This window comes from Ursus arctos, unplaced genomic scaffold, assembly GCF_023065955.2.
Source record: "Ursus arctos isolate Adak ecotype North America unplaced genomic scaffold, UrsArc2.0 scaffold_21, whole genome shotgun sequence".
NCBI lineage: Eukaryota > Metazoa > Chordata > Mammalia > Carnivora > Ursidae > Ursus > Ursus arctos.
In genome coordinates, this window is record NW_026622886.1 from 27,977,353 (window position 1) to 29,013,201 (window position 1,035,849).

The window sequence follows — 1,035,849 nt, forward strand, 5'->3', positions numbered from 1 at the left end:
TTTGTTTAAGCAAAAAGAAAGGTGATTAGGCTGTTTTACATGAAGGAACTAGACCTGCAACAATACTTGCTTTCACCTCTGTTTCCTAGCCCAGATTGAAACACATAATAAATAAGAAAAAAAGGAGGTCTTTAAAATTCTGCTGCAGTGTGCATTTCTAATTACCAATAATGAAATAAAAAAGTTTTTCACTTTGTTACTAGATATATGAATTATGTTGTGTCATAAACGAAATGGAAAATACTACACAATAGTAACATTATTCTCTTCTTTTACCTCCTAAACACACACCCATACACAAAAACATATCACCCAGGAAAAGAATAGAAGCTTGCTGTGTCCTTTTGTAAATTAAGTTGTTTTCTTCAAAAATAAATTGGCCCATTAATTCATCTCTGCAACATTAAATTTAAAATATTGCAATCCTCTTTAGGCAAGTAGCCTCCTTTAGAAATTCTTTAAAGAATATCTTAAGTCTACTCGAGGCGTTTTATTTCCACTGAAGTTGGACCAGCTTTATTTTTCCTGGTATACTCCCACTTGTAGTAGATACTGTTAAGCTCTCCCTTATCCCCCCAGGATCCATTCTCACCTTTCTCCTTTTAGGAGTGAACTCTCCCCTTTCTCTTCCCTTCCCACACTCCCAGCCTCTCTTGCAGTCAGGTGTCTTTGTAACTAAGTTTTTGCCAGCAGGATATAAACAGAAGTTATTTGTGCAATCTCGTTCATTTTCAACTTAAAGACAAGTCATGTGTCCTGACTCCACTTTTTCCTCTTCTGGCCCAAGAACCACAAATGCAAATGCAACCTTGATGCAGAATGAAAATAATTTTTTTTGTGCAGAGCTGGCTAGCCCAGAAGCAAGAGCCTGACTGCCTACATTTAGATTCTAAAGTGAGGGAGACACACACTTCAGGTTTATTTATACCACTGTATTTTGGGGCCTCTCATAGTAGCTGCCTCTATATCCCAACTTCCAACACACAAACGTATAAACTTAGAATAATAGTGCTCTTGAGCACTAAGTTACTGATGTATAAAACCAGCGTGCAAACAGAGAAAACAAGATTTTTTTAAAAGAGGAGTGCAAAAGCAAAACCATCATTTGCTTTTTCTCCCCCCAGAAATCTCAGCAGCTTATAAATTGGTTCCTATTTTACAAGGAATGTTGTATAGTGAAAGTAAACTGTACTTTTTGAAAATATTTATATGTACAACTTTTATATATATATATAAAGTAAACCATACTTCTTAAAATAAATTACATATATAATATACATAAATATATGTAAATATATATGCAGTGCTGTTGAGAGGAATAGGCAACATACACGATATCGGTGTCTAAGAGTACAGTGGATATATACTGAGCTTTGGTCTGAGATTTTTCATAGCATTCAATAGCCATTCCTTTGTGCTTTGCTCCATCATTGTAGATCCATGAGCCTTCATATCAGTGGTCCTCAAAGTGTAGTTCCCAAACCAACAGCACCAGCAGTAGCACCTGGGAGCTTGTTAACAATTCAACACAGATGTATTAAATCAGATATGCCCAGTAGGGCCCACAGATGTAGCTCAAAAATCCCTCTAGATGATTCCATTGCATGATAAAGCTTGAGGGAAAAAATGGCTCTTTATCAACAAGCTGGTGGGTAAAGTAGAATCAGCCTTCAGTAGAAGAAATTTGTTGAAATTATATGGATTTAAAAACAATGATCTGAAAAAAAAATTTTAATTCAAAAGCAAATAAAAACAATGATCTCAATGTATGTTTTTAAAATATCCTAACCTAGTTATTTTGCCTTCTGACATTCAATAAATCTTATTTAATTCTATAAGGATTATAAATATTTTAAAATTATGAAATCTTGCAGATAGTAAAATACTATTTATTTTTTGCAGGTAAGACTAGGCATCACTACTCAAATGTGATTATTATTGTCATTCATATATTATGCCAAGAGTTTCTTTTTTCTGTTTTATATGTAAACAGTATTCTTAAAATTCCATTAAGCTCAACCCTACTTTAGAAAATACATTGATAAATATGAAAGTATGTCTCTATACTTTCATATTTAAAGTGTAGAGCCATACTTTCATATTTATGTGATTGCCCTTGCATTGCTTGCTATATTATATTCAGAAATAATTACAAAATATTCATTATTTTACCTTACACACATTTTCATATTATTATCTAATTTGTGAGTCCTGTTACATTACCACTGTCTTCACATGAGAGTAAACAGAAAGTTTCAAGGAATTATGAGATTTATCAAAAATTACACACCTAGCAAGTGAGACATCCTGGATTAAAATTAAGAAATTTTGAATCCAAATATAATCACTGCATTTGCAAGAAAATAAAAATAATAAGATATAACTCCAGCCTCAAAATTCATACTGTCCCTGTAAGTAGTGTTGCAAAGCAGATTGTTCAAAAGGAAAACAGGTGGGCATTGCGTGATCTCTTCTGTGAGCTACAAACCAGGTGAATGGTTTTGGGTAATTAACTTCAGTGAATATATGATTCAGGGGGAGAGAAGAGGATTCTGGGGACGGCTACGGAAAGTGAGAGAACTTAGTTCAGCCGATCTGTTTACGTGACATGGCTGGGATATTTATTCGGCATTCTGAGAGAGATCAATAAATACTTGTTTTTCCGTTACATTGACTGACAGGAGGGCACGTCTTTGGATACAACACCGTTTCAAGATGGATGCTCTCAGGTAAGAGCAAACTTTTCTATCTTTTCCTGTGTAACTTCATGTTAAGTAAAAATAAAACTATAAGGCAGAATGCTAAATTACTATGAAAATCTAGGAAATACAGTGGCATTTTAAAGGAATATCATGCTTGCTGCTACCCTCAGAACTTCTGCAAGAGTACATTCTCTCCTTCCCCGAGAAACCCTGGTGGACACAGGTAAAAGACACCTGGCCAGAGACCTATAATGGGGCTTTTTTAAAACATTTGAAGAGTTTCTAAAAGATTAAATTTTTTTCAGTAGTTAAGTGAAATTGCTGTAAACATAATTGGAATCAACCTCCAAATGCACCTACACATTCATAAATTAGAATAAAAATGCTATTTTACTTAAGAGATGAGATTATGGTTTGTTTCCATCTAATTTTCAGGTGTGACCTTTTCTCATTTCCTGCAAGTGCAATGCCGCCAATCTGAGGGAGCACGTCTCCTCCAGCGTCGTACTGTATTTGTACATGTAACCTTCACTACCCAGCCTTCAGTTTAGTGGCAAATTGTTCATCTTCTTTTGTAGGTTACCCTTCCCTTGGCTCATTCGTATTCAGGATTGACTTTGCACGTTTTTCTTTCTGTCCCCTTTTTATGAATATGTTGTTGCTAATGAATCCCATAGTGACCTAGTTGAATCAAGTCTGCTACCTGCTTGTGCCACCACTGTAATAACTGTCAAAAAAAATACATTTCTTTCTGGGAGTTGTGTAGCCAAGGAAAGAAGAAGCAGGTATTAGTTTTCTATTGTCTTAGCCATTAATTGTAAAAGTTGCATTCCAACTGAAGATGAACGAATCTGATCTCTTCATCTGTGTATAGAAAAGTGAAAAATGTTAAAATAGCTGGTATCAACATTTTTTATGAGGCTTTTCCTCCTCGCTCCAAATAGCTTGAAAGACCGTTTTGAATGGGGAGTTTGGATCCCCATAATGATGGTTTATAAAGAGATTGCTAAACAATGTTAAAGCGCTCTATATAAAAAGTTAAGAATTTTGGTGCTGGCTGAAAAACAAGAGGAAAGGAGGAGAAGAAAACGTTAGCAAGATACGGTGGGAGAAACTGTAGCCCATGGAGAATATAGGCTAGTGAAAAATTCATTATAATGTGACCAAAAGATCCATCAGAATCCAAAAAGTTAATAGGATATCCATTCTGATACAACATGAACTCCTTTTGGTCTAATTTTTAATGGAGCATGCTAAACAAAATTTTGTGTTAATGATTTGGGGGAAATCAAAGAAAAGGGTTTATATTTCAGTGATTCTCAACACCTGTGTCTGAAACAGCAGCAGCATCACCCGGGAACTTGTTAGAAATGCAAATTACTAGGTCCTAATCAGACCCCCTGAATCAGAAGCTCTGTTGATAGTTTAGCCTTCTGTTAAAAACACAAACCAAACAAAAAACACTTCAGGTGATTCTGATGCAAGTTAAAGTGCGAGAACTATTGTGTTATTACACATATAGGTTTATGTGGAGCAGAGTGAAGGCAACAGTTATAGGAGATGAGGTGTGGCAGAAATTAAGAAATCTGCTGAGTACGAATTTGGTGTTAAATCAATTAGAATACATATAAGTGAAATAAGAATTTTCTGGTTTGTGGGAAAGACAGGGTATATCCTATGTAGTACTTTTAAATCTTTATTTAAATTTTAAGAAGGTGGTATTGGCTTATACTTGGCTTATAATTTTAAATATGAAATTATGGCTATTCAGTGCTATTTCACTGTGTATACTACATTGGTAGGAATTTGTCAATAGGCTTTTTCACTAGGATTTTGTCAATAAGCTGTTTCACATGTCTCAGTTTTTCTATTTTTCTAACTGAAGTATAATTAACATACAATGTTATATTAGTTTCAGTGTACAATGTAATAATTCAACAATTTTATACAATACTCCCTGCTTACTACTTTAAGTGTCGTCACCATCTGTCACTACTACACAACATTGTACCAATATTATTGACTATATTCCCTATGCTGACTACTTTTCATCTCTGTGATTTATTTATTTTATAACTGGAAGTTTGTACCTCTTAATACCCTTCACCTATTTCACGCATCCCTCTATGGACCTCCCCTCTGGCAACAACCAGTTTTCTGGATTTAGGAGTCTGGCTTGTTTGTGGTTTTTTTGTTTTGTTTTGTTTTGTTTTTAAGATTCCACATAGAAGTGAAATCATATGGTATTTGTCTTTCTCTGCCTGACTCCTTTCACTTAGCCTTGCACCCTCTATGTCCATCCATGTTGTCACAAATGACAAGAGTTAATCCTTTTTTTTATAACTTCAGTAATATCCCAGTGTGTATGCATACACACACACACACACACACACACACACACACACACATAACCTCTTCTCTATCTAGTCATCTAACAGTAGACGCTTAGGTTACTTCCATATCTTGGCTGTTAATAAAGAGGGGTATGTTATTATAATCTATCTTTTTTAGTTTTTTGTTTTGTTTTCTTTGGGCAAATATCTAATAGTGGAGTTACTGAATCATGTTGTATTTCTATTTTTAATTTTTTGAGGAACCTCCATACTGTTTTCCAAAGTGACTACACCAATTTGCATCACCACCAACAATGCCTGAACATTCCCTTTCTCCACATGTTCCCCAACACTTATGTCTTGTGTTTTTGATACAAGGCATTCTGGCTGATGTGAGGTGATACCTCCTTGTGGTTTTGATTTCCATTTCCCTGATAATTATTGATGTTGAACACCTTTTCATTCTGTTAGCCATCCGTATCTCTTTGGGTAAAAGTCTATTCAGATTCTCTGCCCATTTTTTTATTTTATTTTATTTTTTTTTTAAATGATTTTTTATTATATTATGTTAGTCACCATACAGTACATCCCCGGTTTCCGATGTAAGGCTCGATGATTCCTTAGTTGTGTATAACACCCAGTGCACCATGCAATACGTGCCCTCCTTACTACCCATCACCGGTCTATCCCATTCCCCCACCCCCCTCCCCTCTGAAGTCCTCAGTTTGTTTCTCATAGTCCATAGTCTCACATGTTTCATTCCCCCTTCTGATTTCCCCCCCTTTCTTTATCCCTTTCTTCCCCTACCGATCATCCTAGTTCTTATGTTCCATAGATGAGAGAAATCATATGATAGTTGTCTTTCTCTGCTTGACTTATTTCACTTAGCATTATCTCCTCCAGTGCTGTCCATGTTGTAGCAAATGTTGAGAACTCGTTCTTTCTGATAGCTGAGTAATATTCCATTGTATATATGGACCACAACTTCTTAATCCAGTCATCTGTTGAAGGGCATCTCGGCTCCTTCCACAATTTAGCTATTGTGGACATTGCTGCTATGAACATTGGGGTGCATATGGCCCTTCTCTTCACTACGTCTGTATCTTTGGGGTAAATACCCAGTAGTGCAATGGCTGGATCATAGGGTAGCTCAATTTTTAACTTTTTAAGGGACCTCCACACTGTTTTCCAGAGTGGCTGTACCAACTTGCATTCCCACCAACAATGTAGGAGGGATCCCCTTTCTCCACATCCTCTCCAACAATTGTTGTTTCTTGCCTTGTCTATTTTTGCCATTCTAACTGGCGTAAGGTGGTATCTCAGTGTGGTTTTGATTTGAATTTCCTTGATGGCTAATGATTTTGAACATTTTTTCATGTGTCTGTTAGCCATTTGTATGTCTTCATTGGAAAAGTGTCTGTTCATATCTTCTGCCCATTTTTTGATTTGTTTATTTGTTTCTCGTGTATTGAGTTTGAGAAGTTCTTTGTAGATCTTGGATACCAGTCCTTTATCTGTAGTGTCATTTGCAAATATATTCTCCCATTCCGTGGGCTGCCTCTTAGTTTTTCTGACTGTTTCCTTGGCTGTGCAGAAACTTTTAATCTTGATGAAGTCCCATAAATTCATTTTATCTTTTGTTTCTCTTGCCTTTGGGGATGTGTCATGAAAAAGGTTGCTTTGGCCGATGTCGTAGAGGTTGTTGCCTATGTTCTCCTCTAGAATTTTGATGGATTCCTGTCTCACATCGAGGTCTTTCATCCATTTGGAGTTTATTTTTGTGTATGGTGTGAGATAGTGGTCAAGTTTCATTCTCTTGCATGTAGCTGTCCAATTTTCCCAGCACCATTTATTGAAGAGACTGTCTTTTTCCCACCGGATGTTTTTTCCTGCTTTATCAAATATTAGTTGCCCAAAGAGCCGAGGGTCCATTTCTGGGCTCTCTATTCTGTTCCATTGGTCTATGTGTCTGTTTTTGTGCCAGTACCATGCTGTCTTTGCGATCACAGCTTTGTAGTACAGCTCGAAATCCGGCATTGTGATGCCCCCAGCTTTGTTTTTCCTTTTCAACAGTTCCTTGGAGATTCGGGGCCTTTTCTGTTTCCATACAAATTTAAGGACTGTTTGTTCCAGTTCTTTGAAAAATGTCCTTGGTATTTTGATCGGGATAGCATTGAAAGTGTAGATGCTCTGGGTAGCATGGACATTTTAACTATGTTAATTCTTCCGATCCATGAGCATGGAATATCTTTCCACCTTTTTATGTCTTCCTCAATGTCTTTTAAGAGTGATTTATAGAGTCTAGAATATAGGTCCTTTATGTCTCTGGTTAAGTTAATTCCAAGGTAACGTATGGTTTTTGGTGCTATTGTAAATGGGATGGATTCCCTAATTTCTCTTTCTTCGGTCTCGTTATTCGTGTATAGAAATGCAACTGATTTCTGAGCATTTATTTTGTATCCTGCCACGTTACTGAATTGCTCTATAACTTCTAATAGTTTGGGAGTGGCTTCTTTTGGGTTTTCCATATAGAGTATCATGTCATCTGCAAAGAGAGACATTTTGACTTCTTCTTTGCCGATTTGAATACCTTTGATCCCTTTTTGTCGTCTGATTGCTGTTGCAAGGACTTCTAGTACTATGTTGAATAATAGTGGCGAGAGTGGGCATCCTTGTCGTGTTCCTGATCTTAAGGGAAAGGCTTCCAGCTTTTCCCCATTGAGAATAATATTTGCAGTAGGCTTTTCATAGATGGCTTTTATGAGACTGAGAAATGTACCTTCTATTCCTACACTCTGAAGGGTTTTAATCAGGAAAGGATGCTGTATTTTGTCAAATGCTTTTTCGGCATCGATTGAGAGGATCATATGGTTCCTGAGTCTTTTCTTGTTGATATGATGTATCACGCTGATTGATTTGCGAATATTGAACCACGCTTGCATCCCAGGTATGAATCCCACTTGATCGTGATGGATAATCCTTTTAATGTACTGTTGGATTCTATTAGCAAGTATCTTGTTGAGGATTTTGGCGTCCATATTCATTAGGGAAATCGGTCTGTAATTCTCCTTTTTGAGGGGGTCTTTGCCTGGTTTGGGGATCAAGGTAATATTGGCCTCATAGAATGAGTTTGGTAGCTTTCCTTCTGTTTCTATTTTTTGAAATAGCTTTAGGAGAATAGGTATTATTTCTTCTTTGAATGTTTGGTAGAATTCCCCAGGAAAACCATCCGGGCCTGGAGTTTTGTTATTTGGAAGGTTGTTTATCACTGACTCAATTTCTTCATAATTAATTGGCCTGTTTAAGGAATCAATTTCTTCCGGTTTCAATCTTGGTAGTTTATAGGTTTCCAGGAAGGATTCCATCTCTTCCAGATTGCTTAGTTTATTGGCATATAGCTGTTGATAAAAATTTCTAATAATCCTTCCAATTTCAATGGTGCTCGTCGTGACCTCTCCTTTTTCATTCATAATTTTAATAATCTGGGTCCTTTCTCTTTTCTTTTGGTCTGCCCATTTTTTTAAATCAGATTGTTCGTTTGGTGTTGAGTTACAGAAGTTCTTATGTATTTTCAATGTTACCCCCTTATGAGATCTATCATTTACAAATATCTTCTCCCATTCATTAGGTTGCCATTTTGTTTTGGTGATGGTTTCCTTTGCTGTGCAAAAACTTTTATTTTGGTGTAGTCCCAATAGTTTATGTTTTTGTTTTTCTTACCTGAGGAGACCTATCTAGAGAAATGTTACTAAGGCCTGTCAAAGTTTTCTTCGAGGAGTTTTATGGCTTCAGGTCTCAAATTTAAGTCTAAACCATTTTGAGGTTTTTTTGTGTTTATGATATAAGAAAATGGTCCAGTTTCATTTTTCTGCATGTAGCTGTCCAGTTTTCCTAGCACCATAACTGAAAGGCTAGCTTTTTACCCATTGTATATTTTTGCCTTCTTTGTAATAGATTAATTGGCCATATAAGCACAGGTTCATTTCTGAGCTCTCTGTCCTGTTCCATTGATCTATGTGTCTATTTTCATGCCAGTATCCTGTTTTGATTACTATGGCTTTGTAGTATATCTTGAAAGCTGGGATTGTCATACGTCCAGCTTTGTTCTTTTCCAAGATTGCTTTGGCTATCCAAGGTCTTTTGTGGTTCCATATAAATTTTAGGATTATTTGTTCTAGTTCTGTGAAAAATGCTGTTGGTATTGATAGGGACTGCATTGACTCTACATTCCTTTTGAGTAGTGTGAGCATTTTAATAATATTCCAGTCCATGAGCATGGCCTAGCTTTCCATTTGTCTTCGATTCCTTTCATCAGTGTTTTATAGTATTCAGAGTATAGGACCTCACCTCCCTAGTTAAATCTATTCCTAGGTATTTTATTCATTTTGGAACAATTGTAAATGGGACTCTTATTTCTCTTGCTTCTACTTCATTACTCAAACATAGAAACAAAGATTTCTGTATATGTTGTATTCTGTAACTTTACTGAACTCATTAATCAATTCTTTCAGTTTTTTGGTTGAGTCTTTAGGATAGATATAGATAGATGGATAGATAGATAGTCACGTTATCTGCAAATAGTGATACTTCTTTCTTACAAATTTGGATGCCTTATTTATTGACTTTCTTGCCTGATTGCTGTGGCTGGGACTTCTAGTACTATGTTGAATAAAAGTGATAATGGGCATTTTTGTCTTGTTTTTGGTCTTAGAGAAAAAATTCTCAGTTTTTCAGCATGTAATATGATATTAGCTGTGGGTTTTTCATAAGTGACCTTTATTACGTTGAGGTATGTTCCCTCTCCACCCACTTGGAGAATTTTTATCATGAATGAATGTATTTTATCAACTGCTTTTTCTGCACCAACTGAAACGATCATATGATATTTATCTTTGTTAACATGATCTATCACATTGATTTGCAAATATTGAACCACCCTTGTGCCCTTTGAATACATCCCATTTGATTGTGGTGAATTAGTATTTTTTAATGTATTGTCGAATATGGTTTGCTAATATTTTGAGGATTTCTGCATCAGTGTTCATGAGAGCTATTGGCCTGTAGTATTTTTGTAATGTCTTTGTCTGGTTTTTGGTATCATAGTAATATTGGCTTCATAGAATGAATTTGGAAGTTTTCCTTCTATTTTTTTTTTTTTTTTTTAATAACCTGAGGACAGTAGGTATTAACTCTTCAAATATTTGGTAGAATTTACCTGTGAAGACCTCTGGTCCTGGACTTAAGGAGTTTAGTTACTGACTCAATATCATTACTAGTAATTGGTCCATTCAAATTTTCTGTTCCCGATTCAGTTTTAGAAGATGTTTTGGGGCACCTGGGTGGCTTAGTCCATTAAGTGTCTGCCTTCAGCTCAGGTCATGATCCCAGGATCCTGGGATTGAACCCCATGTTGGGCTCCCTGCTCAGTGGGGAGCCTGCTTCTCCTTCTGCCCCTGCTCATGCTCTCACTCACTCTCTTTCTCTCTCTCTCTTTCTCTCTCTCAAATAAAATCTTTAAAAAAATTGTTTCTGGAAATTTATCCATTTCTTCTAGGTTTTCCCATTTGTTGCCATATAATTTCTTATTATCTCTTACAATCCTTTGTATTTCTGTGGTATTGGTGGTTATTTTTCCTCCATTGCTGATTTTATATATTTGATTATTTTTCTTGTAAAAGTGGGTAAATGTTTATCAATTTTACCTTTTCAAGGAATCAACCCTTGGTTTTATTGATCTTTGTTTTTTGTTTGGTTTTGTGTTGTTGTTGTTGTTGTTGTTTTGTCTCTTACTTCTGGTCTAATCTTTCTTATCTCCCTCCTTCTAGCTTTGGATTTTTTTTTTTTTTTTTCTAGCTCCTTTAGGTGTAAAGTTTAGTTGATTGAGACTCTTCTTCTTGAGGTAGGCTTATATCGCTATAAACTTCCCTATTAGAAATGCTTTTGCTATGTCCAAGGATTTTGGACTATTTTCCTTTTCATTTGTCTCCATATATTTTTTTTAATTTCCTCTTTAATTTTAGTTGACCCTTCATTCAATAGCATTTTGTTTACATCCATGTGTTTTTCCAGATTTTTTTCCTGTAATTCTAAGTTTATTCCATTATGATTGGAAAAGATAGTTATGATTGCAGTTCTATTAAAGTTATTGAGACTTCTTGTGGCCTCTATATGATCTGTTCTGGAGACTGTTGCATGTGCACTTAGAGTGCATATTCTGCTGTATTTGGATGGAATGTTCTCTGTTAGGTTTTTCTGGTGTAATGTGTTATTAAAATCCACTGTTTCCTCATGGATTTTTTTTTTTTTAAAGATTTTATTTATTTATTCAACAGTGATAGAGACAGCCAGTGAGAGAGGGAACACAAGCAGGGGGAGTGGGAGAGGAAGAAGCAGGCTCATGGAGGAGGAGCCTGATGTGGGGCTCGATCCCATAATGCCAGGATCACGCCCTGAGCCGAAGGCAGACGCCCAACCGCTGTGCCACCCAGGCGCCCCATCTCATGGATTTTTTTTTTTTTTTTCTTTTCCTGTCTGGATGATCTGTCCATTCATGTCAATGGGGTGTCAAAGTCTGCTACTGTTGTATTATTATTAAGTTCTCCCTTTAGGTCTGTTACACTTGTTTTATGTGTTTAGGTGCTCCTGTGTTGAGTGCATTCATATTTACAATGATCTATTCTTATTGGATTGATCCCTTCATCACTATATAGTGCCCTTTTTGTCTCTTGCTACAGTCTTTGTTTAAAGTCTAGCTTGTCTGCTAGAAGTATTGCAACTCCAGCTTGCTTGCTTGCTTTTTTTTTTTTCCTTCCATTTGCATGGTAGGTTTTTCCACACTTTCACTTTCAGTCTGTATGTGTCTTTAGGCCTGAAGTGAGTCTCTTGTAGGCAGCATGTAGATGGATCTTTTGTGAATATGTGTGCGTGTGCGTGTGCCTGTATTTTAATCCTTTCAGTCACTCTGTGGCTTTTGATTGGAGCATTTACTCCACTTCCATTTAAGAAATTATTGGTAGTATGTACTTATTGCCATTTTGTTTCTTGTTTCCTGGTTATTTTTGTAATTCTGATCCTTTCTTTTTCTTGCTCTCTTCCGTTGGTGGCTTTCTTTAGTGTGATGCTTGGATTCCTTTCTCTTAATGTTTTGTGTACCTATTATAGGTTTTTTATTTGTGGTTACTGCTGGGTTCATATATACATGGTTGCTTAGGTTCAAACATGTAAAAACACAATTTTTATTCCTCTTCCACATTTTATGTATGTAATGTCATATTGTACATCTGTTTTGTGTATGCCTTGGCCTTTTTCTTTTTTTGTAGATATAATTTATATTTCTACTTTTGTGTGTTAATCTCCATACTGGCTTTTAAGTGACTAATCTACTACCTTTACTATATGCTTGCTTTTATCTGTGAGAATTTTTCTTTGCATCATTCTGTATATGGCCTTTTCTTTCCACACAAATTCCCTTTAACATTTCTTGTAAGGCTGGATTAGTGGTAATAAAGTCCTTTAATTTTTGTCTGGGGAACTCTGTCTCTCCTATTCTGAAAGATAACCTTACTGTGTATTCTTGGTTGTAGGTGTTTTTGTTCGGTGGTGGTGGTGGTTGTGGTGGTGGTGGTTTGTTTGTTTTTCCTTTCAGCAGTTTGAATATATCCTGTCACTCCCTTCTGACCTGCAAGGTTTCTACTGAAAAATATACTGACAGCCTTATGGGGTTTTCCTTATGTGTAAGTGTTCTTTTCTCTTGCTGCTTTTAATATTTTATCATCACTTTTGGCATTTGAATTATTATGTGTCTTGGTGTGTACCTCCTTGGTTTCATCTTGTTAGGGGCTCTCTCTGTTTCTTGTCTTGGATATTTGTTTCCTTCCCCAGGTTAAGGAAGTTTTCAGCTATTTCTTAAATAAGTTTTCTGATGCCTCCTCCTTCTCTTCTCCCGCTGGGATCCTTATAATGCAAATGTTATTACACTTGATAGTGTCCCGGAGTTTCCTTAACCTATTCTCATTTTTTACTATATTTTTGTTGTTCAGCTTGGTAGTTTTCCATTACCTTGTCTTCCAGATTGCTGACCGTTCTTTTGCAACCCCTAAGCTGCTGTTGATTCCAAGATATTTTTATTCCAGTTATTCTTCATCTCCAACTGGTTATATATATATATATATATATATATATATATATATATATATATATATATATATATATAATGTTATATATGTGTGCGTTGTGTTATATATGTATGTGTGTCGTGTATGTGTGTCATATGTTGTATATATATATATGTTATATATAATCTTTGAAGTCCTAGATGAGTTTATTTACTCTTAAGTCCAATGGGTCTCTTTAGGACTGCTACTTTGAATTCTTTAGCAGGTATATTGTTTATCTCTGTTTTGTTTGGCCCTGATTTTTGTCCTGTTCTTTCATTGGGGCGTATTCCTCTTTTTCCTTTTTTTTTTTTTCCCCCTAACCATTTGTTTCTATGTATTAGGTAGGGCAGACATATCTCCTGGTATTGAAAGTAGTGGCCTTGTGTGGAAGAGGTCCTATGGTGTCCTTTAGCACAGAACCAGGCACTCCAGGGATGTCCCCTGTATAGACTGCATGCACCCTACTGTTGTGGTTCAGTCCTAATTGCCTTCAGCTTAGCTGGCTTTGATAACTCACTTTGCCTGCTGTGGGCATATTGGAAAGGGCTTGGTTCCTGAGCTGTTGAGAGACCTTTTTGAGGCCACCTTGGGCTACTTGATGGACAGGGCCAGCAGTCAGCCTAGCTACCTGCAATTAACCTCTCTGCCGTAGTTATAGGCACCAAAGGGCAGGGGATTCTGTATGGCCAACTGAAAGGCTGGGCTGCTAGAACTGCAGGCACACCAATGTGAAGGGTTCTCTTCCTCCACCCTTTGGAGTGGCACTGGTCCCAGCCACGGCTGACTGCAGGTTGTGCTGGGGCAGAAGCTGCTTTAAATGGATGCTTGGCCAGGTGGGCAGGTTAGATGGCGCAGGTTCATAGGGGAATGTAGGGTGGGGCTTGTGTTGCTCTCAAGATGGAGAGTGGTTGTTCTGGCACTCACAAGCATCTGACTATCTAGGCTAGGGGAGGGAAGGAGAAATGCACCCACCCAGTCTTTTAAAATATAGTGTGTTCTCCTTTTAATATTTCATCCTTTTACATATAAGTCTAGAGCTAAATTATTTCTATTACAATACACTCTTTCATGCTATTAGAATGAAAAATGATTAATTTAGAAAAGATTAAAATAGATAAAGGATTCATCATCAAAATTTTTAATCTTAAATGTGCATTTTATATTTTATCAATTGTTTCTTAAAGGTCAAAGCTTGTTTTTCTCATTTTTTATAGTAGTCTGTCATCTTTGTAATCAAGAAAATTGTCATCTCTGTCATGTGAACTATACCCACAATACACTCTTTGATTTCTTCACAGTGGACTCAGGAACTTATAAAACAACTTGCACAAAGAATTACATTTTTTAATGGGATACTTCATAAATTTGTGTGTCATCCTTGTACAGGGGCCAGGCTGTTCTTTGAATTGTTCCAGTTTTAGCCTATGTGCTTCTGCTAAAGAAAGCACATGTGGAATTATTTAAATATTTTTTTTCAAACTTTTACTGTTACCTCACCCACACTTAATTAGATAGCATTTTTTACATTAGCTCATTTTTTTATTAAACCTTTCCAAAACATTCACTTCTGTTACCATAGAAATAACACATTTTTCTTTTCAGTTTAAGTAGAACTTGATTACATTATGTAATTAAAATAACAAGTTCAACTAATATAAAAGTTTAGGGAACACACACAACAGTCTCTTGATGACATTTAAGTCAACTTAGAGGCAGCAGAATTTGTGGATAGGTTGGTGGACCACTTCTATGGGTCTGCTCAAGGCCCTGAAGGAACATCAGTATATCAGAAAGAGCATGAAGAGGGTTCTTTAGTGAGTCAGCGAAATGGATTAAAAGTGGTTCTTGTTTATTGAGATTCCCATTTGAGATTTTAATATTTATATTTTTTAGAAGCCTTTTTGAGTAAAGATCATTGCTTTTATATTTTAATAATTTAGATGACCCATTTTTAAATTAATGCATTTTACTTAATTCTCAATTGTAGATTCCTTTGAAGTCCTACTGAATCTGCTGGTTATGTGGAGAACTGTTCGTTGGAATGGATTGACAACTGAGAGATTTGTGCTCTGCATAAGGTATGTTACAGTTCAAGATGTGCTACAAGACCTGTCACACAATCTTCTGACCAGACCGGAAGCCTCGCAGGTAGGATCAATATTTTATTTGTGCTTATTTCATAAGCGCCTATTCCAAAGAGAAACAGTGTAGGAACTGAATAATTGTGGAATAAGCAAAAAAAAAAAAAAAAAAACAAATCTAGAAATCCTGTGATATTTTTTATTACCCTTTCTTATATTATTTTTCCTCCTAATTTCTTCCCTTTTTTTTTTCTTACATATCCTCTTATCCTAAATGTAATATTCTTCTCTTTAAATTTCAACCACACAATAGTCATTCTACTTTGTTCTGCTCTGAAAAGAACTAGTATACCTTGGCTTATGGAATAAGAATAAAGGACATTTTCTATGAACATAAATTTATAAAACATCCTACATATGTTGTACCTTTCTTCATGGTCCATAATCTAGGAAGCAATTGTTCCTTAGAAAAATGGTTTTGTGTGTGTGGGGGGGGGAAGCATTCTATAATGTAACTCTCAATGATTATGAACTTAAAGGTGATTATGAATAATTACATGTTTAGTGAAAACTGTTTTTATCTTTAGATTGGGTACCCAAAAGAAACTTATAAAAGATATTAAATATTAATTTATAAGAGATACCAGAATTTCTGGTTTCTTAATCCTAGAAATGCCTTTCTTATCCTTATCTTCTGGAAAGTACTGACATTCACACAAAGATATCTGCCAAATAGACCTGGTATTCAAATATTCACCTTGAAACTCTTTGCAGATAGAGTCCTAAGTTAAAGCACTATCATGTTTTAGTTTTTACCTTCATCTCTCTGGCCCCTTCGTATGTTTATAAAATTTATAATGGGTTGTGGACATGTGGCGTCTATTTCCATATTATAAACTATAGTCTCTTAAAAAATGTTTTCTTAATCCTAAAATTCAGCTGTATCCAATTTGAGTAACATACATATTTTATAAAAAATGGTAATTGAAATATCTTTGGGAATTTTGAGAATAATTGAGAATTATTCAAATGACCACATCAGCTGAAATACAGGTGCATATGTAATCACGTGTTCTAGAACTAGCAAGGCCCTGACTTAATGGTCTTCTTAACATATATATGCTCTACAAGGCAGCAGCCCAAGTTGGGGGAAATTTAAAGATTCTGACTTTCTACTGGAAAGATGCATCGAGACTGCTCGGGTATTTTTCCTGCCTCTACCCTTGTATTCATCTAATTCATTCTCTTCATAGCTCAGGAGTCCGGGCTGGTTATGTAAATTGCAGAGGGGTGCAAGATGAAAATATGGGCACCTTGCTTAAAACAGCAGGAAAAAAAGTGCGGTTCACAGGTACTAAAATGTGAAACTTTTTCCTTTAAAAACATGTAATTTGTAAAATAATAGAGGTAATAGGGGTACCTGAGTAACGACCTAAGCCTACAAATTTCCACCCTGACCTTCGGTATGTTTATCTGCTACACCGTCTGCCTCCCTTCTTGGGGTCTGCTGGGCTGCTTTATATTCCGCTCTCTCCATTTGGTTAGTATCAACTTGTCCTCCACATTACACTTTAAAAATCCCTTGCTCGGGGTGCTTCTTATGTAATTTTCATTTAGACAGATTATAATCAGTAACTGCTTATATAAATTAATATCCTAATCCTCACTGGGTTGTAATCTTCAGTGTTTTGTTCTTTGCCCCCTCTCAGAGCCTGGTCTGATGCCTGTTAACCTACCTTTGTTATGCCTCTGCGTGATGTGTATTGAATCAATACTTGAATGAATGCGTGAATGATTGGAGGCCCCAATATACTTGGTGAAGAGTGTTACTCTTCATGATGCTGCCAATTCAGGGAGCAAATAGCTACCTCTACCACTTTTGTATAGCTCCACTTCCACTGCTGAGGCCAGAATTTGACAGCGTGGAATGAAGAGTTTTAAAAAGTATGATCTGAGATTGCTCGTTTTCAACTTGATGATGTAGGAATTAGAGCTGAAGAGATTCCTATATGCACTCGCCAATTTTAGTTTTTTGTCGAAACAGAAATGTTGATTAGTAGCAGGTCTCCCATTTCTAAAAGACAAAGACCAAATGACTGGCATTAGGTTAATTAAGGCATGGAGAAGAGAGTAATGTCATGACCGTGATATCGGTTATTATGTGGGTAAAGGTGTATCATTAGTGAATTCTGTAATCATTGCTCCGGAGAACATACAGTGAGAATTTGCAGTTCATCTTATAAGCCAAAGCCTAATGTCCTCAGCCGAGGTTAAGATGTGAGAAAATCAAGCAGTCAGGAGAGATGTCAGAGATGTAAAATGAAATTGGGAAGTTTATGAAAAATGACAAGAATTTATTGAATAAGAAGTATAGAATTCCCCTTTGCTTATAGAAGTAAATTAGAAGTAAGAAAATATGATTATTTGGTTGATACCAACCTTTTATAAAATATTACAAATATACAGCCTTATATAAAATATTACCAGTATTTTGTATAACCACTGAGTTGTTGCAAAAGCTTCTGATAAATACTATGTGTTTTCAGATCCTGTAATTTCAAAAGAAATAATTAGTGTATATATTTTTTTGTTACTGTTATTAACATTTTTCATGGAAGCAAATAAACATTTTTTCAAAATGGACAATTTTGAAACGTTTAAATTTAGAACCTTTAAGAATAAAAAGGTTAAACCTTCTCTCGGCTGCTACTCAGGACTAAAATACTAAAGCCTAGATTTTTGATCCTACCGTCTTATGATTAAAATGAAAAGGATAGCTATATAAAAGATTCCTGTTTTATGTATCCTTCTTTTTTGATATCTTTCCATTTCTGCCTCTGCTCTGCCCTTAGGTATTTTAGAATAGCTTCAATAGGGTATGCATTCCTGTTAGGTGTTTCCTTGAATGCAGCACAACTCTGGGACTGGGCTAAATGAATCTCTGCTTCATAAACCTGCATCTCCTTAACAAGTAAGGAGAACAATAAGTAGGATTACTTCCGGAGGCCAATTAAGAAGAAATTGGGTAGCCTGTAGCTCTTTTTAGCTGACAGTCCAAAGTAAAAATTTATCTTAAGTGGTTAGAACCTTCTGATTCTGGGCATTTTTTTTTCTATTTTCTTAGTTCCTCTATTTTCTACTGTATATAAATTATACATGTGTTAGAAGGTGGAGGACAGACAGGAAAGTATCCAAACTGAGAAAGCACTTTGAGACTAAAAAAATGAAGCAAACCAGTCCATACCATTTACTGAGTTTTATTTAGGGAAAATTACAGTGGGGGTTGGATGAACAGATGATCCTGGCACTACACAGCTATTCTCTACTCCTGTCTGGGCCTTAACCACAGCTTTTATAGAGCAAGGGGACATTGTGGTGAGGTGCCATCTGTGTACTACTCATCTCTACGAGTTACCTGAAGTGGCATTTTCCGTGTGCCAATTTATCAAAAACAAGCGTTCCTGCATTCTAGCAAGGGCATATCTTAACTTTGAAGGGATCTGGAACACGTACCTCCAAGGGAGGTCATTGAGCAGGCAAAACAAAATGGAGGGCCAAAGATGGACTCAGTTGTCAACACTCCTACATACTCGTTTCTTAGTTACAGAGATTTGATACCCCCCCCCCCATATTTAGAAGGATCATCTACAACTATGCTAATTTTACCCTTTAATTCTGGATATGCTTTGCAATTTTAGTGATACATCATTTGAGCTAGGTTGTTTTTCAATAGTGCTATATTTCTAATCTAAGCATGTTACTTTGCAGTACTGGTTTTTCAGTCTTATGTAATGACATCAAATATCAGTCCAGAGTTTGTCTTCGGGTTTACTTTATCTCACCTGATCTTTGAACTTAAATTTTTGTGGCCAAAGCCATGACTTGTCTGTCCATTGGAGGGGGGGGGAATGCATGTTATATCTAGTTTCTGTAAAAGCTAACTAAAACTTTCTGAAAATGTTGCTATGTATTGTCATGTCTTAATCTCTAAATCCTAGAAGGGACTTGTTTGGGTATCTATACATCCAGGTTATTATTGTGCTCCCATTCACTCTCTCTCACTTTTCCCACTTTGAAAGATAAATTATTCGGTCACTCTATGTGAAGGTCATGTCTTCCCTTCTCTCACATGCCAGAAATAACTCCATGTTGGTGATCCCATGGAAGATAACTTCTGCTTAAGAAATTCTAGACCTAAACCATTACTTACATAGACTAGCCTGCCTGCCTTATAGCTGCATTTGCAGTTCCTTTCTAAAATCTTTCTTCCCCTCTCCCCCTCCTTCCCCAGTCCCTGGTATTGGATGTGTATAGGACAGCATACAGACCTGCTTGCCATGGGTAGCTATCCTGACACCAAGGGGTGCCAGACTTTGATTAAAGCTCACATTGAGGATGGGAGATAGAAACAAACTCTTGTCCTTGAGGATATCTTTGAGATGCTGATCTTTTATTTTAAAATATATTTTATCTCATGGCCTTTACAAATGTGTACCTCTAAAAATATGCTCCCTTAACCCAGTGCATGTGTGTGTGCACACGCCAAGAGAGCAGATCTTAAAAGTTCTCAGCACACAACTTTTCACATATCCTTTCTTGTGACATTTTGTCTTTATTGATAAGACTCCTGGCTACCTATTGAGGTAAATATTAATGTTATCCTCACATTAGATGGGGCAATGGAGGCATGAATCGGCAAGAGGATCTGTTCATGGTTCCATGGGTTGAGAGTAAAATCTAAGTCCTCTGATTTAGGGGGTATATCTCAGTGGTAGAGCATTTGACTATAGCTATTTCTCATATTGAGCTTGCATTAAGCCAACTTTTCTTAGCTTGGGTATTAAAATAAGATAACTACTTGAAAATGTAATAAGAACTTCTGATTTAGGTTTCTGTATGTAAGGAGCTTGGAAATTGCCACTCTGTTTGAATAGATAAAAGGCAGATTGAAAAAATCAAATCTTCTTAGACCCATAACGGAAGTGAGGTCACAGGTCAAACCATTGCTCCCAGGATTGTATAGAGAATCTGGCTTACCAAAACAGACTCATGATTGGAAATGGCCCAGGGAACCAGTACTGGGGTAGGAAAACCTGAGCTGTTGTTGATGAATTGCTGGAGGCTCGGTGCAGACAAGAGTGAATGTTAAAAACTCCAAGGGGACCCAGTCATAGAGGGCTCACAGTATTGTGAGATTTACTTCTAGGGGTTCAACCAGATTTCCATAATAAAAGAAAAATACCCTCAGGTTCTAGTAGGAAGGAAGGATGTGGGAAGAAAATTTTGAAATATACCGAAACACTGTGGCTTCTTAACAAAGCCTGCCTTAAGAGTTTAACTAGTTTAACTAGAACCTAACACACTGGGGTATAAGCAGAGCCTAACTGACCTGGGGAAGAGAAATACCAACTCTAGACCATTCTAGCCATCGAACCTACCTAAGGGAGGGGAAGAAAAAGACCACTTTAAGTTCATAGTACAGAGGCATAGGTTCCATAAAAGACTAAGACCTAATCATAGGACATATGATCATAGGACACCTCACCACCACATTATTAAAGGCTTATTTACAACTGTTCCTTTTGCCCAGTCCATCATGTCTGGTTATCAAGAAAAAATTACAAAGCATTCCTAAAACCAAAACCACAAAGAGAAAGAAGCATCAGAACCAAGCATGGTAGTGATTTGGGATTTTTCAGACTAGATTTTTAAAACAATAATGACTAATATCCTAAGGGCCCTCTGGATAAATTAGATAGCATGTAGGTATAGATGGGCAATGTAAGCAGAGAGCTGGAAATCCTAAGAAATAAATGCTAGAGTTATTGTAACAGGAATGAAGAATGCCTTTAATAGGTTCATCAGTAGACTGAACACTGGCTGAAGAAAGAAGCTATGGTATAAAGGATATACAACAAATTTTCAAACTAAAAAGTTAAAAGCAAAGACTGAAGTAAGAAAACAAAACAGTATCCAAGGGCAGTGGGACAACTATAAAAGGTGTAACATACGTGTAATGGGAATACCAGAAAAAGAAGAAAAGAAACGAAGAAATACTTGAAACAATACCTGAGAATTTTCCCAAATTTTGGTCAGATACCAATCACAGATCCAAGAAAGTCTACACCAAGCAAGAGAAATCCCAAACAAACTACCTGGGCATATCATCTTCAAATTACAAAAAAATCCAACATCAAAAATCTTAAAAGAAGTCAAAAGCTAAAAAATCTTACCTGTAGAGGAATAAAGGTAAGAATTACAATCAACCTCTCTTCCCAAACCATGCAGGCATGAAGAGAGTGTAATGAAATATTTAAAATGTTGAGGAAAAAAACTTCACCAACTTAGAAATCTGTATGCAGCAAAATTATTCTTCGAAGTTAAAAAAAAAATTTTTTTTCACAGCAAACCTTTCACAGTGAACCAAAATTGAGGGACTTCACTGTTAGCAGAAATGTCTTACCAGAAATTTAAAGGTATTTTAGACTAATAAAAAATATATATATCAGAAAGTTGGATCTATATAAAGGATGTAGGACATCAAAGATGGAATAAGTGAAGGTGAAATAACTTTGTTTTCTTACTCTTAATTGACCTAATAGAAAAGGAAAACTGTTCCTTCAAAATAACAGCAACGATGTATTTGATTATATGTATGTTTATATCTTACGTGTGTGTGCACATGACATATGCTTATATTTAAAGTAAATGGCGGCAATGATGCAAGGAGTGGAGGGAAGGAATTAAGATTATTTTGTTAGAAGGTACTCACACCACCCATGAAGTGGTATAGTGTTATTTAAAAGTGTATGTAAATTAGTTATAAATGTATATTGTAAATTTTCAGGTGATTGCTAAAAGTAAAATATATATACACACACGCATATATATACACACACACATACACATATACACACATACAGATATGCTGAGAAAGACAAAATGGAATCATAAAAAAAATGCTCAGTTAAAACCACAAAAGGCAGGGGGCGCCTGGGTGGCACAGCGGTTGGGCGTCTGCCTTCGGCTCAGGCGTGACCCCAGCATTCTGGGATCGAGCCCCACATCAGGCTCTTCTGCTATGAGCCTGCTTCTTCCTCTCCCACTCCCCCTGCTTGTGTTCCCTCTCTCGCTAGCTATCTTTATCTCTGTCAAATAAATAAATAAAATCTTTAAAAAAGAAACAAACCACAAAAGGCAGAAAGAGTAGAAGACAAAAATGAAAAGAACAAGGGCAGAGCATGGAAAATGGTAATAAATATGGTAGATATTAATCCAACTATATCAACCACTTTTAATTGGTACACTAGACCATTGCATTAAAAGACAAAGATTGTCAGAGTAGATAAAAAACAAAACACAATTATGTGTTGTCTACCAGAAATCTATAAACCTAGATTAAAAGTATGTTTTTCTCCATAAGTTTTGTAACACTAAAAAAAAAAAAATGGATATTATTTTTACACAGAACTGACTTGAAAGTAAGAAAATCTCTCAAAGAGAGGTAGTACGTGATGACAAAGGGTTCAATTCTCCAAAAGACATAATTCTTAACTCTGTTTCTAGCAGCAAAACATCGAACTATATGAAAGAAATACTGATGGAATCTTCTATTTCTTCTTAGAATTCTATTTTCACAGTTGGAGACTCTAACACGCCTTTCTCAGAAATTAATAGATGAGCAGAAAATCAGGAAGAACGTAGTTGAACTCAACATCATTAACCAACTACATATAATTGATATCTCTAGAATCTACTTCACCTGACAACACAGAAAGCACACGCTTCTCAAGCTTTCATGGAACATTCAACAAGATAGAGCACATTCTAGTTCATGAAACATGAGCACATTTAAAGAACTAGAAATCATAGTGTCTGCTCTTAGACCACAGTAGGATTAAACTAGGAACCAATATAAATAAGTAGAAAAATCCCCAAATGCATGGAGATTAAAAATGCTTCTAAATAATACATGGATCAAAGAAGTTTCAAGAGAAATTTTTTGAAATAAAATGAAAACATAATTTATCAATTTGTAGGATGTAGTGAAAACAATGCTTAGAGAAATTTATAGCATCTAGTGCTTATTAGAAAAGAAAGGAAAAATGTAAAATTTATTTAAGTTTTCACATTAGGAAATTAGTAAAAGAAAAGCAAACTAAATCCAAAGTAAGCAGAAGAAATTAGAGCAGAAATCAGTGAAATTAAAGATAAATACAGGAGGGGCACCTGGTGGCTCAGTCAGTTTAGCGTCTGCCTTCAGCTCAGGTCATGATCTCTAGGTCCTGAGCGCTGGGCTCTCTGCTTAGTGGGGAGTCTGCTGCTCACTCCACTTCTGTACCTCCCACTCCCCCCCCCAGCTTGTGCTTATTCTCTCTCTCTCTCTCTCTCTCTCTCTCAAATAAATCTTTAAAAAAATAAGCTTTTTGCCTCATTTCCTGTATTTATTCGAGATCAGTAAAATCAATGAGCCTCTAGCCAGGCTAAAAAAAAAAAAAAAAAAAAGTTTAAAAAGATATGAATTAATATCAGAAATGAAAGAGGGGACAGATTTTCCATAGATCTTATGGAAATTAAAAGGATAATGAACATTATGAACAACTTTATGAACACAAATTTGGTAACTTAGATGAAATAGACCTTGAAAGACACAATTTGCTGAAATTCACAAGAGATGATCTGTACAGTCCTATATCAAAGAAATTGAATCAATAATTAATAATCTTCCCAAATATAAAGCACCAAGCCCATATGGGTTCACTGGTGAATTCAACCAAAGAGAAATTAAAGCTATTCTCTACAATCTCTTTCAGAAGACAGAAGCAGAGGGAATATCTAACTCATTCTGTGAAGCTAGTATTACCCTAAACACCAAAAGCAGACAAAGACATTACGAGAAAACTACAGACCAGTAGTTCTCATGACCATAAGTGCAAAAAATCCTCAGTAAGATATTAGCAAATCAAATCCAACAATTTATATAAAGTATTATATGACCATGACCAAGTAGATTTATTCCAGGTTCATGTGGCCAGTTCAGCATTTGAAAATCAATATTATCCATCACATTAACAGACTAAAAAATTTACATGATTATATTAATAGATGCAGAAAAATAATTTGATAAAATCCAACACCCACTCAAAAAAAATTTTCATTAAACTAGGAATAGAGGGGACCCACTCATCTTGATAAGGCTGTCTACAAAAACCCTACAGCTAACATCATACTTAATGTGGGGGCAAACTCAAAACTCTCCCACTAAGTTTATGCACAATATAAAGATGTCACTTCTAACTATTCCTTTTGGGACATGGTTATTATACACAAAGAATACATTAATGGGATTTTTAAGGAAATAATAGAGTAATTTGGGCTTCAGCACTGATGGGATACCAGAATGGTTTTGGGAAATTAGCAGAAGAGAGAAAAAAGTTCAAGTAAGGAAGTAACAAGCATGTGAACTTTCAGGATGTATTCAAAAGAAATAATTGGGGGATCCTGGGTGGCGCAGTCGTTAAGCGTCTGCCTTCGGCTCAGGGCGTGATCCCGGCGTTCTGGGATCGAGCCCCATATCAGGCTTCTCTGCTCAGAGCCTGCTTCTTCCTCTCCCACTCCCCCTGCTGTGTTCCCTCTCTCGCTGGCTGTCTCTCTGTCACATAAATAAAATCTTTAAAAAAAAAAAAAAAAAGAAATAATTGACTTTTCACATTATTTCCTTTAATCCTTATTTCCTTTTGTCAATTGTTTTTAATTCTGTCTTGTTTAACCACTTTTTCTATTTTTAATGTAGCAATTCTTAATTTTTCATCAATGTTTTGAATATTTTCCCCTCCCATTCCCATTTCTTAGGTATCATTTTAAATAACATCTATGTTTTTTCTGCAGTGTTTATTAATGTTCATGTGTGTACATAACGTAGTTTTGTTTAAATGTAGACATGTAAAGGCAAATATTTTGTCTTTTTATTGTTTTAAAAGATTTTATTAGAGATCACACAAGCGAGCATAAGCAGGGGGGTGGAAAAAAGGGAGAGAGAGAAGCAGACTCCTTGCTGAGTGGGGAGCTCAATGTGGGGCTCATACCAGGACTCTGAGATCATGACCTGAGCTGAAGGCAGATGCTTAACTGACTGAACTACCCAGGCACCGCCCCCCCCCCCTTTTTAAGATTTGTTTATTTTAGAGAATGAGCACTTGAGTGGGGGGAAGGGCAGGAAGAGAGGGAGAAAAAGAATCTCAGACTCCTCCCTGAGTACAGAACCCAACAGGGTGCTTGATCCCAGGATCCTGAAATCATGTCCTGAGCTGAAATCAAGAGTTGGACACAACTGACTGAGCCACCCAGGCGCCCCTGTTTTTTGTCTTTTTCTTTATTGCTGTATCCCCAGCATCAATAACTATTTCTGGTACATAGAAAATGCTCCAAGACTTTTTAAAAATAATTTTTAAATCAAAATTTGCATTTGATAAAAAAAAAAACATAGCACTTTCTACCAGCATTTATCTAGAAATAAGCACTTATATTGGCTAAGCTTGTGTGTGTACGTATACTCAAATGTGTGTATATATTGCAAGTGTGTATGTGTGTATATGCAAACATATGTTTATATCACATATGGAAATATTCTGGCAAGATGAATAGTCCTACCTGATTAATTCTCTCCTTATTCTACCCTCACAATCATGTAGCAATATATGGTTGAGTAGGGTAGGGTTTGGGGGAGGAGTATACTGCTTTCATGGATTTCTCCAAAAGCAGAGTCTAAAACTCTGGAATTAGTGTAGTTTGTAGTAATCCTCAACTGAATGAAACTCTTCTACCCAATGTTTATTGCAGTCACCTCTGTCACCTTATTTCCTCCCTGTCTTCTTTCATTGCTCCCAGCCATGCTGACTGCCTTGATGTTCTTCAGAAACAGTAAACTCTTTCCCATGTTGGTTTCTTCCACTTGCATCAGTAAGCACAGAGTGCTTTTTCTCTAGATAGGTATCTGGCTTCCTCCCTCACTTCATTCAGGCTCCTGCTCCAATGTCTCCTTTCATAAGAGCCTTCCCTGACCACCCAGTCTAAAAGAGTATCTTCTCTCTCATTATTTTTTAGCCTTGTGGCTTTATATTTTCCTTCTTGGTGCTTATCATTACCTGGCATTTCATTATCTGTTAATCTCCTACTAGAGTATAAACATCATCAGGCAAGGGTTTGTTTTGTCTTTTTCTTTCACCACTGTATACCCAGCATAGGTTTATAATGCTGTCTGTAACATCGGAAGCACTCAATGATTGTTGACTATATGAAAAAATCTAATACTCCTATATCACGCCAATCTTTTTTTCACCTTTAAACAGATTTCATGTATAACTTTATATTTACAACATCAAAAGCAAACTGGGTCTTTGACATTGATGAAGTAGAAATGATAATGAAAAGTAGGAGTATGATCTCTGAAAATAATTGTAAAGATGATGAAACAAACTCATTATAAGCTGAGAATTCCCTTCAATGTGATCATTTTATTCCAGGTGTCATTCCTTAACTTGAGCTCAAATGAAGTCCAAACAGTCCACAAGTGATAGTCAATCAATAATATCCTCTGGGAATGGAAGTAAGACAAGCCTAATTAAATGAGACAAATTCAGTTTATTAGTCCTTGTCTCTCAGAGATTACCAAGCAAATCTTGCTACAAGTAATTATCAGGTGATTATACTACAGATTTTGATTCTTAAAAATGGAAAGGAAAAAATTAGGACACGTGTTTTATCATAAACCTGGTCTTTTGTTTTGTCTTTCCTGTTCCCCTCCTTTCCTCTCTTCTCTAGCTCTCCTCTGCCTCCTCCCCTTTGTTCTCTCTTCCAAGGTCCCTCTCTCACTTTCTCTTTCCCTCCCTTTCCCTTACCCATGTGAATATACATTTGGATACTTTGCCTTAATTAACTGTCAGACAGTATAGGGTTGGGATGAAAAGTGTGGGAGCCTAAAGATGGATACACATTACACTCCTTGCCAACTTTTTATTTTATTTAACTTTTTTCCTCCCTCTGGGAAAATTGCTTAAACTGTTTGGCTTGAAGGTCCTGTAAGATGGAAATGTTAATTGTATCTATGCTGAGGGATACTGGGAGGACTAAATGTTTTAGTACTTTCCTGTTCTAACAGTCCTCAGACCACAGCACTGGGAGCTTGTTAGCATGATCTCTCTATAGACCTGTTGAATCAGAATCTGTAATTTTACAAAATCCCCAGGTGATATGTATGTACATTAAATTTCGAGAAGTACTGGTAATATATATAAAACATCACTATATTTACATAAAATATAACCTCACTAAATGCTGTTCTAATTATACTAAAAGATATATGAATAGAGAAAAAGTGTGGTATTAAATGAATTTGTTCAAAGACATGCTTATCTATCCATTATCTTTATTTACGTTATGGTTATACAGCTTAGGGTTTTGGTCTCTGGTGTGTAAGAGGGAGGAAGAGAAAAGGGAAGGAAGAAAAGAGGTGGAGAAAGAGAAAATATTCGGAGACTTCGTATTGGTAAAGAAAAAGAATTGTTTTATTCTAATTGTTCCCTTTAGAAAAAGGGTTAGTGAATAAGATTGTTTTAAATTGCCCTTTAAAATTTCATTTATAGAACTTGAAAAAGAATCATCATTTCAATATTTTGCTAGATGTGTGAAATCAAGTTTTCTCCTGATGACTCAGGTATGGATGAATTATTTGAAAAGTATCCACACTTTGTTTAGACTTGTATAGATTTACAAAAAATTAAAAATCCACATGTACAGTTGTATTTCTGAAAACTTAAGATTGAAAATAGTCTCAAGGCTGTGTAGATCTTAACAGAAAACACATTGACTCCTTTCACCATAAAAACATTTATTTTTATTGAAAATATACAAATAAAAACAGGATTTAAGGCATTTCCTTAATTATATAGTGTGCTTGTGTAACCTGTACTGCAGAAAATGAAAAGAACCATCCATTTTTTACATGAAACTTTTCAGAAATACTTCTCACACAGGTTATCACATTGGTTAACAGCCTTTAAAATTAAGGCAAGGAAGGAATGATAAATATTCATTTTCTACTGTCCCACTGGCACCAAGATGTAAATATAGCTAATCGTGGCCTCCTAAGTACAATTATTAATCAATTTTGTAGCAACATGTTATTCATGCCCAGATGTATGCAAATATTCAGGTTTCTCTTCCTCCAGATGGTGTTCATTAAGTTAAAGTCATCATATAAACTGAAACAAGCGCTCTACCGTGTTGTCCCTCTGTTCACAGGATAGGGTTGGGAGAAAACTAGCACCCAACAGCCCTGAAACGCTTAATGTTCTTGATGCACTAGAATTTTTTTCAAAATCCAGAGAGATGTATGAAATATCAAAAGAGAGGTTGTAAAGTGAAATAACTATACTGCAATAATACTCGTGCAATAAAATTTCATTCTTAATAAATCATACAAGTTGTAATAAGTAGCCATTCTTTTGTATCTTTAGCATAAAATAACATATTTATAAAAACTTTTAGTTTGAATATTCTCCAGATTCAAACTATTTAAAAATTTTATTACCATTCATATTTGGAAGATGAATAAATTAATCCTGTCTTATATATTTCAGACGAAATATAAAACAAAGATCTGGAAGACCTATGGTAATAAAATAACTCCTGTTTTTATAATAAAAGAACGTTAACTTCAGTAGACAAGAAAATTTCCCATGGAGATAATTATATTTTATATTTCTAGTATTAATCTCTTTTCCTTTTTTTAAACTTGAACCAAAAATATTTGGAAATTTTGTAAAGGACAAATAATAGTGTATTTTGAAGTGTGTGATGTAGGAAAGATGTTAGGCTTCAAGGCCGACAGCCAAAAAAGAATTCTTGAGACATCTTTGGTGCAAAAAGTGTTTTGTTTTTTTTTTTTTTAATTAAAGATTTTATTTATTTGAGAGAGACCTCGAGCACAAGCTAGGGGGAGAGGCAGAGGAAAAGGGAGAAGCAGACTCCCCACTGAGCAGGGATTCCCCTACAGCACAGGGCTGAATCCTAGGACCCTGGGGTCATGACCTGAGCAGAAGACAGACGCTTAACCAGTTGAGCCACCCAGGTGCGCCCAGAAAGGTAGTTTTATTAAAGCATGGGGCCAGGACCTATGGGCAGAAATAGCTGCACTGAGGTCATGAGGAGTGGCCCATTATATACTTTCACATTGGGAGGGGGTTAGGGATAGCATAAGTCTCTAAGGAATTTTGGAAGCAAGGTTTCCACAACCTTGAGGGGGATAGCTATTGTTGGAAAAAAGTCATTTACTACTATCTAATAAAACCTTAGTCATGAGACCTTTCAGATGTATAGCGGTGGGTCATATGCTTGGGGGATGATTGCCAACTTGGATCTCGGGAGATAGAGATAAAGGGAGTTTCCAAAGGAAGTTTTGTCTGCTAAGGTAGACTTACAGGGTCCTGGGAGTTGGGTTAACATTGCCTTTTGCCTTTAGCAAAGTATTAACATCAAAGCAGTTGTGTCCCTAGAGGAATGCCACTCTGCCTGTTTCAGGGACTTGTCAATGGGCTGTAGGTAGCAAGGAAATTTAATAATGTTAATAATGTGTGTGTGTTCATTGTATAGTTCACAACTCTAATAAGAGTTTTGTATCTGAATCCTACTAAAAATTGTATGCACTTTGCCTGAATTCTATAGGTTTAACTATTTTATTCATGAGAGGAAAAAAGCCACACCTTTTTTATAATGCTTTTGTAAGCTCCATGAGGATGGTGATTATTTCTGTCACTGATTCTTTTAACCTTTCAATAACAATGAACAAAGGTAATATTTACTCAGTGATAATTAATTTGAATTCTCTCAACTCCCACAATAACTTCATAAGCAAGGTACTATTATTTCCCTTACTTTCAGTATTTTTGTAATTGTTGCAAAAACTTGATTTCAGAGAAGTCAAATAATTTAAAGTTAAAAGACTAACAAAAGACAGAGACAAATTTTTAACCAAAGCTTTTTGACAATAGATCTCATACTCTTAACAATGTATTAAATCAACTCACTTCCTTGGTCCTGAATACATAATTGATATATAAATCGATTTGTATTAACTGTAGGATGTTCTTCTAAGTAAACACTATTTTTCTGTGTCAGATGAAGAAACTCCATGCTTGTGGTTTAAAGAAATAGATACCTGGATGAAGTTAATGACCTACCATTAGGTTAAGATTTATGGCCACGTTTGCCTTCTACCTGATCAATAATATTGGTTTTACTATATACATTCTGTATCAAAAGACTTTAAAGTTTGTTTTTTTTTTTTTTAGCTTGGTTATGAATCTAATATACTTGCTACTTGATATTTAAACATTAGATATCCATTTTTAAATACCCAGACTGTGACCAGGTGACCAAAATGAAATTAATTTGGAAGCATGAAGTAATTAGCTTAATCAAAAGTAAAGTTTTCATGTTCATGTATGCTATCCTGGTATCACTTTTAGCATAATTTTTTGAAGCTGATAATAAATCAGGCTTTGATCTTTGTCCTTTATTATAGAGCATCATTTACTTAGGAATTTCAAAAATAATAAAAGTTAATACTTCTACAGATTTCTTTGGTGCCAGGCACTGTTCTAAAGTTTCTGTATATTATTTCATTTAATTTTCACAGTAATGTTTTGTGTTACATTATATTATCGTTCCCATTTTATAGATGAATGCAGAAATAGTGTTTTTAGGCTGAGAATTAGCCTGCATACAATTTGAATATTTAGGGTCTAGAAGCTATCACAACAGCATTAGCTTTAATAGCCTTCTCAGACACTTCCATCTACTGATAATAGGAAGGAAATAGCCACTTAAATTTTCATTATAACAGAAAACATAGAATTCTAAGGAATATGGCATAGCACATTTAGTTTACCTAACTGGCAATACTTCCTGTTCTCGCCTTTAGTTTGTAGGAGTTTTTTGGCTTATCTAAGGGGATTACTGGTTTAATGTATTTTCTTGATGAATTTGTCCAAAGAAATTGCTTCTCCTATGTAAGTGATGAAATTGGTCACATATCATCTGGGAAAGATGTACCCTGTGTAAACTTTAAATGCTTTGTAAATTGCTATTCCTAATCAAGGCTAGATGCCTTTGTGGACGGTTGGTTAAGTAAATTATTTAAATGATCCATAAACTGTCAGACTTAGCAACAGGCTGTGCACACACAGGTATCTTAGTTCGCTACCATCACCGCCAACAAGTACAGGTAGGTCATCTGTAGACGTTGGGTCTCCAGCAACTGAAGGAGTCTTTTCTACTTACTTTGGCTTGAAATTTTTTCATATTCCTTAGAGAGGGAAACTAAGTAAGATTTATTGTTTTAGCAACTTTTTCCTAGGTTTTTCGAAACCCTTTGTTCATAGTGTCAGCACTAGACTGTAAACATTTGAAGGAAGGAACTCTGTTCTTACTGATATACTTTGTATATCAGCACTTATTACAGTAACTGACACATAATCAACTCTCCATAAGGAAAAACTATCTACATTAGTTAATGAAGAGTAAATGACTCAGAAATATAAAATATATGTGAGTATAACCGATTACGATAAGCTGAACTAAATATAGAATTTTAACTATTACATGGATCCTTCTGTGAGCTCATTATAAATGACACAAATGACTTCATAATTTTTATAGCTATTAAAACTGTTCTGAGACAATTCATTCTTTTGCACTCTTCTAGGTTTGTATGGTACATTCTGATTTTCTCTATATTTTTTCAGAGTCCAGATATTAAAGTACCATATTTTTTGGCCCTTGCTATGAAAGTTTCTATTTCATTTAAATTTTCTCTTGGTCATTGCATATCTTTATCAAATACCTTATTAGTTCTCTCTGGTTTCATTTTGTGAGTTGGTTAGACATCTCTGCTCAAACTTAAACTTTCCCTTAACAATTTGCTTCCCTAAATGGTTAAGTCTTGGTTTACTGAGTTTTCTATGGAGTTCCACTATGGTCCCTTGGCTAAGAGGTAGTGATTTCACTCTCACACCTGATGTGGGAAAGATGTTAGGGTCCAAAGCGGACAGACAAGAAAGAATTCTTGAGATGCCTCTGGTGCAAATAAGGTGGTTTTATTAAAAGCACAGGAACAGGACCCATGGGGCAGAAAGAGCTGCACTGGGTCACGATGAGTGGCCCATTATATACTTTCAAGTTGGGAGGGGGTTAGGGATAGCATAAGTCTCTGGAGGGTTGGGCTGAGACTGCCTGATTACCTTTTGCCCTTAGCAAAGTATTAACATCGAGACAGTTGAGTCCCTAGAGTAATGTCACTCTGCCTGCCTCAAGGACCTGTCAATGGGCTATACGGAGTAAGGAAATTTATTAACTTTTTCTTCTATCTTTGTTTCCACATCAACATCTTTCTCATGTGTGCTTGTTAAACAATATAGTTGCATCGTCCAGCTCCCTTTCTCTGGCCTAACAGATGACGGTAATGCTTGTGTTCACGTTGTGTTCAACTCTTGTAGTCTGGGCTGGACACTTGTCTGAGTCCCACTTCTCATTTTTTTTCTTTTCTGGTCACTATCTCACTACACTGTATTTTCTCCAAGTACATCATCCTTGTGATTTCTAATTGCCAGCATGAAGACTACAAGTGGGAAAATAGAGTTTATAAAATATTTTTTAATACTTTTTCATTTCTTCTGCTATCTTATATCATGATTCTATCATTGTTCTGACTGAAGCTCTGCCAGTGTGATAGGTTGAATCATGCCCCCCCCAATTCTATGTTAAAGTTACATTTTAAGGTACTGAGGGTTAAGAATTTATTTGGAAACAGGGTCTTTGCGGATGTAGCTCATTAAAAAGAGGTCACATAAGAGTAGGATGCATCCCTAATCCAACATGACCAGTGTCCTCAGGAACAAAGAAATTTGGACACACACATGCACACAGAGAAAATGCCATGTGAAGATGAAAGCGGAGATCAAGGTGATGCAGCAGAACCCCCCCCCCCCCGGCCCCCCGTCAAGAAAAAGGCCAAAGATTGAGAGCAAACCACCAGAAACTAGAAGAAAGGTATTGGACGGATTTCTCCTTCACAGCTCTCAGAAGAAACCAACCCTTTTGATCCCTTGATCTCAGACTTCATCCTCCAGAACTGCGAGAAATTAGATTTTTGTATTTTAAGCCACCCAGTCATGGTACTATGTTATGGCAGCCCTAGCAAAGCAACACAACCCTGAGTACATAGGAAAACGTCTATTCCTTTAAAAAAAAAAAAAAAAAAGACTCACCAACTTTTAATATATGTTCCACCCAGTTTTTCACTTCACTGTATGTAACAAGATTTTATTGTGAGGATAAATAAGAAATCCTCACTATGCCTGGTATTTCATCAGTTATTTGATAGATTATTACCTTGTTTCAAGTAAGAAATAGAATCCTAAAAAAAGAATATATAACTTATGACCTTAAAATTTTGAAATTCTGTTACATGCTTAAGAAATGCATTTTTTCACTTCATATAAATTTAGATGTTATTTTGTGGCCTATGTAATCATTGCTTTCTCTTAAATTGTGTAACTCCGATATTGTACCACTGTATTTTATAGTCATTTTTCTTTGAATACAACTTAATTATGTTTTCAATTTAATTACATGAAACATTAAAGAATAATTTTTGGACACAGAATACACAAAATTGTAAATTCCCTGCTACATTATTTTAAGAAATTCTGTTTGGTGAATTTTATTCAATCCTTCTCTATCGCTATCTATGCAACTAATTTTTGCATTCAAAATTAGGCATGGATCCTATTACAAAGTGAAGTATTACATATTCTAAAACTTGTTGTATTGCTTGATTCCTGCTTTTATTGTCTTTATTCTAAATATGCCAGATTGTATTCTTATTAGGCATTACTTAATGATGGTTAATTACAGAATTTTGTGTAAAGGGCAATATTATGGAAGCAGAAATGAGGGCTTTGCATGCTAGATTACTAAAAAATATTTGTTCCCCTCCGCATTTGCATAATAGGTTAAGTTTTATTTTATCTGCATTGATAATATATTTCCTAGTTCCAGTAGTCTATGATATTACATATTTGAAGAAGTAAAAACATGTTTGAAAATGTGATTTGTTGACGTTAATTAAGATGAAATCTAATTCAGGCATCCCATTTCTGAAATTATTAGAGAGGGTTGCTTAATATATGATGGCTAATTGTGGTCAATGATAAGAACAAGAAAGGCATATATTTTTCTCAAGAAATTATAAAGTGGAAAATAGGTAATAGCATATCATAGTCCCAGTTTCCACACCACAAACCTAGAGTCCAAAGCATATATTATTAGAGATTGGTACAGCGATCTTTAGGAGTCAAAAGCTCAACCGGAGACCGGCAGTTCCCCAAGACCCTTAATAGGAGCAGTTCATCTTTTATCCCTTTCATTTCTTTGGTGTATTCTAAGATTTCATTTGAAAGATGGTATATGATGCTAAGACATTTGAAAACTAATGATTTGGTTATTTATAATATACCAGCATAAAGGATAAGTTTTTAAACAATGCAGAAAAGCTCACTTTTCTTGAATTTTCATATTAATTTGTGGAATTTTAGAGACACATATGATCAAGGGGATAATTAACATCAAACGCAGATGTGCACCAGAGGAGGAAAGGGAAAACCCAAAATTTTAGCTGTCTTGTTCAAGGTCACAGAATTAATGATAAGGATAAGGACCCAAGTTTTCAATGATATTCTTTCCCAAATACAGTACTTCCAGAAATCATGAACTGGTCTTTGGTCAGTGCCAGTTTTATTATTTTCCGTGTTTACTTCTACAGAGAAATCTTTTGTAAGCAAAACACTTGTAATTGAGTTTCTTTACTTTGAATCTGCAGGAGAAAATGTTGTTTGGGATGGTTTGCTGTGATACACCTTGAGTAATAATAAACACTCTAGTCTTGTACTGACTATTCCATTTGTATGTGTTAGCAGTTACCAAAGTCTTTATAAATCATCAGTTTCCTTTGGCTAGGAAATAGGAGAACTTTAAATTGCATTCTTCCTTAAGTTTAAAAATTAACTCATCATTTTTATTTGGCAGAACAAAAAACTGGCTTTACAGAGATTCCAGAAAATTTTGATATTTTTCAGTTGTCAAATTCCTTAACAAAATATACTTAAATTTAATGAAATACTTTCTAGACCCACTTGAAATAAAAAGGTAGATATAAAATGATCCAAGCCTCACTCTGTATTTCAGCATTTATGTCCGGGGCAAGAGATGAAATCAGTGATTATATGGTAATCACAGTAAATTAAAAGGGAAACAACTTGGGGAATTAGAAAAAAGTGACTGCATGTATAAAAATTTATATACTATAAAAAGTCATGATATTTCTTAAGTTCTTGTCTGGGCTTTACATCCTACTTAATATTTAAATAATCTAGGCCAAATATAACAATGTCTTATTGAACAAACCCCTCAACTTTTTTTTTTTTTTTAATATTATTCCTTGGGTGCATACACACCCTTTTTGCCATCTGGCATTTCATTTGGGATCATAGCCTTTGCACGAAGAGAAGAAATATCACAAGCTAAAATTATACTTAATATAGAGTAAACTGTAGTAACATCTGTGCACATGACAACTTATATTTAGTTGCATCAAAACTCCTTTGGAATTCCAATGACCATTTTGAAATTTTCCTAGTTTACAGGCTAAAATAACATTCATTTTCCAAGCAAATTGGTTTTCTCATTCATATTCTCCAATTTCAAGAAGTATATGAGCAATCGGTTACAGATCGATTTTGAAATTTTTCTTTGAATATTGCCAGTTCTTTTTAACCTTGAATTTGTGATTTTTAAAAAAATAAGTGGCTATCTGCACTCATATTACCGAATACCTTGAGTATTTTCATATCAAGCTGGCACAAACATCTCTTACCTCCTTGCTACTTATAAATTTAAGTATTATCCTCCTTCATGTAACTTTTAAAAATTTATGTAGCAAATATATAAAGTATACAAATCCTCAGTCTAATCCGTGACAAATTTCATGTGAATATACTCATGTCATTACCACCCATATTAAGAAAGAAAACTGGAGCTGCTTCATGGAAGTCTTCTTTTTTTTTTTTTAATTTATTTTTTTTTAATGATTTTTTATTATATTATGTTAGTCACCATACAGTACATCCCCGGTTTCCGATGTAAGGCTCGATGATTCATTAGTTGTGTATAACACCCAGTGCACCATGCAATACGTGCCCTCCTTACTACCCATCACCGGTCTATCCCATTCCCCCACCCCCCTCCCCTCTGAAGTCCTCAGTTTGTTTCTCATAGTCCGTAGTCTCTCATGTTTCATTCCCCCTTCTGATTACCCCCCCTTTCTTTATCCCTTTCTTCTCCTACCGATCATCCTAGTTCTTATGTTCCATAGATGAGAGAAATCATATGATAGTTGTCTTTCTCTGCTTGACTTATTTCACTTAGCATTATCTCCTCCAGTGCCGTCCATGTTGCAGCAAATGTTGAGAACTCGTTCTTTCTGATAGCTGAGTAATATTCCATTGTATATATGGACCACAACTTCTTAATCCAGTCATCTGTTGAAGGGCATCTTGGCTCCTTCCACGATTTAGCTATTGTGGACATTGCTGCTATGAACATTGGGGTGCATATGGCCCTTCTCTTCACTACGTCTGTATCTTTGGGGTAAATACCCAGTAGTGCAATGGCTGGATCATAGGGTAGCTCAATTTTTAACTTTTTAAGGGACCTCCACACTGTTTTCCAGAGTGGCTGTACCAAATTGCATTCCCACCAACAATGTAGGAGGGATCCCCTTTCTCCACCTCCTCTCCAACAATTGTTGTTTCTTGCCTTGTCTATTTTTGCCATTCTAACTGGCGTAAGGTGGTATCTCAGTGTGGTTTTGATTTGAATTTCCTTGATGGCTAATGATTTTGAACATTTTTTCATGTGTCTGTTAGCCATTTGTATGTCTTCATTGGAAAAGTGTCTGTTCATATCTTCTGCCCATTTTTTGATTTGTTTATTTGTTTCTCGTGTATTGAGTTTGAGACGTTCTTTGTAGATCTTGGATACCAGTCCTTTATCTGTAGTGTCATTTGCAAATATATTCTCCCATTCCGTGGGCTGCCTCTTAGTTTTTCTGACTGTTTCCTTGACTGTGCAGAAACTTTTAATCTTGATGAAGTCCCATAAATTCATTTTATCTTTTGTTTCTCTTGCCTTTGGGGATGTGTCATGAAAAAGGTTGCTTTGGCCGATGTCGTAGAGGTTGTTGCCTATGTTCTCCTCTAGAATTTTGATGGATTCCTGTCTCACATCGAGGTCTTTCATCCATTTGGAGTTTATTTTTGTGGATGGTGTGAGAGAGTGGTCAAGTTTCATTCTCTTGCATGTAGCTGTCCAATTTTCCCAGCACCATTTATTGAAGAGACTGTCTTTTTCCCACCGGATGTTTTTTCCTGCTTTATCAAATATTAGTTGCCCAAAGAGCCGAGGGTCCATTTCTGGGCTCTCTATTCTGTTCCATTGGTCTATGTGTCTATTTTTGTGCCAGTACCATGCTGTCTTTGCGATCACAGCTTTGTAGTACAGCTCGAAATCCGGCATTGTGATGCCCCCAGCTTTGTTTTTCCTTTTCAACAGTTCCTTGGAGATTCGGGGCCTTTTCTGTTTCCATACAAATTTAAGGACTGTTTGTTCCAGTTCTTTGAAAAATGTCCTTGGTATTTTGATCGGGATAGCATTGAAAGTGTAGATGCTCTGGGTAGCATGGACATTTTAACTATGTTAATTCTTCCGATCCATGAGCATGAAATATCTTTCCACCTTTTTATGTCTTCCTCAATGTCTTTCAAGAGTGATTTATAGTTTCTAGAATATAGGTCCTTTACATCTCTGGTTAAGTTAATTCCAAGGTAACGTATGGTTTTTGGTGCTATTGTAAATGGGATGGATTCCTTAATTTCTCTTTCTTTGGTCTTGTTATTCGTGTATAGAAATGCAACTGATTTCTGAGCATTGATTTTGTATCCCGCCACGTTACTGAATTGCTCTATAACTTCTAATAGTTTGGGAGTGGCTTCTTTTGGGTTTTCCATATAGAGTATCATGTCATCTGCAAAGAGAGACATTTTGACTTCTTCTTTGCCGATTTGAATACCTTTGATCCCTTTTTGTCGTCTGATTGCTGTTGCAAGGACTTCTAGTACTATGTTGAATAATAGTGGCGAGAGTGGGCATCCTTGTCGTGTTCCTGATCTTAAGGCTTCCAGCTTTTCCCCATTGAGAATAATATTTGCAGTAGGCTTTTCATAGATGGCTTTTATGAGATTGAGAAATGTACCTTCTATTCCTACACTCTGAAGGGTTTTAATCAGGAAAGGATGCTGTATTTTGTCAAATGCTTTTTCAGCATCGATTGAGAGGATCATATGGTTCCTGAGTCTTTTCTTGTTGATATGATGTATCACGCTGATTGATTTGCGAATATTGAACCACGCTTGCATCCCAGGTATGAATCCCACTTGATCGTGATGGATAATCCTTTTAATGTACTGTTGGATTCTATTAGCAAGTATCTTGTTGAGGATTTTGGCGTCCATATTCATTGGGGAAATCGGTCTGTAATTCTCCTTTTTGATGGGGTCTTTGCCTGGTTTGGGGATCAAGGTAATATTGGCCTCATAGAATGAGTTTGGTAGCTTTCCTTCTGTTTCTATTTTTTGAAATAGCTTTAGGAGACTAGGTATTATTTCTTCTTTGAATGTTTGGTAGAATTCCCCAGGAAAACCATCCGGGCCTGGAGTTTTGTTATTTGGAAGGTTGTTTATCACTGACTCAATTTCTTCATAATTAATTGGCCTGTTTAAGGAATCAATTTCTTCCGGTTTCAATCTTGGTAGTTTATAGGTTTCCAGGAAGGATTCCATCTCTTCCAGATTGCTTAGTTTATTGGCATATAGCTGTTGATAAAAATTTCTAATAATCCTTCCAATTTCAATGGTGCTCGTCGTGACCTCTCCTTTTTCATTCATAATTTTAGTAATCTGGGTCCTTTCTCTTTTCTTTTGGATAAGTCTTGCCAGTGGTCTGTCAATTTTATTGATTCTCTCCAAGAACCAGCTTCTAGTCCTGTTGATCTGCTCTACTGTACTTCTGGTTTCTGCTTGATTGATTTCAGCTCTAATTTTGGTCAACTGCTTCCTCGTGCGTGGATTAGGCCTGTCCCTCTGTTGCTGTTCCAGCTTCTTGAGGTGAGAATATAAAAACTGCATTTTAGATTTTTCTATTCTTTTGAGTGAGGCTTGGATGGCTATGTATTTACCCCTTAGGACTGCCTTTGCAGTATCCCATAGGTTTTGGACTGTTGTATTTTCATTCTCATTGGTCTCCATAAATTGTTTAATTTGATTTTTGATTTCCTGGTTTATCAAGTCATTCCTGAGCAGGATGGTTCTTAGTCTCCAAGTGTTTGAGTTTCTTCCAAATTTTTCCTTGTGGTTGAGTTCCAATTTCAGAGCGTTGTGGTCTGAGAATATGCAGGGGATAATTTCAATCTTTTGGTATCGGTTGAGACCTGTTTTGTGTCCCAGAACATGGTCTATTCTTGAGAATGTTCCATGGGCATTAGAATAGAATGAGTATTCTTTGGTTCTGGGGTGTAGTGTTCTATATATATCTATGAGGTCCAACTCGTCGAGTATGGCATTCAAAGCCTTTGATTCTTTGCTTAGTTTTTGCCAGGGTGTTCTGTCTTTCTGAGACTGGAGTGTTGAGGTCCCCTACTATTAATGTATTTTTATTTATATGTCTCTTTATTCTGGTTAAGAGTTGGCTTGTGTATCTTGCTGCTCCCCTGTTGGGGGCATATATATTATAATTGTCATATCCACTTGTTGAATACTTCCCTTAAGAATAATATAGTGCCCTTCTGCGTCTCTAACTATAGTCTGTAGTTTAAAATCCAATTTATCTGATATGAGGATTGCTACCCCAGCTTTCTTTTGAGGTCCATTTGCGTGAAAGATGGTACTCCATCCCCTTACTCTCAGTCTGAATGCATCTTTGGGTTCGAAATGAGTCTCTTGTAGACAGCAAATGGATGGGTCATTTCTTTTTATCCAATCTGCAGCCCTGTGGCGTTTATGGGATGGTTCAAACCATTTACATTAAGACTGATTACTGAGAGATATGATTTTAATGATGCCATGTTGCCAGTAAAGTCTTTGTATTGGCTGTGACTTTCTGTTCTGTATCACTCTTGGGGCCTTTTTACTTTTATAGAACCCCCTGTAATATCTCCTGTAGGGCTGGTTTCATGGTTACAAAATTGGTTAGTGACTGGCGATTCTGAAATGTCTTTATTTCTCCATAGGTGCTACATCTGTTCAGCAAACTGATCTATATACATAGATATAGATATGTATCTCTCTATATAGAGATTTACATCAGTTATATACCTAAGAGTGGAGCTCTTCATAGGTGCTACATTTGTTCAGCAAACTGATCTTTCAAATCTTTGAGAGAGTTCAAACTTGTTATCAAATATGGTTGCATTGATTTGCTGTCCCATCAGTAGTGTGTGCGAGTTCACATTTGCACAACACTTAGTAATGTCCAGTTTTAAAAAATATTCTTGTGAATGTTGTGATATCACTTTAGAAAAAATCTTATCAAAGAGACTATTCTCTTAACTGCTGTACTATGATATTTTCTTATTTTCAACATGTTATCAGGATGTTATGTCTTTACCACTTTCAATTCGAATCCACAGAAGCAAAGAAACCTGATTAAAATAATGGCAAGGAAGCTCGCTGATACGCTATACAGTACATATATTCTTGTTATCATTTTCAAATAATTCAATCTCTTTGTTAAAATTTTGCATGTCATTCATATTCACAAGACTTCTGCAAACCACTATGCCAGCCTATGAACATGTTGAAGTATCACTCATCTTAATAATCAACAAAAAGGAACTTAGTTTTCTTTTTTTCCATTTTTGTTTTTATTTGCTATTAACCACATTTCTTATAAGTAAAGTTGTCTTTCCTTCCTTGAACATCCATTCATTCTCAACACAATGTAATCTGCTTTTGTCACTATCACATTCCTAGAACTACATCCAATTATGCAATGAATGATGTGGTAGGTAGGGCAATGGCCCCCAAAGACGTTCACATCCTAACCCTTAGAACTTGTCAATATGTTACGTGGCAAGAAGGAATTAAATTTGCAGATGAAATTAAGGCTACTATTCAGCCGACCTGAAAATAGATTATCCTTGAATATCTGGCTGAGGCCAGTGTAATCACAAGACTCCTCAAAGGGGAAAAGGAGAAAAGGATTAAGACCAGAGAGATGGCATCATGAGCAAACTTGAGTAGCCATTGAGATTTAAAGATGAAAGAGGAAGCCACAAGTCACAGAATTCAGGCAATCACTGTAAGTTGGTTAAAGGCAAGAAAATGAGATTTCCTCTGTAATCTCCAGAAAGGAATGCAGCCCCAGCAACACCTTGATTTTAGTCCAATAAAACTCATTTTGGACTTCTCATCTACAGAAGTGTAGATAATAAATTTGTGCTTTAAGTGACTGTATTTGTGAGGAATTGTTATTGCAGCAAAGGAAACTAAAATAAATCTTGGATTATGAAAGTGAGGAGCTGCCATGACAAATACCTAAAAATGTGGAAGTGACTCTTGGATTGAGCAATTTGTTCTCAAATTTTGAGGAGCATGATAGAGAAAGCCTAGATTGCTTTCAGCAGACCATTAGGAGAGATGTGGATGTTAATGACTCTGCTAGTGACGACTCAGAAAGATTTGAGGCAATTTTATATTCTTGTCCTATTTGCTATATCAGCATTTTGTAATTTTGAACACTTTTGAAAATCTGTATTCCCTTAGTATCTTTACCTGTTTCCTATTTTTTTCAAACCTGACTATGCCTTCTCACATTTCTTTTTTGTTCATTCTGTATATGCTAGGTGCACCTTTCTTTTGTAAATCTACATAGTTTCCCTAGGTAATAGCATCTACAATAAATGACTTCATCTGCTCCCACACAGAAATGATCCACAAATATTTATCTTCAATACAGAATTCCTCATTGAAGTCCTGATTAAAAATGCAGTTGTTTAATGAGCAAACTTAATAAGATGCCCCTTAGGTAATTCAAAATCAACATGTTTAACATTGAACTTATTATCTTTCAGATCTGCTTCCCCTTTTAATCCCTCTCCAAATTGCTGCTAATATCATCAGTATAATTAATGGAATGAGAAATTTGAGGTCATCTTCAATGCATTTTTCTCCCTATATATCCCCCAAACAGGCATATTCTGCTTTTTAATTTCCTTTCCTAATATTTATGGATCACTTATATGATACTATTACTAGGTACTATTCAAAGCAAAACACATGTATTAATTCAATACTAATAACAATCATTAGTTATGTTCTATTATTATCCTCATTTTACAAATAATTTGAGACAAAGGAAGACATTACCCAAGGTCACACAGGAATGAGTAGACAAGATACGATTAGGAGGCAGGGAGGCTGGATGTAGGGGCTATGATTCAATAATTATGCTGTATTCTTATCTCTTGAATTCACGCTTTATTTCCTTTACGAAATACTTTTTTTTTTACTTTTTGCTTTTTCATCTGAATTTTTTTATGTTTCCTCCTTTCTGCCCTTCTCTCTGCCTTTCTTTCTCTCACTTCCATCTCCTTCTTTCCTTTTTATTCTCTTCCTTTTTTTCTACATAAAATGCTATCTTAATTTTAGTCTCTACTGTAATTCAAACATTGTAAAGCAATCATTTTAAAATAAGTCTAAGTTATACCCTTGTTTGATACCCTTCAGTAGTTTCACAAAGCCTTCAGAATAAAACTCACTTTTCATACAACATTCAAAAGGTTTATGACTTTACACTGTCTTTAATCTTATTTCCCTTCCCTTCTTGGCTCCTTTGCCTTTTCAGCTTTGTGTGAGAGTTTGTAACTTCTTTATAATATCTGTCTCTAGATGATATAATTTGGCTATTCATTATGCCTCTCCACTACTGGAAAGTAAGCCGCTTCAGGAAAAGGATGATGTCTATCTCATTCACTATTCTATCCCTGGCATGTAAAAACAGTATCTAGTATGTAACTGGTGCTCAATAAATATTGTTGGATGGATAAATTAGTCAGAAATCTGAGAAAGGCATGGTGCTTGCCTTCTTGTGTTAAGCCTCTGAAATATGTAGTTGCCTCAAGAAAGAGTAACTTTGTTACAACTTGGTAACTTTGTTACAACTACCATCACTAAGCACTGTGTTTTGTATCTATTTATTTTGTGATATTCACAATGATTGTTACAATTTATTTCAAGGTATATCTTCCCTGCTTGACAGAAAACATCCTAAAGATAATATGTTCACCTTTTATTTCTTTCCTAATCATAACTTTTGAAATCTCCAATCCTATTCTAATAATAGATATATTGTATATATAACAGGTGATGCCAGGTCCATTTAATCTTAGCAACATGTGTCCTCTCTTTTTAACATCCTGAAAATTGTTTTACACTTAGATAATAGCACAACCTTATTGTTCTAGATACTTATTTAGCTCAATTTAAGGAATTGTTCAAAGGGTCTCTCTAGCTTCCAATTAGAAGCTAATTTTAAGAATTAAACATTTCTGGGACTCAGTTGGTTAAGCGTCTGCCTTTGGCTCAGGTTGTGATCCCAGGGTCCTGGGATGGAGCCCTGGCTGGGGCCCGCATTGCATTGAGCTCTGCACTCAGTGGGGTGGGGGGGTCTGCTTCTCCCTCTCCCTCTGCCCCTTCCCCCCACCTTGTGCGCGCACTCTCAAATAAATAGATAAAAATCTTTTTAAAAAATTCGACACTTCTAAATTGATAACTTTTTATAAACAAGGACAGTGCCTTTTTAAATCTCTAAAAATTACCTAACATTGTTTGAATTTACACAGTAATGGTAAAGAAAGCCATGTTATGGAGCATCACTGCTACTGTCTCTTCTCCTCTTTCCAAGGTGACTATCGAACCCTCTCTTCTCTCCTGATACTTCTTTTACTCTCATTACATCATTTATTCTCTTAAATCACTGGTAAAGCAAACATATAAACTTCCTGGTCCTCGTTGTACTAAATCTATCATACCAGCATCTATGCTGAAACTCCTTGCCTACCCATCTGCTGCCATGGAAGTACTGTTCACTAAGGCTCTGCTTCCCTTCTCTCACATTCTATTGTCCCTATAATGGTGCTCTTTCCTTGCTTTATGGATTTTTCCTTCATTGTGTATTCTCACCTGCTTATGAACGTGCTGCAGAACTTTCTTGACCTCTATTTTTTAAATCTTCCCCTTTCATGGTAAAACATTTTGAAAAAAAAACTAACTATAATTAATATTTCTACTTCCTAAATTTACATTCTCTTTTTCATCAAATGCTGTGGGGTTTTGTGTCCATCACTCTATAGACACCAGTCAGAATGCTAAAATCAAAACTACAAGAAATGAGTGTTGGCAAGGATGTGGAGAAAGAGGAACCCTCGTGCACTGTTGTTGGGAATGCAAACTGATGCAGCCACTGTGGAAAACAATATGGCGGTTCTTCAAAAAGTTAAAAATAGAGTTACCATACAATCCAGTAATTCTATTACTGGGTATTTAGTAAAAGCGTACTGGGAAAGTGAAATCATCAGTTCAAAAAGATATAAGAACCCTAAGTTTATTGCTGCATTATTTACAATGGCCAAGATACGGGAGTAGTCCCAGTGCTTGTTGGTAGGTGAATGGATAAAGAAGAGATGGCATATATATACAATGGAGTAACAGCCACAAAAGGGAATGAAATCCAGCCATTTTCAACAAAATGGGTGGATCTAGAGAGTATAATGCTAAGTGAAACAAGATAATAAAAGACAAATACTGTATGATTTCACTCATATATGGAATTAAAAATATAAAACAAATGAACAATGAAAAAAAGGACAGAAAACCCCAGGCTGTTAAATACAGAGAACAGATGGTTGCCAGAGGGGTAGGGGGTAGGGGATGCATGAAATAGGTGAAGGAGATTAAGAATACATTTATCATCATGAGCACTGAGTAATGTATAGGATTGTTGAGTCACTACATCATACACTGCAAAGTAATATGACAATGTTTGTTATCAATGCCGGAATTAAAATTTTTAAATTGATTCATGTTTTTGGAAGGTGGACTAGTGACTTCAGAAGGAAATAAGGTTTAGTGATGGGGCATAAGAGGAATTCTGCATTGCTGATTATATTTTACCTCTTTATTTGGGTGAAAACATGAGTGTATTAAGTTTTTGCTTTTGATTTGCATTTCCTTAATGATTAGTGTTGTTGAAGATCTTTTCACTGTATGTCTTCTTTGGAGAAATACCTGTTCACGTCTTCTGCCCGTTTTTAATTGGATCTTTTTTTATGTTGAATTCTATAATTCCTTTATATATTCTGAATGTTATCACCTTGTTGGATATATCATTTGCAAACATCTCCCATTCAGTAGGTTGTCCCTTTGTTGATTGTTTGCATTGCTGTGCAAAAGCTTCTTATTTTGGTGTAGTTCCAATAGTTTATTTTTGCTTTTATTTCCCTGGCCAAAGGAGACCTATCTAGAAAAAATGTGCTACAGATGATGTCAAGAAACTACTGCTGTGCTCTCCTATGGTATTTGTAGAGTTTCGGGTTTCACATTTAGGTCGTTCATCCATTTCGAGTTTATGTTTTTATGTGGTGTAAGAGTAGTCCAGTTTTTTACTTTTGCATGGAACTGTCCAGTTTTCCCAGCACCATTTCTTGAAGAGACTATTTTCCCCATTGCATATTCTTGCCTCCTTTTTGAAGATTGACTATATTGTGGGTTTATTTTGGGGCTCTCTCTTCTGTTTCATTGATTTATGTGTCACTTTTTTGGTGCCAGTACCATTCTGTTTCGGTTTCTATAGCTTTGTAGTATGTCTTGGAAGCTGGGATTGTGATACCTCCAATTTTGTTCTTTTTTAAGGTTCATTTGGCTATTTGAGGTCTTTTGTAGTTCCATCCATACAAATTTCAGGATTATTTTCTCTGGTTCTGTAAAAAATGCTTTTGGTATTTTGAGAGGGATTACAATAAATCCATAGATTGCCTTGGGTAGTACTTTAACAGTATTTGTTTTCCCAATCCATAAGCGTGAAATATCTTTCCATTTATTTGTGACATATTTAATCTCTTCTACCAGTGTTTTATGGTTTTCAGAGTATAGGTCTTTCATCTCTTTGGTTAAGTGTATTCCTAGGTATTTATTTTTGTGGAGTTGTAAATGGGATTATTTTCTGCCATTGTTGTTTTTGTTTTGTTATTTTAATTCCAGTATAGTTAATGGGACCATTAACTTACTTTTCTGTTACTTCATTATTAGTGTATAGAAATGTAACAGATTTCTGCATATTGATTTTGTATCCTGTGAATGTACTGAATTCATTTATCAGTTCTAATAGTTTTTTGGTGGAGTCTTTAGGGTTTTCTATATATAGTATCGTGGCATCTGCAGAGAGTGAAAGTTTTACTTCTTCCACACCAATTTGGAGGCCTTTTATTTTTGTTTCTTTTCTGATTGCTGTGACTAGGTCTTCCAATACTGTATTGAATAAAAGTGGTGAGAGTGTACATTCTTCTTATTCCCGATCTTAGGGGAAAAGCTCTCAGTTTTTCACCAATGAGTATGTTACCTCTGGGTTCTTCACATGCAGCTTTCTTTACAAAGTGATATGTTTCAGCTGAGCCTATTGTGCTGAGGGTTTTTATCATGAATGGATAATATATTTTGTCAAATGCTTTTTCTACTTCTATTGAAACGATCCTCTGGTTTTTATCCTTTCTCTTGTTGATGTGATATATCACATTTATTGATTTGTAAATACTGAACCACATTTGCATCCCAGGAATAAATCCCACTTGGTTGTGGTGAATGATTTTTTAAATGTATTGTTGAATTCAGTCTGCTAGTATTTTGTTGAGAACTTTTATATCTATATTCATCAGAGGTATTGGCCTATAACTTCCTCTTTTTTTTTTTTTTTTTTTTTTTTGTAGTGTCTTTATCTGGTCTTGGTATCAGGGTAATGCTGGCCTCATAGAATGAATTTGTAAGCTTTCCTTCTATTTTTTGGAATAGTTTGAGAAGAATAGGTATTAACTTCTTTTTTTTTTTGTTGGGAGTTTTTGATTACTGATTCAATATCATTGCTGGTGATTGGTCTGTTCAAATTTTCTAATCCAGATTTAGTTTTGGTATATCTTTCTATGAATTTATCCATTTCTTTTAGATTGTCCAATTTGTTGGCATATAATTTTTCATAATATCTTTTAATCCTCTGTATTTCTGTGGCATTGGTTGTAATTTCTCCACTATCATTTCTGATCTTTGAGTACTCTCTCTCTCTCCTTTCTCTCTCTCTTTACATGTCAGGCTAACGGTTTATCGATTTTATTGATCTTTTCAGAGAACCAGCTCCTGGTTTCATAGATCTGTTCTATTGATTTTTTTAGTATCTATTTTATTCATTTCTGCTCTTTGTCATTTCCTCACTGCTTCTGATTTTGGGGTTTTATTCTCTTTTCTAGCTCTGTTAGGTCTAAGGTTAGCTTATATAGTTGAGATTTTTCTTGCTTCCTGAGGTAAACTTTTCTTTTAGAACTGCTTTTGCTGCAACCCAAATGATTTGGACCATTGTGTTCTCATTTTCATTTGTTTCCATGTGTTTTTTTATTTCCTCTTTGATTTCTTGGTTGACCCATTCATTGTTTACTAGCACATTATTTATTCATTTATTTTTTTAAAGCAACCCTTTTATTTCATTTTTTTTTTTAAGATTTTATTTATTTGACAGAGATAGAGACTGCCAGTGAGAGAGGGAACACAAGCACGGGGAGCAGGAGAGGAAGAAGCAGGCTTCCAGAGGAGGAGCCTGACATGGGGCTGAATCCCAGAATGCCGGGATCATGCCCTGAGCCGAAGGCAGATGCTTAATGACTGAGCCACCCAGGCGCCCCTACTAGCACATTATTTAACCTCCACATATTTGTGCTCTTTCCAGATTTTTTCTTGTAATTGATATCTAGTTTTATAGTGTTGTGGTTGGAAAAGACTGATTGTGTGACTTCAATCTTTTTTAACTCATTAAGAATTTTTTTTGCGGCTTAATACGTGATATATTCTGGAGAATGTACCATGTACATTTGAAAAGAATGTGTATTCTGTTTTAGGATGGAATGTTCTGAACATACCTTTTAGATCCATCTGGTCTAATAGTTGTCATTGTTAATTTTCTTGTTGGATTGTTCCCTTTTGGGTTATATAGCATCCTGCTTTGTCTTTTGTTATAGTCTTTCTTTTAAAGTCGATTTTGTCTGATATAGGCTTTGCTACCCTGGCTTTCTTTTCATTTTCATTTGCATGATAAATGCTTCTCCATCCCTCACTTCCAGTCTGCATGTGTCCTTGTGTCTGAAATGAGTCTCTTTTTTTTTTTTTTTTTAAGATTTTATTTATTTATTGGACAGAGATAGAGACAGCCAGCCAGAGAGGGAACACAAGCAGGGGGAGTGGGAGAGGAAGAAGCAGGCTCATAGTGGAGGAGCCTGATGTGGGGCTCGATCCCATAACGCCAGGATCACGCCCTGAGCCGAAGGCAGACGCTTAACCATTGTGCCACCCAGGCGCCCCTGAAATGAGTCTCTTATAGGCTTTTTATCCAGTCTGTCACCTTATGTCTTTTGATTGGAGTATTGAATCCATTTACATTCAAAGTAATTATTGATAGGTAGTTACTTATTGCCATTTTGTTACTTGTATGCTTGTTTTCATAGTTCTTGTTTCTTTTCTTGTTCTCTTCTCCTATAGTTTGCTGGCTTTTATGATATACTTAGATTCCTTTCTCTTTAGTTTTTGCATATCTCTTACTGGTTTTTGATTCGTGGTTACTGTTAGGTCTATACATAATATCTTATGCAAAGGAAGGCTATGTTAAGTTGATGGTTGCTTCAGTTTGAATCTTTTTTTTTTTTAATTCCCCCACTGCATTTTAGGTATATGGTGTCATACTTTGCATCTTTTATTTTGTGAATCCCTGAACTGATTTTTATAAATATACTTAATTTCATTGGTTTAGTGCTTCCTACTTTTCTTACTTATGGTCTTTTCTTTCCACTCAGAGTTCCCTTTAACATTTCTTGTAGGGCTGGTTTAGTGGTCATGAATTCCTTTAACTTTTGTTTGTCCGGGAAACTCTTTATCTCTCCTATTTTGAATGAATGCCTTGCTGAATAGAGTATACTTGACTGTAGATTTTTCCCTCAGCATTTTGCAGGTCAGTAGGGAGTGGCATTATATATTTAAAGTTTCTGCTGAAAAATCAACTGATAACCTTATGGGGTTTCCCCTGCATGTAACTGTTTTCTCTTCTCTTCTCTTGTTTTTTTTTTTTTTTTTTTTTTTTTTTTGGTTTGTTTGTTTGTTTGTTTTGTTTTGTTTTTGTTTTTTTTTCTCTCTTTGTCACTACTTTTTGCCATTTTAATTACTATGTGTCTTGGTATGGACCCCCTTGGGTTAATATTTTGGGGGGCTGTCTTTGCCTCCTGGATCTGGATTTGTTTCCTTCTTCAATTCAGGAAGTTTTAGCTATTATTTCTTCAAATTTTCAGCACCCTTTTCTCTCTTCTTTTTTTGGAATTCCTATATAGCAAATGTTATTATGCTTGATACCATTCCTGAGTTCTCTTACTCTATTTTCAATTTTTAATTTTTTTCTCTCTTCTCTTTGCAACTTGATTGCTGTCCTCCAGGTCATTAATCTATTCTTCTGATTCCTCTAGTCTACTATTTATTCCATTGGAGTGTGTGTATGTGTGTGTGTGTGTGTATAATATTTTTAGACAGAGACAGAGAACATGGAGGGGAAGGGAGGGAAGAGGTAGAGAATCTTAAGTAGGCTCCATGCCCAGTTCAGAGCCAAGTGTGGGGCTCAGTCTCACAACCCTGAGATCATGACCTGAGCCAAAACTAAGAGTTGGACACTTAACCAACTGAACCACCCAGGTGCCCCAATATGGTTATTTTTAATTTCAGTTGAGTTCTTCATCTCTGAATGGTTCTTTTTCTCATATTTTTCTATCCCTTTGTTGAGGGTTTTACTAAGGTCCTCTACTCTTTTCCCAGCTCCACTGAGTATCTTTTTGACCATTACTTTAAATTCTCTATCAGGCATATTACTTCTTTCCATTTCATTTAGTTCTTTTGCTGTGAATTTATCCTCTTCTTTCATTTGGGACATATTCCTCTGTTTCCTCATTTGTGTGTCTGTTTCTATGTGTTAAGAAAGTCAGCTACATCTCCTGCTCTTGAAAGTAGGGACCTTATGAAGAAGAGGTCCTATCATGCCCTGCAGTGCAATGTCCATGTTCACCAGAACCTAGAACTTCAGGGGTATCTCCTATGTGTGTTGTGGGCATCCTACTGTTGTACCTGGGGCTGCATTTGCCTTTAGTCCAGTCATCTACAGTGCCTTTCTTTGCCCGTTGTGGGCAAGGTTCATTCCCTGTGTTGTTAGTGGACTAGTCTGGGGCCACCTTGATCTTGAGTGGAGTCTGATCAGGCATTTGCCCCAGATGTAGTAGCAATGAACCTCAGGGTGCTTTACGTCTGTTGTCTCCTGAGAATCTTACATTGGTAGGTGGGGCTGGCTGTCAGACCAGGTATCTTCCCTCAGTGAACTACTAGGGCTGCTGTTGGTCTGGTGTGTGTGGTTACCTTCCCATCTCCCCGGGGCCATAGTCATTTTGGAGTAGTGCTGACCCCTGTTGTGGCTGCTTACACACTTCCAGGTTTGTGGCACCACTTTGGGTGGGCTCAGGCCAAGGCTGAATTGGAGGGGAGAAGTCTGCAGGAGAACATAGGGGTGGGAGCCTAGTGCCAGCAAGGGTAGTGCTGGCATGCTATGAGAGGAGACCTGCACTGCCTGGGAAAACTGACAAGGCCTGCTGGGTCTGAGAGGGCAGATTCACAGAAGCACACAGGCAGGGCATGCAGTTAGTAATCTAAGGGGAGAGTGCTGGTACTGTACTGGTTCTCATAGCTGTTCATGTATCTAGGTTGGGGGATGGGGGAAGAAAATAGTGCCAACCAGGTCTGTTTTTAGAGAAGTCTCCCAAAGATTCCTGCCCTGCCATCACATGCTCTGAGATTAGTAAATAAATCTTGCCATATACCCCAGGTGTTTTTCAACAGCTGCATATATGCTGCATCCCAGCAGGCTATTTGTTGTGTTGTTTCTTTAAGGGTGGGGCTTCTGCCCTCCAGCTCTCTCAGAGCCAAGTCCATTGTTTTTAAAGTTCCAGGTGTTAAGTCCCACTGATTATCAAAGCCAGATATTACAGGCATTCCCTTCCTCAAGTGTGCTTCCCATTGCTGGAGCATCTGGTCCTCTCCCCTTTCCACACCACTGTGCCCTTCTCACAGATATTACCTATTTGGCTCCTGCCCTTGTCTTCTCCCTTTCTATCTTCATTGATGTGGCCTCTTCTCTACGTTTACCTGTGGGGGGTCTGTTATGCCTGTCTTCGGGTCATTTTCTGGGTCATTTATACTGATGTGGATGTTATCTAGTTGTATGCATGGGATGAGGTGACCTTAGGATCCTCTTACTCTGCCTTCTTCCCTATAAGTCCATAAATGAATTTTGTTTTGAACTTCATATAAATGTTATTAAACAGTATCTTTTGAGTGTCTGACTTCTTTTAGCCAATATTGTACTTGAGATTAATACATGCTGTACAATGTGGTTGATTCATTTTCATTATGTGTCATAGTCTCTTATATAAAATACACCTCATTTTATCCATTCAGCTATTGATGGAAGTTGATTGTTTCAAGGTGAGAGCAATGATGAATAACAGCATTATGAACATTCTTGTAAATATCTTATGTGCATATAGGGACACATTTGTGATAAATACAAATAAGGATAACATTTCTGGGTCATAGAATATGCATAAGTTCAGAATTAGTGGAGGGATTAAACCATTTTCCATAGGGTTTGTATAAATACACACTTTCACAAACAATATATGAATGAATTCCAGTTTCTCCAAACCCTGGCCCAAACTTGGTATTTTTTAAAATGTTTTGTCAATCTAGCATGTGTGTTTTATAGCACAACTTAACTTTCTCTAGGTTCCTTATACCATGTTGGCCCAGTCTCTGGTTTATTTGCTTCATTTCTGCCATTATATCTTATGTCTAATACTCCTAATGGACTTATAAGTTTTTACAAATTCTTTACTGTTATTTATTAGGGTTGCAGCAAGGAATGGAATTATATGTGTGTGTACAATCCACCAATTTTTCACTGGATATCCATGTGATCCATTTTCCATTTTAAAAAGCAATAAAATGCACTTACCTAAAAAAAAGAAAAAAATTAAGTATTCTCAAAATGAATACTTCTTGTATTCAAATGAAGTACTTATCTGTAAATATATCTTTCCTTCCTTGCTCTAGTAAAGTCCATTATATTAAGTAGGAGTAGCTAAACTTACTATACTTTAGGTACTCTAAAATATACCCCCATAGGTCATTAAAATTATAACAATATTTTAAATTCAGGAACTCAAGAACTTGATAATGTCATGTTTCTTGTTGCTAATTTTATGATATCTATGGTTTATTCTTAAATGCAACAAAGTCCTTCAGGTTTAATTCTCTAACCATACAAATATAGTATATTGAGTAAATAAATAAAAAACAATTTCTTGGTCTCTGGAAATTCCAGTATAATCATCTGTAATTTTAGAGCCTACTTTTGAGGACCATACCAGATAATTTATGACTTAGTTTTTAAAAGTATGGTCCTTAGTTTGACAATAAAATTTTCTTGTAAATAAATAAAACAATCAGGTAACTGGCCATACTAAAAAATCATCTCGACATTTCTATAAAACCCAATTTTAAGCACTTCTCAGTTATATGTTTTAAAGATACCCCAAGTTCTATCTAGCCATGCAGTTTTCCTTATGCATGAGTACCTGGAAAATAGATGCTGTATCTTTACAGTAAGCCTTCTTTAGAAGATAGCATTAATAAGAAATAGGATATTTCTTTTTAGAGTGTTTAGGTAAATTAGTGAAGCCAAGACCCTACTTCTTATTCCTCTTCCTCCAAATTTGAGTCAATAAGCAAATAAGATAATACTTTTATGAATCACCAAGCAAATTCCCAATACCCAATATTCCAAGTGCAGAGTTTCCTGATACCTGCTGGTATCTGGGAAAACAGTTCAGGTAAGAGGCCCAAATGAGAAAGAATAAATGTATATGGAAGACAGGCTTGAGTCGTTTTTATGAGCAGCTGCATGAAACAAGTATGACGAAACTTCTTTAAGGGATAAGTATTTTTATGGGGGGTGGGGGGAAGGAGGAGAGAGAACACAGAATGCATGAACATGGCTTTGACTAGTGATATGGCCTGCTAGTAATACACAGAATGATGAGTATACAGAAAGCGAGGACAAACAAATTCATCAATTTATTTCCTGGGGGGAAGGGGTGCTTGCTTTGGCAGCACATATACTAACATTGGAAAGATACAGAGATTAACATAGCCCCTGTGCAAGGATGACACACAAATTTGTGAAGCGTTCCATATTTTTGTTCTGGGTCTGTCTCCTTGCTCAGCAGGGAGCCCGCTTCTCCCTCTACCTGCTACTCCCCCTTCCTGCTGCTCCCCCTGCTTGTGTATGCTCACTCTTTCTCTCTCTGATAAATAAATAAAATCTTTAAAAAATATATTTCCTGGGGGGTAGTGACGGATAGAACATCAAAAGTGTTTTTTCAATTATTTCCTCCAAATAAGAAGAGCGGTATCACTTTGCTAGGGCTGCCATAGCAGAATACCACAGAGCAGGTTGCTTAAACACAGTTCTGGATACTGGAAGCTCAAGATCAAGGTGTTGGCAGGTTTAGTTTCTTCTGAGGCCACTCTGTTTGGCTTGCAGATAATTGCCTTCTCCACCTTTATATGGCCTTTTCCCTGTGTGAGGATATCCCTACTATCTCTTTTAACTTTTTATAAGGACACAAGTCAGATTAAATTAAAGCTCATCCATCTGACCTCATTTAACCCTAATTATCTCTTTAAAAGGTGTATGCTTAAATGAAATCATTGTCTAAGATACTGTGGGTTAGAACCTAAGCGTATGAATTTGGTGGAGGTGATGGGGAACACAACATAGTCCATAACAAAGAGGTAGAATTTTGGATAGATGCTTTCTATTTATGAGGCACCTTGCCACCTAATGCAATACTTTTGAATACATGCTTCAGTTGCATGTATCCAACAGTTACATGCAATTTTATGCAACTGCTTGTATTCCTTTTATCGAGAAATCACTCTGAAAGAGAAAGTATAGTACAATTTATGGCTAATTAAATTTTTTCTAATGTTAAACTGTGGTGGTAGAGAAGAGATTAGGGACACAATTCCCGTAGGGCAAAAATTAGTGTATAACATTTTTTTAATATTTATATTATATTTATTTTTATTTTTAATATTTTTTATTATGTTAGTCACCATACAGTACATCCCTGGTTTCTGATGTAAAGTTCGATGATTCATTAGTTGCGTATAACACCCAGTGCACCATGCAATACGTGCCCTCCTTACTACCCATCACCAGCCTATCCCATTCCCCCACCCCCTCCCCTCTGAAGCCCTCAGTTTGTTTCCCAGAGTCCACAGTCTCTCATGGTTCATTCCGCCTTCTGTTTACCCCCCCTTCCTTCTTCCCTTTCTTCTCCTACGGATCTATAATATTTTTAACCCAAACAGAACACTTCAACTGATATATAGTAAATGCTAATTTTTTTAATAATGAAATGAAAAAGGGTCAAAAAATCAAGGAAAATAGGAATCTTATTTATTCTATTTAAAATCTCTACCAGATATCCCACAGGCACTTCAAACTCATCAATTTCCATTTATACTGTGGTTGCTTCTAAATTTGATTTCTTGAGAATGCCTGGAAAACTTAGCAGACCTTGTTAACTTCTCACTCACAGTTCCGGTCACCAAGCCCTTCGTATTCTATCTCCCAAAACCTGTCACACATATGTTCCTTTATTTGCATGCCCAACGTCACTGTTTAGGTTTAAATATATGTGTATCTTAACCTGCTTTACTGCATTATTTCCTTAGCCGTTATACCAACCCCCATCTTTACTACCATTATACCAATTTCCTAATTTGTTTTCCGTGAGATCTTTGTAAGATAGAAACCTGATAACACCAATAATTAAAATTTTTCCTGTCCTCATCACCTGCAAGATGCAGTTGAAACTCTTCCCGAGGAAATACATATCTTGTCACCTTGCCCCATTTATATTTCTGACTCTTGTCATGGCCGAATATCCACCATGCATATATTCAAGCATACTTAAATTTTTCATAGATTGGATCATTAAGTTTTATATGTTAATTATTCTGTCAGGAAATATACGTATTCTCATTTTCCCTCCTGGCTATCTCTTCCTTGACCTTCAGACTAAACCAGTTTCCTCTTCATAGGAAGTGATTCCTATTACTACCCCTTCCTTTAGGACTTCAGCACTCACCTACTTTACTGCTACAGCAACCCCATGTATAGAGCTCAATAGGACTAATACTACCACAATCATTAATTCACTTGTCTGCATCCTTGCATAGAATATGTATTCTTTGGACTCAGCGTTAATATTTGCTGTTTTTATTTGTTTACATTACTTTGTCTTTTTTATAAATAAAAAAAGCAATAAATATTTGGCAAGAGAAGACTTGGAAAACTTGCTTCCTTTAACAAAACCAATCTTAGTTCTGCATGATACAAGTTTAAAATCTAGGTTTCAAGATTCTAAGGCAAAGAGATTAGAAAACATTCTTTTTATTCTAAATGTAAAATAAACAGATGTTTGGAAATGGAAAAGTGTAAGATAAGCAGATGTTGAGGGGTGGAATTTTGAATGAAGTGAGAACTACTCATGAATTAGAAGCCTGCTTGGATTGAACATAAATGCATTATATATAAATGCATAGCTAATGAAACCTTTGTGGATTAACTATTTTAGTAATCTATTTATTGGTGTGTCACTTAACAACTTCATTTATTTTTGTCAATTCTCTGAGGTTGACTGGGTGGGCTTAGCTGCACTAGTCTTGTTAGCTCCATGTGATACTCCCTGCACTGCTCTCATCTGGTGGCCTGACCAGGGCTGGGGTGTTCAAAATCACTTACTCATGTAAGCTGCAATTGGTGCTGGCTTTTGGCTAGAGATTCAGGTTAGGGGTTCTTTGAGAGAGTTTTGACTTGCATAATAGGAGTAAGATAGGTAGATGAGATATCTGATTTGAAAAGTTTGATGGCAGAGAGTTTGTCATGTTCAGGAATTTGACTTTTCATAAAAATCATTGGAGAGAGATAACTATACTAAGCAAGAGACCGACTTTTAAAATGTCTTTTCATTTTTTTATGAAGATAATTTTTGTAAGTGCATAAAAGATTGTTGGGGGTAGAAAGGAACCACTTGGGATGTGGGAGTTTATCAAAATGCAAATATAAAACAATAACATTAGCTGGAAAAAAATATTTGAAAGACAATTATATAAAATTAATAGTACTCGATTGATTGTGTGGGGAGAAATGGGAGAGACCATGTTTATGGTTAACATTGAAGCTTTAAGCTTGGAGAAATAGACTGTTTTGACCTCATTCATGGAGATAGAAAACGGGAAAAAGCACAAATTTTGGGGAAGGTAATGAGTTCAGTTTAGGTTTTTTTCTAAATCTGAGGGGCTTTGAGATATCCTGATACTTTGAAATATGACTCTCAGTGTGAAAGAGAAAGAAGGGCTAGAAGTATAATATGCAGTTACCAAGAACACACTTTGGAACATAGCATTACTCAGGATGAGATTGGCGCTGTTACCTGTTATTGTAGGACTATAAATTGGTTCAACAATACTTTCAAAGAAACCAAATAGCATGAAAAATGCTCCTTTCAGAATAAGTAGGAGGAAAAGATCTCATGCTGAATATATAACATGTATTCAATAAACTTCTTTTAGTGATCAGATTCAGAGGTTCTATCTTGTCTTCCTCATCCTGCTTCCTCTTTGAGCTAAGTCTTACTCTGGACAGTGCGGATAATGAGAATTTGCTTATATGACTAAATTGTACAGTCCTTAAGGCCTACTTTTCAGTTACTCTTTTTGTTAAACAAAATGAAGATTTTTTTTGAAGATCTAATGAAGGTGTAACAACAGGCTTTTTTTATTTCAAGTATCAAAGTAACCACTGAAGGGAAAAATCAGCTTTGATTCCTTCTTTTGTAACTAGACATTTGATGATCAATTGAAGGGTTAGTAATAAGAGACCCAGAGACCATTTGCAGAAAAATTTTAAACCGTGCTTCCTCAAAAATGTCAATATAATAGCCTGGAGAGTTTATAGCGGAGTGCAGAAAACCTTTTCCAATATTCCACATAATACCTACCTTGAAGCCAGATTTTGATTATAACACCAGGATGAAACTTCAGGATGGAAACCACAGAGCTGGGACTCATTAATAATATGTATATTGAGAAAATCTAATAAATATATAATAATAAAAATTTATAAAAACTTTCAAAAAATTTTTATACCAGAAATATTCTAATACATCTAAAGTCTGACAAGTATATTTTTAATGTTTTTACCAATCCTGCACCTATTTTTTATCATTATATAACTAGTATTTTTTCCAGAAAACTTCAAAATTATTTAAAAAAAAAGGAAATCTCTACATTGTTTATAAATATATATATCAATATAACATATGTATTATATCTGTGTATGATTTACATTTTGTAATTTAAAAGATTACCAATGAACTATGAGCATTTTCTTATTAAATAATCCATTTATCTTCATAGAAGTAAACTTTATGGCTGCATCATTTATTTCTTAATCTTGAAAGTATAATTTAAAATTATTAGATGGCAAACAGTGATATTGTAGTATATAGAGCAGTTATGAAAGAAATAGTCTCCAGAACTGAACAAAGATGATGAAACCAAAAGGAAAATAAAATGACTATAGAATATTTGTGTGCAACAATGATTAGATAAGGTGGTGGGAGGAGTGGGGATGGTGGGGAGAATTTGAGGAGGGAAAGACTTTGAAAGCCACATTTGAGAGATCAAATTTTATCCTGAGGGCATGTTTGTATATAGAGGCATACTTCAATAAAATCAGTATTTTTGAAAGACAATCAAGTGGCCATATGTTACAGAAGTGGAGTAAGAAGAGACTGAAGACAAGCAGATCTGTAAAGAGGTTACTGTTTTAATCCCAGTGAGATGAAAGTGATTGTTACAGGGAATGGAAAGAAAGAGGCAGATAAAGGGAAACCTATTTAATAACAAAGTCACATAATCCAGTCACTCTAATCAGAAAAAAACAAATATTACATTGATATTGAACAGGAAATTGGAAGCTATGACAACACCCCCAACTCAAAATTGTAGTGCGTATTTGGAGTATAAAACAAGATTCATTGTTGCAGTTCTGAATAAGTCAGTAACAAGTGAATTTAACTATACAGAATTCACCTGCAATGTTGGAGCCTTGAGCAGAGAATAAACTCTCTCAGGATGAAAGAACAGGAATGAATTGAAAATGTTCCAGAAGGGACATCAAGGGAATGTCCACAGGTAGGAAGACAAGAAGAGGATGATAACCAGCTGAGAAGAGAAGCAAAAGCGGTTGGGTTTGAGCAATGGTATCACATCATAGAAAGGAATACAATAATGAGTATTGGAAAGACTGTTGTACTTGACAAAGTTCCCTTCAAGAAGGGAATTTATGGGAGATTGGAGTGAGACTGCAGATTGAGAATAATGAAATACAGTAAACGTGTTCACTCAGCCTGTAAGAGGACTACTTGAAGGAGGGAAAGAGGAGAGCTGCTGTATAAATTAGTAGGAGGGAGGTGTCTTGATTTGTTGTGTTTTTTTTTAAAGGAAACCATAAGTTTGAAAACAGAAATTAGCCAAGAGAAAACCTTCCCATCATCGCACTTTTTTAGGAATTTATCTTGAAATCGGGGGCTCAATTTTTTACCCTTCTGCCATCTCCCTAATAAATGGAAGACTGAATGTGGCATTTGTGTGATGGTTAGAAGAAAGAAGTAAACAGGCATGTCATCCTGTCTATATGGATCTTTACATTTGTGTATCACACTTTCCAGGAAGTTTCCTAGACTCTTTTTTTCAGTCCCTATAATGTCTTCAGCTTCTGAAGTTTATTGTAGCAGTTGATTATTGAGTATCGTGACATTTAGATAGCATCCTTTATCATAATATATACAAATCAATATGTACTTGCATTTGAAGACAGTTTGTTAACAAAGGGAATATTTACAAAATTGTACATGTAGTAGAGCCATGAGGGTTACTTCTGGGCTTAGTAGCATCAAACCTCTTAACACTCCTAGTTGCGATGAAAAATGGGTGAGGTGGTGGTTACAGGAACCCAAAAAGAAATAATTCTATAGAATTAGTGTGTACCTTCAGCCAAAGGAAATCAGCTCAAGTCTCCTTGCAGGAAAGGATACAGGGGAAAATAACCTGGCTACTTTGTTCTGTCTTCCTTTGTTCTCCTATTAGGGTTTCCTATTGGCTAAATCCAACCTGAATTTAAAACACATGGGAACTTGCTAATTTGGTTCTTACAAATCTGCCTCATAGAGTAGAGTTTAATAGAGTGCAGAGCAGACATGAAGGGTAAAATACCCCATATACTACCAATTTAGATGACTTCTTGGAATTTATGCATTTCTCTGGTTAAGAAACCTATATAGGAGTGCCTGCATGGCTCAGTCAGTTAAGTGGCTACCTTCAGCTCAGGTCATTATCTCTCAGGGTCTTGGGATCAAGCCCTGTGTTTTGGGGGGAGGGGTCCCTGCTCAGTGGGGAGTCTTCTTCTCCCTCTACCCCTACCCCCACTTGTGTGCTCTCTCTCTCAAAATCTTTTAAAAAACATACTTTTATTACAGAAAAGAGTTGTCCCTATTGTAATAGTAAAATTATTTTCAAAGACCTTTTAATCAAGCTTTTACTCCTTAAAATTTACATAAGTTATACGTTATATTGAGTGTATCCTATATGTCAAGCACATTCCAAATTTATTTATTGCCTAATTTGGTTGCCATACAATTCTATTGCTATGTATCCATCGTTAGGTACTAATTGTGACAATTTTGTGTCTCTGGAACTGATACTTGAAGAGATTAACTTGTTTTTAGTTAGATAGATTTTAAGTAGGAATTTAGGATATGACGCCTGCTCTGTTTGACTTCAAAGCCAACCACTACACCAATAGGTGTAATATTGAAGAAATTTTTCAGCAATTATCTCTTCCTATGTACATTTTAAAATTATTCACTGATTATCTTTAAAGAGGAAGACAATTTGGGGCGCCTGGGTGGCACAGTGGTTAAGCGTCTGCCTTCGGCTCAGGGCGTGATCCCGGCGTTATGGGATCGAGCCCAGCATCAGCCTCCTCTGCTATGAGCCTGCTTCTTCCTCTCCCACTCCCCCTGCTTGTGTTCCCTCTCTCGCTGGCTGTCTCTATCTCTGTCAAATAAATAAATAAAATCTTTAAAAAAAAAAAAAAGAGGAAGACAGTTTAACAAGGATCATGATAGATACGAAGAAATATATTACACCGATCTTGTTCTTGAGATGAGATATAGTGCATTAGAGTCAGTGTGCCTAGAAGCATTGAAGAAACAGATACACAAGAGGCATGGGTAGCAGTCAAGGCAAGGGTGTGATTATTTCAGCATTATATAAGAAAAGCTTTCAGTGACCAAGGAAATAATTTAACTTTCAATAGTGAGGACAGCAAGCCTCAGAAAATCAGGTAGGGTTTAAATATAGACTCCTTTCTTAGTAGGACAAAAGGAATATAATCAAGAACACAATATGCTCTTGAAGGTATAAATAACACTTGAGCTTGCCAACAGACATTTGTAATTTAAAAAAGGAACAGTGCAAAATCATCTGGCATTTGAATAAAACTTCAGAGAGGGTACTGACATCATTGATAAAGAGTATCCAGCCCACCCTTGGTCATCATGTTTTCTCCTCTCTCACTTTAATGACTTTGAGGTCACGCCTTCCAAACCTAGATCAACAGAAATATAAAATGCACCCATACTTTTATGTACTCCTTCATTTAGTCATTTTATCTTTACAAAGAGAGATCTATAACTGCCCTAAATAACACTGCTTTTGGGAAATATCTGAAAGGCTAAATCTCGAATACGGAATGTGAAAAACTGTTTTCTCTCCTACCACATGGTAATTGGTTGTATACTTAGATACTGAAGAAAAATGCAGTTCTTTTGCAATATCCATTTTCTTAATCATTTAGAAAAACAAAACATAGGTCCCACAATAAACATTCAATGATAAGTAACACCTAGAAGCATTATTTATAATTGCCAAGATATGGAAGCAGCCCAGGTGTCCATCAATGGATGAATGGATGAAGAAGGTGTGCCACACACACACACACACACACACACACACACTGGAATATTATTCAGCCATAAAAATAATGAAATCTGCCATTTACAATAACATGGATAGAGCTAGAGCATATAATGCTAAGCCAAATAAGTCAGACAAAGACAAATTCCATGATTTCACTCATATGTGGAATTTAAGAAACAAAACAAATGAGCAAATGGAAAAAAAGAGAGAGACCAAGAAATGGACTCTTAACTGATGGGTACCAGAGGAGAGGTTGGGGGGGGGGATGGGTTAAATAGGTCATAGGGATTAAGGAGTACCTTCGTCCTGATGAGCACAGGGTGATGTATGGAAGTGTTGAATTACTACTATATTGTATACCTGAAACTAATATAATTATCTATGTTAACTAACTGGAATTTCAATAAAAATTAAAAATAAAAATAAATTTAAAAAATTATAAGCAACAAAGGCAAACTCCTTGCCTTTGAAGTCTATTCTCCTAAACTGACTCACAGAATTACTAAATGTATGTCAATATACCATGTTTTTGCTTAATTTCCTAATATCCATTTTATCCCCAGTGATTGGTCTAAGCCCATCCTGTCATGACTATTTTATTATCAATGATTGACACCTGACCTAACCAAGTTGGACACATGATACACTGACTAATGAGAACCAAGGAGACATTTAGAAGCTTCTGAGAAAGGTTTACATGCTTCTGAAATGGAGAGGTGAAAAAGATGCATACGTTTTCCTCAGATTGACACTGGAAAAGATGTTAAGCTTGGAAGTTCTGTGGCCACCTCACTTCCAACCAGATAAAATGACAACACACAAGGTACAGGACCAGGAGGAGCGCTGAGTAGTGGAAACAGTGTAACAAAAGACCCTGCCTAGAGCTCCATCAACTGTCCTCTTTTATCTTTTATATTTGAGTTTATACATTTCCTTATTGCTTAAGCCAATTTTAAACAGAATTTTCTGCTACCAGCAAATGTAGCCACAAACCAAGGGTGTCTGTCTTTTTTTTTTTTTTAATTAGAGAGAGAGAGAGTGTGTGTGTGTGTGTGTGTGTGTGTGTGTGTGTGTACAAGTAGGAGGAGCAGCGGAGGGAGAGGAAGAAGCAGGTTCAGGGAGCCTGATGCAGGGCTTGAACCAGGGACCCTGGGATCATGACCTGAGCTAACAGCAGACGCTTAACCAGCTGAGACACCCAGGCACCCTGAACCAAGTGTGTCTTGCGTGAGATTGTTTTACAGAGATATATGACAGCAAATAATTCCAACACTTACTGACTGTGCTCAAATATCGTATGGGGTGCCTGTACTTCACCTTTGCAACTCTTCTGACCACACACATTCTGTAATTCTTATCACTACTCAAGAATAGTATGTTGCTTTTTGTATGGACTGTATCGACTACACAGGGTGTGCTGCAAAATCTCCAACAAAAATGCTTCTTCATCATGTGAAGTTATTTGACTTTTGACAACTTCTTTATTTGGAGAATGCACCAATTCCCCCACATGGCATTTCCCATAATCACTTAAGAAAATGGAGGTACGCAGGAGAAATTAGAAGACAAGGACATGGTATTCTATGACAGAGTGGGGCATATAGTTGAGATATGAGAGGAAGAGTAAAAGTATGTGAATGGCAATTAAAAAATCTCTCTCTATATATATGTAAATGGGTTAATAACCTTTCCTAAAAATAAATTGCTAGGAATTATAAAGTCTGCACTGGGAAAAAAAATAAAATTCCAAGTTCAGAGTTACAGTCTGTATGTTAATCACAATAAATTAATTTCTATTGAAATATCTCCTAAGACTGTGAATGGAAGTTACTTTAATGATAGAGAAAGCTGTTATTATTTTATAGGCACTACTATTTTATATTTCAGTACCATCTGTGTTTACGGCTTTCTAAAGTGATTAAAAGTTGAGTGGCTATCGTTTGCCCTTAGTCTATGATTGAATTACTCTGGAAATCATTGTAATGTTATATGGTTTAAGGCTATGATTCAATTCATAATATTCTAACATAAGTAGTAAACAGAAATGAGTTTTATAATGTCAAATATATAATAAAAGTAGCTATTTTACTTCTTTTATGGTTTCATTTTATTTCTATCACATTCAAATGGCTAATCATGCCTTTTCTATTAATAAAGTTCATTTTTAAGACATTTTGGCAATCTGTTAAATAGACAGCATAAGCTTGTTCAAGACACTTTGGTTTTAGTCTTGTTTATAGTGAAGGTAAAAAAATACCAAGCCCTAAAAATAATACTCATTACTTAAACAGTAGAAGGATAATTTTCTAGTAAAGACAGACATATTGAACAACTCTCTAAATGATTCTTTATAAAACACAACTGAGAACACACTCTGAATAGATAATGTAGACATTACTAAAGTTGTTGTTGCAGTAGATGGGATTTTACTAGATGAATTTGGGTTTCCTCCAACTTCTTGATTCTGTCACTTTACTAAACTCAGAATTATGTTGCATTCCCTTAGAACCATCCATTTTTTAATTTTTTTTTTTTTTATTTGAGAAAGAGCAAAAGAGCATGAGCAGAGGTGGGGAGGAAGGACAGAGGGAGAGTGAGAAGAAGGCTCTCCGCTGAGCAGGGAACCCAGACTTGGGGCTTGATCCCAGGAACCTGAGATCATGACCTGAGCTGAAGGCAGATGCTTAACTGACTGAACTACCCAGGTGCCCCAGAACCATCCATTTTTTAGTTTCTAGACTTTGGAAGCTGAATATTCTTAGAATAACATTTAATTAAGATATTTACGATTGAATTTTTGAGAGTAAAATACAGGATAAGGGACATCTTGGATTCTGTCTATGGCTTCTCTTGGGTAACTGACAACCGTTTTATAAATATTTATTAAAACCACACACACACCAAGAATAGTATGTTGCCCAAACACAAGAAACATTTCCTCAAACAATATATAGTCATTTTGTGACTGGGAGAGCCATATAGGGTAGTAAGTAACACGAGAGACATACAAGCAGAAGACCTATCCTAATGTAGACTGAGTTAAGGAAAGGTTCTTTGAAGAAGTGACTCTGAAGACGAAACCAGGAGGATATATTATAATTAATTAGATAAAAAAGCAGAGGTTATTTGCAGCATAGGGAATGCTGGATATATGTATAAAATTCTACAAATTTTAAAGATCTATAAGGTTTTAAATCCAGAAGAAGAATAGAGAGAAAGCAGAAAGAAGTGAAATAATAGAAGTAGACTGAGACAGAAATCCATCAAAATCCTGGAGGAGAACCCAGGCAGCAACCTCTTCAACTTCAGCTGCAGTAACTTCTTGCAAGACCCATCTCTAAAGGCAAGGGAAACAAAAGCAAAAATGAACTCTTGGGACTTCATCAAGATAAAAAGCTTTTGCACAGCAAAGGAAACAGTAGACAAAAACAAAAGACAAGGGACAGAATGGGAGAAGATATTTGCAAAAGTCTTATCAGATAAAGGACTGGTATCCAGGATCTATAAAGAACGTCTCAAGCTCAACACCCAAAAAACAAATAATCCAGTCAAGGAATGGACAGAAGACATGAACAGACATTTCTCCAAAGAAGACATACAAATGGCCAACAGACACATGAGAAAATGTTCCACATCACTTGTCATCAGGGAAAAACAAATCAAAATCATAATGAGATACCACCCCACACCAGTTAGAATGGCTAAAATTAACAATACAGGAAACAACAAATGTTGGTGAGGATGAGTAGAAAGGGGAGCCCTCTTACACTGTTGGTGGGAATGCAAGCTGGCACAGCCACTCTGGAAAACAGTATGAAGGTTCCTCAAGATGTTAAAGATAGATCTACCCTATGACTCAGCAATTGCATTACTGGATATTTACGCCAAAATTACAGAAGGGGCACCTGCACCCCAATGTTCATAGTAGCAATGTCCACAATAGCCAAACTGTGGAAGGAGCTGAGATGTCCTTCAACAGACAAAAGGATAACGAAGATGTGGTTTATACACACGATGGAATATTAATCAGCCATTAGAAAGGATGAATACCTACTATTTACATAGATATGGATGGAACTGGAGGGTATTATGTTAAGTGAAATAAGTCAGAGAAAGACAATTATCATGGTTTCACTCATGTGGAATATAAAAATAGCGAAGAGGATCATAGGGGAAGGGAGGGAAAATGGAATGGGAAGAAATCAGAGAGGGAGAAAAACCATGAGAGCCTCTTGACTCTGGGAAACAAACTGAGGGTTGTGGAAGGGGAGGTGGGTGGGGGATGGTGATGGGCATTAAGGAGGGCACGTGATGTGATAAGCACTGGGTGTTATATACAACTGACGAATTATTGAACACTACATCTGAAACTAATGATGTACTATATGTTGGCTAATTGAATTTAAATTTTAAAAAAGGTAGAATGAAATATGCTATATAAGATTTTGGTATCTTCATAATGATATCATTACTTTTCCTAGTGCTTTTTGGGAGTCTTGAAGAATGCAAAATAGTGAAATGACCTACTCAGATTTGTGTTTTAGAACACTCACGTGGATAACATTATGCAGGTAAACTGAAAAGGATTAAATATAAATCCTATTTTAGGCAATATGCTGAGAAATAAAATGTGATTGTATTGTGGGTTGTGACATTTGCAATGAGATAGAGGATGGATTAGAGCAAAATTAAAGAAATAATTATACAGGACGCAAAGATTGATTCTATGAGAAAGTGGGAACTAGGGTAGGTTGAGGGAGATAAAAATGGTACCAAGGTTTGAGAGTAGGGATAATAGATATATGATAATGGCATTCTTTCAGGTAAATTTTAAGTAAATTTCAAAACAATTTAAAAACCAGTGTAAGCAAACTTCCATAATTCTTACAGTCTTAGTAAATAAATGATATCTTGAAATGTTAGGAAGATATTTGACTCAATTATTCACAGATAACATACTCAATGAAATATATGTTAACATTCAAAGAATCTCTCAAAATTGAACATTCAATATTGTCTAATTAAACAAAGCTTGATGTGGAATCTGCATCTCTGAAACCTGGTATTTCCCTGTCCATCAGGTAATACTGTCTAAAATAAAGTCATACGTGCTAAGATTGTGTACCCAAAAAAGGATACATTATTTTCTGTATTTGAAGCCAGTCTTGTAATGATGAAGACTTAGATTTCTGAAGTCCTCCTGAGGCCATGTCCTGGAACTCTCTTTGTCATGGGATGCTTTCTGCCCTGGGCAATGTGCCACTATTACAGCTTCAGCACATAGGAAGCAGCTTTTCATAACTATTCTACCAGTGTTCTCTATTTCTCGTTGATGTTGCAATAGCTTTTAGCTAAAGCTTTTCTCATTTGGCTTTTGGAGCTATAGTAGAAGGCACCAATTTTAAGAGGAATAAGAGGGGGAAAGTGTGTGCATTTCATGTGTGTGTGGGCAATGGACCTATGTAAGGTGCTTATCAATTGGATTTCCTCTTTTAAACAAAATTCAAAGGTCTTCTATGTCCATTATCTCTGCTGGATGTCTTTAGGTGGACTGATTACAACAGTGGTACAAATGTTCCAACCCTGCCCTGTAGTTACACATTTTGCCTTAAGACTTTGTGATTCCTTCCATTATGGGCTGGAGCTTATTTCCCTAGTCCTTGAATGTGGGCTGTGACTTGTTCTGGCCAGCAGATTGTGGCAGAAGTGACTGTGTATCAGTTCAGGGACTAAGACTTAATCTTTGCACACTTTTATTCTCCCTCTTATTCTTCGGTCTTTGCTATAAGGATAAACCTGCTGGAGGATAAGAGATGAGTGAGGACAACAGGGGAGCTGGTTTGCCACAGTCAACGGAAGACAAATTCCAAATATGTGAATGAGTCTAGGCAAAATTAGCACAGTTGCATGTCTGTCCCACAGCTAACTACAGACACGTGAGGAAGCTCAGATAAGACCAGAAGAATGTCCAGCCATTGTGCTGACTCGTAAGCAATAAAGTACAGATATCCTTTTAAGCTACCAAGTTTTGAGGTGGTCTGTAATGTAGCAATAGCTGACTGATAAATATTCTTTATGGACCATAAGTGTAGAGGTATGATCCTAGCACCTTCACAATAGAGGTTATTACTGTGACTTTATAGGTTGTATCCTAAACAGTATTTTAGATTCCATGAATCATAACTTCTTGGTTTACTTGGTTGTTCCTAATTATAGCCCTCATAATAGACTCAAATTTTTCTGCTGGTGGGTTATGTCTAGCAATCCAAGCCAATTTATAATTCTGTAATGATAACATCCTTTGCTTTTACTCAATGGGACAATATTAAATGATTTACATTTATTTTAATTATCTTTTATACTATTGAGAAAAAGAGAGTCATATGCTTTTGCCAAATTATTCTTTGAGTAATAGGCTTATGTATCCCTTTTATCCATTATTAATGTTCTTTAACCAAATAAACTCAGACTTTTTTCTCCTGAAAAAACAATTTCCAAACTCTCTCCTAGTCTTCCTTTCTGTTTTATGATATTTAAGAAGGTCAAGTATCCAACAGAATATCAACATATCCATGCCCTGTTGGAACTTCATCTATTTTCTGCAACAAAGCAATTTCCTTTATGGACTAAATAAAACTTAATTTAATGCAATGCTTTCTTATTTCAAAAGCTATGATCTCTGTGTGTGTGTGTGTGTGTTTGTGTCTTCCAAAATATGCCTGAAAACATAATAAAATTAATACTTTTCACCTAAATTACCTTTTAAGGTGTTTTCTGTGTATTTAGCAACACATCTCTAATGTTTAAAAATACTTGTTTTTGTTAATTTGATCGAAAGGACTAGAAATTAATAGTCATTAGCTGATATAAACCATGAGTGTATCTTTTCCTTATAGCATGAAAAAACTTACCTTACAATTTTTTGTATTTAAATTCACTAGCTAAGTTAGAGTTTTTTTCTAACTACCAAGTAGACATGGTCAAGCTGACTTCAAAGAGGGTAGAGGCAATGTTTTGATATGGGGGGTGGGGGAAAGAGAAGGAGAGAATGATCTAAAAAAACTAAAAGATCATACTGAGAAGAAAAAAAAAAAAATCATACTGAGGTAATTACCATGAGGGAAATGTTCCAAACTGCTGACTCCAAAGATGAATCTTATCTGAAGAAATGTTTTGTTTGGCACACACAGTCTTTAAAACAAACTTGAGTTAATTGCCACATTTAAGAATTGGGGAATTTCTCCAAAATAATTTAAAAAATCTATCTTCTCTTGAAAAATTAGAAAATACATCCGCACTGGGCCCGTGTGCTTGAATAGCAAAAAAAAAAAAAAAAAAAAAAAAAAAAAAATGTAATGACCTAATGATGGCTTCCTGTTCTGATGGGGGATGAACCTTCCAAATCCATCAATGTCAAGTGTTCTATTGTTTATAGCATTTGGCTAAGACAAAAATAAACCCAGAAAACCCCCAAAAACTTTACAAATTCTTTTTTTAAAAGGGTGATGTTTTTATTCTTTTGGGAAGCAAGAGAGTAAGAAAGTGGTAACTATTTATCTGGCTTGCTTAACCCATTTGCTTGCCTGTCTCCTTTAGGCCTCTAAGTTTCAATCCCTAATTAAAGGTTTTTGTAAAGATTGACATAGTCAACATTTTTAGGTCACAAGTAGCAGAAACCAACTCAAATTTCCATAAGCAAACAAGAAGTAGGCAGTTGTTGGCTCAAATTACTTTCTTCAGGGAGACAAAGTAATGTCATCAGAAATCTATTTCTTCTCTTTTCCATTTTCTGATGCCATTGTGCTCTCTGTGGGCCACATTCTCAGTCTGATTTTAGCAGTGAGATGACAAAAGCCACTGGTCCCTCTATGCTTACATAGTCTCCAATGCTCATGATTCTAGATAAAGGGATAATATCCCAACAATTCTAGTGTAACACCCTGGTGGGCTTTTATTGGCCTGTGTAAGATCACATACCTAGCCTAAGCAATCACTCTTCCTAGGGGAAGAGTGGTAGTCTCATTAACCAGGTCCAGGTTATAGGTCTGCTCATCTCTGGCAGGAATAAGAAGAGTTAACTTGATCTAAAACTCCTGGAATAATATGCCAATGGTACAGAAGAATTCTGTGAAGGGAAAAGAGATTTAGGTCAGGCAAAATGACAGTTGTTCAAGACAATTACAAATTAAGATCTAAGACTACGGAACTACATAGTTAGGAATGAATATCTGAGCTACTAAATGAGTTGATAAAATAAAAATGTTACATATGTTTCCCCTCAAATCTATTAAGTATGTCTTAACATATCCTAGATCTTGATACACATAGACCACTGAAGAATATAGAGAATCAAAGATGTTATTAAGGATGTTAAGTAAGACATATTGTACAAGAAAAAAAAATAACAGGAAGCAGAGATTATAGCTATCATTATTAGCTGTGTTACCTTAAATATGTCATTTATCCTCTTTCACAATTTTAAAAGATATGAAACTTAAGACAGAAATATAAAATATACAGAGAAAAATATACAAATACACATACATACTTTAAAGAAAAATAATACAGCAAGCACCTCTGTTACCACACTCAATTTAATAATGAAAATATTGCCATCCAATTAGGACTTCCTGAGACAACCTTCTTTTATTGCATATCCTTCCCTTTCCTCCCAGTAAAAGCACTACCCTGTGTTTTGTGTTACTTCATTTTCTGATTTTTTTTTTCCACATATATTTATCCCTAAAAAAGTCATTTACTTTTGCCTGTTTTTAGAATTTATAAATGGAATCACAGTGTAGATTTATTTCACTGACTTATTTTGCTCAGCCATATATACATATATACATATATATACGTATATATATACATATATATATATACGTATATATATACGTATATATATATATATATACGTATATATATACGTATATATATATATATAAATAAGAGTAATTAATGTTGATACACATAGCTGTTATTAGGATGGATAGAAATTTCATACTGCAATATCTTCCTCAAGAATTGAATTTTTATCTATTATAAATTAAAAGTCTTCATTTTTGTTAATGCCTTCACTTACATCTTATTCTCAGTAAATTGTATTACAACTTCAATTATTTTAGTATTTTATTGAATTATCTCCATTCTTTTACTTTCTATATTGACTTTTAGATTGAATCTAAAATGTCTTTGGTCTTCAGCTAGAGAATTTAGGCTATTTAGGCTATCACTATTTACAGTGATTTCTGATATATGATTTGATTTATTTTTACATATTGTTATCCTGATTCTAGTACTCATTTTCTTCTTTTTGGCCTTTTTCTGCAATTAATTTTGTCTTATATTTTTTCCTGCTACTAATTGTGAAATATTTACTAATCTAATGCTGTAGGGATTACCTTGGAAATTATGTATACTTTCAATATTGTGAATTTAATCAGTATCATTTCTTTCAAGACAGTGTAAGACCCACAGATTATTTTAATTTACCCTTCTCTTGACAAGTTATTCCTGTACTGTATCATAATTCTACATATTTAATCTCATTAAACATTATATTATCTGTTTCAGTATTTATTTAAATTTTCCCACGTATTTATCACTTCCTGTGCTTTTATTTCTTTCATTCATTCCAACCCCTTCGGGACTTCTTTTTTTTTTTTTTTGCATAGAGTGTATCTGTCAACTTCAGTACAATTTTGCCTGTGATGAATCCTCATAGTTTTGTCTGAAAGTGTCTTTGTTTTGCCTTCATTCTTGAAAATAAGTTTTCTCTTGATAGAATTTCTAAGTCTGTCCTTTATTTCTTTTCAGTCTAAGTTATAATTCCACTGCATTCTGGCTTCTATCAAGAAGGGAGCTATCCATCAAACTACCAATATTTTGAAGCATATATTTTTCCCCTCTTTTTTATTTTTTCTGTTTGCCATTGGTTTTCCACAGTTTCACTATGATGTATCTGGTTGTGAAAGTCTTTTGTGTTTATCCTACACTGGATTGTTTGGACTTGCTATATTTTTTCAATTTTAGAATGTTCTCAGACTTTCTATCTTTATATATGTATCTAACTCATTCTCTTTCTCCCCTCCTTCTGGAGCTCTGATTAGACATATTTTATTTGATTTCATCTTTTTCTTAAATTTATTATACTTTCAGAAATTTCTGTTGTTTTTACAGATTTAGATAATTATTTTTGTAGTTTTCTATTCCCTACAGATAATTGTTAATCTTTCATTTCTTTAAACATTTTAATATCATTGTTAATTTATAATCTGGACTTGAAAATTTCAACTCATTGTGGGTCAATTTCTGCATTCTGTTGTATAAGTTGGTTCTTGAACATGCTGGTTTGTTTCTTTTTATGGTCAGTTTATTTTGACTGGGAGCTTTTTCTTTGGAAAATGGTGGGAATTCTCTGTGATGCAGATGAAGTTAGAAATGTTCAGAGAAAATGTATCTTTTGCTTTTGTTAAGTTACTAGGGGCAATTGAAACTCATTACTTAATATTTTTTTGACTACTTAGGTAATGTGAATTTGAGAAGGCTTAAATGTGGTTTCAATTTCTAAGGGATGGTTTTTGTCACTGCTTGTTAAAGTTACGGCGGGAGCAAGGGGGAGGAGTGTATAAGATCTGCAATAAACTGTACCACATCCACTCCACTATCTTTAATAAAATATTGTGTGACCAAACAGAGGTAGTTTTTTCTAGTTATTTATATTTATTATGGAATTACTCTATATAACAAAAGATTATCCAATATAAGCATATCTCATTCATTTAAATTAGGCCTTCCTATCAGTGCACATATATATTTCATTGGGGTAAGGATAAAATACCCTATCCAGATGGGTATCTCTAATGGTCCAGTAGTTAACTAGCAGATATAAATTCTTCCTTGCTTTCACTTGCATGCATGCACTCTCTCTCCCAACTTTCTTTCTCTAACTCTCTTAATACTCTCTCTAAATCTGTCTCCCCCACTCCAGAGCCTTGCCCAAAACCCAACACTGTGGTATGGGCTTCTTAGCAAGTTCTCTTCTCAGAGGGAGATTCAGATTCTGGTGAAGATGTGAACGTCCTTTTTTTTTTTTTTTTAAGATTTTATTTATTTATTTGACAGAGAGACAGTCAGTGAGAGAGGGAACACAGCAGGGGGAGTGTGAGAGGAAGAAGCAGGCTCTTAGCAGGGGAGCCTGATGTGGGGCTCGATCACAGAATCCAGGATCACGCCCTGAGCTGAAGGCAGATGCTTAACGACTGCGCCACCCAGGCGCCCGAAGATGTGAACTTCCACTCTTGAGAAAGTGAAGAAATCCTTGTGATGGGAACAGGTATCATTGAGCTATGAAGGTTTGGGGTTTATATACTTAGCGAACCATACTAACATGGTCATAACTATGATAAGTGCACATGCTTGTTATTCCCACCCAACTGGCTCTGAAATTCACCTGTACTTAAATCAGGCAATTCTAAAATATTGATCCTTCATATGATTTAAGTACATTTGGCTCTGGTACCCCAGCCATCTGGCTCCAGTTTTATGTATATGCAAATTAGACAACCATAGTAGGATGATGATGATTAGATGAGATGTCTTTCCCTAGTGGTAGTCAGCACTTTTGTGTTTGTATTGATAGAGTATTGTAGTCACAACGGAGACAGCTTTATTACACATACTACATACTTGCAAATCTACTATTGCCAAATCACTTTTATTAAAGTCTTTTGGAAGTGGGGAGTGGAGGGAAGGTTTACTCTTGATTCACCCTTCCATTAAGGGTAGCTTTTGAAGTTTTGTCTTTCTTGATAGAGGGATGAAGATGGTCTCCTATTAGACTCTGCATCATGGGAAAGCATAGGGCTTTGGGTTGTTTCTATGCCATATAAGATCAGAAAATATTGGTATAATAACATCATTATTGGCAAATATCTTTAGGGAAGAAGTGAGCTTATGAGCTCTGCTTGACTTTTTGGGCAATTCCATACTAGGATTTTGGTCCCTTAATTACTATTACCTTAATTCTTTGATGCTTTTAAAATAATTTCTTAAAAATATCTTACTTACTGAGTGCCTGGGTGGCTCAGTCAGTTAAGTGTCTGCCTTTGGCTCAGGCCATGATCCCGGAGTCCTGCAGAGTCCTAGTATATCAGTGTAGGGATTGATACCAGGGCTCCCTACTCAGCAGGGAGTCTGCTTCTCCCTCTCCCTTTCCCTCTGCTCCTCCCCCTCTCCCCCATTCGTGCTCATGTGCCCTCTCTCTCTCTCTCTTTTAAATAAATGAGTAAAACCTTTAAAAAATTTTTACTTAGCATTTTAATTGCTTTCAGAGGAAGGATTACTCTGAATAGGAAATCTGATGATTACTAAGGACAGGGTGACAATTTTCACATTGTCAGTATCTGGGGATAGAACAGACTGGTAGGTCTCCAGCTCTGCAGTTTTGTGACTCAGTGATTGGGTATAGTCCACACTTTTGCTACTTCTTCCCTGCTCTTAGCTCCACTAGAGAGAATTCAAAATTTCTTCTTTTGTTCTAGGTATAACAAGCAAAAACTATATGTTGACACTTTTGCTTGATAGCTTAGAAATTTACTATAATCACTTACTGTAAGAATTCTTATAAATTCAAGGACAATTTTCTCTACAAATAAACTTACATGACAGAATATGAGTGGCATTTGGCTGATGAAAATTAGCCTCAAAAGTTTGTTCCGAAAATGAGAAAATTCTTACAGTACTAACTTCAAAATCATATTCTATTTTTTCCTGTTTTTTTATTTTAAATATGCATTATAGCTTATAATATTTAAACCACATTCACTTCTTCCTTAGAATGAATTACACATGTTAACTATAGGATTAATTTTTGCAGATTATTAATTGTAGAAGTTTGCATAGTGCATGCGTTCATGTTATAAATTGGGTTGAACCAACTTCAAATCAAGGTCACTTGGTATATTTTATGAACATGCCTCTGATATTGAATACATCAGGCAGTTTTATGTACCAATATGCAATTTTATGATGTTTTGCATTAATATTCTATACTTTAATAATATTGGACTCTGTTTGACAGCTCTTGCTGTAAAAAGGCTTGGTAACCAATAACTTCTGACTTTCAGTGGCTTACGTAACTGTGGATTTATTTCTCACTCACATTTTATGTCAGTGCCTGTGGGTTAGATGCTGACTCTTATCCAAGTACAATGTCAGATGTAGGTCTGCTCCAATGTGTCCTCTCATTCCAAGACCAGCATGATGCAGCAGCCCATCTGGGATGTGATGTTTTCATGGGAAAGTACAGGAACACAAAAGGGGCACAGAAACTTGCCATACATCTCACAACCTTTATTCAAGATTGTCACCTTGCCACTTCTGTCCATATTCCATGGGCCAAAGCAAATCTAATGACCAAGTGGCACATCATTGGATCAGGAGGATATTCTTTCCATGAAGAATAGGAGAGTAAAGATTGGCAAACAATAAAATCTACCTCAAGGGCACTTTGGTTATTGTTTGTTTTTTAATTGTTTAATATTTTAAAGATAAATGAAATAGACAATAACATTAAAACCAATATGTTTTAAACATTAAAACCAACCGTTTTACTAAAACAATATTTTGTTTTAGAAAAACAATATTTTAGCAAAACAATATTTTTCCATCTGCCACAGAAATTATTTAATAAATCAAACATTCCAGACAGTGGAAACTGTTTAATTCTTTATAATTCATTCCATTGTCAGCTCTTCTTTCCCAGAGTTAATTGCTATCTTGAAATTAATGTTTCACTTTTTCATGCATGTGTCCTCATTGATCAGATACGAGTATGCACTTAAGCAAGAAAAGTAGAGATGTATTTTATCTTCATAGAAATATTATATTTTTAATATTCTATAAATGTCTTTTATCCTAAAATATTTTTCTGTATTGATATTATTCTCATTTCATTCATTTTAGCTGCTATATACTATTGTATGAATAAGTGGCAATTATTTAATCCATTTATACATTGAACATTTTTAAAATTTCCATTAAAAAGGATTTTGGTTGATTTGCTTTATTTTTGCCTTATAAATGTGATAAACATTTTTGTGCATGTCTCCTGGAATAACTATGCATTATTAAAATATTATTCCTCAAATGGATTTTAGTCAAAGAATATGTACGTTTTAACTTTATTCATTATTGCTAAATTATTAATGGCTTTATCAATTTATGTTTCCACCAATAGTTCATTAGTCCATTTTTGTCACATTCTTAACAAATGATTTTTTATAAATAGAATTTTAATATTTTTAAAAGTGGTTATTTAATACTGTCACATTATTTTAATTATTTTCTTTGATTAAAAGATTGAGCGTTTTTCAGTATGTATCAGAATTTTAGACTTCCTTATCTATGAACTGTTTGTTAAATCATTTGAGTATTTTGAGATTGTGTATGTGTGTGAGCACATGCATACACACAGATATTTGTGTGTGATTTTTGTTATAAGTGAGATAGATTGTTTAATTAGTTTTTACTCTGTTATAGGACATCTTTTTTCTTGTCCCTGTATTCAACAATCTTGCTGAACTAAAATTTTCACTCTGTTTTTCTTAGATTCTCTTGTTTTATGTATATTTACACTATTCCAAATAATGATAGCTTTTTCTTTTCCTTTCTAATTCTTATGTATTTTTTTCTTTTTTTATCAACTTGTCTAGAATTTCTATTACAAAGTTAGATAAAAGGGGTGCTTTATCTTGAAATTAAATAGCTGGCTTCTAAAATTTTATCATTAAGATGGAAATAATCTTATTTTTAAGCCCAGACATGTCCTATTGGCTTTCCATTTTTACAGTTTATTCCTCATTACTATGTGTCTGGAGCAGATTATTTCTTTTTTTTTTTTTTTTTTTTAAGATTTTATTTATTTATTTGACAGAGAGAGAGACAGCCAGTGAGAGAGGGAACACAGGCAGGGGGAGTGGGAGAAGAAGAAGCAGGCTCGCAGCGGAGGAGCCTGATGTGGGGCTCGATCCCAGGACTCTGGGATCATGCCCTGAGCCTAAGGCAGACACTTAACGACTGAGCCACCCAGGTGCCCCTGGAGCAGAGTATTTCTGATTAAGTATTAATTCACTGTACAATCTTGAGAAAAATGCAATTTTATGAAACACACCCTGCTTTGACGTTACATAATTAGTGCCAAACATAAACCAGTCACCTCTTCAGTAATATTTTTGAACATTTATTTTTGAATACTTACCATGACTCAAACATGGTTCTCTCCTCAATGAACTTAGGCTGTTATTGAAAAAGAGAATTGAAAAGAATTGAAGGAGTATGTCACAAAAATTAGAGGTGGAGTTAACATCCTTAAATAACAGAAGATTCACCTAGTCTTCCAAGGTTGGGGAGAAAAAAAAGCAGTGAGGGCAGGTACAGCTCTAAGTACAGTTGTAGAGGACTGCAATTTAAATGCAATCAAATAAGATGATTGTTTCAGTGATGTAGAAGGTAACCAGTAATGAGAGGTGAAGCCCAATAGAGAATTTGTGGAGATAAGAAAAGTTTTATCTAGAGACATAAAATTTATGTGTTTAAAATGATTTTTTGAAAGGTGAGTGCCCACTGGCTAATAATACTTGAAATCAAGTGTTTGAGAGGTGCTTGGGTTTAGCAAATATCAGAGAATCGGTGATTGGGGTGCCTCCAATCTGAAGGATTGTAATGCAGTTCTATAACACCATTCAGAAGCCCATGTTTAGGAGTGAAGGAAATAAAATCCTCTAAATTAGAAAATGTAGAGTCTTGTGTCTTACAAGACCAGGATATAGAATGTTAAGAAAAGAGTGGCTATAGTGTTACATTTTTTGTCTAGGAAAGAAAATGAAGCTATGGGATGGGTGAAAAAGAAGAAATTGTTATTCACTCCCATTTCTATTTTCTATGCTTGATTTTGAGTGTTTTGATATCAGACTTTATATTTATTTTTGCTATGTATCCATCCATAGTACTTTCTCTGCCAGGATTCAGTAAGTGATTGTTGAGTTGAATTTAATTTGTACAAGGATAATTTGATTGAAAAAACTGGCAAAAGAGGCACCTGGGTGGCTCAGTCAGTTAAGTGTTTGACTCTTGGTTTTGGCTCAGGTCATGATCTCATGGGTTGTGAAATCGAGGCCAGTGTCAGGCTAGGAGCTCAGCAGGGAGTCTGCTTGAGGATTCTCTCCCTCTGCCCCTCCCCCCACTTGGGTGCTTTCCCTCCCTCTCTCTCTCTCTCTCTCAAATGAATTTTTTTTAAATGTCTCTTTGAATGCTGAAAATGGGTTTAACTATAGTATCCAGATTATTTTTTATAACCAGATATTTATGAGGCAGTGAAAACTGCTTTTTAAAATGAGTCACAGTGATTTCTATTTCTGGGCAGAAGTCCACTAACAGCCTAGAATTTCTCACCTTCATTTCTCCAAAACCATGTATTTTAACTGTTTTTGATTTTTGAATAAAGGCATCAAAAGTAGAAACATACAAAAGTAGCTAACATACAGAGTGTTATGGTACATTTGTGTTAATCTTTTTCATGTGTAAAATGTAATAAAGGTAGGAAGAAAGAACGGTCTCTGATAATATTTAAAGAAAAGCTAGTGAGAAACTTTAGTGGGGATACATTTAAAATTCCTAAATATAAAAGCAAAAATAATAACCCATCATGAAGTTTAGTTCTTCTTTGTTCTCTTTCTCCTTTCACATACAGCATGTGACATTATGTTCTGCAGTAACATGAGGCTTAAAAGAAATACAGTGCTCAAAGAAAAGCTTTAAACTTTGCCAATTGAAGAAATCGGTGTTTGCTATGATTTTTTTTGGGGGGTGGCATATTTTAGTGACATTTTACAATATGTCTAAAATTAATGTTTTCCAAGGTCCTAAAAAATAAATGGATCAAAGGCAACTCATAGCATTAATAAGGAATTTTGCAATTAAAAAAACTGAACTATATTGTTCCATTCCATTCTAGTGATTATAATATTGAATACAAGCTTCTTTTTTATCTGATGTGCTTTGTAAAAACTTTGAGAAATAAGTAAACATATTCATTATATATTCGTGTGTGTGTATATATATATGTACACTTTATTTAGAGATAAATTTTATAGAATCATTAGGTATTAAATATAAAAGAGTTCTTAGAGGTCATCTGAAACAACCCTTTTATAACTAAAGAAAAGCTCAGAAAGAGAAAATATCCCATATAAACTGATTTACCTTAAAATATTTAAATCTTCTGCATATACATCCAAATACTAGTTGATATAAATGATTTTCTGAAATTAAAAGAACAAAACATATAAATTGAAAATGAATGAATACAAAATTAACTCCTATCACTGTAACAGAACAAATAATATTGCACTGATTCTGACCAATTTGGTGTTCTTTCATGTGTCCAGTGAGTTAAGTTGGCTTCAAAATGTTGATTTGAATCCCAAATAATTCTATCAGGCATTATTGGATTAGCACTCATCATTTTGTAAGCATTCTTTCTAATTTAATTGAGGAAGGTGGTATTGACCATAACTAGACTTGGTTTTAAGCACTGTTTTATCCCTTAGCTGAGGTTTCATTTTCAGGATATCACTTAAATGTATCTAAGTTTCAATCTTCAGTTCTGCAAAGGAATGTATCTCATGACTTTTGGGAGGTTGCCAGTTGTGTCAATACCACTTCCTCCCCTGCCTTCCCTTGTTTCCCAGTCCATTTATATTTGTGTGATTTTTTTATTTGAATTTTAGAGAGGTGTTATCAAGAGAGGGATTGATATGGTCAGAAGAAGAGAAGGACACAATTTGTATAATAGTGTACCTACCCACCACCAGGTTTTTTATGCTGATTTTTGAACTAGGGGAAATAGGGATTAAATATGTTTAGAGGCAGAATTTAATAGAGCGTTCAAAACTTTGTTAGATCTAGGCGCAGAGAAGCTTGCGGCCCATGGTGAGCAAGGACCCAGAGGAGACCCTCCCTACTCTACTTTTGCGTGTACATCAGCACTAATTTGGTACCTTGAAGAATAGAAATCTGGAGACTGCTGACCCCAACAACCATAGTCTAGATGTTGAATTCTCCTAATATACTCTTACAGTAATGAAGCTTCTTTAGCAAGCATCTCAGGTAGCAGATATGAATAAGTGAGACCAGAGAAGGATGAACCACATCAGGGCAAAGTCTGAGTTGTGATATTAGGCACTACGGAGGTTTGTGGGTTCATGTGTGGCATCCATTAGGGACTTCCAAAAGTAGATTTGGGTACTCTAATCCGTAGGAATCTCACTCTGCTTCAAGTCCTGGTTGCATGTATGGGCAGAAGCCTGCTTTTCAGCACATCATATATGCTAATCTTCTCCATTCAACAAGAATGTTAGCATCTGGAAAGCAGATTAATTTCTTAAACTTTTATGTCCCTCAATATTTAGGAAAAGAAGAGACAAACGTTAGGTAATTTATATAAAAGTATGGGTATATTTTAAGGTGACAATAAAATAATGTATTTTCACAGAAGTGATGCAGTGACAAAGCCATTCCATATGCATTAGGTACTGATTATTTTATTAACTGAGGAGGAAAGTTCAAAAAGGGGAATATAAGGAAGGTGTTTGTAAAGAGAACAAAGCTTTTGTGCCTTAATCAAAAAATAATTACATGCCTGGATCAGTCTGTCTGAGAATATCTGCTTTTCCTAAATTTATCTTGGCAATAGTGTGAGAAAAAGAAAGACCCTAAAAGACAGATGTTTGAGATAGAAGTAGAAATGATTCTGGACCAACAGAGATGATTTAGTCACAATTTTAGCTCTGCACTTACTGTTCTTAGATCCTTGACAGTTTGCTTTCTCTTTTCATGTAAGATTTTGTTTGCATTTATAATTCATTCTTAATTTGAATAATCATTAGCTGTGGCATGGATTGTGGATGGTGGTTGATAGATTAATGAGGCTTTAGGGCTTTGATTTTGGCTGTGGCCTGAACTTTCTGCTTAATATTAGACTAACTGCAATTGCAAAGTGACCAAACTATATGTGGGGGAAGTGATTGTACCATATGGCAAGAAATCATAAACAATTTTGAAAATGCTTGTATTCTTCTAGATAACAAAGATACATTCTTTACTTTCAAAGTTTTTCTGAACTGAAGGTTTGAACAAGCAAAATGGATTTATATGATATAAATTCCTCCACGCTACTCCTTGTCAGATACTTGGGATTATATTTATTATCTTTCTACATTTCCAATTTTTGAAAATATAAATGTGAAGCATACTTGCATATGTAGATCAGTTTAGATGCACTTATTTTTTTCCTCATCCCAATATTTTTTAGAAATATTGTGGCCCAGTACAATCTTTCTATCGCTTAAGTTATGTCTGTGACCCAATATGTTTAGAAAAAATAATTATCATTAGCTAACTTTTATGAAAAATTTTGAGACTATTTTAATGCTGAGGTAAACAATAAGACGATTCTATTTGAAAGTTGGGAGAAACCTAGGGACATCTAGTCTCGATCCATCATTTGCAACTAAAGCTGGAGGCCAGCACCATTATGCAACTTACCTGCAATCATACAGTTAGTAGCAGTACAGAGAATGAAAACTCTTGTCCTCCTCCCTAGTCTGTTATTCCTTTCCTTAACCAACACCGTAGACAAAGTTAGAAAGCTGTCATTTTGCTCTGATTCGAGCTTATTTTCTGTTGCCCTATTCATTTTCTCATGTAAGTCAGAATCACTGAAATAATTTTTTTAAATGGTCTTCAACTAATGGGCATCTAACTAAAGGCAATTTAGCTAAAGTAGTTATTGTAGGTAATCTGAAGTCAAACACACATAACTCATTTTTATTATTGAACACTTACTGTATGCCGCCCTACTTCATAAAGACTTATAACTTTACCCTTACTTTTTCACTTATTCCTTATTCCAGCCCTATGAAATTAGTTTTACATTATCACCTTTTTTAGACTAAAAGAAAATAAGAGTGGCTGGGAGAAGTTAGGTGGCTTGTCCAAAGTTACAGTTAGTAAATGGGTAGACGAGAGGGGGTGAGTAGAGCCAGCCACTTCCACAAGATTTGGAGACGTTTCCTTTCTGTAGTTTTCTCATCAACCCATGGACCAGTTCTTTTACACCCTGGATTGATCTCAACTGGCTCCCTCAACTCTGTTCCAGCCCAGCCCTATACAAGGTATACTTGGGTGGCAGCTAATGACATATTATTGAGACATATTTGGGAATAATATGTAACTTTTACAGTTTGAGTATTATTGTTATATAATATTACATTTTAAAATTCATGAATTTTTATTATTTTAAACAAAATTTGCTCACCTGGTTCAATGTACAGGAAATTTAAAACACTTTATAAACTGGTTATTGACTTCTTGGACCTCACAGAGCTCTTACAAAACACCATTTAAATAAACTAAGTGTAAATATACTGGAAACATATGAATTAAATTTCCCTTGAAAGGCACGGGGCTTAGAAATTGGGAAAAAGAGTGCTTTGCCAAGGCATTCTATGTTTTGCCAAACCCCAAATGTTTGAAAAAATAGTTTTAAAACATTGTATTGAATCAAAATGCTACTGAGTATACACATTCCTTAAAAATCTGTGTTTACTTATTGAATCATAAGCCATGTTGTATTGGTACAAATTAAGTGATTATGGGGCAATGTGTCAAACTCTTCAGAATATTAATGTAAATTGTTTGATAATTTAGCAGTGGTCAGGAATTGACAAAGCTAAACTGTGTGTTCTCTGCTGAAGCTAATAGCCATAGAACAGCACAGCCCTAGAATTATTTTTTTCCGGATAAATATCATAGATAATTATTTCAGAAAACAAAAACTTGTTCTTAAATTTAATGATTTACTGGGTATTGAAATGACTTAATAGCTTGAATTGACCGAAGGCTAAAGGAAACAACTTTGCAAATGTGACCTGGTCACAGTAGAACATTGATCTGTGTGTGTGTGTGTGTGTGTGTGTGTGTGTGTGTGTAATTTACTTAAATTAGAACCAAACACATTTCTTAATATAAATAATAAGTAGCTCTCTACTTCCTTTGGTGTATAAGTCTCAATTTATATGAACCCTAATAGGAAAAGATTTATGAAATTAGCTTCTGTAACAGTGGGTGGGTATTACCCACTAACTCACTCTTCTGCCAGGTGATCCATTAGAGATTTACTTCTTTGCATCTGAATAGGTTTATTGTTTTCTTGTGTCCACTTCTAAAACAGAAATACCCCAGAGTGTTAGGTCAATGCTGTCTAGTTTCTTAGCAAGAATTGTTAGAAAAAATTGGTAGATTGACAGCTGGCTGAAAACAAGGCTTTGGAGAAATAGGCTTTACCCTAAAAGTCAGATGGGAAACGTCTGAGACATCGAAAGACTCCCGGTGTAAATGATCTGCAGTATAAAAAAAAAAAACAAAAACAACTTACTTGGCTCTTTTAGTCAGAAATCCATCAAAATGTTCTCCATGTATGACCCTTGGCTCTTTTTGGAACATAGTACTTTCCCATGACTACATCAAGGTACACGCTAAAATGCTCTGTTCCCAATTCTGCTCTTAGTCAGCAATTTCATTCTTCTTTCACTTCTCATACTAAATGTTACCTCTCAAGGAAATAGTTGGGACTATTCTATCTAAAGTAGGTCCTCAAGGTTTCAGTTATCTTCTATTTTATCCTACTTTTTTGTTTCCTTCATAACATTTACTAGAATTTTGAAATATTTATTACTTAAGAATTTTAAATTTACCTCCTCCAGCAGAGGAATTTTGGAGAGGAGTAATGTCTGTCAAATTCACACATGTCTCCCTAGTGCTTAGTATTGTGCTTGGCATTGAACCAAAATACTTTTGAATGAATGAGTAAAGGTTTGGTGGCAGAAAGATGACAAGGCTCATATGTGGTGTATCTCCATTGTATCTAGCAATAGCAGGCATCTTGCTGAAATTGAAACAAATTATGGTGTTCCTACCAAATGGAAAGTTAGCAAATTAACTTTTGATGAAATGAGCCAGTGGTTACTGACAGGATTCTATATTTCTTCACTCAGGGCATAAGGTTGAATAAATCTATCTCCTGGAGAGAGTTTCAAGAAGGCTGAGAGATTTCCCATTAAATTTTTGATTCAAAGACTTAACAGACCTGATCATCTAATGTCTGGAGAAAGGAGCAGGTAGAGGCAGAGGCTCCTCCTGTACTAAAGGTCTGAGACCCTGTACTTAGGAAAAGCATCTCTAGCTTTCCATGTGACTAAGCAGGTGAAAGCAGAAGGGACTGAGTAGGGCAGTAGTGGGGTATGGAGGATATGCTTCATGTAAAATTTCCTGCATGTTGATCTACTTTTGAAAAGGCTAATGTGTATCTGCTGACCTGTAATCAGCTTACTTTCCAAGCAAAGACTTCATAGACGGTGTCAGCCAAAAATCAGTGAGCCTTGATGGAGCCTTCTCACCATGAAAACAATCTCTGATTTTTCTCCATATACATAAGGTCTACTTAGAGATTCAAGCTACTAGAAAATAAATTCTCAGAGTTTTTCTCTTTAACTGCTATAAATAAGCTTTGTCTTCTACCTCTCCCTTCTTCTGTATTTTACCACAGTTTTATACCAGTGTCTTATTCCCTCTCTTCCTAGCTCACAAATATCATTTTAGCAACCACCATGTGCCCAGGCAATGGGAATATAGTAGTACGTGAGACAAGTTCCCTTTTCTCATAGTTTATACAGTCTTCTGTGGACCCTCGCAACCTGCCAACATATTCATGGGTGGGGAAATTAAAGTCAGCCAGGCTATTATATAATTTCACTGGCTTTGAGGTTGTTCCTGTATTTGTTACAGTGAGAGGGATAGATGCAAAAAAAAAAAAAAAAAAAAGATCTGGGAAACTGGTGAACTTCTGCACGGTGTTCCGTGTCATTTTTCTGTTGCCATAAAAGAAACAAGTAGCCCCATTGGATGATAAAGTGAGAATGTGGCAGGGGTCATGCCAGTGACTGCCTGAGGCGGGAGGAGGTGGCTCTAAGTTGGCAAGGAAGCCAGAATCCTCTCAGACTTGGCTATTATATTGATAAAGTGGCCTTGAGATTTTTACTAACATTTATTTGTCTCTCACATGTTTCTACCCTCATTTTTTTTTCTAGTTTCTGATATTTGGAGTCTATCATAGTAAGTTAGAAATTTAAATTTTGATTGTTTTCATTCAAAGTGTAAACATTTCTGGTTGGGCTGAAACTGTCCCATAGATTCTCCATAGAGCATTAATAGAGTACCCCAGTTCATATTTTGAGATGCCTGAAATCACACTGGCAAGGAAAGGGAGAGATCAAAATTGTAAAGAAAACGTAAAAAACTCTTGAGTGGCTTCTTTTTGTAGAAGATGCCATACTGAAAAGTAAAACCAGTTAAGATGGAAATTGTTTTGCCATTAAGAGTGCCTTTCTATTAGAGGAATTTGCTAGATACTGGATAATTTTGATTGAGATGCAATTTATAGGCCATATTAACATTATTATTAACTTGTCAACATTAAAGTTAGCAAATATCATCAAAACGACAAATCACCATTGTCGTTTTGATGATATTTAACTTAATTTTGATATTTGTTAACGATATGTGTATATATATTGAGAAGACATAAAAATGGAAATTATTTTACATATAAAATATAACTATTTAATAAAAATAAAATCTAACATATATATCCACATATGTGTGTATATGTATATATATGTATCCATATATGTATATATGTATATATGTATATATATGTATCCATATATACATATCTATCAGGTCTTCCTGATATACACACATGCTTTTTTTGGTATATGTGAGATGGATGTGTTAAAAAATACTTGCCAACAGTTCTCCCTATTTTCTCATATAATCATTCTTTGTGTTGCAAATGTATTATTTTTTTGGCCACTTTTTTTTCATTAGCCACATGAACTTGCTAAAATTTAAGTTCATTTTATCAGTAAAAGTCTTTACTTATTAGTCTTTGTTACTAGTTAAATTATTTTTTCCCCTAGGATGGAAGAATTTCATCTTTTTAAATAATAAAATGTAAGGAACTAATGAAGTAGAAATGCTATGATATATTTGATAGATCTGCATATAAATTTTTATTCAAATTAATTTGTGTATTTTATCAATGCATACTGTTGAGTGGTGGAACCATCTTTCTCCTTTGCTCAGATTTCCAAGCAAAAGGACTTTCTGGCTTAGAGTGATACTTGGCCTCTTTCTTCATTATTTGCATGCTGATCTCCATAGACAAAGGACTGAATTGTTAGATTTTGTAGAAGAAATTATGTGCATTCAATTCATCTCCCTTTTCCCCTCTCTATTTTGGTGCCAGCCTCAACAATTACAATTTTTTGTGCCTTTAGTCTGAAGCTTGCCAGGGGAAGCTTTGAATTCTTACGTCTATTTATGTATGTTTAATTCTAGTTTGAAGTATTAGCAAGCCCTCTATGATGAAGATTTAAAGCAAATTCTCTAAACAGTCTTTCTGTCGTAAAGCTGTTATTTTCACCTCTTCGCCTTTGTTTCTTATGCCTTACGTCTCAATTAATTCCCAACTCAGGAAAGGAAGAAAAGTGGTGTTACTCTTTCAAACTTAAAAACCCAAACACAAAAACAGAGATTTTAGTTTTAATTTTTATTGATAATAGTATGGTAAATATTTTATATACTCACCTTATCCACACGTGGACACCCTAAAATGTATATTGTGAGTGTATATGTACACATACCCACACACTTAGGAATTCTCAAAAAGCTTTCTGTGAAAAAAAAAATTTTTTTTGCCATATTGAAGCAACTCTTAGTTGAACAATAAAGTGTAACTTTCAATTCTGATTGAAACATGATTTCCATAGACTTCAGTAATATATGACTTAAAGGTAACTTTATTTTTCTTTTTCATATCAGTTTGAGATACTTTCAGAGCAAAGATTCTGTGTACTTCAATTGTACGTAGGTCAAGAAGATGAGATAAAAGTAACTCAAAATATACTGGAAGGGACTTCAAAAAGAAAGTTTATTCCTCAATGCAATCTTCATCCTGTGCAAATGTTATAATTAAATTTATTTAAATTATTTTACTTAATCTGATGTCTCAGTGTTCAAGAGGTAACATCATATTAAACCTATTATACTTATTTGCAAATATTTTTCAAAGATAAATCTGGGTCTACATAAAGCAATTGTTTTAAAATTATGAAGCTTTAGAGACCTGTATCCTTAATTTCTCCATTACATTTTTCTCATTGAATTAAATTTTTAATGTTTACAAGCTGAAGGGTTGATGGAATCTATCAACTAACTGCCCAGCAGAACACTTCTCTATGAATACAAGAGCCAAAAAACATACATTAATAGGTTGAATTGGAAACAAATATAAATATGAAAGCTTCTATATAATAAATAAGATGGACATTTCAGGCTTTGATTCATTTTTTTTTAGCAGCATTTGACTTAATGACAATTCTCTGTCATTTTGGATTCCTTTTCACCTACATTGGAATTATATAGGTTTTCCTCCTACATCTCTGATATCTTCTAGGTCATCTACTTTGTAGGTGCGTTCTCTGCTGTCTGGTTATTCAACGTTGGAATTTTTAAAGGTTTGGTTGTAAGTCGTGTTCCTCCTCACTTTATATTACCTTTCTTAGCCATGTGCATGTATTCCTCACTTTACCTGAGGAAGTTCTTTTTATATTTCTACCCCTAATCTTTCTTCTCAGCATGGATGGATATAGTCACCTCACACCTCACCCTCTTTCAGTTTTCTTCTGAGGTTTCCCTACTGGTCCTGCAGTTTCACCTGTCAGAAATTTAGGAGTTACCACTGACAATTTCCTCTTCCTCATTCTCTGTATCCAGTCCTTTATCACAGCTCATCAAATGTGTATTCTGTATTTCTTTCATCTATTCGCTTTTCCATTGTGACCATCCTAGACCAAATTACCATCATTTCAGACATTAACAACAGTGATTTAGTGCAGATATTATTGATTTCTGACTCATATTGATGTTAATTTTAGCAAAATGAGAGAAAGGTTTCTAGGAGATAGACAGTTTTGGTTGTGTACTATTATATCATTACCAGGAGTTCAGTCAGGAAACAAGGGAGTACTAATTGATTCATTTCTGTAGAGTAAGGGTTACTATTGACCATAAGTAACAACAAACTTCTTATTCTTCTGGTAACTTACTTAGACCAATATCCTGTAATAAGTTTATCTAGATAAAGTTCTTTTGGTTATATTTGAAAATACAATAGATATTCCACTAAAGACCTTATTTATTGTATTTTAGGTATCCTTAGACTTTCTTCTCTTTTTTTGTATGTGTGGTATTACTTACAGGACTTGGTGACTTGTGAGCGATGTGTTCCAGTAGAGATCCTAGAAGGACATTGATAAATAGTGGAAAGGGTTTTGCGTTTTTATTAGATCAGTGTTTAAATCCTAATTTTGGCTATGTGCTTTTATAAAAACTTGTATGGCTTTCATTGTTTCCCACCTTAATTTCCTCACCTATAAAAGGGTAATGATTAATACTTCTCTTGGGTTATAAGGATTATCAACTAACATACAATTCATGAATCCAAGTCTAGAGCGTTGTGAGCAACATTAATACTATATGTTACAGGAAACATTATTTCAATTTTTAATTTTCTTTACAGAAAGATTAGGATCTAAATTTAATCCAAAATTGGTGGAATTCCATTAACCAAAGTATTTGGTGTATGGTTTGCTTCATTAATATATGCTTTAAAACCTGAATATGTTTCTTCTAAGTGGCTTTAAATTCATTATGGGAGCTATTTGGTGCATACATTACAAACTAATGAATTAGATAAAAATCTTCTGTTTTTGCATGATTCTTAATTTGTCATAGCTGTGATATAAATTACCTTAGAAAGTGCACCTCTAGTAATTCATGCTTATCTTTATAAACCAGTAGTAAAAGACCAATTATGTAATTGTTTACTAAATTTTAAATCGTCTGAATTTTGAATCTGGAAATTTAAAGCCAAAGGACCAATTAAATATAATTTGCCTCTTCTGATGAAAAAATCATGCAACTGTTCTATTTTTTTTTTCTAAGTAGACCATTTTGTGTCCAATTTTCTCCAATGTATTTTACACAAAGCATATGGAATAGTTGTTTTTTTTGTTTTTTTTTTTTTTTTACATCTTCCACCAGGCATGTGGAGATTGGTGAGAAAATAGATCATAAGAAAACATTTTTTAAAATATATGAAATACATTCAAGATGTGTAAGGGAAACCAAACACAGATTTTACATGGCTTAGCCTATTTAAAAGGGGTGAGAAAAGCACTGGATTCAAAACCTTGATCTCACTTTCGTTCAAATTCTAAGTATGAATAAATGGTCAAGTAATATTTTTTGTTTTCTATCATTTTCATGATGCAAAAAAAATTCAATTAATACTTGATTAAGTTAGTGACTACATTTTAAGACTCTGCTAATATTTAAATCAAACAGAAGAAGTAAATACAGTTCCTCTGGAGCAACAGCTATATAACAATCACATATTATATATTAGAAATGGACATTCTCATAGTCATTGACATCCACACAAATAAAACTTTAAGAAGTAGAGGAAACTCAGGGCAAATTTTTTAAAAAGATTTTATTTATTTATTTATTTATTTATTTATTTATTTATTTATTTTAGAAAGTGCATGAGGGGGAGACACAGAAGGGGAGAGGGAGAGAGAATCTGAAGCAGACTCTGCTGAGCACAGAGTCTGACACGAGGCTCGACCTCACAACTGGGAGATCATGACCTGAGCTGAAAACCAAGAATCAGACGCCTAACCAACTGAGCCACCCAGGAGCCCCAGGGGAAATTTTTTAGTCTCTTTCATGTTCTTTTAGCATGGCATCAGAACATGTGTAAAATGTAATTGTATACCTTTGTAAAAATGAGATTTTGGACTATTTATGGTTTCTTAATTTCAAAGCACGATGCTAATAACTTTATGTACATTTCCATTATCATAACAACATTCTACATAGTGAGGTACAAGGAATAAAATTTTCTTTTTTTAAATTGAGGAAACTGAGGCTTAAGGGTATTAAAAAATATGTCTAAGTTACATTTCTATGACGTACAAGAGTTGGATTTTAATTTCAGACTTTGGATTTGAGAACTTAGTTTCTAAATCACTAAAGTATACTACTTTTTATAAGAGTATTGATAACCCAAGAGAAGGTATTATTATATCTTGCTACATTCACATACAGTGACATATCTGTAATTATACATACATTGTCTCATTTTAGTTTTAAGACTAATCTCATGAGTTCTATAGATAACAAATTTTAGGCTTAGGTTAAATTAGTCTCAGATCAAATAGAAAGTGTCAGAGTTGAAATTTTAAGCTAAAGCCCTCTGACTATTCATGTCTTAGAAGGGATTGTTATTCTAGTTGTGCGAGTTCAATTTACTGATTTATAAACGTGCTTTGTATATTCTTTTTGAGGATGCCACGCACTTATAAGATTACTAGGTAATATATTTTCTTCCTTCATTCAACAGCAATGTGTTTACTTTTTTAAAAAAAGATTTGTTTATTTTAGAGAGAGTATACAAGCGGGGGAAGGGGCAAAGGGAGAGGGAGAGAGAGAATCTTAAGCAGATTGCACACTGGACATGGAGCCTGATATGGGGCTCCATTTCACAACCCTGACCTGAGCCAAAACCAAGAATTGGCTGCTCAACCAACTGAAGTCACCCAGGCACCCCAGAAATTTGTTTACTTTCTGCTATTAGCCAGATATATATTACCATGAATATAATTTTTTTTTAAATTGAAGCTAGCCCTTTAAAACACTACAGTCTTGATTTAAAAAAAAAGACAAACAACTGATTGTAATGTAGTGAGATAAGTACTTTCCTTAGTAATATGAGAAACTCTTTAGGAAGTCCTGTGGTGTTCACTCTACTTTGCATTGGGACAATCTGGAAAAAGATTATTCTCAAGCCCTGGGATAGAGTAAAACTAATTACTAAATTGCCCTAAATAATGTGCTCTTATCCTTAGAGTTAATGTACTACAAGTTTATTCAGTTAAGTATGCTTGGGGTACCTGGGTGGCTCAGTCGGTTAAGTGTCCTACTTTTGGTTTTGGCTCAGGTCATCATCTCAGGGTTGTGAGATTGAGCCTAGTGTTGGGCTCCTTGCTGGGTTTGGAGCCTGCTTAAGATTCTCTCTGTCCCTCTTCCTCTGCCCCTCTCCCTCCCTCCCTCCCTTTCTCTCTCTCTCTCTAAAAAATAAAAAAGTATGCTTTAAGCAGCTCTGCTTGACAAATCTTGCAACTGACTCTGTTGGTCTATCCTTGGCTGCTGCCAACAGGAACACACGATGAAGACAAAGAATGAGAGACCACATTCCAAAACAATGTTAACTGCATAAAGGCAGGGAACTTTCTGCTTTGTGCATGAGTGTATTTGAAGCTTTTGGTAAAGCCTGGTTTAGTGTAAGTGCTCAAATAACTTTGGAATAAATTTATGTTTGGGGCACCTGGGTGGCTCAGTTGGTTAAGTGTCTGACTTCAGCTCAGGTCATGATCCTCTGATGATGATGGAGCCCCAGATCAGGTCCCTGCTCAAGAGGGTGTCTGCTTGTTCCTTTGCCCCTCCCCCTGCTTGTGTCCACTCTCCCTCTCTCTCTCTAAATATATAAAATCTTTAAAAAAAAATGAATGATTGAAAGAGAAAGTAAACTTTGACACCAGATACATCTAAAACGTATCCTCTAGCTTCTACCTTCTTGACTTCAGGGCTCTGGGGAATAAATGCATCCAACTTATATAGTAGTTCTGAGGATTGAAAATAATGTATGTGAATTATAGATTCCTTTATAAAATGTAATAATTCTTAAAATTGATACATACATATAAAAATCATCCAGTAATATCACAAGACAATTGTAAAACCCAATGAGTCGTAGAAAGGGTAAAATGCTGAATGAGTCGAAGAGATAGTATAGTGAACTGAACTTGAGCTTCATTGATAGAATTTCATTATGTTTCTGGGTTCTGAATTTCATACCTCTTCTTTAAGCACATTGTTTGTGCTTAAAACACATGTCTCTCCTATAAAGCTTAGATAGTAATACTTATGGGGTTTACAGGCCTGGAGATTGACTAACATGGTGCCTGACAAGTGGCAGGGATTCCTTAAATGGTATCTAGCTAGTGATTATTGTGGATTGGAACTGTCAAGGAAAGTTTTACATAAGAGAAAAACGATAAATAAAAGAAAAAACAGTTCAAAACTACAAAAAAAAAAAAGGTAAGTACTTTAATCATTAGAGAATGGGGTGACATAATAAATTTTGCAAATTTATATGTAAAAGCTAAAAGGTTTGTTGCTTCAAAATTTATGTAAGAAGCAGTATTTCACATAAAACTCTATAGCCATAGCTAACTTTGCTTACAAATAAGAACTAATATATATTAATTGTTCCACTATGAGCACTTTTAGTGGTAATTTGTTTGGTCCTTTAAAAGTTAATGATATTAGTATTATTATATCTTTTGTGGATGAGGAAAGTGAGGTTTTAAAAAGATTAAGTTATTTGGCCAAGGTCATACCTTCATTAAATGGACTTTGAAAGTATTTATCTACTGACCTGGTATTTTTCCAAATGTGGGTCATGGAGACACTTGTATTAGTACCTGTGATATTTTGAAAATACAGATTTCTGGGCTTTACCATGGATACACTAAATTGAAATAGCTTGGTATGGACCAGGAATCCATATTTTTAATAAACAATCCAGAAGAATCTTATATATAATTGAAAACCATTCACTTATCTTTACCATAAGAATTCAGATGCTAGCCCAGGTTTTTTTTAAGTGGTGTTATGTGAGTTAACTAGGTTGCCTTCAGTTTCCTCATCTACAGAGTGGGGAAAATAATAGTTTCTGTTCATATAATTATTTTGAGGATTGCATAAGCATGTATAAAGCCTTCAGTACAGAATCCAGTAAATTGTTAGAATTCAGTAAAGTTAGCTACCATTTAGTCCTTTCCTTCGATACTGCCTTGTGCTGGAATGAGCCTCAGAGGTCAGCTTACTCATTTTAATCACTACTAGCCTCACATTCCTTTTCTCAAACTGAAGAGTCCTAATCTTCTGCTTTTTTGTGGAGACATTCCATCATCTTAGCCATTTAAATTACCTCTTCCTGAGCTTTTTCCATCTACATTTTATCTTTCATTTCTCTATCAATCACACTACAGAATATTGCAGATGGGGCCTTGCAATAATTTCACAGGAGGATAAGCTTATGTTTTGTGTTAGTTTCGTACCCTTCCTAATGCTGCCCAGCCGTTTTAGTCTTTTTGTGCACATTTAGGGGGAAAAAAGCCGAATCATTTAGTTTCCTTTTCCCAGATTGGAACTAAGAGCTCAGAGACCATCATCTTAAAAAATAGTGCTTAAATTTGTTTTCTTTAAATGTATTATCTTAATTAAAATAAAAACTTTATATCCTCATAGTGCTTTATGATTCAGAAAATCCATTTGATCAGAAGCCGTAAAGGTACCATCTCATTATATATTTTTACTGTTCTATAGCATTTCTTTTTTTTTCTTTTTTTTTTTTTTTACAGATTTTATTTATTTATTTGACAGAGAGAGAGACAGCCAGCGAGAGAGGGAACACAGGCAGGGGGAGTGGAAGAGGAAGAAGCAGGCTCCCAGCGGAGGAGCCTGATATGGGGCTCGATCCCAGCACTCTGGGATCACACCCTGAGCCGAAGGCAGACGCTTAATGACTGAGCCACCCAGGCGCCCCATCTACAGCATTTCTTAAAACACATATACACACCCACACAGGCATAATGCCAAACCAGATATTTTTCACCCCTCATTTCAAACCTTATTCTACAACCAATATGAGATTGGATTTAAGAATTAATCCTGTAGCACATATATCCTGTAAGAAAATAAATTTTTGATATATTTTTGTAAGAATAAGAAATATTTAAGAATAAAGAAAGTATATGTATTGTCAATTATTAGATGTGATTAAACCAAAGTCTCCTGACTTCTGACTCATTTAAACTGTGTTCAACTGAGTTTTGGTGGAGCCACAGAGATGCCCCTAGATAGCTTAGCTCATGGATGGACCAGTGGACCCTGAACAATCAAGCTCTTCAGCCTTTTCACCACAATAGCCAAATTTCAAGTGTTATTACCTGGCATATATTTGAAGAAAAGATGTCATGGTTAAAACAGGATTGAAAGCTACCATACTGGTTTATAGATAATTTTTTAAAATCCCCATCATCAAGTAAAAGACAAGTTTTCTTTTTTGACAGATAACCCCAAAATCTCAGGGACTTAAAACCATGCTAAATATTCAAGAAAGGACTGTGTTTCATTTTGTCCTCCTTTAGGGACCATGTACAGTGTCTCTGTTTACTCTGAAAAAGAAAAATTTAGATGTCCCAGGGATGATACTGTTGGGTATATCTGCTGACTTATCATCATCCAAGCAAATCACAGTCATGCTTAACCTCAAGAAGTAGCTTGCTCCTACTCTGTACCATTATGGAGGAAATCTGAAAATATCAGAAAATTGAATGACCACTACAAATTGCTAATGTTATATAAGAAAGGATGGTGAATAAAATGGAAGATAAAAACACCTAATCTCAGGGCGCCTGGGTGGCGCAGTCGTTAAGCGTCTGCCTTCGGCTCAGGCTGTGATCCCAGCGTTCTGGGATTGAGCCCCACATCAGGCTCTTCTGCTGGGAGCCTGCTTCTTCTTCTCCCACTCCCCCTGCTTGTGTTCCCTCTCTCGCTGGTTGTCTCTCTCTGTCAAATAAATAATCTAAAAAAACCCCACACATTCTTAGATTAATAGTTTGTGTCATAAGCAAGAAACTAGCTGGTACTTTTTTTTTTTTGCATATACTTTCTGCAAGCCTATGATTAATGCCATTTATCAACTCCACAGATTTGAACCAAATGAATACATTTTTATATCTAATCCAAGAAGAGTTATAAGAGTCATTATTTTATCAGTATTTCTTCCAACATTCCTCTAATTGGTAGTCTTGAAGCAACAAATGGTGTAGAATTGAGCATGATAGGTATTTTTTTTTTTAAACAAATATCTCAGGTGACCTCATTGCAAAGTTTAAAAAGAAAGGCTGGTCTCAGAAAGTGGAGGAGGGTATTTCTGCTGGTGAGCAAGGTTGGGCACATTTGAAGGTTTGACTTTCTTCAGATTCATCTCTTCTCTCAGTTTTTCTCCCCTAACATAAAAAACATGGCAATGTTATGCATTTGATTTATGTTTTAATTCTACAGTCAGCCTAATTAGATTTTGGGTGAGACTTTTAGCCATGCCTCCTTTATATCTATTACAAAATAAGATACTCATTTAAGGCACAATGGGAACTCTATCATTCTCTGACTTCTTGAGATGACAGTTTAAAAATCTGAGCCTATCTTTGACATTTATGAAGCTCTTCACAGTTGTTAGAAGTAGCCAGCCAATACTGGAGATCTCAAAGTTTTCCCCTCAATTGGCATTCTATCTCAAAAGTGATGCACAGTGATATAAAAATCCTGATGCATTTGCATGTCCTAGATTACTAGCATTACATTTCCTTTAGGAAAAAAAAAAAAAGACTGTTATGATCAAGCTCCAAGAGGATAGCAAAACAACACAGAATTCCACACTGAGAGTCTCTTTTGTGGAACCACCCCTGGTACTAAGACTATAAATGTAAGGGTTGAATTAGCAAAAAATTAGGTAGTTCAATAGAGTGAATTAATTACAGGGAACTAGAAGAGCTAGGAAGTCAAACAAAGGATGGTGAGGCAATCAAAAGTTACTAACAGCAGATGACCATGATCGCCTTTGGATTTGAGAAAAACAGGGGGGATGATGGTATTGTTATGGTTGAGAGAGTCTGAATTGTGTGAATGGAGGTCTGGGGCCTTGGATTCCTCAGGAGATTTATGTAGATCCATGCTCAGAATAAAGACAGCCAGAAGAAAAGTAGCAAGCACAAAGTAGTTTATTAAAGCAAAAGTACAAACTCCAGGTGGGAGAGTGGGCAAGTTTCTGAGGTGGAACTGGCCCCTAGGTTGTTTTGGAAGTGGATATTATTGGGTCTCTCTGGGCTGGGAGGAGTGGTGACCTACAGTAAGGTGATCTCTAGTGGAGACTGTTTGTAATCTTTTGGGAAACTCATCCCACAGGTTGGGGGGCGGGGGGTGTTGACCCTACAAGGTTTGTACTGGAATCCTCAAGGCAGCATTTCTCCATCAGCTGGGGCTGTTCCCACAATGCAAATGCACTGTAATGAGTCTAAGGGTTATGCTGGGCAGAGGTAGAAGAGGACACATGTTCTGCATGTGTGGCTCTTGATTTGTCAGGTCCAAGGTCTTGGAAGCCGCAGGGTCAGGATGTTGAGCTCTCAGGCTTATAATGTGTAGCTTTTTTTGTTTTGTTTTTTGAAATCACTGTTCTTGCCTCCAGTTCATTCATGCCTCTCTTATTCCCCTTCAAAGACTTGGGACTCTACCTCTGGGCATTCTTTCCACTGCTCCAGTCTAGCTTCTACCCAATAGTATGACCAGTGTCTGTCAGGTCCAATCAGTGGAAATTGGAACTATGTTGGAGGCTGTCTAATGGGAGTTGGAAAAATGGAGTAGAAACAAAGTCTTGGTTGTTTCCTTTCCTTGAATTCTCCAGACTCATTATTGTATTTCTGTTGGCTGAATCCAACTAGAATCCTCTTGGGAAATGATCCTTGGAAAGATAATTTAAGGGATTCAGTATCCATCAATGCAAATTAGGTTAGAAGAAGTTCAGGGAATGAATGGATTAAGAGCAAATGGAGAAGTGATGAGCACACTCATTTTCATGACCACTCTTTGGAGGGTAGTAAGGTATTTGAATTCCTAAGAAATCATCATAACATTTTAAATTTTTATTATTTTTTAAAACTCATCTTGTTCCTGAAAGATTGCCTTAAAACTTTCTTTGGTAATCAGTTATAATTGGGTCTAATCGTTGCCCCTTGAGGAATTTCTTTATTCCTTTTCTGATCACTGATTTAACACCAATAGCTATTCTTGTTCATTAAGGAAAGTGGTTATAAAACACAACCATATTCACTTTTATCCTTGACTTCTTAATGTTAGTATAATCGTACTTGGCATTCTTTCTGATGTATGTGTTACATCTTAAAATCATCAATGAATATTATGGAGGCTCCCATTTCCTCTTTAATGCTTTCCCCAAAACATCTTTGATTTCCTGTAGTCTATAGTATCTTTTATTATGAAACAGACACCACATGCATGATATTGATCAACTGGTAGTTTCAATTGTCACGGCAACTTTGAAACACAGTATAGCAGATTTACTGAAGCTGAACGTAAGTGTACCCTATGACCAATAATTCTGCTCCTTGATGGTGCTCTTTAAGACATTTAAAGACATTAAAGTTCATAGCAATGTTATTTGCAATAGCTCCAAAATGGAAACAATCCAAACTCTCATTAGTAGTAAAATAAATAAATTGATTTACCAATATAATCAATTATTATAAATAATTTGAATTATCTACAGCCATACAAGTCATTATGGGTGAAGCTATTTGAAAGAAGCTAAACACAAGAGCATATATGATTCCATTAATATAAGACACAAGAGAAAAAATATTTAACCTATGCAAACAGAAGTCAGCATAGATTTCCCTTGGTGGTGTGGGGATAGTGACTAGAAGGGAACAAAAGAGGGGCTTCTGTGGTGCCAGCCATGGTGTATGTCTGTGCATGTGAAAATTTTACCAAACAGTACACGTTATGGGCTGAAAAGTGTGTCCCCTCAAAATGTATATGTTGAAGCCCTGTCACCTAGTACCTAAGAATGTTAATGTTTTTTGGAGGTAAGTTCTTTAAAGAGGTGGTTAAGTTAAAATTAGGCCCCTAGGATGGGCCCTAATTCAATCTGACTGATATCCTTATAAGAAGAGGAGGTTAGGTAATACAGAAAACAGGCAAATATGTCCAGAAGAAAGACCATGTGAGGGTCTAGTCAGAGGGTAGTCATCTGCTGGCCAAGGAGAGCAATCTCAGAAGAAACCAAACCTGCCAACCCCCTGGTCTCAGGCTTCTAGCCTCCACAGCTGTGAGAAAATAAGCTTCTGTTATTTAAGCCACCCAGTCTATGCTATTTTGTTAAGATAGCCATAGCAAACTAATACACAGGTGTATTATTCTTTATGCATACTATACTACACTAATTTTTAAACTTATAACGTGATACTACTTTCTATGTAATAATACTTGGCAAAGTCCTGGACAATACTCTATTTTAATGTATCTATAGCAAAACATATGAACATTCACACTAAGTGGGATAAATAAATTAAAAAAAAAACTATACTAGCCCCTCTTCCATTTGTGTCAGATTTAGCTGGTAAATGAATTTTGGCATCAAACTAACAAAAAAATTGAAAAGTAAAAGGAAGTCCTTTAGTTTTTAGAGCTTTATGGATTTGGAAATGTGGATAAGTCATTGTGGAACTGGTCTAAAATAATTTTTAGGGGTGCCTGCGTGGCTGAGTTGATTAAGTGTTTGCCTTCCACTTGGCTCATGATCTCCGAGTCCTGGGATCAAGCCCCACATCAGGCTCCATGCTCAGTGGGGAGTCTGCTTCTTCCTCTCCCTCTGCTCCTCCCCCTTCTTGTGTTCTCTCTCTCTCTCTCTCAAAAAAATGAATAAAATCTTTTAAAAATAACAAAAAATAAAATAATTTTAAAATAAATGCATAATAATGTGTATCTGCAACTGCTATTTTTCACTGTAGTACCATCAATTGCCTTCTCAAATAACCTTGGAATTTTCACATTGTCATTTGAACCACCAGGACCCTTAAAATGTTGTAGGCACCTTGAGTTAGAGCACAGTAAATAATAAACACAGGGTCTTTGTGAGAAGACTTTGGATCTACTGTGAGTCTTGTAGTATAATACAGCCAATATATTAAAAAAGCTAATAAAGTGAGACTGTACGAATAAAAGAACTTATGGAGTACTACGAAATATGCCCCTGGAAATTATACTCCTTTGAGCCCAACTTCAATTCCTAGTAAAACTATGTCATTAACAAAGAATAGTATTGGGACTATTAAATAGGTTTAAAAATACCATGAGTAAAACTTGATAGTCTTTTACTGGAATTATAAAATAGAGCTGATAGAAAAATAACACTTTCATCCTTATTCAGAAAGTCACTTGATCACATCTCAGGGGAAATGCATGATCTCATTTCAGGCCAAAGGAGGCATGCACCATCCTAAGCCCCGTTATTTTCAATTTACGTGGTCAAATCCATGTGATACTGAAAACAGTTCCTACTTTCATTTGCTGAACTGTATGGTTCTTGCATAAATGAAAAAGTTTCACAAATCGGTATTTAAGTAAATTGCCAAATGCCAGTGTGTGTCGCTCACAAACTCTATAGTTTGCTGTTTTTCTGGGAGGTAAGAAGGTGCTGAAAACACCTGTGACGACTCCTATAAAATTGAACTTCTGTTTAATACAGGAGGAGAATGGTAGAAATCTATGTCAAAGAAAGGTTAAAGAGAGGAAATGACCTTTTGAGGAAGAGACATGATATTGTGAATATTTATCTAATATCCCTGGTCTTCTTCAATTCATGCATGAGACCCACGAGGCTACCATTTTCTTAACAGCCTTTTTTTTTTTTTTTAATGGCAAAACCAAAGAGTATTTGACCATGGTGATAAATTTGTGACTTTTAATTTCAGAAGTTGAGTTCTAGATGTAATAATTAAAAAATGTTATTTGCTGATCTGTATGGTTCCTGCATAAATGAAGAAGTTTCACAAATCTGTATTTAAATAAATTGTCAAATCCAGTGTATGTCACTCACAAACTGTAGTTTGCTCTGCATATTCTTCGCCTGTCTTTCAGTTTGGGACAGTGAAAACCTGGCAGGAATTTACCTCAACCACATTAGATTACCAATGACTGAGAGTTGAGGGGCAGAGCGTATTGTCTAACTTGTATTGGTATAAGAGAGCAGGGAACTTTCACATCACATCTAGAGAATTTATCTAGTTATTGTTATGTCTACTGTGAACAATGTATTGTGCTGGAAATTTACATACAATATCTATAATTCATAAGGCAATGAATGTTCAGAATAACTGAGCATCTTGCCCATGTTTCTCTAGGATGCAGCTGACAAATCTGGAATTTGAACCTGGCTATTCAGTCTTTAAAACGTACCTAGAGAAAATATGTAAGATGGGTGGGGGTAGTGTTTAAAAATAAACAGCAGTTTGTGGGAGTTTGGAAAAGAACTTTGATGTCAAGTCTAACAAAGTGAGCAAGAGAGAAAATTCTAGTTGAGGAAACAAAATGCCAAGCACATTAACTCACTAGAAGAAATGTTAGATCTGTAAGAGTAAGGTGTCTGAAAAATAGAAAATTGAGATCTTTTTTAAGATAAAGATATGCTTTGCTATACTTTTTTCAATATTCTTTGGATACTTCATGTAATTGTAGAATGAATCACCAGGCTATCAATATTTGGTTGGAATATTAGGCACATATATAGAGCTCTATTTGGAGAAGCTAGATATTGGGAAAAGAATTTTAATATTTCTCTTCCTCAGGATAAAATATTATTTTCTTATTATTAGAAATCAGGATATATCCTTTAGTGGTTTGGTCCTCTGAGAAACCCCATAAACCCCTGGTAATAAGCTTTACTTATTTTTGTATAATACTTCTGATAACATTTATCTTAGCCTGTTCTGTTAAGCACTTTTTTCTTCTATGCTACACTTTTGCTATCTCCTTGTTAACTGCTTGCTATATCCTTTGTAGGTATCCCCAGTATGTAGTAGAATGCCTACCCTACAGTAAATACTAAATATTTCCAGAATATGTCCTCTATTTGACCACCCTTTTCTATATTTCTGGATAGTGTGGGGGTTGGGGAAGGGTTACAGAGCATAAATCTCTCCAGTACTCCTGATTTGAGATGCAAACATAACTAGAAGAGGAAATGCATTAATTTGCTGAGGCCCTCACTTAAAGGGCTCCGAGAGAATGAGGTACAAAAGAAGGGAAATTTAGATAGTACTGCCAAGAGAGGGAACCCCACTTAGAACCACAGACAGGGTTGTGTTGGGTATTATAAAATCATAGCACATTGCTAATTTTACAAATAAAGCAACCAGAGTTTAAAAAACTGAAATGTCTAGCTCCAGGTTATTAATTCAAGAAGCCCTCTCAAACATACGTGGAATATTATTAATAATATGTTAGACCACAAGACAATATTAATAAATTTAATATTAACATTGTATTAAACATCTTTTCTGATCACATCATTTTACATTCTTGCAAATCTCTGAATATTAATAGAAAATGGACACTCCTCTCTGCTTCTGCAATCTCTTGCAATGTCATACATCACATAGTCTCTCAAAAACTCCATTATACTGGGGGCACCTGAGTGGCTCAGTCAGTTAAGTGACTGCCTTTGGCTTAGGTCATGATCCCAGGGTCCTAGGATCAAGCCCTCATTGGGCTCCCTGCTCAGCAGGGAATCTGCTTCTCCCTCTCCTCCTGGCTTGTGCTCTCTATTGCTATCTCTGTCTCTGTCTGTCTGTCTGTCTCTCTCAAATAAACTCTTTTGGGGGAAAAAGTATAAAAAAAACCAAAAAACAAAAACCCGCAACTCCATTACACTGATATCTTAGTATTCCTGGGAATACAGTTGTCTAATAAGCCACCTGAAAGTTTTTAGAGCCCTCTAAGAAACACAGACCTCACTCTGATAACTACTTCTGTAGCAGATATTTAATAACTTTCTGGCACTTCTCATTGCTTTAGGAGAACACTGTGGCCAAAATATTTTTTCTTCTTCCTATAGCTGAATTCTTATAACCAAATGTTTATAAGACTCTGTACTTGAATTTTAGTAACTTCAAGATACGCTTTGCTGCTTTGTGTTCTTTATAGTTTATCATTGATTAATCTCTGCTCTTTTAGGTAATAAGTGAAGGCCTACTTTCATTCAACACAGCTATTTCTTTGACACACTGTTACATAGTTTCAGGTGTACAAAATAGATTCATCAAGTCTGTACATTACGGTATGCTCACCACAAGTATAGCTACCATCCATCTCTATACAATTCTATTAAAATACCATTAACTATATTCCCTATGCTGCACCTTTTATGCCCATGACATATTCATTTCATAACTAGAAGCCTGTATCTCCTACTCTTTTTCACCCATTAGGCCTATATCCTACATCATCCCCCCAGGCAACTATCAGTTCTCTGTATTGGTGTTTTTCTGTTTGTTTTTTAGATTCCACATATAAATGAAATCATATGGTATGTGTCTTTCTCTGACTTATTTTCCTTAGCATAATACCCTCTAGGTTCATCCATGTTGTCACAAAATGGCACAATCTCATCCCGTTTTTATAGCTGAGCAATACTTCATTGTATGTGTACATGTATCTGTGTATGTGGGTACACACCACCTTTATCCATTCATCCATCAATGGACACTTGGGTCACTTCCATATCTTGGCTATTGTAAATAATACTGCAATAAACATAGGGGTACCTGTACCTTCTTGATTTAGTGTTTTTATTTTCTTTAGATAAATACCCAGTAGTGGAATTAAAGGATCATATGGTATTTCTTTATTTAATTTTTTGAGGATCCTCCATATTGTTTTCCACCGTGGCCACACCGATTTACATTCCCAGCAACAGGGTACGAGGTTCCATTTTCTCCACATCCTAGCCAACTCTTGTAATTTCCTGTCTTCTTGATTCCACCCATTCTGATTGGTATAAGGTGATATCTCATTGTGCTTTTGATTTGCATTTCTCTGATGATTAATAGTTTTGAACATCTTTTCATATATATGTTGGACTTCTGAATTAATATATTTTGAACATCTTTTCATATATATGTTGAAAAAATGTCCAGATCCTCTGCTCCTTTTTAAATTAGATTATTTTTTTTATGTTGATGTTTTTCTGATGTTATATAAGTTCTTTATATGTTTTAGATATTGACCCCTTATCAGATATATCATTTGGAAATATCTTCTCCCATTCAGTAGGTTACCTTTTCACTTTGTTGGTTTCCTTCTGTGCAAAACCTTTTTATTTTTGTATAGTCCCAATAGTTTATTTTTGTTTTTGTTGCCCTTGCCTGAGGAGACATGTCTACAAAAGGCTGATGTCAAAGAGGTTACTGTTTGTTTTTTTCCAAGAGTTTTAGTTTCATGTTTCACAGGTTTTTATTCCATTCTGAGTTTATTTTTGTTTATGGTGTAAGAAAGTAGCTGAGATTCATTCTTTTGCATTTAGCTGTCCAGTTTTCCCAGCATCATTTGTTGAAGAGACTGTCTTTTCCCCATTGTATGTTTTTGCCTCCTTTGTCATAGACTAATTGACCACATAAGCATGGCTTTATTTCTGGGCTCTCTCTTCTGTTGATCTATGTGTCAATTTTTGTGCCATACTGTTCCGATTACTACAGCTTTGTAGTATATCTTGAAATTTTGGATTTGAGTACCTCCAGCTTTGTTCTTTCTTAAGATTACTTTGGCAATTTGGGGTCCTTTGTAGTTCCATACAAATTTTAGGATTATTTCTTGTAGTTTTGTGAAAAATGCCATTGGAATTTTGATAGAAATTGCATTGAATCTACACAATGCTTTGGATAGTATGGATATTCTAACAATATCGATTCTTCCAATTCATGAGCATGGACTATCTTTTCATTTGTGTTGCTTTAAGTCTCTTTCGTAAGTATTTTATAGTTTTCAGATACAGATTTTTCACCTCCTTGGTTAAGTTTTTTTCCTAGGCCTATTGTTCTTTTTGGTTCAATTATAAATGGCATTCTTTTCTTAATATCCTTTCCTACAATTTTATTATTACACAACCAATTTCTGTGTATTTATTTTGTATCTGAATTCATTCATCCATTCTAATAGATTTTTGGTGACATTTTCAGGGTTTTCTATATGTAGTATCATGTCATCTGCAAATACTAACACTTTAACTTCTTCCTTACCAATTTGGATATCTTTTATTTTTCTTATCTGTTTGCTGTGGCTACAACTTCCAATACTGTGTTAAATAAAAGTGGTGAGAGTGGATTTCTTTGTCTTGTTCCTGATCTTACAGAAAAAGTTCTTAGGTTTTCATCGTTGAGTATGATGTTGGCTGTGGGGTTTTCATACATGGCCTTTATTATATTGAGGTATGTTCCCTCCAAATATTATGAACAGTGTTGAATTTTGTCAAATGCTTTTTCTGCATCTATTGAGATATTTTTTCCCTTCTTCTTGTTAAAATGTGATTCATCACACTGATTTGTGAGTATTTAACCACCTCTCATCCCTGGAAAAAATCCTACTTGGTCATGGTGAATGATTTCTTTATTATTGAGTTCTGTTTGCTAGTATTTTGTGGAGAGTTTTTTGCACCTACATTCATTAGAGATATTAGCCTATAGTGTTTTTTTTTGTAGTTCCTTTTGGTTTTGGTATCAGAGAAATGCTGGCCTCAGAATGAATTTTCAATTTTTCCTTCCTCCTCTATTTTCTGGAATAGTTTGAGAATAAGATATATTAACTCTTCTTTAAATGTTTGATGGAATTCAAGAGAAAAGTGTTCCTGAACTTTTGTTTGTTGGGAATTTTTGGATTACCAATTTTAATTTCATTACTAGTAATCTGTTCAGATTTTCTACATCACCTTGATTCAGTTTGGAAATTGTATATTTCTAGGAATGTATCCATTTTTTGGTTGTCCAATTTGTTGGCATACGATTTTTATAATATTTTCTTATAATCCTTCGTTCTTTTGTGGTGTTTATTTCTCATTCTTCATTTCTGATTTCATTTATTTGAGTCTATTCTTATTTCTCTGGTTTATTTACTAATTTTGTCAAAGAATCAGCTCCTAGTTTCTTTGCATTTTTCTATTGTCTGTTTTTTTGTTATTTTTTTAAACATCTCTATTTTATTTACTTCTCTAATCTTTATCTTTCCTTCCTTCCTTCTAGCTTTGAGCTCTGTTCTTTTTCTAGCTCTTTCAGGTAAAAGGTAGGTTATTGGAGATTTTTCTTATTTTTCTTAATTTCTTATTGAGGTAGGCCTGTATTGCTATAAACTTCCCTCTTAGAACTCATTTTCTGCATCCCAAAGATTTTGAGTGCTGTGTTTTTATTTTCATTTGTGTGTGTGTGTGTGTGTGTGTGTGTGTGTATGTATGTATATATATATATACACACATTTCCTTTTTTATTTCTTGGTTGACCCATTCATTGTTTAGAGGCATGTGTTTAGCTTCTATGTACATGTATATTTTCCAGATTCTTTCTTGTAATTGATTTCTAGTTTTATACTATTTTGGGTCAGAAAAGATACTTAATATGATTTCAGTCTTCTTAAATTTATTGAGTCTTGTTTTGTGGCCTAGCATGTAATATATCCTGGAGAATGTTCCATTTGCACTTGAAAAGAGTGAGTTTCCTGCTGTTTTGAGATATATCTGTTAGGTTCATCTGGTCTAATGTGTCACTCAAATCATCTATTTCCTTGTGTTTTGTCTTTATTGATATAAGTGGGGTCTTAAATTCTCCTGCTGTTATTCTATTGCTGTCATTTTCTTCCTGTGTCTGTTAATAATTGTTTTATATATTTTGGTGCTCCTGTTTTGGGTGCATAGATACTTAAAATTGTTTTATCTACTTGTTCGATCCTTCCTTTTCATTATGTATTGTCCTTCTTTGTCTCTTTTTACAGTCTTCGTTTTAAAGTCTATTTGGTCTGATATAAGTATTAATACCCCAACTTTCTTTCAATCCCATTTGCATGGTGTATTTTTTTCTAGCCCTTCACTTTCAGTTTGCATGTATCTTTAGGTCTGAAGTGTCTATTGTAGTAAGCAAACAGATGAGTCTTTTTTTTATACCTTTAGTCACCCATGTCTTTTGATTTGAGCACTTGGTACATTTACATTTAAAGTGATTATTGATAGGTATGTACTTACTGCCATTTAGTTACTTGTTTTCCAGTTGTTTGTGTAGTTCTCTGTTCCTTTCTCCTCCTCTTGGTCTCTTTCATTGTGGTTTGACAGCTGTCTTTAGTCTTATGCTTGGTTTTCTCCTCCCCCTCTCTTTTTATGTATCTGTTACAGGTTTCTAATTTGTGGTTACCATTAGATTCATATATCATATGTGTATAGCAGTCTATATTAAGTTAATTGTTGCTTAAGTTTGAACACATTCAAAAAGAACTAAATTTTTACTCTCCCCCCTCCACATTTTATATATAGGATGTCATATTTTGCATTTGTTTATTTTGTGTATGTCTTAACTGTTTTATGTGGACATGTGGTTTTCCTACTTTTGTGTTTTAATCTCCATACAGGCTTTGTATATGATTAATATATTTCCTTTATTATATGTTTGTACTTATCTGTGAAATTTTTTCCTTTCATAATTTTTTTTTTTTTACTTTTATGGCCTTTGTACTCAAAGAGTACCCTTTAACATTTCTCATAAGACCAGTTTAGTGGTGATGAACACTTTTTTTTTTTTTAAAGATTTATTTATTTCTTTATTAGACAGAGACAGCCAGCGAGAGAGGGAACACAAGGAGGAGTGGGAGAGGAAGAAGCAGGCTCCTAGCGGAGGAGTCTGATGTGGGGCTCGATCCCGGAACGCCAGGATCACGCCCTGAGCCAAAGGTGGACGCTTAACCGCTGTGCCACCCAGGCGCCCCGATGAACACTTTTAACTTTTGTTTTTCTGAGAAACTTTTTTTTTTTTTTTAAGATTTTATTTATTTATGTGACAGAGAGACAGCCAGCGAGAGAGGGAACACAAGCAGGGGGAGTGGGAGAGGAAGAAGCAGGCTCCCAGCGGAGGAGCCTGATGTGGGGCTCGATCCCGGAACGCCAGGATCATGCCCTGAGCCGAAGGCAGACGCTTAACGACTGCGCTACCCAGGCACCCCTTCTGAGAAACTCTTTCTCTCTCTCTCTCTATTCTGAATGATAACCTTGTGGGATAGAGTATTCTCGGTTGCAGGGTTTTTTGTGGTTTTTCCCCTTTCTTAGCACTTTGAATATATCATGCCACTCACTTATGGCCTGCGAAGTCTCTGTTGAAAAATCAGCTGAATGGGGTTTCCCGTGTATGTAACTGTTTTCTTTTCTCTTGCTGCTTTTAAAATTTTCTCTTCATTACTTTTTGCCATTGGAACCATCTATCTTGGTGTAGACCTACTTGGGTTCCTCTTGTTAGGGGCTTTCTCTGCTTCCTGGATCTGGATGTCTGTTATCTTCCTTAGATTATGGAAGTTTTCAGCTATTATTTCCTCAAATAAGTTTTCTGCCCCCTTTTCTTCTGGGATGGTTGGAATACAAATATTATTCTTTTTTTTTTTTTAAAGATTTTATTTAGAGACAGCCAGCGAGAGAGAAAACACAAGCAGGGGGAGTGGGAGAGGAAGAAACAGGCTCATAGTGGAGGAGCCTAATGTGGGGCTCGATCCCATAACACCGGGATCACGCCCTGAGCCGAAGGCAGACGCTTTAACCGCTGTGCCACCCAGGCGCCCCTACAAATATTATTCTTGATGTTGTTGCAGAGTCCCCCAAACCTCTTCTCATTGTTTTATTCTTTTTTTTCTTTTGGCTCTTCAATTTGGTTACATTCCATTTGTCTTCTAGATTGTTGATCTATTCTGCATCCTCTAATCTGCTGATTTCCTTTAATATAGTTTTAGTTGTTGAATTTTTTCATTTCTGATGAGTTCTTTTTCATATTTTCTTTGTTGAAATCCTCACTGAAATTACCCACTCTTTTTCTCAAGTCTGGTGAGTATCTTTGTGACCATTATTTTGAATTCTTTATCAGGCTTATTGCTTATCTTTATTTCATTCAGCTTGTTTTTCATTTCATTTATATCTTGCTCTTTCATTTGGGATACATTGTTCTGTCTCTTTATTTTGTCTAAGTGTTTATGTTTCTTTATCTGTATTAGGCAGGTCCCCTATGTCTCCTGGTCCTGAAAGTAGTGGCCTTGGGTAGAAGAGGTCCTATGGGGCCCTGTGACACCATGTGCCTTGTTCATCAGAACCAGGCATTCCAGGGCTATCTCCTATGTGGGCTGAATGCACCCTACTGTTGGGACTAAACTGTGTTGGCCTTCAGCCCAGTAGGTGACAAGTATAAATTCTTCCTTTTTTAGTGGATGATTATTGACAAATACTCTAAGCATCCTAGGTGGAGACACATTTGTGTTGGCATTTTATTTGAAAGTATTATGTATAAAAAGTATGAATTAAAAAATTGAAATATGCAAATGTATCTGAGGTCAAAATGAATTAATGAGCTCTGAAACATCAATCATAAAATAATTGTTTAAAAAATAAAAATAGCTAAATAAAAGGCACTGCATCTCACAATTTCAATGTTGTATCTCAGATTTTTCTTAAGTTGCCAGCGTTTTTAAAAAAGTAAATCCTATTTCAGATGGAATACATCATTTCCCTAAAACAAATGATAGAATAGGATTGTTTACAACAAAAAAGGAATTCAATGAAAAATGACAAAATAAGCTTGCTGTTTAAGGAAGTGGAACATCTATTTTTGTTCTCTTCGGAGACTGTTTATAATTTAATTTTCTGCATGTAGTAAACAGAAGTAATAAAGTAAAATCCACACATACTTCATTACTAGACACTCGTACTATATGTGTAGCTGACAAGAACAAAACAAGAACATCTTTTTAAAAAAATCCCAATATATGAGTATCAGAGTTAAATGTTAAAAACAGAAGGCAAATTCAAGTATATTGGAGGGCTTTTAAGTGGCTGAGATAAAAACTCTGAAAAACTTAGATCGCAAATGTATAGTTGAGCATGTTTAGCATAATTGACAATGCTATTATCAAAGGTTGCAATTACAATAAACTATTCAAATTACATATATGAAAATAATAACCATTTGCTTATGTGTTAGGATACCTCATTCTGTTGTATATTACAGAATTCCAACTCAAACTGTCTTAAGAAAAGAAAAAGAAATTCATTGACATATAAATAAAATAATCTGGGATACTGCTTGAAGTAATATGAAATACTAGAATTCAGGTGATGTCCTTTTTTCTTCTGTTTTAGCTTTATTTTGTTCCCCATGGGGTGCTGACCACTACAGGCTTATAGCCTTCCAATTCCACAGCATAAGAAAGAGAGCTTCTTTTTTTCCAGGAGTTTCAGAAAAGGTCACTGGATTACTATAATGTTATTAAATTCCTAAAGCTTAAACAATTAAGATACTGATATTAGCCAAAGCCAAATGGCATTGTTTATGGGAGTATATAAAATTAGTAGAACCAGTATAAGAGCAACTTATCCATATTTGAGAGGGAAATAGTATATTACATGGAACATGACCAAACCTTTTGAAATCATATGGTGTCTCTAAATTTAAGAATCCAATTTCTGCAATATGATCTGAGGAAATAATCAGAATAGAAATATTTTAATCATTAAAAAATAATCAAAACTATATCATCAGATGAAAGTGCTTTAAGGGTGCAATTACTATTGTACAGAATCATACATACAAAAGGTTATAGACATCCAAAAACATCCAAAATATTCTTTAACTTCATAAAGAAAATGATCATCTAAAATAAAAGTTAAAATCCTCAAAAATGAAAACCTTTATAATTTCAAAATTTGGAAATCACATAAATATTCAAAGATAGGAATACTGTAAATTGTGACATGTTTCCAAAAGATATTATCCTAGCATTAAATGTCATTTTTCCTAATTTTGCCAAATGTGTATGTATGTGTGTGTGTGTGTGTGTGTGTGTGTGTGTGTATAGATATAGACAGATAATCTTGTTACCTTTTTCAGTTCTTTAGTCTTATTTTGTAAATAACTCTTCCTTTTTGTGAATTTCTTCTTTTCCTATTCTTTCTGTATTATTTTATACTATTGAATTCACCAAATAGTTTCATAGAATTTTTTTTGTATTTAGCAGTATATTCTAGTCAGAGGATTTCTTCTTTTTGGTTTACTGAGTGCTTTTTCCAAAACCTTTCCTCATACACACAGCACTATTTGTTCATGAGCTCTGTTTTTTTGTATTATTTTTCTCCTTATCCATCATCAGTCAAGAAAACAGTATTGCCTGTTGCTTATCATCAGTCAAGACTCAGTGTGTGCCAACAGAAAGAATTAAGACATTTTTCTTGATCTCAATCTCTCTTCATATATGTGGTGATCTTTTTTTCAGGTCTATAGCTGGAATGTACATTGATGTCCCCAACCCATTTAAATCTTTATCTTTAATAAGATTTCATCAGCTTTGTTTCTACTTAGGTGGCATTTTACTCCTGTCTTATTATTTTCTCCTCTTACAGACAGATAGTGTATGACAAACTATTACTTGCACACTCCACTAGCAGAGTCCTCATGGGACAGCACTTATCTAAGTTATGTTCACCTGGTACTTGAAGTTTGTAGAATACCTTGAGCTACTCAACACTCTATTGTACCATTTCACAATCGCCCATTCAAACCAAGAAGTCTTTTTTCTTTTTTTAATCCTCCGCCTGTATGTAGCAACCCTTGCAATTGAGCTGAAAATAAGAGTATACCTCTTTTCCAAACAGAAGTTGAGGGGCAGGAGGAAATACTTTGCGTCCCTAGGTTAGAAATTGGTTCTGAACATTGTGCATTATTTCCAGGTAATCTCTGTGCATTAACCTGTTTTTGCGATGAAATAAACCACCTCAGTATCTCAGTGGCTTATTTTGCAGCATTGCGGTCTATTGGTCATCTGAATAGCTCTATTTCAGGTCTGTGCCAAGTATATCCCTCTGTCCTTATGCCTACGGAATGCCCTCCTCATGGTGACTGGTAGTGTGAGACGAGCAAATGGAAACAGTGTACTTAAAATCTTTGCTTGGAAGTGGTGCACTGTCAACATCTGTCCACAATCTATTGGCCAAAGCAAGGTACACAAAGTTAAAATAAATGGGACACGGAAATTATACCTACTGCCCATTCTAGTGAGAGCTATCTATTATAAGTCTATCAATTCTTCTTCTTCTTTTTTTTTTTTTTTTTTTAAGATTTTATTTATTTATTTGAGAGAGAGAGACAGCCAGTGAAAGAGGGAACACAAGCAGGGAGAGTGGGAGAGGAAGAAGCAGGCTCCCAGCAGAGGAGCCTGATGCAGGTCTTGATCCCATAACGCTGGGATCACACCCTGAGCTGAAGGCAGATGCTTAATGACTAAGCCACCCAGGTGCCCCTATCAATTATTTCTATTATAGAAAGGGAGTGAAGATTTGATAATAAATTGGCAACATCTATGACACTCTATTTCATGAAGCAAACCCAAGGTTCATCTTGTGTTGTAGCATAAGAAAATTTAATTGTTAATAAACTCAATCTGTTTTATAATTTATGTCCATTCCTTCTGGATTCTCTCATTATCTGTCAGCCTGGGCTTTTGTCCTGCAGTTTTTGATCTTTTACTATGTGCCCAGTGATACGTTAATGAGAAATTGAATGAGATTTTGTTGGAGCTTCTTAGACAGTCATGAGGTTGAACTGATGACCTGAATAGGTTTTGTTTTGTTTTGTTTTTTAAACTGGAGCTGAACTAGACCTCTGTTTAAGAAGGGTCTTTAAAACAATTCAGGTTGTGTGTGGAAATCCATAATGTTTAATCCTATTGACAGTATAAAGCCACTTTGTAAACTGATATAATTCTAGATCCTCTCAGCTTCTTCTCTGTAAAGAAAGAAAATTTGATTTATTGAAGTCAAAACTTGTGTAATGGCATTTTCTTCAGTAACGCAGCACACAAAATACTTTTATATTTTCCAATCACTTATTTTAATCATGTATTAGTAAACAAATGAACAAAAACATTTCTCTCTAGAGTAAATCTTGGAAATTTTTCATAATTTATCAGTCATGTTAGTTATTAAAATGAAATTCAGTATGCTTTAAAATCATTTCTGATTTACCTCTTCTGACAGAAAGGGGCTAGAGGAGTTTCTGGGTTATAGGAAATAGTCTATGTCTTGATAAGATGTGGGTTATTTAGGTGTATGCATTTGACAAGAATTAAAGAAATGTACATTTAAATTTGAACATGATACTGTATGTATATTTTACTTAAACTACAAGCAATTACTAATTTTAATTAGTAACTTTGATATTCATAATGGCATGGATTATCAATTCTCAAAGTACTTTGCATATTATTTAGGTTTGAACAAGTTAGTAAATTCATTAAAAATAGGAGTTAGGGGGAACATTGTTGAAGAATATTCCTCAGCTTTGTCCACTGAGAAAGTATAAAAGCAATGATGTACCAGTATGAGCCCAGATACTGGTTTCTAAATGTCATTCTCTATAAAAGGGAAACTGGACTCTTGGGGGGGGGGGGGAGCTGAATCTAAATACAGGAAAAGTGAATCTTTCCTGGAACATCTTGTTATGCCATAAAAGAAGAAAATAAAAAAAATGGTGGGAACATTTAAAAAGTACATAGATCCCAGCTTGAAGGCACTCAAACTGGACAATCTAGGATATTTTGAACATGAAAAATAAGCAGTAATGATAAGGCACTAAAATCATTCAATAAAATAGGAATCCATGAAGCATAGCAGATAGGAAGGACTGTTTCTTGAAGTACAATGTCAACTAATAATTATAGAAGATATGATAGCATTAGAAAATCATCAGTAAAATGCTAAAATGATAGCAAAGTGTGATAAGAAACCTAATATTTACATAGCTTCAAAGTATCTCCTCACAAGTTATTTATTAATTGTAAAGGTAAATATACTGATTTCACAACAGATAAATTTGCAGACAACATTTAACCACAGGATCAAATTAATATTGTTATAATAAACTGACAATGATATGCCTCTTAGATGATGCCTTGAACAGGACGTGATATCCCTTCTGTGATGTTTCTGCCAAAAATGAAATAGTTGAAACTAATCATTAGTAAACAGACAAATCCACACTGAGGAATATTCCACAAGACAGTTGACCTATATTATAATATATGGATATTTATCCTATATGCATACATACGGTATACATTTACATGTATATATATAATATGGTAAAGATAATAAAGGAAGAAAAACTTTTGGCACAATTGATGAAAATTTGTGGAGTGTGGATTAGATAATGTACAATTGTTAAATATTCTGATTTTAATAATTATGCAGTCATTATGTAATATTTTTGTTTTTAAGGCATATAGACTGAAGGATTTAATGGTAAAAGAGCAAGTCTCCGATTTAGACACATATAAAAATAGATACAATATATTCCCTTTTCCATTTTAGGCAAGACCCATGGTTTCAGAAATTTGAAATAACAAGCAAGAAGATGATCTATACGTTTATTCTTTCCTCTCCAGCCCGTTAAGGATGATGGGATTGAGAAAGGGGATGGTGCTTAATGGTGGAGTGTGGTAGAGCTTATTGTAAAATAAGTTATGAAAAATAGTTATGTCTACAATTGGTTGTTGCTATCTTTAGAACACCTCTATTTTTCAGCTGGGGCCTTACTCCTCTATTAAGATGGAACAAGAAATATCTCATTTTCCATTTTGTGATATTAGCTTAGATCTCTAACATTCAAAGTCTGGGTGAAGTTGTTATATCCTTACATAGTGTGGGTAAAATACAGAATCTTTACAAGCTTGAACTTACTATATACACTGACCCCAATTCAAACATCGTTACACCCCCCCATATGTGAATGATCAAATTGTTATCTTTGGAACTAAATTTTTTTTCACAATCTAAGTTATATAAACATTAAATCACATGAAAATTATTTAAACTCTCTCTAAATATATACTTAGGCTTTATTCTAAAAATATACAACCCTGGTCTAATATCTCTGAGCCAATTAACTTTGCTGCTAGAAATCTTTATTCAGATGGGTATAGAGCCAAATTTGTGCTACTTCACAGACCAGTTATGTTTCCCAGATATTCTCATGGTCCTTGGAGAGCCACTAGCAACAAGTACTGCCAAGTAGGAAGAAAACTAAAGAATTCACTGAAGTGTGGTGTCCGAGAACTCTAGATAAACAGGAAAAACAAAGATTTATAAAGTAACCGTGAAAAGAGAATGTGTGGGCGTGAAAAATAAAATTGGCGTCTGAGGTTTCACTGCAAATATATCGCCATCAATTTTTCTTGCGAAGAGGCAGAAAATTGCCTGATGACATTAAAATGAGTGCAGACTGAAAACAGCACACATGTAGGAGATCAAACTGACCCCAAATAAAACTTTACGCCCGTCGCAATGTTTATATCTATATAGCTGTGGACCAGCAACACACTTGCCAGCTGCATTTTCCTTTGGTAACCAGATAATGTGTGTTATACGGACATCAAATTCAGATATGTGACTTTACAATCAAATGTTTAATGTTATGGAACAGAAAGGTCATGTTTGTCCTGTGTACAAAAAATATAGTGTTTCTCTGAATACTCATGCAGTCATCCGGGATAAAATATACAACGGCTGCTATGACGAAAATGGGTGCTAGAGTAAACACCACAAACCCGGTGAAATATTCCACTTTGGAGTCTATCGTTCATAATCCAAGACCATAAACAAAACTTTGTGTCTTAGTAAATAAACTTATATGTAAAATAAGACAAATATCAGGGTCATTTCTGTAACTTGTAACAACTGAAATTCGGACTCTAAATACTTGGAGAAAATATCTTTTAGAGCCCTTACTCCAGAAAGAAAAATAATTCATTTTAAACCCTTTATATCATTATGAACCACAGCTTTTATCCTTTAGCCTATTGCAATGAAGAAACGGATTTGTCCAAAACCAAGAATCCCATGCAAAGTCCTCAAATCAGGCAAACACCTTGAAAGATGAAGCTTGCCCTTCTTAACCATCCCACCATTCCTCATTATTTCTAGAGCAGTAACAGGGGGAAAGTCTCAGCATAGCCTCCCTAATGAAATGCCACGCCTATGGAAAGGGGGTGATACTTGTTTTTTTCCTTGCTCAGTCTGTTGAGAAGATCTATAAGCAATTACACAACAAGAGCAATGCAAACAACTGTAAGTCAAATGCTGGTTCCTGAATACCATTCTCCAATAAAAGGAACCTAGGCTATCTGGAGAAAAGACTGATTTTTAGAGCCGAGGAAGGGAAGGTACTGCTATGCTAGAAAAAAAAATGCTCTAAGAATTACAGTACATGTGACAAGGACACAGGAATCATCACCTTGAGGGGTCACAATGGTTAATCTAGGACCATCAACAAAATAATGAGAACAATGGATTTTAACTCATTCAAGAAATAATATTCTGTAAGTGTATACTGATTTACACATAAGCATTGGTATATTTTTTATTGAAGCTGAATGCCAAATTTAAAAAATAAATACTGTTAGAAAATCATCAGTAGATACTAAAACAGGAGGATGAAAATTAAATGAATAAGACAATTGCATAAAATCAAAGTATATATCTCCCTACACATTACTTAAGAACAAAGGAGGAAAGTGGAATTTTATAATGGAGAAGTCTCCACAGGCAGATACCATCACCACCTTAACCACATAATAGAAGTTAGTATTACCGCTAATTGGGGTAAATTGATACAATGTTTTTCCTGATACAATGTCATTGGAAACATTTCACTTCACCTTTCTTTTGCCATATCCCTGCCCCCCAAATGCATAATTTAAGTCTAATCATGAAGAAATATCAGAAAACTTCCAACTGAGAGACATTCTACAAATTATTTGCCCTCTACTCTTCACAACCCCTACCCCCGCCAAAAAGAAAAAAAAAAAAAAAAGCCTGTGGAACTCTTGCAGAGTAATGGGGACTAAATGAGACTGAATGCCTAAATGCAATGTGTGTTCTTAGATTAGATCCTGAACTCGAAAATATAACAGCTATGAAAAACATTACCGAGACCACTGATAAAATCTGAATATGGATTCTGGATTAAATAACAGGATTATATTACTAACAATTTTTATTTTGGTAGTTGTGCTATAAAGAGAATATTCTTAAGAAATCAGAAATAAAATATTTAGGGTTAAAGGGGCCATGTTATCTCCAACTTACTGTCAAATGATTCGGAAAAACAAATATTCACACAAGGGGAGAGAAAGTAGAAAAGCAGAGGGCAAAATATAAACAATTGGTAAATCTGAGTAGGGTAAACAGAAACTTGTACTATCCTTGCAACTTTTTCTAAGTTTAAAAGTACAAGAAAAAACCCACAAAAACACAAAAATGGAGAAGCAGAGAGATGATAGTCTTCATTACAATGGCAAATAATCAACCCCCCCCGCCCCGAGTCTTTTTAGTTCTCAATCTAAAAGCCAACCAATTAAAGGGGTAGCTAGGTCTTGAGGAAGGACCCTGAAATACCCAGCAAGTCTAGTTGGTACTGATTAACACACTTCTCCAAAGGGACCTATGGCAATTTACCAGAGTAACTATCTCTGTGGAAAGAAAAATGATCAGATCTTTCAATGGCTATTTCGTATAGGAAGAAAGCTGACACTGACATAGATACATAGTTTTGTGGGTTATTTTGGTTTTGTTTTTTTAAGTTCTTGTTTTCACCCCTAGTAAGGGGCACAGAGGCCTTCCCAGTTAGTAACTCCCTGTCATTCAAAGAGGCAAAGAAAGAGAATGGGTAGTGGTATGCTGGCAAGCCAGTTCTCAGGCAGCAGGAAAAAAATACTAATTTATAATGTTTGCTGATTTCTGTGGTGTAAATCCTCCCACCATGGCCAATTTCAAGCTACCAGTTTAATAACTGGCATGCAAATTCTTTAGTTTTTTAAATTTTTATTAAAGTATAATTAATATATAACATATTAGTTTCAAGTGATTCAATATTTGTATATATTGCAAAATGATCACCAAAATAGTCTAGTTAACATCTGTCCCCAAACATAGTTACAACAAATTTTTTTTTTTCTTGTGATGCAAACTTTTAAGATCTACTTAGCAACTTTCAAATAGGCAGTATGGTATCATTGTAGTCACCATGGCGTACATCCCATGACTTATAATTGAAAGTCTGTACCTTTTGATCTCCTTCATCCATTTCACCCAACCCCAATCTCTGTCACCTTCTGATCCCTTTTCTGTATCTATGAGCTTGAGTTTTCTGTTTTGTTTTTTAGATTCTACTATAAGTGAGAGCATAGATATTTATCATTCTCTGACTTACTTCAGTTAACATAATGCCCTCAAAATCTATCCATGTTGTCACAAATGGCAAGACATCCTTCTTTTTTATGGCTGAACAGTATTCCATTGCATATGTATATATACCACATCTTTTTTTTTTTATTAAAAGATTTTATTTATTTGACAGAGATAGAGACAGCCAGCGAGAGAGGGAACACAAGCAGGGGGAGTGGGAGAGGAAGAAGCAGGCTCACAGCGGAGGAGCCTGACGTGGGGCTCGATCCCATAACGCTGGGATCACTCCCTGAGCTGAAGGCAGACGCTTAACCGCTGTGCCACCCAGGCGCCCCTATACCACATCTTCTTTATCCGTTCATTCCTCAACGGACACTTAGTTGTTTCCATTGCTTGCTATTTAAATAATGTTGCAATGAACATGGGGATAACTTTTTGGTTAGTATTTTTGTTTCCTTTAGATAAATGACAGAAATGAAACTGCTAGATCATATAGTAGTTCTAGTTTTAACTTTTTGAGGAACCTCCATACTGTTTTCCAATGTGGCTGCACAATTTACATTCCTGCAGCAGTGCACAAGGGTTCTCTTTTCTCCTCACCCTCTCCAACTCTTGTCATCTCTTGTCTTTCTGATATTAGATATTCTAACAGCTATCAAGTTATATCTGATTATGGTTTTGATTTGTACTCTGCTGATGATTAGTGATATTGGGCATTTCTTCATGTATCTGTTGGTCATCTGTTTGTCTTTGGAAAAAATGTATTTATGTCTTCTGCCCATTTTTAAATCAGGCTTTTGTTTGTCTTGCTATTGAGTTGTATGAGTTCCTTATAAATTTTTGATATTAACCTTTTTTCAGACCTATGATTTGCAAATATGTTCTCCCATTTGGTAGGTTGCCTTTTCATTTTGTTGATGATTTTTGTTTGTTTTAAGATTTATTCATTTATTTTTAGAGAGGGGGGGAAGGACAGAGAGAGAGGGAAAGAGTCCCAAGCAGACTCCATGAGGAGCAGAGAGTTCGACATAGGGCTTGATCCCACAACCCTGAGATGATGACCTGAGCTGAAACCAAGAGTGAGACACTCAACCAACTGCTCCACCCAGGCGCCCCAATTTTGTTGATGATTTTCTTTGATGTAATCCCACTTGTTTATTTTTGCTTTTGTTGTCATTGTTTTTGGAGTCAGACCCAGAAAATCATCACCAAGCCAATGCCAAGGAGCTTAACATCTGTTTTCTTCTGGGTTTTATGGTTGCAGGTATTATATTCAAATTTTTAGTCCATTTTGAATTAGTTTTTGCATATGGTGTAAGATAGTAGTACAATTTTATTCTTTTGTATGTGGCTGTCTAGTTTTCCCAACACCATTTATTGAAAAGACTGCCCTTTCCCCAGTGCATATTACTGGCACATTAGTCATAAATTAAGTGGCTGTATATGTACGGGTTTACTTCTGGGCCCCTGTTTCTGTTCTATTGATCTATGTATTTTTATGTCAATATCATACTGCTTTGATTACTATAGTTTTGAAGTGTCTTGAAATCTGGAAAAGTGATACCTTTGTTATTCTTTCTCAAGATTGCTTTGGTTATTCAGAATCTTTTGTGGTTCTATACAAATTTTAGGATTGCTTGTTAAAGTTCTGGGAAAAATACCATTGGAATTTTGATAGGGTTTGCACTGAGTGTGTAGATTGCTTTTAGTATGGACATCTTAATAGTATTAATTCTTCCAATCCATGAGTATGGAATAACTTTCCATTTATTTGTATCTTCTTTAGTTTCTTTCATCAATGTCTTATAGTTTTCAGTTTCTTTGGTTTACATTTTTGATTAAATTATTCCTAGGTATTCTTTTTGATGCAAATATAAATGGGATTTTTAAAAATTTCTATTTCTGATAGTTCATTAATAGTGTATAGATATGCAATAGTTATTTTTACATTGACTTCTTTGTATCCTGTAACTTTACTGAGCTGGTTTATTATTTCTAAGAGGTTTTCTATTTTATGGAGTCTTCAGGGTTTTCTATATATATCATCTACAAATCAATGACAGTTTTACTACATCCTTTCCAATTTGGATTTCATTTATTTCTTTTTCTTGAGTAATTGCTCTAAGACTGCCAATACCATGTTGAATAAAAGCAGGCCTACTTGTCTGTTCCTGTTCTTAGAGGAAATGCTTTTAGTTTTTCACCATCAAGTATGATGTTAGCTGTGGGCTTATCATTTATAGCTTTTAATATTGAGATACATTCCCTCTATATCCACCTTGCTGAGAGTTTTTATCATAAATGGATGCTGAATTTCATCAAATGCTTTCTCTGCATCTATTAAGATCATAATTTGCATTCTTTGTTAATGTGGTATATCACACTGATTTGCAGATATCGAACCTGGAATAATCCCACTTTATCATGGTGTAATATCCTTCTGATGTATTGTTGAATTAAGTTTGCTAATATTTTGTTGAGGATTTTTGTGTCTATGTTCATTAGAGATCTTTGCCTATAGCTTTCTTTTTTTGTAATGTCTTTGGTTTTGATTGTTTTGTGGACTTATATATACTCTATCCTAAAGAATGTTCCATGTTTGCTTGAAAAAAAAATGTATACTCTTGTTATTTTTGAATAGAACATTCTACATATGACTGTTAAGTCTATCTGACCTAACATGTCATTTAAGGCCAATATTTCCTTGTTGTTTTCTCTCTGAATATTCTATCAATTAATTAAATGAGGGTACTGAAGCCCCTTACTATTATTATATTGTGGTCTATTTCTATCTTCAGATCTGTTTGTATTTATATATTCAGGTGCTCCTGTTTTGGGTGCATAAATATTTACAAATATTATATTCTCTTGTTAGATTGACCCCTTATTATATAATGTTCTTCTGTGTCTTATTACAGTCTTTGTCTTAAAGCCTATTTGTCCGATATTAATATAGTAGCTCCAGCTTTCTTTTGGTTTTCATTAACAGGGAATATCGTTTTCCATCCCTTCACTTTCATTCTGTGTGTATCATTACATCTGAAATCAGTCTCTTAGGCAGCATATATATGGGTTGTGTTTTTTTAATCTATTCAGCTACTCTGTGCCTTTTGATTGGAGAATTTAATCCATTTGAAGTAATTACTGGTAGGTATGGACTTAATGCCATTTTATTAATTGTTTTCTGGCTCTTCTGTAGTTCCTCTGTTCCTTCTACTGGGGCTCTCTTCCTTTGTGATGATGATTTTCTGTAGTGGTATGCTTAGACTCCTTTATCTTTTGTGTATCTACTATAAGTTTTTGCTTTGTGCTCACCATGAGGCTTACATAAACAACTTAGAACAGTCTATGTTTTGTTTCTAACAAGTTAAGATTGATTATATGCTAATGTTTAAGTTTTTGATGACATAACTTTTTTACTACTCTTTTGTTCTTCATATTAGCTTTATAAGTGATTAATGTACCATGTTTACAACATTAAATTATTCTGAATTTTACCCTATATTTTTCCTTTACCAGTGAGTTACACTTTCATATGTTTTCTGTTACATTTCTTGCAAAGCCAGTCTAGTGGTAAAGAATAATTTGAGCTTATGTTTTCTAGAAAACTATTTATCTCTCCAATTCTGATGGACAATTTTGCTGATTAGAATATTTTGTTTGGCAAAGGTTTTGTTTGGTTTTTCAGTATTTCAATATATTTTGTCACTCCCTTCTGGCCTGCAGAGTTTCTGCTGAATAATCTGGTAGTTTTATGGGGGTTCCCTTGTTCATAAAAATAACAAGAGAAAAAATTTATTATGCTTCTCTTTGTTTTTAAGTATAATGGGTGTTTTGGGGTTCATTTCAGCCATTATTTCTTCAAGTAAATTTTCTCCCTGATTTCGCTTTTCTCCATATAATGTTAATGGGGGTCTGCTTGATGTGGTCTCATAAATGCCTTATGCTATCTTCACTTCTTCATTCCTTTTTCTTTTTGCTGCTCTTATTGGGTGAATTCCACTGTCCTGTCTTTGAGTTCACTGATTTCTTCTTCTTCATTGTCTGCTCTTGAATTCCTCTACTGTATTTTTCAGTTAAGTTGTATTCTTCAACTCTGTGACTTCTATTTCATCCTTTAAAATTTTCTCTTTGTTAAAGTTTCCACTTATTCTTCCATTATTTTCCCAAGCTGAGTGATCATCTGTACGACCACTGTTTCGAACACTTATCTTCATTTCATTAAGTTCTTTTTCTGAGGTTTTATCTTGTTTTTTCATCTGAAACATATTCCTCTTTTTCTTCACTTTCTTTGACTATGTTAATTTCTAGCCATTAGAAAAAAACAGCCACACCTCCCAGTCTTGAAAGACGGCCCTCATGTAGGAGATGAAATATATTGCTCTTGGTTGTCTCTTAAACTTTTGTGATTGTCAAGCAGCCTACTGTATTTTTATTGCCTTTCTATAGTTGAAAGTGTGCCAAGAGGGAGGATGATCTCAGTCAGCACCTAGATTATCTTTCTATATTTTCAAACTACTTATTATAAATAGGTATTTTCTCAAAAGTATTCATTATTTTAAAAATATTCTTCCAATGCACCAAATAATCATCTTTTGCTACAATTCTAAAGATGTTCACATGTGTTGTCTGCCAAGTTAATCTCAGAGTGCAAATATTTATCTGTTTATGTAGAATTTATTGACTAAAATGCAAGTCTCTTATGAATGACTGCATAGCACCTAACCTCTTTAAATAATATACTTTTGTCTATGGCACAAAATTAACAAAAAAAGTATGAGCTAGGTCATACTAGATGGCATTAAACAGATCTAATGTTGTATAATAAGAATGCAAACACCAAATTAATGTGAAACAGCAAGCTTTTTAAACACTTTTTGTATTTTTAAAATTTTAATTCCAGTATGGTCAACATACAGTGTTGTTAGTTTCAGGTGTACAATATAATGTTTCAACAATTCCATACATCCTTCAGTGCTTCTCATGACAAGTGTGCTCCTGAATCCCCATTGTCTATTTCACTCATCCTCCCACCCACCTCCCCACTGGTAAACACCAGTTCTCAAAAGTTAAAGAGTCAAAACAACAAGCTTTTTTTTTTTTTTTTTCCTAACTTGAAATGAGAAGGTTACATTTATAAAAGACCTCACTGCCCAGTTAATAATCTTTCTGCTCAAGATATATCCATTATCTTCAATGGATTATTTTTAAGGATTTTTATTAGACTACCTAATCTATCTACTGGTATAGTTACTATCTTTAGTGTTAGAAAATTAGTGTAAGCTACTGAATTTCATTTCTAATATAAAATTGTCAAGTCAGCAGGAGTAAATTTACGTCAGCTAGGATGTGTCTTAACACTTCTTCAGACAACAGGAATAAAGACCTCAAGAGTTAGCATTATCTTCTCCTTCACATATCTTAAATAGCTATTAGAATGGAATTCCCTCTGACTCACTGACGTGTTGCTTACAGAAATCAGATCTGATACCTTTAGCTGCTCTAAAACTAAACGAATTACCCATGTCTGTCTCTTGTTTCAGACACCTCACACATAAAGATATGATATCGGTAATAACTTAGTTAATTCATTTACAAAATAGTCAAAGGAACACTCTGTAGTTTCTGTACTTCAAGAAATATTACTTCTTGGATCAGACCTACCAGTCAAAGTAATAATATTGATAGTAGATAATATCTGAATGCCTAATATCTCAGGCATTTTCATGTCTCACTATATATCACCTATTTCATTCTTACAAATTAAAAAAAAAAAAAATGAAAGAAATCAAGGAACAAGGAAACCCTAGTTCCTTGTTCAAGGTCACAGAGATTGAAATCTGGGCAGAGTCACTTCAGACCTAGGATTAAAAATGGGATCCCTATTAGCAAAGATATGAAGATAAAAGTTGGTTGTACAATAAAATACGTTGATCCCTTTCTTTTTATCAATTTTGTAAAAGGGAGTAGAATTAATAGGGATAAAAAGTCAGTTGGGCCCATATTATGATAAACAATTGTGGGTTTTGGAAGATAATAGGGACCTTGGATGGCTTTCTAGCAAAGGAGTAGCAAAATCAAAATGGTACCTTAAGGAGAAAGATTAATAGTTCATGTTAATTTTAAACTGCTGTTAAACTATAATCTTGGCACTACTTTAGAAATGGGAGCACTAAGTTTGCCTTTGAGAAATGACATTACGCCATGGTTCCACTCGCAGATTTATAGTGAGTAAAGGGATCACTTCCTGGCATCTGTTAGGTGTTTTATGGATAATCTGGGACTGTATAATTACTTGGATGGACTTCTTGGTAACAGAGAATGTAAATCCAAACTAAAATTAACAATACACTGATAATATTTTAATATTTAATTTAAAAATATCCTAAAACTCTCATCATTTTCCATTTTTATTGTCACCAACCTAATTCAGGCTCCTATAACCTCATGCACCAGAAGAGTATGCGTCAGCCTTCCAAATGGTCTCTAAACTTTACTACATTCTAAGTTACATAATCACATGATTCACCTCGAATTATTTCCAGTGACTCTTAATAACTAATCAACATAATTTCAGACTTAATCTGGTGTTTAAGACTTTCCAAAATATACACCTGAAACTAATAAAATTCCTTATATTAGCTAAATGGAATTAAAATAAAAACTTTAAAAAAAAAAAAAAGACTTGCCAAAATGTCCCTCAACCTGTTTAGTTTATCCCCAATTACATTGTAATTGCTGGGTTATTTAGCAAGATGATTATCTTACCTCCTTTCTCTGTGGAGACAAAGCCTGGCATAGAGAAGAGGGATAAAAATTGGGAACAGACATGGATTTAATTCTAAGTCACAACTTATGAAACCACAGTTTGCCATTTTGTTAAAAGAGAGTTTTCATCTAGAAAGCTATTATAAGGATTAAAATAATTAAATTGTAGTGAAATAAATGCATCATTCCAAGAAACATTACTGTATTCCAGGTTCTGCACTAGGCACTGTGGCTGCAATGACAAATATTCTAGAGACCAGGTTTTAAAAAAATACATGTGGGTAAATGTTGGATTTGAGAGGGTATAGTAAGTATGTCCATTTTCCCCTTCTAAACTCAAAACCAACTCAGATAAAGATATAGAAAGAGGGCAGAATATCAATTTTGTTTATAACTGAGAGAAGATAGCTTAAAGGTCTATCCAAAGGCCTTTTCTATAACATCCTCTGCGTCTAAAGAAATAAACATCAGGATGTCTACCTCAGCTGAGGGATATTTTGGTTCTGAAAAGCATATACACTTGCCCAAGAAAGCTGCCTTCCATTATTCTACAACAGACTGTCCAGTCTTAGTATCATATATAACCTGGATCTTTAGGCAGAGTAATTTCATTGTGTTGTGTTTAAATTCCTCACAGAATCTAGTAAAAACAGAAATAGTGGTAGATATTTCACTGCTGGCTTATGCAGTGACTTAATTAACGGGGCCTTGTCCTGAACGTTTTTCCTCCAGGACAGTTAAGTCCCAGGTAGCCCTTGCCTCATTCCCATTTACTTCCAAAAGAACCATCTTTAAGTCCCTAAGATAGTTGTTCATTTTTATCTTTATCCTTTGATGTGGACATTTATAATTTTATCCTTGATGGTCTTCTCAGATATCTGTTGAAATTTCCTGACATGCATAAGAAAATTTGGAGAATATCAAGTGCATCTACTGTATAACTTGCCCCAAAATGCAATTTTGTACTGCCATATCTCTTTCAAGGGTATATGCCAAATTTTATTTTCTAATTCTAAATCCTTTTCCCATTTATAAAAGTCAAACGTTTTTATGAAGTTCCTTCATAAAAGTGTACAGCTACCATGCAAGCAATTGGGTTTGATATTTGCTTTATATCCTCTATAATAATGTGATAATTATATGATCTATTTTCCAGAGAGGGACCCTTCTGAAAGTAAAACATGGCTATATTTATAGTCATACAGAAACAATACAAATAAAACAAGATAGTCCCAGGCAAACTGGGATTAATGATTACCTACCTAAAATTGACCATAAGTCTCTACTGTTCCATCTAGCTTTTGTACACACAGATTGGGTCGATATATAGTACAGAAGCAAGGCAGAGCAGTCTTTTTTTTTTTTTTAATATCTAATTATTCATTCTTAGGGTGTACTACACTATTTATGGGGACTTCCTAGGAGTTCCACCTATATGGGTGTTTACCAACTACCTAAATACTGGGCCCAGACCCAACATTTTTTCAGATGGTATTCATCTCACATCTCTCCTAACTTCCCAGAGATAATAATTGTGGATGCACAGAGAATGGGTATGACATAACTCAATATGTCTCTTGCTCAAATCTATGATAATTCTTAATTCAGACTCCTAACACTTATTAGGCTAAGAGGATCTCACAAACCTACTTACTCCACATTCGGATTTAAAGTGGCTTCTTTGAAGTGGATAGTCCCAGAATTCACAACCTCTCAGATTTTTCAGTCTTAAAAAGGAAGGATTTCATGGAAAATAAAACCCCCGTATCAATAATGAAGTCCTATGGACTCTATTTTTTCCCCATCCTCTGAATATGAAGTAGATACCCCTGACCTAGCAAAGCTCTAGAACCGTAGGACCTTTCTGTTTTTTGTTTTTTTTTTTTTTTTTAAGATTTATTTTAGGGAGAGAAACAGAAGGAGGGAATGTGTGGGGGAGGGGCAGAGGAAAAGGGAGAGAGAAACTCAAGCAGACTCCCTGTTGAGTATGGAGCCCAATGTGGGGCCCAGTCTTACAACCCTGAGATCATGACCTCTGCCAAAATCAAGAGTCAGGCACTGAACTTAGCCATCCAGCTACCCCATACTCTGCTCTCTCTTGAATCAAGTTTATCTGTTATATAATTAGTCTTAATTTGTGATTTCTGCTGAGAGTGGAGTAGTTTACATTTAAAACAGATAATTCTGTTGGCAATGGTCATAGCTTTATAATGTGAATAACCCCAGTCATTTACTCCCACTAAATGGTGTTCTGAACCATCCAATCGTTCATGGCTATCTTCAGTTTCCTAAGGCCCCTGAATTCCATCAAATTTATTCTACTTATTTCTGTCCCTTTGAAAGAGAGTTTACCTTTTGGGTTTCTCTTATTTATATTCTTGCTCTCTATTTAGAAACTTAAACATGCTGGTATTCTTCGCACTCCAGTATATGTCTCCAAATTTAACCATATAGAATTGGCAAAAATAAAGGACTTCAAACATATGAGTCATGCATTAGCTGAGAGTATTCATTTTGAGCAAAGTTAGAAGACCGATAACTCAGATTTGGTTTATCTTTGGTTAACTACTGAAGCATTAGCAAGCAATGCGCATCACATATAAAATGTGAACGCAGCTCTCCAGTGATTCCCCAGGTCTTTACAGATGTGTGCTTAAAATTCAGTAATAAATGCCATCTGCTCCGAGTGAACAGATCAGAAATACAAACAACAACACAGGCCACTACCTTTTATGCCATTAAGGTGGGTGATAGGCACTTCAGTGTTTAAGGGTTCTTTTATCATATTTGTTACATTTTATTTCTTATGCATTTGTCACACAGCTGGCCTGGCTGTGAACTACCACTTATTGTTCAAAAACATCTTACCTCTCCTAGGTAGAGTTATTCCATCGAGAGGAAATTCCCTCATTCCAATATCTAGCCTGGGATTTGTTTCTAATTGTGGCCTTGCCTATTTCTCTTTAGTTTTATATCATACTCCTTTAATTTCTCTTAGATTACTAATTCCATAAATTTCTTAAGTACTTTCCCCAGGGCACAAGCAACATCTGCATTTTAATAACTGAATCACCTTGAAATTTGTTCAATAATTATTTCAGTATTTAAGCTGTCCAAATTGTATGTAATCTTATTGTACAGTTGTCCCAATCTTTAAACAGTGGTTTCCCAGTTGGCTTTCTTGTTAATCTTCTATGTGCAACTGGACAGAGTAAATGACGCTTTTTTTAAATCTTGGTCCTCTGGGTTACTTATTCCAGGCCTCCCCTGAGACCTCCTTTTTCTGATTGTGTTGGATCTCTTTGAGTTACCATTAACTTTTCTAGTCTAGTAGTCATTAAAACTTATGTCTTTCTAGAACTCTTTTAAAAAGAAATGACATCTAGGTATATGCTTTTAAAACATGTACCTTTTGTTATTTAAAAAAATAGGATATATTGGCTTTAAAATACAAAGTTTCCTATGAAGTTCATCTATTTTTTCCTATATTCTTCAATTTTTCTAAAACATATTCTTCACTATTTTCAGAACAAGAGTTTTCTGTTTACTATCCTTATAACCATCCTCTTTCATTAAAAGGAGTGGTCCTAAACTAGGGAGGTCACTATTGCAAGGTTTTTTGATTGTCACAATATTTGCTGGTTTGTTGTAGAATGTCAAATAGTATCATAAATAGGATTATCCCCTACAATGAAACTCTGTCCTGGCTAAAGTACCAGTACCAAGAACCCATCCATGGAAAAAAAACAAAAAATAATCAGCTTTATCTTTTTAGATGAGATATAATTGACATAAAACATTATATTAATTACAGTCATACAACATGATTTGATATTTATACTGCAAATGAGTACAGTAAGTCCAGTGAACACCCATCATCAACATACTTGTAAGTTTTTTCTTATGATGAGAACTTTCAGAATCTATTCTCCTAGCAACTTTAAAATATGCAAAAGTTAATATTAACTACACAGCATGCTATATGTTATATTCCCATGACATTTATTTTATAACTGGAAGTTTATACCCTTTGAATTCTACATCCTCCACCCACAATTCTGTTTTCTCTACCTTTTTGTTTTTGCTGTTAGATTTCACATATGAGTGGAGGTCTTTCTTTGTCTGAATTATTTCACTTAGTCTAATGCCCTCAAGGTCCATCCTTGTGGTCACAACTGGCAAGATTTCCTTCTTTTTCAGGGCTAAATATAGTCTATTTTGTATATGTGTGTATGTATGTATATGTACATATACATGTGTATATGTATATAACGTGTTTTGTTTAGCCAATCAATGGATATTTAGATTGCTTCCATATCTTGGGCGTTGTAAATAATACTGCAATGAACATGGATGTGCATCTATTTTTGGAGTTAGTGTTTTCATTGTCTTCAGAGAAATACTAAGAAGTGGAATTGCTGGATCATCTGGTAGTTCCATTTTTTAATTTTTTGTGGAACCTCATATTGTTGTCATTGTGGCTGTAACTATTTACATTCCCACCAGCAGTTTATAAGTGTTTCCCTTTCTCCACATCCTTGCCAATACTTGCTATTTCTTGTCTTTTTGATACTAGTCACTCAGACTGGTCATATCTCACTGTGGTTTTGATTTGCATTTCCCTAATGATTGGTGGTATTGAACATATTTTCATGTACTTGTTAGACATCTTATGTCTTTGGAAAAATGTTCAGATCCTTTGTCCATTTTTTAAAAAACCATATTGTTAGACCTTTGCTATTGAATTATGAGTTCTTTGTATATTTTTCATATTAATATTTTAGATATATCATTTGCAAATATTTTCTCCCATTCCATAGGTTGTCTTTTTAATTTATGGGTATTTTCCCTTGCTGTGCAGAAGCTTTTTAAACTGATGTAGTCTCATTTGTTTATTTTTGCTTTTGCTGCCTTTGCTTTTATGATGTCAAAAATTCAATACTAAGACCCATGTAAGAAGTCTTACTGCTTATGTTTTCTTTTAGGAGTTTTGTGGTTTCAGGTATTGCGTTCAAGTCTTTATACATTTGAATTGGTTTTTGTGTATGGTGTAAGATAATGGTTCCCATTTCATTCTTTTGCATGTGGCTGTCCAGATTTCCAACACTGTTGTATTGAATACACTATCCTTTTCCATTTTATATTCTTTATTTTTGTCATAAATTAATTGACCATATAAGTGTTGATTTCTAGTCTATCAGGTTTTGTGCTAATACCATACTGTTTTAAAAGCTATAGCTTTGTAATATAATTTGAATTCAGAAAGTGTGATGTCTCTAGTTTTGTTCTTTCTCAAGATTTCTTTGGCTATTCATTGTCTTTCGTAGTTCAAATTTTAGGATTGTTCTATTTATGTGAAAAATGCCACTTTGGAATTTTGATAGGGATTGTCTGGATTCTTCAGATTGCTTTGAGTTGTATGGACATTTTAACAATATTTTTTTCTAATCCAAGAACATCAGGTATCTTTCCATTGGTGTCTTCAATTTTTTTCCTTCAGTGTCTCATAGTTTTCAGTGTGCAGATCTTAAGTTTATTCTTAGGTATTTTATTCCTTTTAATGCAGTTGAAAATGGGATTATTTTTTAAATTTATTTTTGATAGTTATTAGTGGATAGAAATGCAACAAATTTTTATATTGATTTTGTATCCTGCCGCTTTAATGAATTCCAACAGTGTTGTCTTTTTTAATGGAGTCTTTAGGATTTTCTATATATATCATTTGAAAATAGTGACAATTTTTACTTTATGATTTGGGTGCTTTTATTCCTTTTACTTGCCTATGTTGAGTAAAATATCAAGCATTTTTGTTTTGTTCCTGATCTCAGAGGAAACACTTTCAGCTTTTTACCAGTGAGTATGATGGTAGCTGTGGGCTTGGCATATATGGCATTTATTATGTTGAGACATGTTACCCACTTTGAGTTTTTATCATAAATGGATGCTAAATTTTGTCAATTGTCTTTTGTACCTATTGAGATGATCATATATTTTCTTATTCTACACTTTGTTAATAGATCATGTTGCTTGATTTGTAGATGATGAATCATCCCTGCATTCCTGAAATAAATCACACTTGGTCATATTCCATTATTGATTTCAGTTTGTACCTATGTTCATGAGGGTATTGGCCCATAATTCTCTTTTCTTATGGCACCCTTGTTTGGTTGGTGTCAAGGGTTGCCACTTGAGGGTATGACATACAATCAATCAATCAGCCTGAATCTAGGTACTAACTGAAATCCTCCCTTTTGGGACACTGTCAAGTCGTAGCATACGCTTATCTACAAGGAGCCAATAAAAATAGGCTCCTTGGACAATCATAAATATTTGGAAGATGACCAAAAGCTAGGGAAGGGTTGAACAGTAAAATCTGTCCTTCACACAAGATCAAACTGAGAAAGGTAGCTTGTTTTATGTATTGCATAAAAACAGAGAGTTAAGCAATATGAAGAAGATTCAGGAATATGACGACAATACAAGAAAGGCCGTAAGAAAAAACCTTAATAAAACAGATAAAAGATTGGTGATAAATTCAAAATAACAGGCACAAAGATGCTCACTGATCTTGGAAGAAGAATGGAGGAACAAAGTAAGAACTTCAACAAAGAGATAAAATATACTAAAGGGGTTTAACAGGAGACTGCTGCAGAAAAAAAGGATCAGTGAACTTATTTAAAGACAGGATAGTGGAACTTACCCAATAGGAGCAGCAAAAAGAAAAAAAAAAAAAAAAGCGAAGATGGTCTAAGGGATTTATGGGACATCAAATGACCCAACATTTGCATTACAGGGGTCCCAGAGAGGGGAAAAGGTGCTGAAAACTTCCCTAATATGGAAAGGGGAACAGACACCCAGATCCAGGAAACCAAGAGAGTTCCAAATTAGATGGACCCAGAGATACCCACACTGAGACACAATATATTTAAAAAAAAAAAATCCTTCTCTTTAACTTTTGACACTTTATTTGAGAGAGAGAGAGTGGAAGAGAGCACAAGCAGGGAGCCTGACATGGGGCTTGATCCCCTGGGATCATGACCTGAGCTGAAGGCAGATACTTAACCGACAGAGCCACCAAGTTAAAAGGAAACCTCCAAAGGAGTGCCTGGGTGGCTCAGTTGGTTAAGCATCCAATTCTTGGTTTCAGCTCAGGTCACGATCTGAAGGTCGTGAGATCAAGCCCTACCCTGGGCTGCACTCAGCATGGAGTCTGCTTGAGATTCTCTCCCTCTCCCCAAAAATAAAATCTTTCAAAAAGAAGGAAAAAGGAAACATCCATAGAGCTCTCAGCAGAAACCTTACAGGCCAAAAGGGAGTTCCATGGTATTTTCAGAAGATGTAGGAAAAAAAAATTCTTACCAAATCAGGAAAGGAGAAAAAAGTTTCCACCCAAGCACATTTATCATCACTAGATCAGCCTTAGAAAAGGGTGCTAAGTAGTAATAGAAAAACATGAAATTATATATCTCACTGGTAAAGGTAAATGTATAGTAAAATTTAGAATGATGTAATATTGTAAAGGTGGTATGTTACTTATAAAACTACTTAAAAGTTTAAAAGACAAACAGTGGAAAAAAACTAAATGCACAAGATGAAACAGGACAGGAAGTAAAATATATAAAGCTTTAGAAAGTGTTCAAATTTTAGTTGCTTTCTACTCAAAATAGACTGTGTTTATATATCCGCCTCATGGTAAGTACAAAACAAAAACCTAAAATAGATACACAAAGGAATCTAAACTTACCACTATAAAAAATCATCACGATGAAGAGAAGAAACAGAGGAACTACAAAAAAAGCCAGAAATCAATTAACAACATGGCAGTAAGTCCATATGTATATATAATTACTTTAAATGAAAATAGACTAATTTTTAAAATCAGAATACAGAGTGGCTGAATGAACTTCAAAAAAAAAATCTGTATGCTGTCTGAAAGAGACTTACTTCAGATGTAAGGACACATACAAAATGAAAGTGAAGGGATAGAATAAGATCTCCCAAGCAAATGGAAAAAGTAGACTTTACAACAATGACTGTAATAAGAGACAAGTACATTACATAATGGTCAATCCAAGAAGAGGATATAACATTTGTAAATATTTATGCACCCAACAAAAAAGCACCAAAATATATAAAGCAAATATTAGCAGACCTAAAGGTAGAAATAGCGGAAGAGTTTATACTCCACTTTCTCCAATGATTAGATAATCCACAGATAATAACAAAATACTGGATTTAAACTACATATTAGAGTGATGTACTTAAAAATACAAAGAATATTTCATACAAAATTATCAGAATATACATTCAGGGAACATTCTCCAGGGCAGATCATGTATTAGACTACAAAACAAACAGATACTGAAATCATATAATGTGTCTTTTCAGACCACAATGGTAGGAAAATAGAAAACTGGAAAATTCACAAAAATGTCACAATGAAACAATATGGTATTGAACAGCCAATGGGCTGATGAATAAATCAAAGGAGAAATTAAAAAAAAAAAAAAAACCTGGCAACAAAGAAAAATTCCATGGGTTGCAGTAAAAGATTCCTTCTAAGGGGAAATTCATATGGATGTAGGCCTACAACGAGAAAGATCTCAGACAACATAATTTTGCAGCTCCAGGTGCTAGGAAAAAAAAAAGTGAAAACGAAGTCCAACCTTAGGATAGAAAAGGAAACAACCAAAATCAGAGCATAAATAAAATAGAAACTAAAAAAGTAATCAATGAAACTAAGATCTGGTTCTTGGAAAAGATTAAGAAACTAAGAAAAAAAGGTAGAGGGCTCAAATAAATGAAATAGTGTTGGGGTTAATGTAGAGCATGAAATCAGCCATAATACCTGGCTCGCTACAATGTAACACAGAGGCCGCTGAGGGCAGGGAAGGTTTCGGAGAAGGGCGTAGGCTTTTGGAACGCTGCAGCCTGGGTGACCACTCTGCTGCTGGAATGCTGCAGGGAGTTGCCTTCCCGAAGCTTTCCTAGCCCACACAGTAGCCCTGTGAGCTGAGATACAGGCATTGTCCCTTAGGCTATGCGTATACCCCCGAGTTAGCATCTCCTATCTTCCCTGTAAACAGATCCTCCCAGTTTCAGTAAGACCCTTGTCACACATCAGGTGCTTGAGGAACAGTGATAAGGATTTGTGATTATCCTGAAGGACCAACAAAAGCGGGAGCAAAGAAGAAAAGGGTCTTTGTTTCTGAGTGTTGATCCTCTTTCCCTTCTCCAGTCTTTCACGGCAAAGTTTGGAATAGTCTTTCATCTGTTGGTACAGGGATTGCTGGCCATTCCCGGCAAGTGGTGACCCCCATGTGAGATCCCCCGAAAATGAAAAGTCTGCGCGCAGTAAGTTGGCATCGGCTCAAGGCCGAGTTCCGGGAAGCTTCAGGTCTGGGTATTTTTACGGAATTAAAAGGTCTTTAGAAACTCCAAAACTCCAGATAATGGGCAAAGCAAAGCCTCTCTCTCTCAGAAACAATATATTAAGGTCTTAGGGCAACTCTTAAGGCTGATGGGACTGCCATAAATGAGGAACAGCTCGGACATACGTTACACGTAGTTTGGTTTGTAAATCCTTGGTTCCCCGAGAACGGTACCTTAGATGCAGAACTCCGGGAAAGAGCAGGTACTGATATGAAAACATGACCAAGGCTGGCTGTGAGATTCCTCTTTCCGCTTTAGCTACCTGGGGTTTAGTTCGAGCTACTTTGGCTCCTTTATATACAGAAGCTCCCCCTAATGCCCCTCTTATTAAGAATACAGACGAAACAAAGTTAATTACCCCCCCCCCCCAAGGAGGAGGACTCACAGATCCTTCATAATGCCGAGTGTCTTCCTCCGCCTGCATGGGAGTCTTCACAGGACTCTTCCCGCGCCTCCATCACCTGAAAACCCCCCTTCAGGGGCTGAATTTGCCTCTAGGGCCAACTCCTTCCATCTTAGGGCTGTGATGGGCCCTTGTATTAGAGAGGCTATTTTTAAAGGAGAATTACATGTATTCCTAGTGTTATTGGACCAGCAACAACAGCGAATTCGTGAACCTCTGCCTTTCAGTTTCTTGGAGGAAATTCGGAGAAGTATTAGGGAAAATGGGGCCGCATCCCCTTTCTCGAAAGGACTTACTGACTCTCCTCTGATTAATAATTATATCACCCTTGGGACTGGCAGCGTCTATGTCACACGGTACTTGAGGCCCCAGCGTTTGGTCTGGCGTCCTGATACGACGAATTACGTGAACTAACAGCTGCTCAAAATCACTTAGCGGGAGTTCCCCTAGCGGCTAACGTGCTTCAGCGGAGAGGTCCGTACGTAGATGTAGGACAACTTCTTATGGACACTGAGTCTTTGACCAATGTTCTCTTTGTGCGAAACGAGCTTGGGAACAGATCCCTGATCAGAGCACTCCTCAAGGCTCTTTCGTCTCTATTAATCAGGGCCCCCAGGAACCCTTTATCAATAAATTACAGCAAGCTAGTTGGAGACAAATCAGTCATAATCAGGCTGCAGACATTTTGCTGTTACAATTTGCATACGGAAACGCCAACAAAGATTGTCAAGATGCCATGAAAGGCATACTTACCTTCTCGCAAAGCACTAGCCAAGCATGGTATGTTAATAGTCCCAGATAAAATGCAACTCATTTCACCCTGGAAATAATCTAGGTTATGTTCTCTCTGAAAGAACTATTAACCACAAAGATTAACTATAGATAAAGCACAATGAAGAACTCTTAATGATTTCCAAAAACTCCTAGGAGACATTAACTGGCTCCACCCTATGTTGGGGATTCCAACACATTCCTTGTCCAACTTGCAACCTTGCAAGGGGACCCTTCTCTAAGATCCCCCTGAGAATTAACCCCCTTGGCTATACAGGAACTTTTGGTGGTTGAAGGGGCCGTATCTTCCCAATATCTCCCTAGAATTGACCTGATTCCGATATTCCTTTATTTTCCCTCACACAAAAAAATGCCTTCTGGACTCCTTGGTCAACTCACCCCAGACCTCCAATATTTAGAATGGATATTCTTGCCAATACCCCCCTCAGTCTATTTCCTTATATCCAGATACAGTATCCACTACTATAAGTAAAGGCCGAAAGAGATGCCTACACCTGGCAGTCCTGTTCCTCAGGAACAATTTTCCTTTATACCTACACAAATTGCTTTTGTGGATTTTATTGGCATTGTTATATCTCATCAGAAGGTAATGAATAGCTTTCACTTTGCTGATCGCCACCCTTTCACAATGCCCCTAATTTTAACCCCATCTCCCATTCCTAATGCACTAACTGTATTTACGAATGGGTCCAGAAAAACAGGAAAAGCTAGTGTAATATGGGGAAATAAGTCAGCCCTTGTTCACTCAGGATTCCAAACTACCCACAGAGCAGAACTTGGAGCCTTGATATTGGCTTTGGAATCTTTTTCAAATGAACGCTTAAACATTCTTAGTGATTCGGTTTACACGGTCTTTGCCGACATACTGAAACTGCCTACATCAAACCCTCTTTGCCACCAGCTGTTTATATGCTTTTCGACTCTACAACATTTGCTAAGGCAACGTTCTCAACGCAGTTTTCATAGGTCACAGACGCTCTCACTCGGGCCTCCCAGGCCCCCTTGTGGTCACACGGTAATGACTTCGTTATTAGAAAAAGCCCGTCTTTCACATTCCTTTTTTCGTCAAAATTGGAGATCTCTTAATAAGGAGTTCTCCCTATCCCAGACTCTAGCCAAACAAGTTACTGCTCAATGTTCTGGTTGTCAATGTACAGGTACCTCTCTGCCTCCATCCGCAGTTAACCCCCGTGGGCTCACTCCTAATGAAATCTGGCAAATGGAGGTGACTCATATCCCCTCTGGCCAGTCACGATAGGTTCATGTCACTATTGATACCTTTTCCAATTACATTACAGCCTCAGCCCTAGCTGGAGAAACCACAAAGCACGTTATTAAACATTTACTACACATCTTTTCCATTCTAGGCTTTCCTACAACTATAAAAACAGTTAACGGATCAGCCTATACTAGTCAATCCTTTGCTAATTTTTGTATGCTCTGGGGCATTAAACATATTACTGGAGTCCCACACAGCCTCCAATGTCAGGCTATTATCGAAAGAGCGCGTTCTACCCTTAAACGCATGATACAAAAACAAAAAAGGGGGAGACAGGGTCCTATAGCACAATTACAGAAAGCATTGCTTACTCTGAATCTTCTTAATTCAAATTCTGATTTTGAAACTCCAGCTGAAAAACATTTTAAACCTCATTCCCCATCAAAAACACATGCCCAAGGACCCTGGAAGGACCCAAACATGGGCATTTGGCAGGGACCAGTAGAACTCATAACATGGGGGTGAGGTTATGCTTGTGTTTCCACTCAGGACGGACCAGTGTGGATCCCTGATAGAAAACTGAACATTAGTAGTCTCCCAGATGAGTCACTTGAATCTAGAAGAAAGAGAGCTGCACATCCTTCGCCTCCCCAGTACCCACAAGGCCAAATTCATGACCTGGGGAGACCTCAAGATGACCCAGAAAGCCGAGGAGATTCTACAACAGACCGGTAGCCCCTCTACTCCTGAAAACATGTTCTTGGCTGTGGTACCTGCACTTAACACCAGTTCTGTCATGGTATGTATTCATGTTTGTCTAATGCTGTTGCCTAGGTGCTTCTTATCCTTTTATTGGTCCTATGTTATAAATCCCCCCTCTGGAAACATGTTACTTGGGTGGATGGCCCTTTTCCTATTTTTAGCAATGCCATTAATCTGGTGGGAGGAATTCCCATGCCCTTTGACACTCCTCATGTCAATGGCACTTTTTGGACCTCAGTCTCACCGAACTTTACTTTTCTACCCTTATGTGTCTCCACTACTCATATCCTCTGTACTAGACCTATGATTCAGATGTTTTTACATTACATTCCTCCTCAAAGGGCTAATTTAACCTACCTCTCTATGGGAAGTATATCTCCTGGTGATATTACCACCGATTTGAGGAGTCATTCCAACCTGCCCTCCTGTAAACAAAATAGCAAATGGACCCCATCCAGTGGTCAGATTATATGGGAGTCTTGTAGGGGGCAGGTTCCCCATGTTTCATGGTTAGGACCATGCCGCATCACCAACTGGGGACCTGTCGGGTCCTTTACTTGACATGTGTCTTCTAATACCTCTCTTTGCAACTGGTACTCTGACCATTCTTGGACCTTCTATAGTTTTTATCCCATAAAATAGCAAGTAGAAAAATACAAAGGATCATGAGTCAACTGTGACTGACTATATGCCAACACATTTGACAACCTGAAGAAAGAAATTCCTAGAAACCTACAACCTACCATGGGGAGCTTTTTCATTACAGGTACAATGTCTAGGATCAGATGTTTTCACTGGTGAATTCTTTCCAACATTCAGAGAAAAATACCAATCCTTCTCACACTCCAAAAAGTGGAAGAGGAGGGATCACTTCCAAACTCACTTTATGAGGCCAGCATTACCAAAAGTTGGCAGAATTTGTAGCACCAGTAATCTGTCTTCCAATCTTGACAATAATCCCCTGGCCAGAATATGTTTCATATAACAATTTTGGAACTCTGAAATCTGTCAAAAGATCGCAAATTGCAAATGAAGACCTGGATGGTAAATTGTGATTAATTTTGGTCAATTTAATCTCTTAGCACAGTATCAGCTACTGAGCTACATGGCAGGCAGCTGAGCAGCTTGTAGACAGCATTCAGCAGCCCGTCTGGGCAAAAAAGGACCTGTCCTCCAAAGACTGGTGATCTATGCTCTGATTACTGGTCGTGTGCACCTCTGTGCTGAGATGCAGCAGGAGGTGGCAGCCATTGTTGCTGCACCACAATGCGTTAATCCAAGACCCTCCTCTGGCAGAAGGAACCTCGGGATTTTCTCCTGTCTTCATTTTATGCTTTTTCCACTTTAGGGAGCCAGGCAATAAAGAATAGAACATTAAAAAAAAAAAAAACAACAACTGTGTATACAGGGAAAATGAGAAAGTAACTCTGTATACCCCAAGAAAGGCTCAGAGAAAACATGAAAAGATGGTACGTTTACCCCTCCACTGGATCCTTGGTACAGAGATAGCCAACAAAACAAAACCTGAGAAACAGAATCTTGTATTTAGTATTACCATGTTACTATATTCAAAGATCCAGAGGTCAAAAAAAATCACAATGCATACAAAGAAACAGGAGTGTATGGATGGTTCAAATGGAAAAAAATTGCCTTGTATATTTGCCTCTACTGTTTCACAAGGTCTTTTTTTTTTTAAAGTATTTGTCAGAGTGCGGAAGCAGGGTCAGCAGCCAGGGAGCCCAATGTGGGACTCAATCCCAGGCTCCTGGGATCATGACCTGAGCCAAAGGCAGATGCTTAACCAACTAAACTGCACAGGCGTCCCCACAAAGTCTTTAAAACAACCATCTTAGATGTGGTCAAGAGAACCATATATGAACAAAACGATAATAACAATAAACAGAAAACCTAAAAAAACTGGATGTGAAAAGGTAAGATGAAAATTTCACTGGAGTGATTCCAAAGTAGGTTTCAGTAGGCAGAATAAAGAATCAACAAATTTGCAGATAGAATAAAGGAATTTTTTGAGTCTGAGGAATAGAAAGGGAAAGTGAGCAACATCTACGGGGCCTATGGACAGCACAAGCACAGCACATGCGCATCACGACAGTCCCAAAAGGGGAGAAGCTTTGTAATCACTTTTTGTCTTCTAGAGGACTTGAGATTAACACACTTAAAGAAAATTATTACTAATGTGAAGTTAGTAACTCCAAATCTGTGTTCATATAATTTAAGAGACATGAATTTAAAAGAAATACTAGTTTCAGGGTGCATAGTGTACAAAAACCTGATTTTGTGATATTAACCAAGAGTGGACTCAAAGAGCAGTTTTTATGTGTTACGGAAGTTAAAGTAATATAAGTTATTAAGCTGTTAGGTGTAATCTCCATGGTAACCACAAAGGAAATAGCTATACATATAAAAAAATGAAAAAGGAATTTATTACAAAAAATCAAACAGAACAGAAGACAGTAATGTAGGAAATTGGGGACAGTAGACACTTAGAAACCAAACTGCACAATGACAGAAATCCTTTTTTTTTTTTTTTGTCAGTAAATGTAAAATGGATTAAACTCTCCAATCGGAAGACAGATTGGTGGAATGGATTTTAAAAACATGACCTAAATATGTGTCTTTAGATCTCAAGCAGACAGCAAACAGGTTAAAAGTGAAAGGATGGAGGAAAGAAGCCATAAAATAGTAATAACTACCCCACTCCTTTTTTTTAAAAAACATCAGACAAAAGAGACTTTAAATCAAAGTTTACAAAAGGTACTATATATTGAAGTTCAGTACCACAAGAAGATGTAATGTAAACATTTACATACCTAATGAAAGATCATTAAAGTATATGAAACGGTTCTACAATAATAATTGGAGACCAATATCCCCCTCAAAATAATGAACAGGACAACCAGAAGATAAAGAGAGGACTTAATAAACCAAATAAATAGACGTAACAGGTTTTAGAGAACAAAATACACATTTTTCTGAACTGCACATGGATCATTTTCCAGGATAGACATCACATTAGGTCGCAGATTATCATGGTAGATTAGAAATGCTATATATCAAAGTATCTTCTCTGACCACAAAGGGATGAAGTTAGAAATAATAGAAGGAAAACTAGTGGAAATAAGGGGAATTAGAAAATACCTACAAAAACACAACATACCAACACAGCAAAAGCAGTGCTAAGGGAGAAATTTATAGCTATATTTAAAAGAAGATCTCAAATTAACAACTTAACCTTATGACTTGAACAAAATAAGGCAAAAAGAAGATTAGAGCAGAAATGAAATGGAGAAAATTAGTGAAATCAAAAGTTGCTTTGAAAAAAATCAAGATTGACAACCCTAAAGACTTAAATTATTAAAATACATAAGAGTTTATGAGAGTATTATGAATATTATATGTCAACAAAACAGATCCTGTTAAGATTAAATCATAAAGAATTAGAATATCTGAATAGACATATAACTAGTAAGGACATTGAATCAGTAATCAAAAACCTCCCAACAAAAGCCCTGGACCTGATGGCTTCACTAGTGAATTCTACCACACATTTATAAAGAACTAGTACCAATCCTTCTCAAACTTTTCCAACAAAAGAGAACACTTTCTAACGCATTCTATGAGACCAGAATTAACCTGATGGAAAACCCAGGCAAAGATACAAGAAGAAAACACTACAGACCAATATCCTTTATAAACATAGATGCAAAAATATTCAAAAATACTAGCAAGCAGACTTCTGCATCATATTAATAGGATTAAAGACCATGACAAAATGGGATTTATTCCTGGAATATATTTCAGCATATGAAACTTGACCATATAATGTGCCATAATAACAGAATAAAGGGAAAAAATCAGCCAAAAAAGTGAAAATCCAACAGCTTTCACAAAACACCCAGTAAACCAGGAACAAAAGGAAAATGTCTCAATATAAAAATCATACGTAAAACTCACTCATGGTGAACACCATACTTAGAGGAAACACTTTCCTTTCACCATTATTTTTTCTAAAGATTTCATTTATTTATTTGACAGAGACAGCCAGCAAGAGAGGGAACACAAGCAGGGGGAGTGGGAGAGGAAGAAGCAGGCTTCCAGCAGAGGAGCCTGATGTGGGGCTCGATCCCAGACCGCTGGGATCACGCCCTGAGCCTAAGGCAGACGCTTAACGACTGCGCCACCCAGGCGCCCCTTCCTTTCACCATTAAGTTAGGAACAAAGTGAGAGTGCCCACTTTTGCCACTTTAATTCAACATAGTACTGGAACTTCTAGTTGGGGCAATTAGACAAGAGAAGACATTCAAATTAGGAAGAGGTAAACTCACCTCTGCAAGTATATGATCTTCTATGTAGAAAGTCCTAAAGAGTAAAAAAAAATGTCAGAATGAGTTTCGAAAACTAGCAGGATACAAAGTCAAAATGCAAAAATCAGTTACATTTCTAGACAACAATCTGAGAAGGAAATTACAAAAACAATATCAAAAAGAAAATATTCAGGAATAAACTTAATGAAGTCAAAGACTTAGACAATGATAATTACAAGACATTGCTGAAAGAAAAAGGTATAAATCAAAAACATACTCCATGTTAATGGATTAGAAGACAATATTTTTTAATCAAAATCCCAATAACATTTTTTGCATTTACAGAAAAACCCATCCTACAGTGCGTAAGAAATCTTAAAAGATCCCAGATTGCCAAAATAATCTTGATAAAACCAGAAGACTCACACTTCCTGATTTCAAATCCTACTACAATGCTACAGTAATCAAAACACTTTGGTATTGGCATAAAGACAGATATACAGGGCATTGGAATAGAAGAGAGGCCAGAAATGAACCTTCATATATATGGTCAAATAATTTTTTTCAAGGGTACCCAAAGCACTCAGTGGGGAAAAGACAGTCTTTTCAACAAACGGTACCAGAAAAAAACTGGACATTGAGGCAAAAGAATAAAGTTGGACCCTTACCGGATATCATATAAAAATTAAATCAAAATTGAGGACTTAAATTTAACTACACAACTCTTAGAAGAAAACAAGGACAAAGGCTTTACAATATTGGATTTGGCAATGCTTTCTTGAATATAACACAAATTAGACTTTGTGAAAAAAATTTTAAGTGGCATAAAAACATGCAAAGAGTAAAAAAGTAACACATACAATGGGAGAAAATGTTTGCAAATCAGAGATTAATGTGTAGAGAACTAATAACAAAATCACTTCAAAAATAGGCAAAGTACTTGAACAGACATATCTCTAAAGCAGATACACAAATTGACAATAAGCCTATAAAATGCTTAATATCACTAATCATTAGAGAAAAACCACATTTTTAAAACCACATTTTAAAAAATTTATATCTTTATGAGATGATAGATGTTAACTAAGCCTATTGTGGTGATCATTTCACAACATCTATGATCAAACCATGATGCTGTGTGGCCTTCAACTTACATAGTAATGTATATGAGTTATTTCTCAATAAAACCAGAAAAACATTTTAAAACAACAATGTACAATGAGTTACCACCACACAACTATCAGGATAACTACTATCAAGAACGCACAAAAAAACCCCAGCAAGCGTTGTAGAGTTGGAACCTTTGTGTACTGTTGATGGAGATGAAAAATTCCATTGTGGAAATGGAAAGAGTAGAAAACTCTGGAAAACACTATGGTAGTTCCTCAAAAAAATTAACGATAGAATTATCATATATTCTTATCAATCCCACCTCTGGGTCAAAAGAATTGAAAGTAGGGTCTCAATTATTGCACAGCCATGTTCACAGCAGTATTATTCATAATTGCTAAAACATGGAAGCAACCCAAATTTCCATTGACAGATGAATGGATAAGCAAAATTTGGTATATACTTAGAATATTATGTAGCCTTAAAAGGAAATTTTGCAATATGCTACAACATGAATGAACCTTGAGGATACCATGCTAAGTCAAGTAAGTCAGTCACAAAAAGACAAACACTCTATTATTCCACTTGTATGAGGTATTTAAAGGCAAAGCATGATGGTACTTGCCAGAGTCTGGTGGGAGAGGATAATGGAGAGTTACTGCTGAATGGGTATAGTGTTTCAGTTTTACAAGATGAATGGTGGTAATGGTTGCACAATGAAAATATATTTAACACCACTGAACTATGCATTTTAAAATGGTTAAGATATGTTCAGTGTATTTTACCACAAAACAAAACAAAAAGCATGTCCATGTGCTGGAAGGGTGGCATACCCAAAGTCTACAGGGACAGAAGCTCTTGTGTTCAGGATCTATTCAGGCCTCTTGTATTTATCTAGCTGTTCGTTTATCCTTAAAAAAAACCATTATTTTGTAACAAACTCTCAATCTAGTAAGTAGAAAAAAAAGCATAAATGCAAAATAATATATCCAAACATACCCATTCTTGTAAATTTACTGTCTATAGTTCTAAAGAAAGCATTTATCTCCAGGGGTTATTTGGACTCCAGATTTTATCTCTTCTATTTCACAAATGTTACAGTGAATGCACCAAATGTTAGAGATAACAAATGTCCCTTTTCAGAATGAATTGAGAGAAATATGATAATAGTCATATTTTCTTTTTTAGACAAATATGTTGAAGAACACAGATAACATGAGCCTGCTATGGGTTAACTGGCTCTTTGTGCAACTCTCATCTATCTTAAAACAGCCACAGGAAATTTTGGCTCTGTTGAGCAGACACAGAGACTTAGAAGTGATGAGTAAAATAGAGAACTAAGAAAAAGTCCTGCTCCAGAAGGCTACTAAAGATTGATATGTGAGTGCAATGCAAAACTGTGTAACAGGAAAAGAATAAGGAGGTAAAATAAATTGAAAATAATTACAAAACTGTGACTCTCGGGCGGTAAGCAGCTGGAGGAAAGGGAGAGCAATGGAACTAGAAAGGATGTGAGAAACACTGTGAGAAGCAAATTACAACTTGAAGTGGGATTTGATTTTGAATACGATGAGAATGAGGAATAAATTATGCCTTAGTTGCCTTTACGTGTCCTTGCACCCAGCATTCTGTTTTGGTCATTCTGGATTACGCAGTGAATACTTGCTGACTCTCTCTTCAAACAGCTCCACCTTTAATTTACCTGTTTTGGTCAATATTTTTTTATTACAAAATCCTCATTAACCCAAATGGGAAAATTGGATGTGAAGCTGTTTAAAAGGGAGATTCGACAAGTATTAATCACGTACTCAGGATAGCCGTAACAGAATGCTAAGTGTGAGGCCACAATTAAGGCACAACTTTTCTTTTCATGAAGATCATATCAAATCAAAAGTACATACTTATATATTTGTTAAAGCAAACGACATAACCAGAGACTAATTCAAAGACTGTGTTGAACACAATTTATAAATATTTTATATCTTTAGGATACCTAGATGAATAAGATACAGCCAGTTATTAACAGAATTTCAACTCGCTCAGAAAAGAGAGAACACATATTTCAGATGGTGACCACCTCATGTGTAGCAATAGCCATTTCCTTTACAAAGTACATAGTCTGTCTCTCTTATCACAATATAAAATACAGAAAGTTTGTCCCCATTTAGTGGACAAACGAAGAGGCCTAGAAGTTAAGTAACTACCTAAGATGTGAAGTAATGCAATAAAGATTTGGAGCCACATCTCTCTGATCTCCACTTATGTTCTTTACTGTGTCATATCCCTCTTTAATCAGAATATGAATCTGTACATTGACAAGAAGAAGAGATGTCAATCAGATGACTGTATCAGGAAGGAGTCATGAATTAATAAAGTGTGAATTACCACAGACATATTTCTACTTTTTGGTCTATTAAAAATACTTAAAACAAATTATGTACTAAATGTTAAAAAAAAAAAAAAAAACACCTGGGAGATTTCCCTCAAAACACTGAGATATCAAAGGATAGTAAGAAGGTAAACCCAGGATCTACAAGTACCAAACTTTTTCAAATTGATGTTTGATCTTAAAAATGAATGTGGGTTTTCATTTTAGTTCATAATATGTCTATTTCTATTAGCATACAATTTTATTTTCAAAAAGTGTGCAGATACCTCCAGTAAGATGTATTATGCTTCAACTTAGTGTCTCAGGCCCTGTATGTTCCCTCCTAATGCAAGTTACGTTTTCTATAGTTTGAAAAAAACCCAGTTAGGGTGGCAGTCAGGAGCCTTGCAAAGTTAAAGCTGTTGGAGTTTGATTACAATTCAAATGTGCTTATCAGATAGGAGCCATGAGTCCCCTGTTGCCCTCTGAGTATGACCTATATTGTAATTGTAATTGGGAAGCAAACTAAGATTTCTCTGAAAATTATCCATGCCATTTTGATAACATGAATTATAAAAACTGAGTTGAAGTTTGAATGAAACATTTATCTGCAATATTTTGATCTCTTTCTGTATGATGCTGAGAGTTCCACATACTTATCTTGTATCCCCTTTTATACTCCTAACAAAAGAATTTCTCAACTAAAAAGTTTATTTGGTTTCGGAGTTTGGAGGAAGATGTCTACTTGTGTTTATTGTTCCTAAAATTTTTGGCAAGCCAAAAGCATTTTTTTTCTTATAAAAACCACAGGAGAAAATTTAAATTAATAAAAAGAGAATGAGAGCAAGTTCAGAGCATTTCTGTGAAGTTAGCTAGGCAATTCAAAGTCACAAGGCCGGGCATCAAAGAACTATTACCTAGGAAGGCCTCCCTCCACCAAATCAAGCCTAAACAAAATTGTAATAAATCATATATTTAGTCCAACAGACTTAAAACGTTCTATTTCAAATTAAATGGGGTTGGAGTTATTCTCCTTTTCATTACTTCATTTTTCTTTGTCTTTTTCCTTCTCAGTTGCCCAAGTTGGTTAGACAAATTTGTTAGACAAAAACATATCCTTGCCCAAATATGAGAGGGAAGATATCTGTGTCATATTTTTCTGCCACTGACTTGACACATAAGACAATATAATGAAATCTGAATGCATTATCTTTAAACATAAATATGCATACATAATTATACACATAAACTCTTCCCCCCTCACACCTTTGTGTTAGTAAATTTGGTACAAAATTCCATCCTAAAAGAGCAGGCAGACTTAGTAGAAAACCAATACATTTTTTTTTTAGCTTTAAACAATCATATGTTCAAGAAAACTTGATCTGTAAATGTAATCCATTGACATTTTATATTAATTTGCCAGTTGGACAACTAAAATTGTAACAGATAAAGACCTCTAAGGCTCTTAATAGAGGGATCTGACATAGAGTAGAGAAAAATTTCTAGAGGAAGTGATATGTGACATTCAAAGCTATAGTTAAGAGTGCTCCAACCAAAAGGAATAATATTTGCAGATAGTGAATATGAACGACCTGATGACAGTCTGTGAGACTGGATGAGAGAAAGTAGAGGAATGCTGGTGCAAGATGAAGTTAGAGTAGGAAGTAGAGGTTGCATGATGCAGGGTCCTGAGGGCCATGGTAAGAGTTACAGCCATTATCTTAAGAGTGATATGCATCATAAAAGGGTATTAAACATAGGAGGAACATGATCAGAAATGTACTTTGACAGATCACCTTCCAATGTTGTATGGAGAATGGATTAAAGAAAAGTTTAGGGAAGACGGGGGAGACCAGTTCGTAAGCTGTTCAGAATCACATGATAGCATTAAGTACAGCAGAGAGTATTGTGTTTCATGAATATGAAAAAAAAAATGATCTGAGAAATATTTAGGAGGTGCAACTGACAGGACGTGGTGATGCTTTAGATGACTGCTAAATTCTTATAAAACTAAATGGATTATAGTGCTATTAATAGACATCAGGAAAGCTGAGAAAAAAATATAATGGAGGGAGAATATCGATTTTTTTTGTTTGCTTGACTCCTAAATTTGAGGTTGCTTTTGAGATTGCCAAGAAGGCATATTGAAGAAGGGACTTGGCTAAGTGCATGTTATCTCTAAATAGGTACTAAGAATTGAAGTCCTAAAAGTGAAAGAAAACACAAGAAATTAGAAAACAAGAGATACTATCACTAAGCTTAACCAATTCCAGTATTTAATGGCCCACCATGATGAGCTCGACAAAGATTCAGTGAAGTAAGGAGAAATCAAAGTCACTGTTGTGAGAAATTCAAACCTGAGAATGTGTCAGTGTAAGAAATTAGAAAATGGAGATGGATGTTACTGAGAAGCAGGCTAAGAAGAGCATTGAAAGCATTCTTTGGATTTGGAGACTGGAAGATGATTGCTGATCTGAAACCAGATGAGGTGCCTGATGCCATATCAGAGTTTGAGGAGTAAGAGATAGTAAATGCAGCAGTTAGAAATCCTTTTGAGAAAATTGTATTAGAATTTCTTTTTTTCACATTTCGGTGAAATGATGCCAAAATTCACAGCAATACCAGAAGCATGAGTGTTAATATAGATTCAGACTTCAAATTTACCACTGTACTACCCGTTTACTTAGAAATCTGCGGTTTTGTCCTTAAAGATTGATGGCAACTAACATCATAGACTAGAAAGAATGTAAGCCATGGATTTAAATCCCAAATCTATCACTGACTAGCTTTAAACCTTGAGTAAGCTATTTAACGTCTCTAAGCCCTTATTACCTCAATGTAAAACATCACTAATAAAATCTGTCTCATAGAACTGCTTAGGAATTAGATGACACAGGTAAAGTGATAAGTAAAATGTCCAGCACACAAAAATGCTTATTAAATGACAGCCATTTAAAATACTAAAAATAGACATCCTTTGTCTTCTTTTTCTTCCACTGTCAATACTTAACACTTTTGTTTTCACCAACTTTTTCATGGTTTACTTTGGCCCCTTCATCTACTTCACGGTTGTCAGGACGAACTTCCTAAAAGGCAATTATTATCATATTGTCTTGCTTCCTGCCCTTAAAATATTTCAGTACCAACCCCTAGCTTCTAGAATAAAGTTCAAATTTTCCTTATTATCATTCTAGATCCATCGAGTCCTGATGCTTTTCCTAAAATCCTAGCTCTGTTTCCTTCCTTTTTCTACATGAATGAACACGTCCACATAAATGCACAAACTTTATTCCTCACGCTATCACACAGATGGTCCCTACTGTTCAGGGAGTTCTTCCTATCCTTTATCAAAACTAAACTTAAACTCTACTGTAAAGATTTTCTTGAACCTGAGGATTTTTTCTATGCTCCAACATCATCCTGTGCATTTTTCTTATGTAGTGGATTAAAGCCCAGGCACTGGAGCTAACCTACCTGGTTTCGAATATCAGCTCTGATATTGATTAGTTGTGTGCCTTTAAGCTAATCACTTTGCTTCTGTGACTCACTTTCCCCCTCTGCAAAGTGAAGATCACATTTAAAAGGGTCTCTATTTTGAATTGTTATAAGGAATAAGTTAATGCATATAAAGTCTTTAACACTAACTATTAGCTGTTAACACAGCGATCGTGATAATGCACTCCACTATACTCCAAACTCCTTGGAACCAAAGGCCTTCTCTTATTTGTTTTTATAGCATCAGTATGTTATAATTTCTCCAATGCTTATTGCTACTCAACAAACACTGAATAATGAAATAAATGGATGTACTAAAGAATAAATTTCACCACATTGCATTTGAGATCTGAAAGCACCACTATGATACCAGGATTAGTTTGGGCACTAAGGAAAACATCTTCCTATGAATTAAAAAATTAATGAAAAGTATCTTTCTGGGTTGCTATGTGCTTACATCTCATTATTTACAATTTGCTGAAGAACGAACTTTATTGTAAATACCAGTAATGAGCATTTCATGAAGAAATATAAATTACATTTTATGGGAATTTGAATATATATTAACCAAAAATTTACTTTTATTAATAGGGCAAATAATCATAAAATGTTGGCTAATCATATAAATTAGAATTATGTTTTCAATAAAAAGTCCAGTTTTCATTTTTAAAAGAGATACTATTAAATTTTCTAGCTGTGTTTGCATGAAATACTTGTGTGTTAAACACACTATGAATATCCCAAAATATATAATTAGTGGGCTTACTGAATAAAGAATAAATGGAATAAAAAATACATTGCTGTCCTTATTTTATGTAATCTCCATTGGGCTCAGCAGTTCAGAGCATATTTTCTAATGGTCTCCAGTAACCTAATTCTTGGCAATCTTCTAATTGAACAGCTTAGAAGATTTTGCTTTTCCAAAACAAAACAAACTGATTAGTGACCATGAGCTAACTTTCTCAGTTTCAAATAGCTGGGCATATAATAATCAGGCCAGCACATTATAACTTACCTATGTGAAATGCACTAAATATTCCCCACTTCCTATATTATAGCTTTTTGTCATTCTAGACGATTTTGCAAAGGAAAATACAGAATTAAAGTTTTTAACTTGAGAAAACAGAAGCATGATCCACAAAGACAAAATAGTACCATGAACATTTTTAAATAATCATCATTACTGTATAGAATCTAAGGCTATGTATATAGTCTTTTGAAGATTCCTTTCCCAATATTTCTTCTATCCAAAACTTGCCTATCACCTGGTTGACATGGACCCTTGCTTCAAAATAGAATGGTCTGATGTTTTCCCTTTCCCTTTGAACTCTTGAAACATTACTACACTAGTACTGACTTTATTTTTTTTCAAATTTGACTCCCTGTACTTGCTGCGGCCCCTCACTCCAGCCTGATGAATAAAGATCAGACAATTTTTAAAGACAGGGAATAAAGAGTTTTAAATATGAGTACATTTCTAGATATAAAGAATGTCTATTAAATTACTCTTCTCTCAGTTTTTGAACATACTGATTTAAGCCTTAATACCGAAAATCAAAGTTAGATATTTACCTCAATCAGCAAAATGCATGTTTTAAAAAATAACTTTGCAAGAGTTTGAAAACTTGAGAATTATTCTAATAGCTCTGATCTAAGACTATGTAACTATGACAAAGGTATTCCACATATTTATTCATTAATGCAAAACTTGAGCAAAAAAACACATTAACACTGAAAAATAGGTACAAAAAAGTTTCAAAAAGAGCATTCAAATCAATTTTTAGTGCTGAGCAGAGCAAGCTAAACCTATACCCTCTTATGGATACTTTTCAAAATATTTTGTATTGTTACCACCAAATTTCTCATATTCCTGAACAGAAAGAAATAATCACATAAGTCATTTCAGAATTTCCTTAATGTAAAATAAGAGTTTTATACCAAGCAGAAACAGAAGCAGTTTAAAGTAAAATCATGAATATCAACAATATAAATGCTATGGACACATAACTGGGCCTACAGTCAAAGAAACAGGAAACAGTTTAGGGAATGTTATATTTCAGCCATCTTTGTAATTAGTACTAATAGACTTAGTTTGAGCTAATCACACGACTATTCATATTAAGCATGTTCGTTATGTCTAACTCAAAATCAGTGATTTTGACAGAGTCATCAAAACCTTATGGCTGGCCAAAGCAATCTTGAGAAAGAACAAAGATGAGGTATCACAATCCCAGAATTCAAGATAAACTAGTAATAAAAACAGTTGGTAGTGGAACAAAAACAGACACAGATTATTGAAACGTGACTATAACAGAGGAGACAAGAATATACAATGGGGAAAAGATAGATAGTCTTTTCAATAAATGGTGCTGGGAAAAGTGGACAGGTAATGCAAAAGAATAAAACTGGATCACTTTCTCATACCATACACAAAAATAAGCTGAAAATGGATTAAAGACCTAATGTGAGTCCTGAAACCATAAAAGTCCTAAAAGAAAACAGAGGCAGTAACATATTTGTATGTCTCCTGAGGCAAGGAAAACAAAAGCAAAAATAAACTACTGGGACTAGTCTAAGAACCTTTGCACAGCAAAGGAAACCATCAACACAAAAAGGCAATCTACTGAATGGGAGAAGATATTTACAAATGATATATCCATAAAATGTTAAAATCCAAAATATAGAAAGAACTTATACAACTCAATACCAAGAAAAGAAAATCCAATTAAAAATGGGCAGAGGATGTGAATGGACATTTTTTCCAGAGAAGACATACAGATGGCCAACAGATTTGCATGTCACTAATCATCAGGGAAATGCAAATCTAAACCACAATGAGATATCACCTCACACCTGTCAGAATGGCTAGAGTCAAAAGACAAGAAATAACAAGTGTGGGTGAGGATGTGGAGTAAAGGAACCCTCGTGCATGTTAGTGAGAATGGAAATTGGTACAGCCACTGTGGAAAACAGTATGGAAGTTCCCCCAATTAAAAATAGAAATATTATATAATCCAGTAATTCCACTATTGGGTATTTATCCAAAGAAAATGAAAACAGTAATTCTAAAAAGATATATGCACCTCTATGTTTATTGAGCATTATGTATAATAGCCAAGATATGAAAGTGACCCCTATGCCCATGGATAGATGAACGAATAAGAAAAGGTGGTGTATACACACACACACACACAATGGAATATTATTCAACCATAAAAAAGTGAAAAATGCCATTTGTGAAAAATGGATGGATCCAGAAAGTATTATGTGAAATAAATCAGAGAAAAAAACCATTGATTTCACTTAAATGCAAAATCTAAAACACAAAACAAACAAAAAGCAGAAACAGACCCATAAAAACTGTTTGTTGCCAGAGGGGAGGGGAATGGAGGGTGGGCAAAATGGGTGAAGGAGAATGAGAGACACAGGCTCATAGTTATGGAATGAATAAGTCATGAAGATAAGAGGTACAGCACAGGGAATATAATCAGTGGTATAGTAATGGCATTGAATGATGACAGATGGTCTGTAAATTGTGTGCATAGCATAACATACAGACCTATGGAATCACTATGTTCTATACCTGAAACTAATGTAACATTGTGTATCAACTATACTTAAGTAAAAATTTTCTGAAGAGTATAAAAGGTTAATATGAAATTATTCATATTAATGGCAGAAACATGGTATTTCATAAATGTGACTCTTTATCAGGACATAGGGCAAATTATCATTTATTGCATCCCCATGTCTCAATTTCTTTCAGTAGATACAGACTATATAGTGAAAACAGTCCACAAAATCAGTCCATAAAATATAACTTTGTTTGTAACTGCAATTACTATTCTTGAGATCCCAATTCTATGGATGTCAAAAATGCTCAACTCTACCATTTCATGGTAAATAAATTACTTCTGTTTTAAAATAAGTCTCTTAGAATTCCACCTCCCACACATACCATCACCAGGCACACACAAATATACACAGATATGGTTCTCCTTAATTTCTCTGAGTTATCTAAATCCTAGGGTGGAGTTATATACCATCCCAGCATTAGAAGGGAGACATCTGGTCTTCTTGCCACTTTCTGAGTACTCTGGTCTGCATCAAAGTGTAGTTCATCTCCATCTGGCCCTCACTATTTCCATTGCCTTTACTGACCCAGTTCATGTCCCCATACCAGGTTTTAATTGTCAGAATTAAACAGTCTGCATCCTCTTTGTCCCAACTCTAATTCCTTTTATAGTACCCTGATGCTCCCAACAATTCAGAAACTTTGGGTACTCAGGAACATTGGTTATTTTTCCACACTAGTCTGGGAGTTCATGACTTTGTACGGTTGACCTCATACTCATCTGAGAATCTCCTGGATGCCATTTTGGATAATGTGTTTTCCCATAAGGTTTGCCACTTTTTATATTACACTGTGGGAAGCCAAGCAAATAGTCTTTTCTCCTCATATCTAGGGGTTTACTTCATCTCCTCGAGTCTTTGGGCTTAGTCCAAAAAATGGGATGGGCACTTCCCAAAGAACCACTGATTCTAAGGTCTAATCATATTCCTTTGTGATCTCTCTTCCCATATGCTAATCAGTCTAAACCTGTTTTCTACTCTAAAATATCAACTTTTGGCTTAAATTCTAACAGGCTCGGGCTATTCATATTTGAATGAAAGCTTCCAGCAGTGAAAAGAAATAAATATATTTTCTGTCTCAAGCATGAGTTTCTTGAAAGTACAGCTCCATAAGTTTACAGATATTCAGGGTGTGGTGAAGTATTTGACTCCTTGTTTTGTTATTTCTTTTGTTTTACTCCTAACGTTGTCTGTCCTGAGTCAGATACAGTTTGTAGAAACCCCTCCTTGTTGCTTCAGAGGCTGAGTCCATTAGAAAGGAGTGGAAAAATATGGTTTCAATGTCAGAACTTTGCCCAGTGCACTTGCCACTGCTGAAGAATTTTAGCATAGACAAGAGTGTGGGTCTTTGATACCCCACCCTAATGTGCTTTTTGTCTCTGTGGTTCTGTCCACATGGTTATCTATGCAAGTCCTTCCCTTTAAGTTTGTATTTCCAACTATTGAATTCAAACTATCCTAAGCTCATGCCTCTTCCCTGAAGTGTTTCCAATCAAATACAGCTGCTTCTTCACTAGAAATTATTAGAGCATCATATCTGTACGAGTGTCACAAACTGGAAAACTCCTTGTATATTGGACTTTTTTGGAGGCGTGGGGATGGGGGGGTATATGTCTTCCTTTCTTAGTAATATTTTAAATTCCTTAAATGTCTGAGTCTTGTATCACTAGTAAATAAAGTGTCTTACTTTAGTAATACTTATAATCACGTTTTAAATATATTAAGTATATACACATATCTGAATGAGATGCTGCATCAGTTTACTGCACAAATTGATCAAATCATTTAGCTCTTCCAAGAGCCTATTAAAATATATAACCTATATTTCAATATTAAAATACATAATTCTGTATTAGTTTTCTAAGGCTGCTATATCTAAGTACCACAAATTGGATGGCTTCAAAGAACAGAAGTTTATTCTCTCACACTTCTGGAAAGAAGAATTCCAAAGTCAAGGGGTCAGTAGGGCCATGCTTTCTTTGGAATGTGTAAGGGAGAACTCCTTCCTTTGCTAGCTTCTGGTGATGGCCATCTATCCTTAGACTTGCTGGGTTTGCAACTGCTTTACTCCTATCTCTGCCTCTATTGTCGCATGGCTTTATCCTGGTCTTTGTTTCCTTCACTTGGGTCATTTTCTCCTTTCTGTGTGTGTCCATGTCCAAATTTCTCTCTTCCTGTAAGGACAATAGTCATATTGAATCAGAACCTACCCTGCTGACCTCATCTTAACTTGACTATACCTGCAAATACTCTATTTCTAAATAAGGCCACACTCCATAGGTAAGATGGGTTTGGACTTCAACATATATTTTGTGGGGAGAGGGGCAAAATTCAACTTGTAACAACAGTTAATAATGCTTGGTGCATAGTAACTATTCAAAATATATTTGAAAAATGGAAAAAAATTGGTTGTCATAAGAAGTATTTTCATAATTTCACAGTACCTAGTTTATTCATTCCAGCTTATCAACCACATGTAGCAGTATGATCCTTGCACTTAATCAAATGATCCATTTGAATTTAAATAAGTCTCCTTCTATATTGCTGCCTAGTTCTTTTTCTCCCTGAAACAGTCCTTCATTTTTATTTTAAAGCTTTTGGTCTGAAGCTAACTGCTATTGTGACTTTCCTGTTAAAGGTCCCAGTCAAATCCATTTAATCAGTAATAAAATTGGGCCCATTAATCTACTTCATTACAAATCATAGAGAAAAATCAAACCCAAAAGAAATAAAAAATGATGTTGTACAATACATTCACTTGCCTCTCTTAACCTAAGCCCTTGGGTCAGCTATTCAATTTCATTGCAAATGAATTTAAGATAATTCCTATTTATCAACCTTACAATATGTCCAGATAGTTGTTGAAGCATCTCTATGAAATATGCCACTATATCGACATAAAAAATATTAAAAACCTAGCTGTGAAAACTAAAACAGCACTGCACCACATAAATGGTATGTGTGGTTATTGATAATGGTATAAAAATGCAAGGGTAAGTGATTAATATTGCAGACCAAATGATATATGATTTGTTATCTCAATCAGAATTGCTTTCAACAAAAGAGTGAATGATTAGAATATTATCACATTCCCACAAAATACTAAACTCCCACATTATTAAATTTTATCCAATCGTATCATTTATATTTGGTATTACTTTTAAGATGCCATTCGAAGCGCTTTATAGCCACTGCAAGATATCCATAATGGCATTTACAACATAGCAAAGCATGAGAAAGCAGTGCAAAGATGTTTGATATAAATAATTTTGAAAGCATTTTCATCTGCAAGTATAATATAAACCTTAAAAAAATACACAAAGTATCTTGGATTTTCACATTAATGCTATACCTTTGTGGAAAAAATATATTAGCAAAAAGTGAAAAAGGAGGAATTACATATAAACACACTTTGTAACAACTCTTTTTTTTCATACTACAATACAAAAATAAGTGACTGAAAGATTTCTAAACATTTCATTTCACAAAGTATATACTGTTCATAACCATTATAAAATTTGAAACCCCAGTGATAAAAACAACTGAAATCTTTTGTTGCGTGAAGAAGTGACTTGTTTCTGCCCCTTGCCTGTTCCCTATTTCCAGGTCTAGTACCTACTGGCACACTTGCCTCTGAGCCTAGGGGGTATAAATTATCACTTTTCATCAGCATGGTTCTTTGGAATATTTACCTTATAAAATAAAACCATTACCTAAAAATCAACCAGTATATGTTTTTTTTATTTCTTTTCCTAAGCAATACTATGTTCTAATGATGGCTTGGGTGTTTACTACATATTAACATCACATAGCTTATTATGTTTGAGTCTAAGTTACCTCATATGTAAAATAAATCTCTTGCGCAGTAGTACAGAAATATTAGAAAGCAGCCTATGAAAGGCTAGCATACAGTACATCAAGAACAAACAACAGCCCCCTTCTTAGCCATATCTAGTGCAAACAGCATTTCACAGAAAATTACCTATTTGCACTAAATGACTCTACTGAAAATGAATAACATCCATTCTCTTGTCAGCCCAAGTGGTTTTGAACACAACTTTTCCTCATTTCTAGTTTGTACCCTTTTCCTTTCTCACAATGACCCTTCCATATTTCATCAACCCCCATATGTCTTCAACCCATCCTCAGATGATGTGTTCATATTCCACTTTTCTAATAAAACTGGGTATGCACATTCCACCTCAAAATTTCATCTATATTTTTAACAGTCTTCATTTGCTTTCTTCAGAAGAGTAATTGGCTATACTGGAATCCCTCTGCTCAGAATGCCTTTCCCTTAACATCTATACAGTTAATTTCTCATCTCATTCACATTTTTGTGTGAATGTCATCTTTCAATGAGGTCTACCTGGACCCTCCTATTTAAAATTGAAACCCCTAACTCATTCATTCAAAAATCGTCATGATTTTCTCTTACTATACTCTATTTGTGTTTCATACCATATATTATCCACAAGCTAAAGACACAGTTTACTTATCTAATGGTTTAACATTAGTCTTACTAAGAAAAAGTGAGCTCTTCTTCAAAAGAGGGATCCTTCTACATTTGTTTAGTAAAGAGTACTGGGCAACGTAGTTTATAGTCAGTAAATATTCACGAGATAAAAGAATGCCTTTCTCTTAGAAAGGAACACTTAACATTTTTATGTTAAAAAACCTTAAAATAGACAAAATGTATATTTGCTTTGAAAAGTATTTCAGAAATAATACAAATATATTTGTCTTAAAACTGTAAATGAACTCAATGAACTCTTCAAAACAGGAGAGAGGTAGGGGAGGGAGATGGGGAGAGACAGAGATTGAGATTTCACTTTGGAGATTAAAAAAGCAAAATCCAAATCTATAAAACAAAAACCTATCAAACCAAGTGTTTCAGAGATTAAAAAGAAAATAAGTGCAATATTTTATAATATTATTTAAAACAAACAAAAGGGGTCAGGGATTTATAAAATAGAGTCAAATTTGAACAGATGGAGGGCTAGGAGGTCCCAACATTTGTCTTCCCCACAAATAAAATAAATAAACCACAAACTGATGAAAATAGCTCTGGAAAATTCTGGACTACAAGCAAGCATCAGCAGTAATTTTTTGAACCCCAAACCTGTGAATGGTCATACAGAAAAGCATAAGAAGCATTTTACATTCCATTCCTTGGTCCAGAGTAGCTCAATGCCAAGAAAGGTCCTCTTAGAGGGATTTTACCCCATGGGGAAAAGGAGATCAGTAGAATCCCGAGCAAGCCTCACTGCCATGGACAGTAGAAGCCTTTGCAATTGAGGAACCCCCCAGTCTTTATCAACACAACCCAGCTGACAGTACTACAGAGTCCCTGCTGGTATGTCTCCTCCCAGGGTTAGAGCTGCTGCAGCATGCAAAAATATCCTCGCCCAGGTGCCCTAGTTCCTGCTGTGACCCACTCCACTACTTAAGTAAGTAAGGAGCCATCTGTGAGATGCCCGCTGCTATTGCTGCTCTGCACCCAGCCCCCAGGGCCGAAATTTTCACTTTCACTGGCCATTACCATGCTGGGCTTCCACACTTCTACACCCCAGGCTTGGTCCTACCTAAGTCAAGGCTTTGTAATACCATCACCAGGATGCATTGAAGCACTGTGCCCCAGTCCCAGAGAGCTAAGGAAAGGCTACAATGTTACATTACCAACGCTGCACTGCTGCTCTCTGTGCCCTGCCCCCTAGGGCCAGACTTCAAGCTCTGACACACCATCCCCAGGATATGCTGCTCTTCCACCCTGACCACTGGGCCCAGCCCACTGCTGTACCCTGTCATCTCAGAGCTAATACTGCTGCTTCTTGCCTGCAGGGTCTGAATGCCTGCATTGAGCCCCACAGACTAAGAACCCAGTTCCACAGGGGATCTGTACACTCTCACACTTCAGATACTGGCAGTCGTACATCTGTGCTCCAAAACTGGGAAGCTTTGGCATTCTCTGTGTGCCTAATTAGCTCCTGGCTTCACTGCTACTCTGAGTGCCAGCATGCCATATCTGATACAAAGAATTCCCTTGGCTAGACTTCAGCCCAAAGGGAAAAATAATAGGAAACCAGGAGCCTACAATTCTGAGGACTATAGTACTAGTCAGCAATGATACCTACAGGACTGCAGGTCGCCTCCCAAAATGCAAGTTCCTGGGACCACTAAAACTGCCCCCTTACTCACCTGCATATTCAGTCACTCCAAGGCTGCAAAAGTAGTTTTTGAAAGCAGCTGCAGGTCCCCTCCCAACACAGATCCACAAACATGTGTCACTGGGTGTCCTTGGTTTCTACTGTGGAACTGCCCTTACAAATACTTCTTGAACAGAGCCCATCAGAAACACTAACAAAGGCCTGGAAGTATTCAAGCAACCATGAGGACCAGTCTGCACTCTAAAGGGATTGCTGACATAGAGAAAGAGGAATATAAACAAAATATGAAACAACAATAATTCAGCACTGGGCTGGAAGGAAACAACTGGACTGACAGCAAGCTCATTCGAAATATGAAACCCTTTCAGGGAGCAACAAGAGAAAAGTGCCCTACATTCTGGTGCTAACGCATCTCTAGCAAATGCCCTGTCTGACTCACCTCAAGCCCAGGAGGGCCCCAGACTGGCCCCCTGACACCATAGGGCCTGAACCTCGCCCACAACAGGCAAAGAGAGCCACTGCATATGACTCGACTGAGGGCAAATGCAACTCAGCCACAACCGCAGCGCACTCAGAACACACTTTAGAGACAGCCCTGAAGTGCCATGTTCTCACCAACAGGGCACATTGCACTACAGGGCATCACAGGAACTCTTTTTTTATAAGGCCAAAACTTCCAAGGACGGGAGGTGTAGTTGCCTTTCCTAACACAGGGAAACAGAGAGAGTTAGAGAAAACGAGGAGACAGAGGAATATATCCCCAGTGAAACAACAGGACAAAATCACCTCAAGGGGGCTAAACAAAACAGAGATAAGCAGTATGCCCGCTAGAGAATTTAAAGCAATGGTCATAAACTCACCATACCTGAGAAAAGAGTAGAGGACGTCAGTAAGACCCTCAACAGACATCAAAAACATAAACAAGAACCAATGAAAGGAGAAGAACTTCGTAACTGAAATTAAACATACACTAGATGGTTAAGAGCCTCTATGGGTTTTCTCCTCCTCTAATGACTTCCCATTCTATCTTCCCTCCCTTCCCCTATGGTCCTCTGCCCTGTTTCACATATGACTGACACCATAGGATAATTCTTTCTCTGACTGACTTATCTCACTTTGCATAGGACCACCTCCGGTGCTAAGTATTCATCCTTTCTGAGGGCTAAGTCAGATACCATTGTGTGAGATATACATATGTATATGGATCTACGTGAGGTATATATGTATATGTTTATGTATATATGTGAGCTCTAATATGCATATATATAGATGTGTATATGTGTATACGTATATATGTTGGAGAGAAAGAGACTGTGTGTGTGTGTGTGTGTGTGTGTGTGTGTGTGTGTGTGTAGAGACACATATATGTCACCTTCATTATCCATTCATCCTATCAATGGACATCTTGGCTCTTTGGGCAGTTTGGCTATTGTGGACATTGCTGCTATGAACACTGGAGTGCAGGTGCCCCGTTGGATCACTCCGTTTGTATCTTTGGGGTAAATACCTAGTAGCGCAATTTCTGGGTCATAGGGCAGCTCTCTTTTGTTGCTGTGAGGTGGTGGGTGGGGGGAGGGGGTAATTGGGTGATGGGCATTAAGGAGGGCAGGTGAGGTGATGAGCACCGGCTGTTATATGCCACTGATAAAATAGCGAACACTACTTCTGAAGCCCGTGACGTGCTGGCACTTGGCTAACTGAATTTAAATCAAAACACTACACACTTGGGGGGAGGCGCTTTTACGTAGGACTTACGAACGTGGGAGAACCAAAACCAAAAAATACTGCTGTTCACAATGAAAAGTCTTTATTGCTACATTACCTATATTTGAAAATTATAATACAATATTATATAGAGAATAAATAAAAGTAGTCCACATATAAGAATACCGTAAATAGCATTTGCAATATAATATCTTGAGAAATCGGAAGAGTCCATCAAAGTAACAGATGAGCTTTAAAGTGTAGTATGTCTTTAGTGCTACTCACAGAAAGTCCAAACTTCTGTGAAGACAAAGAAAGTCCCATAGTCCTTGGTGTGGTCCAGGAAGCACAAGAATGTTTAGACCTGAGGGGAGTCAACCACGAAGGAGCTGTCTGCCGTGTCTAGCAACTGAAGATGGAAGAAGTCGGGCCAGGGAGGACAATCCTTGCACCCACCGGCCACCATGACCCGCAGATACAAGTTCAGGCGCAGTAACAGGGCCGGGCAGGTGGGAGGCCTGAGTGGAGGGGAGGGAAGAGCACTTCCTTAATACCGCGGCCCACTCCTCAGGAGGGGACCAACAGGGCTTGGCTCTTGGTCTCCAGGCAGCTGAGGAAAAGCTCCTTGTGATGTAGTGAGTCTCACAATCTCTTCCAGGCACTGCAGGTCTCTTAGCATCTCCCTCACCTGGCCTTCTTGTTTTGATCTTTTGGCGCTCTCTCCCTTCCGTTCTTGAACCAGAGAATTTAGTTCCTCCCTCAGCATCACGTTGGTCCTGTTCGCCTTTCTGTAAGAGTCGGCAAGTCTGGGTATATCGAGTGAGTCTTTCTCCCGTCTGGCCTTTTCTAGCGATGATTCAATTCCGACATGCTCCTCCTTAGCATCGAAGAGCTTGTCAATGAGTTGGCATTTCTCCTCAATCCCTGCAGCCACTGCTTCTGCCAGCTGCTTTTCACGACGTCCATAACGGCGACTTCTAACGGACCGAACGAGTCTGAACGTAAATAAGAGGCCCACCAATAAGCCAATGACAGGCAGACGCACCAGTGTCTCCCACTGGAGGTTGTGGAGAAGAAGGGCCGGACTTGGGTCGCTTGGCAGCAGCTTCACCATCATCTCGCCCAACCTCCCAAGGATCCGCTCAAAGCCGTGCTCCACAGAGGTTGGCAGCACCTCCATGGTACTGCTCGACCGCAGGATGATTCCTGGTCACCGCGCACCCAGTCGTCACGACACACCCTAGGCAACGCCTCAACATTCCGCCCGGAGCCCAACCAGCAACTGCCAGTCTGATATGGCCAGATATATGGCAGGATTTCGGGGGGCAGGGGGGAGTGTATAGGCTTGTCTCCATGACTGCCTAATGTTCCTTATTTCCCTCTTTCTTAATTTTAGCAATGTAAAACTAGAATACAGTGACATGTGCCCCCCCCAAACCCAAAACAGAACAAATCGAAAAACCACAAGATGGAATAAACAGTAGACTAGAGCAAGCAGAAGAAAGGAACGGTGATCTGAAAGACAGAATGATGGGAGGCAATCAAGCTCAACACTTGTGAGAAAAAAAAATAATGGGAAAAATGAAAATAGACTTTGAGAATTCAGTGACACCATCCAGTGTAGTAACATTTGCATTGCAGGGATTCCAGAAGGAAAAGAGAGGGGGGAAGGAGGCAGAAAACTTCCTTGAATAAATAATAGCTGAAAATTTCCTGAATCGGGGGAAGGAAACAGAAATCCAATTCCAGGAGGCACAGAGAGACGCTCACAAAATCTTCCCAAGATAGTCCACAACGAAATGCCTAGTAATTAAATCAGCAAAAAAAAAAAAAAAAAAAAAAAAAAAAGTAGTGATAAGGAAATCATTTTAGCCCCGCATCGGGCTCCCCACTCCACTGGGAGCCTGCTTCTTCCTCTCCCACTCCCTCTGCTTGTGTTCCCTCTCTCGCCGGCTCGCTGGCTCTCTCTCTATCAACTAAATACATAAATACATACATAAATGAAACGAATCAATGAATGAATGAATAAAATGTAAAAAAAAAAAAAAAAAAGAACTTTAACAGCAGCAAGAGAAAAGAAAACAGTTACCTACCAGGGGTCTGCTAGAAGGCTACCTGGAGATTGTGCAGCAGAAACTTTGCAGGCCAGAAGAGAGTGGCACGACCCATTCAAAGTACAGAAAGAAAGAAAAAACAAAACAAACAAAACAAAACAGCAACGGAAACAAAACCAGAAAACAGCTGAGAACACTCTATCCAACAAGGCTATCACTCAGAAGAGAAGGAGAGAGAGAATTTCCCAAACGAAAGTTAAAGGAGACCCTTTGAGTGGAAAGGAAAGACCATCAGTAGGAGTAAGAAAAGGAGGAAGCACAAAAGCAGTAGAATTAAATAGCTCTACAGAAATCAGCCCAGGGATGCAAACACTAAAAAGATGGGGAGTATGATACCATAAACCTAAAACGTGGATGGGAGAGTTGTAAAGAGTGGGTTCAAACTTAAGCAACCATCAATTTATCATGGACTGCTATATGCATAGGATGTTATCGATCAACCTAATGGTAACCACAAATCAAAAACTGGTAACAGATATGCCAAAAAATAAACAGAAAGCAATCTCAGTATAGCCGAAAGAAAGCAAGCAAACCACGCGAGAAAAGAGCAAGAGAAGAAACAAATAGAAAAGAACTAGGAAGACAACCAAAAAACAAGTAAGAAAATGGCAATGGATACATATATATCAATAATTGCTTTGACTGTAAATGGACTAAACCCTCCAATCAAAAGACACAGGGTGACAGAATGGATAAAAAAGTAAGACCCATCTATATACTGCACCCAAGAGACTTATTTCAGACCTAAAGACAGATGCAAATTGAAAGTGAAGGGATGGAAAAGCATGTATCATGTAAACACAAGTGAAAAGAAGGCCAGGGTAAGCATACTTATCTCAGACACAACAGACTTTACAACAAAGACTGGAAGAAGAGACAAAGCAGGACACTACCTGACCCTAAAGGAAACAGTCGACAAGAACATATGACAATTTAAATATCTATGCACCCAACACGGGAGCACCCAAATACATGAGGCAGCGGTTAAAAACCAAGAAAGTAATCAAGAGTAATACAGTCAGAGTCGGGGACGTTCACAGCCCCGTTGCATCCATGGAGAGATCATCTAGACAGAAAAGCAATGAGGAAACTGGGGCTTGGAAGGACATATTGGACCGGACGGATCTACTGGAGGCCTTCCAACACGGATCCCCAAACAGCAAAACGCACATTCTTTTCAAGAAGTGCACATACAACATTCTCCAAAACAGATCACCTATTAGGCCACAAAACAAGTCTCACCAAATTCAAAAACACGGAAGTCCTGTCATGCATCTTTCCCAACCACAATGTTAGGAAACCAGAAATCAACCGCAAGAAAAAATGTCCGCAAAGAACACAATTACACGGAGGTGAAATAAGATGATCCCGAACAATAGATGGGTCGGTCGAGAACTCCAAGAGGAAACTAAAACATACGTGGAGACAAATGAAAATGAAACCACAGTGGTCCAAAACCTTCGGGATGCAGCAAAAGCGGCACTAAGAGGAAACATTATAGCAACACAGGCCTACCTCAAGAGGTAAGAAAAATCTCAAACGGACAGCCCAACCTCACACCTAAGGGAGCTGGAAGAACAACAATAGCTAAAACCAGTAGGAGGAAGGAAATAATAAAGACTAGAGCAGAAATAAATTAAACATCCAAGAAAAACACAACAGAACAAACCAGGGAAACCACGAAGTGGTCCCTGGAAACGATCAACCAAACTGATAAGCCTTGAGGCGGACTTACGAGAAAAAAAAAAGAAAGAAAGAAAGAAAGAAAGAGGGATCGAAAAAATAATAATAATAAAAACAACACAATCAGCAATGAAAGATGAGAAATAACAACTGACACCACAGAAATAGAAAGTATTAGAAGATAATAGTATAAAAGTTACATGCTAAGAAACTGGCCAACCTAGAAGAAATGGATACATTTGGAGAAACATGTAACCTCCCAAAACCGAATCAGCAAGAAATGAAGCATTTGAACAGACCAATTACCAGCAATGATATGGACTCGGGAAGCAGAACACTCGCAACCAATAAAAGTCCAGAGCCAGACGTCTTCAAAGGGGAATCCTACCAAACATTTCAAGCATTAAGCCCTATTCTTCTCCAACTATTCCAAAAAACAGGAGAAAAAGGAAAACTTTCAGATTCATTCAATGAGACCAGCATTACTCTGATGCCAAAACTAGAGAAACACACTTTTGGAAAGAAAGGAGAACGACAGGCCAATATCGCCGATAAACGCGGATACAAAAGTACTCAGCAAAATAATAGCAAACCAAATCCAACAATACATTAAAAAAAAAAAAATCATTCACCACAATCAAGTAGGACTTATTCCTGGGGTGCAGGGTGGTCCGATATTCACAAATCGGTACATCACATCAACAAGGGAAAGGATGAGGACCATATGATCATTTCACAGACGTGGAAAAACACATTGTACAGCACCCACTCACGATAAAAACCCTCAACGAAGGAGGTTTGGGGGGAACATACCTCAATGCAATAGAGGCCCTTAATGAAAAATCCGCAGCTAACAGCACAGTCAATGGTGAAAAACAGAACCTTGCCTCTAAGGTCAGGGACAACACAAGGATGCCCACTCTCACCACTGTAACTCAACACAGTCCTGGACGCTCAAGCCACAACACTCAGAAAATACAAGGCATCCAAGCTGGTAACGAAGTACAACTTTCACTCTTTGCAGATGACAGGACACTCTGTAGAGAAAACCCTAAAGACCCCGCCCAAAACCTAGTAGAACTGACAAGTGAATTCAATACATTGGCAGAATACAAAATCAATATGCAGAAGTCTGTGGCATTTCGATGCCCTAATGATGAAATAGCAGAAAGAAATTAAGAAGACAGTCCTATTTCCAATTGCACCAAAAATAATCAAATACCTAAGAATAAACTTACCCAAGGAGTTTGTAAAAGATCTGACCTCTGGAAACCATAAAGCACGGAGGAAAGAAATTGAAGACAACAGAAAGAAATGGAAAGATATTCCATGCTCACGGACTAGAAGGACACATATCCATAAAATGTCCATACTACGCAAAGGAACCTACAGATGTAATGCGAACCCTATCAAATTTCCCACGGCAATTTTAACACAACTAGAACAAACAGTCTTAAAATTTGTACGGCACCATAGAAGACCCCAAATAGATAAAGCAATCTTGGAAATTCTAGAAAAGCGAAGCTGGAGGCCTCACAATTCCACACTTCAAGTTATATTACAAAGGTGTACTAGGGGCGCCTGGGTGGCTCAGTCGCTTGAGCAGCTGCCTTTGGCTCAGGTCACCAGCCCGCGTCAGGCTCCCTGCTCAGCAAGGAGCCTGCTTCTCCCTCACCCCCGCCCCCCGCCTGCTCCTCCCACTGCTTCTGAGTGCGCGCTCTCTCTCTCTCTCTCTCTCTGTCTGTCTCTGACTCTGTCTCTCTCTGTCAAATTAAAAACAAACAAATAAAGCTGTACTGATCAAAACAGTATAGTACTGGCACAAAACTAGATCAATGGAACGGAATAGAAAACCCATCAATGAACCCACGATTTACGGCCAAATAATCTTCAACAAAGCAGCAAAGAATATCCAATGGGAAAAAGACAGTGCTTTGAGCAGACAGTGTTGGGAAAACTGGACAGTTTCATGCAAAAGACTGAGATTGGACCACTTGCCTACACCGTCCATAAAAACAAATTCTAAACGTGAGACCTGAAAGCATAAACATCCTAGAAGAGAGCACAGGCCGTAGTTTTTCTGACCTTGGCCATAGGAACCTTTTTTCTAGATAGGTACCCTAAGGCAAGGGAAACCAAAGCAAAAGTAAACTATGGAGACTACATCAAAATAAAAAGTAAAAAGCTTCTGCATAGCAAAGGAAACATTCGACAAGACTAACAAGCAAGCTACTGAATAGGAGAAGGTATTTGCAAATGACACATATGATAAAGGCTTAGTGTCCAAAGTATATACAGAACTTACAAAACTCAACAGCCCCAAAACAAACAATCCAATTAAAGAAATGGGCAGAAGACATGAACCAACATTTCTCCAAAGAAGACGTCCAGATACTCAACAGACACTTGAGAAGATGCTCATCATCCCTCATCCTCAAAATCACAAATCAAAATCACAACGGCGTATCACCTCGCACCTTTCAGAATGGCTGAAACCAAGAACTCAAGAAACAACAGCTGTGGGTGAGGATGTGGAGTAAAAGGAACCCTCTGGCACTGTCGGTGAGAATGCAAACTGGCGCAACCACTGTGGAAGACAGAACGGAGGTTCCTCAAAAAGTTAAAGTAGAACTATCCAACAATACAGCCATTGCACTACTCAGTTTCTACCCCAGGAATGCAAAACTACTAAATGAAAGGGAGACACGCACCCTCCTATTTACAGCAGCATGTTTACCCTAGTCGACATATGAGAGCAGCCCAAATATCCACTTATACACTGAACTATGAATGGGAAAAGAAGGGGTATCTCTCTCTGTGTGTGTGTGTGTGTGTGTGTGTGTGTGTGTGTGTAGAGATATATATGAGTATATATATATATAATGTACATATATATGCATATATGTGAATATAATTATATATACATAATGCACATATGTATGTATAGGTGTATATATCTGTATATTATATATACATCATGGATATATATGTGTGTATATGTGTGTGTATAAATTACATATATATTCATATATAGATTATGGAATATTATTCAGTCGTAAAAAACTTGCCATCTTCAAGAAAATGGATGGATGAAGAAGGTATAATGATCACTGAAATAAGTCACAGAAAGACAAATACCATATGATTTCACTCGTATGCGTAATTTGACAAACAAAACAAATGAACGATGAGAAAAAATAAAAAGGCAAAAACCGGACTCAAAAATATAGACAGCAGGCTGATCGTTGCTAGAGGGGAGGTCCTGGGAGAGATGGGTAAATAGGTGAAGGGGATTAAGAGTACATTTATCTTAATGAGCAATGAGGAATGTATAGTATCGTTGCATTACTCTGCTGTGCACCGGAAACTAATGTAACTCTCTCTGTTAATTACACTGGAAAAGGAAAGAGAAGAAAAAGAAAGGTAAGGAAGGTAAGGAAAGGTAGGCTACTGTAAGGTAAGGAGAAGGAAAACAAACTAAAGGAAAGGGAAGGGAGGGAATGAACCAAGGAAAGCTTTTCAGGGAACAACACAAGAAAAGTGCCCTAGTTCTGGTGCTACCGCATCTCTGACCAATGCCCGGTCTGACTCACCTCCAGCCCAGGAGGGCCCCAGACTGGCCCCCTGACACCATAGGGCCTGGAGCTCGCCCACAACAGGCAAAGAGAGCCACTGCATATGACTCGACTGAGGGCAAATGCAACTCCGCCACAAGCGCAGCGCACTCAGAACACACTTTAGAGACAGCCCTGAAGTGCCATGTTCTCACCAACAGGGCACATGGCACTGCAGGGCATCACAGGAACTCTTTTTTTATAAGGCCAAAACTTCCAAGGACGGGAGGTGTAGTTGCCTTTCCTAACACAGGGAAACAGAGAGAGTTAGAGAAAACGAGGAGACAGAGGCATATATCCCCAGTGAAACAACAGGACAAAATCACCTCAAGGGGGCTAAACAAAACAGAGATAAGCAGTATGCCCGCTAGAGAATTTAAAGCAATGGTCATAAACTCACCATACCTGAGAAAAGAGTAGAGGACGTCAGTAAGACCCTCAACAGACATCAAAAACATAAACAAGAACCAATGAAAGGAGAAGAACTTCGTAACTGAAATTAAACATACACTAGATGGTTAAGAGCCTCTATGGGTTTTCTCCTCCTCTAATGACTTCCCATTCTATCTTCCCTCCCTTCCCCTATGGTCCTCTGCCCTGTTTCACATATGACTGACACCATAGGATAATTCTTTCTCTGACTGACTTATCTCACTTTGCATAGGACCACCTCCGGTGCTAAGTATTCATCCTTTCTGAGGGCTAAGTCAGATACCATTGTGTGAGATATACATATGTATATGGATCTACGTGAGGTATATATGTATATGTTTATGTATATATGTGAGCTCTAATATGCATATATATAGATGTGTATATGTGTATACGTATATATGTTGGAGAGAAAGAGACTGTGTGTGTGTGTGTGTGCGTGTGTGTGTAGAGACACATATATGTCACCTTCATTATCCATTCATCCTATCAATGGACATCTTGGCTCTTTGGGCAGTTTGGCTATTGTGGACATTGCTGCTATGAACACTGGAGTGCAGGTGCCCCGTTGGATCACTCCGTTTGTATCTTTGGGGTAAATACCTAGTAGCGCAATTTCTGGGTCATAGGGCAGCTCTCTTTTGTTGCTGTGAGGTGGTGGGTGGGGGGAGGGGGTAATTGGGTGATGGGCATTAAGGAGGGCAGGTGAGGTGATGAGCACCGGCTGTTATATGCCACTGATAAAATAGCGAACACTACTTCGGAAGCCCGTGACGTGCTGGCACTTGGCTAACTGAATTTAAATCAAAACACTACACACTTGGGGGGAGGCGCTTTTACGTAGGACTTACGAACGTGGGAGAACCAAAACCAAAAAATACTGCTGTTCACAATGAAAAGTCTTTATTGCTACATTACCTATATTTGAAAATTATAATACAATATTATATAGAGAATAAATAAAAGTAGTCCACATATAAGAATACCGTAAATAGCATTTGCAATATAATATCTTGAGAAATCGGAAGAGTCCATCAAAGTAAAAGATGAGCTTTAAAGTGTAGTATGTCTTTAGTGCTACTCACAGAAAGTCCAAACTTCTGTGAAGACAAAGAAAGTCCCATAGTCCTTGGTGTGGTCCAGGAAGCACAAGAATGTTTAGACGTGAGGGGAGTCAACCACGAAGGAGCTGTCTGCCGTGTCTAGCAACTGAAGATGGAAGAAGTCGGGCCAGGGAGGACAATCCTTGCACCCACCGGCCACCATGACCCGCAGATACAAGTTCAGGCGCAGTAACAGGGCCGGGCAGGTGGGAGGCCTGAGTGGAGGGGAGGGAAGAGCACTTCCTTAATACCGCGGCCCACTCCTCAGGAGGGGACCAACAGGGCTTGGCTCTTGGTCTCCAGGCAGCTGAGGAAAAGCTCCTTGTGATGTAGTGAGTCTCACAATCTCTTCCAGGCACTGCAGGTCTCTTAGCATCTCCCTCACCTGGCCTTCTTGTTTTGATCTTTTGGCGCTCTCTCCCTTCCGTTCTTGAACCAGAGAATTTAGTTCCTCCCTCAGCATCACGTTGGTCCTGTTCGCCTTTCTGTAAGAGTCGGCAAGTCTGGGTATATCGAGTGAGTCTTTCTCCCGTCTGGCCTTTTCTAGCGATGATTCAATTCCGACATGCTCCTCCTTAGCATCGAAGAGCTTGTCAATGAGTTGGCATTTCTCCTCAATCCCTGCAGCCACTGCTTCTGCCAGCTGCTTTTCACGACGTCCATAACGGCGACTTCTAACGGACCGAACGAGTCTGAACGTAAATAAGAGGCCCACCAATAAGCCAATGACAGGCAGACGCACCAGTGTCTCCCACTGGAGGTTGTGGAGAAGAAGGGCCGGACTTGGGTCGCTTGGCAGCAGCTTCACCATCATCTCGCCCAACCTCCCAAGGATCCGCTCAAAGCCGTGCTCCACAGAGGTTGGCAGCACCTCCATGGTACTGCTCGACCGCGGGATGATTCCTGGTCACCGCGCACCCAGTCGTCACGACACACCCTAGGCAACGCCTCAACATTCCGCCCGGAGCCCAACCAGCAACTGCCAGTCTGATATGGCCAGATATATGGCAGGATTTCGGGGGGCAGGGGGGAGTGTAAAGGCTTGTCTCCATGACTGCCTAATGTTCCTTATTTCCCTCTTTCTTAATTTTAGCAATGTAAAACTAGAATACAGTGACATGTGCCCCCCCCAAACCCAAAACAGAACAAATCGAAAAACCACAAGATGGAATAAACAGTAGACTAGAGCAAGCAGAAGAAAGGAACGGTGATCTGAAAGACAGAATGATGGGAGGCAATCAAGCTCAACACTTGTGAGAAAAAAAAATAATGGGAAAAATGAAAATAGACTTTGAGAATTCAGTGACACCATCCAGTGTAGTAACATTTGCATTGCAGGGATTCCAGAAGGAAAAGAGAGGGGGGAAGGAGGCAGAAAACTTCCTTGAATAAATAATAGCTGAAAATTTCCTGAATCGGGGGAAGGAAACAGAAATCCAATTCCAGGAGGCACAGAGAGACGCTCACAAAATCTTCCCAAGATAGTCCACAACGAAATGCCTAGTAATTAAATCAGCAAAAAAAAAAAAAAAAAAAAAAAAAAAAAGTAGTGATAAGGAAATCATTTTAGCCCCGCATCGGGCTCCCCACTCCACTGGGAGCCTGCTTCTTCCTCTCCCACTCCCTCTGCTTGTGTTCCCTCTCTCGCCGGCTCGCTGGCTCTCTCTCTATCAACTAAATACATAAATACATACATAAATGAAACGAATCAATGAATGAATGAATAAAATGTAAAAAAAAAAAAAAAAAAAAAGAACTTTAACAGCAGCAAGAGAAAAGAAAACAGTTACCTACCAGGGGTCTGCTAGAAGGCTACCTGGAGATTGTGCAGCAGAAACTTTGCAGGCCAGAAGAGAGTGGCACGACCCATTCAAAGTACAGAAAGAAAGAAAAAACAAAACAAACAAAACAAAACAGCAACGGAAACAAAACCAGAAAACAGCTGAGAACACTCTATCCAACAAGGCTATCACTCAGAAGAGAAGGAGAGAGAGAATTTCCCAAACGAAAGTTAAAGGAGACCCTTTGAGTGGAAAGGAAAGACCATCAGTAGGAGTAAGAAAAGGAGGAAGCACAAAAGCAGTAGAATTAAATAGCTCTACAGAAATCAGCCCAGGGATGCAAACACTAAAAAGATGGGGAGTATGATACCATAAACCTAAAACGTGGATGGGAGAGTTGTAAAGAGTGGGTTCAAACTTAAGCAACCATCAATTTATCATGGACTGCTATATGCATAGGATGTTATCGATCAACCTAATGGTAACCACAAATCAAAAACTGGTAACAGATATGCCAAAAAATAAACAGAAAGCAATCTCAGTATAGCCGAAAGAAAGCAAGCAAACCACGCGAGAAAAGAGCAAGAGAAGAAACAAATAGAAAAGAACTAGGAAGACAACCAAAAAACAAGTAAGAAAATGGCAATGGATACATATATATCAATAATTGCTTTGACTGTAAATGGACTAAACCCTCCAATCAAAAGACACAGGGTGACAGAATGGATAAAAAAGTAAGACCCATCTATATACTGCACCCAAGAGACTTATTTCAGACCTAAAGACAGATGCAAATTGAAAGTGAAGGGATGGAAAAGCATGTATCATGTAAACACAAGTGAAAAGAAGGCCAGGGTAAGCATACTTATCTCAGACACAACAGACTTTACAACAAAGACTGGACGAAGAGACAGAGCAGGACACTACCTGACCCTAAAGGAAACAGTCGACAAGAACATATGACAATTTAAATATCTATGCACCCAACACGGGAGCACCCAAATACATGAGGCAGCGGTTAAAAACCAAGAAAGCAATCAAGAGTAATACAGTCAGAGTCGGGGACGTTCACAGCCCCGTTGCATCCATGGAGAGATCATCTAGACAGAAAAGCAATGAGGAAACTGGGGCTTGGAAGGACATATTGGACCGGATGGATCTACTGGAGGCCTTCCAACACGGATCCCCAAACAGCAAAACGCACATTCTTTTCAAGAAGTGCACATACAACATTCTCCAAAACAGATCACCTATTAGGCCACAAAACAAGTCTCACCAAATTCAAAAACACGGAAGTCCTGTCATGCATCTTTCCCAACCACAATGTTAGGAAACCAGAAATCAACCGCAAGAAAAAATGTCCGCAAAGAACACAATTACACGGAGGTGAAATAAGATGATCCCGAACAATAGATGGGTCGGTCGAGAACTCCAAGAGGAAACTAAAACATACGTGGAGACAAATGAAAATGAAACCACAGTGGTCCAAAACCTTCGGGATGCAGCAAAAGCGGCACTAAGAGGAAACATTATAGCAACACAGGCCTACCTCAAGAGGTAAGAAAAATCTCAAACGGACAGCCCAACCTCACACCTAAGGGAGCTGGAAGAACAACAATAGCTAAAACCAGTAGGAGGAAGGAAATAATAAAGACTAGAGCAGAAATAAATTAAACATCCAAGAAAAACACAACAGAACAAACCAGGGAAACCACGAAGTGGTCCCTGGAAACGATCAACCAAACTGATAAGCCTTGAGGCGGACTTACGAGAAAAAAAAAAGAAAGAAAGAAAGAAAGAAAGAAAGAAAGAAAGAAAGAAAGAAAGAGGGATCGAAAAAATAATAATAATAAAAACAACACAATCAGCAATGAAAGATGAGAAATAACAACTGACACCACAGAAATAGAAAGTATTAGAAGATAATAGTATAAAAGTTACATGCTAAGAAACTGGCCAACCTAGAAGAAATGGATACATTTGGAGAAACATGTAACCTCCCAAAACCGAATCAGCAAGAAATGAAGCATTTGAACAGACCAATTACCAGCAATGATATGGACTCGGGAATCAGAACACTCGCAACCAATAAAAGTCCAGAGCCAGACGTCTTCAAAGGGGAATCCTACCAAACATTTCAAGCATTAAGCCCTATTCTTCTCCAACTATTCCAAAAAACAGGAGAAAAAGGAAAACTTTCAGATTCATTCAATGAGACCAGCATTACTCTGATGCCAAAACTAGAGAAACACACTTTTGGAAAGAAAGGAGAACGACAGGCCAATATCGCCGATAAACGCGGATACAAAAGTACTCAGCAAAATAATAGCAAACCAAATCCAACAATACATTAAAAAAAAAAAAATCATTCGCCACAATCAAGTAGGACTTATTCCTGGGGTGCAGGGTGGTCCGATATTCACAAATCGGTACATCACATCAACAAGGGAAAGGATGATCATTTCACAGACGTGGAAAAACACATTGTACAGCACCCACTCACGATAAAAACCCTCAACGAAGGAGGTTTGGGGGGAACATACCTCAATGCAATAGAGGCCCTTAATGAAAAATCCGCAGCTAACAGCACAGTCAATGGTGAAAAACAGAACCTTGCCTCTAAGGTCAGGGACAACACAAGGATGCCCACTCTCACCACCGTAACTCAACACAGTCCTGGACGCTCAAGCCACAACACTCAGAAAATACAAGGCATCCAAGCTGGTAACGAAGTACAACCTTCACTCTTTGCAGATGACATGACACTCTGTAGAGAAAACCCTAAAGACCCCGCCCAAAACCTAGTAGAACTGACAAGTGAATTCAATACATTGGCAGAATACAAAATCAATATGCAGAAGTCTGTGGCATTTCGATGCCCTAATGACGAAATAGCAGAAAGAAATTAAGAAGACAGTCCTATTTCCAATTGCACCAAAAATAATCAAATACCTAAGAATAAACTTACCCAAGGAGTTTGTAAAAGATCTGACCTCTGGAAACCATAAAGCACGGAGGAAAGAAATTGAAGACAACAGAAAGAAATGGAAAGATATTCCATGCTCACGGACTAGAAGGACACATATCCATAAAATGTCCATACTACGCAAAGGAACCTACAGATGTAATGCGAACCCTATCAAATTTCCCACGGCAATTTTAACACAACTAGAACAAACAGTCTTAAAATTTGTACGGCACCATAGAAGACCCCAAATAGATAAAGCAATCTTGGAAATTCTAGAAAAGCGAAGCTGGAGGCCTCACAATTCCACACTTCAAGTTATATTACAAAGGTGTACTAGGGGCGCCTGGGTGGCTCAGTCGCTTGAGCAGCTGCCTTTGGCTCAGGTCACCAGCCCGCGTCAGGCTCCCTGCTCAGCAAGGAGCCTGCTTCTCCCTCACCCCCGCCCCCCGCCTGCTCCTCCCACTGCTTCTGAGTGCGCGCTCTCTCTCTCTCTCTCTCTCTGTCTGTCTCTGACTCTGTCTCTCTCTGTCAAATTAAAAACAAACAAATAAAGCTGTACTGATCAAAACAGTATAGTACTGGCACAAAACTAGATCAATGGAACGGAATAGAAAACCCATCAATGAACCCACGATTTACGGCCAAATAATCTTCAACAAAGCAGCAAAGAATATCCAATGGGAAAAAGACAGTGCTTTGAGCAGACAGTGTTGGGAAAACTGGACAGTTTCATGCAAAAGACTGAGATTGGACCACTTGCCTACACCGTCCATAAAAACAAATTCTAAACGTGAGACCTGAAAGCATAAACATCCTAGAAGAGAGCACAGGCCGTAGTTTTTCTGACCTTGGCCATAGGAACCTTTTTTCTAGATAGGTACCCTAAGGCAAGGGAAACCAAAGCAAAAGTAAACTATGGAGACTACATCAAAATAAAAAGTAAAAAGCTTCTGCATAGCAAAGGAAACATTCGACAAGACTAACAAGCAAGCTACTGAATAGGAGAAGGTATTTGCAAATGACACATATGATAAAGGCTTAGTGTCCAAAGTATATACAGAACTTACAAAACTCAACAGCCCCAAAACAAACAATCCAATTAAAGAAATGGGCAGAAGACATGAACCAACATTTCTCCAAAGAAGACGTCCAGATACTCAACAGACACTTGAGAAGATGCTCATCATCCCTCATCCTCAAAATCACAAATCAAAATCACAACGGCGTATCACCTCGCACCTTTCAGAATGGCTGAAACCAAGAACTCAAGAAACAACAGCTGTGGGTGAGGATGTGGAGTAAAAGGAACCCTCTGGCACTGTCGGTGAGAATGCAAACTGGCGCAACCACTGTGGAAGACAGAACGGAGGTTCCTCAAAAAGTTAAAGTAGAACTATCCAACAATACAGCCATTGCACTACTCAGTTTCTACCCCAGGAATGCAAAACTACTAAATGAAAGGGAGACACGCACCCTCCTATTTACAGCAGCATGTTTACCGTAGTCGACATATGAGAGCAGCCCAAATATCCACTTATACACTGAACTATGAATGGGAAAAGAAGGGTATTTCTGTTCGTGTGTGTGTGTGTGTGTGTGTGTAATGGAATATTATTTATTTTTAAGAAAAAAATCCTGTCATTTTTAATAAAGTAGATGCATCTAGAGGGTGTAATGATAAATGAAATATGTCAGTGAATGACAAATACTAAAGGATTTCAGTCATGTATTTAATGAGAAACAAATAAATGAATATTGAGAGGCGAAAAAAGGCAAAAAATCACTCTTAAATATAGAGAGCAAGCTGATGGTTGAAAGATTGGATATGGTGGGAGAAATGGGTAATAAAGCAAAGAGAATTGAGAGTACATTTACCTTAATGAGTAATTAGTCCTGTATAATATTGTTGAATTACTATATTTTTTCCCCTGAACCCGATATAACTCTGTTTTAATTATACTGGAGAAGAAAAGAAAGAAGTAAAAGAATAGAATAGAAAAAAGAAAGTTAGGGTGAGGTTAGTTAAAAGAAAAAAGAGAGAAGGGAAAGCATGGAAATGGGAAGAAAGGGAAGGGAGGGGAGGAGAGAGGCAGGGAGGGGCTGGAAGGGTTGGGATGTGAGGCAAGGGAAGGGGAGGGTGGGGGTGAGGATAGGAGGGGAGGGGTTTGGATGAAGGCTTCTAATTTAAAACACATTTTGTGGAGAGTGGAGGCCGGCATACCCCAAGTTTATTCTTTCACTCTGCCATACTCCAGATTGTCATTATTTCCTAGAAAGGATCCTATGGACATGAGTGGTATCCCGGCTTTTACAGGTACCAGCATGGGATATATTGCTTGATCACCTGGCTTTGGCGGCCAATGGAGATGTAGTCATGGGTCCCACAGGAGTTTATCAAGCACAGAAACAGTTCTTAACCATCATTTCAGTGTACAGCACAGAGGCAGCACACTGAAACTCTAAGATTTTTAATGGAAGAAGCCTATTTGCAAATCTTAAAAGCTTCAGACTCAGGGACAGGTTTTTCATTTAACACATACCTAGGTACTGACTATAATCCTCCCCAGAACCTGGTAAGGCCAGCTTTGCCAGCTTTCTTCTCTCCCTCTGCTGCACCTCAGGTTGTACATGTCTCCACGCATGAAAGGAATTTGTTCACATGTCTGTCACCCAAGCTTTTGTGTCTGGTGGCCAACAGGACTCATGTTTATGTGTTCAATGAGACAGTTCTCAACTGGCTCCCTCCCCCAGTCCCAGGGCTCAGTGCAGATGGAGCTGACAGAAAGCTGTCCCAGTCTTCCTCTGAAAGAGGTATATTTGCATCCTGCAAAAGCTGCTGCCAGATTACCATCAGCCTGCGTCTAAGTGCTGAGATGCTCACCCTTGCAGCATTGAGAGGATTTCGCACACACTCAATGGAAACCCCTAAGACAAAAAAAGTTGCTTGGAAAAATCACAGGTTTGAGAGATAACCAAGAGCAAGGGCAGGATTCAGTAATAAGGTTCATTTCTACAGGGCTACTAATTTAAACCAAGAGAAGTGACTGTTTTATCTAATGTTTTATCGAAAAAAAAAAAAAGAGGAAGAAAAAAGAAAAAGAATGTAAATTAATGAAGACAGCTTAAAGAACTTAAAGGGGATCACAACATCATCAGTTGGACCAATAATCACATTATAGGAATTGAGTAAGGAGAGAGAAAGGGGTCGTCAAGTTTATTTGAAGAAATAATCACTAAAAACTTTCCTAACCTCGCTAAGAAAACAGTTATCAGATCCAGGAAGCCCAAAGTGTTCCAAATAAGATAAATCCAAAGACCCCAGACCAAGATATATTATAATTAAAATGTCAAAAGTTAAACACAAAGAGAGAATCTTAAAATCAGCAAGAGAAAAACAACCTGCTAAGAAGGAGGGAACCCCCACAAGACTATGAACAGATGTTTTTTGATGGGGGGGGGGGCAGAAATTTGCAGGCCAGAGGAGAGTGCCACAATATACTCAAAGTGCTGGGGGGGGGGGGGGGGAACAAAAAAGCCAAACAAGATTATTCTACTGGGAAAAGTTGCCAATCACAATAAAGGGGCAAAACAAGCAAGTCTAGTGATGGGTGGTAGGTCAATCACCTATAAATCAATATGAAGGTTAAAAGACAAAGATAGTAAAAATAACTATAACTGTAATGTTAGTAATGCATACACAAGAAAAAATGTAAATTAATATAAAACCTAAATTGGAAAATAAATATGTATCATTAGAATGCATTAAATATAAATCGCTATCAGCTTAAAACACACTGTTATAACTCTATGATGGTCTATGTAGTTCTCATGGTAACCACAAAGTGAAAACGTATCCTAAATACACAAAACATACAAAAATCTAAGTTTACCAACTAAGAAAATCATCAAATTATAAGGGAATAGAGCAAGAGAAAAAGGGGGAAAGAAATAACGCAGATGGAAAATAATAAACATAATGGCAATAAGTCCATATTTATCATTCCCAATCCCCCTCCCCAAAAATTAGAGTGACTGAATGGATTAAAAAACACCAATTATTCGCTGCCTACACGAGGTTCACTTCAGATGTAAGCAAACAGACTGAAAGTGAAAGGACTGAAAAAGGTGTTCACTGCAAACGGAAACCAAAAGAAAGCTGGGGTAATTATACTTAGACAAATTAGACTTAAAGACAAGTGCTGTAATAAGACAAATAAAGTAATTATATAATGATAAGGTGTCAATTCAACATGAGGATATAATATTTGTAAATATTTATGCCACCAACATAGAAGAACTTATTATGTAAAGCAAGTGTTACAGTCAATGGAGAAATAGACATTAGTACAAAAATGGCAGGGGACTTAAATATTTCTACTTATTCAATGGGTAGTTCATCCAGACAGGAAAATAACATGGAAACATTGGACTCCGACCACACATTAGACCAGATGGACTTAGACATTTACAGAGCATTCCACCAAAAAACAACATTTCGTTTTTCTTTTGTTTTGAAACATATTTTGCCTTGCCATTTGATTTATTTAGTCCACTCCTTGTGTAGTAGTGTGGTAATATTTACATATTAAATTTTTAATGTTTAGATTGTAGGTTTTCCAGCTTTGTTTATTGTTGATCTTCAGTTTTGTACCGTTGTAGTTGAAGAACAGACTTAGTATGATTTTAGTCTTCTTAAATTTGTAATATTTGTTGTTTCTTTTCATATGATTTAACCAGGAAATTCTTCTGTGTGTATTTGAAGAAAATGTGTATTCTATTTTTCTTGGATAGAATGTTTTATATGTATCTTTTAGAACCAAGTATTCTTCAAGTAAAAAATGTTCTTGTTAAAAAAAAACAAAACAAAACACTTTAACTGAGGGTACTCCTTTAAAATAAAACCTATCAGAGGGGAAGTGTGTGTGAGGGGGATGGGTGAAATAGGTCAAGAGGGTGAAGAGTACACTTATCATGAAAGGAATCTTTATATATGATTAGTGGTGATGTTAACTGGTGCAGTCATTATGAAAAACAGCATGGAGTTTCCTCAAAAAATTGAAACTATCTTAGTATCCAGCCATCCCACTCCCATGAATATATCCAAACGGAATGAAAAAACTATGTCAGAAATATCTCCACTCCCATGTTCACTTCAGTATTATTCACAATAGCCAAGATATGGAAATAACCTTAATACCCTTCAACAGTTAAATGGATAAAGGAATTAGGGCATCTATACGTGAAATATCATTCAGTCATAAAAAAGGAAGTCCTGCTACTTGCAACAATATGGGTAAACATAGAAGGCATTATGCTAAGTGAAATAAGGCACACAGAAAAAGACAAATACTGTATGATATCACTTATATGTTAAATCTAAAAAAAAGAAAAGAAAAGAAAAAAGAAAAAGCCAAGAAACATAGAATAGAATGGTGGCTGGAGGAAAAACTGGGGAGTTACTGTTCAACAGTACAAACTTTCAATTATAAGAATAAGTTTGGGGATCTAATATTCAGCATGGTGACTACAGATAATAGTACAGTATACTTGAGAGTTGCTGAGAATAGATCGTAAGTGTTCATATCACAGGAAAAAAAGTGAACTTTATAAGATGATGGTTGTGTTAATTACTTTGAATTTGGTAATCATTTAATAATGTATATCTGTATCAAATCATCACATTGCACACTTTAAATATATAATTATATTTGTCCATTATTCCTCCATAAAAAGAAAAAAGTTGGATATGTCAAAAACCATTGTGAGAGATTAGAAAGGCAATTTATAATGTTAAAGAAGGCTGTTAACAGTGAAGCTATACTGGCTTGGAATATTATACACTAATAACAAAGTCAGTATTATAGAACTAAAGAAGGAAGAAAAGGAATATTAGAAAACCTTTAGTGTGAAGAAGCAATTCGTTTTGTCAGCCCAGAAAGTTCAGTGGATAAATAATACCAATGAAAACAACAATCAAAAGTAAAGACAGGGAGCTAAGAAACATAATGAATATGCTAGGTCTCAATGAAATATCTTCAACTCCACATGTGAAAATATACTCCTTACATATTCATAAAATGATAAACATGACCAGAAACTCCACTACAACAAACCCCCACAAAACTCCATAAATCTCAAAATATGTTATCCAGATACTATTATCTGAGTAAAGAAAAGGAAAACTGGACATTTTTAATATCAAAATTAGAAAACTGAAATATCCTACCAAATCAAAATTAATAAATTCTTCCTTAAGCAATTTTCTAGTAAAGAAGCAAATCAAACCAAAATGTTATAAAATCTAGAAAATGTTGAAATAAGGACATTCTATATTGAAACCTATGGAATACAGCTAAAGCTGTATTAAAAAAACCTCATAGCTATAAATTTTATATCAATAAAAAGAAATAATTAAAACAAATAAACAGTTTGATTCAAAACGTTAAAAAACAAAGCACAAATTAAGCCAAAGGAAAAAATAGGGAATTATTAATGATAAAAGCAGAAATTATTTATAAACCTAAAAAAAGAATAAAAACTAAAAGCTAGTTTTCCAAAGTAACCATATTGTGAACAAACTACTAGCCAATCTAGTCATGAAAAAAAGAATATAGAATACATACAATTTTAGGGGCGCCTGGGTGGCACAGCGGTTAAGCGTCTGCCTTCGGCTCAGGGCGTGATCCCAGCATTACGGGATCGAGCCCCACATCAGGCTCCTCTGCTATGAGCCTGCTTCTTCCTCTCCCACTCCCCCTGCTTGTGTTCCCTCTCTCACTGGCTGTCTCTATCTTTGTCAAATAAATAAATAAAATCTTAAAAAAAAAAAAAAAAAAGAATACATACAATTTTAAACATGGAATAAAAAACAAAAAGTGAGAAAATTCGAAAAACCACAAAAATTCTTTATTAAAAACATAGATTAAACACCCGGATCAAGGGGTGCCTAAGTGGCTTAGTCGGTTAAGCCTTTGGGTCAGGTCATGATCCTTGGGTCCTGGGATCCAGCCCTGCATTGGGTTCCCAGTGAGGAGTCTGCTTTCCCCTCTACCCTGCCCCTCCACCCTGCTCGTGCTCCCTCTCTTTCTCTCAAATAAATAAAATCTTAAAAAAAATAAATAAATATAAAACTTGGATCAAATGAAAAAAAATTTCTAGAAAAATGGAAACTGTATTTGCAATAAAAACCTAAACATGGCAATTCCTGCACAAGAAATAATGTTTGTAAAATGAAATCTCACCTCAAAAGTGGTGGGCCTGGGTGGTTTTACATGAGAAACAAAATCCTTAACTAGTAAATCATTTCAAAGCCATGTAAATTCGTCTATAGACCTTAGACTAAAAAATATATATATATACTATTTTTTTTTAAAGCTAGCATAACACAGGTACCCAAACCTGTCAAGCACTGCATAAAACTACTACAGATCTAAATCATTTATATATTACTCTGAGACATCAATTATAAAATAATTTGCAAACAGAATTTGGCAGATAATTGCAGAAATAATATATCATTTTCAAGAGATTTTTACTCCAGATATAAGGATTGTCCAAAATTAAATAAGCTATTAATATAGCTTACCATATCAATAAGCCTAAGGAGAAATGTCATAATATCTATTGATATTCACTAAATATAAAAATACTCAACATATAGGAATTTATAGATGCTTTCTTAACATGACAAAATATATTTATCTCAGCTCAAAAATCTTAATGAAAATTACTAAAAATTTTCCCCAGCAAAATATGGGGCAAGATACAGGTGTCCTCTATCACAGTATTTAAAATGATACTTAAGTTATTGGCTAAAATAGTTTGATACAAAAAAAGAAACTAAAGATAAAATTTGGACATAAGGCTGCCTTACTATTTCCAGATGATATGATCACATATCTGTAATCAACAAAAATTATTATATAAGAAAATAACAGAGTCCAGGATAAAATATTAATATGCATACATGATTAGGTTTCAAATTAAATAGTTTGAACCATATTGAAGGATTATTTTGTTGGTCAGAATACATAAAGAATCGGCAATTCAATTCACCAGCAACCAGCAAAAAGATATAAAATTTTAATAGAAAAAAATAACCGATTTATAAGAGGAAAGAAAAGTTTCTACAAATAAGCTTAACAAGAAATGAATAAGGTCTTTGATGAGAAACTTTAAAACACTCATGAAGCAAGAAGACTCAATTTATAATGTAAGGTGATGTCAATAAAAAATGATTTTTTGAACCAAACAGGTTATTCTAGAGATCATATGGAAAACAAACAAACATGAGTAGCCAAGAAACATTTCTGAAGAAAGGACAATGATGTAACTAGCTCCCTACTATTAAAATACACTATAAAACTTCCATAATTGATACAAGATAGTATATTAGTAGACAGACTACTGGTATAGAACATCACATATAAAGATATAGAGAGAGATATATAGATACACACACATACACACACACACGTATACACATACACATGTAATGTGTGTTTGGATCTCAAATTAGGAAGAGAAAAAATAGCCCATTCTAATACAAGACTTTGGGAAAACTGGGTAACCGTCAATACAAAAATATATTTGGAACTGTATGTCGTATCACACATTAGAAAAAATCCAAAATGAATCAAATATTGAAATGACAAATTTTAACAATGGCATGCAGTGCAGCTGGGAAATGAATGACCCTAATTTTCTCTTGCAAAACCAGAATGACCTTCTAATTACAATATCTAATTTCCCAATTCTTGATCCACTGGACATATTCAAAATTTTGCAGCTGTTCGTTTCCACTTGAAACTCTTCCATCTTTGGCTCCAGTTATCAGGGTTCAATGCAGACTTAGACCAGACAGACAGTTACTTGCTCAGGATGCCAATACATAAAGAACTCTAAAATGTCATTGAATATGTGAAGAAAAATTAATTTCTAAGACTACTCTTAGGTATAGGATTAATTAAACTGCCTGAATCTGAGAAAAACTCTGCTCTGACTCACCCGGCCATGACAATGTTCTATGGAAGTGGGTTTTATTAACTCTAAGTCTTTTGTTTTACTAAGGTTTATGCAAACTGAAGCACTGTCTTTTTCCAACATTCCAACATACCCCCCATGAAAATGTTTAGCCTCTTTGAATAAATAAGGAACAGCCCCTTATAGTGAAGTTAGAATGGACACCCAACTGTTGGCTTGTCTGGGGATTCCCATGTTTTTGTATATGTAGATACTAAATCTTGATTTCTCTGGTCTTTTAAAATCTTCCCTAGTGTCCTTCATGTTTGTTAAATAGCATTGTCTTTCTCTGTTTGGTCCTCCTCTTCAGAGATCATCTACTTTCACAATGGAAAATCAAAAATATATATGGACGACTCCAAAACCTATAAAATTTTATCTTTAGAAAACTTTTGGCTCTAAACCATTATTACCGATTTTCTATTAAATAGTTGTCTCAAGTCAGAGACAACTCCATGAAGGCAGCCTAATGTATTAGTTAAGAGCATTAGAGCTAGACTGCCTGGGTTCAAATCCAAAGTCAGTTAATTACTAGGTATGCAAACTTGCCCAACTTGTTTGGTTTCACTGTGGTTCAGTTTCCCTATTGAAGTAATACCAGTACCTACTTCATGATTTTTAGATAATTAATGAATATTTGTAAACCATGCTGAACATATTATAGTACAGGGTAAGAGTTAAATAAGTGTTAAATGAATATATATAATAAAAAATAAGGAAAATTTACAGTGCAGATATTCCCAACAGGACTTCTAAGTTAGAGGTCTGTCACCCAGGACTCTGATAGTCTATCAGCATTTTCCAGGAGAACAAAGCAGTTGACAGTAAAAGAAACAATATTGTTCTTTCAAGTCAAATAAAACAAAGAGACTCTTGTCCCTTTACTCTATATCTCTTCCCAGAGCAGCTAGAAAACATAAAAGCATCAGACAGAAGTTAGGGATATGTCCCAGAGAGACATACGATGACCTCCCATTTGACTCCTGGTGATAGTGAGGAAATGAGAGAGCAGATCACACTTCAAGTTCCTAGGCCCCAAACCAGGCTTGTCTTATGATGTGGAAAGGATATGAGATTGGAGTTGCAAACTAGACTTTTTAATAAAGTAGACAGATGTTATGGAATCTGCCCAAGACGTCATTAAGAGATCTGCTACCCAGCAGGGAAGGAAAATTGACATTGCACAGTTGGGGGCATTGATTAGAGAAAATAAATCCTTTTCAAGTGTGTACTCCATAAAGCTCAGACTCTCTAATAAACCTGTTATTACTATATACGGCTATAAAGAAGCTTTGACATATGAGGGGCATGCTGTAGCACTCAAATTGCTCTGCTCAGAAAAACTTCAGCAAAATTTAAAGCATTTTCATCAAGTGAAAAAGAAAAATCAGTAAGATTTGGTAGAAACCAGGAGCCATTCAAAATACCTTATACTGATTTTATTACCACAATGATAAAAGTCAATGTAATGACTTTTTGCCCAATATAAATAATTTCATGAAACTCAGGAATTTTCATAGACAGAAAGGTCTTTCTTTATAGACATACATATACATATAGATGCAAAATTTGGAAAATTAAGTCATATTTAGCAAAATAAAAATTATATCCTCATTTTATATGAATTAGATTACATAAGGAGGGTAGAAATTAAAGTGATAAACAAGGTAGACAATAGAATGGGCAATCACCTACACAGTGCTGTTTGAAGAATACCAAAAACCTCTTGGATGCAGAATTATATTTGCCCATTCCATTTATTGACTAACTGATTTTCTCATCCTTCCATATAGCTATTAAAACCACGCTGGAATTACAATAATAAAGCTGGGGTCGGGGGGCATTATTTCACTTTTTTCATTTCAAAAAGATAAAAAAATTAAATCAGCTTCCTAATGTATAAAACACTCAGAACTCTAACAAACACCTAGCAATCATTATGTATATATAAGCTTTGAGTTATTATTATTAATCCCTGAGATGGGACAAGTTTACACATTCCCATCAAAATCCACTAGTTTAATAATTTTGATAACTGATAAAAAATTGTTGTGATAAAAAATTAGAAACTCTCAATTTTAGGTTAGTGAAAGGGTAAAGAACACTAAGACGACAGGTAAGACAATATGAGGATAGTAACAAGTAGATCACAAATGATTATTTGCAAAGAGTAAGTATTTGGGGGAATCACAGCCAAAGGGAAAGGAAGACTCAAATCCTTCCCCACTTAAAATTTTTTACCAAAACAGTTTTGCTTTTAAACTTAACTTTCATGAAAACACCAATAGAAGACACAGAAACAACATGGAAAAATGGATGACGCAAGGAGAATGCCTTGTGATCATAGAAAGCGATTGGAAAGGAGCAAGTCAGGAAACACTAAGGATTGCAGGCCACCACTCAAAGCTAAGAAAAGGCAAAGGATCCTCCCCTGGAATCTTCAGAGAAAGCAAGGCCTCGCTGACACCTTGATTTTGGACTTGAAGCCTGCAGAAATGTGTTACAACAAATTTCTGTTGTTCTAGCCACCAAGTTTATGGTACTTTATTAAGACAACCCAAGGAACCTAATAACAGATTTTGGCTATAGGAATCCACCAATCATATGAAAGTCTCTAAATATGATGATGAGGGATCTCTACTTTTTGTTAGTTTCTTTATTGCCTTTCTCATGTCCCCATACAATTCTAAATCTGAATCCATAAATACCATAGGGACGTGTACTGGAAACACGAAATTCTCCAAATTAGCTTCAGCTGGTTCCTTCAGGCATTTCAGGCATTCTCTGTATTTTCAGAATCTCTACATATGTCAGCATCTCAACTGTTCCAAATCCCATCCCACTTCTTTTTCCTTCTCCTTCCTGTTCTTCTATCTCTGTCTTTATCTCCACCTTTTTCATTATAGCCTCTTCTTCCTCATTTTGTCAAATTTTAAGTTTGAAATACTGCCCAGAAAACTCTTCAAGGCACTTGCTCTCACAGCTACTTACATTTCTAGCAAGTTTATCCAGCTAGCAGGGTCCCAGGCTCCATTCCTTATCCTGTTCCACAGAAAACTTTCACACCAGTTTGCCCAGGTCCATCTGGAAAGAAGTCAACAAAAGATGATGAACATCATGCGTTCTTATAGCTATGTGATCCTCAAATTGTGGTCCTTAGATTGGCAAAATCAACAATATTTGAGGACTAATTAGGTACACAAATTTCCAAACCACACCCTAGGACATACCAAAGGAGGGACTCTGGGGTTCAGGCCCTGCCATTTTTGTTTTAATAAGCTGTCAGGTGATTCTGATACAATCTAAAGTTTAAGAATTACTGCTATGGATGATGCTCAACGAAGTTAACTCTCTCATGTGAGAGAGCGAGTTAGTAGCTAGGGCAGAGGGGTGAGCCAGAAGCAGATCAACACAGTTAATTAAGAGATAAACCATGAAAAAACTAAAGCTGTGTACTGTCAGTCCTTTCCTGGTGTTTAAGTAGCTCAAAGGTGGAAGAATAAATTGTACTTTAATCAGAATAAGTAAAAAGGATCATTATCAAGTAGTTATGATAAAAAGATATGAATTTTAATTTACGGTTTAGTCATTTATTTATTCAGCATTTATTGAAACTTTGAAGACAATGAAAATACTACAGTCAACAAGACAGAGACCGTGCTTGATAGAGTTAAATTCTAATAGAAGTAAGGGAGGAAGGAATCTCCTCCCACCTCTTTAGGTCTCCAGCTGAGCCTAAGTTAAACTGACCTAAGACAGAGAAACAGGAGAAAAAGCATACAAGTTTTAGTAAATTTTTACATATACATGTGAGCCTTCACATGAGCATAAAGACTTAAAGAATGACTCAAACAGAAAGCTTTTATATCGTAGACAAATAATAAATTGGTGAAGAATGGACAAGACAAAGGAGCTACGTTAGAGGCAGTGAATTGTTGAGAATTAAATAGGCAGGTAAGGGTTAACTTCACACAGTTGGTTTGTACAGATTTTTCAGCCTTGATTTCCCATCCCTGATGATAACAATGTCTTCCCTCCTTATGGTATTATCTTCTGCTTTCGGGAAGAAAAAGGCAGGTTGTATCGCCCTTCTTGTACCTGCTTTTTCTCAAGTGACTATAACTCAAAATAATATGTCAAAATGTCATTCTAGGGTGACATGCTCTGAATGCCTTCACAGAGAAGACAGACAATAAAAACTAAATATTGTATAATTCTAGGTAGTGGTAAGAGTTATTAAGAAAAGAAAGTCTGGGGGTGCCTGGGTGGCACAGCGGTTAAGCGTCTGCCTTTGGCTCAGGGCGTGATCCCGGCATTATGGGATCGAGCCCCACATCAGGCTCCTCTGCTATGAGCCTGCTTCTTCCTCTCCCACTCCTCCTGCTTGTGTTCCCTCTCTCACTGGCTGTCTCTATCTCTGTCGAATAAATAAATAAAATCTTTAAAAAAAAAAAAAAAGAAAGTCTGTGTAAGGAGTTAAGTAATGAGTGGGGCTGGAGAATGAGATGAGCAGGAAAAGGGAATATTTATTTTAAAAGATTTTATTTATTTATTTGAGAGGGGGAGGGATTGAGAGAATGAGTGAGAGGAGGGGCAGAGAAAGAAGAAGACTCCCTGAGGAGCAGGAAGCCCGATGTGGGACTCGATCCCAGGACCCTGGGATCATGACCTGAGCTGGTTCCTTCAGGCATTTCAGGCATTCTCTGTATTTTCAGAATCTCTACATATGTCAGCATCTCAACTGTTCCAAATCCCATCCCACTTCTTTTTCCTTCTCCTTCCTGTTCTTCTATCTCTGTCTTTATCTCCACCTTTTTCATTATAGCCTCTTCTTCCTCATTTTGTCAAATTTTAAGTTAAGCAGACGCTTAACTGACTGAGCCACCCAGGCGCCCAGGAAAGGGGAATATTTAAGCAGAGAAATGAATGAAATTTAGGAAGAAGTCTTTAATTTGAAGATAACATTCTAGCAGAGAGAACATATAAATGCAAATTCTCTGGGGTGGACAAAGCTTGAACATTTCATAGAACAGCAAAAAGGCCAGAGTGGCTGCAGCACAGTTAGCAAAAAAAAAAAAAAAAAAAAAAAAAAAGGAAATAAAACAGAAACAATGGCCAAATTATGTAGGGCCTTGAGGACATCTCCAGGAGGTTGGATTTTATTCTAAATTTTATATGCGCTCATTGGAAGTTTTTTCAGTGTGGGGATTGACACGATTTGCTCAGGTGCTGTGTGAAGAGGCTAAATGTGGGGCAAGAGTAGACAAGGTAAGACCATTTAGGAGTCTAGGGAAGAGGTCAAAACAAGAGTAGGTGGTAATCTGGGTGAGAGTGACAGCAGAGATAAAAAGGAATGTCAGATTATAGATGTGATTTAAAGGTACAACTAACAATTAATGGATGGAATAGATGTGAAGTATGATAGAATAAGGACACAAGAATGACTTTTAGGTTGAGTGTCTGAAAAGCTGAATCCTTGATAATGCCTTTTATTGAAATGGGGATCAGTGTGGCACAAGTGGGCTTGGAAGGGGACATTGAGGTCAATTTTGTCATGTTAATCTTTCTATCCAAGTTTGAGTAGAGAGTTGGATATATCATGCTGTGGTGGAGAGGAAAGGCAAGCCTGGTGAAAAAAACCGGGGGGAATTAATGATTTAAGAGAGAGAATAATAGTTCCGAAGACAATACAATCCATAGGGGTGAGCGCAGGAATGTGTTTGCAGGTAAGGAGGCAGGTAAGGGGGCAAATACAGAACTTTCTTGGTGTGACGTGAAATGTCCATCTAAAAACTTAATGGCAGGATTTTTGGGTAAACATCCATTAAAACGTGTTGACAGTTTAAAACAAACTCTGTTCACAGATGTGTTTCTGGCTAATTTGGTAAATAGGACCCCAAAGTTTCATTCTATGATCACCTCTCAGTGAACTACAAAAATTCACAGATTTTCTACCAATTAATCAGGGTTGATTACATTTAAATACAAAGACAAAATAAGGAAGGAAAACTGTCTCAAAGGAAAAATAGAAATCAAATTTTAGATGTGTTTTTCTTATGTAGAAAAGGGCTAAAAGAATATTTATAGCAAATACACTATTATTCATAACAAAGAGCAATATAAAAACAGATTCACAGCCAAATCTTAATGATTTATTTAATGTATTACACATTGTCAAGAGAGTTTGATAAATGCGTTCTATTGCCCATTAATTTGGTATGCAGAAACAAATAAAATGATTTGATATATTTTCTTAAAATGTTTCTATATATTTTCTTGGCCAAGATATTAAAATAACTTGTAACTCTAAATATTTCTTCTATTATATCCTAAAGCGACAGAATCTATTTTTGTAAACTTGTTAATATGTACATATTAAACAACTCTAATATTTGTATTCCAGAAAATAAGTTAATGAATACTTCTCCTAAATGTTATTCGAAGATTATAATTTTAAATAGCTGACGTCTGCATCTTAGAAAAATTTTATTATAAGCATAAAGAAAAACCCAGAAGAAATGAAATTATAGTTGAATAAGAAAGCAAAAAAATTATAGTAAAATAGTGAGAAGTTGGCTTTTACCAACAGGATTATAAGTCAGTTTTTTAAAAAAATGTAAAGGAAACAATTCTTTTGTAAACACTATACTTTGGTTACAAATTCACACTAGTAATTTTATAGCAAATGTGTAACATGTGTACCACCATGAAGACAGGGCATGCTGTAATCAGACTGCTTTGTGAATTTACTATAACAAAATGATTAGATACTGGATGTAATCATGCCACGTCTGGGATTGGGCATTCTAACAACTGTAGCCCAGCTGCCAGCCTTGCCACAGCGGTAGAAACTTACCGGTCCTTTGTAATACACATGTCTGGAGCTATTCTTTTGATTATTTTCAAGAGCGAGAGAGAGAGAGAATTACACATATTGTCTACATGTGGAGAGGTGGCATGACTCATTTATGATTGGAGCTTTTTCTTACGTATCTTACTACCCAATGATAGCCATATGAGTGATCACTACCATGAACTGAGGAACTGAGTATCTGGATAGTTTTCATGATGATACTAATAAATTATTCTAATGAATTCTGATGAGAATGAACTAACACAATAATCTCAAAGATTTCAAATTATGTTGTGCTAGAATATCAAGTAGCTTGTCACAGCCTTAGCTAGCTGCCTTTCCAAGTTCTAAAGTGATATACTGTACTATAAATGATATGATAAAAAAGTTGATTTTCTTGCCAAATAATATCCCCTCAAATACAACAACTGAATGTATCAAATATCTATAGAAGAATTAATTCTTCTGTGGTCAGATTTGGAAATGCCCCTGTTCTCAATCTCACTAAAATCCAAAACTAGAGGTTGCATCATATTTTCTTTTTGACAACTAACTTCTAGAATGATGATGCCATTAACAGAAAAATTTACAGAATACTGCAAAGGAGAACTGATTGGAAGCAAATATTAAGATTCTGTTCTGAGACTTTAGAATTTGAAATGACATATTTTGCAGATAAAGATTGTGGTGATAATTTATAATTATTTTATTGGTGTGCCTGAAATAGAGTAAATAATGCTAGCTGCTGTAATAACAAATCTGAAAATCTTAGTAGCAACATAGAACAAATGCATTCCTTGCTCCAAAATATTCCTGTTGGCAAGCACTTTACGTGATTATTTCAAGGAGCAGGCTCTTTACATCTTGTTGCTCAGACCTCATCCAGTATCTCCATTCATTTACTGAACAAAGATTAGCAGTGCCAAGTACTGTGTATAGAAGATTTTTGGAAGCTGAGCCTTTGAAGTGACATTCATTAAGCACCTTGTCCAGATTCCATGTAAAACTCTAAGGAGGCTGGAAAATAGAATCTACTTGTGTGCCTTAGAGTTAAAGGTAAATACACAGGTTCTATGTCACATTTCCCTCATTGAGAGATGAGGAATTGTGATGTGAACCTGGGCAGCAGCATAGAAATAGCCACAAAAACTCGATGGTGTGGGTGTATATGAAAAAGTCAAAGTTTAAAATTACATCTTAAAATGCTGCGGTACCTATGGAGAAAGAGTAGTGTAATTTTTTTCAAGTATACCAATATTAAATTAATCTTTGTAAATATGATTCCCACTAAGTATTTTTGCCAAGAGGATGAATGAGATCAATACACTGAACTGGTTGAAAAGGTCAAGTTCTCTAGTTTTAGCCATCATTTAATTCAACTGCTAAGAAAACATACAGTATTTTGTTTTTGTTATTGTTTTTTTTGGAAATTATATTTATTTCTAGTTTGGGTCTCTATGGAGATATAGCCCCATGTTATACCAGCATAAAGGGACTATTCGTTTTAAATTCTACTTTCCACAATATTAAATATCTCTTTTATACTTTCTTCATAGACAATGTTTTAGTACTTTGTTGGATTAAATCAAAACTATGTAAATTAAAAGACTAGCCATATTGTTTGGCAAGGTGCACAAACAGGAACCATAAATAGATATATTCAGTATCTCAAGTTAAATATCACACAAAAGCAGCTGCTTGCAGGTAATGTTGTACAATACTCTACATATTTCATGCTGCATATTGTTAACTGGGATTTATAGTTGAGATTCATACATTTAAATGTGCCTCAAAGTCTTTTATTTTTAAATCATTTTTTCGGCAAATGAGCATTTTTTTTTAAGTTGGCACATTCTAATATCCTCAATGTTCATTTCAATTATAGACCTGTTACTCTGACAGATATTTCCAAGGGAAATGTTTGTTTCAATATTAGCAGAGAAACATCTGCTATTGAAAGGAGAGAGATTGGCCATTTTATTTCTCCAAATCTTACACAGGCCAGTGGCTCATTACCAAAACCATGTGCCATCCATCTTGGACAAAATTATTTATATTATTAGGAATGGCAACAGTTTCCTCAACATTTCCTGGAATTCCAGTTGTATTCTGCTGAGATGCGTGAAAATATTTTTGCAATTCTACAATTTTTTATTTGCCTATATCCATACAACCCAAAACTAATAAAGCTGAGATAGACTTATTACTCAGTTAAAAATTATTATAAATAGAGTAATGGAAAAAATACCTACAATTTAAAAGGCAATCAAACTTTTAACTTATCCAACTGAAAATAACTTCAGATGGAAGACATTTTTCTCATTGTAAATTAAAGGTTACAAATACATCTGGTGTTTTCTTGAGTTCGGTGGTTGTCCAGAGGTTTTACCTGATTTTTATCTTTTAAAGAGTTTTAAGTAAAATCACACTGCCTAATCCATTTCATACATCTTCCTATCACTACTTTTTAGGAGAAAATCAAACTCTGTGAGCTCTTATTTAGTGAATGCCTTACAAGTAATGAGCATTTTTTAAATAAATAAAACCTAATGTTCCAATGTAAAGACTCTTAAATATGACTGTTAAATCTCTAATGAACTGTGACATAATATTAAAGAGGAAAAGTCTAAATTTATCATTGTTTCCAGCAACAGGATATCTGAATATAACAGAAATAATAGCTTTATTGATTTGAGTCCATGTGTTTTTGTCCAAGCCAAATAAAAATTAATAGCATCATTTTTCAAAGTAAAAAGTATTTTTTCAAGCAAATATAATGATTATATCTCTTAAAACAATGTTTGTTTGTTTGTTTCCCCTCAAATTTAGGACTAGTGCTCAAGAAACTGAGAGGATGAAACATGTATGGAACTTTAAGAGATTAACAATTGGTTCGAGGACTTTCAGTGGTTCATAGAAATGGCAATGGCTACTTTTGCACAGGTGAAGTGATAATTAGAATTTGTTCTCAAGTTTATTTTCTTAAACTCAAATCCCAAAGCAAGAGCTCTCTAGCTGTCTGACATGGACAAATGACTTAACCTCTCTATTTTTCACCTGTCTTATGTGTAAAACAATGTAATACCTAATTCATAGGACTGGCAAGTACTAATTTTATAAAGTTCTTAGAACAGTACCTGCTCCATAGAAAGCTATTACTGTTATTATACTATTAGCAAGTAAGAGAAAAAGAGACTATAGGAAAGCACAAAAGAAATATATAACGTGGTGTCATCCTTCTGTTTTATACAAATGGGATTAAGCTATGGAACACTTTTATTTATTTACCCATTTAATATTTTAAGTAATAGTCGGTGTCAGGATCTTTATGGAGGGCTATGATTCTAGTAGTTGACAAGGCAAAAGTGGCCTATCCCTTAGAGAATTCCACAATTAGAGAGTATTATACAACTGTATGCAATTAAGAGTTACAACTGCCTTGAAGGAACCACTAAGTGATATAAGCCTTTAGAATTTAAAATAATCATAATAACTATTAATTTAACAGTTACTTTATATTTGGTATCTTTATCTTCATAACAAACCACAGGGTATATATTTAACTCATATTATACATAAAGATCTTGAGATTACATAGAATTGAATAACTTCTGTGAATTCACACAACTAGTAGAACAACAGGGATAGAATACACATTTCTACCTTTATTCACTCTACTATTACAAAGCAGAGTTCCCTTTTTGGAAATCCCTAGATTCTGTATTTTGTACATTAAAAAAAAATTCCTGGGTGCTTTCTTCCTTCTCAGGGAACTAGTCCTGATTTTTACCCCAAATCAAAAAGAGATTCTTCAACCAAGCCATTGGTTCTCAAACCTGCCTACACCCTTAAAATACATTGATTACTCAGTCCTACCACCAGAAATTCTGATTTAATTAGTCTGAAATATTGTCTGGATACTGGAATTTTTTAAAGCTCCCCATGTGCATTAATGTATTGTGAAGGTTTAGAATGAATAAACTAAGATAAATAATTGACTGGGTAGTGCTTAAACCAGGGGTCAGAGAGTTGTTGAAGTCCAAGAGAATTTAGCAACATGGGAAGACCCTGAACTCACCTCTTTAACAAACACACCAGATCCATACCTATTTATAGAGCAATAGCTCCTGAAGAAGAATGAAGACTGACTGAACAGCTACACAACAAAAGACAGAGAGAACACACAGAGAATGAGAAAAGAGACAGAGACACAGTAATGAAGGGAATCCCCACCACTGATGCTGTGAACTGCAGTGGAAAAAGATAGTACTAAAAGACCATGAGCATATTTGTCTGCCCTGGGGCACAGGAAAAACAGACAAACAAACTTTGGTTTAAAAGCACAACTAGCATCTAAAAAATCCAGTCCTACAAGGCCACAAATGGCAGGGGAGTTGCTGGAACTCTTTCCAGATCAGAGGGGCTGGCAAGCACCATGGTTTATGTTCCTCATTCACCTTGATAGTGCAGATGGGAGCAAGGTCCAGGTGCCACAGCTGGCCAACCATCTCAGTGAGCCCTGGACCCTTAGCCCATACTAGCCCTGGACACCCTGGGACACAGAGGGGGGAAAAAGTCAGTTTAAAAGAATAACTAGAATATAGAGGATCTAGCCTTAGAAACCTAACAAATGGTGGGGTAGCTGCTGGAATACTCTCTGAGTCAGATGGGCAAGCAAAGATCCATAGTTTACATTTTCCCTCCACCTTGATAGCATGTAGGGGAGCAGGTCCAGGTACCCTAACTGGGCTACTGCCTCAGTGAGCACTACGCCCCTAGTCCATACCAGTCCTGGCCATCCCACCAAGGTAGCCCCAGGGCAGTGAACACTGGAACACCTCTGATCAATGCTCACTACAGCTCTAGCAATTGCACCAGAGTGACTATGTGCAGAGAACCTCAGAACATTCTAGCCCTGCACCATTTTAGCTCCAAATGGCTTGTGAGGGCACCCCCAGTGCAGAGTGCTCCAGAACCTCCTAGTGTATTCCTGCTTTAGCTCCAGCTGCCCTGGCAAGGTGCCCCTGTGTGGAGTACCACAGGAACTCCTGGCCTGTTGTGCTTCTGCTTTAGTGACCCAACCAATGCATCCCCTGCACTGAGCACCTTGATACATACTGGCCTGCAGCAGCTTCAGCTATCCTGCCAGGGTGTAGAGAGCCCTGGGACTAACCCAGACCATGCCCACTTCAGCTACAGTTGTACTGCCAAGGTGCCCCCTCCACAGAGCACCCTGGGACTCCCCGGCCTGCATTCTGCCTTGGCTCCAGCTACCCCACCAAGGCGTCTTCTGTATGGAGAGCCCCAGGATATGCTTGGACCTACTTCAGCTTCAATTATCCTGCCAAGGTGCCCTTCACATGGAGAGCCCCAGGACCACCCTGGCCCATAATCACTTTAGCTCCAGCCATCCCACCAGGGCAGCCTATCACAGAGTGCCTTGGAATCCTCAGACAACATCAGCCACAGCTCCAGCCAGCTAGCCAAAGTCACCAGGCACATACAGCCTACAAAGGGAATGACCATTGCTTCAAATTTAGGAGAAGTAGCTGTTCCACCTAATTCATAGAAACAAACACAAAATCAAGCAAAATGGACAGAGGAATATGTTCCACACGGAAAAGCAATATGAAATCTCAAAGAACTAAATGAAATGGAGATAAGAAATACGCCTGATAAAGAGTTTAAAGTGATGATTATAAAGATGCTCACTGGACTAGAGAAAAGAGTGGAAGAACTCAGTGAGAATTTCAACAATAAGGTTAAAAAATATGAAAAAGAGCCAATCAGAGTTGAAGATAACAATAACTGAAATGAAAAATACACTAGAGGGGACCAACAGTAGACTAGCAGATACTGAATAATGGCTCAGTGATTTGGAAACAGGGTAATAGCACCGGAGCTGAAAAGTAAAAAGAAAAAAAGCATCAAATGAGCAAATTTCACATTACAGGGACTCCAGAAAGGGAAGAAAGAGAGAAAGGGGCAGAAAAGTTATTTGAAGAAATAATAGCTGAAAACTTTCCTAACCTGGGGAAGAAAACAGACATCCAGGTTCAGGAAGCACAGAGAATTCCAAACAAGACAAAAGCAAGAAGATCCGCCCAAGACACAAAATAATTAAAATGGTATAGGTTAAACAGAGAATTTTAAAAGCAGCAAGTGAGAAGCAAAAGATTAGTTGCAAGGGAAACCCCATAAGACTATCAAATGATTTTTGAGGAGAAACTTTGCAGGCCACAAAGGAGTGGCACGATTATAATCAAAGAGTTGAAAGGAAAGCAAAAACAAAAACAAAAACCAAAAAAACCCTACAATCAAGAATACTCTACCTGGCGAGGTTATCATTCACAATAAGAGAGATAAAAAGTTTCCCAGACAGGGGCAGGTGGGTGGCTCAGTTGGCTAAGCATCTGCCTTTGGCTCAGGTCATGATACCAGGATCCTGGGATCGAGAGAGTCCTGCACTGGGCTTCCTGCTCAGTGGGGAGTCTGCTTCTTCCTCTCCCTCTGGCCCTCCCCCCCACAATCATGCTCTATCTCTCTCTCTCTAATAAATAAATAAAATCTTTAAAAAAAAAAAAAAAGTTTCCCAAACAAAAATTAAAGGTTCACTAGTAAACCTGCTTTACCACAAATGCCAATGAGACTTCTTTAAGTGGGGAAAAAAAAGGACCATAATTAGAAGTAATAAAATTATGAATACAAATATGTAAACTATGACAACATATACGTAAAACATGGAGGGGGGAGTTAAAAAGAAATTCTTATAAAATATGTTTGACTTAAGTGACCGTATATAGACTTAGTACAGACTGCTTTATACTTAGGTATACTTAGGATGTTATTTATGAACATCATTGTAACCACTAACTGAAAACCTATAATAAATACACTAAAAATAAAGAGAAAGAAGGACAAGCATGCAGAAAGACATCAATTACAGAGAAGAGGCTGGGAAGGTGGTAAAGTAGGAGGACACTGAGCTCACCTCGTCCCGTGGATACAATTAGATAATACTCACATCAGTGTAAATAACCCAGAAAATGACCCAAAGACCAGAAGAAAAAACTCCACATGTAAAAGGAGAGAAATGACCATATCAAAAAGGGTACGAAGGGTGGGATATGGTTGGGAGCTAAACAGATATGCAGGGCTGTCCACGGTAAGGAGGGGGCAGCTGGTGCAGAGAGGGGACAGAAACAGACTCTCACACTGAGGAGCCTGCACAGAGAAGACTAATCCCCATAACATTTGGCTTTGAAAACCAGAGAGGCCAAATTTTATGAGTTCTTACAACCAGTGGGACTTAAAACATGGAATTAAAAAAAAAAAAAAAATCAGCCAGCTTAGCTCTGGGAGAGCCAGAGGAACAAGAGGAAACTGAATCCCCACCTCTAAAGAGACAGCACAATAAACAGCCAGCAGAAATACAGCATAAAAGCAGCAGTTTGAAAATCACCTGGGGCATTTGGGAGGGAGAGTTATTTACTAATCGGAGAACATGTCCTGGAGGGACAGAGATCACTGGGGGACAAACCCCTCCAGGAACAAAGCCACCATTTCCCTCCCCCGCGCTCTCACCCCCAGGATAAACACATGACCACCTTCAGGAATCAGCATGGCACCCTACCTAACTTGCTTACACCACACACTGCCTCCCCACACGTCAGCACATCTGCCCCCTCCACCCAGGCCTGCCTCAGTCCAGCACTGTGAGTCCCCTCCCCCAGAAGACCAGTGCAATTCTTATTAACACTGTGTCTCCCAAGCCTTGTATTTTGCAGATCCACCCCCTTCAACCTGGCCAGCCTTCGTCCCAATAGTGGTGGTGGCACTCATGGCTGGATCCCATCCCCAGTTGTGCCATTAACCTAGCAGTGTGGCAGAGGCCACAACCACTCCAAAGAGACTCCCGCCTTGGGAAGAGGGAAAAATAACTCTACACACCAGTCAGACTACAGGTCCAGCAGTGGACTGGGGGCAGACAGCAGGTATGACTGCAGGCCTTGCCCACCAACAAAAGCTTCTCGAAGGACAAAATAAGGAGAGCACCCTGCAGTTTGGTGCTATTTCATCTCTGGCAAACACCTTTGCTGACACAATTCAAACCCAAGGTGGACCCCAGACTGGCCCACTAACACCACAAAGACCAAACACTGACCACAATAGGCAAAAAAGAGCCACTGCAGATGACGGACTGAAAGCAAAAGCAGTTCAGCCACAATAGCAGGATGCACGCAACACATATAGCAGACACCCCTGAGATGCTTGTTTCCAGTACAAAGGGGACGGTACACTGCAGAACACAACAGAACCTCTTCTTCATAAGGCTACTACTTTCAAGAGCAGGAGACAAAACTGACTTCCCTGACACACAGAAACAGACAGAGTTTGACAAAATAAGGAGACAGAGGAATATGCAAAATGGATATAAGTAATATGCTGGATAAAGAATTTAATGTAATGATCATGAAGACACTCACTTGGGAAGTGAGGGAGGATGAGGAGGAGGGAGGACGTCAGTAAGACCCTTAACAAAGAAAAAAAAAAGAACCAATCAGAGATGAAGAACACAATAAATGAAATTAAAAATACACTAGGTGGAATAAATAGCAGGCTGGAGGAAGCAGAAGAATTAAGCAGTGACTTGGAGGACAGAGTAATGGAAAGTAATCAAGCTGAGCAGGTAAGAGAAAAAAATATGCAAAATGAAAATGGACTTATGGAACTCAGCAACGTCATCAAACATAACGTTTGTATTATACAGATCCCAGAAGAAAGGAACAAAGAGAAAAGGAGGCAGAAAAATTATTTGAAGATATAATAGCTAAAAACTTCCTGAATCTGGGCAAGAAAACAGAAATCCAGATCCAGGATACACAGGGAGCCCCAAACAAAATTGACCTAAGGAACTCCACACCAAGACACATAATAATTAAAAAGGCAAAAAGTAGTGATAAAGGGAATTTTTAAAGCAGCAAGGGAAGAGAGTTACATATAAGGGGAACTTCATAAGGTGACCAGCAGATTTCTCAGCAGACACTTTGCAGGCCAAAAAAAAGTGGCACAATATATTCAAACTGCTGAAAGGAAACAATCTGCAGCCAAGGATACTCTATCTGGTAAGGCTACCATTCAGAATAGAAGGGGAGATAAAGAGTTGCCCAGACTAACAAAAGTTAAAGGAATTCATGACCACTAAACCAGCCTTACAAGAAATATTAAAGAGGACTCTTCAATGAAAAGCAAAGACCATAAGTAAGGGTAGGAAAAGCAGGAAGCACAAAAGCGGTAAAAATAAGCGTATTTACAAAAATCAGTCAAGGGACTCACAAAATAAAAGAATGTAAGATATGACATTATATACCTAAAACATGGAGGGGAAAGAAGTAAAGAATGGGTTCAAACTTAAGTGACCACCTACTAAATCTCAATTGCTATATGCAGAAGATGTCATATACAAACCAAATGGTAACCACGAATCAAAAACCAGTAATAGATATGCAAAAAAGAAAAAGAAAAGAATTCGAGTATGTCACTAAAAAAGTCAACTTATTGTGACAGAAGAGACCATGGGAAGAAAGGAACAGAGAAGAACTACAAATACAAACATAAAACAAGTAACAAAATGGGAAAAGATACACACGCATCAATAATTACTTTGACTGTAAATGGACAAAATGCCCCAATCAAAAGACATAGGGTGACGGAATGGACCAAACCCCCACCCCCCAAAAAGCAAAAAACAAAAAAAACAAACAAAACCCATCTATATGCTGCCTACGAGAGACGCATTTCATACCTAATGCATGCAGATTGAAAGAGAAGGGATAGAGAAACATTTATCATGCAAATGGATGTGGGAAGCAAGCAGGGTTAGCAATACTTATATTGGGGAAAAATAGATTTTAAAACAAAGACTGTAGGGGCGCCTGGGTAGCGCAGTCGTTAAAGCGTCTGCCTTCGGCTCAGGGCGTGATCCCGGTGTTCCGGGATCGAGTCCCACATCGGGCTCCTCCGCTGGGAGCCTGCTTCTTCCTCTCCCACTCCCCTCCTGTGTTGTTCCCTCTCTCGCTGGCTGTCTCTATCTCTGTCAAATAAATAAATAAAATCTTTAAAAAAAAATAATAACCAATCCACAGGCATTATAGTAGGGGGAAAGTCATGGAGGGAAGAGACAATGGTCTCAACTGATTGCAGTTACCACACTGCTTTTAAAGGTTTTACCAAAAATGCAAGACCAATAAGGGACCTGTCCAAGTGAGAGATCCTAATGATTAACTTTATGATTTTCATGTCAATCCACCTCTGAATATTAGCCTTTATTATTGTCAGTAGCATCTCCATAATTTCCACAGAAGATAGTGATCTGGTTAGAACACGTGGATAAGTAACAAATATTAGTAAATGCCATTCTAAGCATTTTACAGATATGAATACATTTAAGCTTTGCATGAACCTTATTGTGTTAGTATTATCATCATCATATCTCTCAGATGAGGAAAGTGAGGCCCACAGAGGTCAATGGCCTTAATTTACACAGAGAGTAAGTAACAGATGTGATCTGACCACAGGCAGTCTGCTCTATACGGCACGTTAGGAATTCCTATGCAGTTCAGCTTCTTAAATTATTCTCAAAGCTAAACATAAGACATAGCCCTTTACCCTAGCTTGAAAAATCGTCAAATAATTATTTCAAATAATGATACAGGGAGTATAGATGTTGAAGATTGTGGAAAACTGCTTGCTTGGAATGAAACAGATGGATTTACAGGGTCAGTATAGGAGTCTGCCACATACTTTTGAGGCAGCTAATACAAGACATAAAGGAAATCTTTAAGGTGGGCCTCACAAGTGAAAAGGGAACAACTGAAAGAAATGCCAAGGAAAATGAAAACTGAATCAATTTCCCACCACGTATCAAAGCAAAAGCCCAAAGCAAACATGCATTTATAATGTGCCTTACAAAGATACACAGGGTCGATTAGTAAGATAAGTTCCATATTTACTATTAGGATAGGCACATAATAAACTGAAGAAATTACAGGTCCAAAGAGTACAGAGGATGAATGGAGTGTTAATGGAGTTATGTTGCAGCCGATGAGAAAACAAAATGTGAAGTGTTTTGTAGACAATTGTATCCATTCAACGTGGAATGTGTAATGGTTAACAATGTAATTTGAGAAGGTAAAAGGGGAATTGGAACTGAACTCAGGATTAATGTTACTCTCAGAGATTAAATTTAAACAGACTAATACCTATTCATCCTAATTCAGGTCTGAAGACAGGAGACAAAATGAAATGCACCAGCCCTGACACATTACATATATTCTCTCTCTCTCCCCTTTTCTCTCTCATAGAACCTATCGTAGCATTTATCATGATCTTATTTTAATTGCCTATATATTTGGCTGTCTCCTTCAGTTCATGGTGACCTCATTAATGGCAGATCTCTGTTATTTCTGTGTTCTGGTCTTGTCATTGGGAGGTGTTCAGTAAATTCTTGAATGATGAATGAACAAATGAATGGGAGGAAAGACAAAGAAATGTAATGCCTCACATCCGCTTACTGTGCTTCACAAGTTTTCATGTCCAGCACGACCCAATACAGCATTGAGCAACATCCAGGGATGTGATCATGAAACACTCCGCAAATATCATATACTATTACCCATACTTTGAACACTTGGAACACTTTTATTCTCCTATGATATTTATATCTATTCGTCCACCAAATATATATATTGAGTACTACTGTATGATAGGCATCGTTTCAGTCAATAATGAAAAAGGGTTGAGAAAATGATTACTGGGTTCTATTTATAGATATATTGTTCCTTTCCAATTCCTCTTATATTAAAAACTTCTTACGGTCTACTCAATACTCTGTCACCTGTAAGACCTAGTAAATCATCTAAAACATAGCAAACCCACTTGTCAATTGCTAAAAAAAAATTTATACTAAAAAGTAAACTCTAGGGCACCTGGGTGGCTCAGTCAGTTAAGCATCTGTCTTCGGCTCAGGTCATGATCCCAGGGTCCTGAGATCTAGTCCCCCATTGCGTTCCATGCTCAGCAGGGAGTCTGTTTCTCCCTTTCCCTCTACCCCTTCACCCTGCTTGTGTTCTTTCTCTCTCAAATAAATAAAATCTTTTTTTAAAAAAAGTAAACTATATATTCAATATTCTTTCTCTCTCAAATAAATTTTTTTTAAAAAAGTAAACTATATATTCAATATTCAAATCCTATAACTTAAATTCATAGTAATTAAATTCATATATATTAATTTATTCATATGATATATATATATATATATATATCATCACTGGCCCCACTGAAAATATATATTCAATATTCTCTCTCAAATAAAATCTTTTTTTTAAAAAACGTAAACTCTATATTCAATATTCAAATCCTATAACTTAAATTCATAGTAATTAAATTCATATATATATGAATTTATTCATATGATATAGATTATATCATCACTGGCCCCACTGAAAACTATTTATCACCTGGGGAATAGTCCCTTCCTGAGGAATTTTTACGTGTACATTGCAGCTACTCAATCAGAATCTATCTCCAGAAACCAATTCCTGAGACATTGCTGCCATAGAACACAAGGACCCATGATCTAGTGATGATGATGCAGCCAAGCACCAGATAATGTAGCTTAATTTCTGAGCAACCCCTGTGTCAAGAACAGATTCCTCACTTGGTCTGTGTGATTCAGTATACATCGTTTCCTATTATTACAGAGATTTGAGATTTCCCCATCAATTTAAACTGATTCCCAGGCTATGAAACAATACCCTGATTTTACTTTTAAAATCCTTTTTTGTTTTGTTTCAATAGTTTTTTTAAATTATTTATTTAAAAAAATTACTATGGTTTGAGATGTGCACTTTTAAACATTCAATTTGCCAGCTCTGTCTCAGAGTACCTGCCATTCAAGTCCTGCTAAAGTTCCTTTTGTCTGTTATTTGAGAAATCAAAGTTGTCTTCTCTAACAGCACCAAACAGTTTTCATGTGAAAATTGTTTATTTCATTGTTTTGATTTTACTTCATCACTTTACCCAAAACCAAATAAAGTTTTTAATTTTAATTAAATTTATGATTTAGTTTGTTTCTCCTAGAAATAATACATGGAAACAACAGGGTTTAAAAGAACTATAGCTTTTAAAACTAAGTAAACATTGCTAGAAATTTAGAAGACAAAGACTATGTACTCTGAAATGTTTTAATTTTTACCATCCCTTGTATTTTGAAGAGCATACAGTACCATGTGTAATTCTATTGAGAAAATTGTTGTCTTTGTGCAGCAAAATTCTTAGCATTAATTAACTTGTTACACATATATAGATAGAACTTTGAGTAACTATCCTTTCCCCTACAGGAAATTAAGCAAACTGAATCTAGCATAAAGATATTCCATAACACATTATCTACATCATATTGCTTAGTAATTATTCCTTCTTGAAAGAGTTGCCAAATTATTGTTATTTTTAAGAGAAATAAATGCAAAAATTTTAATATTTAACTTTGGGCAAATTGGTAGGCTTTTCAAAATTGAACAAGTCATTATCTTATGAAGGGAATTTTATAATTTTCTCTCTCATCTTACATTCCTACCCATGTTCATACATATGCAAGAATTGAGGCCTACAAATTCCATTAAAACTAAAGTGTGTCAGTTCATATCTCTTTACCTCCACTGATTTCAGTATTTTCACCTAATGAAAAGAGTAACCTTAATAGTTTTGATATTGCTAAAATTATAATTAAGCTAGGCCCTGGATAACACCATGGAAATCAGAAATATATTTGCTTTACTCAGTGCTTGGAAAATATGTAACACTTATTTAGTAGTAGCAAGAATGAAATTTATTTCTCCTATATGTGTAAAGATATGAAGTTCATTTTTTCATATTCTAATGCTTGAATCAAAAATACTAATGAGATTCCGTCAGACGATTCCACAAATAAGAAAACTCCAGAATCTAACAAGATATTTAACTTTGTGTGAAAATAATGAGGTAAAAAGAAAATAGTCCCAAGTCAAGACATATCCTAAAATAGTACCTTGAAGAAATCGTTTGCACTTTAATAATTTAGAAAGGTCTGTCTTATTCGCAGTGAGCAAAAAGTCAATAACAAACTTCCATGCTGTGCTCAGAAACAGCTCAAAAAGTATTTTATACCACATATTATTATAAGTCATACTGAAATCCAGAGTTAACATGTGCTTTGTTTTCAAACTAGAGAATACAAAAACAGAAATGCAAAATTAAAACATTGTGTTACCGAGTGCCTCAGCAAATTCTTCTGCTCCAAGGGAGAAAATAAAATTTGGATAATGTATGGGTTTTGTGTGTGCTTTCTTTATGATCTCTTAGCATTTTTAGTCACTTCAGTATAACTACTAAAGTAATGGTAAAATTATACCATTGAAGTATTATTACTTTAGATTTAGATTTGGGAGTGACCAACTAAGAATGTGGATTATTGAAGCCTTGAAAACAAATGTAAACTCTTAGACTGGAAGAGCAAGGTGAGAGAAGCAGTAAGAGGAGAAATCTGGGGAACACTACTACTTAGGGGTCCAACAAAACAACAGACAGGGAAGGAGACAAAACTAATGAATCAGCAGAGCGGGCCAAAGAGTTTGAAGATGAAGAGAAAAAAAGCAATCAGTTGATACAGGAATGTCTTGGAGATGGAGAAGAAAGGGTATTGGTCATAGGAACCAGAGGTAAATGCAGAAATTAACCTTGGCTAGAAGGAGAAATAACTCACCTGCATAGGGAACATTTCAGCATGAATGGATGGATGCAGAGGTTTCCTTGCAGACATGGTGATAGACAAATTCAGAGAAAAGTCACACATATTTTCATGGTGATATTTAAACCAATATCTACTTAAGGTATCAATAGTAAGAAGTAAGTTTTCTAGGAGCAGGCAGAAGAATATAAGCACTGAAGACTGTAGCCAACAAATAGAGTTCGCTCTTCAAGATATTTGGAATGGAGCAATAGATTGGGAACAGGAGAGAAGCAGGGTGATGCCTTTACTAGCTAAGAAGTCCACAGGCTTGTCTTTGTTGTTTGTCAACATCATTATTGTTGTAGGAGCATTTCAAAGGGAAAGTTTAGTGCATGGAAAGATGAAGGAGTCAGTAAAAAGGGCACAGGGGCAATTTCAGGTGTGTATTTTAGATAGAATAATTTGCTTTTCTTATGTGCAAATATTTATGCATAACCTTCCCCTATTCAATTGCAAGTAAATTGGAGGGAATTAAGATCACCATAGCTGAAAAAACAAAGAGTTAATGAACAGATTTGCCTTTCAAATCGGCTGGTGAAGCCCATTTCATTGATAGCCATGTAAGAGCAAAGTCTTTTAATTTGCAAGAGCAGGTACTATCAAGAAACTAAAACAGGAGGAGGATCAAGGATCAAAAACCAAAGCTCAAAAGGAGTACAGCCTTAGGTTTATTCATAAACATCATTTTTAGAGGCATATGCACAACAGTATTTTAAGCTATTCTTGGATAGTGTTAATTGTGGCAGAAAGGTAAGGAAAACCCACAAGGCAGAAAAGGGAGAGCCTCCCAAACCTAAGTGGATCATTCTTGATAGGGACTGGGAACATCAATAAGATTACCTCACTTCTTCCAAGAGCAAATCCTGTCTATACCAGCCCCTATAGGAGGGAAGCATGACCTGTGCTGAGCGGCTACTTAAAGAGTTCCTCTTACTGAAGGTAGTAAGGGTCAAGTAGTCTCTGTAGAGAGCATCACCTGCGTGATGCTTGCCAACCCTTAGCAGGAGAGATTCCCCTCACAAAAACTTCCATTGGACAACCCCTTCTTTAATGTCCTAAGATCGTCAAATGTTCTCCAAATCGGGTAAAATTCTGGATAACAAGAGAGAGATCTAAAGGCAGAGGGAGGAAAAAGCTCCATAAGCATCTGGACTTGGATGGGGATAAGCAGAGCCAGTTCCAGAGTCCCCACACCCCCTACTAATTACACCTTTTAAAAAGAAGACAACATATAAAAAGATCTTAGGAGGCACAATGTACTGAAGAGCAAAGATATGTGCCCAGTCTCTTAAGAGGAAGCAGGAGCACTTCCTGCTTTGGAGGTGAGAAGGAATCAAGGTGAATTAAAATACAGGGGAGAAAATGAGAAAAGGGAGGGAACTCTTTGGATTGCAACAATATTCACATAAATAGGAGACTAGATAATTTATGAGAAGATGGTACTAGGTAGACTAGTGGGTCTATGTTTTAGGGTTTGAGAAATTTGGGCAATCACTGAAACAGATCTGTGGGTGACATGACATGCTGTAAACAGGACATCATTACAAAAGTCCAGCTGATGTTAGGTAGGATAAATTTGTAGTTTAATAATTACTAAATTACAGCAACATTCAGTATGGTTCAATTTATTTTGGTTTAACTTATTTTCCCAGTAACAGATGTCCGTGTTATTTGCAGTTGCCAAGCCACATGAATCTGTTTTGATAATAATTGTGGGGCTTATTTAAAAATATGATTTGTTTTATTAGACATAAACTGAATATTTAAATGCCACTAAATGAATTTTTTTTAAATAAGGCTACAGAATTCCAGTGAAATTACTCACATTTCTCCCATCTGTTATGAAAAAAAAAAAAAAAAACCTGAAAGAAAGAAAAATAAGTCCAGGCTTAAAAAAATTTTAGCGTGTATAAACACTTGACTTTCAGCATTTGCCTATTTACTGTGATTTACTAAATTATTGCTTTAAATGAACAGAAAGAATAAAATGAAAATGGAACCAGCAGGAATAGACAAGTTTTATTAGCCCAGAGAGGCATTATATAGAAATGTCAAACTGACCACCTACTGAAAATGTCTGGAAACCTCACTTCTTTCTAAATGTCACCAACTGCTCAAAATAAACACTGGATTGATGTACTAACAGTCTTATATGATGTTCTTTTAAAGTTATCCATATTTTATTCGTCCTCTTTTTCCCTCCACACTTCAAGTCACAACTGCATTTTATTTTGCTTTTTCCCTAACAGAACATCATAAAGCTCTTGCTTTCTTCTCCCAGAATAACTTCCTTTGGCTCAGGCTCCTTCAGTATACCCTTTAAATCCTTCGAGGCCTGCTCCAGCACAACATGAAAAGGGCACAAGATTTAAAGTCAGAAAACTTGAATTCAGAATCTGCCTTTTGCTAGTTATGTGGCCCTTGAGCAAGTTTCAATCTATCTGGACTACAGTTTCCCCAGCTGGAAAATAGAAGGATTCTAAGAGTCTCATCCTTCAACCATTAAAATTCTGTGATTCAAACACAAAATCCTCAATACTGAGAAGCGCACAGAAGCAGCAATAGTAGGTTACATAAACAAATCAGGATTAAAAAGGATGCCAAAAATCCTCATATAAGGGGAACGTAGGCTTCTATACCACTATTCTCATACCAAATTCCCTGGATTTTCCAGTTGGGCTTTAAGTTTTCATGTGAGTGAGACTATCACTGAGAATGTCAGAAAGAAAAGATTTAATTTGTATATGTAAGTGCATATATACATTAAATATATATTCTGGAAACCATCTTACAATCCATTGAAGTCAAAAGGTATTCACAAGGTACTAGTTGGCAAGGTTAAGATTTGCTTACTTGATAAACTATATCCAACTATGTGATTGCTAGGAAAGCAATCACACACAAACATTGGATGTTATTTGTATAAAAAACATGTTTTAAATCACAAGGACAATCTAGTGCCAAGAACTTGTTATGATTCCCAAATATTTAAAATTATTTTGATGAAAGTACATGCCTTTTTGGAAATTGTAATAAACATGCATTTATATTAAATGTTTGTTTTTAAATCTCTGAAATAAAACTAAGCTATTTTGTTTAGTATCAAGAAGAGATGTATATAGCTTTTTTCCAAAATAACTAAATTCAATGAAGTTGACATTTAGTTTCTGCAAAAAGTACCACTATATTATATGCTTATATATGTATGCATATAGGTAAAATAAGTGACACTATAACATTTTTATCAAACTCCTAAAACTTCTTAATAGTTCATCAATGATTTAGTATTTCCATGTAGTAAGAATGTATTTTAGAGAAAAACTCAAGAGTTATAGAAAATATATTTTTTAATGTACTGCTTTTGGAGCTTATAAATGCCTAAAAATTATCTCCAAGGCCAAAGGGTAATTAATGAAGATCACTAAGATAAAATAAAGTAGAAGAATCAAATAAACTCCAAGAATAATTTTGTACTGATAAGATACTGACTAAATTATTGTCTCAAAATTATAGAAACCTGTTAAATCATCACTCACTGCACTGAATTCAGGTGTGTGTCAATATTTTGTGTGGTCCTATCTACAAAGATAACTTCGCTACATTGTGTATTAATCCTCCAAGCTTTTATAAATTCAGTAAAAATAATTCAGAATTGAGTTACAGATTAGATTTTTTTTAAAAATCACAATACAGAATGTCTCAAGAAAGTCATTTATATGAGTGTTAATTGTTTAATTGAAGTATAATTAACATAGTGTTATATTAATTCCAGGTATAAAATATAATGATTCAACAACTCTATACATTACTCAGTGCTCATCTAGATAAGAGTAATCTTAATCCCCTTTATTTCATTCATCCCTACGCAACTCCCTCCTGGCAACCATCAGCTTATATTTAAGAATCTGGTATATTTTTTTTTATCTCTTTCTTTGTTCATTTGTCTTTTTTCTTAAATTCCACATATGAGTGAAATCATATGGTATGTCTTTCTCTGATTTCTTTCACTTAGCATTATACCCTCTAGGTCCATCACTGTTATTCCAAATGGCAACATTTCAGTCCTCTTTATGGCTAAGCAATATTCCATTATATATGTATAATGTGTAATATATCTGTATATATGTATATACATGTATATATATATATGTAATATATGCATAACATAATGGAATTTTATATATATTACATCTTCTTTTTTGCATTCATCTATGGATGGACACTTAGGCTGCTCCCATATCTTGACTATTGTGACTAATGCTGCAATAAACATAGGGGAATATCTATATTTTTGAATTAGTGTTTTCATTTTCTTTGGGTAAATATTTTTTTACCCTTTGGGTAAATTCCTAAATGGAATTAAGAGATCATATGGTAATTCTAGATTTACTATTTTAAGGAATCTCCAGACTGTTCCACAGTGGCTGCACCAATTTACATCCCCACGAACAGGGCACACGGGTTCCCTTTTTGTCCACATCCTTCCCAACATTTGTTATTTCTTGTCTTTTTGAAGCTAGCCATTATGGCAGGTGTAAGATAGTATCTCATTGTGGTTTTGATTTGTATTTCCCTAATGATTAACACAACAGTGTTAATTTTACCTTTATTATTTTTGGCATATACAAATGCCATTTGAAAAACAAGGTTCAATTTTTCCATATGACGTGTGAATTGCAGGTCATATGACATGTGAATTGCACATCCATCTTTCTAAATTATTCAGTAGCAGGTCCAGCTTTGTGACTTCGGTAGCCTGTAATAGCTAACATTCTCCTTTTATTTTAAAGATCTTGGACAGACTCAGGCCTCTAAACACCAGTTCCTGTCTTTCCAGCTCACTTACTCCAATCATTAGTCCCGTTAAGACCCCTAGTCCATTGATCTATCATTTTCATATTGGCAGTCGGCCCCTTAATTGCTCATTAAAAAATCCAGTTTAGATCCCTGGTCCACAACTTTCATCTCTTGAACTTCTTTGAACAAACAAATCAAAAAACCACAATTCTAATTAAATCCAAATATTTTATCACACCATGCCTGCACCCACACTATTCAGCATGACTGTGGAAAGTATACATAACCATGCTGGCTAGTCTCACTTCATATTTGGGCCCACTTATTTCAATTGGGACCTCAGCAGTGCTCTGTTATTCTAATACATATCACAGGGAATTTGCTTTCTCAATCACAAAGAAGATTATTTCACACCATCTTGGATTTCCTCAAATTTCCAGCATCTACCTCTCCACTTCATTCTCAAGTGATAACCACATTCTTGGTTCACTGAGCAAACTGAGGGAACCAAAATAGAATTTCTCCTCTTCTCACATCATCTGCCATCATGCTTGCATCTGTACCTATGTATCCTGAATATTTCCTTTCTGTTACAGTGAACGAAAAGTCCCTACATCGCCTAAGGTAAACCCATGTACTTATATGCATTTCATCCTCCTCTCTATCCCAAGAGTTTTGTTCCTTCGGGTTTTTTCAAATGTAAATTTCATTTTTCCCCTGATTATTGGATAATTTCTATTTGCACGTAACATTCTATAATAACTTTCACTAATGAAAAAAGAAAACTATACCTTATGTGCTTATTTAGTTACTGCCCAATTTCTCTGTTTGCATTTTGGCAAAATTCCTCGAAGGGTTTGTTTATGTTTTCTGCCTCCATTTGATTTCTTAGAGCTTTGATCACAACCATTCCTTTGAAATTGTTTTACTCAAGGATAATGACCATTTCCATGTTGGTAAATTCTATGGTTAGATGATCTATATTTAGTCCTAATTTACTCAACTTCTGAGCAGCATTTGACATAGACATTCCTTACTTCTTGAAACATTTTCTTCTCTTCAATTCTAAGACACTACCCATTCCTGGGTTTTATTTTAATATTTCCTTTCAAATCCACTTTCTGCATTTTTTCCTCTTCCTGATTATTAAATACTGGAATAACTCAATCATTGCCTCTCTGCATTCTCTATCCACCCAGATTCCTAGGCAATGCCATCCAGTCTTAAGGCTTTGGAAACCATATAAATAAATTTGTATAATTATAAAGAATGAATGGATAACAAGAACAAATGAATTTAGATAAATACAAGACCAGTTTCAACAATGCAACCTTCTCATTCTATTGAAAATTCCATCACCTATTCTCATGTGTCGTAAATAGTATGTCTGTGGTGGCTTAAGTAGTAGAATGTTCCTTATTATTTTAATTATTACTATGAATTTCAAGCATAGGAGTTGTAGATAGTTACTTGAGTCCACACTACTTCATCATGATATCCAAAAATGAATTACACTCAAACTGATCATATTCACCATAGGATCTCTAGAATCTGTTCTAGAATAGTGCATCATTGTAGCTTTGGAGTTGAACTACCTGAATTCCAATCCAGACTTTACTCATTACTAGTTTTATGACTTGAAGCAAATGATTTAATCTCTGTTCCTCTGTTTTATTATAATGGAGATAATAACCATAATATAGATTAGGATTAAGAGAAATGACACACATAAAGTACTTGCATATAGTACTTGGTTCTCACTTAAAAATTGTCAGCTATTCTATGAACTTGAGAAAGTACTAACTGCTTTGTCCTTGACTTAACAAAAGGTAAAATATTTCTATGAGAACAATGACTTTGTTCTCACTATAAATTATTTGGTGAACATATGTGGTAAACACGGTTTTTTGGGGGGTTTTTTGTTTGTTTTTTAAAATCAGGAGTTCTAAGATGAGAACTCACCTGCCCTATTTGGTCATGGTATTACTCCTGGATATCTGACCCTCTGCTTGCCTTAGCAGACTTCAGAGATCGGCCAGTCTCTCCCTACTTAGGTACCCTCCCAGAGCTTGCCTACCTTCCTCTATCTCCTGACTTCTTATCTGATAGTCAAGTAGCACTGCCTGCCACTTGCCAGAGCTTTGTACCTCCTAAATCAGATACCTTTATCTCTCTGCCATAAACTTTGTAAATTATATTTCTTGTTGCTATTGTCTGATCATGACCCATTTCTGACTGTTTCATTACAAGTTTACATGTTTATTCTTATAGGTTAATCTGTCATACTTCTTAGCATAATTTTTTAAAAATTTTATGCCCTTATGGGATTTCGTCAAAGATAAAATAATAATTGAATTTAAACTAATGTCTACATCTATATTGTTAGCTTTCTTTACTTTTCAGATAATTTTTTTCTTCTTTACATATATTTTATTTCTCTATAAGTCTCTGAAACTAATGTTTTAATGAGTACAATGAATAATCTACATGATTTAATCAAATTGGTTTTTCTATTAAAATGAGTTTTACTTGGTATTTCAAAACTATTTGAGAGGGCAGTTATTCTCAGGAACTACCTAGTTCCTCCTAAAACATAGTAGAAAGTATTATGTTACACTGATTGATTTAAACTCTTAGAACTAAAACAAATAAAACAGTTATAGATCATTTACTAAATTAAAAATGCAATCTTCCAAAATATATTTTTATTGCTACTCTTGAAGTTCAACAACTCTTATTGGACTGACTTAAAACATTCAGTTAGAACAAGATTATAAATGGGTAATAAATATGCTCAGTTTTTTTTTTAATGTTTTAGTACTTGAAAATTAAAAAAAAAAAGACTTGATTTTAGCATATCCACTTTAATGTATAAACTGCCCACTGATGCTTGTCTCTGAATTTTAAGCTGGTTTACATATTCATAAGTTTGAAGGTCAAAAGGTAATATAATCATTAAGGGTGAAAATAATAGAATTAGCCATATATTTTATGCTAAGATTTAATACCTTAATAGTGCTAAATTATAGTGTGAAAATGCAGGCATTTTGTACTTTAACTGGATTAAGAAACAAGGTACAAATAGACAATAGAAATGAAACTGAATGAATAGAAACATAATATTCAAGCAAATAATTAAGGGGAACACTGTGTTGTAAGTCTCCCAAAATGAAATTGCAGTACTGAAGGTCATGCTGATTCACATGCTAAATAAATATAAATCAGTAGTGTGATTCTGCTATTAAAGCTAATGAGTTACCAAGGTGCTTTTATAATAGAAAAGCAGTACAGATGGAAAGTGAAGCTTTCTAAATTACCTAAGTAAAGAAAGACATGCAAGGGTTAGGAAAGACTCAGAGGAAAGATCTAGAATGAGACATTAGAAACTCTTAATATAAGAAAATCATGAATAATTATTCCCAAAGTATATTGCAGATTGAACAAGATAGAAGATTAAGGAGCAGCACAAGATAAGCTTTATCATATAGTGAAATATTCTGATAATAAAAATGGGTAAACATCAGAATGACTTTAGGAAAGTTGTGGAGTAATTTGCTTAGAGAGATTTTAGCACTGACTAGGTCTTCACTGATGACATAGCTGGAACACACTTCTTTCAAAAATGCTAAGATGTTCACTAGACAGCTGTAGGGTTATCTTCCAAACATAATCATTAAAAGATAAATCAGACACCTCAGTTGGCACTTAATACAAATTCTCTTGACTGATACCTATTTTAAATTGTAGTTGGCCGGTTTCAATGAGCTTAGAATATGTTTTGGAATTCCAAAAACAATTAAAACCTGGGATTTAAAAATCAGAGAACCTGATTCTGAATTCTAGCTGACCCAGTCTTTCTTCTCATTCCACATGGCCACAGTATCAAAAAATAAGGTTATCTGCTAGTGAGAAGAAAGAATAAAGACACACACATCGAAGAAACTACACCCATTACCATTATTAAAAATAAATACATATACATTTAAACACTTAAAAAAACAAACTCTCAGCCTTTTTGACATGCATATTGATGGAAGGGACACAAAGTCTTCTGTATAAATAATAAATAATGTTTCATTATTTCATGAATATGCTTTCAAGTACCTAAGAATTATTAAAAAATTAAACATGATTATTAATAATGGACCAAATTAAAAGCAGATATCTCAGTCCAGAAAATCATAGTTGCTGAGACTCAGAGGAGGAAAAAGTAAAATTTATAAGAATAATCTCAACACACCATAAGAGGGACTTGTCTCTTAGTGCTAAGATTAATAATAGTGAGTACTTTCTAGGTGAGAGGAAACTGAAAGTTGCTATCAGAAACCCAATCCATAGATGCATAGTTGTTCATCATTATGACAGAGCAGAAAATATGCATATTGTTCATTCCTTAATGGGGTCAGTCATTGCCAACAAATCTTTTTGTCATCTTTAATAAACTCTAAGCTTAAAAAGAAATGTGTATACACACACACACACACACACACACACACACACTCTTCAAGTGCTGTGAAACAAAATTCCGTGAGCTAGATTATCTGTTCCTAAATACAGCCTGTGCAAAAAAAAAAAAAAAAAAGAAAGAAAGAAAGCAATACACTTTAAGAAGACCATCTTAAGGAGGCTTAATTATGTTTTGATTCTTTGATCCACAAATGACAAAATTAAGATTAGTAGATCCCATATATGGCAAATATCTGATGATTTTTCTTAGAAAGCTTTACTTAAAATATCAATTTTTAGTATTTAGTACTAGAAATCTTGAGGTTATAAATATGGGATGGAGCTCTTTAACGTGTATTATACAGCTCCCAATTGTTTATGCTGCAAAACAAACACACACAAATACACATAAACACACAGTTTAAATTAAAGCCACAATGGAGAATTCCTATAGGATTCAAGCATTTATTTACTAACTGCTCAACAAATATCATATTGATCTACATGAAACTGCCATTATTGTAGGGCAGAAGTAATTGGATATTGGCAGTTTCATATTGTTCAATTTAATGTTTATTCAATCACTTCTGTGTTTGAGAATCAGTTATAGTCACTGAGAAGATAATGTGAGCAAAATTAGAGTCTGTAAGTAAATTAATCCTCTTCAGTTGTTTTTTTTTTTTTTTTTTTTAAGATTTTACTTATTTATTTGATGGAGAGAGAGAGAGAGCACAAGCAGGGGGAGTGGTAGGCAGAAGGAGAGGGAGAAGCAGGTTCCCCGAAGAGCAGGGAGCCCAATGCAAGGCTCCATCCCAGGACCCTGGGATCATGACCCAAGCCGAAAGTAGTTGGTTAACTGAGCCACTCAGGTGCCCCAATACTCTTCAGTTTTAATGGTCTTTAAGTATCTCTATAGATCCCCTGGATAACTACTTTCAATCCATTCATCAGCTCATTCATTCTACAAATATCTATTTGGCAGTTAATATATACCAGGTATTTGCCTAGATATTATGAATAAATTCATTATCAAAAGAAACCTAATCCCTGCCCCTGAAATTTAAATCTCAGTCAGGGAAACAGATATCAAAACAACCAACCTTCACAACATTTTAAGTATAAACATTGTGGTAAGTACATTAAGGAATATGTACAAAAAGCTTTAAAAGAGTACACCAGGAAGATCTTGTCTGATTTTTGAGAGTGCACATTTTGTAATTAGGAACCCAGATTCTTTGAGACATCTCAGGACTACAATGGAGGAACCTATAATAATGGTTAATATCCAATGACCCTTGGACCGAGTGCTTTACAAATTTAATCATCAAGCCAAGTAGAAACTACTCTAGTCCCCCTTTTATTTACCAGGAACTGAATCTCAATGGGTTGAGTAACTTGCCTAAGAAGACAAAGCAGACAAATGGTAGCAGAATTGGACTCCAGCAATCTTCCTCTAGAACCTATGCTTCAGCCATTGCTTATGTTGCTTTCAACAGCTTGACTCTGTTTTATCCTGCATGGCCTGGAACTCCAGGGCTAACACCCACAGTCCGAGGATACAAATCTCAAAAAAAAAAAAAAAAAAAAAAAAATCCCTAGATTTTTCAAATAAGCCCTTTTCTTTGAGAACTGAGAGAGAATTAGGGAAAGCAGAGCAGGAGAATACTGACAGTTGATGGCATGGTTAGTCAGCCGAGAAACAGTTTAAACTAGGTCAACTCAAGTAGCCATCATCTCTTTTCTTACAATCCTGTGAAATGTGACCTGAAGTTCCTTTTCAGTGTAGGACTGATACCCAAGATTCAACACATGAATTAAAGCAAACTTTACCCAACTCCACAAATGCACATTCCAAAGAAACTGAAGCTTAGAAACAACTGTAATACAAGGGCAAAATCTCACAATGACAGTTTGTGTACCGTCAACTCCAGATTTTAATAGTCAGGGTTAAAACTTAATAATTACGTAAAACATACAATGTTAAATTCTTAAGCAGATGTAATATAATTTAGACAGATGAAATACAGCTCAGTATACTTGGTAGAAACTCTTCCCAAACCATTAATTTCATGGCAAGTGACATTTACTTATCTCTTCTCATTATTCCTGATAAAAACTGATACCGTGAACACTACTATGTAATGCACTTAATGTGAAATGTAATATAATATTCATAAATAGTATATAATTATGATTAGAGTCAGTAAATATCAACTCTAGGAGACAAAATTTTCTGTACCACCAAAATCTCTTATCTTCGATTATTCACCTCTCCCATGCAGTTAAGAAGACGGGCATAATATTCACCATTTTCCCTTAGGCCTCATTTGTAGGAAGCATTTCCACTCTATTCAGAAATCATGAATGCATACTTTTTAATAGATATCTTCATCTATATGTAGACACCAAGATTATTTAGAAATTTATCACATTCAATAGAATATAGTTGAATGGAACATTGTAGCATAGCAAGAAAAACGGTGTTATTGATGTGAGTGGTATGTGAGCTTATCCATGACACAGGTTTCTTTGGTTGCAAGCAGCCAATGCCATCATGGATATTTTAATCAAATAAGGAATGTGTTGGAAGGAGATACAGAAGCTCACAAGATCCAGGGAAGGCAAACAACCAGGCTTAAACTGATAAGAAACAGGCAACACAAATCTTACCAGACTTGGTGACTTGGAAAGTCTTCCTTGGAAAACTGAAGTTTAAAAAAAACAATCCGATATAGCTGGAGTGGGGGAATGAGGGGAAAACAACTGTATTTGGAGTTTAAAATCTATAAATCCAGAGCATATTGCGAGGACTATCCAAAAAGAGTTTGGTTGAGGTGTCTCACCTTTTTGAGTATTAGCTCTACCCATCAAATAGGGACATTTCTGTCTGAGCTATTATCTCACAAGGATATTATGAGAATCAAATGTAGTTTAGTGAATGTAATTCTTAGAAGCAACTCCATTTTTAGGAAAAAAGGCAGAGAGACTTTAAGTGATTTGCTTAAGATCATACCGCTAACAGTGGTAGACACATGGCAGTGGCTTCTTAAATGTCTGACAGCAGTCTTTTGTTCACACTGCACCTGCTCCCATATTAAACAGTTCCCAAAGTTTATACAGTTTCTGTTTACAGAAAGTATAAAGAAGAATGTAGGTTAAGTGAGGTCCTACAACGCCAAGTGTAATGAGATACAGCTGAACGGGTGGTCCTGCTTAGAGTACACCTACGGGACAAGTTACAAGCCAGTGAGAAGCAGCTGCTTAGACATACTCAACAAAGAGGGATTGCCATTCAAGTACTCACTAAACAATCTTTGATTGTATTGCACTTAGGGGTCCTGTCACTGACTTGCCAACTTTTAGGTATTCGACAGGGGTCATTTTCTAAAATGAAGCCTCAGGTAAAAACCACATGTAGTTTGTAAAAATTAACCTGGAATTTTTTATATCAGCCATGAATTAACAATATACATATTTTTTGTGTGCACTCCTATAGAGTAATGCTTCTATGTACTAAAATTTAAGAAAGTCTAAGCTAGCACAAGAAAAGAAGAAACTACAGTGAAATCTAGGTGTTGTAGCTAAAAAATGCAAATACCTATGACTTTAGTTTTCAAAATTCGTAATAGCAAATAAATGAGAGACAAATTGAAAACTATGAAATACCCCTGCTCATATTATTTTAATATTAAAACTCTAAAATTGCACACAATTTCTTATGATTTTATAAATTAGTATGTTCACATATTGGAGGGTGGAATCAATTGTTAATGCAGTGTGAAAGGAAGGTCTTATGATAATATTATCATATTGCTGAGTTATAAAGATACCTTGGGCAGAATATGGTGTATCTTCTATCTATAGTTGACATATTACCTGAAAGCTTCACCAGATGACTGAAATTTCTCTACAAAATGCAAATTCTAAGCCAGAAATCACAGCTGTCATTACAAATAAAACAGCTCTTTGCATAACAAAACACACTCCCAATATAGAAATCAGAGAGCTTTGTAATCCAGAGTCAGAGATATAGGATACATAAAATATGCACTCAATTACATTAAAAAATCTAAATCTAAAATCTAAAAATCTTACAAATTCTGAAATCTATCTGAACCCAAATTTCAGACAATGGTGGACCCTTGCTATTTAGTAAAATTATACAACTGTGTATTGAAAGTGGTATAATACTAGACTGATGAAGTTGCTATTTGTGTACATCAGAATGGTCTAGTATCAGCGCATTTATATGGTTCAACCTAGCTGTTCCTCATTCCTCATACTTTAAATTATTTGTGTAAGAGGATATTAGAATATGCCTGGTTATGTCTCAGTTTCAACCAAGTCTCCAATAATGAGTATGGGTCGGACTCCCTTTACTTCCTTTCCAAACAGAATTTAGAATAGGAAGGTAAGAGAACCTGTTCCATGTCGTTGAGCCCCTGATCCAGATCAAAGATATTACTAGAGATCAAAGAAAAGGGAGGACTGCTGAAAAGATATTGTTGCAGTCTTATGAAATCCTAATTTCTAACTCCCAGCCAGTAAGAAGAGATGAGGGACTTCAATTCCTCTACCTAGGAAAATTGTTTTTAAAATTGTTTGCTGAAATTGTTACATATCAAGGGCTGGTGCTTGGCTCAAGTCTGAGAAATCTAAACCACGAATATGATCTTGTTTCTGCCTATGAGAGATGGGTTCAATCTTTGCTTAGATGACAAAGCCAGGAAGAATCAGCTTGCACTTTAGAGTTTGGTAGGCCATACGATCCAAAACAGTGTGTCCTGCAAATCAGTGAATGCCATACGAGAGAGAGAGAATATGCAAGGAGCCATCTTGAGTCCTCTCCTATAAGGCTGCTTGGAGGGACCAAAGACCTTTCTCAATAGAGATGCCTCACCACAAGAAGGCAGGGACCAGAAGCAAACCTGGAAAGAGTCCAAAAGAGTACCCCACCTTCCAGGGCACAGGGCAGGAGAGAACTTATTACCAGACAACAGCAAATGAACGTTTATCTTGTCCTAGCCCCTGACCAAACCTTCCTTCCCCTTATTGAGGTCAAAGTAGCAATGGTTAGGGGAAAGGAAAAGAAGCCAATCTCACTGTTCATCCCTCTCCCATTTTTCCTGGTAATTTCCAATCTGGAACAGATCCCTGCTAGTAGAGGTAGGGTAATGGTAAACAAAGAAAAGATTTAATGCATGCAAATTCAGATTTTAATTACAACTATCAAACATTCTAATTTCTGATTTGAGACTATATGCAACTTAGAAGGACAAACGTCTGAGCAGAAAACTCAGGTTAATGGAATTTTTATCCAAAGAAAAGGAAGATTAATGCACTGGGAAAAGTTTACAGGGATGGTAGAAAGCAGAAAAAATTCATTATATGATGACTTGATTATATTATAAGTTCTGTTTATTAAGCATATTGGTTTATATTTATTACACAAGACATAAAATGAATTCTAATAACCCTATTGTGGACCAATCACATGAATATGTAGAAAAAATTTGATATTTGTCCTAAGTAACATTTTCCTTTGCAGAAAGAACCAGAAGGACACACAGTTCAATTTCCATAAATGGAAGAGTAACTCCCAGAAATGCTGCATTAAAATTATTAAAAAAGTAAATTGTGATTATCAGAGGTAGAAGTACTTGTAATTACAGATCACAAACTCAAATCCATAAACTATCCTCAATATGAAATTGTCATGAAATATTGGTCATGACAAATTTTTTAAATATCTTTTAGAAGATTTAGTAAGGCTTTGTATCAAAATAAACAGCAAGTAATTCAGAATGGAAACTTCATTTCCTGTTAAGCTCTAACTTCTATGAGAAACATAACCGTATATTTCAAGCCCACAACTTAAGTGGCTTACAGGGATTTTTATCTTCTATTTCACTGCACTCAGAGCCACTGTGTTTATATATATAATCTTCTCAAATAAGGTCTCACATTAATACTTTCTGCACATATTCTGAATAGTTACTTGCATTTCAGACATTGTTCTGAGAGTAGGTCAACAATAGTGAACTAGACATAAATGTTCACTGCTTCAGGAAGCACTGAACAGTTAATAAAAAGCATGACACATATTACAAAATGATAAAAAGCATAAAAATTCTTCAAGTAATAATGTGTGGCTCTATGGGGGAGTGAGGGAGGATAAAAGATTGCTCATTATTTTTTAACACAATTAGAAACGTGGTCACTGCAACTGATTCAGTATGCTTTTACAATGACAATCAATACATAACTATGGTACTATTAAAAATATAATGTTTTAGTGGGACTACGTGGATGATTTCAAGTCTATTTTTTGGCATTATTTTTAACCAAATGGCTCCAGTATATTTCAAATCAAAAGTTGAACATAAATATTTTATTTTTCATTCTAAGAGATGGCACAGAATAAATTTTACTAATGAACTGTGAGCCTTGATTTCATAATAGTTCACCCAGGCTATTATCCTAATCACTATTTCAACTTTTCCAGATGCTTCTGTGTTAGTTTTTTCTTAAATCGCCTAAACATAGGACTATGATCATCACAGGTCTCCCTGTCCATTTTAGTGACACAGTCAGAAGATAAATAAAGAACTAGACAACCAAATAAGCATCCACTGAAAATATCTCAAAGGAGGCATATTTTTAAAAGGGTACCCCTTTCAAACACATGAGAGGTTATTTTTAGATTTGAAAATACTATTTCAGAAAAGCAATATTGTTTATTTGGAAGAAACACTGAAGGAAAAGAACAATGGGTTAGGTGTAGAGCAAAACAATCTACTATAAAAATAAGCATCAAAGAAAAAAGTAAAAATATGCCATGTAGAAAAACATATTTCCCCAATGTGTTATGAAAAGTAACAAATACTACCAAATCACACGGAGGAAGAGACATTTCTTCATAGTGATTTTCTACAGATGTCAGCTGTGGCAGGCCACTAATTTATGTTCAGAGAAATAAATAAGAATGGATGGTTTTAGTTGAAGAATTTTTAGGTTTGATGTTTAAGCTTTCTTGGAAGGATCCCTGGCTATTCTGTATATATAAAGGATACTTACAAATACATACTCCAATCTTATTTTTAACATGAAGGCCGTAATGATCTGTGAAAGGTGCATGCATCGCTATGGTAATAACAAAAACAACAACCTAGGCCCCTCTTCTCATCCTTCTAGCCTCCCCACAAAGAGTAGTTATTCATTTTTCTGTTTCTCTTAATGGCATCACTATTTTTTCTGGTTTCCATAGTTGAAAGCAGCTGTTGGGACCACAGGTTTGGAATTAGACAAGCACCTGAGGCCCAGCTCTATCACTGTTTAACTTTGAGCAAACAACCTTTCCCAGCCTTGGTTTTCTTCTCCATACATTAGGGATCATAACATCATCCTCACTCAGATTTTTGCAAAGATCACAAGAATGCACATAACCTGAATATAGTAAGCACTCATTCTGTGAGCTGATATCATTATTGCCATGATTATCCACCTTTTGTCAGGATCACTATGTTTTATTCTTCCTTCTCCTTTCTTAATCCATCTTCATTCCATCACTGAGCCTGTTGACCCTTCCTTCCTACGGCCTCTCGCTCCATTTCCTAGTGTTCTACCTTTCTTGGTTGCAAACATATGTTCTACCCTCCTCATAAACAAAAACAAAACAAAAAGAACGCTCCTCTTTTGAACACCTGGTTTCTGCCAAAAATACAACCTGTCCCTTTCCTCTCTTCCGTTGCCAAGCCTACCCAAATGTGACACCCCAGCTGCATGAAATCACAGGCTAATCGGCTACCCAGCCTAAAGTGTTTGCAGCTGGGGAAGCCTAGCATTACCACCTAACCTTTCTGGTAAGCAGAGTCTCATTCTTTCTAAGATTACTCTCCGACCTAAGGCATTTAACCTCTGTCAGTACCTTTCATCACGGGTTCATCAGACCTTCCCCCACAGAAGCTCTGGTGCCCATTGTAAAATAGAAAACTTGAGCAAATAAGAGAATTTCTCTTTTGCCACAGATTTCAAAGTCTTATCCTGTGAGTGCTCCCCTTGATTCCTTCCCACAAGGTCTTTGGAGTACAAAAGGTTGTGTTGACTTTTGTCTCTTTTCCTTCCCTGTCTCTCCTTGCTGCCCTCTCAATCTTTTCCCCCATTCTTCCTTTACCCTCTCCTCTACCTGCTTCCACTTCTTTTATTGACCTGAGTGGGTGCATGGTTTGTTTTTTTTTTTTTTTCCAGAGAATCTTAAATATGTTTGGTTGCAACAAGGTGCATCTGGCTTGAGCAATACTCTATCAGTCACCCAGAACAGCATGCGGAATCTCCCGTTCTAGATGGATGACAAAAAAAGAGGAAGCCATAAATATGCAGCCTGGTTGAATAAATGAAATTTAACTATTTGTGTTTTGTTGGACTGCCTTAGGTTGACTAAACCCATTTTAAACGAAAGAAAGGATAAGGTGAATAGCCAGTCCCTACATTACTTATCTTAGAATTATATGATAATACTTTACCTCACTCCGGCAAATATTTGAACATCTGAAGATTTGCCCCCTTGCCCTCAAGAGAAAAGAACCTTGTTTCTGGTTGCTAATAGTTTGGGCTCTGGATTATTGGGGCTAGGATTCTTTATAAAGGGATAAAAAGGATCTTGGGAAATATCCGAGTTAGGAGGACCTAATAGAATAGTTACTAGATGGCATTCCAGATATAGGGAGCCATTGAGAAGGAATCCAACAGGTGTTGTCTGGAAGGTGTGCATGTATATTTGTGTGTCTATGTTTGTGCTTGTAACGGAAGAAAGGAATTTGAGGCTAAATGTGATGGCATTGACTCAGAGAAGGTCCCTCATAATGAACACAGTGCTAGGAAACACATTGCATCAGAGTTTTTAGAAGCTGGCAGTTCAACTTTACTTGGGTGGGACTCTGCCACCAATTATATTCAGGTTAGGTAGACCTTTTGGTCTTCATGGAGAAAGGAAATCGGATCCTTCCTCACAGACCAATAGCCTCTTCCTCATGACCGCCCAATAGGACATGCTGTGTCACGTCATGAAACTTTGTTCTGACCCTATATTACTTCACTCCTTGCTCAAGGCTTTCTACAATGCCTTTAAAGAAGCTGTAATCCTTAAAGTGACTCCCGGAAATTAGCAAAATGCTGGGGAGAAATTCTCACAAATTTAATGTAGGGAGCTAAACTGAACAAATTCATCTCATTTACACTTAGGGATAATGGGTACCTGAGATGGACTATCCTCACAGATCCTATCCAAGAAGTCCTTGACTGCATGCTGCAGCTCTCCCTTCACCTCAGTGTGGATGACATGTGGGCTTGAGGACTCTGAGGTCATGCAGACTTCAGAGGCTCAGTAAAACATCAGGAGTTCTGGAGAACCCTCAAGATATAACATCTTCATTTTCTAATAATTTATTATGATAGTGTAACTGATACAGGATAGTATCAATAAGTCATTCCATATTTATCGATTTTGATTTTTGCAATCACTAACTGCCCTTGGAAAATACTTCATTCAAGGAGGAGGGGTGATGGGGCACAGACCTGTACTTATGAGTGACTGCAGATTTGTATTATTTCAACAGCTTGATTTTCTCTTCCTTCTCCCATTCCCACCCCACTTGGCAAATTGTAGGCAAACTAACCAAATCCCCCGGCATCATGTGACACCACTGCCTCCCATACCACCATCCCATTGACCCAGAACCATACACCAAATAATCTTTGTCTTGAAAATTACTTTTCCATGAAGTTGGCCTTAATGTATATGAAGTCATACATTAGACGTAGAACTTCTTGCCATCAAGGTCATCTTTAGGGCCTGGAGCATTAATTCAAGGCAACACAGGCTCCTCTGACAAAGCACTCAGACTCCCATAAGCTAAAAAACCTGAAATAAAAATCACACTGGCAGCCTCATATGAATCAAACACAGGTCACCTTCTTCAGACATTTCCCTTACCCATCTCACGTATGCCAGGCAATGAAAATAACCAGAAAAAATGTGTATCCCCCAAAACAGAGAATGACAAGAATTTGGGAAAATCCTCTGGTCCAAGCCTCTTTCCTCACGTTCATCTGTGGCAAAATGTCACCCCAGAACACGACTGTGATCTAGTTAAAACACTGAGTATATTCTACATGGAATTGTGTTGTTGCCGCTTGCCACACTATACTTTCCCAACACCCCCATCATCTGTCCCCTGGTCAAGCACAAGCCCAGGTAACCAAAGGGACCACTGGATTCTACAAACACTGGAGTACATACACCACACCCACCGTTATGCTGTATTTTCCTTCCACACCTTCCTGCATTCCATGCATTCTCCCTCTCTTCTTATTCATAAATGCTTCCTCTGTCTGGGATCATCCCATCAGACAAGCACTCTAAAATATCTCCCATCTCGAAACAAAACAAAAACCCCTCTGTAATGTTCCATTACCCTTCAGCTCGCATCCTGTACCTGTGCTCCTCTTTTAGGAAAAAAAAAAAATTAGGATGTTTTTATCATCTCTGTTCTACTTCCCAGTCAGGCTGAAAGTTTCATCTTTGCTATTCCACTGAAACAATAGCTGATGATAGTTATTTCCATTGTTGCTAATGCTATAGCTCCTTTGTTTCAGCCATTATTTGTCTTAGCAGCAGCATTTGACACAGTTAATCACAGTCTCCTTATAACAGTTCCTTCGGCCTCCCTGATGTCACTTCTTCATGGTTCAACTCCTAGTTCACAGGAGTCCTCAAGAGTTTATTCTGTGGGATTCTCCTTATCTTTTCCAACTCTAAAGTTTGGAGTTCCCCTGGGTGTACTTTTTGGGCTCCTCTTGTCTCAGGATTTTAGATCATCTATATCCTCCTAACTCCTAAATTTATATCTACAGCTCAGTATCCCTTCCTGACAAATTCACTTAATGAAATCAACTATTTTAAGTCTGTTTCAAACAATTTTAAGTGAAGTTATTTCACTACTGTAACCAGTTTACTTGCCAAGGATTGAAAACAATATCCACATTTTAGGGTTGTTGCAAAGTTGAAATGAAATACCTTAAGTGAACAGACTTTTTTCTTTTATTTTAAAGTGCTAAAAAAATACAAAAGATTCAAAAATAGAAAATAGCTCTAATGTTACTTCACAAATAGCCCCAGATATTAAGAATGTTAGTGGCTTAAATATAATGTTATTTTTCAAAATGACATTCCTCTATTCAATATACAATTAATCTATGAATCTATGTAAATGTTTACATTACATTACATTCTTGCATTTTCTACGGGATTTACTAAAAGAAAATTGTGTATGAGCTTTTAAAATGTGTCTGGCAAACACCTTTTTTTTTTCCCCTGAACTGATCCTTCAGGGAGGGAAAAAAATGTTATGTTCAAACACCACCACCACCACCACCAACACCACCCTGAAAGGTTACCAGTGAAATAGCACCAGACCAACCCAGTAAGACAAAACACTCCATTTATAATATTTGCTGTCTGATTAGTCTTTGTAGAAAATTATTTCCAGGGAAAATTATAAATAAAAGGATTGATTGATTACAACAATCAAGAAAAATGATTACCTGAAATCTTAAAAGTTCAAACAGGAGATGAATTCTTTTTTTTTTTTTTTTCAACCTTTTCTAAACAGTTATTATGTCACAAAAACATGGGCACAGGAGATGCTGCAAGATGTTCTTGCTTTGTAAGTCTAATGACATCAGGTTGCTCTAAAATACAAAAGGGGTCAACAGAGGATATGACTAACTGATAAATGTAGATAAGATTAAAGCAAGCTGCACAAACCAAATACTATTTCTGCAACATGACGATTTTTGAAAACTATTTGCTGGGTAATTATGATTAATCCAAAAGAAAATCTGGCAACCAGTGCTTTTAATTCAATTTATGGGTGATTAGGGCATTGAGAAGGTAAAATAATAGCTCCCTTAATGGGGCAGCTTTTAAGCACGAAATTACCTTTTGAGTGCTTGAAGAAAACTATTTCAAGATTTGAAGAACTTGCAGTGATTATTAAATCCTCTGACAAGCATTCCCAATTCTCTAATAATCGAAGACAATAAAAGTTTTTTGTCTTACTCATGTGTTCAACCTTTTGGTCCAGGTCAGCCAACACACCCACATTTTCACATCTCCCATCACATCTTCACTATGAACTCCTGTAACCTCCAACTGATTTTCTCCTTTCAAGCACAAATACTTGTCTTTCCCCTTTACCAATTCTGAAGCGTTACAGAATCTGATCGTCACCATGATCCCTCGCCCCTCTACTTATTTCCACTATCCCCGACTCTTTATTTCACCCAATACTTTATTTTTTCAACTTCTCTACCATGAACATACCTATCAATCAAATTCTCATCATAATTCTCTGGAGGATCAGCTAAAACATGCAAAGAGAACATACAAAGTAAAACATATAAAAAAGAAACCCACATCAATTGATACGGCCAAGATAACTGGCAAAAGAATTTCATTATTATTACAAAACAGGGACAGATGGACACACAGAGCAGCAGCAAGATAAATACTGGGTCTCTATGGTTTTTAATTCATCTGTTGGAAAGCTTTGGGATATGCTGGCACATCTCTCGGGTGGGCTATGGTTTCTGGTGATTCTGATGTGTATGTCTTAGTGAACAAATTACTGGAGTTATTGAAGTTATTTATGAACTGGATGATATTAATGGTATAGGCTTGGATCTTATTATATAGTCCACGGTTCAAGAAAAAAAAATGCCTGTACAGCCACACAGATATACATAATATAATGTTAAAAGATATACATAACATACATATATACATAATATAATGTTAAAATTATGTATGTTACAATGACAATTAAAGCAAGGTATGACTGATGTTGCTCAAAACACAACAGAGCCTCACATCTACCCTAAGTAAAAATAATATACACAACCAGTCAGGGGCCATCACACAGAGTCCCATGCTTTTAAGGGCTTCAGCTTGATTTAATGCTCTTGTTGCCTTCTTCGAATTCTTAATTTTATTTTTGAACTTGCATTTTGCAAAATGAAGACTGATGGGACAATGGCGCATGCATGTTAGCAGGCATGTAGGCAGAAAAGATAGGCACAATATGCTTGTCGATCACTGTTTCTGTCACTCCACTCACATACAGTGGTTGCAATACTCTGTGAACACAGAGTTCTGGAGGCCACACAATGCATGGGAGTTCTACAAGACTCAAAGTGAGCAAAAGGTAAATGTGTTACATCTATGACTGCATAAGCAGAGCATGCCAGCTCTGAGAGGTCACACCTTCTATGAGAACCAGAACTGGCTTCAAATGCAGACAGTAGGCAATGGCATTCTAAGAGACATGAACAACCAAAGAATCCTACCATATGCTTTCATATTTGTTTACTTTCCTATGTTAGCTAAGCACTTACATCGAACAGGACAATATGGAAGGAAAAAAACAAAGAGCAACCTATAGCTCCTTTTCATTTCCTTACTCATCTGAGTGCAGAAGGTAGTGCATTGGTAGAATGAATGCATATCAACATGTGAACTACAAACAGCTGAGTTAGTTCTGTGCAACATTTCCATATGTATGAAACATAAATTGTTTAATTTTGGTGGTTATGCATACAAGGGAAGTGTTCCTATATTTGCATTATAAACTGATGTTGCACAATATAAATATGAATAGTAAAATTTATGCTGATAATTACATCTTTTTTCTTATGACATTAAATAACAAATAGAAAACAATGGAAGTTGAGCAAGAGACTGGAAGAAAGGAAAAAGCTTTACATTTTGCAATCTTTAATGATATTTTTTCTCCTTTTCAAACACAGGGTCCTACATTTTAATTTTGCACTGGACTCCACAAATGACAAAGCCAACCCTTCAACCAGTTTCCAAATAGAGAAGGTTGAGTATGTTTAATTACATGTGAAAGAGAAGAAATGGAAAACAGCATGGCTAGGCTTACCTTTGGTATAAACCCTGCTTTCTTATGTATTTGGACATAAGAAGGTAGGATGCACAAAATATGTTTATTTGGTCACAACACTTGAATATATGTGCCCCAACAGTTTCCATTTTAGAGAGAAGCTGTGCCCTATTTCCCCTCCTCCCACTTATTATTTGATATTTACGACCTATTATTTATGGTTATTTTTTATTACAATGACAATTTTCAGAAATTAATTATGTTGTTGGAAATCTAACCTTTTGTAAAGGAATCTGCTATTTAACATTATGCAGCTGACCCTTGAACTCATGGGTTTGAGCTGTGTAAGTCCACTTATATGCAAATTTTTTTGATCAATACTGTATAGTCAGTACAGTACTATAAATGAATTTTTCTCTTCCTTGTTTAATTTTTTCTCTAGCTTATTTTACTGAGTATATAACATATATTGCATGCAAAATATGTGTTAACAGTTATCAGCAAGGCTTTCAGTTAATAGTTAGCTATTAGTAAAATTTTTGAGGAGTCAAAAGTTACTTGTGGATTTTTGACAATGCAGGGGTCAGTGTCCCTCTAATTTAAAAAAGAAATACAATGATAGGGGTAGGTAGATTATAAAAACAGCAGATAATTATCTTTATTTCATTCCTCTTCAATAGGATTATTGGTCTATTTCAGGTTTTCCCAGTTGAGCATTTATTATTATAAGAGATTGCTTGCTGTACCATTCAGTGGCTTTCTAAAACAAGTGCTCTAATCATATAGAAATTTCCCAGAGTTTAGTCAATTATGTCATCCTTCATTCATCACATCTCCATTGCTGAACATCTAAACTAATCTTGATTTATGTGTTTTGACACCTCTTTTCTTTACCCAGTGCAGATGAAAATAAATGCTTTTAGAACCTGGAACAAACTTTAATTTATACCAACTGAGAAAAGAATACAAAGCATTGTCATTTCTACCACATTTAGAAATGTAAATTATTTTTTTTTCCAAATTTAGTAGTACCTTGAAGTATCCATTTTTTTATATCAAAATAAGGTAATTACTAGTGGAACTGATTAACATTTGCATGTACCTTGTCCTCTCAAATTTCTCTTCCTCTTTCTTACACATACCAGATTGGTTCTCAGCAACCGTGCACTTACGAATCCTTTAAATACTGTGCCATTTCAAGATGCACCTCCTCGCTCCTGATGATTACACAGAAGCTGGAGGACATAAGGCTCTGTGGAAGAGTGTTTGCCTCTAAAGTTGCAGGTTCTTTTTATAATCATGCCAATGTATTTCTCTGTTCAGTAAAAAATAAAATGAAAAAAATATGTATATATAAAATTTTTGTTTGTAGTTACATGTAATACCAATACTCTGCTTTTCCTGATGACTGTCAGCTTCACTAGTCAGTTTTCTTATAATGTATTCAAGCTTAACTTTCGGAAGGTAATTGAACATATATATATATATATTTTTTTTTTTTCTTTGAGAAGATAGCCAGTTTTTCTTTGCCTAAGTTTTTTTTCCCCTGAAAGATAGGATAAAGTCCCTATCTCTCTGTGGTTCTATAAAACATTGTGTGTAATAGATTTATATATATTTTAAATATTATTTTTAAAAAAATTGTGTCCTCCCTCAAAGGAAACTGTGAACTTTTAGCAGGGGCAGGTAGAGTACAATGTAGAGACATTATTTCTTGTTCATCTTGTATTCTCAACACTTAACAAATTATTTTATAAAACGGTAGAATTTTAACCTGGCTTTCCCCAGGTAGACTGTGTTCAGAGTCATAATTCAAATGACACAGGCTTGCTCTATTTACTCGCATACTACAGGAATTCCAGCTTTCTATTGCGGAGTGTGGTTATATATGGTGGTGTCTTACATGGGCTCATCACAGTATTGCTGTTGCTTTCTCTGTAAAACTATTCGAGATAGAAGCCATACACTCTTGGTACCCTCTGGATACCATTTACAATGACAGTCTTCTTACTTTTGGCATTAATTTCCCAAAGCTACACCTTGAACTGCCAAAAAAGTGCTGCGTTCCCTTCAGTCAATACTGTTCATTTGCTACACCATTTTCCATGTAAAATGGGGACTGTGTTGTCTCCAAATGCAGACATTGTCATCATTAATTCACTTATCCAATAAACAAATATGTGTTGAATGTCTTCTATGTGCTAAGTACTTTCAAGGCACTGGCGATCAAACAAGGAACAAAACAGTAAAGTTAAAACAATAACCAAGATAGCAGAGGTATCTTTATAGCATTTATATCTAAGTGGGAGGAGAGAAGATAAATATTTGACAAATCTATGATTTTAAAGAGTAATATAGTACAGCCTGTGCTCCATATTTCAAATGTCTTACTTCCTTCAATCTGAGTCACAAGATGCCTTCATATTTTAAGGCTTCTGAAATCAAGTCGTGTATTACATTGCTAGGTAAATTTAATGCAGTGCATCCTTTTACATTGTTTTCTGTGCAATTTTGTTATTGAGAGTGTCTGTAATGAAGAATGGCTTCTTAAAATCAAAGAGATATTGCAGTATCCTCTGAAGACAATATCTTTAAGTTCTGCCTGCTGCACCTCTCATGAAGCATTGAAAACCAGTTTATTCGATTGACCTGAGGACTAGATAGCACACTGTCCACCACCTATCTTTCCCTAAGGTCCTGTATTCAAACATTTCCTGACCCAACCCTTTTAATCAGCTCAGGATATACATTCTTCATAGTCCTGTGTTACCTCTTTGTTAGATATATTCAGACATGCCTCAGACTTAACCAAAGGCTGCACTTAGGCTCAAACTGTAACACTTTACAGTTGGAAATTACCTTGTCTAACCTTTTTTTTTTTTTTTTTAATAGATAAGAGAACTAAAGGTTGAGATGTTCAAAGTTTACTCCAGTGTCAGGACTGGAGCACATACATTCCCAACTTGTAATCCATTTATCCTTCCACAAGACTAGACTACCAACTTACTTTTAATGCTTTTAAAATTCTTTTACTGTTGTCTCCAGACATTATTCTTCCCAAATAATGCAAAATCTTCAAAATGAAAACATGCAAAGCCTTGAAACAAGCTTTGAAAGATATTACTGGATGCCTTCTCTGTAGCGGGAATACAGGAAAAATGGGAATGTATAAAAAGCTGCCTAAGCCCTTGGGAATCACAGTCTCATGGACAACTGAATATCAAGCACTGAAATTTACGATTATCTTCAAACACTGCATGCTCGACAAGAATATATTAGTGTTATACAAACAATTTCTGTGAAATAATAACTTAAAGCGATTGTCAGTTATTCCACCATTCCAATAGGTGGAATCCTATTAAACACAAAGGACAATATAAATTCTGCATGATCTCTCAGCATAGGCCTCATGTTTGATGATAAAGAAGAAAAGTTATAGAAAATACACTACAGGGGACTTTATCTCACTAAAATTCATTTTCAGCCAAGCATTGGTAAAGCTAATAAAATTCTCCCTTTACAGAAAGGCCAAGAGTCACATCTATTTTCTCTTTCCTAATAGGCTGCATGCACCAAGGCATCAATGGAAAATGATGGTGGGAAATTCAGCTCGAATAAAAGATAATTTTTCTGAGAGTGCTGTGAGAAAACATGTGAAAGACTTTGGACTTTGTGATTATATTTTAAAGGCATCGAATATGAATAATGTTATGTTTTTATAAAAGAGCAAAAGAGGACACATATTTAGCATTAAGAGTTTTGGAAAAATGATTCACTTTTAACCACTCTTCAACCTTGGTCTCAGAATCATGATATTTGTCAAATATCACTTCAGAATTATCACAAGGAATTATATACACCATCAAGCAAATGTTTGATGGGAAATCTTGGGAAAGAGGGTTACGTTTCTAGGCCATCTTTGCTGAAGTTGGAATTCTACTTAATCCTTCTCCTGAAGACACTATTAAAAGAGCACTGTAAGGGGAGAAGCAGCTAATGAAATAAGCTTGAGACATTTCACACTTTTTTTCTCAAGACCAAAACGCTTACTCGCAAATGTGTTCCTTTGCTAGAGCTGCTGTAACAGAGCACCACAAGCTGGGCATCTCAGTACAATAGAAACGCATGGTCTCCCAGTTCTTAAGTCCAGAAGTCTGAAAAGAAGGTGTGGTCGAGGCCCTGATCCCTCTGGAGGTATACAGATGGCTGTTTCGGGCCTCTTTCCTAGCTTTTGGGAATTGTGTGGCTAGTGGCAGCATAACTCCAGTCCTCACATATTGCATAGCTATGTCCAAATTTCCCTTTTATAAGGTCACCAGTCATATTGGATTAGGGATCCTTCCTACTCCATGATAAACATATTCGATTTAATTAGTTACATCTGCAATGACCCTATTTCCAAATAAGGTCATTCTGAGGTCCTGGGGCTTAGGGCAACAACAAATAAATTTTTAGGAGACACATTTCAATCCATCAGAACATATTAAAATCTTTTGGAAAACCAATGAAGAATAACACTTAATTTGGTTTTATTTAAGCCAAATCATTTTTTTAGAACACCTCATTACTATATTCCTACCAGCATCTTATATAAAAGAGTATAAGAAAGAGGCAGAAGAGAAAATTGAGGCATAAAATTTAGAAAATACCAAAATTTAAGGTGATAATTACATGAATCAAAAATAAAATGTGAAAAGAAGTTGTGTAAATAACTGCTGAAGTAGAGAGACAGAACAATGAATGTAAAGGGAAGAAGAGATTTCAACACGAAGAGGATATTCGGTGGCGTAATGCCTGTATCAGTTGGCTTTTGCGGCATAACAGATCACCATAGATCGCGATAACTTAAAACAATAAGTATGCATATTTCTCATATCTGTGTCATTCAGTTAATCTATACAGAACTTGGCTGATCATTGCTTATTCACTCATGTATCTGTGGGTGGGTTTTGCTCCATGTGCCTCTCATTCTTTTTTGGGGATCAGTAGGTGCACCCAGTGTGTTCTCTTTATTGAATGCCAGAGATACAAGAGGGCAAGTAAAATTATCTAAGGCTTCTTGAAGCCTGGGCTTGAAACTTAACTACTTTGTTTCTGCGTCATTCTACTGGCCAAAGTAAATCACATAACTGAGCCCAGAATTAGACTGGGAGAGCATTCATCTTCACATCTGAAGGTACTTGTCCGCTGAGCATACCCCATGAGAGCTAAAGGCTGAAGGAAGCTTATTAGCCCTGTTCTACCACCCACAAATGCATCAGCTGCAAGATTTGTACATTTTAAATTTATCTCAACCTGCAGTTTCTTCTTTCAACAGCAATTGTGGGCCTTCAGGATGCTACTTCAAGCCAAGACCCAGAGAATCTAAAGGCTGCCCAAAGGAATGGCTGGTGCGTATGTTCATGTTTAACAGTGATATAAATAAAATGTCTGTTAATGGGTACTGAGCTGCAGATATTTAGGTCCATATACATAGGAACACACAACATAAGTATTTGCTCTACATACTGTTAAACTAAAATGTTGGCTCTTTAATATAACCTCCCTCTTTACTCTCTGATTCTACCTTCTACCCTTTAAGAACAGCCAATGTCTTCACCTCTTCTGGTGGACCACATATTCTGATATTCAATATGCTAAGGAACAATTCAATAATCTGAGATATGAAAGCTGAGGATATCACTGGCGAGATACATAACTCCTGTGAACATGTGGCCACATTTTATTGCATAAAATCAGCTATGGCATGGAAATGGAAAAGTCAATGCATAACAAATGAAAATACTTATTCATTCATCTAATATTTATTGAACACTTACTATATATCAAGGATTGTTCTAACTCTGGGGAGAAACCTTAGATCACTAAAACCATCCGTTTCATAGGACTTCTCATTATATCACATTAAATCAGCTCTGGCATAAGAAAAAATTCAATGCATAATAAGTTATGATACCTGTTTATTCATCTAATATTTACTGAGTGCCTATTATGTTTCATTTACTCATCTAGGCTCTGGAGATACTTCAGTAAACTCACATCTGAGTGGTAGTTACAAACAAAAAAATATACAAAAAATAACACCAGGTTACTAGTATAAAAGTGCTATGCAGAAAAGGTAAGCCAACTGAAAGAACAGACTGTGTGATAGCTGCTACTTTAGATAGGGCAATTCAGGAGGTCTTTGATGAAGTGATACCCGAGCAAAGTAAAAATTAAAAAGGGAGAGAGAAAACCAAGAGAATATCTGGGGAAAGAGTCTACCAAGGCAGAAATAACAGCAGATACAAAAGCCTTGCAGTGCTATTATGTTTGACCTATTTAAGAATATAAAGACCAGTCTGGCTATCAGAGAAGTAGTCTGCATCTAAATCAAGTAGGGAATCCATTAGAGGCCTTGTCAAGATTTGGAATTTCATCCTAAGGGTTAGATAAAGCCATGGGAAGTTTTGAAGAAGGGTCTAAGAGAATAGTTAGTCCTTTATTTTTGTTATTAATGCATGCTTTTCCTCTGTTCACCAAAGCTCTACAATCTGGAACCAATCAATTTACCTTCCAGATTTATCTCAACTACATTCTTCCATAAATCCTAATTCTCTAGGAAAAGATCCTGTCATTATTCCCCATTACTTCTGTCACTGCTTATCAAATCTACTCATCTTTCAAGGCCCCCAACGTTCAAATGCCACCTCCTTTACAAAGGAACATTTCTGATTGCAGAAATTTCTTCATCCTCGATATCTACATCCTTTTGCTCTCTCCATGAGTCTTTATTTCTGTGTTATTCCCTAGAAGCCCTGCTATTCAACACAACTGTCCAGTAATCAAAAACTTGATATATAAAAATGGAGAATTGTTAACATTGAGACATTCACATCATGAATATTTTATATTAAATTAAAATATGTAATTATACATTCATGAATATTTTAGTGTAGAGCCAAGATCTTTTCTTGGAGCGTGAGTCTATTGATTAGACTTCTGCATAATGGTCTTTCTTAAACCACACTCATAATATTTTGCCTACTGATCTCCATTTTCGTTAACACTGAGCAGCAACTTACAGAAACCTGTATAGTGATAAATGCCAAGGTAAAAATTCTTGATTTTTAAATTATTTTGTAGTCTTTTAGTCTCCTCTAGAATCCTGCTGCTCATAGTTCATGGACCATCATCATCATTATACCTTGGAACTCATTAGAAATTTAGCCTTAGGCTCTATACCAGAATTAATTCAGTATGAAATCACACTTGAACAAAATCTTTAAAAAAAAAAAAAAAAAAGGCGGTGGGGGTGAGGACACTCAGCTCAGTGGCTCAGTCAGTAAAGTGTCTCCCTTCAGCTCAAGCCCTGATACCGGTCCTGGGATCAAGCCCTGCATGGAGCCCTGCATCAGACTCCCCACTCAGTAGGGAGCCTACTTCTCCCTCTCTCTCTGCCACTCCTGCTTGTGCTCTTTCACTCAAATAAATAAATTAAATCTTTAAAAAAAATATCTCCAAGTGATTCTTGTAAACATAAAAACTGGATAAATGGTCTAGCACAAAATTAATTCAACTGCATTTACTTTTTTAAAATTGCCTTTATTACGTCTCTTCAAAATATTGAACTCCATTTTCATAGAAACAATTTTCTCACTTGATCTTTTTCTTCACTCATTTCATGTTCCATTGGTGTATGTATATGCAGAAAAGACTTATTCTAGCAGCCCGAAACTGCTGTCCTTAGAAAGTTGTGCTTGCAAATTTGGCCCTTGGCTGGTGTTAGGGAACTTGACAGGCAATTTCCTAGACTGGTAATAAAGTTGTCTCTAAATGGTAAAAGTGGCTCACTGTGCCTAATCTGTTTGTGCAAACACTATACTTCACAATGAACACCCGCTCTTCTGAGGGTCTGGAATTTCATTATGTGCTAGGTACAGAATGGCTAGGCGACTCTCAAAAACCCTGTCCTCCCAGGCTCATACGAACATCTCTGGCAGACAACACTTTACATGGGTTATCATAACTTGTTAGAGGAATTGAGAGTATCCTGTGTGATTCTATTGGGAGAGGACTCTTAGAAATTTGTGCCAGGCCTCCTCCTAACTTTGTGCTATGCACTTTTTCCATTTCCTGACTTTGTATTCTTTCACTGTAATAAATCTTAACTGTGATTTCAACTAAGTGTGATTACAACTATATTAAGTCTTTCTACAAAAACACCCAATGTGAGCGCAATCTTGGGGACCCAGAACATAGTATGATTCTAAATTAAAATACCATGTCAGTAAAGCAAATTTTGGAGCACATATAACTGATTTTTAGTAAGGATACAATTCAATTCGTGAGAACAAAAGTACATGGATATTTAAGAGTCACCATGGGCAATAAGTGCATCCCAGATATAAATCAGCATATTTTCAAAGAGATGAGGTGCTATTGGTTAATTCAGCAGAGAAATAAAGCTCTCCTGAAGGCAAGATCCAAGCTTTGCAGACCTATATACCCCCCACAGAATAGAACACTGTGCCCTACACAAAATAAGCTGTCAGAAATTATTAATTAAAATAATTCTTTAACCATTTAGAACCTTGAGTTACATTTTAAGATAAAAGATTTACTAAGATATATCTTAATAAAAGGAACAAGTAAGATGCATAGATAAATCCACATTTGGCCTATATTTTTAGAAAGAAAAATATACTATATTTTCAGTTTTTACTTACCAGTTTAATATGAAAAGATATCAGTTTTTTCTCAAGATACATCAAAGTATTTATTTGGTCTTTATTTTGGTAAATTTGGCTGCCCATTTCTGATCTTATGAGTTTTTTTTAAAGCATTAATATTTTATTTTTTTATAATAATATTTTTTATTATACTATGTTACGGTTTTTATTCTAGTTCACTAAAGCCCTCGAAGGCAAAGAAAATCACAGGGGTATTCCTACTCCAAAACAAATCTGACATTCCCCAAAGCCCTCACTCTTCTTAACTTGTCAACAGATTCAGTTCAATTTTTGTATGGATAAAAAAGTTGAGCTCTGAAAGCTAAATACCCCAGGAAGCTATGATCCTTCTACGTTGGTTTGAAGGACTTTGCCATTTAGACAAGTAAATGACTCCGTTTAGAAACAATTATTATGGCTTACTATAAAAATCAAGAACAATTGTTAAAATGTTGATTTATCATAATGTAGGTAAAATTGCTTCACTTTGCTGTTAACATGATTTCCCACAGCCTTTGGTCACCCAGAGAGGGTTAGCCTAAAAACATTAACTTAGAATGGTCTCTGATATACATGTGCTAAAAATCATCTCATTATTATTTTTTTTTCTGAATTTGGACCCTTTGAATACCTAGACATCTGGTACCAAGTCTACGTGATTATAATTTTAACTGAATCCTCAAAATTACTGGTCAACTTCAACTTGTATTGGGCCAACATAAGTAACCCTGTGGAATGAAGTACTGTTAAGTACAATTTTCCACCTATTTTGATGCAGAATATTTTGTACTTATCATATATAAAAGATTACAAAATGCTGTCCTGCTAAAGACATTTAGAACATGGATTGACAAGAAAAATTATAAATTATAGATTCCATTTTAAATTAAATAAAACCATATCTTCCTATATGATTTTTTTCCCCTTGCTCTTAACCACAGATTTCACAAAAATGTTGGCATGCTGAAACAATTTAAGATATGTATATTTTTAAGGGGAAAAAGAGCGTTTCCTGTTATCCCAAGGAACAATGAAAATGGATTTTACATGAGGCATTTTTCATTCAAATGCTAATAAGTTTAGGACAATTTATAAATTCTAGAGTAACTATTTTAAATTAAACTGAGAACTATGCAGAAAAAAATCTTTTATTCAGATGTGAAATCTAACACATCAATTCAGAGCCCAGACCAGTTGATGCATAAAGGGAGTAAATAAATATCTCTTGAATAAAGGAATAATTAAAGTATTGATGAATAAATGAATGAATGGGTGAATTAGAGATTTTTAGAGGTCAGGATTAAAGATCCTGACCTGTCTGAAACTGTAAAATTTACTAGGAAAAAAAGAAAAGGCATCTACATATAGCACATTTATGCCTTTAACATATTGTTAAAATAACACAGACATTGGGATGCTGGAGAACAGAACATTATGTTATATAGTAATTATTTATAATGTGTAATTTTCCCCTCAGTTCTTAATATCTAAATCAAGCAAGAAAGATACTACCATACTATCAGAGCTGTTTCTAATCATGGGTTTAATTACCAACATCTATCAATAGTACCAAACATATTTGTTTGTGGAACATGCATGCATATGTCAGAATTCTCAATTTCTTCTAAATGTATTTTTTTTTAAATCCCTCTAAGGGTCTTAGCTAGTCACTATACTCACTTTTAAAATAGGAAAACTGGACAAGAGGTAATTATAGGAGTCATAAAGAGGTTTGAATGAAGTAGAAAATTACGTAATGAAAGATATTGCACAACGTGATGTAAAGGTGTTATTTATTCTTATAGTCACCAATGCTCTGTATTGTAAAATGATCCAAGATTACAAAGTGTTTTTACAAATCCTGATAGGGAATTTTTTTAAATTTTAGATTTTAACTCTGGAAAAATTCAAAAGAAAGAAACAAGTGCATCAATCATAAATGTTAAACCACTCAGTTCTTCTGTCAAAGAAAAAAACATCAGTAGACTATCTTTGAAAAATACAAGGCCTTGGGGCACCTGGGTGGCTCAGTCGGTTAAATGTCTGCCTTCAGCTCAGGTCATGATCCCAGGGTCCTGGGATCGAGCCCTGCATCAGGCTCCCCGCTCAGCAGAGAGCCTGCTTCTCCCTCTCCCTCTGTTGCTCCCCCTGCTTGTGCTCTCTCTCTCTCTCAAATAAATAAATAAAATCTTAAAAAAAAGAAGAAAAATACAAGGCCTGAAAAAATACAGAGAATAAGATACGTTTTTTTCTCCAATTTCGAAGTCTGAGATCTACATGTAATACATCAGCTTCAATTTATTTCCATTCCTGACTTTCTCAAATACTCATTAGTTAATCCCGATGTTTCCTCCCAAATTAGTATTTTAATGTTCTTACACATCTTGTAGGAGGGATATTTCCACTACTATCATTTTCTAGTGGAGGAGAATGATGCAACTCAGTCTGTGCCTTGGGATAATCCTTTTCACTTGTCTTCCGTTTTGGCATAAACTAGGTTAAAATGCCCACTTTGGCATCTGAATAGAAAGTCTGGACAACATATATGAACTGAATACATAAAGAGATACTACATATTATTGCTCATGAAGAGAAGGATCATTCCTCAAACAATGCTAGAAAAATTAACTGAGAATTTGAAATATACATTTTTTAAATCTTTGCATAATGATATACCTCAAACTAAAATTGTATGTGGCATGTAATGATCTGGTTGTAAAATCAGCAATATTGGATTTTTGGCAAGGCAGAGGCCTAGGGCAATTTTGCAGGCCTCGGCCCCTTGAAACCATCAAGGCTGTGTCTTCCATTTTCATCTCTACATTTCTTTGCATTCTGGCCTAATTCTCTTTTGCTGCTAAGAGTTATCTTCTGCTAGTTAGGCATGGCATCAACAACTACCAGGCTCAAATTTTCACACCTTAATGACAGAGCTGAAGAAGCTCTCCCTCCACCAAAAGCTTGAAATCTCCCAGGAAAGAGGTATGTGTGCCTGGCTGGGCTTGAGTTCATGACCAACTCTCAAACCACTGCTGTGGCCAGGGAGCAAATGCTGTAGAAAATATGTCAGTTCCAATTTGGACTACAAGCTAAGGTTAAGATGAAGTTACTCTGTCCCAAAGAGGGAAAGATGCTAGCAATCAAAACAATGCAGTTGTAGCAGGAATGTCCAACATTCTTTACATTAACCCTGTAAATCTGCCTATGGGCAAACTTAAAACATAGGGTTATGTATACACGCTTATACGACATGTGAGCATAGGCCAAGTTACTTCATTTCTTGAAGTCTCCTTTTTCACCTATAAACTGGGATTCATAGTTGTCTGTTTCTTCTAAAATGATCATTCCGAAATCAAAATACAGACTATCTTTAAAGTGACAAGGTCTTACCTTGATATGAAAATTATGATTCACAATTTATTACTACTGTTCAAAATCTAAATGTATACAATCTGTATTCACTTTGAAATAATTCTGTTAAACCCTACTTAAATATAATTTTTTAAATGATGTGCTTTGGGCTATTAGATTTGTTAATAATAATGCCATTAATTATTTTGATATCCTGGATCATACTGGCATATGCAGTTGTAGAACATCAGCATATGAAGTTGTAAATGAATACATATATGGTATATAGATAGCCCAGTAGTAACTCAAGAAGAAAACGGAGATGTCCTAGCTACAAGTAGCACCCACTAAGAGACCTATGAATCAGGACACCCTGTACCTTGTAACCCAGCTCACCCTCAGCTCAATGTAGGCTCATTACTGAGCTCAAGGGAAATCAACAGAGGAAACTCTCACTAAACTCACCATAATACAAAGAAATAAGAAATAACTGTTGTTTGAAACCATTAAGTATGGGGTAGATTTTTACATAGAAATAGATAACTGTTAAGGAAATCTTATGCAGCTCTATAGTAGTTTTGGGTACCTAAAAATTGTAGAATTTGAAACACAGAGAAAATAAGATGCTAGAAAATGAGAAAAGTATGCCATTTTAAATATATATAATTCACCTGAAGTGTTTTTCAACTTTACTTCCACTTTTTCCCCCCTAAGCCTTTGCTGTTTTGATTTTCTGAAACCAAGAACTAGTTTTATTTACATAATACCTCTTGGGAAGGTTTAACAAAAAACTCCTCCAATATTCTTCATATGTCTCTCAAGCTACGTGTGTGTGTGTGTGTGTGTGTGTATTTAATGCTCAAGATTTTGGCAACTTCTGTTGAATATACTGATAGTTCAATGTTCCTTCTATACATGTGGCAAGAGTTAGTATAATGGTGTCCATGATCCTTGATTATTGGATTAATACATTGTTCAATGTATTCTGCTTTTAAGTGAAAGATATAGATCTTCAACACTGAAGCTTTGTATGAATAGATCTAAATTGAATGGAGAGTTGAGGCAGTTGTCTGGCTAATAATTCCCAAACTCTACTATTGAGGAAAAAGTAGAGGTTTAAGGTTTAAAAATTTCAGATGGCTGTCTACAATGATTCAATCATCCAGCTTTCCAATTCATTCTTTTTTGCAAACATGATTTAGGTCTGTTTGATAAAGAATAATACCTTTAAATACATCTGTATCCATATAACAAAATGGAGTGAAGTGGTTATCTATTTTACTTGGTCTACTATCGGCAATTGTGTATTTATTTTTTAAATATATAGGAAAATTGCCTCCTTTCTGTTCTTTACCTTGAGAAGATGCCACAGTAGGGTGATGTTATACATATTCAATTTAAAAACATAAACATTTGAAATGGAGTTAAGAATTCTTTATAATTGATTTAGGACTAGAAGACACTGGAGAATACCAGCTACCATATATTTAAACACGACTGATTTTAACCCACTAGTTACCTTGTAAGAGAGGGAAAATAATGGTTATATCTGTTGTTCTATTCTTAGGGCACAATATTGACTTTGCCATTAATTCTTTTGACATTAACTCATTACCTCTGTGACATTCACAGGAAGCATATTTTCTTTTCCCCTAAAAGAGATTGTATGTAATGTGAAAAATGAAAGAAAAAATCTGACAAATTTCCAATTAATATGATTGACACATAAAGTCTAACAATAAAAATCAGGAGCCAAACATAGCTTTTCTCATGAATAATGTACAAAATAATTTGATCAGTCCCTAATATGTCACCAATGTACTCAATTTTCAAATTCCTTGATCACTCCTTGGTCCTCCTATGACTATAGCACCAAGTAGCAACCGATCATTAACCCACATTTTTTCCACTGACTTTCCAATAAGTGTTGTTTTTTTTTTTTTTTTTTTTTTTTTAAACTGAAGAGAGGAAGGGAAGGAGGAAGGGAAAGAGACAGTGGGGGTGGGGGGTTGGGAGGGAGAAAGGAAGAGGCAGAGAGAGAGAGAACACTCCTGACTTGGCTTTCCAACATTATTTACACCTAAATCTCTCACCAACAGAGGAATCCCCTTTGAAAGATTATGAGTGAAGCCTCATAGTGACAGCATAGTCTACTCCTTTCATTCACTTAACCAAACTCTCCCTGCTTGTTATCAATTGTTACTATACATTTTGAATTAACTGAGTCATAATTTATGCATATTGTACCAGAATAAATATTAATCATGTTCCCTTTTACTATCAAAAGTGTTCAAGTTTCAATAATAACATAGGCCATCCAATGAATAGCTTTTCCCCTGTGATTCCATTTCTCATGAATATATATCTCCTTTCAGATATTCTCCTCAGTCAAGAGGAGGAAAGTAAGTCAATAGTGCTGTGATTTTCCTCCATCCCTTCCTTTTTCCTTATCTTTTCTCTCAACCAGTTCCTTAATTCTATCCATCCCTCCCTTATTTATCTTTCAGGGAAAGACCAGATGTATCCTTGATTGTATAACCACTTGCTGTAACAGAAAAAGTATTATTTAACAGGAAGTTGAGGATGAACTCTTGTGTTGGAGGCAACCTTGCCTGAACTTCCTTAGCACTGGTTTCCTCACTTGTAAAAGGAAAATAGTAAGCTATCCATCTCATAAGGGAGTGGTAAGAATGTGTCATAAAACTGTTTTAAAACTGTAAAATAATTAAAATGTATACTTTGATTTACATTACAAATTAAAGCTCGCTTAATCTAAGGGCAAAAAGTAATTTTTCACTATTGATTTTCTGGAAGTTAACCAATTTTGAGTCATTTTTCAGGAATTGTAAGTAAACTGTTAGTTTTATAACACATTTCTCAGATTTCTGAGAATTACAGAATATAAGCATTGGAAGGGACCCTAAAAATGACACGTAGTGAGGAAGGAGTGGAGGGGGAAAGAAGGAAGGAAGAAAAGTGGAAATAAGACAGAAAGAAAGAACTATCATACCTAGAAAAATGGAAAAAAATTTCAAATTAAATCCTAATAATTGAATGATAATGGCTTATATAAGGCCACATTATTTTTTTACATAAAAAATAAAAATATACTTGAAAACAGTGCAAAGGGTGAATTCTCAAAGATTTATAAAGGATAACAGATACACAACTATCCTGAGGCTCAATTAAGACAATTCCTTCATTACACTTGAAATTTTGCATCATATGTTACACTTCAAACATAATAAACTCTCAAAACATGTTTGCAGTCAAATAATATAAAATTCTTAGCTAGGGGGAAGGTTAACAATAAAAAGCCAATAGAAAAGTAGACTTTAACATTTTGATATAGCATAATTTAAATATTAATTTAAATGGTCAATAAATATTCTCTAATATTCAGGTTCAACAACAAATATCTGACGTATGTATCCTACATACAAGATAATTTGGAAGAAGTAATTGATACCTCACAAATTATATACAGTCAGTTTGAGAAGAAAGAACATTTACGTTGAAAGTTATATTTTCTTTCAAAAAAGTGGTGTTTATACTTCTGAGTAATTTAAACTATCAGGGACTATATTTGCCCTCTTTCCCCCAAAACCATGAGAAATGGGAATAATAGAAGAAACAATGGTAAAGACATTGGATATCAAGTGACAAAGGATAACTGTCTCTGAGTCACAAGCAATAAATGAGGTAAGCCTTGAGACTCCAGCCATATACTATATTCAGAGACTTTTCAGGCCATGACAGAAAGAGGGTGATCCAGATGGAATCCCACAGTCTCCCTGAATTGAGGATGTGGAGCTGAGAGCCAGGGCAGAGTACCAGTGAGGAGAGGGTTGCACAGAGTAAGAACCCCAGAGATCTGCAGAGGCTCCTCCTCCAATATTCAGCAGAGTACTAAGCAGCATGTGTGTATGAGGAAATTATACAAAGCCAGAGAAGAGCCACACAAAAGAATTAGAGGAAAATACTCAGAGCACACACAAGGACAGAAATAATATGTGTCAGGGGCGCCTGGGTGGCACAGCGGTTAAGCAGCTGCCTTCGGCTCAGGGCGTGATCCCGGCGTTCTGGGATCGAGCCCCACATCAGGCTCCTCCGATATGAGCCTGCTTCTTCCTCTCCCACTCCCCCTGCTTCTGTTCCCTCTCTCGCTGGCTGTCTCTCTCTCTGTCAGATAAATAAAATCTTCAAAAAAAAAAAAAAAGAAAAAAAAAAAAGAAATAATATGTGTCCCTTAGCTAGAAGGACCTCTAATTAATAGGGCATTGGGAAAAGTGCTCAGAAAATTTTGCCTGAGGAGTGGGGAATAAATAATTAACCATATACTACACACTGCTTTGGTCCTACCTAATAAATCTTAAAAGCAAAATCTGAAAATTTATCAGTTTTCCACCCTGTCCCAGAACAATGTTCAAGAATACTTTTCGGTATATAAAAAAATATCAGCCCCTAACATGGTAAAATCACAATGTCTGTATCTGAACAACATATTGAAGAGCACAAGAAACAGTATGTTGCTAACTACATTTTTCCCATTATGCAAATTTACTTTAATAAAAATGACTTCTCCTCCCAGAAAGATGAAGTAGAAGTAATTTTAAGTATAACTAAAAACTCTGAACATATATAAAACAAATATAAAAAGACCTTGAAAAATAAAGAGGAAAAGTCCAACTTGCTAGGGAAATAAAAATTGAAGGAATGACGTGGTAGTAATTTCCGTGGGTTTTTGTTTAGCCTTATTATATTACGAACATGATGCTAGAGAAGCCAACAAACTACAGAAAGAATATTTATGTAGAAAGTTATTTTTGAAAAAAATAAGATGGGATTGATGCCTCTGGCAAATTTGGAGTATCAGGTACTAGATTTACTCTCCTACCTAAAACCACATGAAAAACAGGCAAAATGTAGGAAAGACTGACTCTAAGATATTAGGTATCATGTGACAAAGGTATGTAAACAAACACACACAACCCCAAAGGCAGCCTGTGTTCTCTAACGATAGGACAAGGAAAGGAGAAGTCTAGCAAGAAAAAAATTTTAGATAGCAACTGTTCTAGTCCAGCCAAACACCACAGGAAAAACAAAAACAAACTGCAGCCACATATTCATTGACTCCAGAAGAGGCTGAGTTCAGAGTTTAGACTTCCAGCCTCCCAGCATGCAATGAGTCATCCCAGCTCCCTCTCCATGACTGCCAGGGTCATGGAGGAAACTAGGACTTTTATCCCTTTTAGGTGGTAATAAGCCTTACCCCATGTGGTAGAAATGAAAATTACCAAGTGAGCAGAAACAAGTAATTTGTTTCTTCAGCCAAGGTGATACCAGTGGAATCCCAATGGGGAGCTAGAACTCCCACTCACACTCACCAATAATGAAGAGACATTCTCTTTTGTGTCAATAGAGGCTGTATATGGAATCCTCAGTTGCAGTCCACCAAGTAGTAATCATGTGATGCCACACCTGCACCCTTGCCTATGGAAGTGAGGTCAGAGAAAGGCAGTCAAAATAGAAGTTTTGAACAAGATCCCAATACTCATAACATTAAAATAATCCAGATTTCAATTTAAATCACTTATCATTCTCAAGAACCAGGAAAATTTCAACTTGAATTAAAAGAAAAAAAAAGACAAATAAAAGGTGCCAAGACCAATATAGGAGATAAGTTTCAATTATCTGTCAAAGACTTAAAGCAGACATCGTAAAAATGCTTCAGTGGGCAAGCACAAGCATGCTTAAAAAAACAAATGGAAAAAAAAAGAAATTGTCAATAATGATATTAAAAAGTATCAGAAAAAAATAGAAGATGTAAAAAAGAAGTAACTGTAGAACTAAAAAATACAATAACAAAAAACTTAATGGATGGGATCAACAATCAAGTTAATAAAGAATCTGAGAAGGAGGAAAAAAGATGGCGGAGGAGTAGGGGACCCTATTTCAACTGGTCCCCTGAATTGAGCTGGATATCTACCAGACCATCCCGAACACCCAAGAAATCAGCCTGAGATGTAAGAAGATACATCTGGATCTCTACAAACGAACATCTCTGGCGCTGGGTATCAAGGTAGGAAGTGGGGAGCCATGAATCTGCGCACAGATATCAGAAGAAAAACTGAAGGGGAGGGAGCCACTGCGCTCGGGTGCCAGGAAGCAGTTAGCCACCCGCACTGGGGAGCAGGCCGGACTTGTGGACCATTACCTGCCAAGAAACCAGACTGAATCCGGGAGTTCAGGAGCATGCACTCAAACCAGTCTGAAACCAGGAACTCAGAAGCTGTGAACCAGCCGGAAAACTGGAGCTCCGGAGCGCATGCGCAAACCAGACTGAAACCGGGATCTCCAGAGTGCGCGCTCGAAACAGACAAACCAGGAGCTCGTGAGCGCGTGCAGGAACCAGGGTGGCTGGCGGTGTCAGAAAGCCAAAGGGAAGAGACGTGCCGGCCCTGGGAGCGAGGACTGGGAGAATGGCTGTGGGGCACACAACCCAGGACACTGTGGGGTTTTTAGCAGCACCGAAAAACACAGAGTTAGTAGAGTGGCGAGGAGAGTTCAGTGAAGAGCACACTGCAGAGCTCTCGGTTTTGAGACAGAGATTTGGATATGGTCACTGCTGCTCTGACCCTCTGAAGAGTAACAGAAAGCTGCCAGGGAAAGCAGCCAGAGAACAAAAGCCCCCAAAAACCAGTTCTCACTGTGCCCATTCCCCCCACCCCCTGGGGACAGAGTAACTATACCCAAACAGGGTGGCCTAAGTATCAGTGCAGCAGGCCCCTCTTCCAGAAGGCAGGCTGAAAAAACAAGAAACCCAAATCCCTGAGGTCCCTATAAAACAATGCATCTTGCTTGGGTCCTGGTCAATAATTTGGGCTCTGTACATCTCCGCAACAACACCTCATCAGAATACCAAGGAGGAGGAACACAGAATCAAGGAAAGAAACAGACTGTGGCCTCTGCCACAGAACTAATGGGTATGGATATAACCAAATTGTCAGAAATGGACTTCAGAATAACAATGATCAAGATGATGTGTAGGCTTGAAAAAAAATATTAACGAAAATATTAATGAGAATATAGAATCTTGAAGGGCAGAAATGAGAGCAAATTTGGCGGAAATTAAGAATGCTATAAATCAAATGCAGTCTAAATGGGAAGCTCTGACTGCCAGGGTAAACGAGGCAAAAGAACAAATTAGTGAGTTGGAGGATGAGAGGATAGAAAAGAAGGAAAAAAGATGGAACGTGGCTTAAGGAATTTCATTTTTAAGAAATAATACTATGGAAGATTACTGACTCAATCAAATGTTCCAATGTCAGAATCATCAGCATCCCAGAGGGGGTGGAGAAAGAGTGAGGTCTAGAAGAGATATTTGAACAAATTGCAGCTGAGAACTTCCCTAATCTGGCGAAGGAAACAAGCATTTGTGTCCAAGAGGCAGAGTGGACCCCTCCCAAAATCAATGAGAACAGACCAACACCACGTCACATAAGAGTACAATTCACAAATCTTAGATCCAAGGAAATAATCTTGAAAGTGGCAAGGGGGAAGAGATTACTTACGAACAGAGGGAGGGACATCAGAAAAATGTCAGACCTGTCTACAGAGACCTGGCAAGCCAGAAAAAGCTGGCAAGGCATAATCAGAGCATTAAGTGAGAAGAACATGCAGCCAAGGATACTATATCCAGCTAGGCTGTCATTCAGAATGGATGGAGAGACAAGGAGCTTCCAAGACCGGCAGAAACTGAAATACTATATGACCACCAAGCCAGCCCTACAAGATACATTAAGGAGGGGTGCTATAAAAGTAAAAAGACCCCAAGAGTGATACGGAGCAGAAATTTACAATCTAGAGAAACAAAGACTTCACAGGCAGCATGACATCATTAAAATCATATCTCTCAATAATCACTCTCCATGTGAATGGCCTAAGTGCTAACATAAAATGCCACAGGGTTGCAGACTGGATAAAAAGACATGACTCATCCAATGTTGTCTACAAGAGATTCACTTTGAACCTAAAGATACATCCAGACTGAAAGTGAAGGGATGGAGAACAATTCCTCATGCCAACGGACCTCAAAAGAAAGCTGGGGTAGCAATTCTCATATCAGACAAATTAGATCTCAAGCTAAAGACTGTAGTTAGAGATACAGAAGGACACTATATTATTCTTAAAGGGTGTATCCAACAAGAGGATCTAACAATTGAAAATATCTATGCCCCCAATAGGGGAGCAGCCAACTACACAACCCAACTCTTAACCAGAATAGAGACATATAGATATAATACATTAATAGTAGGGGACCTCAACACTCTGCTCTCAGCAACAGACAGATCATCTAAGCAGAAAATCAACAAAGAAACTAGAGCTTTGAATGACATACTGGACCAGATGGACCTCACAGATATATACAGAACACTACACCCTAGAACAACAGAATGCTCATTCTTTTTGAATGCACATGGAACTTGCTCCAGAATAGACCATATACTGGGTCACAAAACAGGTCTCAACCGATACCAAAAGATTGAGATTATTCCCTGCATATTCTCAGACCACAATGCTTTGAAACTGGAACTCAATCACAAGGAAAAATTCGGAAGAAACTCAAACACTTAGAAACTAAGAACAATCCTACTCAAGAATGATTTGGTAAACTAGGAAATTAAAGAAGAACTTAAGCAATTTATGGAAACTAATCAGAACGAAAACACATTGGTCCAAAACCTATGGGACACTGCAAAGGCAGTACTAAGGGGAAAATACATAGTCATCCAAGCTGCACTCAAAAGAATAGAACAATCTAAAATGCAGTCCTTATATACTCACCTTAAGAAGCTGGAGTTGGAACAGAAGAACGGGCCTAACCCACGCACAAGAAGATAACTGATTAAGATTAGAGCAGAGATCAATGAATTAGAAACCAGAAATACAGAAGAGCAGATCAACAAAACTAGAAGCTGGTTCTTTGAAAGAAAAAATAAGATCAATAAGGCACTGGCCAGACTTATCCAAAAGAATAAAGGACCCAAATAAATAAAATGATGAATGAAAGGGGAGAGATCATGACCAACACCAAGGATATAGAAACAATCATTAGAAACTATTATCAACAACTATATGCCAATAAGTTAGGCAACCTGGAAGAAATGGATCCCTTCCTGGAAAGCTATAAACTACCAAGACTGAGACAGGAAGAAATTGATAATCTAAATAGACTGATTAATAGTGAAGAGATTGAAGCAGTGATCAAAAACCTCCCCAAAAACAAGAGTCCAGGGCCGGATGGATTTCCTAGGGATTTCTAACAAACATTCAAAGAAGAAATAGTACCTATTCTCCTGAAGCTGTTTCAAAAAATAGAAACAGGAGGAAAACTACCAAACTCATTCTATGAGGCCAATATTACCTTGATCCCCAAACCAGGCAAAGACCCCATCAAAAAGGAGAATTACAGACCAATATCCCTGATGAATATGTATGCCAAAATACTCAACAAGATCCTAGCTAATAGGATCCAACAGTACATTGAAAGGATTATCCATCATGACCAAGTGGGATTCATCCCTGGGATGCAAGGGTGGTTCAACATTTGCAAATCAATCAGTGTGATAGAACACAATAAAAGAGAAATGAATGATATGATCCTTTCAATTGATGCAGAAAAAGCATTTGACAAAATACAGCATCCTTTCCTGATTAAACCCTTCAGAGTGTAGGGATAGAGGGTACATTCCTCAATTTCATAAAAACCATCTATGAAAAGCCTACAGCGAATATCATTCTCAATGGGGAAAGCTGAGAGCCCTTCCCATAAGATCAGGAACACGACAAGGATGCCCACTCTCACCGTTATTATTCAACATAGTACTAGAAGCCCTAGCAACAGCAATCAGACAACAAAAAAAGAATAAAAGGTATTCAAATTGGCAAAGAACAAGTCAAACTCTCTCTTTGCAGATGACATGATATCTTATCTGGAAAACCCAAAAGACTCCATCCCCACATTACTAGAACCCATACAACAATTCAGTAATGTGGCAGGATACAAAATCAATGCTCAGAAATCAGTTGCATTTCTATACATGAACAATGAGACTGAAGAAAGAGAAATTAGGGAATTGATTCCATTTACAATAGCACCAAAAACCATAAGGTATCTCAGAATAAACTTAACCAGAGAGGTAAAGGACCTATACTCTAGAAACTACAGAACATTGATGAAGGACATTGAAGAAGACACGAAAAATGGAAAAGCATTCCATGCTCATGGATCAGAAGAATAAACATAGTTAAAATGTCTATACTACCCAGAGCAATCTACACTTTCAACATCATCCCGATCAAAATACCAATGACATTTTTCAAAGAGCTGGAACAAACAATCCTAAAATTTGTGTGAACCAGAAAAGACCCCAAAACGACAAAGAAATGTTGAAAAAGAAAAACAAAGCTGGAGGCATGATGCTTCCTTATGTTAAGCTATACTACAAAGCTGTGATCACCAAGACAGCATGGTACTGGCACAAAAATAGACACATAGACCAATGGAACAGAATACAGACTCCAGAAATGGACCCTCAACTCTATGGTCAACTAATCTTTGACAAAGCAGGATAAAACATCCAGTGAAAAAAAGACAGTCTCTTCAATAAATGGTACTGGGAAAATTGGACAGCTATATGCAAAAGAATGAAACTTGACCACTCTCTCACACCATACACAAAGATAAACTCCAAATGGATGAAAGACCTCGATGTGAGACAGGAATCCATCAAAATCCAAGAGGAGAACATAGGCAGCGACCTCTATGACATCGGCCAAAGCAACCTTTTTCATGACACATCTCCAAAAGCAAGAGAAACAAAAGATAAAATGAACCTGTGGGACTTCATCAAGATAAAAAGTTTCTACACAGCAAAGGAAACAGTCATCAAAACAAAGAGGCAACCCATGGAATGGGAGAAGATATTTGCAAATGACACTACAGATAAAAGACTGGTATCCAAGAGCTACAAAGAACTCAAACTCAATACACGAGAAACAAACAATCAAATTAAAAAATCGGCAGAAGATATGAATAGACACTTTTCCAATGAAGACATACAAATGGCTAACAGACACATGAAAAAATGTTCAAAATCATTAGCCATCAGGGAAATTCCAATCAAAACCACATTGAGATACCACCTTATGCCAGTCAGAATGGCAGAAATTGACGAGGCAAGAAACAACAAATGTTGGACAGGATGTGGAGAAAGGGCAACCCTCTTAACACTGTTGGTGGGAATGCAAGTTGGTACAGTCACTTTGGAAAACAGTGTGGAGGTCCCTCAAAAGTTAAAAATAGAGTTACCCTATGACCCACCAATTGCACTACTGGGTATTTACCCCAATGATACAGATGAAGTGAAGAGAAGGGCCATATGCACCCCAATGTTCATAGCAGCATTGTCCACAATTGCTAAACTCTGGAAGGAGCCGAGATGCCCTTCAACAGATGAATGGATAAAGAAGATGTGGTCCATATATGAAATGCAATATTACTCAGCCATCAGAAAAAATGATTACCCAACATTTGCAGCAACATGGATGGGACTGGAGATTATGCTAAGTGAAATAAGTCAAGCAGAGAAAGACAATTATCATATGGTTTCACTCATTTGTGGAACATAAGGAATAGCAGGGAGCTCTGTAGGAGAAGGAAGGGAAGAATGAAGAGGGGTAAACAGAAGGGGGAATGAACCACGAGAGACTATGGACTCTGGGAAACAAACTGAGGGTTTCAGAGGGGAGGTGGTTGGGGGATCGGGCTAGCCCAGTGACAGGTATTAAGGAGGGCACGTATTGCATGGAGCACTGGGTGTTATACGTAATGACTCATAGAACACTACATCAAAAACTAATGATGTACTGTATGGTGACTAACATAACATAATAAATTAAAAAAAAAGAATCAGTGATACTGAACATAGAATAGAAATTATCTAATATGAACAAAGAGAAAATAGACTAAAAAGTTATATAATTATATACAGAACCCAGGTACTTGTGGGACTATAGTAGAGATCTAACATCTGTGTTACTGAAGCAACAGAAAGAGAAAAAAAGGGCAGTATTGGAAAAGTATTCAAAGAATTAATGACATAACTGCAAATTTAGCAAGACCTAAGACTACATTTTCAAGAAGCAGAGCAAGCCTCAAAACCCAAGATAAACCAAAAGAAATCCGTACTAAGACACATTATAATCAAACTTCTAAAAACTAAAGACAAAGAAAAAGCTTAAAAGCAGTGAGAGAAATGAGAAATAGAGGAAATACTTCCTTATTTTAAGAGACCAGCAGCACTCTGATGCCAAAGCCAAAGACACAAGAAAACTGTAGGCCAGTATCTCTGATGAACATTAAGTGTAAATTTTTTTAACAAAATACTATCAAATCAAATAAACAACATATTGAAGATATTATACACCATGGCCAGGTAAGATTTATCCCTCGGATGCACGCTTGGTTTAATATCTGCAAAATCAGGGGCGCCTGGATGGCTCAGTCATTGGGTGTCTGCCTTCAGCTCAGGGCATGATCCCAGAGTCCTGGGATCGAGCCCCACATCAGGCTCCTCTGCTGGGAGCCTGCTTCTTCCTCTCCCACTCCCCCTGCTTATGTTCCCTCTCTCTCTGGCTGTCTCTCTGTCAAATAAATAAATAAAATCTTTAAAAAAAAAATCTGCAAAATCAATGTAAGACACCACATTAACAGAATGAAAGATAAAAACCATGTGATTATCTCAACGATGCAGAAAAAAGCATCTGACAAAATTCAACACCCATTTATAAAAATAATTTTCAAAAAATAGAAACAGAAGAAAACTTACTGAACACAGTAAAGAACATTTGTCAAAAGTTCACAGTTAACAGCATGATCAATGGTGAAAAAAAACTGAAAGCTTTTCCTATAAGATCTGATACAAGGCAAGGATTCCTACTTCTGCTACTTCTACCCAATATAGTACTATAAATCTTAAATGAGCAATCAGACGAGAAAAAGAAGTAAAATGCACCTAAATCAGAAAAGAAGTAAAATTATTTCAATTTGTAGATAACATGATCCTATTTGTAGAAAACCCTAAGCACACTATAAAAAATATTTTAGAACTAATAAATGCAAAGAAGTTGTAAGATACAAAATAAACATACAAAAATCACTTGTATTTCTTTACACCAACAATGATCTATCCAAAAAGGAAATCAAGAAAACAATCCCACTTATGACAGTATCAAAAAGAATAAAATACTTGGAAATAATTGTAACCAAGGAGAAAGATCTACACTGAAAACAATAAAATACTGTTGAAAAAATTGAAGACACAAACAAATGGACAGATACCCTAGACTGGATGTTCCTAGATTGGAAGAATAATGTTACCATGCCCATTCCACTCAAAGTGATAATATAGCTTCAGTGCAATTCCTATAAAAATTTCAATGGCATTTCATAGAAATAGAAAAACAATTCTAATATTTGTATGGAACCACACAAGACCCTAAATAATCAGAGCAATCTTGAAGGAGAACAGAAATAAAGGCATCACAATTCCTGATTACAAATTATGTTAAAAGGCTAATCAAAATAATATGGTACTGGCATAAAAATAGACAGATGAATGGAACAGAGAGCCCAGAAATAAGTTCAAGCATATTCAGCAACTAATTTCTGACAAAAGCACATGATATGGAAAGGATAGTCTCTTCAATAAATGGTGCTAGAGAAACTGGAGAACCGTATGCAAAATAATGAAATTGGACTCTTATGCCATACACAAAAGTCAAATTGGGTTAAAGACATACATAAGAACTGAGGCCATAAAACTCCTAAAAGAAAATATAGGGAAAAAGCTCCTTGACATTGGCCTTGACAATTATTTTTTAGACACCAAAAGAACAATTAAGAAAAGCAAGAGAGATTTCAGGTGCTTTCGTCACACACACACACACACACACACACACTCACTCTCTCTCTCTCTCTCTCTCACACACACACACACACACACACACACACAATAACTATGTGAGAAGATCATGCTAATTAGCTTGACTATAGCAATTATTTCATTCATTTCACTTATATATAATATATATAAAATTATCATGCTGTACACTTAAAATATAATTTTTATTTCAAAAATAATGAAAAGAAAACTGGTTTCTTAAGTTATTGGAAAAATTTTAAAGTATGTTCAGGCAATGTGATTGAATCTTTTCTTACAGCTATAAAACCTATGAAATTTAAGTACATATGTAGTATATCTGATCAAATTTAACTTTCCAATTCCATGTGTCACAGTTGTGAAATATTTACTGGATTTTGAAGGTCCTTATGAAGAAAATGATATCATATACCTTATTTGTTTCTGATGTGGATTATATTTTAAAATGATAATAGTCTGAATTTCGTGGATTAACTAAAAATGTTTTAAAATGGGCGGAAAAACCCTAACCATATCATTATCACATTAAGGCAAGCGGTCTAACCATCTCCAAATAAAAGGCAGAGATTGTCAGACTGGATAAAAGAGAAAGAACAAACTATAAGAAATCCTCTTTTAATATAAAGACACATATAGGTTAAGGGTATAAGAATGTATAAAGTTATAACAAGATAAAAATAATCCAATAGAGTCTCAGTTATCAACTCAGTAAATCAGAGCTAAGAATATTATCAGGGATAATGAAAGTCATTTTATAATGATAAAGGGGTCAGTTCATCAAAAGAAGATAACAATACTAAGTATTTATACATCCAGCAGCAGAGCATTGAAATTCAGGAAGCACAAACCAGAACTGCAAGGAGAAGAAAAACAAATCTGGAATTATAGTTGGAGACTTCAACACCCCTCTCTCAGTAAATAACCGAACAAGTGGACAGAAAAACCCTTTACGAACATACAAGATTTCAACAAAATTTTCGACCAACTAGATCTCACTGACATTTATAGAATGCTCTACCCACAAAAAACAGTACACACTCTTTTCAAGTGCATACAGAACATTTAACATTATAGACCACATACTACACCATAAAAAAGTCTCAAATGTAGAATGATCCATTTTTACAAAACGTGTTTTTTGACTACAGTGTAATTAAATTTGAAATCAATAACAGAAAGACATCTGGAAAACCCCTAAATATTTGGAGACTAAATAACACATTTCTACATAACGCATGTGGCAAAGAAGAAATCACAAAGGAAATTAGAAGCTATTTTGAGCTAAATGAAAATAAAAACAGAACATATTAATTTGTGGGATGTTGCTAAGTACTATTTACTGGGAAATTTCTAGCACGAAGTGCCTACATAAAAAAGAAAAAAATTTCAAATCAATTACCTTAATTTTTTATCTTAAAATACTAAAAAACAGAAACACAAAATCAAATTAAACCCAAAGTCAGCAGAAAAAAAAGGAAATAAAGAAATCAATGCAACTGAAAATGAAAAAAGAAAAATCAATGAAACTAAAATCTGGTTTATTGAAAATATCAGTAAAAATGATCATCTCAGTAGACTAATCAGGAAATAAAAATATCAGGAAAAAGAGAGGTGACATAACTACAGATACTATAGATACTAAAAGAATAATAAGGGAATATTAGCATAACATAAGGACAGAAAGCAAAGCAGATCAACAGTTGCCAGAGGATAGGAATATAGGGCAGAGTAGGTGCAAAAGGAAGGGATCACAAAGGTGAAAGAAGAAACTTTTAGGGGTGATAAGGACACAATCTTGATTGTGGTGATGATGTTACAGCTGCATACATATCAAATTATCAAATGAAATGCTTGAAATATGTGCAGCTTGTTGTATGTAAACTACCTTGATAAATCTGTTAAAATGCAGGAGATAAATCATGCCAAATTATAACAAATTTAAGAAACGTAACAAAGATTTTTTTAAAAATATAAATAGTAATGGTTAATGAAGTCTTCATAGAGGAAGTGAAACCTGTCTCAGCTATTATTAATCCTCTCTTCTACTCATAAACTTATTAACTGTTGGCCAGAAATGAACCACAGATCCATACAGTTGTAGGACTATCAGTTTTTCTTTAATCTGTCACTAATTATTACCATTAGTTTCTCTACAACTAGCTATTTCACATACAAAGATAGATTTCACATTTACTTTTGGTTGTTTTTTATTTGCTTGCCTTGTTTTAAAAAATGCGAATATCTGGCAATGCTAGACACAGTTTCCCTCAGGAAAATACCTTTTTCACTTTTCTAAGAAGTTCATACTGGCCAGTTCTACAGTGAACACTGGACCTCTTTCACGGGTATACGTTGCCATTTACCATCACAGTCATGCTGTTATTTTTCTGAAAGAGGAAAAAGAAATGTTTTTTCCAGCTTCACTCACTTATGTTCCCTGTTGTGGTTCTGGGGCATTTTACTTTGAACCCTTCCTATCAACTGTTATAAGAATCTTAATTGATTAAAACTGTGGTTTTATGTGGTCCTCTTAGGGTAGTACCCACAACAACAAGCTTAAGATACTCAAACAGTAACATTCCTGAGCTACTGCTACCCTGGGAGCGTTCAAAGCCGTGCGCTTAGAAGTGTACCCATACAGCTCCATAGGAGGCATGCTTTCTGCTTTGGGGCTCCAAAGAAATCCCTCTACCTTGAGAAAAAGAGCAAAAATAAAGCTTTCCCTTTGCCCCTCTGTGACAGAGAACAGAGTCAGCAGAGAAAATTCTTCTCTGTGGTTAACAAGTAAAGAGCAGGAAGTCAGTATTTTACAAAACATACTGCAGGGAAGAAAGCTTTTAGAGAAAACAGGAGTCAGTGCAAACATTGGCAAGCACAATAATCAATACTCATTGCAAAATATAATTTGGCTCCAGAAGGGACAACTGTAAGCTTGGGAGATACAGAATGTCAGAATTTTCAAGAATTGAGACAGCAAATGAATAAAAGACCTTTGATCAGTGTGGGGTTAGAATCCTTCCTTAAAAATAAGTAATATTTCTGGGGTGGCTCAGTCGGTTCAGAGTCTGCCTTGAGCTCAGTTCATGGTCTCAGGGTCCTGTGATCAAGCCCCATGTCAGGTTCCCTGCTCAGCAGAAAGTCTGCTTCTGCCTCTTCCTCTCCCACTGCCCCAACCCAGCTTGTGCTCTCTCACTCTGTCAAATAAATGCGATCTTAAAAAATAATAAAAATTAAAAATAAAATTTCTACGAGCTAGGCATTATGCTAAGAACTCTTTTGTGTAGGTACAGTTTCTTTGTTATACATCTGAAGAAACCGAGGCATAAAAGGGCAAAGAAATAATTATGCCAATACACAAACTCCAATCTGTGTGATCCCAGATCTCTTGTCCTTACCCATTTCACTATACTGCCTTTCTGTTCCCTTCATGTAAAGAAACTGAATATTGAAACAAGAGCTCTAAGTATACTGCTTAATCTTTGTTTTTATGTGTGTACAGATGCTTACATTGATGCATATGTATCAACTCTTTTTACTCGTTCTAGAAACAACTGATCTTCTCTGGGCAGAAGCCATTACAAATGATTCCTGGGCCAGTATAAAAACAGCTGAGGACAAGTAGATGCAAAGTTGTCAAATGTCCCTGGAATCTAGGGGCATTCAGTAATTGATTTGTTTATGGTTCTGTATCGGGACACAAACACCATTTACACTCTTGAATTCCCTTAACTTCCTCCTTCTTCCTTCCATACAAACCACACTGGACTTGGATGAAACATCACACCATGGGTTATAGCATCTGGCTTTCTGATTTAACTGGGAAGGGCAGGGACTTTCTCCCGGGGCGGGGGGGGGGGGGGTAGAAAATGTTGACCACAGGAAATGAGAGGGGATTTTCTCTCCTGATGACTATTCCAAGCTGCACGTTCTCCTTACATTCTGAAGTTCTGACTGCCAAGCAAATACGCACAGCAAGCGCCCTGCTGCCCCTCTCTCCAGCTCACTGTTAAACAGTAGCAGGCAGTAATGAGGAACATCTTCCTTTTATTGACTCTACTTTCCTTACTGTCCGTACTCTAGACTTGACTTCCCAAAGACCTATCAGTACTTTCATCCTTACTTCAGACTCCATTTTCTAGAGGACCTATTTTAAGAAAATTAATACTAGAAGTGATGACATAAAACCAAAACTTGGGAGAGTATTTTGGAACTGGATTGCTCACTTGTTTGAAAACAATCGTTTGTGATAAGGAGGATGTACCAGTAGCTATGTATACACTGCCGCCTCCACTCATACAGCACACTACCTCTATCTGATTCTGTTCAGTCCAGTTTGTGAGGTAGTGTTGAGCCTCTCCAATCTCACCAAAACATACCGTGCCAATGGAACTTACTTTGTCCAGATTGTGGATCAGATAATGGTTTACAAATTGTATGTCAGTCTGAAATGGAAGAAGATGACCAGGCAGACCCTGCAGCTCTTAGTGGTCAGCAGTCTTCACTCACTGAGAGCTCGGGGCTGAAGCAGTATCTGATTTTTCTGGCCCATCTCTCCATTTCCATTTAATTGACATCTATCAGGGGATTGCTCCTAGACATATCTTTTCTATCATGACTACTCCTTTTTTTCTTTGCTGAGAATACAAGTATAAGTATTCTGCTTATTGTGGGTATACGTATAACTTGACACCTCTTTCCAACTAATAAGACAAATAAAAGGCCATATGAATCTTGTTTGCCAAGATGTGGTCTGCAATGAATATTGAAATTAAAGTTGCTTTTATGGCCATTCATCAATGAACCTTACCATCTGAATGGACACGGATATTAGATATAAAAAATTATTATAAGTTTATTCCTCAAATGGCAGCCCAATTCTTAAATTTCTAAAATCTATTTATAATGGCCCACATTAGGGTCAAGAATTCTAATTTACAAATAAAGAGCTGTCTCAATCTCAGACTGATCATAATTAGCAAAATCTAATGGAATTCATTTCCCAGAATTATCTTGATGGAAATCAACTTCTCTATCTTCTCTACACTGCCATCTGTAATAATAATGAGTTAGTAAAATACAAGAAAGATAAAACCAGAGTATTCAAAGGTACGCTATTGTCAGCATCATCTTCTACCCATTATCAAATTTCAGAAAGATCTGCAGGTCTTAAAAGCAGCATCCTCCTTCTTAGATACAACCAGCCCTTCTTTTCACAATTCTGAGGTAAGTCATCAAATCTTTTAGTGTTCAAGTTATAATGCTCAAAGCTCCTTTAGTAGTCACTACCCTCAAATTGTTCGTAATCTCCGTTAAGTCAAGTCCAATCAGTGGCGGTGTATATTTTTCAGGCAACAAATGTTTAGATAATAACAACCCTTTATTTCACAGAAATGTGGATCATCAATACCTATCTAGAGACATCTTAAACCTATACACCGTAAAGAAGCTAGCACCTGTAACAGCTTTGCTGTTTAGTATCCTACTGAAAACATGCTATTTACATAAAATAATACTTCAAGAAAATCTATATCTCCGAATTAATATTAGTAAACCTAAGATTAATAAATTGTATGAGGCAGTTTTGTTGGTAGTAATGGCAGGGGATTTTGGTTTGTTTCTTTGTCCTCACTAGCTATTGGTTATCTGCAAAAAATCACCTAAATCTAGCACTTGCCACTGGTTCCCCAGTAGAGTCCAAGGTATCGTGAATTCAGAATACAAGGTGTTCACTCACTTTAGTGCAATTTTATTTTGCCTGATTCTTTTTCCTGCATCACCCCCAATAAGGAAAATATATTACATCATATCTATCATAATGCATACACACACACACACATAAATACACCATAGGATGTGTGTGTGTGCATTCCATAGATTTTTCCTTCCACTCTGAATATATTGAGGAGGCTCCTAAATCAGGTTTTAGGCTTTGATACAGGGAATACTCAAGGTACCACACTTGATGAAAGAAATAGAAAATAGTGACTAGCCTATCTGTTCTCTTTTGTATCAGTACGCAGAATGTGAAAAAGAAGAACATCCAGTTATTGGTACTGTTGCTGACAATGTTGAACCAGAACTAAAAAAATATTGGAATTCATTGCAATCAGAAGTGTCTACTTTTCTGAACTCTTTCCAAATCTGGACATATACATGTGGCAATATCTATCAACTGAACATTGGTATTATCCATTAAGGAAATTCCAATTAAGTGACATCATTACCTAGATATGGTTAGATTTGAAATTAAAGTTGCTTTTATGGCCATTCATCAATGAACCTTACCATCTGAATGGACACGGATATTAGATATAAAAAATTATTATAAGTTTATTCCTCAAATGGCAGCCCAATTCTTAAATTTCTAAAATCTATTTATAATGGCCCACAGAAAGAAAGTGGGGAGAGGGGCGGGAAGAGTGAAAGAAAAAGAGCAAAAGGGAGAGAAAGAGAAAAAGAGAGAGAAGGGGAGAAGGGATGTGGGATGCGGCGGGGGGGGGGGGGGGGGGGGGAGAGAAAGAAAGGAAAACAAAATAGCGCCAAAGAACTAACACTGCTCTCTGAGCCCACAGTTTCCTCCATCACCATATGCTTCACTGCTGAGTCCATGACAGCCAATCATGGTGGCATACCTCGAGTATCTCCCCTAGGCTATCTGAAGACATTTAACATTACTATTGAAACTTCTATCTGTTTTGACGTATTCCCATCGACACTAGTAGGTTTGAACCTTGGCCAGTGTCATTTCCATGTGCCCTTCTAGGGAATACTGTTTTACCCTCTCTTACCCTACCTTCAGCTTCTGCCTCCCTGGATCAGCTTTAATAACTAAAAGAAGTTGAGAGGAGATGGAGAGCAATCATACTCTAGATAGAGCAATTCACTTAGAAAAGCTTGAACTTGAAACTGTTTCAAAAAATATTTGAACTTACTTCCAGATTCCATAGATTTTCACGTTGTAAAGGCACCTCTTCCCCTAGCATTCTGGAACGTGATAGAAAAAGAAAAGAAAAGAAAACAAAGAAAAGAAAAAGCGAAAGTACAAACTGCCCTTTAGTTCTCTACTCACCAAAACGCCCACTTGAAAGTATTTATACGTTCTGCCCGTCACTGACTTGTTCTGTTTTGGTTTGGTCTGGAACGCTCAAGTACAGAGTTTTCAGGCTTGATACTTGTGTATCTAGCAACAATTCAGTAAAACACCTGGGTCACGGTTCAAAAGGTCCCTGGCCTGATGCTGGGGTAGGATTTTCTGAAAATAATCCCACCTTTTGATAATGGTTTCTTCCAGTAAAAGAGAAAATAAGTATCTTGATGTTGAGATACACTCATCAGGCTGACAAAGTACTTTTTTAATCCTCCAGGTTACCACCCATCAGGCTCGCGCGGTGCGCATGCGCGCTCTCTCTCTCTGGTTTTTTTTTTTTTTTTTTTTTTTTAAAGGATGCATCAGGAAGAAAACCTGATCACTTTTATTGGATGCCAGACTAGTTCCCAACAAACTCTCTGTCCACAGGCTAGCACACAAAGTAGATAATGGCATAAAAACCACACCCTTTGTACAGCCCTCCATAGCACCCACATCTACTAGGATTTTAATGAAGTTTTTCACATCCCATAGATGCTATTTCCAGGTAGTCATTATCCTATCACCAAAAATATGAGCATCAGGTCAGCATTTATTCCCATGCATTATTCCTCTACCAACCTGGTGCTTAAGAAACAGGAGAGACTTAACTCTAGCTTAGAGGTACTATTTTGCCTATGAAGTAATTCAGGTTTCACTCAGGATTTACTACACTGAAAGGTGAACAGATGTATAAATCACCTATGAAAAAGATGGAAAGAGACCAAGAGAGACAGGGCTGACAGATTTTACACGACTAATGGCAAGGTTATATCTCTGTATCATGGAAGGGCCCCCACATTAGCGGGGATGATGCTGAGTCAGCTCATAGACAATTTCCTAGCCAACGCTGTAGTTAGGGTAACACTTTCTTTTCATGCCACCATGTATAGGTGAGTTTACTTTCTCTATGCATTTTCTAAATAAGATGTAAGACTGAATTTGGTATCAAATCATCATTCCCCTGGCGTTATGATGATAAGCTCTGACATCCCCATAGAATCTGCCCATATGTATTCCTTCTCTTCTACCACAGACACTGTGGTGCTCCATTCTGACAATGGGTTTTCAAGTCATCCTTACCCAGCAGTTACTTGAGAATTTTCTAATGCCACACTGACTATCAGTTCTCATTCTAGTAACCCACTGAGACTTACTTGCTTTTGTCAGGCCCCTAACCTAATATCAGCAAGTCTGACTCTGAACCCTGGCCCAGACAGTAACTATCATCTGGGAAAAAAACTGTCTCACATGATCATGTTAGTCTCCTTTAATGATAGGTACCAACAGCTATGTGCAAGTGTGGTGGTTAATTTCATGTGTCAGTTTGCACTAAGGGATGCCCAGATACCTGATAAAACATTACTTCTAGGTGTGTTTGTGAGGGTGTTTCCAGAAGAGATTAACATTTGAATTGGTTGAATGAGCAAAGAGGGTTATCCTCACTAATTTGGATGGGCACTATCCAATCCATGGACATCCTGAATAGAACAAAAAGGCAGAGAAAAGGAAATTTTGTTCTCTGCTTGAGCTAGGACATTATCTTCTCCTTCGCCTTTGACATTGGAACTCTGGGTTCTTAAGCCTTTGAGATTAGACTAGAATTACATCATAGACTTGTGATGTCTCCAGCTTGCAGAAGACAGATCATAGGACTTTCAGGTCTCCATAATCATGTGAGCCAATCTCTCATAATAAGTCCCTTTATGTCTATATGTATACCTCATTGGTTCCCTTTCTCTGAAGAACCCTGACTAATATAGGAAGTAAATGTTCAACAATCAGTTCTACCAGGGGTGGTGGGGGGGGCATCATGAACTGTAGTTTATAAAAATTTCTGTAAATACTCCTACCATGGCCAGTTTCAAGCTACCAATATATCATTACTAAATGCAGAGTTGGAAGAAATGTACGCTATCTGCTGGCATGAGCAGGCAGAACCAGCTCCAGCATACTTATCTCAATTATCCATGATTCTTTTCTTCCTATTCCATTTCTTCATCCTGGAAACTTTTTGCCAATTATTTTATCTCAACTATAAATATGACTATCTTGTAGATTGTGGAATCCACTCCACTACCTACAGAATGCCTGTGTAAATAAACTTCCCTATTTAAGCAGACCATCCACATCACCCCCCGCCCCCAAGTATCACTGTATGCTCAACCCAAGCCCCAAACTTAGAGGCTTAGTGCCAGACCCTGATCTTGGTTATCCCACCAACATATCACCAAAGGTTCCTGAAAAATAACAGGAAAAAATCAAGAATGCTAGAATATATTCAATCTTTTCATATTTTGGGCCAATTCAAATTAAGTTGATTACTTGCTACCACTTACTTGTTTCATACTAGTAGAGTGAAAATAAATGATTTCAGGTTATTAAACTATCAGAAACTCATAGGAAAGAGGTTAAATGGTCTCAATTTTTTTTTCTGGATAACATGTCATTAAATAGTCTAGCAGATGGTCATATTTCTTGGTTTGCAGTGAGTAGCCTAATTGAGGTCTCCCCTGTTCTTGCATAATTTGTCACTGACTGTCTCCTAATACGCTGAGGTATTGAATTTCTTCTTTCTAATATTATCTAAATTAAAAGAAAATTGACAATGATAGAACATGTAACTGGCCAGCTAACAGGTTTAGTGGAACTTTAAATCAACTAATTAAACAGATGGAAGCCATCTGGTAAAGCAAAACTATACTAGAGAAAAATGGTTCCATTTCCCAACTCAGATCTGTGTTTCAATCCCTATCTCTGCCAATATCAGTTGTGTAATATGGAACAAGTTACTAAACATCTGTTGCCAGAGGCTGCTAGCTGATCATCATAACTACTTTTAATTCTCCTAGGTTCCTGGCTACACTATTGTCTCTCAACCTTTCTTACAGTAAGTCGTTGCCCTCTAACCAGTCTTTGCCAATGGAACGTAAACAGAAAAGCAATGGATGCTACTTTGGGGCGATTTTAAGAATCCAATATTTCTCTTTCATTCCCTTTCTGAAATACAAACTGGATGCAAATGACAATAAATACTCTAAGGAATGGTGGCGCAACAAACTGAAAGGAGTCCCATTCCTTGAATGACCAGTAGGGTCTCCTGCTGGCAGGAGCCATCTCTGACTTTTACTTACGTGCACGGTCTTTGAACTTCAGCCAGCCTATTTGTTACTTCAGTAACAAACCTTAATGAACACAACATCTCTTTAAATGAAAGTTTAATAATACTGCCTGCCTTAATTAACGTTCTCTTGGTTGGGAGTAGTAAAACTTCACTCAACGTAGTCTAAGCTAAATGGAGAGATTTTCCATAATGAAGTGGCAGTCTAGAAATACAGCTGGGCCTCAACAGACAACACAGACAAACAAGAAAACCATCTAAAACCTAAGAAGTCACTTTTTAAATCTCTAACACACGCACACACACCTCTCTGGCCCAATAATCTCTGGAAACTATTTTTTTCTGTACATTTTCATTATTCTATCTTTCCTTTCTATGTAAATGTCATTCCACAATTTCTAATGTTCAAGAAAGTAAAATCTCTCAATTGCAATTCCAAATCAAGAGGATATAATCTATTTAAGCCATTTTAAGTTAAGTGTTCACCTTTGGTCCTCTTGGGCCAAAGGGATGGGACCACAAAATACTAACATCATTGCCAAAGGCCCATTCCTCTGTGTGAGTAAGGAGGTGTGGTTCTCAAAGATAAGAGGTTTGGGTTAAATAGATTAGTCAAAATGGGCCAAGTACATTACCTCATGAATTATAAAAATTAAAGGAAATGCTCATAAAATCCTTAGCAAAGTTCCTAACATACAGCAAAGATCCATGTTACTTGTTGTTCTTATAATCATTATTAGATACTAATTTTCTCTTACCATAACAAATTATCACAGACTTAAGAACCTAAATAACATCCATTTATTATCTCACAGTTTCCCATGGGTCAGAAGTATGGGCACAGTGTGGCTCAGCTTCTCCCTATGGTCCAGGTCTCAAGAATCAAAACAAAAACAGTGTCAGGGCTGTATTCCTGTCTAAAGGGACACCTTGGAAGCACTTCATAGTTCATTTAGATTGTTAGCAGAATTCAGTTCTTTGCACTTTTAGGAAAAAGGTCCCTGTTTTCTTGCTGAGTACTAGCTATGGGTTGTCTTTATCTCCTGGAGTTCTCTCTCTGGTTCTTGTGGTTGGCCCCGTATGTCTCAGAACCAGCAATGGTACATCAAATCCTTATTGGAATCTCTCTGCCTTACTCTGCAGCATCTTCCCTGCCTTCTCTACCACAGCTCTGTCTCAAGCCAGAGAAAACTACCTGTTTTCAAGGCTCCTGTGATTAAGTTGGACCCACCCAGATAATTTAGAATAATCTCCCTATATTAAGGTATGTAACCTTAATTACATTGGCAAAGTCCCTTCTGACATGAAACATAACACCTTCACTGGTTCCAGTGATCAGGGCATGGGCATTGCAGGGTGTTACTCTGCCTACCACAAACAGATATTAAATATTACTACTCCAGGCTTGTCTAATTTAGAAAACGTGACAAATATACATAACCTAAATATCACTTACTTTTAAGTAGTTCTGAAGAAACTTTGAAGCATGCCATGGTTTGAACACAGCAATTATACACACAATTTGCATTTGCCTTTACATATAAAGTACTTTGTATACATACATTTTAAATTTATTTTTTCTTAGTATATACCCCCTTCAATCTAGTCATTCCACAAATACTTATATTTTGTTTTCACAATTTCAGGTGCTGAGGTTACAGTACTAATCAGTATGGTTCAGGGTCCTATGCCATTGGCAACAAGCAATAAACAAGTTAGCAGATGGAAAATCAAGGTTATTTCAAACGTATGTTAAAATAGGGTCATGTGCTGAAGTCCAAATGACTGGATGGGCTGCAGGTTGCCTCATTTTAGACTGGCTTATCCGTCTAAAGGAGGTCTAAGGAAGTAGGATTTGGGCTTTCCAGGAAAACGTACAGTAGCAGAATGCAGTCCAGATTTGTGACGCCTCTAGCTTTGCTTTTCTTTTTCAATATTGCTCTGGCTATTCAGGGTCTTTTGTGGTTCCATACAAATTTTAGGATTGTTTGTTCCAGCTCTGTGAAAAATGCTGTTGGTATTTTAATAAGGATTGCATTAAATGCATAGATTGCTTTGGGTAGTATAGACATTTTAATAATATTTGTTCTTCCAATCCATGAGCATGGAAGGTCTTTCCATTTCTTTGTGTCATCTTTAATTTCTTTCATCAGTGTTTCATAGTTTTCAGAGTATAGGTCTTTCACCTGTTTGATTAGGTTTATTCCTAGGTATCTTATTATTTTTGGTGCAATTATAAATGGGATTGATTCCTTAATTTCTTTCTGTTTCATTAAATTTCCACTGACTGATAAATGGGTAAAGATGTGGCAATACATACAATGAAATATTACTCAGCCTTAAAAAAAGAATGAAATCTTGCCATTTGCAATGACATGGATGTAGCTAGAGAGTATTAAGCTAAGTGAAATCAATCAGTCAGATAAAGACAAATATTATATGATTTTGCTCATATGTGGAATTTAAGAAACAAAAGAACAAAGGGGGAAAAAGAGAAAGAGGCAAACCAAGAAACAGACTCTTAACACTAGAGAACAAATTGATGGTTACCAGAGAGGAGATGGGTGGGGGGAATGGGTGGGGGGAATGGGTGAAATAGGTGATGAGGATTAAGGAGTGCATTTGTGTGATGACCACTGGGTGTTGTATGGAGGTGCTGAATTATAGTATTATAGTAACACACTATAGTAACATATTAGTATTATATTGTATGTTAACTAAACGGAATTTAAATAAAAACTTAAAAGTATCTGTGGGAGTAAGAATTGGTTTGGAATGTTCTGGCAACCAGTTTGAGGAAAAAGCGACCAGTGGGGAAAAAGATACTGGATGAGTTCAGAGAGTGGGCAGAGGCCAGATCATCTGACTTTTAAAGTCTAATTGTCAATATAAGTACTTGAAAATCACAATCTGATTTTAAAACTATAAAGCATACAAATGGTCAGTTCAAACTGAACTTCACCAAATTGGTCTGTCTGGGTACAATATTTTTCATGGAACATAAAATTGTAATTAAAGAGAAAGTTATGGGGCGCGTGGGTGGCACAGCGGTTAAGCGTCTGCCTTTGGCTCAGGGCGTGATCCCGGTATTGTGGGATCGAGCCCCACATCAGGCTCCTCTGCTATGAGCCTGCTTCTTCCTCTCCCACTCCCCCTGCTTGTGTTCCCTCTCTCACTGGCTGTCTCTATCTCTGTCAAATAAATAAATAAAATCTTTAAAAAAAAAATAAAGAGAAAGTTATAATGGATAATTCACCCAGATGTTCCCAAGTTCATAGTCCAATACACTCTATCTTCCCCTATGAGTATAAATAGAACACATATTCTTTCACAAAAAGATGCCTATGTCCAATCATGGGAGAACCGTGGATCCTTCCTTTTCTTCATGCCCTTTCCTGAGAACCATTAGAGTCTGTGTTTCTTCAAGTCAGTTCGTTCTAATTTACTGCATCTGCTAAATTTTAATCTCACTTATGTCTGTCCTCTGCTTTTATTTCCTCCCAATGCACTCCTAACATCCTCCCCCCAACAGTCACACATAACTGTAGTAGACTGGTTATTTGCAGGAGAGAAACATGAGTTATATAGCAACTATTTCAAACTTAATGATGGCTTTCCCTCTTCCAAAGGACACTGGCCATTCCCACCTGGGAGGAGAGGTGTTCGTACTGTCCTCTTTGCCTTCAAAAATGTTGTACATTCTCTGGCTCCTTTATTCCTCTTCTATTACTTTAGCCCTTCTCTCAGGGTTGTCACAGAAAACTCCAAATCAACTGTCCCCATAGCTGCCATATCACAAGAGTACCTCAAGGTTTTTTTTCTTAAATAATATTTCTGTCCTTAATAGGAATTCTCCTGTTGGATTAAACTTTTCTCCTTGCCTTATAAGCCGTGAAGACTTTTTTGAATGACACAGCTAATTTATTTTTCCTTTAGGCAGTAACTCTTTACATTAGGACATGCATATCACACACATACTCATGGAAAATGTGCTTTATAAATGCAAAATAATTTTTATTCATGATTTCTTATGATGTACTTGAATTCATCCATGAAATGATCTGTTGCTGATAGAGTGAGAAATATTTAAAATTTTTAAAAGGAGAAAAAAAAAGATCTAGTTAAAATGTATAAAAACCTTACTTTATGCAGCAACTTAAAAATGGCCTGTTAAAAAGGCTGTATTCAAATTTGTAGTGAATTGAGATCGAAATTCATTTGTTATTGTTGAAAAATCTGGAAATTTTTGTGATCTTAACAGTCTGTAAATATGATCTACAAGTAGCCCTTGACGTTTTGTACATTTGAATTAAACATCTTTTGTTCAGACTCCCACTTTTGAACATTATATATTCTAATGCCTTAAGTACTCTGGGGAAAAAAAAAAGAAATCTGACTTTAAGTCAGCTGAGAAACATCTTAAGATGTTAAATGATGATTCTATCTGCCAATCGACATCTGAATATAAGTACTGTGAACATATTTTTAGAGAAATGCACGTGTATTTAATAACATATGGAATGTCAGCATCATTTTGATAAGAGAAAAGATAAGATTAAGGCCTGATTCTGGCTGCATATTAATTACAGCTCTATAATTGACCAGCAAGCTACTTCACTTTTCTGTCCTTCAGTTTCCTCATCTGTAAAATAGGTAATAATGCATACAGTTGTATAAGAATTAAATTAATTAGTACAGGTAAAGTTCTTAGATCAATGCCAGTCATGTAATGAGTATTTTTAAAAAATTAGCTATTAAGGGGCACCGGGGTGACTCAGTAGGTTAAGCCTCCTACTCTTGATTTCAGCTCAGGTCACGATCTCAAAAAAAAAAAAAAAAATTAAATTATTCCCCTCCCTCCCTCTTTCTCTCTCAAAAAAAATAATTAAAATTACCTATTAAGGTATAAAACTATATTAAGATGTAAAATTATTAAACTTCACAAAAATGAGGAATTGAAAGAACCGCTGCTATTAACATTAAAACCAGTGGGTTATCCAAGACCTTGCCTTCAGTCAAGTGGCAATTGGACCAATCTTCTCAATTGAAAGATCAGTGGTGAAGGAGAAAAACAAACAAGAAAAAAACAATGTACAAATTGTGGGGAAAAGTTTATCATGTCTAAATAATTTTATAACACTATTAGCTCTCGAGAGACAGAATCAAACTACCACTCATGTCAAACTCTTAATATTAAGTAAAAAGAATTTGTAAGTTACTTTCTTCTTAATTTAGTTCGCTTTTGCTATGCTTGCTTCATCATCAATATGTTCTCTAAAATGAAATGAAGTCCTTACATGCTCAAATCAAAATGCATTAGCAAGATATTTATATAATTCACAATTTTTAGGCTATTTAGAGATTTTTCTTCTCCAGGGATTCCCAAATGTCAGAAATATCTTTTTCTGTGTTCTGGTATAAAATAAATTTCATTATCTTTACTTATAAGTGATTTTGCCTGTCTTTCACAAGTTATAATGTATAATATAACTTAGCTTTAAAGGTGTGCTACAATTTAGGAAATTCTGATGGTTGACTGGAGACACTATTTTAGTTTTTGAACGGACACTGGTCTTTTTATGATACTGTCGATGATTGTCAGTGAAGATTTAGAGACGAAAATTTTAGAAGGATGAAAGCCATAAGGTCAGAGAAGGGGCCATGTCACTAGAGCTACAAGGTTAAAATTACGGTGACATGCACCAATCATACCTTCTCCTTCCCACTGCCAACCTGTGTCAAGTGTGAATCAGGAAATGTTAAAAAAGGCAGAGGACTTAGATCACCTCCAATACTCTCTCGTACGGGTGAGGGTGGCCCGCTTAAAAGGAGAATGTGACCGGCTCAAACATACAAGTGAATCTCAGACTTTTTACACCTTGAGATCACTTTACAAAACAAGAGATCTTTTACTATGCTCTCTTGCCACTATGAAAGAAAATCTTATGAGGACAGTATCCTGGGAAAAGAGGTGCTGTTCCAGTCATGTTTTTCTTTTCTCCTTCTGTCTTCCCTTCTTGACTTTCCTCTTTCCTCTTCCATTGCTCACATACCTCTCACATAAAAATGATTGTAAATAAGCATATGCCATGAAAAGCCACGTTACTTTCAAATGTTGTTACCTTTTCCTCTCTTCCATTTGGTGTCTATATGGCACTTATTTTGTTACCATCTGAAATTACCTTGAGCTTTTACGTGTTAAGGTGTTCATATTTCCTCTCTCCTTCCTGTCACATAATCCCCCTCCAAAGACTTTACCAGTGGGCATCATTCCGTAGCTCTCTTATTGGAATCAGTGAACACAACAAGAACACAAAGACTACACATGGGTGTGTGTAGGCACATAAATTACTTCCTCAGTAAAGTTAGGTAAACTCAGCACTGAACCGGCTTAGCCCATCTGTTGATAGATCTTGAATCCCCTACCCTTTATCTTCCACATTGACTTTTTTTTTTTTTTTTTTTAGCATTTAACAATATTTTTATTTAACAATGCACCATGAGTTATATGTGGTTTTAAAACTTTGGTTTTTTAAATTTTATTTTTATTTATTTTTCTTTACTGAACAGTGTTCCACATCTTCACCAGTTCTGTTTTTTTTTTTTTTTTAATTTGCTGGGCAATCATCTGTTTCTTCTAGGTGATGGAATAAATCTCTCTGTAGTAACCTCATCTAATTCTTCTCAACTTTTCTGCATTGGGGAGTTATGTTTTTCTTCTCATTCCTAAGCTTTCTCATTTCTTTCATAACTGATGAATCAAATGAACAAATAGATTGTTTTGGTCATGGATCTTTCAAAAGAGCCAGGTTTTACATTATTTAATATCTGTACTATTGTTTGTAAAATTTGTTTTCATTCATTTTGGCTTCATTCCAAGTTAGTATTCACTGTTTGAGAAATTATATATATTCATTTGTATATGTATACTTACTTACAGACATATATATTTATTAAATATATTTTTTTCATATATATAGATATATACATCTATCTTAAGATAGCCACCTCAGAATCCATTTTAAAAGTCAGCATTAGCAGGATACCTAATGTATGATTGTATTTTACCAAAATATAGATCTGTAGTTATACAAATTGTAAAGCAATGAATCTGAGAGTAAACACCTGATTTTTGTCTTTAAAATTTTTGTTTTTCCTATAAAATTATATTTTAATGCCAATTATTTTAAATTACAAGAAGCGTGAACTTAAAACTACTGAATCCATATATTTCAGAAGTCTTTTATAATTCAAAAGTAATTTGTCCTAGTTTGGGGACAAATAAAGTAATTTACAATACTCGACATTCATGATTTTTTCAAGATAAGCATGTTTTAATGATTCTTAATTACCGGTTTTCAATCATAAACAACCAGGAGTCATTTCCTGTCTTTCTACATAAGCGTATGGCATAAAATAACATATTTAAAAAGCCACCAATTTCCTTTAAGATAAAATTATGATGTCTGTTATAATTCACAATATTAGATTTTATACATATCTGTTGTATATACAAGATCTGATATTTATTTTAATCTTTATGAAAATTCCTAAAGTCCTAGTAAATGACAAAAAAGTTTTATATTCTCATTATATGAGGTCACACTGATGAAAAGATGAATAAATATATTCAGAGAATACCAATGAACCATTAAGATAGTATAACAACAACAATAACAACAACAACAACAACAAAAACAGATTAAAAAGGTCAGTGTGGAGAGGAGGGGAAAGATGGTGGAGGAGTAGGGGCCCCTATTTCAACCAGTCCCCTGATCAAGCTGGATATCTACCAGACCATCCTGAACACCCAAGAAATCAGCCTGAGATGTAGGAGATACATCTGGATCTCTACAAACAGAACATCTCTGACGCTGGGTCTCAAGGTATGATGCGGGGAGCCAAGAGTCTGCGCGCAGATATTGGAAGATAAATGGAAGGGGGAGGGAGCCGCCGCGCTTGGGCGCCAGGAACACAGAAGCCTCCTGCACTGGGGAATGGGCCCCACTCACAGACCGGTAGCCACGGGGAAACCAGAGTGAAATGGAGAGCCTGGGAGAGCACACACGAGAACTGAGGGTGGCTGGCAGTTTTAGAAGCACAAAGGGCAGAGACCTGCCGGCTCTGGGAGCAAGGACCCGGAGAGTGGTTTTGGGACGCACAACCTGGGACACTGCGGATTTTTAGCAGCATTGACAGAAACGGAGTCAGTGTGGCCAGGAGAGCTCAGTGAAGAGCAGACTGCGATTCCTCTGTTCTGAGACAGAGACTAGGATACGGCCACTGCTGCTCTGACTCTCAGAAGAGGCACAGAAAGTCACCAGGGAAAGCCATGACAGAACAAAAGCCCCCCAAAATGGTTCTCACTGGGCCCATCCCCCCCCCACAGGGGGCAGGGCAACTCTGCCCAAAAAGGGTTGCCTGAGTAGCAGTGCAGCAGGCCCCTCCCCCAGAAGGCAGGCTGAAAGAAAAAGAAGCCCACATCCCTAAGGTCCCTATAAGAGGTGTATCTTGCTTGGGTCCTGGTCAATAATTTGGGCTCTGTACATCCCCGCAACCACACCTCATCAGAATGAAGAGGAGGAGGAACCCCCAACAAAGGAAAGAAACAGAAACTGTGGCCTCTGCCACAGAATTAATGGATATGGATATAACCAAATTGTCAAAAATGCAATTCAAAGTAACAATTATCAAGATGAAGTTGGACCTCTTAGATATATATAGAACACTACACCCCAGAACCAAAGAATACTCATTCTATTCTAATGCCCATGGAACATTTTCAAGAATAGACCATGTTCTGGGACACAAAACAGGTCTCAGCCGATGCCAAAAGATTGAAATTATCCCCTGCATATTCTCAGACCACAACGCTCTGAAATTGGAACTCAACCACAAGGGAAAAGTTTGGAAGAAACTCAAACACTTGGAGACTAAGAACCATCCTGCTCAGGAATGACTCGATAAACCAGGAAATCAAAAATCAAATTAAACAATTTATGGAGACCAATGAGAATGAAAATACAACAGTCCAAAACCTATGTAATACTGCAGAGGCAGTCCTAAGGGGGAAATACATAGCCATCCAAGCCTCACTCAAAAGAATAGAAAAATCTAAAATGCAGTTTTTATATTCTCACCTCAAGAAGCTGGAACAGCAACAGAGGGACAGGCCTAATCCACGCACGAGGAAGCAGTTGACCAAAATTAGAGCTGAAATCAATCAAGCAGAAACCAGAAGTACAGTAGAGCAGATCAACAGGACTAGAAGCTGATTCTGGAGAGAATCAATAAAATTCACAGACCACTGGCAAGACTTATCCAAAAGAAAAGAGAAAGGACCCAGATTATTAAAATTATGAATGAAAAAGGAGAGGTCACGACGAACACCATTGAAATTGGAAGGATTATTAGAAATTTTTACCAACAGCTATATGCCAATAAACTAAGCAATCTGGAAGAGATGGAATCCTTCCTGGAAACCTATAAACTACCAAGATTGAAACAGGAAGAAATTGATTTCTTAAACAGGCCAATTAATTATGAAGAAATTGAGTCAGTGATAAACAACCTTCCAAATAACAAAACTCCAGGCCCGGACGGTTTTCCTGGGGAATTCTACCAAACATTCAACGAAGAAATAATACCTATTCTCCTAAAGCTATTTCAAAAAACAGAAACAGAAGGAAAGCTACCAAACTCATTCTATGAGGCCAATATTACCTTGATCCCCAAACCAGGCAAAGACCCCATCAAAAAGGAGAATTACAGACCGATTTCCCTAATGAATATGGACGCCAAAATCCTCAACAAGATACTTGCTAATAGAATCCAACAGTTCATTAAAAGGATTATCCACCACGATCAAGTGGGATTCATACCTGGGATGCAAGCGTGGTTCAATATTCGCAAATCAATCAGCGTGATACATCATATCAACAAGACAAGACTCAAGAACCATATGATCCTCTCAATTGATGCAGAAAAAGCATTTGACAAAATACAGCACCCTTTCCTGATTAAAACCCTTCAGAGTGTAGGAATAGAAGGTACATTTCTCAATCTCATAAAAGCCATCTATGAAAAGCCTACTGCAAATATTATTCTCAATGGGGAAAAGCTGGAAGCCTTTCCCTTAAGATCAGGAACACGACAAGGATGCCCACTCTCGCCACTATTATTCAACATAGTACTAGAAGTCCTTGCAACAGCAATCAGACAACAAAAAGGGATCAAAGGTATTCAAATCGGCAAAGAAGAAGTCAAAATGTCTCTCTTCGCAGATGACATGATACTCTATATGGAAAACCCAAAAGAAGCCACTCCCAAACTATTAGAAGTTATAGAGCAATTCAGTAACGTGGCGGGATACAAAATCAATGCTCAGAAATCAGTTGCATTTCTGTACACGAATAACGAGAACGAAGAAAGAGAAATTAGGGAATCCATCCCATTTACAATAGCACCAAAAACCATACGTTACCCTGGAATTAACTTAACCAGAGACGTAAAGGACCTTTATTCTAGAAACTATAAATCACTCTTAAAGGACATTGAGGAAGACATAAAAAGATGGAAAGATATTCCATGCTCATGGATCAGAAGAATTAACATAGTTAAAATGTCCATGCTACCCAGAGCAATCTACACTTTCAATGCTATCCTGATCAAAATACCGAGAACGTTTTTCAAAGAACTGGAACAAATAGTCCTTAAATTTGTATGGAACCAGAAAAGACCCCGAATCTCCAAGGAACTGTTGAAAAGGAAAAACAAAGCTGGGGGCATCACAATGCCAGATTTCGAGCTGTACTACAAAGCTGTGATCACAAAGACAGCATGGTACTGGCACAAAAACAGACACATAGACCAATGGAACAGAATAGAGAGCCCAGAAATGGACCCTCGGCTCTTTGGGCAACTAATATTTGATAAAGCAGGAAAAAACATCCGGTGGGAAAAAGACAGTCTCTTCAATAAATGGTGCTGGGAAAATTGGACAGCTACATGCAAAAGAATGAAACTTGACCACTATCTCACACCATACACAAAAATAAACTCCAAATGGATGAAAGACCTCGATGTGAGACAGGAATCAATCAAAATTCTAGAGGAGAACATAGGCAGCAACCTCTACGACATCGGCCAAAGCAACCTTTTTCATGATACATCCCCAAAGGCAAGAGAAACAAAAGATAAAATGAATTTATGGGACTTCATCAAGATTAAAAGTTTCTGCACAGCCAAGGAAACAGTCAGAAAAACTAAGAGGCAGCCCACGGAATGGGAGAAGATATTTGCAAATGACACTACAGATAAAGGACTGGTATCCAAGATCTACAAAGAACTTCTCAAACTCAATACACGAGAAACAAATAAATCAAAAAATGGGCAGAAGATATGAACAGACACTTTTCCAATGAAGACATACAAATGGCTAACAGACACATGAAAAAATGTTCAAAATCATTAGCCATCAAGGAAATTCAAATCAAAACCACACTGAGATACCACCTTACGCCAGTTAGAATGGCAAAAATAGACAAGGCAAGAAACAACAATTGTTGGAGAGGATGTGGAGAAAGGGGATCCCTCCTACATTGTTGGTGGGAATGCAAGTTGGTACAGCCACTCTGGAAAACAGTGTGGAGGTCCCTCAAAAGTTAAAAATTGAGCTACCCTATGATCCAGCCATTGCGCTACTGGGTGTTTACCCCAAAGATACAGACGTAGTGAAGAGAAGGGCCATATGCACCCCAATGTTCATAGCAGCAATGTCCACAATAGCTAAATCGTGGAAGGAGCCGAGATGCCCTTCAACAGATGACTGGATTAAGAAGTTGTGGTCCATATATACAATGGAATATTACTCAGCAATCAGAAAGAACGAGTTCTCAACATTTGCTACAACATGGACGGCACTGGAGGAGATAATGCTTAGTGAAATAAGTCAAGCAGAGAAAGACAACTATCATATGATTTCTCTCATCTATGGAACATAAGAACTAGAATGATCAGTAGGGGAAGAAAGGGATAAAGAAAGGGGGGGTAATCAGACGGGGAAATGAAACATGAGAGACTATGGACTATGAGAAACAAACTGAGGGCTACAGAGGGGAGGGGGGTGGGTGAATGGGATAGACCGGTGATGGGTAGTAAGGAGGGCACATATTGCATGGTGCACTGGGTGTTATACGCAACTAATGAATCATCGAGCCTTACATCGAAAACCGGGATGTACTGTATGGTGACTAACATAATATAATAAAAAATCATTATTAAAAATTAAAAAAAAAAACAATTATCAAGACGATGTATAGGCTTGAGAAAAATATTAATGAAAATATAGAATCTCTAAGGGCTGAAAGGAGAAGAAATCTGGTGGAAATTAAGAATTCTATGAATGAAATGCCATCTAAACTGGATGCTCTGCCAGGGTAAACAAGGCAGAAGAATGAATTAGTGAGTTAGAGGATGAGATGATAGAAAAGAAGGAAAGAGAGATAACACTGGGGGGGGGGGGCGGGTGGGGGAATCCTTTTTCATGAAAAAAAGCTACGGGAGATTACTGACTCAATCAAATGTTCCAGTGTCAGAATTATCAGGATCCCCAAGGAGGTGGAGAAAGAGAGAGTTCTAGAAGAGATATTTGAACAAATTGTAGCTGAGAACTTCCTTAATCTGGTGAAGGAAACAAGCATGTGTGTCCAAGAGGAGAGGACCCTTCCCAAGATCAATGAGAACAGACCGACACCACGACATATAATAGTACACTTCACAAATCTTAGATCTTAGATTATTTCAAGGAAATAATCTTGAAAGTGGCAAGGGGGAAGAGATTACTTCCGAACAGAGGGAGGGATATCAGAATAACGTTAGACCTGTCTACAGAGACCTGGCAAGCCAGAAAAAGTTGGCAAGACATATTCAGAGCACTAAGTGAGAAGAACATTTAGCCAAGGATACTATATCCAGCAGGGCTGTCATTCAGAATGGATGGAGAGACAAGGAGCTTCCAAGACCGGCAGAAACTGAAATACTATGTGACCACCAAGCCAGCTCTACAAGATATATTAAGGGGGGTTCTATAAAAGTAGGAAGACCCCAAGAGTGATACAGAGCAGAAATTTACAGAGACAATCTTTAGAAATAAGGACTTCACAGGTAACATGATGACATTAAAATCATCTCTCTCAATAATCACTCTCCATGTGAATGGCCTAAGTGCTAACATAAAATGCCACAGGGTTGCAGACTGGATAAAAAGACATGACTCGGAGTTAAGATGGCGGAGGAGTAGCAGACACCGTTTTCAGCCGGTCCTCCGAGTCGAGCTGGATAGGTACCAGACCAGCCTAAACAACCACGGAACCAGCCTGAGACGCAGGAAGACGCATCTGGATCTCTACAAATGAACATCTCCAGCGCTGAGTATTGAGGTACGAAGTGGGGAGCCATGAAACTGTGCACAGATATCGGAGGATAAACGGAAGGGGGAGGGAGCCGCCGCGTTCAGGCGCCGGAAAGCGGTAGCCACTTGCACGGGAGAGCGGGCGGGGCTCGCGGACGGCACCCGCAAAACAGCAGACTGAGACCGTGAGCCGGGTGCGCGCGCCACCAGGCATCTCGCGGAACACCGGAATCCCGGTGCGCTCACTGGATCCAGACTGAGACCGGGAGCTTCCGGGGCGGCTGGCGGCTGGTGGCTGGCGGCGTTAGAAACACAAAGGACAGAGACGCGCCGGCCCTGGAAGTGAGGGCTGGGACGCCGGGTGTGGGGCGCACATCCCGGGACGCTGCAAGGTTGAGCAGCACAAACAGTAACAGAGTTAAAGTGGCCAGAACATTAGTAGAGAACGGGCCGCAATCCCTCTGTTCTGTGACAGAGGCTGAAATTTGGCCGCTGCTGCTCTCTCAGAAGAGGCACAGCAAACCGCCAGGGAAAGCCACCAGAGAACAAAAGCCTGGAAATACCGGCTCAGGGAGTGCCCATCCCCATCCCCCCTCGCAGGGGACACGGAGACTCTACCCAAACAGGGTTGCCTGAGTATCGGCGCAGCAGGCCCCTCCCCCAGAAGGCAGGCTGAAAAATCAAGAAGCCCACAACCCGAGGCGCCTGGGTGGTGCAGTCATTGAGCGCCTGCCTTCAGCTTAGGGCGTGATGCCGGCATTCCGGAAAGGAGTCCCTCATCGGGCTCCTCCGCTGGGAGCCTGCTTCTTCCTCTCCCACTCCCCTGCTTCTGTTCCCTCTCTTGCTGGTTGGCTGCCACATAAATAAATAAATATAATCTTTAAAGAAGAAGCCCACATCCCTAAGATCCCTATAAAACAAGGGGCACAGCCTGGGACCCAGTCAATAATTTGGGCTCTGGAAACCCCGCAACCTCTCCTCATCAGAATGACAAGACGGAGAAGCCCCTCCGCAGCAAAGAAAAGACAGTGAGTCTGTGGCCTCTGCCACAGAAATAATGGATATGGATGTAACCAAATTATCAGAAATGGAATTCAGAGTAATGATGGTCAAAATGATGAGTAGAATTGAAAAAACTATTAACGAAAAGGTTACTGAGAATATAGAATCCCTAAGGACAGAAATGAGAGCGAATCTGACAGAAATTAAAAATTCTATGAGCCAAATGCAGGCAAAACTAGAGGCTCTGACGGCCAGGGTCGCAGAAGCAGAGGAACGGGTTAGTGAATTGGAGGATGGGTTAATAGAGGAAAAAATGAAAATAGAAGATGGTCTTAAAAAAATCCACGCCCACGAATGTAGGTTACGGGAGATTACTGACTCAATAAAATGATCCAATGTTAGAATCATCGGCATCCCCGAGGGGGTGGAGAAAAACAGAGGTCTAGAAGAGATATTTGAACAAATTGTAGCTGAAAACTTCCCTAATCTAGCGAGGGAAACAAACATTCATGTCCAAGAGGCAGAGAGGACCCCTCCCAAGCTCAACCACGACAAACCTACGCCACGTCACGTCATAGTGCATTTCGCAAATATTAGATCCAAGGATACAGTATTGAAAGCGGCCAGGGCAAAGAAATTTCTCACATACCAAGGCAAAGGCATCAGAATTACGTCAGACCTGTCTACACAGACCTGGAATGAGAGAAAGGGTTGGGGGAGCATATTTAAAGCTCTTTCAGAGAAAAACATGCAGCCAAGGATCCTTTATCCAGCAAGGCTGTCATTCAGAATTGATGGAGAAATAAAGACATTTCAGAATCGCCAGTCACTAACCAATTTTGTAACCACGAAACCAGCCCTACAGGAGATATTACGGGGGGTTCTATAAAAGTAAAAAGGCCCCAAGAGTGATACAGAACAGAAAGTCACAGCCAATACAAACAAAGACTGTACTGGCAACATGGCATCATTAAAATTGTATCTCTCAGTAATCAGTCTTAATGTAAATGGTTTGAACCATCCCATAAACGCCACAGGGTTGCAGATTGGATAAAAAGAAATGACCCATCCATTTGCTGTCTACAAGAGACTCATTTCGAACCCAAAGATGCATTCAGACTGAGAGTAAGGGGATGGAGTACCATCTTTCACGCAAATGGACCTCAAAAGAAAGCTGGGGTAGCAATTCTCATATCAGATAAACTGGATTTTAAACTACAGACTATAGTTAGAGACGCAGAAGGGCACTATATTATTCTTAAGGGAAGTATTCAACAAGTGGATATGACAATTATAAATATATATGCCCCCAACAGAGGAGCAGCAAGATACACAAGCCAACTCTTAACCAGAATAAAGAGACATATAAATAAAAATACATTAATAGTAGGGGACCTCAACACTCCACTCTCAGCAAAAGACTGATCATCTAAGCAGAAAATCAACAAAGAACCTACAGCTTTGAATGACATACTGGACCAGATGGACCTCATAGGTATATACAGAACACTCCACCCGAAAACAACAGAATACTCATTCTTTCAAACACACATGGAACTTTCTCTAGAATACACCATATACTAGGTCACAAAACAGGTCTCAACCAATACTAAAGATCGAGATTATTCCCTGCATATTCTCAGACCACAACACATTGAAACTGGAACTCAATCACAAGAAAAAATTTGGAAGAAACGCAAACACTTGGAAACTAAGGACCATCCTGCTTAAGAATGTTTGGATAAACCAGGAAATTAAAGAAGAACTTAAGCAATTTATGGAAACCAATGAGAACGAAAACACATCGATCCAATACCTATGGGACACTGCAAGGGTGGTCCTAAGGGGGAAATACATAGTCATCTAAGCCTCACTCAAAAGAACAGAAAAATCTAAAATGCAGTCCTTATACTCACACCTTAAACAGCTGGAGATGGAACAAAAGAATAGGCCTAATCCACGCACGAGAAGATAATTAAGATTAGAGCAGAGATCAATGAATTAGAAACCAGAAATACAGAAGAGCAGATCAACAAAACTAGAAGCTGGTTCTTTGAAAGAATAAATAAGAGCAATAAGCCACTGGCCAGACTTATCCAAAAGAATAGAGAAAGGACCCAAATTAATAAAATGATGAATGAAAGGGGAGAGATCACAACCAACACCAAGGAAATAGAAACAATCATTAGAAACTATTATCAACAACTATATGCCAATAAGTTAGGCAACCTGGAAGAAATGGATCCCTTCCTGGAAAGCTATAAACTACCAAGACTGAGACAGGAAGAAATTGATAATCTAAATAGACTGATTAATAGTGAAGAGATTGAAGCAGTGATCAAAAACCTCCCCAAAACCAAGAGTCCATGGCCTGACGGATTCCCTGGGGATTGCTAACAAACATTCAAAGAAGAAATAATACCTATTCTCCTGAAGCTGTTTCAAAAAATAGAAACAGGAGGAAAACTACCAAACTCATTCTATGAGGCCAATATTACCTTAATCCCCAAACCAGGCAAAGACCCCATCAAAAAGGAGAATTACAGACCAATATCCCTGATGAATATGTATGCCAAAATTCTCAACAAGATCCTAGCTAATAGGATCCAACAGTACATTGAAAGGATTATCCATCATGACTAAGTGGGATTCATCCCTGGGATGCAAGGTATTCAACATTCACAAACCAATCGGGGTGATAGAACACATTAATAAGAGAAAAGAACCACATGATCCTTTCAATTGATGCAGAAAAAGCATTTGACAAAATACAGCATCCTCTCCTGATTAAAACCCTTCAGAGTGTAGGGATAGAGGGTACATTCCTCAATTTCATAAAAACCATCTATGAAAAGCCTACAGTGAATATCATTCTCAATGGGGAAAGCTGAGAGCCCTTCCCATAAGATCAGGAACACGACAAGGATGCCCACTCTCACCGTTATTATTCAACATAGTACTAGAAGCCCTAGCAACAGCAATCAGACAACAAAAAAGAATAAAAGGTATTCAAATTGGCAAAGAACAAGTCAAACTCTCTCTTTGCAGATGACATGATACCTTATGTGGAAAACCCAAAAGACTCCATCCCCACATTACTAGAACCCATACAACAATTCAGTAATGTGGCAGGATACAAAATCAATGCTCAGAAATCAGTTGCATTTCTATACATGAACAATGAGACTGAAGAAAGAGAAATTAGGGAATTGATTCCATTTACAATAGCATCAAAAACCATAAGGTATCTCAGAATAAACTTAACCAGAGAGGTAAAGGACCTATACTCTAGAAACTACAGAACATTGATGAAAGACATTGAAGAAGACACAAAAAGATGGAAAAACATTCCATGCTCATGGATCAGAAGAATAAACATAGTTGAAATGTCTATGCTACCCAGAGCAATCTACACTTTCAACGCCATCCCGATCAAAATACCAATGACATTTTTCAAAGTGCTGAAACAATCCTAAAATTTGTATGGAACCAGAAAAGACCCAAATCCCCAAGGAAATGTTGAAAAAGAAAAACAAAGCTAGGGACATCACATTGCCTGATTTCAAGCTATACTACAAAGCTGTGATCACCAAGACAGCATGGTAATGGTACAAAAACAGACACACAGACCAATGAACAGAATACAGACTCCAGAAATGGACCCTCAACTCTACGGTCAACTAATCTTTGACTAAGCAGGATAAAACATCCAGTGGAAAAAAGACACTCTTCAATAAATGGTGCTGGGAAAATTGGACAGCTATATACAGAAGAATGAAACTTGACCACTCTCTCACACCATACACAAAGATAAACTCCAAATGGATGAAAGACCTTGATGTGAGGCAGGAATCCATCAAAAGCACAGAGAACATAGGCTGTAACCTCTTCGACATTGACCATAGCAACTTCTTTCATGACACATCTCCAAAGGCAAGGGAATGAAAAGAAAAAATGAACTTTTGGGACTTGATCAAGATAAAAAGTTTCTCCACAGCAAAGGAAACAGTCAACAAAACAAGGAAGCAACCCATGGAATGGGAGAAGATATTTGCAAAGAAAACTACAGATAAAAGGCTGGTACTCAAAATCTATAAAGAACTTCTCAAACTCAATACCCGAGAAACAAATAATCAAATCAAAAAAATGGGCAGAAGATATGAATACTTTTCCAATGAAGATATACGAATAGCTAACAGACACATGAAAAAATGCTCAAAATCATTAGCCATCAGGGAAATTCAAATGAAAACCACATTGAGATACCACCTCACGCCAGTTAGAATGGCAAAAATTGACGAGGCAAGAAACAACAAACTTTGGAGAGGATGTGGAGAAAGGGGAACCCTCTTATGCTGTTGGTGGGAATGCAAACTGGTGCAGCCACTTTGGAAAACAGTGTGGAGGTCCCTCAAAAAGTTAAGAACAGAGCTACCCTATGACCCAGCAACTGCACTACTGGGTATTTACCCCAAAGATACAGACATAGTGAAAAGAAGGACCATATGCACCCCAATGTTCGTAGCACCACTGTCCATAATAGCAAAACTGTGGAAGGAGCTGAGATGCCCTTCAACAGACGAATGGATAAAGAAGATGTGGTCCACATGCATGGGACTGGAGGAGATTATGCTAAGTGAAATAAGTCAAGCAGAGAAAGACATTTATCATATGGTTTCACTCATTTGTGGAACATAAGGAATAGCAGGGAGATCGTTAGGAGAAGGAAGGGAAAAATGAAGGGGGGCGGGTAAACAGAGGGGGAAATGCAGCATGAGAGACTATGGACTCCAGGAAACAAACTGAGGGTTTTAGAGGGGAAGGGAGGAGGATGGGTTAGACCAATGAAGGGTATTAAGGAGGGCACGTATTACATGGAGCGCTGGGTGTTATATGCAAACAATGAATCTTGGAACACTACATCAAAAACTAATGATGTACTTTATGGTGACTAACATATCATAATTTTAAAAATAAATTTAAAAAAGAAAAAAAAGGTCAGTGTGCAGTGAAAGAGTTAAACATATTGAAGATTTACCTCTTACCTACAAGCTCTGAGCTTTACAGTGAACTTTGATATGAAACCCAAAAGGGAGAAGAAAATAACCACTAACCCTTAACTGTTAACATGTACAATTTTCCAAAAAATAAAACCAGATTTTCTCAAAAACCAGAAAAAAAAAAAACTATTACAAACCCTTATCAAGTATAATCTTGAAATATTGTTATTCTTGACTGTATCTGGATTTACCATTACAATCAAATTTCTTTCAGAACAACTCTTAGGCTTTGAACTATAGGCCTTGTACAAACGGAAAAAGAGGATCTGCGTAGAGTTTTGTACGATAAATATAAGACCAGAGATATCACCTCTTGTAAAAGGTCTCCTGTATCAGCAACTTACGACAGTACTTGAAAAAATGTAAGACCAAGAGTCAAAGAAACTATTTGATAGAGAAAGAGTATTAATTTCATGACCCTTTTTTAAAACAAGACTAAACACAGTGCAGTGCTGCCAGACCTCTAAGGCAATTGATGTGTGTCTTAATAATTTCTTTTTTAAAACAATCTACTCTGCCTTTATTATCAATATGTCATTAGAAACCATGAAGTATGTCCTCATGAACTGATTCAGATATCAACTACGGGTTTTGTTCTCTGTTTAAAATAGTAAGAAGATGGGGCACCTGGGTGTCTCGGTTGGTTGTCTGACTCTTGGTTTCAGCCCAGGTTGGGATCTGAGGGGAGGGTGTTGTGAGACTGAGCCCCAAGATGGGCTCAGTGCTCAGCAGGGAGTCCGCCTGAGATTTCCTCCCTTTCCCCCTGTCCCTCCCCCAGTGTGCACTTGCCCGTGCACTCTCCCTAAAATGAATAAATCTTAAAACAAAAAACAAAAAACAGCAAGAACGAATGGGTCAGGGGAGGAATGAGGAGAAAGGGAAAAAAGAAGGAGGGAGAGAAGATGAGAATAAAAGTGTCATAAGTCACTCTGAATCTTGAATTGGCTCCTAATCATCTGTAGTAAAGACCAAGTCATCAGGACATCAACATGACTCTCCCAGGGAGCAAGATAAAAGTTTCAGAAACCAGGATGGTGTGAATCATCTTGGAGTGGGGAAAAACATCCTGCTTAAATAGGAAGAATTATAAGAATTTATACTATCTTTAATCGCAAAAGATTAAACAAGAACAGATCAAAGTGTAATTTTCATCTATAGCATTTGAATCCTTAGTTTTGGTAAATCTTTGCAGGGGACAAACTTTGAACTAGAAATCTGAAACAGTTCTTTAATTTTACTATAGCCCCTATTGAAACAATAGGACTTCTTACCAGAATTATTGCTTCTAGAACCTAAATCCTTTTTTTTTATTTACAATATTTTTTTAAAGAAAAGAGTAAAGAGAGGCACCTGGGTGGCTCAGTCATTAAGCATCTGCCTTCCACTCAGGTCATGATCCCAGGGTCCTGGGATCTAGCCCCACATCAGGCTTCCTGCTCATCAAGAGGCTTGCTTCTCCCTCTCCCACTCCCTCGATCGTGTTCCCTCTCTCGCTGTCTCTGTCAAATAAATACATACTCTTAAAAAAAAATCAGTTCTATCAAAATTAGCTATGAGAACATTGTTAGGAATGCTAATTTTTCATTAATATTTTTAGGACTACTATTAGAAAAATTCAGAATTGAACGTGTTTTAAGGCCATGTGTGCCATGTGCTAGTTAATTCAGTTTCTCAAAAGAAATCCCCTTGATTCCCCTTACTTGACAGACTTGAAAGTTCTTAGTATCTGATGCTTCCCAAATAGCTGATTTTCCTTCACAGATCACAGTCTATTAAAAGAGAGAACTTGTATAACCCATTGCTGTTCTAATTTATGATTTGTTGTATCATCCAAATACATTCAGAATTTTTTCCATGTTTTATAATTTTTTTCAAATTATGCATACTGTTTGGTTTTGTTCGGAATTATTTTACAAATCTCCATACTAACATTTTAAGTTCTCAATATCAAATTCTGCAAGTCTCCATAATCCTATTCCCATAGTCCAAATAAAAACAACCTAACAAATTTGAGAGCTGGCACTTTGGTTAAATGTTTCGTTGCCAATTATGAAGTTCTAACTAAACAACTTTTCTTTTTTGAAGCCAAGACTTCATCATAATTAAAGATGTTATAGAAATGTGACTCAGTGAGCTTAGAAGTAATTTAGGAAAGCAAAATAAAAAACCCCATAAATGAGCAATTTGCATGTTTTTCTCCTCTATTTCATTGCCATGGTGGTGGGAAAATAGACAGTTTATGGATAATGGTGGTCTCATCATTTCTAGTAAATCAACTGACTGACCAAAGTCTCCAGAAAGTTTCATGGTTCATGAAGTTTTAAATTACAAATTCTCACATCATCCATTTTCCAATTTATAGCAGTTGGAGCAAAAATCTAGTTTTAAACAATTAGCTCAGAAAGTGCAGGCCCCTTTTTGTTTGATGCCATCAGTATCATTCTTGAATGTGAATCCCAAGTCTGTAAGTCTCAAAGGGATTCTAAATATTCGTACTCTTAGACTCATTATTCAATGATAGATATTTTGGTATTATTAGCTTTACATTGATCACAAATGCTTCATAGATTTTGTGTGGTTTTTTTTGAGAGAGAAAAATATTACAGTGAATTACAGGACAAAGAAATTAAATATATAATCAACTGGCTATTAAACAAACTGACGTATATGAATACAAGGGTATGCCCTAATTTGCTGCCTGTTCGTTTATAATTTATGGCCTGAAAAGATATAAAAGATAATTGCCACTTAGATATCGAGAATATATGTAGACTATTGGGTTCTCAGCCTATGTGATGTCTCAAAACTGTTTGACTCTAATGACCAATCTCTACTCCCTGAAATAACTGTTTTCTCTTGTTTTCTGTTTTATATTTTCACTTTTTTGCTTTGTTTTTGCTTGTTTCTCCTTTAGTGGTGATGTCTTCTTTACCATCTCTCATTGCTGAGGTTCTCCACGTTTGGTCTTGAGCCTTCTACCTGGATGTTGTACCTGTTCCCTGCAGCTTTAAATATTCTCACTGTACTGACAACTCCAAAACTCTATCTCCTACACAGACTTCTACTTGGATTCCAGGCACTCATATCCAGTCTCCTATTTAGTATACTTAACTTAATCTTTCACAGGCATCTCAAATTAAATAAGTCCCAAACCAAACTCACCTCCCGGCCTTCTGCAAGCTGTTTTATCCCAGTCTTTTCTCAGTATATAGGATACCATCACATACCCAAATTGCTGAAAGCAATACCACATAAGTGATAATACTAGAAAACTGGGAGTAACCCGAAATCCCTTCCTCTTCCTCCCCACCCACATTCAATTTGTCAGCATATCCATGATTTCTGCCCCCAAAATTTATTTTGGATATGTTTACTCCTCTTCATCTTATCTCCCACCACCTTTGTCAAAACCTTTTCCAGGCCACTAGAGTAGCCCGCAGTTTTTCTTGCTTTTTCTGTGGTCTTCCTTCATTCTATTGCTACACAGATCCCAATTAAACATAAAACACAAGAGGTCACGTCTCTTTGTAAAATCCTTTAACAGTTTTCTCCCTTGTACAAATCTCCCAATGTTGGCTTACAATTCCTTAGTTAGTTAATTGCAAAGTTAGACTCTTGATTATGTCTCCAACCTTGTGTATCCTCTTAATTACTATTAACATCATTTCATCTCCTATAAAATGTCAGTTTTTCTCCCAATTTAGGGACATAATATATGTTTTGCATGCTACCTGAAATGCTGGTGTTCCCTAAGTTCTAAACATGGTTGCTTCTGTCAGACCCTTCAAATCTCAATTTAAATGTCACCTCATCAATAAGACAGTCTCTACTATGGTTCTCTGATTATATAAGCTTAAGTATTAAGAGTACTGACTCTACCCAAACTCATATCCCAGCTTTACCCCTTTCTGCCATAGAACACTGGACAACTCATTTGACTTTTTTGTGTCTATTTCCTCATTTTTAAAGCACAAAAAACAAAAGTACCTACCTCATAGAATATTGAGAATTTTAATTAATGAGTAAACACATAGAACTTGGTCTGGAACTGCTCTATCAATGCTCAATAAATGTTAATAATTTTCTTTACAGTGTTTCATAATTTGTATTTGCTCATTTACCAGTTTGCTTGACTTTGTTTTTGTTTGTAGTCAGTGTCCCCTAGAGGACTAAGAACTTTATTAAGCAGGGTAGATTTATATGTGTTTTCTACCATTGCAAACTCAGTAACAAATACAATGTCCAGCACACAGATGTGCAACAAACTAGTGAATCAAGAAATTATTATTGAATGGATTTAAAACTCTTACTTAAAGATACATCTGGTTGTTGTTTTTCCTCAGGCTACAGGGGAAAATGTATTCATTGCTTTAACCATATGTTTTCATCATTCACTGCTAATATACATATACATGTAAAGAATTATAATTTGCTACATAACTAGGCTCTTGTTTTTAATCCTCAGTTCACTCTTACTAAAACAATTTAGCCATGAGTTGCCAGATGCATCATTTTCTCTTTATTCTCCACTCTTTTCTTCAAAAAACCATATCTTTTAACATGGGGCTTTGCATTTTCCATAGCATCACAGGCTTTCCTTGTAGGCTCTCATATGACATCTGAGCTTTCAGAGACACCAACATTATAGCTAAAAGCCTGCAAAACTTATCAGGCAAAACTTCTATGTTACTGCTGTCACTGTTGAAATTGCAGCACTTTCTGTTGACCTCTGCATACTTGAGCTCTGCAAAAACAATGTTTTAGGCATAAGATCACAGGGTTTTTTTTTTACTCTTTGTTTTCTTCTATATTTACTTTGAAGTTTGTCTTTGACCAGCTCCTATCCTGAGACAGGTCTGAAGTTTCCCAGTCTTCAAAACACTGAACTCTTAGCTTTGTGTCCATTGCGTGACCTATCTTCCTCCAGGCTGCACAAAAACATTGGCTCTGCTCCCTCTTTGCCATGCCCTGAAAAACCTACTTCAAGCCTCTTAGTGATTCATCAGGTCTGCTCAGACTGTAACATTATATTGCTTCATTCTACTCTTTAGTTTTCCTTATTTGATAAAGTAATATATTAGGAGTTCTATGTAATGTTTAAAAAAAAAAAAAAGCAAACTTAGAAATAACTTGTTTCCTCCTCTATAACCCCTCTTTGCCTCATCCAACTTACCAAGGCATAAATCTCACCCTTGCTAGGGAGACTTTATCTCAAGTTAAGTAAAATTTAGACAAATTTACACTTATTTTTAGCACTTCCATTATGTTATCTGTTCTGGAACAATTAGAAAGCCATATATATAGGGAGGGCACAGTAAACCCAAAAGGCAAATAGAAAAATAAAAATATGCTCATCTGTAGTCATTATGAAAGATACACCTATTAAACAGTGGAATTCCATTCTGCATATATTTGGTTAGAAAATATTAAGTTTGATTAAGCCTAGAATGGGCATAAGTAAGCATTAGTGGCTGAAGGATAAATTAAGGTACTTATTGTGGAGGAAAATTTGGACATATCCAGGAAAAGTTAAAATGTATATATACTTTAACCCGGCATTTACACTTCTAATAATTTACCTAGCAAACAGCAAATAAAGTACACAAAGTGATTAAAGGTATATTCACAAGGAAATAGTAAGCATGTTCCATTTCCCAGCTCCCTATTCTTAGCTCACATTATTTCAGCAGAGCTGACACCCCATGCTCCAAAAGTAGCATATGACCCAAAGTTGAACATCCAGAATATCACCTCCCATGACCACAACAATTGGTCAAGAGAAAGAGTTTTCAACCAATCAGAGTTTTGAAACAATCAGACTCAACAAAAATTATTCCTATCATATATGAGGAGTAAACAGAAGATCACTTTTTTTTTCTGCTGGTTTCCTGAGACAAGGCTATAAGGCTGAAGCTACTGGCAGCCATTCTGACACCTTGAAAGGAAACCCAGCCTAATGAGAGAATCAGCCAGAGGAGAGGCAAGCCCAAAGATGGGAAGAAACCATTTACAGATGACCCTAATTTAGGGCATGGAACCAATCACACTGGAAATCAGTTGTACTCCTAATTTTTTTGAACTTTGATGGCAAATCCTCTTCTGTTTAAGCTGATTTTAATTGGGTCGTATGACATTTTAAAACCAAAAGAAGCCCAACTAATAGAAAGGTGGTATTTTAGCAGACAAATGAAAAAAGTCATCCCTCTAGAGAATTTTAATCATGACAAATTATGACACATACTTAAAAGGAATACTAAACAGCTATTAAAGAGAATAAAATATAACCATTGATATTTCTATAGATAGACATCAAGAATGTAAGAAAATTCTAGAAAAAATATCACAGCTACTTAAATTCTAAAACTATGTGTATAAATACATTTGCATAGACTTGTATATGCATAGAAAATTTCTGGAGTAGTGAATAGTGGTTACTTTCGTGAGTTCTCATTTAATTTCATACTTTTTATTTTACACTCACCTGTTCTATTTGAATATTGTACCATGAACATGTAGATATATTTGTAATAAATGTTGTGCAAAAAAGATGTAGAAGCAGCAAAATATAAAACTACCATTTTTTCTTTCTAGCTTTATTCAAGGTGAAGTCAGTATTCCACTACAGAAGATAGAATAAGATCTAATACCATTTACTATTTATTTCTTTGCTTAGATATTAATGGTGTGTATATCAGAGTTTTGACTATGATGCACATTCAAACAGAAATAGAGGAAACAGGTCTATGCATCAAGCCAAAATATGATTTCCTTAATGTAGCCAATATAATTGCTGTGGTGCGGTAGACAGACTTTAAGGTGGTCCCCATGATTCCATCCGTGGTGTTCATTCCCTTGAATAGGACTTATTTCTAACCAATAGAATATGGCAAATGTAATGAGATGTCATTCCCATGATTATATTATATGGAAAAGTGGTCAAATGTCACACATCACAGAAGACTCTGTCTTGCTAGTCAACTTGCTCTAACGTCTTGGATGCCCTCACCTTGTCCTTGGTTTTGAAAAAGCAAAGTAACACAAATCCTATAGTCAGAAGGAAATGAATTTTGCCAACAACTTGAGGGAGCTTGTAATCTAATCCTTTCTCAGTAGAGCCTCCAGATAAGAACTAGCTAAACCATACCTGGGCTTTCAATCCATAGAAACTGAGATAATAAATGTGTGTGGTTTAAAGCCACACATTTGTGGTAATTTGTTACAAAGCATAGAAAGCTAATACAGATAAAATAAGACTTGAATTCTAATATCCATGCAAAAATTTGTGACTCTTCTCTGTAAAGATTAAAAACAATATAAATTACATGCATGTTGGAAGCCTATCGGTGTAAGAAAACTAAATATTTTTAAGTTGTAGAACATTAAAAGGGAACATAAATACCAGAAAAAAAGAAGACACCAAAGACAAATTATGTTTTTCTGTCAGGATTGTGAAACCCACACTTGCTATGTTCATTCTTAGCATAAAATGCAATTCCACACTGACTATTTTCCACATAATTTAAAGCCCCAAACATAAAGTGTTGGTGTTTTCTACCCAAAAAAAAAAAAAAAAAAGGAGTGACTGAGGGAAGGGGGACAAAGCAAATGTGTATCACACCAAGGAACTAAACGTAGATGTAAGAAAGAATAGTTTGGTTTAGATACAAAACATTTAATATAATTGCAATCCTTGGATTCTAAACAATACAAATTTAAGGAGATATTCTATCCTAAAATGCATAGGTGAAGCTCTCAGTAATTACAAAAGGAACTGTTTGCATACCTAAGGTCTAAATTTTCTAAAAAGCAACAAAAAAAGTATATATGTATAGATACATTCAGAATGTGTTGCTTCTTCTAATGCTTACTGAACTATACACATACTTAAACACTGATTTTAAAATGTAAAATGAAATCCTTTCTAATTTTGAATGATTTTAATCAAGTCAACCCACACACAAAGGTCCACATAAAGACGTATTTTTATATGAAATATTTTTCCCTAGTAGAGTTCACACAAATATAGCCTCTCTGACTTTTTAGTAACTGTGGCAAAAAACGTTGATTGGGAATTTATTTTTCTTGCAGCTTGTATATGTTTTCTTTTTCTTGGATTGTCTGCCCTGATAGTTGAGGGATTTGAACAATTCTTTCCACAATGGTAACAGAGTCAGAGGTCAAAAGTTTCCAAGCATGGACTAAACCTAAACAGCAAGAAAAGTATCAAAATGTATGCAAAAATATACAGAAATGTTTTTGATCTTATAAAAGCAAAACACACCAGAAAACTGCCTTAAGAAAATAAACCTCATGTTTGTCTAAAAAAAAAAAAAAAAAACTATCAAGAAGTCTATAATAATCACATCAACTGCCTCAAAAATCTTAAAAGCCGTATCTATACGATGAATAGCCCCAAGCCAAGAAAAATTTTAATGCCATGTTCTGAATGATAATAATAGATAGTGACCAGTATAATTTAGGAAACAAAACCCAACCAAGTAGAAAAATTGACAACTAAACTTTTTTTTTTTTTTTAAATCAAATCAATGTTGTGTGTAAAAGTCACCAGAATGAAATGGAGAATTGAAGTAATTATCTGGATAATTAAAGCTCAAAAATGTAAATCTTTCTGCCCCACTATTTATGTATTTCAGGGAAAAACTGACTTGGAATTTTTACTTTACATGACTGTGTAACTATTTCATGAACTAGCATTTCTCTACACAAAGGCTGAGCAAAAACTTTACTCAAGGGTTGAGAATAAAGAGAACTACAACGTAGATACACAAATATCTTAAACTGCATACTTCACATAACTTCATAGTGCTGTGGAAACATTATAAAATATTGGGGCTTTATCCTAAGGCTCAAGGAAGCCATCCATATAATTAAATTTGCATTTGGAAAAATCTGCTCTTGCTATAATATGGAAAATTTGTTGCCAGAACAAATGTGGACAGGCCATAGTGCAGATGTCAAAGAACAAGAAGGTGAATGAGCTACCTGTCTCACTCTACTAAGCATCTCTGCTTCCTTTGCCCTTGGTTCATAGTTTCAGTTCATGTCATTCCATCTATGAAGGAGTTCATGAAATTCCAGCCTGTTCTGTAAAGTCAACCATTCCTGCTTTTGCGTACACTAAACCCAGTGTAGGTTTCGACCATCGTACACAAACCACTTAAATGCAGTTAATTGTGTGCATACATTTGTTCTACGAGTCAATATATTCCTAATGAGATTTGTTTTCTGACTCCAGAATCTAACACAATGTTTGAACCTGTGTTGATCAAGCAAGTTCTGACTGACATGAAACATTTATTTCTACTACTCTTTTCTGTTCCCTCCCTAAAGACCATTCTTAGAAGAACATTTTGAAAATACCCATTTTGGCAAATTTTAATAAGTTATAGTGCTGTTGAAATAGCTCAAGTTGCAAAAAGAAGAAATCTTGTCCGTATTACTCTCACTGCATCCCCTTGGCCTAGAACAATTCTGGCAATTAGCAGGCACCCAATAAATATTTGAAAAATAAAAGAATGATTCATTTTTAACTCGAATATCAGCTTTCTCCCTCCTTTTTAAAATGTCACCCACCACTAGTATATGTAGAAAACATAATTCATGTCTACTCGTAGGGTCTTCTTTTGTTTACTGGCCCCTGGAAACAGTGCTTTTATTTCTGAGGAGTTAGTGCAGAGAAGGATATAATTCTTCCGCCACAACCCACCACACAGTCTTGAAAAAGGAAAAATGGTAGACTTGATACTGTAGTTGCTTTGGTTTAAAAGAAAGGCAGTCAAAAGTATTAAGCCCTTCAAAGGAGAATTGCACTGTGAATATACCCCATTTATTTGATCTTGTTTACCTCTCTTCATCCATTCTTCTTTTATCTTCAAACCTGCTGAGTACAAATATCTACTACCCTTTAAGTAAATTATATCTTTTATACTGTTTGATTTGGTGTTTGTCCCCTTATCTCACCATCCCTTATGTGGGTCATAATAAGTAGTACATTTTCCAAAGTCCATTTTTTGATCTACAGCAACAAAAGGAGGCAGAAGAAGAATAGGTTTTGGTAATCCAAAACTAGTCTCCTTCCAGAACCCTATTTTTTTCTTCCTCCTGCCTTGTCCCCCTCTGTCTCTTACACACATATACCACATATCTTGTAAAGAAAAACATTTCTTTTTTTAATATATTTTATTTATCTGAGAGAGCGAGAGTGCATACGAGTTGGAGGAGGAGCGGGGGAGAGGGAGAAGCAGACTCTTCACTGACCAAGAAGCTGACTCAGGGCTTGATCCCAGGATCCCGAGATCATGACCTGAGCCAAAGGTAGACACTTAAGCAACTGAGCCACCCAGGTGCCCCAAAACACATTTATTTTTCCAGATTCCAGAGGCTAAACAAGGAAGGTCTATACTAGAGTGGAAAGTAAAACACACCTGAACATTTGTGGCAACAATGGCAATATCACTAGCGTATTATACAGAAGGAAGTTCCATGCCACCAGTACCTGTTACAGTAGCCCTAACTACCACAGACTGGGTGGCTTTAAACAACAGGATTTATTCCTTCAAAGTTCTAGAAGGTAAACATCTGAAATCAAGGTGTCAGCAAGGCCATGCTCTCTCTGGAGATTCTAGGGGGAGCATCCTTCCTTGCCTCTTCCTAGATTCTGGTCATGGTTGGCAATCTTTGACGTTCCTTGATTTGTACGTTCACCGCTCCAATCTCTGCCTCTGTTGTCACATAGTGTTCTTCCCTCTCCCTGTGTGTGTTTGTCTTTGTGACTTTTTTCCTCTTTTATAAGGACATCAGTCACATTGGGTAAAGGACCCACCCTACTCTGGTGTGACCACATCTTAACTACCTCTACAACAACTATTTTCAAGTAAGATCACATTCTGAAATTCTGGGGAAGAAATGAATTGGTTGGGGTAGGGGAACACTATTCAACCCAGTATATCACTTTGGATAAACTTTCTTTTAAGCTACTCTGTGGCTCTGAGGTGCCTATCTATAAGAGCAAATTAAATCATTACTAGAATCTTCTGTAACAACACCCGGGAGTTTTAAGATAATTGCATTGATTTTTCCAAATTCAAAATGAAGCTAGTATCTTTTTACCCTAAAAGTCTGATGTTACATGCAGGTGATAACAAATGGGGAAATTTCATAATTTTTTTCGATATGGAAACTACTACAAAACTCCCTGTTTTAATACAGAACATTTTTACTCCTTCTTAGTAGCGTCCACGTAATTTTTAAAAATAGTCGTCCCTATGTGTCTACCAACTGCACTAAAGGAAGTTTAGAAAAAGGCATGATTTTCTTTTGTAACATTAATCAAAACATGAATGATCAAATCTACAATAGTCTTGGCATCCTGCCCCACAAGCCGTCTGGATAAAATAATTTCTCGATACATTCTTTCTACCTCTGCTAAAAAAAGATAAATCGTGAGTTTCACAAATTTACCTAGCATTTTTTTCCTTTCATTTCTTCCTGAACTTGTTTTTCAAGCTTCAAGAGGAGTTCAGGTGCCTGTTATATAAGTTTATAATTTATACATAATGTTTATGGCTATTGCTGATTTCTATCATTTTATCCTCATTTATCTTCCCTCATCCCTTTCCCTCATCAACTAAATTATTAGTCTTAAACTCTGATCGTTTTCTTTAGATAAAGAAAGCGAAAACTCTCACAATTTTTAAGGAAAAAATAGGGTTTTTTAGAGATGAATGTAGACCCTGCATCTGTTTTGTTTCCATTACTCTTTCTTTCTTTCTTTTTTTTTTTTTAAAGATTTTATTTATTTATTTGACAGAGAGAGACAGCCAGCGAGAGAGGGAACACAAGCAGGGGGAGTGGGAGAGGAAGAAGCAGGCTCACAGCAGAGGCGCCTGATGTGGGGCTCGATCCCATAACGCCGGGATCACGCCCTGAGCCGAAGGCAGACGCTTAACCGCTGTGCCACCCAGGCGCCCCTCCATTACTCTTTCTGATGAAGCCCACAGTCATGATGACCATATTGACTACAAAACAATCCTTTGTTTCTACATGGAGGGGTGCAAATCCCATCCCTAAATCATAAAACTAGTTTGTGGCCTGCTCTATTGTAAATACATACAGTTGTTGTTGCTGTTGTTGTTTTCTTAACCTTGCTCATATTTAAAGCCAAGCTCTTTCTGCAGCTGTGTACCTATTAAAATGGCTTTTTTTTTTTATACAGGAACTCCAGAACATATGGAGTTTGGGGGGTTTTGCGATATCGCCCTTTTCCCAGACTAGGGTAAACAAATCTGGGTCCAGTAGCATCTGAGGAAGACTCTATTATTTTTTTCTTATCCTTGTAGGAAAATGCCTGTTCATCTTTGTTTTCCATAACTAAGCTAATTCCCTACTCATGACTAAACAAGCCCTCCCTGTTCCCACCTTAATTTCACAGTTATTCACATACTTAGAAAATAGCATTTGGCAAGGGAAACAAGGGCAAAAATGAACTACTGGGACTTTATCAAGATAAAAAGCTTTTGCATAGCAAAGGAAACAGTCAACAAAACCAAAAGACAACTGACAGAATGGGAGAAGATATTTGCAAATGTCTTCTCAAATAAAGGACTAGTATCTAAAAATCTATAAAGAACTTATCAAACTCAAAACCCAAAGAACAAATAATCCATCAAGAAATGGACCAAAGACATAAACAGACATTTCTCCAAATAAGACATACACATGGCCAATATACACATGAAAAAATGCTCAACATCACTCAGCATCAGGGAAATACAAATCAAAACCACAATGATATACCACCTCACACCAGTCAGAATGGCTAAAATTAACAAGTCAGGAAATGACAGATTTTGGTGAGGATGTGAAGAAAGGGGAACCCTCTTACACTATTGGTGGGAATGCAAGCTGGTACAGCCACTCCGGAAAACAGTATGGAGGTTCCTCAAAAAGTTGAAAATAGAGCTACCCTACAACCCAACAATTACACTACTAGGTATTTACCCCAAAGATACAAACACAGTGAACCAAAGGGGTACCTGCACCCCAATGTTTATAGTAGCAATGTTCACAATAGCCAAACTATGGAAAGAGCCCAGATGTCCATCGACAGATGAATGGATAAAGAAGATGTGGTATATATACACAATGGAATATTACTCAGCCATCAAAAGGAATGAAATCTTACCATTTGCAATGACGTGGATGGAACTAGAGGGTATTATGCTAAATGAAATAAGTCATCAGAGAAAAACAATTATCATATGATTTCACTCATGTGGAATTTAAGAAACAAAACAGGATCATACGGGAAGGGGGGGAAAAATAAAACAAGATGACATCAGAGAGGGAGACAAACCATAAGAGACTCATAATCATACGGAAATAAACAGGGTTGCTGGAGGGGAGGGGGTTGGGGGATGGGGTAACAACAGTGTGATGGACATTAAGGAGGGCATGTGATGGAATGAGCACTGGGTATTATAGAAGACTAATGAATCACTGAATCCTACCTTTGATACTAATAATAAACTATGTTAATTAATTGAATTTGAATAAGTTTTAAAAAATAAAATAGCCTTTGATGAGGAGCTTTGCCTAAATCTAAATGAAGTCTTGATAACATACATTCCCTAGCCCTAATTAATTATTTTAGCTACCTACTCAAAGATCTAAAATAGTCAAGCATGATTTCCCTTTACAGCAGCTACCCAGGCCCCACTGGGATTGATTTCCCTTTACAAAAACCAAGTTTGCTTCCCACCAGAAGGTCATATTTATTTATGTTCTCAGCATTATTACCCTTTATCATATAGATTCTACCAGATTATTGGCTCCATTACTTTATACTGGATAAAATATACCTAGATCTGGAGATATGTTTACATTTAAAATGTCAATAGGGACTTGAAATTATATTTATATATTACTTAACATGTTAGTTACACAAAGCTTATTAAAAAATCTTTCAAGAAAAGTAAAATTATTCCTCAATTTCCTCAGTAAAAACCAAGGCATGAGAAAACTAAATAAAATGTTCATGACACCATAGATTATTGGAAGACAGAATTCAAAGATAGAACTATCACTACTGAGATTAAATTCCCCCAGACTAGAGCAATTCAAGCAGATGATGCAGATAAACTCAAAGCCTCCAGGATGGAGGACTGGGAAGCAGAGAAAGAGCAAAGAAGTAGCAATGTATGTTGGTCACCAATGTATCCATGTCATGTTTATCGTTCTGTTTTGTGGTTCTATTAAATTATCCCTATTGTCTCTATAGTCTCCTTATTTCACAAGAGTACAGCATTCTCCATTAAAAAAAAAAAAAAGGAAAGGGTAACTATAGTATTCAATTTTGTTATATATCTCATGTAATAAATGTGTAACTCTTTCCTAGGAAACTCAATTCTATTCACTCAATTCTATTCCATGTGTTTATTGGCGGGGGGCGGGGGGGAAGGAGAAACAGAATCTTAAGCAGACTCCATGCCTAGTATAGAGCATGACACAGGACTTGATCTCAACCCTGAGATCATGACCTGAGCTGAAATCAAGATTCAGACACTAACTGAGCCACCCAGGTGCCTGTATTCCACGTGTTTTCTTATACAGTGACTTTGAACATAGTATTTCTGCCCTTGGTTGTGTTTAGAAATAAATGCAATGTCTCAAATATAAAGAGCATTGACATGTTTCCAAGATAGTTGAAAATGTTTCATGAGTCAGCATTTCTAAGGCAAAACCTGGCAGTGAAACAAAGATTTTCTCTCATAGTTAAATGTTTTTTGTGTGATTTTTCAATTACTGCAGCCCCAAAAAGAGCATCTGTAGTTTTTTTTTTTTTTACTTAGCATGAATACTGTCTTCTTTCCAAACCACCATGATAACTAATTGAACTAGTCAATTACTCTGCCCAATTACAACTCAAAAATTCACATTTGCATTTACCACTCATTTACCGTTTCTTTCCTTCCATCTCTCTTCACTATTTGGAATTTGATTTACTTTTGATTCCGTCATTGCCCCCTCACATGGCAATTTTTTTTCAAACACTCAGTACAAAGTGACAACAAAGACTGCCTCTCGTGCAGCCTGAAAGCTTCAAATTCGCAGTTTATTTTCCTGTTTTACAAGGTTCATACGAGATTAACATGATTTTTCTTACTATTCCAGTTACCAGTTTTTCTTCTGTGCAATTAATCCTTTAAGTATACAATATATGATTACAATTTTTATAAAATTTGAAGTGTTGCAGAGAAGGCTGAAGTCCCCTTCATACCATCATCAATTCCATTCCTCAGATATAATCACTATTTTTAAGTAGTTGCTCTATTGTATGTATTTCCGTGCATTTACACCCACATATCCACCCAAAGAAAATATGCAGTATTGTTACGTAGGTTTTAAAAAATTATGTTTTAGAAATCTGTCACGCTACCTCTTTCCTTTCAACTCTTATATCATAATCCATAGAACGGATATATCACAGTTTATCAATTCACTTATTACTGGACATTGAATCATTTCAAATGCTTGTTTATCAACAATGCTATAGTGAATATCCTTGCATCTGCTTTTCTAAGCACATAACACTTAATATTCCTTCCTTTCTCTTCTTTACCTGATTAAACTTCTATCTAAATGTCATACCAGGTATCTCAAATATTACTCATCTCTGACACTTTGTTTTTTTCCCCCCACTTTCCTCAGACTGTGGTTGACCTTTTATTTTGACAATATTGCCCAGGTTTTTTTTCCAGCTGCTTGCATATTCCTCGGGCTATTCCAGCTATTTTTCTTAATTTTTCACCCATTAACCAAATATTTATGAACATGTTCTCTGCCACAAAGTACTACATTAGGTACTAGGAATGCAGCAGGAAACAAAATACTACAGAAGACCAACTCATATACCTGGAGCCTCTCCCAGTGCTGAGCATAATGTCATAATTGATAGAAATGCTCAATAAATCTTTTGCTCATGATAGGATATAAATAAATGAGCTCAAATAACTACATACATACTGGATATATACTGTACTGTCAAGTACATACTGTAATAGTTTTATGTGTCAGCTTGTTTGGGCTATGGTATCTGAATATTATTCTAGAGGTTTCTGTAAAGGTATTTTTAGAAGGGATTAACATTTAAATTGGTGGACTTTGATATTGCCGTCCATAATGTGGTGGGCCTCATCCAAGCAGCTGAAGACCTGAATAGAACAAAAAGACTGACCTTTCCCAAGCATGAGAGGATTCTTCCAGCAGAGGGCCCTTGAACTTGAACTGCAACAGAGACTCCTCCCAGTCTTCAGTGGGATGACCTTCTGACTTGAATACCAGACTTTGGACATGCCAGCCTCCATAATTACATGAGACAATTCCTTAAAACCCACACACACGTATGTGTACACTTCACTGATTCCATCTCTCTGGAGAATCCTGACTAATACATACAGGGGAAATAATAAAATAGTGTAGTTCTTACTCTGAGGTCATAGATAGGCTTTGTAGTGACCTCTATTATTGCTGCCCCTCCCTTTGGAAAGGCTTTCAAATTCAGGCTTGGCTGTATACCTAGTGTGATCCTCTCCCATGGGAGAATTATAACTGCCCACTCAATTAACAATATAAAGCTTGCCCATGTGACTTGCTTTGATTGATGACAGGTGAGTGAATATGACCTATGCCATTTGCAAACATGCTATTTTCCCTCTGCCACATGCATCAATAGCACATCATAGAAAGAGATAGTTCCCTCATACTGAACCCCAGAGTTAAGAGAACTAGAGCTGTGACTAATTAATAAGCACTGAACATAAATGTGAATACAAGACAAGCCTTGCTTGTTTTAATGATTTTGCAACTTCCATTACTATGGCAAAATTAGACTTAATGGACTTATATATAGTCTTAATGGGTTACTGAACTAATAATGCCTTCCCCATCACCAAAAAACTTCATTGAAAAAAAAAAAAAAAGAATGAAATCTTGCCATTTGCCTGAGAATATTATGCTAAGTGAAATTAGTCAGCAAAAGACAATTATCATATGATCTCACTGATATGTGGAATTTAAAAACAAGGCAGAGGATCATGGGGATGAGAAGAAAAAATGAAACAAGATGAAACCAGAGAGGGAGACAAACCCTAAGAGACTCTTAATCATTGGAAACAAACTGAGGGTTGCTGGGCAGGGGTTGGAGGAATGGGGTGTCTGGGTGATGGACATTGGGGAGGGTATGTGCTGTAATGAGCCCTGGGTATTATATAAGACTGATGAATCACAGACCCGTACCCCTGAAACCATATGTTAATTGAATTTAAATAAAAAAAGAAAAAGAAAAAAAGAGAAAAAAGAAATCTAGACTTTTTAAAAGCATAGTGAATAATATAATTCGTAGACCTGAATTTCAGCCTCCCTAAGAGTAATAAATATAAGTTGAAACCTTGACATTTTCTGCCAACGCTGCCCATTTCCTGACTATCCCTTACTGATTATCAGGTTGTGAGCTAGATGAAGACTAATTTAAATGGATTTAATATTTAAAAATTAAATAATGTAAAATTTCAATAAAATGGATCTTTAATATTTACAAATATATAATATAGAAATATATATATAAAATATATATAACATAAATATATATAATTTCTGTATCCTTGGGCAAGCACTGAGTTGAACATGATACATACTCAATATTCTTGAATACATTTTATTCTCTATTTATGTATCAAGTCTGCAAGAACAGTACCTGGCAAGCTACATTTCTGGTTGTTTCAGTGACGGTTACCAATCCCATGAACTTCACGTTTAAAAAAAAAAAAATTAAGCCATCAATTACCAACCCTCACAGACAGCAGTAGTGTCTTGGGTTAGTCTATTACCTTAGATTGGTAAGAGAAGAGCCAACATATTTCCAGGTCACAAATTTGCTCCTGTTTTTTAAGAGTTTTAGAATTCTGCCTCTGAGATTTACATCTATTACTCATTTTGAGTTAGTATCTGTGTAGAATATAAGGTAGTTTTCCGACTTCATTCCTTTGTGTGGGGATGTGATACCATGATACGATACTATAAAAGCATTAGCAACAGAAGAAAGAAGAGACAAACTGGACAGGATTATAATTAAAGTTTTGTGCAAAGGATGCCATGAAGAGAGTGAAAACACAACACATGGAATGGGGGAAATGCTTGCAAATCATATGTAATAGATTTGATCCAGAATATATAAAAAAATAATTAAAAGATAGGTGATTTAATTTTTAGAAGGGCAAAGGATTTGCATAGATATTTCTCTGAAGATCTGTACATAACCAGTAATTACAGGAAAAGATGCTCAATATCATTAGTCACTAGGAAAATCGAAATCACAGTGAGATACCACTTTACACCCACTGGGATGGCTAAAATGAAAATGACAGACAAAAAAAAAAAATGGGCGCTTGGGTGGCTCAGTGGGTTAAGCATCCAACTCTTGATTTCAGCTCAGGTTATGATCTCAGGGTCATGAGACTGAGTCCCAAGTCAGGCTCTGCACTAGGTGTGGAGCCTGCTTAAGATTCTCTCTCTCCCACTGCCCTCCCTGCCCTACTCTTGCTTGTTTGTGCTTGCACATGCTCTCCTCTCTCTCACAGAGAAAACCAACCAAACAAAAAACAGACAATAACAATCATTGGTGAGGTGGTAGTGAACCGGGAACCTGCATACATTGCTGTTGGAAATGTAAAACAGGGCAGCTGCTTAGGCAGGTCCTCAAAAACTTAGACATACCATCACAATATGACCCAGAAATTCCACACTAGCTATATACCCAAGAGAAGAGCCAATGTATTTCCACCAAAAACTTATAGGCAAGTTCAGAGCTCTACTAGCCACAGCTACATGTCCATTGACTACTGAAAGGACAAAAGAAATGTGGTATATTCGTGCAATGCATTATTATTCAGCAATAAGGAGAATGAAGTAGTGATACATTCTGCAACATGAATGAGCCTTGATAATATTAGACTGAGTGAAAGAAGTCATTCACGAAAGATCAGATGTTCTATTACTCCACTTATATGAAATATCCAGAATAGGTTATCTCCATGGAGGCAGGAAGTTAATTAGTGGTTGCCAGAGGGTGGGGAGACAGTAAGTTTGGGAATCACTAATAATATGTACAGTTTCTATTTGGCTACAATTCTATTGTGGTCATGGTTGCAAACTTTGAAAACAACAAAATCCATCTAACTGCATACTTTAAATGGGTGAATTGTATAGCATATAAAATATATCTTAAAGTGTTTAAAAAAAAGAAATTATTAGTATCACAATATAATCTGTATTGCACTGCTAGGCAATGCAAATAAAGGTTAATAGTCATTAAAAGCTGTATTTATTAGACTAACTCAATTTATTGGAAGACATTTTAATCACAGCATTTAATAATTAAATAGAATCTTAAATAGAAAGTGTTAAAAACACAGAAAGTAATAATTAATGTAAAATGATGTTCTCATTAAGAGTATCTGAATTTTAACCAAGCCACCAAGAATGCTCAGCTATAAATGGGATGGTGGAGTAAATGTATATGTTCTAAGTACATTTTATGTAAGAAAAAAAATGTATTTTGATAATAAATTCCACATATTTTGATTTAATTACCAAAACACTTATTAATTTAACTGATTAACATAGTCCTCACAGAAAGCAGAGTAGAAAAATGAAAATGTAAATGCCAGTCTACCGCTTGCTTCAGTGCCATATTTTAGTGTTCGGTAGGTGCTGAACATTATCACATTTGAGACACAGCCCCTTCATATCATATCAAACGTATTTGAAAGTAAGTACATGCCGTGTTAAATATATTGGATACAAAATTCTGAAATTTTAAAACAAATTTATTTTTGATCCCTTTGGTTGTGAATCACATTTAATTTACCATTGGCTATAATTTCTCGGTAATCATTGTGTAAAGTGAGAAATCTCACCATAAATTCTTTCTAAATGAAATTTTTTATGAGTACTAAATGTAACCCTTACTGAGGCTGTTACATTTAGTACCATTTTTTTCTAAGATTTTTTTTTTTTTTTAATTTGACACAGAGACATCCAGTGAGAGAGAGACAAGCAGGGGGAGTGGGAGAGGAAGAAGCAGCCTCCCAGCAGAGGAGCCCGATGTGGGGCTCGATCCCGGAACGCCGGGATCACACCCTGAGCCGAAGGCAGACGTCTAACGACTGTGCTACCCAGGCACCCCAAATTTAGTATCATTTAAATATTCATTTTAATTTTGAAGTGTTTTAGATTTTTGACACCAATTTTTGTTTTTTACATTTCAGACACTTTGATAATCTGTGGCTCCAAATACAGTATTTATAGTGTTGACTGGATATACTGGCTTGACTATATATGTGACCTTGTGCAAATTAAGTTCTTCCTGTTCTCTCATTTCTAAAATAAGACTGAATAGTGTCTATATATGGTTGGTAGGAGGACTAAATGCTACCATGCATTAAATACTTATTTAAATTTCTCACATATAGAAGATATTTATTAAATCCAAGCTAATGTGTTAATACTTTCAATGTGCCAGACATTGTGCTTTGCACTAGAGATAAAGAAGGCATGGTTCCTTCTTTGAGGGACACCATCCAGCAATAAACAAATTATTTAAAATATAGCAGGCATATTAACAGAACTATACACAAAATTCAAAGTTACCACAGAATGGAGTAACTTACCAGGAAATAGGTGAAACCAGATTTTAAAAGTTATACCACAGTTGCCTTGTGAAACAGTACTTGAGCTCTGAGAGGTTCACCACGGCTAGACCCCCTTTGGGTGGGTCCTCTCCCTCTCACTACCACTGACCTTAACTGTTTACACTAGCAGCAGAGTACTGAAATGAACATGCATGTCGGGGTCCAGTCAAACTGATTCAAAGTCTAGCTGTGCCGCAGATTCTCCAGTGATCGAGAAGTGATTCAGGGCAACAGTGTGGTAGAGCGTGGGGGGGGGGGGGGGGGCTCTTTGTGTGTGAAGACGGGATAGATGGGAACTTTTCTGTAGTTTTTCGCTTGATTTTTCTGTGAACCTAAAATTGTTCTAAAAAATCAAGTTTATTAATTTAAAAAGAAAATTGATTCAGGCCATAGAGCCCTATACAACAAGCAATATAAAAAGAATCCAATATAAGGAGCTTTCTAATCCTGATCTGACCTCTAATTAGAAAATGTTCTTCTACGCAGCAATATTCAAGTATTCAAATTTCTATTAAACATGTATTAAATGCTAAATATGTACTTGATAACATACCATGCACTGAAAATAGCAATATAATGATTACAACTTAACCCTGATAAACTTAACAATTGATGGAGGAAACAAGCATTGTATAGGAATTCTTATTTTTAATATAACTTAAACACATTTTAATCATGACCTTGCCTCTGCAGGTTTAGCTCATTTTTAATAAATATTTATCATATAAGCTAGTTAGCAAAACCAGTCCACATGTATATAATGTGTGTGTATACACACACACACACATATATATATATAGTGTATAAATACATTATACACACACACACACACACACACACGATCTTTATTCATCAGTTGATGGGCATTTGGGCTCTTTCCATAATTTGGCTCTTGTAGATACTGCTGCTGTAAACATTGGGGTGCATGTATCCCTTTGAATTAGTATTTGTGTATTCTTTGGGTAAATACCTAGTAGCACAATTGCTCTTCTTTTCAATTTGGATGCTTTTTGTTTCTTTTTCTTGTCTAGTTGCTCTGCTAGGAATTCCAGTTCTGTGTTGAACAGAAGTGGTGAGAGTGGACATCCTTGTCTTATTCTTGATCTTAGAGGAAAGGTTTTCAGCTTTTCACCTTGAGTATGATGTTAACGTTGGGATTTTTATGTATTGCTTTAATTATGTTGAGGTAATTCCCTTCTAATTCCTAGTTTGAAAATTTTTTGTTTTGTTTTTTTATCATCATGAAAAGGTGTTGAGTTTTGTCAAATGTCTTTTCTATATCTGCTGAAATGATAATGTAGTTTTATTCCTTATACTATTAGGGTGGTATATCACAGTTGATTTTCAGATGTTGAACCAATTTTGTATTCCAGAAATAAATCCCACTTGGTTAAGGTGTGTGATCAATATTTGCATCTATGCATTTCAGGGATAGTTTTCTCATGGCATTTTTGCCTGGCTTTAGCATTAAGGTAATTAATCCTGGTCTCATATATGAGTTTGGAATGATTCCTTCCTCTTCAATCTTTTGAAGAGTTTGAGAAGGATTGGCAGAATTTGCTAGTGAAGCCATCTAGTCCTGAACTTTTCTTTGTTGAGAGGCTTTTGATAACTGATTCCAGTTTTCAAAAATCACACTTCACTTTTAAAAAAGAAATACACCACGAAAAATCAGGAAACACTCAGGTTTTAGGATACCCTAATTAACCACCAAAAAATACCTCCCATTTGTTGGTGTCCCAGAGGTTTACACAGGAGAAATGTTCCACAGCAAGATTGGGGATCAACAAAAAAGATAGTCAGGACTAAGGGTCATCTTTCTTTTGTGAAGGGAGAAGGCCACTGTGACCCCAGAAGGTCTAAGGCACAGGGATTTTAGGAAAGAGAACATGGCAAGCTGAGGGTCTAAAAATGCCTATGTAGCTCTTTGAATTCTCAGTTTGATGACCACCAATTTAAACCATATATGTTGGGAATGGGAGAAATCTAAAAAAAGAAAAGAAAGAAAGAAAGAAAAAGAAAAAGGGTCGAGAAGAGAAGCTTGAAGAGGCAAGGACATAACTTGATGGTTTGTTAAAGCCTATTATAAAGCTGCACCGGGAGAAGTTAATGACAGAGGGGTGACCAACAAACTTTTAACACCGTTGTGGTAGGCTTCTGAGATGGCTCCCCATGATCCTCACCTCCTGGCATTTATGTTCTTATGTAGTGGCATCCCTTTGAGTGGGTACTAGGCCTCGTGACTTGCTTCTAATAACTAATGCTACAAAATTGGTTATATGTCATTTCCAAAATTAGATCACAAAAAGATTGACTTTGGTTTCTGTCTCTGGGTCTCTCTTACACACACCTACCTCAACAAGCTTTAATATTGTGAGTAGCCCTATACAGAGGCCTTCTGGCAAACAACTGCGGTCCCCCATCAACAAACAGCCAGGCCTGAGACCTGCCAACAGCCATGCGAGTTAGCTTGGAGACTCCTCTACTGGGATAATTGTAGCCTTAGCCCATCCCTTGACTGCAGCCACGTGAGAGACTCTGGGTCAGAGGTACCCAGCTAAGTGCATAGATTCCTGACCCCAGAAACTGAGATAATAAAAGTTTGTTGATTTAAGCTGCTAAATTTTGGGTAATTTGGTATGCTGTAATAGATTACTGTAAACATGGTTGTCTAATACACTATTTTTAAGCTGTTTAAATGCTTACAATGTAACTATTGTCAAGTAAGATGGAAAAGACTACTGCAGAGTTCTTAAGATTATCAGTAATTTTATATGATTTTAATATATAGACATACGTGACATGTATATGCACAAAACAGAATTAATTCAAACAGATGAACTCTGATAAGGTTTTCCAATTCCCAGTTACAGTCACCCTTTCTCATGTTCAGTTCATTCCCCTCTGGTCTACACATACACTCTTGTTTCCCCCACTGCAGATCCTGTGCGCGTATGGGCATACACACTGCAGAAACAGGTAACAGCACCAGCCAGACTTACTATTGCTGTTGGATGTAGGCTAGGTGCTTTATGAAGCACTGAGATGATTCCCATTACAATTCAAATTTAGAAAAAAAATACCATCTTTTGTTATTGCTTCCTGTAACAACCCTGACTTCTGAAAATGAATCTAAATAATTCCTGCCACTATTCCATCTATTTTTTAACCTACGAAATAAAATTACACATCTGTCTTAGGAATTTAGTCAGTTAAAATGACTACAGGTTAATAAAGCTGGTAAGAACTTTGCTTACAGTATATTTGACTTCTGATTTCTCATTTTCGATGAACTAGCATTTCCTATCCACAGCAGGAATTCCCTTCTCCTAAGGTTTCAGCAAAATGTCAACACCTCCCATGGAGATAGATGTCAGCTTTATAACCCGAGCAGAGATACTGGAAATTATTGGACTATTTCCTTTTTTAAGGTTTCAAAATATTGTGAGGTAACATTCATACCACATCTATTTTTCACTTATTCATATATTCGTACTTCTTTAAAACACTGTTCTCAATTTCCTTGCTCTAAAACTCATTGCTTTGTACCTTTTTCCTTTTGACATTTGAGTAGTTCATACAGAGTCCACCACCCTCATTTTACGCTGTATTAGATACAATAAATAAGATTTGTTTAATCCTAAAGCATTCTTTACTTCCACTTCAGTAAGATACAATTTTATTATGGAAGAATTCCTTCTCTAGTGAAAGTATGTACTATGCACAAAATAAACCACATTACTCACACTTAGTCTATTTATCCATTTGGAATATTCTTATGTAGAATAATTTTCCATCAGATAAAGAAGAACCACAGATTTTGTTCTGAACTAAGAAATCCATTATGCATCTAAGTAAATCTGACTGCTTAATTGGCCTCAATGCTTTGTAAAATTGAACTTGGCTAATGGTTTGTTTTCCAGGGTGATCATTAAAGGACAAAGCAGAATGTTAGAGCTACAGCATTACTGGTTAAGTTTTGCTTGTTTGCTTCTCTCTGTAAATGAGCAGCCAAAGGAACTTCTGTGCTTATGACAGTGTTCTAAACATCCCATCTCTAGTGGCTAAGTGGACATTAAATTGATAGAGTCTTATCAACTCATTCTCTTCGTGTCCACTGCAGCTGCTTTACTTCAGATTCCCATCATTTCCCCCTTTCTTTTAAAGGTTCCATATTTTAAATTCCAAACACATAGAAAAGTAGCCAAAACTCCCATAACCCTTTCAACCAGAACAACTAACATTCTATGACTTTTGCCGCATTGCATCCCTGTCTCTCCGTATAAATATATACATATAAGGGTATACATGTGCACAATGTGTATATATATGTATATAAATATACACATATACCTCTTAATTTTTAGAACCTTTTGAGAACAAGCTGCAGATGTGATACCCCATTTTCCCCAAATACTCCAAACACTCCAGTGTATATTTCTCTAAAACTAGAACATGTATCTGCATAATGACCATACCACCCTAGATCAAAGATGGCTGCAATAACTTTGCTATTTCTCCATTGAGATGTGGTATCAAATGCCTCTCCTCTTAAATCTGGGCTGACATTAATGATTGCTCACCAATATGACACATGAAACCGAGTTGTAATACAAGAAGTCTGATTCCCTAAGTCCACTAAGCTGGAGTGGCCGCAGGTAAGCAATCCCTCTGACAGCCCCAGCTGAGCCCAGACTCCCAACCATCCCTTCCAAGTCTTCAGAAATGTGGGCTCTCCACACCTGCCCACCTGCCAATGTTTAATACCACGCTGCACAGAACAAATGTTCAAGTAAGTTTAGGTCAAATTCCTGACTTAAAAAACCATGAGATCTACTACAATGTCTATTACTTTGTGTCATTAAGTTATGGGGTGCCATTTTGCCCATAAGTAGTCAAAATACCTCACAAGGTCTCATTTCTCTTTCTAGTTTATCTTAGAAATATGCTTATGTTGAGTTATCATGTATTATAGACTCGTCAACCTGGAACAATTCCGGGGGTGTTTTGTTTTTGTTTTTTCCCCCGCCCCCTTCCATGTTCATACCGTTTTGAAGAAAACAGGCCTTACAGTATGTAGGATGGTTTTTAGCCTGGATTCATCTAAAGAGTTCTCATGATCTGACTCAGAGCATGCATTTTAGCAGGAAAACCACAGAAATGATGTTATGCTCTTTGCGTTGCGTCACATCAGGACTCACACAATGTCAACCTCTCCCAACACTAGGGATATCAATTTTGATGACCTGGTCACTAATTTTGGTGGTGTCTGGCAGCTTTCTACCTCTTAAATTCACATTTTTTTCCTCTGGTAATTCGTATTGGGTGGGGAGGGATTCCAAGATTATAGCAATTCCTCAAACTCTACCTACGAACGTCAGCATTTGTGGGCAATTCCCTACTGAATCACCTTCATGTGATGGCTGTCAAATGGGGATGCTCTGCTTCTAACATTTACTGAAACTCTGAGGAATGGCTTTCTTATTTCTGCTATTTACTTAATTGCTTGATTAATGTATATTAGCATATTAGATTTTATTAAATGGGTGGTAACTTATTGCTATCATTATTTTGATACCCAAGCCACACTATTTGTCCATTGGGAGTCCCTTGAGACTGGTTACATTTTGTCCTTTTGGGACAGCTTTCTCACTTGAGGACTTTTTTGCACAGGATGTTTAAGGCACATCCTGTACCTTCCCTGCTCTTCCCGGGATCAGTTATTTCTCTTTTAATGAAGGAGGATATTTAGAAAGAAAGCTCTGGGCACTTGGGGCCCTCATTGCTTCTAGATGTCATCATTTCTAGGCCCTCTCAGAACTAGAAAAATATGTATTACATCTATATAATTAAATCTATGGGTTCACACTGCCGCTTCATATTACTGTCTAACATCTGAAGATTCTTTGAAGTCCTCCCCATATCTATGTTATTATATATCCTCCAGCTGAGAAACTTGACTCAATATATTTATTCATTTCCTCAATTTACTTGTCTGTTGCTACCCATCTCCCAGCACATAAACTATCTCTTCCTGTGGCTACCTCTGCAGTCCCACCTGGCCCCACATCGTCTTTTTCCAGGCCTTCCATCTCATGCCTCCATGGGGATCCTCAACTTTGGACTGATTCTTCATCCCTCTACCACCCTCCCTCCTTGCCCCATACTTTCGGCTGCCGTACTGTCAGGAAGGAAGTAGCAGACAGCAAAAGAAGGAGAAGTGGGAAGGGAGAAGACTTCCTTTTTTAGGACATTGTAATACCTTCTCAACAGCTCTCTCTGTCCTGATTTTCCCTGTCTCTTCTCTTTTCTACCCTATAAACTGAAGACATAATATTCTTAGAAAAAGCACAACATGTAGTAATGAAAATAGCAAGTTGAAAATAAACAATCTTACTATGTGTCCTTACTTTTTCATTTAATCGTGTTACTTTGGATCTTTAGTTTAGCCGAGCCTCAGGTTCAAAGAGGAAAATAATGCTTATTTATAAGCAGTGTTGTAAAGTTTCAGATTGAGTCTGTAGAATGCCAAGAACATAATTGCAGCTGTTATAATTATCATGAGAAATTGCAACAGGATTCCAAAATTCCTTTTAAAAACACTACACTGTAAAAATCAGTTATAAAAATAAATATACCTCATTACTTACAGGACAAAAATCTAAACTCCTGTTTCTCTTAATTTTCCATAAGCTGCCCTCAGTCATATCTCTAGCCTCACTTCCCAAATCTCCCCAAACTGTTATACTGCAGCCAGACTAAAGGTCTTACCTTTCCTTTAGTATTTTGTTCTCTTTTCATACTTTGTGCATATGATTGCCCCAACTTAAATTGTTCTTTTCCTAGATATCCAATTAGCGTAAGCCTTTACTTATTCTTAAGACTCAGAGTGAGTTCATCTCCTCTGTAAACCTCCCCTGACCATCTCCAAAACAAGTATAATTAACTTTTTCATCTAATGGACCTCAACTAATTGCCTTTACTCTCAATTGCCTTTACTATAAATAGCCCTTGTCACAACATGGCAACTATTTACACATACACGTGCCTTACTGGACTGTGACCTCATTGAGGCTAAAGTCTGTATCGGTTTCTTTTGATATACAGTTTCTGGCCAGTAGTTCAGTCTTGCCAATAATAGACTTTAATAAATATTTGTCTAATAAAAAAATTCTTAAAATAGTTACCAATTATTGATCACGTATAACTATTAATTATACAATATTGTACTAACTACTAACTATAGACAATAAAACCCTGTTATGTTCTTTCTAGAAGATCCCTATCCTATAAATTAGGAAAATAGGACTCAGAAGTTACTAATTTTTATAAGTTCACAGCATCTAGTAGAACTGACATCAGAGCCTAAGATATTAATATATTTGAAATACAGAAAATACATAGCAGGGGCGCCTGGGTGGCACAGCGGTTAAGCGTCTGCCTTCGGCTCAGGGCGTGATCCCGGCATTATGGGATCGAGCCCCACATCAGGCTCCTCAGCTAGGAGCCTGCTTCTTCCTCCCCCACTCCCCCTGCTTGTGTTCCCTCTTTCGCTGGCTGTCTCTATCTCTATCAAATAAATAAATAAAATCTTAAAAAAAATACATAGCATATACATGGATGCCAAGGTAAATACTAAAACCAAAAAAAAAAAAAAAAAAAAGAAAGAAAAACAAAAAACAAAAAACAAAAAAAAACCCAACAACTATTATTTTAAAAATAGGCTTGTCACAATATTATGCACTTTATTTTCACTTTAACACATTATTCAAAATAGTGAAAGTAAACATTAAGGGTTTAGCCCGGTGCACTTCAACTGAGGAAGAAGCAGGCCCATAGCAGAGGAGCCTGATGTGGGGCTCGATCCCATAATGCCAGGATCACGCCCTGAGCCGAAGGCAGAGGCCTAATGACTGCGCCACCCAGGCGCCCCAGGCCCCTATCTTTTAGCAACCCTATTTTGTGTGGCCACGTGACCTGCAGGGGTCTTGAATGGACACTAGTCCCTCCTTAGAGCACATGCCCTAGATAGCAGCCTACAGAGCCAAAAGTAAATGTAAGTTCTTGGTATGGATTCTCCAATAACCCATGTGATACAGTCTCCTCCACCTGCCGGGGGTCCCTTTGTATGCCCTTTAAATAGAATTCCCATAAAGCTTATCAAAACCCAACTCTCTTTGGTTTGAAATGACCAATCGAGCCTTAGCCCAGGAACCCCAAAGCACGCTCTCTACCCAAACTCTAATGAAGGCGTAAGTCCCAGGTCCTGCTATACTCTGACTGCACCCTCCCTTGCCCTCCTCATGTGGCCCCTCAAGGCATGCCATGTACCTCCTCCAAGACCTGTAAGTAATAAACTCTGTTTGAATTCCCTATGATCTTTTTGTTAAACCACTATCCAACACCCAAGGTTTCTACTTAGCAAATGATAATTTTACAAAGTCACGAAGGTAAACCATGTGCAAAGGCAAGGTGCTAAACAGTTTTCATGCATTAACTCATTTAATGAGTGATAGATGAAAATTAATGTTCAGTGAATTTGAACCTCACATAGCCTCTGAATAGCAGAGTCAAAAATTCTTTACTATCAAAATCAAGCTTTATTTTGCTGACCCACCTTGCAATACTAGAATTTTCAAAATATAAAATACAGTCATCCCTAGTATCCAAAAAGACAAAACATATCACAGATTTGGATGTAAAAAATTAGACAGGAAATAAATTGAAAAGAGAGAAACTGATAGCAGGCTAATGCAGGGTATGGTAAACTTTTTCTGTAAAGATCAGGATAGTAAATATTTCAGGCTTTGTAGTTATAAAGTCCTTGTCACAACTAATTGATTCTGTAGTTATGGCAATAAAACTGCCAAAGGCAATACATAAATGAATGAATGTGGCTGTGTTTCAATAAAACTTTACAAAAAACAATGGGCCATAGTTTGTGGTCCCCTAGATTAAGGAACTGTATATATATATTTTTAAAGATTTTATTTATTTATTTGACAGAGATAGAGACAGCCAGCGAAAGAGGGAACACAAGCAGGGGGAGTGGGGGAGGAAGAAGCAGGCTCATAGCAGAGGAGCCTGATGTGGGGCTCGATCCCATAACGCCCTGAGCCGAAGGCAGACGTTTAACGACTGAGCTACCCAGGCGCCCCAGGAACTGTATATTCTTAATCACAAAAAATATTGAAAACTATTGAGACTCACATTATATTTTGAGGCCTATACTCCAAAGGAGAAAGGAAGAAGTATAGGGATGACATATTAAAAAAAAAAAAAAAAAAAAAAAAAAAAAAGTGCAAGTGAATCCCAAAGCAAACGTAAAAATTGTTGGCTTTCTTGAAAATGAGGAAAAGGGAAATTGCTCTTGGTCAGGTTATATGGAAGATATTGTGTAAAGATATAAGCTTGATGGAAAGAGTTTTAGAAACATGTAGTTACTAGTTTACAATCATTTGGAAGTTAGAAGTAAACACTTTTTTCTTCTCAGTACATAATCTGTGTAGAATTATTTTATTATTAAACATAATATTTCAGCACCTAAGAAATTTGTAAAATCTCTTTTCATACACAGGGTGCTAAATTAGAGCAACTGATCTCAAATGTTAGTATATATTAAAAGCATTGGAAATACTCAAATATGTTGGTGCCAGAGTCCCAAAGCCAGAAACACTGATTCAGTAAGTCTTGTGTGGAGCACCCCAAGTTATTCTCATGAGGATAGTCCCAAAACTACACACGAGAAATTCTCAACTAAAGCAGTAATTACATATATGTCCTGTATTGAACCAAACAGCAGGAAGCATCTGGGAAGCAGAAAATGGAATCTACTGGCCACCAGGGATAGTCAACAACGAGGAACAAGACTTAAAACTAACACTGGTTACCTCGAAGGACGGGATATGGCTCTCAAGAGAGACATTTCTGGGAAGTTCTGTGTTCAGAAATTAGAGATTAAGAAGCTGCTCCTATCCAGAATCATAGTAAGGCAGGCCCCTATCTTTCATTTTATTCTGTTTTTTTAAAGATTTTATTTATTTGACAGAGATAGAGACAGCCAGCGAGAGAGGGAACACAAGCAGGGGGAGTGGGAGAGGGAGAAGCAGGCTCATAGCGGAGGAGCCTGATGTGGGGCTCGATCCCATAACACCAGGATCACGCCCTGAGCTGAAGGCAGAGGCCTAATGACTGCGCCACCCAGGCGCCCCAGGCCCCTATCTTTTAGCAACTATTTCTATTGGCTTGCTAGGTTTCCCACTGCGTTATTTCCTATTGCTTCTATGGGGGTGGGGGTGGGGAGGAGCCACAGATTTATTGGCTTAAAATAACCAAATAACTTACTCTACACATCTAGAAGTCTGAAGTCTAGAATGAGTCTCACTGGGCTAACACAAAGTTCTTAACAGGGCTGTGTGCCTTCTGGAGGCATTAAAGGATAATCAATCCCCTTGCCTTTTCCAACTTCTGGAGGTCACCTCACATCCGTGGCCCCTTCTATCTACAAAGCCAGAAGCAGGTATCTTCATATCTTGTGATTACACTAGTCCCAGTCAGATAATTCAGGTACATCTACTTAATTTAAGTCAGATGATGAACAACCTTAATTTCCCCTGAAGTTTAATTCTTCATTGCCATGTAACAGAACATAGCCACATGTTCTTGGGACCTGGACATCTTGGAGGGAAGGAGGCATCCATCATTCTTCCACCCACACCCACTCTCCCCAACCACAGAAAAATGAGTAGGAAAAAAAAAAAAAAAAAGAGATCCCATTTAAAAAAGAGGAAAAAAAAAAAGTGACCGTAGGCTCCTAAGACTATTAGGGGTATTGAAGGTGCCATTTAAAGCAACACCTGCGTGTTTAGAGTGTGAGTTGCAGCCCGGTGCAATTCAACTGTGGAAACACTAAAAGGAAGAAACATACCACACATCACTGCAAAGTGAAATTAAGTGCTCACGGAGCATAAAGGGAAGACCTATTATCCGGGAAAGGGGAAATAAAGAAGTTGTTACAGCCTGAAGATTTATGTCCCCCTCCCCAGCCCCAAAATTCATAGGTTGAAGTCCTAACCACCAGTGTGCTTATTTTTAGTGACGGTGCCTCTTAGGAAGTAATTCAGGTTAAATGAGGTCATTTAATAAGATTAGTGACCTTATAAGAGGACACACCAGAAATCTCTTGCTTTCTCTTTCTCCATACCTCCAACATACCCCAAGGAAGAGCCATGTGAGAACACAGAGAGAAGTTGGCCCTCTGCGACCAGGAGAGAGCCTTCACCAGAAACCAAATGAGCCAGAATCTCTGTCTTGGACTTCTAACATCTAGTACTGTGAGAAACTAAGTACATTGTTTAAGCCACCAGTTTATGATATTTTTGTCATGATAGCCGAAGCACTAACACAGAGGGAGAAGGAGCAAAGGTAGGAAGTAAAGAATTATGGGCCCAAGCAAGAAATCGGATTCATATGGGTGCCTTATAGATCTGGAAGTTTGGAAAACTGTATTCCCATGATTTAGCTACTCAGCCAAGCCTTATGCCAGTCAAGGAGTAATTTATTCTTTTTTTTTTTTCTAAATAAATTTTTAGATGGATCCCTTGGAAAACAGTTTCTGTATTAACAGATTAATACTTCTGTCCTTGCAATAAAACTCATTTGGAAAAATAAGCAAGTGTATTGTGAATATTTATTGTCTATCCTTACAGTTCACTAAAGTATACAATATAGGAAGATGAATAAAGCCTATCAATATATTCAGATGCATTCACTTTATAGTTAACTGGAATGGATTCATTCAAGGAGATCAAAAATTACTTGAATTTTCAAACTAAGAATTAAAGATTTCCTGGAAAATAAAAAAAAATTCATATTCACAGGTCACTCTTTATATGAGTCAATAAGTCTTTTTGCTTGAATAAATTTGTTTTCAAAACTGGGTTTTTAATATTCAGAACACCTTTCACAACGTATGAGGTCACAGAATCATAGAACTTCAGACTATGTAAACAAAAAGATACTGTATTTTCCAACTCCTTCTCTTTGTTCATAAAAAGGACAAAAAGAAAGTCTTGTAGCCCTATAACCCTGTTTTTCCTCTTTCCTGTACTTTTTTCAGAATTTTCCTCTGGCTTTCTTCCCTATATTTTAATTTATCCAATAGGAAGTACGGCTGCAACACAGAAAGAAAAAACAGAACACCACAGTAGGGAGTAGGAAATTACTTAGAAAGGATGAATAGGAAATGGGCTCACTGGTACCTTGTTTCAACTTGAGCCAATATCACCTTGCAGTGTCAGTGAATCTAGTAAGCCAGGTATGGCTAAGTCAGAACTATATATAAAAGATACTACAAAGTTTAGTCCATGAACTCTGGGCATGTGAAATTGGACATGCCTTTTATACAGTGCCTACCAACTCTTGCCAAGAAGTTACAGTCATGGTGAATGGGACAGTGTTCAAAGGACATAGCTGGTTAAAGAAGTAACACTGATCTATTACAGTTTACTCAGATATTCAAACACGTTTGAAACAATCATGAAAACTATTTCTATTAGTAGCTAAGGAAATGCAGAATTGTGGAATATCTTATAAATTCCCTGATTTTTGCTGACTTTAAGAGAAGAGGAAGTTCTAAAATGCTGGGTTGTGAGGCAAATTTGGCGGTACTACTTTAGTCATTTTCTAAGTCCCTTTACAGGACTAAGGGCTTTGATGAAGAGTGCCACATACACCTTCAGAACGCTCAAGATTCAGGAAGAACAAAAATCAGGCCAATAACTCAGACTACTCTTGTCAGTTTGTGCCAAAACTTCAGTCTTTCTACACACGACGCTCAATTCTTGAGTGAGCTAACAATTGATTTTCTTACTTCCTTTGACACATAAAAGAAAATCCCTAAATACAGTCACGATGCCACACCAATCACCTATTCCTGAATGTGCTACATCCACAGCGATTGAGTTTGTACTTTGTAGCTTTGCAGTTGGGTTTGACTATGAAGAAAAACTATTCAAACCAACACTTTCTGAAACTTGCTTCTTTAAACTAACTTGATTAGTCAATCAAACTACTTAAACCATTTGTCAATATGGATGCCTCTCAAAATACGTTATTAGAGCCCGATTTACTCAGGCTCTAAATTATTGCCCGATTTCTCTCTCATCTACGTCTTCTCTTGTATTGCAATACAGTTTAATGAGGTAAAGGTAATAAAACAATCATCCACATTTAAGCAACCACCGCATTCTTACCATTATCAAAAATAGAGAAATTTTATAGTGAAAATACTAATGAAAAACAGAAGGGGTCAACACTAAATTGAAAAAAAAAAGGATAGATGCAAAATTGAAAAAGAAAAGCAGAACTCATTAAGATCTTAAAATTTACTCGCGGATTTAAAATTAAGTAAATACGTATTGCGTTTTTAGTGTTCTAATGATATATACATATTTTAGAAATTAAACAGTAAATAAAAATGATACATAACCATTTAAGTAGAATTAGCAGTTCCCCAATCAGAAGTGAGGAGATAGAATAGGAAAGCATACTTGAGGCACACCTCAAGTAAAACTCTTCATTACAAGAAATTTCGAAGGGTGTATTCATTAGTTGTAATTCCTACAACATTAGCCTGAGAAAGTCATGAGGAAGTTGTGATAAGACACCATGCCTGTGCTTATATTACCAGCTTGATATCAGGATGGTCAAACCACAATATTAACTCATTCTCTTGAGATGAAGGGATATTGGCACAGGCCATTCTCATTTAACTTCTTCCATTTCAAAATTACGACAGAGCCAGCTGAAAACTTTAAATACGAGAAACGCCAAATTTTGTTTCTGTGTTTCAACAACATGCTGAATCATTGCTGCTTTATTTTCTTAGGCTACTTTTAAAAATCATCAATAAATATTTGTAAACACACAATCAAACATTATTTGTAAACACCCCACACTTGCAGAAACTTTAACTTGTAGAGGGTGCAAATTTTCACTCTACTGGATACGAAGAATCGAAAGAAACATTTAAAATGCTCAATTCTGAAGGACTGTGCTAGAAGATCATAGCATAGCTGTGGAGGAGACACGAGGAGTTCGGGGAGCCTCAGGAAAAACTCCGCATCGTCTATAGGGTAGAAGACTGTGCAAAATTCCTACTTTAAGGGAAGAGCGGAACTTAGGCAAATTAGGAACAAAATTCAAGAGTGAACTTAATGAAGCAAAAATGTGGTATACAATGATTTAGAAGTTTGGTGGAGAACACAGACCCACCGTCTCTAAAAAATAAAAGAGAATTTGAGAGGCAAAAGGCAAAAGGGAGGGAGATTTAAATTTCCTATTTAGGATATGGCGGTTTGTTCTTCACCCACATTTCCAAACCTCAGTTCTACTGTCAACAAGTAAATAATCTAAATTCCTTGGCATCAATGTGAGGGTGGTGGAGAATCCAAGCTGCCAGGAGAGATCTGAGAAATATAGTAAAGGAGCAGGACGCTCTGGGGCCGGGGGGCGGGGGAAGGCTACCTTCCTAGCTTGTAGGTCAATAGCTAGGAAATATTCTAGGCATTGGGAACAATTGCAAGATTGTGAGCATAATAGCAATTTAAATGACACATCAAACATTTTAAAACATTCATATATGTTATTTCACTTAATCACTCAGGAAGGAGTGGTACAGGAAAGCAGTGTATTGGAAAATTTGTCTGGGTAGTACTTATAAAATCTATCCGAAAAGAAGGGAAAAGAGGCAGGAGGTGCATTAGAAGACTATTACTTGGAACAAAGTAAAAGACGCTAAGAAGACTGTAAAGGAAGAAGGCTAGTACCCTCGAGAGGAATTAAAAACTTTAAAATTACCTTTAAAATAGGAACCGTTCGGCAACATTTGGAAGTGTGGTGAACGTGGTGTTGACTTCCCGAGGCCTGGATTGGCAATACACCGCCTGCTTACACTTCCATTCGTCCTGAAGATGGAAATACGAAGAAACTTCAAACCATCAGGTTCAGAAGCAGGCAGCTTCAGGTCTGAGGAGACAAAAAAGCAGATTCTAGAAGCCAAGCAAGCTATATAAATCAGTTGTCCTCAATGCTACTTCATCAGCATCACCTGAGAACTGTGAGATATTCAAATCACCGGGCTCTACCTCTCATCTCCTCAGTCAGTCATTCCTGCAGTAGGGCCCCCACCTTCTGTGTTTAACAAGCTCTGCAGCTGGTTCTGATGCATGCTGCTTTGAGAGCCACTGGAAGAGCCGGTGTTACAGATGGAACTGAAGTTACTGATTTCAGCCGAAGGACTGAGAAACCGTGTTTGATGGGATTGTGGAATACGGGTGAGGTTCAGTGGGGTCGTCCGGAGTCGACGACCAAGAAAGAATTCTTGAGACGTCTTTGGTGCAAAATGGTGGTTTATTAAAGCATGGGGACAGGACCCCTGGGCAGAAAGAGCTGCTGCACCGGGTTGTGAGGGGTGACTGATTATATACTATGGGGTTGGGGGAAGGTAAGGAAAAAGGGAGGTTTCAAGAGAGTACTTTCATATGTTAATTAAGACTCCCAGGATACCCGAGGCCTTGCCCACGTCAAGTCAAGGTTGTTTACCCCTCTAGTAAGTCATTAACATGAAGATAGTTGGGAACTTCTTGGAGGAACAACACAGATTCCATCCAGGAGTGGGGGTGGGGAGAGGTTGCAGGGTGTAGGCTTATGCTTTGTTTTCAGCCAGCCTTCTGCTCCCTCATCAGTGTTGATGAGAAAAGAGGCCTACTCAAGAATCATAACTTGGTCACTCCACGGGTAATTAAGTATTCCAGTTTGCACGTGCCCAAACAATGCAATCTGGTTAGAAACGATCCCCCCAAAAAGACATATAGGAAGATAAATTTATTCCAGAAATTGAAATCAAGATTATTTTACAAAGCAAAATCAATTTGATTTTTTATTGTGCCTTCTTTGGGATTACCCATTGCCAGATCCTGCTCTTAAACATACAATCTGCTATGTTAAAATAAAAATTAAAAAAAAAAAACACTTTTATACCCAGAGAAAGAATGGTATTTGATGATGTTTCATTCTATCATAACAAGTAGTAAAACTTTCCTGCAGATTCAGCATATTCAGCTGAAGTGTATGCTTTTATACCATTTCATTTAACAATACGCTTTATTATTATTATACTCAGAATTGCTTGACTCCTGGGTATTTTTTTTCAGCACAGCCCTTGTCAACTGTTTCTAAACGAGTTTGACAAATACAGTAAAAACAAAAGTGAATGAAATTCTACTTTACAGTATCTATGAATCTTCATTATAAGATGACCAATATTATATACTGACTAAATATATAATTTTGTTTTGAAGTGTGGACTGTTCTAGTATCTCGATAGAGCACCAGCCTTTTCAAAAGAGAGGAAAATGGAAGTCATTAAAGCTTTGATCTCTTACTCATTTCATTCAGTTTCAAAGTCAGGCTAGTTATAAAAGTTCTAGACATGCCACACCATGTTTTATTTCCACATTATTACTTTACTTTTATAGAGAATTTGGGACTTATATCAAAGGAAATATTTTAAATCATTCCAGACTCTAGGTTAGTATGATTCAGCTTTTATTTATTTTTAAAATTTCCCATCCTGTAACTATCCCAGCTTTATTAAAGTTGGTGATTTGAAAAAGAAGGGTCAGTTACCAAATATACCCAAATTGTCAGGGTTTATATGAAAATATTTTTCCTTCTGTCTAATCTGATTGTTTCTTTTAAGGGATCCCAATAAAATTAGCCAAGAAAAACTTGTGCTTCCAAAGAGTATACTTACAAGCTTTTTTGTCAGGAGCAGAGATGCTCTGACATCCCTCTGGGAGAATTACCCTTTCATTATTAAGGAAATTCTTCCTGTCGTTATTTCAAAGTTCTTTATGCCATTATCTTGAGAATAGATCTTTCACCTTCCACGAAAAAAATCAACCAACTAAACAAACAAACAAAAAACCCAAAACTGGGAAACAGCTATTACCATTACAATAATTTCTCCAGATAGTCATCAAAACTCCACAAAAAGAGGCTTCGAAATGTGCAAATGTAGCTAAAATGATACTCTTGCTTTCCTAATGGGACAGGGTTTTGTTGAAATAATTTTTAAACACAGAGCTTTATCAAATGTATTCAATTTAATCATGAGTTTGCGACTCTCAAATGTAAGGGATAGGAGAAACGGGATTTCAGAACATTACATTTCTGTAGTACAAGTCACATTGAGTCACTGGGTCTTGCTATCATCTGCAAATAATGTAGACAGGAAAGGAATAGCCATATTTTAATTTATAATTATGCCAAAGTTAAAATTGTTACACTAATAAATTTTATCATACTTACCAGATTTATTTTTTAACCCATTCTTATTTTGTAGGAAAAATTATGGGCCCTAAAAAATCATTAATACTAACATGTGAAATTTCATATCTTCTCATCCTCTTTCCCTTCCAACAAAAGAATTGGAGCGTTTTTCAAATTAGAAATACCCGCACATGCATGTACGCAAACACACACATACACACACACGAGCCAGGACATATATCACTTCATACAATTCAAGTAAACAAGAATGCCAGACAATATTTAGGGCACTGTGTTAAATAAAATAAAAACACAGATGAGTAATAACGAATCTCTGAATCACAGGTAGCAACATTTAATATTATCAAAATTAATTCTCACCATTACATCCTGTAAATTCCACCTAATTATAATTAAAATCCCCATGAGATTTTCTTATAAAACTTAAGATGGTGCTGATGTGTATCTGTACAGATATGATAGAAGAATACTGCAGAAATAAGGAAAAGACAACACCCCTATTTAAAATTGGGAAAATGACATAACAAAAATTTTTAAGAATAAAATAAATAAAATGAAATAAAATTGGGAAAATGAGGGGCACCATGGTGGCTCTGTTGGTTAAGCATCTGCCTTTGGCTCAGGTCATGATCCCAGGGTCCTGGGATGGAGCCCTGCATCAGGCTCTCTGCTCAGTGGGGAGCCTGCTTCTCCCTCTCCCTCTGCTTGCCTCTCTGCCTACTTGTGCTCTGTCTCTCTGTCAAATAAATAAATAAATAAAATCTTTTTAAAAAATAAATAAAATAAAATAAAATAAAACTGGGAAAATGAAACAGGCAATTAACAGAAAAAGAAACATATAGAAAGCAAATACATTTGAAGATATTCATGGATTTACAAGTGGTCAGAGCATTGCAAATCAAAGCAATAATGGCATTTTATTTTTCCATCTAATGGTAGAAAGAAAGAAAGAAAGAAAAGAAGGAAGAGAGAAAAGAAAGAAAGAAAGAAAGAAAGAAAGAAAGAAAGAAAGAAAGAAAGAAAGATAAAGAAAGAAAAGAAAAAAAAGAAAAAGAAAAAAGAAAAAAAGACAGACAATATTCAGTGCTGATGAAGGTGTGATGAAATAGGCTCCAGTAGGGGGATGTTTCAGACTACCTATCAAAACTGAAAATATTTACAACTTTTGACATAGCTATTCATAACTGGAAAACTATGCTTCAAAAATATTTAAACACAGAAATATATAAGTAGTTTAAAAAAAAAAGTGTTTCAATGAAGCATTTTTTAGAGCAGAGAAGCAGAATTGTAAACTTCCAAATCTGACAAGGGAATTTGTCTATGATATATAGACTATTCATAATTTTATATTTTTTTAAAAGAAATATTATGTGCATATACATAAAGATATGCATTAGATTAAAAGACTTACAAATGCTTAGAGAACAATCTGAAGTGATGTTAACAATAATAATAATAATAAAATAATATTGTTGAGTAAGCACTCAATAATTTGCCAGGTACTCTGTTGTGTTTTTCAATGATTATTATAATAATTCTCAGACCAACTTTGCAACTATGAGGAACCATTTAACAAATATGGAAACTGAAGATAAACATCAAAGTTTTAAAAATATTACATCGTGGAGTAGAAATGGGTCTGAGAATGATTGTCCAAGTTAAGGTAAATTTACAGTTTGTACTATTGTATTATAGGAATTTTTAAGAAAGAACATGCATATATTACTTTACTAATTAAAAATAAGGAACTAAAATGACACCGAAACAATTACGGTATAACACAGAACGTGGTAAATAACATAAGCCATAATGTGATCATAGGTTTCAAAGAAGGGAGAGAGAAATTCTGATTGAATAAGAACATCATTTATAAAGGACGTAGCATTTGGCCTTGAAAAATGTAGCAATAGGAGTAAAGTACTTGAACAGAGCCTGGAAGTAAAGACAGAGGGCAAAAAAGTCAGTATAAGAGAGTCCAGGGAACAGCAAAGAACAGCAAAGACGTTTAACAAAATAGCAAGAGAGATAAGAACAGAGCTGGAGGAGGGCTTAAATGATTCTGATATATCCAAGAAATGACAACATATAGTAAAAGATAAGGCTGGAGAGACAAAGAGGGTTTAAAGCATTTCGATTTAAGAAATGACTATAAATTCCATCCTTTGGAATAAACTAAAATAGAGATTCTCCAAAGAGGTGATTCCCAAACCATAGATCCTTGGAAATGGACAAAGTTTTTACAAGAGATTCACAAATCTATATATGCAATTAAAAAAAAAAAAAGTCTAGGTCAAAATGTCTTGAATTTTCTAAATTGGGCCTGTTTTCAGGCTGGATGCCACAGTGGAGAAGGTGATGTGGTCAGTTTCTTCCTTTTTTCTATCTGAGGCTCCTAATTCTGCTTCCCCACTCTATGGGCTGTGTTTAGTTAGGTCTTTGAGGATTGAAACAGGGGAAGAGTAAGAGACGAAGGACGGGAAAATCCCCCTTGACTGGTGCAGATGTAATTTGGTACTAGCTTCCTCTAGGCTTACCAATGCAAAAATATTATTCTTTTTTATTGAAGCTTATTTATGGATTCCTCAGAGCCCTTCCATGGCTGGGGACTCTCACCAGCGGGTATTGACCCTCGTCATAGTGTTCATACTCTTTGCATCTGGCTTCTGTCCCTAAGCAGGTCTTAGACATACATCCAGGTTGCTGCATTCCTCTATACTGTATCAGTTTTCCATCCTTTATTATTGCTCAGTAGTATTTCAAACTATGAATATCAACCAATTTGTTCATAACTCCTGTTGGTTAAAATTTGTGTTGTTTTAAGTCTGGGCTATTAAAAATAATATATATAAAATAATGCGTATGTTATAAATAATCTCAGTAGAACACTATAAAATAAGTAGAATGGTGTTTTTTGAAGGAATGTTTAATTTTAACCAAGTCCAATTTATCATTGTTTAAATGCTTAGTATTTTCTGTGACCTAAGCAATCTGCCTACTCTAAGGCCTTTATCTCTACTATGTTTCTTTTGTAAAAATATTACATTTTTTTAATTTTGCATATGTCTATTACCAATAGCAAATGTGTTCTGTGTAAAGCATTTGGTCAAGATTTATTTTTTTCATGCAAACACCTAGTTGTCTCCACACCATTTTTTAAAATTATCATTTCTTCCAAAGACCTACCTTGGTAACTTTGTTGAAAATCAATTAATAATATATGTATGCGTTTATTTCTGGAATCTCTCTTCTATTCCATCAACTTTTGTGTTTTTCCATAGAGTACTCCTGGAAGTCAGGCAGGAAAAGAACTATAGTTTTTCCCTTCTTTCTAAAACTTATTTTAACTATTCTAGGTCCTTGGCATTTCCATGAAAATTTTAAATTATCATTTAAGTTTCCATCCAATGGACAAAAAGGTTCTGCTGGAATTTTGATTGTTTTTGCCTTGACTCTTCAGCTAAATTCAGAGAGAGTGGACATCTTGATATGTTGAATTTTCCAACCCACAGTTTTGGTATATCTCTTCATTTATTTACATTGTTTTTCATTTCTTCTAGCACTGCTTAGTCATTTTTACTGTACAGTTCTTCTACTCATTTTGTTCAATCTACATATTTTATGTCTTTTTATTATACTGGAAATGCCTCTATATTTTTATTTGGTTTTCCACTTCTTAGTTGTAGTAATAAAAAGACTTTTTAAAATATATGGGGTCTTCTAATCTGTGGGTTTGCTAAATTGACTTAATTCTAGTAGTATTTGGTGGATGCCTTTGATATTCTACCTTGATAATACTGTCTTTATAGAGAGAGTTTTAATTCCTCCAGTACAATCCTTGTATCTCATTTTTTTCTCTTGCTTTAGTGCAGTGGCTAGGACATTAAATACAATAAGGAATGGAAGTGGTGATACAGTCTTCAATCAATCTTTGATAGAAAATGTTTAATATTTTACCATTTAATATTATGTTAGCTGAAAGATGTTTGTAGATGTCCTTAGTTAAACCAAAAATTTTTTATGGTTGTAATTTATGATACTTTATATCATTGACATTGAATTTTGTCACATATGAGATCATCATATGGGTTTTCTCCTTTATACTGTTAGTAATTAACTACACTGTTTGAATTTTGACTATTGAACCAATCTTGCTTTCACGGAGTTGACTCAAATTAGTCATAAGATATTATCATTTTTATGTATTGCTAATTTAATTTTCCAGTATTTTCTTAAGGACTTTTGTTTCCATGTTCATGAGGAATACTGTCTATAATTTTCTTTTCTTGCAATGTCTTTATTAGCATTGGCCTCAGGAATATATTGGCCTAATTAGATGAGTTGGGAAGAATTCCCTACTTCTCTGTTTTCTGAAAGAGTTTAGTAATATCAGTGTATGTCTTTCTTTAATGCTTCATAAAATTAATTGGCAAAGATATATAAACTGAAGTTTTCTGTGTTGGAAAAAAGTTATTTAATAAAACTTTAATTTCTGTAATGAGTTTGGGGATATTTCAGTACTCTGTTCAGTTTTAGTAAGCTGTGTTCTTCAGAAATGTGTTCATTTTATCTAACACCAAATTTATTGCCATGAAGTTGTTCATTATATTCCTTGATTATCTTTTACCTGTAGAAGCTATAGTCATGTTTCTTTCTTCCTTGATATTGTTCGTTTGTATTATATCTTTTTTCTCTTGATTTGTTTTGTTTAACTGGTTTAATCAATTTTAATATTTTCCAACAATCAAGTTTTACTTTATAAATGTTCTTTATTGCTTATATGATTTCTATACTATTGATTTCTGAGTCTATTATTATTTATTTATTTATTTTACACTGGACTTAACTTTCTTTTTTCTAGCTTATAAAGTGATACATAGATCTTTCATTTTTAGTTCCTTTTATTTTCCAAGAAAAGCGTTAGGAGTTACAAATTTCCCTGAGTACAGAATTAGTTGCATTCCACGAGTTTTTTTTTTTTTTTACTATTAAGTGTGAAGTGATTTTATATGCTAATATTTCTGATGATTTCTGCCTTGATACATGGATTACAAAGAAGTATATTTTCTTTTCAAATATTTGAGATTTTTTTAACTTAAAATTTTAATCTCTAATTTCATTCCATTGTGGTTAAAAGATATATTCTGTAAGGTTTCAGTGCACTGAAACTTATTCAGGGTGATCTTGTTCTCTGTCGTATGTTTTATCTTGGTGCATATCCCCCGTATACTCTAAAAGAATGCATATTATGCCTTTGTTAGTAGTGTTTGTTAAACGTAAATTGGGTCAAGTTGGTTGATGGTATTGTTCGGATACCAATACTAATTTTGTGTTTACTGTTCAATTAGTTAACTAAAAGAGGGCTAATTGATTCTCCAAATGTATTTGGCAATTTTTCTTTTTATCCCCTTAGTTCTTTCAGGTTTTGCTTCATGTATTTTGCCGCTCTGTTATCGGGTTCATACACATTTAGAATTGTTTTGTCTTCCTGATAGGATTGCTACTTTTATCATGAACTTTAAAAGCTGATTGCTTTTGGCCATATAGCTCTCTCAAAAGCTTCACTGGCTTACTATCTGTCTGATTCTTAAGATCCCTATACCAACAGATACACTTGCAATTCTTTTTGAAATATGCCTTTCTCTCTCAGCTTAATTAGTTACTTTATTTAGGCTTCCATGAGACAATTCTTATTCTCTTTTACTGAGTTGTTCTGGCTAATTAAGAGACTGTTTCTGGGGGCCACATTAATTTATTCAAAAGATTTAATGAAGATAGGATGGCTACCCCATGATTTTTTTTTAACTCTGTGACTGTTTTAAACTCAATACTAAATAGATTTTGTGGTTTTTATAAATTATCAATATTTTCTTTTAAGTATTAGAGAAAAAAAGTTTTGTTTTCCAATCTATAAGTCTCAAAAGTTCTCTATTCTGTTTCTTTTTTAAGGCTAATTCTGAAGAAAGAGAAATTAGGGAATCCATTCCATTTACAATAGCACCAAAAATCATACGTTATCTCGGAATTAACTTAACCAGAGATGTAAAGGATCTATATTCCAGAAACTACACATCACTCTTGAAAGACATTGAAGAAGACACAAAAAGATGGAAAAATATTCCATGCTCATGGATCGGAAGAATAAACATAGTTAAAATGTCTATGCTACCCAGAGCAATCTATACTTTCAATGCCATCCTGATCAAAATACCAATGACATTTTTCAAAGAACTGGAACAAACAGCCCTTAAATTTGTGTGGAACCAGAAAAGTCCCCGAATCGCCAAGGAATTGTTGAAAAGGAAAAACAAAGCTGGGGGCATCACGCTGCCTGATTTCAAGCTATACTACAAAGCTGTGATCACAAAGACAGCATGGTATTGGCACAAAAACAGACACATAGACCAATGGAACAGAATAGACAACCCAGAAATGGACCCTCGGATCTTTGGGCATCTATTCTGTTTTTCATCCTTTCTTAAAAAAAAAAAAAATCAATCCTCTTATGAACTCATTTCTTTCTCATAAAACCTTATTAAATGCAGCTGATAGATAACAGCCAACTCACACTAGGAACATTCTTTTTCAAAAAGTGTTCATGTAAAACCTCAATTTTATTGTGTCATTATGTCTTCCGAGTTATCCATTGTGCATTTTATGAAATACCATTGAAAACACAGGTTACTCTTTCTCTTTATCTCTGTTTCCTCCCTAGCCAACAATAAAAGGAGTGGTATGTATTTTTTTGGCTTTTGGTTTAGGCAACCCCTTACTTCTGGTATCAGCTTCACTATTTGTCAAATGAACTAAAATAACAAACAACCCCAATATCTCAGTAACTTACTACATTAAATACTTATTTCTTGTTCATGTTGTGTAAGAGTTGGTAATTAGCTGAAGCCCTATCTCAGCTCTGGTTCCATTTCATGGATTCTTCATTTGATCAAAATTGTAGTAGTCCCAATATGGCACATATTCTTTTCTGCCACTTGTACTCTCCATCTTTGTTAAGAATGGTTTACAAGGGGCGCCTGGGTGGCACAGCGGTTAAGCATCTGCCTTCGGCTCAGGGCGTGATCCCGGCGTTCTGGGATCGAGCCCCACATCAGGCTCCTCGCTGTGAGCCTGCTTCTTCCTCTCCCACTCCCCCTGCTTGTGTTCCCTCTCTCGCTGGCTGTCTCTATCTCTGTCGAATAAATAAATAAAATCTTAAAAAAAAAAAAAAAAAAAGAATGGTTTACAAAATCTCCTTACTTTTAGAGTTCCACGTGAGAGTTGGCCAGAAGAAGATTTTGCTTGATATCTGTAAGACAGAAGTGAAACAGTGGCCATTACTCTCTGAAGAATATCAAAATAATATACCATTATGGCAAATGAGGAAGTGTTGGGTGCACTCTAGTTTATTCTTGCTCTTTTTTGCTCTAAATTTAATATCGTTCCTAAGTGCTATCTTGTTGACCAATGGTGGTGACCAGTAAATGTTTGGTTGTGGATGCACATGGCAAAACACCTCCCCACAATCTTCCCCTCCCATGGTTAGATGTGCTTGACTTCTCATAGTCATTAACTTCTCTGATTCTCAAAAATCTTTGTCTAGTCCTTCAATTTTTTATCTCTTTCTACTTTTTATAATTTCAAATTCTTAAAATAAATCCCTTACTCTATAAAAGTTTTGCCCCCAATTGCCTTTGAATCCTAACTAATACACCTGTAGTCTGACTGACAAAAAGATCACATTTAAAGTGACTGCTTGGATGCAGCATGGATCACCACTCCTCGCATTCTATTGGCATTGGCTAAAACACGGCCAATATGAACATCATTGGGATGGGAAGAATCCTGGCATGTGGGTATGAGTGTCTGAATATTTGCCAAAATAATATAATCTACCATGCTTACCGTTCCCTGAGGCAATCACTAGGTTATATGTTTGCATTAAGCATTGAGAGCCCTCAGCAAGTCTTGGGGATGGACACAATTCCACAGAAATCACATGATTGACCAGAGGAGGAGGTTATTTTCCAAAGTCAATTCAGGGATTGGTACATGGAAACAAGGATAATCTGTGTGGAGCAGTGACTCACATGTGTCACTGTGATTAACTGCTAGCAAATGCAATAATGTTCATTTTCTGGTAAAGTTTCAACTGTCCTAAAGTAATCTTTCATATCTTTTTTTAAAATGAGAATTAAAGATTTCCCTCAAGTGACATCAGCTCACGGCTGAATAAAACATCCTTCATCATATACCTCCCTACAACAGCAATAATTTGACATCCATCCACAATTAAAAGTATCTTGGTAGGAGCTGTGGAACCCAGTACCATGTATCAAGAGACCCAGAGAGAATCTTGCCCACCTCTGCAGGGTAACAGGCATACACACTTTGGTCCTAACTGTGGACCATGCAGTGCCTATGAACTGTTTCTAACCCCTCTCAGCTGAAGTCCAGGAGTCCTTGGGCAACATTCTCTCTGGTAATCACCCATGGATGAAAGAGCTTTTGTGTAAGTATTGCTTTCCAGCAGAAAAGCTCCAGAACACTGTTGAAACAACTACAAAAATTATAAGTTTGGATGCATCAAAGATGGTAAGAGTAACAGCTTGACTTTACCTGCATCACCCCTCACTCAAGGTTGCACAGTTGAGTGCCAAAAAAGACCTTAGCCCATGATTTCCCTGTACAGAAAAACAAAAGTGTGTGGGTGAGTACCTGGATTCCCCAGCTGTGCAAGACAGTGCCAAGAAGGCCCATTTCTCTCTTGCCTCATGCAGAGCACTGAGTCATGAACTGCATCACTGGGGGACAGAAAGAGGCTGGCAGAGCAGTCAATAGGATTCTTGGAGTCCATTAAAGGGGCATGGATCCTGCTAACTCACATCAAGGACTCTATCAAGAAGCAGTTACAACAGCTGGGGATCCCTCACACACAAATTTCCCCAGCTGGTCAATAGATAGCCCTAGTAATCTGCATACCTCACTCCCCCACACCATTTCCCTGGTTCATGCTTTCAACAGCAGTAATAGCAAGCACTGACAGAGAGCTAATAAGCACATGGAGAACGTCAGCCAGAATCTGTGGGCCAGGGAGAAATCTCAAGCTTGATATTACCTCTGCTCTTGGGAAATCAAAAGAGAGGCTGTTCGCACCCAACCTGGTACACAGCAGGATTAACAAAGGCATATAAATTTAAGAATTTTGCCACAAGAGGGAGCAAGAAGCATGGGGCAGGCACATAAATAGAAGGTCTAAGAAAGCTGCCAAAAATCTAGCAGAACTGATGGAAATTATTTCTCTCATAAAGTCAGTTAGTAAAGAGTAGAAGAGATGACTGCTACTTCAAATGTAGAAGACAAAAATTCAAGACTTTGAGGAATATAAGAAATCAAGGAAACATGACACCACCAAACATTCATAATAATCTTCCAGGAACCAATATCAAAACCATGAAGATCTGCAGCTGACCTGAGAAAGAATTCAAAATGCTAGAACTTTAAAAATCTAAAGCTCAATGGACTGTGAGAAAACACAGAAAGGCAATTCAATACAATCAGAAAAATAATACATGAGAAAAATGAAAAGTTTAACAAGGATATAGAAATCACAAAAAAGAACCAAACTCTGGTGCCAAAGAATACAGTGAATGAAATTTAAAAATGAAATAAAGCATCAACAGCAGTAGGGATCAAGCAGAAGAAAGAATCTATGATTTAGAGGACAGGGCCTTCAAATTACCTAGTTTGAGGAGAACAACAACAAAAGAATGAAGAAAATCTATGTGATCTATGTGATTCCATTAAAAGAGACAATCTAATTATTGCAGTCCTGTAGAAGAGGAGAAGGGGGCAGAAAATTTATTTAAGGAAATCATGGCTGAGAACTTCCCAAATTGGGGAGATATTTGGATATCCACATTCATCAAGTTCATAGTTCACCGAACAAACTCAAAGAGATTTTCTCCAAGACACATTATAATAAAATTGTTAAATAGCAAATTTTTTTTTTCAAAGTATCTTAAAGCAGCAAGAGAAAAGAAGCTTATAACTAACAAGTCTGTCAACAAATTTCTTAGCAGAAATCTTTCAGGTCTGGAGAGAATGGAATGATATATTTAAAGAGCTAAAGAAAAAAATGATCAATCAAGAATAATCTATCCAGCATGGCTGTCCTTTAGAAATGGAGAGATAAAGACTTCCAGATGAATAAAAGCTGATGAAAGTCATCACTACTAGACTTTCTTTATAAGAAATATTGAAAGGAGTTCTTCAAGCTAAAATTAAAAGATGCTAATAAGTAATGTTAAAAACGAAAATATATAACTGCTAAAAGTAAGTACATAGTCAAATTCAGAATTCCCTAATACCGTAATATGATGGTTTATTAAACACATAACTCTAGTATAAAGGCTAAAGGAGCAAAATCCTTTATAAGAACAAAAGTCCTTTATTAAAAATAACCATAGATATAATTTGTTAATGAATACATAATATAAAAATAAGAAAATTCTGACATCAAATACATAAAAACGAGGGCAGGGGAGTAAAAGGGTAAACTTTTTGTATGTGATCAAAGTTAAATTGCTATTAGTTGCCTGAATGGCTCAGTCAATTAAGCATCTGCCTTCGACTCAAGTCATGATACCAGGGTGCTGGGATTGAGTCCTGCATTGGGCTCCCTGCTCAGGGGAGAGCTGTTTCTCACTCTGCCCCCCACCCCCACCCAGGCTATCACTATCTCTCTCTCTCTCTCTCAAAAATAAATAAATAAATAATCTTAAAAAAAAAAAAAGTTGAATTGTTATCAATGTAAAATACACTGCCATACCTATGACATGTTTTATGTAAGCCTCAGGGTAATCACAAAGCAAACACCTACAACAGATACACAAAAGACAGAAGAAGGGAATAAAGCGCACCACCACCCCAAATCATCAATTCATAAAGGAAGGAAGAAAGAGATGAAAGGAACAAATGGAAGAAATAAGAGAACTACAAAATAGCCATAAAATAGTCAATGAGATGACATTAGGAAGTCCTTACTAACAAAAATTACTCAAAATGTAAGTGGACTAAATTCTCTAATCAAAAGGCATACAATGGCTGGATGGGGAAAAACAAACAAACAAACAAACAAAACACTATATGCTGTCAGGTTTGGCCACCAAACCCTGAGACGGCAAATGAAAAGATTACTCCAGACACCTTAGTAGGGGAAAGGAGAAGCCTAGGGGCCAGACAGTTTAGTGGTGAAAGGCCTCGAGCCAAGCTCTGTCTTTACTTTTATTGTGAGTTTAATCAATACACCACAGGCAAGGAATTCATGAAATATGTGACCACTATGGGTGTCTGTATTTTAAACATTTACTCCCTGGATGAGAACTGTGAGCCACAGTAAGAATCTGGCCACTTTAAGCCAAGAAACTTCAAAGAAGGCCCAGCGTTCTGGGCACTCCTCCTTTGGTTTTCAATTAGTCTCATCCAGGGAGGCTTATACAAGTCAGGTTTTATCTATCCAAGCACTGTGAATACCCACAATATGCTGCTTACATGAGACTCATTTCAGCTTTAAATATACATAGGCTCAAAGCGAATGGATGGAAAAGTTATTTCATTCAAGTGGAAACCCAAAAAGAGAAGAAGTAGCTCTACTTACATAAGACAAAAATGGACTTTAAGCCAAACACTGTATCAAGAGACAAAGAAGGTTATTATATAACGATAAAGGGGTCATTCATCAAGAGTATATAACAATGAAAATATATATGCACCAAACATCAGAGCACCTAAATATATTAAACAAATACTAACAGATCTGAAAGAAGTACACAACAATACAATAATAGTAGGGGATTCCAATACCCTACCTTCAACAATGGCTAGATTATCCAGACAGAAAATCACCTAAAGAAATATTGGAGTTGAACTATACTTCCACAAAATGGATCTAGCAGACACATACAGAACATTCAATCCAAGAGCAGCAAAATACGCATTCTTCCAAGCACACGTGGAACGTTCTACAAGATAGCTCATATGACAGGTCACAAAACAAATTTTAGCAAATTTAAGAAGACTGAAATCATACCAAGTATCTTTTCTGACCACAATGGTATGGAACTGGAGATCAATAATAAAAGGAAAAGTGGAAAATTTACAAATATGTGGAAATCAAACAACACTCCTGAACAACCAATGGGTCAAAGGAAATGATTCATTTATGATAACATCAAAAACAACAAAATACTTAGGAGTAAATTTAATCAAGGAGGGGAGGAGAGCCAGGGTGATTCAGTCAGTTAAGCATCTGACTTCAGCTCAGGTCATGATCTAGGGTCTTGGGGTCAAGCCCCATGTCAGGCTCCCTGCAAAGGGGGAGTCTGCTTGTCCCTCTCTCTCTGCCCTCCCCCCAGCTCAGTGCTCTCTCTCTTTCTCAAATAAATAAATAAAATCTTTAAAAAAATTAAGGAGGGGAAGATCTATACACCAAAAACTGTAACACTTTGATGAAAAAAAATTGAAGTAGACACAAATAAATGGAAAGATATCCAGAGTTCATGTATTAGAAAAATATTGTTGAAATGTCCATACAACCCAAAGCCATCTATAGATTCAATGCAATCTCTTTTAAAATTTCAACGTTGTTTTCCACAGAAATAGAAAAACAATCCTAAAATGTGTATTAAACCACAAAAACCTCATATAGCTAAAGCAATCCTGACAAGGAAGAACAAAGCAGGAGGCATCACACTTCCTAATTTCAGACTATATTATAGAGCAATAGTAATGAGAACAGTATGGTACAGGCATAAGAATAGACACAGGGACCAATGGAACAGAATTGACAACCCAGAGATAAATCCTCCCATATACAGTCACATCATGTTTGACAAGGGAGTCAAGAATACTCTGTGGGGAAAGGATAGTCTCTTCAATACTAATGCTGGGAAAACAGAATAATCACATGTAGAAACATGAAATTGGACCCCTATCTTATGCTATATACAAAAATGAACTCAAAGTGGATGAAAGACTTAACATAAAACCTGAAACTGTAATACTCCTAGAGGAAAATACAGGTAACAACATTTTGATATTGGTCTTGGCAGCAATTTTTTGGATACGACACCAAGACCATAAGCAACAAAAACAAAAGGGAATAAAGGGACTATATCAAACTAAAAAGTTCCTGCACAGCAAAAGGAACCGTCAACAGAATAAAAACATGACCTATGGAATGGGGAAAATATTTGCAAACCATATACCTGATAAGAAGTTAATATCCAAAATATATACAGAACTCATACAACTTGATAGCAAAAAAACAAAAACAATCTGATTAAAAAATGAGAAGAACTGAATTGACATTTTCCCAAAGCAGATGTAAAAATGGCTAAACAGGTACATGGAAGATGCTCAACATTACTAATCATGAGGGAGATGCAAACCCAAACCACAAGGAGATATGACCTCACATCTATGACAATGGCTATATCAAACAGACAAAAGATAACACGCATCGGGAACCCTTGTACATTGTTGGTAGCAGTGTAAGTTGGTCTAGCCACTATGGAAAACAGTATGCAGATTCCTCAAAAAATTTAGGACTAGAACTACCTTATGACCCAGCAATCCCACTTCTGGGTATTTATCCAAAATATTTGAAATCAGTTCTTGAAAAGATTTCTGGACTCCCATGTTCATTGTAGCATTATTCACAATAGCCAAGACATAGAAACAACCTAAGTGTCCCTCTATAGATGAATGCATAAAGATGTGTGTGCAAATATATATGCATATATGTATGTATATATGTATGTTATACACACACCTACACACATACACAATGAAATGTTATTCAGCCAAGAGAAAGAAAGAAATCCTGTCATTTACAACAACTGGAATGTAACTTGAAGGCATTATGCTAACTGAAATAAGTCAGAGAATGACAAATGCTGTACAATATCACTTAAATGTGAAATCTAAAAAAGCCAAACTCAGAAGGTAGAAGAATGGTTGCCAGGGACTGGGGGTTAGGGGAAATGAGATGGTGGTCAAAGGGTACAAACTTTTAGTTTTAAGATGACTGTATTCTAGGGATCTGATGGACAGCATAGTGATTATAGTTAATAATACTGTATTACATAATTGAAAGTTGCTACGAGAGATTTTTCACGTTCTCACTAGAAAAAAGAGATTATTATTACATGAGGTGAGGGAGGTGTGAACTAACCGTATTGTGGTAATTGTTTCTCAATATATGAGTATCAAGTTATCACACTGTACACCTTAAACTTACACTCTATGTCAATTATATCTCAATGAAGTTGAAAAAAATAAAAAATTAAAAAACCCCAAGGGTATTTTTAAGGATAATCATTTGAACTAAATGTACAAAGTATTGACACTCTATTCTCATCTAAGATTTGGTATATCATGTAAACATCCCTTATCACCAAAAATACTAGTTTTTTGGAAGTCTTGTTTGGCCCCTAAACTAGCACTTTCATGTTAGTGAATATTATTCATAGGCTACAGGGCACACCTGTCTCTGTAAACTCTACATGTGCTTAACCAAGCATGAATGAATGAATGAATGAATGAATGAATGAATGAATGAATGAATTTGAAGATTTCATTTATTTATTTGAGAGAGACAGTGCTTGATCCCAGGATTCTGAAATCATGACCTGAGCCGAAGGCAGACTCTTTGCCGACTGAGCCACCCAGGCATCCTAACCAAGAATTTAAAGACAATAGTTCTTAACAGAAGAGTTCTGCTTCTCCCTGCCAGTATTTCCACTTCTTTTTCTACTGCAATTAAAATCATACTTCTGAAGCGAGGATCTTGAAGGATCTTTTTACCTGAATATAGTTAGTTACACACAAACCCTTCCAAACATCTTTGGGAACAAACCAAACAACCTAATTGAGGTGGCCAAGAAGCTACCTCTTCAGAGTTGTCCCCTTCTGTGCCATTTTAATTGCTTTCTGAGCTTCACAGAAAGCTGACATTTTCAATGAAGACATCAACACCAAACCAGAGCCAACCCATGGCTGTATACAGCCTCACATTTCAGGCTTTAACAAATATTTTTAGCTGGATCCAGTCCATAGTGCTAAATACACTCTATTACATCCATTCCCATGGAAACAGACATGATATCATAAACACAGGATTATAAATTCATTGCCTGATTAGGGAAAAAATAAGAAAAGAAAATCTTCCTTGGCTGAAAGAACAAGAAGCTCTTACTTGAACAACAACAACGACAACAAACCCGGGGGTCGGAGCAAGAAAGACATTGGAAACAACAAAAAGTTCTCTTTTCTTTCAAAAAAACTAAGTTTTCCCAAAAGGAAAAAAATGTAGTTTGAAAGCTGGAATTGACCTATTAGACACAAATTTAATGAGAAAATAATCCCAAGTGATGTCAGCTACTTCAGGCTGGCAGCTATTTTCAGGGCTAGTCATTCCATTATCTTACTGAGCAGTGCTGGTAAGGAAAACCACACTCAGTGTAACAGCCCACTTCTGGACCATTACACCAGCCAGCTCACTCTGCCTCTCCCCTTTCAATGACATCACTCAGAACACCTAAGGACTCTCCAGCAGAGTAACATGGAAACTCTGTCATTTGGCCTTCAAGGCTCTCCAGGATCTGACCCCAAACCTACATAGTAACATCAAACTTCAGGACTTTTTCATATGCACGTTCTATGCAATTCAAGTCAAAATGAGCTGTTTTGTTGTGCGCAGGGCTTGTACATTTCTGCCAACTATATTTTGCTCCTGTGTTTCCCTCTCAAGAAAAAGTTCTGACTCATCACCTTCATAATTTAAAATCCTACCTATCCTTCAAGTCACACATCAAATGTGCCTTCCATTTAGAAGCCTGCCTTCATTGCCCTCGCCATACAAAATCTCCTTCCTATGGTTCCTTATTTCTAACCCTGTCATAAACCCAAGACACTGCTTTGAATTGCCTTTCTGTCAGACTTTCTGTCCTTCATCATTGGACCATAAACCAAGACACGGAATTTGAAAAACACTTACACATAATTAATGCTTACTAAACATTACTGAAAGTAGCCAGCAATGGAAATGCTGCAATTTTTCATCAATAAAAATTTAATCTAAATGCATCAAATCCAGGTAGAACTTAAACTTGGGGGGGGGGGAAGGTACTTGTAAATCTCAGTGCTGCGTTGAAGTGAATGAGCAAATAACTCATTTGGAACACTCATATTTCATTCAAAAGACTTCCGTAAGCCATGGTGAGAAGGGTTTATTAGCATCTTCCTTTTATAGATAAGAAAATGTATGTGCAGAGAGGCTCTACGGTTTACCCAAGTCACAGTGGAAATCAGAGCTAAAGCTAGGATTAGAGCTGACAGTTTTCAGGTCAATGGCTTCATTCACTCAGCTGTATCTCTTAAGAAGCCATTTCTAAGCTTCCGACGGAGTGGTTAGGAACCCTACCATGATTTGTTTTCCGTTTGAGCACTTCACATACCTCAGTGTCCCCACTGAAAATCAGTCTGAGAGTTTGCAGCATTAAAATTATTCTAAATAGCACAACTGCCACATTCCTCCCATATCTGAATAATTCAGATTAAGAATTTTAAGTCATTAAAAGGGCACCCTGAACTTTTTCCAATTAAATGATAAAATATACCTCCCAGAACAGTGACAGTCACAGAAAGCACATATTATAACTAAATATTGATATATAATAATTGAGCTAAAATAAACTGCAATGAAAGTAGCAGATAAGCAATTCAAGAAAACATCAACACAATTTAATTGTATAATGATTGCTTTCTAATAATTAAACATCAAAGTCAACATGTAAGGATACTTCTGAAGCAGCAGCACAAATTGCCTCAAAGCCAACTTTGTTTGAAGATAAGCTGTAAAGTCTCGTAAAAAGAAAAATTAAAAGGCCCCCTGTGTAAAAAGGTTTGGAAATTGAATGGAAGTTTAAATAGCTATTGAACTGTATAAACTGTGGGGGGGATTTTTCCATAAACTTCAAAGAATTTTCAGACAATTCAATATTATACTCTTTTCTGCCTAATTCCCCAATATATTAATAAAAATTTCTATTAGACTACGTTATCTAAAAGCATCAGAGAAAATTAAATCCTAGAAGTTACAAGAACAAAGAAAAGGCATGCAGGTCCTCATTAGTGAGAAAATGTATCATAGTTTCTCTTCTGTGATAGGAAATAATGTCTGCACAGCCACCCGCCCAAGTAGCGGAGCAGTTTCCATGGTCTATGTCTTTTAAAATGGACAGATCACAAATAATCTGACCCAATTTTCTGCCCTGTTTGCACAAAGCAGCAAAATTTTGTAAGTTCTAGAAAACTCTAATATTTCTCTGTAAAATTGCAAGTGTCAGTATTTTTATAGCACCATAAAGAGTTCTATTGAGACAAATACTGGGCAATTTCTTTCTTCCTAAAATCTATTTAGCCAATTCTACTGCAGGGAGGTATAGTAATTAAAATTTAAAGAGAGCTTAATATGTTCTAGGTATTGTTTGAATATTAGCTACCTGAAAATAATGTCTGTGGTGTTGTATTTCTGTTACTATTATCTTTCTACATTTTTCTACAACTGGTACATAATTGCACCCTTTCTTCCCACCTAAAAACTATCCCCAAAGAAAACAAGGTTTCCTTCTTAGGATAAGTCTATAAATCATGTCATAATAAATCAGGACTGAGATATACAAAGTCACCTTAAGAATTCTGAATGCCTTCCAAGACAGGAAGTCTTATTAACATATCTAAACACAGTCTGCCTGAGTCAGAAGCAGAGCTGGTCAGCTCTGGAATCATAGATAAACCAAGAAGCAAAGTGGTACCTTCAAGGACTACTCAGACCAGCAGGTTTCCATAGCTGAGTGGGTCTCTAACTTGCTGCACTTTGGAATCACCAGGGAGTTTTTAAACTTTTTTTTTTTTTTTTTTTTTTAAAGATTCCAGGACCTCGGGATCATGACCTGAGCCGAAGGCAGATGCTCAACCCACTGAGCCACCCAGGTGTCCAGAGTTTTTGAACTATTGATGTTTAGGTCCTACCTTGAGAAATCCTGATTTGAATTGATCTGGGTTGTGCCTAGGACACTAACTCTTTTAAACTTTCCAGAACTGCTGCCTGATGTCCAAGCTGTATCCAACATATTGTAAAAACAAGCCCACCAAGTTACTGGAAGAAGCAAAAAATGCTTTTCCCTATGAGTTTTGTATTACAGAGGTATGACATAGAATACCGTATCATGTTGCGTTTAGAAAATGAAAGAATGAACAAGGTCGTTGGAAAAGAAAGTATCGAAAACCTATTGAGATACAAGGTAAAGTTTGAAACAATAAATTCCTAAGATTTTTTTACTACTTTACCCTCTCCCTTTCTTATGAATCTACTGGTTACTATGGAAGAAGGAAGAATTGAGAGGAAGCTGGAAAAATTTTGGTAATTTATTAAATGAAATTTTGCTTAACTTCTATAGGGTTTCATAAAAATGTGGCCAAATGATCATAATCCTTGTGATATAAGAGCTAAGTTAAACTTTTTTTTACCAGATATTTACTTATTGTTAAATACTTGAATTATTTTTACTACATATGTGTTATAAACAAATAATATCCAGAAAAGCTTAAAAGTTTATTATATAATTTTTAAATCCATCCAATACGGAGGAAGGAAAAATCAAACAGGGGCATATAAATGTAGTAAAAAATAAATAGATGCCTTGCATATTCTTCAGCGTCAGAATTTCTTTCACTGTTTATATGCACGTCCTAAGCTTATAATCTCTACCTTTTGTAGAATTACACATTTTCTCAGTTCAATCAAGAAATAACCTATGTGTGGGGGCGCCTGGGTGGCACAGCGGTTAAGCGTCTGCCTTCGGCTCAGGGCGTGATCCCGGTGTTATGGGATCGAGCCCCACATCAGGCTCCTCCGCTATGAGCCTGCTTCTTCCTCTCCCACTCCCCCTGCTTGTGTTCCCTCTCTCGCTGGCTGTCTTTATCTCTGTCGAATAAATAAATAAAATCTTAAAAAAAAAAAAAAAAGAAATAACCTATGTGAGATCAATATGTAACTAATATTTTCTCACATTCAACCACCTTTTGGATTCAAAATAAGTAACACAAACAGTAATAACTAAATAAAAAGAAAATAAAAAGAAATTAAAAAAATAAAAAGAAAAAATAGAGAAGATTATTGGCAATGACAAGAGAGTCATCCAGTCACCATTATGATGCAGGGGCTGGAGGAACAGTGGGAAAGTGTAGGTGGTAGGGAAGTTGACACTATGACTCAGTAAGTGCCAGGCACTGCTCTACGCTTAACAAGCAGTAACTCATTCATGTTTTTTTTTTTTTCAAGATTTTATTTATTTATTTGAAGAGAGAGAGAGAGCACAAGCAGGCAGAGGGGCATATGGAGAGGGAGCAGTAGACTCCCCGCTGAGCAGGAAGCCTAATGTGGGGCTCCATCCCAGGACCCTGAATCATGACTTGAGTAATTCATCCATTCTTAAAAAACAGTGAGGAAGATACCATTTTTATCTGCATTTTACAGCAATTTTGGTACCTACTTGATATCTTAGAGCTGAGAAGGGGTTGAGGGTATGGGCTCTGAGACAGACTGCCTCAGTTTGAATACTGGCTCTGTTGTTGTGAGAACCGAGTTAATATTTGTAAATGTGATTAAAATATTGCCTGGCACCTAGTTATCACTATATAAATGTGTAGCAATTACAAAAATATAACTAAACATGTAAAAATGTCAAGCCAATCAGTTATTAGTCAGTGTTTACCAGAGAAACAGAGCCAATAGGATATGTAGAGATATATATAAGGGAAGATTTATTTAGGAACTGGCTCGTGCGGTTATGGAGGCTACGAAGTTCCACAATCTGCTGTCTGCAAGCTGGAGAATCGGGAAAGCCGGTAGTATAATTCATCCTGAGTCCAAAGGCCTGAAAACTACAGGAGCTTATGGAGTTGGTCCCAGTTACATGACTGAAGACAAGACAACGGGGAAGACTATTGGTGAAAGTCCCAGAGTCTGAAGGCCCAAGAACCAGGAGCTCTAATGTCTGAGAGCATAAGATGGACATTGCAGCTCAAGAAGAGAGAGAGAATTCCTTTTTCCTGTAACTTGTTGTTCTATTCAGGCCCTCAATTAATTGGATAACGCCTATCACATTAGTGAGAGTGGATCTTTATTCAATCTACAGGTTCAAATGCTAGTATCTTCTAGAAACCCTTTCAGACACATCCAGAAATGATGTTTTACCAGCTATCTAGGCATCTTTTAGCCCAGTCAAGTCGACATATAAAAATTAACCATCAAACTCCATATGTATGCTTTTTATAAAAAAAAAAAAAAAAAAAGATTTATGTATTTACTTGACAGAGAGAGCGAGTGCGCACCAGGGAGAGTGGCCGGCAGAGGGAGAGGGAGAAGCAGGCTCCCCACTGACCAGGGAGCCCTACGCGGGGCTGAATCCCAGGACCCTGGAATCATGACCCAAGCCAAAGGCAGATGCTTAACCAACTGAGCCACCCAGGCACCCCCATCTGTATGCTCTTAATAGTTGTATTGTAGAGTGAGAGCAGAGATTGACAGCTGCAATCTCGAGCAGACAAAATAAGCATGTGTATTAGATCTATGTGTATTGTACAGGGTGATGCTTCGCACAACTCCAGGCACTGGGGGAGCTGTCCACATAGGCTACAACATAAATGATGAGCTCCCTACAGGGCCCAACAGTGTAAATGGTGCCCCCTGCATTTCCTCAACATGCCAATCCAGATCCTGAATGAAGTCCCTGTTCTGTGTCCCAGGCAGACTGTGTAATAGTATTCCCATCGAACTGGTTTACAGTCAAGAGTTCAGTCCACTTTTCTTGCCAATGGATCCTTACTACAAATCACTGTTACTGTAGGACTTAAAAAATATTTAGACAAAATGAGAATGGGCCTCTTCCTTGCAACCCCAAAGGGTCATATTAACATATGCACATTGAAATAAAAGTTTAAAAGGAAATTACCCTCATTCCTTGAGTTTGGATTTATTAATACCTGTTTCAATTTTGGTAACTAATATGGTATGTGCATATATTTGAATGAACAGGTATGCTCTAGAAATCTGATGTAGACTTAAGTAGATTTAATTAATATCTGTCAACCAAGGTTTAAATAAAATGTAACCATTTTATAGTCTTCTGGCTTTTTAATGAGATGAAAAGGAGAAAGGCAATTTGGCAGTCTCTACAACCAAAACTCTTGGAGCGTTTCCCTAAGCCAACAGTTCTCCTGCCACCTTCTTTTGCATCAAAATTCAGCTAGATTCCAGTCTGGAGCACCTTCTTTTGCATCAAGCTATCAGTAAGAAAACTTTACAGAATTTATTCCTAAAAATATCTTCCTTCTTTACACTGAATGTGTGAATGATTCTCCAGCGTAGCAAATTTCACTGTTTCATTATGTGGCAAATAACCAGTGTTGGTAAATAAAATTTTCTTTTTAAATGCCTTAGAAATTATCAAAAACTTCATGCACAGGTCTGACAAGTGAAAATACATCCAGGATATATATTCTTTCAATCAAGACATATTCTGGAAAAATTATTTTGGTGGAAAAGAATTTAAAATTAGTATAGCTCTTTTAAAAATCAGCATTTTAATTATTCACTGCCCTTTTGTCTTATGATTAATAATTATTAGAAGTACTTGAAAACAGAACTTCAGAATCTTACAGCTTATATTTAAAATTTCTCAAATGAGATATTGACAAATTATACTTGTGAAATATAACCATTTCATAATGTTTTAGTACAGAGATATAGAAAAATGCTTAAAAAAGATCATATTTTATATGTTTATAAAGACAGTAAGTAAACATATACAAAATTAATATGAAGATAATTTTTAAGTAAAATCTTTGTAAATACCAAAAAATGAAAGGTTGGGTTTAAAAAGAGAGGTAAGCATTATAGATCTATTTTTTCTCAATTATGTGCCTTATTAGATAATAGAAAAGATTATGCTTGAATTGCGTAGACACTGTCCCGAATTGCCCAAGATTAATAGTATCATGTCTATAGCAATAGGGATAAATTTTTAAATCCTATTTAACATTTCATATAGCAAGTTACTCATGCATTCATCTGTAATGTACCTGTAAACACAAGTCAGTAGGGCAGAATGGGCAAAATTCAGCTAGATTCCAGTCTGGAGCTATGGAAAAAGAATTATTTCTTTGTTTCCTGACCCGACTAAGATAAGAGATATCTCAATTTCAATGACATTTCACCTAATTCACATGTGTTTTTCAAGCCCTTGGAGCAGAATTAGGTATTGTTTGATCTAATACCAAATTTATGTATTCTTTCTTTTATATCAACTGGTTGTTCAAGTTAAAACCAAATCATCTTTCATTTAATATGAAATTTAAAGGAGAGCTTATTTCTGTAGTTTCCTTTCCTTCCATTGACTTAACATAAAACAAAAGAAAGCAATCATGCATACAATCATGACTGAGAAAACATCTCCAAAAAGGAATGTTTTGTAAATATCAGAAATTCTCTACAGTAATAGAAGCATAGTGAGCTGTTCTTTCTGAACATAAATTGGGAGAATATAAATTATAAGATAGTATTGTAAAAGTGTTGATATCACTTTTCAACCCCTTAATTGGGTTCCCTTTCTGATTTAAATAAACCTGAAAAGTCAAGGCTATATTAGTCTTGAATCACTAAATTTATGGCCACTGAGTAGAAAGAAAATCACCCTAACATACTTACCCGCTTTAACAAAAAGGCCTGAGTTGATTTGTAAATAAAAACTGTAAAAATTATATGAAGTTTCAGGCTTATGTTAACATAATTTAAATAAAACTAGTTTATTTGAATATCACACACAAACAACTTGCCAATTTTTGACCCATAAAAAAATAAATGCCAAATTCCCAGGCTTTGATTGACATCTATTCTTTGAAGGAAAGTTCAGTTGTTACTTATAACAGAAGTTATAATATTTGGGACGCCTGGGTGGCACAGCGGTTAAGCGTCTGCCTTCGGCTCAGGGCGTGATCCCGGCGTTCCGGGATCGAGCCCCACATCAGGCTCCTCCACTATGAGCCTGCTTCTTCCTCTCCCACTCCCCCGGCTTGTGTTCCCTCTCTCGCTGGCTGTCTCTCTCTGTCGAATAAATAAATAAAATCTTAAAAAAAAAAAAAAAGTTATAATATTTAAGTCTATTATGTAAATTTGGGGATATGGCATTCATGAGCAGCTTAAGATAATTAGATTTGGGTCCTCAACTACTATATCTCGTCAGTACTGGCTTTAACTCTTGAGAGCAGAAAGAAAAAAACAATCTGCCAGTAGAATTATTTGCCTAAAAAAACCACATCTGATTGAAATGGGAGGTTCTAAATCATCCGTTACTCAAAACTAGATCCACTAAATGAGGCAAACAAGTTACTTGTTTCTGTGATGAACCACAGAGCATAGTAGTGAGCTTGAGCTGGCTCATGCCAGATTCTGAATTCTGATTGATTTTCAGGAATTTTCCAAGCTGGTTGTTAAACACAGCTATTATTAAAAATTAAATTACATAAATTTACAATTCAGTAAATTTTGCATGTATTAAATACTCAAACCTCGTCACTTCCCAATTATTTTAGTATTTCTCACAATTATCTTTGCTGTTGATATTATCCATCTCTCTCATTTCTATATGGAAAAAATTTGTATTGGGCCACTGCACACCTCTTCCTAGTTCTATGTTCTTTGACACAATGTCAGTAAGTTAAAGTCAGCCATTGTAAGAATATTTATACCGCAGTCATTGGCAAACATTAAACATCAAGGCTTGATACAGCAGGGTAAACAAAGTATATGACGGCTGTATCTGTTATACTGGGAATAGACAAATATTAGGAAATATTCTCCCAGGATTTAAAAACAACGATCTGATTCAGCAAAGAAGTTAGTCATGTCATTGACAATTGAGTGAAATTCCAACATGTGTTTACAGTTTCATTTTGTCTTATTCTTAACACAAATAAAAATATCAACAAACAGTAATGTGAAATACAAGCATCCATCAGGTGCAACTACAACTTGTCTGTAGATATCTAGATTTGGCAAAAACCACACAAAGCAGTATTGATTGATTCTCAATTGGCTATAGGGAACCTACAATAAAGATTATTGTGTACTTTATTATTATTTGTAAACTGTGTGCTACGCATCCTTTATATCTGTAAAACATACAATACGTTTATATATATGCACTGGTTTGTTCTGTTTCAGGGAAACCAGTTGTTAACTTTTTACCAGCATGCCAGAGATTTTTGTGTCACTGTCATAGCCTAACATGGGTGAATGAGGGGTTTTTTTCTTTTTTAAGTGTTCTGAGCCTGTATGGAGCAGCTGAATCTGCCCGCAGTGAGCGGCATCTGGCTCTTCTCTAAATGCTATAGAAGTCCCTGGGTGTTTGCCAGTTAGGGAAGGAATCTTCTCTGTCACAACTGTGCCCGCATTTGACCGCATTGACAAATCTATCATAAACTGAGGTGAACAAATGGCAGATAAGGTAATTGTTCTAATTAAATCATCGATCCCAACGGAAGGGACTAAGAAACTTCAAAGGTTATTATTCAGAAAACTACAATGTAGTCAAATTCTTCCATCTTTCTGCTCTGCCGTTCTCATTATTTTGGTTTTTATCTTTAAAATGGCTGAAACAGCTCCAGTGATCTTATTCTCACAGTGAAATATGCAATTGCAGAAGAACACGAACCCTTTCCTTACTTTAGGCAAGAAAAACTTGCAGCAAGCTCTCAACAGACTTTCTCTCATTTTGCATTGTATCACATTCACACTCCTAACTCAACTACCGACAGGAGAATTGAGTCATCCTGACTGATTCCCTCTCTGTCTCATACTCCCCTAAAATACAAAGCATACTGACAGGTAAACAAAACTGAAATTCAAAGAAGAAAGTAAGGTTTGTAACAAACAGTACTCCTGCAAGAACAACTACAACGAACACCCATCTTTGCCCTCAAAGAACTCAATTTTTAAAAAGATTTTACTTATTTATTTTAGAAAGAGAGAGAGGGGGAGGAGGGGAGAGAGAAAGAGAGAATCATAAGCAGGCTCCATGCTCAGTATGGAGTTCGACATGGGGTTCAATCTCATGACCCTGAGATCATGACCTGAGCCAAAACCAAGAGTCCGATACTTAACCAACTGAGCCACCCAGGTGCCCTTCATCTGTTTTTTAATTAAACAGACAAGTAAATGAACAATTACAATTCATTGTGATCAGAACTCTAATAGATATTCCCTCAACTGGGTCATCTCAACATTGACTGTGAATTAAAATGGAAATGAAATCTGTGACATAGGCAAACATAAATTTTAAAAAATCCTATATGAGTACATACGTTCTGATGAATGAGCCCAAACATAGGAGAACTCTAAACTAGCTTCCAATCCCTACTTCTTCCCACAATTTCATGTGTAACGTTGAGCAAATTCTTTAGTTTCCTCATCTTCAAAGAGTGAATGTACATGTTAAATCAAATTTAAAAGCAAAAGAAAAAAGAAGTAATATACCTGAAGTGATATCTTGTGGGGTCACAATGAATGATCTCTATCTTTATAACAATAGATTTTTTTGCCTCCTCACCATGAGAATATTTACATGAATATTAGAGCAGAGGAACACTGAAAGTGCAGGAATATTGTCAGCTAAATTGGAGCAATTTCTTTTCTTTTTTTTAAATCTTAACATACGAAGTCTTTTTTTTTTTTTTAAGATTTCTTTTATTTATTTATTTGACAGAGATAGAGACAGCCAGCGAGAGAGGGAACACAAGCAGGGGGAGTGGGAGAGGAAGAAGCAGGCGCATAGCGGAGGAGCCTGATGTGGGGCTCGATCCCATAACGCCGGGATCACGCCCTGAGCCGAAGGCAGACGCTTAACGACTGAGCCACCCAGGCGCCCCTGGAGCAATTTCTTTAGATTAACCTTGAAATTAGGGCTCTCAGAGAAAGAAAAGTTTTTTGGAAACTAAAAAGCAAGAATGCAAGAGTTTGTCAGAGGGTGCTTCGTTTTGGAATCACTATACTTTCACCTTAAAAACAAAACAACAACAACAAACTTTCACCTTGTTAAGATTTCAGTTTTTCAATCAAAAAAATACGCATTGTGTGAGATGGTTTTCAGATTATTTACTGTCTTTCCGAGTCATCGAGACTCCAGAAAAATCATGGCTCTGGAGGAAAGAAAAGTAAAGCTCCTAACTGTAAGATGACTGAATAAATGAAAGAGTGAATGAGTGAATTTCTTGGTGGAGGCATACTCTCTGCCACCTTGTAGCTGTAAGCCAGAATGACAGGATCAGCTTTTAAGACAGGAGCCAAAAAGTGAATATCCTCTTCTTTCCTTTTGCTTTCTTCCTTTCTCCATTCATCTACATCTTAGTTTGTAGCCATCATATGAAGCATGTGCTAGTTCCGGGAATGCAAATAATTTTCACCATGATCTTAGCTGTCAAAAAAGTTACTATTTAGTGAAATAAATATATAACCCAATGCAACATGCTGAATACCTCAAGAGATGCATGTGCAGTATGGTATAGGAAGCTGCTGGAGCCAAATATAATTTTTTTCCAAATATAATTTTTTCAAACAAAGATACTAGATGACTGTTTGTAATAAATACAATTTTAGAAACATCATCTGTCTGTATGCTTAATTTCCAGAGAAGTAACTATACCTCTTTGAGTATGCTATGTCTGTTTTAATAAAATCACTGAACCATAAATTAGAAAAACATCACAACTTTCATCTCTTCTAGGGATTTAGTATCAAGCACCATTATCTAAATCATTCAAATCACATAGTTGTCTATCAAAACTTAGTGATTCCGTAGGGATCAAGAATTCACAACAAACTAACAACCCTTGGCAAAATATGTCAGTATTTGATGTACCGTACCGTAAAAGACATTTCCCCTATGTTTGCCCTTCCCTAACAACAAACACAGTCCATTTCTTCCTTCAGTCCAAACCTGGGAAGATGAAGAACAGGTGAGGAAGGGAACATTACCTTATAAAATAGCTCTTTTTTGTATTTAAAGAGGCTTATTAATTTACCCTTTTGACTTATCTTTTCAGAAAAAATAATGCCAAGTTTTTGGATTATTAGCTTAAAAACAATTTCCCACCTATCTAATCATGTTAAATAGTCTCTAGCCTTTTCTCATTTCCAGAAATGTATGATTTTATTTTATTTTATTAAAGATTCATTTATTTATTTTAGAGAGAGAGAACACGAGAGAGCAAGTGGGGGTCGGGGTAGAGGGAGAGGAGGAGAGAATCTCCAAGCAGACTCCCTGCTGAGTGCAGAGCCCAATGAGGGGCTTCATCTCACAACCCTGAGATCATGACGTGAGCTGAAATCAAGAATCAGACACCCAGGCATCCTGTGAAATGCATGATTTTAAGCTGGATACAATATTCAAATAGGGTTCTCTTTCATAGATTTGTGGAAAATGGTTTTTATAAGGGAAAGCAGAATTACTATTTTTTGAAATTATTAAAACTATATACAAATTTGGATATTAAAGTAATATTCATTTTTAAAAATCGAAGATGGAAAGGCATTTATAAAGGTATTCCTTTACTGTAAAAAATTCAAAGGATATATGAGAGGTTGTATATTTCTGTGAGCCAGCCTATAGTAAATTATTATTACGTGCCTTATCAAGCACTAGTTTACTAGAAAAATTAATTCTAAAAAAAAACCTCATAAACGACTGGTAATATCAAGTTATAACTTCTTGTAAGCTGCTTTTGAAGTGCTGATAACCTTCACTTGACTTGGCATAGTCCCCTCCCCTAACTTAACTTTTTGTTCTGAATTCTGACTGATTATTAGTCTGTCTCCAGTGAGTGCAATTGTCTGTAATGGACTTATTGGCAAAGAGTGGTAAACCTTTAAAAGTTTCTAAAGCAGTTAGAAAGTTTTGGTAAGCAACATTTATTCATCCATGTATACACAACCTTTACTCACAAAAATGCAGGACAGCTAACACACAAGGATATAGATATAAAATTGAATTATCAAAACCAAAAAAACTATTAGAAGAAAGAGTTGAGACTCAAAAAAATAAATTCTAGTATATAAGCCATAACAGGTATTAAAAAAACCGAGGCTTCGTTTTTGTGTTTAAGCTCCTTGATAATCAAAGTGAAAGGAGAAAAACATGTTCAGTTACATAACTGCATATGTCTCAAAGTTTTGTTCTTGTTGTTGTTGCTGTTGTTGTTGTTAGGGTGTAAAGAAAGTGCCTTACTAAAAGTTCACAATCTGAAGTGGTCACATGGAATAAAACCTCAAACTCTTCAAAAAGGAAGTAGAGCAATAGAATTTCACAAGATGCCAACTTTTGTTAACATTAGAGCTCTGCTCAACTGAACCGTGGATTCTGTGGACACAAGAATGGGGCTTTCCTTATAGGGCTGCTCATTTTGAATTAATGAGAATAAACACAATTAATATTTGAAATGCTAGACTCTATTGACAAATGTGATTTTATGGAATGTTCTCTTGTATCTAATAATCTCATTTGCTTTCTTTTTAGTATTTTTGAACTGGAAAAATAACTTTTTAAAAATCTTTTTAGGCTTATAGCAAGAGAATGTTGTTTATCTCAGATCTTTTTGCAAGAAACTGCTGGACCCCTGCATAACTAAAGATATTTCTTATCTGGTACGAGATAAGAGACCAAGAGATAAAGCCCTCTTGTCACTTTCGACTTAAACTAGCTGTCAGAAAACGTCCTTCCGCATTAGAGAACAGATAACACAAGTAGTCCTTATCATATTTTATGTCACATAAAGGCTAATGAAAATAGACTTCCCTTACTTCATTTGTTTCTAGAAAGTAAGTGACTCAATCAGAATGTTTGAAAAGTAAAACACTTTAAAATAAAATCCAGGTCAAGTGCACACCTTTAGAAAGTGAGCAGCCACCTTTTCAAAACCACTGATCCAGGATGACTTGGGTACCACTAGTTAGAACTCTGTACAAGAAAACTGCTACTGTGATATTCTAGAAGTGAGTCCACTGACTCCCATTTATTCCAACTAAACCTGAAATGTTTCTTGTGAAATTGGCTGCAGTATAGCCCATGCATTGTATGGGCATTCAATAAATGCAGAGATTGTTTAATGCCCAAATAGCTTAACACACTGACACACACACTTTTATTATTGTTATCATTCCCCTCTTACCATCTCCAAGAACACAGAAAATTTAGCATAATTTCATGTATTCAAAATAGAAAAGCTTATTATATTCTCTGTCTTGGACCCACAAATTACAATGGGATGGCAAATTTCAAAGACAATATGATACTGTATTCCTGATTTATCATATATATTTTTAGTGCTAGAGACTAGATTCCCTGCCCACATTTTAATATTTAAAAGTACCTAAGATTACCCAAAAGAAGAGCAAAGTTGGAGTTCTGGCGCTCTGTGTCTTCAAGACTTACTATAAAGCTACAGTAATCCAGACAGAATGGTATTGACAAAAGAATAGACAAATCAATGCAACAGAATAGAAAGCCTAGAAATAGGCTTCTTGTAAATATAGTCACGTGATCTTTGACAAAAGAGCAAAAGAAATACAACAAAGAAAAGATAGTCTTTTCAAAAAATAATGTGTGGGACAAGCAGACATCCCCATGGGAAAAAAAAAAAAAAAAGATGTAGACAGACCTTACGCCCTTCACAAAAATTAACTCCAAATGGATCACAGACCTAAATGTAAGACACAAATTATCAAACCCTTAGAAGATATCATAAGAGGAAACCTAGATGACCCTGGGTTTGGCAATGACTTTTTTGGATACAACATCAAAGGTATGACCTATTAAAGAAAGAATTAATAAGCCGGACTTCATTAAAATTTAAAATTTCTGCTTTGCGGAAGACATTGCTGAGAAAATAAAAAGCAAGCCATAGACTTAGAGAAAATATTTTCAAATGACATAGCTGATAAAAGACTGTTATCCAAAATATACAAAACAACCCTTAAAACTCAACTGTACAAAAAACAACCTGCTTAAAAAGTGGGTCAAATACCTTTACAGACACTTCACCAAAGAAGATATACAGAGGGTAAATAAGTATATGAAAAGATGCTCCACATTATATGTTATCAGAGAAATACAAATAAAAAGAGCAATGAGGTATCACTACATATCTAGTAGAATAAACAAAATCCAAAACAGTGATAATACCAAATGGATAAGAGAATATGGAGCAACAGAAATGGGTATTCATTGCTGGTAGGAATGCAAAATGGGATAGACACTTTAGAAGACAGTTTAACAGTTTCTTACAAAAATAAATACTCTTACCATACCAGCCAGCTATAGTGCTCCTTGATATTTACCCAAGGCATTGAAAACTTATGTCTACACAAAAACCTGCATGTTTATACACCTTACTCATTATTGCCAAAACTTCGAAGCAACCAGGATGTCCTTCAATAGGTGAATAGCTAAATAAAGTGGGGTACATTCAGACAATGGAATATTATTCAGTGCTAAAAAGAAATGAGCTATCAAGCCATAAAAAGACATGGAACAAACTTAAATGCATATTATTAAATGAAAGAAATCAGGACCACTGGGTGGCTCAGTTGGTTAAGCGTCCGACTCTTGATTTCTGCTCAGATCATGATATTGGGGTCGTAAGATCAAGCCCCCCATGGGGCTCCACACTTAGCATGCAGCTTGCTTGAGATTCTCTGTCCCTCTCCCCTTACCCCACCCCCAATTCATGCTCTCAAAATAAAATAAAATAAAATAAAATAAAATAAAATAAAATATGTAAGTAAGTAAGTAAAATCGGGGGGGGGGAGAGAAAGAAACCAAGAAAAAGTTACGTACTGTATAATTTCAACTATATGACATTCTGGAAAAGAAAAAGTATGGAGGGAGTGAAAAGATCAACGATTGTCAGGGGTTAGCAGGGAGCAAGAGATGAACAGGTGGAGCACAGAGGGTTTTTAAGTGTGGTAAAGTGATAAAGTCATATATCACTTTATATGATACTATGATAATGGATATATGTCATTACATTTGTCCAAACCCATAAAATATACAACACTAAGACTGAATCCTAGTGTAAACAGTGGGCTTTGAGTGATAATGATGTGTCAATGTAGGTTTATCAGTTGTAACAAAATGTACCACTCCGATGAGGGATACTGGTAACGGAAGAGCCTGTGCATGTGTGGACAAGTGGTATAGAAGAAAGATCTGTACCTTCCACTCAATTTTACTGTGAATTGAAAATTGCTCTAAAAAGCAAAGTAAATTTAAAAAAAAAAAACCTAGGATATACCTTCAAGAGAACCAGGTGTGCTATGAGGCTAAAGTCACCATTGAGAAAATATTCTAAAATTACATGACTGAAAATTTAAAGGGATAAGGTGTATAACTAGATTAAATAATTAATAAAGTTTAATTCCATTGTGAAAGTGAAATTTACATTTCTTACAAAGAGTGTATATATTTCTATGGCAATGTTCTTGCTATATAATGACATATTGAAATAATTTCAATAATGGTATGTTAACAAGATTGGGTATTTACTACTGTTTATTTACTAAAAGTCAACTGAGTATTTTACACATTATTTCATTTAAATTTCATAATAATCTTTAAGGCAAGTATAATGTTGCTTCCCCCAATGTACAATGTCCTTTGCTGTGGTGAGAGGTATTTTATTTTAAAATAACCCACTAAAAATAAAGTTCACTTCCATCTTTTGTTTTTACTTTTGTTTTACGGATACAGAAAATTCTTGAGCCTTTTGTACAAATTCTTTTAATAAAACTTTCATGTTTAAGGTGATTCAATATTTCTTCCCCCCAAAAAAAGTTAATCAAGTTTCTTTCAAGAACTCTTTCTTAACTTCCCACCTCACTCAGAATAAAAACCAAAGTGCTTATTATAACCTATAATTCTACATGGTCTGGTGCCTTTTTAACTTTCAGATCTTTGAAGATCAGGTTATTATTCGAATACATCAGACAAACTCCTATCTTTGGGCTTTTATACTTGCTGTTTCCTCTTCCAGGAATAATTTTTTCCCAGACACCAACACGACTAACTCTTTCACATCCTAATGGTCTTTTTGTTTGTTTGTTAAAGATTTTATTTATTTATTTGAGACAGAGAAAGTGCACAAGTTGGGGAAGAGGAAGAGAGAAGCAGACTCCCTGCTGAGCAGGGAGCCTGATGCAGGGCTCAATCCCAGGACCCTGAGATCACGACCTGAGCGGAAGCCAGATGCTTAATGGATTGAGCCACCCAGGTGCCCCTCCTTAAGGTCTTTACTCAAAAATTGTCTTCTCGGTGAGTTTTTCCTGGCTATCCTATCTAGAGCCAACCTACCCAAATACCTTACTCTATTGTCTGAATTTAAAAAAAATTTTTTTACCCTTAACATTTAGCATTGACTAAATTAATACATCTACTTATTTATCTTGTTTATTCTTTACCTTTTTCTCTAGAATGTCTAGAGTACCTGGCACAAATTAGAAGCTTAAATATTTTTGAGTAAATCATCTCAACAGCAGCCAATACCCTGCTTAGGAATGAACAATTAAAACAAGGAACAAGAAAATGATACTTTTTTTATCACCATTTAATATTATTCTAGAAGTTCTACATATGCAATAAAACAAAACAATGACATATAACAATTAGAAAAGAAGATAAAATCTGTTTTCTAGATGGTTCTGACCATCTTTGTGTATAACCTGCAGCTTTTGTAAAACCTATCAGAATAGAATTTAAAAACATTAAAATTAATTTGGGATCTCAAGAAGCCGATTAATTATGTAGATAGATAAATTTGTAACATATGTATATATGTAATTCATACCTTGCCTATAGTCTAGAATAAAATAAAAAGTTAAAAAGCCAATATATATTTTTCATAACAGCATCTAAGATACATAATACTTTGAGAAAAAACTGAGAAGAAATTGTAGACTTCATATGAAGAAAACTATGAAAACTTAGTGAAAAGCAAAAGAAAGCACTGATTAAGACAATTCAATATTAAGATACTATTACATGCAAGCTATTTTAGTATCAATTTTTGCCAAAATATGTTCAGATCAGTTATACTGTGAAAAAATTTTAAATTAAACCAAAAATAATTACAGAAGATATTAAGTTGATTATTTTTCCAATATTAAAATGAAGGTAGCTAATCTCAACATGAAAATAAAGGAAGAAACTACCAAGGTAATTTTTGATACATTTAAACTATATTTTAAAACTTTTATTTAAAAATCATGTTAAGTGAAATAAAGACAAACAGAAAACTAGGAAGAAATATTTATAACCTATGGGAAAGCCAAGGGTTGCTTATTCTTATTAGGGAAATCATACTTGGAATACAATAAGAAAAATACGTTTATTTCTATGCCAAAGAAAACAGACATTCACAGAAGTAAGACAGCCCAGTAACATATAACAAACCTTGCCCTTGCTAGTAACACAGAAATGTGAATGAAATACCCAGCGTTGCTGAGCTTATATTGCAAAGGGCACCTTTGCACTATTTGTGGGAATATAAAGCAAGACTACTTTGAGGAGACAATCTGGGAAAGTGTTTCAAAACCTTATATATGTTTATATGATTTATCCCATAGATTCACTCGGAAAATGTGTTTTAAGAAAATGATCATAAAAATACAAGAATACTTTTCATTATCTTTATCTAGAACTGTGAAAAGATGGGAACAATCTAAAACTTCATATATTTTACAATACAAGTTTATATTTTAAAAACTACTGAAGTGGAAAATTCTCATGATATCAAGTTCAATGAAAAAGTAGACCTCCGCATTGCACTTCCTTATGATCTTAATTTTACATAATGCAAATAAATATTAAATATCAGATATATATTATATATGCATCAAATAAAAACTTATTTTTAAATGTTTTGACATACTTTTTTTCTGCAATAAGCATAAACTTACGAATTTGTTTGGTTTCTGAAATGGAAGGTTATGCACACGTTCTATTTGAGTTGCGTTAGGGAAGAATGGGAATAAAGGTGATGGTATCCCCCTTCCATCCTAGGAGAGTATGGTGTCAAGTAGAATGGTTAAGAGGAGCAATTCAGTTGTCAAACTAACTAGGCTCACATCCCAATCAGCTTCCTATAAGCTCTGTGTAGCTTGGACGATCACTGGAAGTCTCCACCTTGTTCTCCTAACCTATAACATGGGGATAATAATAATAGCAGCCTCATTGAGTGGGAAGGACTGAAATAGTTAATACCCATAAAGCCCTTAAAACCATTGGGGGACACAGTAAGCCCCACATAAGTGTTAAGTACTCTCTTCACTGCTAGCACAACTCTACTGAACTGACAGAACCCTCAGGCAGTCATTTATTCCAGTCCCCTATGTCTAGTCTCAATCTTGTGCTTTGAATATTTTTACATCAAGGAGTGAAGATGTGTTATGAACATTATGCCACAGTAGTAAATGGCAGTGTAAGTATAAATAAATTCAGATCAAACTGGCAACTAAGTTTTAAATGCTCTGTGAAAAGAAATATGTCGCAAAGGAAGAATTCTTTTAACAGATGCCTGAATACAGTGCAAGTTGATGGTGGACTACCGTTTATTAGATTTCATATGTGGTTTGATAGCCACGAACTCACTGATAAAATCAGGACTGTACAAAGGTACAGCTCATTCAGAAATATACACACGCGGGGACAGCATAGCCCCCACCTCCTGTGTGGTTCACTTGCCTGCTGCGGTTTCTCTGTGAATCAGACACAAAATCTCTGCATTGGAAATGATTGAGCCAATGTACATTTTCCCCTTTGTTTGTGTCCCATTTCTCCTTTCGAATGTAAAATTCCAAACTGAACTAAGGGTACTGAGACATTAAAAACTCCAGGTGGAATTTTTAAGCAATGAGGCAAGGTAATTCATTGAGCTATTAATTTGTGTTCTGTTCTCACTGTGTTTTTCCATCCCCACATTCCCATAAGGCATCCAGATCTTTTGCCCCTTTATCTCAGAAGAAGCTTGTGGTTGCAGGGCTCAAAGCATTAACTGACTGCAGATCTCCTTAGCTTTTGTGTTTTGAAAACTAGATTTCAAGGATGAGAGAATAATCACAGGGTAAAGAGGGAAAAGCTTATTTTTGACAGAGATAGGGACAAGGAAAAATATGACGGAAAATGCTGAGAGTCTTTACAACTGAGGGTGATAGAAGTTATTGGATCCTGAGAAGAGTGGGAACCCATTTCCTGTCCCTGGTAGCATCCCGTCATGTGGCAGGATTTCACCTGGTGCCTTTGGGGCAGCTGGCTCTCTACACAGAATTATGGACTCAGAAAAGATTTCCACGCCCACAATTGAGATAAAGGCACCAGGGATGATTAACCTGCAAGCTTCTGCAAGGAATGCATCAGCAGCTATACTGATGGACTGAAGTCCAGAGTCTTCCCAGGTTTCTGCACAACACCAAGAAACGGGGTTGCCTGCAATAATCAAATGATTGAAATTTTATTTCTTTCAAGTTCCAAGTCCGGTCTAATCATATGTATATGTATGTGTTTATGAAATTTCTTGTCCTTCTGAATTTAGGGATGATGATTCATAACTGTTAAAATGTAAATTAAATATCAATATGGTTGCATATAAGCAGAAGTAAGTATATTATTAACACAACCAAAAAGTTCCAAACTAGGGGCGCCTGAATGACTCAGTCAGTTGAGCTTCTGAATCTTGATTTCGGCTCAGGTCACGATCTCAAGGTGGTGAGAAGGACCCCTGTTTTGGGCTCCGCACTCAGCAGGGAGTCTGCTTGTGATTCTCTCTCTCTCTCTCCATCTCCCTCTGCCCCTCCCGCCTTGTGCTCTCTGTCTCTCTCAAATAAATAAATAAATAAATAAATAAATAAATAAATCTTAAAAAGAAGAAGAAAAAGAGAAAGAAAAAGAAAAAAAAAATCCAAACTTGTACCTCCATGATTCCCAAGTTCTTGCAAGACCGAATGAGAGCTTATGTTGTGTTTCCAGATCAAATGCAGTATAAGAATGATAATAAAAATATGATCGCATTCTATTTTCCACTTTAAAGAAAATAATAGGTTTCTTTTCAAAGTCACAAGTTAAATTGCCACGCTGTGATTTTTTTAAAGGAGCAGTATCGAAGCTAAACCATTCACTACTTACTTATTTTACAAACTATCTAGTAAAAGGAGTCATAAACTGGAATTTAGCATCTCTTTATCATCTATTGAACAAGTTAAGCCCATTCTTTAGAAAAGACTGTGTGATAGCATAGTATAATAAGTATCAAATCATTATTATTTCCTTTGCTATTCATTCAAGGGATGCTAATCATAATTAATGCGCATGTAATGTGTAATTTCATAGGAGTAAGGCCATACATCAGCATTAATTATAAGACTTCCACCTCCTTCATCTATTAAAATACTTAGTAATTTCCTTTACGCTTCAGCTTTCAAAGAACCACTTGGCCAATTTCATGCTTTCAAGGTCAATCTGGGGTACGTTGGATCTTTCAATCAGTAAGAGATAAAAGGAAATGTAAATTGTTTTTCCTATCTCTGTGCTATCCCCTGCATCTTATTTGAGAAATGTTGCATAGCTTTCCTTGTCTGGCACAATCTATAACTGAGAGAGGAAGAGAAGTTTTTAACTTGGAAAATGCCCACTTAATGACTGGAAAGAAGTAAAGAAGAGACACTTGGTCTTCATGGTCTTACTCTTTACAGAAAGCATCTCTACAAGAGAACATGCCGTTTGAAATCCTGATTTTAGTTATTTTTCAAAGTTGCCTATCTTGGTGCCTGAAAGTTACTGCTCTAGTGTAGATTGGCAACTATAAGTATTACTGAAAATTATTGTCTCCTTCGTGAGATTTAAGACCAAGTTCGAATACATGAGTTAACTTTACCTAAAGCAGTCCTATCACCTTTTATCTTTGGAACAAGCCGTATCACAGCTCACAGTAATTCGGATGCTAAAGTCAGATTATTTTCTCCAGTTGACAGTGCAAGAACTATGCTTTCGACGGCTTCTCGTGTCCAAAGGCATGATCCACTGTGTCCGTAAAGCAGAAGCAATGTCATAGCATATTACGATGTCTGTGATATGTCTTACTGACAACATTACAGTCTTTTGATTTACATGGACTGGACTTAAAATAAATGAGTGGAATATTCCCCAAGGCATATAATCAATTTCATCTGTTGCAATCCTGGTATTTCCTTTGCCCTGTTTATACCATTACTGCCTCTACCGAAGCAGTATTATCGTTAAGTGTTTCCATGAATGTATCCTGGCACCAGCTCACAGCACCATGCTACACTGCAAACACTTCCAGCCTCCAAGGACCACAGCAGTATTAGCGTTGCTCCAACGCTATATTGATCGTGATAAATGTTATGAGAGAAAAGAATATACATCTCTTATTGCATTTCTTTGTATCTTTGCGTTTGATGAAATAACAGCAAACTCTGGTGGAAACAAAAACATCTGTTAACAATGGTGAGGTAATCTTGCTGTACTGCAAAATAATGTAAAAATAAATTACTGGGTGTTTCTGAACAACATTCTCTGAAGTCTATAAAAATTGGAAGCATTTGACTTTGTTGTAGTAAGATTAGGAAATATCAGACAGGAAAATGTGCTTTGCATTTAAAACAACATATGGTAGAATCAGACGATATTTGTGCAACAAGATGTATTCCTAGAAAATGACTCGATCTATGTCTGTGTAGTTTAATCAGTTTACCTGACTGATAAGCCCTACTCATTTATATCCCCTATATCTAGTTTTGGTATTCAAATGAATGAAAAAGTTTAAGCTGAAAACAAGAGGGGTTAATGTCAGTAGGAAAAAACAAGATTAAAGAAAAGCTATTATTCTGTCAAACTAAACAATAGAAATGAAGCCTATAAACGTTAAGTTTCCCTGGCTGTTTGCTTTAATTTAAAAATAGTATCATATACCTTATTATATGTTTTAGTAAATACAATGGTTCATAAATAAAGACACAGTTTCACAAAAAAAATTTTTCCTAATTAAATGAATCATTATTCAAAACCTATAAAAGATTTCCCTAGTAAAAATGAAAAAAAAAAAAAAACACCTAGTAATGAAATGGTTCCATTCTGCTCAATCTAAAATCCTTTTTATTAAACTTTATATAGAAATAGCATTTTGCTTCTCATATTGGAAAATGTATTAAAGTTTTATTGCCCTACAGATTATAGAATATATTTAGTAGCTTATGTTAAATTTAATATGCCATTGCAAATGCTTACTAAAAAGTTAACAAACTTGTAGTTATAATATTTCTAAAAAGAAAACTTTAATTCTAAATTAATGTTAAATTTTTGCCTTAGTTTGAATATCACAAAATGCAGTATCTTCTTTAAGTTTCTGCTTACATTTAAGATTCAAAATTCTCTAAATTAATTTATCTATCATTAACATCTTGTGTTAAAAACATTTAAAACTGAACTTAATAATCATTAAAATACTCAAATATTTAACATTTAAAATATTATATAATGCAAGTGAATGTTATTTAAAATATAAACCATAGATACTTTCATTTATTTTATGTTCTCATTTCTCAACCACTAATGCAACCAAATACAAGTAAAATATAAGTACAAAAATATAATATTAGTGGCAACCTAATATTCATTAAAATAAAAATAAATTCAAATATACATGTGGCTGAAACTATCCTATAAAGTTTTGTCATTAGCCAGCTTCACATCTTACCCAAAGGCACAACAGGGTCATGTAGGACAGAAACAGGGCAACGAATCACTGGAAGTGCTCTAGCAGTCTTATTAACTGACTAGCAAGTGCTTTAGTCAAACTGCACAAAACCCGCCAGCAGATTTTCATGTCAATCAGAGTAAATGCCGAAAACCTTACAATGACCTACAATATCCTACATGATCTGACTCCATTAGTTCTCCGACCTTGTACCCTATACCTTGACCGTACTTTGCCTACTCCAGTCCCACTGCAGTCCTAGAAGTTCTAAGAACTTGCCAAGGATGCCCCAACCTCAGGACTTTGCACTTGTTCTTTCCTCTGCCTGGAAGATTCTTGTCACAGACACACTGTAACTTGAACCCTCACTTCCTACGAGTCTTTGCTGAAGAGACTTTCTCAGTGAGACCATCACTGCCACTAACACCTCATCTAACTACCTCTGGGTGTACCCTACCCTCTTCTGTTTATTTCTAATAGACTGTATACCTTCTAATGATTAGGATAGTTTCCTTAGTTTCTAATTTTTTGTCTCATTTCCCCACCAGAATGTAAACCCTTTAAGAATGGAGATTTGGGGTAGGGGGAATCTGTTTTTACTCTCTTATATCCCAGCACATTTGGCACAAAGAAAGAAGACAGTAATATATATATAATATATATATTACATATATAATATACTTATAATTATTATAACATACTTATAATTATATATGCTATATATATAATTATATATATGAATATAACATATACTTAAGAAAATTATAAAATAAAAAATCAAATTTGAGAATCAAAAAGCATTTATTTTCTTGCTGATAAAGACAACACAGTGTTGCTTCTTATAAAGCAAACCTGTTGTGAAGATGCAATCTATTAATCATTTCCTTATTATCACTTCCAAGATGGCCAAACCTTGAGACCTTTAAATGATGAAGATATTGCACAACTAATGCTGGACTGTGAAATTCTCTAAACCCAGGTTCTACCCTTTATACTGTCACTGACAGAAACTGGATTATACCCAAAGATCCTTCTAGATGCTATAGAACACTTTACCAAAATACTGGTATCTTAAAACAACTGGATCCAGCCAGGGAATTTGTAATATACAAAGAATTTTACAGTCCAGAAGATAACCTACATTCAGGAGTATTTCCATTCAAGGTTACTGGGCTATTCAGACATAAGAATCATTGAACTAAACTGCAGGTCAAAAGCCCAGAGTATGTTATGGCATATGCTGCCAATTTAAAAGAAAAGGTGAAGTCCATTATATCTTAAGAATTGACTCTAAGGATAGAATAAAGTATGTTCTGTAAATAAAATCTTCAAACTTAAAATGACCTAAGAGATCATCTGCCCTGAGTCCCTCCTTTGATAAATACCCAGCACATAAGAGACAATAAAGAAATATTTGAGGAATGAAATGAAAGAAATTGAAGCCGATTATATGATTAGCCTTAATTCATATTAAGTGGCAGAAGAATAGAACCAAACATCCTGATTTTCATTCACAGCAAACTAGCTCAAGAAGTTGAAGATGTAGAAAGTTGAAAAGAGAATTATAAGAATTAATCAAGTCTGAAGTATAATCTTACAGTTTTTTTAAAAAAAGGACAATTTTGACAAAGAAAACATAGCCTAGAATACTGTTTCCAAAGTTACCTGATCATAAGAATGGCATAAGTTTAAAATAAATAACTAAAATAAAACCAGATACCCAAGAGTCCCATTACAGATCAAGCAAATCAGAACTTGGAGGGAGGCTACGAGAAATACATATTTTTGACATATACCCCAGGTGTAGGATAAACCAAGCTGGTAAACAATGGGTAATGGCCAGGTAGTTCCCTTTCCACACAACCAATGATGATATTTACAAGATTGCTTTTGCTATCAGATCTATTATGAAGAAATGAAGAACCAAACATTGTAAGATTTACTACAGGATGAATTGTCACCTTCCAGTCCTGAGACAAATACCATCTCGTTAACACTTGTTTTATACTCAAGCCACAGAGGATACATCTTTGTTCCTCCCCACATGCTTCTCCCTTTTTCTGAGTTTCTTCATTCAAAAAAACCCCTCCGAAACTAGAAATAGAAGCAAAGTTTAATCTCAAAGAAATCTGGACTATCTGTAGTTAAGTTTGAGAGTATAGGACTTTGCATTAGTTTGCCAAAATTCAAATATAATGCTTTCTTTCTGAAATGTAGATTATTTCTCTTCAACGGATATTCATTCACAGAGCTATGCTAACTTTAGATTCAAGTTTTAAGTTTGTGAAGTTTGTCTACCTTACTTAAAAGAAAAAAGATAAAGAACTATTAAAAATGAACTGCTGCTAAACAGTTTTCTTTTTAGAGGAGGGAGAGAAAGAGAGAATCTTTTTTATTTATTTAAATTCAATTAGCCAACATATATTACATCATTAGTTTCAGATGTAGAGCTCAATAATTCATCAGTTGCGTATAATACCCAGTGCTCATCACATCATGTGCCCTCCTTAATGCCCATCACCCAGTTACCCATCCCTCTACCCTCCTTCCCTACAGCAACCTTCAGTTTGCTTCCTATAGTTAAAATTCCCTCATGGTCTGTCTGCCTCTCTGGTTTCTTCCCATTCAGTTTTCCCTCCATTTCCTTATGATCCTCTGCACTGTTTCTTATATTCCACGTACGAGTGAAAGCAAATGATAATTGTCTTTCTCCGCTTAACTTACTTCACTCAGCATTATACCCTCCAGCTCCATTCACATTGATGTAAATAGTAAGATTTCACCCTTTTTGATGGTTGAGTAATGTTCCATTTTATATATATACCAGGACTTCTTTATCCATTCATCTGTCCATGGACATCCGGGGAGAGAGAGAAAACCTTAAGCAGGCTCCACACCCAGCACAGAGCCCCATGGGGGCTCAATCTTACAACCTTGAGATCATGACCTGAGCCGAAATCAAGAGTCAGACACTTAACTGACCGAGCCACCCAGGTGCCCTGTTTCTAAACATAGTTTGTAAAAAAACAGTGCTGTCTTATAAACCATTTCTTTTTTTTTTTTTTTTTTAAGATTTTATTTATTTATCTGACAGAGATAGAGACAGCCAGCGAGAGAGGGAACACAAGCAGGGGGAGTGGGAGAGGAAGAAGCAGGCTCATAGCGGAGGAGCCTGATGTGGGGCTCGATCCCATAACGCCAGGATCATGCCCTGAGCCGAAGGCAGACGCCTAACAACTGCGCCACCCAGGAGCCCCTTATAAACCATTTCTTGTAATGATTATTTCAATATGTTTGTTTTTATTTGAAACAATATTTTCAAAAGCACTATTGTCAAATTGTCACACTTGATCTTAAATTTCATCTCTAGCTCCTAGTGACAAAAACTCCAGAAAAAAAACCCAAAGAATAAAAGTTTCAGGTAAAATTTTACATTGAGTATTCATAATCATCTTCAATACCATCATCACTATTCAACACATCAGGTGAAAAGTTAGACTGAATTTTCCCTGATGTCAAGATGATCGCAGTATAGAACATAATGTATTCAGGGAAAAAAAAGAAGAGCTAAGAAAAGTAGTAATTTCTTAAAGAAGAGGGGAGTTTTGGAAAGTTCTTAAAAGCAAGGCAGGATAGGCTTTTAGGTAAGTGTCCGCAAACCTTAGGAAGTACCATAAAACCAGGCACCCGGGTGGCTCAGTCAGTTAAGTGTCTGACTCTTGGATTTTGGCTCAGATCATGATCTCAAGGTCATGAAATCAAGCCCCGAGTTGGGTTCCATACTGGATGTGGAGCCTGCTTAGGATTCTCTCTCTCTCCCTCTCTCTCTGCCCCTCACCCCTCCACTCATGCTCTCTCTCTAAACAAACAAACAAACCAAAACAGTAGACATTTTTAAATGAACATGCAGATTCCAGGGTCTGGACTCCACAGATTCTGATTAGACAGGTCTGTTGTAGCTCAGGAATCTGTGTTGCAACAAATACCACAGAAAATATTTGGATCACACTAACGCAACTATAAACCAGGTTCTTAAACTCAGTCTCACTTTGGAAAAGAGCACAGAATTTAACAATACAGTGTGTACTGGAGAAGGTGCACATTCCCAACTCGATACCTCAGTGCCACAAACACTCTTTTCTGCCTAAATTCAGTCCCAAGGATAAATGGAAAATATGCCTACCCATGTTCTGCTCTTGTTCCTAATACTAACAAAATAACATTTGGCCTAGACATCTTCTCTCATTAGATCAGAAAAGACAGTTTCGAAGGAAGAACTTCAGAGTAATGTTTCTCAGGATCATCCAATTCTGACTCCCAATAAAATAAAAAATCGAATCTTTTAAAATGTTCATTTCTCTATCCGATGGCATGCTTGTTAAAAATATTGGACCACATGAAAACCGTTGTGTGCCTCCTGAGTTTAATTTGCTCATTTACAAAGATGTTATCAGAAAGAATACATTATGAGTAGTAACTGAATATGGAGTTACTGTAAGAAAAGTTTTATGAGAATGGTTCCTTCAACCTGCTCCATTAGAGGTCAAGCTCATTTCTTCAGTCAACTCTTTTTTTTTTTTTTTAAGATTTTATTCATTTATTTGATACAGAGAGAGAGAAAGAGAGAGCACAAGCAGGCAGAGCTGCGGGTAGAGGGAGAGGGAGAAGCAGACACCCCCCCCCCCACTGAGCAGAGAGCCCAATGTGGGGCTCAATCCCAGGACCCTGGGATCATGACCAGAGCAGAACAAAGGCAGACACTTAACTGACTGAGCCACCGAGGTGCCCCTTGACTGTTTTATCTAAACTTACAAAACCAGTTAGAGCCATTTGTTTTCCTGAATAAAACCTTGCATTTACGTGAGGTGTTTTACAAACATCAAGGGAGTTGGAAACAATCACCCCCTCTTAGCATGCCTTTCCTTTTCACAGCCGGGCCTCTCAAAAGAGGTCAAACTTTGCCAAAACCCAGGAGACCTATAATAATTTTTCTTTTCCCTCAGATGACACTAGATAAAAACCAAGGCTGATAGGAAGTATCAAGGATTTCATCAGGCATATTAAATATATCCCCACCATCCCTGTCATAATGTAGACAACGCAAAGATTAAGTGTTTGGACGAAGGGTCCTATCAAAACTGGATTTGTCCTTTAAAATTTGTGAATACTTTAATGTAAAAAATGTAAGAGTGCCTATTAAACATTAAAATGGCACTTATTTTAAAACACAAATAAATTTAAGAATAAGAATACTTCTGTGTTAAAATCTCTAGTTTTAAATTAAACACAATAAGGGGGTTATAGGGAGAAACAGGATATTTTTATAGCCAGGGGATTATTTACCATCCCCCTAAATAGGCATGATAAAGAGACTTAGGTTCTAGTTTTAACTTCTTCACCAACTAGCTGCATGACCTGGAATCTCATTTACTTTCTTTAGACCTTAACATTCCTTATCTTTAGTGTGAGTGTATTATCATCAGCAATCTCTGCATTCCTTAACACATTAAAGACTCTCTCATGTTAGATTGATCAGAGAAGGGTTTTTACCAGTAGTTTCATTGAGCAGTTTAAAAAAGAAATTCCCATTCTGGTAAGCAGGCAAGGAAAATAAAAGCACTTATACGAGGCTACTCAGAATCATTTCAGGGTCTTACTTCCTAAGCCAAGTGACAGGGAATATGTTGATTTAATTCCGACCAAAATATACTCTTCAGTATCTAAAGGGAAGAAAATTTTAGCTGATTAAAAAGAATTCAGAGAGCTTTAGGACTTCAAACAGTTCTTAGAAATCATTTTACTGATTTTAAGTATTTGATGCCAGCATATGGATTAGATTGTATAAGAGTATAAACAGGTCAAATATTAAGCTAGTAAAGCCTTGAGAAAAAAATAATTTAGATTTTTACTCGCTTTCAGTGGTCTATAACTGAATTATCCCCAAATGTGGAAAGGTTTTCCCATCCCTTGCATAAATCACAGAACTTATCAAAATACCAGATTTTTCTACCCTTTTTCACTTATTATTATTAAAATATTTAATGGAAAAATGCCTTCTTATAGATGAAAATCAAGAGGTATCATAAATAATTTCAATACTGCTTTAAATAACATTCTAATAGTGTAATTTTAGATGGCCAGACACTTGAGAATCCATGTAACCATGCACTCTTCAATTTATAGATGAAAGACACAGCACATTGAGGTAAAGCGACTTGTCCAAAATCAAATATTTAGTGACCAAACAAGGCTAATTGTGTGTCTACTTATATTTAGAACTCTGCTCTTTTAACTGCTTTCTTATTTTCTAGGTTTTATAAATTGATCAAGGAAAAAAGCTCCCTTTTAAAAATATGGAAAATATGTATACTGGATCATCTTCTCAGAAATGCACTAGGCACATTAGCAAAAGAAAAAATTCACTTATTTGATTTTGTTCAATGCAATGTCCTCACTCTTCCTCTGTTACACATTGTCACTGTATAGTCCATATATCTTGCTATTTAATACATTATTATATTGACTATGCAATTTTTTTTAAAGATTTTATTTATTTATTCGACAGAGATAGAAGCAGCCAGTGAGAGAGGGAACACAAGCAGGGGGAGTGGGAGAGGAAGAAGCAGGCTCATAGCGGAGGAGCGAGATGTGGGGCTCGATCCCATAACGCCGGGATCATGCCCTGAGCCGAAGGCAGATGCTTAACCGCTGTGCCACCCAGGCGCCCCTGACTATGCAATTTTTTAAGTATTTGCTTCAACCTAGAGCCAAATTTTGTCCTAAAATTTGTAAACCAAAATAGCTAAATTATTTTACTAATATTCATCAATAGAATCTTGGGTAAAATACATGGAAATTGCTTCAAAATATGCCAGTCCAAAAAAATGAAGAACATAAATTTGGATCAGGCCAAAGTTATCTATATAGTTATACTTATCAGGATTTCTGGATTGAATGTGTTAGAGCAACTGATAAGTTGCTCAATTGGCTACATAAAACTTGAACTCAACCATGGCTTAGGCTTAGTGGAGGTTCTAAAACTTCTTTGATAAATGTAAAGAAAAAAATTTAAAGACTTAGGAAGATACGATTGTTGACATGGATTTACTATGTAAGACTTAGTCATTCATGGCCTAGATGACTCAGGACACTTTGAGAGCTATGTGGGGAGGGAAGCACCAACATTCTCAAACACTGCAGAATTTGCTATCCTCTATAAAATAGACTTTAATGAGGATACTGCCATTGAAAATGAACTCCCTAATTTTGATGGGTATGACGGAATCCCCAAAATGACAATAGCAGCTGCTAACTCAACAAGGCAAGGCAGTTATGCTATGTGGTGCTATATCAAAAAGTACAACTCCATTTTTTTGATGGTTGACTGCTGATAGTTTTTAAGCCTACCTTTTTTCTTTCTGTTATACCCCACATCTGAGTAAGCTGGTAAGAAAATCTGTGTGGCTCCCTCCGTTAGTGCCACGGGAAGTCAAATCACAGAAACCCTGACCCACCTGGACCTGATTATACCTATCCTGCTTCACTAGGAGTCCCTTGTCTGAGTAATAAAATTTCTCTCAAATTCATGTGGTTTGTTAGTGTCATCAGACTCAACATTCTATTTATTAATTGGGAGAGGGGTCCATCTTTGTCTTACAGAGCAATTACAATATAAATATGATCTACACTGATCTTTGGTGATGGCTAATTCAACATGTCATCAGTGTCAAAGAGACCCTGAGCTGACCCCAACAATTCTCATGTCCTGGTGTTCACACCTTTGTGTAATCCCTCCCTTTGAGTGTAGATGGGGCCTGTGACTTGCTTCCAACCATAGAATATAGCAAGGGTAATGGATGTCTCTTCAGTGATTATATATTTTAAGGCCAAAATTATGGGAAGTCACTCCCACTATATATATATATATATATATATATATACATACACACACACATACACACACATACATACATATATATACACACACATATATACATACATGTATATGTATATATACCTACATATATACATTATACTTACATATATATATATATGTGTGTGTGTATATATATATATGATGAAGCAAGTGGTCAGGTTGGAGAAGGCCGTGAGTCAAGAAATTGTAGAGGTTCTCTAGGAACAAGGTCAGCCTCAAGCTGATAGAAGAAAATCCAGGGCCCTCAATCACACAGCTATAAGGGAATAAATTCTTCCAACAATTTGAATGAGTTTGAAAGTGAGTTTTGCCCCAGTTGACCCACTAGATAAGAGCACAACCTGGCTGATAACTTCATCTCAACCCTGTGAGTCCTGGAGCAACACATCCAATTAAACCATCCCTAGATTCCTAATCCTTGAAAACCGTAAGATAATAGATATGTGTTGTTTTAAATGCCTAAACTTGTGGCAATCTGTTATGAAATAATGGAAAACTAGAACAGAATTCCTAAGACTGAAATAGACGGGTAAAATTTTTGAAAAGAGGGGAAGGGGCCTATATGAGGTGAACAAACAAACAGACAAAATGTCTAGGTTTAGGAAAATAAGTCCTCGTCTGATTTCACATAATGAAAAATCAAAGCCCTTTATCCAAATAGCAAAGGGCTATTGCACATTGCCCTTGAATGAAAGTGATTTTAGCTACACCAACGGAAGAATTTGGTAACTCTACCACAAATAATGCAGCATTCACCAGTTAGACTAGCAACTTATGTGGGTCAGGTGATTAATGTAGTTCTGAAATTAATCCATCTTCATAATAGGTTTATAACAGATTCTGAAAACCACCCCATAACTTTTCCCCAGTATCTGAGTATATAGAGTGGACTTGCTCAGCAATTGGAAAGTTTAGCACATTGACTCTGAATTACAGAGTGAGAGCTATTGTGATCAGAAAATCAGAGGAGTCATATGTAAGTCTACAGAAGTGCTCTATTCTGCCAAAACATATCCATTTTTAAAGTATGGAATCCTCAGTGGAATCAAATATAGTACCCCCATTAATGATCTCAAAGATGCAGATTGTTTCTAGCATATCCCTATTTAACTCATTTGTTTGTCCTCTCAGAAGGATAGATCTTTGAGAATCAAAATCAATTTTCACAAGCTTAATTAAACATTCAGTGACTTGAATTTCACCTGCTGCTAGTCTAAATATAGTCTCTTTATTCAAAACAGTCTCTGGAACCTGGTATGTAGCTCTATACCAAAAAAAAAAAAAAAAAAAAAAAAGAAAGAAAAAAAAGGAAAGCAGCAAATAAATAAAAGAAACTTAAGAAAAAATTTCGCCCTATCTCAATAAATGTAGAATATAAGAATCCGTTTACTTTTACCTGGCAAGGACCACAGGTCAGTTCCACTCTTCTCTCAAGACAACATTTATTCTCTTGAACTTCATCATATTTCAGTTTTCAGAGACCATTATCATCTTACTGACTAGCTACATTGATAACATCATGCTCATTGGATCTAATGATCCAAGATTACCCTAGAAATCACGGCAAAGCTGACATATTCTAGACTTGGGGGAAAAAATAAAACAGAGAGAATAGCAATTTGTCCTCATTGGACTACAATATTCTAGTTACAGATTCCTAGTCAACCAGCATGCTTTTGCCACCATCAACAACTGAGGACCTTATGAATTTCTTATTTATCTTATGGTATCCTATAGAATATTGCATCTGACTATTTACTTACTAAACAACACGAGTATACCAATAGTTCATGCTCTGAAGACTCATGGTGCTAGCATGAGTCTCAACACCCCAAAGCAGCTGGACTTCAAAGTCTTGTCAATGAATCGGTTACAGCAACCAGAAGATAACACTTTGTATATCTGGGTGCTTTCCTACATGCTGCAATTTGCTCTGAATGAAGTTACTGACATAGCAAGGATGCATGGAACTTGGAATTAAGAGGTATAAACAGCAATACTACCTCTCACTATTTACCCACTAAGGCCAACAATCAATTTTGTTTTTTCTCCCTAGGACTCGGTGCCGGTTAATTTTTTGGTTTTAAAAATCTCACTATATCCTGGGGACACAGCAATTATTGCACTGAACTGGAATTTGAGACCGCCACCTGGTCATTTGTGGATCTACATGGCAACAAACCAACAACCAAAAACGGAGGTGATTGTAGTGCCTTGTGGGTTTGATTCTGAACTTCCTAAAGAAAGGACATTACTGCTAATGAGGAGTTAAAGGAGGGTAGTTTATATCTGATGTCTCCTAAATTTCCCAAGGCCAGTATTAAATGTTAACAGGAGACTACAGCAATCCAGTACAGATCTAAACTTGTTCAAATCCCCAAGGAATGAAGACATGTATCCCCACACGAAGAAAATAAACAAACTATCTAAGGTATTAGCTAACGGTAAATAGTACGTGGAATGAGTCGTGGAGAAGGAAGTTATAGAAACCAACTATGGCCTCATGACCTATTATAAAGATTAGGTTGGAAATACCCTATCTACATTTTAATCCATATGAAAGTGTCCTTCAATATACATATATGTTGTATTAGTTATGGTGATGACAGTTTATAATTTACCTTTTTAATTAAAGATATCAAGGCAATAAATGGACTTCAAAGATAATGAACATTACTCACCTAGAGAGAGACTCAACAGCTTATGTACTCTATATAAAAAGAATAAATGTATCTCCCTTTCACCAGGGAAAATTATGTTAATCAAGAGCACTTGATTATTACTTTGTTGTTTGGAAGATTTAGAATAGATAAAGGGTGTATATAGATGAATATTGAGAAGTCAAAGGAATAGACTTTGCTAGATACTATCCAGTGGTCAATGGTGTTCACTAGCACATGTCCCCCCCTTCCTCCACACGTCTTCTATACTGCAGATTCTGGCATTTTCACCTCTGCTTACAAACCAGCATCTACATGTAAATTTGGATTTGCCTATTAGAAGTACTCAGGGCACATTTAGAAGGTAGAAGTAGGCATAAACCAACATCTTGCAATGGGTCCTTCTGGAAGGTAAGGTAGTGGAGACATGAGTATTAAGAAGTGGTTCAGGATGGTGCACCATCAGCTTCCTGACCTTGTATGAAAGACATTGCAGTTATGTTCTTGAAATCAGTACCTCAAATGTTAGCCCACTGAAACCCGCTCCTCTGGCACTTGCAACAGTTTTGTAAACACGGTATTACTTAAGCACGGTGTTTTATGCACACATTATTATAGTCCTTTCTGCTTAAAATATTTAGATTGTTCTAAGCTTAGGAAAAGAATAAGTTGTTCTTAATCTGATAAATAATGCCTACAAAAAGAAAAAATAACCACAAGAAACATACGCTTAATGGTAAAATCTTGCCAACTTTCCCTTGAAACTGGGAACTAGTAAAGATGCCAACCACTACCAATTCTATTTTTTTGACATTACACTAAAATTCCTAACCAGTGTGATAGGACAATAAAAAGAAATAAAAGGCACACGATCAAAAAGGAATAAATAAAATGTCATTATTCACAATAACATGATTCAGAAGAATCTACAGAAATCTGTAGTTCAAAAGAGTCTAGAGAATTAATGAGTAAGTTTAACAAGGTCTTTATATATAAGGTCAATAAACAATCAATTTTATTTCTATATACCAACAATAAATAAATGGAAAATGAAATTTTATTTATTTTATCATTGCTTTAATACCAAACAAAACAATATGAACAAACATTAATTCTACCCCTGAAACTAATAATACAGTATATGTTCACTAAATTGAATTTAAATAAAAAAAAGAAAAGGAAACAAACACTCCCCAGAGAAAATGAAATTTTAAAATGATAGATTTTACCATAACATCATCAAATACCTAATGTCTAATGAAATATGTTCAAAACTTTAAAAGAAATTAAAGAAGATATAAATAGAACAACTGCTGGGTTTTTTTTTTTTTAATCTCCTAAACATCTAAAAGTTCCTTAAGAATAGGGGCTAGGTCATTCATGTTTGTATTCCCTCAGGATTTGGCACAGTGACTGGCATATATTAAATACATAAATTAATATATTATATTAATAATAATATATTACCTATTAAATAGGTAAAACATTTAAACATGCAAAATTTTGTATTATTTTAACTATTATTTCTCAATTCCTATAGGATGTGATATTTATATTGAGATCTGACATTTCCCATCTCTTCATAATTTTTCCATTCTAAAGAATGACATCATGGGGAAAAACACTGAGCTATTCAAAGGAGAAAATAAAAATGTTTAAAGATCCACAAAGGCAATCCACAGCACCTGGTGAAACAAGCTTGAGTTCGGGGTGAAAAGGAGTATAATCTCCAAATTTTACATTTAAATTTCTCATTGCTCTATAGGAAATAAATTGCACTTTAAAACATCTGCTTTAGCAGATTTTATGTAAATTACATATCTGTTTCCTAATTATTTTAGACTGCTACCTTTGATTAAATACAGTAGGCTCAGGAAATAATATAACTCCTTAAATTGCTTTTTATCTTAATTTCACTGTCAAAAAGACTGTGAGCTGAATTGATGGACAACTTAAGTGCCGAGTTATTTTGATAAGATATTTGTACTAAAAAGAAATGCAGATGTCCTATTGCACTCGCACCTATTAAGAAAGCTTGATGTGAAAAGTATTATTTTCCTAAAAGTTTTAAATACTGGACCTGCTTAGAAATTTAAGAGCAGAGCTGTAGTGGTCTCCTTGGACAGAGGGGCCTCCCCATATCTTCTAATAGGTATGATGTCTGGAGTATGCAAACCCTGACATAAATAATACTATAAGAATGTATCATTGTGTTCACTGCAATGTCACATGTATGTTAGTGTCCCTACTAGGGCTGCTAAGCCACCTGGTATCTATGTTTTTCTTCTTTGTGTCTATGCTATACAGAAAATAGTAAAATACAAAAAAAATTGATTTGTGAATAATGAATTAACAAAGAATAAATGCTATATATTCATTGTTTAGCATAAATAGATGACATAGGCAATAATGGCCAATATAATTAAGATTTTTTTTAGTATATTACATTTCAGACCATTGATACATTACAAAAAATATATAAAATTTATCTCTTTTTGGATTAAAGGGTCTGAGAGGGGCTGGAGGTTGAATTAGCCAATGGCCAATGACTTGTCAACTATGACTATACAATGAAACCTCCATAAAACCTAAAAGTACTGGGTGTGGAGAACTTCCAGGATGGTGAACCTGAGGAGACTGGAGAGTGGCTTGCCCTTTTCTGATATGTAATATTTGAGCAATAAAAGAATGGAGAGGGAGTTAAGATGGTGGAGGAGTAGGGGACCCCTTTTTCAGCCGGTCCCCTGAGTCGAGTTGAATAGGTACGAGACCAGCCTGACCATCCACGGAATCAGCCTGAGACGCAGGAAGATACATCTGGATCTCTACAAATGAACATCTCCAGCGCTGAGTATTGAGGTACCAAGTGGGGAGCCGTGAAACCGCGCACAGATATCGGAAGATAAACGGAGGGGGAGGGAGCCTCCGCGTTTGGGCACTGGGAAGCGGTAGCCACCTGCACGGGCACCCACAAGAGAGCAGACTGAGACTATGAGCCGGGGAACGCGAGACCAGACTGAAACGGAGCTCTGGTGTGCTCACTGGAACCAGACTGAGACCAGGAGCTCTGCAGCGTGCAGGGCGGCTGGCGGTGTTAGAAACACAAAGGACAGAGATGCGCCAGCCCTGGAAGTGAGGGCTTGGACGCCAGGTGTGGGGCACACATCCCCGGACTCTGCAGGGTTGAGCAGCACAAACAGAAACAGAGTTAAAGTGGCCAGAACATCAGTGGAGAACGGTCGGCGATCCCTCTGTTCTGAGACAGGCTGGGATTCGGCCACTGCTGCTCTAACTCTCAGAAGAGGCACAGCAAACCGCCAGGGAAAGCCACCAGAGAACAAAAGCCTGGAAAAACCAGCTCAAAGTGTGCCCATCCCCATCCCCCCTCACAGGGGACCCAGAGACTCTACCCAAACAGAATTGCCTGAGTATTGGCACGGCAGGGCCCTCCCCCAGAAGGCAGCCTGAAAAATCAAGAAGCCCACATCCCTAAGATCCCTATAAAACAAGGGCGCACGGCCTGGGTCCCGGTCAATAATTTGGGCTCTGGACAACCCCACAACCTCTCCTCATCAGAATGACGAGAAGGAGAAATACCCCCCAGCAAAGAAAAGACGATGAGTCTGTGGCCTCTGCCACAGAACTAATGGATATGGATGTAACCAAATTATCAGAAATGGAATTCAGAGTAACAATGGTCAAGATGATGTGTAGACTTGAAAAAAGTATTAACGAAAATGTTAATGAGAATATAGAATCTCTAAGGGTGGAAATGAGAGCGAATCTGGCAGAAATTAAAAATTCTATGAGCCAAATGCAGTCAAAACTAGAGGCTCTGAAGGCCAGGGTGAATGAGGCAGAAGAACGTATCAGCAAGTTGGAGGATGGGTTAGAAGAGAAAGCTAAAATAGAATCTGGACTTCAAAAAATCCACACGTAAGAATGAGGCCTACGGGAGATTACTGACTCAATGAAACGTTCCAATGTCAGAATCATTGGCATCCCCGAGGGGGTGGAGAAAAACAGAGGTCTAGAAGAGATATTTGAACAAATTGTAGCTGAAAATTTCCCTAATCTAGCAAAGGAAACAAACATTCGTGTCCAAGAGGCAGAGAGGACCCCTTCCAAGCTGAACCACGACAAACCTACGCCACGTCACGTCATAGTGCATTTCGCAAATATTAGATCCAAGGATACAGTATTGAAAGCGGCCAGGGCAAAGAAATTTCTCACGTACCAAGGCAAAGGTATCAGAATTACGTCAGACCTGTCTACACAGACCTGGAATGAGAGAAAGGGTTGGGGGGGGGGCATTTTTAAAGCCCTTTCAGAGAAAAACATGCAGCTTTATCCAGCAAGGCTGTCATTCAGAATTCATGGAGAGATAAAGACCTTCCAGAATCGCCAGTCATTGACCAATTTTGTAACCACGAAACCAGCCCTACAGGAGATATTAAGGGGGATTCTATAAAAGTAAAAAGGCCCCAAGAGTGATACAGAACAGAAAGTCACAATCGATAGAAACAAAGACTGTACTGGCAACATGGCATCATTAAAATCATATCTCTCAATATTCAGTCTCAATGTAAATGGCCTAAATGCTCCCATAAAATGACACAGGGTTGCAGACTGAATAAAAAGACATGACCCATCCATTTGTTGTCTACAAGAGACTCATTTTGAACCTAAAGATACAGTCAGACTGAAAGTAAAGGGATGGAATACCATCTTTCATGCCAATGGACCTCAAAAGAAAGCTGGGGTAGCAATTCTCATATCAGACAGATTGGATTTTAAACTAAAGACTATAGTTAGAGACACAGAAGGGCACTATATTATTCTTAAAGGATGTATCCAACAAGTGGATATGACAATTATAAATATATATGCCCCCACCAGGGGAGCAGCAAGATACACAAGCCAACTCTTAACCACAAAAAAGAGACATATAGATAAAAATACATTAATAGTAGGGGACCTCAACACTCCACTATCAGAAATAGAACACCCATGCAAAGAATCCACAAAGAAACAAGGGCTTTGAATGCCATACTCGACGAGTTGGACCTCATAGATACATATATAGAACACTACACCCCAGAACAAAAGAATACTCATTCTATTCTAATGCCCATGGAACATTCTCAAGAATAGACCATGTTCTGAGACACAAAACAGGTCTCAATCGATACCAAAAGACTGAAATTATTCCCTGCATATTTTCAGACCACAACGCTTTAAAATTGGAACTCAACCACAAGGAAAAATTTGGAAGAAACTCAAACACTTGGAGACTAAGAACCATCCTGCTCAAGAATGATTCGATAAACCAGGAAATCAAAAATCAATTTAAACAATTTATGGAGACCAATGAGAATGAAAACACAACGGTCAAAACCTATGGGATACTGCAAAGGCAGTCCTAAGGGGGAAATACATAGCCATCCAAGCCTCACTCAAAAGAATAGAAAAATCTAAAATGCAGTTTTTATATTCTCACCTCAAGAAGCTGGAACAGCAACAGAGGGACAGACCTAATCCATGCACGAGGAAGCAGTTAACCATGATTAGAGCAGAAATCAATGAATTAGAAACCAGGAGTACGGTAGAGCAGACCAACAGAACTAGAAGCTGGTACTTTGAGAGAATCAATAAAATTGACAGACCACTGGCAAGACTTATCCAAAAGAATAGAGAAAGGACCCAAATTAATAAAATTATGAATGAAAAAGGAGAGGTCACAACCAACACCAATGAAATTGGAAGGATTATTAGAAACTTTTATCAACAGCTTTATGCCAATAAATTAAGCAATCTGGAAGAGATGGAGGCCTTCCTGGAAACCTATAAACTACCAAGACTGAAACAGGAAGAAATCGATTTTTTAAACAGGCCAATTAATTATGAAGAGATTGAATCAGTGATAAACAACATTCCAAAAAACAAAACTCCAGGCCTGGATGGTTTTCCTGGGGAATTCTACCAAACATTCAAAGAAGAAATAATACCTATTCTCCTAAAGCTATTTCAACAAATAGAAACAGAAGGAAAGCTACCCAACTCATTCTATGATGCCAATATTACCTTGATCCCCAAACCAGGCAAAGACCCCCTCAAAAAGGAGAATTACAGAGCGATTTCCCTAATGAACATGGACGCCAAAATCCTCAACAATATCCTGGCTAATAGAATCCAACAGTACATTAAAAGGATTATCCATCATGACCAAGTGGGATTCATCCCTGGGATGCAAGGGTGGTTCAACATTCTCAAATCAATCGGTATCTAGATTTTTCCAGAAAGAAAAATTCAAAAATCATATGATTGTCTCAATAGATACAGGAAAGCATTTGACAAAATACAGCATCCTTTCCTGATTAAAACCCTTCAGAGTGTAGGGATAGAGGGTACATTCCTCAATCTCATAAAAACCATCTATGAAAAGTGTACAGCAAATATCATTCTCAATGGGGAAAACCTGGAAGCCTTTCCCTTAAGATCAGGAACACGACAAGGATGCCCACTCTCGCCACTATTATTCAACATAGTACTAGAAGTCCTTGCAACAGCAATCAGACAATAAAAAGGGATAAAATGTATCTAAATCGGCAAAGAAAAAGTCAAAATGTCTCTCTTCGCAGATGACATGATACTCTATATGGAAAACCCAAAAGAAGCCACTCCCAAACTATTAGAAGTGATAAAGCAATTCAGTAATGTGGCAGGATACAAAATCAATGCTCAGAAATCAGTTGCATTTCTATACGTGAATAATGAGACTGAGGAAAGAGAATTAAGGAATCCATCCCATTTACAATAGCACCAAAAACCATACGTTACCTTGGAATTAACTTAACCAGAGACGTAAAGGACCTATATTCTAGAAACTATAAATCACTCTTGAAAGACATTGAAGAAGACACAAAAAGATGGAAAAATATTCCATGCTCATGGATCGGAAGAATTAACGTAGTTAAAATGTCCATGCTACCCAGAGCAATCTACACTTTCAATGCTATCCCGATCAAAATACCGAGGACATTTTTCAAAGAGCTGGAACAAATAGTCCTTAAATTTGTATGGAACCAGAAAAGGCCCCGAATCGCCAAGGAACTGTTGAAAAGGAAAAACAAAGCTGGCGGCATCACGATGCCGGATTTCGAGCTGTACTACAAAGCTATGATCACAAAGACAGCATGGTACTGGCACAAAAACAGACACATAGACCAATGGAACAGAAGAGAGAGCCCAGAAATGGACCCTCGGCTCTTTGGGCAACTAATATTTGATAAAGCAGGAAAAAACATCTGGTGGAAAAAAAGACAGTCTCTTCAATAAATGGTGATGGGAAAATTGGACAGCTACATGCAAAAGAATGAAATTTGACCACTCTCTCACACCATACAAAAAATAAACTCCAAATGGATGAAAGACCTCGATGTGAGACAGGAATCCATCAAAATCCTAGAGGGGAACATAGGCAGCAACCTCTACGACATCGGCCAAAGCAACCTTTTTCATGACACATCTCCAAAGGCAAGAGAAAAAAAAAGATAAAATGAACTTGTGGGACTACATCAAGATAAAAAGCATCTGCACAGCCAAGGAAACAGTCAAAAAACCTAAGAGGCAGCCCACGGAATGGGAGAATATATTTGCAAATGGTGCTACAGATAAAAGACTGGTATCCAAGATCTACAAAGAACTTCTCAAACTCAATATGCGAGAAACAAATAAATCATAAAATGGGCAGAAGATATGAACAGACACTTTTCCAATGATGACATACAAATGGCTAACAGACACATGAAAAAATGTTCAAAATTATTAGCCATCAGGGAAATTCAAATCAAAACCACACTAAGATACCACCTTATGCCAGTTAGAATGGCAAAAATTGACAAGGCAAGAAACAACAATTGCTGGAGAGGATGTGGAGAAAGGGGATCCCTCCTACATTGTTGGTGGGAATGCAAGTTGGTACAGCCACTCTGGAAAACAGTGTGGAAGTCCCTTAAAAAGTTAAAAATTGAGCTACCCTATGATCCAGCCATTGCACTACTAGGTATTTACCCCAAAGATACAGACGTAGTGAAGAGAAGGGCCATATGCACCCCAATGTTCATAGCAGCATTGTCCATAATAGCTAAATCGTGGAAGGAACCGAGATGCCCTTCAACAGATGACTGGATTAAGAAGTTGTGGTCCATATATACAATGGAATATTACTCAGCTATCAGAAAGAACGAGTTCTCAACATTTGCTGCAACATGGACGGCACTGGAGGAGATAATGCTAAGTGAAACAAGTCAAGCAGAGAAAGACAACTCTCATATGATTTCTCTCATCTATGGAACATAAGAACTAGGAAGATCAGTAGGGGAAGAAAGGGATAAAGAAAGGGGGGGGGTAACAAGAAGGGGGAATGAAGCATGAGAGACTATGGACTCTGAGAAACAAACTGAGGGCTTCAGAGGGGAGGGGGATGGGGGAATGGGATAGACTGGTGATGGGTAGTAAGGAGGGCACGTATTGCATGGTGCACTGGGTGTTATACGCAACTAATGAATCATCGAACTTTACATCAGAAACCAGGGATGTACTGTATGGTGACTAACATAATATAATAAAAAAAAATTAAAAAAATAAAATAAAATAAAAGAATGGAAAAAAATCTATCTCTTTTTATCTATACTTAGCCCATAATCTCCCATTCCTGCCTGGTTCTAGAAAATTTAATCTTCCAAATGCAAAAACCTCAGTCCCATTTGGTTTTAAACTCAGTTTTTCTAAGTTAATTCTCAGCCAATTTAGGGTTCTCCCACTGCTTCTTCTTGCCTCTTCCTTGTGTAGCATCTAGATTTGGAATAAGCCTATACATAATTTTATGCATAAGGAGGGGAATGTATGTTGTGAAAATCAATAATGATCACTCAAATTAAGAACAAACAGAGGCTATTTATTCAGGGCTTTCTATAGCAAAGGAGCCAGCTATCATCACTTAAGTTTGGCAAAGACTCAAATGGAGGCAGGGGACTGGAAAGCTTTATAGTGGAAAAAAGGGAGGTTTCAGGTAGGTTGCAATTGGATGGTGTTGGCACAGGGAGGACACAGGTGGGCAGACAAGAAGTGGGGCATCTTATGTGATTGTTCAGGGGAGCATTTTAGCCTTTTTCCTAAGTTAGAAGCAGAGGAGGTACAAAAACTAAAGAAGCTGGCAGTTACTAAACCAAGTCTTAACCTTTGGGGGCTGATTGCTACAAAGGTTGTGGTTTGGCTTCCTGGACTGGTTGCTGCAGAGATTATGGGTCAGAGCTCTGTTCTTTTGTATGGTCTGGCCATTGTCCATTCGCATACTCAATATTTCTACTTTTAGCCCAGGATGGTATTTTGCCATTTCTGGCTTCTGCTGAGTTGCTCTTTGTTTCTCTATGTGTTGGACTAAGTCATTTGCCCCAGCTCAAAATATTTATGTTTGCTGTAGCCCTTGAGCTCCAGTTGTCAGGAACAAGCACCTTGTGAGCCTTCCAGGCATCCAGCTCTCCTCCTACTCATTTCTAGACCCCTCCTAGGGGTAGCAATGGACATGGAATGGGTCTCTGGGATGCTGCTCTCAGACATGCTAGATTCTGGTCCTCTCAACAAGGTTTCCCAGTTTATTTCCTTCTGATTCTTTTAACATTTTTTAATGGGAAAAGGGGACTTTTATATACTCAAAATTGTCCCCATTTTATAGTTTATGAAGTATATTCTAAATCCTGGGTTCTCTAGGATTTGGTGTTGAAAGTTTAAAGCAAAGATTTTGGAATTAAAAGCATGGTAACAAGCATATTTTCTCCCAGCAGATGGGGCATTCCCATACAAATGAACGCCATGGCTCTCAATGCAAGGCCTTTTCTAGAGCTTTCCAATAACCTTCTCAAAGAATCAAAAGTCAAAAACTTAATTCTTTGTTGCTTTTTTACTGTCCCTATCTGCAGGCTATGAAGAGAAAGCCATCATTCCCTCACTGCTGGCTGAATGGAGTAAGGGAGAGGAGGGCAGGGCAGACAGTCTACTGTAAGTAGAAAAGAGAAGAGGTTAGTAAAAGTTTAAAAAGTATATATATTAAAATCTTTCTCATATCTTTCGAAAGTATCATTTTTGTATGTGTTTTCAAATACATTGATTAATTTGATTCTGAAATAATCCTTCATGGAGATATAGCAACCATTTGTACTAATAAAGATAAAGGTCCACTGACTTAACCAAAGGTTACACAACTTAAAAATAGCAGTGGAAAGATTAAAATTCCAGGGAAAGAAACTCTCTTTTAACAAACTTAGAATATACAACAGGAATACACAGTCATAAAAGTGGTTTGTGTTACAGGCATCTTTCTTTTTTTTTTCCAGTTTTACGGAGAAATAATTGACATACATCACTGTATGAGTTTAACGTATACAGCATGACGGTTTGGTTTACATATACTGTGAAATGATTACTACAATAGGGTCAGCTAACAGCCATCTTCTCACATAGATATAATAAAAAGAAAGAAAACAAGGAAAAAATTCTCTGTATGTGAGAACTCATAGGATTTATTCTCTTAACAACTTTCCAATGTATCATATAGCATGTTAGCTATAGTTGTCATGTTGTACATTACAACCCCAGTCCTTATTCATCTTATAACTAGAAGTTTGTGCCTTTTGACTACCTTCCCCCAATTCCCCTCCAGCCTTCATCTCTGGTAACCACAAATCTGATCTCTTTTTCTATGAGTTGGGCTTTTTGTTTTGGGTTGCTTGATTTTTGTTTTTTCAGGTTACACATATAAATGAGATTATACTGTATTTGTATATGTCTTTCTCTTTTCTATTTATTTCAGTTAGCATAATGCCTTGATTTTTGTTTTTTCAGGTTACACATATAAAGGAGATTATACCGTGTTTGTCTCTTTCTAATTTATTTCAGTTAGCAACAATGTCTTATTGTCACAAATGGTAAGATTTTCTTATGCTTTCTATGGTCGAATAATATTCCATTATATATATATTGTACTACACACACAAACACACACAACACCTTCTTTATCCATTCATCCATCAATGAACATTAGCTCATTTCCACGTTTTGGCTACATAATGCTACCATGAACATGCCGTGCAGATATCTTTTTGAGTTAGTGTTTTCATTCCCTTTGGGTATAAGTGGAATTGCTGGGTCATATGGTAGTCCTTTTTAAAATTTTTTCAGGGTCCACCATACTGTTTTCCATAGTGGCTGTACCAATTTGTAATCCCACCAACAGTGCACAAGAATTCCCTTTGCTCTACATCCATGCTAGCATTTATCATCTTTTGTTGTTGTTGTTGTTTATCTTTTGGTGTTTTGATGATGGCCATTCTAACAGTCTTGAAGTAATATCTCATTGTGGTTTAATTTGCACTTCCCTGATGATTACTGATATTGAGTATCTTTTCATGTACCTGTTGACTATACACATATATTTTTGGGGGAGAAAGGCTGATTCATATAGTTTGCCCATTTTTTAATCAGATTGCTTTTTTAAGCCATTGACTTGTATGAGTTCCTTATATATTTTGGATACTAGCCCCTTATTAGATATGAGGTTTGCAATTTTTTTTCCCATTCCATAGGCTGTATTTTCACTTTCTTATATTCTCTCTGGCTGAAAGGTTTCTGTTGAGAAATTTGCCAATAGTCTTAGGGTGGGGACAGGCAACACACAATGCTTGGCATGAGGGGTGGGAAGATTGGTTGTCCTTCAGGGTTATCTTTTCCCACTGTAACTGGAGGAACTGGAGGCTCAGAGGAGACCTCTCCACATGGTGCTGCATTGGCCTGAGTGAGGAGCATGTAGTCACCATGTATCTGTTTTTCTTACTCTTCTAATATAGTCTTTCTTAGTCTCTGTGGTGCAGGGGGTTCTAGGTTTCTCCATGTTCTAGGATACTCTCAGTGGTATCTTGTCCTTGAATAGTTGTTAGTTGTTCTTCTTGTGAGTGGGAGTGAAGTCAGGAATAACCTACATTGCCATCTTGGTCAAGTCCACAGCTATTTCTTAAGAATGGGTTTACAAAGCTTTTCTTTCATTAAACATCTAATATTCTTTGCCTTATTCTGCCCTGGCACACTTTGTAGAATGAAGTAGAATCTGAAAGGGAAATGGATTCTAAGTATCAGGAGAGACTCCCAAGAATAGTCAAATTGCCATTGTACTGCTTTTTTAAAACTCCAGTTGCAAAAGGTTATTTGATATTTATAATTTCTAATATTTAACTTTACCTTTAAAAATTTGTCAGACACTTAACTATGAACAAGTGTTTATTACCGTTCAAGATAATTCTCTTCTAAATTTATTTCCCTTATTGACCTTCTTTTAAAGGTGAGATACAAGAACCATGTAACAACAGTTTTAGAATTTAATTTCTCTTTTAAGGTTCTTCTCCATGAAAATCTTTATTCACTGTCAAAGCAATCATCAAATAAATGTAAATTAAGTTAATAATTATATTATACCTTTTTTTTTTTCTATTAAGTTGCTGTATTTTCAAAGTGATAATATCTAATGCCAGGAGAGGAAGGTGAGTCAGGACCTAATATAGAATGCTATTGGAAGTATAAATCGGCATAAACTTACAAAAAAATATTTGTGTGTTTCGGTGGAAAACTATATCCACTGCAGCACATTCTTTTGGATTATCATATTCTAGTCTTGCTCTTGTGGATGTTATTTTGCAGCACTCTGTAAGCTGTAGGTAACTAATATAGATAGATAAATGCTATCCTGTCTGCTAATGATTTGAATTGGCGTGTGTGGTGATGAGCGCTGGGTGTTATACACAACTAATGAATAGTTGAACGCTACATCAAAAACTAATGATGTACTCTATGTTGGTTAGTTGAACATAATAATAAAATTTTTTTTAAAAAAAGTTGGCTTATCCCACTCTGTGGAAAAACTAGTTGTCTGTTCATCTAGACATTCCTCTATTCCATATAAATCTGTGCTATTTTGACTTTTCTTTTGAAATGTTTATAACATTTGACTGGTTCCCTCATTTCTTATAAATAAAATAAGTCGTTTAACATGTGTCCATTTTATATCTGTGTGAAAGTCATGATTCTACATTTTCCTGAAAATTATCTTTTAACAAATCTTTCGGAAAGGTTATTTGGCAGTAGTTACCAACACTCATAAAAATCTTCAGACTATGTGCTCAAATAACTTCACTTCTAGGAATCTGTCCTAAAGACATAGTAAGAGGCATATTTACAATGATGTTTATTTCAACATTATTCACAATAACAAAAATGTAGAAATATTTATTTAGAAATTAGAAAAATTATTAAATAAATTTTGGTTGCACATAAAAATAATAAAAGTTGTATACTATTAAATAAATTCAGCGAATTTGAAGGACTATAATCAACATACAAAAATTAATTGCATTTCTATACATTAGCTACTCACCATCTGAAAAGTAACTTAAGAAAATGCATTTACAATAGCATCAAAAATAATAGAATAAAAATAAAATTAACCAAGAAGATGAAAGACTTGTACACTGAAAACTACAAAATGTTGCTGAAAGAATTCAAAGAAGATGAAAATAAATGGAAAGATATGTATGTTCATAGACTGGAAGACTTAATACTCTAGATATCAATACTACCCAAAGTAATCTATAGATTTAACACAATTCCTATCAAAATCTCAGCAGCATGCTTCATAGGAATAGAAAACTCCATCTTAAAATTAATAGGAATACTAAAGTGACCTTGAACAGCCAAAACAATCTTGAAAAAGAACAAAGTTACAGGTCTGACACTTCCTGATGTCAAAACTTACTGCAAAGCTGCAATCCCCAATACACTGTGATACCGGCATAAAGACAGACATACAGACCAATGGAACAAAATAGGGAGCCCAGAAATAAATTCACATACGTGGTCAAATGATTTTCGACAAGAATGTCAAGACCATTCAATAAGGAAAGGAAAGTCTTTTCAAGAAATGATATTGAAAAAACTGGATTCAACATACAAAAAATAAAGTTGTATGCTTATCTTAAATCATATACAAAAGTTATCTCAAAATGGATTAAAGACCTGAATGTAAGAACTAAGACTATAAAACCTTAGAAGAAATGAAAATAAATTTTACAATAATTTCTTAGCTATGACATCAAAAGAACATGAAACAAAAGAAGAAATACATAAAGTAAACTACATCAAAGTTTAAAACTTCTGTACATGAAAGAACACAAATAACAGAATTTACAGCATGAAAGATAAACCACAGCATGGGAGAAAATATTTGCAAGTCGTCTATATGATAAGGGTTAATCTCCATAACACAAAGAATTCCTACAACTCCACAGTCAGAAATCAAATAAACCAATAAAAAAAAAAAAAGTAGGGAAAGGATCTGAATATTTATTTCTCCAAAGAAGATATACAAATGGCCATTATGCACAGGAAAAGATGCTTAACATCACTGATGACTGAGAAATGCAAAGCAAAATGACAATGTGATAGCATTTCAAACCCATTAGAATGGCTACTGTTAAAAAAATTTAGAATGTTGGCAAGGATATAGAGAATTGGAATGCTTGTGCATTATTGGTGGGACTGTAAAACTGTGCAGCCATTATGGAAAATTGTATGGTGGTTTCTCCGAAAATTAAAAATAAAATTACCACATGATTTAGCAATTCCAAGCATTCTTGAAGAGATACTTCTATTTCCATACCCACAACAGCATTATTCACAACAGCCAAAAGGAAGAAGCAACCAAAGTGTCCATTGACGGATGAATGGATTCAAAAAGTGTAGTATATACATAAAATGGAATATTATTCAGCCTTAAAAAGGAAGGAATTCTGATATATGCTATAATGTGGATGATCCTTGAGGACCTTATGTTAAATGAAATAAGCCTGTCATAAAAAAAAAAACACAAACAAACAACAAATAGCACATGATTTCACTTATATGAGGTACCTAGAATAGTCAAATTCATAGACAGAAAGCATAATAGCAGTTGCCGGGAGTTGGAGGGAGAGGGGAATGGGAAGTCATTGTTAAATGAGTATAGAGTTTAAGCTTGCAAGATGAAAAGTAGTCTGGAGTTGGATGGTGGTGATGATTGCACAACAATGCGAATGTACCCAAGACCCCTAAACTGTACACTTCAAATGGTGAAGATAGTAAATTTCCTGTTATGTGTATTTTTCCACAGTTAAATTTATCAAAAAGAAGTAAACTATTGAGTAAATATTATCTAATGTGTGTTTCCTCTGTGCATTATTCCATTTAAAATCCTTATACTCACTCAGAGGTACGCAATTTCAGTACTAGTAGGCAGTATAATACAATTGGCAAAAGAGTGCAGGCTGAGGAAGCCCTCTGTCTGGAGTGTGATTCCATTTCACCATTCTCTAACTCTATATCTTCAAGCAATTACTAACTTCTCTATGCCTCAGATTTTTCATTTGTCAAAAGAGGAACATTGATTTAATATATGTGAAGCACTAGGAATAGGGAGGCAAATAAAATAACAAACATTCAACAAAGGTGAACCATTATTATTCCCAAGAATTCGATAACTTGTCCAAAATCATACAGCTAGTAAATTGTGGAGCTACAATATGAATCCAGATGCACTGGACTCCAAAAGTCAAGCTATTAAAAATCAAGTAACACAATATGTCAGACGTCATCATTAAAATTATGTTTTTAAAAACTTGTGATAGGCGTATGTGCATGTGTAGTTACCACTCATGTATATTCCTATTATGTTCATATTTACACATCTATTGAAAAATAGTGAAGATAAAAATTCCTATTCAGATGAAAAATTTTTCAATAAAAAGTACATTCATGAAATATGTAAGTTTATATAGAAAACAGTTCAGATGGTCTGATGAACTTTCCCCACCATAATATAGAAGTTCCCACAGAAAAATTTGATCAAGCACATCATAATTAGCTTATATTTTTAATTTACTCTTTACAATATTTCCAGTTCACATATAATAATTTGTATTGCATCGAAATAATTGAATGACAATGCATAATTATTGATAATGAATAAGCCTCATGTTTTTTAGTTCCTTCTTTGAGAGCTTGTAGAAATTCTTCTCTGTCATTTAAATGGAGAGCTCACATAAAGAGCAGCTGGATTTAATGTTGAGTAGTTTTTTGTTGATGTTTTTGGTTTTTAAATTTTCATGTGCTTAGAGCACAACAAGACCCTAAATGCCTTTATGTGGCTATTCCTCCTTTTAAGAGTCATCGGGGGAGTGCATGAACATATGGTTGTACCTCTAAAGTCAATTGGTCATTGTTTGAGTCAGGGAAGCATCCAGCCTGTGTCTTGTAGTCATTGTAGAGTCCTGTGAGGCAGATTATTTCCAGAAGGTAACTGTAGTTGCACAGTCAGAAGAAAGAAATTAAGACATGGGGAACCAGTACGGGAGGAAAGCTGATGTTTCACTGGAAGACCTTTTATATCTTCTGAATTTTATAACACATACAGGTATTATCAATCTATTTTTTTAAAATAATAAAGTGTTCAAAATTTGGGGAAAAAATAAAAGGTTATTGTCTAATCATGCCAGAAAATGAATTTTTATGCCACAAAATCTTCAGCATATAATTTTACCAAATGCACAGAATATTTCTTCATGATATATGTGAAAAGTTTGTTGACATAACTAATTATAAACTATCATGTAGTGATTGTATATTAAAGTCAATAAAGTTAATTTTAAAACATGTAATTTATAAACATACGCCTCGTTATTATAGCAACAGAAGTGAGTTAAGCATGGAGAACACAGACATATAATACATAACATCTAACTTCAAGAACACGTATTCTGATTGGAGAAAAAGAAATACATGTTAATACAGATTAAAATTAAAATCACACGCAGTGATTGACAGTTATGTACAAGGCACTATTCTGAGTACTCTAAGTGTTTTTATTTCATCATTACAATAAACCTATGAGGTAGGTACTATTATTAACCCTAAAGTCCTAACTTGCCTTTCCGCATCCATCTTTGAACTGCCTCTCCAAATTAATTTATTGCCACTAAAATAGTCATGGTGATGATTTTTAAAAATCCAGTTATGTCATTTCACTGCTTAAAATTATCCATGACTAGTCATTCCACTAGTAGTTGGAAATGCGTTTCTGATATTTGAGACAGAAAGAGTCACAGCTGATACTATACTCAACATTGATTTTTCTCTGTGCTCCTGAGCAAGCTCGTTTACCTTGATTTTTGCCTGTCTTGAGCGTGAGATACTTTCCTGGGAGGTTCCTTTAGCATCCCTGAAAATAGATCTCTCATGTACAATTTCAACAGGCCTTACAAATATTATAAGTCAGCTTCAACTCAAGTAGAATCTCCCACTAGAAAAGATGAAATGAGGCATGGCTTATTATGTTCAGCCATTGTACACTGCCTAGAATCCGGAGGGGAAAAAAAAGTCTGTATCTCAGTGCAGCAGACAAAACTGAGCTTCTCACATTAGTTACTTACCTATATTCTAAACAAACTACAGTCTATGCCGTGGTCCACAGCATCATAATAGGTAATCCATACTCAGGTGCTGGTTTTGAATTAGCAAATTCATATTTGTCCTTGAGACAGTATTTTCTGATTAGTCTTTGCCCCTTATATCAACATCCTCTCGAAATGCAGAGTTCATAGCAAAGCAATAAAATACAGAGTTGATCTAAGCAACAGGGGTACAATTAAGGTAGGAAGAGAAGCAAATACAAATAATAAAATATTGTCCAGGACATAGGAAAATATTAACAGTGAATGTCTCTTCATTAAATGACATTCATCATTCTTTATTTTTATTTACGACTTAGGAAAAAATTATGATTTTTTATACTGTCACAGAACAAGTAAAAAAAATGAGATATGACTTGTAATTTTTATAGCTGATTTAATGTACAGTTTCATCACATTTCTGATAGTTACAAAAATTTCTTTCACTCTGTGACAACAGGAAATAACCCGGTTATGTGGGGTCCATGGCTCTTCTTGCCCTCCCTCATCATTATTGCTGATGGAGGCCATATCACTTTAATGAATTTACACAGGAAGAAGCTTATTTGGAAGCTCTTAGAGAAGACACAGCATTATTTTTATAAACTGATTTCTTGTTTGGGGTGAATCCTAGTTCTCTGAAGCAGAATGCTACATGACAAACCTCAAGGTAGAGAAAGTCATTAAAAGGTCATTTAAACATAAAGAACTTATACAAGTCAACACCAAAAAAACAAATATTCTGGTTAAAAAAATAGGCAGAGGACCTGAATAAATACTTTTCCACAGAAGACATACAGATAGCCAACAGACACATGAAAAAATGCTCAACATCACTAATCATCAGGAAAATGCATATCAAAACCACAATGAATTACCACCTTACACCTGTCCGGATAGCTAGGGTCAAAAAGACAAAAAACAGAAAGTATTGGTGAGGATATGCAGAAAAAGGAACACTTGTGCGCTGTTGGTAGGAATGCAAACTAGTGTAGCCACTGTGGAAAATAGTATGATGATTCCTCCAAAAATTAAAGATAGAAATACTATATGATCCAATAATTCTACTACTGGGAATTTATACACGGAAAATTTAAAAAAAAAACTAATTTGAAAAGATATATGTACCCCAATGTTTATTGCAGCATTATTTACAATAGTCAAGATATGGAAGCAACCCAAGTGTTCGTCAAGAGATGAATGGATAAAAGAAGAGGTAGTATGCATATACATATATATACACACACACACACACATGCGTACATATATATGCATATATATACATATATGTATGTATACATATGTACACACACACAGGAACATTATTCAACCATAAAAAGAATGAGATCTCACCATTTGCCACAACATGGATGGCACTTTCATTTATGCTAAGTGAAATAAGCCAGATGTGAAAGACAAATACCTTATGATTTCACTTGTATATGGAATCTAGAAAATAAAACAAACAAAAATCAGAAACAGACCCATAAATAAGGAGAACAAACTGATGGTTGCCAGAGGAGAAGGGGGTGGGGGGAATGGACAAAAATGGGTAAAGGGGAGTGGAAGATACAGGCTTTCAGTTATGGAATGAATAAGTTAATGGGGGGGGGAGATGCAGCATAGGGAATATCATTAAAAAAAAAAGAAAGGGAGGGACATTTAATTTACTACTCCCATCTAATGTTTGTACTACCTCTATAGTATTTCTGCATACCCTAGAACATTCTCAAGGCAGAGCTACAAAATAAATGCAGGTCTTCAAGTTCCTCATTTTTTTTTTTTTTTTTTTTTACTGCAAGTGTTCATTTACATGTTCTTCATTCTTTAATGGGGGTTACAAATACACACACATAGATACATACACACATAAATACATACATAGATGCATAAATAGGGAGGTACATGCATACATAAAATAAACAATGATATGGGTATATGGGTAGTACTTTTAAAGCCCTAGGTATGTGGAGCTCATCAAGTCTATGCTATATACCTTGTACACTCAAGGTGAACATGCTTGTGTGAGTAAACAGTCATACCAAATGAGTTGATTGATGAATTGGTAAGAGTAGTTAAGATAATGGTCTTGGTAATCAGTCATCCAGTAATCCAGAATTAGTAGACAGATGGCTAAAGAATGACCAAAGGATCATGAAGTTGCTGAAATTTCTAAGGTCTTTACTTTTGGATACTTCAGAAATAAGTCTATTAAGGAACTGAGCTATTGGGCTATGAATGGAAACAGGGTATTCCAGTTACTACAGCAGCAGAACAAAACTCTGCAAACTTAGTGTTGTAAGCTACTATTGAATTATGCTCCCAGATTCCGTTGGTCAGGCATTCAGAGAGGGCAGAGCCAGGACAACTCCCCCCCGCCCAACAATGTCTGGTGCTTTAGCTAGGAAAATTCAAAGGCTAGAAGTAACAAAATGTCTGAGAACTGAAATCATCTGAAGGCTTAGAGGCTTGCTAACTCATATATCTGATAGGAAATGCAGTCAGCAGGATCCAATCTTGGCTAGGACAATTTTGCTTAAGTCTTAAAAGCATCAGTCCCAAAAAGACCAAGCTTTCTTGCTTTTTATAACCTAGACTCAGAAGTGACATGCACGTGACTTCTGCTATAATCGCAAGTACACTCAAATTCTTGGGGGAGACCACAGACATTCCTCTATTTCTCAAGGGGAGGAGTATTAGGGACATGTCATAAGAAGAGCATGTTAAGAAAAAAATATGTTTGGAACTATTTTTGAGAAATACAATTTCCCACTGTCTGCCCTCTGGCCCCCCAAATTCATATATTCATATGGAAAATGTATTCTTGATCCCCCTCTAAAATCCCTAAATCTAATCCAATTGTAGCATCAGCCTCATGTTAAGAATCTTATTATCTAAATCAGGTCCAAGGGCAGGTGGAGCTAAAAATTTTAAATGTGATTACTTGGATATAGCACCTTTCGTACAATTTCTGTCAATATGAAAACCTAAGAACTAATAAAGTTATCTGCCCTATGCACACCCAACAAACAAAGGTGGGATATTTATTGAATAATGCCTATAGACACTCCTATTTAAAAGATGAGAGCAGGAGAGGTGCCTGGGGGGTTCAGTAGGTTAAGCATTTGACTCTTTTGATTTCAGCTCAGATCATGATCTCAGAGTTGTGCGATTCAGCTCTGCATTGGGCTCCATGTTTGGTGTGGAGTCTGCTTAAGATTCTCTCTCCCCTTCCCCTCCCTCTCTTTAAAAAAAAAAAAAAAAGAAAGAAAAAGGTGAAAACAGGAGACACATAGCAAGTATTGCTCCATGGCAATTTTGAAATCCAGCATGTTTCTTAGTTAAACTAAGTCCTGCTCCCTGAGAGTTGCTCTCTGTGGCTCTAGGCTCTTCCTACTAAGCTCCTGGTTTCACTTTCTGGGCTCTTGGCTTTGCCTTCCAAGTCTTCCTTCCTTCCTTCTTCCTTTTCTATAAGTTTCTATAAGTTTTCTATTAGTCCTCTATAAGAGGACTAATCAGTCCTCTTAGCCTCCTTCCTCATAGCATAGTAACTATGTTCTAAGAGTGTTTCAAGAAAAAAAGGTAGAAACTATATTGCCTTTTATAACCCAGCCTTGGAAATTCCATGGCATTATTCATTTGTGGACACAAGTTCTCCAGATGTTAGAAGAAGGAACAGCATAGACCCTACATCTCAACAGAAAGAGTGTTAAAGACCAGTTTTAAGAAGAGCTTGTGGGATTGCACATAATGTTTTAGGCATTTGGAGAAAATATGATCAGCCATGCTGGGGATTTGGGGGGTTTGTTAGGCCATTTTAAACTGAACAGTTTTACTGGATCTTCCGAATCTTAATCCAGCTTGGCTAATACTAAGTAAATGTGGGTATAGAGGCCTTACTTGGAGGCAAAATGGCCAGTGACTTCCTATGTATAATAGGAAGCTCTATTCAAAACAAAACAAAACAAAACAAAACAAAACAAAACAGAACAACTTTTACCCCTATTCTCTTGTATTAGTAAAGATATGCTAAGATAAAGAAGAAAAAAACCCTCAAAAAATGTAATGTCTAAAACATAATCATCTCTTTCATGTTTTCTTAACAATTCTGAGTGATTGGATGGTTCCCATTGCTAGCTCTGCCGCATATAGTCATTCAGGGACCCATGCCTCTAGGAGCAGTCTACCATCTTCAACAGTCAAATTCCAAAGTATTCTTGTAGGAGCACCATCCAACACAGCGAAAAGTAGAAAACAGCAGAGGACAAAGTACACACAAGGTTTATATGGGCCAGATCCGGAGTGGTCTGAGTTTACTCTTTCCCATTGCCAGAACTCTGTAATATGGTATACCTAACTGTAAAAGAAAGTAGAAATAGTAGCATAGTTTGTGTCCAGAATGAAGAAGCCATGTTTTCCTGCAAAGTAGCATCCAATTTCCTTCCAATATGCTCTACGAACTCTTTTTTTTTTTTTTTAAGATTTTATTTACTTATTTTTGCAAGAAAGAGAGAGAGTTTGAGGGAGTGCACACAAGTCGGGGAGGAGGGGCAGAGGGCGAAAAAGACTCCCCCCTGACCTGGGAGCCCAATGTGGGATGCTTAACCCACTGAGCCACCCAGGCACCCTACACTCTACCAACCCTTTACCAACCACCGTCTCCCCATTGTTAGGCTACATTGAATCTCCAACTGTGAATATCACATGTGCTGTCCAGTCTCTCTTCATACTCCTGTATCTACAACACACCCTTCTCTGTCCTGGTCTGTGTCCTGACAGACTGACATCAGGGCTGTATCCTCCAGGCTTCCTTGCTCTCTGGTTTGTGGTTGGGTCTGGCCGATGGGAGACATACAGAGATCTAACAGTAGGAAGAAAGAGGTCAGCATACTGATTTCCTCCCCTCCCCCCACACTCTCCTGGCCTTGCTGCTTCTCTAGCAGTTCATTCTCAGGCAAGAGCTCCTAGAGGATGGCCAGTTTTCCAAAGCTTCCGTCCCTCTCTGGACTCTAAGGACACCATTTTATTTCCTGGCCCCTTCGAACCTATAGTTGTTAACAGCTTCTCGCTAAGGTTAGTTTCTTATTGTTTCACTATCTTTTGTTGGTTCTCATAATCATTCCCGCCCTTCTATAAATAGTTCCTTCATGAAAGTGTTCTTAAACTCTCTGAGGTGTCATCTATTTCCCACCTTGCCTCTGAATGATATAATCATTCTGTGGACTTAATTTGGTTCAACATATAATTATAGGGTACCTATTTGTGCAAGTATGGGATTCATAATAGAAATAAAAAGGAATTGTCTCAGTTATCTATTGTATGTAACAAACTACACCAAATTTTAGTTGCTTTAAAAAACACCTAGTATTTCTCAGAGTATTCATTTAGTATTTCTGTAGGGAAGGTATCTGGGTGCAACTTGGCTCCTGGTCTCTGACAGACTACAGTCCAAGTGTCAATCAAGGCTGCAGGTCACCTTAAGGCTTGACTAGCAGATGATCTGCTTCCAAGCTCACTCATATGTTAGTTAGAGGCCACCCCTCAGTTTCTTGTCATTGGCCTTGTCTCATTGGCCTCTTAATACAGCTTATAACAGAGGAGCTGGCAACAGTCATAGAAAGCAAGTGAGGGAATAAAAGAGGACAAATAAGACAGAAGGGAGAATATTTTCAAATCCAGTCTCTAAAGTGACATCTTATCTTTTTTGCCATATTGTATTCATTAAAAGCAAGCCGCTGGATCCAGCCCACAGTCAAAGCAAGGGAATTATACACCGACAGGATGATCAGAGGCAGGCCTCACTGGGACACATCTTAGAAGCTGCCTACCATATTCCCTAACCTTCAACGTTCCTGCTATGTCCCTCCCTGCAGCTTGCAAGAACTACCAGAGGGACTTTTGAGAGTATGGCCTATACACTCTTCTACGTCTTCTTTTCCACATCCGAAATTAACAAAAGGTAACTGCCCTTCTTTTTTAGCACACTCACCACTAAGATATACTTCAGTTAGCACTGCACCATACCACTTTTATGACAGTCATTGCATAAAGAAAGGAGATAGAATCTGGGTACACATAAATATCTCAATCAGTAATTTCTTGATATTAATTGTGAAGTGACAAATTCTATTCCGCATTCTAATGGAATATCTTTTTTTAAAAAAATTTTATTTATTTATTTGACAGAGAGAGAGACAGCCAGTGAGAGAGGGAACACAAGCAGGGGGAGTGGGAGAGGAAGAAGCAGGCTCATAGCGGAGGAGCCTGATGTGGGGCTCGATCCCAGAACTCCGGGATCATGCCCTGAGCCAAAGGCAGACGCTTAACAACTGAGCCACCGAGGTGCCCCTCTAATGGAATATCTAACTGTATACAGTCCCTTGCTCTATAATGAACCCCAGCATTCATGATGGACAAAAGGATAAACTCATTTGGGTATGGATTATTTAGTGCTCCCAACAGAGATTTAATGCCCTTAAACACAGAGTTAGAATAAAGTTAATAAAGGGAATGATTATGAGAACCTACTGTGGACACTTGTTTTCTAAAGCCATGTCCTCTTTTCCTTGAAAATAATATTTGTATGATGGAAGGGATTTATTGAGTAAAATTAGATTTCCAAAGGGATCAGCAATAGATGTAGACTTCAAAGTAATGTCATTTACGCCACTGAGCTTCTTTGACCTGTAGATTTACAACAGGCCTGCTGTCACTTTCTTGCTCAGTCTTGAAGACGTGGAGCAGCAGTCTTAAAGGAAGACAGATGACCTCACAACACACCAGGCCTCCAGGGCTCCTCACCAACAGGTATCAAAAGAAATTGCATTTTGGTTTTGAAGTACTGGCCAATAAATGACTCTGCAGCTCTGACTTCTTTTTTAATTCTCTTAAATCTCAAAACCAGCTAAAATATCAGGACTCTCTTAATAGTATAATACTGAACAGATTATAAATTAACAGCCAGTAAATTTAATTGAGCTCACGTTAACCTGGTGAGCCTAATGAGATATTTTTTAAGTACAAAGAAAAAAGAAGAGGAAAAAATTGTGCTCACTAGGTCAGCTTTTCCAATCTCCCTGGGCATTAATCTTGTCCTTTTTAATGAGAAATTCCTATTACTTATTGCATTTTCAAATGATACAACATCATACTCACAACAGCTCATTTTAGCACTGATTTTATCTCCTGAGTTCTTAATAGAAAATTAGATTCAGTACACAGCAAATCACACTACTCTACAAGAGTGGTACCTCAACATCACTTCCTGTACTGTTTTTCTCCCCTTTCTTTTTTTCTTAAAATAAATTCAGATCTCTCCTCTATTTAAACATATGCATTATTCTGAAAGCCTGGTCTATGTTCTTTAACTCCCTTCTCATAGTCTTGACTCCAAATGTGGTTCAAGGATCAGTCTTGACTCCCTCTTTAAACTGCCATTTTCAATTTTATGTTATCATTCTGCCAAAACTCTTAGAAATTTAATGGCACTTTTCTCTAAACCAAGTGGAATTTCCAACTTTGCTCCCAACCCCAGATTTTTTCTTTGCATTTAATTATACTTTACCATCTCTTAAAATGTGTTTTCTCTCAAAGAGACCTCCTTTCCCTTGAGAGGCTTCCTGCTCCACTCTTGTATCATCTTCTGTGCTTTCCTCCATTTCTATGCTTCACTCACCGTTAGGATCCATGCTCCAATGCTCTGTCCCCAGATTAAGACAACAACTTCCCAGATGATGTCCTTACCATTTATCCCAATCCTAGTTGTGTGCTGGAGCCAATTTGTAACAGTTTATGAGAGCAGTTTATTAACTTTTCAGGAGTTGTGCTAGTTGTTTTTGAACAAAGCAATTATTAAAAATTAAAATGTATAAACTTGGGGCGCCTGGGTGGCACAGCGGTTAAGCGTCTGCCTTCGGCTCAGGGCGTGATCCTGGCGTTCTGGGATCGAGCCCCACATCAGGCTCCTCCGCAGTGAGCCTGCTTCTTCCTCTCCCACTCCCCCTGCTTGTGTTCCCTCTCTCGCTGGCTGTCTCTATCTCTGTCAAATAAATAAATAAAATCTTTAAAAAAAAATTAAAATATATAAACTTACATGAACTTAAATAAATTATGTTTTAAATAAAGGTAATAAATACCCATATCTTACGACCTCCTACTTTGCTACCTTTTACTATTTCCTATGCTCTTGAGTTTATTTACATCCATTGTATCTGTAGAGTGGAAATACAATATAATGAAAGACTATGGCATATCTCTTCCAATTCTGCATTAAATAATGTCTGAATCAGCCATGGTGGGACTATTTACACCACAGAAACTAGAAAATACTAGCAATCAGGACTTTGGTTTTTAGAAAGCACCAGCCCTCAATGGATTGGATAAGGTCCATCCGCCTTAGGGAGGACAACCTTCCTTACTCAGTCTACTGATTCAAATGCTAATCTCTTTTGGAGATACCCTCACAGACACAACTAGAAATAATATTTTGCCACCGATCTGGGCATCCCTTAGCTGAGGCCAGGTGACACATAAAATTAATCCTCACAGGTTCAGTTGGCCATTCAGTGGAGATCTGAAGGTCCAATACAAAAGAGAGAGAATATCACTGGCCTGTAAATGTGGTTTCAGGTAAGACACCGATACAAAGACGAGAGGCAAGACGGAATAGGAGAGGTGATAAGATTGTTAAGTCTGAGAACAGATTCCAATCAAGAAGGCCTGAGACAATAAGCTCAATAATTTGGAAGATGAGCTTTCTCAGTTCAAGTAATGACTCTATCTCATCTAAACTGTCAGAGAAGATGAGAAAAAAAAATGAAGGTGTGTTTATTGCACAGAGGATATACCACTCAGAACATCCAGGCCTTGTGATAGAAAAACCAGAAAGTCTGTGCCCTTAGCGGCAAAGCAAGTTAAAGACTTTCTTTGCTAACTTAGACTGCCCAAATTTCTTTTGATGTTATAAAAATTCTCCAGGTATTCTCCCCCGCCCCATAGCTAACTTTAAACAAAATCAAGAAGATAGCTTATAAGTTGTGACTATAATTTAAGTTAGAAGAAATACTTTGTAGTTGTCTTGAAGTAAAATCAGTGATATGAATTGGAAAATTCCCATTCAATAAGTGTGCTTCCATCTCTTTGATGTTTACTGTATAATTTCTCTGTCTCAAATGCAAGATGGTTAGGACTTTCATCTTCCCTCCTTCCTCATTATTTGTGAGTCATAGTTTTAGACTGAAAGTATTTTTAGCAGAATTTTTTAGAAAAACTTTTTATATTGAATCATAATTCTAGTCATTTGATAGTAATTTTATTATCCAAAAGAATTCCAATAATTCCGCATTGTTATACTTCATATATAATGTTACACTATTTTTTCTAAATAAAATTACTTGTCTAAAAACCATAAAGACCAAGTTATTATTCTGTAATACTTTGATAAATTGCATTATCAAGAAAGGTAATAGTTACATTAAACGTTTTATTAAAACGGTTTCTTAGTTTTATTGTTAGCTACTGTATACGTATTTTTCTTTTTAGTTTCTAAAGCCTAATGAGAGTAGGCTATAATATTAACCATATTTCATAGTTCTAAGTTCCACATCTGTGTTTTTCCAAATTTTAACACTTATGCCCTAAAATCAATTTTCCTTCTTCTAGTTGGCTATTAAACAAAGAATGAATTCTCTACAAATAAAGATGATGCAAAAAAGAGATTAAAAGGTGTTTGTTAAAAATAGTGAATTATTATTATTTAGATAATTATATTTATGGTGTATTATTAAAGGACTAGCACTAAACGGATGTCCTGGTAGCAACAGAAAACAAATTAGTAGCATATCTCTTTCTGCATTTCTTTTAAAATCTCAGCACCACTTCTTATTTATTTGAAGAATTACAGAAGTCAATTTTTTATCTCCACCCACACGCACTTTAAATTTTTGTCTTTCACATTTTCTTTAATGAGAAATTGATGTTAGGAAGTCTAACATCATAGGGTCAATTTCCACTGAAGTTTGTTTGCATTTATGGCTAGAAGGGTTCTCTGGACCCAGTCACCTTGGCACATGCATCTTAAAAGTTAAACGGGGAAACCAAGAAGAGAGTGGAAGTGGATAAATCAACATTTACACATCTGTAGTCTTAAAAAAAAAAAAAAGACACAAAACAAAAACGTAACTTTGATAAAGGTTCAGTAGCAACAGAGAGTGCTATGCAAATACAAACTGCAACATAGCAAGTGGGATAAAAACTTAGGTGGGCAACTTATAGCATAGGATTCGAATGAATGACTCGAACACGTTGGTCATTATTTTAAAGTAGGCATACCTGCCAGGAAGGGATGTTGTGTACTTTAATTTATATAACACATAGAAAGATCCACTCCAAATAATAAATGTTAAATCACACAAACCCTATAAATCTCTCTTATTTCATTCCACAGAAGTTCTCCACAAATGACACCCTAACTGGAACAAGCCTTTGCTTTATTTCAGGATTTCACTAGTAATTGTATATCCTCATTAGTCTATATTAAATTAGAAAATAGAAGACTTTTGTCAGTCCTTTAAGACAGACTGCTTCCACCTAACGAAGGTAGTAAGGAATAGTGGAAGGAATACTGGACTAAATACTCCGAAGACAATGAATTTAGCTGCCCTGGATAATACTTCATTAGCTGATTGCATATTTTTTTCCATTTCATCAAATAATTTCCTGCGTCCACTAGGGACTAAGTTATTCTGGGTACCAGAGATACAATGATGAGCAAGAAAATATATTCCTGGCTTTTCTCCCAGCTCAGAGTCAAACGAAAGTAACAATTAAAAAATTACATTATTTCTTATAAAGGTAAAATAAAACTTCCATGAGTGAAAAAAAGAGTAATTACAGTCAAACATGATATTGTAAAAGAAATAGGGCACATGATGGGAATGCATAAGGAAGGTCGAGGAGATGGGCTGCAAGGAAAATGTCACAGAGGAAGATTTTCTGCCATCCTTCCCCTCACTCACTATGTTCAGCTCCACAGGCCTTCTTCCTATTCCTTCACTCAGGGTTTCCTTTGTTAAAATATTCTCGTTCCAGTTCTTCTTCTCATCACTGCAATCTCGGCTGATGTCTATTCTTCGGTGTGAACATTCTAAGTCCACACCTTAAGCAGTCATGAGCCCATCACCCCATCTTATTCTCATCATTACATGTACAGGGGACTGAAATGGTCATCACTTAGGATGGGTTTAACTAGATATTCTCCATTTCTGACAGTACGATAGAAGCTCTAAGAAGGCAGAAGCCCCTGTTTGATTTAATCACATTGATTTATCACGGATATCAGTACTGAAAACACTGTGGGTGAATAATAATTATTTAATAAATGAATGAATCTGCCTTGATTATCTCACAGAATGTTTCGAGAATCAAAAAAAAATAGCAACAATGGCAAAAGCCCTGACATTTATATACTACTTTTTTAGGCTACAAAATAATGTTATATGTATCATCGCATTTGAATCTCCTGCTGTTCTATGAAAGAAGGATGGCATGACTGAGGAAACAAATGCTTGTGGAGGTCAGGCGACTTCTTCAAAGTCTCAAAGATGATATGCAAGTAACAGCAAAGCCAAAACAAAAATACAGATCTTGAGGGAGCTATTTGAATTTTTCACTATGCCACACAGAAATGTGAACATTTTGTATATCTGTTTGTCAATAGTAGACCTGTACAGTGCAGAATCCTAAACGAACACTAAATTAGAAATTCATTATCCGGCTCTTAATTCAGTTTGACTGGAAAATAATCCCTAGATTCTAATGATGAATTCATGCATTTGGTTCCCTTCCCCCACGCAATGTTATTATATTCTGACAACAGTAACATATTTTTACTACAGAAAAGTTCTTTAAACTGAATGAAGAGAAAAAGTAATTATTCATTAGCTATTAGTCTGCACAATTATGTAGCTGCTTGTTACATGTCAGATGCCTAGATGAGACTTGGCAGAGAAACAGAATTGAATCAAGAACTGAAAGAGCAATGTTCTTTATAAATCATATGTGAAGATAAGTAAAGGGCTCAGGAGCAAGGCAAACTGATGAAAGAACAATGCAAATTATTATATGAAGAGACGGTTTCCTCTCAACTGCTCTTAATTACAAGTAGCTTTTGGGACAAATTAATTAATATGCACTCTACCCATTCCCTAGGAATACTCGATTTGAAGCCATTTGGAAGCCTAAAAATATAATTCACATTAACTTTCTGAAAAGTAATGCAAACTTACTACTACTGAGCTTTTTCCCTGAGTGCCTATCTTCCTACTATGAAGATTAACAATTGGGGAAGGGAAAGAGGAGGGAGACTGGCAACTCCATCTTTTAATCCATTATTCATTCAGGACAGGGACAAAACCTTACATAGAGAATATAAAGCTTCTTTTAGGGAAAAAAAAAAAAAGCCCTATCTTACTGTGCTAGATTAGTGTTACTAGGAAAAAGATTTTCCCTGAATCACTGAAAGAAAATATTCCTTCTGGAGTCAATGAAAAGTCAAACAATTAGAGTGATCACAGCAGAAGCAACTGCAAAATAAGTAACATAAATAAAAAGCACTTAAAAGTATACATCTGGATCCAAATTTGGAAATGTGCACTTTTTAAATATTCTTCAAAACCAGTTTATAGCATTCTCATTATATTTTATGAACATCTCAGTACTTAAGCAATATTGGTCATATTAAATAGGAAAATACAATATTGATCTAATGCCATTGATTAGTATCAAAATATAGGAAATATAGGAAGGAGGCAATTACTCAATAACCATTTAGAAACTTTGTTTCTAATGTGAAACAAACTATCAGTAAAATGTCGGACTTAGCTAAAAAGTATTCAGTAATTCATAAAATATTTTTTGATGTCACTATCTTTTCAAAATTATTTAAATATTGTATACTCTCCATAAAGTTCAATAAGCCTTTATAGAAAACATACAATATGCCTGTTATTGTCCTTAGAGTACAAAGGATAGAAAAGATTAATAGATGTTGAAGCCGTTCTCAAGCGCAAAGGTTAAGCGTACCTATAATTGCACACAACGTTGCCCCCCACCCCAAAAATGTAATCCTGGAAAAAGGTTTTACCTGGTGAATTTAAGTAAAGAAAAAAAATCTTGCTTTAAAACAAATGCAATCTAGAAACTACAAAGTTAGCTTGAGATATTTATTTTCTGGCTAAAGTTGGCCAGGATAATTATCTTCAATAACAAATATAATTTTCCTAAACATATGCTGATCTATCTAAAAGAAAGAAGGTGTATAGGTAAGAGCACAGAGTAAAACCAGTGTTTATATATCTGTAAGCATTTCATATATCTTCTCTAATGGTGTATACTGCTACTTCTGTTTCATATTCCTTTAGGATTTGAAGTAAATATACTTAATAAAATATAAGTCTTTTCCAGAGGAAGAATATCAAACCATTATCATCTCTTAATTAACTAGTGTAGATTAGCCAAGAACAGGAAAGGCACTTAAAAAACAATTTGGCAACTTTCCAATTTTATCACTATTTAGGTTCTTATCCAAATGTCTTAAGATTTTGATGAAGTATCAACATTTCACAGACACTGTAACAGAAAGATTCCAAACTGCTTTTTAAAATTTCTATTTAAAACTGTATCTTGGGGCACCTGGCTGAGTATCTGGCTCTTGATTACAGCTCAGGTCATGATCTTGGGGTCCTGGGATCGGGTCCCAAGTCTGCTTGTCTTCCTCCCCTCTGCCCCTCCCCCACTGGCACACACACATGCACACACACACTCTCTCTCCTAAGGTAAATGAAAAAAATCTTAAAAATAAATACATTAAAATAAAATAAAATTGTATCTTGCCTTCCAAAGAATGATTTAAAGCACTTAAAACACACAGACACATACGCACACTTACATCTATATTTTTATGTACACATAACATACACGCATAACTATATACCCACACCAAGCTTTTAAGAGAGAACAAGAAATCTGAAATTCTATACACAAGATGAATGCAAAAGACTGCTCTCTTGAAGTCATATAATTACCATGATTAAGACTAAATTTTGAGTGCACTTCTTTATTTCCTCATTCTTAAAGGAAATTATGTTATTATATAACGCTTATTATCTTAAAAAAATTAAGTGGTAGTGAATTCTAAGATGAACATGTTTTATGAATCTGTATACAAGTAACATTTAACACCTAATAGGGCATGTCTACTGACAAGTTTTATAGCATAGTCGGGTATATTTTTCATAGTGTTGTTTTATGTATCAATTCTCAATGAGAACCAATATTCAACATTAAATACAACTCAGTGAAGACGTTACTTCAAGAAGATAAGCTAAACAACTCTTGAGTTACACATTTCAGGGGTCTTTATTTTTTTATAAAGATTTTTTTATTATTTTATTTTTAAAAAAGATTTTATTTATTTGACAGAGAGAGAGACAGCCAGCGAGAGAGGGAACACAAGCAGAGGGAGTGGGAGAGGAAGAAGCAGGCTTTCCAGAGGAGCAGGAAGCCTGATGCAGGGCTCGATCCCAGGACCCTGGGATCACGCCCTGAGCCGAAGGCAGAGGCTTAATGACTGAGCCACCCAGGTGGCCCTGAGATTTATTTATTTGAGAGAAAAAGAGAGAGCACAGGGAGGGGCAGAGGGAGAGGAAGAAAGAAACTTTAGCAGACTCTTCCCTGAGCTTGGAGCCCAATGTGGGCTTGATCTCACGACCAGAGATCACAACCTGAGCAGAAGCCAAGAGTCAGTCACTAACTGACTGTATCACCCAGGGCCCCTCGGGAGTTTTTTCAGTTTGCAAGGGATATAGAATATACACTCCCTAATACTAGGTATGGGAAACTGACAGCTCTTGAGCCACAAATAAATACAGTCATGATTTGGCCAACATTTAAAATTGAGAAACTTCACATATCAGTAGTGATTCACAAGTGCTCTTGAAAACGGAAGATTCTACCCCATTGGGCTGAGTATCTCCATCAGCTGGAGACGAGTAGAAACTACCATTTAAATAGTACTTGGAGCTGTCCTTTTTGTCTGTCCTCTGGCCCCCTTCACTCATTTTAATTACCTGCCTGGACCTCATTCTGAGAGGATGAAATGGCTCACATTTCAGACTTTCTCTTTCAGACTATAGAAGAAGAGTAGGAACTCAACAGCTAAGCTATACTCAAGAAGCATTTCAGGATTTACTTATAGTCCCAAACACACTAGTTTGACACACTTACTTCTCTAGCATTTTGGTTGGAGGTAAAGAAAGTTTCTTAAATGCATGGAATTTTCATAACTGATTATAAGGCACGTCTTTTACTATGTCTGAATGTGTTGTACACACACATAAAAACAAATCCAAACATGCTGCTAAAATGAAATGGTAATTGCTTTGAGTGGGCAGGGAAAAATTTTCTTCACAGGACTCTGATTCATGAGATCATTCCGTGAGTATAATTCAGAAAAGTTCAATTTATTCATTTTTTAAAAAGCAATGAATAAAAAAATTCTGCTGATGGAATAGCAAAAATGGAATTTTCACACTTCTCAAAACTTACTGTTTTTACCATAAATTTTTCTGTGTTGTGTTGAATTGAGCAAATATGTTTCTTTTCACTCTAGCTTGCTAATTTCTTAGAAGGTATTTCGGCAAGATACAAATTCCAATTTGATTGTTACAAAGCACAGTTTTAGAGATGGCACAAGAACTTTAAAGTACTTGCAGCAATTTGGCGATTTTAAACTTACAACAGCATTTCAACAGAGTTGAAATCTCTCCTGGCTGCTTTAACTGTGCAGAAATTCCAAGCGGGAGCCATGCTGCATTCCCCTTCCTTCTCAGAGTGTTTATATTTTTTGTTTGAGGGTTTACACAGGATACTCTGATAAAAACAAAACAAAACAAAAACAAACAAACAAAAAAAGCACCTTTTGTGATTAGTCCGGAAAATGTCTTTAAAAAAAAAACATTTCAGGCAAGTTTTCAGTCCTCCAGTGAACACTGATACAGAAAACTTGGCAGATGTCTAATTATTATTGCAGTTTTTCAAATAGACTTTTTATGACTCACCAAGACTATGAAATCCGTTCCATTAAAAGACCTCTCCTGTATTGTTATGTCAAAATATCCTGATTTATATGCTATCTTCTGGAGACTCATTGTGTTCAACCTGCCTTTGCTGCAAACATGGCAATACATCTTGTTCTCATAACTCGCTCCTGTTCCCCCTCTTCCATCGTTCCTCTATCCACTCATCAGAGCCTGAAGCAATAAATATCAATTGTTCCCTTTAAGAGGTAGATAGAATAACCATATTTCCAGGAACTCCCAGAACAGCTAATGTCACTACAGTCCATTTGTAATAAATGGATACTTAGTTTTTTGAAACTATAAGGCCAAGTACAATGTGTGATGAGTTTATTCACCGGTATTCAATTAAAGTATCTAATGAAATTATCCATCTGTAAAACTCAGTTCAGCAATTACCCATTTCTGGCCTTAGCATTGTTCTCTGAAAGAATATATATGCTTTTTGAAATAAAGTTAATGCAATTTAAATCTGCTTAAAATGCACAAAATAATTGTTCGGTTTACAAATGGATTGTAGAGCTGAGCTTGAATTTTCCTCCGAATATTTTATAATCAAATGGGAAAACTAAAGATTTCTGTTTAAGGAAATTCAGGGGGGAGGGAATCATGAATCCAGCTACCTTTGTAAGACTCATATACTTTATTAAAAATATCAACAGAAAATTGCTAAATTATTCCAAAGTAGTATTTAATCCAAACTGCCGCATAGGATCAGATTGTCCTATCAGATTTACAAGAATCAGAGATCTTATCCATTCAAAATAATATAAAAATGCTCAGAAAGAGCAGTGCAAGGTTTAGGACATTGAAAGCAGTTTTTCAGGTCCTGCTTTCCTACATCAGATGTTTTCTTTTGGCCCAGAACAGATGTGGTCTCTAAATGAGTTTCTTGGGTTCTTCACACAACGAGGGGTATTTCACTTAGGTTTCAGTTATAAAACATCTTCATTTCTATCCCCAAAGAATTTACATGGCTTACATGACATTCCCCAGGGACCCATGCCTTCTAAATCTTGGATTCTATTTCCTATAGGTAATTCTTTGCCCAGGGAAATCCTGCAAAACGCATTTCAGATATAAAGTCTCTTCTTCTTAGCAAATATTATTAGTCTGTTTACCCAGAGAGCCAGTGGACCTGACACTTAGACCACATGAGCAGACTCCTTTTTGTTCCTTGGGGAAAGGAACTGAATGGATAGCAGCCCAACTACCTTACTGTCTTTCTTCCAGGGACCCAGCCACATATTGCAAAGACCCCAAATATCCAAAATTAAATGACTCATGAAAAATTCCCATCTCAAATTTGGTGAGATTTAAACTTTAAAATCTCAGGATCATATAAGTTATGGTGGAACAAATGTGGAGTTTCAAATGACTACAGTTCAAATCCACATATCATATTGTGAATTATCACTAAATTAATTTTAAAAAATATAGCAAAACATACACATATTTCCTATAATAAACTTTATTGTCCAAAAACAAAGTTGCTTTTATTATCTAGTTTTATATTCAACAAGTAAGGTTCAGATTTCCTGAAAGTGCATAAGCCTCTAAACTTAACACAAAGAACCAGGTCGGTGGCTTGCCTTCATTAAGCTTATACTTTAAAATGGCATAACTACAAATAAACACTGTGCATGGTGGGATTGGAATTCTGACAAGGGAAGTCTTGAATGCTGTTGAAAACCCATACCAACAATGCCTAACCCACATCTGGTTAGGTTAGTTGAGGGAAAATCTCACAAGGAAAAACTGATCTAAGGAATTTGTAAAAGAAAGTCAAACAAGGTTGGAGAAATGACTGTTGAAGATCAAGAAAACAATGGAAGAAAAGCCTAGAGTTCCTAGAAATATGATGTGTTCAAGAAATTGAAAGCACTTTAGTCTGGCACAAGGCAAGACTGGAGAACTGAGCAACGACTTGATCAGGGGTGTTTTGTAAATTCTGTTAATTTAGGTTTAGCGTAAAAACAATGAGTGCTGCTGAAGAACACTATGCAGAAGCATGACAGGATCAGGGATGGCTTTGGGGAAGATATGACCCAGAAAATGGGATGGGGCAACATTAAAGGTTGAGAAAGAGGGAAATCAACTGTAACACCAGAGTTTATGATTGGGAATTGAGAAAAGGATTTGCCATTGACTGAGGCAGAAAACACAAAGAGAATTGCAGAGAAAAACTATGAATCTGTTTTGTTGTGTGTTAAATTTTAAGAGTTGGAGAGAATAACTACATGTAGTGCGCTATAGGAAGTTGGATGAATATATGAGTGTATCTGATGCTAATGACAAGTATTTGGTTGGAGTTACTTATCTGGAAATCATTAGCATATAGTTGGGAATTAGAGACATGAAGTTGGATGCAATTTTTCAGGGGACTGACCCTCCCCAAGAGAGAAGAGAATGGAGCACAAAAATTGCATTTCAAGTGGAAGAAGAACATGTAAGGACACATGGTAAGGGCAAAAAAGAAAGAAACAAACCAAGCTAGTGTGGTGTCATGGAAGCCCAGACAATAGATGTTTCATGCAGGGCATACTCAACAGTAGTAAATGATGCCAGAAGAGACTGAGAAATATCTACTACATTTTCTAAAACACAGGTGGTAACTGTGACAATAGAAATACTCCTGAAACTGTGGGACAGAAATCAGATAGCATTAAATGAGAAATGCTCTGAGAGGTTAGCAAGCTAAGAAAGTCAGTAGACAAGTCTTTCAAAAAATTTATATGCAAAGAGAGAAATACAGAGGTGACTGGAGGTAGACAGTAGGTCAAAGGATAATGTTACTTTATTTTGCTTAGTTTAGTTTTAGAATAAGAGAGACAGTCCTATATACAGATTAACGCAAAGAAAAAAAAAAGCAGAGGGAGGAGGGAAAAAGAGGGAGAGGAATCTATAGAATTTGTTCTAGGACAAGTGGAAGACTTGGAAAAGAGGAATGAAAATTAGAGAAGTTGAGCGTTGTCATTTCAGTGGTGGAGAAGAGAAAGTTGTAATTTTACATCATCTTGTTCTCATTAAAATAGGATATCTAACTATCACTAAAATTGAAGGGGGGCTGAAAGGTCAGAGGTGTCAGGAGAATGAAGGTTGGAAATCATGTTTTGCAAAAATTAAGGAGAAGACTGCTGACTTGAGAAACAAACAGGTAAAGAAAAATTTTTGGAAACATGGTAAAGTAACCCACTGATGGGATTAGGGAGTAGAGGGATTTATTAAACTCAAGAATGAGTCATTCCCTGTTGGAATACTCCTTCATGGCACCATGAAGAGTTTCATTATTATATTTAAAAAATCTTAAATTGGAACAGCCCATTCCAATCAATTATATAGCTCAGGATTTATGATAAAGTAAATGGCAAATTACAGTTTATCAGAACCACTCCTTAGAATTCTCCTGCCTTCATAGGACAAGAGGGTTCCCACCATCTCAAAAGATCTCTCATAATTCCATTAGAAATATGGAGACAATTAATTATTTTACTTCACAAATTCCTAGTATTTGGGGCTGGGTGGCTCAGTCGGTTAAGCATCCAACTCCTCATCTCAGCTCAGGTTATGATCTCAGGGTCATGAGATCGAGTCCCACATTGGGTGTGTGCTCAGCAGGGAGTCTGCTTGAGGATTCTCTCTCTCTCCCCCTTCCCTCTCCCCCTCCCTCACCTGCACTTATTCTCTCTCTCTCAAATAAATAAATAAATCTTAAAATTATTCTAATATTTACTATGACCCTTTCTACTTTGCTCTGTGCTTTTTAGCTCAGTTTTTCACCCAAAAGCCATAAAAACAATTATCAGATGGTTTTACTTTGTTAAATACAGACTTTGACTCCAAAATGCCTGAGTTCAGACCCAAGTTCTGCCAGTAACTAGTGGGTAACTTATGCAAGTTACTGACCTTCTCAGAACTTCATGCTTTCATTTGTCAAATGTGAAGAATAATCTCATAGGAGATTGTGAGGATTTAATACATTGGAGGGTCTTAAATTGATGCTTAATACATAGTGAGCTCTCAGTAAATGTAAATTATTATTATTTGGCAGTATCTAGGGGATAGGACAGGGGTTATGTTACAAACTGTGACTGCTCTTCCCTGTAAACTCTTCTTCAGGGAATATATTTTGATCTGGGGCATAGTTAGGTCCAGCCAAAGTTCCACATAGTAATATTAGAGTCTGTCCCACCAGTTTAATAGGCTAAGGCTTTTCAAAAAGGCTGATTACCAAGAAAACCAAAAGGAAAAGTTCTGGAAAGTAGAGAGAAAAAAAATTAAATTGTTTTATTCCCATCCCATTTTAAAAATTAGATCCACTGCCTATCTTTTTCTGGTACCACTGTATGTGGGCCAGAGTATTCTCAGGGCTGGGTTAAATAGCAAGCAGACCTTACTGACAATAAAGGCTGGCAGACCTGGTAATGACTTACAGAAGGAGAATGTGGTGCCTACTTGTCTGAATAATTTTAAGGACTTGGCAGATAATTCTCGAGGACTTTTTAATTGCAGCCCTCAGAAAGCCTGAAGACAGGCTAATGACCTTTGAAGCTCTCCCTCATTCTTGACTCTATGAGAGCAAATTCTTAGTTTACCTTCGTATGATATATTTTACATATAATGTGAATATCATTCATTCTAATTGGACAGAGCATTACTGCCAAGGATGGTCGTCTTCTATATAAGGCAGTGGCCCTGCTGTTGTTTAAATTAGCCTTTCATGCAACCACTAACTCAAGTCTAGTGCTGATTCAAGCCAGAAACAGTAATTTTATTTATATGATGTCTTGCATAGAGGGCAGGCTAGTAAAAGAAAAACAAATCTGGAATGGACAATGAATTAAATCAAAGCTGCTTTGTACTTGGGATGTACTGCAGGGGCGTATGTTAGAGTCTATCTACAGAGGTTTATAATGACTCTGCCAATATTAATTATTCACCATGCAGCTTACCCATTTTCAAGGAACCCAGGCTATGCTAGTAGATGTAATTCTCAGAGTAATACCTTCCAGCTGAATGATACAGAGCACAGCAGCTTTAGCTGTCATGTCACTAGCTGAAACGAGCATTTTCAAGGCACTATTTCAGTGGATAGAATAAGTTCAGACAGTTCAAAAGTTCATAATAAACATACTTCATTGCTCCATTCGAAATGGCGAAGGCAGGCTTACTTAGGGAAATACTTATGTCTGATTCCATTGGGATGGCCCACTCTACACAGTGGATTAGATAGAGTCAGCCTCTGTCTACTTGAAGCTTTCTTCTCTTGCTCTATACCTATAAATGATTTCACTGACTGAAACTGCATTATATAGCAGATGTAAAATAGACCGACTTGTTGGTTGGGTTGGCAAAAACATGTTGCCACTTATTGACGGGAAACCAAAAGCCTGTTTTCATGAATGAAGTCATAAGTAATTTTGTTTGATGGGAAGGAGTCAGTTTGAAAGTAGTATTCAAAAAGACTCTGGGTTTTTGATGGATGTTAATAACAGCATGAGAAAAAGTCTCTTCCTCGTAATGTTATATTGCTTTCTTCTATCCTTAGGATCTAGCCTTTCAAAATGTGATACATTTCCCTGTGCAGTGGAAAGGACTTTTCCCGAAGAGAAATGCCGTGACAGTCTTGTCTTTGTTCATTCAGTGAAATGCTGCTTGGATTGACTGTGTGAATATATCTTTAGGTTTGGCATTTTTACAGTGGAAATAATAATAACAATGCTTTGTTTTCCTAAAGCCTTTTTCTTTACAACTAACTGTGTTCAGGAGAACTCTAAAATATAAGTGTGATGATTTTGTTTTTAAATATCTTAGTGAATGGCTCTCTTCTGTTAACTTATTTTTGAAAACTTTAAAATCCCTGGCTTTTTAAATTATCTTGCCATCGCTCTGTACAGCTTGAGTGGCTGGATGAAAATGTAAATGAAATTCATATTACATTTCCTGTAGATGGACTCTCCTCTTAACTGTATTAACTAATCATCAGAGAGATTCTATTCTTTGAGTCGGATTTGATTAAAACTGTAGGGAAGTCATTCTCAACAAAAACTAAAAACCATTTCCATGTAAAATATATCCTTGAGCTTAAAACAGACATTAAACATGATATTCTGGCATTATTATATGTTGGAAAGATGTGGTAGGAAATAAGATTTTATCTAAAAGCCAATGGTAAAAGTAAGAAATAGGAGTTAATGAGCTAAAAGGAACTTTTTAAGATAACCTAAAATGTGTTCTTCATAATAAGATGGAAAGACTAAGCATTTTGAGGAGGAATATTAATGGTATTTGAGTTTGTTTCACAGAAAGGAGTAATCTTATAATCATAACAAACTTTAAAAATACTACAATTGATCACTAAAGTCTATCATTAATTATAAAAATTTTGGAATAATGGAAATTATCACATTGTCAGAAGATTTTTTGGCATTAAAGTTTGTGCTGAATGTAGATATGCATTGGATCTTTTTTATATAATTTTAAGATCAGCTTGTCCATTTCATAAATGCTCAAATATGAAGAAAGAAGATTTGATAATTTAGAAAATGACCATGAAAAGAGTACTCAACACTGCGACTGCCCAGATTTTCTTACTCTGAAAAATATGAACATTTTTGAAAACTCATATTTTTCATTTGTATGCAGATGGCTAAACAGTTACGTAGAATGGAATGAGGAAACGGTCCATATTATAGGATTTGTGAAAATAATCGCATGAGTTAAAATATTTGACTTTGAATAATTTGAAACCTCCTCCACTGACACTCCAAGTCAAAGCTCTGGTCAGGCAAGTGTTTCTAAACTACCATCGTATTTGACCCCAAATGTATTTTCCTTATCTTCTTTCCTAAGCTAACACACTGTGCCTCACCAAGGCAGGGAGACATGATGAATATACAGAAGCGAGACTGATCACTGAGAGCCAACCGGGAAACATTTATCTTCAAGATTCTTTAATATGGCAAAGATTAAAAACATTTGTACCACAGTTAACACCCTGTCAGTCACACCCCAGAGAGGTAGAAAAAGGAAGAGGGCAGCTAGCCAGCAATCACAAGAAGATGCTACAATGTTCCCTTTTCATCCTGTTCTTTTCCTCTTTTCATCCCACCTGCCCCCACCCTTAGCTCCCGCCTTATTCAATATGTAGAGCCCCATTTGTTCTTGTATGTGGAGATGCAGGTTAGTGTAAATTGTTCGGACTGAAGACCCACAAAACAACATACTTGTGTCCACTCTCTGTGGGGATCAGTAGCTAGCAAGTTATATTGTTTTCAGCCAAAAAGCAACTTTTCTTCATATGTGCTGTGCTACAAGTTCACTGGCAATGGGATATAGGCATTACATGCTTTGCAGATCTTTTTTTGGGGGGGGGGGAACAATTAGTCAGGAAAAAATAAAAACTAACACTTATTAAGTACTTTATGTTATCTTTGAACATAGTAGTGAGAGGGGAAAAAAAAAATGTGTACCTCTCCCAAACAACGGCATATTCTCTTTAGTTTACTAATAACTCAGGGGCATTGGCTACAGCAGAAGAGGTGATATTTTATATTACTTAAATACTTAAAATTTCTTTAGTCTATTTCCCGCATATTTTTCATGTGCATATCATGGATTATTAGCACCTAGACATGAGTACCAACTAGAGGCAGAGCACTGTATTAAATGCAACAGAGAATACGTGTAAGTAGATCATACAGTCCATACCTGCAAGGAGTTTTCATCTTCTTAGGGAAACAAGAAAACATATCCATGGGAAAAGGGAAATAGCAATCATATGTCAATAATGATGAATATAAACAGTATTTCTTATTTGCTCTGTAGACAAACCTGAAATGTTAATACTATGCAGACACTATTATAGATATTAATATTATACACATAGGAGATTTAAAATGTAAAAAAAAAATGTGAGGACCTAGGTCATTTGTTCCAAACAATTGCCCCAAACTTATTATAAAAATTAGCAGTAATTCCATTTTCTGAAAAGAGATATATATTTTTTCTGTCTCTCACTGTCAGCGTTCAAGTTATTCATACACTACCTATATGCATACTCATATCTGAGAATGCCATTAGATGATTCAAGATATTTCTATTAATGTAGTAATGTTTATTCTAGGGCTCTCCACCAGAAAGAGAGAGAGAGAGATCTTTTTTCAATTTTCCAGTTAATTCATTTACAGTTTTTTTTTTCTTTGCCCACTTATCTACCAAATAAATAAATCAGATTCTTTTTTTTTTTTTTTTTAAATGGAGCTGCTTCTGGGCTTAAGCCTTAAAGTATACTCTTGCTGATTTACTGGTGCTCAGATCCAACACAGCCTCTGTTTTCTCCAACTACTTTTTCTCTAACTGATGTCTATAGAGCTCCTTTCCTGGAATCACATTTTTAACAATCCTGCCCAAATTCTGAGTGCTAAATTGCCTTTCCTTGAAGAATGTCTGAGGTCTGTATATGTAAGATAAGATAGTGGAAGATGACATAGTCTATGCAATTTGTCTACAGAAATCCTCACCAAATGATCAATGACCACCTCTAATGGAAATATGGTTTCAATTCTCCCTTTGACAGATGGTCTAGCCTACACTCCCAAGAGATATGTTTTCCCTGTCAACCTTTTTTTTTTTAAAAGTATATGTGCTGGTATTTGGGGCCAATTTAACAACTGTATTACCCTGCTGGTGTTATTCCGAAGTACCACATCTGCTTTCATACTGAGTTTGTGTTTTTCCTATAAGGGATATATATAGTCTTATACTAGAAAGTATTTTCAACTCAGATTTCACTGTGGTCATTTCAAATCTGGAAGGAAAATAGTCAAAGAATTCAGTGTGCCTTCTTTCACTACTAAAAACTGCTTTGCATCAATGGTCATGCAGATAATTTAGTGTAAGTTGGTTAATTGTTTCAAGAGAATATAATGGTCCTAGCTGTAAAAACGACAATTCAATCAAAAAGATTTAAAGTATCCACCAGGCTTTCAAAAATCACTTCTCGGGGTGCCTGGGTGACTCAGTCAGTTAAGCGTCTGCCTTCGGCTCAGGTCGTGATCCCAGACTCCTGGATCAAGTTCTGCATCGGGCGCCCTGCTCAGTGGGGAGTCTGCTTCTCCCTCTACCCCTCCCTCCTGCTTGTGTTCTCTCTCTCTCTCTCTCTAAAAAAAAGAAAAGAAAAAAAAATCACTTCTCTCCTACTGTTTCTCACACCACAACACTCAAGTACCCAATCTGACAATCAAACTAGCTAAACTAAGAATCAGGTCCTGCCTTAATAGGATTCCAGAAATCTTACTGCCCTAGGACAGAGGGTACTAGTTATGAAAAATCTTCAGGTTATTGTGGCTGCCTTTCTGGCTATTTATCTTGCTTTATATCTCAGCACCTACATGTCACCTGTGTATCTGCCTGGAATTTTTATTTCTCTCCCAGTTCCCAGCTGTCTACACTTAGAATCCTCTCCCTATTCTATTTCTTGGTAGTCACTTTTCTCTTACCAGGAAGAGCTCAAAACTGGAATTGGATTTTTGGAAATGAAAGTTAGGGATATGATTTGCACTGTGCTCACTCATTATCAGATACAACATAATTTCATTTAGGGAAGATATCTAACAAGGGAGCACCCAGGTTGCTTGCCAATAAGTTGTTTTGTTTTAATTGTTCATTATTTATTTCCGGGCATTTTTATTTTAACAGTGGGTGACCAAGCAGATGGATGCAATAAAGTGTGAGGACAGATGAGGTAAATACAGTACTAGTGTTGATATGAAAAGAAGATTATCATTCTTCAGATAACTGTGATAGAATCAATTGCTGTTTGTTCAATGATATTTAAGTCTTCCATACTATCCCTACCTGATCCTTTAAACCTGCCTCAACTTCTCTCAGATCAGCTTCTTGTTCTTAATGGTTCATACCTCCATGGTTAGAAAGATACTAGTTCATATACTATACCTGTGGTTTCTCAAGTCTACCTGAGTCATCAGTTAAGTTTTTTTAACAAATATGTTAAGTGTCAGAACCCACGCCGAATCAGCTAAATCAGAGTTTCTATGGGGAACATCTAGATACCAGTAGTTTTAAAAGCTCCCTGGGTTCGAGAACTACGACTCTATCCAATATACAGCTCTTACAGCATATACGACATGTCCACAAGGGAGTTATCTCTCTGAAAAGATAATACAGTTTTAAAAAAATGTCAGTGACCACTGAGGGGCAATTTGGATGAATTTGTTAAAGCATGCACTCTGGAGTCAAAGAAATATGCATTCAAATTTGGCTCCACTGCTTCCTAGATATGTGACCAAGAGCAAGCAACTAAATTTCTCAGAGTCAATTGTATAGAGCTGTTGCGAGAATTAAATGAGATCATGTAGGTAGAACTCAGCAAAGCCACCTACCAGAAGGCATTAGCCAGCAAATTAGAGACAGTGTAATGTTTATACTGTGAGTTAACAAATAGTTACAGGAGAAGGGAGATTCCAGTGAAGACTGTTAGGTGAATGGGAAGCTTAATATGGATCACAACGTATGTGGAGGAGTTTTCTATTAATTTAACTGTAGCTGTGTCTACACCTAGATTTATGGATCAATAAGGCTAACTATAGTGAAGAATTAAGTTAAAGCACTTGCTAAATTGCTATTTTAACAGAATTTACCTCTCAATTTCAGGGTTTTATATATTGGCTATGAAGCATACTTTTCCATGGTTTTCACTGAAATATTTAAATCACATTCTTATACAAGGATAGAATTTCAGCCAAATGTTACTAGAAGGGTGACCAGCCATCCCAGTTTCCCTGGGACTAAAGGGTCTGCTAAAACAGGGGGCTTTTAGTGCTAAAACCATGATTACCCCAGAAAAACTGGGACTGTTTACTCTAGATGCTTATAATCACACTGTTGCCTCCTTACCTTAACCCAGTTTTCTCTGTATAAACTACCCACAATCCAGATCAGCTCCATCCAGATCCTGGTTGTGCCTCCTGCAGCTGAGCCTTGTTTTCTGATTTCTTCAGCTGGGTTTTCGGAACTTCTAAAGATTCTCCCCGTGATTCTTCCTTTTCGAAGTTAAGCTGAATTAATTTCTATCATTTGCAACTAGGAATCTTATTAAAATAGCCAAATCAACAAGGAGAATTCTGGAATACTATAATTATTATGCATTTTCTAATCTTTTCCATGTGACTGCAAGCATGTTTTATGAGGCAGTGATGTCAAATGGGGTTGTTGCACATAGTAGGTGCTCTAAAAGCCAGCTTTTTAGTGATTAAAAAAATGTTGTCATTCAGGAAACTTGGTACCCACTAGCCAGTGCAGGAACAAGTCTGTGATACATCTTCATCTTGGCAGGGGGGAAATCAGGAGCAGAGATGCTGGAAAACAGCCGGAGAAACTCATTATGTATTTAAAAACTAGCTTCTTTTAAAATAAGAACCAGACTTTGAAGATTTAGAAACGGCCATGGAAAAACTGAAAATGAAATGCCCCTGTAAGGAAAAAGTTGTGTGTTTCCAGGTGTTAGAAAGATTACAGGAATGAATAATAACCGAGACAATCAAAGAAGCAAGCTTTTCAAGGTGTGGTTCTTTCGTTAGTTAGAACACTTGCTAAATATGCCACCTACCTCCCCAGAGTATTATCCAACCATAAATTCCTTCTGAAATACATTTAGCCATCATTCATTATTTTTTCCATGGAAGAATATCACCTGCCCTTTAGCAGTGCTCTTTTTCAGACTTATTTGTTCTCAGCCTTTTTTTTTTGTTTTTTTGGTAATGTCTAATCAAGGTTTGTGTTTGTCAGGTCACTTTTATTTTTAAGCTCAACCTTTCAAAATAAGAATGTCAAGACATTTCCATTTTTAACTTCTTTCAAGGCTCACAAACTACTGGAAGTTTCTGGATTCTTTCCTCCTTCAGTGAGTTTATTTTTAATTTACTCATATTGTTTCAATTAAAAATGCTCATACTTTTTTCAAAAAATTGGACAGGATATCTCTCAGTCATTAGCCAGATGAAATCAAGAAATCCATGTATTCATTCCTTTCCTGAGTGAAGACTGAAAAACAGTGTAAACAACAAATGTAGAGTCCAAAGATGCTACTATTGCCATGAGAGAACGTTAGATTTGAAGGGACAAGGCAGCAGATATGGAACCTAAAAATATAACCTATACTTTACTTTGTTAATAAAATGTCATATAGTTAATCCAATACAACTACTATATTACCCAGATAAATTATTATGCATTTATTCTGGTTTTTAAATAATCTGCACAACCAGTATTTTCCTTGTTCAAAATTAATAGTCTCCTTTCTTGTCTCCTTTCTTTCCTTCCTTAATGATTCAAAGAGCCATTAGAGGGTCTGAATCAAGGAAGGAAAAAGGCCTGACAGGGGCATGAGGTCGGGGAAGCTTCCAAGTGGGATAACAGTCCTTGGGACTGGGAAATTGAACAAAGAAACAAGTAAATTGAGATTTCTCACAGAAAGAGAAAGAAGTTACAAATATGAAAAAGGAGAAAACCTAGATGATATATAGATACATATGCACTGACTCTGGGCACTGAGAAGGTCCTGGGAACAGTGAAACCCCAATAGCAATCAGCATATGCAACACTAAGATTTAGCAAGACTCCTTGGATTGAAAGCTAATTCTAGGACTAGGGCAAAAACATTACAGAATAAGCCTGGAATGTGTTAATCCAGAAACCAAGAAAATGCACACACACACAAAATGATGGAACCATGTGAGACAGACAGACAGGGAGGTTAGCTTGATGGGGGCCCCAACGGCTAAAACTGAGACAAGTTAGTATCAAAAGACTTAGTGATAGCTTATCTCCTACTGAATAAAATGGAGATCCACACATCTGCACTGAAATAAATAGTAAAGGATTCCATGAAGTAAAATGACAACTTATAAATGTAGAAGCAATGTTAGAATTTGAAAATTACCATTTGTCAACCATAGTCATAATAATTAATTCAGGCAAAAACATCAACAAAACTAGTGGGTGGAAGCTGAATGAAGAATGGGATATTTCTGTTGGGTAAAGTATCTCCTCACAAAGGACCCACGAATTATAAAAGAGAAAAGAATAGCTTTCCAGTGAAGAAATCTGGAAGATATACTCAAGATTCCTTGAGTAATCAAAGTTAACATTACCAACGATGAGATGAAACAACCCGAAGCGCCATCTGATGAAATGGTGAAAAAGGCACGCGATCACTACTATGATATTAACAGCCCGACTCTAATCAAAGGAAACGCCACACAATGCTCAAGCCTACAAAGCAGTTGGCCTGTAATATTTAAATAACTTGAGGTCATGAAGGTCAAAGAAAGACTGAGGAACAATTCCAGATATAAGGGAACTGAAGAGACATGACGACGACACACAACATATGATACTAGATTGGATCCTTTGTTGTGAGAGACATTATTGTAATGGGTATTGACACTGTTTTATGAATCAACATTTCATGAGAGCATTCTGTACTATTCTTAGAATTTTTCTATCAGTTTAAAATTATTCAAAAAAAAAAAAAAAAGCCCAATTTCACATTTTGTGGACAAGGAAGCAAAGGTGAAATGCCTGCCAATGTCAAAAAGCTAAATAGCATCTGAGTTTGCACGGCAATTCCAAATCACCAGCCCAGTATTTTTTCCACTCTTCTCTCTGTCCTCAAGTAGACAGAAATATCAGCCCCTAAGTTCAGAGGCTTTGTTTTCTACCCTGCTGGGTCCAAGTGCCTACAATTGTGGCAGGCTCATATCTGATGCTTGAAAATGCGCTTTGGATTACTGAATTGCACCATACAGTACCGAAGGACTGTATTTTGGAGTATTTTGTCTTTAAGCTATGCTTTTATTCCTTCAATTTTCATTTCAAAATTGATATTTCTGGTCATATTCAAACAATAAGGAAAAGTGCTCTGCTGCTTTCAGTCTATGCAACCTCTGAAAACTAAAAAGTAAAAAAAGAATTTTCCAGTGTTTTTCAGAAAGCAGAAGTAGATCCTGTAAACAGCAAAATGGCTTATTGAGTGTTCTCCATCCTCACTCTTACCTCTAAAGGCTGTGCCAGTGCATTCATGCACTCAGTAAATGTCACTCTTTGCCCTTGACAGTCTGCAGTGGCCTCCAAGAGTGAGTCTAGACAGGTTAGCTTCCTCATTCCTTCATGGAGAACAAGATCTAACAACCACAGCAACTTATAAACGCTGTATGCTAACCCTTATATAAATACAAAACCAACACAAACTCATAAATTAAGTTTGGAAAACACCGCATAACCATTAAAATTCAGTTAATAAAATCACTTCATGTCATAGATCATGTTATATTCTTGACGCTACATCACCAATTTTGAATTTTAAAATAGAAAGGTGTATTTACGAGTTTAATTGGTTGCCTGTCAACTTGATTCTTTAATTTGGGGCAAGAGAGGCCATTTATCCAAAATACAAATGATGCTTAATGAAAATTTTTCTGATGAGTATGATTGACGATGGTAATTTACTGCCTCATTCATCCATCTAACAAATATTTCTTGAGTGTCAGTCACTGTTGTAGGTAATGGAACTATTGCAAAAAAAAAAAAAAGTACATACAGAGATAGAATGTGATCAGACAGCTGCTGAAAAGCTGAATACGGTACTGTCCCAGGTTCTCTTTGAGCCCGGTGTTCTTATAGCACTCACCACTTTTATCAAACTATTGCAGAAACTTTATTAACACCGCACTTCATTAAGTCAATTGGCCTCCATTTTGGGGGGAGTTCTATTTTAAGCACAAAAATAAATCCTTGGCTATCATGACAATCATATTTGAGACTTAGTAATGGTATGTGTATGGCATAAAGTACAGACGTATCTTATTCATACTTTAAGTTCTAACATCCGATACAGAGCATAACAGATTATCGATAATACTTCCTGGATTAAAAAACGAAGGAATGAACTAATAAATGCTGTGTCTCTCCCAGAGTTCTAATTTCTTAATTAGAATAGTGTATTTAGCCAAACTGAAGAGCTGTCATCATATGGCTATTTTTGTTAACATTTGCAAATGTAAGTGAGGAATCGCATTGCTATGTGGCTACTATTCTCATGACTTTTGAGACGTTTTTAAGGATACAGGAAATCCCAAAGTTCTACTCGTCTTGGAATTGGAGTTTTCATTGGATGGGGTCACTAATTTTAAAAGATTCTTTCCATGATTTACTGAAGTTGCCTTTTTAATTTTTTGATTTATTGAGTTTTTATTTTAATTCCTTTCTTTTGATGCCAAAAAGCACACAAAACAATTAACCCAGAGAGAGCAGAGTGTCCAAAGTGAAAAGGACTCATAAAATCTTAACACAATTTAAATTAAAAAGGAGACAATAACTGATGATATATTTAAAGTCTAAAGTAAACTATTGCACACAGTTTAAAGAAAAACATTATTTCAAAAGTATGTGTTTCGTATCCGGAAATCAGTTATCCATGTATATTAGACATAAGACAAGTAAGAGATTTTTTTCCATCCTGATAGCTCACTTCATTAAAAAGAGAACAGTTTCCAGAAGAGGTTATGGTTTTGAAAAATAAGAATGGTCTCACTTTAAGGCTCTGTCTGCTCTCAGACAGAGTAGAACCAATGAAGTGGATCCTCTCCAAAGAATACTAATCAGATTTGTATATAAACAGTGTTGCACTCCAATTTCTGGCAGTTTGGTGACCAAACACGTTACTGGAAGTACTATAAGTTCCCTGGAAGTGTTGAGATGGGGGCAAGGGAGGAAAGGTAGGGGAAGCTTTTCTTACAGTGGGAATTATAAATGTCCAAGGTGAAAAGATAAAGTTGCACTTTATCTATTCCACTGTGTTTTTGTAAGTATCAACCCCCATAATGCCATCCTGTAAGTGCTCAATTTATGGAGACACTATATTTTGATGATCAAAGCACAGGATTTCTGTCTTCCTCCCTGATGTTGTTACAAGTGGTGAAGTTAGAGTAGGAAGGGAGTCACTTTTCATGGTTTGTTGTATTTGAAATGCCAATATAAACTTCAATAAAGATTTTAGAAATCAAAGTCATGTTTATCTTTTCTGTTTGTGATATCTACATGTTAAAACACGTACTGCTGTAAGTTGACCTCCTGAGTCACTAAATACTGATTGTGTGTGTGTGTGTGTGTGTGTGTATACATGATATATACATTTATATAGCAATACATTTAATAAAAACTAAGTTTCTTTTACTCACAGCATCATAGAACCAGACCAGCCCCCCGATTTTCACAGGTACATAACTACTCCAACAATGGCAGATGGTTATCTACTTGCTTCCTTCTGTTTTTACTGTTGAGTTTCTCCCTCTTTAATCTGTACTTTTACAATCTTATTCTACTGTATTCTCTTTTAGCTTTATTGAGGTGTAATTGACAAAATATTCTATTGTATTCCTACTACAGACATACCCAGGCAATTTCTAGAAGTAGGTGAGATGTTTAAAACCAAAATTAAAGCATTGTTTCTAAACTATTTTCTGAAGAAGATATTTACTTAGTTCCACAATCACACTTATTAACCTTCTATTTTGTCTCAGGTACCTTCCCACATGTTCTCTTCCTCTCTCAAACACCAGGAAATCAACATTTATTTTCTCATTCCACAAAACTTTGTAACAAATGTTAATCTGAGTATAAATTTTAATCAGAAAGTTGTATAAATAGGGGTCCTTGGGTGGTGAAGTCAGTTGAGCATCCAACTCTTGGTTTGGGATCAGGTCTTATCTCAGGGTCATGAGATCAAGTCCCACGTGGGGCTCTGCCCTGAGCACGGAGACCGCTTGAGACTCTCTCTCCCTCTCTCTCTGCCCTTCCCCACATATGCTCTCTCTCCTTCTAAAATAAATAAATATTTAAACATATACTTAAAAGTTACACAAATCTATTATCATGGTTTTAGGTACTAACTATAAAAGAGAGTTATAGCTCTAGCGAGTACTCAAAATAGTTGAGTAGCATATTGATGATGCTTAAACTGAAGAAGAAAAAAAAAGACACCAGTCTCTCCCTTGTCGGACTATTCGAGAGCATCGCTCATTCCACCAATGGCTAGATGATACAGATCTTGTATCTTTTGCATATATATTTTTAAAATCCAATCTCTCACTTATTTAAATTCAGGTTCTCACCTAGATTAACACAAGAGCTACCTAAAGAGTTTTCTGACACCAGCCTCACTGTAATTCAAACTGTTTTTACCAGTGTTACGATCACTATAAAAAAGGTTACTTTTATAAAGTGCAAACGCAGTCATAACATAGAAGAAAGAAATGGCCATGAGCAGACAATTTTTGAAGTTGAGTGGTAAGTAAATCAGAGCTCATTATAAGATAATCAGGACTTGTGTATATGAAACTTTCCAAAATAGTAATTCCAAAACAACCCTACAACTATGGTATGAGACATTAACAATTTCATATTACAGACAATTGCTTCTCAGATACAAAGTTAAAACCTTTGCAAAGAGTCCAACGGAAGCAGGTATTTTGTATTCCCATTTGGATTTCTAATAGCATCCTGGTCATTTATATTACTAAATCAAATTTCAACTTTTCCCTAGAGAAAATTAATCACTGAAGGGAAAATAGGAATAGGGAAGAACAAGCAAAATAAGAAGTCAAAACAGAGTTTCTATTTCTTCTCAGCCCATGTGAATCTTGAAATCAATTATTTAACCTTTGAGAACAGTCTCCCCATGCATCAAATTACGGTTATTATTTATTCCAAACATCACTGAGAATTTTTCCTCCAGTGGCATCATTATATAAGTGCAAGTTGCAGTTTAGTAAAACAAAAATGGAACACAATTTGCTAAAGCAAACTGAGCAAAATCTTGTAAACTGGCACGTGTTCAGGAGATGACTAAAAAGTATTAGGAAGAACAAATCAAAATTCTGATAATTTTGCTCAACTCGCACCTATTATCTATCTACAAGAATATAAATATTGCTGACTCTTAGTTTTGACAAACCTTCAATATCTTTCATTAGGCTGGTTTAGATGACCTTAGAACCTCATGAGATTAATGAAGGTAAACTATTAAATGACCTCATGAGATTACTGAAGGTAATTAATAATAATAATAATAGAGTTTCATTTTTCCCTTGCCTTGTACCCAGCTCCCCTTCTAGTAATAAGAACATCTTAAATCTACCTTAAGAAGCAATCCCTCCTCAGCTTCCAGCCCATGAAGTTTAGGTGGGACCAATACTACCCTTTCCATGAGGTAGGCTTGGCCAATCAGGGAATTCCATCCCACTGGTTCCAGCAATCAATTCAAGGACAGCATCTATCCTAGATCATCTTGAGATTTGTGTGGCAACTACTGGGAAAGAGAATGTCTCTTTCCACTGAGGTTACTAAGTTCTAAGGATGTGAATCTAAAGCTATCAGAAGCCACCACCATGAAAATGGTTTGGGAGATGGGAGTGCTGGGGAAGAGCTACACTGAGAATAAATCCAACACAGAGGGAACCAAAAAGAAGAAATTAATGGTTATATGACCTCATTGAAGAACCTGAACTCAGCTGTGCTAGACATTCCCTGGACCCGCCCACATTGAGCCGATAAGCTTCTGAGAGAGTTTGGTCTTTGTCCCTTGCTAATGGAGTCCTAACCAATAAACTGTTCTATGGTTTTCTATGTCTTCACTTTCTTAAATGCAAAATTGGCATAATAGTACTAATATTATTGCTGAGAGGAGTAAATGAATTAATATATTAATATATTTAAGGCTTGCATATAATAAGTGCTTAATAGTATTACATAAAATCATTACATTTATTATTTTTCAAATGTTTAAATTTGATCCACACCCAACAAAAAAAGCCCAGCATCATCCCCCCACTATTTTGTACCTTCTCTCTTCTCTTCAATCCTCTGTCACTTTAATTCCTTTTCTCACTCTCAAATGGAGGCCTGCCTTCCTGTTTCATAGAAAATAGAAGCAATCAGAAGGGAACTTTCTCACTCTCTTAGCACCAAAGCTAAAATCCTAATTTGCACAAAAATATTTAGCCTTCTGTCCCATCACAATGTATGAACAATCCCTGTTCCTAAAGCCAAACTCTCTATCTGTGCACTGAATTTAGATCCCTTCCTGCATACTCAAGGAATTTGCTCCTATAATTATCCGTCTCCCATTGTATCATCAGATTTTCTTTATACTAACATTCCCATCAGTATATAAACTCCAACATACAGATATCCTGCACCATAGAGAGCAACAAGGTTGGAAGGACAGATTCTGGAGAATGCTATTGATTCTGATGACCTGGGTTGAATTACCACCTGCACACCTTCCTAGATGTGTGATCTTAGGCAACATAGTTAATATCTCTGTCCTCAAAGTTCCACCAAAACAGAAATAACAATAGTGTCTCCAACCTAGACTTGCTATGACTATTAAATTAGATGTTTATAGAGCATATAAGAAAGTGTCTGGCATATTGTAACTGATAAATGTGTTTATTAAAATAATAATAAGCATGTAATAAATCCCGCAAGTAGTACACTGGCTCCAGCTATTGCTCAATTTATCTAAAGCACTGTGCTGTGCTTGCACTGTCCTCACTCTCAAACACAGCATTTGCTCTTAAATTCCCATCCCTCAGGCTTCAGTATTCATCACCTCACCAATATCATCCTTACCAAGGCCATCGATCCTCCACGTTTCCAAATTCAGTAGTGATTTCTGTCTTCACTATACTGTAACTTTCAGCAACATTTGAATCAAATGATATGTCCTTCTTTTTTGAAAGACTTGCTTCAGTGAGCCCCCAGTATTTGCTCTCTTGCTTCTTACTAACTCAGTGGTTATACCTTCTTAGATTTCTTAACTGGCTTTGCCTATTTTTTTGGCCTGTAAACTTTATAGTGCATTTCCTAGGTGAGCCCATCCGCTCTTGTAGCTAAGATACTGCAATAGGCTGATAACTTCCAAATGCATTTCTTCAATGATCATCCCAGACTTGTAAATCCAACTTAAAATGGCAAAATTAACGTGCTACAATTGAACTCTTTTTTTTTTTTAAAGATTTTATTTATTTATTCGACAGAGATAGAGACAGCCAGCGAGAGAGGGAACACAAGCAGGGGGAGTGGGAGAGGAAGAAGCAGGCTCATAGCGGAGGAGCCTGATGTGGGGCTCGATCCCATAATGCCGGGATCACGCCCTGAGCCGAAGGCAGACGCTTAACCGCTGTGCCACCCAGGTGCCCCTATAATTGAATCTTAATTTTTTTTCTAAGCTCCCTACTCTGCCCCCCCTTTTTTTAAACCACTATTTTAGCAAAGAGAAGCAACCCCATGTTTCCAATTTTTCAAGTCAAAAACCTGATGTCAACCTTGACTGAATTACCACGTCCCCATTCAACCCTCTAACAATTACTATTCATTCCACTTGTAACATATATCCACAATATTTTTCTCAAGATTTCCACTCTCATTAACCTACCTAAAGTCCCATCATCTTTTGCCTGAATTATCACCATAGCTTCTTAATTCATCTACCTTTTTCCATCTGCTGAAATTTGAGTTCTTCAGGAAGCAGACACTGAGATGGAGTTAGGAGCCCAAAAAGTGTATTTGGGGGGGATGGTGTGTGTGTGTAACACCTGTGTAAGGAAAAGCAAGGAAGCAGGGTTCAGCAGAGGCTCCTGATGGACAGTAATACCAACCTGGCAAAGTCTCTGCCAGCCCAACAAAGGGCTCTGAAGCAAAGACTGCCCATGAGAGGAGTCCTGCTTTGGGTAGAAATGGCTGTGCCCTGTCCCACCTCCTTGTTCAGTGATTGGTTGGGGCCACTCTAGCACCTGAGGTAAACCTGTGCTGAAGCTTACGACCAGATGCTGTCAGCTAAGCACACCTTTCATCGCTGGACATCGAGTCCCTTCTTGAAGGGGACTGGATTGGCAAAAATCTCCATCTTCCAGAACATCCTTGCTCCTTACCATCTAGTCTTGCTCCTCCACTGTGTACTCTACACACAGCAGCCAGTGTTACTTTTAAAATGTGAGTCAGAGCATCACATGCCTCTGTTCAGGAGCCTCCAATAGTCTCTCATGTCACATAAAATCCATGGCCTAGAAAACCCTTCACCTCTCCCCTCATTGTCTCCCTAACCTCATTTAACCACTTCCCTTTCATTCACCCCAATTCTGCTCCATCAGGGTCTTTGCATTTGCTACTTCCTCCTTGTCAAGCTTCTTTCCCAAAATAGCTGCATTTTGTCTGGTCTTTGTTTAAATGTTGCCTTATTTAGAACACTCTCCCTGACCGTTCTTCATACGTCCAGTATGTATATGCCCATTCACCTCCACGACCACTTTCTATCCCTGTACCCTATGCTATTTTTCTATATTGATGCTTAATAGATCATGTATTTATTTTTACATGAGCTTCAGGAAAACAGGGACTGTTTTTTTAATTCACTAATGTGAATTTACTTCCATTCCTATAGTAGGCATATAATAGACACTAAGGAAATGTTTTGAATGAATGAATTTTCTCCCCGCTTTCTCCCATACCTTCCAAAAATCTAGTCTCACTAGAGCAACCAGAATGATACCTCTAAATTTAAATCAGATCATTAGGGCTCAAAACCTTCTAATAACTGCTTGCAGTTGGAATAAAAAGTCCTTATGAAGGGGGGGGCAAACAGAGGGGGAAATGAACCGTGAGAGACTATGGACTCTGGGAAACAAACTGAGGGCTTCAGAGGGGAGGGGGGTGGGGGGATGGGCTAGCCCAGTGATGGGTATTAAGGAGGGCACGTATTGCCGGAGCACTGGGTGTTATACGCAAATAATGACTCATGGAGCACTACATCAAAAACTAATGATGTACTGTATGGTCACTAACACATCATCATCATCATCATCATCAGCCCTTACGATGCTCAATAGGATCTAGCCCTTGGCCACTAACATAATTATCTTCTGCTTTTCCTTTTTCTTGTTCCATGTCAGCCACATGAGCTTTCTGCTGCTTTGTGAGCACACCAGCGTACTCGACGCCATTTCAGTGCCTTTGCCCTTCCTCTTCCCTCAGACAGAATGCTCCTCCACAAAGATATTCACATGGCTTTGCTCAGGTCTTTGCTCTAAAGCTCTACCTTGGGAAGGACTTGTCAACTACCTTTAATAGAATCCACTGCCATCTTCTGGTCCTCACAACACTTGTTACGATATAACTTTGTCCATAATTGTCACTACTTGATACACGCATTTATGTTTATTTGTGCCCTTCCAACTAAAATGTAAGTTCCTTGAAGGCAAGAGATCTTTTTCTGGTATCTAATGATTTTTTTAAAAAAGCAAGGAATACATCAAACATGTATACACATCCTCATAACAAACATATACTTGAAAAACCAGTTCAAATTTTTGGGAAATAAAGCCTAAGGGTAAGAATTAAAGAGACTAGTATTTGGTGGAATTATAGCATCTGAAATGTTTGAAGTTTTTTCTTCTGGTAAATTTTCCCTCCTCATTAAGAATTATTAAAGCAAGTATATTATTCTCCCCCAGAAAGTAAAGCAAAGAGGAATCTGCTCACAAACTCCACCTTTTTGAAACTTTGCTATACCTTTTATGTTAACCAAAGAAGTTAATTCTAGATCTCTCGTGACAGAAATTAAATTAATAATCTTCCTTGTGACTCTAATTACCTAACACAATATAACATGCTACTTAATTGCTAAATGGGTTTGAATTGATTTCAGATCTCCAGGACTTTAAAATATTAAAGGCACACACATATTCTTCACCCCCCAGATTTCCACGTGGAAAGACTTTGCTGGGTAAAATTCATAGCCTTTACCCTAACCTTTACTCACTTCTCAGCACGGTGGGAAAATCGCTCATCCACTTGATGAGTTTGGAAAAAGGAGTCCGATGTGCTCCTTGGTCTTTCCCTTCTCTTTGTGAGAGGCAGCTATCTACAGAAAGCACATAATCTATGTCCCTCCTTGCCCTAAATTGTACACAGTCAGGTGCCCAGATGGGAGTCAGTGGCTTTTTAAGTAATGCCTGTGCCTTTGTAGGTTAAATTCACATGTGAAGTAATCACAGGCATTCTTTGCTACAGGCAAAGCCATATTTTTCCAAATATGATTTCCAGACAAAATTCTTATGTCTGTTTCTCTGGGGCTTCCAATACAAGCATAGAGAAAGATGTGTTCTGCCTTGACCTACAAAGATACTAACAACTCCATCAATTTTCCTTTCAAATTGATAAATGGTATGGCAGTTTGATTAAAAAATATTTTCATGTTTCCTTCTATCGAAGTACCATGACTTTAAGATATTTAAGTAATTTTCTTTTTCTAATCCGGTTTTTCTTGCTGAAAAGTTCAAAAGCATTTAAGTAAAGTAATAAGAATGAATTTAGAAGATGAACTAAAGACAGGATTTGGTATCATAGAGGGTAGCCTCTTCAAATACTTGCTTTCTTTCCTTCCGACTATTACAGCTTGATAATCTCCATTCAGAAGAGAAGAAAGCCGTCCCTCCCATGAAATTCCCAGCTCACCTTGCCTAACCTTGAAGTCTCACATCCCTCATATCAAATCAGTGTGATGAATGACACTCAGCCCTGCTGACTCTTACTAGAATTTCAATTAATCATACCTCTTAAATTCCATGATTCTCTCGGCCCTTTCTTGTCCTGTCTCCTAGAAAATTTGAGACACCTCAATAATGCTTAAAAGCTGAATTTTTCATGGATATTTCCACAGTCATCTCAATAAGCCTGTCTTCTATTTTCAGAGTAGAAGTGTGTCTGGAATTACTGCCTATTGAAAGAATAATCCATTCAATAAGCATTAATTATAAAAAGAGTGATAAATAACAGGCCTACAGAAAAAGGGTGGGGTAAGTAGCCTACAGTAAATGACCCTGGAAGCCAACTAATTTGTCAGTAAAAGCTCTTAGGACATTACAAAGCAGCAAATTTCAAAACAAAATCTGTAAAATGAAGTTGAGTAGAAAATGAAATACATATATATTGTCTTTTGAGGATGACTACATATATGCAAGTAATTTTAAAATGCATATTTTTCATGAGAGATGTTAACCCTAGATTAAGTTGTAAAATGACTATTTAGTAGTAGGCTTCATTAGGAAGCTGCCCTATAACACAGTGGATGAATACTATATATCTTGAGGGGTTTTTATTCCTCTCCAGAAAAACATCCACATTTTTCATTTTTACTGAGTTCGATTTCCCCCAACCTACCACCCATAAAAATCTCTGATTTGCCAGGACCCAGCAAAGAATAAATATACCAAAATTCAATATGTTTTCATAATGATAATTCACATGTATTAGAATTTACCTGTATAAATTATTTGGAAAGTGATACAGACATGAATAGACATAATATAAACATGAATAGATGGGAAGAAAACTAATTTTTTTTAATTCAAAACTTCAGAAAAATAAAAACAAATGAAATTTAGAAATTGTAGTGCAAACATCTATGTTTAATCAATATATATTTAATGAGTAAATAAATCAGTGAACAAATACATGGATGAATAAATGGCATCGAACAGATTATTAAGAATTAAGGAATTTTTTTTTCTTACAATGTTATATGTATGATGTATGTGTGTGTGTATGTGTGATGAAAGAGAGGATATACATAATGCATATCTTATTGGTGGCTCTAATTACAAAAAAATTACTTGAAATGTCCTAATAAAATGGTATGCACAATATAATAAACATACCCATCATCTATATTAAATATTCATCTATTTTATGAAAATTATCAGTTTAATAAGTAACTTTTTTCACAGTCAAAAATGTTTCATATCTGTGACTGTCCTACACACAAGATATTAATTTTAATTTTTTAATGCCTGTTCAAATACTAAATATATATATATTTCAATTTTTTAAATGCCTGTTCAAATACTATAACTAGAATATATAGAGGTTTCTAATCACATAAATCAGTATCTCATAGAAATAGAAAAAATAATATGTGATTGTTTTATAGCCACAAAACTGTAAGAATTTACATTTTTCATACCATCAGGAGGCTTGCTATCAAATTGTTTTTATCTCATGAACATATCTCAAAAGCACAGCATAAAAGTTTGTAGGATCTTATCCAAATTTTCCCAAATTTAATAGTATAGATGGCATAGATACACTGGGTTATAAATTCCCAAGTGAGGTTATTAATGATCAAAGAAAAAACAATTAATGACAAGTTATTAAAGCAGCAATTGAGCCCAGGAAGATCACATCCAACAGCAATACAATCACCATAAATTTATAAAAACTAGCTACAAATGTGACCCCGAGCTCCCTCCATTAAATGGGTACCAACTGCTATTTTAAGTAATGCCTGTGGCTTTGCCACTCGAACGTTAACAGCAATGAAATTTTATACACTAAATGTACTGGTTCTTCTCCTCTGTTGGCAGGGGGCTACAGATTAATAAGAAATGAGGCTACAGATTAATAAGAAATGTTTCCTTATTAAATTTAACTAATGGGACTTTAGGTTTTGTCTCACCATATTGAAAAATATTTATATATTTATGTAAAATATTAATTAAAAAACCTCGTAGCATTTTTCAGAGATAAATTCTGCTTTCTTGTCAAGGGCTATGCAGTGTACAAAAATGTCCTTTACTGAGATAACTATAAATAACCTGCCAGTGGCACTTTCTACTCCTGGTAGAGCTACTGTGAGTTCTTTTTTTTTTTTTTTTTTTTTTGGTTTTTTGTTTGGTTGTTTTTTGTTTGTTTGTTTTTGCTACTGTGAGTTCTTATAGAAACAATAAAGTACTCCATACTCAGTTATTTACAAAATGGGGACTTAAAATTTACATGTATTTTTACCTTTTCCCTAACCATCTCAGTCAGATATTAGCTCATCCTGACCTCCCGAGGGCCCTGGAAAGTATATAAAGTATATATTTTTATTCCAATGTTAAAGGTTAGGAAACAAACCAACTTAAACTTTCTAGATGGGGCCACTTAGTCAGTGTTTGGGTATGAAAAATAACACTTCACTGTATGTCTAGATTCATTCTAAATGCAAGGATTCCTATGATTTTAATTTGGATTTTTTAAATATGATTTACCTTGGGGTCTATAGTTACTTTTAGAAAATTCTATTCTTTTTCTATTTCTGGTCAGATCAACCTATCTAACCCAAATAACTTCTTTCTAATCTGTGTCCATCCTGATATTTTTGGATAGGCAGCCCTAGACACAGATATATGCATGCCAGTTTATGTTTTCTCTCAAAGAGTCACCGCAGTTTTGTGGCGAAGAGACTACCCTGGCCCTCCTGACCCTGTCTCTTCTATCCCTTACAAGTCATATTTGCATACATATAATATGATTTCTTACATCCCACTGCCAAGCTGCTTTTCTCATGGAAAGTCTGTTGCAACGACAAATTTCCTATTTCCCTATATATTCTATTTTCCTCCAAAAGCACACCTCCTGCACCTACCCAAATGGAAACAATAATTATTTTTAAATTTCTCAACCTGTACAGGGGCACAGATTAATAGCAGAGGAGAACGAGCACTGAACTGAGAGCCAGTCCTCCTAGTTCTACCCCTAATTGGCTATGCGACACTTGGCAAGTCACTCGGAATCTCAGTTTTAGAGGGGATTCAGCCAGATAAGCACTAACTCTTCTAGCTCTAACATTTTATGATTATTCAAAATGAAAAGCAATTGCTTATAGAATACAAGTGTTATTTACTTCTAATATGTAAAAATAAGAAGAGACAACATAGAGTCTACATTAGTAAAATGGAGGGTGTCATTAATAAAAAATATCCTCAGATTCAAAGTCTGTCTCTGCCACTCCATTTATCAATTACAAGTTTTCATCACCATCTTCTCTAACCTAGAGTATAAATCAAGACAAATATCCTACGTAGTTCTAAACTGATGGTACTAACTGAAAATTTTTAACAAGGCAATATAAATCCATTTGAAATGGATGTCTTTCTATCTATCATCTATCTTTTATCTCTATATCCACATCATTAAAAAATGAAAGTTATGTCTTGATTGTTCTTTTACTTCACAGCAGAAAAACCTATGCAGATTTTTTACCTAAATTGGAGTTTTGAGGTCTGAAATTTAATCTCTTCGGCACACACAAAATTCTCTTGGGATGTCCATGTTGGGCTCCCCCAGAAGGTAGACAGTTCTTCGGGGCACATAGGTATAGCAAAGGCAGTACATATGAACTACCAATTAAAATAAACTTCTTACACATTCTAAGTCAGAGAAAATAAGAGAGTTTCAATTTTGAGAAACGAGTCAAAATTATAAGGGCAGACATTCGAAATTGGGAATAACTTGCTATCAAAATCTTTCCCATATGGGAACTCTTGGTTGCCACTCGAACGTTAATAGCAATGAAATTTTATACACTCAAACAGTTAATGATGATTCCTGTAAACAATGGGGAGATAGCTGGTGATCAAATATTTATTAATTGCCCAGAAATGACATAATTTCATGTCTAAATGTACTGGTTCTAGTTTATTCTTCACCAAAAGTTTTTGCTTCTGGGAATAAAGTGAGACAAATTGTGTTATTGAGATAGTGACTAAAACAAGATGTGTAAATGCGCTTATATTTTTATTTTCTATAAAATATTGATGAGTTTTCTACCTCATCAACAATGAATTTTATCTCCTACCAGAAACAAATGTGGAAATGAAGTAGATCGATCTGAAGTTTCTTTGGCAAAGTAAGAGTATAAGACACTAGAAATAAGAAACAATATAAACATGTCCCTTCAGAAGATTTCATTATCTTGACAATACTGGTTATGGGTTTAACACCTGTTTAATGGCCTGAGCAAAAACTCAAATACACTCAGAAATTGGGTCACCTAAGTTAGAGTTATCTCAAAAATATTCTCAGCGATGACATAAAAAGCAATTTTAATGCAAAACGGTAACATCAAAACATTATAACTATTAGTCAGAATCTGCCAGAATAAGTTAGGTAACAAGTGACCCAAAATCTCTGTGAGTTATGAAAACAATGATTAATTTTCACTCAAGCTTTATATTTGCCTAGGACTGTTAAAGCTCGGCTACATGTTGTCTTTTTCTAGGATACAGTTTTCTGTCTGGAATATTGATGATTGTTGGCAGAGAGAAAACAACAACAACAATATGGAAAAGCACACACGGGCCCTTAAAGCTTCTGCCTGGAACTTACGCAGGTCATTTCCACCCATATTTCTTTGGTTGGAGAAAGTCACATGACCACTCCCGTGTTCAGCAGGGCTGGGGTATCCCTCCCACAGGATGGAGACACCACCGAGGGGGACCCCTAAGGGAAGAAAAGTTGATATACAGCCACATCCTACTTCATGCCCATATATTGCTGTATTACAATGTTGAGTCTTAGATATGTAAACATAAGTTTTCCACTGGCCAAAATAAGTCATACATTCTACGAAGCTGATCGTTACAAATCAAAAGGCTTTCTACAAGAAAAATATGAACAGGAGAGACACTCATGTGCTACGCCTGTATTTTGTGAACAATATTCCAAACTACCCCAAAATTCTAAACATGTTTTCTCATTTTAACTGGGCACACCTTTTTTCCTTTTGTCAAGCAATATCAAACCTGAGGTATGTTTGTTTACTTGCTTGTTTTTAGAACTAGAAAAATACTCAGTTTAACATAGGAGAATAAATTGAATGAAAATGGCTAGGATATTAGGGGGAATAAAAAAGAAAATAGAGGGAAGGCTGAAAGTAAGTAGCTTTAGAGTATAACACTTTGTAAAAAATAGGTAGGTACTGGCATAGGAAGAGAACAAGAGAAAAAACAAATGAAGATAGGCCTGCTCAGTCATACCCATAATTCTGGTTTATCTTCTCTCCAGAGAATTTTGCTTCCTGATGTGAACTTGGACAGAGTTATCCTGTTGAAGGATCATGCCGTTTATGGCAAAGAGCCACACTTCCAGTTTGAGCAACCAAAGAAAAAAAACCTGTTCCAATTAATATCTTGTTAATAAGAAGAAATGCAAAAGAGGGTATTAAACTTCCTTTCTGTACTGTTGAGAACCTCAGCAATGAAAATTTCTCAAGTTATGTGCCAGGAGCCCATTGTACTAAAATAAAACTTAGAGATCCAGTTCTGTTCTGTGATCATTCAATTATTAGCTATGACTGAGCCATTTCAAAAGTCTGAGTCTGGACAATCATGCCTCCTACACAGAGAGCTGGTAACAATAAAAGCTACAACTTAGGTAAAAAACACTGAGCACAATACCTAGCAAATAGGAATGTTCTGTGTGTTGGTTTGCTTGGGGCATGGTGATTACTGTCCAAAATATTTCTGATTTTCTAAAATTTGATGTTTCTCATAAATGAATTGGACTATATTCCTTTCCGTTTCCTTAGTAAACCAAATCTCAACTCTGATATGTCTCAGTTTTCTTTGGCACGTGAAGTTCATTAGTTTTATAGCAAACAGATTTTGGATGACAGTCTTATAACCTCCAAATTTTTGACGGAGAATATATTCTGAACAAAAATAATAATGCCCCAAACTTGTTTATTCAGCAGTATAACTTCAAGAAGCTTTAATAGCCTACCGATTAAAGTATAAACCTGTTAGGTTTTACTTATGGAATCTGTTATCGCAGCTTCTAGTTATTACTCTCTCAAGAGTCTGGCAAAGCATTGTACTATGCGATCATGATTCATCTTCCTCAGTGTGAACAGTTAGTGACAAGATAAAAAATACGAGCTTGAAAAAGAAGCTGAATTTTCAGTGAAAAGTTTAGCCTTGTTAAGCATGCAATTGGCATAATTTCAGATAAAGGACAGAACAGTTCGCTTCTTTGCATAAATAATTTAAGAATCAGCCGCTATGGCAGCAGCCACGGTGAATGTAGATCGCTCCATCTGCAGATGTAAAGTTCTCTGGCATCAATAATAGACTTTCGACCATACAGATCACTTCCAGGCAATGCTTAGGAAACAAAGTTCCCAAATCAAATATCTCTTGCCTCTTTCAAAGAGTGGTTTTTAAACCCTTGGTCTAACCGTTAATATCACGTCATTTGTTATATAAAAAGTGAGAGTGGCAGCAAATATAAGGGGCCGCTGAGGGGTTAACAAACATACAATCAGTTCTGCACTGTTTTAATAACTGTGGTTTATTTGGATATTCCTTCTTGGTTGTTTTTTATCTTTTTCTTTTGAATAAGAAAGAGGGGAAACTAGCTTTCTAGAAACTATAAGCTTACAGGGATAGAACAAGACGTCAGGGTGAACAAACTCGACGTGAACCCAGTCTATAAAATTTAGTAGTACACATCTCTGGTGCAGAAGGGAATGTAATAATCTCCTTGAGTGCATGGAGTATTTTCTCTTTATTCCTTTATGTACCTGTCATTCTGATAGTAAACAAAGTTCTAAGGTGATAAATTTATTATGATGCACGCACACGCACACTTTTCTCATATCACTGAAGGATAGCTCTACCAGTATCTTCACTCCACCCACCTCCAGCATTTTGTGCATTACTGACCTGTACTACATTAAGCTTCTCTGGTCACTGCACACTAAATGACAGTATTGTCCTCCTCTCGGAGGAGACTGTTTACGAACAGTCTCTCTCCCCAAGAAGGCAGAGCAAATATCACGTATAGCAACCAGCTTGTTCACTATCAGGTACCGCCTTGAGGAACACAGTATGTTAGGAGCTTCTTAAACGGGGTTAGCTGTTGCAATGATGGCCACTTCGCTGAGTACTCTAAGGACAAGCAGAAACAGGAATCTGTGGCGCTCAAACAAGAAGAGAGAGAGATTCATGTTTTCCTTGAGTTCGCCTCTTCACTAATGCCCTGATTTCTTCTAACTTGAGAGGATGACCCGGGAGTTAGATAGTCGGATCATTCCTTTCCTCTTCTTCCTATATCTATTACCTCCCTAATGATTGCCTGAAGCTACTCCTTTTTTGAATTTTTTATTATTACGAGATAGTTCAGTCACACAAAAGTATACGGAAAATATAATGAATTCTCATAAACTCAGTACACGGCTTAGAAAACAAAACATTACAAATAAAATGGAAGACACTATGTCCTCTTCCTCAATCCATTCCCTCCTGCTTTGAAAGGTGGTAACCACTAGCTTACACTTGGTATTTGTCATCCTCATGTACTTTTTTTTTCATTCTCATGTATTTTTAAATACTTTTATTATATCTGTGTGGATCTATAATCAATAGCCTCATATAAATTGTATCACAATATATGTGTCCTTTCACAACTCCCTTTTCCACTCAGCATTGTTTGGGAGATATTTACTCATATATTTAAGTCTAATTTATTTTCAATTATATTGTATTTTGTTTTATAGATATGCCACAATAGATGTATTTGTTCTCCTGATAATGAAATTAAATTATTTCTACTTATTTTATTTTTTTAAAGATTTTATTTATTTGTCAGAGAGAGAGCATACATAAGCAGGGGGAGGGGCAGGGAGAGGGACAAGTGGGCTCCCTGCTGAGCAAGGAGCCTGTTGCGGGACTGGGTCCCAGGACTCTGGGATTATGATCTGAGCTGAAGGCAGATGCTTAACTGAATGAACCACCCAGGTGTCCCTCTACTTATTTATACTTAGTCTCTACATAAGAAGACTATACTAGTCAGTCTCTCTCTCTCTCCCTCCTTCTCACCCCCTACATGTACGTTGCCTGTTGCAATGGCATTCTTCAGCGCGTTTTCTTGAGCACACGCCAGGTTATCTTTAGGCTATATACCTAAAAATGGAAATACTTGTTTGAAAAGTATATGCATCTTTAACTGTGATAAATATTGCCAGATTGCTTGCCAATTGGTTTTTACCAATTTAGAAACTTTTATAAGTAGTGTAATAAGAATTTATATTGTACTATATCTACATAACTACTTCAGGCTTATAAGTTTTTTCCGACCTAATATGTGTGAAATGATATATCAACTTAGTTTCATTTCCAATTCCTGATTTTTCAAGAAGTTGAGACTCTTTTAAAATATGTATGACCCTTCTGCGTTTCCTCTTTGGTGAAGTTCTTGTTTATGCCTTTAGCAGAGCCTCCTAGAGGACAGCCCATAGCTGACTTCTCTGGCAACAGAGCTCTCTATTTGGACTTAGGCACATGGCTACCCAAAGATTTTATTTCCAAGTCTTAAGAGAAGTTTGATGTAGTCATATGTCAAGTTCTGGCCAATGAGACGTAAGCAGAAATGTGGTCTATGACTTTTAGCGAATGCCCACAAAGTAAAGGAACCTGCCCATCTCTTCTCCTTTCCCTTTCTATGGGTTTAATATGGAATATGATCCCCAGAGCAGGCATCACTATCCTGGACACGAGGAAGTCACATGTGGAGGATGACAGAGCAACAAGCCAATAAAAGGACCCTGGATTCCTAATGATGGTCAAATTACCAACCAATCTTTGACCTAATTACTGATGACCTTGATTGATTATTGTGTCACTCCTTTATGTGCGGCGGGGGGGAGAATTGTTGTCTACTATTTTGAGACATTCTGACACTTGTAGTCAAAAGTAATGCTAACTGATATAATAACTGTTACTTATTTTTCAGGTTATTTCAGGTTGTTGTCATTTTCTTATTTGTTTATAACAGTGTTCTATATGTTTGGTACACAAAACTTTGTTGCCTATGTATTATAAAAATCTTCTCTGTCTTTTATTTTTATTTTACTTACAATATTTTATAAAACAATCATTTTAATCAATTAAATTCATTAGTCCTTTCCTTCAAGGTTTATTCTTATTAAGAAATTCTTCTCTCTTCTAGAATCATTAAGATTTTCTTTTTTTCTAAAAAAAAAGCCATAGATACTTTTTTCCCTGAGACTTTTAAACTACCTAACTTTATCTTTGTTTCAGAGTGAGAAATAGTTCTCTCACATAAATAATTCTTCCCACATCACTTTTTGAAATATCCTTATTTTTTTGCTAACAAATTATTGCAATTTCTCCTGAGTTCAAGAGTAGAGCAATGGTAGAGGCTGTATGGCCAAGACTCATAGAAAGTTGTGGTTTTCATATAGCTGAGCATGTTGTGATTTAAATTTTATAAACTTGCAATCCCATTTTCCTATTCTACAATTCTACATGATAAGCCTTAAGGATAATTATTAAGGATATTTGTGCCTAACATTAGGCATATCTGGGTTTGAATCTAAATTCTGAAATTAGTTAGTTAATTCATGTTGAGGATATTACCTAATTCTTTGAGCCTCAATGCCCTTGTCCAAAAAGTTGGAGTAAGAACAATTTCATAATATTTATAATGAGGACTAAATGAGCTAATATCAATAAAACACTTAATAGTAAATATTGCATGGAATAAGTACTTCATAACTGGCAGCTGCTATTAATTTTGGTACTATTGTTTTTATTCATTTGGAGAAACGTAAGCAGGGATCTTTTTTTTTTCATGAACATAGATTTTGAGCCTTCCATAGATCCTGGCACACACCCCATTCCCTGTCTTTTTCATTGACCATAACAGTTCCTTGGTTCTAGTACACAGTTGAGGTTTTACCAAAAAGACAGAGAGAGGATGAAAAATTATATGAAGAAAGATCAAAGGAGAAAGACCAATAATAATGAATATTAGCAATAATCACCACAGGACTATAGAAGCTACCCTTAGAAAAAATTTATAGGCATTGTACCACCATTTGGTCCTTGCAATACCCTGCAAGGTAGTTACCATTCCATCAAAAGTTCATACACTTTCTCAAAGTTACATAGAAAGAAAGAAGAAGAGAATGTGCTCTAAAACTTAGGTTTAACAACAAAATCCTTGTTCTGATTCCATGTACAATAGTTTAAGAAGACAGGATAGAGAATTGAGAGCCATTCCTACTTCCTCAATAATGAAAGAACTTTATTAAAGAAAAGTACACTCCGGTCTTTATATTCCCTAATGCCCTTTTCAACCATTGGCTTAGATTCAACTGCACCATCAGTTCGGTTAGAACAGTAGTCAACTCCAACACTAGGCTCCACCGATTACTTTTTATCTAATTTACCAGATTTGTAGCAGGCAAAGTTTGAGTGAAAGTAGTACAAAGGGTAGCAAACACCATTGTGTTTTTGTACCTGGAATTTTTTCACTGTGCTGGAAACAAACAGTCTCTTATCTTAGCCACAAACTCACACATATGCAACATAAAATGAAATAAAAACAGCTGTGTGATAAGTGGCAAGTCACTTAACCTCTCTGAATCTCTTTTTTCTCATAAGCAAAAGGAGGATTTGGCAGAATGATCTCTAAATCTAGGACTCTGGAATACAAGAGGAAAAAACAAAACAAAACAACTTTTTCCCAGTGTCCTTGAAGGCAACTCTGCTAGAGAAGGTGGTGAAGTGCTGAAATACTAAAAGGCAGTGTGTTTGCGATGCCTTTGGTGAGGTGAAAGAAAACACTTGGATGGGCTGGCTCAGTCAGCAGAGCATGCGACACTTGATCTTGGGGTTTTAAGCTCGAGCCCCACGTTTTGTGTAGAGATTACTTAAAATAAAATCTTTGAAAAAAGGGAGTAAAAATATGGGTCTCATATCTCATTTCCTATAAACAGTCTCTAGGTAGAGCTTACCATTCCCTTCAGCTCCCTTGGAGTCTGTGCACTGTATGCCAATGAGGGGGAAAGTCAGTATCACAATAATGCGAACTCCAAAGCTCTTTTTAATTTTCAGGTCAATATAGTCCTCCACTGGTTGACTTTGTCATTTCAGGAATGAAAAATATAACATCCATTTATCTATTCCTTAGAAAGTGTTTATTTTCTCTATTTATATACCACAAATTACCACAATGAGATTTCCCACAGAACAAAAGACAGACCTTTCAGACCCCAGCAACGGCTTCAGAGGACGAACACGAGAAGACAGCTCTGTGCAGCGGCATCCTCTCCAAGGCCTGCGGCATGATATATGGCGGGTCACCTTCTTCCTGGCATTTTAGAGTCCCTGGACGCCAATAAGGAGTTAATAATGCTTATCACTGATTCCCTTCAGGCAAGGTTAGGAGGCTAACTAGAAAAGACTGTAAACTAGTGAGCTATCAAAAATATGCTCTAGAGATACAGAGCTTCACGCCGCTCTTAGAAATAAAACTACAAGGAACTTAGCCCGTATTCCTGGCCCAGCCCTATGCCGTATCACTTACGTGCCCCCCTAGTGGTGCCATACAATGTCCATGCACAAGTCCCATCAGACTGTCATACAGAAGAGTCCCTGCAGTACAGGCAGCCCAATTAGATCAAAAAAGGAACAGTTTGATCACCTACCTATTCTAATTTTTGTAAAGTTGTAAACTGCTCACTTGAACGTCAAATCATATGGTATGAAAACCCACCAACTAAGCTGATTCTGGTTAGCGGTTTGAACAGAGTTCAGTTAAACTGACATTCCAACTCCCTGCATCTGCCCTTACATTCCAAAGGAGACATACTCTGAACAGGTGAAGCCAACAGAGGGGAGGGCAACCAGCTGAACAGAGTACACTCTGTTACTAAACTTTACCTGGTGTATTAGAGATTTCCAGAGAAAGAGAACCATGAGGATGAGTGTATATGTACAGAGACAGGTTATTTTGAAGAATTGTCTTACTTGACTGGGAAAGCCTGCAAATCTAAAATGTGTACGGTGAGCCAGCAGGCTGGAGACCCAGGTGGGAGCCAGTGCTACAGTTCAAGTCCTAAGCCTGTCAGTGGCAGAATCCCTTCTCACTCACGCAAGGTCAATCTTTTCTTCCGTCAAGACCATCAACTAAACAGATGAGGCCCACCCGCATTATGGAGAGCAATCTCCTTTATTCAAAGTCCACTGATTTTAATGTTAATCTCATCCACATAAAACACCTCAACAGAAACATCCAGAATCATTTTTGACCAAATATTTGGGCACTGTGCCTCAGCCAAATTGACACATGAAATTAATACCACACCTTGTAATTATGTATTTACTCTTCTGGTTCATCTGTTAGATGAGGAAGCAAGGGCTATGAGTGACTCTGCTGCCTTTGAATGAAAAACACCTAGTTCTTAGTCCATGAGAAGCGTTCAATAAATGTTTATTACACTGACAAACTTTATTACACTGACAAACCTTGACTTTGCACTTTTTTGGGCTACTGCACAAAATAACCTTAGGATTCTTCCTTGTGCAGTTACCTACTGAAAGGTATCCATCATTTAGGGACTGAATTATGTCTCCCCTAAATTCACGTGTTGAAATTCTAACCCCCCCCCATATGACTGTATTTGAAGATAGGGCCTTAGACAGACAATGAGGGCTAAATGAGGTCATAAAGGTGCACCCTAATCTAATCTAACAGGTTCTTAGGAGATGATGAAGAGACATCAAGGATGCATGCACACAGAGAAGAGGCCACATAAGGACACAGTGAGAACGTAGCCATCTGCAAGCCAAAAATAAAGGCCTCAGGAAGAACGCTGCCAACACCTTGATCTTGGACTTCCGGTCTCCAGAACTGTGAGAAGATACATTTTTGTTGTTGACCCACCCTGTCTGTGGTATTTTGTTATGGCAGCCCGAGCAAGCTAATCCACCCTCTAACACACTCTACCGTACTTCATTTACAAACTACTCCAGACCTGGCTCTTGGTCAAAGTAGGGACCTGTAACAGTGGTGGTGAAGAAAGTACAGCTGATTTCAACTACGTGGAGAAGCTATGATGTGTGGACTAGACAGAAACTGCTATGAGGCCCCTGGCAGGAAACTAAATGTTTAAAATAAGTGGATGCACACAGATTGGCTTCCTTCCCAAACCTGAAAATACTAGGTAAACTTTCATTTTCTCGAAGAAATAAATGGCACTCACCCCTTCCCTAAACTTTCATTTTTTAAATGTAAACACTTTAGGAGAGTTCCAGAAATATCAGTCATTTACTCCTCAGTCTAAATTTGTTTAGTCTGCTTTCTCAAATAACTGAAATGTAAGGAGAAAGAGGAAGAAAAAAATCTGAATCAAAAGAATTTTAGTGGGGTGATTCAGAGGGTAATTTCATGTGATCAGAATTCAGAAACATACTAGGGATTCTAGGCACTTCTTCCAAAATTTACCAAGGGTTGGTCTTACTATCCTCTGAATGTTAGAAACAAGCTAGAGTTAAAGACCTTCAAACAAACAAGTTTTCCTGACCATTACATTTCTGCCTTTTAAAATAAAACCAGTTAAGAACCTCAATGCTACTGCATCCCCTTTAAGCATTGCTTTTTTCTCATTATTCCTCTGAAGTGTATCGAGCTTCTCTATGTCAGCCTGTTTGCTGTCCACAGTATTTTTGTCAAAAAATGCTCCTGCGTCCCAGCCCTCCTTAATCACCTAAATCCTGCCATTTTTGAAACAACAGATGAACTACCGGAAATGCTGCAAAGCCTTCCTTGATAAGTTCAACTGAAAATTCTCTTCCCTCTTCAACCTCTTTTTTGTCCTTTCCACTCATTTCACACTTAAAATGTAACCACAACAGCCTTTGCCTTTTCATATATAAGTCCTGATGCGTTGATTAGATAATAAGTTCTTTTACCTCAGGGAACATTTTGTACATTTAACTTGTGGACCACCTAAAGCATTGACTGAATCTGAAAACACACAAGTCTTCAAGATCTCTGCACTGATTGATTAGTGGGTGAGTGAGTGATTAAAGAGGCTGTGTGCTCTTTAAGCATAAATGTCATACTCGTGAGGTTTGGTATGTGAGTATACACTACATGGCATGTCTGGTATATAAAGAAACAGGGCACCAAAGAATTCGTAAAGGTTATGAAACTGCCTTTATTTCTTTTGGCTTTTATTTTAACAGATTTCTGCCCCCAACAGGGACCTGTATGAAAGGCTAATATTCTCTGGAGACATTCCAATCATTTATTGAAAAAATTTTATTACATAACTAATAGTGCCATTATCTCTAAGAGATCCTGAAAATACAATAGCGTGTGTGTTAGGGGACAGGAATGATGACAAGGATTAGCAGGATGTAACATCTGCCTTCATGAAACTTGCAGTCAAGGGAGATGACAGCCATTAATAAAAAATCATGCAAATGAGGACAGGGGCCTATGTCACTCCCTATTGCCTTTTCCTCAATCTACCTTTTCCATTCATGTAGTAGTGCAATCATGGAAGTCCTGCAGAGGGAGTTGTGATCTGTAAAAGCATAAAGCAGTGGTATTTGGTCAGTGTGGTGGACAGCATCTAAAATGGCCCCTAGTGATTCCTACCTTTTGGTGTCCGTGCCCTGATGTGTGAGCTGATCTAGGAACTTGAATCTAATAAAGAGAATACAGCAAGAGTAAGTTTGAAAGACTATGCCTTCTCTCTCACTCATGCTCTTTCTCTGGCTCACCATGCTTACCCACTTTGGTGAAACAAGCTATCATATTATGAGCATCCCTGTGGCAAGGAATGGAGGGCAGCCTCTGTGTGACAGCAACAGTTGCTCAGTGTGAGGGACTGAATCCTGCAGAAACCATGGGTGTGTGCTTAGAAGCAGATTCTCCCCCAGTTGAGCCTCCAGTTGACTACAGCCTTGAACCACACATAGATTGCAGCCTTGTGGTGTCCTCTGAATGGGAGGATCCAGCTGGGCTGTACCTGGATTTCTAACCCACACAAACTTTGAGATAATAAGTAATTTTTGTTTTAACCAAGTTTGGGGATAATATGCTATACACATTAGATAACTAATACAGTCAATAATGCTAGAGAAGACTTTTCTGAGGATTTCCTTCATGTATTTTATCACAGACATTAATATATAGATTTCAAAAGAAACAGATTTTCACAAAAAGTAGTGCACTGTGGTAAAGATGTGGAGTAAAGAATTCAGGATTCCAATTCTAGCTCAGACCCTAAATAGGGATATGAACTTGGATGGACAAATAATATTGTCCATACATTTCTTCATCTGCATTTGCTCTTTCATAAACTAAAGAATTAGGTAAGGCCCAACGTTCCCCCCGGAACTAAAAGTCCCTGCTCATGTGAAAATTTAAAAGTCATGCTAATTCATACTCACAAAGCTGATCGTGTATTTCAGGTCAGTATAACTTTTTTTTGACTTGGATTCTTTTGTCATGGGTGCTGGGCCAACTTTCTAACTCAACATTCTCCAGCAGAGCAGTTTTTGTGTCTCCTCATTTTTTTCTTTTTGCTTAGTTCTTATATTCACATTATTTCAAACCAACAAATTATGACAAAGAACCAGCACGCCTTGCCACAGTTGCTTTCAAAAATAGTTTTAAAAATCCACCAATGTACACTAAATCTTAGAAAGGTGGTTTCTATATTCAAAGCATTCATTTTGTCTAAAAACAAAAATTTAGATCTTCAGTTGTATTACCACTTAATAAAACAGATAATAGAAACAAAGTAGGGGAAATGGCACAATCTACTCACAACAGATGCTTTAACATATTTTAACAATCTTGGTTGATATATCTTTTTGTGTTATTTTAGATAAATGAAAGCACAACTGAATTACTATACTAAAATGCCTTATACCACTAGTTTTGAAAGAAGAAAAATGTATCTTCTGTGGCTAAAGGTAATAATTTAGTTTGATTCAAAAATAGCTTAAGAGAAAATACCTGGGGTGCCTGGGTGGCTCAGTCAGTGAAGCGTCTGACTTCAGCTCAGGTCATGATCTCAGGGTCCTGGAATGGAGCCCTGCGACAAGCTCCTTGCTCAGTGGGGTGTCTGCTTCTCCCTCTCCCTCCGCTCCTCCTGCTGGAGTTCACTCTCTCTCTCAAATATATACCATCTTTTTTCAAAAAAGAGAGAGATTTGGGGCACCTGGGTAGCTCAGATGGTTAAGCACTGGCTCGGGCATGATCTCCATGTCTTGGGATCAAGCCCCATGTCGGGCTCCCAGCTCAGTGGGGAGCCTGCTTCTCTCTCTTCCTCTGCCTCTCCCCCTGTTTGTGCTCTCTCTCTGTGTCAAATGAATAAATAAAATCTTTGAGAGAGAGAGAGAGAGAGAGAGAGAGAGGGTGAGAAAATACCTAATCCTTCAGCACACTGTTCATTCCTTTCTATGTGAATGGCGCTTATCTGTGTTTCTGTTTTTTCTGCTTTAAGTACATCAGTTGGAAGATACATGGCAGATGGTTTGGCCCTAAGACTTGAATTTATTTATGAATCTTAGTATATAGTTAGGCTAAGAAATTTTGGTACCCAGTTCCCCATCAGTGTCTGTACACTACAAGAAAGGAACTCTGTTAGAACTGGTTCACCTCCTTGGCTGAGTAGAATGGGGCAAACCAAAAATTGGTGTTACTACTTCATCATGAAGAAATTAATGTGTCACAGAAATGCCTCCAAGTCTGGATATGAGCCTGGTTCTAATCAGAAGTATTTGCTCTAAACCTTCCTTTCCCCTGCATACACATACACGTCTCTCTTCAGACTCACAAAGTTTCTGCTGAACTGGCAAGACAGTTCAGTATCAAATGTTGTTCTACAAATATTTTTTGAACTGCAATATAGAGAAAAACCTAAGAATGCACTTGGGTTCCCAGTTAGTCCCATTATCAAGTCCTCATTAAATTTGTGGGCTATCAATCAAATAGTGAGTGTTGGGAATATTCTTCAATAATTATATTACACGTGTTTTCATCATGTGTTGTTTATTACACCAAATCAACTGTCAATTTAATGATGGTTTAAAATGGGGAAAATGAAAAAGAGCACGGTTCTTTTATAAAGAAAGAATGTAAAAATACAAAAGAACAATTTTGGAGCGATCTTTGGAATGCTCCATTAGCTTTGTTAATTCTCATGAGAACAAGAATTTAAATGGTTTTACTGCACAATATGCTAAAACTTACTCTTAGCTCTGTTATAGAAATTTTAGGAACATAAACACTCTATTGAGTGGATTCAGACATGAAACACTTTGAGCAAACAATTTGGGGATAATCCCTCCCCCAGGCCAAGGAAAAAGTTGAATGGAAGGGCCATACCACCATAACAAGACACTAGATGCTAGCAACAGATGATACAGTCCATTTGTTTATTCTCTCAACCATACATTCATTTATTCACTTACTCATCAACGCTGAGTGTCTTTTCTGTACTGAGTACTGAGCTTGGTACCAGGGTTTCCATAGTAAGTCTCATATTTGGTCATGATTAAAATCTAGTGAGGAATATAGTCAAGTAAACCACATTTGACGCAGAAGCAATCATAGAGATACTGGAGATATTGGAGAATCTGATAATAATTATAGACTCCCTTCCAAGAAAATGCGTATTCTAATTATTCTGAAATTTAGTACATAATTTCAGAGGTTTCCAGGACCCTCAAACATTCACCCACAGACCACTTAAATGTTACCACAGAGTAAGAACATCTGGTTTACAGAGTCTCACTAATTTGTATCTGTGGTGTCCAACTACAGGACAGCAGCATAAAAAAGTTTTCAGTGACATGTGAACATTTTCTGTAGGTATAATAGTCTGTGGATAAACACACCCTTGCCATGGCCAGCTGCCTGCTGTGCAAGGGAAGTTCTAGAGACTCACCATACTTAGCTTGAACTTCAGCAATGTTGGCCCTGTTGTGTTTATATAATCATCTGTTTATAAACAGCTGGTCTAACAAGCAAAAAGATTATTTTTATTTACCTTGTCTCCAAACCAGGTCTTCTACTAGAAGGATTAATTATAAGTTAAGAAGAAAAGACAAATAAAATTGGCTATTAAAAAGTATCTCCTTGTGGTAGAAGCAAATACTTCAATGGTATTTCTGGATTCATTCAAAGCTAAACCAAGACCATTTTTTTACAACTTAAGTCTCTATATTTAAACATTTTTAAAGTTGCCAATATAGAGGCCATTAAATTAAAAAATAACCAAAGAACACTAAAAGAACTTTTCAGTTGTCAATTCAAACCTTCCATAAATTTAGTTAATAAAAAAAGAAGATATCTTTGCCTTTTTCCCCAAATTAATAAAAAAAACAACAACTGAAATGAACTTAGATATAGACTTAGTAACTCTTGAAAATTAAGCTGAGGTTTTAATCTAAAATATCAAGGAATAACTGATTTAAGCAAGTGTTTCTTTCTGAAGGCAACTGATGAAATGAAGGAGATTTATTTTATAGGACAAGAAATTGTAACTCAATGTTCATAAAAGAGGAACATGAATGTACAGGAAAAGTGACAGAGTTGCACAGAAAAAGCTACCCAACTCTATCAAGCTTACCATTTTTACTAGCAAACACTTTTGTTTTTAATTTTATTCAAATTTTATTCCATAGGCATAGACTTAAAGAAAAAATAAACCAAAATATTATTTCATTTTCACACTATTCATTCAACCACTTATCATTCATTTATCCATCCATCCATCCAATTTAACAGGTAAATTCTTTTTTTTTATAATAATATTTTTTTATTATATTATGTTAGTCACCATACAGTACATCCCTAACAGGTAAATTCTATACCGTGTGTTCAAGGAATAGCAAGAAAACCTGGCTGGAGTAGTGGACTAGGTAGCTGGTGCTAAGACAGGAGAGATGTAGGCAAAAGCCCCTCCAAGAGGCCTTGCTGGTGTAGAGCAGAGTTCATATTTTCTTACAGGTGCAAGAATAACCTATTCAAATGTTTCAAATAAGTAAGTGATACAAAGGGACATATTTTAAATCAATCTACTCTTTTAAATTTGAACCTCCTGCTTTAATAAAGCTGCTTTACAAACTCCACCAAAACATACCTTGAATTTTCCTTTCTCTATGCTCACAAAATATTTCCATTTGGAAATCTTGATTTTTAAAACAACCATTTAGTAATATGAAAGTTTGAGGATTGAAATGCTTGGGCTTTAAAAATAATTTCAGAGAAATTTATTTGGAGGCACGCTGAAGTCAGAAGATATTAAAACAATCCAGACTGTTAATTGCCATGACTAGGTGGCAGTGAAATTCACTTTATATGGCTGACTCTAAGAGCCTGCTGAACTGTGGCCATATCCCCAAACTGGCTACAAAGCCATTTATTATCTATATACTGTCTTCCTCACACTTATTCTCTCAGGATCACAATATTGTTTTTCTTTGCCCTGCTGCTCCCTCTTATCTCTTTTTACTGAAATCAGCAAATGTTCCATGTAATCAAATTTATCAAGGAATTTATGTTAAACACTGTGAAGGATATTGCAAATGGTACAAAGAAAGTCTCAGGGAAGAAAGAGAGAAAGGGGGAAAAAATCACAATTAAAATATGGTTTGGGCAAAGGATTAGACAAGAAGAAAATAAATGGAGTAAAAATAATATTTACTGTGTGGCTACCACTGCCAGCAACTTTATAAGGCAGATAAGGCATTTCTCGTTGTCCCATTTTATAAAGGAGGAAACTGAGGGAATCTGACTCCAGAGTTTGAACACTTCACCTAGACTCTTCTCAAACTTCTATAAGACTAGAAATCACTTGAACAACATGTTAAACAGAAACATAAATATTACATTTTTGGTAGATTCTGAGGTGAGGCCAAGGGCCATGAATTTTTACAAACTTAAACCACAAGCACTACTGCCAAATTGCCATTACCAAACCATCATGTTAACCCAAATTCAAAGATTTGGATTCTGATATTGATGACTCTTCAAACATATCTGCAAAATCCTATCTTTTTTTTTTTTTAAAGATTTTATTTATTCATTCGACAGAAAGAGAGACAACCAGCGAGAGAGGGAACACAAGCAGGGGGAGTGGGAGAGGAAGAAGCAGGCTCCCAGCGGAGAAGCCTGACGTGGGGCTCGATCCCAGAACGCCAGGATCACACCCTGAGCCGAAGGCAGACGCTTAACGACTGCGCCACCCAGGCGCCCCTGAAAAATCCTATCTTATGATACCCTATATTTTCCAGCACTGTGTTAATTATATTTCATGTCCACATACTCATCTGGAGATACTGACACATGCATATTTCTAATTCAGTAGCTCTAACATGGGCCCTAAGAGCCTACATTTCTAACAAACTTAGAGGTGATGCCAGTGTGGCCAGTTCAAGAATCACATTTTCAGTAGCCAGGACCTAGTACAGTATCGGAAAATTTAGTATTAAAATGATAAGAAATATAATTCTTTTCCATAAAAAATTTATAGTCTCCGACAAAATAAAAAGGCAACCTACTGTATGGGAGAGAATATTTGCAAGTCATATATCTGAAAAGGGATTAATATTTAAAATATATAAACTCATACCACTCAGTAATGAAGAAAACAATCTCATTTAAAAATGGACAGAGGACATTTTGAATAGACATTTTTCCAAAGAAATACAGATGGCCAACAGACACATGAAAAGATCCTCAATATCATTCATCATCATGGAAAATGCAAATCAAAACCACAATGAGATATCACCTTACATCTGTCAAATGGCTGTTGTCAAAAGACAAGTAATAACAAGTGTTGGCAAGGACATGAGAAGACAGAACACTTGTGCACTGTTGGTGGAAATGTAAATTGGTATAGCCACTATGAAAAACATTATGCTGGTTCCTCAAGAAATTAAAAATAGAATACCTTATAATCTAGCAATTCTCCTTCTGGGTATTTATCTGAAGAAAATGAAAATATTAAATCAAAAGGATATATGCACCCTGATGTTCTGGGCAGCATTATTTACAATAGCCAAAATAGAGAAACAATTTAAGTGTCACCAATGGATGAATGGATAAAGACAATATGATATCTATATATATAGATATATACATATATAGATAGATGATAGATAGATAGATGGAATATTATTCAGCCATAAAAAAGAATGAAATCTTACCATTTGCACAACATGAATGGACCTTGAGGGGATTATACGAAGTGAAATAGGTCAAAGAAAGATGAAAACTATGATCTCAGTTTTATGTGAAAAAAATTTTTTTTAGAAAACTAAGCTCATGAATACCAAAAAAAAAAAAAAAAAAAAAAAAAAAAAGTTTGGTGGGTGCCAAGGAAGGGCAGGGCTGGGCAAAATGGCTAAAGGAGGTCAAAAGTTACAAACTTCCAGTTATAAAATAAAAAGTCATCGGGATGTAATATACAACATGGTGACTACAGTTAATAATACTGTACTGTATATTTGAAACTTGCTGGATGGGTAAATCTTAAAAGTTCTCATCACAAGGGAAAAAAATTAAAACTATGTAGGGTGACAGATGTTCACTAGACTTATTGTGGTGATCATTTTTCAGTATATACAAATCAAATCATTATGTTGTATACCTGAAACTAATAATGTTATATGTCATTTATACTTCAATTTTTAAAAAAGAATTTTATTGTCTAGAGAAGCAGATGGAGATACAGCCATATGCTTTGGGAACATGAGGCATATGAAGGGGGAAGTGAAAGAAGATTTACTTAGAAAGAGACATTTAAGATGAGATTTGAAGGAAACAATAGTCAGTTGCATGCTTTTCAGGAATTTACTACTAATATAAGACATGAGGAAAATAAAAAATAACTAAAACAAGTAATTTAAGGCAAGTATTTCCATAATACAAATACTGCAGACCTTCAAGGAAAGAGAGATTACTTCTGATTCTCTCTTATAAATATCCACTACATTTACCAATGGTTTTATGTCTGTTTACCAAGATGTCTTCCCCAGTGGACAGAGTCCCTGGGGAGCAGAAACCATCATATTCATAGTAGCATTAATATCCATCCCTTTGGCTCACATATAACACACATTTTTATAAAGAGATGTTGAATGATCACTGCAAGCTTCAAGAAGGAGGTAGGTTTGTAGTCTATGTAAATATTCCAAATATAAAGGTGCTTAAGCAACAATATTCCAAATTGGAGAAACAGTGTGAGAGGCCATATTACTACTAGAGTTCCATTATCTCTCATTTTGAACACCTGTCGATGTCACAGAATGAGACCAAACTCTTTGCGTTAATAACACAAGTATATGTCAAAGACAACAGCACCAAACTTTATTTGATGAAAGACCTTAAAAGATCATGCCTTTTGTTGATTTGTAGATGTTGACACAGATAATAGTATTGTTGCTGAGACATTTCAGAAGTCAATCCTTTCCTATTCAAGGCTTCAGATAAAAATATAAACCCTGAACTGACGTTTTGGTTGCAGTCTTTTGAGAGACCATAAAGGAGAAGACCCAACTATGCCATGATCGGGTTCTATCCCATATAAATCGTGATATAATAAATATGTGTTGTTTTAAGCCACTAAGTTTCAGGCTAGTTTGTTATACAGTAATAGACAGTTAATACAAATGGTATATGTGTGTAAAGCACACTTTCTTTCCCTGTGAATATCTCTCCATTTCATCTAAGGTGACTAAGTTTCTGTTACTTCAAAACAAAAGGGCTACAGCTAAGACACAGAGAAGGGAAGAGTTATTTCTGCCTAAGCACAAAAAAAGTTTTTTTTTTTTTACAAAGAAGAGGACACTTGTATTGGAATTTATAAATGGGTAGAATTTTACCAGCCCATGAAAACACAAGCACAGCAAACCGAAGACAGAAAATGATCAAAAGCATAAAAGTAGTAAGCTTTTCAACATTTTATTCCTTTAGTTATTATTCAGATGACATATGACCCACAGTGGCAAGAATGGGAGAGAAGCATCAGGAGAATACACTGAAAGTTTGGTTTAGAAATAGAATTTGAACAGCTTTGAGACAGGCTAAGGAGATTAAATGAATTTTTTAATGACAATGAGAAACTGAGGTAAAGATATGGTAATAAGAATGGAAAAAAGAGAAGAGATCAGGATGGAATCAGGAGGGTTTGCTGTTGATATACTGAGTTAGTAACGGGGTGGGAAGAATTGATGGTGACTAGCGATCTCCAGTATGGTTTCTGGATATATAGAACAAAGACAGCCTTAAAAAGTTGAATACTTTGAGTCTGAAGTACCCATCTAAGTGACAATATCCAGGAACCAGAGAGATATATATTTTTGGCAGTACTGGCATGTCAAAGATTAAGTGAAGATAATAAAGTAAGTGAAATTTTAAAGTGAAGAGAGATGAAGAATGATGTGGAAACTTGAGCCATACCAACAACTAAAAATAGGTTCAAAATAGTGTGTCAAGGATGCTGAGAATAAACTAGTATGAGAAACAGGAGTAGCAGTTGCCTGAAGGAGGTCACCACTATAACTTCTGTACGTGTCAAAAGTATAAATTTTGAGAAAAGATCATTAGATGCTGTAACTGGGGCAGTATTCTTGACCACTGAGAGCAATTTCAACATAAAGGTAAATTCAGACTTCTGTACATTGAGGAACGTCTAAGGGACTGAGGTGGGCAGCAGTGAGTGAATTTAATGTTTTTAAAGAGGTTTGTGATAAACAGAAGGAAACGGAACTTGTGAACAAATAATCGTAGGGTGAGGGTATTTTTTTCTTCTTTTAAATTGTTTGTGTAATTTTGTGTAACAAGAGAGTGTGAGGTACAGTCAAAATCAGAAGAGAAGGCATCAGTCCAGAGAAATGGAAGATGTTCTAGAAAGAGGGAGTCAATAATGGGGCAGTCACAGAAGAGATGGGAGTAGATGAAAGATCATTTTCTTGCATGGGACTAATCGAAGTAAAAATTGATAAAGGCATAGTTTGGTGTGGTGGATACTGGGAGAAAATTTGAGCAAGCCCATTTATTCCAATAAGACCAAAAGTCCATCTTTTGACAATGAAAGTTTAAGGATGGTTTGAAGAACTTAAGAAAAATGGTAATCATTTCTGTCAGAAACAAGAAAAGGAACTGAATGGGGATAAAGTAGCCAAGCAAAAGTGTTTTTAAAATAGATTTTACCAGATTGCTTTACCAGGGTTAGAAAGGAAAGCTTTGCAGACTTATGGTTTGAAATTAGATAGATCCAAAAGGGCGGATTATTATGAAATATGAAAACGTCAAAGAATCTTAAGAGCCATGTTTTCCTAGGTCCCAAACACCCTCAATTACAAAGCACCTCATCAATTAAATGACAGCTTTAAGTAATAAAAGAAATTTTAATTGTGTCTGGTGAAATTCTTTTGTAATCAGATGCATCCAAGTTATAGAAATATGAGAACGTATTTCAGGAAATGCATTCATCTCCTTAAAGAGACAGGTCTTCTCTTTGAATCCCTTTATATTCTCAGCAGATCCTAATACTGAGCAGTATCTTTCTAAATTTATTTTTATACATAAGTTCTTGCTGATCCATAATCTTTCATTCCAATAAGACGAGGTCCTGATGGTAACTAACAATGAATAGAACAGAAAAGAAATGTCATTCCTCCTATCCTAGAATGGCAAATAAATATTTCTAAAGAAGGTTCATTTTGAACTCTAATAACTTGAGATTTGTGATCATATACTTACAGCATTAAAAAAAAGTTGATTTTTGACAACACACAGGGAAAGACTTGACTAAGAAAAGTCTAAATGCAATTGCAAGGAAAACATTTTACCTGAATGGGCACGAACTATTTTAAAGTACCTTAGATTCAATAATGAATCTGAAAGCATAGTATGTTCTAATTACAAATCCATGGCATGTATTCTTAAGATTATTCATAAGAGGTCACTATTGGGCAATAACTTTGAAATCCCAAATTGAGATACCACAACAAAGACTTAAAAGTAATAAAACCATTTCCTTACAGTTTACTGTGATTGAGTCTGCATTTTATTTCAGAGGCTCTTCTCCTGGATTATTCTGTAATAATAAGGAGGTGAGTTCTTTCTGGACAGCTCAGTGCTCTGAAAGACCTACACACACACACACACACACACACACACACACACACACACACACCCCTCTCCACTGGCCCTGGCCTCTGGCCCATCTCTCTCTCTTACTGTCCAACCCAAAGGCTGCCATAATGGCCAATAATGCTGGTATAGTCTTGTGACCTCATACCTAAATTCTGCCTCTCGGTCTTGCCTCATTTGTACTATTTTCCTCAAATTTCTTTTTCAGATTTGTCACCTCAAAACTATTTTTTAGCTCTCACTGGATATCATAGTCTGGGGTCCTCAAGTCAGTCCTAAGGTGGATTTGCCCTGTCTTCAAAGGGTTCAGACCAGGCCTCTAAGGCTCACTTACTTAGACTGTGAGCTCCATGAGAATACATACAGTGGTTGAAGTGTATGAGAAACTCAATTAGTAACTAACTAATTAACAAATACATACTATGTGGGTCCAGCAACCAGGGTATCTGGTAGTCCAGGGAGGAAATTCATACAAATTCCCCCTTTCCTAGACTACCTTGCCCCCGGTACGAAATCAACGTTGACTCTGTATCTGTAAGATCACACTGCAATTAGATTAGCATGATTTCTGGCCCACTTAGCTTCCAGTAACTCCAGAACAGATTTAAGGTTTTTGATGTCTGATGGCAAAAAGAGCTGAATGCCATTTCCAAGACATAAGAATATCAAAATCCCTGAAAGACTAGAGCGGTTGGTTAGTTCTTCTGCTTGTGTGACCTGAAAGGTACCTTTGTGGGATGTGAACCCTGTCTGCTTTTAGATATTCATGTCCTGAATCACCAATTTAAGACCCAACTGAAACTTCTGAAGCTTCTCCAACAAAAGTTTCCTGGAATTTTTCAAACAATTCAGAATGTTAGTGTCTTTGGTGAACTTCAAAAAAGAGACAGAGAGAGAGAAGGGGGTCATGTAATTCAGTGCTCAGAACTGATGAGTGCTGTACTTCAAAGAAAACATATCTCTTCTGATGAGTCTGACAAGAAGCACCAAGATAGTAATCTGTACCTGGAAATGTGGTTAGTGAAACGGAATTCAACTCGATTTCTTCCCCAAAGAATGTCATCTCCATCTGGAGCCTAGAAATGTGAGCTCTTCATGGAGAATATCTTTTTAAAGAGCACAACAATCAGGGGAAATGTCATCTTCATTAATCATACGCTCATATAATAGAGTCAACTGTAAAAATTGTATTAAGTCTAATTTCCTGAGGAGATGAGGGGAACTGTGGAGTTTAAGCAACCATCAGACCTAAATGTCAACTAAAGCAGAGCCTTTCCTCATGCGCCTCAGACTGGGATGGCTCCTACCATTTTCTCTTTTTCTCCATTCTTCCCTCCCTCCACCATACCAAAGGGTGGAACAAAAACAAGGAAAAAATGGACAATGGTCCTTAAATGAAAAGGCCATTTTAGAGAGAAAAGAGCAGTCTAAATATCCTCTATTTTATCAAACAGGATTTACTTTCTGTCTACCAGAACTACTATAAATATCAGTGTAAAAATAGTCTATGACAAATTATAACTTGTATATTCTCTTCTGGTTTTAACAAAAAGGAAACAGTTTAGTGCAAATGCCTAGAGATATGGAGAACTGGAAACAGCTTTTCAATCCATTGGCAGTGTTTTCATGGACAAAAACACAAGTTTTATTTAAGCTTATTCACAGTCATCTTTAAATAGCATCGGGATTGTTATCCATACGTTACTGGCTTTTAAGTTCAATGACCAGTTGTGAATTGTTTACATAATGTAAAATCAATTGAAATATTAGCATGGAATAGAAAAATAGATTGAAAAATGAACAAAACAAACATGCAACTTACTGCCAAAAAGACCATACACACACCACACACACGCACACACCCAGGAACAACACCTACAACAAAAATGCTTATTATAGTGCAATCAATAAAAATCTGTAACAGATTCAATAAAATGAGTATATACATTAAAGTATATTTTTGGTTTGCAACCATTTTCTGTAAAAGACCAGACAGTAAATATTTGATGTTTTGTGGGCAATAGGCTCTCTCAAACTAGTTAACTCTGTGCTGTAATGTGAAAGTAGCCATACACAGGCACCCAAAATTGTATGGCAAGGTTCTAAAAATCTTTATTCACAAAAATAGGCAGCAAGCCACATTGAGCCTGGGGACCGTAGTTTGCTTATCCTTGATTTACACCCATGCATGAAATTGTCAGGCAAGCAGTACACACTTGCTAAAATTTGAATGAATAAATCAGTACAACATGGATAGAACTTTTGAACACATACATACATGTATTTCACCAAGGAGGAACGGTTTCATCTGATATAACTAAATAATAGAATCTGACTTTTACAACTGGAAGAAACCTTAGGAATATCTAAATATCAACCCATTAATTTTACAGTTGAGGAAACTGAAGCCAAGAGCATTTAAAGGGCAGGTACTATGTTACACTTTAAAAAAAAAAAAAAGGAAGAACACACATCAAAAAAATCCTAAGTAATTTTTTAAATGCCAAAATAAGACTCCCTAGATGCAATGATAAGGAACATTACTGTCATGGCATTTTGTTTGTGACAAAGACAAGCAACAAATTAGTGTCCCTCTGCTAATGGCTCCACCACAAATATTACTTAGGGAAATGACTCTTATTTCACAAAAATAAACTGAGTTTTGGTCAATTATCATTATGAGCAAAACTGTCAGGCAAAGAGGCTCAATTTTATCTGAGTAAGATAGGATCTACTAATGTTTATCACCCATTTTCCCATTCCATGACTGACTTTTTTGGTTACTAAGCACATAAGTCATTTTGTTTACCATGTGTTTGTTCTGCTGTTTCTCTGAAGGGGGGGCTGCTAATAAAAGAGAAAGATTATACGGATACAGATACCTAAATCTATTGCAAGAAAAAGTGTTTATATTTCTATTTAATGACTGTTAAGGAGGGAGGAAAACCTCAGTTATGGGTCAAATATTGGGAGAATTTTAAGGATAAACGCACACAAAAGCAATGCTATTTTGTCATTGCATTAGTGTTGTATGGTATTCTGGAAGAATAGAGGAAGACCTAAGGAATGCTTACTAGGGGTGGAACAAAGCCTAGTCTGGTCTTGTTAACAACAGACTGATGGATATCAGATGCTAACCCTTCTCCTAAATAACTATCGCTATTTCAGTTTCTTCTTTAAAACATTTCATGTTAGAATGTTCATAGGTCACAGAAGGACAGAGAGACCAATCAATTAACTAAGAGAAAGTAAATATACTAAAGAAGAAACAAATATGACGAAGTCAAGGTTAAGAATATGTGTAAACTTACATAAACTTGTTTATCTGAAAAAGAAGTAACCCTAAGGATAAAAATATCGTGATTTGGTAAAAGAACAGTGGTTTGCCAGTCAAGGTAAACAACCTTGAACTAAACACTCATTCTTCCTGTTCTTCAGTTTTCTAGATCCTGAGATGCAGGTTTGGACTAGATGTTCTATAGGTTTCCTAGAGGTCCATAATTTTAATTGTGTTTGCTTAAACACTTTGCATTTTCTAAATAATTACCCAACCAAATTAAACCTTATCTGAACTCCACGGTCATATGAGATCATGGAATGAGGAGACGTGAAGCCATTGAACATTTCACATTTATCTTTCATGAGAAAATGACTTTTCACCAGAATAAAATTCAGTAAGAATTTAAATCAGAAACTAAAGGACAACTCAACATAACATTTTAAAAGCTACGAATGAATTAATCATGTTTGGAAAACTTCCTAAGCCAAGGGGTAATGCTTCATTTTGCTAGGGAATGCATTCTTCTGATTAATGTTGCCAGACAACAAGGACTGCATGATAAAAGAATGAAATCCTGTTAGTCCATTCAGGTATTACACTGTCATTGTAGATTAGAATACTAAATTTGGGACAGAATATCTCTGAAATTTTTTAATTGAGTAAGGTAGTGATTTTTTTTCTGCAGAAAAGTCACTGCCTATGTATTCTTGGATTGACAGCTCTGAAAACCAACACGTATCTTCCAAAGTTTTAATTCAAGCAGAATTAGTTCAGACATCCTATACTCACCAGTATCAGTCAAATACAAAACTATTGACTGATTTAGCTACCTCTTGTAAATTATTTCTAGGGGGACATTCACAATTTTATTTAATCAAGGGAAGAGTTCATTAATTTTTGTTTGCTTGTTCAGCAAGTATATATTGAACTTAAATGATGTGCCAAACATACATGGTTTTCTGGTATCCGCTACAACATCCAGAAAACTACTTGGGAAGAAAAAACGCTTTTGTTTCTATTAGAGCTAAGTATTTAGTCATGTGATTTTTTTTTTCTTTCTTGTGATTAATGGTTTTCTTTCACCATTTAGCTTAATGAGGACATCAATTCACCAGTATCTTTAGAACATAGATGGAAAACTGTACCTGCATAAAGTGGTGAAACAAAATGCCTCACGGAGCTGAGGACCTTAAATCCTCAGAAACGTGATCCCCTGATGCCCCTGTTTCTAGCCTTCAAGCGCCTCATTTTCCTAATCCCAAATCCCTGTATCTCTGTGCTAGAATCCATAGGTACTTCGCTCAGGACTTCACAGGCAAGAGTTCCACAGAGGATACTATGCGATGGCAGAGGCGCGGACGCTATAAAGACAGAGATGGCGGGAAGAAAAGCTGATGTTCAGTGCCTCTGCTTCAGGCACCGTGGTGGTCTCTTTACATTCAGCACTTCTCGTAATCTGACAGCTAGCGTGTGGAGAAGGTAAGATCACCCTATTTTACAAATGAGAAAGTGAGCTCAGACGAAGTTTCATACAATTCAGTCTGACTCTGAGTCCTCTGCCTCCAATATTCCATAAGCATCAATAGACCAAGAGAGGCAGGGTGGGGGGAAGCAAATCTAAAGTAATTCACAGACAGACTGCTCCCCCAACCTTTGTCCAATGAGGGTAGGAACCTAGTTGCTTTTGCTGTTCACGGCACCTAGTTGGGGACATGGTAGCCACTTCCTAGACATTGTTAAATAAATGATAGTTTATAGGCACATTCTTTTTTCCACCTTTACATGGTGACTTTTATATTTATCATAGACAAAAATCAACAAGTAAAATGAATAGAAAGGTTTATATGTGCTTGCAGGGTCACACATTTATCACAATAAGAAATGTTGAACATTACAAAAGTAGATATAAGAAAATATGAGCTTGAATATTTTTAAATGAATTTTAATTGGCCTCAGCTTTGAAATTGTCAGAGAAGGATCTTGTATAAATATGCAAAACAGCAAAAAGAACAAAGACTTATTGCTAATTATCTCAGAAGATTTTACTCTTGGTTAGTATCACCAAAATCATGCACAGTTGGATTTATCATTCAGATGATCTTCCTGCTTTAGAGAGGAACACATTTATTAGAAAAAGGGTGCTTATGATTCTCATTCTCTTCAAAACTCAACACTCCCTCACTATGCTATAATGGGGCAAAGACTACATTTTAAAATATACCACACAATTTGGGTTGCATGTATGATCTCATTGCCGAGAGCAAATGGGCTGGGAAAAGGTAAACCACAAGTAGAATCAAGTAAAGGAAAGAAAATGACTTCTCTACCCAAATATTCAGTTGAGCAGAAGGGTAGAGGATCAGAAGATTCTTGATCCTCTGCGAAATAACAGGTGCACGGGTTAGTTCTTTGGCATTCTTCTTGCCTCCATCACAGGAGCTTTGTTATGGATTCTGTGCAATATATTAAAAAACAAAGCAACAACAACAAAAAGCATGGGGTTTGGAGGTAGTCAATGCTGCTCAATTCAGGTTTTACCACTTAATACAATTTGATCTGCAGAAAGTAATTTCTCCAAAATTCAATTTCCTCATCTCTACATTGCCTCTAGTACCAGTTACAGGTTGTTGGGGGGATTTGAAATAATGATTTTAAATATCAAGAACTGGCATACAGTAAATACTCCTAAATTGATGGACGCTATTGCTATTTTTGTTATTAGCAGTAATAATCGTTGTGGCAATAATAGTAGTTAACAGTACATGAGCAGTAAACTACTTAGCTAGTAACATTAGAACACACTCTCCCTTTATTATGTAAAGAGAGACTTCAGTGGAGCTCCCCTAGCCATGTTCTGGCTCTTCCTCATTCCTATATGTGAAAATTATGATGTCAGAACCTTGAGTTCATTCCTTTTGGACAACAGCTGGATTCCCTCAGCCTAGCTTAAAACTAGTGACTTAATCACATAGTCTGAGATCACCTCTAGTTACTCTATCCCAGGTAATACATTGCTCAAATCGGTTCTACTGATGACAAATGGGCTGCTACATGTTCGGATCCATGTAGGGCCCCACTACCCAGTGATTCACTCTTCAGTTGATAGAATGACAATGACTATGAGCAAAATTTCAAATTCAATTTTAATACATAGCTTTTCTTAGACCACACCTTAATCTTTCAATCTGCAGAAAATTGTGGCAAAAATAAAATTAAACATTGATGAACACTATTAAATCTACCCAGTCACTTTAAAAACAGCTAGTCTTAAAAATTGGAAAATAATAGCTATACTGTATAATGGAACCATGTGCAAGGAAAGATTTTGATTAGAATTCCACCCTCAAGTTCAGAAAGCAATAGAAAGAAAGAAAATGGCCAATACACATTACTGCAGAGGGCATTTTTAAAGAGTTGGACAGCACATCAGGTAATTTAAGGTTTGCTCCTAACAAGACTGAAAAGCTTGTAGACTCTTATCAGTCCTCTGCCTTTGTAAAACTGTGACGGGCAGCAGCACTTCCCACTGAATTAGAAACAGTCTGAACTGATGATTCCATAGCCTCCTTCTTTTCTTTATAATTGCTCCTTTCTCTCTGAATTAAACAATCAGTTTGAAGGATCTCAAAGAGGCTTCCACCCTACTTCTCACTGTGTGTGGTCTTACTTTGAATTTATGTCATTTGACGCTATGCACAATACACTCCTGGTCAAAAACTAAAAAAGGACAGCCCAGCTTTGGGATTCTTCTTAGAGCGGTGTTTGCTTTCTGTGAAAGGTGAATGAGTCCATCTTACAATCTCCTCTATTCCTCCTTTTGGATGCATTACCTGGTTCTAGGCATTATTTATTTTTCTAGATGCTTGATGCCTTGAGGTGAGTGGTTCTCAAACCAGGACCCCAGACCTCTTTGTATAAAAACTGGGGTTAATTTTGCTCCCGAGAGGATACTGAGTCTGGAGTTGTTTGGTTTGGTTTGGTTTGGTTTGGAGTATAGGTGACTCACGATGTTAGTTTCAGGTATACAACACAGTGACTCCACAAGTTTACACATTATGCTCTATTCATCACAAATGTAACCACCGTCTATCCCTTACATCTCTATTACACTATGACTGACTACATTCCTTATGTCTGCCTTTTATTCCCGTGACTTATTTCATAACTGCACGCCTATTTCTCCCACTGGCCTTGACTCATTTTGCCCCACCCACAAGTAGGGGGTGCTACTGGCATCTAGTGGGTATAACCCAGGGATGCTAGTCAACATCCTACAAGGCGCAGGGCAGCCCCTGCAACAAACAATTATCTGACCACAAATGTCAATAGTGCCACTACTGAGACACCATGCAAAAAGGAAGCAAGGGGTCTCTTAAGCTATTTTCAATAACATTTAGAAGCTTACTAAAAGATGTGCTTATCTAAGATCACAATGTACAAACTAACCAGAACTTAAATCATCTGTTTTCAGCTGAATTCTTAATAAACTGGTGTGATGTCACTTTTTATTTCATGCTCATGATAGATTCTGATGGGCAATTGTCTTTTATTATATTTAGTGAGATATGTGTTATTATTAATAAATGTAGTTGAGATAGTAATTTTTTTTTCAGAAATACAAGGTCAATGGAGGGATGGAGAAATGAAAGCAATACTCACTGCTGATAAAGCTGATAACCAGGGACACAGGTTTTAGTTACCACAAAAGAATCATTTTACATGAAAGATAAATATTTTTTTCTGAAGAAATTAATTTCCAAATTTCTTACTTTTTTTGATCTTGAATTTCACGACAGTTTCACAAAGTAGCTTATAATCTGTAGTTTTAGTTTTGATTATTCATCTTCCTGCTCACTTTTTACTGACTGTATGGGTCTTTTTAAGAGACTTTCAAACTTGAAAGCATTTTCTCAGTTCTGAGTAGGAATATCATTTTCTTGACCCAACCATTCCGTTCTCTTAAATTTCTCTCCCTTTCACTTAAGTTTCCAAGTGCAAAGCCCTTTCACTTTCTTTTGATTAGCTCTTTCCTCCATCCTTCTGTGGTTTCATTTTGTTATTTCGGATCCAAAAGAACCACTATGACCTAGGTCGACAACAATCTTTCTCTGACTGTTCATGAGGTGTCTTCCATCTCCATTTGCCTTGATACATAAGGCAGGGGAAGAGCAGTGGGAATGGTAAGGACAGGTGGTGACCCATTTTTAATACTCACACATGTCAAGCAGCATTACGCTGTTTTCAAGTTAGCATCTGTGTGTTACCCTTTCTTCCCCACAGCCTATGTTCATCTTACTCCTGCTGGGACTTTGCTAAGTCTCTTTACTTTGTGTGGATCATATTTTTGAAAAACCCTGAAATACATTTTTCTTTTGTCATCCTAGTATCTGGACTATGTAAGTGTCTTAGAAGAGCAGAGTGGCTACATCAGTGTCCAAAGAGGATGAAATTCTAGAGGCTTAATGTCTAGAAAGCCTGCAATTTCCTTAGCCTCAGAATCAACATAAAAGTAATCTTTTGAATAGATGACAAAAATCACATTATGGTTGCTATCAATATGGTCATTCCTGAAATTTAAAGACCATGGGTTATTCCTTTTCATTAAATCATTTGATAAATTGGCTGAAATCAGTGTGCCAGGACCTAGCTTGGTGCTAGTAAAATAAACACGATTCTTTCTCAAGAGTCTCAAAAGTACAGGAAACTTTTAGGTAAGCAAATGATTGCTTTCAATGTGACATATGGTATCACAGAGATATACACAGATATAGAAATATATACAGTATAACAGAAGCATAAAGGGACAGTGACCAATCCCACAGAAGGGGAGGAGGCTGGGAGGAAGAAAAACTGACTTGGGTCTTAAAGTCCTTGAAGTAGTTTATCAAATAAAATGAAGAGGCATTCCACTTAAGCTTTCTTATTTCAAACAAGAATATGAAAACTGGAAAACTCTTTGCAGACAAAAGAGAAAAAGGCTAGGCTCATAACATCTTCTATTTAAAATTTTCTGTAATGCTATACTATTCCCTCATTCCTTGTGTAAGATACAATTTACTCCCTAAGTAAAAACTACCAGTGTCTCTGATCTTTCGTCTACTTTTTCCTTCTGCTCTTTAGACTCTTTCCCATTTCCTCAATTGCTTATTTTCTCTAGACCCTTTCTTGACTACTACTCTTCAATTATCCAGAGACGTCTTTCTCCATTTCTAACCATGTAACTGATATCTCAGTAGCAAAATGCCTGATCGGGTACAACTTGATCTCCAGGGCACTTTGGCCCAGTTGTCAGAGGAAGTAAATTTAGTTTGGAAAGACTTTTATTCTTTAGGCATTAATTCTACTTGCCATTTACTCCTCTAGAAGGTTCATAGAGAGGATCCAATTTTCCAGCTGAGTACTTGATTTCTGCCTCAACATGTGCCTTAGGAAACCTTCAGATAGGAGGAAGACAACGAAGACATGGCTAAGGCAAATTTTCAGTAAGAAAATAAGACTGCATGAGAGCAGCCCAGCTTAAACTTTGCTTTTATTCTATAAATACCTTCAAAAGTCACTTGATCTTCCTTTGAAACATGCTAGCTAATCCTTATGCAGAGTCCCTCTGGTGCTTAAGCAAATGGTTAGCACTAAATTTTTTTTCACCTTGGGGAAAACATTTGTTGTGGAAGAATTAACTAGATCACCAAAGTAGCCACTTCCTTTCTTATTTTGGACTCCTACCATCTCTAATCCCCACCAGGTCCTGACCCTGGAGTCCATACACACTGGATATTTTCAGTATCTCTCCCCAAAATATCCTCTGAAAAGCAGTTTTTTGATTTGGAAACATATTTGTTACATGTATTTTAATTATAATAATCCCTTACTTTAATTATCACATGTGTGTACACTATACACATACACAAACACAAATACAAATTTAAATTAAATTAAAATAGTATAATGGCTTATAAGGAAATTAAGAGAATTTACCCTAGCCACACTTTCATTTTATAGATAAAGCAACTAATGTCCAGAAACTTGAAATAACTACTCAAAATCATATAAGCTAGTTAATAGCAGAACTCAGTTGAACGGATACCAAGAACTCCTCACTTCTACTCCAGTGCCTTGTCCACATTACATACTTCACCATGAACTTGTGGGGTAGGTACAGTGGTTTTTATTATCAACCTTTTGCAGATAGAATAAAAAGAAACTCAGGAAAGTTTAGATCTTTGAGACATCTGTAAAATACATAAAATCAAATGAGAAAATACCTGTAAAGTATGGTGATCAGCTTAGACTAAAATATCAATAAATGTCATTTTGTTGTTGCTATTGTTGTCATTGTTTGGGCTGTTATTAACACTCAAATGTTGTAACTACTATAAAGATAGGTGACAAATAATTATTTATGATCAAATCATTCATCCAGCTTCTTATAGACCAGGGCTTGGGTTTTTTTTTTTTTTTTTTTTTTTTTGGTGGGTTTTTTTTGAGAGAGAAAAAGTACAAGGAGGGAGCCTGATGCGGGTCTTGATCCCAGGACCTTGAGATCATGACCTGAGTGAAATCAAGAGTCGGTGGCTGAAAGAACTGAGCCACCCAGGCGCCTCTAGACTAGAATAGTCTTGATTCCAGTTTAAGATTAGACAAACCAGGTAAGCGAAGCTGTACCACAAAGATAGTCATCTATAAAGAGGAGCAAATGCACCAATTTGTGTGTACAAAATGATTTATTAGGGCGACAGAAAAAATATTAAAAGCTCTACTTATATTTTTAACTAAAGGAATGAGAAAAATAAATATTTGCTGGTATTTAACTATCAGTATGATTTCACACTGATGTCTTATTCAGTCTATGCCCAAATACATAATCCAGATAATTTTATGTCATGCAGGATTGCTATCCCAAAGAAAGAAGGGAAGTTTCACACTGGCGAGCTTGACATAGTGGTCTCACTCATTCATTTGCTTTCAACAGAGAGTGTATTTCAGTGGACAGGTAACTGAGGAGGAGATTTATGTACAATATTATCCAGTTTTAAGTAGACTATTTCTCAAAATTGGTAAATAACTACAGAATTATTTCTGTAAAAAAAAATCTTAGGTTGATGATATGGGAAGTGGGTAAAATTGAATAATATGAAAATTGCAAAACTAATTCTTTTTCTTTTCTCTAATACAAGCTCATCAGCCATATTGAAAGAAAAACAATAATAATCTAATCAGATTTGACAATAAGTTGCCCAAAATACTGAAATTATCTAGAAAGCTTTTGAAATGTGAATTTTTGTATTAGGTACAATGAACATTTGTATGGAGAGTAGCTTTAATAATAAGTGAAAGAGTAACTGGTTTCCAAGTAAACTTCATGCTACAGAGAGAGCATACTGGAGGGAAAAAAAATTAGAAATATCTGTTTTTATGTGCAGTTACTGCTAAAATTTATGCATATCAACATTTAAAAAGAAAAGTGTATGTCTGTATGCTTTTATCCAAAGAAAAGGTTTTTGATAGTTACATTTGTTTGACATCTAGATTTTGTTTACGAGAATAAATTATTGACTCCCAGAGGAGATGAGAAGAAAATGAATTCCATCCACAAGTTTTTGCATAATCGGTGAACGCAATTTAAAAGTTAATATCATGTTGTACTAACTGCAGCCAGTGAAATATTTGTCCCAGGTTACATGTATATTTTTTGCAGCTTTGTCAAGATATAATTGGCATATAACATTGTATAAGTTTAAGGTGTACCCTGTGATGATTCGATACACTGATGCACTGTGAAAAATCTACTGTAATAAGGTTAGTTAACACCTCTATCATCTCACATAATTACTACTGTGTGTTATGTGTGTGTGAAGAGAACATTTAAAATCTACTCTCTTAGCGACTTTCAAGTATATAATACAGTATTATCAACTAACCATGCTGAACATTACATCCCCAAAACTTACTGATAACTGGAAGCTTACATTCTATAGTTCTTCCACTGTGAAAATTAAGACAAAGAATCAAAATAAACTGAACTCTAGGGGCGCCTGGGTGGTGCAGTCGATGGGCGTCTGCCTTCGGCTCAGGGTGTGATCCTGGCATTCCGGGATCGAGCCCCACATCGGGCTCCTCCACTGTGAGCCTGCTTCTTCCTCTCCCACTCCCCCTGCTTGTGTTCCCTCTCTCGCTGGCTGTCTCTCTGTCAAATAAATAAATAAATCTTTAAAAAAATAAAAATAAAAAAAATAAACTGAACTTTGGGCCTTCCTTTTAAGTCATTTTATCAAATGATATTTTATTTTATTTTTTAAAGATTTTATTTATTTATTCGACAGAGATAGAGACAGCCAGCGAGAGAGGGAACACAAGCAGGGGGAGTGGGAGAGGAAGAAGCAGGCTCACAGCGGAGGAGCCCGATGTGGGGCTCGATCCCATAACGCCAGGATCACGCCCTGAGCCGAAGGCAGACACTTAACCGCTGTGCCACCCAGGCGCCCCATCAAATGATATTTTAAACCAAGATTTTCAAAAATAATAAAGCATATTCAAGTGTACTGCATTCTCAGAAATTTTATTAATAATTATTTCTTTGGTGAAAGCAGAAAAGGATGTTTGTACTATTAATAAAAGTAAATAAAATTATTTTAAGGTGTTACTACTCTATATTATTCTTATAAATTTCTATTATGAAAATTATACACAATACTTAACTTATTAATAGACAATTTTAGATACGTTGGGAGTACTCAAAGTTGTTCACTCATTAGGGTTTGTCATCAAAAAAGTTTGGGAGCCACTGCCCTAGGGAATATTGCATGACATAGGTTTATTACTCTCTGAATGGGCTTTATGGTTGCACAATCATCTAATATAATAGAAATAGCCCAGCACTGAGTGACCCAGATTCTAGTTCAATTCAGAAAGCTGTAAAACCCCAGGCAAGTCAACTTACCACTCTGGGACATTTTTGCCTATCTGTAAAATAAAATGTTTGGACTGAGTGATCTCTAATGACCCATCCAGTCCTAAAATTTTGGTTCTAAGATGTTCTTCCTAGGAGACTATGAATTTATAGCTACATATTTTTTAACCATAATGAAATAATAACTCATCATAGAACAAGTGACTTTAACAACAACAACAAAAGACAACCAGAAAAGCAAAAACTAGTTTTGAAAAAATGAATACAAATGTATATTAGATATCAGATCTCAAGAGTGAAAATCTGACTGATCATTTTACAAGGACTATTGCCTGCCAAATGCCAGGCACAGTGCTTTGTTTTTGGAGGGACAGGAAAATGAATAGAATGCTCTTCCTGATACCCCAGAGTTCTCAATTACACTCTACATAACACTTGATAAACAAATAATACCAACACTGGCTGAAAGCTCATATCATTGCTTAATTCTCATTTTACAGTTATTTATTTACATTCATTCATTCATTTTTTTTTTTTTTTTTAAGTAGAGTTACATCCTCATAGGTAAAGGGAAGACAAGAAAGCAACCTATTTAGATGACCCGAACTAAAATGCATTAGAGGATGTTCTTGTTTCTGGGTGAAATGCAAAAGAAGTTTCATGTATCATTCACCTAGGCTCTGTTCCAAAATCGCCTTTTAAATCATACCTTTGGTTACAAAGAACTAAATGTGTGGTTCTTTTGGCCCTGTAATGTTTGCCGTCTTCCTACAGAGGATGATCAGTAAGTAGACAGGACTATAAAAGTGTCACTCAATAATAAAAGACAATGTGACAAGTTTACTATAGCTTGTATTTGTAAACATACTCTAAAAGGAACATTCACCCTAAAATGTGCACACCTCTGAGACAGTCTTTGGGAAACAATCTTTTAGTCACATAATAAAATGATTCCCACCATGGAGACTGAGCCTGAAGGCAGTTCTATCCAGCAAAAACAGGTGTACACATAATTGAAAGACATAGTTACCCTGATATACAATCACTTAAAAAAAAAAAAAGCTCCCTGATTCACTGGAATTATTTTATTCACTCATCAATTCAAAAAATACACACTTGGGGCACCTGGGTGGCACAGCGGTTAAGCGTCTGCATTCGGCTCAGGGCGTGGTCCTGGCGTTATGGGATCGAGCCCCACATCAGGCTCCTCCGCTATGAGCCTGCTTCTTCCTCTCCCACTCCCCCTGCTTGTGTTCCCTCTCTCGCTGGCTGTCTCTATCTCTGTCAAATAAATAAATAAAATCTTAAAAAAAAAATACACACTCTACACCATGCACTGTTGTAAACTTTGGGGATTTATTAGTGAAGAAGACAAAACACCTGTCCTTCAAGAGTTTCTATTCTGGGGAGAGAATAAAGTTATGAATAAAAAAAAATCAATAAATAATATAATTCTTAATAGTGATGAGAATTCTAAGGAAAAATACAGTAAGATTTTAGGAGTTAGAATGGCTATAATGTATAGTAAGGCACTTTCAATAAGATGATAAAGGTAGGAATTTGAGGAGGTGTTCGGAAGGTTTAGTCATGAAAAGGATGGAAGAAGTTTGGAATTTCAGGTGTTTTCAGAGTTCCAAATGATAGCAAATCTGTGGTCTGACCATGCAATGAGTAGAACATAGCTTACACGGTTTGGAATAGAGTAACAAATTCTAATGCGAAAGCATCAATCAGGTGGTCCAGCAACAGAGATATTAAACTTGGGGAGGGATGAAGAGAGAGATTAAGTCAAGAAGCAAAATTCTTGATAAATATGAGGGAGTAACTGATGTTAGAAGACAGCCACTTTAAAAAGGAGGAAAGCAAAGCTGGACTCTATTAGCCTGGAAAAATGAATGGGTTTTACTGAGAGATGGAAGAATAATAATCTCATTACAATCACTTAAAAATATTTAAAGAAGGCCTAGTTGATCTAAATGTAAATGTAAAAAACATAGTAAATGTAAAAAACATGGGCCTATAGGAGAATGAGCAGTATCTAGTTTAAATGACTTCATGGACCTAGTGTCCCCAGTGGACAAAGGAAGCTAAGTCAGGGAGGAGAAAGGACGTCATAAATATTTTGTGAAGAAGTAAAACATATATGGGAGCAATCACAAGAGTTGGGCCAAGGTTAGCAATGGAAGAATGAATCTTGGGATAAAGGAAAACACGGAATAAAATGAGAATTAAAGTTTTTAAGAGAATAGGGTAGGAGTACCTGGCTGGCTCTGTTGGTAGAGCATGCAACTCTTGATCTTGGGGTCATGCGTTTGAGCCCCACACATTGGGTGTAGAGATTACTAAAAAATAAACTTTATAAAAACAAAGAGAATAGGATAATCAGAGGGACTTATATTTTGTGTTCACAAAGGACAGGAATATAAATAGTAAAAGATCCAAAAACATAAAGTCAAATCAAATTACTAGATACCAGCAAACACAATTCTATAATATATAATGTAATATATATAATTATATAATGCAATACATATTAGGCATAGATAGTGTTATGTATACCCTTGAACACACAGGTTTGAACTATACAGGTCCTCTTATCCATAGAATTTTTTTTTATGGTCCAGTACTAGAAACGTATTTTCTCTTCCTTATGATTTTCTTAATAACATTTTCTTTTCTCTAGCTACTTCACTGTAAGATATATGATAGATAAAATATATGTATTTTATATACTGCTTATGTGATCAGTAAGTCTTCTAGTCAACAGTAGGCTATTAGTTGCCAAGTTTTAGAAGAGTGAAGTTATACTGAGATTTTCAACTGGGTGGGGGTCAGTGCTCCTAATCCCTACATTGTTCAAGGATCAACTGTATAGTTTTTTCTCCTTAGGATGTTTAAGAAGGCTTCATTTATTCATTCACTCACTATTTCAAGAACTATTTTGGGGGCATCTATTTCCTAGTCAAAAGCATAACCAGGAATAGTCAGTCAAACATGAACACACAAAAACATCTGATAACCTCAAGCTTCAAAAATATTGTGTTAAGGGGCGCCCGGGTGGCTCAGTCGTTGAGCGTCTGCCTTCGGCTCAGGGCATGATCCCGGGGTCCTGGGATCGAGCCCCACATCGGGCTCCTCCGCTGGGAGCCTGCTTCTTCCTCTCCCACTCCCCCTGCTTGTGTTCCCTCTCTGGCTGTCTGTCCCTCTTTGTGTCAAATAAATAAATAAAATCTTTAAAATAATAAAAACAAAAAAAAACACAAAAATATTGTGCTAAAACAATGAAGTATACATTCACACTAAAATAATGAAATCATTTGAGTTATTTCTCTTTTCTAACCCAGATCCCTTTACTGCTAGCTGATTTAGTGGCTGAAAAGGATTGACATGTACTCATCTATTCACAGAAATTAACTATACAACTTTTGCTAAGTCCTTAAGCTTAGAATCTTAGGCTAATGCTAACATAATCAGGATTGGTATGCGAACTCATATTGTATATTAACTTTAAATCCATTTTCCCATTTTTTCTTTGTTATCTTTTAGAAGTTACAAGAACCCTAAGTGTCTCAATGGTATAAAAATATAAATGATTGTCCCACAGTCCAGATTAGACATCCAGTGGCTAAAACTCTTTAATGCACCTTCTATTTCCTGAGTGTTAAAAATAAGACAGTAGGCCCAAAATGGAGTCACTTATGCTAAGCCCCATATCACCAAACCAAAACTTAATTATAATGATGAGCACTAGTTAGGTAATCTGCCTGATAGACTCTGTCATCTAAAGGAAAGTGACTTTGACAGAACCAATCTACTTTTTGCCTCTTCGTTCTGACTCCCTTCTGCCAATGAAAGTTTTTCATTTTGTACAGCTCCTTGGAGCTCCTTTCTATCTGCTAGACGGGATGCTGCCCAGACCATAAATTATTGAAAAAGCCAATAAAGTCTTTGAAATTTACTAGTTTAATATGCTTTTATTTTTGTTTAAAATGAATAATTTATTAATTAACTAAGTCTATTATCAAGAAATTTCTATAGAGGTATTTACAGTTATTGTGTCTGAGTAGCAGCAACCCTTTTTTATCTCTAATTTTAAGTTAAGCCACATGACGTACTGAAACTCTACAGGTGAAAAGCAGTTTGAAGCACTCTTTTTTTTTTTTTAAGAGAGATTTTATTTATTCATTCGACAGAGAGAGACAGCCAGCGAGAGAGGAAACACAAGCAGAGGGAGTGGGAGAGGAAGAAGCAGGCTCCCAGCGGAAGAGCCTGACGTGGGGCTCGATCCCACAACACCAGGATCACGGCCTGAGCCGAAGGCAGACGCTTAACGACTGAGCCACCCAGGCACCCCTGAAGCACTCTTAATTGAGAGAAAAAAGATGGATCCTTACCACCAACCCGCCTCCCTGAAAATGCTATAAAAATGATCAGGATAAAATCCGTCCTACACTAAGTAAAAAAAAGAAGAATGCACAAAGAAATGCAGAAAACCAATCAAACAACAGAAAAAATAAAATTGATTATTTGATCATTTCAGACGACTTAAATTTTCAGTAAAACTAGCTAATTCTCTTTTTTTTCCCTTTCTTTCTTCTTCTTCTTTTTTTTTAAATAAAGTTTACCTTTCTAGTCACTGTGATCAGAACATCTTTAGCAAATTAAACCTGTGTTTGTGCTGAAACTGTTCATACGGTAGCGGTGGTTGGTATTACAACTACTCCACAAGGAAATTTCCAGGGATATATATATATTTTTTATGGGGGAAAAGAAAGAAAGGGAGGCAGAGAGATAATTTACCACAAGAAATTTTTGACCAGTAGTGTACTCTAGGTAAATAGCTTAACACTAGTTTAGTGTAACAAAAGATATTTTCCTTTTTCTTTTTCTTTTATTTACTCAGTTTTCACTGAAAAAAACTCCATGAGACACTTCTCTCCATAAACATCTAAGAAATATATGAACTCTTCAAGTCAACACCATCATGTAGGCTCTACAGCCTTTGGGGTCTTAAAGGAAATTTTACATCTTAAAAGAATTCACTGCTAATTAAATCAACATTTATGCTACACTCAGGAACAAAGACAGCAAAATGGAAGAAAGACATTTCCCGAGATCACGCCCTCCTCACACAGCAGTTTCCACCATTCTGTTAGCAAATACATCATTCTTTTGTTAACTGCAGATAAATTCTTGGTCTTCCTCCTTGCTTGCTTTTTCACCCTTTTATTCTATCTAGAGGGTTGGGTTTGTTTTTCCTGACAGCATTGGAGATTTCTAAGCTACCACAGCGGTGCCAGCCCATACTGTGCACAGTAAGTGAAGAAGAAACAATCTGGCTGTTGTTTTAACACTTTGCAAATAGCAGCTTATTTCTCCTGCTTGATTTTTTGCCCCTAGACATCCGACAGAGCAATATTCAATCCACCAAATAAAAAACAGGTTTCCCCTTCATCTTCCCCACATGTAAATTTGGCAATTTGAGATGAATATTTAAAATTCAAAGGAAAGTTTTGTTTTTCTTAATCATGTAGGGATTCTTTTACACAATAAGAAATCTGTTACCTTTCTCAAAATTTTTCACTAAATTCTAATCACTCCTTGGAGTTTATGCCAACTGAAACAGCAAAGAACAAGGCTCTTTTTTCTTTTTTTAAATGGGTCCAAGCAACAAGGCCTTGATCAAATTAATCTACATTGCTAAACTTCATAGAAAACTGAGAGGATAAGAACACCATTTTCACTGTTGGAGTGCAACAAAAGTATTAGAAAGAGTACTTATTAAGTTTGCATTTATATAGAGGAGTTTAGTAAGTGCTCAATAAAATAGTCTCTCTGATGGAAACTACTGATTTTCCCTAGCAGCAACTCTTACTAAGTATTTTGGTTACTGATTCTCAATATTTGGTGTGCAAATCAATCACCTGGTCTTATTAAAATAGAGATTTTTGGCCAAATCCTAGAAATTTTGTTTCAGTAAATATGTGAATGGAACTCATGAACCTGCATTTGGCCAGATGAGTTGAACAGAGGTGGCTCAGAAAGTGGATTTGATGAACACTCCTGGCTACTCCTTATTGGCGCATAAGCTTCCTGTGAGACACGGAGTACTATTCAGTGAACTGTGTCCTCCCCCCTCCAAAAGAAATCTTATGTTGAAGTCCTAACACTCAGTGTGGCTGTGATTGAAAATGGGGCCTCTAAGGAAGCAATTAAGGTTAAATGAGGTCAAAAGGGTAGGGTCCTGCTCGGATAGGATTAATGTTTTTATAAGAAGAGACACCAGAGAGGAAGCTCTCTCTCCATGTACACACCGAGGAAAGGCCATGGTGGGATAGCAAGAAGGCAGCTATCTACAAGCCAAGAAGAATGTCCTCACCAAAACCAAATCAGCTGAAACCTTGACGTTGGACTTCTTGTTTCCAGAACTGTGAGAAAATACATTTCTGTTTTTTAAGCCACTCAAGTTTGTGGTCCTTTGTTATGGTGGCCCAAACAGATCAATATACACAACTCTCAGCAGAGGTTAGTTATTCCAGATCTCTGGAAACCATCTCTGGCCTCCTTCTCTTCACCCCTCTCCCTTTGACAACTTACCCCCTTGGACCAACCTTAGTATTCCTTAGTGAACTCATTAACTTACCTGGTTCCCTGAATACTTTATTTCATCTTGGGTGTATAATACATGGGGTCCAGTTTTTAATACTTTAAACCAGAATAATAACACAAAGCTACAGAAAGAGAAGGTGGTAGAAACTACTTAAGTGAATCATTTACTCTCGTTGTAGTCTACTTTTTCTTTCTTTAGACTTTCAAACTTGATTCAGTTGGTACTGGATTATTATAATATATTAAGCAGAGGTTCTTAACCCGGGGTCAATGCATAAATTCCAAGAATATCCAAATATTGTTTGCAAAATTTTGGTTACAGAAAAATTTCTCTGGTGAAGCAATCTCAACAGGATCCACTGAGAAGACTTGCCTTAAGATTTAAAAATCTACCTACTTGAATTATAAGATGTGTTTTTCCAGGTGCTTAATGTATAAATAAAAGTTTCATTTGCCAAATAAACCTAGTAAAATAACCCTACTAAAAAAGAAATTAAGTCACCTATAAAATGTTTAGAAGCTTGGGTCTTAACATGGAAAAGAAAAAAAAGTAGTAACTATAATAGACTATTTCAAGTTCTATCACTTCCTTGGATCTTTCCTGACCTCTCCAATTCAAGCATTATCATCCTTTTCTGAAGTCCTCTACCTTCCTATCTGAGCTGCCATTGAAGCTTAGACTCTATATCTAGCTATCACCAGTTTATCTTTCTTTAGCAGACATTCTTTCTCCCTTTGTAATAACCACGACTTATATGATGGAGATTGGAAACCGTGCCGGAATTGTGAATAACACAAAAACAGTTTTGAGAGAAAACTGACAAAATGGCTATAGAACAGGATTTCTTTTTTAATGCAAACACTAATACCTGTTGTCTTTTCATTGGACTTACAGGTACTATTTATGAACTGCTGTGTCTTATCCAAGCAACCACACATACTGTCATGGAAAGAATTGAGTGAAATGAGGGAATAAAGACTATTAAATCTAAAAAACAGAAAACATTTCAAGAATGGTAATATTTAAAAAGCAATAATTACCTTCTATAACCAAAGTGGCAACAGTATTGATGTACCTGTTATGAACTGACAACTTGAGGCCACAATAAGGAAAGCTTAAAGAAGTTTGTAACATCGACTTTTCTTGGTAATTGGAAGAAAAGTAATCTAAAGGAAGCAATATAGAAAGTAGTTTTTAACAATTAGGAAATATCAATCTCTTCATTTGAAGAGCTAAAAGATATGAACAAAAAAGTTTGACAAAATTTTAGGTCTGCCCTAAATGGTACTGATTCCACTCTACAGCAAATGCTTATGGTGAAGTTCATGAAATCTGTCCATAAAACTTTCTCTAAAGTAATTTTTCCAAACTGAGATTCTTTTAGAAATGTTATAACAAAAACACAAGAGACTTTATCAATCACTGAATTAATTACACTAATTTAGACTTAAAATTCTAAATGGAACTCAATCTGATGTTTCTTCTTAAGGTTTGCAAAAATTGGCAAAAGTAATTTTAACCCATTTTTTACAACAGAAATTAGTTCAACAATAAATGAGAATATATAGCTTTGGTTAGTACCCACTGAGCTTAAACAACATTGACTATGCCATACTGATCACTTCAATTTTCTTAATTAAACATTGCATTTAGATTATGATCTACAACTATGACAACTCACAATAAATAATCTTGGATTGGAGCACCTACCTTAATTCTTAAGTCTTCAGTGTTTCCTACTGACAAGGGAGCTTTACTTAATTTTTTTAACAAATAAGGAAATGCTAATTCTCTAACTATAATTCAACATTCGATGTCCCCTATATTACTTCGTTTTAATTGGAATGTAGGTGATTATGAATTTATGTGATGTTATCAAATCAGTTCTTCTTCCCCTCAGACTGAATGTCCCTATAACTTCCTGAAGGATATCTTTCAAAGGAAGAAACGAGAACAGTGATACAGTAGTGGTCTAATTGAAAGCTGGATAAAAGCAGCCCCTTAGAAACTTAATTCAAACAACTTGGTCTGGGAAGAACTTAGCTTTCTCATATGAAATAAAATTGAGAAAGATACGGATGCTAAGGGACAGGGGCAGCTATCTGGTAGGCGGAACATTTCAGACTCGCAAAATGAAGAAACCACCCAGTTTCTTCCTCAATATGAGGAACCACACTACAGTACAGGCTATCAACTGGGGTCAGAATAATTTCTCAAAAGCTGAAGTTTACTCCCATTTTCTGCAGTACGTCGGCCTAGCTGTCCTAAGAAATCCTCCTGGTGCAGACTACCTAAGAATAGCGCACAAAAATGTGCATTTTAAGAAAACTTTTTAAAAATGCATTGATGAGCTGGCAGAAAAATAAGGGAAATTCTCAGAATTGTCAACAAAGTACAAATCCAGCAAGCCCAGACACACTAAAACTGGCATTCCCGAGGCTTTGATTTTAACTGACCACAAGCCTGATTTAGGAAAGCATTAAAAAAAAAAAAAAAAAAAAAAAAAAGCCTAAGTCTCCTGCAAGTTGGGAAATCAGAACAGAGACCTCCACATAGTGCTGGACACCTGAGCCCCTTTCAACCTTGGTGGATGTGACTGGGACAATACTATATGTTCATCATAACCCTTCTTCTTCCTGGGCACAGAGGAAGATGCTCTTTCCCAGGCTCCCCTGCAGTTTGTTTGGGGTTGTGTGACAGCATTCTGGCCAGTAGGATGTGGGTGGAAATAATGTACTCCATTTCCAGACCTGGCTCTCTGGAGGTAATGTGTTCCACATATTAAAGTTAAAAAATGTGGGAAGACAGCCCACTCCACATCAGAGTTGGCATGAGGAAAATAAGCCATCATTTTCTTAAGCCACTGAAATTTTGTGGCTTATTTTTAACTACATTTGGTCTAATAATTTTGATTATTACAATCATTGAACCAGGAAGGGGGAAAAAACCCTTAAAAAACCTTGCTCCACAGAGAAAAATAATAGGAACACCTGCCTTCAATAGGATATAATGCTGGAATTAATACTAGTAGGTATGGTGAGGGAAAAGGAACTCAAGCAAAGAATTACTTTAGAGTGTTCCCAAATTGTTAGAGCTCCCAGGTAACTGTAGATGAAATGCAAAATTTCCCTCTGGAAACAAATTTTAAATCTAAGATCAAATATTCTCAGATACAATTCTAGGATTATACTACAAATAAAAATATCAAACCACGAAAGGAAAAAAATGCCACATGCATGACAGAGCAGAAGCAATAAACTGCAGAAGCAGAAATACAAAAGCTACAAATATTAGAATTATCACAGAGAGATTATAAATGTTTATATTAATAAAACACTATAGTAAAATTATAATTAAGCAATAACAGAATCTCCAAATTTCCCATGCGGATTTGGAAAGAACCAAATATAACTTCTAGAAATTAAAATGTAATAACTGAATTTAGAAACTCCAGATTAGACACTAATTAAATTCTGAGAGAGAACAAATGAAGGAAATGAAAATATTTAGAATGTAGGCGAGACAGAAAAAAACATGGAAAATACTAGAGAAACGTTTAGAAATTTGTAAGCTAGATTCAGATGTTCCAAAGTCGTCTTATGAAGCTGATGTCGGTGATTAGAAATAGAACCAAACAGAAATTCTTGAAATTTAAAACTCTTTGAATGGACTTAACAGCAGGATAAATATAACTAAACGGAGAACCAGTAAGCTGGTAGGTAGGTCAGAAGAAACTATCCCAAATAACACTTAGGGGGAAAAGCAGCAGCAAAATACAGACAAGAGAGTAAAAGATTCAGACAACATAGTGAAACAATATAATAAACATTTAAATGGACTTCTAGAAAGAGAGCTAGAAAGACAGACATACATAATATCAAACATAATGACAGAAATTTCCAGAATTGATAAAAAGACTCTTATTCGAGATTCAGGAAGCTGAATACATCCTAAGCAACAGAAAGAAAAAAAAAGTCAAACAAACAATAACCTACAATCAGACCCATCCAGAAAAAACTGAAGAATACTAAATACAAAAGAAAATTTTCAAAGTCCAACAGAAAGGACAGAACCCTTAGAAAGGACTTACATTTAGACCAACTATGTATTTCTCAGCAATGGAAGGCAAGAAGACTTGGATTAAATCTTCAAGGCAGAGAGACAAAATAACTTTGAGCATATATCCAATTAAACCATATTTCGGTAACTGGGGTGAATTAAAGACACTTTTATGCAGACACTTAGCAAGAGTATTACCACCGACAAAGTCTCATTAAAGGAACTCTAAAGAATGTACTTTAAGAAATTGATTTAAGAAGAAAAGCTCAGATGAAAAATGACTTGTACAGACAGAAAATGGCAAACGTAACAAATAAATCATTGAAAGCTTGACTTTACCAAACAATAATATTAACAATCCTATAATTGATGGAATTAAAAACTAATGACAAGGGAACTTGTGTTTTAGAACAGAATAGGTCAGCACAGAAAGGCATTGTTGCTGCAAACGGGACACAGCCAGATAAATTATATATTTTTAAACCATCAGAGAACTTCAGAAGCAAATTAAACACTAAAACTGCAGAAAAAAAGCAAAACCCTTTTATGTGAGCAAGGATGTTTATCTTTCTTTCCCCCGTGGGTACTTTCTGATTCGGGGGGTGCTTGCTCAAGAACTGGCTTGTCAGTCAGAGCTCCAGTTCTGGAAAAGGGAAGCTAGCAAAACACTAAGTGGGTCTGCAGGACCGATGTGACCAACTAGAAGCCAGAGGGGTTCCAAATGCACAACCACTCTTCTTCACAGAACATATTTGCTAACTTTTGGTGCTATACAGGAAGCTGGGGAGCCAAGACCAAAGCTTCCAGAAGGTAAATCACAATCTCCAGGAGTCTTATAGGAGTGGCCTAATTCAAACATACTGTCTCACCTTCAGGGAAGTGGCCATATTTTGAAGCAATGTAAGTAGGAGACCGGAGAGCTGGGCTGATTATCTCTGAAAGGCAGAGCCGAATTTTCTGCAATCTTCTTCCAAACCGGAGACAGAGATCCACCGACATAGAACCAAACCCCATGCAGGGAGAAAACTCGAGTGGGGCCCAGCAGAAGTGGCCTGACTTTACTAACACTGAAACCCGGCCCCAACCTTGATTACTGTCTGATTGGACTCATGTGTCCCAACCCTCATTCTGTTTACCAACAAATGAAAATGGTGTCATCTACAGCCTCTAGAGTTATATTACATACAATGTCCAACATGCATTAAGAAATTCCTAGAAATGTAGAGATAAGGGAAAATGACCAACTCTCACCAAAAAAAAAGCAGAGGGGAGACGACCCAGATAGTGGAGTTAGCAAACAAGGACTTGCAAACACCTATGGTTAATATGTAAAAAACCATAAAGAGAGAAACAAAGCAGCTCAAAGGGTGGAGAATTTGAGAATTCGAATCTATAAAAGAGAATCATGTGAACATTCTATGAACAAAAAAGGAAATATCTGAACTGAATAAATTAAAAGATGAGTTGAACAGCAGACCGAGCGCAGCTGAGAACAGTGAACCAGAATGAGGTTCTCGTTTTTTCTCTGAACTAATTAAGTGGGTTTTTAAAAACTGAAGCAGAAAGAAAAACAGGGCGAGAAAGCACACACCCATATAAAAACGTAAAAGATAGGACATTGTCTTTGTTCAGGTATCCTGGAGAGCAGACTTTGATGAAAAGATCTGCATTCAGGTGTTTTAGCGAGTGCTCTCGGAAAGTCGCTGCTGGGAAGGGAAGCGTGACTGAGCCGCGGGAGAAGTAGAAGGAACATGCCGTTACAGGAGAGGCCTGGGTCAAAACTGTGGGATCCCTGGAATCCGGATCAGCCTTCAGAGATGTCCCAAATTGAGGTAAGGTCGCTGGGCATTTTCACCTCTGTGCTGACCCGTCACTGCATGCAGTCGCCTTTGGGGAAGAAACATCAACTTGGGCAGAGCAGCTGTCCGTCTTTGGCCGACAACGTGCCGAGCAGGAACTCAGCTGCGGGTTGTCAGCCGTCGGCGCTCCGTGCCGCTGGGGAAATAAGCGGGGCATCTGGGTTCACCACAGGCTGGTCCCCCCCACCCCCGCCTCCTCTACAGCGCACACTTCTGTGCCTGAATCCACCTGTTTTACATGAGTTCACTCATCTGGGAAAAACTCCAGGATTCTGGTTTATCTCTTTTCCTGTTTAGAAGGACAAAGTTCTGCTGTTCATGGTCTCTCTCCTCTGCTTATCGCTGCAGATTCGCCCTGGGCTGGCTCTTCGGCTGGGTTAGCGGCTGCACGTGGTAGCGTGACACGGGCACTTACCCGGAGCCTCTGTTCACCAAGTCTTCCTTTGGCCGCTCCCTTTATCAATTTACCATCAACATGGGGCAAAGAGATGTCAAAGGACACAGCACTGGATCATCGGGTTCTAAACACAGTCTTCTCCACCTTTACTGTGTCACAGAAGCTCTGTCTTCTCTGAAGGAAAAGAGTCAATTACTGCTGCCAATACAGCGACTTTCTCCGGCCAGCTAGTCTCTTCGAAGGAGGAACCACCAGCCCTCAGGTAGCATCCATGGAATAAAATCTCACAAGGATCTGCCCTTGACTCTGAATTTGAGGAAGCATTCCTTCTCTGGGAGCTCGGCTCTCCGTAAGCTTACAGTTCCAGGTTGAGGGATTCTAATCCCCAAGTGAACAACCAAGAGTGACGGTAAATGAAGCTACTCCGATTTCCAGTCCTGGCTTCTGGTTCTTCGTATTCTGACTCTTGAGACAGAATCTTCTAATGAGGCCATGCGCTGTGTTCGAGAGGATGGTGCCCTGTCTTTGCAGGATCACCTCCAAGCAGGCACTTTGGTTGCACCTTTAAAAATCCATTCCGTTGCTCTATCAGACCTGCAGGTTCTGTGTGGTGTGGGAGGTGAGAGGACCAGCGGACCCCAAGCCCTGTACTTACTGCTACAGTCCATTTGCTTTAAAGGGGCAGGGCAGCCATTCACAACTAACTGGAGATGGTATAAAAGGTTTCAGTCCAAGGCAAGTCTTCAGGCACAAGTAAGTTGAATTAACAGATGGTTCAGATAATTCTGCTGCGTTGCCCCTTCTCCATCCATACTTACAGCCTAATAAGATTTCCTTACAACCAATTGGCCATGAGAGAAACAAACAAACAGAGGCTTAGTTTGCAGAAGGTGCTACAAGATCTCACAGTAAAATGTTTATGTTCATCCAACAGAATACTATTCAACAATAAAATATCAATGAACAATAACTATAGACAAGTGACATCACCAAGACGGTGACATAGGTCATTCCCGATTTCACTTGCTCTCATAAGAACAACTAACAACTATTCAAGCACAAGCAAACCCACTGAGCGAATCCTAGAACAGGCAGCCCTGTACCACGGATCCCAAGACAGACTGCATTTGAAGTGAAGGAGATGTTGACTGCATTGCCCCCTCCCGGGCCAGCACACCACCCTGTGACGGACAGCACCCCCCTGAGCCTTCAGATCCTCCAGTGGGAAAAGAGAAGCCGGGAGGGACAGCGAGCACTGCCATCCCCAGCACTGTGTGTTGTTCTGGCTCTGTGAGTGTCACTACTCTAAACTTGCCCTGTGGGATTGCAGGGGAATCTTCTGGGCTCAATCAATGGGAATCTGACCAGGATGGAGAAAAGGGGAGAGGGTAGCCACAACTAGCCCACAAAGGCAGAGCTTATACCTGCTGCCCAAGTGGAGCCCAGCCAGTGGTGTTGCCCATCGGCAGCAGCACGCTGGTGGAGCCCTCCGACCAGGGAACTCTGTGGACTGAAGGTCTGCCTGACTCAGATCCTCTAAGGAGGAGTGTGGCCATCCCACGGGCCCGCTTTGCCCACACCCAGGCAAGAAGCTGAGTCACAACCCCACCTACTGTAGGGAGTGCCTCTCAGACACATCGGACAAGAAGAGCTGGCAGGACTCCCTGGAAACTCTGCAGCAGAGCAGTGCTCAAACCAAGAGCCAGGCAGACAGAGCTGATCAGCCCCAGAACAAAGCCAGGACTGGGCACGGAGGGTTTTTCTGTGCTACACACAACACAGGCTGGGGGATGAATTCATAGCCAAGGCTATGGGTAGCTTCTGGCGCCTTCCAGCTGGAGTCTGTTTGAGAGTTGCCTGGAACGGCCGCCCCCCTTCCCACCCAGGCGAGGCAGCTGAGGCAGCTCCACCCACCCACTGCAGCTCCCAGCCCCATCGGACCAGAAGGGCTGGCAAGAACATCTGGGAGCTGTGCGGCTCAGAGGCGCTAGAGCTGAGAGAAGGGCAGGAAGGGCCAATAGTTAGCAGAGCGGAACCACTGGATCTGTTTGGCCAGGGGACTATCATGTTGTATGACTTAAATTTACACAGTGCTGTATGTCAGTTATGTCTCAATAAAAACTGGGAGGGAAAAACTATATGCAACAAATAGATTCGCCTCCAAAAGTTAATTTAGTAAAATACTATAATAGAGAAGACTTTTTCACTAGCGGCTCTCAATCCCGGCTGCACAGTACACTTATCTAAAGAGCTTAAAATAACAAAACACAAATCTGATGCCCCGACACCAATTTAATTATCCTGAGGTGTTTGGGTATTGATATTTGTAAGCGCTCCTAATGATAACTAGGTTTGCGAAGCATCACTTTGCATCCTTAATATACCCTTTTGTGTGTATATTTCATAATTTTGTAAACAACCGAAGACACAGGAAATAAACCAGTTCTCTACCAGACTTGCTCTGATGTACTGACGCATTTTGCTCAGTGCTTCATGTCAGCGAGGTCATGTGTTAGCTTATTGGCCTTTAGAGATAAGCCATATAAATGTTCTCATGAGGTAATGACTGCTCCTGGCCCAACTCGGTCAACCCTATTTGCTTTTTCTCTTTAGTCACCAGCTCATCCACAGATGAATTCCACCCAGGCTTGGCAAGCTTCTTGCGTCAGAAATACAAGCGTTTTTCGTTATGCTGTTTAATCTCCGATTTTTTATATTTCTCTCTTCTCCTTTCTTGTTGCATTCTTCCCTGCCTTACGCTTTCAGGCTCTGTCACTTTGGCTTTCTTTCCTGACAATCACATCGGGTACTTTTCCTTCCACTACCTTTCCTTCATGGGAATGTTGACACATTCCCAATGAAGGTGACAATTTTAGAAACAAAAGAATTAAAACTCATTAACGGAGGACCTTGTTTTCTCAATTGGTGAAAGAAAAAATAAATAATAATTTCATGAAATGAGGATATTAATTCTGAAAGCCCTACCACAGGTTTTTCTCTACTTTCATAAGTTCCTAAAAATTATACAGGAGTGGAATCAATAGTCAAGTTTTTAAATGTCACTTCTTCAGAGTAGTGCTTTAATATCCCATAGAACCAGTATGCTTTAAATATATCCCTGAATTCAAATCAAAGATAACAAATGTGTGGATAGGAAAGTTCGATCATCCACGATGATACTCGAGGAACTGAGGCAAACTAAATCAATGCTAGCTTTTTTTTTTATCATGTAAGCAAAGTCTGAAAATTCAAGCAAATAACACTTTGGGGACATTTAAGACATGAAACATTTCAAATTCCCGTTACTGAATGTGAGATGCTTAAATGTTAATGGTATGCTGAGAATAATTGCAATATTTCATCAGTACTTTAGAGAATTATACTGGGACACAGCAAAGGTTTTTGTTATGCAAGATCTTGCAAATTAAGTATTCTTCTAACACCTTTGAAGGGCCACTTTGTCACCACAAGTATTTAGTTAAAAATAGAATATTTTCTGAAATATCTCTAATTTTTCAGGTATTTTTATTTATTTCCAGATGGCATCTTGAAAAATAAGAAATATGCTAGGCTTATTCAGATGTTTATGACATTTTCCAAAATATTTTCTTAGTATAATTGTTAACAGAAACAAAGTTTAGAGATCATAATTTCCCAGACATGGTGGCAGAGAAAGACAGAAAAATATCAGTTACCAAGAAACTAACATTAGAACTATTATATAAAAGTAGTTAACTTGAGAGATAAAGACTAATTCATTCAAGTGTATTTCAAAAGATTCCTAGCTTCTGGAAAAGAAACTTGTATAGGTCAAAATAGTTTTTTCAGGAAAGAAACTAAAATTAGGCAATTAACCTTTTAATCCACTTAACATTCTAATTCCCTTCATTTCCAAGTTATGCAAGCAGCACAAAGATAATTGTTGAAATTAAAGGAATGTGAGAGAAAGTCTGGTGGGGTGTGCGTGCATCCGTGAGTACATGTGTGTGTATATATAGAGGAATTTGATAAGAAAAAGTAAAAAAGACAAAGACTATATGAGAAGATTTTAAAACACTCTTCTATAAGAATATATTTTTTTATGAAGGTCAAATTTGAGGTTATTATTTTTATACCTCAATAAATTAAGATGCTGATAAGTATTACATCCTGGATTTTTAAAAAAGAAAATATACATAACACTTAAAAAAATTAAAATATCTACTTAATACCTAGTAGAACCCAGTTAAGATATATGTGCAAAAATGACCTCGGGCAGAACTAGAGCAAATAGTGGATGTACTCTTGGAAGCGGGAGTGAGAAGAGGATAGATATATCAAATAGAGTCAACAAGGAAGTATCAGGATCTTCATGCTTCTATCCAATTGGGGATATCTGAATTTAGCTTAGGTAGACCTCAAACAGGAACTTTTCAAACTTAAAGAATTTTAAAATGCCCAACTGCTCCCATTACACAGAGGCTAAATTAGCTTAAACAACGAGGACATAGATCATTTCACAGAATGTGACATCTGGAGGAAAAGCAGACTCCAGAGTGGTTGATTCATGAGCTCAATGATATTACTCAAGGATCAATTTGGGATTTATTTTTCCTAAATCTTTCTGTACATCCATGCTTGATGTTGTCTTCATGCTGGCACTGGTGCTAGGATGGCTGCGTAACTCCGAGGTTTCAGATCCGGATCCAGCAACATGCCTATGAAGAAGGGCACTCACCTCTTACAGTGGCTCTTTTAAGAGGAGAAATATTTTCCCCAGAATCCCCCAGCACTTATAACATTTCCTAAGACAAAACGGCCATACTCTTCTTGGAAAAAATCACTGCTATGTGTTAACTTATTACCATGTGGCTGGACCATCCATTTGGGATAGATAGATGTGGGGAGATAACACCAGTTTTCACTATATGCTATTGCTCAGCACGTATAGCACTCATCATTGCATTTATTTAATAAACATTCCTTAGGTGTCCATTATGTGTCACAAGAGATATAGTAATAATGCAGTCTTTGGCTTTGATCTCATGTAACTAACAGTCTACTGAAAACATAGATAGTTTTTAAAATTTTGGAAATAATTGAATAATTAAATTTTCAAAAATATTATTATATCTAAAAACATATCTACCATATGAGGAAAACTATAAAACTCTGATAAAAGAAATTTTTAAAAAACTAAAAAATGGAAAGATACTCCATGGTTATGTATAAAAGAGTCAATATTGTCAAGATGTCGGTTCTTCCCAACTTGATCTACACATTCAATGCAATCCCAGTCAAAATCCCAGCAAGTTATTTTGTAGTTATTGACACATTGATTCTAAAATTTATATGGAAAAGTAAAAGACTTAGAATAGCCAATGCAATATGAAAGAAGAAGAATAAACTCAAAGGACTGACACTGCCTGACATTAAGACTTACAATAAATCTATGGCAATCAATACAGTATAGTATTGTTGAAAGAATAAACAAATAGAGCAATGGAACAGAACAGAATCCCCAGAAATAGATCCACATATAGTCAACTGATCTTTGACAAATGAGCAAAGGCAATACAATGGATCAATGATAGTGTCTTCAACAATGGTGCTAGAAAAACTGGACATCCATATGCAAAACAAACAAACAAACAAAAACCCCCAAATTTTTAGCTGAACATGTGCACCCAAAATAAAGATTACATTTCCCAGCCTTCTTTGCATCCAGGTGTGGCTATCCAATTAAACTTAGCACATGGTATGGATACAGGGAATGCTATTTGGTGCTTCTAGGAATATTAGGAGAGAGAGTACACGGACCCTTTGCCTCTTCTGCTTTGTTTTTTGTTTTTTCATCCGGCTCAGAGATGCCACTACAGAGAGTGAAGTTGAGACACGCATGGTGGAGCACCAGGATAGAAGAATCATGGGTCTCAGCTAATATATCCCTAGAACCCTACTTGAACTTTTATGTAAAATAGAAATAAACCCTCTTATTTAAGCCAGCATTATTGGTCTTTCCATCCATCACACAGCAGACCGTAATTCCAACTAACTCCATAAGCAATGACTTGGGGAGAAGAATATGGCATATTGCAGGAACTGAAAGGAGACCAATATGACTGGTATAGAATAGGCAGGAGACTGGAAAGTGTTTCAAGATGAAGTAGGTATCATTTATACAAAACCCTGTAGGCCATGTTTAAAAATCTAGACATGATGCTAGGAGCAATGTGAAGACATTGAAGAGTTTTAAGCACAGGAAGAAAAGGATAAAAATTCATGTTTGAAAATGATTTCTCCAGCTACCATACTAAGATAGGACTGCATGGACTGCAGGAGCAAATGTAGTGAACCTACTTAGGGAGCCATGGAAGTCACCCATGAAAGGGATTTGTTAGCTTAGACTCAGGCGGTAGGAATGGGGATAGAGAGAAAGAGGCTGACTTGAAGGCTATTACAGGATAGAAAGAAAAGCATTGGTAACGGATTGGGTGTAGAGGATTGGAGAGAATGAGGAATCAGGCATGACACCCAGGTTTCTGACTGGAGCATTTGAGAGACTACTATGTGCTAGGTTAGGGAATCCTGAAGGAAGAGTGGAAATGGGATATGTTGCCACTTTTGAATACGTTGAATTTAACAATGCTATCAAATATTCAAGGGGGAAATGCCACATAACTAGCATCAAATTGAATACACTTAAAAGGAGACTTGTAAAGGGGAAAATTGGTGGGAGTTATAAACCTGGAAGTCCCTGATTAGAGATAGTGAGTGAAGTCATGAGAGAAAATGGTATGCACCTTTGTTTTTTAGTCACAATGACCTAGGGGTCTCCTCATTTCCTCAGTACAGCATAATATGATGTATATAAAAATATCACATCTTAAGGGCAACCTGGGTGGCTCAGTTGGTTAAGCATCTGCCTTTAGTTCAGGTCATAATCTCAGGGTCCTGGGATTGAGCTCCCTATCAGGATCCCAGCTCAGCTGGGAGTCTGCTCTCCTTCTCCCTCTGCCCTTCCCCCATCCCCTGACTCATGCACTCTATTTTAAAACAAATCTTTTTAAAAATATCACATTTTATGCAGTCAAAACAACCACAAAAGTTTATCAGTTCTCATGACTTTGTCATCAGTAAAAGTCACAGATTTTCACGTCACATTTCTGTTGTCACAGGTATCTCAGAATATCATCTATACCCATCACAACCTCAAAATCATGGTTATTATTGGATCTACAGTCAGATCCTGTTACTTTATGTTATTAAAGAAGCATCTATTAACCCTTTAAAAATATCACATTTTACATATAATTCATAATTATGGTATATTCTGATGCTTCGGTAAACCTTCTGGTAAAATGTTTCTAAATTTCACTCATTTCATTGAGTTAAAGCTAAATTATTATCCACAAGCATTTTTGTTATAAATGTCACTCTAGATATTTTATGAGGTAGATTTTACTTGGCTGCTGAAATCAAATTTTTGGTGTACAGGGTGAACAATACCAAGCAAGCAACCTGCTTTCATAGAATTCTCTGTTGCATTTTTATAGAAAATGTTAAAAAACTGACAATTATCACTTGTTTCAAAAACATTTATAATTAAATCCTTACATAACAGTAAAATGTTTTGGTTGTATGAAATAGAAAGAAGTTCACAGGGGCGCCTGCGTGGCTCAGTCAGTTAAGCGTCTGCCTTAGGCTCAGGTCATGATCCCAGGGTCCGGAGTCCCTGAATCCAGTGGAGCCAAGCCACGCATCAGGCTCCCTGCTCGGCAGGGAGCCCACTTCTCCTTCTGCCCCTCACCCTGCTCTCGTGCTCTCTCTCACTCTCTCTCTCAAATAAATAAATAAAATCTTCCAAAAAAGAGGTTCATACATATAAAAACCAGATATTTAAGACTTAAGCCCCTATGTTTTTGATTAAAGTAATGTTTAATGATGTTGAAAAATTTGATTTGACGCATGAAGTGGTAAATCGGGAAGAGTCTAGGATTGGGAATCCAAAAATTCTGGATATGAATCCTGGCTTGGTTACTTAATAATTCTAAGACTTGGAGCAATTTACTTAATTTTCCTAAACCTAAGTTTCTTATTAATATTTATTCTTAATAAATATTGTTACTTATCTCAAGGAACTACTGTGACTTATAAATCCAGTATACTGCCTGGCCTTTAAATAGATGCTTAATAAAAGGTGGCTACAATTTTCATTTATTTGGTTCTAGGATAATTTGAAGAGTAAATGTTATATTTTTCACAATATAGCCTTTTGTAGTTACCCTTAATCTGTTCATTGTGAGGCTCTAAAGTCTAGATTCCAATATCAGCTTAATTAATCACAGAATCTCAGAATTGGAGGAAAACTAAAGTGTCTTGTGCAGAACTCTCTCTTCCAAAATAAAGTTGTAAACAAATTTAATCTGAAAATTATGCTGTATTTGTTCAAACATGTAAAATGAATACAAAACAGCCTTATATGAGTATCAATCAACAAGAAAGGCTCCAAAAAAGTCAAATAATTATTTCAGGTCTTAAGTGTAGCTCCATACGAAAGATTTTTTTTGTTATTTTAAATAAAAAGCGGTGCACAAATGATATCAGTAATTATGCTGGAATATTTTTTCACATTCTTCTGACAAATGTAGAAATTTTATGCAGGACAAATATCCAATGAAACACACTTTGGAAACACTATGGGGTACCACAGCATTTCAGAACCTGAAGCACATTATCTCTCACTGACAGGTCGAATGGGCTTAAATACATTTATTAAAACAAATGATTGTATGAAATATTAATCTTACTCTACTTAATTAACATGCTAATAGGTTAGCACCTCACCTTTCCTCTTATACATAAATTACCCTTCAACCTGCTCATCATTTTTCATTTCCCAAAAATACAGAGTATTAATTACTTGTAGCCAAGACGTAGTCTTTTCTTTTTAATTCCCATAATTGAAGTCATACTCAGACATAGTTCAATCCCTGTATTTAAACAAAGTATATGTTGAATTCAGACAGAGATAAACAGGAAGTACATATTAAAATTAAGGGAAAAAAGAATTTTGAAATTTAAAATTATAAAATGTAGTATGTTGATTTGTAGCCTCGAAGCTGTTCCTGGCCACAGAGAAACTCTTTCTTTAAAGCCACACTTGGATCAGATTTAAGAGAACAGGTTTGTTTCAAGTAACTTTCTTTGAAAAGTGCAACTTCAAATATTTTTTTTCAATACAGTAAAATGATAATAGAAAAAATGATTTCATCGTTCCGTTGACGATGTGAGATGGAAGAGAGGAAAACTGGTGCTGCAGATGCTTTGGTATATTTTCTAACTGGACTGTGATGTGTTGATCATTAATGGAGGCAGTGCATTTGACAAGTTAGCTTTAATCCCACGAAAATGTTCAAAGAGGATAGGAAGCAAAGAATGCTGCCTAATTCTTATTCTTATTCTAAACTGAAATTTGACGCAGGCTGCCTTTTATTGATAAGGTAGCTGATGAAATGACGGAGTAATCGTCCAGTTCCTTAGTTTATATCTAAAAACCAGGCACTGCAATCAAGCTACAAATAAAAACAGATTGTCTTCCATTTTTCTCTCTTATCAGAATTCAGTTACTAAAACCATGGGTTTGTGAGAATCTGAGAAAGCACTGCCCAATTCAGAAGGACCTAAATCACCTTTGCTTTATCCTTGAGAAGATCCTCATTTAATAGAAAATTAATATGTGGCTGCTTCAAATGACCATTTCTTTGTGAATATGAAAATCCACTTAATTAATGGACCTTGAACTTTACGCATATGAAAACCCATATAGCTGAGCCAGGGACATGAATATACAAAATATTTCTATGAAAACTCCATCATTTTAAAGAAAAACTTGTATCTCTGAACAGGTGTATTGCTATTTACTACTAGTTTTAACAATTAAGTGGCAGCAAGCTAGTTTTTAAAATTTTACACATACATATACATATTTCACTTACTCTGATAACTTCTTTAAGAAAAATTGCCCCCAATTGGTCTTTATTTCATCCTATACTTTTAGAGCTAGAAAGAACATTAGACATCATCTAATTCAACTCCATCTTTTATAATCAATAAAATTGCAGAGAAAATTGCATGTCTTGTTCAGCCTAGAATGCAGGATTCCCAAATATCAGTCCAATTTTCCACATCTGTAATTTACACTAATCTGTCTTTTTTTTTTGCTTTGTTTTAATCCCCTGCTATCCACTATTGTACTTAAGTTGTTAGAGAAAGAGAAATACTGGCTGGTTTCTCAAAACTTATTTAAAATCACCACAAACACAAGGTCCTGCCCTTGGTTTTCAGATTTAAATAGTCAGGGTTTTACATCATTCAGGGGTCATGTCTCAGAGGGAGCTTCCTTTTTCTCTTAATAAAAAGCAGCTCTCCCCTCAATAGCAATACCCCTCAAGTTACTCTACCCTTTTGCTCCTACTTGTTTTTTTCAGAGCAATTATTAGTATGTAACCTTTATTATTCAAAAGGCTATTCTGAGCATCTTTCGAAAAGTCTCTTGGTGCACATGCTCCGAGTTTCTCTGGTTGAGAATCTCTAAAGTATCATAACTACTGCTGCTTGTTTAGGCTTTCTCATATGTCTTTATCATTTCCATGCTCATCATTCCTCTCTGCGTATCAGTGTTCCTCCTGGTGTGTTCCTTATCCTTGAAATATATGCCATAGATACTCCTCTAGTAGAGATCTCTTATCAGTAAAGGGTCTTACTCTTTGAAAACATCTATATTTCATCTTTTCATCTTGAAAAAAATTCACTGGGAATATAATTCCAAAATGACAACTTTCTCTTAACATGTTGATAATTTGCCTGGATTTCTTGATTAAGTTATCAGGAAATTCTTTGTTGTTATTGAGAAATTGCCTGTCAGTCTAATTGTAGTTTCCTTATAAGTAATCTCTCTTCCTCCTATTTTTAAGAACTGTTCTTTGTCTCTGGTATTTGATATTTTCATTTGGTTGGCTCTAGGTGTGGATTTCTTCTATTTATCCCACTAGATATTGGGGTGGGGTCGTGCTTCTTGAATCTGGGACAAGAAGTCAGCTATAGTCATTTTCTAGCTGACTACCCCACTTTCTAATGGTTAGGACAATGATGTCATATAACACACACTCAATAAAAGTTTAGAATAAAAACATGTCAGGCACTGTGCTACTTGCTACAAATAGAATGGTGGCCAATATATAGTAAACACAATCCCTACTTTCAGGGAACTTACCGCTGAGAAGAAGAATGATAAAACAGGAAGTTTTACCTACAATAAATATGGCAAGCAATGCTTTTTTAATTTTTTTTTTTTTTTTACTTTGTCAATTTTTTCTGGGGACAGTGAGACAACTAGTGTGCAGTCTGCATTGACCTATAAATTAACAGTAATGACTGTCATCGCAGTTGACCCCCAAATATTTGACAGTCAATATTATTAAATCATTTGTTGTCTTTCCTATTTGAGAATACTCTCTCCTCCACACTCCATGTCAGTGTTGTATATACAAAACTCGAGACACACAATAGGCTTACAATTATGGGTCTCACTATTGGTGACAGCTAAGCAATAACATTACGATGGGGATGTTACAGAGGCTACTTACAGGACCTATGATAAGTATGGGGTTGGTTTCCACATGAAAGATTAACATTCATTCAGTTGCTACCACAGTTTTCATATCTTCAGTTTGATTGAAAACTTGCTCACACACTACAACTGGTACATATTAATGGTCTCATGAATATTTGCTCTTTTGGTATCACACTGTAAATACCACCCAAGGACAGGTGAACTGGATTCAGTTCTCCTCTGTTAGTAAGCAGTCCTTTGATTAATAGTGCACTGCCCAAGAAGCAGAATTTAGAGTGTTTAATCCTACATTGTTGGCACAATACTTTGGCTGTGTTCCAGTACTTGTGTTCTTCTAGCAAGCTTAAAATCAATAATAGGTGGGTTAATTCTGGAATCATCTCAGTACTGAAACTGAAGCTGACTGCTCTATAATGACAAAAGTCACCTTTGTCCAGTTATTTATTTACCTTTTAGAAAACAGTGCTTGACAGTGTGTATTTTATATGTAGAGTGTCTATAAAATTTACAACTGTCTTTGCATATGAACCACAATTTCTTGTAGAGCTATTCAATCTTTTTCTTGTTTGTTTCCACAGAAAATGTGTGCCCTGGGCTCAGGATATTTTTCTTCTTTCCCCCTTCATGACACTGTTTAGAATACCAAGGATGTTTGCCATGGTAAGAGGATCTCAACAAGGACTTGTCATAGGCAATTGCATGCAATTTAGTTGAGTATGAGGTTGTGTGTGTGGATTTTGTCCTTGACATAGTGTCTCTGCTAAATTACTGGCAGGAGTTTGTGGTTGTTATGACTGTTCAGGAATATCAAGCTCTGAGATATATAATACACTTCTTTTTGATGTCTGGAGCACCCACAGGAGACACAGTATATAGTTTCTGAATTATTCGTTCCCTTTCAGACCCTTTTCTTGTCTCAAGTGATCCCTCTTATTTCCTTTCTCATCCCTTTGTTTCTTATTCTCTGCCTTAACTGTACTTTCTTCCCCACAAGGAAAGAGGTTTTTCCCTTCATGTTTTTTGTTTGTAATTCCACAAAGACCGAGGACTATGAGATAGTATTTTACAAAAATGACCTCAACTGATTTGAACCAGGTAACTTCATCTCTCGTCTTCTTTCATGTGAGCTTCAGTGGATAGTTTCCTCCAGAAATCTCATATATTTTCCTGACATTATTTTTAACTCCTTTGGTGTTAAAATGAATGTCTAATAGTAATATAAATAATAATTACAACTTATCTTTCCCCATAATTTTAACAGAAATTATCTGATTTAAGTAAGCACATATGCATATATTTCTTTGAAATTTTAAATATAATTTGTATCTTCCTTTTCTTATTTTATGAGTAACTGGCCTTTTAAAAATATTTGCATAGCACTTTCCGAAATTCAGAATTAGTTTTCATAATACCTGCTAGACCGGGGCTTATCAAACTTTAATGTACATATGAATCACCTGGGGATCTTGTTAAAATATGGATTCTGATTCAGACACCTGAGGAAGGCCCGAGATTCTGGATTTTTAACAAGCTCCCAGGGGGTGCCGATGTTACCAGTCCACATTGCTCTTTGAACGGCAGAGTGCTAGATAGTAAAAGCTACAAAAAGCAAAGACCTGGATTACCTTGTTCACCCCATATCTGTTTTATCTACTGTAGTGTCTGTTACATTCATGATTTTCAACAAATATTTTTTTTAAGATAATAATGAACTCACTGAATCATGCACACAGCACTCTGAGGCACTCCTGGTAGGCATTATTGTTCCCATTTTATAGAAGTTTCCAAAAGTAAACTGATTTGCCCATGGGTTACCCAGTAGCAGAAGCATGGTTTAATCTGATTGTTTAATATTTATTAATGAAGGATAGTAACTGCTCCATTCCTCATTATCTGCTTACTTATTTTTCTCTTGAAAATGCCAGAGGTTCCAATGATTTTGATGTATGTAGCTTTCATTTGACTTCCATGATGCAGATGACATCAAGGAGGAATCAAATTTACCTTTGAAGTGCTTCTATACCCACTCATGTACAAATGCTCTTATAAAAGTCTGCCTGCATTTCCCCAGAGACCAGTTGTGCCTGTTGCTTTGAATGGTAAAATTTGGGAATATCATTTACGAAGGAGGAAGATTCAAGATTCTAATTTAAAACCAAGATTCTTTGAACATCACCACATCGCTCCTCCTAAAAAAAATTCACAAAGCACAAAAATTCAAGAATGTAATCACCTTGTTAAATTTGGAATTGCAAAGACAATGTAATCAAGAAAGAACATGAAGCTGTTCTGTCAAGACTGTGATTTAGGGGCTGCTATTAGCAGCTTCTGAAGTGGTGGGAGTAAATCATTTTCAAATGTTGGAAGCCAATTAACTGTAATGAAATATAGTTGAATAACAATTAGTAATTCTACTTCAAAGTATAGTAATGGATAGAAAATAAACTTTCCAAAGAAGCACATTCATTGTGCAATTCTTTTAAAAACCACTTTAATTGTCAGGTTCCTTTTGAGTCAAGGTGTTGTAAATCATATTTTAGCAGGAATTCTGACAGCTGGGGAAATCCACCTGCTGAGTTATTACCTTTTAATTACCCAAATAAAGAACAAAGTAGAAAGCATGACAAACTTGAATAGAAAAAAACGAATATAAAATTAAGAAAGATATTACTCATGAATTGTAAGATTAACTTAACTCTCCCATATATATGAGAAGAAAACCACATTTATTATTTACAATGCTCCTTACCCCTTTTCCATAACTCCCTAAGGAAAACAGATCTCAAGGAAACTCATTTGCCCTGCTGAGTAAAGTGGCAAGATAATTTTGGAGATCACAGAGGTGTTGAGAGTCAAGAAGAGAAATAAGCCATTGCTAAATTGTTCCAAATGAGAAAAGGAAGTGTGGCCTCCAAGAGGAAGGGTGGAGTAGCCTGAAGATTGGAGTTGTGGAAACAGATGTGACAGCTGCCAAGGACAGAGAGTAGAGGTAATTAAGATGAATTTTAAGAAAGTTTGACAAGGTGAGAGGTCTTGTAAGTCCCATTTCCATCCAATCTAGGGTTCCTCAAGCTGAGCATATGGACACTGGGGACTAGATAGCTCTTCAGTGTGGGACATTCCAACGCATTTTATGAGTTTAGCAGCAAGCGTTAGCTACTAGAGTTAATAGCATTCCCCCATTAATTGTGACATCCAAACTGTCTCCAGACATTGCCAAATGTCTCTTGGAGGGCAAAATCACACTCACTTGAGAATAACTGATCTAATCTCAAACTTTTTTATTCTTTATTTGAGAGAGAGAGAGAGAGAGAGAGAGAAAGCAGGGGTGGGGGGGCAGAGGGAGGAGAAGGGAGAGAATCTCAAGCAGACTCTGCGCTAAGTGCAGAGCCCAATGTGGGGCTCAATCTCAGACCCTGAGATCATGACCTGAGCTGAAATCAAGAGCTGGACACTTAACCTACTGAGCTACCCAGGCACCCCCTGATCTCAAACTTTGACAAAGGTCTACATTAGTGTCTGTGCTTTCAAGTTCAGTAGGTATTATGCGTGTAAGGCATTAATTTACCTTAGTGTTCTCATTTGTTTGTTTCCTTGAATGTGCAGATTGGTCTCAGTGCAACCCAAAGCAATTGCACTACTACGTATTTACCCCCAAAGATACGGATGTAGGGAAAAGAAGGGGCACATGCACCCCAATGTTCATAGCAGCACTGTCCACAATAGCCAAACTGTAGAAGGAGCTGAGATGTCCTTCAAGAGATGAATGGATAAAGAAGATGTGGTCCATATATACAATGAAATATTACTCAACCATCAGAAAGGATGAATACCCACCACTCGCATCGACATGGATGGAACTAGGGGGGATTATGCTAAGTGAAATAAGTCAAGCAGAGAAAGACAATTATCATATGGTTTCACTCATATGTGGAACATAAGGAATAGCATGGAAGACCATAGAGGAATGGAGGGAAAACTGAAGAGGGGAATCAGAGAAGGAGACAAACTATGCGAGACTATGGACTCTGGGAAACAAACTGAGGGTCTCAGAGGGGAGGAGGGTGGGGGGATGGGGTAGCCGGGTGATGGGTATTAAGGAGGGCACATGTTGTGATAAGCACTGTTATATGCAACTATCGAATCATTGAATACTACATCAAAAACTAATGATGTACTATATGGTAGCTAACTGAACATAATAAAAAAAAAATGTTTCCCTACAGTGTCTCTTATTTTTTATGTTGTAGAATAATTAGCTACCTTTATCATTGAAATCTCTGGAGGTGTTATGATCTGGCTCAGACTGACTACAAACCTTGGGGCTCCAGAAAACACTTATTTTGGTATGTAACATTTCTATTTAGTATGTTATACACCTAAAATACTAAAACCTGAAAACAGATACACACATGGAATGTTACCTTCTGAATCATGATTAGGACATAAATCTGAGGATTGTATTGGTATATCATGATAGCCTCACAAGTAGAGAGGTAAAAGGGATGACTTAGAATTTATAGGATTTGAGTATTATAATTATTTGGGAACTCAATGCCCCCAAAGCACTGTCTATAGAAGAAAACTGCACTTCATTTAAAAGAGCTTAAAGATGGAGACGTGTGGTTTCTTATATTTATAAGCATATATGAACACTAGAGAGAGATTTGCTCGGAACATTTATACAGAATCAAAAGATTTTTGTAGGGGCGCCTGGGTGGCTCAGTCGTTAAGCGTCTGCCTTCGGCTCAGGGCGTGATCCCGGCGTTATGGGATCGAGCCCCACATCAGGCTCCTCCGCTATGAGCCTGCTTCTTCCTCTCCCACTCCCCCTGCTTGTGTTCCCTCTCTCGCTGGCTGTCTCTCTCTGTCAAATAAATAAATAAAATCTTTAAAAAAAAAAAAAGATTTTTGTAGCAAGATTTGAAAGGTTATGTGGTGAAAGTTTGAAGGACTGGAAATGACTGGAACAAGTCAAAGTACCTGAAGTATGAGAACATTGGCATGAGTGACTGCAAAAGCTTAGGATTCCCCAGAGCCTACATAGCTCTAACAGACTAATGAAGCTGAATCAGAAGGAAGAGGGAGAAAAGGAGAAAATGTTCGTGCTGAAGGAATAAGAAAATCACACAAAGCACCAGAACAGGAGGCCGATGTCGGCCTGCGTTGGCGACCCAAGGTTGGCTTCTTGATTACTGAGGTCCCCAGGATGGGGAATCAATTTCCATCCCGAGCGAAGGGCTCCTCAGAGCCAGCCTGGGCCTGCAATTCTGCATTTAATGTGATGAAGTATGACACAACAAGCTAACCACACCACCCAAGCACTGTTCACCCAGAGCCAGACCACGAGGCTGTCGGGAAAAGTTTAAGTAATAACCTGATATTGCTCGACATTTGGGAGATGGAAATTCTCCCAAATTTCATAGAAAATAACTCTGAGAAATACCATCTGATTCCTACTGAAGATATAGGTGAAGCTAAGAGTTAATGTGGGCAATTATTACACTCCGTCCCATTGCAACTGCCGATACCAATGGATTCGCCTGAGTCCCAGGGTCAGTCTATGCTATATAATACCATTCCTGGAGGTCTCAGTGATAAAGTGGGGGAGTGGTTGGACTATTTGTCAGGATAAATTGTACCCCCCCAGCTGAAGGAAGTTTAAGAAGTTTTTTCACTAAAGAAGCTATGATGGAAAAAATATTTATGTTACATACCTAAAATTAAAAATACATTTTATTGCAACTTACCACACATACACACAATTGAAGCAAAACTTTTACAAAGCAATATTTCTTTTTGATCTATTCTGTTTCATGCAAAACACTGGTCTTACCCACTGCCTACATCTCAGGATCCACTAATGGGTAAATACCTACATTTCAGAAACTACGTTATATAAAACATCCTATTTCAAGGTGAATTGATCCTCAGGCTAAATATTTCTATGTGATAAAAGATTACAGATATACAAGGAGAAAGAAGCAGGAAAAATCAATGTAAATGAGATATTGTAAAGAATACCTCAAAATCTGAAGAGATTTTCAGCTAATTCAGGGTGAGGTATAGTTCTAGCTGTACAGTCATATCATCTAGAGATAATAATAGTTAAGTCTTTAAAGAGGTAATTAAGGTAAAATAAGGTCTAATCCAATATGACTGGTGTCCTTATAAGAAGAGGAGATTAGAAAACAGACATGTACACAGAGAGGAAAGACTGTGTGAGGACACAGTGAAAAGACATCCATCAGCAAGCCAAGGATAGAGGTCTCAGAAGAAGCCAACATCTTGATCTTGGACTTCCAGTATCCAGAACTGTGAGAAAATAAATTTCTGTTAAGTATATTCTCTCTTTTTATGATTTTTTATTTATTTATTTGACAGAGAGAGAGAGACAGGCAGTGAGAGAGGGGAACACAAGCAGGGGGAGTGGGAGAGGAAGAAGCAGGCTCCCAGAGGAGGAGCCTGATGCGGGGCTCGATCCCAGAATGCTAGGATCACGCCCTGAGCCGAAGGCAGACACTTAACGACTGAGCCACCCAGGTGCCCCCTGTTAAGTATATTCTTATGGTCAGAAAAATCTAGGTTTGAAACTTGGTTCCAGCACAAAAAATGTTTGTAAAATTGGCCATGTTACTTAAGCTTTCAAATACTTTCAAAGGATCAATAATAATAATACCTACTAAAAAGGAGTCATGAGAAAATATACTTGAAGTACTCATAGTAAACTTAGTTACTATTAAAAATTGTAACATTTTTTGAATGCTAATTGAACACATCTTAAGTGCATAAAAATATCTCTATCATGAGGTCCAATGATTTTACTCAAAAGAAAAAAATGCAGACACAGATATACACCACCAAATACTGTTCACAGTGTGTTTTATGTTAACATAGGGTCAAAATAATCCAGGTATTTAAAATTAGAGTAATAGTAAGTAAATTATGATATAACTATAGATGGAATATTTTATAGTTTTTAAAAAGCACTGTTAATAATAGTTATTACACATTAAGTGAAAACAACAAAACTTAATATCATAGTCTGATCTTAACAAAATAAAATATACCTAGAAAAAAGATTAAAAGGATATAGAGTATGCCAAGTTATTAATAGTGGTTGCCTTTCCCTAAAAGTACAATGGACGGGATTTTCCCTATTTTTTATGTCTTCTCTACTACTATCTATTTTTATTACTTTATCATTTCTCTTTTTATACATGTATAGATAGATACGCATACAGATACAGATATATTTGTCTATCCATCTAATCTCAGTTTTAAAAGAAAACTCAGAGGTACAAACAAAATTCCCAGTGGAAGTACTGACATGGTCTCTATGCCCTTCCAACATTTGAAAATGTGAGCTCTCCAAAGATAAGCAATATATATTTAATAATCTCTTGTATTTTTTTTATTAAAGATTTATTTATTTGAGAGAGAGCACATGAGCAGGAGGGGGCAGAGGAAAAGGGAGAGAGAATCCCAAGCGTACCTCACACTGAGCACAGAGCCCAACACGGGGCTTGATCTCACTACACTGAGATCATGATCCGAGCCAAAACGAAGAGTCCATCGTTTAACTGACTGAACCACTCTAGTGCCCCTTAATAACCTCTTTTAAATCACAGAGGACTCTGATGTCTGGGTGGCTCAGTCAGTTAAGCATCTGCCTTCAGCTCAGGTCATGATCCTGGGGTCCTGGGATCAAGCCCCACATCGGCTCCCTGCTTAGTGGGTAGACGGCTTCTCCCTTCCCCTCTACCCCCTTTCCCCACTCATTCTCTCTCTCTTGCTCTCAAATAAATAAATAAATAAATAAATAAATAAATAAATAAAAATCTTTTTAAAAATCCCCCAGAACTCAACTCAGTGAAGTATCCTGAGTAATTGTTAATAAGTGATTGAATATATGAATATGACTATACAAGTAAGCAAGTATTTGTGGTATAGATCTGACAAATTACTATTGTAAAGGATTCTTAGAGCTTGCCTGACACAGGTCATGCTACTCCAAAAGGGTATGTTTAGAAAAGGAACAGACTGGGGCACCTGGGTGGCTCAGTCAGTTAAGTGATGGACCCTTGATTTTGGCTCAGGTCATGATCTTATGCATCAGGCTCCATGCTTGGCAGGGAGCCTGTTTAAGATTCTCTCTCTCCCTTTTCCTCTGCATCTACCCCCACCTAAAGACATAAAAATAAAAAAATAAGTGTACAACTCACTTATTATGAGAAAAAGAAAAGATTATGCATGCATTCTCTAGTCTTTTGAGATTTAAACAGTCCTGTGCTAATAGAAATTAAAATGTTTTCTAAGATTTTTATGACATTTATAAATTAGTTCAATGAAGAATATATGTGTGTAGATAATGAACTTCTTCAAATGTTGAGCTTTCAAATGGCTGTTTAACATGGAAACCTATCACTGAACTTTTCTATCAGTGACACATTATGCAGTGATAGCAAAAAAAAAAAGAGAAAAATAACATTAGAAATGAACCACAACTTTTAAGAGATTGGTACCATTCAGAATATGAATTTTCATATTGAACTGGTAATAATGACCAACATGTGCTGAATTCTTTTAGTTGATATGAATGTCATTGTAAAGAGGTCAGGAAAAAAATGCATTAAAATCCTCTATAGATCAATTAGACTTTCTTCGTTCCATGTCCACAGACTTAGTTCATACACTAACAAACATATGCCATTAAGCACAAGAAGACTAGGTAAAAATTTATGATAGATTTGCACAGCATGTTTGTTACCACTGGAAAACAAGGTAGATTTTTTTTTTTTTAAAGATTTTATTTATTTATTCGACAGAGATAGAGACAGCCAGCGAGAGAGGGAACACAAGCAGGGGGAGTGGGAGAGGAAGAAGCAGGCTCACAGCGGAGGAGCCTGACGTGGAGCTCGATCCCGTAACGCCGGGATCACGTCCTGAGCCGAAGGCAGACGCTTAACCGCTGTGCCACCCAGGCGCCCCAACAAGGTAGATTTTTAAGCAATGTCTTAAGCAGTATGATAGATTATATGGGAAATTCAAAAGAAATATAAAAATTATTTCCTCTTGTTTCTGATTCATATCTTACTGCATAGACGAGAAGTCCTAGATCAATGTCTAAAAAATAATAAGAGTATCATTAAATTAACAAATGTCAAAATTTTGATCCACAATTTCTTGATGAGGTAGAGAAAAAGAGAATCCTTATATATTGTTAATCTACGTGTAAATTGGTGGCATTAAATCCCTGTGGCATTTTCTGTTCAACTTAAAATGCACATAGCTGTTGACATAGCAATCTATTTCTAAATATTCTGTGTATGGGTATATGTGCATGTGTGAAATTATACACCCACACAAACATACACGTATATTCAGTAGAGCAGTGCTACAGTTTCATTGTGTCCCCACTAATAAAATAAATCCCTTATAAAAGACACTCCAAAGACTCCAAAGAGCTCCTTTGTCCCTTCTTCTATGTGAGGACACAAGGAGAATTCTACAACCCAGAAGAGGGAATGCTGGCATCCTAATCTTGGACTTCCAGCCTCCAAAACTGTGAGAAACAAATTTCTGTTGTTTATAAGCCACCCAGTCTGTGATATTTTGTGATAGCCAACTAAATGGATGAAAACAAGCAGTTTTATAATAAAATATTGAAAGTCACTGAAATATCTATTAATATAGGCTTAGTTAATACAATATTGCAGCCCCCTGCAATCATAAAAAGAATGAGGAACTCTCCATATATTATTACAGATGTAAGATATATCGAAAAATGATGAAAGCAAAATCTCTAACTTGTAGACATAAAAAGAATATGCACATTCACCTGGATTCTGTAGAATACCTCTGAAAATATGAAGAAACGGATGGTAACAGAAATCCCTAGAGAGAGGTACAGAGCTGCTGGGGAAGAGAAGTGAGACAGAAGTTTGTTTTTCTATGTATACACTTCTATGCTTTTGACTTCATAACATGGGCATCCCACACCAAGTAACTCGAACTATAAATTACTAAAGATGTTAGTGATTGTCCTATTTTTATAATACAAAAAAAAGAAAGAATTCAGATGTTTTAATAATTCCTATGGCACAGAGTATAAGCATTGCAAGACTGAATAATAACTTGAAGAACTATTTCACTTCAGGTCAATAAAATTGTAGTAGGCACCCATTATGTGATAGACTCTTACATACTAAGAGGGCTAGAGATGTGTTGTGTCTTCTTAGAGAGCTATGAATATTTTAGGAAATGAGAAAAACACAAAAGAGAGACAGCTCTATATTAACAGAGGCTAAGTAGCCGACTGTCTACTTAATATTGAAAGTACGCTATACTTGATTATTACAAAATGTGAACTGTCCAGAACCATATATCTGAAGGCATTTAATTTGTATTACCCACAAGTTTTCATCATTTCCAAATGACTATAAAAATGAACAAGTATTTTTGTATCTCCTTCCTTCTCTTTAATAATTTTTAAAAATACAAGATTAATTATTATGATGTGATGCTAGATCTTTTGTAAAAAGAAATACGATCACAATGTAATAGGAAAGACCAAAAATAAGTAAATTACTTCACACTAAAACTGATGGCAATTTACCAGCATATTAGTACTTAGGCTTTTATGAGTGAAAAATTAATCAGAAGGAATACAATTGTTTACATTTTTAAGAGTACAAGAATAAAAGTTGAATGGTGTGAAAAATGGCTAGACAGTCATTAAATACATTGCTAATTAAAACTCTTCCACAACCTGCTATATGAACCACTACTAAAATAGAATTGGACTTGGTTGAATTAAGAATTTCTCTTTTTATGGTTCTTCATAGATGCATGGTTTTAAAGAATGAAAAATGTGATAATAAACAAATTGTAAATTGTTATTTTAATCATGCCAATCTTTGCTTAATTGGTAACAGCCTTAGACACATTATTAAGAAGAAATGTCAAGAAATGCCTGTTGCTTTCATTTCCTCAATATTTTCAGGTTGCAAAGTAGAAAAAAGTCATAATAACTGGGCTGATTTTTTTCAAGTAATATTTTGTGAGTTACACAATAAGGACCATGAAGCTGCTAAGTAAGTGAAACTAACAAATTTCTTGCCCTTAATAGAGAAGCCATTCTAGTGGGTGAGTCAAACAATAAATAAGGGAATAAAAATATGATCGAGTGAGAAGTTATGGTAAGTGCTGTGAAGGAAAAAGAGTAGGTAGTAGTAAAATACAAAAAGGGGTGAGAAAGTACAATCTAGAGAGTAAACTAAGTCATCTCTGAGAAAAAGCTATCAAAATTGAAACCAGGCTGAAGCTTTATAGTCAAGAGGGAAAGTGCCATGATGATATCGAGATGCAGGAAGGGGCAGATCATGCCAGTACTTGGCTTTCATGTGAGATACAACAGGAAGTCAATAGAGGTTCCAAGAATGGAGGTACCAGATTGAATTTATATTTTTCACACTTCACTCTTGTTTCCATTTTGGGAATAGGTCGGAATGGGACAAAAATAGAAGTAGGGAGCACAAAGGAGGTTCTTACAGGGGTCCGGGAAAGGAATGATGGTGGACTAGGGTGGTAGCCTTGGGAATTGAAAGCTCTGAATGTAATTGCTGATGGATTAGAGGCAAATAATGAAGAGGAAGAAATCAGGCAATACTCCTGGATTTCTACTTGAGAAAGTCAGTGAATTGTGGTGTTATTAAAAAAAAATAGGAAGAATAGGTTTTGAGAGCAGAGTGCAGTCAATCGCGTGAGTTTGAAGTGCTGTAAGATAACCAAATGATTCCACATAGGAAGTTGGATATGCTAAGAGGAGAAAGTTGAGATAGATACTATCGCAGGATCCCTTGTATTTATTCCAATAATTACCTGACATGTCTTTCTTCTCAGCTACAATGAGAAGTGCCTGAGGACTGATACATTTCTTGTTCATCATTGCTCCCCAAATTTCTGATATACACTTTTAATAAAAGTATTAGTGAATGAATGAATACTATGGCCTTAAACCCCAGGCTTGAGCATGCGCTTTTTTAATTGTGTCATGTAAGAATTAATAACCTTAACAATATTTAGCCCTTTTTTTTATGCTGCCAAACAGCTGTATCAACTCCTAAAACTGACATTCAGATCTGGAAAATATTTTAAAAGTTACCTAATAAAATTCCTCTTTTCACAGGTTGGAAAATGGGTTCAGACAAAGAGCTACTCAAGGTTACAGTTGTTAGTATCAGAGTTGAAACTAGAACCAAGTTTTCTTACTCCACAACTGGAGATCGTTCTATACCCTTCTGATCAAAATCCAGCAAAAAATGGTTCAACTAGTTTGCACGGCATAGATATAACTAAAAGTTTCACAGAAGATCACAAACACCATAAATTATAAACTTGCTTATAAAACAAATTCTCAAATGTGGAATACTAACACACTACTTTTTAATTTACTCGCTCAAAGGACTTCATAAATTAAAGAGAAAAACACCCACGTACACACTAAATTACTAAATGTTCTTTGGTTTCCAAGGAATTCTCTCACCAGACTTTAGAGTAGAGACATTTATGATGGAAGATGAAGTCACTTTTAAAAAGAAAACATTGGTTCTTTTGAATATATGGAAAACCAAATGTGTGTCAATATGCCGCTGAGTCAATCAGACCACAGTAACCATACTAGAATCTTCCTCAGTGTTCTCAGACTTCTGAAGACCTATTACATTTTCCCATATTAAAAATATGCCTAAATGACAACAGCAATAAAAATGTGTACAAGATAAACATCGCCACACTCTAGAGGCACATCGCAGATTTCTTTATTTCTAGCACACAGCTGATGAAACCTGTGTCACAGGCTATAACTGCTCATAAAAAACGGAACTCTTCAGTCTTTTATAGACTAAAAGACTCACTGTCATTATAGAGAGCTTTGAAATACCCATGCGTTCCTTCAGTGCTTAAAAACACAACGAATTTGGAAGTTCATGAATGCCTACAAAACACTTAGAAATAGCTAAGCTTCAGAATATCGCCATCATATAGGGCTTTTCAACTATGCTGGACATAGTTTGGGAAAGTAATGTGGGTTCCCAGAAGCTGACCAGTGCTTTATATTGACTGTAAATTTAGCCATGTGTGGCACATCTGGAAGCGTAGTCTGTCTGTAGGAGGAAATGAGGAGACTCTTGTGAAAGAATTAATCCAAAGGGAATAGAGTGTAGATACACAGTGCGGTCCAAGGAGATTAGCACCACCATAAATCCAAAATTTCCAACCTCAACTTGGAACTAAACAGTGACAGAAATTCTATGTTGTTTCCCTATCCAGCATTCATTCCCATCCTCCCCAACAACTATTGCAAACTCTGCTCTCCTAAAACCTCTAAACCTTCTCCACTCCCTTTCTCTCCTCAGATGTTTTTACCTCTCACCTCAGATATTAGAAGCAATCAGATATGAAAACCCTCAACTTCCCACTACCCAAATCAGTAAACCTATTGACCTCCACACACATCCCTGTTCCCTTTACTGCTGTCTCAGGAGAAACGACATCCTTCTTCTAATTCATTTGTCAATTAATTCAACAACAAACCACTGTTGAATGATTTGGATTTCAATTCCAAGTTTGGGGGAAACTCACCCACCAGTTATCTTCTTTGTCCCACATCTTCAGCCTCTCCCTCTTTACTGAATCCTTTCCAGCAGCAGTTAAACACGTTCAAATTTGCCTCACCTTAAAGAAACAAATATATGAAAAACAAAGCACTTACTCCTTTCACCCTACCTCCTCCTAGGCCTGCAGCACCTACCTATTTTTGTCCTTTCCTTCCCAAACTACTCAAGATGTCTGTACATCTTGTTGTCTCCATTTCCACTCCTCCACTTGTCAACCTACCCTACAAAAGCTTTTAGCCCAAACATTCTTCTGAAAATGTTCACATATGTATGCATGTATGTATGCATCTGAAGTATAATTAACATTGAAAATGCTTGCTTTCAGATTACCAATGACTTGTACCTAGCAAAATACAACAGATACTTTCCATTCCTTCTCTTGTTTGAAGTATCATCAGCATTCAAAACTGACAGCTACAACCTTTTTCTGGAAATAATTTGTTTCCTTGGCCTTCCTGACTCCATATTCCCTCCCTCCCTTTTCCCCCTATTTCTATGGCCTTTCCTTCTCAGCTTCCATTGCAAGCATGACATCATAGTGTCTCGCAGAGCTCGTAGGCCATATTTTCTTCACATCCGTGCACTCTATCTAATCAAAATTAATTAGCTTCCACATTATATGCTGATGATTCATAAACCATCTTCATTTCTGAATTCTTTATTGACCATTAGACCCATTTCCCATACATCCCTGATTAGGGAAAGAAACCCAAATTAATTTTTCAAAAACTGGTTTTGACCTCTGCTCATTCGCAAAATTGTCACCCCAGTCCTTGTCTTCCGAATCAGTAAATAGAAGCACAAATGACCAAAGTGTTCCAGCCAGGAACTTGAAAGTCACTTGATTCCTTCCCTCACACCCTCATACCCTAAATCCATATCCTAAAAATTCTACCTTTTAAATAGGTCTAGAATCGGTCTACATTTCTCCCTAATCAGAGTTACAGTCATTGTTCAATTACCCTACCATAATGGTTTCCTTACTGATCTATGCTTGTGATTGCATTCTCAAAACTATAGCCAGACTAAGCTTTTAAAATGCAGTTTCTACTGTATATCTCCCTGCTTAGAAGTCTTCCAATGTTTTTATAGTTTTACTACACATGTCTGCTTCCATAAATAATAGATACTATTTTATTTATGTTTTTAAATTTTTCATATATGAAATATATACTATATATTTTTCTGGAACTTTCCTTTTTAACTAAGCATCTCATTTTTTAATGTTATCCTCAATTCATAAGCTCTAAGGCATTTTTTCAACTGATGAATAGGGCTCCATTGTGCAACTAAACCAGGGTTTCTTTATTCATCCCTCTACTGAGGGCTGTTATGTTAGTACCACTTTTTTTTTATTTGCAGTGAACAATGCCGTGAGTAAGTTTCTTGAAAATGTCTCTCGTGTATATGTGTGAGGGTTTCTCTAAAACAGACAGCAGGAAGACAAATTGCAGGGTCATAGGGATTATATATTCTGAGCTTCACTAGATACCTCGTCATTGCACGGGAATGATATACTCTAACTTTAGGGCTGTGGTTATCTAGAAAGAAAGGGAGGGAGGGAGGAGAAAGGATATGGATTTGAAATTTTAGCTGAAATGAAAACTTCCATTTCTAAAACAAAAATAAGTGAAGTAAATGCAAAATAATACGCTTCATGATGACTACAGAGTTACCTAATGCGTTGTTTTTTAATTATTTTGTAATTTTAGAATATTTCATAATTTAAAGTACTTTTAATAAGGCTTTCAATGGTTTCTCATTATCTTTGACCTTTCCAGCCTCACTGAAGAAAGCATACTGCTCTTATCTGACCTCCTCAGATGGGCTCACTCTCTCTGACTCTAGGGTCTTTACACACTTTCCCTCTCCTTGAGGCATCGTTTTTTTCCCCCAATTTCTCTCGCAGCCACTTACTTATTTAATTTCTTCTCATCTCTCAGATCTTAGCCTAGATGTTACTTCCTCAGGAATACTTCCCTGACCTTCTGAGATTAATTTTCCCTCATTATTCCTTCTCGTGGTGCTACTTCCTGTTTTGAAACACTTCCATTTGCAATTATTTCTTCAACATCTATCTTTAAACAATAATTCATTATTTAAATTATAAACAATATAATATATATTTTATACATATTATATATAATATGAATAATATGGTGTATTCTGGGCCCCTTAGGGCAAAAACTCTACTTCCAGCACGCAGCACAATGCCCGGTACATAGGTGTGCAATGAATAGTCACTGGAGAATGAAAGGGTCAGAGGAACATTTGTGAGTCATGCTAGGTAGGGGATACTGGACCCTACAGTCCAGCTCCCAACCCACAGTAGACCAATGGAGATCTAGGGCAAAAGGCATTAAAGTTTTAAAAATAATAATAAAATGAGAGTCACATTACCAGAGATCTGTAAAATACTGAGAGCACAGAGCAGCAAGGCCTTGTGACCCATGGAAGTACATGTGATTTCTAGATATTAAATCAACTTTCCACTATCTATCTGGCGTCACAGTTGCTGTAGGATGGAACAGGGACTGGACACACAATGGTCTAAGCAGCAAGCAGGACCAACCAGATCTGGAATCAAACGCTAGACTTCTGAAGGGCAGGAGCCACCACTGGGACAATCAGGGAAGTGACCAGAACGGTAGAATGTCATGTCTTGGTCAGGAACTCTACATTTACCAGCCCCTGTGAGAAGGTATCCGTTTATCAGAGTGGGTAGGGGAAGAGTCACAGAAATTACTCTTACTCATATTGCTGCCCTATCATGCAAACACTTAATTTTTTTGTCACCAGATCACAAAATGAAGACTTGATGAGTAAAATATTGTCACAATCCCATGTGAGGAGGCAGAGCTGGAAATAAATCATAGGTATATGCTATTTCTTTTTGGTATATGTCATTTTTTTTAAAGATTATTTATTTATTTATTTGACAGAGAGAGAGAGAGACAGCCAGCGAGAGAGGGAACACAAGCAGGGGGAGTGGGAGAGGAAGAAGCAGGCTCCCAGAGGAGCAGGGAGCCCGATGCGGGGCTTGATCCCAGGACCCTGGGATCAGGCCCTGAGCCGAAGGCAGACGCTTAATGACTGAGCCACCCAGGCGCCCCTGGTATATGCTATTAGTTGCATCTAAAATGCAGACATGCAAGGTGCGTTAAATCTTCAAATAAGGGCAGATCTAAGGCAAAGACAGGTCAAGCTTTGCAAACAATCTATGACTTTCCATGAAAACATCTGTTTTCAACTTTGTCTATACCATAGCAGCAGCTACAAATGTTCTATTTTTTTTTTAAGATTTTATTTATTTATTTGAGAGAGAGAGAGAGAGAGAGCACAGAGGGAGAGTGAGAAAGAGAAGCAGACTCCCCATTGAGCAGGGAGCCCGATGCAGGGATCGATCTCAGGACTCTGGGATCATGACCTGAGCCAAAGGCAGATGCTTAACCGACTGAGCCCAAATGTCCTACTTCTTAAGAAAATACTTATTTATGCTATGTTTATGTGCCGGACTGAATAAGAACATCTGGAAATATCTCTCCCCCCAAAATTTGATTTTGACAAAATGAGTTATTTTGTCTAGCTGATCCTAAGTCACTGAATTGACTGAATTCCCATATTTTGGCTAGTTGTTTTAGTTATCTTGTTAATTATTTCACTGCCAGAATGCCCTTTCTGAATATAAACCTGGCATAGATCATGAAAACATAAACAGCCTAAAAAGCTCTTTAAAACTACTCTCTCTCTCACTTTTCTTGCTCTTATCCTAGTGCTGTTATAAAACATATTACTTTCCTGCCCTCCTTAGAAATTCCTTGGGGCCAGTATCCTAGACCCCATAATTCACTCAAAAGCTATGTTATTGTCAAGGCAGCGGTTATATCCCCAAGAGTCTTGATAAATAATTCATTGAATGCATTCATTTCCAGAAGATCCACTCAGCTATGAACCTGGTTCTTCTTCAAGACAGAGCAAATATTGCCTCAAAATTGAAGAGCCAGTTCAGCATAGACCAACTACTGGGAAAGCTAAGCAGAAAGACAATTTTTAGTATATAAACACTGAAGTAGATTGTAAATTCCTGTTTACTTGCAAATTTATTGCTGTCTGCCAAAGCAGCATCTGCAGCGACAGAGCGGGGGGGGAGGAGGAGAGAATCCTCAGACTGGGGAGGGAAGAGGAGCTCGTGGGCCCTACAAGCAGTGACCAGCAATGCCCGGGGAAGAAGCAAAACCCCAGACGGCTGTTGCTTCTAGAGAGGAAAGGGAGATCCAGGATCAGTATTTCTCCTCTTCCCTTCTCTCCCGCTGATATGCATTCACTTTCTTTCCGTAGAGCCTTACTGAAAGTCAGAGTAACAGTCCCTACTGCCTGTTATTTAAGCAAAACTAGAGTCAATTTAACATTTGCCCTGTGAGGAATACTCCGTCTTTCAGCAAAAATACCCATCATTCGTGTGGCGGCGCTACGCCCCCAGCTTTTTCACTGAGCACTTACTTCTTCTTGACACTCCTGCCCATCGTCTAAGCGATGGCATTCATCCTGCCTGGTTGCCACAGAGATACATGCCACGCCCGCAACGCGGTTTCCGCGGTCTGGAGACCTCTGCCCCACAGTCGCTGCTGGAGCCTTAGAAAGACTAGGAGTCCATTTGCTGTGGTTACAACAGCACGAGGAGGGGCACGCCAGTGAAATTTCTGCCTCGTTGTTGAACCTCACGCAGTGTCTGTCAAAAGTATCTGATCAATCATTCTTTTCAGTATTCCATCTTTTCTGTTTTGACTATAAGGCACATGAGGGAAGGAACTATATCTTTCTTGCTCACTATGTGCCTGGAACATGGTAGTGATTTAAGAAGTATTTGTTGAATGAGTACGTGTTTTGGATGGATGGATGGATGGATGGATGGATGGATGGATGGATAGGTGGATTGATGGGTAATAGGCGGATACTTTCTCATAGATCTTTGGGTCTCATAAAGTTCAATATTATCTGAAATGAATCATCTCAATGCAGCATTAAGGATGCTGATCCCAGAAAGAGGAAGAAAGCCTTGTTAAACCTTCACTGACTCCACTGGGTACAGTTAATGATATAAAAGGAAGGCAGAACATTTAGGAGCTCTGTGTTTATTAAACTCATTAGGACTCCTAATCTGAATATTATTTGCATTATGCAATCTCAAAATTTTTAATGCTACCAAATTAATATGTAAGCAAGTGGCTAGAGTAGGAAAAAGTATTGCATTTTCACTGGGATCTGCCCTGCCAATCACATCTCTAAATATAATTACAATAATGAGTGCTTTTAATCAATTTGCAGACTCCTTTGCTCCATAGACCGTAAAGTGCAGTTAAGGAGTTTCATAAGTGAGACTACTGCAAAGCCTCAGTATCTTCCGCAGTGGTGGGTGTGAGCATAAGGAAGTAGAGGGGGGTCGGTCTCTCACGGGGCTTTCATATTCTGTCAGTGGGGCAGCCACATAATTAGAACTATGACTTTGAAAATCTAAAACATAAATTAGTTCTCTCTCAGATGCCCTAGTGCCACTACCATATTAGCTTTGTTGGCATTTGGAGGGAAAAGAACTTCTAAGGGATTTTATTTTCTGTGAGTTTGGGGCTACACACGAACACATTATGTTTCTTTTTTGATGAGGAGGCCCGGTCAATATTTAATAATGTGACCCTGATAGGTTCCTGGTTGAAGAACAGACATAGGCAACATTCCAGGGCAGGCAAGGCCAAAAAACAACTCCTTCTTCTTCTTCCTCTTCCCCTTCTTCTTCTTCTATTATTATTATTATTATTATTATTATTATTATTATTATTATTATTATTTTACCTCAGCAATACTGATCCAAGGCAACTGGTTCCATGGAAAATGTGTGTGGACTTGCACATATATATAAACACTGCCAGAAAACCGCAGAAACATCAAACATCCATTTAAGGACCAAAGAAGAGAACTGTTAGACTAATTAATCATACATCTCCCAGGGTTACTGGTACTTGGCAGTACTTACTGGCTATTTTAATTTGCTGGGTCTTCTTACATTTGTCAGAAGTTATGGTGGAGATTCTTTCCCCTGTACAGAGAAGGGGAAAATAAAGAATGAAGAAACAAAATCTATATTACCACCTGGAAAAAGAAAAAGATAAAGAAAACTTGGGGTCCAATGAAACACGGTAAAAGAAAGAATCTGGAAAACTGGTAGTTTGCTGGAACTTGGTGGCTGTTTTTCCTACAATGAAATAAAGAATTTAAGGAAATGTGAGGTGCGCTTTGACCTTCACCACCCTTAGATTTCCAAAGCACTGAAAAAGCTGTTCTCCTAATTTTGATCTTCATCTTCGAGATTGCAACTGCCCCCCAGGACTTTGTTTTATACATAAAGTTATTATCCCCTTTTGAATCAGGTCTGTTGTAAATGTTCATTATAATCACTGCTGCTTAATTTAGCAGATGGTTGGAACCGAACAATTCTTCTCGGAGGAATTAAATATGGTTATGTCATTTCCCAAGCTGATTTAAAAGAAGAAATCTGAGATCAAGTAATGTTTCATTTTCCGTATTAGTTGAGAATGGCTGCCATAGATGTTTTCTTTTCCTCACGTCTATAATTTTGAATATCTGTGATGAACTCATTCGGTCTTCCATTTTTTTAGCTCTTGATGCTTTTCAATAAAGAAATAAAAATGAATCAATCATTGTACCCAAATCCCACATTTTGCTACATCCCAAAAGGGATTTTCCTATTATATTTGCACAGCACTGTTTCTCATCTGTTGTCAGCAAATACAAGGTGGCTAGAAATTATTTCTTACATCAGACTGTTGATACATGTTAGTTCCAACGCCCATGAATACCTTGCACTGCTCTCAAGATATCAGTGATCAAATACAATTAGCATGAAACAGAGAAGCCTCATCTAAAAAAGTTCTCAATATCTCCTACCTCCTCAAAATGCCATCTATGTTTTTGTTCAGTGGATGTTCAATTGACTAAGGACTGTTTTAGCAGGATCACACATTTTGAAAGACAAGAAACTAAAAAGGGAGGGATTGCTTGTAGTTTCAGATCTGTATCTAAGTAACAGGGTCACTTCTTTTCACCCTGGGGCTCTTCCAAAAAAGGTGGTTTTTCTAAACCAAGATTCCACTATTCATAAGGGCTTATTCTTATATGTAATTCAACCTTTTTGAACTTCCAATTTCTATGCTCTCCCAGTCTCCTACTGTTCCTGTTGATCTTTACTCTGGACACAGTAGGAAGCCAAGGGAGGGTAATATTTGAGGGTGTGCATAGATGGTTGATTTAGTCAAGGGAGCTCATTACTATGCCATTATGTTTTGTATATAGAAGCTTTCTTCTGAGGAAGTAAAGGATCTTAATTTCAAATAGGAAGTAAGCTTTGCAATTCCCTTGTGAAACTGGCAAATTATATTAAAACAGACAGATGTCTTCTAGCGAGTTTTGGGACTATAAGAGAAAGTAGTTAGGAGACTGTGGTCTGTGTCTGTGTCTGCACTTGCTAGCACTTTAGATCCCTCTGTTTCAGTATCCCCTTCATAACCACAAATTACGGCCATGAAGATTAATGGGATTGTGTGTGCGCAAAATACATATGTGTATAAAATATATATACATGGAAGTTCTCTATGAATGAAAAAATACTGTTTGTGTGCAAGTTGCTTTTAACATTATTATTGGCAGTAGCCTCTCCCCTCTCTGCCGAGAACTTGAGAAAAAGGAGTGATAAGATGCCATGTGTGGGCATCCTTGGGACGTGCTTTGACTGTTTTCACTACTGCTGCTTCCCACCTTGGCACCCCCCTGCGGACCTAAAGGAACAGATGTATACTCCTCCCCGTGCCTGGTCAGCTAAACACCTTGTATCCCAAGGTGGCAAGTCCCATGGAGGTGATGAATGGCAGCAAGCCTGGCGGAGATACGTTTGCAGCTGGCTTCCCCCAGAGAAGCAGCCTCTTAGCCTGGCAGAGGGGAAACAGTGTAAGTTTTATAGTCAGAAAAACTCATCTTTGAATCATGGTATATCTGTTTATCTATCAGCCATTGAATCCTGAACAATTTCTCAATCTTTGTAATTCTTGTAATCTTGGTTCCCTCCTGCTAAATTAGAAAGAACTGAACAACTTTTCCTAATGATGAGTTAAGTGAGAAAACAGAGCGAAGCTTCCGACACAGTTTCAGTCACTTAGTAGGTCTTCGGTAAGTGGTGTGTCCTGTCTCTATCCCATCCCCAATTCTTCTATTCTTTTGGCAGCATCTACTCATTGCAGATCCCATCTCCCTGAACAAGTACTCCCACCCCATCCTGCAAACCATTATCTCCCCTAGAAAAAGTATTCTGTTTTTCTTCCTATAAGCTTCAACGGCGTTCATTGGAAAAGTTATCCTTTTGTCATGATTTCTTGAGATACAAAGTAGCTTTCTAATTCTTTATTAGAATTATTGTGTTCTGCAAAAAAAAAAAAAAAATGGGAGAAAGAGCTAGAGAGCTCTTATGTGTTTTTCGTTTACCCTGTAGTATTTCGGTTTCAGTTTTTATCTCAAATTCAGTTTCATTTGAAAACAAGGCAAAGCTTTTCACCCATAGCCCATTCTTTCATAAGGATTTACAAACTTTTATATTCAGTTTTGCTGAAGGTTTGTATTTATTTTACTTTGGTTCCCCAGTGGTTAGGCCAAGAATGCAATCAGTTGTGTGATTCAGGGATAAATTCTTCTAGCAAAACTTATACAACTATTAACATTTCAAATGATAAATGAGTCAATTCAAAGAATCAGAATTTAGAACCATATGGGACCTTAAAGATCACTTACTTCAATACCTTATTTTTAAATAGCTCCCATTATAGAAAATTTTCAAATGTCATGGAGTGTTCTGCTAATCAGATCACATATATTGTTTAAGTTCCACATTACCTCCATTTAACGGATTAAAAACCTGAGTACCTGAAAGGTTTAACTTTCCAAGGTAAAGTAGCAGGGAAAGACTTAAAGATTGCTGATTCTTTTCACTTAACAATGATGTGTCCTTTTACATGAGAGGACACTGAGACCAAGTGTTTCTAATTGGTTTGAAGAGGCTGGAATGAGATGTTGGGGCTCCTGAAAATCTTGACCCTTCCCTATCACCCAGAAAAGGTCAAAGAATAGGCACCCAGTAAACATCTGACAACTTGAAGAATATATTGGCTGTGCTCCACATGGCATTTGTTTGTCAGACACCTGCCTACCGCCTCCCATCCTCCCATTCATTCTTTCATCACCTATAATATAACGTGCTAGATGCTAGAATGAAGAGGTCAATGATCCATGGTGTTGTCCTTAGGGCAACCAGAGCTGAGTACATAAACTGAAATAGTACACATTAGGTAGTGAGTGGAAAGCATCTGAACCTAAACATTATAGGAAAACAGAAGGTAGAATGTGTAACACAGGTGGAGGGGAGGCGGGGACAGGGAGTACGGTGCCATCGCCAACATCCATAGATGACCTTCTGCTATGAACGGTTTGCAGTGACAAAGGAAAATAGACCGTTCTCGTTACCATTTCCCCAGGTATCAAGATAATGCCACTGGGGAAACTAGTTTTTTAGGATGGGCAAACTCAAGTGTGACTTTACCTGTGGAGAGATTAGATGGCTATCTGCTTACTGCATTTTGCGAAAACACCAGGAAGTGTCCTCTGGCCTCCACAAGTCTTCTTATGCAACGGAGAATGGTTAGGTTCTGTGCCTAAAGGAAAGAAAAGGGGGGCATGTCAGTAAGGAGGGCATTTGCCTGCAGGTGACAGTATGCCCAACGAAGACCGCCTCATAGACGAGGGCAATGTTTTCTCACATAATGGGAAGTTTGGCAGTAAAGCAGGTATTGGCCTTGGTTCAGGTGCTTAAAATTTTTATCAGGAACTCAGGGTTCTTTCCTTTTTTCTAGGGTGCTGGATTTTACTTTTCTATTCATCGGCCCATGGTTGCAAGATGGTTGCTCTCATAAATAGATTTCACTTTTATTTTCAAGACCTGAGGGGCGTTAAGATGCCAGCCTTTTATGAAGAAAGCAAAGCCTTTCCAGAATTTCCCCCAGCAGACCTCTGCCTGCATTTCATTGTCACATGGGCACTGCCAGCTGGATTGGAGCCTGGAAAAGCAAGAGACAGGACTATCACAATTGGCTTAGACCAGGGGTCGGCAAACTTTTTCTGTTACAGGCCAGATAGTAAATATTTTAGACTTTGCAGGCCATACAGTCTCTGTTGTAATCACTCAATTCTGCCATTCCAGCATGAAAGCCGCCATAGATGGTCCATAAATTATTGAGTGTTGCTCTAGTCCAATAACACCTTATTTATGGACACTGAAATTTGATGTAACTCTCACATATTATGAAACACGACTCTTCTTTTGTTTTTTTTCAACCACTCAAAAATGTACAAACTAATCTTAGTTCCCAGGCCGTATAAAAACAGATGGCAGGCCTGATTTGGCCCATGAGCCCATAGTCTGCCGATCCCTGGCTGGGACCAATGATAACCCATCAACTGGATCTGGGCAAAAAGCTACGACAAAGTTGGTGTTCTAATAGTTGTCTCTAAGAAAGAAATGAGTACTGGATAGGCAACTAACAATGCTGCAGATAATGGTAGGTTTTATTTACTACATGCACAGGGCTTAGAAAGAGTATTTGGTATGTGATCAGGCTGTAATATTTTAATTCCTTTCTCTTCCTTCCACTTTAATCTAGAATTTTTTTCTTATTTATAAAGAGCTTTTCTCTGCTCCAGTAGAGCAGCTGGTATCCAGACCCTGGTTTTTAAGTAGTTAATATTAGGAAAGTCTTTGGGAGAGATATCTTTCAGTCAATATGGGATTGATGACTCTCTGTTGCCACACTGTAAGGGAAAGCTGGAAAACCCTAAAATTATGAGTAAGAAACTCCATTCAAGTCCCATAAACATTTCACAGTTTTCTTCCTGGGCTTCCAGTAGTGAGGGAAATGCAAATGGCACCTCAGCACTGAAAAAGGATATTCTGCATTCTGCTTTTGCTCAATCTCATTATACATTCTCTACTTAGAGAGAGAGGGGAAAAAAAAAAAAAAAAGATTTGCAGCAAGCAAAAAACAGGCTCCCTCTTTATACATTGAATTACAAAGGCAATTTCCTTTATAGCCTACTTACAGGAACCCCTCTTAGCGTGTTGCCAACAGTACCACAACTTGTTTATTCAAAGGTTATGTGTGAATGAGAGCTTTTTGATATTAATCAAGTAATTTGCTAGCGTTGCTGGGAAAAGGAAAATGTTAGCTTTATCCTGAAAAATGAAACAGCCCATTAATCAAGTTCACTCTACTGAAGACAATTATGGGGAGAGAGAGGGCAAATAGACCCTTCAGATAAGAAATTCCCAAACTGATGAAACTTTTAATAAGGTTTGGCATCGATGTCTGCGCAGAAAGTGATTAACTTTAATCACCTTACAAATTATATAGATCAGGTATTTGTGGATTCAGAGTTTACTGTTTATTATTAATTGAAAAAGAATCTTACTGAATGTACCAAATTCAAAAACAAAACTCTGGCATATGGACTATTTCGCTGGTGTTCATTTATTATCTCCAGTTAAAGTTGAAAGGTGAAATAGAATATGCATGTTCTTAAACAACTGTCTCATTTTTTGGTTCCCTCAGCAGCACACTCTTTGTAGGTTTGAGACTGGGTCTCCATCAATCAAAATTAAATTCTTCAGTAGGAGGCATTTAAAATTATTTGTATAAATGTAGCTGAATGGGATAAGGTTGTAAGATAAGAGATATGAAAAATAACTCTGTTCTGAGGCAATACAGTGCATTATAAGGGGGGGGTCTTTTTTCTTTGTTCTAGCATGATGAATTACAAAAATCCATTAGTCAAACACCAAGAGAGAGTTAGTTTTATAAGCCAGGCATTATCTGAATTAGTTAATAACATTAAAGCTATGTAGAGAAAAGAGAATAATATTCTCTTTATCCAATATTTTACAATATTGCCTCTTATTTCCCCAATTCACTTGCAAACTTTATTGTTATTAAAATTTCAAATTTTAAAATGGTACGTTAGTCATCAGGAAAATGCAAATAAATACTACAATGAGATGCCACATCACAGCCACTAGGATGGCTATAATTAAGAAAGCAGAAAATCAAGTGTTGGTGAGGCTGTAGAGAAACTGGAATTTGCATACATTGCTGGTGGGAATGTAAAAAGCCGTGAGAGAACAGCAGAAGGAGGGGGCTCAGAGCCTCAGGCTGTGAGAGGTAGGTATTCACAAAAGCCAGGGAGCAGCACCAGACAGCCCATAGAAGATGGGATGGCCGAACAACAGGATGAGTTCAGCTGACACCTGGATTGCAAGAATAAGCTTCAAGAGGTCCAATGCTTTAAAAAGAAGCAATGGATACCAGACCACCAGCACCGACAAATAAAGGTAACAAGGTGGCTGGAAAAAAAAAAAAAAAAAACTAAATTATTTTTGTGAGCCCATGTATTTTTATAATTGAATGATTCCTTCTTGTTCCCCAATCCTCTCACCATATAGGGACGTAGTTGGAATCGGTCTCCAGTTTTGGGTGAGTCTTTCAGATGGGAACACTCCTCGATCCTATCTGATCCTCAGAGACTAAGAGAATAAGAAAGGGGAGCAAAACACCCCTAGTGTACTGATTGTGCCCATATCCATTAATGCCTATCCAGGGTTTAGACTAGAGTCATAAGATGCGGAGAAAGACCTGGCTTCCTTCTGAATGTGATCTTGGGCAAGTAATACGGCTATTCTGAGCTTTTCTTCTTCATCTGGAGTTCGGATTTAAGGATAATTATGTTTCTCCTGCAGACTTTGCCAAACTGTTTTCAAAGCTAAATATAAAAAATATGAGGCCTTTTGAAAACTCTGAAACGCTCTGCATACAGAAAATATAATTACAATAGGAACAAAATATTCAGAGTGAAAGGGTGAAGTGAAACTCTGTTCATTCAGATTTATATCTATGGGAAAGGCCCTGCTGCCCTGACATTTCAAGGGGCAAGCTGAATGCAGTTGTCACGTATGAGATACAATATCACCTGGGGAGCTAAAGCCAAAGAGAGGTGTTACAACTGGAGTGGGCCGGTGGTCACTTCATTTTCCTCAGTGCCCAGAATTGGTGTGCTGTTTTCTATACTAGAAAATCCACATTGTTTGATCACTGGACTAATGTCAGCAAGAAGAAATACATTTAAAAATAAGATATTTAAAGATCAGTTTGGTAATTAGTCTTATCCTGAAAATGGAGAGCAACAAATCTATATTTGTCATATCTTCTCTTTATCTCAGTGGCATTTCTTTTCCAGGATAAGGACAGGAAAGTGCCTTATATAAAAGAGTGATTCGATGAATCACAGCAGCTTCTTGGTTGTGACAGGCATAGGAGAGTGTGAAAAGAGATTTGCTAAGGTGTTTATAACAATATCTTAAGAAATCTCTCCCCTCATCTCCTTTTGACTCCTGCTTGCCTGGATTTAAATCACTCACCCAAGGACAAAAGCTTTGATCTCACTTTATTTCCTCTGTTAATCAAAACACCTCAAATTATGTCTCATTCCTCATAATGACTTCCTCTCTGGTGGAGCAAATGTTTGCACTTGGGTTTAGTTGCAGACTTCCCAGCCACACAATGAGAGTGCGTGTGCGTGTGTGTGTGTGTGTGTGTGTACTGTGTGTGTGTGTGTGTGCATGAGTATAACAGAAAGAAGGTGGACAAGGTTGAAAGGGAATGAAATAAATTAGCCAATGATCATAAAGATTTGTAGCAAATATATTTACTGTTATTATATTGTAATAGGAAAATGACATGCTATCCATACTTTACAATTACTCTCTGGCCTAAAAAGGGCTTTCATGTAGCTAGTACACCCCAAAAACCTTTAATTTCAGATAGAAGAGACTCAGGTAAAATAAAGGGACAAATTGCCAATGTCTTCATGGTCACCGTCCAATATGTTTATGTCTGTAATCTTACACATCGCACCTGCAGCAACAGGCAATCGAACTTTGGATCACTGACGCCCCATGGCCAGGTCGGAGCAAATAACCGAGCACTGGCATCCGATGGCAGGAATGGATCCTTGAAAATGGTTTAATCTACCCTAATACTTCCATGTACCACTTTCACTTAGACCAGCTGTGTTTGGTTAGATATGCTTCATAAATTTATTCTAAAATGAAGAGTTCATGTCTTAAACGAGGGACCCAAACTGAATTTGGTGACATAGGAGTTTCAGACAGTAATATCTTCCATATATGCAATCCACAAAGAATCCATGATCAAATCTTTCCTGGCAAGCTTTGTGTCCAAAGAAGATGTGTTTTCACAAACTCTGGATGGTTGGTATTGGGCCATGAAGGATGGAACCTGCAGCTTGTACTTGGAACACGTTACTTGCTATACTGGGTCCACTGTGGGTGTGTAAGTTTAGCTCTGTCATCTGACTGCCCCAAACTACAGCTTCTTCACTTGTCAAGTGCAGAGGTCAAATCCAATGTTCTCTCTTGCTCTCTGATGTCACTACTAGCATTTCTACAAGTATCACTTTGTGGCCACTTGAGAAATAGCAGCAGGCTAACTCATCTTCAGCATCATACAGAAAGCAAAATTTTGGAACAAATACAAGTCCAAACAATAATTAGTTCTATTAACAGAAGTAACAACAAATTAACCAAAATTTCCTTGACTTACTTTATAGAAGAGATAGGCTTTGCTGGTATATTCGCATTTTATGAATAATGTTGACAGGGTAATTGGGAGAGTTACACCCGATGGGATATAATAAAACATGATATTGATGTACTCTTCCATACCATTTAATGTAAAATTATTAAATTAAATGTTAATAGAATGTAGTAACATCTGAATATTTGGTGGCATAGGACAGATTTCTAAAAATATACTTTGAAACACCATAATTAAAGGGAAGTTTCCCAAACTGTCATTATCATAAAGTACAGGCAAGGCGTATTTACAGAAAAGTAGCCTATTGCAAAGGAAACATAAAGTAGGCAAACATTAAGCATAACAATATATTTAAAATAGTGCAGAGAGAATTAAAAAATGAAAAAGTATTGAGATTATTAATTGGTTCTATGTAATTTAATAAGTTGATGTCTGCAGAGCTAAAAAGCTAATTATTATTTTTAGAGTCAATATGGCCATTACTCGCTAAAGGAGATTAAAACAAAAGGGCCTACATGAAAATCAAAGAATCACTTGTTCCCGCTCCCCACGCACGCATACTCATCTTTCTCCTTCCTCACCAATCCTGATTTTCTAGTAATAAACGATCTTTTACAATATCCAGATGCAAAAGGAATTTTAATACTTTTATGAGATTTTTGAAAACATATCGCTTGATTTCTCAGTACACAGTTTTGACAACTTCATTACAGTTTCTAGCTGCTCAATGATATTACCAAGAGAAAGTTCTCAGAGGAGTTATTTCACTTGGAGTCCTCTAAGATGGAAAAGGAAGAGACATAGAAATTATTAGAAAAAGTATTTCTAGAAGTCTTGTGCTATTACTTGAAACATAGAACTCTATTCTCTCCATCCGACTGGAGAATGGCTGACAGCTCTGTCTTGAATGAGTGCAATTTCTGTCAAATCCAAAGGAGGCAGGAAAAAAAATTCAATATATTTCAGATCAGAATAGACAACCAGTTCTAGCCTCGACTTCAACTGGCTAAACATTTTTTCACTCTCCTGTGGCTGTATTATAAACCACTCTCTTATTTGTAATACTTTTTTCCCCTACAATACAGTGACAGATCACTGAGCAACCAAAAGGACACAGTTTCAAACTGTTCTAATCAGATCCTCCACCTTTATGACAAAACTACAATTATCTCCAGTGGCAATTAATAGTCAACTCCCCATGTCTCTATCCTTCCTCTTCCCACCTTCACTTTCTCCTTTTAGGATCTCTAGCAACTTTCCCGAACACCATTTCAGATATTGTATCAACTTCTTAGATTCCCTTAGGTATCTATTAATGACCTCATCAAGTTGTCTCACATATTTGCAACTTTTTACACAATCCAACAATTTTCTTGCTAAACAAAAGCTCCTCTGTCCACTCTTTGGAAGTAGACGAGTAACACAATAACATCGGAGAGCAGTTGTAAAAAGTTGAGGAAACGTTTTGAAAAACTGAAGAAAAACGTCACAGAAATTTCAAGTTAACGGAACTTCAAATCTCAGCAGTGCTTGGGGGGCGGCGGGGGGGTTCCATCTCAAAGTTCTACAAATAACAGCAGAAGGCCAGTACGTGGTGAAGTGGCAGACGGAATGAAAGCCTGCTCAAAGGCCTTATTACATCCAGCGAGAAGACCACCCAAAATGACACAGCAAGAAAGGTTTGAGTCCTGGTACACACGCATCTTTCTCCACTGCAAAGCTCAGCATAAAAGAATGAGTACAATTGCATGGCCATTTCTGGTTGTTCTCTCCTTCCAGCGTGTGGCAGGTCCAATGCTTAACCCAAGTTTTCTAGCAACACCCACGAGTTTTAAATAGTAGGAAGCAAATTCTTAATATTGGAAATACTTAAATGACATGGAAACTCCTATTCCAAAGGTACATACAAATGAATTGGAATTGTCATTCTTAAATTATCCCTAGAAACCCAGTCTCCTCCCTTGTAATAGCAAAAATAACCAAGACTTCGATGCATTTCCTTTCTAGCATATACTAGAAATGTACATACACTATGAGAAAATGCAGCCCTAAGGTGAAAATACCAAATGAAGAGTTATTAAAGCCCCAATCTCAACTTTTTAGAAAGTGATTTAAAAAAATATACATCAGGTTGATCACAAGAAAATAATAGATGGAACTGTTTCATTTATAGTGTATTGTATGTTCTGCTCGGCAACAGCGTGCCAGGCTGAAGAAACAGTGCCCAAAAGGAAAGACATGGTTCAGGCCTTTACTGGTTTCTGAGCAGAGTGCTTTCAATACAGGTTAAAATTATACCTTGATTTAAAAACAGAATGCATGATGCAATTACTTCAGGTAGCAAGACCTCTTAATAACCGACATTTCTTTAGACTGTTGTGTAACTGCCATTAACAAGTTTTGGGAGCTTAGTTAAGTCATCTCATTTGGGGGCCTTCTGTTCTTCAGGGTGAAAGTAAGGGTTTAACTAACTGCCTGTTCACTGAGGTCTTTTCTGGCTCTCACAATCTAAATTTTTAAGATTTTTTTCATGCACTACCTCTTAGTCCGTTTGGACTGCTGTAGCAATATACCACAGACTAAGCAGCTTATAAACTACAGAAATTTATTTCTTCCAGAGGCTGGAAGTCTGCAATGAAGGTGCCAGCTTGGTCACATGAGGCCCCTTCTGGGTGACTCACGGCTCACTGTATTTACCCGGAGGAAGGCGTGAGAGAATTCTCTGGACCCTCTTTTATTGGAGTATGAATCCCACTCATGAGGGATCTGCCCTCACCCACTAATAACTCTCCCACTCCCCCACCTCCTAATAACATAATTTATGGACATATGAATTTTGGGGAGACATAAACATTTAGACCACAGCAACTTCCTTCAATCTTCTTGGTCATCTGCAGGATGAGAGGTAGAGAATATGATTTGTGGAAGATGGAACAGCTAGACAAAGGCCAAGGCGGATGAGAAATCTCATCTCTGGACTTGGGTTCAGAGCCTGACTGCTCACATGACACAGGACATATGAGCACGGGACACCACGGGGACAGGCTTGCTGCTTGCTAGCTTTGTGACCGGGGCAAGTTATTTCATACATCTGAGACCTGGTTTTCTTAACTAGAAAGCTGGAATATAACCTCACACATCCATAGGTTTAAAAATAAAATCTTTATAGCTAAATTTTATCCTTTTTTTAAAAGATTTTATTTGAAAGAGAGAGAGAGAGAGTACGCACGCACCAGCATGGGGAGGGACAGAGGGAAAGGGACAAGTAGACTCCCCGCTGAGCAGGAAGCCGGACATGGGGCTCAACCCCAGGACCCCAGGATCATGACCTGGGCGGAGGCCAGGCACTTAACAGACTGAGCCACCCAGGTGCCCCAAATTTTATCCTTAATAAAGGAATTAGGCAATATGTAATTATGTTATTATGTAATGACAATTTTAACAAGATGATCAAAGTTTCTGTCAGTATGCACTTTGTCTAGGACACAAGGTTTTCTTATAATGGATACCTGAATGTGCCATACTCATGTCTCTCAACAAAACAGGGTTGTGCTTTCTTCTAGGATCAGGACTAGAGAATCAGGGTTTTCTAAGTAGGACCGTTTTAACCAAACGACCTACGAAGCAGAGAATGGGCTGTGCTTGGGCTATTTCCTAACACTTTTCTACAGTTCACCAATAAAACAAAACAAAGATTATGTCATCTTTTTTGGAAAGTGACAAATCTGATGTTACAGGCACCCTTAATATGATTATAACTATTACAAATTAGTGATTATTGGTTATACATTAGCCTTGATGCATCTCTGTCTGACCTTCCATTCCTACCTTTTCAAAACTTTTTCCAATTCTGTTAAAATCCATGACAGCACTAAGTGTTGTTGCCGTAGAAGATTTGCAAAAGGCTTACACAACATATTTGTTATCAATGCTTTATTGTTGAAAACAAAATTGAAATTCTCTGGCACATAAAACAATTATTTCTACAAAAGGAAAGCCTACAAATCTTGATAATTTATACAAATAACAGTTTCTCAAAAAATAAAACTTTAATTTAGTAAACTTGTCTTGTGCTCTATATTTTTAGCACTGTCTGCAATAATCCACCATAAATCCCTGAGCGGAGATATTTTTTGATCATGTTCTTTAGTCCCCCCCACCTCCCCCCAAGTTGGTCAGTTACTAAGCCCAGCCCTGTAGTGAAAGGTGTCAGGGACATTTAGCTATTAAAGATCCATGCATTTTATGACACAGGCCCAATTATTAATGCTACTTGGGAACTGGGTCAACATGAAGTGCCTCTACTATGTGCAATCAGCGAACCTATTAAGAACCAAGTGTCTGAAAGGAAGAACATTAACAACAAAGAGACATAAAATGTTAAGACTAGGAAGTCATCATAGGTCAATAACTATTTAAATAAATAAAAATGTTAGACATTGAATTTATCTCTATATCCTTATATTAAATTCCTTATTTATTTACTATTTTTTAGCAATTGCCAATGCACTAGAAGATGAAAAATACACTTCAACCCACATTTTTGGTTTGACCACGGGTCTGTTGTTGTTAAATGTTAAATATCATTCTGAAAACACAGTGATTTCGTTATAATTTAACTTTTGGCCCCTTCAAAGAAATGTCTACAAAATAATATACACATATTAGGAGGGCCTTCTTATTAATGCCATCAACAAACCTCTCTCACTACATCTGCCCTTCTTACAAAAACACTAACGCCATAGGAACACTACTGTAAATTCTTTACCCCACTTTATTCAGATATGTAGCAAAACATATACGATACGGAGAAAACATAATATGATGTATTTGTATGTGCAGCTTCCTTTTAGTGTGGATGTTGACCGATATTTACATGAAGTGTTAAAGGAAAGGAGGAAAAGCTAATTTTCAGTTGCAAAGAACTGACTTAATGAATCAAGTTTTGTTATTTTGCTATGGTAGAATAATAAATAAATAAATATGTAGGGTACTCTAATAGCTACTTTCTCTATTAAGAAGTTGATAGTGAACGCTTTTCGCAAAGTTAATTTTTAGTAGCAAAGTTTGCAAGTCAAAAAAATGTTCAATAAATGTTTTTCTCTGCTTCATTTTTACTTGCATAATGATCACTGAAGTGGTTACTAATAGGTAAAGAAATAAAATACCAATATGCTAGTGAAAATTAGTTTTCAACTGTGAAAAGCACTTGGCAGAAGACCTAGAAACACAAGGCTGATGCTATACCATAGCTGAAAGTAAGTCATTTTTGATGTCTTTTAGGAAGAGCAAAACACAGTCAAAATAATTCCTTAAACACATAAGCATTTCTGTTGAGGAGCCTATCAGAAAGTGATTAGCATTTTACACCAACTCTGTCCAAAATACAGAATCACTGGCGACCATTATTATACACTCCTTTGCACAGACGTGATTTTCTAATCAGTAACATCTGGGAAGCACAGAGCACCTTCCCCTTTGTGTAATAGCTGCTAGTTAGGTACCAGAACTAGAACACTTTTAAGCTCTTTAGATTTAATCCTTATATAAGCATGTGGCATTAACCAGGAAGAGCCATTTCAAAAGCCTAAGAATTAATACAATGAATTCTCCTAGGCAGTTTGGGGGAATATGTTGAGGACATTAAAATAAAAAATGCCTGCCGACACGTATAAGGTCTCCCCAACCCTTCCCGCAACACCAGTGTGAGAAGTGGTTAGCTCAGCTCAGAACATGAGAAGCAAATGCTGTCCGAAAGATATGAAGACTGTGACATCCAAATCATAAAAAGTTATGTGTACTAGTCAGGAAACAACTACAGATTCTGACGGAACTTGACATACTTAAAAAAAAATTTTTTTTGTTAAGTTTCAGAAATTGATAAGCAGGCCGTCTCAAAGAGGGAAAGACAGCAGCGTCACGACAACCAGCCAGCTCACTGGGATTCACACCACACTTGAATCATTCTCTATTAACACTTGATCTTAATAGTTTACCAGGGCCGAATAGACACTCTGACTTCCTCTCACAGTGTTTAAGGAACAGTATAATTTCTAAATTAGCTTTCAAAAATGAGCAAAATTTGTAACTTAGATTCCCTCCTTGCCCCCCCACCCCACCCCCCAATGCCATAAGATCCTGTTTTAAGTGCTCTGGTTTATAGTTCTGTGGGTAACAATTACGTCCTTCAGGAGGTTTCCAATATTCCTCTTTTTGGTGTTAATGGCTGTGCCAACAGCAAAGTGAATACTCCCAGAAGTGGCAGTGACCTCAGTGACCTCTGCCCCCCGTCTTCAAGTCCATACTAGCTCTTGTCATAGCACTGCTGGGAAGTTCTGTTCATTAATGAAGCCAGCTTTCAAATATGGAGGAGGGCAAGGTACTGCCCTCCAGTGTCAGGTCTTGGACGTCTTTAAACCTTGCTTTTCCATGATATTCCACAGTTTGCGGAGATTGGACTGCGTGATGACATCATCTGGCTTGAGCTGCAGCGCCCGCAGGTAGTTGGCCTCAGCCTTTTGGAGCCGGCCATTGAGATGGAGAATAGCCCCCAGGTTCATCAGAGCTGCCGGATACTGGAACCAGAGAGAGGGAGGAAAATGATTAAGAGGCTTGTTTCAAGCTTTCCTTCATGGAAGACAAAAATCTTCATCCACTTATGCAAATGATTCCCTTATGTCTGGAGGCATTTTATGGAAGCAATTTAGCAATTTATACAAATAGACCAAGATAACTAGGAAGAAAAAAAAAAGTTTTCAAACAGCTGGTGTACTTTGTGCTTTAAATAGGGCAGGCAGCTAGAAAAATATTCTTCTTTAATGAGAAAGCACAGGTTACATCTGAAAACCTAGTAACCTAGCCAGACTGTACTTTTCGAAGAAAAAATTTAAAAGTTCTACATTTTCAGATAGGACTGAACTTTCTTTTTTCAACTCAATGCCAAGAAATTGTAAATTGGAGAAGCTGACAAATCTACGTCCACCCACTCTTTGTTTCCTCCTCTTCTTAGCAATAGTCCAGGCCATTTAGGCACATAAGTAAATAAGTTAAAAAATTGTAAAATTTTACTGATGCTTTCAGGGTAAAAACGCTGAAAAAAAAAATTCAAATGTAATCACTCACATCCTTTCCAAATCTAATCCAAGTAGTTTAATGAGACAAAGTTCTCATTTTGAAGGCAATTTTTTAAACTTCTAATGGTGGATGTTTATTATAAATATAGCAAAGTAAAAACATACCAAAATAGATACGTAGCGCAGAAAAATGTAACCACCGTAAAAAAAGTTTTATATTATTTGTTTAAAAGTAGTTGTGATTCTCGATCACAAAATTTTTTGTAATGTGTGATATTTGCAATACAAAGTTATCATATGAAAGGCCAAGTTAAAAAAAAAAGTGTGAGTTATGTATCACTGTTTTAATACAAGGGTCTCCAACCCCAAATTCTCAGACATTAGTTAACAACAACAAAAGTCCTTCCCAAAGAAAAAATACTGTGCTAGCTATCTACAAATAAAGGCTGTTCTGCTCTTGTCTTGTCGCTGGAACTTTCTGGCTAACATAGAGCAACTAATATTTTGGCAGTTACACAAATGCATATTTCAAGTATCAGATGAAACTAAAAATGTTTATGCTAAGATTGTGCTTTCATTTTACAGCTGGTGTCACCTGGCAACTCTGTGATGCAGTGTAAAGTAATTCACATTTTCTTTACAATTTAGTATTTTCACAAAATGCGTGCATTTTTCAGCTGAATTCATGACTCCACTCTTTGCTGTAAAAACAATTATTTCCGAACCAAAAACAATGCTGGGGGCAGGGCTGAATAGCTCAGAATAAACCAACTGGAAAGAGATGATCAGATTTGGATTTTAAGAGGTCTGGATTTGAATTCTTGCTCAACCGCCGACTGTGACCTTGGTGAGGTCCCCTATCATATTTTTCCTCTTTTTATTCTGCTTGAGGTATAGCACATGCATGCTTGTGATTTTTATGCTGTTACACACACTTTACAATTTTTATTTCAATGGCTCCATAATATGTCTCTGGATGTACAGCAAAATTCTCTTAAGTCCTCAACTACGGGGCATTATTTTCAAGCTTTTCTACATCCTATTTTTCTTTTCTAAAAATAATGTTGCAAATATAAGCTATTCCTGACCTTCAAAAACCTTTTGGTCAGGATGAGTCCATACTTATCAAGAAAAATACAGATGGTCAATTTCTAATTTTAAGCCCCAATCCAAATAAACACAGCTCTAAATTACATGTACAATGAAGCTCCACCCTGGGAACCTAAAATAACACCGCCTACTCTATCTTCCCAAAAGGACTTTATCATTCAGCCCCTTATTATCTTGAGTTTCGTGATGTCTAGACACATTTCTGAATTATATTCCCCTCACAGATCTTAGCACAACTATCAATAAACAGCTACTAAACTGATGGCAAAGTGTGTTCACAGCCCGAATTACTAGAGATGCTAAGTAGATAAAATGTTCAGACTTCCGCTATCCTGAGTGGGAAGAAAGGATACGGGGAGGGAGGACCACGGTTGGAGACCATTCCTGGCTAACCAGAAATAGAAAAGGCCCAGGGACGGGGGCTGAGAGAAACCAGATGGCTCTGTGGGATAGTCATTATTTCCTGAATCACTTTATTATCAAAGTATCTGTGCCTCACTATAATTACAATTCAAGGGGATTATTAAAAACACTCAAAAGCCGCAGAGCCACAGTGCCTAGGTGCCGGAGCCAGCTCTGCCCCAGAGCTGTGTGTACTTGGACAGGTTGAGCGAACACTTGAGACCTCAGTTTCTTCTAGAAACGGGATGATAACAGTACTTGCTTCGTAGAGTTGCTGCTGAGATTGTATGAGAATACAGCATTAGTGCCTTTTCCCTCTTCTTTTCTGTCTGCTTATCATCTCAAAAACACTAAGCAGAATCCCGTCAGTGTGGGTGAGTGACCACGGCACGCCAGGGCTGTGGATCTGTGACCTGGCCCTACCACCTTTCCTAAGTGTGTGGCCTTTCTCAGGCTAAAGCTGGAGGGGAGAGATGTGAAAACACGTGGTGAAGTAGGCTCAGCCACAGAAACAGGCTTTACTATTGTTACTGAACTGTAGCCCGGGTTCTCCTGTCCTTGGAATACTTTGGAGACACCTCCCTGCCATCAAAGGATAAAAAAAGAAAAGTGAATATTATTCTTAAAAAAAAAAACACACACACACACACAATTAAGAAGTTAAAGCTGTCATCAAAGTGAGTTCTGGATGCTAATTATAATAGCGTTTGGGGGTAACTTTAATTTTTGCATTAACCACCCAGTAACAGCATGTTACTCATTCAGCAAAGATAATCAAACATTGACATTATGAACTTAAAACGGGATAACAGATCCCATAAAGTTCGCACATACTGTGTTCCTTAAAGAATCCAAGTAAACTAAAAATGTATATATTTAAGAACATATCTGAATTTTAACAAGATTCCCAGGTGTTTTGTATGCTTATTACAATTTGAGAAGCAGTGTTCTAGAGGTTATTTCCTGATCTTAGATCATATTATTTTCCAACTTTTGAGTTTCCTATGGGAGGACGAAGTCCCTTATAGAACAAAGAATATCAGATCAAATGTCTATCTTCCAAGCAGTAAATGTTCAAATGAAACTTTATTAACAGAAGCTGTAAATGACTAAATATTACTAGACAGGAGAGGGCAGAAAAAGCCTTTTCATAACCAGATAGGAGCATGTCAAAGTTTTTAAACAGAATTGAAGACTACCGAGCTACATAACCGAAATGCAAGAAGTCCAGGTAACTGGCTGGCTGACGACACACTGGTGTCATTGCTCTCTGCCAGCTGTGACTCACAGGCTGCGGAACAGAAAAACCCAACCACAGCTGCTGATGTCTTCCCTCACACACATCTTCTTTTATTAAAGACAGCCGATGAAATTTTCAGCACGTTAACAAAGAGAGTCAGCAGCTTGCAAACCAGTAAGATGGAGCTTGTGGCTCCGTACAACACATTGGATACCGCCTCCCACTTCACAGAAAGGAGAACCAGACCTTTCTTGTTTCCTTGAAGAGGACAGATGCTTTACTTCAAAGCCGCTGACTGGTCGCCATACTGAGGCAACAGATGATGTCTTTTTCAAGTCTCTGGGGAATTATGACTATTGTTACTTGACTGTGGCCTTTGGCTTATTTCTCCAACACTGGAGGAAATATGCAAAATTAAAATAATAGGTGTACACTGGGGTGGGGCAGAGCAAAGGCAAGACTATGCAGGTCTGATTCTAGTCTAACACCTTTGAAGCTCCCAAGAACTCAGGTGAGCTCACAGGCCATCCTGAGCAGACCGGATTAGAAGACAAAGTTATTTTCCTGGCCTTTGCCTATTATGTAGTCTTGGAGAGAGATCTGTGAAGGAGGAATGGTAAAACCATATGGGGATTTAGGACTGGGCACTCCTGTCTCCACTGAGAACAGGACTTAAATGTATGGTTTGGGTAGAGCCTAGAAAAAGGAAAAGGGCTTGGCTGAAATGGTCTGATTAGGCAGGAGCTGGAAATCCACACAATAACTGGGTCTTCTCATCCCATTAGTCCCTGTGAACCACTTCCCTTTCGTGAAGGTAAATCAATAGGCAACAGAAGCTTTGAAAAAGATGAAGATAGAAATATTGGTCAAATATTTCTAATTTTATAAATCTGTTTATTTCCATTCAAAGTATTGCTGAATTCATCCATACAGTCATATATTTACTGTTGTATGAACTAAAAAACTCTTGAGGAAGAATTTCTGAGGTTAGTCTTATCCAGCTATTAATTAATACACTATAAATTTGGGGGATGGTTTCAAGATAACCACCTTTAGCTTCTGAATATAATTTGCAAACTTAAATGACTTTAACCAGGCTGAAGTATTTAATGGATTCTCACTCTTTTTCAAATAGTTACTGAGTAACTTAACGAAGGCTACATACTATCATTCAGCTGTATTCATTCAGTTGAAATTGCTTACCCAATTGCATTTACTGGAGCAGTAACTGCACCATGATGCTTAAAAAATAATGGTATAAACTTTAAAAAAACATACTCATGAAAAAGAGTATTTATGCATACATTTAAAGGATCTCTTTCTATTTATTGTGCCTTGTCCATGGCAGATATTTAATAATCACTGAATTAAAGATTATCTGTCCGACTTATGAAAAAAAAGTGTACCATGAACTCAAAGTTTGATACCTTACTCCCCCTCTGCTCCAACATCATTCCTCCTCCTCTGTCTCATTGGCAGGCTTAACAGCCAATGCCAAGCTAGAACCTTGATTCTTTGCCTTCCTTCATGTATGTATGTATGTATGTATGTATGTGTATATACATATATATATATACACATATATACGTATATATACACATATATACGTATATATATACGTATATATATACGTATATATGTGTATATATACGTATATATATATATCTCAATTTTAAGTCTTAACAACTTTACCCAATTATCTCCCTTAAATTTGTCTTCTAATTATACTTGGTCTCTTTCTCCTACTTGGTTTAAGCCCTAATCACCATTTCTTGGATTAAATAAAATTGAGAAAGAAGAATAAGTGAATGGGTAGCTGAGCAGATTAACAGACAGATTAAATGAATGAATGAACACATGAGTAAAGCCATATGCAGGGTTTTTACTATAAATATTGTAGGTATACAAACAAAAGTTTCAGGGAATACAAGAAAAACTACATACTTGCCTAACAAATGAAACTTCATAAAGACAACTGAAACCCCTAAACATTTCTCGCTATCTATTCCTGAAATCACCCCCATTCTCCCAAGAAAACCACAATCCTGAAGTTGGTATTTATCATTCCAGTGTACGTTTTACACTTTTATTTCTTGTGTACCTGTAATAAATATATAAAGATTTAATTTCATAAATTAGTCATCATCCATCATGAGATGGCATCCTGCCAAGCATGCACAAGAAACGAGGGTTTTACTCATCATTTTGTTTTTCAGATTTATCCATGTTGATATATTTAAGGTTTAGTTCTTTTACATGAATTCCATCGAATGACTATCCATTCTCTTAAGGATGAACTTTTCTTTAAAAGAAGGCTGCCATCCATATCCTTGTGACTATGTCTGCCCATACTTATTGGGAGAGTTTGCAGGATTGGAACTGCTGGATCACAGAGGATCTGCAACTCTGCCAGACATTATCAAACTGTTCTTCAGTGTGGTTGTACCAAATGCATGGGCATCAGCATGTAACAGGGGGTCCCTTTATCCATATCCTTAATGACACCTGACATTGTCTGACTCTTTAATTTTTGCAGATTGACAGTGGTAAAGTAGTATCTTATTCTCTGTTTGATTTCTTTTCCCTGATAGGCCAATGACATTTCCACGTTTATTAGCTTTTTCCTTTTTCTTTTCAGTGATCCACCTGTTCTTTAACACATAGACAGAGTAAGTTTTGAAAGGGTTGGCACCTACATGGTGGTATTTGAAAGGTAATTACACAGAGCTCCCACTACCTCAAAACAGTCCCTACAAAGGACTGTTTGGCCTGGTGTTTTCCTGGTCAGAGTCACTTTCCCAAGACGGGCAACCGGATAAGCAGTTTCTAAGATGAAAAATCTGTTATACACAAAATTGAAAATCCTCGATCAAGGTGCACTTTCAATGTGGGTGGGAGGATGCCAGAAATCTGGGCAGCAGAGAAGGGCGACAGGAACTGCCACCATCCGCAGCAAGGCTGGGGAGTCCTGGACAACGACATGTGGGACAAGGCTGGCAGCTCCTGGTTAGTCCCACACAGAACGGACTTCTCTTCATGGCCTGTTCCTCTGTCTTTATCTGCTTTCTGGCTTTCTTCTTCATTATTTTTCTTAGAGCCAACAGGAGCATTTCAAGTGAACAGTATGTCTCATATTCTCCCTCTTCATCACCCTCCATTTCTACTGGCACTGCCTCGTATACATCATCTCAATCATCTCTAAATTCGCTCAGTCTCCTTTTGTCCTCCCATCTTCAATTCCTGCTTTACCCCAATCTATCTCCCACTAGACCGTTTGTCTTTTTGAAACACAAATGGGGCTTCAAAGGGTCAAACTGTGCCTACAGGAAAGAATCCAGACTCTTCAGCCCAGTGCAAGAAACCGATTACTACGTGGCACCCAAAATAAGCCCCCAATATACTCTCTGTGTGAGCCATGTGAAACTTCTATTGCTGCCATGTGCAATTTCGAGCATTCATTTTTTATCAGACTGTTTCTCTGACAAAGCCCTTCGTCCATTTTCTTTTCAGCCAACTTCTGCTCATTTAAAAGAGGAGTTTAACAATCTCTTATTCATAGCTTACTTCTGTATGTTCCCATAGTACTGTCTACATACATTAATTGCAACACTTACCACAGTGAATTATATCTACTTGTTATAAGCATCTGTCTTCTTTGCTAGAGAGTGAAACAGGCAGTGAATTTATTTTAACTGTCTTTATAGTGCTAGTGCCAGGCTCTGGCATACGAAAGAAATTCTCAATGAATGCTTGCTGAAAGAAGGAAAAAAATTATGATTTAGCAGAAAGAGCTGACCTAGAAGAAGTAAATTCTAGCCCAATCTCTAAGTAACTTAATAAACATTTACTAAGTACCTACTATATGTCAAGGTTGCTGTCAGACACTCTAGGTAAGTGCGGAACAAGAACAGTACTTTTTCAGTCTGCATACAGTTTTAACTAACTTGAACTGCACACTTAGCATTTATCAGAAACCATCAGGAGCTGTACATACCTCTCATTTGTGTCCCTCAAATGTATGAGGTCAGCGTAACTGTTACCCGTTCATTGTCCTAAGCACTAACAGGAGACTTCAGAGATGGATTCACTGCCTTCAAGGTGTTTATAGTCTGGTGCATGGACACTAATTTTTCTACTACAGAGAAGAATCTGACATGTCTAGAAGGGTGAGCTGTGGAGGAGAGGGGAGATTACTTCCTTATGGCTATGAGGCTACTAGACAAGATGAATTGTCAGGTTCCTTTGAGCCTTTAATTCTTCCAAAATGAGAACGGCATACAAACTTTTGAAATTGGTTGTCACGTCAAAATCAACTTGTTACTTTTTAAAAGTGTTTTCAGCAAACTGCTGAGAACAGAGCCAACAATGGACAGTAAGAAGCCCTAACAGAGAAGAGTCTGAATTTCAATTAGTTTGGACATTAAGATGTCAACAGTGAGAGCCATGCTGTAACCCTTCTGAGACCAAATCAAAATGGACCAAAAAAATCATATTAAAAATGAAACAGTGATACAATAAATGAATTTCAATTAGTTTGGACATTAAGATGTCAACAGTGAGAGCCATGCTGTAACCCTTCTGAGACCAAATCAAAATGGACCAAAAAAATCATATTAAAAATGAAATAGTGATACAATAAACTAAAAGATCTGTTACAAAATTCTGTGATAAAACAAAAATCCACATGCAATGCAATGGTCTCAATTCAGAAATGATAATTCTTTGTAGTCATATTTTGACTACAGTCATATTTTGAATAAAGTATCTCTGCAAAAAGATTTACCAAATTATACACACGGCAAAGGAAAACAACATGGGGGATCTAGCAATGGCGAGGCAAATTCTGACAGATAACAGAAATGATTCATTCTAATTCTCAGTTTCGACACAGTATTTGCGTTTTTGAAATAGCTTTGAATAAAACAGAAGAGGTACAGGTGACAAGCAAGACACAAGGCTGCATTAAGGGAGTAGTTCCAATTTTCAGTGACACATTTTATCCTGTGTGCTCAATCCTTCTCTCTTACATCTGCTCCATCCCAGCGGGTGTTGCAAGAATGCTCATTTAACTTTTATGATGGGTGTGATTGCCACAATGTGGAGTGCTATTCATTTCTATGGCAATCAAAATGCCAAAAGCTGTGGTTTGGGGGATAGCAAACAGTGATTGTAACAGAGTCATTTCAAAGGTGGTAGTTATTTCTAACTGATTTTAAAGTGCACATACTAAATTAAGAATATAACTCAGAAATTATTCTTCACTGGCGATGATCCTGTTTCAAAGACAGGTTTTCCTGATGTCCTTAATGTCCTCAGAACATCTCTCACATGATCCAAATGGGAAACCTAGATCTCAGGCCACCTAAGTGTCACTGACAGCTTTTATAGAAGGCAATCAGTACACTATTTATCTTGATTTGCAATAAGCACGTAGCTCATCACTTGAAGTAAAACTATAAATAAAAGTTCTACATAAATGAGAAAAATATGACTTAAAGTGCATGCAGATTAGAAGAACGAAAATAAGTAGAATTTATTGAAGGTTAAAAACCTTAAAGGAATGAAATTTAGGAAAGAATCTGCACAATAGGCAAAATCATCTACATCTGAAAAACACCAACAGCTGTCTGCCCTTACTAATGCAGAGAGCTGCTACAAAAACCTACAGCATCTTCTTTTCCTTTTCTTTGAACCAAATTCCTTGTCTGTTTCCAAATATGATTTAAGCAACATAATTCACTCTACACTTTATTCATTTCTTTTTGGTATGAAGGGGAGGGAGGAACACGTGCATGCTTTCTCAATCATAATCGTATTACGCAGAAGGATTTCCAGCTGTATGCGCCATCCACGTGTGTATGTGTGAAGCGTGAGTTTGAATATATCTAATAAAATGATGCTCATCCCAAGGAGTTGAAACATGCCCCTGGGATAATCATGTTGTTATTAAAATGTATCTCAGAGATATGCTGGAGGTTGAGATTTGAGTTTATAATATTTAGGAACTTAATTGTCATGGGAGACAGAGGCAGAGAAAAACATTTTTTCTTTTTTTTTGTTTTGGGAGGGACTGGGCTTTTTTGCTATGCAAATTGATCATCTGATTTTTTAAAAACAAATGCAACAAGAGCTATAGACATACTACACTGACTGTTGAGTTTGATTAAGTTGATGAGCACTGGGTGTTATACGCAACTCATGAACTGCACTCTACATCTGAAAGTAATGATGTACTGTATGTTGGCTGACTGAATTTAAATAAAAAGAAAAGACCTACTACATTGACAAAGTCAAAGTTACAACTGGAGTAAAGATTCAACAGATGCCATAAAAATCAAATTCAGGAAAATGTTTTTAACCTATGTATATATCACTTCTCCAACAGACTTCTACGTTTGCCAATAAAGAGCTATGATCAGATGGAGGTCAACTGAGAGATTCCAGTTTGCATATTGTTGAAATGACAGACTTGTTCCCGAATAGGCCTTATTGAAAATAATCATTTAAAAAAAAAAAAACATGGAAATGAGCATGTCAGAGACTTCAAAACAAGTGGATTAAATGAAATTTAGGGTAGGCATACATGTTCTAAAGATGTGTAAGACATTTTTTTCCCCTCTGACAAAGCAGATAAGAGTGAAGAAGCAGGATTCATTCAAGGGTGACAGTGTCAATCAGATCAATCACATTTCAACATGAAATTAGAAGGCAGCCACTGTCCCCCCACAGAGTGAATATGAAGAAACATGTTTCACAAAGAGAAGTCACTACAGGCTTCACGCACACAGCAAGTGGAAAGTTTTGCTAACACTCTGAGTTAGGACGACCAGATCAAATATAACGAGCAGGGACAAAGCAATTTCTACAGAAACTATAAATCTTTCCAGGGACTAAAAATAAAATGCAAACACACTGTCTGATGCATGGCATTCTATTTGCACTTTTATAGGACCAAGACTTTGTTGATACACGCTTGGAAAAATAATGATGCAAGGTCTTCACACATCATTTCAGAAAATATTCCATCAGGACACACGAATCAAGGTGAAGCCATGCTCTACTCCAAGCCAATACACTTGCCAAAGTGTCACACCTGCTGAAAATGTAAAAATAAACATGACTTGTGTGTATCTAAACTCATGGCAAATCAAGGGAGGTTGAATGGCAGAACTTCTGCCACTCACACGGTACAACCTCACATAGTACCCTCAAGATCTCTACGTCCAATTACACATTTTGCCCTCAAGATCTCTACATTCAATTACACCTTTTGCCTTTATTTTTGAAATGTTCATACACGAAATTGCCACATTCAGACTACATCAATCATCTAATTTAGAGCCTGTTCAGTCAGCACATTTTTTTTTTATCTTTAAGGAGGTTTTAAAAATGGTCTTGTTGAAATTTTTCTGCATAATGGGTTTCTAAACTGTATGTAATACTGATTTTGTATTGCCTTTGCCTACTGTACCAATGTCTCACGTCTTCTCTGAGCAACTCTATTTTTGAAAATGCTACACCCTTAGTTTCTTGCCTCCCTTCCTTGGTCTATCCAGTTAATATAAAATAAGGAAGCAAGCAAATAACAAGCACTCAATAAAGCAATCACACAGACTCAGAGTCCAAGCCACTGCTGACCACAGATATATTTGTTGGATACTTATTCATTCATATACCACAAATAACAACCCAAACAAGACTTGAAGAAGAAGGAAGAACAAGATAAATTATTTTTAAACCAAGGATTAATACTCATATGCTAACTCTGATTTCTTTTGGACTCATCTTCCATACTGAGTTAGGGAACCATAATGATTATGTGATACATGTCAACTATGTTTACAAAATCCAAAGTAATATATTTTTACCTCCTCAAAAAACATCATTTTGTATTGCCAAAGCAACAACCTTGAATAGGCCTGATATTTAACTACAGAAAAACTTGGCCACATATCACCTCTACCTATGACTCATTTTGAACAAGTTAGACAAAAAGGTCTTTTCTAGAAGTACAAGAAAGGCACATCGTTTTAATTTTTTCATGTAAGAAACCAGAAGCAAGATCTTTTTCTCTTATTACATATTAGTTATTCTTAAAACAAATTATATTAATACTCCACTAATTAAATTATAGGCCATTTATCTCATAAATGTTTAATGTCCATTACATATAATAATTAAATCCAATTTCAGTATCTTGAAATGGCTCATAGAAATTAAGCTATGCTCTAATGCCTATAATTTAACTCTTTCATTTATTTCAGTCAAAGACAGAAGTTCAAGAACTTTGTTAACTTCTTTGGTTCATCCAAGAGAAAAAGGAATGAAATGGTAATTATAAAGTCAATATTCTTAGAAAATTAAGTCCAGGATGCTGTGGAATATGATCACTTATAGTGGCCATGTGAAAAAGCAGCCTCCAGCAGAGAAGCAAGAGTACATGTGGCTAATCTGTAGGTCTATTTAACTCCAGAACCTGGGCAACAATGAGAGGCCAGGAAGCGTGGCTATCCCATGAAAAGGGGAATGGATACATAAAGGTATCTCTAACTAAATAAATGGAATTTAGGGAGATGAAAAAATTATTTATAACAAAGAAATAATAATGAACAATTTAATAAGAAAGTCATGGATGGAGCCTTTTGCAGACTGCAAATGATATCTCTCCTGTAACCCTTGAAACTATAATTTCTAAAATAAATTTGGGTTCTTCATCTATCTCATCCTTTATAACCAATTTTATTCCTTGAAACTATAATTTCTAAAATAAATTTGGGTTTTTCAACTATCTCATCCCTAACAGCCAATTTTAATTCTTTTTAAAATATAATTTTTTCATTCATTCAGAATCTAATTTTTGAGCACCTACATTGGGAATTCAACAGTACATAAAACGGTTAAAAATCCTGGGCCTCAAGGAGCTTATACCTTATTTGTAAGACAAAGGTAATAAACACAAAAATATAAGCAAAATATATAGTACGTTATATTGTGATACATGAAAGGATAAAAAATATAGCAAACATAAGGTTGAAGAAAGGTATGTGAGGAGGATGGTCAACAAACCTCAGCCTGAGAGTCATATCCAGCTCAGGACTTTTACTCAAAAGGAAAAATAATACATCAAAGCACATGAATATTACATAAAATTCTAATTTCAATGCCCATAAATAAATTTTTATTGGAAAATAACCAAACTTAATCACGTACGTATTGTCTATGGCTGCTTTCGTGCTACAAAAGCACAACTGAGTAGCTGCAAGAGAGACCTATGGTTGCAAAACCTAAAACACATACCGCCTGGTCTGCTACAACAAAAGTTTGCTGAACCCTCAAATACAATATTAAATAAGAAGATCTCTAAAGGTCTTTAGACAGCATTTGAGTGTAGAACTGAAGGAGGTGAGGGAATAAACTGCACAAGGAGTAACATGGTCTGACACCCTTTGAATGTTATTTTGAAAGCACAATAATGAAGAAGTCAACTGCAGTATTATAGATGAGCAGTCTTCGATAAGGACTGTAGCAGTGGAAGTCGGCCTATGCAATTAGAAGAATGAAGCGATTTGCTACAATGGGAAAGACCATGGGACGAGAAGGCATGGGAAGAAGATCATGAGTTCAATTCTGAACCATTAGCTGGAGGGGTATGTACAAGTATAGATACTAAGTAAACACTGGGTAGATTAGTCTGGAGTCCAAAGAAGAGATCTCAGCTGGAGATTTAAATTTGGGAGCCGTCATATCAACGCTATTTAAAGCCATGAGAGAGGATGAGATCTCTGAGAAAGTGATGATACAGAGAAAAGCAGGTCAAGAAAAAAGAAAAAAATTCAAGGTCAAGAGATTGGATAGATGGGAAAGAACAAGCCAGGGGATGAAGGTTAAGAGGAACCAGAGCTAAGAATCTGGAAACCAAGTAAAGAAAGTGTTTCCAGGAGGAATGAGTAATCATCTGTGTCAAATGCTACTGATAGGACAAGTAAAATTAGAACTGAGAACAAATGGATTTAATGTTGTTGAGTGTTGTTCCAGTAACTCTGACAAGAGCAGCATTGGTGACATCATTGGAGAAAAAGCCTGCCTGGAGTAGGTCCAAATGAAAATGGAAAGTTATGCTATAAAGGGAAGGAGGAAAACGGAGTGGTAGCTAGAGGCATAAATAGGCTTGAGAGGCTTTTTGTTTTTCAATTTGGTGAGAGATAACATCATGTTTAAATGTTGATGGGATATTTCAGTAGAAAGGAAAAATCTGTTAATACAGGAGAGACAGTGAAAGAGAGGGAGAGGGAGAGAAAGAGTGAGAGAGACAGGAGACAAGTAAATGTAGGACTAATGTCCTTCAATAGTTAAGAACAGAGGCATCTAATGAAGAAATGAAGAGGCTGGTTTGAGCTAGATGGATAGACAGTTTATAACAGTAGGAAAAAAGGTATCATTTAAAGGCACAAATGCCAATAGATGGTTAGATGTGGGGATGGACGCTTGTGAAAGTTCTGATTACTTCTGCATTCTCAATGAAAAAGGATGCAAGGATGTCAGTTGAGTGAGTGATGGGGAAAAAAATGTTGGAAATTTTAGATGAAAGAGTCAAGTATGAAGTTATCTAGAAAAATACCAGAGAGAATGGATTAGAAAATTATAATCTGACTGCCACCCAGCACTGAGGGTTCACTTGAGGCTGGTGATACTGAACTTTAAAGGGAGTTGTATTTTTCTCTAGATAGGTTTAGCTTCAAGATGCAGACATAGAGCAGACAGAGATGGATGTAGCCAGGTGCTGATTTGGCCAACAAGTATGATGGGACAAAAAGAAGCAAAGGAATGATTATCATGACTGATCTTGGAATTTATTTAAGTAAGGAGGTATTTGAGGTATAATGTGCTCAAGGACACTGAAACACTGGTGATTTCTACGGATTGTAGGTCCCGGCTGTGGCTGAAGCATTTGGGATATTGGTGCCATAGCTGGAAATGGTGATCAGGTTGTGGGATGTTTGAATGAAATTGTTAGTTACAGAAAGAGCAACCAGGCAAGAGGGCTCCCTTAGGAGACCAAAATTAGTAAAATATTTCAAGAGTTGGAAAGTGATAGGTGATGAGGGCAAAGAGAGATACACGGAGTTTTATAAGGATTAGATTCTAGGCATGATGGATGACCTGCAAGAACTGGGCCTTTGGGGTGACTAAGATGGTCCTGATAGTACTAAGGAGAAGACAATACAGCAATTTTATTAGCAAATACTAGTAAAAATGGGCTTTAGTTAGGATAACTGTTTTAGTAAAGTTAGTTTTTTAAAGATATGGACAAAGAATATGTGGGATATATACATAATGGAAATATTACACAGCCATAAAAAATAAAATCTTGCCATTTGCAATGATGTGGATGGAACTAGAGGGTGTTATGCTAAGTCAAATAAGTCAATCAGAGAAAGACAATTATTATATGATCTCACTGATATGTGGAATTTAAGAAACAAAACAGAGGATCATAGGGGAAGAGAGGGAAAAATAAAGAAAAAAAAGACAGTCTCTGCTTGTTAACAGCTAACTATAAGCACTAAAGTAGCTATTATTTAAGACTCTGGAACTTTCACCAAGAAAGCTAGCAAGGCACCAAAAGCATGTCCTAAGATGTTTCTAATAATTAACACATTTCTTAATTTTGTTATTAGATTGCTCTAGGGGCTTTGTAGTTCATGTTTTATCATTTTAATTTTCCTTGTACTTCAATGGCTAGCTAAAAACAATATTGATTACATTTTTATTTGGTGTTCAACTCAGTAGAATTTAATAAATGAAAAACAAATGTATACACTAAGTAAATTAAAAGACCCATGGGTTTAACATGATAACGAGTAGTATTTTATAGTTACAAACTAAACTTCAAAATTCAGTGTGGTGATTCGAATAGTGATTATCTCCTGTGGGGGAGATAAAGGGATGGGATGGGGAAGAGGCACAGATGTAGATGGAAGTTATTGGCAATGGTTAGTTTCAGAGTTCCAAGAAGTGTTCCATGATGTTCACATGCATAAATTTCATTGTATATTATTATGCATCTTTACTTACAAAATATGTTAATATATTCTATGTGTTTAAATATTATATTTGAAATATATTGTAATACCATGCCTCTGTTGGGCTCACCCATTGGCATTAGCCAAAAAAAAGTCCCACACATCCAGAGAAAAAGTTCCCTTCTGCCATATATCTTCAGCTGAAGTCAAGTGGGGACAAGTGAATAATATGCCATATCACCCTAGGCCCCAACATGAAACACACAAAAATCATCATTGCCATTAGATTACATAATGTTCATTTAGACTTATATCCATGTTTGCTGTTTTATTTGCTTCTTGCATCTTAGCTTCTCCTTTTGGAATTTCCATTCTTCCTAAAGCAGATGCTTTTACAAAAGTTTTCTTTAGTAAAAGATTATTGATGGTAATATTTTTCAATTTTTGATTATATAATGTGTTTTTATTTTACCAACATTGTTGAAAAATATTCCTAGATGCTAAGAGAGTATTACAGAAATTTTCTTTAAACATCTTTTTATTTTTTTAAAGATCTTATTTATTCATTTGACGGAGAGAGAGGGAATGAGTGGGGTGTAGGGGGCAGAAGGAAAAGCAGACTCCCCACCGAACAGGGAGCCCAATGTGGGGTTTGAACCCAGGATCATGACCTAAGCTGAAGGCAGATGCTTAACCACCTGAACCACCCAGGCACCCCTTCTTTTAACATCTTAAAGAGATTATTTCATTATCTTATGTCTCTCAGGGTTGCATTAATTTTATGTGCTCTTTATCAAACTAGCATTCCTTCATAGGTAAGTTTTCTTTCTGGCTGCTTTTAGGTTATCATCTTGCCCCTGGTTTCCTACAATAAACAATGCTGAGCCTGCATACAGATTCCTATTTATTTATTCATTTGGGGTATATTATGCTGTGCATCTTCTATTCATCCCAGAAAATGCTGGGATATTCACTATTCTATTCTCAATGTCTGGGTTCTGAATAGATATTACATATTCTCATTGTATTCTCCAGTTTTAACTTCTCTTTCATATCCCTCATTTTCCTTTTCTACATGGCATTCTAGGTAATCTGCTCGCATGTATCTTCAATTTCATTAATATTCTTAATTGTGACCAACCTATTTAATCTAACCTTTGAGCTTTGAATTCAAGAATTCTTTTCAAGACCACTCTATTATCTATTTCTTAAATATTTCATACAGAGCTATTTTGTATTCTGTTTCTGACATTTCAGTATCTGTAGTCTTTGAAGGTCTAAATATTTTGTTTCTGCTCTCACTTACCGTGGTTACTTCCTTGGGGTCTTAGTGATCTTTGAGTTTTCTTTAATTAATTGTTTGCTCTAAATCTGAGGAATCCAGAAAGCCTGAATTGGGGGTGCCTTTATCCAGAGAGGATCTGCATCTACAAATAAGAGAATTCTACCAACCTAAACCACCACATTCTGCCTTGAGGGTCCCGACTCAATTATAAGCTCTGTTTTACCACACTGGTGCAGGCGCAAGACTGATTAACCAGAAGGCAAGGCTGCTATTGAATTCCATACTCAGGATAACCCTGCTCCTACAGGTGACCTGACACTTAGAATCCCAAAGTCCAGTTCAAAGTTTTCTTTCTTTCTTTTGTTTTGTTTTGTTCTTCACCCCCATTCCTTCTTTGGAAGAGTGGTTCTTATCTTCCCCTTGAAAGCCCAACAGCATTTCAGAAGGAAAAATATTATTCTAATCGTCTACCTGGGGAGAGAATTTCTATGGTCTGCTATGCTGACAAGAAGTAGAAGTCTTTGTGATTATAAAAGTCATTGAAATTTTGACAGTTTTAAGAACTGGCTTCAAAATTCGAGAGCATATGAATGAAGAACTGGTCAATAACAATTATGTAGCCTGCATCCTGTATATAACACCATTCTAAATAACAGGGGAAGGAAAGTGGATGTTGCTCTCAGAATGTTTTCAAATTCAAGGGAAGGGAGGAAGTGGCAAAGACAGATAAGCAACATAAACAAATCAAACCATACAGAGAAACACTTTGACATCCTCCTAGAATGTTATCCACTTTTGGCAGGACTCTATTTTGTTTAGCTTATAACTGAGAACCTCTACACAACCCACAGCTTATTTATCAAAAGTACGTAGTGTTTAAAAAAAGTATGTAGTACTTTTCTTATAAGGAACACTTATCATCATGGGAATAAAAGGCACAACTTAGGGAATGAGGTCAATGGTACTGTAATATGGGTTATATGGTGACAGATGGCAGCTATACTTGTGGTGAGCACAGCAGAATGTATACAGAAGTTGAATCTCTTTGTTGTACACCTAAAACTAATGTGACATTGTGTGTTAACTATATTCATGTAAAAAAATTTTTAAAAAGAGTATGGGGGTGCCTTGGTGGCTCAGTGGGTTAAGCATCCGACTCTTGATTTCAGCTCAGGTCATGATCCCAGGGTTGTGGGATGGAGATCTGCGTCAGGCTCTGTGCTGGGCATGGAGCCTGCTTAAGAATCTCTCTCTCTCTCTCTCTCTCTTTGCCCCCCCTTTCATAGATACATAGATAGATAGCACTTAACACACACTTGATTGCTTTGCATTTTGACAGAATCCCTTTCTTTTATTTTATGGAAATTTTAGTTTGATATTATGTTGTCAGCAGAGCAATTCTACCACTTTCCAAAATAAAATCTAATTTGACTCCCACGAAATGAGAAGGAACGAATTTGCTTTCCTTCATCTATTTTCTCTATCATTAAGCAGCAAATTAGAGTGGCAAGCACTACCGCATAGAACACATATATTTATTCCTTTCTTTACCTACAGAAAGAGTAAAAAAAAAAAAAAAAATAGCCTACTTTACATGCTGCCAGGACTAAGGTTCACAGGATAGATAAGGGATGCATGTCCTACTTTCCTTGCTGTCTACCTCAAATCAAACTTTCTCTCATGTGGGCACAGATGCACCTACGTGCATATATCCTTCAAGTGGCAAAGTTCTACCCAGCCGCAAGGAGCAAATGTCAATATACAAACTAGTCACTTATGCAGTACCGTCTACGGAAATATTTTGGAATTATCCTTACAATAGTAACTTGTTACCTGCTTTGTACATGTAATTTCCTGAGTGAAAACAGCATTAACTGGCTGTTAAACTTGGCAAATCACGTTCATTCTCGATGCAATTATTTGTTTAATATGTTTAATACAAAGCCTCTACATCTTCTTTAGTCTTAGTGTCTTAATGGGTCAGAAAGTCTGTCTGTCACTATCACCACCACCACCACCACCACCACCATCATCATCATCACATCATTATTTATACTACAGGTACCTTACACTTGTTTGCTCTTAAAATGTTCAAAGCATATGTACTTACATGGTTTCATTTCATTCTTGCAATTGGCTAGAGAAATTTGGATCTTAAAGGATAAAGTAAGTTGTTCAAGGTAACACAACCAGTAATCAGTACTGCTGGGCCCAAACCCCAATTTTCCACTCCATTTCCACTTCCCTTTCCACTCTACTATTCCAATTTATTATGATGGTGCTTGTTTTCATTTTCGTAAACATTGGTAGTGGTTCACAATGTCTGTCATAAGCATTTGGGTACATTGGGTTGACAATATCCTATAATTTAAGGGCATAAGGCTAGGTGAAAGATGGAGAGAATGACAGACAGAGGTATTAACAGATACGGAAAATCTATTTGCCACCAACATGAATTTTATATGACTTTTCTGAAACACACTAAAACGTATTTGAGTCATAAAATTCTTAATTTAGCTTCTATTTCTTGCTTCATGTACTCTAAGAATAAAAATAAATATCTACTTGAAGAAAAATAAAATTTATATCTTTACAATTGGCCCACTGCCCACAAACAGTAGGGGTAAAACTAAACTCCTTAGATATTGAAAAACAAATCACTGCTGATCATGATTATTTAATCACAACAAATATCCTATTGAACTTTCATCTCTGAATGCAAAATAACATCATTAGCAATCATGCTAGATGCCTGTTATTTTAATGTACTTAATTTATAAATTTGCTTTCCATGATGTCCTATTGAATGAAGATTGATTAAAATGTGATCAATATTATTTTCAAATAGCCACTAAGGTATGAGGAAAACAAAGATTGTGAAACGTGAACAAAAATGTTGCTAAAGCAATTCAATAACAAAATAATTAGTTAATCAATTAGAAGCATCTATAATGTGCTGGTAGTGACCATGCTTACTCTCTGGGAGAAGATTCCAGAGGTTTCATAAGAGCTGCTTCAGTGTTTATTAGGTGTTAGAGATAAAAAGATTACCTTAATTGCAGCCCATTCTTGGTAGCATGTTAGTTAAAAAGAACCATTTTCTAGATAAGTAAAATACAGAATAGCTCCACATACGTTATTTAGTTTAGGAAGCATTAACAATGGGATTTTTCTCCAAGCTGGTTTATCTACACAATTACATTTTGTTCAGACAGATCATTCTTGTTGAAAATAAGAGAAAGACCTTATATTATAAAGGTGTTGATAAATTATTTCCAAAAGAGGAGGAAATGTTTTAAGATAAATGTACCAAAAACCACATATATATATCCTGAAGATGGCAAGTGGGAACAGCTCTGGATTAGTAGTAGGAAGATCTGGTCAGTTAGTTAGTTAAAAGATTTTATTTCTTTATTTGACAGAGAGAGAGCACAAGTAGGCAGAGCAGGAGGCAGTGGAGGCAGAGGGAGAAGCAGGCTCCCTACTGAGCGGAGAGCCCGCCATGGGGCTGGATCCCAGGACCCTGGGATCATGACCTGAGCTGAAGGCAGACGCTTAACTGACTGAGCCACCCAGGTGCCCCAGATCTGGTCTTTTAATCCTTACTTTCGCATTTCCTACCTGTATGACTTTGCAAAAAAATATCCAACATTGCCAAATCAGTTTCTCATATGAAAACAAAAACCAAACCAACCAAACAAAAAAACCCCAGCAGAAATAGCTGTCATTTTCCTTACTGGATATCATGAGGAATAAGTAATAGAGTAGGTATACAAATACTCTGCAAATTTGGAAAACACTATAGAAATGTTAGTTATTTTGCAGCACGTTGCCAAAAGAAAAGCTATAATATTTCAGTGGTAATTTGCGAACTTTGAGATGGTACTTCCTTAGCAGGAAAAAAATAAATAAATCAAGGATGAAAATACATTATTTGTAAGGGTAAGGTAATCTAAAACTGGAAGAAAATCAACAATATTTTTTTTCTTTTAATTTGTGGAATATAAATTCTGTTTTGTGAATTCTTCAGCTGAAGAAGAACAGTAATAGGGCTTGGAGAATCTCTTAATCTAGCTTACTCTCAAGAGGCATAGAGCATATATACCAATATATTTCTTTCTCCTTCCTAATGCTGGAGGAATTTGGACTCTTAAGAAAAAGTAAAATTTATTAATAGTAACACAAGGAAATTCAAAACAGAGTATGTTTAAATGTTGGCTCTAAATCACAAGTGTACACTTAAAATCCAAAATGAGTAGACTGTCTCAATATTGTACACAGTAAGAATTTTATTATAGAAAAAAATTAAACTGTACTCATTTGCTTGCCTATGGGTTGTTTCTATTTAGTTTGGAAATTTTCATTACTGTTGTAAATCTTCACCATAAATGCCAAAGAATAACACCTACTGTGTAAGAAAAGAGAATGAAATTAAGCTTTTAATCAAGAAATTAGAAGCTCCCTGGGAAATACTTGGGAGAGGAGAGTATGTCATATTTCATTCTTCTGCAAAGTAGAAAAGTCTGAAAAAATATTGAACCTTTATAAAAGGATATTGGCTTTAAGAGAATCTGATAATTATGAAGAAAAATCACTACCTCTCAGCAACAGAAATGGATCTGAGTAGCATATTCATTAAAAACATCAATAAAAGATATGACATACTCTAATTTACTCTAAATTCATTAAAAAGATATGACATACCCTAATCTAACAAGTCGTCTCAGTGGGTATTTAGGTTGTTTCTATTTTCCTTGCTATCAGAAACAATACTACAATACACAGAAACATTTGAGATAGATTTTTCAAAGATTAATTCATGCAGCCAGGGAGAAGAACACGGTAGGACATATGGGCAGATGATGAATTTCAAAGGAATAAAGGGTATATTACATGGAATTTTAGGCTATATTGAGTTGATGGATGGCGAGCAGCACAGAGGGTTGGAAGGTAGTAACAGTCAGTGCCTTGTACTACTATGGTTGTAAGCATGGAGACAGGGGATAGGGCATCCTTGCTAAGAAGAGCTCATCTTTCACATATTTGGTTTCTGCTAAAACTTTTGTTAGAAAAATGGCTTTGTTTCAGCAAAGAAGTATGGGAAAAGATGATCAGCAATGAGAAGTCTAAGAGTATTTAAAATAGTAATTTGAAAGCACTGTGTTTAGAAAGATGCAGTTCCTATGGCAAGAGTGAAGAATAGATTTGATACAACCATGTACAGATAGCTGGAAAATAGTTTTGAGCCACGGGGAAAGATAAAGTCTAGAGAAACATAGGAATGAGGTACAGATGTACTACAACTGATTTAAATCTTGTAGGCTCAGCTATTATCTGTGTTTGCATGTTGTGAGTGTGAGTGTGTGAGTGTGTGTGTGTGTGTGTCTGAGAAGGACAATTTTCCCATAATAATTATTTATAAATAACTTCAATATATCCTTTCCAGGACACAGAATCAAACTGAAACTCATCTCTACCTAATTTCTCTGTAGATGACTACTAGCCTGAATTGAAACCTTGGCTCTGCCACTAGCTAGGTGTGTGACTTCAGGCAAAGCCCCTATCTTTACAGATTTATTCAATAACTATTTAGTAAGCGATCACCAGGGATGGACACTGTGTTGGTGTAACGGATGCAATGTTGAACTAAACTACTATAGACTCTGTCCTCGTGGAGCCTATATGCTTGTGAGGGAAATGAAAAATAAAATAATCACACAAGTAAATAAACTTTAACTACGATAAGAACTATAAATACGAAGCAAAGTGTAGAAAGCAAAAAGTGGTTCAGAATTTTCCTGATAATGATTGTCAAGTTGAGATCAGATGAATGAGAGAAATTGAGAGATCTTCATCAGAGGTACATTCATTCAGAAGCAGAACCTCAAAGTAGTGAGTTGGGACTAAGCATGGAATGTTCAAGACCTTGAGAGAAAACTAGACTGATGAGCACTCAGAGAGCAAAGGAAAAAGAAATGGAAGACATGACTGCAAAGATCACTCCAAAACTGATTGTAAGGACTTTAGGGAATAAAGGAGGCCCTACACGTGGTCATTCACTGGTAGCTCCATATCTCTCATAATGATAAGACCATTTGTACTTTGGTGGATGCCAATGGTGAGCTTCCTAAATGGGCACAGAACGCATTATTTCAAACCATGACTCTAAAAACAAGAAACTGTAAACTCTTTCAGATATGTAAAAGACATATTTGAATAATCTGTGAAGTACCTGTAAAGTGAATTGAATAAAAGCAACTGGTGTTTGTGTTGGTTCAAAGGGGTACATCTGTGACATTCACAGGGTTTTCATCTCAATCACGTACGTGCTCATGATGTCAAATTTTTATAACAGTAAGAAGTCATTAGCTCTGACTTCAGATCTAGAGGCAGTCCTCCTCGTCTGAGTTTAAATTTCCATTTCTAATATCTAAGAAGAGCTTGTTAAGCAAATTAATATTGTGAAGAGGGTTTCCTGGAGGCATATTTAACCTACTTGCAAGGCCAACTACTTTATAATGCATGGCTTACATGCAAATGGGAAGCTACTAAATGTAAATTAGTTTGTTCATTACAATGGTCTAGTAAGGCATTCAAACACATTATCATCAGTTAAGTCACTGTGATAAAGTTTTAAAAGCTGAATGTCTATTAAAAATCATTCATTCTTTCTTTCATTCATTCATTTACTCAATAAACCTGCTCCTTGGGGAGTCTTTCCCAGCTCAGGATGTAGCAACTCCATCCATCTGAAAGTTGCTCAGGCCAAAAAACATTGGGTCTTGATTTTTCTCTCATACCCCACATCAAATCCATCAGCCAATACTATAGGCTCCAGCTTAAACAGGAATGTACACATGGACACAGACACATATGTACACACACATACAATCATCTCACCTCTTGAAGAATTTCTTCTCAGTCACCCTTGTAAACTTATCTTCTGACACTAATATATCAAATTTGGGAATCACAAAAACTGATATCTTTCCAAGGACTCTGGGTTTAGAAATCTATTCTATGTGCTCTCCCTGAGTTTTGCAATGACTTCCAAACCTGGATCTCCAGTCCTGATTCTCCCTTAATCTTCAGGCTCATATTCAGTTGTCTATAGGAATCCGGGACATCCAGTAGTCAACTTAACTGCATCATCTTGCACATTAGATATACTCATCCTTCAAGATCCCTTATTTACACAGTGCTAGAATCCACTTGGTCACCCAACCTACAAGCTTCTCTCCCTTCCTTACTCCCATAACCTTATCAAGGAACGATCAAATGCTGCCCATTTGATCACCTACATGTTTTTCAGATATGTCCCACCCCCTCCCCTGCTTACAAGTGTCCTAGTTTTAGGGAGCTTATTAAAGTTCTCTTCATTTCCTGGACCTATAATTTACCTCTTCCTTTGTTCAGGCAAGAGGAGCAGGAGGAGAGTTTCCCAAAGATTTAGTGGGTAAAAGCTTAGCATAAACCAATCGATCACAATCCCTTGCTACTTTTCTAGACTTTCACAGAAACAAACCCAACAATAAGCTGACAACTTATTTAATACACAGAAAAAATTTGAAGCAAGAGTTATAAAAATATTTTAGTGCCTTTTCTTCCCTGTTTTATATGATACATTTGGGAATTCTTTGGAGGTAGTGTTTCATTCACTGAACTTGGCAGTTTCAACTCTCAGGCACAAAGGAAATGGAAATGTCTGGAGATGTCTGAAGGGTTGTGTTTTACTTTCTCTTTTCCATTTCTTTTTCAGTAAAGGTCCACCACAGTTGAAAATATAAAAACATAATATTTAAAATACAATTTTACAGACTTGATGACAATAAATTTAGCTGTGCATCTCATGTTTGCAAGGATTATCTTCTGTTAATGTTTCACTATCCATTACTTGCTGAGCTATTCCACATGTTTCCAAGGTAAAATAGACTTTCATAGATGAATATGTGCACACGTGGGCACGCGTGCTTGCGTGTACACACACACACACACACACACACACACACACACACACACACACCCTGAACTGGCAATAAATACTCGAATGCCTCCCAGGAGACAATGTGGGAATCCCTGAAGCTTCAATACTTAACACATCATATTTTGAAAATTTTGCCACATTACCACCATTAAATTTCAAGTCAGTTTGCAAATAGCCATGTGCATAATCATAGAGGGGAGAATCCTTAACACTTTCACTTAACTTTGCCATTTGTCTATTTCTTGAGACAAGTAAATCCCAAGTTTTTCTTATCTCTTTACAGTTCTAGTAAATACAACTTGATAGTAGTTCAGAGAGATGCCTGATACGGGACCCATGATAAAAGGTTCATTTTTAATTACAGGAATTTCAAAAACATGGATAATATTTTTATTTAATTGAACTAAGCAAAACAACCTATTATGAAGAGAAACTTGTAAGATAGAATAGCAAAGGAAGAGGAGGCAATGAAAATAATATAAATAATATGGTGAAAACTGCTGATTGTTCCCCTAGTACAATCTGGTTTTCCCTTCTTTCTGGGTACATAGTTGCCAGTCACATGCAGTATTTCCCACTTTTGCTTGTGGCTAGGTTTGGTCATGTACTTAAGTTCTCAACAATGAAATGTGAGTGGAAAGGAAGCGTATAACTTGCACAAAGGGAAACCCTTACCCTGAACTTCCCTTCTTTTGCTCCCCGTACATGAGGGCAGAGGTGAGTGTGCAATTAGCTGTGACCACGCAAAAGAGGCTAATGCTCTAAGGGGCGGCAGAACAACAGAATGGAAGATGGAGGCCCTTAGACTTTGAGGCTGAGAGCTCTTAGTCCTGGCTTGTGTGTGGGAGAAATTCTGCCAAAATACACGTTTTGGGAGAAGACAGGGTTATCTCCATAACATAGTGGCAACCATGAAGATAGGAGGCTCATTAGGGCCACCCTGAGAGAAGCAGCATGGCTCTTTAAGGAACACAAATGTATTATTCCAAAGAAGGCTCATAATTTCAATTCTTTCCTTCCCATCCAAACCAGTATGTTCATGTTAGTACTTTTTCTTACCCTTTCTTATTTATTTCTTATTCTCACTTAGTTATCCTTTCATCCCTCTTCCTCTGTGTGTATAAACCGAGGGTGTTAAAATATAGTGACAAATCTACATCTTGCATTTTCACTAATCACATATCTATTTCCAGATGATAGCTTATAAACAGTGTGTTCTTTTTTTTTTTTTTAAAGATTTTATTTATTCATTTGACAGAGAGCGAGAGAGAGAGAGAGAGAGAGAGAGAGCATGAGCAGGGGGAGCAGCAGGCAGAGGGAGAGGGAGGAGCAAGCTCCCCACTAAGTAGGGAGCCCGATGCAGCCTGATGCCAGGACCCTGGGGTCAGACCTGAGCTGGAGGCAGACCCAGCACCCAAACAGAGTGTGTTCTTAATAGCTGTGCAACAGCTCTATATGAACTCCACCCTGAAGTCATAAAAAAAAATCCTATGAATTAAAAATCCAAATTGAAAATTAAAAAACAAAACAAAATCTTAGTCTGAGAGAGGTCTTCTTCAGCAAGACAGGAAACTCACATGTCATGGTGGAAAAGATAGGCATCTTGATAAGAAAGCCAGCAGAAAAAATGGGCAAAAGATATATGACAGGCAAGTCTCACAGAGAATGACAAAGGATGAGTTTATAAATATTTAAGATATGTTATCACAGTAGTAGTCAGAAAGATGCAACTTTAAACAACAGAGAGTCATTTTTGTTTTTCACGTTCATGACAATATAAAAGACGGATATTATTCATATGCGGCAATGGTACTGGTGGGAATGTGGATCATAATAACATTCAAGGAGATGTAAAATAAAAGTAGCACTGCAACACTGTTTATAACAGTAGGAAGAGAAGGAGAAAAGTAGGAAGGAAAAAAGTACAAACAGGAGGAAAAAAAAAGAAACATGTAATATTCATCAAGAGGGTAAAATCTGATGAAATGATGGTAATACCCTGGGTTAAATTTTTCTCTTCTTTAAAATGACCTTTGGTCATATTCCAGGACCTTTTAATAAGTTTTCTTACAAGCCAAAAACTAGTGTCACTGGAGGAAAGGGTATTGAAGGAAGGGAATTTCGGGCTTGGCATACTAGGAGAACAGCAGTGAAGGGAGGTGTTGGGCTTTAGATCAAAGAGGGTTTGGACAGAAAAAGGCTTATCATGGTGACTAAGAAACCACCCAGATACTTCTGTAAAACACCTAACCATTCTTTGGGGGAAAACAGTGAAATTATGTGAAAGGTTAAGTTCAGTCATATATTACAGGAAATGTAACTTTATTTGGCAATCACAGGATGTTGAGGTCTTGGGTTATATCTGATATGACTGAATCTATTTGCTGATCTATGAACGTTTCGATGGAGTCTCAGAGTACAAAAAGAAGTCTTGGGGCGCTGGGTATAAGAGGACTCTGACAAGTGTGGACTTCATTGAGGAGAGTAATATGACCAGACGTACCTGTTAGAAATGTCACTCTATAGCAACCTAGGAAATGGGTCTAAGAAGGAAACAGACAACTCATACAATGGTAGGATCATACTGAGGACTCTGTGCGAGGCCAGTGTTGGCAGAGATAGAGAAGAGGAAGACAGATTTGAGAAATGAAAGATGAAATGCCTAGCAAAATGGCAGACTTGGGGCTGCTTTTTAGGGCTCTTGCTTCAGTGCCCAGGCAGATGATGGGACCATTCACAAACTCTGGGAATTCAGGAGAAAGAGCTGATCTTAAAGAACCATCTTACCGAACAGGTTAACTTTTTCAGACACTTGTGATATGTCAGCTGCATGACGCTTAATTCATAACAATGGAAACAGAACCTTCAATATTAAATTACAGCAAATGAGTTTTCTCTCTAAAGGGCACGAATGTGACACTCTTTAGCAGGATATGATGTTAGAATAAAGTACTTTAGTGATTATATTTCATTTGATTTCTCCAACTGTAATTGGTTTCTTCTTTTCTCCTTCACTCAGCACATGGATTGAAGTAATTTCTTCAAGACACAGAGGAAACCTAGGAAAGTATATCTACATCTGACCTTCCCCTTCTAAGGCTTCGGAAAATTAGATATCTTAACGTCGAACTTAAAACACCTAAACCATGGTAACAATCTTACAGTATATTTGACTGTGCATCGTCTTTCCAAACAAAGTATTAAGAATTTGGTATGAAAATAAAAGCATAAAAATGCTGAATATAGAGAAAGGAAAATGCTTTTTCTCTCCATGCCTTCTATCACAGCTGAAGTTTAAGACCTTGAGCCCATGCTGACTATAATCCTAGGGTACACACATCAAATTCTAGAAAACGTAAGTAGAAAGAACATATACAGAAACACAAAACATAAAAATCTTTTTTTTCTTTTTTTTAACACAATCAAGCCAACTCCTTGTTTTGCCTTTATCAAGTCAAGATACATGACTGAAAACCCCAAGAGTTAGCACTACCTACGGAAAGGTCATGACTTATAAGAGGTCAGCATTTGGAATTTCAAGGAGCTTCTCTGGCTTACCACCATGCAATACTTCGAACTGAATCTCAGGATGAGACTGTAGAGATTGTAAGGATTTAACCTTTACGGATTTTATGGCTTATGTTTTTGTTCTTATACTTCCTACCTAGGCCTCATGCTGGCTAAAGAGCAGGCAATTACACCTTGTTTGATTCAATTTCAGAGTGCTTATTACGCCTAGGTGATGGCTTAGTTTGGCTAAAAGCACATACAAAATATAAAAATATATCTGCTGTATTGTGAATCAGTTGTCTTCTGAAACACCATAGCTAATAATAGCAATAGTACCATAAAGCTAATAAAAGCAATAATTATAGTGACATTCACTGGGTGCTTACTATGTATCATTCAATTTTTAAAATTAATTTTCACACAAACTCTAAGCAATAGATATAATGACAAAATCAAGTTAATTTGTGCCAGACATTTAAATGGCTGAATCAGAATAAAAGCAAAAGTTTCACTGAGTTTTATAATACAGGCATGCCTCAAAGATATTGTGGGTTCAGTTCCAGATCACTGCAATAAAGTGAATATCGCAGTAAAATGAGTCAAATGAATTTTTTGGTTTCCCAGTGCATATAAAGTTATATTTACACTATACTGCAGTCTATTAAGTTTGCAATAGCATTATGCCTGAAGGAAAAAAATGTACATACCTTAATTAAAAAGTACTTCATTGCTAAAAAAAAGCTAACCATCACTTGAGCTTTCAGTAAATCATCTCTTTGCCGACTGACGAGGGTGGTGGCTGCTGAGGTGACTGCAGACGACGAAGTCTGCAGTATCAATTAACTTTCCCTTTTACAAATGATTTCTCTGTACCATGCGATGCTGTGTGATAGCATTTTACCCACAGTGGAACTTCTTTGAATATTTGAGTCAATGCTCTCAAAACAGTGCCACTGTTTTATCTACTAAGGTTATTATGCAATATTCTAAATACTTTGTTGCCATTTCAACAATCTCCACAGCATCTTCATCAGGAGTAGATGCCATCTCAAGCAACCGCTTTCTTTGTTCACCCATAAGAAGCAACTCCTCATCCACTCAACTTATGTCGTGAGATTGCCACAATTCGGTTACGTCTTCAGGTTCTACTTCTAATTTTAGTTTTCCTGCTATGTCCACCACATCTCTAGTTACCTCCTCCACTAAAGCCTTGAACCCCTCAAAGTCAGCTCTGAGGATTGAAATCAACTTTTTCCAAACACCCACTAATGGTGACATTTTGACCTCTTTCCATGATTCACAAGTGCTCTGAATGGTATTTAGAATGGTAAATCCTCTCCACAAAGTTTTTAATGTACGTTTCTCAGACCCATCGGAGGACTCACTATCTATGGCAACTACAGCCTTACAGAATGTGCTTCCTAAATAATAAGACTTGAAAATTGAAATTACTCCTTGATTCACAGGCTGCAGAATGGATGCTGTGTTAGCAGTTATGAAAACAACACTATCCTCACTGCACATCTCCACCAGAGCTCTTGGGTGGTCAGGTGCATTATCAGTGAGCAGTAATATTGTGAGAGAAATTTTTTTTTTCCCCAAGCAGATCCCAACTGCAGGCCTACATATTATAAACAAATGTGCTGTCATCCAGGTTGTTGTTCCATTCATAGAGCACAGGCAAAATATCTTAGCATAACTCTTGATGACCCTAGGATTTTCCTAATGCTCAATGAACACTGGCTACTACAGATCACCAGCTGCATTACCCCCTAACCTCGACTTCTCTTCTCTAGCTATGAAAGCCCTAGATGGCATCTCCTTCCAACAGGGCTGTTTCATCACACAACAAGTTTGTTGTTTACGGTAGCCTACCTTCATCAACTATCTTAGCTAGATCTTCCGGAAAACTTGTTCCAACTTTTACATCAGCACTTGCTGCTTCACCTTGCACTTTCATGACCAGGAGACAGATTCTTTCCTTAAACCCCATAATCAAACCTCTGCCACCTTCAAGCTTTTCTTCTGCAGCTTCCTCACCTCTCTTAGCCTTCAGAGAATTGAAGAGAGTGAGGGCCTTACTCTGGATTAGGCTTTGGCCTAAGGGAATGCTGTGGCTGCTCTGATCTTCTCTCCAGACCACTAGAACTATCTCCACATCAGCAATAAGGCTGTTTCACTTTCTTATCATTTGTGTTCACTGGAGTAGTGCTTTTAATATCCTTCAGCAACTTTTCCTTTGCATTCACAACCTAGTTAACTCATCAAGAAACCTAGCTTCCAACTGATTTCAGAGGCTTTCAACAAGTTTCCAATATATATAACAGAAATCTATCTACCTACCTACCTATCTATACTATACTTAATTATTCTTAGCTTTTCATTTAAAGTGAGAGATGTGTGCCTCTTCCTTTCACTTGAACACTTGAAGACTACTATGGAGTTATTAATTGGCCTCATTTCAATATTGTGCTGTCTCAGAAAACAGGCTAAGGAGAGCGAGACGTGGAAGAATGGTCAGTCAGTGGAGCAGTCAGAACACATACATTTATTAAGTTCGCCATCTCACATGGGCACAGTTTATGGAGCCCCAAAACAATTGCAATAGTAAAAATCAAAGGTCACAGACACAGGTAACCATAAAAAAAATAAAGAAAATGTCTGAAATATTGTGAGAACTACCATAATGTGACACAGAGGCATGAATTGAACAAATGCTATTGGAAAAATGGCGCCAACAGACTTTCTTGATGCACGGTTGCCACAGACTTTCCATTTGTAAAAATGGCAGAGTACAATAAAGTAAAGGGTAATAAAATAAGGTACACTTGTATAGTGAAAGCACAAATGCGCAGATGTTTTAGAAGAGCTCAAGTTAGGAAGTATACATAAGGAAGCAATCCAAAGCCTGATTATTATCATTGGATTTTAAAACCTGAGATGATAATGCTGATGACAGCTAATCTGTATTGCACACTTATGTTTCAGGCACTATTTTAAATTCTTAAAATTCAGTAACTCACTGGATTCTCAAAATGATTTTATGATTCATGCACTATTAGTGCCCTATCCGACAGAAAAGGAAATTGAAAGAGAGGTTAAAATACAAACCCAAGATCACATAGTAAATGGCTTAGCTGCAACTGACTGATGGAAGCAAAGCCAATCAGGAACAGAACGGCCTTTAAACTAGTGGTCCACAATCTTACTACACATTAGAATCGCCTGGGGAACTTTAAAAACTAGGATGATGAGCTCCATTTTGACCAATTAAAATCAGAGTATCTGGTAAGACCCAGGGTTCAGTACATTACAAAAGCTCCTTTGGCAATTCTAATGCTAGAACTGAGACCCATTGTATTACACAAAGGCAAGACTAGTATTTTTATTCTCAACAAATAACGTTTGGGCTCAAGGTCAATGGTAGCACATAGATTTAAAAAAAAAAAAAACAGTAACTAATAGAACTGTACCACCATTGCCTTTACTGTGGTAGAAAATTTATTAGCATTGATTGTAAGCAAGATAATTATAGATAACTTAAAACAAAGAGTCCCAGAGTGGATGTAGAATCTTGGGTTTATTTAATGAATGTCAAAGCCAACTTTCTTATCAGTTTTAATTGGATAGTAAATTCACCCTGTTGTTTCCAGGAACAGTTCAGGAATATCATGTTAAGGGAGGCCTTGCAGGATCTTTTGTTAATTGAGCTCAAACAGATGGTTAATTTCTAAAATGTTATTTTCTTTCTGTGGGTTCTATTTTTCATGCCACTTTTTTTTCTTTGTTAAGTTTTTTTTATTTTAATTCCACTACAGTTAACATACAGTGTTATGTTGGTTTCAGGTATACAATATAGTGATTCAACAATTCTATACCATGCCACTTTATTTTTGATAGACACAGAGGGCAATATTTTCAAGGCATATGAAACATTCCTCTTAATTCAAATAAATGCATACCACTATTTTCCCACTGTTTTATGAATAGGGTTTCAAACAACAAATGAAGTCCCAAAGAGAAATCTAGGATGTCATATTGTTTGTAGCATGATGGCAACTAGTTGTGACCATAATTTAAAAACTATGCTCTTCCTGTGTCAAATAAAAAAGCTATGAGAAAAAGGTAAGGTAGATAAATGATAATGCTTGGCAAACCTTATCTGTTGGGGGAAATGTGGTCAAATACTAACTCCATTAAGACATTTTCTCAAAGGCATAATTTAAAAAAAATGTAACCATATTCCCTGATCCCTACCCCCTTACTTTAGTCTTCTTCAATCAGTGTCACTCGCGGGAGAACAAATAACAAATGTAAATTGTAGAGGAGGCTAAAATTGAGTGCTCTTTTCCAGGGATGGGGTGTTGTTTCAATGACCCCTAGAAAATAAAACATCACAACCAAACCCCACAGAGCAGGCGCAGTTAGCACTTGGGCCCTTGCTTCTGACCCAACAAACTCACCACCAGGCTGGCCACATTAAAGGCAGAAAAAGTCTGGAAAAAGACACTCTCCCTAGAAAGTATGCATACTAGTTGAGCTAATTTGTTATTTTCATCCTTAAAATTACTTCTTGACCACAGTCAGGTTTCTTAAAGTGCATACTTCTCTGTTAGAGACTATGGCTTTTCTCTCTCATGGCTGATGCAAACTCACATGGCTTGTCATGTCAGCTCCCTGGGGCACATTCCCTCTCGGGGAAAGGTGCCTCCCCTGCTGTTCTTGTCACTTCCTTCCCACTCGTGTTTTCCTCCCATTGTGGGAGGAAACCAGTCACCCAGAGACAAGAGCACAGGGAACTAAATGTAGGGATTTTGTCCCTCATAAACTTGACTAATGGGGAGGAAAACTTCTTCCCTCCTTATTCATATCCTAAATTTTCTCACGTACTCTTATTTTGAGCATTGCAATATTTCCGTCATTTTTTAAAAAGAAATCTTTTACAGGGTGAATTGCCTGTTGGGAGGGAGGTATGCCCTTTTATGGGTCAATTTTTCAAAAACCAGGGGCAAGTTTTCAGGCAAGTCTGAATGGGTTCATAAAATCAGCTTCCACCTCATGATTTACTTTGTGTTTTTCAGAGTCATGTGAGGCCTGTGAAGTATGCCTGCCATCAGGCCCAAGAAAGAAGTTTAAGAGTTAAACTGCTTTCTAGATAATAAATAGCAAATGTATTTTATTGAGAATACAGAGCTCTGTAGCAGCTGTCCCGAAGGTTTATATATGTTCATTCTATTAGATTTGTTGTCACTTCTACAACGGGCTGAGTTTTTAGAATCTGAATGTATGAAGACTTAGTAAGAGACCCAACTACCTGAGCGATTCTGAATTTCATGAGAGTATGAATTCATTTCACATGAGAGCTCCCCGTTCACTGTGATCACTGTCCCCCGATACTCCAGAAGAGAGACTGAGTGAACCAAGAGACCCAGGGGGATGCAGGTCAGGGATCGGGAGAGAAGATTTCAAGTTAGCACGTTCACTGAGAGTTAAAACTCAACATAATCCTTGAAAATCTCTTAAAAATCACTCAAATGGCTCTTCAGCTACTGTACAGCCTCTCAATGTGTTCTTGGCAGTCAGTGTGGCTGTGTTTTGGTTTGATTTCCAGCATTGTAAAAGACCAACGTGTTTTGTGCTGAGCAGTCCATGCTGTGGTTGGCTGGCACTGAGAGGCCAAGTTTTACTGGGGGAAGGGAAGGGGGTGCACAACACATTTAAAACACTAGAAACCACACTCCTTGCTGTGAGACGGCCACAATACGAAAGGACGGGAAGCCAGCACAGACTGAGAGCACAGAAGCCTCGCGTGAATTCCTTCACAATATTGACTGAGCACCAACTGTGTTCCAGGCACTACTTTACATACTGGGGAAAGCAAGGTACAGAGAATGAAGTCCCTGTCATCACAGAGCTCACGTTCTAGAGAGCGGAGGCAGATAATGCAAACAGAAAAGGAAATACATAGACTGTACATGATGATAAGCGCCAAGGGGAAAAAAAATTACAGCAGGATAAAAGAGATAGGGCATGTTGGGGTACAGGAGTGTCTCATACTGGGCAGGAAGGGAAGTCTCCCTGATAGAAGATACTATCTGAGCAGGTATTTAAGATAACACTTGAACAAGGGATGCTACTATCTGGAGGAAAAGCATGAGAGCTGCAGGGAAGAGTGAGGATAAATGTCCTGAGGAAAGAGCGTGCTTGAGCCTGAGTGGGCAACACCACTCTGCTCATTGTCTACAGAGCCTGGCAAGTGGAACTGACTTCTTTAATTTAAATTTATTCTATGTTAAGAATACATAGACATATTCTTGTAATGTAAATAATTTAGCACTTCCTACGGATCACGCAGCATTCTAAGTGTTTTATGTGTACTGTGAAGTTCCATAACAAACCCTCCGAGGTGTTTGTTATTACCTCCATTTACAGAGTGAGCATATGAAGGTTAGGGATGTAAGCAACGTATCCAAGATCCTAGGGCCAGAGGTGGGGAAGCCTAATTTAGTAAACACACCATTTGATTCCGGACCCCAAACTGCCAAAGCTATGTTGCCTCCCGGGGTATGTGAATAAGACATGATTTCAATAGGAGTTCCCTGCAAACTGCTAGCTCTTCTGAAAACAGTGAAGTATACAACTTGTTTTTGTTTTTGTTTTTAACTGCTGCCATATCATGAGCAGAATACAGCTGACGTCTAAGCATTTACTAAATTTTGATGCTGTTAATATACCTGAAATATATACCCATTATTAAGCTTTATACTTTTGAAATACAATACGTAATGGCTAAACTGTGCCTATTCCTAACATATTTAAATTTTAAAAATTGATAAATGTTTGAAAAGCATTGTCTATACTACACCAAGGACTGTTATTTTATCAAAACTTTTTGTTCAACATAGGCCTTCAAAACTTGCAATAATGAATTGTTCTTTGATGGGCAAACTTCAGTGATGGTAAGTATCATGGTGCTTTGTCAGTATTCTTGCCTTCACCAAGGGACCCTGACTTGTCCTGAGGCTCATACCAACACCCATCTGACAGAGCTCTGGTTATTCCCAGAGCTTAGCATGTTCTAGAATGCACATGTAGTGCTAAAGCATGCACACGTTTGAAAAGGGAATACATTTCCATTAAAACAATTAAAAACTCAATCCAAGTTTTATAAAGAACAGAGTCGTATAATATCTTCATGCAGTAGTTCCTATATAAACGTCTTCACCATATCCAGCTACTTCAGTTTAGATATATGAGAAAAGTACTAAAATTAGTTAAATAGTAAGGACTAAAAGATCAATTCTAAATTAATAAAAGCTTTTTGCTGTAATACTCTATTAATATAATGTAATCAAACAGTTTGAAAACCTACAATCAACGTAGCATATTTCTAAGGAGGTTATTTTTTTCTTTTCAAGGAATACTTTTTTTAAAAGAATGTATATTGCTTGCTTGATTGATTTATTTCATTATCTTATGTTAGTCACCATACAGTACATCCTTAGTTTTTGATGTAATGTTCCATGATTCATTGTTTGCGTATAACACCCAGTGCTCCATGCAATATGTGCCCTCCTTAATACCCATCACCTGGCTAGCCCATCCCTCCACCCCCCACCGCTCTAAAACCCTCAGTTTGTTTCCTGGAGTCCACAGTCTCTCATGGTTTATTTATCCATAGGGAAATTTTAGATTCCTATGTATTTAAACATTTTTTTACTGGACATGAAATCACAATAACCTTAATATACGAAGTTTTTCTCAAATATATCTCCAGATCATAATAAGCATATATAGTAGAAATAAAATCTGATACGATGCACCCATGTCATTCTACCACAATTCTTATTTTAAAAACAAATTCAGTAATAGCAAAACTTCCCAAAGAAACTGCCAAGTAAGTAAGAACCTATTGTCCCAAGTGGCCTTCCAAGTCCTAAAACAACATTTACTAAATCATTTTGCTTGCTTCAAATTTTCTAAGGACGTATTAAAGAAAAGGAAATAAATTTTCTTTATGAGAAAACGAGCGGCACATTTACTGTGATTGTATGAACCAGTCAAGGGCAAAGTAATCAATACATTTCAAGCAATACAAAATAGTAATTTGTCTGCTATGTTTCTTGAAGTCCCTAAATAGGCTTTCAACACAACAACATGACAAGGTGATTGAGTTCATGCATTGTTAGGCATTATTGTTTAAGGTGTAGAAGATGCAAACTTTCAAGCCTCACAACCTAGATAAACCACTCACGAAAAAAATTAAGGAACAATTAAATGCTACGCCTACAAATGCTACATGTCTGAGAGGGCAGCAATCACAAGGTCTTCGTTTCTCATTCTATCCCTGGAGCCTATGTTAGAAACTGACATACAATAGGCACTCTGCTTCTCTACATTTAAAGTCTGTACCATTTTACTTCTCTAGGGTTTCTCCAACTGGGATCGACAGACCATGTGAAGTGGGGTGGATACAAGTATATGTTCAAGGGTCTATGAATTATCCTTAAGAATTTGTCAATTTTGCTAAACAACACTTCTCCTCAAAATGATTAGTCCACAAACATTCTAGACAATTTGAATCACCACGTTTTAAATAAGAACTGTCCTTTGATTTCGGTGTCTGAGGTTTTATTTGTGATCGATATTGAATTGTTGGTAGGCAATCTTATAAAAGAATCAGAAAGTTAAGAACACAGGTTCTGAAACTAGACTGCCAGGCTTCGTATTCTGGCTCTACCACAAGCTGTGGTATCCTGGACAAGTTATCTATCCTGCCTCAGTATCCCCATCTGTAAAAACGTGGTAGAACTTTTGAATGTTTAACCAGTAGAGATGTTGTTGGGCTGACATTTTTTTTTTTTTTTTAAGATTTATTTATTTATTTGACAGAGAGAGACAGCCAGCGAGAGAGGGAACACAAGCAGGGGGAGTGGGAGAGGAAGAAGCAGGCTCTTAGCAGAGGAGCCTGATGTGGGGCTCGATCCCAGAACGCTGGGATCACGCCCTGAGCTGAAGGCAGACGCTTAACAACTGCGCCACCCAGGTGCCCCTTGACATTTTCTGATTGAAAAAAAAAGACACTTTTCCCGTGCCCAAGTTAGACAAAATTTTCAAATAATTAATAGACATCTACCTAGAAATAGGGACCTAGAATAGTTACCAACTTTTAAACCTCTCAATATTATTCATATTTAGGTAAATGCTCTTTTTTTTCTTTTTACATCATTAGGCATATGTGAAAAAGTACCCAACTTCCAAACATGGAGACCCATTTTATATACATTCAAATGTAAATAATGCTTTTAAAGATTTTATTTGTTTATTTGGCTGAGAAAGAGAGGGAGAGAGAGAGAGCAAAAGCAGGGGGAGCAGCAGAGGGTAAAGGAGAAGCAGGCTCTCCGCTGAGCAGGGACCCCGATGTGGGGCTCAATCCCAGAACCCTGAGATCATGACCTAAGCCGAAGCCAAATGCTTAATGAACTGAGCCACCCAGGTACCCCTAAATAATGGGTTTAAAGCAATGATGTGATAGTACAGTGCTTAGGGTATAATCCATCATCTGCTCTCCATAAAAGACCTCTACATGTAGCAAATGTTTGGGAGTTACTGTGTCAATCAGCATACTGTAAAATAAAATGATAATGTCATATTATTTAATGAAGAGAAAACTCAGCATATGCATGTGTGTCCAGTAAACATTTCTAAGACTAATTAAAGTGCATAATTCTTGGGTAGCAAAATAATTCCATCCCTAAGTCTTGAGGAATCTACTTAATGCTTAATTAAGTAGCATTAAGCATAGAATCAGCTTAATAATGCTGTATCAAAAAATGAGATATTAAAGTAGAGACAAGGTGGAACGATACAGAGAAGATTAGCATGGCCCCTGCGCAAGGATAACACGCAAATTCGTGAAGCGTTCCATATTTTTTACTGGCACAAAAACAGACACATAGACCAATGGAACAGAATAGAGAGCCCAGAAATGGACCCTCGGCTCTTTGGGCAACTAATATTTGATAAAACAGGAAAAAACATCCGGTGGGAAAAAGACAGTCTCTTCAATAAATGGTGCTGGGAAAATTGGACAGCTACATGCAAAAGAATGAAACTTGACCACTATCTCACACCATACACAAAAATAAACTCCAAATGGATGAAAGACCTCGATGTGAGACAGGAATCCATCAAAATTCTAGAGGAGAACATAGGCAACAACCTCTACGACATCGGCCAAAGCAACCTTTTTCATGACACATCCCCAAAGGCAAGAGAAACAAAAGATAAAATGAACCTGTGGGACTTCATCAAGATTAAAAGTTTCTGCACAGCCAAGGAAACAGTCAGAAAAACTAAGAGGCAGCCCACGGAATGGGAGAATATATTTGCAAATGACACTACAGATAAAGGACTGGTATCCAAGATCTACAAAGAACTTCTCAAACTCAATACACGAGAAACAAATAAACAAATCAAAAAATGGGCAGAAGATATGAACAGACACTTTTCCAATGAAGACATACAAATGGCTAACAGACACATGAAAAAATGTTCAAAATCATTAGCCATCAAGGAAATTCAAATCAAAACCACACTGAGATACCACCTTACGCCAGTTAGAATGGCAAAAATAGACAAGGCAAGAAACAACAATTGTTGGAGAGGATGTGGAGAAAGGGGATCCCTCCTACATTGTTGGTGGGAATGCAAGTTGGTACAGCCACTCTGGAAAACAGTGTGGAGGTCCCTTAAAAAGTTAAAAATTGAGCTACCCTATGATCCAGCCATTGCACTACTGGGTATTTACCCCAAAGATACAGACGTAGTGAAAAGAAGGGCCATATGCACCCCAATGTTCATAGCAGCAATGTCCACAATAGCTAAATCGTGGAAGGAGCCGAGATGCCCTTCAACAGATGACTGGATTAAGAAGTTGTGGTCCATATATACAATGGAATATTACTCAGCTATCAGAAAGAACGAGTTCTCAACATTTGCTACAACATGGACGGCACTGGAGGAGATAATGCTAAATGAAATAAGTCAAGCAGAGAAAGACAACTCTCATATGATTTCTCTCATCTATGGAACATAAGAACTAGGATGATCGGTAGGGGAAGAAAGGGATAAAGAAAGGGGGGGTAATCAGAAGGGGGAATGAAACATGAGAGACTATGGACTATGAGAAACAAACTGAGGACTTCAGAGGGGAGGGGGGTGGGGGAATGGGATAGACCGGTGATGGGTAGTAAGGAGGGCACGTATTGCATGGTGCACTGGGTGTTATACACAACTAATGAATCATCGAGCCTTACATCGGGAAAAAAATAAAAAATAAAAAAATAAAGTAGAGACAAGGAACTGAATTTAGGTGAGAAGTTATAAATTCTTAATAGGAATCTCTTCATAAAAAATTAAAATAGATGTTCATGTATTTTGAATTTAAGTAGAGTGACCTACAGAAATGCATTATAAAAATCCTTTGGTCTTTTATTAGTTTCATACTGATATTTTTCTGAATAGCTTTTTGTAATGTCTGGTATCACTTTAAAATGCATCTAATCATGAATGAAGAAGTATCAACCCCTATTATGGATTTATTTATTATTGCGGGTCTGATTTACTGATATTTGATAGCACAGTTGTGATGACAAGTGAAAACACAACCAATGAAATAAGAAGCCTGTGATTAGGGGCACCTGGGTGGCACAGTCAGTTAAGCAGCTGACTCTTGGTTTCGGCTCAGGTCATAATCTCACCGTCCTGAGATTAAGCCCTGTGTTGGGCTCTGTGCTCAGCATGGAGTCTGCTTGAGATTCTCTCTCTGCCCTTTCCCCCACTTGCACTGTCTCTTTCTCTAAGTGAATAAATAATAAAAAAAAATCTTAAAAAAACCCCTATGATTACAAAAATTTAACAATACAGTATAACCCTTTGGGAAAAGATAGTTGAAACTTGTTAAGAAAAAGAGAAAACAATCATTGGTTTCTGGAGTTATAGTGAAAACACACTATATATTTAAGAGAGAGAATGTGTCACACAGAAAACTAAATTATAATATATTGAGGATTTTTAGGTGTTTTAGTGGGTTTTATTAGTATTCTTATATAAACGAGCAATGAAAATTACAAGTGGAATCAAGAAATAAATTGGTGTAAGAACAGATTTCATGTGAGGCACCTGGGTGGCTCAGTCAGTTAAGCTCGGCCTTCGGCTCAGGTGATGATCCCAGGGACCTGGGATCGAGCCCCGAGTTGGGCTCCAGCCCCAAACAGGGCTCCCTGCTCAGTGGAGAGTCTGCTTCTCCCCTTCTCACTCCCCCTGCTTGTGTTCCCTCTCTTGCTATCTCTGTCAAATAAATAAATAAGATCTTTAAAAAAAAACAAACAACATATTCCATGAGGAGGATTTGGCTGTCTCTTCATTGATCAAATACTTAAGTAGATAAGGATAGAGTACCTTAGATTGAGCAATAAGAAAAAAAAAAGTGATGGATAGAGGTAGTAATAATGTTTAACACCCAGTCTTGAACTTGTTGAGATCTACCATATCACACTTTCAAAAACACAATTGATTATTTCTGCCGGTAATCTAAACACTTAATTGTTTCTTAGTCATGAATTGTTAGAAGTAGCTTATATATATCATTTGGTAAATCATTTTAACAATTTTTTTCAAAAGTGCTTATCTTTAAAATTCAGCATTCCTAAACTGAGCAAGTTACTTTTCAGGTGAAACCAATTTAGTAACTGTGTGACCACTTCAACTCTACCACAGATCTCTCATGACACCACGTTTGCCCTCTATAACTTGCCACTTATTCTTCAAAAAGAAAATGTGCGTATGTTGTTAAGCGGCATTTCTCGGTGTTATTTCAGTGGAGACCATTTAAGAAAGTGAAAACAAAAAAATGGAGGTGAAAACCAGAGAGGAACAATGAGAGAGTTGGTCAAATACAAATCTCCTATTCTTAAGAAACTGAATTCTCTACAGTTTTTGTTTTTGATGTAACCATAATGTGGGTTCAGGGTCGTTTCTAAAACTCTTGAGTATCACCATGGCCATTTGTTGGCATTTGATATTCAAGGAAATAACAGATGATTATAAGACAAAGACTGAAAAATTGTGTAGCATACACATTTTCCCCCTCTTAAAGATGTCACTCTTTTCAGTCCTATTCTACTACTTGTTAACAAAGATTATGTTACAGCAATATATTTAAATAAATTCTTCTCAAGTGATAAAGAGAAGCTCTTGATTCTGATATTATCCAGTGATAGGAAATTTAGCATTTATAACAGCTCAGTCAGGGAGAATAATGTCATCCAGGATGAAAACGTCGCTCCTTGACCAAAAAGAGACAGGCTCCTCTGAGCCCTCTTTTTGACTAGGCCTGGTCCTTGGGGCTTCTGTTAGGCCTCCTAGCCCAGCTATAGCAAAAATCCTGGTAAGTTCACTTAGTGAGAATCTCCCCACCCTTGATATCTGCTCAAGTTCTTCATCCCCCACGCTTGTTGGCTATAAGTTTCCCAGTGTCTCTACTGTATTTGAGGTGGAACCCCAACTTCCCCCATTGTGACTAATCACAATAATCCTGAATAAAGTCTTGCTTACCCTTTAAAAAAAGTGTCAATAATCGTTTTTCTTTAACAAGGACATAGGACTTTCATAAGAAATTAATCTACCAATTTACTAATTTTTCAGGATCTGCCCAACTTTTACTTGTCTTCAGGATAAAGTATAATACAGTTTTATCTGCAGATATACATATGTCAGCGTTCTGATAGATATCAAGGAGCTAGGCGTAGAGGAAAAAATAAGCAAACAAAAAAAGGTGGTGAGATGTTACAGGAAAATCAGAAGAGGGAGGGAATAAAAATTCATACACAAACATAGCTTTTGGTTAATGTTTCAGTATATATTTAGAAAAACACAGCCCCATGAGATCAGCCAAGGATCAGAAACATAGATGCCTAAAAGGATAATAGAAATGGAGGAAACCAGCTGTCGAAATAACCCAAGGGGATTATGAAGAATGCGATGACTGGGGTGGGGGAAGGGCACATCCTTCTGATGGTGGCACCTCCCAGTCCACGTAGCTGATACTCCCAGGTAGGAATGTGGGCCAGTGTGGTTAGATTAGCTGAATTTTTCCCGAAAACCCCAGGAATCCAGTTACTCTTGAAGAGAAGGAACTAAATGCAATTTTAGTGTGTGGTCCCACAATTCAAACAATTATAGTTATAAATCCATGCAAAGGATACCCCCACAAAGAAATGTGAGTAAAAATAAACATGCTTGGAATCAGAGAACATAATTAAGTGGAATTTCCCAGAGGTTTTGATGTTCCCCAACCTAAAGTGCTCAAGCTGATTTTCTTCATAGCCAAGAGCCACTTCTGTTCCTGCCCATGCCTCACACCTCCTCCCCACCCCATCCTTTTCTGGTTGTGATTCCAAAACGCACACACAGTGCATATACACACATTCAAAAACTAATGTTTAAGGATGATTGCATGTGGATTGTAATGAATAACAATGCCCCAAGTACGGAAAAACTATAAATACAGCTTGGTTTAGCCCAACTATATGGTCCCAGGCTAGGCAAAAACTATCCCACACCAACAGTTAGTAATCAAGTGGATTCTACTAATCATCTTTGTCTTCTAAGCATGGAGACTTATAGAAGATAATGAACAGAAAAAAAATAGCAACCACTTCAGAAATACATTTTTTTTCTGGTTTATCTAACATTTTCAAAATAGAAGTACAACAAGAAACACACTACAACGTAAGCAGAGAGTGGTAGATGTATCCAAAACTAGACTTTGTAACTTGTTAGATGAAAAGAGCTGCACCCATCTAAATAAATGACTGGGGAAGAAGCTCTACAGTGGAAAGGAGTTTGAAGGCAGACACAGGTGGGACAGGACTAAAACTGATCTTGGCAAAGCTGAAGCTATCAGGGAAGTGAGCATCTATCTTGCTGAAATTAGACAAGAATTAGATATCGTATTTCTCCTGATGTGCGCATAAATATACATATCAATGTGATGAAGCCTGTTTATGAAGTGAAGTAGAATAAGTATTTGTTGACTTAATTGCATACTTGTGAATAAACCAGTCTCATTTCAATGATATCTCTAGGCTCATTTAATAAAACCAGGTAAATTGTGGGGGAAAATTAATGGCAATTTCTCTCTTGATTGAAACCAGTTTATTCTGGGTTTGTCAACTTCTCTCATTCCATTTTCTAACTGTAAAATGTAGAGACATATTTGAAACTGAAATAACTAGTGAGAGTGGGAAATACATGTGTAATATTAAAGCACATTTTACTCATGAAGTCAATCTGGTGATTCTGAGATCCACATATTATTAATGTCTCAAAGTCAAGAGACACATGGTATATAATTTTCCGACATCACAGAAGCCTGTGGAAACTTTTGGAAGAGGCCATATGGTTCTTCCTCCACTTACAAGCAGAAATGTGGTTTAACTGCTTCCCAGGCAAATTATTATTAACCGTCCCTTCCCCGCCCCCCGAGAAAATGACAACCTCAGTAATTTTGCCCAAAAAATCTCTTATATGGTCAAATCTGAATCTGTCCTATATTTAACTTAATTTCATGGTCTCTTGTTCTATTTAGGGCGGGAGAATATCTCTCCCATCAATAAACAGCTATTTTCGTAATATTTTCTATCCCTTCCATCAGTGCTGCCCAAATACTGAATTCTTAACTGCCCCCCCATCCCAGCCTTAGTGGTTATTTCCACTGAATAGCCGTCTCCTCTCCCCCTCCTCCCACTCCACCACACTTACCATAAAAACGGTAGTCCAAATTGAAAGTAATACATTGTAGAATATGTTGACGACCTCATAACACAGCTGCAACTCTTATATAGGAAGCTCATTTCTTTGAATACTGTACTTCTCATTTTATCTTTGACATATAATCATTGCTAAAGAGTCCAAATGGCTAATACTGGCTTTGATTTTATAATAACGCTTTGAAATACTTTATGCTCTAAGTGCCCAGGAAAGGTATAATGTACATATGTAATTTTCTTTTGGATAATCTGATCCTTGGAACAGATTCCCCTTTAATTCATATATAATAACTGCACATGATAGAACATTCATAAAATACTATACATCTTAGAGATCTAAATCTCTGAATACAACATCTAACATAAAAGTCAGAGAGGCTGAATCAAAATGAGAAGTAATTTCTTGGTGATTTCAGAACTTCATTTAAAATTATCATAAAAGGGGGCACCCGGGTGGCTTAAGAGGCATCTGATCTCAGCTCAGGTGCACTTTTTTTCTTATTTCATTTAAATTCAATTAATTAACACATAGTGTTTCATTAGTTTCAGATGTAGAGCTCAGTTATTCATCTCAGGTCTTTATCCGGGGGTCGTGAGTTCAAGCCCTGTGTTGGGCTCCACACTGGGAGTGGAGCCTACTTAAAAAACTAAAAATAAATAAATAAAAATAAAATTATCACAAAATGACAAATGGCTTAATGACATACCTCACAAAACTGTAACTCCATTGGCATTTACCGCATATAGATACGCCAGACCTATATCAATTATGACCTACTATGCACCTCAGCATAATAGCTGTTCACAGGTCTTTGACCTCAAATTCTCTCCTTCTTCAAACAGCATTAGCAGATAAGCAAGTAACTGTGATAAAAGTAATTTACTACTTCAGCCTATGCCCCTCTATTTCTAATTTTGTTTTTTTCCCCTTTATTCCTTCAGTCTACTTTCGGTTCTTCAGTCCCTAGGGAGAAAACGATCTTTGAAGATCTTTGGTATTTCTTTGCTCTCTCCTCTACTTGGACACATTCTTAATCTCATATTTAGACACACACACATCTCTTAACACCTACCTTTAATATTTGATAAATCTATACTTAATACTTCTTTGCTATTTCCTTGTCTCTTTCATTCACTTCCAAACTTACTTACAGAATCATTTTACACTCTGTTGCCACTTCTCCATTTCCTCAACACATTACAAATCTATGCCCACATCACCTGCACAAAGCTGTACTAGGTAGCCGAGGGCATCTTATTCTCTGAAGTCAGCGGACATTCTCAGTCTTTGTTTTCCTTTACTTTTAGCAGCAGTGAGAATTACGCAGTAACACTGATTTCTATGTCCTATCATTGTCTCATAGCCTACATTCCAAATGTAGAGATTCCCAGGGGTTTGAAATCGTCTCTCTTCTCTGCTTCTGTACATCTCTCCCCAGTGATCTTAACCACTCCTTTAGCACTATCTCCTTTTTGCAAATAACTCCCATATCTCTATTCCTAGCTGTGCCCTTTCCCCCACCTGCCTACTTGATAGGAAAGTCCCATGGACAATTATAATACCCTACCTCTCACTCAGAATCTGCTCGGTCCAAACTTAACGTTGTTGTTGTTGTTGTTTGTTTTGTTTTGTTTTTGTTTTTTCCCCTTGAAATAAACACACTCCTCTGACTGCCCTGTTTCTATTTAGGGTCTTTCTTTTTCCAAGTTACCTATATTCAAAATCTTAAAACATCCATCAGGCCAACTAATTTTCCTATTTGCATCCCATCAAATAATCTTATTTCCCCTGCATGCTCTTTTCCATTCCACTGTGTTTCTGTACTTTCAGATCATACCTTCTGCTCAAAATTCATTACAATGGGGAGGAGGGTGGGGGAATGGGATAGACCGGTGATGGGTAGTAAGGAGGGCACGTATTGCATGGTGCACTGGGTGTTATACACAACTAATGAATCATCGAGCCTTACATCGGAAACCGGGGATGTACTGTATGGTGACTAACATAATATAATAAAAAATAATTAAAAAAAAATTCATTACAATGAATTTTTATTTGGTTTTCCCAAGGTGGCGTCTTACAACTCTACTTTCCCAAAGACAACCCACATTCTTCATTATATCATTTAAACGGCTATCCTAAACTATCATTTCATTATGTCATCCTGTTCAACATAATTCTGGAATACAAACTCCTAATTCTTGGTATGGTATGCAGTGACTTTCATCTGGTTTTATCTTCATTTCCAGTTCTATCTTCCCCTAGTTGTCCTCTCTGCCCCTTACCCCAGGCAATATAAACTATACCTGCTTACTGTTTCTTGAGCCTAGTTCATGTTTTCTTGGCTCGCTGTCATTCATGCATAGGTCTCTACCTGCCAGAATTCTCTCTTTTCTCCTCCTCCTGCTACAATCTTTGCCTATAAACATTCTATCATTTCATGATTATCCAACTTTCCTACTCTGACTTAATGCCTTCTAGGACCAATCCAGCTCAAAGTAATTTCTCTCTCCTGCACACTTTTCTAGCACTACCTTTTATCACTCACAAAGTACTTATTATACGGCATTATTTACTGCCTTGAAGGGTGAGGATTTGGACCCGTGCGTTCTCTCCTCCACTGCCTCCCCATATTTAGATAGTACATTTCTCAAGGTTAGGGTTAGTTTTTTGTAACTTTGAAATCCCACTGCACTTGGCATAGAGTCTTACACAAAGCTAGGATTTGATAAAAAATAAATTAACTGAAATCAGACTAAAAACAATTACATCCAGAAAAATACAAGATATATAGATCTGATCATTAGTAACTACCCCTTTCTAACTTTCAGAGTTCGCTAAAAGCCAAGTACAAGTGGGTGACTTTGTATTATGCAAATTTCCCATTCATCACATTAGAAAAAAAATTAAAAATCCATAAGTTAATGCAGAATTTGGCTTAATTCCCACAGGAGGAACAAAACTGTTTCATTTAAATGTTCCTTCTAGTCCTTAAGAGTCAGCATTTTTTGATGTGCGCAAGTGAGACAGAAGACAGAGTGTTATCTTTTTAAAGTAACCTCCACAGAGAGATCAGTTTTATTTACACAAATGAAAAACTAAAAATGGAAAAACTTAAAAATGGCAATTTTGGTAAAGAGTTTTCCCTTTATAAAAATGTTTTAGTGTAGTATGAGGTTTAATGTTAGAGTATTCCCTCCTGCCCACCAAAAAATCAAATAAATAGGATTTAAAAATGTAATGGTGCCATTTTAGTAGCAAATATATTTCTCTAACTATACAATTTAGTAAATGACAATGTACTGAATATCCCTGATGAAGAGACAATACCATAATCTAACAGTGAAAATTATATATGCCTGCTAATTTAGACTTTGATTACTTTAGCATTTGATCACTAGAATTCTTTGTATTTAAAATATTTCAAGAAGTCCATTAGCAATTTTAAAGCAAAATGTATGAAAAAAATATGGCTTTTGTAGAATAGAAAGAAAGAAAGAAATTCATTATGGGACATACTGAAGAAGCAGAATAGGTTTTTTTATTAAGAGAGAAATATATTCCACAAATAACAATGTTTTTAATACGATGATAATAAGTGGCAGTACACAGGGTTATAGCCACATATCTTGCTTTGGAGAGTCAGGGTCCGACATGAACATTGCTAAAACACCCACATACGGCTCCCGATCATCAGAGCTGGACATTCAAACAACAGAAGAAAATGCCGTTTGAAAAATAAGATTAGATTACTGTGTAGACAAGCAAAATAGAAAAGACAGTGAAACTACTGAAACGGAGAAGGGGAAAGGAGGTTTGTTTACTAGGTCCTTTTGTAAGCAGCGAACAGAAATTTATTCAGTGAAAGCACAGAAATAACATAGAATGTTCTTAGGACAGAGGGAAGAACAGCTATGATCAAGATAAATGTTAGGTGGATGCTTTAATTTGGATTGGATGCTAACTACTAATAAATCATTCCGTGGGCTACTGTTTAAAGAGGTCTTCTTGGTTCAGAACACAAACTTCTATTATTGCCAATGTCTTTACAAGTCTTGCCATGGTGGCGACTTACTTATCTAGATTACATACAGAAAACCAAAACACAATTCATAAAACAGATTAGGGAAAGACCCCATCTGTTGACCCACAACTGTAACATCATTTACTTATTGTTAAATTTGAGCTTCCTATTTTATCCAAATCCATAAAATACTTAATTTATTGTCACTAGATAAAGGAAGTAGCATTTGAATAAATGCATTTTTTTCAAAAACAGTCTGCAGCATGTTTATGAAGAAACTTTTTGGCTAGCCATTTGAAATAAACAATCTCATGAGTCTGGCTTAAATCTGGGTTGCCTCAGTGTCTTTTTCATTTTTTTTAGGTCAAGTCAGATTGCTCAGATAGCTCTTTTCTCACTAATCCGTTATTATGTGCTGAAGAAGACCATCTGATCACTACTTAAATAAAAGTGACACTGATACTCAATGAGTAAGGGTTGAACTTAACATTGTATTTATTATGTGTATTAAAGGCATTATATTAATCAATATGAAGGGAACAAAAAAAAAAGGAAAGAAAAAAACCCTGATTCTTGCCTTCAATGAAGTTATATAATAATTAAAGATCTCAGGGCGCCTGGGTGGTTAGTCGGTTAAGCATCCGACTCTTGGTTTCAGCTCAACTCATAATCTCAGGGTCTTGAGATCAAGCCGTGAGTTGGGCTCCATGCTCAGCTTGGAGTCTGCTTCTCTCTCTTCCTGTTCCTCCCCCTCTGCCCTTTCCCCCCATCCCCCCGTACGTGTGTGCATGTGCTGCTTCTCTCTCGAGAATAAATCTTTTTAAAAAATTAAAGATCTCATATTCAACCATTACAAATACTATACAAAGATGCCCACCTCAGGCATTTACAAAGCTATGCCTCCTGCCTGTCCCCCTGCACCTTTCAAATCCCTTTTCCTGATCTGTTTTTCCCCAAAGCACCTATCACTGTCTGATACCATATATGCTTTACTTATTTTTCTACTTCATTTTCTCACACTAGACTGTGAGCTCCTAACGGGCAGGGACTCTGGTCAATTTTGTGCACTTCTGTGTATCCAGTGCCTGGAATGGTGCTTGGAACTTAAAAAGTACTCAGTAAATATTTACTGAACACATAAAGGAGAGGACCATTATTATTTTCATTTCCTAGTCTTCTGGCTTACGTTTCCTACCATACAACTGCATTTTTCCCATCAAGCTTTCTCTTATGCACAAAGTGGCCTGGGTTACAATGTGATCCCACTTATCAACTGTGATACTGAGTGAGTTATTAATTTCTTGGGCTTGGGCAGAATGGGGACCACAGAAGTACTGTGGGTTGTTCTGAGAAATGAATGAGGGAATTCACATGAAGTACTTAGCATGATGCCTGACACATAATCAGTGTTCGATAAATTTTGGTTGTTATTGTTCTTACCATTATAACTATTAAATTATTGTCTTCTGTTGCAAACAGCTCACCAATTCTTTAAGTACCTCGTAATTAATGAAACTGGGGACACCGACATTCAGAGCTAAGGTTACATGTGGTTGTATGTGCTGGAAACAAAAAAAAGCTACCCCCCTGTGGGCTGGGTTTTGGGAGCATTAATTCTCCTTTTTGTGCTCCCGCAGGACTATATACAGCTCTGCGTAGCAATTGCCACACTGTATTTCAACCAGCTGATTATCTTCAGGGTTCTCTGCTCCATTCTGTGGTCTTTTAGGGAATGAAATCTCTGTATCCCATCACAAAGCAGGCACTTACAGATGTTCGCCCAATGGACGAGTTACTGTACAGAAATGAGACTTAGCCCACTATTTGTAGTCACATCACACATGCACTTTCATTACTGTCTCAAAATTACATTTCTCAATAGACAGTCTAGATGTAGAGAGGAAGGGGAGAAGGTTTTAGTGTTGGAGGGCGATGCAGAGCCGCGCGTATGAGAATAAAGACAAGGCGCTGGAGGTCAGTGATGTGCGGCGAATAAAAAAGTGCTTAGAAGACAGATATAAAACCAGTTCTTATTTTCTCATAAATGGTTCCTCCATTTCAACAGTAATGATCTAATTTATATCCATCCCACTTTATGGAAGTGTGACTACCCAGGGAAAAATTCTAATAAAAACATACTTGATAAAGTTGAAAAGCACGGTTATTAGAAATGAGGACTGTGTTAGAGGCAGAGGCACAGCTCGAGGTCTGAGTGTATGTAAGGATCAAAAAAAGCTTATGATATTAGGAAGTCCTTAGGTATTTCACACCACAGCAAAAACACTTTCAAGGAACTCATTTTAAAAGCCGACCAAATGCCAAGTATTTGATAATGCTAAAACCTGTATTCAAATGATAAAACCGCACGGTGCTCTACACAGGCTAGAAAACAGCAATTTGTCCCTCTGCAAAAAGAAAAGAAGCTTGAGCCTGGCAGATTGGATTGCTGAATTAGCCATTTAGTGAGTATTCAGAGTACGAGATCAGAGAGAAAAAGCCCAGTATCATGAGGCTTCTGTATCTAAAGCTATCACATGCTGTGAATCTATCCCTTTGAGTAATGTTTCCCATTAGGAAGGTACTTACATTAGGTCTCAGTCTGGCCGCCAGATCATAATACTTCTCGGCTGCTTCGTTGAGGCTGGCCTGTCTGTTAAAGATTTAAAAAAAAAAAAAAAAAAAAAAATCAAACTGTATCATTTATTTTAAAATTGCACAGAGGCGAACCAGAATCATTATACAGCAAGATAATATTAACTTTTAAAAATATTACAATCATACCAATCAAACCATAAGTTGCCTAAAGCAGAAAAAGTACATTAAATTGAATGCATGCAACGTACTTATTGCCTTTAAGGCATTATAAATAGTATCTCAAAATAATCCTATTCAGTAGTTACTATGAGCTTAAATTTACATATTAGGAATTAGAAATGTTATTTTTATTTTCCAAGCTGACCCAGATAATGTTATAGGGTTGGGATTCTCCAGCTTCATCTGGACGTCCCAGAAAAATCTTAATTTTTAAAAATAAAATGTCAAAAAATTCTGTATCTATCTGCAAGTCCATTTTCTTTCCAATTCAGGTGGGGAATCTTCCATTGTGTGCAACCTGTGGGGGAAAAAAAAAAGGCCAGATTCTTCCTCTCCTCGCTCTCTGCACCAGGGTGCACCCATTACATAGCCTCAGCTAACTGGATGTTCTTGCCTGGGACTTCCATTTCTGAATGAGAGACAGAAAGATGAAAAGAGGGCTAGATTCACAACAACCGTGGGAGCAAAAGGCTATACCCTGGTCAGACTCTTCCTGTAAGCAACTGCTACTGCGCGTCCTTCCTCTTGACCCTTCCGGGGTGCTACCTTGTTTCCCCCTGCTTCAAGCTATGTTCTCTGGCCTTTAGTGAATTCTGTCATCCTTGAAATAGCCAGTTTCTCTTGACTACCACCAAATACCATGAGTGGAGCTGTTGACATCTACAAATAAGATACACACTGAATTTTAATAAGTTTATGCATTGTCTATTCTTGCAATTCAAAGCAAACTCCTGGATTCAGCCAACTGGTTCGTAGGAGAAATGTCAGGGTCCTGAGGAAGCCTTACCAATTAGCCATCAAGTTTGTTTTTTAATCATGTACGTTGCTTCAGGAAACCTGCAAAGATGGTAAGTAAAAGGGGCTAGAAGCTCTTGCAGGTGTACTGTAACTGGTGACTATATTTGCAGAGTACAGGAATGCCATAAAAAATGTCAAATTTAACTTCAGATGATGCATACAGCACACCTATAATGTGAACAATAATAGTAAATGGCTTGGGGCCTGCAGTTAAAATGGAGTAGTTTCTTTTGAAACTGTGATGTTAAGAAGCTTCTGATGGAATTCAATGGAATATCACTGAGCCATAAAAAAGAATGAGATCTTGCCATCTACAACAACATGGATGGTCTAGAGGGTATAATGTTAAGTCAGGGAGAGAAAGATAAATACCACAGGATTTCACTCATGTGTGGAATTTAAGAAACAAACAAACAAAGAAAAAGAGACAACTCCCCGCCCCATACACTCTTAAACACAGAGAACAAACTGGTGGTTGCCTAGAGGGAGCTGGGTAGGGGGAGGAGTAAAACAGATAAAGGGGATTAAGAGTACACTTATCTTGAAGAGCACTAATGTACAGAAATGGTTAATCACTGTATTTAATTGCTATATTGTATACCGGAAACTAATATAACATTGTATGTTAATTTTCCTGAATACAAAATAAATAAATACCAAAACAGGGCAGGCAGGAGTGGGGAAGGGAAGAAGCTTTTGGGGTGAGAAGATGACAGAGAGGTCAGGAATAAAGAGGAGAAACAAAAATTAACTCTCTCAATTAGAAAATCACATTCAGGTTTTAAAAGAGAAGGTTCATTAGCCTATAAAATTGAATTTGCACTTTGGTCAAGTGCAAATAAAAACTATGAAGACATATCCCATGCAACCATATAAATTATAGGAATAACTGAAGATAACATCTCTCTGGAGATCAGGACATATTTTTCTAATTTTTAAAGGAAAAATAATTAGAAACACTGCTGTTTTTAATGGGGTTATAGAGAAAGTAAAAACCCTTGACCTAAGGCTCTACTGGACTCATGACTGTTACAATGTGCTGCTGCAATTTATATTCTCATAAATGCTGGAAGTTCAATTTCAATATGTCAAGAAAAGTACTTTAGTCTGGTATGAAACAGTAAAAATTCCCTTGCTAAGGTATTTAATGAAGGTTCCCTCCACCAAATTATAGAATCACTTTGGTTCAAATTCATATGGAAATCTGAACCAGAATTCATTAGGTCATGCCCTGGAAGGGTTTTCTCCAGAGGAAAATAAAAGGCAGGGAGGTAGGAAATTAGAGTAACTTAATACTACAAAGAAGTTAAGTTACTTTGAAGCAAAATCAACCAATAGATGTCTAACATGGAAAGCATAGCAAACATTAATGTTCATCTTTAGGGACATCCGAATTCATCAGGTAGATAAGGATCAAAGAGAAACTGAGAAATTCACTAGATGACATGCCTTTAAAATCATAATCAACACAATTGAAGAGAAAAAAAAAAGGTTTTCTGCCCCAAAATGGTTGTTCATTTTAGTGGTTTAATTCCCAAAGGAAATATCTAGTTTAGAAGGCTTAGTTTCTTAAGCTAGAAGTAGAATTGATGATATTCTAATGAAATAGAAAAAAAGAGTTTATTAGATTTGTCAAATAACTGTGAAAATTAATTTTCACTCTAGGATGGTAGGGGAAAGAGTGTGTCAGTTCTACCCACCGAATGTTCATTTATGTTCTTGTTTTATTCTCTAGACAGGAGAGAAAACTCATGAGGAACTGTCCTCATGTCCACTTCATAGTGTATGCTATATTTCATACTCGCCTGCAAGAAGCATCATGGGAGTACTTAATAAATCTTAATTGTGAAGATGACTGAATCATTAATCAATATTAAAGAACTAAGGAAATTAGAATATTCTGCTAGCTGCTTAGGGGATTCTTGAATTGTCAAGAACCTCAACCACTGAATTGTTCGGACAGACCGCAGGATTCAGGTTGCCAAGACTAGTAGGATGGAATTATTCAAAGAAGCTGATGAATAACTTTTCCTAAATACCCATATCCTTCCTTTCTTCACTATTCCTTCTCTGGGACAATAAATTTCTAAATCCTCTACCTATGTGTCACTTACAAAATACCAGGAATTGATTATTCCATGTTCCAACAACACCATGAAGTAATTGCTATTATTATCCCCATATTACAGATGGTTAAAATGAGGTTTAGAGAAGTGGATAACTCCCCCAAGGTTACATAGCTGGAAAGTGATTGATCTGGGTGGGTCACAGTCCCTACAGGTAAGTATCTAAACCACAGAATCATACTGACATCTTTGTATATACTGAGATGTAGCAGAATGATATGTGATACGTTGTTCTGTGGCAGTTGACCCCAACAACTTCTACATCAAACACAAAGGAAGAAAACATGCCTTTTGATTATAATGTTAAAAAGCCACAATTTAAGTGTAAGAGATGAGATCTGAAAAGGGAAGAATATAGAGGACATTTGCAATTACAGGTTTTACTTCCTGCCCACCTCCATCTCCCATATTGACAGAAGTGCACTTCACTAGATCAAATTGAGCAGAAGACAGTTTTCAGAATGGAATGAAATGCACTATTGTGTTATGCCTCGTGTATCCCAAAGAGGGGGAAGGGGAGGAACTGAGGGGAAGGGCAAAGAAATATGGAATGAGGAAAAGTGAGAATAGTGCTAGATACTCACTTCCTTACCCCCACCATCTCCCATTTTTAGGGAAGGGTCACAGTTAGATATGGAGGACAATCATAAGTTTCCCACGTGTTGAAGTAGAAGACTTAGAAAGTAGTAAAGGGGAAAAGCAGGTGGCTCTGCCAAGAAATCTCCCAGGCCAGATGTAGACAACCTTGCATTTTGACCACAACACACTTTACAAAGCCAGGAATGAAATAATGTGTAATAAAAATAATTTCTACCAGGAAGCCACACTAGGTCCAGATGGGTGACTACCCCCATCTAACATGCCACCCCTAAGAGTCAACATAAAGTTATGTCCCATATCACCTAGCCAACAACAGACTTATCAACTGGAGAAGCAGATGGAGGCTCCCATCTCATTGCCAACTCCCGCCAATCATATACGTAGGGGCCTCCCCCTCTTCACACATCTGCAGCTTCTTGGGACTAGGAGAGGTAAGGAAGTAGAAAGAGCCTACATGGTATTTGTAAACTGGACTATGAAGTAAACCTTGAATTCCCAAGAAATCACTGAATAGTCTTTAAGTTTTTCTGCTATCAGTGAAAAGGTGCACTCCGAGTGAAAACAAACAGTAATGAAAGTCACAAACAAATGTCATTATCTGATTACTATAGAACTCCATTTTGCACATGGGACTATGAAAATTACCTTTGTTAAAAATATAGAAATATATTTCATATATCTAATTCCCCTCCCTGGTGTTATTCTGTAATAGAAAAGTATCTTTTGGAACACAGGTTTATGGCCCAAGTTTCTTAAAAGATATATAAAGGAAATTTGGGAATCAATGATACTGTGAAATAAGAACTTAATATACTCTGTGAAATGTTTGAGGGGAATCTGATTTAGGGAATCATTTATAATTACATACATTTGTATGTATTCTGTGAGAATTATAAAATTAAAGGTTCTAAATTCAAAATTACTCCCTTGAAAATATAAAAAATAAAAACTCTAGTAGCATTTAGAAGACTATAAATATTAGCAGCTGTGAACTGTCAATTTTAAATTAAAAATTATTTACTATGGACAGTAACCACTGTTTGACTCATACAAAAGATAATATTTTATTAAAGTCTTGGTGATTATTCTAAGATAACTATAAGTTTTTTTTCTCCCTCCTCATTCTCCTCCCTCTCCCCCTCCTTTTTCTTCTTTCTCCTTCTCTTTCTCTTCCTCTTTCTTTTTCTATCTAGAAAGCTATGTCCTTGTATCGTTTAAAGATTTTTCCCCCTCCTCCCTCTCCCCCTCCTTCTTCTTCTTTCTCCTTCTCTTTCTCTTCCTTCTTCTTTTTCTAACTAGAAAGCTATCTGTCCTTGTATCATTAAAGTAAAATGAACAGTAGCTGAATTTTCCTGGATTCTTGCCAACAGCTAAACAGAAGTGAAGCTTAAGTTACTCAGAGCAGCACTAAATTTTAATTCTGATTGATAAATGCGTAGTAGGAATAGAAGCAGAATTGAGATAAACAAAGACATAAAAATGTGTGGAAAATCTTAAAATAGCCAAACTAGAGTCACACATATATAAAAACAAAGAAGCAGTAAAGATCCTTATAATGAAACTCCTAGAAGACACTGTTCATGACCACCAAGCCATCTTAAATGAAAACCTCTCTGTCAAGACATCAAAAATAGCTTTATGATCTGTTGGTATCCATCTCAGTTCTAAACATAAAAGATGGTGAGGTAAAGCAGAAATGTAGCAATAACAGAGGAAAGATTAGGCTGATGGTGTAATTTCACAAAAGATTCCTCTGAGTTAGAAACTTCTTGGTGCCCCATGAGAGTCTGAGTTCATTCTTTCGTGGCCTCGAATCTTTCAGGGTTTCTAAGGACAGGTTAAGCCTAGGTTTTAAAAGATTACATAATGAAATGTACCAGGAAAATTAAAAGGGAGGAAATATTTATTGGTAATGTCAACTATTATAATGTTCATATATAGTAATTAACTCATGTTCAGTTTGTAATGCTCGGGTGAGGAGAAGGAGTTGAGAGGGGTGGAAAGAAGAGAGGCAAGATAGAACTTGCTTGCGGGGGGGGCGGGGGTGGTGGTCCAAGAACCAACATCATAAGTATCACCTGGGACTTGTCAGAAGTGTAAAACCTTAGGCACCACCCAAATATACTAAATCAGAACATGCATTTTAACAAGATCCTCAGGTGATTCACACACATGTTACTGCTGGAGAGGCACTGGATTGGAATTGGAAGATGCTTCCCTTCGACCTCACTGCCACTGCCCTTTGCTTTAAAGACCTTATAACCCATCATAACCTAGTTGAAATAAGCCCCCTTTGGGCCAAAAGTTGGCACTAAAGTACAATTTATAATTGAAAAATCCAATGACTTTTTGAGGGGTTTTCGGTAATTTTGGAAGTGTTAAAGAGGAAAGGCCTAGAGAGCTTTGAAAAAAAAAAAACAAAACAAACATGTATATATCCAACACGTGTATGTGTGTACATGTGTGTATGTTCCCAATCTACTTCGAGAAATAATCTGATCTGGTTTCCTTTTCTCTTAAGAATTTAAATTTTAGGGGCGCCTGGGTGGCACAGGTTAAGCGTCTGCCTTCGGCTCAGGGCGTAATCCCGGCGTTGTGGGATCGAGCCCCACATCAGGCTCCTCCGCTATGAGCCTGCTTCTTCCTCTCCCACTCCCCCTGCTTTTGTTCCCTCTCTCGCTGGCTGTCTCTATCTCTGTCGAATAAATAAATAAAATCTTTAAAAAAAAAAAAACATTTAAATTTTAAGTCACTTCCAGTGGAATTTATAAAGAAATTAGTACATTTAAATTCTCAATTTTTAATATATTTAAATTACATAAGATTGTGTTGAGCACAGAAACTTAAAAGATGACTTTTTTTCATATGTTCATTCTGTTTTCTAGAAGTCAGGGAAGCAATGGGAACCAGTTGGTACAGTACAGTTTTGCTTTCTCTACTACCTTAGGGAGCAATGACAACCTGGGCCCTTAGTCTTAGAAAAACTGTAGTTCATGCTTAGCTCAGCTCTAAGTGCCCCTTGTCAGACACCGTACCATTCTAAAAACGTAATATTGCTTTGAGAGTACAAATGTGGCATTCTCCCTCCTATGAATGTAAGTCTACTTTCTAAAATTTGTCATAAAGAGGTAATTTAATAATATTGGAAGGTCTTACTATTTAGGACTTACACACCTGATAACCTGTTACTCTATAAATCTTTTCTCCAACAATACATTCAAGAATCACAGCCTCGGGGTAGTCAACCAGTTATAAAGACACAACAGAGTCAATGTGACACAGTGGACACCGTATTATATTTGGCCAGAATACACTAAATTCAAATCCCAGTTTTACCAACTGTGGGAAATACTGACTCTCTTTAAGCCTCAGTATCTTCATATGTAAAATGGGAATACTATTGTCTATATCACATGTGTGATTATAACTAAGAGAGTGACAGATGTAAAATGCATAATGTAGCACCAGGCAAAAAGGAGATATTTAAATAAATGCTACTTTTGTTCTTCCCTTATCCTGTAAGTGGATTAAAAAAATTTTTTTTCTGCCAGAGCCCATGAACGCTATGAATCAGGTAAAGTTTGTTTTTAGTGCTTCTGGAATTCCTCCCGGTATCAAGTATCTCTGTGCTCTTTGTAGCTTCTAGTTCTAGGAGAACACGGAATAAATTCATTCATACAAAATGCTCCTAACAGAATAATTGATTCAATACTTCCTTCTTACAACTCTATAGATATAACTCGACTGAGTTCTAGCATTTTGAATTACTTTGATATTTTCCTTTGATGATAACCGATCTTCTTTTTTGTAATACTCTCATCTGGAAGCATCTAGTACTTTCCCCATTTTATTTGAAGTACTAAAAGTGTCAACACATATAGTTAATGTTCATTATGTCAGGCCACTCAACATCTGTGATCACCCTCTCTATAAATATATTCAGTAATTAGCTGCAGTGTGGATCCCACCTTCCCAAGTAAGACAGAAGCCAGAAATTCCCTCTTCTTCCGACTTTCTAGTAGCCAAGATTCCAGCACATGGCCCATGTTCCACCAATCAGATGCAGCCTCAAGAGAACCGAAGTCAGAAGTAGGCCTAAAAGGAGGCAGCTGCACCCAAGAGAATCACCCAAGGGCTGTGGCGCTTGCTCTGGCTGGTTCCTTGTGGGTGATGGTGACAGAGCTTGGGACTGCAAACGCTGCTGACTCCCAGCAAAAGCCACATAGAGGGTTGGATGTTATTTCTGACTATGTAGAGTGCTCTCAAGCCGGACAGTGAGTCTCTGGGCTACAGAATACTCTTTCATAAATCCTGTTTCTGCTTAAACTGGCAAGAGCGTATTCTTTAGTTTGCAACTAAAAAGTATGACCCGTACAGGGAGACAAGTTTAGGAGTAGATCTATTTTTCAGCAGTTTTGCTTTCAATACGATGACTGAAAGCCTCCATCCTAGCTTTGAAATTTCCTCTATCTGTTGATAATTGCTTATGTGTTCTATGCTTTCCTTCAGAAATTTTCTATTTATATTAACATTTATATATACAAACCCAAATAAAACTATGTATGTGTATAAATGCTAAATATAACTACATACACATATACAACATATAATTATATACTTCTTTATGTATATACAAATGACACTATCACATACTATATACATACCACATATATACTATATATGTGTATATATATACCTGTATACTACATATAATTATACTAACACGTATGTATTAATGTACATATAATGTTTTCTATCCTCCAATCTTTTATCCTTTCAGTCATCATTTTGAAGTCTTTAGCACTTTCCATTAAATTCTGAGAATAAATCTATAACTTCTATTTAAATTATCAGTCTCTCAATTTTACCCTGCCTCCTTTGCAGTTATAAACTCAGAGATCCTGTTAATCTCTTGGTAACTTTTCTAATGTCATATTGTTCCTCTCCCAAACCACCTATTTCATTTTCCCAGATGTATTCTGTGTCAGTTAGGCTAGGTTAGGTTACACTGTTGTAATATAAATACATCCTAAATCTCAATGAATCAGGATAAAGTTTATTCCCCCCCCCCTTTGGTCATTTCAGGATCTATTTCCACAATTTCCAAGTCAGAAAAGGGAAAATCACTGACTTTTATAGCTTTGGCTCAAAAGTGACATATACCATGTTCACACACTTCAACAATCCAAACTAAGAACCATGAAGTTCTTCAACTTGGAAGAAGGCAGAAAAGTACAATCCTATTATGTTTATTAAAAGTGGAAGGCCTACATATTTGGTCAATATCATTGATATTTCTATACTACATATCATCCTTGTGAATCACCTTGGTAACAGGAATTATAGATGTTGTAAGTGGCTCTCAGGTTTTAATGTAAAACTTCCTGCACAGATGAGGGCTCTATACTTGGATACATCTGATTTGTCATTCTTATCTGAAATGCCAATTTGAAATCCAGTATTTCAAAACTTTCTATGTGCTGATTCTATAGAGACAGATCATTAACCACTATTGAGAGTTGAAATGGGTTTATCAGAAATTTCTCAAATTTCAAGCCTCTTGAAGGTCCCAATAAGATAAAGATTTGTCCCTTAATGGCTAGCCCTAGGAACTCACCTCTTCCAATCCGGTCTCATCTAGGTGGAATGACTTTCTTTTTTCCCCCCATTTGTGATGAGTAGTTTTTCCTCACTGATAGATTCTTTGGATCACTTCATTGGGAATTGGCCAAGGAAAGGAAGTTAAATGTATACATTCAAACCATTTCTTGAACTATAACATTTCCTAAATTGCTGATTTTGGATATAAGGGTAGCCATTAATCCAACTAACCTAGACACAACCAGGGAGACATCTACGCTTTCCCTCATACCCTGCCTCATACTCTTTACCTCACCAAACCCTGCCAATTTCGTCTCCTAAGTATCTTTCAAAGGAAGAGAGCTCTGAGGGAAAAATTAGTATCAAAGTCAATTTACAATAATTTGGCATCCCCAGAGGAAATTACACGTAGGAACAGATAAGCAAGATCTTGATAGCTAAGGATTTTGATAAGGTTGCATTCAAGGCAAAACGAGTAACCTTTCTTACTCCTTTCGGCAAAGTCCTAAATGCTGGTGATGAATAAGGAAAGAAGTTGGTGTTCAACTTGCAAGGTAAGTGCTCAAGAAATACTTGAATTTAATAAAGTTGAAAAACAGAAAAACTAAGTAAAAACATTCATGGGTGTTGCCACCAAGTGAGTAGGATATAGCCAGGCTGCTATGGTCATAATTGCAATCAATATTAGGAAAGCGCTGACTGCACCTTAATGAGGAATGCAGACTGCAGAAAGCTAGAAAGTAGGTTCTGAAAAACAGACCCTAAAGATTTCCACATTGCCAATGTATAACAAAAATTTTCACTGGTTTCTAACACTATGGTAACTAAGGAAAAGTTGGAAGTGATATATTTAACAAGGACCTTTTTTGTAACTTTCTCATAATGGGTTTCCATTGGTAGACCTTGAATTTCAGATATTGATTTAATATGTAGCAAAATACATTGTGGAGGAAAGTATCTATTATGATTAAGATGAATTAGCCTGTAGAAAGTTGTGCATATCCATCCTTGCAAATGGCTTACTGTGACTAAAAGCACAGTTTCATTCATGAAGAGGAGAAAGTCCTCTCCCTATAACAGCTCCTAAGCCTGTCATGCAAATGAAGGTGTCTCTTTAAAAAAATTATCCTTGAAGGTTCTTGAGATTAGCTATAGTTTATTTTTTTTAACGATTTATTTATTTGAGAGAGAGAGCACACATGAGAGAGAGAGAGAAAGAGAATGAGAGAGAGAGAGCATGCGTGCGCGAGCACTAACAGGAGTAATGGGGAGGGGCAGAGGCAGAGGAAGAGGGAGACGCAGGTTCCCTGCTGAGCAGGGAGCCCGAGCTGAAGGCAGAGGCTGAATGAATATAGTTTATTTTATAAATATACCAACAGTTGATTGAATGCTGGTTTCTCTTTGTAGATAGCAGCTTTAGGAACGTGAAATGTTAAATGTGGAGTGAATGCATTCAACTGAAATCTCACAGTACACTTTCCTCTCAGGCTTTGAATTTCTTATTTAAAACTTATAAAAAGCTGGGGCGCCTGGGTGGCTCAGCTGGTTAAGCGTCTGCCTTCGGCTCAGGTCATGATCTCAGGGTCCTGAGATGGAAGCCCCACACAGGGCTCCCTGCTCTGCGGAGAGTCTGCTTCTCCCTCTTCCTGCCCTGCCGCTCCTCCTGCTTGTACACTCTCTCTCTCTCTGTGTCAAATAAATAAATAAAATCTTTAAAAAAATAAAACTTATAAAAAGCTAAGTAGGAAGCCATGTGGTTATAAAAGGACAACACAAAGGATCCTGTGGTATTGGAGATAGTCTGTACTCTGACTACACTGATGGGATACACAAACCTACACACACGTGACAAAAAAAGCAAAGAACTACACACACACACACAGGTACGAGGAAAACTGGGGAAACTCAATAAGACCAGTGGATTGTATCACTATCAATATCCTGCTTTTGATAGTGTACTGTCATTCTATAATATATCACCATTGGGGAAACTGGATAAATGGTACAGGGGATCTCTCTGTATTACTTCTTACAACTGCATATAAATCTACAAGGATCTCAAAAAGTAAACAAAACTACTTTTCTTGCAAGCCCATGTATTAAAGCCATCCAACTGTGAAGCCATTTCTCTGGTATTTTTCTTCCCTTTTAAGAGTAATCTACAGAATTACAAACCTATTCCTAGAGCCAAGCGCAGAGCCCATAGTGTGGATGTCAGCTAACGAAGCATTTAGGTGGAGATTTAATCGCGTGAAATTCAGGTAGGGTACGGGAGAAGGGGTATACATGTTGCTAAAAGAACAAATAACGCTTTTAAAAAAATTGTACAAATCATTTGAGTTTCTTAAAAACATTCTCCTTTAACCTAAAACACCACTTATGGATGCATTAACTTTCTTTTTATATTCACAACAAAAATTGTTTTGTTTGCTATTATTATAATCAGCCTTCATAATATCTCTCTGAAAATAGAAGTACTAAAAGGTCTGCAAAGATATATCATTTCCATGCATAGCAACACTGCTGAATACAGCACCATTTTGAGACTTTGATAGCCCTTAGCTATATTTGTACTTGACAATCCTCTCCACCACCAAACATAATAAAATGCATTCACATGCCACATTAGATATAATTAATATAAAACACAAATACTGAGATGCAGTTGGTTAATCCACATGTTTTGTTTTAGACATTTAAATAGTTATTAATTTTAATTTTGCAATTTTCTGTTTTGTTTTAGACATTTAAACAGTTATTAATTTTAATTTTGCAATTTTCTGTTTCTATTTTACAGTCATTTTTGAAGGTAAAGGAAAATGGTTCTCAATAATTTTCAGAGTCCTGAACGCTTACATGCCCTCCATACCACGCACATAAACTATAACAAACAAAATACTCCTGACTGATTTCACCATGGGAAAACAGCGTCATTCACTTCAAGAACGTAGAATAAGGCAGTAGGACAAGCGACTTAGTCTACATAATTGCTTTCCCAAAGCCACCGTGTTGGTCTTCGAAGGGTCAGTAGCAACACTCACCGGAGCATGTGGGCAGCACTGAAAACCACATCGAACTCCGTGCTGTCTAATTCGGCTGCTTTCTTTGCCATCTCTGCTGCTTCTATGAGGCGAGCTTCTTCCAGAAGAAATTGACCTGCAAGGTACAAAACCAAGTGAGCTTCAACTTGGAAACTACTACTCTAAACCTGTGAGACAAAGAAAGTCACTACAGAGAAAAATAGAGTGGTAATCATGATTGGAAGCTAAGATTTACGTGTGCTGTCCATCTACACCTCATTACTTGGTCATATTTTATATGCCTTTCCCTTCATTGCAGGACATCCTAATGTATCTGTCTGGCATATTCACAGAGTGGGGTTTTCTTTTTTCCTTAAAAAAAATCCCATATAGACTACTGAACCAAGAAATAAAATGGATACAGTTGAAGATATATTACAATTAAGAGTTGAGTTGATTTTCATTATTAGTCGTTTAAAACAGCTTGTCTCTGATGCATATGTACAAACAAGGCTATCTATATTGAGATGTATTAACTTCTATTTAAGCAGCACTAAAATTACTGAAAGAACATACAAAGGTCCACTGAGCATTTACTTACTCTTAATCAGACTGACTAATAAACATGGAACAAATATTAATGTGCTCACATTTTTGAGATTACTTGCAGGTCAGCTTTGCAAGGTTGGAATTATTGCAGATAGAGCCATACTACTCTTTGAAACTATACCTTAAGAACTGGTATGTAGTGCTATCCCAGAAACATTCATAAAGACAAAAAAAAAAAAAAAGAATTGGGTCCAATTTTAAGGCTGTAAATAGGCAAACAGAACAGGCTATTTGTTTTACAGCTGGGGATTTATCAACAGCAAAAGTAATGATGTTAAGCCCTGTGTGCCATGGATATTCAAATGAAAACCAAAATAACGCATAACAGAGAGATGCTGAAATCATTCATGTAACTTTTGGGCTTGCCTAGCTGTGATCCAACAATTATCTCTTTTTGCTTTGGGTTTCCTGTTTGCTTAAAGTTCAAGATCTTAACAATATGAAAAAGAAGTTCTAAAAATGATTTGCAAGTCCTGAGCTGCACAGGGAAAAACAAATTTAAAAAATGGTAAATGGTAAATCCTCCCTGATGCTGGTGGTTTGAAAGAGCCCATTATTTACTGCTTATCTAATAAATATGACAAATTGTCTTCTAACCCAAAAGGACCAGTCCTTAAAACACAACAGGACATTTTCTGTTTTAAGAATTCATACTAAGCCACAGACTGCTTGTTATCCAAACGTCAATTGTAAGAAATGGTGAGTAACGACCAGCCAACTTATTAAAATGAAGTGAGTTTTAAGACCAGGAGTCAGAGATGTCTTAGCTATTTCTACAAAAAGTTGTACATCACTTTCTAAGTCTGTCACCTAACATTCTGTGCCTTTCTCAAGTCTCAGACATTGGGTGAGAAAATTATTAAGAACATTGATTTGTAAATACAGTTGACCCTCGAACAACATAGGTTTGAAATGTAAGGGTCCACTTATGCGTAGGGTTTTTTTTTTTTTTTAAATAAATAGAGTACAGTACTATAAATATATTTTTTCCTTCCTTACGATTTTCTTTTTTTTTTTTTTTTTAAGATTTTATTTATTTATTTGACAGAGACAGCCAGCGAGAGAGGGAACACAAGCAGGGGGAGTGGGAGAGGAAGAAGCAGGCTCATAGCGGAGGAGCCCGATGTGGGGCTCGATCCCATAACGCCGGGATCACGCCCTGAGCCGAAGGCAGACGCTTTAACGACTGCGCTACCCAGGCGCCCCTCCTTACGATTTTCTTAACATTTTTTCTGTAGCTTACTTTATTCTAAGAACACACAGTATGCTAACACATATAATATACAAAATATGTGTTAACGGTCTATACTATCAGTAAGGCTTCTAGTCAACAGGTTATTAGTAGTTAAGTTCTGGGGGTGTCAAAAGTTATACATAGATTTTCAACTGTGTGGGGATCAGTGACCCTAACCCCCATGCTGTTCAAGGGCCAACTGTAGTTACATTTATAAATAGAAAAAAAAAAAAACACATTACTTATGAAATCCATGTGTGTACTAACTATAAATATGTTGATAGGAGATTCAGCTGAAAGTATACGCTGTTTAAAGACAGTGAAACAAGAATTAGATACACTATGGCATACTGAAAAATTAATACCTCACCATATAGATCTTAGTAAAGGATACCAGACTAAACCTATTCTTCAGTTAATTACTGTTATTATAGGTTTTCAAAATTAAAATGTAATATTAATTGCTACCTGCTTTCAAAGAATAATGTTTACCTAAGTAAATGCATTAATAAAGATGTTAATTAATTATGTGATATTTAAACAAAGGATAATGTAGGAGTTTATTGATGGTTCTTTTTCCTTTCCAGACAGCTATTAACTCTGAAATGTGTTCTGTATTAACAGTTAGGAAAATGCAACAATTAACTGAATACTGAAGGTTATTTAGTAAAACTCATTACTCCAGACTATAGAGGGTAAAAAAGACACACTAGCTCTGGTAAAAAAGAAAGAGAAAAGAGGGACATGATATCTGTACTGTCCACACAGAAACAAAGGACATGACCAGGAGCTTAGGTGATGAAGATAATGATGCTCAATGGCGTAAGAGGTCAGCGTGTGTGCCATGCCCCAAGGGCAAAGCCTTTCAAGCTCCCTCGATGCCAAACACACCTTTAATGATCAACAACAACAACAAAGGATAACAACATTAACTAGTTGTTGAAAATCAAATATACAATTTTTATCATAGTTTTAAAACCTTTCTTTATGCTTTAAGTCAGCTTTGTCATGCAAAATGCAATTTACAGACCGTTTGCAAGGTCCCTAAACCACACGAAACATGTAATTTTTACTAAACAGTAACAGAAAAAAAATCCCCATAGGATCATTTTTAACAGAATTCATTCATCATCTTAACATTCACAAAAACAATATCACAACATATTAGTTAGGTATTTGCATAATTCCCCCCATTCTGTTCTCGACGAGCCATATATCTCAATATTCCAGCATTAGTGTTCTGCTATGATAAAGGCATAAAATATTATGCAGTGTGGACCGCTTGGTGTCTTTTTTTTCACTGAATTTGAAAATGTGAACCAAATCCGAAAGTGAATTATTATTCTGCTATGTTACATAATGATTGTTTGTTTGAAATATGGCCCAGAATTGATGGAAAAAGGAGCAATAAGCATTTCAAATACAGAGAACCAACATAAATGGGGAAACAAAGACACACTAGGTTTCTTCTTAATAATGATCCAAAGAGCCAATATTGATATATATTGGGGAACAAAATTTGCCCTTACTTCTTCTGGAAGACTTTGCCTTAAGTCACTCTTCTACCTGCTTCATTTATTATTGTTTCCTACTAGACACTGGTGCCTGACCCTTTGAACCACTTCTGCTTCCCTTAATGTAACCTGCTGTTTCACAACCTTATTTATCCCGAACTCTCAGGCTCTAAGGTTTCTATTGTCCCATCCCAATCGTCAGTCCATCTTGCCTACCTATTGTAACTGGACATCTTTTATTTTTAAGCCCTAAAACATTTCCTTCTTGGTAAATCTTTCTTTGACCACTTAGAATTGCTTATGACTAGTTCGTTGCAATATGATTTACCATCTAAACCAGAGCACTTTAAAGAATAAAAGGGAATGGTATTATTCATGAGGCAGGAATAAAGGGGGTATAAAGCAGAATAGCCTTAATATGGCCATCTCACTTACAGCATATGTGACAGGACGTGGGCATCAATCCTCTCATCTTTATCACTACTAGGTAGTGAATTGTTTTGTACAATGTCTTTGAGTCAGTGTTGGCTGAAAGTGATCAATATTAACAAGACAGACACAGGTGCTCTTTACTGAAGAATGTGTGCATCTACGCAAAGCCCACCAAGACTCAGCCAGATGCTGAGGCTCAGGGGGTTAATGCAGCTACCTGGGCTTTGATGGTGAGGGGAAACTACAAGGAGGACCCAGGGCAGTATGGGGAGTGGAAAGCAAAGCAGGCACTCTGAGGAGTCCATCTACAGTGGTGGATTCTGCAAGGTGTGACAGGTTACATTTTTCAGTGGCTCATAGCCTTAGCCCACATCAGAATCACCTGAAAGATCCGACAGACCAGACAGCTAGGCCTCATCCCCAGAGTTTCAGATTCGTTGGGTTTGGGGTAGAGCCCACAATTTTTTTTTTTTTTTCCAAGATAAGTGTACTCTTCAATCCCCATCACCTATTTACTCCCCCAAACCACCCCCTTCTGGTAACCATCAGTTTGTTCTCTGTAGTTAGGAGTCTGTTTCTTGGGTTGTCTTTTTCCTTTGCTTGTTTGTCTCTTAAATTCTACATATGAATGAAATCATATGGTGTTTGTCCTTCTCTTATTTTGCTTAGAATTATTCTCTCTAGCTCTAACCATGTTGTTGCAAATGGCAAGACTTCATTCTTTTTTATGGCTGAATAATATTCTATCACACACACACACACACACACACACACACACACACACACCCACCCACCTCTTCTTTATCCGTCTATCAGTGGACACTTGGGCTGCTTCCATAGTCTGACTATTTTAAATCATGCTTCAATAAACACAGGGGCATATATATCCTTTTGAATTAGTGTTCTTATATCTTTGTGGGAAATACCAACTAATTTGATTACTGTATCATACGGTAGTTCTATTTTTAACTTTTTGAGGAAACTCCATACTTTTTTCCACAGTGGCTGCACCAGTTTGCATTCCCATCAACAGGGCATGAGGGTTCCATTTTCTCCACATTCTCACCAACACCAGTTGTTTCTTGGGTTGATTTTAGCCATTCTGACAGGTGTGAGGTGATATCTCATTGTAGTTTTGCTTTGAATTTCCCTGATTATCATCAGATGTTGAACATCTTTTCATTTGTCTATTGGCCATCTGGATGTCTTCTTTGGAGAAATGTCTGTTTACATCTTCTGCCCATTTTTTAATTGGATTTTTTTGGTTTTTTTGGCTGTTGAGCTGTATCAGCTCTTTATATAATTTGAATACTAACCCTTCATCAGATATGTCATTTGCAAATATCTTCTCCCATTCCAGTAGGTTGCCTTTTAGTATTTTGGATTATTTCCTTCGCTGTGCAGAAGGTTTTTATTTTGATATAGTCTCAACAGTTTATTTTTGCTTTTATTTCCCTTGCCTCGGGAGACATATCTAGAAAAATGTTGCTACAGTCGATGTCAGAAATTACTGCCTGTACTCTTTTCTAGAATTTTTATGGTTTCAGGTCTCACATTTAGGTCTCTATCCATTTTGAGTTTATTTTTGTGTATGGTGAAAGAAAGTGGTCTAGTTTCATTCTTTTGCATGTTGCCGTCCAGTTTTCCCAACACCATTTGTTGAAGAGACTGTTTTTTTCCCCACTGTATATTCATTCCCCTGACAAATTCATTTGACAAAGGAGGAATGAATATGATGTGAGTTTTTAACAAGTTCCTACTAATGCTGCTACTCCATTGTCCATAGTTTGAGAACCAGTGTCTGATGGGAAGAAAATAACTGTTTTGTACCATACTCTGGATGCCCTGTCTGGAATTAGCCACCAGTTAGATTAAGATCTTCTGGTCAATCAACTACATGTAGCATGACCTTCCCTAAATTACAGAGAATAATGACCATGTTATATATATGTGTGTAGATAGAAAGATACAGCTGTATTAATAAGATATATGCAATAAATACAAGTTTACTCTCTCAAACTCTTAAAATAAGGAAACTTAAGAATTTTATCTTTCATATATTGAACAGTTATGAGAAATCACTTCTCTTTCACATGTAGTAAACAAACACATTCTTTGTGTTTGATAATTGAGCAGAATTTCAAATAAAGAAATCACAAAAATCTTAAGTAAAATATATTTTGTTCTCATGTATATATTGTGCTACCACACTTCATCATTATTTGTTTGGTTTATAATTTGTCTTACCCAAGTTAATTATCATCATCTTATTTAATTGTCTTCAATCAAAGGAAGAACAAAAGCAAAAACAAGATGAGAAATAACAGAAAAAAAGTAATCGGAGTAGAGAAACACAGAAAAGGATATTTAAAGGGAAAGCATTCTCTAGAGGTGCAGATACAAAGAATGTTAGGGAAACACCAGTTGACAGTTCTGGACTCAAGTGCTTCTGTATTACAGTTATACCATTTCTTCTCTGGACAATTCTCTAACTGAACCATTTAAACTACTTGGTGGATCTGTACCAACATTTCAATATGACAAGCTGGTAAAAATCAATCCTTCATTAATTCCTGGCTTTAAAAAACTGCCTGAAATGTAGAAATCCATAACAATGTAAGCTGACCATAAGCCTACGCTCAAATACTGCTTTGTAAAAGTTTTGCACATGAACTCCCCAGATTAGTTGGGGTTGGCATTTCTTACTAAAATATATGAAAATTTCACTATTTTGATCAGTGCAACTAAATCAAGGAGCTACAACAATCTGTAATAAGTGTCATGATGACACAATTCTCTTTGGGAAAAATCATAGGTAGCTTTAAAAAATGTTGAAAGACAAGAAAATCTTATTTATAAAATAACAGCTAGAATTTAACATTTGCATTAAAATACTTCCCCTTGGCAGAAGACATCAGACCATCTAAACAGATCCACAACTGACTGGCTCCTACCACTAGGACCTTGTCTCAAGCCACCACGTTACTCTGGATTGCAGCAATAACCACCTAACCAGTCTCCAAACTTCTGCCCTTGACCTACAGGGTATTCTCAACACAGCAGTCAGAATGATCCTATTAAAATGGGAGTCAGTGCCCATCATTCTACAGCTGACTTAGGGAAAGTGACTGTCCTTAAACTGGACTACACAGCCTAAGAGAGTCATCAAGGAGTTCCTCCCCCAACCTCTTACCCCATTCTCTGACCTCATCTCCTTTGTCTCCTACTACTCTCCCTCTTGGTCACTTATTCAATGTACACTGGCCTCTTGCTGTTGCCTAACACATTGGAGAAATAAAGACTCCTGCTACAAGGGTGTTTATTTGCCATTGCCTCCACTTGGAGTGCTCTTCCCCCAGATACCACAGTGGCTTACTGTTACTTCTTGGCACACTGTGGGGATCTAATAACTACACATTCAATAACAAGACTGTATTACCTATATCTCCATGTGGTTACTTTCTTGATCTGCAAGAGCCAGCTAGAATCTAGCCAGCATAGGTCACCAGGCACTTGCCTATTCATATCCTCTCGCCTTAGAGTGATTTTAGGCAGTGCTGCAGTAAATGGCCACAACATGCTGAGTATTGCAAAATTTCCAAGGTTGCCATTCACAGTGAGGTCTCTATGAACAGTGCCTCTGGAATATAAGCAACATGACAGCCCTGGTTTTAGATCTCTGCATTTCCCTCGGAATATGACAAATAATCCAGGCATCAATCACGCCTTCAAAGATACCTTAATTCCAGAATAGTTCAAACTATGCAATTTGGCTAAAATCTATTATATCCCATTGTACTTTGGAATAAATTCAATAGTCTGGAAAAAAGAAGAAACTACAGATTAACATATCCAACCCAAGAAATGTATATTGTGCCTAATACACATAGATGTAGTCATACTTGCAGTGGACAAGGGGGAAGATAAATGCAACACTTATCCTTCAAACAGTTCCAACTTAGTAGAGGAAAGAGGAGATTATGGAGATAGTTGAACCACAAAACGGATATAAATTTGAGGAGATGCAAGGTCTCACAGGCTAAGTGGATCATATCCGGATGGAGGTAAATGTTTGTTTGCCTTTGTTCAACTTATAATTAATACTGAATATACACAGAGTAAAGGGCACAAGGAGGGCAAAGTATCACTTGAATTTTCACACAGTGGCACTAGTCATATAATCAGCAGCCAGGTCATGAAAAAGAATAGCCAGAAGCACATGTCTAAACTTTTTCAAAGATTCAGATGACTGGAACAGGGGAAAAAAGCCTGGAAGATGGTGGAAATATGCGGGCTGATTTTGGTGACATCAAATGGTAACAAGACAGGTGGGTAAGGCGGAACTGAAGCAAGCCCTTTATGGAGTGTTTCTATTAAGGAAGGTGAGTAAACACTCCCGATGAGACAGGGTTGGGGATAATGCAATGCTCAAGATTTAAGACAACCTGCCCAAAGGAGATGCTGCCAAAGGGAGGATGTTAATGTATGCTAATTAGACCTGGGAGGATTAAAAATATGGAGGGGAATCATCTCTTTTGCTTCTATGAAGGAAGGCTTGCTGAATGTCTGAGAATTCCTTGCATTTTTAGGTATGTTCTTACTCCCCCCCACCTTTTTTTAAAGATTTTATTTATTTATGAGATAGAGAGAGTAAGCGAGAGAGAGCATGAAGGCAGGGGAAGGGCAGGGAGAGAGGGAGAAGCAGGCTCTACGCTGAGCAGGGAGCCCAATGCAGGGGCTTGATCCCAGGACTCTGGGATCATGACCTGAGCAGAAGACAGATGGTGTTAACCAACTGAGCCACCCAGCCTTTTTTTTTTTTTTTTTTTTTAAGTAATCTCTGTGCCCAATATGAGACTTCAACTCATGACCTTGGTATCAAGAGTCACTTGAGCCAGCCAAGCACCCCTGCTCTTACTCTTTAAAATCAATCTCTCTCCTATGAGAAACAAACTGAGGGCCCCAGAGGGGAGGGGGGTGGGGGAATGGGATAGGCTGGTGATGGGTAGTAAGGAGGGCACGTATTGCATGGTGCACTGGGTGTTATACGCAACTAATGAATCATCGAGCTTTACATCGGAAACCGGGGGTATACTGTATGGTGACTAACATAATATAATAAAAAATCATTAATTAAAAAAAATAAATAAAAATAAAAAAATAAAATCAATCTCTCTCGAGGCACCTGGGTGGCTTAGTCAGTTAAACGGGTAAGTGTTTGACACTTGATTTTGGCTCAGGTCATGATCTCAGGGTCATAAGATTGAGCCGTGCGTCAGGCTCTGCGTGAAATTTCTTTCTCCTTCTCCCTCTGCCCCTCCTCTACTCTCATGTGTGCTTTCTCTCTCTCTCTCAAATAAATAAATAAATCTTAAAAAAAAAATACATGAAACTAATCTCTCTTCCCTTCCCTTCTATTAGTTTTGTTGCTTTGTGTTTTTGTGCTCTTGGCAGCTTGATTTAATAACGGCTCTGGTTTATTGAGACAAACCCAATGTGATAAATGTGCGGTAGTTACTGGCCAAGAAAACAGGTGGGCCAGATGAACAAGGAAAGGATGCCCAGGAGAGCAATCCAGACTGCTCACTTTGAGGCTGGGAGGGCACAGATCTGTCCCTATGTGAACATGAGACCAAAAATTTGCCCTGAATTGGACAGGTGGCAAGGAAGGTGTCTACCGCAAAGGAGATTAGAGGAGCAGCAGGCCAGGGCTCTGTGCTCAAGCAGGAAGGAGTTCAGGAAGACTAGGGATGCTTTATTGCATTTATTTCTCCCCTGACTCTTTCCAAAAGGGTTATGAGATGCCAGAAAACCACTGAGGGAGTTATGAAGACTGTCAGATAGAGAGTGGGAAGTAGAGGGGAGGCAAGGAGGACAAGACGGTGGACTGGGGAGGAAGTAAAGAGAAGACATTAGGGAAAGAACATGTGGGGGGAGGAGCAGGAAGGGAGGATTAGGACAATCTACTATAGGTATAAGTAATATGTAGATTTAATAGAGATCAAGTGCACTATATAAAGGAAAACAAGTTCATGCTAGGTTTCACACGATCTGAGGAGTTTTACCACCTAAAGATGAAGGGGAAGACATGACTAGATGAGGATGGGACCTAATCAAAGATATGGAGATGAGGAGTGTCATTTCCTAGACAAGGACACTGTAAGGAAAGAGATGAGGTAGACATGAGGCTCAAACACAGGGGAAGTCAGTAAGAAGGGAGCGTGCCTCTGGGACTAGCTTGGGGTGGTAATAACAATGCAGACCGGTGGCTCCAAGAGCCAAATGCTCACATCCTCTTCCTCGAACCGGACCGTGCCCTCCAACACCATCTCAATGGCTTCTTCTGATGTATTCATTTACGGAGGTGTCGCTGAGGCACAGAAGAGTTAATGACAGGGTAGCAAACTTTGGGAACAATTGTTTTCAATTAAGTGGAAGGCAGAACATAAACAAGAATCTAAAAGTGCATTCAATTGCTAAATCGAAAGAGCTAAGACTGGAAAACAGTATCTCTCTTTTTCCGCTCTCTGCCTTCCTTGCTTTCTCTCTTTCTCCCCTCTCTCTCTCTGTTCCCAATTACTTGTTACTTATAATATTCATTCTTCTTGCAAACAATTATTCCTTTTCCATTCTGTCTGCATGTTGATGGATACAGATTCCTCTTTAATATCTAGATTTTTATTGTCTCCTCTTCCCCTAATTTCTGTCTCTTTTTCATATACCTTATTCAAAAATTTTTCTGTATGATTCGTTCGTTCTCTAAGATATGATTATGGGTTCTACTATATTTTAAAAATAATAAATGGTATTGTTACAAGTTACTGAACATATATGACATGATAGTTATTTTATAAAATTGTAAACGAATTCTCATAACCTGATGATTGCAATCATCTCCAGATTAAGAAATTGAGGAACACGGGGACTAGCAAAAGGCAGACCATGCTCAAGGAGTAATCAACAGAGGGTCTGGTCTGGGAGAGCCGCATTCCAAAATCCACTGCACCCTCTATTCCCTAAAGTTTAACTCAGTTCTTACCATCTTCTTTTGTGGCTTCTGGTGTCCCATACAAAGACAGGGTCAATGGAATATGTAAATTGTTGCTATAATCTGAATGTTTGTGCCTCCACCCCCCCACCCCCCCAGTTCATGTTTTGAAATCCAGAGCCCTCCTGAATGGGATTAATGTCCTGACAGAGCTAGCTTGCCCCTGCCACCACATGAGGGCACCGTGAGAAGACTGTCAATGGGGAAGGAGGCCTCACCAGACACCGAATCTGCCCGCATCATGATCTTCAACTGACAGCCACCAGAACTGTGAGAAATAAATCTCTCTTGTTCATAAACTACCCACGTATGCTGTGCTGTTAACAGCAGCCCAAATGAACTTAGTACTTAACTGTACCTTTTTCTTAGCAAAGCATCATCTAGTTATGATTTAAAACAAAGTGGATTCTATTCCCCTGCAAAAACTGAAAGCAGAGATGAGAAAAGGAAAGAGTTAAACTAACTAAAGGTCAGTCCATCCTTCTCTAGTCATTCTTTTTTTTGCAAAAATACTGAGGGGCTGTCTTCTTTGTGTGGGGCACAGCAGCCAGTGCTAGAATCCCCAGAGCAAGGTCACTGTGCTTATTTTCATGACTCTTTGATTTTGAACCTTGGTTTCTTTGCTTTGCAAACGGGGATGACCTTGCTGTGTTATCAGAAAGAGCAAATGAGAAAATGTCAGTATGCTGGGTGGGGTGAGGTCTGGTGCCCTCGTTTTTCTTTTCACTCCTCTTTACATGAGCTCCTTCTCTCCCTCTCTACCTTTCACGCTCTCTCCCTATCTTGATGACCTCAAGCGGCCCTTCCTTCCTGAGGCTTTTAAGTACCTGATTATGAGAAGGTACTTCTCCACCAGCAGTCCCCCAAAAACTCAACATCCTGGGGCTTTGCCACCAGTGGGGACCCACCAGGCTTCCGTTTGGTAAGAGTATATCTTTGAAAGCGGAAGGCAAACCATAAACCTATCCCAGGCTTAAGAGTCAAAGGAGGTTCAAATCCTTCCTCTGCCAACTTGCTGGGCCTTCAATATTGTCACGTACACTCCTGATACCTTAAATCCCAAGTCTGTAAAATAGGGACAATATTATTTCTGCACAGTGTTGGATTACTGAAACAACAAAAGATACATAAAAACACTCAGCACTGGTGCAGAAACATAACTGTTGAATACTGAACTTCAATAACAGCACTAGCATTAAGGAGCACAGATGTGCCCAGCATGAAACCAAACACTTCTCTTCATGTAAATTCTCAAAACGCTGGAGTCAGGTCATATCATATTACTTGAATTGAGTCAATCATCCTAATATTGTGAAACATCCTATAATCGTTGTACATTTTATAATAATAGTATCAACAGTATCTTTCTTTTTTTTAGAGTTATGATAAAATATGGTGGATGCTTTGGTCTAAATGTTTGTGCCCTCCCCAAATCCATATGTTGAAATCCTAATACCTAAGGTGATGGTAATAAAAAACAGGGGGGGGTGATTCCCAACTTTCAGTGTAGTTGATACATATCTTATGTATCAATAAACCTACCAATAGAGCATGTATGGACAGAAAAAAAAATCTCTGTTAATCTCCTATAGTGATTAAGAGACGGTGCCATGTTAACGGTCAGGAATGCCTTGGTTCAAACACTGCCTCTAGTATTAACTGGCACTGAAATATTGGGTAATCTACTTTACAGCTCAATGACTTCGCTTTGCTCATCCGTAAAATGGAGACAGTCAGGTAACCTCCCCACTAGGCTTTTGTGGAGATTAAATGAAAAGTCCATGAGAATTCTCAGGACACAAAAGTCCTAAGTAAATGCTTGTGTTTTTGTTATATTTGATGAATTCATCATGGAAATATGGTACTTAATAGAGAATTTAGGCAAGATGCCTTTCTCTTTTTATTCCTCTCTCATTTAATTTTTACATGTTAAATTTTACATGTTGAGTTCAGTTAAATAATTTTTGCATAATTACTTGCTTACTATAATTTTCCTGATATCTTTTCTACAACTATCTGAACGATAAAGATACTTATTCTTTCACATTTTATCAAATATACATTCCTTCATAATGTACTCATTAAAGAAAATATAAAATAGAAATTAAGCCTGCCCCCACCCCAAAAGGCTGCAAGAGTCCAAAAAGATAAAACATCTATTATTAATATAGCTTGTTCGGTCTTCCTTTCTTCCTCCCTCCCTCCCTTCTTCTCTTCCTTCTTTTTTTTTTCCCTCCAGAGAAAGTGCATGCGTGGAGTGGGGAAGGGCATAGGGAGAGAGAGAATCCCAAGCAGGCTCCACACCCAGAACAGAGCCTGACACGGGGTTTGATCTCACGACCTTGAGCTCATGACCTGAACCAAAATCAAGAGTTGGACGCTTAACTGACTGAGCCACCTAGGTGTCCTTGCTTTGCTTTTCTAATGACGTAGTTATTTTGTAAAATTTAATCACTCTTCATGTACAATAACATAGGCAGTTGTCTCTGTTATTATATGTTCTTTATAAGTTTAACTTAGGATTTTAAATATTTCATCAAATGGAAGTAACACTAACTTAATCATTTTCCTTTTTCAAGAATTTAGATGCTTTTCCATTGTTGCCTCTAACAAATAGCAATGCTGTGCTCCAATTACTACCTTTTGTTGATAATCTTAAATACAGAAAAAAATATTTCCTTAACAGATATTTTCATAAGAATTTTTGAGAATAAATGCTAGAGTAACTTAAGGAAATATACTGTTATTTGAAAGTGAATTTCTTTATTTCTAATGAAATTCTATATTTACCTATCTTAAAATCTGTTATATTTCCTCTTTGGGGAATTATTTGTTCATATCCCCCGGTCTTTATATACTGTTTTCCTTGTAGTTTTACAACTTCTCATGTCTTAAGTAGACTGATGTTTATCTTGTGATCTTATGGAAATTATTTCCTATCACTTCACTGTTTGTCCTTTAACTGTATTTCTTTTGGAAATACATTAAGCCTTTAATTTTTCCTTTATTCTTTGCTTATAAGCTTAGAGAATCCCTTTCCTGGTTTTCCCATTTTATTCATGATAAAGTTTTAATTCCAAAAGGCTTGCAAAAATACCTCACGTAAAATACACACAGGTTTGAAGATTAAAAAGATTAAATAATATTGGGGCGCCTGGGTGGCACAGCGGTTAAGCGTCTGCCTTCGGCTCAGGGCGTGATCCTGGCTTTATGGGATCGAGCCCCACATCAGGCTCCTCCGCTATGAGCCTGCTTCTTCCTCTCCCACTCCCCCTGCTTGTGTTCCCTCTCTCACTGGCTGTCTCTATCTCTGTTGAATAAATAAATAAAATCTTTAAAAAAAAAAGATTAAATAATATTAACCTATTAGACACATTGTAATAACAGCAAATTTAAAAATAAAAAATCAAAGGTAAGAAATGACAGTTTGGAATGACATTTAGAAATATCATGTTCTAATTCTACATCTGTGAACTGTGTGCTGTCCTTGGAGCAATAAAGGGCCACAAATACTGATATTTTAATAAAATATTTTGGTCTTAAGCATTAAACATAATTGTATGTCAATACAATTTCACAAAAACTCACCAAAAATGTGTTTTCATTTTAAATCAAAGAAATACCATTATTTAGTTCATTGTTTCATTTTTTAAATTACTCTTGAAGTTTATGAAGTGATTAAAATAAAATGTTACAACACAATCAACCCCAGTTCACTGCTATCTTCTGACTAGCTTTAATTACGATAATAAAAAATACAGACCTCTTTCCAATTTGACCTATCATGCATTTTTAACTTCCCCTTTCAGTGTTCACTGACGAAATACCAAATATAACATTTTAACAATTTCCTCCCGGACCTACTTTTTTTTCAGATTTATTTTATTATTTATTTGAGAGAGAGAAAGAGAGAGCACGAGCAGGAGGCACAGAGGGAGAGGGAGAAAGAATCTCAAGCAGACTCTGTGCTGAGTGTGGGGCCTGATGCAGGGCTTGATCGCACGGCCCTGAGATCAGATGCTTAACCCACTGTGCCACCCAGGCACCCCAGGACCTACTTTTTAAAATGACATTTAAGAGCATCCTGAAGACAAACAGATTATAATATTAATAATAGAAAGTTCTGGACTTAGAACTTGACAGAGCTGGACTTTTCAAGTTCTTTTCCCACTATGTGTGTTGAAAATTTCTGATCCAGAGAATCACTCGAGAATTCTGAACTTCCACTGTTTCAGTCAAATGGAGCTGAGATCTATTCCTACCTCACAGGAGTTACATAGGATCGAGAAAGATCAGGATAAATGTAGTAAGACGTTTTCAGGATTCTAAAATTGATAAGTAGAGCCAAATAATAATCCAGATAACAACAATTTAAAAAATTGTACACTTCTCCATGGGTTTAAGAGAAAGAAGGACAAAATGGTTGCCCCTTTACATTAGAAATGATTTCATGGTTGTCTGAATCAGTCCTCTTCCATTCCCAAAGCTTGAATTCTTTCTAGCATTCTTATAAACTCACAGTTAGAAAATCTTCAATAGGCATTAATTTCATAAGCTGGCGGCTCTCATAAATTGTATGTTCCTCCTATGGAGCTAGAATGTATCTTCTCAGAGTTTCTAGCTATGGTCCTAGTTTTGCCCTTGAACTAATCCTCCAGATTATATGCTGTGCCTTCTGCATCAAGCACTTTCTCTGCTTTATTTCTCCAATATATCCCCTCATATATTTAATTTTTTCTGGTGAACTCCTACTATTTATTCAAATATAGTTTATGTGTAAGTTCATCAGGCATAGTCCTCCTGCACCCCAGCCCTCAAATCAAGGCCCCTTCATTCTATTCCTTTATAAAATCAATTGAAATTATAATTAAATGATCATTTTTACAACATGTGCCTCCCTTACCAGCTTGGAAACTCCGCTGGAGCCTGTCTTGTTCCCTGTTGTCTCCCTACATCTAGCTTGAAAAATACTGAGTTGGACCAAGAGGTTCAGGACTCATCACTATATAGCTGAACCCTTGGAATGAACAACTTCACCCAGAGAGTGTAACTGTAATAAAGAAAATGAGGCTAAAGGCTTAACTCTTAAAAACATACAGTTAGAGATTGATAGGAAAAGAAGAAACCACCCAAGGTCTACATAAAACTGTACTTCTCAAGAGCATTTATCACAATCTGCTTCCTTTTCATTTTTTATGCTTTTGTCCTAATGAAGTCCCATCTACCCAGATTTATACATAGTGTGTATCTCATAACAAATGCATATTGACTTAAGTTGTTTCAATCTACATAAAATTTACTACTATGCACATAGAAAAAATATAATATATTCTGTTTGACAAAATGGTTTTCCTCCTAATTCTTAAAAAAAGAGAAAGATTTCTTGTCTTGACTTCTATTCTTTTGGCAGAAGCTCTCCATTGGAGCCACTGGGAAAACCATGGAGAATCCCTTGAATTACAGGCCCAAATGACACATCAAGGCACCAAATCCTCGTCTTCAACATTTATAAACTAATTTTCATAAAGACGTTACATGACTTGTTCCATGTGGACATGGGATACACTGTAAGCTTGATGACGTATGAATGCAACATTATACTATCACTGATACCATAGTTTGAAACCTGTTTTATACACATTCTTTAAAATTTTGATGCAAGATCAGTGAGAAATTGAGTATATATTAGCAACAACATGAAATCTTAGTAGAGAAAAACATTTTGAAAGCCCACATCAACTCTTTCACACTTTACAGATAAGTAATCTTAATCCCAGCTATTACTGGTACCAGAAAGTCCTACGTTTAACAAATTTATTGAACCAGTTTTATAAATCTATCTAGCTTTCTGTGTTGCAAGGCAACCTGAAGAAAAAAAGACAATTTGCCATGCAAGCCTTCCCCCAAAACACAAAACTAGTGGATTAAAAATAAAAATAACTGAGAGTACTTTTAAACACTGCCTTTAATGGTCATTGCAGCCAATACAAATTCTGTAATTCCCTCTGTCTAGTCCCAAATGGACGGTATTTTCAAAGTCATGTGTATTATTAACAAGCAAATCAAAAGCACATCAACACCCAGGAGAGTGAATTTCCAATAGAACATAACTCACCAATGCTGGCATTTTCATGGGCATTTGCAAAAGTATTGGGGGAAAAAAAAAAGACACAAACCAACATGCATATTTTATTTAAACATTTGTTTTTAAGCTGAGGAAGTATTATTATTCATTCAATTGTGGGTATAAGTATCCTAAGAATATCCACAACCAGTACGTTGGCAGAGAACTGATAGGAATCATATTATGTATCCTCTTGGACAAGAAGTAATAAAAATGCTAATGGAACAAACTTTCGGTCTATTTTGGAACCTACATTCAATTCTAAAATGGAGAACCTCTAACTGAGCTCAACCAACATTTATTGCACATTACCATGAGTAGGACAATATGCTAGATATTGGTGCAAAAATGAAAATCAGGGTCTCTCCACTCTCAATTAACTTAGAATTTTCTAAAGCAAGTAAGTGTGTGTACTTTCAATATAAGTATTTACATTCCCACAACCACTCCCAAGTCTAAACTATCTTCTCTTGACTAAAACATAGCAACAGAGTTCCCCTAGACCTTTCCCTAGTCCTGTCTCCTCCAGACGGTACCTTCATTTGCCCCAGGAAGAAACTGCAAACTCCTTAGCTTGGTTGATAAAACCCAACGGACTCAGCTCTGCTTTCTCTCCAGTCTCATCTTCTCCCCCTTCTCATCTGGCTCAATATAATCCAGTCACAGGTGCCTTCCTTCTCTGCTGTCAACACAAGTTTGCTCTTGCCTTTGACCTTTGAACTTTGTTTCTTCTATCTCAAATGCTCTTACCTGGCTCTTCAAATAGCTGGTTCACCCTTACAGATTTCAAATATCACCTCTTCACAAATGTTCTCCTTGACTACTTGCTGTCAAGAAGCTCCCCATTTCCTACCACATCACCTTCTAAAAATAACTTCACCCTATTTATTTCATACATAGCACTACTCACTTTCTGAAAACAGAACAGTACCGTGCACCATCAGACACACTGTATACACATTAAAATGAATAAAAATCCTTTCCTGAACATTTTAAGCTGAATTATGATTATATGCATTTGACATTCTAAAACTGCATAATTGGACCTACTAATTCAAAGTATCTACCTACTTACCTACCTGCATATCTGCTTGTGTATCTCCCCATACATTAGAGAAGAAAAGGCAATGGCAGTTATCAAGGGACCCAAAGGTTAGTTACTTTCAAACAAACTGGGCAAGCCAATTTCATTTCTCTAGGCTTCAGTCAACTTATTTGTACAACAGAGGGATTACAGCAGACCATTTAAAAGAAAATTCCAGTTCTAAACTTCAGTCATTTGAAGATTTCCCCTAAATCAAATGTACATTTTTTTAGAACACAGAGAAGAATATCAAGCATTCAGTTATGGGCTTCCTGTCCATTTGTAAATTATTTTGTCTTCACTATTACCTTTTATTTTTTAAAAGATTTTATTTATCTGACAGAGAGAGAGACAGCGAGAGAGGGAACACAAGCAAGGGGAGTGGGAGTGGAAGAAGCAGGCTTCCTGCTGAGCAGGGAACCCGATGCCGGGCTCAATCCCAGGACCCCGGGATCATGACCTGAGCCGAAGGCAGACGCTTAACGACTGAGCCACCCAGGTGCCCCCTTCATTACTACTTTTTGATGCTTCATCTTGAGTCTTTCTTATTTCCCATTCCAGAGTGGGAAAAAGTACTGAAACTCTTTCATTAAATTATAGGGAATTATGTAGTCATTCCTCCCATTGAAAATACATATACTTTTAATAGTGTATGTGCACTAAAAACTTTAAAATAATATAGGAGTGCTAAGAAGAATCTGTTTTTACACACACAGTTACAGAATGTGCATTATCACTATTTTTCAAGTAACTATACGATAAAGGATTTGTTGCATTTTCTGTTAAAGCTAAATCCAAAAATTTCACCCTACCACCAACACTGGAAAAAAAAAAATCAGGAGGATGATGTCATATAAAAAAAGAATAAAACAATAGAAGTGGGTAAAGACAGACAAGTCAGAATAGTAAGGAGGCAAACTCTTACAATGAAGACAACAGTGCTTTTTCCCATTACAATTCAAATAAAATGTAAAGGAATCGACTGTGAAAAACCTAAAGCATATAATAAAATTATGGGAACAAGATTAGAAGATGTATCAAGCAGAATTAGTTTGAGGTAAAGGAGACACAGAAGGCAAGACGGGAAAAAAAAATCTACTTCAAAAGATGCAGTAAGAAGAAGTTCTCTAGCACTCAGGGAAAATAATCATGGACCTACTTTAATGCACAGTAGGGGTGCCCAAAATAGTATGCATGAGAAAATCTAATTTAAAATACTTCATATGAGAAATCCTGTAAAAATAAAATAAATTCTGCAGCAAACTGAAATTAGTTGACTGCCAATTTAACATGGCAATAACTGCATCGTGAAACAAAATCCGGACTAGTTATGCAATAACCCATGTGAAATTACAGGCTGCGTTATGCTGGAAAGATAAAGCATCACGACCCGAGATTTATAAACATAGATGTAAAATGTCAATAAACAAATGGACTCGTGGTTGGTAAAGTGTATCCTTCGTTTTACTTTTTCCATTTTTCCACACTCACAGCCTGTCACTGAATTTAGTTTTACCAGTTGTAAAATGGAAGAAAGAATTCACTTTAAGATGGATATTAGTTATTTCCTCAAGATTTAACCACCATGTATCTTTCAGTTTACTACTTGATAATAACACATCAAAGCCAACAAGAGTGGTCAAAAAATCATTTTTCTCCCAAAGGATCAGGAAAATTAAATGCTTTTTGGTTCTTTGAAACCCATGCCAACTACAAATGTGGTAGAAATAAGTACATCTTACCCAACACCAAACTAGCTATATACTTCACCTCACTTAACACATGACTCACTAGTAATAATAAAGTGGAGTGTGACAGAGCTGTTATATAAGTTCATTCTGGACCGATTAAGGCCAAGGCTAAACTGAATGAGAAAGACATCTTTTATACCATTTACGGTTTATCCTTGATCCCAATCTCAGGTATCTAGAGGCCTGGGCGTATTTCTATTTTCCAGAAAGCAAGATTCTGTGGTCAAAACATAAACCTCTAGAACCTCAAAATGATATATACGGTCAGTGAACAATAAGTTAGCATTTACAAATATAAAAGAGTAATATTCTGGCTCTATACCATGCATCATGCAAGGAGCAAGATGCTTTCCTGATGAGACCTTATTTACACTTCACACTGGACTTGAAAGAGACAACTGTGAAAATGCCTCTCCCCACTGAAGTCCTATGAAAATTACTAATGGGAAATTTAATGCATAGCCCTCGATAACATGACTGCTTTGAATGAGAAGCTAAGACCACAGCATGGGGCGAAATCTGCAACAACGAAGTCCATGCCCTTTCAAAATGCTCTTTGCCAGCAAATCCTAAATCTCATACCAACATTAACAGTAAATGTGGGGGATGTGGAAAAAACTATCAACCACTCACCATAATGCATGTAACAGTTTCCTTTGGTGGGATCCAGCTCAATAGCCTTCAAGAAGAACTTTTCAGCCTCACTCTTACGACCCTTGAAAAACAGAGAAAATGGATGATTCAGCAGTAGATCATGAAGGATTCTTTACCTCCTGAGCCCAAATGAAGTAAGTAGACTGATGTCTACTTACCAATCATCACACACACATAAAAGTGTTTTGTTTTTATCTAAACAAGGATGACCGAGGGAAGTATGCCGAGAGACAAGACTGAAGTCAGAATCCTGGGAAACACCAAGATCAGAAGAATAGACAGGGAAAGTGAGTTCATCAAAGAGATCAGAGAAGAGGCCAGGAAGGCAAGAGAAAAAAGTGAAAAAAAGGTTTCACGAAAACCAAAAGGATGAGATAGTTTTAAGGAATGGTGGAAAACATCATTTTCATTTTCTATTTTATTTTCTCCCTTCCATTTGTTTCCTCTTCATTTCTTCTTCCTTGTAAAGAATTTGGAGTATTTTGGCTTTTGAGATGATTTTGTCCTAATGGCTCACTTTACATACGAAGAAACTAGGTCACAGTTCATTGAATCTCACGCAACTACTGCTTATCCTTGCTGATGCCATTTGGGACTAAAATACTCCTAAGCCAGGATTTAATCTAAAGCTGGATTTCTTCCTAGCTATAGTTTTAATTGTAAGTAAACATTACCATCATCCCCAGAAGAAAATAAGCAAAAAGTAGGGGGAAAGGCTTGTAGGCAATAGACTGACTTTTCATGAAACAATATGCATCCTTGCAGATCCTAAAACTCTATGTTCTTTACTGTGTCACACTTCTGAGCTAAAATTGCCTACAGAGTAACACAAAGGGGTGGCTTGAGGTAGAAGAGCCCCAAGAATAACTTTCCTGGGGCAAGTCTGTCTTGCCCTGCAAGGCTGGAATGAAGAGCTATGCTGTCTGAGTGGCAACAAGGCACTGGGTTGTAGACGTGTCCAGAAGTCACGGTCTAGATTAAGAGAACTCATCTGATCGCCTTGTTCCTTCTAACTTACACACTATCTACCACGAGAACTTCAGGCAATGTTTTTCTCTTTCTTCAGATATTTTCTAAACCACTGTTATGGAGATAAATCTTGCAAAGGTACAGGTGTGTAATTAACCTAATATTCTACATCCCACCATTCAACTTTGACTCATTTCTGTCTACTCCATCCTTTTTGTTCCCTCATTCATTTAAAAAATTCACTGTTGCTACATTTACTCACCATTACTCTCGCCAGTAGGACCCAGCCTACATAGAGCTTCCACCGTCTATAGCGGACAGTAGACAAGCAGCACCTTCATTTCCTCTTTCATTTCACTAATGCTACTCCAGTCAATAACTTCCCTTAACTCAGAAGTCTCACTAAACACCCAATAATTAAAATTTTAATTCCCTGCCATATTTCTCATAACACTTTAACTTCAAAGGAAAAAAAGGAAAGTACAGGCAAAATGCTCCCCACACATACAATGCTTTAATGAAGTTACTAAGACTTAGCAAGAATCATACGAAGTTAGGATTCCTTAAAATAGTTAAATAACTGTAGTGAACCAGGCAGTGTAATGTGTTAAGTTCAGATCATAGATTCTAGGCATTGGTGTAGCCATGTGACCCTTAGAAAATTATATCATCTCGTAGCTATAATGTTCTCTATTACAAAAATGAAGATAGGTGGAGCACAGGGAATTTCTAGGGCAGTGAAACTATTCTGTAGGATACAGTAATAGTGGACACATGTCATTATATATTTGTCAAAACTCATAGACAACACTAATGCAAATTGGTAAGAATAGGAAAACTGTGTAGGGTAGTAGGAGGGTAAGGGAGTAAATGGGAAATTTTCGTTCAATTTTTTAAAAAAATATTTTATTTGACAGGGGAGGGGAGTGCAAGTGGGGGGAGGGGCAGAGGGAGAGGGAGAGAGAGAATCCTAAACAGACTGCGCCGAGTGCAGAGCCCGACCCCATGACCCTGAGATCACAACCCGAGCCAAAATCAAGTCAGATGCCCAACTGAGCCACCCAGGCACCCCTCAATTCTTTTTTATAAACCTAAAACTGCTCTAAAAATAAAGCACATTAATTTTAAAAGGAAGATAATCAAATCTACTTCATAAGATTAGTAGATTATCTGAGATGAAACATAAGAAGTAGTTATTATAGTACCTAGGTATAAGTTTGTAATAAATGTTTATTATACGCACACACACACAGTATGCAATAGAATGCAGAATTCTGAATGTCAAAGGATATGTTTTGTTATATACACAGTCTCAGAAACACGTGATCGGCCTTTAAATCATCATTAGAAAATGATGCACAAAGAACTTGCAGAAGATAATAAAAGATGCAAAATGAAAACTATCATTGTAAAGAGTCTATACAAATGTTATATGCGAATATACAAAAGGTCTGTGAACCTTCTTCCACTTAAGTTTTTCAGGATAGAGAAGAAACTGGCTCATTTATCAATGTCACAGTAAATGGGGTTATAAAATGCTTGTGTGGAGTCCATTGGCAAAACAATAGTATGTAGCGTTAAAACATGCATCAGATCTCAAAGGACAGTGGTCTCTGGTTGCTCAGTGGACCAAGTTATTAAAGGCATTGAGTCCCAACATCTCCTAGATGCAAAATAAACACATCGAAGGCCAGAACATTCTTTCTGGGGGACGGTGCGGGGGGTGGGGGGGCGGAGGGAGTACCAAACCATCATGCAAAACCTATCTTTCTAAAGCTCTGATCACTATTTATTTAGTCAAGTGCCAAATAATGAGGAGGAAAATCAAATCCTCACAAGAGTATATAAAATCAAGAGTCAACCAAATGCATAAACCAACCACATGCATATATTACTGGGTCTTAGGAAGAAATATGGTGCCTGGGAGGTTAATACTACGTTTAACCCAATTTACACCTTCAACTATTATTGTTTTGGAAAGACGGCAGTTAAGAAAGTAGAGAAGCAAAAGTCATTTCTCAGCAGGCTTTTCTTGGTACTTTTAGATTTTGTCAGCATTTCGTACAAGCAAGCATTATGGAGTAGCCACTGGTTGTACAAACTCCTCGCATCAAGCACCGTGACTCATTTTGTATATTGGTTGATGTCTGAACATGTGTGGTGGCTCAGAAAACCAAGTAAAAGGGACTGTGGTCAGCTGTGACAAATAAGGGAAATGTGAGTTGGGAGGCTCAGTTTCTACCACCATCTCTGTGACTTGTTTATGTGCTTGTTCCTTTGTTTTTGTTGGTTAAAAATTATTTACTGGAGGCCTACTGTTTGCCTTTCAAAGCTCTAAGTAACAGGGATGGAACTGTGCTTGGTCCCGAGTCTTAGTCGCAAGAGGACCATAACGAACACATAACCCAATAAGCAGGGGAATTAGCTACAGAGCACTGTGGGCAAGCAATTTCTCCAATTCTCATTGACAGAACTGGCCCAGGGTCAACACGCCTGTGTTTGAATCTTGCTGGCTCTACTTACTTAACTATGTGAGGGACTTTGAGTATCTTCAGGAACACATCTGAGTCTCTTTTTCCTCATTTGGGAAAGTCAACATAATTAATACCAATTTTGGAGGGCTGCTAAAAAAAAAAATCACAAATCATATGGAAATAACTAGCTTTGGATCTGTCATATAAAACTCTGACACTCTTGATATTTCTTCCTTCTACTTCTTCAAAAGAGTTCTTCCTTCCAACTTCAATGCCACTCTTTGGTTCCTAATTACCAAAATTAAAAATCCTTTTCCAAATTTCATGTCATGGTAGAAAGTAAATTTTTTTAAAAGATTTTATTTATTTGTCAGAGAGAGCGCATGTGCATAAGCAGGGGGAGCAGCAGGCAGAGGCAAAGGGAGAAGCGGCTTCCCACTGAGCAGGGAGCCCAACGCAAGACTCCATCCCAGGACCCTGGGATCATGACCTGAGCCAAGGGCAGAAGTTTAATGGACTGAGCTACCCAGGCATCCCTAGAAACTAAATTTCACAATTTTTCTATAAAATGCTTCTCATTCCTAACACTTTCCCCTGCCGTAAGTAGTAGCCCTAGCCCCTCTCATTTCACATCTAGAGGGATACAGATTTCAGATGTCCTGACTCAACAAACTTCATCAAATTAATATTCCTTAAATGAAACTGTTTTTAGGTTATGTTCTTGCTTAGAAATATTTTAATAGCTCCTAGTTGCTGCTCGTTCTATTTAATAATCAAATTAATTTTCAAAATCTTCCACAATCTAGCTCAAATCTTCCTGGATAAATTCCTCTACCTTATCAGGCCAATTTCCTCATCTGCCTTAACAGTAGCTTCTATGTCTTCCCTTTATTATTTCTTCCAGCCTGTAATGTTGCTCATTTTTTCACTTGTTCATATCCATTTTTTGCTTCAAGCCTTAACTTGCTTCAACGGCTAGTAATTTCCTTTTTCTCTTAACTGTGATGATATGATTACTTTTAAACAAATCCTTACTACTTTGCTAATTATACAACTTGAACTCTTAAGATACCAGACCAAGTCCTTTCATATATAAAGTGCTTGGAGAGCAGATATTTCATTTGTGCAAAATTGTAATTCTAGGTAAGTTTTTAGAGTTTGTACATGACCATTCAGTGTACCCAAACACAAGTCAGTTAAAACAGCAAAAACTCAGTATCCTGGAAAATAGAGCAGTTGACAATGAGATGATTAAGAAGGCAAGGACATAAAATAGCTAGAGAAATTCTTGGTAAATACTTTTTCTTATTTTAATATCTGAACTTGGAACAGTCCTAGATTAGACACTTTGCAGTGAGTACAGTGTCAGTACTGAGAATTAACCAGCTGGACTGTGAGCAGCACCGTGGGATCTGGGAGCAGTGGCTGTGGGATCGGGGAGAGTGAGCAGGAAGAACGGACATTTCCCTGGACAAGGGCTGCACCCGTATCCAGGGATTAGGGATTTGAGATTATCAATATCCTTACATTATATTAACATTAGTATATTACTTGTAATAGTATACTAAATACTAAAAAAGTAGATAAAAGATAGTATTATTTAAACTCATGGAAAAATCATTCTTAGGACTAGGCCTTATCAGGTCCTCCCCTCTTCTGACTGGCAGCAATAAAACCTACACACATTAGGTAAATAGTTAGCAAATTTTATATAGCCTGTTCCACAGTGTGGGTATCACTTTTGGTTTATTTCGTTTTCTAATTAAACTGAATGCTACTACCACTGTTCAGAAACTGGTCCCCACCCAAGTGGGTGTACAAGGCAAGCAGCACCTCTTCTGATGGCTGATTAACACTTTTCTCAACTACAAAATATACAAATATAAATATATATATTCACATATATTTATTTATTTTTATATATTATAGAGAGGGGGGAGGATGGGGAGAGGGAGAGGAAAAGAGAGAATCCTAAACAGGATCCATGCCCAGCGCAGAGCCCAACGTAAGGCTCAATCCCACAACCCTGAGATCATGAACTGAGCCAAAATCAAGAATCGGACACTTAGTCGCCTGAGCCCCCCAGGCACCCCTAAACATATATATTTTTATACAAAATACATACACTCCCCCCAAACATTCCTAACTCCCACTTAAAGCACTCAGGAATACTAAGTATAAGAGAGAATTACACCAGGGCACCTGGGTGGCTCAGCTGGTTAAGCATCTGCCTCTGCCTCAGGTTGTAATCCTGGACTCCCAGGATCAAGCCCCACATCAGGCTCCCTGCTTAGCGGGGAGCCTGCTTCTCCCTCTGCCCCTCACCCCGCTCCTGCTCTCTCCCTCACTCTCTTTCTCAAATGAATAAATAAAATATTTTTAAAACAGAGAGAGAATTACATTATTAGGCTTTAACTTGAATTGTTTTAATTGAATTGTTTAAATTGAATTTATATATATATATTTTTTAATTTATATATTTATATATAAATGTAATTAGTGTATTAATCTTGTCCCATGAACTAAATTGCCCCCATAAGACTTTAACTGTCCTTCAACAGTCATCCAAGTATTGTGTAAATACAACCAGTCAAAAAATAAATAGGCTATCACTATTGTCTTTATATAACTTAACAGCTTATAGTTACTCCTTAGTTATTTAGTTCACATGTTCACACGTTTTCAGTAAAGTACAGAACTGTGATCAAAGTAGTAATTTCTCCACTTCACATCTGGAAACTTAACATGAACTACTGTCTATAAAACCATAAAAACAGTTCCTCAGAACAACTCTAATTTACAACCAAATATTTATATTGCAATCAGGGACTACCTGTGTCTTCAGTGTCGGCTGGAGTACCAATTAGAATAGCACAAAGAACAAACCAGACAATTTCCCTTCGGTGTCCCTGCTCCTTGTTTAGAGGCTGCTGTAAGTTTAGTATAGAAGCCTCGCACGTTTGTGTACCCAGAGGCCACTTCCGTACATTTTAGTGTTTCCTCTTGGACGATGTTTGACAATTATGAATGATGGTCATTTTTTACAACCAATGAAATTCACATCTTCATTTCACAAGCAAGTGTCTATCTATATGGACGATACATAAGAAAGGGAAGCAGCCATACGACAGGTCCAAAAGCTTAAGTATAGTTTGGTAAATGTGTTGTTTAAACATGGACTGTGGTTTAATGAGTGCAAAAGGAAGGAAAAGCAACTAAAAAGATACTCTTGAAAAATTAATTTGTGAAGACCACCAACTTACACGTGGAAAGGGCATTATTTGATAGGCTATTTTAACATCACCGTGTTTACGTATGAAGTGCCTTTAGGAAATAAAAGGGTTTCCTCCTCAAAAGACAAAAAAATTATTTAAAAAAGCCTAACAATTCAACTAACTTTTTATAAACCAAGATGATTTATATCAAACCATTTAATTCTCGTACCCCTCATCATTATATATTATCAACCTGAGCTAACTTTAATTAGAGGCAAAAAATGTGGTAACTTAATGATGAAATATTTTCTCTCCATACCACTAAAATACTTCCCCATCAAAATATCAGATACCTAAAATCTGACCATGACATTTTTTTTTCTTGGAGACGGAATAATATTTCTTCTAGAAAGCTTTAAAATATAATAGAGTAAGATACAAAAATGAATGTGTCTGAATAGCTTACTGATACTAGTTTATGTTCTTCCTCCCTAAATTGTCCTCCCAGTCCCCCTTCCCATAAATTCCAGGCCTTTTGTGACCTCTTTTCCTGAGCATCCTCAAGCAGAAACTGCCTGCTTGGAATATTTTGTATAAGAACTAAACTCACTGAAAAATTATGTCAAATGACACTGAGGGAAGCTAGGGGCGACAGGGAGGGCCTTAAAGTGTTCAGGGGTAGCATTTGCAGTGGGTGTCAAGAACGGACAGGCAGAGATGCTCTGTGGTTTGCCCGAGCAAGGCTGGATCCCAGAACTCCCAACCTGAGCAAAGCTTCCCTGAAACCCAATCCCAGGTCCTCTTGCAGAGCCATCAGACTTCAAGGTAATATGAACGTGTCCAGGGCAGCCTGTTTCCCAGCTTTTTTGAACACCGTTGAGCCTCTCAGATATAGGGGAACCTTTGGAAGGGGAGGAGGCCATAGAATTAACTGAAATTAAATGGCTGACCAAGTGGGATGAAAGACTGCAACAGACTGAATTTCCTTCAAAGAAGATAAGGAAGTGGATTGTTCACATAGAGCTGAGTTTCTGGCCTGAAAGTGAGATATGTTATATGAGCAATAGGAACAAATAAGCAGTTTGCAAATACCAAAACATAATGGCTAAAAACCCTATAAAAACATGTTAAACTTAATATTCAGTTTACCTAAAATGCAGAAAAACACACTGAAATGTTATTATTCATCTATCAGTGAAGTTTCCCCAAAATACAAGAAGTCAACATTACTGAGGGTTCATAGAAACAGGCACTCATACAACAAATAGCAAAAATATAGTAAAAATGTGGTAATATCTTCCTGGGGAGCAATGATATGTATCAGAAGCCTTTAAATCATAGATATACTTCGGCCAAACAATTCTATTTCTAGGCATTGATTCTAAGGAAATATCTGTAAATACCAAGAAGTGGCTATTCATTTTCATTGCAGTACTGTTTATACAAACTCAATGTCCATCAGCATGGACTTGGTTAAACAGATATCATGTCAATGAAACACTATCTATTAAAATAATTTTGTAAAAACGTATGTAAACCACAAGAGATCTACATGATCCATTGGTAAATGAAACAAGCAGGCTATAAATTGCAGTTTATGTCCTAATTACATTTTGGGGGGGAGGGGCAGAGCACAAAGGAGAGAGAGAATCTTAAGCAGCCTCCGTGCCCAGCTCGGAGCCTGACATAGGGCTCCATCTCGCAAGCCTGAGATCATGACCTGGGCCAAAATCAAGAGCCGGACACTTAACCAACTAAGATACCCAAATTTCCCACATTTTTTTTTTAATTGAAAAAATATCCTTAAGAGGAACCTCCTATTTCCCACATCACTGGCTCTTTTTACTGCTGAAGTTTCAGAGGTGAATGAGAGGGTTGGTCCCTTGGTATTTTAAGACTGAGAGGGAGATAGGTACCTATCTAGATTAGGCTGTTAAAAAACTGTTGTGTTAGTATCCAACTCAAGTGTCTTGAGAACACAGTGTAACTTAGCTTCCTAAAAAGGGAAAGAGAAGACTTCAGAGATATGACATTTCCTTCCACAGACATGGATTTAGCTCCTACCGTATAAAAGGTTGTGCTCCAGGTCCTGGTAATCAAGACAAAGTTCCTGGCCTCCTGCAGTTCACATTCTACTGGTAGAATGGGTAGTGTACACATCAACAGGGACACTGTCTGTTACTCTTAAGTACTTTGGTGAAAATTAACATTAGCTAAGGGACGAGAGCAATACACAAATGTGGGAGGGGTGATGTTCGCTAAATTGTTCCAGAAATGCTTTCAGTGACATTTGAGAAGTGACGTAAGTGAAGGGAGTAAGCAAACCATGGAAAGATCTGGCATGTTTGGAGAGTTAGGACTTAACAAGGAAACCAATATGGTGGCAGTGGAGTAAGTCCCAGAGAGAATTACAGGAAATGAGCGTGAGAGACAGGAAGGGCCAGATTGTGTGGGGCCTAGGACACACTGTACTGAGTTTGGAATTAATTTTTCTTTTTCCGTACTAAAAATCACAGCTTCGATACTGGATACCACATGCTGCCTTGATTCCTATCATTTCCTTGGTGTTAACTAGCAAAGGGTCATACAGACTCTGAGAACTTCAAAAAATATGGAACAATTCATGAGTGTAATCCTTGCACAGACGCCACATTAATCCTTTCTGTATCAGTTCAATTTTAGTTAGTGATGCTGAAACAAGCACTGAAATTTCTTTTGACGAGGAAGAACACCATGGACACAGAAGAGCAAACAGGGAGACCACTTAGAAGGTTGTTAATACCCTGTGGTAGAGACTGGGTGAAAGCAGTGGAAGTGATAAGATGTGGTTAGATTTCTAATCGCAGGAGGTTAGATGGCTGATGGACTGGGTATGGGTAGAACACGAAAACAGGAATCAAAGAAGACCCCGCATCTGTGGCTTGTGGCACCTAGGTGAAGGCAGGTTCGCTTATTCAAATGAGAAAGAGTAAGTGTTGGTAGGAAGGCAAATACACAGTGGAGTAATCTAGTTCTACTTGAATGAGATGTTAGGGCAAGAGACTATGGAGAACTAGTTTAGGTAAGACTGGACAGATAGGAGGCCACAGACCAAGCATTGGCAAGGAGAAAAAACACCAGATACCTGGTATCTTGAATGAGAAGAAAGTAAAAGGAGAAAACTTGCAAGAATGCCAAGAAAGAAGAGAAAAAAAAATACAGAAAAAGAACAAAGAAACAAAAACGAAAAAGAACTTTTAGATTTTAATGTCTTCAGAAAAGAGAAAATATATCTTAAAATAACTTTAAGTAACTTGCTTTTCATATTTAAAATAATAATTTAAAAATTTTAATTTATATGTTTCTTTCTACACTGTTTTGACTTTATGAGTAAAAAAGTTAGATTTTAAGGTATAAAGACAAACAGCTAATTTCTAAAATATTATATAACTGAAGGTGTTTAGCTTACTCAGATTTCCTGTTCTATTACAAGTGTTCATTTCCTTTCTACATCTGTTCACTTGCATATTTTCCCTTCAAGCTTAAAGAGGTCATCCACACATACTGTAATAACATTTCAGTGGGAGATAATTAATTTGATAGGATACAACCACATCGTAAGCTCCATCTGGGCAAATTGCTTCAGTTGTTACCTCACACTGTTATACTAAGCTCGATGTCAAGTTAAAATCAACATATTACCATAATTCTTCTCCACCCATAATACCAATTTGTAAGAACAATATTCAGATATTTTATTAAAATGTCTGATGAAGGTCATCTGAATTCAGATATTTTATTAAAATGTTTGAAATAAAATTTCAAAAAAATTTCGTTTGAATCAAATTTATAACTACATTACATATAAATATATCCTAATGTTTTACTTTAAAATTACACCAATCATTTCTGGTGACACCTGGGTGGCACAGTTAAGTGTCTGACTCGGTTTCGACTCAGGTCGTGATCTCAAGGTCATGAGATGGAACTCTGCATTGGGGTCCACGCTCAGTGGGGAGTCTGCCAGGGATTCTCTCTCTCCCTCTCCCTCTGCCCCTCTCCCCTCCTCTTTCTCTCAAATAAATAAATCTTTAAAAAATAAAATTATGCCAATCATTTTAAAATATTAAAACTGGCTATTTTTAGACATTAAGAGTAATGCATGTAATTTACCTTTAAATCACAAACCAAATACCTAATTACAATACCTAATTTAATAATAATTTAATTTAATAATTAATAATTTAAATACCTAATTACAATAATGAACTTTTAGCAATTCCTTAAATTTATTCATTGATTTTCTTCATTCGATAAATATTTTTTGGGTACCTACCATGTGCCTATCACTGTGTTATGCACTAGGATGAAAATGGTGAATAAAAATATAACCTCTGCCCTTGTGACACTTCCAAAATACGAACTGTTATGAGCACAACAAAAATAAGGGCTATGGACTTACACTTAGAACAGCTGATCTGACCTAGCTGAGTCCTCCAAAAAGTTTTTCAAGGGAATCGCTGCTTGCTCTAAAAATCTGAAAGGTATGTATCATTAACTAGTTGAAGGGGAGAAAAAGTATTCTAAGGTGAGACACAGCAAAGGTAAAATCTCTGGCACAGGAACACAAACCCACTGTATAGAGCCTCGGATGCAAGAAACAGAGAAAGGGCGGGCCATATGAAAACGCACGGAAAGTAGAACACACCTGGCTTATGGGTTCCAAGAAGCAAGTTGTCATTAGCTGTTCTGTAAATATCGCTCTGAGGACAGCATGGCTAATGGGTTGCAATGGGATTAGAAGGCATGGGGGCAGATTAGTCCAGGCTTTTAAAAAACAGCGATGGGGTTGCTAATGGAGATAAAGAATACTAGACTGACATGAGGGATATTTAGAAACTACAGATAAAATGACATGATGGACAGGAGAGGGAGAGGGTATGATGAGGGAAATGGAGGTAACAAAGACGACCTCTAGGATTCTGACTGTGAAATCAAAGAAAAACAAAAGCGTGTAAATAATGGAGGAAGACGATTAGGATAAGGAAGTAAGATTAGTTTTGTGAAAACTGTAAAGACTGACGTACCTTTGGGACATATGAGATATCAAGAAATGCAGTTTGTTAATAAGGCTGAATCAAAAGGCCAATGGTACAGTAAAACAGTATTTCAGGAAAATAGAAATAGTAAATTATGTCAAATGCTGAAAATCACCCACTGGATTTAATGACACGGAGATTACTGGTAACCTCAGTAAGGTGTGTTTTTATGGAATAATAGGTCTTGAAGCCAGAAGGAGGTGGGGGAAAGTCTGAGGGGTGGGGGGTAAGGACATGGACACTGCAATTGCAGCCAGCTCTGTCGGTATGTCTGGCTGTGAAGGAGAGGGGAGTGACAATTTCAGCAGAAGGGGATGAGACACACTGAGGGTTCTAAAAAAGAACACAGAAATCAAAACATTAAGTCACAAATGGGCCTAAAAATTAATGCCTAAGCTCCCCCCCCCCTCAGTTTAATTGAAAATTAGCAGGCAAAATAACCCCAAATCAATATTTGGATGCTTTGGATAACTTTCCGATCACGGCCTTGGCCAAATTAAACCTGCCCAGAATTCTTTAACCTGAGTCTTTTCCTCCTGGGTGCTCCAACAATGACTTGATTCCTACTTCTGTTGCAACACTTAACATAAATACTCTATCATTTGTTATCCTTTTTCTAATTGTAAACCACTTCAGGAGAATTGTTCCATCAACACTTAGCCAAGTCAGATGCATAGTAGGTGATCATAAATGCATAAAAATGTTAAATGTCTTGAAAAAGCAAACACTAAAAACACATTTCTTAAATGCATACTTTCATTGGGATTGTTGCTTCAGTGATAAAAGGGCACAGACTCCAGTGGGTGAATCTGATTAAATCGTGAGGCTGGAGTGATATCCAAAATGTCACCCCTACTGTTATTATTGTCAACACCTCCATTATACCGGGGGGAAAAAAGAAATCACAATTTTTATCAGTATTCTGTGGTCCATAAGATGGCACCAAAAGTTCATAAAAATTGGTTTCCAACAGGAAACTTGACTAGGATGGATAAAGCCGGTCCATGTCATTTGATCTCCGTTTAGGGAATTAGGGGAACTGGAAAAGCGCCTGAATCTCAGCTCTTCGCAACAAGTCCAACCGTTCGGCTAGGCTGGTTTGTGCAGTGAGTGCTTCTTGTTTGTGTCAGAACCAGCTTCAAGAGCACTGGCGGGATCAGTCCATCCAAACTCTTCAGCAATAGCATGGGAAGCAGCTAGGCTGCTTGCCCCCCCCCCCGGGCCCCCCAGGCAGCCTTGGCTCACACAGCTGAGTTGACACACTTGCTGCAGAAGCTTAAATCCCATGGGGATGGTTAGGAACGCTGCCTTGTGAGAGTGGAAAAGCAGGAGCCTCAACCACAGCTGCTCTGCAGCTGGGTCACAAAGGAGAGCAAGAAATCCCTCGGCACCATAAAAGGTAGCGGATGATGGGAAGGCAATCTCAGTGCCTCCATTTGTCACTGGCAGGGTGCCACTGGCTCTCAAATCCAATGCTCTCACAAGAGGATAAAGCCAGATGTAAATAATTCTCTAATTTTATACTTTTTTTTTTTTTTTTTGGTAGAAAGCTTCGGCAGTAAAGGATATGGGGAGTTATTTGATTCATTTAGACGCAAAATTCTTTGATGATTTAACCATGGTACTGAACAAAACACTGGATTCAGTAACAGAAACCTGAATTCTAGTTTGGTTCTGAAACCAAAAAGGTGAAACCAAGGAAAGCCACTAATTTGAATAGGTTCGTTTTCCTCCGTTGTCGGTCAAAGGACCTAGGTTAACAAAACTCTATTGGTTAACTCCCTGTTTACAAAGTGGAATTCAGTTCAGGGATGTAATCATTGGTTAAAAATTCCGATTAAAGAAAAGTTAAATTCTTAATTCATGTCATCCTCTTTTGCTTCCACTGCTTTTCAGTTTATGAGAGGGAAGAGGTATTGGCTCTTTTCCCCAGAGCATCAGCTAACACTGAGATTGGGGATAGCACCTGAGACTAAAAATCAACTGTAGCTTATTCTATGTACTAACGAATGAAAATAAATGGAGTTGGGATAAATGATCCATTTATCTTTTTCTGAAAGTATTTTCAAGATAAAGATGCCTGTCAAAGGTAGAATATTCTAGAAAGGTTCTTCCACCAACCAGGCTACATATATATATTATAAGTGTATACTATGCTTGTAATTCTGGTTTGCCTGGAATATCCTGTCTATCCTCACTGTTCCAGAGTAGAAATAACAGCAACCCCCCGCCCTTCCTGGTTTGGACAAAAATTCTGTAGTAAACCCGACTCTTTCTTAACCTCTCACAAGTGTTCACCTAAATTAGAAGAGTCAAACCATGGCCTTTGTAACACTGCAACGTCCCACCAGATGGAACCTCTAGGCTCCATTAGCAGCATCAGTGAGGTCTCACTGTGACCCTGGCCTTCCATTCCTCAACACACTCCTAACAAAGAAGGCATTAACAAAGCTATCCTTTCACAGCACAAGACCATGGGATATTTGTCAGGCATAATTAAGTTTCCATTCATCTCTGCTTCCCCAAACACATTTTTCAAGTAGTCTGTTGTCTCAGCACATTACAGTTCTACTTTTCTAAGTTATAGAACAAGAACAGAAACAAGACAGAGCGGTTTGCTATGTGCCAGGCACTGTGCCAAGTGCTTCAGGTGTATTGTCATACTCCCTCTGAGATAGTACCATTATCTGTTTTATAAAATAAGAAACAGAGGCGCAGAGAGGTTAAGTACCTTGCCCCAGGTATAAAAGCTACATCTGGTAGAGCTGAGGTTCCAACAGAGACATTCTGGCTGCAAATTCTGAGTCATTACAATATAATCTTGGTCCTGAAGTTTACTACTAGGAATCATGATGCTACTTAAAGATAAGCTCTACAGAGCTGGGGTCCACGCATCCATCCCTTCCTCACCGCGTATTTCCAGAGTACCTACCATATGCCTAGCACGGTGTCAGGCACAGGATAGGTGGCAATAAAATGAGATCACTGCTGCTCTTAGAAACAGAGCAATATCATGGTGACTCTGGAAGCGGGCCCTCACCAATTGCAAGAGCATACTGAAAAGGGCTCTTGTTAGACATATGCTTAGTACATAAGGAGAAAACAGAAACCAAGACATCTATTCTGCCCGCATGAGTCAGGGGAGGTCTCAAAAAGGAGGTGGCATCTTTCAGCTGGCTCACAGATGGAGGAAAAGTTGGCCAGAAATCAAGACAACTGACTATCTGCTCAGTCCAAGTCCTGGTGGCTTAAAAGTTCTCTTTATAAGATCCAAATTAAGAAAACTATTTCAAAAGTCAGTCTAATGGACAATTTTTTCCTTGCTTTACCACCAAAGGACCTGAAGCTTATAAAGGTTCACTTGATACCAACTCAAAACACATCTGTTTAATAAAATAAGGTTATTTAACAACAAAACTTTGCAAATATCTACTTCCTGTCAGGCTAGTGATTCTTCAACCACCTTCTCTGAATAATAATTTTCTGTGAATTATAAAAAAGATCTAATGCAAACAGCATTGTTTAATAAACAACACTCATTTGCTTTAACTTCCAGAGTGTGAGGTAGCCAGAGGTAGTACATATAAGATTACAGGAATCTTTAAACTAGGCAGAAAGGGGAAACACACACACACACACACACACACACACACACACACACACACACACGTAGCAAATGGTCAGAGGCTGGCACATTACCAGCAGAACGGTTTGTATGTATAAATGCGCATGACAAGCATATCGCCGAACTGGCTCATTCCCAAGTCCTAGCAGTACAGTGTGCTAGCTGACACATACACACATGGGTTTTGGCATTACTGCAAAATAAAATTCTTTCTTACAGTAAGAGAAAAATGTGTGAAATCACAAGAAAATATGGGCCACTAATAGGAAAATTTGAGTAGAGAGGTGACATGGAGATGGAGAATAGAATGTCTGAACTGCTTTGCCTCTCGATAGACAATTTAATAGGAGTTCGGCTCAAGGCTAAATTATCACTGTCAACATCTCAGAGCTTCTTGACTTTGGAAGAAAAATGTGTGATGAAGACTGCACAGAACTCATTAAGCATCAACCTCCCAAACTGTCTTCATCATATTCTGAAGTTTGACATCTAAGTTGGCAGGTGGATCTCTGAGATCCAGGAGGGACTGATCTGACACAGCCAATCATAAGAGCATTTTTAGCAAAGCAATGCAAAGGTATACAGGAGGGCAGTGTAGTCAGCTTGACACCATTCCTTGTACAACCGCTATAAACACAGAGGAGGCTTTGCAAGAAACATATTGACGTATTCAAATGCTCAAAATGGAATGCATGTGTAATTTGGGAGTACACAGTGCCATCCCCCAGGTGTTTGTGAAAATACAAACATGGTACTTTGAAGACTTGGGGAAAGATATAAGCTGTTAAATTATTAAATCATTTAAAGGAGTTTTTATTTTAAAATAAGCAAAGATGTGTTATAGTGGACACCTGCCTGGGCTCAGTCAGCAGAGCATGCAACTCTTGACCTTAGGGTCAGGAGTTCAAGCCCCACAATGGGCATGGAGCCTACCTGTAAAATAAAAAAGAGAGAGAGAGAGAGAGATAAAAGCACTGGCATAGAAAGAGGGATACAGGCTTGGAGATCACATAGATCTGAGTGTGATCACCTCAAGAGTAATCCCTAAATAGCTGGGCTACTTGAGCAAATTGTTTAATGTGTCCAGAAATTTAGTACCTTGTGGGGGTAAGAACGATACCTCCTGATAAAGTTTGTAACTGAGACAGATCAAGGAAAGCTCTTACAACAGGGTATAGTATACAGTCCGTGATCAACACATGTTAGCTATTATGTCTGTATAATAGGAACAGCAGTAGCTACTGTTCAATATCTTAAAAGGATTAAGTGAACTAAAATATATTTTTAAAAGCATAGCACAGCAACACATTTTAAGCACTCAAAGAAAAACTTAGTTCTTTTCTTAACTAGAACTTCTATACCTAAATCCATTTGTTCAAAGGTAAGTCACAGAAGTAGAGGATTTCTTTTTCAAGTATTTTACATAGCATTCTTGTAACACACCCACATGAAGAACTCTGTGACTCAAAATACTCAGTTATCAACCAAATTGTCTCTTGTTCTGAAATGTCTTAGAATGTTGTAGGCAAAATCTAACTTTGAGTTCAGATAATTTGAAGAAAAGACAAAACAGGGAGAATACCAAAGCTCAAAACTGATGTTACAGTAAAAATAACTTAGAACCACTTCTGATAAAACTGGGGAACCCATATAAATACTAGTGACAGTTTAAGAAAACATTTCCCCCCATCCAGAAATATGCATTTTCCAAAAGGTCCATTTTCTCTTTGAAATCCTGACATGATTTGGCAAGGTCAGGTTGAAGTAGTTAGCATGGTTCAAGCTGCTACCAATCTTAGAATAGAGTAAGAAGAAATCAGGAGAATTATATACCAGGAAATGCCTGGTATTTCATGGAAGGAAATCTTAGTTAATCAAAATATAATTCTATTCAAACCTGTCATGTTTCACACTTAGTTTTCAAAGTAAATGGCTATAGATATCCATGTTAATATTTCTTTGTTTTTAAAAACAAGCAATGAAATAAGAAGTACTCGAGAGACAATGGATAGGGAAGTAGAAGGAAGTACAGAAAACGCCCAGAGAAGACATTACCTTCAGCAGAGAGCTTTTGTACTGAAGGATAAGCAAGGAACAGAGTAGAAAAGGTAGGTCTGCATGTTGCTAATTAACTAGATTAATGATCAAATGAAGTTAGAAAAGCATGAAGAGTCTAAGCTATGTGCCTACATAAGACTAACTGATAATAAATCATATTATCTTTAAGAAAGATTTTATGCAACAGGATGTATCTTTTTTTTTCAGGGACAATGACTTTTAGATGTTGATGGCTTACGAGAGTACTACTAAATCCATTCATCTGGCAGATATATGGAGATGTTCACTATCATTTAAAAAAATTCCTCCGGGGGCGCCTGGGTGGCACAGCGGTTAAGCATCTGCCTTCGGCTCAGGGTGTGATCCCGGCATTGTGGGATCGAGCCCCACATCAGGCTCCTCTGCTGGAAGACTGCTTCTTCCTCTCCCACTCCCCCTGCTTGTGTTCCCTCTCTCGCTGGCTGTCTCTATCTCTGTCAAATAAATAAATAAAATCTTAAAAAAAAAAAAATTCCTCAGAGTTTTAAATAAAGATTTCTTAAATGTCTTTTAATATAGTAGTTATTTTAATATTTGTTTCAAATTGACTGGTACTGTGTTAATTGAAAGTTAATACTTTCCAAAGATCATAAATGAACTCCAACAAAACTGTAGCAAAACCATGAAAAAGAAAAGCTTGCTTCTTCTATAATCATCATCAGTGTAAACTCAATTTAATCACTACTCCAGTAGAGAATTTTTCATTTTGCTCACCACCCTATCAAACTTACATGTCAAGATAATTCTTTAAGAAAAATGTATAAATATTATGATAATTTCTATAAAAGATATTATTATTCCTGGTTGCCATATATCATACTTTAAAAAAGAACAGAGGATTATCTGTATTCTATTATACCTGTCAGAAGAACCCACATCCATTATCATCACTACCACTGTTCATGAAATTCTACAAATTCCCTCTGAAATGAGTGATTTATATTATGTACTCTACTGAGATTACATTCCAAGGCTATCGGAACAAAATATATAGCCAGAAGATCACATCCCACTATGTTATTAATGGGGAAAAAAAGGAATAGAGTCAATTTTGCATTTTTTATTCCTATCTTTCAATAATGATAAGGATTTCTATATTCATAGGAATACCGTTATCATTTTTACTGAGACCAAAAGAAGAAAAATTATTTTACACCCCAAAATGTTGTTATCCAACTGTGTGACCCTTTAAATTCACTCTTCAATCCCTTTTTAACGCTGAGGATCTTTGACATTTTTTTTTCAGTTTCAAGTTTTTATTTAAATTTAAGTTAGTTAACATATAGTGTACATTATTAGTTTCAGTAGTAGAATTTAGTGATTCATCACTTACATACAACACCCTGTGTTCATCACAACAAGTGCACTCCTTAATATCCATTACCCCCTTAACCCATCCCCCTGCCCATCTCCCCTCCAGCCACCCTCAGTTTGTTCTCTATAGTTAAAAGTCCGTTTTATGGTTTGCCTCTCTTTTTTCTCCCTATGTTCATCTGTTTTGTCTCTTAAATTCAACATATGAGTGAAATCATATGGTATTTGTCTTTCTCTGACTTATTTCATTTATCATATACCCTCTATCTCTACCCTTGTTATTGTAAATGGCAAGATTTCATTCTTTTGAGGAGTAATATACCGTTCTATATATATATGCCACATCTTTATCCATTCATCAGTTGATGGACATTTGGGCTCTGTCCATAATTTGGCTATTGCTGATAACGCTGCTATAAACATTGGGGTGCATGTGTCCCTTTGAATCAGTATGTTTGTATCCTATGGGTATATAACTATTAGTGCATTGCTGAATCATAGGGTAGTTCTATTTCTAACTTTTTGAGGAACCTCCATACTGTTTTCCAGAGTGGCTGCACCAGTTTGCATTCCCACCAACAGTGTAAGAGGGTTCCCCTTTCTCCACATCTTCACCAACATTCTTTGAAAATTTCAACCAACAGAATGAAACAAAAATATAAATTCTATTTTTTACTTACTTAACCTACTTCAAACATTTTTCCCTTTCTAATTACTTATATAAAACACACTTGCCATTTATCCTTTTAAAGTTTCATTCTTCCTTCTTTCATTCTTTTCTCCCACCACACAACACTAAAATAACTTATTTGTTCGACAATTAGTTATTGCTGTACAGAATCCTCCCTTGGCATCTTAAAAAATGAGAACAACTGAGTTTATATCCTAAACTAGCTCTCATTCTAGTGAGGAAGACAGACAAGAAAACAGTTAACAATAATAGAAGGTGATGGGCCTGCTTTCATGGGAGCACAGATAATGGAAGAATTGAGTCAATAGGGAAGGGTAGTGATGTGTCAGTGCTATGCCCTGACAGAAAACTTTTCTGTGAACTGGACAATATCTCTTTCGGAATCATTTCACTTACATTGATTCAATAAATATTTATTGAATAACTATGTGCTAAGCACCAAGTCAGTAACAGTAAGGAAGAGACAGGGTCTCTCCTCTCGCTGCCTAAAAAAACAAACGATAGTGATACATCAGTACTCAGTAGATACCCATGTACTCTTGTAATAAGAATTCTGGAAGAGAAGTGCTAAGGCTGTCTGGAGGAATCCTTAACTACTTTATGAAAGGTAGTGTTAAAGACAAGACTGGATGGATGGGTAGGACTTTGCCAACTGGAGACAGGAAAAAGTTAGCCTAGGCCATGGCCGCAGCATATTTGGAAAAGAAAAGAATGAACAGACTAACATACGTAGGGAGCTATCAGAAGTTTAATGTTATAGAGGTAACTGCTGATAAGGCTGAACAAGAAAGACTGCAGCCAAATAATAAACAAAGTTCTATGTCACACAAAAACGTACAGAAATCTCCTGAATAAGAATCATGCTATTGTTCTTTCTGCTAATGGTTAACATTTGTTGAGTCCTTATAATATGCACACCAGGCAGTGTTCTAAATGCCTTTATGTACACATATAGACTCATTTAACTTCTGACCAACCTCTCAACAAGGAAATCTTTTTGCTTTCATTATACATACAAGTTGAATGACGTAACAAGAAGTTAAATAACTTGATCAAGATCACACAACTAATAAGTGGTAGATAATCCAGGCGATCCAGAGCTAGTGTTCATATAAGTGCATCCCCTCTAACATGACAGAGTGCTAATGGAAAAGGGAAACAAGCTACATCTTCAAATACATTTTTCTAAATATCTGCTTCTACAGTGTTGAAATACTAAGAACATACCTACTGAGCATTTGCTACACACAATATACTATAGGAAAACAAAAATATATACTACATCCCATAAATATCTGTGATTCCTAATATAGTCACATGTAGATATAGATACAGACACAGACTGAGATAAAGAAAGAAATAGAACTAGAGAAAATCATAGCTGAGATGTGCTTATCAGATACAGAAACCCCTGGAGCCATAAACTGGTAAGCAAAGTGTAATTTTAAGTAATACTGATGACTTGCTGGAGGCTGAGTGTGAACAAGCTCACGAGTAAGAGATTCCCAAAGGCCACAGTCCTTGATGGGCTCCCAACTTTTCATGGTCTTTACTTCCAGGAACCTGACCAGGTTCTTATAGTGAAGAACCAAAAAACGATCCTCTCCGGTGAGGTCAGGGGAAGGAGAATAATCCTTGTGAATTATGCCACAGTCCTTGATGGGCTCCCAACTTTTCATGGTCTTTACTTCCAGGAACCTGACCAGGTTCTTATAGTGAAGAACCAAAAAACGATCCTCTCCGGTGAGGTCAGGGGAAGGAGAATAATCCTTGTGAATTATACCCAGAGCCTACTCGATAACAAAAGCCTTCCTCTCCAGACTGAGAGACTTTACCAGAGCCTTTTCACAGAGCTGTGGAGGAAGGGCACTCTTACTTCATCTTCCTCTCCCCTTTGTGTCTCATGGAACGTGGTGAGAGGGGAGTAGCTATATAAGCAGAAAAACTTGTGAAGTTCACAGGACAGAGACACTGGCCAAATGAAAGACTGAGATTTAATCGAATGATTATAGAACATTTCCCCCTCCGTCACACCTTACCACATCACAACAGGACTCTAGTACAATAATACTGAGTATGCTTAAAAGCTGCAAGGCACAGAGTCTCTCTGAGAAACAGTACTAAAGATAGCCTAACACCAAGAGAGAAGATAAAAGCAAGGACACTAGAAAAATTTAAAGCCTCCAGCTCCAATAGCTAAAACAAACCCTGAACTATGCTGAACTACTACTCAGATTAACACAAGCCCTCACATTAGAAGCCTATTAATTTGAATTCCTATTACCAATTCAACATGTCTGGCATTCAACAAAAAATGACAAGGCATGCCAAAAGGAAAGAAAAACATAGTCCAAAAAGACAAAGCAAGCGTCAGAACCAGACTCAGATGTTAGAATATGAAACAGATGGAATTGTCAGAAAGGGAACTTAAAATAACTATGATTAATATGTTAACAACTCTAATGGAAAAAGTAGACAACATGCGAGAACAGATGCATAATGTAAGCAGAGAGAAAGGAATTCTAAGAAAGAATTAAAAGGAGATGCTAGAAATCATAACTGAAATGAAGAATGCATTTGATGGGATCATCAGAAGACTCAGTATGGCCAAGGAAAGAATCAATGAGCTTGAAGATAGGTCAATATAAACCTTCCAAACTGAAATGCATCATTACATGAAAATGAATGAAAAGTACAAAACATAAAAGAACTATGGGAAAATTTCAAAATATGTAACACATGAGTAACTGGAATATCAGAAGGGGAAGAAAGAGAACAGCATTGGAGAAATATTTAAACTAGTAACGATGGAGAACTTTCCAAAATTAATAACAGACACCAAACTACAGATTCAGAACACTCAGAGAACACCAAGCAAGATAAATTCCAAAAATAATAAGCCTACGTGTATTATATCTAAACTGTAGAAAACCAAAGGCAAAGAGAAAAACTTGAAGGAAGTGAGAGGAAAAAATACACACACATGAACACAAACATCTTACACACGTAGGAACAAAGTTCAGAATTACATTGGCCATCTCATCAGAAACCATTATGTGAAAAGAGACTGAAACATTCAAAATGTTGACAGACAGGAAACAAAAAACAAAAAACACAACACACACCTAGAATTTTATATCTCACAAAACTATCCTTAGAAAGTGAAGCAGAAATAAAGACTTTCTAGACAAATAATAACTGAGGGAATTCACAGGCTCATCTAAATTGATATAGGAAAAGCATTTCACAAAATTCAATACCCTTTCATGATAAAAAAAAAAACTAGTAATAGGAAAAAATTACATCAACATAATAAAGGTCATATATAAAAAACTCATAGTTAACATCATATGCAACAGTAAAAAACTGAAAGCATTTCCTTTAAGATTAGGAACAAGACAAGGATACCCACTCTCACCAGTTTTATTTAACATACTAGTGGAAGCCCTTGCCAGGACAATTAGGCAAGAAAAATAAATAAAAGGAATCCAAAATGGAAAGAAAAAATTAAAATATCTCTGTTAGCAGATTACATGATCTTATATGCAGAAAACACTAAAGATTCCAACAAAAAACTGAGAACTAATAAATACAGGTTAAGTTGTAGGATACAAAATTAACATGCAGAAAGCAGGTGTTTTTTTATATCCTAGTTATAAGTAACCCAAAGATAAAATTAAGAAAACAATACCATTTACAATAGCATCAAAAAGAATACTTAAGAATAAACTTCACCTAGGAGGGAAAAGACTTGGACACTAAAATCTATAAAATATTGCTAAAATAAGTTAAAGAAGACAGAAATAAAGGAAAGCCATTTTCTGTCCATGGCTTAGAAGACTTAATATTGTTAATATTGTTAAAATGTCCATACTACGCAACACAATCTACAGATTTAATGCAATCCTGATCAAAACCCAAATGGCACTTTTTTGAAAAACAACAACAACAAAAACTTCTTAAAATATACATAGACTTTCAAAGAACTCCAAATAGCCAAAACAATCTTGAGAAAGAAAAACAAAGCTAGAGGTCTCAGCCTTTCTGACTTTAAAACATTAAAAAGCATAATAAAAACAGTATGGCACAGGCATAAAGATAGAAAAGACCTTCAGACAGTGGAACAAAAATAAGAGCCCAGAAATAAACCCTTATATATATGGCCAAGCCCATGCAATTGAAGAAAGGATAGTCTCTTCAACAAATGGTCCTGTGGAAACTGGATATTCATGTGCAAAACAAAGAAGTTGGAACCTTACCTTATACAATATACAAAAATTAACTCAAATGGGTTAAAAACCTAAACAGAAGACCTGAAACTATAAAACATCTAGAATAAAACAAGAGAAAAGCTTTATGACAGTGGATTTCACAATAATTTCTTGGATATGACACCAAGTGAACAGGCAACAAAAGCAGAAGTAGACAAATGGGACCACATCAAACTTAAAAAAGTTTTGTGCAGCAAAAGAAAACAAATGAACAAAATGAAAAGGCATCCCATGAAACTGGAAAAAATATCTGCAAGCCATGTATTTGATAAGGGGATAATATCAAGAATACAGAAATAACTCCTACAAGTCGTCAACACCACCACAAAAAGCAAATAATCTGATTAAAAATGGGCAAAGGGGGGCGCCTGGGTGGCACAGCTGTTAAGCGTCTGCCTTCCGCTCAGGGCGTGATCCCGGCGTTATGGGATCGAGCCCCACATCAGGCTCCTCCGCTATGAGCCTGCTTCTTTCTCTCCCACTCCCCCTGCTTGTGTTCCCTCTCTCGCTGGCTGTCTCTATCTCTGTCAAATAAATAAATAAAATCTTTAAAAATAAATAAATAAATAAACAAATAAACAAATAAATAAATAAATAAAAATGGGCAAAGGACTTGAATAGACATTGCTCCAAAGAACAAATAACCAACGAGCATATGAAAAGATGCTTGACATCATTAATCATTATAGAGATGCAAATCATAACCATAGTTAAGATGTCACTTCACAACTGTTAAGCTGGCCACTATCAAAAAAAACCCCCAAAAAACAAAAACAAAAACAAAAAAACCAAAAAACCGACAAAAACAAACAAAAAAAACCCAGAAGACAACAAGTGTTAATGAGGATGTGGAGAAACTGGAAGTCTTGTACACTGTTGGTGAGAATGTAAAATGGTACAGCTGCTATGGAAAAACAGTTATAGTGGTTCCTCAAAAAATGAGAAATAGAATTACCACATGATCTTCTGAGTATATATCCAAAAACCTGAAAACAGGGTCTTGAAGTGCTATGTGCAACACATCCATGTTCAAGAGGTGGAGGCAACCTAAGTGACTACTGACAGATGAACAGATAAGGAAAATGTGGTCTATACACACAAATATTATCCAGCCTTAAAAAAGAAGGAGATCCCGTCATAATCTACAAAATGGATGAACTTTGGGGACAATTCTGTCATGAATTGTCATGAAGTGAAATCATCCAGTCATGAAAGACAAATGTTGCATGATTCTTCCTAGAGATATCTAAATTAGTCAAACTCTTGGAAACAGAAGATAGAACAATGTTTGCCAGAAGCTGCAGGGAGGAGAGGAGCTGTAGTTCGATGGGCACAGAATTACACTTTTGTAAGATGGAAAATTTTTAGAGATCTGAATGTGCATATGGTTAGTAATACTGTACTATATGCTTAGAAATGGTAATGATGGTAATTTTATGTTATATGGGTTTTTTTGACCTCACACAAAATGGGAAAAAAGCAAAGAAAAAGAAGCCTTTGACAATAAGTAAAAAATATTTACAAACATGGTTAACATTAATTCAAATATTATCAATAATCACTCCAAATGTGAATGGTCTATATATATACCAATTAAAAGACAGAGACTGTCAGAGTGAAAAATAACAATAATAAAAAGAGATCAACTACATGTTTACAAAAAACCCAATTTCAATATAAAGACTGATAAGTAAAGCAAAGGGATAAGTAAAGATAAACCATGCTAACACTAATCAAATAAAGTTGGGAGGTTACTTTCAGACAGAAAAGACCTTAAAAAAAGGAAAATTATTACACATAAAGAGGAGCCTAATGAGAAGGTCAGGGGATACCAGGATGGAATACAGAATGTGACAACAGAATCATAATATATGACAAATACATGAAACAAGCTCACAGAATGGGGTGAGGGACCAAGGGGCTAATCTATGCTAAGTTTGAAAATGAGTGAAGTGTGTAAAACAGAAGGCAAAAGAAATTTCACATAAGAACAGTCCTCTAGATGATAAAGCTCTTTCCTATGGCAGTACAGGTGAACAATTCTAAAACAACTATACATGAATAGTAGAATATGAACAGATAAGAAAATGTATGGTGGATGGTGGAAGCCAGGTTTCTCTCTGTTGGAATGGACGTTACAGACAACGAAGAAAAGGAAACTAGAAAGATTTATATGGTAATGGATTAGAGCTAAAGGCATCAGTATGAACTTGTGTTTAGTTTACAACAGATACAGTTACATACAGAATATATTTTATAGGTATGTGTATATACATCGGTGAGTATATAGCCATACATTTCTGTCACCTGAGAAGAGCCCAGAAGCAACAACACCCCAGTAGCAGTAAGTACACCTAAGAACTCAGTTCTTGGTTTCTAAACCATTCTCCAATAAAGGGAACCAAGGATCCTTGGGAAAATGCCTGATTCTAGGCCTTAGGCTATAAATATGTAAGATGAGCCTGGAGAATGTTTTAGAGACAGAAGGTTAAGAAAGTTCCCAAAGAAAAATAGACACGCACACACGCAATGATGAATGTATGTCAAGAGGACGTATAGGCCTATGAAAGAGTTTCTGTTGGTCAAAACTGGGCAACAGAACTAATCTGAGCAACAAACTAAATAACGTAGTACCATGTTATAATCCAATGTATAAACGAACATAAAATCTTGAATAGATAATTGGGGAGAAGAGACAAATCTCTCATGCAGAAGAATTCCAAATAATTCATGCAGATATTCTCTGAGACAGAATATCTTATATATGGACCACACATAGCAACCTCCTTTTAAAGACTATAATACGGAAAGAGAAGGTATAAAAAAAAAGTCTTTACACCGGAGCAATCCGATAAAAACTACCTCAAGCCAGGTCATCAAAGTTAATATAAACAGCAGTAAGTCATATTGATAATATATGAATATCCTTGATTTGATATGATGAGAAGGATATTTTATCTCTATGATCTTCCTCCTCAAAACTAGTAAATCCAGTCTAATCACAAAGTATCAGCCAAAGACCCATTGAGGAACATTCTACAAAATATATGACCAGTCCTCCTCAGAAACAAGTAAAGCCTGAGAACCTGTCATAGCCAGGTAGAGCAAAGGAGGCGAGGCAACTCAGTGAAATGTAAGATCCTGGCACAACAAAAGGACGGTAGGGAAAAAATGAAGATATCTGAATAAAATATAAACTTAATTTAATAATAATATATGAATATTGGCTCATTAATCATGATAAATGTACCATACTAGAACATGAGTTAATAGAGAAAATTGGTTCGAGGGCATACTAGAACTCTCTGCACCAACTTCACAATAATTCTGTAATCTAAAACTGTTCTAAAAGTGTTTACTTAAAAAATTAGTTTCTTAAAAACCTGATGTAAATACCACAAGATTTTAGCCTTTGGCTTATTTGACTTGAAAATACATGGTATTTGGTACATTCTCTTTTCCTATATGCTCAAAATAGTTTGTAACAACAGCAAATTCATAAGAGAAAAATCTTTTTAAACACCTATTATGATTCAAACTGCTAAATGGGAAGATGAGAATATTCCAGGCAAAGGAAAAAAACTCGAGCAAAATTGAAGCTATTTCTTCTATGTATTACTCTTTGTAGGTTTTAAGTATAAGCATTTAGCACAGGCACATCAGGAAAAGATCTTAAATACCTCCATGATCAAATGCTATTTCTATTTCAGAAATAAAAAACAAAAGATAATTTATATCTAGTCATAAATTAATAAAGTGAATTTCTTCTTTCAAAATTACAGTTCAAATTTAGTGAGCATAAAAACAAAGTTGTTTTTCTCTACCTGTATTCTGGAGATTCCAAACACATCCACATCATAACATTATCAACTATAGTTCAATTCATTTTGGTTTTGAACTGATTTAGACAAATAGCTATTTTTAGAGTAGTCCTAGCCCCAATATGAATAAACATTTTCTTCCAAAGTGTTGACCTTGGTGATATCTCTGTCCTGATTTCTGGAACTTTCCTACTAACTCTGTCTACTCATTATAGAGGAAAGCATGTTTAAAATTGAATGCCTACTTAGGAAAGAAATTACTAGGTTAGCAACATCTCAGGTGTTCTGGCTCTAACTCATTGGTCTACCAGGTAAAACTCAGTGCCTTTTTCACTTACGTATATTTCTAGAACTTCTGCACTCTTTCTGTCCCGCCCCCTTTCAATTTGGTATATTATATATTTCCTCAGAGTTCATTTGGCAGAACATTCTTTTCTCTGGATGATAAGAGATTCATATTAAAAAGAAGGGATCCATGACAAACACACTAAGTAGGGCTTTAAATACAAAACGACTTTCAGAGCCTTTAATAGATAGTAGGAATATTAACATATATTAAGAAGGAAATACAGTATGCAGCTTTTCCCACACTAAAAAAATTTTTAAGTAATATCTAGACATACTAATGTCTATGGAATACATTTTGGGCATAAAATTTTAATAGAAACTATCAAAACAATAATGGCAGTGGCAAAATTTTGGCACCCTCAAGTTGCACTGTATTTGAAATCCCTCTTTTTACTATCAAGTAAAACTTACTGGATCAACTTAGTTAATATTTATAGTCACAGCAAAGTTATCAACTTCGATATGTGTCACATACATACATATGTGTGTGTGTATGTGTATACAGAGCACGGTACTGGTGTACTGTTGGAAGTAGGGACGGAGACAGGATGAAAGACTTGTCTTCCACATAAGTGAAAATGGAGTGAAGATAATTACCAGTTGTGAAGAATGTGCACGCTAGGTTGAAAAAAAAAAAAAAAAGGAAAAGAGAACAGACACATCTTAAACCAAAATCACAGATTTTCAGCTAAATCCTATACCTCTGCTGAGGTAATCTCTGTGAGGTATGCAAAGGTATCTTAAAAATTTAAGTGCATAGGCTCCTGGTTAGTAATTTTCTGCCTAAAGTGAGTAAATTTCTGATTCAAGCAGACAGAAATTCTGTTCTTCTATTACTGTTTCGCCTCATGAAATAAGTAATAGAAAAAACTATATACTAGATATTATCTTCAGGTTCTATTTCTCAGGGACAAAAACTTCCCAGACTATGACATCTAACAACTACACTGCCTATCTCTACCACAGTATGACATCATAGTACATACAATACACGGTCTGTGCCCACCTTAAACCCAATGCCACATGGCTAATAGCAAACTGGCCCAGGGGTCCTATTTATGGGTGACTCTTGTATGCTGCCACCTACAGTATTATTACAATGAACATGAGTTACAGTGAACAGTCAGGAATGTACCTTATCGTGTCACTTTTGACAAAGAGCCTCAATTATACCTCAGAATGAGAGTCCCACAATGTTAAGCCTTTGAAAAAAATTATGCTTCCCACTAAGAGAAGAAATAAATATCTAGGCAGATAAATCTCAGGTGTTTTGGCTCCAACTCAATGTTCTACCAGGTAAAGGTCAGCAGTCACCACATCCCACACTGTCCTCCCTTTCAGTTGGGAATATCACAGTGCTTCCTTCAAAACGCAGAATATGAGAGAAACTCGATGCCATTTATGGAGTGCCATATACCATATATACCACATATAAATTAAAAATTTAAACTTTACTATTTCCTTGCTACTTTACATCCTTAGATACCTGAATTCATTTTACAGTTACCCATTAAAATTCTTTTTTTTTATTTAACAATATACACAAAAAGTATCTCTTCACTTCAGAACTGCATTACAAGAAAATCTAAAAACTGAATGAAGATTTGTTTTAAAAATAAATTTTTGTGCATTTGGAAGTTAGACATTCATGCACATGAGGCACTGTCTATGCATGTTTTATCATAATAAACAAAGACTGGAGAACAATTTAAATAGTACAGTTTTCAGAAAAATCTAGGGGTGGTATAATCCAATAGGCTTTGGACACTGATCTTGACTGAACTTCTGTGAACCTCAGCTTCCTTCTATACAGTAGGTGTCTAGACTGTGCCACTGCATGAAGACATATTGGAATAGCATATATAAAATGCCCAGTTCACTACAGGATAACGAGTATTAGCTAATTGTAGGAGGTACCCCTCAAATGTAATGTGGGTAAATATGAAGGAAAACACAAAAATTTTACGGGTTTGTGAACATATTCTTGCTTGGGATGGTTTGAACCTATTTATGAGACTCCAAAAATGAAAACTTTCACATCTTAGAACAAATGTGGCCTCCTTTGTGTGTGTGTGTGTGTATGTGTGTGTGTGTGTGTGTGTGTGTGTGTGTGTGTGTGTGTGTGCGCGTGTGTGTGAGAATATATATGGAATACATATGTCCATATCCAGATGCCATGGGGGAAAAAAAAGGCAATCTCCTTTCGCAAAAATGTTGATCTAACAACTTCTTGGGAGAAAAGATACCTGCTTTTGAAAATATATGTTGTGTGTACCATCTTTCCTAAAGATAAACATAGGCTTAGAACAGGATGCTGTTCTAACAAGGAAATTTACTCAAATCTTCTATAGGAAAAAAAAATTATCAAGTGAGGAAAATACAAAAACATAAAACAGAAAGTGTTTAACTCACATTAAAATGTTTCCATGCTGTATTACATGACAGGAGAGTCAAGGAATAACAAGCTGGAAGTCATGCAGAATAACCATGTAGTATAAGAATATAACACTGAGGCTTATTCAAGAAATTAAAGAACTGTAAAGTAGAAGAAAAATGCCTACCAAGTGGTGTGGAATCCCACGCCTATAATAAAAATTAAAGAGTAAGGAAGTAAGATTAAGGTACCTACATAACTGCCCCTTTTGCAACAAATGCCATGACAAAAGTCATAAGCATGGCAGCCCACAACCACAGAAGCTATGGATGGCCATGTTATGAATTTCTCCTAAATAGAAGACACTGAGGCCTTCTTGAGGTAAAGGAAATGCCCTGCTGGTCTTTGTATCCCACTGTTTACTATGGAGCATGAAATGAAGTTCAGGCTCAGAAAATGTGTGTAAAAATGTAGGTTTTTATAAAGGATTGGATTTTTTTAGACTCCTGCAAGAAAGCCAAGGTATATTTAAGGGAAATACCACTTCTCCATCTCCATCATTCCAATAATGTGGGATGCCAGAGTACAGGGGGATTATGAGGTCTGAGCCTGCTGGGCTATTTAAACTGCGCTAGACGATAACTATAGACCAAACGCAGAACCCAAATCAACAAAATAACAATGCAATGTAAGTTGGTTTAAAAGCAATATAACCTTATCTACCCCTACATAAAAAGCTTTATTTTTTCAAACATAGCAGCATGTATATGTAGCTATAAAGCAGCCAGAATTATTTCATGTGACCTTTAATGTCTGAGGACTTGATCATTTTAATTTTTATGATTCCTGAGATTACTTGGGAAAAGAAAATATCTCTAAACATGACTACTTCTAACTGACATACAAAAACAGAATAAAAGTCTGGAATATTTTGAAATATCTGGATTCCTGTCACTTAGTGGCAATAAGTAGAGTAATTGTAAGATTGGTTCTAAATAACAAAATGCATATCTTGAAATGAGTGAGTGGTTTCTAAAAAAAAGCAAACTACCAGATTCATTATGCTTCAGAGTAAAAATAATACAATGATAACTGTGTTATCTCCAGAATGCTAAGTTATGTTTAAACGAGGTAACTTCGTATAAAATACTTAGCTGAATACTGTAAATTAAATTTTTGTCTATATTTCATCCAATATTTCAGTAGCATGATATATGTGATTTTATGCCTTCTCTTTTCATGGAATAAATTTTGCAACTTGAATTGAACATCTCCATAATAATCATTGAGTCAGAGTCACAGGGAAAATTTGTCCCCCTCTCCCTCCAATCTAAACATGCCGTGCAGTGATTGTAATAAAGCAACTCAAACGCTAGCCAACATACAAAATGAGAAGAGCTCTGCTTTAAAGAGAACCAAATGGAAAAATAATCTCAGGTCTAAACAGCAATAATTATTACAAAAGACCCAAGGAAACACACAGCACTGCCCTTCCAGATGGACTACCTCGACACCATCGTGGCCTTGGGGAATGGAACTTTACTATGGAACCTCAAGTACTTTCACAACTGGAGTTTTATGTAGCCCAATTAACTTTGGCTAGACACAGAAATCTGGCTCAGTGTTTCCATGCAGTAGCCAAAATAAAGGTTTTCTGTATCAAGAATTACTGTCAGAGTCTCCCATATCCTTCCTTCTCTCGTACTAACCCAAACCTGGAAAATAAGCTAACAGCCAAGGAGCTTTTACTACAATTTAAGTCAATATTAATTTTACTGGCTCACAAAAACCGCAAAATATTTGGCTTAAATAAATTGAATAGGACAAAAAGAGAGGAAGACCAAGAAAAATTGAAGGATGTGCACACAAATAGAGAACACATAGCTTTAGAAACAACTATAAAAATCATCAGAAATACCAAAATAATGGAAATGTTATTCCTTCCTTTCTCTCTTAATGCATGCCCAATTTTAAATTCATGGCATTAGCCCTAGGTAACAAAGTTCAAACAAGGAATAAATCACAATTTTAAAGAGAGCTCGTGTTTAGTATTTTAATTGGACATGACATTGGTATGAACGTTCCATTTATTTTAAAGAGATGTCACCCAGGTCCAATTATATTTAAACACGGAGAGTACCAGTGACCCTAAGGCAGAGCTGTTTCCTATGGTTTCCTGGAAAATTTGTATTCTAGTTACAGTGTAGGACCTAAAAGGGCCAACAGCCAAAAACAGAAGTCTTAAGTTCACGACCTATGATGTCTAAAAATAAAAATGTGTTTAAGCACTCAAACTAAACTAGTATTTAGAGGTGATGTTTAAAAATGTTACAAAAACGGGGAGGTATTAAGTACTGACTTACTTTTAGAATCTACAATCAGGTGTGACAAGGGGTTAAAAAAACAAAGATGCCACTTTTTAAACTATTTAATATACAGTGAAAATTACTGATGTTTAATCCAGAAAACCCTAAGGTTATATCCAATTCTACTATTTAGTAGCTGTTATTCTTGGAGATGTTGCTTAAATCTTTGAAGCTGAGTTTCCCCATTTATAAAAAGAGGATAATACTCTTTGTAAAGTTTCCCAAAATAACACGTCAATCACAAGCACTCAGGAAATATACAACCCCTTTATGCCCACCTTCTCTTCTAGGGTCTTGGAAGATTACACCATGTCCACTGTATCATTATGCCATTCTCATCCATTTATTCAGTACATATCATTGGGAGTCGAGTGATGCCTAGAATGCAGGAGTAAGTTGCAAAACACACGCAGACTAAATGAAGGGATTAATGGGGAAACAAGGATCAGCACAGGGGAACAAAAATGTTAAGAAGTCATGTGACCAGCCCTTAACTAACTTAGAAACTGAAAGGTATAAGAGAGTACAGGGATAATTATACCTGATAGTGAAATGCCACATACTGAAGAGATAAAAAAGATAAGTGAAAAGTTAGTTCCTCCTCTATGGTCAAAAGATGTAGATTTACATTTACATCTGCCATCAACCTGGGAAGTGCTATTACAGAAATACTAAAACCAGTGTTATGAAAGTACGGGGAAGGAAAAATAACTGCTTGAGTCAGGCAAGATTTCAAAGAAGTAATAAAATTTGAGTGGGGAAAAAGAGATAAAGGACATTTTTCAGGGGAATAAAAACGGATTTGATCTATGGAATTTGTCAAAGCATTCTGGGGAACTCAAAATCGATCTGAACTTTTTAAAATACCATAAATACTTCAAATTCTTAAAGAAAAATTTGCACAAAATCATACTGGCTGTAATGAAACCACCAATAATCATTTTTTCTAATTTCTCTTATAAAATATAATTCTTATATGAAATCTTATACTACAGTCTTAAGTCTGATTTAGCTGCATGTCACTTTTAGATATTTCGCCCGTCGTCAGTTTTGACTGAACAGTAAAAACACCACACACCATTTCTATTCCTCTTCTCTTGAGACTAATAGCCAATTCCACTCTATAATATATTTAAAGCATTCAGAAGTCAAAATGTGTGGCATTTTCCACCTTGCCAATTCCATGTTAGGTCAATGGCATATTACCAGGCCAACAAACCAAAATTAGACAAAGACAATCCATTGGGATAAGAAATCTGCCGAATCTCATAATTCAAAAAGAAACTGCTGAAGATGGTTGTGGGGGTTCTGGCACTATGAGTTTAAGCCTTTCCATAATAAGGCTTGTATTTCATCTAATCAGCTAGTCGGAAACTATAAAAGTTTTGTTGGTGGGGGGGGGGAATTAAAATTTGGATTGTAATACAAGAGTCTTTCCTTCCCTTCCATATGTTTCAGTAAATTAAAACTTCCAAATCTTGTTTTTTTTAAAAAAATGACTTCTAAAAAATAAAGCAGCCTGTAAAATCATATTTTTGGTACAGGAACCTTAAAATATTCAGGCTTGAAATGAAGAAGAAAAAAGAACACATGGTTTCTATATCCAAAGCAGTGTCATGGTCTAGGTATATTCAGAATTAAGTACATTTGAGCTTTCATCTTTTTTTCTTTGCTAAATGATGGTTTTTGTTTTTGTTTTTTTAAATCAGACATCTGAAACTTTTACAGATTTTTTTGAAGGTGGCCATTTATCAATCTAATTAAAAATGTTTCATTTGAATTCCATACAAACATTTCAAAGACAGCAATTGTGGCAAGAGGTATATATGAATTCTGTTTCTAAGTGCAACTGTGTGAATTATCCTGTTAGAATAGGAAAAGATTTTTATATGAAAAAACAAACTTTTTCCAATAGTGATCCTGTAAATGGCAAAAATAGCAACTTATACCCTCCAATACTGAGTAATGTTCTCCTTTCCCTTTCTCTGTTCTTTCTCTATTGGGCCTTTATATTAACTTCTTTTATAATTTCTTCTTCCATATTTTTTATTTCTTCATTTCTTTTGCATAAGGAAGACTTCCTCATCTTTATTCTCCTACCCTTTTTATCTATCTATCTATCTATCTATCTATCTATCTATCTATGTTAGTAATCTCTACACCCAATGCGGGCCTTGAACTCACAAACCTGAGATCAAGTCCCATGCTCTATGGACTAAGCCAGCTAGGTGCCCCTATTCTATCCTTTTTTTTTTTTTTTAAGATTTTATTTATTTATTTGAGAGAGAGAGAGAGAAAGGGACAGCACAGAGGGAGAGAGTGAAAGGGAAAAGCAGACTCCCCACTGAGCACAGAGCCCAATGTCGGACTCAATCCCAGGACCCTGAGATCATGACCTGAGCAAAAGGCAGAGGCTTAACTGACTGAGCCACCCAGGTGCCCCTTCTCCTAGCCTTTAAATGAAAATTGTTTGCCACCATCTTTTTAATTTCTAAAAGTTGTTTTTTTCATTATTTATGTTTTTATGGCATCCGCTTTATGAAATGCTGTTAACCATCTCTAAGGATTTTTTTTTTAAGAGTTCATTTATTTATTTGAGAAAAAGAAAGAGAGCATGCAAGAGAGAGCACAAGCATGGGAGAGGGACAGAGCGGGAGAGAGAAACAGGCTCCTCACTGAGCCGGGAGCCTGACAAGAGCCTAGATCCCAGGACCCTGCACTCATGACCTGAGATAAAGGCAGAGGCTTAACTGACTGAGCCACCCAGGAGTCCCTACCATTTCTAAGGATTAAAAAAAAAAAAAAAAAATTCTTCTGTTTCCTCCAGTTTCCTTCACCTAATAATTTGCTTCAGTTCTAATCTTGCACAGTTGAGGCTTTCTAAATACGACTGACGATCCTTGTTGCCTCCTGTTATTTAAAAGTTACTGAATGGAGTTCCTTAGCTATAGGTGTGCTGCCCGGATGGAAAGATTCACTTTTGTGCATCTGGTTTGGGAGCTAGCTACTTACAGGTGATCTCCAAATGTAGGTACATAGATTTCTTTTCCCTACAGTGATTCAGTTTCTCCAGATAAGAATTCGACAATTTCTTGGGAGGCGGTGTGTGTGTGTTTGTGTGTGTGTGTGTGTGTGTGTGTGTGTGTGTATGCACACACGGTGCTGGGTGAGTGTAAACTCCGTGTTGCTGGTATTCTGCTTGTGGTGGGGGAGGGATACTGACAATCTGTATTCCACTGGAAGACACTGAATCTTTTCAGTGCTCTTTGCATTTCACCTTCGATTGTGCAAGCTGTTCCTGAATCACGAACCTCTCTTATTAGATTGCTGCACCGCTACAAGCTCTTTCTCTGCCTTGGAGGTGAATGCCTGGTTGTTGGCATTGTGAACATGGGTGGAGAGACTGGACTGTTCCAGACACAGCTGACAGCTGATTATCCCATTCACTAATGGCTCCTTAACTCACTCTCTTCCATGCCTGCTGCCTTCTAGTCTTGAGTCTCTCTGGGTTTCATTTTGAGTATATGAGATCTCTTTTCATTGTTACCGATTCCAAAGCTAGTTCAGATGGTGGACTCTGTTCTGACAATCAATTTCCACTTTCTGACTTCCAAAGATCAGCTTAAATTTCATTTCCCCCACCATTCTGATTGTTCCTGTGAGGCTATTCCTTCTCAATATTTTATTCAATATTATAAATATTTATTAAAATATTTATGATTATTATTCTTTATTTACCCACATGATCACCATCTTTATTCACCATTCTTTGGGCAACATACTCAGCAACTTCTTCCAGATTTAGTTGTGGTGTTTTTTGTTTTTTTTTTAAAGATTTTATTTATTTGACAGAGACAGCCAGCGAGAGAAGGAACACAAACAGGGGGAGTGGGAGAGGAAGAAGCAGGCTCATAGCAGAGGAGCCTGATGTGGGGCTCGATCCCATAACGCCGGGATCACGCCCTGAGCCGAAGGCAGATGCTTGATGGCTGCACCACCCAGGCGCCCCTTAATTGTGTTCTTTTGAAGGATATCTCCAGTAATTTCTTCAGCAAGAGTTTTCAGTGGCGTGATTTTTATTTACTTTCTTGGTTTAGGAATTTCATCATCATGCAAGTAAATTCAAAATTCTAAGCCTGATAAAGGGAGGGCAGCAGTACAAACTCATCCCTCCGCCATTCAAATCCCATGCCGAGATAGGCAAACCCTCATGCTGCCTTCATATATCAGTATGCAAACTTATTCTAGATTAGTCTTTCACTGAAGATATGAATCTTCCTCCTTTATTTAGGTATCTAATCCCTGGCCTTCCATTGGTCCAAAGCTTTCCATTTCCAGGAAGAATGAAAACAAACAAAAAGCCCATTTCCTCCTGTTACCACAATTGGTCAACTATCCCAAATCAGCTGCAGATCAGCCAACTGTTTGCTGTTCTGGCATTCAGTTACCCCTCACTGCTAGCCCCTAGGAAACTGTCTCACTATTTTTTGAACTCAGTTATGCATTAAGAGTGTATCTATTTTATTGAGCATATCTAGATATATTATAGTGGTATATTGTCTGGCTACTGAGTCTGCCTACGTAATTTCATTAATAGCATTTTAGTGGTATCTTCAAAAGGATACATAATAATTTTAGGTATTTAGTCTACCATCTTCTGTAGAAAATAAAATATTATTACTTTTACATAATTACAAGGTACTTTTTTATAAATTCACTTCGGAATTACTTTCCTGACCATCTGCTCTATGCTTTTCCAGGAGTCATTTATTTTTATTAATATTGAAGAGAGATTAGGTGATATAACTAAAACAGCACAGATAATAGATTCAGAAGGGCTGAAGGCTAGTTCTACTACTTATTATTAGCTGGATAAACTCAGAAAATTTACTTAAATATTTTGAACAATCCCCTATAGTGTAAGACATTAAGTTGAGTTTGAAACACACAAAATTACAAATTTTATAAGTCACAATGGTAGGATACCAGCAATTTCTACTGCTTCAAAGTAACACCACTTCTATGAGAATGCGGCCTCTGAGGCTGCTTGTCACATAGTGGTGGCCAAATGATGGCTCCACTTCTCTTACAGAATGATTTCTAATTAGTAGGAATTCCAGGTAACACTACTCAACACACATGAAAAGCCTTACATAATGCTGGCTATTTGGAAAGAATCAGACTTCATTCTACAGTGTAGCCGATTTGGGGCTAACGGTGGTTTGTAGAACATAATCTTAATACAAACATTGTTATTGTGACAAATTCATTATGTAATCCATATTTGGGATTCACCATTTCTATTTTACCATTAAGTAACACCAAGGATCATGACATACCACATTTTATCTATGGCAAACCCTACAGAAATACATTTTTCTGTAGGTTCTATACAGAGTTCTGAGAGTGTTACCATCATTACCTCCTAACAGTTTGAATTAACTGGCTGAGAACCAGTACCTTAAACTCTATCCACCTCAGTCTGCATGGAGAAAACCATCTTCTAAAGGGTGAGGAAGGAAGGTAGTTACTCACTGTTAGAGCTAGCAGTTTCCCATAGGTAAGATGAGCAGGGATGTGGTCAGTCTTGGATCTCAATGACTCCATATACCAATGTTCTGCTTCAGGGAGTTTGCTTAATCGCATGTATGCTTCACCTGGGAAGAAAGTCATGAAGATCAACCCAATGACACAGCTTTCCAACAGCTGCAATGGTATCACATCATCATGTTTACATTCCATGAAATTTCAGATGCTGTAGCAAGGACTTTCACCCACTATCTCATCTGATTCCCAAAAAGTCATCATAATTTCCATTTTACAAATAGGAAAACTTGTGTTTGGAGAAATTAAGTGTAATGGCTAAATTTAAAAATTTAGTAACTAATAAAGCTTTGATTTTTAACCCAGTAACACTAGACCCACAAGCATAGGCCCTTTGTCTTTTCTTTTTCTTTTTCCTAAAGATAGGTTTGGGGGCGTCTGGGTGGCTCAGTTGGTTGAGCATCCAAGTCTTGAGTTTGGCTCTAGTCCTGATCTCAGGATTGTGAGATTGAGCCCCGCATTGGGCTCTAAGTTCAGTTTGCGGGGAGGGGAGGTCGGTCTGCTTGAGATGCTCTTCCTCTCTCTCTCTGCCTCTCCCCCTGGCTTGTGCTCTCGCTCTCTCAAATCAATAAATCTTTTTTTAAAAAAAAAGATAAGTTTGTTTTCTCTTATGTACAGTCAGTTGTTCTTTTTTATTCACATTCATTTATTCCTTTAGAAATTCAAGTATCTATAGAATAAATACTAAGTAGAGAGAATTATGAAGACCCAGACAAGGAAGATTAAGGTCCTGCCAAGATTGACGACATTGTTGAGAAAATAAGATTAGTTGGAGGAGTTAGAAATATTTTGGATTAAGCATTGGTGCTAGGTTTTTTCCAGAAATTATTTGCATTTTATATTTTAATAAATAAAATTTGTGAGTATCATTTGGAAAATCCAGTGAATATATGACAATTATTTAGCATGCCCTATACCATGTACAAAGCTAGTCTGAAGACTTTCAGCCATCAGTTATTATTTACAAGTTATGCAAATTTTATGTGTCAAAGAGCATTTCACAAACAGCCAAGCAAGAGAAAAACAAAAAACTGGAAATAAAGCCAAAAGTATATCAGCTCTCTACTTATTAACATCTCCTCTCCCTTATTTGCTTATAGTATGGAAGAATACTTACCTGATGAGAATATTATATTTTAAGGTGATTTGTGTTTTTAAGTTAAGCATTATAGTTTTAATAAGCACTGCAAATATAGAAGGCATTCAATTTCTAAGAACAGGTAATAGACTAGTAACCTGAATTATTTCTCAAGCAGACCTTTACAGCTTAACTAATCATAATTATGGTAGCTTTTTCCATTTAGAGGCATAATCAGAGGCTTTTGCTAAATGTATTACCCACATTGGCTATATATCTTTGCTTCAAAGGAAGACCTAGCTTCCTTTTATTTTCATCATATTCTCTTTGTATTAGCACAGTGCTGTCAATACAAATATGTTTGATGAATTGAATTGATTTGAGTCTCCTGACCTTCTGAGTGCCTTTTCTCGGCTTGTTAGTAAAAAATACTGGTGACAAATCTGTAATATGCACAAAAATGTACATACCACTCACATACATCAATGTGTTTCTAGTTCTCAGAAGAATTTTTAAACTATACTGTCATAAAAATGATAGCCAGAAATCTTTTCTTTTAATCTAAAACTTAAAATGTGTTTGCATTTAAGAAGAATTTGGTTAGATTAAATAGAATGCTTGGGTGCATTGCAAGAAATACTGAAGCAAAAACCAAAGACTGGAATGGAATACACAAAATGCTTGCAGTTGTTGGTGGTAGGATTAGGCATGAATTTTTTTTTAATTTTCCTATTTCTGTAATCTTGTATTGTTATTATAATATCTTTATAAAAATGAAAACACTGTCAGACAGATTTTTTTTTTCTTTTTTGCTATGTTGAGCTAACAAATATTTCTCAAAAAAAGCAAACAGTAATTTTTTCTCTTAGGGAAAGCAAACCATTTCTTCATACTAAAACAATACATGATATGATTTATGTAACAAAAAACAACGCAACAATCCCTAAAGTATTGATAAATTTAAAGCAATTAATGACAAATTATACCCAAATATTGATCTCAACAGTAGATTCTAAAGCCAGCAGAAAACATAGACTAACGTCAGAGTTGGAGTTAAAAGATGGGAGGGATTATAGATTCTGTCTGGAATCAGCCCGAAATTCCTCTCTGGGTCTTCAAGTGTTCCTAGGTCAGCTTATAGAAGCTGTGCCATCATTACCTTTAAATAACTTCTACTCTTCATTTATAAAAAATTCAACTAATTTGTAGAATTTTAGTAAACAGTAGGTTTTCCGTATGAAAAGAACATGAGAGAACCCCAATTCCACAGTGCTTTTGAGATTGAAATCTGTATATTTAAGTTGTTGTCTGAAAATCATTTCAGAAAGTGTTCTATTTTTTCCAAGTCATAAATCTATTATTAAAAAGCTATTTTGAAATGAAATATTAACTTACTAAATAGTTAGTGGCTGGCCCATTTTCTTCAGTAATAAATCTCAAGTAATTTACTAATTTGAAAAACTTGTGAGATGGGGAAATATGAAAGGGCTATGAGATATATAATGTAATAATGCATTGTGGCAAGTATACAAAAAATGTAAATGACCAACTTACTTAGGTACTACCCATTACCACTCAGAGAACTCCATGTAACCATTCACTGTATCTCAGTAATAACAATGACAATCATTCAGTGAATATTAATTATGAATTAGGGTAGCAAGCCATACAGGGCACATGCCTGACTACTCCTCTCGTTCTCTATCCTTGGGCATGTAGAATGTTCTCTCACTCAGCCCCACGAGGAGCATTCAACCACTACCAACTGTTCACATTTGGCTTGAAAGATGAAGTAATTTCCAATCTCTGTATTACTTGCTTCATACATGAAACTCATTTTTTACTAAGGAATGTCTTTACCTGGATTTTACAGATGAGAACACTGAGAAGCAGGGTGGCTGAATAAAACACACAAGTCATAAAGGTGGAAAGTGGTAAAGCTGGAATTCAAACCCAGGACAACCTGACCTCAGAGCACACTGCTTTAACAACCTGCTGGTAGGGAACAACCACAAACTTCAACTCTCCAGCTCAGGGGAAACATGTACTCGTTCTCACTCCTGGAAAACTGTTTTCTAGCTTGTGATACATCGGCCATCAAGATCATTTCACTTTGCCTTGGGTTTATCTACGGAATTAAAGGAGTACGGAAGAACAATAATCTACAGTTGACCTTTAAAAATGCTTCTGCTGCACATGTTACTCAATACTTCAGAGGAGAGTATGTATCCTAGGAGATGCACTCAAGTTCTGTGGTTAATCTTAACACAAAAACAGCCTATAAAAGTGGTAATAAAATCAAGATGCAAACTCTAAAATGCAAGAAAAAAATAATGGATGAATTTAAATGTGTTTTAAAAGTGACTCGGTAAAGATGTGGAGAACGAATAATATACAGACAAGAATGGATAGACCGCAGGCACTGACAAGGGAGAAGCTTCATACTTCTCACTTCTAATTCGTACTAGGGATTAGAAGATCCACTTTATGGATGAGGAGGAAGGCTCAGGAACAATAAGGGACTTGCACAAGGACAATTAATAATCCTATTCTACAAGTTTTGAATGGCTCTAAAGCCCACGCTTTTCTCCATGGCATCAAGCTGCCTACCACCATACAAAGCTTATTATTTATCAAATACCTACTAATGTCTTAAACATATTTATATTTTATATTATCCCTATACGGTAATTAACATCAGTCTCATTTCACAAATGAAGAGACCGTGGCTCCCGGAGATTAAGCAACTTGTTCAAATTCAAAACTAAGCAAATTCCAGGTTCAGGATTCAGATCAAAGCTCTCTCTGGCTCCTTCTACCATTCCATTCTGTTCAAATACTATAAAAAAATAATTAGGAGATAAAATAACTGCAAAAAATGCCATCAGTGGATTCAGTTTTAGGAGAGAATGATATATATGAAATCCTTCAAGCTTGATTAAAATATTAAAATCATAAAAATTCCATGAAGGAAATGGCCACAGGAAAAGAAAATGTTACATTCAATAAGGAAGGAAATGAAAATACTTGATCAGGAAGAGAGTGGAGGGAGGAGCGTTAAGTCATCTTCTCTGGTACTGTAATTCTTAACTTACAATAATAGAAAAAAATCTTTATAGCACCCAGGAGGAAAGAAACAATGATGACTATTTTTCCTTCTCATCCTGGAAAAAAAAAAAAGACATAATAGAGGCACTTTCCTAAGAATGAGAAGATCTGCTGTGATGATGTAGCGATCAGGTTCATCACCCAGATTTATTTCCGATTCACTCGCAGACAAAAGGGATTTGGATACCTCCAGGCTGGCTTCAAGCAGATATAAACCAGTTTCAGATGTAGAACAAATAATGTCAGTCTTCCTCCCTAAAAAGCCCTGGGTCTAAATAACACAGGCAAAGGCTAACTCCTTAAAGGAAAGAATGCTGGATTATTGATGATGTAATAGTCCAGATCTCAGTGATTCTCATGTTTCAAGTTACCGGACAGCTCTGGCTTGCAGATAAAGAATAGAGTATGTAATGGACATACTACCCATACTTGCTCCAGCTACCTTTTGTTTCTCCTGTCCCCGCTCGATAGTATATTTCTGTGTTAAGATCCAGTGTAGATTCCCTATTTTTTTTCTGGCCATTTTATTGAGATACAATTAACATACAACCCTGTGTAAGTTTAAGGTGTAGAGCACAATGGCTTGATTACATATGCCGTGAAATGACCACAATGAGTTCAGTTACCATTCGTCATCTGACATATATTTTTTGAAAAAGAAAAACATCATTTTCTTTTCCTGTAGTAAGACCTTTCAGAATCTGCTTGCTTAGCAACTTCAAATGTGCCATACAGCTGCACTAATGGTAGCCATCATGTGTCCCCATCACGTCCCCAGTACTTACGTATCCTGTACTGGAAGTCTATACCTTTCGACTGCCTTCACCCAATTCTCACATCTCCCAATTCTCTATTTAAAAATAAAAAAAAACTAAAACAAACAAAAATGCCCAACTTTTTTGTCTACCTTTACCAAAAGTGATCACCCCTTACTCAACATTTATAATAATTGAGCAATTGTTAAATGTCTCTTTTTTTTACACTTGAATGCTTTCTTTCATACCAATTTAGGGTAACCAACATGGATAATGCATATGATGGTAAGCATAAAGATTAACGAGATATTATTCACTTACAGTCATATTATATCACTTACAGAGATATTATGTACTTACAGTCAAGTGACAATGGAATGTATTTATTAGTAGTTTCCAAAGTTTGATGTTTTGGTGCACATCAAACAACACAAAAACTGTCCAGTACTTATGCTTCATTTAATCTGTGTTTAAAAATGTAATTTCAGGGGCGCCTGGGTGGCTCAGTCAGTTAAGCCTCTGTCTTCTTCGGCTCAGGCTCAGGTCATGATGCAGGGGTCCTGTGATGGAGCCAGGTGTGGGACTTCCCGCTCAGCAGGGAGCCTGCTTCTCCCTCTTCCTCTGTCCCTCCTCCCCACCCCCCATGCACACACGTGCTCTCAAAACCTTTAAAAAAATTAATAAATAAAAATGTAATTTCGTAGATACATGATTTAGAATGAAGAAAAAGATCAAGTAAGTAATACTACAGTTAGTGGGTATGAGCAAAATGACGACAGTGCAACACGAACGAATGAGGTGTGGACAACGGAGAGCTGCACCTGCCCAGCTACACCAGCACACCGGGGAGAAAACCTGTCTTTGTACAAGGCCTCACAGAAGTTACCACATTTTTTTCTGGCCTCTAAAGAAAGGGAACACTCAGAAAAGGGGCCCCACACTCTTTCTAGCAGGCTTCCCACTGCCAATCCAGTGAAAGGCTATCACTGCCAATACTCAGAATTTTAGAATACTCTGCCTGATGGCAGGGCATTCTAGTGTAATCTAATTTGGAAAGCTTGAGGACTTGGCTGGTCACTAAGGTGATCATTCCATTTTTAAGAAACGCTTATTTGCCATGTAAGACTCAGATATTTTGGGTGGTTTTTATAGTTAGTGTTTTTATGTGATCATTTTTCTGTTAATGAGCAATTTACCAAAATTCATGTTTGTTATGATTTCTTCCTTGGTGTATCTTCTTTTAATTATTGCCTTAGGAACTAATTTTGCCACATAATTTTAAAAAGAAATACATTTTCATTAATTGATTAATTTGATTTGTTTCATCTACCTGTTGAACTTACTTACATTTATGATGTAGCACTGAATTATGAATTACATACCAAAACAGCAGCTTAGACAGCTGTGTTTGTAATTATTACTTTTCCATTAAATAGCTGTATGGTTGTAGACATGTAAGTTACCTGACGGGTTTGATTTATTATCTATAAAATGAGGGGCTAAAAGTAAATAACTCTATAATCCCCCAAATGATATACAAAATCATTTGCAGATTCACTACTGTCTAGTATCTTACACATGGTCATTTCACAAACCTGTGACAATATCTTCATTAAATAGGGACTATCCTATTCATGCATTTTCTAGATGTTCTAGTCAAGACTAACCATACCTAGATTAAGTCCAATTATTCCTTTTTAAAATTCTTAATATTTATACATTTGTTATCTAATTACAAACTTTATATCTGCTTATTTAAAAAGTCTGAAAGATCATAATTTTATTAAAGCAAATGAACCCCACCACTCATAGATAGTGGTAAAATTTTGATGTATTTCTAGAATTTGTTTTAAATACTGAAAAAATATCAATTATATAATAAATTATTTTGTTAGTTTTAAGTATTTAAGTTCCTCCTGCTGTTTTACTACTATATTAAATAAAAATATGATGATTTCTTTTCCAAAATTAAACTTTCTCATTTAAGGTCAATATTCAATTTTTTGTTTATTCAAATTTCTCTCCCAGCTTTTTATGCAGGTACTGTACTTACTTCAGCAATTATCAACCCATTTTGTAATTGTCTTCTTTTTATCACATATCTGTTATTATGTTAGAATACATATATTGCAGTGGAACTCTTGAACTGAAAAGCATTAGCAAATTGAATGCTCATTATAGAGTACCAAATTAGCCCACCAAAATACTGTACCAATTTCACTTCCACAAGTATTATATAAGGAGAACAACTTTTCTAAGTCCTCATCAAAATCAGATTCTAATACATTTTTAAATGTGCATTTGAAAAAGAACAAAACGCTATCATTTCAATTTTCCTACTTTAATTCTTAATGAAAATTCATATAGTTTTTACAAATTTTTTTCATAAATTCTTAGCCATGACTATTTTTTTATTTGCAGGTCATTGTTTGACGGGTTTTTTTTTGATAGTTTTAAGCCAGTTTTCAACTAAGATACATATCTTTTGATATGCAAAAGATGGTTAAACCGGTTTTTCATGTCAGACTACTTTAACTTTTATTTATGCAAATTAAGTTGGCTTTTCCTTTGTAGTTTTGTCATGGCGTTTTATGCATAAAAAATTCTTTTTTATCATAGGGACATATATTCTAATTATATAGCTTTACTATTAAAATTAGCTACTTATTCCACATGAGAAACATTTGCCATACAATGTGAGACATGGGTCTAATTTTATTTTTTCCAAATATCATTTAATCAATTGTCCCTGATCAACTTTTATAAGAACTCCTTTTCCTCACCAGCATTTAATTTCACATTATCTACAAAATTTTTTTTGTAAATTCTGAACCGTAGGTAGTGTGTACAACACTGCTCTAACTACTGTAGGTTTTTCTAATATTTTAATATTGAGTAGAGCATGTCTTTCCCATTATTTTTATCTAACCCTTCTTGGCTCTGTTTTCCTGTTAAGTCTACCAAATAAACTTTAGAATCATTTCATCAAATTTTTTATAAAATTCTTCCTGAAATGTTTATGCTATTGAATTATACTTTATGAATCAATTTAAAAGGGAAATTTTTTAAAAATTGAGTTTCCCTATCCAAGATTTGTACTCGGTTCTGCATGTATTCAAGCCTCCTTCCCCTTTTTTATATACCTATCTTACCAATTATAATATTCCTGATCTCAAACTAGACTGGGAGATGTGTAGAGCGGGACACAAATCTCTATCTCTTTATCTCTTTATCGGTCCTCCAACCTAAGTTCAGAAGCCTCTGGCTCCAAAGAGTCGTGATAAAGATCTGATAAATAATTGATCAGACTATGTACCAATTTAAGATTTAGATGTATTTTTACCAAGTATGTCACTGAAGAGAAATCTCCAAGTAATTCCTTTTTCTAGAACCTGTTGTCTGACAGAACCATATGACATCAGGAGTCTATTACATCAAGAGTTTAACTTGCTGTGATTTTAATTCTCACTTCTTACTTCACTGTGTTGGCATTAACATAGAAACCTTAGGGGGTCTGGCTTTTTTTATTTATATATGTCAGAAACTTGCTATAACTATAGGCTGTCAAAATTTTGTGAATCTCTTATATTTTCATCCTAATCCCTTCCTCAGCCTGATCTTATCCTTGTAAAATAACACAGTCTGGTTGCCTTAGTTATACATTAGTTCTGATGGGAAATGCTCAGTAGCTACTGTACAGAGCAGGAAAAGATAAAGAAAGAAATTAAAAGTGGTTACAGAAATTAGAGGCTGTTTTGTACCTGACAACAGATTTCAACAATTATCGCTTCTTCCACTGGGGTGGAGGGTTTAGAAGTAAAATGAAATACGAGTCTTAAATAAAGAAGGGTTATGAAAAGGTCCAACATGTTAACGCTTCACCAAGTCCTACTGCATCAAACTTAAGAAGAAACCAGGAAGCCAGAAAGGGTAGTTATAAGCAAAAAGAAGAAATACGGGGGGAAAAACTGAATATGCATCTCATTAAGTAAAAAAACTAATCATCAAGAAACAGTTTAAAGTTCAGTGGAAGTTAAAAAGGTTCCTAATTTCTAGAATAAGGTTATATACAGGAAACATCTGATATGCCATCAAAATTTAACATGGAAACAAGCCAGGAGCCTTTGTCAATATTTCTCTACATGCAACTGGGGATCCTGGAGTTGTTCAGGCTAATCAATTCCCTTTATGTTTTCAAGGAAATAAATCACCAAAAATAATTAATCAACAAATATCAGAGCCAATCCTTTTAAATGCTCAGAATTTTCCAAACTACAGAAAATGAGACTGTGTGTGTTTTCATGTGCATGTTGGTGGAATGATGATCCTCTCCCCAAAAATAAAATACTCTAAAGAACTACAATGGAGTAAATAAAATGGCTTAATACGACTGAAATAATTAGGGATCACTAGAAATACAAGGAAGCGCCAAACTGGGTTTTAAATACCAAAATTTACACCAGAAAAAAGAAAAAAAGAATGAATAAATGTTGTACTAGCTTGTAGAAAATTAATGAAAATAAGGTATTCAAAGAAATAAGACTTGAATATCTGCAGGAAGATGTCAGAGAGTATAATAAAAGCATTTTCAGTTTTGTAAGTATCTTTTTGGAAATATATTTCATATGTACTTTCTGGATCAAGCAGTAAGTCTCTATAATACATAATGAATATTTTATGCCATCCTTTTTATATGAATATTACTTGCTAAGATGTATCAGGTATTTAAAAATTCACCCTATTTGTAATGATTACTTGAAGATAAGATTCTAGAACAGTTCAAAAACTCCATGCCCGTAAGTAACATGTTGGCAAAAAGGACTTGCATTCTGAAAGAAAACTTTGCATGCTCTTTTTAAATTCTTTATTCATTTTGAGTATAACAATAACTTCTATCAGTGTAGATAAAATTAAAACTAAGTAACAGTTCATTTGGGAAGTTAAATGATTGATTTTTATGTAGAAAACAGTCTTTCCCTACCTATTAGGAAAAAGGGATACAAATACATACACAACAAAGTACATACAATTAGTAATGCATTTATTTATTTTTAAGTGTATTTAAAATGTAATCTGTATTTAAGTGTATTTAAAGTGTAATCTGTACACCCAACGTGGGGCTCAGACTAACAGTCACATGCTCTTCCGACTGAGGCAGCCATGTGCCCCAAGTAATATGTTTAATTTTAAACTTTATTTGTATTACTTAACTATTCTAAATACATTCAACTTACAGTTTCCTTGACATTGATTTTTCAAGATTGTATCCTTTATAGCAAGATCTTCTTCTTACTCAGGATTATATCCATTTCACCTAAATGTTATCAAAATTGGCATCTTTTAAGGATGCCAGATTTTGAAATCTACTTAATTTCCCAAGTATAACATAACATCACCTCAATTTTTTAAAGAATAATCCAATCCATATTTACTGCCGAGTAAAAGATTCACTTCATGGACATTGCCCAATAAAAGGGTAAAAGGTATGCTTTTTTCTCTTATTTCTACTGAAGCATCGGAAAACATTTTTCCCCCAAGCAGAAATAGTGAAATGCTGGAAATCAGAGAATAAGCATATAATTAGGTATTAATTTGAGTATATTCATTTCCTTATAACTCAATTTAAAAATAAAGTTTTGAAACTTCAGTCTTTTCCTTTACCACTAAACTGGCAAAAGTATGAATTAATGTAACAGGTGGGCTCATGCGGTTTTAATAGCGATGAAATATAATCAACTGTCTCATATCATATTTCCAGGAAAGCAAGTGACATCTAGACCAAGCATGATTCTTAGCAACCCTACTATTGGCATGAAAGTGTTCGAACTCCCCATAGGGACCATATTTCTTCTAGTCCTGCATTTAATTGAAACTTTAAACAAAATATATTACCTATTTAATGCAGCTGAACTATAGGCTGGCCTCTGTAGTGTAGAGACTAATGCCTCGCAAATTCATGTCTGTAACCATAGCACATAATGTAGAAATCTGTACCAACAGTGAATGGCAGAAAGAAGAAAATTAAACCATTGCCGTTTTATAATGTAAAATGAACTTTGAGGAGAAAATTTTATAGATTTTGAACATAAATTTTATATATTTACTGTTTTTGATACACAGCCAAAAGTTCATGATTTCCTTATCTCGTTGGCTTCATATCTTACAAAGTTAACTTCTAAACTCGCTCAAATTTGCATATCACTTTTCTGGACTGGTAGACCACACACCTAACACTGATCTCCTGGTCTTGTACTTTCTGACAATAAAGAAAATCAAAGTGCAATAAAGAGATTTATCTTAAAAACTAGAAGTCCATAATCTTTTTGGAGGCACATAGATCAATGGCTAGTCCCATTATATGGTCATACTCATATATGCAGGGCTGACTCACTAATTTTCAAGAGTGCCAGTGGAAGCAATCATAGGAAAATCACCAGAACTCAAAACAGGGGAAGCAGATGGCATAAAAAGCTTAACACTACCAGAGTGTTAATGCTTCCACACTTGAAGGATGTGAAGTTCAAATCTGACACAGTTGAAAATCATCTCTTTCACAGTCAGCATGCTAAATGCCTTGAGCAATCCACTTAAGAACAGCCAGTCACAGAAGAAAACATGAAGCATACGAACCATCATGTCAAAAATTTATTCTGAATAGCCTGATTCTAAATGTATTCTAAAACAAGGTGAGGTACACACACACACACACACACACACGTTAGACTAATCCAGCAAAAATAAATGATTCAGTTTTTAAAAACCTAGCCATACAGAAAGCTCAGGGAAAAGCAGAATCATTTACAGATATTCTACCAACTGAATTCAGCATATAAAGTACATTATTTCAAGTAGAGTTAAGTTTTCAAGAAAGAATTTTTTGCATTTTGTTTTCAGGAGGTATGTTTGACATTCTGTGTGTCAATTCTTACCTAGGCGTAAGGAATCTAAAGATCTCTAGTAGTCATTTATGACACCTGACTCTTTTATTCCACAAGTCTTATTCTTGAAAATACCATTCTAAAATTTGGACAAGCTTTTTAAACAAAAAATTGCTCTAATAAATTCATTGTGCTTCCTATTCATTGTTTCTTACCCCATTCTGACTGGCTCAATAAATTAAAGGAAATCTCTCATAATTAAAGAGCTGGGGTTTTTAAAACAAAACTGAAAATTAAAGAAAAAAATTCCTCCCTTATTAGAGAATATGAGGAGAAAACAGCTTTTCAATTTCAAACCTATACAAACAAAAGATTTGTTAGTTGAAGGCTGACGGAGAAAAATAATTTTCTATTACTGAGCTGGGATTTTATAAGTAATAGGGATGTGCATTAAAAAAAACAAATTTTCAGGAATAAGAGAATCAAAATGGTAAGATCAAAATAAAGGGAAATAAGGCAATAAACAGCAAAGAATCATTATCATGCCATTCCCCTGGAAGAAAAATACAATCTCTCTCTAACATAAAAAAACATGCTACCTACTGTAAGTAAACACATATTTTTTTAAAGAACAGGAAAATATAAATATGTATGCAAATTGTGACAACTAGAAATAAAAAAAGAGGTTTTTCCTATTTGGTTGGTTTGGGCCAGACAACATAGCACAGCCTACAGTTATAGACAAAATATTCTCGAGATTACAGTAATATAATTTTCCATCTTAGTTATAGGCATTTACATATTAAGGAAAGGTACAGAAGTGCTCCAGACCAACTGTGAAATCACCTAGAAAGTTCCATGAGAACAGGAACCATGTGGGCTATTTCCATTTCATATACCACTACCACCTCTGTAACCTCCACCTAGCACTTGTGACTTAAACTTTTTTTTTTTCCCCACACAGAGGTTATTCTAAACATAGTGATTACACACTGCAATGACAAGGCAGTAACTCTAGACTCTCTCTTACTCCAGGCAACACATTATGCCCTTTTGTTCTCAAGATATATTACCAAGATGAAATGGCTTAAATTGCTTATATAATTAACCCAACAATTACTTTGCATTGAGAAAGCCAAGTAATTTTATTTTAAATAGTAAATAGGCTTAAAATGACCTTTGGGATTGGAAGGGCTCAAACTGATAAAAGTAACTGAAAGTTACAGCCTAATTTAGTTTTCCATAATCTCAAGAATATTCAAAAACAATGTTTTCATATACATAATAAGGGAAATAAACAATTATAAAGAAAAAAGGGAAAAACTGAAGGTGGCTAAAAATGATCCTACATTAAAAAATGTTTTAATATCCTGCATATTTCATTTTTGTAGGTGTTTTCTCATTTTTAGTAAAAATGAAGAGATTTTTAATATATATTTGGACAAGGAATAAGACATATCTATATATCTACATCTACAGATATTTTGCTGTTTTTAAATAGATAAATAAAAGCTATACTGACAGTAAAGAATGTGCCAATTTCAGTAACACACAAGGGCTAAATAGAAAAAGCAACTGAATCTAAGTCAGGCAACTACCCTTCTGGGGTGCTGGGCTGCCTCAGTCGGTGGAGCATACAACTCTTGATCTCGGAGTTGTGAGTGTGAGCTCCGTGTTGGATAAAGAGATCACCTAAAAATTTAAAAAATCTTAAAAAAAAAAAAAAAGGAAACTACCCTTCTGGTTTCAAGACAAACTATCATTTCTACTCTGTAAAGTAAAAAAGATTACATTAGGAGGAATTTTCAAGATAAGAATCTTGCATCTCTAACATTCTATGATCCTAAAATACAACTATAATTGGAGAAGAGGACAAACTGAGATTCAATCAAGGCCTACAACAGGTGTCAGAATAAAGAAAAATTTTGACTAAGTCTAGAGGAAAAAACATGTCATGACAGGAAAAGAAGAAGAAACTCTAACCTAAATATGACAATTTTAATTTAGAGGGTGTACTCTATTAATGGAATTAAGTTAATTGGGCATTAACTGAGTATGTTGTTTCATTTTGGTTAGCATAGTTAACGCTAAAATAAGGATTTTGACTGTGGTTGCTGAGACAAAGGAAAATGGACTTCAAGAGAAAAGACAGAAATTATAGACAGGACAGAACTAAACGCAATCCCTGTTGAATGTCTTGTGACTGCAAGGCCATCACTATGACAAAATCTTATCTATAAAGAAATCATACTCACTTCGGTAAATACAAAAAGAACTGACAAAATACAACCAAAGACTTTTGGGGCTTACAGGCCTCAGGAAGGACAGTGACTACAATGGAAGGCAACATTAGGAAACACTCGCCAGGTTGGCCGTGCAGTCCAATATGCTGATATGCTGTACTTTACACTCTCTAAATCAACCCTCAAACTGACGCTGCTATTACGACCATCTTACAGATGGGGAAACCTCAGCGAAGTATTATGCTCAAAGTCACTTAGCTTAAGTGTCAAAGCCATAGTGTGAACTAGGGCTATCTGACTTCACACTATAGTTAATCTCCATTTAACCCTAGCCATTGTCTCAAGAGGAAACTTGAGGCCCACAGAAATTAAGTCATACAACCGGCTAGGAACAATTTTAACAGTTATTTTGTGATGCGGTCTCTTTATATTTCATATATTCAAATACCTTGCTAATCGCAAAAGCCACCTAGGAAAAGTTTATTTATTTATAAAATAGTACTTAGTATCTGCTTTGTGGTCTTATGAACTCAAAGAGAATAATGAAAATATATTTTAAATAGTTTTTTTTTTTAAGTTTACTTAGGAATTGCCACACACAAAAATAATAGTCTTAAGATGAAATATAGAAAAAATTAAGTTGGGAAGCAAATTAATCAAACTTGTTATTTATGTTAATAGAGAAATGGGAAAATATGCTCATTTGGTGTTCAGGATAAGGCGACTACTGGCATGTAGCATACAGAATAGAAGTTTCTCGTAAAACATTTAAAGGAAGGGAAAATGCAAAGAACTGGAGAGTTTCGTTTCATTTTTTAAAAAAGCAACTGCAATGAATTGAGTTATTACACTAAAAAGAATATTCAAATATATTTGTATTTTTCCACACATACTCCTTTATTTCTCCTAACCTCCAAATAAACTAGAAAACAGGATGGAAAAAGGATAATGTTTGTATGTATAAACACAAGTGCTTGGGGGGAGTAGTGGTCATGAAACTGTCACTGAATGAGCCCTCAGAAAAATGAATACTTTCAGGCTGAATCTAGCCAGACATTATAATCCATCACTGATCCCTAAAGGGCACTAATAATATGTAAATGTATGAATTAGAAGACACATTCAAGGCTGTTGATAAACTTGATAGGATAATCAGCACACGCTGACAGACTAATGAAACCGATGAACTGATAGGGCAGCTTATCTCCTGGGCCATTTTTTCTCTTGTCAAATGGAGGCTAATCAAAATGTATTAGGAGTTAAAGCAAATACTCGGAGGATTTCACCCATTTGATTAGGAGGTGAACTCACTCTGAGAAAATTATAGTTTCGTGAACAATTGAAACTATGAAACCTGCTCAGCTGATAGACCCTCACCTAAAATTAAACAGAAGGCAGCCACCATAATTATGGAGGAAATGTGGAATTTTAAATTATATTGGGATTCTCCCCTCGCAAATTGTTGGAGTGCTTTTCAGAGTCTAGGCAAAATGACCTCTTTCTATAATGAAAAACAAGACAAAGGACTAATAAGCAATAACCCCAGGGACACACTTATCGTTTGCTGCTTGTGTGTGCTCAGCATCTGTGTAACCATATGAGAGACAGATCCCCAGGTACCGGCTGAATTCTCAATCAAATTTATTTGCATAAAATAATTGAATGAATTTTCTGAAATCACTAACTAGAGTGAGTACCACACTTCCTATTAACAATAAAGATGCCATATGCAGTCTGTTGCCAAGGAGCTGAGTCCTTTCTTCACTTAATTATTTGATAATTCAGGAAAACTGGGAAGAAGGCCTTCCCATGCATTCGCCTTAAAAATAAAATCATAAATGAAAACCATTGTGCCTTCTTAGAGAAAGCTGGAGAAAACGATCCTTCTAATACTCATTTTGACAGGAATAACTATCCAGCACTAAAACAGAAAAGTTAATTCAACTGACAAACCTATACACTGCGCACAAAGCTTTATGGACGAGTAAATGGGTGGATAAATGGGCTGGATGGATAGATTGATGGTAAAATGCTGGAGAGTGAAAACTACTACTTTAATTCTTAAGAGTGGCAAAGTATGGCAAAAGTATACTTAATGAAGCTAGATTTTTACATTTTAGTAATTAAAACAGAAAAAAGAAACCACAACTAAAAATACGCTAGGGCCCTCTTTCACATGAGTATTAAATCACTCCACTGCTGCACAGTCTAACCGGGAGTGGGATTCCCCGACACATGAAATGAAAATATTGACCTCTGCCAAATTATGTGTTTTTTTTTCTTTCTTCTGTTTATGGACCTGTGCCTCATTCTATCTCTAAACTATTTCTAATTTTTTTCTCATTTAGGAAAAAGAGAAAGTGAGTGTGTTTGCTAGCCACATATTTTCTAGTTTGGGAAGGTTTGGGATTTTTTTTGTGTACGCTCAAGCCAAACAGCTACTATCAAACTTCTCAAATCATAGAATACAGAAGCGTCAAATAATCCTAAAGATTATATAGGCTCATTTATTTTATACACAGAGAAACAGTAAACAACTGTGAGTTTGTGATTTGTGCTTTGAAGAAAAATATGATTTGAAGATAAAAGCAACTTTTCTTTTCTCCCCTTTATCTGGAAATACCAAAGCTAGTCAATCAGCAGGGCATCTTAAACTGTAGGGGTTCTTTTCCAATAGTCACTTACTGAATAGGTACTGAATGGGTAGTTTTCAGTGGTGTCTACTATCAAATAAATATGGTAACAATTTACTAAAAGGCAGTCACAGATCAATCACAGATGATAGGTTGATTATTCTATTAGAAATTCTAGTTCCTGACCTCTTGCACCTAGAAAAATCCATGTCCTAACTTACACAGTTTCAAATAAGACAACTAACCTAATTATTCAATGTGGAAAAGGAATGATGGCAGTAGCACATTTACATTCTTTACAGTACTGTTCTTACTCTAAAATAATATTCTGAAAAACCTATTGTGGGGGTGCCTGGGTGGCTCAGTTGGTTAAGCATCTGCCTTCAGCTCAGGCCATGATGCCAGGATCCTGGGATGGAGCCCTTCATCACGCTCCCCGCTCAGTGGAGAGTCTGCTTCTCCCTCTTCCTCTGACACTCCCCCTGCTGTGCTCTCTCACTCGCTCTTCTCACTCTCCCTCACTCTATCTCAAAAAAATAAAATCTTTAAAAACAAAAGAAAACAAAAAACAAAAAATCTATTGTGATCCAAAACCTTATCAACAAAAACCATACAAGTTTGTTCAGTTATTTTCATATTTTAAAGCATCAAAATCATGACTCTCTATATCACACCGTGTATATTTGGGGGAAACTTCTAATCAAGAAAATAACATGATCAAATATTATCATGAATTTGATAAACCATTAAGCTATAAATCTTTATTCACCACCTTCATTCTCTAGAGTCTACCAAATACTCAATACCCAAAAGGGTTTGTGAGTACCTTCCAACAACTCTGGGATCTGGCCAATTTAAGAATCACTATGCTGATGCATTCATTTGCTCTTGTTAGATTAAGTGTGCTTTGTCGGGGTATCTGACTGGCTCAGTCAGTACAACATGCTACTCTTGATCTCTGGGTCATGAATTTGAGCCCCACACTGGGGGCAGAGTCTACTGGAAAAAAAAAAAAAAAAGATTAAATGTGTTTTGTGAAAATTTGAATGTATATCACCCAACTGTGAATAAGGTGTGTGTGTGTGTGTGTGTGTGTGTGTGTGTGTGTATTAATGTTCTAACTTCTGTTAGAAACACGGATTTTAATTTCTTTTAATGTCTGAAAAATGAGTTAAATTAGCACATTCTACTTACCCATCATGTTGTACAAGCTCTGTGGAGCAAACTGCCTCGGCATTTTCTGAATTGCTTCCTTGTAGACACTAAGGGCATCCTAATTCGGGAAACAAAAAAGAGACAAAGTACAGGGATATTCACTACAAATAAAATAATATCCTTCCCAAATCAAAATCTTCCATTGCTATTTCTAAATGGTTCATTAGAAGAAAATAATTGAGCTGTCTTTTGATATCATACTACCTCAATTTCAGGAATGAAAATATTCAACCCAGTAAGTGAAGAAGGCCACATAAAAATGTAGTTTAATAAGGAGTCGAATGTTACAAATGCTCATTTATTTTAAGATAAATTTTCCAGTTCACGTAGATGATTCAGTTTAAAAAAAAAAAAAACTAGTAAAATTCACATTTGGAAGTTACCCATAATCATCTAAAATCTATAGTTACTTCAAGCCAGGCAACTAAGTAGGATCTAAAGAAAATAGCAATAAATCTTCGGGCTCCTGAGATCCACTGAGATTTGAAATGCAATTATTTTAAAAAATTGTATCTTTATCCTTATATTGCAGTCTTAATACAAGGTGTAAGAGTGTGGGTTTGAGAGAGAGAAAGGGAAGGAGGAGCAATATTAAATATGAGAGAAGAAACTCATGCAGGCATGCTTCTTGTGAGAGAAAGCATACACACATCTCCCAGCTTCCTGTACAACATCCCATCTCCATTACTCTTCCTCTCACCTCAATTAGAAAAATAAAATTAATATGCATTTTATTACTATTGTAAAAAGAATTAAAATAAATGAGTAGGATTAGCACCAAATCACTTCCTTAATACCCAGTGTACAAACAATATATATTTTTTTAACCTCAAACACTGGATAGAAGATAAAAATAATAATGTGTCTTGGATCATAAAATCAGAGACTAATAAGCAAATAAGCTTGAGAAACAATGCATGTTGTTTCCCCTTCTAGAAGAGTCACAAGTGCTCTGAGAAATTCACAGCAAAGAAATCTTAAGTTTTGTTTAGCAGAGATTCTTTTCCAAATGAATATCACCATAAAACTCTCTGAATAAAAACTCATATTAAATTCTTAAGTGATCACAGTGTCCCTGCAATGAGCTCGCGTGGAGATTCGGATCAAGAACACGGGGGAAGGAAAAAGGCCAGGAATTGGGCCTGACCTCATAGTGTCCCTGTTCATGATAGAGTTTGCCCAGGTTGTAGAGACAGCTGGTAACCGAGCTCTTATGCGCATGAGGGTCCTTCAGGTTTTCATCAGGGATCTCAGAACACTTGAGGAATGTGCGTCGGGCTTCTTCTGTCTTTCCTTGGTTCATGAGAATAATGCCAGTATTTAAATACGCAGCTAAGGGGAAAAAATGGGAAATATAAATGTGAGAAGATGATGCACGCTGTGACAACCATAAAGTTATCTTTACTCCAGCTTAGTTTCTCCAGATTAGTTCTGATTTTATAAGAAAACCAAGATATACATACTTAAGGAACAAATATATATGGGAACAACAATGCAGTTAGGAGTATAGGTGTCAGTGAAAAATATGTGGATAGTCTTTGCCCTCAAAGAGCTCAAAATATTTTGAGCTAGAGCTCTACATGAATAAAAGCTGCATTTATCTTAATATATTAAAAAATGATAAATGGATATCAAAACATGATTAAATGGAGAGAGAATTGTTAGAGGCTCATAATCTGATTGGTAAGTCTTCAGAAACAGATACAGCATGTTTTTTTTTTCTCTCTCTGAGGGTGTAAGTCACCAAGATAATTTTCATGGATAAAAAACGGAAAAAAAGGTGTTTTCGAAGAGACTGAATATTTACTTACAAGCCAGGGTAGGCCTGCTTCCAATCGCCAATTTGTAATAATGCAATGCTTCTGCGAACCTGCTGTTCTCCTGTAGAAGTAACCCTCTGCGTGAGGAAAATAAAAATTTGGAGAAGGACTGTGTTACTATCCATAAAACCACAAATTTCTATTTTACATTACAAAAATAAAAATGGTTAAAGGGGCTGTAAAAATGCTGACCTGGTACCATAAAAATAAATTCTTAATAGAAGGAAATGATTCCCCAGGAGAGAAAATACTGGAGAGGTATCAGCTACATTTACGTTGCATTAGAAAGCATTAAGAAGTATTTTCAAAGAGCCCTTTACCCCCAGTGAACTTTCTCCTTTCCAGCAGTTCTTCTCTCCCACTGGAATGACAAACCACCTGGATTTCTTCTTAGAGCATGCACAGTTTTTCATCAGTTCAAAAAGGAAACTTGTCTAAGGCAGTGATACACACACACACACACACACACACACAAACATGAGGTGCCTCTCTCACTACCCATATTACTGGGGAAATATTGGTCCGTGACTGCCTGAAAGGCAAAAGGTAATCTGGGTCAACAGGATCAAGAGAGTCAGAATTTAATCAGATGCCATAAAGGAACAGAGAAAAAGACTGAAGGTTATCCACATTGTTATTTCCTTATTTTCTGGATTTTGTCAAATAAGTTTGAATTGCAGAACATGGGCAAATCTCACTTGACTGTTGTGAGACATGTTTTTGACTACTGACACTCCGACCCCACAGGAAGCTCCTTAGGCAGTGGCCACACGGATAACCCATCATTCCAGACCCCATCCTCATGACCTCAGTCAGAATCAATTACAGTCATATCTATGAAAATACAGTGTCAGAGAGCTGGACGAAGCTCTCTCAGCACTTTTTGGCCTTTTCTCTTGTAATCAGCGGGTATCTTACAGAGGTGTGGCACCTCCATGGGGCCTGAGTACTGCTCTTATCAACCTCAAACTGCAGAGTCCACTTGCCAGCTGCTGAGGCCTTTGCAAAATGAACAGGCTACTGAAAAAACATATTTTGTAGAATATTTTTAAAGCATTCAGCTTACTATTTAATGGGCAGCACTGAAAACATATCTGAAGAAAATCATTTCAAAATTAAAGTTTGCTCACTTGTATCATTAGCAAAGATCAACCTATTTCTTTTCTTTTTTCTTTCTATTTTGGGGGGCAGAGGTGGTGGGCAGAGAAAATCATGAGCGGGAACCATGCCCAGCTCGTGAACCTGATACAGGGCTCGATCCCACAACCCTGAGATCATGACCTGGGCCAAAATCCAGAGTCAGACACTTAACTGACTGAGCCAATCAGCACCCTAATCTCGCTAATTCTAATATTTGTTTAAAAGTCATCTGAATAGGGGCGCCTGGGTGGCACAGCGGTTAAGCGTCTGCCTTCGGCTCAGGGCGTGATCCCGGCGTTGTGGGATCGAGCCCCACATCAGGCTCCTCTGCTATGAGCCGGCTTCTTCCTCTCCCACTCCCCCTGTTGTGTTCCCTCTCTAGCTGGCTGTCTCTATCTCTGTCAAATAAATAAATAAAATCTTTAAAAAAAAAAAAAAAGTCATCTGAATAGATCAAACCATCCCAAAGCACATTAACATCTTATGTAGATACATAAATGTACATTTTTATAAAAAGTTTTGAGCAACAATTAATTTGATCATGAAATTGATATGCTTTGTTGTTGAGTATACTTTTTAGCTGCTAGAAACAAAATTTCCTACAGTACTCAAGAGTTCGTGAAAATGTTCAATTGTCTTTAAAAGTAGGTAAATATCTGAAACTAATGTAACACTCTATGTCAACATGTCAATAATAATGATGATGATGATGTAACAAAGGATGAAATACTCTTTGTAAAGATCTACATCTCTTCTTTAAAAAAAGAAAAAAAGGTAAAACTGTTAAAGAGAAAGAATACTCACATGCTTTCCAAAAAAGGACTACTTTTCTTTACAATAATTTTATTGACAAAATGCTGGATTTTCAGTTAACTAAGTTCATACGCATTATCTCATTTCAGAAACTTATCTACTACCTTAATTGCCTTTATCACTTTCCTTTGAGATTCAGATAACAAGGTCCTTCTCCTTTGATACAAGGCTAACCTACCAGAGGAGAAATACAATCTAGACAATCCAATTTTCTACCTTCTTTAGGAATCAAAATCCTTCCATGAGCCCCTCTTTAGCTAGTATCTTCAATCTCTTTGTCCATTACAGTTTCCTTTGCCTTAAAAATACAAAAAATGTTCATGTGCCTCTTAGCACAGAAAGGAAGAAAAACTTCTACAACCTTTATTCTCTCCTGTCTCCACCTCTAACTACCGTGTATTATTGTTCTTCTCATCGGACTCAGATTTCCTTTCAGAATGATCTATAGTGTAAATGTCAAATGACTCAAAATCCATTTACGCCCTAAATCCAGTTTAAGGCTCTCATTATCGAACCCCCCAAACAGTGTGCTTCTATGAATGGCTCACGCAACTACAGTACTAACTCCTCTTCCTTCCTGAAACTGTGTGTCTTCTGCTCCCTGGAGACCAGCCTCCCCTAGTTCTCTTGACCTGGGACCATCCTACAGAGACTAAAAAATGTGTCTCTGGAAGAGCATGCATAATTCCTTTACAAGAAGCTGGTGCTTCAGAGGACTTTGTCTTTCTTCCCTTTTCTTCATAAATAGTCTCTGTATGACATCATGCATACGTGCCGCTCGTGTATAGACTGACTGTTCTCAGTCCCGAAGGACTCACTGCTCTCCTGACATCCCGATCTATTTTTGACAGCTTACTGAGCTGCATCCATCTCAGTGCTCGCTGGAATTTCAAAATCAACACACCCAAAAATTGAAAACAGCATTTCCTGCTCCAGAATAAATAAAAAGATAAACAAATGAAATAAATAAAAGAAGAAAAAAAATCTCCTCAGCAATCAGCATTGTCATTCACTGCATTTACTAAAATCAGTAACCTGGTTTTCATTTTTGACTTTTCGCTCACACTCACAATTCCACGTTTTATAAAGTCTCCAAAGCCCACAGATTATTTTTTCTAACTCTTGACTCTGCCTCTCAAGGTTTAGCTTTATGGCTCTGTGAGAGCCCTCTGTATCTTTACTGTCACCCACATAAGTGCAACAGCCCACTAACTAGTCTCCACATAACTACATTTCTAAAGGGTACATATGCTGTTAGGCTGGACAGAATTCACATGTGGGGAGGAGCACGTATCTCTGACAACGTGCCTAAAGCCCACACACCTTGCAAACGGAGGAGTTCAGCCGCCTGGGCTCCCCAACACAGATGTATTATATTCCTGTGATTTCTCAATTCAAAAAAATATGCAAGGAGGAGAAATGATAAGTAGCATGATCACCACACCTAGACAATCCTGTTTGGCCTGCCTTATTCTTTGGAGGAGCCTAGTCTCACGGAGTGATGCAGCAGGCAAGTGTCCACGATTACCTATCACATGGCTCTTCAAATCCGAGAGTATCATCCCCTACATTATCGGAATAAAGGTAACAAGGGAGCGCGTCCAAGTCAGATGGCTGCTGTGGCTGACTTCTCAGGGCTGAAGATTTTAACTAAGCATCAACTATGCCCTAGTGTGCATGCTGCGAATGTGAACAAGACAGAGACGCACTCGCCTGTGGATGCACAGTCTAGTGGGGAAGGCAAATAAGAAAATAAATGGTGTGGAAAATTACTCTGCTAGAAGATGGGGGACCGACGCTGGCCCAGCTCACGAATGGACAAGTGAAGGTTCACAGAGTCAAAGTGACATTGGCAGAGGCTTGCAATAAGCAACACTTAGCCAATGGTAAAAAAGTGTTATCAGCTCATGTTACGCGGAGAGAAAAGAGGTTCAGAAAATTTACCCACTAACTTTAGGTTTTATGATTGGTAAGAGGCAGGGCCAGGACTGGAACACAGTTTCTCTAGTAATAAACCCCCTGCTCTTTCTAGAAGGAAAAAAAAAGAGTAAAGAGAGACAATTGAGGTATATGCATACTAGCTTATGTTTCCTTTTGCTCCAGCACGCTCCAGATTTTGTAAAACGCTAACTTGCACTGATACTCTGAAAAGGAATTCCACACGGTTCTGGCAGTTCAGGAAGAATATGGGTTAGTTCTAGCATTGCAACACCCAAGCTTTCTGACTGCTGTTTGCCATGTCTACAGAACCCATTCTTTATTTACTGAAGAGAGGGCAGAGGAATAGACCCCTTCACATTGAAATAGTTACGATAACAGTAACAGAAGTTAAACTCATTTGACACTTACACTGCACCAAGCACGTCACATAAAATTCACTTGTTATTACTCAACAATCACCCTATGAGGTAGGCTGTTATTACTAGCCCCATTTTACAGATGAGCTTCAGACAAGGAAAGTTCAGCAACACGCCAAAGGTCACACAACTGGTGAGAAGTGTGCTATAAGTGAAGCCCAGCTGTCTGATTATAAAAGATGCTACATTGTAATAAATCATTCATACCAAAGGTTTTTCCAGAACTGTTTAAAATTGAGGACACGGTTTGTTTACATGCTGATCATGTCAATAAAATCTTGTGGATTCTATGTATATTAAAAATAAAAACACATTTTAATATACCATCAAGCCAGAATCTAATGAGAAATCATTTCATTCATGTTACGTGAAATTGTTTTATAATTAAGGAAGCTAGCTCATGCTATACATTAATGTGAAGTTGAAGTGACTTTTGAGAAAGAAATTGAAAAGCTACTGATCTCTGAATAATAAGTGGTGGAGTCACTTTTACATATCTGTGTGTGAAGGTGGATATATTGCAGTATTTTCTAATAGAAGAAAATATTTCACTTCTCATATTTCTCCCCCAATGATTTATCTTTGAGAAACAATGAAATTAAGCACCCAGTGAAGAAGAATACAAATTGGGGAAACAGATAATAAATATTGTTTTAGTCAAAGGAAAAAAGCACATCTGAATCTATAAAATACTATTCATTCTAACAGCTAAATTTTAGAACACTGTATATTTCAAAAACAAAAACAAAAACCCAAAAAAACCCACACATACACACACATAACAAAATGCCTCCCTTAAGTCCTTTTAACTATTTTTAATCTGATTTTGATCATCTAACCTAGGAATTACCATTGAATATGTAGAATTTTTTTCTCCTGTGAAAGTTTTGCCCATCTTTATGCCAGTTTCCCCTAACAACACTCTTTGTCTAAAATGCCATTTTTAAAGAAACACAATAATCTAGACACTAGATAAATGAAAACTGGTCAAACCCATGATAATAGTGCACTGGACAGAGTTAAATGCAAACATTAAATGTAAATAGGCATACAAACCCCTAGCTGATTCTAAATATTGACAGAGACAGACGAGGAACATTTGTTTGGACCGTGTTTCTCATTCAGGGATGACTTTTGTCCCTACGCACCCCGTCCCCCAGGGAACATCGGACAATGTCTGGAGACATTTATGTTGTCATTATCTGGGTGGATTCTACTGGCATCTAGTGGGTAGAGGCCAGGGATGCCACGAAATATGTAAACGTGTTAGAAGACATAAGACAGTCACCAAAATAAAGAATTTTCTGGCCCCAAATACCAACAGTGCCTTAGTTAAGATACCACATTTTGCATCTTGTATGTACTAACTGCAACACATTTCTTCAGACCTTATCTCTGCATCCCTGCCAATCACATATATGAACTACACAAAGGATAGAGAAAATAAGAAATCAAGCTACAGGGATTAAATTATTTTTCAATTAAAAATCTAATTTATCATCATTTCTACTTTTTTCATTAAAAAAGGCAAAAGGGAAATGGAATTTTTTTTTTTAAGTAATGGAATTTTCTAAGAATTAAAAAGAAAAAGCATGCCTGTCCGACTTTTAGCAGTACATCTGAGCAAACTGTCAGTGGCTCTTTGTAATATGATTACCCTCTATACAGAACTGTAGAAACATACAGATCTTCAAGCAAAGCTATCTTTTGCCTCCGGTTCTAACAAGGTCTTTCAAAATGGCTGAAATCTGAGATATTCAAAAGTTGGTATTTTTTTTTAAAGGATTTTATTTATTTGTCAGAAAGAGAAAGAGAGAGCACAAGCAGGGGGAGCGGGAGGCAGAGGCAGAGGGAGAAGCAGGCTCCCCGCTGCGCAAGGAGGCCGTTGTGGACCCGATCCCAGAACCCTGGGATCATAACCTGAACCGAAGGCAGACACTTAACCAGCCGAGCCACCCAGGCGTCCCCAAAAGTTGGTATCAATAAAGCACATCAGTAGATGAAAAGCACACTTTTCAAGAATTTACAGGATGCTCCGTAAGCTGATGTTTACACAGAACAAGGGTGAAACAGGATGCAGTTTACATAGTCATACACCTTTAAAATTAGGGAAATACTAAAAGATAGTAACTTTCTTTCTCTTTTGATTTATTAAAGCATAATTTGTGCCACTCCTACAACATATTAAACACTGACAATAAGATTACAAAAAAATGAATAAATATTTTTTGAATGAACTGTCTCACAGTGGAGATAGACAAGCAAACAGTCACAACACAGTGTAAAGAGAGCACCAAGTGTGTTTGGGAACACACAAAAGGAACACCTTCCCAAGCTGACAAAGTCAGGCAAGGTTCCTAGAGAAGTCAAGGATGCAGGGAATGACGTTCCAGACAGATCAAGCCATGCATATAAAAACGCAAAAGGACAAATGATATCATTTTAATCAGCCAATAGAAATAATGACAGGCTTCACAGAGATTAAATGACAAACTACATAGGAAGCATTCTGGACAATGGAAAGCTAAAGCAACTTAAAATTAAGATTATGTTATTAAGACAATATTTCAGTAATAAATAGTTTGGCTATTCCCAGCAATGTCCACAATAGCCAAACTATGTAAAGAGCCCAGATGTCCATTGACAGATGAATGGATAAAGATGTGGTATATATACACAATGGACTATTACCCAGCCATCAAAAAATGAAATCTTGCCATTTGCAACCATGCGGATAGAACTAGAGGGTATTATGTTAAACAAAATAAGTCAATCAGAGAAAGACAATGATCATATGATCTCACTTATGTGGAATTGAAGAAACAAAACAGGATCACAGGGGAAGAAAAGGAAAAATAAAATGAGGTAAAAACAGAGAGGAAGACAAACCATAAGAAACTTTCAATCACAGGAAACAAACTGAGGGTTGTTGGAGGGGAGGGGGGTGGAAGGATGGAGTAACTGGGTGATGGACATTAAGGAGGGCACGTGATGTCGGGCGCCTGGGTGGCTCAGTCGGTTAAGTTTCTGCCTTCGGTTCAGGTCATGATCCGAGGGTCCTGGGATCGAGCCCCACATCGGGCTCCCTGCTCAGCAAAGAGCCTGGTTCTCCCTCTCCCTCTGCCTGCCTGTGCTCCCTCTCTGCCAAATAAATAAATAAAATCTTTAAAAAAAAAAAAAAAAAGAGGGGCGCCTGGGTGGATCAGGCGCCTGGGTGGATCAGTCGTTAAGCGTCTGCCTTCGGCTCAGGGCGTGATCCCAGCATTCTGGGATTGAGCCCCGCATCAGGCTCCTCCACTAGGAGCCTGCTTCTTCCTCTCCCATTCCCCCTGCTTGTGTTCCCTCTCTCGCTGGCTGTCTCTATCTCTGTCAAATAAATAAATAAAATCTTAAAAAAAAAAAAAACATTAAAAAAGGAGGGCACATGATGTAATGAGCACTGGGTGTTATATAAGACTGATGAATCACTGACCTCTACCTCATAATACACTACATGTTAATTAGTTGAATTTAAATTAAAAAAATAGTTTGGCTATTCCCTGGGCAAACATACTTACTAACCCAAATAAATAGATAACTTAATGTTTACAAAATAATGGTTCACAAAATAATTTGTAAGTCCTACAGCCCAAGTACAGTAGTCCCCCCTTACCCGTGGTTTTGTTTTCCGCAGTTCCAGTCATCCGTGGTCAACCGTGGTTGAAAGACAATCTTCCCTCTGATGAATCATCAGAAGGTCCATAGTAGCCCAACACTACCTTACTAGGCCTATATCATTCCCCTCATCTCATCAGCCATCTTATCATCTCACACCATCACAAGAAGAGTGAGTACAGTACAAGAAGATATTGTGAGAGAAAAAGAGAGATCACATTCACATAACTTTTATTATGGTATACTATTATAACTTCTATTTTATTACTGTTGTTGTTATTCTCTTACTGTGCCTAATTTACAAATTAAACTTTATCGAAGGGATGAATGTAGTATATATAGGGTCTGGTATTACCCGCAATTTCAGGCATCCACTGGGGGGGTTTAGAACATATCCCTCACAGATAAGTACTCCACTGGGACTACTATAGTAACAAAATTATGTTCATCTTAAAATGAGGGGAATTTTTTCTGAATTTTATTTTGACTGTCCTTTAACACATGTAGGTAGTTTGAAACTAAGATGCTTTTCCTCAGAGATAAAATATTACAAATTTTAGATGTTCAATTTTATCCTAAGGTATTTAAGCATTTGAAATTTTCCAACTGAAATTAACCAGCATTGGTTTGGAGACATATTTGAACTTTGCATTAACCCAAATTTCCTTATCAAATTTGCTAATTTAGCTAATGACTCTCATAATGACATTTTATATAATTTAACTGTGAAATGGTATTACAGTTGTATTTATTGCTTTTTTTTTCCCTCAAGACTTACGCTTAGTTTTAGGCTATGTTTATAATGGGACACTTGGAAAAATAGATCTTTCATCTCTATTATCAAACACAAGTGACAAGAGCATGTCATGCTCATATATACAAATGCTCCCACATCTTGCTTGATAAAATAGATATCAAGCAGAAATCTCAAGTGACTATAACAGTAATAAATGGAATCTATATAGAGGGCAATATTATTACAAAGAGCCACTAACAATTTGTTCAGATGCACTGACAAAAATCAGACAGGCATGCTTTTTCTTTTTAATTCTTAGAAAATTCCATTTCACTTTGCCTTTATGAAGACAGTCAACAGAAAAGATAGATTGAAAAAGATAAACCTGGTTAATAACATGAGTAAGTTACTACTATTTGAATCAACTGCAGTAATTCCAAGGTTTAGACTGACACAGAGCTCGGGAATAAGTATCTAATTCGTACTAACCACTGAACATATAAAGAGAACCATGACCAATCAGAAAGCCAGGCTTGGTAATGTGAGTAAGCTCAGTCCAATGAGATGAAAGCACAGTGGTCTGTGGACCTCTTAGGAAAGGTCCTGAAAGAAGAGGGACCATGTTCTCCCTTACCCTTCCTCCCTCCTGCTGACTGTAAGGTATAAGTCCTGTTCCGAGGATTGTGGCAAGTAAATAGCCCCTCATGAAACTCTCCTATGACCCCTGGGGCTACACACCTCTGGACTTCTTTTTTGTAAGCAGGAGAATACAATTTTAACTACCTAAGTTAATGTTCTTTTGGGTTTCTTATCGCCTGCACACCAAACACTTTCCCAACTGATAAAATGCCATATGCATCATTTTGTTTTGTATTTGTTTTTTTTTTAAAACCATTTAAGACCATATAATATGTAATATCAAGTACTGCTCTGCTAGAGTATTTTAAGGAAAACTTCTAATTATATTTGAATGAATACAAAAAAAATGAGTAGTCTGGTTTTGAGTGATAACCAGACTAGGCGACTGCCAAGTATAAAAATAGCAATTAATATATTTAATTAAAATTATAGAATTTAAGAGCATAATGGATGCATGAAATTGGAACTCTTAAATTAAGCTCCTAGACATCAGAGTGGTCAGAGTTATCACTCTTCACCCAAAAGAGTAATGCCATTAGTGGCATTTTTTTTTATAAAAGCATTTTAATTAATCCTCTCAATCCCCAAATAACTGGAAAGAAGGAAACTCACAGGAATTATCAAGTGAAATGAAATAGGTAGGATTTTCATCTCAGAAAAAAAAAAAGATTCAGTGAGATATAACTGATTGAAATGGAGCTCCAAAGAAGATACCACGGACGAAAGTTATATTTTCTGGTCTCACGTGGCACCTCTACGGCTTTTCAGGCACCCTGGGATAATAAATTTGTATTTGAGGACCAAACAAAAGAATTCTCTCTACTCATATCTTTTTTCTCAAATCATATAAACTTTTTCTTCCTTTTATTTTTTTTAATTAAACTAGTTCAATTTAACAGGTAAAAATGACATTTTTTACAAAGATGACTTTGGGTGTAAAAACACTAACGAGGATGTGGACATTGATTGTTAACACACAACCTCAACTTAGGGTATATTTAATATTTATGCTACAAAAAGCATAACTTAATTGGATACTTAGTTTAAACTACTGCAAAGTTATTGTACATGATGAGTATATACCATATGTACTGTGAGCAAAATAAAAAAGATGTCTCTTCTTGAAAAGGTTAAATTCCTTCCTCATTAAAGGGTCATGAGCAAGTTATGTCCTGGCTCTGGACCTTAACTGCATGAAGAAGAACAGAAACAGAGATGCAGAAAAAGACAACTGCCACAAGACATGAACTAGACAGACAGATGGGCATGCCTGATTCTATTCCATAGTCTCCCAAAGCTAACCCTGTTTCATTGATGTCACTTCTAAGTGTCACATAACTGCCAAGCAGATTTCAGAAAATACAATTAAGCCCTCTTTCTGTTATCTTTCTTTTGACACAGACCTGTTTACTTGTGCTCAACTGAATTTTGTTTAGACTTTGACAAATCAAGTATAATAATGAAGAAAAATCTTCAAGAAGATTTTTTTTTATTCTAACTTGCCCAATATGGAGCAGTAGGCATCCAATCAAAATGATTTTTGTTGTTGTTGTTATATTTCAATTGCATTACCAAAAATCTTATCAATAAATATTAGGGGGAAGATGAAGAAGTTGTAGCTTTTTTTTTTCTAATTTTAAAATTGGTTTTTGCATATGGTCTAAAGAAAGAGAAATGGATTCTTACTATAGTACTGTGTCTGAAAAATACGTGAGGTCTCAATTAAATGGAGCATTCACTACAAATGTACTTCTCCTGAGTAAGAGTTGGGACTCTGATATCTAGATAAGCTTTTATATCCATATAAAGTCCATTTGTGTCTGTGACAGGTCCTGAAAAAGATGATCCATGATTATTACTTTCATAATTCTGGCAACAAATCAATAAATATATAGTCCCCATTTTATAAATAGGAGCCCCCCCCCCCATTCAGAATGGTTACTCAGCTTAAAAAAAATCCATGCAGCTAATTTATTGTTGGATCTGGGACTCACAGAACTACATTGCCTATTAATATATGCCTAGTTTGCTTTATACCTGTCTTCTGAATATATAATTAAGGCTATATTTTCCTCTACATGTCATAAAATAATAATAGGTATGAATATACATTCCTAGTCAAAAAATAGTGCTTAATAGGAAGAAAGAAAATACTAGATGGCTTTATGATAATGTTTTCCATATTATTTCTTTTCAACCTCAAAATTAGCAATATAAAATATTGCTCTTTTCATCTGAGAGATGTGAAAGTATCAGGGAGAGAAGTTAAACCACTTACCCATGAAAATACAACTGGAAGTCTCAGGATGAGACTCAAATTCAGAGCTGCTAGGCTTCAAATCCCACTGTCCTCTCATTACCATGCATTGGTCCACTGGGAAGCAGAGTAAGCATTAATAATTGCCCTGTCTGGCTCATACACCCAGTACTTCTTCATTGTCCATATTAACACATTTTTCTCCTCTCTTACCTTATTTATATATGCCCATGCCAATATATGAATATCTTGGATTTGCTTCAAATGTGGGTAAACTATAGCTTCCAATGTCAATCAACTTAACCCAAAAAAATACGCTTGTGTGATAACTAATTTTATGTGTCAGCTTCCTTGGATCATAGCGTGCCCAGATTATCTGGTTAAATGCTATTTCTGAGTATGTCTTGAGAATGGTTCAGGAAGAGATCATCATTTTAGTCATAGACTGTGTAGAGCAGATTACCTGCCCCAAGGTGGGTGGGCATCATCCAAACTGTTGAGGGCCTGAATAGAATGAAAAAGAGAACGGAAAGATTTGGTTTGAACTGGGGCATTGATCTTCTGCCCCCAGAACTCCTGGTTTTCGGGTCTCCAGACTCAGACTGGTATTTAAAAAGGCTGAGCCTCTGAACTACATACACCACTGCCTTTCCTGGGTCTCCTGCCTGCAGAGAGCCAATCCTGGGACTTGTTAACCTTCATGATTGCATGAGTCAATACCTTATAATAAATCTTCTTATTTTATATACACACACACCCCTCATTGGTTCTGTTTCTCTGGAGATCCCTAACACAACTTATAAAGGGGTTTCCTTTAGTTATGCTTACACTGAGGATCCACTCCTCTTCCTAGAGTGTAGGTATACCCCCACAAAGGTAGAGCCATGAACAGTTGGAAACAAAATAAATTAGCAGCTAACAAACTCTTTAGCTTTTTTTATTATATAATTATATCAAGTTTCCAGGCATTTTATTTAATCCTGGCTACAGTACTAGGAGCTATCATAACCCCATTTTGCTGATGAAAAATAAGGATCACCCAATTTGACTAAGGCAGCCATGGGACCCATAAATGGGAGATTTGAATCTGAGTCTGCTTCATGCCAAAGCCCATGCTGTCAACTATGTCATGAGGCTGACTCCCTGGTGCAGAGGTAGCACAAAGTTAAATTTTTTAAAAAGGAAACATTTCCCTTTTACCCACTCCATTCCTCCCTTACGAAAAGAAATACTATTCTGGTAGGCCTATATATATATTCTGGGATCGTAGTCAAATATCTTTCAAATACTACCTCATCCTCTAAGAGAATTTTGCGATTTAAAACAAACAAAATTAAGAACTAAAAAGCACCTGACACAAATTAAAGAAACTACGAATGATTTAACTTTAAACCTATGTACAGATTTGCTATTTATTCTTTACTATTTACAGGGCCTATCCAACATGGATGACTAATTATTATGTAATTTCTTGAAAAAGAAACATTTACCAGTTGGATGGTAGGCAACCACTGTGCAGGAACCACTAAGCTGGGTTATGGGTATAGGCCAAAGCCTGATCTACTCAGAAAAGTCAAGGTAAGTAGACTGTTGATTCGTTCATTCATTCATTCATTGAAAACAGATTTCATAGTGCCATTATAGAGATCTGATGACTAGTAGAAGAGAGATAATTTAAAAAGCAGTAATAAAGTTGTATAGAGGGTACTATGATATAGTGTGATGTGCTATGGAAGTCCATAGCAAGAAAACCTAACTGAAACTAGTTTGTTCAGGCAGCAGGGGAAAGAAAAATGAACATTTGTGAATTCCGCAGGCATCAACACACTCAAAACAATATTACCAAAAAAAAAAAAAAAAAAAGAAAGAAAGAAAGAAAGAAAGAAAGAAAGAAAGAAAGAAAGAAAGAAAGAAAAAGCAAGCAAGCAAGAAAGCAAGCAAGCTTCAGTGCCGGATTCTTTCTATAGATATGGTTATAATTTGGGTTAGAGATGGTCCCATGGGCACACAGTGATTTAGTGCAATGTACTCACTTTAAACATAAATGTTCAACAAAGTGGGTGTTTTCTTTGTCCCTTAACAGCAGTGCTCTAACAAAAGTCTGTTGTTGAAGCAATAAATTATGAAAGGGGAAAAGGTATCATGTATCTCACAGACCAGCAGGAATAGGTGTTAGGTCATACAACCAATTTCTAACTTAAGAACAAGCAAGATGAGTTCCAAAAATGAAAGTTTGAGTTTACCTTTTTTTTTTTTTTTTTTTTTGGCTTGGAACAGATTTTGCAACGTAAAAACAATTCACTCACAGGCTTATCCAGAAGTACTCAAAAACTGTGAAAGAAAGTACCACTTATAACAAAGCTCCTAAAACTGACACTGCAGATTTCATTTTGGTGCTGAGAAGGGATGTCCCTTTACTCAAAGCAGGGGTCAGAGAGAGGCAGGATCTATTCCTGGCAGCGGTCATCATTTCAGGTCCCAGTGTGGGAACAGGAGGCAAGCTGGTGTCTAAGGCTGGACAGGGGAGAAGAGCTGACAGTGGAGTGATGGGAAGTTGGGGAGTCATGCGCTAAATGAAGAGTACTTCCAGCAGCACTTGCTTTTGTTTTCTTTTCCCTTCTATCCATTTCACCCTCTTGGTTTAGAAAGATACTGGCCTTGCCCCAGAGAAATTTCTCAGCCCCTCAACCCCTGAATTCCTCCCATTGATGAGGGAGCAGAAGGCTCCCTGAAGACAAAGTATAAGCCTACAACACCCTACAACCGACCCCACCCCCCAACTCCTGGGTGGGATATGTGATATTCCTCCGGGAAATTCCCAACTACCTTCAAGTTAATGCCTTGCTAGAGGGAAAAACCTTAACTTCACAATGGCAAGGCCTCTGGTATCTTGCAGGTCCTCTTTAACATATGAAAATTCTTTTGAATCCTCCCTTTTTCCTTACCTCCCCCAAGCCCATTGTATATAATCAGCCACCCCTCACAACCCTGGGCTGCAGCTCTTTCTGCCCAAGGGTCCTGTCCCTGTGCTTTAATAAACCACCATTTTGCACCAAAGAGGTCTCAAGAACTCTTTCTTGGTCGTCGGCTCCGAACTCCACACCACTGAACCTCACCTATATTCCACAACTACATCACCATTACTTTGTTTCAGAATGAGGCCTAGAAAACTTGCGTGTTTTTCCTTGCTATCAGTTGTTGCTTTTTTTTTTTAAGAGAATATATGTTTACTTTTTTTTATTTTATTTTTTTAAAGTAGGCTCCCCACACAGCTTGGAGCCCAACACAGGGTTTGAACTCACAACTCTGAGTTAAAGACCTGAGCTGAGATCCAGAGTCCAACACTTAACTGACTGAGCCACCAAGGTACTCATCTGTTGCTTTTGATTAAAGCTGCACTCTCTTTTCCAAACCTAAATTTCTGGAGACTGAGTATACATTTTGCATCCCAGGTTTGCACCCACCCCTGAATTTGGTCACTGAAGATTTAGAAATTTTTTTCCTCAAGATTTTTACTTCAAACAGGCAAAATTTATAGAATACACACACACACACACACACAATCATTAAAAACATAAAAAGGCTATTCATAAAATATAAATGGTGTTAAAAATTAGTCTATCTTCAGAATTCAAGAAGAGCTCAGATTATTCCCCTAACCTGGAATTTCTATTCTCTAAGCAAGTGTGTGCCTATCATTTTCTGAGTAAGGTGTAATTATACTCACCAGGCTGGATCTGGTTTTCCTTCTCTAGATGACTAGTGAGCATTTTCTCACTGTGTTCTTCTTACTATCAGAAGAGTAAGATGGGATCACTGGGCCCCCTCGCATTTCAGCCAACTCCCAATCAGTCATCTCCAACACTAAGAGCCCTTAGGGGTAAAGTCAATTTGGGGTCACCATAATTAAAAGCAATGGAGGAGTAAAGCTGAAAGGGCATCCTTAGGTGCTCTTGGAGTCTACAGTTTAGATAAATAGGGACAGAGGAAGAAAGAAAAAGTGGAAAGGAAAGTTTCTAAAATAATCCAAGATGTACCTGTTAAGAAGAAAACCATAGGCCCACTTAGACCACATTCCCAAACTGGGGCTTGATACCTCCTCTAATGGCAGTTTCAGCCTCCCCTCAGAAATGCAGTCTTCACCAGTCAGGAGCTTTTCAATCAGCATCCATGAGTCAGCCAAAGAGGCTTTCTCCATCCCCCACAAAATGAGGTAATCTGAAGGATAAAAACCCTTTCTTTTCCCCCCAGGGGAAAGCCACCCTGCCTAAAACGATACTTTTCTTTTGCTAATAACTCTCTTGCCCCACCCTCCTTCTCGGAAGCCTTCCATTTTGCGCATCTCTTTATTTATTTATTTATTTTAAGATTTTATTTATTTATTTGACAGAGATAGAGACAGCCAGCGAGAGAGGGAACACAAGCAGGGGGAGTGGGAGAGGAAGAAGCAGGCTCATAGCGGAGGAGCCTGATGTGGGGCTCGATCCCATAACGCCGGGATCACGCCCTGAGCGGAAGGCAGACGCTTAACCGCTGTGCCACCCAGGCGCCCCTTGCGCATCTCTTTAGACTCCACCTCTATTTGCTAGATGGGATGCTGCCAATTCATGAATCTTTTAACGAAGCCAGTAAGATGGTTTAAATGTACTTGGTTGAATTGTTGTTATTTAACACACCCTTCACATATAAGGAGTTTAAGGAAAATGTATGTCCGTAAAATCACAGGCACATTGTGTAAATGTACATTCAGCAAATACGCATTGAGCTTGGACTGGATGTTAAGCACTACGCTGGGCACTTACGATGTATACAAAAACCCTGCCTCCATGCCCTTACATGTTTGCAACACACAAAATTAACTAGACATTTTTATTTATTTTAATATCACTCTATATAATTAAATAGGAGATTATATAGTTCCCTAGAAGGTGACAAATATAATGTTAAAAAAAAAAAGGAATCAAGGAAAGAACCGAAGTGTGAGTAGCAGAGACTACAGTTTAAATAGGGTCAGCTGGGAGGCCTCATGGAATTCTCTGAAGCAAAGAATTGAAAGAAGTGAGTGACAGGAGATAAAATTTGGCCACAGAAATAATAAATTACTTAAATGAATAACATATAAGAGAAAAATAAACAGCAGATGACAAGATATTAATTTTAAAAATTCATTAACATTTTAATATCCAGATGGCCTCAAACTTCAATTATACTTGAAGCAACTTCTCTGTCACATAGGCAAAACCACAGTTAGGTTTTGTATAAGAGAAAAAATAAATTAAATAGAAGATAATATTACTATATTTCCTGGTGTGTCTAGGAAATAATTCTTAACTCATAGTAATTGGAAATCTGCAGAGGACTGATTGGAACTACACAATAACAAATTTACATCTGTTCATTTTTCTTCAGGAGCAGAGGAAAAAAGATACTTTTTTTTTTCGTAATGCAAAACCTCCCTCTGAGAAAACTGAAATTAATTTACTTCAAATTCTGCTGCATATCAGCCCCCACTTTTCACATGAGCATAATTTTAGGACAAACACATGTAAAAAAAATCTTCTGGCCATTTAAGCAACTTTCAATCAGTTTTAAAGTTAAGCCAAACAAAAGGCATTAAAACAGGATGTGATTATGAACTTCTTTATAAACCTATTTTATGGGCTGTCTAATACATGTCCTCAAATTTACCTACAGAACTCTGGATGAAAATGATTATAAAATTAAAGGCCATTTTAATGAGATTTCAGAAAAATGCCTTTCATCATTTTTCCAACATGGAATATAGTTTAACTCTCTCTATATAATTACTCTTGAATGAATATTTTTACATGGAAAAGCATGACCCACACAGTGCCATTTTAAAATTACATTTGTAATAGAAAACCTGTAATACAAATGAGCATAGGAATGATTCAATCTCCTTCTTTCTCTTGCCAGACTCCAATTTCTTAAAGGATTCTGATTTCCCCCAATTTTGCTTTGGGTTATGGGGGAAGGGCAAAGCTTAACAGCTAGTTCCAGCAGGCAATCCTAGACACCAATACTATAATGAGTAGTTTCCATTGCTATAAAAGAAATGAGTGTGAAATAATAAGTGGTTTGATTCAATCTATTCAAAAGCATTTACTGAGTACCAAGGAGGTATCAGGACTTCACTATGTGCTAGAAACAAAGACATAAATGATTTACATCCCCAGCCACCAAGGAGCTCCTAGTGTGAAGAACAGTTCCTTGGTCATTGTATCCATGCATTTCATAGGATAAAATTATTCTCTGGGATATCCTGCAGCTTCATGATGACAAAATGTACTTCTCTACTACATTCAAGAGAAGTAAATAATATATCCAACTTTCTAGACCCATGATGTCACTCTTTTTTTTCCCCATGGGGACATAAAGCTTCAAAGAAATACTTAACTTCTTTATACTAGGTGATCTTTGGCCATTTCCCCCCCCCCACCCACCCCCACCGGCTGTCATATTCATCAGCATCAATACCATCAAACACCCCAGTCTTCTTCCCTTCTCCTTCAACATACTTTACGGTTCCTCTTTTTCTACCAAACTCTTTTTTTTTTTTTAAGATTTTTATTTTATTTATTTGGCAGAGAGAGACACAGCGAGAGAGGGAACACAAGCAGGGGGAGTGGGAGATGGAGAAGCAGGCTTCCCACTGAGCAGGTAGCCCAACTGACTGGGGACTGGATCCCATCATGACCTGAGCCGAAGGCAGGCGCTTAACGACTGAGCCACCCAGGTGCCCCATCTACCAAACTCTTTAAATACTGGTATTCCCCAGGATTCTCTCCATGGTCTTTCTTTCATTTATCCTTATATCTATCACACACACACACTCACACACATGCATGCACACACACACACACACACACACACACACACACACACACACTGAAGTTTCAACTTCCATACTGAGATAATTACAACTCCAATGTGCTCTATCTCAGGATGCTCTCATGAGCTGTAAAACCACATTTTAGATGCCTAGTGGATCCCCAACAGGCATCTGAAACTTACATGGCCAAAACTGAATGATTTTTGCCCCAAATATCTTGTTAATTTGTCTTCCTAGTATGACTCTTATTTTTTTGTCTTTTATTACTTTATATTTTTTTTTGGTCCAGGCTTATCTCTTAGAAAAGATGCTACTTTATTACTTAACATATTTTTAAATCCAAACTACAAGCTATTTGACAGCAGAAACTACACACTTCGTCTGCATAGCCCCACCATTTAATACAATGTCTGCCACTCTGCAGGCACTCAGTATTTGTCAAATAAATTAATGAATCCTTATTTCCAACACATAAATTTGCAAATGTGCTCATATCTATAAATGTAATGAGAAGATATAATCAATGTTAATCAAACTTTCTAATTGCTCATTCTTTCTCAGAAATTTGTGAAAACTAATGATGTTCGACATAGGTGTTAGAAGAACTGGGGATTTTAGAGTGACAAGAAAACAGATTTCAACTCCTGATCTAGACTGTAAAATCAACTCACAATGAATCAGAGAACAGGTATGCAAAATGATGCATGGGAGAAGATGGCTATCAAGTATGAAGTGTTGACCTAACTATAATTACAAAACAACTGAATGCGCTCAGTGTGAAACTATGCAAGGAAGAGCAGGTTGTGTGACTTACAAGAAAGGTCTATAAACCGGGATTTACAGAGGCAAATGTCAGTGACACTTATTCCAGCACTTTCCAGGAAGGAGGAGCTTCAGCCAGAGTTTCATAGTAACAGGCTGTCTTAGGCTAATGTCATTATAAATTAATTCATCCAATACTCCTCAGCCCGATGCTCTTATAAATTGAATGTTTTGAACACATGGGTAGATATGCTCACCAAACTAACTTATGAATCCCATACAACTTGACTGGACTCTGAGTCTTCCAGTACGTTTAACAAGATAGTGGAGGAAATCCCATGAAAATCTTAGCACACAGAAACTTTTCCTATCCTTCTGTGAGCTTTGGTTAGATAAGTAGGGCTCTCTGGGATTGCACCAGGCACCTGAACAGATCCAGTTTCTTCCCTTAGACCACTTAGAGAAATTTACCAAATACTACTGAGTGCTATGAGTTTTCATGTTACATACAAATTTTAACTGATAATCGCATATGATGCTTCACCATAAAGCCTACAATAAAAAATGTTTCATTTTGTGGTTTTTCCTTTTTTTAATTGACCTGATGTATTATAATTGCAGCTTCACCATAAAATCATTTCTGACTTCCTCTTTACTATCTTGCAGATGTTCAGGTCATTATATAGTAATTCTCTTGTCTTAATCTATCCTGGCATCTGACAAGACAGATGTAGCCAAAGTTCCTCAGTAGAGTAAATCATGACCCAAACTCAAGAATGGATAGTTTAAAGCTAAAACATACTCAAGAATTTGCATACACAAATGCATATATGGTTGATGAAATCACTGAGCATGGTTAATTTGCCCTAGTATCAAATAAACACTAATTTTTATCTTAAAAAATATTCCAATAAAGGCTACACTTATATTCTTAGCTGATCTATTTGTTCTGAAGAGATGGTTAATATTACACTAAGTCTAGAAATTAGGACTGAAATTGCTAAAAGACAAATTTCAATAATGTGTTTCTATTAACAAAAAACAGCTGTAAAGGCACTTATATATCTCAAGTAGGATTTTAAAATGACTCTTCATATTTTCAGAATCATGAAACATCATCTCATTTTTAAAAATCAGAATATAAGTATGTACTTCATTATTTATTCATTTGAGGGGGGGGGGAAGCACAGAGGGAGAGTGAAAGGGAGAAGCAGATTCCCAGGTGAGCAGGGAGCCTGATGTGGGGCTTGATCCCAGGACCCTGAGATCATGACCTGAGCCATAGGCAGATGCTAAACTGACCTTCCCAGGCACCCATTTTTTTTTTCTAATTAACAAATGAAAATACCAGAATTTGTTTTGTTGAAATGTCCCTTGGCTGGTTATCCAGTTAAGTAACAGTAACGTATTTTCTCTTACTGATTTTGAAAAATAGTTTATTTTCAAGATGTTTGTAATAAAGAAAATATTTCCAGGGTTTGATGGGAGAAAGGGAAAGAAAACTCGTCCCTGACATTAGATGATATATTCCAACATCTTTATCCCACATTAGTATGTACATATATTGTATAAAATAATAATGGTCTACAGGAACTTTACCACTTTTATGTTTTTTGGACAGTGACTCTTTTCATAGACATAGATAGATATAAATTTAAAAATTGTGCAATAAATCAATATGAACAATCAGATAAGTGGACATGGGCAGTAACACTAGCTGGCAAAGAAGTGGACCATCTAAGTATAATGAGCAGGACACAGGAGTACTGTCCAACAAACTTGAACATAGTTGATTTATTTCCATTCAGTAGTGCATTCATTAATCAACTCATTTATTAATTCATTCACTGGTTTATTAATTAACATATCCATAGTTTAACTCATTCAATAGCTTGTTAATCAACATGTACGTAATTTAAAGCCCATGTGCCTATCATTATACTTGGTCTCAGGGATAGAATGGTATCTAAGCACCCTCTGACCTTAAAGAAATTATACTGTTGGGGCGCCTGGGTGGCACAGCGGTTAAGCATCTGCCTTCGGCTCAGGGCGTAATCCCGGCGTTATGGGATCGAGCCCCACATCAGGCTCCTCCGCTATGAGCCTGCTTCTTCCTCTCCCACTCCCCCTGCTTGTGTTCCCTCTCTCGCTGGCTGTCTCTATCTCTGTCTAATAAATAAATAAAATCTTTAAAAAAAAAAAAGAAATTATACTGTAATTGAGGGGAACACGGTAGCACATGTAAATATGATTCAGACTAAAAAGAGCCAAGTATTAGTTGCTATGGTGAGATTTGGGAAGGGTACCTATCTTCCAACTCTGAAAATATAAAAAGTATCAAGAAATTTTCCCAGGGAGTGTCACTTGAGTTGAGATAGAAAGAATATATAATTATCAGCCAGGTAAAAAGAATGGGCAGTGGGAGGTAACGAGTCAGGAGGAGAGAAAATGGTGGAAAATGTTACATGGAAAAAACAAATAGTATGTGCAGAAGCTTCTGAGCAAAAAAGAATGTGATGTATTTGGGAATACTTCAAAAAAGGACCTTCAAATAAATTCAGATATGTGATAAAGCCACAACAATAAAAACCTGGAATCATGCATATTTAGAAAATATAAATCTAAACCACCAGGAACAACCAATTTAAAATGTAACGAGGGGGAAAATCTAATTCACATTAGCAAAAATAAATTTTAAGAAATATATAATATAAATATATAAATATAAATTGGTAAGGAAGAAGTAGTTGCACTTCTACACAATCATGAGTAGCAGAAAGAGAAATTAAGAAAACAATCCCATTACAATTGCACCCAAAAGAATATCTATGAATAAACTTAACAAAGGAGGTGAAAGATCTGTACTCCAAAAACTATAAAACATTAATGAAAGAAACTGAAGATGACACAAACAAGTGGAAAGATACTCCATATTCATGGATTGGAAGAACCAATATTGTTAAAAATGTCCATACGACCCAAAGCAACCTACAGATTCAGCGCAATCATTATCAAAATGCCGACAACATTTTTTACAGAACTAGAACAAATAATCCTAAAAACTGTATGGTACCACAGAAGATCCTGAATCGATACTGAAAAACAAGCTGGAGGTATCATAATCCCAGATTTCAAGATATCCTAAAAAGCTATACTAATCAGAACAGTATGGTACTGACACAAAAAAATGACACAGAGTTCAATGGAACAGAATAGGATCCAGAAGTAAACCCACACTTTTATGAAGCCCAATGAAACCATGACAAAAAGTTAAGACTACATAATGGGAAAAAGTCTTTTCAACAAATGTTGGTGTTGGGAAAACTGGACAGCTACATCCGAAAGAATAAAATTGGACCACTTTCTAACACCATACACAAAAATAAACTCAAAATGGATTAAAGACCTAAACGTGAGCCCTGAAACCGTAAAATTCCTAAAAGAAAACACAGGCAATAATTTCTCCGACATCAGCTGTAGGAACATTTTTCTAGCTATGTCTTCTACGGGAAGGGAAACAAAAGCATTTTAAACTATTGGGACTACACCAAAATAAAACGCTTTTTGCACAGCAAAAGAAACCGAAAACAAAACAGTAAAGCAGTCTACTGAATGAGAGAAGATATTTACGAATGATATATCTGATAAGGGGTTAATGTCCAAAATAAAGAACTAATACAACTCAACACCAAAAAACCATAAATATTCCAATTAAAAATGGGCAGAGAATCTGACTAGACATTTTTCAAAGAAGACATACAGATGGCCAACAGACACATGAAAAGATGCTCAACATTACTAATCATCAAGGGAATGCAAATCAAAACCACAATGAGATATTACTTTATACTTGTCAGATAGATAAAATCAACAACGCAAGAAATAACAAGTGTTGGAGAGGATATGGAGGAAAAAGAATCTTCATGTACTGTCAGTGGGAATGCAAATTGGGGCAGCCACTATGGGAAACAGTATGGATGTTCCTCAAAAAATTAAAAATAGAATTACATCTGATGTAGTAATTCCACTACTGGATATTTACCCAAAGAAAATGAAAACACTAATTCAAGGAGATACATGCATCGCTGTTTACTGCAGCATTATTTACAACAGCCAAGATATGGACTCAACCCAAGTGTCCATCCATAGATGAACAGATAAAAGAAGATGTAGTAAATATACACAATGGAATATTACTCAGCCATAAAAAAAGAAATTTTGTCATTTGCAGCAACATGGATGGACCTCAAGGGTATAATGCCAGGTAAAATAAGTCAGTCAGAGAAAGACAAATACCATATGATTTCACTCATGTGTAATTTAAGAAACTAAACAAAGGAACAAACACATTTTTTAAAAAGACAAACAAAAAAAACAGAGTCTTAAATACAAAGAACAAACGGGTTGTTGCCAGAGGGGAGGTGGGTGGTGGAATGGATGAAATAAAGTGGATTAAGTAGAGTACACTTATCTTGATGAACATTAGAATTGTTGAATCATTGAGGCACCTGGGTTGCTCAGTTGGTTAAGTGTTTGCCTTTGGCTCAGGTCATGATCCCGGGGTCCTAGGATCAAGCCCAGCATCGGGCTACCTGCTCAGCAGGGAGTCTGCTTCTCCCTCTGACCCTCCCCGCTCTCATGGTTTCTCAAATAAATAAAATCTTAAAAAAAGAAAGAAATTCAAGTTCAGAGCAGCAGAGATGGCTAAAATTTTTAGGGGCAAAATACTAGGGAGCTCTTCAAATAAAGAGTTACAAACATCTACACAATAATTTCCCTTGAATCTATTGCTGAATATAAAGCTGCACCAGTTAATGTGAATCCAAATGGGGAGGGTCATACAAATTTTGACACACGTGCACACACACAAATTTAAAAAGAATGGTGCCACATACATGCAGAGGAAAAAAGCTAAAAAATATGTATGTATAAGTACATGTATAAATAGTTGTGGAAAATGTGAAAAGATATATTGCAGAGCAGGGAAAAGGTGGGTGACAAATGCAATTAGAAACTTTTCTGCTTTACTCCATATTCTTCAGTACTGTTTCAGTGTTTTACAAGATTGTATTTGTGTACTGATCAGTGAAAATTATCAACTAAAACAAAGTATGTAATAAGTGTTACGCTTTGCTCTTGCCGGGAGAACATGCAGGTACCTGTAGGCTGTCCTACCTCATTCCAGCAATCAGTAAAGAGCCAAATGAATTATGTATCCGAGTCCCAGTGACCTAAAGCCAATGAAATTTTACCAAAAACCTCTCCGTCTCATTTACTTCACACAATGGCAAGCACTACCAGGCACTCCTGTTCAATAGCCTCTCCCAAATTCTCTATTTTGGGAGACCAGTCTGCTTACCTACTATCCCCTGGACACCTCCCTCCATTCATAACACATTCGCACCCACATACATCCATGGAACTTAGCAGGAAACAATGTCCTGAACTCTAGCCGTGTGGCCGAGGGGTTCCTTTCCCCCTCACTTCCACCAGTCCTCCTTCCATGGGCTTCTCACGCCTTGTTTGTGACAGAGCTCAAGAATGGCTCAGCTCTGTCAGGTAGTCACACCACTTCTATTCCATAATCTTGAATTATTCTCACCTCTCGAGGGTTCTCAAAACCTGGCCCTGAATGAACCTATCAATCTCTCACCCGAATCTGATCCATAGTGACAAATCTGCACCCCACATTTCCCTCACTTCTATATCCTCTTAAACTACTTCCTCCTAGGAGTTCTTGGCACGAGATACATAAACTCATTGAAATTCTGTGCAAAATTTTGGCTTCAACAAGGCATCTCTCACCTGATCTGCTCCTCCATGAGAAACTACTGTCTGATCTCTCTCAAACTGAAGCTTTCAATAGGCAGCTGTTATTGGGTGAATTATGTCTCCCCTCCAAAAGAAGATATGTTGAAGTCCTCACCCCCAATACCTCCGAATATGACCTTATTGGGAGACAGGATCATTACAGATATAAATTGTTAATTTAACAAGGGTGGGCCCCCAATCCAATGACTGGTCCCCTTTTGTGAATGTGAAGACAAGGACATGCAGTGAGACCACCACATGATGACAAAGACAGAGACTCAAGTTCTGCAGATGCAAGCCAAGAAACTCCAAAGAATGCGAGGAAACCACAGGAGAGAGGCAAGGAAGGATTCCGCTACAGGTTTCAGAGGGAGCACGGTGCTGTGGATACCTTGATTTCACACTAATAGCCTCCAGACCTGTGACAAAGTCAATTCCTATTGTTTTTAGCCACCTGCTTTGTGGTGCTTCGTTAGGGCAGCTCTAGGAAACCAATACGTGAACCAATTTTAATATAAATGTGTTTGTTTCCGAAACTGCAAGAAAATGCAACTCCAGACATCTAATTCAAGAAGGCTCCTTGTGACCCAGAATCATTTCGAGATAATTGTTAAATAGCCCTTATACAATTGCAAGAATGAGGGTATTTAATACCCATTACTAATCTTATCACTTATATTGATAAACGGGATCTTCTCTGCTGATACAGATTTCATAATTCATTATAAAATCAACAAATACAATTAGAACTGTTTATATATGAAGAGATAAATGACCAATAAGAAATTGCCACTACCCCAAGAAAATGAATGTGAATGGAAATGACCACTGTACTTCAATATTAAATATGGTATTATTAACTTTAGACAGATATTCTTTATGTTACAGAAGTATGTCTTTATTCCTAGTGTACTGTAAGTCTTATTTATTTATAAGTTTACCTGTTATTTATGAAGCAGATGTTGATGAAAAGCCTTCTTGGCATTTCTAGAGATGATCATAATTCTTTCCTGTTCTGACTTTTTAAACTGAAAGAATATAATAATTGAATTGTAATACTGAATACCCCCTATAAATCTCAGAATAAATCCTATCTGATAGTGATGTCTTAATCTTTAATATGTTGCTATATCCACTATATTAATTTTAGGATATGTGTACATTTATATTCACAAGTATAACTGGAGGTTCTGTTATTCTGTTATTTGCCTTTGCTGTGTGGGATGTTTATTTGTTTTCTGGGGTTTTTTCTTAGTTTTTGATGTTTGTTGTTGTTATTATTGTCATTATTCTCCTTTGTTTTTTTGGTGTTAAATATAGTCAGACCTTTTGCCATCAGTTTATCTAGCTTCACAAAAACAAACAAGAAGTGTAACTGGTACAAGAAATATCACTTCATTTAAGATTTGATAGGACTCACTTGTCAAAGGCCTTAACTTGTTTCCTTGTGGAAACAATTCTTTAATATGGTTTTCAAATTTTTCCAAATAACCTACTTCTTCTTGGGTTAATGTTGATCATTTGTATTTTCCCAGAAAAACATTCATGTCACAAAGATTTTCACATATATAACCAATGTTTTGTTAGTTTAAGCTTCCATTATCTGGTTGTAGCCTCTTTCTCACTCTCTCTGTTATATACTCAAGATTTTCTATTTTGTCTTACACTACCTTTGCCAGAAATTGTCGATCATTTATTTTTTTTAAGATTTTATTTATTTATCTGAGAGAGAGACAGAGCACAAGCAAGGGGAAGGGGCAGAGGGAGAGGGAGAGGGAGATTCCCGCTGAGCAGGGAGCCCAACACAGGGCTCTACTCCAGGGCCCTGAGATCATAACTTGAGCCGACGGCAGACCCTTAACCGAGCCACCAGGCGCCCCAGAAATTGTTGATCTTTTAAAGAACATTCTCTTATACTTACTCATTACTTCCCATCGTTTCTCCATATTCTACTTCATTAACATTTTCTTTTTACGTCCTTATTTTATTGCTCCTTTCCTAGCTTCTCATATTAGATGATTACTTAAGGTTCTTACAACATAGAACAAAACTGACAACTAACTTATGGTGGCAAAATCTCTATTATCCACAAAACTGATACCCTCTATTTATGGAAGATAATCAAGAATTGATTAAACCACATGAAATTTATTATCGGCATTCTGAAATCTAACACCTAATGAAACATTCAATGCTCTACTGAATCACTTGTTTAAATATCATTTGGAACAGACTGCTAGGACAAATCTGTAACAACAATGAAAGAACAATGACTGAGTATTTTTCAGGCTAGAAATCAATTATACTTCAGATGCAGTGAGTGGTACAGTTAAAAGGTTGAAAGTCGACTATACATTTATAAAATTTGACAATATAAATCATAGAGCAATGGTCTTTGTCCCGGGAATTTATTATACACACAAAGAGAAACCAACGTTATAACATAGATATGTTAAACTGGTCTAAAATTACTTGTGTTAAGTGCTGGACTTCAATAAATATAGCAATACGAAAAAAAAGGCTGAATATAAGGCATGCAATACGTGTACTACATTGGTTGCTTAAGAAAGTAGAATGGGGGGAAAGTGAAATGGGTGAAGGGGGTCAAGAGGTACAAACTTCTGATTATAAAATATATATGTCATGGGGATCTAGTGTACAGCATAACCACTATAGTTAATAACAATGTGCTGTATAATTGAAAGTTGCAAAGAGAAATTTGCTAAGTAAAAGGTCTCATCACAAGAAAAAAAACTGTAACTATTTATACTGACAGATAACTAGACTTGTGATGATTATGTCATTATACATAACATATACTGAATCATACTGTATGCCTGAAACCAACATAACGTTCTATTTCAATTATATCTCAATTTTTAAAAAAAGTACTTAAGTACTGTTTCAAATTTCACATTATAGGATTGTTATCTGTAAGCGTGGACTGAGACATTATCAAAATCTTGTAATTAATGGATTTAGACAATTTAAAACAATTTCTGTAGCACTTCTTCTTGAACTTAGTTCAGTTGTGCAAACTCATGATCCTTCTAACAAAATTCTATGGCAAAAGTTCAGGAAACTTTGTAAGCGTCATAAAAAAATAATAACCGATACTCTCTATTAGATGTAATCCCACATATTTTATTTCTATAATGTAAAGGTAGTTTGAGTTAATTTTTTTTCTGGATTTAAAAGATATATAGTAAGGTTTTTTCCCCCACACCCTTGGTTTATTTCTGCCAGCTTGAGAGGATATACCATTATTGCATGGATATAGAGAGTCAGAACATCTTACGTTCAAATATTGGCTCCGCTTTTATTCATGTGATCCAACACAAATTACCTGAGTTTCATTTTCCTCATTTGAAGACAAGCTGTCATAACATATGTAAAGATCTAAGAGTGCTTGGCACACAGAAGTAATTCAAGTAATTGCCACCAGAGAAAAAATTAAAATTATTCCATCATTTTATAAATAGGAAGTATTAACTGTATGCATGAGCCTCTCAGATATAACCTGATATTAATCCTTCAGAAAAATGTCCTAAAGTTTTAAAATCTCTTAATGCAATGTTTCCTCAACTTCAGATATAACCACATATCATCTGTATTATTGCTTAACTATTATTTTTTCAAATCATTTTTTTCCTTCTCTCCCGACCTAGAACATTTGGATATCCCAGTTTTATTTTTTAAAATCTAAACAGAAAAATAAAATCATAGGGATTAATTTAAAGATCATCTCTGACCTCTTTGAATCATCCTGTGTCTGAACAGTGGTGGCAGACTTCACTTTACTAATCATTGTTTTGAAGTTACATAATAATGTATGTCAATCTACAAATTATTTTCCTAATATAGATTCCTAACAACATGAAAATTTTTTAGTAGTTTACAAAGCAAGTAGATTTAGAAACATGGAATATGTTTAAAAAAAAAATCTAGGTTACTGATTAAAAGTTAAGCACAAGGGGCGCCTGGGTGGCACAGCGGTTAAGCGTCTGCCTTCGGCTCAGGGCGTGATCCTGGCGTTACGGGATCGAGCCCCACATCAGGCTCTTCTGCTATGAGCCTGCTTCTTCCTCTCCCACTCCCCCTGCTTGTGTTCCCTTTCTCGCTGGCTGTCTCTATCTCTGTCGAATAAATAAATAAAATAAAATCTAAAAAAAATAAAATAAATAAAATAAAATAAAATAAAAGTTAAGCACAGGACCTAACGGGAGCTTATGATTCCCAAAAGCTTCTAAAATTCACTAAAAAATACGGGTATTTCATGTCAACTAATATAATGGGTTCATTAGTTTCAGGCTTTGGTCATAAAATGTCCTTAAGAGTAACTGATGATATGAAATGTTAGTAATGTCTGCTACCACCACAAAGGAGTGATAGCAGGTTAAGCTTACTGGTAAAACTGAGCAAACCACATTCTTTTTCTTTCAGAATTGAAACAGGACAAGGAGCAATTTCTGTATTTCAGAGAAAATGATGTAATGAAAATAGCATATATATCTCAAAGAAAAACTTTTTGTCAGATAGTCTATAAATGGTCCATGAGAAAACTTGGCTTCTTTCCTAACTATGTAAGTAAACAGAAAAAAACAAAACCAAAAACAGAAGTTTGCCCCTAGGGACATAGGATACCAGACACAGTTATAATATTATGGGAAGGAAAATATCTATCTTGTTGCATTTTATTAATAACTGATTAAAAATCAATGAAGAATTCACATATTTTGAAATATAATTATTTAGCATCAGAATTCTATCAACCACACGGGCTTTATAATCTAATACTTTAAAATCACTGGCAACATTTTTTAACGGATTTAAGCCTCTCCATTTGAGCTAACAGTTAAGTGCAGTTTAAAAAACCTGCCATATTAGTAAAAATACTTTGGAACTATATATGGCATTTACATTACAAATCATTTATAAATACGAAAAAAATTTTATCCTGTTAACCACTTCTCCAGCAAAGATTTTTCATTTAGGTTTGGGGACGTCTGTCCATGCCATAAGTTCTAATATACGACCACAGAGGAAGTTATAAGACATAGGTTTTAAATTACATGTAAAGTGTATTGGTCTAATTGAATAAATTTCTCTTCTCAGCAAAATGTAAGCCTAGATAGATATATTTCCTTTTTCTTTCAATCCATGCCAGATATCACCAGGAGGTAGGTAACTTTAAACCACTGACTGTAGGTAAGAAACAGAAAAATAAGCTTAGTGAAGAAGTGTGGGTTGCTCAGCTTACTTTCTCCGCCGAAAAACTGAGGAGAATGGGCACCAGAAGAAAAATGGCATCCCTTATTGCAAGACAAGGGGTCCCTTTGACAATGATATTTTCGGATGCAAAAAAAAAAAAAAAAAAAGGAACATTTATGCAAATTTATCAAACTGATAAGGTGTTTTTTTTTTCATGAAATAAAAATACCACTAATCAGTAATAAAATAACAACGCATTATTTAGATGAAGCAGACATGGGGAAAGCCTTTGTAGGAGTATCTAGATAAACTCATTCAAGTTAAAAAAAAAAATGGAAAAAAAAGTATTTCCAGGAAAATGGTAATATACGTGGTGAAGCATGAAACAGCAGAATGCAAGAATCAGAGATTGTACAAACTGGAGGTGTTCCCCCCACTGAAAGCATTCCTGGTAAAAAAGAGAAAATTAAACACTATGCAAATCAACACAAAACTCATGCTGATCTAATTTAAACCACAGCCCAGGAGACTGAGATCCTGGTGTTAAAGTCTAAGAGTTTGAATACAAGGTAAATGTGGGAACGGGAAGTTAAAGTGAGCTCATCCTGTCTGCTTTTCCTTAAAAATCTAGATTTTGTTTATTTTCATTCATTTTTAAATTTTTTTTCTAGCTGTCTTTTAGATTTAGCCTACTAAAGATTTAAATGCAACCAGAACAAAAACACATATTAAAAATTAAGTTGCCAAACTAGTTTGATACTCTCAATATAACATCATATTCATTAAACATAAGCAGTAGACATCTTATTACGCCTGGTGCCTTCTTACTGGGACTGGATCCTCCCCCAAACCAGTCCAACTCTGGAGGCCCTGCCAAAGGAGGTGTCTTACTGCCCCCTGCCAGTCTGCCCCATGGTTCACTCAAGAGAGGACACATGACCCCAGAAGCGTCATTCAGAGACCTTTCCCAGGATTAATAGAGATATCAATGTAACTCCTTCTTTGATTGAAAAGGGTCAAGATATTATAAAGGTGTATGACTCATCTTTCCAACTGATACAGAGTCCCACCGAGAATGGAGTGAACCCAAAGGAAATCACACACACAAAATGTGGACAAATTTCTGAAATATAAAACACCTGGCTCTAATTGTGCCTACATTTAGTCAACCTCAGGAATTTTCAATTACAGGAGTTAATAAATTCTCTTTTGTGTTTAAGCAAAGTTAGACCAAGTTTCTATTACTTGCAAACAAAAAAGTGTCATAAATATAAGAGAGAAGAGATTTGGGTTTTGCATGTATCCATTAATATCTTACTGTACCCCCTAGGGCTTTCCAGCCAAAGAACAGCAAATTTTTCCCCTAGGGATTTTTCTAAACTGACATACACAAATACTCTAAATTATCCCATTATCCTAACTTAATTACCAGTACCTTTGGAGGAGGGGAGAGGTGTGAGGTGATGGTGAAACCACATCATCTATTTGATAACTCCCCAGATTTAGTACATGTTCTATATATACTTTGACACAAACAATTCTTTAATAGAGGATCAAATCTATTATTAATAATGAAAATACTAATTATATGAAGTATTATACATAGCAACCTTATTTTCTGATCCCAACTAAGTATTTGTTTTAAAGATTTTATTTATTCATTTATTTATTTATTTATTTATATATTTATTTGACAGAGAGAGAGAGAGAGAGAGAGAAAGCGTGTGCACAAGCAGGGGGAGCAACAGGCAGAGGGAAAAGCAGGCTCCCTACTGAGCAGGGAACCTGATGCTTGGCTGATCCCAGAACCTGGGATCATGATCTGAGCCAAAGGCAGCCACTTAACCGGATGAGCCACCCAGGCACCCCTCATCCCAACTAAGTATTAATGGAACTTAAAAAAAAAAAAAAGAAAAAACAGAACTACAAGCTTGTAACCAATTCTTATGTTATATGGCATAGTACATCAAAAAAATTCAACCATACTATATCAATACACATGGATATTGATGGATATTGATGCTGAAGCCCCAAACAAAGAAATGACAAGTACTATCCACCTACGAGTCTCATGGGTATGATTAATGAAAAGACTATTTCAGAAACACATCATTTCCATTTCCAGCAGTTAAATCAAGTCTCTCACCACGGGTTTCAAAGATGAACCAAACCAGAGAAAGTAATGCATACTTACAAATTATAAAGCATGTCAGCCATGTTGCTACGGTAGTACAAAGCATTTCTATAGGCGCTTTCAGCTTCAGAAATTTTGCTCTGACTCTTCAGAACATTTCCAAGGTTACCCCATGCTGCCAAGAAGAAAAAGAAGTATTCAGACTGAGCGTCAATGCAATTATACATGACATAATATCAGGCCATCAGGAAGTACCACAGGGAGAGAAAACCTTCATAAAACATTTTTAAGAAGGGAAATTTATTTCCTTTATACCCAAACATTTCATCAAGCCAGGAGATTAAATACAATCAAAGTCTTAAAGTAATTATTATGTCTCAAAGCTGATATACATATGCAGTTCATCACAAGGCCAAGAACAATGTTATCTTAAGATCACCTACAAAGACTTCATGCTCTTTCAAATTTCAGTAGGGGTCTTTGTGGCCTGAAATTATTGTATACTTACTGAACCAGAAACTGTAAGAAATCATCTTAAAATAAGCAAAGACAAACATGGTAAAACTGATACACTACATGGAAGAACAGGATAAAAAGCAAAATAACTAAGATCAAAGCAATAAAGAGGCTTAATAATCATCAGAACATATCGGTAAAACATTGTAATTCTTAAAACAGTTAAATATATATGGTTTATTCCGATATAATATTCTTTTATACCTTCCCTGCTAATAAATCTATTTGTAGGAAAAGCACTGTCTCAGTATTTTCATACATAATATTTATTTTTCTTATAGATTTATTTGAAAGAGACAGAGCATGTGTGTACACAAGCAGAGGGGGAGGGGCAGGAGAGGGAGAAGCAGGCTCCCCACTGAGCAGGGAGTCCAATGCAGGCCTCAATCCCAGGACCCCGAGATCATGACCTGAGCCGAAGTCAGACGCTTAACTGACTGAGCCACCCAGGCACCGCCATATATAATGTTTAAATAAAATCTGTAATTTCTGTATGCCCTTTATTTTTTACCCCAAGTAATCATGATTTCTCAACATTCAAAAGATCAAGGGTACACCATCAACAACTGTCTTTATAGCATGGCTCTAGAGCAGACCTTGCCCTCAAACATGGATACTTCTGTTGTCTTCCTTCCTGACCACAAGGAGACAGTGTGTCCAGGGCCGAAACCGGAGTCCTTCTCAGACAGAAGACAGGGATGAGAAGGAGGCTTATTCATCAAGATATATTTACTTGGGTAATTACTGACTGTATCTGAGGAATGAAAGGGGCTTGGAGTATCCATTTTTAATGCATAAAAAAGGGTATAATCTTTCAGTGCCAAAGTTGCCTGTGTGCCCTGCTAATTTAACACTGGCCTTAATTTACTCATCAGTAAAACAGAAAAAAATAATTAGTATTTCATGGGTTTTGTGATGAGGATTAAATGAGTTCATATAAGTAAGGTGTTAAGACAGTGCCTGTCATGTGGCAAACACTCAACAAATATTTGCTATTATCATTAATATTATTGTGATTGATACTTTTTGCAATTTACAATGTCAAGCTCTGCTTACAGAAATATCAAATATAATGCACTTTATGCCCTTATATTATCTACAGAGAGTAATAATTTTCTTGCATTTGGAAAGTCATATACCTCCTTTTTCCTCTGATGGAAAACAGAAGGAAAGCCCTGTTCTTCAATTACTCATCACCTAATAACATCACATACCACACCACACTCCTGAAATGGATCGTCTCACTGAGCTCTGAACATAGTCCTATACATAAATACCCTGTCCACTCTGTGAGTGAGGAAACAGACTCAGAGACACTAAAGAACTTGAAAAGTTAATACAAAAGTATCAGAGCAGGAATTCTGATCCAAGGCTGGTGGCTTCCAAACTTTTTCCACTATCCACCTAACATTTTCAGACCACGTTTCATCTTTCATTGCAAACCAACACTCACACACTACAAATCAGACCTTGGCATTATAAATCCATGAACAACTGAATCCTTGAAGTGACAGATAAAACTTAGTTTTAAAATACTGTCAAATGAGTTTAAAATATTCTTAAATTCAAATACTAAATTTAGTAACAGGAAATACAAAGTAGTAGTAAAAACATATAGTAAATTATAATTATCTTCAAATTTAATAGGCATAATTTCACATGTATTTTATCACATGTATTTTATATCCATCCCTTCCTCCCCTGCCACTAATATTACCAAATGAATAAAATATGGCTCTATGGAAACTTCTAATAGCTAGCCTGTTTTCAACACACTTCACCTCTCCCAAAGTTCTGCTCTGATTGTGTCATAAGTAAATGAAATTCTGTTTACACTGAATGACTCCAGAGAAATGCCTTCAAATATTAATTTAAGCCCCAGGAAAACACCATTATAATACTATCTCATCTAACCCATAGTCTTAAAACACAGATGCTGAAAAAAAACATAATAGCAAAGAAACCGCTTTGAAAATTTTAAGGCATATTTCCAGAGAAACAGACTGACATTTTTCTCAGGTACTTATATCTCAATGAAATAATAAGCTAACAAGTGTTCCTCTTTTTAAAAGTCAACAGACATAGAGTTATGTTTAGAATATATGTTTACTCAATTGGTTGTTCATTTGTTCGTTCATATACATATCCAATTATTAAACCAATGATTTGCTAAGCACCTATCTGGCACTGGGAACTTGATCAGGGGCCAGGCACCTGGGCCTGTACATACATACAAGTTCTCACACACGCAGAGCTTATGTTTGAAGTGGGAAGTGAAGTAGAGTGGGACAGGAAGAACCACACAACAGAAGAAATGAGTTAACTTCAGATAAGTGCTAACAAAATAGCCACGTAAGGTGGAGTGGATGAGGCGAATTTATCTAGGGATTATCTTAGAAACAGGGAAATGGATGTGATGTCTAAGGACTGAAAGATAAGGAGCCAGCCTTGCAAAGACCAGTGAAGCCAGGTAAGGGGAAGAGTAAAAGCGAAGGATCGAAGGTGGCCTCCACTGGGACAGGTGGCAGGGGAGATGGTTATTTCAAAGTGAGACAGAACTCAGAATTAAAAATCCCTGGCAAAGTTATCTGAGGCAGAGCCACAATGTGGTGCCAAGTTTCTTAATTTTCATCCAGCTAGAAGTCTCTCACGTCCTTACGATTCAGTCATTGCCCTGGGTGACTGGGAAGTGAAAAAGGAAATTCCCAAATGAAGCATATATGTTTAAAACAATTTTACCTACTTATGAATGAAGGCGGAAGGAAGGGAGAAAGTGGAGGGAAAGGGAAGAAAGGTAGACTTCAGTGTCCTAAACTCACCAGACACTCACCATCAGGCTATTTTTTTCTGTTGTACATACACATTCTTACAGAATACCAACTTGAGACAAAGTTACTTTGAATCCATGATAAGTGAGGCAAAGCGAGATTACTTCATAATTTTACCAAACACAAAAAAGAAAAAGGCCACAGTACAACCCATAAAATACCAAAGATCCTCCTCTCTTGCTAAATGAATGACTTCTTTATCCAGTCATAGAATTGTTCTAGCATTCAATCTAAAGAACAACAGCCCTGCTTCTTTATGCCCTCTCCCAAATCACCCAAGCAAAGTTCATACCCTATGATACAACCTCAGGATCCCCATGGTGTAATATTCCCTCAATGAAAATAGTAATTAAGCCAAATTCTTTACCATCAGTGTGTTCCTGAATGTCTCTGGCTGAAAGGCATTGACAGAGAGGATTTTATCACACTCAAATATGAAAACAATTCCTTTTCAAAATCCCCCCTCTTGTTCTTTTTCCTCACTCTCTTTTATTACCTTCATACCAGTCTACTCTTTGAGTATTAAAGGAGAACACAGGCAGATCGCGACTCCCAGGCATTCCACAAAGTAGGCAGGTCACCTAAGGGGCCACCTTTACCAGCTAGTGATGCATTCATTTTATGAAAACTGCTGTCACTATTTCTGTACTAGTTTCTAATTTAAATGTGATTGAGTCTTGCATCAATACTACAAAAACTCAATGCTAACATAAAGATCACTTCTAAAATATAAAACCATCCTACAGAATTATGAACTTAAATTTAAAAATGCCACCGGTAGTCAACTAAATAGTAATTCTTTTCATAAAAACTATTCATTTATCATATTTCAATGATAAAATGTGCAAAAAAATCATTAAATTAAAAAAACCATTTAAGATTTAGCTACCACAGATATAGTTTAGAGGAAAATGCATTAAAGTGAACTATAAAAAGTACATCTTAAAAGGGCTAATGTTACAATTTCACATCTATATAATTATCCTATAGAATTAATCAGTGTAGCTATGGGTTTGTTTTTCTATTACTTAAATTTGATCACACCAATCAAGTCAACTTTTTTATATCAGATCAGTTTTTAAATCTAGCTAGTCTGACTAATTAAAAGTATCCAAACCAAAACTTGAAAAATATGGAGAAATATCCCAAGGCTCATGGGTGGGACAATTTAACATTATAAAGATGTCAAGTCTCCAAAATTAATCTATAAATTCTATGTAATTTCAATATTTTCCCATTGTACATTAATAAACGCAATTTTTTTCCGAGCATAAGAGAAATATAAAACTTGATTTTTATACCATATTTACCATATACAAAGTTTTAAAAGTTAAATGTGAAAAGATAAAGCTAACAAGAATATGGAGGAGAATCACTCTGTGGAAAGAAAGAGACTTCTTAAAAAGACCTCCAAAAATAACTCAAAAGGTTTAAAAAAAAAATGATGTATTTGAGTATCTTAAAATTAAGGACTTCTAATTATTGAGGGATAATATGGACAAAGTTAAACATACATTAATACACTAGAAGATATTTCAAACCATGTAAATAAGGGACTGTACTTCAGAAAAAAACCTAACAAAGCAACCAGAAAAAGATAAGAAATCCAACAGAGGAAAAAAAAAAATGGTCAAAGGATTTGAACAAAAATGGAAACAAAATAAAAAAGTTAAAGCATTTTAACTAATATTCAAATTCCTCAGTAACGCAGAGAAACACAAATTATGACAATGAGATTTGAGATTAGCAATATTGAGGAAACTGCATAAAGCCAAGTCCTGGTGGGGTTGCGGGGGAAGGCCCCGTGCACTGTTAGGGGCAGTGTAAGCCTGGGACAGCCAACCTGCTGGGCCATCTGACAGAACTCAGTCAAATGAACAAGAGTCACTAAGCCCAGGTAAGTCCTAACCAGCAATTCCACTCCCAGAAAAATTTTCACCCAATAAAGTATGTAAAAGGGTGTTTAATGCGAGCCTCTTAGTGTTGGCTGACAGTGGGAAGCAATCAACGCATCCGTCATGGGAGTACCATGTGGTACATATGCTTTATGGATTACTACCCAGAAGTGAGGACCCCCAAATTCCCTGTAAACATTGTAACATGAAAGGACCTTAGAAAGCTGACAAAGAATCAACATATCAGAAGCATTCTGCACGTCTCAACTCCAGCTACATATATTAAAAATTCATTCCCACCCAAATTATCACTACACAGTTTACAAAGATATATTATAAATCTAAGGATGCAAATCAAGTACGTTAGAGCAGTTGTCTATGGTGCAAAGGAAAATGAAGTTAGGAACAGAGATAAAAGGGAATAAACACAGGAATAGAAGAGAGGAAAGCTGCAGGCATCATCCCAGCCATGATCAAACTGGCCATGAACCTAGGAATATAATTAATCTAACTGTCTGCAACTGGTTTTGGGGCAGGGAGAGGACACAAGGGAAATGGAGGGGAGGGGAGGAAAGGAGAGAAGAGACAGAAGAAAAATTAAGGTCACATCCCACATTCTCTTAAAATAGAGATGGGGTTATCCTATACCCTACTTAAGGAATAAAGGGTTTTAACAGTCACTAAACTTTTTTTTTGGTACTAAGACAATCGGAAACAGATGTTTGGGATTATCTTCAAATTTTCCCTTGGTAATTACACTTTGGACCAACAAAACTTAAAGATCTTATATTTTCATTAATATTTAATATCACTTACATTTTTTTTTACATGTTTAGGCCCATACATTTTAGTGATGCATTCATTTCATGAAAGTACCTTTTTTAAAGTACAATTTTAATAGAATAAAATCTCTGAAATTCGTCCAAGAAATTATGATGAAGCTTAAAAAAATATATCAATGTTTTTAAAGTCTGTATTTTAATAGACAGTGTGTGCACATGAATCCAATTCACACTTTAAACTCTGGAGATAATATAATAAAGCTCTTATTTGAAGTTCAAAAAATGTATTCTAAAATCTCAATATAGTTTTTTTTTTTTTTTAAAGATTTTATTTATTTGACAGAGATAGAGACAGCCAGCGAGAGAGGGAACACAAGCAGGGGGAGTGGGAGAGGAAGAAGCAGGCTCATAGCAGAAGAGCCTGATGTGGGGCTCGATCCCAGATCGCCGGGATCACGCCCTGAGCCGAAGGCAGACGCTTAACTGCTGTGCCACCCAGGCGCCCCTCAATATAGTTTTTAAAAGTTCTTCCCAATAGCATCTGAAAATATTCAGAGTACTCATTTTATTCTTGTTTTACAAAGTGAATATTATAAGAAGCTGCTCTCATTTGAGGGTACTGCTGTCCCATCCCATGGCCTTACCTTCCAGCACCATGAGCCAAAGTAGAGGAAAAAGTGGAGAGAGAAGAGGAGGTAGAGAAGGAATTTAAAAACTATTGTGATAATAAAAATAATTAAGAGTGCTTTCATTTATTTAAAGCTTACTATATGCTTGTCAGTGTCCAGAACTTTAACCTAATAAAAAACCTTTGAGATATATTACTACAACCATTTCACTGATGAGAAAACTGAGGTTAAATCCCTAAGCAGCAAAAAGTTACTGACAAGGAAGAACCAAGGTATGTTGGTTTCCAGGCATCAGAATCTATTTAGAGGTAATGCTATCTCACCCTCTCAATATGGAGTCTGAATATAAAGTAGAATAGCATACACACACACACACCATATATATACTCAATATTTTTACATACTGGAGGGACTGGAGTATAATATGAAAACAAAATAAAGTATTCAAATGAGATCCCTCAGAACTTCTAGGGGCAAAAAAAAACCCTCAGAAACAACAAAAACAAAAAGGAATCCCGTACCCGTATCTCATAATGTATTTTCCATACCACAGAAAAATTAATGCCAAACAATATATTAAGTGTTTTATATTTCTTTGGGAACGTAATTTTAAATGTCACATTTTCCAGTTAGCATATTGGAAATAGAACATACTCTGTATAAACAAGAGGTTGTTGCTCAAAGATGCTGGGGACTTCGATACATTAATCAAGATCTTGTAGTGCCCTGGAGATGCCTTGCTAGGAACAGAGATTTTACAAAGCATTGTTTAACAAGTACATGATTAATTTCCTAAGACTAAAGCATATATGATGATTACATGAAGAGAAAGCAAACAGCTGCTTCGAGGTATCACTGAATAAGCTTTAAAAAATCTGATCTATGAAGTTATTTTATTTTCAAAAAGAAAACAAAATTTTTTTCTTCTAAAATACCAGGAAGTGAAGTAGTAGGAATAACTCTTGTATCTCAAGGGCCCTTCACATTGATATTCAACTGCACCTATAAGGTATCCACTTACGAAGAAACTTGACCTTAATTCACAAGGAAAGCTCCTCTTGTACTTTGTCCACAATCTGCCACAGTTTATTTTATGTTCCTTGAAAGGCTCAAGAACAATTAAATATTCCCATCTCGCTAAAGTTGTTCTAAAGAGAAAATCAAATGTGAGCTCCCTCTAGAAATGCTAAGTGATCTACAGCAACAAATACCTCCCATTTTTTTTCAAAGCCCTCATTCAAATACAGCGTTTCTAAATTCACAGACGAACTTCAAACTCACTCTCCTGCAATCTCCTATCTCTTGATATATTTCACAAAATCAATGCAGGGAGATTTGAGCAATTTTTTCAAGGATATTTCTACTTTATACTAAAAGTCTGAAGACATGTATATTTACCAATTATAAAAGTTAAAATAATTTTCTTATGATTTTGGCATATAACGCTCTTCAAAAAATTAGCTAAGATGAATGCCTTTCAATATTACTATTTAAATCTGAAGCTACTTATCATTCAGGTCTACATAAGCGATCACGCCTGAGGGTTATCATATCAGCATTTTCATTTCATTGGTGCACTGAACACAGTCACCAAAATCAGTAAGCACTCTCGCTTTTGACTTCTGCCCTCAGTTGGCATTTATTTTTACCGTAGAACTTTCATATAGATCTTCAGATCCTGTATGAAAATCTTGAGTTCTATGTAAGGATCTGGCAAAACTGAAACACTGAACTGCATAAAATAAGGTGATAAATCCTGAATTTTGTTTCCTTCCAACATGAGTTACTTGCTTGAAATCAGAATACTACCACCAAGAAGGGTTAAATATGGAAATCTCACCAGTTATCAAAGCCAGACCAGGTGCAAAAGAAAATAAATAGAGGAGTGCCTCATGTGTCAGATAAGAATTCTACCAACTTAGGCTCTAGGCCTATTTTTAGGCTAATCTGTGTTTACATTAAATCTTTTAATCCACATAACACAGGAGATTACCATCCAGCTGATACTAGTTGAGGAAACCCTGCCTCGAAGAAGTCAAGTGACACTTGGAAGCTAACAGAGCAGGCCCTTGCGTATAATCATTATAGAATGCCTGGACTTTACATGTGTTCCCCAAAATGGTATAACCAAAGATATAATTTAAGTACCATTTATCATTTTAAATTATAAAGGTTAATTATGTTACACGTTCTCAGTTTAATGGAGAGAGAAAAAAGAAAAAAGCAGAAGAAAAAAGAGCCACTAACAGCATGGAACTTAAGATAAATGTGAATAAGTTGTTTTTTTAACTATACTCCTTCCATTAGTAAAGACTGTAAGGGGGTCAACCATTTGTAGCCTGGGCTCTTGACTAATTATTTGATAGTCACTTCCTGTGACTCCAGGGAAATAAAAGCCCCTATAAACCTATAAGAATTTATTTTTCCTAAAGAAACTGAACTTTGGATTGTTACAAAAAGTAACATTGTTAAGTGGGTAAAAGAAAAGAAACTGTCTAGTTAAAATGTTAAGTGAAATAAGTGGACATAATATAAAGATTACGATTTATGATACCAAAATACCAGAATACATATATACTTATATGTAATTCTAATTAGAGCAATTTTATAATATGCAATTACTTCTCTTGGTTCTTCATCTTTGATTACTTCAGATGGACCTGAAACTAAATTTATTCTTATTTAAAAAATTAGGTATTGAAAACGGCAAGGTAATATTTAGTATTCTAATAATATGTTAATGCTGTCTTGAAAACAGTTACTCACTATAATACGTACGTGCATACTGCAAAATCCACATACACAGTTCAGAGGGCTTTTTGTTTTAATACATTTACAGTTGTTCCTTAGCATTTTAGCATCTGTACCCTCTACCATATTCCTGCCTTTGACAATGAGCTAGTGTCTGCTTACCAGTACCACTCATGATCTGTGATGCTGGGTCTCCCCTGAACCTGCCTTCATCCGTGGTTGGAATTTTTCCCATGCATTCACCATTAAAACGAAACAGAAAATATGCTCTACATCCCTTTCTAACAGCAATGTGGTCTCTGAAAAATTTCGGATTAACTAACGCATAGTACCATGTAAACTGACAGTAAATACAGCTGCATTTACAAGCGTAATGACTGGAAAGGGGAAACAATTTGGAAGCCCCTGAGCCTTGCTTGAGCTTCTCCTCAATCTTACAGATAGACCCCTTTCACACTGTCAACAGTAGACAGTAAAACACTTGGTGAATATATAATCAGCATGCCACTGATAGTATCCCTATTTATAGACCTACCAAATTCAGTGGAGGCTTTATAGAAATTCCTCATTATCCAACTGATCTCTCATGAAGTCAGACTGAGACCATGAAGTTGTTCAATGGGCACCTTTAGATGGATTATAAAGTCTAAAGAGTGGTTGAGTTGCTTCTGACTTTATATCAAAAATATAAATGTCCCTAAGAATCCCTTGCTTCTGTCATGACCGGCATCATCTGAGTTCGGCTCAGCTCTGAAAGATGAAAAATGCCTAGACAGGCAAGAGTTTTTATACGACTGTATCCGGAGTTCTAAACAACTCCAGGGTGGAAAAAGAATCCTTTTATTATTTTTAATCCCCTCCTTTGTTCTCTTATAATCCAATCTCATCATCTACTTTATCTCACCGTGAATCCTATCATCATTGGGAAGGGTCCTATCCTCAAATGGCCCCAGGTTAGTTTCCTACTAGGTGTCAGTGAAAGGAATTTCTTTTCTTTCTTTTTTTTTTTTTAAGATTTTATTTATTCATTCGACAGAGAGAGAGAGACAGCCAGCGAGAGAGGGAACACAAGCAGGGGGAGTGGGAGAGGAAGAAGCAGGCTCATAGCGGAAGACCCTGATGTGGGGTTCGATCCCATAACGCCGGGATCACGCCCTGAGCCGAAGGCAGACGCTTAACCGCTGTGCCACCCAGGCGCCCCAGGAATTTCTTTTAAGCAGGCTCCACACCAACACTGGAGTCCAGCATGAAGCCCAACACCGGATTTGAACTCATGACCCTGAGATCAAGACCTGACCTAAGATCAAGAGTCAGACGTTTAACCAACTGAGCCACCCAGGTGCCCCACTAAAAGGAATTTCGATGTGGAAATGTAAAACAAAATATCCAAAACCTAAGTTTTAGTATTAGTCCTGTTACCAATTAGATCTGGATACACTGAGTAAATTACCTGACTCTCTTATTTCTTATTAGCAATAGTAAAAGCAGTAAATTAGTAGAACATGAAATGTGGGCCAAACCCTGGTAGGTATGCTACACATACTCTGGACCACACAGTAGTACTGCACACTCACTATACAGATCAGCAACTTGAGGCTCAGACTATAAATAAGGATAATGAAAACAGCTATTAATGGCCTCGGTTAAGATTAGTGCCCAAGCATAACTCTTACTGTAAAGTCTGCACTCTTTACCATGCTTTTTCTCCTTAAGCATTCTGCCTCTCTTAATTTCTCATCCGTGAAACAGGTGGAATGATGCTTGCCCAAGTTAAATTCTAGCATGACTGAGACGATTAAATAACAGATATATACCCTGGAAAGTACATTATTATGGATAAGGAATGATACTTCATTATCATCCATTAGAAGCATGACCAATTAGATATATACTGTTACAGTACATCTCCTGTATTCAGCATCTCTGGGAGTGCCATTGAGAATTTCATTGCCAAGTAAATCCAGGCCAAAAAAAGCAAAACTCAAAGCAGAACAAAATACTCCTGAAGCCAGTTTTAAGGTAAGAAAAATAATGAAAATCCTAAAGTTCATTTTATTTTATTAAAAAAAATCTTGCTTCTAAAATAAAAATATAGTACATCTCAAATATAGTATATTGGGACACTATTTTATACCTTAACCTGTATATATTAACTTTTGATAGTCACTTTTATCAACTCAGCAGCTAGAGCTGAGCACAGCAAAAGCAGAGCTAATACTAGAGAAAAGGGGAATTGAAAAAGAAATAATCAGTAAAAATATAAATTTTAAGAAAAAAATTATGTGAGTAAAAAATATTTATGCATGCTAATGAGAAAAAAAGAACAATTATCTATCAAATAACTATGAAATTTCTAAAAATATATACCAATTATCTTTGATAATGTACAAATCTTGGGCAACTATCATTTGAAATAATTTTCTTCCATACTTTCAGCTGACTATTAACAACAGAAAAGGAGGGAGGTTAATTGCCTCTGCCTTTTTTGCTGTCGCAGGTCACGAGATAAAGGTTCTTGAAAAAGGTTATACAGCAACTACTTGAGGCATTTTTACATCACTTGAAAATATACTGAAACAAAGAACGTTGTTTCTCATTTAACAGAATTAAATATACAGTTCAGAAAGTTCTACTTCCAAACAGTGAAAGGAAGCTACTACCTAGATGGGTAAAATAAATAGGAAGAATCAGAAGGGTCAATGCACCAAAATGACCTTATCACATCAATCGGGCAGTGTAAGAAAGAGGAGGGCTGGCTTACTTCCTGAAGTTCTAACTGAAGTAGATTGGGTCACAACAGGGAATTCTCAGAGGCCATTACGGGCTCTTTTTCAACAAACACATCCACTGAACATGTATCAGTGATTAATGAACATTACCAAATCGAAGTTATGATTAGATTATGTAGTTTTAGAGACATAAATCCGTCCATTTCATCTGTGAGTCCTAAATAACGTTGTCATTCAGACTAGTTCCGTGTCAGGTTGTTTAAAACTCATAGAGAAACTGTATTTTCCTATCAAATAATCAGGATTGAGGTTAGGATACGCTTCTTTAAGTCCATCCTTTTAACTTAAAGCCTCAAAAGTAAATATCTACTTTAGTTTCAATTTGGGAATGAGAACCAGTAGCCACAACCAAAGCATGGTAAGCCTCTGAGCAAAGCACCACATAACCTCTTACTTCTACAGAACACAGAGCAATGAGGCATGGCACAAGATGGACTTCAGTGATTGTATCACCTGTCCTCAAAAAGTAGCTCAAAATCATTGTCCTCATGTGTAACAGCAAAAGAGGTTTTAAAATCCCATTCTACTGCTCCCAAGTAATAGAATTTCAAAGGCAAAAAGTCATCTCCAATATATCATTATGACTAAAGATAAGAAAAATGCAGAATACAAAGATCTGTACGATATCATTAATTAATATGCTCATGTTTTGATTACATGAGCCCAGAAACTCATTTCTACTTTACAATTGTTTTCAACACTCACACAAATATGGACAATACTCTTCAATCTTAACCACTAGGGTGAACATGACCTCCAAGCCATCCTTGGAAAAGACTCAGATTATTCAAAATTGGAGTTAAGTAGAAAAATGAGGTATTGTATACCAGTTTTGCAAACCACCAAAGCTTATTTGTAAGACTCAGAGTAAGCCAAGTGATAAAGTAAAAACAGATAATATATCAAAATATCAGAGACCTTCTGGTCTTTGCTGGTAGTCTCATGATAAATAATTTGAGAAATTTATTCCCTTTTCCTCAAGAGAAAAAAGAAAAAAAAATCATTTATCACACGTCTCTATTATAGAAACTCCCAGTTGCAATATGCAGAGCCCCAAACATTGTAAAACTGTGAGTTTCCTCTCCCACCCAGGAGAGCTGCACTCACAGAAAAAAGTACCCTGACATCTCAGTAATCTGTTTTTGTCAAAATCTGACTCTCAGCTGTGGTACTGAGTATCTCATCCAGTTCCCTCTTTCTAAACCTAAAATCCCTAGAAAGTTTTCCTAATTAAAATGTATGTATACACTCCTTCCAAAAAAGATATTCATGTTGATATTTTAATATAATATCCCACGGTGTTTTACATAAAAGAATTGAATTATGCTGTTTAAGATGACTGAATGAACGTTCAGAGTGACAGCTAGTATTATTGGGAATTAGAATCCTAAATGCAAGACATAATAAAGCCTCTAATATAGCTCTGCCCTCCAGAAGGTTGTTTTTTTTTTAATTTCTCTCTACTATTTAATCAAATCGGATTATGGTTTCTTACTTGGAAAACAATATTATCATTTTTTAAATCAAAACTTTTAATATGTTTTATCCTTATTTAATTTTTAGTAAGCACATAATATGTATATTCCTGCTAGATCCCCCTGGCTGGTAATATACATATTTTAAAATTACAGACAAATTGAATACTAATATGCAAAGCTAAAAAGATGAGATTTCTAATTTAATACCTGTATGGAAAAATAGGGCTTGCACTTTGTTTTAACCATCTTCCCAAATGAGTGATATATAAACACTTTTTTTTTAATTTTAATTTTTTTACTATTTATTTATTTTTATTATGTTAGTCACCATACAGTACATCCCTAGTTTTCGATGTAAAGTTCCATGAATCATTACTTGTATAAACACTGTTCTACAGCCAACCCATTTTAAAAAATTATTATATGACTTGGAACATCTCAGATTTTTCCATAATCCCTTGAGACTTAACTGAAATTTTCTTTTAAACCCATGACCACCAGTAACAGGTGTATAGGTATATACATAATAAGGGTAAAACTAAAAAACATGTTCTGTTTGTCTTCTTGAAAATCTGCTCTGTGACATTATTTGTAACTTCATATTAAAAGCAGGAAACAAACATTTTTACCCTTCTGCGTTTTATAAGGGTCAAATGCCTATAATTTCATTTTGTGTAAGACAGTGCTGTAATATACTCTTTAGCTTACAATAGCAGCTTGGTTCTCTTTTCTTAAAAACAAAATTTTAAATTTCAAAAATATTAGGTATGTCTTAAATAACTCTATTCTCAAAAACAGCTTCTAATATAGTTAACCATTTCTTTTTTAAAAAATTTTTTGTATTATTTGAGAGAAAGAGAGTGAGTGAGAGAACAAGCAGAAGGGAGGGTCAGAGGGAAAGGGAGAAGGAGACTCCCTGCTGAGCAGGGAGCCTGACGTGGGATTCGATCTCAGGACCCCAGAATCATGACCAGATGCTTAACCGACTGAGCCACCCAGGCGCCTCAGCCATTTCTTAATAGATGCCAGATTTGAAGGTGTTTCTAAGCCTTCCCTTTCTGTTACTATTATGGAGTGCAATGTCCAGACCTTCCCTCCATGTACAGAACATAAAGAAGTGTCAGATCGAAAAATAAAAATATTTGTTAATGGAATGTATTAGCTGGTAGGAAAGTAAGGGAAACCCCTGGGTCTAGAAATGGCTTGAAAGCAGGAATCCAGAAGAGTAAACAAGCTCTTCAGATGGCATTCACTCTGCATATGTGACACAATGATGAACAAGGCCTTGGGCTTTAATCAGCTGTAAGTGGGAGTTCGGATTGCAGAAACCACAGAAACTCAAGACCCCTGAACAGGAACAGCCTGTAAAGATGAACGAGAAGCAATCAAACAAACAAACACACCCCCCCCCCACCCCACCGCCAAACAATTCAGAGAAGGAGAAGGTAGATGTATTGTCTGTCAAAAATATCTGGACAAACAGAAAAAAAGAATAAAAAATTCCCTGCGATTTCCTACACATAAATAAATCCACCTTCACAAAGTTCGAGGCAAAACTACATCTCTTGTTCAAAGTGTCTCAAATATGTTTAAAACTACAGTTGCAATAGAGATTTCAAAAGAGATAATGTGAGAACATTATGTATAGATTTGTGCAAATAAATCTGAAACTGGTTAAACTGAACACAATCCAAGGGAAAAAAATTTACTGAAACTGATCCAAAAGTAAATCTTAATGATTCCAAAATCATGAAAGAAATTAAATCAACAGAAAAAATTAAGCTCAGCCAGGTTTGCAGGTAAATTCTACCAATTATAGAATAAAAGGGTAACTCTCATTTTATATAAAATCCTTCAGGAAACACAAAAGAGGTATACTCCCAAACTGCATCTGAAAGGTTAATTGATTTTGAAACCAGAAAATGATACCACAAGATCAGAACTGACAATCTCACTCAGGAACATGGGTGAAAAACAAATTTAGAAAAATATAAAAATGATAATACATGATAAGTAATTCCTGGGTTTACTCCAGGAATGCAAAGTAGGTTTATTAGGAAATCTATTAATATAAACCATCAAATTAACAGACTGAGTGGGGGAAAATCTGTATCATTATCAATATTAATTCCTAAAACAAATCTTGAACTAGAAACAAGAAGAAAACTCTATAGATAAAAGCATCTACAGAAAAACCTGTAAAATGCACATAATTAATGATGAAATATTAAAAACATTCTTTTTTAAACAAGAATGAGAAAAAAAATTGCTGTTAACACTTCTGTTTAACATTGTAGTGGAGGTTCTAGTATAAAATAAAAATATTTAAAAGAAACAAAACTGAAATAAGGAAAGGTATGGGGGAAAATCTTCAAAGATACACTGGTATAATTTTCTCCCAAGCTGCAAAATGTCTATTTGTTTCAGTAGTATTCTTTAAATGGTACAGATACGATGCGTATATATACATTCCTCATGATATACTTTATACATATAATAAAAGCAAAAAAATGTTAAGCATTTTAAGAATCAAACATAAAAACTAATGGAAATCAAAATAATTTAATTTCATACGTGTTTTAATCATATGCTAGTCTGAATTCCTTTGAAACAGAACCACTGGTAAATATATTCAATCTAAAGCAATGCTAATTTTAGGTTTGAAGGTTTTCAAAAGCCCATAAAGATTCTAAAAGTTTTGTTATGGATAATTTTAAAGAGAGGGTAAGCAGTGAGTCACCTGCTTCATGTTGTGGTCCAGTATTTTTTTCCCCAAACAACTGGTACTTGCAGTCATTAGAGCTGGAACAAAAGAACAGATTTATATGCCACTCCATTCTTAGAGTCAAGGAAACCTGATGCTTTTGAACTTCTGGGACTATTTCATCCCAACTGAAAAGGAACCATAGTTGATTTCTTCAAAACTCAAATGTTTAAAAGGGGCCCTCATTTAACAGTTTAATATATTTATTTTTTAAAACAGTTGAGTCTAGTTGAGCCAATGAGACATTTTTATTTTATTCTCATCATCCCCATTACTTTATATTTTATTTTTCTAATCAGAAGAGAAGAGAGGAACTGAGATGAAGCAATACAGAATTTCTCTCTACCCCATGGAAGGCTGATTCAACTCTGTAGGATTTTTCTCCCCATCAGCCTCTACTGGTGCTTTTAGCTAGCTCTCTCCTACCACATCTCTCTGTTAAAGAAAATCTGTATTTTACAGTTTTAACTCAGGCCAGCCAGTCTTAGTAAAACACTACACTGGTTGCCCTTCCTGACTTTACCGCTAAATTCTACTTTTTATAAAAAGTTGAACCTCTTTTGAAAATGTCATCTTACTTGAGAAGTAATATAATAAATTATCTAAGAAATACAATAAACTTTACTATACAATTTCGATGCTAGCTGCTTAAATGCTAACAGTTCACCACTGTTGAAGACACTCAACTAGAGGTAAACAAAAACTCAGACCATAAAATCTACAACGAATTAGTCAAGTTTCACATGACTTGAAGGTTTGGATTTCACTTAAATTATGAGTTGTTTCCTACATAAAATGCTACTCCCTTAATATACTTGTTTCTTGAAATCTGAAACTATGTGAGGCTGAAATACAACTATCAGTTTTACACAACTCCAGGAAGAAAGAAAAACTGTCAAACCTTGCATGGCTGAAACAACTACTTTCTCAGCTTTTTTATATCAAAATGGGCCATATTTGTCATTTCCAGAAGGAGGGAATGAACACAGAATGCTTGGGTAATCACTTAGGGTTTCAAATAAGTGCATCATTAAATATACACCTTTTATATCACTTCACATATTTATATTAGAAACAGGCATTAAAATAAACTTTAGCTGTTTAGTAAGTTTTCCTTGGATTAACCCTGTTTAATTAAAAATCACTCTGGTATGTTCTTTAAAGCAAAATGATAGTCAATAAACCAACTACTCTAAAGAAATGATTTGATTTTTAATCTGTAACTTTAAAAAGTTATCAGATATGCCACCTATAACTATCATTCTTTTTTATGTTTATGTGCTCACTGATCTGTTTCTGTATAATATCTTTGCTCATCTGTGCTTATGACCTTAATTAATAAGAAAGTTGGCAAGTAGTTGGTTTTAGGGAAGATGGTGATGAGTTTGAGATACTGGCGAATCATTCAGGTGGAAAAGTTCCACATAGATAGGAGGTCACGGGGAAAATAACTTAGAAATTCAATGACATGTTTATTGACACCCCCCCCCACTATATACCACGAAGTGTTCTAGAATCTATACAGAAAGGAAAATAAAGGCAATCTTTGGACAGCACCTTGAAGAATCAATCAATTTAGGAAGGAGGCTAAACCCGTAGAAGAGAGAGCTGTGGAAAATGAGACAAAGATAATGAAAATTGTGAGGTGCTTTGAAAGTCAGAGTAGCAGAGATCAATGGAGCTCAATTCTACAGCGAGCCAAAGATGTGGGGATTTAGAGAAAGCCAGAGGCCAAGAAGGGTCGATCATACATTTAACCACTTTTAATGAATTAAAAAATGCTTTTTTTTCAAGCAGATACTAATCAATATGGTTTACAAAATATGTTGTTTTAAACACACACACATACAAACACTTTCAAATATGATGTGGCTTGCTCATTTAAGCAGTCATCAGAGAAAATTTCCTCTTTCCTAAGCACAAAAATGCAAAGAGTCATTGTGAAATCAGCAAACTACAGTAATCAACTATGTCTAGTATTTTCCTGACATTATCAACCACATAATGAGACAGGGCTTGTGGTTTACATAGTCCAAATCAGCTATCATTTCTCCACTACCCAGATTTAAACCATAAATTAGCAGCACAGTCACTATGACAGGCTTTACCCATCATCATTTGCATCCAATCAGTTAATGACTGGCAGCTGTCTACAGGACCCATTACCGAAGGCAGCAGCTTTAATGTATAATGCTTCATGAGGCTTAAAATCATATTCTGGTAAAGCACATGGTACACTGAAGTACTCCAAAATCTGCAAAGGCTTTCAAAGGAGGGGAAAAAAAAAACCTAACTCAATGAATAACTGTAATCTCAGACAACCTTACAAAGAACTGGCTTTAAAGGGTTTCTAATCTTTTGCTAGACTCAAATAACATAGCAGACGAAGAAAAATTTACCTTAAGAAAGATTACTACCAGTCTCATAATTGCTAAGGAAGTAACCGTAGCCAGAATTATTATTAACATGTTATAAATAGAAAAATAAGGAACCTAGACGTTAAGAATTTTGCCTCGTATCGAAATGGAATATGCACAGAAGGGTCATGGGATCCAAAACTACCCCCATTTTCAATTCTACCCCTCTTATTATAAAGTATTTCTCAGTTCCTGGTATATTAACAGTGTAGTATTTCACACTTTCACCTTCTTCAATGCATATGCATCTTATCTCTAAACTGATTATAAACTCTATACGAAGACTATGACTTTAACATTATTATTCAATGTATTCATTACTGCATGCCTTCTCTTCTCTAACAGGCAAGAAAACAGAAGCAGGGAGGCCAACTAAGAGGCTTTTAGTAATAAACCCAAGAAAGATGATTGTGGCATGGGCCATAGCGGTAGTACTGGAGGTGGTAAAAAGTGGTCAAGTTCTGGATGTATTTTTGAAGACAGAGTCAAGAGGCTTTGCTGATGAAACGGATGTTGGGTGTTAAAGAAAAAGAGAAGGTTGGATGATTCCAAAGCAGTGTTCAGAGCTGCTGGGAAAATGGAGTTGCAATCAACTGAGATGGTAAAGGCTGTAAGTAGAGCAGGGGGGTGCGGGTGGTGGTGGTAGGGTTGTAGGGGTGGGGCAGGCTTCAGGAATTTAATTTTTGATGTTTCAAAGGACCTACAGTACTAGGCAGTCATATATTCATTTAACTAATACTACTTGGAGTACCTAAATACTATAGCACTTCTTAAGTATTAGGAAGGAGACACGAAAATATATTGGAAACCAAGGAAATGCTTAATAATTGTTTTACTGAGTGAATGGATAACGGAAGAAGCAAACATTTTAGCTATAACAGCAAAATAACTGGATCAAAATCATAATAATAACTGTCAAAAGTATCATAGCCAAATATATCTAGAAACATATCTGGATGATATCTAGGAGTTTACAAAATGCTTTTTATCTCTGTGGGGACAGAGACTGCTACTTATACTCTAGCATCTGAATATCTGCCCTCCCCTTCTTAAAGAGGAATAAAATTTGGCTGGGTACTTGGCTTCTCAGAATTAAGATAACATTTCCCAGCCTTCCTTGCCGCTAGGTGTGGCCAACAGTCTGTGAGCAAACATGGTGTGTGCAATTTCCATGATACGCTCTTAAAGAGAATGGGTACACCCACTGTTTGCTCTTTCTCTCTTTTCCTGTGAGCTGAAGTGCTGATGTGATAATAAGCCATCTCAGACCATATGGACAGGGTAACACTACCAAGATGGCAAGGGAACAAAAGACAAGGAGCCCGGATCCTGAAAACCCATGGCGCCATCTTATCAGCTCTGGGCTACACATACTTAGATTGTTACATGAAAGAATAAAGCTTCTATCGTATTTATGCCACCATTATCTTGGCTCTTTGTTACAGTAGTAGCTTAACCTGAGACTTCACCAATAAATTTAATAAATCCTCAGAACCACCTTGTGATGAAATTAACATGCTGGGGTTTTTTTAACTTCCTTACAATGTATCTGTTTTAAATAGCAGGAAAATAAACTGGCAACATAGCCTTCCCTTTACATACTTTCATCTACCAGTGAAGAAAAACCAGCTCAAAAGCATTCTGTGAGAACTGACTGAAACATTTTTTACAAGATTTGGGTTCATGCAATCACTAAACTGTGCAGCACTCACTACCTACAAAAGCCACATGGTAAAGCTTTTTTCCATAAGAACTGAGGAATTCTATGCTATGCACTAGCTCAATTTTAATGTTTCTACTGCCATTAAAATCCCTGCAATCTATTAAGCGTTACAAGTACCAACAATCACTTCCTTAGCTTAAAGAAATGAGTAGCTGTTCACTGAACTCTTGACTTAAATGGTAATCCGATAAGGATACCAGAGTTGCTTCTAGGGTATCCAGATCTTTGGGCATATATCCCGATATCCATCAACAGGCCACTCCATACATTTGGAACAGTTTTACACTTTCAGTATTTGAGTACCAGTACACAGTTGTGTTGGAGAAAGTAGAAAAAGCCCAGTTCAAATGCTATGCAGGCAACCATAATGTAAAAGATAAATAACTAAAAAAAAGGAAAAGGAAAGGCTTATGAAGAACAGGGCTAGCTGGCACTATTTACTATGATATATTTCTGCACTTAAAAGGTGCACTTGTTTTCATTTAATTGCTCTCTGGCTTCTACCATCATTTTACTGCCTAAACCGGAGAAATCATTATAACAGCTTTTGCCTATTCATTTATGCTTTAAGGGAGACTTTCTATTCTGGCTATAGATTCTGCGATTTGCTAAAAGAGTTTTCTAAATCAAAAATAATAATAAAATACATGATCAATCTTCCTATACAGTGAGGTTTATTTCCTACGTGACTGAAGAACTCTTAAATAAGAATGTGCGAACGGCTTGGCAACATCCAGATTACAGCACCTCTGCAAAGCTAAGGGTGACTCACACTTGTGTGCGCACACACTGACACCTAGAGACATGATTCCAAGATTCAGAGGTAGCATCACCTCCAAATCTTTTAAAGATGTCGATGTAAGTCTTACGGTAATTCCTCAGGCGATGCTTGGAAAAGAGCAAAGCTAAAATATCCTCAAGTGAGACAGCCTGACTTTTATTACATGACGAAAGAGATGATGTCTGTATCAGTATTTAACATACAGAAACCAACAAGCATTTGTCTAAATTCTTATGACAGCCAATACTTTTGCACAACCGTTCGAATTCCTCTGGACAAATGTAGTCCAGAACATCAGAACATACTTCCCTATTCCAAATATGGAATTCTTGAAATTTGTTGTACCGCTCAGCTCTTAAAAAAAATGAAATGAAAGAAAGACACGGGTACTGCAGAAAAAAACCTCTTCCTCCTGAATACTGAGTTTTAAGGCAAGAAGCAAGGATATAAAAAGGCACAATGAGCAAACTGTCCAGAAAAAAAGTATAAAATAAAATATTACCTTTAGCTGGGTTTACTTTTATCCCTGACCTATACAGCATTTCCTCATTCTGCCAGTCTCCATTCCTGATCGCAGTCTTGAGTCCATAGAAAACAATTAATGTAGCTGTGGCATAAAAAATCAAGCTCTTGAGAAACCGCTTTTGGACTTTGACATAAAGGGCTCTGGCACCCACTGTAATGAGGAGGCAGAAGCCCATACTAGGAATATACAATACTCGCTCTGCAATTACAAAGCCGACATAGAAAAACAGGTTCGTGGCAGGAACAAAGGGTATTATTAACAAAGATAAAGAAAGAACAACAATGTTCTCCGTAGAAGGAAGTTGTGTTCTCTGTGATGCATTATTTTTAATGCCATTTTCTACTTTGGATGCAAAGCTGGGCTTAATCTCTGAGTTCCGGTACTCCACATCTGAATGGCAGCTATGTCCATTTGCATTCTGCTTGCCATTTGTTACAAATTTCCCATTGCATTCTCTTTCCACGCTTGGGCTCTTCAAGCCATAGTAGGCAAGGAGGAGGAGTCCAATATAGAAGGCCACAGTGTGTAGGTTTCTCCAATCACAAATTGTTTTGAGCAGAGGCACAGCATCCATCGACCAATCAAAACTGAGTGTATCTGGGCATAGCAACAGCCAGAGGTTCTTGGTTGGCAAGTAGAAGAAAGTGAGCGTCCGAGCCAACAGGCTATCCGAATCAGCAGCTGGGTTGTCAGAGTTGGAAAAGCTTGGTGGTTTGTTTCCCATCCAGTATAAACGGGCACCCAAAAGGGAAGTCCCCCAGAAAGTTAACAAACTAATGCTGAGGAAAAGAGACAAGTTCTTCCTCTGAAACCAAAAGAGAAGGGAAAAAATTAAGATCATCATCAATACAGCGTGGGAACACTTCACTTAACATTGAGAGATGAAAAGACATTTTGAAGTGGACAGTTAAAACCACATAGGTCTTAAATATATGACTTTATTTCTATCTCCTTTTAAACGTGCTTAGGGAAAATTTACCTGAAAAAAAAAATTGACTGTGGAAGCCTACTTTGTAAATAACTTTTGATGAGTATTTTTTCTTCTTGTTCTATAATACCAAGAACAAAAGCTTCAATTTCTTGACCTCTTTAAAATGGGTTGAATGTATTTCCAGCTTGGAATTGGTGTCAAGTTAAACAGACCACAGTATAAAAGTACTCAGCACTCTGCACAGGATAGAATAGACATCTAATAACTATCTTCTTTCACTTTATAGTTTAGGTTCTAGGGAAAACAAAGAACAGGCATGCCCCAAAATATAGAGTATGACAGGATTCTGCTTGGCTCAAAGGAGTAACAGCATTTAGCTATGTCTATGCCCGTCCTCATTTCACTGTCTTGAATTTTCTTGCAGAATTTATCAACCAGGCTTTCACCTGCTACCCCATGCTGTCACTGACATCAGTGACATCAAACATTTAAAAACACTCCTCATGAATCCCAAATTCTCCACACTGATGACAACTTTTTAAAAATAAAATGACTTAGATAGTGTGCTTATTTATTTTAAGAGAGAAACAGAAAATTGTGAGAAGAAGGCCAAAGGGCATTCCTGTTAATGAGAATTTTCTGGCAAACTCTTTCAACCTAAGAATTTAGTGACCTCAAACAATCTAAGTCCCGAAGAGGCAAGCAGGAGGGGGAGAGATGGATACCATATCCCAACTTTAATGATTCCTTGGTAATGTGATCTCTTACTGCACACATAGACATTGTATAGAATTATACATTAGTAACACTCAAAATGGTGCTTGGAACTTTAAGGATATGCCAAATATTTAGTTTAAAAAAACACAAAAGGCAAAAGCACAAATACATAATTGCAACTACATCTAATAAAAAACTAATATACAGCAAAGGAAATCATCAACACAATGAAAAGGCAACCTACTAAATTATATTTGTAAATCATATGTTTGATAAGGAGCTAATATCCAAAATACATTAAAAAAAACTCACACAACTCAAAAGAAAAAAAATACTCTGATTAAAAGTGGACATAGGATCTGAATAGACATTTTTCCAGGGAAGACACAGAAACAGGTACATGAAAAGGTGCTTAACATCACTGATCATCAGGGACATGTAAACCCAAACCACAATGAGATACTAGCTCACACCTGTTAGAACAGCTAGAATCAAAAAGACAAGAAATAACAAGTGTTGGTGGGGATGTGGAGAAAAGAGAACCCTTGTGCATTGTTGGTAGGAAGGTAAACTGGTGCAGCAACTATGGAAAACAGTGCGGAGTTGCCTCAAAAATTAAAAATAGAACTACCATATAATCCATCAATTCCACTTCTGGTATTTATCTGAGAGAAACAAAATCACTATCTCAAAAAAATATCTGTACCCCTACATTTATTGCAGCATTATTTATTTCTAATAGCCAAGGCATGGTAACAACCTAGGTGTCCATCGATGGATGAAGAATAAAGAAAGTGTGCTATAGACATCTGATGGAGTATGATTTGCCCACACACAAAAAAAGAAGGAAATCTTGCAATTTGCAACAACATGGATGGACCTTGAGGACATTATGCTGAGTGAAATAAGTCAGCTGGAGAAAGACAAACACTGTATGATCTCCCTTGTAGGTGGAATCTCAAAAAACAAAAACCCTGAACTCCTAAATAAAGAAAACAGATAGATGGGTGGTTGCCAGAGACGGAACAGGAGAGCTGTCAAAATGGGTGAAGCAGTGAAGCTGGTCAAAGGCACAACCTCTAGTAAGAAGACAAGTTCTAAGGATGTCATAGACATCGTGGTGACTGTAGTTAACAATACTCTACTGCATATTTGAAAGTTGCTAAGACATCAGATCTTAAAAGTTGTTAACACAAGAAAAAAAACACAAAATTTTTTGTGTGTTGATGGATGTCAACTACATTCCTGTGGTGATCATCTGCCATATATACATACACCAAATCAGTACGTTGTGCACCTACAACTAATAAAATGCTAAATGTCAATTATATCTCCATTTTAAAAAGTCCAAAGAGAAATATATCTTGAATATATCTTGAGCATGTACAACTTCTATTAAAACAGTCTCTAAGTGAAATAAGTGAAGCAGAGAAAGACAATTATCTTATGGTTTCACTCATTTGTGGAACATAAGGAATAGCATGGAGGACATTAGGAGAAGGAAGGGAAGAGTGAAGGGAGGGAAATCAGACGGGGAGACAACCACGAGAGACTATAGACTCCAGGAAACAAACTGAGGGTTTTAGAGAGGAGGGGGTTGGGCGGATGGGCCAGCCCGGTGATGGGTATTAAGGAGGGCACATACTGCATGGAACACTGGGTGTTATAAGCAAACAATAAATCATGGAGCACTACATCAAAAACTAATGATGTACTATATGGTGACTAACATGACATAATTTTAAAAAAATGAAAACAAAAAAATAGTCTCTATGTATTATATACAACTGCTACTAGATTCTCTTCCTCAGACTCCTCATTCACCCCACCTTTCATTGCTGGAAGCCACAAAACTAGTCATGGACCATCTGCTCCATCTCTACTATTAACCTAATGATCTTGGCAACATCTGTAATTTTATTTTTCTTTCTTTTTTTAAAGATTTTATTTATTTATTTGAAAGAGACTGTATGAACATAAGCAGGAGGAATGGCAGGGGTAGAGGTACAAGCAGACTCTCTGCTGAGCAGGGAGCCCAGCATGGGGCTCCATCCCAGGACTCCAAGATCATAACCTGAGCTGAAGGCAGATGCTTAACTGACTGAACCACCCAGATGCCCCTGAAGGCAATCTTTCAGTAAGTTTAACAAAAATCAGAAATAACAAAAAAGAATAGGCAGCAATTTTTCTTTCTTAATGAGTCTTATTTTTTTTTTTAAGATTTTATTTATTTATTTGACAAAGAGAGAGACAGCCAGCGAGAGAGGGAATACAAGCAGGGGGAGTGGGAGAGGAAGAAGCAGGCTCCCAGCGGAGCCGGGAGCCGGATGCGGGGCTCAATCCCAGGACCCTGGGAGTAAGCCCTGAGCCAAAGGCAGACGCTTAACGACTGAGCCACCCAGGCAAGCCTCTTAATGAGTCTTAAAGTAGGAAAGCTACCTCTGTAGGGAGAGTCTGGGGCTCCCACTTTTTGCTTTATCCAGTCATTGTTTGAATTTGTTACCAAGAACATGTTTTACTTTCCTAATTCAGATGGTCTTTTAATCCTTATAAACAACTGTTTAACTTCAATAAAGCCTCTCCATGTTGTTTTACTAGTGAGTTTTTTTTATTATTATGTTATGTTAGTCACCATACAGTACATCATTAGTTTTTGATGTAGTGTTCCATGATTCATTGTTTGCGTATAACACCCAGTGCTCCATGCAATACATGCCCTCCTTAATACCCATCACTGGGCTAACCCATCCCCGATTTCCTCCCCTCTAAAACCCTCAGATTGTTTCCTGGAGTCCACAGTCTCTTGTTCATTTCCCCCTCTGATTTCCCCCCCTTCCATAAGATACCTTGGAAAAACCTAACCAAAGAGGTAAAGGATCTATACTCTAGAAACTACAGAACACTGATGAAAGAAATTGAAGAAGATGCAAAAAGATGGAAAAACAGTCCATGCTCATGGATCAGAAGAATAAACATTGCTAAAATGTCTGTGCTACCCAGAGATATATTTTCAACACCAACCTGATCAAAATACCAATGCCATTTTTCAATGTGCTGGAACAAACAATCCTAAAATTCGTGTAGAACCAGAAAAGAGCCCGATTCGCTAAGGAAATGTTGAAAAAGAAAAACAAAGCTGGGGGCATCATGTTGCCTGATTTCAAGCTAGATTACAAAGCTGTGATCACCAAGACAGCATGGTACTGGCACAAAAACAGACACACAGATCAATGGAACAGAATAGAGAGCTCAGATATGGACCCTCAACTCTATGGTCAACTAATCTTTGACAAAGTAGGAAAAAATATCCAATAGAAGAAAGACAGTCTCTTCAACAAATGGTGCTGGGAAAATTGGACAGCTTTATACAAAAGAATGAAACTCGACCATTCTCTTACACCATACACAAAGGTCTGTAATTTTTAAAAAATATTAATATATGCTAATGATTCCACCTTAACCTTATCTCCAGTCATTTATTCAATTGCCTATTGGACATATTCACTTAGGTATCTCAAATTCAAAATGCCCAACATAAAGCTTGATTTCATACCCCTGACACTAAACACTTCCTCCTTCAGTCATCACCACCACCAAAGATGGTAAAACTACGTAACCAGTTTCTTCTTCCCAGCCTCCCTCCCTCCCCATTCTATCCATTCCCAACTCCTCTCACTTTCTCTTCAAAATATATGCCGAATTTGTCCATTTCTCACCATCTCTTCTGTCACCACTTGAGTCCAAAATGCCCACACTTGGATTATCACAAAAGTCTCCTCCTAACTGGTGACCCAGCCCTTTTAAACACAGATTACATTATTTCCAACTTTCAAAATCATTAATGGGATCTTACTCTAAGACTTTAGAAGTTCTCACCTCTACAAAGAAGATTCTAATTCATAGAGGGTTCTGTGTGTGTGAGAGAGAGAGAGAAAGAGAGAGAGATGTCTTTTGAATTTCAAAATTATTTTGAAAATATTTTAAATATTTAAAGACAGGGTACTTCCGGATATAAAAGAAATGAAGTAAAGGAGGAGGTTAGAAGTTTAAAATTCAAAATAAGGAAAATGAGAAACAGCAAACAGATGGAAACTGACAATTTTAAAAGGTGGGATTGTTAATATCATATCACAGTAATGCTAAGTTCACAGAATTAACTGCCTCAATGTTTTAAAACATCTGTGGCCGACTTCTACTCAAAAGTATTTCACATAATGCTGCATGGAATTTTTAGTGTTGGGGGAGTAATATGTTCGGTCATCACTAATTTCTCACTTTCAGGTCTTCTCTGGAAACATGAAATGGTTCAGAATAACTGAAATCTAAAAATACCTTTTATAAACCATTCTTTTGCTCTTCTGAAATTCTACCCAGCAAAAATTCTAAAATTTATTGATATTAGAAAAAAAAAAACCCACAAGACACAAAACTGCGCATTAGAAGCTATAATAACTTGATGGACAAATCACATAATTGAGTATTCTTTGATTACACAAGAGAAACATGTCATTTGGCAAAGATAAATGAAATAAGATACCATGGATGAGGAAGACTGATCTTGAAAAAACAATTCAAGTTTAAGGTTTGTAGCAAAAGTACATTTTGCGACTAAGTATAACTAAGTATACAAAGTGTAACTGAGGTCATTCTATTCCAATGTCTTCTGGTGAGAGTAAGGAGAGAGAAGGGAGAGTCATTACAAAAATCCTCCTCATCAGTCAAGAAGAAAAGTAAAGGATTAAGAGAACCACATGGGGAAGGGAAGTGTAATCAGGATTCTTTGCTAGTCATGAAACTCCAGAAGTTAGCCTTAATCATTGCATAATTCCATTTTATTTAAAAGAGAAATATCATAATGCAAAACTACCTTATTAATTTTCAATAAGTGCATCTTTAGCAATTTATTAAATTTTAATAAATTATCAAAATAAAGCATTAAGACTGAAGATGTGATAAAATGATTCTCGTTTTTATCATACTCAAAGAATATTTAAATACAATAAACTACAAAATAAAGATTAATGAAAACTACTCAGCGATAAATTAGAAGTCTAAATGCTGAGCTAATGACAAAAATGAAAAAGCAGAATAATCAAAGGCTAACATTAATTTATAAAGTACTTTATATTTTAAAACATTTCCATGTACAGCTCCCATTTAAACAACTGATGTAACTTACAGGTAAGGTCTATAAGGGCTGAATAAATGACACCACTAAAGGAAAACTGAATGAACAGGTAAAAAAAATTTGACGTTAAAATGTTTCAAGTGGAAGAGCTTCTAAGGCCTCACTTTTTATGTATTTTATGATTTCTTTGAAATCACAACTTTCAAATCTCTTTAATGCCTTCTCATAGAATTTTGTTAAAAATGGTCACCTATAAAATGGGCTTCTGATAAAACCAAATCTCTCTTCTAACCTCATTCATTGTTTCTGTGGTAACAGCCTTAAAAATAATGTGAAAGAAAAGAAAGCATGGAAAGGCTTTTTTATTAAGCATAGTCCCTAGGGGTGCCTGGGTGGCTCAGTCGGTGATGTATGCCTTCGGTGGCTTAGGTCATGATCCCAGGGTCCTGGGATCCAGTCCCACATTGGGCTCCCTGCTCAGCTGGGGGGGGGGGGGGTGTCCTGCTTCTCCTTCTGCCCCTCCTCCCACTAATTCTCTCAATTTCTCTCTCACTCTCTCTCCTCTCTCAAGTATTTTTAAAAAATCGTAGTCCCTATGCTCTGACTTGGGTAAATTTTTATTGAGTTAACAGCTAGGAGTCAAGTCATATAATCAGCCTCAGCATTTTGTTACTGTTGCTGTTGTTCTTGGCTTAGTGTACCACACTGATTCAGCACAGGTATTTGTAAGATGATGCATGAGAGTTCTGAAGAATTACCACCAGACTTGAAAGGTACAACTAGTAAAAATCCACACATAGAAGATGAGAAGTCTAAATCTGGGAAGCGTAACGTGATAGAAGGATAATCTCTGATGGATAACGTTAGAAAATGACTGGATAACGTTAGAAAATGACTGCAATTTATTTATGTATTGAAGATTTTTACTTATTTATTCGACAGAGAGAGAGACAGCCAGCAAGAGAGCGAACACAAGCAGGGGGAGTGGGAGAGGAGGAAGCACGCTCCCAGCGGAGCAGGGAGCCCGATGCGGGGCTCAATCCCAGGACCCTGGGATCATGCCCTGAGCCGAAGATAGACACCTCACAACTGAGCCACCCAGGCGCCCCAGCAAATGACTGCAATTCAATAGTGAAAACACAATGAATTCACTGAGCACATCACTAAGAGGGCTGTGTGTGGCAGGCACTCTCCTACTAGGCTCCAGATGTATCTATACAAGTAGAGAGAGGACAGACTCTGTGCTTGTGGAGTTTGCATGTTCTAGTCTGTCTAGAAAACACTTTGGGAGGCAAAGAATCATAGTGCCTTAAAAGATAGCTTTCAAACCTAACCGACCATCAATATTAATTGTGAGCTGCTAAAAATACCAATGCCCTGGTCTGACTAATATCTCCACAGGAGATTCTAATGCAGCCGAAGCAGAGAATCATCACATATTTGTACAAGTCTAATTCTTAACACTGACACTGAAAATACTGAGGGATTCTGGCTTTCATTTCACAAAGTTTTAAGGCATATTTTCCTCATTCTAAATGAATAAATCATAATGAAACATAAATAATGCTTTCTCTGAGGCTCTGGGACAAATTGGCTTCTTAGTATAATAAATGAGTGTCATGAGGTCACGCTACAAAGGAATTGAGATCTCTGTAATAAGTACAATTCAGAGTTGAAATATTCAAGTCTTGTTGCAATATGCAGAAGACAAAGGATTTTTTCCCAGAAAAAAAATCAGTCTCCTAAATGTGAATCAGAAAAGGCAAATAATCCAATAGAATAGATTTAAAAATATAGATGGGTAATTCAGAGAAAAGACAACAATAAACAATCATAATTCATTTGTTAATAAAATGAAAATTAAAGTAAAAAGAACATACTTCAAATGAATCTAAGTTTAAAAAAAACGGGAAAAAAGAATTGGCTACAAAACTCACTAAAATTGTGTTGTATCAAGAACTATTACATACTGAGAAAATATAAATTAGACAGTTTGGTGAGAAATTCGGAAGTACTTAGGAAAGTTAATAATTTGTAAAAAATAAATCTCTAAAAATTTCACTAGAACAATATGAAAATAAATCATGTCATACCCATATGTTTTGAATCTATAAGGCAACTCACAGGACTAAACCATACATACAAACTACATATACAGTATATGGAGAGACACATATATTTATATATGTAGGCATACATATATGCCAACAGAAAATACTATATAGCAATTAATGCAAATGAACCAAATCATTAGATAGTAACATGACTTGTAAAAACTCAGGTTGCAAAATATACATATTATAAAATCATATAGGCCATTCAGGAAAAAAATCCCATATATTCTTCACAAATGCGTACCTATGTTTGTAAAATCCGCCACCCCCCCAATCCTCCACCCCTGGGCCAAGTCTAGAAACAATTGCGCCAAACATCAGTTGACATGAAACTGCTAGGACAGGGCACAGAATGGAGCTGGATGGACAGATGAAGAGACAAAGATGGCTTCAAATTTCTCAGTGGTTGTCATTTATTCACAGTCCCAAAAAATGAATCAAAAAACCCCAAAAATGTTTGACAGTCTTTTATGTCTAAACTTACATTTCTTAGGTTGAAATAATTTTTTGAAACATATAAATATACAAATAATGGTAACAAATCCAAATTCTGGTTATGGACACATAAGTATCTGTGAGTTCATACACTTTTGGATATTTAGTATTTACCGCAGCTATTGTTTTATAATTAAAGCTTCCCAATATTAAAAAAATACTTTTCCATGTCCCAATTCAATCTATCTACAATTATTTTGTAATCCTTACCTTAATTTTGCTAGAAAATCTCTTAGCTACACAAGAAAATTAGATAAATCACAACGCACCCCAGTTGGGATACAAAATTATGACAGCGTTACCTAAAAATGCTCCTTTAGGTCTGGGATATAACAAATGGCCCATCTTTGAATTCTCAGAGATTACTATAGAGCCTAACATTCATAGGTGTTTGAAAATGATTCTTAAACTCTGACCCTCAAACCAAAAGTCAATTTTTTACCTGTCATTATCTCACACTTTTTTTAAAAGATTTATTTATTTATTTGAGAGAGAGTGCACACGTGCAAACAGGAGGGCTGGGGTGGCAGGGGGAGAGAATCTCCAGCAGATTCCTCGTTGAGCAGGGAGCCCAAAATGTGGCTCCATTTCATGACCCTGTGATCATGACCTGAGCTGAAATCAAGAGCTGGGCCCTTGACCGACTGAGACACCCAGGCACCCCCCCCCATTTTAAATCCCATTATGCTAAATTCTCACTCCCAATCCTCCACACAAAGGATCAAATGAAATAATACTGCATAACTCCAAGGCCAGCTTGGCTGTCATCATATACAGAAACCTGGCCTTGTCACCTTCACATCACAACATATTCTGCCTAATTGCATACCTCTCCATGAAAAGTACACATGAAGGCGGTAACATGTTCTGGAGGAACATTTTCCTGACTACAACTTCATTCCAAAAGTAGAATTAAAAATGGGAAAATGAGTGTATCCTTAAGAATTCTTATCAGATACATTTCATGTCAATTACTATATAGACAGGGTTCCCTCAAGTTTTAACTCACTATTTATTCATAAAATCATATAAATCAGCTTTATGAAAGTCTAATTTTTCTAGAAGTTGAAATGTGTTTTTCATCTTTTTAAAAAGTAATTCTTTAACACTAAAAGGGAAATTAGCTTCAGTTTCCATGTTACTGAATACGTATATACACAAACACATACATACATATATACATATTCCTAATTACAAAATTTTAGAGGGATTCTTCTGGAACTGTCAGATACAGGAAATCATAAAATGAAAAATAAGTAAGTCCATCAAGTTCATGGTTAACAATTTTATCTCGAGTCTTTGGACACACTAATAGAATAAAAGAACATAGCTATAATGAACAAATAATGTGAAATTTACCATATAACATCAAAATCTTTCTCAAGCATCACCTGAAATATGAAGGCAAATCTGATGAGAAGAACCTGTCACATTAACTAGTGGTGATGCCTTTATAGAAGCCCTGTAATGCATTATTTTCTTCTCTAAGAGTCTTTGCCTGAAGAAATAGCACAAGAGAAGAGCAAAAACCAACTCTAACAGCTTCCCTCTCTACTATTCAAGGAAAACTGCCATTCATGGTGGCAGCTTCAATATTGCCTTCTGATCTCAAGATTCTGTGGGACATAAAGGAAACTGAAAAGGAATATTTTATACTCAATGAAAGAAAAATGTAAACATTCTGCCTTACAGTATTAAAACCATCATGAGACTCACTTTTTGGCAAACTAATGAAAATAAATTACTTAAGCATAAGGCTCATTTAATTCCAAATTAAGCCCTTGGCAATGACCGTAGAGTTGTAATAATAAAGCAGATAAAAATCAGTATCTGAAAGTTTTAAGAATAACTGGCAGAAAAGGCTATCCAGACATAACAAAAATCTAGCATCCTTTATTTTGTATCCACTATTCTTCATTGAAGTCATAAGCTTTCTTTGTATCAGTAATATAGGATTTCTCCTAGCTTCCCTCCTTCCTAAAATAGTTCTCACTGGAGATTCACCCCAAAACAGCAATATAAAAGCATATATTTCTGACATTTCTGAATATGCGACAAGAAGGAACGCGTGGTTAAAAGTATAATTAGAAATTGTTTCCAGAACATATTCATATGATTTATCAAAGTTTTGCCATCATCAAGTTGTCAGGGTATTTGTTTCCCTTTGAAGAAAAAAAATGGGTTTCCTTATTAATAATTACCCTCTATACAAGATTAGAAACTTTTGTTCCTGTACCAAAAGAATAAACAGAAGAATTTTAATGTTTAGTATTTCAAAAAATATAAAGAGGTTCAGTAGATTCAGTCTTTGCGAGGAAAGAATTTAAAGATTAAGGGCATAAAAAAGTATGTTAGTGAAATATTCAGCACTTTGGATGATAAGGAATTCTTTCACTTATTCAAGCTAACTCTACACCACAGCATAATACTTTCCATTGATTACAAACATCTATCAGAAAGTATTTGTACCCATCCAGATAAACATATAACAGCTCAATAAATCAGTTACAGATTGAAATCCACTGATGACTACTTAGACTTCTTTTAGGCCAGATTATAATTCACCAAACAAGGTTGTCATTAGGGAGAGTATGATTATAAAAAAAATCCAAAAAGTGTCAAAGCATATTTCATGTAATCTGATATAATGAATAACATGGTATTTATCCAAAATTTAAAACCAAACATAACTGGTTTGATATGGTAGTAAAAGGTCACCAGAAACAATAGTTTTTATTTCAGTTAAAATCAAAACTATTAGCCTATTTGAAATTCTTTTCATAGTCTTTATTCATACATATGATACTAGCTAACACTGGTAAAAAAAAAAAAAGGGGCTTTTTAAAAGATTTTTAAAAACGTAACATAAAGAGAAGAAACTTAAGATGACCATCTACTCTTTCTTTAATCATACTTGAAAGAGATTCTTCTTAATTTTATTTAGAAATTTGTTTTATTTATTCCTTAAATGGTGTTACCTTGATTTCTAATACCATTTTCCACTAAAAGGAACCAAGGTTCCTTGGAGAAATGGACTGATTTTTAAGACTAAGGCAGGAAATATATAAGATGAGCCTGGTGTATCTTATAGTGCCAGAAAGTGAGGTGTGGGCACACACATGCGTGCGCGCGCGCACACACACACACACACACACACACACACACACACAGAGACAGAGAGAGAGAGAGAGAGAGAGAGAGAGAGAGATGAGGATATGTCAAACTGTCTCTGGCACACAGAAGCGTGCTTAAAGAGCTCCCAAAGGCCGAAGCCGGAACAATTTGAGCAACAAAATAAATAGTACTGAATTATAAACTAAAGTATAAAATAAATATCCATGAATCAATACTGATAAATAAATGATTGATAGACGGAGAGACAGATAAGAGAGAAGAGACAAATCTGCCTTGCAGAAGAATGTCAAATAATTTATATATATACTCCACCTTGAAGGAGAGGGAGCATAACTCCTCACTCCATAAATACGGGCTGAGCACAGCGCCTTCTTCCAAAGAGAAAGGAGGGATGTGGGAGAGAGTAACTTTGCAATAGATAAACCTGAAAAACACTATCTCCACCAGGTGATTAGGGTCATTCTTAACAGTGGTAAGTCATGCCGACAGCATGTACCCTTAATCCTTTGATAATGTGTGATGAAAATGTCACTTGACCTCTCTTCTTCCTCTCAAAATCCATAAACGCAGTGTAATCATGAGAAAAACATCAGGCAAATTCCAGTGGAGAATGTTTTACAAAATATCTGACTAGGAATCCTCAAAACTGTCAAGGTTATCAAAAACAAAGGCTGAGAAACTGTCACAGCCAAGAGGAGCCGAAGGAGACATGACAAATAAATGTTATGTGCTATCCCAGATTTCATCCTGGGACAGAAAAAGGACATTAGGTAAAAATGAAGGAAATCTGAGTAAAGTATGAACATTAGTTAATAATAAAAACAACATATCAGCATTGGCTAATTCATTGTAACATATACACTACGCTAATGTGGGAAGTCAGTAAACAGGTGGAACTGAGTGTGACATATATGGGAACTTTGTTCCCCTCAAATTTTCTGTAATCCTGAAACTGTTCTAAAAAACAAAGGCTATTCAAAGAATGGTTGTAAAAGCTGAATAAAAGCTTTTAGAAACCAAATGAAATTAGATGGGCTTTGATAGATCAGTATCTTAAAGCTGTGGGCCACGAAATATCAAACGAAAACTAACATCAACGTTAAGTGCATATTAACATTTTAACCGCCTTCAAATTGAATCTAAAAAGATGAAACAGTAGAATGAACCAGAATTCAGGTTAAAGGACCACAGTAACTTACACGTATTCTATGAGAGAGAACATATTGATTTCAGATCCCGTTCGGTCTTGTCTGACACTCTGTAGCAATTGTAGTATATGAGAAACCCCCAAATGAGAAACAAATATCAAGGGAAGGATGTTTCTAGACCCATTGCTATGGTGTTTTTGTTGGCATGGTGATCCATTCTTCCTCATTAAGGTAACATGGGGAAATCAAGCAGTTAGCAATTTCTTGCATACCCATGGCAGGCTCCTTCTAGAGCTAACTATTAGAGACTGAAGTACCCAAAGAGTTCAATTACTGGAACTGTAAGGGGTGTGCCACAGCCCCTAACCCATTACACTAAAAGCAAGCCCCTGAATGCCAGCCTTCAGAGTAATCTTGTTTAGCTTAAAATAAGAGGTTTAACACTTCCCACCAGGCAGTGCACTATGGTCAAATCGGGTTAGCCACGAAACAATTCAGCCTTTATGAAGAAAATATGTGAAGAAAATATCCTTTTATGACTTCAGACACGACACAAAAAATACTTTACACAAAAGGAGACACCTCTTTTTGACTATCAAACCACTTTAGGTTTTTATTAGATTCCTTTCCCTGCACTTTAAGAATACACCTAATGGGGGAGAATCAAAATAAAAGAGCTCAAAATTAATTGAATTTGGAAAAGGAACTCTTTTCTATCCATCTCTCCTCAAGTGGGCAACTGCATTGCAAATGCATTTCCTGCGCCAATGGATTAAACTGCAACATTCTTTTAACTCTGTGTGGCTTTAGTGCAACAAACCAGCCATTATGAGATGTGTTCCAGTCTCATTAATGAGGTAAGCATGTGAGCCCAGCATTTTGGAAACCTAAAGAGACAAATTATAATGAGACTTCACTCAGTGGGGAGGCCAAGATATAGCTCTCTTCTCTCAAAGATATCAAAATAGGCAGCTATTTAATGAGTGCGGGACTTTCCTATGAACATACAACAGACACCCATAAGAAAAGGAAGACTTCACCTAGACAAATACACTTCATATATACATCTCATAGGTAGGTGTTCATTAATACACATAATTTCAATGCTTAATGTTTTTCAATGAGAGTATGCTCCTGCCTATAATTATACATGTCTTCTGCTAAATATATAGTAAATTCAATGTCAAATGGACAAATGATTATTTTCTTTTTCTCACAGATAAAATTGCAGCCCTTTATATATTTTGCGTGTAGATTTTGTCCTGATTCTCAAAGTGCCACACTGATGTTTAAAATAACACTTGTTTTTTTGATTGGGAAACTGAGGCTACATAATGCGTGTTTTGAAAGAAAATTTTCACTTGAGAAAACATCCATCAATTTTGTGATTCTGTAACTGAATTTTGTAGTTCAATATCTGGTAATTACAACTATTCAGAAATTCCCAGACAACACTGTGGCACCTACTTAGGGATTATAATTATTAGTCATTCAGAGCAGAATCAAACAGAACTGGAATCCTCACAAGATCAGCTGAGTAGAACATTCTGGGTTTACTGAGCAAGCAAAAGAGTCATTACCTATTCTCCCGAATAGGTAATGGCCATGCCAAATTTTCAAGTACATCAGAGCAGTAAAGGGAGTTACGGCTACTAGAATCTCTTACCGAAAAACAACTCCACTTCCAAATCTTTGCTGGGTGCTGTCTGGTTCATTCCCTTTAATGTAGGAAGGGATGTAAGAAGCAGCAAACTAGTGCTATCAGCAGTAACCAAGAGCTAGTTATCTGAAAATACTTTAAAAATCAAAATTCAGTCTAGGCAAGGGTAACATGGGAAAAGTTGAAAAATATAATTTTAGTTTTCATGAAAAGAAGAGCCATCTTTCACACCTCTACATCTTATTACTCTGGAAGTGAATTTCTTTTTGAAAAGTAAAATAGTCAACATAGATGGCAGTATTTATTTTAAATGGGATAACTTTTCTATGAGCGTCAATTAATATTTATACCACAAAATAAGCACTTTTAAAATGTATACCTTTATTAGCTGGAATTAATCATCAAAAGAGTGACCCTCAAATTATACCTACTTTAGGAATAATAAGCTAGTTGCATGTTTCATGTTATGCAGACAGAGAAATGATTGATATGGCTGCCAAGTGGCCATGAGCCAGATGTTTGGGGAACAAACAAAATACTAAAGTTTTTCAGTTCGGAACTGTTCTGATAGCCTCTCCAAGAGTCTCTTCTTGCCAGAAGCAACTTGGCAAAACCAGTTTTTGGAACCTCGTGGTGGTGGCTACCATAAAATCTTTGTGTAAATGGAACCTACCACATTTTTTTCCTTTCCTTCTTTTATTATGAGATTTGGAATTAAATTTTAATCATTTACTAACTTTTAAAAATCTATATGGGAATGGAGGTTTCAATAAGGTCAGAGGCAATTTCACAGGAAGATTCTGAAACAGAGAGGAATTTGAAAACTGTGAGAGAGGAATTTGAAAACTGTGAAACCCATATAATTATAGCAGCATTTGTCCTCCACTTGAATAAGACTTCAATACAATGCAAAAGTTTGATCTCGCTTCAAATTAGTTAAAAAAAAAAAAAAAGAATTCTGCATTTATTAAACACCTATATTGAGGGCCATGAAAACTCTCCCCATTAATCTTCCCTCTTAAGCATGTCCAGCCTTTGTAGTTATCATTAAAGTACAAATTTTCAAATCACTTCAGATGGCGTTAAAATCTGGTATTTTTTTTCATTAAGATGTGTATCTTTGATCTTTAACATTATCACTAAAAAACACGCACACACACAAAAAACCCCTAGAGTTAAATACGATTTACTGCAAAAATCTCTCATGAGTCTTCAAAACATATTTGGATAATTCTTTCAGCCCAACATACCTCCAATTAGCACTAATCATTGCCATGCCCTAATTATTGGAAAATTAAATAAATTGAACTTACACGTGCAAACATTTTGCAAATCACCCTGCATCCACTTCTCTTTTCAAGTTAACGCATAAGATTAGACAACTTGTTTTAATAGATTATTATCATTGGATTAGGTCCAAAAAGCATTCATCTAATGGGAATTCGTCTGCTTTAACAGTTGTGGTTTAGTGGATGCTCTCTGACTTAACTGTCAATCTTTTTTTTTTTTTTTTTTTTTGACTGGCTCCTGGCCCTGAGAACCCTTCTAGGAGACAAGCAAGAAGTTTTTTCCAGGTACATGACTGGCACTCAGTCAGCCTGGACTAAGCAAAGGGAAGTGGAAGGGACTGGTTAAAATACCTGACTGAAAGGCTCCGGCCTCTTGCTTCCTCCTCATTCCACTCTTGTTCAAATGCGCTGGTAATCCCTGGCCCCTCATGCTGTACCCTGTTCCCCACCTCAACACAGGAGTCACCACCAGCAATACTCAGAAGTGAAGAAAACTCATGCCAGCTCATACTGTGGGCAAGTCAAACGTTAATAAAACCAAAAGATGAAATATCTTAAAATTGTGCTATAAGTTTTGATAACAAGAAAATACAAATGACAGGATGTGCTAGTCTTTATTTAGCCTCTATAGCTCAAACATTCCTTTTTAATACCAGGAAATTCCATTCTTGAATAGGTTTCATAATAACTCCTAAACTAAACACTCCAGAAATTTTACAGTGCGGATATTTCATAATAAATCCACTTTTGTTCTATTCTGCACCATATCTCCAATCAACCCACATGTCTTGTTGCTTCACCAACCTAAACAAACACAGGTCATCCAAATGATATGCTAAAGTGAGTACAAATTAAGCTCCATTGTATTTTTCCATGAGAGACCAGATATTATGAGGAAAGAGATAATCGTGCATAATTGGCTAATGAATTCCAACACCTGTTAAGTCATTTTATACCTCCCAGATGGGGTCCTGGCTTCTAGTGAAGAGAGCAGTTGCCTAGAAAACACCATTCTCTTCTGTCATTATATTCAACTATGGAATTTGGGGGAAGTCGCGTAATAGTAGCAGGAACACTAATTACAAATGTTTATTAAATATTTTACAATGTTTATATAATCTCATGTCATTCTTTCTAAAACCCTATGATGTTTGCAAACTCTTGTCAATCAGTACTTTACAAAAGGGCAGTGAGACTTGGAGATGTGAAGCATGTTGCTCGGAATCCCACTGCTAAGGAGAAGCACTAGAACTCAAAGCTACTTATTTTGATTCTAAGACCAGGGTTTTATACCCCTAACCCACCCCAAACCACAGTATCCACTTTGTAATCGCCATCTCCAGTTCTTCACTAGCCAGGTTCCTCAATCTTAAGCTGCATCTGACATAAAAGACCCTTAACTTCTACAAGAAATGTTCGGAAAACCGCAGATGGGTAAATGCTAGAGAGATCTAGAGATCAGCAATTTCTACTTGTAAAGTCCCTGAACTTTAGAAAGCATCTCCTCAATGTGTATTCTGCAATGAGGAAACTGACGTCCTTCAAGCTTAAACATGTTCCCCAAGGACACAGAGCTATGGTGCCATTCAGGACTGGAAATTTCATCTTCCTTGGTGCTCACGGCTTAGGACCTTATCCTTTTATCTTTTTAGTCACTACTCTTCATCAAATACCTACCATAATTCTCAAAAATGGACAATAAAACAAGAATTAGACTCCAATGTCCTTGGACTAGTATTCAAAGCTGTACAAATCTGGCCCATCTTTACTAAACTTCAAAATCCCTTAAGTATTATTGATACCTTTATTGTTTGGTACCTCAAAATTCCCTCAGTGATATGGGTCTCATGATTATTCTAGGTATAAACCAAATTCACAGTCATCAACCTAATATTGTCATTATCTGAAATGTTCTCCATCCCCTTCAGCTTAAATTTCAGTTCTTCCACAAGACTTCCCCAATTTCTCCAGGCTACATCAATCCCTGCCTCCCCAAAGCTGTCCAGTCTTAACACCATATGAAAGAAATCATATACTGTAAAGGTCAAGTCTGAAGTTGTTAAGGCCCAAAGTGACACTAAGCATAAATAATCTTAATAATTATCACACTCTTCAGAAATGACTCTCACAGCTCTCCTCCACAAACACAAGCTCCCAGACGGCAGGAATTTGTTTTGGTCACGAAGTATATTATCCACAGCAACTCGATCTGCATCCGTCACAGAACACTTAGCACCAAATGCGTGAATGAGTATTTGACCAAGCAAATGATGGAATGAATGAACAAAAGAACAATGAACTAAGACAGTAGCTCCAGAAGGGAGCAGGAGAGCAGAATCTGAGGGTAGTTTTAGTTACACCAGATTCTTGATAGTGATCAGACAGTCCAATCTGTTCTCTCTAGTCTATGTACCTACATAAGACAATATACAGAAAAGTCCCCTCACCCTGGGACTTTCTGAAGTCTACATGGCTAGGTAATACTACAGCTGCTCATTTCTTTGACATACATATTTGTGCTGGTGTCCACAGTTTCTTCAACAATTTGATTTTATCCCCCTGGGGGGTATTGCACTGATTTGGGAGTTAAAAAAAATGGTAAAGCATTTAAAGTACCTGTGGCAAATAAAGCCTGTCCCAAACTGTGGAAAAAATTTCAAGTGTGTTTTAAATATACCTGCCCTATGAGGCCCAGTCAAGTTCCTCATCCTTAGGGCTATTTTTAATTAATGAAGAGGAGAAGAATACAGTATCTGATAAGGAAGAGAAGGAAAAAAGGGGATGGAGACACGAAGAGAAAGAGGAAGGGAGAAAAGGAATCAGGAAGACAACACTTTGAAGGATTAGACTTCCAAGTTCTCCTTAACAAGATGCAAGTAATCAAATTACGTAACAACCTCTGGTCATCCTTAGTCCTTAATGAAGAGTCTTAAAATACTTGCTGAGATCTTTAGGAGGTGATTTGAGGTTAATACAGATTTGTAAATAATAAACCCCTAGACAAATGTAAGAGATGAGGATATGAGAGCTAGGATAGTCTTGAAACAACAATGTCAGTTCCTTCAAAAGGATGCTACTGTGGCATTTGAGAAACTTCTACATAACTGCACACTTCCAGTGCATGGACCCTGTGCTCCCAGGGAGGAAGCTATTTTTATCTCACTTCTAAATATCCCTGTTAAAAAGACAGCCACTTCGTAGTTTAGTGTTGCAGTGAAGAATAAAATTTAATGATTGATGCATATAAAAATGAACTAATATCCTTGCAATATTACCTAATAGTATCAGAGTAGTCACATCTACTGACTTGTAAAAGAAATAGTAACAGGAACAACCAGATGATCTGTATGGTACCTATTTTAAAATTAGCCCATTTGCAGAGAAAAGGACCACCTTAAAATAGATTTAAAAATAAAAATGATTCACATTAATTGAGCACCTACTATGTGCTGGGCATTCAGAGATTTCTATGTATTCACACTCATTTAATCTTCAAAAACCCTAGATTTGAGATGTATGGAGGTACAAGAGGTAAAATCAGAATACCCAGGCCATGCTGCTATTAAAGCAGCAGGCATATTTCTTCATGCGACCGGCTGCCTAATTAAGAAGGGGAAGAAAATATTACAAATTATTGTAAAAAAGAATGAAATAACTTTGAAAGGGGCCAAATTAAAGTTGCACTAAAAAGGCAATTAAACAGTACTTATTATAGAATGTATTTACAAAACATTCAGGATTTGAAATTTTTGGCTTGGTGAGTCTGGGGGAATAAAAAGGAAAACATATGCAAAATTTACAGTGACTTGCAGATTTTATTTAGCCTGAATTTTTTAAATTCTGAACCAATAATTCTAATGATGTCTGACTGCCATAAGTGCTTCCTCATTCAGACAGAGCAAAATGGCTGATTTTCAAGAAGCTGTAACATGGTAAATAGTATAACATTGTCAAACTTTCTGCCACCCCCCAAATGAACTATGCCACAACCACCAATCCACGGATCAACAAGATATTAAAAAAAAACAAAAATCACTGCCAAAGCCAATCACTTCACACCTACTCAGGAGGTAAACACAGTAAGAAACACACCATCATTCCACCACCACCAACAGCTCTACGCCAGGAAAAAAAAAAATTATTAAACTAGTAAATTATTTACTTTTCACTTTTTTCCAGTGACAGCTCTTCTTCATGATAAAAGGGCTTTGCCTTTGTATTAAGAGCAATCAGTAAATATCCTCAATATATCTAAGTCACTTGCAAAAAAAAAAAAAATCAAGGAAGATGAGGGAAAAGCAAAATTCAAGTACCCTTATATTACAGGCTAAATCTCAACTGAAGATATATTTTTACAGCTGCTATGAACTTCGAGAGCTGGTTATTCTTGGAAACCACCTTCTGCTTACTTGGGCTTCCTTTTGGGGGGAATTGTTCCCAAAGTTTACTTTGTATGATTATTTTGAATGAATGTGGAATCCAGAGAATAGTCATAGTGTTAAATTTGAACTTGAATTTATTTTCAAAATTCTAGGGTACAGGATATCCGAGTAACACAAAACAAGACTGGAGATAACTTCTCAATGAGTTCACTAGTACTCTGATGAAATATAAAGCAGTGAAATAGAGTAAAATCTTGTGCTCTCAGGGTAACCCGGGGCAAACTGTACAACTTTAGACCCTCTACTGTAAAAGAGGAAGGTTAAAATCTTGACAGAAGTTCATAGCATGTTCCCTTTATCTCTAAAATCACAACTTCTCTTCAAAAATAAAAATGAATGTAAAAGCCCTTTTTAAAACGCATGCAACCTGTATTACAATGAAAGATTTACCCTACCACAAATACATTGACCTTGACTTAATCTCTGTGGAGAGCCTGTATGACGTCATACACACGGGTTTACCAACTAAATTACTAGATAGAGTCAGCAAACTATAGCCTGTGGGCCAAATCTGGTACCTGCCTGATTTTAGATAAAGTTTTATTAGAACACAGCTACACTCATTTGTTTGCAGTAGGCCAGCAGAGTTGAATAGCCAGCAGTCATAGGGTCTACACGGCCTGCAAAGCAGAAAAAATGAACTACCTTGCCCTTTACAGTGAATGTTGGCCAGCCTTTGAGACTGAGGATAAAGTATGATGAGTTCTCAGTCCAGATCATAGCTTAAGGAAAACATGCTATTTTTCTTCCATAGAAAACAGGATCAGAGTCCATTTCTAATATGGATAAAATGATAGCACAGTTAATGTAAAATGACATAAGGAAATAATGACATAGACTAGCACAAGAAATTAAGAAAGTATGATTTCCTTCTGAGAAAATCCATTTCAGAAAATCAAGTGTTAACTGTATTTAAGTTTACGAGACCATGAAAAAGATAAATATATACCCTTATGATAAAAAGGAGATATGGATATATTTTAATATAGACAGATTCTTCTGCAAGTTGAAATAAAACACACAGCCCACTTCAGTTTGCAGTGAATACTTGGCCTTTGAAAACCATTATTATAAGTATTTCGGGATCTAATTTTTTGTTCTTGAGAATGAATGAAGAACTTAATATCTGCACAATTAATCCATCTTTCCAGTCAGGTTATTGTAAAGACAAAGAAAGCTATCAAAAGTTTTTTTAAACTTAGCAATAAAGTTATTTTTTAAATTATGATTAAACATAGTATGATATAATTTGCTTCTTGAAGCATCCCCCAAAACTCCCATATTAGGAAAAAACCCACTGGAGAGGCTAAATGACTTGTCCAATTACACAACTAGCTAGTGGCAGACACTGTGTGAGAACCCAGGCCTCCTGATTAGAACAGCACAATTTATGTCATTATGCCATACGGCCATACTTTTCACAGCATGTTCCCTTTATCTCTGAAATCACAACTTCTCTCAAATGTCTAACATTTTTCAGAGGCTTTCGTGTAATTAACTTAGAAAAAGGCTACCAGCTGGACACAAAGGTGTAGGTTCAAACAACCTTTATATAAATCTGATGTAAATCAGCAAATGTCTTAATGGCATATTAAATTTTTATAGAATTGTTCTCCCATAATTAAGTTTATGTTATTGCTCTTCTAAAATTGCTCAGAAGTGAATCTGCCTCTAGGAAGCAAGCTGGGACATATTTTAGGATGGCCATTACATTAAAGGGGTAAAAAAAAAAAAAAAAAAAAACCTCCAAATTCAGTTCCATCTTTTAAATGTATTTAGTTTGTCTAAAAATACATTTTTTCCCCAAAAGAGTAAGGGAATGGAAATTGGTTTTATTCTACATTTGACAAGCACCTTTACACTTTGATAAAACTCCTGGTCAAAGCTAAAAACAAGTCAATTATATGTACTTAAACACAACCTAATTATTTCTGCATGTGTCAGACATGTGTAACACACTGAGAGGCAAAGATATGGGAAAGAATAAGAAGTATCCAGATCCTTATTTCCACTGTAAACCACTGTTCCTCATTCAAGAATCAAGGGGTTGCATGTTACCAAACACACAGCCAACAAAGCAATCAAATACTGACATCAGATTCTTACTCCAGAAAATTACATTTATGTAGAGGCCCATGATTCATCATAGTTAAAAAAATAATAATAAGGATCCAAGCACTCTGACATCAGATTCTAACTCCAGAAAACTACATTTATGTAGGGGCCAATGATTTATCATAGTTTTAAAAAAACGAAATAAGGATCCAAGCAGTGTGACCCAAACATAACCCCGAAGAAGATACCTCGAGTACCCAAACTTCATTACCAATTTGTTAAACAGTAAATAAGATGTGCAAACAATATTAAAGACACGGTGAAAACATTCAGGGGTCTTAGTAAGACTTTAAACAGGTTTACTGACTCACATGGTTTAAGGTCACAACTTTTCTCTACCGATCGTTTTAAACTTGAAAAGTAAAAAATAAAACTTACATCTTTTTAAAAAACACGGTAACTACAGGTCTAAAATCCCTTACCCTTAATTTCAAAATATGTAATTAAGAATACGTAAGAGTTGCAGAAATTTGATGAACATACTCAAAAAACAAACGGTACACTTTAAGTGGTTCAATTTTATATGTGAATTATATCTCAGTAAAACTGTTAAAAAGAAACAAAATTCCTGATTTAAATTGACATGAGGTTATTTATAGTCTTTATTCCATTTATTGTAAATATTTGTATATTTCTCTTCAGAAATGCTAAATGTTTCTTACTTCAAAATACTGCCATGTTACATAACACCCTATTACTTTTGAATAATTTTTTAAAAATATCAGAATCACATCCGGCCTCAGGCGTTTTAGGTATTGAATCAGGGAACTCGTAGCCCTTTTTTTATGTAAATAGAGGAAAGCTCAGATTCTAAAAATAGTCTTTACTATCCACATCAAACAAGACCTGACATCCTGCACAGCTTAGACCCTGCTAAGGCACATACGAATCCTTGGCATCACATTGTTAATTTAAACTGTTCTCTGGGGCGCCTGGGTGGCACAGCGGTTAAGCGTCTGCCTTCGGCTCAGGGCGTGATCCCGGCGTTATGGGATCGAGCCCCACATCAGGCTCCTCTGCTGGGAGCCTGCTCTTCCTCTCCCACTCCCCCTGCTTGTGTTCCCTCTCTCGATCTCTGTCAAATAAATAAATCTTAAAAAAAAAAAAACAAAAACTGTTCTCTATGTTTAATGAAATTTGCAGGAAAAAGAGTTTTTATCTGAATTAAAAAACAACCTCTATGGGGGCGCCTGGGTAGCGCAGTCGTTAAAGCGTCTGCCTTCGGCTCAGGGCGTGATCCCGGCGTTCCGGGATCGAGTCCCACATCAGGCTCCTCCGCTATGAGCCTGCTTCTTCCTCTCCCACTCCCCCTGCTGTGTTCCCTCTCTCGCTGGCTGTCTCTCTGTCACATAAATAAATAAAATCTTTAAAAAAAAAAACAAAAAAACAAAAAAACAAAAAAACAACCTCTATGGCACAGACTCATCTTTTCCCCAAAGAGCCATTAGAAATGCACTGCCTGTCCTGGGGACATAAATAAATTAATATGGCTGATTAGCAATGATGTGACAATATGAAATTCCGAGTCAAACCAAATACTTCAGTGTGAACTGACTCCAAATAATTCTTTTTTGCATGCTTTTGAGAAACACCATGCATTTCAGAGCAGGTAGTAGAAGCTGATAGGAGTTTCAGAAGCTAATCCCACCCAGTTCAACCTCGAAGGGCATATATATATCTGATGTCTCTCTCTTAAATCTGCAAAACCATGTTAGACATGCTAGGCCCTTGCAGGCCAATGTGATGTTGAGGATCAAGCTCCAAATACCAAGGTCTCAATGTCAAGATCTCTGGGACAAGCGATGCAAAAGAAACAAAGGATCCAGTCCTTGTTCTCAAGGAGGTTTCTAAAACAACTATATACATACATACACATACATATACACACACACACACACACATACACACACACACACACACAATCAGTCCTGTTCATCTAATACCTTAAATAATTAGACCACTTTTTACTTGAGGGAACTCAACTGCGAGACAAGGACCTGAACTGGAAATGATCTGGATTTAGAATTAGCATTGCCTTTGAAATCCAGTCTCATGGTGTGCTGATCAATTTGGGGGAGTTCATTCAACTTCTTGTAAAATAGAGTACAAAGAGTGACCCCACAGGGTAACTGTGACAGCTAAGTTAGAAAACAAATGTAAATTCCAAGAGAGCAAGAGGAGTTTTGCCTGTTTTCTTCACTACTTTGTCCTCAACATCTAGGATGATACCACCTCCTATCTAGAAGACACGTAGTACCTATTTATCAAAAAGTGAAAAAAAAATTAAAAATTAAAAAGCATCTAGCAAATTTTGGACTCTGAACCTAAATGAAATACACAAACATGAAAAGATTTTAACGTATAAAAATTTTTAAAAACAAACTAAAATCCTGGATGAGCTGAGCTATTTGGATGTCACGACTTCTCTGTCGTTCTCTCAGGCTCTTCCTTAACCAGGCTGAATTAATTTGCCAGAGACATGTGCTTCTCTGGCGCTTTCCATGGAATTCTATTAGCACTTAGTGCAGAGTGATATGATCATTGTATACATGTCTTGTACTTCCTAGGGGCTGGGATAATATATTATCTATCTATGTATTTTTAGCACCCATAACACTAATGGTTGCATATGAAAGAGAAGATTATTTGTACAAGTAATATGATAATGGTTGTTTCTTTCATACTACTCTTTGGATCTTCCACTTCAGCTATACTTGTATAACAACGGTATTATGGGAAGACCATTCACCTTGGAGTCAGACATTTGGACTAAGATCCCTTCCCCACTTATGTACTCTCTGTGACTCCTTGGGCAAAATTACTTCACTTCTATAAACCTCAGCTTCCTTAACTGTAAATGAGATTAATAACACCTACTCTCATAGAATGAACAAAATAATGCACAGAAGACACTTTGCTAGCACACAGTAAGCCCTGATAAATGATGGTTGTTACCATTATTACCAACAGCTCTGTGTATATGCAAATGAAAGCTAATGAATTCAAATGGGTTATTTCTTTCCCTTTTTGAACAGTATGGAAGTCAGCACAGCCCTGGAGAAGATTATACTGCAGAAGGCAGGAGAATCAAAGACTACAAATTATCCTGTCCCCAAACCAGAAACTTTAGGCTGCTGCTTTGACAACTTAAATTCAGCCCTTTTGTCGCTCAGCCAGCCCATATTTCAATTGGCACCTCTACATTTTCTCCTTTCTTGCCATTTTATCTCTGAAATACGTTCATTTTGGAGTTATCCTCACTTTTGACATTACAAGTGTCACCGATTCAAATATTCACCCAACAGTGAGACATTAAAACTCACACTGTATAGTCAAAAGAAACTCTGAACATCTTTAAGACACTACTGTTGGCATTTTTAAAATCCCACTACAGTCCTGGAATAAGTACCAGGGTAAATAACATACCCAGCTGATCTGTCTACTGCTGATGCCTAAAATTTCGCCTGCTCCTGAGTTGTTGCACGGTGCCTTGGAGAGTAGGAAGAGGGCAGAAACGAAGAGCTGCCTATATATATACATATATATATACATATATATATGTATATATATATGTATACATATATGTATATATATTTTTTTAATTCTCTATTTCTAGACCAATCTCAGGCTCCACATCATCAAAGACAAGATCCCTCTACTCAGAGGTAATACTTCAAACAGTACCACACTGTTAGTAAAGGCAATTAACCAAATTAGGAAGAAAAACACACTGTTTTTACTCTTTGTGTTAAGTTTCTGGTAGCTACAAAAGTAAATATTCCATTTGAATTTAGGCTTAAATCAATCTAGTGACCTAGGATGACAGCATGCAAATACTTAAGCACTTAATTGAAGGGGGGGGGGGGGTAGAGACCAGAAAAGAAGGGGCCTGGGAGGAGGGAAACAACAAAACAAAAAACTCAATTTCGAAAGGTACTCTAGAATTATTAATAGAGCACAGAGAACCTAGGGTAAAATAAGAAGGGCAGAATCTAATTAATGATGAACTGGAGGGACGGGCACACAGGTCCATTCACAGTCTGCTGTCTTAAATGACAAATAAAAAATGACTTCCACAGTAACAGGTTTCCACAAGCTGAAGGCAGGGAGGCCAAGTGTACAGTGAGAAAGCATCAGACCTGGGGGAGGAGGCTCTGTTCTCAACCAAGCCTGTGCCACACATTTGTGAAAAGAGAGGGGGTGGCAGGAAGATAGTTTCCAATACCTCCCTCTAGCCACAAAGTCTTAAGTTTTTATAAGAAATTTATAATGTTTAATAATATTATATGGTGTATCAGATTCTCAAGGGACACATCAGTGGGTCCCAAACCTAGCTTTTCATCAAAATCAGAGGGAGAGCATATAAAAAGTAATTTTTCTCCTGCTACCTCTCCACCAGCTCCGTCAATGCCTCAAAAACAAAAAGTAAGCTGACCAAAAGACTCTGATTTGGTAGCACACACCAGTTGTGTGCTACAATCTCTGGTTTAAAACGGTCTCCCCACAAGCGGATGACGATCATCCCAGGTCGGACTATTCAAAAGAAACCCAGGATGAAATGAATCCTAAAATCTTTAAACAGTTACCATCCCCCACCCAACCCCTGTATCATCTGTCAATTAGAACAGATTTTTAAATACTGGATTTTCTAAAATCGAAACCAATTTTACCTATTATAGACTTGACTCGGCAAGCCAAAGTTACGAGGACTTAGGTTTCTGTAAAAATAATTCGGTCTGAATGTTATTAAGACATCCAAAATATTTTTTTAAAAGATTTATTTAGTTGAGGGAGAGAGCACAAGCAGGAGTGGGGGAAAGAGAGGGAGAAACAGACCCCCCCCCCCCCCCACTGAACAGGGAGCCCGATGGGATCCCAGGACCCCAGGATCATGACCTGAGCCTGAGCCAAAGGCAGAAGCCTAACCCACTGAGCCACCCAGGCGCCCTGGCGTCCAAAATATTTTATAAAAATTTTTGGTAGCCAGAAATAGTATTGCTCTAAAAAACAAAACTTTTGCTCTATTACCTCCCTAGGAGGTGGGGAAATAAACAAATGAACAACTACAACAACAACAACAACAACAACAACAAAAAACAGCCTCAATGCTTCCCTGAAAAGGTTTGTTATAACAGATTCTGGAATCAGCTGCAAGAATATTGCCTGCCAGGTTTGGGAAAGAATAGGGGGGAAGAAAGAGATTAACATTCACCTTTAGGTGGTAACAGTGCTTCCCCTTTCTTCAGAGAATGAGACTTGAATGCTGCAAGCTACTGCCGCTACTGAACTAATCTTCCTTACTATAAACCTGGCTACAGGAAATATATAGGCAACAAGGTATTGGGGGGGAGGAGAACAGGAAAGCCCGGCTCCCCTCCATTTTCAGATACATAAGCAACAGCACCATCCTGAGCTTGCCGGGGAAAAAAACAGGCTGTAAAAATAGGAGTGGATGGAAAGATATTAACAGTGAAGAAACATTAAGGAATGACTTCAACATACTTGCTTTCAATCAATCAAACAAAAGATAAATTATCAAACTGTATGTTCAGAAGAATTATCCTTGAAAAAGAGTTTTGTTTCCCAATATTCTTTACGTTGTCAGCAGTGGTGAACGGGATAGCGAACGCTCCATTTTCTGACTGACGTTTCATCCTGCATCCCACGAGAAAAGCCACAACTACACTAATTGAGTGCTCTGCAAAACAACACATAAAAAGTTCGCTACCGTTGAAATGTTGTAGAAACGCAGTAAAACGCTGATGACAAGGATGATATTTCTACAGGAAAGGAACTGGGCGGAAAAGTGTACTTTTACTATATTCATACCTAACAACCCTGCAAGGCAAATATTATATTCCTATTTTACAGACCATGTAACTGATGTTCAAGACATTCAGTAATTTATCCAAGGTCACAGCAACTTAAATCTAAAGGCTCCAGTCCTGTGGCTTTTCCACAGCAGCCTTACTTGCGCCTCTGCATGAGAAGACTAGCCAAACACCCAGTGGTTATTCAGAGTAAACAGGAGCTCTTTTTACACTATCAGATATATTTTACTTTTTGTCCCATGATGTTATGAGATCTTAAGAAGAAAGAAACTACATTCAATGAAACATGGAAACTGGCAAATTTTTGCCTGACTTCAAATAAGGAAAAATAAAAATTCTATGCAATTTGGAATTTGCCATTTCATAAAAGTTATGGAAATACACTCAAATCATTCATGTGTAACCTTGGTATAACCTGACTACAGTATAAAAGCATGTATTTATGCAGTTTATTCCTATGGGACACACAACAAACACACAAACACACAAACCCTTTTGAAGGGGAGGGGACAGAGTTTACACACTGAAACTACAATAATGCCCTCAAAAGGGCTAGGCTGGTACTACTAACAGGTACAACAACTCAAAATTCACTGAATTAAAATATTATGTTTTTCATCTTTTTTTTTCGTTTTTAAATATGCAAACAATATTTTTAAATACAACCGATACTGCATATAATCAAGAACTCTATTACATGTACTTGGTATGTAGTTATGTTTAGCAATATTTTAATGGAAATTCTAAATATACTTTCCATTTCTTCTCTTACTAAAAACAAGTCATTTGTTTTTAAATGTCCTTCAGTTTTCTCACGTTGTCCCTGCTGTTTGCTTTGAATCTTACATTAATTATGAGCAAAATGACAACCACATACCAAGTGCAGGCACTGTAGATTCCACTATCATATCAAAGAGAAGGATTATCATCTTTGCATTTTACTTGGTCTCCTGAAATTAAATGAATAAACATGTGGAGGAAGAAAGACAGTGTCCTTTGGAACTGAAACACTGGCTTCACTAATCAAGGCCATAATTATTGAGGAAACATGTATTAAATTCTGCATTCATGCTATTTCACTTGATGCAAGAGTTATAATCAGACCAACAGAGCATGCAGGAGCCATCTGGGTGCCGCAGAGTTGTAAAGACAAACCCAGAGAGCAAGGGCACATTGACCTTCCCAGCACCACGTCATTGCACACTTTGGCAAGGCTGTTCTCCCCTTTTGATTTCTTACCACTCTTTTTTGAAAAAAGGAACACTGATCAGGAGGTATGAAACCGGATATAAACAATAAAACATATCACACCATGAAAGCTTACTGTGCTAAAACATTCATAGCTATTTTAACTGTCAATGAATTTGATTTCGTACTCAGTTTTATCCACCCCACCTCCTACCCCATCACGCCTTTTAAGAAATCTCTAATGCATTCCTGGAATCTGTCTTTCTGTAGCTTAAATTTCATTTGAGAAGTCAACACTCAATTAGCATTCCCACTGTTGCGAGTATTTAAGACAGGAATCTGACTTCTAGGCAATGACAATGGCTTGAAATTTGTGCAGACCACATCGTTTTTCTGTGAAATTGACAGTACCTAGTTGAATATGAGTAACCAGATAATCATGAGATCCCCGTCAGTCAATCTGATTCCTCTGAGGCAGCAGGTTATCGAAAATTGAGCCGAGTGATGTAATACGGATCCCAGACAGTGTTATGAGAACAGCATAGATGATTTCAATGAGACTCATTATTTATTCATCACAAGGTCCAATTTGCGTGTCATTTTCACTGATGGTATACTGAGTTAACTGGTTGAAATTCAGTGCTGATAAGAGTATTTTATTCTGGATTGTAAAAGGACCATTTTGAAAAATGTTTCTGTCTTCCTGTGAGAAGGAATGCAAAACAAAGAGGGATTTTGTAATTGTGGCCATTCACTGTAACATTTGAACACTGTTCAACAATGCTGGGAGAACGGACACAGGAGAAAGCCCTTAAGGACTCCCTGTTTTTCTCATCAGGAGTATTTAAGAATATGCTAGACACTATAGAGTAAAAAGCAAAATAATCTAATCTTCGAAAACTAACTTTTTTTTTTTTTTAATGCTGAAGAACGAGATAAACACTGGCAGGAAACACACTCACTGAATGAGATAAACCTCCTGAATCTGATTCTTAGTCTCATCACCAAAGGCACCCACTCTCAGGTCTGTTCCCAGGGAAGGACAGAGAAGAAAATCTCCCAAGGGGCAAAACAGAGCTAGCAGACATTCTCAAGCTTCTCCCATGTACCAGTCGAAACACAAGCACGTTTAAAAGCCATGCACTGTCTCCCAATGTTGTAGGGGCCACAACATACCTTAAAAGGTCCCTACATCATCATACCTTCCCAGCGATCTCAACCTACTTTTCCCATTCATTTTCCTGTGTAAATTCATGCACTCTATGTATCTGCCAAAATCACTGCTCAGTGGTCCCCTTACTTCCCAGGAGTTTCCCTCTGTGCAATGCTCATGCTCTATCCTCCACTTTCCCTCACCTCTCCAATTATAAATGTGCATATCTGAACCACCCTTAGGGGCCTCGCTCAAATGTCTCTGCTCCTGAAAGTGTTTCCTGATCCCCTCAGCAGAAAGTACGCTCCCCCCCCCAAAACCGCCGTAGTGCTCCCAGCACCTCCCTTATAACCTCACTATGTATTCCCGCTTGAATCTCAGTTCTGCATGTGGAGTACTCTCAACTTTCTCGCTTACTCTAAAACATCCTCAATGGCAGAATTCTGTCAATTCATCTTTAAATCTGCACATCACCTAATACACAAAGATGAGTCTTTAAAAAAAAAGTTTCAAGTATTAACACTCTAATGCAAGCATTACATGAACTTACAAGAGTAGTCAGCTTCCAAATTTCAATTACTCAGCTTGAACCTAAAGTGTAACCAAAATACAGAATCATCTTAAATCAGCTGAGCAGAGAAGCCAACCTGCAGAAATAAAATACCTTATTAATCTTTGACTTTTGAATTGTAAAATATTTTTGAACCTCGACTTTTATTTGCGGTATTATCTGGTTAGCAGTGTTGGCAGCTATTCAAAGTTTTAAAGTACTATAGGTCATGAATATTAAATTCTACAACAAGTTTACTGGGATGAAATCCAAATTCATTTGTAAGTACATGACAAATAGTCAGCCCTCCAGTTTCAATAATGCTAGGAAATACTGTGATCAGAATCGGAGTATCTTGCTCTATCTAGATTCTCACAAAGTCAAGTGTAAGGCAAGCGAAGGGAAAGAAAATCATAAGAAAGTGGGAGCACTACTTGAAGTAGAGTGGCACAGATGTTGATTGAAGAAAATCAGAAACAGCAAATATATCATATGTCATTCAGCGCAATCAATATGAGAGTCACATCTTGAGTAAAACCACAACCTAGTCTAGAAAGCAAAGGGACAAAGCTATAAATGATAACATATTCTGCCAATGCCATCCCCAGCAGCTAATCAAATAAAAAAGCCCATGTAGCTTCAAGGTGCCAATCAATACCTGGAGGCTCTGTACCTCCCTTTCCATGCCCTTCTATATAGGGGGAGTCATGCAAACTAGATACACAGAAGTACCACATTTAATATCGTCAGTGTTCCAACAGTGACAAACCAAAAACCTCCAACAGAATATAACCCCCACCCTCAGAAACCATTCTCAAGGTAAACCCTGTAAATGGTTTGAAAATATAGGATTATTTGTTTGTGTCTGATCACTACATCCTAATGTAAAACCAAGCTTACAAGTAACATCCAAGATAAACTTTTTCACCACTGGCAACCTCCACCATTCACATCCCGCTTAGCACTAAAATAAGAAAGCTGTTTCTAGACAAAGATGACTCGAGTTCCAAAAGTGGCAATGCCTCTCCATTTCCTCTCTCATAATACAGCGCTACATTTTGTTTACGTGAAACAGCGCTACAAAATTTAATTTTAAGAAAAGGAAGTTGTCTAAATAATGTACACCTGAGAAGTAACTATAGCAAAATCGAGCTAGTCATCTTTATAGAAATTCTTAAAAGATCAAACGAAAAGGGCTTAGTTTTTCCAAATCAGTTTGGGCTATTATTAGAATCGCTATGCTGGTTTTCAGATTTCCTTTTTTTTTTCCCCACCTGTAACTGAATAAGTGATTATGAGGCTAATAAAGGGAAAAAAGATGTTTCCACATTAAAACAGTTAACAGATGTTAAATAAGCACAGAAAATGGCCACTAGGCAAGCAATGACTGATGTTTGGTAAGTAAGAAAAATGTTGCTTTTGCTGATTTTATTACCCATGTACCTCCCGGGGTCATGGGAGACTTGTAAAAAATTTTGTGGGCAGATAAAAGTCAAGCATTTATTTGCAAGGCGAGTTTGAGTGTGTTTCAAGGGTTCCTCACCACCCCCCTTACTTTTGACCACATAAAACTAAGTAAGTGAAAGTCATCTAAGAAAGGCTAAAACAATCATTTGATGAGAAGGCAAGAAAACTTATTTTTCAACATTTTTCTGACATACATTTCTTCCAATTCTACCCTCCCAGACCCCACTAACCAGGAATGAAATCCTCATTGTACAAAGGGAAGAGGATTTCAACATTTCAGGCATGTATTTTTCCAGGACAAATCTGAAACAAGTGTGAATTCAATAATTTCCTGAGTACCTACTACGTGCCAGATAGTGTGCTAGATGCCAAAGACAATGTAGAAAACACCTTAAATAGAATGCTGAACCTAAAAACTACGTACATTAAAACATTTTAAGATGGTTATGAACAATCGTCTTGTTTATACACATTTCTGAAGATTTTATATTTGATGGTTTCTTACAAATCCCCCCTACTGGCAACTGAATTATTGTATTATTTCCTGTCATAATTAACCATATTATTTCATAAGTCATATAATCTCAATAAGCACTTATAATACAAGATAGATGTGTTTGTTTTTAGCATATTCAGAATACTGCCTAGCACATAAAGACTCTGCCTATTAAATACTAAATAAAAAAAAATAAAATAGTACAATATGCCAGGTCCTTATTATTTTTCACATACATCAAAGAAACAGAAAACTTGCATATTTCCCTTGCAGAATTGTGAAAGCCTTTTATATAATAAGGACATATGCATCATCTGCATGAATCTTAGAAGTCAAAAAAATGACAGCCAAGAATTCTGGCCAAATTCAGCCATCCCAAGGATTTTGTCTGGCCCAAACAGGGTTTGTTTTTAAATCAGTAGCCAATATTAAATAACAATGTCATTGAAAAATCCAGAGGTCTGTCTACCTAGAAAAATCTCCAACTCTCCCAAACCCAAACCTGTACTTTCTTATTGCAATAATAGGATGAAGAGGAGTCCTAGAGGTGGGTGTAATCTTGCTTCCACCAGTCCCTTTTGCCTGGCACTAGCGCAATTTGAGTTTGGGGGCCAGGATCTTTTAAGAGGTACAGAACTGAAACCAACACTGTGAAGAAAGAAGCTGAGTGTGACTGCTATGTGAAAAACATTACTGATGAAACTATCCAAACAGAAAGCCTTGCCCCTCTGGTCCTAATAATTTCCAGCTTTAAGAGGACCGCCATTTTGGGATTTGAGTACTTGGCTAGTTCAGTGGTTTGCATAATAGAGTTAAACATTTGTGCACTGCAGTTTTCTGTTTATATAAAAGTTATGTTTTAATAGGGCAGGGAAGTTTATTTCATCTGGCAAACCATGATGCAGAGTTAATTGGTAAGATATTTAAGATAATTTATTCTTTTAAGGTTGAAAAGGACCTTCTAAAGTCTTTTATTCACTTCCTTCAGAGTCTCTTCTAACTCACTCCAGGCATAGAAATCTATATATTATAAAGACAGAATATGGAATTTTCTATAACTTCCATATGTAATCTATGCCAGTGTTTACAAGCCCCATAGTCATAAAATTCTAAATGAAAGTTTTTGCTTAAATATTCATGCTTCAGCTTTAGTTGATTCCTAATTCATATGCTTTCAAAACCACTGTATGTTTAAAGACTAACAGAAGTTTATCTTTTGGCCTTCCTTTCCTTAACATAAAGAATTACAATTCCATTGATATTTCTTCTTTCTCTACAACTAATATGTATCAGGCGCCTTCCAAACACTGGGCACTCAGCTCGCACTGGACGCCCCACAATTTCATATGATCTTCACAACAACTCTAAGAGAGAATATTTACAGTCTCCATTTTCATTTCCAGATAAAGAAACAGGTCACTGAAGTAGCCCAAGGTCACTCACCCAGTGTGAGTTAATATTTGATTCCATACTATTTTCTTCTCTTCTAGGGAAGTCATCTGACATTACAACTGTTCATTCATCTTCACACCTTCACAATTGAGTAAAATCATGGCTAGACATGCACAAATATGTATTCTGGTTCTAGTGATCCTACCATTTTCTGGGTGACCTTCACATCTCTGGTTCTCTACCCCTTAGCTGGAAATAAGGGGACTGGCATAGATGGTCTCTACAGTCCCTTGAAAATCTACACTATCTATTACCGAAATGTTCTCATTAAGCTCATTGGCCCAAAACCTGAGAATGAAAGAAAGAATGGGCTTGAGATAGCAACTCTCAGATGAAGGGTTTTGCTGCCCGACTACCTCCCTTGCCCACAAGCAGCGGCTGCCAGACAGTCTAGGCAAGTTTCCATTTGGAAACTTCTCAGGACACCGAATCTTCAAAGTGTTAGGTCCTTTCTCATGGCCCCTGGGGGCATGGGGGTACCAACTTCACACTCTCTACTGCTAGGAGTTCCTTTGCAGGTGATACTTCTCATTTTCTTAAGCAGGACGCTCAGTTACATTTTAATTTCGGATAAACAAAGAATAATTTCTTAGTATAGGTATGTCCCAAATATTGTGTGGGACACAGTTATAATAAGAATCTCTATCAGCAAGTCTGTCCTCGAAAATATGCTTAGAGAACTGAAAATTTCTTAGGAACTACAGAACGTCCTAAAAGCAAGCCCTGAATTGATATGCCAAAATAATTTCCTAATTCATGAGGCGGTAAAATGGAAATTCTGCAGACTGTCAAACCACAATGTTTCACAGGTTGTCGATGCGAGGTCCCGCAACACGAAGTGTCTGCATCCTCACAGAGGTCCCCCTCCCCACAGGACGAGGACCATGATCTATATGTATTCTATCTACTATTTCCAGTAAAACAAGAAAGCTTGCTTTTGTTGTTGATATGGGTTTTAAAACAAAAGAAAAAAGATTTCTCTCCCTAAATCCTTCTGAATAATTAAAATTGATTTGAAATTAAGAGTTTGGCTTTCAGGCCACCTTGTTTTTAGGCATTAAACTTGACCCAACCAGAGTTTTCTTTTAAAGTTTCAGCATATAATTGAAATCACAAAACAACTTCATTAAGCACTAGATACTTGAGCTCTAACTGAAAAGGTTATGCTTCCTCACAGAACAGAAGCATATCAGTAATTACCCTGCCTACGAAGTGGGGGGAGGGGGGGAGTCATTTAAAAATAATAATAAATGTTCCTATTTCCCTCAATTTTTTCTTCGCTTCAATTTCTTCCAATTTGATTTTAAATAGAGAATTGAGAGCAGGGGAAAAGTAGCCAAAACTAGAAAATTTGACAGCATTCCTGATCAGGGTAAGTATCCAAAACCATAACTCCTCACTGAAGTGTCCAAAAGGAAGGAGGAGCTGGCCTAAAACATGACCAAGATTTGCAAACACTGGTCAAGTTCACCCCTTACACTAAAAGCCAAAGCAAGGGTGAGTTTACTATCAATGAGAGAGAATGGGGAAACGGGAAGGAGGGAGTTCCTCTCTCTCTGCCCAAGCCCTCCCCCAACACAATAGCCAAAAACTGGTTCTCTTTAGGGGGATGGGATCTGTAAGCACTTCTGTGACCTTCAAACAACACTGCATTTGAAACCACTAAGGGAATACAAAGGAGTAAATATGAAGCCCTGAGGCAAAGGTCTTAATTGGCCTCAGGGCAAAACCTATAATAACCTCTTTCTGTTTTGACTCTTCTATTCTTATTCACTAGGACAAGGAAAAGGTGAAGATGATTCACTGTAGAAGAATTTGAGTTCCCGGTGCACAGCAGAGAAGGGTTGTTTTCCAAAGTCAGATCAGGAAAAGTACTATTAACAAATGGCAGAGGATTTCCCCTCTATAGAGTTTAGCATCTGGCTCATTATCAGCTCTGATATTTTTACAAATACACATTACAGGCAATTTACTGGATTACAGAGAACTTGGGCCGAAATAAAGAATGAATAAAAATAAATAATAAAGGTGCCTAATCTTTACCAGAAGAAACTGCCCTTCTACCCTCTTTGAAATCATGAAAATAAGTTAAGAAACCCAAGAAATAAAACAGTCTGTGAATGAAACGCATGTTAGTGGGGAAAGGTCAAAAAGGACACCTCCACTAACTGAAGATCAAAACGTTACTTATTTTAGATTCTCTCTGAAGAGGAACAAACACGCTTTCTAAATGGGGGGAAAGGCCCAGGCAAGGAGCCCGCTCCGCAACCCCACGCCCGAGCGCCAACAATCACTTACTCTGTAGATGGTGGGCAGGATCTGCTTCATTTTCAGCCTGTGAAAGACGAAGACGTCATAAACCGCCGACACGGCGAGCACCGTCACCCCCTGCTCCTTCCACAGCATGCTGCAGCCCGCGCACAGGCCGGTGCCCAGGAACCAGCCCCACGTCCTGGCTGAGGAGCCCCTCGTAGAGCAGTGTTTCATGTAGCACAGCAACGACAGGAGGAAGAACAGACTCGCCCCGACGTCGGCGCGGCCCACGACTCCGGCCACTGCCTCCGTGTGGATGGGGTGAGAGGCAAACATCAAGCCAGCCATGAAGGTCCAGTATCCGTCCCCGAGGAGGATCTTGGAGAAGCTCGTGAAGACACCAGTGACGGCCGCGTGCAGCAGGACGTTGACGAGGTGATAGCTCCAGGGGTTCAGCCCGCCGACGGCATGGTTCAGGCGAAAAGAAAGCGTGCAGAGTGGCCGGTAGGATTTGTGGCTGCCGCTGTGGGTTAGAAGAGTCCCCCAAAAATCATTGTAGAAAATGTGCGTCCATGGAGTTTCGGGGAGAAGGTCTTGATTAGTCTTGATAGCGCGGCTAAAAAACAAAAGAAAAAAAAAATTTTTTAATCAAATGTAAAATACGTGAAGAAAAAAAAAGTTGACCCTTGACCTACATGGAGGTTACGGGTGCCGTTGAAAATCCAAGTATAACTTTTGACTCCCCAAAAACTTAATAGTCTACGGTCGACCAGAGGCCTTACTGATAACATGAACAGTCCATGAACACACGTGTTGTCTGCTGCGTGTATTATATACGGTATTCTTACGATAAGGTACGCTGGAGAAAACGTTATTCAGAAAATCGTAAGGAAGAGGGCGCCTGGGCGGTTCAGTCAGTTAAGCGGCTGCCTTCAGCCCACGCCACCGTGGGACCAAGTCCTCCACAGGGCTCCCTGCTCAGCGGGACTCCGCTTCTCCTTCTCCCTCTCCCTCTCCCCCCCTGCTCCTGCTCGCACATGCGCGTGTGCTCTCTCTCTCTAAATCTTAAAAGAAAATCATAAGGAAGAGAAAAGGCATTTACAGCACTGTATTTGTTGAAAAAAATCTTAGAAGTGGACCCATGTAATTCAAACCTGTGTCCCTGTGTCGTTTAACGGTCGACTTCACGTGACCTCGCTAAGATACCGCCTTCCCGGAAGCTGTTGTCCTGCGTACCGTGGGGTTCCAGGTGTACGCAGGATTAATGCAAATGAGCCTTATGGAAGGCTTTACATATAGATTGAATTCAGATCCTCCCCTTAACGCTTACGAACACTACAATTAGGGTTATATTTCTTTTCCTCAAAAGCTTTCTTGTTTGTTTGAATGCAAATACATTTGAAAATAAACGCGGTTTCTATCAGTGGTTTAAGACTTACTGCAGCAGTTGTCAAAGAACTGCCCTTAAAAATCATGCGGTATCCTGGCTTAAAATGCAGATGACAGGCAGCTGGTTGATGTGCGGTCTGAGAATCTGCATTTTCTAAAAGATACAGCCCATGGGATACTAGTGATCCCGGTGTAGGTGATCCTGGTGCAGAGATCTGCTTAAAGCGAGGACTAAGCTCCCTAGTAGAAATAAACTTCAGATAGAGTATCTGTGCCCAGAGTAATGCTTCTCATACATATAAATCACTGGGGAGCAGGGGGAGTCTTGTTAACAGCCAGGTGCTGAGTCAGGAGGTCTGGGGAGGAGCCAGATACCACAGTTCTAACAAGCTCCCAGGTGGAGCTCATGCTACTGGTCCTTGGGCCACACTTAGAGTAGCAAGGGAGAGCTGGGGAGGCCAGGAACAATGTCTCTTCCCCCATCCAAATGCTTCCCTCTCTCTTTCATTCTAGAAAACTTCAGCCTTCCCCCTCTGAGTTCTCACAGGACTTATAGTTATCTCTACCAAGTGTCTTGTGTCCTGCTTTTGAGAATTCATAGTTCCAGGTTTGCAGGCCTGGTATCGCCACACAGACTTCAAGAAAGAAACCTAGTACTTGCTGAGAACTTGCTTTCTGCCAAGCACTGTAATGGTCTCCTTGGCTCTATCTTCTTTAATCCGTAGAGTAAATGACGAAGTAGATATTATCTACATCTCTCAAGTGAGCAAATTATGGTTGAGAACCAGTAACAGTTCCAAAATCACATAGTTGGCAATAGCAGGGTAGAGTTCCCTGGCCTGTGCTCTTTCCACTCTGTTGGGATTCCCAAATGTGATCTCCAAACCAGTGCAAGTATGTAAGAAGATACACGGGCAAACTTTGTAAAAATTTTAATGGTTATATTTATTTTAATGTGTATTTGAAAGGAAATTTAATTATCAAATCAAAGCTGGATTTCATAGATGTTTGCTCAGAATGAGGCTGTTAAAAATTAAAAAGTCAATGTAGAGACAAATATTAAGGAATCAACAGTACTGGTATATGTGGACAAGGTACAAATGTTGGCATGTAAATGATTCAGTGTGGAGGATCCCTGCTCTAGGCCATTACACCCTCCAGAGAATAGGGGGGCATCTTGACTGTTTTGTATCCTTAGTCCCTCTCTGTACTTACAGAACACAGTGGAGGCACATGAGTTAGGAGGACGGAGAAATGAGACGGTCAGGACACCTACTCCATAAATAGAAACCTCTTGCCTAGTCTGATGTCAGGGCTTTTTAAGGGGTGTGGGCATGTGTATAGCTGAAGAATATACGACAGAAAGCCTCCTGATGACTTTTATCTCTAGCCCCTCCACCCGTTTGGCTTTTCACTCTGAGACAGGCATGATCAAAGGAATTTGCACATGAATATGACCAAAAACCAGGTTGGCAAAACTCTCGATTGCGGGATAACATGCCTGAATCACAGCTCTGTAATTTACCTGAGTGTCTTCAAAAACAAGAAAATGCAACAGATTCAAACAGATTGAGAAACCCATCCAAGGTAACATAGCCCGTGGAAATAACCACATTCTAGTTGGAATAAAATGATGGGGCAATGCTGGTTTTCACATGCTTCTATAAATTGCTTCCCAGTTAACCTCTCTGAGCTTCAGTTTCTGTGAAGATAATAGTTGTAGGGGTGTTTTCTGAAGATTTTATTTATTTATTTGAGAGAGAGGGAGAGAGAAGGAACATGACTGGGAGGAGGGGCAGAAGGAGAGTGAGAAGCAGACTCCCCGCTGAGCAGAGAGCCCTACTTGGGGCTCGATCCCAGGACCCAAGGATCATGACCTGAACCGAAGGCAGACACTTAACTGAGCCACCCAGGCTCCCCCATGACGAAAATAGCTTTACCTTGGAAACAGTTAACAAACACTTGTAATTGTTCGTTTATCCGCTATGTAGAAAAGCAGGGACACCTGGGTGGCTCAGTCAGTTGGGCGTCTGCCTTCAGCTTGGGTCATGATCCCGGAGTCCTGGGATCGAGTCTCACGTTGGGCTCCCTACTCAGCGGGGCTCTACTTCTCCCCTGGCTACTGTGCACTCTCTCTCTCTCTCTTTCTCTCTCTCTCTCAAATAAATAAATAAAATCTTCAGGAAAAAAAAAGAAAAGAACACTGTCTTGCCAATACATGAGTGTTCTGGAGACCTAGTACAAATGACATCTGAGCTCTGTGAGCTGCTGCTGTTATTATTCTATAAAGACTGGGGTATAGTGTTCTAAAACTCCCTTATTAAAGTCAGCTTGATGCAGAGTCTCTGAAATTAGATGCAATTAGGGGTTGGAATTAAAATGTATCAACAGTAGTTGATGATTATCTTTTTTGAGCCAAACACCATGCTAGTCCTTCTACATAAATTATCTACTCGTGAGAACAAGTTGACTCTTCTAGATACACAATAAAAAGGCTGAAGGTCTATTAAAATCACGTCCTAAAAAATACTCAACGTGGCAGAGATAGGTGTTCTCCACTGTTTGATCTCCCCTTTCCCATACTCATAGCTCTTCTCTTTTTAGCTGGGTACATGGTCATCTGGAAAAAAGATTTCATTTCCAATTTTCCCTTGCTGTGATGAATTTTTGGCCAGTGCTACATACTACTTCTAGAAAGTGTCCTTAACAAAACAAAACAAAAAAAACAGCTTAGCGTTCTTTCCTCCCTCCCCTCTCTCCCTCGTTCTTGCTGAAGCACAGATGTAATAGCTGGCATTCCAGCAGCCATCTTGGCCCATAAGGAATCCTTAGGAATAGAAGTCATGCCCAGCAGAGCACAGCAATAAGACTGAACAAAACTGGGTACCTATTATGGTAGACCACACCAGCTAACTACCTCCCCATTTTGTGAGTGTGAGAGATAAATCGCTATGTTGTTTAAACTGTGATATTTGGGGTGTTAGGCAGAAGCAGCTGGACCTAGTCATCAGTGAAATCCTTTGTTAACAGAAGACCTACTATATCACAGTGGTTTGATTTTCCATATTTATTTTTATTTTTACAAGTCTCCGTGTATCGACTGTGTATTAAATGAATTTCCATATAAATTGGCTTTTAAAATATTAGAAACAGATGTTACTCTGGATCCATTAAATTAAAACACCCTGCTTTGACATTCATCAAGAGTCTAACCCAGAAGTAACTGCTTAAGACTTGATAGGTTATAATTAAAATTTAAAGAAATATGAAAAACTGCCAAACTGCCTAACAGTGTTGTCAGAGAGAGCGGATTTCAAGTAATTCAGAATGAAAAGCCAACTGGCCTCTACTAAACATTAACTGAGATATTGGCGTGAATTTCTCTAATATCAATGCAGAAACACTCAGACTATCAAAGTCAGGGCAGTAGAAAGCTCGATAGCAAAGCATTCTGGGAGGCAGCTTTGCTAACACAGTGAGGAAGGCTGGAAAGCACATTTAGTTCAGGACATACTTCACCCTTTCACTGGCAGATCCAGATAGGATAAAGAACCACGTTCCCCAAACCAGGATTTCCACATGCTATTAGTTCAGCTCCGTAACCAACTCCACAAAGACTTTATGGGGGGGGGGGGGGGGAGACATGCCTGCTTTTAAAAAGCTGTACAAAGTTGCCAGAATTTCTTAGAGCAATAAATCTAGTAGTCTGCAGCAGTTAACAAGATATAGTATACATCTAACTCTCACAGAACAAGAGTTTCAAAGCAAAGAATTAACAAATCTCATAATTACACCATGAGAGAAAACTCCGATGAGACACAGGCCTATATGTACACCGTAGAAAAAAATGTAGAGGGGAGTTTTGCTGGAACAAAAGTGGGAGATCAAAGTAACACCTTAGCCCTGTGCAAAACATTCTACTGAGGGAGCCTTTGGTATGATAAAATTCTCGGATGGGTGTTATCTGCTTAGGAAGGTTTTTATTTAACCAATGAATATTATGGCAAAAGAACATGAAATAAGACTAAATTGTACTGGGCCTTAGTATATAAGTCATGTCACACATGCAAGTCAGTGATAACGGATGCATGACGCATCCCTCAAATCATATTCAGAAAAATACGAACCCAAAGGGCCTTAATAGAATCTAAATAATCTGCTGGCAAAATGAGAAGTAAAGGTAGTTGTTCAACACTAAGCATAATAGATTTTCGCCCATTTGCATTTTCTTACAAGAGTCTAAAATGGAAATAGTAAAACCTATTCTGTGATTTCTCAGCTAATGAAAAACCTTAACTCAAAACAAAATTTCAGGCTGGTATAATTTCTTAGGTTACTGCTGTGAATTGGTGTTGAAAATTCAGAAAGGCACTAAGGAATTAGGAAATTTTCCACTCTGGAAAAGGTGAAGAACATCGGAGCAGCAGATGTGAAAAAGAAATAATTGCAGGCAGAATTCTCCAGAGGACACATGACTGAGAGACCATCTTTTGAAGCAAAAAGATCCAGTCCCTCAAGTCTTCAAGGAGGTCTTAACCTGTTCTAGTTTTGTTCATTTGTGGCTCTTTGTTTTTGCTGCCTTATGATTTTTCCTTTAGGAAATGTTGACAAAGGCCAACACTATTGTAAAGCTGATGAATGGGGCGACACTGCCATCCTAACTGTCCTTGTGTGTGTTTCTCTCACTGCTATTTTTTCTGTCCATTGACCTTTTCAGTCAGGCACCATAAATGATGACCATTAGTCCATCAGCGCAGAAACAATCCTTCCATTCTTCAAACATCAAATGGCACGCTCTTCCAAAGTGCTTTCAATGGTTCTACTGAAAGGTAAGTGAAGGCCAAACTTTTAATTAAAAAAAGAAAAAAAAATCAAATGATGGGTTGACGTTTGTTCTACAAAAGAACGGCCTTTGCTGACCTGACCTGCTTCAGTGCTACCCAAAGATGCCTGGCTACGCCCCGACAGGACAGTGAAATGCAGAAGGTAAGAAAATTGACTCTAGAGCAAATGACACTAGAGTCCAAGGTACCTCAGTTTTCTCATCTGTAAAATAAGGATAATAACTGTACTTGGCTTAAGGATCATTGTGGGGAATAAATGAGTTAGCAAGCAAAGAGTAAACTGTTATATGTAATAGAATATGTATATTGGACATAATATATGTAATATGTCAGCTGCTGTCATTATTAGTATTATTACCATCAACACCAAACGAGTGATGCTAGCCATCAGTGCAAACAGTGCTCTTCATTGTAGCCTTCAAAATCTATGGATCATGGTCATGGGTATCTCACTTAAAATTCCTTTAAGCTTTCGTGACATTCTCAAGATAATAATAAACATTTATGAAGTCTTACCCTTGGTCTTTAACAAATTAGTCTTCTGAGTTTCCTCCTACCTTTTGGGCTACCTCTTTCTAACTCTTCTTGGCTAGCATCTCCTTCACATTTGTCTCCCAAATGTGGACGTTTCTCCCCTGGTTCTGTTCCCTGACCACCTTTCTCTCTACACGTCCCAGCTCTGTGGTCAGTCATCTCTGACACCTCCAACTCAAGAGCTGCCCTCTCCCCCTATACCTCCAGCCTGGGTGTTGCTCATGAGCCCCTTCTTCTAACTGCCCAAGTGATTCCCACACCTTAATGGAGGAAGAGTTATGAAATCCTGGTTCCTTTAGTACCCCCAGGAGTACCACCTTTGGACAGTTAGCCCCTCAAAAGCTCAGCGCCCTTACCTATGGTTGGTAGATAATAACAATACATCTCACAAACTGTTGTGTTGAACACCAAAGAAGTAACATTAACGTAAGGTGTTTGAAAATTAAAGAGCCATGGGGCACCTGGCTGGCTCAGTCGGTTAAGTGACTGACTTTGGCTCAGGTCATAATCTCAGGGTTCTGGGACTGAGCCCCGCCTCCAGCTCTGCATAAGGGTCCATGCTTAGTGGGAAGTCTGCTTCTCCCTCTCCCCTCCCCCCAACTCATGCTCACGCTTTCTCTCTCAAATAAATAATATCTGTAAAAAAAAAAAAAAATTACAGTCTGTGCAATGGATACTTGCTGTTGTTTGGGGCTGCTTCTACCCCTAGTTAACAGTGTCCTGTTTTTTTTGTTTTTTCTTTCAAGAATAGCCCACATTTACTCTCAGTCCATATGGATAGGGTGAGGCTGTCTTTACCTCCTGATGAAAGGTCATCATATGATTTGGCCAATTGGTGTACTATAATCACCCATCCTCATTCCTGGCTGTGACAACTGATTTTGCAGCAAGCTGGGTCAATCAGAGTCAAATTCAGCCCCAACAGTCTACTGAGAAAGAACATCTTTTGAGAATGAGATGAAATCCTTGGGCTGCTAAAGAATGGCCTGAAAACAGAGCCTACCTAAGAAGAATAAGGCAAAACCAAAGAACCCAGATCTAGGAGACAAAGACACCATTCCTACTGCAGCTGATCCCATCATGCCTGAAGCTAACACTGTTAGCTAAATCAATAAATGCCCCTTACTCATAAGTTAATTTGAACTGTCATTCTGACATCTACAACCAAAAGAGTGCTAAACAAAACAGCACGTTGGAATTATCAATATTGTTAGTTGGCCTTTTAGTATCTTAAGCTTAATAAGACGGAATCCAAACAATTTTCCTCACAATCCATCCCCTTTTTTCATACAAGCCCCTTATTAAATACTGTCATTCCTCCAACACTGTCATCAAGGCTGTGCATGAGGGCTCCTTCTCTCTTCGCTCCCACATCCATTTTTAAATTGGTTAAGGATATTTTTACACTGTTCAGTGCCTCAGAAAAAAATCCAACTTGCAAGTTTCCCTTGAATCCACCTCTAGCTTCTCTGGTCTAGTCTCATTCGGGCTTTTACTATTTCCTGCCTGTACTGCTCGCATGCTTACTAAAACTGCCTGTTCATTTTTCTTTCCTTCATTAGGCTTAAGTCCCCTCATGGAAGGAATTATGCCCTATGTTTTTTCCCAGTCCCAATGCATATTAGGCTCATAATAAATATTTGTTATACGGAAGTAAATAGTTATCCCTGACTGCTTTCCTTCCTCCTTTGATCCACATGCTGTGGAGAGAGAAACTTCCTGAAATATAACTCTAACACTACTCTGCTCCACAAAAATCCCTCATCATGCCCTATTTCTTACCATAATAAACACCCTTCACAGCCCAGCATTTATAAACATCCCCATTATGCCTTCTGGGCCAATCTCCCCTTACTTCTCCATAGGCATCTTAATGTCCTCCAAACTTCCCAGCCTCTAGGCCTTTGTTCAAACCACTTCTTTCCTTCCTCTGCCCGGACTGCTGGTCTTTACCCAGTTACATCTGTCCAAACATGCTTCAATCCCCCATGATCATTTGTGATGCCACAGTCTCCCCAAAGTCCTCCCTAGCTATTGTTACAAATATGCTTGATTTTGACATGAATACTGACACACTCCCATTAATCACACTGACTTCTTACTACACTTAATAGGGATCCTAAATGGGATGACACGTGAAGACATTTCGGAAGGAGTAGGAGGAAATAAATGCATTGAAAATGGGGCACAGGTAATTCTAATAGTCCCACTTCCACCCCCTACTGAAAATCACTGCCCCCAAAAAGCAATTTTGTCATAAGGAAAATAGTTACTCAAAAAAAAAAAAAAAAAAAAAAACCCGAAAGAAAAAGAAAATCATTTACTTGCTCATATATTCATTTATTCAGTGATGGACTAGACATTATAAAGGGCACTGCAGATAGAACGGTGAGCAAAATAGACTCATCAATTTTGAGAAACAGCTTAGTAGAGAAAGCAAATAAGTGTACAGACAATTTCACTGTAGTATGAAAATACTACTCTAACATGAAATCCTGACTGCTATAGGAGAACAAAACAGACTCCCAGTAGTCTTAGAAAATCCAAAGTTGGGTCGCCTGGGTGGCTCAGTTGGTTAAGTGGCTGCCTTCGGCTCAGGTCATGATCCCAGGGTCCTGGGATCTAGCCCTGCGTGGGGCTCCCTGCTCAGTGGGGAGTCTGCTTCTCTTCCCCACCCCCTGCTCCCCGCCTCTCTGGATCTTGTGGTCTCTCATGCTCTCACTCTGTCTCAAGTGAATAAATAAAATCTTAAAAAAAAAAAAAAAAAAAGAATCCAAAGCTTCCTGAAGAAAAGCAGGTCTACATGGAAGGAGTTACATGAACGAGTAAGGGAGTTGGGGAGATGTTGCCAGGCTGATGGTCAATACTTTCAAAGACCATGAGGCAGAACAGAAGGTGGCAAGCTTGGGATCTGAAAAAAACACAACAGGTTAGTTTGCTGGAGTGAGTGAAGTTTGAGGGATGGAGTAAAAGGAATCACTGGTATTACTCTGTCTTGTACTACTGTCCTTCATGAGATGGAGGGGAATTTGGCTAGATGTCAATCTCTCTAATGGTCTTTTGATTCAGCCATTGTCTTGTTAGAACCTGCTTTATTTCCCTAATGCACTGTTAACTCTTAAGAAGTAGAAAAGCATCTAATTTATCTTTTGGAGTCTAGCACACAGTAGGCATTCAGTATATTTCTGATGAACTGAATTCTAACTAAAAATGATTGGGTACTGATAAGCTGCACTCACCTTTTAGAAAAATTCTTTTAAAAATTCTTCGTTGTTTTAAGTATATACGAAACTATCACTTTCATCTGAAAGTAGTTCACTCACTCTGGGCACTAACCTCTGCTCATTCAATGATAATTAACTGTGAAGAACCATCAGGTTAATTGGCTTACCCAAATGTCTTTGGCATTCATTTGCCACTTAACCTATAATCCCTTCATTAGAATCCCTCTTTAGGGATAAGCCATTATATTTAGAAAGCTCCAGTTAATATGTAAATACTTGCCTAACAGGAGAGGGGAATGAGAAATACTATAACATCTAGAGCCTGTCTCAGTTTGGGGATAAGGGATGTGTTTCAGAGTCCTTGAGAAACTTAAGGTAACACACGTAAATTTCAGTGTTGGGTGCTGGACTGGTGGGAGCAGGGTTAGGTTTCAAGGTCCCAGCAGAAACAGAAGGCACTAAGTTTTGGGATGAATTTATCATTAGGCATGTAACACATTACTAAGCTTGCTTGTTTCTATCTTGATCTCCCACTACTAGATTGTAAACCCTTCAATGGCAGAGATGATGACTTCCTAAACAACTGGCACTTAAAAACAATTTTTTTTAATTGCCACCCTGTAGATGTTGAATGAAAAGAGGCTGCTGGAGTAATAAAAGGCCTGTTGTCAGACATCCAAGGGACAGGGCCCCCGAGTAATTGCTTGCTTTGTGCAAGTTAAGTCTAAGAATGCTCAGCCTTGTTACTAAAGGAACATTCTTCGTGGACCCCTCTTCCATGCCTTTAGGAGTTTTTCCTATGAGCAATAAAGGAGTTTTATGAACTTCATGTAACATAGCAATGCTCTCCTGCCCCACCCACCCCCCAAAAAAAAGAAAGAAAAGAAAAAAGAAAAGGAAAAAAAAAGAAAAAGTAAGATTTTAATTCAAAGCAGCCCCAACTGCAGGTGACCTAAGCCCAGAGCTGCTAGACATTCACTCTCCTAGAGCTTCCTCGGATGAGGCGGCTTCTTCCTCATCCAAGTCTAGAGTTTGCCCAGACACCTGTTTCTCTTACTGGGAGAAAATATGGAGAAGGAAACTTGGTTCAATATTTTTCAAGTATTCTATAGTTCCTCAGATAAATCAACACTGTCATTTTCAGAATTTCTATAGGAAATATCCAAGAAAAAACTTTAAGTGACCCTAAAATCTAGTTAATAATCCATTTGAAAGAAAGATGTTCATTTCAAAATTAAATGGTCAGTTGCCTAAAGATGTTTATTTTTTAAAGATTTTATGTATTTAAGACAGAGAGCAAGAGAGAGGGAGAGAGCGCGTGGGCGCACAGGAGTGGGCGTGGGGGGGCTCAGAGAGGGAGAAGCAGACTCCCTGCTGAGCAAGGAGCCCGATGTGAGACTGCACCCAGGACCCTGGGATCATGACCTCAGGAAAACCATACTCTAAGCATTTCATTTCCCTGATTTAAAGAATCCTCTACCTTAACATTGGCTTCTTAACACCTTAAAATATTTTCAATGCCTTGCAATTTGCATGATGAAAATATTAATATTTTTACACAATTATTTGTTCATTGTATTCATATCATACCATCCTGCTATAATAAAATATTACAGTCACAACTCACCTCCTTCACACTGTACTAAATTGAATCAGTCTCAACTTAAAAGCTTAATGAAAATATCCTGATTCTGCTTTTTCAAGTCTTGAAATTAGTACCAGAAGGGGTACTATGAAGCTTTTTTGCTCCAAAAAGTTAATTCAAGTATATGAACCACTTCAGGACACTACATTATATCATTTATGAATTTCAGTCAGTTTCACAGGTTTTCATAAATTCATAGGTCTATAAAAAGATGATTAAATTTTTTTCTATTTAATATATCATACTGTTTCCCTTACATGGGGTCTTGAGCATTAGTGATATGTCTTAAAGGACGACTGGTTCCTTATAATTTTTTTATTTACAAAAAATTAAAAAATGATTGACTATTTCTTAAGAGAAGAAATAAATATCAGATGATAGTTTTTTCATGATGTTCAAAGCTTTTAAAAATGAATGGGCTCGGGGCTCCTGGGTGGCACAATGGTTAAGCATCTGCCTTCGGCTCAGGGCGTGATCCCAGCGTTATGGGATCGAGCCCCACATCAGGCTCCTCCGCTGGGAGCCTGCTTCTTCCTCTCCCACTCCCCCTGCTTGTGTTCCCTCTCTCGCTGGCTGTCTCTATCTCTGTTGAATAAATAAATAAAATCTTTAAAAAAAAAAAAATGAATGGGCTCTACTGGACCCCAGATTCCAAGAGAAAGTGTAACCACATAGAGTTCAAGAACATGTATTTTGTGCATGGTCTTGTTCTATGTGCTTTTACAGAATAAAAGAAGATGTAATCTTTGTGCTTAAGGATTAGATTATCCAAATGCACTCTAAATAAGTAGGAATGGCAGGCTGAGAATACACCTCTTCAGTTAAAACACTTGCCTTTGTATATAAAAAGTACTTCACAAATTTTAGAACAGATATATTAAGTGCCTAGTAGTTTCTCCCAACTACTCGAGTATTACCCTTAAAAAAAAAAAATCACATCCTTAAGGAGAAGTCATAAACTTCACTTTTAGGTAAACAAGAGAAGTACTTTCTGACTATGACCACTGCTTGTGAACCCACTAAGAGTTCTCAGACTGAGTAATGACAGACCATGGAAGTTAGGGGGAAAAAATTTAAACCAAGAAACTGATACACTCTACAAAATGAGGTCATGAAGTGGGGGGGGGGGGGGGGGATTCGTGCTGCACTGTCCAGATGTTGGGCTTATCTGTTAGCCTAACTCCTGTCTTCCCTGAATTAAGTCTTACCCAAATCACCTTTCTTTATCCACACTTCTCCTCCAGCCAAAGAGAATGGCCAAGAAACTTCTTTCAGCAAAATGTTTGCAATGATCCTTTGTCTTTACCACTTAAAAATTTCCACATGTTGCCAGTGTATACTGCACAGGTATGTATAGCATAATACCACCTTGCATTTGTAAAAGCTTGCTTTTACAGTTTACAGAATGTGCTCATGATGTTCATGATTATCTTGAATCCCTGTCACCACCCTGTGAGTAAGCGGATGTGGGCAGATACGGGCGAAGTTAAGAGTCCTGCCTGACACAACGGCATCAGTACATTTCAGAGCCACCCACACCGGAATGCAAATCTCAGTTCCTCATCCACTCCGTTATGGGCGGAACTGTAATCCACCCCCCCCCCCCCCCGCAATTCATCTATTGAATTGCTAGCCTCGGTACTTCAGAATGTGACTATATTTGGAGATAAGGCCTTTAAAAAGGTACTTTAGGTTACCTTTAAAAGTTAAAAAGTTAGGGGCGCCTGGGTGGCTCAGTCGTTAAACGTCTGCGTTCGGCTCAGGGCGTGATCCTGGCATTCTGGGATTGAGCCCCCGCATCGGACTCCTCTGCTGGGAACCTGCTTCTCCCTCTCCCACTCCCCCTGCTTGTGTTCCCTCTCTATCTGGCTGTCTCTCTCTCTGTCAAATAAATAAATAAAATCTTTAAAAAAAAAAAAAAGTTAAAAAGTTAAAATGAGGCCATTAGGGTGGGCCCTAATGCAGTCTAACAGGTGCCCTTATCTAAAAAGGACCTTTAGAAAGACATAAGGGGGAAAAAGACATAGGAGACCACAGTGCAAAGGTAGCCATCTGCAAACCAAGAAGAGGCCTCACGGGAAACCAAACTTGCCTACGCCTTGATCTCAGACTTCTCCCTCCTAGAACCGTGTGAAAATAAAATTCTGTCGTTGAAGCCATCTCGTCTGTGGATTTTGTTACGGCAGCCCTTACAAAAGAACACATCTGACTATACCATAGAGACCGTCCTATATAATTACATACGTTATCCTGTTTATCCTTCAGAGTTTCAGGGAAACCAGATTTCACACAAAAGTCTGGTTTCGCCAATACTACGTCTGGTGCTGTTTTTCGATGACGGGTTGAACTGCTTTGTGAGTATAAATAGGACTTTAAGAAGTATCTCATTCTTAGTCCTGCCAGGATTGGTCTATGCTCTCTACCAGAGGAAAGAAATTTCCTGATCATGCCAACGGGGCATTAATGCTAACTAAACACACATAATAAAACGCTAGGGCTACTTCATATTTACATTGAGATTGATAAAGTTTACGAAGCACACACACGCTATCTCATTTTATCCTCACAATACTGCTATAAAATAGGAAACTGAAGCTGGACAGTTAAGTTAAAGAGCACACACTTAGTAAGAGGCAGAGAAAGACCTTGAACACTGTTCTCCAAACTATTCCATTTAACCTTCAAAGCAGCTCTGTTCCTCCACATGTACAATAAATCTCCAACGAGAAGTGTTTCTAAGACGATTTGAAAGTAAAATCCTAGTCTATTATTGCATTTTGTCTGGAATCCATATATCTGCCCTCAAGACTCAATAAAGCTATAAAAAATGCTTTCGTACCATATTCTTTTAATTTCTGCATTTCAAAAAGAAACTCTTCTTTTAACACTAAGGAGTCTTGGAAAACGTGAGTCAAAGGAAGGTGTTAGTTGTCTTCCAGTGACGGGTGAAAAAGGCAGCTTTGTGAATGCCAAAAACTAACCTATAATTTCATATTACAAAATATAATAGAAAACATATTCTGGCAGAAATTTTGCTGCCTGCATCCCTTTTCGGCTATAAAAGTTACACACACACATACATCTGAGAAAGATCAGACTTTGAACATATTGCAGCAACATACACACACAACATGGGAAGTTTCACCAGGGTTGCCTGTGATGACAGGATACACAGACATCCCTACAATAAAATCAGCCTCACAGCTAAATCAGAGAGTCTTTTTGGACACAAAAATATATGATCCCTGATGAAAAACAGATAAGCAAGGAGGAAAACACTCTAGTTTAAAACTAACACACATGAGCCTACACAAAGTACCCAAACATTTGGTCCACAAACCACCAGCAACTCAAATTTGTCATGGAAGGCAAGAGATAATTCATCCAAGAATGAGGAGAGGAGGAGATATTAACTCCACCATTAAAATTTATTGACATTCAGTATATAGTACTTTCTAATATAGATATCATTCAGCGACCAAACTTTAATAATCAAGAAATAAATTAAGGAAGCTTTCAGGAAGCTCTGGCACTTTTCACTCTGGAGCTCTTTAAATTACATGATAGGCACTTAAAATACACATGCTAAATGTTAAATGAAAACTATCAGCTCTTTCAGTTCCCATGCTATGAACAGACAAATTAGGAGGCACCAACATCTCTCTGTGAGAATCGTAAGCATGGTATATTTTACCCTTTTGCTGACTCCCAAACTGCCAAACTTGGAGCAGTTGGATATTAGGGGTATCTTCTTTAGCACCCCATTATCTGTGACTGCCTAATCAGCTAACCTCCATTATGTTGGAAACTCCAAAACCAGACCACAAGATGATTTTCATCCAATCTTGACCATCACTGTCTTCACTGAACATAATTTCTGACACACTGGCGACTGCCAATAAAGGAAAAAAATTTTTTTCAACATGCAAGTAACAAGGCTAATAAATTCACAAGGCATGAAATGAACAAGTGGAACTAGAGTATAAGAATGGAGGATGGTGGGGCGCCTGGGTGGCGCAGTCGTTAAGCGGCTGCCTTCGGCTCAGGGCGTGGTCCCAGCGTTATGGGATCGAGCCCCACATCAGGCTCTTCTACTGTGAGCCTGCTGCTTCCTCTCCCACTCCCCCTGCTTGTGTTCCCTCTCTCGCTGGCTGTCTCTCTGTCAAATAAATAAATAAAATCTTAAAAAAAAAAAAAAAAAGAATGGAGGATGGTATTCGATCAGAGCGATCTAAGCACAACAGATCTAATTTTTCACTCCAAACCATAAAAATAAAAGTAAAAATAAAATCTACATTCATCTTTTACCAGAAGAAACTCCTAAAATCCATGTTATATGTTAAACACACACTCATATACTCTAGAGCTAGCCAAATCTTAATTCAAATTCTTCCTCTTAAACTTACTGGCTGAGTGGTCCAGTTTTCTCATCTGTAAACTACTGTTTCTGGTGAAGATAAAATAATGAGATAAGGGGGTTCTCTTGACACATAGTAGGTGCTTAACAAATGACTGTTACTATAATGAATCACCGCCCTCACCGTTCTGAACTCCATAAAAGAGCACATTTTACAGGTTATTTATTTATTTAAGCCCAGCGTGGGGCTAGAACTCACAACCCTGAGATCAAGAGTCACAGTGTCTTCCAACTGAGACAGCCAGATGCCCGAAGACAGCACTTTTTCCCCCTGAAATGTTGCTCCATATCACTACATCTAGCATTCGGTTATGAATGCTGTCTGTCTTTTCTCTCAGCGTATTCTCCAGGACCTGTCTTCCTCTCTCCACTACTGCTCCAATGTGATATTGTGCCTGTATTAATGTTAAGTTAAGCCCATTAGCCAATGGAAGAGCACAAGAATAATGTTCATAGCATTCTAACTCATTGGGAAGATGGATAACAGCAAAGTTAAGTGACGGGATCAACAAGCGTAACAGAAAGAAGAAATAGCCACAGGACTTATGTCATAGCACACAGCCTAATTAGGATATTCTGGGAAAGGGCTTCGTTGGAAGAACAACGGTTATATAGCACCAAAGAAGCTGGGCTTGGTATTTCTTTCGGCCTAAAGAACATCAGTTCTAACAAAACAACTGTAATGTGATCTGCAAACTTTTTTTTTTTAAGCTACCCCTATTTTTTCTTGCACGAAGTAGGAAAAGAATTACTCCAGGCATTTCCAATCACACACACATATCATGTTTTCAAGGACAGCAACTTCTAAGAAGCAGGACAATACATATTAGACTTCTTGTAACTTTGCTACTAAAAATAAAAGTCAACACAGTATTTGAAAAATGTCTTCTTTACCATCTTCATATAAGCCAACACTATGCACGTAGGCAGTAAACAGGCTATAATTTATGATGGCCTGGAACATGATCTAGAAAAGTTTTAAGATCAGAAACGCGATCACCTCTTGGAAAAAGTGATTACTTACTCTATGATGGTCACTCCACTCACAGTAGATGGATTTTCACATTGAAAAACTAACATTAGAAGTTACCTTGGTGAGGATAACAGAATAGGCATCCCCAAATGCTCTATCGGTCCTGTCTTCTAATAGTTTCTTTTCTGAGGGCATCCTGGAGAGAAGTTCAATCTTTCTAATGGCAATATAACTGTACTGCAACTCTCCAAGGGCATTTAGCACTTTCAAAAGGAACTCCAAACTCTACTGTCTTTAAAAGGCAGTGGGTCAGTGGGAAAAGTCATTTCTCAAAGCTCCAGTGAACTGGCACTCTGCTTTTCGGCAGCCAGAGAGATAAAGTATACAGCCCCAGTAACAGAACTGCCTTTCTTTACTTTTTAATGCTTGTCCAATTCAGAGTCCCCAAGAGGAATCATGGCATCATACATAGCTTGGACTGTGTATGCACGTGTTTTGACAGAGCAGGTAGGAAAATCATCCACCAACTGTTCATTTTAGATGAACATTTGACAAAGGTTACAAGAAATACAACAGAAAAGCACCTTCCTATCCATCCCAAAAGGGAAAAAAAAAAATCATCTCATCATTGTCACCCCCTCGGAATTTAAGTGAGAATAAACCTCCTCAAAGGGAAGGCATGTTTTTTATTTCCCATTCTGAAAGCACACACAGGTACGCGCATGTTCAAATGGCAGTGCATTCGTCTGGAATGTGAAAGACCATGGGGCTCACACATATAAAGATCAACAGTTGTTTTAGAAATTAACTACACCACATCTTAAACTTCTACATAAGTTCTAAACTGATCCAGGTGTTATCATCAGGGTAGAAACAGATGCAGTGTTAGCACATTAAACTGTGACTCCAGCTCCAACACTGCCTAATGGGCTCCACATGCTGAAAATGATCATCATGGTAGGACGTGCACACAACCAAAAGCTTAACTTTCAAACAAAACAAGAGTTTCATTATCTGCATCATGCTCACCAACAACTACTCTGGGACTCACACTGTTTTTCCACTGCTTATGGTGCATTAGTAATTTTGAGGGAGGGAAGCGATGGTGGGAGACTTAATGTAACAAAGAACAACAAAGCTACAGTTGTCATGGGGTGATGACATCATGACACCAACGCTGTCACCAATAAAAAGTGAGCACTGGCTGCACCAGCCTATTTTATCTTGTGATTCCATCTGGATTCCCAAAGTGAAGAAAGGAGGTGAGAACGATGGAGAAGTTTAAATAATAACCATTATGACTTCATGTATGTACAGAACTTTCTAGTTTTTAAAATATTTTTATAGGCACCATGTGATGTCACAAACGCTTTTCCCATCTTTTTAGTGAAGGAAATAAAGCTTGCCATCCAAGATCACATAGGGAGTAAGACAAAGAATTAGGGGGAAAAAAAAAACCCAGATCGTTGGACTGGTCTTCTAATGCTAGTTTTACTCTGTAGAGTTTCCAGCCGTGTTACCTCTGCACTGAAGAGGCCCTTTGCCCCCATTCCATGTATAATGTGTGTGTGTGTGTGGGTGGGGACTTGGAATATTCCAGAAGAAGAAGAAAGGAGCCTAACTGTATTGTAGTCAATTCCCTCTGGCCCACACCATTTCGTTTGCAACTAACAGCGCTGACTAAATGGTCTAAATGATGACAAGTTAGTGCAACATACTGGAAAGCTGTCTGGAGCAGAAGGGATTTCACCAAGAAGTGTTCTGCATTTATTGAGTTTTCTATTGACCAAAAAGCCTTACGGTCTTCAAATAACAACTTCAAAAACAGACAATTAAAATAATGCCAAACAATTTTTTTACAGTTTTTCCACTTCTGGAATTCAACTCCAGTGCAAACTGAGTTGTTGTTGTTTTTTTTAACTCTATTGGGAAGTCATCATTGTATATTTCTTGAGTCATTTAATTTTTAAATCCACCCTTATTTCCTGAGCTTCAGCCTCAGTACATATTTTGCATCAAGCAGACCTCAGTAGACAGTTAACCTTGAGGCAAGCCAAGTTCCAATGTAACTCATGAAAAATAAAGCTGCTGTTTTGACAAGCAGACAACATATGTCCAAATCACATCTCAAGGGGAAGACTTCAAGAATAGGTATTAGAGTTTTTGTCAGAAGATCCTTCTGGAGGGGCACCTGGGTGGTTCAGTCAGTTAAGCAGCTGCCTTCGGCTCAGGTCATGATCTCAGGGTTCTGGGATCAGCTCATGTTGGGGCTCCCTGCTCAGTGGGGAACCTGCTTCTCCGTCTCCCTCTGCCCCTCCCCCCTGTTTGCGTGCACTCTCTCTCTCTCTCAAATAAATAAAATCTTTAAAAGAAAGATCCTTCTGGAAACTGGGCTTCTATATTTTTAATCTAACACTATCTTATTTTGTCCTTTTTGACTAATGTATATAGTATACAGATTAGGAACTAAGTGAATTAGAGGATAAAGAGGGGGAAAAATGATGGCAGAGGAGCAGTAGGAAACTTTGAGATTTGTGAGAGAGAACACTACACAAACTTCTCAGCCTTCCTGTCTCAACAATAATGGAGGGATGGAGGTAGGCCAAATGGTTTTGTTTCTTCTGTGCTATGTTGGAACTTACCATTATAAGAACTAAAGCTGATTAATCTTCATTATTGGCAAAAGGGGTAAATTACTAGTTTGGTGTCTGTATTAGTTTCCTTTTGTTACCGTACCGAATTACCATATACTTGGGACAAAAATTCACAAATTTATTATCTTATGGTTCTGGAGATCAGTCTTAAGTCCAAAATGGGTTTGTTTCATCAAGGTAATAGCAGAATAGTGCTCCTTCTGGAGGCAACAGGGAAGAATCCAGTTCCTTGCCTTTTCCAGCTGATCGAGGCCATTCTTTGACTCCACCCCTTTTCTCCATTTTCAAAGCCAGTAATTAATTACATCACTCAGCCTCTGCTTCCACAGTCTCTTTGATTCTGACTCTCCTGCCTCCCTCTTTCCATTATAGGAACCCTTGTGATTACACGGGGTCCAATCAGATAATCCAGAATACTCTCTCCCATTAAGAAAATCTTGAACCACATCTTCTGAGTCCCTTCTGCCATGAGAGAGCGCATATTCATCGGGTGCTGAGGATTACGACACAAATACCTTTGGGTCTCTTCCTCCGCCTACCGCAGTGTCACACTTTGCTAGGCTCCACCAAGTGTATGAATAAGGTGATATATCAGAATCATTTCCTCACTAAAATATACAAGGTACTCCATCTCCATAGGCGTGTAGAAGCACGAGTCAACAGTTTATAGGAGCATACAAATGAATAAAAATTACCATCATTTCTTATTTTCTACTAAATTACCAAAGGAAAACATGACGCAAAGAACCAGAGCAGCACATAGATAAGAGAAAGTAAAGTGAAGAATAACTAATAATAATTAATAATAAATAATCTCTCCCGGGCCTCAAATACAATCTTGAGAACTAGAACTTCTAATTCAGGTAAGTGGTCAGTTTTGTGGCTATGGATTTCATACATGTTATGTTATACCCAGGGGTGATATTCAAAATATTAACAACTAATACAGAATGGGTACTGGCCACGGTACTGGAGCAAGGTTTTATAGGACCTCTATGAAACCTCTCCAGGTGATCTCAGTTGAGGGCACAGGATGATCAAGGTAGAAGAGAGCCTCAGCAGCGGAAGAGGCAATAGCTCTTTACCAACTACAATGGTCAAACCAGTGAGAAAGTGGTTAAATATTAGCGCCGACAGAATTCATACAGGTGGCCAATGACTGCTGCAGTGAGCATGCATCACATTCCTAATTAGGGAAATAAAGTAAGGTTGCGAAACATGCCTAATTTGGGGGGGGGGGGGAGTGTTGATACCATTCTAAACAGGGAAGAACATTTTCACTAGCAGAGTGCATATCCACATACATCTTGACAGAATGGAATGACCAACTGAAGTAAACAAAGTGAAGTTTAATAGGAATAAGGATTAGATCCTAAGACCTAAACTTACGTCCAAAGCCAAAAGCTGCGGAATGGGAAGATGTGAGTCAGCAACATATGCATGGAAAAATACTTGGTAGATTTTAGATGAAAGTAAGACTCAAATAGTCAGTATGATGTAGCCAAAAAAAAAAAAAAAAAGAAATGCCAAAGTATACTGCATTTGACTACAATAAAAGCAAAAACATAATCAAAAGCCTGCAGTGTTTACAATAAGGATATACTAAACTTGAAACATTTTCTCAGTTTATTACGTATTATGGTTACGTATTATCACTACCACTAAACATACTAGTGATAAAAATGATGATACATATTAGTTTGTGTGATAAACGCTCTAACAGAATGCACCATCTACTTCATTTAAATTAATATCTTCATTTTATAATAATTAACTAAATTATCCAAAGTTACCCAAGTTTAGGGAACCATTTGGGAAGACACTTTAAAACTAGAAAGCATTCAAAGAAGCAATCAACATGACATGGGGATCTCGGAGCCATGTCACTTTGAGGGCTGTCGAAAAAAAAAAGGCTTATTTATCCAGTAAAAAGTGATTTAGAAGAGAAACGATAATAAATTTCCTCAAATTATTGAAATTGCATCATAAGAAAGAAGGATTAGACTTGTTCTATATTTATCATGAAGACAGACTGAGATCACGGAATTACTAACAGCTGGATGATGAGCTATACAGAAGAACTTTAACTGTTTCATGTATCTAGGGATGGAACATGCCACCTCGGGGGTAGTGATTCTCCATCAGTGGAAGTCCAAAAACAGAGGACAGATTGTCATGATAAAATAGCAGATGAAGGGTACGCTAGGTAGATTTCAAGGGCACTCCAAATCTTGGGATTCGATCATTCTTTATCTTTGTGGGATACCACTTCTAAAACAGATACTCATAATCGTGTTTTCCACACATTAATCATTCACGTACAGAACCTCCATAATTTTTGCCACACACATACTCCTTGTACTACTCATTTACTTAATATCTACCTTTAAATTGCCTCAATTTTATTTTCCTTATTATGCTTTGCCTTGTTTTTAGTAATATCATCTGTGGACTATCTGACATGCTAGTTACATTTTCAATAATACCCTTAAAATTAATATTAAAATATTTATGTGTACACCCTTTATTTATTTATTTATTTTTAATAATGATTTTTTATTATATTATGTTAGTCACCATACAGTACATCCCCGGTTTTCGATGTAAGGCTCGATGATTCATTAGTTGTATGTGTACACCCTTTAAAGATTTTTTTAAAATTTATTTGGAGAGAGAGAGCATGTGAGCAGGGGAGGGCCAGAAGGAGAGGGAGGGAGAGGTAGAGAATCCCAAGCAGAACTCCACGCTGGGCACAGAGCCAGACACACGGCTCTGTCTCGTGACCCTGAGATCACCACCTGAGCTGAAATCTGGAATAGGACACTTAACCGATGGAGCCCACCCAGACACTCCTATCTGTACACCCTTTAAAATAAGTAGCCCATATACCACACTTGAAACACACGGATTTAACTTTTCAGTTACAAATGTATACAACATTTTTTAATTAGATAATTTTCCCTCAAATCTCTAAGCTATGAAAATCACCTTTAAGAGACCTGGTAGGTAACTACCGTATTTTGGCACAGTTCTGCTGTTGTTGCTGTGTTTGTTTGTCTTGTTTAAGAGAGGACGGTAGAACAACATTCTGCAGGCCTCCTACTTACTTGGCTGTATTTGCCTCACGTTTTGGAAACCAATTATTCATCTAATGGGTAACAGCCTTAAGTGTCAAGATAGAGCACTGGTTAAAATTAACGTTTCTTAAAGTTGAGCTCAAAAATCTTGAATACATTAGTGAATTTGTCAATATTCCAATTAGCTAACAGATTAACAGCTGTATATTTGGCATATTTGTTTGGGATCTCCACTTTCCTTACAGACTTATTTGGCAATATACCATACATTTGAGAGTAAAACAACTGAATGAGTAAAGAAGCATTCTGAGGAAAAGCAACTGATGTGTCTAATTGCCTTTCTTCCGCAACTTCCTCAAGAAAGAACCTCAACAAAGAGCAGAGACCTCTCAGAGCCCAAACTACTGAAATTCTAAAACACAGAAGCTTGTCGTTGACTTTTAGTTGACACGGCTTTGTAGCCTGACTAGTAATTTTGAATATATCTGCCATAAACTGAAACAAGGCTCTTAACACATGATCAAGCTTCGGACAGGGATTCGCGCCTGGCTTTAGCACCTACTTTAGTTGATAAATGTTTGTCCAGCTGGTTTTATTGGTTTGTTATGCGGTGGTGAAACAAAACATTTTCCATCCTGCTACCTTAAAAAAATAAACAGCTTTGTCATTAAAAAACACTCTAGAAAATATGGACACACTAAATGTTCTACTCCATAAAGTTTATTAACATGTTGAAATGAAAACAAAAATGCATAGGGAGGAGACAATCCTCCACTGCGAGAAAGCAGCCAGGTCTAGCTATAATTAGACAGAATGTGAGCTCAACTGAAGCCATCTTGGATAGTCCTTGGATAGTACGCAACCGCTTGGAGGGCGCCTTGACCACAGCCCAAACTTTACATTCAATTTCCATGGTGGGTGGAACTGGGACTGCTAATCTGGAGCTAAAACATTTGCTTTTCTTGGGAAATGACTGATCTATTACATCTTCTGTCCTCTGTCCCTCTTTCCTCCTTTTAAAGAAATTGTTTCATTTCTTTGGCTGACAAATTAAGTTAAAGCTGTAATTCCGAGAATTTTAAAACTTTCTGCTGGGATTCAAAGCTGCTTTGAATTAGGAGCTGCCACTGGCATGCAATTTGTTTGTAGTGAAGACTTCTGCCTTTCAGTAGATTTTTGGGGGGGGGGGGGGCCGAGGCACTAAGCCTTATAATTCATAAGAGTTTCATAAAACTTCACCAATGCTTTGCAAAAGACATTTTGTTGGGATTACAGAAGATATACCCCAGGCACCAATGTAGGACAAATTATCATCACTCAGGACAAAACACAGGGAGGACTCTAAACCCCCTTACTAAGATAACAATTGCAATGTAAATAACTGATGAGACAGTCCACAGTAGTTTATTATTTATTCAGCCTGAAAATTAGTAGTATAAGTTCCACTTACAAAAGAATTGCACACATAATTAAAAACAGCAACTGTTTCTCAAATAAAACATACATCATTTGGTCATGGTAAAGAAGAGGAATAATGAAGCAAGTTTAGTGAGAAACTTTGCTACATAACCACTTGCTTGCGAAGTTAGATTTTCTTTTTTTTTCTTTTTTCTTTTTAACTTCATGGTCAAGTGAATTCAACTAGATGGTCAGTATAAGAAAACAAAGACACTAAGCACGCTTAGTTTTATGAAAAGGAGTGATTATTAGCCCGGTTATCCAGCCTCAGAAGCTCACCCAGACCTTCAGGTCAGTTCAAAATGGTAACGGTTGGGTACTTCCCAGATACACTATTCTATAAAATCCATTCCCTATCAATTACCAAGGCAACACTGAGCTTTATCAATTTTAGCCAAGTGCTGGCGTAACAACAGTAAAGGGATGTAGGACTTGTAGAGGTCTCAAAAACTTTCCAGTGTCACTACTGCCACACCTGTGTGAACATCTACTTCCCCATCTCGGAAAAATGAAGAGATGAAGACCAAGCACCTTCAGCTCCCTTTTGGTTCATTAAAAATAATAGTAATACATAAAAATCAATGAAACTATGAAAATTTCTACACTTAACATTTCAGTGAAAGTGCATCATCCATAGAGTTTGGCCAAAAAGGAAAGATGACTCATAAATTAAAACCTCACCAAACAATTGTGACAATCCCTTCCCCCTTAACTAAAAATACATCTACTCAACAAATATATATTGAGCACCTATGATCTGCCAGGCCCTGTACTATGAGAGGACTTAGCTCAGGCTCTAGTTAGTGAGACTCTTCTGAGAAATATTTTCTCATCATGAGAGAAAATTCCTCCTTCCTTCCCAGTCCCCCTTCGGGGACGTCCTGTGAGCACGTGTGAGAAGTATGGAGCTACAACCACCTCCCCAATGGGACAGAAACTGCTGACAAATGCAGATGGATACACCCAAGTCCCCAGTGTCGTGGGTAAGTCCCCAACCAATACTGAGACCACCTTCCTCCAGAATTCTTATTAAATACACAAGAAATAACCATACTACAGTTTAAGTTACTTCTTTTAAAAAAAGATTTTATTTACTTATTTGAGAGAGAGAGAGATAGTGAAAGAAACCATGAACAGGGGGGAGAGGGAGAAGCAGACTCCCTGCTGAGCAGGCCCCCACCCCCAACACGGGGCTCCAACCCAGGACCCCGGGATCATGACCTGAGCCAAAGGCAGACACTCAATCAACTGAGCCACCCAGGTGCCCCTTCAGTTACTTTTAATCAGCTATTACTTGCCACCAAAGTCAAAGCAAATGACCATATCCTTATTTATCTGTTTGGTATTCCACACACATCACTCGCCATTCAGAACTAACAAATATTCAATTTTTGCACTGTTTATTTCAACTATGGTTTTCTTTTAGAAACAAAGGTATAATTAAAGTTAAACCTACCCCTATTCTATCCCTCACCTTCCCTTTCTGAAGTTACTACCACTTCGAAGTTAGTAGGATTGTTCATCCTTTGTGCTTATATTTTTACTACTTAAATACTTTTCCATGTAAAATATATGGTATTGTCTTGTGCATACTTAAAACTTACTGAAATATATAAGCTAAGCCTCATTTTGCAGCTTACATTTTTATCTAACAGGTTACTGAGACTGCTCCATATTTATACACCTTTTCTCTTACGACTACCACAGAGTATTAATTACAGTGAATGAAGATTCCACCACACAGGGATACTAACAGACGTTTAGACTGTTTCCACTTTTTTGTTTGATGTGTATTTTTTTTAACACATAAAACTAAAAGCTACTGATTCGTCTTTCAATTATGCACGAAATAGTAAAAAATTAAAACTGAGAACACATAGTCCATCTCCCAGGAGAGACCATCAGGGCATGATAAGATGGCCCAGAAAGAAAAAAGGCTTCCAGGACATACTGTCCTTTAGGAAAGAATTGTTATCCAATGTTCTACTAATATCCTCTCCAGCTATTTGTAAATTAGCGTATCACAAATCAACCATTCTCAACACTAAAGGGCCAAGACATAAGGGGCATCAATGGGACACCATCCAGCCAGTTCTCCTACACTGCAGAGATACTTCTACGGGCCAAGAGAGGAGTAGATCAATAAACACTTTAAGGCCACTGTGCTGAGCGGAGACACAAAGGGACAATTATAAAAACACAACAGAATTCAATGTGAGACCATGCAATTTAGTTTGTAAAAACGTTGTTTCAAACCTTTCAATTTTGTATTCAATGTGTAGAAACCAAACTGATTTCCCTGGGAGAAAGAAGAAAAGAAGAAAAAAAAAAAAAAAAAAAGGCTGCCAGGTTGCTTTTGCAGCAGCACATCTGCAAACCTCATTTGTAGTTCCATTCCTTGAAATGTTCCTAAGTGCATCCCATCGCTGCTCTTGGGACAAGAAAGAAAACCTTTAACACTGTCTCTAGAGTACGGGATTAGATGGCACTGCTCACCTTCTCAGCTACATCTGAGGCCAGCTCTCCCTTAAAATCAAACCTTCGGCCACATCTGATTTTTACCCTTTCTTTTATGGAGCTCTTAACGTCCTCAGTATCTTTGTAAAGACCTTCTAAAGCTTTCCCTCCCATCTCGACCCCATCCACCTTTACCTTGCTCACTCCCTCTCATCCTTCCAAGTTCAGCTTCAAAGTTGACTTCAGAAACCTTCTCACATTTCTGAGGAAATGAGGCCTCCTTGTTTTACCTTTATAAAACTCAACCCCGTGACAAGTATTTGCCTAATGCTGGTCTCCCACTAAAACAGCAGGACTGAAGGGCAGGGATCATGTTTTGGTTTTCTACTATTAATGTTCCTAAATGCTGGCAGAGCATCTGAACTATAGTAGGTGCTCAAATAACTCCTCAAAAACAAACAAAAATGCTGCAAAGCAAACTGTCCTAGGTTTCGATGCACCGTACACTCCACAGATGCTGGCTGAATAGACACCGAATGCCGAACAGAAGACAGTTTAAATCCAAATGCAGGCCTGGCACTGCTATAGGGCACATATACTGCAGAACGTGTTTTGGTCTTTTCTTCCTCAGATACATGAACATAACATCATGACAATCATCACTGGTAAATAAACAACTCTTACAAGTACTATCATTTACGGACCTGAATGCTTCATAATTATTCTGTCCTGATATGTGCTTAGTCTGTACTTCCATTGACATTTACCTTTACTCTTATTTTCAAACAACATCAGTTGAATTAAAATAAACTAGGAAATGTCCATTGACTGATGAATGGATAAAGAAGATGTGATATAGATACACAATAGACTATCATTCAGCCATCAAAAAGAATGAAATCTTGCCATTTGCAATGACATGGATGGAGCTAGACTGTATTACGCTAGGTGAAATAAGTCAGAGAAAGACAAATACCATAGGATCTCACTCATAGGAGGAATTTAAGAAAGAAAACAGATGAACATATGGGAAGGGAGGAAGAAAAAAGGGAGAGAGGAAAATAAGCCATAAGTGACTCTTAATGACAGAGAACAAACTGAGGGTTGATGGAGGGAAGTGGGTGGAGAATGGGCTAGATGGGTGATGGGTACTGAAGAAGGCACTTGTGATGAGCACTGGGTGTTGTATGTAAGTGATGAATCACTGAATTCTATTCCAGAAACCAATATTGGACTATACATTAACTAACAAAATTTTAAAGAAAGAAAAAGAAAGAAAGAAAGAAAGAAAGAAAGAAAGAAAGAAAGAAAGAAAGAAAGAAAGAAAGAAAGAAAGAAAGAAAATTAGGGACGAATAAAGTTTAATGGTGACTACATTATGAGAGATCAACTATTTACTATTTAAAAATTACATTTTTCAAGTTGGCAAATCAGGACATTGAGATCTAAAATATTTTCTCATATTTCCTCTCCTTAAAGTACTAGAAAGCATAGATCATGCATCACCACCTATTACATATTTAATATTTATTTACTTATTTATTTAATGACGACTTTTATAGCCCTTGGCATGTGCCAGGCACCATTCTAAGAACTTTCAAATATGAATTCTTGTAACCTTCTTAAAGTTGAAGAGGTTAAACCAAAAAAGCAAAAATAATCATATGTAAGCGGTATTAAGTTGTCTATCTACAACTTTTTAAGTAATATGAATCAATTAGGGGTGACATTTGTCAAGATTAGCTGATGGCATGTTTATTAGTACTAATTTCTGTCATCAAGCTAGGATTGTTTTCATGCCTCTTAAAGTCAATGATCTCTTTACTTGTAAAATATTTTTTTAAATATTCACAAAAAAACAGAAACTTGGATGGTGTAAATTCTCCTTTAAATGAAAACAAAAAGCCACTCTAAAAGCGAAAATCATATAAACAAAACCTTATCAGATAATCCCTGATTTGCTACTCACAAGCTGAGTAGCTTTTCTCCCCTATAAAGGAGGGATCAGGACAACAGATTTTGATTCTCCTTCAAATTCTAGCACTCCATGTTTCCACAACATTACCATGAAAGGAATTCAATCAGGAGGAAATAGATTTGGTTCTCATTGTAGATTTATGTGAGGATGCTGAAAGCTTTCTGAAACAATTATGTCCCTGGTTCCTTAAATCACAACAACAAAAACTAAAGAAGGTTGATAAAACCCTAGCACAGTCCGGAAATTAAAAGTATTTAAGACTTAGTGCCTAATGTGGACAACACCGATTCCACCTAGAAAAACAGCATTACCAAAATAATACAACCCTAGCTCCACACTTTGTCAGTGTTCACATTGTTATAATTTGGTTCTGCAAGTGGCTAATTACTTTTCCCATTTTTGTTTTCCTGAAGATTACTAAGAACACTACCACTTTTCAATAAATGAGAAGACTTCTGCATGTATTTGAATCACTACTGTAGATAGTATGTAACTTCTCAAATGTTTGCTCCTACAAATAAGAACTTTCTGAATTTCAGTCTCTTGACTGTTTTATCTTTTTTTACGATTTTATTTATTTATTTGAGAGAGAGAGAGCGAGCAGAGGACAAGCAGGGGGGAGAAACAGGGGAGAGGGAGGAGCAGACTCCCTGCTGAGCAGGGAGCCTGATGTGGGAGATGTGGGACTTGGTCACAGGACATTGGGATCATGACCCCAGGCGAAGGCAGCTGCTTAACCGCCTGAGCCATCCAGGTGCCCCTTGGCTGTTATATCTTAATGCCTAATTTTTTCCTGTTAAGTCGAAACACCTATCATTGCACTGTGTGTTAGCCAATGTAGCAGTTATTCAGACAATATGATAGGGTCCAAGGATTTTATGGGTGCTAATAATAAACCCCTAATAAATTGCAAACATTAGGAGTCCAGAAATCCTTGATGATGTTTCTTTTCTCCTCTAAACAATCTAGGACAGTCTATCACTCATGGTAAATGTTTAAATAATTGCTATTTTACAAAGAATATTTGTCCCTAGAGTTTATCAAGGCCCTACAATATTGAAAGAATTTGAGGTGTTCATCCCTGCACTATACTGAACACAGACATGGTTACTAGTTGGCCCTGCCCCATAAGAAGCTTCTTTATCTTCTCATAAAATGCTAGATCTCTGATCTATTCTCCCATAATACAAAAGGATAAGATTTAACCTGGGTTATTCAAACTACATCATATCTTCAAACTTCACAAAAGTTGCAGAGATATTTCCCTCTTGTATTTAAAGGTATCATTTCATAAAAAAAATAAATAAATAAAGGGAGAATGAGACCTGTCCCAGCTTGGTCCCTTACTAATTGCATGAACTTGGGCCATATGTTTGATTTCTTTGAGCCCCATTTTCCTCAACTGCTTGACAAGGGGTAGGTACTTAATTCATGTGACTTACTTTCCTCTTGCTCTCTTCCTTACATGAGAGAAAAGAAGTAGGTATTGCACTTTTAAAGTTTTTAACTCTGTACCAAACAAAACCAGCTTACTATGGTTACTGAATTAAGATGGCCTGGTTAGCTAAATTTCAATGTTTTTTGTATTAACATCTTACTCCTAATATTCTTTTTCATCATGTATTTGTATTAGTAGACTAACTACATTATAATTTCACTGCATAATGAAAGCACAGAGTGCTGGATTCAAGTCATAATGTCAGCAATTTTAAGAATTACTTTATGCAAATTACTTAACATTACTGCACTCCAATCTTTGGCATCAGTAAAATAAGGGAATTAGCTCCCTAAAATCTTCAGTTCTAAAATAGATACATAAAATTTAAGATGAAATATGTTGATCATATAAGCAAATTTTCAAAGAAAGGGAAGACAAGTTGCAGACACTAATACTTCACAAATATGGACAGGGCTCCAAGCATTAGGTTTGAAGTCATCGTACAGGTTTGGTCACCAGAAAGATATTCCAATCCCCAGTAAGCAAGAGCGCATATTACACGGCCACGTCAGAATTTCAAATAGCTCATCAGGAAGGCCATGTACATTCAACCAGAGGAAAAAAATCAGTACATCCAGTAATTAAAAAATACTCTCTACCACCACCAAAGATGTGCAATGATTTGAAGCAAATGTTGCTGCATAATTACATATGAACATAATTGAGGCTCTCCATCTCTGCAAGCCCTTTTATGTGAGTAAATGATTTGAAATGGAATGCAAAATTAAAAATATCTTTTTGAAGCAGACCATTAAAATTATACTTTAAACTCTAAAACTTAGCAGGGAAAAAGAAAAATCTTCAAAGGCATGACGTAAAATGATGAAAAGGTAACACAAAGTTAAAACCCAGAAGATTACATATTTAGTGCAGCCATTTTGGGGGTAACATTAGCATGGTATTCTAAGGTTCTAACGTACGAGACAAGAATGCACATCAGTAAGCTCAAACATATGCTTCTATCATAATTATTATCATTTCAATCTAAACTCTTCAGAAAGGAGGATACACAGGGTGAATATGGGGTATACAGTACTGTCATGAAAGCTCAAACCACAAGGAATTATGAGCTTCTTTGCCAATTTCCTTCATTACATGAAAAGACACTGAAATAGAATACAAAACGGATTCATGAATTTAATGACTTTTTTTTTTTAAATGAAGTTTGTAGTTCAACTTGATATGTAAATTTATCCAAATCCAGGATCATCTGCCATTCCCCCTCCATTTGCTACAACCATCACTCTGAAGTAAGTTTTGTTAAAGTTGTGGTAAAAATTTCAATTAGTTATTAATTATTTATGTGTACTCTCTCGTTTATTGATACTGGAGAAACTCACTCTCCACCAACCTAGTGTTTTTATTTTGTTTTGTTTTTTCCTATTACAAAGTGAACAAACTGTGAAAACATTAAGGAAAAGTCACAAAAAGAGAAAACCTTACATAAACGGCATAAACAAAAATTCTCCTCATAGGAAAATTTCCATTCCTTAAAGTTAAGTCTTCCACAGAGTGTCCCATTTGATCATTTGAATATTTATGTGGACATAACGTAACTGGAAGAGAAATGACTAGAAAAGGAAGCAGTTACTCTAAAATGCATGAAAAGCAGAAATGAAAGCACCAGTGACAAGAGACACTATAGTGAAGAACTGAAAATACTGTTCATTTGAGAAATTGAAGTTACTTCAGAAATAGCCGCACTGTTCGCCCCATGTCTCTTGGTTCAACCCCGACCTGCTCTCCACTCATCTGGCTGACATCTGGGAGTCTTGAGCACCCATCCCATTCGGGGACAGCAAGAAAATAAGAAACAAGAACACCCCACCTCACATTTCCAACTGTTTTTTGACCCATTATAAATACCTTCTGTTTCCAGTACTATTAATAGCTCAAAAAACTTTCAAATAAACTTACTTCAGATGTCAACTTTGAATCAATTTAAGAATGTCCTCTTAGTTCCCTACCTCTTCTGTCAAAGGAGAAGCTAAATCATAATAAAACATATACGGTGGTATCTAAACTACTTATATATCTGTTTTTAATAGATTATTTCCTGAAAATAATCTCATCGATAACTAGCCTCCCCCTTAACTAGAAAGCTTAAAATTCAAATGCAAATTTCAGTGATCACAAATCACAGAATCTATAGCATTCATTTCTAACACCCTAGTGAACGGTGATTTCCCAGGCCATTTAATTTTACGAAACTTTTACAGACACACAATTCCTATTAATTTATTTTATTCCATTCTGTATCTTTTCCTTATATAAAATACTGGCATCGCTCCTTTTCTGCACACACTGGTAAATGCGATATAAATTAATTTTCATCCAAATACCTAACTAGTATTTCCCTTCTCTTCATTCAACACATTTGTATTGAGTGCCTGCTATGTGCTACACATTTTGATAGGTGAATTATAGAACAATCCTGACCCCAGTTACTATAATTAATAGTGTTCATTTTTATTAATATATCAAGGTCACACTCTGACCCAATCCGGTCACCAAATCTTATCAAAAAGGGCTCTGGGTTCTGCTAATGGACTCAGCCTGTTGAATAAATTATTATCCAGTGTTTCTTCAAAGATCAAGTCTCAGCAATATAAATGATAAGATCCAGACACAATACCTATTTTCTAAGAACTGAATAACAACTAGCACCTAAATCAAGATTTAATATTTACACATTATTCTTCCTCTCTCTTATTTTGTAAGGAAAGGCAGGGGGAAGAAATACTGAGGAGGGATAAAGGGAAGTACAAGAAAAGATTCAAGACTAGAACACAGGTCAAGATAAGAAATATCTACCGTCACGGGCACCTGTGTGGCTCAGTGGGGTAAGTGTCAGACTCTTGATTTCGACTCAGGTCATGATCTCAGGGTCCTGGGACTGAGCCCGGAGTTGGGGCTCCCTAGTCTGCTTGTCTCCCTCCTTTCCTCCTCTCCTTCTGCCCCTCCCCCTGCTCGCGCATGTGCTCTCTAATATAAATAAATCTTTTTTTTTTAAAGATTTTATTTATTTATTTATTTATTCGACAGAGAGAGAGACAGCCAGCAAGAGAGGGAACACAAGCAGGGGGAGTGGGAGAGGAAGAAGCAGGCTCCTAGCGGAAGAGCCTGATGTGGGGCTCGATCCCGTAACGCCGGGATCACGCCCTGAGCCGAAGGCAGACGCTTAACGACTGTGCCATCCAGGCACCCCTAAAATAAATAAATCTTAAAAAAAGAAAGAAAGAAAGAAAATATCCACTCTCTCCCTCAGCACCAGAGATAGGACTAGAGAACGTAAGAGAAAAAAAAAAAAAAGAAAGAAAAGAAAAGAAGAAAAAAAAAGGAAATACCTACACGTCCCCCTTCAGAAACAAGACTACTTGGGGCTTCCCTGTGGAAATAAAGAATGAGAGCCAACGAGAAACGACCAAAAGATCCAAATCCTAAAATAATTGCATGTTCTCCAACTGTAGATTTTTACCTATCCCTCTTGAAGCCAAGGAAAATATTAATACTATGCTAGTATTTGTCCACTCACACTTAGAAATACTAACAAGTTAGATACTTCTATTTTTTATTCTACAACAAATTGGATTTCACAAATCAGGAAATGTGGAAAGCCCGTTACCATACTCATGAACAGCAAGAACTAACACCTGGCAGCGTAATTATGAAAGAAAAAATATTAAAGCTATTTTCTTAGAATACAAAAATACAACTGTAAGTCTGTGGCCATTTTGTGTAGGAAAAAAGTGTCCTATACATACAACGAGTTCCTGAATGTGTCTACATGTTACAACAACAAAAACCATCAGTGATCATCACAATAGTACCGAGTCCAGTAAAGGAATGTATCCAGTAGACTTCAAAAGTATGAAAGCAAGTCTGAAATACATTTTAGAAATATTCCCCAAAACTTTTAAGTGCAATGTTTCAGAATATAAAATGCTAACATAAGAGAATTAATTTATGGAATATGTTACTTCCCAGAAACAACACTAGAAGACATATTACCACAGATTAATTTCAGTTCCATAAAAGAACACTGCAGAAGTTAAAAATCCTCAGAATACACTGGCTTTCTTCTTCTTCTTCTTCTTCTTTTTTTAAAGATTTTATTTATTTATTCAACAGAGATAGAGACAGCCAGCGAGAGAGGGAACACAAGCAGGGGGAGTGGGAGAGGAAGAAGCAGGCTCATAGCGGAGGAGCCTGATGTGGGGCTCGATCCCAAAACGCCCGGATCACGCCCCGAGCCGAAGGCAGATGCTTAACGACTGCGCCACCCAGGCGCCCTGCACTGGCTTTCTTCTAACATCATTTCAAAGAAGGCTTTGTAGATGCCCCTGCCATCCTCTGCCTTATCTGTTTCTAGCATTTTCTCCCCCACCTGCTTTCAGACTGCGGCCCTGTCCCAGGCTGAATAAGGCTTATTATGAGGAGAATCTGTTTAGTCACGGCTAGACCACCACATGGAAAATGGAGAATGCCACATGCTGCCATGTGCTCGGCTGTACTAAGGACAAAATAACTATACCACAGTAGGACAGTCATCAGCATTTTTATAAAACTATTTCAGGAATATATCCCCTGTGTTTGGTTACATTGTCAAATTCTCCATTTGCTGCTGCAGATTTGAAAGAGATGCTCACTGGAAATCAAGTTTACCACAAAATCACCCAGAAACATTTTACTTGGTACCAGAGGCTAATCAGGTTAGACTTGTATAGCCAGGGAATAGCCTGAACACCCAGGGTTTACCCAGGGAATACATCCGAGTTCTAGTTTGGTACTTCCTGAAGCTCTATGATATTAGAGGCCCTCCTCCCAAAAAGGGAGAAAAATAGGCTATCTAAGCATACTTTTAAAAATAGAACTTATTTTCAAAGCAGTTTCAGGTTGAGTAGAAAGTACAGAACTCCCATACACCCACTGCCCCCGGCCAACACACCATCTCCCCCACCATCAACATCCCACACCAGAGAGATGAGGTACATTTGTTAAAGTCAATGAACCTACACTGACCTATCATTATCACCCCAAATCCACAGTTTACATGAGAGTTCCCTCCTTGTGGTGTCATTCTGTGGGTTTTGACAAATGTAAAATGACATGTACCTACCATTATACTATACAGAATAGTTTCACTGCCCTAAAAATTTTTCATGCTCTGCCTACTCACCCCTCTCTAACCCCTGGCAACCACTAATCTTCTGACTGTCTCTATAGTTCACCTTCTCCAGAATGTCATAGGATTAGAATCATAGCGTATGCAGCCTTTTCAGATTGGTTTCTTCCACTGAGTAAACTGCATTGAAGATTCTCCTCTTTTCATGACTTGGCAGCTCATTTCTTTTCTTTCCTTTTCTTTTTTAAAAATAATCTCTACCGGGGCGCCTGGGCGGCCAGTCGTTAAGCGTCTGCCTTCGGCTCAGGGAGTGATCCCGGAGTTCCTGGTTAGAGCCCCACATCGGGCTCCTCCACTGTGAGCCTGCTTCTTCCTCTCCCACTCCCCTCGCTTGTGTTCCCTCTCACTGGCTGTCTCTATCTCTGTCGAATAAATAAATAAAATCTTTAAAACAAAAAAATCTCTACCTTCAATATGGGGCTTGAAGTCACAACTCTTGAGATCAAGAGTCGCATGCTCTAACAACTAAGCCAGCCAGGCACCCCAACAGCTCATTTCCTTCTAGGGTTGCATAATATTCCATTGTATTAAAGTACTTTTGACGAAAATTTTATAGCGGTTTGTAAGAGTTACAAGGTAGAGGTGACAGCTATCTTTTAAATAAATCCCATGTTCCTATCACTTAGGAGGTATCCAGTGACTTGTTCAAAGAAAATATTATTGAATAAATAAGCATGTATCTAAAGTTACTTAATCTTTAAAACTTAATTTCTCTCACCTGTAAAATGAGGCTCACTCCTTCCCTATAACACTGTATGAGAATTAGAAGAATATATTTAAAGGAGAGCTATTGCTAATAATCACTATTACTATAAATTTATTTAATTAAAACAATATTTTCAAGTTGAGACTATGAATCCTTTAGTTCCAGGAAAATAAAAATGGTAAAGGAAGGAAGAAAGCGGGGCCAGAACTAGGGTAAAGGCACTAAGGCACAAAATTTAAGGAGGCATTCGTTCTCCTGTTTGATGTGTCAATATTCAAAACATTTTCAACAGACTAGAACAATAATATTTAATGTACTTGAATATTAAAAACCTAGAATCCAGGTATACAAATCAATTGCATCAGTAAAGGATGAGAGAGCTCTGGCTTAATAGCAGGAGAAAACGAGTGTTTTAATTATTCATAAGGTTATTATCAATCAGTATTACAATTTCTTTGCAAAAATAATTAATACAAACATAAGGTAAGTTAGGGACGCCTGGGTGGCTCAGTTGGTTAAGCATCTGCTTCAGCTCAGGTCATGATCCCAGGGTCCTGGGATTGAGTCCCACACCCGGCTCCTTGCTCAGCGCGGAGTCTGCTTCTCCCTCTGCCGGCCGCTTCCCCTGCTTGTGCTCTCTCTCTTCTGACCAATAAAAAAATAAAATCTTAAAATATATATATAAGGTGGGGCGCCTGGGTGGCACAGCGGTTAAGCGTCTGCCTTTGGCTCAGGGCGTGATCCCGGCGTTATGGGATCGAGCCCCACATCAGGCTCCTCCGCTATGAGCCTGCTTCTTCCTCTCCCACTCCCCCTGCTTGTGTTCCCTCTCTCGCTGGCTGTCTCTCTCTCTGTCGAATAAATAAATAAAATAAAATAAAAATCTTTAAAAATATACATATATAAGGTAAGTTAATAAACATCTATAGTTTTCTTAGAAAGTAAAGTGATATGACGTCATCATCAGAATCTAGTTTAGAATACCCCACTTCAATAGGAACCATGTTAAACTGGAGAATATCTAGAAGAATACCGGAAGAATGAAGGATCTAGGAACCATGTTATCTGAATGGTTAGAAAATGACAGATGGCAAGTCAGACAAAAGAGCCATTAATGTTGAAGGTGATAAGAAAATCAGCTTTTGATTAAAATAAAAAAAATTCTAAATTCTAAAAATTCTAATGATTAGAACTGCACAAGAATGGAAAAACTGTGTCCTAAATCAGTGGTCTTTGGTTTTTGAAACTTCTAAGATTTTATTTTTTAATTAATCTCTACACCCAACATGGGGCTCAAACACACAACCCCGAGATCAAGAGTCACACACTCCACCAACTGAGCCAGGCAGGCGCCCCACAAAACAGCAATCTTCCTTGAAAAGAAAGCATTCGAAGACGGCTAGATGGTCATTTCTAAGCAATACTGTAAATGCTGTAATTTTAGCATTTTCCTCACATCTACGATGAAATATAAATAATCCTAAAAACTAAGTGAAACACTACTTAAATACTGCAGAGTGTCCATTAGACTAGTTCTTAGGAATTATTTAGAAAAGGTTAGATCTTAACTTTATGCCTACTGTGAATTTATCTTTACAGAGTACAATTAAAAATAATAAAAATACATGAGAGTGGTAAGAAAGCTGATCCACTACAACTATTACAGATTTAAGATGCAGAATATAGCTGCATAGTTACCAAATAATGTACTTTTTTATTTTCATATTAATTAGCTTACAGTTCATGAGGTTCAAAACAGATTTCTTTTTAGGACAAGTCCCATTCTATCATAAAATGCTAATAGGCTGAACATGACAGAGCAAATAAACGATGGCTGAACAGGCTAGAACACTATTTAACATCACAGAGCATTTGTTAAACAACTATTAGTGAGCCCTGCTGCATGGACTGTTACAGAGAATCACAGAGCCCTAAAAATGCTGACAATCAAACCAGGGGATGTCTTTCTCTTGATATATTTACACAAGAAATAAACACGAATACTTCACCTACAATCACGCTCATTGTTATCAATGACCTGGAGAACCTTGCAATTAACTTTTTCTGTCAGACCAGGGTCTACAGCATGTGGCCAAGCACATGGGAAGAGTTAGGCAACATTTTGTTATGTTTGCTGGAGAAGATGGAAGCATTAAAGTTAAGCCATCCATCATTTTTTTAGACCTCCCATAAGAAAGAAACAATTTTCATTCTGTAAGGACTTACATGGAAAACTTATACTGTGAGAAAAAAAAAACCACAACACGAGCAAAGACAAAAGAAATTACTTTTTTTTAATATACATCATCTGGAAATATTTGAAATTATACTTTTCTCATTGATTACCTTAAAATACAAAACACAGCTAGTCAGCAGTTCTATGGCAATTACTAGCATAAAGTCAAAAATAAAGCATAGGTCCGAGAGGTCCAGAAGTTAAGACGCCAAGTCTAAGAAATGCTGAACTATTTTCATGAAGAAAAGGTAAGATGCAAGCACTGCACGATGAGACACAGGGAAAAATCAGCAATTTTACTCCCATCTTAAAATCACGGCTCCAGCTCATTTCTTCCTTTAAGGTGTAAATGTAAGTAAAATATGCTGCCTAATACAATACAGAAAATGCTACCAAAGACAGAGAAGATAGAAGACTCCTGAAACGTTCCATTAACACAAAGGTCAACTTACACATCCAAGAATGACTACTACGTGCCTCCAAGCTTGAGCTTACAAGGGAACAAAAGAAGAAACTGACACTTGAATTACTCCATAATATGGACTTCCCTACTCCCAAATGAACCAAATTGATTAGATGACCCCGATAACTATTACCTTTGAAAACTCCAGATCAGTTGCCTTTTGCCTCTCTGCACGTTCTCACTGGCAGGCTCAAATCTGGGGGCACACATCAGTGGTTCTTGGATGTGCAGGCTGACCTTTGTGATAATGGAAAATTTTAGACTCTAATTTCGATCTTGCCTATTGCAGAGAACAAAAGGCAACTGATCCAGAGTTTAAAAGGATAATAGTTATCAGGGTCATCTGATCAACTTGGGTTCATATGGAAGGAGGAAGTCCATATTATGGAGTAACTGATGTGCCAACTGCTTCTTTTATGGCCTCGCTATGCTTCCCCTCATTGAGGAATGAGACAAAGTTTAATGACTAAAGGCACAAATGACCCGATGAACAACAGTGAAGAATCTGATTCAAACAAGCCACCAGTAGTAAACACTGACACGCACATACAAAGTGATTCTTTTTTCCTTTGCCAAGGGCAATAGATTTTTACAGCACAAACGGCCTTCTGTCGTTCCACTTACAAAGACTCACATTCAAGAATTATTACATGATATAGGCCAAATGGCATTATACGTAACTACTGAACTGTACGCTCAATTCCTAGAAGAATATTATATAACGGTAAAATAAACACAAAATGGTTTTAGGAAAAGAACATTTTAGCTACCAGGTAAATGTACAAAATAGGCTTTTATAGAAGAAAGAAAAATCCCTGGTTCTTCTGACTTTCATTCCCATGTTCATATACACTCTGGTATGTCTGCTTCAACAATTCAACCTAAACTATTTCTAGAGTGTGGACTAGAATAAGCAGAAGACAAGTTTTATTTGCCTAAGCAAACCTTATCTGATCTTTCTCCTAAGAAAAGATACCAATTAGAATCTCTAATTTTTCCAATCTCTACTAAATATTTCTGGTAATTGGGAGTTTACTGATTTACAAACCTGCCCTTTTTGAGAGACAACTATAGGTCAGAAAGCCTTCTCGTCTGTTGAAATAGATGTCCAGGCCCAGCAGGGAGCTGCTCCTGCCTCGGCTGCCACGTCGGTAAATCAAAACTTACATAACCCACGTGTTCCTGTGCATGTCCCGGCATGACCAGAAACTCAGTATATCCAGGCAGCCGATCCCCAAAGGCAAACCAATTCTGGACCTTTTTACCCCAAACAAGGTTGACTAGATGACCAATCACAGATTTCCTATTTTTGTGTTCTTTGGTTTTTTATTGTTTAAATCTTATCAAAGCTACCTGCCTTCTGCTTTATTTCGCAGTTCTAACTATTCAGTTCATGAAGTATTAAAGTTTGTTTGTATCACCCACATTGTCTTTAATCATTTTGAACAAATCTTAACCTCAGCCTAATGTTATCTGAAGTAAAAACCAGATTTCTGGTGGTCCTTTGAGGTAATGGAGCCGTTCTCAATGTACACACAGGAAGATAATGGAGGATGATCATACTGGACATATACTCTATCTCATTACAAACTCACACAGGTCTCAGAGGCCACAACATTTTAAAACCGTCACCAAGTTACCATCTATTCAGGAGTTTTTTCGGAGATTTCCTGGCAATCCCTTAAAAATTCTATGACCTTCAAGGAATTAATGAATATTAAGGTAGCCTCTGATTCTAGGGTGATGGGAATAGAGAATGAGGCATTGTATATGTATCTCAAATGAATGCCTTTCAACTTTAAATGAAGTCTTTATAAGTGGAGCTTACTTAATTTTACTAAAAGGACTTTAGCTACTGTTATGTTTGGTCATTTTGAAATGATTTAGGTTTTCCTAATGTCCTGAGGTTCATCCATTTTATGGCAAGTAAAATGTTCTCTAAATGGAAATTTCAGCATTAATTTCTTTTTTTTTTTTTTTAAGATTTTATTTATTTATTTGACAGAGATAGAGACAGCCAGCGAGAGAGGGAACACAAGCAGGGGGAGTGGGAGAAGAAGAAGCAGGCTCATAGCGGAAAAGCCTGATGTGGGGCTCGATCCCATAACGCTGGGATCACACCCTGAGCCGAAGGCAGACGCTTAACCGCTGTGCCACCCAGGTGCCCCTCAGCATTAATTTCTAAAGTGAAGAATTAGAAAAAGAATAGCTACCACATAGCTAACACATTCAACTTCAGAAAAATTTTAAATGGACAAACTTCCTTTTAGACAAATTCTGTCCATTCACGTACTTTTTTTTACAATGATTTAAGATATCCTGACTATATAAAGTATTATGCTCAGTTACAGAAATGCAAAGATGAGCACAGTCTGCTTATAGAAGAGAGAGGTGTGAGGCTAAGATAGGTCTATTAGAATCCTGAGGAAGTAGAGGGAGGAAAAGACTTTCTCAAATTAAACCACTCCCCTAAACCTCAACCCATGCACCTATAAAGAAGCACCCTGTGTAATGCAAGTTAATGAAGCCCATTACTCTCTCCAGGGAACGGGCAGTATTATCTTTCAGAGGGATTCAGCATGTCAATCTGGCATTCTGGGCTCTTTCAATTTGCTGGGTCACACCTTCACTATGCGGTTAATTCAATGTCTTAGCCCACAACCTTTCACTCCTGCTTCTTCCTGGGATAGAGTAAGCAAAAATATATTTATCTTCAGCAGAACAGTTGCCAACATCAATAAAACTTGAAGGAGAGATTTCCCAGAATGGATTGACTGTTATGATCCCTTTAAAACGCAAGGATAATAGAGAATTCAATCCCTGACCCTCAATGTCAGGGGAGCTACACTTTCCCTCCCAATGTTAAATAGAAGGTCAGACTGTGCCGCAAGGGAATTCTTATTTGTTTCTTTAAAATCTGCAAAATTAAAGGGTATTATTCAGAAGAGGATGATTTTAAATATTTTCAAACGTAATAATCTTACCACTAATCAGTACAAATTTGATGGGTTGCCAGAGGCATGCAAGACCATAGGTTTCTTAAGATTCTAAAGACCACACAGGAAATCCCAAAGAAACGATGATCAAATAATATAAATCAAGCTACATTTTGCAACACAGATAAACTGAAATGCTTTACAGAAACCTCAGTGAAAATCAGAAGACACAGCCTACCTGATGGTGAACCATGCATAGCATCATGGCCACAAGATGCTAACTGGATAAGAAACACTTAAGAACATGCAATCAGAAGAGACAGTAGAATTTATAGACCACAAAAGGAGAGTTCAAAGAAATAACCATGAAGAATTTAAGCCAAGTGATGAAAGAAATGAAAATAAGGCAAGGATCTGGTTGTTAAACGTAAAGTAAAATCTGAAACTTTGGCAAAGATAGTGGAATTAGCATCTGGTCTTAGTAATGAAGTGTTTGAGGTTGACCCACTCATGGAATGTAGCATAAAAAATCAGGAAATGCATGAACAAAGAGCTTAAGTTGAAATTACAGGCTAAGTCCTTAAGAAAACAGCCAAGCTGCTATCTGTCACATACTACTTTCAGAAAATCCCTTTGGTCATCTCCAAGCTTAGAAGTAGCACTGGGATGTCCCCTTCTGCCCTCAGGCACCATGTTTTTACACCTATCCCTTCCCATCTAAAGGCGCTTTACATCTACGGCCCTCATTTGTTCTTCCATATCACTCACTCTCAAGTTGCCTACTAGATATTTCCATCTGGATTTCACAGCAATACTTCAAACTCAACATTTCTAAAGGAGAAGTACCCCTCATCATCTTCTTAAAAAAAAATCCTCAACCAGATCTGACTGTTTCCGTTAGCAGAATCTTCACGTTCAATTACTACTTCTTGCTTCTTCCAATATTTATTTGATTTTAAACTCTAACAATTCAAGCAATGTCCTGTCTTTCAGAGCTGTTCTTTATGTTCCCACCACTAATAACTGGTAAATCTGGCTCTCATTACCTCTTAGTTTGATTACTGAAATAGCCCCTAATATGTTCCCCATCTGATTGTTATCTATATGCTTCCATTGTAATCCTCCCTAAATGCTACAAGATTATATTTTTAAGTCATGATAGGACTATGGAATCTCCCTGCTCAAAAACCATTCATGATTTCCTATTACTTACCAACAAAACACACTTATTTTGGCACGACACATCGGGTACTCAACAATCTGCCTCTAGTCACTTTTCTTCTTATATTTCAACATGCCTATGTGTATGTCACATCGCAGTCAAAGTGCACTAATACGATTCCCCCTTCATCTTTGTACTCACCCACTCTCATACCCCTACCTAGTGATAGCTTCTCTGCTAGAAACATCTCCCTCAAAAGCTCATTTCCTCAAGAAGCCTTTGCCAATCACGGTGAAAAGCAAAGTGTTTCCCTTAAACTTCTACCTTGTTCCTGCCTCTAGAGAATAGATAAAACAACAGACTTTGCACACCATCATCTGGACTCAACGGCTAGCTCCGCCAACCACTAGCTGACCATCAACAAGTTACTTTACCTCTGTGAGCTCTAATTTCTTCATTCGTAAAATGGGAATAATAATAGTACCTATACCGTCAGGATCATTGTGAGAGCTAAATGAATCAGCACCTGGTACACACTCAATAATTGCTGGCTGTAATCACCATCATCATTCTCCACTCCCTCTGATGACATAGTAATGGTGTAACATGACACCAGAGGAAATACAGTTTGGTACTACATCTTGATCATTATGATCCCTTAGCACGTATTAGAGTATCTGGCAGAGGGGCGCCTGGGTGGCTCAGTCAGTTAAGCATCTGACTCTTGATTTCAGCTCAGGTCATGATCTCACGGTCTTGAGATGGAGCGCCATGTTGGACTCTGCGCTGGATGTGGAGCCTGCTTAAGATTCTCTCTCTCCCTCTGGCCCTCCCCCGACCCCCTACTCATGCACTCTCAATCCCTCTCTCTTAAAAAATAAATAAATAAAAAAATATCTGGCACACAGAAGTTCAATAAGCATTTGCTGAAAATATACATAAATGAATGAATCTATACAAATGAAATCAATTGGGCAGACTTAAAACTTAAAGTCTTAAAGTTATGGTAAAAAAAATGATTGCATATAGAAAGGATAACAGAAGGAAATACAGCTTAAAAGAGTAGGGAGGATAAGGGAAAAACTGACCAAGCCCAGTAGTGTAAACTGGTTGTCAGAAAAGCTTCTGAAACTACAGAAATACAATTGATAGGTCAAGGGAGGGAGTAGTTCATGGTAGTGTTCAGTCTAGGGCCATATATTAAATGTAGCACTGACTAAAAGGAATATGTCAGGAGAAAGGTGACCATAATAGTGATTTAGAAATAAAGTCAAATAAACTTCTGAACAAAGGAAATGGAATGTTTAAACTAAAAGAAAAAAGCTAACGTGAAGATCGAACCATTGGCTTAAAATATCTGAAAGGCTGTCACTGGGCAAAGAGATTAGCTGACTTCTCTGGAGCTTCACAAGGCTTAACAGGGAGAATGTAAAAAAGGAGTGTTTTGACTCAATATAACAGAACAACTATTAAAGATACCCAGGAATATATCAGGCTGCTGTTACACAGTAGTGAGTCCTCCATAAACATAAACATTCAAGCAGAAACTAGAAAGCATCTAGTCTCCTCTGCCAGAAATGCTAGGAAATTTTTAAATATATATATTGCCCTAAGTACTAAGCTGCTGAATCCCCATACATTAAAAGGAAAAGACAGTGGTAATCATTATTACAGTGAGGCTAGGGAATTTATGAATGTACCGGCCTGATATGTTCATTAAAAACTAATTTTCCACAGAATGATAAAAACTATGTCTACAGTATGATTGTAACCAAATTAAGTTATATATACTACTTAAACCTAATAATCAAAAATGAAAGCTGTTATTCTAGGGACAGAGGTTATAAGTGATTTCATTGTTTCTTAAGATAGTCTTTAATCATAAAAAATGATGTTTTATAACAGTCAAATTTCATATATTAAAAAAAAACCCAATTCTCAATATTTTTCTAGGGGCTTACAAGATATTTATAGAAGAAATAAGGAAGAATAAAAGAAGAGAGAAGAGGAGAGGAGAAAGGAGGAGAGGAAGAAAGGAAGGGAGGAAGGAAGGAAAAAAAGAGGGAGACAGACCAAACCAGTCAAGGATTTATAATTTAATGTGGCCATTGATTTCAATAAGCCTAGAGACAACCTTTTATCACATACAAACGGCAGCCTCCAAAATTCCATCGTAGCTGTCCCATATGATACAGAAAATATCCAATAGATTAAGTTAATAAAACTCCACTTGATTTTAGTTCTATCCACATTTCAAATTGATTTCACGTCACTATAAATACCCCTTTCATTCAAAAGAGTTAAGTCTGTTGACATTTTCCATTAAATGGACAAGTTGTACAACATGCAGATTTCCAGTTTGTCCATTACTTTAAAGTAATTCCTTACCTCCTATGGGATTTGTTTTTAATCCCCAAGGAACTTAAGGGGGACTGAATGAATCCATTTTCTCCATACAATCACTATTAGAGAGAGATGTGGTTGAAATAACATTCAATGGCAGCTGATCTAAGACAACTAAAAGAACTGATTTTACTTTTAGTATCTTTCAGTCAATGACATGTAGAAGCTACTGAGGAAGGAAAAGTAAGGCGTTAACATTCTTATGAAATTTCAGATGTTAAAATATCTTAGCAGAACATGCTATAGAAAACGTCAAGCAAGCCTCAAAAAATGCACTCATTTTACCTACAGCAAGAATCTAATATTAAATAATATTTTTCTCATTATAAATGGTTCCATTCAGAAGAATCTATATAAGCTCTTACCATTGTAACTTAAAGAATTGTATTTTGGGTTTCTAAATTTAAACAAAGAACAGATCTGAAGTTTCATCTAATTTGCAGATACATGAAACTTCAGATCTGTCCTGTTTAAAAACAATTTAAACAATTTTTCCAAAAATATTCCTCTTAACACACACATTTACACTAATTTTTTCTATTGTATTCTTTTGTAGTACACGGACTACAATTTATGCATAATATGAGTTTAAGTAACATGAATGGTAAGCAACCAAATTAATTCCATTCTTGTGAAATTTAAGAGATACTGTACAAAACCTCGTTAATTTATTAGAATATAATCTCTACAAGGGTAGATTTTTCTGTGCCACAATGTCTAGAAGAACCTAACACATAGTAGGTGCTCAGTCAATATTTCCTGCATAAAATAAATAAAAACCAGTTGATTTATGTTTCATAAAAACCGTGTTGGAAAATATAAAACTTTCCATGCTTGAAAAAGGGTCTTACAGACCCAATTTGGGAATCATTATTTTGTCTATATAAGATTTGTTTTGTTTTCTAAATAGTTCTTTTAAATTAGTGTAAGCTATAATTAATTTCTGTGTTGTTTAAAATTGAACAGCCTGTAATGTGGAACTCATATAAACACAGCACCCTTGTCTTTCACATGAAAGACAAATTAAAATCTCATCCACTGTGCTTTGAAGAAAATCAAAATCTTCTAATATTTGACAGTAATCAGCATAAGCTTCCTTTGACCAGAGCAAAGGGAAAAATACCCACTTTTACTATGTTTTTAAAGAAAGTGATATGTAAGAACAATTGATGGTACTTGAGTCTTCTCTTTCATTAAGCTTGTATAGATTTTGATTGTGAATGGCATTTGCTCTTTGTATCCAAAACAAAACTAAATACCATTACATAAGAACAAAGCATTCCCAGTTACTTCAGAAAAAGGCTCTGTATATAAATTCTGAGAGTTTCACCTCTTCCAAAGTGGACAGAGATTCAGGGAAATACATGGCGAGGGTACTCAGAGAATATCCAAATTATACAAATATTCCTATCCAATACAAAAGATGGCTCAAGGAAACACAGACATTCCTAGCATGGTACTCTTATGTCTCTTCTCAGTCACCTGTCTAGGGAAAATTTGAAAGAAAGGATTGTTTCTTATTTGTTAGTCACCTCTGACATGAATCCCCAACTTAGCTTTACACTCCACTAAGCTCCAGGCAACTGGCAAGGACTGACTACACACATAGAACCCACTCCTGCTTTCAACCCTTATCTATACCTAGAGACTTTAGGTTCAAAAGCAGGAAAAATAATGCAAATCAGTATTTGTGAAAATATTTAAGCCCTCTCTTACGAGGTGCTGTGTGTGGAGGTGGCAGCCATCTCTCACCCAGCGTCATGGCCGGCCTCAGACCTCTGGTGAAGCCCAACATGGTAAAAAGGAGGACCAAGAAGTTCATCCAGCACCAGTCACACTGACACGTCAAAATTAAGCACAAATGGCAGAAACCCAGAGGCACTTACGATGGGGTACACAGAAGATTCAAGGACCAGATCTTGGCACCCAACATTGGTTACAGGAGCAACAAAAAAAAACAAGGCACATGCTGTCCAGTGGCTTCTGGAAGTTCCTAGTCCACAACTTCAAGGAGCCTGAAGTGCTCCCGATGTGCAACAAATCTTATTATGCAGAGATTTCTCCCAATGTCTTGTCCAAGAACCGCAAAGCCACTGTGGAGAGAGCAGCCATGCTGGTCATCAGAATCACCACCCAATGCCAGGCTAAGCAGTGAAGAAAATGAACAGGCAGACAGTTGATGTGCACATCATATTTGTGTTACTAAAACCATAAAACTACAAAAAAATAAAAGCAATGAAACTCTTTTAAAAAAATCTATTTCTTGGGGCGCCTGGGTGGCTCAGTCGTTAAGCGTCTGCCTTTGGCTCAGGGCGTGATCCCGGCGTTCTGGGATCGAGCCCCACATCAGGCTCCTCCTCTGGGAGCCTGCTTCTTCCTCTCCCACTCCCCCTGCTTGTGTTCCCGCTCTTGCTGGCTGTCTCTATCTCTGTCAAATAAATAAATATAATCTTTAAAAAAAAAATCTATTTCTAGCCACATCTATATCCTGTATTTTTTTTAAATCCTTTGAGACTTCATTGAACTGCTACAGTACATCATTAATTTCTGATGCAGTGCTCCATGATACACTGTTTGCATATAACACCCAGTGCTCCATGCAATACGTGCCCTCCTTAATACCCATCACCAGGCTAGCTCAATCCCCCCGCCCCCCTCCCCGCTGAAACCCTCAGTTTGTTTCCCAGAGTCCATAGTCTCTCGTGGTTCATTTCCCCTTCTGTTTACCCTCCCTTCATTATTCCCTTCCTTCTCCTACCAATCTTCCTGCTATTCCTTACGTTCCACAAATAAGTGAAACCATATGATAATTGTCTTTCTCGGCTTGACTTATTTCACTTAGCATAATCTCCTCCAGTCCCATCCATGTCGATGCAAATGGTGGGTAATCATCCTTTCTGATGGCTGAGTAATATTCCATTGTATATATGGACCACATCTTCTTTATCCATTCGTCTGTTGAAGGGCATCTCGGCTCCTTCCACAGTTTGCTATTGTGGACCGTGCTTCTATGAACATTGGGGTACATATGGCCCTTCTCTTCACTACGTCTGTATCTTTGGAGTAAATACCCAGTAGTGCAATTGCTGGGTCATATATCCTGTATTTTTATACTCTATCTGTGATTTTCTTCATCGTGTGGAACCACCTCAAAATGTCCACTTCCTCTACAGAAATCTCATTGCCTAAAATGAGTTGCAATCTTCCCCTTAAACCTACCAAAACTGCACCAGGAGGATTTCAGTACTCCCTCCTTCTGGGCAGTCAAGGAATTCTGTTGCATTTATTTTCCGCCTCTTTGTAAGGTTTGCCATGTAACTTACTATGAATGTCTTCCCAACAAGGTTACAAGTACATTAAAAGCAAGATCTGAGGTTTTCTGTTTATCTTATAATGTGCTTAGCATGATACTCAGTAGACTCTCAAGAAAAATTTATTGAACTGGATTTGCAATTTTCTTCCTTATGCCAATGTATATTACCAGGGACTAGCTGTAATATACTTTATTTCCTATAAAGGATGCTTTCACTATTTCTAAATAGTAGTATATTTATAAATCAATAATTTCTGAGTTTTATCATTTTCTCTCAGGGTAGAAAGTCAATTGAGATATCTCTTTTCCATTAAAAAAAAATCGGTGCATAACAGATCAAAGAGTGTAAGAAATCTTTAAAGTAGTGGCTAATACCAAGGAGATAGATTACGTAAGAGTTTAAGTGTAATCTGATATAATAATGGACAAAACTTTTGGTTTATACAAACTTACATTTGAAAAAAAAGCTGATCATGGAAAACTGATATACTAAAATGTTAACAGGAAAGAAAAATGAAAAATCTCTTAGAAAATAAATTAAGGGGCACCTAGGTGGCTCAGTTGGTTAAGTGTCTGCCTTCAGCTCAGGTCATGATCCCAGTGTCCTGGGATCGAGTTCCACATCGGGCTCCTTGCTCAGCAGGTAGCCTGCTTCTCCCTCTGCCTCTGTCTGCTGCTCCCCCCTGCTTGTGCTCTCTCTGTCAAATAACTAAATAAAATATTTAAAAAAAAAAAAGAAAGAAAATAAATTAAAAACTCCAAACTCAGCTTAGTAAAAAGGCTTATCATAATATCTAAACAGAATAGACAAGAGGGGCGCCTGGGTGGCTCAGTCATTAAGCGTCTGCCTTCAGCTCAGGGTGTGATCCCAGGGTCCTGGGACCAAGCCCCGCATCAGGCTCCCTGCTCTGCTGGGTGCCTGCTTCTTCCTCTCCCACTTCCCGTGCTCGTGTTCCCTCTCTCACTGGCTGTGTCTCTGTCAAATAAATAAATAAAATCTTTAAAAAAAAAAAAAAGACAAGAAAAGCTTACATTATAATTTTGAACTGAAATTCAGATGTAGCAAATAGCAGGGAGGAAGTACAGTGGATCAGAAAAGAGTTAGTACAAGTTTTGTCTCCAGTCCTTACAGAGGGTGTCTGAACACGAAATAAATCAACAAGTTCAAGAACAGAGACCATACAATACGTGATTATTCATTTACTTGATCTTTCAAGACAGTTTGCCTATCTACAAGCCAACAGAAATAATTCCTTACCTGGCGATTTTAAAGATTAAGTAAGATTATAAATACAAAAAAGCTTTTAAAACTACAAAGCGATTTATAAATATAAGTCACTTTATTGTAATTAATATTATCTTATTACATATAAAAATAAAATTATAATGACCACTATTTTTCGAGCAAGCACTGTAACGCAAAACCAGGGAAATTCTTTTTTGAAAGGATACGTGTACACTAGTTATACCATTAGCCACTTCATTCTTTTGAAACATTTCAAAAGAAAGTTCATGTTGTTTTTCGGTGATTTAGTTAACTTCTGAGATATCTGGAATTTTAAGGAAATTTCGGTTCAATTTGTATTCATAATTTCTGTTACTTTTTAATCCCTAGAGAAAGGGCCAAAATTGTTTTTTAAAGATTGAATCTAGAGATGCCAACTTCTACATCCAACTAAAATTTATCCAAGTCTCAAATGAGACCTGAAATTTCTTCGAGCCCATTATAAGAAAGGGCTAATAACTTTCAGATAGCTACAAATATAAATTGGGTAATCCTGTTTTTAATCATCTGTGCATATTTTAAATAGTTTTACTTTATTTTGCTCTCTCATATATCCACTTAAATGCTGATAATTGCTTTCTAGCCCGTATCTCCACTGAACTACATCTGTTAGGACGACTCTATCAATATTCTGTCATTCTATTTATGCTTCCCAGAATAAATTAATTTGGATGTTTTGTATTCTGTAGTTACTTCAGTGAAGGTGGATTTTGCCTCTTATGGCGCTGATCCACATACCTGCCACTTGGCCACACATTCAGAAGCCACATGGAATTTAAGATCCAAAAACAGATTTATGGAAAATCATTTACATCAGCTACAGAAATAGGCCTTGCCTCACAGATGACCATTCTGGCACACCTACGCTGACTTGGGTGCGTGATGTCACAGATGAAACCCACACTTCCCTCTCTGCTTTATCTCGCAGAGGGAGCACATGGTATGAAAAGGAAATGATATTTTCCCAGCAATCAACACTAAAGGAAACCAGTTATCCTTCTTTTTGCTCCATTATGAACAATACAGTCTAGAGGCTTGTTCCTAGCGCTCGGGTTGAAGCTTCTCTGCCCCTCCAGCCTTCTGTCAAAGAGTTAATGGTCTGGAAACGAACACTTAATGCACTGGGTAAACTACCTAATTAAAGGAACCCTAGGTGAAACCTTATTTTATAGAGAGAAAAATCATTTGGCAATGAACACAATCACTTCCTTATATGTCTATTTCATAGGTTTACAAATTGTATATGGAGGGAGGCAGCACATTTGTATCCTAGAATATTTCTGAATATTCCTGTTAATTATCGAGAATTTGAGGATCTACATTCCCTTTCCTGTTTGCTTCAATCAATCAGTCATACCAACTAAATTCCTGTTTTCAGATGAACAGGGTTCTGTGCTAGGGGTCATAAAGGTAGGGGTGGATTTTCTAAGACTGGATAAAATATGTTCACAATCCATGTATTTAAGAATGGTGTATATATATCCACATTGTATATTCTTCTCCCCCTGGGAAATGAAATAAATAGAAATGCTAAATACTATCATTTGAATATTTATTTGGCCCTTGTGGTCAAGCTGAGGAGAAATCTAACTGTAGGTGCCATGAAAAATCATCATCATAACTCCTAACTACTTGACTTAAATCATTTTAAGTGTTACTGTACTTGTGTGACTAATTTAGTCATTTCTTCTTTCCCTTAAAAAAAAAAATACTGTTGACAGAAATAGTAAAGGACACTGAGTCTTCTGAATCCTTTATCATTTGTGAACCACTTAGGTTGCTGTTATCTGACAATCTTCACCTCAACTGCACAAAATTAAAGACTCCCTTCCAATTCCTCTAGCTTTTCCCGCTCCCTCTACACGCTCCCACCCTCTGCCCCGCCTTTGTTCATACAGTGTAATGGCTGAATCGTAATTTCTCTATTACTCCTCTGTCTCCCCCACTAGATGACCTATGCTTCAACGACAGGAACCATATCATTCATCTCTACAGTCTCCAAAGTAGCACAAAACAGACCCTCAATAAAGGGTTGGTGAATTAATTTTCTTAATGAGTCCAATATTTGTTACAGCGACCAAGTCTCTTTCATATTTCCACTTGCTTCATTAGGTATGGCCAACTGGATGTCATGATGTTATCCTAGCCACTCAAACTTTAAATACCCAAATTTGAACATCTCCCTATATTCCTTGCATGTACTAATGGTACCCCATTTTCCCAAAAACTCTGGATCACAACCCTGGGGCCATCTTTGATTCCTTCTCCTATTTTAACTTGCATCAAGTCTCATTAACAGTACTTTTACAATATTTCACACATGTTGTCATTCTCTCCACATTCCAGCCTCCATTAATAACATTCAGGCCCTCATATCTATAAACTAGGAATACTAGAGAAGCTCCTTCAAGACTCCTTAAGGACTCTGAGACCATCTTCTCTAAGTATCCTACACTATCAGACTAGCCTCCCCACCGCAGAACGTAGAGTGGTTGCTCTGATTTCCTTACCTTGGGATCTCACCCCTGAGCCTGCCAATGCTAGCCTACAATCCATTCTCATTCAGCTTTTCCAACATTACCTCTAAACTTTATTCATCAAACCAGGTACTTCACTTTTGTATATGTCACAATGTTTACTCAGAATTTTCTTCCTCTTCATCCTATTTTCCTTTGCCAAAATCAGTTTCATCCTTCAAGGAAGAAAACTAAAAAAATTTCCTTGAATTCCCCAACTGGGAATCTGTTCTTTTCCTTCAAGTGACTTCAGTCTACTGCCTTATGTCCCTTATTACACTGGAAGCTTTCCTCATTCCCACCCCATGCATACAGCCTCACACAGAGGAGATTCTTAAAAATGATGGTCAAATATTTTGGAATTTGTCAAAACCCTTTCCTCCTCTTTAAAAAGTTTAAAAATAAATATAGTCGATAAAAAAATACATAGAAGTTACAAAAATATAGCCTGGTACCCTGAACTTCCATTAACACGCCTTCTAAGCATGCCAACGTGTGTTTCTGATTTAACCCCCTCTTTGTTGTTTAAAAATGATCTACAACCAACAGGGACAGCTCTAAGCCACACACAAACACATTCCATATTTCCAAGTAAATGCTAACGGGAAAAATGTGCTTCTATAAGATTTGACTCTACCAGTTAAAAATCAACAAGGACAAACCCTGTTTTCTCCCTACCGCTGCAAAAAGTGCGGACATGACATCTTGATTATTTCCTCAGTGAGAATAAATCATACATTTCCAAGTTCATAGTGTGGGAACACTAAAACTATTAGAATTTTGGTGCTGGGGGTGGTTACTGACTAGCATTTATTACTTAGAATCTTAAGTAAACTCTGTCTATACTTTTTCCCCTCCTTTTCCTCCATTAATCTGCTTTAATGACAAAAATATGAGCTCTGCTCTGAAAACACAATGAATGAAACTTGAAAGAGAGGAAAGAAGCGTGATGTCCAGCTGGGTGCCAAGTGCGGAGATCAAGCATCCAGACACAAGAACTGAAGGGAGCAGAAAGCCTGGCAGAGTCAGGGACTGCAACAGACACAGGCGAAAGGCCCTGCAAGGTGGGGAGCCAGATGCTTCCCGGAGCTCTAGGAAATGGCCTGCTTCCCAAGGTCTGAGATCCGCGGGAGCAGAGGCCTTTTCGCCTTCTTCTTCTCCTTCTCCTTCTCCTTCATTTAGTGTGCTGGGACCACAGGCTGGGCACTGTACTTGGAGTTTTCAGGGTATTATCTCCTTTCATCTGGAAGCAATCCTCTATGAGGAAGATACTATTATTACCTTCAGTTTACAGATTTAGAAACTGAGGCTAAAGAGATGAAGCAATTCGCCCAAGGTCACACACAGCTAGTAGAGCCAGGGGTTTTGTTTACTTGCTTTATGATTTATCACTATTATTTTATTACTTAGTTCTATCTATGTCTCACAAAAGGCCAGGGAACTTGACTTGGCCTGGGACTCTGTGCATGCGTGCACACGTGCGTGTGTGCAAAAGATATTCTATTTCTTTACTCATAAAAGCTAGAGAGCAAGACATCTGAGCACAATTAACTGTTCTAAGAGTATTAATCACAGCAATGGAGTTGATCACAATTAGTAGATTCATCAGTGAGGTTGAACAGTTAGGTGTATGCCTGTGGGCCTAAGACCCTTAACAAGAAAGCAAGCCTAACTGCCAGCCTGCGTCCTCGTTAAAACTCGCCATTACGCTTCTTCATGTCCCTCACTGACACAACGCCCCAGCAAGCAACTCTCAGGGGTTTACCAGCAAGACTCTTGTTAAGGTACTACTGTGTTCTCCCATAAAAGGTATATAGTGTCCTAATCCCCAGTACCTCCAAATGTGACCTTGTTTGAAGACAGGATCTTTACAGATAATCAAGTTGAAATGAGGTCACAAGGGTGGGCTTTAATCCAATGTGACTGGTGTCCTTATAAAGAAGAGAAATTTGGACACAGTCACACACAGAAAAAGAATGCCACGGGAAACAAATGCAAGATCAGGGAGATGTTTCTAAAGCCAAGGAATGCTACAGATGCCGGCAAAACGCCGGAAGCTAGGGGACGGCGATGAACAGATCCTTCTCTCAGCGTTCAGAAGAACCCAACCCGGCTGATACTTTGATTTCAGACATCTACCTCCAGAACGGGGAGACAATACATTTCTGCTTTCCGCACCTTCTTAAGTTTGTGGTATTTCGTTATGGCAGCCCCACCAAGGACACCTCTTTCCCAAAACTTAAAAGACAAGAGGCCACGGCAGCAAGTATTTCTATTCTCCCATATTTCTATCCAACCTCTGCACATATTCCCTCGAAAATGCTTCTTTAGTCCAAAAAACTCACTTCTCACCTCTGAGCAACAGCAGGGCACGGCCTTCCCTCCTGCAGCAGGGAGTCCGGAAGCAAAAAACCCAAGCGATTTCCTATCAAGGAAGGCCTTTATACCACCAGTCTGTCATCATCTGACCTCTGGTTTGCAGGACTGAGTACACTGGTCATCATTGGGTATATTTTCCATCAGTGTTATCAAAAGCGTAATAATTCTAGGGAAGTTTTAAAATTATAGATAGAATTCTCTGGTAGTAATTCTCCCATGAAAATATTTTATAAACTAGAGCATCAGCTAGAATGATACACAGGCTGGCAGAAGGGAATGACTTTATGTTGTAACGGGGAGGAATGATATTTTTTGTTGGAGTTACAAATGTAACATGGGCTTTTCTCAATGCATCAAGTAAGATAACTGCTCTTGAAAGCAAATTTTCTCCCTGCAAATATCATCGTTGCTTGGATTTGTTTCAAATGCATACTTTCTTTACCTCTGGATGTTCCTTAGTCACAATTTCTCTAAGTAGCAAGCCTTTACACCTTTTTTTTTTTTTTTAAGATTTTATTTATTTATGTGACAGAGAGATAGCCAGTGAGAGAGGGAACACAGCAGGGGGAGTGGGAGAGGAAGAAGCAGGCTCCCAGCGGAGGAGCCCGATGTGGGGCTCGATCCCGGAACGCAGCGATCACACCCTGAGCCGAAGGCAGATGCTTAACGACTGCGCTACCCAGGCGCCCCTACACCTTTGATAATAAAGATGGGATCAGTCATATTAAAAAGAACTATTTTTTTAAAAAACTGCTCTGCAAACAAAAACTTAGAGACATCCATGGTACCTATGAACTATAAGCTTCACAGAATTTTATACACATCACATGATCCAAAATTCCCACATGAGCCTAAAATGACTTAATATTTCCTGGTTCTATCTACCTAAAATCCCTCAAAAATATGCAGTGAATATATGAATAAGCCAGCAAACCACTGTCAAATAATTCAAAGGCTGATGAACTACAGCCTATTATCTTAGGAACTGATTTCCTATATAATTCACAGAATGTGGAAAAGAGAGGCACTGAGCTATGTTTTTACATATGCTTTTGACATGACTTTTTTTTTATCTGCCTTAGACCTTATTTCACACAGCAACCAATATATATTATGACACATGAAGAAAATAGCAAGTGCTTCCTAAAAAGACCACAAATCATGATACCATGGGGTCATTTCTATGAGAAATTCAGCCAGTTTATTTACTTTAACAACAAGAAGGCTTATTCTTCTGAAGTATGTAAGAGTGACTCCCAGATTCATTATATTATAGAAGTATAAGGATTACCTTCATGAGTAAAAAAAGTTAAAAAAATGAATGAGATGATAGCCCCCTACCCTTTTCTTAAAATTATAATTAGCAATACATAACCTTACAGTAGCACTCAGGCTATATAAAATACAACATTTCAACAAATTATTTTCCAATGATATAAAAATGTCAAAATCATTTGCAGAACATCTATAGTGTTATAAAAATGGCAATCAGTGTTGCAGAAAACAAGGCAGGGAAAATAATGAACTCTATAAAGTATGAATGGTATAGTGTAAGTAGTTTCAGCTTGAAAGACAACTAAAAACTATTATTTCAGGTACTCTGGTGATGTAAATCATAGTAGCACCAACCAACCAACATGTAGCCTTGTGTGACACGACATTACCTTAAAACTGTTTGTTAATATCATTGCTAACTTCTATTCTGAGCTGCTTGTATCTACTTATATGATGATTAAAACAGAATTTCACCAAAGCATGAGGCAGACACTCTCAGATCCCCACTTTCCAGGAGAGGAAACTAAGGGTTCAAGGAGTTAAGGGACTTGCTCAAGGTCATACATAGCTCACGGCGGCTAAGGTGCAGAGCCCACACTTGCATCCCAGACCCCCAAGGTGACCTGCTCCTAGTCGTTAGACCGCTCTGCTTCTTAGCAGAACTGGCCTGGAAGAAAGGTGCTTGGCAGAAGTTTCAACCGAGGTTCAGCCAAGGAGGCTGCTGAGGACGCCCCTCACAACCTCCGAGAAGGTCTCTGAAAGAAATGCTGAAACTGAACCTTGGTGGCCCCCCAAGGTTTAGCATGGCTGTGGGCAGCGGGGCACCCCGAAGTAGCCCCAACATCAGTTTGGTGGAGGGCTCATCCTGAGGTCAGCCAAAGAACCCCTCCACAGGGCAGAAGACCACAAGAGCAGGACTCCTTCCATGCCTTCGAACTGTTTCCTATTGCTGGGTAACAAAATATTTGACAATCCAACAGAATGCATATCCTCGGTTACTATAAGTTGTTGGCTACAGTAACAGTATGTATGGGGGGAGGGACTGACAGCAAAAGGTAAGAGACTAAAGAAATTCAACCTACATTTATACAGCTACATGTATTAAGCACCCACTAAATGCTAAATACTGTGCAAAGTGCTTTCAAATACACTATCTAATAGAGAAGTGGAGGAAACTTTTCTCCCCAGTGATTTCTTTGTGTCAGGTTCCATGATGGCCAGTTAACAAATAAGAACACTGAGGTTCTCAGAGGTTAATCGTATTTGTCAAGGTTGCATGGTTACTATGAAGCAAAGGCTCTAAACCGAGGCCTGTCTGATTTCATTGCCCCACTGTGCTATATTAAAGGAGCACAACAACTACTCCGGACATGAAATGGTTCTGGAAGGCTGTGAGATTTCAAATACCCCATGTACTTCCCTATCCGTTTGGCTCTAACTTGTGAAATGGCCATATTTTTCAAATAATGCTGCATCATTCAATATACTGCATTACCACAGTCCTATTAAAGAAAGGACACAGAAGGAAAGCTAAATCATGTGGTTAATGTAGACTCAAAATTAAACACAAATAGAAGATTGATCACCTTTCCTCACAAAATCAAGTTTGCCTTCTCAACTAAATGTATATACTACTCTTTTAAAATTCTTTGCCACCTACTTTTTTAAAGTCTACTCTCCAGTGGTTGCACAGTCTTTAACGTCTTAAAATATTATTTTTTAGGATATATAGGATTATGCCTAACTTCAGAAAAACACGTTCAATTTAACATATCTCTCACTTACTACTTTATTAAGTATGCTATGCAGAATAGATACATATATATTTTTTCCCCCTAAACTCACCACCCTAACAAAGTTATTCTTAGACCAACTACTTAAATTAAATTGCTGGAGTAGGCTGAAGTTATTTTTATCAATTCTTTTCACCAAAAGATAAAGGAGGTTGTTAAGTTAAAATATATGTAAAGGACCAGAAATAATTAGTCATTATATGCGTATTTGTATGTGTTAGGGTAAAGCCTACTAGCTTTCCCAGAAATTGTTTCTCTAGTAAAACCAGAAGCCAAAGGGTTCAGTTTACCACCAGAGCCTTCAGCTGGTGTCGGTCTATTGTAAAACTTATTTTTTACAGCAAATAAAATCATTCTTCAGCCTTGTTTCAAAATGCCTTAGTAACCAGCTCTATTCCTCACCCCAGCCCCACCCCCATAGTACTCACTGCCTTCACTGAAATACAGGGTCGCAGAGAATCTAGACAGTCACCTTGGCTACAAACACAGTCTCCTACCAAGAAAACTGGCCCTCCACTCTCACTAAAATCCAGCAACTCCCGCAGGAGGCTCCCATCCCCATCACAGATACACATACTGTGTGTCTTCTATGCAGCTGGCATATGTGGTTTAAGATTCCGCTGTTCAGAACACATCCGGTATTCTAACACATCTTATTACCTCTGAAAAGCCAACATTGCTGATAATACATAAACCTAAATCTACAACATAAAAGGGGGAAAACAGGATAAATTCACGCTTCCAACTAGAAACCTGTGAAGACCAACATTTATTTAAGGTACCCAATCTCCACCCCTCAGATACAAATACTAGGCTAATACAGCATCAGGATATTAAGATGTGAGGGAGAGTTTTCTACAGTGTATAGAATTTATGGAAGGAACAGGCTGCCTTACCGTATACAATTTTCTCAACTTCTTGGTCAAGAGCGTCCTTAATGATCTAGTCCACGTAGCCTTACATTTATTTCTTAGGATCCCAGGCTCCTTTACTCTATCATCTAAAAAGGTTTCTATCAGCATCACCGCTACATACCTAGTCTTGAAAGTTACTACAAAGCAGAGACTGTTATCAGTAGCTTTGAATGACGATTCACAAGGATCCTGTGATTACTGTCTCTTTGACAGATGGGGAAACTGACATAGAGTAGTTAAGTAACATACCTAATGTCAAACAGTCAACAACCAAGGCAAGTCTCTCCGACTTCCCACTCTGATCTCTTAACAAAGATACTTTCAAGAGGTGGTAAAACTTATCTTATTGAAATGGAATATCATATATTGCAGTAATTGGATTATCACTTTCCTGTCTTTATAATAGAAGCCTTTATAAAAGGAAAGTAGGAGTACAAATACCTCTTTTGACGTAAGACAAAATAAGATGATTTTAACTTAAAAAGCAAAAATCACAAGAGGTACAGCCCACCACCTGTCTGTGGTATCGACATGCTCTACTGAGTACAGCGGGGCTCGGCCTGTTCTCGGAAATAAAAGTCACTAACAACATACCCAATTTATTTCCTCCGACAGAAACCCTTTTTGTGTACGGGTGGGAAGATGTAGTGGAAGAGGGGAAATGGGCATCATTTATACCTTCCAAGGACAAAAGAGGGACCAAAGTTCAATGACAAGCAGGAAAAAGAGTGAGGACAAAGGCTAAAAGGGAGGAGTCAGAAAGAAGGGGCGCGCCCCAGGAGTCGACACTAGCTGAACAAATTGCAGCCCTGCGCCCTGTCCCACACGCCGGCGGAGGGCGGCGAGTCGCCCCAGGACCAAGTCACATGTGCCCTCTTCTCACGCATCAACAGACCCTGTGCAAATAACTGAATAGCTGCAAGTGAGTGACTACGGCACCCTGGAGCCATCAAATTGTAAAGAAGGTTTTCTATCAGAGAGCTGAAAATCAAATATGTGAAGTTTACATTGTGGGTATAAAGCAGCTGAGGCTGAAACCCTTCCCTAGAGATCAAGGAAGCATAAAAGTTAAGTCATTTTCCCAAGTCCCATATACAGTAGATAAGCCTATTAAGAACATTGTAAGCTATGCTAATTGGTTCCAGGGTTATATATCTCTTTTGTTGGTTCCAACTGAGCCTTCTACACACTGCAGTGAATTGGGGAGAAAGACAGTGTAATAAATCTATTTGAAACAAAACAGCATTAGAGTTTGAAAGATGCTAATGAGCACCAGTGTTCCAACTTGAAAAACTCCCATTCCCACCCCCACACCATATTACTAACTCCTAAGTCATTTCTAAACTGGCACAGGAAGAAGCAGTGTAGAAATTCCTCAAATCCTCAGGCTGTTCATTCTTTATTACAATTAATACTTCTAAACTGAAATCAAGCGTCGTTGGAGGTGGTAACACTAATTTAGTCATTTGGAATGAAAGTACGTTCTTCTGCATATAAAATATTAGGGATAAACTGGACTTGTACCATGTCATTAGAAAATGAAATCAACATTAATTAGATAATGCTTTTTAGAAGCTGTTAGTTTCAAAGTAACTCTGGACCTAAATTTAGAACTGAAGATGTGTTTTAATGTTACAAAACAAACAAAAAAAGAATAAGTTTTATTGTTGTGTTATTATCTGGGGATAACAATTAAATGCGACATATAGGGGCATCTGGATGGCTCAGTCATTTAAGTGTCCAACTCTCAATTTCAGCTCAGGTCATGATTTCAGGGTTGTGAGATCAAGCCCCACATCAGGCTCCAGGCTGGGCATGAAGCCTGCTAAGGATTCTCTCTCTCCCTCTTCCTCCATCACCTTCCCCTCCCTCACATGTGCCTTCTGTCTCTCTTTCTCTAAAATAAAAAAATAAAATAAATAAAATAAAAATAAAATGAAATGAAATAAAAACAACACAAAATACAACATCTTTCACAAGGGTTAAATATTATTTGGGGGGCTTAAGAATCTAAGATCTAGAAGGTGAAAGAGAGGGGGTCCAATAAAGAAAGTTATGTGCCATTGCTGTATCACAACAGTTAGGCTTGTATAAATAATTAGGTAGTAAGGAAACTGTGGAAACTATCCAGAAAAAAAACAATACTGCTATTAAGTAATTAAACAATGAAATGGTTGTATGTGTGTATACATCCTATCAAAACGAGTCCTGCTAAAGTAAACATAACAATACAGACACTGCAGGAAAGCACAAAAGAATTATGATGACTGTACAACATATACTAATTTCATTTGACAAAAATTAACCATGTTTTGTAGTCTGATTTAGATACTCAGCACATTTCAGTTTGCCATAAATAAAACACAAATTGTACACATACGACATGGGATAAAAGCACTCTCTGTCTTTAGAAAATCAAAGATGGATATGGTAATAAGCATCTCCTGTATCACGTATCATGTGAAAAGACAATGTAAAAGTAAAAAAAGTTAACACGAAGAAAGAAGGGGGAGAGGCAGAGACTGCCTAATGGGCACAGGGTCTTCTCCGGGGGTGCTGAAATGTGTGCAAACTAGACAGAAGTGGTAATTGCTCAGGACTGTGAATGTATGCAAAGCCAATAAACTGTATACTTTCAAATGGCTAATTTTATGTATTGTGAATTTCACCTGAAAAAAATTATATTCAACCCTCCCTGAGAGAATATATGATGGTGCTTCATACAGAATATCTTGTTCAGTCTCACAATGATGCTAAGGAATCATTATCACTAGTTTTAGATAAGAAAACCAGGCTGAAAAGTGGACACACATCTGGTGAATAACAGGAGACAGATTTTAAATCAAGCCTGTTCATATTCATTCCACTACACTTTGCATCTGCGCCTCCCCTATCTGGGGAAATTCACCAAACATGGGGGTCAGGAGAGAGAAAGAACATTCTCAATAAGTCAGAATAGCTCAGCAAAGTACAGGGCGTGGAAGTGGATGCCATGTGCTGAAAATGACAAGAAGTCTAGAACAGTAGCAGTTGGGGCAAGTGGGTGATGAACACAAAGCCTGGAGCTGGAGCTACTGAGCCATGAGCCGGTCAAAGGCCCTAGATGCCTGGTTAGGAGGACAGGCTCTGTCCACCGCCCACGCAGTCGTTCTCAGACTGGGGGGTGTATCACAATCACCGGAGGCTTCAGAAAACAGAGATTCTGATTCACTTGGTCTAGGGTGGGGTCTGAGAATCTGTATTTCTAACAAGATCCTAAGGATGTCAATGTTACTGGTCCAGTGACTGAAATGTAAGAACTTCTGGCCTCTCGAAAAATCACAGGTTTTTAATCAGGAGAGCAATTCGATCTTCTAAATAGATGCACAACATTTTATTTAAGATTACTGGCAGAGAACAGACAAGAGGTTATTGCAATGTCCAAAGTAAAGAACAATGGAAACCAACTGAGATGACCGCAAAAGGGTTTGGAGGTAAGACGCTGATGACGTATGGCTATGCGAGCAAAGAATAAAACCCCCTAGCAACAAAAGTTAAAAAGCTCAAGAACTGGAATTACATAATATGGGAACAGACTTTTTATTGAAATGACTAATTCATGCAGAAAGAATAGTCAAAGATGAGACACAATTTCAAGTGTAAGTTACAAAGCAAACGATTAAATTAAGGCAGCACCTACTCTCCGCTGTAAGAACCAGACACACCACTAACGCAAGTAGGAGCTATGCTCCTTACCATAAAAAAGTGGCAAAAAGCCTTTCTTCCTGATAAATACCAACTTCAGAAAGGAAGGATTTAGTGACTTCATGCAGGTTAACTTCCAGCACTATGGCTTCTCTCTATAGCAGAGGCATATGTCTCCTCTTGAATGTGCTTTCTCATTAAAAAAAAATCTAATAACGTGTTAGTTTCTCTCACTGAATGATAGTAAATCTGGGAAAGAAGAGTACCAGATTACTGAAGTTTAAAACATAAATTCTTGAGTAGGCTCAAGAAACAACACAGAAACAACACACTCAAGACGACTTGTTTATTGGGCCTAGATTTACGGCCTTAAGAGAGGAGCATCTGGTCCCATAAGACAGAAACCCAGAGATGATACCCAACCTCACCCATGTCATTTGAGTGGGATGGATGGGCTCATTTGACCGGCCCTCCTAAACAGGGGTTACGTGGCACTACAGTATCCTAGAAATCACTACATTTTGCTCAAAATATATTCCAAAAGAAGGGCAAAGGCAGGGGGGAAGGAAAAGAGGGAATTTTTTTTTTAACACACTGGAGTCCAGAGATTTACCGCTCACCAGCAAAATCAGCATCCCCTTCTTCCCAAGGGACTTCACAAGAGAAAAAAACAAAAACAGTGCTATCAAATGGCATTTCCAAACCAAACCAAACCACCGATACTAGAGAAGTTTCACAACCTGAGCCTTTCAAACAGGAGCAGTAAACCACAGCCAGAGAGAAAACCAACTCCTCCTGGCCCAACCCATGCCTCTGTAATTGTGACAAAGCCCGAGGCTCAGCATCAGAAGCATGGGACCCCGGACCCGAGGGCATGACGTGGGGAGTTTCTGTACCTCTTCTGAACAGGTTCTTCCTCTGTCCAATGTAGGCTAATATTAATAATACTTGCCCTGCCTGCTCCACAGGTTAAATGTGAAAAGCAAATACAATAGAACGTAGAAAGCAAAGTGAAAGTAGAAGGTATCGCAAACTCTTATTCTCTGTATTCCTATCATGATCTTAGAATAGACTCAAGGTTACATTCAAAGAAAGGAAGATGAATCAAATGCCCATCAGTCAAGATTCTCTTTGTAGTATTAACAACACAAATTTCCTTAGATCTCCTGGCTTCGTCTGTCACTGTTGTTTCTACAGAGGTGATCAAGAACATGAGTTATTTGCATATCCCAACAGAGAGCCTGGCTCAGTCAATATTTCTACATAATTTTAAATCAGGCATGGCACTGTACTTCAAGTCCATATTGTTCACACTAGATGGAAAGACAAGCTTTGTTTAATGCATCTCTGTGTTATTCGTGCTGCTAATCCCATTAATTCATGACAGTCATATTTATTTAGAGTCCAGGTACCTGTTTAGTTCTTATTTTAAGGATATCTTGACCCTTATAGTGTACTTAAACCTCCCCCTGTCCCCCTTTATTAACAACTTCTGGAGTTCAGCACACACACAAGTAGAGCTCACAGGTGGCAATTCATCTTTTTCCCTGACCCAGTTCTGGATGATCCTGATTGCTCAGCAAAGCCCCACTTCCTACGCCTTCCATTCAGAAGATCAGAAAACCCGTTTCACTTTGTCTATCCCAGGTTTCAGTGGCTGGTTTCAAAAAGACAAAAGGAATGAATCTGGAGAATCTAGGAAGAAGTCTAACAAAAGAAAACTCTTTATCACCTGCAAGGAGCACTCCTTATGGAACATTTGGTGATAGACAGAAAGCCAGGCTCTCCTGTACAAGTCCATTCAGAACTCTTGGTTCAGAAAATGGAAGAGAAGAGCTGCCAGGGTTCAGAACTTCGGAACACTAGGAAAAGGACACACAGAATAGGCCAAGAACCCAAGCGCAGTTATGTGCTTATGGTGAGTGCAACAAGACATTAGGCACATAATCATAAAATGATTTCCCAGAGACACTCAAGTGCCTGCTGGAAAAGGTGGGGACGTTAAATTGTTGAACATGGGAAGGGTCTGGGAAGGCAATAATGGAAAGCAAATTAAGCGAGTAACTTTTTTACTCATCACATGAGGAAGACAGTAGCTAAACAAATTATTAAAATGGTGAAGAGACACACGTAAAATACAAAGGAACATGCAAGAAAGGGGCCTCACAGTGGGGTGCAGGGCCACAAAGGGCCATCGCACTGACAATCCCCCCACCCAAGCAACCCAGCTATATGCACAATAACTGTTGCTCCTAGCCTACCAAATACTGCTTAAAAAAAAAAAAAAAAAATCAGGTAACCATGATAATTGAGTCCTTGACAAATATGTGTCATCTAACCTCAATTTTGCCATGTGTTATAGGTAGCTTCAATGATGTAAGAATTTTGAATATTTCCATTGAATTTGTGGGAAAATACTTATTTTCTTTATTCCAAATATCTATATAAAGGGTCAGGAGAAGTACTGTCATATCATTTCTTTACTTGAATAATACTGCTATAATAAACTCTCCCCAAAATAAAAAGCACTTTACCCAAAATGCATGTTTCCAAAATGTTACATAAGAATAGATTTTTTTTTAAATCAAGTTATATTTAAAATATAGAAACAGATCTGACTTTTTTAAACTTACTTTATGGAAACCCATGACAGACTTTTTGTACAGAAACCATCGAAATGCTATTGGGACACTGGAAAATCTATTCTTATCTCACACCAAAATGCCATTTTGGAAAGCACATATTACTTCCTTAAAATAGGACACGCATTATCGAAATGGAGTGAGGAAAGAAAAGTTTAGCCCACTGTTGGTCTAAGGACATTTAATTTCCCATATCTGTTTTTAATCACCTAAGAGAATTATATAAACACAAATCTGTGTTGATATGATAAAATGAATTAGGTCAAAGATAACTGTAAGGGATAAAGACTTTACGAACCAAATCTAGCAAGCAACAGTCTGGGAAGATTCAGCAAATACTAACAAACACTACAGGGAAAGTATAAATTCATTTACATATAGATGGGTTCTGTATTATTTGAACCCCTTAAGAGTAAAAATCTAAAACATCGTTATAAACAATTCCTTAATAGTAGCTCCTTTCCAATTCAGAAACAGTTCAAATACAAACAAGCTATTACATGTAAGATGGCAATTTACTTCGGAAAACAAGTTCCAGTGACATTTTGTAAATAATATCCCTTAGCCATGCCATTCTACTCATGCCATGTAAAAAACACAAAATAAGGAAAATGATAAAAACCGCTTCTCTAAGTGGTAGTGAAAATAGAAAGATGAAAAACATTTTTACCAGTTTTCACTGGGCATGGTAATTAAAGTGTAGAAGGCATAGAAACATGAAAAGATTTTTACCAGTTTTCACTGGGTATGGTAATCAAAATTACCATAGTAATTAGAAGCCCACTGCCCAACCAAAACAGTTGTTAGAAAGAAAGAGCCCTGATGAAGCTCAGTGAGTAAAGGAAAGAGTGTTGGGGGTCAACGCAAACCACACTGTTATATAAGTTTCTACAGCCTAAGAAAGCCAAGATAAGTCGAGCACTTTTCAGTTTTTCCAGCTTGTAACAAGAAAATAAGTAAGCATGAAGAATTCATTTTTAAATATCATATATACAAATCAACTACAGGTTAACTGAAGAGAAAAAATGTTTATAGAAAGAAAAAAAATCTACAAGACCCCTTGGAGTAGGGTTTAGTTTCGTTCCAAGGTACTCTCAAAGACTAAAGAAAACAACTCAGAGCTCTTAAGGACTTTAGACACTTTATCCAGAGACACTGGGTCCAAGTCACTGCTGGAGACAAAGTGTACAAAGTGATACTCTAAATCAGAAAATTTCCGATAAATGAGTGCTTGCAAAGGCAACATTTAAAGGCTAACTCATCAGCACTACTTCAAAATGTCAGATGCTCATTTATCCCCCCAAATGCAACCAGAGATGTATTTCCCTTTCAGAAATACCAGCTAGCGAACATAATTCTCAAAGTACAAAACGGAAGAATTCAGTAGCAATGATCTCTGGATCTACATGATTTAAATCATTTCAAAAAAAGGAATAAAATCAACCCCACTGAAAAGATACACGCACCCCTACGTAAACTGCAGCCTTATTTACAAAAGCCAAGATATGGAAGCAACCCAAGTGTCCATCAATAGATGAATGAATAAAAAAAGATATGGGGGGTGTGTGTGTGTGAAATAAATATATAATGGAATATTACTCAGCCATGAAAAAGAATGAAATCTTGCCATTGGCAACAACATGGGTGGACCTAGAGGGTATTACGCTAAGTGAGATAACTCAGACAGAGAAAGACAAATACCATATCATTTCACTTATATGTGGAATCTAAAAAACAAAACAAATCAAAACGCAAAAACAAAAAACAAACAAACAAAACAAAACAAAAAAAAAAACAAACGAGACTTCAATAGAAGAAACGGGTGGTTGCCAGAGGCGAGGTAGCAGGGGAATGTGTGGAATAGATAAAGGGGATTAAGATGTACAAACTTCCAATTATAAAATAAATAAGCCACAGAGATGAAAAGTACAGCACAGGGAATACAGTGAGTATTAGCGTAGTCACGTCGTACACTGACAGATGGTAACTACACTTATCAGTGAGCACAGAGTAACGGAAACAAACAACCCCCCCTTCTGAACTGTGAGAGCCACCACAATTTACTGGGCAATATATAATGGAGTAACCCTGTGACAGCTTTTCATTACTGCCTTACACTATAATTTAAATTGGGGTGGAGAGGAGATAATTTACCCTTGCCAGTGTGTATGTCATAATTTCTTGACTAGATTGTAATTCCTTTGAATAAGGAAGATGGCAAGTTAGAGGTTTCTTTGTGTTTTCTCTAACACCTTCTATACACGTAGACAGATACCTTCTGGATGACCTGATCGCCACTTAATGGAAAGAAAACCTCACCAAACAGAACACAGGGATATCAGAAAAGAAAAAAATATCAGCAAAACCACCATCAGGTTATCGGGCAGCTTCACTTTACGTATTGTTCTACAGGCAAAAATTGTTTTTTAAAAATCACCAAAAAATACTAATTGCTGCAGTGACTAAAACTTGGGAAGAAATCTAAAAATCAGAGAGGATATAACCCGAAATAGTCTTGCCTTACTCAGAATTTTAAAATGTATGTAAATTGACATAAACTCCTATACACTGCCTTCCACTTACCAGAAATTTAACTGGTATCTGCAGAAATGAAGGAAATCCTCCAAGGGTCAGAGGTCAGTTCTGAGTCCTGGTGTCTAGAATCATGAAGACCAGAATATCCTAAAGTACCAAAGAGAGCCGAGCTTCAGGCCTGCCAACCAGGTTCAGTGGTGAGAGACTCATTTTTTTCCTCAATGTCACTATTATCTTTAGGGCATTTGGGATATTAGAATGAATTCGGTAAGAAATCATTCCTTGAGTTGCGGCCCCGTCTTGTGAAATCTGCTTAAATTATACAGTCCACAACAAATGGATAGACAGGGATACAAGTATGTATGTATACACACACAAATACACACTTATAAATACATATATATAACAAGTGTATCTGTTATAAAAACTTAAATTCTGAATCTGAGAAATTCCCCCTAACTGCAGAGTGAGGAAAGTGTGGAAAGAGAGAGGAGGGTGGGGTAGGGGGAACAGTCTTGCTGGCAATTCTATCAAGAAAATCATCAATAATAAGTTTTCTGCAATTTTAAATTTACTGGTTTTTAAAATTCCATCAATAGGGACACCTGGCTGGCTTAGTCAGTAGAGCATGCAACTCTTGATCTCAGGGTTGTGAGTTCGAGCCCCATGTTGGGTTTAAAGATGACTTAAAAAAATAAAATTTTAAAAATAAAAATAAAATTCCATCGATGGACAAGCCATGTAGGAAATGATACTGAGAAGAAGAAACTCAACAGATTTTCTTAATAATGGGATTAATAAAATACATGTAGTAACATTTCAAAATATTGAAATGATTCCTTCAATTCACAGTTTTTTTAATGGTGTGGAGAAATTCAATTCTGGGGGAGGAGGGGACTCCCAGACAAATAGTCTTTTTTTTTGAGAAATGTATTTTTCTGTTTGAAAACAAAGAGCTTTACTTCCAGTGACTCAGTGAACTAAATAACATTCAAGAAGAAAAGAAAAAGTTAATTTCGCACATCCTGGTGTAGGAAGAACACGCTCTGGTTTGTTTTGTTTTGATTTTGGGGGGGAGGGTATTTTAGATTAAAATTAAAATAGTTGATACCAAGAGAAGGAATAAGGGCGTTCAGGATTAAGCATAGGATAAGGAAATTCCTTTTTCAGTAGCATTTCCCAGTTCTGATAAAAATCAAAGCAAAATGGAGTTTTCCCTCTATGTCTTTCCCAGCCAATGTTTGAGTGCTCTCGAAATTGCCCAGAACCTTCAGGCCCTCAGGAGAGCCTACAAAGTAAAACTGAGGCCTTTCCCAGTGATTTGGATCTTAATGAATCCCACCGACATCACTGTATCTTTAAGAGAAGCAAAACCACAAGGAAGGTACAGCAAATCTCTTCCCTTCTATGCCAGATAATAGCCTTCAATTATTCACTCTTATCATTCCCAAATGAAAATTGGAAGAAAAAAAAAGACATAAAAATTATGATTTAAGACACACACACACACACACGTGCACACACGTGCACACACACGGAAGAATCAATGCCGCTCAGAAAGCTCCAGGGCAGATTTCTGTAATAAAGCTGATGTTCTGCACTAAGGAAATTAATATGCTGTTAACTCTAGCTGAATGTAAGCCAAGAAAATTAAAAACCAAAAATCAAAAAAATGAAGCATGGCATTATCCTGACAAAATGCTAACCCCCCCATTGCCTAACCACTTCTGGACTTCCAGATGGAAGTAACAGGAAGTTAGCCTTCATCTACAGCTGGACGGAGAAAAGAAGTGAGGTGCCCTTAAGATGGGTGAGAAAGACAAAGGCTAGAGGGTTTTAATGTCTACAAATTCAGCCTGGTCTTGCCAGTAGCAGGACACCTTGGCCCAGGATCAAACAGACGCCCTCTATTAACTTCTGATAGAGTAGGAGGAAACACCAATTTTATCACCATGCAAACATAGTAATTCCATCGGATCTAACACGCAAGTCCACCTAGGACATATATCAAACAATAACACACTGTGCCAACTTCATGGGCCATTTCCACTTTCTAAATATGCAGGTCCTCGGACAACACAGCCCATCTTCTCAGGATACAATCTCCCAGCCAGTGCCCTTTTTAAAGAGGGTTTTCATATTTTAAGGGAGGAGAGTTGATACAAGATCATCAACAGGGTATGACAGAAATATACTGAAGCTTCCATTTTGGTTTCCATTTTTATAGGCTTATAATATATAAAACATATCACTACAGTATTATATATGCATAACATATTTTTAAGGTATTTAGATAGTGTACATGAGTTCTCAAATTTTGTTTTGGAATGATACGGTGAATTGGTCCAAAAAAAAAAAAAAAAAGAAAGGGAGAATAACTTACCTACTCTACAGATTTGCATACCACCAGGCCTACTCTGGATATCTGCATCTACCAAAGATAATTAATGGCACATAAGGCTGCACTCAGAATTCTCCTATCTTTGTGCACCCCACTTTACAGTTGGCAGAGTATCTCACGAACACCTCATTTTGGTCTACCACCATCGTACAACAGAGTAGGCAGAATGCGGTGCAATCCCAATCTTTATCAGCGAGGAACCAAGAACTGGAAGCAACCATCTGCTGTGGATCTCTGCTCAAGTCCTCCTCTCCAGGCTGCTCCCCCACCCGCTTTCCTTCACTTGCTGCAGGGGTTTGAATCCTAAAGACAAAAATCAACCCCTGTAGGATCCTGAAGATGCTGGAGAACACCAGTACGATATACTCTTCATGAAATGACAACGCGGTAGTGAGCCCCTGTCCCTCAGATTTTCACCGCCACATAGCCATTCTTCTGGCCAGATTAAGTACCTTGATGAAATCCTAAGTGTCAGCTCCCCACTTATAAGAATGAAATTTAGGTAGAGAGAAGAATCAACGAGCTACTAAAGGAAAAATTCACAATCAGAATCCTACGGGTGAAACACATTTCTACTCACTGGGCTACAAATATCCTAGTGTCAAATCAATGCCAAAGAAAGAGAAGGTCTTCCTCTGTCCATCTTCTTCTTGTTTGCATCTGGGGAGACAAGCTGAGGGACAAGGGAGGATCTCTAAGTTGGCTTCAGGACCACTCGGAGTGTCTGTGAGTCTGTCTCTCTGACACACACACACACACACACCCGCTCATAACCCCAACTTATTGTAGAAAGAGCTACAAAAAAAAATTACTTAAAAATTATGTGCCCAACAAGAAGAAAACAGGCTTATCTTCTAATGCCGTGAATTATTCTAAGTAAGCACTTCTATTTAAATGACCTGCCTTACTTGCTCTTTAGTACCTATTAATTTTCTCCAAATCCAGAAGTTACTCAAATCCATTTAGGATCCAAACTCATTTGCCTTTAATCGAAAAATTTCTCATCAAAAATTCTAATGTACCCTATTTTCATTGTAAAGGAAACTGCATAAACATGTTTATGAAGCCAAGCAGCCTGTCGACATGAGATTTACGATGCCCAGGAACCAAATGAAAGCATTTCCCCCCCAATAAACTCCACGTACTACTCTCTGTGCAAAAAGGAACATTCAATAATTTTTGTTAATTTCTTTGCAATAAATATGTTGTGTTATCAAAATTAGGAAGAGAGAATCTACTCAGAAGTAACGCAAAGGTACTATAGATGGCACAAGCCTTGAATCCTAATGCTTTAAGCAGCCATCACATTGTACTTCGTTTAAGAAGGGTAGAGAATATCAATGTCCTTAGGACACAGATTTCTTTCCATTGTCCTCTTTCAGGAACAGTGTGGTTCAGTGACTATGACAAACGCTGATCTCAGAGGTTCTATTTCAAAATGGGGCTTTGTAACAAGCTCTCCAAAGCGATCAGGGTGAGGCCTTTGACTGAACGCTGGCTTCGGTTAACACTTCCATACATGAGAATGTCAGAAAGCAGTACTGGTCAAAGAGTCTGAATCCATTAGCCAAACACCAGGAAGGCCAGCAGAGCTCTCGGCTGAAATGCAGACACAGTGTCTATCAGATGAAGCCTGTAATAAATTCTGGAACCTATATTTACCAAGGTCAAACACATACCATTCACAGAACTGTTTCTTTTTGTTCAAGCAGTTTCATCAAATAGATACTTATATTGTAAATAATTCCTAAACTTGGGGTCGCTTAACCTGCCCCCTGTTTTTCAGCCTTTCATCATACCTTTATCCAATGTTCACAGTGGCAGGGGAGGCTGAGACGATCTAATTTTTTAGGACCCTGGAGTGAGGGATTACAGCAGACTCTTAAGGAGCATTTGGCTATCATTAAGAAGCATTAAGGCCAAAAACTCAGTTCTCCACTATTTGTTTATTTATGTTAATGATGCAGTTGCTACATATTTCTAAAGAAACAGAAATGTAAAGAGGCTTTTTCTCTGGGGCTGGGGGGTCTTCAATCCTCCTAGTTCAGTTTAAGACCACCACTGTGGTCTTTGGAGAGGGCCCTGCTTTCTAAAGCACACAGTTGTAAACAGCAACTGGTTGAAGTCCTAATTAGCATGAAACAGGCCCCAGGAATGAACACCAGGATGACAGGGGTCACTAAACTAAAGAAGAGGTCAAGCTATCCCAGTCCTACAGGACAATGCCCAAGGTACCCATGCAAATTAGGGAAGCGGCCCACGCTTGTAGGGGACGAGCAGCAGCACGAAAACCTCCAAGCCTCCTTTCACTTTCCCCTCCTTAAAAGCAAGCAAGCAAGAAAACAGAGAACAAGAAAGAGAGAAAACGAAAGAAAAGAAAACCAAATGACCCACTTCTGCAGGGCAGTATGATACATAATTAGGAATCACTTCTGTCCTGGAGAAACAACAAATAAAAGGCAGCTAAGAACACCGCAATGGCAACCAAGAAGAATTACAGAATACAATTAGCATCTGTGCTAAGATGGGCAGCGGTTTTCTCCCACAACATCCCAGTATTTCTGCCACAAAGAGGAAAGCTGTACAACCAACTGCCAACTTGTTGATTTTTTTTCCGCTGAAAAAAATAATAAAGAGCAAACTCTACACACATACTCTATTCAAATATGACAAAGGACCCCTTTCTGGAAATGTACTATAGGACTGTTGGTTTTTCCATTCTCCTTGCAATGAAAACCCTTCCTTCTTCAAATTACTGCAAGATAACTGCAGAAATTTGATTTGAAAAAGTCAGAGATGTTTTCAGCATTTTGAACCCTATTAACTGGATCTGATCATCAACCATAATCCCCACTACCCTGTTTTGATTTGTTTTCATTTTTGTTTTAAGTCCCACTTTTGTTCATATCCAACTTGGGAAAAGTTTCAGCTACTCTGAAAGAGAATAGACTTTGAATCAGCAATCAAGTTATTTAAGGTCAGAAAATACTTATAGTTGCAAAGGCAAAACTTTTCCAGGATAACTCAAAAGGAAACAGAAGTTCCGAAAACTCAAAATAAAATCTAATATTTATTATTGTAGTTCTGCTTTCTAAAATAGAAAATTGTCTTTGTAACAAAAACAGATCAGAAACATAACCCTATTAACAAACTTCCTTTCAACTAGACTGTGACTTAAAAATGACTGCAGCCAAAGAGCCCATTAAGTCTACTTAAAAAAAAAAAGAAAAAACCCCACCTAATACGTTGAGAAATCAATAATAAAAAAGGAAGATAGAACATTTTTATTTAGATACATGGTCTAATTTGTGTTCCATGCATTTTTTTTAAATTGACCTCTGTGAATACAAATACATTTCTACTGCAAAACTGAAACTGTTTTGGTTTTTTTTAAAAGATTTTATTTATTTATTTGACAGAGAGAGACAGCCAGCGAGAGAGGAACACAAGCAGGGGGAGTGGGAGAGGAAGAAGCAGGCTCATGGCAGAGGAGCCTGATGTGGGGCTCGATCCCAGAACGCTGGGATCACGCCCTGAGCCGAAGGCAGACGCTTAACGACCGCGCCACCCAGGCGCGCCCAAAACTGAAACTGTTAATCCAACTTCTCGTAGGGCCAACAATATTCTTTTTTCTGCTTATATTTCTAAGAGACTTTTTAAAAATGCATTTCCTTATTGTTCTCAGCCATTCTATTTGATGGTTAAAGAGTGTGCATACTAAGTTTCATAACTTGTCTTAAGTGATGCTACTCAGACTTTTTATATACTCATATCAGAAGGTATCAATACAAAACACAGGATTTATATCATGTATTCAGTACCATCTATATAATAGAAACATTCAAAAGGAAGGTGGTGATTGCTATCAAAAATCAGCAGTGAGTCTGATATTTTTATCTCAACTCCATCTACTCTGTATTTCTCACAAAAGGGGAAAAAAGGAATAAAGTATTTTATTACTCTTTAAAGCTCGAGAAAATTTTTCTCTTAGACGTTAAAATGGTCAGTTAAACGCATCTGATTAGTGAAAATGAGCAAAATATTCTTGCTCACTCGAAGATTATGCAAAGCAGACAAGAAAACAGCAATTTTGGCACTAAATACTTAAGGTAAAGGTTTAAAAAGCATATGTTGGCAAAAAGCTTATACTGTACTTTGCTCAATTCATTAACAATCTTACAGTGGCTGTGGATCTGTTACAAGGCAAACAAGATGAAGAACAGATAATTAATAAAAAATCTTTCCCATAATCGAATACTTACAAATAAACTGTACACAAAGGAACTTACAAAGCATCCATTTTTACAGGAACAACCTGTACTCCAAAAGTAGAAATCTAACCACTGAGGTTCCATTAATGCCAGAACTATGGCGTGTAACACCGTAAGAATGCGGCTACTGTATTTAACTGCTATGCTAAATGAAATCGCTGAAAGATCCATCTATTACCGCATCTTTACTACTCTCGATTCCAGTTCGATCTACACCTGCCAGTATATGCTTTCTGAATAATGAGATATTAATCATATGCTTATCCTGATAGGTTTTATAACATACAATTGTGCCTTGAATATCAAGTTTCTAAATTATAAATGTGAGTTAAATTTGAAAGGCTTATCACATGAAACGTTATTTGCTACCATTTATGAGTGACCATAGTAGAATAATCTACCCAATAGATCCTATTTGCTACTTATACCCTCAGCCTAAATCCTTCAGTATCTCCGCATTGGCATGGTTACTATAAAGCCCACCAGAATCTGGCCTTTACCAATCTTTCCCACCTGAAATCCCATCACTAACCAACTCCATCTCCAGCACTGTGATGAGCGCTTTCTACTCTGCTATGACGTTAAGATTCCCTGCCTTTGTTCATGTTATGCTCTGTCTGGAATGTCCTTCTCCGCCACATTGTTTTGCCCAGAGAGCTACTCAGCCTTGGAAGTGTCAGGCTGCACAAGAACTCTTAACTGACCGACAACCACAATAAAAGGCATTCTCCACGTTAGTACTTAGCAAGCCTTATTTCAAACTTCTTCAGAAGGGTGAAGCTGAATCAGGAGAGCGAAAATTCTGGATGGACCCGGAATGCTCATTATTTAATAATGTGCCCATCACAATTCTGTAGGCATGGCTGGGTAATAATGAAATATTATAAGATATTATCTCTGCTCTTAAGCTACAGAGAATGTTGCTGAGGAAGAAAGGCTATTGTACGTAAAGTAAGTAGTAGACATTAACAAAATTTGACCAAAAACAAGAGACCGGAATAATAGTGAAGAAGATTTACACAGTATTTTACAACTTATAATTTCCCTGTATTACCAAACGTAATCCTCACATCTGGGTGAAAAAGTGATTTGTATTATAACCAACTTACTGAAAATAGAGTCAGAAGGTTACATAACTCTTCCTAATGCTGGATCTGGGACATGAGTCTAGGACACCACTGTAACTCACCATCACTTCACTTTCTCCTACAAGGTGCAACCCCCATAGAGAAGAAGGCAGAGGAAAGGGGCCTTGATAGAAGCTTTGAAGAACAGGAAGGATCTGGACAGGCACAAAGGGAGAAAACAGCCAAGTCATGATGAAAAACCATGGGAACAGTATGAACATCAACAATTTGAGAGCCTTTGAAGAGATGGATCTGCAAGACCAAAAAAAAAAAAAAAATCAGCTGGAGAGTGGAAAACAGATTGGGTACTAAGGAGAGGCAAAGCTGAGCAAAGGCACTTGGAATGAGACAGTACATAAAAGTGTGCGACTGGCAGTTTGTGAGTAAGGCAACATCAGATTTAAAGAATTTTAAATAATATTTCTCCAGAACATTTTATTGGGAAAAACCTCACTCCAATTCAACGTAATACAGTTAACAGTTTACACCAGCTGGGGAAAATTAAACACATATAAGAGAACATTCTGAATCCTCTGTAAAGATGATTACAAAACAAAAAACAAACGCATCCTCTAACGATTTCCTTTAGAAAATCCACAGTCTAGAAAGAGGAGATCGTTCTAAGTAGATTTCACTTTGATGGATTCCTTTGTTTCACTGCCTTGCTGTATCAATAGAACTACTTTTAAAAGAAACACTTAGTTAACCCACCTCAATTACCAACCAGGTTCTATACTGATTGCTATAAGTAGGAGAATGATAAATGTCGCTTCTCCCAGAAGAACATGAGCTCATGTGTGTTGCTCTGGTGTAGTTATTAATTATGCCCTCTTTTATTCTCAGAAAGGTCCCAGTTTGGGTAATTAGAAATGAGAAAGTTACTCTAAGCTATAGCATACAACTAACGACACCAAGGCTGTGACCAAAGACTCTGTGTCACACAACCCCAAGGGGCATCATTTACACACTGAAATCTATGAATATGGCACCCCCTGGAATCATGTAACACAGAAACAAGAGACCATGAGGAGCAGTTGAACAGGCTGGCACCTACTTTCAGGACACCCTTTCAAGTTTGTTTAACATGACACACCATTTGTCCGGTACAGTTTAGTGTCCAAACTAAATCCCCATCAAAATGAAAAGAAATAAAATATGCAGGTGACCCCAAAGCCAACACACGCTGAGTGGAAACAGGATGCTGTGCTAGCGCTCCCTGGGGGCCAGTTACAGTACTGCGCCACCTGCTGATAACGAGGAACCATCCATAAAGACCTACATTTGCCCTTTTCCTCTCTTTGTTCCACTGTATGTTATGTCTAGCATACGCATGTTTTAAAAAACAAAAATCTGAACATAAAGGAGGCACTCACACAAATGCTAACATGAACAAGCCAAGGCATACTTTTTTTTTTTTTTTGAAGCCAAGACATTCTTAACATACATTAGCTAATATTGGTATTTACATTTGTAGCACTAGAAACTCAGTAAAATTTAGTTCAGTTCAATGGGATACGCTCACATACACCTTAAATTTCTTGGTAAAACCAGAAGTTGTGTTTTATTCACACACTCAGACACTCAGACAACCCATTGTCAGTTTTTTCCTAGATTAAATTTCCTCTTAAAAGAACACAATCCTCTCAAAGAATGAAAATTCGCCAAGCCCTCAACTAGAGACTAAAGAAACCAGAAGATTATAAATGTGTCAGAGAAAAATCAAACCAAGCATAAAAGGAAAACGGGCTGAATTTTGTCTCTTTCCACCAGATACGACTTGGTACACTTACATACCCTACCACAGTGCTATTGAAAAAGGAAGAAATATGAACATCATTATATAGCACAGGTTTTTATTGCTACTAGAGACTAAGGCTGGCCTCAAGCAGAACATTTTTATTCTCCAGTAAAAATATTTTTCTTTTTGAGATTGCAAAAAATTTCAGTGACCATTATTAGTTATCTAGGAACTCCATGAACTTCACGAGGCCTAAAATCAGGTATAATTACTTTACACATCCTCTTTTAACATTCCTTTCATAGGCATCTCCACATGGTATATATTCTCATAGGCCCTCATGGCTTCTGAGGATGGCAAAATCCTGTTTCTATCATTTCCCGCAGGCCCTAGAAAACAGGCAGCCCCTGCTTTAATTTTTCCCTTGTCATTAAGTTAAGATTTTTAATTAGTAGCAAAATAAACCCTAAAATAAAACCCTGCTTACTCATGGCATTTTGGTATCTGTCTTACCAATGGCAAAATTCACAATTTATCTGAACCCGGAATGGGTATCATGTAGTTGGTTTGTGGCAGAAGCATCATCTTGTTCACGGATATACTTCCCCCTTGCTCCTTTAGAACAGAACATTTGTTAGGTCTGGGCTGAGGATGGGAATGCTCAAAGACTATTTCTCAGCCTCTCTGGCAGCTAGCTGTGGCCCTATTACCAAATTCCAGTAAATGGGACACAGCGGCAGTGGTAAGAACAACTTCCAGGTCCTGCCCTTGAAGGAAAGTGGGTGCCACCCACTTCCTGCTCCCCAGTACGGCCTGAATGAAGACACGATGCTGGAAGACATGGCGCCCATCTAAGACCTGAGATAAAGCCCAGTCTTAAGATGGATTGAAGCGGCTCTATCAGTTCTAGACAGGAATTTTTACGTGAGAGAAAAATGCACTTCCCTCACTCTGAGGCCACTGTTATTTTGGCTTTTTCTTCTTCTTTTTCTTCTTCTTCTTACTCCTTCATTGTTCTTCATTTCTTAGATAAAATAAGAGAGAAAAAAGGTAAAGATATCCCGGATGAAAGAGGTATTCCTCCTAACCATTGGCAGGGCAATATCAATTCTCAAAAATGTCCAAACAACGAGGGATTCCTCTTTTCATTCTGACACAGAAAAATCTTGCCTAAAATTCTCATCTCTGAAACTGCCAAGGGAAAAAAAAATAACATCTGCTTTAAGAAAATGGGGGGGGAAAAAAAAAAAGAGAGGTCTCAAGAGGCCACTTTAGGGCTCAAGCATTAATATCCTGGCTAAAGAAATATCCCTCCTCATTTTGCTGTGGATAAATTACATGTTAGACAAATTTTCTTTAGTCCTCAGTACATAAACCACTACCTAGGAAGCTCTAACAGTCCGAACAATATTAATTATTTATCACAAATCAACAGATATTTTATCACAAACTGCACTACAATCAAAAGCACATTAGGCTGAGCAGTAACAAATCAGTGCCGAGGTTCTGACTGTATATAATTCAAAACAAGACTCTAAAACTGCCAAAAAGACATAGGAGCTGGGAGTCCCTGGTGACAACCAATGTAACTAACTCAGGAGTAACTGTGAAGAGAAGTGAAGTGGGAGAATGTTTAGAAGCAGCAAAGCAACATATAACATTTGCTCTTGGGCTCAATTTTCCCATCAAAAAACCAACATGGCATATAAATTATATGAAGAAAAACTATAAACTACATATACATCAAAATACCAAACCACATTTGAAAACAAACCCAAAACAAAGCAAAACAAAAAAACAAAAACAAAACTTGTTTCAAACCTCTGTCAATAAAGAAATATGAGGATATTTTTCTACGTAATAAGTAATTATTTTTTCTTTTATACATACAAAAGAGGTTATCCCTGGCTGCCCCAACACTGCTTTTCAATTTCTATCAAAAGCTAATTCCACAGATCATAACAGAAACAAGGACCCAGGACAGAATCTGAATAGTTGTAAAATTCCAGAATTTCTTGGGGGAATTAGCATTACTTGGCTTAGCTTTTGATTCTAGAGGAAAAAATAATTAAATTTATTTAGGTATGAGGGAGACAGAAAATGCTCTGTAAACTATCTACTGTTCACCTTAATGAAAGTCAAAATTTTTCTACTTCCTGCAATGATGCAAACCACTTCCTGCATCTTCCATCAGTAGACGGTAGACTGTCAGTGGAACCTTCTGCAATGATGGAAATGTTCTGCACTTGATAGCCATGAGTCAAGAGAGTTTCCTGAGCTCTAAAAATGTGACAAGTGTAAGTGAAGACTGAATTCTTTGTTTTATTTTAATCAATTTTAATTGTCACGTGTGGCTAATGACTACCATATTGGATAACGGGGGTCTAGATGGTGGTCCTCCTCTACCAAATCTTTTGAGTCTCCAGTCAAATGCTATCTCCTCTATGAAACATTTCCACATCCTACAACCTAGAAGTTAGATCTCTTTCCTCTAGTATACCACAGCAATTTAAATACACACAGAGAAGGTTACATTGGGATTAGGTCAATACGCAAGACAAAAATATAGTTGAATGAAAATTACTCTTAAGAATCCCTTACAAAGACCCTAATTCCTAAATTAAATCTAGCCAGTTTTTCTCCCAAGTCCGAAGCAAATTCCTGTTTGTTCAGTTAAACACCAAATGTAGTAGCAGATTTGCATTTATGGGCCATAATGTTAGAAAAATTCACATCTAAATACCCAGTTGACAGCAGCAGAGGGAGAGACACAATGTCAATGAGAACAACCCTGGGAATAGAAGATCTGCTTGCCCCGTGTAATACTTATTCTGGTGCAAACGCGAATATGGCACAAGCAGAACCAATGCGACAGCACCTCTTCCTCTTTCCTTGCCCCCTGCTCCCCCGTCCTCACCTACCTACTTGCCTTCCTTAACCATCTATTTCATGTCCGACCTCCTGATCTCTGCTGCAGCGTTCCTAGATACTTCAATTCATGTAAATTAAATGTAGGTATGATGGAATTTCATTAAAATAGCACTTACCACTTTCTATTGTTCATTAGTTATTTATACATAACCTCTCTGTCCTACTCATTTATTTTTGTCTTATTCATATGTCAATATAATTTGTATTGTCAAATGCAAGAGCACTGAATTTAAGCTACACCATTATTTGTTCTTATTTATAATAAAATTAAGGACTGGTTTGAAAGCCAATGTACCAAACTCAAAAGCCTTCAGTGGCCAAAAAAAAAAAAGGAAGGTGCCCTGTCGCACGTGTGACAACCATTACGCGGTTCCTGCTGGTAGTGTGAGGCCAGTGTTGCCAGCTCTTCCAACTCTTCAAGGGAAGCCAGAAATTCAGGTGTTTATTTGCAATTCAATTTATAAATGTTGAACTTGCTCAATTAAAAAAAAATGATACCGACCGTATCAAACAAACGGTTCTGGCAGGCCATGAATTTCTGATCTCTGCCCCAGGGGCAAAGTGCTCTAGGCAAATTCACTTCTTGCAACAACTCTTTTCTATGCAACCAGCTAGGAATGCTTTGGTGAACAAGACATTGAAGTTACTGGCTCTGGGACAATTATGTTTTGATAGGCAGGCAGATAATAAACAAGAAAACAAATTAATAAGGTAATCTTAGATAATCATAAAGGCTATATCTAAAGCACAGTGATTAAAGAGAGATGGAGTCATCCAGATTAAGTGCTTAGGGCAGATCAGCCTCCCCCTTGGCTTTTCTTATGCAAAGGAAAGATAAAATTACCTCGAGGGAAAGCTCAGCTAGGCTATTTTAGAGGTCAGTGGTTGTGTTTATTTACCTTGCTCTGAGGATTAACACATCCTCTTTTGTAGGCTAGACTCTATGGAAGAACATGATCAAACCCTCAAACAGATGGGAAATCCTGCTGAACTAAAATAAAGCGTTCCGTCCTTCTAACATTCTGTAATAGAGCAAAATGTATCTGAAGATCTGAAACCCGAAATCTTTCAGCTACCCTTATAAACAATCAGCCAAGAGCTACTAGGAGCAAATCAATTCATCAAATGCATATGTTTAAGGAATTTAATTGCCTAACCGTTTACTACAGTCATATCATATTAAACGGGATAAATTTCACAGACTGGAAGGTTTATTATTTCCTAGGCAAACTCAAGTAAATGTCACAATTTGACTTGCAGTTATGCATTTTATTAAGAGTACAATAATAAATTACTCAAAAACACTTAAATTCTAATGGGATTCACATCCACACACAAAATTAAACTCTTGCAATAGAATTTTAGACTTAGGGTAACACATAATTTTCAATAAAAAGTCAGCACAAAGTCATCCTGGTTCTTCGGATTTTGATACAACTATATTAAAAGAAAACAAAACTCAGCCATGAACCTAAATGTTCTTACCTCACTTCTCACATTTATGCTCCAGAACACATCGAGGGAAGATGATGGCTTGAACATATGCAGATTCTGGGTCACCGACCTAACTGTTTGGTAGCTGCACTTAACCTCATCTCACACTGCTGTTCAAGGGACCCCGCCAGACTCCAGGGCCCCTCAGCTGGTCCTGAGAGAAAAGGAGAGCCCTGCTGAATGGTGAGCTGGGGACTGAGCTGCACATGGGGTCTCAGTCCCGCCTTGGCACTCTCTGGCATCTACCTGCCTGTGAGACTGTATATTTTTATATGCGCTCTAGGCCGCACGGCAGCTAGGCAGACTCTGCCCTTGGAAAAGGAGGTCTCTGATGGCCCACGCGGCCTGAGGCTGGGTGTGGAAGACTTGTCTGGAAAAAAGTATTAGCGCTCCCAGTTGTCACACTCTATGCCACATTCGAAACAGCATTATTGGTAATTTAGCAATATGATCTCCATTAATGCCTTACTCTCTCAACTGGTTCAAATCCTAGACAAAAAACTATGTATAGACTCTCAGAACCTCAACTCTCATGAGCAATAAATACACAACTGCAGAAAACCCTGCATCAACACTACAAACTACGGAAACATCCCTCTCAAGATGCCAGAAATGTTGAGAAATGTACCCTGGGTATGTTGCATACGGAACCTAATTAAGAAGACATTAAGGGCCTCAAAAAACGAGCCACACCTCCAGAAAACTACCACTGGTGTGGGAAGTAAACAAAGCATATTTAGCAGAATCCCACTAACACATCTTAATTTGCAGAGTTAGGAACTGAAAGCGTGAACAGGCCATGAGATATTGGGCACACACTATTTAGCTTAACTCAGAGCAGCTGTGTTAGAAGGCCCAGTAGTCACAAAACCTTTGCAACATGCAAAAAAACAAGCATGCTGGGGTCCTTTCCTTCTATTCCAAGCTGAAGTACCAGGTAGGGGGTTGGGCACAGCCAGAGTACAAACCTGCTCTGAGATCAAAGCAAAAACACAGACCCTAAGTGTGAATTCTGTCCCTACAGATACACTAAATGGCAGAAGCGAAGACAGCAGACACAAAATTCCTCTTTTGGACTTTGTAGAGCTCCATCTTCCCCTCTGCTTAACTTCTAGAACCTTCCACCGACTTTTTACCACTGATTTTTACCACTTCCACTGATTTTTACCAACTAGCTCTCCATCACAAGTTCTAAGAGAAGGAGCCTGACTCAAGGTAATCTTGTAACGTTGCACAATAAACTTCACTTCTGAACAGACCTGTCCATTTGTGAAGATGACTTAGCAGAATAAATAAACAAATACACATACACACAGACTTAAACATGTAGAAAATATGAAGAAAACTTATTTAAGGATTTCAGGAAACAAATTCTTAACCTCACCTTTGTATTCTTACTACAACTCGAGAAAACATGGCGTCTACGAACTATGAGATCTGAGAGAACAGCATGAGATTTTGTAAAGACCCGGGAAGGACCAGCTGAGGAAGGAGCAGGACTGAAAGGCAGCTGGGTTTCTTTCAGGAAACAGTTTACTGAAGCTTGAAAATTCAACAGCAGAATTTAAATCCTCAGGAAGACAAAATAAATAGCAGAATCAATCAGCAGAAAACAAACTTCTTCCATTCCAAGGAAAAGAAAAAAAAAATCAGATTAAGAAGGAAAAGCAAGGTATGGGGTAGAAAGCACAGAAACCAATCTACACGTAACCTATTAAAAGGGACAGAAAAGATGACAAGAAAAAAAAAATCAAACATTTGTGGGGAAGAGACTTCCACAGGCTGAAGAAAAGCTGAAGGAACAAGGTAACACTCAGTAAAAGGCAAAGTAATGAAAATTGACCAAAGTCGAGCTACATCCTAGATCATCTTTGAAGTGTAAGAATTTTTTAAAAAGCATCAAGACAGAAAAATGTAAAAACTACAAAGGAGGAAAATATCAGACTGGCTTCAAATTTTCCCAGAAGCTAAGGACACAATATTTCAACTCAAGAATAACAGACTCTCATAAATTGTTCATTTATGATTGAAAACAGGGAACAGCAACAGGCAAGGGTCCTTACATGTTTGTATGTAGAGACAGCATTCGGACACATACAGAGCCAATATAAAAATTTTAAAAATAGCTATTATAAATGCTGCCATAAAAAGGAATGCAAAGGGCACAATTTCTAAAGAATATAAATATATGAAAGCATAAAAACAATAACAATAGGCCAAAAAGAAATGAAGGGAGAAGAACTGTAAAAGGAAGTAAAACTGAGTAAACACTGTCAGTTTTAAAAGAGGATATCAATGTGTATTTTCTGATGTCAATAATGAAAAATAGGTCTATGGCTCTATAAAAACTTAAGGTAAAACCAAAAGGAACCAAAAAAATGCATTCCTCTGAAATCACTTAAAAACGAATATTTAAAGACAGTGTCTTAGAATGAAAAGATAAGATACAAGGGAAGGCACACAGACACACACACACACACACAGAATACAGTAAGGGGCTTGTAGGGTAGGCATAAAAGGAGGAGTAAGGGAGACACACACATGCACAATCTATGAACGAACAAAGGTAAGGACTGTGAAAAGAATATCTATAAACGACATTTGAGCATACTAAAATCTGTGGTGTAGGTGTTACCCTTAAACTGTAAGCAGAAAATCTGCAAATTAGGGAGGTTTCCGGTAACAAAAAATCAAGTACTAAATATATACAATAAAAGAGAATGTAGAAACCTAGCAGAGTAGGAAATATAGTTCTCACTTTTTATCCATTAAACAGGCAAAAGAAATGGATATTCAGAGAATTTGAATATTAATTGATATGGTTACTTTAATGAATGTATGATAAGTTCTACACCCCACAAAAGGTACGCCTTCCACTGCTAGGGAGTGCTCTGAAAACTAATCCTCCAGCACATTTTTAAAAGCCTTCTTTTATCACAACAAATTGAAACGATAAATTTTAAATGTAAAAAAAAACTTACTTTATCAAATAATAAGTTGAACATAGAGAGAACACTAGAAAATCGTGATAAAATTAACACCTATGCTTTGTTGCAAGCCGCAATGAGAGGCAAATTTCTAACAAAATGCTTTCATTTCTAAGCACTATAAGGTAGAAAAAGTTAAGTAAGCATTCAACTACGTAAGTTAGAAATATAACAAGAAAAAAAAGATATAAGGATCAAGTCAGAAATTGATTATAAGACAGAAAAAAATTAAAGCAATTAACATATCCAAGAGTATGTGCTATGAAATAAAAGTACATTAAAAATAGAATCCTCTAGATCACTAGTTCTCAAAATTTACTGCACCTACAGATTACTTGAGGAAATTATTAAAAACATACTGAGTCAGCTTCAGGGGATGATGTCCAGGACTGAGCACTTTAAACTAGTGGCCCAGTGGTTCGGACACCTGTGGTCTGAGGAGAACACTTTGAGAATTTGAAAAAATGTCTTACACTCAGCTCAAGTCTATTAAAGACAGACAGATGAAAGAACTCAATGAAGAGACACAAAAACATGTCAAGATTTTTCAAGTTATAAGAAAACACTATGCACCACTTTATCCTAATAAATTTTAAACACTCGGAGATATAATTTACTTTCCAGAAAAAAAATTATTGATTAATGAAGAAAAATAAAACTGAACAGATCAATAGCCACAAAGCAATAAAAAGCTGTCAATGAAATACCCTGTCAGGAAAGCCAGGCCAATATCATTACGCAGATAAAGTCATACAAACCCAAGGGACAGATACTTGTGTCATATAAAATGTTTCAGAGAACATAAAAGCTCCCCAAATGACTTTATGATGCTAGCATAATACTGACAAATACAGCTTAAAAAAAAGAAAACCACAGTCCAATGACGAAACAAGTATAAAAATAAACTACTTGCAAATAGACTCTAGCAGTGTCTTAATATATCACCCTGTACCTATGCTGGTTTCATTCTCAGGTGCAATATTCATTTAGTAACAGGGAAATTATTAGTGTAATTCTTTACATCAATATGGGAAGGCAGAAAAACAAATGAGTAACTACATTTTTTTAAATGGAGGCTGTCTGTTCAAGACAGCAGAGTGAAAACACGTATTTACCTCTGCTCTCTCACAAAACCCCAGTGAAACATCAGTGAGATTTTTTTCAAGGGGTGTAAACACTCAAGGACACTTTGTTGAAAGGCCACACTTTGCCCATATACTCATAACACCTTTCTGCATCCCAGTATTTAATCATGCATTCAATAAATGTGCATTAAATTTTTGTCTGTGTCAGTATGTTAGATATTTTTAACTTTTCTCCTTCCCCCAGAAAGATTATTAGCTCCCTAAAATAGATGCCCTGTCATTGTACTCACCATTTAGTCACCCTGGTCAGATCACTGAGGTGCATAAAGTATTTGTCAAAAAAATGAAAAGAATGAGAGAAAAGAAAGAATCTAGTTATTAAAAAGGAGCATTAAAAAAAGAAATAGATCATCAACAAGATTCTTATTTGAAAACACAAATACTCAAGAATTCGGTGTGCATTCACATCACGCAGCGGTCACTACATCAGGATTCTTTGGGGTAAGACTTCCTTGGGACGCATACTAGCAGTGCAAGCCAAGGTAAGCCAGCTTCAGGTCCTGGCCCAGGCTCTGCTAGCCTAGAACTCTGTGATGACAGCTGAGAGTTCAAAGCCTCTTGCTGCTTTGGATCGTTAAAGCCTTAGAAGTTTCTCTGTGTCTGGGCTTCCAATGCTGATGCTGAAAATGTTCCAGCCTTCTACCTATTTCCAACATCACAAGGCTGAGTATGCTTCAAATTTGAGCTGGCCCCCTCCTTTTGCCTTCCAGCTGCACACTCTCCACCGTAGGCTCTGGGACATCCTAACAAACGTGTACCCTTATCTAGGTCCACACTCTCCCATTCCTGGGAAGAATCCCAATGAGCTAAGTTACTGTGTGTCTCCCAATTTCCTGTTTTTCATCAACTAAACGTCCTTAAGAAAGAAGATGGTGTTGATTCAGTGCCTCCCCCTGTGATGAGCCTTCCCTAAGCCCGGAAGAATGGACAAACATCTGCCCAGTGACTGATCACTAGCTATATTGTTTCAACTTAGTTCCTGTACTTCATTTCCTCCTCCTCCTCCTCAGAGGAACCACAATTAACAGGGAATGGGTTTCCGGTCTCTGCCCTTCCACAGTTGCATTTGTTAGCTTACTTCTTATAAAGATAATTATTCTAAAGCTGGCCTGATGAAAGTGCCTAACTTGGCAAAGAGTTCCTCAATATTCAGATAACGTCCCCTATATCACCATGTCCATTTCCTTCACCAATTACCCCATGCGCATTGCAGGCAGTACTCTTCTAGTTTCCTAGTCCAGAAATCCAGACTCATCGCTGATTCCCTCTTCTTCATCCCTACATTCACTCTCCCAAGATTTATCAAAGGAAATAATGCCTTGATCGACGGGGAAGGAGAAAAGAGGTGACGTGACCACAGAATTCCTCTCAGGAAGAGACACTGGGGGTGAGGCTGGTGTTACGTATGCAGTAAAGACCAGGACGCTCCGGGACAAAATGCTTCAACAGCTCTGCAGAACTGCATAAGCATCTGAGAGAATGGGGACAAGTGAGGTAATCAGGAGAGAAAAGATGCCCAGCTATGTGCAGAAGGCTGGAACCAGAGTAGAGACAGAAAGAAGCAATTGATGCACATTCCCCAGAGCAATAATAACGGAGGGGATTTTTAAGGCTGAGATTTCCAAGGGTCCACTCTAAGTTGTTGCTGTATTGTACAGCAAACGCCTGGCTTACATCAAACCCTCACCAACGTCTGGGTACCCAGCACTAACATCAACGGGCTCTGATAAATAATGAGGTCACTTTAGCCAAGCAGGGTTCTAAGGAGTGGAAAAGAGACGTCACAAGCAGACACACCATGTAAAAGAAACCCATCGAGAACTCAGCAAAAGCAGAAATTAGAGTTGGCAGTGCCTAGGGAAATGGAAGTTTTCTATGAATCCCTAAAGACAGGAAGGTCACAGGGAATTCCACCGTATGTAAGAGAGGAATTCAAGCTAATAGTTATCTCCATTTCAAGCAACATTGTACTCATCCCAATCCTCACCGCCCTGCAACTGTTCCTACCTGACCAGGCTTGCATTTCATTTTAACAACAAACCGTTAACCCTTACCAAGCAATATGCCATGCCAGGCAAGTAAGCACGTTGGATCAGTATCTCCTTTCACGTTTAGTACAATGAAAAATATACTCCGTTCTGTAAGAGGTAAGAAAATGGAAACTCAGAGAGGTCAACAACCCTGGGTAAGGTCACAGTGCTGCTGACTGGAAAGGATAAAAACTGAACTCATCTGCAAGACAAAACCCTTGCTCCTTACTGTTCACTCTACTTCATCCTCAAGCCAAGAGGTCCCTTTCTCTAGGTGAACGCTTAGCTCCTAACTCCCAGTTTGCCACTGAAGGCTCTCCAAGAAGCCTTAGCCACGCTACAAGCTAATATCCAGTAAGGAGCAGTTTAGTAGATGATTTAATATTCTCCTAAAGCTACGAAAATATAGTCATTGAATGAAAATCTGAGAACACGTACACGTTTGGTTTGGTTTGGTTTGGTGTTTTTGGTTTTTGGGTTTTATTTTTTATTGTTGTCGGTTTACACTGGTTGTAAATAGAAAGGTATGGCCAAATAACTATCAGAAGTCTTGCTAGGAAGATGCCACAAATATCTTGGGAGAGATTCAACTAAATGAGAGCTCCTCAGGAATGCTGACTACACATTTTAAAATAAGAATGTAGAAAGCAACCCAGTTATTTTCTTCATATAAAGTAGTCACTTCCCAGATTTACTTGGTTAGTTTGTCTTTCCTAATCCTGAGACCTGACTTTGGACAAAGTAATAGTATGACTTGAATAATGAGGAAATTAGAATGAGGTAAGGGAAAAGTACAGGAAATAATCCAGTGGCATCACTAGTCATCACATAGTTATTTTAGATACACCTCTCTAAAACTTCAGCTATTGAGGTAGCCCAAAATCTATTCAGCTAATTCTGTTTGCATTTAGCTTAGAAGAATTTCAAATGTTTAAACACAATCACATTTATCCAAATCCCTTTATATGTCGACTCCCAGGTTTCTAACATACAGACATTAACTCATCCAACCATTAACTTGAGTTGATATTTATAAATTATTGACAATTTACAAGCTAGCTTTTAGGCTGTCATCTATAAAAGGGTGCAGCTTCTATATGTTACCAGAGCTTGGAAAAATTGTCCATTACTTTTTTTTTTAAGTTTTTATATTTCCAGCCTTTCAGAAAGCAAGGTATTGAAATGATTATTAAAGTTTATAATGTACCAGTCAAGTACGGGAATTTTGTCAGTACTCGAGCTAGAATTCAGTACTTACATAGTAATCACACCAGATAGCTACCCACACAGGGGATCAAGACCTCAATGTTACATTTTATCCTCTTCACATAAAAGTGCTTTTGTTTCATTCTTGGGAATTTTTCCATAAAGAGCAAAGAAAGTATTCAAAATTCACAATTAGAATCTTAACCCTCTTTTAAGATAAATTTTAGTCAAGCCATTTGAAGGAGGAAAAGTTACTTTGAATTCTTAGAGCAGATCTTGGTCATTTTAGGTAACAAAATAAAAGCAAGTTTAGGTATTCAGCACGGTTCAAGGTATTCTTTTGTAAAGTCTGTTTTAATATACACCAGGGCACTGAGACACATTCTCTTGATATAAATGTTTAAAAGATATGATCTGGATTTGCCTACTAAAGCAGGGTTCTTCCAAACAACAGTGATGATAATAAGATGATAATAATAAGATGATAATAATAAGTTGATAATAATAACCTCAGCTTACACAGCATTTTACAGTTGGAAAGAATGTTCCCATTTTCTCTTTCACTTAATTGACATACCACTACGGAAGCAAGACTACCATCATCAACTCTATCTTACCAATGATGAAACTGATGTTCAGAGGTTAAGACCAGGTAAGACTCCAGGGGTGGAGCACTACTGTAGAGATCCCGATCCAGGATTCTTCCCTTATGGCCACAGTGCCTCCTAAAGTGATGTCATATATAGTGATTTTCAAGTTCATGTTCAATGTTTAAGAAATGGGAAGCTCTCCTGGACATAAATTTACACCAAATAATACCAAAGTAACCAAAATTACTTCACGGTATCTTCAGAGTTTTTATTATTATCCATTGTATTCTTACTATAAAAGATAACGTGCTTTGAGTTTAAATTGCTGTTTGAATGGAAAATAATTATTCCATAGATTTACTTTCACACATCCAACCTTCTATACTTCTATAAAATAAATTCTGTCATCGATAATTTCATAAAATTAATAATTCAAATCTATCATTCGAGATTTGGGATCTGTGCCTAGGAAGGAAACTGTATAAACAGCGACATAAGTTAACACCAAACTCTTTTTCAAAGTTTTACACCAAGTTACACTCACACTCCCAATATATAAGAATTCCCACAGATCCATATCAAATCTTGATAACCAGCAATGTTGTAGAACAGTATACAGCAGTATAAATAAGATAGAACTACATATCACAACAAGAGTGAATTTTTGAACATTATATTGAGTTTTTTAAAAGCAAATGACAAAAACCTTTACAGAGGTCAACAAAGTTCAAAACCAGACAGATGTAAATAAATACATGGTAAAACTACTTTTAAAAAAACAGTGGAATAATAAACAAAAAATTCTGGATGGCTTTTTTCTTGGTAAAAGCAGGAATATGGGATTTGGGAGAACTACATAATTCTATTTTACCTATATTTTTTTGTAAGTATAAAATAATGTAAAATTTGTATTATTAAAGTGATAAGCGATAACATCATACAAGCCTTCACGTTGCAGTAAAATCTTCAAAAAAACACCATTTCTGCCAAAATAGTCAAGAATTTTGATCTTCCTAAGAGTCTCACCTAATCCTTTGATATTTCAATCATACTCTTTTGAAGGGCCTTTCTTGTCATTATCATGGTGATAATTGCCTGATCCAATCCTGTCATACCCCATTTGTCTACAGGTTTCTGTGCTAACTCAGATCTTACCGAGCCTCTTGCACTCACTTCATGGAATCCTGCACCCTTTGCAAGACTGTGCATTTTGCATTGCATTTGCATGTGATTTTGAGATGTTCCCAAAAGATAGCGAAAGACTTATCTACCTAATGCCAAAGAGCGGATTGACAAATCATTAATAAATACCGTTTTTGAGAGCAACCTCATAACTGCAGGAATTGTGATAATACCCACTGCACAAGTTGGATTCTCAAACATTAAGTACATTTCCTAACCTGAACAGAGCCTCAGATTGCTTTTCAATGAACTGACCGAGGAGAACACTAATGAACCGCTGGCCCCTTGAGGTTGCTATAAAGAAGGTAAGGCCATTCATATAAGGAAAACTCTGTAAACATTCAAGTTCATTTAATCATATGTTAATATTTCAAAGAGACTTTCTTCCTGAGCAAACTGCAAGAGAAAGCAATTACACAAATGAAACCATATTTATTTCCACTTAAAACCAAATGAACAAAGCACATCATGACAAATAATAAAGGAATACTTCACTAAGCATGTCCCAAAGATCACTGGAGAAGGCTCTCATTTGCTTCCTAATAGAGTCCCAGTGGATTATTTAAATTGCAAGCTCTTCAAACTATGTTGAAAACAGGATTCACTTGTTTTCAACTTTACAGGAACATATCCATGTTAAATAAAGTCAGGGCTACCTACATATGTAAGCCATGCCCAAACTGAGAATATTTGGGGTTTGTCATGTGTTTTCTTTGTATCCCTGGAAATCAGGGTTTTATTTTAGGAAAAGAAACTGACTAAAAAAGACGAGAGGTTTAAAGTACTTTTAAAACAGCAATATTTTTATAATCACCACTAGTGCACTGATTCGAGTTTTCTTCACAGAAAGAAAAAGGCCCTCGAGGCAAAGGGCTCAGCTGGAGCCATTTGGGGGAATGCTCCTGTAGCAGTGTGATGTTTGGATTGGGAGTTGCCCATCTGTGTATACAACCAGCAGGGCCATCACTTCCACTATGCGGTAGATTCCTTTCAAAAAAAAAAAAAGGTAAATGCTGTCAAAATCCACAAATGCCTCCACATTCAACAGAGCTGGTGATTACTGCTAAATAACTCCCCAAAGCCAAATCCCTCCAGGTTCTCTATCTGCTTACTTTGTTTATACCCTATCACTGTTCAGGAGACTGCGCTGACGCTAATTATTCAAAGGCAGGAAGGAGGTCTGTATATTCCTTTGTCCCATGCTGTGACCAAATCTGGAAGCAGTAATACCTGCCAAAGCCGTGAAGCCACATCAGTAAGGTGAAATCCTCACGCAGCTTTACTGGCAGGATGATTACTCCCAAGCACACCCAACCTCCTCTTTTGCAAAGAAAATGCATGCTTTCCCCTCGACTCTCTCGCACTGACTCTGGTAACCCGGCTACTCTGTTACTCAAGGACTTATCTGTCCTTGGAAGTACTTCCTATGTCTCAAAGTCCTGATGGTCCTACTCAGGAAAATTATAAACCATTATATGTGGGAGTGGTATGAGGCGGGAGGGCTAGAGTTATTGATTTTTTCCTTAACCTTACCTGCTTTTATTAATAAAGAGAACATACTAGGCATTCCAACCTAAGAAGTAAGAAAAACAAAACAAACCCAAAGAAAATACAAGGAAATAATGGCCTATGACTAGATAATTTCATAGATAATATCACCGTACATTCAAAGAACACATAACTCTAATGGTACACAAACTCTTTCACAGAATAGAGAAAGAGGAAATGCTCTCTCAATTCATTTTTTAAAAATTTCAGCTCTACTGGTGTATAACTGACACATAAAATTGTAAGATATATAGAGTGTACATTGTGTGCCCCCTCAACTCATTTCATGAGCTACTGTAACCTTGACTCCCAAACTAGACAAGGGCTGCCTAACCTCTCTTGTGAGCACAGATGGAAAAGTTTTGTCTGTCCGCTGTTTTACCACTTTACATTTAGTATTTACTTTCTAATTGGGTAAGAAAAATTAAACTGACCAAAGAAAGCAATGGTACCTATAGAAAAGTTAGCTTTGAGGGTGAAGGTGGATCCAATCAAAGCATTAAAAGTATGTCAATCAGGTCCCTTAAAGTTACAAATGACAGAAACCAACTCAAACTGGTTTACACACAAAAAAAGAATGTATTGTCTCATATAACTGACCATGTATTCAGACTAGGCTGTCAGGATTCTATATTTCCAGCCCAAGTTTGGCCTTTGTCTCAGGAATGAGAGCTCCCACCAACAAGGATGTGAACACAGTGGTCCTGGACTTCGATATCAAGTGTCAGAAAACCCAATTTTCCAGGCCATGGACATTCAGGAGTGCTTTTTCACATTCCAAAATGATACACTATTGCATGAACTGACTCAGCTGCAGTACTTTTTTTAAAGTATAATCTAGGGGCGCCTGGTGGCTCAGTCCGACTCTTGATTTCAGCTCAGGTCATGATCTCAGGGTCGTGAGATCAAGCCCCGCATCAGGCTCCCCATTGCTTATGGAGTCTGCTTAAGATTCTCTCTCTGCCCCTCCCCCCAACAAATAAATTAAATAAATAAATAATCTACACATTTAATTTACAAAGTTTTGTTCTATCAATAAATTAGCAGAGCTTATTATTTTAATAAGAATATCTACTTTTTATAATACAAAATGTTAAGGCTAACATCCTGATTTCTTTTGTTGTTTTCTTAACTCAGTGAATTAAACTACTAGTGAGAAAAATCCATAATGGAATATTTGTTTCTAGAAGCCACTAAGAACAGTGCATTTAAAACAATGCAATTATTCTTGATTATTATTCTCTAAGAAATGCCTTAATTTCTCCATCTTCTCTCAACTCATTTCTGATCAACAAAAGGCAGAATAATGGAAGTATGAGCAAATCCCATTCCTTTGGGGTACCTTCTAGAAAAACAGGTGGACTCCCAGGCATAAATCTCAATCTCCTGATTCTGGTGACATCCCCATTTGTCCCTTCATAGATGTAACTAGGATCCCAGAACGTCCCAATACGTGGCAAAATATGACCTCCTCAGACTCTAGAGAATCTCCTCAATGACGGCTCTAACTCCATCGAGCTTTTCTAATTAACATAGTGCAATTTATTTTTACCTGTATTTCCCTAGGAGGGCCAACCACTTTCATCACCATAAGACATGGGCTGACATTTGAAATCAATTAACTTCTGCATCAAAAACTAGAAATGCATTTTAGAAGATCTTTGAAAATTTAAACAGCTTCACACATTAATCAATTGGGTCTCCCAGAGAATTTAGTACGCCTTTGGCTATTTCACAAGAGAGACCTAAATTTTCAGAAGTTATGTGTAAAGTTTTCCTACCTTCTTTGAAAGAAATGCGCTTTTGAAGTTTTCTTTTTTATAGATCCTTCTCAATTCAGCAAACAGAAATGAATAACTACTTTGCTGGTCAGATCTCTCCGGTCAAAATTATTAAGCCACACAATATAAAACACTGGCCATATGAAAAAGTAGTTAGAAACCCTTGTTATAATAACATTGTATTAACTTTTAAACTTCAGCCCTCCACACAGTAAAGTCACATCTGAGAAATCTTTGAAAGGATGTTTACATGTGGTCCATCTTCTTGTTCTTACAAAACTTCTTCCTTTGTTTAAAAAAAAAAGAAAAAAGCTGTTTTGTTTTCAGCGAGCAAACTGGCACTATAGTATCAAGACTGCAGCAACAAGCACCCTCGGTGTCACAGTTAACCAACGGACTCAGTTTCGGGCTCAGGTCACGATCTCAGGGTCCTGAGATAGAGCCCCTCATGGGGCTCCGTGCTCAGCATGGAGTCCGCTTAGGACCACCCCCCCCCGCCCCTCCCCGTCACTCCCACGTGCGTATGCACGCTTTCTCTTTCTCTCCCTCAAATAAATAAATCTTTAAAAAAAAAAAAAAAGACTGCAACAACAAATGATTTCCTCCCTGTACCTTTTTTTTAAAAAAAATAAACTTTACACAGTTGATCTACAGAGAGTTACTTGGCTCCTGAGTGTAGGAGGGCAAGAGTGAAGAGTAGACAAGATAAGCAGCTGACGGGACCAGCTCTGTATCTGGTATCGCCTGAACGCTTCTTTACTGGAAATGAAAAGCCAGGAGGTCAACAAGGTGTATGCCTCTATTCTGTTGGCTTAAGAGAGCAGTGCTCATTCAAAAAGATGATGAAAAGACCCAAAGAGAGAAACTCTCAGTGTAGCAGCCCTCAAGGACAGCGGGCACAATTGATGTAGGTGACTGGAGCCTGGTGCTTAATGACAGCAAGACAGTAACACCTGATGTGGGCGATTTCAGACCAGTTACACCACCTCACAGCACAGCCATGAGCAGGAATAAAGAGAACACAGAGGAGATGTCTCCATGTATTGCTAATACCACCCCCCAAAGTCTTAGATTATTATTCATAAAGTTCATTTCTCCTATTTAAAGCAGAACTGTATTGTAGTATTTATTTTCTTTAAAGTTCCAAATCCTAGATGTTGTCTAATTCTACTAAGGTATATGTTGATATTACGGAGTCATACATTCCTAATTCGAAACAAATTTGTGGGATAGAGTGGTTGGTTTTTATGAATTCTTTAAACCAATATACGAAAAGAGTGGCTAGCTGCCCCCAATTTTATGCTCACCAGAATATAAACAGCTTGCATATTAGTAACTCAGGACAATCTCAGCCATGAGATTCTTGTAACCAACTAGAGAGAACATAAAACAAAACCTGCCAATAAATGAAGAAATTGATAGTCTATGGGGGAGTGTATCTAATTAATAATTCTTCTGTAAAAATGCTTAACTTTAGAAAAAAAAAAAAGACTAAGTTAAGATGGAATTCCCTTTTCCTCCTGTAAAAATTACAGTAATTTTGAAAACTAATAGCCAATAATATCAGTTGGAATAAAAAGCACATATTCAAAACGTTCTGGAGACAGTGGAAATTGGTGCAATCCTTTTTGAAATAGCTTGGAATTCTGTTCACCCCTTTTAACACAAACCTTCCCCTGAAAACACTAAATATGTAAGGATCAAAAACACAGTTCTGACTCCACAAAACATATATGTTCATAATTCCAGATACTCTTTGTAAAAGGGAAAACAGAAAAGCATTACAAATTAGTAATAGTAGGAGCTAGTGTCAATAAATTATGGAAATCTGTATTTTAATTATGTATTATATTTTATAAAATAATAAACACTGACAAGTTTGCCAAAACCATACTTTCAATTTTCCTTCTTTAAAAAGACTAAAAATGTTATTGAATGTGTCACAGAATTTAATATATTCATATGCACCCTTATATATTCATGTATATAAATATATTTATACATATTCATATATATATTCGTGTACATTCATATTTTCCCATAAATAAGCAATACTCACATTATGCATGATTTCTTCAAGATTAGCCACTCTAACCTATAGCTTTTCCACTAAGAAATGATTTACAATGGTTTCAAAATAACTTTTTGAACAGTTTCCAAAATAACTTTATACTTATTATTTCAGAAACCTAGAATTATACATCATTCAGCCTCTAAATTTAACATTACTACAGAAATTTGTTAACAAAAAACACAATTCTCATAGCTCATAGGTAGAAATTACAGGCTCTGGCTAACAGACACATGAAAAGATGCTCAACATCACTCATCATCAGGGAAATACAAATCAAAACCACAATGAGATATCACCTCACACCAGTCAGAACAGCTAAAATTAACAATACAGGAAACAACAGATGTTGGTAAGAATGCAGAGAAAGGGGAACCCTTTTGCACTGTTGTTGGGAATGCAAGCTGGTGCAGCCACTCTGGAAAACAGTATGGAAGCTCCTCAGAAAGTTAAAAATAGCACTACCCTAAGACCCAGCAATTGGTCAAATACTACTAGGTATTTACCCAAAGGATATAAAAATACTGATTTGAAGGGATACGTGCCCCCTGATGTTTATAGAAGCATTATCAACAACAGCCAAATTATGGAAAGAGCCCAAATGTCTATCAACTGATGAATGGATAAAGAAAGTGTGTGTGTGTGTGTGTGTGTGTGTGTGTGTGTGTGTGTGTGTGTAATGGAATATTACTCACCCATCAAGAAGAAAGAAATCTTGCCATTTGCAATGACATGGATGGAGCTAGACAGTATTATGCTAAGGGAAATAAGTCAGTCAGAGGAAGACATATACAGTATGATTCCACTTATATGTGGAATTTAAAAAACGAAACAAATGAACATGGCGGGGGAGAGAGGCAAACAATGAAACTGATTCTTAACTACAGAGAACAAACTGGTGTTGTCAGTGGTGGGAGAGGGGGGAGGTAGGTGGGGGGATAGGTTAAATGGATGATGGGTATTAAGGAGGGTACTTATTGTGATGAGCCCTGGGTATTGTTATATAAGTGATGAATCACTAAATTCTATACCTGAAACTAATATTATACAGTATGTTAACTGGAATTTAAATAAAAACTTAAAATTAAAAAAATAAAGAAATAACAGGCTCTTAAGTCACACTTGCCCTGGTGTAAATTCAAACTTCACCACTTGACCTTGAGCAAGTTATTTAACTTCTTTTTAACAGTCTCGTCATCAAAGAACTTGGAACTTGTTCATTCATTATCTATTTACTACACACCTACCAGGTGCTATAATAGCTACTATCCTAAGATTTAACCCAGGAAAAGAAAACAAATAAAGTCACTGCCCTCATAGAGATTACATGCTGGTAGGATAATACCTCAGAAGGCTGTGCTGACGAACTAGAAAAAAATACTTACGAAGCTCTTTGTTGGAAACAAGGATGCACTCAATGACATGGGACTGATAGTAGTTATTATTATCTCATGGGACTGATGCTAGCTATAATTATCTCACGGGACTGTTGTGTGAAATAAATGAGCTAATTCATACCAAGCATTTAGGCTTAGGTTAAATAATCTCTATATATCAGCTATTATTACAAAATAATTAACTTTATGATTAGCTCTGATGCAATCTCTATTCACTGGCAGTGGTAGGTGGGGAGAATGAAGAATGCCAAGATTTTTAAACTCCTTCAAGAAACGATAAACCCTGGGGTGCCTGGTTGGCTCAGTCAGTTAAGCCTCAACTCTTCATTTCCGGTCGGGTCATGATCTCAGGGTTGTGAGATGGAGCCCTCCCTCCCCCACTCAGTGGGGACTCTGCTTGAGATTCTTTCCTACTGCCCCTACCCCAACTCATGCATGCACGCACGCGGGCTCTCTCTCAAATAAATAAATAAATCTAAAAAATAAAAAAGAAAGAAAGAAATGGTAAACCCAATGTTGTTTCCGGTCACTACTCAAAAACATAAGGAAAAGATGCCAAGGTCCATCTCACCCCTTCCTGTCAATCACACATGCTGGTTTCCAACATGAGCCCGCGGGACTGGTCAGCATTATAGGAAGTACCTAACATCAGTCATTCTTTGTTTGAAACATGGTTTTAACTTTTAGAGCTCAATGATAGAAAACTTAGGAGGGACCTCATAATTTGAACTAAATACAATTACAGGGATGGAAAAAAACAATGTGTATGCTGTGCCATCACACAAACATCTGAATTGGCCGGCTATGTTTTCCTGTGAGAACTATTCCCTTGTCCATCTTTAAAAACTGCTTTAAAATAAACGGCTTCGATCTGTTATCACAATCTGAATCCTCTTTCCTGAGGCACTAGACTTACTTCTACTTCTATCTGTTCCAAGAGTCACAACAAGTAAGGTTGCGGGAGATCAAGAGAAATCGAGCCAACTTGGGACCAAAAGGAACGGAGACACTGGATTCTTTGTGCTGAGGCTGGGCCTCAAATTCAGGAGTTCGGCTACTGCACAAAGAAAGCATCAAGGCTGCAAGGTGGAGCCGTAACCACATTTTTAGACTCACATGTGAGAAGCCAAGCAGGTAGACTGTCATAAGCCCCCCCACCCCCCTCCAAAAAAAAAAAAAGTTTTGTTGTCTGTCTCTCACTGGAATGCAAGTCAAGAAGGACAAGGATTTTGTCTTCTTGCTATGTGAATACAAATGAATGAATAATAGTTTCTAAAGTTGAACCAAGTCCAACATGAAAGAGTTTGGGCGATCTTAATTGTTCCCAGCATTGGAAGATATGACCATTATGCGGCAGGATGGAGGCGTCAGCTAACGACAACGGCAATCATACTGCAATGCAAATACATCACATCAGTGTAGACCTTAAACTTCCACAGCGTTATAGGTCATATAGATCTCAATTACAAAAAAAAAGTTTGGCACACTCAAGAGAAATGAGAGTGATTCCATGGTAACATGGGACCTCCGGGCAGCAGAGGAAGATACGAAAATAGAGAAGCTCGCACACCACCGCCCCCACAGCCGACACACTCCAGGCCAACACCACAGAGGCTCTACACAGAACTACTATGAAATAAGCAGAGTGCAAGGCTTAGGTTCAAATGAAACAAGCGGCTACCCTTTGCATCGCCTCACTTATCTACAACTAAAAATAATGTTTTAAAAAACAAAGTATGCTTAAGCACAAACTATGTGCCAAGTTCAAATGTAAAAAAAAAAGGGGGGGGTCAAATAGCTGCTATCACTAAGGATGCTCGAAAGAAAGTGCTAGATGTGTCTAAAAAAAAGAAATAACCTATTATAATAATGCTGCAGACAACAGCAGAATCATTGCAAGAACTCAACCACAGGTCAACTGAGAAGGGAATACTACTCCACTGAGAGTGCCGAGGTTTTACACTGCCTAGCAAACCAGTCACAGTAACGCACACCACACTGTTTTCCGTGCTCTAGAATCTTCAGATAAAAAATAAGAATGCCCTCTTGAAATCACCTTTCTTTCCTACTCCTTTCCTTCCTGACATGTGGCATTATCACAGAGAAACTACCACTATTTAGCTTTACACTTCAGTTCCAATTTAAAGCTAAAACTCGTTACTCACCACCGAGAGTACACGGAAACAACGCGGAAACCTGAACCCGGATGCAGGCTGCTATCCCAGCTCTGCCACTACCCCACGCCAAAACCCCGGACAAAAATCTTACGTCTTCTGGACTTCTATTTTCTCATGTGTACAATCAGGATATTAATGGTAAACCTAAAATTCTGTTAATGTTATCCAACTCTTCTGGCGGGGAAAAGAAAGTAGGTCCTTAAACTGGAATTGATGAACAAGGGTCTCTAACATTTCTTGGCATAGAGAAGTGACCACCCAGTCTATCTGTACGTACGTATTCGTTTTCTATTGTTATAAAATAAATGATCCCAAATGGAGAGGCCTATACCAAGACAACTTTATTAGCTCACAGTTCTGTAGGCCAGAAGTTCAGCATGACTCAGCTCGGTTCGCTGCATAGAGTCTTACACAAAACCGGAATCAAGGTGCCGGCTGCGTCGCCTTCTGATCTGGAGGTTCTAGGCAAGAATTCACTTCCATGCTCATTCAGGTTGCTGAACTAATCCTGTTCCCTTGCTACTCTGAGACTGACATCACCAGGTCTTGCTGGCTGTCAGCAAGGAGCTCCTAGAAGCTTCCTTCTCACATGGCCCCTTCCATCTTCAAACCAGCAATGGCCTTGTGAGGAGAGCCCCTGACAGGCTTTGAAGCTCTCAGACTTCCTCTTCTGCCACTGTCAAAGAAAACTCTCCTTTTAAATGGCTCAACTTTTGGGGTCTGGCCCATTTGTATAATCTCCATATTATAAGGTCAACTGATTTGGACTTTATAATTACAACCTCAAAATCCTTTCACTATAGTACCTGCGTTCATGTTGGATTGAATAGCCAGGAGAGGGGACTCTAGGGGAGCCATCTTTAGAAGTCTGCCTATGACGTGGTGTCTGTTCATGTGTGCATGTGTGTCTCTCCCCTTCACAAAGCTGGAAGCCATGGTCATTTTTATATAACCATTACACACGTAAGTGCTGAAAAATGATGTGTCCCATAATATCTGTTCAACAAACTACCACCCATTAGACAAAAACATACATGGCGCCAAATACTATTAACTGAGCCCTAGAAACTCAAGAGATAAATACGATGTACCTACCTCAAAGCATATATTTTAAATACTTTATTAGACAGATGGATAAAATGTTGATGACGTTGGTTGTTTCAACACAAAAATTCTAGATACAAATCAATAGCTAAATAATTGAGCAAGTGAGGAGAAAGAATTTTTAAAAATGCACATACAGTTCTTAAATATCCCAAAACTCCAGTGTCCCGTACCTTTTTCTAACACCTGCAAAAGCTCTTTTTATCACTAGAAGAAACTTCTAATACAAACGAAAAACCTCTATTTAAGAATCCTTAAACATATTCCATAATGCTTTCGGTAGCACAGTAAGACGGGCAAATAATGCTTTCTCTACAGCCAGGGCCAATAAGTATTACAATTTAGGATCAGCACCTTGAATAAGCGCTGACAAGCAAACAGACTGCCCATGTAAAGAACAGGACAAAAGAAACCAATCATTCTGCCACAGCTCCTAATTCAGAAGGCTGAAGCATTTTGCAGTACCTCTTGAATTTAAAAGGGGGAAGGGAGGTTAAAAAATGTGTACTATATTCTGAGATGCTCTGAATAAGCTACTGAGTTAGTATCAATTCAAATAATTTATTCTTTAGCAGCTATTTGCCTGTTCTGCATCTTCATAAAAACAAAATTGTATTTTTTTCCCAAAGCATAAATAATCCCATTCTTTTGCAGGCTGATGTGACATCTGCATAAAGATAATTAATTCCTATCTTCCGCTATTATCTATTTGTCCGCTACCAAAGGGTAAGTGGTGTTTTCTCTAGGCTCTTCTGTGCTAATGTACAATATTTAGTGGTAATAAGCATTTTAAGCTACTGAAGAGCCGCTTCAAAAGAACATGAAATTAACTAAACATACATCACAACACTGTGCTATTTACAACCGGCTCCCATGGATAATGAAACTTCACTTAGGACACTCTCTTTCTGTTCAGTCAACACATTTCAAATACTATTAAAGGGATCACTACCTGCAAAGGACCTCAGCTGATCTAATTTAACTTTATCTTGTAACACAGGGGAGTTACAGCACTTTCCGTGACAGTTGTCTTCTCAGATGCTACAAAACCAGTCACAGTAACACACACCACACTGTTTCGGCAACAACTGTTATCTGTCCATCTCCAGAACAGCCAGATAAGATTTAACCATCACGTGCCACACTGCTTTAATTTGGGATTGCCTGAACTCTGCCTGAAGAATGAAAAAATTAAAGGGCACACAAATGAACAGAAGGCAAAATAAATCCCCGTTGTGTCTTTCAAGATGCTCACTGATGCCTTATTCTTTTTTTTATCTTCCAGCAATAAAACAAGTTTCATATTCTGAGTATTTCTTCAATGCGAACCTGAGATTGCAGTATCTTTTGTATACAGTCTTTCACAACAAAATGAAAGCCAATGAGCATCAGGACCCCTCCAGTAAGGATGAACTTCCCCCTTTAGAAAGTTAAATTATTAGTTTCATTAGCCTGAAACATGATTTTGTTTTGTTTTGTTTTGTTTTGTTTTTGATATACAGTAGAGGGCACTTTCACAGTCGGGTTTCAGGTGAATCTGAGCGGTGACTTAATATTTGTGTGGGTCCCGTTGGCATCTGCCCCAACCTTCATCTGCCCCCTCCTCCCAGCCACATTCCCACAAGGGTCACCATGTGGCACTTTTTTACGCAAGGAGATGTAAGTAGGTCTGCTGGGGGGGGAGTTCTGTAAAAGTTTATGTTGTTTCTACAAATAAAAACAATTTTAAAGACCTGGCTGATGTGCCCCTTTCTATGCTTTGCCTCCCCCACTCTCTTTGCTCCGAACATGGACCTGACACTCACGAGGGTAGCAACCACTCTGCAAGAAGGAGGAGACACAATCGAAGATCCAAGCCAAAAGGTGGGGCAGTAACACCCACCTTTGGCCATGCTAGATTCATGATGGCCTCCACAAGGGAGGCAGGGAACCCAGAATTTTCTGCGACCTAGGAGGGGAAATATAAATGCTAAGAAATACAGGCAGACTGAAAGAAGAGTACTGGCATCCAAATAAAGACAGGTGTCCAGGTTCTCTCCTGAGAAAGATAAAACTACTCGCATCTCAGTAATAATTGTCCTGATCACATTAATAGCAGCCACAGGAACAGATGAGAATTCCAAGGGCTCCATACATTCTAAAGCCCCATCTCCCATTCTACCCAATGTCCCACTTTCTCCCCCATACACTCACATGACCTCTTGAAGGACAGCACACAGGAAGAAAATCCCAGAGCCTCCCCATTTTACCTAAAGATACAATTTAATTCTGTTGCACTGTTTCTTCTCCTTGACTTTGTAGAAGTCCCTTCCCTACTATCCAGGAAGCAAAGAAGGCCAGATCAGTTAACAGAGTAATAAAATGTTCCCATTTTCTCTGCACATCTGGGCCAAGATGAAGTAATTTAGCCAAGCACTGAAATTCAAAAGCAGCAATGCTACCCCTAGGAAAGCCCTCCTGAGAGAGAATACAAATAAACAGCTTTTATATTTGAAAAGTATGTGTAACTGGATATTAAAATAAGAGTTGTAGTTCAGGCCTCAGATGATAAATATCAGATACACAGGGAGGTGTAAACCAAAATGCAAATTTCCAAGGAGGCATTACAGAAGTATCTGACCCCTTGCTGGTTTAGTGGGTCCAAGTGTCAGGTAACAGACAGACTGAGGAGAACAGGAGTGAGTGCTACCTCTTTCCCTTCAATAGAAAAGAACCTCAAGGGCGCTTTGAAAGCTTATTCTATTGCCCCGGAGTTGGAAGCCACAATTTACTAGTGTCCCCAACCTAAGAAATATCAGGTGACCTGCTGCCACACAGAATGCTGTATCTGGGAAGCACTGGACAGTTTCCCTTTCTGAAAGGACATCAAAGATGGCCAAAGATGTGGATTAGCAGTGGGTCTGCCGAAAGAGCCAGCTTAGAGCCATTCTGAACCCTTTATAAAACCACCAGGCAGGGTCACCAATAAAGATTATGATACAGAATCACCCAAAAGCAAGGGCTGATGGGAAAGTGTCAGCCAGAGGGAAAAACAAAACAGTCCAGGGGAGCTGTGGTCAAAGGATCCCAGCAGGGAAGGCTTTGATGGATTCAGAGACACACCCCTAAGAAAATGAGTCAGCTCTGAGTATCTGCTGGATCCAAAGTGTACAAAGCTAGTGTGAATCCACAACCCCAAAAAGGGACTTTCCTGTGGACACTTGATACTGTTCTTCTATCTCAGAAGAGTCTAGGATAGCAGCTAGTAAATGGAGAAAAAATTAGCAAGGAAGAAAGTAGGAGCCAGTACAAGGATGCTCCAAGAAGCCGGAGTTTCTGTCTTGTGATTTACTATATTCCCCAGTCTAGAACTGTGCCTGCTACATAGCAGGTGTTCAATAAATACTTTTTCAGTGAATGAAAGTCCATCACATCTACCCTTCCAGAATGCAGACTCCCTTGTACAATGTCTACCAGAGGCAAAGGTTAATTTCCCAGCTTTTTTGGTCTGACATCTTAGTGAGGATACAGGGGTGGCCGCTGCTCTCTGAGCTCCACTACGCCACCCAAGGACGACAAGGACAAGAAAGGTGCCTGAAAGTTGGCCAAAAAAGACAAAGACCCAGAGAACAAATGTGGTGGCAAGGCCAAAAAGAAATTGTCCGAAGGCAAAGTTCAGGACAAGCTCAATAACCTGGTTTGTCTTGTTTGACAAAGAGACATATGACAAACTCTGTAAGGAAGTTCCCAATTCTAAGCTATATAACTCCAGCTGTTCTCTCCGAGAGACTGAAGATTCGAGGTTCCCCGGCCAGGCCAGCTCCTTGGTAAAGGACTTATTAAACTGGTTTCAAAGCACAGAGCTCAAGTCATTTACATCAGAAACACCAAGGGTGGAGATACCCCCCCAGCTGCTTGGGAAGATGCATGAACAGATCCCACCAACTATACATTTTGGAAAATAAAACTTTATTAAATAAAAAAAATATTTATTTCCCAAATGAGACTATAATTGCAATTTAAAGGAATTATAAAGGCTTTCTACTACCAGCAAACTCAGAACAATTCTAGCAAGTTCTCTGACTTAGGAAAATATTTCTTTTGGTTTTGTATTTTGCTAAAATTTTCATTACAAAGAGGAATAAACTTTCCCCTCTGAATACATTTTAAATGGATAGCAGGAAGCACAATTTAAATTCTTATTATGATTTCATCCTGTGAGTTGTACCTGTTCAATGTGCTCACTACCCAGAACGTGGTTTACAAAGCAATTCACAATACATGTTCCATTTTATCTTTGTAACAATCAAAAGTATCTCTCACAGTTCGAGGAACTAGGGCTCACTGAAGAGTAAGCAGCAATACTGGTTGCATGATACAGGCTTTGTAAAGCCAACTGCAGTACTCTTTCCAGTACTGTTTTCCTTTAAGGTTTTCTAAGTCAGTCTTCCTGGATTCCTATCTAGCATATCGTGTCCACATAAAAATAGATAACCCTGGACTCTTGCCTTAATTATCCCCCAGCTATTCCTAACAGATGGTCGTTTCATCCATTATTCAATTCACTTAGCCTACCTGGCTTCCTGACCAATGACTACATTTGTCTCATTAGATCTTAGCATAGGATCAAGTTCAGCAAAAATAAATGGAAATTCCAAAATAACAGTGGCATAAACAAGATGGGATTTCATTCCATCTGCATAATATACAGTCCAGTGCCAGAAACGACAGGTCCCCAACAGTACAGGACCCAGACAGACTCCTATCTTGTTGCTCTGCTATATTCAACTCACGCCATCTGCTTTTGGGGCCATCTTGGTCCCACCATCACACCTACCTTCCAGCTAGCAGGAAAGAGGAAAGAAAATGATGCCTATCAAGTTACACACATCTCTTCTACTTACATCCCACTGGCCAAAACTAAATCATATGGTCACATCTACCCACAAAGAGGCGAGGGAATCTGAGCTCTTATATGACAGAAATACGTCTTACTCAACTCCCAGTGTTCAACACATATCTGGCACTGTTTAAGACACTGGCCACTATGATTCTTATAATCACTGCCATAATCATCCACAGGACAAGCATTTACGAAATACCGTTCTATGTATCATTTTTAACTAACTAAAGAGAAGACTAAGGATCATTTTACTAATTTTTTTTCATCACTGATCAAAACAGCCACCACTGACATTAAAATAACTAACAATAATAGCTGGTTCTTCTTTCCCCCAGTAGCCTCAGAATGTTTAAATATTTGGTGGTAAATGATCTGGAGTTCTCACTTCATGTGAATGAGCGCATTTTCAACCATTATGTCTTCCTACTAGGCCAACAGACAATTTATCCCAAGTGACTCAGAGGAAAACGTTCCCTGTTCCTAAATAAAACTCCCCTTACAGCATTAAAACTTGAAAAACACCGTAAAACGAAAATGAACACAAGAGCCAACCTGTTGTTTCTGTCTATTGAAGAAGAAAAACAAGTAACTATGAACAATTCTGTGCTTTCATTTGGAATGCAAATGTCTGTCACTCAGTAAGTGGTCACAAAATTTAAAGGGCAACAGATCACCCTTCTTATTCAAAATCAAAAGAAATATTTTCCTAAACTAACCGAAAGGTAAGAAGAGAATTCTGATAAAGTAGCTAAAATAGTAAGATAAAAATAAATTTCCCCATGGCATCTACTCTAACAACTCCCCATTGGTAAACACGCAGTTTTATGAATAATGAAGACATTTTCATTTGTTTGCTAAACGTAATATAGGTTTGTCCGTTGGCATGCTATTTTAAGGGAACATAGTCATTTCTGCCATTTGTCCTTTTCAAACTTCTAGAATGAAGAGAAAGGAAAAAATATCTAATCATAGTAGATGGAACGATTTATACTAGTTTGTTTAACCTGGAACTATTAGAAATTTCTAAGAAAGACAAAAATAAAAATACCACAGTAACCCAGTGACTCCTAGCAAATTACTACTGGCAAAGTTGAGAAAGAATTTAAAGCTTGCTCTGCACACCAATGGACTTTCTTCCCTTCTCCCAACATATACTTATTATTCTAACTCACCGCCTAAGATGCTTTCTGTTGAATGTGATCCTTTCAAAAACATCAGGGAAATATCTCCCGTTGGGCACTGGTATTTAGGTATTAGAAAGGAAAAAAATTCCTTTGGGGCGCCTGGGTGGCACAGCGGTTAAGCGTCTGCCTTCGGCTCTGGGCGTGATCCCGGCGTTATGGGATCGAGCCCCACATCGGGCTCCTCCGCTATGAGCCTGCTTCTTCCTCTCCCACTCCCCCTGCTTGTGTTCCCTCTCTTGCTGGCTGTCTCTATCTCTGCCTAATAAATAAATAAAATCTTAAAAAAAAAAAATGTCTGAAATCATGGGTATATTAGTGTGTAAGCATAGAGCATTTGTTCACTTGTAAGGGAAAAGGGAGATTAATAAATGTTTCTACCATATCATAAAAGCTATATTAACTGCAACCTTCACTAAAATCAAAGACTTCATTTTAGCTTCTATTAGCTAGAAGCAATGCTTTCCTTTTCCAACTATCTATTCTTAGGTAGAGTCTATCGTTTGGAGTACATTCAAAATAACAAGTGGCACCTTGATTTGTATTTCTCAGAAATGTTAAAATATAGTAATAATATAGCAGTCATAGGACTAAATATCCATCATGGGACTAATGCCCAGACCATAGAAAATGTTAGCCTTTTCTGACAAGGCTGTGGAAGGAAAACACAATGGAGTACAGATTTGCAATAAAATAGTCATTCTGATATTATGTGGCAGTTGCCCTAACCACTTGCATTACTGGAAAGCACCCATAACAGCACACAATTGCTAAAAAAGAACAACAATTACAAAGCCATTGAAATCAGAGAGGAATTAAACAAAAAAGTCAAAACTGACAGATCTGTTATTATACAAACACTCTAATGGGGCTTTATTGAGACTTTAAAGCAACTCCAAAATAAAAAAGAATTCTATACTTTACACATAGGACAAATTTTTTTTTTAATAAGTTAATCATCTTGACAACTGTTGATCATATTTTAATAAATGTGGAAATGAATAAGTACTGAGAGGAAGGCCAGGATGTAACCTAAAATAATATTTAAATGTAGTCAAAATCATCTTCAAAGTGAAGTTGAACTTTGATTACATTCTGTGTACCATTTATTTAACTTTTATACTCTACTGCTGACTTCCAACGTCCCAAAAGGGAAAAGAAAAGCCTTATACTGGGTGAACAGGGCCAGGGCTAGGGTATGGAGAGAAAGGCTTTCATCTTGAGCACGACATTTAAAACTCAGGTATCGATGGGGCGCCTGGGTGGCACAGCGGTTAAGCGCCTGCCTTCAGCTCAGGGCGTGATCCTGGCGTTATGGGATCGAGCCCCACATCAGGCTCTTCCGCTATAAGCCTGCTTCTTCCTCTCCCACTCCCCCTGCTTGTGTTCCCTCTCTCACTGGGTGTCTCTATCTCTGTCGAATAAATAAATAAAAATCTTTAAAAAAAAAAAAAAAAACTCAGGTATCGAGATAATGAAATTAACACAATACTTTTAAAAATCAAAGTTAATACAAAATAATGTTTAAATAAAGACAGGCTAAGTACTATCGACTCTTCTTTTGCCTTACATATGGCTCTAAGCACAATATGGTTCAGCACAAGGAGTGCAGTCTTTATACTGATATTTGGTTCATTACGGATTTTTTGCATTAATTTTATTTTTAAAAGATTACCTAGCATATCATTTATCTCACTACTGGTTTTTTCATTGTTGTTGTTTTTGTTTTGTTTTGTTTTTTAAAGATTTTATTTATTTATTTGACAGAGACAGCGAGAGAGGGAACACGAGCAAGGGGAGTGTGAGAGGGAGAAGCAGGCTTCCCACCGAGCAGGGAGCCCAATGCGGGGCTTGATCCCAGGACCCTGGTATCAAGACCTGAGCCGAAGGCAGACGCTTAACAGTGAGCCACCCAGGCGCCCCTTACTACTGGGTTTTGAGCACCACCCTTCCCCACCCCCTAAAATTTTGTGCTCAAGGCAAGTATCTTCCTCACTTACCCTAGTCTCAGCCTCCTCTTTAGGAGTCAATAAATACCTGTTGAATGAGGGACAGAATGTATAAATTAGCCTCTCTCAATACTTCCTTACCACCTGCAACACGTCTCAGACTCTTTCCAATAGACTCCTCTTGATAGCGCCATGGATGAGCACACCTCTTTGTCAGGTACTTTATTTATATGACCTCTAATTCTCACAAGAACCCTCCAAAGTAAATATAAGTCTCCCCCATTTTATGACTGAGCAATCAGTCTCTTCAGTGTAGTGACTTGTTCCTAACACAGGCCCTCAGTAAATACTGGTTGGATAGTAACGACAAAGCCAGTTAAGTGGAGACTTGGACTTTAACCCAAGTATATGTCCCTCCAGCTCAGCGATCACCAACAGCAAGAAGCCATTTTCAAACCTCTCTTCTGTTTCCAGTAACAACTATGGTGGGCAGGATTCTGAGATGACCCTCATGATATCCACCCCATGGGGTCACTCCTGTGATTACAGCAAAAGAGTGATTATACGGTAGACCTAATCCAATCATGAGCCCTTCCACAGCAAGCAGTTTGCTCTGGCTGATGATAGAAAGGGATGTCAGAGAGATTCAAAGGACGTGACCCACCACTGCTGGCTTTGAAGATGGAGGGAGCCTCATGAGAAAGAATGTGGGTGACCTCTGGAAACAGAGAGCGACCGCCAGCTGACAGCAAGAAACCAGGAGCCTCAGACCTACAACCACAAGGAACTGGATTCAGCCAACAACCTGGATGGGCTTGGAAACAGAGCCTCCAGAGAAAAGCCCAGTTGATACCTAGACTTTATCCTTGTTAGATCCTCAGCAGAGAACACAGCCTGCTCAGACTTACCATAACTGTTTACACGGCAATAGAAAACTTACATATCAACCCCTGCATAACTCCATCACAATACCACAAAGCCAGACACGTACCTGTTCATCTGAGCTCCTTATTATATCAGACTAAGGACGTACCCACACCTCTTGGTGTGACTTGCCCAGGCCACACACATTATAGGCATCCAGCCGATGTTCAAGAACTGGATGAATTCACACACTAGTTCTTTTTTTTTTTTTAAAGATTTTATTTATTTGTTCGACAGAGATAGAGACAGCCAGCAAGAGAGGGAACACAAGCAGGGGGAGCGGGAGAGGAAGAAGCAGGCTCATAGCGGAAGAGCCTGATGTGGGGCTCGATCCCATAATGCCGGGATCACGCCCTGAGCCGAAGGCAGACGCTTAACCACTGTGCCACCCAGGCACCCCTCACACACTAGTTCTTTAATAAAAGTTTAAGGTACTGACAGCAGTGAGGAAGAGGAAGCAACACGCGTCTGACATGGGCCTGAGTGAATATCTGTGCGCTAAAACTTGCCATTTTATATCCTGGCACGCAGTTGAAGGAACACACATTTTTAAAGACCAGTTCCACAACTATGTAAACTTGAGATATTTACCTGGATATACGTTCAACCTCACTGTATAACCTATAAAGCACTACACAAGCTTACATAAAGAATTGCTTTGGCATTGTATCGCCCACAAAGGAGACAGACAAAATATCCTTCATGTCGCCATGTTCCTTACTTCTCTGGACCCCAACTGCCCTGTCTTCCAGCTTCTTCTTTGGTATTGGTGTAACAGTCAAAATCATAATCTCTGAGAAAACCTCCCTCAAAACTACTTCTACCTTCTAAGAGTGGAATATGGCATGTCATTTACCAGAAGAAAGAATATGAAGTAAAACTAATCACTTGGATTGACTGCCTATAAGGAGTTCCTACAAAGGTACATTAACCCCCCTCATACACACACAAAAAGAAGACTGAAACCACTGAATTAGCTGCTGAACGTTGACTTCCATCCATAACTCTAAACTCCGCAGAAGGAGAGAGCTGGCATGCACACTGTGAATCCCAAACATTTAACAGAATTTTGATACCTGGTAACACTGTAGGCACTCAATACATGTTTACTGAACTGAAGTGGCAGTAAAATCTGTGATGACTTTGGGTATCCTTAAAACATGTGCTACCCTCACCTCACAGCAAGGAATTCATTACTTATAATTCAGCAGACTTAAAATAAATGATCTTCTCCAACAGTCATCCTTTCTTGATGACAACATTTCTATTATTCAGCTTGCTTTAACTATATTTATATATGCATAATGAACAAGGAAAGTGTTTCACCAATGGAAAGTATTTTGAAGAAAATAGATTCTTTCTAAGAACAATGAAAATTTTAAAATTCTTAAAGTTTTCTTACATATTAATCAGTGACTTTAATTGCTATAATTATGTGAATACAGCCCATTAACATCTCGCAGTGATGCTGATATTCGTATCCATGCTTTGGAACTCCTTACAAAAAGGTCCTTTTAGGGCAATTAACCCTATTCGGATGGCACCCAAGAGGAATCTAGGTTTTATCAGTTTCTAAGCTCCAGCTAACAGTGTTTCAGGTAGGTGCTGGAATATTCCAAATTACAACTATAAAATTACTTGATTGTGTGACCTACAGAAATATAGCTAAACCATGCTTCCACACAGCTGGAAACCTAAATTAGTCCTCATCAGTCTGTGTATAACTACTGTGTTCAATTGTTCACTGCGCCTTAAAGATCATGAGAACCAAAATGCAGGGAAGTTACAGCTGTTCTTCCAGAAAACAGTAGCCAGGAAAAAAAAAAAAAGTCCCATTGAGACATTTACTCTGACAAGAATCTGTATAAAAATCGATAGTAAAGCATGATAGAGAATTTTAAATTTCCTGAACCAGTATGATACAGCCAGAGCCAACTGGAAATTGCTTTCGGTAAAGAAGGCTGAATAATTTTTTAAAATACATATAACTACTTTTGAAATTTCACACCAGCAAAACATTTGAACAATTCCTAGGTTCCAAAAAATATCAGCCAAAATTCCGACCAAATAACTCCCCATCATTCTCCCACCCAAACCTTTTCTAAGCAGTTATGAAAATGAGGATGGGAAGGGGAGCGGGTAAGGAACAAGGAGAACGAAGGGGAAGCCCTCATGACTTACAAATTAGGTAAACTTCCTATTAATCAAGAATTGGCTCTATGTTGTTTCTGCATATATTAGCACGATCCAGAACTAAAGCTGGGCCAGTTAGTCGTTTCCTACATAAACCATCCCTTACAAAATAGGACCTTGCCAGCCACACACTTACTTGGTTTACTAGTTCCTGATTACACAGCAATCTAATTGCAGTACACACACATAACTAAACTGTTGATGTAAGACATTACTTGTATGAAATCCTACATTTGTTATTTTTCTTGACTTTGCCCCAAAAAAAGGCCTGTTATTTATCCTAAAGCCGAAACGTCAACAAATTGATAAGTAAACAAATTAATATACATATCACGCATTTAAATGCAGGCCTCCAATGCCTGGAGTTTGGTTAAGAGCAAACAGCTCTAAATTTCTAGCCAAAAATTCCCACTGTTCTAAAATTTGTATATGGCCTACTAAATACTTCTCATAAATTATGTCCTGACAGCATGTTATTTCTACTTACTGAAAATATTACTGTACTCACTAACGTATAATTTTCTTTCTTTAAAAGATGAGAAACAACCCTGAACTCACATGCCAAGTCTTACCACCACACGGCCAGACACGCTGGAGCCCCATGTTGGCAACATACGGAGTACCATTTGCTCAGTTCAGCGATAAGCCTGTGAGGTGACCCAACACAATCTTCTGTGCGGCACAGTCCACAGCACATGTAAGTGGTGACAACTATCACGTGGTCGTGCTTTGCAAACTCTGCAACAATGCACATGTGTAAAGGTAGCAGCCAATATTAAATAGATTTTTTTCATTTGTTGAATATATAAACAGCGATAAATCTGGCACTTGATTCTAAATTTGCCAACTGTAATTACAAACACATGTGCGCATTACATAGCTACAGATGCACTTAAAATAATTACCTTCCTGAAGATGTCTGCTTTCCACAAGCTACTACAAAAAGCTGCTAGCTACTCTCAATGCAACAGTTTTCCACATGCAAACACATTAATCAGAATAACTTATACACTTGAAAAGACAAACGAGTTATCTCTATGCCTCACTTCTTCATTTTACCACCCTAGCAAATTTTAACCCACCATTTCCAAGTAGGTCTCGCTTTGCAAGTGCACCCGTTAGGATCATGAAGGAGAGGGGCGCCTGGGTGGCTCAGTCGTTAAGCGTCTGCCTTCGGCTCAGGGCGTGATCCCAGGGTCCTGGGATCAAGCCCCACATCAGGCTCCTCTGCTGGGAGCCTGCTTCTTCCTCTCCCACTCCCCCTGCTTCTGTTCCCTCTCTCGCTGGCTGTCTCTCTCTCTCTATCTCTGTCAAATAAATAAATAAAATCTTAAAAAAAAAAAAAAAGGATTATGAAGCAGAAGCTGCCCACGATGATGTAAAGGGTACCGACACCTAGGCCCCGCTTTCTTTGCAGGATGGCTCCTGTACATTTATTTTCTCATTCCTCTGCCTCTGATTGTGAGAGCACGTAACCACCTCACTCTTAAACTAGTGCCTTCACTAAAGAAAATTTAGGTGCTACCCAACCGTACAAAACGATGTGCTAAGGGTGTTCGTCTCGGTCGTGGACGTGGGTTAAAGAGAACGGTCAATGGTCACAGGCATTTACTGGAGACCTGAAAATCCGCCTCCACTAAAGTCCACATTGTTCAAAGTGGACAGGGCACTGGAGGCTGCCGACCCATCACCACTTTTTCTCGAAGGGCACATAACTGGTAAGTGGGCTTAGGGCCACCCTCTCGTTTTTCCAACACACAGATACTCATAGCAGAAGTGAAGCTCGAAGAGACGAGAACGGCCACTTTGGGGAAACACAGCTCTAAAACAGGGAGTGAGTGCAGCGGGGTCTGGTTTTCATTAAAAGCCTTTAGTACTTTTGACTCTTCAAATTAGAAGGATTACTTTAATAAAAACAAACTTTTTCTAAAAATTAAGAAAGTTAAATAATCTCAAACCAATTCCAGGTAATAAAGTCCCGCTGTAAAACAAACTCTGGGAGCACACAAAATAAAACAGAGAAGAGGTGTCTACCGGCAGCGCTCGCACAACCAGAAGGCCTCCAATGAGGTAAGGGGCTCGGCGCCAGCGGCGAGTCCAGGAGCGCCTGGCCCTCCAGGGGGCTCCGACGTGTGGTTGCAAAGGCTAGAGACCGCCTGCTGCCAGAGGAAGAACAGCAGGCGAGGAGAAGACCAGATCAGATGCTTAACCATGGCTCTCAAAGCTCTCGCTGGACAGTGTTAAAAGGAGACGCCACAGGGGTGCCTGGGTAGCACAGTGGTTGAGCGTCTGCCTTCGGCTCAGGGCGTGATCCCGGCGTTACGGGATCGAGCCCCACATCAGGCTCTTCTGCTATGAGCCTGCTTCTTCCTCTCCCACTCCCCCTGCTTATGTTCCCTCTCTCGCTGGCTGTCTCTATTTCTGTCAAATAAATAAATAAAATCTTTAAAAAATAAAAATAAAATAAAATAAAATACAATACAATACAATAAAATAAAATAAAATAAAATAAAATAAAATAAAATAAAAGGAGACGCCACAAAAAACAAACAAACAAACCACCACAACACAGACATGAAAGTGCAAAAGGGAGAACTTGTTCAGCCACTGGGTATCTGCCATTTCATTTTATTCCTTTTTTTTTTCTTTTTTGATTTGTTGGAGTCTCCCACCACTGGTGCATTTTCATTTGGAGCTGCCGTAGGGAGTGATCTCTTGTCCTCCTCAGGGATCTGGGTGAAGGCTTGAATTAAAAATACATGTTGTTGTTTTAAGTTGTGGATCCCATTTTGGGAATGGGATGTCAGGCATCTCTGGAGAAGCTTCTGTCACACCAATATAAGAGAATAAAAGAGAAAATCCAAAGGCCCAATAAGCAGAATGCAAAAGGCTATGAATAAATAGTGTCATGTAGTCTCAGCAGAAATAAATCGGTATATACATTGAGAAGGATTAGAAGAAAACAGAACAAAGGGTTAAGACTGATTCTATGCTTGAGGTGCCAGAAATGCAATTTAATTCCTCAATTTTTTTTTGTCTACTTTTGACAATAAAAAATAAAATAAATGTGACAAGTGTTGTTTAGAAAGCCAACACAAAAGATCAGAATTAGAAGGGAGATAAAGAAAACAGACTTTCCTTATTTAACAGGTCATTCAATTGCATCTCAGGAAAGAAAAGGGGCTTTCCTAAGGATACACAGCAAGTCAAAGGTGGTATGGTATAACTGATTAAAAGGATACAATCTGAGCTCAAATCTGGCCTTTGCCCTTGTTAGTTATGGGACCTGGGCAAACTGCATAATGTCTGGTGGCTTTACTTTCTTTATCTGTAAAACACAGGTAACGACAGAACTTTCCTGTCAGGGTCACTGGGAAATCTACGGGGAACAGTGTAAATAAAGTGCCTAGGTCCATACCTGGCACTTATGAAAAACTCAGGAATGTTGTTGGGGGTTTTGGGGGGGGTTGGGTTTTTTGGGGGGTTTTTTTGCTAGGAAAAAGAATCACAAGTGTCACTGCCATCCCATTATCATCCTGTGGTCGGCATGCTTCCGGCATACTATTCAATCATCTATGGTTTCCCCTGTGCTTTTCATTGCAAGCTGTATGCACTCTTAACAACTGGAACCACTTCCAGCAGCAGCAGCACAAACCCAGCAGCAGACACTTCCAACAGCAGCAGACAGACCCAGAACAATTTTTCTTGACATATTATTCAAATAAGAATAAAAATCTAGTGAACTATTCATCCTAAAACATGATCCATAAATCATCATTTCAATTTTCTAAAACTACTTGTTCAAAAGAAAATTAATATTATATTCAGTACAAATAAATTCACACTTAATAAAAACACCTCCAGGTATTAGGAAGCTGACAGAAAATAAAAAAGTAGAAAAGTCGTGAAAAGAAAACTTACTTTTGATTATCTAGGTTAGCAAGATCTTTTGAAAAAATACTCTCCCCTAACCCCTCTTCCAAATCCGGATGCCTTCCAAAAATATACTCTACTGATGGCTTAAAAAATTAATTAATTAATTAAAAACACAACTTTTTGTTAACATTTTTTGAACGAGGAAAGGCCTCGAACTCTACATCTAATTCGTAACTCCCCTTCCTGCTCTCTTACTACTAGAAAGGAACACTCTGAAATTTTGGATAAGTAATAGTAAGAGGTCTCAACAATGGGAGGTGATCATCTCACGATGACTTTTACCTTCCCCAATTTCCTGATGCTCTATGGTTTGCATGCATCATCTCCTGCACACCAGGACCAGAGAGGTGTTTATTGTCTAAGCATGAATATTGTCAAAGGCCATGAAGTTACTGAGTCTTTTTCCCAGGGAAGTACAAATGGATACTGTTATCTACAAGAAATATGAGATAATAACATCACTCAATGGCCATATGTTCTTAGAGAGTCATACCAAATCTATGGCTAAAAGATTTATGATGGAATATAAGCTTGACAACTGATTATCAGTCTCCTTCCAAGTTTCCATACAACATTTCTATTTCCTTCAAGTCTAACAAGTAACATATTGTTACATTCCTCCTATTTAAGCCTGACAGATGAGAGGCTCTGACTAAACAGCCCAATCTCCCTTCAGTCCTCCTAAGGTAATGACAGATTCTTAAAGCACACCAAGGCACTTTCTAAGACTCCAAAATTAATAAATGATTATTTCTGAATTTCCAGTCCAGCTTGTACTGTCTCAGTGTCCTACACTCAAACTTCATCTATGTCAGGAGGAAACTGGACATTTTTTTTTTATATAATGTCACTCATTCTTACAATACATTATTAGAATAATAAACTCTTACAACAAATTCAGAAGGTCTTTGTATCCTCACTTGACTGATGAGGAAATTGGAACTCGGAGAAATTCATGGATTTATCCAGGGCCTCTCAGCTATAAGCAGCAAAGTAAGGCTGGTACTCAAGGGGTCACTGAGATAGAAGCCTACAGTGTTTGGTGCACAGAGCAGACTAGATGTGTTCTCAGAAGTCCCAGGATGCTCTGAAATTAACCTGTATGCTGGTTTGTAATAGTTCCCATCTCTCAGGACGCCTTATGCAACCACAGCTAACAAGGAGCAGAAAACTGCAGTGGGAATTTCTAAGCTGAAACAAATGGAAACCCCCACTCTTCCAGCCTTCCCCTCAAAAGCAGAATCCCTGCCTCTGAGCACCTTAACTGCACCAGTGACTCTCAGCCTCCAACCTTCTCCTGTACCAAATTACAAGACCTGAGGTCTAATAATTGTTATAAATGTCTCTTTCAGTCTGTGGCTATGTTCCTCCTTCACATCAGATGATGAGCAACTGAACCCTAATTCATTCATTCAGCACATATTTGACGAGTGCCTCCCATGTGTCAGGCTCTGCAAGAGGGACTACGAAGATGCAATGAATACACACCCGCTATGAAAAACCTACAGTCGCGCAGACGAATCAGATGGAGCCTGTTAAATTCGGACGATTACCACATGGGGCAGAAAGTGAGGACTGCTTGTCAAACCCACCTTGTTTCTTAACATGGATTTTATTGACACTCAATGAAATTGGGGGGAAAAGAACAAGAAATCTTTTTAATGCCACTGAAGCTAATTTTTCTTTAAAACTATATTCTACTGCTTAGTAAACTACATATTCTTGAGGTGGCAACATTCTATGAGGTTTCACATTAGTATTTAAATCATTTTTTCACCAACAAATTTAGGGGAAAAGAAAAGCATGTAAGAAGTAGTATGTTTCCATGTGAGAATACTACTTAAATCCAAGTCCTTTGATTTTTCTTTTTTAAGTCAAATGCTGATGCATAATTCATCAGGAGAGTCTTTATAATGGCAGGAGTGGGAGAGCTGGTGAACATTTTGCAAAATACACAAAGAAAAAAACCTTATAGCTCTTCCAGAAGCAATCCAGCAAAAGTGAAACAGCCACAGAGTATAGGAGAAAAAGGGCTGATGATGTCAGTGGACCCAGATTCAAATCCGCCCACTATCAATAACCAGAAGACAGATTTGGGTAGGTCATTGCCATCTTAAGATCTCAATTTCTTCATCTCTAAAGTGAGGAGAATCCTGTTGCCCTATTTATACCACATAGCTCTTGTGAGGAGCCAACACGATACTGGAGGGGAAAGCACTCTGAAAATAATATAACATCCTATATAAATGGCCACACATATTATTACAGAAATCTTAGAAATTTTGTCCAGGCAAGGCATGCACTTTTCCATAAATGTTTAAATAGCCTGAATATTTTAATCTCTATTTCTGTCTTCTCCCACCAAAATTAACTTGGAATTTTTTTCAAAGCATTTGCTAAATCAGTCCATTATCCTCTTACTCCCTTATTTTTAGAAATTATCTCATAGTCAACTCTTGGATGCAAAGGGTCTTTTTTAATAGACGATATAGGTTCATTGCGTAATTGTAGATATAGTCCTTGTTCAGTAGGAAACTAACTAAAGAAGACTTATTTCTTGTTTTTTTTATTTTAATACTGAAGCTGACCAAAATAGAATTTATTTCAGAAAAGAAAAAAATAAAAACATAATTGAAGCTATGGGAAGCAAAAGCAAATAGAAAACTTTTTTTTTTAACTTTCCCTGCTCCTTTATCGAAATGCACATGTTTTCTGATCCATATGAAACCTCAAAAGTGTGAGTTTCTCCCTGAAGCAGGAGGATTACACTAGTGAACCTACCCAGCAGCTGCCATTCACAGATAGCAGGGGGAACACGGAAGTAAAATGCTCTTCTGAAGAGTAACTTTTATTTACCAGAAATTGAAGGAGGAAGGAGGGATTATAGCTATTTACTGAAAGGTACACAGATTAAACCCAATGACTTATGTGTCCTTTCAAATTAACTCCATTTAGAAAACCTCTCATTAAATGTAATCTAATTTAAATGCATATCGGAACCACTTATATTTGTTACTCCTCTCTTGATGAGCAATTAGTTCTAGTCTTGTTTTCCTTTCCTGATCTGATAGCTAAAAGACAGAAGTGAGAAACATTTACTAAATCTTTTGCTGAGCTTTCCAGATGCACATTAATCATTCAGCTCCCCCCTCTCAACCCTGGCCATCAGGATCTGGACAAGACAAATAAGACAAAAGTTAGAGCTTTCTGGTGTAGTCAAGAGTCATTATAAAATAACAAGGAGACATATGAGAAGATGTCCAACAGCACTAGACATTGAGAAAATGTAAATCAAAACCACAGTGAGATACTGTTTCACACCCACTAGGATGACAAGAAGGAAAAAGATAGTAGCAAGGGGTGAGGATGTGGAGAAAATGGGATACTCAGACATTGCGAGTGAGAATGTCAGTGGCCACTTTGGAAAACAGTCTGGCAGTTCCTCAGCTGGTAAAACATAACGTTTTCATATAGCCAGCAAGTCCACTTTTAGGAATATACCCCAAAACCCGAAAGCAGGTACTCAAGCAGAAGCTTGAATAGGCATGTTCACAGCAACACTATGCATAATAACCAAAAGGTAGAAGCAGCCCAAATACCCTGGACGGATGAATGCCAAGATAAAATGTGCTATATTCACACAAGGGAACATCCGGCAGTAGAAAGGAATGGAATACCGATGCATGCTACAAGCTAAACCCCGAAAACACGTGACTAAGTGAAAGTAGCCGGTCACAAAAGATTACCTATAATTCCATTTATACGTGTGTGACTATGCCCAGAACTGGCAAATCTATATAAAAAGAGAGATCACTGGCTGCACAGCACAGAGGGGAATGAGGATATATGGAATGATAGCGAAAGAATGCAGAGTTTCTCTCTGAAGTGATTAAAGTATTCTCATCATTGTGGTGACGGGTGCAGAGATCTGTGAATACATTAAAAACGTGCTGCAGGGTATACACGCCCAACGCAAGTGAAATCGGGGTCTCAAAGAGATCTCTGCGCTCCCATGTTTACTGCAGCATTATCCACAATAACCTAGTGCCTTCAACAGATAAACGGATAAAGAAGATACACATGGAATATTATTCTGCCAGGAGAAAGCAGGAAAGCCTGCCTTTTGCAACAACACGGATGGACCTTGAGGATATTATTCTAAGTGGAATAAACCAGACAGAGAAAGACAAATACTCTATGATCGTACTTATATACAGAATCTAAAAAGAAGTAAATCGGGTGACAGAAACAAAGTAGAACGGTGGCCAGCAGGAGACAGGAGAGTGAGGGAAATGCGGAGATGTTAAAGGGTACAAAGCTGCAGGTACGCAGGACAAAGAAGTCAAGGTTAAATATGCAGACATGAGGACTATACTTAATAATGCTGTACTCAACACTGGAAAAATGCTGAAAGTGTATTTCAAGTCTACTCACCCACAAAAAATGTTAACTCTGTGAGGATGTATGTTCATTAGCTTGACTGCAGTAATCATTTCACTTTATTTTTTTAAGATTTATTTATTTGACAGAGAGAGCACGTGCACAAGCACGCAGGGCAGCAGGCGGAGGGAGAGGGAGATGCAGGCTCCCCGCTGAGCAGGGAGCCCAACGTGGGGCTCGATCCCAGGACCCTGAGATCATGACCTGAGCCGAAGGCAGACGCTTAACAGACTGAAACACCCAGGTGTCCCATCATTTCGCTTTATACGCACAGCTGACCCTTGAACCACATGGGTTTGAACTGTACAGGTCCACTTAAATAAACATTTTTAAAAATAAATACAGGACAGTATTGTAAATGGATTTTCCCTTATGATTTTCTTAATAACATTTTCTTTTCTCTAGCTACTTTATGGTAAGAATACAGGATGGAATTCATAGAACATACAACATACGTGTTAATAGACTGTTTATCAATAAAGTGTCCAGTAGTAGGCTATTAGTAGTTAAGTTTTGGAGGAGTCAAAAGTTAAACTTGGATTTTGACTGTGCAGGGGATTGACCCCCCCCAACCCCTCTGTGTTCAAGGGTCAACTGTACATCAAATCATGTTGTACACCTTAAATATATACAGTTTTGATTAAAAATAATTAAACAAATGGGGGAAAAGCAGTAAACCCGTACAACTTAAATGGGTGAATTGTAGGACATCTCAGTAAAACTATTATCCAAAAAAAAAGGGAAAAAAAGGCAAGAAGGGCAGAAAGGATGAAATTTTAGAGATTAGGTAAACTAATCATTGTATTTCAAAACTGGAATCGCTTTAAAATATTTTATGTAAAAAAATCATTTCTACAAACAAAAGTAGTGATAAAACTACTCTTTATCTAACCTGCACCATTTACCATGAACTTTATACACTTAATCTCAAACTCCCCTAGAATGCAGACATTGTCATTTCCATGATGCATTTAAATAAAGGTCAAAGAGGGGGGTGCCTCAGTCAGTTAAGTGTCTGCCTTCGGCTCAGGTCATGACCTCAGGGTACTGGGATTGAGAACCACATCGGGCTTCCCGCTCAGCAAGGAGTCTGTTTTCTCCCTCTCCCCCAGCCCCTCTCCACCGTCCATGGTCTTTCTCGCTCATACTGTCTCTCTCAAATAAATAAAATATTTAATAAATAGATAAATAAATTAAATTAGAGTCAAAGGGAATTCATAACTTGCCAGTTGTCACACAGAAACCCAACAGAACCAGCACATGTACCCAAGGTTATCTGAAGCCTAAGCTGTGTTCTTTCCCCTACATTAGGACATCACGATAAAGAAGCAGAATCCCATTTTCTCTATCAGGCACACACCCAAAGGAAAAAACATTCACCCAGTGTTGTGGTACCTGGACTGCATGATATTTTCTCTCGTTCCTTAAATAAATATTTCCTGAGAATCTACTATGCAAAACAGAGAGATGTTTGCTGAAACTTTTTCAGTGAACATTTTGCTCATTTTCGGTCTTTGCCCATTTATCTCGTTACTGTATTTTGAGACTCAGACTTATTTAAAACATAATCAACAAAAGCCACAGAAATGTAGTAAGTTCTACACACTAGCCCTCAATTTTCTGAATATAAATGCTAACATGGAAACGTGCTGCTTCCTGTTTCTAATCAACAGGATTAAACTCCCCAACATGGGCAACAACCAGTGTTTGCCAGTCTAACCCTAGATCTGCTCATTCGGACCCACAACTTCTATTTGGATGTTAATAAATTTAATAAACTGCCCAACTCCCTATTTTGATTTCCCAGTGAAAGGTTAAATCTCTATAAACATGAAGTACGACACAGCAAGCATAACGAGGATTGGGTGGACCTCTCTGGAAGCACTCCCTAACCCGCGGGAAATTGCTGATCCTGGACCATTCTTTACAGACAAAACCAGCACGGCCAGGAGGTTCATCCCACACTTAAGAACAACACATTTTCTGAGTTCGGGCTTAACATTCCGATTATTAGCCAACCCCCGATCTTCACAACATCCCAAAAGCTCCAGCACCCTAGGCCAGCGGATCAGCGTTCTAATATGGACACTGTCACTTAGTAGAGTTGTGACCGTGCGTAAATTACGCTCTGAGCCTCCACAGCTCCCCTCTCTGAAAGGAAATTAAACTCCCGCCTAGCTTTACAAGTTTGTTGTTGGAGCGTACTGGTGTAATTCAGGTTTCATAGATTTAAAGCATTTCCAAATGTAGGAAATATTAGTTTCTACCCTGCTTTGCAACCTCCACAAGACTCCACAATATGAAGGAGGAGAAAGAACTTTTTCCGTGTTTTAATTGGATTAGATGAAGTTTGCAATCTAACTCCACAATATCCAGTCTGTGTCCTTGGGGATGCTGCTTAACTGTGTTCCTTAAGTTGTCTCATCTATAAAACTGGTAATGAGGGGGCAGGCACTCTTTTGCTCCTGCTAATTGGTTCCATGCAGGAATATGAGCCTGCTGTTGTCAAATTCTTTTTAATTTGTTTTAAATTAAGAAAGCTGTAAATATGTATCTGGGAATAAAGTGTCCTAATTTTTAGGTTGTTGGCTACTAACTAACCTTTCTTGTTTTCTTCTGTTTTCCTTGGCTTTTTATTTTTTTGTAACACAATTCAGGATAAAGAAAAAACTGGGCTGCCAATTTACAGCTTCCAACCTAGCAAGCTGCCTGACACACTGACAGTCCTGAACAATTTGCTGAGTGAATGCCCTCTGGATAATTAATAGAAGTCCCTTGAAGATTTCAAAGTATTTTGTGCAGTTCATTTCTTGCTTTGTATTTTCTAATTGTTTCCAATTCTTTTAAGAGCTGGTTTTTATTTGTTCAATTTTGATGCCCAAATAAGCCTCTTAAAGTATGCAACATAAAAATGATTCTCCCTGTTACTCTTACAAGTAAAATCAGCAAACAGATAATAAATTTGTCTTGGGGGCAGGTTCACAGCATGGTGAAGATTTTATCACTGAACTGCTGGAAGGACCTCAACTTCCAAGCACACCAGGGTAGAGGTGAAATACTCCTTCCTCATGAACACAAACACCCTAGCAGTCTAAATCACCCTCTCGTCCCCCCCCCGCTTAGATTTGTGAGGCTTTAAATGTGAAGATGTTTATTTCGGTTTTGCAGGACCAGGGAAATATTATCTCCTCTCTCTATTTCCTTCCCCTGGCCGCTCTGGCTCAGCAAACTGCACCAAGAACAATGCTTGCATGTGAGAAGAAAAGGCCCCGGTGCATTTCAATAACTAAGTCTTAGTTTCATGTGTCGACCTTATCACTTTCAATTTAATAAAAGATGCAACATATGTACTTTGTGCACAGCCTTAAAGACATTCTACTTAGAGCTGGTGATAAATCCAGGCACCTGACACCTGTCTGCCCCCACATCTCACTGGCACTCAGAGACAATTAACCAAGTATCCCAAAGCATCCAACTACGAATGCACCACGAACACGTGACAAGTGTCCACTAATTCTGCTAAGAGCATCATTATCATTTCTAATCCTACCACCCGCAATTTGTGCCATTCTCTGGTGGCCCAGATAAGAACAGAGGATCAGAAATATAAGTTTGCTCCTCAGAACACAGTATTAAAACTCACACATCAAGTTGGCATTTTGCCCAAACATTGTCATAGATTTGCCAAAGATTTACCAGGAAAGTCTCTGCTGCATTCAAAACTGGATTTACTTGACCAAAAGAAGAAAAAGAAATGATTTAGACAGCAGGGTTTGTAAAACAAAGCAGAAGAATCAAAACGCCTATTATCTCTCTTCTTTTAAATTTTACATAACATTGGATAATTTAAGGTACAACTTCATAATGAAAAAATCAAAGTAAATGATGATAAGGTGACAGGACTTGGGGTGGGTAGAGAGAGGAGGAACTAATTGGTTTGTCATTATCTACTTCTAAAGGTAGCAGAGCAAATGCAGACGCAAGGAATCCTTTTCACGGAATATAATAATATATGAACTTTCTAAACAAGGTTGTGCCCTGCCTGTGTTCAGGTCCCATGAACCAAAAAATAAAACCAAGGCAATACAGAGGAGCAATCCTGTAAAGAGCCTCCCTCGTCTCCATGAAGCAAGACTCAGAGCCCCACTGAGTCATTTATAATATCTAATTTTAGAGTGCCAGATACATGAGAATGTTTTAATCATCCTCTTTTTTTTGTTTAATTCCTTGTCACTAACACAATTCCTGACTCTAGAAGGAAGGGAGGGAGCAAAGGAGAGCAGAAAGCAGGCAGAAGACATGTTTGGCCATCTTGCCCCTTACCCCAAAGCAGATTAGAAACAGCAAGTTACAAGCGGCAAGAGGAAAATGCTTCACAGACAGTAATCAAGTAACAACCAAAAGACTGGCATAAAAGACCAAATACCTTTTTTTTTTAAGTACAGGAACAATTTTCAAGGTGCCAGGAGCACCCTAACATGCCTTGATATCTTTAAGAGCATTTTTCTATTACAGCCCAGTGAAAACAACAGCTAAAATAAAATATTTATAATGATCCCAACTCCAAACACTTTTTTTTATAATTTTGTTGAGTTTTAGATCATAAAACTCACCCATTTCCAGTGTACCACTCCATGATCTTTAGTAAATTTACTGAGTGTGGGGCAACTAACACCATAATCAGCGTCAGAATATTTCTATAACCCTAATGTTTATTTACATCAACCCCATTCCTACCGCCAGGAAACCACTCACCTGCTCTCTCTCTTGTACAGAGATTTGCCTTTTCTGGGCAGTTCATATAAATGGCATCCAGGATACTCCACCACTTTCTAAATATGTAACTTCAGTGAAGTCACGTAACTTTGCTATGACTCATTTTTCTCACAATAATCATACCTACACCTCACAGAGCTATTATAAGGAATAAATGAGATCATCCATGTGAAGTGCTTAGAACCCAGGCCGGCACACATCAAGTGCACAAAACACTAATTGTAAAGTAGTTAAGACCCTACTCCTGCTGGCTTGTAACCCTACTACAGTTGCTAGGCCAATGGAGCCTCAAATTCAACATGTCCAAAACTAAACTCTATCCCTCCCTTCAAGACTGCTATTCTCCTATGTCCCTTCACACAGGAAATACTCTGAGCACCCAGACAGTCATCAGAAAATTAACATTCTTAAACTCTTTCTCATCATTGCCATATTCAATCAGCAGGTTCTAGGGTCCTCTTTACTCCCTTGAGTTTCCTTCCTTCTCTTCATTCCCCCAGCTTTAGTTACAACTCTCAATGTTTCCACTTATTTTGTGCAAAAGCTTCCTACCTGTTCCCTCTGCCTTCCACTGGCTCTCCCTCTAGTCTATCCATCCTACTTTTGTCAGAGGATTCTCTTAAAAGCCTAGCCTGCTCACTTCTCTCCTTCAAGGCTCCCCCTGGCTTTCAGTGGAGGTCCTCAGCTTGTCACCCAGGGCCCAAAGCAAACTGCTTTCTACCTCCTGTATTTCCATCTCTGGCTGGTCTCCAGAATACACCCTTGGAATCGGTCATTCTGAACAACGTGTGGTTTTCTGAATGTGTGAGCCAGTCTTTGGGCTTCAAGCAAGCTAGTCAACTGATAGCTTTTCCAAGACTGCCGTTTGCCTTTCTCAAATGGTAGCTCAAGTATCACTCTGTTTACAGAGTTCCTGCACCATCGAGCAGAATTTGGAGGTGCCTCCTCTGTGCAGAGCTAAAAGAGATCATACACAAAAAGACGCTCTCACAGTGCCATCAGCTCTGTGAGGCTCAACGAGACGCCCCCACTGGGGCCCATGTTCAGCATCACTTGAATCTGGAGGGTCTGAGGAAAGGATGGAGGAGGAGGGAGGTGAGTGGGGGAGGGGAGAGAAGGGGAAAGAGGAAATGGACAGAGGAAGGAGTGACAAGATATGAAAGGACAGGAAGGGAAAAAGATGAAGACACAGATAAAGGGTGCTCTGAAGACAAAGCATGAAAAATAAAGAGGAAGAAAGGACAGGACCTACTTCTTGGAGGAAAGGCTTTTCTTTTGGGCATGAGCCTTTAATAAAAATGTGAACCCTTTCTTTTACTCCTACCTGTGATGATAATCATACAATATTTCTCTCTATTCCTGTTTCTGAACCACCACCACTCACAGTGTTTCTAGCTCTAATGTGGAGGAAAAATTTACACACTCCCATCTGCTGGAGACAACGTTTCATTTCCTTTCTAAAGCATTCTCCACATTTACTGTCAATCAACCAAGAGCTACTTTTTAGGTTTTCCATCTGTTTTCATTTTTTTCTCTTCTTTCATCAGAATCCATGGAAAACTAGATGTATTTCAATATGCCATAAATATCAAGGATATTTGGGTGAAAGAATCAGAGTTAAAAGAGGTATTAGAGATTATCTAAATCAGCAGTTTCCAACATTTTCTCCATAGACCTCATTAAGTATACCCACTGCACTCAACTCAAGGCCTGGCTTTCCAATAGGTTTTATGCCTACCTTGGTCTTTTCACAATGTATTTTCCCATTTTATTAATCAAAACTCAAAGCTAATAATCAGACTTAATGACCATAAGCTACCCAGTGCTACCCCTAAATTTATAAAATATTGAATCAAATTCCAAGACAAAACAAACAAAATCCCAACGCTTTGTTAGCTTGTATGATCCTGGATTGGATAACTCTAGGTTCTGGGCTTTAACTGAAGTCAATGATGGACTCTCAAACTTCTTACTCCAAATGAACTCCTCCAGCTTAGAGAGGTGAAAGCCCAATAAATATACCTCTATACTCCTGTTATCCTTATTTTCTGCCTTGTTTCTTCATAGCATCTTAATAAATGCCTTCTCATCCTACCAGGGGTTCTCATCCTGGGATGCACAGAGAATTTAAGGAGCCCATGAACTTGACTGGAAAAAAAAATACATCTTGGCTTTCTCTAGTCCTAAGGAAATTTAGCATTGCCTTTAATTACGAGCAACAGCACACCATGGCAGTGACTTTAGCACCAGTAGGAATCACAGATGCTTCTCTATCACAGTAGAGTCAGTGCAAATTTCTCAGAGAAATCATTTATACTCATCACTACTTTGACATCATGACAGCTAATGGATCTGCCACTTGATTTTGTTATTAAATGGATTAATACATTAGAATATATATTACTATAATGAACTGGGGTTTTAGTATTTTGATAACTGTATCTCAGTTTTTGGGTTTCTGTGTGTTTTGTTTTATGCATTCAAGACAATTCCGGGGAAGATATCCATAGGTTTCACCAGCTGGACAAAGGGATCCATGGCCCAAAGAAAGCTGCATTAAAAGCACAAGTCATCTCTCTGCTGTGATCTCAAGATGGGGTAAGACAAAGCAAACCCCAGGTGAAGGAAATGTGCAACCTCAAGCAGTTCATGGGAAAAAAACAGGATTCGGACTGAGATGTCCTGAGCGCTCATCTATTCTAATGCTTTAATAGACTGGGGTCAGGAGCCTGAGCCTCAGACACAGACACGTGTGGGTTCAAATCTGATTCATCACTGAATGGCTCAATGGCCTTAAGGCAAGTTACTTAACCTCGCAGAGCCCGTTTCCTTATTCATAGTAAGTGCTTTATTGGGGTGAGAGGATTAACTAAAAAATATGTAAAAAACTTACTGTACTTTGCACATAATTATTAAAAAGATACAATAATCTATGTCATGCCTAATTATTGTTGTGGAGTTTTTCAGGATACTATTTGTATTTTCATATAGCTATACCCTTTACTAAAACTTCTTGCTGCCAGTAGGATGCCATTCTCCACACAACTCTCAAAATCAGAGGCTACTTTATTCTCAAATGAACCCATGGCCCGGGAAGATCTGAGGCTAGGAGCCAGAGCACCCTCTCCCTGCTCTTGTTTCCATCTTCAGACTCTCATATTGGAAACTTCACTAATAAGTCCATCTTGGAACCTCACCATATTCAGTCACACTACCTCCCCCTCCCTCATTATCTGCAGCTTACTATTTTTTCAATCCACCATTATCCACGCTCGGGACACACGAAAAGCTCTGCAGCCCTAGTTTTGAGGGTCCGCCATCCTGACCACCTGACATTTCCTCCAGGAATCCTTTTCCAGTCTTTCCAAGGTAATCAGATTCCTCCTACAGGCCCCCGCTGTATTTTCTCATACCTCCGCAAAGTGGTCACTGGTGTAGTAAACCAAAATATGTGATGACTGACACGCCGGTTTTTGAGATCCTTGAGACCAGAGAACATATGATTCACCGTTTGCATGCCATTCCACTCACATAGCGCCTGACACATTGGACGCAAACAACACATATAAAGCTGAACTGGATTTCATGCTCATAACAACACTATGAGATCAGGAATTACTGTCCTCTTCAGGGATGAGCAATCCCAGGTTCAGACGAGTCACTGACGGGCCCACTGTAATACTCAGTGCCAGACTGAGAAACTGAAAACCCAACAGCACCCATGAGTCAATGATGCGTCCTACCTGATTCTCATCTCTTCGACAAGAAACACGTCGCCTGTTTCCTCAATTTCTTATTACCCTGGAGAATTAAAATATACACCATCTAAATGCTTCTCTTTTTACATTCATTATTCAATTTATCACATTCATAGTGGTCACAGTTTATTCAGGTCTAGATTGACATACACAACAGGTGAGCTGGAAGTGACCTGAAATGGAAATACTGAGCTGCCTAGTAGTGAAATTAGCATCCTCGCAGAAAAAACAACCCAAGCCTAAACTTGTTTACAGCAATCACCGCGGACTAAGCCAAAGAGATAAACTAGGACAGCTGGATCTAAGAGGAGCCGCTGAAAGGGAGATTGTGACGAACTCTGAAACTTCGTGGGAGAAAACAGCACGTCCATGTTGGAAGCCACGTCTTCCTAGATGATAGCTCGAAGTGATCAATGTGATTAGAGTAGAGCCAATAAGATGCCTAGATTCAGACCTGAACCCCTGCCAGAGGGGGACTGTGTCTCAATTGATCACATAGCACCAAGCAAAACCTTTCAACCTGAAAGGTGAGTTGGAAGGCAAGCTTCAATACAAATGCTGATTTTATGGATATGATTTCACATTTCCCTATTACACCCATAAAGTATTTCAGTGGTATCAAAATACCTCCAAGCCTTACATAATGTAAGTGCCGCCTGGACACGTTCACATATCACCATATCTCTGGCTCACGGCAACATCAGCAATTCACCACTTTGCATATTGAAAGAACTACAGAATTACAACAGGCCCAGAAGTGCTGCCAACAAATTTACTGCCTCTGTGTTATTTGTAAATTGATTGTTTCTTCTTTGGCTTATGGCAAGTAGAGAACTGCATATAGATGCATATAGATTACCTACTACTCATAAAATTCAACATTAGGACTGAACTTTCCCCAAACTCAGAATATTATGATACTCTTTAAACAAGTATTATAATATACATTTGACTTAATGTGTCTCTTCTAGCCTATTTTTTTTAAAGATTTTATTTATTTATTTGACAGAGAAAGACAGCATGAATGGGGGAAGCAGGCTCCTTGCTCAGCAAGGGGACTCAATCTCAGGACCCTGGATCATGACCTGAGCCAAAGGCAGATGCTTAACTGACTGAACTACCCAGGTGCCCCCTAGCTTTTCTTTTTTTTTTTTTTAAATTGATTACACTACCTCCAGGTCACAATCTTTCTACCTAAACATCTGCTTTTATAGAAAATGTTTACTACCTGGTTATGAATTAAGAATTTTTAAGAGGTTCTTATTGAAAATTCAAAATAAGATGATTTTTGGCATTGTTTTTAAGCAGAACAGGTAGGTGTTGGCTAAAATGTACTTCAGTCATTTATCGGGTCTTAGAGTCTCACTGCATATGCATACATAATTATTTTTCAAATTCACTATTGCAAATAATACCAAAGGCAGCATTTACTACTCAATAAGGATGAATCTACATATCATTTTAAATCCACAAGCCAACCTTTGAGCTATATATTTTGAAAAGCCAGGGACTACAATTTTGTAGAACTCACATTTAACCCCATAAGTTAACCCCATAAGTTAACAACATTCCTGAAAAGCATAAAAATCGGCTCCAATCCTACAGGAGGCCATCCTGGTCCTGACACCCATCTTTCAACCTGAGGACGACCGTATCCAAACTGCAACCATCCAACAAATGGGGACTCTCAAAGAGGGCAGAAGATGGCCATCCGGTTCAAAGCAAAAAAAATGTGACTTTTTTCTTTGCCAATAAGAAAAAAAAACTCCCAACCAAGGCAGTGAGTTATTGAACACATCTTATCAAGGGTGCCTCCTGGGGAGCCCAAAGAACAAAAAAGCATCAAGACGAGGCTGTCGACAACCAAGCAATGATGCAGTCACTTTGCAAGTGTCAAACCCTCAATCACAGGGGGCGGCTGGGTGGCACAGCGGTTAAGCGTCTGCCTTCAGCTCAGGGCGTGATCCCAGCGTTCTGGAATCGAGCCCCACGTCGGGCTCCTCCACTGGGAGCCTGCTTCTTCCTCTTCCGCTCCCCCTGCTTGTGTTCCCTCTCTCTCTGGCTGTCTCTATCTCTGTCGAATAAGTAAATAAATAAATCTTTAAAAAAAAAACAAAAAAAAAAAACCTCAATCACAGAAAATCAGGACCAGTGGGCAGAGCACATGAGAAAATGGAGAGCAGAAGAATACCAAACAGCTGCTCGGTGCAGAGCTAGAGCAAGGCAGATACCCACGGGGAGGTCAGCACAACACCTGGAGAGCACAAGGAAGCAGAGGCTGAAACAATGTAACAAAGCAGCAGACAGCTGGCCAACAACTGCTTAGAAACGCAGGCTTGGGGCGACCCAGGCAGGCGGGGGCCAGGTCTCCAAACAGCTACACAAGCATCCCAGAGGCCTCCACTCTGCTAGCAAGCAGCAGGCACTTCTGCAGGCCAAACAGGACTGCTGGGGCTCGGGGCAGGGGCAGAAAGCACCAGCACACAAAGACCCATGGTTGCAAGAAAGGCACAGCTCACCAACACGCTCAGGATCCGGGCACTAGTGAAGACGAAGCCTGTCACCACCGTGGAGATGTGGGGTCCGTGCCATGGTTGGACAAAAGTCACCTGACAGGGCTTCCTCTAGTGCCATCTCAGGGAAAGTCAGTACGATTTTACATCAGTAAGTCTGACCTCGAGCTGTAACTCTAACAGTTGTATCTTACACCTAAGTTTCCCAACCAACGTCAGGGAACCCCGGAGAGTGGCCAGATGTGCTCTCGGGGATCAGTAAGATTGCTAGAGGAATTTTAAGTGTATGTGTTTCTATTTAGATTGGGGGTGGTGAACTCTTTCAGGTAAGGGCCAGATAGGAAATATTTTAGGCTTTGCGAGCCCCAAGGTCCCTGTCACAACTGCTCAACTCTGCCACTCATAGAGAAAGCAGCCATAGATAATACACACACGAGTGGGTATGGCTGTTTAAAAAACAGGCCATGGGATGGATTTGGCCCATAGGCCTTAGTGCCCACTCCTGATTCAGATGATAATTCAGAATCCACACACGTAGAGCTACACAAATGTTCTACCCCCTATGAGTGACCACCTCATCACTGTGCGAGGCCACGTGACTTCTGAGACTGCATTTATCATCTGGTTGGCACCCGAGAGTGCTACTCAAATATTCAAGGGTAGTGAGGATAGAATGGAAGTGGACATCTCAGGTTCCATGATCTGTGGTCTCCCCCTGTTCCCAGAATACTTTGCCCTTCCTTCTAACGGAGCCCCTTTCCCTATGGTGAACCTATTGGTGTGACACAGGAAAACCTGCCCTCTCTCTATTCCCATGCCAGACCATAGGTTCAGGCACATGACTCGACCTGGCCAAAGCACCCCAAAGACTAGCAACTGTGCCTCATGCATGAGCTTGTAACCTGAGTCAGGCAATTAAGGTCCTTCCTGGAGCATTCCTGGGAGAACTAGGGGAGAGAGTTTAGGTTGCCACTGGCCACGGTAACCATGATGACCAGACAAAGAGATGAAAAAAATGAAGCCTCATAACCTCAACAGGTCTCTTGGGTTCAGACAAGCAAAAGGACTGTCCCTGAACTGGGCATCTGACATCTACAGCCAAGACTCCTTATTATCGAAATCCATAATATGCCAAGAAAATAAAGGCCCAGTAACATGTTAGCAACAATTCAGGCCAAGCTCTGCAGCCTCCACACTCAGAACATGTTGTGAGCAGAGACGTTCTCATATCTCATGTCTCCTCTTACTCATGGAAGAAAGTACGCACATCCTGCCGCCTCCCTTCACCCCGAGCTGATCTACTGGGGTTTCCTTTCTTCCCACTTGCACAAGACAGAAACCCGCTCACCCTCCCTCCACATTCAGCTACTCACACCAAGTGAGACCAATTTTTTCTTCACCTTTCCATTTCTAATACCCTCAAATTTCTTTTTCACCTCTGTCCTTAACTTATAGTAACACTCACCATCAGTGCGAATACAAGTCCTCCAATATAATCCTGTATCGCCTATATAAACCTATAGAGCCTGTATGATCCTATAAACGGACACTCTTCTGGGTCTCTCTGCTTCGGATTTCACCTACTTCAGACAATTCTCAGAATGTTATCTTGGAACACAAGGCCCATGGTGATCCAGCTGCTGGCTACTTCACCCATTCATCTTTCCCTTCTCCCTCTCCCTACCCTCTCCTCTGGCTTTATGCCCTACCCTTTGGGCACTATGCCTTCCCTTCCTGTACATTTTTTCCCAAATTCTCCTCCCTCTCTCTCATCTTTATCAACTTAATTTGACTTTTTCTTCAGCAGTCAGTTCTCACAATTGCCTCCCCCCTAGCCTGGGTCAAGTACCCCTCTTGCGTACTCACTCAGAAGCGTAAGCATGTCTCTATTTTAGAGACACTGTCTGTTTACTTGGTCTCTCCACCAGACTCTAAGCAAATTGAGATGATGGACAACGTCTTCTCCTGGGTCGGTGCCCCCAAGATTTAACAGGTTGCTGACACAGCTAAGCATTTACAAACACTCGCTAAAGGAATACAGTGGTGACAGGCGCCGAAAGCATCCCACACCCGATGCGTTCTTGGGAGACCGTGCATTTCTACATAAGAATGACTTACCAGTTTTAAATCAAAGGCTAGTGTCTATTTGAGATGATTTCCTGAATTTAAAATAAACCTCATTCAAATCTCTCTCCCAAACTTTGAATAGAATTACCATAATTTTACACTATAATTTGCAGAAATCAGACTACTTAAATGGTAAACACACCCTTACAGTTCTTCTCTTTCCATCACTTCTGGTAACAAGAACCAGTTCTGGCCTCAGAATATACAACAAAACAATTTACAATGGGATTATTAAATATTATTAAGTCTTTTGGTTGACATGGTAGAAAGACAATTATCTCCTTATCATTTTTGTTGCTTTCTTAATTTCCACTCATCTTCTTTTTCTGATATCGAGGCTGATACAGAACAGAAGTTAGTTTGTGAAGAGTGCCAATGAGTTAGCAACCAATGTGATTTTCTGGGGGGAAAAAAATCCTTAAAATATAAATAATTTTCAAAAAACGTACAATTAATTTTCTTTATTTGAACCAAACCCAATAATATTTTACAAAAGAAATCATCCATCAGCTTCCATTTACTCAAAATTTTGAGAGAGACTACTATTCCAGTTTTCAATATAATTATAGCCGCAGTGTTAACTTTGGCCTATTTCTACCAATTTCAGTCTGTTCGGGTAAACTCTTCCCAAACACACAAACAGCTTGCAGACATACACAAAAGATTTTCTTCAAACACAGTAGGTAAGCTGCATGCAAAGCATTTACTCTATTTTTATATAGACTTCCAAAGATGCTAAAGAAAAAACATTCAGACCAAGTTCTGGTTTGTGTTTAAGTTCACATTCAAGTTTAGAGTAAATAATGTTTCTTGTCAAATCTTATGATTTACAAGAAATCTTTGAACTTCATTTTCAACCAGTTTTCATAAACAATGACGACACAAAAAGAAATAGGAATGAAAATTTAAACTTAAGATTAAGCTTAGTATTAAAAACAATTTTAACTTTTAAATACCACCCATGGCCCACCTTAAATCCACAAGGTTTGTGGTATATATTTATAAACTGCCCAATTTAAACATTAAACTTACCCAATTCTTTCAGGCTTCAGTTTGAAAAATAAACCCAACTCTCTCCCTCAAATAATGAATTCTCAGAATTCAAATGTCAAGTGTACAAAGATGAGCTATTTACTATAATGATAGCGTTTTTAAAATATAAACAAGCTGCTATTTTATAATATACATCAAAAATTCAGCATGTGATCAAAATATATCACAGAATTTTTCTGAAAAACACCATAGAGTTATTTCCACGAATAGTTACATTCTGAGGATTTCCATTCCTAAGAACTTGTCTTGATTCTACCTCGAAAAGCTGGCGATCACATGCTGCTTTGGTTCCAACTCACAAAGACACCAATCAAAACTACCCATCTTCTGGCGCACCTGGTGGCTCAGCCCTTAAGCGTCTGCCTTTGGCTCAGGTCATGATCCCAGGGTCCTGGGATCAAGCAGCATCAGGCTCCCTGCTCAGCAGGAAGCCTGCTTCTCCCTCTTCCACTCCCCTTGCTTGTGTTCCCTCTCTCACTGTCTCTCTCTGTCAAATAAATAAATAAAATCTTTAAAAAATAAAAAAATAAAAAAACAAAAAACTACCCATCTTCTACTGTAGCACCATGGTTTTTCCCCCACAAAGTTCATCCCAACTTCCCCATAATGTTCCCCTCTATACCATAAAGGAAAGCACTATATCATAAGCAAGAAAGGGGCAAAACCTTCAAGTCAACTTCTGTCAAATCCATTCACTTACAGGAATATCCTACTTCATAGTATAATATATTATCCTCCCTTCATAAAAGATACCCCACACCTTCCCATCTAACCCTCACCCCGGAGAAATCCAAATGCTAGTCTTTTGTTTAGTCCTAAAAATCAGCAGCTGAGACATGTTTAATAAGGTCTTGAATTATTGGTTTCTTGTACTAATTTTAAATTACTTCCAGAGAGTTGAGGGCTATCGTACAAAAACCATTTGTTATTTTCCTTTAATAAATTAAAACAGCATGACTGATTCTTTTTAACCCATCAGTAACAGAATCTGGTTTATTAAAACACTGAGTGAATTTTCACCTGAATATTCTAAAAATGTTGTAAGGAACAGATGTGCACTAGAGAAAACTAGGCTGCTATCCAGCAAGAACCAAAAGTGTTCTCCTTTTTAGGAGCTTGCCACTTGCTGTTAGAATTTAGTTATCAATAGGAACAGGGTAAACATTCCAACTGAGAATAAAGTAACAGAGAAGACATCAAAAGATGATTATGGCTGAGGTAAAAACTTCTCTGGTTGATACAGTCTGTTGTACTCATGTCCCTCATTTTCCACTGTATATCTACCAATTGGGCCAACGTTTTACTTAGCACATTATTAATTACCCAAAATAGCCGATTTCAAATATATTTCTTAGGCAAATGAACACAAATCCATAACCCTAGAATTATGGCCAGTTTTAAGCTGGAAGCAACCCTGGGGAATCATTACAGCCATACCCTGACATTAACGAGAAAGCTGTGTTATCAATATGGTAAACCTTCAATATACTTAGCTTACCTGTGTTTTTTTGGGGGGGGGGGGTCTTTTTCTAAGAGGAAAAAAAAGGAAAGCAAGATATATTATTAGTGTTATAAGGTTATATGTTCTCTTTATATAGGGAACCCCTAGAAAAATGTTAAGCAAACATGTGAAAGATCTGTTTCAATCAGGAGATCGATCGATATTCTTAAATGCAGACCCACCTATAAGTAAATTAATGCAAGCAGTAGGTCCTGGTAAGAGAGTAAGTTTGTGAGAGAAAGAATAACAAGCTTCCCAGAAAAGGTTTCAAAAAACAATGAGCTTTTATGTCCAATTTTGCTCACTACAAAACAAAACATATATAAGTATTTCTGGGATTCGGGCTAACTCTCAGTTCAACATAATCTTTCACAGTATACCTGAAAACAATTCCATATTTTCATTGTTTAAGATTTTTCATTGTCTAAGATACACATCATAGAGTGGGTCAGTTCTTATAAGATGCTAAGAAATTATAATTTTCGCATATGCTCCTATGCACAGTATCATCAAATTTAAAGAAGAATATCAATTTTGACGAAAAAGATGGAAGCCATCATAGTTCCCTTTTTCATATGTGCTTTTAATTGCGTATATACTACAGACATTTTATCAGCAAAATTTACATGTGTGCATGCATGTACGCACGTGCACACGTATAATGGTTACGTTTCAACGTCATTTTTCCAAACTTCTAACTTGAGAAGAAAATTAAATTCTAAACTTCATAGTGAATTTAATATAGTTGACTGAACCCTTTCAGTTATCCTACATCTATTTGAAACGCTAAATGAAAGATGACTAAAATAAGTTTAAATGCTCAATATTTGCTTTTAAGAGAAGTCCCCTAATGGTCTACGCTATTTCCAGAGGTTATTATATAGTGATTTTCAACTATCAGCAACAGAGCTAATGAATAAGTTCTCGATTAAGAGAATGATTTATTACGTATCTTAAACAACACCAGATACCGCCAGGCACTTCATATAACTTCCTTCATTAAATTCTTCCAACAACTGTATCAAGTAGGCATTGCTACCCTCGTTCTGTAGAACAGGGAGCAGAGGCTCAAAGAGTTCAGTAATAATCAAAATTATACAATTAACAAGTAATAGTTCTGGGATTAGACTATCTGACTCCAAAGTTTTTGTGGTCTTCTTACTTTTGCCACCCTGTTGCTTGGAAAGATCTAAAAGAAAGAGTTTCTAATTAGTTACAGAAATGTGTCACCAGGTTTAGATATCAGATGCTGCTATCCAGCACATGTACTGAACGTCCTTACTGCAAAGTCTCAAGACGTCCCGGATTAACACAAACACTTCAATGCAGGAAAACTTTGGCTTATCTGACATACAGCTTTCCTAATCACCGGGCCACCAGAAGGGCTCTGAATCTGAACATATTCCCGAAAGAAAAAGGGCTGTCATTGAGGAGGGAGACCATGAGGACCCAGTAATAATACCGCCTGCCAAGCAGAACCAAAGTACCAAAGATTATTTACACCCGATGCACTGTAATTGGTCCTTTTACTCTGCAGAAGGAAAGAAGTGTTCAGATTGGCCAGAACGTCTATTCAAAGTAAGCCTCCATGCACAGAGACCAGAAACATGGGAAAAGCAACAGAAAAGAAATACAGGAGAGCAAAAACGGCTTCTGCGGTGAGACTAGGGACTGCTCACCAAAAGGGTGGACAGAGATGAGAAGCAGGGATGGGGCGTTCAGGCGGCAACAGAAGCTGGGACAGCAGGAGCTCAACCACTGACTCCGAGTGGAAAAGTTAGCAACAACATGGAACGGGACACAGCTCTGTTCTCGGAGGCTAACGCACAGTGATACCGCGCTCATTCGCCTTCTGGTCCAACAGTGTTCCTCTACGCCAAAGGGTATAACCACCCAGCTTTTTAAAACACACAGAGAATGTTCGTCATACTACTTTACTTCATCCTCACTCTGTGGTCACCATTGTTATTTTCACTTCCTGATCCGTTATAAGACAGTCTGAGAGCACGGAAAAGCTCAATACAGTGGTACGAGCAAGACTGCAATTCCAGTCTTTTCTCTCGGCCAATGTTCCTCCACGACACCGCTTCTAGCGCACCGCGCAGTATTTTAAAAAGAAAGGGATAATCATTACCTATTTTAGAACAAGTTCTTTAAAAAGATGTCTATTAGGGGCGCCTCGGTGTTTCAGTGTTAAGCGTCTGCCTTCAGCTCAGGGCGTGATCCCAGAGTCCTGGGATCGAGCCCCACAGGAGGCTCCTCCACTGGGAGCCTGCTTCTTCCTCTCCCACTCCCCCTGCTTGTGTTCCCTCTCTCGCTGGCTGTCTCTCTCACTATCAAATAAATAAATAAAATCTTAAAAAAAAAAAAAAAGATGTCTATCAGTAGGAAGTTAAAACTTCAGATAAATAGGGCAGTTGCCTACCCAGAAAGCCCCCAAAAGCGCCCAAAGGCTAAGGCCTAAGGTACCAGGTTAAAAAAATGACATGAGTCCAAGCATTTCTAATCCTACGTACATACCCCAGTGCCTGAATATCACTAAGAAATCATTATCTTCCCTACTCTCAGCTGCCTCAACACCTATTTCTTGCTGCTTGCCTAAAGTCTGTAAAGTCTTCATGCAATGTGAGCCGAGTTTCCTTACAAGGGATTATTCCACAGAAGGACGAACCAATAAAGGCACTGACTACAGAGACTCAATGTAGGCATCAGTATTTGTCAAGTCTAAAGCCTAAGGCAACTGCATATCAGTTTATTTGTCAAAATCAGAATCCAACATCTGTCTCCCCAGTACTGTTACAAAGAAGATGATATTGTAATACAAGATGGTGACAGATATTTCAATAGAGATCATCTCCTAGAATTTCAACTGGCTCTCTACCTTTTCAAAATCTACACAATACCTCAAATCCATCTGATCAATTTAAAGAAGATGTCGTGACTGAACAAATGTGAAAACCAAACATAAAGATTAAATAAGATGGCCAAGCTCACACACAGAGAACAGGCACCTTATCCTCAATCTTATTCCATCCAGGAATTTAGGCAGTCTTTCCAAATGTCTGTGAAACACACCAAGCTGATGTAATACATTTAAATGAAATAGAGCCTTATGACTCAAGGTGTGGTCCAGGAACCAGCATTGGCTGGAGCACCTGCGAAAGACAGAAATGTACTCTGAGGCCCACTCCAGGCAGAACCTGCATTTTTTTAAATCTATTTTTCCTTTCTTAAAGTTTTTATTTTAATTCCAGTTAGTTAATATATAGTGCAATATTAGTTTCAGGTGTCCAATACAGTGATTCAACAGTTCCATACAACCCCCGGTACTCATCATAACAAGTGCCCTCCTTAATCCCCATCACCTATTTCACTCCTACCCCTCCTCCACCCCACCCCCTCTGGTCACCATCCATTTGTTCTCTATAAGAGTCTGTTTCTTGATTTGTCTCAGAACGTACATTTTCACAGCCCAGGTGATGTGCTGGTAGATGGAAGTTTGGGAAGCACTCCTCTAGAAATATATACATATATCTGGATGGAAAGAGATCCAACAAGAGGCCCAGATCACAAATGTTGCTTTAAGAGAATCAAAGTGATCCATCAGACTCCAAGAAACTAGAGATTTAAACTGCATTTTAAAAGAGTTTCTAAAAGGCAATCATCCATATCAAAGAATGAAGACAGGGAGGAAGTTATGAGAATAGCAGGTCTAAAACCCCCTCGCCTGTCATGGGCATCCTCAATCCTGTCAGGCATGAATTCAAAATTATCTACTCAATACTCTCTCCTAGAAATGGTTTACACTTTTTATGTTGATGACATACAAGAGGTTTAAAACAGTGAAATTTCATTTTCTGTTCAACATGGAACAAATGCCAAACCGTTTTTAAAAGAAAAAATACAAAGACTCTTAAATATAGGGGAGGAGGAACCAAACCTAGAAATCATTTCTAATGGGATATTTTAAATAAAAGACTAGATATTTGTGGCAAAGTATAGTTGGTAATTTCAGGCTACACACTGGTGTCTTTCATAGATTCTCTCAGAATCTCAAATTCACATTTTCTTTGCTAAATCAGTACATTACCCTGTAACAGTTGGTTAAAGTATAAAACCTTCTTTCTTTAATATAAATTCGGTGACACAATTCAGCACCATTTTTTTTCAATAGACTAACCTTCCTATTTTAAATGAGGTTTACCAAATGAATTCAGGTATACCAGTTTTTCACATCAGCTATAAATAATTGCCTCCCTCTAAAGGGCCTATTTCTGCAAATAAAAATGTCTTTTTGCCTGATTAAACTTCTTCATCATCTGAGAACTTTTCTTCTGCAAATTTGTAGTTGGAAAATTTGTCATTAGAAGCTTGCTTTGTCAAAACGAGCTCTTTTCAACGGCTTTGAGAGAACAGTCCCATAGTTAATTATTTGGAGGAGGAGGGGAACGTCCTATTCTAAAATAAGTACACTTGACAAAATATTTGGACCCAAGCATTCCACCTTCAGACTTAAGACATCTTTTACAAACCAAGGCAGCAGGCTCAGTATTTAAAATACCTTTAAAACCCCAAAGATAGGAAGGCTAAAGTAGCCAAGAGACAGTTTATAAAACAATGAGAAAGGTCCCCAGATGAACGTTTCAGCTACGAGCCCTACCTCAACAGCCACTTCTCCCAAATGGCTCTGTAATGACAAGTGTCTTCTCCAAGCTAAGAAAAGTGGTCAAGCCTACCAATGCAATCTTTATAGCCACCACCTAAGTCACCTCCCGTTGAAGACACAGTTTGCAGGGATATCACTTCAACAAGCACTGACATTGTAAGGAATTGAACTACTGACTTTCATTATTAATCCAAGAGATGCCACTAACAGAAAAGAGCAGGGCAAACCTGCCTTCATTGTGTAACAAATTGGAAATTAACAAAAACAGGATGGTTACTTTTCCCATAGTGTTTTCACTTATCTGCCTCTCTCATAGACTAGTTTTATCATCTAGGGTCTATAATAGAAATTCAATAATAATATGCTTTATAACAATGCCCTAAACATAGGCATCTAACCCAACTAAGAGATGAAAGCAAAAACAAACAGCAAGGCTATGGTCTGCACCCTTTCAGTCTGTTAATAGAATACTTACAAGCAATTCAAAAAAGAAAACAGAATTTCATAAGACACAGCTGTAAAAAATTTTACTAAAATTACTCATCTTTCTTTTTTTTAAAAAATCTTATTTTATAAACTTGTGAACTGCATTTAAAATTAATAACCAAAGAATTCCAAGAATGCAGGCTTATATGGGTTGCCATTCTTCCCACTGGATTTTTAAACAATGCTGAAACATGGCTGTTTGAAATACTTCAGTACCATCATTTAACACCGTTCAAAATGTCAAGAGCCGTATTGCGCCCCAGTGGCCACTCTTCAGCAAATAACACATCCTTTGAAGTTAAAATACTCCTAAATGATGCCAAGTGAGAATTTCTAGGAGAGTACCGTCAAAACTTTCTACTTCTAAAGAAATCAATAATCTGGAAACACAGTTAGGGAAAAAACACTTTATCAAAACTTGCGATTTTTTTCAGTTTCGAACGTCAGTAAATCTCTTCACCCCATGGCATTATTTTTTTATACATTGTTTCCTAATGAAATCACAATCATAAGCCTGTAGTGAACTTGTTGGGTTTTTTTTTTTCACATGATGTTTCCATGGAATAATGACACATTTATTATAATAAATGCCACAGAAATGAAGGGTAATCATCAAAGACAAAGGGATCTGACAGAAGCCTTTCACTTGGCCACCACACCTAGCACACAGCTGCTATTTGCAAGGGCACTGATGTTATGTCTCACTTGACACATCGTGTAATTTAGTCAACCTCCTTGTCTATGACTCCATGCTGTGCCACACTTCATACCCTGCCTCAGTCTGATATCACACAATGCCCCAGCAAAGAAATCAAGAAACCAAAGCTTACATCAAATTATCACAAGCCAAACAGCATCTCCTCTACCAAATACCAAGGTACTCTTAAAACATGCTGTAGCACTGGCCTCAAGCAACGTGGCATGCATATTAGTAATTTCATTTAATCCCACAATAAAATGGAATCTAAAGGTGAAGTTAGAATTTTTAGTTCTAATCTTGTTTCCATATTAATTTTTTAGACCTGAGCAAATGAAGATCTCTCTCTGTTCATCTCATCTTTAAAACAATCACTTCTAATTGTTCAAATTAACTGCACCTTAAGAAATGCCCTTAAAGAAAATAAATTACTCTAAAAATAGGAGAGCAACTTTTCATGTGGCATCTTGAAAACATATCATTTCAGTGTTCCCACCTTCAAAATTTTCCTGAGTGGATAGGCTTACTCAATTCTTCCCTATTTAGCTGTAACAGAAAAAAAAAAAAAAAGTCATAGTTGAACCCCAACCTGTAATCCCAAAAAGTTTCTAAAAGGCTGAAATGAACATTTATACCTTTGATTCTAGGAAACCTTGAGTACCAGAGAAACTGACAAATATGATTGAAAAGTTAAACTGTCAGAGGAGGAAAAGAGATCAATAGAAATCTGATAGAGCTGCATCTTGATGGAATTATCTGCCTAGAAAATACAGCCAAAAAAAAATCTCTAAGGCAAAAGCCTTCAATTCCTATGACCAGTCGAGGCAAATCTAGTTAACGCAAAGGGCTCAACCACTGTTCTCCTCTAAGGAAAACAACTCATCTGGACAAACAGGAAGGACACAACTGGGGAGCTTCCATGTGCATGAACACAGTGCCAGTGAGCACCAGACCAGTAACAAGGCCAGGTCAAACCACCTACCATGGACCCTCAGCACTGCTGTTCTGGGAAAGAAGCCAATGGAGTCCCAATATAAGTTTTAAAATTATGAATATCAATCAAAATAAACATGACTAAATGCAAGTGAAATTCTGCTAAAGGACAATCTATCAGCATTTTGACAAGTCTATCATCAGACTCCCAGATTCAAATACTTTACAACACCAGCTACAGTACAGGTCAGACAATGACAGAAAGGTAGGGATGGTCTGTTGACAAGGGTGAACAGCTGCCATTTGTATTAATCACCATGCATACAAGACGCTTACGTTTAGGAGTATTCGTAATTAGTGAATCACTGAATGGAGTCATTTATTCCTCAAAAGTACATACAAATCAAATCTTCAAGGAAGCCATCTAGTATCGTGCACACTTACACCTGTAATTATTCAAGATATGCCTTTTTCATCCCACGAAAAATAGAAAGCACGCAGTTCCTGGTGATATGCCTCTCCCCTTCTTTTTCAACCAGGCTCTAAAGGAGGGCAGCTATTCATAGAGGAGGGGTCTTTACATTCAACAACCCATTTGTCCTTTCCATCAAGGCTGCCATGCAGGTGGCTTCAGTGAAGCCATTAAAGTAGGTACCCAAAGCTGATGTAATATTTAGCTTACAAAAGAAAACCAAAAAATTTAAAAGGTAAATGTTACTGTGTTAAAAGCATATTAAGTGGGAACAATAGTGTGAGAGGTTTATCATTTTTCAGAATGACAAGCGTAAACTTTGTCCTTTCCTAATATCATGAAGGTGCCTGTTCCGGAGGAAATGTACTACCCTTTGCCTATGCTAAACAGCTGTAACGTCATGGGCATTTTAAATAAGTGCTTTTAGCTCACAGAACGGCAACAGAGGGATTCAGGAGACAAACTGTGCTCCTAACACACGTTGTTATAATCCAAAAGGTTCTAGCTAGTTCAGAATTAAGGCATCGGGGAATTCAGTGTTCCCACAGGGGCACATTTGCACTAAAAAACTAAATGCAGATGACAAGACAATGTAAACTAATAATATAACCCCCCAAAATCATACATATATAATATTATTATAATATATGCACTATACACACACACACACACACACACACACACACGAAGACAACTAAGCGATAGATGGCTGGCAAGCCGTCATTTTCCCCATGGCATTTACACATGTCCATTCAGTGCTTGTATTTGGGTCATTTGCTAGGATAAACCCCATGTGACAGGCTCACTGAAAGTAAGGCAAAGTAGTCCATACTGGCTTCACCTAATTTTAATTTACTATCAAGAGATATACTTGTTCGAGCAGCAAAGTGAACCTGTTCTGCATAGATTTGACTAAACTTAGCTAGAAAGTAAAATATCATATTAAAATATTTCATAGACTATAAACTGTAACCACTTGCATATTTTTCAGTGTATCATAAACCTGGAAGGAAATCAGTAAACTAGCACCCTTGTACACACTAACTTCTTGCAATAAAGACCTGAGGAGACAACCTTTGATACAAAGCAAAGTTCTTCCTTATATACCTTGATCTTAGAGTAATTCTTCCTAAACATGATTTTACTAAATACCAAGAATGACATCAATGGTTGAACATACTAGAATTTTAAGATAACAATCCCAGATCGGTCCACTGCAAGTCTGTTAGATTTTTTCAGAGGTAAGTTAACAGAGTGACTGATCATTTCATAAAGGATTCTTATCATAACAGGTCAAAACCCAAATGGACAGTAACTTTAAAAGGCCAAGTAGAAGGAACAGCTGAATAAAATTTAGGAAAAAATGGTTTAAAAAAAAAGGTATCATGCCTTAAATCCTTCATTCCTTCATTTTAAATGCTGTTAATCAAAATCTTTACGGCTTTAAATTAACTCATATCTCTATAAAAATAGATTTATATTTATATCCAAATGAGTAACTAAAGTAGGAATGCAATAGTAAGAATTTGGGGTAGTTTTGGTTCAAATATAGAAATTTCGGCTGTGGAGTTCTTCCTCCAAATTTCACACAATCGTTGCACAATGAGATAGTTAAGTAACCCAAAGGTCATGCTAACGATCAAGGTTGGGTTGAACAAATGCAAAATGGGCAATAAGGAAAACAATTTTCAAAGCGGCCACAAACCCACTTCCCACTTCCAAAAACTCAAATTACCTTTTTTTAAGTAATGCATGATCTTATTCACCCAAGAATAAAAATATGTATTAAGTGTATCATCTTCTTATTTACTTGTTATATATCGTAAAGGGCTTGCCACCAATTAGGTGATATGTGCAAAATGAAATCAGACTACAAAACAATGGATACGGCGTCCTGCTGCTCTGAAGTAAATGGACTCCTCCTCTAGTGTCATCTCTATGCAAAACTTCGAGTAGTATTTTTAAAGCGGATATAGTGCAAATGATGCAATGTGATCCTCAATAAATATATAAGAGAGCAGAGAACCTGGGATCAGCAAGTTTTTTTTTCCACTGACCTAAACACCAAATTTCTCCAGAAAATGAGAGGGTCCTTCAAAAAGTCACATTCATCATGACTTAAAATTTGGCAAAGACCGTATATTTATCATTCCAATTGTACTCTAACCACAATTTAAGATTCAATACAATCATGCCTAGACTGAAGGCAAGGGGATGAAGGGGGGCATGAAGCTGAAACTTTATATGTTTTTTCATCAGAGATGATGAATTCTACTCTTCTGTTTGTTTCGTCACATCCTAGCCATATTCTTAAGTTTAGCATAAAACACTTGCAAAATATTAAGTTTTACCACAGGGAAATCGATTTTGCTATGAAAAAGTTTCAGATTACCACTTAATCTCAACCAAGCTACATCAAACAGTGAAAGAAATTATAGATATAGTTTACAAAGTAAACTTGATCACTATATTTAAAAGAAATGATAACGTTGAGAAGTACCACAGCATTAATGTTTAAGCTGAAGCAATATAAAGCCCTCCTACAGCAAATGCCAGATTCTTCAGCTAAAATGCAGAGTCTTGATTTAGTTAAGCAAGTCAAGCGTAAGAGCCATCTCCCTCCTTGTGAGCTGCTCCCAGCACTGGCCTCTCTCCTTCTAGAACTCTATTTCACAAAGCTCCTGGGCGGGGGGGACTGGAATCCACAGACACAGTTTACACGTTTTAAACTTGAGTCTTTGTCGTCTGAAACGGGGTAGTGGAAGTAAACACGTTATCATCATCCTCCAGTTTCCACTTGACTCCCCAGCTCTCTTCCCGCTCCACATACCAGTGAGTTAGAGGAGGTAGATAAAAAGTATATCCGAAAAGCCACAATTCACAGAGCACCTTGGCACTGAATCACCTGTGCATGCTATGCAGACATCCAGTAAGTTCCACGCTTCTATTAATAGGTATTTCAGAATTTCTAGGATACATAAAAACCAAGCTTGATTCTGCTAAGACTTCAGACTCTAATGAGTATAGGACTACATGTGCAGTTCTGCTACTAAGAAAGTGAGACTAACACACACTTCCAATTTGTAGCAAAGTGCAATTTATATTTACAGGCTCTCAACATCATCATGGTCATATAATGTCCATATATCATATATTGAGCAAGCTACCAATTAGATACGGACAACTCATCACCTGAGGTTCATCTACACAGCTAAATAAGGAGTCAGGAATTTCGACACTGCAACCCAACCTGTAACATACCCACCATCAAAGCACAACTAATTTATCGTCTCACACTATTCTCCCCAAGTTACAACGTCCTAACACGACTGACTGATGATTAAAGAACACATAATAAGCATTAAATCTATAGAAAAATGTACATGCAAATTTAGTTTAGTTCATGCCTTCGTCTTTTACAGCATACTTTCTTCTGATATGTACTTTTAGAACTGACCAGCAATAAAGGATAGCATACACCGGGAATGCTTGCTTTATCCCAGTGTTCAACCATACTATACTACAGGAAGTTACTTTTTTTCCCAAGCTCTTTATTCTCAGTTTAAATGATTACTTTTCAAACTGTCCCCAACAGAACCAAGAACTGCCCAGAGTCCTTGAGTTCCTTTTAGTGAAAAGTCACCCATCGTTGGAAGAGCTTTTTCTTCCCATCCCCTAGAAATAGCAGGTGCACAGTAACACAAAAGTGGAAGGAACAGAGCAGCTGACCTCACTCTTACGCAAAGACCATTTATTTCTCAGAGCATGTATCATAACTGCTAAATCTATACACTGTTTAAAAGTTGAGGAAAAGTTTATGTCTAACAGTGGCTTCCTTATCAAGCAGTTTCTGACAGACACTACATAAGATACATGAAGAACAGTTTGCTTTATTTCATTGCACCTATTACCAGGGGACTTCATAACAGACATGTGGGTGTAAACCAAGAGTCACGGATTTCAAGCATATATCCACGAACATGCTTTTAGCCGGAGAGTGGGCACACCAGAGAATACAGAAAATGGCTAATTATCACCCAGAGAAGATTCTGCCTTCACCTCCCCTCACTATCAACCACTTTGCTTAAGTTCACTCTCTGCCTTGCCCTGACCCTGGGGATCCATTCACTTTCCATAGCCCAGAGAGGCTGTTGAAAAGCTGTCAAAGTAAATCTGTGCTCACTTTTTGGATGGTTTAATTTCAATGGAGCATGAAACACCCCAGGACGGTTAATAAGTTTAGCCAGGCGTGCTGTTCTCCCTAATATATTTTAATTATGCATCTGTTTTAATTGTAATCAGATTAAGTCACCGGAAAGGCACAAATTGGAATTTCCCCTAATGGCTATTGGAGCTTTTCATCAGTTTCTAAACACTAACAACATTTAAAAAATACGTAGAGACACGAGCACAACTGTGACATTTTCCAGAAATCGATGCAGTTTCTTTGACAACACAGTTTAGGTCTCATTAGCCACCCAAACTAGCCCAAATGCAGAAGACAACTTCAGTCTCTAGGGGCGTCTTCTTCCCCAATTAGCACAAAAGAATCGCTAACGTCTAATGTAAAACTCCCAAACAGAAATGAAAGCCCAGGCTTTTATAAAGTGCTACTCCATCGATTGGTGAGCGAGGCGGGGGGGGGGGGGGGGGGGGGGACCGGAGAGCCCATCAGCAGCATTATCTTGGCTCAAAGTAAAGTACCGTACACGTCAAAAGGGAAAGTTGAAGGAGAGTACGAGTCTCTCCTTACACTATTTTGGAAACTGTCAAAGGTGTGTTTTTTCCTCGGGAAATAAAAGTGTCCCATCAATAAAAGGAAACGCTACAGGGAAGATCTATTAAGAGGCGGGGAGCGGCTTCCTTCCAGCCCAGACGTAAAATCGCTCAATGTCCACCAACAAACACCTAAGACTTTTTTTTTTCATTTAATACGTTCATTAACAGTTCCCCCAAATTGCTGCGATTTCCGATAAGAAACTTAAGCATTCGCCAAGAGCCAATAAGCAAGAGAAAGAACCTGCTGCAAACTAGGAACCCAAACTCCTTCAGACCGCCCAGCGCGCTCGCTTCCCCAGTATTTGCTCTGGGTGTTGTTTACGCGTCTCCTAAACCTTCAGGTGCTGGACCAGTTCCACCAAGACGCACTTCAGCCTTAAAGCGGGAAGCTTCTGAGCCGCCGCGGAGTCCCCATGCAGCCCTCCGACCCCTTACCTGTCATCGTAGCAGAAATCCGCACTCAAGGTGTTGAGATACAAGGCGAGCCCCAGAGCGCTGCTCACCAACTCTGCAATCATCTCTCCACCGCCTTCCCTCCGGCTCGGCTCCCAGCGCGAGGGCAGCAGCGGCAACAAAAAACAGAAGCATCAATCCCCACCTTCCGCCGCCTTCTCCTCCCAGCTTCACTTTTTCCTAGCTCCCCACCCTCTTGTCCCTCCCTTCCTCCCTCGGGTCCTTGCAATCCACCGCTCTCCTCCTCCTCGCGCCCGTCTCCGCAGCCGCTGCGTCCTCTCCGGATGCGGGCTCACACCACGCTCCCCATGCCCAGCGCCCGCGAGCGGCTGGCGGCTTTCGCGCTCCGCGCCCCCCGGCGGATGCACAGGGCTGGTCCTTCGCACGGCTCGCGGCCCCCACCCTAACCCATGGCAGTTCGGGGCGCCCTAGGTGAGGAGTGGGACTCGGAGGAGGTGGAAGAATGCGGGATGGGGGCAGAGGGACTGGACCCAGCAGGGTTCTGGGACCAGCTGGAGGAAGAGAGAGAAAGAGGGGCGGGTGGGAGGGACAAGGCGAACCGCCTCCCCTCGCCGCCTCCCGGGCGCAAGGCTCCGGTGCTGCTCGGGCTGACTCCGGCCGCCACAGCGGCTGCCGCTCATTCACTCTTTATTAGCTCCCTCCCCGCCCCAGCCCCGTTCTCCAGTGAAGTGAGGAGCGGTGGCTGGAGACTCCAGAAGCTCCCGCGTGGGGTTCTCGGCGCGGCGCCCCGCGCCTGCGTGGCCAACCCTCCATCCCGGCTTTGCCCGGCCCCTTTCTCCACCCAGATCCTCCCCTAAGGCTCCTCCCATCCTACCCCCTTGGCTGGGGGCTCCTCCCACCTCCCCCTCGGCCCGAGGCTCCTCCTACCCACCTCCAGCCCTCCTCTTGTTTCTTTCACCTTCGATTTCACTCTGGAAAGCCCTCGGGACCCAAAGGCGACTGCTGGAAGACAGCCCAAAGGGGTTGCTGGAGTGCGCCCTGGGAGGGGGAGCTGCAGGAGAATCGACACCAAGGAGTTCACGGTCGCTCGCGCCGCCGCTGCCTGGCTGCGCCTGGCACCGACTGGATATCAGCCCCAGCGCTGTGTGTGCCAAGCGCTGCCAGGCTAAGTCCGGTCAGCTGGAGGGACTTCTGGGGACCGGGAGAGGAAGAACAGGTTTGGCGAGGGCTACAGCCTCGGTTGCCACAAACATTTACGCGACCTCTCACACACGCTCACGGTGCGGGAGCCGGAAAGGGAGCGGGTATTGGAGAGCTTGAGGGGCATCTTAGGAGGGAGAGATTTCAGCTCCGAGCTTACCGTTGTCCCAAATGTCAATAGGAAGATGTATGAGGGGAAAATGTTCCCGCGGTCAGGTTAAAAAGAAAGGACCCCAAAAGAGGAAAGAAACACATACACACACGCAGCAGCTGCGGGGGCCTTTCGAGGTTTCAGGGGGACTCCCAGGCTGACTCTGGCAACAGAGAAGAGACGCCTCTGCAGCCCAGTGCCGCGCTATCCTCAAAACCGAAGAAGGCGGGAAGCTAATGCCCTTTCCTTTCCGCCCGGATGCAGGACTGGATGGAAGGCGTCCAACCTGATAAATTATGGTGTAGAAGAATGGCCTGTGTAGACGAGCTCTGGGTACTAAAGTTGCGAGACCAAAGAGGACCATGGGCTGCCTGCCACACCTCCTCCTGGCTTGGCCCCCTTCTGGCTGGGTGCTGGGCTTGGTCGGACCACAATGAGCACTACTGCAGCGCCCCCTGCTGCATGGCAACCACAATGCTTGGAAAACAGACCCGTAGAGGGCTGACTGACCCCGCACCCCTCCCCTCTGCCCTTGAAGGGAAGCACCTAACTAGGGAGCTTTCCAGGGCTCTGGCAAGAAATCGAATCCCCTGGATGTCTGGCAGTGGCCTGAAAAGTAAATACTGTGGTTTGGGTGTCAGCGAAACACAGCTCCGTCTTTTCCTGATTTCACAAAAAAATCTGTGTAGACACAGATGAAATGATGAATATTTATTATACCTATCATGCCATGCATGACGGACCCATTGTTGTTCCCTGAGACAAACATACGGAAGCGTACATAAAAGAGAGTTGTGTCTTTAAAGGCGGAGACTGATCTTTTACCTTTTTTTTTTAACTCCATGACCTCTGCTTACTGTTGAAAAGTTTAAAAAATCCTGTTAGTTGACCCATCGAGTTCCTCTGTATCTGTATCCCTCCACTGCATTTACGTGTTAATACAGGATCCTAGGCCACTGGATGAAGAGCACCCAGGAGTCGGAGTCCCCACTGTGCTATTATTTCCTGAGAAACCTTTGGCCAGTCGTTTAAACTCGTGTGCCCCTTTTTTTCTTACCTTTATGAAGCAGTGATGAAAATAATACCTATCTATGGGTACTATTACTATGAAGATTAAAGTGATTAAGGTGTGAAACCTTAGTTTCCTAATCCAAACAACCTTCACTTCCTGCATGGACTATTGCAGTACCTTTCTCAGCGGCCTTATTTCTACTCCTGCAATTCCCCGCTCCCCACAGTCTTAACTTCAGGCATTAGAAGATTCTTTTGAAAACCTACAGTCTCTCTACTTTAAAATGTTCAATGATTTCCTGATGCACATCAAATAAAACTCTGATTCTTACCATGTCCAGCCAGGCCCTCATTTGGCCCGATCCCTTCTCTGCCCTGACATTCCATCAAGCAACACAGACATCCTTCCCCTCTGATACTTACCACTTTCTCCTCTTTCCTCATGGGATGCCTTCCCAGACCTTCTCTAGCTCCTTCCCAGCATTCTGATCTTAGTTCAAACGCTCTCACCCGAGAGGCTTTCCCAGCGCACACCATAAAGTAACCCTACTCTCAGCAATCTTTGTCTTGTCATCCTGATGATTTTCTTCCTAGCATGTATTATATCTGGAATCCCCACTAGAGTGGCAGCTCCAAGAGGGCAGGAACCTTATCAACCTGGTTTTCCACGTAACACCCAGAGCCTGTAACATCTGGACAGGTAGAAGAAACTAAAACAAAACAACACAAAATGTTGACAAGAAATGAACAAATAAATGTGCTTAGCAGAAACTCGATAGCAGCTGAAAATCTACAAATTTTCATCATGGAGAATAAGCTAAGCTGATGTGTTGTCCACATCAAACGGCGAAGAATTAACACAGGAGAGGGGGAGGAAGTAGGTTAAAAATTCTGAAGGATGCATCAGCTCTGCAGGAAAACCCGTGGTAAGTCACACACAGACAGCTCTCTTCAATAATTAAGAGGACTCAGTGGCATGAAAGTAGTAGAGAGGTTTGGGTTCAGCGTGCTAAAAGCTTGTAAGCATTTCCAGAGCTGTCTTCACTTCAAGGCTCCAATAGTTTTAAATAAATATTTTCTACACTCCCCCTCCACCTCCTCCTTTTCTCCTCTCCCTACCCCCAACTCCTGGGGACTGGGAGCTTGGGAGATGGTGAGAAATGTACATTTTGCTCCACTGATGAATGAAAGGCTGAAAAACCAGCTGTGTTGCTTTTAACCAATTTTCCCATTTTAATTTAATGTGGGTCTCAATATTCTTCCAACGCATTAAGCCTTGGTTGCTTTTAGACTACTCTCCAAGGACTGAGAAGCAACCAATATCTGTGTTTTCCACCTTCTTGGACACCAATGGGGGAGAGTGGAATCGGTTAAAAGATGTCCTCACTATCCTTGGAGATCACTTCAAATCTGGGGACATTGCTTTTTGGCTTATTAAGGTATACTCACCCATTGTGAGATCACTACCTCAGTTCTGAATGTAAGTGTGTGTGTGGGTGTGTGTGTGTATACATTTTCTATTTAAAGCTACTGTTGCTCTCCACAGATGAAGGATATTAGACTGGTTGGCTTGACTTTCCTACCTTAGACACAAGACTGGCCAAAAAAGTGCTAAGCCCTTATTTTCCCAAAGTAGGTTCCACACATCTGCTACCTCACCACTTCCTCAATGAATTCTTTTTTATAGTCACCCCGACCTACCCTGCATTTGTTCTGCATTCCCAGGCCTTTGTTGTATAATTCATACCTTTGCAGTGCCAGGTCCGCAGGGTAAAGATTTCCTTATTTGCCTAAGACATTTTTAGTTTATTGTGCAATACCATCTTCCCTTTGGGTGTTGCATAAATATTAACTAAAAATCCACATCTGGTCTTAGTCTTCATTTCTATTTGTCCTAATATAACTTCTCTTTGAACAATTCATTTGGAAAGTGTGCCAAGGGTGAAATGTGGCACATAAATTCTCCTGCTGCACCGAATGCCTTTTAAAGTGCCCACAGATTTGGTTATTTATGAACAGGAGATTTGCACCTCTTCCTTGCTCTCTCAATTCTAAAATTGTACCAGGCCAAAGTAATTACAATCTCCCATATGTTTTGTGAAAAAGGTATCCAAGAATCTCCTGCTAAAATCTTAACAGATTGACTAGGAAGCAGAAAAACACTAGCCCAGCAGGTGAAACTGCTTGTTTAGGGAGGTCAGAACAGAGCTCTCTGCTGGGGGACTCATAAGCCCTGGGCTTTACTCAGGAAATAACCCTGCAGGAGAAAAACAGCAGAGCGTGGATGAAATGTGGGTCAGGGAGCTGAAAGAGGACCGCGCGCTGCCTGGTTAACTAATGACAGTAAATGCATTGGCTGCACATGTTACATTTAGATGTTCCCAGCATACCATGAAATGCTGCCCTGCAGACACTGCAGTATGTAACATCGCTTTGTCCCCAAACTTGTGATCCATTAGGAATATAATTAGGACAATACAGCCACAGAAACAGATCCTGTCACCTCTGTCACAAACCCGGGGCTGTTAAGAACCAGCTGCTACTAAAATAATGATCACTTGAAAAATCTCACAGTCTCCCAGCTTGCAGTTCAGAGGATGTGGGGGTAGGGGAGGGGGGGGAGGAGGAGGAGGAGGAGGAGGAGGAGTGTAGAAATAACATGTTAATAACCAGATATGGGTAATTGCAGAGATGTTCAGGCTAATGATAGAATTCAGAAACTCAATCAAGAAAAGCAAGGACTGCCTCCATCATAGAATCTCTGAATGCATTCACATGCACTGGTATAAACAGTGATCAAAAATATTCTAACAGCTTGAAAAATTGCACAGACTCTTGGGTAACAGAGTTTTGATAAGGCTCAGACTCTATAAAACAAAAGATAAGTCAAAGAGGAGAGAGATTAGTTTTGATGTGGACGTTGGGTAAACCAGTTACTTGGGAATGTTGCCCTGGTACTCAGCCCAACATGGACCCTTTAAACCAGCCTTGCCCGCTAGAGCTTTCTGCAAAGGTGGCTTATATCTGTACCGTGCAGTGTAGTAGCCATCAGCTCCAGGTGGCTACTAAGCACTTAAAACATGGCCAGTGTAACTGAGGAACTGAATTTTAACTTTAAATTTTAAATTAATTAAAATTTACATGGGGACATTGGCTAGTGGCTACTTACAAGAGAATACTTATCAAACCCACTGTCTATACTTCCCACTGGTAACAGTTTTAGTTCTGAACCTCTTGTGCTGGACTGCTCCACACCCACACGTGGCTTGCCCTATTTATAAAACAGCCACCAGCCATCGAACTCTTTTTTAGGCATTAGGCATTTCACTGAGCACATTATGTTTAAGATCTCATTGAATCCTCGCAACTGCCCTGGGAGATAGGTACCGTTACTATCCCTGTCTTACAGGTAAGGATGGAGAGGTGTGGAGAAGCTCGGTAAATTGTTCATAGTCTTAAGCCTCTAGTGGTGGACGTACGTCTTTTAACTCCAAAAGTCTATGCTTTAACCACCATTTAGTCCAATGTTGTTCCTTCTCCCCTTCAAAACACCACACGCCCATCAGGATCTACTGCAGGAGAAGGAACTCCTGGCTATTGCCAGGATGCTTTGACTAAATTCATCTACCCTCCCTCAGATGAGTAGGAATAATATACTCAAGATCTTCCCTTGTCAACCACTTTTACCCGATTTTTCCCCCAAATCTGGTATCAAAACCTGCAAAGACTACACAGACTGTATAGTAGAAACCCTTCCCTATAAAATACACACTCCAGATATGTTTTTAAAAATAGATCTATTCAGGGGCACCTGAGTGGCTCAGGGGCTTGAGCTTCTGCCTCTTAGTTTTGGCCAGGGTTGCGGTCTTGGTCTAGGGTTCCTGGGATCAAGCCCCACGTTGGGCTCTGTGGTGCTCAGTGGGGAGCCTGCTTCTTTCCCTCTCCCTCCGCCCTTCCCTGCGCGCTCTCTCTCAAATAAAGAATCGTTTTTTAAAAAGATGTATTCAAATCATGTATAGACATGTTTTCTAACATAATCCACATCATGTATTACAAAACTAGCTGAGATAAGTAACATAAACCAAACTCCAGCAAAGTAATGAAGGTATTAGTGCAAATCACAATTTGGAAAACCAAATAAAGCATTTATAATTGACTTAATATTATTATGTTAAAAACCCCACTACAAATGTGCACCTCATAAAGCATTTTTAATCCATTTATTATTGCTATCAAATGACTAGGAAGTCTATTTGGAGTTTGGTCTATTAATCTAATGATAAATGACAGGAATTCAATGTATTTAAAACTTTTGCACTAGATTTAATTAAGTTGCCCATTCCAATGAATAAATATCTTAAAATATGTAATACTATTATTTAATAATTGTAAATGAATGATATATTTATAGCCTTGAATATAGACTTCCACCACCCTATCCTTTTTTCCAAACGCTCTTTCTTTCTTGTCCTTTTGAATCTATTCTTATATTTTTGCATATTTTGCTCCAATGAAAGCATTTAAATCTTTTCTCTAAATTAGAGTATACTTGACAGATAATGTTACATTCATTTCAGGAAAGCACTTAAATCTTAATGCACAAAACAAAGTCCCCCTCACGTATGTGAAGATCTGCCCTGAGATAGACAAACTATTAAGAAAACAGGTTGTCTGCTATGGTAGATTTGAAGCTAAGACATTTATTTTCTTGGCAGTCAGTTTGAAAGTCGGTCCCCAACTGAAGTGGACAAATGATGAAGACATTAGATTCATCAATTCCAAGCTGATTTTTGGCCAAGTGTCTCCTGTAATTTATATCGCAAACATGTGATACAAGCAAACACAGATCTGCTTTCTGTCACTATAGATGAATTTGCATTTTCTAGAATTTCACATAAATGGAAATAACGCTGTGTACTTCTTTTGATGAGGGGGGCTTCTTTCACTTGGCATGATTATTTTGAGATTCTTCAATGTTTTTGTGTGTATTAATAGTTCATTTATTTTTATCTCTGAGTAATATCCTATTTGTATGGCCGTACCACAGTTTGTTTACCCACGTATCTGTTGATGAGGATTTGAATTCTTTCCAGTTTCTGGCTCCTGCAAACAAAGCTGCTATGAACATTCATGAGAAGTCTTTGCATGGACACATGCTTTCATCTCTCTTGGGTAAATACCTAGGAGTGGGGCGGCTGAGTCATTCAGTCCCATAGTGTCTGCTATTATAAGAATCTGCCAAGCTGTTTTCCAAAGTGGTTAGACCACTTTACATTTCCTCAATCAGCTTGTGACAGTTCCACTTACTCCACATTCTTGCCAACACTTGACAGAATCAGTCTTTTTCATTTTAGACCTCCTACCAGGGGTGGAGTGATATCACATTTTAGTTTTGTCATTCCCCTAATACTGACAATGTTGAACATTTTTCATTGTGCTTATTTTCAACCCACACATCTTTGGTGACAAGTCTGTTCAAATCATTTGCCCCATCTCTTTTGTTGCTGTGATTGTTGGCTTCTGAAAGCAAATTTATGAGCTTTCGGTTCTACAGTGACAAGTCCAGCATGGCTCAACTGGCTTCTCAGTTCAAGGGCTCGCTTGATGGAAATGAAGGGTGTAGAACAGCTGGGCTCTTATCTGGAGGCTCTGGAGAAGAATCCACTTCCAACTCATTCAGGTGTTGGCAGAACTTAGTTCTTTGCAATTATAGGACTGAGCTCTGCATTTCCTTGCCTTAGATTTTAGAGGCTGCCTGCCTGCCTTCTCACAAGTTCCCCTCCATTTGCAAATTAGCAACAGTGTTTAGAGTCCTTCTGTGCTTCAAATCTTTTTTTTTTTGCCCATTTAAAAAATTGCATTGTCTTATTATTAATTTTGAGAGTTCTTTATTTGATATACAAGTCTTTTATTAGATACAGATTTTGCAAACTTTTTTTTTTTTTTTTTGGACTTTGGCTTCTCTTTTCTTTTTTTTTTTTTTAAAGATTTTATTTATTTATTTGACAGAGACAGAGATAGCCAGCGAGAGAGGGAACACAAGCAGGGGGAGTGGGAGAGGAAGAAGCAGGCTCACAGCAGAGGAGCCTGATGTGGGGCTCGATCCCAGATCGCTGGGATCACGCCCTGAGCCGAAGGCAGACGCTTAACCGCTGTGCCACCCAGGCGCCCCTGGCTTCTCTTTTCATTCTCTTAATGATGTCTTTCAAAGAGCAGACATTCTGAACTTAAAGTCCAGTTGATCTTTTTTTTTTTTATCATGCTTTTGATGTTGTATCTAAGAAATGTTTACTTAATCCAAGGTTACAAAGACTTTCTCCTGCTTTTCTCTAGAAGTATTATAGTTTTGGGTTTTAGAGTTATATCTATAACCCATTATGACTCAGTTTTTATTTATGGGATGAAGTATATTGCTTAAAGTTCTCTCTTCTTTCCTCCTCCTCCTCCTCCTCCTCCTCCTCCTCCTCCTTCTTCTTCTTGTCCTTGGATATTTAATTGTTCCAGCATGATTTGCTAAAAAAAGTCTATTTTCTCCACTGAATTGCCTTTGCATCTTTATCAGTTGACATATTATATGTAAGTCTATTTCTGGATATAAGTCTGTTCATCGATCCTTTTGTCTATTTTTATGCCATAATCAAACTGCCCTGATTACTGAAGATTTATTAAGTCTTGAGGTTGAGTATTGTAATTTTTATAAATTTGTTCTCTTTCAAAGTTGTTCCCTACCTCTATTTAATTACAATATTTTTTTTATTGTATTTCCACTTGCTATTATAAGCCCCTACCATTTGGGTCTTGTTTTCTTTCACCTCTTCTTGATTTATCTATTCCTCAGGTATACTTATAAGTAAGTCTGTGATTATGTATGTGTGGGTATTTAGGTCTAAAAAATATGACTGTGTCTGTTCTTTGAGTGAGTTCTCCGTATGAGAAGTAGAGTGAACATTTATGGCCTAAGGTATCAGTTAGTAAAATGGGCAGGGTAGGATTAAGATATGCAGGAGTCACCCCTTGTAAGCAACATCCTTAAAATATCTGTTCAACATCTATTTATGTTCAAAATGAGAAAATTATATGCATTGGAAGTAACACAACACTTTAGCTGGAATTATTGCTCAGATCCATACTGTCGTTATGGTCAGCACTAATCACTAGCATTCACAAAAGATAAGTGATTTTAATGTATATATTTACAAGTTTTTCCTAGTATTTTCAGTTTCTCTTCCCTCCCCCCCCATCCCCCACGCCCTTTCATGCATTCATGACCGCAAAACATTTCCCATTCTTCTATGGTTCCTGTTCTATCATAAGTTTTATTTTTGTGATGTTTCAGGACAAGATAGCATCTTTGAAAATACCATATGATGTTTAAACTTTAGTTGTAAATCACTGGTTCTCAGCAAACAGCATACATCATGTGCTGTAGTCAGTTTGAACATTTCAGCTGACAGCAACTACAGACCTCTGTCTCAGTTGAAGCTGGCCAGGCACTGCACCATGCCACCTACTTACAGAAATATGCCCCCAAAATACCCAGTGGAGATAGGTTGATTCTGACCCAAAGTGACTTTTGAGTTGCAATTCAAGGGATCAATCATCTTTACATTTATGAAAAGAGCCAAATATGAACTATATTTCCAATTTGTTTCAGTTATGATTTCGTATCCCCAATGGAGCAGAGTACTGGGCACCCACCTGGCTGACCCATCCTTTAACTTGGCTTTGGGTACAGGTGCCAGTCCTTTGCCCAAGTAATGCTACTAAAAACCACACATGATGGCTGCCCACGTGTATGCCTGTGCTTTGTTTGAATACAATGTTTTTCCTAATCTCCTCCCTATCTCCCTGTCTCTCTTACCCACAGACAAATTAAGTAGGGTTTCTGATGTAGGGACAGAGAAAAAAAAGGCATTTATATTTGTTGAGCGCCTACTATGTACGTACTGGTACTATGCCAGATATTCTAAATATATAATTTAATTCCCACAATAGTCTGGTCAAATAAGTATTACTACTGTCTTTTCACAAATGACAAAACTAAGGGTCAACAATATTAAGTAACCTGTGCTAGATGGCGCGACTAGTAACTGATGACCAGGATACTGTACTATTTCTGTGTTGTTCCAATAGCCTTTTATGTTAAATCCTATACAGCGTCCATCTTATTAACAATATTGAGAACCATCTTCAAAATCAAGTGACTTTTTTAGATTCTCTCCTTTTTTAAGCCCTTTGTAAAATGATGAAGGAACAGCTTTTGGAAGGACTTCAAAGTGTCTTCTTTCTTACTCTGGTGAGATTTTGTGAGATAATGGAAGGGAAGGAGATAGACTTATGGGTCATACAAACAAAATCATGCTTAGATTTTGCATAAATAAAAATGGAGGCAAAGTCCAGAGGGCTACTGAATTTTGGCAGGATACGAAGAATTTGGAATATAAAAGATAGAAATACTAAAGGTAGTGAATTCCTGCCAAGAACACCAAGAAGCTAAGATGCAGGCAGGGACTGGACTAACTCCCACTGTTGGAAATTTTTATCTCCCCATCTACTACTGAGAGCCAAGCAAGGGGATGCCACTCTGCACAGAGAGACATCAAGGAATACCTGTTAAAACTATTTTGTAGATAGAGAAAAATTAGCCTTTTACCTTAAGGCCAGATGTGGAGATAAAACAATACAATGTATACACGAAGATATACGAATTACATTTCCTATTTCTTCATCTTATTCAAAATACCTCTTAAAAATCATGTTTTATAACAGAAACACCAGATAACAAAGAAGTAAAAATTGGCTCTCCATCCCTGGAAAGCGTTCAGAGATTCTGGAAACAATTATTCAATAAAAGCAACTCAAAAATTCCGTAATAATACCTATAGATACTCTTAAAGTATTCTAGAACTATATAATATTAAATAAAGGATTGTAATGAGTTTGGACGTATGTATATGCTCATGTTAGCATCACCACAATCCAGGTAATAAACATAGCCTTCACCTCCAAAAACAATAAATAAATAAATAAAGGATTATTCATTAAAAGTGATGCTGGGAGTGATTGCCAGGGGCTGGGGGGGGGGGGGTGGAGGGGAGGTAGGGAGCTCCTGTTCAATGGGTATCGAGTTTCAGTCCTACAAGGTGAAAAAGTTCTAGAGATCGGCTGTACAAGAATGTGCATAAAAGGAGGCCTGGGTGGCTCAGTTGGTTAAGCATCTGCCTTCAGCTCAGGTCATGATCCCAGGGTCCTGGGATTTTTTTTTTAAGTGATTCTGGCAAATCAATTTTAAGTGATAATTAATGAATACTTGTAGAATACCCTTCCTATGCCATTTCAGATAGTCAGATACCATTTAAACTAAGAATTATTATTCATTTATGTGGTTTTTTTTGTTTGTTTTTTAAAGATTTTATTTATTTATTCGACAGAGATAGAGACAGCCAGCGAGAGAGGGAACACAAGCAGGGGGAGTGGGAGAGGAAGAAGCAGGCTCATAGCAGAGGAGCCTGATGTGGGGCTCGATCCCAGAACGCCGGGATCACGCCCTGAGCCGAAGGCAGACGCTTAACTGCTGCGCCACCCAGGCGCCCCCATTTATGTGTTTTCTAAAGTTACCCTACTAAATATATTTTTGAAATACACATTACAGTGTATCTCTATAGTATGGACACATTTCAATAAGCTGACTGTTGGTAAAATAATTTCAGCAAAATGGGAGCATGTATTTAGAGGTAGATTGATCTGCTGGCTATTTTTCTAATGGATATAAGCAGGAAATAATATGAAACTATAGTTAAAATCAAAGCTTTTGCCTGAACATCAACAAAATAGATTTTTTACCAAAGCATTTTCTTAGGGGATGTCATTTTCTAGCTCAGATCTGTCAGTGAAGCTAAAATATTACAGATAGTACCTTTTCAGGAAAAGAGTCAATAAAAATGATTCCTACTTTCTATGATTCACTGATTGCCACTTTTTATTAACTTGCAGTGCCCCAAAATCTAAGTGGCTACTTGGCTCCTTGATTATGCTTCTCCCGTGTCTTATAAAGACAAAGTCTTTGGAAGAAGGTACGAGCCAGTAAGAACAGGTAAGAAGTGAATTACCCTTGCCAGTCACTTGAAACTCAAGTTCCAAATCTAAAACTTTTTTCTTTGAAATCTCATACAATGTCAGTCTTACCGACAGCTTTGAAAACCATCTTTAGAATGTAAAAGTAATCTAGAATTGATTTTCAGGACTGGAAAGAATATACCTTATCTTCCTCCTAAGATCTTGGGTTTAGAAATTTCCATTTTCATGGACAGAGCTGATCCATGGATCAGGTTTGTGTCCCAATAGAGGTTTGGTTTTACATCTGATACTAAAATGCAGTACACAATTTCAGCCATGCAGCATTGTCACAAAAACGGTCTATATTAAGGTAATTGCAGAGTCACAGGGTCCCAGACTCACTCGCTGGGAGTAGTGGTATCACGAGTTTCTAAGATGTATAATAAAGATTTTCCAAAATTCATTTTTATATATACATCCATCCAAAATAAGTTAATAAAAATGCGCGTAATGTTTTAATACAAAATTTACCCATGAATATCAGGTTAAACATCCTCATAGTTAAAGTTAAATTAAACCTCATCAATATATTGGGCCGATAAATTAAAACCATAGTAAATAATTTCCCCAGCAATCCCATAAATGCACTTAAAAAGTATGCCATGCCATGGCACTATTTTAAAATCATACCACCTATGTCTCCGTGAGCTCCACTCAGCTATAATCACAAATGCCCTTTCATTCAGATTCAACTTCAGCCCAAAACAGAAACTATTCTCGCCATGGAAGAAAATACATCAGCACCATCAGCAAGTGGAAGAGACCTGGGGTTCACATGCTTCCTGTTTGTTTCCCACCATTGGCCTACTGAATCAGTGCTTTCCCCCCACACCCCTGTTGTGTTGGCTAAATCTATGTATATATCCAGACATCTGCTTTGGTTTTCTCTCATCATTTCAAAATCCATCTGGATGTAGAGCTTTTCCCTGCACCCAAGCTCACTTGGCTGGGGCCCTGACATCCTCCTCATTTTGACAGGCTTGTCAGTGGAGCCTGAGCTCTGTTCCATGGACCCTCCTGCTACTCAAGGAGGTTCTGCTATACATCCCTGAAACCACAGTTCCATCTATCTCTTGAGTCCTAGTATAGCCTGATACCTATGGACTCCTTTGGCTGTGTTCCCACTAAGCAGATTGAATCTCCTCAGATTGCCATCCCTACTGGAATGAAGCCCAAGTTTATCAAACATCTTTGGACTCTGTATGTTGGACCCTAACCGAGTCCCATCATGAAGTAGTCCAACAGCTGGGGTAATTTTTTGTTCCACAGTAACCACTTTTTCATCACCGTCAATCTTGTGTTCCTTGAGTCCCAGTATACCTTGCTTGTTTATATGTTCCCATTCATGATTCTGTCAATGCTCACAACTTTAGTGTGGTATTCTCAACTGAAGCACGTGGCAGCTAGAGAATGTCGTGGAATATTAAACAAGCATTTCTTTTAACTTTGTATTGTATATCTGGTAATACAATGTGATACTGATTCTTTACATTGGCAACTACATGGACCTTGAATGGCAGAATTGTTAATTATTATTTATAATAATCTTATTTAATATTATTTAATAATATTTATTTAAATAACTTTGATTTAAAGTATTTTTATTTACTGATTATAATCTGTATTTTTCCTTAGAACGAATATTTTAGAAAAATTATTTAGTTTGAAAACAAAATAATTTGTTTATATTTTTTACATAAATTCATATTTTTGATGAAAATGTATTCAAATTTTGTGCTTCGAATATAATTGCATATTTAATTATTTAAATCATTGCTGTTATCAGAAAACTATATAGAAACCTTGATTTCAAAAGCATAATGAGTTTACTGAGATGAATGCAAGAAAATAAATTTTATAGAAAACATATAATAATGTATGTATTATCGTTCTTTATTTTATGACTTTTGAAGACATCACTAGCGCATCAACTGAACACCCAACACGAGCAATAGTAATTAAATTCGTTCACCTTTGGGGTGCCTGGGGGCTCAGTTGTTAAGCGTCTGCCTTCGGCTCAGGGCGTGATCCCGGCGTTCTGGGATTGAGCCCCACATCAGGCTCCTCTGCTAGGAGCCTGCTTCTTCCTCTCCCACTCCCCCTGCTTGTGTTCCCTCTCTCACTGGCTCTCTCTCTCTCTCTCTCTCTCTGTCAAATAAATAAATAAAATCTTTAAAAATAAATAAATAAATAAATAAATTTGTTCAGCTTTGGTCTTTTGCCGAAATAAGTTATATGAAAAAAACGTAGCTATACACATATTTTCCGATTTTTTTTTTTGGTTATGAAAGTATATTTGTCACAACAGAAGGAAAGAACGGTTGGCTTGATTTAAAAGGTAGATGGTATGTAGTCTTCCATTTATGCTCTTGCCTTGGGCTCTGCAAATGTCAGGAGTAGGCCCAGGAGCTAAACACTAATGAGTACTTAAAATAGAGTAATAGAACATTGATCCTAATTTCTCTTAATTGTATTTGTTATTTGTTTGTGTTGGTGGAGGTGAAAGTGGGATTCTTCTTTCTACTCTAGTGTTCACATGAGCCTCTGATTACTGATGTGAGAGGTATTTTGAACCGTTTTCTAAACAATGTCACAGAAATACTCATTTATTTTTTTGCTTGATATTTCTGTAGAATACAGTATTTCATATGAGAAGATGACTCCTCTTTATGGGTAGGTTTCCTGCCCTTGAAGCAAAGAAATGCTGTGATTTGTCAGGATGTGATGCAGGTGGAAGGGTTATGTGTGTGTCATTATCTGTGTATCCTCATTTCTTGGCAGCTTTGTTGTCCAGTAGAGAAAAAAACTTAAAGTTAACAGTTGAAATCTGTTTCTTATCATCATATTTTCCAGAGAATGGAGCAAGTCCTCTTGTCATCTTTTGGCTCAGTCTCCATCTATGCCGTTTGTTCGGTAAGATTTCCCTGGAGGTAAAAACGTTGAAAGACAGCTTCATTCCTTTCGAGCTCCAGTCCTTTGCATAACACCTGCCCCATAAACACACAGCACTCCAGTAGGATTGTTAAGTTGTCCAATTCTCAAGTGACCTGGTTTAAAATTTTAATTTGTAAAATAAAAATACTTTATTTAATCCTTTCCCCATATACCCATACTATCACCCAACTATCATACCCATCCTGTTATTTTGCTTTCCCTGCATATTCTGTATAAACCTGGCATTATAAACTATGGAAACGGTGTGTGCAAAACATCCATTTTCAGAAGACGGTGTTCGTATATCATGCAGGGGCACTTTTGAATGAACAGTCCTACACCAAGGCAAGTCATTATGAGGAGAGAAGAAGACGGCCTGGGAGAGAAGGACGTCCGTCCGGTGGATGGTAGGACCGTGTGTCGTGATGCGTTCCTTTCTCCAAGGTGAAGTGGTAGCTGCAGCATTTTGGCTGCATTCCCAGTTGGTCAGTGGTAGGCTGCCTCCCTACGTTCTGCAGTTTCCATACAGTCACTGTTCTAACGCACTTCCTGTCAGGAAGGGTTGTGTGGCTGTGCCAGTTAAAACAGCTGTTGCATCTGATGTGCTGTGAAGCTGTGATCAGGAGAGCAAAGAGGTTTCCCTGGACATTGCCAATGTACAAGTTAGAGAGTTGCCAAACAAACAAACAAATCACATTCTTTTGAAGTATTCCCAACTGCTCCTCATTTATTTTAATATATTCCTATACCCTATCGCAATTTGCTTATTAATTTTCAAGAGACAGGAGCACCTGGCAGGCTCAGTCAGTGGAGCATGTGACTCTTGATCTCAGGGTTGTAAAAGTTCGAGCCCCACCTTGGGTGTAGAGATGACTTGAACTCTTAAACACACACACACACACACACACACACACACACACACACACACCCTGGTTATACTTATTTTGAGCTTTTCAGGTTTCCCAGACATCCCAGTTAGAACAGACAGATGGACGCTTCTTGGCGATTAAAGATTGATTGAGATTGATTGCTTGGGCCAGTTGTGTTGTGTAGATAAAAACAGCACCTCAACAGCCATCCAGTGGACACTCCGTTAGCATGAGGCTTTCACCAAATTCGTGGCTCCTGCTTTTAGGAACACACAAAAACTTGTTCCCTAATAGGCATTTGGATCACAAAACAATCTTTATTTTTTTTAAATAATAAGATGATCTGTTTCTTCATGCCTTTTCTAGGCAGAGAAGAAATGAGAATTTTCTTCTCCCCACTGTTAAGCTAGCCATATTGTTTGACCCTCTCTTTCAGTTCCACATTGAGCATAAATATTTTTCAAAATTCAAACAGCTTGAAAATATCCAAGTAGATTGAAAAAAAAAACCCAGATTTTTACTCTTGTTATGGTTAAAGGCAAATTCTCGAAATAGTTTGAACGTTGATTTTTTTTAATTTAAGAAACTTGGTTTATGATAAAGTTCAACTTAATAGCATATGATGTTAATTGTAACTATTAGAAAATGATGAGTACCAACAGCAGAAAGAAATATGCTATGGTTACTTATTTATACACACAGTGTTCCTATTTTTATATATTTTTTCAGTTACTAAAATGGGACTATAAACCAGAGGGCAACACATTTCTTTTTCTCTCCCACCAGATGCATATAATGGAAACGTTGCTCACAAAGAGGACATTTGTTAGTTCATATGTGATCATCAAGAAGCAGATGGAGAGTGATTATGTGGTCCTTGTCCTGCTGACTGTTTTAAAGCAAATAAATATTCATCTTCATTCTCTGAGTTTTGATTAATAAACAGTGATTCCTTAGAATGAATAAGGTACAGCTGCAGAAAGGTACGATTATCATCAATATAAAATGATGTTGGGAGATTAACCCCATTTAGTTCTGTTAGGCAAATCTTGGTGGAAGTAACTAGACTACGGCTTAGCGTATAGTGGAGCATCTGTATGAGATATCCAAAAGTTCTTGTATGAAGTGGAAAAATTCATTAGATTATTCAAACTACAATGTGTTTAGAGAAGTTTTACGGTGTTCTCTATATCTACAAGATGCTGGGAATATAAAGATGAGTAAGATGTAGCAGAGTTCCTTTTATCAAAGAACACTTAATAAGTGGCTGTCATTACCCCTCTGGTACTTTGCCATGGATGCACAGCTTAAGCCAAGTTTCTAAGAACAAAGGCACTTGGTCAATAGTTGTTCAATAGGTGACTATTACCCAGATGGTAAGGTGACCCTCCTCGGGAGGGTTAAAAGATTAATAGAAATTCATAACGCTTGCCCTTTGGCATTTAATCTCTTGGTCCTCTTACTCTTCAGTCATATTTTGGCATTCTTTCCTTCTTTCATATGCAGACTTCTTTCCTATTCTAATGCTTTATTACCCGGAGTATAAATCACACTTCCCTCTCTTCCCTTTCTCATGCTATTTTCGTGGATTTGAATCTTAGTCCCCCAAGTAAGGTGAAAAGGGAACATCACATTGTTTAGTTAATTTCAATAAGAAATCTAACCAGAGTCCTATCTCACTGGGTTGTTGGAAGATGAAAACTCAGTCATCTGGTGGGCAACCACTCTCTTTCCTGGGGCTTTCTTGAGTATCCTGTGGTTGATGTGGCTGACTAAAATGGAAGAGGAGCCCTTCATGCTCAGCCTATCCTGGTTGCTGTAGATAATTCTCATTGTCTAAGCCCAAATGAGCCCTTGAAAGGTAACAGCCTTTCTGCCATGCCTGGGGCCTCAAGAATGTCATTGGTGCCAACATCTCAGAGTCAAGTGTTCAGCCCTCCAGGGTCTGCCAAGCATTTTTTAAAAAAGATCTTGTCATTTCTTTTGGGTACTGGAAGGGAGTGGGTTGAACATGACTGAGAACCCCCACTCATCCCATGAACTTTTAATCTTAGATATCAAACATATTTTAATCTATGAGTTTAGACAGAAAGAAGTAGTCTTCAGACATTTTAACCGTGCACCACAAACTCCTCTTAAGGCAAGGGAGCCCAAAGGCCCTGGATAACTTCTTAGATCTAGGAAAGGGCTAGAAGATTACAAAGAACAAAACATAAGATAATATTTCATAATTATTTTGTTTCTCTCTGAGGACTTAACCCTTTGCTTCATCTGATTTCTTTTTCTTTCTTTTAACATATAGTGGAATGCTTGCTAGGGGCCAACTCACAGAAATCCTGAGAGGTCAATATTATTAATTCCATGTGAGAGTTGAAGAAACTGGAGGATAGAAAAGATAAATGACGTAGCAGAGCCGAAATGTGTGTCTGCTTACCAGTTCCAGCAGAAGTATAGTTTAAATGGACAGAAATGTCCAATGTGGGACTAGAACTCCTGTACTGCTGCCCACGTGTCAACAAAGTGGGTGATCTTGACAAAGATGCTTAACCTCTTAGACCCCTAGTCCCTCTGGAGATCTCTCCAGAAATTGAGCTACTTGTTACTTGGATATTAAATGAGATGACGGACAATAGACTAGTTGGCAGTACTGTACGGATATAAGACACTTAGAACATTCTATGACATTATGGCTCCACAAGTTACACAACCAAGATGATCAGTATTTGTGGGGATTAGTTAGTCCATGAGATGATGGAGATATCAGGAATCAGGAAAAGAGAACCTCTATGTAGAATAATAGGGATCTGATTCCATGTGGGGAGGAGATCAGGTGGACACAGAAGGAAGTCATAGACTCCCCTGGAAAATCAAAATTGATGGTAATTCTTAGCAAAGTGAGTAGAGCATTAAAAATCATATTTAGTGATCCCAAACTCCTAAAGTATAAGGGATAGTCTCTAAGCACGACTGAATCAGGAAATTAAGAACTAAACAGAGACCAAGTGAAGAGTCACCTAGGAAGGAGCTATGTACATTAAAATCAAATTTAGAAATCTAAGCACATTGACAGAGCGAGTTACAGACTACAAATGAGACTAGAATGGAAGTATGTGTTATGGCTAAAGACAAACGAAAACACAAAAACTTAAGGCCCCAAATTGAAGAAATAACTTGAAAACCTGTAATATTTTCTATGTTCATCATTTCTAGCATGTTCCAAGCACAGTGCCAGTATACTTGAAGCTAAGTGTTAGATGGTCATTAATGTGCCTCTACTCCCTTTGCATTCAGTCCAATTGAGAAATCATAGACAGAAGTAAAAAAGACATTAAAGAAGAGCTTTTTTACTAGTAATAAGAATTGCTCATTTTTATTGGGCATTTACTAAGTGCTTTACAGGAATTAATTAATCTCCTAATAATGCTTTGAGGTATGCTCTATTAATGTCCCCATTTCACAGATGAGGAAACAGAGAGACAGACAGACAGACAGAGAAAGGTAATGAAACAGAATGAAACAGAGACATGTAGTAAGTGGCAGACCAGTATTTGAAACTAAGAAGTCCAGCTTCAGAACATGGCAATTAACTAGTTTGCTCTGAAGCTAGATTGGAGAATTTAACCTAGGCCCAATACCAGAGAGGACTCCTAACATAACAGCCCAGATATAGATCTCTGGATCCACACGTGGTAAATGTGAGCTTACAGAACATTGTACGGAGAATTATTACCTGCCACAAACCCCATCAAGCACCAAGTGGCCAAAAGGCCAAAAACCTGAGACATGACTGGATTTCCCCCCAACTCTCTGATGTATGCCATTTTGAACCAAGGCTTTTAAAAATAAATTTAGTCCCTACACAGTGTCTTTCCCTTTTTTCTAGTGAGATGCAGATAGCTCCAGGTGAGGGGATAGCAGAACCTCAGAGGAAATGATCTCAATCTCTGAATGATGCGAGGAAGAAATGTATTCACCAACCAGGGAATACCTGCCTTGCACTGTTACTGAGAGACAAATCTTTACACATATTAGGGGCTTCTTTGTGACTGCGTTTCGCCTTATCCTAACTGAAATGGAGGAGCAGAGAGAACAGTCATACGCGTCCCCTGCGCTTTAACGGATTATCTTGGCCCAGCAGAGAAACACGGAGTGAGGGATGTCCGACTCTCTTCCTCTCACCAGGTGTATAAATTGCTACTCATCTTGTGGGGACAGCCAGTGAGGAGAGTGAAAAAAAAAGACCAGAAAGCCTTAATTCAATCTCTCTAAAAGGCAGAAGTTTCTATTTTGAGACAGAAAAGTGAGGAGGGTGAGAAAATTATTTTCCCCATTCTGTAGGTATTATTGTCCTTGTTTGAGAGATGAGAAAATTGGGGTACAAGGAGGTTAAGTAACTTGTCTACATTTGCTTCTATTTATACTTTCATTTGTAAGACATAATTTGATAACATGACAGCAAAACAAAAGGTCTGAAAAGCAAAATGTGTCAAATGTGAACATAATTATGGAGACGTGAACATACATTCATTTACTGAGGACCAAAGTTAGGGAAGAACCTTTTGAAGCAAAATGTTTTTGACAATAAATGCATAAAACCCTATGCCAATAGATTTGCCCATTATATTTCCCTACTGTATACATGAATCCCTGTGAAGTGTTTCACTATGAACTGCTTTCCTCTCAAAAAGAACATCTAGAGAACACAATCAGAAATTAAGCTTTGACCTCTTGGTGTTTGAAACAGAAAGGCATGTAACAGTGCAGTCCAGGTGTCTCACAAGTTTGGAATCTCTCCAGTAGGTGGGGTCTTACCGCCATGCAATGATTAACTCGGACCACGTTGATACCCTAGAATTTCGCGTAATGCTGATTTCCAACCACGTCCATCTTCCTCAAGGTCTAGGTGTCTCCAGAATCTCTACACAGCAAGACCTTGCCTTTGGCTCCATGGAGACTGAATGTTGGGATGTAAAAATAAGTGAGTAGTACGGGGGCCGGCAGCGGGGTTCATAAGAGAGACTCTGGCAGAATGTGGCCCTCAAAGTGACAAAGGCTCTGACACTCTCTCCTGTGGGGTTCTGAGAGATCGACTTACCATATCTGAAATGGACAGGAGTGAGAAGACAGCAGAATGGCAATTTATTAATTTAAAATACAGAACTCACATGACCGGCACATTCTCACCTCCTGTGCACCGCACATGAGAATCCAGGTATGGCGTGATCAGAAACGACGTTGACTATATTTTGTGAAAGTATGGGGGCAGAAATGGTGACACCTGACATCCCCAAGATGCGTATTTTCTCTTCTTGGGGTCAGGTCACCTCAAAGCTGATGGTTTCTTGGAAGGCAGAAACCAGGGATGGGGGTTTGGAGTAAATGCTGAAACTTGTCTAGCTGTCCTGCCTGGCTCTCTATTTCTCACTCTATATCCTCTCCCCAGGCTGTCTCGCCCACACACTTACATCACTGAAATGAGGCGGATGACTCACAATTTGTAGCTCCCAGCCTCAACCTCTTCTCTGAGTTCCAATCCATGTATCTAACTTCCTACGTGACATTTCCACTTGAACATCTCAAAGGCATCTCAAAATAAACATATCTCCCAAACCAACTCCTGAGCTCCCCCACCCCAAACTATCTCTCCTGCTGTTCTGTCTCGGCGAATGGCACTGTATTCATCTGGCTGCATAAGACAGACTCCCTAGAGTCGGTCTTGATGGTGTCCTCTGTCTTACCACCCTCGTAATCAATTCCTTTCCAAATCCTATTGATTCTAGCTTCTAAAAACAAACAAACAAAAAAATCTCACCACCTCTACACTTCAATCCATTGCCGTCAACAAAGCCGTGTTCAAATTACCCTCATCTATCACCTGGTCAACTACAACAGCCTCCAACTGATCTCCATGCTTCCGTTCTCTAATTTGTGCTGCATATTGTAACTAGGGTTTATTTAAAACTTTTATCCATACCTCCAACATTTATCCCTACCCCCAGCCCCAGTGACTCCCCACTACTATGAGGGTGAGTGCCGAACTTCTAAATGCCACTTGAGGTTCCGCATGGTCTCTGAGGCTCTCTCTCCAACTTCATCTTCCTCCACATCACTCCGTCCCCACAGCCCCAACCACCCTGGTGTTTCTGTCTCTCAGGATTGCTGCGCCTCCCCCAGCCACAGCAATTTAGCACGTCATGTTCCTCCTGTCTAGCACTCTGTCACACCCATCCCCTTCTTCCTGGAGTTAGCTGCTGCTCATCTTTTACATCTTGGTTCGAACGGCACGTCCTTAGGGAAACCCTCACTGGCCTCACTGACTTGGACAAATAGCTCTGGTCTAGGTTTTTATGGCCTCATTTCCCTCCTTCATGTCGTTTACCACTGCGGCCCTTTTATGTTTATAAGCTCATGATGGGAAGAATTGTGTCTGTTTTTACTCATGATTTTGGATCCCCATGTTTTGCACAGTTGCCTGAAATGAGTACTCAATAGTACTTGTCAAACAAGTAAATAACAAATGATGAGGGGAATATATCCTGGCGGCCCCGGGGTAAGACTGCCTGACGCAGCTGTCACCCTAATCATGGGCATGCATTACAAACTGAACCCTTGAGGTCAGATACCCTTGTTCCTTGCCCCAGGATGCCCTGCCAATATCTGCACGGACCCGGAGCCAGACCGTCTGGATGAGAACTCATACCCTACCAAGCAGCTGTGTGCCACGGCAAGTTCTTTAACTGCATTAAGCCTCAGTCTTCTCATCTATAATGTAGGAATAATTGGTATTTAAATAGATATCTATGAGAATTACACAATACTGTGGCTGCACACACCACGTTCTCAGTATGTGGTGGCTACTAGCTCTTTTGCTGTACTTGTAAGTCTGATCAATGGCTTCATAGTCTGACTGACAGTCTTTTTGGAGTTACATTAGTATTTAAAAACCACCATCCCTAGGTCATTTCAAAGAGGACTTGTGGGACCATAACCAGGAACGCTTAATGCTGTGACCAAATATCACAGTTCTTCATAGGATGTAATACTGCTATGTTTCCCTGAGGAGACATAAGATTTAGCCACTCATATCCATGACTGGCGTTGTGGGAAGGTAAATAGATGTCTCTCAAGTTAAAAAAAAAAAAAGTAAATAAATAAGGTCACCATTCCATCTTCTAAGTGATGAAGCCTGGTATCTGGTATATTGTAAAAGGATAAAGAGACCTCACTCCCCCGAAAAAGGCAAAACCATGCTTCTTAAAACCATGCTTCTTATATACGGGAGTCCAGCCCTGTGATCCATGTAACGTATGACCTAATCATCCTTACTACCCCTCCTGCAGAAGGCGAAGGGGACTTCTCAAATCCCTTCTCCAACTCAGCAACCTCAGTTCTTATCCATACAACACTATTTCTAAAATCTTCATAACCCCATTTACATCCTAGTTCACTTGCATTTCCTCTCCTGGATGATGCATTCAGAATTGAGTACAATGAACAAAAACTGATCCAGTGAAGTGCCTGGCTCACCACTGGCCACTAATAAATAACTTGTGAGTGGATTTATAGATGCATAGCTCCCCAAATGCATCCTACTTTAAATTAAGAATTAGGAAAGGTATATTGGGTTGAATAGTGTCCCCACCAAAATTCATGTCCTTCCCAGAATCTCAACATGTGACCTTATTTGGAAACAGGGTCATTGAAGATGTAATTAGTTAAGATGAGGTCACGCTGGAGGAAGGTAGACCTTTAATCCACTATAACTGGTTGCCTTATGAGAAGAGACAGACACAGAGAGGAGAATGCCATGTGAAGACACAGAGGCACAATAGAAAGATGGGTATGGGACACTGGGAGGAGACATTGTAATTATGCAGCTATAAGCCACAGAATGCCAAGGATTGTCAGCAAGTGGCAGAAGCTAGGAGAGAGGCATGATATAGAGTCTCCCTCGGAGCCCCCAAGAAGGAACCAAACCTGCTAACACCTTGAGTTTGAACTGGCTCTGGAACTATAAGAAAATAAGTTTCTGTTGTTTTAAGCAAAAAAAAAAAAAAATAATAAAAATAATAATAATAATAAAATAAATAGTATCTCCTGCAAGTCTCCCTCATTCTCTCTTTCCCACCACTCCACGTCTCTTAAAGCAGTAGACTGCTTTTAGGTGACTTTGCACATCTATGCTTAGATCGACCATGTCTTGGTCTCAAAATTCCCCACTATTCAAATTCTTGGGACCACTTTGCCACAGTTCTCAGAACTAACCACACGGACAAATGTTCCTGGATCTGTATTTGATTCTTGTCACAGGTGTTTGCATTAATACTGCACTTGTCTTGATGACAAATCTAAAGGCTTTTAAAAAATGAAACAACTTTGTTTCTGCTCCCCTGACATTATTCCAAAAGCACATATTTAAGGAAAACTGAAAATATGGACAGATTTGACAAGCTTCTGCCTTTTCCTCCTTTTGGGTTATCATATTTAGTGGGTAAATTTAAAATCCAGCACATTCTTTGCGTGTGGTCCAGAGTGCAAAATTCAGCTTACTATGTTTCCTCTCACCGTGTGAATCGCTATCTCCATTGCTGTTATTGTGAGTTCTCCGCTTGTCTCCTCTGACAGCCGCTCCCCTACCCCCTGCACAGGTTGAGGCTTGTAAATATTGCAGTCCACATTTTCATTTCAAATACAAGTCGCTCTCGCTAAAGAAATGTTTTTACAACGCACGCCAGGCTCCCCAACCTGATGCTTCTCAGAGCACTGCCCTTCAGACTGCATGAGAGCGGAGCTGAGGCTGGGATACTGATTTGCTACCATGGCTGAATCACATCTGGCCTGGTTAGTGGCCGCAATTACTTACTGCCAGCTTGCTGTGTGCCGGGCGTGGGTCACAGTAATAGAGTTCTCCTTTACTCAGGGCCCGGGACCAGTGGCTAGAACAAGACTAACCCTGCATAAAGCAATTCTGACTACATGCAGATCTCGAAGAATCGTCTACATGTACAGTAATATTGCAGCTAGAAAGCTAGCACACACTAACATGTACAGTATACTTTATAATATGATTTCATAACATATAAATTGGGATGCCAAAATCTAAAACCCACAATAAAAACCAGTGGCTTTGCAGTCTCAGTAAGGGACTGTAAGAAAAAAGAATTATTGCTATTAAAAAATTATGGGAAAAGCAGCAACATTAATTTTGCATGTCTTATATGACTGTGTTTATAATCTGTTATGTTTTAGATAAAGGTCTAGAAAAGATTCCTCATACTTTGTGTGCAACTTAGTCTCGGTATACTCCTCCAGGGGAAAATAATAAGGAAAAATCAAATAAATATGTTTGTGCATAAGGAAAAAATAATTTGGTTGCCAACAGGAAAATTTATCAGGTTGAAAGTTATTCTCTAGAGATAGGTTTGTTTTTTTTTTTTTTGTATGAAATCAAGGTTTGCTTTTTTTTTCTCCTTCAAAACGTCTTTGATCTTCCATTTTGTCATTTGTGAAGAAGCTCGATGTCGTGAAAAGTATCAAAATATATAATCGTTAAAAGCTATGAGTTCTGAAACAAAACATATGTAAAATATCAGGAATTCAAGTCCTTAAAAAAATACCTAATGGATCCCAAATCAAAGCAGTCTGTTATATCGTTAAAATTAAGATAAAAATAGCAAAGCACTCTCTCTGTGTTCCTTTAGAGCAGGAGGATTTAATCTGCCATCGCTAGGGAATCGATGCTTGGCTCATGGACTTCAGGGGGTCCTTGGAACTCATGAATTTAATTCCAACATTTTAAATGGGGGCATATTCACTTTCTTCTCAGACAAGGCTCTACTATTTCATCAGCTTCTCAAAAGTGTGTGACATCTCAAAATTAAGATCCATTGCAAAGGAAGCTCCATTCTGAAGTTTTAAAAATAAAAATCTGATTTTTGTTACTAGAATGATAATCAAATACTATAAAATATTTAAAATATTTATTTTTTGGAATATGTGAACAAATTCAGGAGTTTTTTGGCTTATTTTCTTTCAACAAGGTAAGAAACAGAAGAAAAACAGAGTATTTCTTTTTAGAAAAGGGTAGTATAGCTACAATTTAGATAAAGGAATGAAAGGCAGAGAGTCAAAGAATCCTAAAACCTTCAGTAAATTTTCCTAAAGGATATACCATACTTTATCCAGCACCTCCTGGATGAATCACAATGCCCACTTCTGCTAAATTCTGAACGTCTTGAAAATTATCTTCTATTCTCATTCTATTTTCTCTCCTCCTTACTCAAGATGTCCACCACCATCTGCCTTCCAATGATCCTCAAATTTCTTCTGCTCAGATCTCTCTTCGAAGAGGCAGGAACTTTGTGCATCTCTACCTCACGATTCATCTAGTTGGGTATCTAGTCTGAATGTCATATTCTTTTGCAGGTGAAGTCCGGATTTTCAACACCATTCGTTGAAGAAACTATCTTTTCCCCCACATGCATTCTTGGGTTCCTTGTCCCTTGCTGAAAATCAGTGGACTATATATACATGGGTCTCTTTCTGGGCTCTCTATTCTGTTCCATTTGTCTCTACGTCTGTTTTTCTGCCAGTACCATATTATTTTTGCCTACTGTAGCTTTGTGACATTAGAAATCAGGAAGACTGAGGCTCGCAACTTTGTTTTTTTTCCCCCTCAGGACTGCTTTGGCTATTCATGGTGTTTTGTGGTTCCATGTGAATTTTAGGATTGTTTTTCTATGTATCATAATGTATATAGTTAAAAATACTGTATTGCACACTTCAAATTTTGTTGAAGGTTGACCTCATATTAGATATTCTTACCACAGTTGAAATGAAATGAAATGAAATGAAATGAAATGAAATAAAATAAAATAAAATAAGTCATATCAAAGCAGCATGCCCTAAACATACATTGCTCTTCCTTCTACGCCTGGATTTCTTCCTGTGGTTCCAGTCTCATGAAAGGCCTCATCCAGTTGCATAACTGAAATTTGAGGACCCACTTGACACTTTCCCATATCCTCACATTCTATTTTTCACAAATTCCTGCCAATTTTAAACATCTTTCAAATTTGTACCTTTTTCTCTATGTCTAGTCTCTCCATCCTGGTTCAGGCTACTCTCATCACTTGCCTGGGTAAGAAATATTCCATCCTCCTAGCTCCATATCTTATTGCTTCCTTACAAACCATCCTTTCTGTGGCAACCAGAGTTAATATTCAGAAACACAAGTCTTGCCATCACTCATCTGCTTAAAACCATGAAACGGCCTCCAATAGCTCTTAAGATGATAAGCCAAATGCTTAACATGGATGCCAAATCCTGACTAAGGTGGCCCCTGACTTGTTCCCCATATAATGTTTTACCATCCTCATTGCTTTCTGTAATCCAATTTCACTGGTTTCTGGATTTCTCAAACCCGTTCAGTTCTGTAACCGGCCAAGGTCTTTGTGCAGCCTACGCTTTGAGACTTTCGTACATTCACACTACATACTTTCCTTAAACCCACTTCCGTTCTGAGCTACCACTCCCTTCCTTCAAACCTCAGCAGACACATCATTTTATGAGGAAGCTTCCACTGATCGCCATCCCCCCCATCAAAGGTCAATTAGCTCCCCTACTTCCATGCTCAATAGTCTCATCTATTTTTTTCTTTCATTACAGATAAGACAGCTTGTCATTTTATATTTGTGTGATTATTTGAAAACTGTCTCCCTCCACCCTCCCCTACTTAGCTGTAAGATACAATATTGTCTGTTTTGTGCATCAGTGTCATAAAATCACTATTTTATTCCAAATAAATATTGAATGAATTAATGAATTAGTGAATGGTAGTTTTGATCTCTATAAGGAAACTGTACATTATGAGGTTAAGAGCAGAAACACATAAAGAGAGAGAACGTGAAGGAAGACCACTGGCTACCTCCTCTCCTTTCTTCTTGGCCCTTTTTGGATATCATCAGAGCAGAACGTTTAGCTCCATTGAGCTGAAGATCTATTTGTTTTGCCATTAAAATTAGATACAAATGATTTTTTCCAAAGAATTTGCTTGGGGATATTGTATCAGAGTTTCAGCAGAAAACAGGATTCATCTCAAATGAAGAGACTTATTGAAAAACCTCTTACAGAAGTGTGGGCAAAGGACGGGAACAAGCAAGGGGTGATGAGGATCCAGTGACCATTACCATTGGGAACTATCACTACCCTTACTACCAAAGAGGAAAAGGGAGGTAATAGTGATACCAGGGCTCAGTGAGAGCTGGGGCTTTTAGGTCAGGGGCCTCCCAGTGGAAGTTAGGGTGGAGGAGAAGCGTGGAATTGGCCCTACGTAAACATAGTTGACCTGTGAACAATGCGGGATTAGCAGTGCCAACATAGTGGGAAATTCACGTATAACTTTGACTTCCCTAAAATCTAATACCCTACTGTTGACTAGAAGCATTACTGAGAAACAGCCAAGTGATGCATATTTTATGTGTTATACATATTATGTACTGTATTCTTACAATAAAGTAAGCTAAAGAAAAAATATTAAGAAAAAACATAAGGAAGAGAAATTTTATTTATAGTACTATACTGTATTTATCGAAAAAACATCTGCATACAAGTGGATCCATGCAATTCAAACCCATGCTGTTCAAGGGTCAACTGTATCGTCCCAAAGCACGGAGGGTGCAGAGGACAAACACTCCATGCCCCCTCCCTTCCCACCCTTGTCCCCCATTGGTTGAGCCCCTTTAGAAGCCAGATGTAAGCAAGCCTGGGATTTGTAGTGCACAGCTGTCAGCCTCTTGCGCCCATAGTGTATGACAGACAAGAGCAGAGAGTGGATCTGTGGCAGAGTGTGGACACAGGCACATATTTTCTATTTATGCCATGGGGGGGAACGTGTCTCCATTAGGAATGGAGACTTTTATTTTCCTATCAGAAAGAGATGTTTAAAATGTCAAACTCTAAAAGCCTGGAGAAATATTGTTGACAGTATCTGTGCACTAATCAAATCTGGGTCACAAAGATGGGTTAGCTACATAGAAAGGCCGTAATAAAAATTCAAATTTTTTACAAAATGAAGTCTTCACCAGAAGTAAGATTTATCTTAGCTAAAAGAAATGCGAGAACGAATTTAATCAGCAACGAGGAGCTAAAAGATAGATAGCAAAGGTGCAAACATAGTCATGGAATGAATCTTAACACTGGTAGTGCCAAGTTGACATCTGAGCTGTAAGCCTCAGTTTCTGTGGTCGGCAGTTCTGTGCCCCCACCCCAAACACGTCTAAGTCCCAATCTTTGGAACCTGTGAATATGTTAGGTTGCATGGCACAGGGGAGTTGATTTTTCAGATGGAATTAAATTTGCTAATCAGGATGCACCTTAAAATAGGAGCGACAGTCCTGGGTTATCAGCTTGGGCCCAATGTAATCACAAGCTTCCTTACAAATGGAAGAGAGAAGCAGAAGCGGCCAGGGTGATGGCCGCGTGAGAAGGGCTTCAAAGCTGCTCTTACTGGCTTTGAAAATGGAGAAAGAGAGCGATGAGACAAGGAACGTGAGCGCTTCTGGAAGCTGGAAAAGGAAAGGAAAGAGATTCTCTCCCTTCCCCAGTGCCTTGTCACTGTCTGCATCCAGCCAGGGGAAGAGGAAAGAGCTTGCAGCAGCACACGGAGGGAGGTGTGTAGGTAGGGTCTGGAAGATGCACATATCCCTTAGCATGGGTGAAAACTCACTTGACTACACTTTACAACAAGGACGCTTAGAAATGTAGTTTAGTGCATGGGAGTCCACAAAGGGAGATCAGATTTGGTGCATAGCCAAAGGTCTTCCCCTGCTGCATTATGTGACAAAAGCTAAAATCCTGGCACAGTCTCTACATAAAAATCATGTCTCATTGGTTCAGCTTGGAGACTTCAACAATGATTACTTCAGGTTTTAGTAGTAAAAGCTATTGTTTGACGATCAATTACCAATGGAAACTGGTTACTTTCCAGTTCTGCTCTAAAACTGATCTCACAGTTGTTTGAGGATTAAAAGTGCTTATATACATGTCACTTATCATAAAGCCGGGCACACAGTAAGCATTCTGCTAAAGTTAGATGTAATGTACTATTAAAATTACTGTGAGTGTTAAAATTATCATTGCTTAATTTGTGATAGAAAAGGTAGCAGTTGGTAAATTGAGATCAAAAGTAATATTTTAAAAAACAATAATTAAGGATAAAAAGAAACTGCCCCAATAACACCTGATTAGTAACAAGGCGAGAAACGAGAAGCTAATGCGGCCTGAACCTGAAGCTTGTGCTTCCCAAGATTTTCTAAGTGGATCTTATGGGAAAAGTTTCTTTTCTTCTCTGGGGGCACCTGGGTGGCTCAGTCGGTTAAGTGTCCAACTCTTGGTTTTGGCTCAGGTCATGATCTCAGGGTCGTGGCATCTAGAGCCATGCTGGGCTCCCCACTCAGCAGGGGGTCCGCTTGAGAGTCTCTCTCTTTCCCTCTCCTACTGTCCTGTCTCTTCCCGTGCTCCTGTGCACTCTTGCTCTCAAATAAACAAATAAATCTTTAAAAAAAAAAAAAAGTTTATTTTCCTCTCTGGTCATAGAACCTTAAGGATGTGACCCCAAAGTTGTTGCAACTATGTCTTTTCCCCAGGGAGAAAGCCTGAAAGAACAAGGCCAAAATCCAGAAAAAAGCGAAAAGAGGGAGGTGCCGCAGGAAGGGCTTCACTCCTATCCCCCAGTGACCCCGGAGTTATCCTGTGTGTTTCAATTATTTTTATTTTGGGAAATACTTCAATATCTTTTCAATAAATCAACCTGTGAACCTTAATCAGCTCGAGCGGTGTTTGGTTTTTACAACTAAAGTGTCCAAACAGATACGAGATAGATGCAATTTTTTGGAGGTCTTGGTAAAAAGTTTAAAAGAAATATTAAAAATCTTTCTCCACAAGAATTGTTGACAGAAGGGGGAAATGGGAGATAAATAACTACATAAACATATCAACAGAGAATTGCTTAGGAAGAAAGGAACCAGAAAATTGGAAATTGCCTCAGGATAATTCTAACCTTCTGGGCTGCTTATCAGTGTTCAGATAGCTCTTGATTCCTCACGCTAATGATGTGGAGGCATTGCACAGAAAAATCTTATTTTAGCCATTAGTTTTCATCATAACTTTATAAGCAACAGAATTGATTTCATTTTCCCCCCACTTCCCAGTAGATTTTGAAAAGCATTAATGAATTTCTAAAGTGACAAAGCCCACAATGCAGAAGAAAAATACAAAAAGAATGGATAATCCTCAACTTGGAAAATCCATTTCAGGTAACAGAGAGATGACTCTGATAATGGACAGAGGGAATTATTCAGGTCTCATGAGGTAGTAGTCTGGAGAGAAAAAAAAGAAAAGCAGACGTTGAGGCTACCATTTTGGGCATAATCAGATGTAGGGAGGAAAAAAATTTTCCTTGACCTTCTTAGGGTCCCTGGCTGGGTCTGAAAATTAAACTGACGAAGACAGATTAACAAGAGAAAAGCATACAAATTCATACAAATTTTACATGACACAGTTGCCTTCATAGGAAATGAAGACGTGAAGAAGCAGTGAGGCCTGAGTATTTTTGTGTGAGGTTTGATGAAGAGAGGACAGTCATGGAGAAATATAGATTAAAGAGTATGAGGTAGATATAGTAAACTGGGAAAACTTAGCAAGGCCTGTTTGGATTCTTCTCAGAGTCCCTCTGTCATTCATAAGGATGTTCCTTCCTTGGGAGATAGGGACAGCACCTCTCACATGAGAATTTTACAACCTGTTTCATTCTGACCTTCCTGCTTCTGCTGTTTCCTCCACCTACTTTAGCTGAAAATCTTCAATATGCCGAGGTGCCATGTTTTGGGCTAGCATGTCCTGAACCTCATTTCAGGTAATGGAATACGAAATTAAAAAACAATGAAGAACTTTCTAGAACATGCCAGAATTATGTTGGTGGTCTCTATAAGTGAAAATGGTACCTCATTTTAAAACGTTACTCAGTTATAGAGATCACCAACATAATTTGTTACCAGCATTAGGTTTTTTTTGAAGCTAACTTCAGAATGAAGCTTCTCCTTCCATCACCGTTTACAAATACAGCATGATTCCGGAGGTTGCTGCCATGTGCTGGTCTTCTACTTGAAATGTAGATCTGCCTACTAGAAGACAGACTTGTACAGGTGAGTGCAGCCTCCAGTCCAAGTGCTCAGGGCTGGATTAAGTGCTGGGTCAGGCAACTCACATCAAATTAGGTGCATCTGTTCACCTACCTTTTCTCCTGTGAAAATCTTCAGTTGTGGGAATTACAATGAATCCTCCACTACGCTGTTAAATGTATCCGATTTACATCCTAATGTTTATCTTAGGTTTGGGCTGTTTCAAGGAAAGGGAACAATCGGTATTTATAGCAAGTTATTAAATTCCGAAATAAACAGATTGTGTTATTAAATTCCAAGTTAAAATGACCCTGGCTGAAACAGGACTTTAAAATTGTTTAAAACTGTTAGTGAGATTAGGGAAGAAAAAGTAGACAGTGTTACATATTTTTGTCTTCGAAATTTTGGACACTTGTATTTACTTTTGAGGCAGACCACCCATTTATTTTGGGGGGAAAAACCCCACACACCACAATGGGCTTTTTAGGGATAAAATCGTAAAACTAGATCCCGCACATTCTCCTGGAGAAAGACAGGGAAATTGCTTAAATGCAGATGTTTCAGGTCTAAGAAGTCATTTGTTCTGTTTGGAAATGGAAATTGAGTACCTTTTAGCAGAATGTGGCCTCTGTGGATTTGGTTGTCTCTGGGAGAAATGTTAATTCTTAAAAACTTCCCAGTGTTGGAGATGATTGCTCAGGCCCCGCAAGCTGTGGGTGTTCTCCTTCAGGCAACTGTTTACAGGAAATCTGTGAGATCGCAAGGAGCGCTAGAAACACCCGCGGGCATAAGGCTCACTCTGGGGGACACCCTGACAGGAAACCCGATGCTTCACTTGTGGTTGATCTAACACTGAATCGCTCGACTGCAGGGACGCTGGACAATCTTGATCTGCTGAGTCACAGGACCACACCCTGGTGGGTGGAGTTTCCTTAATAATTCCTTGATTAATGTTCCCACTGTCCTGCACACAGAGGTTAGACTGGGGACAGGAAATGAGGCAAGACTTAGTGTGAAATTGTGTCTGAGAAAAGCATTTCTCTCTGGGGCCTATTGGCAGTTCGGTCCAGATTCCTAAGTGTGGAAGGAAGTCTTTTGCTTCAAAGTTCAGAACAAAACCCTGGAGTCCAGAGAATCTTGATCTGCAACTTGGAACAAGTTGCTGAACAGTGTTGTTGAAAGTTCAGTCTGCATCAGAGCTGGTCCAAGAAGTGTGTGTTATCAGTTAGCGAGGAGAAAGTACGGAAACGGAGAATTAGAAACTTTTAGAGCAGATTGCTAGGGCAATTTTACGTCTGCTCAATCTAATAATATATTGACATTTGTATAGCTTTTTCATTTCATGTTTTTAGTTATTTATTTTTATGATATTTTATTTATTTTGTGATATTCTATACAAGTTTTGGTCAGTAAAGGATTGAAAATAAACTCTTCATTGAATTTTCTTATCTGGGAAACACACAGATTTATTGGAAACAGTAAATGAGATGATGTTTGAAATGTGCTTAGCCTGATACCTGGCGCCTAGTAGTCATTCAATAGGCAGGAGCTAATTTTAACAAATATGTAATTTGTTACTGTTTAAGTTGGGACTTAGAGAATGAGGAGAAACTTACCAGGTAAAAGAGTTTGAAGGTGAAGGTTAGTGAGCCGGACCAGGCAGTAGAAAGGAGGAACTTATGAAGGGATAGGTCAACCTGACCGAAGCTTCAATGTGCAGGTCAAAGTCCTAAACACTAAAACATATGTGTGGCTGTCACATGTCCTAGGGTTTGATGACTAGTCCTGATCACTAGGCAGGCCTATTCTCCTTAAAAATTATTTTCAAAGTCCTCAAAATTCCAATATTTCTTACTCTTATATTTGTCCTAATTTTAGTTCTGGAAATAAGGCCACTCAAGATATTGGTGCTGAGAACGTCATATTGGCGAGATTCAAAATTATGGAATATGGGCATTAGACTTTATAGGATGCGAAACGTACCCAAATGCAAAAGATGATAAAGGAAATATTTTATGTATTTAAGAAGATTAAATTTTTATAAGCGCTCTATGATACTTTTCACATAATCAATACTCTTAATTACAAACACTCCTAAATTATAGGCCCTTGTATAACCTCTGCTTGGCAGAACTTTGTTATTCATTACATTAAGTGAGAATGTGCCCTTGAAAGTAATAAATCTATGTCTTTACAGATATCTCTTCATTACTTTTCATTAATTGAACTATTCAGAGTTATCGAGGTGTAAATGCAGATGCTCTCATGTTTTAGGAAGTAGCTCGATAACATTTTACTTTTCATTATTTATGTGTCACAACACACCTATGTTGTGGGAAATATGTTACAATATGCAGCATTCATAACGCTGTCGAATGAGAAGCACAAACATTAATGAGTTAACAGCAGAAACTGCATTAAAACTTTGATTCTTCATTCTTTGTTGTTTTCCTTTTTCCTGCTGAGACAGCTTGCCTAAAATTTTTGAAGGCAGGTTTTTGTTGTTATTTGCGTCTTCCCCTTCTAATTTAGATTTTCAGCCCTTCGGAAACACATTCTCATCTTATTTTTAACTAAAAACAAATGAGTCTCTCATTCTTGTTAATGTGTTCTGGTTTCCGGCTTTAATGTTAGAAAGTGATCTTTCTCAAGAAAAATTCTAACAGCAGCACGAAATATCTCTTAGCAATTGTTGGGGGTATGGTCCCCTCCCCGTGACTGTCACGGCTATGTTGTTCGATGTTGCAGAGCTGGCATTGTTTTCCCGAGAAAATGCGCGCCACAGATGGTGCGCGGCCAGATCTTGTTGAAATGGGCAATTGTAAGATGGACGAGTCCTGAAAAGCCCTCAGCCAGTGAAGAGAACTGGTTATATTCTTTTACTGGGGGGGTAAAAAAAAGATTGTGATTTGGGCCCTGAATGACTTGAATGATAAATCAGAAGCTTCCTCTCATCTGTACACTACATTTGACAGGGAGATTTTCCCGGACACAAAATTGCAAATCGTCTGCAGAAGGAAAGGGTATGAAAATGAAAGTGGTCAATTAAATACAAATTATCGCTGATCTCGGAGAGGTACCGACTGGCCTGGTAAGTAAGTCATGCTTTGATGATTATAGCAGTCATTTCCTTTTAATTCAAAATGGAATTCAAACAGACATCATACACAATCCTTTGTGCGGTGAACCAGCCAGCTCCCTGTTGGCCCTGCTACTCGCTGTTCCCCAGCTTGAAGCAAGTTCTCTTGTAGCTGGGCGTGGTCAGCTCCTTCTCAACATTCCAGGGTCAGCCCAAATGTCTCCTCCTTGAAAAGGACCCTCCTCTCTGTTTTATCCAAAGCAGCATCCTCTCCCCATCATTCTATGCCTTTATTTTAGTCAGACTCCTATCACCACGTGATATTATCTCGCTGACACATTTGATTACTTGCGATTTCCTGTCTCCTTGAGACAGAACATATATGTATGAGTAGGAACCACATTTATATTTTCACAGTTTCCAGTCCCTGGCTCAGTAAGGGCTCAATAAATTTGTGTGAGTAAATGAAAGAAAATTGTTTAATGGATGTGTGTTATCTCTTTAAAACAAAAACTACCCCATGTTATTTTTAACCAGGCACAAGAAAAGCCACTGATTATTGTATAAGGCTTTTTCTTAGAACCATAGTTCCAAGGCCAAGTCCTCTTTCTACTGGTTTTTCAAATGCAAAGAAATATGTATATTTCTTTGTAAGAATTTGGTTTAAAAGGATTATCAGTGGAAAAAAAAAAAGCTTTCTATAAGTAGGCACACAGAAATAAACCCATTAACCATAATGCATAATCATATAGCTATTTTTTCATCTGTTGTTTTCTTTCAGTGAGAATGCAAGCATAGAGCGATATCTATTAATGTCAAACTATGGGAAGATTTGGGGATACCACTATCTTCTTATACAATTTTCTATATAATATTCCTTTTCTCGGTAGCTAGTATTTTTTTCTGAATGAATCCCATTAATCAATCTATTTAGCCTGTACTTAATCTTTATTGATCCTTTTTTCATATAAAAGAGAAAAATCAATTTTCTATTATGTTTGTTAAACAGGTAGAGTAAGATTGCAGTGGGCACGGCAAATAAAGCAATTGATAATTATTTGCTGAGATGTTCAACTTAATATATTAAGGGGAAACTACAAATAAGATAATAAATCACCACTTGATCTCTGTTAGTACTTGTGTTTATCCTGAACATCCCAAAACCTGTGTGGATCAGAATGTTAAAATTTTTAAAGTAATTTTTTAGAGCAGAAACAGACATCTTTAAAAGTATTTACCGCTTAGGGGCGCCTGAGTGGCTCAGTCGTTAAGCGTCTACCTTCGGCTCAGGGCGTGATCCCGGTGTTATGGGATCGAGCCCCACATCAGGCTCCTCCGCTGGGAGCCTGCTTCTTCCTCTCCCACTCCCCTGCTTGTGTTCCTTCTCTCGCTGGCTGTCTCTCTCTCTGCCAAATAAGTAAATAAAATCTTAAAAAAAAAGTATTTACCACTTAAACTTCCAACTTTAATGTGTCTCCAGTGTACCTGATTTGGAAAACAAAATGAGTAGAGACACTAAAAAATATTAAATTAGCCGAAGGAATCCAGCATACAAACCAAGGTTAACTAGCTCTGCTCTCCATTTCAATATACCACTTCCAAGGCAGCTCCATTTAAAGTTCTGTCATTCTTATGCTTTTGGCTTATTTAGAAGCTGAAACTTATGTAATTTTAGTGTCCAAGGATTTATACTGTCCATTACTCCTAAATTCTGGAAAATGACACAATGCAGAAAAGGATCTGTTACATAGTCTTGCCATTCTATCACCAGACTTTTCTTTGTTCTAACGGAGAAAAATTGCTCATCTACAGGAGGAAATTAGGCAGAGGACATTTGCATGCATTTATTTTATGCACCTGTTAAACATCCATTATGGGCAGATTACTGTATAGTCACTTGAATACAAAGAGATGAAAACCAGATTGCTATGTTCAGAGCTTAAAGTCAAATGGGATGATGACATATCTATGAACCCTTTGATGACATATGCGACAATAGAAAAAGGCCTTGAAGCCCTTCTCACGGGAGAGAAAACTTTTTATGAGAATGTGGAGTTTTTATAAGAAGTGAGCTATACGGGCATGGAAGTGTCTGTGAGGATTAAGTAAGTAGGATGGAGCAAGAGTGTGCACTTGGGAGCCATTTTAAAGCAACAATGAACTTTGTTTACAATGTTTTCCTGCCTATTATTAAAACACGGGCAGCATTTAATATAATTACTTCTAAAAGCTACAACTAACACAGGCTAGGGCTATTATTGTCATTGTCCTCAGCTTATTAAATAAGATAACTGTGTCCTCTCAGTAACTTGACTCACAAGAGCTGGAGGTAAATGAAAGCAAAGAGAGACATTAAGGTTTGTACGCTGTTCAGAAATTTAAGATCAAGCTCTGTCAGCACAAGGTAGAAAACACAAACCTCTGGTGACTTGCTCAGTCCTGGCTCTACCATGAAGCACACCTAGAAAACTGACCTGATCATTTTCAGCTCCGGGGCCTCTTGCCAAAAGCAAGCTGGTAGGAGAAAATCAGAAGGTTCTCTTGTCTTCAGTCAGCCCTCAACCCATACTACAGCTGGTGGTCCTTACTTGGCTGTAGTTGGAAATACCTGGAGAACTGGTCAAAAATGCTAATGCCTGAGCTCCATCCCAAAGATTCTGAATTAATTGAATTGAATTGAGGTAGGACCCAGGATATTGCTTGGCACCACTTCCCCATGTGATGCTAATATGAAGCTAACGTGGTTAATCACTGTTCTAGGCAAAGTAACAAGAGTGAACCTTCCAAGCAAAGAGGTTGGGTCAAGCCTTGCTCTTTTAAGAATGCTTTGAAGCTATCATTTCCTGCCTTTTCCTTATGAATGCTATTCTTAATATTTATTTGAATGTGATTTGTTCTAATTTAAAGGGTTCAGGGCCCTGGGAGAAGACGCGGTGGAGGAGAAGTGTGCCATTCACATCAAACTTCATAATCTAATGGGGAATCTACTTGTGACCCAAGTGCCCAACGTGGAACAGATCAGGACATGAGTTATTTAATGTTGGATAGTGATAAAGAACATAAAAATGTATTTCGAGGATTGTAAATTTTCACTTTTAAGAAATAAATGAATAGCCAGCAAAAAACCTTGATCTACACATTTACTTTGGCCTGTCAGAGGAAAAGAATGTTTTTATTATCAAACAGGCCTTGGTGTTAAGTGTCTTGGAGTCTGTGGGACTGTTCTAGATATTAGAAGTCTTCAGTAAAATCATAAATAAGAAACATATTGTAACACAGAGTCTGGACGTTCCAAGCACATGTGTCTATAATCTTGACCAAATCCTTGGAAAGAAAAAGCTGCAACCAGATTTTCAGGATGCTTAGATTTGGGGGCCTGGAAAGTATTAATAGACAAGGGAATGAACAAGAGCAGTGATGCACACATTCTAAATTTCAGGATCAGCAGCAAGTCCCAGCCCCAAGTCTATATTTTGGCCTCACCATAGTGCTGAAAATCCCCAGCAATATACACAGAAGGGATTGGATTGGAAGACATAGACTTGGATCCCAGATCCACTACTAACCAGTTGAAGGAACTTGAGCAAGTTGTTGAAACTCTTGAGTGTCAATTTCCTCAAATGTAACATAAAATTAATTTAAAAAAATAAAAAGGCTTGGCACACTTAACTCCCAAGTTTATTAAGAAAGAATATGATTTATTTGAAAGACATTTTGTGTGCAATTTGCAAAGTACTTTGAGACAGAGGATATCAGCATTATTAAAGCATCAACTTTGCAAACACCCCTTTGAAGAACTATCATGAAAATAACAACTGTCACCAGTTACCTAATGCTGCATAACAACTTATCCCCAAACTGTAGTATGCTTATAAAATCTCAGGATCAGGAACTTGGAAAGGGCTCAGCCAGGTATCTCTTGCTTATGATTTCTCATGATCGCAATCAGATTTCTGCTGGTGCTTCTTAAGGCATGACTGGGCCTGGAGGATTTACTGTCAAGGTGACTCGTTCCATGGCTGGCAAGTTGGTACTGGCCATTGGCCTCAGCCTCTCTCCATATGGGCCATGGGGCTGCTTGAGTGTTTTGACAGTTTTGACAAGTTGGCAAGCAGTCCAAGAGATCACGGTGAAGTTGTATTACCATTTATGACCTAACCTTGGAATTCACACACACACACACACCCGCACACACATAGACACAATCACTTCCACTTTGAGGTTTGAATCAAAGAAGGACTACACAAAAGTGTGAATCCCAGGAGGTGAGAATCATTGGGGACCATCAAGGAGGCTCACTACCAACTATTTATGTTTTTCTACAGAGTAGATTATCAAGGGCACTCAGATGGAGTTTGATAGGGAAATGAGAAAGAAAACTGAAATCAGCCCAAAGTAAGAGACACTTGTATGTGCTGCCAGAGCAAGTAACCCAAGACAAGAAAACAACTAGAGGAGAGTACAAACCAAATCATAGAAAATCTTGAAAAAGAAGACGAAGAATAGTAGAAATAACCAACACTATAGTGTATGATGTTTTGAGACTAGTTTAGCTCACAAAGAGCTCAAAAGCAGTTCATGTTTGGGGTACCTGGCTGACTCAGTTGGAGGGTTCGTGACTCTTGATCTCAGGGTCATGAGTTCAAGCCCCATGTTTGGCATAGAGATTACTTAAATAAAGATAAAACTTAAAAAAAACAAGTGGCCCATGTTCAGAAGGTCTTACAATCAATTTGAGCTTCTAATTGGAGATCAAATATTGGTAAACGATTAGCTACCACTTGAAGGTAGCTTATGCAGTACATTTTTGATTAAGTAGATTGTGCTGATAATTTGACTGTTTGTTCCCAGATGCATTATCCACCATTCTTTTGCTTTGCTCTGTATTGCAGGTAACTGAACTCTGCCAACTGTATTTCTTGAACTCGCTTTCCAACTGTTTCTGGCCGCTTTCAACCAATGGGAGGCATTGGCTAGAGACTGGAGTATGGGGCAAAGAAGCCAGGGTATTCTCTCCCTTTCCTCTCTAGTTCAGGTACAGTCTCCAGCAATAACTGCATCTTCTCCACATGTCTAACACCGCCAGACAGCTGCTTCCTCTGGAGTCCTAGCTCCTCTAGGAGAGGTTCAGTCAAGGTGTGGTTCTCATGAAAAGACATCGGCTCTTGGGCTTTGTTAACCCTACCTCCTCCCATGAGTTTCTTGTTATTGATATTTTCTGGCTTGTCTCCCTATCTCCTACAGATCTTTGAGCTCTCCCAGCACTATTAAACTATCTGATGCGGGCTCTGTTTTCCTGACTGATCCTGATTGATAATGTAAAGAATCGTTATAAATGATCCCGAATCTTGCTCAGACCATGGCACAAAATGTCAATCTAATTAAAATTATGTGGAATAATTAGGTAGTCTGGAATCTAGACTGATAGGTAAACATAGTGATATACCTAAAAAAAAAAGGGGGGGATGCCCCTATTAAGTCTCAAAGATCATGTGTACAGGGGGGCTGTTGGATATTTGGGAGGATAGGAAGGAGAGAGGAGTGATAGGCCATATATAAACAAACGTAACTTACTTAGAAGATGTCTAAACAAGTGGCTATAAGGTCTCAGAAGAAGAACAACCATTAGCCTCAGGGATCTGGATGGTGGACATACAGTAGGGAGTATTGAGTAGGACCTTGATGGATGAGTAGATCTTAAAAATTTAAAGATGGGGATGACAATGTTCTAGAAATAACATGAAGCAGATACAAAAATTCAACAGAAAGAGGTGCCTGGGTGGCTCAGTGGGTTAAGCATCTGCCTTTAGCTCAGGTCATGATCCCAGGCTCCCAGCTCACTGAGGAGTCTGCTTCTCCCTCTCCCTCTGCCTCTCTCCCTTGCTCATGCTCGCTCTCTCTCTGTCTCAAATGAATAAATTTTTTAAAAAATCTTTAAAAAAATTCAACAGAAAAAAAATGAGAAATTTACTTTCTGTGATGAAATGTCTAGTTTCACTGGAATAATTGAAGAAAAATGAAATACTACACTGGGTCCAATTGAAGGGCTTACGTGACATTTGAAGAGTCTCAGTTCTTATTTTTCATACATCCCTGGCTTATAGGTAGTGTGGGAGTGACACTTCTCCTGTGCAACGATATGGTAGCAGGGATTTTGTTTTGGGTCCTGCCCAGACGGAGGTACCTAATAGTGTGCTTGGCATGGTAGGTGCCCAATGACTATTTGTTGACTGCAGGGGTGAGGCACAGGCTCCATATCATAGTTCATGGGAACTATTGAACTATTTACTCCTTCATATAAGGATCAGGCCCACACTAAGTGAAGGGCTTTATTTAAATGTCTTCCCCAAATATTTCACAGAACAAAGCACAGCATTAAAAAACCATTCTAACTACATTATCAAGATAACTGCCAACACCTCTCAAAATGTGAGCTTCGAAGCACAGGAGTCTGTGTGACTTCGAAGATTATTTAGCACAATTCTTTTTTAGCACAGTCTGGGCTTGGGTTCAACAGGATTCAACACTTATTTATCCCTTAAAAAATGTTCGTACTCTAATGTGGCCCTTAGCAGGGGTTAATGGATCTTCAAACTGGAACGTCTTTCCAAACTCGCACAGCTGCTATGAGTAAAAACACCAGACTCCCAGATGCCAGGCTTGTGTGACAGAGCTCTGGCACCAGCTGAGTTTGCTATTCATGCTTCCATTGTCTCACAACACACCCGGCAAACAAAGCCCTATAGATGGCTGGTCGTTTTCCTGGCTAGTGAAAAGCAAGGCCCAAAGGGCAGCGCTTGGAAAAAATCCACCTGTGGATAGGGACTCTTAATTGAAATCTCAAATACGATTTAGCGCTCTGGAATACCACTTCTTGGAGCTATTCTATTCTTCCCCACAGGGTACATCTTGACTCTGACTCTTGTAAGGATGGGAAGCCATTCCATATATGCTGCGCCTGGTAAATGCGGCTATGGCGAGACATTAACGAATCCTGCCTTTGGGGAAACAGTTTCCCACCACGGATGCCTGCTCTGAGCCCATCCACTTCATTCAGTTTTGTTTCGTCTTCTTTAGCATCTAACTTGGTCTATTTCTAACAAGCATCTAAAAGCCCCATAACAATGAATACGAAAAATGTTTGTGTTCTTTTTTGCAGTGGGAATGTCCATTTATCAAATGTTGTTTCAAAGAAATGTGTGTGTACGTGTATGTGTGTCTGTTTTAACAGAAGTTTTCATCGTAAGGGATCTTGACATTCTGGAGAGAGAGACAGAGAAAAAGGTTGTATTGGTAATTGTGTTTGTGGAGGTAGAGAGAAAGTTTGTATGGTGGTCCCTTATTAAACTATTGCTGGAGCTCGATCTCATAGAAAACCTGGAAAACAAAGATGTTGTTTTTTCTATTAATAAGTAGATACCATAGATGGAAAATAGTAACACTCTCGGGATAGAATTGAGATATTTTTATTTCTTATGCTTGCCTAAGACCAAAGGATTTTATTGCCAATGGCAATGTTCAGTTTAGCAGTGAAGAAAGCACTCAGAAGGTGTCACCCTGAGAATGTCCTGGTGGGACTGAAACTATAGCAACTGAGTAAAATTCTGGAAATCCAGAATGTTATGGAAACAATGATCATGGCCATGAGGTCCCTCTCACCATTAGTTATCACCTATGATTCTGAGATTTGTCTGAGGAAGACTTTCACATTGTATAATTCCCATACCTATTTCTGTTCAACTTATTTCCATTCTATGTGGAGATGCGTAGAGTCTGAACGTATTGCCCGTTCAGACAGATACTCCCAAGCACACCGGGTAGAATGTGTGTATTTATCAACCTGAGCCCTCTCAGAGCATGAGCAAAATTCAATTTATAAATAGAAGAAAGAAGATATACTTTGTCAAACTTCAAAATTTAAAAATCCAGGGGGCCTGAGTGGCATAGTTAGTTGCGTACCCCGCTTTTAGTTTGGCTCGGGTTGTGATCTCACGGTTGTGGGATCGAGCCCTGTGTCAGGCTCTGTGCCCAGAGTGAAGAGTCTGCTTGAGATTCTCTCTCCCTCTCCCCCTGACCCTCTCACTTGAGCTCTCTCTCTCAAATAAATAAATCTTTAAAAAAATAAAAATTAAATTTAGGGATGTCTGGGTGGCTCAGTCAGTTAAGCATCTTGCCTTTGACTCAGGCCGTGATCCCAGGGTCCTAGGATGGAGTCCGGAATCAGGCTCCTTGCTCAGCAGGGAGCCTGCTTCTCCCTCTGCCTACCAGTCCCCCTGCTTGTGCTCTCTCTCTCTGACAAATAAATAAACAAAAATCTTAAAAAATAAAATAAAATAAAATTTAAAAATCCATAACAGCACTGTGTGTATGATTATCTCACACCTTGGTAAATTCTTTCAGTATCCACAATTTTTCAAAGCCCCTTTAGTATTCATTTCTATAAGGAAACTAACATGAGATAAAAATAATGGGAAGAATTTACAATAACATTGAATTTTCCAGTTGTTATAACAGTAAGAAATAAACACAGATTAATTCTGATTTCAAATCTGTTGCTAATTCTCTTCGTATATATTCATCCCTTACCTCCCTTGTCTCCCTTGTATTATCTACACTATACTCGTTTAGTATTCTTGTTTTATAATGATTTCAGCTTTTGGTAAACATTATGGTTGTTCATTATTTTGGAACAATTGACAACTACAAATTGGACAAGCACAAAACAAAAGTTAAAAAAGAAAAATCTGTCTAGTTGTTGGGGCACCTGGCTGGCTCAGTTAGTAGAGCATGTGACTCTTGATCTCTGAGTTGTTAGTTCGAGCCCCATGTTGGGTGCAGAGATTACTTAAAAATAAAATCTTTAAAAATAAATAAATAATTAAAAATCTCACTATCTAGAAATGACCATTTGAAATGGACATTAATCCCCTCATATCGTCCACATGACAAAAAAGATAAATATATGAATTTATTATTTCTTTTTTTAAAAGATTTTATTTTTAAGTATGTCTACACTCAACATGGGGCTTGAACATACAACCCTGAGATCAAGAGTTCCACACTCCACCTACTAAGCCAACCAGGGGCCCCTGAATTTATGATTTCTAATTAAAGGTGTCCAAGGCTAGGTTCCCTGGAATCAGATGCTAAGATGGAGTTTGGGGAGCAACATATTTATAAGGGCTCAACACCAGTGAAGGGAAGCAGTGCTGGTAGAGGGAGAAGTCAAACTGTGATGTGGGCTGGAAAAAGCCTTGGCCAAGCCAGCGGGGTGGCCTAGGATAAGCTGTGCCTGTGGAGGGTCCTACATGGAGTCTTCGTGTGCCCACTTGGTCAGGGAATGCAGACTGCCCCCAGAAAGAGTGTGGTCCTGGCGAGGGATCTCCATGTAGCTATGACTGTTCTTGAAGGAGCTGGCAGCCTTGGCTGTCTGCTCATCTTATCCCCTCAGCCATGAGGGAAGGGCAGCAAGGCCTTCCTTTCAGGGGGATCTGGGCAGTACATCTCCATGCGCACTCCAACAGAGGTCTGTGTTAGTCTTTATGTGATGAAACATGGCCAATAAATCAATTCCTCTGCACGGTTGTCAAGTCCAGGAATTAAAACATTGCACAGAAGTGGCTTATATAACATCCAGCCAAGTAAATTTAGACTTGCTCTCACATTTTTCCTGTAGTTAAATAATTGCTTTAATAATTTGATTGCCTTCTAGTTTTAGAAATGAATTCCTGTCGCTATGGCATATGGAAGTTTTTTATTAATCATCTGTTAATTCCTATTTGTAAGTATTGCTTATGTTACATAAAAGTGTAGATTCAAAAAGTGTGTGGGGAAAGGACCCATATTTTCATCTTGTCTAACTCCTGCATTTTATATATGAAAACGCTGGCTCAGACAGGTAAAGTCCCTGGTCCAGATTTACCCAGTGGTAAAACGAGGGCAAGGACTTATCACTTAACTACTAGCATAATTGCTGTCTTATAAAAGATAAAGTGGGGTTTTTTAAAAGTATCAATTAAAAAAGGATGATGAAAATGTACCCCTAAATCTTACTCTCATAAAATTTATCCCCAAGTGTATGATATTTCAAATTCATTACAAATACCATCATTTGGGTCAGTGCTTATCAATGAACTATACCATCTTACATGTCATCTTATATGAAAAAGATAAGCTGTCAGGTTGTTCTAAGAAATTTAGCAACATCTAAACCCTATAGAAACCCAGAATTTTCACAAATGACATTTCATACTCAGCTCAGGGTATCATTACTGGAAAATTTTTGAAAAGTGGGAATAAATCTGTATCTGTCTTTTGGTTATTTATTTATTTATATATTTGGTCTTTTAAATAAGAGTTCTGCGTCTAGCTATGGAGAGTCTTTGGAAAGAGAAAACCTTAATAGCCTCATCTTATTGCTTATGTATTATGCTTTTTGTGGTTACAAAGTGGAGGGAAAAACCCCTGAAGAGTAAGTGTGGCAATCTGAAGGGTTGAGGCAATACAATAATTGACATCCAGCTCTGAGTAAGAGCAAAGACACAAGACCACATTTGCCTGCCACCCCTTTATGAGAGTGCTGTCCCTTTTTGATTTCTTGAGCAACAGAAAGAAGCCAAGACCAGTGTATCTCAGTCTTCAGAGGGTCTATCAATGCCGTGATGTTCACAGGACTCTCAGAGCTGAGTGAGACATGTCTCCTACCCAGTTCAGATTTTATATGACAGTATTTCAGAATCCTCTCTTAGTATCTGTGCCCTTCCATCACCATGACAACCAAGGATATTTTCAGAGAAGTCAGCCAGTCACTAATCTCTTCTCAGCAAATTCTGAGACATGGGATTCAGAAGACTCACCTTTTCTCGTGAATTTTTGGAATTTTGTGACAGCTGACACTAACCCCTAAGCATTGACATCTTGGTAGTACCAAGGTATAGTCAGGACTTTGGTTCCATGTGTCAAAAATTCGGGGCGCCTGGGTGGCACAGCGGTTAAGCGTCTGCCTTCGGCTCAGGGCGTGATCCCGGCGTTATGGGATCGAGCCCCACATCAGGCTCCTCCACTATGAGCCTGCTTCTTCCTCTCCCACTCCCCTTGCTTGTGTTCCCTCTCTCGCTGGCTGTCTCTATCCTGTCGAATAAATAAATAAATAATCTTAAAAAAAAAAAATTCCACCTAAACCAGTTTAAGGCAAAGAAAGGGGAATTGATTGGCTCCTGTGACTGGAAAGTCTAAGCAACGATGACTTTAGGCACTGATAAATTCAAGTTCAAAGATGTCTTCATTAAACTACATTTTCTCTATGTCTAAGTTCTGCTTTTCTCTGTGATGGCCTCAATCTCATATAGGCATTGGGTGACCCCAAAATATCCACTGGCAGCTTTAGACTTACATATACTTACAATTAACAATTTCAGAAAATAGAGTGATCCTTTCTCCAGATAATTCCAGTAAAAGTCCCAAGGACATTTCTAACAGACTTAGTCTGAGTCATGTGCCCCACACACATGACTTGGGAGCTTGGGGTATAGTCAACACCACCCAAACCAACTGGGCTAAGAATGAAAGAAGAATGATTCCACAAGGAGACATTGGGCATTAATAAAAAGTTCACTGAATGAGCATATAGTTTGGGCTATCTCCCATGAATAGAATAGCATCAAAACACATATGCAGATGTTGCATATCAACCAGAGGAAAGAAGAAACATTCTAATCCAAAAGAGAGCAGGCTGAATGACAGAGGGTTGAACACTATATAATCCTGAATAATCACAGAAACACAGTATTATCTGGAGTGGCTGCGACTGCGTACAGCCCCTGAAGACACAGGATTGTTTACTAGAATTGTACCACATTTTAATTTCTGTTAGTCAGAACTTTCTATTTCAAGTTTAATCAATCTAACGAAAGGTTGCTTGAACAAAAGAGAAATTATTAGCTCATGTAATAGAAAACACAGGGCTTTTTTTTTTTTTTTTCAGGCAGAACTAGGGGTAGGGCTCAAACATTGTCATTTGAATCTTGCTTCTCTCTCCCCATATCTCAACTCTACTTATATGGCTTCAAAAAAGTCCTGAGGCAGAAACTCATCCTCTCTGGCACAACTTGGCTCATGTACCATCCTTGAACCAATCACTGGACCAGAGGGATGCGGTACTCTGATTAGCTAGATGAGTGATGTGCTCGTCCCGGAAGCCAGAAGCTGAAGTCAGTTTTGTTCAAACGACACTGACAGGGGCTGCGGATCCTGCAAGGAAAAGTTAGGAGGCAGTATCAAGAAGAGAAAAGGAAGATATCCTCTATACCAGGATCCTCTTCACATTTGCAATATACATGATGTAGCATCCTGGGAGTGACAGGAGGGGATGAGCTCAAGGTTTAGATAAAAGATTTTGTAGGACTTAAGTAACTTCTCAGCCACATTAGGAATAAGGATGGGAACTTTTAAAAATCAAAAAGGGCGAAGCAAAAACCTCTGGGTCACTAACGACAAAAAAAAAGCTTTCAGCACAATTTATACTTAGGATCTTTGATCCCTGTGGCTGCTCTGACGAAATCCATTCCCATCCTTGATTTTTAATGTCTTTCCACTTGGCTATAAATCCAGCCACTGCAGCTCTGTTCTCATTCCATGGCTTCAGGTTTGAGGCCTCTCTTGGTCTCCCAAACCCTAACCTCCTCCATCCTGAGATTGATCCTTGTTTCTAGGTATCCTGTCATCTACACCTGGCCCTCCAGCTGTACTCCTTCAATCTCTCAACCCTCACACCCAACAGTCATTCATTCCCAGTGCTCTCTATCATCTGTGTCTTGCCTCCATCTGCCCGTGGGCAGCAGGAATCATTCTTCCTCCTGGAATCTATATGTCAGTATCTCACTGAAGTCACAAAGAACTTAAAGTTCTGGGATTTTCGCAGGATTACCCTTAGGAGCTTCTTTTTCATGCACATAAGGTGCAGAGACAATACAATGATGTAGGGAAATGTGGAGATGGAGAAGGAAGTTGGAAGCACTCATGTGGTACAGGCTCCGTCTTCACAGGCACATAGAAGAGAGAAACAGATCCTCAGAAAGATAGAGGAGAGAACAGCTGTGGAGAAGTGGTGGGTAATCCTTTAGATGACTGAAGATATTTCTGAGCTGCTGTGAGGTCCCAGCTGAGGTCACACAGCATGAAAATATGTTGTAGGAGGAAATACATTACATTTTCCTTCTCTTGGTTATTTGAATATAATTTTACTATTTTTTATGTTTGTGCATAAATTCCATTAATATTTATATCAGTTGGATGGCATAATGAATTGCCTTCTAGGTTGGTAAAATCATCAATGTGTCAATGATAAATTGACTCTAAAAATATCTTTTTGATCCTCAAACGTCTTTAATCACAAAATTAGGTCAAAACCCCAGAGATCTTTGGCCCAGGTTTTGTTTTGTGGGGTTTTGTTTTGTTTTATTTTAAGTTTTAGAGCCTGTAAATTTATAACCCTTTACTAATGACTCTTCAACTTTTGTGTTTATGAAAAAAATTCTGACTCAATACGTCAGTGTTGGAGATTCAGAATGTATATTATTAAAAACACTCTGTGATTCTGTGACAGTTGGTTCTAGAACCATTGGTCTGTATGGAGGGATAGGAATAGTGTCTGTCAGTCTGTACAGTCTATGTAGTGGAATTGGCCCACTGAGTCATCTTTCCCGCCCATTTTATGCTGATTCTGATGGCTCAAATTTACTCTTCTTCCATCTCAGTGAAGTTCGATATTTCACCCGTTTGCCGGAATGGAACATGGTTGCCAATAATTAGCAAAGCAGTTCAAATGGCAAACTGTATTTACAAAGGAATCAAAAGATGATAATGAGCAAAGCTAAAAGCCTCAGGCATCACATTTTAATGGCTGGATGACAGCAGAATCTGCTAACTGATTGCATTTTATAACCACACTCTAATAAGGAAATTCATCTTGAAGGATTGCCCAAATTCCTCCCATGTATTTCCTAGAAGTGATAAAGCAGTAGTAGAGATAAAGGCACATTTTATATACAGGAACTTATTATGATATACCTGACTCTTATAATAGGAAGCTGGGGACTCTGAGCCATAACTTAACCATGTAAGAAGGGGGAAAATTGCAACTAATAAAATATTTGTTATGAACTTAGAATAGTATCTCAGATCATCTGTCTCCCACTCCTAGCTGAAAGAAATGCAGCCCGCATCAGGGAAATCTTTGATATCTTAGTTTTTGAAGCACAAAACCACCAGTGGAAACCTGTACATGTTCCCGGCAACAAGATAACCATAGAATTTAGATTTCAGGTAGGAGAAAGAGAAGAAACATGATCTGGTTCATTTAAGGGGATGGACAACATTCATTTCACTTCATCATTTCTGAGCATGTGCTGCTCTGCAGTGACCTTCTTGGATATACCTAAAATCCAAAGTGAAACTATGAGGCAGAAGTGAATACAGAGATGGCTGGAGATAAGTGATGGGATGGAGTTAGGGATGGGACAAAGTCAAGATGGAAATAATGGAAGTGTATTGATATGCTGTTCCTCCCCTACTCTCCTAATTCAAATGATTAAACCCACTAGGAATTTCCTGTTATCATTCATTCATTCAATTATTTATTCTACAATCTTTAGTGAAATGCTATTATGCGCTAAGGGTTGTTAAGCTCTTATCTCAGGAGACACATCCTTCCCTTCACATTTTACAAATGAGAAAATAGAAATGTAGACAATCATACAGTACAAAATCCCATTCTTAATACCAATAACAAGAGAGGGAGAATATAATCTCAACAGGAAATATATATAACTTAATTTCATAATGCTTATGGAATGTTGAAGATTTGAAGTTGTTTTTAGATCATAGAATCTATGATCTATCAACTAAACAGAATATTATTCAACCATATAAAAAGTGATGAAAAGGGTGCCTGGGTGGCTCAGTCAGTTAAGTGTCTGACTCTTGATCTCAGCTCAGGTCTTGATCTCAGGGCGTGAGTTCAAGCCCCTCATTGGGCTCCACACTGGGCATGGAGCCTACTTAAAAATAAATAAATAAATAAATAAATAAATAAATAAATAAATAAATAAGTAGGAAGGCATAAATAATGTGAAAAATACTTATAATATTATAGAAAATTAAAAAAACAAGATGTAACATAAAGTACCATATTTATTAAATTTTTTGAACATAAAGGCAAAGAAAATTAATCAAAATATTAATTTTGGTTGTGCTTAGGTTAATAGGGCTATGAACATCCTTCTTTCTCTCTTTTACTTCCTGTTGTTATGTATTTCCAGATTTCCTTTTATAAAAACAAAACATCATAAAAAAGAAAAATATATATGACCTATTAGCTAAATTTGGCTACACATTTTGAGCATATACCATTGCATGTTCCTTTTGAATTGTTGTTCCTGATATTTTAAAGACTGGTTTTATATTCCAGCTTTGGATTTCCTCTAGGTTTTGAACCCGAGTATACATAATCTATCCTTTTGTTGCTTGTACACTTGTATGCCAATGAATTGTCATCTCATAATTACTGCCTAATAGGAAAGAGAGCCACAGATCAGAAAAGATTATGAAATTGTGGTGCAGCAAACTTCACTTTATCTCATGCTACCCTATCCTATTTTGAAATCATAATTTTAAAAAAAGATTACTAAAGAGCCCAACATAAATACCTGCAGTGGTTTTGGGTTTCTTGAATTAGTCAGTATCCACGTGTGTTAATGTGTGGATTTCATGACATGAATATGTAGAAACATGGTTTCTAATAAATACTTGAGAAATTTGACATCACAATATAAATTGAAGATAACCATATTTGACTCAAGATCCCACTGACTCTCAATCCTTCACTTACTATTCTATGGACTAATTTTAACATATTAAATCAGTGAAAACTCATTTACTTTTTCCAAGTTGAGAATTGCCATTAAGACAATGACTTGAGCAACCTATCACTAAAAATGCTTTGTAAATGGCAGAAAGATATTTTTTCATAAATTTTTTAAAAGATTTTATTTTATTCATTTGAGAGAGAGAGAGAGAGAGCACAAGCAGGGGGAGAGGCAGACGGAGAGGGAGAAGCAGACTCCCAATGAGCTGGGAGCCTGATGTGGGGCTTGAATCCAGGACCTGGAGATCATGACCTGAGCCTAATGCAGACTCTTAACCATCTGAGCCACACAGGCGCCCCCCATTTCCCCCCATAAATTGAATAGAATAACACACTTCAAATATTTGAGAAATGGTCATTTGTAGATATTCTAGGGACTCTATTTTTCTCTCCATCCCACCATGGCTGAGACCTGGTAAAAGATCTTTAAGGTAGGCTTAAACTAATTTACACTGCCTTAACTCAGTAGAGTTTTATTAATATAGTAGCATAAAAAAGAGTCAGGATAAAGGTATTTATGCTCCATTGTATGGCAGAGATGGGTGGGTGTGTGAGTGGGACTATGTGTTTGAGAATGTGTGTGCACCTTGCCTTGACGTAGGACAGAGCACCAACAGCACCAAGGGGGCTTCAGAGAGCTTCGCTTCCCTTCCCTATTTCCATGAAACCCATTGTTATATCTTTTATATGCCTGATAGATGCTTCCTAATCTTCTGAGAAAAGCTATGCAAATGCAGCTTCAAGATTCATCTCACCTCTTTCTCTAACTAGATTGGTCAACCCTAAGATTCCTAAATATCATGTAAATAAAAATTCTGGAACTGGCTTCCCAGGGAGGTCAAGGGGCTCTGGGGACTTTCCCTGCAGAGAGCCCTTACATCTCTTACTTTCTCCTGGACACCAGGTAAAATTGAGTAACCCACAGATACATTTTTGCATGGGTATACATCCCACTTCAAAACCGTAGCTGTCAAAGAAATCAAATTAAATCTGACTCAACCTCTGTCTTGCCAGGATGATAGGAAATGCAATATGTCACTATTAATTTTTTTTGAGGGAGAATAGGTCTGGTCATCCCTAGAATCCCATGAAAATTCAAGAAACTTATATAGTGCCTCAAAAATGAAAAAGACCATTGTAGTTCATAATGTTCTTCACTGATTTCATCCATCCATCCATCCATCCATCCATCCATCCATCCAGTCAACAAATAGTGAGAACTTATTAGTGGTGCATTGTTCTAGGCACTAGGGATACCTCAATGAACTAGACAGCAACATCCAGGCCCACTTGGACCCTTGCAGGCAGGCAACTCTGTGGCTCCAATGCTAAGTTTGAATACTGGTGGGTTTGCTGATGCTGAGTGGCCTGACCCCAAGACCAGCTTGTCTTAGTGTGTTCCTAAACCCTTCCCCAAATGGGTCTTGCTTCATTCAGATAGATCTGCCACTCTGCCTCTTGTTCTCTTGGCCCATCTTGACTCTCCTCCTTTTTCCTACCCAATACAAAACATACTCTCCACATCTCCTTTCCTTCAATATGTTTCCCTTTGGAAAACTAAAGCCCAGAAAGCAGGTTATCTATAAGCAACTTTGGCTTTTTATGGTCTAACACACAGCTGCTCTCTGGTGAGCTGGCACAAAGGTCTGACTTAGAAGAAAGGGCATTGGGGAAAGGTTACAAAAGAATGAAACATAAATTTATAGGACAAGAAAAAACCTTGAGGGGAGTGTGGTGAGATCCTGAAGAGCCTTTGCTTTCCCAAAGCCAGTTCACCTTTGGCTTCCCAGGGATTTTTTTTTACAAGCTCAGTCTGACCTGTTATGAAATTGAATTTAAGTTGATTTTTTTTACAATAGGTCAAAAAACTTAAGGTCAAATCTTATAAACTTTATCTCGGTTCTAACATTTGTATGACTTTAGGTCTTATTTCTGTAATCTGATCCAAAATAAAAATAGGTGAACCAGAAATATTCTAGGCTTTTAAGAGTTTATTTTTCCTATTTCAGCATCCCTATATCCTTTATTCTTTGCTAATTTTCTATAACCTGGACACAGTTAGTACAATTATCTAGGGATCAAAGCAATTGCATGTAAAAAAAATAACATTTATAGTTACTCCTGCCAAAGAAAAATCTACTTCATTTATATCTCAGGTAGGAAAAGAACATTCAGTCGCTGAGCTAAAGAAAAATCAAACAAATCATAGGGAATTTTAAGAATGCACGCTACTCAGGCATTCTGTGATAGTTTAGCTCTTTTAGAATCAAAAGCTAAACTTTGGGGTTTTGAAGTCAGCCCTTATTTGAGAGTCTAGACATCAAGGAGCTGACGTGAGAAGGAATATAATTTGGTCTTGGAATGGAATATAAATCTTAGTGTGGATAAATGAGGGGTACAAACTCTGTAATTTGCCCAATTTTCCAAATCATCTTCACAGTTAATTTTATAGAACACAGCATTTAACTTTGAGTTTGGACAGCTTTGGCATTTCTATACTTGAGGGTGCCTATGAATTACTTGAATCTTAAACCATATATACTCTTTTTTCTATTTCTCTTTTTTCCTGTTTCTGGCTTAGGAAAAGAAAAAAAAAAAAAAGCCAGAGACGGGGTAGAAGCCCCTTTCGGGTAAACAATATATTCTTTTCCTCTATCCTGTCTCCGCCATCCTTACCCCATACACTTCCTTGTCTTGTTACCTGTATGTGCCCCATACAATCCCCTTCCCTACAATCCTTGGTAGGAATCCAGTTTTTATTTCAAGTCCTAGACATCGCAAGAGTTATATATGAAAACAAAAATACTTTCAATGCATGCTGGCGAAGAGCTTTCGTAAGCTTAAAGATTTATTACCCTCAAAGGCGAATATTTAAGAGGTCTCTTTTAAAATAGAGTTTCTATGGAAATCTTATATTTGCTTTGGAATTATTTGTATATTAATCATTTGCAACCAGCTGGATATGTGTATTAGAAGAAAATCCACAACTCCATCTCTGCCATGGTGGCAGTAGGAAAAGGTGGGGTGGAATCACTGATTTGGTCGTCTAGAAATATAGGAGTAAGTGTTCCAGATCAGTAGTGGTAATCTTACTACCGGGGAAGTATTTTCTTTTTTCTTTTTCTTTTTTTTAAAGATTTTATTTATTTATTTGACAGAGATAGAGACAGCCAGTGAGAGAGGGAACACAAGCAGGGCGAGTGGGAGAGGAAGAAGCAGGCTCCCAGCAGAGGAGCCTGATGTGGGGCTTGATCCCACAACACTGGGATCACGCCCTGAGCCGAAGGCAGACGCTTAACGACTGAGCCACCCAGGAGCCCCTAAGGAAGTATTTTCAAGAGTCAATTTTTGCTGGAATCTGTCCTGCAGAGTGTTTCTTAAGTTTTAATAGTACTACTTGAAATGTATTATATTTTAAACAATTTAACTAATATTTACTGCACCTTATTATGTGCCAGGACTGCTTCCTCAGATCCTTTACGGAAAGGAAGAAGGAAGTAAGGGATGAGAAGGGAGAAAGAGAGGAACAAATGTGATTAAATGTATATAGTACAATGAACTTTTCTAGTTACTTTCATCAGGCACCATTGCATAGATCTATATAATTGAGAGTTAAATTTATGATGTTACTTATATTTTTGGAAACTTATTTTGAATCTGAGACCCTAAAGTTTCACACAAGAGCCTGAAATATTAATTTACACGCATAAGCACATTAATCAGCCCCAAAGTCAAAATGACCTAGAGTGAGTAGATACAGTGAAGCTGAAATAGATCAGGCTTTCCTTTTCAAATCCATTCTTAATAATTAAAAAATCTACTTCTCCAAACAAACAAAAACCCCCAATTCCTTACAAAAATTTGAATGTAGTCCATACGCTCTTTACATCTAAAACATAAGGAAGAAAGTTTTTCTCTTCTTATTAAAAACAAGTAAAGCTATGTTTGGAGTTCTTTCTATTTACCAGAGACTATGCTGAGGTCTGTAGTACTCTTCCCTTCACTGTTACAACTGGAGATACAGTTTCCTTCACTTTACCAGGAGAAGTCTAAGTATGTAAGGTCTTATGAGTATTAAGTGGTAGATAGGACTCCAGCCTTGGGTTACCTAAGTGCAAAGTGCACACTCTTACTTTAGGTATCTTACAGCTTTGATATGAATATAGATTGAAACCAGAAATGAAAGACGAATGTTTGAAAGAGAAAGCGTCTAGCGCCTGTGTCAATAGGATTAAACTAATCACAGATCAAGTGCAGGAGCCAGTCGGCTCACTAAGCCCACACAAGACCACTGAAATCAAATAAATGGTGACGTGGAGGCAGCATGGGAAAGTCACTCGAGGTGATGGAACACATATCTGACTGCTAAGCCAGCAAATAACATAAGAGGGTTAAAATCAACTTATTGCAGAAATATTTATTGAGTGTATCCCATGTGCCAGGGAGAGACACATGCCGAGGATACAGAAACAAGTCTTACAGGGAAAAGCAAACAGTAGGTCAGTTAGGACTCCTTTAGTTCAAGTGATGGAATACCTGACCCAAACTGGTTCAAGCAACAAGGGATGATATTGAGATCATAACTGAGATCACTGAGACATTCAAGGGGCCATCTGGTTTCAGGCATGGCTTGATCTGGGGCTCAAACAATGTCACCAGATGTGCCCCCACACTCAGCCCTCAGCAATTTCAGGCTTACATTTGCTTTTACTTTGTCTTATAGTTGAAAGATTAAGAGAAATCAAATAACCTCATAGAAGGACAAAAGTCCTAGAATTGAATCTTATTGGTCTGATTTGCCTTGCTTGGGTGTAATTCATCCATGAAGCAATTGGTATGGCTAAGGGGATGAGAGGCACTCGTTGGCTTTGCCTAAAGCAGGTGCTCTAGCCCTGGAGCCTGCAGGCGGTGCAATTAGCAAAGGAGGCAAGGCAGTAAAGACTAGACAAACCAAAACCATAACCTAAACATCACAAGAAGAAGGAATGGACCGTAGATGACCAAAGTAAATGGTTGCCACCTGTATGCAAATAAGGATTTCAATATGATAAGTCATTTTAATAGAATTATAAGGGAGCAAAAGCAGAGAGTGGGAAGTCTCTGGGGCGCCTGGGTGGCGCAGTCGTTAAGCATCTGCCTTTGGCTCAGGGTGTGATCCCGGCATTATGGGACCAAGCCCCACATCAGGCTCCTCCACTATGAGCCTGTTTCTTCCTCTCCCACTCCCCCTGCTTGTGTTCCCTCTCTCACTGGCTGTCTCTCTCTCTGTCAAATAAGTAAATAAAATCTTTAAAAAAAAAAGAGAGAGAGTGGGAAGTTTCTAACTGGGTTAAACATGACATTTATGTTGAGTCTTGAGGATAAATGGAAATAGGTCAGACAAATGGGGGGAAAAGAAAAAGTTTCAGCAGTGAAAAAAAAACAGAGTCGTTTTGGGGAATAGTAAGAAGCATCTACCTGGAGAACTGGATGTTGAGGCTGTGAGAGACAGAGGGAAGGAGAAGGTGGGGGTGAATAAGCAGGCTTACAGTCACATGATGGAAAAGATCATAACTTTGGACTTTATTTAATGAGTGATTCACTGAAGTTTTCCAAACAGTGCTTTAAGACAAGAGTTGGCAAACTTTTTCAGTAGAAGGCCAGTTGGTAAATACGAGGTTTTGAAGGCCATATGGTCTCTACTAATCACTGTGCCCCTGCAGTGTGAAAGGACCCACTGATAATACATAGAGGAATGGGCATGGCTGTAGTCCAATGAGACTGTATTTATGGGCACTGACATTTGAAATTCATAGAATTTTTACATCTCAAAAAACACAATTCTTAATTTTTTCAACCATCAAAAAAGTGTCAAAAACATTCTTAGCTTAAGGATGGTAAAAAAAAAAATTTTTTTTTTTAATGAAAAAGAAGAAGTAGGCCAGATCCTGCCCATGTGCCTGGTCATAGTTTGCTGACTCCTGTCCTAAAATGATCAGCTTTATGCTTTGGATTGCCTAGAGCAAATACAAAAGGAGCAATAGAAAAAGAGAGAGAGAGAGGGAGAGAGAGAGAGAGAAAGCATGAAAAGATCTTAGGAGATCACAGCACTGATCCAGGTTGAAGCTGGTTCATGGTAGATGAGAAATCGAAAGTTTTAATTAAGAAAGAAAAACCATGAACCAGGTGTTACAGAGTTAGGCCCATTAGAGAATTAACATGGCATGATTAGAAAGAGGGCACAAGAGAGGTTGGTGGTTTAGGTGGCAAAGAAGGAATTAATATAATCCTCAGAGGTAGACTGTATTTCCTGAGACTTGAGATATGCAGCAGGAGCGCTATGTGAGTTTTGTGGTGGAAATACAGAAGGTGCTAGGACCGCAGGGCGGGGAGAGGTTGTGGACCGCTCCAGAGATGCTTAGGGTCAGTGGCTGAGATTAGTACCCAAGGAATGCATGCTGTGAAGGCAGGAGGTGACTTTCAACTGCTCTTTGGTGGATCAGAAAAGAATCTCAGTGGTGACCATTACAGACTAAATATCAAAACTCTTCCCTCTTTGGGGTTTTATAAGCCCTTGTGTTCTTTAATGATTCTTAGAGAAGAAGAAGTATCTTTTGGAAACAGACTCAGTTGGACTTTCCATTACATAGGTGGCTAGATCCTGAGCCAGATTAAATTTCAGGAACGTGATTATTTTCTGAAATCTCTTGCATTGTGGGCAAATTCACACCAATGACCAATGGGAAATTTGAATTTTTGCTACAAGCATTTTAGCGGAGAGTTTGCACTGCATGTTGGGCTACTGATTGTAGTGAGTTGGGGTATGCTATGGAACAAGCAGATTTCAGCCTTAATCAAGTCAAAAATTCCAACGACATAACAGCAAAGAAGCTTTCCTGCCGTCCTGATAATTCAGTTTCTGTGTATAAAATGAGAGAATGAAGATTCCCTGACATAAACAAGACCCATCCTGGAGAAAGCAACTCTAAGCATGGGTCCTTCACCCTTTGAATGAAAACCAATCCCCCATGTGAAGGACGCTCTGTAACTGAAGCATTTATATGCGAAGCCCACAGAGTGCTCCAAACGCAGAGCTTCTCTGTGGGCTAATTTATCAAGTAGAAAGGAATTTGTAGACTTAATGTAAGAGAACACCTGCTGTAGTACATCTGGAACTTTTATTCATTTTGTAGTATTCATTATACTAAAGTTAAATTCAATAGGCTTTATATGAATAAATTCTTTCTGAGATTTTTTTTTTCCAAAGGGCCTATTCGATGAAGTATTGCTAATGGCCACTTAATCGTCCAACTAAGGCACAGGTATAGCACAGTGGAAAGTGAAATGGTTTGCTCAAGGCCACTCTATTCATGTAAGAGCTGGAAAGCACATGGAAATCTTACGGTTCCTAACTGAGCTCTCATCTCTACCATTACTATTGTCTCTGTTTTTGCTTCCACAATTTATACTAATGCATGCACCTTTATCATTTTGAGTAATTTCTGATGAAGATGAGAGACAAGATCATTCTGCTTACTCTATTTGTTTCCCCTGTACTTGGCAGTTTTCATTCCTTCATTCTTTTATTTGACAATAGTTAATGAGTACCTATTCAGTAACTGACATTGAACAAGATGTTTGAGAAATAAAGATAAATAATAGGAAAGCAAGCCCAAATCTTAGCCTAAAACAGTGGCGCTCCTAGTACAGCCAAACATAAGCACCGTTAGCTTTGACCCAGAACCCGCTATGGAAGTTCAGGCCCCCAGCTTCACCCAGCAGTTTGTGTTTTAACAACCCCTCCGAGTGATTCTGATCTACACACCGGCCGGTGGTCTAAAGAAAGTAAGACAAGCAAACAGAGTTACAAAACACTTCAATAAAGTAAATAAGAGCTATGTATAAATCTCTCTTGGACCAGAGAGAAAGAAGCTTCTGAGCTCTTCTATATTTAGTGTAGAAAATACATGCTCTATCTAAAATGCATGTATGTTCCTGGCATCCTTTCTTGCATAAAACATCTCAGTGTTCCCTATTGTTTTCAGGATAAAGTCCAAGATTCTTAGCATTCCATTGAGGGGGCTCCAGGATTTGGTCCATCTTCTTTCCAGTCTCATCTCTTGCTCCTCCATCATTGTACAACTTGTAGTACAAACACATGCCATATTATTCTCACTTCTGCTGTGCCCGGGATGTCTTTTTCTCATGCCTCCCTCCAACACTGGGCAACATTAGGACTCCCTAAGTAGAAATTCCCTAAGGAGATCTTTCCCAACTTCCCCACAGCTATCCCAGCTCCAGCTCCCTCACTGGGTAGAGTTATCACATTGCATTGTTTCTTAGTTTTTCTGTCCTTCTCTGTCACATAACTGTTAGTTCCTGCAAACAAAAACGTGTAGTATGCATTTTTGTGTTCTTAATGCTGATGCATTTTGTGTTCTTAATGCCTGGCACCAAATGGAAGTACAAAAAGTGTTTGATGAATGCATTTTAAGAAAGGAATGTATTTCTTTTCTAACAAGTTTCTGTATTATATGCTGAGCCTTTCAGATGGGTTTATGCTTGTTCTTCAGCTCTGAAATTATTAGGGCAGTACACGGGCTGGAAAGCTCCTATGGTTTCAGACTTTTTGAATCATAAGGGTTGTTGGAACATTAATGGAAAACCTTCAAATGAGATTGTTAAATATTCTCATTGATATGAATGGCAAGAATGTTTATAACTTCCTTTGGAAAATTTTCTGTGGATATCTGGTAACATGTTTCCCTCTCACTTGTCAGAAGACAACACCCAGACTAGAGGGTCACCCCTATCTGAAGAGGACACTGTTAATCAACTTCCTCCCCATCTTGTCACGTTAGTGTTCTGTGCAAGTCAACACTTTCTCATCTTTGCTTACTATTTATCCGGGATTCAATGGATAACATTAAGTGTTAGTGCTAGAGGTAGAAAGCAGACAGCTACAATATAAATCCCATGTTTTGGGAATATATGTGATAGGCATTGGGAATACTATACACATATTACAGATGCTAATGCTACCCATAATCCATGAGGCAGGGACCATAATATGCTTGTTAATCGAGAGATTAAATAATTTGCTTAAGGTCATATGCCTAGTAAGTTACAGAGGCCCAGACATGAGTTCAGGTTGCTCTGATAGGATTATGTTCTATTAACTGTATATTATTCTTCTTGGCCCCCTTGCAGGTTTCATGCTGTTAGTTAGATATGTTTAATTCCATTTTCATAGATGCCTCTGTCATCATTTACAAAATATTGGAATGCCTAGCCATTAGATTTCACTTTAGCGTATAAACCTTTAGAGGTAGACACCATTCATTCCTAAGTTCCTTGTACAAAGAAGCTATATTACTCTGCTCGGTCAGGTATTAACGGTGACTTTAAAGAATTATTTAGATGATTAGACACTATAAATTGCTTCAACTCAGTTTTCATGCTATTAATTCATGGCACGAACATTGGTTAAAGCATGGACAGGATATGTCTAGGACCCGGAGCTAGGTAGAGAAGGAGAGAGTGTTTCTCTTCTTAGAGAGATTGTATCTGGTAACAGGTAACTACTACAGAGAACGTCTAGGGAACAATAAGCACAGAGAGCTTTAAATACAATAACAGAAGGACACATGACCTACACTTGGGGCTGGAGGAAGAGTTGCAAATGTATTCCTAGGAAAACAAAACAGTTGGTATCTTCCACTGAAGGGCCTGTGCAAGTTGTGCTAAGAGAGGAATAGATGGAACTGCTCAGACAAAAATCTGGAGGCCAAAATTCACATTCATAATGCATGTGAGAAGAGGCAAGGTAGAAGGGTATGCTGCAGATCTTTTATTTTACAATGAGTTTAGACCTTGTTCTAAGAAAAGTGGGAAATCAATGAAGGGATTTAAGCAGAAGAATGGCATATTTGAGTTTTATAAAAGTTTCTTTGGTTGCTACACTGAAAATCAAAGAGATAAAATATATATTGGAAGCAAAGAGATTCATTAAGTAGTTGTGGCCCTAATCCAAGAGCACATGATGGTAACCTAGAGTGGAGGCCTAGGTGTTTAGAGATGTGGGTAGACTGAAAAGATATTTAAGAGTTAGAATTACCCCTTGATAGTGGGTTGTAGGTGGGGGAGGAACTCAAGGGTGCATAACCTCCAGGTTTCTGACTTGGAAAGCTTTCACCAGGTTAGAGAACTCAGAGGATGAACACTTTTTAGAGAGGAGGCTGATGAGTCCTGCTTTTGAAAGATTGAGTCTGTGAAGTTGATAAAACATCTTACTTGGGGGGCGCCTGGGTGGCACAGCAGTTAGGGCGTCTGCCTTCGGCTCAGGGCGTGGTCCCGGCGTTATGGGATCGAGCCCCACATCAGGCTCCTCCGCTGAGCCTGCTTCTTCCTCTCCCACTCCCCCTGCTTGTGTTCCCTCTCTCGCTGGCTGTCTCTATCTCTGTCGAATAAATCTTTAAAAAAATAGTTAAAAACAAAACAAAACAAAACATCTTACTTGGATTTGGACTGTGCTGGTCACAAAGACATTTACAGAAGTCTTAAAGAACAGAAGTATTAGGAAGTGTCTATAGTGTGTCAAATGCTTCCTCTTCTTTTCTTTTCTTTCTTTCTTTCTTTCTTTCTTTCTTTCTTTCTTTCTTTCTTTCTTTCTTTCTTTCCTTTTTTTTTTTTTTTAGCAGGTTTCACACCCAGCATGGAGCCCAAAACAGGGCTTGAACTCAGGACACTGAGATCAAGACTTGAGCTGAAATCAGGAGTCGGATGCCTAACCAACTGAGCCACCCAGCCACCCCATGTCAAATGCTTTCTTAAAGCATAAATTATTATCAGAAGTTAACTCTTTTTGAGTTTAGGGTAAGCCTGAAGTCCAAAATTTCCTTATAACCCTTAAAAATATTGATGCTTACTACCCACTTAAACTTAGTTTTTTGTTTTTGGGCTTGTTTTTTTTTTTTAGAGAGAGAGAGAGAGAGCATGGGGGGGGGGTGCAGAGGCAGAGATAATCCCAAGGAGGCTCCTCGCTCAGTGTGGAGCCTGACATGGGCTTGATCCCACAACCCTGAGATCATGACCTAAGCGAAATCAAGAGTCAGATGCCCAACCAACTGAGCCACCCAGGTGCCCCCCACTGAAACTTAGTTTTGATGGCATGATTCCAGCAACTAAAATTATATAATTAAAAATAGATACCCCACATGTCTTCAACAAATCAGCCTCCCATAGGTATCACTGAACAGATATTTTCTTAATGTTTCAGAATTCCTGAGTTCAAATTTTAATTTTCATTGGAAATCAAATTACTGAATTCATTCTAGAATAGTCTAAAGTTAAGAATTTTTTTAGTATTTTCATTAATTGAAACATAATTTATTGAGGAAAGAATGATATATATATGCTCACAATATTTCAGAAGATAGTATGTTTTTGCTTACCCTCATAAGGTCTTGATTTCAATGGGATCCATCTTCTTTATTTTATTAATCTGAATAAAACTAGTGAAGCAATAGCTGTTCACTAGTTAACGGGAAAATGTCACCGAAACATCATTCTCTAGCAAGTTATATTGTAATTTACTTTAGTCAACTCTAATATAGTAGGCATTTTATTCTGTTATCTCGATCATAAATACTGTTTTAAATGTGGAAATTGATTCTTCAATTTGTACCATTTGAATACATGAGTGCTGTTCTATGGATGTGAAGAGCCCCCACCGTCTCCTATGGTCAATCAGCATACCCAACCACACAGCCAGATTCAGCTATTGTTAGTGTTGACTGAGGTTTCTCCAGCCATATAATAGTCCTGCCAGAGAACACATCAGCATGCGTCATATCAAATATTGAAATATGAACAGACTCGAATAATCTGTCATAAATACAATCGGCCTGATGAAAATGACTCGATTCAAATCCCTGAACAAAGACTGCGCATAGGCTTTGCAAGTCTCCAATAAAATTTCATTCATTCCACAGTAAAGAATAACACTTGAGGGACTTTTATGTTCATGGGGCAGTCATTTAGATTAAAGCAACCAAAAGTGAAAAGCACAGCACCTAGAAAATGCCATTGAATTTGAAATCTCCCTGGGTTTGATCGGAATCTTTTAAAGCCCTTTTTCAGGGCTCGATCAGCCTGAGACTAAAGAATGCAGCAAAGAACCAAAGTAACATAATCAGAGAGGGTATTACAAGGTCTGTTAACAAAGCAGCTCAGACACATCAGGTGAAGGGAAACAGCTGTGGATGCTGAAACCCTTAATAAATTAACCCTCCTGTTGCTATTTACAAGAACTCTCTGTCATCATGACTGTTGTGTCTGTCACCTGCACCTGGTATGAGAGTCTCTTGGAGCAACCGCATATCATTTACATGCAGTCAAGAGCCACTGCATTGTAGAAACATTATTTCTAAATGCTGACTCCTTTGAATTTTAAAAAAGACAATGCTTGGGTACATATTGAAATAAATAGCACATTACATTGAAATTTATTAACTGCAAGATATGTATGATCTTATTTCTTTTTAGTTCCTATGTTTTCTGAGTGGCGATGCTTAATTAATCCTAGTCATTGTCATATCTAACTGTGATTTAGGATGTCACTCAAATGTATGCCTCTGCTCTGAAGGAATGATGTCAACCATATATATATGTGTATATAACATTATATGCATATAAAGTTTTCTTTTCTTTTTCCGCTTTTCTCCATGACGGACTTAGTTTACTCAGAAAAAGTAAGATTCCTCTGTTCTTTTTTCAGAGGCTCTCCTTTAGCAAGGCAATTACCCTGTCGATAGCTGACAAAGCCCACAGCGCACCTGGGTGGCCCAGTCGGTTAAGCATCTGCCTTCTGCTCAGGTCGTGATCCCAGGGTTCTGGGATCCAGTCCCGTGGCAGGCTCCCTGCTCAACAGGGAATCTATTTCTCCCTCTGCCTCTGCCCCTCTTCTCTGCTCATGCTCTCTCCCTCTCTCAAAATAATAAAGTCTTTAAAAAAAAAAAGTTACAAAGTTGTTTGGACAACATGGAACCTTTCAACTCAACCTCGATAATTACAAGGAATAGACACTGATCAGACGTACACTTTCTCATCTGATTATCCAAAGTTCTGGAGCAGGAAGATGCTAAAGGGGGGTGCTGGGAGAAAAAGAAGATGATGAAAGTGAGGGAGACAGGTAAATACCTAACATATGCCAAGAGTACCTTCCATGTTCGTGGTTCACGCAGATATGTTGTCCTTTTGGGCTGGCCTCCCAAGGACATTTATTGCTTTCCAATTATCCTCCAACTCAGGCCCTGCTTGGCAACCTTCGAGCTGCACCCACAAAGGCCTCTTCACTTCGCATTATACTTCTCTGGTTTACAAATAAAAAACATGGCCCATCATGAGGCTTCTGACTTCTGAATGAGATTTCTGCTCTTGGCAACAAGCCTCTAGGGACCTTCTGCCTCTGGAAGCTTAATCCCATAAAGATCTGAAGCTACATCCTTGAAACATAAATTTCTCTTTAATTTGAAATCCTTCTGGATAGTAATTTCTGCTCAGGAGTGCAACATGCATGTATGTTGTAGATAAGGCCACTTCCGTCGTAAACGTGGCCAAGATATTCATGCCAAGGAAAGCCAAATAAATGGTTTTCAGGGACCTGCTTTACATTCTCTTTTCTTGAGTTTTTATTTACCATTGGCAACTGTCTGTGGTTACTGGGGAATGCATGATTGCTTCCCAGGAGACCGAGAGCGCTACCCTGCTCCTGAGTTTGCATCTGACGCACCCAAAGTTCCACCAAATCCTGAGGGAGAAAGACCCTCACAGAAGGAGAATTTCACCTCCCAATATTCCCCACAACTCTTGAGCACATACTGACTGGCCCAATGCAAACAATTTATCTTAGCATGTTCTCAGAGTAAGAATCTCTGACCTTTTTGTCCCAGGTAAATGAGGACGGCCAGTCTCTCTCTTTGTATCTTCCCTTCTCAGTCTGCTCTCTCCTTCCTCTCTTCCCTCCCTAACAGCTTTTATGTACTGGAAATCCACCAGAGCTGAGTTTTTCTATAGCTACTAGACTTTTCACAGAGCAAACACCTGTCACCTTTGTCTCCTAATAAGCCCGGTTCCCCTGGGCAGTGATCTGTTCGTTTCTTCTTTTCCGGGAGGACCAGACAGCCCAGCCCAGCCTGGACTGCCTAGTTCTTCCTTGAGGCACAAATGGCACAAAATACCCACCCCGAAGCAGAAATAAGTGAAGACAGGAATAAAGCTTACTTTTGGTAACATGGCAACCGCTGCCGGCTGCTTTTGAAGCTGCTTGTTAGTGGGAGCGTTATTTTGCATAAAGTTACGTGTTAACTGGGCTAGAAACTTCCAGCTTCCTGTAAGTCTTGCTGTCTTACAGATTATTTTCCTCCTTAGAAACCTTTATGACCCAAAAGACATTTGGAGATATCACACAAATGATAGGAAATATCTGCCAACGCCCTTCCAAATGCTTGACAGTGTCCCTGTGTCCTCAGCCTCAGTTACTTGAGCTTATTTCTTATTCCTTTGACTACTAAATTATAGAGAACAAAGCTGTACTCAATATTATTTTCCTCCAATTCAAGATAATAGCTTACTCTCCATATCATTCAATCAGGTATATGCAACACGGTGACAACTGAAAATCACCAGGGGAAATTTTTAGGGGATTACCCACCTGCTCTCACCCCCCACAAAGAAAAAAATAACTGTCTTAATAATTTGTAAGCCACCCTTAATTTACTTATACAGTTTTATTTCCAACTACTTGCTAATCCCTTTTACACTTTAACCAGGTACTCTCACCGATCTAGAAAGAAACACTCATAATCATTTCCTAATCTCTATCTATGCTGTTGCTACCGTTCGACTCTTCTCTTTGCTGATACCCACACCTCAGCTCAGGTAATGACTGTTACTGTGACACTGTAACTACTGCTAACCCTACTCCTACTAACACTGCTGTTACTAGTAAAACTGGGACTGCACCACCGACTACTACTTCTGCGGGTAAATCGACATCATTTGTTTAAGTGCCTTCGATGAGCCTGACCCTGCATTGAGCACTTTGCAATAATTGTCTCATTTGAATCTTCACCATAACTCAACAAGCGACTATTAATTCTATTTCATGGGTGAGGGAATTGAGTCATGAGATATTGAACAACCGTGTCCAAAATCACCACGAAAATCGGTGGTGGGAAATGATTCGATCCCAGGTCTTTTTGACTTTGAAACATGTTTAGATGGATTAGAGGGTCAGGCAGAGAAGGACAAATCCCATATGATGTCACTCCCCTGTGGAATTTAAGAAACAAAACAAATGAACAAAGGAAAAAAAAGAAAAAATCCCAGAACACAGGCTCTTAACTCCAAGAACAAACTGCTGGTTACCAGAGGGGAGGGGGGAGGAGTGGGTGAGATGGGAAAAGGGGATTGACTCATCACTTCTCATGATGAGCACTGAGTAAAGTGTAGACCTGCTGAATCACTAGATTGCCCACGTGAAACTAATGGAACACGGTACGTTAACTATATTGGAATTATAATAAAAAATCGAAGCTACCTTAATTTTTAGATATTTGGTTGAGTAGTTTTAATAAAACTTAATTGGAAAAGAACAAAACAAAAAAACCCAAAACCAAATAAACCTCATGTGCTTAAAAACTCCCAAGTGTTGCTCTGCCAGGGAGATCTTCCTTGATAATTTCAGTCTCCGTTGATTCTCTTTCCTCTGTGGCTCTTATTCTCTATACCATTCATATAAGCAGTAATAACATGTTGTTTAATATTATTATTTTACCAAGGGGCATGCACATATATTTTCACTCATTGAAATAGTAAGAGGTATGTTTGTTTCCCTACTTTTGGGCTGATCATAAGCACATAATTGAAGCTTAATAAATATCTCGAGTTGATTTAATTATTGGACCTCTATGGCTACCTTAACAAAATAACCAAATTACTTCTAACATTATTTTTTTAATTCAAAAGACATAGGATGTGGTTTCTGATAAACGAAAGGACAATGACTTATTATAATTAATATATATTTTATGGGCTTACTGAAAGACTTATAACTGATACAATTACGGAGTAATATCTCAGTACATAACAAATAATATAAATTTGAAAACATGTGACAATAAAATGTTAAGGAGAAATGACCCCCTATAATCATCTGCCTGTTGGTCAGTTCCTTTGGGATTATCTGTTCCTTTTCATTAAGTTCTCCAGGAAATATTCAATATAAGGCTCCCTTTAAATGTGCAAGTCTGATTTTGGAGCATGACGTCCCCACTATCACCTCTGCAACCCCACTCGTCCTTATTACTGCATGATAAGCTGATTGGCCATTTCCCTAGTGCACTTTTCTCCTCCAAATACAAGCCCCGTGGGTTGTTTATCTTCAGGTAGACTGGGCATTGTCCTTAGCAAATGACTGCGTTTTCAGGTGTTCTTTGTATTGCCACCCTTCAGCCTGACTCTGTTTAACATTTATGGAGGGCCTGTTTGTGTAAGACATTTTACTGCTTAACTTCTGACAGCCTAGAAAGGGAGACAGGTAATAAGTAAGAATAACAAGATTTGATGAGAGAAGTAGTGTTGTTTTACTTACTAGTCATTATGGAAACAGAACAAAGGCATTATATGCTTTTTTAAAATGATACTTGAAAAAAAGACATTGGTTCCAAAATACAAAAACACAACTGCAAAACTCAAATAAATCAATCTTTACTAGATACTTACAGAACATACTTTTCTGTAAGTAGTGATGAGTTCACATGTCTTGAGCTGCAGTGCCCTGGGTTTCAATTCTGATTCTGTTATTTAGTAGTTATGTGACCCTGGACAGGTTATCGCCTCACTTTTTCCTTGTTGGTGGAATACGGGTAATCGCAACACTTACTTTTAAGATGGTTGTGAAAATTAAATAGGCATAAAGTGTCCCAACGGTGCCTGTCAATATGTGAGTGCTCCAAAGAGGCAGCTATTCTTTTTTTTTTTTTTTTTTTTTAGATTTTTTATCTATTTATTTGATAGAGAGAGAGACAGCCAGTGAGAGAGGGAACACAGCAGGGAAGTGGGAGAGGAAGAAGCAGGCTCATAGCGGAGGAGCCTGATGTGGGGCTCGATCCCAGAACGCCGGGATCACGCCCTGAACCGAAGGCAGACGCTCAACCGCTGTGCCACCCAGGCACCCCAAAAAGGCAGCTATTCTTAAACCATGCCAACTCGACGGGATGAGGTGTGTTTTCGTGCTCCTATCGTGTAGGGTGGGGCCACCAAGTGGAAGGCTGCCCACGGTCCTGGGAGTCTCAGAATGCCTTTGCCATTGTAGAGGTGTGTGTCTGCCACGGGGCGGGGGACACACTGGAATGTGGGTTCTGCTTAGGCAGATCAGAGGAAGACTGAAAGGGAAGGAGAAGCTTGAGCTGAGGTTGAGTCTTCTCTCATTTGCCTTTTTGATACTTGTGTGATTCCTTGTTTCCAGGTCACAAAAATAAAAATAAGGAGAAGGTGCTGGATGAACGATGGCTTTTCCCTATTTTCCAGTGAAATAAATACCCCTTTTCTATCATGCTTTTAGAACTGTGCCTGACTTTTTTATTTAATTTTGGATATTTTCCCCAGGCTTTTTTTAAGAGTTGTTTTTTCCTCAGGCCTTTGCCATAGTATTTTGTCTTCTTGGGTTCCTTCTGAGAATGTAAGTTAATAGCAATCATTTTTTCGCCTTTTTTTTTTAAGTCACTCTTCTTAAACTTTAAAATTTGCTCACATTAAAAAAAAAATTCTTGTTCTTCCTTTAACAGTTCAGCAAAATGAATTGCAAAGCTTCGTATATGATGAAAACTTCCTGCAGAAGGGCAAACAGGCTTATCATGTAGCTAGAGGTAGCTATAGTTATCATTAAAATTCAATCTATTTTCTTTCTCTTGTGTGAAAAGCACAAGGTCATACAATGACATTAATTCTTAAGTGATTTTTAACACGTAAAAGCATTTTCGATAAAGTATCTTGCATGCATTGCCTCTACTTAATGGCAATGTGAAAGCCTGACAGCTAGAAACGAGCTGTATAAACTAGCATTTTGGTTGTCTAAAAAATATTAAGAATTTTGGAGATGTCATTTCTGCGCTCAGGCTCTTTGCTCATGCTAAATACCGAAAACGTCCTTACGTGCTTCACGGGCATGAGTGAGTGGCATGATTTTTAGAACCTGAAAATAATTATATAGTGTGTTAAGCCCAGACTCCTGCATACGGAAATGGCCCCATGCAATGGGAGACTCGGCTTTGTCAAAAGCTTATTCGATATTGCAGTTTGAGGCTAGAGAAAGGAAAAGATGTTTTCCTTCGTAATGAATCCATTTGGGACTTTTTTTTTAGGTTAAATATCATATTAATACCTGCTTAATGTCCTTATGTAAGATGTAATAAAGTTTTGGAAATATAGATTTTAGAGTCAAACAATATTAATTTTAGTTCAATGTTTTATTTCTGAATTAAGCTTTTTAGTATCTCCTGGTGTAAGTTCCCACACTTGTAAAATTAAGTTGATAATACACAGTTTAACTGTAAGGATTAAAGGAGAAATTTGTGAAACACTTAATATTATTTTTGAAGCATGTTAGGCCAGGAAATACTTGTGACTTTCCTTTTTCCTAAAGCATAAATCTGAGTTTATTTCCTCCATCCAGAAATTCTGACCACTCATTGATTATCAAAAGTCTGTGTTTTATTTTAAAGTTGGTGCCAGCGAAAGGGTTGGGAGGAGCCCGGGACCGTGAATAGCCCATTATATCCTTCCACAAGTCACCCTTGTCCTAGAGGTCACTCAAAAGACAAGGGCGTGCTCATGCCTGCCCCTTACTGAGGCTTTGGCCCTAAACCACAGTGCAGTTCCAAGGGGTGACCTCAACTCAGCCATGTGGGGGACTCCTCTTCATAGTCCAGGGGCATAGGAAGCGCCTCCGTGGCATCTTTTCTCCTAAACCTTACGTGAATCTTGCCTTCCTTTTGGCACACATCAAACGGTAGAGAAAGTTCTGAATACGGATAATAGTATGCTAGAAGGAATGCTTCTTCCCCACTCCTGAAGAAAGTGCCGCTAGCCGAACCCTTCTGCCTCTCTCCACCCTCCAACTCCCTCTTCCCAAAGGGGTTGGGGACAAAGGACTGAGCTTGCATAGGTCAATCAACTCCGACCTCTCACTCTTCCTTTTGGGGACCAGCTGCCTACAGGAAGTACACACTCCCCTCTGTTCCTCCACGCTGCAAGTTCTGCAGGGGCAGGGCCCAGTGGGAGTTCAGCGGTGGCCTAGTGTTGCCAGTGATTACGTCTCCCTAAATCTGAGGGTAGATACGAGGAAGTAACTTGTTGCCATGCACCTAAGCCATTTTTCCAGTCATCTTTAATATTAACAAGGTGGCTTTTCCCCCTGATTCACCACTTGATCTCCTTCTTGGTTCAGAGCTTTAGTCATGAATCACATACTTCTTGTGGATATCCTCACGTCCTTTCCATCTACCTTTCACTGTAGGCCTGCCCATGCCATAGTAGCCAGCTTTCTGTACATGTACCTTGATAGCATTTCACCTCAGCTGGAATTATCTCTCACTCCCTAACCCAGGGCTTCTCAAACTCCACAGCTTGGGATGCCTATGAAAACCTCCCTAACACTCAGGTTTGCGTGGCACGCGTGTATGCCTGGCATGCATGCCAGCGCAAGGGAGAACACTCCTCGACCGGTGTGGGGACAGGAGCTTCTCTCCATGCACATTTGCAAGGTGGATACTATGTGGATCTGCAAAAGGTTCCATTGAAGTCACCTCCCATTTGCTCAGTCATTAATGGCTCAAGAACGCATTGCTGTCTTGGCTTACCCTCTCTGTTGCTGCTGTTTCAGTTCCCATCCTTCACTACCATTCCCTGGAATCACTTCCCAGAAATGAATTATATGCTTGCAAGCCCATGTTTCAGGCTCTTCTGTCAGGAAGCCACCTAGGCTAAGAGAAGATGGAAAGCAGAGCGCTATTCATGCCTTTCCTCCCCCACAACATCTCTGATAACCACGGAGCTGGAGAAACAGGATTTACTGGAATTTGAGGATCATGATAACATGGAAAATGTGAATCTTGGTGAGGATTTTTCTCCCACCTTGGTTAATCACTGAACCTTGGTCGTTCTATCCATGAGCAAAGGCAGTTTCAATAGCGGTCAAGCCAGCCTTAGGGGAGCACGCTCAAGTCTTGGGCTGCTTTGGTTTCACCTTGAAATATGCAGGTACAGATTTTCCTTGGTTGGTGTGGCCTTAGAGTTTTGATAAAGAACTTTTGAAGAACTTTTGGATAACAGAGGCCAAAGAAACATTTTCTATTTAACGATGTTATTAAAAAATTAGGTAAACCAGAGCTTTAAACAGTAACTAAATTTTCTCTGGGCCATAAGAGTTCTTTGTGTAAGCTTCTAGCTTCAAATCATTTGTGCCAGATCTGGGTAGTGAGGAGAGAGGTGCTGTCCTAGATTCTGTGCCACTGTCCTGTGCTTTCACCTGTACTTAGGACCCAGGAAAGAAACCACAAAGGACAGAGGCAGATTTATTAAGTATTTTATATATATATACATATATATACTTATATTTAATTAAGTTTTTGTTTCAGGGTCCTCCATTGCAAGGGGCCCTTACAACATGCTTACGTGATTAAGTTTTCAGGGAATCTGAGAATTAAGATATTTTCACTATAGTTGCTTAAAGAAATGTTTCTTTCAACAAACGGCTGCAGGCTGTTTTGGAATCTGGCTTAGGGTATCTGGTTTGGAGATACATTGGAATTGGATTTAGTGAGATATGTGGTTTACTGTCGCTTTCAAAGAAGTGATTGTTCCTCATCCCTGAGTAGAAAAACCTTCTGGGAATTCTTCAGTGCTCATTGTCCCAAGTCACCGAGCAATGCTAGACAAAGGTACAGACCCAAAGTTCATATCATGATATGAACAGAAACATGTGGGCAGTGGAAGAGGAAATTTGACATGTGAACCATTACTTCACCTATAAACATAGAAAATTATGTATGGTTATTCCTTCCTCATCAATGCCTGGTCAAAATGCAAGTTGCTATTCAACAGAAATACATTTCATGAAGTAGGATATATACTCATAAACCTACTAATCAATATTTTTCTTTTATTGATGGCATTCAGGTAGAAAACATTATAACAGAATTCATCTTGGTAGACCACAACTCTGTAGCTATATGAGGAATAGTAAATACATCTGTGTGTGTGAAGTAAAAAATCTGATACGTCCTGACTATTAATAATAATAAAAAAAAGTCAACCTAAGGAAAAGCCTGAATTATCTTCCTATATTCCTATGTTCTCTATAAAAAATCCTGTATGAAGAGGTGATCAAAGAGTACGCAGATAAAAATGTAAGAGAAAATTATTACTGAGATATTTTAAGCAATTAATAAAATAGATTAATTTTTTGAATTTGGTGATATTCGTCAGATTCTAAGGTTTGTAATTTACTGTTTTTTCCCCCTTATTCCAAATAACTACATATTTTTCTTACCTACTTCAGTATTCAAAATTTTGTGTTCTTTTTCTTAAAAGGGGGCCCAGAAAATGGTATTAAGCTTTAAACCTGTCAAACCTGATTTCGGCCCCAGGTTGGTGTGGCCAATTCCTAACAATCCAGCCATTTGTTTACAGACTTAAGGGTTTCTCCAGTTCTGCGGTGCCAATTTGGTTTTGCACTTGATGATTATTTTTTCTGACTATGCCTTAGATTTTGGAGATACGAAGTGTTTATTTACCCAGGGAGGGGTACTTTCCGTCCATACTAAATGATAAATAAAAGGGAACAGCGGGTTCTCTCAGAGATATGTCATCTTCTTGTGTTAAAATACAGAACTCAATAGAATAACTAAAGCAACAGAGAGTCTTGGTGCCTGGAATGTTCTAGTTCTAGGAATTTGTTTTATTCAAGAAATCTAGGAGAAACCAGAGTAGTTTGAAATAGATCCTTCCATTTTAGTATCCGAAGAAAAGCGGCAGGGAAAGAACAAAGAATTTAGCTAGAGGGAGAATTCCTCCTTCCTTAGGAGGAAGCTGAAATGTTAGTGGGGGACTGCAGAGACAGGAATGGAAAAATGAGTTCAGAAAGGCTAGGGTAGAGGAGAGATAGATCTGCTTCTAACTGTTCTTAAAATGTGTTTTAGAAATGGGGCTGACATTTTACTCACTGTTCGAACGCTGTGCTGGGCCCTTAAGGAATCTAGCAGAGAAAGAGAGACAAGGTCTCAGAAGGCTTCCAGGAATAAACTTCCCCAGAGGGAGAGAGATCCAGGAAAAGACAATACAGAAGGAAACTTTGTCAAAGCCACAATTAACATCCACAGTAAGAGTTATCTGGAAATTACTCCTTAGCATGTGCCAGCTATTCGGAGTTGTTACAATAAATTGGACTGGTCTGCAAAAGGAAGACCAGAGAAGTATCATAAAATATTCAAAGCATTACAGAGGATCGAAGTGAAATGAAGTCCCTACTGTGTGCAGCTATCGCCTGCGTCCTGAGGGTCCCTGATTAAGAAATTTATGTAACTGACATTGCAAGAGAAGGTGCAACAAAGTTACTCAAGGAGAGCTGAGCTGGCAAATAATAGATCAGGTTCAGGCCTTGGACAGATGTGGGTCTGATGGGAGAATTCCTCCTGAGTGAGAATACCCAATTCATAGACATGGAGGTGGCCAAGATTTATTTGAAAAATAGTTGCTCTGGCAAGACTAGAGCTCACTCATTTCCTATTTCTTATTATGAAAAATTGTTAGACAAATAAATGTCTGTCCAAAAAGCAAAGTAAAAGTGAAAGAAAACAAGACCTAGAGATTCTGTAAATGGTACTAATTTTATACTGGTTAGAGAAGGAAAGGATCCATTTAAGAAGCAGATTTAACTTTATGAAAAGAATTGAGAGATGGTTGAGGCAGAAAGAGATAGAATAACAAGAGAAATGCTATTCGTGTCCAGCACATTAAAAATGTGAGAAATTTCCATGTCTTAGGAGCACAGAGCCTGGCTATTAGCCTGGCCTGGACCTCCGGGGGTACGTGCTGAAGAAGCCTCAAAAGAAACCTCAGTGTTTGACTCTATTGAGGATGATTTTTCTGCTGAGACAAATGTGGAAATAAAGGAGAAATCTCCCCAGGAGGCATGTTTCTTTGACTTAAGCTATTCCACAGCGAAAGGCATTGTCAAAGGCTTCTGTAGCACGATGGAAAATACCGGAACATGATATATATTGGAGTCTATGTGAGTAGATATAGCTTATACTCATTTCAGTATTGGAGGGCCAGACATACCAGGATCAATAAGCAAATGGAAATTAAGAGGTACTCAAAATGCAGAAAAGACACCTCAATTTAATACCTGATAACTAGGACTACTGCCACAAAAATTTCTAAACTTTGTGAAAGGCAGTGATGTGAAAAATGTCATTCTCCAAGAGAGAAAACCATAGACGTAGGTGGATCTTCCCGCCTGTTGTGGGTATCTTCATAGTGCCAAAACTAATTTCTTGATGAGAAATTTCTTCCAACTACGTGTAAGGACCCTAGGTGTAGACCCTGGACAGCTGATCACAGACTGACCAACACCCATGTGAGGCTGAAATTCACAAGGGGTTCTCCGTCTCTCCTCCTTTCCTCATGAATGATTGCATTTCTGCTATAGTCTTTGAAAACACTAAAGATGGTTTGGGGAACGGCATCAAGCCTGAGTATTGGCTTATTTCATAAATTTGGGGGATCAAGAAGTGCTGGATCATTTGATGTCCTATTAACTTTTTGGATTCTTTCTTCTGAGGTCCTGAAGGAGCTTTGTCATTTTTAGTAGGAGAATGCATTAGCTTGGGCACTTAAACAATCACCATGAAACCTTACTGGCTAAGACTAAGTAGAAAAGGAAGTTAAGAAGGATGAATTCTAGACTTTAATGTATTTAATTTCAATGCATAGGGACAAGTACATTTGATTTTAAATTTAAACTCATTTAGGGCGCTTGGGTGGCTCAGTGGATTAAGTGTCTGAATTCGGCTCAGGTCATGATCCCGGAGTCCCAGGATTGAGTCCGGCATATGGCTCCCTGCTCAGCAGAGTCCGCTTCTCTCTCTGACCCTCCGCTCTCTCGTGCTCTCTCTCTCTCTCAAATAAACAAATAAAATCTTTAAACAAAACAAAAATTTAACTCCTTTGGACTTTAACTTATGCCTTTTGTACTTTCATTTCTTTGAGAGTTTAGCCCACAAGGGCAAGACAACTTGATTTCTGAATTTATGTCTTTAGACTAAAACTTTCAGTGGGATTAAATTTTGAAACTTAATCTTTCCCCAGGAAATTCATAATAGGCAAGGTTTATATTGAAATTCTGGTCATCTCTATGTTGTTAGCAATTTTATTTTATGCTGTGTCTTTATCTCCTTGTAGAAACTTGATTAGTTGATTAGAAAGCATAGTTTGACAAAATTTGGGACAGACTATTGAGTAGAGAATGGCCTTAGACTTACTGAATTAACTTACTGTTCTGACAAATTTCAGAATATCAAAGGGCCAAGTATATGCTGGCCATTTGAGAATTTACGATAAAATATTTAAAGTCAACTCCTAAATTTAAGGGACTCCAAAGTTTAGATAAATTTCTTAATGTGAATTTCAGATTTTATAAATCTGAATCTTCTTAATCTATAGGGTAATCCAGAAGAAGTGATATTAACATTAAACCATAGCCTGAAACTATAACAATCAAAACAACTTGGAACGACTAATGCTATGTAAGAAGTAGTACAAACAAATGAATAATGTGCATATCTGACTAAAAAAAACAACTTGATCTTGGTTTTTTTAGTGACATAAGTGTTGATGCAGATGGTCCCCAAGTTTGCATTATTCCAATAAAAAGTGTTCCACAATAAATTTCTTAAGAATCGCACTCATGTTTTGTTAAAGCTCATGATTCTAATAAAGAAAATTTGCAGTTATCAATAAGGACGACATGGAAAAGAATGGTTTCATATAATAACACATTTGGAAAATTGAAAAACAAATTGCAGTAAAGAATTTTTATCAGTGTCAATAAAGCAAATAAAAAATCTTAGAAAGTGCCATAAGAATTTTTAACACTATTTGATAGATGGTTGAAAAACAATCAAGCATTTTCAGATATATACTATTTAATAGAACGTAAAGAAAAGAATAATATCAAAGTGAGCATAAAATTGCAATCTAGATATGTAGTCTTTTTGGATGCAAAACATCTATCTACAGCAATGAGATAACACTTTTCAGATAACTGAAATATCAAGGCAACAAAATTTAAAATTTAAAATTATTAATAAAGCACCAACTGTTTCACATTAAAATGTTTTAATAATTTACTTAAAGTCTGAAGTTTATGATTTAGAATACAGTTTAGTACCGTCTTTGATCTTGCAGATCAAAAAGAACAGTAGCCAGAACAACATCTAATTTTATTACTCGAGAAAAAGTTTCAGTGAGAAAAATTATGTGAAAACCTCACTGAGCTTTGCACAGGTGGTGTTAGAGGAACGCTATAGGAGAAAGTTGAGAGTTCCAGACAAAATTTTAGAAAAATTTCCAGATTTTAATATAGCACTGTATTTATTAGTCACTGTACTGAATTTCACTGGGTGATATAAATCACTTTAAATATTTTCTTAGTAAATTTTTATTTACTCTCAAATATCAAATAAATTCTGAAGAAAGTTAACATGTCAGAACACCTTGCAGTAAAATAATAAAAACTGGAAGAATATTTGGACTTTCATAGGCAGTGTATGACCTGAGCTGCAATCCAGAGTCCCACGCTTAACCGACTGAGCCACCCAGGCGCCCCTAGAGATTTAGTTTTAATAAATGAGAGTCCAACAGAGAGTCAATGTAGTCTTTAGCTTTACAAGAAAAAACATGTCTCAGTTACAAAAGCTGACGGCAATAAACAAATGATGAGAATGGTTGAAATGCAAAATTAAAGGAAACCGTGAAAGTGAAGCAAATGACATTATAAGCAATGTAAAAAATTATATCATTTGAAATAGAAGTGTCATCTCAATAGATTAGTAACCTGTTAGCTATATGAAAATGCAATTGTTGTTTTGATAACCGAAGAAAAAGATTTCCAATTTACTGAATCCTGAAAATTGTCTAAAATATTTTGTAAAGCTTTGTTCACTGAAGTGGGGGAAAAAATGAAATTAAGCCTATTAAATAAATATTTCAAGAAGTTATCTTGTGAGTCAGTCAATAATAGAAATATTGAATATATAAAAATTTCAGAAGAATTTAAAGGGAATATATTTTAATATTAGTTTATATATAAATTTATATATTATACAGATTACTTAACATTTTTTCACAGTATTAAAAATGTTTAATTTTTTTAAAGTTTAATTGGTATTATTTAAGCAAAGGGATAATCTGAGAGAGTAGCCCCATGAACCAAATAATAGACATTAAGAGATATTCTCTACTTACTAAATTACATATCACCAGTGACTATAACTTTAAGTGGGATATCAAAGAGGTTGATGGGGCTCAAGATCATGACTTTGATAAGGGTGTTACTTAGCCGCTTACAACTTTGTCAAACAAAAGATTATATCAACAATTCATAAAATCACCAATTTATAAAAATCAACAAATGATTTAGAAATTATTGGAATTATTTCATCAGGGGTGCCTGGGTGGTTCAGTTGATTAAGCGTCTGCCTTCAGCTCAGGTCATGATCTCAGGGTCCTGGGATCAAGCCCTGCATCAGGCTCCCCACTCAGCAGGGACCCTGCTTCTCATTCTCCCTCTGCCTGCCGCTCTGCCTACTTGTGGTCTCTCTCTCTGTCAAATAAATAAATAAAATCTTAAAAAAAAAAAGAATTATTTGATTAATGATTTGCATTATAGGTTATTATTATTTAGTATTTTACAACATATCGTGTATTTAGATAATGAGGAAATTGATTTTAAATATTGATCTGTATTTTAATTTATATTAGTATAGAGAGTATTAAATATTTTTAATACGACCCTTGAATTTTCTCTATCTTTTCTGAACAGGTTCATAATTTTCATGGAGAAAAAGAAGACTCACATCTTTGCACATTCTAGCTCTCAGGAAGCAAAAAGAACAAGAGGATATGCTCCATGCCTAGTGTCTTCAAGGTCTGGGTAGCCCCTCTCAGGACTTTTTAGGAGGAAGAAAGCTATGGTCCCACTCATCTGCTCTCAGGCATATGGGGAGACTCAGTCAGAAGAAACTGAAGCAAGAGCTCCAAAGTGTTAGCAGAGAGAAGGCACCTGGCCTTAATCACAGCAGGTAGAGTCCCCCACACGATCTGTCTGTAGGAGAGAGAGACTCCCACGAAAGAGAGTGCTGAGAGACGAGCTCTGAGCTCAGTTCCAGGATCTAACAAAACATCCTCGAAGCTGGCTACATTCATTTTCTACTGTTGCTATAACAAAGTGCTACCAACCGAGAGAGGCTTAAAACGTCACCCAATTATTAGTTCACAGTTCTGTAGGTCAAAAGTCAGAGTAGACCTCTCTGGGTTCTCTGTTCAAGGTCTCACAGGTCAAAATCAGTGTGTGGGCCAACCTGGGCTCTTAGATGGAGGCTCTGGAGAAGCATACGCTCCCAGTCTCATTCAGATTATTGGCAGAGCTCAAGTCCTGGCAGTAGTAGGACTGAGGTCCCCATCTCTTCCCTGGCTATTAGCTAGATGTTGCTCTCAGCTCCTAGAGACCACTCTCCTGTCCTTTTATATGGCCCCCTTCATCTTTAAAGCCAGGAACAGCACATCAAATCCTTCTTGTCCTTCAAATGTCTCTGACTTCCCCTTCTACTACAAACTAGAAAAAACTCTTAAAAAAAAAAGCTCATTGATTAAATTAGGCCCGCCTAGAAAATCTCTATGGTCAACTGATTAGTAACCTTCAATACATCTATATGATCCCATGTGCCATGTAATCTAATATAATCATGGTCATGGTATCTCATATTCACAATCCTGGAAATCAGGGTGGGATATCAGAAGGCACCATCACTGAATTCTGCCTACTATGTGGGTCGATCCTTGCTAACATTACTTTTCCTTTGAGGGCACAAGAGGGGAATGGAGCAGGAGTCCAGAGTGCGGCATCTGCAGGGTAGGGGGTGAGAGGGACATGATTTCTTCATAAGATCAGTTCTGTGTGTGCTGTTAGTCCTGGCTTCTGATTCTGGTTCTCAGTTTTCCTGGAGACTGCGTGAAGTACTCAATATCCTCTTGAAAATTTATTTCCTGATCAAATTAATCAGTGTTTGTGTTGCTTTCAATTTAAAGTCCACACTAACCTAATGGTTGATCATATTTTCTTCTTTTCAGTTTCCAAAGCTTTGTTCGTGTATTTTTCTTTCTTGCCTAGGATGCATACTTTATCATATCTATCTACTGGAGATGCCACTTTCCCATAGGGTCTTCTCCCATTTCCTCAAAAACTGTGCTTACCCCTTCACTTTGGCCCCAGCAATTACGTTTTCTCTTTTTCCTTTTTAAATGTTATATGGTACTTATCACAATTTACCTTTTTAGTTATGTGTTGTATCATCCCTAGAATCTATTGTATAGCTTGAAAAGTCTTTAAGGGTATGGTAGTGGGTTAAATGGTGCCCAACACACCCCAGCAAAGATAAGTCTGTGTTGTAATCCCTGGAACCTGTGAATCTGACCTTGTTTAGAAAAAGAAACTTTTTAATGTAATTAAGTATTTTGAGATGAGATCATTTCCAGAATTGGGTTTTCTTACCTAGATCCAACAACAAGTGTCCTTATAAAGGAAAAGCAGTGGGAGATTTGAAATAGAGATGTACCAAGACACAGAGGAGAAGGTCATGTGAAGATGGAGCCAGAGATTGGAGTTATGCAACCCTAAACCAAGGAATGCCTGGAGCCACTAGAAGCTGGTCTGAGAGGCAAGGAAGGATTCTACCCTACAGGCTTTAGAAGAGGTACAGCTCAGCCTACACTTTGATTTCAGACTTTTAGCCTCCAGAACTGTGAGAGAGTAGTTTTCCATTATTTTAAGCAACTCAGTTTGGGGTCATTTGTTATGGCAGCCCTGGGAAGTCATTACAGATATCATCATAGAATCTTCAATGGCAATCTTTCTATAACTGGCTGTGATCAATCAACTGTAAACACCACTGCACATGAACCAGCCAATGGCAATTATTCTAGACATGTGGTTTTCATTACCGCATCTGAGTTACCTGGGTACTGTGATGGACAACTGTGGTTTTGCCCTCCTATCATCAAGTCTTCATTCTTCTAGTAATAGCCCCTACTTTTATTTTGGGGATCTACCTTTCCCCTTTAGTGGAACTGCCAAAGTTTCTTGGCTTCCTCTGGCCAACTGGAGGACAAAAGACTAAAACTTGGCCTATCAAATGCTCTTTTCTTGGAGTTTGAACCTTCAGAAAATTGAGGCAGAGACTGAATAAGAGTGTAATTCTTTTCTTTTTTTTTTTTTTTAAGAAGTACCCCAGAGAAACTTTCTAACTAATTACTGTTACCAAGATCAACTGAGCTTCCTAATGCCTCTCCTTTGCAAAGCCTGGCCTTCAACTTACTGTGGAATACTATGAACTATCTTAAATGCATCTAAGACCATTTTTGTGCTTAGATTTATAGAGTTGGATCTTTTCTTTGCAAGATTACTACTCGAGACAGCTACTTGTTGATAGGAACATTCGTAAGACTCACCTTAGACCGGAATCAGAATCTGGATCAGAATCTTTTGAGGATGAATTTCATAATCCACAGGCAATTCTTTTTTCTGTTATTCCTTTCTCTTAAAAATGTCTAATATTTGTTGTAACTATTATGACACTACACTTATCCTGGACTTGGACAAAAATAGTTATAATGGACAAGTGCTAAATTTTACTTTGGAATCTATTCCAATCTTTTTTTTTTTTTTAAGAGTTTATTTATTTATTCGACAGAGATAGAAACAGCCAGTGAGAGAGGGAACACAAGCAGGGGGAGTGGGAGAGGAAGAAGCAGGCTCATAGCGGAGGAGCCTGACGTGGGGCTCGATCCCATAACACCAGGATCACGCCCTGAGCTGAAGGCAGACGCTTAACCACTGTGCCACCCAGGCACCCCTCTATTCCAATCTTTAAATGCTAATGGAAATATCGAAATTGGATGGCAAAAACTGTTGCCTCATAAAGTATTTATGGGTCCTATATATTTATATGAAAAGAATATAGCCCCACAATCATCGGTAAAGCCCAAAGACAAACTAAGATTGTGCTTTGATTATTCTCAGATGCTACTTTTTTTCTTAAGTAGACCTTAGGCTAGAAAATGGGACAAGGAATACTTAGGCTCTGAATCTCAAATCCTATGATCCCTATTCCTAATCCTAAACTGAACCAGAAATTTCTAGTGGGAAGTACTTATAGAAATTATTTTTAAAAAAAATCTCAGGTGTGAAAAAAGTAACTTAATGTTTCTCTATATACAACACAATGCAACTTTGTTTGCTATCTAAAGGTAGATAATAGTTTGTCTATCTAAAGGTAGATAATAAAATCTTACCAATTCAGGAGAACTCAATCACATCCACTGTGAAATGTCACCTTGAGGTTACTGAGTTAATTCAGACTTTGTTTCTCATCCCCTTTTCTTTCTCCTGTCCTCTGTAGAGGCTCTGTGAGTTTCTGAGCAACGCCAATATTGGCAAGTGGGAACCTCTGATCCAACTATCCTCTTCTGTTGTCCCTGGCCTCTGCTGGGGGTAATTCATTGTCTGGAAATAGGCAGTTGGTCTTTGTTGCTTTTACTGCCAAAGGCCCTAGTGCTGCAATAGCCTCTGGTTATTAAGAAGTAAATCATGCACCCCTTCCCCCACCATTAGGCTTCTTGCAGCCCACTGGCCTCAGCATTTCCTCTCTTCTCCTTGGGGTTGGGGGAGTCTAAGACACTGCCCTCAGACCCGGGCCCTGGGATACCCTCCTCAGTGTTTCTGCTTTATTGCTCAGGGACCATGTTTGAAACTTACGAGAGTACCTCATGAAAACTTGTAGTCTTTTATATTCTGGGAGACTCTCAAATATAGTTGGGCTTCTATCACAGTTTTCATTGTATTACTATACACCACCCCCAATTCCAGCAATGTGGAATTGGAATCCTTGAGCACCCTTCAGGGATCCACAATCTAAATTATAGCCATTTCCTTAATGATTTTCCCTTATTACCTGTGAGTCTCACTTTTCTATCTTTCTGAGATAGGAAATTGTTCTTACATTGTCCTATACCCCTCCTCATCCTCTGATTTATCCACACACACGGTGCTTGAGAACTCCAAGGATCTTAGTCTTTGGAGATCATCAAAATCTTTTATTACTTGAAAAAGCCTCGCTTCTATAAGAGAAACACTCGCTTTCAAGACTATAGCTTATACTATGGACTTTTAAAAAAGCCTAATTTGAGCCCTGAAGATGAGCAATGCCTTCTTCTTGGTTATATTCTCACTGGCCCTGAGGGGCCATAAGCAAAAGCTCTCCATAAGCAAATATGGATGGTGGCTGCCTGGATGGTGGAAGGATAATTGGTATGACCATTCATGAGGGAAAAAAAAAACCAAACAAACTCAAGTTAGTTTATATCAGAGTGTTAACCACAATTTACACAAGGAATTAGTAAAAAGGAAATACTATTAAAGGATTCTTTTATATTTCTTTTTCTACTATCTTGAAAGTTGTAGTGAGAGCCAAGCCCTAGTAAAACACCTACCTATATTACAAATGGCCAAAATCCGACATGAGTCAGCTTATGTATAACAGAGAGAGAGAGTGAGACTTAATTTAAAGGCACTGAGCTATCTCAAGTCATTCAAGGACAAGAATGGGATTGTTGATTTAGTGACAACTGAAACAAGGCATGTTTATACCATGAGAAGCACTCAGAACCAGCCCTTCCAGCTCACCAGGGTCAATTATAAAATTCAGGAATTTTGAAAGCTCATTGTAAAACACAGCTGTTATTAAAAATTAAACAAAGCTATAATTAAGTAAATTATTTAGGTACTAATTATTCAGGTCTCATCATTTCCTGATTTTTTGGCCGTCATTGGTTTTCATATTATCTATTGGATATTTTATTATTATCTATGCTCTTGAAATTATATACATTAATTGTATCTGTGTGTTGGAAATACTATACAATGGTGAGCTGCTAGGAATGTCTTTGAAACTCACATTCAGGGACATCCCATTAGTAGTTTGAAATAAGCTATTGTAGGAGAATTTACACCACAGTAATTGGCAAATGCTATAATCAGTCCTCTAAACAAAAAAAATTTTTTAATGGGAACGAGTTGTTAAACATCATCCAGCATACCAATGTTCGGGAGTCTTCCTATTTCCCATGTCTTTCCTCTTATCATTTGCTTCATTATTCTTTTCTCCCTGTTGGTCAACTATCTCTGTGCTTTTATACATGCAGGAAGAAACATGGATACAGAGGTCTTAAGATTCATCATTTAAAAGCAAGTCACTCAAAGATAGTACTGTTGCAATAGCTCCTGTGAGGACCCAGGAGATGGACTGAGATCAGAAGAAATTTCCAGAACAGGGATGCTAGGTAGATAATCTCAAAATCATCCACTGTATTGCCATGGTCACATCCTTAGTTCAGAGCTTTCCCTTAAAAGAGTCTCCCACACAGCTGCTCAGGGCATCTCCAGGAAGTCCATTTTTTGGTGTTCTAATTGTCTTCTCCTCAATCTAGCCTCTTGCCACTGTCCTCAATGCAAACTGAAGAATCCTTTCTGCCAGACTCAAATGGCTGAATTGGTCTCTTCCTCTGGAAGTGGGACTTTGACGTAAATTTAAGTGCAGGAGTAGTCTTTCAAGCTTCCCATAGAGGGCCAAAAAAACAGAAAGATTCTTTTTGAAAGCAAGTTAAACTCTCATTGACCCCAGGAAGTTCAGAAGACCTATTTTCCCAAACTCTCATAACTCCAGTTAATTTGTTGAAGAATGTATTCTATAAAACATGAAGGGTTCTTTTTCAAAATTATTTCAAAGACTATCAACTCTCTTGAGCTTTCTTCCCAGCCAAAATGATTAAAAAATGCTAACTGGACAGAATGATGCAACTAAAGTCCCTCCACAAAAGTGATGTATTGTTCTGATTACATGACAAACTTACATACAATCCTTGCTTCACATGGAAAAAGCAACCACTGCGGGGGTTCCTTGTTGGATTCTGTCACATGAGGATAAAATTCCAGAGGTTCCATTCTTCTTCTTTTCAAAATTTTAAAAATCAGCTGACTCTCTTAGAAATCTATTTGTGACTAATGACACAAGTCTTGATCTATTGCTCTTCTGGTTGACTTTTGTATCAAAATTATTTATCCACAATAGTTTTTTGTTTGTTTGTTTTTACAGATAAGTAAGTGAAATGCCTACTAATCCCATTTTTAAAAGTTCATACTCAAATGCTAAAGGTTTTTTTGATTTATCTTTTGATTCCAACAATTCTATATAAATTGGACTTTTGAACCAAATAAACCATGAACAAATCGAAAATAAAGCATGTTTTATGATGCAATGCCAAAAATTTGCATTTTAATTTCCCAAATTAAAACTCCTACCATTCTCATTAACATAGCCCTGGATCATGTCTAATATCTATTTTATCAGCTATCAGATATTTAGATAACTAGGTCAGAGCTCTTCCCACCACTCTTTTCCAAATACCTCTTAACAGTTAATTTATTCGTAAGAATGGAGTCCTGGCTTTTGAGGGAACTGCGATCAAATCCAGGAAAGAGACTCTCATGTGCATTTCTGAATCAATAGCACTTACTGCAGGGCTAGACCTACAGTAGATGGCTAATAAATCTTGATTGAAAAAGTACATGAATGAAGGTCAGATCTCCTTCTTGAGATCACTTTGGACTTTTATGATAATGTATCTGTAATCTTTAAGAATAATAATTCTACAGTTTCTGTGGTAGCTCAAACTCATGGTTTTCTTCACAGGAAAAAAAAAAAAACCCAGAAATATGGAATAGCTGGATGGGGTGTGTCATGTCATAATGTTGCTAATGGGTGGTTCTTTAAATGCTTTCCATAAAACTGGTCGTTAGAAGTAGAAGCTTAATTAAATTAATGTTGCAATAATTTCTTTTGCAATAATTTCCTTTTCCTTTTCCTTTTGCAATAATATCGCCTGGATGGAGCTGTGTACTTCCTATAGCATCACATTAGAATAAGAGGCGTCAGGTCTGGTTGCTCCACTTTGAGCGATAGGAACATTCATCAGTGGGTGCCAGGAACATCCGTCTCATGCATTTATCATAAATTTTCCCCATCAACATCTACCTACTGGTTTCAGCAACCACTGATGATCTTTGACTAGCTTACTATTTCACTAAGGATCGCAAGATGTTGACTTTCTTAGTTTTCTGATATCTTTGAATTATCTATTCTACTATAAAGAATTTTTCTGTATTAGCTATTTGTTACCTTGAAGTACGGTTTGTATAGAAAAGGCAAGATACATGCTTAATGTATTTCCTTTATTTACCAGTTTCAAAACAATAGAGTGGTAACCTAGCAGACAACTGAGGTTGGCTTTTGTTTTTAGTATCATGAAAAATTCAGGGATTTTTACATATTTGATCTGTTTTATAACCGTGTGGTCAGTATTCTTTTTGCTGCTAAATTTTTCCATTCTACTCCAGTGAGAACTTCTCAAGTTGGCTCCTGAGATCGTTTGACTAGACCCTAGTAGTCTTGGATAGTTTCTGTGCTTTTAGTACAAGAAGATAGCCCAGGTGCCAGCTGGCAAGAAGAACCTGACCCTGTGCCGACCAAGTGGCTTTACTGAACCTGAGGAAGGTCTAGAACCTGTCCAGAGAGAGGGGTAACGCAATCCAGAGGGGGCTGTGAGGTGGGGTGAACTTGAACGAGAGGACTGGATAGGGCTGGAACAGGAAGAGGCTAGCAAAATAATTCTCCCTTTGCTCCCCTGGCTTTGACTGTTCTGGGACACAGTAGTTCATACGGCCCCTCCAAAGATCTCTCCGAAGCCAAGAAACTAGTTGCCTAAGTTAGAAAATTTTGGCCAGCTCAATGACATACCACTTTAATTTTCTACTCTTCCTTTCTTCCTTTGCTTCTCTCTTTCCCTCATTCTTGCTTTCACAGAATTGAACTTCCTAATGAAGTCTTGGTACCTTAACTTTATTGCTATGGGTTTATTCCCATTTTCATTCCACATTTCTGTAATTTTTCTTCAGTGACGTAAAATGAGAGGACTCTAGAGGGATGGTAAACAAATTCTGTAATGAGTTTGTCATTCTGAACAGCATGACCGATGTCACAATTTTAAAAACTATGAGTACCACACTGGGCAAGTACATGAATTTAGAGCCAAGGCAAGAGTAATTTTCTTTTCTTTTCCTTCTTCTTCTTTTTTTTAAAGATTTATTTTTTATTTTGAGGAGGGGAGGGTCAGCGAGAGAGGGAGACAAAGGGAGAGAATCTCTAGCAGACTCCCTGCTGTGTGGAGCCTGACAACTCAGCGCTCAATCTCATGACCCTGAGATCATGACCTGAGCCAAAACCAAGAGTCAGACGTTCAACTGACTGAGGCACCCAGGCGCCCAGGCAAGAGTAACTTTCACTCATGCATTTATTCCACAAGTATTTATTTGTGATAGATGCTGGATGCATGGATTCAGAAATAAAGGATATATTCCCGCTCTCAGATGATTTCCAATGGGAATACATATGTTTTCTGAACAAATACTCGCAATTTCTCAGTCATGGCATACCTCTCCTGCACTTTAATTTTTGTCAAAACTCTTCCCAGAGCCTCTCTCCTTATTTCTTAGAGCTGCATAACCCGAAGCCCGGCCTTTGAAGCTGGCAGCAGAGCCACAATCTCCTTTTCTTTAGCTGTTTTTTTTTTTTTTTTAAACTTCTCTCTCTGCCATGGCTGAGAAATGGCTGTTCATAACAAAGGCTGAGAACAATGCCAAAGGGAAAGTAACATTTTTCTCTTGATCTTTTTTCTCAATTTACTAAGCTATTGCATCCATTTTCTTACACGTTTCTCACGACTCAGGAGGCAAACAGACTGGGTGTTGTTTCTTCATTGTACAGAGTAGGAAAGCGAGGCCCGGCCAGATTGACTGACTGGCTCAGGGGTCCAAAATGCAAAATCAGGTCAAGAATCCCAGTATCATCTCCCAGACCATTCCCCCCGCTCCCCACCCAGTGACATTTTAATGGAGCTGAAAGGCCCAGGTAGGGGACGGGAAGACGGTATAGTTGTCTGTGCCTTCTGTTCTCAGCGCTCCCTATGGACTCAGCTGTGCCCTGATTCAGAGATGACTCCCGGAATTTCCAGAACCAAAGGAAGAATGAAAGATCCAGTCTCAGAAGGAAGAATGAGGTAGATCCAGGGATCAAATAGCTCAATCTTCTTGCAGATCCTGTTCTGAGAGCTTTCTCTCCCAATCCACTAGTCTTTGCTCCTGGGTCCCACTTTCTCTGCTCCTGGCTGTCCAGCTTGCCTCTTAGGTCTCTGGCATGTGCTGCGGGATCTGTTTACCCCCATTCATTTGGATGCCCACCCACTGGTATCTCACTCCTGCCGGACACAGGATGGGTCCTTGATAAAAGTGCGTTACATCGGTCCGTGGACGAATAGGTATACACCCCTAATCTGAAATACTGCTTCACTGTTGTTTCTAAAACTTCAGTTCCGTCATTTCCTTTCTTTTTTTAACCGTTGCATTAATTTCTGATCTCATGTCCTGACGTAATTGTATTCCTAGAAGCAGAGCAGGAATTACAGTTTTTTTGGTTGTAAGCAAAAGAAACAGGCTCCGCTGTGTTAAGCAAAAAAGATGAAAAATATATACTTACAAACTAAGTGTGTCTAACATGGGACAATGCAAAAATGGAAGGACAAGTGAAAAACCAACCACACAAAAGACGAGGCTCACTAGGAGAGAGAAGGCGGTGGTTCCAGAGATTCCGCAGCTGAATTCAACTGACAGTTTATCCACTTGCTGCCATGATGACTCAGCTCCCTCGGTTCTCCTGTCCTAGAATTAGCAGATCCAGGATTCGAAGCCCCCGAGGGGGAATCTGATTTGTCTAGCTTTTGGTCACACAGTCAGGTCTTAGCTGGAAGACAACTTGACCACCAGTCCCCCAAGACTGCAGAAACTGGCAAGAATGCATCTCCCTGAAAAATTTTGAGCACTACAATAAAAATCAGGGGAAATGGATTCTCATCGTCCAATTTGCAGAATATTTTGGCAGGGGCCACGAACTGGAAATAGAAAGCCTGGATTCGAATGTCGGTGTTTCTGTTACTCGGCTGTGGGGCCTCCGCATGCTACGACCGCTGCCTGTAGTTCAGGGGGCCCACCTACAAAATAAAAAGCTTGAGTAGATGCTAACTAATGCTCCTCTGGTTTTTGTTTGCCCCAACACTGTGTTTTTTAATTTCCGTGGGTTCTCTCCAGGGAAGAAAATCCATGCCAACAAGTTTATACCTTAATGGTTTCGCGGACCTGACTCATCCCCCTGCTTCTTACTCAGAAACGTCGTCCGTGGAGAAGCAGACGTCTTTCCACACACCTTTGACGTTTCCCTCCTTCTCGCCCCTGCCCACCTTTCTGGGCTGACTCCAATATATGTCCTGCATCCTGGCCTGCCTTTGTCCGGTTCATTCTTGTCTCATAGATGGCATTCTGTCTCTTCAATACTGGTCATGAAGTGCTTTCTTAATTTCCTTTTTTACTAATAATCAATAAGGAAGCTATTTGCTTCTTTCTTCATTTCTTTTACTAAGGAACTTCATTGTCATTCACACTGACAGCAACACTTTCAATCTTATTCTTCCCAGCAGACTAATTAAAACCCTAAAAAAATTTTTAACAGTTCTATTGTCTCTATTTTATCCAGAACAGATAAACTTTTTATCCTGAATAAAAAGTTGAGACAACCTTTATTCTCAGCATCCTTACACTTTGTTAATGTCTATACGTATCAGCAATCACTCATTTTTTAATTCTTTCACCACTTTTGTGGACAGTAGGTGAGTTGATTCCACCTATTGCCACTGAGCAAAATAATCTCTTCCTTCTTGGCCTCGTAAAGTGTTCACTTTTGATTGGGCACCGAGTTACACTCTGTTACAGAGGCAAAGATACACAGAGAGCCTCCCTCCCCCGCACGATCTTCCACCCTAAGACTTTTGAGGGGAGATGAAACATAACAGCTTCCTAAAATGCCATAAAACAGTGGCTCACAGGGTTGCCAGTATAGGAAGAGAGAAATGATCCCTTTTCAGGTGAGCAGGGAAGGCTTCATGGGGCAAGGGAGTATTGGAACTAGGATCCAGGTCAAGAGACGACTCTCTTCCACTCTAGCTCCCCAGCAAGCTATTCCTGAAACAGTAACAGCGGCTAGCGAGTTAACAGGTTCCTGACTCCTTTCTGTCCAACCCTCCAATGACTCCTCACTTGGCTGAAAATAAAGCCCCCACCTTTTCCTGTGGCTTACGAGGCCTCGTATCATCTGGTCTTTTCTCCTACCATTCTTTTTTTTTTTTTTAATTAAAATATAATGTATTATTTGTTTCAGGGGTACAGGTCTTACACAACACACAGAGCTCACCACAACACATACCCTCCCCAATGTCCACCACCCAGCCTCCCCATTCCCCCACCCCTCTCCCCTCCAGTAACCCTCAGTTTGTTTCCTGAGATTAAGAGTCTCTTATGGTTTGTCTACCTCTCTGGTTTCATCTTGTTTCATTTTTTCTTCTCTTCCCCTATGATCCTCTGCCTTCTTTCTTAAATTCCACATATGAGTGCGATCATATGATCATTATCTTTCTCTGATTGACTTATTTTGCTTAGCATAATCCCCTCTAGCTCCATCCATGTTGTTGCAAATGTCAAGATTTCATTTTTGATGGCTGCGTACTATTCCATTGTGTATATATACCACATCTTCTTTATCCATTCCTGTCGATGGGCATCTGGGCATCTTTCCACAGTTTGGCTATTGTGGACATTGCCGCTATAAACATTGGGGTACAGGTACCCCTTATCCTAACATTCTTAACACTCATCTGTCATTTTCCAGCCATGCAGAGGAAGTCTTTCTAAGTCTTGGATACAGCAAAGCACATATGCTACAGAACACTTGTTCTTGCTATTTTTTGCCTGGAGTGCTGTACCCCCAGATCTTTATAAGATCTGGGTTTTCTGGTCATTTAGATCTCACCCCAAACCCCACAGCTTCAGCGAGGCATCCCATAAACTCAATCCAAGTGGCTGTCTCTCTCTGTTTCAACAGCACCACACTCCACCCAGCTTCTCTCAAACTTCCTGAAATCTTATTATTTATTTGTTTCCTTTTTACATCTCTGCTTTCCCCTCATGAGAATTTTAAGAATTTTTATTGTATGATGGGCTTTAGTGTGGGAAAGTAGTAGTCACTAATATTTGACTTTATGAATAAACAATTTATTAATCTCAGGGCTTTATTAAACCACTTTTTCAAATTCCTCTAAGTATCACAGAGATTAATAAAATAAAATTTATGAATTTAGCAAAGTAAATTTTCCCAAATTTTTAAATATTGTTTACCAAAAAATACTTCTAAATACTTTATATTCTAGGTTACTTTCAATGTTTTAAACACCTTTAACAATGGGCAACATACCAGTACAATGATTACAAAGTTGATGAATACATTTAACCTGAAACCAGAAATAAAAGTATCCTATGTTATTTTTATCCTTACTTTTATTATTTCTTCCTAGGTTTCCATTAAACGTTCAATAATCTTACCAGATCTTTAAGAAAGTAGAATCATTTCAGACTAACAGTTTTGGGATATAGGTTATAAAGAGTTTAATTCTTGGTTGAAACATGGCTCTGGTTGAGGAATCTAAGGTAATTTTAGGCTGCTTAACTAATAGTAAATTCCTTTCTATTGTAAAATTCTAATTATTACAACTTGAGACTTTCAATTCTTTTCTTTATGAAAGTTTTAATGTTTTGAGACTTGGTAGTTTTCCAAGAAGTAAGAAACTCTTTAAACTTTGATCCTATCCATTGCCCTGTCATGTTGATGTATTGGGGTGTTTGTTAGTACTATTAAAATCTTATATATTTCTTATTAGTATTTTATTATAATTCGTTGGACCATCAAGAATTGTCAGCTCCTAGGAGATGAGGGATTGTGTCTGCATAGTAAGCTTTACTCTTTTGTACATTTGGTTAATTTATCATTTTAGAACACTCTGTTGAACCCTCCTTTGACTTGATTATTGTGTGTGACCACTGAAGCCGATTAGCTGTGGACACCCTTGGAATCTGATTAATTATATGTGCTGATCAGGTCTTCCTTTTCGTGCCACTGAATCTACTTTTTCCAGGATAACTTGCTTTCTTATGTACTCTGGGTTGATCAAAGAAAGTGTGTACCTAAACTTTATAGACAGATATTTAACTCTTCTGTATAATCACAATTCCTTATTTTTATATATAAACAATTCCTCATATATTCCAATCAATAAAATATTAAGCATATTCCAATATACTCACTTTTCTTGTGTATTTTAATACCCTTTAAAAATTATATAAACTTTTCTTGTTTATTAGGAATTTAACTTAAAGATTTTCTTAGGTTCAATCTGCTTAGTTTACTATAATTATCATAACAGTTATCACTAATCTTGTTTTAATGATCAAAATGCAAAACTTTGATGAATAAGGGCCCCCTGTAATTTGTCTCGCTTTATTTCAGCACTTTGGCTGACATTTTTGAAAGCATGCTTGTGTCTAGCAATACCCTTTGGAGTTCAATTTCCTCGTCGATAGAATTAGTAGCAACAAATTAACATTCCAGGTCCATACCGATTTTTTTCCCGCTCTAAAATTTGGAATCACCTACTTTTCAAGGAGTCTTCATGCATGCACCTAAATGCGTGTAGATTAGAGACCAAAATATGGATGCTAGAATGTTGTAATGAGACTTGGGTCACTTACGATAGTGACAAAGTTGGAATGGACGTCATGAATTTACACTTTTTTTCCACTCAACATGTCACAGAGCTGTGCTGATACACACAGACACACACATGTAATATGAATGTATACAACTGTATATGATAAAGTATATACATAAGAAAAAAAAGATATATAAAAGCATAAATCCAAGATTTTCAAACATTCGGAGGTGAAGGACTCTGGGAAGGTGGTGACAGAGTTTTTTAACTTCTGCAAATCTTCTCATATAATCAGGTACAGGAACTAGGATAGCAAAACCTAAACACATGGACAACATCTTCCACTAACCTAAAACTGTATCAACTTTAAACCCTAAAATAGAGCAGGAGAAGACCAACCACTGTCACTACCAAGAAGAAACACATGGTGTCAGCAACAATGTGAAAGAGAGGCACCGGAGAGGCAAAGAAGGTTCGGATGGCCCCAGAGCTGAAAAATACCCAATTACCAGCAGGTCCTCACGGGTAAACTGCTTGGGAAAATTTAAGGCTAGCAGCTGAAACTGGGAGGGAAATGGACAGACCTCCATTCCCAGTGTGGGGTGCAGGACCCTGGTGCGCATGATGGTGCCAGAAGATCTGGGCTTCACTGACACAGGAGAGTGATCAGGTGCGCTTCCCTTCTAGTAGTACTAAATCCTGCAACATGCAAAAACTACCAGGAGTAGAACTCCTTCAGGAAAAAGGAAAGAAAAGCTTCAGAAAATTATTGGGGAGAAGGAAGCAGAGTTAGCAGATTTCAAGAAAATATCAACTTTTCTTTTTGAATACATTTTGAAAATTACAGAAGGAGATCTCAAGCCATGAAGTTAGGGCAGCTTTCCCAATTCCTCCCTTTCTGATACAGAAACATGCATAACACACGAAAATCATAGCAGAAAATGATTTTTATAATAAGAAAGAAAAAATGGAGAAAGATAATCTTACAGATAATGATGGCCAGGATGATCTAAACACAAAAACAGATGAAAACTGTGACCACATTTTTTAAAAGTGAGATAAAATTATTTAAGCAAACATGAATAGCTATAGACCAACAGAAATCTTAATTCTAAGAATTCAGACAGAAGCTAATTAGAGACAAGAGAAAGGAACATGAAGATTTGGAATTTGAGCTTATAGAATGTAGAATATGATTAATAAAACAAAAAGTCATTTTAGAATTGAAGAATAACGCAGAAAGAACACAAGAGGGAATCAATGAAGATAATGCCTGAAGATAAACGGAAAGGCAAAAGTAAAAAAATCAAAAAGAAATAAAGCATTAAAAAGTATTTGAGAGACAGTGATAGTTGTAGGCAAAGAAGAAGCCAAGAAGAGATAAAAGGAGATGCAGAGAACGTACACTAAAGCAATGGATGAGAATGCACACTGGGAAATATAAATCAAGAGACCTTTCCAGAAACAAAAGATGGCTTGAAACTAACATGTTGGAAGGGCAACTGTATTCCTGCTCATGAAACAGCGAATTCTAGTCTCCTGCTCAGAATGCTTTGCCAAATGCAGTCAATAGAAACTAACACTTGCTACTAACATTTGTCTTTGCACCTCTTGCCCTAAAGCCTGCAATTCTAAAAGTACATTTACTGCCTTCTCTTTTTTTTTTCTGGTGACCATTCCAGTCCATGTTTGCTCCTGCACGCTATGGATCCCCATTCATACAGCTTTCTCGCAGACACAGTTTTCTCACATAAAAGTTTTTCCACTGATCACAACCCAACCCCTAAGCCAATGCCACATATTCTTTATTGTAGTTCTCAGTTCTGGCCCTAACCTCGCATTAGCCAGGGGTGACTAGGTGATGCTGTGATGACTAACAATCCCATCCTCTCAGTGGCTTTCCCCCACACCCCCAGGTCAGCTGGAAAATCTGCAGCATGCTTTTCTTATTCTAGGACCCAGACTGCCTCTAGATCATTGCCAGTCACCACAACAAAGGGAAAAAAGGTTACTGAGCAACTTGGGTCAAAAATCAACTTTTACAATTCAAAAGTGACTCAGGCCCTCTCGATAACTCATGTATAGGAACTAGTAACGTGGCCCTGTCTAAACACAAAGGGGCCAGGAAATATTCTGCCACCGGAAGGAGGATCAAACAGAAGTATTTATCAAACAGCACTAAGGACTTTCAGCACGAATGGGAACAGATGTGATTTTATACTTCGCTCTTATCACCTAACAATACATCATTAAAGTATTTAATTGTTTGTTTGCTTGTTTATTTGTTTATATAATCTCTACTCCCAACGTGGGGCTCAAACTCATGATCCCGAGATCAAGAGTCGCCTGCTCTTCCGACTGAGCCGTCCTGGCACCCCCACCTAACAATATTTTAGAATTCTCCCCATCAGCACATTTTTACATCATTTTTCACAGCCACATAGTAATCCGTTGTACAACTGTAATCATAATTTACTTAGCCTTTCTGCCACTGGTAAGTATTTAGAATATTTTGCTATAGATATTGCTATATTGAACATCTTTGTACATAAATCTCTTGGCATAACCGGAAATATATGTTTAGGATGTGAGCAAGCAAACGGAAGCCCCTCATGTCACTTAGAGACGGGTTCCAGGGATGTTTGAAGCTAGTCTGGCACCCATAGCTAGACCATACTGTTCTCCGGCTGGACATACCCAATGTCATAGAACGCTGACATACACTCTGAGACCCTGATAACATTTGTTAAAACAAGACCCACTTCATAATTTTGTCCCAGCACAGACAAAACAAGGTCACTCTACAAACACACAAAATACCAAACATCACCCCTTCCGCTTAGTAAGATGGACTGCTGTTTTTGTTTTGTTCTTACAAATTACAGCTTTAGCCTCATTCTAGACTGACCTCCTTCTAGAAAAGACTAATTAAGATACTCAATCATACCCAGATCATCCAATCAAAGCCCAAAGCCCACAGCAGGATGTTAGAAACGAGCCTCTCTTACCGAGACACCTCACGGCTTTCTGTGGTGTGCATCCTATCTTGCTGGGATGAGCAATGAATGCACCACATTCAACTATGGTTGCCTTCTTGGTACTCTCTGGCCGACAGGCATTGACAGATACAGTCCTGGAAGTCAAATCACATAGCCGTGAGGTGGTATGTTTTCATTTTGAGTGATACTGCCGATTGTCCTGGGAGGAGATAATGCCAATTTGTCTTCCCATCAACAACGCAAAAAAAGCTCTGTTTCCTCCCAGCTTGGCCACCTTGTGTAACACCAACTGTTCTGACCCGTGGTAACCTCCTGTGTGGAGAATAATGTCTGCTTCCTTTGATTTATACCTCTTAATTGTAACTGAAGGTGGGCATCTTTCCATATTTTTATAAGCCATGTTTTCCCATTAGTAACTTATGCTTAGTTTCTTACTGGGTTTATCTTTCCTTTTGATTTGTAAGAGCTCTTTAAACAGGAAGGATATTAGTTCTTTGTGCATCGTGTGAATTGCAAATAGGTTACCAGCTTGTTACTTGTCTTATTTTTAATAAAACTATGTTGTTGTAGACATGTAGAATTTTAAGGTTTCATGTAGTCAAATTTATCTAGCTTCTCCTTTATGGCTTCTGGGTTTTTTATGTTAACTAGAAAGACCTTGCTCACTTTAAAATTAGAAAAATAAAAATCCTCCCATGTTTTCTTCTAGTACTTTCACAGTGGCTATTTTTTGTTCTCGTACTTTAGGTCCCTGCAGGAACTGCCTTTTATCCCCACATCACCTGAATTGAAAATTTCACATTTATTAGCATGTTCTTTTCTTACTTTTTCCTCCCTTACTAATTTGGTGTTATATTTTCAGTTTCTTTGGTAGTTTCCCCCTAATCTGATGGATAACTACAGCTTGTGACTGTGAGTGCATTTCCCTTTCTATACAGCAGTAATCCCTAAAGAAAATATTGTGAAACTACCCTTTGCTATTCTTGGCTATGTGTTACTGGATAGGGTTGTTCCAGGGGAGTCCCTGAAACTCTAAAAGGCTTAAGTTAAATGGTGATTCCATCTCCTGGCCACAGTAGTCCAACGTAGGGCCCACAACATCATAGGAAGTGATTACATACAAAGAGACACTTTTTTGCCCCATTTGGAAAGAGACATTTACTCTCTCTTCTGCAGGAGCTAAAGAACTTTTTCTCTTAGCCCAGTGTGAAGATGTGAAGTCTGGAACATGGCAGCTACTTTTCATTTCTAATCAACAAGCCTGAATTTATTAGAGTGTCACCATGTGGATCCTGAGGATAAAGCAGAAAACTTGGAAGGCCAAGGGAAGAAATTGGAAGAGATGATGTTGACATCATTCAGTTGCTAGATACAGCCCTGCCTGAAGCTAGTATTACATCTGGATTTTTCACTTAAAATATCTCCCTCCGTAAAAAGCCAATTGGAGCCAACTATACTCAGATAAAAATGTTTAAAAAATAAAAATAAAGAGCCAGTTGGAGTTGGATTTTCTGTCACTTGCAACCAAAGTTCTCCTGACAATTTTTTTCTTTTTCTGTTTCTTGCTTGATGTTTCTAACAATTCTGTCTTCTAACTTCATTTCACTCTAAGCCAGATATTGCGCCTGGTGGACTATGACCCAATTCTGGCTCATAGCTACTTTTCTTTCAGCCCACACAGCAAAGACATATGGAATATATTCTTTCCTTTAATTTGAGTTAGTTGCCAACATTCAAAAATTGAAAAGAATTTCCAAAATATGCAGATTTGTTCACACTGGGACTATAATTCCAATTGGCTAGAACTAAACAGCAGCCATGATACTGAGATGAGTCACCACCTCACTTTTCATAGTCTCCATACCTCTGGTGCCTTCCATTGGGCACATGGCCCTTGTTTATTTATTTCCCTGTCCAGTCTTGGCTTTTGAGTTCACAAGGCTGATCAACAGTGTGGTAGATACTAGGGTTGAAGAGTAACAGGGGGTGCAGGCTTGTTTCCATGTAGAATAAGAACACAACAGCCCCAATAGGACATCTTCACTACTTTGACTAATTCCTACTCATCTGTCTTCAAACTATTGAGTGAATTGTCATTCCTACAGGGAGTACTTAATAAAAAATTAATTGAAAAATTAAGAATTACTTTTCCAAAACTGATGAAATGGAAAGGCAGTTAAAATAAGAAGGCTTAACGTTATTTTCTTCTGCTTAATTTGATACATTATATATGCATAAAAACCCATCTCATAATTGAATGCTACTTTAATGAACGTGCTAATGGTGGCGTAAAGCTTTTTAAATTTAAAAAGATCTAAAAATATCAATCCATTCTTCTCCCCAACACATTCTACTTTATATAAATCCAGCTTGACTGAGTCTAAATGACACTCAGTGGCACACTTTAGTTCTTTGTAAAAGGCTGTACTAACAAGCAAACATAATTGCAAGATGTTATCAGTCCTTCCAAGCAAGAGAATGAAATCAGTCCTAGGCAGGTGACATGTCTGGGAGGATTGTTTGCCCTCTCTAAGTCAAAGGGGATGGATATCTTCTAAAAGAGTCTGGATTCTGCCCCGGTAAACGAGCAGGCACCTTGACTCCTAGTGGATCACCACCAGCAGCTCTAAGAAGCAGTGTTACACAGATAAGGGTTTCTTCTTCTTCTTCTTCTTCTTTTTTTTTAATAAAAATCTATCACACTTGAAACTTTGTTTTGGTATGATAGAAGCATCCCGATAACATGTAGAGTTAGTAAGTATTTTTAATACATACACTCTAACATTAAATGTGAAAATGCACTTTAATAAATACCCTATAAATATTTGATAAATGTCATTCATGTATTATTTTCTTAGAAGAAAGTTATGTGATTATTTCTTTGGGTTCAGTTTCAAGTTAAAGCCCTGTAAATCCTGTTTAGTGTTCAAAATCCCATCCTGAATGTCACTGATGAGTTTGCATATGGAGTTGGGAATGATGAAGAGGAAAAGTAAAATCAAAAGCTACTCAATCATACTAACAGCTGCCAACACGGAGTACTCACTAAGCGCCAGGCATGGTATGAAAAACTCTACATGCATTTCTCATGGAGTCTTTACAACACGTCTTTATTATCCTTATTTTACTTGCCCCGAGACTCTAGAAAGTTTCAACATGCTCTTTTGCCGTAGGGGCAGGTGGTCACTGTCATAGGGATCCTAGCCCAGAGATCGGCAGGGATGTTATTTGTGATGAGAGGACAAGCAGGAGATACATGTGCTAGATTTTTAGCAGCATGTGACTTTCGCCAGCATTTCCCTTCTGCTACCCATTTAGTCCAGTCTCTCCCAGACCTAGACGGCTACCAGAATAACCTGCTCATCGAGCACAGAGGGGTGGTGACCAACTGTTATTATTATATTATATCCTTACTGTTAGAGAGCAACCTTGTTAGAGTCTCATTAGATCCCTGAAATATATATATTTCAGAGGTATATATTTATAGGGTTTTGAGGTCTGGGCCTCAGTGGTTTAATCCTAGTCTTTCAAGGCAAGGATCTTTTGGGGATTGGGAAAAGTTCACGATATAAATAAGTTTAAGAATAGTGGTCACAAAGAGGTGAGGATCTTGAAGTGATTCTTTTTTTTTTTTTTTTTTTTTTTTTTAGATTTATTTATTTGAGAGAGAGAGTGAGAGAGCACAAGTGGGAGCTGGAGGAGCAGAGGGAGAGGGAAAAGCAGACTCCCGTTGTTGCGGGGCTCAATCCCAGGACCCTGGGTTCATGACCTGAGCCAAAGGCAGATGTTTAACCCACTGAGCCACCCAGCGCCCCCCCTTCTTTTTGAAATGATTCTTGAGGAGCAAGCAATTATGTCTTCTGCAAGCAGCTTGCCCAGATAAGCAATCTATTGTCCTAAGAAAGGGACTGGTTGAATAGTTTATTTTTCCAAATGAATTTTCTGGAAGTAGTTGAAGAGTAGCAGAACGTGCCACTCCGAAATATGCCTCTTTGGCATAAGAATTATTGGGGGCTGATTATTTTTAAAAAGCTGAAGATACAGCAGAAGCTCTGAAAACAGAGTAGAAATTACCCTTTTGTAAGAAAAATCTACATTTACAAAGGAGATTTACTTGGGGGAACAAAGCTGTACCAGGGAGAGAGGTATTACCAGAGATAACCTTTTTCCTGAGAAATTTCTCTGCATGGAAGGACAACTTTTGTTTACCAAACATATGCTCTACTTACCCTCCAGTGCTGAGCTGCCTTCCTCTTTTGAAGCCCCAGAATCCTACCCCTTTCCTTAGCTCAGGGTGGTATAGAAACCTCAGTTATCTTGCTGCCTTTTGAATCTCATATTTTTGTGGTGTTCCCATAACGTATGTAGGTAATTGTTCTGTTTTGTTTTGCTCCTGTTAATCTGTCTCCTGTTGCAGAGAGTTCTCAGCCAAGAACTCAGAAGGTGGAGGAAAAATTAATTTTCCTCCACTTTAAAGCAATGAAGTAATTTACTGGTCTATAGCCTTAGCTTCCTGGGGAAAAAAAAAAACAACAAAAAACAGTAAAGTCATATTGATATAGACAACCTTAGGTCTGTTGAAATAACCTTCTAGGCCCAAGATGGAGCTACTCTTGCCTGGAGTGCCATGTCAACAAAGCAAAATTCGGATAATTTTTGTGTCCCTGGAAGTGCTCCATTTAACCAGAAACACAATATATCCAGCCAGCCAATACTCAAATGCCAAGCCAATTCTGCTCTACACTTATTTCCTTGTTTTTTATTTATTCTCTATTTTTCTCTTCCTTGTTTCTTATTCTTTCCTCTATAAAAGTTCACTTTCTCCCCTGATTTGCTGTTCTCCAAAGAAACTGTTCACTTCATGAAGTATTAAATAAAGGTTGTTTGTATCACCTAAATTATCTTCTTTAATCATTTTTTCATAGTTCTTAGTCTTGGTAGTAAAGTTATGTGATGACATGTAGTCTTATTTTTCAGGGATAAATAAAGATATTTGGAGAGAAAGACTGGAGCTATTGAACAAGCTAGGACGTTGAAGTCACCAAGTCCTAGGCATAGTCCTAGGAAAATTACTAGATTTCCTCATTTTTGAGAATTGAGACCAACCATGTCAACATGACTTAACCATTTATTTCAGGTGTTTTTTGTTCAGGAAGTTAAGAATGTAAACTAATATATAATTTCACTGCTTTCAGAAATTCTTGCCAATTGGTTTTTCTGGCAAAGAGTTTGTTCATTCTGGTGGACAGTTCTTCTATCAGAATAACACGTTACTTATCTGGACAAACAACTCACTTATCAGAAAACTTTACTACCAAGACTCCTTTAAAACTTACACCTTGCTGCGTCTTCCAATTTTCAACTATGTTGTCATGAACTGTTCAATCCTCAATAAGTTTCCAGCCAGGAAAGACTGTGATAAACCACTTATTTACTCTTAGACTCCAAACCTTTTAAATTTCTTTCCCTAACCCCTCCCCCACCCTTTGAAGATAGCACTAAGACTATGTCAGAGTGGTGATCTCCCTTACTGTAGAAACTCTCCTAAACTTAGGTTTGTGGAATTAACAGGGTTTTTTCTTGGAAGTCAATAATTGTCATCCTAAGATAACAAGTATTGGTGAGGGTGTGGAGAAAAGGGAGCCCTCGTACACTGGATGGGGATATAAATTGGTGCAGCCACTATAGAAAACAGTATGGAGTTCCCTCAAAAACATTAAAAATAGAAATGCTATACAATCCAGCAATTCTATTTCTGGGTATTTATCTGAAGAAAATAAAAACATCGACCCTACTCTTACCAACTCTTACTCTATGTTCATCACAGCATTATTTACAATAGCCAAAATATGGAAGCAACTAGTGTCTCTCGATAGATGAATGGGTAAAGAAGATGGGGTACCTATCTACAGTGGAATGTTACTCAACCATAAGAAAGAGTGGAATCATGGGGCGCCTGGGTGGCACAGTGGTTGGGCGTCTGCCTTCGGCTCAGGGCGTGATCCCGGCGTTATGGGATCGAGCCCCACATCAGGCTCTTCCGCTATGAGCCTGCTTCTTCCTCTCCCACTCCCCCTGCTTGTGTTCCCTCTCTCGCTGGCTGTCTCTATCTCTGTCGAATGAATAAATAAATAAAATCTTTAAAAAAAAAAAAAGAGTGGAATCTTGCCATTTGCAACAACATGGATAGATCTAGACGGTATTACGCTAAGTAAAATAAATCAGACAAAGACAAATATGATTTTCTATGTGGACTCTAAAAAAACAAAACAAATGAAAAAACAAAACAGACTTGGAGATACAGGAAACCAGCCCCTGGTTACCAGACATGGCAGTGGCTGGAGGGCAGGCAAAATAGATGAAGAGAATTAAAAAGTACAAACTTCTAGTTATAAAATTAGTAAGTCAGGGGGATATAATATCTAGCATAGGGAATGTCGTCAAGAATATCATAATAACTTTGTATGGTGACAGATGGTAACTAGACTTATTGTGGGGATCATTTTGTAATGTATAAAAATATTGAATCACTATGATGCACACTTAAAACTAACAGAATATTGTATGTCCGTTATACTTCAATAAAAAAATAACAATTGCCATCTTAAAAAAGAGAATGATAATAAATATCTTCCAGTTTGGTTAAAAAGATCAGAATATGTACATATAAAAGTACTGAGCATAGGGTCTGGCATATTAGAGGGACTCTTTAAGTGGTAGTCATTATTACTATTATAGGTAAGTTTTGGAAAGATTATATTCTGCTCAGAGGCCTAATACCAGCGAAGATATCTTTTCCCAAATATAAAGGCTATATTTCTGAAAATCCCTTTGGCAGAATTAAAGGATTTAAGAATCTAAGATATTAATAAAGAAACGGTAGGGTCTTGGGAGATTACACGTGAACGTACGAAGGTCCTTAAAATGCTTTTTCACATTTGCCAAAATAGAATAACAATGAGAGCATATATAGTACGTGCACTAAATTAAGAGAATAATACTTGTATTTGCACATTCAAAATACAATTAATTTCCAATTACCATTCCCAGCTGCCTCAAAGAAAAACCAGATTGTTTTTCTCCGTTTCAAGGAGGCATTATTCCGTTTTCTTGGTTGACTATAATATGCTACTCAGAGTCAGCCAGACTCAAGGGTAAGGACACAGTCCTTCCACACTGCCAAGTCTGCTCAAGACCACAGACGCCACCTGTATGTTTGGGGGTTTTCCAAAACTACCATCAGTTTTGATAAGTCACTGGAATGAGACAGAATTCAGGAAAGGGCTATATATAACGATCATTGTGTTACTACAGCCAAAGGACACGAATCAAAACCAGCCAAAGGAAAAGATGCAGAGCGCAGACTCTGGGACTGGGAGGCCTCCACACGGGAAGCTTGTGTCCTCAGGGATGCATTACCCTTCTGGCATCTATATGCGGCAATACGTGCACAAAGTATTGCCAACCAACGAAGCTCACTTGAGCCTCAGTGTCCAGAGGTTTCACTGAGATTTCATTACGTAGGCATCATTGACTGAATCCCTTTCCATGTGCTTGACTTTGATGTCCACCTCCCATCCCTCAGAGCTCAGGCTGATAATACACGGTGCAAAACCTCAATTTTGTCATCACTTGCTTGGTCTTCTTGATGTGGCCAGTCCCCATCCTGAGTCATCTTGCTACCATGAACTATGTAGGGGCTCCCCATAAGTCACCTCATTACCATAAAATATCAGCTGTGGTCTGGTCTGAGGGAGCACCATGAATAGCAAAGAGGCTCCCGTCAGCTGGGAAATTCCAAGGGTTTAGAGGTTACATACCAGGGCAGGGACAAAGGTCAGACCCTTCTTCAGGTAAAGTAAATTCTTCACTATTTAATGCATAATACCAATATTTATAAACCAGAGAGCTTCTATAATGTGGCAAGCACTTTATATATTATCTCTAATTCTCACTAGGATTGGTACAATAATGTGTTACAAATCACATTTTAATGGCTAAGAATCTAAGTGCACTGAGAGCTTCAGAGGGGAGGGGGTTGGAGGACTGGGATAGGCTGGTGATGGGTAGTAAGGAGGGCACGTACTGCATGGTGCACTGGGTGTTATATGCAACTAATGAATCATGGAACTTTACATCAGAAACCAGGGATGTACTGTATGGTTACTAACATAATATAATAAAAAAATATTATTATTAAAAAAAAAAGAATCTAAGTGCATTACCCAAGACTATAACCTAGTACCTATCTGGCCTATAATTAGCACCCTGATCTAACTTCAAAGATCGTACACCTTTTCTGTCTCTAGCTTCTTTTCACTGTCAACAAATATGAATAAATACCACGGTATTCACAGTATTTCTTTAATACCCAGAGCTGTACTCCAACACCTCTTATGGCTGCTCAGCCATCCAAATAGTCAATATCTTTCTGGGTTTTTTTAAAATATACCTTTTTTTAAAAAAAAAAATTATTTATTTATTTGACAGAGAGAGAGAGAGCACAAGCAGGGGGAGTGGCAGGCAGAGGGAGAAGGAGAAGCAGGCTCCCCGCTGAAGAAGGAGACTGATTTGGGGCTTGATCCCAAGATTCTGGGATCATGACCTGAGCATGGCCTGAGCAGAAGGCAGACGGTTAACTGACTGAGCCACCCAGGTGCTCCTAGAGATTTTTTTGTTTGGTAGGGTTTTTTTTAAAGTAAAAATCCCTAAGTTATACTCCTTAGATAAGAACCTAAAATGAAAGCAATATACTCTACATTCTTTCAGGTAAGGAAACGTACACACAAAGTAAAATTTAAGGGATACACAATTTAATATCTTCTGATTATAAGGAACGGAAAACACTTCTGGATAACTTGCAAACGAATTTCTTGGAAGCATACGAAGTAATTCATAGAATTAAAGGAGAAGCCAAGGAACCAACTATTAAAATTCCCCTGGCAGAGGGACGTGCTTGAGTTCTGTCCCTAACTCTTGATAGCCATAACCAGCCTTCATGGAAAGGAAGAAGGATACTTCCCCACAGAAAAATCAAAGGACTGCTATTGTAAGAAGGAGGAATGTAGGCTTAAGAGAAGAGAGAGAGAAAGAGAGATTTTCAAACGGGGGGGGGAATTCGTGATAGGGGAAGTGCAAACATATGAATAAGTGTAAGAAGGACATTGGTCAAAATCTCCATGGGAAGTATGAAAAAGAAAAAAAGCCCTCACTTTTCTGTACACAGAATAAATTGAAGGGAAGATTTGACAATAGTAGGTCAGTGGCAGTGGAAAAATTTACTTAGATAAATGAAGTGGCGAATCATTAAAATATACCAAAAACTTGAACTGGTTTATCTGATTTTTCCACCGGGCTTTAGATATAAAGTAGTGTCGGCAGAAATAGTACCAAAAAAGAGATTGCATCACATTTCTCATAATAAATATACAATCTACACAAAAGCAGGGGGTTGCTGTGGAAAACGCAGCTTGAAGACATAGCTCCCCCACCTCCAATTCCCATTTTCACCAAGATCGTTACCCTATATGGTGAATTTATTACAAAAATGTGCCAATTTTCATCCCTCTCTATGTCCACCCTGCGGGAGATGTGATTCTCTAGTTCCTTCCATGAAGTCCTGAAGTTTCCCAGCCTTTCCCGCTGGGCCAGCCTTGTGACTTGAGCCAGAGAATTGCGATTCTGAGCCCAGGCTTCAGGCAGCCTCGTACCCTTGGGCTCGCTCTCTGGGATTCCTGCTGTAAGGGTGAGAACGAGTTCAGTGAGCCTGCCCCCAGGAAGTGAGGGAAACTTCGAGAGGCGAGCGGAAGGGTCCCTCCCGAGGCCCTCCTAGAACAGCCGGCCGCTAGCTGCAGTTTCGCTGCCGCAGAAGCGTTAACAAGCCCGATTCAGGCGAGCAGAGCCCCGCTGAGCCGTGTCACACAGCGGCGAACCCAGGCACTCGTAAGCCAAAATGAATGTTTAGTGGCGTATGTCCCCTGGAGGGTTGTGTTTGTCATAGGGCATCATCATGGCAAAGTGTACTGATTTGCTTTCTGCTAGATAACCGCCACTGAGAGGCGGGAGTCAGGGACCCGCGCTGGCTCTTCCGTTTTCCTCTCGCCACTACCCACGAGGAGGTAAGGAGTGAGAATTGAATTAGACCATTTGATCATCCTGTTTTCAAGAAGCATTACGAGGAGTATAAGGGAACCAGAGCCACACAATTTTAGGAAAGCAACTTTCCTGTACGAACACGTAACCACAGACTGAATTTACTTGATAACCATTAACTTATCTCTTCACTTTGTGGCTTCCTAGACCCAGACCCAAAGTCCACCGAAAATAAAAGTACTCATTAGTAGGTATCTTAAAAACATATAGCTATGAACGACTTTTTAAAAAGAGGCTTTCATTAAAAATGATTTGCTTTTATGCTAACTATAAAAACTGTTCCTTTCCAACCCAAACAAGCCAAAAGTATCTCCTTAAGCTTGGAAAATTACTTTCCCTGAAATTAAAGAAAACCTCAAGAAAACACAGAAACATACCACTTGAAATCAGAGCTGAGAAGGAACACTTCCCATTTTCCAGGTGAGACTTCTTAACGGACGTTGCACGCCGACGGGGCCTTCAGGACTACACAAGGGACCCGTGCACTTCTGCGTCGCTTTGAAATACTTTGGACTTGGCTCTTTTTTAGGTTCCTTCCAGAGAGGAAGTTGCCCAGCACCTGTATCGATGACAGAATCACATGGCACCCTTGGGTGTAAATCTTACCTGTTTTTATTTGCCCTAAAATCTCAGAGATTTGGAGTCTCTTACCTTCTTGAGTCTCTCCCTACCCCCATCTTTTCCTTAAATGACTCAGTTAATTTTAAAAGGGAATGAATAACCACCCCGTAGAAAGTGGTAAGAATAGACAGCTCCCAAGTGCCTGTTACCTGAATGCTGTATGGGATGCGACTTTTTCTCTTTACTCCACATTATGGCAACTTCTAATAACAGGTTAATACCTGATCATTTGAAACCAGATTATATTCTTGATAGGCTACAAGGAAAGGAGTCAATTTCTGAATACAAATAGAGGACATCTCTCTCTTTGAATGCTATGATCGCGAGCTTTTTAATTATGGACTTTTCATTGTCGTTTCATACCCTTATCAAATAATTATTTTCCACCCATTTCATTGAACAGCCTTCCCAAAGGGCTGAATTTGTTAATCCACATTTCATAGAAAGTTATTTTGTTTTGTTTACTTACACGGTTCAAAGAAGGGACAGGGATGCAAAATACACCCCGTACCCCAAAGCAGTGATGAAAATGACAGGCTCCTCCAGGTGGGGGATGAGGGCAAAATACTGGTGTGTTGAACCAGACACAGAGATGTTTCAAAGAGATAATAGTGGGAACTTCTAAGAGCAAACTGATAATTTGTCTATTAAGGTGTAAGTATGCCTCAAGAATCTCTGAATGGGGATCTGGGAGGGTGCTGATAATTAAAAGGACATATGCAGATTTTGTGTAGGAAAGGAGCTCTTGGTTGGGGTGATCTTGCCTTGAAACATTTGTTATCCAAAGGTTTGGAATTTGGAATGAGAAAGGATGTTTTCAAAGAAGGCCTCAAAGAGAAAAAAGGACACAAAGAAGATTATGTCTTGGTTCAGTCAAAAAATCAGTCTTGGGAATAGCTGGAGAGCTGGACATGGCAAACATGGTCAAGTATGTGGAGAGAGTCACAGAGGTAGAGAAGAGAAGTCACTTATGGCCTTACCTGGGTAGGATCAGGCACCTATAGAAACCCAAAGATGGACTAATATTTGTCTACCTGAACCCAAAACAAGCATCAGAAGGTAAACAGACTACCCCAAATCCCTTTACTGGCAGGGTAAAGGGGAACAGATACACAGTATATAAAATGATTTGATTATATGTCAAGAGAAATGGCATTAATCAGCTTGTGACCTTGTATAAACCTTTGGATACAGTTTCTTCACTTATAAAATGAAAAGTTGTGCAAACTCATCCCTTAGATTTCAGCTCTCATATTCAAGGAACTTGGTACTCTTGCAAAAAATTAAGGTCGCATTTTATCTGTAGATCAGTATTTCTCTATGGGGGGAGGGGTATTTGACAGTATCTGCGGACACTTCTGGTTGTCATGACTGGGGAAGGTCTACTGGCGTCTAGTAGGTACAGGTCAGGGGTGCTGCTAACTATGCCACAATGAGCAGGACAGCTCCTCCTCCCTCCAATAAAGAATTACCTAGCGCAAAATGTCCAGAGTGCTAGGGCTGAGAAATTCTGCTCTAGGCCAGAATCCCTTTACATCCAATTCTTACTTACTGAATAGTTCGTTCTACAGCTCTTCTAAGAAGAAAATATTGGTGTAAGCTTTCCATTAGAGGGAATAGTCATAAACTGGAATCAGAGATTTCTAAAGGAAGAAAGCTTACACTCAAAAATATGCACTGAGTTAAGAATGTCATGACCATAATTATCATAGATTAGCAAGGGAAAAAGAGTTGTGTCCTTAATATTCTAATGAAGACCTATTCAGCAATGGGAACAGATTTTGGTAGCCAGGAGATATGGATTCCAGTGTGTTTGGTCTGGTTCTGTCATTAACTAGTTGTAAATGGAGCAGGTCACTCAGTCACTGAGAGCTGGTAGTCAGTACTATAGAGTTAATATCTGTTTTACCTTCCATTAGGGTTGCTATGAAAATCAGAGGAAGAGAGATCTGAAAGTGATTTGAGAAGTTAAGTGTGCTTCACTATATACAAAGTGATTTATGCTTGTGTTTGATATTATTTAAGGCATTTTCTCAGCTAAGTCTTGCTATATATGAAATTGAGCTCAATAAAAATTCATATTTCAATTTAGGAAGGCATACTATTAGCTATTATGCAAACTATTGAAAACAAAACAAGTTTGTGTTCAGTAAGAGTGATAGTCTAGTTTAAGAAATGTATCAGGTACCTATTACCGTAATAAACAATTATAAAAACCTAAGTGTCATATAGCATTAATCATGCATTGCTCATGTGTCTGGGATCAGCTGGGGTTTAACCAGGTGGCTCTGTCTTGGCTTGGCTCACTCATATATCTGGAGTTTGGCCAGCTGTCAACTAATCTAGGATGCTCGACTGGGGCAACTGGCTCTGCTCCATGTGTCTTTCATTTTTGTGTAGACTAGCCTTGAGCATGTTCTCATGTTGAGAGAGGACAAGCTTCTGCTTACATCTTGTCTACTATCATCCTGTTGCTCAAAGCAACTCCTATCCACAGTGAGCCAACGCTGCAAAGTTACATGGCAAAGGATGTGGAGCCAAGAAGTGGTCAAACTTTGAGCCAATGATACAATCTGCTTCAGGAAACAAACATGGTCACATCCATACCTGATAGAGAGGATTATACATCCCCCAGATTTTCTGGATTTTGAGTTGGATGAAGTTACTGAATACAACTCCGAGTTGACTTCCTTGAAGAGGTAAGGAGTTTGTTTCATGTATAAGAAGAGGGGTATTCACAAATGTTTTTAGTGGTTGGAGGGATAGATGGTGGAAAGGACAGCTGTGCATCAAAGTTTTGTTCCCTTTCTCCCTAAATCCATGAGAACATATAACTCATTTTCTCCAGCGGAATATAAGCAGAAGTGACTGTGTCTCTTCTAGGATTAGGTAGTTAAGCAGTAGATGTGTATTCGCTGTTTCTCCTTTTCCCAGGAGGCAAAGTACTTCAAGGCCCTAGGAGATGGTGGAGCCACAAGTTGGGTGGAAGCTAAGTCCCTTAGTGTCCACATAAAGTCACTGCCAACCATCAATAACAGCATGGGACCAGTACCTGAGTTTGAAATAATGGTTGTTTAAGCCACTAAAATTTTCAGACATATTTGTCACATTAGTTAGCGTTATCCTAATGTGACATGAACTTAATATAACACTCTTGTCAATTTAAAATAAAAAAAAAGAAATAAAATTGGCCTTTCTTAGGAGTTTAGCATAGCTTCTCACCCACACCTGAGAATTTAAATCTTGAAAACACTGTCACCCAGTGAGTGTCTAATCCACTTGAATATTTCCAGTGATAGTAAGCTAACTAACTTCTGAAGCAACCATTTATCGTTAAGAAAGTTCTGTTTATAGGAAAAGCTTTCCCTACTTTGAGCTGCATATCTTTATATGTCTATCTATTTATCCATTCTAGAATTATCAAGCTTCAGTTTATTTCCTCTTCTAAAAGGCAGCTCTTTTATTATTTCAATTAAATCATGCCTTAAAGGAAATAAACTTTAAGCTGTCTCTGGGACACCCAGCAGCAGTATTTACATATCAAAGCTAAATGTTCTTGGTAAACTCTGGCAGCCACGAGTGACACTAATGGTATGACAGGTTAACTTTTACTGCTTAGTTGAGAAAGTGAAGACATTAAAAAAATCTAATATACAGAATGGAAGTCACAGAATAAGTCAGGGCAAAAACAAACACTTGAGCTTTTTAAGGGTTTCCAGCATAGTGGTATTGAGAGACCACAAAGCCGTTTTACAAATATATGGATTTTACTATGTTGGGATTTGATAACTTTTTGAGGTTTTTGTTCCAACATCTGACATAAAGAAGGATTTGTATTAACTAAGTCAACTAGAAAAATTTTTATGTAATTTCTAAGAAATTCTGTTTTTTGAAGTTCTGTAACACCAACATCTTGTATCCATTATTTTTATTTATACTTTTTTCTCTTACTTGAATATTGGTTCAATTATGCAAAGCTTCCAAGAGGAAAGCTTCATATTGAAAACTTCTGACCCCTTTGTGCATTTTTACTAACCAAACACTCAAGATTGTTTTCCTTCCCCTAATGCTAGAACGTGGTAGATGGCGACCTCTACTGGTTCTAAGATAATGTAGGTAAAGGCGCCAACAAATTTCCGCAGAGTAGCCACTTCTTCGGATGCATAAGGAAAAATTGCTAGGATGAATTAAAAAGCCAATGTTTAAGAAAGATAACAGCTCTCTGCTGGTCCTAATACAGTTTCAAGTTCCATATTCAGTAACTGATTTAGCTTAAGAAATGCACGTTGGGTTTTTACCACCTCCCATCTGTGTTTTATTTATCTTGTGAGAATAAAGGCATAGTTGCTGGAGAGGGTCAGTAAAACACATATTTCAGATTTAAAAAATGATGTTTGATATATTTTTACTTATATACTTATACTTGATAGTATATTTTACTTAGTACAAAGGGAACACAATCTTGTAAAAAAAAAAATTCCGAACAGTCCCAAGACGATACCAATAAAAAAAAAAGTGAATCTCTTCATCAGCACCTTGCCTAGCCCTACTTTCCTGGATTTGGATTAATCTACCATGAAAAAATTTATTTTTAGTGTGTGGATTACTTGGTTTAGGATTTTAGGCTTAGTGTGGATGGATGGAATTTAAGCATGCATTGGCTTTTATAGTAACAGGGTAAGGAGGAAAAAAAAAGACATTCTTTCCATGCCCTTGAAGAATTTAATACTCAAAACGATTGTCTGCTGGTCTTGCTAGGGGGAGAACTTAACCAGTGCTTTCTTCTATAAGTGTCAGTGTTAATAGTAATTTTCAAACAGATAGGGAAGAGGAAAAAAATGTGCTTGAATATAGATACCCTATATGTAGGTTTTCAAAATTTAGTACAAGGTAAGACTTGATTTTTAGGTTCATTTTCACTTTCAGTGGAAAGCTACTCCACCAGCATTAGTAAAATTAAGTTACTTTTCTTTTTTTTTTTTTAAGATTTTATTTATTTCAGAGAGAGAGAGCATAAGCTTGGGGAGGGGCGGGGAAGCAAACTCCCCACTGAGAGGGGAGCCCGATGTGGAGCTCTATCGCAGGACCCTGGGATCATGACCTGAGCTGAAGGTAGGCGTTTAACCAACTGAGCCACGCAGGCGCCCTAAAGTTACTTTTCATAGTTGGCCAAATCTCATATAAAAATATCAGAACATCAAAAATCACTGAACAATAAGCATTTTTAATTCTCCTTCTGCAGACTATTTATTACTAGATAAATATTTAAGAGAAGACAATGCCAAAAAAAAAAAAAAAAGCGCCATCTTCGAAGCTTCTTGGAGTTCATGGTTTGATTTAACTTGTGAAAAAGAATGGGTATCAAAGAGCTTTCTTATTCAGGATGAGAAAAAGGGAAAGAAGTTAAGAGTGTTCCTTTCTAGAATGAAGAATGTTCTGTGAATGCAAATTAGAAGTTTTCTAATGTTTCAAGATATGGTAATAGTTTTGATAGAAACTATTCAAAGATGGGTAAAATCCTAGCTATATCAGGTCCTTGAAAATGGGGATAAAAAATAAATTTTATTCCAAGGAATTCATTGTATAGCTACAGAATAAAATATCATTCTCCAACAAATGTAAACATTCACTAGAAGATTTAATCATTTGTTGTAAATTACAAGAGCTTGCTCTCTAGTTAGAAGTTTTCGAGTAAGATTCTAATGATGACTCAGGGTAGAGAACCAGCTCATACTAATGAAGTGAATCAGGCTAGTGGTTTCCAATTGTGGGTCTGCAGACCAGCTCTGGTTTGCCACAATATTGTCACTGGTCTACAAAGAAATTAGAACACTAAAATAAACCAAGATGAGTTTTCATGAAACTAAGTGCACGAAATTTAAAGATCTGTGCTTCAAACTGTCTGTGTTTGTGCTGCCAATTATTTTTATGAAAAGATAATGATGGAATACAACTAAAATTAAGAAAATAAAATAAAAACTGATCTTATCCGGCAAAAGAAAAAAAATTGATTATGCTCTGTTTCCCTCCTCCCAATGCGTTTGAAATGTTACTTATCCTTAACTACCAAAGACTGTAGTTGCTGCCAGTCCTCCACTTTATGTTTTTCAAAAAAAGTCATCACACCCTATGTCTCGGGGATGAAACTTTTGAACCAAGTTTCCTCAGGTCAGAGTTGGTACAGTACTTACAAGATCCCCTATTTAGTAGTAAGAACACTGCCAAAATAACATGTGACATTGTAATTCGAAAATAGTTATGGAACTTTTGCATTTTGTGGAAAGGATTTTTTTTGTTTTGTTTTACGGTGTTTGAGAAACGCTTGTGACACCCACATGTATATCAGTGGGATTTATCTTTCAGAAATGGGAAGATACGTTTTGCCAGTCATAAATGAATGGTAATCCCTGTAGACTCAAGTTTAATTCAAAAACACTCTCTCCAGAGCTGCTAAATTTGGCAATCCACATTCTCTCCTCCATATGCTATCCTTAGGGGATTCTACATACATTGTCCATAATGGTTTCTACTTAGGATGTCTGGAAAAGTAGATATTATGGTCACAGAAGGGCCATTAAAGGGAATTTGAAAATAGATCCATTAAGTTGAAGTATTCAATTGTAAGAGTCTTCAGGTTGGATGGACTATGCTAATTGATATTCAAGGAATAATCCGTGCACCCGCTCCTTCCATCGCCGTCTCTAACTACTCACGCTTGCATAGCTTACCAACCTGGTTTGGTATTATCCCTGGAGAGAGGAATATTAGCAGAACACAGTGTGCATAAAAAGTCTAGAGGATAAATAATGAATTGTCCCCAAATGTGAACCTCATTTCCATTCCATTCTGTTGTTCAGTGCCTTCACTGTTTCAAATAGCCATCTTTTTTTCATTAATTACATCAGCTCTGCTTTTGTTATGTCTTGCTGGAAAAGAGAAAAGAAAGTTTCCATTATTTCTCTTGTAGACTGTGGAATGCAGCAGCTGTTGTGTTTTGCAAACATCCAGTCATATCTTAGAATCTCTGGTCAGTTTTTGAATGGATTTAAAAATACTTTGCTCTATTGCTATGCTTGCTTTCTCTGAATTTGTGATTTTGTGCCTCTTTTCTCGCTCTGCTCATCTTTTGTGGCTTTTCTCTCTTTTCCTCCACCTGGCTCTCATTTTCAAGCCTTATAATAGTTCTCCAGAGCAACAAAATATCCCAAAGGTTCCCCAGCTTGGCCCTGTCTCAGGAATACAACACTATTTTTGAGATTTTTTTTTTCTAGGTTTCTTTTCCTTCTGTTTAAATGATTTTCAGGACACAGTCTCTCTTCTGCCATGCAAACTAGCTGCTCTTTGTCACACGACATCTCTGTGGTCCTTGTCCTGTGACATTTAGCTAAGGATGAACTTGCAGTGTTCCTTACTGGGCTGCCTTCGCTGACCGGGAATAGCACAGAATGATTCCCCGAATCAGGTCAGTACACGTGAGTTCGGAAACTTCTTACCCACCCCTTGTCTCACTTGATCCCACATGGATCCTGCAAAGCAAACAGGATAGATGTTTCTCTTCACATGTGATAGAAAAGGAGAAATATGGCCTTAAGGAGTTACAGAACCAGACCAGCAAGTTCTAGTAAATGGTAGAACAGGAACCAAAAGCCTGGTCTTCTGTCTTCAGTGTTTTCTCCGGCGTTTCTCGTGGGTTTCTCTTTCTTCATCTGTCAAGTGGGAAAAATACTAACTTTGTGGTGTTTTGAGGAAAAAAACAAAAACAAAAAAAGAATCTAGGTAAAACACTTCGGACAGTGCCTGGCTCCTAGTAAGTGCTCAGTAAATGTGTACTGTTATCCTTTCCTTGTCATAGAACAGATAAATTAGCTTACTAACACGCCCCTGCAGCTGCTTTCTCCCCACATCATGATGTATTAGTCTACGAAGAAGAGCTTTGGGGTTTTTTTTGTTTTGTTTTTTTTGTTTTTTAAGATTTTAAGTAATCTATGCACCCAACATTGGGCTCAAACTCACAACACTGAGATCAAGAGTCACACGTTCCACCAACTGAGCCAAGCAGGAGCCCCCTAAGCAGAGCTTTTAAGTAGCCATTGACTGAAATATAATGATTGGAAATTTATGGTTGGTTCCAGCTATTCAGCAATAACAACTCTCCTCCCCTGCTCCCACAAGGAAAATTACACATGGAGGTTGATTCTTCTATACAATGAAATCAGCTAATCTAAATGCGGTACGGTGTACATGTGAATAACAGATTCTGGACTCGTATCCTGTCCCACAATTTACAAGCTGTCTGATTATAGTTTGGACAAATTATTTTCTCTCTCTGCGCCTCAGTTTTCCGACCTATAGACTGTGAATATTGACACCTATCAAACTGGTTTGTTGAGGGGACTGAATGAGTATAATAGGGATGTTTAATTGGAATTTTTGTCCAAGGCACCAAGATATGAGAGATATCAGATATAATAGATGCTCAAAATGCCGATTTACAAAGAAAACACTCCAGTGCATTGAGATTATGAGTCCTTCACCCAGGGGTCCCTCATTCAGAGCGCATGTAGACAGAAAAGGATCAGTCAAGTTGAGATTTAGGACATATTTGTCAGGAGACTTTTCTTTAGGTGAAAGCCGCACTCTCCTTTTTTTTTTTTTTTTTTTTTTTTTAAGATTTTATTTATTTGACAGAGAGAGAGACAGCCAGTGAGAGAGGGAACACAAGCAGGGGGAGTGGGAGAGGAAGAAGCAGGCTCCCAGCGGAGAAGCCCAATTCAGGGCTCAATCCCAGGACCCCGGGCTGATCCGAAGGCAAAGGCAGATGCTTAACGACTGAGCCACCCAGGAGCCCCGAGAGCCGCATTCTTCCCTTCCAGGCGGGGAGGGGTATGATGGCGTTGTTTCCCAATGGTAGGTCAGGTGAGAAGGGTTTCAGTGGAACTACTCAGAGAGCATGATAGGTGTTCCTGGGCCCCACGGACTGTGAGTTACCTCAAGCCTGAGGAAGTGTAAACATCTGATGACAACAGAGCAAACAGAGGCCCCGGGAAAGTCATTGCAACCTGCCTTACTGTGTAGCAAGTGAAAGGTGTTACTGACTCCAAAACGACATGTGGAAACTATGATTGTGGTGCCAACCTGGGGTTGTTTTCAAAGGGATCTCCCTCAAGTACATGGTCTACCAAGGAAAGGAGGTGGTAGGCACACATGGCTATACCAGCTGGGGCAGCAACTAAGGGAGGACAGTGGGAGTCCAGCCAAGGCTGAGGCTCGGCCCATGACAAGGGAGTTATACCTGGAGGGGTCCAGGAGGGAGTCCCCAGAGATCAAAATGTTCCTATATGAGAACAAGTCGGCATCAACTCCCACCCCAACAACCTCCTGAGGACATGCAACCATCTTAACAAACATGCCCGTCAGGGAAAATTTGTCCTCTGCCCCCTCTCTAGCCTTGCCTGAGCCTTCTCGCACTGCAAGCAGCCAACCAAAGGCAGGCTCCGGCCCATGAGGACGTGAAGGCAGGAGTGTTTTCACTTTAAATCAAGTTCTAACTTTTGATCATAACACAATAATGGATGTTTTAAATTATAAATTAGATCATGTTTGTGATTTGAAGCGATTGTAGGGCTGTTATCTAAATATAACTTGTGAAGTCATAGGCTGGCCCAGGATGTCATCCAAAGAGGGAAAGGAATAGCCCCACTGAGCAGGATTATAAGGAGGGAGAGAGACAAAAATAAGATTATTTTGTAATTATAGCCATAGCCTCTGACCAAGATCAGTTAGGTAAAGAATTTTGAATACAATTTGTTCTCCAAGCTATTAGAATTCTTTTCTCTTTGCTTTGCAGACCTGTTTTCTTAATCTGAAAAAGAGAAATTCTGAATGCGGAAGAATATTGAGAATATTTAAAATATTTAAAATCTTTCACCCAATAGAATAATAAGCCATCGAGTTTCTGCTTGATTACTTCCAGGAGTAAGGAACTCACTAGCTCATTAAACTGCCTGTTAGAAATCTACAGATGTTAGAGAGTTCATTCTTCTTCCAGAAGAAAATGCATATTCATATAATTTCTATCCATGTGTTCATGTTTTATCTACTAGAGGAATACAGATCATGTTTAGCTGAAATTCTGTGGGATTTCTTCTTCCACATAATATTAGAAGACATATTAGAATATTAGAAGACAGTTATGTCTTCCTTTAGTCTCTATTTTCAGCCTAAATGTTACCGTTTCCTCCAACTATTTTTCATATAATGCAGCACACTGATCATTTTGACCTGCCTGGTCTGCAGGTTTTCTGGTTGTTGATGTTCTCCTCCGAATGGAGCGTGAGGCCCAGATGTAACCTGAGAGCAGAGCAGAGCAGTCACACAACATGCATAGCAGGTCTGTGGTCAACTCCAACCCATCAAGTTATTTTCACAGGAAATTCCTCCACAAGTCAGGTCTTCCTCGTCCTGTATGTATACAGTTGGTTGTTAAAAAGTAAAGAAAAAAAATGTACCTTTGTTATATTTCATTTTCTCAGTTTTACCATACTGTTTCAGGCTTTCACCAATATTTGGGATCCTTCTGATTCAGAATAATTTTTTAGAAACTATTTTTTCTGTATCCTGGCTGGCTATTTGACATTTTTTAAGCATTCTTTCAAATCTCCACATAAGCCACTGATAAAAAACTGAAGAGGACAATTATTTTTCAATGAATATCCTTGGGTATGTAGATCCTTGTGCATACGGAGTTTCACCAAGGCATATACTCTGAATTACTGGAATTACTGGGTGATATAAGCATCTTCATTTTTATTAGGTATTGATAAATTGCACATTCTTCAGAGAAGTTAAATACAAACAATTCGGTTACAGTTAGGTTTCCTTATACGAGGCAGTTGCTGTTTGGGAAATCACTGTTTACACTGAGTGTGTGTGAAGCCAGCCACAGAATGCATATGGCATGACACCCAGTGTCTAGGCCTGAGCAAGCAAACTGCAAGGTCCAGATTCTCATGGTGACAGGAGAGGTGTCATCACACTGGCTTAATGCATGATTTGGGTTCTGGTCTGACCTTGTTTCTGCAACACATTCTAAGCCTAGTTTTCTGGTGCTTTTATGAGCTAAGCTTTATTCTTTCAACAAACTCCATTTCTCCTTAAGTATCAGGCCAGAGCTATTTTCTGTTACATACAGTTAAGAGAATATCATAACTATTTTCTCACTGCTACTTAAATGATCGTTTCCATTTCTTTCCCCCAACAGTTTCAGAGCAAGATTTCTCACTTCTGTTAATATGCATATTCATAGAAGTTAAGGCTCTCCTGCAGACTGAGCAACTGCTATCTGGAATGAGATTCACTTCGTTCCTTCTTCTTTGAATGTCCATGCTGCTTCTTCATTTAGGAAATTCATCAGTTCTGAAGAATGCAGTTTCACAGCCTTTCCATGCTATGTTTTTTTTCTTTTTTACTCTGTGTCTTCATTTAGGTTTTGTTTCCATGTTTATTTCTCACACAGGCAAAACAAAAACTAAACCAAAGTAAACCCCAGAAATAAATACATCAACTGCAGTCCTAAAATTAGCAAATTTAGCCATGATCAATACTTGGAGAGAGTTGCGTGTGGACAAAAAATACACTATTTTTTTCCTGTTGGAAGTTTACATAATCAGCACCATGTATACAGGATAAGTAAAAAAAAAATTAAATAGTAAGAATTCATGTCATGCTGTCCTGCTGGCGTTAAGCTCCATTCTGGTTCTTTTGGTTTGCTTTGCATATTTATACTCTGATCCATTGATTGCGTATCTTATAATGTTTCTCAAAGGACAATTTTATTTCTTTTACTTACTAGTTCTTAGGGAAAGGAATGCCATTTTTGGTACACAGCTGCATTTCGGTAGGAGTATTTTACACAGAGTTTTAAAAAAATGGTCGAATTAGGAGTCTCTCTAGAAGTTTTGGTCATCAATTCTGATGTGTGTATGTGGGATCCACACCACCAACAAGCCATTTTCCAACACCAGGGTGGGGGGCATGCGGGAATCTTACAACTCAACTCAATTCTGACCCTATCCATCTGAGATTGCATCAGGTCCCATACGTATGGGCTCAGACTCACATGCTGACCCCACCCCAGTTAGATGCCAGCTGTAAGCCTAGGCTGTCATCTGAGCTTCTGACCTACTAGTTATAAATTAGAGGTTCCCCTCCTTAGGCTGGAGTAATTTGCTAAAGCTGGCTCACAGAACTCAGAGAAACATTTTACTTACTAGATTTTACCAGTTTATTATAAACATATATAATTCAGGAACAGCCAGCTGAAAGGGATGAGGACGGCAAGAAATGGGTGAAGGGTGCGGAGCTTCCACGCACAATCCAGGGGTCACTCTTGCAAATCTTCACGCCTTCACCAACCTGGAAGCCCTCCAAACCTACCCCTGGGTTTTTATGGAGGCTTCTTTACAGAGGCATGATTGATTAAATCACTGGCTATTGATGACTCATTCAACATCCAGCCCCTTCCCCTCCCAGAAGGTCAGGGGGTAGGACTGAAAGTTCTAATCCTCTTGGTTAGTTACCCTGGCAACTAGCCGCCAGCCCACTCCCCACCCTTAGATGCGTTCCAGAAATTACATCATTAACATAAACTCAGGTGAGGTTGAAAGGGGTTTGTTAAGAATATCGAGACACCATTATCACTCTTACCATTTAGGAAATTCCAAGGGTTTAGGAGCACTGTGCCAGAAACAGGGATGAAGACCAAATATATATTTAATCACAATGTCACACTCCCATTGGTTTCTAATCACTTATACCCAAAAAGACTGTATCTCATTAAGCTATCAAATAAAAAAGAAAAGTACCTCTGAGTAGAGCCCCTGGTCTCTGCAACCTGGAAAGTCTTCTGAGAAAAGTACGTAATCAGGATCTCTGAGGGTAGGCTCCTGGCATCTGTAGTTTTTAATAAGCTCCCAAGTCCTTTCAGTGCACAGGCTCGTTGAGCATTAGTGGCCTAGCAGAGGGGCTGGTAACACTGTAGTGGACTTACTACTGTTACCTGCCTGGGGTCCTTCTCTCTTCTGGTGCAGCCATCTTGATTTTCTTCCCAGAACACACCCTGCTCCACTCCCAGCCAATAGCACAGAGGTGGCTGGCCCCAGGCTGCCTGCTCCAAGGGGAAAGAAGTAACCTGGGCTATAGTAAGCAATCCATAGTGATTGGCTCAGGGACCTGATCCAAGCTAGTCCAGTAAGGCTCAATTGTTCCGTTTTGGCAGAACTGCTGGGGAAGAGAGCATTCTTCCCCCTGGGATTTTACTAGGCTCATGCACTAGCCTTGACTAGGATCAGCTGGTGACTGAGAATCACTGCGCTAGCCTGTGGGGGTGGGGGCACTTAGAGAACGCTGACCTGAGAATATGGTCAATTCAGAGGAAGACAAAAACAAGAATGGGTAAAAAGGAATGCAGGAGAGGAAGGGAGGGATTAAGAGCCTAATATTATGATTTGAGTCCCAGAATCCATCTGTGCCTAATTAGATTAACCCCAGGACTTTTCAGAGCCATAATATATTTTCGTCTGCTCACGCTGCCATAACAAATAATTATCATACACTGGGGGGCTTACGCAATAGGAATTTATTTCTCATGCTAAGGGAGGCTGCAGGTCCAAGATCAAGGTTCCGGTGAGGCCAGTTTCATTCTGAGTCCTCTTCTCTTGGCTTGTAGGCAGCTGTCATCCTGCTGAAAGAGCCTCCCTTTTGTGTGTCCCCAGGAAGAGAAAGATGGAGGTGAGTGGGGGCAGTCAGTTTGTTATTATAAGGCACTAATCAGGGCCCCACCTTTATGAGCTTATTTAACCTAAATTATCTCCTTATAGGCCCTTTCTCCACATGTAGTCCCATTGGGGGTTAGGGTTTAGTATGTGAACAACACAGTCCATAGCATGACTCAAGAAATTCTTCTCCTTTTCTCCCCAAACGCAATGGGATGGGTTTTCAGTCACTTAATATGACAGAGTTCTAGAGTCACTGTTGTTGACTTCAGCACCCAGCCAGCTCTGTTTCCGTCCTTACATGTTAGTCTGACATCCAAAGCAGACCCCTGCAGGGGGCAACAATGCCTTTAGGACAGAAAAGGCCATCTAGTGGATGGTTCAAAACAAGGCCTCTGGAGTCCGCCTGCATGGGTTTCACTTCCAGCTCTGTCATTTGTGTAAGTTTCCTCTGTCTGAACGTACTCATCTGTAAACGGGATGGACAAAAGTCCCTACTCCTGGAGTTGTGAAGATTCGATACACGAATATTCATAGAATACTTAGAATAGTGACTGGCACTGTGCTACAACAGTGTTTGCTAAACACACGCATAGACCTGCATTACCTCTCTGCTTGTGCATTTACCCGTGTGTGACCGCATGTTACCCAACTTCTTGGAGCTTCCTTTTTCCAAGGAGGAAAAAGAGGAACTGCCTTCTCGGGTAATAGCACGTGAACACTTACCAGCGCAGGTCCTGACACAGTAAACTCTCAACAGGTGTGTGAACAAACGGATAAATTGCAATTAGAGAAAGCAGTTTCCCCTTTAGTCTTGAAATTTTCACTTTGAACTTGAGCCTATTTTAATTTTGAACCACTTCATAGATCTATTAGATTCATCTATTTTTCTCTCTTTACTTAAGAAAGCATCAGTTACCTAACGCTCAGATGTAATTACACAGAAATGACAGTTGTGCCCAAATGAAATAGAATAATTTAGATGAGCATTTCGTAATGGTGCTCTCCACAATTCTTACAAAATCTGGTGCTGAAAAAACACTAGTGCAAAGTGGAAGTCTAAGGGAAGATATGTAATTAGCAACTCTTTAGATGACTACTTTTCTAAGGAAATTTCTGTAATGAAGCAAACCATTAGGCTGCCTATTAAAATTATACTCTGTGTATTGAAAATAAAGACCAGAAAAGCAGAATGGATTGCCTCTTTCTGACTTGTTTAGTAAGGCTTATTCAAAGTCAGGGTTCTACCTGACTTTAAATAAGATTTATACAATGGAATTCCACTTCAAAGATCCTCTTGAACCGCTGACTTGAGTTAGGAAAAAAAGATGATAATTGTGTGATTTCGCAGGTAGATTCACATTATAAATTAAATTTTCTTCACTTCGCCAGAGTTGGTGAGTCTCAGAAGCAGACCTCTTTTTCTTATCAGGGAAATGGATTCTCATCCCAAATAGACTTTGAAGGTTATTAGAGATTTTGTTTCCACTTTACACCTTAAAATTTTTCTATTTTAAAACTATTCCTATAAAAAGTCAACCAATAAAGATATGCTTAAAGAAGAAGTTAAATAGTCTTTCATCCTCCACTTCCCCCTCCAGTCTTATCTGACTGAGGTAACCAACGTCATCAGTGTATTTCCTTTTTTAATGAAAATTGAATCATACTGTACACATTAATATGCACTCTGTTTGTTATTGGTATGTGAGGAACCTCTCTCCTCCAGGGCAGTACAGGCATAATATTTCAAGTAAGTGTGCACCAGAATTTATCCACCAGACCATTTGTTTTCAGATTTTATTTTTTGTCACCACAAAGAATGTGTCAAAAAATATGTACATGTTCTTATGTTGACAAAACATGAAATGAGATTTCTCTAATTTGCAGTTATTTTAGGGTAATTTCAAGGTGCTACCACATCCTTTCAACATAGTAAAAGAAAATGACATTTGCTGACAGAAGACATTGATAATAAAGATAAAAGAGTGTAAAGAATAAATTTAAATAATTTAGGGCACAAGTGATCCCATTCACTTCTGCAGTGTGGTACTTGTAATACTCAACCTTTATAAACTATTTCTAGATCTCTGAAGAAGGCCGTGAAGTCTCCATACTCATGTGAAGACCTTGGGTTGTTTGTCAAAGTGTGGTTCCTTGAGCATGGTCACAACAAAGATTCCATTGCCCACCACCCAGAGATTTTTAATTAGTGGGTTTGGAGCCGGGCTCAGGTAGCTTTACTTTTCAACAAAAATCCCCAAGCAGAATTCCCAGGTGAAAGCACTGGGTTTTGCAAGCTTTGGACCAGGGGTCAGCCAAGTTCAGCTAGCCACCTGTTTTTTATGGCCTGTGAGCTAAGAAAGTTTTTCACATTTTTAAATGGTTGAGAAAAAATCAAAAGAAGTATAATTATTTCATGATATGTAAAAATTATATACAATCCAAATTTCAGCATCTATAAAAAAAGTGTTATTGGAATATAGCCACACCCATTCATTCCATATCATCTATGGCTGCTTTGGTTCATGCAACAGCGGAGTCACAGAGTTGCCACAGAAACCATATGGCAATAGCCAAAATATTTACAATCTGTTCCCTTACAGAGAAAGTTATGCCAGCTCCTGGACTAGATGATCTCTAAGGTCCCTGCCATTTCTGAATGTATTCTATTCACTGTAGTTATTTACCTCCTTTAATATGGAAATACCCTGGAGCTGGTGCAGACACACCGGAGGCACAAACTGTGTGTGAAGGCCAGACGCCATGATGAGTCTCTTTTCATCAGCCACTTAGAAATTAGGAGGTTATGTGACCAACATAAAATAAATTATACATTAGCACAATCAGAAAATGGAAAACAACCATAATAGCTAACACTCTTGTGGCACATTATACGTACCAAGGCCTGTGTTCAGTGTTTCCCATACATCAACTCATGGAATCATCACAACTCTATGGGCAGGACCTATCTTTATTTACCTTTTCCAGTTGAGGAAACTGAGGCATAGAGAGTTAACTAACTTGACTGAGGACACATAATTGTAAGTAGCAGAGTGGGGATTTGAACCAACGCAGTCCAGCTGTAGTAGTCTAGCTGGGCTTAAAAACACTAAGCTATCACTGCAAGAGATAAGGTAAGAGAAATTTAAAGGTAAAAATCACTATGTTTGAACTCCAATCTTAATTGCAATTTGGAAAGTCAGGGGAGTGGATACTATCCTCAGAGGAATATTCTGCTACCTCAGGGTCATGAGGTCTAATATCCTCAGGGCCAATTAGAAACATCACTGAAAGGAGAACACTGCCTTCTCAAACTCAGTTCCTTTTTCTACTCTGAATAACATCGTGGAAACAGAGCCTTTTTATCACAGAAAATCTTCATCGTAAGCTGTGATGGTAACGGGAGTTGCAGGGCAAGGAAACCACCACGTGTGGTGGGGACTGCGTTCAGGAGAGGGCATGCCCCATTGAAAAAGGGCCCGCTTCTCAACTCTAGCTTATTATTGACATGTAGAAATGAGGGCAATTCCAATTCTTAATAGTGTAATTCCCCAACGCTTAAAAGTTCAACAATTAACTCAAATATTAAAAACAAACAAATAAAACCCACTGTCCGGGCCAAAGTAAGACTTCAAACCACAAGTGTGTGACCCATACTTAAGCAATTTTCTCTTTAGGCTAAATCATCTTAATTCCAAACTTTTCCACATGGATCTCTGGGTCCAGACCTTTAATGAGGATCATGGCTGTATCCTTGAACTGGTGTCAAGCTTTGCAGTCATCTGTAGCTGATAGGAGTTACAAATTTAACTTTCAGAAGCTGAAGTCCTACCTGGCAGACAGTTACACTATGTTCAAGCTTAATGCCCTCCTCATGCATGTTATAAGAAATGTATGCTTTATATTATAGTAGGCAAGCTCTACCCAGACCGGCACCATTGATAAGTGTTTTTCCTTAATGGAAAAGCGTATTTTCATAGCTTTTCCAGGAATATCTTGATGCCTTTAATGGAGCCATAATCCGTTCCCTTATTTAATCTTAAATCACACAATGCTTATTTCACTGAATATAATGGCTTATGCACATTCACTAATGGCCCCTAAATAAAAGACCTTTTTTAAAATGTGAAAGTGCTTCAGAGTACACAACGAGGAAAAGAACAAACAGAAAAATGCCAGTTGTTTAGCTGAAGTGAAAAATAATAATGCTCAGAACACTGAAACTTGAGTGATAAATCACTGTAATAAAATAATTAAAAACATTCGTCATTCTGACAATCTGAAATAGTATTTAAATTGTTCAGACATTTTGCTAAAAACCTACCTAAAGAACCTTCAGATCCTACAGGAAACCGTTTTTTATAGAACAATATTTTAAAATATTTTCCAAGAGAATCTATTCAGAAAATAGGGCCTTAAATGGAATTTCAAAATCAATCAAAATTTATTGCTCAAATTTGACTTTTATGTGTTCTGGTCGGAGTTCATGGACTCTGCACAAAGTGAGCATTATTTTGAATATTTTCAGTTGGTTTAATATATAGTGTCATAAATAAAGGACAAGTTGTCTTCAGAGGCCTGCCTAGGAGTTTGGAGTGTGAAAAACATGGCAGTTTGGCACTGAAAAACAACTCTCAAATGAAAATTAAATAATTATATAGAAGGACAAACAGGACACTGAATTCTTAGATGTGGAACTTTATAAAACATCAATTAAAACTAAATCACAAAACCCTAAATACGGTGTGGTATCCCGGCTAGATCATATAACAGAAAGAAGACATTCGTGGAAAACTGTTGAAATATGCATAAAGCCTGCAGTTAATAGTAATGTACCAATGTTGGCTTCTTGGTTTCGACAAATGCACCGGAGGACTGTAAAATGTTAACATTAGAGGAAACTGGGTGATAGGTATATGGGAGTTCTATTTTTGGAAATTTTTTGTAAATCTAAAATTATTCCAAAATAAAAAGGTCATTTAAAAAAATCACAGAACAATCGGTGTATTGATCTGTGCTCTTAAAGCATCCAACAGAATACGGTAGGCTGACAAAATTCACATGCAGCTAAGTGCCATTCATTATGCACGTGTGGGTGATGTGTGTATGCGAAGTGGACAGGTGGGAGATGTGTGAAAACAGTTAACACATGTCAATCTTTTCCTTTGAGTCCTGCTGCTCCAAGTTTAAAAGGATATAAATGAGGGTGGAAAGTGAGTTCCTAAACATCTTATTCATAAAATAAATATTAATAAAATATATTAGTAAATAATAAATATATTTAAACTTTAGGAATTTGTCACTGTGTTAAAAAAGATAGGTCATCATAACTGGACAACTTTCAACTTTTGCTTTTATTTGTGCGCTTTTGATTTTTTTTAAAGTTTTGTGTCTTTTTGTGATATCTTCAAATATATACTAATGAAATTGATTATACTTTGTTTCCAAATTCTATAAACCACAACTTTATACTCATTTCTGTCCCTTCACCAAAAAGACTACATTGTGATGGGTTTCTCTTTTGCTGTATAGAACAGAGGCATTAATGAGGTGGATGAAATCTATGTCAGCATGTTATATTTAATAGGTCTGCTTTCAGGCAGGATAGAGTAGGTCATGGCAAAGCCAACACATTCACTGCAAAACCAAAAGAAGGTAAAAACTACAAAACACATATTTTAATGATGTCAGAGAGTAAGGAAATAGCATAAACAAAAATTCCAGAAAAAGGAGAACCACGTTAGGAAATAGGCTGGCAATTGTTGGCCATCATTTTGCTTTGGGTTTGAGAATTAATCTTGACTGAAGCAGAGAGATTCCACTGGGGAAAAGAGATCCCAGCAGATCTTTTAGCTTTCTTTTGGGCTAGAGGAATCAAAAGGAAACGTGTAGGGTCTCAGTGATAGATGATAACGGTGGGACAGCTGAAATGCAAGAAGAGTCTGAACTTGTGCCAAATGACATTCTGATATGGTTGAAATCTCAAGAATCAGGATTAGGACACACGGATCCAACTGAAACAAAGGGTGGATTAGATTCAAGGCACCAAGTACTCCTACCTCACCACCTGCTAGAATTGCAGCAGCCAACTGTGTCCCCTTTCTACTGCTGTACAAACACCAATTCCTGTGTCAAAGTGTCCAGCAAATGGAAACCATCAGAGGAGCAACCTCAGGTTCAGCGGTGATGGTACTGTGTGAGTGAAGAGGGTGAGGCTCCTTCCTGGAGACCAAAGGAATCTCAGATAGCCCGGGGCGGGGTAAGGGGGCTCATCTATAGATTGACCACTGGGTGCTCTGAAGACATCTCATGCTCCACGAGGAAAATGTATACCAGTTGTCAGTATGACTCCACCCCAGATGACATTAAGAACTGATTCCTGTGTGGGACTTCAATCTTCTGGATTAGTAGGTGTAACATTTTTTCTCTCTCTCAGTAAAGATGAATTCAGGATATTTGCCTTGAGGGAGCCAGAATCTTTAATTCATACACAGAGTTGCATTAAAGAATAACAGCAGCAGCTCTGTGCTGGAAATTGTGCAAAGGTAATAGAAGAGCCGAGCTGCCGTTAGTGATTCAAAAGTGGCATCATTTCTTGATGGGTTTAGTCACTTTTTTTTTTTAATTTGTTTTTATACTCCACTATTCTTGGCTTTACTCCAACATGCATTGTTCTAAGAAGTCACGAAGGGAATGTCAAATCTAGCTTCTTGGTGCACTTCATTTGTCACCAGAAAAGAACAACTTAAACCTGAATCACCAGAAAGATTTGCTCCTGGGCCTGTTAATTACAGTGAAATTGAAGAATTGAAATGCAATGTCATGACCTCAGAGAATATTTCATTCCCTTTATTTCACCCTCATCTGAATGTATAACCAGCCATATTTCACAGTCTGGGGTTTACTTATTGAAACAAAGCAGGTATGTGGCACATGATGTAATCTCTAAACCACTTCAGCTTGTCCTATTTGTCAGTCGAGGTGTGCGCTCAGTTTAGAACAGCTTCTGCTCACTCGGGTCTCTCTCATACGCTCGGTGGTTGAAGAGTTAGATTTATATAAAGTTCTTGACACCACAATAAAAGAGGCCACATTTATATGAACTGCGAAGTGCAATAAAAGACTCAGAAAACCAAATAAAATCTTGAGGAACACTGCCAATATATGGGAAGACAGTATAGCATATATTTTTATTTTATTTTGCTTTGCTGATTTGTATACTGAGTTCTCATAAATGGAAAAAAAATGGCACATTCTAAAAAACTGTTAAAAGTAGCATTGGACTGTTTTGTTTAATGAAGGGCTCAATTTGAATTCTGACTATAAACAATAGGAAACTGGGGTCATTTTAGGAGTTAATTTGTCACAAGTTTTTCCGATTACAAAGAAGCATTTAATTTATACACTTTTATTCTTATAAAAGTGTCTAATAGAGGAAAATAAAACACCAAACATCAATAAATGTTATTTTAGCAAATATAATTTTTAGATGTACTATTACTTCACATATATAAAACATATGGCATAGAGGAATATGATATATTTAAACATAAATCCATTTAGAAATATTAGCTAGATCTTTTATCGCATCTTTCCCACATGGGTCAACTAGAAAGTCTATAATAAACAGTAGTTGCCATATGTTACAGATTAATATTAGTTGCAGATAATTTATAATTTTTAGAACCAAGTCAATCTTTCACACAAGTTTAGGTTCCTCTGTTACTTCCTTTCATAATATCCTGTTTATCCTTTCATTTTATTTGTTAAATTATAATAATTGATGAATTGTGCAATTTTTGTTAAAGTGCTTTTCCTGTTATGTTCTGAACTTCATAAGGTCTGGGATTATGTTTTCTTGCTCACTACACTTTGCTTAATATGTAGCCCAGTGCTTAAAACATAGATGTGCTCAATAAAGCTGTGCTTAATGAATCAAGAACTGAAAGATCTGCACCAGGGGTGGCAACCTATGGCTCAAATCCAGCTTGTTGCCTGCTTTCTACAGCCATCATGTTAAGAATGCTTATTTTTTTCTTCTATTTTTAACTGGATCTATTTTTCAAATGGTTATTTAAGTACCTAAATAGCAGCCTCAGTTTTGCTTGTTGGCCCATAA

The 1,035,849-nt window shown here is 37.3% G+C and overlaps 1 protein-coding gene, 2 non-coding genes and 3 pseudogenes across 5 annotated transcripts; 3 read left to right on the forward strand and 3 right to left on the reverse strand.

Moving 5' to 3' along the window:
* Nucleotides 1-14,532: 14,532 nt before the first annotated feature.
* LOC113256485 (U6 spliceosomal RNA) lies at nucleotides 14,533-14,639 on the reverse strand. The gene has a single exon (XR_003316691.1). It is a non-coding gene; the product is annotated as a U6 spliceosomal RNA (small nuclear RNA).
* Nucleotides 14,640-53,985: 39,346 nt separating this feature from the next.
* Nucleotides 53,986-54,089, forward strand: LOC130544511 (U6 spliceosomal RNA). The gene has a single exon (XR_008960836.1). It is a non-coding gene; the product is annotated as a U6 spliceosomal RNA (small nuclear RNA).
* An 85,290-nt stretch (nucleotides 54,090-139,379) lies between these two features.
* TMTC2 (transmembrane O-mannosyltransferase targeting cadherins 2) lies at nucleotides 139,380-908,424 on the reverse strand. Of its 3 annotated transcripts, XR_003316605.4 has the most exons (19): nucleotides 907,612-908,401; nucleotides 759,201-759,771; nucleotides 721,568-722,396; nucleotides 699,773-699,887; nucleotides 667,337-667,422; nucleotides 666,673-666,857; nucleotides 665,505-665,583; nucleotides 647,547-647,668; nucleotides 609,348-609,429; nucleotides 588,940-589,054; nucleotides 576,546-576,609; nucleotides 514,356-514,467; nucleotides 510,729-510,791; nucleotides 504,666-504,758; nucleotides 423,319-423,387; nucleotides 328,408-328,456; nucleotides 318,661-318,828; nucleotides 244,695-244,800; nucleotides 139,380-141,223 (listed from the first exon to the last, which is right to left on the reverse strand). XR_003316605.4 is itself a non-coding variant. In XM_026499950.4 (12 exons), the coding sequence occupies exons 1-12, from the start codon at nucleotides 907,692-907,694 to the stop codon at nucleotides 525,870-525,872; spliced, it is 2,511 nt and encodes an 836-aa protein (XP_026355735.1). In that variant the 5' UTR covers nucleotides 907,695-908,424; the 3' UTR covers nucleotides 523,393-525,869. The 3 variants fall into 3 exon arrangements, 2 of the variants coding, with proteins under 2 accessions (XP_026355735.1, XP_048074139.1); XM_026499950.4 differs by lacking the exons at nucleotides 139,380-141,223; nucleotides 244,695-244,800; nucleotides 318,661-318,828; ... (3 more) ...; nucleotides 510,729-510,791; nucleotides 514,356-514,467 and adding an exon at nucleotides 523,393-526,049 and having other exon boundaries at nucleotides 907,612-908,424; XM_048218182.2 differs by lacking the exons at nucleotides 139,380-141,223; nucleotides 244,695-244,800; nucleotides 318,661-318,828; ... (4 more) ...; nucleotides 514,356-514,467; nucleotides 907,612-908,401 and adding exons at nucleotides 523,393-526,049; nucleotides 806,281-806,793.
* On the forward strand, nucleotides 563,943-564,035 carry LOC113256476 (U6 spliceosomal RNA; annotated as a pseudogene).
* LOC113256487 (U6 spliceosomal RNA) lies at nucleotides 618,632-618,730 on the reverse strand (annotated as a pseudogene).
* On the forward strand, nucleotides 861,699-863,820 carry LOC113255951 (40S ribosomal protein S25-like; annotated as a pseudogene).
* Nucleotides 908,425-1,035,849: the final 127,425 nt, after the last annotated feature.

What these genes read in the sequence shown, in the direction of transcription:
- TMTC2 (XM_026499950.4), bottom strand. Translation starts at nt 907,694, where the DNA reads ATGATTGCAGAGTTGGTGAGCAGCGCTCTGGGGCTCGCCTTGTATCTC. An exon ending in GCTGACATGCTTTATAATTT is followed by an intron (nt 667,423 to 699,772) that starts GTAAGTATGCAT and finishes TTCCTCACGCAG; the next exon opens with AGGGTTACTTCTACAGGAGA. An exon ending in AAGCAGGCCTACCCTGGCTT is followed by an intron (nt 666,858 to 667,336) that starts GTAAGTAAATAT and finishes TTTTCCCCTTAG; the next exon opens with CTGCGTATTTAAATACTGGC.